This window comes from Anser brachyrhynchus, assembly GCF_964034855.1.
Source record: "Anser brachyrhynchus genome assembly, chromosome: 5".
In the NCBI taxonomy this organism is placed as follows: domain Eukaryota; kingdom Metazoa; phylum Chordata; class Aves; order Anseriformes; family Anatidae; genus Anser; species Anser brachyrhynchus.
Genome location: NC_137699.1, coordinates 48,637,722 through 49,606,015, shown reverse-complemented (window position 1 = coordinate 49,606,015; position 968,294 = coordinate 48,637,722). Strand labels below are relative to the sequence as shown.

The following is a 968,294-nucleotide window of genomic DNA, read 5'->3' as shown; positions in this document are numbered from 1 at the left end:
GGGAGGGAGGAGAGCACAGGGAGCCAGGAAGCAGCACTAAGCAGTATGACAGGCACTGACTGTAGCAGATGAGAGGCCACCTAGACTGGTTACTGGTGGCCCTGGTCCTTGGAAGATGGTCTGTGTGCCAGGATCACTGCATCTACAAGTTGGCCACTGAGACCGCTGTAGCCCTGTGCAGACTCTGTGGGCTTCCCTCTGGAAGCACCTTTCAGGACTGAGTCCTCTGAATGCACAAGAATGCAGAAAATCTCCCCAATCTCCCTATGACCTTTAAATGGCATATTAAGTTTGCTGTGTAGCTGAATGAGGTATTTTCTTGGGGTGGGCTGGTGAAGGCACTAAGGGCATTTATTTTCTGTGACCACACTTTGGTAGATGTTTCAGCCCAATTGCTATCCACAGTACCAGTTTTCCAGAGGTCCCCAAGGCCTCAAGGCATCCCTTCTGTTGTCAGAAAACCTGTCAGCATGCAGGCTCTAGAAAGAGGAACCCAGCAGGATGTTGAATAAACTAATCCTCCCCCTCCATGGGTATCATTTATATTACAGGGGCTGTTAGACGCCGTCAGCTTGGAAGAGCACTACCTTATCCTCCAAACTGCGGGATTACATCTGATCCTTTATGTCAGCTCTCCTATTTCTAAAACTGTCATCAGATCACAAGTTAAAAATACTTGAAGTACCATGGCCTGTCTAATTGTCTGTGCAAGAAGCGAGTTCTCTGTTGGCACCATGCAACAATGAAATCTGCCGTGTCCTTATTTTTAGTGTGCTTCCTGGTTCTCTGTGATACAGACACTAATGAACTGTAACCTGGGAAACCACTGAAAGTCTATTGGCTTAATGCATGTAAGAAGTTTGGCTAGATTAAGGTGTCTTTCAGCAAGAAAATTGAAAAGACCTTCATCCCCCCACAACCTCATGGTCTTCAGACTGTTCCTTTAGACTAGCAAAGTTTCTTGAAATTCATGGAGCTAGTTTTATTTCTTATTTTACCTGAAGTGAGACAGGAGTCTGGAAGTGGAAAAAATCTCTAGTTTCCAAAATAAATTCTGAAAAGTGGGAAGAATATTTTGCACTTTGAGAACAGAGAAATCATGCAGAGATTTCTAAGCGCTGCAGATGTATTAATTAAACCTCATACCATCCAGTTACTGCTGCGTTTACCTTAGCAGGTAGCTGCATGGCAGGGAGGGTAGAGGATTCGCTAGTCACACCAGGAACGGGACTTGGACTAAAACTGAAGGTCCCAAACCTGTCCTTTCGGCCTCTGTCCATACCCATGTTGTCCTCCTTCTGTGGCACTTCAGGAGCACTTCACAAATAGTTCGGCCCGCTCATTCTTCTCCTTGGTCCTGGTCAAAACAACTGCTTTCTGCAGGCAAACTTGCCAGGAAGCAGCTCTGTTTTGGGCACTGTCTGTCTCTGTTCCCTCTGTTCTTCCACTGGCTCTTTCCAGCAGGTGCTGGTGGTGGCAGAAAAGTGCGAGGCCTTTGCTGTGATCACTCCCACAAAACTGCTGCTACTGTGGCTGGCCGAGCTCAGGTGTTGGGGACAGGCCCTCCTCTCTGCCTGCAAAAGGCCTCGCCCGATGCCTGCCCCTGCTAAAACACGCCCAGCAGAACTTGGTGGGGCAGAAAATAGAGGGTGTCTGAGGAAAAAATATAGCAGGACTGGGATGTCTAACTGCCTGGCTCAAAGCACAGCTCAGGACTTACTCTGAGCCAGTCCCCCCCACTGCAACCTGCCAGCTCCTGCTGACCACACTTTTCTTCATAGCTTTGCTTCAGTGATTCCTGATTCTCCCCTTCCCTCCTTAATTATTCCTCCTTCGTATCCTCAGCAGCAGCAGACACCTGAGCCTCCTGCCCAGGTCTTCATCTTCAACTGTCTACTGTCCTTCAACACTTGCTCCCAGGTAATCTCATCAGTTACTAGCCAAACCAATTCACTTGCTGTCTGTGTGTAGATATTTGACAGATCAATTACTCTATCCCACCTGTGCCTGTCTGCGTGCAAATCCATCTCTCTCTCTCTGGTACCTACCAATATATGTGATCACTAACCTGAAATCAACAGGGCTAGTCTTTCCCACATCTCCTTCCTCCCAGTTTGCTTGGGATAACACTGCCATCCTCCTACCCCTGTGACTCTGGGTCTCATCCTCTGTCCCCATGCCCCAGCTACATCTCGGCCTGGCAGGTTGCTTTCACCAGTATCCCTGCTAGCTGCCTGTCTCATTCAAAATCCTCTGAGAAAATCATTTTTCTGTGCTTCTGCCTGAATGCTTCAGTTTCTCCTCCTCTTGCACTGCAAGAATGTCTTTTCTTTCTCATTTCTTTACCCCCGGCTCTTCAGCCTCCCACACTGTCCTAGTTCATCTTGTATTCGTTCTTAGGGGGATCAACACATGCTTCTAACCAGACCTCATGTCAGGAACTACTTATTATTACTACTTAACCCAAATACTCATTCTCTCTCTGCATCTTGTCCCTCACACAAGACAGCAGCTCTATGAAGTTCCACAGACAGGCTTAAATTCTCTTTTGTCACAATATCACCAAAATGCTACCAGCTAGCTAGGTTGTTGGTAGCTGGAGCCTCCCGCCTCTGACACTAAGCGTAACGTTTCCACTGGACACCTTGTACTCCCACTTAGCTGTCTGCATCCTGATGGACCTTATTTTACTACCAGACAGCAAGCTTGGGGTTGGGTTCAGAAATTGCCTTTTGTTCTGTGTTTGCAGAGTGCCCACCACACTAGGATGCTAGTCCATCATTCCTGAGCCTTTGACATCAAGGTAATAAATGAGAATGGAAATTACCGTAACAAAACTGTCACATGGAGAGCCAGTGGCAGCACTGACAAGCAAGCAGAGGCACCCTGCCTTCCCTCCTTGCAGTTCATCCCTTACTATTCATTTCAGTACCTCTGTGATTCTGCACCTGCAAACATGCAACCAGCAGAGAAGCAGGAATTGTCACTGTCTAGAAGTCCCCTTCTAATTATAAGATCATATGGCTTTCTGCCAGCCAAATAGTTGTAAGCTCTTCATATACAAGAAGCTTTCACTTGAACTTAGCAGCCACAATCCAATTTGCTCTATTGCAGTAAGGTATAAATTGTTCTTCCTGCTCTTTTTACACCAACAGCCACAGAACAGTATGTTTAGAAGATGTAGATACCCTGTGTGAGAGAGATTTTCAATGGGATATGTTAAGATATTCATTTTTCCCCTTTAAGAAGTCCTGGCAAGAGAAAATTACAAGCAGTTTTAGACACGTGTTACTCTCATATCTATCTGCAACCAAGCTAGGCTGATTTGCAGCCTTGGACACTACCCATCACTCTACTTTCGGGTTGCTGAGGACTGGATATATAAGCATGCCAAAAGCTAGGTTGCTCCCAAAATAGAATATGCTTTAGGATTTGACATAGTTAAAGCAGAACGTTAAAGTGAAAAAGCAGAGCGGTGATCATATTTACAGTGGAATGCAACAGCACCCAGAAGAGAAAGGCAGAGAAAGTTGCCTAAATGTTGTGTAAGATCTTTTGTTTTTATTGAAGGGGAGGGAGAGACAGAACTGAAATGTAAGCAGTTGTGTAGAAGATAGCAAAAAGAAGTGCATTTTCCACAGCTGGAAAGTTGTGCTATAGGTGTTAAATGACCTCCAGAGCCTAAGCAGGCTTCATGTGTAACGGATATTTTTCTTTGATGTTTCTTCAGAACACCTAGTCTAGGGAGCTGGCCACTGTAAACCTCTTAAATTTCAAGTGCTATTTTTATGGCTTCTTTATATTTGGAGTAACCTCACTTAAAGGATTACAGGGGTTACTTCATGTCTTTGTAGCCAAATGCATTCTGGTAAAGGTCAGGTTGATCTGAAGTCAACCGTTATCTTTAGCTTTTATTGTTAATCATTCCCAAGACCTTTGTTCCTTGATTGTCACTAGGGAATCTTACATGCAGGGTACGTTCATTAGTACCTGGCTTATCAGCAAGATTTGCATTGTCAAATACAAGAAATATATCCCTGATATTGTTAGGAAACGTATCTGAAAGTAAATTTAAAATAATAGTATTCACCTGATGATTTCCACAATGTCATGCTGATTTGCTTTAGTGTTTGTAACCATTTCATAGTAAGGGTATTTAAAAGGGAAGACATACAGGGTGCTCTGTTTTATAAAGGATGAATGCTCTCTAAGTAAAATAATTCACAGCCTAGATTGAGGCATTTAGACAAACTAAAGACAAATGAACAAGTTAAGATATTTATCAGATTATTCAGTGCCAATCTGAAGTAGAAGTGATGCAGACACTTGCAGCTTTCATATTGCATAGCATGTCACAGCTGATAGCAAACATTAGAAAATGCAGTAGTGATTGACTACACTCCTATACCAAAGCTCCATACAGCTTTGCAACGAAAAATATAATTATGGAGAGTGTGCTTTGAAGAGGGCAGTCCAAGTGCCATGTCATGAAGAGCTGTAATATTGTATAGAACTACTCAGTGCTTGTGCACAGCTCTGTCCTCTCTAAGACTGCATCACAGTATCCTGCTGTACCTTGCATCACAGGAGCTCCCCAAGCTCCAGCTGAGATTCACCCTTTGCTGAATTCCTTTAAACATTTTCTTTTTGAAGAAGGAGGATGCAAGATCTCCAGTGCGGTTCTCGTGTTGCCCAAGCCAAGGTGTGCTTCCAGGGGAAGTCGTGGGTGGCAAAGGATGAGCATGATTACATAAGATGTAATCTGGCACACAGAAATGCTTGTGTTCATCAGCCACATCTAATTTTAGGCATTCTTCTTCCTGTGGGTGGCTGCTTCACTCCCAAAGGCCTCAGGTAAACGATTCCTTTAATGCATCCAGTTCAAACTATTTGATCTGGGGAAAAAAATACACCAATAAATTGTTCTCATTGAGTTAGTTACAGCACAGATGCTTATTTTAAATTTGAATCAAGTTATAAACTCATCCTCTAAGGTGATCTCCAGTCATCTTACAGGAAAAGGTCACAGAATCACAGAATGGTTGAGGCTGGAAGGGATCTCTGGAGGTCTTCTTGTCCAACCCCCTTGCTCAGGCAGGGTCACCTAGAGCCATTTTCTCAGGACTGTGTCCAGTTGGCTTTTGAATATCTCCAAATATCTTTGTGGAGACTCCACGACTTCTCTGTGCAACCTGTTCTACTGTTTGACCACCCACACAGCAAAAATATGTTTCCTGATGTTCAGACAGAACCTCCTGTGTTCCAGTCTGTGCCCACTGGATGACAGCATGACCCTCTGGTGCATCAGCCACTCCTTCCAGCTTTGTGTCATCCACAAACTTGCCAAGGATAAACTCTGCCCCATCATCCACATCATTAATGAAGACGCTGAATAGGATTGGACCCACTACTGACCCCTGGGGTACACTTCTAGTTGCTGGCCTCCAACCAGACTGTACCACTCATCACCTCCCCCTGGGCCTGGCTATTCAGTCAGTTTTCAATCTGCCTTACTGTCTACTCATCCAGCCCATCATCAGCTTCTCTTCATCTTTCAGGAGACAGTGTCAAAAGCCTTACTGAAATCAAGGTGGGCAACATCTATTGCTCTCAGTCCTCACCTACCAAGCCAGTCATTTCATCACAGAAGTTTATTGGGTTGCTCAAACATGGCTTCCCCTTGCTGAACCCGTGTGGTCTGCTACCGACTTCCTTGTCAGACCAGCCTACCTATGGGATTAAAAGCTGTAACACCAGTATCAAAATCCCTCAGCAACTTCTCAAATATTCTGCAAGTTGAATTCAATTCAGAAGCATTGGTAAGACACTTTCCTTCATTAAGCATAGCTAGATCAGGCCCCTTAATAAAGATCTTTCTTTTTTCTGCATTCAGGTCTCCGGTTTTCATTTCCTTTTTTTCCTCCTTCAATGCCATTGCTACGTTCTCCATGAGACCCCTGTGAGTTATTCTGGTCTCAATGGCAAATATCCAATGCGAAATGTTTAAGCTGTCTTTTATTTACTTAAGAGACTGTATCTTGTGTCAATATGTACTTTAGGCAGGTTTATCATTCAAGAGACAGAAAGGTTCCAGCCTCACAGTTAAATATGTAATTAGGCAGCTTTTAAAGCATGACTACTCCCAATTCACCTTGGGGGTAATAGATACTTCTTATTTAAGAACTGTTTTGAAGACTGTAGCATGAAAAACCAAGAGGTAGGAATAGGATAATTACTACCTATCCTTTCAATATATTCTGTTGGTTATTTATATACTTTTTTGAAAAGTGATTTCTATGTAATGGAAAAAATCTCCCTTTACAAGGCATTTGCTTCTTGTGTGTATCTGAGACCTGTTTGTGCAATGGAAACATACACAGGTAACAATAAGCTTTTCTGAAATGCCTACTTGTAACACAAAGCAGATGGGACTTCTACCTCTGCATTTACTTTCTGAGAGCTAGCCTTAGTGGCAGCTCACCGCAGAAGTCTGTTAGATCAAATAAGTCCAGGAGAGTGTAAACTCTTACCAATTTATCTCTAGCAAATGGACCTAGTCTGTCCTTGACCCAACTACAGTTATTGCAGCAGTAGCTATTACTACTACTTTGTTTTGTGTTTTAATCTTGCTGCTCATCACTGTAATATTTAAATATCTAACAAAATATGCAAGCACTAACAAAGTCCTGAGTGGATTTAAAACTCCCACTGACAGCATTTAAAACACTTCTTTGGCCTCCTTTGAGGATACAATGTTGGCCGCTCTCTGCTCAAGAACCAAAATAATTTATTGCCTTTGAGTACAAGCTCCATAGATCATTATAATCATTCTCAAGTGTCCTCCTGAGACTGTGTGAGAATATGTAATAAGGACATTTCCTACCACATTTTTGTCAGAGTTCATCATTTAAAAACTGTTAAAATCATGCTTTTGTACCGAAGATATCTGAGGCCTGATAAATATGCTTCTAATTTAAAAGAGGCCAAACTGAAAAGTTCCTTTCCTTTCCTTTATTTTTATTATTTTTTTTAACTGTGGTGGTTTTACCTTGCTGGGCAGCTAAGCTCCACCACAACCACTGAGAAGAAAAGGGGAAGAAGAAAGTATGCTGGAAAGAAAAAAAAAAAAAAAGGCTCACAGGTTGAGATAAGGATAATTTAATTAAAGGGAAGAGGAAGAGGGAAAAAAAAAAAAAAAAAAAAAAAAAAAAACAAGCAAAGGCTGCCTGGATGCACAGAGAGAAAAAAATATATCTATTCTCTACTTCCCAGCAACAAGTAATGTTCGGCCACTTCCTGGGAAGCAGGGTCTCACTACACATAGTGGTTGTTTGGGAGGATAGATGTCTTCATAACGAGAGCCCTCCCCATCTCCTTCTGAGGAGGGGGAGTGAAAGAGTGGTTCTGGTGGAGTTTAGCTGTCCAGAAAGGTAAGAACACCACATTTACTCACTGTTAAAAACAGTGTTGAGGTCCATAGTTAGTCAGATTTGAGTCCTGAATTAATTTTGAGGGCGGTCTTCTGTCAAGGATTCTAAAGCTGTGGAATAAAAGTGCTCATCATTTGAACATATATTTTTACCTGTGTAACCAGGATATATACACTGGTACAACATTTTGCACTGGCTGTGGCAAAGAGCACATCTGCCTGTAGCGCTGTGAATTTGTTCCGCACAACTAGCACAGACCTCTGGAACAAGCAGCTTCAGCCCAGCAAACAGCAGTATCACACAAGAATGGTTATAAGTGTGTTTCCTCTTGGGAGGCTGAGATATTTCATACCTCTTCCACCTTTTGCCTTCCTGCCCTGAACATAAATTGCTGCTAACAACACCTGCACCAAAACTGCAGACCTACATCTCTTTGAACAACCTGAGAGGAAAACCTCATCTATATGGTTCCACTCTGCCTGTGTGCCTGTCCTTCCATGGCACAGGTCTTCTTACCCATGGGGTATCAAAAGAATGCCCACAGTGAGACTTAACTCATCTTCCTATTTTCCTGTATATCCAGCACTGCGAGCTGCTTCAGGGAATGGAAAAGAACAGAGCATAGGCAGGACACACACAGTACATCCCTTCCTCTCCCCTAACAGAAGCTGATGGCAGGTAAAGGAAGAGGAGGAAACCAGACAGCCCCACCAATTCCAACGGAAGTTTCTGTACAGCTAAGCCTTTGTCTTATATATTTATTTTGTTCTTCCCTCTTTTTCTGTCCTGGTCCTCCTTGCAGCCTTATCTCTATCAGAAATAGCCTTTAGAAGTGAATACGCAGAACCAGTCAGCACTGGCTGTGTCCTATCCTGAAGGCAATGCCAACGCAATTGCCAGTCATTGCCTACTTGGCGTTCCAGATCAGCGGCACAATGTGAACGCTTCTTGAATTGTGGTCTACCTTGCTCACAGCAGCCTCCTCCCCAAGAGCAATATCCTGTCCAGTTACTAGTTACTAGTGTGGTTTCCTAGGACTCCGTTTTAGGGCCAGTTCTCTTTAACGTGTTCATAAATTACTTGGATGCAGGACTCAAATGCGTACTGAGTAGGGTTGTGGGTGACACTAAATTGGGAGGAGCTGTTGACTCCCCCAAGGGTAGAGGCCTTGCAGAAAGACCTTGACAAATTAGAGGACTGGGCAATCACCAACCATATGAAGCTCAACAAGAGCAAGTGCCAGACTCTGCACCCGGGACGGGACAGCCCTGGGTATACATACAGACTGGGGGAGAAGAGGCTGGAGAGCAGCCCTGTGGAAAGGGATCTGGGGTGTTTTGGTCAACGGCAAAATAAAGGAGTCAATACTGTGCCCTGGCAGCCAAAAGGGCCAAAAGTACCATGGGGTGCATCAAGCCTGGCATTGCTAGCCGGTCAAGGGAAGGCATTGTCCTGCTCTGCTCTGGTGCAGCCTCACCTCCAGCACTGTGTGCAGTTTTGGGCACTACAGTATAAGAAGGACATAAAACTATGAAAGAGTGTCCAAAGGAGGGCAACTGAGATGGTGAAAGGTCTGGAGGGCAAGACGTATGAGGAGCAGCTGAGGTCCCTTGGTTTGTTCAACCCAGAGCAGAACAGGCCGAGGCGAGGCCTCATGGCGGCCTGCAGCTCCCTCACAAGGGGAGCGGAGGGGCAGGCGCTGAGCTCTGCTCTCTGGGGACAGCGACAGGACCCGAGGGAACGGCATGGAGCTGGGACAGGGGAGGGTCAGGCTGGGTGCTAGGGAAAGGTTCGTCACTGAGAGGGTGGTGAGGCACTGGGACAGGCCCTCCAGGAAAGGAGTCATGGCACCGAGCCTGCTGGAGTTCAAGAAGCATTTGGACAACACTATCAGACATATGGTCTGATTTTTGGGTGGTCCTGTGTAGAGCCAGGAGTTGGATTCGACTACCCTTGTGGATCTCTTCCAACTCAGGATTTTCTATGATTCTATTGTCCTAACTGGTCTGCAAAAGGTAAAGTTTGATGCCTGCTACACAGTTAACATCAGAAGCTTGCAGATAACTGGAGCTTTATAGGAGGAATTCCAGAAGTGTGGCCCTGGTATGTGAAAGCCCCAGGAAGTAAATGGCCCAAGCACAGGCACCAACTTACTGCTTGCTTTTGGAGCAGGCAGTGGTAAGTGAAAAAAGTCATAAACTGAAATGTTCCATGCTGTGTACCAAGAACTAGATAAGTTCTGCTTAGATTAAGAGTGAATAAAACACTGCTTTCCTGGTGTTTACCCTCAGCTCCAGGAAAGTCTCCAAGGTGTAATTATTCAGGCCTTTCTTGTGTGAGCTGAATAGACTAAAGCTGTTGACACTCCCGGAGTGGGAAAAGCAGCAGAGAGTGGCAGCACAGTGAGACAGGCACTGCACTGCCCGGGGATGGAGGAGGGCAGGGAGAGCAAGGGGAGCTGTGACACGCAGCACAGAGCAGAGCCAGCATGCACAGGCTGGTAGCCAGAGATGTGGCTAAAAGCTTCTCATTTAGTCAAAGCACTTCCTTTGCTGTTTATTAAATTGATTACAATTCATTGCTTTTTTAACAGTGTTATTGCTTTGATCTCAGGCTCAATACAAAGGAAATAAGATGGGGAAACTGTTAGTTACTATGCGATAAAATGAAACAATGGAGCACAATGAAAACACAAAGGCTCCTTTTCTCCTGGTATTTGATTACGGGTAACGTTTCAAATGGAAGTTCACACATAAACAGTTCATTGATATTCAATAATATAGTTGCTGTATCTATTTAAATAATGAATTTAAATTACCCTGGCTCTGCACTATCCAGGTCCTCAAGCTGTGTTTACAAGGTAGAGCAACAGAGCAGAGAACAAGGGCTCCTGGTTTCCTCTGTTGCAGGCCATATAAGCACTAGCGATTCCCCCACGCCTCAGGTAAAAACCTATTAGCTCTGCTTGGGTAGACAGTTCCTGCACAGCTATACATCTACATGGCCTTCCACTGCCCCTTATGTACCAAGTCCTCCCCGCTGGCAGCCACACAGGAACTCTTTGCCGCAGTTTCCCCATCTGTACTTTGGGTCAAAAGCATTTCTTTGTTCGGTGAGAATTGTATCACTGACTGCCAGAAATAACATTTAAGAACTAATACTTAAATCAGAACAAGCTTTAATACAAATAATCTTTTAAACATCCAAATACAATTAGGCAGAAGTTTATACATATGTGATCAGCACATGGTTAGAAGGTGACATGCATTGCCAGAAGCTTCATATTTTAGAGGAAATTCCAGTCTCCAGAGGGTTCTTTGCCATATGATACATAATTACTGTTACAGCCTGAGGGCAGTAAACATCCTCCACATGCTTCACGTGGATGTGACAGAGATTTTTTTTTTTTATCATCTGACATATGCAGGACAATAACAGAAGTTCTCAACCAACCAAGATGGAGAAGACAGAAGAGAAATATTACCAGCATAGATGTTGGATCTGTGTTTCTGCAACACAGCTGTAACTCTAACTCTCTGAGTATCAATTAAAAATGCAGTGGGTCCAAGTTACCCTCAAGCAAGGCACAGCCCAGGAAAATAGCATTTCAGTCATGAGGTTTCAGTTCCAGCCTACTTCTGCCTTTCAAAATAATTCAACTTAGAAGTACTCACCAAGTTAACGTCACAGAGATTTTGTATTTCTCCCAAATGCCCAAATTAAAGAGAGCAGAACACAGGTTTGGGCCAAAGGCTCAGAACAGGTGTATTTGTTGATCCTTATGTAGCCTGATCAGAGTCAAGTAAAAGGACAACAGAACACGTACATACACCATCAGGACAGTGTAGGATGTCCTCTTTTATTAGGAAAAAAAAATAATCAGCTGCATTGCTCAGCACTGCACGTTCCCAGAGTACTCAAGCCATACAGAAAACCTGAGAACAAAGATTTCAGTCAGACATGTTATTATTGAGAAAGAATAATAGCAGAGATGGACCAACTGTTTATGCTCATCTGATCAATCACCAGTGGCTGAAAATTAATTTTCTTGTTTGCACTGGTTTTCATCCAATCTCTCTGTTTGTACCTGTACAGAGAACTGTTACTGTTGAAAGAACAGAAAACTCAATAGTTTAAAGTATATTTTATTGGTTTTGCTAGTATCTGAATATTTGATAACTTCTAAAAAGACAACTTCAAAAATTAATCTGATGAGGCTGGAATTCTAGTTATTTCTTCTTGTGCTTGCTTCTTTATTGTCCAACTCCTCATGACTCAGAGGAAACACATAGGAAACAAACCCTTACTACTTCATCTAACGGTCTACAGTCAACAGCTAAACTCGACTTAGGAACTTGGAATGAAGACATGAAGAAGTCAAAAAATCACCCCCCCCAAAAAACAGACAAAGTCTCAGGTTGCACAAGACCACATCCTCACCAGGCTTGGCTTCACAGCTGATCAAATAGACATGAAGCTGATACCATATCAGCCTACACTGCTGAGTTTCCCAGAAAGTCTTCACAGTGATTTATATCCTCATAAGGCTACAGGAAGGTTTGTTTGCCCGGAGAAGAAAACAACTACATCTGTTTTCTCTGCAGGAGGAACTGATTCAGTTTAAATCTTACACACACACAGAGCCTTTTCTTGAACCCAAGTGCACCTCTATGGGTGATTTTGAGTAAATGTTATAATCCATCAAGCTAATTAAGTAGAGGTATTTCCTAGTCTAGCTATGGCAAAAGTAGCTTATTAGTGGACCTTTTCTGCTTTATTTTCCAGGACTGCTGGTCATACAAGAAAAATCTGCCTTTCTCCATGAGGAGACAATTGTTCAGATAGTGACCAGAGTATTGAAATGCATCATGAATAGCAGAGACTTTTTAGGATTAAGAGGAGCACAAGCTTTTGACTTTTGTAAAAGATTGTGTTAAGATTAGCACAGGAAGAAGACCCTGGAGGGAACTCTGAAAATGCAGTTATGTCTCTGCAAAATTTTGTCTCAGATCTGTTAACTCGGAGGCTGCAGTCTCCAACCTACCCCAGTGTAACATGCAAAGTTAAAGGATACAACACATGCACATTTCATCTTTCTAGCCTTCATCTTTTAAGCCTAGGGTCAATCACAAGGAAATCAAATTTGATACTTTGACCCAAGGGCTAAATCCAAAGGGGAACAGATGAGTCAATTAGTCAGCACCAGACAGACCTCACAGTAGTGGGTAGGGTGTTGGGGGCTCCCCAGGTAATGCCACTGAGCAGTAGAAAGTGGAGCTGACTTCACTGGAAATGGGCAAATCAAGCAAAGAGCCGTCTGAACCTAGCCAACAAGGAAGGTTAAGAAGAAGAATACGTAGTTATGTTTGGTCAAAAACGTCAGCAGTGAGCCCATTTCTGAGATTTGCTGTTTAAAGCCAGAAAGAAACAGGTCCCTCTAAGTGGTTAGATAATTTCATATCACCACTTTTGGCTGATTTGGAGTGAGGACTTGAACTTAATGATGCAAGCCCGCATGATCTCTTTCAGGTCTGTAGCTTTGCTACATGCCAAAGACACTTTAGGAAATCCTAGTCCCTAGAAAACAGAATCCTTTTTTTGCCAAAAAATTTCCCTGCCTTATTAGCCCTCGAACCAAAGACTCACTTCAATAGCCCAAGAGAGCAAAAGGAAGTATAACTCTTTGGCTTGCTGAGCAGACTCATTGCACAGGTGGATGAGGGGATGTCCCAGATCCTGATCCCTGCTCCAAGGCAAGGCAGAAAGCCAAAGCAGCACACAGCCAATAGAGCAGAGAGGTAAGAACTTGACTCTGTTTAAGAAGAGGAGGGGACTGGATGTATGCTTTGGGCAAAGACTCCAGCCACAAGAGGATAAATGTTGGCAGAAACCTGTTCTGTAGTTGTATATTGTATGTGCTCCAAGGATGCTGCCTCTGGTGGGTTGGCCTTGGCCAACAGTCAAACTCCCACCCAGCTGCTCACTCAGCTCTCTCCCCATCCCCCAGTGGGAAGGAGGAGGAAACAGAGAGAGAGAAACAGAGACAAAAAAACAAGAACAATAAATCTCATGGGATGAGATAAAGACAGGGGGATCACTTACCAGTTTAACTGCATATGTTGGCAATTAAAATAGATATTTAATTACTGATTCAGGTAGCAAGAAACAAGGAGGTAGACTTTAAGCCAGCACCTTTTCTACTCACTGTCCCATTATCAACTTCTCTGCTGCACTCCAGTCTCTTGTCCCCACCCGGAGCAGTGCCAGGGATCTCTCTGCTGCTCTTTCCTTCTCCTGTTTTTCCCCTGCCAGATCTGGCATGGGTCCTCCGCGGGCAGCTGTGGAGATCTGCTCCAGCACCAGAAGCGCCTCCTTGCAACCTTGGTGTCCCCTCTGCCGGTTCTCATTCTTTTTGTCCTCTACTCCTTTCCGTGGCATTTTCTGCCCTGTCTTAAATAAGTTATCACAGACCTGTGACCAGCTTGGCTGAAGAGCTCACCTGTGTCATACAGTGGGTCCAGTGTGGAGCCAGCTGGAAAAATTTGTGTCCAACATGGCAGAAACCCAGACATCTACTCATGGAGCCACCTCTGCAGCCCCCACAGTACAAAACCCTTGCCACCTACACCCAATACACCACAACAGCAATCCTCTGAGCAATCTGTATGGGCTGCCATGAAGAAAATTAACTCCATCCCAGTACAGCCTGTCACTTAAACACAGCAGTTTTCCTGCTTAGCCCTAGCAAAAATAATTTTTGAAGGCTTCTGCAGAACATCTTAGTAACAGAAACCTCCAAGGTTAAGAAGGAAATTAGCAAGGAGAGGAAAGAGAGATGCACCCCACTCCTACAGGTTGGGGCTGGGCACCAAAATTCTGCCTCGCTCCTCTTGGGGTCTTGGCCCTCTATTGCTCTGTAGATGCAGTGCTTAGTTGTTAGTGGATGTTTGTATAAATACAAACAATATAAAATGCCAGACACTGCTGTTTGCTAGCCCAGCAGGGTAGGGGGTTCTTGAAGGTGAGGCACAAAGTTTGGGCAGTGTCTGCATTATATGGATAACCCTGATGTCCTGTGGAAAGGTCAGCTTGTCACAGTCTTTTCTGCCTTCTTTCTGGGGCTCGAAAAACTTTGTAGTTATTAGCAAATCGAGTTCCCTTAAGAGGAAGGATGTGAATGTGCAAAATCCTAACTAAAAATGAAATTTAATTCTTCTTTGCAAGTGAGATGGAAAGCTATTACTTTCCATGCTCCTGGAGGATACATTTCTGAAGAGGAGATAATTTTCTGAATTGTCTGAAAGGTTTACAAATAAATTACTCAGCTTCAGGTTTCATTATAGTCTTGAGGTTCAGTAGCAAGTTGCTAAAATATTTGAGCAATGCTGATGAAACAGTTGAGTGAACCTAGAAGAATTCAGATTCTGAATGAAAGTCACAAACATTATTCTCATTCAGCTTTCACGAAACAAGCAAAATAATGGCAATGGCTTTTGCTTTGACATTATGGACCACAGTCAGAGGGAATGAACTGCTGCATCAATGAAGAGAGCAAGGCACATCTGACAAGTGATTTGCTGACCTGACCACTGGGCTGAGTGGAAACTCTTTTAGAGTCAGCTGACAGATGATACTCAACACATGAGTACAAGGCTGTCTCTTATGGCCCTTACCCATTTAGTTTCCTTTGGAGGAATCCTACATGCAATGCAAAAGAAAGGACAAACGGGCCATTACAAAACAAGAACAAGAAAAGGGTTGCTCACTGTGTGGGCAAACACACATTCCCCCAGCTGTAAACTGGTTCTTCCCATCATTCAATCTTCTCTGCAAATGTGATCATCCACAGTGCCATTTTTCAGACAAGGAAATAGAGTCACAGAGGTTAAATCAGTTACAGATGGATCTTCAGTGCTGCCCAGCACTGTAGGGGTAAAGCCAGGAATAAAGAATTAGCGTTCAGTGATCTGCTGACAGGGCCCAAATTTGCATTCATTAGTTGATAAAAAATCTCCATTATTTTCAACTATTAGAGCCTAAGGCTAATGGATTACTACAGAAAATGTCAGATTTATGCCTCCCGGTGAGTCACATGAAATGGATGCACTGGGGTGGGTACAGGTTGTGATCTACAGATGTCGTGCCTGGCTTATTTGCAAGACCTGTCAGCTGAGATTTGCTGCTAGCTCCCCACAAGGCAGGCAGGCACACGCACCCAGTTCCTGCTGGTATTGCCAGGGCCCAGCACACGAGCTACTGGCTTCAGGAGCTGGTTTCAAAACATTGCAAATCTGAAGCAGTAGGCTATTTTTTTCCCTTCTACATCTATTGCACCATTTATGTTTAGGTTCCAAAAATAACAACAGAAAACAGTAGCAACTTGTTGCTAGTGAGTAACTGCAGTTGTAAGGAGCACAAACCACTGAATTTACAGAGCAATAAGTACTTTCCATCTTCTGTTTCTGTGAGGAAGAAGACTTGCAGACTCGCATGAAGGAAAATTATCAAAAATAATTATCAGAAATAACTTCTGCTGCATTTAATTTGGCACCAAATACAATTAAAAAAAAAAAAAAGTCAAAACATGCTCAGACTGTCAACGTTCTCCAGAAGCCTTGGCACGAAGAGGAAAGCCATTTATTCAAGTGTAGCTGTCTACCTACTTTGTGTAGCACGTACTTTGCTTCACTAAGATCTAAAGATCTTTTAGACACCTAAAATAGAGCATATGAATCATGCAACTCTTGCTAGACTGCAGACTGGAGACGTGGACCAGCAGCACAGATCTCATCCCAACAGGCAATGGCTGCTCCAGCTTTGCCTTCAGGACATCACCTCTCGGCTGCACTATCTGCTTGGCTAAATCTCAAGACTGCTTTTCTCTTGGCCCAGAGAAGGGCCTTTTGCCAGTGCCTCTGTGCTCCAGGTGGCTCTTCCCCATTTGTCCTAAACACCAGGAGCTCCCTCAGCTCCAGGTCTGACACAAGACCAGTGTGCAGCTCCATCACCTGCCCCTTCCCAGCAGAGGTACCTGGCTCCAAACCCCCCAGCCTCTGCCTACATCCGTAGTGCTCTATAGCAGCAGGACCAAGACTGAGGCCGGGAAACCCAGAGTGGATCACACGCCCACTGCACAGACTTGGCCTTGCATCTCCTCTGGGGCCAAGTCGATGTTTTGTGGTCTTACATTACTGGGACAGGGAATGGTGTTTAATTCAAAATGTCTGAAACCATGGGATTTAAATACACCCTGTCAGCAGAGTGATAATTTTAGAGCAAATGTGTGTGAAATGTGTGCCATGCGGCACGGTGTAAGAGCATACAGGAGAGTTTGAGGAAGCAAGGCTTGCTGGAGCACATCAGAGGGCTGAGGAGGGAGCCAGATGCTGTGCAGCATTTTCCACCCTGCCTGCTATGGATGGTCTCAGGGGAATCATCTTCCCTTAGTCACACAGGCTGCCAGCTGGCATAGCCCAACCATGGCAGGGAGGAATTAAGTGATATGGATAATTACTATCCAGTGCTTAAGCTCACTACTGAATGCTGTTCTATTTAGCTATTTGGACACAGCACCTCATACTCAAACACTTTCCCTGAAACAGACTGTATGTGTATCAGCAAAAGATGGACTAACCCTAAAAGCATAGATAATCTTGTTACCCAAAGAGCCCAAAGCTCATGGGTATTTTTGCCCTTAATTTCTCCCTCCCTTAATTTCCTATCGGCGAAACTGGGGTAATAGGAAATCTTTATCAGTTGGAGATGGGGCAATCAGTTCACCGGAGTCCACAGAGCATGGAGAGGGCAATAAGCACCAGGCAAAAGCTTGCCCGGAAGACATTAGTTCTGCTTTCAGAGGGAACTTGAAGAGATGACAGGAAATAAGGCTGCAAACCCTACTGTGAATAACAAGAGCAGCCTCCAGCTTATGAAGTGGGTCCTGTGCTCTGTGATGCTGTTTTTAACTCCAGTATGGATGCACAAACGGCATGAGGCAGTAACCTGAATTCAACCCATCACACTTCAGACGTAACTGAGTCAAACAAGGTAGAAGCTCTGCCACTCCTGACTTCTACTGTTAAAGAAAGGAATGAGGCCCACCTTTGTAAGATCCACCTAAAACCTCTATTAGGTTAGTTACCTACAGTGGAAAAGGACTTATCTAGAACTAAAGGGTTGATTTTGCATCTAAAATGATCTTTTCAGGTTGTTTTTCTGAGAAGGGCCTTGGCTGAATGATGCAGAGCCAGGAGCATGCCAGACATGAATGTGCTGGCACATATGGTCCTACAAAAGAAACACATTTTGTCCAGGCAAGACGTGAAAAGCAATCAGAGAATAGCAAATGAGTTTCTCACACAGCCCCATTTTCCATAATCTGAAAAGCAATTGCAGGCAAGCAGGGCATTTGCAAAACCCAGCACTTTCTCTGTGATATAAAAAAGAAGTTGCTGAATAGAGTTTGCAGAAAGTTTTGAGCAGGCCTTTACTTAAGGACAGGCCCACCTCAAAGCAGAGCTAAGTAGGTTGCTCTGTTGCAGGTCGTCACAGATTTCTTCACCTGGTGTCGCTTTTAAAAAGGCCAACAGAGGGTACTGCTATTAACAGTGCATAATATATGTGGATGTTCCCTGTCATCTTTTTGATGTTGTTCTTACTGAAAGATTTCTGGAAAACAACAGAAATCTTTTCAGAGGCCCTCTCTGCTGAACTGGGGCACTGAGCAGCTAATGGCTGAGAGAACAATCAGTGAGGTAGAACAGAGTTTTGGGTGCGGTGGATTTTTAGATTTTCCTTTTTTTACTTTTTTTAACGCTCTCAGCAGATGTGATAGATTAATGAAATGATTTACAACAAGATGATGGGGGAAGAGGACTAAAACAGTTGCTTTAATTATCATAAATAATTCATCATTTGCTAGGAAAAATATCAAGCTACTAAATTTGTTCCTGAATATTCAGAAATGTGTTTTAGGGTGCCTGGCGAAGGATCTGCTCACCTATTCAAAGATCGGCTGCAGAAATTGTCCTTGTCTGAAATCAGCGATGCAAGACCTTCATCACCAATGACCTCACAATTCAACAAAGACTGGATTGTTTTTCTAAAGACCATGAGTTAAATGCGGCCTTTCACTTTAAGTCATATATTTGATGAAAACACAAACATTAATATAAATTCCTTACTAAGGAGAGAAGCTGGCCTCATGGCTCTCTTACCAGATCCTCTAGACTGGATCCTGGCTCTCAAAGTAGTACCTTTGCGCAGCTCCAGCAACACAAGGAAGCCATAAACCTCTGCCAAGAAGCAGATACACATCGTCTCTGCGTGGAAAAATCTCCAGGTAATGTTGAGAAGTGAGATAAACTCTTAACGCTGCTAATGCCCAGGTTACAAGCCCTGTAGGGAAAAAATGCTTGCAGAAGAGCCCTTGGGGAAGATCTAACCAGCGTAAACGGGCTTCTGAGAGCAATCATGAGCCAGGTCAAGTCAGAGCAGCACTGAGGCTGCTCTCACACTTGCCAGAACTTCAACACTCTGAGAGTCACAAAAGCTGTGGTAGGCCACATTTATGCATGTTACAGTTCTCTATCAAGTAATACTCAGCCTCAGCTGATGTCTGGGCCTTGGGTTTTCATCCTCCAAGGCAGGCTGCTTCCTTACCTTTATAGATACAGCACTCATGGCGCTAGTGATGTACAGCACAGGAGAGGTGCTTCGGTAACATGTAAAGCTGCCGAACGCCAGAAACTACCAAGACAAAAATACTGTGTGAAAGACCAGCAGCCTTCAGAAGTGTTGGAAGAAGGCTGCTTGCTGCAGTCTGCATCCAGTCCGATATTAGGGCTCAGACCAGCTGCTGTGCTGAGTACAAGGGCTGAAGCTGACCAGAACCTTTCCTTCAAAACTTTTTGAACAGACAGTATGTTTCAGCCAAATACTTCTCTGGGTAAATCTCGGCTCTTTTGAAATATTTTTTTTCCCTTGGAAAGACAAAATCTAGATAAACTTGGCTAAAGTGAAAAAAAAAAAGAGACAGTTTCCAGAAGTTCAGTTGCTGAGAATGAAAAAAAAAAAGTGATTTTTATAAATTTTGTTTTTAATTAGCATTTTTCATGAAGGGAGAGAGATTCTCACCATGCCTAAGTTGGCATACACTTACCCAGCAGCCTTCTGGTCCTGTTCTCCCCACTACAGCCCCTCTTTCTGCGACTAAGATTGTCACATAAACCTGTGGAGAGTAGAGACCAGTAAGAGACTAAGTGGGTGTTTCATCTGAGAAGACATGACAAAAAATAATACTGAAAATAGCAATAATAATGAGAAAATAAAGAAAAGCACTTACTGTGGTCAAAATTTCCTACATGCCTTTGTTATCAAGAGTCACCACGCTAAACTTTCCTAGGCTGTATATCTATTTGCAGCTAAAAACACCGCAGCTCCCCAGGTTCCTGGTGCATATATGCAACTTCCATTTCTGTAATTACCGTTTTCAGGATCTGTGAAGGCATACTGGCACAGCTTTATCTCTCAAAAGTGTAAGTACAAGGAAGATATATATTTTTTTTTAAACCAAGGATTCAAACAGTGAAACCTCCATGAAAGAGAAAGGATTTCAAAATTTGCAGCAGTTTAAAATATGCAGAAAGTTAAAAAGCACCAATGGTGCTAAATATTATTCAGATGACAAAACTTAATCAGAGCAACTTACATGGTTTGGAAAACTATACTGTGAGTATAGAAGAGTGATACGCCCAAATGCAACGTGACCTTTTTACCTACATTTCACGCAGATGAACAAACAGATAGCTTACAAAACATCACACAGATCTCATGATCTTTCAAGTGGTCAGGCTCTCTTTCAGCATCATCTACAATATCACATCCTGACTGAGGTCAGGTCCCCAGGGGCATGCCCTCCCTTGCTCTCTCCTTAGTAAAGCCTCTTCCATCCAATACCAAACTGGGAGAGAAAAAGCGATGGCTTTCTCAGTGGCACCAGTGAAGAGGAAAAATGGTTGCTCATGACCTGGGTCTTGAAAACTTAAGCAAGATCAATCCCACAAGGCATGCCCTGTCCCTCAGGAGCAGAGCTGCTGCTGAAAGACATGCAGGGTAGCAGTTTGTTCCGGTTGCAAACAGTATGAATTAGATTCATGATACTGGAGAGTCCCCCCCAGAGATATTGACGAAAGATAAAGCTCTAAAACAGTAACATTTAGTACTACCCTCCCCACAGAGCTCATTATACAAGGTCCAAGTGTAAAGCTTATCCCAGAATGTATCACTGATCAGTTTTTCCTCAAGATTTTATCACCCTCACTTTCCAAAATCTGCATTTTTGATGGCGAAAGCCACAACAGAACAAAGAGTGGAGAAAAAAACAAAAGCATCCTTTTCTGCCACTTAGAATACAACTGTTTTTGAATGTGTTTTCACTTAATTCTTATACTCTGAGTTCTGAACAACTAGCAGAATTACCTAGCTTAGCATTGGGAAGGCGCTGTATCAGGTTGCAAAGTGTTATCAAATCCAGTCAATAGTGGCAGTGGGATGAAACTCGGCAGTTCCCAACTCACAGCAGCAACGTGTCAACTGGAAATAACCAGCAAAGATCAAAGAGTATTCAGGGTGTTGAGGTTCCAGTTAAAGATGTTGGGGCACAGCTGTGACACGGCCTACAAAGCTCTATACAGCCACTCAGAACACAACTGAAAAAAGGTACCTAGCAAGCAAAGACTTGCAGGGCTTTGGGGCACTAAAACCAATTTCCTTTACTTTATCATGTGAGAATCAAGAGGCCATCCTGTGACTTGCGAGCCGTGACATGCCACCCATCACTGCAAAACAGAAAAAAAAAGAAAAAATCAGAGCAACAAAAATCTGACAATCTGTGTGTTTGAAAGCAATTGCTCACATGTCAGAGGGGACGCACACTCAGGACAAACTTGGCAAAGCAGAAGTATTGCAATTACTGTTGTAGCCCCAAGACTACACACTTCTCAGTTACCGCTATTACTGATAAACATTTTGACAGCTCTTCAGTATGATACATTTCAGAGGCGAGACCACGAGCCCCTGTGATAAATATCAGATCACCCAGAGCTCACAGGAGCAGAGTCAGCAAATTCGTAGACCAGCTTCTGGACTTGGTGACAGTGATGGCAAAGCAGAGAGATTCCAGCAGCTGATTTCCACAAGCACAAGAGAAGTCCCCTGGGAGACCTGTGCTGTGAACACTGCTCTAGCCCTCCTTCCTCTTCTCTCCTTTTCTAGGGGAGGGAACAAGGTGGAAGAGAGTTTAAAATAAAAACAAAAACCAATCAGGCAGATAAAACTGGATCGAGAGTGGAGGCTGTTGATGAGAATCTGCCAACGGCAAAGAGATGCCTTAAAACTCTTTTAAAATACCTATTAAAGAGGAGAGGAGGAGACTAGCACAGAGAAATAAAAGGAAGTTTGAGGTGTGAAAAGGTGCATGTCTGTGTATTTATGTAGATTATATTAGCAGGATCTGAAAAGAAAGAGCAGAAGCTGGAAATTCCTGCACACTTTTCAGAAGATCACACATTCCCAAACATTATGCTGTGCACGAGGTTTTGACACCTTTGGCAACTCCAGCAGCAAAGAAGTTTGCCATAAGTACTGGAAACTGCTGAGGATCCAGTCAAACTGAAAGCAAATGACAGCTGGTTTTCTTATTAAACATTATGTAAAACTTAAACATATAGGTCTGCCATGTTAAATCCTCCTTCAGGTTCTTGGCTACATGTGTAAGCCTAAAGCAGCTTTTGCTGGAAGCAAATGAAGCTAGCAAATCTATCCTTCAACTACATCCAAAAGCTAAGGTACTAATGAGGCTCTAGCAGATGCTGCAATCGGCTTCAGCAATTGTCTGGATGCTTGGTCCCTCTTCTGCTCAGGACTGTTTTTTGGACACAGTGAATTGGGAAAAAGGCATCAGGTAAATCTCAAGGGACTTATTTGCAGCAGTGTAAGCTTTCTGAAGGAAGAGCCCTGGTGCACAGGAGCCACAGCGAGGCAGAGGGGCTTCGGATGGCTCCCATTACCCAGGTCTAGAACAGACAGAGGGGGAAGGAGTAGTGATGCCAGGCAGTTAGAGGGGTGAAAACAGCCATGGGAAACCCACACCAGTGCATGGGAAGAAGGTACAGGGAACGTCCCAGCTCCTTCAGAGTAACAGGAAAATATGGAGAGGTCAAAGCCAGGCCACAAGGGAGGGAATAGTGATGGAGTTTCCACACATTCATACGGAAAGTGAGGTCCCAGTCACCTACTGGAAGCAGCAGGGAGGAGAGCCCAGGCCCTTCTTGGTGAATAACCGTGAAGAGACAGGCCAACCTGTCCCAGACAACCTACGGGAAGCCTGCAGGGCCTCGAGTCATTCCCTCAAGAACAAGGAAGCTCTCACCCCTAACTCCTCCTTTGCTACAACAATGTTTATTCAAGGTCATGAACACAGGTGGCAGAGGAAGAACAGAACCTCGCTCTCCACATTTGAAATCCCCATCTTAAACCATAAGAGTAAGAATATTAATTTGTGTACTTTTCATCCATAGATCTCAAAATACTTTGCAGAAAGAAGATAAGCACTTATTCCCAGTTTACACATACAGGCACAAATTGGCAAGTGACTCTCCTAAGGTCACAGAGCAAGTGAGGAAACAGGAGGAAAGCTCTGTCTCAGGACCACTATGCCTCCTTCCTGCTCAGCCAAGGAGGAGGTGAGAACCAAGGAACAGACATACATACCCCTTCCACTCCTACAGCGTGTTTTCTTGCCCTTCTGCATATCGGAAGTAACCGAATATGGCAACAGCGGAGCCAAATTAAGCATAAATTGGTTTTGATATCAAGGACACACCTTTTACAGAGAACTCATATTACCACTTTGCTGAGCAAATATTTGGATGGAGTGAAACCAATTGGCAATTGTCATGTGTTATTTGCAAGTGAATACACCAGATCTTTCACTGCACTGAGAAAACAAATAATCAGACCCCCAAATTCATGTACTTTCCCTTTAGAAAGAGCCACATTGTGTTGTTACATCAGCAATTGAAATATGACAGGGTGCTTGTGTTTATACTCAGAGAAGTCATATACAGATTCCATCTGTTCAACATTTGGAGCAAATTTGCAGTGATTACTCAGGCTGAAAATTGCTTTGGAGTTTTGTCTGCTGTTGCTTCATTTGAAATAAATCACTGACGTGGTACCTCACTCCTGAGCACGCTGACATGCATGTCAAAGCGAGAAGACAGCAGCTGAACTTTGGCTGTTCTGATTTTCAAGACAGTCAGGTGTTGACACTCACAGGGTGTTTTACTCATAGGCTTTAGAGAAACCCAGGAAGAGCTGAAGCTGCTGCTGAAGTGAGGAATTAATTTCCTGAAGCTTTGTCTCTTCCAACGAAGACTCGTTCTGCGTTGAAAAAAGTCCCTCATGCCACGGGCTCTGGGGCCAGAGTTGCTGATAGTGAACATCTCTCAGCACCACGGAGCTGCAGCTGCACTGCCAAAAGTGGTTGCCCAGTGGTCTGATAAAAGTCTCGTTTAAACTGAGGTGCAGATGATTCCCAGCCACTTGTGCAGATCGGGTCCAGGCTTACGTCCAAGCTTTGATGCAATAACCTCTTTCTGAACCAGACATAGACGGGACTCTGGTTCTCAATAATCTCAAGGAGAATTAAGGAATTTTGGAGCTTGCTCCAGTTTTGCTGATTGGGCTCTAAATCACAGCGACAGCGAGACTGAATTTCCAAGTTGGTCCCTGATACAGCCAAAGAGGAAACCACAAAGGAGAAAAATGAACTTCAGCCATTCAAATGTAGTTGAACATACTCAGCTGCAACTTCAGGGAGAAATCAGAGGAAGAATTTAACTGATTGGATTGTGAGCCAGAAACAACTCCTATTAAAATGCCAGATGTTCAACAGTAGTCACAAATAATAATGGTTGAACTCTACATCATCATTATCCAATCCTTCGAAATCCTTGACTAATGGGAGGTTTTTTAGGTGAAGGTAGGCTGTTCTTCCACCGGCCTGCTTCCCTTGTGGGATCAAGTGGAGTAAGGCAAGATGACGAGCTACCCCAGCTAACAAGTTGGTAAGATGAGAGAGTGAAAGCATGCGTTGCTCTGAGAATCGAGCTAACTCTGTGGGTGGCAAAGAGATGGGAAATGGGTTGGAGGGAGTCGGTATGCATTACCAACCCCTGATCCTCTGCAAAACTTGTTGACAATGGTACTGCAGCCAGGCAGCTTTGGAAGCTGAACAGCTTGGCTGGTAGAAAAACCTGTTCTCTGGCCACCCACGCCATGGAAACCAGCACGCAGTTGGCTTCAGATGGATGAAAGGTTATTTCTATGGATGAAACACGCGCAACAATTAAGGGTAAAGTGGCAAAGTTAGGCATCAGCTGAGCCCTAGCTAACACCCAATGACTGCAGCATGATCTGTGAGACGCTGACACCACGACACCATCTGTGTATGATTTATGCTGAACAGACTGCATATAGAAACAGATGGGAGGTGTCAGCTTTGATCAGAATTGTTATGCCGGTGATTCCGCAGCACATTATATAGCCCAGAGCCTTACTTTCCCACGTACTTTGATGAAGAGCAAGGGATTTCATAGGAGCTTCATGTTACTCAGGGAATTATTCTTGCTAAATCTTTACAGGGCTGAATCCTAAGGTTCTGCAGCTGTGATGGATCTCTGTTATTGTACCTGATCCACTCAAGAAGGTCGGTCACTTTGTCAAGTCCAATGTTCCTAAAAAAAGCTTCCACAATATCTTTTTTGGGGCTAGCTCTCAAGGCGAAATTGGAAACTTACTGAGACTGTGTTCAAGTTAGTTTGAAGCGAACCTCAGACACCACTGTTCTTTAGCACTGCCACACTTGCTATTTTAAGTCTCAACATTAGGGCATCATCCTTTGTCTTTTCATGAATTCATGTAAAAGTTAGCATTAAGTTTTCGTGACTGTGGGAAAAGCTCATAAACGTGATTCAGATTCCAAATAACAAACGCCAGTTGGAAGGGACCTCTGGCCATTTGGGCTAGTCTCTCACTTGAAGGGCCATTTCTAACACTGGCACCGTTTAGCTGTGGCTTTGTCTAGCTGAGGCTTGAAAATCTCCAAATTCAGAGATCGCACAGCCTCCCTGGGCAGCACATTCACAAACTGAAATGCAGATATAAAAGAATTCAAACCAAGTACTTGACAAGCCTGACTTATGATTTTTGACATGAACACCTAATGTGGATACCTTTAAGAAGATTCTTCTAGTATAGATAACAGAACATAAGGCCAATTTTCTATGGACTTGTACTGAAATAACACAGTGGGAATCAGACTTCTACCATGCAAATTAAAGGACACAATGCTACCTTCTATAGCACCATTCAGTCAAATCCTGACCTGTCCAATACATTTTCTTAGGCCACACAGTTGTTAGGAGACAAGCCAATAAATATTAGATCAAAATAGAAAAAAAAGATTGCTACATAGGAAGACAACTGTTAAAATCTAAACTAAACAAAAACTTGAGTATTGTTTTTGTTCGAGTGCAGGCGCTTTCTAATGTTTCCAGTTCACTAAAAACCTGTTTCATTTGGAAAGCCGCTGTTATGAGAGACTGTCAGTCAGTTCTCAGAAGCCTGACAGTTGTTTTGTTCTTACCTGATTATCCAGAAGCATTCTCCAAGCCGGAATGTGTTTAAAACTAATCTCATTTAAACAGCAGTTAACCCTGTCCTGAAACAAATGGGGCACAAAACTACTGTGAGAAACCACAGCAGCGGGTGGTAGAGCACAACGGCCTGTCATTGCTTCCCAAGTTTCTGATCAGGATTTAAATGGGTGAAATTAAGGCACAGGTCTCACTGAGAACCGAAGCCCCTGTGTGCCCACACGCACTTACAAACCTGGGGTAGTTCTACCACAGCCAGTGACACCAAACATGGGTAACATGAGTGCAAGAGTGGGAGAAGCCCTCTTGCCTTGCATCCACTGATCATGACGCGTGGAACCAAACAGTCCTCATGGATAAAGTGTAACCTTCCGGACCTCATTTTCCAAATCTATAAGAATTAAAACCTCTGCACTTGTGTAAACCAGCATTCCCCAGCATCAAGGGACACAAGTCTGCTTCCCTCAGCAGGGCATTGAGGCTGGCTGTATTTTTAAGCATTAACGTATGTGCCAGACCCTCAAAGCAGAGGTGAGAAAAATGACAAAATTATGGACCATGCTGCATGGAACGCTCTCGCCACCCTTCCCATGAAGCAGGGGAGTCCTGTCAGTGCTTCTCCAGGGCATGGGCATCAGGACCACCGGTGAGTAGCTGCAGATCCTCACCTCCACTGGTAAAGCAGATGCACGCATCATTGATTAGCTATGCAGCACCTGCCAGGTTCAAGAATAAAAGGCGGCAGATGGCACAGCAAGAGTCCTTACAGAAACAAAACAACAAACTTATTTTGTCCTGAAACTAACACGGTTTCCTGAAACTATAACAAAATAGAGCCTCGCACAGCTCAGAGCAGATGCATTTTTTCTCAGATGCTGCAGTGGGAATCGCCTGCACTGTTGGGAGCTACAGACATGGGGCCGCACGCCATCCGCTGCTCAGTGCCATGCTTGCAGGGTACCAGCAGACAAAGGTTTGTTCCAGGGGCTGTTTGCATTTACGATATAGACAAGAGTGGACTAAGTAGCCACCAGGTTTAGGCTGAAGAAGCCTTTTCTAATGGGTCTGAGGGAATTTATGAAAGTATTAACAATTTCCAAACTCTGTTGGCTTCCCACAGTCTACGTTGCCTCACCAGACTGGCTTTATCAGAACGGATCCTGAAAATCGCCTGGCAGGTCACTCGCATTGACCCACCAGGACAACATCCAATTTTGCACAGCAAAGACTCGGAGCCCTGGCTGGACCCAAGGTGTGCAGATGCAGCAGGAGCAGGGTTCTTTCGGGGGAACGCTTGGTGGTGCTGGCTGGGAGCTTCTGTCTCCGTAGTCACCATAGAAAATGGTGTCCAGCTGGGGACAGAGCCATGGAAAGCAGCCACTGGCAAGAAGTTTCCCACGTGTTTAGAGGGAGGGAGGCTGTGGCATTTGGACAGTTGCCCTCCCTTTCTGCTGCTTCTGTGCATGGTACCACAGCTGAATTTCTTTTCCTTCTGCACAGGTTGTGCTGATGGGCTTGGAGTAGTCACTGTTCAGTGCTCTGAAGATAGCTGGGTGTGCACACTTGTGGTAGCGCACCCAGCTTGTGATGGGGGAACAAGGCACCCACCATTCCTCCAGCATCACCCAGTTCCCCCAGTTCAGCTTCACTGGTATATTGGAATACATATACACTGGCATACAGAAGTTACACAGTCCCTGGACACCTACACAAAGACAGCCAGCATTAGATGGTGAGAGCTTTTTCCAGCCTCATCTGCACTTGTTGGGCATCTTGCAGCCAGGTCAGCAGAGCAGGAAGCCGACAGGGAACATTCTCACACTTGGCCAAGTTTTGGACTAGAGGGGAAACGCTTTCATTTCTTAACTTTCCCTTAAAATAATGCGAACGATCTGTTCTGGGAACACCCACCCAGTGAAAATCCCTCCGGAGGCTGCCTGCCAAAGCCTGTGAAAATCCCTTCTGGGAGCCTTGTCCGCTATTTCAGACACAGCCTGTTCATAGGAACATAAATCTGCTGTCCTCACTGATGAAGATTATTCGAGCTGGATTTAACGTGCCTAGGCACATCTTTCTTAAGTTGGCTCAACCACCTGCTACTTCACGTGCACGTGTTGCTCGGTACGTGTCTCTCAATAGCACCGTGCCTCCTGTTGATAGCGGCTGCAGGGGCTGTGCTGCTCTTACCTCTTCCCTGCTGCCCAGCACAGCCCACGCGCATCGCTGGTGCTGACGAAGCAGCCGCTGCTCTCCAATCCCCCCTGAGTGCTTTACATTGGGATTCTCTCCAGCTGCAGCATTATTCCAACTTGTCAAAGGCAGGGCAGAGAACACTATCATTTAGGAAATAAAGTTAAAAAACAGAGTATGGCATAACTCCCTAAAAACATAATAGGTATGACACTCATGGAAATAACATCTGTAGAAAGTTGTGAGTTTACAAGATGGTGGGTTCCATTTGCTAAACCTGTCTGGAAGTCCATATCAGCAAGAAAATGTCTCCTGCATTTTAATAGAAGGCCAAAACCATCCAGGAGGAGAATTCTGGATTTTATAGGATGTCCTCTCCATTACTGCAATTGTATTGGGACAGTAGAAAGAAGGGATAAGCAGGAATAAACTCTTACTTCAGCACTTTTCCTGCTGGCACTTATTGAATTGTTTAAAACCAAAAGAAACCCCACATTTTTGGGACACCAAAACGTTGGCACACAGAGACCTTGGTAAGACTTGGCATAAAACAACGCTGTTTTCATCCATACCCATGTAAAAGTGCTGCATACTGCCAGCGACTTAAAGCTCACTGCCACCTAAACACGCTGCTGGCACCAACTCCACCTGCTGGAAACAACCTAACACCCCAACCAATTTCACATTCTGTGACTACAGTTTCTTTATTAGGGAATTTAACTTTGCAAATATCCTTGGTGATTTTGCAGTATGGCCCCAGAATCAACCAGTTCCTGGTGCTTTAATCTTAAGTTGTAAATCTTTCTGAATGAACTTGATCATTGCCCTGGTGCAAGGTGTAACTGTCAGTGCTGTTTATAATTCTTCCCTGTACCCATGTACATCGGAAAAACTAGAAAAAATGGCAAAAATAGAAAGTTTATATAAAAACAAAGAGCATAGGATAATTTTAAAGACAAGATCAATTCATACTGCTTTAATTTATCTAATTTGACAAAGTAGGTGAAATAATCGCAACAAATGATTATTTGTATCTCTCAGGCCAAGGCTCCTGAATTACACTATGAGCATTGAGGATTTGTTCACATTCACATTCCCCTGCTAAGGGGAGATCAGATACCCACACTATCGCTACCTTATGGCAAGCACTAAGCACACAGAATTTCACATGGTCCTTCCAGTTTCAAATCCACCATTTACAAGACAGGAGGTTGAGCTGAAACAGGCTTTCACAAGATATTCAGGTTCATTTGAAATTCTACCCAGTGGGAAAACTGCCCTGTCAACTGCTATCGCACTCAATTGTTAATTACCTTCACTGTTAACGTTTTGCATCTTACCTCCAGTGTAATTTCATTTCCAAGAGATGATGGGCTATTATCATCCCTTCGGCTGCCAAGCCAAGCACACTTTATTAGTAGAAGTGTCACAATGTGGATGTTTATCAGCTGAATAAATTATCACTTAACCTTTCCCTTAAGCTAGCCATATTTTTATCACTCTTGCTTTTCTGTTTTCCAATTGATAAAGAAGAAGAATGGATATGGCTGAAATCTAAACAAGTCAATAGCAGAGTCAAGCACGCCCTGCAGGATTCTTGATACCCAAGACCTCTGTCACTAACATTGCTTTCTTCTAAGTACAATCTGACATTTCTGCTTCTCTCCCAGCGCTATTTAACACCAGCACAACAAGCTGGTATATGTTCAGAAGTCCAAGCACACTAGGGGCTAGATTCTGGATGAATTTACATTTTGGAAAAAACAGTATTTAAAATATTGTTAAATAACTAGGAAACAGATTGCTCTAGACGAACAAGAAGGTATCTTGTGATTTAAAGGATACTAAATGGTCATTATAAGCTTTGCTGCATATTATGGTCAAATCAAAATCAGTTATTTGTAGAAAAAATTCTTTGATTCACTAATCTGAGAATCAAATGCAACATCAGGGTTTTTTGAATTACCCGGAGTGCTGAATGCCCAATTTTCTAGGCCTCCTATCACACATTTCCTGTTACCAAATGCATTCAACCATTGGAAGTATTAGGAAAAGAGCTAATTTTACTTTTTATTCTGAGCTTTTCAAAATAAACTAAATGAACATTCAATGCTCAAAGACAAAAGCAGACACAGGAAAATTCATATAATGATGTGTTAGCTCATGATTTTTTTTTTCCCTAAAATTATTCAGTGATTTGGTTTTGTTAGCATACATTTTTTTTCTTCCCCAGTAGACAGATTAAGCTTGTACTTCCTGAAGACACCAGCAAAACACTTTCATTAGTGTTCTGTATGATTCACCGTCTTTCTCATGGCTATATACCACTGCGGTAGCTATGATGATCTAACAACAGCAGAGGTAAAGCCTGATGGTAAAAGCAGAGTCTTATTTATGTATTTATAAATGTATGTATTTATATATTTACACAAATATTATATTTAAACAAATATTATACATAAGCTATATACATACACACATACTCCTGCCCTGCCAGAAAAGGCCAGCATCTTGATCAGAATGAGTCACACTCTACACATTGAATTTTTATTTTGTTCATACAATACCCACTAAATCTGCCTCAAACAACGTATGAGGGCACAAGAACAAGAACTCAGAAAAGACTGAAGTATGTATTTTTGTACCTGAACATCAGATCAAGTTCCTTCATACCATGAAGAAGTGGTTTGGTAGTCCATTTTCCAAGTTATGTTTATCAACATTTAATACTGGCTAAATAGAAAAGGTCTAAGTAATATTTCAAACAGCTGCTTTTTGCCAGGCAATACTCTCAGTGAGTTTTAAGTTTATTTATGGAACAATCAGAAAGCATATGCTCACTTCTTCAAGAATTCCTGAAAAATCCCTCAAACAAACAATAAAGAACAGAAAGTGGCACATTTGCATTTTCCCACTCCCATTTTCTGAGGTAACCGGCCTGATAATAAGCTGCCATTGCATGTTAATAAAACACAGGTTACATAATTCACGATCCAGCAAGGACTTAGCAGGATAAAACCAGATACTAATGATGGTTTGTCTGGGATTAATGGTAAGCATTGGATTAGTTGAGGGCTTCTTGGTATCTGCATTTCCCATCTCTCAACAAAAACTCCAACTGCAAAGGGCTAGTGCCACCTTTAGATGAAAATTAGTATTAGATCTCTCAACAAAATTATCTTCCATTCCCTAGACAGTTTTTCAATGCCTTTCTGATTAGATATTTTGTCACACTTTCAGAATGATTAGGAAGATTTAATCAGGTAAGCTTTCTTCTTTCTCTGTCACCTTCCTTTCTCTTTTTGCCTCCTATTCAACTTTGATTTTTAAGCAATAAAGATAGGAGTCCTTCCCTCTTCTCAGTGCTCATATCTTACCTCATCTCTTTGGATTTATCCTTAGAAACTTATAAGAAAGTGTCTTATTAATCATCATGACATTTGATTAAGGCCCATTTTGTAAGTTATTCCCACAAAGCTGTTAAGCTAACTTTGACTCTTTCTTTGACTTTTTTTTCCTTTTCCAGTACTTTACTTTTTTTCCAGTCTAGCCTTATTTTACCTTGCTACAGCTAGCCAGAGATATTAATATCTTCATCAGTCATCAGACTTGCAGCACCTAATTCCTCTATCAAGGAAGGACATCGTTTTGAAAGATCGTATCCAAATGTGTTATGCTGGGTCTGGCTGGAACGGAGTTAACTTCCCTCATAGCAAACCATAGGCTGCCACGCTTGGAGTTTTGACTAAGATGTGCGTGTGCTCAGCTGCCGGCCAGCATCAACCCACCTCATGAGGATCTGGGGAACCTCTGTCTCGAAATAGGCGCATGGAAGCATGGAGCGTCTTATTTCTTAAGGCAAAATGGGATAGCGTTACCGACAATCAAGTCTACATTCATGTTTAGCATTAACAAAGAGTGGAGACTGCAAGCTAAATTCCCAGAGAGAAGCAAATGATAGCATTTGCTAATTGGCTTTGGTTTTCCATCTCTGTGTGGGTTTTATAATTACATGTAAGCTTCATTTGATTTCAAGGGCTCTGCATTTATTCCTAACAGTAGCACTTGCCAGTTTTTATTGGATGATTCCCTGGAGACCTTGCACTAGAAAAAAAAATGTGATCAACCAAACACTTCACATTATATGTTCAGGCATATTTCTACAGCAAAATGAAACAGATGCCATTCAATCTACCACACGTACAGCCAAGTGACAACTTGAGAAAGACAGTCTGCAGTGAGTCAAATCAAAAGAAGGGACTTTTATTGATGATTTCCCAATGCAACCAATTAAGTCCACTCTCCGCACACTGTGCGGCCTTGTTTTTCAATTTTTTATGATTTCTTTTTTTTTTTCCTAACAATTTCCCTTACCCAAGGGGTGAACGGACAAGTGTTTGCTTTCAGCTGAGGAAATGCTCTGACATCAATGCCCCTGTATGCCATTGTAGGTTTTAAAGCTTCTGATTTCAGAGCCAAGGAAAGTTTGACTTTTTTTGGTCACTTTTTTTTCCCCTCTCTCCAATCCCCTACCATTTTAAAAGGAAATTGAGGCTCATTAAAAAAAGTTTTTAATCACACATCAACACATAACTGAGGTGCAATCAGATCACTAATACTACACAAGCCATCACATTATAACGTATCAGGAAAAGGGCTCACACTCTCATTGAACTCACCAAACTTAATTTTAATTCCCTACTGTGGCAGTAGGAATCAGGGACAACAGTTATACTCCAACCTTACTGTAACTCACGCATGTTGGTCCCCAGCAAATAATCTACACTTTCACTCTAAGGTTCGAAAACTTGCTCCATCAGAAGGAATACCTGATTTGAAATTGTTGTAGCAAAAAGAAGGCAAGCAAAGAAATTGTGAGAAAAGAATCCATTCAGATACTAACCACAACATGGAATTAAAATACACTTGTATCCCATCCCTATAACCATCAGGCTGATTTTCACAATCTTTCTTCTTCTTGTAATCAGCATAAATAATTATGTTTATGTTGCAACACGAAATGGGTGATTTGTACAGGCCATTTACAATGGCCATGACTAGATGATTTAATACACTCTAAAAATTCATTGTTTCTCCTTATTTTCTCTCCCTGTCTGACTAGTATTCTTCCCCTTTCTTCTTGGGAACACTAGGGCTGATGCATCTACTTGACTAACAGAAAAGATAAAGGAGGAATTTTGTTCAGACCAGGATGCATGTATACCAGCATAGCCAGCACCATCCCACACTTCAGCCTCCCTGCAGGATGAAGTCCCCCCTGCACATTTTCTGGCTTTCCAGCAGCCAGATTAATGCCTTCCACCCCCATAAACACACTCTTCCCTCTATCCCCAACCCCAGGAAAATATTAGGTCTTTGTCCAACAGGTTTAATAATGGCTCATATACCAAACATATGACAATACCAAAGAAAAGCGTCAGTATCATGAAAGATGCAAGAGATGCACAGCTAACATACTTTGACATTTAAGACTAGAGTAAGTAATGCAATTCTAACCAGTCAGCGAGGCACACCATAATACAGAGAACTCCCACCAGCCCAAAGATCTGGTCACACAGAAATGCAGGTAGATCCCTCACATCCAAGGCTCTGAACAAAAGATGAAAAAGAGATTTTTCTTTTGCAACTCCTATCAGAAACCCTGTGTCTACCAACCTTGGATGTTCGCTCCAGGCTTCCAGCCCTTTGTCCTAGTGAGGACCCGGCTGACCTCCGCCAGAACCTCTCCATATGCCTCCCCTCCGGAGCACCCGGTGCCCTGTGGTGCTCAGCTCAACAAGAGCAAGTAGAAGTCACGCCTGACGCAGTAAAGATATTTGTTCCACATATGGTTGCAGCTCACGCTTTGTTAGTATCTGTTCCTAAATGACAAGTTTCTCTGTTGCTCTTGATGTTAGTTGGCTCCTGCCTGCCTAACCATACCGCAAGTAACACAGCTAAATTAAGAGCAGTTTGTTTTCAAGAAATTCCATATTCCACCCCATTTATTTATCTGGGTAAAAATCATATACCACATACACCTCTTGAAGGTTTCATACCAAATATGCTGCTTGATGGGAGCCATAACGTTGCTAAACATAAACTGCAGAAGCCATTTTAGACATGGACATAAGCCTGTAATTCAGCACCTCACCCAGGTCAGCGGGCCTTGAGAGGGTTTCCTCCACAGGGCTGAGGGGACACAGAGGCCTAGCTCAAGGAGCTTGTCTTAATTTGATTTATTGCCAGTTAACACCTTCTGACCACTGACCTGAGTATTGGGAGAAGTCAAATCAAAGAGCATACTCACATAAACAGCTCTTCCTTCCTCTTCTCTGACAGTCAGGGCCATTTGCACTCAGCCCTTCCCAGCTCGCCCTGTGAGGTGCAGGGCAGCGCAGCCGGTCACGGTGGTGTGGCAGCGGCTTCACCCACGACTCTTTCCTTCCTCCCGCTTTTCCATTGCCTCTCTGCGTCTGTGTGTCCTCACCTTTGGTTTCTCAGAGCCGGTGGCTGCCACCAGCACGGGACAGAGGATGGCTGCCACCCACTGGGCACCCCACTCAAAGCCACTGAAACCCCGTGCGCTGCCAGGTCTCTGCCAGAGCCCAGCTGCTGGAGCAGGACAAGCTGCTCTGCATCTCACAGCTGAAAATTGTTACAGCTAAACTCCTACTATTACTGGTAGTACTACTAATAATAATCAATATTAAAAAGGGAATCTCAACCTACCCTTGCTCTTACATCACTGGATAAGTCAAAATACTAAAGTAATGTTGAAGCAGAATAAGCACTTCAGCAGTCTTTGATACAAGAGTGTGGAAAATCCTCTAATTATTCCCGATTTGTTTCTCTTTTCTAGGTTTGGGATATTGTAGGGATATTATATTTTCTCCTGCAAATTTCCATTTGTTTTAGCATACATACCAAAAACGGGTTGCTATTGCTATGAAAATTATTTCAGTCCAATTCTTTTTGTGGATTCTTTTGTTTGTTTTACACAAGCTGCTAAGGAATTCATGCTTTCAAAACATACGTATTGAAAGCAAATCAACATTTTCCACAGGAAGTTTCAAATATCTGTATAAAGGGGAATTAAAAAGGAAAAATTACACCCTTTTAAGTGGGGTATCAGAAGCGAAAGTTTTTAAGCTACTTGAAGACTGTAAAGGAAGACAGTTTGTTCTAACACAGAATGCAATTTCAAACACAAAAATATCATTTCTTCAGATTACGCGCTTTTTAGAAAACAGACTTTATTCTGGTCACAGAGACATATACATCTTGCTTTTCCAAAGAAGCTTCTTTATGAATACATGGAGATACATCACTCATGCCCTGCTTTGTCTTTCAAGGCTCCAGTCTCAGCCCACAGCTGGAACAGCGCACACACCCAAGCCTGCGAGCACAGGCTTTGCATTGCAGTGCTGTACGTACCACAGTGCAGAGGTGGAAAAGAAGCCTGTACCTGGTGAAACAGACACAACAGACAAGACACCACAACCAGATGTTACATACAGACAAATGAGTTGATGACTGGCGTTCAGTAACGCTAGCCATATTACATTTTGTTTCAGGTCAGCTATAGAGTGGGTATTGGAACTGTCCTTTCAGAAGGTAACTAATAGGGCATACAGAAAGATGCCAAAAGAACACATTTGTTCTTCACGTTGCATGAAACCATAGCCAGAATAAAAGTCAAAGAAAACTCAGTATTTTGTTTAGGCATTGCACAGTTTCAGCTGATTGCACCACATTAACTTCACGTTAGGTAACTGGTGATATAAAGGTCTAGTCATTTGAACTGTTACAACCAGCAGCTAACTATTTTGTGCTATTGTAGCACATATTTACTTAATCTCACTTTTAAAAAACTGGTAAGTACTAGAAAGGTTACACAGATCATGCCAACCAAGCTTCAGGAATATTAAATCAACCTGCCTTTAAAGTTGAGCTTCTAAAAATAACCTCACTATACAAATCACTTGTCTCCTTAAAGATCTTTAAATAATACTCATTATGCTGACATGCACATCTGCCTTCAGTAAGCTGAAATTAAGTTCCAGCATATAGTTTTTCATTATATACAGACAGAAATTAAAAAAAAAATGTTAACAGAAAAGGTGTGTGAATGTCTTCAAACAAACACAAAATAATTGCCAATATTTTATTTGAAGCAGTGACTTGAACATGCAGTCATTTGTATTGGAATTTCTTTTTAAATATAGGAAAGGAGAGATGTTTGCACAGAAATTCTCTAATTTCATCTGACTGCAGCAAGAGAAATTACTTTTCATCTCCAACTACAATGTCTTCTACAATATTCTTTAACGATGTGGTTAATAGTAACTAGCAAAGAGAATTCTGAAATAAATTATTTCTACAGCTACTGTATATGACAGAGTACTCAAAAATCTGTAACATCCTTGATGTTTTATCATTCAAGATAGAGAATGAAAATTCCACATTATCGCCAGGAATGCAATGTTCTGAAAAGACTGTTGGTTTTAGCAGTTCTGAATGTCATTTCATCAGAAGCAAGATAGAATACTTTTCTTCCCTCAGTTATGTTTTTCTAGGAGTAAAATTCATGGTTCAAACATGGCACAACACAATCTTTCACGACTTCTATGGAAGAGATTTTCTGACTAGATCATTGGGATGTTTATTTCATGATTTACACTAGTTTTATCAGATAATGTTAAGGAATAAACAGCAACGCAGAGTCATACAACCTCCATTAGCCTAAGAGATCCCACTGGAGTGAAGAATTCAAATCCCGTACAGCCACGTCACATACAGGCATTCACACATCCCTGAAGAACAGCAACTTCTCTCTCATTCAGCCGTCAGCACCCAACAAGTTTAGGGAGATAACCACCAAGCCCTCCAAGCTATCGAGTCTACACATCCTAACTTACACCTGATTTCAGAACTGCCATTTCCACAAGCTGGAAAGCCTAGAAAAGCAGAAACAACAAAGCATCGTTTGTTGAGAAAAAACTTTACAGAAGTCTTTGGTAGCTGCTCAGCTTCCTGCAAATACTCACTGAGGTGCCTGACAAAATCAGAATATATGGACTTGTAAACTGGGATATAAAAAAAAATAAAGCATACTGCTTTAATATACTGTTCTCTCAACTTAGTCCCTCTACTGTACAAAAGCATTTAAGACCACCACCCATCCATTGTATCCCACCAGTGAACAGACACTCCTAAAGGGGGAGAAATGTGCAAAGACCGCAGGAGACCTGGTGCAAGAAACCCGGTGGATACAGGGCAAAGATCTCAGGTTCTCATGTTCTGAAACACATTCTCCAGTTTCCATAGGTAGCACAGGAACACTAGGCTCCTATTCAACTAAATGACATACCTGTGTTAGTAAAAGAATAATTTCTCTTCTCCCAAGCACTGTAGCAGATCAAAGAGTAGAAGACTTGTACAGATGCAACACAGAAAACGCTCTGTGCTGGAGGAGGTAACTACACTGTTATAAACGTAAATCACAAATAGAGTAAATTTGATGATCCAGAAAATAATTCTTTTGCACATTCTACATAAGCATAATTAGACAATCAAACTGGAATCTGCCCATCTTCACCAGTTCCCTCTTTTCCCTCATGTCTTCCTTGAAGCACACCATTCTGCTGGTGCAGACTTGTCCAACCATACCAGACATTAAAGATGCCTTGCTCAGCAGTTCTTACCTGTTCACACAGAGTCATGGGCTAGTCACCACCTTCAGGGCTATGAATGAGCTAGGCAATGACAAAAGAGATCTTGGAATCACAGACAAGCAGCTCACTTGACAGTTTTCCAAATAACATAACCAGCACTGTACTTTAGCAGTTCTCATCAGTGACAGAAAGGAAGTCAAAGCTCTGTGCAGTAAGATGTGTGCTGCAGGGATGATAGGAGAGAGAGATTTTACATTTGCACAAACATAAGTATACAGCAGACTTCCAAAGTGCAATACCCATGCATCTACCCTTTTAGAGCTTCAATACACAGAAAATACAGCAGAACACTTGCAAGAAGAAATTAATGTTTACAGAAGCATACATTAAAGAAATCAGTATTGTTTTTAACAAGTTTAGAAAGCTCAAGGATTTTCAAAAAGGCTGATCATCATCATGAAAAGTCACTCAATACGAGGATTTTTTTTCAGTATTTTTCAGTATTTAGGAACTCAACTATATACGAAATCTGGAATTAAGGGGAATTTTTAATCACACTGCAAGTGATTGAACAACCTAATGAATTACTAAGTGACAGAATGCTATTATCAAGAGTTAATGAAAAAAGCATCTGCAGCAGACACGGGAGTAAATATCTTAGTCCAACAAGTCACACAGTTGCTTAATCAAAAATTTACTGACTAATGCTTTGATCAGTGACAATGAATGGAGCATCACATATATTAAACATTCATGAACGGACAAGAAATTAGTGGCTTGTAACTTCTCATTGTTGGTGCCAACCCAGTATCAGTTGGTAACGCGTACATTGCCAAGAACACCCATGATTTGCCGTCAGTGCTCTTTATCATTTGTATTCGCCAATATCAGGCATCGTTCCAGCTTCTCTGACCATAAGACTGTACAAAAACCAGATTTGCAACCTGGTGCCCCTAATCCTGCCCTTACCCATAATCTAAACTATAAATCAAATTAAGCCAAACCACCCAGCTCAGTACATTTCACAAACCATTTGCAGCCATCAAACCTGGACCTGCAGACCCTGCATTTTTATTCATGAATAAGTCTAACTCTTTCTGACGCTGGTTATAATTCTAACCTAATCTTACCTTGAAGGAAAACATATACACCATTCTTGTCTCCTGACCTGACAGGCTTGCAGGCACTGAAAGATCTGCCAGTAAAAGTCTCCCCTCCCAAATCTTAAACCCATGCCTAATTTGTAGATAAAAGTTGGCAAGACATAACACTCTCAAGCAAAGCAGAACATCACCTCCCTTGAAAAGTCATTAGTTTTGGACATTCTTCCTTACCTTCTACACTGTCTAGGGCTCTTTGTTCACTCCATCTATAACTTACTTCCAAACCAAGAACACCAAGGCAGATATCCTTCCCCAGTCTCAAGGAGATGCTTAGTTTCTTTAAGCTGCTCAACTTTAAGGAAAAACTATTCCCCCAGTAGCTAGGAGGCTTATTTCAAAACAATTTCAAAATTGTTAGAGCACACGTTCTGACAGCCAAAGAAAAATTCCATTCACAGATCAAAGAAATAACTATATAATTTGGAAGCTATTTCTTTCTTAAAAAAAATCGGCTGAATAGTCTTGCAAACGTAGGAGTAAAATTACCAGAAGTGTGAAGCACTCAAGTTGTGTACTGTTAGATATACGATTATTAACTCTTGTATATACAGCTTACACGGTGCTGCCTCTAGCTGTTTCTGATATCGTACACACAAGCATTAAAGAAATAAGTTTGAATTTTGTGTTAAAAACAATTACGTAAATTACTCATTTCTGTATACGAGCTTAAAGGCACTTTTATATATAATTAGCAGCAAGACCACTAGTCAAATATTCAATCTTTCTGATGGTTGCCTCGAACACAAAGCTGACCATTTGCTTCACTATGTAGTCTAATACCTCAATTACCAATGCAGTCAGATTTATTTATTTTTTTAAGCTAGCTTTTTACAGCGATTCCTCATAGACATAGAACTTGCAATTAGTACCACAGATCTTGACGGAGCAAAGGCAATGCACAATATTAAAGGAAATAAGGTCATTAATTTATGTAAAAAGCAATCAAATAATAATTAAGTTGTTAAAACAGTGCAAACGGGCTGCACAGAATGAACAAACAAGTATAGTTTCAGAGCATGAGGCTGCCATTCTGATATTTTACAGTTCTTGGGTTTGGGAGGTATGGACTATACATGATTTCTACTTTTTCCAATATAGCATTTTGTTTTCTTTGCTCTGACCAAGAACCAGAAGAGTTTAACACAAGCTGAAATTTCAGCAGTCCCCTCCTCCCAGGGACGAAGCAGTAGCCTATGGGCACATCGTAACTCAGAGCACATTTCAAAAACATCGAGAACTAATGAAAACAGCACCAGAAGTAATTAAAATGCCATTTCATACAAGAACAAAAGTAGTATTTTGACACTTCTGGAAGAGAAATGAGAATTATGAAAAGTTGCTATGAATTTCTTTGATAAACACGATGTTAACTGCTCAAGTCATCGATTCACAAACACAAAAGCTGAACTGAAGAACTGTTGCCATCAACTCCCCAGGAAGCAGATTAGGATCATGACTTGCAAAACCAGAGTGGTTTTTGACTCTAACAAACTAAATTTAGACCCAGTTACATAAAAAATACTAATAGCCTTAACACTTTTAATCAGCATAAGAGGTTTAGAGATACACAAATGATTTAAAGTCTGTTGACTAGTTTTATACTGCATTTGCAATATTGTGCATTAGTAAAATCAGGGAGATTATGAAAGAAATACTGAGGCAGAACAAAATTACATAAAACATGAAAAGCCAGCTATACAGAGTGACTCCAAACTTTGATACTAACAGAAATTTTACCAGGATACATCAAAACCAGAATTTCTCTATAGATTCCTGCAGCACAGAGGCTAGCCTAAGCAGGTAATGCAATGCAAGTACCTACTAGGTTCACAAAGTAGGCTGGACTCTCTTGAAATGCAATATTAACCCTTGTGATCCTACACAGGGCAAAAAATGAACGCAAAAGCACGAAGCGATCTGGCGGACTTTCAAGTGCCAAGCCTGGCATGGTGACGGGCAATATGCTCTGCCAGCTGTGCTGCTTCTTCAGGAGCAGCAAAATGGCAAAAAAAAAAAAATTCCCCACTGATTTTTATGAAATAGTTCATTATTATGGCTTGCGTAGCACCTGCCAATAATTTATCAAGTATTGACCACATCATGCTCGGGGTTCCCCCTCCCCCAGCAGCTTAACACATTCCTTGGAAACAGGAGAAGGTGCCAATATAGTCCTAATAAAAATAATTACTTGGATAAACTGCAACCGTTGCCCCAGGCATGTGATAAAATTGCAAAATAGGCAGCAATATTGTCATATGTTCTACCTCCCACTTTTTTGAAAGAATCTACATCATAAAAACATTTTCAGGTTCACATCCTGAAGCATCTGTAACAGACCAGTTAGCTAGACTGTTGGTTTTTGTTGTTTTTTTAAACTTGAATAGCTTTTTGTACAATGTCATCAGAAAGTGACCCTTAAAAGCTTGTTTCTACCACTGCATCCTAACTGATAGAGAAATGAAACAGGTGACAGTTACTGAGTGCTAGGGACGACCGAGTTCTACCTACCTTCAATTTCTTTCAAAAATCTTTCAAAATCCTTTGTGCAATTTTTCTAAACCATTTGAGTATTACTAAAGATAACGAGATTACCCACCCTTCTTCCGAATTACTTCTGAGAAACACTGCAAGTAACACTGAGATGAGCATGCTATAGAGCTTATCTGGTTGGTTTAGAAGGGGGAAAGAAAAAGATCAACTTTGAAGCAATTACTGTGAAATATTTTTTAAGGAAAGTATTATTGCTGATAGCTGACTAGGAACTCCTGCAGCTGATTGTTCTTCCTACTAAACCAGAGACATCATGAGAGGAAGCAGCAGTTTCTGCAGATTAGAATAACTGCAATGGCATCCCATAAAACTACAACTTTAAACAAACCCTAATAAAAAAATAGCTTTCAATTTCTCAGCTATTAAACATTTTTTCTTAGCAGGAACTCTTTTTCAGTGACTTAAGGTGGCTCTCACTAGACCATGTTTTTGTTCTGACTTACATAGCTATAAACCAGTCAAGGAAGGCATTGTGCTGGGTGTCACAATTTTGCGGTTTAGAACTGGTGAGACAACTACTCCAGGCTCCTCGCAGAAAGGCCAACTGAGTTAAATGACAGCTCTGCGAAGGTACCGACGAAGACATCATCCATGAGAAACTGAACGCTCCAAGAGCTCTCACTTAATATCTGTGTTTTAAAGTTGTCTTTGTAATTGACACCTAAAATATTTCTATAAAACTGATTAGCCACAAAGGGAATAATTGTGGTCATATCTAAAAAAGAAATCCATTCCATGTTGGAGATGGAATAGTTACTTTGCTGCGAAAGTTACGCCATCGCTATTTGACAATAAATATAAGGCTTTCTTTACTTCATCTTAAGTATCAGCAAGGGCACCATAGCCACATTACCACATGAGAAACCCTCCCCTTTGATTTCCTTCTGTAATTCTCCAAAACCAATTTTAGGGTAATGATGTCAACCTTGGGCTGCGTTGCACAGAAATGTGTTTTTTTTGTTGTTGTTTTGTTTTTGTTTTTTAACTGAAACTACCATCTTTCTGAATTTGTTTAGAACTCCCTCGGAAATACCTTTTGGAGAGGTTTGCAGCACTTCAGAAAACCTGCACTGAAAATGAGTAATATCTGAGAAAACAAGTATACTATTGAAATCAACTATGTGCTCATTATTAAAATTTGTGAATACCAGCCTGCAGTGACAGACTATACTTTTTGGCAGATGCTTAGCTCATTATCATTCAGCTGCTGAAGCACAGATCCAGCTTGCATCACCTAAGAGGATTATGCAACAACAGGCAGGTTATTACTGCTTACAGCTCAAATGCTGAACTAGCTTCTTCATAACGTTTTGAGCTTCTACGGATCCTTCTTTTCAAGGAAAGGAAAACAGATCCATGGTTTATTGGAAGTTCCACTCAGAAATGCTGTAATTTATTTTACTTTGTATCACAGTGGTAATATATAACCTATCAAGGAGAATATAATTTATAGCGCACTGCATGAAACAATATAGTTCTCCCATACCTCCCATGGTTATCAAACTTTCACATTCTATCTACAGGCAAGCAAAAATACTTGTCAATTAACAGATATTTAAAATATTGCTTCTCTATTTTCCTTCTACATTAAGCAAGTATTTCAGAGCTCAAAAGTATTTCATTTTTTTAAGACTAGTACTGCTCACATTGACTTAGCTAACTATCCTGTTCTGTATTTACAGCAAAAAAGGCACGCGACAGCAAGTTGCATTTACCAAGTGAATATTACTGATGCATGTTTTGCTCCTTGAGTCATAACAATCAGAAGGTCTCAGAGGATACGTTCTAAAACTATTTGAAATATTTTTAAAAATAAAGTGTTTTAAAAAATAAATTTCAACGCATATTGAACTACCATCAGTTCCTTACACAGTTTTCAGAGCAAGACCTAAAATTCTGTTTACTGGATAGCCAACCTGTTGATCATCTTCATCACCATCACCTTTTTAAAGCTACAAAAACATGTAACAGCCATGAAACAGAATACTGTGCATTTTTTCAGATCATTACAATAACATTTCTTTTGCTGAAGTCTCTGAAAGTTTTAGTGGTTGCAGTGTTTTCCCCCAGCAACACACTCCACTTTCCCAACTGAAATACTAATACTTGGCATGCCTTATTAAAGCAATCTTGATTCTGCACAATGTGTTTTGGGATAGAACCATCTACAACAGTTACTTGGGTTGTAGGGCATCTCCTTGCTTGTTTATTCCAAAATAAGCAGTGCTTGACTGCAATTAAAAGGTAGTACAGGAACAGGAAGAAGAGAATATAAAAGTTAAGATTTACCTACAAATACTACATAATTTAATGGTGGGGTACAGCAAGTGCCAGGCTTTCCTGTGTGTCAGCACAGCTTTGGAATCTGAATTATTCAAGACCCTTGGAAGGAAGTATTTTTTAAATGGTCATAAGTACCAAAGCTAGGTTTGACTTGAAGTTAATATTCTTGCCCTCGAGCACAACAGAGAGAAACGTGAGGAATAGAACTCCCTATTAAATTGTAGCTGTTATGAAGAAAATGCAGAAGTCAAAAACAAAGCTTACAGCCCATAGCAGCACCAACATTTTTCGGATGTGAGCGTAAATGAATCTCATTTCAGATACAAGCAAGAACCAGACTGGTAACTGAAAATAAGACAGAGAAGTTCAATTCTTGTTTAAAAGAAATCACAGTTAAAAACAATAAAATAATAATAATCTCTCAGAAAGCTGATAGCAGACTAGGTAACATTCACATGAATTTGTTCTGGTTCCACAGTGCTTACAAGTAAGGAATGTGTAGCCAAGGCACACACCTGCCTCACAGCGCAGCTGCAGCCTGGGATGTTACTACAGATCTCCTGTACTCCACTTCCTCCCTCTCACCAGCCCACAAATCCAGCCTTCTCCTGTCCCAGAGCTCAGACAACTACGGTTGCCCTGCGCATCAGCTTCCTAGGTCTCATTTCATGCCAGACTATTTCAAGCAGAATAGACTAATGAAGAAAAATTAGCTGCTTTGCTCATACTTGAGCTTTATTCTTTAGTGATGACACTACTTTGTCCTTTAACAGGACACATGGGGATTTAGTAATTGATAACACTAACATTTGTTAAACTTAACTGAATTTGAAACAATAAGTTACGAAAAAAATGATTGAAAGTTTTGTGATGATGCTGTCTTGTCTTTGCCTCTTTCTTAAGAACAGCATATTTTTGATTTCCTAAAGGTTTTAAAATTTTATTTCGATATTCCATACCGCCCTTATGTGATCTCTGCCCTCCCCAAGCCTCCAAGTTAAAAGTTCTAAGGCCAATACAATCACGTAAAAGGGAATGCACTTTATAAAAGTTCATTAGTATCAACAACAGTAATACAATAGTATTCACCAGCAAGCACCCAGTATCATATAGATTTACACAGCACTGCTCCAAAACAGCTACAAAACCAGAGCATTTCTAAGAAGTTCTGGTTGTCAATGTAATAGAAAATAAACCTTTCTTTATATACTGTTGCCAAAGAAGTGTTGAGCTGTTTAGTCATTACTAGCCAAGATTTTTGCATGTAACAAAACACGTTCTCATTTTGCATTACATTTTCAAGTGTTTTACATTTTCAGTATCTAGTTCTAGCAGCTTAGCTGATTTTTTTTTTATTTCGTTTTGTTAAGGATGGACTTCAATTTCAAGTTCCTATTTTAAACAGTATAAATCATCTGTAGATCAGATAAACTATTAGTCAAAAATGAATTGCAAGGTAAATTCTTACCATTAATAGCCCACGGGGCTATTTTTTTTTTTTTGCCACTTTGTCAAAAGATTTTTTTAAACATATACACAGAGAGCACATATGACTGCTGTTTTATGTAAAAACAAGTAGGCAACCCTCCACTGCCAAAACTGGTGGTTCACAGATGGGAGAAAATGGAATTAAAGAAACTCTCAAGAGGCCATTTGTATGCATAAATTAATTTCTGAGAAATTAAGCCACACAAAACTGTACTCATCTTCACCTAAAAAGTAAGGACAATTTCCAGCATCAACAGCTACAATAAATCCCGTTGTCAAAACGTGCAATAGTATGAAACATGGCACAAAAGCATTAAATACATCCTATGAACTCAGATCTCCAGATAAAGGATCTTCTTGAACTTGGTTCATGGCACTCTGAACAAACAGCGGTGCATAGATAAAGACTTTAGTCTTCACAAGTATTAAAATCAGAACTCAAAAGATTTTATAGTTGGCATAACTCTGCAAAGCGAGAAATTACAAATTCAATAAGTTTGTACAGAAGTTACTCTGAAGCACACAATCACTAGATTTTAAGCTGCCTGACAATTTTCTCCAGTCTTCTTAATGTAGCTGTTCAAAGCAATTTTTTGATCCTGCAGATTAATACTTCATATAGAATATGAAATGCTGTACTGGAACAAACAAGTAAGAGCAGACAGCAACAACATTAAGACACGGCCAGATGAACACTGGGGGAACATTTACGTAGTCAACTTTAAGTGGGCTACTGAAAACGTAACTGAACTCCATTTAAAACAAACAAAAAAAAGGACTCAAGCCTCTTCCAAAAAGGACAAAAACCACTTCCATATTTAATCTTATTTTAGAATAGAAGAATGACTTTGTACTCTTTGGCAGGGAATCTATCAAACCACAACACGTCCTGTCAATGTGAACCTTTCCTGAGAAAGGGTTCATAGCCATAAACTCATTTATAATGTGTTACGTAGGAGATGGCAAGTCATAACAGTTTGAGTCAAGAACATGGAATGTACCAACAAGTTTATGAAGAGTGACAGTAGCAGTTATTTACATGTTCAGGGTAGTTAACTGTTCTTTATGAATTACTTCTCCCTTGTATAAATTAGAAAACTACAAAAAGTCAAGACTGAGAGAATTCCTCATCATCTTTACAAGTTCAAGTAAAAACACCTTGCAGAACCTCCTTTAGACAATAGCATATTGCTTGTATAAAAGGTCTCTTATTCTATAGAAGTCTTGACAGAGACAGCCTTCCAATCCAATGCGCCCTGTTTCGGTCTGAAACAAAAGACATGTTTCAGTTTATTATCTTTACACTAACAAGACATTTAATTTTCATTTAGAATATTATTTACCAAAGAGTTTAAGAGACAGAACACCTACCCTGCGAACAGCCACCAGATTGTTGCAGACAAGCACTCCTCCTACAAATTCAGCTTGTATACCTTCTCGCAAGAGAACTTGCTTGAAGTCAGATAGTCTTGGCTCATTCATAAACACAGACTGGTGTCCAAGAACCTTTAAACAACACATAAAATTTTAATACTCCTGCTACTTGTTGTCTTCCATTTTTCCAAGTATCTCCTCATCATTGCGTTGGCAACAGCATGGCCTATGGACAGGCTGGGGGACTATGAATGAGAAGGTTCTATTTCTGTCTACTTGCAGCAAGATGTTTCCAGGACAGGCAAACATAGAAATTACTTGTCAAGTAAAAAAAAAAGATTTCTTTCTGCATTCACATATTGCAGACAAAACTGCCCTTGAAGATATCTTCCATGACGTGTTACGACCAGGAACAGAGATGCAGTAAGCTGCACTGCTGATCACTACAGATCCATGACAACTGTCACCGAAGTATGAAGAGACTTTAGAGTTGTCTCCACATTTATCTAACTCCTGAAACAGACTACATTTAGGACTGTACAACAGTATCTTAAGATGTAATTCATGGATTAGGAGTTATTTTAGTAATTCACTGAAAAATGAAATAACATCTATTCACACAAGCAACTATTTTCATTTCAGAGTGAAGAACAATGTAAAGAAAAATTAAATTAATGAACTCAGATCACTACTAGAGGCAGAGGTATATGAATTTCCAAGACATATATTTCTACTTAAGCATATGAAGTAATTCCCATAGCATCAACAGAACAGAACAAGACCCAAGAGTGACTAAATAACCGATTTACAAATCCACAAGTACTAACTACAAATACGAAACATTACGATCTCATTCACAAATAGTTGGTAACTGTATGCTAGGCACTATTTGTGAATGCAACAGATCATCCTTGCTGAAAAGCTTAAAATCTGAAGGAACAGTAGCAGGCTTAACTAAGAGAAAACCAAACATGAAACACCAGTTTCAGTTAGACTTTCATTTGAATAAGATCACAGTTATTAACCTCTAAGTACTAGAAAGAAATCAGGGAAGTTCCTATACCTCATGAGGTGGCAGAGGTTCCAAAGTAGGAATGATCTCACTCTCCTCACACATCTCCTTATCATCGTCACCAAAGAGGCTTTTCATGGCCTTTTGTTGTGCAATGACACTAGAGTCCGAAGAAGGCATATCCACTTGCATCTCTAAGTCTTCATCTTCCCTCAGCTCTCCCTCTTCCAAAATAACTCCCGTATCCACTTTTGAAACTCGCATGTCCAGGACACCATCTATCCAAGCCAACTCAGCATCCTTGGCTTTACAGAACTGAAGGGAGCTGACAAGAGAATCTTTTAACCTGACCTGGGTTGCACAAAAATAAAAGTACTGTTGGTTTGATGGAAAACACACGGTTCTTACTTCAAGTTTCCAAAATTAGCAGTTTCCCTTTCACCATCTTTCTGCACAGGTTTGACTCATAGTCTTTTGGAGAGAGAAAGAAATTGGTATCTCTAAGGCAAGACATTCAATACTTAAAAAACAGTTTGAATAAACTTGATATCAGCAGTCAACTTAAAAAAAAAAGAAACCAAGAACAATACCTTTGTTTTTCTTGATTAAAATAAGAAACTTACATGACTGCAAACAAGTTAAATTTATGGCAGGAACAATCATTGACTTTTAAAACATCAGAATTTTTTTGTGGCCAAGGGATTCTTCAGTTGGCCTTAGTAAATCTATGGAAAATTTACACAGCTACATTCAGGTTACTAAACTGGAGCTCCAAACTTCAACCTTCTTTAAAAAAAAATGATAATTAATATTTTATTGCAAGAGGGGATGTTGTAAATATCAGACTAAGTGACCAAAACATTACCCTGATTCCTCTGGCACATTCCAGGACTCGAACTCATTAAAACCCTACTCTGAAAGACTGCTATCCACATGAGATTGTGCAGGATCACAATAGCAGAATCAAGGCTGCAACTGTACAAATGAAATTGCAACTAATTAACTATCTGCAACACAATTCACCCAAAAGGCATTAGGTTTCCAACATCCCGCTCCCATTTATTTTCTAATTCAATGTCTCCGATGTACTTCATCTCTTCAGACAGCTTCCAATTGAAAACAAAAAATTTAAATCTTTGAAGACTGAACTACCCCCTTATAAGATAAAACTGAAACAAAATATGGAGCTATTAAATTTTTATTCAGATAAATATTTTGTGAAAAATCAGAAATCTCATTTCTTTCACACTAGCAATCCTCAGAGCTTTTTTTAAAAAAAAAAAAAAAAACAAAAAAAAAAACAAAAAACAAACAGAAAACACTGCTGTTTTAATAATCTCCAAACATATTAATTTTGAGTAACTGGAGCTTTCTGCTTCCACAGGTAACAGATTTTTCTCTGTAATGTAGCAAAAACACCTTTCAACAATTCTACTGATGTTTTCCTATTAACTTTAAAAGGACAGAAGGCTTAAAAGACTCAATACCTAAACTGCATGTGAGATGCTTTCCTCTGAACAACTTCAAAATTTCCACCAGGACCATATGAAATTTTCATATGCTTCACACAAATTATCCAAGTTTTCTCATTTTGAGTTTAAAGATGAAAACTAAATGTAATGTATTAAAGAAAGTGCAACATTTTACCATTACCTCACTTTTTTTTTTTTTTTGTGAGGAGAAAAGAGGTGGTGGTAAGCAGAGGTACCTTTTAAATAATTTCTTTAACATTAACTTGCTCCTGACTGTACTTGTTTATTCCCAAGTACTATTTGGGTACAAAGGGTCTCATACTTTTTTTTCTTCTTCTTTGCTAAGTCTCCTCTTGAGATTAGAGAAAGAATTCTGAGTTGCAAGCAGTTGTAGCATACAGTGGCACCTTAAATACAGACACAATAAGTCCACTAAGACTAAAGCAAACTGATGTTCTCGTGGACATAAACTTTGCTTTCTGCATTACAGGCAAAAGTGGACTGATCTCACATTCAAGTTTTGTTTTAAGCACTTAGGAGTAAAATTCATTTGAGCATAAGGAGAATGCCTACTCATAAGACAGAAAAAAGCTGCCAGTGTCAAAATCAAGTGTACAGATATGTAGCTTTGTGCATCTTCTCTCCCAAAAAAACAGAGGGCCAAATAAGAAAGCCTGCCAGTACAGCTTTATTACAGTTGACAATATTTACATAAGTAACACAATCCTGTAGCTTACCTGATAAATATGAGTTTCACTGGTTGCATCTACAGTTTCATGTAGTTTTGGCATGTAAACTTTTATGTCTTTTCCACCAAAAGCTCTGCAACATTCTGCAAGGTCCTGGCTGGCTTCAGGTGGTCCATGGACAATGATCAATTGTCTTGGTTTCATTTGGTTAATAATTTTTTTAATTGAGTCCCCATCTGAGCGTCCTTCGTAGTCAATGTATGTAACCCTAGCTCTAGTTTGAATTAAAAAAAAGAAGAAGAACAGATTTTAAGATTAAAGAAAATATTTTGAAACACTCAAAGTTTGATCAAAAATTTTGATTTAAAAAATGAAAAATACTTTTAAAATATTCTACATCAAAAAAGCTGTCAGTACAAGCTGTTTTACGGATCAGTAAAATAAAGAATTGCCAGATATCAGCACATACATATATTTAACACTATAAATTCCCAAAATTCACTTACATAGTTATCAAAACGTGACTTAAGAGTACGTGAATAAGTTCAACCCTTGTTAGCAAAATATACATACACACTTGCTTATCTGTGCTGACAAACTGTTGTATCATTTGCTCTTCCTTTTACACTTCTCCTCACATAGGAACCAAAGTACATATTTCTTAAGAGTAAGAGCTGTAAGATTCTGTACCATGCTCCCAGAAAGACTAGTAAAAAGCTAATTGTGATTATTCTGGAGAAGAAAAGAGAATCCTATCCCACTTTCTTAATTCCAAACTAGCCTTTTACCCAATTTGCACAATACCCGTGCCACTATTCTAATAGCATGGACTAAGGCTCCTAAAGCTGAAGACTCACTGGAATCGTACACAGCTGCATACAATTCAGTACACAACATTTTTCCGTAATGAATTTTGCAGAGCTGCCCACAACACGCTATCTTTCCCTACAAGCAACAATATCAGCACACGCTTAGTAGCTCCAAGGAATCCTCTAGCATCAGAAACTTTGGAGGACAGACTCAGGAGACACATGTAGTACTGGGATTCTCCAATTATCCCTTCATATCAAAACAGGTAACAAGCAGAATTCAAAGCAAAACAGAATGTGAAATTTAGGCACTATTAACAGCTGATACCACGTTGGCATACATTTCCTATTAGCACTTCTACAAAAGACCCTCTTGTTGCATGAGAAATAAATGTAGCCACTGCCTACTGTCACAATGTAAAAAACCCAATCACTTCAAATATTTTTTTTTTCTTCTCAGGAAAAAAAAACGCATGAATTTTAGCTGGAACAAGTAGTTCTGGAAAGAAGGCAAAACAGCTGAATGCTGGTTACAACGCATTGGCCTTCTGAACAGTACCCTCCCTAGCTATGAAGTTACCAAAAATCAGAACAAAGCCACTCACTTAATTTCCATGGATTCTGTTGCTGAAATACATTTGGTGGGAACATCTGATAAATCCTGGTCCATAGGCTCCTCTCCATTTGTCAAACCAGATTCTAATTTGCTTTTTTCTTCTTCTGTTGCCTGAAGTTCTGGAACCAGAAAATCTTCAGGTCTAAAGGATGAAAGGCATTTTGTTTTTAATAGTCTTATAGTGACTGCAAAGCACTACATAGTATAGAAACAAGTAATCCTCATTATAACTACTGACTTCTTTTAGAATCGTTAGTGCTAACAGTTTTATTACACTTGCCTTCAATATTTTCACATGTGAACAGAGCTCATTTGGAAAATATCACCTTCATAACTCAAAAATAAACACGCTTTTGATATCTTCCAGAACATTAGCATGTTGAAGGTTTCTAGCATGTATTCCTCACACAAGTAGTACAAATATTGCTAGATTTTCCTAGGTTGAAAGATGCTCCTTCCTGTCATAGTAAATTTACGAAAATTATGTGTCATTTAAAGTAGAAAAAATGTCAGGTTCAAAAAAATTTAATCTTCTCTCATAAAAATAAAAGCAAAAAAAAAAAAGTCGTGAAAACACAACCTAAAAGATGTAAGCTTATGCCAAGAATCAGTGCTCTGCAGCTTCAATCCTTATCAGAAGCTTCCTGTGAAACTTAGCACAAACTGTTTTACAGAAGCCATTCAAATGTTACCGTGTTTAGGACTGAACATAACAGTGTAGCAAGGGAGAGAACGCTGATTTTTATTTTTATTACTTCTATTTTTGAACTGTTTCATAGCTGTTACATGTTACTAGGCACTATCACTGCTTTCTCTACATACTTGATAATCTCGCCATATTCATCCCATTTAATTCTTTCTTCGGGGGCTGGAAACATTGGATAAGATTTCTTTGCTTGTTTGAAGAAGCTTCCTTTCCGGCTACCTTCACCCTTCATCATCAAATCATGTTTGGTCTTATGTACAGTTGGCTGATCAATATCTTCTTCGGCATCACTCTCATCACTGGAATCGATATCTGCCCTGAAATGGCATTCCAAGAAGAACAGCATTTTCTTTTTAATTCAGGTTTAGAATTACATAAACACACTGACTAAGGTCAAGGACAGTTTATGCATCTGAGAAGTTGTTCACAAACAGCAGATGAAACAGGTCTATCTTAACGACAGATTAAAGACAACCATTTCTGACTCCTCAATGCCCTCAGACAAGCCTACCAAAACCATGATTTTCATTTATCCCTGTAAACAGTTGACGCATCAAGCTGATCACACAAATATCAACTCTAACAATAACAGCAGAATGCAACAGCCCACATACTTACTCTTTAGACTGTTCTAACTTTTTAGCCGCTTCTTTCTTTAGTTTCTCCTTTTCTAGGTACTCTTCAAGTTCTTTTCCTTCCAACTTGACACGTCTTCTCAACTTACAGATAGAATAAAAATTGACATTACTGTGAGTAGCTGACATGATTTTAGTATTTCTCCTACATGCTGCTGGTAAGATAACATTTAATTTAAGTACCAAGGGCAAATGCAACTTGTTTGTCACGTACAGACAAGAATATGTAAATGTGTGGCACCTTAGCATGGCAACACCATAATAATGTTATCAATTAGCAGAGACTACTTTAACAGAAAAACATTTCTAAGGTATGAAAACCAATTAGCTTTATAAAAATTCCTTAGAACATCTTCAGGAAACATCTCTCTTCAATAACTGAATGCAAATACCCTATAATGAGCAGGGTTTTTTTTGACCTTTGTGTAACTAACAAAAAGTGAACCTTGCAAAATGCTATACTAGTAGTCAATGCAACATCAAGTTTTGTTTCTTGTTTTCCACAGAGCAAATTAGAATATAGGTCGCACTGGATAACGCAGAAATCTAGAAATAAGTCTAGTACTGTAATTGAACATTTCCAATCCAATCTAAAACTAAAAGCAGGCTGTATCATCAGGATTGAAGTTATCACTGCGACCACAGGGGACTCCTGTAAATTGCCAGCATTTACCAGAGAGTAGATGTAGGTATACTACTTGAAAATAATTTGAAAACATGATTAATAATTAATTGTATTCTTTTAATTCCTAAATCTCACTTATCTTTTTAATTCTGGTGAGATATACTACACTGATTTGACTCGATTCTCCCCTCATCCCAAACCGAAGTCATTTCCAGCAAGAATAATACATAGCATATTGTGATCTGCATCTAAACCGTCAACAGATTTGTTTTTAATAATAAAAAAGACATAAGAAGCGTTGTTTAACAATAAATATTTAAAAGCAACTTCATGCTCATCTCTGTTAAGTATTAATTCTACCACACCACTGAAAAACAATTCCTAATGTAAGATCTATTTTTATGCAAATTTATCCTTAACATGTTATATATGCAATATACTTATTTCAGATTTCCTTCCACCACTAGAAGCATTTTCAGCAGTCAAAAAAAAACCCACTAAATTCAGTTTTGCTTATACCCCGCCAGATGGCCCACAACAAAAACTTTTAGATAAATGGACAAATTCTTACCTCAATATCTATAACCTTCTCAGAAGGATTATCAATCAGGAATCGGGCTAATGTTCCAGGTGTAGTGCGGTAAGTTAAAATTATAGAGTTTTTGGAATCCTGGCACCACTGAATGAAAAGATCTCTTGAAAACCCACACTCTAAATCAGGTTGACTGGCAAGAACAACTTTTGGACTAGGCACTCGAGCCAGATCAGAAAGACTATGACATAAGGAGAGATGGCGGAATTGGAAAGGATTGTTTCGCTTGTCTTCAAAGCACCTCATCAACTTATCGCTCATCCATTCAACCTAAAATATGTATTAAGAAAAAATTATTAACAGGAAAAAAATGTAAAAACGTACAAACCTGACAGTAAGTACAGGGCTGAAATATGTGTGATTACATCAAGGTTTCTCAGTGTGTATAGAAATAATGCTGAGTGTGAACACCACAGAAATGAGTACTTTTTAATAGCTATACTCTATACTGACAAGTCTTGTGATTAAAAAGAAAGTAGAAACGAGTATCAAGAAGCACAGCAGTAGCCATGACTAGACACTGTGTCACTTGATCAGAACATTTGAGAGAGAAATACCAACTCTAGAATAAGGTAACACCCAGTCTTTGGCTTTCTTTTTAAACACTGTTGGGGAAAAAATAAAAAAAGCTCTTGAATATACATCCTGTTATGCTCTTCACAATTGCATTTTAAAATGAAAACAAACCAAACCTGTGATTTAGAGAACTCCACTACATTGTAGCTGACATTATTCAGAAGTGCTAGAGAGTAGACTCCTAATCCTGCATCTTTTGTTCTCCAGATCTGATCAAGAAGTTGAGCAAGTTCCAGAACTCTGCCTGCTGTATCCACAGCTATTAATACATTTCCATCACCTCGTAACGTCTCCAAAACATTAGCTAAAAAGAATTAAAACAAAACAAAAAAAATGCTTACACTTTAAACCACAAGTAGGGTGTTTGTGGGGTGGTGTTTTGTTTTTTCCCCTCCTGTATCACACTGACGGTCATTAGTTAAAAGCAAACTGAACTCTGAAATACATTGAACTTCAAGACAGAACCAAAACTACGTTTCCAATTAAATTAAAAGGAGTTGGACTTTTCTTGGTAGCTCTGAAGATCCCACTGCCCTGATATTACTTTTTAAAATAAATAAATACAATCTGTAGAATGGAGCTTAAAAAAAAGAAGATTGCATTACTGAAGGTCATTCAAAAATTCCTTAAGAAATCAAATGATACTGGATAAAATACACCTTTTTCAGTTTTATATAGGGTACAATTCTTTGTCTTTAGGAAAATGTTTTACCTACAGGATCAGTACCATCAGGAAAGACTAATTCAAAATTTGTTAAGTTTTAATAAAGTTTCTTAATTTAGATACTGGTGAGCTTCTTACAGGAAAACAATTTACAGTGGTAATAAAACCTGTTACTGCTATCTTGAACCCCAGAACAGAATACATACTCAGTAGCTGCTCATCCCGTTGCTTCCTCCTGGGTTGTACATAAGTAGCATTAAATGAATCTGTAATAAGCAATGAAGGCCTGCTCAACATTTCCAAAGAACATCCATTCAGATGGCTGTGGAAAAAAGGTCAAAACTCACTTTCTGCATTTCCATTTTACAAGAAAAAATAAGACAGCCAGCTTCCAGATTTTTACGTGTACAGAAGTCAAACTCCTCAATAATAGAAAACTATTGTATCACATATAAACAAATCAAAGAGCTTCTTACAGAAAAGACTTTAGACCAAGAATAAGAGGATGTTTAAAAAGATTCAAAGTCCTAACGTACAAGTAATTTTGAGGCGGTTGACACATAGCATAAATTATATTTAATATCTACAATTGATTAGTAAGAACAAAGGCAGTTTCAATTAGTTTCATTTCTCTACCTTCTTCTCTTCTCATTCCCCAAAAGCCTCTTTCATATAACTTTAATTATACCTGGAACAGACCTAAATTAGAGCCTGGAACAGGTTCCCCAGAGATGTGGTCAGAGCACCCAGCCTGCCACGGTTCAAGAAGTATCTGGACAATGCTCTTCAAAATGTGGTTTAATTTTTGGAACGTCCTGTGTGGAGCCAGGAGTTGGACTCAATCATTTTTGTGCGTCCCTTCCAACTTGGGATATTCTATGATTCTATGTTTCAATTATTAAATTTGGCTTGATGCATAATACAAAACGTATTAAGGACTATTAATGCGAAAAAATGTTTCAATGTTTATTTTCTTGTCTTTCTTTCAAATCAATTCATCTGAATGCATGTGAAATTAGTGGTCTTATGTATGGAAAAGCACTGCTACTTCCATACCTATTTATTACACAAAGTGATGCACACCTAACACATCTAAGAAATATAGATAGCTACATTGAACTTACATCTCCCTCTTGTGGTTGAAATCAACTGCATAAACAATTTCTTCCTCTCCATCTTTGACAATCTTCCAAATTGTGCCTCCTATCATGTGACCAGCTGGCAATGGTGTGATTGACAGACCATGTCCTTTGCCTACAAAAAAGAACCATCTTTTAAAAACCTCTCAATATTTTAGGTACATCACATGTACTAAAATCCATTACTCTAAATAAAAAGTAAAAAAATAACTCCAAAACTGTTACCTGGAAAAAAATCAAATGAAGTGTGAAAATCAGTAGCATCTCTCTCCTTGCCATCTAACCAGTAACTTCACGATGTTACACTTCTTGCAATTCATTTCTACTCTGTCTCCAGAAAAAGAAACTAAAGCAAAGAGCACTTCTTCACGCCGCCTCCCACCAGTACTCAGTGGCATTGCCAAGCTGCTGTAACTACAGACCTAAACAGCAGCAAGTTACATAACAAACACATCCCAGGAAAGCAAGTAAGCTGGTGAAAGGCACACCCCCCTCTGCTGCAACACAAAATACTTACTGTATCATTCACTGTCTAAGTGCTTAGGAAAAAAAATGTAAGCTACAAAAAACAGAAATTTGCCAGAACAACAAACATGCAAGTGAAAGAATTCCAAGGAAAGATGTCTACGTGCTACAGTCAGGGATGACTGATCTTTTCAGCACTACATGCCGCTTTTCTTACTTTTTTAAATGCATGGCTGCTTCTTGTCACTCATGCTAGCCTTGATCTTTGTCAGAGTAAAACTAGAGCAACCATGACCGTTATTCATTGTCTTTGATCCATGACACCACCTAGAACTGCACAATTGCAGAACTTTAATAATGATTAGAACGTGCATTACCTTCTTAGATGCATCCATCAAAACTTCAAGTCACTTCCATTAAATATGAAAAAAGTAAGGTGTTTTGATACAGTTTTTCACTAAAACTCTTACCAGATGTAAAAGTTGGTAGCACAGATATATCCTTGCTACAAATACCTTGAAAAAGCGTCAGCAGCCTTTCAAGAATGGAAAAGAAAAATGGACATGGGATGCCAAATTACAGGGCAAGAATTTCAGCAAGCAGCATTGAGGAGCTGGGAGATCTTGGCGACAAGCTGCTGGTGATCAGCTTATGTGTGTCTGTGCAAGGACAGCGTTTCCATTTCATTCTGATCTTTGAATTCAGCAACAGCGAAAAGATGCTGATTATCTGTACGCCACAGTTCCTAGCAATAAGCTACACTGAGTATCATTCAGAGTCTGCAAAGACCTCGTTAAACCATTCACATGCTAAAACTTACTATCTGCACGTTATTTGTTCTCTGGAAAACTTGCTTTTGTGTCACTGGTTACTGAGGAGCTCTGAGGTATGAATAAGTATTTTTTAGAGATGTGAATAAACACCAAGAAAAGTTACAAAAAAAAAAAAGGAGAAACTAGTCCCTAAATATGCTTTGGCATAGCCTCCTCCTCATTAAATGGAAGTTCTACCCACTACCATATACAATTACTAATGCCATGTGTTCAGCTGATATAGACTGGCACAGTGTTACTGAATTCAGACTTGCAAAAATGCTTAACTTTCATAGACATACCCCTTTTAAAAAGTTACCTTAACTGTTAATGAAAGTAACAGTCACTAGAAGCAGTTTATCAAAACTGTTCCTTACAGAACAACTTTACCTTTCAAGTTCACAATCTGAGAAAACTTGAGCTGTTGTATCTTATCAAAGGCTGCATCTACATCATCCAACGTAAAGAGTGTGAAATCTTCAGTATTATGGCGGGACTAAAACAAATAAGAAGCAAAGAATGTTCAAAAACTTGAGCCATCTACCTTACCAACGATGTTGCGTATTAAAGTATGAACTTAAATATACCTGATAGAGGTCATACATAAACATCTGTCCCATTTTATATACAGGAATAGTTGCATAAATGGCACAATTCAACCCCATTTTTCCAACCGCATATGGGAGAGCACCAAGGTGTAGAGGGTCAGGATGAGAAAGGAGAACAGCATCAACCTGGTGTACATGTCTACAAAGGAAGGACAACAGAAGTTGGTGAAAAGAGTTCTGAATGGTATTATACACTTCTGACTATGACTATTTTGAGAACAACTACACAATCTGAATGCCAAACAAGAAAATTCAAATCCTTCCAGGTTTAAAAAACTTCATTAAAAGTTGGAGATATTTCCAAATGTTCTCAAGTAATGTTAGAACTTAAATACGCAAGTGAGTTCTGAAAATGTAACTTCAAGGCCTGGGTCATGTATGAACTTTAAAAAGTTTCACATTAAATTCTTGATTAGAAAGACCTTAACATTTACTCTGACACCAAAAAGTTCATGAACTGAAGAGTCGAAAGTATTTTTGGTGCAGGCAGGTTTATATATCTAAAAACCTAAAGCAGACTACAACTTTTCTTCAGATAAGAAGAGACAAGTAACAGAATCCAAGAGTCAATAATCTTTATATTGATAAGAATCAAATCCAAATGTTTTGTGTTTGTTTTTTTTTTCAAATTGAAACAGTCAAGTTATAATTCAAGAAAAGCGGTATATAAATTTTGATTTTACTTTAAAAAGTCATAACTAAAAACACAGGATGTTTTATGTTTCACAGAATTCTTATGTTTCAGTCTTTTACCAGCAATCAACTCATGCATCAGGAAAGCTCCTCACTGTAAACGTGCGAGAGTTCAGTATTAAAGTCTAGACAAGTTGATTTCTTGACAGGGCTGGGATACTAACAGAAGCCGTTTTCCAGACTGACAGTTCGTTAAACTTGAAATACGAGGCAAGAGTTGAACTACTTTATCTTCAGCCTCTATACAATAAGGCCTCTTTCATTTAAAACTTAGTTAAACATCCTAAACTATTTTAGGGCCAAGGTCAGCCTCCCATAAACTTGATACAGAGCAGAGTGTATGTAAAAACACAAAACAAAACATCCAAACCAAAACAAACTGAATAGTTTGAGAACTACAGTTAATTGAGGTTACTTGTTAGACTAAAAAAAATTTACTAGAGATGTTTAGTAGTATCCTTTAGCAGCACCCTTCACATAAGGCATATTTTGAGCAAGTAAGAACAATTTTGGATGTAACATCACCATATAGATACCAATGACTGGCATTTTGAAAACTTTCAGAAAAAGACAAGACCTATTTAAAGCGTGGAAGCTACTTACTTCCTTAGGGAGTCAATAACGTCCATAGAAAAGTTTTCATCCCAGCCACAGTCCAAAAGAAAACGGAATTCATCTACTTGCAATAGATAGCACAGGGCAGATTCCTCCTGCACCCCTGAAAGCGTGGTCAGCTTGATAATCGATGTCATTTTTCTGTCCAAGTGTTTGATTTCAGAAGGAACTAATCTGAATTGGAGAAGAAAACATTTTATTAAGTAATCCAAAGGAAAAATTTATTTATTTAGATCTCCCTCCCTTTCCTTAGATTTCTCTCTCTTAAGTTCTGAGAACACGCACGACAATGATGGTGAACATTGTTCAATAAAGCTGCTAGATGCCAACCCCTAACTTTCAGATATCAACTTTTGATCCTTACGGGTCTTTTGTTGTTAGAGAAAGCTTCGAAGTTTATTAGAAATATATCTTAAAAAAACAAAATAAGTGATCACTAGAAGCAGCGCAGGGACCAGCACCGCACCTCCGGGGCTGCGGCCCCCCAAGGTGTGAGGGGAGCCCCGCACCGGGGCAGACCCCGCCGCTCAGGGGCCGCGCCTCGCCGCCGGGGCTCACCGGGGAAGAAGAGGAGGAAGAAGAGGAAGAGGAGGAGAAGGAGCTCGGCTCGGAGCGCTGGAGCCCTTGGCCACCCGGCAGCGGGCCGAGCCCGCCGCTCCCGGCGAGGGGACGCCCCGCAGCGGTGCCCCCCGCGCCGCCGCCGCTACCTCGAGGCTCCGGCCGCCCTCAGGCCCCGCGGGGCGCGCCCCCACCGCCGCCTCCCGCCCCGGCGCCGCCGGCCGCCATCTTGTGAGGGGCGGGGAGAAGGGGGAGGGAAGGTGGAAGGGGAACGGGCGGCACCACCGCCGGGCCGATGGGGGGTGAAGGAGGCTCCCCCCGCTCCCCGTGCTGCCGGTGGGCTCTCCCGGCCTGCTCGCGCCGCCCGTTGCCCTTGGTGCGGCCGCTGCGCGGGGCCCGGCGGCGGCGAGGAGCGGTAATGGCGGGTGGGCTGTGAGGGGGGGGGGGGGGTCGTCGTAGTCTTGTCCCCTCTCCCCTCCCCTCCCCAGGGCCGGGAACGGGTCATAAACTTCTTCGTTGTCTCATAAACGGTCCAGCGAGGCTGGGAGGTTGTGGTGTGGGGAGGCCGGCGAAACTCGCGCAATGTGTTTTTACAAACGACCAGTTTTCTTCACCTGTCAGTTCCCATGTGTCCGGTTAATGGTAATAAAGCGCGCATCGGTAGGATTCTGTGTTATAAATGCACTTCTGATGGTCTGCAGAGCAGCAAACTTCTGCATGATTAGATTTTAATGAATAAATTGATGGGTTAAACGCGACTGTTTTACCGGTGATATTTGAGAAGAGATGTTCCTCTCCCATTTTAGGATAAAATCCTATTTCCCAGGGCCAAGAGTTGGTTAGGATTATTTCTAAGAAACTTTTGTATGTATTTGAGAACAAAATGTATCCCATAGGAAGTGTTTTGTGGCCTTCATATCTATTAGTGTCCCACATATCTGTTGTTCTATGGTAGGATCCTAGTAAGTGTAATTAAATATTCCAGGTACGCAACAGCTTCTATTTACAGATTTATTAGCAGCTCTTAACCTGTTACACTTTTCTTTCTAGCAGCCATGGTGAATTTTGCCCAAGTTGTGCGTGATCACTGGGTTCACATCCTCGTTCCCTTAGGATTCGTGATTGGATGCTATTTGGACAGAATGAACGATGAAAAACTGTCAACCTTCCGAAACAAGAGCTTATTATATAGAAGGTCTGCTTTAGTTATGCCTTTTAAACACATACATTCAGTTATTTTGCCAAGTAGACTTAAAGTGCTTCTCTGTTTGTTGTTAGAGTCTTAAGTACGGTATATATAGTACAGTCTAAAGAAACTTAGTAGAAGGATGCACTACATGAGATCAAAATAAAAAGTAAACACACAGATGAATAATAAACTTATGGTGTTAGGAAACAGACATCTTAAAAGAATAAAACTTAACAATTTGCTTCCATTATACTTTGCCATTCACAGTGTAGTTACCGTGGCATGGCATTAACTAAATCTTAGTATAGTATTGTTAGTGGCTAGCACTGTTGTTCTTAAATACCACTAATAAAAAGAAATCTTGAAGGATTGTAGTAAAAATACCACTCCAAACTTAACTGTAAAATGTATTTCCAAGGAAAATATCTAAAAGGGTTTGGGGGGGATTTATAGGCCAGGAGAAATTGTGTGGGAGTGTGTATGTAACATGCATTTAACGTTATTTTGTTAACTGGGGGAAGCAGAGTTATAAAGTGCATAAAGAACTAACTAGCAAGTTAGGGAAGTATTTTCTCTGGGTATGAATTTACCAACTCTCCAAGTCCATGAAGATTCTACAGGTGGAAGAATGAATATCTTGCATCTTAATGTTTGTCAATTTAAAATGGAAAATGATCTTTTTCAGCTCCTAATTAGTTTTTAGTTAACTAATTATTGATCTGAAATCAAGTAATTGGAAAAACAAGGTATATACACTTCAGTAGAAAAATCTTTGCCTGTCCAAAGCTTGTTAATTAGTAACTGCTGGCCAGTTCTTAGTCATGAAATATGGAAACCATTATTTTGTCTCTGAAACCTCAGTGGGAAACAGTCATTGAATTTTAATTTTCAGTGGATAATAGCAAGCTTCTGTCCTAAATTTAAAATTATCACAGCACTTATTAACTCAATGCTTGTGTAAGTTTGTAATTAAAAGTAATCATTTTTTAAATTAGCACAAATGTTTATGTTGGCAATTGCTGTACCTTCACTTAAAGGTATGATTGTATACAGTAATCAGTTTGAGCTTGCTGGCAAATTTCTCAGGGAGAATTTAGATAACTTAAAGCAGTGCATCATCTGTATCAGTTTAATTTTACATTACACCATGGGGTTAAGCAAATAACAGAAATAAAAATCATGCTGCATAGCATGGACTCATAGGAATGTTATCAGTTTGCAGGTGGATTTTTTTTTTTAAAACTCTGGTGTCAGCTAGATTAGTTCTGAGTAACAAAGTAAAATGATATAGTTTGTGCCACTGTTACATGACCACTTTGCAGTTGCTGGTGACATTTAGCTGTTATTTCTGCATATTACAAAAACCTCTAAAAATTTAAGATAACTTTCAAAATCAAGGTATTCTAGAATAATTTATATATATATTAGTAATTATTCTACAAAAATCATCCTAATTGTAGTCTCTTTTCTGTTTTTCTTCCCACACAGAGAGTTGAAGCCTGGTGAAGAAACAACATGGAAATAAAGACTGTTGATGAAATGAGGAATATTTTCACTTGATTAATTATCTTATCTCGAGCATTGAAAGAATACAATTACGGTTTTCATCTTAAGACTATATAAAGCTACAGAAAAGAACACCTGCAATCCATCACTGCTAGTTTAATTTCCAGTCGTACTTTTGGAAGATGATTTAATTATATGACTAATTTGCGTCCAGGAAGTCCATAACTGTTGAGAAACTTTTGTCCCTGTAAGTCATACTCTGGAAAAAGAGGATGTAATAAAGAAAAAAAACTATGCAAAAGTCAGTTACGTTGTTATTAATCTGTACGGTGTGGAAGTTTGTAGCTAATTTACGAGGTGGACTTCAAGGGGATACTTTAAAATGGCCCAAAAGGCAGTTGGTAGGGATTTTTTCTTGTTGTTTTACAGCTGTTTTTGTTGTGTTTTGGTTTTTTTGAACGTGGAGGACCTTCCTTCCCCGTGGCCGCCCAGGCTGGCTGGGCGGAGCGCCGAGGGAGCTGCCCTCGCTGCGCTGTTTCCAGCCTGGGCCCCCACGCGGCACTCAGGCCTGGCTGAACAGGAAGCCGAGGGCGTCCCTCGGTTCGCGTCGTTACCTCGGCCAGGAGCCCGGCGTTAATTAGCCAGGCGTTAATCAGCCAGGCGCTAATCAGCGCACCCCCCCCTCCCGGCCGGCAGGGGGCCCGCGCGGCGCCCGGCGAGGCGAGCTTTGGTTGGCTGCGGGGGGCACGGGAGGCGGCGGCCGCTGGCAGTAAACATGGAGGCGATCTTCCACGAGCGGGTGAGTGAGGGGCTGGGGGGGCTCCAGCGGCGGGGGGCGGCGCGGCCGGGCCGGGGGTGCGCTCCCCGAGGAGCCGAGGTGGGGCGGCGGCCGGGCCTCACCTCCCCGCGCTGCCTCTGGAGCCCCCATAGCCCCGGGGCAGGCTGTGAGGGTGTTCCCCCGGCAGGGACAGCCTTCCTCTGGCAGCGCGGGGCTGCGGCTTCTCCCCCTCCTCCTCTTCTTCCTCCTCCGCGGTGCCCTGTGGGGAAAGGAGCTGCCGCCAGGGCTCGGAGAGGGGCAGGGCTGGGCCTCAGCGCCTCCTCGTCACCGTGCACGTCTCGGGGGCTTTAGGAAGGGGCCTGGGGTGTGCTCAGGTGCACGCCGTTGTGTCTTGAAGAGAGCCTCCCGTGTAGACGAGCAGTGACAAGCAGAACGGTTTTTGGTTTCTTGGTTGCTTCTCGGCTGAACCTGCCTCGGTTTGGGTTGTGTAATGAGCGAGGAAATGGAGTGCTGGTAAGGAAATCCTAACTCGGATACTGGGCTTCTGGGTGCCAGGCAGCTTCCTGTTTTGGAGGATGTGCTTCTGGAAGCTACCGTGATTTAGCAGAGTTCCCAAATAGGAGCTGTTTGTGCCTCAGTGTGAAACTTAGTTGTTTTTCATGTAACTTGCTGATACTTTTATTGTCTTAATGGTAGTACTAGTCTCTGTATGCTGTTCTCATGGATACTTGCTGGTTTACTTAATGAGTAAAGTAAGCCAACTTCTAAAATTTCTTTTCTGGAATCAGTAGAACCTGAGGAGTGTTCTTTCAGGCTGGGTTTGGGTAACAAAATTTGCCAGACACCATCATGTTAAACAGCTGCTGTTCAGGGGATAAGAGTTGGATTTCAGCTGTTACACCCTGTGCTACAGTGACCTTGAGTCCCAGTCGAGGTTTGACAATGAGCTGAAAACAAGCGCACCTTCCTTTTGTCTTGCCTGGCCTGTTGCATGACGAAATGGTAACTGAAACTTCAAGTTCTCACAAGTAAAATTGCTTTGTAGTTTTGGAATTAAAAACTGCTGAAATCAAAGTGATGGAGCATGCTAGATTCCAAGTTATAAACTGATTGTTGTTCACAGCTGCTGCTGGTTTCGGTTGTGGGTTTTCTGGTTGTTTTTGTGTCTCACGTGAATGTGGAACGTAAGTGCTTATTAGACAGTTGGTTATGCAGTTAGCAAAGTGCCTGTGTGCCTGTTTTAAATTAGACTACCAAATACATACATTTGTTGTTGTTATTATAGGGGAACCTTACCCGAACCTTTGTCTTTTTTCTTAGGGGGTATTTTTTTTTTTTCCATCAAGCACACAATTTCGTGTCCTGTCAAAATACTTAAAATGCTGAATGTACACACACACACCCCACTTGAATTTGCACACTAAAGATATTTCAATTTTAAAAAAAGGATGAGAAAATAGGGTGTTTATAAAGGAAATTGATACACTTTCAACTAAACGAAGACCTAAGCAACGTGGCACTTGTAACAGGGGAGTGACATTTGCAAAAAATGTAGGAATGCTCTGGATTTAAGGAGCCCTCAGTGTAAAAGTTGGCCCTGTCTTTGATAGCATTCAAGTGGTTGAAAACACTGGAAGCAGGACAGCAGTTTATATCAGAGTAGGTTTCAACAGGGGGATTTCAGATTATGGAAGGATACAGAATTCTCTGCGTGAAAGTAATGAAAGTAATATCTCTTACAAACTGTAAGATCGATTTTCTCTTCTGCGCTTTTACAGATTGTGCATACAAACATTGTTTTCACTTTGAAGATAAAACTCTTTCTGTACAAGTACAGAAAGGCCCTTTCATTGACATGTTTTAAGCCTGCAATAAAATTCAATTTCAAAGATATCGTATAGATACTGGTTTGTTTCTAATGGTTTCGTACAGCTCTGGTGAAGAAGCCTATGATTCTTGAGCAGGTTCCCCTGCTTTAGTTGTATCACTTGGCCAGCAGCAGGGCTGTGGTCCCAATAGGACCGGAGCTGCTGTGTCTTGGGTTTGTTGTTGTGGGGAGAAGATGAGCTGGAGGAGCTGTGGAGGATGACGCTTCTAAATTCCATTGTGCCCTGGCTGTACAGCTGCTCCAGCTTTAACTCACTGCTCAATTGAGTGATGATTTTGTAATGTGGAATAAAGGGAACTTTCAATGTTCCTGCTGTAAGGGAGACCATGGGAGATTCACGCATGTGACTTGTATGTTGCTTTCATGGCTGTTTGAAGAGTATTCCTCTAAGGCAGGCTCTTGTATTCTTAGTTTGTGTGGGTTTGGCAGGGTGGGGGGCTGGTTTTCATTCTTTGAGGTTTTTTGTTTTAATACATTTGTTTTAATGCATAATCTTATAAATAGAACTGAGCATTGATTAAAACAAAGAGTAAAGATGCATTTCAAAACTGATGTTAATCTTGTCTTTCTCTCAGTTTATTTCTTAGATTGCTTTTGATGGGAAACTATAATTTCTCTCTTTTAACAAGACAGTATTTTATCTGCACGTATGAAATGGTAGAGCCTAACATGCATTCATTCAGATTCGGTTTTACTCTGTGCAACAAAATGATGACTGTTTATAATTTATTCATTTTTAACTTGGGTTGACAGTCTAAAAATTCTGTATTAATTTTTGTGATCTCCAGTATGCTGGATGTTTTGTGTTTAAATAGCTTATCCAAAAATATTTTCAGTGTTGAATATGCTAAATTCATTTTTTTTTTTATCGCTGTCTCATCATTGTGAGCAAGATTTTACAACCCGTAGTTACTAGCTTCTCTTACCTAGTTCCTGTTTGTAAATTGCCTATGGAAAATGAGATTTCCTACTCTTCCAACACCTTATCACTTTCAGAGCAGTAAATGAGTTGGTTACAACCTGAACTGGGTGAGTAACCTGAAAGAAAGGAAACAAATTCTATAGATGTATACTTTTAAATCTCTTTGAAGCCTTAATGGTCTGCATTTCTTTAACCACATGTGGAGAGCAGATTGCTGATAGCTGCACCTGGTGAACATGAGAAGTTTAACAAAGAGCAAGAGTCTCTGTTGCTGAGAGTATTTGTTACTGGGAATTAGGAGGAAAAAAAAAAAGCTTCCTCTTTCATACGGTGGTAGTTTAGAAGAGGGCAGAATCCATTATCCTGCTGGTTGCAAAGTACTTCTGTGACTTGGTCGGGCCATAGGCAATTTTACAGTATTTTCCAAAAACACTTTTACTTGGAATTTATTTTCTTCTAGGAAATACAGTAGTGGGTTTACCCCATCGTATTTGTGTGGGGTGAGGATGGGGGGTGTCTTTTACAGGTTGCACTGTAATACATTTGAAGAAAATATGATGGTGGGGGGAGTGGAGGGAAAGTTTGCGAGATTTAAATCATTGAATGTTTTTTCAGGCCAAAACATTAACATGCTTTTGTCATTGCTTTGGTGTTTCTTTCTTTTCCAATGATAGCAAGAAGGCTCGTTGTGTGCTCAGCACTGCCTGAATAATTTGCTACAAGGAGAGTATTTTAGCCCTGTTGAGTTATCTTCCATTGCACAGCAGTTGGATGAGGAAGAAAGAATGAGAATGGCAGAGGGAGGAGTGTCTAGTGAAGAATATAGAACATTTTTACAGGTAAGATCTTTGTAATTTGAGGTTTGACATTTGCCTGAAATCTAATATTGTGTAGCACAGGCTTGCTATTTTTCGTAGTTATAGAAGGTTCATTTCTTTTGCTGATGTTTCTTAAGTTTATAGATATTTCCATTCAAGTATTTCAGATTTGTCATTTTTAAATATTACTAGTATAGCTTTACAGTAATCCTTAAAAAAAGGGGGTGGGGGGTGGCTACATTATCATCATCTTACAGGTAGGAAGGTCAGGCATGGCAAGGACGAGAATTTTGCCTTATGTTTTTGTAAACTAGTGGCAGAGATGGGAACAATCTTCCATGCCTGTCTGTCCTTTAAGCACTAAGCATTTCTAATTTAAATGTTTGAGGTTTTAATTAATAAGCATGTTTGGGCATTGTAATCAGCCTTACTGAGTAGGAAATAATTAGTTTACATATTTGCAGTTATTTATTCTTGAATTCTTTCTGACCACCACGTTTCTCTTTTCTCCCTCCCAATCTCACGCTGAGCAGCAGCCTTCTGTAAATATGGATGATAGTGGATTCTTCTCAATTCAAGTAAGCATTGTTCTATACTGACAGATTTTTTTCTTTATGCAATATGTGTGATCTCACACACGGCAGTGGTTACAGGGCTATCGCAGTGATCTGCAGAATGGAAGAAGCTGACGTACCTCCATTCCAGTTTTTACAGCACTCTCCAGCCACAGTAGAAACAAAGGTTTTTGTTTTGTTTTAAGGAGTGTAATGGAGAAGTAAGTAATAGGAAATACTTAAACCAGAACACCAAAAAAGGTGTTGAACACTGAACTGGGGCTTGTGTCTGGAATCGAGCTGTTAGCTAAGCCTTGCACCTTTGGCTGTCTCTATAGCTTTGAGAGGTGCTTGTCAGTGTTCCAGAATCCCTTGAGAGCAGAGCCTCTGTCTTCCTTATTGTCTGATGTAGGGCAGCACTGTATTTCTACTCCGTGAAAAATGATTAACGGTTTAGCATTTCTTGTATTCTTGATGGTGTTGCTGCAGTACTGAAGCTGGAAAAAACCCTTCCGTATATTCTACCTTTTTTGTCCTGTCATTGCTTTGCTCACTTGCTACATAACTTGCTGGCAGAAAGGCAGATGAATTGATGATTTAAAATTTCTTACAGCATTATTACAGATAGCATTAAAAAGTTCTTGTAGAAGAGTTCAGATAACTTTTATTTTCAAATCTGCTGATTAGCTGTCAAAATGACTTTGAAATAATCTAAAATATTAACGAAATACCAATTTTGATATCTTAAAATATGGGAAAAGCTTATAAGCTATACCAATGCCTAGGATTTTGTTATATTTCTGTTCCTTTCCCATATAGTAAAAGCAAAGTTTCAAGTCTTTAGATTGATCAGAAAGCTTTGATAGACAGCTCTTTAAAATGAATTGGGATAGTCAACCGAAAAACACTAGCAGTAGCTCTGTGGTAGTGAGCCTGAGTTGGTGCTGTGACCTTCCAGTGGTGTGAATTTCAAGTTATTACTGTGGAGAAAGATGACGTTGCACTGAGTGGAGAGGGAGGGCAGAGCAGTACATTGAGAGCAGAGAGATGACAATATGAGTATTTGTGGGAGGTGAAATTACAGCTTTGACTGGGGAGTAAGTTTATTAACATGTCTTAGTTAAATCATAGCTTTGTTACTCCCTCTCTGGTAGGCGTGTTATATTAGCGTGTAAATTCATGACAGTTGCAATTTGAATAGTGTGATTCCTGGTTTTCCTAGCAATGTTTTGAAATCAAAACTTTGAGAAAAATACACGTGTTGATAGTGGCTAAAATGGTTGCAGTTGCTCAAATTAGATTTGATTGGTATAACTCATTAAAAAGTGTTGTTTTTTGACAGGTCATAAGCAATGCCTTGAAAGTTTGGGGTTTAGAACTAATCCTCTTCAACAGCCCAGAGTATCAGAGGCTTGGGATCGATCCTATGTAAGACTCTTTTATTATTATTTTTAGCTTCCATTTTATGGAAAAATACTGACAATCAGTGATTTAGTTCTGTGTCTTTAAAATTACTGTTTCAAGCTCTGTTGTATCCTGATGTTTATTTTTTTATACTCTCTGCCTTTGATTTTTTTTTTTCTTTTGGTGGTGTGTATGAGCACCTCTCCTGTGTGCCTTTATGACATCTTAGTATCTGTGGCATCACAGGTATGAGATTTCAGTAATATGGATATGATAAAAAGGACAACTTTATAAATATTGTAAGTTACAAAAGCAGTATGAATATTCTGTAATGTCAGCAGTTGTATTACTGAAATTTTATTATGCAAGTTTAAATTAGTGGTAGCAAAAAACTTAAACATTAATATGAACTCCAATATTATTTAATTTTATCTATACCTTTTTGTTTTTCTTTTTACAGAAATGAAAAATCATTTATTTGTAATTATAAGGAACACTGGTTTACAGTTCGAAAGTTAGGAAAACAGGTGACACTGTCTTTTTTCATTTAAAAATTGACTTCAGAGTGGGGGTGGAAAAAACGGTTGCAAGTAGACCATGTGTTGGCCTTTTGCAGGCTTTTGCTGCAATTTGCTTTAATATAATAGTCATAACAAAAGATTTCAGTAAATGTTTGTTATATCACAAAAATGCCAGGCAGCTTTTCGTGAATGTTAGCCTGGGGAAAGATCCTAGGATCTATTCCCCAGTGAACCTGTCCTATAAGAAGCTGCAGCTGAGATAGAGTCTCTGTGACCTCTCAAGTTCTTTTCTTGCTTTTCTGCATGAAGAATAGCAGAAAAATGTTTGTATGGAAGAGGGGGAAGTCTTAGATAAAGATTAGGATTCCTGTAAATGCAAGCTTATTTAATGGACTACATTATCAACATTGTAAAAATGAGTTGCCAATAGCCCTTTGTATGTTTAAATGGACAATAGATAGAAGTAAAAATTTGAAGTTGCACTGTATTAATGAATATTTATAATCCTTAGTATTTAAGGGTATCCAAAGGATAAGGTTGGGGAAAGTAGAATCACAGCTTTTCACTGTTTTTGAAAACTATCTGAAGCAGTTGTATGATAAGCAGGAAATAACTATTAAAAGCAAGGGGTGGCCAAACACCTGCGTGGTACATACATCATAACTCAAGTCACGTGCAGGTCTCCTGTAATGCCAGTGCAGTTGTTTTTCAGTAGCCAAAAATTGTTATGGATCATGCTGCATAAGCTTCTGCACAACATAAATTAGTTGGTTTGGTGTGGTGGGCTTTGTTTTTGTTTTTGTCATAAACTGTTCATGAAGTAAGCTCTTAAATTCTAACATAGTGGGTGGGAGTCACTCTGCCAATTCGGTTTTCCAAGTGCTGGCTACATATGTTGTCATCCAGTTTAAAAGAAATGCAATTATTCCTGTGAGTAAGCAAACTACTGTTCTGGCTTAGTTGTAAAGTATAGCTGATAATTGTTTAAAGGCATTTTTTGTGTATTTGAAATTGAAAAGGCTGAATGGTCCCTCAAAGCTATGGGAATGTTCCCTAGTATAAATACAACCACATCAGCTGGAACTTTTTTGATACCATTCTAGCTTAAAACTTCTTTAGTTGGAGGAGGGATGTATTTTGCTTGCACCTGCAGCTTGTAGCTACACAAAGCAATTCAAGGTTGTGTTATCTAGAGAGTAATGAGAAGGGAGAGACAAAATAGATAGAAAAGAAGGTCGAAGCCCTAAGTCTATTACAGTTAAAGCAGAATTAGTTCACCAGACCTTTCTCCTCCATACTATGTTAAGAGTTTATCAGTAATCTGTCTGTCATGTATGTTTACATAACCTTTTAATTCTTACCCCACTCCTACACTGGTGGTTTTCTTGCCTTATTCCAGTGGGAAGGGGTTTTTTGACTGAGAATTCAAGTGATTCGATGACAGATGGGTAGATAATCACCTGGAACAGAGGTGACTTACAGTATGGGCCTGACTGCAAGTGTATGACTGCATATACAGAAGTTTAGGTAGACAAATGCCTTTTTTTGAGAATGGAGATTGAATTCTTCTGCTGTCTGAAACTGTGCTCTCTAGTTCAGATTGAATAATATTGAATGGGTATGGTATAAAAAAGTTCTTCAAATTGATTGCAATATATATGGGATTTCAAAGATAGAATATTTTACCGTACCTATTTAGTATGTTTGTCCCTAGTGGAAGTGTTATCACCGACTAGTTGTCTTCAGGGAACTGGAAGTATCTTGTGTATATTTCTCGAGTGTCAACTATTGTAATATTGTGTTATATTATTGACGTATTATATTTGAGTTCACTTAATTTTTAAATTTAAAAATTATCCAGATGTAAACCATAGTTTTGAGTATCATCAACTATTAAAGGCATCATGTTTAATTAATATAATGGGAAGAGTTCAACTTGTTTCCTGTATCTACTAATGTGTTAAGATAGAGTATTAATTTATGAAAGATTTCTTCCTTCATCCATCTCTTAGCAGTTTTAAAACTAGGATTAAGGAGTATTTTAGATTTGTGTCTAAAATGATTCTTCTGCTGTTATATCTAGATTTTTGTTTTAATGTGTTTCCTGGTACCAGTGTCGAGTAATGGGAGAGAACATGCAATAATTTCCACGCTTCAGATCTCCTGTTAGCTGAAGAGTATTTGAAGGGAGACTTTTAGCAGTATAGGTATTGTGCTTCAAAAGACTACTAATTTGATGATTTATTTTACTAGACTGAGTTGGATATTCCATCATAGAAAATGACCACATTGTAGAGAAATGGATTACAGAGTAATCTTTATGCTAATTTGTTCTCTCAAACCTTTTTTTCTTAATTACAGTGGTTTAACTTGAACTCTCTCTTGATGGGTCCAGAACTAATATCAGATACATATCTTGCACTTTTCTTGGCTCAATTACAACAGGAAGGTAATAGTAACTTGCAGATGTTAAATTTCATTAACTAAAAGTAGGTAATAATCATTATTTATTAGAACTTAATGAATTCAGTTAATTACCCTCAGTTTTGTTACTGAAATAGTGAAATAACCCAAGTCCTTATAATGAAAGGTAGAGCCTTACATTTTAATAAATTGCACATTGTATTCCATATAAATGTGCATTTTAGAGTATTGATGTGTGCACCTTAATGCTGTAGACTTACAATTTATTTTTCTCAGGTTATTCCATATTTGTAGTAAAAGGTGACCTGCCAGACTGTGAGGCTGATCAGCTATTGCAGATGATTCGGGTACAGCAGGTGCAGAGACCAAAACTAATTGGGGAAGAGACAGCACAGTCAAGAGAACAGAGGTAAGGTAAACAGATTTCATTTTAATAATGTTCAGTGTGATTTTTTTCTATGATAAATGTCTACATGGAGACAACCCTCTTAAGACGTAATTAGAAGTACCTTTAGTTCAATGCTTTTTGCTATTGCACACTATGAAACCAAATTAGTGGAGTAACAAACAGCGCATTTTTAAGCGTGCAAAAAATACTGTAATAATTTGCATTTTTTTTGCCTTTGTTACCCAGTCTAGAAGTCTTCTAGAAGTTAGCAGTGATTGTAATCAACTCCTCCATGTAAGACATGGAACTCCCTTAATTCAGCAGAGTGCATGCAAGTGTGAAGAGTACATGTAGCAAAGTAGAATAATTGCAAAATCATTGCTGAAAGCAGTGCAAGTACTTCACCAATTCTGAAGTGTTTTCAGTACATTCGGACTACAGTCCAGATTGGGCTTGAGTCATGAAGTGAGGAAAATGCAAATATATTGAAAAATAAAAATAGCTTTTCTGAACATCATTGTATTAACTGATGACAGATGATTTAATCGTACAATAGTATATTGAGGCCTCAGCCAGGGTTGGGAATTTAACTGGTAGCCACTCTGAGTAGAAAGTAGTGTGACTGAATTGAATTCGCAGGTTTTGTGGTTTTACTTGACTGGCAGTAGTGTATGTTGTATGATAGTACCTTATGCTGAAACAGTCTGTCATCAAGTGTTAACGCCAACTTTTTAATAGGAAATACTGATAAAACTTACTGGGTTTCTTCTTGTAGCTGTATTCATATAAGTCTTAATGAATAGTCAGTGCTTTACCTAAGTGTGTTTTACACACTGAAGAGTATTTAAGAGTAAGCAAAGAGGCTAAAATCAAAATGTCTCTGCAGGCAGTATGAATAGATAAGAGCAGGTTACCCATAGAAGTTGTATGTGACTGGCCCTGGATGTTCAAAGCCAGGTCAGATGGGGCTTTGAGCGACCTGACCTAATGGAAAATGTCCCTGCCCATGGCAGGGGGTTGGAACTAGATGGTCTTTAAGGTCCCTTTCAGTCCAAAAGTTTTTGTGATGATTGTGATTTTTCCAACTATAGTAGAGTAGGTTAGCCAACCTTACCAAACTATCATTAATGGTAATTGATCTACAAGAGCACATAATGTACTACTTAAAATAATTTTATCCCATTTTTATTGTGAATAAATTGCATACTGATTTCCAAAAAAAAAAAAGCATAAGCTGTTTTCAAAGGAACAAGTTCATTATTATTTCTTCCACTTCATAAAGGTAAACTATGGTGTTGTGAATTGATGGAATAAAAACAGTGAACTACTTGGTAGTGATGTGAAAAGTATGTATAGTCTGCAGAGGATCTTTGACTGTAGTGTAGTCATTAAAGATTCCTAAGGAAGAGACCACATGCACTATTATCTGCTGGTGTAGCTATCTTACTAGCAATGGGTTCAAATAAAAATATTCCTGGCTTTTATAGCACTACTACTTTTGAAGTTTTTCCTGTTAAGCAGATTCTCATCAACATATATACATAGGTTCAGGGTTTCAGTATCTTCATTTTACAGCCGAAGGCTATGATTGTAGTTTTTTCATGTTTGTTTTATACAGAACTGAGAAAGTATTTGTATAACAGATTATCACAATAGATTTTTTTCCAAAGTTTAAGAATAAGTAGTTAAATCAGCGCAAAATACGTACTTTAAGTCTCAAAGTATGATTACTGTCTGAATGCCTTAAATGTATTGACTTCACAGGCTACCCAGAAGTGATGTGGACCAAGCAATAGAAGTTAACCATCCTTTTGATGGAACAAGCATGTTAGATGAAGATGAGGAGAATTTTCAAAGAGCCCTGGCTCTAAGTAGGCAGGAAATTGATATGGAAGATGAAGAAGCTGATCTTCGTAGAGCCATTCAACTCAGCATGCAAGGTGCAGTGCTCATTTAAATTTCACTTAGCATTCATGTTGCTTATGCTTTAGCAGCTACTGAAATCAGCTTCAGTCAGCCACTCTTTCAGTATGCTTCAAGCTCAAGCTCTCTGAATAGACTGGCTTTGAGGCCTGGAAGGATAATCCAGACTTTCTTGTAGCATCTTGCTTCCTGCTTTTTGAAAAGTTGCAACTTTTATGTTAGCATTGATCATTAGGAGGCAAGAACAAATTGGCAAAGGGTGGTAGGAGGAAAGGAAAACAGTCCTAAGGAGAGAGTATGGCAGTGAAGTTAGCTTAGGTGCTTATTTCACTAGCAAGTCACTTTGAGGAGGGTGGGGTGTGTGTTATTTTTTTGGGGGGGGGGAGGAGGGGGGCTTTAAGCTCTGGTTTTTTCAAACTTCATTTTGCTGTGATTAGTAGGATATGTCTTGTTCTGATTTTTAGGTTGTCGTCGAAGTGAGTGCTTGAACTCATTATCAACGAATGTTCCTCAGTCACCACACACCAGTCAGACAGACTCCCTTTCTTCAGAAGAACTGCGAAGGAGAAGACAAGCATATTTTGAAAAGTAAAGTAGCTGATAGAAAACTAAAACTGCATTTGGGAAGTAAATGTCTTATTGTTCAGTGCTTTTGGGCTGTGGGTGGGTTTCTGACTCAGGTCCAGCTTAACTTTTGTCTTTTAACAGGCTTTCATAGCATACCAGAATTTTGCTCTTCCAGGATGGTTCCTATAAAGAAATTAAGCCTGTAAATAGAGCGACTATTAGGAGTGCAATATCAATCTTGAGAAGGGAAGCAAATGAATGCGTTACAGTATTTCCACACGAAATCCTGTAAATAACTTGCATAGTCATTTTTTTGAAGGAAAATGTTCCTGCTCTAAGACTTTGCTTCTGGTAGTGATGTCTCTACTGAGCGTCACATGGAAGTCATCTAGATGATGCTTCACTTTTGTGTTCTTAACACATTCTTGTGGTCTTGTTGTAGCTTTTCCTTGTCTCTATTTTGTAGTGATGAAGGAAATTAAGACCAGGGAGAAATGCTATGGATAAGAAAAGTTAGATTTTGCATGAGAGGATAAAGCACAAATTCTGGGAAAAGTGCAATTTAGAATATAATGTTGGGAGAACAGAAGTCTGAAGGCTAGCAGGGGGAAACAATTTAAGAGATTTCAAGTATGGGTGTGTTATTCTACCGAACAGCAGCTTATACTACTTATACTTCTCATTCTTGGCCTTCCTTACAATGAGATATAGGATTCAGGATTCATACTATCGAGTCTGATATTAACTTTATTTTCTTATAAATTTATAATTATTTCAGGCAGCAACAACAGCTGCCGCAGCAAGATCAGACCCTGAACCTACAAGATAAGCCAGCTATAAGCTCAAGCACTCTGGAAGCCGACCCAGGTATTGTTTTTTAAACGTATTTCCAACTCTGAAATATTTGTAAGGTTTTTTCACCTTTGTGTTATGCACTGCTTCCTAATTTTCCTTGCCTGCCTGCTTTCTCACCCCAGCAGCTGTTCTGACTATGCATCACAGCTGTTGCTCTTTTTTTGGTGGTAAAGGAAAGGATCACTTTCTTTGAAAAGCCTATTCTGCTGTGAATGTCAATATCCTGTTTCAGAGTGAATTATCAGACAATTTGAGTTCTGGCTTTGCTTACTGTTGCTTAGTTTGGCTGGGGCATAATTCAAGAAACTAATCTGTGGTGGGATCTGTATGTAAGCTTTGTCGCTATTAAGTACTGGTGATCCAAAATTTGTGTGCATGACTTGATTCAAACTAACTACTGTGCATGGAAACCTAAGTGTAAAATGTTCAATTATAGTTTTAAATAAGTGTTTTTTTAAAAAAAGAAAAAAAAAATAGTTTCAGGAGGAAGGGGGGAACAGGATAGATAGGAACAGAAGGAACAAAAAAAACATTTAACTGCTGTTGAGAACTGCCTCTGTGCATTTCTTACAATTTATATGCATATAATTTTGTTTTCTTTAGGAGGTGATATGAGTGAAGAAGACATGCTTCAGGCAGCCATGAACATGTCTCTGGAATCTGTTAGAAACCACTTGAATACTGAAGAGAAGAAATGACATCACAATTTTCCCGTCCTCTATTGTCAAAACACTAAGTCTCCATTATAATCTTACTGTGTGGATGTTGCACGAGCAGGGTTCATTTCAGAGTTTTGGAAGCAGGAATGAAAGGGGGCTGGAGCTCAGAATTTAGAGGGAATCTGCAAATGTCAAAAAGTTTGCACTAATTTAGAAAACCGTAGCACTCCTGCTACAGAATATCTGTTCACAAGAGTAGCTTGTTAAAATTACTTAAACTACTCGTGTGGCTGAAGGTAGATATGTAGCAGTTGTAACTTGCATTTAAAAAGCAAATTTAAATTGTTTTGAAGAATTATCTAGAGAATACAAAAGGAGACAAAAAATGTTGTCAGCTGATGTCCTTCAATACTAATACTAAAATAGATAATAAATTATGTTCATAAATTAGTAATTATAAGAAAACACTTGAGATGGGAAAAAGAATTCAATTATGTTTATCTTAGATAACTTGTCATTCAGAATGAGTCATAAACTTGATGTCAACTTTTTGGTCCTGTTGTCCACTTTTGAAATGACCCATTCTGCAGGAGAAACTTGAATCCATAAACTTCATGCTTGGCAATTCAACAGAAAATCTCCAGTGTATTGTAGATTATAATGTTACTTCTGAATGTTCAGTGACTTGTGACCTTCTAATGCTTTGTGGTTTTCCTTTCACTTCCAACTGTAGGTTTCAGATCCATGTTTAAAGTAGGGTTTTTGCTTTGCCATTTTGTCTTTTTGGCAGATATATTGCCATTACTTTTTTTTTAATTTGCTTAGTTAGTTTTTCTTATGCTCCTTCTGTTTACGCCACTGTTTTTACAGTAAAAATATAATGGGTTAAACAGGTTTTCTCTTTTATCCCTCCTGGAGTTTTTCCTCTCTGAGCTTAACCCTTTGTTCTGGCCTTTTAGTATGAAAGAGCTGTTAACTGAGTCTAGGAGAAAGGAGATGGGGAAGATTTGGGTGCCATAAAAACTAGTGCCACATATCCAGCGTGCGTTCCTGCAGTCTGAAGTGACCCCTGTGCAAGTAGCTCTTTTAAGAATGAATATTTATGTCTGTGTGGGTGTTCTTTCCAAAATACTTCTCGAGTGTCTGTCAGAATGTTGCAGCTTTTTCAGGAATGGCCTTTATTCATGCACCTTAAAATTTTTTATCATGCTGTTTCTGATGCTGAGAAACTGGGGAGCAAAGGATGGGGGATAGTTTATTCTATTGGTTGTAACACATCTGCTTTGATACCCAGGATGAGTGTGTAATAGGGTGACCAAACTTGACTTTCAACTTAGTGCAACAATTCAGATAAGTTTCGTTTTCCTAAATGGTGCTTGAAATACAAATTCTGTTTACATATAAATTATATGGAAGTGTTGTAGGTACAGTATGTAAGCTGTATACCACTTAATGCATTAACAGTTAGCACAGGCATTTTAAGAATAATCTTTTGAAGATAAACCCCAAATTCTTTATCAAAATATTCTGATGTTATATCATTACACAATAGTAACAAAGTTAGTATGGACCGAATGGTAGTTAGATGGAAATTTACATTCAGCATCAAGTAGTACTGTACATGAAAGGGCTCTTACCTCTCAGTAAAGTTCTGTTTACAGCGATGGTTTCTTGATAGGTTAGAATATTATATTAAACATAAATGGGTAGAATTCTGTTTTCTGTATGCTAAATTTCCAATAATGTCACCATAACCACTGGTATGTGTAAGATGATGTGGATTTCGACATGAGACAGCAGTACTTCTTTGAAGTTGATTTAAAATTTTGCTTTTTAAGGAATCCTGTCATGCACGTAATCAATCTTTGTAATATATTAAAGTAATACAGCCAAACAATGGCTTTAAAATGTTACATGTATGCAAATGCCATTTTGAAATGCTATATTTTTCAGAATGTAGATTTCTGACTGAAATTTATATGAAACTGAAAACAGAAAAGGAGTCTGTAAAGCACTGAATTATTTCTTTGCTTGTTTGCAAATTATCCACAGCTTTACCTTTCCTTCCTTTGTTGTGCCATAAAGTGATTCTGAAATAAGACTCTCCATTTAATAAGTAGGTGTAGGCTGGCAAAGCTTGTTAAGACTTACTTGATACCAGTTCTTGGAACTCGAGCCTTTTATCTTCTGTAAGAATATCATAAATATTTCTGTAGCTATATGGTATAGCAGTCATGTTAAAAAATAATAATCTAGGCCCCTTGAAATGTATTAACTGTAACCTGTGACAACTACATGTTTTTGTAATCACTAAAGCATGGAGGTTTGGATTTGAACTTCCATGTTACTTTGTAAGTTCCTTCACCCAAGTGTTCTAATATGTGAGGAATATAAAGTAACAGTGCCTGAAAAGCACAAATGTGTGAGTCAGATTACAGGGCTAACCATGTTCCTTTCTGTGGAGAAACGGCATCACTGTACAAACACCAGTCTGACATTCAGAGGAATGTCAAGTTTGGTAAAGTAGGCGTAGCTGCCTAGTCATGCAGTTCAGAGGTAACAATTTAAGCTGTGTGTTAATTGCACCAAAGGAAAAGACTAATGCTAATTCTTGACAGAGCATGTTTTATGACCCAGATCTAAAGTTCAAGTTGTGTGGACCTGCCAAGAAGCTGTCAATAAAAACAAAAATTCTGATCTCACTTTCTTGGTGTTCATTCTTTTAATGATAAACACTTCTCAACATGTCCAAACTATGCTCATAAATACGATATTTACTAATTTAGAACCTACTCCTATTGAAGCTGAAAGATTGTTTTTCCCCATGTTGTAGCTTTAGGCCAAAGTCTTATTGTAAAAAACAAATTGACTTATCAATATATTTTGTAATTGTGATATGATATTTAAGGGAACTTCATACTTCATTCATCCAACAGACGTTTACTGTTTTCCTCACAGTCTATCTGACATAATTTGTGGTTTTCTGCCTGTAGAGATCAAAGGTATAGTGGGAATGAGTGATACTTGCTAGATATCTTCCACAATTCGTTCTGTAAGTATAATTCTGTAAACTGCTTTCATGGTTTTGTAATGAAAGCAAGAGGAAAAAGTGTTGTAATGCAGTCATGCCTGAATGCAATTCTTGTTAGGCATGGTATTATACATATGAACTATATAAATTGTCATTTTTTTTTTCTGGGCTTGGAACTAATCTGATATGCCACTGGCTTACTCTCCTCCTACGTTTGGGCTCTGTGCCACTTGAACATCTTCAACAAAACATAAGCAGCAAGTATAAATGTAATTTTCAGCTAGCATGTGCTTCTGTTATTTTTCATACTTCATTAATTCGTAGGCTTCACACTGCAAGGCGTATATAGATTTCTCAGCTGGAGTACTACCAACACAAAGTTAAGTCTGCAATGTGTTTTAATATTGGACTATTTCATTTATCACAAATTTATAAAATGGTGAGTGGTGGGCATAATAGCTGTGCTTAAAATAACTTCTGCACAAACAAGTAGTATTATTTCCCTATCTCAAACAAATAGTGTTGTTTCCAAGCTGCTTTTTTTTATTACAAAGTCGACAGGGCTCTTTAAAAAAAAAAAAAAAACAGGAAAGTGTTGCAGTTATTTCGAGAAGTCTTGAGATTTTTCTATTATTTAGTAACTGTTTCAAACATGCTGATGAAAATGTACAAACAGGGGTCTTAGTGGGAAATATTATGGGGAGTGGAGTTAGGGAGCACCAGCACTCATATTTGTAAGTATTATTATTGCACAATTATTGTTATCACCACGTGCTTTAAATTTGGCTTTAAAGGATTCCAAAAAAGAAGCCAAGAAAAGACTAAGTAGAAACTTTTTTAGGGACTTGTGAAATGGTTGTTCATGTTACAAGCCAGTACTGTGCTATATTAAATAAGCTTAACTTCTGGGAAATCTTCATAATTACTCATAAAACATTGGGTTTTTTTTGTTTTTTTTAAAATAAACTCCAAGAGATAATGTATTCTCACCACATGCACATGATCAGTTGTTTGAGTTAAAACCATGTTGATGGTCTTCATATTAATACATTTACACTGTATAAACAGTCCAAATATTATTTATATTCAAATGAGTAGTTTTCTTGTATCCAACTTTTTATCTTGAAAGCAAAGGGGTTTGCAATAAACTTTATTTTTTAACCTGCATACACACTTTTTGCCTTATTTGCATTTGGGGAATTGAATGAATGCTTCAGTATTTAATGTACTTTTCCTTGTCCAGTTCTAGTTCTTCAGAATAAGTTAAAGTCCATCTGTCTTTTCACCTGCTTTCACAACATCAAAATGCTTTTACATTATTTACTTTAAGAAAAGTAAATAAGCGTTGCACATTTTTTTCCCCTGGTACAGCCACTGTAAATTCAGAAGGGGAAACTTACAAAAAGGTTTTACAAGAGATGTATTTATTTAGATGTTACTGGGCAAGAAGGGAGGAAAGCTTTGATAGTCTTTATGCAAATATTGATAAAATTCTGTCTTTTGCTAGATGAACCCCCTTATGTACAAAACTGTGTGGAATTAGGATTTCCTAAAGGAATAATTTTGTTCTTCTCTTGCATGTTAGTTGTATATTAGAATTCATTTTCAGTAGTAGATTTTTCATCTTGAGACTCTACTTTCAGTATCAGGATTTTGGCATTAGATCTCTATACAATTTTTTTCTTTTTTTTTTTTGTATATAAAACATATGATGCTAAAAACCTTTTAAAATAGAAAGCTTAAATGCTTCGTCATTGTTTTGAATGGAAAATGGTAGTACTGTTTAACATTTTGAAGATTCTGCTTAAATAGATACAACTATGTAAGGTTGTATTTGACATAACTTTTTAAAAATAAATACAGTTACAGTGTAATGTTTCTCTCTTGATCTCAGCATTTGCATGTGGATGGGGCACAGAAGCATTAAACATTAAAATCTCATCTTTGATATCAGTGGGCTTTGGATCAGGTATTGTATATATGTTAACAGTTGGCTAGTTTTTTCCTGCTAATAACTTGGTAATAGCTCATCACTGATTCTTTTTCACCCGTTGCTTCAAAATTTATGCACAGAACACCTCTATTAGCAAAGAAGTTGGCGTTGGTTATAGTTATGCTGTATTTTTAAAAGTTGAATGCTCTCTAATTTTAAAATAAGTGAATGCTGTTTTTCTACAAGAACATGCTTTATTTTCAGGGCACACCACGTTGTTTCTGCAAGCCAGTCAATCAAAGATACTGGGTGATTTCCACCCAGTACCGCTATCACAAGGAGATGGAGCCAGTCAGCTAAAATATGGGTTGCGCTGCTCAGTAATCAGTTTCCAGTTTTTCGAGAGTAATAATTTTAAGAAGTGGGGGAAAAAACAAACAAACAACTCTGTGCTACTTTGACTTCTTTCCCTCTTTGGCTTTATAAAATGAATGGTGACAGGAGGTGTTTATATCATCTCTAAATATTTTTGTTTGGATGACATCCCTGATCTTATTTAAAATGTGCTAAAAGTTTTCTCTGAAAAGGAATTAACCACAGAAGATTGGAAAAGAAGGGTCGTTTATGTCATACAGACATTTTATTTTAGGATGAGCTATGTTAAAAGATGTTCTGAGCACTGCAAACTGCAGGAAATGCTGGATGGCGTGTTTGGCTCTCTCCTTTTGGCATTTCTCCTAAGAAGGGAAAATTAGTTCTCCATTAAAAGCAGTTTTAAATTAGCAAAACCAATTAAGTTCTGTGTTTACATTTTATACTGTAACACAGCTCCAACACCTTCCCGAATTTCGCGTAGAAGGTGTTCTAATTGGGTACTCTAATTCTGTGTGTGTTTTACTGGAGATAGAAATAGTGGATGACTACTAGATTTTCATTATGGATAACTACGAAGGTGGTAAATACCAATCTGAAAAAGCTGCAATTTATACAGCAGTCAGGGTTGCGGTTACCGCACCCCGCCCGCCGGGCCCCGTCCCTCACAGGGCGGGCAGCCGCCGGGGCCCCGCCAGGCCGCCCGGGGGCGCTGTAGCCGCCTGCGGCCGCCTCGCTGGTGCTGGGGGCGGAGCCGTGATGGCGGCCGTCGAGGTGGCAGCGCCGGCGGCGGCCGGGAGGAGCCGCTGAGGCAAGGGGGGGCGGCGGCAGCGCTCCGCCGAGCCCGCTGAGGGAGCCTCGGCCCCCGGGGGGGGCAGGCGGTCGCCTCCCTTCTCTCCCGACGAGGCGGCTGCCGGGCCGCGGTCCTGCTGAGGGAGGGAGCCCGGAGCGGGCCCGGCCATGGCGTCGTGGCTGGGCGGGCTGGGCTCGGGGCTGGGCCAGTCGCTGGGGCAGGTGGGCGGCAGCCTGTCCTCGCTCACCGGGCAGCTCTCCAGCTTCACCAAGGACATCCTGCTGGAGGGCGCCGAGGAAGTGGGCGGTAAGAGGGGACGGGGCGGGACGGGGGGGGTCACAGCGCTCCTGGGGCCGCCCCTCGGGGAGCCGCCGTGCCCGCAGGGAGCCCCCCGAGCTGCCGGCGCGGTGCCTGGGCTCGCTTTGTTTGCGTTTTGTTCCCCCTTCGGGATCCGCGGGGTAAACAAACGCATTCCCAGGGTATAACACGGGAGGCGAACCTGTCGTAGGTTTATTATTCTGAAGCGTGGATGGCGTGGGGTGCTCAGCCCTAATGACAACACACGGCGGTCATCGTCGTGTTTGTCTGGTTTATCTGAGTCTCCGTTTTTATTAGGTGCTTGCAGAGTGGTTCCACAAAACTTCTGCCACTGGTGTTATCTGAAGTCTGACGTGTCACACAGGCAAAGGTCCAGGGCTTCTGAGGTTTTGTTATTTATATTTCGGTAGGGCAGTCAACATCTACTGTTTCGTACAGCCAAGCAGGGGATCACGGCCCTTGTTGTATAGAGATTAGAGGCTAGAATGACTGGTATTAAAAAATCAAGCAACCAAAACAACAGTCAAAACAAGACAGCTGAGGCATCAGAGGATAATAAAGTCATAATAAATTTGTTCTAGACTATAGTGTTTTCTTTCTGTTTGTAGTAATACTTTTCTAATAGGAGTATTTGAGTAAAACTTCTGATTTTTATAGTAAAGCAAACGTATAAAATGGCGATTAAGTATCAATAGGTTAAAATCACAAGTATCTGCCATCCTAAAACTACAATTTATTGGAAAAAGCAAGTATTCTAAAATAAGTGTTAAGAATACCAACCACAGAGAACTTGTGAATGCTCCCCTTAGAACGTGGATTTAAACAACTGTGCCTTGTCTGCAGCTCCACAGCTGCGAAACATCGTGAAAGTATTGTATAAATCTTGACAGCAGTGTGACACCAGTGGTCTGATATAAATGGGTGTTTTGATATATGTGTAAAATGCTTAGAAGAGAGAGATTTTTTCTAATCGAGAAGTTACCTTTTCCCACTTTTCTGAAGGATATACTGTGAATTATTTTAAATTGCAAAATCCATATTGGTTTAGTTTGGAAACTTAACTTTACACTGATAAACCCTGTAGTCATCTAGTGTCTTTGTTTTCAGGTTTTAAAATCTGAATTGTGATTCCGATACGCAGATCTGTGCTTCGGTTTGTGCAGGAGAGAGCTGGTGTTCAGTAGCTGCTTCCAGACGTGCTGGAAGATACTGCTAGATGCTGCTGTGAACAACTTCCATTTCTTAACAGTTTTAGGGTAGAGTATGTTGTTATGGGGTACGAGGCTTACTGACCTGGGGATGTAAAAATCCAATGGCATCGAAGTGTTCTGCTCCCTAGGCCACATGGTACATGAAAGTCTTTAAAGAACACTTCTCAAGTAGTTCTTTTCCTTCCTTTTTATCCTAATTTTTAATGTTATCTCTTACATTCGCTGCTTTGCCAGCCAAACTAATGAAGGTGTTTGTGGATTGCAGACGCTCACATCTTCAATTAAACAGTTTTTATGGGCGTAACGCAGCCTCTGCAGCACTTAAGCAGCATCAATGTTAAGCATCACATAGGAAATTATAAAATACAGTATTTAGTTGCACAAGTCTATTTATTTCAAGTTTTGAAAAAAATGTCGAGGTTGCATTATGGCCAATAAATTTTTATGTTTCGTTAATAAAAGGAAATGTTCTATTTCTACCCATTAAAATTGGGACATGGGAGAAGTAAACATAGATTATTTGAAGAAAATTGATCATTAGAGGACAAGGATCCAGGGGGAGAATAATGTGCTTATTGTGTTAAATAAATTGGTATGGTCAGATTGTTTTGCCTTTCTAAACAAAAGTGAGTTTTACAGGGATTTTTCCCCTTTATATGGAGGGGGCAGGACTGGTGTTTTGTTGTGTGGGGATTTTTGTTATTTTTTGTTTGTTTTCCTGACTAAATTTAGTTAGTCACTGTTGTATGTACCTTGTGGAGCTAGTTCCTTTTTTGAACCTTCACATGAAATTGTTGAGAAATAGTCACGCACGACCATCGTGTCAGGAGGAAAGTCCTAAATGAAAAACTGATTGTGACACATAACAGACAAGTAAAAACTTTTTCAATTCACTTATTTTAAAGCTTAATTTCATACTTTTGCCATTAGTTTTGTGATCCAACTTGAAGACTAGGTGAGGGAGAACTAAATAAGGTTCAGAAAGGTTCTGGTCTGAAAAATAATGTGTTCAGATAAAAGCAGCTATTGATATTTACATAGGAATGAACATTAAAGCAGTCTAAAGAAAAAATACTTATTAATGGCTGTGCTCTTAAATAATGTCTTCTCAACAGATTAAGAGTTGGTTAATAAAACTGAAAATTTTCCCTTTTCTTTCAGATGCAGCAACAGAGCTCCATGTGTCCAATTCTAGACTCAGAGAAATAGAAAGTATTAATGCAGCACAGAAGTCTGAAGTAAGAAATTTTGAAACATTACCGTAATTAAAACCAGTTAGTATGATTTTTTTCTGGTAACGATGAAATGTTGCATCAAAGTTGCTCAGCTTCAGGAAAATCTGGAAAAAAAGGGTAACATCTCTTTTCTTTGCTGACTAACTGCCACCACAGTCAGGGGGACAAATATATTTATAGGAATATGCATGTGGCGTGAGTTTTCATCTCGTGCTCACTGGTGTATTCTGCAACTGTTCCTGCTCATTGTGGGGCCTTGTACTATAGCAGTAGACTTTGGCTGTGAAAAACTTGCAAATGCAAAATTCTTGTAAGTTTTGGTAAATTTTAGCTGGTAAAGGGTTAATTGGTTTGTAGTATTTCGTATTGTGGTGGCTTTACCCTGCCGGGCAGCTAAACTCCACAACCACTCTCATTCCCACTCCTCAAAAGAAGAGGGGGAGAAGAAAGTATGATGGAAAGAAAAAGGCTCACAGGTTGAGATAAGGATAATTTGATTAAAGGGAAAAGAAAGAGGGGAAAAACAAGTGAAGGCTGTGTGGAAGCAAAGAGCGGGGAGAAAAAAAGCAATTATTCTCTACTTCCCATCAATGAGCAATGTTCGGCCACGTCCCAGGAAGCAGGGCCTCAATACATGTAGCGGTTGTTCGGGAGGACAGATGTCTTGATAACGAGACTGCTCCCCCTTCTCCTTCCTCTTTCCCACCTTTTATTGCTGAGTGTGACACCATATGGCATGGAATATCCCTTTGGTCAGTTTAGGTCAGCTGCCCTGGCGATGTCCCCTCTCCACCTCTTGCCCACCCCCAGCCTGCTGGCTCTGGGGGCTTTGGAGAAAGTCTTGTTCCTGCGCCAGCCCTGCTCAGCAAGAGCCAAAGCGTTGGTGCTGTATCAGGGCTGTTTTAGCTGCAGGTGCAGAGCACAGCACTGTATGGGCCACCACAGGGGAAGCAAACTCCGTCCCAGCCAGACCCAGTACGTATATATATGACCACAGATCTACACGATGCCTGGTCGTGCTTGGCAGCGCGTTGTCTGCTACAGGCATCAAAGATGGGTGTATGTGTTCCCCCTTGCCCTGATGCAGTTCTCTTTCTGTTGCCAGTATAGTCATTTTGACATAGCTGCAGATGCTTGTGCTCTTCCAAGGCCGCTTAAAAATCCCATGTGCCCTTCAAAGGGCTTGTTGGCCTTGTGACTGTTCGTCTGTAAACCAACCACTCCATGTATGACATCTGCTCTCAAGAGCGTTGAAGTGCTAGATAGTATTTTGGGGAAGTAATGGTTTCCTGCTTCTTTTTTTAGGTTCTTGATATGTTTCTTGTCAGAATAACGGTCTGTATGGATCTTAGCCCCCGTTTATGCTCTGTGGCTATTTTTAAGTTCCACGTGTAGTTCAGCCTTGAATTTTTCTTCTTGGCATTTACTTCTGACCACTGCAAACCACCATGTCATACAAAAATGGAAAGCTTGTGTGTGAACTTGATTTTGGGACCACACATGGAAGTTAGAGCTACTGTGTATTTTGAGTCAAATAATGTGAGAAATCTATACTATTTAAATGATTTTTTTTTCACTGTTCAGCAGGCTTCTGCTTTTCTAGTTCTATAAGAACCGTTCAGAATTTACTAACATGCATTTCTCATTTTTGCTAGAATGAGAGACTGAAAAAAATCTGTAGTGATTTAGAAGAAAAGCATGAAGCAGCAGAGCTTCAAGTAAAGCAGTTATCTATAGATTACCGAAATCAGCTGCAACAGAAAGAGGTATGATACAGAGTAAAGTATGTAGGTATGTCCAATATGCATTATGTTAATTTTTTTTTTGCTGTTATAGTGTCTGTGGCCTTTCAGTTGAAGTGTCAGAGTTGTGAATATACTGTTACAGATTGCTTGTTTATTAATATAGACGCTGAGAGACCAAGACATGAATTTCATTGAGTCACGTAAAGTAAGCAGAGCTGTTGGGAGATAAGTGAGGAAAGAGAAAACTGGGAATGTCATGTGTGTGTCAGAATTTTTGTTCCTGTAATCTCTGAGAAATGGTACTTTAACTGCTTTGCATTTCTAGGTCAACGGCCTTTTTTAAGGAAGATGGTGGGAGCAAACTCTCATTTGAAAAAGTTACATTGTCTGTGGATATTGTAATTATTTATCTTAAAGTATACAATTAAAGGAAACAGAGCTACCTTTCATAATTTGAGAAAGTGCACCTTCGGTGTAAACACACCAATTTTATCACCCACTGGGTAACATGAGCTTTTGTAGCCTTTTAAATGAAGACAGTTGCCACTAGGCCTAGAATACTACACAAAATGAGTTTTACTTCTGCTTTATTTGTAAATACATGGGGGAACTAGAGGAAGCAGAACTTTGAGATGTGTAGAATTCTGCTCAGAAAATATAACAGAGTAGTTATGGGAGTATTGCATGCAGCTAATTTTAGCTTAATGTAAGTAAATTTGCAATATATTGAAATGTCGAGCATAAAATAAATCAAATATAATGTAAATAACATATATAATGCTATGTTTAATTTCCATATTTGAACAAACTCTTTAAACATCCTTTTGTTGTTTTTGGACAATCTATTAGCTTGAATCTTGATATAGTACATAGGTATCTAGGCTGCTGAAAAAATCAATAAAAACCTCTATGGAAGTAGGTGTTGAAATACTTAACTAAAAAGTATTAACACTTTTAATATATACATTGTGTGAGATGCTTTGTAACACGTCAGCTAAGACTGCTTTTCTCCATTAGGAGACTGTTCAAGGGTTTTTCTTCTTTTATTTTTTTAGTGGAAGTGACCAGTAATTTATGCTGGGGGGGAGTTGTTTGGTTGGTTAATATTTCGTAAGAGAACAAATAGAGTATATTTTGATACTCTTACTGAAACAATGCATTGCATTCTGTATGTTCAGGTGGAAATCAGCCATCTGAAGGCTAGACAGAATGCACTGCAGGAACAATTGCAGAAAGTACAGACGGCTGCTCAGTCATCACAGTCAGCTGCTGGTTTGCAACCAGCTACTACGTCGGCTTCCTTTGTTCCAGTGGTTAGACATTCCTCAGGTTTTGAAGGAGATGACATGGATTTTGGAGATCTAATCTGGTCTCAACAGGAAATAAACAGATTGTCCAATCAAGTTTCTAGGCTTGAATCTGAGGTGGACCACTGGAAGCAGATTGCACAGGTGAGTGATTTCCCCTCTGTCTTCCCCTCCCCTCCAAATTAGTATTTTCATTGCATTTGGTGTTTTGGAAGTGAGTCTTTATAACTTCATGCTGTAAAATTTATAGAAGCAACATGATTTGATGGAAGAGCTGAAACCTAATGATCTTAGTCATTTTTTTTTTTGCCATTACATGACTAGGGACACATTCAGTAATTGTTTTCCCAATGCCTTTTTGTGATGCTTTTAAGTGTGATTTATCAAGTAAGGAAAAGCTTGTCATAAACGTTCACCTAAAATATTAATACTACTTCAGGGTTTCATTTTTATGGAGCCTTTCAAAAAACACTTTTCTTCTATCTAGCTGTGATATCAACTGCTTATTGACAACATGATACTATCAAAAGTGCTAGATAGTATCACAGTGCTTAATACGTCAGTTGTACTTTATGGTCTGTGGATGCAAGAAAGGCTTTCAAGCTGTTGTTGATGTGAGTCATCATTTCTCAACTATAGCCTGATTTCAGAGATACTACTTCCTCTACATGGAAATACAGGAGTAAAATTAAGCAATCCTGTTGCTATGTGTAACTAGGTGCAGTAGTGTCATGCCCCCACTTTCCCCCCACCTACCATTATGGATGTGCACCTAATAAAAAAATCAATGGAAAATTGATTTTTTTTTAAATACACTTTTTTGAGTGCATTTTCACCATAGATTTGAACTTTGTTTCATGTTAGAAGCTTCGTATTTGCTTCACGTAACCTTTGTTGTTTTCTAACGTTGATTACCAAATGAAGATGTGCTTACTTGAAAAATATGTGTATTAATCACAATTACCACATGGAGGTATGATTCTTCTTTTCTCAGTCTTCCAAAGTGCAAGGGACAAGTGTTGCTGAACAAAGTGAAATATGCAAGCTTCAAAATACCATTAAGGTAAGGTGACACCTTTGACAAACTGTTCCTAGCTTATACTAGGTTATGATGGTTTTGTGTATGGACACATGATGTGAGTAAAGTTAAAAATATTTATAACACTAGCACTTACATCTTCTCTGTTTAAAAATGCATGTGGACATGTATTTTTACTACTGACTGAAATGTTGCTGTGCTAAATTTCAAAACATGGCCAAGTATTCTGAGAAAGTGAGGGTGTTTGTATAATTTGATGTATATAGTATCTAAGCTTACAAGAATGCCATTAGCATTTATGAGGGCAAATCGCTTTTACAAGCTGTTGATGACTTGAGACTGAATTTTAGATATGCCAAGTAGTTTTTCCTCCCTTCCCATAAACACCTGCTCTTTTTTCATTGAAGATGCAAAAAACAAATCTTCAAGTCTTCCATGAAAGTTATTAGAAATGTCCTGCTGTATCCACTTCTTATACTTTAATCTTTATACTATCCTTTTTTAACATTTGCTATTGTGTAGTTGTCTAGAGCATATTGTTTGCATAAATATGTTTTTAAACAAATAACTTTTTAAATGTTTCAAAAAAAAAACTTGGCCTTTTCTGTGAGAAATCCCTTAATAAATCTTTTGATTTTACTAGGGAAAACTTCTGTTTCTTTTGTGTTGTTTCTTTCTTAAGTTTCTGTACTGTATTTTACCATTCTGTTTCTCTAACGATATTTTTAGGAGCTTAAACAGAATTTAAGTCAAGAAATAGATGACCATCAACATGAACTTTCAGTATTGCAGGATGCACACAGACAAAAGCTAATAGAGATAACTCGTCGACATCGAGAAGAGCTGAGTGAATATGAAGAGCGAATTGAAGAACTTGAGAATCAGTTACAGCAAGGTCTTTGTTACCACGTGCTTACTTTTTGAGATTGCTTTCTGATTTAATATGCAGTGAATTTTGGTTAAAGTATCAAATATGTGTATGTAGCAACAGTGTAATAAATATTAAGTAGATTGTATTTAGAAATTTGAATTTCAACTACAGTTCAGTCTTATGCTTAAGGTGGCATGTGTCCTAGTATCTTAAATTCAGTGTGGTTGGGTTGAATGCCAGAATTGTTTTGAGAAGTACTATGTGCCAGTTGGGTTACTAGATTAAAAGCTTGAAGGTTGCCATAAGGACCACACACGTGTCTGTGGCATGATTAGATTGTAGAAGAAGCCCAGTAGTTCTCATGGGGAGCCTTCATTACACCTTGAAGGTACTTCATATTCCCAAAAAAGTTAGGTCAGTTAGGGTCTCTTAAATTAATCATAGAAAACTGACAGATTCCATGTCCTAATAAATTAGTGTCCTTAATCTTACCCACCCTTCCTGGTCAAGTATATGTATATGTTAATTAAATCTTGAATTATGTGTCTTGCAACACCTTTTAAAACCGTTTAGAGCAAGGAGTTTGTAAGTATTTGAAGGGCTGTTTATCAGATCATTCACATGCATGATACTGCTTCAAATGTTAATTCTATTTAAGTTAGTTTTCTCTTGATGATGATCATGTCTTTGTTTGAGACTATAGAAAGAGTGGAATTTACTTAAAAGTTACTAGTTGGTTAGTATTGCAAACCTGATCTCTTTTGCTTTTTAGATGGTGTAAGCACTGATGCTGTGGATGACTCTAAAATTAGTGAACAGAAAAAGGGTGCTCAGAATCTAGAAGGAGGAAAAGCAGAAGACTTGCAAATTATAAAAGACCTAGAGGATGAAATAAGAAGATTAAATCAGAAATTATCTTCTGCCAAAGAAGAAAACAAAATTCTTCTGAAAGATCAAGAATTGTTAAAGGTAGAAAAAATCCAAATAACCCAGGAATATGAAAGTCTAAAATCTGACTTTAGCGTACTTCAAAGTTCTGTCACAGAGCAAGATGCTCTCTTGAAAGAACAGGAGAAGAAGTTCCAGTCCAAGACAATGCTACCAGAAGATGTCATCAGATTGCAACAAGCACTGTTAGGTACAAAGATGATGTGGGTTTATTTTGTTGTTTGTGTTTTTAATATATCTTCACATATTTCCAACTTTAATGCTCAGAATTTGTTTCAAGGATTTGGAATTGAATAAGTGAATATGTACCTTTAAAAGCTGCTGCTTTAAATAAAGGTTGTCCACTGAGATAAGGGCAAGCAGAAAAGAGAATGTAATTAGGATTAGCATGATTTGCGTAGGGGTTTCTGTTTCCAATAGTAATCATGTATGCCAGCTGATAGGATTTTTCTTTCTTTTAAAGTAAGCCTAAATAGAAGTTTTGTTTAAATTGTAAAAGTATACTTTTTCTGCATAAAGTAGTCTGATGTTACTGTATTTAAAGAAACACTGTAGGTTATCTGTTTTAGAATCATGTATTTATGTAGAAAATCTTCTGTACCACAGTATAGCACTTAGGCAATACTGAAAGTTGTCCTGAGTGGATTCAGTTGTGTAAGTAATGCCCTACATTGCATTGTTGATTGATGCTGTAGTTGAAAATTTTACAGCACTGTTTCTTAAAAAAAAAAAAAAATACAATCTTGTCACAAAATGCTGTGAAACTATATTCTTTTGAGCAGCAGAGTTCTGCTGGGGCAAGGTAGGAGGAGGATTTGGGTTGTGTTGTTATTGTTTAGAAAGTAGTAAAACTTTATTATTTTTGTCTTCCTTTATAGAAGCAGAAAAGGAAATAGCAAGACTTTCAAGTTTAAATCAGGTAAAGTAATTTCTAAATTAAGAAACCAAAAAGGTTCATAGCAATAGTAACTGATGGAAAACACATGTTCTTGTCAGTATATGTTTTTGGAGCATTCACACTTATTTATAATCTTGTAGTGGAAGCAGTGGTTTTAAATTAATTTTATAATTGCATGTGGAAATCAGAAGCAATACATTTTGATTTGTGAAACTCCACAGCATACTCTGTTGAAGAAAACTAGTAAAGTTCAACCTATCACGTTGTTACTTAGGCTTCTATATCATACCTTTCAAGTATTAATTTTACATTAACTTCCCTTTGAATTATTAGATGGATAATATTTTAGTGTAAAACTGTGTTCATATCATAGAGGTATTTATTCATCCATGTTCCTCCACTGATAAATATTTATAAGTAAAGACTAATTAGAGGTTGTATTTTTTAAATGTTCTGGATCCTTACCTGGAGTATTCTACTATTTAAATACTCTTTGTATTTTTGTAGGCTGACAGTTTCACTCATACAGGGAAAGATATTCAGGCATTTACACAAGATCTACAGGTTCTTAAAGAAGAAAATGTTAAACTTAAGAAAGAAAAGGTGTGTATGTTAGATTTTCTGGACAGTGTTGTTTAGCTATTTCATGCTGTATAGAAAAAAATATTAAAATATTCAAATACCTTTTTCGCATATAGTACTGTTTTATTTTTCATTTAAATGTTGTTAATATTAGATTGATTGTTGTAGTTGGATGAACACACCAGTCAAGCATAACATCTCAGCATACAACTATCTTAAGTTTCTCCATTTTTAATATTGCATAACTTTTTTATTGCACAGAAGCATGAGTAAACTTTTGAGGAATTATCAAATGCACGTAGTGTAAATACCACTTATCCAGTACCTGGGATATTATTTGTGTACACCTAGAGATCCCGACGTAAAAATGCATGCTTTGTTTTTACTGTTGAGGTAAAAAAAGAAACCATTTTGAATCTAAACAGTTTACAAATTTTGTCAAGACAAAGGCTAATACTTAATACTTTTTGTTTGACTTAAGGAGGGACTTGAGAAGGAACTGCTACATGCACAACATGAAAATAAGAATATTCTTTCTACGTATTCTGAGGATCAGAATTCAGAGCTAAATCAGTTAAGGCAAGATTTGGAAAGGAAAGAACATGAATTAAATGAAAGTATTGCTGAAAGAGAAACATTAGTAGCAGAATTGGAAGAACTAGACAAGCAGAATCAAGAAGCTACTCAGGTAATAAACATGGAAACTACCTACTGAATTTGGAAAATAGATACTTAAATTTGTGTGTTTATTTTTTAAGCTGATCTTCACACACAGATAAATTAACCTCTGACAAAAAAAAAAGTCAGGATCAGTGTTTCACTGTATCTACCATATTGATGTGAAATTCTGAAGTGCAGGAAACCCACTTGTTATGAACAAACAAATATGGCATGTCCAGAATGGGTTTTACTTTCCAGAGGCTGGTTAAATACCACTTAATTTTTCTTTGCATGTGGAGAAAAGGCCACAGATTATATGTAAACAGAATGAAATAATATCTTTTTGTGACTGTCCTGACATATTTGATCTTTAAATATATAGTAGCAAAACGTGTTTTTCCATTATCAGTTTACTTTATAGAACTGAACAGGTGAAATATTTTTCTATGAAATGAATCCCAGCAAGTGTGTTAAAACATAGTCAAGCAAGGAATTGAAAATTGGCTATACAGATATATACTTAGTTGTGGTTTGTTTTTTGTTTTGTTACGTTGTTTATGTTTTTGTTTTTGTTTTTTTCTCATTTAAAACCTATTTGTTTTTAAGTAATGGGTGTTTACTGAATACCAGTTTCAACTTCTTTGAAAAGTTCTGGCTCTTAGTTCTTTTCCATAGATAGTTCTCTTTGAGTTCCTTGGTTTAGGTAGTTAGGGTGCTTTTGGGGGGAGATGGTATTTTTGTTTTCAGCGAAAGGCAATCTGTTTCTTTCATATTTGTTTTTAATTTATTTAGTACTGACTACTTGATACTACTTGCCAACTTAGTTTTTGAAGTAGGAAACGTTGTTTCCAGGCAATTTTTTATTGTTCAGTTGATAAAAACAAAATACATAAGTCTGCTTGTTCTCCTTTCCTAATGAATTCTTGTTTGTGTTCATTTCAGCATGTGATTACACTGAAAGAGCAGCTGTCAAAACAACACACACAAGGTGATAGTATCACTAAACAGCTGCAAATTGACATAGATCTTGAAAGAAAGAAAGTAGCAAAACTGGAAATGGAGAAGATGGAAGCTATTAAGGAGTTAGATAGTCAGAAAGAAAAACTAAGCCAATGTTCATATGCACTTAATGATTTGCATATAAGTAAACAGCAGCTTCAAAATACTATTAAAGATCTTCAGGAACAATTAAAGAAGTCCCAGGACTGTAACTTGCAGAACAAAAAAGAAATTAAAGAATTGCAGCAGAGACTAAAAGAAAAAGAGGAGGATCTTTCTGTATCCTTGAGTAAGTTAACAGAAAAAAGTAATCAGGAAGCTAACTACAGTTGTCAAGATCTGATTCTGAAAGAAAGAGAAGTAGAAATTGCAAAACTACAGAATAACATTTTGGAAAATAAACAAAGAAATGAAGACTTGGAGAAATCTCTGTCTGATCTCAAAATAGAAAATGGAAAGCTAGTAACAGCCTTTGAAGAAATAAAACAGGAATTAAATGATGCCATTTCTGAGAAGAATAAAGTTTACTTAGAAAAAGACACTGTTGTGGAGGCCTTGAAAATGGAAAAAAAACATTTGGAAACTGAATTAAACCAGACTGAAAAACGGCTTTTTGAGCAAGCACAGAAGTATGAGCAAACTATTCAGGAATTATCAAATGCACGTAGTATGGATACCAGTGCATTGCAGCTTGAACATGAACGCCTAGTTAAACAGAATCAAGAGAAAGACTTTAAGATTGCAGAATTCAAAAGGAACATGGAGCAGATGGAAATTGACCATCAAGAAACGAAAGAGTTGTTGACTACTAGCTTAGGAGGGCAAAAGCAGTTGACAGAGCTCATAAAAGAAAAAGAGGAATTTATTGAAAAATTTAAAAATCAAGCCTTACAGGTAAAGCAGGAACTTGAGGAATATAAGAAAGCTTCAAAAAAGCAGGATGTGTTAAAACAAAATTTAGAAGAAAAAGACAAAAGTCTTGCCATCATGAAGGAAGAAAATAATCATTTGAAAGAAGAAATTGAAAGTCTTAAGGATCAACAAAGTAGATCTGCACCTATGGTTGAGCCTAAGACTCTAGATATTATTATTGAACTTGAAAGTGAGGTAACGCAGTTAAAAGTGATAAAGAATAATCTTGAAGAAGAAATAGAAGTTCTCAAAAAAACAATAGAAGATCAGAATCAAAAAACAGTGCAACTTCAGCAGTCTTTGCAAGAGCAAAGAAAGCAAATAGATGAGTCTAAAGTTCAGTGTGAACAAATGAATGTCACACATGAAAGACTTTCTTTAGAGAAGGATGAGGAAATTAAAAATTTACAGAAGACAATTGAGCAAATTAAGACTCAGTTGCACAAAGAGAGACAGGTTATTCAGACTGATTCCTCTGATCTTTTTCAGGTAACCAAAGTTCAGACACTTAACGGAGAAAATGGAAATGAAAAGCATGACTTATCTAAAGCTGAAATTGAAAGACTAGTAAAAGGTATCAAAGAAAGGGAGATGGAGATTAAGCTTCTGAATGAAAAGAATGTTTCTCTGAGTCAACAAATTGATCAGTTGTCTAAAGATGAAGTTGGCAAACTTACTCGGATCATTCAAGAGAAAGACTTAGAAATACAGGCCCTCAATGCTAGAGTTTCCTCAGCTTCCTATCGGCAGGATGTTCTTTGCCTTCAGCAGCAGCTGCAAGCTTATGTCATGGAAAGAGAACAAGTACTAGCAGTTCTAAGTGAAAAGACAAGAGAGAACAGTCAGTTAAAAACAGAGTATCATAAGATCATGGATATGGTGGCTGCTAAAGAAGCAGCTTTGGTAAGGTTGCAAGAAGAGAATCAGAAGTTATCTAATAGATTTGAAAATAGCAGTCAAGACATGTTTAGAGAAACTATTCAGAATTTATCCCGTATCATTCGAGAAAAAGATATTGAAATAGATGCTCTAAGTCAAAAATGCCAAACCTTATTGACTGTCTTGCAGACGTCCAGTACAGGTACTGACAGCGGTTCAGGAGGTGTTAACAGTAACCAGTTTGAGGAACTTCTACAAGAACGTGACAAACTAAAACAGCAAGTAAAGAAGATGGAAGAGTGGAAGCAACAGGTAATAACCACGGTTCAGAACATGCAGCATGAGTCAGCTCACCTTCAAGAAGAGCTACACAAACTTCAAGCACAGATTTCAGTTGAAAGTGATAGTAATTCAAAATTACAGGTAGATTATAATGGCTTGATTCAGAGTTACGAACAGAATGAGAAAAAGCTGAAAAGTTTTAGTCAGGAATTAGCACAAGTTCAGCACACCATAGGACAGCTTCATAATACCAAGGATCTTCTCCTGGGTAAACTTGATTTGGTAACACCATCTGTAGCAATGGCTTCCATCATTTCGCAGCCTCCAGTCATTCAAAGCAGTGCTCCTGAAGTGCTCAGTGATGAAACTAAACTCCTTCAAAAGGAATTGGAACAACTGAAAAAAAAGTTGCAAGAAAAAGATTCAACTATTAGGACTCTTCAGGAAAACAATCAACGATTATCTGATTCTGTGGCTACAGCGTCAGAGGTTGAAAGAAAGGGTCAAGAGGGGACTGATTCAGAGATAAAGCAGATCAAAGAAAAACATGATGTCTTACAGAAATCACTTAGAGAAAAAGACATACTGATTAAATCTAAAAGTGATCAGTTACTTTCTGTGAGTGAAAATCTTAGTAACAAAGAAAACGAAAATGAACTTCTAAAGCAAGCTGTGACTAACCTTAAAGAAAGAAATCTAATTTTAGAAATGGATATTCGAAAACTGAAAGAAGAAAATGAAAAAATAGTTGCAAGTTGTAGGGAAAAAGAAACAGAATTCCGAGCACTTCAGGAGACTAATATGCAATTTTCAATGATGCTGAAGGAGAAAGAGTTTGAGTCCCACTCAATGAAGGAAAAAGCTCTCACTTTTGAGAAGTTGTTGAAAGAAAAAGAACAGGTATGTGTGTTCACGTTTATTGTCTTGAAATTAGTCACTTGGTAGTGCATTTTCATCTATGTGTAGACATCAAGTATTTGCCTGAAATCCATTTGTGACTCCTTACTGCTTTGCATTACAACAAAAATCCCTCCCCGCAAAGTTAAGAAATGAAAAATCAGCAGGTGAGCGGCTTACAATTGTATCTGTTAATTTTGTATTCATAACCCATGTTTTCTGATTTACTGAACAGCTGCTCAATATTTTGGCTTTTGCCTCTTGTTCATTAAGTGATTATGTGTACGACATTGTTTTTACTGTACGTTGCTCAAACTTGCAGAGGTGGCAAAGACTAATTTCTCAATGTGTTTTCTTCAAGTGTCATTCCGATTTGGTTGCTTCACAGCATCGCTATGAGATGAATGGGTTCACACGTCATCTTTTATAGCTGGAGAAGCTTCGGTGGAAAAAAAAAAAGATAAAAACATTGGACAAACTAAATTAATGTTTTCTCTTCCCAATTTGATATATGGAAAAGTAGGTACTTTTTTTGAAGCGCGTTCAGAGAAAAGTTGCAGTGGCTTATGAATTACTGTGTAAGTAATGTAAGAATCTTTGAAAGGAGCCAAAGAATTACGTGGCATTGTTGATACTCAGGTCAACAGCATGTTGTTTGAACTGCTACTGCTGACATTAAGGAAGCAATATGTGAATCACCATTATTTTTGAAACATAGGAGTTAAGTACAATGCAAATTTATCAAAACTACAGGAAAACAACAGAACTCCAGGATATAGATATTTTTGTTTGCTTTGTAGTCTCTGAAACTTAATCTATCCTAGTGGGCAGTCTTCTCTGGTAATTGCTTCCAAATATGTCATCTTTCTTTCCACTGTGCTCACTCTTTTCTCTTCAGGTCCCCATTCTTTTCATCATGGTGGCTCTGGTTTCCATTATTCAGTCTTTTCTCAGAAATGTCCCCCTGCCATGTTTTTCTTCTTGCTGCATTTAACATCCTTTTTTATTTTCCAAAATTCTGAGCATTGCCGGTTATCAGAGAGTGATGTTTATGCAAACCTTTACAATATAACCTGGCATTCGTTTTATCCCCACTATAATTATAATAGAAAATTTCACATCACTTCAAAGCACTTTCAAACTACCAAATAAATCTGCAGTGTAATATACACAGAAGCTTATCATTTGTAAGTCCCAACTTTGATATATGTGAAAAATTGGGATTTTTTTTTTTTTTTTAAGTTAGATGTGTAGGACAAATCTTTAGCTCTGTGTGTTCCTAGTGGTGGTTTCCCTATCCTATTCTGAATAAATACTATGGAATTAAGAATAGAGTCTTTATGGTATCAAAGTACAGTTACATTATTTTTTATTAAAAAAAAAAGCTTTGAATTACCACTGGGACTAATGTTCATCAGTTGTGCCGATACGAAATATACACCTTCTTGCCTTTTTACTATTTTTTTTAAATTATTCTAACTCCAGTAGCTGCTGCTCCTGGAAGCCTGCATTGTCTGGTTAGGTTCTCTGTGTGTTGCGTATCTTTGGCCTGCAGACCTCTTCACTCACTGACAGCTTGGGCTTTCAGTTTCGTAGGCATGGAACAATTGTCTGGACTTCTTTTTCTTCACAAATCAGAGAAGTTCCTTTCGCAGACTTCGTGTTCACCATGGAGAACTATGAAAAATAGTGTTCAAATGTATTTTGTGTGCATGTCAGGTGATAACACAGCATAAATAGCAGATTTGCGTGCAGGTTTGCAGCTCTACTGAAAAAAATACTGTGTTCAGTTTCATTAATAAATAATTGAAGCTTATAAGCACTAATGGTGCAAGCAAAGATTGGTTTACTTTTTACCAACATATTCAATAAAAATATCTGCTCTCAAAATAATACGATACTAATGGTAAAAAGGATGCTGGAAAGCTTCAAGTAACTGCAAATGCAAAAATTTGAAGGCTGATCTCTAGAACTGAAGTGACCTTATGGCTTGTTTTTAAGGATTACTTCACGTGTTTAGTCATCTTAACTTCAGGCAAGTTGACATGCGTAGGCAGATGCTTCATACGTCCATGTCCTAATAAGCAGATACAACAAAGAAAACATTCCACCCATAGCAGAAAACCTGAAACTTTGAAGTATTCAAGCGTCTGTAGTGTCTTTTAGGAATAACTTTTAGTTCGTCTGTGAGGGAAATCACATTCAGGGAAAATAGTATTTTGAAGTTTTTCTGTGCTATAGGGCTGTGGGTGTCTTGCACTTCTCCGTGTTAAATTAGTATTTTCTTTCCATTCTTTTGGACAAAGACTACATCTCCTTCAGTAAGACTGCTGTGTTTGAAATGCTTTATGTCTTTGACAGGGCAAGACAGGGGAATTGAATCAACTGCTAAATGAAGTTAAATCAATGCAAGAAAAGGCTGTTACTTTTCAGCAAGAGAGAGACCAAGTCATGGTAGCACTCAAACAGAAGCAAATGGAGAGCAGTGCCCTGCAGAGTGAGGTATACCACCAAATAACTTACAGTTGTAAGAAATAAAAGAGTAAAAAATTGCGTCTTACAATATTTTCTGCTTTATTTTTGTTAGCAGTAACTTGTGAAAAGCATTTGAAATCAATATGCAGGCAATATGCTTCAAAGGATGTTTTGTTTGCTTACATTATTTATGAAAACTGATAGTACAAGCAACTTAAGGTATGTTCTACACAGATACAGCATTTACGTGAGAAGGAGCAGCGCCTAAATCAGGAACTGGAGAGGTTACGTAATCACCTGCTGGAAATGGAGGACTCCTACACGCGAGAGGCGTTAGCTGCAGAAGACAGAGAGGCCAAGCTAAGAAAAAAAGTTTCAGTTTTGGAAGAAAAACTCGTGTCCTCATCTACTGCAGTGGAGAACGCCAGGTGATCTTTTCATCTATCCAGCAGTGGCACTGTGAATTTTACAGTTTTCTGTAGTGATACTGATAGCTTTTTTTTATCGAATTTGCATTCTAGAGCATGCTAGGCAGTTGAGAAAACAAAAATATATGAATTACTGTTATTCTAAATCAGGAAGGTAATTTGAAATTTCCTTGGCAACTGTTGTGAACTAAGAAGTTATTTGTCATTTTTGAAGCAACTATAGAAATCTTGGATCTTTAACAGTGCTTAGAACTAGAAACAACAAAAATCCCTCAACCCATCAATTGAATATAATTGAATAATTGAATATGTCAGAGCATAAAAGATTAACTTAATTGCCTTCAACATCAAGGCTTCATTCACTTTGAAAGTGCATTTGAAAGTGTTTTATACAGTTGGATGCACAGGTGTGCTTGTGTTACTTTGTGCATTGCTTTTGAGAGGAGTACCCATCTGTACTTTATACATTATAGCATAGAAAGGTGTACACCGCTGTAAACCTTTTTTAACATACATATAAAGCAATATGCATAGATGTTCTCATAGGTAGCACAATTGGAGAGGCGAGCACCAATTATGGTGTTTTTTTATTTACCATAATCACATTTTTCAGCCACAACAATGAAAACCAGAGTATTAAAATTACTCAACACCTGTCTTGACTCTAATATAGGCTTGTTAGTTACTTTGAGCAAAAGATTACTTTTTTATTTTAGTGCTGTTGTCCAAATGAACAAGGATTTTAATCAAATATATCTATGTAGCTTCAGTCTTTCCTACTTCTTAAGTGCCCAAAATGAGCTCTGCTCAACATTGTCAGCAAAGAGATTTCTGAGCTGAGCAGACTGTTGTGGAAAATTGTGGAGAAAGTTGAAGAGCTGGGAGAAGGCTACATAAAAACTGGCAGAATGTTTCTTAATTCTTCACCAACACTTGTCAAATGTCTTCCAAGAAATGTAGCCTATTTCCTACCTAGTATGCACTGTTAAGAAAGACTGAAATGGGAGTACATCAGGTTCATAATATTTCTGCATAATGGGAAGTTAAATGGATGGTCAGTGGTGGTCAGGATGTTTATACTGAGTTCTTGGAGACTGGCCTTAAAAGTAATAGTTGATAGAAAGAGCTGTTGATACATGCAGTAATTGAATCAGGCAAGGTGTGTGTGTGTGTTTTGTTTTTTGGTGGTTTTTTTGTTGTTAAACATACTTCTACAAAAATGGATTAAAAGATTATTTTTGTCATTTTCTAATGCACTTCAAACAGAAGTTTGTTCTTGTTTTTGGATTGCCAAAATTTTATTTCCAGGCATATTTAAAATGGGTCGCTAGGGTTTTAGTTGTTTGTTTGTTTGTTTGTTTCTTTGTTTTTAAGAAGAATTTGGGGAAAAACGACTTCATTTTTATAAATTTAAGTGAAAATTAAAGGTAGATTAAGTTTTGCTGTGGTTTAATTTTCTCTATGATGACTTCCTTCGTTATCTTAGTAAATAATTTGTTTTCATTAAGTCATCAAGCTAGTCTGCAGGTCGAATCTTTGCAAGAGCAATTAAACTTGGTTTCCAAGCAGAGAGATGAAACTGTGCTACAGCTCACCATCTCACAGGACCAAGTGAAACAGTATGCATTGTCACTGGCCAACCTGCAGATGGTGCTAGAGCAATTCCAACAGGGTAAGTTTTGTCAAGAAATACCGAAGATCGCAACATGCATTTTTCAGATGGGATAGTTACCATATTTTGGTGCTTTTAAAGGCATGTAGTTAATTGGTTTTCATTTTGGTAGCTTGAATTTCAGAAGATTTTGTCTTTTGAAAAACTTTAGTAAAATTCTGGCCCTGTGAAAACGGATGGTCATTATCCTGTATATGAAACTAGAATTCCACCTCTACCCTGTGAAAACCAGATGTGATAATGCTAAGGTGTATCCACCTAAAGAGAGAGACTAATTATGAATTGAGATCTTTTTTTTTTTCCTTTTTGTATTTTAACCCATTAGAGGAAAAAGCCATGTATTCAGCAGAGTTAGAAAAACACCAAAAACAGACTGCAGAATGGAAAAAAAAAGCCGAGAACTTAGAAGAGAAAGTTGTATCACTGCAGGTAGGTCGAATAATGAAGTTGAACACAAATTTAATGCGAATTTTGACTGATTTTTTTTTTTTGAGCTGTTGTGTTAAGTGTTACTGTCTGAGAATATATATAGTGTTATATAATTATTTTTTCTTCTCTGGTTGAGGGGTTGGGAACGGGATGAGACTGAAAGAAGGGCCAGCAAGGTAGCGTACCTCTGACTATCCTATTTCTGAGGACGTTTACAATCCAGTTATTCTAGAGTATAAGCGATTGAAGCCTTTGTGTCTGTTGTGTTGTATGTTGTATCGGAATAATCGTGATAGTGAACTCATGCTTCTCTCTCTGTCCTTTTCTTACCCTCTCTTCAGGAAAGTTTAGGAGAGGCAAATGCTGCACTGGATGCAGCATCGAGGCTTACTGAGCAACTTGATGTTAAAGAGGAGCAGATTGAAGAGCTTAAGAAAGAAGGTAACTATTTTTTTTTCCTCTGCTTAAAATATTCCAAGTAGATGGGGAGACAATATAGTGTTCTTAGAAATTTACCAGAATGTCCTTAATGAGGGAAAAGAGTAATTCTGTGCCACCTTTTGAGCATTTATTAAGTTTATAAAACATTTTTTAAAAAGATGTGTGCCTTCTGTTAGTGATCTCTCTCAAGAGAAGGCCTAGCTTTCTTCCCTCTAGGTACCAAAGCCCTTGATTTAGTTCAGTGTCTCTTTAAAAGGTTTGTGAAATATGAAATGCTGTCACATTTTCCAAAATAACTACCATATTTCACGTTATACATATTACATATTTATACATATTATACAATTATGTATACATATTATGTATATACATACATGTATACATATTATGTATATACATAATATACATATTTCACGTTCACAGATAGTTACTGTGAGGTAGAGAGAAAGTGTATGCTGTTGAGATGCGGAGAGAGCAGCTCTTGCACAGGTATGAGACTGACTGAAGAGATTACGTGGAAGGCCTTGGACACATCTTTAGATTGTGTTTTTAGATCTCATTTCAAATAAGCTTCCGAACGGCTCATATTTAGAAAGATGCCTTTCATACTGTTCTAAGATTAAGTACTCCAACATTTGATGAACTTCATTACTTTGGATGTGAAGACAAAGCTTGGCCAGACAGTAAAGAACTTTGCCAGGAGAAACAGTTTTGAAAAGGAAGAATATTTACAGCGAGGGTGGTCAGACGAAGGAATAGGTTGCTCAGAGAGGTGTGTCCAGCCATGAAGATACTCAAAACCCGCTTGCACACAATCCAGGACAACCTGCTCTCTCTGACTCTGCTTAAGCAGAGGGGCTGGACTGGATAACCTATAGAAGTCCCTTCCAACATAAATGTTTCTGTGGCTTTGTGATTCTGTGAATGAAAGGGAAAAAGAAAACGATGACATCACTGAAACATAAAATCTATGATAGATACATAGTCTTCTCTTTTGTTAATACCTCTAGCATTAAAGCAGTGTAGGAAACCATAAAAAGGCAGAATAACCTACTAGTAAAAACTGATACCATTTCAACATATTTCTGTTTTGTGGCCTTAAACTTTATTCTAATCAAAAAAGTTAAGGGTAATTTCTGTACAATGTATTTGAATACCAAACATCAGTAAGATTTATAAGCTCAGACTCGATTGGAGATGATATAATAGGTATACAAATAATATAGATTGCTGTTTTTTCTTACTGCATTAACTTTAGTTTTCATGAGAAAGGGGTTGTAGCATTAGGTAAAGCAGGACTTAGAACTAATAATTTTGCTGGATTTCTGTACATAAGTCTCAGCCCTGTTCTGTAATTCTGTCTGGAATATTTATTTCCTTGAACCAAGAGGGAAAGTTACCTCTGTCTAATTCCATGATAGTTCTGATACGGTTGAACTTACTAACAGTACCAATTGTCGAGGGAGTTTTAAGCTCTTTCTTTGTTGTTTTCCTTCTTATTTCTGTGTTTATTGTATTTTCCTCCTCCATTTTCCTAGCTGAATCCCACTTTCTCTTTTCGTATCTTTCTGTGGGTCACTGCAGTTTGCTGTTACTGCAGCATCCTCTGTTAGGGTCCAGCTGTCATTTGCATGCATTGGATAAATATGAAGCCAGAGGAAAATTTCTGTTTGCTCCCTGTAGCGGGCTCTCAAATGGGAGTTTGAAGGGCAGAGGTTTGCTCACTTGCAGGTCACTTAACAGCTCTTACTTTCATATTTTTCCCCCCATGTCTGTAGGAAATATGGGGGTAAAATCCTTTAATTAAGGCTTGCTGTGGGAAGGTGCCTGTAAAGTCATCTCTGCTGAATACAGTGGTAACTCATTTTGTTTAGACCATATTCAACTAATTATTGATATTCATTTTTTCTTGAAATATATAATATTTTCGTTCAGGAAACTTGTTTGTGGTATTGTAATTAGTGTAAAAAGTAATTTGAAAGCCTTTGCAGTTTCACCAAGAACTCTATAAAAAGTTACCACTTATATACTACACAATTGAAAGGGCGTTTACTTAAATGTCGTTGTGTGTAAGTACAGTTTAGCATCCCAGCGGACATCATAGCAATGATCTGAGTTCACATGTGAATTTTACAACTTGAATTAAATTTCAAGCTGCTGCATGAATTATGTACCAAAACAGTAGACTTATTTTTTTAATTTACCAATCTTTATATCTCTGTCTTGCTAAAGACATCACAGTGAAAGTTTTCAAATACCCTGGATTGAAAATAATGTTGACATAGGCAAATATGGTACCATTAAATGGGTAGCTCTACCCTAGTGGTTAATTTTAAAAGCTAAACTGCATTAAAACAGGGGGTTAACATGTTAATGGGTTTGAACTGCGAGAGAAAATTGGGTCTCAGTATTCTATCAAACCATGCTGTATTGGCAAGCAATTTACTTGTTTAAAAAATGTGAAACAGGATTGTTGTGTAAAGGAAACAGCACTTTAATGTTGTTGTAGAATAAATCATAACTTTTATTGAAAAAGAGACCACTCCGTTTTCTGTATTTACACAAGAAAACATATAGTGTCTTATTGAAAATTGGCCAAATGCATTCCCAGACAGAGTTTTGTTGGCCAAATCTTTTGAAGGATTTCTTTATGGATTTTTTTGGCAGGAGAAGTGATTTTAATGGAAAAGTATAAGATGTACCAGATGCAGTTTTCTAGATTGCCATAAATGGTTAACAAATTATTGGAGACTGCTGTAAATGTCTGGTTTACAGCAGCCCGTGCTGAATTTTGGCTCAAGTCTTTTGTTATTCAGTCTCTTCACACACTGAAAGTACGCGTTTAAGTCCTTTTCAACTGTAAGATGCTGTTTTAAAAGGAAATATTCCATTTAAAAACTGTTTAATTTAAAGTTGTGTAATCTCTGTGGGTGAATGTAGCCACGTAACTGTCCTTAAAAGACAGTCCTCTTTGATTTAAAAAAAAAAAAAAATCTCAGGAAAAAAATAGAAAAGTGTTAGAATTAACATTTCACTTCAAAATTATTAATTGCCTTTTTTAAAAATAATTTTGTAGATAAAAATTGGAAAAACCACTTATCTTGCTCTGTAAAGCAGTAACAACGTCATGAGATTTATTTAAACCTCTTTTTCAGATGCTGTTTCTCTGAGTTTTTTTGGTGCTGGTGCCATGTTGTAAAGTTAATGGTATTAGTAGTTTAACTTATATTCCTTTTAATTCTGTGGAGACCTAAATAACAACTCAAACTCCATGTATGCTCCTGCAACTGTTGTTATTCCATAAACATATGGGAATTTTTTTCATTCAAATTTTGGGGACCTGCTTAACCATGTTACAAAGTAGCCTAATTTTAAGTAACATTCCCAGCACTACGCTAGTTAGTTTGTTCTACTCTTTATAGAATTCGTGTTTGTGAAGTAAAGAGTTTGTTTAAATATCTGGAGTATTTGAACAGGACACATTAGTTTGTATCCATTTCACAGCCTAGTTTTTTGTGCATATATACCAAAACTCCATACAGGTTCTCATGGTGTTACTAGTGTTAATTGGGAACGATGTCGTGTCAGCATAGTTGTGGCATGCATTTATTAAAGGTTGAAAGTCATGTAGAAATTAGAGTGGAATGTTTTTGCATACATCACAGGTGATCTGAAACTTAGAAAAAAATCCCCAAAGTCACCTTTCATCTTCCCTTGTCTCCATATTCTCTCAAGAAAAACATAATTCTTTTAAATAGCTATAAGATATCCACTCATTTCTACAAAGATGTTGAGGCTTTTTAGAAAGAAACTACAAGACAGATGCAATAAAAGTATACTTTTTTATGAAGCATTTACTTTTAATCAACATGAACCCAAGAGCTTTTGAAATAGTAGGAAGATTAAGTCACTTAGCAACCTTTCCATAGGGTTTGAAAACATTTGAGTGATTCAGCATTATGAAGGGAGGGAAGAAAGCTCATGCAGCTGCAGCTTATACAACTGCAGGGTAGAGTTTGTCTTCACATTGAGGGTCCATATTATGTTGTTCGGCTTGTGTTTGTTGTTTAGACTTGCGCTTTTATTAGGAAAAAGTAACTTCAAAGATATCATCTTGCAGAACCAGAGTTTGGTGAAAAAAATCTATTTTTGCTGTTTTGAAATTTATCTTCAAAGAATTCTTTGTACCTTGTAACTATCTGTTTTCTTGTCTGTGGACGTTTTGTTATTAGTGTCCTTAAATCCTGTGTTCAGGGATAGCTTTTCTCCTGTCAGTTTTCACTCTGTGCTTTCTGCGTAAATTTGTGTAGACCTGAACGTCAGATATTTTTATCCAATTTCTAACATAGCCAGATTTTATAAAGACAAAACTTTGGGTCTTGTATCCTCAGAGTCAGGATGTTGTAAAATACTTGTGGCAAGTAAAACCTTTAGGAGAATCTCTTGCTTCATTATGATCTTTTTGAGTTTAATGGGAGGCCAGGGGAAGCCTGAGTTATCGACAGAGAATTTTGGGGGTAATCAGGCGTATCCTGTATTAAAGCTATCAAATAATCTGTGTTAGTGAAATTTTAGGGAAGTTGTAGAGAAATTTGTGCTATGGAATTACTGGACAAGAGTGAATATATTTGAGGTTAAGTACTGAGATCCAAAGACCCAATAACAACATGCAATTTATAATCAGGTTATAAAAAGGATTAAGGATTGCCAGCATAGAATATACACTTTTACCAAGAACATCTTTCCAGTTCTGTGTGATCTAGGTGGAACAGAGCAGTTCATCAGACCTTATACGGTTGATTTATATTCTGGGTGTTTCTGTACTGTAGCTTTGAGTATTGTTCTGGAAATCCTAGCTTATAAATTCAAGTAATAATCACTTACTAAGTTGACACTTTTTTTAAAACATACGTTAGCATATCTTGATAAGTGTGTGTTGTTAATAACATTTTGAAGCAGTCTGCAAATTTATTTGCTTTGACCTAACATTTTGTAGGAGAGATCAGAAAAGAAATGTTAGAAGATGTACAAAATAAACTAATGAATCTCATCAACAGCACAGAAGGAAAAGTGGACAAGTAAGTCTCTCATTATGTTGTTGTACATTTCTGTTATTGCTCACAATGTGCAGATAACGTAACCGTTATAAGAGTGGTGCAGAACTGAGCTTCTGTATGTAAGCTTGTAGTATACTCTCTTTATCTTGACATTTTTCAATTGCTTGGTGATTGTGAATAGTAATCTTGACTATTAAAACCAGTGTGTATAAATTTATATTATTGATGTGTTTAAGTAGCATTACACTTCAATAGCATGAGCTCTGAAAATGGAGAGTTCTTAGTGAACATCTGTTATAAAGCATCCAAGGTGTGAACGGCATCACTGGGATGCTGTGCAATTTGATTTGTTTCTTGGTCTTTATGTTCTCTCTCCCTGTGTTAGACCTGAACCTAGGATAGGCAAATGAGTTCCCCTGCCCCCTTCTTAGGTCTTGTTTTGGGACTGTACATAAGTATCTGTTTAAAGGTTCTGAGTCAAGATTTGAGAATATATATTTTCTTGCATTGTGTCACTTGCATCAAAACTTGGTAATGTACGACTCAGTTTCAAATTACTGCCTTAGTATATTTCTAATGTTGTCCAAATTGCAGCTCTTTGCTCTAAAAAGTGTTTTAACTTGGAGAGTAGAGAAATTTGTGAGGTTTCCTTTTAGTTCTTTGTACTGGCTTGTTTATTTGGGTTATTGTAAATTAGGTAAAAGTATGAGGAATAAATGCATCAGTGTTTCCTTATCAACTGCTACTTCAGAGCAGGCAGTGTAATAAGCTTCCTTTGTTCTGCAGGCTCCTGATGAGAAATCTCTTTGTTGGACATTTTCATACTCCAAAAAATAAACGTCCTGAAGTGTTAAGGTTAATGGGAAGTATCTTGGGAATAAAAAAGGAAGAACTTGATCAGGTAATGCTTACTGAAAACTAGGCTTCCTTGATTTGCAGTATGCTTACCTGAAAATAGAACGACTTGCTACTAAACTAAATGTGACTGTCCTGGTACTTCCTGGTGGGGAGAAGTCTGTTTTTTATGTGGGACATGCTGTTCTTAATGGAATCTCATGATAACTGCATTTAATATGGATTTCATCTTCCTGAGGAACACTAATGCAGAAAGGAAAGGATTTAACTTTGAGGTGTTGCACATAATAACTGTAATATGTTGGTTAAAGAAAAATAAGACATTTTTATATGTACCACTAGGTATTGTGAAGAATATGGCTTTTATATTTTTACACAAAGAGCCAGGATTTTAGACTGCCAATTTTCAGGAGGGAGAGAGTAAGGTTTTGAAGTACTTGAAGTTTTTATTTTTCTGTGGGATTCCCACATGATTTGTAGTGAATGAACAATAAAATGAGCACAGTTTTGCAGTTTTTTATCTGCTGCTTTATTTTTTGTTTCCTAACTTTTTTTTTTTAAACCTTTTAGTTACTATCTGAAGAACAAAGAGGAGTTACAAGATGGGTGACTGGCTGGCTTGGTGGAGGAACTGGGTCAAAGAGTGTCCCTAATACACCTTTAAGGCCAACTCATCAGAATATTTTTAATAGTGTAAGAATCAATCATGTATTCCCTGCGTTTGAGTAAAGAACTGGAGCAGTTACATATTAGTACTTACGTTTGGTTCCTAAGTGTATTGAGCTTAATGTACTGATTCTACTGTATCTTCCATTATTTATTTGCTTTGTGCAGCTGCTTTGGCATGTTGTTCCCCCACTTCCACCACCACCTTAATAAATATGTAGGCCTTGATGAAAATTGCACAGTCCTAAGTGTTGAGCTAATACAAAACTCTGATTACTGTTCCACTGGCTCCTGGGACCAATGACTTCTTCCAGTATGGACTATATACTATCATATCATATTTTGATGACAATGTTCCCATTTGTTCTTTAAATTTCACTTGAAAAGCTTTCTCAGCTGCTGCAGCTAGTGTCTCTTATGTATAGAATATAAAGTTGATGTTTGAGCTTCCAAATACTGTAAAGCAACAGTTCTTATAGTATGGCCCATGTGAACAGTTAATCTATGGAACTTTCCATTTTGCAGACCACTAAGTAGTGCACTTAAGGATTAAGCACTAAGAAAACGGGGCAGTTGGGATTAACTGTGGTTTTTTGGTCCTGGAGCTAGAGAATGATGCTTAGAATTGACTCCTGTAAATTATCTTGAACTGTAGGGATGATTTTTTTGCCCACAAAAATAATGCAGGCATTTAGGCTGCCACAGTATTGTGGTCTTACTAACTATGGATGGAAAAGAGAAAAATTAATATTTTGGTATGTATAGGATAAGCTCTACTTAGCAAAATCTTATCTTGTGATGCAATTACACCTTAACCAGTCCATGCTTCATTTGTTCAAGACATTTTGCCAAACGAAAGCATTGTTGGAGGAGTGATTTGCTTGAGTGTGGGCACAGGAAGTACTTATGATGTGTGTAGCATCACAGGTTTCTTGAAACAATTGACTTAAATCAATAATGGAACCATGGTGGAAGTGTATCAATTTAGAGGATGTATCTTTGGAGTGTATGCCACATAAATGCCATTCACTGAGACAACAAAAACTTTGTATTTTGAAAATAATTTATATTGTCCCTCACTAAGTAGTACTAAAATACCAGTACAGAGTTCTTTGGAGCCTGCTGACAGCTTTTTTTTATGTATTTATTTTTAACTTAAGTTCTGTTGAAAAGCATGTAAAATCTAATAACTTGTAGCATCTTGTAGTCTTTTTCAGAGTTGTTTGTGAAATTCCTTGAAACAGAATCTTGCCCAAGCCTTCCTCCACCCAAGCTCTCTGTTCATGATATGAAACCTTTAGGAGCAGCAGGAACTGGTAAAGCTGGCAGCGTTCCATCCAGCAGTCAGATACAAGGTAAGATCTAAAGAAAGATTGAAACTTTACACAGATATAAATAACTAAAGGTAGAATTTTTGAGAGGACTTAAATGTTTCCGTGATTCCTCATCTGTGAAGTATGATTTTTTTTTTTCCATTGTGCCTTCCCCCACAATGTTCTACTCTCTCTTCTTTCTTTCTATTTCTTTTCCTGTCCTGGCCCCCCTCTCTCTTCACACCATACCCTGTTTCCTAAAAACCTAATACAGAAGACTGGAAGGACCAAATTCCCTTTGATACGGAAAGCTTTAACAGCGCATTTTAAAGCTAAACAGACAACTTCATATGGTGTACTGGTGAACCCAGTCCTGATTTTCAGCATCCCTGTTGATCAGTTTGGGTCTCACTGAGTGAAAAATGCAAGTAATACCAGCCTTGTAGTGCCTCTCTCATATGTAGAACCTGGTCACTCAGAGAGGACTGAAGTAAAATCAGCTAAGTACCTGGCGTGATTTGAAATCTTTCTAAGCTGTGCATGAGTCCTTAACTTTAATTTTTCTGAGGCCGAGAACAATTATGCTTTTATTTTGCATGGTGAAATTTATAGCTTTTGGCTCTCACTCTGATTCTATAAGGAACTGTGTACTTAGTATAAGTAATATAGGATCGAAATAATCAGTTGAAATGGACCAGGTTGTGCTGAATTTTTCACATGCATTCTAGACTTTAATACAGTCCTGCTGATTTGCAGAAGCTTTTTTTGCTTGAACCTTGTAACAGCTGTACTCACGGGGGAGGGGGGGGGTGAATGATGCATGACGTGTATCCCCAAACCTATATGTAATATATATATATTACATATATATATATATATATGCTTTAAAAATACATTTTATTTCACATAAAGTAGTTGGATGTTACAAAGTATAAGCATCTACTGTGAAATACCAATTTATCTCTGAAAGCTGTGTTTACTTTTCTAATAAACCAAAATTTAATTTAATTTTCTTTTTACTCTTCTTCCTTGTAGTTTGAGTAATATTGGTAAAGTACGTTTTTAAGCTATAGAAGTACTTGTATTTTACCTATATGAGCCAAACCTTCTGGCTTGTTGATGTGTTTTAAGTTTTTGGTTCCTGGAAATAAACCATATGGTAGTGGTTTTAAGTATCTACACACAAACACATTTATGAGAGTTATGATGTTTACATGATTGTAGATCTCTTAAAACAAAAAATCTGAATAAAGTCACCCATCCAACTATTCATTATGACAAGGGAATTTCAGTTCAATTTCTGCTGTCTGTCTGATGGAGGAATCTTGAGAACAGGTTACATCTGGAAGACACTTTGTGGAAGACACAAGAGTTTGATGGGGGAAGGTGAGAAGGGGCAAGTTGATGGTTAGATTAAAATCATTTAGGAACAAAGATAATAAAAGTGAAATTTTGACAAATAAGACAACAAAGATATGTCAAGACTCACTTGTGACTTAGCCCTTGTAAAGATAAAGTTCTTGCTTCGACCTGACCCTGGAGCAGCTTCCCCTGTACACATGGAGTGGGGAACCAACCTGCATGCTGCGTTGTAGTGCATGTACAAGGGCCCTTATGTCTTTGCATAGTGCTGGAGCCAATGTGACAGATACTTCGTGTCTGGTTTTGCGTGGGTGAAGGGAACCTCTGTGCACAGGGTGCTTGTGTTCCGTGTCACAGAGCAAGTGTCTTGGTTTTCTTTTGCATAGCATGAGGTGCTGCAAAATTTCAGCTGCCAACAAGCACAGGTCCTGGAAGTGCCTTGGTGTAACTGGTGACCTGAAGCGTAGATATAGGAAATGGTGAGCAACAGAAGCAATGGCAGATGTGATCCAATGTGAGGGAAGATAGAAATAAGTATATGAGAGCATCTGCAGTCCACAGAAAGAAGAAAAGACTTTTGTGTTTGCAAAACTAATATGCAGTTGTAAAATTTGTTTCATGGCAAGTGCTCTGAAATTGGGTAGGCTTATTAAAACTTTCTAATGAAGTGGTGGCTTTTTTGTTTGCTTTACATTTCAGATTCTGCAGTCTCAGGAATCAGCAGAAGACCAGACGCAAATCCATTTCTAGCACCTCGATCTGCAGCAGTGCCTCTCATAACTCCTGCTACTAGTTCTGGACACCTGCTTATGAAACCTATCTCTGATGCCTTGCCTACTTTTACACCACTGCCAGTGTCCCCTGATGCCAGTGCTGGTGCTGTACTAAAAGACCTCCTCAAACAATAAATGATATTGAATCAATATGATGATAGCACTTTAAGGAAAATGAGAACACTATGCTGTATATAATTTACCACAGTGAGGCCTTCTGTAAAAAGTCGTATACTTGTTTGCAATTGTCTTGTTTTTCTTTTTTTTCATTACAAACTAACCAGTGCTTTGGAAATTGAAGGATCGCATGCAGAGGTGCGTTCTTGGTAGCAGGTATTCATTTTGGGTGGGGGTTAGATTTTGTTGCTAGACTGCCACAAGATAAATTGAAGGATTTTTAACCCTTAGTTACACTCTGAGTCATTTCAGTTATCCATATATAGAAAGCATTATTTTTTGGTGTTGAGGTCCATTTTTCCATTAAAATAATCTGCCATTGGCAATGGACCTTCAAGAACCAGAATTAAAAATTAATAAATAAAAACACCTAGCCAAAACTGATCTTATTTGAGGTGCTGAATGAATCATATAAACTCCAAACAGTGAGGCAGTGAATATATGGGAGTGTGGTTATTGAGTAGCTGCAGTTCCCCCCCACACTACACAATTTCTTACATTTGGTTACATTAAGATATTTATCTCTTATTTACAGTATTGATCATGCTTGGGGCCATTTGAGGTATATTAATCTTCTTTGCTCAAAGATTAGAGGTTTTTTCTCCCAGCCTAACAACTGATTTCAGTAGTCAAACTCATCAGCACCAAGGAGTTAACTGGAAGTGAGTGCTTCATTTCTAGTGGTGTCTGTGTGATGAAGAGTGGATAATTTAGCAAAAGATAGATTCATATATATAAAGACACTGTACTTTAATGCTCTAAGATGTATATTTGACAGACTTTTTAACTTGCTGGAATTTGTGGATTCAAATACAGGCTTAAAGCTTGAAGATATGTATAAAATTTAAAGGGAAGAACATGCTTACTTATCCCAAATGTGTAAATAGGTCTTTGTAAGACCAAGGCCAATTATTCTGTAAATTTTGCTGTGATAACTTGTACACATTGTTGGCAGGTAAAGGATGAAGTTGCATACTAAAGGATACAAATCATCTTGCAAAAGTAGTGAATCTGAGGTAAAACATCTTCATTTTAAAATGTGTAATTTCTAAACCTTTTTATATGCCATTCCATGTTTAGTCAGTGTTAAAAGATAACTCTCGTGCAAGTTCTATATTAGAACTGTCAAACTTCTCATCTTCATTGAGATCCTGGATTAAATTGTTGTAAGACTTATATTTAAATAAAACATATCACTGAAACTTGTACAGAATCAACCCAAATAATGCAAGAAATCTGCATTTATTTATATAGAGGTCAAATAGTGAATTTCTTTTGTTGCCTTGAAATCTAGTAAAGTTTGTTTTAATTACTGTATTTACCTTGAGAACTGCTTGAGTTCCTTTTCTCCAGTATGTCCGTGCTTCATGGAAGATTTATGCAAACTTGGAAGAGTAGATTGACCGTATTGAATTTGTATTTAAAAGCTTTTGCTCCCTTACAGACAAAGTAATAAATTTGTCAGTTTGACTTCTGATAGAATAGCAGCCACAAGTAGTGTACCAAAGTATATTCTGCATTATGTAATAAATGTAATGAGAATTTAAAATTGCGTCTGCTGGGAACATTTCAGTTTGGTACTTCAAATGTACATCTTCATTTAAACTATTGGACTGGAATGGGTAATCTCTTTTTCTATAACAAATATAAAGAAAACTGAAATCGGATGGCTTCTATGCAGTCTTGTTCTTGTAGTCATGTTTATTTGAGGATATGCAGCTGCTTCAGAATAAAATTGCCCTTTGGTGAGCCAAAGCACAAAGAAATGTTCACATTTAAAAATCATGTGGATTACATACTATAAACTGCAAATGGACTCGTGCTGATAACTATCCTCTGTATATAACAACTGAGCAGATCTTAATAACTTTAGTGTATTTTTTTAAATTTAATTGCAGAGAACTTAATATGTGCCTGTTTCTCTTCTAGGAAGCTTTATAAGTGCCAGTAAATAGAACATGGTGAGACTGTTTCAGGATGCTGTAAATCAGCTCCATTTATACAGTAAGTTATAACAGTTTGAGGAGGGCAATCTAAAACCAAGCAAAAGTATTGAAGAACTTCAGAGTTCCTTGTTAGGCTACTTTGGAGAGGAGAAAATCCTCTATAGGAGGGATAGAAGAGGCTTAAGTCCTAAGAGAACTGTTGAACTAACGATAAAATCCACCTTGCTTGGAGGTTTCTGCTCTAGGGCTTATTCTACAATTGCATCAGTGGGTTTTGTTGCTATGCTAGAAATCAATTGTACTCTGTGTTCCAGCCAGGGCTTTCATACTGAAAAGTGTAAACTACATACCCTTGATTCTTTTTCTTAAGCTGTCTCACAGAGTATTGTAATAAACCTTCAAGAGTTGTTTTTACTGAAAGATTAGTGGAAATATTTTTTTCCTCTGATTTTTCTTCTGTGTTTACTCTGTGCCTGACAACTGTTTTGTATATATTTGCCAGTTTCCCACGTGTAAGTTTGTGACTCATGTAGTCTATCCTGTTAATTGTGCAGGTCTTTCACACAGAGCAAGGGAAAAAAAAACTTTGTAGAATATATGAGCAGGTGCAGTAGCTGGAAATTTTTCCTTATCAGTTGTTTTCATCTTGTTTTTGCAAGGAAAAAGGGTGTGGTCCTCCTATTATTGGTCTAACGGGCTGTTGGATATCTTTAGTGGAAAGATAACAGAATTCTAGTAAGGAATGGATATAACAAATTTGCTATTAAGGGAAAAATAAGGGTTGGGATTTTCTATTCTACTGTAGATTGTTTCATCGTTTCATCTTCCATCATGAATGCACATCATCCTGCATTCAGGCATTCCACACAAAGAGAAGGAAGTAACTGACCGTTGTAATTATTACTGTAGAATGATGTACCTTTTAATTAAAAATCTCCTAAATTATTCCACTTAGTTACAGACATACAACATATAATGACCAGTGAAGAAAACTTTTTTTTTTTTACCATGTTGGTTCCCGACTTCCATTTTATTATTCCTTCCTATTCATGTTCTTATACATTTCACATTAATAGTAACTATTAATGCAAAGCTACAAGGAAAACGTAGAGCAATGACTGAAAAAAGCTGAAGAGACAGTGGAAGGTACTGCTTTGTAAATATTTCATTATCCCCTACCTCATGAAAGCCTTACAATTTTAAGCCATGATTTCTTGTTACTGCTGGTTTTGATGAGTTTCCACATTACATTGTAGAAGTTCAAGAGTAATTTTCTCAACTGGCTTAATCAGACATACTTGTAAATTCGATGTTGCTTCCTCCCAGAAAATCCTAGTTTAGGAGCAGATTTAACTGGAATAAAATTAAATTCTTACTTTGTCATGTATTGGAGGAAAAAAAGACAAACATTTGTTTTAATATGGGGAGGCATTAGTGTACTGTGGAAATAGCAGGAATAATGGCTTCATGCACCCTTAAACATAAGTCTTTGATTTTTATATATTCAAATCAAGGTAGTCTGCATCAAAACACTTTTGTCCATGTTTAAAAAGATAAATATCTAAAACATATCTTCCTGTGTGTGCCATAGATATGGCAGTGCTAAGAGTAAGGCTTGAGGAATTAAATATTGTATGCATTTGCTTTTTTTTACCTTTTTGTCCCCTTTCAGTAAATTCATAGTTTGTTTCCTTACGTAGTTGTCTTTCAGATGGAAAGCTTCTAATTAACATTCCTAGAAATAAACTATAAGGATGAGCAGCCTACCATTTTTGTTCTTTTGGTTTGTGCTATTATAGACTGCTGAATTTGTTTGCAGCCCTGCAAAACTTAAATATGGAAACCAATCTGCAATTTTAAAAAAAAATAAAGGAACAGATAGCTGCTGGCTTCTTATTTGAAGAGGAAAAATAATTTGTACATAGCATGTCGTTTACAGCAGTAGCAACACTGAACCTTGGTCTGTTGTATTTGTCCTAAGCTTATGGAACAGCATGACATTATAAATTACAGTATCTGAAAGCATCGTGTATCTAACCCTGAAATATATTTTGTAGCAAGTAATGTTTAAAGGGTATTATCAGCGTTAAGTGTGTAAGAATTGTGCCAAGAGTTGTGCCTTTGTTTGCAGGTTGTATTAGATCTATTGCAAGGCTAATTTAGATGAATTTATTCCAAATCAGGAGCTCAGCCATGCCACTAAAACTCTCAAATACTTTGTCAAGCAGAAGAAAAATGTGTCAAGTGATTAAAGGCTTATTTTCCTTGTAGGAAATAATAATTAGAAGATAACAGTTAATTGCTTAATACATTAAAAAGGTCGCTTTTCATTCACTAAGTGCTGATGTTAAGTAATTTGGGGTCCTTCTGTACCTTCTTATTGAGCTTGTGGCATTGCTCGTTAAATCTGATTTCTTTTTTAAGTATTAACAGATGTTATACATCATCCTTGAGCACTGACAGTAAATTAATCTTTTCTCCACCCTTGTGTTACGGTTCCCATTAGACAACTTCTCACAGACCAGATTTTAAAATTAATATCACTTGCACTCGAGTTTCTGGCAGCCTGTGCCAAACTGCCTTTGAAAAGGTTACCCTCTGGGTCTGTAATGGTTGGCTAATAACTGTTACTGTGAATATTCACCATATCACCAAAAATACTTCCCAGGCCTCCTAAACAAATGGACTGAAAACACCCTTTTTCTCTGTTTGTAGCCATTTTGATTTGAGTTCTCTTACACTATATGTATTTTGTTTGTTCTCATTGGGAACCATATCCAAGTGTTTCCTTTGAAGAAACATGATGTAGCTCCCTTGCTACTCATAGCTCTCAGGTATATGGGATGTTACACTCAGATAGGAAGTGCCCCTTTTTAAATTCCTTTTCTGGTAATTCTGTTTCATTCCTATTGCCACAGTAATATTTTCTTTTGATGTGAATTTACATGATTTCTAGTTCCTCCCGTAACTGTAAATTCTTAGAAGTGTCATAGTACCACAGTTGGCATAACTGTTGTGGTCACAGAAACTGAGTGTGTATGCTTCCAGATCACCTAATTAAACAAAAATTAATATCTTTCAAATGTTTGCATGTAGATGTGGAGTTCAGGGATGAAAATGGAGTGACACCTGAAACAGGTAGAAGCTAGAGAGATGCAGACTCGCACCAAGTCAAAAGTTCAAGGTAAAAAATAAGGGGGGAGGACATCACAGACTACTCTGTTGTCGCATTTCTGTTGTCATTTATTAGTTGAACTAGAAAATGTGGCAGTGATCAAGAAAAACATAATGCAGGTAGTAGCATAGTCTCAGAAGACTTGTTTGTGAGTGAAGTGAATCTGGTAAATTAATACTGTTAAATTTGATCATGTTATTTTGGCAAATTCAAAACTGTTCATTATGCCTACACTAAGATGCAAGAACAATCCCTGTTGCTAGAGATCAGAGCTTCCCCCAACTCTTTTTTTTTAAAATGAACTCAACATCTGAAGCTTGACGGAATTTGGCTGAACACCTAAATAAGGAAACTAAGCTTATGCCTTCTAGAGCTGTTTTGTGGTCACCAGTGGTAGTTGGTCTAACTTGGTAGACCAAGGTTCAGTCATGATATTCTGTTTTGGTTCAGAGGGGTGGATTTTGCCCTAAGTTGACAAGCAAAGGAGGAGATGGCTGTAGCTTTTTAGCGTAAATGAAACCTAAATCTTCTGAGAGCTGTCTGGATACAGTTTGAATATCAACCAGTATCATCAAGGTAAGGGAAATCCTGGCAGTACTTCTGGGTGGTTAATCCTAAATTTTTCATTTGTAAAATTTGTCTGTGTTTCACCCCATTGAATGAATGTCAGGATGGTCATGCAGATTGAATTGCAATGTGGCCAGGTTTGGTGCATAGACCAAAGAGGTTTTAAGGCAGCTAGGTAGCATTTCTTTTATGTCATTATGAAAATAGTAAATGCCATCACTGTAGCAAAGCCACTTCATTTCTAATGTTTGTTGATGGAATATTTAATAGTCTACGCAGCCAGGGAAAAGAAGCACATAACACACTCAGAAGTGTGTGTCTCTTATTGTTTGGCAGCTTTCTGTGAAGGCTATTCTACCAAGCAAGCAAAGTCAGATGAATGATTTTGACCTAGTAAAAGCAGATCATTGGTAGCTCATGAATTCCTAGAATCGGAAGAACTGCTAAACATAACCCTGTGAGAACAGGAAGCCAAGAGTTACAAAGCTTCAAATCTAAACTTTTGTAAATTAACATGTATTTAGCTCCATACTCCCTAAAGTATTGAGAATTTGACTTTCATACGCTGCCCAGAGAGACAGTCTAGGGGACCAATGCTGCAGGATTAATACGAGCAAATAAAAGTAACCTGCTTTATACAACTTCTTTATACAACTTCTGGTACCCAGAATCCACATGGTTCCTGAACAATAAACAGTATTATCAATAAAAAATATTTTTAGCTTAAATAACAAAGTGGCAAATATATAAATAGCACAACAGCAATAGGTGATAGTGGTTTTGAGCAGATAAGGCAAGTTGGATAAGAAAGCCATTTCTTAAATGGGAACATCTAGAAGAGATGAGAGTTGTAACATCATTTCTTGAGAGAATTCGTAATGACCATGAGAGTGATCCTGAATACTTTCAGGTGCAGGTGTCTGAGATACTGCATATAGGAAGGGAAATGAAGGATTCAACATTCACTTGGTCATGAGGGGATCCAACCTCACGAAATTCTGAAAAATTGTCCTTTATGTAGAAATATTTGGCTGCAACAGTACTCTTACAAGGTGTTACAAGTACTCTCTCTTGAGTCAAAGTTGGTTGTAAGGAAAGGGTTTTTTTTCAGAATTACAAGCAAATCACCAAGTTGATTTTGATTCACCCATGTGTTTCAGTTTATGTGCCATATCATGGATCCAATGCTAAATTGTACCAGGAGTAAAAATATAATAAAGCAAGTGGCTTGAAGTGGTATATTACAGTACTAAAAAATATTCATCAAAACTGAAGCTTTTTCTGGAAATACAATTGGAAAATATTTAGACTGCACTTTGCTCTGTATGCTCAAGTAGTGGGTGCCAGTAAAAATGTAGGCAAACAGGAGATTGCCTTATTTGTGACAATAGGAGCAGGAACAGATGTGTTTAACAGTTTTTGGTTAACTTAAAGGAGGCTTATTATGAAACTAAAAAAAAAAAAAATGGGGTACAGGATTCTAAATAAAACAAATGAGTCATAACTGGACTTGCCAGTTCTGTCTGGACCCAAATGTAGCCTCTGAATAGTACAGTGTCTGCAGAGTACTCAGGGTCAAGGACCTACAGAGTGCTACCTGCAAGCAGAGATCTTGGAGAGGGTTCCTTTGTCTTTATGGGACTTTGACAGAGCAATGGCTGTGGTGTGCTGCCCAGAGCCTGCTTACCTTGACTGGGGATTCAGGGAGCCCCCAGGACTCTGGCTGTGACGTTCTTCTCCTGAACTCAAGCAGCGGCTCCAGCTTCTTTGTTTGGCCCTTTTTAATAGTCAGATGCTTTGCAGGCATCCTGAAGCCTGCACCACCCTGGCCAAAAGTGCCTAATAAATCTAGCTGCGTGAAAGAAAAGATTTCCATTTGAAAAGGGAAATAAAGGGAAATAAAAATTTCCATTAGAAGGGAAATATCAGAAATCATTACAACTGATCAAAGCCTGAAGGGCCAACCTTACAGTTCTGGAATGATAAACTAAACCCTGATGAGAGGTCAAACCGGTCTGAGTCAAGCCTGTAACTCACAGAAGAAGCTTACACACACACTGTTATAGTGATGCAGTTTTGACTTTGTGCTTGGCACTCAGACCCCCAGTTCTCCATTGTACTGATGCATCTGGCTGCTACTGAAAATAGAGCATGGAGGAGAGAAGATGGATTTGAAGTTCTGTTTCGAAAAGCAGTTGGACTTGCCTTGCCTTGGGTCCTTCCCTTGTTCCCACTCTGTCAGCAGACCTAATTGCATGTCCCAGTGACAAGACCCTGGGAGCCTTAGCCACTTCTAGCAGTGTCAGTGCCCACTCCCTGGTCCTTTTCATGGGGTGGCTACAAAGGCAGTAGATTAAAATCTAGGCTTAGAAAGAAATGGTAACTCTTACACTCAAATTCCCAGGTTTTTGCTGGGAAATTTGCTTCCTATATATAGGTACCAGTTAGGAGATGGTTGGAGCCAGTTTGTTGCACGGAGTAGCAAGGTAAATATAAAGCATGGATCAGAACTTGTTTTAGGAGATACGTAGCTGTTAAGGATGATGTCCAGCCAGAGCCAGGCTTTATCAGCTCACCAGAAACCCTGTTGGGCTGTCCAGGACCAGCCACTCTGGCAAGTGTCTTCATCAGCATGCTTTTGTTAATGAGCAGCAGCTTTGAGATCGGGCCTATTGTGTTGAAATCATTTTGTGCTAATGGAATCAGAGTACCAACAGCTTCAAAGGTGTTGAACATCATCAACTCAGCACATGATGATGTGAGGCCTTCCCTTCTAATTACGCAGCACTGTGGTTTCTTTAGCAGCATCTGACAAGGAATTTTTGAATGTCCTTTGGAAATCTTAGTAAATTATATTACTTCAATTTCTCATCTGCTTACCCACCAGCTCCTTCAGAAAGCTCAGGGAGATCTGTGAGCTGTGGCTTCCTATTATGATTGTCACAATGGCTTCTACTCAGCTCCCAGTGGGCTTGTGTTCAGTGATTCTATTTTTATTTCTAATTCAATACCAGTTTGCCTGATGTGGTGGATTTACTGTGCTGTATTTTATTACGCACTATATGGAAACCTATTAAATACAGTATCGTATCTTGGTACCTTTTGTTCTTGTAGTATTAGGACAATTTTGTAAGATTTTACACTTAGGGTAATTCGGCTGTTATATATGTTCAGATTTAATTCAGAACACTTATTTGTGTCAGGTGAGCTCTGATGAATTGTTACTCTTCATTTTGTTGATTTGTTCTCCAGTCTCTTCTGCTGGCACTTCAGTTTTAGGCAGGTTCCCCCAAGTATCATCATCCTTTTCCTTCTATTTTTTTAAAACCCTTAATAGTTTGTTTTGTATTTTTAATTCCATGATGGGAACATCTTGAGGTTTCTCTAGCAAGTACAGATGAAGAAGAATAACTTAATTTTCTTCTGTGCTTTTATCTTTTCTGAGTGCTATTTTTATACCTCATTCATCTTCTGGCTTTGCAGACTGCTTGGCAGTTTTCCTGCTCTTGGTGTGTCTGAAAAATAATTTATTATTAGCTTTTATGCCTCTTGTGATTTGTTTCTCAAACTTCCTTGGCCTGCTTTTCAGTGCTTTTTACACTTAACCTGTCAGAGTTTTTGTTCCTTTCTATTTTCCTTACCTGGCACAACGTCAGCTTCTTGAATTTTGCTCTGAAACAGTGGACAAAATGGGGACTTGACTGCTTTATCAGGCTCGAGCAGTGGAGTCTGTTAGCCGTGCAAGCACCTCTGTAGGGAGAAGAGTCCATTTCCACCAAGTTTTGGTATGGCTGCTTGGGGTTCTGGGCCCCAGCAGCATCAGTATGGAGTGGGGCTGCCCAGAACAGCCAGGCTGCTTCTGCAGGAGGAAACGCCAGTCCTGCTGAGCTCCTTTTGCTGTGGCAACCAGCACAAGTCAAAGCACAGGACAGCAGATAAAGGAAAGAAACAGCCTGCGCAGTAAGCTGCATCCTTTGCAAGGCATTTGTAAGCACTGCAGCGCATGCTCGGCAGAACTAACAAATGATAGGAACGTCCCTGCTCAGCAGGATTCCTCGCAGCAATGGCACCTATAGCTGTATGAATTGCTTTTGGACAGGAGTCCTCATTGCTGCAGAGTAGCAAATAATGAGCCTGAAAATAATTAAGTGACACTTAGAGGTTTTATCACCCAGTCCCGTAGCCAATTTATTTCCAAATGGTATGATTAACTTATGAAGCCCCATTGTAACAGGTAACTTATGAAATGGTGTAATCCTTGCTATGGGAATAGGTAAATCAAGTGTAGTAAAGTGTAAGGGTTTCAAAACGAAATTGAAAGACAATTTCTAACAATGGGGTACAAAATTGTATGATTTTTTTTTTTAAAAAAAAAAGCTGTTTTACTATACATCTCACCTAGAAGACCACTCACTCCAAAACTAAATCCAAAATTATTAAAGAGAATTTTAAACTGTCTTCTGTGTATAGGAAAACAATTAAGTATAAAATAAGTGAAAATTAGCCTCTCCTCATAAAGAAACTTCCTGCCAGTTCTGTATTTGTCTAAAACAGTAATGGATGAGTATATCTCATGAAACTATTAGATAAGGAAAAGATCCAAAAATGTAGGCATCCTTGCTGATTTTTTTCTTGGAAAAAGAAACCAGAAGTTTTTGCTTATATTCATCCATAAGAATGAAGCATGTTTAAAAGGGGCATGTTTTCCACTACTTGGAAAGAGAGAAGCTCTGGAAGAGAGCTATGATGTCAAATGTTTTTCTACTCTGGCTTCATCAGCAGGGTTCTGGCAGGTGCCCTTACCAAAATAGTGCACATACTTGCGAACGTTCAAACACCTCCTTTGGGAGATGGCATTTCTACAGACTTGTTTGGGTTTGCTCTGAACCTGAAGAGTCTTAATGGAAAATGCAGTGCATGCTTGATGCTACAGAGGGTAACATTTTGCTCTGGATAAAAAAGAATTGCTTAAGCAGACTAAAAGAAAAAATAAAAAAGGAGAAAGGATCCTCAACTAAATCTGAGGGAAACAAAATACGTACATTTCATGTGATGGAAATAATGCAGCTGGGAGAGGAGGGAGCAGAGGTGAACTGATCCTTTACCAGCACACGTGCCCCAGTAGGCGGGGAATGCTTCCAGGGTATGGAAGCAGGTAGCGGAATGCTTCCACTGCTGTCTCAAGTCTGCTGCTCTAACGTGCACCCTGATGCTGTGGTGAACAGACAGACCCAGTATGTACAGCGTGGTGCACAAGTTAGTAAAGAACCTGAGAAACCACAAAAAATGGTGCAGTCTTCAGACACTAAAATATAAAACAAGTTCGTCCTGTATTTCTAAGGGAGGTTTTAGTACATATTTCGAATCGTCTGGTCATAGTTGGAGACCGGTGGCTTGTGTATTGCAGACACTTGAAAAGACTGAAAGTTGGCTTGCTCAGATAGGGAAATAAACTTTAGAATTGGTCCAGAGGTATTAACAGTTTTATGTCCTTGTTTATGGGAGGTCATTCTAGGCTGAAACTGGTCATAAAGGATTAATGCTTCCAAAGGGGGCTGGTGAACATCTTGTCACAAGATTAAAGAGCATTGTGTTCAAGCATGCTGTCTAGAATGTTTGACAAAAATGCAGAGGAGAAAAGATTACAACGTAGATTTTTGGCATGCCAATCTTATAAAATAAATAATAAACTGAAATGTCTGTCTAGTTTCGGGCAAAATGTGAGCTGCAGTTGCCAGAGCTATGCTTAAGCATGAGATTTAAAAGTGAAAAGGTAGCCATGTCCTGATGCCTGGGACGTAGGCCTGGGCATTGTACTCTCAGATACCAACAGCTGAAGGGGAAGCTGTCAGTTCTTAAGGAGATACTTTGTCCTTAGGTACAGGATGATTTTCTATACGCTTTTAACAGAAATACAGTTTTAAAAGCATAAATGAAGGTCAGTCAAATATATATATTAAAAATCAGCAAGAAAAAGAATGAATGTTGTATGCTGTTGCAAATGACAATATTTTGGGACCTGCTGAGGGTTGTCTCATGCACTAAAATTGCTGTGAAAGACCCTGTATTTTTCCTGGGACAGTTACCAAAAGCTTTGATTGCTTTTTTTTTTTTTCTTTCCTAGTGAAAGAGGCTTGCTTAGAAAAAATTACAGCTAAACAGATGATCATGAACGTCAAACTTGATCTCACTAAAGGTAATACACCTGAAATAGTTTTGTCTTGTAGATGATGCAGTTCGTTGGTCATTGTTTTAAGCTGTTTGGGTTTTGGCATGCAGCTGCTAGACCCTACTATTCCTCGTTTCATGGGATGATTAAAATGTTCTTAAAGTAATGAACTTCAGTCAGGTATCAGTCCATGTTTAGCATTGCTGCATTTCAGAATGGAGCCAGAAATGCCTGGGTTTTCCATTGATTACTTTTTATCTTAAAGTAAATGCTCTATTAGCAACCAGTATTGGAGTGACCACAGACCTGTAGTTATATAGAGAAAAACAAAAACCATGACATGGTGCTCAGAGAACATTTGGTGCAAACATTAAAATGGCACTCTGCTTTTTGTCCCTGGGGAGCAGTGACAGAAGCAGCAGCAGTACTACATCATACACTGTTGTCAACCCAAAAGAATGCATGCTTCAGACAGACAGATGATATCCCCATGCAAAAGGGAAGGAAGGGATACCGTATTGGCTCATTTTTCTGTGGATAACTCACACAGGTGGTAGCTTTACCATACTGAGACAACTGAACCCAAAGAGATAGCAGCACAACAGCAGCTTTTATGTTTTCTCCTTCCTAAAGACAGTAGCGTAACCAGCAGATCAGCAATACATGACAAGACATCTTAAAGACTCTACACTGCCAGTAGGTTTTAGTTAGCACCAGTGATGTTTTCAAAGTTATGCATTATGTTAATTTTCATTGTTAATTATTATTGTGTTATGTTTGGCTAGGAAAGGAAAATATGTTGGGAAATGTGCTTTTGAGCTTCTGGCCGGAGCCATCTGGAACAGGTTATTGAGCTGCTTGTGTTATGAGATAGCATTTAGAAGTCAGCCACTGAGTGAAGCCGACCTCAGCTGATAGCGTAAGGTTAGTCTGTCTGTGGCAAAGGAGAGGGAACCCTCCCCAAACACCAAGAGTTTGCAGTTGGCATTCTGTGCTAGGAGCTGGAAGAAACAAGCCCAAATCCTTCAGACAGAACCCAGGTTTGAGACCAAGTTTCACATGTGCTTAGTGCTATTCAGATGGCAGCAGGGTGAGAGTTGTTGCCTGTTGTGTATTATATTGACACATGACAATATCAAAAGCTTGCTTATTTGGCAGTCTCCAGGAGCACTTTGATCAATCTCCAGAGTCAGACTCAGCCCAGCCTGTGAATCTCATTGGTGCTTGGGTGCAGTCAAAATGCAATCAATTCTGCAAATGCCCAGCAGTTGTGCTTTAAGTGTTTTACCAGTTTTTGTGATAGAAAATTTGGTCCCATGAGGTTTGGTAGAGCAAAATGGATGTTTTAAGCATCTAAAGTTTGGACATAGGCCTTTAAAGTGTCAGTTACAGACTTTTTTTTCTTTTTTTGAATTTACTGAATTCAGGTCTGCATGACTGTGTAAAAGATGTCTATGACTTGTCACTTTCAATGACTTTGGGCTTGCACATTTATCACCGTACACATCTGTGTAACTTGACTCTGCTCTCACAGTTTGACAGTGTCCTTGGGAATGTTCAGAGAGGGTGAACTTGAAAAAAATGCAAGATCTAAGGAGGGTGTTTGGCATATATAGTTCTGCAGGAGTAAATATAATACCAGAACTTAAAAAGAAGATGAAGTGTTGTAAAAGTTAGTAGATGACAACTTATATTTGTGAAGCAGACTTTTTGATCAGGAATGCTGTGTGTAATTAACTCTCCCTGAGTCCCCTGGCCTAAATACAGCTTTTGCCCTTGCATTCAGAAGCTGTTAGATTACATTTTCTGTTGCTTAGGGTCACAGTTTACCAAGTGTTCTGCATTATCTACAGGAGCATGGTGCAATTCATACATTTTGTGGAGGGTAGAGTCAAGGTTATGCTACATAGCTTGTGTGTCCTTTATGTTTATATATTACAGTTTTCAAAATCCAAGTCTTAAACATAATTAGAGCTATAGTTTCAACCTTAGCTATGCACAAAGCAAGCTTTCAAGACCATATTCAGTTACTTACCAGAACCCCATTTTGTACTGTGAACACCTCCTCATGAAGACAAAGAAAAAGTCAGGGTAATCTAAATAAATTAGTGGATTTTAGAACATGAGGAAGCAGTTGACCACTGAAGTGAAGGGGCTGCTCCAAATGGTGAAGATGTCAGTAGATGGTGTTGAAAGATATATTGAATAGTCCATCCATTTATGGGGAGATGGAAGAGGTTGTGTACCACAAATGTCTCCCTTTCTGCAACTTTTCATATCAAAGGGAGAAGTGAGAAGGGTGTGGCTACACCTCATTATTTTGTGGCTGATCATAGTTACAGAAAGGTACTGCAAGAATTTCACTTAGCCATAATATTAAATCCTTTTATTTAGGAAAAAATATACAAATAAAACCCACCACACTGTGAACTAGCCCAAGTTGTGGTTTCATATGCTTTTTATACTCTCAGTTTTATCCACTCCAGCTGTCTGATGGAGACAGGAAAAAGCAAAACATTCTTAAGGGAGCCGCTTAGGTGATCAACTCCGGATTCACCTCCTCTTCCAGTTGACTTGAAGAATCAGAAATCTTCAGTCTGAAGCACATCTTTGGGAGCAGGTCTGTGCAGCAGCCATACAGGGATTCTGGCATGCATACTATGATTTTGCCATGTAAGGTGAGAAAAATTCAGTGGATCAGGAAGTGAAGCATCAGTAAGTGTAAGAAAGAAGACCTTCATCCAGAAGTATGGATCCTCAGAACATCTGCTTTGCTGTAGAGCTGTTTCTAATAGTTTCAGTACATCTTCATACACATAAAATACAGAAAGTGTTGCTACTTTTAGGCTTGCTAACTATCCAGATCACCGAGTGTGTTGAGCAACACTAGACCTAAGATGGAACAATGGCATGACTAACAGTTAACCTTTACCACAAGGAAAACTTGCCCAGTCCTTCCTTTCCAACTTCTGTTGGTTTTCTGATCCATGACAAAACTTTACTCTCAATATGCCCAGCTAGATTCTTCAGAAGTATTTTCTGTGGGTTTTTGGTAAGTTTTTGGGAAGTCTATTCAAAATAAATTAATTGGTTCTTGTTTATCTGTAAATGTATTGACGCTCTAGGAGAATGTTTAACTTTCCACGCAACGCAAGTGATGTAAGGAAGTCACCAAGAGACAAGCTGTCAAAAGTGGCACTGAGCTTCTGGTGCTGTAATTTTTGAAAAATCATTTGAACAATTACAACCACTGAGATACAGATACAGTGAGATACAGAGCTCTTGTGCTTTCCATTGGCACAAATGTGACTTGTGGGTGCTCAGCAGCCCTGAAGAAGCTATATTTTTGTATGTAAAGCTGTTTATCCACACTTAAAAGCCAGTTTTATGAATATCTGTTCTAACAACTCTGTTTCTTAGTTTCTCAGTCCATAACAGAGAGACGTGTGATAGATTTTATCTTGTTGGACCTTTCACGTTTCTTGGGAATAAAGGGTTTCCTCAGATTGAAGCCTCTCCAAAACTGTAAGTATTCACTTCATGTCTATGTCTGCATTTAATTTCAGTGTTCATCTGTGGATCTAGCATAATCTTTGCAGCATCTGATTGTTCACATCTCACAAGTGTTCTGCTTGATCTGCTAAATATCTGCCTGTGGCAAAGTTGCAAAACACCTGAAAAAGTACTTTATTTCCTTCCTCTTCAGTCATAACTGGAGATCTGCAGGAATTGTCTTTCCTGAGAAATTTCATTTCACAAGCTCCCTTAAGCACGGGGTCAACTTAAAAAGGGCCAGTGTTTGTAGACAAACCATTTGCTTTTGTTTGAATGTTTAATTTGTTTATTCCTGTTCTCAAGTAATCCCTAAGCAATATAGTTCCTGTAGCTGTGATGGTTATGAATTCAAGTTATTCACCTCCCAGAGGGTCAGAACTTTCATCGCTATGCCATTGGCATGAAGCAGCGAGTGTTGCATATTCATCGTCCGAGACACCGGCTAGAGGGCCTCAAAAAAGCCTGACTTTTTTGTTTTCAGAACAAGGAAAACAATCCCTTCCCTTCTCCGGTCCCTTGATAAGAGTTTCTGTCCAATAACGGTGCTCTCTGCTCTGAGGCACATTTAACTGCGAAGTTTGCAGCGGGAGAGGTTTTCCTTCAAGCTGTTAGTGTTTTATCCTGGCAGGCTCCTCGAGATTGTTGTGAGGAGTCTAGCCAGTTGGTGAGCTTTGTAATCTAAACCAGCTGTCCCAGGCTGAGGCCCCCATTTGCATTGTTTAACATACTTAGAAAATGAAGTGTTCATTTTTAACATTCCTCCTCCAATTGGTTTAATGCTGAATTACAGAAGAGAACTAAGCAAAACCAGGTGCTTTCTCTGTATTCTCTCCAGTGTCTGAGGAGGTACAGACTGCTCCCGATCTTCTCCATTACTTGCTATTTCATTCTTTGGACTATAAATGACTGAGGAACTGAAGTGCTAGCAGAGGGTAATGTTTGGAAACACTTTCTAGTTATTCATCAGCACAGGCTCTGGTTTTTTTCCACCTTTCCCCAACGGTTTTGGACATGCAAGGATTAAAAAGGTAAGTGCTATGCATGAAACTTCTTTACTTACCGAAGGGAAACCTACTTGTGGAAAATATCTGTGGCAAGGATTCAGTATGCCAATCCACTTGCTAAAGCCATTTGCAAAGAGACGGGATCTCGATGGTCAGAGGTGGGGAAAGACAATCTGTCTGTTATTAAAGCTGTGCTGTCTCTGACGATTTTCTTCTTAATCTGCGCTTATATCCTACACTTTAAGAACCCCGACATCGGTGGGAGTGCTGAATTGCAACAGCAAACAAGCCCCCTGGCTGCAGTGATTGATTTGAAGCTAATTAGTTACTATTGCAGAAGTTAATTACTAGTTTAAAATCCTCTGCCTGCTGGACGAGCTACTGTGACCAGCTGAATAAAGCATTGATAGACTGTACTGTATGTCTGCTAATAATCCTTGAGCAGATTTGAGATCTCAAATAACGGGCAAACTGCGATGGTGGCTGCAGACAGAACACGCATGAGGCAATAAGGTCACCCCCACCCCAGGAGGGAAGAATATATCATCTTGTAACAGCGGAAACTAAAGACCGCCTAGAAAAGTACGAGTTCTGTCTGACTGATTTTATGGCAGATTCTGCTAGCGTGTGCTGCTCTGCAACAGCGTGAAGTGCACCCGTGTTGCTACGTATGTTAACATGCAGCTATAACCTGTTGTATTTCCTTCTAGTGCTGCTCTTGCTATGCACAAAGTGAGTGTGCAGACTTTATACCCAGTGCCTGCTTTAAAACGTCTTCAAAAAGATTTAAAGAATCAATAGGTGAAGTGCAAGTCTAAATGGATAACGCTGCACTTTGAATGCTTTGCATCCGACTCTTAAGGAAAAGTCTGTGTAGAATTTGCTTTTCCTTGTCACTCAGAAGCTGCCAACAAGCACAATCTGTCTCCGCAGCACTACAAACAACCATTTTAGGGTTTGTGTTTACTTTTCAGAGTTTGTGCCTGTTTCCATATTTCAAGCAAATGTGTCCAAATGTGTCGGTCTCTGCTTGTGCGTGGTTTTGTCTGATGCATTTGTAGGTCTTGTTCAGCGGCTCAGTTTGCACTGGAAATCAGAGACAGCTCTAAGAGAGAAAGTTGGCAGCTTAGTGGAGTAGCAGAACTGAGACTACCTAAAATATCCTGCGTTTCCTGTGCTGGTTTTGTGGGAAACGTATACAATTGCCATTCAGAAATAGAATCCAAGCTAAGCAAGGTGGGGTTTTAATAGTCTTGAGAAGAGATTTTCTATAAGGCAGAGGCAAAACACTGAAATCCGTAGTACAGAGAAAAAAAGATATTTCTTGCTGTCCTTTCCTGCTTTCCTGTCGGTAGATACTTTGAGGTGGGGGGTTGGTTGACCAGAGAACTTTCATGCTCCAGGTGAAGGGTCCCCTATATAGCCACAGAGCTCTGTTAGCGAGGGACCCTCTTCCTTCAGCTGCAGTGAAGAGACCCAGCAAGTGCCACTAGATGCTAAGATGACTGGGGAAGTCTCCACTGAAGATAGCAGCTTCTAGTAGCTGATGACCTGGCACAGTGTGTCTACTTGCAGAGCAATGTAGTACTGAAGACTGAGGAAAGGGACAGAATCTGGCCCTAAGAAAATGGATTAATCTCAGATATAGCCTCCTGGGGATGAAGTGCGGTTTAGCAGCTAGCGCAACTGGCGTGGATTCAGGACCTCCTGCATGACAAGCCTGCAGTCCTGCCAATGAGTTGCTCTATGAGCTTAGGCAGGGCCCATGTGCTGGTTTACCCATCTGTAAAATGTGCGCAGTGTGCATGAAGAACTTGGATATTGTCGAAAGAAAGGTGTCAGAGAGAGGCAGAAATGCTTTACTGAATATTATGCATTTGTTCATTAAGCAGCTACTGCGTGGGGTGGCATTGAAAGAAAATATTAGTAAATAGTTATGTACAAATCGATTCTGGTCCTGATTTCATAAAACCATAGCAAAATTAATGACTCTCAGATCTGAATCTGGCCCACAATTGTATTGCTCTCTCTCCAGAGGCCAAATTCATGTTGACAAAACTCTGGAATGCACTGAAGTGTCACTAGAGATTAACTTGTCCGTGTGTATTTAATTCTGTATAACGATCAGAAGGTTTTCAGCCTATTTTCTATGCACATTACAGGATACTGACTGCTTTCACACTGGCCGTCTGCCTTTCGAACCCTGGAAGAGCACAGGTGAGAGGTGCACAGAGAGATCTCTGTACTGTTTTATACCGAAGCACTATATGGCATGAGACTTAACTGGCTAGCAGGTGAATAGGAAGCTCTGTGGTCTGGGGTTTACATGAAAAGGAAGCTGTGTGGTCTAAGGGTTTAGAGGGGAGGACTTGGAGCCAACAGGATTCTGGAGTTGAACATGGACTTAGCTTTTTGACTCATCCTTGCCAGCTCAGCAAAATATCCCTGCAGAAACCTGGACCTCACTAAAAACCTGATTCTGCTTCTGAACTGAACATGTCTGAAAAAGGAAATAAGAAAAGTCATCCCACAAGAGCAGGGACAGTTCAGTTCTGTGATGGGGAACACCAATGTTTGGAAAACTTAGTCACGTAAACAGGCATGTTCTGTGCATAGCAGTCTGGCAGAACCTTGTCTTAAGACTTTGTTTTTGGACTGCGAGCCTGAATGACTGCATCCTAGCTAGGGCTTCACTTTAATTTGTGCCCAAAGCCATTTTTGTTCGAGATGCAGGGCTTTTGAGGGTGGATGGAAGTAGAGCGGTCCAGTTCTTGAAATAGCAGAAGCATTAGTTCTTTGTGTTCTTGGGCTCCAAGTGGACTTTAAATTAGGAAAAACAGTTCCCAAAGGCATGTTAAGCTTGGATTCCTAGTTGATAATCCAGATATGCTCAATGTCCAGAGCTGTGTTTCTAAATACCTTTGCCAAAAGACTTTGAAAAGTAGTTGTGTTTTTCTTCTGTTAGGTTGAAAATTTCCTGCATGTGGCGTGCTTACTGATATTTTTGTGAAAATTGAATCTGTATGGGAAATGCTTTTCATGCCCCTCGAGAATTTTTGAGATGTCTTTAAGGGTTTGTTTTTATAATTTAAAAAATATTATTTCCAGTGTTTTTTTAATAGAAACATCTTGTACCATAAATTAATTTTGAAGTCCAAGCAAAAAAAAACAACTTGAAACCAAAATGATAGCAACAAACTCTTTCTGAAAATATTGAAAGTGGTCATTTCAATATTGGAAACTTTTCTAGAATAAAGCTCAAGAAAGTTGTTGAAACCACTTCTACAGTAGTCTCAGTGTTTCTGAATCATGGTTTACTGTGGAAAAAATAATTTTGTTAAAAACTAACCTAACTTTTCCAACTAACCTGGGTGTAGTGCGTGCAGTACAGCACAGAAAAAAATAGGAAAAGGTTGGGTATGTGTGTTCTCTAAAACATGAGGCTGATTATATGTTCACTCATCAGAATATCTTGACTTTCCCCACCATGATACCAAAGTACCTTGTAATGCCAACATAAATAAAGGCAGAATTCCTTCCCACATGTTTGACACTATTAGTAGTGGTTCTGTGTATTTGGGCATGCAAACGGCAGGACCAATAGTGCCATGTATTTTGTTTCATGTCCCCTCCCAGCTCCTGCAATGGCCCACTTCCATTGACTAATCTATCTCACACCTTGTTTCCGACCTACAATTTGCTACTTCTCCAAACACATGCAAAGTACTTTAAGGTTTTCTATTGATTTCTTTCACTAAGTCCAAAATGAGTGTCTTTAGCATTTAACAACAACAAAAAAAGGAGGAATCCTGAATACACTCCAACCCTGTGCCCTCTGGTTCCTTCAGTGCTTTTTGTTTTCTGGATGTCTCTTGCTCACCTGCCTTACCATAACCCACTCACTGGAAGGATCCCCTTGTGTCAACTGCATGGCCCACTGCCACGCGGCTGAAGGCTCTGTCAAAAACTAGGAAGAGCAGCGAATCATTTTAATGGGTTTTGACAAACGTCGCTAGTTAGAAATGCTGAGGAACACGGATTAGGTGCTGAAGACTCCAGGTTACAGCCCTGATAAAGACCAGCAGCATAGGATAGGAAGGAACAAGGTTTCCAGTGACTTTGTATGCATAGAACACATGTTGTGCACAAATTTATCCTCTAAACATCTAAATGTTTTGTGCGAACTAAAAGCCTTACTTTTTTTAAGTTTGTGCTTTAACTATGGCTTCAGGTCAGCTGGCTAGCTTCTTGAGAGGTATGTACTGAATTGTCTACATGTGGAGTTTCAAAGCACGTTAGAGAAGTTAGCTAGTGCCTTTGAACTGATCCCCCCTTGTTCTGGCAAAAACAATATCCCAGAATAGAAGAATGCAGCTTCTGTGTTAACTCCTGGCACAGAGTGTGTGGCACATCAGGTGTTGGCTATCCCAGCAGAGAGTAACAGCCTGTAACCATCACCACCTGTGGGAATTGCCTTCTGAGTTAAGGGGCTGTCAGGTGCTGGAGGTCTCAGGTTCACTCCTTGCTGCCTGTCCTTTGGGGAAGGGACTTTATTTTGGTGTACTGAACGTTTTGGTGTAGTGCTGAACAGTTTTACTAAGCGTAATAACCCAGGTGAGCATTTGACTCGCAACCCTCTCATTTCACAGTCACTGAGTGTCCTTTGTTTTCTCCTTTTAGCAACAATGCACTAATGGGTTTGACCTGGACCGTGCCTCTGGGCAATGCTTAGGTAGGATTTTAATTACATCAATGAATTTAAATAGGGGTTCAGAAACGCTGACTTTGTTAACTTTATGCTGCTGTTGGTATGTTTTAGGTGAAAAGTCCTTGCTGTGTGATGAAAGTGTGTGTGTGAATAAATGCATGTGTATATATATAAATGTGTGTGTGCATTCACATAGCCCAAGGATATATCAGTCTGTGACATTGGGATACTAATTGGCTGTCGGTGCTTCTCAAATGCCTGTGATGCACTGAGATGAGTTTAGGAGCTCAGTCCAGTTGCCAAATAACAAGGACTGCACACCCTCCTCTTTCTCCTCCAAACTCAGTATTCTCCACCTGGAGGCCCCAGATAATGTCTGTTACTGCTCCATGTTGAAACTCCAGGACAATCATTGAGGCAGGTGTAGAGAAACACACGCTTTACCCTATAGCATCTTTTCATAAATGAATGTGAAGAGAGGCCCTCAGTCTCCAGGGCAGCATCTTCTCCGTGAATTAAAGTCTCTCAGACAGTGAGGGGGTAAAACAGCAGCAGGCTGCCTGCTCTGTCATGGGAGCCGAATGCTTCTGTGCTCTGAGAACCAAACAAATGTTCAGTTTGGGTAAACCACTTTTATCTTTCTAAATTTGATTCAACAGCAATCTCAATTGGAACAAGAAAGAGGCCTGAACCACGTCCCCAAATCTGAACATCCCTAACTTTTTCTGTGGGAGGGAGCTCGGGAGTTCCAAATCAGGATCCAAGTTTCACAGCTGGGCAAACCAAACCACCAGTGTTTGAAATCCTGATCTGCATGTTGTGGTTTGGACAGACCCACTAGCAGGAATAGGCGGTAGCATGCTGTAGCCATGTGTAAATCAGTGTTTAAACCGAACATTTATAGAATAACAAAGCAGGCTTTCCCCTCTCCCTTTAATGGTGAACTAAAACAAGTAGAACACAGGATATATGGAATATATGGGATGTTTCCTGATTTAGTGCAATCTAACTTCAAAGCAAGGCTCCGCAAAGAAAGATTAGCCCCGCCGCTCAAAGAGAGTATCAAATTTTTAGCAAAGTCTTGAGAAAAAAATGTTAACTGTTTTTTGGATAGCTCAACGCTAAGAAGCAGTCACTCATTTAACTTTTGCAATTTCCTTCCAGATATTGATGAATGTCGGACTATTCCTGAGGCCTGTAGAGGAGATATGGTGTGTGTCAACCAGAATGGTGGCTATTTATGCGTACCCCGAACAAACCCAGTGTATCGATCACCATATCTGAACCCTTACTCAAATATTTATCCACCGCCCCCAGCACCAGGCCCAGTTCCTAACTACCCTACTGTTACGAGACCTCTGATCTGTCGATTTGGGTACCAGTTGGATGAAAACAACCAGTGTGCTGGTAAGTAGTAGAAATCTTTATTCTGTATTCTATTTCTCTTAAAGCTTGTCTGACATTGAAGAAACAATTGTCCTGCAATTGTCCTTTGGTTATTCTTGTGTCACTGAAGCCCAAGATGCTGAACCTTATTTTAAAGGGTGTGAGCTGTACATTCCATATCGTCATAACTCAGTGCAAGCTAAGACATTTTAGTCTGATTATTTAATCAGGAAACCCACTTCTATGAGAGAAGTGAACTTTTTGTGACATAAAAAGCCATCTGATGGTAGGTGATTTGTTAGTTATCAAAAGGATGCCTTTTACGCTTATGATTCTGTCCTTGAGAGAGAACATAGCCTGCGTTCAAAGTATTAGGCTGGGACTGAGAAAATACTGATTCAGTTCTTGGTTGTATGTGACCCTGGCCAGATTTCTGGACCTAGGTGTTTCAGCTGTATATGGTATAAAAGAGTTGTTTTCTCCCATGCTTTGTGTTCTTCACTTAGACTGTGATGCCTTTGGAGCACGTCTTAACTAGAGGGTATTACACAACTCTTGGTACTACTACTATTGTGACTATAGACTTCTTCAGCTGAGACTGGAAATCTCTTGTTCTAGGCACTGCACAAACACACAGAGAAAGAATTGCTTCTCCACCAGACCTTTGACATTTTCTTAGGACCTTGGTTTTCCCCAGTCTCCAATAATAATAATAATAAAATAAATAACTCTGTGTTCTTGTGTTGGTAGTTTTTCTATTGCAACTTTTGGCTAGATTTTGATTTCACTTACTCCATTTTATACCAGGTTTACCTTGTATCTAAGCTGGTTCTGTGTTATGCAAATTTAAGGGAGGTTTGGAATAAATCCCTTTGGTTTGCTTGCTTTTGATGATGTCATGTTACAAAGGAGTGGAGAGAAAATTTCTGAACTAAATCAAAGGAAATTCCACTGGCCGGGATATTCATTTTAATGCCAAACTTGGCTACAAGAGATCAGAATCAAGCCAATCACTGGTGACTGCTCAGGGTAAACGCTGGAGATGTAGCTCACAGGTCTTCCACAAAGTTTGTCTATAACCACTCCTTCTGTGTCTCAGTTGTCCTAATGATAAAGTTACTTTTCTATTTGTTATTGTGTGTATCTAACTTCTATAAAAGTTTTGGTGGTTGTTGTTTTTGTTGTTTTAAATAGAGTTGGTCTCTGACAAGTAAAGAAGCCCAGAGCACAGGAGATGCACGCTTTCAGTACAGAATTGTCTGTCTGTATACTAAGGAATTGCATTTAACTCAGAACATTTCTATTTGAATGCTGCTGCAGAACAACACGAGCTGAAACTGACTCGTCTTTTGGGCAGATTTTGCCCTCTTGTCTGGAATTTCTGGCAAGACTTGGTTTCCGATGATGTACTTCATTTGCTTCCCTATGTGAGGAGACCATGATGTGTCACAGGAGATGCAGAAGTGTAGATTTAAATTCAGATTCTTTGGGGCACATTTTTCTATATTTGAATTATTGCTCTCATTATGTTCCAAGATACTAGTGCTAGTTAGAAAATGCATTTCTGCTAATATATACTGTAAAACTTAATAAATAAACACCTGTTTAATTTTTTTTATTTTATTTTTTTTACAAGAGTTTTAAAAGCCTGGGATAATTGTTGAGTTTGCTGTAAAAATAACCATGTATGCTATCCAATCCTTTAAAAATTGCAGCTAGCCCTCCTGGTGTTAGCAAATAGATCATCTTAAGTTATGTATTGATTTGTAGGCTTTCGGTAGTGTTTTCATTTTGCTAACTTTGATGTAGATGAATCAGGAAATGGGACAGTTAATAGAAAAGAAGTGCTGAAATCAAAGGGGAAATGAAACCCCTATATTTACTGTCTGGCCTGCTGCACACAAACCATACAAATCAAAACAGGTGGATTTTGGAAACTTTGACAGTGTAACTTCCAGCCTGTAAAGGCTATGTCTGTTTCCATCCATGCTGGCAGAAATGTGAGGACTAATTCTTAAATCAGGGCTGTTCGCTTCTGTCACTTTAACTTTCAGATATGGGAATTTAATTGTGAGGGAAAGTTTGGTGAATAAAGACATTAACAAGAATAGATGGGAAAAGACAGACTGCTATTTGAGTATCACGGTTAGCTGGAAACAGTTTTTGAAAATCTACATCAGGTTTGAATTTGGGCAGATGGTAGGTCATATTTGTATTAGAGGAAGAAAAATGAAACTTAAAGAAAACAAGACCTGTCAGACTGAAAAGGTCTCTGCCAAGCTTAGATTTCATTTTTCATTTAGTGAAATCCCGGGGGATGTTCACTGTCTTGATGCACTATTTATTTTTGTGTCTGTGTGCCTTAGGATGGAAAGTGTAGGCACCAAGAGAATGGTGTGAAGTACCGCATGTCTCGCTGCAGTGGCAGGAGAAAGGAAGGTCTCGTCCCGTTTCCAGGACTTCTGGCACTGTTAGCGGGGTCAATGTGCAGCCTCGTGCATGAAGGCTGTGGAGGTGAGGCACCAGGGGACCTTGAGAGGGTCCCCAGGCAGCACTGGAATTTCACCCAGGTCATTCAAGAAAGGCTGAATCCACATGAGTCACGTCTTACACTAAGCAAATTATAAGCATTGCTCGTGTTAGTGGTATTTTGGTCACTGTGTGCTTCCCTGCTTGTCAGCATTCAGCATGCTCTTAGGATATGAAGCACTTAAAGGGTTAATTTTGTGGTGGAATGGTTGAAAAGAGTAAACTGGAAGCTCTTCTGCCCAGTAGCTGAGCCACTATATAACTTACAGGTTTGTTATGCTGGTGTTCTGGCATCTCCTTCCAGCACCTTCTTTCCAAATAAAAAATTAGTCACAGGTATTTCCATTAAAGATGATGAGACTTTTTTCTGTTGACTTCAGGGGAAGCAGAGCTATTCTCATGCCAATGTTTCTGAGAAATATCCTTTTCTTTTTTTTTTTTGTCTGGTCAGATATGGGGTTACAGGTCTGGGCCACATTTTCTATGGCTAGGCCAACAGAAATCTTTACTTTCTCTTTGAATTCCAGTCAAAACAGTTTATTAAACACAGGAACCTGCCCTGGGAGATTTGCAGCCTCAGCTTTGAAACACTGAGCTTGTTCAAGAGACTTCCAAAGTGAAACAGGATAAAAATTTGATCTGGAAGCAGTATAAGACTTAACAAGCTCTCTTTTTTTTTTTTTTTAACCTCCTCATTGCTAGAGCTGACAGAAACAGGGGAAGGCTGTGAGAGGGTCCCTGGCTCTCAGAAGAATGTGCACCCCAGGTGTTTCAAATAACATTCTCCTCTTGGGGGCTGATATATTGCAACATAGCAAAAAAGAAGTGCAAGCAATTTTTCTCCCTTTCCAGCTTTTTTGGCTTCTACCTTTTTGACCTGGATGGTCACAGACAGGGGTTAGGTGTCCACATTCCTTCCCCATCACGTTCACTGCTCAGCCTTACCAAGAATCTTTTCTGGAGATCTTTTCAAGATCTCCAGGTCTTGTCCCTTGTGAAACAAAACCTTTCCTGTCACAAGTGCCCGACATGGTGAGGTGTCTCAAGGACACCTGTCAGTGACCACTTTGCCCACTCCAGTGTCCTCCACATGGTGCAGAAGCAGCTGTAGCCACTTCTGGCAGCAGGCAGAGAAATACTTCAATGATAATTATGTTTTAATATCTTCTGTGGGCTTGATTCCTGATGGATGGGTGGGTATTTTTACCCCTGGAGTTGCTGAATGCCTTATGGCTTCTATGTATAAATGTACTGTGCTTTCAACTGCATGTGTAAATTCATTCCAAAGCAGGTTGGGAATGATTTACAGCCACAATTAATGCTGGAATAAAAGACCACATTCAGGAAAAAGCAATGAACAACCAGCCGAAGAGCACTGCTTGAACTGTTTGTCTTCTAATGCTACTTCTCTATAAATACTGAATGTTTAGCCATAATAATGACTTTTTGTTCGTGGCACTTGCTCTCGTAACTGCTGGCAAGGTTAAAGCAGAGCAAGGGCCCATGGTCTTGCATTATACATTCGTAAGCCGAGTTCTTTCCAATTTCCCTTCGCTCCACCTTGCTGTTTCCTGATTTACAATGATTTTTAAAACATGCCTCAAGCACAGATCCTTCTGGGCATTGTGGAGCGAACTGTAATGGGTGGACTCTTATTTTTGCTTTTTATTCTGTTAATATAGATGCACAATATGAGGAGATGATGCGGGTGGGGAGGCATCTTAAGAGGGCTGAATGGAGGAAATCGAGCAAGCAATCAGACTGCAGAGACAGAGAACTACGTGTTAGGAAGGGTGTAAGTGTAAGGCAAGATGAGTATGACATAGAGATGAAAAGAAGGGAGGAGTCCAGTGGAGGAGGTAATATTTTTTAAAAAAAAAAAATCTTTATTTTTGAAACAAAGACTAAAAAGAAGAAGCACAAAAACAGGGGGAAATGGAAAGATGCTCTTTCCTAGCGTAAGTCAGAATTGTTCTTCAAGGCCTCCTCTGTGCAGCAGTCATTGCTTTACCTTTCCTCACTTCCCAGCGACTGCCAGGACTCCCGACATTCCACACCTACAGGTCCCCAGCCCTTCATTCATGGAGTGAAACTCCTTCCTTCAAAGCATTACCTTAGCACAGATGGGTTTTAGATCATTATCATTTATATTGCTAGCATACCTAAAACCCACATCCAAGCCTGCAATCGTACTGACCTGACCTCCACTCAACCTCACGAAGAACAGCCTAGATGAGTTTTCAAGCAAAATAAAGGAACCAGATGTGTACATATGGGGAGAGGAGAGGGAAATGAAGATGCAAGAAAGTGAAATGAGGTGCCCAGATCTTGTGGCAGAACCATGGCTGTGCCAGGGATAAAGTCCAGAGCTGTGCCTTAGCCACTAGGCCAGGCTGTCTTTCAATAGTAACCTTTCTGCAGTGAGCTATTAGAAACAGGAGGAAGAAAAGGAGGGAAGTGCAGCACAGCGACTGTGTCCTGGAAGGGACTGTACAAAGGAGAAAACAAATGGAATCTGCTCCTGCCATTGTCTTTTTTAACCCCAGTTGGCTCAGCTCTGTGTCCTGCCCTTTTCTTCTTGATCTGAGACAATCTCTTGCTGTTTCAGAGGGCCAGTTCCCAGAGGTTTTTATGTGGTCCCTGTTAGACAGCACTGCCATCACGTCCAAATTAACCGGGAACAAAGCGATTGCGTGAGAATAGGTTCTGCAGGAAGTTCAGCCTCTTGATAGGACATAGAACTGGTGACATCTGATTAAATTAAGGGTCATGATATGTTGCCTTTATTCCTAAAACAGTTTTCTTGACAGCTTTTGTAAGGGGAAATATAAATTTGGACCTCGTGCTGCCATTGTAACAAGAGAGTTGCCTCTCAAGAAGGAGCTGTAGTTGGTAGCGAGGGCTTGGGCTGGAGGATTTTGGACTTGGTTCCTGACTGCCATAGACAAACATGCTGTGTATTTTGGGACTCTGGCTCATGATGTTTAAACTGAAAAAAAATATTTTTCAGGGTTGTACAAGAATCATTTCAGGAGTGGATGACAGCTGCTGAGGTAGATTTCTGACTGCTATCATTTAAAAAATAATATTCAAGAGAAAAAAAGGCCCAGTTTAATTATCCGGCAACAGTGAAACTCGAAACAAGGTATGGGGAACTTACTTCCCTAGTGCATCAAATTGGTTCGATATCATGGGGCATTTTTGTCTGTTTCTGAATAGACCAGAGGAGAGAAGAAGCGCCAGAACTTCACCAGTATTTCCCGTTCACTTCAAGAATACCTGTGCTACAAAAGCTTTTGGTTATTTGATCCTGTTGTTTTTCAGTCACCATCTACTTATTCTGTGATCATTTCAAGTTCTAGCAAAATTCTTGATGGTTGTCCCTTGATCATCTCAAGTAATGACGAGAAAAGCCAGGTAAAATAAAGATGTGGAGAATACAAACTGTGTGCTCTAAGACAGGACCATATGCCAGGGTACTGATGGATATGATATGTGCTCTGTATGAACATCTATGATATTAACGTTGTAGAGTATAGATGTACTTAACATAGCCCTGTCCCACTGGATAAACCCACATCATTCGGCTCCAGACAAGCACAGTTATAATTCTTTTGGGTCCAGAGCCTCAGTGCTTCTGATCTGATGGCTTGATCTATTCACAAGCCCACCAGTCTGCCTAAAGGTAATTGTGAGTAGGCCATAAAATATTCATGGATGAAAAGGTACATCTGAAACCACTCAGAGCTCCTTCCTTCCTCAGGAAACCATTGCACCAGCACAGAGGAGGGGTTGGGGCTGAGGAAAGGTAAGGCTCAGCCTGTCCCTACAGCAGTGTCCATCAGCAGGGTCATTCCTACGTTCCTTGACCCCTTGACCTCACCACCACCAAGCGTATCCTACCCCAGCAGAATTTGCAAAGGAGAACGAGGGTACAAACACTGCTTTTCACTGAAGGAAGTGTGTTTGTGGTGGAGGGATTGGCTTGATAGAGAAAGTTGCTGTACGTGTTTGTAGCTGGGTAAACTGAGCCTTCTGTGGCTTGGATTATTCCTTCTGTCATTCCTTGCTAAGTGCGGTGTAGGAGGAGCACGGTCTGGTGGTTAAAGCACAGGCAAGTGCTTCGTTTATTTGTGAAACTTCTACTACTCACACAGAAATGGATAAAGCTGAACCAAGAAATATAACATGCAAGCCAAGAAAGCTGGCATGTTATTAAGAAAACTGGCATCTCTATGTGGAGTGAAAAAAGCAGGCTCCTGGGTATGGCAAAATGTAACAGTAAATGCAAGTCTTATCGGTCTGCACGTCAGTGCCTTTCAGGCGTCGCTGGCTGGCTGTATTAGTGTGCAATGATGTGAGAAGGGAAAATAAAATAAGCATGGCTGTGGTATAGTCCCAACTGAACTGCAGTCAGACTGGTTAAATAGCTGCATAGTCAACTGGAGACCAAAACTCCTCTCAGCCCTGTGGTTACGGCCCCCATTGACTTTGCAGATCTTAGGATCTTGGAGCAGAAGTTCTTGCAGCGAATTCATTAGGTTTAGTTTAATCTGTCAGAGCCTAAGGCACTGAACCCCCTCAGAGCAAGCTGAATCGGCTTATGGTCAGGGAGTCTGGTACCATGCTTCCTTCTGCCTGATTCCTGATACCATGATAAGGGTTTCTTAGACATTGCGGGAGAAGAGCAGAGAACTGGTCACCTTAAAAACTGTGGCAGACAGAACCGTTTTCATTTGCTTCCAACTTCAGCTTGAACTCAGCTGTTTCTGTCTGTGGATGTGTCTTCACCTGCTTATTATTAGCGGATGATTGAAAGCTTACTGGTTTTTCTGTAGTGAGACTGGGAGGGAAGCACAGTGATATATGGAGGGGGACAGCAGAACAAGAAAGGGTCACACTGCAAAACGTACCTGGGCACAAGGATAGCGTCCATGGCGTGTCGGATGGCCAGGCAGCAATCCAGGCTCAGGAAGGTTGACATTCCTGTAGACTGTCCTCTCTCTGTCGTGATGTGCTTCAGCTTTCTCTTTTCCTTGGGGCTGGGTGATATCTTCAGTATCCAAGGTGGCAAGAACCCAGGAATCCCATCTCCCTTGTGCTTTGAAGACTGCAGGGGAAAAGAGCGTCCAAGAGAAAGAGGTTTAGCCTATTCGCTGGGTTGTGGTTGGTTTAATGGCCCCAGTAAAGCTTGGTGTCTCTGAATTGGGGGTTATTGGTCACTGGCTCTGAGCCAGACAATACATAGCCTTCAGCTGTCAGCAAGAGCCAGTTGGCAGGCGGCTCTGTGTGACTCATTTCAGAGGAGCAGTACTCGTGCCCAGCCTGCCATATCCCCAGGCATGTGCTGGCCAGGGCAGAGCTCTGACCCCTGCTGTTAATCTCTGAATGATTCTTTAGACTAACTGCTAAAAACGGTTTGATACGTGGGGCTTTGTGGCTGCTTTGCCTTTATTATGTCTTACTTCCAGGGATTTCAGCAGTGCCAGATCAGTTAAAGCCACCATGTACCGATTAGCTCTGTCTGCTCTGGAGCAGATTGAGCGAGAGCTTTCCTTTGTGGATAGCTGTCACGCGAGGCAGACCCGCCAACCAGACAGTTACAGGGCTTAAGGAAAATCAAGTCACTTGATGGTGCTGGAAGACTGACAGACTTCACAAGTACCCTTCCTCAAGCCACTGGCCTTGTGGCTTGCTCCCCTCTCGTTTCCTTGCAGAGTCTGTTTTGGCTGTGGGTGACGGCCCATGCCTAGCGGTCTGCTGGGAGCCTCGGGGATGCTGCTTGCAGGAATGCCTCCTTCTCTCCCTCCCTTCGGCATGGCACGTAGAGCTCGCTGTGTCCTTCCACAACAGTGTCTTTCTTTAACTGGAAGGCTTATTTATTTTCGGTCCTGTTAATGACACCAGCACTCTGCTCAGGCCCATGTTAATCGTTGCACGCGTTAGCAGCATCCACAGTGCCTAGAGATGGCAGCGTTCTCAATGGCTTACAAATCACCATTTTTCTTGGCCTCTCCCTTATATTTCTTGGGTCAGCTTTGTTTCTTTTCACTTGGTTCCAGCCTGAAACTGGCCGTGGTTTTATGTCACAATCAAGACGTAAAGCCAAAATATATAGCAAATATGTATTGGCTCCCTCACCTGTAGAAATCAGCCAGATGGGTGGTATGCTTTGCCAGACTCTATAGACGGAGGTAACGTGCTGGCATTGCTCTTTTGTCTTGTCCCCAGGACACTGGATGAATGGCAGAGCTGCCACGCAGAAATGTGAGAGCTGCCTGATGTTGTGTGCAGTTTAACGTGTTCTGACCCCTCCGTCTGCCAGTTGACTGGCTTCCCGTTTTAGTACTTCAGTGACATGAGAGAATTTCTCAAAGGGGAGAGCTACCGGGAGGTGAATGGGAGTTACACCTCGCCAGCCTGGCTCAGGGGAGAAGTTTCGGAGTTCTGCCTCGTGCCTGGGGTGTGCTGGCCTCTGGGGACGATGAGAAGGGTTGAGTTCCTCTTCAGTTTTGATACCAGCAAAACCCCCTCTGTTTTTAGTTCATCTCGGACATAATTTACTGTTGCAGGTGCCCTGTGGTAGAAGGCTGTGCTGCAGTGTAAGGAGAAAGATGGTCCAGTTGATGGGTGGAGGTACAGATCACGGGACAGCTGAAATGAAGAGCTGGGTTCTCAAGGCTTGGGTAGGCCCCTTGATCTCACTGACCTCCATCCTTGATGGAAGTTTGATATGTAAATGCCCTTTATTCTAGCCTACAGTCCTTTGCCGCAGGCTGCTGGTACAACCTCCGACCTTGTTGCTCACTATTTTTTTCAACATTGACCATTTATCTGACGTGGGTCCAGATTTTCAGGCAGGAGCATTCAGCACTTTCTGAAACGTAGGGTGTGTATGGAGTCTTCATCTGGGCACCTGGCAGTGTACGTATACAAAAGCATGATTCCTTCTGGAAATTTTCCTTAGCTGTGCTATTGCCCATCTCTATATTGATAACATGCCACTACAGGGAGAATAAATCCACTCGTGTTCACGAGGCATTCAGGTACTGAAAATGCAAGAAGTACTTCAGCTAAACAGAGAGCCTAGGAGGAGGGGGAGAGGAGCTCGTCATAAACTTGCCAGGTCCAAGTGAATGTAAGTGAATCCATGCTCTGCTGTCTGAGCTGACACTGTTTTTTTGTTCTTTTTTTTCCCCACAAAAAATAATCATAAGGCTATTTTTCCCTAATATTTTGAGCTCTCATTTTTTAATGTTTCGTTTTGTGAAGTTCTTGTTTTCAAGCCAGCCTGAGCAAGTGAATCATTAGCTGGTGAGCCAGTAAATGGCTTGTTGGATCAAAGGCTGTTTTTGTGGCACAACCCCAACACACCCGTAGGTGACACAGAATGGGGAGACTGAACACCCAGTAATACACAGAAGTCCACAAAAGCTACGGTTGTGCTCAGGAAATTAAGGGACTGGAAACCCAGCAGTAGGTGAAAAAATAATCAGACGCTGGGCTGTCTGGTGGGAGGCAGTAATATTGAGAGCGGTGTAGCACTGGGCAGTTTCCCAGTGTTATAAGGCTTCTCATCTCAAAACACAGAGGGAATAGTCCTTTGATATGGTTCTAAGAATGGATCCAAACTATTGACATAAAGCGTAAATACTACCAGATAAATATAGATAAGTTTATGGAAATATCAGTACAGAGCAGCAGTAAATTGGGGAGCATTACTGAGACTGACTGTGATTAAAGCAGTTAAGTAATAGTGTAAAGCTGAGGGTAGGATGGCAGCAATAGGAACTGCAAGTGTCAGAGAAGCAAAAGTTGTTTGTGGTGGGTAGTACAAAAGAATGCTTATCCCTGAGCATGGCGTAATTTGCTGAAATTAGGGGAAATTGCTTTTAGACTGAACATAGTAAAATCCCTTAGGATGCAGAGATGGGTCAGTTTATACAGGAACACACGAGGCATGTTACGGGGTGGGATGGTACTAAATGTATCAGCAGGAACATTTAAATACTGCCTGAAAAAATTGTTAAAGAGAAAGTTCTCTTGCACCAGTGAGGGTGGGACACATGTTAACGGGTATCTTTAAGTTGCTGTATTTTTTAGTCCTTTGATGCATTTCCAGCTTTCAGTGTGCATGGAGGTACAGAAGAAAGCTGCCTGCTTTATCAAGCCCTGTGAGGTTTGTTAGCATGGGTAAGGACCTCCACCCGTTACATGAGTTACTATCACCATGGTGGAGGAATGCAAAGCTGAGATAGCTCGGAGGAGCAGCCTGAGGTCTCCTTTCAGAAGGAGGAATCTTGGAGCAGCGCAAAGTGGGATTGCCAGACTGCCACTCCTTACTCCTGGAGCAGGAACGGGGCCGGGGAGGGGAGGTGTGGTCCCAGAGCTGTGGGGCGCTGCTGGTTTCCTGCTATTGCAGCCCCTTTGGGGAATCCCAAACCAGGCATAGGCCGGGGCGGCCTTGGATCTCTCGTTAGTTTCAGAGGCAGAATTCAGCAATATATACACCACTGGTTGCCAGTGAATCACTAAGCATTGCATCTGAGCTTTAATCCAGAAGCAGACTGGAATTATTTTAATCAAAAGCAGGGCCGACTCTGTGATGGAGCAGCCCATATTGACAGCTATCGGTGGGTTTCATGCAGCCTTCCCAACAGACGGCAGTGTGCCAGCTTTAGGAAGGAGGTGTTCTCCCCTGTTAAAGCAGTCCTATTTGAAGGTGTGGTTTTGCAAATCTGTTCTATGTTATTTAGCTAGTAAATGGCATTTTGGGGCAAAATTCTTAGTGAAATAAGCGTGGGTTTGCTTTTCTTGTTTTGTTTTGCCCGCAACGTTACAGTTTGGCTCTTGAGCGTTTTCAAGAGGTTTAACTAGTTGTAGATGAGAAGTGGAGTAAGAGAACAATAATAGGCTTGTACAGGGTTACGCTTTGTGCTTGTATACACTGGCGAGGTCACCCCAGAAGCCTTCTCCGGGCTGAACAGTCCCAGCTCTCTCAGCCTTTCCTTATAGGAGAGATGCTCCAGTCCCTTCACCACCTTTGTGGCCCTTCGCTGGACTCTCTCCAGTATGTCCATGTCCTGGGGAGCCCAGAATTGGTCGCAGCACTCCAGCTGTGGCTTCACCAGCGCTGAACTGAGGGGAAGGCTCACCTCCCTCCACTCGCTGCCAATTCTTTGCCTAATGCAGCCCCGAGTGCTGTTAGTCTTTGCAGCAAGGGCACTTTGCTGGCTCCTATTTGAGCTGGTGCCTGCCAGAACCCCGAGGTCCTTTTCTGCCAACCTGAAATTTTAACTGGAAAAGTGAAAATTTTATCACCATATTCCCTGGGCAATTTTCAAAACCTGTGTGTAGATTTGAGCCCAAAGAGCTATGGCACCGAAGTGTCATACACCACCAGTGAATGTAATTAGCAGCTGACAATGGGCTTTGCATCCATTAATGATCCAGCCAGTCATGTGCATTCTGAAGCTGATGAGGGAATTATATCATCACAAGATACAAAATACCACCACGCACTGCTCCACTGAAGTCTCAAGCTCCCTGCTAGAAGCTTGAGATGTTAAAACCACTGCAGAAATGCACGATCCATCGGTAGTTCGTTCCCTCTGACCTGAGAGGGCCCTGGAATGCTGAATTAACCCTGTCTGCGGTATTTGGTTGGAGATAAGAAAACCACAAATGGTAAAACTCAAGTCATGCTAAGGATTTGCTAAGCGTGGTCTGTGCTGGAGATTGTGCCTTTTAAAATGTCTGCTCTCCTGTATGACTAGGTATGACCAGAGGTCTTGTGCTACTAAGGGGCTAATGAAGGCAGGTAGTACAGTAAGGGTGAAAAAACAGGATTTAGCTTTTCACTAGAGCAGGTCCTCATGACGGAAAACTCACTGGGATGTGCCTTCTGAAGAGTAAGAGGAGGAGTTTGCTCCAGGAATAGCCACAGACATGTTCCATCTGGTTGGGAACATCACCTTTTTTGTTTATTTACTTTTTTTTTTAATTATATGAACAGAACATGTGTTTTTTTTTTTTCAGGCCAGGTCACTTGGAATTGAACCATTTTGGCTTGAGAAAGCTCAGTGTGAGCAAACATCTTTCTGAGCTCTTGTAGGGCCTGTGAGAGCTGTGGGGACTTCCCGTGATGTTGGCAATACGACCAGCCGCTTGGTAATACAGCCAGCCACAGTGGCCAGCCCTCAGTGCTCACTGGAAATTTCTGAATTCTGGTGCAAAGAGACTTACCTTGAGGCTTTGGGGGGATAAATCACTCAGATCTGTATGTGTGAGTAGGGCAGTACCTATTCTAGCTGTAGCTGTACAGCACCCATTGAAATGGGTTTTCCACCTTAACAGTTTCTGTAATTTAAGCAGAGATGCACAAAATATTGCCAAAGTGAACCATGCTGATAACAAGGTTTACAACTGAGCTGTGTACAAGCTTTCTAACGTCAAAGTTAATGTTTACGTTAAGACACATGTTTATGTTAGGACAGATTAAATCAGAAGTTGTTCTCTTGAATTTACTGGAAACAAAGGCCTGCAGAAAATGAACTTTGATCTCAGTCTGCAGTAGAATTTTTGGATTTTTACAGAGATTTTATTGTGGTAAAAGAATGTGGTGCTGTCCTCAGTTAAACGAAGATGCTTGTCTGAAGCCGTGAGATAGCTCAGGGTACTGAGGAGTCATGTCTGTTTGCTTAGTATTTTCTCTTAGCTGGCGAGAGGATCTTACTGCTTGTTGCCTTCAACCATCTCATGTGAGTCTGGGGAGAAGATGAAGACTGATCCATGGCAGGGGTGCACATGGACAGGAACAGGCAAAAGCTGTAACACAGGAAATCCTTTTTAGACATAAGGGGAAACATTTTCACTGTGAAGGTGGTCAAACGCTGGAACAGAGGCTCATAAAGCTTGTGGCTAAAGGTTGTACCCTTGGAGAAATTGAAAACTCAGTTGGAGAAGGCCCCAAGCAACCTGACTGAGTTGCTCCTGCTTTAAGAGGAGCCTGGGACCGGACAACTTCCTTAGGTCACCTCTGACATGCCTTGTGCAATGGTTCTGTGAATGCAGTGCCTGAAGTGCAGGCCACTGTGTCTGGTATTGGAGTTAGCCTTTAATTTACCTGTGCCTTAGACTCTGATAGACTTTGAGCTGTAGCATTGATTTAGCACAGGCTTTGAGCTTTATCATTGATTTTAAAGTCCTGAGAGATCTTTGGGTGGAAGCTGGCATAGTGAAATACAAGTAGTGATAAGCAAAGGAATATCAGCTTCTCAGTGGAGTGAATCCTTGGTTTCACTGAGTGCAAATCCAGTCAAGGCCATCCAGATCAACACAAACTGGTTTGTGGCAGAATCAGTAGAGGAAGAGTCATACAGAATCAAAGAATGGTTTGAGTTGAAAGGGGTCTCTTAAAGCCCACCCGGTTCCACCCCGTCATGGGCAGGGACACCTCCCACCAGACCAGGCTGTCCAAAGCCCCATCCAGCCTGGCCTTGAGCACCTCCAGGGATGGGGCATCCACAGCTTCTCTGGGCAAGATCTGCCCTTATCTTGATTTATTTAGTGATTGACAGGTCAGGGCCAGGATTCCTGCAAGTGTAAAGTAACTTTTATTAGATGTTTCATTTGCTGCAGTTTCAGCCTTACATCTTGGCCTGTCTGGGAGTTTCACAACCACCCAGAACCTGTCATGTTCCTGCTCACAATTTGAAGTTCTTGGGATTAAACAAAACACAACTTTCTCTGCCTCTAAAAGCTGAGCAGATCTGCTTTGAGCTCTTATCTCAGGATTTTACAAATGTTGAAAGCTTGTCTTTATTTATGTTTTAAAGGTAACTGAATGGGTTTTAAAACAGAGAGAGAAAGAGGAAGGGAAAAAGCCCTTTGAGATGAAACACCTCTTTTTCCAGTGAGCCATGAACTGAGTGTAAGGAGGGCAGGAGAACTGCCAGTAGACATCCACATCACACACTGGTTGGAACGAACCAAACCTCCCATATCCACACAGTTTTCCCTTATCCAGGAAGGTCTGCAACCCAGTTGGCCGGCAGCAATTTTTGGAACATTGCAAGGAAGAATTCCAAGCAAATGTGGCTCAATCATTATAAAACAGTCGATGCCAAATCTGAGTTAAAACCAGTTATTTGAGCAGGGATTATAGGCATTTTCCAATGATCATCGCCGCAGAAATAAATAAATAGATGGCTTGCTATGTATACACTCAAAGGGGAATATTGCCCAACATGCATAGCTCTTTGCTATTAACAGTAATGAGAACACAGCTGTCTGAGCCTGGAAGCCAGTACTTGCAAAGGATAATTCTCAAGGATTTTTCTTCTCCGCTGGCTTTTGTCCACTACCCATTCTTTGTGTACGAAAGAGCCCCAAAGACCCTAACATTTATACAAGAATTACCTTGGCTTTGCGGCACTTTTGAGATTGTTATAAAGCGTGCTGACACATGGACAGATTTGAAACTCAGATGAAATATGAAAAACAGTCTTCTCCTCTGATAAGCTCCTCCGCTCCCTCAGTGCCAAGCATAACACTCCCTTTGCAGTCAATCGCCCCGGCTCTGAGAGCAGCTGGCAAGGGCCGCTGCTATGGGCCGGGATGGGAAGCTCTCCCTCCCAAGGAGAACACAGCTTCTAACCCCGCCTGCAGAGCTCGGGGCTGAGTTTGGGCAGACAAGTGATGTGATTTGAGTCAGGTGTAGCTGGTCAGCTCTACAGAGCCTCTAAAGTAAAGACAAAACTGCTCCAGAGGCACGTGCTGTAAGCACCAGGTGTGTGGCTGGGTAATTTTTCCTGGTTTTATCAGCTAGGTTCAGGAAACGGGGGACGAGGTCTTTGATTGCTGGGGGAAGACAAAACACTGCAGTCTTCATTGTGTGTGCTTTTGACTCACATAGTTTAAGTGGAATGACACCATGCCACCTCCAGCAGGAACCTCCTTGTATCCCCAAGCCAAAGAGCTTTGAATCCGGTCCGTTCCTGAAGGAGATGCTGGTGATGATTGCTGAAGTTTAGAGATGCATCAGCAAGTGATGAATCTCATACCTCTATTCCTGTTCCCCATAAAGGAGATCCCTTGCATTTTCAGGTCTACAATAGTTCCACAGTTGTCTGCACAATGTGTTTGAGCAGTAGTTAAAGCTTTTGACATGTGATTTGTCAGAAGAGGCTGCATTTTAATGGAAGAAACAACCTTTCCAATAAAAGTTGTCATTATACCTTGCAGGTGGATATTTGCATCCCTCTATTTTCATTGTGGCTTTAATTTCTGAATCCATTTGGATCAATTTCTTTTGCTGTATTAAAAATAAGGCTGTTCTCCTCTTTACTGGTTATTGTGGTCTACTCGCAGTCTCAGACCTATTCAGTCTGCCAAAACACTTGGAAAAGGAGCTCTTAATGACTCAGTTAAAATGTACGGTCAAGAAGTTCACTTATTAGAGGAAATGTAAACTGACCACCAATTGGCTAAACCAGCTGGCTGGACTGTTTGTGCTAGTGATTTCTCAAAGCTCCCTGGGGAGCGAAAGCAGGAATAGCAGTTCTCTTCTTTTAGTTCTCTCATGTTTTGTTCCCTTACAGGAAAGTCTTTGAAATAATTCATTGGAGGAGAAGCCAATAGGATTTCAGAGATGTTTAAAGGCTTTATAAATACTGTTTGAAACTCCTATAGTTTTAGTATAATCCTTCTTACAGGATCTTAAAAATTATCTCATAGAATTGCAGAGAAAAGATACAATTCGGCCATAGAAAAATTCCCCTTTTCAGTGTTAATGGTTCAACTGCCGTGAAATTTTGTTAGCCTTCTCTAGAGGTTTCTGTATGAGACTATTTGAAACAACGCAGCACAAGGAGTACTGTAAGGACTTTTTGCCAGAAGTATGTTTTAAAGTCCCAGTTGCCTGTGCATTTGCTTGCTCTGACTGCACGCCTTTTTCTTTTCCATTGCAAAAGAAAGTGTCGCTTACATAACCTCCCAGCAGCTGGGAGTGTTCTCAGTGCATGCTCATTGGCTCCTCTCACCACTATACCAGCACATCTCAGCATAGCGTATGATCGTATGAAACAGGTCACTTTGAGAAATGGATAATACACCAGTAACGTTCCATTTATTCAGCTGAAAAATATTTGCTCCCAGTGAAGACGAAACCAGTGATGTGAGTAGCAGCTGCTTGGTACCTCCTAATGCAGCGGGTTCGGTGTAAGCATTGGAATGCTGGCAATTCTTTACCCTGCTCCTCAGGATACTCAGGTGCTCTTGTTCTGCTGCACCGCAGCTACTTGGAATAGCTTTAGTGCAGAGGGAAATAACTGGGATTCCCACATAACATGTTCTGTGCAACTAATGGTCAATACGGTTGGACTTGGTGATCTTAGGGGTCTTTTCCAACCTAAACGATTCTATGATTCAATCAAAAAATTGTAAATACAGAGAATAAATGCACGGACTTCCCACGTTTAAGCAAAGCTTTTAATTGCAAGTACTAGTTTGTCTCATTTCTGATGCCAAAATTAACACGCAGACCGTGTATTTGTGTGGAGGCACTCAGGGAACACTGGGAACAGTCCATGCAACCAGACATGATCTTATACCAACAGGGAGTCCTGGGAATTGCTGGAGGTGAGGAGCTGGGATTGTGCAAGCTGATGCTGAGCCGATGAACCATGCACAGCACTGTTGTGAGCAGAAGAGGAAGAGGCTGCCACTCTTCTGTCCCCTTGCTGTACACTTATACACATTGCTGTCCCATAAATCTCAATCACAAAAGCAGAACTAGAACTGTGCTCAGAGAGCAAAGTGCTTTCACAGTTAAGCTGCTGTTTATCATCTTTGAGTAATGCTGAAAGTGTGTTAGCTACGGAAATGCTCTGATAGCTGGCAGGAGATCTAGAACCTGTGACACATGTTGAGCAATTTTCAGACCAGGCAGAATGAGCAGCAGTACAGATTCATGGCTCACATTAGTATCCCCTTCCAGGCTGACCATCTATTTGAAAAGAATAATAATAATAATTTAATCCTTGTTTACCAGTCGACCAATAACATAATGCATGTGGGATACACGTAGAAAATTAATTCAGCAATCAATGGCCAGTCCTCAGACACTGAACTATCCAATTAAACAGGTGTTTGGGGAGTTGATTTGGGATTGTGTCCAAGCTCCACAGGGTCAGTCGTCCTTGGAAAAAAACACTGACCCCACGCAGCAGCAGTTTGAGTTTGGCTTCAGAATGCACTTTAGGAATGTGGCATTGTTATTTCTCCCCTTTTCTTATCAAATATAATTATCTCAATAAAAAAAAAAGAAAAGAAACTTGAAAAAACATGTGATTTCACTGAGTAAAAATCTACTACTGAGGAAATTATTTCTCAGTGTCCAAATAAGGAGTGGGGGAGAATTTTTGGGAATGTGCTCTGTTCCAGGGACTTTTGGAACTGATACCTATGTTACCAAGCTCAGATGTTTAGTCCTGGCCTGTAATTACTCCTACAAAAATTAGACATCCAATCTTTGTATTATTTTAAAATGGAGCCCTGAGGGGTTATAAACGACTGAATGAGCTCAGGTGTTTGAGCAGACAGAGATTCTGGAATGAGCTCAGGGCCTTGAGCCTCTCTGCAAGAAATGTGTATCTCTAGGGTGGTGTGAGCTCCTGGGGTTGTGCTGGTACAACAGCAGGACAGAAATACAGACTGAATAAATAAAGAAGCATGGCCCCCAGAACAGCCCTTCCTAGTAGAAGGGGGAAGAAAAGCTCCATCACAAACTCCTTTTGCTCTGCAAGACCAGTGCTATCACAATTGTTGGATTAATCTTCAGCCTTACTGCAGTGAAACCTGTGGTGCTAGCGGCTCTCAAATAATCGTGATGGCAAAAACATGTCCATTTTTGTCAACGGTTGGTCACCAGAATGCAACACAGCCACAGCTACTACTGTGACCCACAGAAATCTGTGGCATGATTATCAGAATTCATTACTTAAGAAAGGAAGTCATGCATGCTAAATATGTTCCAAATAGAACAAAATGTAACAGTCCATCTGTGAAGCAGTGCACATTGCCAAGAGCATATCGTCTTGGAAATCTTCTGTCCACATTGGCTTGCCTCTTGAATACAGTGTCCAAGCAAAGTTTCTGTTCTAATCACCAAAGTCTCCAAGAATGTGGTTCTAGCTCAGAGATGGGAAGTCCACGTCCGCCTCTGAGAGCTCCCTGCGCGGGGCATTAGCACCTTGCCAGGCAGCAGGGAAAGGAACTGTCACAAAGGGAGTGGAACAGTCTCAGCACCCTGAGCATGGACCTCACTTGCGGAGAGGTAAAGTGTAGTCACCAATACCGCCTTTCAACACAGGTGGATGGACAAGGCAACGGTCTCCCTTGTCGCTGTAGTGGCAGGTGCAAATCGTCTTGGGGTAGAGCTTCTGCAGTAAGCTGCAAGCTTTCCACATGCGTGTTCTCTGTCAGGTAGTAGGTAACCACTTGCTCATAAAGGCCAAAATGAAATTCATCAACATATTTAACTTTTTTTTTCTTTTAAAAGTAGCTTTTTGTTAAGAAAGTCTTTTCCTGAAGAGCTCTGATATGGCGACTGAACTGATTAGCTAATTTTTAGGGCAGTATTTCAGTTAGCAATAAATCTTTAGGACTTTATTTTTTGCTGTATTCTTTAATGTGTAAAGTCCTGTTTTTCTGAGCACAAGAAAGGCAAACGGTGCCTTTGCTTGCAGTTTTGAACCTCATCTTCCAGAGAGCCGTATGTCCTAAGCACCTTCTCTTTCCTGCTGTATTTCCACTTCTTGAACCCACTCATCTTGCCAAAAAAGCTCCTAGTTCCTGAATGTCCACTTCCTCTAAAATGCAATTGAGTCCTCTTTGATTCAACTACCCTTGGTAATCGCTTGCATTCTTTCTCTTTGTCGTGTTTCATGCTTCATAACAATGTAATCATTCTACGTGTCCTGAAAGAAACGTGGTCGACATGCCCAACATCTGTAGTCTGACAACTTCCAGCATAAGAATGCTATCAATATTTTTTTCTGCAGTTGCTACAAACATCAGATGTATAATATCTCTCACGCAAAATTCAATGTATTAGTAAAATTACAAATAATTTTTTAATGAAAAGTTGTATATGGGTACATTTAAATCTTTGCAAAGGAGAAAAAATTTGGAAGAACTTCACAAATTCCTATCCTTGTTTTTAGTAATTGTGGCCATGCAACCTTCCCCAGCAATTGGTGTTTCAAGTGCATGATTATTGCTACAGCACATTTCAGAGAAGAAACATCATTCAGGTATAAAGCCCTGAAGTAATAGAACATCTACCATGTGCTCTGCTATGTTTTCCAAATCAGTAGTAATGCTAAAGTTTGTACCTTGTTTTTATTTTGAAATTTTCTACTAAACATCCAAACTTTTCACTCCATTGTCTTTTGCTAGATTTAGTGACTGTCTCCAGCTACAAATTTTGTTTCCATGCAGATGTTTAGAGATCACTGTCAAAATACCACGAACCTTTTCTTAAATAGATTAATAAATGGAGTGTTATCTTGCTATGAGACAAACTTTCGTGACTTGGAAGTACTCTTTGGAGATTTCCCGATCTTTTTGCAATATTGCTATTTGAAGTGCTGACACCAGAAATGTATTTCTGTAATTATTTTACTAATGCAATATACAGTGGTAAGAACAATTTCCTGTGTCTACTCAGTGTTCTCATGTTTATGTTTGCCCTTTTAGCAATGCTGTGTCAGGAAAAGTTCATTTTCAAATGATTATCATTCATGACCCTAGAGTTAATTTCATGACGAACAATTTTTACTGTTGATATGTGACCTTGCATTTGTCTGCCTTGAAATGAACTTTCAAATATGCCCACCATACCCAGCAAATTATCTTTTGTATGAGTTCTGTTCCCTTTTTAGTTCTTAACTCCACCAATTTGTGATCCTCTGCATTTTATTCCAAATGTGGAAAGCAGCGGACCAAAACCAGATCCTCGGTATCTTGTAGCCACTCATGTTATGATTCCACATACTTGATTCTCTCTTGAAATTTCTGGTCTGGTTTTAGCCTCTTTCATATGACCACCATTGAATATGTCTGGTTTTAATTCAATGGGTTGGTGTTTTATTTCTTACGCTGTGATTTCTTGTTTTAGTACTGATATAAATGAGAGTGGACTCAGTCCTGCATTCTTTGTGGCCATGAGGTGGTATAAAACAGCACTGCGTGTTAGCCTCCATGGTGAGATGTGGTAGTGTCCTGCAGTTTGATATCTAGGCTTTCTTTCTGACTATGCAATGCCTAGATTTTGTGTATGCGTGGTTTTTAAATTATTTATTTACAGACAGTGAATTAAATATTTCATTCATTGTTCTATGATGCCACTAAATTCTAAAGAATCTGTGAAGATTACTGCTAGCTTTTACAGATGATAAACTGCAAAACTAGAAATTTGCATGCTAAACACAATTAGTTCATTTATTTATTTTGACATTGCAAATGATATCTATCCAGTCACTAGGCATCTTGCCATCCATTAAAAATATAATCTGTACCAATAAAAACAAAGCATCAGCACATCACATCCCACAAAAGACAGCCAGTCAGCCAGAAATGTAAGAAACCACTCTCTCCACCCTTCCAATCCCCAAAGGAAACCCCAGTGCCCCAGCCACCTCACCTCTGTCAAAATGTCAAATAAACAGAACATCACACCCCAGGGTTGCTAGACCAAACCACCGCAGGCATAAATTATTCAGACAGACACCCTGAGCTAAGAGAGAGGGATGTGGTTAATTAGGGACTGTTTGGGCTCAGGATCTCGCAGCAAGGGCTTTCTGACAAATGTATGCGGAGATCCCTCCTACTTATTCTCCCATTCAATCAGTAAACCAAAGGTCTTTAGATCTCGTGACTCTGAGCCACAGTGCTCGGTGTTCATTCTAGGTGGTATCCTTTAGGAGCAGAGAGCAGTGGTGTGGAGGGGCCTTGGGTCTGTTCTCAGTAGTCAATTGGGAGGTAACAACGTGTATTGTTCCCACTTCAGGTCAAATTTTATTTTCCGTCTGGACTTTTGCCCTTGTAACTAGCTGTGGGAACAGTAATATCAACAACTAGAAGGTCATATGAGAGAATAAGAGATTATGGATGACTGCTAATTTGATAGCACACAGCAGCACAATCAACTAGAGCTGGCCAAGCATTCCTAGGCAAGGGAAGTTTTGCACAGGGATCCACCCTGCCCTGCCTTGGTTCCCTAATGTGGCTTCAAGCACTGAACAGCTGCTCTCTCAAAGTTGGGGACCTTTAAGAAGACACCCAGGGTCACTGTTCACTTGGGCAAATTTGGATTTATTCAAACCGATTTGGTATTGTGACTACCCTTAGCGCCCTGTTTTCATAAGTAATTTCCAGCAACAGTCCCAGTCTTGTCTGTAAGGGTAAAAAAAAAAAGGTGTAGTAGCTAGATAACTTGTTCAATTTGCTACTTGGAAGCTACTGAATTGTTAATCAATGCCTTGTTAGGGCAGGGCAGTAAGGCTGGGAGAAACACGGGAGAAATAAGTTTAGCTGAAAGGGCCTGTAGTGCCCCTGCGGTCTCCTGGTAGAACATAACGCTTCCAGAATGATAATTAATCTTCTACTTTGGCTCTCACCAGCCAATGTAGAGGCTGCATGAAATTTCTGAGAAATTCTTACAATAAGGGCGGGTTGTACTGGGCTACACAAAGGCCTAGAAGTGAGATACACCTGCGGCCTGTTCTGGTTTCTGTCTTGTTGAGCAGTCACAGGCTAGGCCCTTAATTTCTTAGCCTTGAATTTCCCAGTTAGAATCCAGGGGCACTGATAAGTATTATTAAGTGGGACATTGCAGGGTTTTGTAGTACAGTTTAATTTGTTCTAGGATCGAAAGGCTTCCAATAAAAAAGGACTAACTGTGAACTGGCTCTTAGGATGCAGGTAATGTTTTCTAAGGATCTTGGAGATGAAAGGCACTAAAAGCAGGTTCAGTATTATGAAAACCATCCTTCTATACCTGTGATGGCTGGCACCAACTGATGCTTTCACAGTACTGATGCTGAAATCATCGAATATCACCATCTCTGAACATTTTGAATGGGGGACAGTGAGGTTTCTAGGGTTTCTCGCTTGCTTACTTCACTTTAGTAACTCTTCTTCTCTCCAGAGGATTATACCTAACTCTGGGGCTCAGAAAAGTCATTGTGGGATTTCTTTCTGTGTTGAAGTCTGCAACACAAATTATGCTGGGTGAGAGGCATTATTCCAGGCTCCAGAGAACTGTATTTCAGGGACTTCTTGACCACAGGTGCCCATATACAACTGAATGCAATAGCCAATTGTATTACGTAGTCCTTATAATTTTTTATTCTATGAATTTGTCTTATCTGCTTTGAACCTACTGACAGCTTAGTGTCATGAGCATTTAGAATCACAGTTTTACTCTACTTTTATATATATATCAGAGTATATATATATACATATATGTGTGTATATATATATCAGAGTATATATATGAGAGTATATATATCAGAGTATATATATGTATATATATATACACTCTACTGTTATATATATCACCCATGACGAGGGCAGAGATGGTCGGAATGGGCTTTGAAGTGATATTTCCAGAGCATGAACACATCTAGGATCTGTGTTTGAATGGGACAGAAATAATAAGCTGTGCAACCAAAGTAAGGAATGATTTGCACATTATTAACTAGCTGTCAGGTTGTTTCCATTTGCAACTTTCCACTCTACAAAAAATGCCCTGGGAATGTTTTGATATAGTTTCTACGCTGGCACTTAAGTCTAGTGAATCAAATGTAGGCAGTCTCTCTTAAGTTTTATGGCTGGTTTTCTACCCACTTGATATAACTTATTTTTCCTCCCATCAAATGTCTAATTTTGACTTTATTAACCACAGCAGTTGCCACTGTATGTCACACTGTGTAAATGGGCACCCTCTGTCTCCTGGCTCTGATATTCTTCAAGAGGATACCTAATGGTTAGCAAATCATTGCACCAACATTTTTCTCCGTGTGCAGACATTGGTTTTCACTTAATGAGCCCATGTAATGTAAATAACTCCTGGCAGACAGGCTGGGATTATACTCTGTGTTTGAACTGAGAGGGCTGCTTGCCAAAAATTATTGACCTGATTGCATTGCCTGGGCCTGTCAGAGTTTAATTGTGCATCACGGTAAAGAGCAATCTTAGAGAAAGATGGAGACATAATATAGAATTAGGCATATGCACTCAGGCCCAGGTAAAAACATATCTGATGCTACCAGCAATGCTGTTTATACCTGTTGCATAAAACTTCATTAATTACAACAGTGAGGTATTATTCAGTGTAAAATGAGGGGAGTCAAGGTGTTCTGCGTAGAGGAGGTCAAGCTGATTAGGTTTTCTTGGGGAGCAGAAAATCCACAAGTTTGTGTTCAAATGGAAATGTCTTCTCTACCACTGTGAAAGGTGAAGACTGGGAGTAAGCAAAGAATCAAATCACAGAGTCACGGGATGGTTGAGGCTGGAAGAGACCTCAGGAGGTCACCTGGTCTGACCCCCTTGCTCAAGCATAGCCACCTATAGCCACTTGCCCAGGAACGTGTCCAGATGGCTTTTGAATATTTCCAAGGAGGGAGAAAATGCCTTGGTAGATAGTAAAGAAAAGAGGAGTGATTCCTTACTTTTACTGAATGAGTGTTGCTCATGCAACTGCTACAAAGATGTCTTAGGAACAAAATTGATCCCACAGCCACCCCTTGCTTTCTCTGCACCGCAGCCAAGTGGAGGACTTGTGGTCTTCAAACAGCATTGCTGCCATACCTGGTGGTAAGACTGTGACCCTCATTTTGTCTCCATTGGGCTTCACCTATTAATAATATGGGAAGCAGTGGGCATGAAAAATGAAAATCTTTTTTTTTTTTAAGTTCAGGGTACTCAAGAAACAGAAGAGTTGGCTAGATCCCAAGGTTTTGCTCTTCAAACAATAAGCAAACATGACAAATTGGAAATTTTTTTCATTTAGAAAACATTAACGTCATTCTTATGAAATTTATGGTTAGATAATGTGTTCAAATAGTACCAATTATGTGTGATATGCTGTACGAAGGGGGGGTCCAGAATTTTTAGCCCAATCTCAGAAGCAATAGATGACCTGAACAATGTGTCAATGTATCTTTATAGTCTAGACTTCTTATCTTACCACTTTCCTACTTCCCCCAACCTATTTCTGACAGAGTTAATTACCTCTAATTGTGCCACTCTTGTTTTCTTACCAGGTTTGACTTGCCATAAATTACTGATACAGATGTTGGCAAGATAAGAACTCTAGACTCTCCCCATATATATAATATGTATGTATTTATTTATGTATCAGAACATGTTAGATATGCTGCTCTGCTAGACTGGATCTGTTAATTCATGACTGCTAGGATTTTCCAGCTCACTGAGACATAATTCCTGCCCCCTGCCACCAGCTCCAGCCCAGTGCATTTGTGAGATACTTTTAATCATGACCCTACAAAGTCTGGGTTAATAAGAGTCAGGGAGGGATCAAGGGAGTAGAATTACTCAGATGACATAGTACTTCAGCAAAGGCCAGTGCACAGTATGCTGAAATAAAAAATAGTTTAGGTATCAATAAATAAAACATAGAAATCTGAGTTGGCTGAAAAAAACGACACAATTTATCTTCTGATATTTCCATTTCTGACATCTAGAGGCAAGCCCAATGCCAGAAACATCAGGGAAGAGACTGAGCAAGGAGGGATTCAAATTGAACTTATGACTCTGGAAGGCATTTTTAATCAGTTAGGTTCCAGTGTCCTGGCTTATATAAATGTAGGAATGTTATTCACCTCCTTTGCAAAAAAAAAAAAAAAAAAGAAAGAAAGAAAGAAAGCCCACAACAAAAGCACCCTAAGGGGTTGTAATAAAAAAACAAAGACATTAAAAACAATAAGGTTGGTTAAAAAAAAAATAAAAAGAGTTTTATTTTCAGGAAATTGATTCCAGGGAAGTATACCTTTTTTTTTTTTTTTCTTTGGCAGGTAAAGGTTGATATTGACTTAACCTTATGTCAGAAAAATTGCAGTGAGATAGTCTGTGTTGGTGGGGGTAGGAAGTAATATTTTGTGTATGTCTGAATCTCATGACAGTGTTTGTGCATCTCTTGAGCCCCCTGCTCGTCTCTTACTCTGCAGCTGGATTGCATAGTCCTTTCAGCAGCCATTCCATAGGGCTGAACACTGTCCTGTAGCATGGAAATCCCAGGTCAGTGACAAAGAAAATGTGGAAGTAATGAAAAGCATCCCTTTCCCGAGGCACTCTGTGACACACTGGGTCATCTGCAGAAGGGAGAGATTTGATGAGCACACTCAGTTCCCACAGCTCCCAGACATTTATTTTCATGAATTTTACTTCAGGTTATAGTAATTGTCTCTGCTCTGCCACACTTTGGCTCCTCACATAGACCCAGTGTACCCGTTACGACTGTGAGTCCCTGTACAGTTTGAACAGCCTCTTGTTCTAATTTCTAACACGTTATCGCTTTATTTCTCTGTTGCAGATATTGATGAGTGTGCTTCAGATTCTCACCAATGTAACCCCACCCAGATCTGCATAAACACTGAAGGAGGATATACCTGTTCCTGCACTGAAGGCTACTGGCTGCTAGAAGGCCAGTGTTTAGGTAAAAACCTGATTTATAAGATTTGCGTATCTGCATCTGTTTGTGTGCCTTTGAATAGCTGAAATAATTTCACTGAGCATCTTTGTCAAGCACAGAGTTAAAGCTTTGGCTACACAGAAACTAATGTCTTTCATCTTCACAACTGCCAACAGCACGCTGGCAGAGAGACTCCCTCATGGAACAAAAATGTAGATGTGAATGCCATATGACAGCATCCATGTTACACAGGGGATTTTCATATTCCCAGTCTGAAGGATTCCCTTTCATATAAGATCAATTGTTAGGACACATACAAAAAGATTTATTCCCAAACAGACATGTCCTTTCCACACAGTTACAGTCCAGACCAGCAGAGATAACTATTTCATACCAAGAAACAGGCCCATAAATCCCTAGATTCAACCAACCCTTTTGCCTGAGGCAATAAAAAATGTAGCTCTGAAATGGGTGCCATTTCTGCAGCTTCCAAGCAGTTTTATTTTGACTTCTTATTTTCCTTTCAGCAATGTCCTGTTCATCCTTTTAGCTCAGCCTCTCTGAAAAAACATCCCTCAACAAACAGCATGGGAAAATCTTCCAGCTCCTCTGTCCCCTAGCCCATTCCCCTCACTTGATGTGCCCATGAGATGATGAAGTGGATGTTGATGTTAGGTACAGCTCTCTGAGTGAGAGACAGGACACAACAGCTCTTTTTGTATTTGCTCTTTATTTTTTCCCCCCAGGCATGGGCTGTTTGCCTGCCAGCTCTCTGGAGCGGGACTGTCTTGTCACAACACCTCAGCTGGAAGGAGAACGGGGTTTCCCTGCCCATTTAGCCCTGGAGCTTCTCCAGCTGTTTTCCAAATTTCTCCTCCCAAATACCAATTCCAGTGCAGGACTGCCTTGTGGCTGCTTTTCTAACTACTGCAAGCAGCTGCTGTGCAACTCACCTGGCAGGCGCGGGGTGGCTGGTGAGGACAGAGCTGATCCACATCCGAATGGGGGTCTGCGTAGCTGTACCCGCTTTGGGGAGTCAGCGTCTTGTAGTTCCCCTGGGATATGAAGTCTCCCAAGTCCCCTGCACCTTAATCTCTGGTAATTCCTCTTCTCCTGGAAGCCTCTGTACTCCCTCACAGCAATCAGTGATCACATGGTAAAGGGGAACTGGAGGTGGAGAACAGCTCATGGGTGCGGATGCACTGAGCTAAGCCCAGGCTGGGGTTGCACGGGCGTATGTGGTAGGGAGGCGATGAGGGAGGGGGATTCTGCTCTACATTGACTGTTGTGTTACCCATTTACTTCTCCCAGTTACAGCCCAAACTTAATGACTGTGTGCAGCATTCAGGGCTTGGACACAGATCTAAAGCACTTTGCTGCTTGATGGATATACCAGAGAACTGAAGTGGCTGCTTTGCTGAACTGATTTGAGTATCTGCATATGCTATTTAGAATAAGCAATAACACCCCAGTGTTGTCCACTTTATGTAGGCGTGGGGTGGATTATTACAAGGCAATGCAAAGAGCTAGAAGCAAATTTTGTTTAAAATCTCTATATTTTAGTGTGTCAAAAGAATCTCAGTTTTCCATACTTTCCACTGGCCTTGGAGAAGAGATTTGTGCTGGCATAAGGCAATAAAAGGCCATTTAATGTAATCAGAGGTCTGGACTGAGTTTTTAGAGCCATTTTCTCTGTGTGTGTGTTTGTACTCTTAGTATACCATAGTTACAAAAAGCTAAACTTCTATCTAATGTAATTATCCCAGTAATGCTTACACAGGAGGAGCCAGTACAGCAGTGTCCACAGGAAACACCCACAAGAAGAAGCCTTGAAAAAGTCCTTATTCTCAAAATGTAGTGTTCTTGAGATAACAGTCCTGCAAAACCCAAAGCATGTATTTAAAGTAATACACTAGCAAAATGAGATATTAATTTACTTAAAACCACTGTCACTTTTTGCAGGATTTGGACCAAGCCTAGTGCTGGTGTACATACCACAGCTGACCCTGGCTTTTTGGTTATCTTGCAATTAAGAATGCACTGAGACGTAAAAGCTAGTAACAGTGAAACCTAGTGCCATTGTCCTTGTTATTTTACACATAGAGAGTATTTCCAAAACTTTTGACATTTTCAGAAAGCCTTCGTGAAACTTGCTATGGTAAAACTGCCCTATTGAGGCCAACAAAATAAACTTGAATTACAGGATGTAGCTACTTATAAAACAGATTCACAACATTGTTGTTTTTATGGTATTACCACATCATGTAAATATTCCAGTCATTCAAGAATTCATTTTCCCAAAACGTTCTTAATATTTAACACCAAAACAGGAAGCAGTTACCTAACAAATAATGAACTGCTGGCATTCATGCAGATATATATGTATACATGTGAACCATAGGGAGAACACTGTCATTTTGATCTTCTTATGCATTGGAATCTCTCATAGGGGTCACTTCACCAAAAGCTGTGCCTTCACACTTTAATCACAAAACCTTATTTACAGCAAACTGGCTGCAGACTTATACACTTGGTTTCCTACTGCAGAAACTTTATTTCACACCTGTAGAACTGCTTCAAGCTAAACTCACGCAAAACTGGTTTAATGGAAAGTAGAATTAGACTCAGCAGATCTGCTGAAAGGAGTATGAAAGCTGCAGAAGATCTAATTCAGATACTACAGCTCTCTGAAATTGCTCAAAGCTGTATGAGCTGGCTTTCAGTCTGGACTGCAAGCAATTTCTAGTTAACAGAAGTTGCAGCATCAATGAAAACGAGTGCGGGCATCCTTCTCTTGAAGCAGGACTCTGAGGAAGCACATATTTGAATGATGTCATCTTCCTAGCTTAGCATTTCATTGATTGAATGCCCTTATTTCGTACCCTCCTGAGAGCCTTAGGAATGGACATTCAAAACTGTCCCTTCTTGCATGAGTCTTTCGGCAGACAGGATTGTTATTTTTCCAACTCATCCCCAGACTTTTACATAATTATAGTTTTTCCATACACTCTTCTGTTTTCAAATTGGCAAAAAATAATGCACTGCTTTGATAAAACATTCCATCACGGCTGTATTTACAGAAAGCATTTATATAAAGACTGTCTTCCAGTACCTGCTTTGTCATCTGCTGTCATTACAATGACTCTAGAGATCAGCAGGGATGGTTATGGAATGAGGAGTAAGACGTGCTCTGTGATCTTATTTGAATTACCCATAAGAAAAACCTAAGCAGGAACTCAATGTTTAGAACATTATTGGAAGGCTGCAAAGTTTTCAGAGTAGCCATAAAAAAAAATCTCCATAAATCAAAAGCCAGTTTATACCGAAGGAAATGTAAAGCCTTGGACAAGACAACTACTCCAGTTCCTAGGCCAGGAACAAAATTCTTCTAGCACTTCCACCACACATAACTTACAGCATTTGTTTGTGCTTATAACAGTCAACTCCATGTATTTCTAATGCTGCATTTCAGCCCAAACTGCTATTTCATTTTGGCAGCAAATTTATTGTTTACATTTTAGTATGTCAGTTAAAGATTCGTATAAAATGTGACTGTTGGAAAAAAGGGTCTTTAGAGAACTCCCTGTCTGGGGGAAAACAAACAAACAAACAAACTGCATTTAGTAATAAATACTTCTTGCTTTTTTAGTGAGTAGCTTTGGTGTATGTGGAGATAAAAGATATTTCCCTCTTGATTCTGACAAAACTTTTCAAAGAGGTTGGCTGTACTTGTGTTGATGGGCTGTACTGGCTATCAGGTAGGCTTTGAGGTAACGCTTACAGGGACTGACTGGGCCTTCCGATGATGTAGCGTTGAGCTGAAGATTACATCAATGAGAATCAGTTTATAGGGCCGACTGACAGACATCAGATGTGGAAAAAATGCATTACTGCATTCTTTTGAGCAGAGACATGATTAACTCTAATTGGGTCTGAACACCTACATGTTTGGCTGTTAGGTCTGTAACCACTGTGCTGGGTCACTTCTCTGTTACTGGTACTATTGATTCGGTGTGCTTGATGCTTTGTGTCTGCACATGAAAATGCAGATCACTCTATTTTTTCTCTTTCTCATTTGTAGACATAGATGAATGTCGCTATGGCTACTGCCAGCAGCTCTGTGCCAATGTGCCCGGTTCCTACTCCTGCACGTGCAACCCAGGCTTTACCCTCAATGATGACGGAAGATCATGCCAAGGTACCGTGTATGCTGTACCGTATCTGAAATCTTTGGTCCCAACCCAGCAACACTCTTAAAACTTGCTTACTTTTTAGCATACAGGTAACCTTCCCAACATTGCTTTTGAAATGTTGACAGGTTAGTCTGTCTGAGGTATTTCTGTAGCTCCCATGTGACCATATGTTTGTCACCACAGTACCTAGGAGGGGTAGAGGTGCGACGTGAGCAATGCATCCATAGAGATATACACAAGGCCAAACCCCCCTAAAGACACTCACGGAAATTACTGAGATTTAGGCACTGAAGTATTTTTAAAATCTGAGGCTGTGTGACGCACCTGAGACAGGAAATCTCTGTCAGATGAAAAAATTAGATCCGAGGCTCCCAAGCTCCACATGAGGGTCCTGAGCACCTGACCACCTTTTGCTGTGATGTGCTACCTGAATCCAAGTTGACACAACCTCTCCATGAAGCCTCTCCTTAGCTAAGCAGCAACGCAGAGCATCTTCCCACATTCTCCAGGAAATGGTCTGTGTTAATGATGTGAGGACCTACCAGAAGCTGCTAATGTCCTAAAAGGGGAAAAAAAAAAAAGGCTTTGTCATAGCCCTAGGTTTCCATAAGGACCATTCCTCATTGCATTTAATTCCTCAGGTATATGCTCCTGCATTTCGTCTCAGGTCTGTTATGACAAAATCGGTCCAACAATTTTAAAATTACAGGATAAAGAGAGAAGTCTTTGTAATAAAATTTTCATCCCATCTTCCATGTTACTCTTTTGAATGAAGATATTCCCCAAATCCTTCACTTCCATGCATGTTGTGTTTCCAACATGCTCTTTCCAAACATCATCTTGAATCAAAATAAACATTACTGACTTGGTTATGTTTTTCAGAACAAACCATTTTTACTGTACAGATAATCTCTTTCAAATGCTTTACAGTAATGAATTGAAAATAGAGTTTGGGGAGAAGTCATTGATGCAATGAGCATTGGTTTCCCGCAGATGTGAACGAATGCACAGGCGAAAACCCTTGCACTCAGTCCTGCGTCAATACCTATGGCTCTTTTCTCTGCCGTTGTGAACCTGGCTATGAACTGGAAGCTGACGGAGTTAACTGCAGTGGTAACTGTCTTCAGTTATTTATTGGGTCTGGTTTCTTTATCTATTCCTTTCCCGAAGTATTGTTTTGTACATGCTTTTTTACAAGTCTTCTGCTTTGGTCTATGGTTAGCAGCAGGATAGCTGCTAATCTGATTCTTCCAGTTAAACGGCACAGCAAATGCCTGGAAAAGCACAATGGAGGATGGCTGCAAATAGTTTTAAAGAAAAAAGCTAAATATTAAAAATCTCCAAGATAACAGCAAAACATACAAAACGCTTTCTAGTGATAAATGGGAGCCTTATTAAAGCAAGTAAACTAGGGACGGTCCTAGAACATTCTTCTGTGATTAAAGAAATAGTCATGCATAAAGCACTTTTCCATTTGCCAGTAGAAGGCATGTATTCCTCTTGCTCTTACAACTGCACACTTCTGTCTGAAACATTCCCTCTTTTCCCCTGGATGGTTCTGGCTGCACTTCAGAAGTAATATATGGTTTCTTAGCAGAGCCGATATGTTCAGTTCATAGCAGATGAAACTGTGCTTATGTCACTCTACTTTTCCCTCTCTTGTTTTTGTTTTTATTTTATTGCTTTATTTTAATTGAAGGCAAAACTTATTTCTGTGCTTAATGTTCCCACAGCCTGATAAAATTAGAGAATCCAGCCAATATTTCTTGGAAGGAAAAACACACTGGAAAATACTTGTTTTTTAATTTACAGTAAACAGATGTAACATGCTGTTTCTGAAAGAGAAGACATGTGATACGCAGTCTGTATACAGATTAGTGTTTCTGAAGTTGTTCCTCCATGCAAATCTCCTTATTACAAGGGAGAGTACAAAGACCTAAATCTCTAAAGGGTCTTAACATGTAGAGCTGCAGCACCTAGCTTAAGATTTCTGCTTTCCAGTAGAATTTCTGCTTCTAAATTATACTTCTCTGCCTGTTTACATGCTCCTGAGCTAGCCGGGGGCCTGAATCACCTAAGTTGAGTGCAATACCACACAAACATTGCCAGTACAAAATGGTGCCAGGAGAGGTTATGCTTAAACCTCATTTGTGGCTGAGAGTTAAGCCTGCAAAAGGGATTTTCCACCACTCAGATTTAGGGCAGAAAACCATCTCTTGACCCTTCTGCACAAGCAAACACTTGTTGGAAGTGGGTGAGATTCCTCTGAATGAGCTTCTTTCACTTCACAAGTAATCACTGGACAGCACTGAGGCTTGCAAAGGGAATGGCCCCTGCAGATGCAGCAGCCAGAAGCACTGCAGAAGGGTTTGGATGTGTCTGCCCCGTGTGGTTCGGCAGCAGCAATGTGGGGCCTTGGGGCTTTATGTACCTTCAGCACTTGACAGCAGCTACTCACAGGTTACTTGAATCTGATGGTGCTGGAGGGCTGGGCTGGGAGACCTAGAGGGGGTGGGCCATATCCCAGTCCCCTTATGGAGTGCTTTTCTCAGTGAACTCGCTGGAGCAAGCCACACACTAACAGGACTGTGTAGGTGTAGAGTTCCCTTCATCTCATCTCTCTTTTGATTATGTGGTTGCAGACATAAAGCCACTTAAGCATATTTGGACTTCAAATACTTTCTCAAGTGCATCTGTACAAAACAACAGAAGTGTATAAATGGTCTAAGCCCAATTTAAAGAAAGGGAAATTCAGTCTGAGGAGTAAAAGTGATTTGCCTGGGAGAGTCAACATGTCAGAGCTGGGAATACGAACTTGGGAGTTCCTGGCTGGGACTCTGGCTTTTGTTTCTTACTTCCCCTGAACAGAGAAATAAGGAAATGATTAACAGCAGCCTCCCTCAGTCTAGCGCCTTTGCATGTGTTTTCTCCTCAGTCAGCCATGCCTCCATGTGCAGCTCAGAAGTTCATCTTTCTCGCTTGAGCACAGTTCTGCAGAATATGATGACTGATCAATTCATGAGTAAAAGGGGAAAAGAGATCGTTTTCTGCTTTTAATCAGAGGTTGGACAGCCTGTTTAGCTTCCTGGGTATCTGGGAGATCTCTGGGCCTTCCAGTAGGTCTGACCCAAGCTGGGATGAAGTCTGAAGTCTTGCTTGGAACGCCTTGCAAGTAACTGGCTAGAGGCTAAGAAACATAAAACAGCCAGGGCTGGCTGCAGGATTTCTGCTGGGACCCATGTGGCCCTGGGAAAGGGAAGTTTGCTCTCCAGAAAAAGAAAAAAAAAAAAGAAAGAAAAAGAAAAAAAGAGGAAAGAAAAGCACCACCAAGTCTCTGCTTACAAATTACAGTTGCAGATTTGTTGTTGGAGTATCACTATCTCTGACGTAAAACAGAACCGAAAACACAGCCAACTGGTGACAGGTATTCAAAAAGAAAAATAAATATATAAGAGCCATGCATTGTGTTGAGCAGCGGCCTTGGTTTCCCTAGGAAAAAAAAAAAAAAGAGGTTTAGCCAAGAACCTGTTTAACAGTATTTTGCCAGGCTGCCTCAGAGCTCTAAGGAGTTGGAAGGTGCCAAACTCCAGCTGGGGTGATAGGCACGTAGTCTGGATGGCCCCTGCTTGTGGGACTGCTCTTTTGACTGTGAAGCCAAAGACTCTAAACTGTGTTTTACCATTGCAGACATGGACGAATGCAGCTTCTCAGAGTTCCTCTGCCAGCACGAATGTGTAAATGGGCCTGGTTCTTACTACTGTATCTGTCCTTCGGGCTATAACCTGCTTGATGATAGCAGAAGCTGCCAAGGTAAGAACATTCCAGCACTCAGAGGGACTAGAAAATAGGTCCTGTGTCTGGAAAGAGGTTTTCAAGGACTGAGATGCTTGGTCTTGGCATTGCATAAGTGACGTACTCGTAGGGGCCAATTATGTGATTCTGGTGAGAACATCATCACACAAGCAGTCCCACTGAGGTCAATTGGTGTAAGGAAGGCTTTACTGCCTAAGAAACAGCTACACAGTAAAGCTCTCAGATGCTTTCCTCTCTGCTGCACATCTCTCTTCAGTTTTCACATTCTGTAAGGTCAGAAAGCTTGAGCAGCCAGTTTCTTTCTTATTTTTGCAGCACTTAGCATATGGAATCACTCCAGTAACGAGAAATGAATGGAGTAAAAACTGGTCTTAAAAGAGGGGCTGGTTATCAAAAAGCCACTTCTCATGGTGCAAGAGCATTATGAATTTGGGGGCAATTCCTTACGATGGACATCGTAGTAGAAGAGCTGTGTCTTGCATATACTTCCCTGCTTGTCTTTCTCTTGTTTCTTGTGTTTTAGATATCAATGAATGTGAAACTAGAAACTTCACCTGCACTCCACAGCAAACGTGTTTCAATATCCCAGGAGAATATAAATGTTTAGATCCAGTAAGATGCGAGGATCCTTATATCCAGATTAACGAGAAGTGAGTAACATATCCACAGCCACAAAAGCAAATTCTGTCTGTGTGAAGCATATCTAATGAACCAAATAAGCTGCATTTTTGCAACACGACCATGAAGTGTACCTAAAGAGCTATAGATACATGCTGTTGCTGCATTTACCATTAGTAAGCTTTATACAAATAATAAATTGCAATTCCTTACCAGGTCACCAGGTGGGATATGATATGATACTCAGATGTGTGGGAAGTTAGACTGGAAAAACACTTATCAGTGAGTAGAAAAACCAGCAAGGTTTGTAATGTAATGAGACATTTACTTACATTACTAATTGACTTCATATATGCTCAAATGTAGCCCGTTTGTTAATATGAGTATTTCCTGTAAATATTAACTAGCTCATGTTCAGGAAGTACTTTAAAAACATTAGATGCTAGTTATCGCAGGGTCCAAGTAGTTTCCTGCTGCTTAAAGGCTAAATGTGCTGAAAAGTCCACAGACTGATTTGCATTGTCTGGAAATTGGGTATATCTGAATGCGGCCATTAGCACTGTTCCTGTTTAAATACAGAACTATTTGGGCAAACAAATCAGGGGGGAGGCAGCACGTTTCTAAAAGTTGCCTGATTCTTTCACATTTTTGTATGTATCTGCCTGGGGCTCAAAACGTTTCAGCTCCAGCTATATCTCTAAGCATTGCAGGCCATAGAATTTCATCCATAGTGTTTGCACTAAACCCAATTACTTAGGATTACTTGGTAGCCTAATGTATTTTATAGATAAGCAAGAGATGAAGAATCCACTGCTTCCCATGACAATGCATTAATGTCTTTACATTGCTTTCTGAACTAGGGCAGCTGAGGAATGGACAAGTTCTGTTCTGCCAGTTCTGGCTCTACCTATCTTCAGAGGTGGTAGAATCTTAAACTAGAAGATGAAATGTTTAAAGTCTATGTATCTAAATTCCTCAGAGCCCAACTGCGGAGTACTTACAAATCATCTTCCACCAAAACTCTTGATCTCTGAGCTTTGTATTTGGTGGCTTTGGCTCATATCTAGATGTGACTGCATTTAATTTGTGGCATATGTCTAGAAGTGGTCAGTATAAAAGACAAGCAAATTCTTTGCATCTGTGTTCTCTGTGGAAGGGATTGGATGTTTGTAATGCCAGGAACTTTTGTATGGAGGATTTGCCAGAGGAATTGTCTGAAGTTGGTGTCAATAGTGGAGGTTATAGAAGAAATACGGGGGGGGGGGGGAAAGCAACTATTTTCCACCCAGTAAATTCCCTAACATGGATTTTATAAAGGGACATCCTGCCTCACAACTTTATTGGAGTTCTCTGAAGAATTCAGCAGCTTATGGCTAAGGGGCATAGGCTGATACGGTCTGCTTGGGTTTCCAAAGGCTTCTGAAAAGAACCCTAATTTAGGCTTCTATGGAAATTAAGTAGCCATAAGTAAGTGAGCAACCCCTGGCACAGATGAATAAGAGGTTGAAAGATAAGAAGAGAATTGTGGAAAAAACCTCAATGACTGCAACAAAAATGGCAGATGAAATTCAATGCAGAATAATGTAAAGTAAAAAGACTGCCAACTTCACAAGGTAAATGAAGAGCACTGATCTAATCATAGTCCAAGTGAGGTTTGAGGACTGTTATAGGTAGTTGCATAGTCTGCCATACTCAGTAGAGGTCAGAAAAGCAATCTGAAATTGAGGTATGGAATATCCTTAGAACACGTGCCATTGTGTACCCGTATCTTCAAGACCATGCAGTTCCATCCCCTCTTTCAAGAGCAATGTAATGTAACTGGACAAAGGTTCATAAAGAGCCACAAAGATGGACAAAATCATGGAATAGATTCCTTGTGAGAAGCAACTAAGTTAGGACTCTTCAGCCATGACAGGATCAAATACAAAAACCTGAGTTGCATGTGGAGTATAAGCAGGGATTGACAGTCTGCTCCCAAGAGCTGAGGGTATCAAAGTCAGCAAGGGGCCATGCAAGGAGAGGGGTCAGCAAGGGGCCGTGCACTGCTTGCCAGGGGCTGTGGAGCCACACGGTACCATGGATGCCAAGTGTTCCTGAGGGTGCAAAGGGAAGATGGACAAGTTGATGGATAAGAAATGCATTGTGGGCTAACAATATAGAATCATAGAATTGTAGAGTCATTAATGTTGGAAGAGACCTTCAAGATCACCCGGTCCAACCATCACCCTACTACTAATGTCACCCTCTAACCTATGTCCCTAAGCACCACGTCCAACCTTTCCTTGAACACCCCCAGGAACAGTGACGCCACCACTTCCCTGGGCAACCCGTTCTGAGTTTTCTGAGTCACAAATGATTGGAGGCTGTTGGGGTGGAAGCATCATATGCTTGATTTGCTATTCTTCCTTAGGGCTCTGGATTTGATGGTTTTGGTTTGACCCAGGATGTCTCCTTGTATGTTTTTGTGTACGATATAAAAGATTCTTAAACAGCTAATATAATATTTATGTAGCACTTTCAGTGGAATGATCCAATAATTAATTCTGGGGACAGTTCAGTTTAAATTACTATCAGGACAAACATGTAAAAGGTATTCTACACCTGCAGAGCTGCCTTAAAGACAGTACTGATTTTCAAGTGAGCTAAGGAGACGTGGGATGCCAAGATATTTTGGCAAAGCCTAGAAGACAAGAAAAAGAAGGCAGGGATATAAGCAGACTGGAGTAGCACAGAGAATACTAAAAATACGCAAATTCATTACATTTTCATTGATTCTTTTAGCTGTTTGACAACTTGATTGATTGATTGATTGTTCTTTGCAGCTGTATCAGCACGTAAAGAATGAAGTAATACAGGAATTTGTAACCACTGATGACAATCCTCTCTCCCTTTTAGCCGCTGCATGTGTCCAGCTGAAAACCCTGGCTGCCGAGATCAGCCATTCACCATCTTGTACAGAGTCATGGATATTGTGTCTGGGCGGTCAGTGCCTTCTGACATCTTTCAGATGCAAGCAACAACTCGCTACCCTGGAGCCTATTACATCTTCCAAATCAAATCAGGGAACGAGGGCAGGGAATTCTACATGCGGGTAAGTCTGGTGCTGGCTGGGAGAAAACCTGGAGTATCTTCTTGTTAGCTGAATTTCTTTCTGACAGCAGAACTCTTTTACTGAATACCATTCAAACCTTCAGTATGAGACATTTTTACATGCAGACATGCAGGTCATTGTGCTGGTCTGGCTTTGATATTCACCTTAAGTGATGTTTGGTGGCTACTGATGGCTCCCATGCTTCACAGAAAATGGTTGCATGACAGATTTCAATAGATCTCAAAACATGTTCCTCATGCGAGCCTCAGTATAAACTTTTCAATATTAAAAATATATATATATAAATAAAAAGTTTTGAAATTCCCAAAATGACAGGTGATCCAGGAATGATCATGCACATCTCACAAGTTCTTTCCTGTTGTAAAGCCATTACTGATCCCACTGACCTCCCCTTGTCTGGGCTGACCTGGCACTTCCTAAGGCTCCACTGATGAGCTTCACCGCTCAAGTCTGCTATTTATTTTTATTTTTTTTTTTGTATTTCTTTATCACATACCCATTCATTTGTCACCAAGACTACTTTGCTTGCACAAGCCGTCCTTTTGCTTCACCGGCAACACGTTCGTGTGTCAGGTTTGTAGCCAGCAGGTGGTGCCTATTCCTTGTTTTGAGAACAGCAGGAGCAGGCAGAGAGGGAAGGGGCACTGGGAAGCACAGGGCCGCCCGGCTGCTGCATGGTGGGCTGCGGTACCGGGGCCACAGCCTGGCCCTGGACAGCCCGGCCAGTTCCTCCTCACCATTTTCTTGGGCTTCTATTATCAAATACAACATAAATGCTCCTTTTCATGGTAAAACAGGTCCCACTTTATGTACATAAGCTTCTGTTGGAAACCAAATTACGTTTGGTTTTAACCTCAGAAACTCTAATTTTTAAATTCTCATAATCCACTGTTCTGGCCAGATATTTCAAAGCTCTGCTTCCACTTACTAAAGGACAGATTTTCTGACGTGCCTTCACATATTTAAAGCTCTCTTCAGAGGGTGAGGTTTTGCAACATTAACATACGCAGTTGTACAACCAACCCTGATTCCACTCATAGAGAAACATCTGTTCTCAAAGCTCTGGTAACATAACCCCTTCTTGGGGTTTGCTGCTTCAAAGTAATAATAGATTTTGCATCAAATTAAATAATATCTGACCAAAAAAATGTGATATTATTTGTACATACTCCAAAACCATGTTTTCATCTTTTCCCACTCAGACAATAGCAAATTTCTATGCACAATAGCTTCTTTTATGTGCAGGGCTCCCAAAGGCTTTAAAAACTGTAGAAGGTGATAGTTCATACAAAACACAGAGGTGGAGCCAAACGCTGAAATGAAGCTCTCCTGTGAATTGCAGTAGCTTCTAACAATGCAACAGAAAACAGTGTTATTTTGGCTGCTCGAGGCCTGTGGACATAACGTGGTCTCACCTGAGATGATAGCTTTCATGAACTGTTTTTGGAAATCTCACCTGCTTCCTCTTGTTTTGTGTACAGCAAACGGGACCGATCAGTGCTACCCTGGTGATGACCCGTCCCGTGAAAGGGCCCCGTACTATTCAGTTGGACTTGGAAATGATCACTGTTAACACCGTCATCAACTTCAGGGGAAGCTCTGTCATCCGGCTGAGGATATACGTATCACAGTACTCGTTCTAACCCTTGAGTTGGTGCCCTGTAAACATTAAAACAAAAGACACGGTTCCTCCTCTGCAGAACTCTCTCCTCAGAAGCCAGTACGTATAGCAGCTCAAAACCAAGTCAGTATTTCCACAGACCCAGCGACCTATGCCTGTCTGAGGAGGGAGCCTCTTCATGCACAGCCCCTGCCAGGATGCAGTCCTCTGGAGGTGTATCAGCAGCAGATCCCATACGATTCTCTATGCGGTCATGTATTTTAAGGACTCATTTTTCCATTGTAAACACTTCTAGGGTATGAGTCTACGTTTCAAAGACTGTGAACCTTCGTAGCTCCAAGGCTGCTTAGCAAAAAGCACCAAAGAAACTGAGGAAAAAGCTGGCTTTTGCAATCTCGCCTGTTTTGTTGTTTGGTTTTTTTTTTTTTTCATTATAAATGGAAAGCAGACAACCAAGTAGAACCTTCCCTTCACCCCCCCAAAAAAGTCACCTATTGAAACAAAGGATCTTAGAAGTGCTAATTTACATTCCCAGTTATCTTTGAAATTATCAGTCCGGCACTTTGTCTTAACTCACCCTGCATTTGTCTTATTTTCACCTGTTTTTCTTTGATTCTATTTTATACTTAAAATTCACTGTAAATTCAATCCAAAATACATGTTGTACTATGTAATCTTCTACTTTCTAACAAAGTGTCACATCTTTGGGTTCCTTTCTGTATTAAATCTTTCTATATAACAGAGTTCATAGAAATCTATCACTGGATGGCATGTTTTACAATGTTTAGGGTGTTACGCTTTGTTACAGCCAGATTCTTTGGCCCAGGCCTCCACTGCCAGAATAGTGTCCAGGGGCTTCAGAGCAGGTGAGAATTAGAACTTTCACCTGGTTTTCAGCGGAATAATTGCAAACAGTTTGTAATGGTTATAAGGTAACAGTACTGACTTTGTAGTTAAGGGTGCAGCCGACCTCCTGTTCAAAGACCCCTTGGCTCAGACACGTCTAAATTCCTTCAGAGAAAAAAAAAATGTTCTGTTCACACAGAGTCTTTCTCCTACATTCCTAACATTGTGGAAAATAAGCTGGAAAAGACTTGGAATGGTTGTATCGTTCATGCCTCTGCCTCAAAGCAGGCCCAGCTATACCAGTACCCAGACCTCGAGTGATGGGATCCCACAGTTTTCCATAGGTAATGGCTTCTCAGGTATAACTGCTGTAACCAACAGAAAGTTTTTCCTAAAGTCTAATCTGAATCTCCCCTGTTGTAATTTAAATCTATTCTTTTCAGCCTACTTCCAGTAGAAACAGAGAACAGTTTATCTTCCCCATGCAACAGTCTTTAACATGTCTGAAGACTGTTGTCATGTCTCCCCTCAGACTGTTCCTCTCTAGTCTAAACAAACCCAATTCTTTTGGTCTTTCCTCATACATCACATTTTCTGGACCTTTGATCATTCTTGTTGCTCTCATCTGGATTCTCTCCAGTTGGTTCACATCTTTCTCAAAGTGCAGTGCCCAAAACTGTGAAAAGTATTCCAGCTGAGGCCTCACAGTGCTAAGCTAAATATATATATATATATATATATTCAGGAGTTTGAAAATAAAAATAAAAATAATTGTATAGTTTGGAGGTATAATCCTCACCTTGTTGAAGCCATTGGCAGGTCAGTGTTTTATTTTGTAAGAACAAGGGTTCCTATACTTTGTTATTAAATTTCTCTGAAGCAACAGCTTTTGCTTTTTTCCCCTACTTTTTCCTTATTGGCTTATTTGCTCTCCAGCATTGCTAGGACAAGAAAGATAACCTTTGCTTGGTCTTTTTGGGGACTGAAAGTTCTTAATGCTACTTGGGAAAGGGAGTTAAGTAGATTATAATGCGAATAGGCTGGAGCAGAGTAGAAGCATTATGTGAGGTCTTCATTAAAGTGGGAGTATTAAATGGGACTCAGAAAGTTATCACAACGCAGGCTGCATGGCACGATCAGAAAAATGACTCTCTTGTTCCCAAAAAGCTTAAAAGTTAGCCTGGGGTTGTTTTTCCTCTAGCTGTAGAAGTGGCTGCTCTTTTTACTGTACTTAGCTTGAAGGAAGCCCTGACGCAATGGCCCACAACAACAAAATGCTAAATCGAGTGTGCTTTAGCAGCTTCCATTCCTTAATAAAGTTTCCTCCTTGCTGATGCAACATCCTGGGGTCCTGTGGCTCAGAGCTCTGTACACAGGCTGTCCTTTATTATAAAAACAAAACAGCTTGAGACTGACTTCAGTGGGCCAAGCAAGGAGCAGGAAACCAACAACTTTTGTGAGAAGCCAACCTGGAGGAGATAAATGTAGAGGAAATGTGCAGAGGAACATCAGAAAGAGCAATGTGCTTCCTGAGTGTGTCCAGGCTCATCATACACCACCGTCTTGGAGGAGAAAATAGAGATAATCAAGAAGGAGGAATGGCAGTTTATAACCACGGGCTAAAGCTGTGCATGGGTCCCCAGTGAAGGAACGGAGACATGGGGAACAAGCGGGCTCTGGTGGCCCATAAAGCAGACGTGGGGCAGGATCTTAAACTAGGGGCATTAAACTCTCAATGTGCTGAGGGTTTTCCCAGTGCTTAAAAGCCTTCCTTCTCCTGCTTTGTGCCCGTGTTATCGCTTCTTTGTGCCTAGTGGAGGAGTCCTCTCTCCTGCCATCACATCGCCTCCTGGAGACGAAGTGCACTCCATTAGATATCAGACAGTTCCTCACTTCTGGGCTGTTCTCCCATGGCCCCCACATACCAACCTGGTTTAACCCTAATTTAGAAACATTAAAAAAAAAACACAGAGGAATTCTATAACAAAACACTTTGTTAAAAGAGTAAAGCTTGAATGCCTGGTTTTAGCAGGGTCCAGCAAATACTCATAAAACAATATTACACTTTCTATATAAACATTCTGCGCTTTTAAAAAAAAAGTGAAAAGTCTGGAAACAAAGGAATTCAGCCACTTCTCAACCGCCATAACATCTTTCATCACTCACTATCACTCCAGCCAACTTTAACTTCGCCAAAATATATGCCAATCTCAGAATAATAAATTACTAGCAGTTTATAACCTCTAAACTCTCCATTTCCTATTCAAGGGTCTGTTTTCAATAGACCATCGCAGGCTCATATATTACAGCAATTCTCACCAAATAAAAAAAAAAAAAAGGAATATGCATGTAAGGTTTTTACAGGATTAAAGTTAAGAATGCAAGCTTGCAACTGCTGTGTGCATACATGTTCTCCTCGGAGGTTGGGCCACCCTACAAATAGATAGAATCCCAGCTTCAGGTCCCATCAGAAAGTGATTGTTTATTCCCATTAGAGGATTTTCTAGCATGAGGCATGTTACCACATGGTTCACAGACAGTGTTCTGGCCAACACCAGATGAGGGCACTGACCTGGGCCTGGGTACGTGCAGCTCAGGGTGACGGGGACATGGCAGAGCAGGGGAGGGATGGATTTCTTCCTCGCCTGCCTCTTGGCCATCACATCTGTGTAAACACAGGTCCTCAGCAAAGGGATTGCCTCTCAGTACGTGTTTGTACAGCACCTATTGCCAATGCAATAATTGGAATAAAAGTAAATGAGAGCAGAAATGACAGAAATCCTTGATACAGATCACAGCGACTGGGAGGGAAACCATATTCCAAGAAAGGAGCCAAGTGATTCATGCTATTTGGGCTAGGTGCCAGGGGGAGAAGAATGGCAAGAGACAAATGACCCAGTGCTGTAGAGTTGGATGGGTCCTACCTAGCGTATTTGTCTTTGAAATATTTCTAGGGGACTGGCTAGTTTTTAATGCAGACAACAGAATATTATTTCAGAGTTTATTATTTTAAGAGTTTACTGGATCCCACAGAATCACTTTTCAACCTGTGCTTCTCTGATAGCAATAATTTTGGTGTGAATAGCTAAGTTTCTTGGAGTGCCTGGTCACCCAGCGTCACCGAGGTAGCATTCATTGCCATTCCTGTAGGGCTCTCTCTTCTTCAGCTGGGGAGCCTGTAGCCGTATTTGCCTTCTGTTGGCCCAACCTTTACAAGAGTCAGCTTTCATTGGATCAGAAATGTGGTATTTGCATCAGCACAACTTATGTATTCATTTCTCTCTACCTAGAACAAGCAGAGCAATAGGATCAATAGAGTCTGTGGTCATTCAAGTTTTCCAATCTGGCTTATTCACAAAATTTGCTACTGAATCTTTTCTGTAGCATGTAGCTGTATTATAACCTCATGAAAATTCCATAGTACAAAGTTGTTTCAAGAATAAAAAAGAAATAAAAATATGCCCTAATGTTATTTAAGCCTGAAAGGTACCATTGTTGAAATAAATCTGGATGGAAAAACCCTCAGCTGGTGTTAATTTGCATGACTGCTGCTTTTCAATGGAAGGATAAAAAGTATACTGAGGCTCTGCCCTGTGTGCGTGTAAAGCACTGTGGATGTTTCTGTATACACGAAGAATTGACGTAAGCTAAAACTAGTGGTAACGTGGCTCTGCATTTAGAAGTTAAAGAGTTTTAAGGTAGTATGATGCAAGAAAATTGTGCGTTTTCATCTGACACGAGCACTTATAAGTGATTTAAACCGGTCACATTCTGTTGTTTTAGATCTTCGAACCAATTCTGACTAGCTCAACCCAAAAGCAGATGCCATGCATGAAAATTGAAGCTGATGGTTATCGTTAGACCTTCTGCAGAAAGCCTGCCCAGAAGGGCGACCTGTGCTGAAGAGGCAGTACAGTAGGGAGTGTAATGGTCCAGAGTACTTGTGCGGGGCTGTCTCTGACCCTGCAGTTCTTTTCCTCACCTGTTTCAGTGCAGAGTGCATCTGATGTTTAGAAGTGTGCACATCAGGGGTGGACATCTCACCCACTGCAGATTTTATTAGCTCAAGCTTCTGAGATCCCTGTAGTGGTTTCCACTGGCCAAACTGATCCCTGTGTACTCAAGGAGCATCAGTGAAGTCACATCAGGGAGCGTTTGGCTAAGTGAATAACGATGCAATAACCTTGATGTAAGAACTGAGGAATGTAGCTGGGTAGAAAAGGGATCTTTAGAAAACACTTCAGCCACCAAAAACTTCCCAAATATTCAATCTCCTTCAACTCCCTACAGGGTCCCAGTATCACTCACTCTCCCTTTTGAGTTTGTCCTGGACAAGTGATCTCATTATGGTCATGCACTGCAAGCACATGCTGAGTGCACCCCACCTCTTCTCTAGCACTACCTAACATTTTTCACTTTGCTTTCTGGAGACCATTTGTAGGTTACGTGTCTCTCTTGGTCTCTGACTGACTTCTGTTGCTTTTCTCACAGCCAAGGCAGACCCTTTATTTCCCTGCAAGGTTCCTCTGCACCCACCATCTGTAAAAGTTCTTCAAGTGTTTTGCTGGGAAGGCAGGCACCGTGGTGGCCCACCTGCTGCTTCTGTACCCCTCTCTCTGCAATGTCACCAGGCACCCTTACAGCAAAGCACTAGGTCTGATGGTTGAAAGGATTGCCCAGCCTGCTGCCAGAGCCTGGTTTCATGAAGAGGATTTAAAAATAAACAATGCTCCCCTCCCACTCTGAAGGTACCAGCTGCTCTCTTAGGTCCTGATGAATCACTTTTCTCCTGAAATCGGGTCTGCATCATTCTGTCTTGACAGTCACACGGCTTTCTAAGAAGCCTGATAAGGCTATGTTTATGCAATACATCCTTAGGATCTTCACACTCCGGATGGGGTTTTCCCTGTTTCCAAGGAGTAATTGGCCCAGACAGAGTGCAATGTGGTCACGACTGTGCTGAAGTCAGTGATTGCTAAGCACCCACATCAGGTCTGCATCTAGCCCAGTTTTATTTTAAGTCTTGAATCTCAGTGTCAGTGGTATAAATGTAAACAGATATGTATTATTTTGACAGTAGAGTTGAAAGATTGTTTCTAGTAAATAAATAGTAGTATGACTGCACTATCTCTCTGTGGGAACTATCTTTGGGTACTTCAAGATTTTCTGAGACAACCTTTGGCACTTGAAGATTCTCTCTGGTATTTCAGGCCACACACTGATGTGTTTCCATGAATGATTCCTCACCCCTAGTCTTCAAAGGCCAACCCAGACACTTGACTACACATTTTCAAACTATCAATCTACATGCAAGCCTTTGCAGAGTCATGGCTCGTACCTCGTTCATAGAAATTGTTCCTTGAGTTATCTCTGTAATTTGTAAGGGATCACGTTGACTTCATCAAGACTGTTCGTGGTGCGTGCACATGTGTTTTGCAAGACAGGAACCTCAGTCTGGAGACTGTTCATCCACAACTTGCTGCAAATGTTCTGTATTCAACAAGTGAATCATAGCTACAAAGGTTAGTTTTGACAAAATCCTCAGAACATATGGTGGTGGGAGTTTTTCCTGTCTGCCTCTGCGTAATACAAACACAATTCAAAAGTCCACCACCAGAGTTCTCCAGTATGCATAATAAATCATTGTTCTTAAGAAATATTTCACCCAATAAACTCATTCTGTAGATTATCTGAAATACAAACAAAGAGGTAGAAGGCATGCCAAGATTACACAGATTTGTTATTCAAATCAGTATCCCCAAACCTGCATCTAGTTAATCATTTTAAAAGATTCCTTTGGACTTTGACATCTGATGTCATCCAGGTAGTGAAGGGGGGACAGAAAAACCAGCTGCTTCCTAAAGGAGCTGCTCCACAGAGATCCTGGGACTCCTACAGCAAGCGGAAAGAGCTGCCAGCCCTAGCCAGTACCCCAGGTCAGTAAATGAGGCAAAAAACTGGTAGAGATCAGTCCTTAGCTGGAGGAGAGAGATCTTCATTGACTTCTTAATGATGCCAAATGGAGATTTACCTAATAACGTGTATAAAATTTCTCATTGTGTTTATATGTATACAGAAAATTTTAAGTGACATTCCCAAGCTGTGGCCAACCACATGCATACTACCTGCAGCGAGCTCTAGCGTAACCCTCTGCCATTCAGTGTGAGTTACCACAGCGTAAGTGACAGCAGTCATTCCCATAGATTAAAAAATTAGAATTAGTGAGGGATAAAATTGCAACTGAACCAGAAAGTCAACAAAAAAAGAGCTTTGTCTTTAGTTAACTTTCAGTGCTTTGGTTATGATATCATTGCTGTGGACAAAAATAATGAATCAGAAACCCAAAATACCAAAAAGGAGATTATGTCTTTAGAAAGATAAGCATCCAAGTAGCCTATAAACAGCTCTGGAATGAAGATATCCTACGTGAAGTCTGGAAAAGGAAGAATTAACTCCTAGAAATCCAGCATCCTTGTCTCCTACCAGCAGGATTAAGCAGAGATGAGCCTTACCAATGTACAGATGAAATGGCTGGCTGACATATGGACTACAGAAGAGGCAGGCTTGACCAGAGACAAGGAAAGTATAAACCAAGATCATGTAGAAGTACTAAAGAATGGTCTCAGTATGCAGGGTCTCTGAGACAAGTCTTCTCTCTCCTGCTGTACTTGAAGCATTTTAACTTTGTTCAGACCTTTGAAAGACAGAAAACTGCTCACAGTCATTTCAATTAAAAAAAAAAAAAAGGAAGGTAGCTTTCATCTGTTCAAATGGAGCATCAGTTTTCGAAAAAGCCATGCTGCCTGGCCAACCTGTCACCCAATGAGGTGCACTGGACACTGCAAGCCTGTAAGTGTAATTTAAGGTATAGCACATACAGCACCACCTTATACCACCAGGTCCTCCTGCAAACAGTACATGTGCAGAGAGAAGGATTCACTGCCCAGCTTGACAAATGCTCCACAGAATTTCTGCTTCTGCTTAAACACTCATTTCCCTAATCCCTACTTGCAGGCTGTCCAAGTTAATAAGCATGTTATATTTTGCAGTCATAATTATTTTCAAAAGAGAAATATTGTAATTTAAAATGAATGGTTTCTATGACCCTCATCCTGCCACTTTAACCTACAGCCATTTTTTTCTTTGCAGCAGAAAATGAGCTTTCAACTCTTGTATTGTTTTACGACTTGTGAACAATTTATATTGAATATGCCAGCAAGGACTATCTTAAAGCTTTTTTTTTTTAATTAAAAATCATTGATAAAAAAAGTATAATTGAATTATGGTTTGTTTTGATCATTCCCTGGTTTAATGGTGATCACAGAGCATCATTGTAAGTGTTCTTGTCAGGATCAGCCTGGTCCAGTGTAGACAGGGATTTGTGCAGTGAGCATGAGCCTATGAGCAGAATTTGGCTTAGCTCTGCAGAATAAGTTAGTCTCCTTAACAAGTAGCATTAATATAATTTGGGCTGAACTGGTTTCCTTATACATAAATCATTAACTAGTAGCTAGTTCTCACTCCCACCTGCACTACATGGCTTGTGATTTTAGTACAAGAAAGGTTTTTCCACCCACACACTATTCAATGACCCATGCCTAATGGAGTTTTGGTGCTCGTTGGTTGGGTTTATACTTCACAGGTGGAATGTTCTTATTTCAGCAAATTGCCAGGGCAGAGGAGGCTGGATCTGGTTTGTTTTGTGGGAAGTGAATAAACTTATGTCACACAGCTGCTCTCTCTCATTCTCATCACACAATTCATTGCAGAGATGAGGTAGGTAATACGACATTTGCTGGGTGTTTGATGTTTTACAAGGCACTCAGCTGATAAAGATCTCTATAGCTGTTTTGAACTCAAATGAACTGCTGCTGCTCACCTGCAGTTTCACAAGGACACTTCAGTTGCCTTCACTGCCCTGCTAACGCATTAATTCTGCATCACGTGCTCAAGAAATACTACGCTGAAAGGAAGCCGGCTAACACGCAAAGCAAATGATGAGAGGCTAAGTGCAGGAACTCTGGGCTGAAACAATTCAACCAAGAAGCAACTGAGTCTCTAGAGCTGCTCAAAGAAATAAGAAAACAGGTCTGTGACCCATGACTAAAGCTTTCTGGGTGTTCAATCCCCAGCAGGGTGCCTTGGTAGAAGTGGGCTGACCAGGCAAGCTCCTGAGCTGCTAGGCCTTCCGCTCACCTTGAGAGAAAATGGCCACTAGGAAACAAAGCTACCTAGATTTCACCATTAGTATATGGCTCTAGTGACCTAATTTGAGGTTTTCAGACTTAATTCACTGTATCCTTCTCTTTCTAGATGCTTCCAGTCTGCTTTACAGGTTGCTTTCATTACATGTGCTGTTGTGTTTGTCTTAGATGTGGTTGCATGTGGGATTGAATAGCGTCACTCCTTCTTCTATTTTTGCTCTTTTCACAACACAAGAATGATCTGCTCCTACACTGCCCCTGAAGACAAGGATACCTCCATTCAGCAAAAGCTCCCACAGGGGTGCAAATCAGAGCTCTGTGATAATGGTACCTCTGGAGGTGACTTGCAAGTGTGGACGGGAAAAGCAGTTTGCACTTTCTTTTCTGTCAGTGCCATCCAGCCAGCTGGTAAAGGACACTGTGCTGCTGGAGAAACAGGGCTTGGCTGGGCTGTAAAACTAATATCCTGCAAGGATTTAAACTCCTGCTGCACTTCCTTAAGGGTAAGATATGAGCCGTGTTTCCTTGAGAAGTCCCAGAGGCTGTATTCTGTGCACCAGAGCTCCTGCCTTCTTCTCCCCTCTCTGTTTTTGGTGGCACTGGTTACTCCCTGGGCCCACAGGTGTTGCTGAATGCTGTTAAACTGTCCTCCATGTCAGCCAGCATGTAGCCATCACCACACTGGTGACAGAAAAAATGCGTCCTGTATGGTTATTCTAGGGAGACAGATGGCAGCTCCACATCCCATACAGGTGAGCATTTCCATACAAGCACTTTCTTGCACTAGTAACTCATTAGGACAGCATGCACGATCTGTGTCTCGTTCATTCCACTGCAAGGGTTCATAGACTGTACCACTCTTCATAAGGACTCTCCCAAATACAAGCTGATATGCTGATCTTTAACAGCATTTTTTGTGCTTTAACAGCATTTTCATGCTGTTAAATGTCATTTTTTTTCTCTCTAGGAAGTGTTATTTTTTTTCTGGACTTTTGCACAGTTTAGTCAACATATCATTACAGAATGATCACCAAGGCCCCTTAAAAACAGTTGTGAAACACATCCTCCTTCTGTCTGCTAATAAAACTCTTTGTCAGGTATGGGATCGCTGTATCAGGTTAGCGGAGGACAAGCAGTTTGTGGCAACCAGTGCACTAGCTGAGAAATGTTTGATTAGGTTTTCTAAGATCTTGAAGAACAAGTTCAATAAATCCTTGCTAGCTTGAATGAGTGCACCTTTCATGTCCCACCACATTTTTCATTATGTCACTTGGATACAAATGCACGTGTTTTTAATGTGAAGTTAATCCCTGAGCTGCAGTGAAATGATTAACCCTTCACCCTTGAATTCCTTGCTACCATATGATCTAGTTCTTATGGAGCTAAAAGTTAAAGCAATAGTGACAGCTGCAAATGCTTGAGTCGAGTGGATAGTTGTTCATTATGGAAGGCTTTAGCCGTACATATATATGTTTTTGTCCTGGGGAGCACACGTAAGGAACATGGCACAGCTACTGTGTCCTGCAAATAAATATTTGTACCTACAGCTATTACTGCTGACTCAGGATTCTTGAAAGTAATCTTTCTAGAAAATACTTTGAAGAACAGACATCCTGCAGTTTGCAGCTATTAAACTTTCTGTTAAAACACAGGAAACACAGGTTCATGACACCTGTGGCATTCAGCTCGCATGTAAGATCAAGATGTACCGAGAAGGTACAACCCACTTAAGTCTGTTCATTACAGCAGATACTGAAGGAGCTGCATGTTCTAATCTCACTGAACGTTTATGCATAAAACCAAACAAATTAAATACGCAGAATCCTCTGCCTTGGGGAGAGGGGTCACACAAGGCTATCCTTATTCATGCACTAAAATCAGTAGTGATATGGGTGAAGGTTTTGACTGTGGCATGTTTGCTTTCCCATGCCTTGGAGCTTGCTGGGTGAGGTGCAGCCAATGCTGCAAGAGGGCCTGCAAAGTGATGGCCAGGAAGGTAGGCAGCAGGTTGGCTTTGCCTTATTTCATGTAACTTAAGGGTGCTGTGCATTGGTGTGCTTGTCTGGGAACATGGCTGAACTCTCTGCAGCTGGGTTAAAGCTTTAAAAGTAGGGTAAAGTCTGATGGTAACCTCTGGTTCTGCTTGTGTTATTGCTTATGTGTTTTAAGCCAGACTGTCCTGTTTTTATCTCCTTGCCTCCCTCTGAATGATGTGGCCAAAGCTCTAGCTAGAAGGTCAGTGTGTGCTCTCACACTGAACTGAGTAATTTTAGATGCAGAAGCAGCCTTCCAGTTTCTGTGGGTGACCTGTTACCGGCCTGCATTGATGTCCCCTCAGACTTCCTTATTTCCATGGTGCTGGCAGGCTTTAAAGTGGTGTGATTTCTGGGGTGGCTTTTTGCCCTCAGCCCTTTTATGTGAGGTAAATGAAGTTTGTTTTCACCTGAAAACAGAGGGGGGAAAAAAAAAAAAAGTTTTACAACTTGTTTGTTGACTTGGTGCCTTTCAGGAAGGACCTTGTGTGTGCTACCTGTGCTCCAGTGCGCGGGTGACACCTGGCTGGCCCCAGTGTCCCAGGGAGAAGAACATCTGCTTGTCCTCAGGCAGGCCCGTGTCTTTTTTTTTGGGGAGAGAGGCCAGCTCTGAGGCACTGATCAGGCCCTAGTGAGATGATGGCGGAAAAACGCCGGCAGGGCAGTGGCACCTGGCCTCCAGGTCCCAGAAGAGGGAGGGGAGGCATGGAGCTGGCAGGCGTTTGGACATTTCCTGCCCCTGGGTCGGCTGCCTGCTCCGCCATTTGCTTGGGCTGGCCAGTACCCTGGCCTGGCGGAGACCTGGAGGACCCAGAGGGCTGCATCTCGTCCCCCTTTCCACACTGAAAGAGGTGCTTTGGGACAGTGTGATAAGCCAATAGGCCTGGAACAGTGTTTGAGGAGTCACCCCAAAGCACCCCAGCAGGTCACACTATCCCAGCCTGGGGCAAGAGGGCCTCGCAAATAGCCCTGCGTCAGTATCGGTATTGGGAAATGGCTGCTCCTGCAAGGTTTCCACTGGCCTGGGCCAGAGAGCAGTGAGAAGGACAGACTGTAGGAGTGACTGTTTCCAGCTCCCCACAGCCCCAGTGCCTGTCCCATCCCTGTCCCCACAAAGGTGCCTGATGCATGGGGCTGCCCGACTCCTCGCATGGAGCTGTGTGGGAATGGCCTGGCTCCCCCTCGGCCCCTGGCTGCCTGGCGGCCATGCTCCCTGCCAGCTCCCTCCTCCTCCCCTTGCAAGCGGGGGCGTAGCGAAAATACAAATACGTACGTGCAATTAAGCACTTGCCTGCGTTTGGACCTTTCTGTCCAACCTATTTCCAAGTGCAGTGCTGAAAAACCACAGGTTTCCACTTGTAGCTGGTCACAGCTATCACTCTTTGACATGCTTTTGAATCGGAGGAACAAAAATAGTTCTGTGAGATCTATTATGTCTCTGGCTTGTAAAATACAATACTTTCTTACTAGGTTACACTAATATTTCGTAATTCATTCTTAATATTATTCTTCAATAAAGCTCTGCACAAACAGTCTATCCCACAGGAGGAACCTCTGCCAGATCCCAGATGTCAAACACATTTGCTTCAAATACATGAGTTCGTGACCTTTTATGTTTGTTAATGTGACGCCATGGAAATTATTTATAATAAATAAGCTTATTTCAGAGTCAGGTGCTCTGCAGAGCCTTTTTCAGTGATACAACAGTCCTTCCTGAAACAGGTCTTTCCTGTTTTGTTTTTGTCCCTTAACAATGAAGTTTTGGGAACAATTTGAAAACCTGTTATTGAATTGAGTTCAACTGCTGCGTTGAGAGGTAGACAGGAAGTTACAGATCGCTCAGATTTCAAACCTTTCCTGAAATCGGCTGCAGATAATGTTCTTCCTTTCTCTTTTATCCTGTACCCTAAAAATTCAGTTTTCAAACAACAGACTGTATGGATCCAAACAAATGCTAAATATATCGGCTTAAAGCACCAAATTTACTATGAAACTATTGGGATTGTTTGGATTCAAATGGCAGATTGAATAGATTTTTGCATGTAAGATGTTTATTTTAAAGCTGAGGGAGTACCATCCACCCACAGCCTTCAGGTGCAAGAGCTCTAGAAAATCTCTGAAGGTGTCAGTGTGTTGATAATGTAATTCTATCATCTTTTTTTCAGCAGACGTGACAACGTCCTCACAAACCTGTGTGGGACCATTTCCTGTATGAAGAACAGCTGGCTCTCAATGAAGCCAGACAAGAAAAAGACGCAATTGGAAAACACTCACAGGAACATGCCTTGGCTCTGCTTTGTTCTATTGTCAGCTGTACATTAAGGTTTATAAAGTCTCCTGAGTTTATTGGATTCATCATCTTGGATTCCTAGACAGTAGCAACAGCAAGAAATGTCTCCTGAGAAGGAAACCGAACCGTTTGCTCCTGCATAAACATGCAGTCCTGTTTGTCACTGCAGGCTGAAGCTGATGGCACGAAAACTCCAGTTCAGATCTAGCGCAGACCCCCTCCATCAGCAGCTAGCCAGCCAGGAACCTCACCTTGCTTTGTGCTAGTTTTGGGCTGACGGCTATTTATGACATGAAGACTGCCAAGTAGCTGAGAAGCAATTGTTGCAGCGTGCACAGATGCCACAGCCAAACATCTGAGGGACTGTCTGTGGGGAGACAGGACCAAAGTGTTCTGGTGCATGAAGGATGAGCCCACCTCGGACTTATTTACCAAATGTATTAATGACGTGTTTGTGCACAAGGAAAATCTGCCTTATAGCATGAGACAAGATAAACCAGGCCAGCAAATCTCTTTTCAAATCTACAGTACATCAAATCTAAATGAGAGAAAGAGGGCTTAATTTGGACGACGAAATATCTTCATGTAATTTTTCCTCTAGGCATCCTAGCAACACTTTCAAAAGATGCTGGACATGCTGCAGTAAAACTGCTCTTCTACAGCACTGTGGGAGGAAGCAACTGGCTGCAATCTCAGATGGTGGACAGAATTACAACGGGTTATGTCAGGAAAGCATGACATTAAAGGTACATTTGAAAAAAGGAGAAAACAAAAAACAATAGTCACCAACTGAATTATAACAGCTTTCTGTAACGAAGTGTGTGGACCCCACCCAGCATCTGTGGTAGAGGAGGGAAGGTGTCAGTTAAACTCAAAGGTTGTAATGGGAATGGAAAAAGCCAGTCTCCAGCCGAGAGTAGGACAGGGAGGATGAGAAATACAGTTTCATGTTTCTCCCAGCAAAACCTCAGGGGATAAAGATTACTGCTGCAAAAACTTCCATGGTAGTAAAAGTCTCTGGCTGCAGAAGTTGTTTATAACAAAGGTGTATTAACCACTTATAGACTTCAGCTGAAAAGGACTCACATTTCACTGAAATCTGAGTTGCAGAATCCTTTTTTTTTCTCTCTCACAAATCCTCTGCATATGAAAACTTCATTTAGTGGCTACACAGGGAGTTTGGCTGTGAGACACTGTATGCTGTGTGCTGGACTTGTCTTGATAACGCCCTACTTTAATGTCCGGACAGCTGAGCTCATCACTTGGGTATTACTGTATACACTACATTTTAAATCCAATCATAAGTACATCATACATCACTTCATGTTAATTTCTGAAAATACTTTGGACACAGTAGAGTTAGATGCTTACTTGCTCTAAAGGACTCTCAACTGCATAATTGAATTTGATATGTTTCAAACTAGGCAAGAACTACTAAGCAATAATGTTTTCCACAGATATGCACTTTTCTGCTTGAAAGCTTTCAGTGTGCTCTGGGCAAACATGATGTGCAAACTTGGAACTGCTTGAGATTTAAAATCAAAGCTGGCATGATTCAGTAAGTGTGCACAAGTGGTGGGATCTGGTTTCTGATGCAGAGGATCACTAGGGAGAGTTTATCAGGCTTGACTGATGCAAATCAGCAGCCTTTGTGAGCATTCCTGATTACAAACTTGTTCACTGGCATACTTGTGCAAAGTGAAGAAAAAGGGTTATAGTCTGTTTAGAAGCTTTTGCATAGAGAATTACTCAAGAACACTTGTGTCAGTATTTACACATGGGGTTTTTATTGTTTCAGGTCTACTTCTGAAAGGTATGAGGGCCAAGGAGGAAAGAAGGATAAAATGCTCTCCTGCCTGTAGCTCCTTTCTCTGGTCTTCTCTCCTGGCTTCTCCTCTTTCACCAAGAAAACAAACAAACAAACAAACAAAAAACACTGCAAAGTTGTAATTCAATAGCATTAAACAGACTCAGCAACAAGTGAAAAGTGTGCTGTGCAGAGGTTCAAAACAGATGGGAAGGGCCTTGCTGGAGAATATGAGAGGAGAAGTGTAGCCCAGACTAATAAATTCTCCCTGCTGGCTCTGCCGGGGCTGCTCAAGTAATCTCAGCCCTGCACTTCTGGAGCTCAGAGCACTGTGGTTTGGCTCAGCCAGCCCAAACCAGCCCTATTTATTTGTTCATTCTTAGCACCAGGGAGCCCTGGCTGGAGGCAGCATGAGAGGGCAAGAGCAGCTGCAGAGCCCCCTGAAACTAGGAAGGATGAGCGGTTGCAGTGATGGTCCTGGGATGGGCATGGAGAAGGGCTGAGAGCAGGTATCAGTAAAGCATGAGAACATCGCCAGGTTTCTCAAGTGAACTTTAGTTACAGAAAAATTCACAATGACTCGAGCAGAACATGGGGCGCTCTATATGCTGGCAGGAGGCAGGCAAGGAAAAAGGAATGTATCTGCAGTTGGCTGAGAGGTCTAGGCAGCAAAGAACAGAGGTAAATTGGTTTCATTGCTGATCTTCATGCTTAATTTGATTGGGACAAAAATCGTCCAAGGGAGATGGGAGTTATAGTTCCCATCCCAGCTAAAAAAAATAGTAATAATAAAAAAATAGCACAATAATGTTCTGTCCCTCCATGCAAAATAGGTCAGCCACATCCCTCACCATGTGCAGCTGAACTTTGTGTTTATTGAAACAAACCATCCAATTTTCAAGCAGCGGAAAGGAGAATGGAAGGTGTGTCCTGAACCATCAAAAATAAAAAAACACAAACAGGAATGTGAGAAGAAGCCCCCTCAAATTGTGGAGGACGACCCTTCCCGTGCTTTGAGAAAGAGGGAAGGTAGACTTGCAAATTTTTTTTCCCCTATAACTTCCTTGTCAGAAATACCCTTTATTATGTCCCTTCCTTCATCAGAGACGTGATCTGCATTCCTGAAAGCTGGCTGCTCCCACGCTGCCAACTCCAGCAGCTGGAGAGCCACTCAGGCAGGACTGGAAATCACTGGAGAGCCTGAAAAACCCTTGAGCTTGAAAATGTTCACGTAATCTGATAGTGGCGAGCTGCATACAGGGACTGTATCAGTAGTTAAACAACATGCTTTTATGAACAGTGGAAGAAAGTTCTTCACGTAATTTATTCACGTAAGCGAATTCAATGAGATGCCTTGAAATGTGTGCTTAATGTGTGCCTCAAAAGAACTCAGATAATTTTGGAAGTTTACCAGGTTACTTGAATTGCTTTATAGGAGTGACCACACATAATCTCATCAGCTCCCTTAACAGCAATCAGAACCACGCTGCTATGTGATATCCCAGTGCGGTACTGCTGGCTCTGTACAGAGACTAACAGAGACTCGTTGTTAGTTCAAATATTCTGAGCCTGTGCTTTTGGCGAAGGCTCTCTCCTCACAGTGACTCTGGGGTTTCAAGTAGTTGTGTTATGCTGCATGATGACAGGCACGAAACTCTTAGTTAGCATCAGGTCCATTGAAAATAAAAACATGTCATTGTAGAAAAACTGCACTCTTGGGGGATGGGGAATCCCCAAAAGGCTGGAGTTCAAGAGCAGTTAGGATGACCATCCCAACACCTCACTAACTGACTTGTAATTTTAAAGCACCTTGAAGCATACAAAATTGACTGGAGGAAAAAGACCTTTTTTTTCCCCTACAAATGCAGCCCTGCTTCCTGATCACACCTGCCTCGAGAGGAGAGGCCAGGCAAAACCACCTGGAGACTCTCTAAACCTTTGCTTCCTGCAGGGAGACTTCTGCACCAGAAATTCCTGGGGCAATTTCTGAGCCAACCCACCCCGTGTGTCCAGTAAGTTGCCCCGCAGGCTGTGCAGGCTGTGGCAGGGGCTTTCCCTCGTATGCTTGTGTAAAGCCTAACTTGACAGGGATCGACATCCCAGCTGGCAATGCCATTTGCTAGAAGAATATACATTTTAAAAATGACTTTTCTCGCTGAAGCATAGGCCCGGTGGTGCTTTAGCGAAGCGAGGGACAGCGTTGGCGCTGCCTTTGCCGGCGTAACGGCCCAGCGAGCGACAAGCACGGGCACCTGGCGGCCGCCCGGAGAGAAACCCGTCCCGCTGAGGCGGGGAGCGGCCGGCGGGGGAACTCCCGCTCCGCGACACGGGAGCGCCCTGGGCCCTCACCGGGACGGCCGCGAGGGCCGGGCCGGGGCGGGGAGCGGGGAACGGGGAGCGAGGAGCGGGGGCCGCCCCCTGCAGGCTGGGCCGCAGCCACCGCCCGGGCTCCGAGAAGGCGGCGCGGCGGCAGGTGCGGGCTGGGCGCGGGGAGCCCGGCGGGAGGTGAGCGGCGGGGAGGGGAGAGGAGAGGAGAGGAGAGGGACCCGGCAGGGGGCACGGCGAGGAGGCAGGGGGAAGGCAGGGGGTCCCGGCGGGCGGAGGGTTATTTTTCTCGCTCCTCCAGAGCGTCCCGTTGGGCTCTAGCTCCAGGAGAACCGCTGCAGCGCGGGCATCCCGGTGCCGATCGAGGCCGCCTCGGGGTGTGCGTGGGGATAAATGGGAGCAGAACCGGGCGGGGAGCCCGGCTTTGGTCAGGGTGTCCTGCCGGGGTGACCCCACCGTGTCACCGTGTGGCTGCATGCAGCATACCTGCCTTGTGTATCGATGCTTGGGATGTTTAAATGTGAATATGCAAGGGATGGTTTTGCAATCTGTAAATTACTGTTTTCTCACTATGTAGGTAAGTACGTCCTGGGAAACAAAAACAACATAATGATAGGTTTTGTAAACCTGATGTATTTCACCTGCATACTGATAGTTTTGTTGAATGGGACAGCATGTTTTTAAAGTCAGAATTCTTCAAGGATCTGAGCGTATTGATCTATGTGCTTTTTCCAAGTAGGCTAAAAGTTACCAGAGTAATTCAACTTGCAGAACGCTAATGCTTAAAGGCAATATTACTGGGCAATTCACGTTACAGGTGGTGCTGCACGTCTGTAATGCCTTGCCGGCTCACTATTGTATCAGTGGGGTTTTTGGCATGCAGACCTTTCAGCCTCTGCGTTTGGCTTGTTTATGAGTGTGAACTTGACAGTGTGCTTCCAAGATTTGGCTTGGGACTATATTTTCTAAAAAGCAGCAGACCTTGAGAAATGGAGGCAGGTAGAAAAATAGTAACCATAGTCAGCTGTTACAGAATTAAATCTTCATATAAATTAGGCCCAAGATTAAATTGTACTTAAAACAGCCTCAAGCTGGTATTACTATAAGAAAATACCCTTGTACAATCAAAATATTCTGTGCGAATTAACATCTAAGCTGTTATACCAGGCAAGAAATAAACTAACTAAATCACCTTCTGCAGGAGTGCTCCAGGTAACTGGAGATACAGTTTAGCCAAAGCTCAAATGGAGATCATATTAAGTAAGCTGGTCTTGTAACTTTCCTTCAGTGTGGAAGCTGGCCAAGTGTTACATGTGATGCATTTCTCTAGATAAGAATGGAAAGGTAGATACCATGGCCATTCCTTCAGTTTACGCTTCCAGTCGGTGCAGTTGTGATTGTGCGGAAAGGGAATGAGATTTCAACAGCAGTTTGCTGGGGCAGAACTGTGAAACACTTTGGCATCTAAATGATCCTGTGGGCACCTGCTCCTCAAGGCTAGACCCTTGCTGTCCTACTCCTCACTTGCTGATCTGCGCAGCTCAGGTTTTTCTGGTAAGATTTGCTGAATACGTTGAGGTCTGCTTCTTGATGTGGCGTAAGTTTTGACAGTGTTAGTTAGGTGCCTAAGCTGCCCTGGTATCCACAAGTGAGTGAGGTATTTCTTGACAAGTTGCTCTTGGAGAGTTCAATTATCCTTGAATTATACCTAGATGATCAGGACCCACTTAAAATACATGCAGGGAGCATGGGAGTGTGCTGCTATGCCTATCCATTCTTGCTTCTTATTCGATAGGTTTTGTCTAGAACTGTTACCTAGCCATGAAGAGCAAAGTTCTGAATTTCTGCCTTTCATTTCTCAAGTTAGTGCTAGAGCTGTAAACTTGTGTGTTGTTCGGGTCTGGTGGTCTCTGACTCCTTACTTATAAAACTGTTTTGCCTTGCTTTCAGTGCAGAAATATTCATTAGGTGAACTGTGATCCTGTAACTCACTGGAGAGGCTATGAATTCAGGAGTGGGGAAGTTTGATTTCTAGTCCTTTTTCCATCTGTATGTTGAATATTAAAAAATTACTTGTGGAATACATGTGGCTAAGGAATATTGAATTTCAAGATAATATATATTTTTATTAAAGTGTTCCTTGATTCTTGTAAGTACGTGTAAAAGTTACACCTACTAAGAATGCTGCACCTAAAGGCACGTTGGACTCCACAGAAGTCCCGTTAGTTCCACTGTCCTCTCCTACACTTAATTTAAGTGATGGATCCCCAAGTGATTAAATCTTCTTTCTTGCTATGCAATGGAAAGAGTGAACATAGGTGGAATTGTTCAGTCAGTCGTGTGTATAAGCTATTCATTTATTATGGTGGAGGACAAGCTCAGACTCTGATCTCATTTTCTTTCTCCTAATCATGAGGCTCAATCACCTCACTTGTTTGTTCTGTCACTTCTGTTTCCTACCAGCTGATTTTGATTTTCACTCAGCCTTTGTTCTTCTTAGTCACAGGTGTTTCATTTTCAAATTTACATTACCCCAGAGTAGTGGGTTGGCTCTGGAGGGGACTGTCCCACTCTGGCTCCCTGTTTTCCCAACAGGGCACTCTCACCCCACCCTTGAACAGTCAACTGTGGGAAAACTGGTTTTTTTTGTAAGCATATTTATATATTTTGGTAGTTTATTTTTCCATCTAATCAGTGAACTGGGCCAACTCATCATGCAGCTGCATGTTTACTAGATCCAACATGAATGGTTGTTGGCACAGGAGAGCAGCACTGTCCCTCTTGGTAGCAGCCGGCAGCCCCTTGCTCTCACCATGCCTGGTAGGCAGAGCCAGAGGGCCTGAATTAGAAGGGCAGCTTCCAGCCAGGCTTTGGCTGACTTAGGCCTTCTAGATCTTCATGTGAATCCTGCCTGCTTTGCCTTATACTAGAAGTACCTCTTGACTTTGGTGGAAATATTTATTAAATTTATTTGCTTGGTAAAAATGTTGTTGACCCCATTCAGTGAATTTTGCATGATATTTATCCAAACCTACTGCTTCTCTGTTCAGACTCTTAATTTTGTAAGAGAACTACTTTGTTTGCTTTGAATTGGTACTTCCGAGTTAAGTCTGGTAAATATTCCCTCATCAGTCTAAGTAGGACAACACACAGTCTCCGTCAGCAGAGAGCTTAAGAGCTCATCTCTTTACAGTGAAAGGCAAAGTGAAAAGCAGAGTGGACTTTGACTTAAGGTAGGAGAGGCAGAGTTTGGGCAAACCTGTGTTGTCATTCTGGTGAGTAATACTGTTTGGTCTTCTGAAGAATTTCTTGCACAGACAAAAAGTTCTACAGATCACTTCTTGCAGATGAGATGAATTTTCAGACCTAAACTGAAGAGCCTCATACAGGAAGAGGTTCAAATCCTGGATTTGATTTCAACTCATCTGTGTTACATCACATCCATTAATCATGTTAATACATCAAGCCACGAAGAATTAGCGAGGACACTTCTCTTAAGCTTAGTATGAATGAATGTTTGTTTGCCTGTCATCACAGCTGAAGTTTACATTAATGCAGTGCCAAAAAAAAAAGTCAGAAATTTGATGCTTATCCTTCCTGCAAATTGTACCTCTGATCTTGTTTTGAAGCTCTGGATCTCAGTGACCTAGTAGCCACACTTAAACTGGAAGGAACAGATAATCAGATAATGAGGCCTCAAACTAACCCCTTTGGTGTCTGGGGAATTCTCGTGGTCATTGCATTGAGGTTTGGATCTAGCCCTAAAAGCAAGATCTGGAAAGGTGGCATTGCCAATTAGAACGGCTTTGAAGTCCAAGAAAGCAATCCAGAAGGACTATGCCCCAGTGGCCTCAAAACCTGCTAGGCACTTCAATTAATTTGGCACCTCACCCAGGAGTCTGAAACCTGGACGTGGGCTTGTACGGTGTGCTCCAGCCTGGGGAAGCGGGTGCCTTGCGCCCTGCCTGGCTCTGCAAGGCGGAGGGAGGCATGGCTGACCCTGATGGCCGCATAGGCCCGTTCTGCTCAGGGTACATCAGTGCACACATACAGCTCCACAGCTTCATCTGAAGCATGGAGAGAAAGCAGGCTGCTTCCAGCCTTGGGACAGCCTGGTCACCAGAGCACTGTGGGGGCTTCTTCCCAGGTGCAGAAGTTCAACCTCTTGCTCCCACAGAGCCCCTGTATCTCCAGGCCAAGGGGGTGGAGGTGGCCCTCTCCACCCTGTTTGTGGAAGCCGGGCCAGCGAGCACAGCGTGGGGTGGTTCATGCGGCCAGAAGATGGCCAAACCCTCGACCAGGGCTTGGCAGGGGCTGGCGGGGAGGACAGAAGGGGACTGAGGTGGGCTCCCTTCGCAGAATTCACACAGGAAGGCTATTTTGTGGACACCTTTTGGTGAAGGAAGTGCCTGCTCTACAGCAGAGAGGAGGGTTAGCCAGAAGGAGGTTTTACAAGTAGCTCTGCCTAGCAGTGCTGCTGTGGATAGTGATGAACTGGAAAAAAAACAAACACTGTGTCCCATTTTGGAGAGATTTGTAAATTTCAGAAGGGCACTCAAGAAGATTCTCAAGGTCAGTTTCAGTTCCTAGTAGAGGAAAATTCAAATGTGTTTGTTTGTTTTTTAATATTTTTTTTTAAATGAGTTTGAGGCCTTTAGATAGAGGCCTCTTAATCTTCACTTCAGATTCTCTGTCTTTTTGGCAGTGATTGGAAGGAAACTAAAAATCTTCTTTCACTAAACCTTGACCAAACCCGGAACATCTCCAGAATCATCCTGGCTTTTATTCAGCTTAGTGGTATGTTTACTTCCAGATCTAGTTTCACCAATGTGTGAAATCATAGGTCAAAATCTCTTGTGAAGGGTGTTGTTTTAAACTCAACAGGATAATAATAAAAAAGTACATTCCCGGTGTAGCCATTGTTCACTTTGTTTTAAGCGATTCTGTCTGGAGGGGGAGAAGGGGAATGGTAAGTTCACGGCGCCAGCTTCTGCACATAGCACCAAGTGGAGACCCACTGCCTTGCCCCATAGCTGTAGCAGCATCTGGCCAATAATCAGTATGTTAGGTGCTCCCATAAATTGAGATGGTTACGATTTCTGCTGGTTTCTCCCAATGTCTGTGTAAAATTCTTTTTAAATACCTCCTTTATGCAGTGTCTGGTTACCACTCATCTACTTGGGCAGCTGCCAGCTAACTCCATCCTGTTCGCATCTCTGAAAGGAGCTGCTGGGGTTGTTAAAAGTGATTCTGGGCCCCTGGTCTGGGTGGGTTTAAAGCAAAAAATAATAAACAGTTAGACCTTATAAAGACAGGATCCTCCTGGACTTCTATTTTTAAGTGTGTTTAGGCAGTGTCCTGAGCTCAGTGCACATGTGCTGCAGAGCCATACTCCCAGTCTGGTTTGGATTTGAATTAATTAAGATCAGCTCCAGTTTCCTGTTCTTGAGTCATTTATTTAATCTGTTTTCATGTATGATATGTACTGGAGTCACCTCTTTCCTTTCTTAATCCCAGCCTTAGTCTTTTAACCTTGATTTATAGAATTACATATTTCCTTTCTCTCACTGGTGTGGTAACTGGTTATAGAATGTTACAAGAAGCTGAATAAAGTATCTTCATCATATGGAATCTCTATAATTTGCAGTTTTTGTTTTCATCATTAAACAGAATAATAATTATATGTAAAATAACTAACGAGAAACTGCTTTACCTAAAACAAAGCCCTAGATGTGTGTGTGCAAGTATATATATAAAGAAATGCACCATCTTGACTCTTGTAGGTCACCGGAGTTCCTTTAAAATAGTATTAGTGGTAATGAAACAGTATTTTTCCATGCAAGACTGTTTGGGTTTTTATGTGTTCTTTTTTTTTTTTCCATGTATACAGGAAGAGCTATTTTTCATGAGCTGTCTGGATATTATATGCGTGTCCATGTGTTTTCTGTGTGGCTCCATGGTCATGGCAGTTGGCTGAGGATTTCTGGATGCCATTCAGTGTTGCATTGAGCTCAAAGCTAGACACATTTGGTCTTGCTAGGGAACCCCAGTGCACAGACAGACGCTTTTGTCTAAATACCACCTTCTTGGCTGCCCTGTTGAAAAATGCATCCAGATGTTTCCAGTTCTTTGGTATCAGGGCTATAGAGGGACTGCTGTTGGTTCTATTTTTGTTGCTTGCTGGCTTTACTGCAGAAGGAGAAAATACTGGATTAAAAGCTGACACAGAATACATAAAGAAAGTCTTAAGTTAGATTATAAAGTAACCGTCAGTGATAGTCATGATTTTTTCCTAATCTGCTTAGAGCAAAGGACTTATCTTATGTTGAATTCCTTCCATGTTCTCATCAGAGGCCAAGTTCTTTTTACAGAGATTTCAGTCTCTAAGTTTTCTTCTCTGGTGTCCTGACTTCAACTCTTGCTTTGCTGTTTTCCATCTGAGTCCAAAATGATCTGCAGTCCAACATAATGGATTTATTCCTTTGTGTTTACTGCCCCAATACATACCATATTGTACATCCTTGTCCAAGTCAGTGAATTTATCTACAGTTCACAGGAACAGTGTTGTCAGTACAGTAATTGGATGAATTGGTTCCTTGCCTAATGCAGCATTAGGAAGAAATACTATCTCTATCAACTTTTACAGCCCAGTGCATAGGGGATTCAGCATATTAAAATCCCAAGTTTTAAGCTTTGTCATGGGATAGATTTATAATGTTCTCTTCTTAATTCAAACATAAATCGCACATGAGAAAAATTGGCTCAGATTTATGAAAACCGTACTTTTGGCCCTTGTAAATGATATTATTAATCTTCTGCATACTGGGGCAAGCTTGGATTAAGTCTGCATTTAAGAGCTGCAGGTGCAAGGCTATAATGCTAAGAGTAGGGTGTCCCTGGGGGGCATGTCAGAAGAACGACTTCTGATCGTGTGCTTGTGCCAGAGCTTGTTTCCCTTCTCCAAGGGGTGCCTGAAGAGCAGAGGCAGTTGTTCCTGTAGCACAATAGCTCAGACGCACACCTGCTCAGCTTTATTTTTCTTCAGGGAAGTAGGCAATAGCAATTATTTCTACTTCATGACTTACTCTCGGTTTGGTGGTCTGTGTCTGGGCTGTGGATGTGATGAAGGCTTTTTGGCCTCCTCCGGTCTGGAGCCCTGGGAAGAAGCAGCTGCTGAGCTCAAGGAGACCACAGCTAGATTGCACAAGTGCTCTTTCCACAGGGTTCAGCTCAGGGCCTGCAGGAAGGGAGGCATGCATTAGATCATCTTCATCAGGTCAGAGAAGTTGGAGGGAGAAGGGGACTTGTATAGTCTTTCACAACCGTACATAGGAAGACGTGGCTGTTCCAGGCGAAGCTTCTGCCCCAGTTCCCTTACAGCTAGATCTTCTCAGCATGAGGACATATAAAACAGCTAGTGAGATGGATGCCAGTAAGCTCTGCTTTTACCATTACGACAAAGGCTCAGCTAAGAATTGACTTCTAAGGTGGTGTTCTTGCCTCAGGAGAAGCCTGTTAAAGATGTATAGGTAATATTTTTGTATAGCTGTCATGTCCTGACTGCTGGTGGTGAAGTTTTGAGGACTCCTGCTGATTGCAAGGGTTTTAAACCTTACATGCAAGTGTTATCTCCAGGAGAGTCCAGCAGACAACTTTCTACCTGGATGCTGTGGCAGGCATCAGGGGATGCTCCCTGCAGTGCCCCATCCTCCTCCTTTCTCCGCTTGCTCAGAATCCCGGCAGAGGATGCAGAGTCATGGGGGGACTGGTCACAGTTTGGGATCTCAGCACAATGCTCAGGGAATGAGAGCAATTTTCTCCTTGCAAGTGTTACTTAAAGACGCCGTTCTCACCTTAGATTGTCTTGTGATGTTGAATCTGAGGTGTATAGTTCAACTGTAGTATCAGCATGGAAAAAGGTCAGAGAAGTGGGATAATATATTGAGAAGAACTGTACAAATCAGATTTGGATGGTGTAAAACATACAGCCTTAAATTTGTCCACATGGTTTTGTCCATTTAGCTTACTGAGGAGAAGTGGAAGAGGTTAGATCTCAATCTTTTAAAGCCTAAAGGAAAAGAAGACATCTTTCCAAACATAAAAACTGCAACAACTAAAAAAGTCACTGGAAAAAATTACGTTGGCTAAAATATTAACTGAGAAGGTGACCAGCTACTAGAGTGTTCTGCGAAATAAAACCCAAGCATCTTCCTGCACAAGTTGCTCAATATAGTGCTGGGGAAAGTGGCTGAAATCCAGCGGTGTCAGTAATTCAGGAGGTGGGAACAGAGGAGTGTAACTGTCCTTCTGCTCTCAAACAGTAAGATTCTGTTTGAGCAAACCATAAGTAAATGAAAGGAATTTGCAGCAAAAGATGTGCTCATTTGGCCTGCTGGCCCATTTAGTTCTGGTTTTCATTTCTAGGATCTAATGGAAAATGTAAAGCCGCCAAAGAAGATGTAAATACACCCCCCGCCCCCCAAAAAAGCTCCCCAAAGGGCTGTTGTGCCCTCATTTGCCCAAGTGGGAAGGTGCTTCCTGTGCCTAGGCAGTTGGTGGTTTGTTTGCATCATGGAGCACAGCACTTTTCCCAGCAACTTTTTACTGTCTTCTTTCTGTTACCACATTTAATTGTGTAACCGTGTAAAATGCTCCTAGGCTCTTTGCCCCAGGAAAGCTGTGCAACAGTCCATCGTAAAATCCACATTGTCAAGACTGGACGAATGATGCATAGTCTATTTTTCTTTCAGTTTTATATGTGTAGTTACTTTTTCTTTCTTTATTTGCAGCGTTAGAAATGTTTTCCATCTCTTTATTGTGTTTCTGTCAAGTTGTTTGCAAGTTGTCTCCCACGAACAAGTTTTTCTGGTTGTCTTTCAAAACCCTTTTCATAACTTCTCTTTTTCTGTGGTGTTATTTCAGCATCTCCCTTGTGATCCACCACTTTCGTAGTGAAATCCTTTTCTGTTTCCAGGCACAAAAGAAAAGGAAGTCTGTCACATTTTCTTTTATTTTCTTGGAAAGCAGAAGAATAGAATAATCCGTCTGCAAATTCCGAGAGTTTTCATGCTTTTCTTTAAGTTACAGGTACCAATGGAGAAGGATGTATGTACACACACCTTAGTTACTGCAGATACCACTGTTGTGGGGTTCTCCCAAACCAGGCATAGATAGGAGCCTCTTATCATGCACCCTGTGGGTGTGTGTTGACATGATGTTTTTTTCTTTTTTCTCCTCTCCTTCCAGACAACCTACTGCTGCCAAGGCTTCTGATGAATAGGAACAAAAGCTTGTCTCTGCTCACACGTTCAGACCTATTTGAACTGCCTCTGTGTCCTATGTGGGCATTACAGATCAGACCTGCCTACAATCGCAAAACAAATATAGGACTTTTTTTTAACTGTAAACTTTGGCAAGTGTATGCCCGTGCCATGCGTCTGCGTAGGGGTGTGTGTGTGTTTGTGCCATCCTCGCTCATAGAGTAGCAAAATACCTGGGGGCAAATTTCTGAGAATCACTTAAGCTGTTTTACTAGTGTTCACTTTTTTCAAGATGCAGTGATCACAAGCTACCCCTCTTCAAATGAAGAGCCCTGCTCAGTGTACAGCTCCCAGACGCTCTCCTCCAGCAACAAAACTGCTGAACAGCTGGCTCTGGATGTTAAACCATGTGCAGTGTCTGTGCCATCAAAGAGAGTCCGTCTGACCTGCAGCAGAAGCAGCTTGTGCTGTGCTGCGTTTTTGTTAATCGTCTGGAGACCTGTGGTGGTGCTGTTATGCTCTGTGAAGGATTTTCATGATTGGAATTGACTGCATCTCCTGGGTCTGAAACGCAGACAGGCAAAGAGGTAAACGTGGTATTTGGCAGAGGTGTGAAACAGCAAGCTTGGGCTCGCTTTTTCCACAGGGAAGATCCTCAGCTGTTGTTCCTCTGGGGCTACTGGAGTTGTAGACACTTACATCATTCAAGGATCTGTCCCAAATGCTTGATAACAACTGATCATCCCTGTTTCCGGGTATTTTCTTTTACACCTCTTGCTTTGTGAGAACTTAGTGCTACTAGGAATATTGCTGTGACGTGTTTCTGGAACACAGATCTGAGAATGTGTTATATATGTTTATGGCTTGCAGTAAATCTCGTAACGATTGAAACCTCTGGCTTAGCCAGCTTTCCCAGTTCAGGATCAGATACTTCACCTTTGTTTCTATTGCAAAATTTTAAGTGTGTTGTTACCTGACCAACTTCTATGGAGCAGTACTATGACTAAATGCAGTAAAATATATCAACAGCCTACAGACTTTCTGCAAAACATACTCCTTCGTCATAAGGCAGCTAAGACCTGACATTTCGAGACTGCTTTCAGCTTTTAATATTTAATTTTGTGATCATCCGTTTTCTATCATGTTCTTTTTATTTAATGAGTTGTTGAAAATATTTACGTTCTTCTCCAAATATCTCTGTCTTGTAATCATTCTGGCGGCATCTGGAACTGAAGTCTTCGATACTCTGTTTATCTGATTTAGCTCATTCAAAATTTCTATCAGAGAAATCTGGAAATCATTAGGATAATTTATGTTCCCCATCTAAACCCATTAAAATAGTAGTGATTGTAATTCTCTGGACTCTGTATGTGTGTGGTTCGCCTTTAAACTTTGCTGGTTCCAGGATGTTCTAATAACCTTGGCTTTCCTTCTACATTAGTGGGGAAGGACTGTTGCTGAATTATATTTGATCATCTTACTTTGGCTTGATATTGGGAAAAGAGAATTGAGAAAGATTACTGAAATCGCTGAAGAACACCAAGAAAGAGAATTTGAGACAGTAATGAGATCTGGCTGCACTTCCTTCTTCTGCTGCAAGTGATTTGATTTCTCTACTTTTTTATTGTCTGAAAATCAGGGATAATTTTTCTTTTCCTCCTGTCCTCTTCTCATTCTAGTATCTCCAAAGTGGTGGATGTCTTTAAAGTAATCATGTTGCCTAACAAAAACTGACCCCAAGATTTAGAGAGAGGATCAAGGAGTCACAGCTCCTTGTTAACGTGTGTTGTAGGGGTGTCAGTACTGCTCTGGAATTCAGTAGCATACCGAACAAAGGTCTCTCTGCGGTTCTGGTTTATTTGGTAAATCTGTTCCCAGACAGATGTATGTTAGTACAGCCTTTTAACAACTCTTAAGTGATGTATTGAAGATTCTGGGGGAGCTGACACCAGCAACAGGTTCTAGCATATGGGGGAAGTTTAACCTTTGATAGAAGTACCAGCTTATGTCAAGGTCAGTTGGTACTGATTTGTTTAGTCTTCTAACCTTCTTCTACAAGGTTTTTTGTTCATTTTCAGTTAATAAAATATGAAATAAAACCTGTTAAATTTCTGTCTCACATGGTTAAGACAAAACTTTTACATGCAGTGGAAATGCTTGCCTAATCATAGGCAACATGAAAAATATGATAAAATAAGTGAACTGAAGAAAAATACAAATATGTTTATCTCTGTAGATAAATTACGTGGATAAAATTTTTTAAAGTAATTTAGAACATCCATGCCATGACTTTATGAACAAAGCAAAGTGCTCTAAGCAGCATGAGGGAAACCTTTGCTCAAATGATCTGTTCCTCAGCAAATGCTGGCCACGCTATAAGTGTAGGAACACAAGTGCAAATTTTGCGACTGGCTTTCAAACCATTACATTTTTAAGGGCAAAAAAGGTCTAAACAGCATTCCAGTTTTTTACTGCTGGAACTTTCTTTTCAAAATACTGTATTTAAGCTCAAACTAAAATGGAAACTCTAAACTCTGTGTCTATGTACTTTGCTGTTGGCTACTGATAATGCCCTGCCTACAAAACAACAGTCTGGAAATAGCAATATTGGAGTGTACTCCTCTGTAGAAGAGGCAGTGACGAATTGCTTTTATATTTGTCTGCAGATAGAAAGAAATGTATGAATGTTTCCTTATCTATAAAATGGGGGGTGGGGAGTGGATTATGGTCTAAGAATATCACGGGCTGCTTAGTCTTACTTTAAAAAGGCCACATATTTCACAGTTAGGAGTGCAAAAGATAGAGAATTGCATTGTTACTGTTAGATTGTCAACACCGATATATAGCCTTTCTTTCAAACGAAGGGACTCAACCCAGTGATGGGAAGGCAACTGCTTGTAAATGGTGATTTGTATTTATTTACTGACTCACGTTTATGGCTCCAGCTAAGAAATTCAGGGGAAAGGAATTAGTACCATAAACTGAATTTTCTCTGATGCAGAAAAACTAATTTTTCCACTTCATGTAGCTGGAAAGCTGGGTGGTTACTAACTTTTTGGTTCCTTCACTACCAGTAGTGAATAAATTTGGTCTGGACACTTTGAGATAAAAGATTGTTTTGCCTGAGCAAACTGCCACTGACACTTAGATACCATTGTTGCAAAGCTGAGAGCAAACGAAGCAGCTGTTTCAGCCCAGTTTAAACATGGTGAACAAGAGGAAAGCATATTAACTCCAGCTGTGCACTGATAACAGCTGGGAAGGAAAATCACTGCATGGGAACCTTAAAGTAAGCTTTGAATTGTAGCACGCTTAGCTATCGTGAGTACACTTCAGAGGGTGGAGGAGAGGTGAAAAATTTATCCTTAGAAGTGTGGAGAATTTCATGAGAGATCCTTGTGCCTCTTTTTGTGTAAAGGTGCAGCAGGTTCTGTGCTTCGGTGGTATCATCTCCCCAAATTTGCAATATGAATCTCATCCTTTACTTAAACTCATGGGCAGTTTTGAGATCAGTGCAAGTTTTGAGTGGGGGATTCTGCACAGAGTAATGGTGTCCCTTTCTAACCAGACAGCAGTGCAATACCCTACTTTAAGAAGTATTTTGGGGTGTTTTTAAGCTCTGTAAGCTCCTCAGTAGTGTTCTGTTTTCCAGAATAATATGTACCGGTCTTCTTCAGGCTTCTTCTGAGGTCTTTCTGTTCAGGCTGCTTGCATCTTGTTCATTTTGGTCTATTGGGCATAAAGAGCAGAATAAAATTAGAGGAAGTAATTAATGTCAGTGGTAAAAATAGCAACAATTCTCAGAGAATTTGCGTTAAACCAAAAACTCGCTTAGGTCCTTGCTGCAGTAGAATAATGATTTACTTAAGTTTGAGTCTAATGGGAATTTAAAGAACTTCCTTCTAATCAGTATTCTGTGAAAGCTTATGATTAAGAATAATTGTGGAACAGTTATATAGTCGTAATAACAAACCTTCATTATATTTCACACTCGTATTTTAAAGATGAGGAGTTAATTCAAGCCTTCTGCACAAAGCCATATGCTCTCGTGACCTTGCAAAGCCCACAACTTAAAATATAAGTAGCAATTCTGAGAAGAGTGCAAAAGATTGGGTCAGTAAGGATGTGTTGTATTAGGTCATTATTTGCACATTGACACGTCTGTTGGTAACATTCAGTTGCACCTACGCATGGAAATAAGTAACGTTAAGAGAAGAAAGCACGTTTTCTAAGTTAGATAAGGTGCCTGATATTTCCATTTGGCATCCAAATTAATTTGTGGGAGTGGGGGAGTAGTGAAAGAAAAGGTTTTGGTTGATAGTTGAGATATTGGTGTTATTTCTCCTATCAGTATTTGTGTGGTTCCCTGGCTGTCTTTGAATACCCATACAAACAAAAGGACTGTGCTGTTCAAACTGCAGATAGGAATAGCTTCTGGCTGGGGCATGGAAACTTCCAGCAGTTTCCTGTGACTGAGATAACCAGGCAAACCTGTCCATTTCTGTGCAACTGTCACCTTCTCTCTGTGCTATGCCCCTTTCTCCTACTTGTCGTCTTTCCCATCCCTCCCACTCCTGTTCATTCTCTCTTCGGTGTCTTCTGCTAACCTCTGAGGAGATGGCGTCATGTCTTGGGTATTCTGTGCAAAGAACCGTGTGTACTTGAGGTACATGTAAAAGGGCTAGACTTAGGCAGCTAAAGTTTTGGACAGGAGGCAACACAGCTGTCTGTGTCCCTCTGAAAAGAGAACATAAGCGTATAAATAAAGACACTTAAATGAGGCCAGTTAGTATTGTCATAAAGTTATTTTAATGTTAACCAGCTGTTATAGACTTGATCTCCCTCTTCAGTAGATTGCATGCCTCTTGGTTTGCTGGAAGCCAGTGCTCTCTATTTCTGTGCGCATAGCAGACAATTATATAATAAAACAGGTCTTCGGTTTCATGTGCATACAATTATGAGAAAGCAGTAGTTCCTCAAAGAAGGCAATTTTGGCATCATTCATAAAGACTGTTTTCAAATGTAAAATATGGAGTATGTAGAGTCAAAAATGTAAATGGCTAAGTATGTTAACGTTCTACATTAGGAAAAGAGAACAGAAGAAACATGACCAAGGGAAACATCTTACAAATGACTTGCCAAAGCATATCAAAACAGATGTAGAGCTGAGTAAATTGCAAAGCCCAGTGACACAAATATGAGGAGAATTTTAGTGTTCCTGAAAGAAGGGTACCTGTTTGAGTGGGTCACTGAAAGTACTGGCATACTGCATGTTGAGGTGAGCTTCTATTTCCCTGTGCCTTTATGTAAACTAATAATTGTCTCAGTAAGAGAAATCTGATGGCTCTGATCTATTTGTGGCTGACATAACTGTCATTGACCCAGGGACTGAATCAAATTAGCAATCACATATTCAATAACATATTATTGCATTTTAATTTCAAGTATTGTCATCTAATACAGTTGCTTTTATAGTGTTTTTCAGGTTTGATAGCTATGGTGGATCTTTGATTGTGGTTTCTTCTACATTGCGACACTGAAAACAATGGCGAAAGAATATATGAAGAACTGCTGTAAATGGTGCTTCTATGCGGAAAAAGAAAAAAATGATCGTGAGTTCCGACATAATCACATTGACTAAGGGTTTTGTTATTCTGGGTGATGAGATTTCCCATTAATAAAATTATTTTGTCACTCCTGATAAACTTGAATTCTTTTACAACATCCAAAAGTCATTCCATACCTCCACTTGGAGATTGGACACATGCTTGTTAGTGTTATGAACTGGAACTGAAGAATAACACTTATCTAAAGTCTGCTCCTTGCAGCCTGAAATGCTGTCCAAAAAGGCAGCTTTTTTACCTAAGGTCATGTGAAGGTCTTGTGTCTCTCAAGCTCTCTAAAAGTGAACACTTTTTTTCTTTTTAACTGCCTGCAGATTTGCTGTCAGGATTTTCTTTGGTGGCTTAGTTGTTCGCAAAACTGTTCTGTACAAGTGTATAGAATGCCTCCTCTAAAAATTTACTAAGAGATAGGCAGCTATAAATATACAAGCTTGGGCAGTGAAGTTTATATTAGTACAGGTATCATGAAGATGAGTATCTTTTCCAAGTGCTAGTCCTGAATGCTAGTAAAACAGAATGCTAGCAGCAGTTAAGAAATGTATCGAGCACAGATTCAATTAAATAAAAGAGATCTGTTCACAGTATTTTCAAATTTTAACGCATATGTGGACTGTCTGTTTTTCTTGCTCTTTATTTTTAGCAGTTTCCATGGTACAGGAATCTGAAGCAATAGCTGCAAGAAAGCCAACTATTGTACAGCAACCTCCATTGTCTTCTGTGTCAGTGAAGCGGCAAGTTGGCTGTTCAGAGGATTATCTGCTTTCTAAACTGCCCTTGGATGGTCAGGAAGTACCATTTGTGGTCCCTCCATTCAAACTGGCTTATGTACAGCCCAAAAACCTTCCTAGTACCTCACATGCTGGAGGGATTCAAGGTAAAATATAAAAAGTATTGCTGAAACAGTATGTGTTTCTGTGGAGAAAACCTGAATAAAAAATACTGTACTTCATTAGGTATGTTAGCCAGTGTCACTTTCTAGCCAAAAACTGAGAAACTTTATTTTTGTGAGAGAAATTTCTTATTTTGTGCATTGTAACACAATGGTATCTCCTTCACTGTTTCTGTGTTAGCTATATTTACTGTTCAGCTTATAGAAATTTAGAGGAGGAGTATGTCTTTCTTGTTTTATTTAGTCTGTCATAGGACTCCAAAATAGACGTTTAGTATCTGCTACACCTTGAAAGTTATCAAGTATTTCTACTGAAAACATACGTTTGCAAAACTTTTCTAGAAGCCTGGTCTTGTGGCTCTTCTCTCTGGACATCCAGAGAGCTTTTGGGAAGGATGTTACCCAGTATGAATCTTCGTGATCTTGCATGAGTGAAATGGAAAGGGGGGATTGCACACTAGTGTTCATACTCAAAGTATTAGAAAACATTGAAGAAAGGCAAAGGTCTGTGAAAGAATTTATGGAGGCAAGAATTAAACCTAACACATCACCATTATTCAGATCACTTAAGGAAGGAAGGAGAGTAGTCTTTTGCGTTTAATGTACTGATAAGTTTTAGCATACTAACACATCTTCCTTTTCAAATTTCATCAACAGGAAGCATATGCTACTACTTGGAGGAAAGTGTTTTTTGTTTTTGCTTTTCATTTTTGTATGTTGTTTTTTTCTACTTCCTGTTCTTTCTGTTACTCTTTGGGTGGCCAGGGGTAAGGTCTCAGCAGTATATGGGTTGCATATGATGATATACTTTGCCTCACAACAGTCTTATACTTCAACCTCTGTCAGTCCCATGCTTGCGCAGCAGAAATGACATGCATGCAGTTTAGGCACAGTGGCGTTTTAAAGGAATGAGAGCATGGCCCAGTAACACGAGTTAGAGGGCACGTACTATCACTGGAGATGATGAGGACTTGAGGTCTTCTCCAGAGATGTGTAGATTTAGATAAGGGAAAATTTTGGTACGAGGGCATAACTGAGCAGTTGCTTTCTCTAGAGCTGCTTTGCCTCAAGGACATGATGAGCTGATAATATGTTTTTAGTCTCATGTGACTGGATTTCTTTTCTGAGGGTGGGAACTTCAGTAACTGAAAAAAATCAGCCACGTTGCGTAATGACTAATGCAGTGCTACCTTTTTCTGTTTGTGTGGTTTTACTCCCATCATTCTCCCTTCTCCCTAGGTCTTTGCTGTTGCTTCTTGTCCCTTGCTTCTCTCCTGCTACCAGACTTTCTCCGTTTCCTCACCCACCCCTGCTAATAAATAACACCAGCACAGGGGCCAAGCTAATCAGTATCGCAGAGCTGATTGGTATAGATCAGCCGTTCTGTACCTGATCTCTCAGTGGGTTTTATTTATGATGCCCACCTCACCAGGCACAAACAGGCAGCACCCTGATGGTTGGAGCTGGAAAATACGAGGCCCTCCTTGTCTCTGAGCCTGACCTGCTTCAGGTTTTCCCACAGATGGCCAGCAGAAAGCAATCCTGATGTGTGCGGCTGCTCTCTGCCACCCGCCTGGCAGAGCTGCTGTCCCAAGGGATTGCTTGTTGTATATGCTCTTCAGTAGCTAGTTCTTGTAAAGAGTACTTGGACAAGGTATGGGAATGCAGGACATGCTCCTGGTAAATTGTCTTTCTTACAGGATCTGGGTTCATACTTTGTCTTGCTTGATCTTACTTCATCCTCAAGATATTGTACAGATAAGAGTCCCATAAGGGACTCTGAGGCACCAGGGTTCTCCAGGGAGAAGGGAGAAGGAAGATGTGTTTAACAACCTTTAGATAAATGTTTTCTTTATTCTTGCTGTTCTACAAAATCTTATCAGTCAATGACTTATAAAACAGTGACTTGGCTTCATTGGGAATTATGCTTCATCATCATTTCTGAAGGACCTAGTGAACAGAGTGGCCCTTTAGGCTATAAAGCCAAAGATCTTCTGGCAGGATGACCTGACTGTTCATAATTGTCTCTCTTGAGCAAATATTTTAAATTCTTGAATAAATATTTGAAAAGTGGATCTTATGTCAAGTAGGCAGCTTCCATTTCTTTTTAAAAAGTAAGTATTTATATTTGGAAAGTACAGCTTTTAAGCCTCATTAAAGCTGTGTTTAAAATGCAAAGTTTACTTTTAGGAAGATTTACTAAATATAGAGAAGTGTGCTGTCATTCCTTCTTTACATTAACCAAAGCACCAACATATTCAAAACAAAAACCCCTAAAAATAAAACCACTAGAGTATTTGTTTCTTAGACTGTTGTTAAATATCTGTAGAAGTCCAAGTTCTTCCCTTATTCCACTCCATTTTCTGTGCATGTCTGACCATTTTCCTTTATTGAAACAGGACATGCTCAGTGTTAGCTCTTGGCATTCCTCCTTAAAGAAGTTAAGTTCTGGCAGCCCTTCTCAGTATTCACTGCAGCATGTCTCATGCTCTCGCAGAAGTAAGCTAGCAGAAGGGAGTGTGCTCCTGGGCTGGAACATTGAATTTTCCGTCACCTGTTGTGCAGCAAAACTTCACAGCCTCACTTCTAGCATTCACCCTCATATGGGTTCTGCTGGAGTCCATATTAATTGAATTCTTGCCTTACCATCTCTCATGTCCCACCTCACTGTTCGAGTTACTCTATTTTACTTACTCTGCTACCACCTGGAGGAAAGAATTTTATAGCAATAATGTTTGCCCCTTATGGTGTAGCACGTGCAGAATTGAAGGCACTTGGTAATGGAGTAATGAGCTATTTCACAGGTAGGCTGAAATCCAGAGAGGTGATGTGAAGGAAGCAGATGTCAGAGCTTGGCAGATTCCAGGTCACCCTATCCCCCTTCTCTACTCGACTGTTATTGCAAGGCTTCTTTTCGCTCCAGACAGACAAAATGAAGTACTACAGTGGTGTTCTTTGCTGTTCTGCTGACCAAGGAGTGCATGTCTTGTCTGAAATAATTATAAATAAAGGAAAGAAAAGCAGGGCAGCTGTGCCGTAATGGTCTGAGTAAACGGCTGGGATTCAAGCATTCTCAAATCTGTCTTCTTGTGTCTTAGCCAACAACTCAAGTCATTTTGGACCAGTAATTTTACCACTGACACACTTCCTATGGAAATTAGATGACAAGGAGATTGCAGTTGCAAGTTGCATTATCTTTCCACGGAAGACCCTCCTAAAGGACTGTGGGCCCATTAGCCAATTAGGAATACCCTGGGGGATCGTATCCAAATAAGTCAGAGGTTTTCTGTATGCATGGCCCTACTTTTCTGGTGAATTTCCGTCTTGGTCTTTGTCTTTAGAGCCTTCTGTATTTTAACTGGTTAGGCATCTATCGTGGAACACTTCAGGACAGGGTATGCATAGATTTTTATGGCCAATTTCATTCCAATATTTCCTAGCATGCTGTTGAAATCTGACATAATATATGTCTGTTTTCTTTTCTTTTTTTTTTCCTTTCGTTGAAGTAGATAATAATGAAATATTTTGTCCTTTGCCCTGAAGGCACTCAGCCTGCCTTATGAAAACAAGCAGCATGTGTTATGTCTGGAACTCTTGCATCTGATGTTTACTTGTGCTCCACAGAATCTGCCAGAGCTTCATTTGGTGATCGGAAAGCAGAACTGCGCAGCATGTACCAATGGCCCCAGTATGATGTGTACAACCCATTCTATTTGGAGCAGCATGTTTCACCAGATCTGATTAGGCGTTTCCAACCAAAATCAGATAATAGGAAATTATATGGATCAGGTGAGAAGAACTGCACTCTTACTTTTCTGTCTTCCTCCAGTTCACACTGTGCATAGGTAAGAGAAGAATTCATTAGACTTCAGAAGACATGTTTGATTATAGCAATTCTCAAACTAGTCTGTATACTACAGACATTTCCCGGTTAGTGAGTTGATCTATGGAGCGGGCTCTGCTTGATTTCCAGCTGTGCTGTTACTTTCTGTCAGTTGGGGGCTTAATAAGCTTGTATGCATCACACAACAGTAGGCATATTGGCAAAGCGAGCTAGTGTAGCTGCCTTTGATCCAAAACACGATGTAGTACCAAGAGTCTAGCTACCAGTAAGAGGAGTATTTGAGGGAGAAGGAACAAGGAAATCAAGTAGTATGTTGAGTGGAAGAGTACCTGAGGAACATATATATGGAGAGGGAAACAGGCGCTAAATAAACAGTCAGGAGCAGATTATGAGAATAGGAACAAAATGGGAAGTGATGCTGTATGCCAGCTTTTATGTACTTTGCTTTTGAAGGTGTAGAAATGTCTCCAGTTCTTACTGTGTATGTATGTTTAATAACAGGGGAGGGCTGTGAGATACGATCAGTAAAAGTTTAGATACAAAGTGTTTGGCTACCTAGGTAAAACCTCTGTACTGTTCATTGGTTTATGTATCTTGTATAATTCATGCTGTAAACAGTAAAGTAGATGACTAAGTGTTGTGTGCTGTAAGTGATTGCTAAGGTAAACCCATTCAGAAAATTCATGCTCGAAGAAATGTACACACATCTCCATCAGATAGGAAGCTGGCAACAGCATGCATTTTTAAAGACGTGTTTGTTAGAAAGGTACAGCATGCTTCTTTTACAGCTGGGAAAAATGTCTCAGTCAGTGTCCTGTTTTAAAATTAATTTTGAATCACCATAGAAACTAAATGAAAAGACTACTCCATATATATATATTTTTAAGAGGAGAACAAAACACATGTATAATTTAAGCACACATATGGTTTTGCTAGGCTTTGCAAGCACCTGTGGGAGCCAAATGGTTTCATAAAATTGTCTTGAACATCTTCCCTTCAGTTCATCATCTCTTTCTCCGTTTTTCTTCAAGCCAAGTAAACACTTCACTAGTTTTTGTCTTGGTAAGCTCAAACACAAGCAAGGTCACTTAAGTATGTCTAGAGTACAGTTATAATATGCCTTCTTCCTCCAGAGTTTTTTAACAGCTGTTTCAAAAGCTAGATTATTTTCTTCGTGTGTATCTGTAGACTCTAGGCAAAACTCTAAGCCTATTTTGTTGCACTAAGTGTTGTGATACTTTTCATTTGAGTTGACTTAAAAGTACAGAATGTGTTTATTTGGAAAGTATGAAGTGAAGTCTGTGAATTTTCATGTGAAGTCCCCCCTCTCCATCTTAACAAATAACTGAAGAATAAATTGATTAATATTCTTCCAAAATTGCAGTAATTTTTGTAAGCAAAATATCTTTATGATTAATTTTTTTCTGCTGCTTTATATTTTACAGACAGCTTTCTCAGTGTGAAAGCTATTATTTTTTTTCCATTCAAAACTTAAGTTTTTCAAAAAGGCATCATCTCTCCTCCTTGTCCCTGTGTTCTCCCTAAGGTTCTTCAAAAACTTTAACCAGCTTTACTAAGAACACATAGCAAATTGTGCTGTCTTTAAAGCATTTCAGTGATTTACAACCTTGTTGTGGTTTAACCCGACAGGCAGCTAAGTACCACATAGCTGTTCGCCCACGTGGAATGGGGGAGAGAATTGTAAAACGTAAAAGAGGGAGAACTTGTAGGTTGAGATAAGGACAGTTTAATAATAAATAAATAGGAAAAGAAGAAAAAAAAAAAAGTGATGCACAATGCAATAATGCAGTTGCTCACCACCAGCCAACCAATGCCTAGCCCGTCCCTGAGAAACAGTGGTCCCCTCCCAGACAACTCAGAATCATAGAATGGCTCAGGATGGAAGGGACCTTAAAGATCACCAAGTTCCAGCCCCCCTGCCATGGGCAGGGGCACCACCCACTAGATCAGGTTGCTCAGGGCCTCATCCAACCTCGCCTTGAAAAGTTGTTCTCTATCTCTTTTAGAAGCCCCCTTTACGTACTGAAAAGCTGCAGTAAGGCCACCCCCAAACCTTCTCTTCTTCAGGCTGAACAGCCCCAGCTCTCTCAGTCTTTCTTCATTAGAGAGGTTTTCCAGCCCTCTGATCAACTTTGTGGCCCTCTTTTGTGACCCTCAACCTCCTCACTGACAGGGCAGTGTGAGATGCAGAGAAGTCAAGCAACGCTTGCACAAACAATAACTAAAACATCATTGTTTTATCAACATGATTTTCATCTTAAATCCAAAACACAGCACCATACCAGGTACTATGAGGAGGATTAGCACTATCCCAGCCAAAACGAGGACAAATTTGTAGGCTTGAGTGAAGGAATAAAGAACTGTGTATCTGTTTTTCAGTGGTTTGTGAAATTCACAAGTTTTAAATATGGAATATTATTTTTTCTAGCAATGACATGGTATGTACTGTTATTTTTGTCTCTTTAGTTAATGATTTAAGAACTAGTGCTTTGCCTGGATCGCTTGATTTAAGTCATTCAATGTTTGATCTCAGAAGCCCACCTCATCGATTCATGAAGGTGAGTACTTCTTGTACCTTACATGTAACTTCAGTTCTACTGAAATCTCAGCACATTTGATGTATCTGTTTTTGTTGCATGGTGTTTTCAGAGGAAACACTGAAGGGCACTGTACTGTGCACTGGAAGGGCTAAAGGGAGAAGTTCAATACCTTGACTGACTTTAAGCGTTTATTTTCCTGATGCCTCCTCTAGCTACTGCTGTTGTAGTCCAACAAAGCTGCTGAGAAACTTGAGTAGGCTTTTAGTCAGGACAGGAGAAGAGTCTGTGGTTCCTGATTTTGTTATTTCTCCCATCACTTGAAAAGCGGAACACTAAAAGTTTCTTTTTATGCAAAAAAACAGTGCTCTGTTTGTTTGTTTGTTTTTTCCCAAATAATCATCTGTTACATAACACAACGTTGTGTATCAGTAAGTAAAATATCTGAGTTGTCCTAATGTGTCCTGTATCAGCTCTTTGCGTCAAGGCAGTAATATCATGGTAGATCAAGAGATTAGCAGGGAAACAAAGATTTGAAATTGCTTGTTATTTTGTTTTCATCATGTCTTATCTGATAGCAGAATCTCTGTGGCTTTCTGCATCTATTGCTCTTACTGAAGTGGTGGGTTTTTGTTGTGTTTTTTTTTCTTTTCCCCTCCCCAGAGATACGATTCATTCTCCAGTGTACCTAGCAGTACCTCCTCCAGGAAGGAATCGCAAGGCAGTAACAGGAGTCTCGGTATGGTTTGTTTGTTTAACTTGTAATGAAATACTTGCAATGTTAAGCTGTCTTAATGTTGTTTGTTTGTTTTGAGATGAGTAACAAGTCACTTTGGAAATTACTTCACAATTTGAAATTAAGAGTTTACAACTTGCATGTTCCTGTTATCAGGATGTTGAGTAAATCGGGCCTTCAAAGGAGTGCAAGTCTTCGTGCTTTTGAGAAATTGATCCCTGGATTTACTACCCCAGTGAACTAAGAAATTACAGGTTTTCTGTTAGGATAGGATGTGGTACCTTGGTCACAGCTCTAGTCCTTTTTCATGTATCTGTATTTTTCTGTAGAAAGTATTTGGAACATAGTACTCGTATTACATTGAGAATTATTCAAGAATACTGCATGAAAAAAATAGTATCCTTAGTAATAAAGGAATGCTGAAAAAGTAGAGATGATGCAAAATAAATCCTCAAAAATGATTCAAGTGCCCACAAAAGTCTCCTTTATGAAAGTCAGAATTTCACACAGTGTCCTCAATAAAATAGAGAAACACTGGGTATTAAGTGGCTCTTAGAGAAAAGTGTAACAGTAAAATGCTTATTAGCCTGGTTGAGAAAGATAAATAGCAGGCCAATCTATAAACTTAACAGTGAAAGTGATTAAGGGAAGTGATAGATTCTAAATGTGTTTTGGGTGTGTCAGGAACGTGCTCTTCTACTTTCTAAAAGGTGTTTGCGTATAGCATAAGTTATTAACTTAACAGGTGTTAAGGTATGTCAAACTTAAGTTGAGAGAAGTTTTCAAAGATAGGCAGTCCACCTAGTAATGAATTCCCCTACTCTTGGAAAATTTTTTTAAGATACTGTATTGCTTCTAAAAACACTAATTGGCTTTTTTTCCACAGATACTATTACATTATCAGGTGATGAACGAGACTTTGGAAGACTGAATGTAAAGCTGTGTTACGTTTCTTCTGCGGAACAGATCTGGATCACAGTTTTACATGTAAGTAATTATAAATAAGCAAACATAAATAACCTGATTACTGTTTACTCAAATGACTATTTTACTATATTTAGTGTTAGGGTAACAGAGAGTCTGTTTAGCAAGAGTAATGAGAATTAAGGAATACTTTGAGGAGAAAAAGGAAAAAGAAAATTATCCCTAAGGATTAATATAAGCACAGTTCAGTCAAATGGTCTTATTTTGGAGTGAGAAACTGTTTGGCATGGGTAGGGAACCTGAGAAGGTTATATGCTGGTCCCGCTATAGAAATTTTCCTGTGGAAATATGGAGGCAGCAAATCGGAGCAAAATTTGGAGGCACCGTTTGTCTGACTAAATCTAGTAGTTCCTTCAGGGTAGAACTGTAATAGCACTTCAAGGTTGTATAGCTCTTGCAGTTTTTTTGTTAACTAATGTGATGCTGTTATGGTGACTCGTTTATACACTTCCAGGAACTGATTAATTTCTAGGTAATGGAACTTAGAGTACTCAGAAACCTTGTGACTATACCAAATGATACGTTTGCAAGATTACATACGGGATTTCACGATTTATATGCTGTCAAATTCCCACATAATGATTCAGCAGATTTTAGTGATTTCACTTTTTACTCTCCGCTGTGAAAGTAAATTATTAAGTGTTCTGAAGTGACATAATCATTACACCAGCTCTAATTTGCGTTCAGTATTACAGGAATTACAGCAGTGTAGAAGACCTTGTGTTTTTAAGTTGTATGAAAGCTGGAGGCTTACATTGTCTCTGCTGATTCTGTTTCCAATGTTGTAGTGCAAAGACCTGAGCTGGCCTTCTAGTTGTGGAGAAAATCCTCTTATCTATGTCAAGGGAATTCTCACACTGCCTAAGCCAGTGCAGTTCAAATCCTCTGCCAAGGAAGGGTGCAATGTAAGTAGAAGCAAGAAAAACACCAAGAAGTCCTCATCCCCATATCCTTTCTCCAAATCCCTTTAAATGGCTTGTTCCACTTCCTCCCCTCTTATCCTCTCTTGCATACCTCCTTTCCTAAGTCTGCAGGACAGGTATGGGATACACTCATAGGGGACTGAACCATGCTGGTCCTCGCAGCTGAATGGTGGGGGATTGGAGGAAACCTGGACACACTGTTAGATGCATATTCCTCCTGGGGAAGGTAGATGATGATGTACTGCTTCCAGCCCCTCGCTAGGGCAGGAGACAAAGTTCATGCTTTGTCTCTACAGAAAGTAGTAAAAATGGGTCATGTGGCACAGGAGTCCTGATGGTGCCAGTATAGGAAGATGAAAGGGCTTGGGGTGAGGGGGAGCGAGGTGAAGCAATGTAAACATCCCATAACGTGAATCAAATGTGGAAGAATATAAAATGAGCAGAGAGATTGAAGCAAAAGGCCTCTGGAGAATTTTCTGTCATAATGTGTGTAAGCTGTTGTAAAGCTCCAGAAGGGAGAGCCTCAGCTCATTCTGGTAGTGAACAAGAATCCAGAGTATTGCCTGCCAGGCTGTGACAATGAGATGGCAAGTTCTGTGTGAACTTAGCCACTGTAAAAGCACACCTTTCCATGACAACTCGAAATGGTATCCAAGAGCAGTTGCTATAAGACCAGGAAGCCTTTATTTCTAGGTTTTGAGTTCAGTGTGACTCTCTTATAAAGATGATATTACCTCTGTGTCTTTCTTTTTAGGACATTGAATTTATGGAAACTTTTGTATTTGCTATTAAACTGCAAAGCCTGCAGGCTGTCAGATTGGTATTTAAAATCCAGACACAGGCTTCTAGGAGAAGAACAATTGGAGAGTGCTCCTTGGCATTGCGGGAGCTCAGCTCAGAGGAGTCAAGTCATTGGCTGGATATATCTCCTCCTTCCAAATCATCTGTAAGTGCTAATACCACAAAAGTGTATTGTCATATCACGTAGAAAGAGTTGTTGGAAACAGAAGTAGAATAATTCAGTAATAATTCATTGTTAACAGCAAACACAGTTGGTTTTTTTCTGCTTTATTGGATGGGGGGCATTTGATGGAAAAAAAATGCAGGCTTTTGAACTAGGCGCATCACTATTATGGTCATAAACTGCAGCTGTTTCTGGGAAAAGAGCTAGAACTAGCTCTCCCACAACATGGCCCACAGCTGGAGGGAGGGACATTCTGGGAAGACTTTCAGCAAAGGGCACCGAGTAATTGCCTTTTCCTACCAAAAAAGCATCAGAAGATCTGTAGGACTAGCAGCAAGAGCTCACAGCAAATGGAATTTGATTTTGTTATGGAAGAAAAGTGCTAAGATCTTCAGTGGCTTGAAACTGCATATATATATATATATGTGTGTGTATATATATATTTTAATATTCAGATTACATGCTGTGAAGTAATAATTCAAGCAGTTCATTTCCATTACAGTAATAAAAAACAGGTGGTTGTCAAATGTCATTTTCACAGTGGGATTTCCTTTCCCCCTGCTCCCACTTTGTTTGTTTCTTTTACAGATTGTGTCTAGACATTTGTATTTTCAACAAATTAAACTTGAATTAGTGATTCAAAAGCAAATTTTATCTAAATGTGTAAGTAATATGAGTGACACTCTTGATTTCTAACATAAGTTATACTTGACATTTGTAGTTCTAAAAAGTTGTGCTTCAAAAGCAGTCACTTGCTACAGATTAAGTGAAAGAGGAAGCTGTTTGAGAAGCTACTTCATCCCATCTTATTGTGTCCGTGCCTGTGTTGGCTTTCCTCACCATTATATCCAAGAGCTCTCCAGACACTGCATCCATGTGCTTACTCTCATGTTTACACAGAAATTTTGTGGCTGAGCTGCAAAGAGAATTTGGTTCTCATAAGTGAACTGGAACCTGTTTTTTTTTTTTTTGTCTGACATGTTGCACTCTTTCTTGGTGCATTTTTCCATCTCTGAAGTCCATGAGAACTTGAAGGGAACCAGGACTAACATAGGGCTTTTAACTGGAGGCTTTCTGAAAAGCTGGGTCTCACTCCACTGGCTCACTCCTGATGTTCTTACTGTGTCCAGAGTACATTAGCCTCTGGCAGAAGAGTAATGAGGACCTCAAGGCAACTTTGTCACTAGCAAAAATCCTTTATTTAAAAAAAAATCGGACTGGAGCTTTCAGTACACTCAGAATGTGTGTCTGTGTTTGTGTGTCTAAGCATGTGAAACACATGTACTTCTACAAGACAGGAAAATCCACAGCATGCTGTCATCCTAAGCATTCCTGACATTAAATGACAGGGCCTTGTATCTACGTAAAGTGTTGCTTGTATCTTCATATTACAAAATTCAAAAGGGTGGAAGGGGAAGTCCAAAGGTTTTCTGTTAGTGGAGCATGCCTGTTCTCTCTCTTTCACATCCACGTTTAGTAGAGCTACTGCTGCGTGTCGGGTTTTTCCTCTGTGTGTCCACTCTTACCATTGAGGAATCTCCCAGGTGAAATTTGAGGTTTATTTGTCCAGTACCTCTCGCTGCAGCCCATTAGGGCCATATATGCACTATACATAAGCAGTGCATCAGTGGAGCACGTGTACTGCAGCTGTGACAAGTGCAAGATGCATTTACTTACTGTGCATCTGCAGGTTGTATATACAACACATACTTATATTTCTGTCCAGGAAATCCCAGATAGAAATGTGGGAGCCCAACATATAACAGAATTCCTGCATTTCCTGAGTTTATAAGCAACTTAATCCAGATGTTATGGCAACATTCTTCTGCTTTTAGGTGTGCCGCGCAGAGCTTCAAGTAGGAACTTGTTTTCAAGCAATAAACAGGAGGATTCAGTTACAGATTCTTGAAGCACAAAACCTTCCAATTTCATCTACACCACTGTCTTTATGTAAGTTACATCGATTGTCTCATGCCTCCTGTCTAAAACCATTTGTAACAGGTAAAATGCTGCTCAAATGGGTTGGCAATCCATAACATTCCTTACAAACCTCAAACTAACATATTGTGCAGTAGATTTCTATTGCCAAGGCTTGTTTCCACAGATGTCTTACTTGATTACATTTTGTTTGGTTTGAAGCTACGCATTTATGTATTTTGGAAGATTTTTATCCCAGTATTAATCCAGACATACAAGAGCATTAGTTTGCACTTGCTGTTTGGATACGTGTTAATCAGTTCAATACTAGTGAACACACTCTGTTTGTGTGACCAGTCAGGAAAGCTATTGTACAATTCTTTTGGCCAGACTTTTGGGAAACTGTTGCAATTTGAACAATACGTGTGGATCTTGTCAGTTCCTCTTTGGGTATGTTTGTGAGTAACCCTTTGTGTGTTATGCCCTTTTTCCCCCTCCCTCTTTTTTACTTTGTGCTAGATTTCTTTGTTAAAGTTGGAATGTTTAGTACAGAAGGGCTGATGTATAAGAAGAAGACACGTCTTCTGAAATCTACTAACGGCCAAGTGAGGTGGGAAGAAATGATGATTTTTCCAGTTAGCCAAGCTGAACAAGGAATTAGTTTTCTCATCAAACTCTACAGCAGAAGCTCAGTGAGAAGAAAACACTTCCTAGGACAGGTTGGTTTCTGCTATCTAACATGAAATGCTTTGCTTAAAATCCAGTTCCACAAGATTTTTTTTCTATGAATTTTAAAATACTTTAAATAAGGCGGCATATAGGAAAATAGTGAATTCTAATAAAATCTTCTGGCTTTAATCCAAGAAGGAATAGTACTGGCTCTTAAACATGCACGAACATCAGAATGCATGTTGGCATTTGATCTTTCTTTTAAAAAGAACTCTTTTATGTCATTTTTGTGTGGAGTGTTATGTAAAAGATTACTTCTTACAGGCAGATGTATGATGTCCTCCTTGCCTCTAGGCTTTCTAAAGAAAACAAACATAGCATTCACACCAGCTCCACAACCTACAATGTCCTCTACAGAAAGAAGGTGTGTTGGCTTACAGTACTAGCACACTCACAAACAGGTGTGTGTAGAAGGGAAATGTCAACAGCTACAAGAGCAGACTGCCTTTCTGGGTACAACAGTGCTGAAGTCAGCATAATGTTCTGAATGTGTATAATCAAGTGATAATGTGAACAAATAAAAATATTAGTTGAATGCTTCCCCCCCCCCCAACCCACCTTTTTTTTTTTTTCCAACTGGAACTTCTGTCGTATCTCTGTGAAAGCATTTATGTGAACATATGTATTTAACCACCATAAAATTTGAAAGTCTGGTCTCCTTTTATTCTCTCTGCACTCTTTCCCTAGTTGTTCTAATTGACCATTACTCTGTCCCTTTTTTCTCTCCTTTTTTTTTCCATAGTATAATGAGACACATTTGTTCTTAATGCTCAGTGCTTTCCCTGACTTTCCCTGACCCAGGCAGATGTACTAGTAGAATTTTAATATATACATAAATGAATAACGGGGAGTTGATTTTGAGACTCCAACTGTAAAGTCCCTTACCAGCTGAAGGACTGCACTATCCTTAGGTGCAGAAAATGGTAGCTTCCCATCCTGGCAGTGGATCTTGTGCATGGTGCACACGTTCACTTGCAGGAGATGCTGATCTGCTATAGAAATGATGTGCCAGCAGGAGTTACATGACCTTCCTCTATTTTATCAAGTATCATGTCACACGTGTTCCATCTTTCTGTGATTCTGTTGGTAGAATTGGATTTGGAACAGAAAATGAAAAAAGTGTGCTAGCTAGCTGTGCTACTTTGGGGCAAAACTAACTGGGTATGATTTTGCAGTCACTAAGCAATACGTGAGGTCATCTCAGTCTGATGAGTTTCATTTAATCATGGGTCTTATTTTTACGGGGAGGAAATGAGCTACTTCTGCTCTTCAGAGATTATTTGGAAAAGGTTGTTTCGGCTCATGCAGGCAGACATTGCCACATAACACATGAAGACATAAAATATGGCTCAGGGAAAAATGTACTTTAAGCAATTGGCTGGGTAGCTGGAAAAAGATGAATATAGCTGGATCTATTAAAGTGGTTCTTCAGAGAATGATGTTTAATTGGATGCTGTTCTAAAACAGACAACACTTCGATTAGGCTGCATTTATGGGCATGTCTTTAATCATGAGCAAGATGTATGTTGAATCTCTGTGGATGAAACATCAGCTGTCTGTGGTATTCTGGAAGGCATTATTCTCACTTCTTGAGGAACCATGCCTCAGCAGTGTGGGCTAAATGTACTTCATGGTGCAGGTTTCTGAGAAGTATTAAAAAGGACTCATTCTTGGAAGAGTGGAGGAAATAGAGTCCCGTAAATAACGATACCTACTTACATAAGCAGAATTCTTTTGGCAATGGAAGCTGGTGATATTGTTTAGGGGAAAAACTTCCTACTTGTACTTCATTTCCTTGTTTAAGGGCCGCTATCCATTAATTGAATACCAAGAAGAAATGGACTCTTACTGCGTGACTATGTGTGATACGGGCAAGTTAGTAACCTCTGTGGAATGCAGGTTTGGCCCTGTCTGTTGGAGTGTGCGATTTTAAATGCTCATGAAAATGCTGGACAGCTGACTCTGGGCGCCAGGTGGCTTGCTGCCAACTGGAGTTTGAGTGCATGGTCTGGAGAGACATCACTGCCCTGATAGGTCCTTGACCCCAGCACATCAATTTGAATGGAGCAAGGAATGCTTGACTTAAAATATGTTATTAAGTAGGGAAACATTAGTGTGTAGTGAGTTCTCTAATTCATATTTGTTTAGAGACTAAATGTAAACACAGACTGCCTGTGTTCCCAGCCGAAAGCCAAATTATGTTAGTCTTAACAGAACTGTATTTGTTGCTAATACTTTGGTCACAATCTACATGTTGCATCTCATTCCACACTTTCTTGGTATTTATTTGGATCTAACAAAGTCTGGGCCACTGTTACAGCAGGTAAACTCAATTTTATTTCTCTTTTTATTTCTTACTGCAGATCTGGATAAGTTCTGATAGCAGTAACAGTGAAGCAGTAGAGCAGTGGGAAGATACCATCGCTAACCCTGAAAAAGTTGTTGTTAAATGGTACAGCCTTGGTCCCTCTTGAAGACTGGAGATGAAACTCAGGACTGATTTTTCTACAAAGATATGCTTTTTAAAATAGTATAAATTTAAAGAAAAATATTGTCTACACAAGTTGTTCAGAAGGACGCCACTGAATCAACACCTCCACATTAACTGGAAAAATTAAGTTTCACAAAGAGAAATACTGGCTAAATATTATTAAGAGGAAGACTTAGAAAATGGGAAGAGCACTCACTTGATATTTAAAAATGCACCTGGAAAAATAAATATTTGCTCCTTTTAGGCTCTGCAAGAGTATAGAAACCCAGTCTTCACTAGTCACAGACTTCATCCTCATCTGTAATCTTGTCTTTGGCAAAGACAAGATTTTTTTCCATGGGAATCAGTCCAATCAGTGGCTTGATCCTAGGTACCTCTAAGCCTCTGTGGCTGCACCTGTGTTGACACCATTTGACCAGAGTAATGTGTGCCTCAGTAAGTGGGAAAGCTGTGGCTGTAGCAGGAGGCATAAAGGGGGCAATGCAATAATGCAGCACCCAGCAGCTTTTCTAATCTTTGCCTCTGGTGAAGGGTTGCACAGTGTGCCAGTACCTTGGGTTTTCCCCCATCCTTCTCACTAGTTTAAACAGAGGGATTGAAAAACAAGTTTCTCTGACTAACTGTGATCTTTTCAAGTGGGGCCCTCCAGATTTGCTTTGTTTGGTGACTGCTAGTTGGAATGAGTGGAATAATGCAAAGAGGTATCAACTCTGCCTAGGATCAGGGCCAGGTTTTTTAGATAAATTATTTTTATTATATATAATTCTAATAAGTAAATGACTTCCTATCTAATCAACAATCTTCTACCATTTGCTTAGTTTACTAAAAGTCAGACCAACATACTAAGGAGTAAGCAAATATTTACTGATATAAGTGCTTTTTATGCTAATTAAAAAGCAGAACAGTAAAGGAATTGGGTTTTGTTTAAAAGATGGGCTACTGCTGCATAAATATTTGTTACATGTACAGGATGCTGAAAATATTGTGTGTGGAAGTATATATTTGTTACTTGTTTTCAGCAAGAAGAAATTACCATATTTTTATTGCAAATGATATTTTTCCTATAAAATCCTAAGATTATTTTTCTACTAGTCCCCATATTTTCAGTGGTCTATTCATAGTTATTTTTAAGGGGGGAAAATGCCATGTATATAGTATGTAATATATACTTCTAAAACCAAAGACCTCTTTGCACTGCATTAACTACTGGATTTAACAAAAATATATTCCATTAAATCCAGTGCTTACACATTTAGTGTTGGCCGTCTGAGCTGCTGAAGTATGTGTTTGTATAGACACTGAATAACAGTATCTTTTTTATAACTTGGAACCCATTCAAACATCTGACACAAGGACTAGAGTGGTGGTGAGAGCACTCACTGCTTGAAGGCAAAGGAACAGTGGGGGGCAGAGAAAACACTGTAACAGGAAAGCATGTTGTTTTTAAGCAGAGAGCTCAAAGCTCCTTTATTTTAGCCGTTTTGACTTCAAATAAAGGCAAAAGGGGAAAAAAAAGGAATCTTAGTCTTTTCAGCAGTTGTTAATTGAAGCTTAAACCATCTAGATTTTTGTCGGTGAAATTTAAGGCTTTCAAAATTAGAAAACAAAAGGGCTGTTCTAGGCTCTTACAAGCTCAGCTTTTTGACCAGTTTTTATAAATGAACTGAAACAGTTTTTGCATGTTACTTGGAGAACAGACATTGGTTCTTGCTCTTACAGATGCTCCTTGCAGAGCTCCCACTAAGCCCACTGGGTCTGGACTTGCAATGCCAGCTTCCATCCAGCTATGGTACTTGGGATAAGCCTGGCCTGTCGGGTAAAATGAAAAAGGGAATTGGACTGAGCTGATGTTCTTGGAGTGTCTTCACTTGAATACGTGGATCTTTTTTATTCATTGTGGCTGAACTGCGGTAAACAAAAGTGTAAACTGTTTCCTTATGCAGAATGCTGTTCCCTTTGAAAGAGAGGACAGGGAATATTCCAGTGTTTTGGAGGATACAGTCACCACAAAAGTGGCTCTACAGCAATTGCCAGCTCAGTGGATATTGTGTAAAATGGACTTTGTTGGCTATTTTTAGGACACTTAGCCTTATAAAGGCTTAACTAGTAACGTCTCGTTTTTCCTATGTTAATATTTAATCTGCATGTTTATAATAAAAGTTAAGAACACAAAATAATCCATCTCTTTTTTCAATTGCGTTTGCTGTCATCGCAAACTGAAGTTCAAATCCTACCTTTTTGTCTGAGAAAATGCTGACAAATGAAACTATTTTTCTTGTAGTGTTGCATGTGGGGGCACTGGTGGCCAACACGTTGTGGATGTATATGAGGCTTCTTCTGTGAGATGCAGCCAGGTACTAGAGCACTCTGAAGAACGTACTCTGAGGCTCTGCTTCATCATGTGCTCATTCCCAGCTTTCTGTGTTAGTGTGTGCATTCATGTAAGGATGCAATGAATTCTCAAGGGGCGGGGGGGGGGGGGGGAAGTTTGCTCCGCTGTTTATCAGCTCTGAAGTTATTCAACTAGTCTGAAATTCTGGTCTCTTCTTCAGAAAAAAAGTTACATCTTTATTCTTCTCTTAAGTTGCCTTTAAGTTGCTTGTTGCGTGGATGTGTTCCCCAATATGCCCAGAGCACTACAGTGTTCTTCAGCAAACTGATTTAGAAAGCAATCATTTATTTGTCCCACTGTGCAGAACTTGGCTCTACTCGTTCCTAGTCTCAGCTGATTCAGTGCACATTCCCTCACGGAAAGCCTGGCAGCTGGGCATTGGGATGCCTGTCTCCTGAGTGCACTCCAGCCCTGTAGGATGTGGTGGGGTAGAGATGAGGAGGAAAAGTAACTTCTGTTGGGCTGTTCTTTTTTTTAACTTGTGTCTTACTTGTCTCCTAATTACTGGCTCCCAAGATCCTGGGAAGAAACCAGGAAATCTCTTTCCGTGCACAACCAAGGAAAATCATCTAGGAATGAAGAGGGACCTGCCCAGCTGAAAAAAACAGAAATGCCCATTCATTGCATCGGCATTTACCTTGTAAACAGACCAAAGCTGTGCTCCAAACCAACCCATCACTGTCTGGAACAACACTCCAGTCCTCCTGATAATGTCTGTTTTGGTGCTTTGGAGGACATCTGACGGGTAAAGGGGATGTCCAGAGGATTGTTTGCAATGCATTGGACTGTTCTGGAGGCTGGGGACTGCCAGTAGGTTATTTACATGAGGCAGAGCATGTGAATGGAGATGGTAATCTACAAAGACCTTTCCTTCTAGCCTCCTTCATGTGCCCCATGCATGGTGACAGGATTCTGGGGTGTGCCCACATTGGCTGATTGTTGAACAGGATCGTGACAGAAAATAATTTGTGGTATGGTAGAATCAACCAGTTAGAAGACCTTATTAGCTGCCTTATTAGCTGATTGGCTTATTTGAGACTAAGGCAGCCTACTAGAAGAAAATTATGAAGACCAATCTATGACATAAGTTAGCAAGGAAGTTTATGTACTCAAGGATACATTCAGTAGAAGGAAAAAAGGTGTCTTGGAGCACTCTTCTAAAGGTGACAGCTGCATGTTGTCCCTTTAATGGATGGTCAGCCACTATTTTATAATTTTTTTATAAGTTACACCCAAGTTTACTGTCACTGAAAAATACTATTGTGAAGGTTGTACATGTGGTTTATAGGTGGATTTTGGTGTTGCTTCTAGATAGTAACTCACTCAGCTTCTTATAGCAATCTTTATGAAAGCAACAGAGGTTCAGAAGCTGCATCAGTTTTATTTAAATCAGCACAAAAATGGATGTAGGTCAACTGGAACAACAGTTACGATCTTACGTTAAATGTTATTCATAGGGAGATCTGTGCCTGCTTAGTTAGAAACCAACTGTAGACAAACCAGATTTTTCAAACTGTGTGTACACAATTGCATTGGTTAATTAAACAGTTCTGTTTTAAGTTTGTTTAATTGTGATTAAGAGCATTCTGTATGTGAATGAGGCCAAAAAGTTTATTTTTCAAGTCTTTACATCCCAAAAGCATGGCATGGCATGCCTTTTAAGGAAAAAAATGTAAGATTCTACCTCAAAAGATGAGTGGGTGTAACAGCTCTTAAACCACAATGCTGTAAAACATTAGTTGGAAAATAATTGTATTTGAGTATATCTTCTGTGATCACAATGTGAACAGTGCCATCCTGCTAAATCCATTAGGCAGTCCCTAGTTTGCTCTTTTGTTGGGAGGACGTTTTTATAAAACAAAAGGTAATTTGGTAAGCATTCGATTAAGCACATATGCTGTTTGACTTAAGGACTGTCTGCCCGACAGAGGTTGCATTTGAGTTACGAGTTGATTTTGCAGCCAAAGCATAAGGTTGTCTAGAAACTGGGGGCAGGGTTGTCCCACTTCTTACTTTCTTCTCGCCAAAGTATGTATGACATTGGAGGGAGGCTGCATAGTTGTGGAAAGCTTGGCATAAATCAGGCTGGACATGATACACCCTCCTTGTTTTTCCAGCTTCTGCTGTAAAATTACATCACCATGTAAATACAGCCCTGTACATGATCTCATGCTCGGTGTATGGAAAAAGCCATCACTAAAATCAGCACCATGTTCCACAAATATTGCTCCAGCAGATTTACATTCTTCTCTCCAGCTTACGCTGAGGGACAGTCCACGGTCTCTCACAACCCATGGCAAAACTCCCATTGCATTCAGCAGCAGCAGCTAGTCTTCAAAGCTCTTCTGGTTAGTTCAGCGTTGTGATGGTATTACTTATCTCACAAAAGGTTACAGACAGCTTAATTTTTTTAATGTTTTTCAAAAATCTAAAAATCTGTCCACAGTGCTGTTTCTGTAGAAACTTAATTTCACTGAAAATGGATCTGCATCTCTTATACATAATGCAGTACTTTACATGGATATCAGCGGCTTTCAAACAAATCCTGCATCCTGATTTTTTTTTCTCATGTGTCTAACTGTGCAGCTTCTTCCTTCCTTTTATTTCCCTGCAGAGTGCTCTTCTTGCTCTTGAAGTATAAATACATCTTTTAAATGATGTCTGCTTGTGCAACTAACTTTCTGATTATCTAGTAACATTTCCCCTTTTCTTTATCTGGTGTTGGGACCAGCAATACTCCTGCCCTTCTTTCAGAGTTTAAAGAACTAGCTGAAAAAGCAGAAAGCTTTCAGTCCTAGCACTCGGATCACGTCTGGTGCTCTGCATTCCTGAGCTATATTTGCTTGCAACGTGTACGGCACGGAGCTTTTGGAGCTCCCTGGATTTCCATGTTGTCTACTGGCATCGAATACAATGCTGGGATAAATCGGTTGCAAACTCTCGTGTATCTGGGTATTTTTGCCTGCATTTTTCCTCCTCCAAAAATACCTTAGGAAATCATTTTGAATGGCAAGAAGAGAAGGAGCAAGCTGTTTGTGCTTCTGACCTTAGAGGACAGTCTGCTTGCTTGACTGCCGTTATCTGTGCTGTTACACCAAGGGTTAACAGCTTGAGGAAGTTGTGATGAGATCCGCACCTCCAAGCGGAGAGAGGCTCCTACCTCCCATGTATATGACCTGGGAAACACTTGTTAGCCTGGGGACTGGAAACCCTTGCCAGATGCCCAAAGGGAGGGGTAGTCATGTTGTACTTTCTGTTCTTACCTTCAGAAACTCTCTGGAGCTATGGAGCAACTAGATAGGGAAATTTTCCATAGCAGGAATTCTGTGGCTGACAGGTTTCTATGGAGCAGAGCACTGACAAATAGCTTGGGAGCCTTTAAAAAATAGGAGTCATAGGAATGTTAGTTTTAATTATAGCCAAGGCTTGTCACGTGTCATAGAGAAGAAAGAACCCTCAGTTTGAGATACAGAGCACAAGAAGAAAATGGCATGGGCAGAAAGCAGGGCTGGGTCTCCCCTGTGTTAGCATTCATTAGTCCTTCAAACACCAGTCCTGCTTATCTGCCCCTTTTCCTGCCGTAAGGACAGGTTGGGTGGGGGACTGTTAAAGGGCGGTAGCGAAGGAGGTGAAATAAAAGCAGAGTTTTGTTTTGAAAAACAGTGTAACGTGCCTGTAACTATTGACAGAGCTTTTATTTGACGTGACTTTAGATAGATGATTACGCACTTCGATATTTGCTTACGTTCTTTCAGTACTTCCCTGGTATGAGGCTGAATTCATCCTCTTTGTAATTAAATAATGCTTCGTTCTGTTGTGTTCATTGACCTTTGAGCTCTCAACCTAATTATGCCTGATTGCCTATGGATTAGTTCCTCATGGCTGATCGACTGCGGTGCTCAAATAGGGGTAGACCTTCCAGAATCTTTTTCCTGCACTTCAGGTAGTTACGGTTCCTCTTCCGGACAGATTCTCTGGTTTCTAATAAAAAGTGAGCTTGTGTCAGCTCTTCCATCGGCTGGGAAACCAAGAGCTGACTCTCCCTCCTCTGCCCGAATGGTGTTTTTTCCTTAAAAGCTTTGGGAACAGAATTATCAGTGACATCTCTGCCATCAGTTAAATTTGACTGAGATGACTAATGGGCTCAAAAGTTATTGTGGGCCTTGGAGAGAATGAGAGAAAACAGGCTATGCTGCTTCAGGACCTGGGGCTCAGCTGTGCTTGCCTCTGTTCTCTCCCAATTGAGAGAAGCTTTTCAGGTCATTGCTGATCACAATTCCAGCGGTACTAGTTCTCAAGGCAGCTTAAGCTGTTTCTCTGAAGTTGCATTTGTTAAAGCATAGGTATTTTGGAGCAGTATGCTATGAAGCTGGCCACTTGCGGGGTTTCACAGTAAAGCTGGTCTAAAGATCTCCTTGGGTGAAGAGAATATTGATTTACCTTGAAATCACCATTTCTTAAAAGCAGAGGCAGATATTCAGTTAAGTTTAGTATAAAGAAATGTTTTTAAAACTTCATTTCTTGCTAATAAAATCACCAGTAGAGGCAGACATCAGATACTCTTCTGATTTTCGGCATGCACATCTAATTAGAAATCCATTAAAGCTCACAGGCTATGATAACGCCTTTTTAAACACCTAGCCTTGCTATATTTAACGCAGCACTGTCACTGAAAATCTCCTATTTCCACCAGCAGAGCACTGCCTCCTACAGCGACAAACTTTCCTGAACCAAAGCAGCAGGGTCTGAGATTTTCAAACAGGTAGGCTGACTTGCTAGTGGATCTAGAGTTACTGTGCAAACCGGATGATTAGATGATGTGAGTTCCCCATGAACCTCAAATTACTTGAAAATCAGAAGTTTTGGATATTATATATATACATACATACATATATATATATATATTTTAAAGAGCAATACAGATAAGTCCTGGAATTCTGGATGGAACTGTGATGATCAAATCTGAGTTTGTGATTAATATGACTTGCTTTCAAGACCAAGCTGATAAGCCTGTGTTGAAAGGAGTGGGTTGGAATGCCCATGAAAGAGAAGTAAGGAAAATAGGATAAATATATGGGCAGTTACAAAGGGCTGCAAAAGCAGGCTTAATGCACTTCTCTAATTTCAAAAGCAAGGAAGTTGAGCCTTGGTGGTGGTAGGGCTCTTTAACCATGCTCCTGTGCTAAGGTAAAGCAGGTATTTGCTATGATTTGTTAGACTTGGTTGTCTCCCCACACTAAAACATTTTGTAGACCAAACGCAACCCCGCTGGCTATGATTCTTTAGTGTGGACAAGTTGTATATGTGTATAAATTATAGCTCTAAGAGTGATGGATTCAAAGATATACCACAGTAGGATTTCTGGTATTAACTCTGCTTGTAATGCCAAAATTCACAGAGGAGAAAATGTGGCATCAGTGTGGAGTCTGTATTCTCTGTCTAGCAATATTGTTCCTTCTTCTTGGGAGTGAAATATATATATAAATACACTTTTTGAAAAATACAGCAGATGTTGATATTCTAGTCCAGCTGAGCGGTATTTATGGCATTCACTTGTTCTCTGCTACTTTATTTCATCAGCATTTCATTCCCTTTCCCTGCCTGCACCTCTTTTAGTTGCCTAAGAGACAAAGCATAGTCAAACACATCCAGCTGTTTTACTCGCTTTAATCAGCCACTGGAAGATCATTGGAATGACAACTTTCTCCTGTGCTTTAGAAACATATGTCAAATCTGTTTGCAAATGTCCCTCTGAACGTAGAGATCAAAGCACTGGCCTGGTCAACAAAAGCAACATGAGTAGCAGTCATGCCAACTGCATCAAGACTGCAGCTGGATTTTTGGCAGAGTGGGCCAGACGCTCAGCTGGTGCAACGTAAACTGGGCTGTGCGTTGGTAGAACTGCGCCAGCTCACCTTAGCTGGGAACCTGGGCATGCAAGCCACAGAAGCTAGTCTCCTACTAGCAAGTAAGATCACGACCGTTGCTGTTCACCCCTTGGGAAATGTCAGTAGGCTGCATCAGAGTCTCAGAAGCAAGTGGCTGTATTTCAGGGCTGGAAATACACCTTCAGCAACTCGTGTGAAAATGGGAATGGAGAACGCTCACCTATAGCCAGGACTGCGGCAGGGTTACCCAGCATGGCCTTTCATACCCCTGGAGATCCATGAGTTGCTTTCTCCGTTTAAATGCTTCCTGATGAAAATATGGCTTTCATGATCAGCTAATAAGCCGTATCCATTTGCATCTGCCTTGCTAAATAGGATTTCATGATGCAACAGTGAAGTAGGAGGTAGATGTGAAGGATATTCATCTTTGTCAGCACTCAAACTGCTTTAATATTTCCCTGAACTTGTTGTCTGTAAGCTGCAAGTAGGAAGTGCCTTCTACCTTAACAGAAAAGGTTAAGACGCTGAATTGTTTGTGTCCTCACCTGTGTTACTAAATTCCTCAGGGACTTAAAACAGCAATGATTTTTTTCAGACATTTGTTTTTTCTTCCTTTGAGCTCCTGCATTTCTTACTTTGGGCAATGCAAATAGATTGGCCATATTTATTTTGACTGAGATTGGATTTCCTTCATGCAATATTCATTTGATAACTGCTTTTTTGCAGAGGATATTTACTAACTTCTTTTGTTAACCTAATTCGATGTAAAATCTGAATTTTGGTTTCATTTTAATATTGTAGTTCCTGCTTATTCTTGTACGGTATGGCTAATGAAAATTGTATTGGTTGTCAGAATCAAAAGTGAAAAAACATTTACAGGAAGGGCATACAGAACTGATTGCTGAGTTGTAGTTCTAACAAGATCATATATAACCCTAGTTGTTTATCCCTGAAAGTAGTGTTTGAGTTTGTTCAACAATCTTTGCAAAACAATGCAATACTTTCTGTCCAAGGGTGTCTTCTTCTCTCATCTGTTGAAAGAAATAATGGGATAAGCAAGAATTAAATTGGCCGTAGAACTGGGATAACTCCTCAGCTGTGAGCCTTTTGGGTCAGGCTTGAGACACAGCAGTGAATGGCTCCTACCCCTGCTGCATGAATTTTGTGCCAAATCAAAGGACTTTGCTCTCCAGGTCTGTTGCCAGTTACAGGATTTGAATCTTAATACATAATATCTATTAGTATGCTTGCGAAAGATCTGACAGTATGATCTGATAGAATGCCTTTGTGTAGTAAAGTGATTTCTAGTTTCTGTGATCCTCGGTATTTTACGGACAAGCTAACAATGCATGCTTGGAGGAGCATTCGTTACACTACTAGCCCAGCAACCCCCTGGGATTTAAGGAGTTCTGAGGTGCCCGGCCTTACAGGTACCATCAGTACATTGCCAAGTACAGCTGTGCAGCAAACATTATTTCCAAGGCTGGAATTCTGAAAATTTCAAGCATTAAAAAACAGTTCTCTACCTGAGCTCTGACAGGTTCTGCATCTGCAGCATCTACAGGCTGCAGTCATTTCACTGCATGCCCGGGGAAGGAGTCTGGAAATCCTGGAAGCCTGGCACTGAGGTGCCACAGCCTCCCGAGAGCACGCCTGGTAGTGCTTTCGCCGCCTCTTAATGGACAATAAATTGTACGGCCTCACAGGAGTTTCCTAATGCCAGTACCCCGAGCACAGATGATGGCTGTGTCATTGCTACCACAGAGACATTCTTCATGGGAAAGGATCGGGGGCCATGATGTGATGGATGAAGTATGTGACTCTCATGACTCATCCTGGCTACTGACCACTATTAAACTGAGTCACCAAGTGAAAGAGCAGAAACTAACTGGTGTTTGCATTGGGAACTGGCATCCAATAGTCTGGGTGTCAGAACCAGATATGGCAAAGAAGAAAACCTCTGGTCCTTTGATATTCTCTGACCGTAACTTATTTGTCATCACATGCATGTATGTACCTATAAAAACATACACTGGGAGATAAATGGTCTTGGCATCATAAGAAATGGTCCTGTTGCTGAGTGAGCTTGTTACTGTGAGTAGAAGTAAGCCAGTCAAAAAAGAAGGTGATGCTTCCTCCAAATCCCATGCAGCTAACTAGTAAATGCTGCCCAGGGAGCCAAATTTCATACAATTTCCCTCAGCAAAGCTTGTATCTTCATAAACACCAAGCTGGCAGTCATTCATTTCCAGGCATGTAGTCACTGTGGGCTCATGGGGACTTCTTCCACGGAAAGCTTCTTCAGCAGCAGATCTTTGTGATATTGACTGTAAATGTAGAAAAAAGGTGCAAAATAATGTGAACTGCCCAGGGGGCATGGATCAGTACCACATTTGTAAGGTCAGGTATTGCCGCACTACAGACCCAGCCAGTTACCAGACAGAAGAAAAGCATGTCTTGGTACCACCATCCCAGCTGCTGGGGAATGACGTGGTGGTTTGATGGGTTTTTGTGTTCCTCTGGGTTTTAAGTGCAGTCACGTCAGGGATGGTATTCTAGGATGGATGCTGAGGTAAATTGCTTAATTGCTGTTTATTTAAGCTGATTGCAGGCCTCCCAAATGATATTTACTTTTAAAACATTTAAACATATCCTTACGCCTGTAATAAGTTATTCTGCTGCTAGAATGTATGGGAAGGAGGTAGTAAAGGCAAAACCATAGCAAAGTAATTTCTGGAGGTTCATGCTGAAAGCAGAAATGGGCACAGTGCACATTTTCAGACCATGAAACTGGTATTTTGTGCTTGGGAACAAAGATATTTGAACAGATAGTGGCAATATAGAACTGTCACAAAACAGGAAGCGCCACGCTGAGGCTATAGGTAAGAGTTTTGTGCAGAAGACCCAGATGGGTTGCTGCACTTGGTGCTGGGAAAGCCTCAGATGGAGGACGATGTCCAGATGTAATCATCTTTCCAGATAGATACAGACAAAACAGAGAAAGTTTAGAGGAAGCAATGAGGTTATGAACAACAAAATCTGACCTGTGAGTAAGAAATAAATGTCCTGGGTTGTTTAATCTGGCAAAGAGAAGACATGGAGATAAAATTCTAGTATGCAAAAGTTTGCTGAAATACAGGACAGAGAACAATTGTTCTTTGTGTCTGCTAGGGATGAACTGCATACTCACCTGATCACAGCTGACAAGGAAACTTCAGCTGGGAAATAGCTGGTTCTAGTTTTCAGACTGCCCAGCAACACATTAACATCTCTATGCAATGCTGAAGCAAGAACGTACTCAGATGTAACCTGTGTACGTTAAAAGTTTGATAGTTGTTGAAGATGAGTGCAAAGGTGCTTTTCTTTACTTATTTAGTTTGCTGGACTACAGAAAATTCTTTAAAAAACAGTTCTTACCAGCAGTCCAAAACTGACATATGAACGTTTTTCAGTGAAGTTAAAAAACAATTTCTTTTCATTTGGCTTTTTTATTTTTTTCATGGAAGTTTGGCTGTTCTCAGAATTAAACCTGACAAAAAGTTCATTTTGCAAAGTGAATGCGAAGGATTTGCCTCACTGATAATGAGGAACTAACCTTATATGATTCACCCATTAGGTAGGTATATATTTCTGATATAGTAATGGTCCATGTGGTTAATATAATGTTGGTATTACCATACTTTTCAGCAATCATAGCATCTCTATCTTGTATTCAGTGCATTAATTCCTTATTGTCTGTTCTATCCCATAGGTCATGTTTTGTAAAAGCTTTCCATTACCTAAGGCACAAGCAAAAAGCTAAAACAAAGGTTTATTGACTTCCTCAGTCATGGGCCTCAGTCATGGAACGCACAAGGCCATCATGCATTCCTCGAGCGCCTTTTATTTCAAGGGGTCTGTTAAGCATGCACAGGGATCCTGTTCAGGCCACCAGCCAGAAATACGGGCTTACAAAGTACCATAAAGGTAGTAAATGAAAAGGTTTAGTAAGTGCTGTTTTGATCTCATTTCGGAAGCTCCCTTAGTGATTTCCATTGTCCAAACCCATCTTCATCTGTTTAGTTGTTAACAGTGGTATTTAATGAAATGCGAATAAATATGCTTGCAATAAAATCATGGTGATGTACAACCAGAGTGGATTTTGTTCCAGTTGTCTCTCCTGGAAACAAGCAGCACTGTACTGACATCAGTGAAAATGCTTTTAATTCTTTTCTTTTCCTTTTAAGCCCCATCCCATGGTAGCATCACTTTCTCTTTGACTTACTAACTGGAATCTGCTATTTCTGTCTATAGGGACCACAAGGATTTAGTCACAGTGAAGAGCTATGCTAATAGCGGAGAACAAAACACTGGCAACTACACAAGGTATTCTGTTCTTGGTCTAAAACTGTATTTGCCTTAATTTGGTGTACTGATGGCTGTTTGAACCTGAATGTTTTTTAACTTATTAAAATGTAAAAGGTAATCTTTAAAATATATATATATATATATTCTGTATTATTGAGATGCATGAGCTAAAGTTTAAGAAGGCAGCTTTTGCTAGCTCTTCTCTAAAGTTACTGTAACAGACAGTTGGAAACTCTAGCTCCACCACCTGAGACCTTCAAAATTAATCTGTTTATATTTCAATCCCAACCAATTAACATTTGCGGTATAGTCCGGATCTCCACATGAAACTGATTAAGCATGTTTTGAATTTAAAAGCCCATGTGTGCTCACTCCTATTTGTCAGAGTTTGACACACAGGCACCTCTGCTGATTCCCGAACAAGACCAGGTATAACAGGACCAGGCCTACCATGTTTCATGTTGATTTTCTGCCAATGGTATTTTATTACACTTAATTTACACAATTATTTTTTTTTTCATTTTACTGAGCTTCCCGTTAGTAACGTGACATTTTGTCGATGGCATATAATCTCGAGTTCTTTTGCAATATCGTGTGGTCCAATGCCAACTTTTTGTTTAAAAAGGGTGTGGAAGGATTTGGCCTATAAGAAAATGATGCTAAACATTAACTGTGATGTCATTTGAGCACCTGCCACATGAATAACCCCGGATACTCTCACAGATGCAGAGTAGAATGGAAACTTTTCCTTAATCACTTTCAGCAAGAATTCTGCCATAAAACCTCATGTGTCCTTTCTGTCTTTTGTTGGTAACTTCAGTAAGAGTTTTGTTCCTGTTTTATGGACCAAGGAAGAAAAATAATTTTTGGCCGATACTGAATACCTAATTACTAGAAACTGTATGCTCTGGACAAAGGCCAACTATGATAATTACATTTTGCCTTAGTCAGCTTCTAATTCATTTCATAAACTGTTTAATGTGGCTATCGTTTTCCCATCTCCACTTGTGCTGTGTTGCTAGGTTCTCTTACAGCACCGTGATTCACCTCTGCGCAGCTGATCTTGCAGGTTTTCCTCTGAGCGTATAAAGCTTTAAAATGTTGTTGTTACAAAATGTAAATTTTGCTTTAAAATATTGTGTTACAAAAATGAAAAATCAAGACAGAAACCATGAAAGGAGATGTTTAATAGATGACTATGAATGTGCAGTAGATCTTGTTTAAAAGTTTATTTTTAATTACTCAGACATTCCGCCTTGGAATGACTATTTATTTATATTAAAAAGTCAATGGCCATGAGTGTTTTGAGGTTTTGCCTGTGAATCACTGCATGATAAAATGAACAGAATTGTGACTTAATGGAGTACTTACTGTTAAGTTCTCTTACAATCTTGCTTGTGGAATAGACAAAACAAAGTGTTGTTATTCAGCTCCACTGCTATTTTTTTTTTTTTGTAAAAAGGCTAGGCCTCAAGGCAAGGCCTCAGTGTGAAAATCTGTCTTTCCATCCAGTCATTATCACACACATTTACTGTAAGTGTTCCTTTGTGTACATCTGAGGGGAAGAACAAAATTTGCACCCAAACCTGCAAGTTTGGGGTTTCAATATGTTGCATCCCATCCAAATAACAGGAAAACTGGTTTTTAAAGATGGAACTGATGAACTGAAAACATACTATGGAGAGCAGGGTAGAAATTTCTAACTACATCTCACCACATTCAGTCACTGGAGACAGGGCCGGGGAGTTCAAATGTCAAGAGACAGATCAGAAACAATTGTAATTCAATGTTTATTTTTTCTACATTTCACAGAAAATCAAAACTCCTGTAGTACAACCGCCCTCTTTGAAAGTAGCTTCCAACCTTAGGTATTCTGGACAGAGTTGTTGTTGAAATCAGTGTCAGCCAAGTGAGTGCACTAAGAGGAGTCTGTCTTACTCTGTCAATGACACAAAGGGAGGTGGCCCTCATTCAAGATGGAGCCTGATTCACTTTAAATGCTGAGAAGTAGGAGCCATCTTAAGAGAGAACCTTTTCTTGTGGGGATAATGGCCCCTTGAAACCAATGCAGTTACTTCTGAAAAGTAACTTTTAATGCTATGCTATTCCTAAGGAAAATGCAGTACTATGAAATTATAGAACCATCATTAATTTCATCATTAATGTATTTTCTCAATAAACTATTCATTACTCTCATTATATTCCACAAAAAAAGGAATAAGGAAAAAAAAAGCCTCAAGAAATAGTCATGCTCAGGTGAATATGGGGAAGTAGAAAACTGATCTGTGCTTCTATATCTGAGTGAGAGTTTACACATTTGGTTTATGTGTGCAGACATATAGGTACATGTAGAAGGGACTGTAGAAGAAACTGGTAGAGCTGCAAGACAGTTGTGTACAGATTAAGACACAGGGAAGAACAGAGAAGCACAAAAGGAAGCTGACAAATGGGCAGCAGAACTGAGCTTGGCTAGACACTTGTGCTACTCTGGCAATACCAAGTATTTCTGAAAAGTATTTGCTTATTCAATATGTGCTGGCTGCTTGAAGATGCTCTGGAGTAAATCAAACTAAATATAACGTTTTTTCATAACTCTAAAGTTACAGCATGAGATGGCAGAGACTAAAGTCATTTTCATGCTCACACACTGTATTTTCCATATCTTTAATGTGCTAGATTTTCATTAACGTTAATTCTGAGTTTCCTAGGTTTATCATGTTTAGCTTAGGAATAATAACATCACTAAAGTCATCTGGAAAAAATCGTCTGGATTTTACTCTCCATTATAAAATTCATTTTCAAGTAGTTTTGTCAGGGAATATAATTCCCAGTATTGGTTGAAACACTTTTGGCGGAAAATTAGATTTTTATTAAATGCACATTTTTAAATAAAAAGCCTGCTTTCTGGGGAAAACCTTGTTTTCTTTTAAATTAACCAATTAAATACTCAGAACTAGTCTTTTAGCCAAAAGCTGAAAAGCTTCACTTTAGAAATGCTTCCCTTTCCCATGGGAGTTGTAGCTCAAACGCTTTATTGTCCTCTATTAGGACTTGCTCTCTCTCAAATGAGACAGCAACTCCAGGGATGCACTGCAGGCAATCAGCAAGACAGGCGACTGACAGACATAGTCACAAGCCAAAACTGCAGCATGACTTACAGCTCACAGGACCCATCAGGATGACATTTTCTAGACTTAAACTTTTGGAACTCTTAGGGAATAGCTGCAAATGTGACTTCCTCATGTGTTCCAAGATTCAACACATTCTGTAATACAAAATTTCCAAGAGCAGTGAAGAAAAAAAAAAGTCAGCTTCTGTCCCTCCTTGCTCTTAGAAACTACTATTATTCAGCTATCTGAATATGGAAACTATAAAAGGTTTTGTTGTGGTGCGTGTTTGGCACCTGGCACTATTGGTCCCACTACCATCCAGAACGCCCAGCTGACGCTTAAATCATTTTCTACCTGGTGTCTGTAAGTTTGTTTGCATGAAACTAGAATGTATATAGCCCTTAACAATATTGTAAAAGAAAGTTCATCCACTAAATGCCCATCAGCATGCTTGGTAAGCAGCCTTATCTCCATTTACAATAATCTTACACTCTCTCCCATTCAACATATGGTTTCATTTTGAAAGAGCAGACTTACAGTAAACTGTATCATCAGTAGACTGATAAATGTTATAATTCATAACAGCACATCTGTCTGATGAAGATTTCCCATACTTAGTGAATGTTTAATGGTTTTCTAAAATACTAACTTTATTTATACATTTTGACATTGAGTAATATATACAGCAAGAGAAATGATGATTCTTGCCCGTTCCCCCCGGAATTTTAGGTTTTCATTTATTTTACAAATACATGCTGGTGTTTGGATATCTAACAGAGACGCTAAGCTCAAGATCCTTTGTACTTAAGAGGCAAATAGGATCTTAATTCTACCTCCTGTAGGCATATGCCAAAGAAATGCTGTGTTTGGGGCTGTTCCAGACTCTTGGGAAACAAACAATTGCCTGTGTATCTGCCATTGTTGCTGGTTTTGGCCATGTGTCCATAAGGGCACTGAAGGGTTTTTGTCTTTTATGTCCATGAATAAAAAGATTAACCACTAATAGTGGAGTCATCTGGATATCCAGATATGATAGATAACAGTTTCTCCCTCAAGTGACAAGTGAATGCTATATCCCTTTCTGATGTCATACTTCAAGATGATGAAGTGCTGGAATGACTAGGGAAAGCAAGGTACCTGGAAACACCTCATTTTCCCAAGTGACATTGGCATTTTCCTTTTCTGACTGACTGATATGAAAGCTGCTTTAATAACACACTTTGACTTTCCTTACTTCAATTCAGTCTAGACAGAGCTGCAGCTGTTTCTCAAGAGAAAACTGCTCATTCTTACATGTATGAGCCCTTATATTGCCTCCTGCTTAGTGTGTCATCCATGACCAAGATTCAGAATTTCACCTGCAGTAGCTGATGACTGCTCTACAATTCACAACAAAGTATATAGAATCATAGACTATCCTGAGTTGGAAGAGACCCACAAGGATCACTGAGTCCAAGTCCTGGCTCCACACAGGACCACCCAAAAATCAGACCATATGTCTGACAGTGTTGTCCAAATGCTTCTTGAACTCTGTCTGGCTCGGTGGCATGACTACTTTCCTGGGGAGCCTGTCCCAGTGCCTCACCACCCTCTCAGTGAAGAACCTTTTCCGAGTACCCAGCCTGATCCTCCCCTGTCCCAGCTCCACGCCGTTCCCTCGGGTCCTGTCGCTGTCCCCAGAGAGCAGAGCTCAGCGCCTGCCCCTCCGCTCCCCTCGTGAGGGAGCTGCAGGCCGCCATGAGGCCTTCCCCCAGACTCCTCTTCTCTGGGCTGAACAAACCAAGGGACCCTCAGCTGCTTCTCATTTGTCTTGCCCACCAGACCCTCACCATCTTCATAGTTCTCCTTTGGATGCTCTCTAAAAGTTTTATGCACTTCTTATATTGTAGTGCCCCAAACTACTCACAGTACTCAAGGTGAGGCTGCACCAGTGCAGGGTATAGTGGGACAATCACTTCCCTTGACCAACTAGCAAGGCCATGCTTGATGCACCCCAGGATATGATTAGCTCTTTTAGTTGCCAGGGCACACTTGACTCATGTTCAACTTCTCATCAACCAGATAAAATTAATTATCAACACAGTTAAATATAGCTCTAATCAGCCAGAAGCTCAGTGTCTCAAATATTACGTAGGAAACGGGCAGATATTGCTGCTGACAAGGCAGCAACATACACGACCTGTATTATACTGAAGTGAGAAGATATTCCTCTAAGAAGACTGTGTGGGAAGGCCTAGTCTGGAAATGGGCTGAAACATGTCTACGGTGTAACACGTTTATATAAGTCAGCAGGAAAAAACTGTTCAGTACGCAGAGCTGATCCTGCAGCCCCTACTCAATGTGCTAACTCAAAGCAACAGTTCAAATCCAAGTCTGGTGCTACTGAAAAGATATGATCCAGGAAACAACCTAATCATCAACAAACTAAAATCTGTAGGCAATTAGGCTTTGACTGCCTTTTGAAGGGCAACATGAGTAGCAAATTCCTCATCAGAGGAAGCAGGTTGGCCTGGGATACAAACTCCTGGAATACACATCTCTTAGAATGACCAACAGTGGAAATCAGCAATGCGTACTGACTTTGAAACCTGCAGGGAAAAAGGTAAACAACCCACTGAGATGCAGAGGTCAAGTGCACCCTCCTAGTGTTATTATTTTCGGCTGGCTAAAGATTTAGGAAGCTGACACAATTGGTTTGTATTTCCATGATTTGCTTTGCAATCATGTGATAGTACTTCTCTTCTCCTTTCTTTTTCTTTCTGATTTTTTTTTCCAGTAGACATCGCAGTAGTTCATAGATTCTGTGTCAAATTGGGCATCAAAACTGGTATACAGCTGAATAAATGAGCAGAAGCCTGGTACAGAGCAGTGACTTTATTAAGTTCCTCTCAGTTTTTCACTTTGCAATGCACAATGAAAACCAGTCTCAAAAGGACTAGCAATTTAATAGGACCTTGTAAAAAGAACACATGAATGAATAGGTCTTTGTGAACTGAGTAAATTTGAATAACTTCGTTTTTTTCTTACACTAGGATCTTTCACTTATTCCACTTGGCAGTTCATGACTCCTTTGGCCACTGACAGCTGGATCCTGGTTCCTCATTAGATGTATACCCGAACTTCTCTCTTGAAGTTTAGCCAGAGGATCAGACATCCAAGGAAGTAGGATCAGTCTCGTCATAGTCATTTCTTGCAGCAATAGTGTCTCTAGTTGACCAACATTTAAGCTTTCTCATAGTTGTTCTTTCTTGTTCAGTTGCCACCTGTTTAACCTGTAACCACTGCAAGTGTTTTGCTTGTAAAAGTGAGGGGCTTATAGCCTTTGTGCCAGTAGTCATCCTAACAGTCTAGCCCCATCAAATCTTTTTAGCAAGTTAAGTAGCCCTTTTGAGACTAATGCCCATATTCATATGCTGGAAATACATTCTACGTGTTTATAAAAGCCAAGTTATATGCATGTTGCCTTTGAGGACTAATAGCACAGTTCTGTAAGACCATGCCATGAGAAACAAAAGAGAAACATTTTGGCCACTGAAATATAGCACAAGTTGGTAAGATAGGGATCTTTTGAACAGCGTATGAGGTACAGATCCATTACGGAATTCCTAAACATCCCCAGAGTGAGCAAATATGAAGTGAATAGTTAAATTTGCCTTCCTTTTTTTTATTTTATTTTTTTTTATTTTCATGGGTTTCCATCAAAAACATTTGCTTAAAATTTGGAACGTTTCTTAAAAGTTTTGCAGATCCATATGTGTGTTTTGTGCTTTTGCTGTCTTCATAGTCTTGGATTTCAACATCAATTGTTCCCATAGTTATCTTCAACACTGTTCTCTAAATACAGTCTGATGTCGCCTGAAGTGTGTTTTGACACACTGGCTTTAGTTGAGAGGTAGATATGTATTGTTTTGTTTTGTCTTTGTCTTTTAGTTTGTCAGCACTGAAGTAAATGTACTGAGACTGTAGCTTATTAACCACATTACATCATAGACAATCATAACTGTTTTTTACTTTATATTACCCAACCCTCTTTATTTCTGTTGTTTACAAGCACACTAAGCAGGCACCATCTTTTCTCTACATAGATGTGATTATGTCGAGAAAGTCCTGATTCACTTCTGAAATATTAGTATCTAATGCAAAACTAACATTAAAACAAACAAACAAACAAACAAACCTGCATTTATTATTTAAACTCCTGGTCAGGAATTCCATTTGAGCATTGATCTTAAATACTGAAGTGGAACTAATTAAAACCCTGCTTGTCCTTAAGATGTCTTTTTTGCCATTAAGTGTGGATAATGACATGCTAGTTGTTCAGTTCAGTGGCCAAACTAAACAAACGGAAAACAATTTTGGTTTGGGTAGAAATGAAAACATTTTATTCAACCCAGAACAAAAGGGTTTATTTTGATTTCTTGTTATGCATCAACTGGAAAATCAAATTTAAAACGAAAACGTAATTTTTTAAACTAAACCCTTGCCCAGACATTGCAACTAAATGTTACAGCAACAACATACATTGACCCTTCCATATTATTTTCATGTTGAGAAAATTTTATTATTGAATTGAATCCGACTTTGCCAGTAATTTTTGAATTCTGAAAGCATGTTTTTGAGAAAATCTAGCATCTGGTTAAAATATGAGGCTCCCTCGTCTGCTGTGAATATGGATCAACACATTTTCTTTTTCTCTTGAGGAACATTGGATTTTAAGAGAGGAAAAGCCATTCAATTTTCCTCGTTGTGCTAACAGGAACTCCCTGGAGTTCTATTTATTGTCTTCTGTTGAGGGGATTATTTTTAACTTCAGTTTTGACTGTGGTGCCCAGCCGGTCTGCACATTCACGTCCACGCAGCTCCTTCTGTTCCAAGGCAGCTCTGCCAGGTCCAACAGCCATGTCCTGGCCGCCACCTCACCCGCTCCGCCACACCGGCCTGGGAGGCAGATGAGGTTCAGGGCAGGCTGTCCTCGGCGTTAAAACGCAAGGCAACTATTGGCTCTGCCAATTTAACGGAGTGAACTGCCCTGACCTGGATTCTTTCGCACCCTTAAAAGCAATGAACTGTCAGCTAATGACACATCTGTCCGGGTAGTGGTTGTTATTTCTGCTGTGGTGCATAGGCCCCCGCCACACCGCCCACCCGCACAATATGGCGCCTGTCCCACGCAGGCGTGTGAAAGCTGCACGCTTCCCTCGCTGTCCTCCGCAGAAAATCATAGTCTTGATCTCTTCTGCCACACAGTGGCTACAGTGGAGAACAGTCAGAAAACCATATGGCAGTCCCGTGCTAAATAGGGCGATCGGAAGGGAGAGTTCCATCCCCACCCCCCACCCCCACCCCCCATCACAATTTTAGTCAGTTTGAAGCGCGCCGAACAGCCCCATTCCTCAGCTCTGGCTCCGTCCCTGTGCCTGGGTCCATGCTCGCACACCAACACACCCCCAAGCCCTCTCTCAGGCTCTTCACAAGCTCTACAGCTGTTCCTTCCTTTTTAGGGGGGAAAAAATCAGTAATGGAGTAACGGGTTTTTATCTGGTAAATGGATCATTTGAAAACTGGGCAAGAGCCATGCTGCAGTCTGCGGTGCTCTGTGCAGCCAGTACAGCTGTGGCGATGTCCCCATGCTAACATGGTTATGAGGTGAGAGGACCAGGTATCACCACCAAAAAGCACAGCACATCAGGACTGCTTGACCCACCATCATGCTGATGATTTGTGTTGTGAGTTTCCCTGGGGCCTGTGGAGAGGCCCCTGGTGGAGCAGGCTGTCCCCCTGCAGCCCATGGGTCCCACACGGAGCAGATCTCCACGCTGCAGCCCGTGGAGGAGCCCCTGGTGGAGCAGGTGGCTGTGGCCTGGAGGAGGCTGCGGCCCATGGAGAGCCCCCGCAGGAGCAGGCCCCGGGCCGGAGCTGCAGCCCGTGGAGAGGAGCCCACGCAGGAGCAGGGGTCTGGGGGGAGCTGCTGCCCGTGGGGGACCCGTGCGGGAGCAGTTTGCTCCTGGGGGATGGACCCCGTGGTACGGAGCCATGTTGGGGCAGTTCTTGAAGAGCTGCTGCCTGTGAGAAGCCCATGCAGGCTGAGTTCGGAAAGGACGGCATCCTGTGGGAGGGACCTCACATGGAGCAGGGGCAGAGAGTGACAATGAAGGAGCAGCGGAGTTGAAGTGTTAGGGACTGACCACAGCCCCCATTCCCTGTTCCCCTGCGCTACTCAGGAGGAGGACATAGAATAGGGTGAATGCAGGGAAGGTGTTTGTAGTTTGCTTTTAGTTTCTCACTGCTCTAGCTTGTTAATAATAGGTAATAAATTACATTAATCTTCCTATGCTGAGTCTGTTTTGCCCATGATGATAATTGTTGAGTGATCTCCCTGTCCTTTTCTAAACCACTGAGCCCTTTGCATTGTATTTTCTCCACCTTTCCCTTGAGGAGGGCGAGTGAGAGAGTGGTTGTGGTGGAGCTCAGCTGCCCAGCTGAGTAAAACCACCACACTAGACATCTTTGCAAAGGAGCATACTGAAGTAAGAAGCCACCTGATGCATTTGTCTGGTGATCTGGAAATACAGAGGTTTTACCACAGCTCCAACCCATGTCAAAATGGACAGAGATTGGCAAGTATTTCTCTTTACCAGCCATACTTACCTCCTAAAAGGGACACACAGAGAGACTGCATTAGGCTAGATCAGATTTACCACTAATGGTCAAGAAAGTTGTGAAAACAATGTTTTGCCTTCCACCCCATTGCTGATAATACTTGGCAGAAATTCTGATCTTCCCTGAAAAAGAGCTCTCTCCTTTTAAGGTTACAAAATGTACAGTCAGGATAGTATTACTTTTTATTTGTACTGTCCAAGAACAGTTCAGTTTAAAAATAGGACTTGGTTGTGCCATTTTCCTTGCTGAAAAAATTGAGATTCTGTGTCATTTGAAAAGGAGAAATAGCAGCCCTGTGCAGCTTCCGACAATTCACACACACATGAGCAGGTGGGCTGGTTTGTGGGTTGACTGGTTGACCTTTCTCTCCATCCTTCTAGGATCCAAATTGACAAGAGAAACACTTCTAATCATTTTTATCCTTTCAATCAACATGCAGAACCTAAGAGACCCTCTCTTCAATTATTACTCCCTGCGTATTATCATTTATATATATATTACTGAGACATCTGATTCATTTCCCTTTGAATCCAATGGCAAATTCTCCTCTGACTGACCCAGCAGTCACAGATGAGGGGCAGTCAGGGATAGGCCTCTGTTCTGCCAACTTTCAGCCAAAGACACACAGAAAAGGCAGTACCTCTCCCAAAGACCTTCCAATCTAAGATAAAAGATAATAACAGTCCATTATTTCCTGCTGTTCCTAACAAACAATTTAAGGGTTCATAAATTTCAAAGACTTCACTGCAAAAAAATCCTGCCGTTTTAACATAACTGTCCCAATGTAGTTCGTCTGGGACATCCTGAAAGTTTTCCCTCTCCCATCTAACGACTGACATTCCAGCATTTGTTGAGAGGCATATTAGCACTAGAATGAACTTTGGAAAAAAAAAATCATTTTAAGTCTACGCACTCAGCCAAGCACTTTCTGTGTTGCCTCCGCTAATTCTGGAGCTAAGTGTACTTGAACAGAAATGTATCTCCTTAACCTTTGTTTGGCTGAGTCTACAGTGATCCTGTGTTCTATGTTTGCAAAATGAGATTTGCTGCTACAGATTTACTGCAGGGTCAAGTATGATGAAAAACTATGTTGAGAGAAAGCCAAAGCCTTCTTTAAACACAGATGTCTTAAATATTACAGATGTCTTCCATGTTTAGCAAAAAGGGTAGGGGGCTGGACTGTTGATGGGTTTGATGATGAGTGATCAGTCTTTCACTGTTAGACCATTAGTCCCAAACAAACACAGAATGGTGAGACTTACCAATTACATGTTTGTATCTGATTATATAAATATAATTGCTGACTGTTGTCCATTTCACAGAGAAAAAATGTGCATTTCTTAAAAACCTACCACAACATGAGAGCTTATTGCTTTACCACAGATGCCAACCAGTGTGAAGCCTTTTTTCTTCCTTCAGCAGTAGGTCCTTTAGATTAGCATGGGGGAGGAAGCATATGTTGTTCTTATGCTGCGCCTCTTTGCTGCTGAAGAGCTCCGGCCTCCAGAATGTAAAGAAAGCACCTACCAGTAGCAAAACATTTGGAAAATAAAAAGCAAAACTTCGTTTTGGAAACTTATGGAGATTAGACTGAGGACACCACTGACCTTTAGATATTCTGTGATGGGAAGCAAGCGTACTATTTACAGTAAGTATTTGGAAAGCTCTCACAACATCCTTGAGACTAAGAGAAACAGACTTGGCAGTATGGACTGCACTATGACCTTTTCTAACCTTCCCAGTGATTTTTTTTTTCATAATTGACTATCTGATGAGAACTGAACTTAACAGAACAATTATACCAAGTGATTTCTTTCATTTGAATTTAAATTCTCTAACATAAAACCTTCTTTTATTTCTTTTTTTTCCTCTTTAATTATTCTTTTCCGTTATTTTCCTTAATCATCCTTAGTAATTACAACTTTCCATTGCTTATTTTAATTACCTTGTTTCACTGACCTATCTTTCCTTCTGCCCTGCAATGTGTGGCAACTATTGCTGTCCTACACTGCTAGCTTGCTGGTATCATGCTGACAACGGTGTCTTATTTCTAAGAGACTGACCCAAAAGCTTCTGTAATACATAGAAATCTTTATATATATTAGGATGCTCTTTGGGTCAATGTTGGATATCAGAAATTTAAATTCTGAAATCAGAAGTCCTTTCTTGGCCATGTCAGTGACATATTTAGGTGAGTTAGGGACAATAGCTTTCACCACCATATCTTATTTTCACCATCTGCTGTGTGACTGTGCCTGTTTGCATCTCAGGCATGTTGGAACTCATCTTGCTGGCATTTGTAAACAACTTTAATATATTTGCAAGTGCAAAAAAAAATATATTAATACTTCTGTGAGCTGAGAGCATTGTTGCTCTAATTAATATATTGTGACAAGTTTGACTGTACAAGACTTGTTGCTGTTGTCACTTTCACTGTTATATTGACTTAAGGGGCTGTTCTGATGTTTTATAAATATATATATTTGTATGTGGGTATACATTAATATGCACAGAGCTTATACAGGCTATGTAGGGCAGTAGAGTTGCTAGAAAAAAAAAAAAAGCTGTACAGTTTTTATTCAGTCAGTCAGCTTCTGCTTCCACCTGATGAACATCTTCATTCTGCAGCTTGTTCCACTGGACATTTACCAGGAATGACCAATCACCTCCTGGGTTAACTGCCCTTTATTTGAAGCGTCCTCCTGTGACGTTTGGTGTGGTAGAGGAAGAATTTAGATATGCTGATACCATCACTTATGAATAAGCCTTTACTATGTTTTTGCCTTTGGCCAGCTCATAAAACTATTTACAGTCATGTCCACAGTATATTGCTGCACAGCTATTTCTGGCACAGTAACTTGCATCCACGTTTGTCTCTGTGTGCTCTGCAAGAGAGGGGAGAAAATGAGAAGCAGAGCTGCATGATCAGCTCATAAACTGATCTCCCAGACTGATGCTGCGGTCTTTACTCACTGTCTATAGAAGGATAAATACCAATACTTATGAAACAAGTGACATCTTAAAAAAAACACAAGCGTTAGCTATCATAACTTTTTTTTTTTTTTGCCACGCCCAGTCTGGAATATAAGAAATCTGTCTTACACAGGTCAGATGAAATAATGTAGCTCGTGCCAATTAACTGTGTGATCAGATGATTGCAAACAGATGTGTAAGGGCTGTTTCAGCTGCTCCTAACCCCTTCATTCATGCACAGTAACTGGCTGCGTGCGCTCTTTTGATTGTTTGCAGGGTGACGTGAAAGGTGCTAATCCCCCTGCAGACAGAGGTCGTCTCAGGCAGCTCTGGCCGTCAAGCTTTTTAAACTGCTGAGGGGAAGACACTGACTGCTGCTGCTGGGCTACACGGGGTCAGAAGTGCAGTGCAGGTGAGTGAGTTCAAGCTCCCTAGCAGCTGAAGCTGTTGAGACAAGATTGCTGTCTGGGTGGGGTAACAGGAGGCAGAGCATACAGCTCGGGAGGCTTGGGGAGGGCTGGGAAGGGTTCAAGGGCTTTTGGGTCAGTGAATGGTTGGCTGGCATTTGTTCCCCCAGCCATGGAGGTTTGCTGCTGGCCCAGGGGACTGTGGAGAAGGTGGTGGAGAGGGCTGACCAGTTATGGTGTGGAGAAAGAAACCGGCCTTCCTCTCTGCCTGGGTTGCGACTGCACTGGAAAGGAGGGGTAGTGCCTTAAATGCAGAGAGTAACAAAGTTGAAGTGACAGGGTGAGAAATGTAGACAAATGTGTACATGAGGACTCACCACAGGAGACTGGGCATCAGCGTTCATGTTTGTTCTGCACGCTCTTCCCTAGACCTCCAAGAGCTTGATAAACAAAAGCTTTATTGATGCTTCCTGAGATGGATGTGGAGTATGTTACGAACAGCAAATAATTTGTCTGAAGTCACGCACAGTCTGTCAAACACTGACTGAATCCCCGTTCCCACCTCCTGTCAGTTACTGCTTCTCAATCTCGCATCTCACTGTGAGTATGTAGCAACACAAGGCAGTGTTGTGTGGGGAATGGTGGTGGTAAAACAGCTGATTGACTTGATGATGGTCAATAAGGTGTCTAAGTGAAATTCAAAAGACCTCAATTCCAATAAATAGGTGTTGTGAAATACCCTTGTGTATCAGGCTTTTCCAGCAAGGTTTGATAGCAAGGGTGGCCTCTGTGAGAAAAGTGCAGTAGCCGTCCCATGTTAGATAAGAGCCGGTTCCAAAAGGGACCCACCGCTGCCCGAAGATGCACCAATGAGAGATGCTGGTTGTGCCTCTGTGAGAGCACGTTTAAGCTGGGAGAGAGGGGTGAGAAAATGAGAGAAGCAGCCCTGCAGACCCTGAGGTCAATGCAGCAGGAGGTGCCCCAGGCAAGCAGCAGCAGTTCCCCTGCGGCCTCTGGAGAGGCCCCTGGTGGAGCAGGCTGTCCCCCTGCAGCCCATGGGTCCCACATGGAGCAGATCTCCACGCTGCAGCCCGTGGAGGAGCCCCCGGGGGAGCAGGTGGATGTGGCCTGGAGGAGGCTGCAGCCTGTGGAGAGGAAGAGAGATGAAGGAGCAGCAGAGACAAAGTGTTAAAGACTGACTTCAACCCCCATTCCTTGTTCCTCTGTACCACTCAGGGGACAGATGTAGAAGAGCGGGGATGGGGGCAAGGTGTCTTTAGTTTGCTTTTAGTTTCTCACTGATCTAGTCTGTTAGTGGTACACAATAAATTATATTAATCTCCTATGCTGAATCTGTTTTGCCCATGATGATACTTGGTGGGTGATCTCCCTGTCCTTGTCTCAACCTTTGAACTCTTTTTCATTATATTTTCTCCCCTCTTCCTTTGAGGGGGAGTGAGAGAGCAGTTGTGGCAGAGTTTAGCTGCCCATCAGGGTGAAACCATCATACTTCATTTTTTGTAGAGTTGATAGAAAGAAAAAATCTGTTCTTATGGACTATTAACTCTGCAAAATTTATCTTTGTTATAATAGATGGAATAACTGATTTTTCAATATCACAACAATTTTAAACATGTTTTTATTGTCCTCGGGAGTTGCATATATTAAAAAAGATAAGATTACCTTATTGAGTTTTCAGTTCAGTTTAATTTGTTGATTAAGTATGACAAATGATAGTTACAGAATCACTTCTGAGACATACTAGTTCAATTTAGCCTTCCTCTTCCAGCATTTAATTTTATAAAACATTTTGGAACACTCTAGAGGTTAGTTATAACCTTCTTTGTAATAAAATGGTGGGTAATGTAACTTTTATATAAACAGTTCATTCTCTTGCTTGCCCCAGTTTAATTCATCTCCTAATGGTCTCTAACTCCTCACTTTTTTGTGAGGCTGAAGTCTGTTCCTTATTACACACATCCTTTTCAGTGGTGCCCAGTGACAGGACAAGAAGCCACAGGCATAAACAGAAACACAGGAGATTGTCTGAATATCAGGAAACACTTCTTTACTGTGTGGGTGATGGAGCACTCGTAGAGGGTGCCCAGAGAGGTTGTGGACTCCCCCTCTTTGGAGATATTCAGAAGTCATTTGGACATGGTCCTAGGTGGCCTGGCTTGAGCAGGGCTAGTTGGACAATGTGACCTCCAGAGGTCCTGTCCAACCTTAACCAATCTCTGGTTCTGTAATAGACAGTTTGGGATGTCTCTTCCAGAACTGGTGTGTTTGTTTGCTTATTTGTTTACATTGTGTGGTGTTGTTTTTTTTTGTTTTTTTGTTTTTGTCGCTGTTTTTTTCTGGAGTCCTTACTAATCTTGAGCCACCAAATTAATTCCCAACTAATTGGAACCTGTGACTTCAAATTTGATCCTAAATGTTCTCCGCTCATAAGTTTGTCTTAATGCATAAAAGATGTCATGTTGACATTAAAGTTAACATATGCAAATTATGGTGCGCTTCAAGTTGTTTTCATGAGGATTATGACCTCTATGATCCTGGACGTGGCACAGCATATATGCTTTCAAGAACAGATAGGGTGTATAAATAAATTGAACCAGTTATTCATCTACAACGTGTTAAGTGTTTGACTAGTTTAATAATTGCAATGAAAGGATAGTAGAAGATTTCTCAAGTTATAACATGTATTTTTCCTTCCTTTTCAAAGCAAATCAGCTGTTATATAAACAACATAAATGCAGAGGATAAGTGGGAAATGAGAAAAGAAGTTTCCACTGATGCATAATTCTGCAGGGCTTGCTCTCACCTTAGATCATGAACAGTACATGTTTTTACAACTTCCACCTCAAAACAAAACCATTTGATTAACAGGAGTTATAAATTAATGGCAATGCTAACACAATTGTTCTACTAATTCTCTGTGTTGTCACAGAACCTGTGAGACCCCATTCGTAATTAGAACCTATTATTACTACTTGATACCTTACTTGTCACTTACTCTTTTTATTTCATACCAAGCAGCTGGATTAGCTTTGCAATTATCTCAAAATTATAAGATAGTACAAGAGAAACAGCTTCGATTACCATTTAATCCATTTTCTTTCCTATATTCCTGATAGAGTATTTAGAAGTTCAGAGCTAAAGTAAGGAACTCAATGATAGCTAATGAAAGGTATGCTGAATAAGAGCAGATGGTGGCTATTATATTAGAAAAGTGTGTTGCAGAATATGAAGTAGGGAGTGGGAAGTTGGAAGCAGACACTTCTGGGTGGAAATACTGAATCTCCCTTTGCCCAGAACAGAAGGAATGCTAAAAGCACTAAAGATTTCATGATCTTCTGTGTACAACATTTCAGTTGATTGGAGAAATTAAATACAGAGCAAGCAAGAAATTCAAGTTTGGGTTGTCCAAGTAGCTCCCTAGGATTTCTGTGAACTTTGAACGGATCTGAAAACTGAGAACTTCAATCCAGAGTAAGATGTCTAAATATCATGAAATTTCTTCCATTTTGTCACAAAAATATATAAAAATCTCTGAAATTTAATCTTAGCTCTGATACCTCTTCAAGATATTTCTTTAACTGAAGCTTGGCCACTTCACTGCTATGCTTATGCTTGTATCATTACTGCAATGCAGACACGCTCAGATGATGAATTTATTCTCCAAAGGGATGCTATACTGATGCAGTATAGCTGTTCTCATACAGAGAGATTATATTGGCATGGATCACCATTTGATTGACACAAATGCATCCACACCAGTCTTTTACTGGTCTAATTATTTTTCCAACAGGTGTAGTTACCTGGCTAAATGTTATATTTAGACCAAAGTGTCTGTGTGTTTGTTCAAGGACTGGAGAAGGTACCGTAGTGTCAGTTTTATCAGCACAAACTGTTCAAAGAAAAGGGGATGGAGGGAGGAAGAAATTGAATGCAAATGCTCAAGAGCACATATCCAGAGGAAGATGAATTTTATCAGCTGAAGAAAGGTTCAATACGCAGTCAGGGCTTAATGGTATGGATACAAAAATAGAAATGACCCCAAGGGTTCCATGATCAAGCTGAGTCCTGCTGTATCCTTGCTAGCTTTGGCCAGAGGTAATCTAATGGAATTTGGGCTGAAAAAAATTGCCTCTAGCAGCTTTTACCTTTAGCCTTACACACAATAATTGTGCAGTGAGACAAGGGGAAATAGACCCATAATGGGAAAAGGGTGTTTTTAATATAACCTTTGCAGGAAAAAATTGAAGTCTCATTTAAATGCTGGCTTTCATTTCTAAAGCAAGGTGAAGATGATGCAAGTACTTGGGACATTGATATCCCCAGGCAAAATATTACATGTAATAGCAGTAAGAATTTTAAAGTCATACTTCATATTCTTTGGATCTAATTGATATTTTTCTTCAGATTCAGTTGACTTTCTGTAGCTGTAATACTCTCCAAAAATTAATGAACTTTCTTACCTGTTCTAAATACTGTTTTGTTATCACTAGCATATGCACATCTTTATCCACTTACTGTGTTATCATATCCATTGTACAGGTGATTGGTTTTGCTCAACTTTCCTTAAAAATTAAACTTTCATTGTTTTTCCTTGGCTTTTCTTTATTTTCCAGAGGCTTTGCTGGTAGGAATGCAGTTACCAAATGATGAACAAAAGCATTCATTGCTTACTATAGCAGAAATGACTGGACTTCAGTCTTTAGAAATTCATGTCTACATTCACACTGGCATATATGATTTCAGACTCCTGGGTTTTGTCCTGTAACACCAGGCGTCTTTCAGCATCACTGCTGGTCCTGTTTCTCTCTTATAAAATATCTATTTTTCATGTTATATTTCTTTTTGTGGATTGGCTTTAACTTTCCTAGAATAAATCATTTATTTATTTACTTATTCTAAGACATTTTGATGATTTCTCGGTGTTCACTTATGCTGGCCAACTGTCCTCATTTAGTGCCCAGCACTAATGTTTCCTGGCACTGTAGCAGAATTTCAAAGAAATCTGCCTGGCACTACTCACTGTGATGTTACATTAAATGCCCTCACAATCTAAGCTGTTGACGATTTACTTCAGAGAAGTGGTTTTCTCAGTGTGTCTTCGTTGCTGTACCAATGTGGGTATACTGCTGTTGGCGTTAGGAGGCAAGGGACTAGAAGCATAGTTAAGTTTCTAAAATCTTTACTGCTATATAAAAGTGCAGTTGGTTTGGACTCCTTGATAGTAGTCTTCTGCCTGAACCTAGTGCTCAATAGAGCGACAGAAGCCATTTTGGGTAAAACTCACTATTTTGTATGTGTATCTAAACCGCTGGAATTCCAAACATTGTGGTTTGTCACCTTACCTACTTTGTACTTTCACTAGCTTTCACTTGATGCAGCCAAGACGCTTCCAGTAAATGTTTAGGATAAGGCACTAACATTTACTTGTAAAATATCTAGGGGTATGATTTCGTGTATTCCTCCTATTCAGCTAACTTCTAAGGTGAATTGATTATGTCTGCATTTTTGTCTAGCCAGGTACTGTTGTCCTTGCCCAGTAATTAGTTATTACTGAGAAGAAGTCTGATTAGCTTAGTGAAAAACGGCCCCTCTGTGAGTAATCATTCTTCTGTGGTAGTCTGTAAGTTGGAAATATTTCATTAATATTCATTTCGTGTTCAAGCAGACATTGCCAATAGAGGAATGGCTCATAAAACTCAGTATGCCCTGTGGATTATGTGTATTTGCTACTGAAGGAATGTCACTGGATACTCTCAGAGGTAAGGAATAAGATGAGGCCTATTCCTGTGATGTGTTGAAAGCAGAAACTGAATTCAGCATACTATCCCCAGTGTCTCTCCATTTAAATCCATTCCCAACCACAGCAGATACAGGGTTTTAGATTTGGCAGCTCTTAAGGTTAACTTTGCAATCTTCCTAGTAATTTTTTTTTATGCAAATGTGTGTAAAACATAATTTAAAGAACAAAACAGCTCTCTTAAGTTTTAAACAGAAGCTGTTTGCCACAGTGTGTACTAATAATGCAACACAGACCTGTTCAATAAATTTAAGTTACCATGTTACAAGCATGGTCTTATTTCCGTGATGTTTCTTTTCTTAATAGCTCTGCTAATGAGTGTATTTTTCCTTTCATGCTAGAGATAAAGCTATTTAATCCATTTTGTTTCTTACATGCTCACTAGATCTGCAGTGCTAATGAAAGTGACTGCTCCCATCTAATGGCAAATGTAAGAACAACAGAAGAATAAATGTACTTCTGCTTAGCATCAATAACTGTAGGTATGTTAAAAGGCATCCAGATTGTTAAAAGTTCCCAGGTCCAGAGGGATTAAAATAGGACTTAAATATGGGAGCAAGTGGAAGAATAAGATGAAGGTAAAATTAACAAATTATTTTAAAATATTTCTAACTTTCTATTTAACACTGTAAGAGTATGGTTAAAAAAAAAAACTATCCTTTGATCCAGTTTTTATTCCAATTTGCCTTTGGATGGAGCTTTGATCATGTAGTGACATTGCGTGTTTCTATGCAAATGGTAGTGTATACCAGATGAAAGCTTTAGGAGGAGGAATAAGGGTATGTGGAAGCATTCCTGAACAAAATGTGTTCAGGAGAGAAATATAGAAGGGAAGACTGAGGGGAGATCTTATCAATGCGTATAAATATCTGAAGGGAGGGTGTCAAGAAGATGGTCCCAGACTCTTTTCAGTGGTGCCCGGTGGCAGGACAAGAGGCAGCATGTACAAACTGGAACACGGGAAGTTTCAGCTCAGTATGAGGAAACATTTACTGTGAGGGTGACAGCACTGGAGCAAGTTGCACAGATAGGCTGTGGAGTCTCGTTCTCTTGGGATGTTCAAAACCTGCCTTGATGCCATCCTGTGCAAAGCTAGGATGTTACCAGAGGATATTCTTTTAAGAATGCAAAGAGACGTTTCTTTAAGAGTTGGACCGAACCAAGCTTTGATTTTCTATATAAGCAGAATAAGTACATCTCCAGTGGGTGTTATTGCTGTTGTTGTTTCCATTGTACATTTCACATCCCTTGGTGGGAAAATAGTCCATGTGTTATTTCCTTAGGGATCTTCCAGAGTACTGACCAATTTCCTTCTTTCTTAGCTTGAGGTCAGTGAAGATTTAGGTGACCCAGCTATATCCAAATACAATGAATCATTCATTTTGCCAGTATATTATTGATGATAAAATACTGTTATTTATAATTTTATGTTTATATTAAATGTGATCACCTTATTGATTTCTTTCTTTTAATTTCTTTTACGATGATTATTTCAGTACAAGTATATGGTATCATCACCAGTGTCTAGCTAACAGAAGAAGATATGAAGGTAAAACACGACATTTTAAATTTAGAACGGGAAGAGAAAATCATAAAGCACGTTCAGAAGTGAATTTTACTCAGCTTCTCATCTCAAAATTGTGAAGGAATTTATATCGCAGTAAACTTGCCTAGAATTTGGGGACCAAGCTCCACTGTTCATATGAACATCTCAAGTCCATTCAATTAATTTTAGAGCTATTTAATCTCTTAAATTTTACTATTTTTTTGTAATATTCTTGCACTTCTCCTTGTATCTGGAGAAAGGAACAGAAATGTATGATTTTGACATCTCAGTAAAGGCTATGGAAATGCTAGGAGGAATGAATCCTGTGCTTCCTAATTAATATTGCTCTGTAAAGCAGTAAGGCATCTTGCTCTCATGCACTTACCTACTACGCAGACTGTTGATAAGAGCACCACCTTGTGCGCAAAAAGCAAAAAACACTTAGTGTTACGATCGATAACGTTAAGTGACTGCTGAGGAACTTTGCATTACTGAGATGCACTTTCTTGGCTAGTTCATGTAACATTCATTAGAAACAAAGTTACTCTGGGTTTGGGGAAAAAAATAGCTTGTGTACAATTCAATATAGCTGTAAAGTATTTTAAAAGATAAATTTGTCACCCACCCTTTACACATGTTCTGCACACTCATGGTAAGACATTCAAATACCAGCGCATGTTATCTGATTCTTAATATTACTATGCATAGTTTTTTGAATTCATATAGGCTTTTGCATGTATAGAGCTGTATATACATTTTAAATGTATAAGAAACAGTTCTGCATTTAGAATATTCAGAGATAGCTGTGAATCCTGTAGTACCGGTCCCCATTCTACCACAAAGAGAGTAAACTGACCTCTCTGTTCAGAGTCCCTCTACAGCTCACTGCAAAGATAGAATGCTTGAACAGGTCTTTTTCTCCAGTTTGTGTGGCCAGGCTACACTTGGCTGATGCAGAAAGCTTTGAAATTCACCCTTAGAGGACAGCTAGATCCCCAGTGTTGCTGTATAGGCAGCCATTAATATATATGAAAAATTAGGATTGCCTTCTTGACTAATCTTCAGTGAGCATGGTAGATTAGTAGCAGCAGTACCTGAGAAATCTCTTAGATTATTAGAAATTGGTGTAACCTATTGTGCTTACTGACAAAATCAGTTTGACAGTCATTATAAAAGATGTCAGTCAATCCTGAAAAATTCATATCCTTATCTACCCTTTTCTAGGAAATCAATCAGCTCAAACTGTTCCCAGAAGCTGCATAACAGCACAATTTCCCATTCACAGACACTCTATAGATTCCACCTGTCTGCATATCTACTACCCTTATCCTTGTTTACTGAATATCTCTTTCTTTCTACAAGAGTGCAGTATATTTACAAACATGGTCTCTTCCTTATTTTGAGGTCTTAGTGATTCTTAAAGTGTGCCCACTGTTAAACTAATTTATTTTGTCTTTCTCTCTAGATGTGTCAGTTGCTATCTGTATTCCAAATTTTTATATTTAAGTTTAAATAATATAGTTGGTGGGGAGAATAGGGGGAGGGTCACATTCATTCCCATACTGAATTTAATGTAATTTATTGATCTGTGAAACATCTTTAATGTCTTTCAACACCATTTCTTCACTATATTCTGTGTTCTATAAGTTTCATATGTACATCACAACCTAACCTCCTTTTTGAAATTCTAAAGGTTTGGCTATTCTCTAATAGATTGTGTCATTTTAAATTAGCAAATTTCCATATGTATTACCTTTCCCAAACCACAGATTTCTGAAGAAATGGTTACACTGTGCATTTCAGATATAATCATACAGAAACTTATGTTCTTTATTGCCTTTAATAACCTATCTAAGGGTCAGGCAATTTTAGCTCGAGTGTCTGCTCCAAGATAGCTTATTCAGAGCCCACAGGGCAGATCACTGTGCATTTAGCAGAGAAAATTTTATGCTACTTCTTATGAGTATTCCCATAATACAGAGAAATTATGCAAACTGTGCTCTGTGTGTATGCATATATGTATCAGATATAACGTGTATATATTTTTATAGAGACTATATGTAACTTTAGCATGATGTCTCATTTTGAATTTGGTAGAACTTTTTCAAGCACTGAACAGCTCAGCACCTTCTGCCAATAGCTGTGTCAATTGTTGCAGAATACATATGAAAAAGGCTAAATGAATTCTCTTTACTCAACAAACAGCAAGTAATTGTTCTTTGTCTCTATCAGCAGACAGGCAAAAAAAATTCAAAGAATCCAAACCTATCACAACAGTTGGTAACATAATGAGGACCAACTTTAAATTATCTTTTCACCTGACTTCCACATATGAAATTTGTTAGCTTACTTTGACTTTGGAGTGAAGTTGTTGTTGTTGTTTTGTTGTTGTTGTTGTTTTTTCAGAATTTGTAAAAAATAGTGTGAAATATGTACGTTCTTTACCTAGGGAAATACTCAACAGAAGACTAAACTGCACTTGTCATTGTAGGTCAATTGGAGCAGCTCTGATAGTCAGTGGTTTCCCACTGGTACATCTCTGTATTATTCATCCTCCATAACTGTAAATGTTCTTGGGAAGTTTCTCACTGAATCTAAGCAAAGCATTCCCGGCATAAAACACGCATTAACTGTTGTGAAGTCTTTAAAGGACAGTAGTGTTATGCTCCACCTTTGTAATCCTGGTAAACTGCAAATGCAGTTGGTCATCAGTCATTGATTTGTTACAGTAAAGGTAATCTTCATATTACATTCCCTCTTATTTCAAGCCTGAATGCAGTCATGCATTGCAATACAACTGTTTCCTATTCTAAATAGGCACACCACTTTTTAGGGGGGAGAAATCTGCACTTGAGATGCAAGTGTCAGAAAACACACTAGTTAAAAAGACATTGCCTTTGGTAGATGCAAAGTGTATTATGTCTCTGACAATTAGCAGAAGCTCCCAGATCTTAGCTTCTCAGTTCCAAACTCATCAGGAATCAAAAGACCCTACACCTGATGATGTGCTGGTGCAGCTGTTCTGTCTAAAACCAAGGTTACCCTGCAGTCTCCCTGGTGTTGAGTTCAGCTTTCCTTATGATACATTCTTTTCCAGGTTCACTTTTTTTTGCCTTTCCCACTTAGCTCTCTTCCACTGCAGGTGTGTACTGGTTTCCTTACGCAGTTGAAATGCCAAAGCCCATGCTGAGTACAGAAGCTGCAGGATGTTGCTTGCTAAACTATGCATGGCCTTGCTTTTCTTGAGCAGTGGTAATAGCTGACTTACAGAAGATCTTGCTGAATCCCGACACCACAAAGTCCAACACATTAAAATCAGCCTGGTCTTGCTGTGAATAGCGAGGGATGCCAGAAGGTCTTGCTCTGTGAGTAGCTGTTGCTCTCCTTTCTCCTGAGCTCATAACCTAGGCTTTTAAGCTCATAACTATTTAGAATTTAAATTCATAATCATTTTTCCACTTATTTCAAGCACTGCATATAGATGTGGTTAAAGCTGTCTACGTATAAATATGCTGTTAAACACTGTTCTCTTTTCAATTGTGATAGGCTTTGAACATAGTCATTTAACCATTTAAGTAGTTGTTACATTACAATTTTATCATTTATCAGCTGTCAGCTGACTACTAGCACTCAAAAATTGTATGATGCCCTCATAAGTCACTGTGAGACTTCACAAAAGGAAAACCCACTACAGTTCCAGGTCAGCTCTTTGTATTTCAATGACCTTTAGCAGTGTAGTAGTTACCTATGTTAGTGTGGTAAGACAGGGAAGTGGAAGAATCCATCCATCTGCTTCATCTCTCCCTGAGCTGGCTGCAGTACAGACCACTCAATGGGCTGCAAATCAGTTGAGGATGAAAATGTATTGACTTTAGATAAAAACAATCCAAAGGTCAAAACTGTATTGTCTCTTTCTGAAGTATGCTAAATTTAGGAGGCATATTGGTTCAGCTAAGCATATAAATTAGTAACTGAGCCAGGTATTTGATTACAGTGAGCATACAAATGTATGTTCCTTGGACACAAGAGGTATTAAGCACTAAGTGGTTTGTTTTTTCTACCTATCTGAAAGACTTTGAGCCAGTGCTCAGGCCAAGAAGCTTTGTCTCTTTCTTTTTACTTAGTATTCATTCTGCTATTTCTTGGCTTTCTGCACTTTTCTTTCTGTCACTTCTGTTTTTCACTGCTCCTTCCACTCTGTCTTCACTGAGGCAACACTCCCTTTCAACCACTCTCTATTGTTTGGGCATAGTTGGTACTCCAGTTTTCCCCATGATTTTATTCTAGGCAGAGATGCTTCAGATTTCATCTCTTTCATGAAGAAGTTCAGATTCTTTCTTCCTACCTCTTGATCAAAGTTGTTTTTCTACCCACTGTTACCACAAATCTAGTAATACTAGAAAGACAGCTAGATGCACTTTCACATATTAGGAGTCCATAATGAAATTAGATGCAGGTAATTTGTTACCTTTGCTTATGCACGCCCAGCATATGTCCTTTGGAAGTTATGCAGGTTTTGGGTGGAGACTGCAATTGCTTCAGTTCTCTAAAATTAAAAAGACTTCAGTTACTACTTGAATCATTTCTTTAATAATTTATGAAGGGCAGCTGTTGAATCCACCAGTTTCAAGAGGACTTAACCCTACCCAATCAATATTGTTAATAACTTCTAAAATAATTTTCACTTCCTTACTATTGTAAATTATTACCAAAAATATTAGCATTTAATGTTATGTTCCAGTAGTGTCCAGAAAATGCATAACGAAAGTAGGAAAAGACATGTAAAGATAGGAAATTAGAAAGCTTTATGCTCCTAAATCCACAAGGAAAATTCCAGTTCTCACCTGTGGAGAGGAGAGTGAGTCCCATCCTGTACATCTGATATGACCTGAGCTACACCTACCTATGAAGGGAGGCAGGAAGGAATTCAAAGGATGGGCGCTGTTGCATTCCTTTATCCTAGGCTGCACAAGCACTCAGCTGGTATCAGAGAGTAATTCCAGGATTTATGGCTGACCAGCCTGGGAACAGGTGTCCTACATAGTTCCATAAGGAAATGGATCTCAAATATCAATATAGTAGCACAAGTGAAGACATAGAGAAGGTGAGCAGTGGTGATTAAAAACAAAGTAATAGGTACAATACAAGGGAAACTGAATAGGACATGCCTTCTTGGAAAAGAGATGATTAAAGGTGGATATGGCATAAAATCAGCAGTATGAAGACAGTCATCCATTGTTTATTAGAAGTGCAAAAGCTATATAGTAATTTAAAACAAACCAAGCTGTATTGCTGAACTCATTGCTGGAGGATGTTTTAGAAACCAAAAGTATAGATAGGTTTAAAAAGAGATTAAACAAGTATATGGGGGATATGTCCATTGTTTGCTGCTGAATCCAGTGGTCCAAAATGCTTTAACTGATTGTCAGCAATAAGGACCACTTTGTATTACACTGTTTCTTACCCTCTTTTTCTGAACAATCACTCCTGGTCACTGTACAGAATGCTCCAACAGACGGACCTTTGGTCTGACCAGGGTGGCAGTTCCTACGGCCTCGTGACAGACACTTTTTCTTTGAGTGTGTTCAGTGACGTGCCGAGGTAACGTCAGTTGAGTAATATGAGAAGTTCAGTGTAAAAATAACACCCTTTTCAAAGTATTCTTTCCATTTTTATCTACCACCCCCTCCACTGTGGTAGGCATTGCCAGTAGCTAAAAATACGTGGGTCCATAAATAACATCCCAACCAATTATGTGTGGTGAGGATCTGCTTGTACTATAGTTGTCCACATCACTTCTGTTGATTAGTTTTACCAATTCATAATTCCCAACTGCTCCCTCCAAGTACTCTAGTAAAATATGGCATTGCCATGTGTTCTGAAAACTAGCTAAATCAGGCTTTGTTAGATTAAAAGTGGGACTGTGAATTCTTCAGTCAAAGACAGCTCGCTAAGCACATACTTTTATGAGTCCATGCTTAATGAAAAGAGGGATCAATTAAACAGTCTCATGCTCATTAGTATAGGAGCATTGCAAAGAGGGAAAGCCAGTTTTGAAATGAGAATTTCCAAGATATACAAGTTAAAACCAGCCCCTTTGCCTTCATGCACTAGGCTAGTAGTCTGGAGGAATAAACTTTGCAATGCAGATACATCTGCCAAAGCAAATATACTTATTACATTGATTTAAATTGATATCTTTGTTTTGAGAAAACTAACTTATTTTCACAATGTAACTACCTTTAAGGTAAATCTGATAGCTGTGATTATCTCAGAAATATTTGTGACACAGCAGTATTTATTATAACACTGGAGAGTGGAAGTGTATCAATTCACTACAATTCTCCAGTTACGATGACTGAAGAACGCTGGCTATCAAAAGACACAAATGATTTTCCTCTCCTAATAAAACTACCAGTAAGAAAGCTAAGCAGCCATAAGGTGGTGCATAGGAATTGGTATAGAAAGGGAAAGCCTTCCTACCTTGTATGTTTATTTTTGCAAAATAACCAAGAGCATGGGTAAACTTATTTGCATGTTTATCTGAAGAAGCTGTCAGCAACAGTCTACCAGTTTTTGTAGTGAGAATGCACTGTGCAGAAATAAATCAACACACAAAATCAGAAACTAGATTTTAAAAGCTCATAAAAGGAGTATATTTTAATGTATGTTAAAATAGTGTTGTTATTTAGGTTGAATAAATTAAGCTACTACTTTCAATGTAACCCCATGACCTTCCAGGACTTTTATTTTTCAGTATAGTGTTTTGGGAGAGGAAAAAAAAAAAAAGATATTTTCCTTAGGATCCCTAAGTTATTCTGCTATAAAAGATCTGGTCTGAGATAGCTGGAGGCAAGAAACAGCACGGTTCCCAGTTATGATGCCATTTACTGCACTACTGTTACAGAAGTACCATTTTATTGTCATACTAAAAACGTCTCCTGTTTAAATGACTGAAGTTTTCATTTGCGAACAAATCTTTTTTTTTTCATTATGTGAAATGTGTGGTCTTGGGCTTAAACCGTTATAAAACGGCATAATGTCCTGTGTTTAAAATGCAAACGATTAACAGAACTTGTATCTCATATTAAACTCATATTTCCAATTTTTTTCTAGGTAAGACATATACTCTGTTTGTCTCAAACTTAAGACAAGCCAGTAAAAGTAACACACATGCTAAAGATCTCTAGGTTTCCATTACAGTGGACTGAAAGCAGGTGATGTCTTCTGATCATGGTTTCTGAGCAATGTCACATTGGGATGACAGATCACCTGAAAATCCTGAGTCTAAAGGACCCTGTCAAGCAATTATGGCCACATATTAAATCACATAATCCATATGAGTAGTCAACACCTGTTGCCTCAGTCTTCACTGCTGAGGTGATGGCTAAGAATGGGAAAAAAAAAAATCATTGATCATTCATTTTTCTCCGAAGGACTCCCTGAGAACTGAAATAGTTAATATAGATGAATGAATTACTTTGTTTTGTATGCTTTGTGGTTTTTTGGTTTTGTTTTGTTTTTTGTTTTAATACCATACAATTTCTTCTGCTGTATTATCCTGACACTAAGAATAATTTTTTATCATCCTTTCCTCACAACTAATGTACATTTAATCTACATTCTTCTGTCTTGCGGTGAATTTATATGCAGGCAAATTACAGACCTCCATCTGAAGGAAGAGCTATTTTATGTAGTGAAAATGTTTATAATGCAGATCCCAGCAAATTAAGAATGAGAAATTATCATAAGGATTTAAATGTCTTTCCTAATCATTTCATGGTTACTGAACATATTTTAAAATTCATTATATGACCATCATTTATTTCATACACAGTTGTCTTTTTCTACAACTTACTTTAATAATCAGTATTTTGAACTGTACGGACAGGACAGTTCAGGGGTGTGCTTACTGTATCCTATTTTCTTGCAATTTAGATCTTCTGGTTACACTCAATTGGAGAATACATATTCTTATATTAGGCTCTGAAGGGTGGGCTGATATAAAACTCCAAATGCTACATTAATGGAGAGGATGGACAGTGGGACAGAACAGGAATTGAAATATAAAATCAGGTAACTTCAGTGTAAACATTTAAATCATGGTCGTTAATGAGGAAAACACCTGTGTCAGAGTTTCCACTTCAAATCTATTCTTATCACTACCGCCAGAAGTACTGATAAGATGTCATGAGTTAAAATAGAAAGGCAGGAGAGGATATCTTTACATCTAGCTCTTTGCCTCTCAAAACACTGTTGAAACAATTGGTATAGTACGCCAACCATGATCATTCTGAAATTGTAAGACATATGGGGGGGAAAAAAATCAAAACAGCATTTTATATCAAGATTTTCAATTTGAGAGTTTTAAACAGATCACTTTCTGTGTTAATAAACGTAAAAAGTTAACACGGAGTTGACACTAAATCGAGAGGTAGCAGAAGTATTGCATTTCCTCTGTGAAGATGTCATGTGGAACATGCTCACATGGGTTTTTCTGAACTCGTATTCGTGTCTTTGTTTCTGGCTTTTGCCTACACTACAAAATGGTTTTATACTCTAAAGATCTCCTCTTTATAGACATTTCCTAACACCTAAAGGTTCACTTTCTTCCTGTCCCAGAAAAGGGAAAGGCCCATTAGATGGCTGTTCACCATATTTTGAGTCTAAAGAATTAGGAACTTCTGCTATGAAATAAACTGAGACTGATTAAAGGAAATCTCAAGCTGGCAGCTCAGTCTTTCAGGCAGGGCTGGCTTTAGGCATAAGTGCAAAGAGAAGTTGCTTAGGCCAGAAACTCAGGGGGGCAGCAGAGGAGCTTCCCCAAGATCCATCCTCCCCAAAGAGCTCCTTTAGTAACAGCTGGCTCTGGACTCACTGCTTATGCACTTGGCCCTAGTATGCCCCTGACTTTTTACTTTCAACAGCATGGAAGGAAGAAAAGGCCCATACAAGTGAAGTTATTCTTTCCAGAAATGACATGTAGGAAGTTGGTGACAGAGGTTTTTACTTCCCCTTGCCTTCGCTGCTTCTCCCAGGATTATGATGGTGTGGCAGTGGAGTTGGATCCCTCCGGTGATGGCCTTTTTGGATCCAAAGAGTCTTTTAGGAATTTCAAGCACATGCAATTTTTCTTCTCTAGTGGAACAATTTTCCACTGGAAAATGCCTTCTTGTCAAAGCAAAGAATGTTTTTGCAGAAAATTACTGAAATTTTAAAAGGTTAGAACTTTGTATGTAAAAATATTGGTGGAAACAAAGTGCAGATTATGTTTTTTAAATCTTAAAAAAAAAAAAAGCATTTTGTTAGCCTGAAAATCTTTTTTTTTTTTTTCAAATTTCACAGTATTTGAAAAATCTTAAGATTTCAATATTTTTCCTGATTAGAAGTGAAATAAAATTCTAGAATCTTGAAATTTCCCGTGGGACTGAAAAGCTCAGTTGTGACCTGGTATCTGACCTGTAGCAAACATCATTATTTTGAAATACCCTATAAAATGTAGGAAAAGTTTCACTGGTTTACTCATAGCTTCTTCTGTGAAGTCTTGTATCCAGAATTCAGTGAAGAAACTGAGCTAGAATCAGTTTTTATGGCCCTTCCACAGATTTCTGGACTTTATAGAAAGTGTGCTAACAAGTCACCTTAAGCTGAATGCAGCTGTACCCTGGCTGAGAAAATGTCTTCATTTGCAGTTTTCTCTGTTTTTTTTTTAATTCTTTCTTGTGAAACTTCACTGTATATACTTGTACAATCTCTCACAGTCGGCAGCTTGCTCTGCTCATCCTCTAGCATTGTATTAGAGACAGGATTCCAAACAATCCCGAATACCTCTGCCAGTGGTAAATGTAATCTGTCACCTAACGGGAGATGGAGCTCAGTGCCTTCCAGGAAGCAGCTAGGGGAAGTGTTTTTTAAAAAATAATAATAAAAACCCTATTTCCTTATCTGTCTGTGAATCTCAAAAGCTATATTATGTTCATCTAATACATCTGGAGAAAAGAAAAAAAAAAGTATTTTAAGTGATTTCTTTTTCCTAATTTTACAGGCATCAATGAAACATCAGGCACTTTAAATACAAGACTCTACTTAGCTAAAATGCTCCAGCCTACTGTATATAATCCAGAATTTATGCATCTATGCATGTAACTTTTATCATTTCAAATCAGAATAACTATTATGAACAGAAATAGGTATAAACCACACTTCTAGAACAAAATACCATTGACCTTTGAGGCTGTTTCATTTCAAAGTATCAGCTATTCCTGAACTTTCCCATTGTCAACTATCTGATGAATTTCACGTATCAAAAATAGACTATGTCTTTCATAGTGTCATTGTGTTATTATAATTGAGTTTTATTTAAAAATAATAATCATAGCATTTCAAATGAAAAACAAATGGCTTACATCAAAAGCCTTACTTGTCCAAGTCCAGCTTGAACTCTTCTGTTGAACAGTATCCTGATTGCATATTTGGCCATTTGCAGAATCAGTTTTCCTTGAATAATGCATTGTAACTTTCTAAACATGGGAAGCTGACGCCATTTGGTTCAAATTCAAACCATCTAGATTGCACCTGCCAGTTAGACAAAGGTCTGGAAGGAACTCCTGCAGCTCTGCTCTCATCCATAGGGCCTGTCGTTGTTCTTGATGTGGTTTTACATATGCCCGGTGTGCATCTCTAATGGGAGACCATCTGCACAGGCATTGCACGGTAACTTCCACTCAGTCTCCGGCCCTCTGACTACCTGTAGAGAAGTGTCCACTAAAAGGTGCTGCTGGACTGTGACCCTTGTAATCCCACAGAGATTTCCATGCAGGAAGCCTTTATCAACATAGATTATTTGTTAAGATGTTGTTCATTGATAGAACACAGCCACAAAGTGCTTTATAAAGGTCATTATCAATATCTTTGTTTTTTAGTTGGAAAATTATAATATGCAAAGATCCAAACTGGAGGGTTTGTGACTTCATGATCTGATTTTTTTATTTTTTTTGGGGGGGTGTTCTTTGAGGACCCAGGAGTTGGACTCGATGATCCTTATGGGTCAGATGTTCTATGATTCTATGATGATTCTATGTTTTATCTAAATATAATAATAATAATAATAATAAAAAAAGATGTAGGTAGAGCCCTTAGCCCAAAATATTTGTAGTCAGGGAAAACACAAAAAGGTAGATTAAGGAACTCAAAACATGTATAATTCTAGCTCAGCTTTATATTACAAAACAACATGTTGCCATAACACAATTGATACCTACTATGTAAAAATATTTTGATGTTTCATCACAGAAATTGTTTACCTGTGATGACCATCCAGACTGCAACCTCGCTATTTTGTTCTGAAATATTGAAGCAGGTCAAAATTTCTGCTCAGCTCCCAGATTTTTTTTTCCAAAACAAAAGACCATGTTCCTCTACCTCTGTGAGAACAATTTAAATTTGTATTAGAAATAAATTCAAAGCTTTGAAACTTTGATATAGAATTTTAGTAGTAACTGAATAACAGATATTTCAAATGTTTTCTGTTTCAGATTTATGTTGATAGTGCTCTGGTCCTTTGGGGGCAATATTTTATTAGTGTACCAGAAGTTGTATCAACAGGGATCATTAACTTTGCAGCATTCCTGAGACAATTTTACAGTGAAAACATATATAACAAAGAAATACAAATTCAGTAGCAACAACAAATTATCATCCTTACAAACTTCAAATACTGCAACCTAGTTGGAGAAGCTGTGCTTTCAAATTAAGTACAAGAAGATACCCAAAAGAGAAATTATTTCTTTCCCTGCGTGTATATTGAACCTCTTACAGATGCTTTATGATATTTTAAAACCAGTTCCTGATTTGTTAATGATATATTACTAATCTTCTGAGGGTTTTATGTACGTAACTTTTCCATTACTACTGAGTTATTATTTTCAAGTTGTTTTTGAAATCTCCAGTAGGCATGTGCTTAGAAGATTTTTTATGTAGAAGATTTCAAAAAATGTAAAGAATTCTCTTCTCACCTTAACTGTTTCTAGTCAGTACTAAACACAAGGTAGTAAATAGCTGGGACTGACATATAGTCTTACAGATTTTCTTATGATTATTATCTCAGCTTCAGTCACCAACTTAAACTATAAAATCTCGTAAGTAAATCCTGCCTGAATATTGTAGTTTCTAAAATAGTGGTAAGCTGTAGTGATGATTAATGAAATGGTGTGCACTTCTAATTACACTGGTTACATCCACGCTGTCTTTAGTAGCAATGTCCAAGCACACAACTGAATTCCTAGTCCTATTGGCACGTATCAGGCAGCCACCCTACAGAGGCCTAGGGCCCTGCAGCCTGTATAACTGCATTCACACTACACTTCAACAGTCACACACTGGGGTACAAAAGCTGCCATAGCCCCTTTGCGTCTCGCTGCTACAGACCTCACTAGCATGCACACCATTCCCAACCTCCTTCCTGCTGCCCAGCGGCTGGTAATCCCCACATGCCAGTAATGCCTTTGCCCCTTAGTCACAGAAAGTCTCGGACTAAGAGTTCTGCTTTGAGGCTCCCCGTACCTTCTGCAAAGAGCCTGACAGTAGGTGGGTACGTTGGGCTCATATGTTTGATTTCAGCATCCACGTCACCTTGCAGCAGAGCATTCCGTCACTTCCTCCAGTGAGGTATGAAGACCTCCTTTTGCTTGCTTTGAACATGCTTGTTTTGCTTGCTTTAACATTCCTCTTTTGACCAGCTAGACTTCTTGCTCTTCAGGTCTTGTATTGGAGAAGACATTAAACACCTGACCCTTGCCTTTCTTCATGCCTTTCAAGAAGTTACAGAAGTCTACCACTTCCTAACTCTGGCATGACGAGAAAGGAACCAACGTGTACAGAAAATCAGGGGACTATGCTGGGAATGTGCAGTCAGGAGAACTCCAGTGTGACTACTGAGGCATGCCAAAACAATTTGGGTTGTTATTTCTAGGTTACAATATAAGCAAAAGTTCAATTTTTGCATTTTGTCTAATTAACTCCACTTTTAGCTAGAGCAGAGGTGCAATGCGAAGGCAGTGTGCATTTCCTGCCCTAAATGCCAGTCTCTGTTACCGCAGAGCTCATCCACAGACAACAGAGCCTGGGTGTCAGGTTCTCACCCCAGCTTGGTAGCTTCATATGCAAAATGGAAGATGCTAGAGCAGACTTAGATGATGGGTAAAGCAACCTTCCTGGTAACTGAATGTGCTCCCAGTCTGCCTGCTGTTCACATTACCCTGTTGCAACTTCTACAAGAATCGTTCTTGCTCTGTGCAAGTCTTGAATTATTTGCATTTGAAGGCCATCATTGTCACGAACACTGATGTGACTCATAACTTTTTTTTAAAAAAAAAAAAAGCTCACATTTGAGTTGCCGTCAATATAATGGTTGATTCTAAAACGCCCCATTCAAAAAGCTCAACTCAATTTCCTCCTTTTTTTTCTGAACATTTTTTTTCACGTTTCTGACATTTTATTACTTTTATGTGCAGAAGTATGGTTAGCTCCACCAGATTTTGTCCAAGAAACTGAGCATGAATTTACACTGGTCAAGTCCAGTCATCTCAGATGACTATAGTAATTAAAGCATCAGCCTACTGAGACTCTATGTGTGTGTCTGGATGAGTATTGATCTGTACACATCCATGTGCCTTGGTCTCTCTCTGGCTCTGACCATATCCCTTCTCCGCTCCTTTCTCCCTTTTTGCTCCAAATCCACCTATGAATTTCTTAGGTACATAAACTAGAAAAAACTTTTACTGTTTCTGCTCCCATTCCAGGATGAGCCTAAGGTAATGAGGAAGTAATTTTAATAAGAGAGTATTGCATTAGTAATTTTTTTCAGGTAATTACGTAAATACATAATAGGAAAATGGGTCTAGATTTTTCTCTGCTGGATTTCTGTTGGACTTTCAAAGCTTCTTGGAAACAAATTTGTGACGTGGATCTCATATTTCTGCTTCTCTATACATCGTTTTCTCAAAAGACCACAACTGTTGAGCCTAAGAGAAGCCTATTGTAGACTGAGTTACAGATAAAGCACTGGAAATCTTGTACAAAAAAAAAAAAAAAAAAAAAAAAAAGAAGGACGGGGTGTGAGGGGGAGACACAGAATACGTGGGAGCCAAAGTTAGGATTAGGAAGTCTGCCATATGAAAAAGAAAAAAAATGAAAAGTGTGCCATAACAGCTTACTAATGAGATTTAGAAAAACAGCCAACAGGCACAAAAATAAACATAAAAATAGAACAATGCACTGCATAGGAACAGCTATCATAATTCAGATGTCTCAGAGTTCCCCTCTCTGAAAAAGGGGAATTTTCTCTATCAGATGAATAAATGACCCAGACATGCCCTCCGCATCCAACAGCTTCAGCAGTGCTTTGAAATTCTTCAGTCTTTGATGATGAGGCCTACATATTTAGATAAAGTGTAGCATTTCCAGAGAGGCATGCAGGAATTCAAAACAAATACAGCCTTCGCATGACTATGCAGTTGCAAAGAATTCTTAAAAGGAAGCTCTGCTTGCAAGAACCAGGGCCTTTCCAGCACTGTGAAAACTGAGATGTCAGTAGGGGTTGAAAGAGACGAGACAACATTTCTGTTGAGGGGATTCATATGCACATGATGTAGGAGGAAGAGTCACTTATTTAGTTGCTGACATACACAGGTTCGGGTTTGTGGTTCAGGCACAAAAACAGGGCTACTGCTTCTAGGGGATCTGCGACAGGATGTGAAAACTGAGCAGCGGCATCCGAGACATGATTCATACAGCGTGCTGCAAAACAGTGCGTACTGCAGGAATCAGAGATGTTGAAGTGAGCTAGTCCTGGATCTGCGAAGAAATAGTTATTGAGAGTGGTCCTTTCTATTCCTTCCCAGTTTCTTTCAAATCTTTTAACAGTGAGGACACTAGAATTACAGAACACGGCATTAAAGCTAGTGTTAGTCTTGATGTTATGTTCTTGCACAGCTTGCTAGCTTACAATATACTAGAAAAGTACTAGATCTTAGAGACATGGAGTGGTGTAAGTTCTTGTTGGGTTGCTTGTTCACTGTGCAGCCTAGCATCTTTCAGAGATGCCTTTATATTTGTAGCTGAAGGTGTGATCTTGTATTTGTACCTGAATAGTGCCATTTAGAAAGTGAAAATCAGAGCACAAACAAGATATGCCTAACTGACCATGGCTCGTCCATTAGCAAATCAATCAATACTGTTTCCAGCTCAGAGTTTTAAGGTAAAGTGTCACTGTTTTCCTTAAAAATGCAGTGATGATGGGGAGGTGCTTCATGAGCTCACAGATGTTTGTAAAGCTAGACAGGAGCAGCTGCCTGTAATGTTCCCAGCTGTCCCAAACTAAGCTATTCTTCATCAACTTCTCAGCTTCTCAGAGCCTTCAGTAGATGAGCTTGTTTCTGACCACACTGTCCTCTACAGTATTTACAACTCTTCCAGGCTCTGTGTCACAGTTTTTGTTCAAAGAGATTTTACGTTGACTTTCTAATCGTTGCTATAAACCCTAAATAACATCAGTTCTACTCTTGGTTTCTGCACAGCCATTTACAATAATCTCCACTGACCGGTAAGTCTTTTTGAGCCATGCCTGTCACCACACATCTGACCCATGCAGTGTGAGTTTTCTTGATTGAATAGTGTCAGCTTCCCAGAAAAATATCTGAGAACTATCCAAGTATATTATACCTGCACCATTACCCTCAAGAGCAACTTTGTAATTTAACAAGAAATAAAACAAATTTGACAAGTCCTTTTTCAATAAAGCCACATCAGCTGCTACTGTTATATTCCCGTCTCGTAATTACTTGTTACATCCTGTATCAGCATTTAGTGTCTGATTCATGTCAGATAAATCGATCCATTACTCGCTTGTCAGAGTTGAATACTTATAGTCAGTTTTCATGTCTTGCAGAATTTCTGCACTAATTAGAGCTTTATTAAAAATTAATATGGATTCATACTTCCTGAGATCCTATATGCAAACCCTTTTAGGACTCTCAAATTCAAGTTCTTTAGGACTCACATACTTTAAAATGTTTCTAAGAAAAGTTGTTCAGTGCCCTTCTTAGTAATGACAAGACAATGATCTTTGTATGATATAAATAATCACACATTTTTTCAAATATAGAATAAATTTATTATCTGAATCTATCTAGATATATTGGCCTACAATACTGTTAAGATTTAGAAAACTTGAGCTGCTCCTAAAACTGTCAACCAGGCTTGATGTTGTCATCCATTTTTCTACACTTTATAACTTGTAATGATTGCTGTCTTTTTTCTACTTGTTGTACATCTTTATTTCAAACTGCTGTGTTCAGTTCCCCACAAAGCTAGAAATGCATTTTGCTGAATCTCCCTTCTTTCTTGATGACAATATCCTGACTTAAATGACTCAACTTCTTCTTTACTCCCCCTGCTTTTATACAGTTTTTCTATGTAATTTGTCTTCTTGCTCAGTCATTCATTTTCTGCAGATTTTTGGGGAACAAGCCACAATGTATGCCTTGGGAACAAGACATAGTCAGTGTCTGTGTGTGTTTATCTAAATAGTCAGGCAAGCCTAACTTTCACACTAGTAATTGTTTTATCTTTACCAAAAGAAAGTCTGTTGTTACTTTCTCTAATAGGATTTTTTTCTGTGGGGTGGTGGTGTGAGAAAATCATTAGCTATGATTTTTAGGAACTCTAATAATGCTTTATTGCATAGCTTCAAGTTATATGTCTGACCTGAAGTTCCTCATAATAACAATGCAATTTTCATTGCCAAAATTACAAGCAGGTGTCGAAAGTCATCTTATTCTTCTTCAAGCCCTTGCTACTAAACCCCTCTTAGGCTTATTCCTTCGTATATTTATCCATATGCATTTACTTTTCTATAGATAGGAGAAGTTTAAAACTGTATTAAATCTTCCATTTCCTCATGTATTATTCAACTCCTGGTGAGCCAAGGCCCCTGCCAGGACAAGGTCTTGGAGCCTGGGAAGCCTGACCTTTCTGCTCAGTTACTGGCCTCTCACCATCCCCAAAGATATTTCCTTCTGGACACAATTCTTCAAACCTCTGGAACTGGAGAAGAGAAGGAATTGAGGTGTAACCTGACACACTTTTGCCTTATAAATCATGACCTTAAGAAAAACAATCCACAAGTCTTCTTCTTTTGCATCTGCTTTCCAGAATGGGAAGATGCCCTCAAAGCCTGGCCTTTCTTCTGGAATCACTGGGGTGGAAACATTTGGAGAAAATGTAACCCCTTGGCAAAAATAATGAGAGTTTGGTTAAAATCTGACAAGTGGGCACTACAGTTGAGCTATTATTCAGACTGGCATGAAAACAATACAAGGACAATTAAAAGAAGCTAAGCCCAAATTCTTCATAAAGCAAACTATGCAAACTGAAGTCTGATGAAACTTGTTTGTAATTTGCTGGAGAAAAACAACCAAACAAAAACAAAAGAGGAGAATCACAACCGCAGCAAACAGCAGTCTATGCTTAATCTGGTGGCCACCAGAGGGTACAATTTGTAAATTGTGTGTGAGTCCCACGGAGGTTTCTCAAAGCAAGGCCAGTGGTTTTGGATGTCCCAAGAACGGCCCCGAGGGTGCGCCTGGGGGGCTCTGGCACAGCCCCTGCCCAGGGGCACACACCTGGGGGGCGAGTGCCTTGCTGACAGCTTCCCTTCGCCAGGGCCCCCGACCCCAGCTCCCACACAGCAGGACCTTTCCAAAACAGTAACTGTGTCAGCCAACGGCACCATCCCCAGAACACCTGGACACAACCTGCCTCCAGCCACGCTGTGGGCCTCTGACCAATGTTCCTGAAGGTGTTTATATTCCCAACCAGCCCTTATCCTTAACCTAAAACCTAAAACCTTTTATGCCTAAAAGCAAACCCAAATGGCACAATGTCTGTGCACGTCAGGAAACGGGATGAATTCTTTGATGGAGCCAGGGGAATGGCAGGTGGAGGAAGGACGGCGGTGCTGACGGCAGGTTTCCTCACGGCACACAATTAGTTCTGGGGTGAGAGTTTGTAACCTGCTCTCGGCTCAAACCAGCCCCCCTACAACTCACTCTGGTAAGCAAACATCAACCAGTTTGGAAAATAAATCTGCCTCGTTAGTGGGTAAACTGCCGCGAGCTCCCATCCATCCAGCGCACCCAGACCACGCTCTGCAACGGGCTCTCTAATGCAGTGCTGTGTCTGTGGGGTCCGAAACGCGCTGGTGTTTGTGCATACTTCGGGTTGTGACGCATCCTTCCCGGGGAAATCTGTCAGACATATGCTCGAGTGCTGGCAGCAGCGGCAGGAGCAGAGGCTCGACAGCTTCTGTTTGTTATTGCAATTGTTAGAGCCTATCTCTGCCGGTGGAGGTCCAACAGCCGCCGAGTTAACTCCTGGCTCGCTCGGATGTGGGGGAGCCAGCGATGTCAGATAGGAAAAAAAAAAAAAAAGGAAAAAAAAGGAAAAAAAATTTTTAAAAAGGAAAAAATTGAAAAAATCGAAAAAATCGGGAATTAATAAAAGCTTTTTCAGGAGGCTGGCTCCGGGGGCGTTCAGCAGCACAAAGATGCCCCGACGTGAGGTCGTGACGGGACCAAGGCGGCAGGTAAGGGGACGACACCGAGGCGTCCCCTGCGGCGGGACCCGGGGCCGCGGGTTTTTCCACGCGTGCACACACACACACACACACACACACACACACAGGCGGCACCCACGGCTGGGCCAGGCCCACGCGTGTCGGGGCGCGATCCCGGCGGGGCGGTGCCGGGCGCGGTGCGGTGGGGCTGAGGGACACGCGTGGGGCTGTGGGGCTGTGAGACACGCGTGGGCCCCCCCCCGGCCGGGCGCGGAGCCGTTGGTGCCGCGGCCCCTTTAAGAGGCGGCGGGCGGCCCGTGCCGCCGCTGGCTGGGAGACCCCGCGCCTGCCGTGAGAGGTGAAAGCAAGATGGCGGCCGCGCCGTGACTGAGGCGGGGACGGAGGCGCTGGGAGCCGGGCTGGACGGGCCGCGCCGCGCCGCCACCGCTGCTCGTCCCCTCGGCGGGGCAGCGCCGAGCACCTCGCTGCCGGCCGGGCCGCCGGGAGCAGCCACGCCGCGGGGAGAGCGGAGGAGCCGGGACCGAGCCGCCGCCGCTGCAGCTGCACCGGGAGGAGGAGGAGGAGGAGGAAGAGGAGGAGGAGGAGGAGGAAGAAGAAGGAGAACATGGCGGCGGAGTCGGGCCGGGAGTGAAGCCGCCGCCCGCGCCGGGAGCCCATGGGGGAGCCGGGGCTGTGAGCGCGCCCGCCCGCTTCACCCCGCCGCCGGCCCGGCAGCGCCCGCAGGCCGCGGGCAGAGCCGCGCCGGGCAGGAGGGCGGCTCCGCGGCGCCCCGCGCTGACGGCCGGACCCACGGAGTGACCGGCAGGCGGGCGGCCAGCGAGGGGCTGCGGGCCTGGGCGGCCGCCGCACAATAGAGCCGAGCTCCGCGCCCAGCCGCCCCGCAACGCCCGGGCCTCCGGGCCTCCTCCGGGGCCCCCCCCTCGGCCGCCGCCTCCTGCCCGCCTTTTGTGCGGCCGTGCCCGGGCAGCTCCTCACTGCGCCTCGCCCCCCGCCAGCCCTGCGCCCGCCGGCCCCGCCGAGGATGAGGATCCCGTCGGAGCGCTGAAGGGGAGCGAGAGGAGCTCGCGTAGCGTGCCCGTGCCCGTGAGGGGCTCCTGCCGCCGCCGCCTTCCTGCCCGATCCCCTCGGCCCAGGGGGGCCCGGCCCCCCGGCAGCCTCCTGCGCCTCCAGCCCGTGCGAGCCTGAGGGGTGGCTGCGGTGCGGGCGGCAGGATGACTGACACCCGGCGGAGGGTGAAGGTGTACACGCTGAACGAGGACCGCCAGTGGGATGACCGAGGCACGGGGCATGTGTCCTCTTGCTACGTGGAGAGGCTGAAGGGCATGTCCCTGCTAGTCAGGGCGGAGAGTGATGGTAAGTGTGGGTCTGAAGGTAGGCTCTTCGCTCGTCCTACCCAGAAAGGGGATTGGGATTAGCTTTGTGCGTTTCTTGCCTTAATGTTTTGCTGTGTAATTCAGATGTAGTTCCTAAAGGTGAGTAGGCACCGGACATAGTTCATTCTCATTAGGCCGAGTGGAAGAAATGGAAGCTTGCTATCGAGTGCAGATGTAGTAGGCACTTGGTTCATAGTGAATGTGCAGTGTTTCATCCAGAATACAACCAGGTCTCGTATGGCATTGCACACCCAATGATCCAGCTCTAGATGCCCAGTGTACGCCTGTCTCAGAACTGGTTGTTGTGATGTATCTGTCTTTAGATGTTTCTGGAAATGAGCCCCTCATTAGAAAAGGTGCTCAAAACTTAGATCATAGTTTTTACAGTAAATTTGTAAAAGGTCAATGGATGGTTAATATCCATTCTTTTTCACTCACTTTTGCTCTCTGTCTCTCCTTTCCCCCCAGAAATAGGCAGGCCATGCTAACAGCTATCAACAGTTATCAAAGTGCAGTTGTAGTAGAAAAGACAATGGACCGAATGGCATTTTCAGATATTTTTTTTAAATGAAATACTATTTCTGAGTTCTTCAACAGTTCTAGGTCTCCTGTAAGTAAAATTAAAATGATGCATTATCAATTACCTTCACATTTTCTGACAAAATTTACTACAGGTTAAGTAGTAGTATCTACTCCTGTAGTTACATGTTTGGACTAGTCTTGTTTATTGGTTGAGTGAGTTTATGACTGCTGTGATCAGAGTAGATTTTAAATTGTATTTCTTGCAATATCTAACATACTATTTTGCTAGTAATGTTGTCAGTGTATGCCGTGGTGCTTCATTAAATGTGTAGGTACTGTATCTTATGAATTGTCCATCAAGTTATGGCTTGTGACTGTCAACAGACATCTTATTTTTCTTTCTTTGTCTTTTTTGTTGTAGAAACTAGGATGAAAAGCAACTTGAGAATCATTAATTCTCACTGTTTGAAAAAGTTCTGACAAACTACCGTAATCTCTACAGCAAACAGATCGTAAGCTGACACAGGGGAACCAAGCTTGCATCTAAGCAGGATTTTGATATTTGAGCTTCTGATTAAGCATGAATCTCAGGGTTTTTTAGTTTCTTAATTATACTTGAAAAACTTTAAATTGATACTTGATCTTATTTATTTCTTTCACGCTGAGGAAGCTGCCTTCTTAGTTTGGCCAGCTTTCCAGTGTAACAGAAAACATTCAAACTGGAAATGGATTTTGTTTAATTTGAACATGAATGAGCAAGGTAAAAAGAAAATTGCTACTTAACTTCTGGCTCATCTTACGTTACTGTGTATTTTGTTGTAGATACAGTCCTTGCTGTCCAGGCTGCTGCTATGCTGAGGAGCCTCTGTTAGCAAATGTTTAAAAACTGTCACGTGTTACACACTAATCATTTTCCAGATTTTTTTTTTTGTTCTTGGAAAAGAAAGCAAAAGAAATGCAGTTCACAGCCTTCTTGTGAAGAAATGGTCCATTCAAACTCAAATCCCTTTATTGGCTTTCAGTGGGATATGCGTGCCTAAGACCGAGTTGAACCTGGTTAGGGTGGCTGTTGCCAGCTTATTTGTTTTAAGTGAACATCTGTAAGATGAAAAATACAAGTTGGCATAAACGATCCCAAAGCAAGCATGAAGTCATTACTTTGTGTGGCACAGCTAAGGTACTCTCACCAGAGCAGAGTGTGCACACACTTCCTAATTGCACCTAGCGCACAGAAATACATCTAACAGGACGAACACTTCAGGCTTCTCTCAAATAACATACATACTCTTCAAGAGTAGTAAATAATGTACAGAGTTTAAGTTCTTAATTCAGTAGGCAGTATCAGTCCTGCCTGGGTAAATGCACACACTATTTTAATAGGCTAGGTTTTTTTTCTTAACTTGCTTGTTGTTTAAATGCCTCATAAAATGTGATTTATGTTTGTTTACTGTATCAGTTCTATCTGGATTAATTTTGAAAGCAAAGGCAGTCAGTGAGCAAACAGTTTGGGAGAAGGTGTTGCCAGAACCTAAAACACGTGGCTTTAGGTACTGTGCAATTTCTGTATTCCCTCACATGTTTTTTTTTTTTTTTCTAACTAAATGAAGTCGTGACTCTGGGTTTTGAGTTATCAAGAACATGCAAGTGCTAGGAACCTGACCCATATACCAGTTGCCTCCATGGTTCCATTTCGTTCTTGTATTGTCTCTGTCAGCTCCTCCTCTTTCCACAATGAAACTTCTTCCTTCCTCCTTTTATAAACCAGCTTTTCCTAGCGTTTGAACCGAGATTCATCCTGTGCACGTTGGCTCCTTCTCACTGACTTACTCCAGGAAGCTGGCTGAAAACCTTGGGATCCGACTGAAGTCGAGAGCTGCGTTTCCTGAGTGGGGGCTGTTAGCAGCAGTTCCCTCCCTGCCTTGGAAATGCCCTCTCCTGTTCAAGGGCCGGGTCAGTTCCTCCCAGAGCAGCGGCGCTGAGTGCCTTGGCCTTCCTGTGCAGGCCAGCACAGAGCGTGGCCTTTCTGTGGTGCAGCTGTGAGTTGCTGCAGCTCCATGGCTGCCTTACAAACCGTTGAGATTTTATGGCAGGGTCAGGGTGTTTAGATAAGAGAGCTGGAATCATTATGGCAAGTCCAAGGTAAGCTATCACACTGAACTGGAGCAATAAACAGACTGCACTCTTACTCAGTTCTTATCTACAGGGGTGTTTGCTGTTGTTGTTTTTAACACAGGCTTAAAAGAGAAGAATTTTGAGCAGATGAGTGACTTGTATTGCTGAGATGTCTTTAGTGCTCCCAGGCACTAAACATTGGGAGTCATCGCAGGCAATTTGGAGTGATCTGGTATCGTAGAGAAGCATTTTTAGCTGTTTTCAGATCAGATGGATTATGCTTTGAAAAGGAGGGACTTGCCTTTTTTTCCCCACTTAATATTTTTTTCTTTAGACCTTGAAAAGTTTCTATTAACGTGATGCCTAGCTGCAGTGTGTTCTACTTGTTGAAGTGCAGTACTACAATAGTGATTTAATCTTTTATTTACAAATGGTTAACTTCCATGTGAATTTCTGTGTAATCAGAAGCCCTGGATTTCCTATCAGTTTCTCACATGGTATTTTAGACTGCTGTGGCCTGTCTAGGTCTTAAAATGTCTTTGTGCTTCTAGATACTGCCTGGTTTCAGATCGCTTTTTGTTTTTGTTCTGAGCCCAGATGACTGAAGTGACCCTTAAAATGAATGTTTCTGTTCAGCTAACTTAGGATACTTCAAAGGCTTAAACTTCTAAGAGATACTTACCAGTGCTGTCACCAAGCTCTTTGACAAGGCAGAATGACCTCCCCTTCTGGAGGCCATGTTGCCCAGCCATCTTTTAGGTACTGTCTAGTTACTTTCCTTTTTCATAGACTCAAGGGCTTAAATTTTATTTATTATTACTAAGGAAAGCATCACAGAAGTTGCTAATATTTGGCTAGGAATGTCTTACACCTTTCCTGGCTGTTTCTTTTTTTTTCTTATCCTTTTTCTTATTAAATTTTTAAAAAGTGAAGGTAGTTCATATTAAGAAATAAACTTTGGTTCCTCCCTACCCACACCTGCAAGTGACATCTAGTAGAGAAGATACATAGTAGTGTTCATTCCTAGAAGGGTGATTTGAACAGTTACGAAATTAAATTGTAAAAGATCTCTTTTGAGATTCTTCAAGCTTTTAGGGAAGCATGTACTTTAGCTTAATGCACTCCAGTTGCCTTGTTTACGAATGAGATCTTGCTTCCATTTTAGATGAAACTGTTAATATCAGAAATCTTGTTTCTCTTCCTTCTTTCCCCCACCTCCAGTGTTTGGGTTTTGCCCTTCAGAAATGTGCTAGACTGAGTTGTCTGTTGAGAGTGCAGAGCCTGTTCTCGGACCTCTGTTTGACCTGTTTCCAAGGTTTCTGTGGACTGCTGTGTTGTGATTCAGCAGCAATAGAACTGATTACAGAAACCTGTGCTTCTTAAAAAAAAAAAAAAAACATTGAAAATTTCATTTAAACATAAGGAATTCTTATTTTTGGGGAAAATGAGTGACACTACCTCTTCTCCTTTTGAAGCTGGAGCCACATAAGTTTTGTGGGAGAAGAGCTGTATTTTTTTTTATTTTATTTTTTTTACCAGCAGGTCTCCTCCATATGCATATATGTAAACAATCCTGCAGATTTCTTGTTTAAGAGTACTGGACTGGGACATCTGATGTTCTCTAAATATCTTCTAAAATAGCGGTGTATATCTGTATGTAATCGCTGTTGAGCAAGCCTTTCCCTATGCACACATTCCTTTCGCATCACAGGGTGAGGGTGTTATACTAACAACAACAAAAAACAGCTCTGCTATATTGCATTATTGTGGCAAATAACAGAATTCTGCAAATCAATGTTTTCTCCTTTATGGGTGGTTTCACTTGTTACATTCTGGCACTAATATTTTGCAGTTACCTTTACAAATTTGTTCAAGGCTGCAATCTAGAAAATAGGTAGATCTGCATTTTTTTTAATATTACTTATATTTAAGTGAATTTTCAGGTAATAACTTAGTCATTGGGAAATGGAAATGAAGTTTTGTTGGTGTATTTTTATGAAGCAGACTGGGTAGTCTTAATATATTCTAGGGTAGTAGCAAGAGAAAAATACCTATATAGAAAGCAATTGTTTGTGACAAGTGAAAGAGTAAGCATCTTGATTGGTATTTAGAAATCAATACAGATATTGACTTTGAGAGGAGAGGAACTTTATTTGCGGTATATTAAATTTCTGTAACCTTTTTCTGAAGAACACGTTTGTGTTACAGGCATCTGTTCCTGTTGCCTGGTTCCCCAAAGCAAGTAAGGGAGACCTAGGACAGCTTACTACAGGGGAAGGGCACGATCCTGTAAAACCTTCTGTTTGAATGTAAACAGCTCAACTAACTACTAGAATAGTCACTGGTGGTTTGTGGTTGTTTGTTTGTTTTAGTTGAACCCTTTCTGGGGGGCTAAATTGTACAAAGGGAGCATCAGAGTGCCCAGAAAGATGGATTTGGGGCTGTTACGGTTTGGAGAGCACAGTTTGTACTTCAGCACACTTCTGTTTCTGAATTCATATTTTTCTTGTTATTGTCCTGAGTGGTGAGGAATAAGTTGAATGGTGTGGGAATGAGAAGCCAGTCAAGCCTTATAAGGCTTGATTTGTCTTTCCTACAAGTGTCAGGTTTAGTAGGGAAGAAATGCTCTTTTGTGGTAAGTGTAGTGAAAAGTTCATTCTCTTGTGCCTGCTTCTAGCTTGGAGGATGAACTGTCTGTTTTGAGATGTCTTCAAGATTTTTTTTTTAATAGCATTTTGTCAAACATCAAATTCAATGTACTTTCTGCTAATTTCTGGATTTCCCCATCTGTAGATTTGTGTTCAGAAGTTAAAATACAATGTGAAAATTACCAATTGCTTTTAATTCTTACAAGGTTCCCATTCATATTTGCTGCTATTAGTTATTTTTAGACAGTACATACTTTCTAGAAGATAGCCAACCAACTCAATAGGACCAGATAGCATTCTAAAACTTCATATAGTTGAAGATGTGATTTTGAAACTGAAAGTAAGACTGAAGTGAAACGCTGCTTATACGTGATCATTGTAACAGAAAAGGGGGTGCGGTTTCTGCTATTCACTGGGCAAGCCTGAAATTCAAAACTTGAAACTGTGGCCTATGTACCACAGTGTATTGTATTCATTGCTAAAGTTCACCTTTGAAGTTTTTCTTCTCAGTCCTCTATAGTTTGTGATTTTTCACTAATTATGCTGTCACGTTTCAGCTCTGTCACCAAAGCAGTTTACTTGCTTAAGTGGTCTAGGTTTAAAAAAGGAAAAGCTCTGAAAAAGAGAGGTGGTATATCTGCATCGTTTGTTTGTTTGTTTTCCTGTGAGGGCCATTTAACTCAGTTTTGTTGTTGGGTTGTATCTGAGTTTGTAAGCAGCTCTTATTGTAAGAGCAGTGTGAGGCAGGATGATAGCTTCTGGAGTCAACTTCATTACTGAAAGCTGCTGCTTGTAGAAAAAAGCCTTAGAAATTAGGAGGAAGCAGCCATCGCAGGTAAGTTAGTAAATAAATGTGAGCATTACAGCTCTACACGGCAAGCTAATGAATATCAGAATCCTTGTGGAGGCTTCCAAATTAATGAAACAACAACCTTTCTTATTCTACAGGCAGAACTGTTCAGATACTTGTTATTCTGTAATGGTACGCTACCCTTGCAGAGAGTGGAGTTCTGTGGTCTCATTCTTCAGTCTCTCTTCCCTCACCTCCCCCAGCCTAACATCTTCTGTTAGCAGCTTTTCTTGAAGAAAAGTGTGTGGTTTTATTGTAAATATAACTTGACTGAGTATAGTGACACTTGGTAGGCAAGCATCAGTTTAGAGTATTCTTGATGTGGATTTTATGAATTGAAACATTCTGCAGATAGTGAAAACTAGTTAGTCATAGTTTGTTCTTGTTGTAAGCAGGCTGATTCTACCGTGACATTTGGAAATACCATCTTCAACTCCAAGTATGTTTGTCAGATCCAAGTAATTTGTTTGCTTGTCGTGCCTTCAAATTCTCAGGCTTCTGTATTTGAGGTGGTTGAAGCATTCTGTTTAGGTTTTGTGAGACTACTTAAGACTGCCTTGAAATTTGGCAAATGTTCTGGTAACATAAAACTGCCTTAGAACTATAGTTAGGAAACTAGGAAGTTGAAAGTTTGGACTTCTCTTACAGAATAAATTTAAACAGGTAAGCAAAGGGAAAAGCCCATGTTAAAGGGGTGCTTGCAGCATTATGCTTTAATTACAGACAGTGCAAAGTTAATCCGTCAGTACATTTTCATGTATGTTGAGTGAAGCTCTGCAGATGCCTGACTTGAAGCCATGGTTGTCAGAGCCCCTCGTGCTGGCACTTGTGCAGCTAAGCAGTAAGGTGGATGAGGGATATGGCCTGCCCACAAATAAAAGCAGTTCTAATGATTGTTTTCAACTAGATCAGCCCTCCGAGCTGTCTAAATGTGATGTGTGTTAACACTAATGCTTATGCAGAAGGAGGGGCAAGACAACACAGGATGGCAATAGAAGTGCTGGACTATGTCTTAAATCAGTATAAGCTGCTGCAAAACCATTGTTCCCAAGTTTACCCTGTGTAAAGCTCTTTGGTACAAGCAGTCATGGTTGCTGCAGTACTAGTTTTTGAATGTGCATTCTGGCAAACTTACCTAAAACTGGTGTTTTAACAAAACTTTAAGAACAAATACCACATGGTTAGCAGAATTTGTGTGAAATTGTAGGTGCTCCACAGAATACAATTATGGCAGTAATGATTTTTTTTTTTTTGGAGAGAGAAATTCTCTCAAAAAAAAAAATTCAGTTGAAATGTCATCTCAGAATAAGGTTGAAAACCCAGTCCCCAAAATGCTCTTGCATGTTCTGTGTTATGTGAACCATCTCTCTGAGGGAGAAGCGTTACAAAGCTGTAGAATGTGGGTTAAATCTACACATTGTTGGGATGGAAGGTATAAGTACCTACTTGAGGAAAGAACGATCAGAAAACTCAAGATAGACATTTTAGTATGCACATAAATAAATGGAACTTTTTTTTCTTCTAGGCTCTCTTCTTTTGGAGTCCAAAATTAACCCGAATACAGCGTACCAGAAGCAACAGGTAAACATGCTGTTTTTCTTCACTTTTAAAGGCAGCTTTTTTAACTTCAGAAATTGTCATTTTTTCATCTACTGCAAATTATATTGTATGTTCTTGTACCAGAAATAGGAGGCAAAGTAGTTCTCAGCATTTTTTTTGTTTCATAAGACACGTGTGATTTCTTTGCATTTCTTGTAAGGTTAGTTACCCTGCTTGTGCACTCGCACACACATATACAAATGCTGCAGGTGAGACAGGCAAAACATAGTTGGGAAAGTCACCAATTAGCTGAGGTTCCTAAGGATTATAGTATCTGAAGCCTAATACCATCTGGCTTTTTTCTTCTTTGTATTTCAGATACTACAACTTCTAATGTCTCCTCTCTTAAGAGAAGACTAGAAGACTTTAAAACTATTTATATGTATACCTTTATTTGGCTGTTACTTGGATGATGTATATGGGTTACTACTGCTTCAAAGCATTCCACATACAAAAAAGCCACTTCTCAGCTCTAGTCTGTACCTCGCTTCAATTACTTAAGCCATACGTTGTCAGGCCCGCAAAGAATGGTATTGCGATGGGTGAGGAGAAGCGGATTGTGGCTCTTGCACTTTGCTTACTCTTCTTGATGAATGCTGAGAAGTACTCCTAGAGGCTAAGGAAAAAAAAAAGCTGAATCAGATTGTATGTTATTGCTTGTCCAGTCATCTCGGACTTGCTAAAATCCTGTCAGGTGCACTTGATGTAGTAAAGTATTAGAGCTGTGAGGAATGTTTTACTACAAGCATAGATGTACTTCAGTTTTACTCATGGGCAGTTGCAGTGGTTCTGTGGCTGCAGCTGTTTGCAGGACTGCATGTTGAATGGAATGCACAGAACTGGGCTAGTTTAAAAACATCCTTTCTTGGAAATATTTGAGTTTCGTCTGTATCTGCCCCTTGATATAATTCAGCATGCACTGTATAAACAGTCAGTACTGAACAGCTGATAAGGGCAGTGTGGTGTGGAGAATCAACTGCAGGGAGTAAGAACGGACAAGACCAGCAAAAATGCTAAGCAAACTAGCTCTTAGTTGTAATCCTCACTAGCTTGTGGTCCTGTTTCCATGATACAGTAACTCCAGCTTTAGGACTCCTAAAATAATGAGTATTTCACATCTCTGGCATAAAGTGCTGATCTAGTGTAAACTTGCTTTGCTGGTTCAAATCTGTTTAAAGAGCGTTGAGGGGCTAGCTCTGTGTCAACAGCCTTTCTGCCAGATCAAGCATGAAGCATCCTTAAAGTAAGCATAAAATTGTCCAGTCAGTGCAAACTAGCCCACGTGCCTACGGGTATAACACCAATACATACTTGGGCTCACTGCTGCTCGGGGTCAAGTGTGTATTGTAATGCAGCACTGCACAAATCTGATACTGGTGATTGTGAAGACATGGTTAGAGAAATAAAAGTATTAAACATGAGTCTGTCCTATTAGACCAGCACTATATGTTTTCCTTGCTGGAAAAGGAAAAGTGCCATTCTTAAAGCTTTCAAGTGCTGCATAGACAAATTTATATTTGCAGGTGAATTGTTCATGTTCTCTAAGTAATGCAGTCTCTACTTTAGACTGAAAGTAGGGCTCTACTCTGAGCCTTAGAAATACCAGATCTTTCTTCGTACATGTAATAATCCTGCTTTGCAGCACGTTATCTTCTAAGTGAGACCTACTTACCCTTTCCCTCAGTAAGAGCCAAGTTCAGAATTTAAACCGGATTTCATATGAGCGAAGGTTGGAGCTTCACTGCTGAAGAGCTGCTTCCTTCCAGCTGTGCTTATCAGAAGTGTGAACTGCCTAAGCTCACTAAAACAAAAGAAAATCAGCTCTGGTACTGCAGACCCCTCTTCAAAACCAGGTGTCTCTCTACATCAGCAAAAGTTTCAAGCCAGCTCACCCAAGATCCGTTTGTGGAACTGGGCTATAGAAGAATTCAGAGTTTGTGGTTGTCAGTTGCTCTCTGGAAATTTCAAGAAAATATCGTAGAAATACTTGAAACTTCCAGGTAACTTTTCAGTGTGCTGTTCTTACCAGACTTCTACCTCAAAAGTTTTATTGTGAGGTGAAACCTCCATTCCCTTTCAAAGGGGAATATAGCACTGCTGAAACTCTTCTTACTGTGCCGTAGTGAGTATATTGCTTGCATGTGGCACTTCAATATTTAATGGAAAAAGTGAATGAGTTCTAACTTTCATCTAGGCTGACATGAAGTTTGTAAGAAGAAAATTTTTACTGAACTAACTAATCAGATTTGTGGTTGGAAGGAATGAGAAATGTCTAATAGCAACTTCCCCCAACAGCTTATCTATGGCAATTGTTCTGGGTTTTTCAGCAAGCATATAAATACCTTTCTGATGAACAGGGAAGTCCTTCTCCTTCTGCTGGTGAAAGTACCATCTATTTCTTCTGCAATACTATTGCCAGTGTGAAACAGTGTCTCATTAATTAAAAATATTACAAGCTATGCACTATCAGGGTGTATGCATGTATGTTTTAGTCGTGACTGTCCTAGCTCAGATCCTTATTTGTAAGTACAAGCTTGCATTGCTCCCTCTAGTCTCTTGTCATGTAAAATGTCCACAGAGACTAAAAATGAAGAAAAACACCCTGTGAATCTGAACTTCCAGGCAAACTTTGTCAAATTGTCTGCTTCAGATTTCCTGATTTTTTTTTTTAAGGGTTGAAAGCAATGCTTGCTTTATGTTTTGGGTTATTCAGGTATCTGTGTAAATGTTGTTAGATGACTGTCCCCTCCTTTCCTTTGGAGAAGAAGAATACTTGGCAGATCTTGAGACCTGATCCAGGACTCATTTTTCACAAATCAACATTGTCAGCCTAGTCCCCAGTCTTCCCAGGCTTACATCAAGAGGCTTAATCTAATCCTTCAAAGTGTTAACCACATGGGCAGTCCTTTAACTACCTTTTCACCAGTCACATAAATTAATAAAGCCTTTCTGTCACCATGATGAGTCACTTTCTATTCAAGAAGATAGGTCCATGTATCTGCTGTAATGCAGAATTGATATCCGTGGAAGCTGCTGCATGCTCTCAACTGCGTACTCCCTGGCAAACTCATCCGTACTTCTATTAGAAGAAAGGAGTCTCTATGAGGAAAATAAAGCTAGTAAGAAAACTTGAGAAACTAGTATCCTGTGGCTAAGAAAAGGGACAAATATTCCTTATGTTAAGGTAATATCTGTAGGCAGAACACTTTTTTGGGGGGGAAAGTAGGCAAAATGCTCATCAGTACAGCCACTTGGCCTTCTGACTTGTGTTCTTATTTAGAGCTATAAGTTAAGTTTTATTGGTATTCTTATTTTAAAAAGTTATAATAATGGTAGTATAACGTAGGTATGGAATATACTGGATTTAATTACAGGTAAGTAGTATACATCTTAAAAGCAAATTCTTTTTAGTAAGTGGAATTTAATTACACTACGTGGTGCCTGGACCACGTGTAGAATATTTAGTTTTCTTCTTCCGTTGTTTTACATTTACTAGTGTGTGTGTGTCTATGTGGAAGATAACTTAATTGTAATGTCCTGGTAAAGTCTATTTACACACTTCAATCCATGCTCTGATTTTTTTTCTGTTTATGCTGTTTTTTCATTTTTTAAAGGCATTAAAGTGACGTAATTCAGGGATGCTACTGATGGAGGTGCTGTTCTTACACGAGTGATCCTTACTCAAAAAAATGGACAGTTGCAGTTGTATTTTAGGACACTACACATCTTCCTATGCAACCTTAAAGGAGAAATAAATGCTCGAGTTTATCTAGGGAGAAAGCTGATGTGGGTGTGAACTCAGGAACACACTTTTCAGTATACATTGACAGTGCTTCAGCAGTATATCAATGAAGTATATCAATGAAGACTTAGATCCTCAGCTCATCGCTCTTAGTGATGAAGTACGTGTTACATCCCTTCTTTGCTTCAGGCACAAAAAGACTTGAGTTGCTCACAGTTTACATCTATGAAGTCTTGCACTACAAACTTCAGTGTCTTGTGTCCTTTGCTTTAGCCATCCCTCTTTCAGTTCTTCACAAGAACACAAAACTTAAATTCACTCAGAGTACTGTGCTCTAGCTAAGTAACTTGAAAGTGTCTGTCCTTCAATGAAGGAGATCAAACCTGTTATTAACAAAGCTAAATTTCAGAAAGATCCCAAAAGGCATTGGCAGAATTCTTAGAGAATATGAACTTCCTACACTTGCTGTCAGGAACAAGTGAACCAATGGTGAAACTATTTCAATAAAATTTATGCCTACTGCAGCTCAGGTAGTGAGGAAGTGTATGTTTTTGTGGGGTGGGAAGGAAACAAAGAGGAGTGTGACTACTGTCAATTTTGGAATGGGTTGGTTAATGTAAGTAGATGATCAAACATTCCTTTACCTTGACGTGTTTTCCTGTGAAATATATTCTTCTGCTGTTTCTGCATATGGCCACTAGGCCAGTGAGACAAGGTTCTGTTATGGAACTAATAAACTGATTTTATTCCACGTGATGCATGGAGATGCAGCTCTCAGATGGCTAACTGAGAAAGTCAAGTGTGGCAGTTAGGGCGTCACAGAAGCTAACAGGAAATGTTCTGCCAGAAGACTGAACATGTCCTTGATGTGCTGTTCCAGTTTAGGGGATAACAAATTATCACATCCAGATATCCAGGACCTATGTATACAAATGCACAAAGCCAGTTTCAGAATTAGCTTCACATTACGTTAACGGGATAGGGTTTTTTTAACCTGAAGCTTCTGCTGCACCCTACCTCAATAATGATATATGTTTACCTTGGCAAAGTTGGGTAGTGCCAGCAGTTTATTTCCTAAGCAGAAAGCTGGGGGCTGTGCCTTTGACTTTATGTAGCTTGCTAACAGGACTCTAAAAGACAGTTTGAGATGCCCAGGGAACAGGCTGTAAATATAAACAGTGTCAGTGCTTATCAGAGAAGCAGGCTGGCACTCCGGCAGGCCCAGAGCAGCAGAAACACCCTTACTCAGCTGAACTTTCAGTGGGGCCCAGGAAAGTGCCACAGGCCTAACTCACCTGAGGGCTGGTAGGAAGGGATTCAGTCACTCTTAAAGAAAACAAGAAAGAATTTATATGATAGACTGTCCAATTTGGGGGTTCACTGATGCTTCTTGAGAGTAGCCCAAATATCACAGGGATGAGTGGTAGATGCATAAGAATTCACTTTTGTTTTAGAAATATTTTCAGTGTTGACAATAAATAACTGCAGAGAAGGCTAGTATTCACCATGGATGTGACCACTCCAGTGAGAGAGCACTGCCAAACAATAATAGTTGTCTTGACTTATGTCACATTAGAAAAGAAATCTTATATCAGTCTTAGAGCAGAAGCAAATCCTGAGTTACTAGTTACTCATTAATTCTGCTTTATGAAATCCCAGGGCTTGCTTTGGAGAATGTATGAATGCCGTACAATGTGCCTGCTAACTGTTAAATAAAACTGGTGTAATAAAAGAATCACTTCTGATGAGTGTTACGGGGAGAACTTGATATCTAAGGACCTTTCTATGAAGAAAAATAAGCCTTTTGGAAATTATTTCAAAAAGCAATCATTTGGCAGATATTAAGCTCTGCCCATCTAAGTAAATTGTCACTGCTTTCTGCATTAATCCATTGCAGAAATAGATTTGATGTTGGCTTTTTAGAAACAGAGTCTCAGATAAAGCTGTAGCACCCAGGAGTGGTTCCTTGAAAACCAGCAGCCTGTTCTTCAGAGCAACCATGGCTTTCTCTGTGTGGACTTGATCCAGCCAAAAATCAACCGAGCAGCGGAGAAATGCCAAACTGTGGTTTCAAAGTTTTGACTTGGGCCGTATGTTTATAAGGATAAGAGTACAAAAAATTGACCTCCCTTGGTAAAAAAGAAGTACCTCTTTATGGGGATGTTGAATGCAAGTTGTCTAAAAAGAGGCCATGCTCAGAATATTTGCTTAAAATTTAGAATTCCAGATTCCTTTTGATCTATCATAATGAACAATAATATGAAAGAGAAGACAAATTTCTATAAGCTGTTCTAGGGCAACAGCAAATTTTCTATGGGCTAAGGTAATGATGACACATCCAGCTGGCACTATTGTCAAAATATTTTTGCAAAGCAGCAAATGGTTTTCATACTCGGAATAACACACTGAACTCTACATAAGTAGTTTCCCAGTTATTATCGTATTTAAAAGAAGATCTTGCCAAGAACTCTAGTGTATCTTGAAAAACATGAGAAGTTAGAATGCTAGGGTTCTCCTAGAGCAATTAAAAAAAAAAAAAGCCTACCATGATAAAACGTTGGTCCTTATTTATGACTCAGTTCACACAGTGTAGCTAGGATTTTATACTGCAGGTTCACGTGTAAATTTCATTTAATGACAAGCTAGATAAAAACAAAATTCTAGATACTCACTTCAGTCAGTCCCATTCACTTCCTGGTCTCAAGGATAACATTTCTGTGTAGTGCAGAGAAATGGATATGTGTTTGACCCATTCAAGCCAGAACTGCTTTATGAATGATCTACGATTGACAATTTTATGTTTATAGGGGAGTAAGGTTCAAGACTCACCTCCTTACATCCTTAACCAATAGCTAATATTAATAAGCGTATTTATGCACACTCTGGTTTCCTCTTGGAACGGAGGAGGCAATCTTACAAAATGTCAAATGCTTTTTGGAGTAGCAAGAAACAAAACTTGGTGTTTTGGAAGCAAGAGGTAGTCCTATTCCACAGCTGAGAGATCCGGAGTAGTTAGTGGATTTAGATTACACTGTTAGGAGACCACAGATCAAACACAGAAAGATTCCTTTAAATAAAGCAAGCAGAAAGTACATTATTCTTGATTTTTAAGTACATCTGGAATTTCCCTCAGTGACTTCCCTTAAAGGACACGTCTAAGTTTTGTACTGCTCTTTTTCCTGATGATTACGTACTTCATAGGATTAAGAAAGTGACATTTAAACTTTGAATAGTATATTATGCAATAGTGCAGGGCTTTTCTCACTTTCTCATGCTCTTTTTAAAAGCCCTTTGGGGCAAGAAAGGCTGTAGAAACAAATAGGCTCTTAGTAAAGATCCAGAGAATAGCAATTGATACAATTCTGTTGAGACACTAATTGATAATATGAAATCCTTATGTGCTAATAAGACAAATAACTAATACTTCGAAAGTTTTAATGTTGGCAACTGGAAGATACTTTTCCAATATTAATAAAGTGACTTTGAAGATTATTGTTCTGCTACTGAACTTCTTCCAGCAGTTTTTAGTTTCACTATCCAAAGAAGAAATGAAAAAAATCAGAATTTGTAAAGGTGAAAAAATACTTTCTGAACTTCCGTGTATCATAATAGATGATCTTGCATAAGAAAAACCTATTGCTATGCTGGGGCCAAATATGCTTTTCTCCATCTGCAGCTACAGTTTTCAGAAGCAGCTTTACCTGTGTGTCTTCTCTTTCACACATCCAGTGCCTGCCTTCCTTTCTCCATCCCTCCTCTTCCCACAGTAGACAGATCTGTGTTGGTCCAATGCTGGATTTTATTCAGAAACTTAGGGGCTCTGTTTAGTCAGCTTACAGCAGTTAATATAAATATCACTGTCCTTATTTGCATTCTTTTAGTAATTTCCTTACTTGTTGGTCATGTTCTTTGTAGGGAAGAAAAAACGTTTTGATCTTTTGAAAATGGCTTGCTTAGAAATCTAAGAAGTAATCTTTCACTTGAATGAAAATGTAATTAGATAGGAGTGTTGCAACTTCTGCTTCTATGTAAGATCTAGTGCGCTTTGTTTTAAATAAAACACAGCGTTACTCAGTGGGAAGCTGATGAGAGATTGGTCTTGAAAAGTACCGTACTGTAGATACTAATGGCAGATGCATGTATTAGATTTTGATCCTGATGCATATGGCAGTGAGGTACATACTGTTTTTAAAAGATGGTGAAATAAATGTACCTAAAGAAATGTCAGTGTTTAGTGACTGACGCAACTTCGGTTTTGTTCCTAGCCCTTTAATGGTCTTTTTTTTTTTTTGCACCATGACCTGTCATGTAGAGAGTAAACTACTAATTGTGCCTTTCTTCTTCCTTTTGTATTTTGGAGGTGGTCTTCCTAAATCCCTTTCTTTTTTTACACCACCTCTTCCTCAACCCTGTGGGAAAGGAAAAGGTAAACTATTTGCCATTTGCAAGGTAAATGCATTAGTGCATCTGAAGCAGTACGGCTGCCCTGGTAATGGCAAATTGATTAAATCGTATTGCTTGACTGAAGTCCTGCTGGAGCTAGGTGATCGTGCTATTTAGTTTGTAGTTTAGTTTGAGGAGTTTTCTGGTAAGTGCATATTGAAATTAAATGTATGTTTTCTCTTTATCTTCAGTGTTCGTTCGATATTTGAAATAAATTAAGCCTAAACAATAAACAGTCTTTATAAACGCCTGGCAACCTAGAGTGCTTTTGCAAGTATTTAAAATTAGTTCCTTTAGGAATAATCACTATAAGCAAAATCTGTACTTAACGAAGGAGAGTCTGTTTTGTGGTTCTCATTGACATATAAGTAGAAAAATGCTCATGTCTCTTGCATTAATGCGTATGTTCGCATTAATTGAAATAATGTGATTTCATGAGGCTGTGTATGTTTAATGTGGCTGTATTTCAGCTAGCTCTTAGAGAGGACAGGAGACTTCTGAAATAAAACTTGATTCAGTGTATAAACAGTGCAGATTGTATTCTCATTTGTGTTTTTGTTGTTTTGTTTTTGTAGTTCTAACAATTATTTAGTAAACTAAAACAGCACATCAACTACCTTGTCAGTGTGTGACATTGCTGTTTGCAGCTTGGCTTCCACTTCTACGTACTGGTTTTGCATGCAGTATGAGGGCTCCGTAAAAACCTTGGCCTATTCCATTAAGTAGATGAGAGCATAAGTTTTGGGGTAGTAAATACAGCTAAGCACTCTTTCCACTAACTTCTGCAGATCTAGAGCAAAACTTCCTTTCAGAACTGTAGTTTGGAAGGAGTAGAAATGGTGTGTGTGGTTCAGTGTAATCGGTGTGCGTACTCTAGGCCGTTAACTGTGAGTGTATTCAAGGATCTGTTCTTGCTTAAAGTTTGTAGGCATCTTGGGGCTTCTTTATAGGCAGCTGGTCTGTGCATTAGCACAACGTTTCCTAGGGCCTATTAAAAAATCAAGAATGTGATTGTAAGTGGGATCCTACAAAAGTTTGCAGTATTATGTGGTCTAATTGAAACACATTAAAAGAAAAAAAAAACAAAGCAATTGCTTTTGTTACCATGTTTTATCAGAGGATGCACTGAGGTGAAAGTACATATTATAGATCAGCCTTGTAAGATTAACAATTTTATGGTCATGTGAATTAGGAACTAAAACTTTTATATCATTCTGGAACTTGCTTATTCTGATTTATGCAGAAGTGTTATTAATCCTAAAAATCCCAGAACATATCAAAATCTTATGAAGTGTGATGGTTACATTTGTATTGTAAAACTGTCCTGTCATAATTAAGTATCAAGCTGTCCTTATTTTAAAATTTTACTCTTTAAACACTGTTTATGTTTGTAAAATCTTAAATACATTGCCTGAAACGGTTCTTCCTGTCTTTAAAGGATACCTTGATTGTGTGGTCTGAGGCTGAAAATTATGATTTGGCACTTAGCTTTCAAGAAAAAGCAGGCTGTGATGAAATATGGGAAAAAATATGTCAGGTAAGTAAGTTTGATAAATATAAGCACGAGACATCAAAATCATCTTAATGTTTGTGTTTGAAGTTTTTAGGCCATTCTAGGAGGCGAATCTCTACACAGCAGATAGAAAGGGGAAACAAAACTACCTTCTTTTCCACCTTCCCCAAATTTTGCATGTTTCATTTGAAAACTTTCTCCTTCCCCCCAAACTTTGATATGAGCATAAGCTATGATTTTTTTGGAGCTTTTCCAGGTCTTTTTCCTCAAAATAATTTTATATCTGTTACCTCCCAAGGAAGGTTTTCTCCAAAATGAGTGCTTAAAATATTTCCTAACAATTAATTTCATAATTAACTTCTTTCTGGTTGGCCAGAAGAGAAAAACTTCTTCTAAAGTTTTATTGTAGAAAGAAGAATGTATGAGCTCTTAGTTGATTTTAGAATATATTTCCTATGGATTTGACTATATCATATTCATATTTCTCCATTTTTCATTCTTTTCTTTCTCTTATCTCATACTTCTGTTTCAGGTGAAGGGAATGATGAGTTTCTCCAGAGAACTCTTTTCCATGTAAATATGACACCGTGCTGTTGATTGTCAGGGTGTGAAAGAATAATTTGATAGTTGGAGACAGCTCTTTATCTCTCAGAGCTATAATTCTTACAGTTTAAAGAAATCAAGCAGTTTATATATAGTTTTACTGCTAGGACTGGATGACTATATAGTTACTGAATCAGCACTGTTAACATATTGTCAATTATTAACTATTGAGCAATAGCCAGAAGAGTTTAGTCAGTGTATTCACGAATATTAGTTCAATTTTTCAGGTGTTGGTTTTGTTTTTGTTTTGTTTTGTTTTTTAATTCCAAACCTTGTAACTTTTCTTATTTTTTTTTGCTACGTTAGGTGGGATTTCTCTAATTTTTTCTAAGAATTCTTTCCCTGTGTGCTCTTTCTTTGTGCTGTTAACAAACATATCATTCTCTCCACTCTGTCTTCTGTAGCTTGTTCTCATTGATTTCAGAAATAAAGCAAAAGAAATCTGGCTTCATAATTGCATGTGTTTAGATCCTGTTTGTTTTTTTTTTTTTAACTCATGAGTCTTTTCAACACTTCTCTACTAACGTAAATAAGTACAGAAACATTTCCAAGAACCTTAGTAGTCAAAGGACCAAAAGTTGGGGACAGAAACAAAAAATGGGGGAAAGGGGAAATTCTGTGCTTAGGAAACACCCAGATAAGAAACCCAGCTTCCTCAGCCTCTAAATAAAGAGCTAGTATTTTTGTAAGAACCCAGTTTCTTTACATCCTGTTTTGAGGCCATGCTATTGTATTTTTGTCTAGTGTACTTTAAAGATCTTAAGCTTCCTCAGTCATTACAGCTTTTTCTAAAAGGAAAACTTTGACAGCACTTACACTGGAAGTGGTTGCTGATGTGGAAGCAGAACAGTAAGTGGGTCTTAACAGCATTCTGGATTTTAATCTATATATAGACTTGCTGTTATCCATGGAGAATTATTTCTCCCAGACTTTTTTGCTGATTTTCAAGTTTAAAAAGTGCCTTCCACTCTTCCAGGCAGCACTGCCTTTCTGCATTTGACACACCAGACTCCAAGCAGATACTACAGTTAAGATGTAATTAAAGCTGAAACACTCTGGTGCCCAAGCATCTGTCTCAGTTTTTTTCACTAATTTGTACTTTGCACAGTTTCCTCGTTGTAGCTCTAGAGATCCCTCTGCGGGTCCTGTGCCTTCTTTTTCTGACAGCTCCAGATTTTCACTACCCTTTTGTATATGTTGATTTGGGGTTTTCTGTTCTTAAGAGCTTTGCAGGTTTTGCTTTGGATTCTGTGCCTCTTTTGAGTATTTCAAAAGTGCATGATAACAGATTTTGACTTGTGGCTCTCAGTACTGAAAGCAGAGAATTTTTGACAAGACTGGCCTCTTCACTCCAAGCTTGCTGAAGCTTTGAGAAGCATCAAGACCAGTTAGACAACCTGAGATTAACATTAACAACTATCTTTATTCTTCCCTTTATTTATAGAAAATAAATAGAGTTGAACAGCTAATGTAGAAATAATTTTTGTAAAGCATTCTGTTTGAGGAAATCTTTTCATTATCTCCTATGTTCCAAACCAGTTACACGTGATGTGAAACGTACATTTGCACTTCTGTTTTGACCATACAAATAAAAAGCATGTGACATTTGAAAAGGTATTTTTTAAAAAACATTGTAATAGTAATAAACATTAAATGCTATTTCTTGAAAACATCTTGTTTTATAGGTTCAAGGCAAAGATCCTTCTGTCGATATTACTCAGGACCTCGTCGATGAATCTGAGGAAGAACGTTTTGATGATATGTCATCACCAGGTCTTGAATTACCTTCTTGTGAATTAAGTCGACTAGAAGAAATTGCAGAACTTGTGGCATCTTCACTGCCTTCACCGTTACGTCGTGAAAAACTCGCACTAGCACTGGAAAATGAGGGCTATATTAAGAAGCTCTTAGAAATTTTTCATGTGTGCGAAGACTTGGAGAACATTGAAGGACTACACCACTTATATGAAATTATCAAGGGAATCTTCCTTTTGAACAGAACTGCACTTTTTGAAGTCATGTTTTCCGAGGAATGTATAATGGACGTAATTGGATGCCTAGAATATGATCCATCGTTATCACAGTCACGGAAACACAGGGAATTTCTGACTAAAACAGCAAAATTTAAAGAGGTGATTCCTATATCTGATCCAGAGCTGAAGCAAAAAATACATCAGACATACAGAGTACAGTATATTCAAGATATGGTCCTACCCACTCCCTCAGTTTTTGAGGAAAATATGCTATCAACACTTCATTCTTTCATCTTTTTTAATAAAGTGGAAATAGTTGGTATGTTACAGGTAAGTTTGAGAATTTCCCTGTCTCTTTATTTGAGCTTGGACAGAGAAAGATGATTAATATTTCTTGGGAAATTGAGGTGCTTCAGTGGATCCTTTGCTTCTGTGATTCTGAAAGTCTTTTTGAAGTATTATGTAAGGAAAAGGCATGGAATTTGAGTGCTGAGCTTTTAAATATATGTTCTTAAACTCCAGATTTTGGATTAGATTCTCTATAACTGATGATTTATGTGGAGCAAAAATATGCAGAATCCTCAGTAGGGTTGGTTAAAATGAATAGTACTGTTTGCATTTTGAAGGGTGGTTTTTGTTATTTTTTTTCTTGTATTTGGGGACTTTTCAGGCACTACAGTTAAGGATGACTAAAAAAAAAAGGTCAAATTATTTCACCTAAGTTTCATAAATATAATCTCATGCCAGGATATAACTGATTCTGATTTTGAAATTAAGGAAGTTGTTCGGAAAGTGCAGGTTCAGAATATAACACTGCCATAGGTGCTTGAATGTTTCCTTAGTTTTTCTTCTAAGTCCCTAAACAAGACTGTGTCAAATTACTAGTTTTCCATGATGTACGTCGTACTGCAAGCGTAAAGAGATTATATGTAACTGATGCTTTAGATTTCTTACTTACATGTGTTAAGTATTCCAAACCAACCCATGAGCTTCCTGAAGTGTGCAGAAGTAGGTAGCGGATCTTTGTACTGGCAGCTTCTTAACATTTTCAACAAATTCAGCAAGTTGTTGCAGCATATGTATTTTAGTATGTACAAGTTGATTATCGTTCTTGAAATTCTCCTAACTTTTAAGGAGCAAATAATCTTTGTAGGAGTTGTCTGATCTGGAGTAATGGGCAAAATGGTAGATGCTGCTGATGAAGTTAATTATTTGAATCTTCAGTCGAGTCTCAGTGTGCACACTGTTTAATTTCATGGAAAATACAACAAAGAAGAGTGAAAATGACTTTTGAAAGCTCGTGTGGCAAACAAGTGTCAAAAGTAGGCCTCGTGACTTTTCATCCACCACGCTCGGTTGATCAGGATGCTGAAATTACTGAACCCAGTCCCTTGGGCTCGAATGTGTCGTGTCCCCGCGTGGAGCAGTTGATAAGCAGCCAGGTACACGAGGCAGCCACCCGGGCCTGGAGGCTGAGGCACGTGCCTCGTGGAAAGACCATTGCCTGCTGGAGCAGCCGCCGGAGGCCACCTAGAACACCTAGGGCATCTTGAATGTTACCAGCCCTCTTCCCATCCGTAGGTGTGTCCTTGATGAACAAAGTCACAACAGGTGCCTGCCTGAAACAGTCAGAAAGCCTTAATCGTCGACTGGACGGTTTGAGGAAACGCACAGGCCTGACTTGGAGAGTGCTGAAAAGATTTAGTTAAGGTGTTTCCACTCGAGTATCTGGTATGACTAGTGTCTCTAAAATATCTTGACCTCTTTGCACAGGCTGCTAAAAGCAAAGTCCCAAGGATGATACATGTTGGCTTGAGGAGAATAATTATTCCCGGAGTCCTGGTGTCAGTGGCTGATACCGAGGCGGGTCTGGATTGTTGAAACTGGGCAACTAGAAAGGGCACCTGGTGCTGCGAAATCACTAAGGGCATGCTTGCTAGAAATCCTGGGGTACTTTGATAAAGGACTAGTGGCTGATTAGTTTCCTTTTTTCCCTTCTCTCTTAAAGCCAGTGTTAGGTTGACACAGGTAGGGTAAATTTGGGTTAGAATATCAGGGTTCTGTGTGGTTGCCAAACGTGTTGGTTGCAGTTCACAGATGAAATAGCAGCTCCGATCTGATTTTCATTTCTTGTGTGACTGCAAGTTTCTGAACCGTATCTTACTTTTGTTGCTGTTTGTGATTGAGAATAAAGAATACTCCATGTGTGGTGGAGCCAGAAGAACTAGCATTGCACAACTTTCAAAGTAAGATAAATATTCCAGATTGTTCAAGCGCTTTCTGTAGATTGGAGGAGCCCAGAGTGGTACTACACAGGGAATAAAATGTGTCCTCTGGTACTTCGTGTTTGCTAGTCCTTTCATAGTACAGCTCTTAGAGCACTGAGGGGGGGCTGTGTAGTTTATAAATAGGAGTCTGTTTGGAACTGTGACAGAAACTTTGGTGATTAATTCTTGTTTTTGAGGGAATTAAAAGAGGATATCACAAATTACAAGGGTATTACATTTCTAAGAGATTAAAAGGCTTGGTTAATTTTTCAGGTTCTCATAGTGTAGTTGTAAGCCAAGGTTTAAGCCTACTTACCTGTCATTTATGTGTTCATTTATTTATAGAGCAGTGTGTCAGGTTATACTTTTCTCTAATCTCTGTCCCCTGAAGTCTCATTCTCCCTTTTCCTTTCTCCTTTCTCTGCTCTCACAGTCCCTATACAAAATGTATGACACTGGTCCTCATTCCGTTACGCAGAATAAGTAATATTCTGATATCAAAATTAAAAGACTGCTTTTGTTGATTTCACTTCTATAATTAATTCTTAGAGTATTTCTTCTTTTGGTGTGTGGTTTGGTATGTATTTCTGTAGCTGGCTGTATTACAGCACTCTGGGGAGGGGTTGGGGGAGCTTATTTCACGACAGACTCAAAGTTGGGGTTCCTGGCATTTGTTACTGTAGGTCTTAGGAGATCCTGGTGCTCACTAACCTTCTGTGTGTATTTAAGAAGCTGTTTCTTTTGTAAGTTATTATTAATTGGAGAGTTTCTGGGATGCATTGTGGTATTTCATGGGGAGGCACGGATGAGTCTCAAGTTCTTAAGTTAGTTGGTGTGTCATACAGGTGGTTGTGCTTCTGCTGCTGACTTCAGATTGTCTGTCTGGGACTGAGGGTGTGACAGAAGAGCTATGTCTACCATAAGTTTTACATCTTGCATTAAAAGTAAAGACTTCTCCATGAGCAGCTGGTATCCTGTGCCATGCAACTATTGTCCATACAACTGGGCTGCTCAGTATTCTGTTGTTTTCTCTCTTTAAAGGAGAGGAGAAGAAAAAATGTTACCTCCACCATGAAAAGATAAGTTCTTAAAGAGCCCTCTTTGTGTCAGGCTGCATGTTAACTCAAGTGGCACTTTGCGATACCCTCATCTCAGATTAACTCAACCATAACTTACCTACAGAAAAGTTACTAAAAATTTGTACAAGACTGCAGATCGTGCCCTATGCTTTTTGACAGGCCAGTCTTGACTTTACTCAGAATTACTTCTCTGTTCTACTTAAGGCATTTGGACTCCATTTAAGGTCAGCTTTTCAGTTATAATTAGTTATTTCTGTAAGTTTCACAAACTGCTGTGTGGAGGTTTGCGTAAAAATGCGCTTATTCTGGCTGCATATTCTCTGGCTGAGAGATGTTGGACCTCTTTGAAAAAAAGAGAGATGTATTCTCTAGTCATGGAAGATAACTTCTTCCTTTTGGTTTCTTAGGTAGGTGAGTAGCTTGCATGTTCTGTGGTAACACCAAGAATAGAGAATTGGTCACCTCTGGTACTTAGGCTTATGAACATATTCCTCCCTCCTTCTTCATTAAGGTTAGCTTTCCCATAACCTTTATAAATATGCTTGCGCTGGTGGGCTTTTCTGAGAAATGGAGGTTAGTTTATTTGTGATGTAGTTGTCTTAAGATCTGTTATTTTAAGTAACTTCATCAAGATCTCACTATGCTAGATAACGTTGGTCATGGTGGATAACAAACCCGTGACACCAGCATTTCCAGCCTGCGGAATTGGCTGCTGTAGAAACCTACCCAGTGACAGGTTGTACGATTCACTGTACAGAACATGTGAAAGAGGTGTATAACATTTCTTTCCAATTTCAGCCCCTCCTAATATGCTCTCAGTGCTTGGGGTCCAGCCTGTTCTAGTCTTGAGATGTCATAGCCACCACGGAGCCTTGCTGAAACGTGGAGCTCGCCCAGTTCTGAGAGTGGGGGTGGGACAGGTAAGTGGTGTTTCTTACTTTATATGACGCTCTTTTGCAATTTTAAAAAATACATACTAATGTTTGCACTGGAGGCCGCCAGTTCTTTCCCTCTGTATTATTAAATAGTTCTTAAAAAACAAAAACTTGCAAAACTGCGCCATAGAGTGAGCAAACACCGTTTCCTTCCATCTTCTACCCCCTCCACGTTGGCGTGTTCTTTTTGCCAGCAAGATCCCGTGGTGCTTTTATCTTCCAGGATACAGGGTGGTGTTAGGGTTACTTTGAGTTTGTCTGTCTGGAGGCTAGAGTCTTTTGTTTTCAGAAAGCTGGAGACTGGAAAGGGAAAATTGGGTATACATTAAAACAATGTGTGTGCCTAGTACAGCAGTGATCACGTGGCATTGCTGGTCAGCTTCCTTAAACACAGAAATCATATTGCTGATAGCCCCCCCCTCCTTTTTGTCTGCTAAAGGATGGTACATCTCTGTGTTTTACTAGATTTATATAACAATAGGCTGTTCTTCGTTTTAAAAGTGGTTTTACAGAGAGTTGACTTCCTCTTAGCAGAAGCCCAGGGATGTACATGAATTATCTGTAGGTGGTTTTGAGGAAGACTTGTGGCAGTGCATGTAGGCAGTTTTGCCCACGTATGTGAGGACTGGAACGTCTCCCACAGGTCGGCTGTTTTGCAGGAGTTAGCTCAGGAGTAACTCTGGAGATCTCCTTTGCAGTAAAATTTACCTTGCGGTAAAGCGTGAGAGTGCCACTTGCTGTGGGAAATGTCTTAGTGAAAGAAGTTTGCAAGTGGTGCGTGCTACTGATTTCTGAGGGTAACGTCTTCAGTGAAGAAAATGGGTTTTGATGTGTGCAGAAGCTCCAGAGGTGATCGGGTGGATCCCGCTGCTATTTCAGAGTGTTGCCTCAAGTGGAAATAGCTCAGTGATAGCAAATGAAAGCATGTGTAGGAAGACAGGATGGGATAAAAGAGACAAAACAATTTAAACTGTGAAATATTCTGGTGTGGTAGCAGGAAGGAGTGCACGTTGGAAACTGTAAGTTTCTGTTTGCTGGTAACATTTAATGAAACTTTTTTATTTCTGGGCTGAAATATTATTTCTGACTAAAATGAATACAGAGATGGGAAATAGGATGGAAAGTATACTCTTTTTTCAGCTTAGGCTTTGCTGATTTTCTTGGGTTTTTTTTGTTTTTTGTTTTTTTTTGTTTTTCGAAAGGGATAGTTTTTGTCATTTATGTCTAATCACAGACATGAGGTGTCTGTAATTAATTATACTTAATAGAAGCCTATTTTAGACTAATGTTTTTAAGTGCCTTTTGGGAAGAGAACGAGTGCTTTGAAAATTGATTCACAAATATAAATACTGCATTTTTTGGTGATCTGTAGGTTTTCTTGTTTCTAAATTCATAAATGAGTTCATGAAGATAAATTAAGCCTGGCTTAATTTATCATCATGAACATGAAAATGTATGAAATCCTAGCAGTATGTACTTAGGTCCTGCAGAAGCATAGATGAAAATACCTAGTGTTTGGCATATGCATAGTTAAACTATTGCATAGGTAATAATTTTTGCGCGTGGGGATAATACATAGCTAGATTGTATAATTACTCTGCAAGCTATCTTTATTCTTTCTAGGAAGACATGGATGATTTTGCCAGCTTCTCATATATATACAAATACTTGTCTGCATTAAGAGGCCAAAACTGCAAGGAATTATGCATTTGTGCTGCGTTTACTTCACAGACAGATTTTTGAGGGATTTTTCCAAGTTGGAATAAAAAAGCAGGAGACATTATAAAAAAAGCAGGAGACATTGAAGCTCGTGTGTTTGTAGCATTCGGTGTTGGTGCTTTGTGACTTGTAAGACATGAACTTTGCTCTCGTCCTGTGCGTTTCCATAGATCGCGGTGTTGTTGTTCAAGTGTGTAACTTTAGACACAGTGCTCTACTCAGTAATCTTACCGCTTGAGAGTCTTGTATTTTGAATATTCATTGCATTCACAAGTTTTCTATAAACGTGAAAGATTTTTTTCCATCAGTAACAACCTATCTGCCTTTCGTTAAGTATCTGCAATGAGGCTGCACCTACCTGCAGTTCAGGGCTGAGGCATAATGGCAGAGTTAATAACAGCTTGTTCTTATTTTCTTGGGATAACCACCACTTACTGCATGTTATCCCTGTAAGGAGTTTGTCGGGCGGGATGTCTCCACTCACTCACTGCCATCTTAATCCCACTGATTTTAACTGAGATTAGAGCTCTGCTGAGGCCTGGAGGTTTCAGGTAGTGCTGTTGACTTAAAATACAGTGCATTCAGTGGAATTTGGGAGAGGAGATGACATTGCTGTGGGAAAAGTGTTCTTTGTTTTGTTTTTTTTTTCCCCTTAATGATCATTCAGAAGTATTTTTGTGGCATTAACTTGAACTTACTTCCAGTAAGTTTTATGAGGGAGGTGAAAGCTTCCTTTCACAGTTCAGGATGGAAATGGGGTTACGCTGCGCGGCTGGGGATAAGCATGCATCTTGCCGATACTTCTGATAGATGAAATTGGTTTTACAGCGAGATCAAAATAGCAGTATTCTTAAACGTACTGCTAATCAAGGAGAATAACTTGCACATTATTTGAAAGAAATGTTTATATGTTCTTTTTGAGTAAATAAATGTGTGTCTACTGTAGGTTAGTTATGTTAGCTCTCATGTCTAAGGAGTTAAATAATAGATCAGAAAATGTATCAGCCATGTAAGAGCTGGATAGCAAGCAGACATCCTTGCATTCTTTCCTCACAGCTGAAGTTGTTTCTTGAAATCAGTCCTTACTAGTTAATTGTTTTAAGCATGTATGACTATTGAAACCTGGAAGTCAAATCTTAGATTTCCAGGGTTTGACCTTCTAGAGTGGTCTTCTCAATAAACTTCAGATGAGGCCTTTTCTATCTCTTTTTCATTTGCTTTTGAAGTAGTCACAGTGCTAGCACCTGAAATTATGTCCAGGAATCATTCTTTGCTCATTGTCACCAGACTGTTCTCCCATTAGAAGAAAAGCACAGCATCAAAACAAGAGGAAACACGTGGCATACCCTAAATATAGGTTTTTCCACAGAGTGTGGTGAAATGCCTTGTAGGGTAGCGGCTCGTGCCAGCCTATTCTGGGTTTATCTGTGCTGTGCAGTGCCATGCAGGGATCCTGGGCTGGGTTTGAAGGCGTTAGAGCTGCATTAGCATGGTGTGCCATCGGAACTGAGGTGCTCGTTTTCTCTGCAAGGCTGCCTGGATGAGGTACCTAGAAAATTTGCAATATAAGAAAGTTTATTGGATGTACTTAAGTACTTCCACGATTCTGCATTATGCTATGTAAAAGTAAGCAAGGCAACTTGAGTTTGTAGCACTGTGGTTTTGGGATGGACAAAACAGCGTGCGGCATTACTGACTTCATAAGAAACAGCTCAACATTCTGGTGGCTTTTAAAATAAATCCATTTGGATCTCATGTGAAGGTATCTTTTTCAAGCAAGTGCTCTCTATTACATTACAATATTGGGGAAAGGATAGGGGAAGGTTCATTTCTGTTTTATTAATCTTCTAGCTAAGACTGTAGAGATGATGAAAAGCTAAGCTTTGCTGTTCTGTTCTGAAGATACACATCTGTAATGCGCTGGATGCTGTTTGTGGTTTTGCTAAACTACAGCAGCATGAAAATTAACTGAACTGAATGGATTTTGATAGTTGCCAGCCAGAATGCCCAGTGAATGCAGTATACATTAGGAACAGTTACTTTGTTTAGGTTTTCAGAATTTACCCTTTTCACAACTCTGGGGAAAGTCTCACCTTGTTCCTGCTATTAGACAGCTTCATCATGTCCTCATGTCCTTGGTGTAGTTCTGCTGCAAAGATCTCTGATGTTCCAAAGTTGAACAAATGTGTGTAGGGCTGAGTATCGTGCGTATCAAAATCCATCAACATTTGAAGCAATGGATTGTAGTGTGGTTTAGCGGGAGAGATGTGTTACAACGGGGGAGGGAATTAGAGAAGCATAGGCAAAATGATGAGGATGGCAGTAGAAGACAGAAAAGCCAAAAGGCTACCCGAGGTACATCATAACTCGGAATGAAATTGGCAGAGAAAAGAGAAACAAGACTGATACTAATTTGTTTGAAAAATAAGTTAGAAAGTTCATGCTGGTGTGATTAAATACAGTATGCAACTGTGTGTTCTCTTTTAACTGCAGGAGGCATGGTTTAGAAGAACTTTGTTTTACACTTGGATGCCTTTTGATATTGTCAAATAAACAAATGGTATTGTTTTGCCTTTGTAGGAAGATGAAAAATTTCTGACAGACTTGTTTGCACAACTAACAGATGAAGCCACAGATGAGGAGAAAAGACAGGAATTGGTAAGAAATCTGTAAAATATACACGAGAGGGACAGTTACTACAAAGTGACACCTATATCTTTATTTTAATTACTAACTAGTGTGGTGTTTCTCTATTTCAGGTAAATTTTCTGAAAGAGTTTTGTGCATTCTCTCAAACACTGCAACCTCAAAACAGAGATGCGTTTTTCAAAACCTTGTCAAATATGGGCATACTGCCAGCACTAGAAGTCATATTGGTAAGTCAGCTCAACTTTCTTTGTGATAACAATTTTATTTCTCTCCAGAGAGGTTTTTTAAAAAGTAGGTATGCGAAACATCAGTCACAAGGGTTTCTTAAGTGTTTGCTTCATTTGACTTGTCTTATCTTGAGCTTCAGGACATTCAAAAATTATTTTTTTTAAACTTGAAAGGCAATTACAGTATGACATTGGTAAGTGCCCTGGCATTGTTATATTTTTGTTTTTTAATTCACGCTCCCATCTTTATGTCCTCCTTGGTGTACAACTAAGTAAGAAGGTAGGGAAATAAACCAACAGACAGAAGAGCCATAAAATATATTCTCCCCAGTAGCTTTGTACAGGAAAGAGATTAAGAGTCAAACCAGTTTTGGAATACAGTTTAAGCAATAGTTAGGTATGACTTCTTGTAAATAGGAATTAAAAGCTGTGTGATTTCTGATTTTCATTCCTTTGAAACCTGTATTTTAAGGAAAAAAAAATCTGTATTTGACTTTGCAGGGTATGGATGATGCGCAAGTACGAAGTGCAGCCACTGATATATTCTCATATTTGGTTGAATACAACCCATCCATGGTACGAGAGTTTGTCATGCAGGAAGCGCAGCAGAATGACGATGTAAGTAACGGGTCCCCAGAAACATGTGTATTGCTGTTTTCTGAAATTGCTGCTCTTATATACAGCTCTCTTAATGAGGTGAACCCTTGTTCTGAAGAAATATGGAATCTAGTCATATGATTACAGACCAGTGAACTACCACATTTTTAGAAGTCCTGTTAGTCAAGTGATATGAGTGTTTGCCTCTTTATATATTTTCGTTCCCTTGTGTGTAAAGTAAAACAGGTTATTGTAAACCACTGTTTTGGTTATCATTAGCAGCCATACAAGGAAAACAAAATATTTTTGATTGATGTCCTCCTTAAAATGCAAAATGTAAAATTAAGTCTTGATCTTAGCCTGGACATGTGTTTTAATTTACATATAAGAAACCTGCTGTGTTCAGTTTACTGTCACACACATTGGAAGTAGAGATATGATCCTAAGTGTTTCTGGACACTTTTTTCTTCTTTTTTTAACAGAGGTTTGCATTTCCTGGAGATCCTCAGTAACTCATTAATACAGAACTCTAGCACACAAGTATTAGTAAGAAAGGTAGTTCAAAGTAGCAATCAAGGGAGAAAAAATGTTGTGCTGCCTTTTCTATAGAGGACATAGTTAATGTCTTCTTTTATCTGCCAAAAACATGGCTGAGGACAGGAAACTAGTCGTACTGCTACTTCTGTGCTGGAAGACGAAGAAGGGAGCAGCTGGGACCTTACATGCTGCAAGTGCAGCTGACATAGAGGGAATAGGGCTGTTGGTTCCAGCCACTTGCATTGGATGACTGTCCTCTTTTATGAGGGACAGCGGTAACCCAGCAACTTTAGTGTAGGGATTCCTAAATGTAAATATTATTTTCTATTTTTACATGTTATTCTTGTTTTCTGCAAGCACATGTTGGGGTTATTTTTAGGTGAAAATAATCTCATCAAGTTCAATAGCAGAGCAAAATTCACTGTTGTATGTTCATGGAAATAAAACACTGGTATGTATTCTAAGGGGGGGAGATATATATCTAAACTTGCATACTCTGAAAACACTTCAAGAAATCAGTTGAAGTTTGAGACTGTTGAGTATCTGGCTCTCTACTTTTTCTTTCTGGAGTTTTCCTTCCAACTAAATTCTAAAGATTCTTAATTTCAGAACCATTTTAGTTGCTTAGAAAGATTCCTCTTCACTGCTTGCCTTCTTACTGTTGAACAACTGCCCAGAATGTGTTGCTGGAATGTAAAGTTAACTTGCTTCTCTTAGGCTTTTTCTTCTTTTGTGGGGAGTGGCATTGAAATTTATCTTTTTTTCCCCCCGTTAGGATATACTACTCATTAACCTCATTATAGAACACATGATTTGTGACACGGATCCAGAACTTGGAGGGGCAGTGCTACTCATGGGTTTGCTTCGTACCTTAGTTGATCCAGAAAATATGCTTGCCACTGCCAATGTAAGTAAATACCTTCAAATACAATTACAGTTGGGTTTTTACAGCATTTGGTGATATGTTACATGCGTAATACGTGTTTTTTTTAATTCTCCAGAAAACAGAAAAGACAGAGTTCTTGGGTTTCTTCTACAAACACTGTATGCATGTTCTGACAGCCCCTTTATTGGCCAATACTACAGAGGACAAGCCTAGCAAAGGTAACACCGCTCTGGATGTTGGACATAGCAAGGGCTGTTGAATTTAGACAGGCTGTTGGTGTTTAGAACAGAGTAACTGTCAGAGGATATTTTTTTTTTGTCTTCTAAGAGAACCTGAGATTATGATATATAATTCAGAGTAAAATACTGAATTATGAATTAGTTGTTTGAATAATTTATAAGTATAAAATTCAGCAAAGAGATCCAATTTAAGAAGTGAACAGGACTTGCTGCAGCTTTAACTTCAGCAAAATATTTAAACATTTGTATCATCTTGAGTAACTCATGGGGCTGTTCTGTGACAGAGACTTGAAAACATGTACTTGATTTTAAAGTCAGGATTTACTAGAGAGGATCCAGAAGCGCCCCTGAGAAAGGTGTGGGTCAAAATGCTTTGCTGAATTTAAGGGTATTGTTTCTAGATCAGAGTAGGATAGCAAAGCTCAGTAACGAAGTAACTGTACTTTCTTGCTACTAGCAGCAATACTGTGTATTGACATTAAAGCACATCCAAAATGGATGTAAAAGGTGGTACATACGTTAAAAAGACGTGCCGTAAACTTCTTAATTAACTGTATAGATTTCCAAAGACTTAGTTAAATTAATTTAGATTTCCAAAGACTTAATTAAATTGATCTGATGTATCTCAACTTGCTTCAACATGGTTTTGAGGTGAGATTTAAAATAATAAATCTCTATTTAAAAATAATTGTGTTCTTTAGTGGTCAACAATCTGGCAGTATCCTTAAAAAGGTAGTACTGCCTTTTAAAAAAGATTAAATCTAATGTGTTCGATTTATTGTTTCTGTCTACTTAAAAGCAGAATTTGAGCTACTTTTTTCTATATACTGATATGACTTTGTCCTAGAAGTATTAAAAGAGGCTGAGATATTTCCCTTCAATGCTACTTTTGTTAAAAGGTATAATGGATAACTTTTTTTAGTGTAAACTTAGTCAAGGGACTGTGTATAGGGCAATGTTTTATTGTATGTCTGTAGACATGTGAACATAATGAGATTTGGTCACATAAAGCTGACCTAACCTTGTGTTAGTGTAAAGTTCTGTACTCTCTGAATCTTTAGACACTGATTTAAGACAGACAAAATGTAATTGTTTCTGCAGTTAAGAGGGTTTCCTGCCGTAGGTGTACAAATATAAAATATCCAATCTGTAACAGGCTTGTTCAATTTCTATTTTAAAGACTAAACATACTCTCATATTCCCTAAACTATCGGTGGGGAAAACACAAGAACTTGTAAATGTTTACCAGACTGCAGTTGGATATTTGAAGTTAGCTTCTGAAGGCAATATCCTGGTTATGTTTAATTGTTTTTGTTTTGGTTTTATTATAGATGATTTTCAGACAGCCCAGCTCTTGGCATTAATACTGGAATTGCTAACTTTCTGCGTAGAACACCATACTTACCACATAAAGAACTACATTATTAACAAAGACATCTTGCGAAGGGTGCTTGTTCTCATGGCCTCAAAGCACGCTTTCTTGGCATTGTGTAAGTTCGAACACTAAAGAATAAAGTAGTATTTTGTGAATGTGAATTGTTGCATATCTTCATTCTGCTGGAAGAAAACTTCACAGATGAGATGTTTTGTGACTGAATACAGAAATTCTACTGTTATCCTCTGTGTTTCTCATACAGATTTGTAGATGTCAGTTAGAATTAGTAAATAAGTTTGCATTTATGAATGTCTTTTCTAAAAAGCACAAGGAGTTTTCTTAACTTTAATATGGAGATGAACTGAAAATATTATTGAATATCCTAAGAGAACCGTTGTAAGTTTTGATGTTTTTTGAGTAGAAATCATAAGAGGTATTTAATTAAAGATACAGTTAGATGACTGCTTTAAATAGTATGTTTGTTCAGCATGTTGCTTTTGAAACGCTCATAGTTTCCTGTGTTCAGCACAGTAAAAGCAAAGGAGTGTGGCTTAATTCTGGAGGTCAGAAAGATTTTTCCAAGATTCAGTTGTGCACGTGCAAAACAAAGCCTTAAGTTGACTGAGAGTACTATATAGTAAGAAGTACTTTTTCATTTTGTAACTGAATCACCTGAGCATTGGTTTTGGAATCTTCTCGTAATCGTGTTTCACATGCACCTGATTGCTAACCAGAACGCACTGCCTTCCAGCAAGATTATACTCTTAATAGTATTTATGTAAGGATATTCACATACTCATTCGTGTGTGCTTTAGGATTTCAGAAAGAGCATTAAACGGGATGTAAATTAAATCTTCGGTTTACTGTGTGTATGAAGATCTTGTTTACAGATTTTAAAATGAGATATTTTATATCCTAATCAAACAGAACTTACTTAAATGCAGTCAAATTTATATTTGAGTAATAGCAATGATAAGCAAATTTACCAAGTACACTTGAGAAAATATTTCACCTTTGCATTAAGTCATTTCAAAAATCAAAACTACACCTTTATGTTAGTGGCAATATAGTTTAACAGTGGTATATTACTTCAACAATGAACAGAGGGGGTTTGACTTGAAGAATCACAGTGGAGGATTTCTGTATAATAAAATGGACAAGTAATGTTCAGCAGTATGGTTAAGACTGTTGTAAAGCAGAGAATATCTGAATGTAAAACCTGGTCCTAATAATGTAGTGCTACAAAAGTACTGAGATTGCAAATTTCCCTGATACCAAGTAAAATTTTTTTTTTCATTAAATTTATTAATGTTAAAAGCATAGCTTTTAATAACATCTCTGTTTCAGGTGCCCTTCGTTTCAAGAGAAAGATAATTGGACTAAAGGATGAATTCTACAACCGTTACATAATGAAAAGTTTTTTGTTTGAACCTGTGGTCAAAGCATTTCTAAATAATGGTTCCCGTTATAATTTGATGAACTCTGCCATAATAGAGATGTTTGAGTTTATCAGAGTGGTAAGTACTGTTATGCTGAAGATAATTAATGTAGTAATTCATCTTGTAGTTCAAGTAGACTTTGTTTGTGCCCTGAATTATGCTCTCATAATGATATGACCATCTGACAACTGTATTTAAATGAACTTTCTTTTGTATTTTCAGTGTTACGTATTTGTTCTTTCTTATGTTCAAGCCGTATCATGACTTTAGAATTAAATTCACTTAATACTCAGTGTATTCTCAGTACACAGATGTGTAAAAGCAGCCCTGCTCAGGTTTCAGCATGCAGATTGGATGGGCATGTTAAGATAGGAATGTCATTTGAAGCTACTACTATGAAAACATCAAATACAGTTATGCTCTGTAATGTCAATTCTAAAGAATTTGGAAACATCAGAAAGAGATATGCCTTTTTTGATTTTTATTAATGGAGTGCTACAAAGTCCTTTCCATAGGGAGTCTCTTAAAATATTCAGGCCAGTTTGGCTGTCTGCACAGTACTCTTTCTTTACTGTTGTCTTCATCCAGATTCTGACAAGATACTGTACAAACTGCAAATGTGATAAGTGGGGGCAAGCAAGCGCAGACAGTCACGGTGGAGTAAGTGGGTGGGGGAAAAATGAGGCTTTGTCACCTCTTGACACCTTCAGTGCTGATGTCCTCTTTCCTCTTTGCATTTAAAAACCATTTAAAATGTTTTTGAAGCTATGAAAAAGGTTGGTCTGTTTACCTGGTCCTGAATTTGGTGCTGTGGTCTTTCAGTACTCTTCGGGATTGCGTACTAATTCTGTAGTTCATTCTGTGGGAAAATAAGTCATCTTTTATTTTCTTGTCCTCCTTATCACATAGATACTCAGGTTGCATTTCCAGAGTACTCCTAGCTATCTGTAAATCACTGTCAATTTTATTTCCTCTAGGTTTATTTTTAAGGAGAGCAAATAAATTTTTTTTTAAAAAGTGCTTTTATTATTACTGATAGATTACCATTCAAAAGAGTTGACCTTTGAGCATGCAATCAAAAAAGAAAATAATCAGTGTATTTAAGATTTACGTTGGTTTGCTTGTTCTTAGTAAATGGTAATTCAGGTGTTTATTCTGCAGTATTTTCCAGTGGCTGTGCAGCACTACAAGCGCCATACCACATACAAGAGCAATTTTCCTGCACCAGTATGCAGACCTGTGCTAGGTTTAACCCTTAGGAGTGGCTCTGGGCAGCTGTAACAATCAATTGAAATAATTCATATATGAATATATAATATATATATATATATATATATATATATATATATATATATGAAATAATAACAAACAATTGAAAAAAGCAAGTTGGCAGGTTTCTATAAAGGACCTTGACAGGCATTGTGTGCCCACAAAGAAAAAACTTGCTGTTAGTTTCTGATGAAAAATATTTTCCTTGTTCTCATCCTAAACAAATGCATTGAATAATTATTTTTGCCTAAGTAATTCATTTGCAGCAAAGAATGCTAAGTCTGTATCTTGTGAACATATATTTTTTTACTTTATTGGTTACAACAGGTAACAGTTACTCTCTCAATATACAAACATTTATGAGTTGCAGTGGAATATAGTTTGCAGAATTGGTTTTGATATCATTTTCTATCAGGGTTTTAGATTCTATTCATATATTTTGAAGCATGTATTGCTAGAAAATTACTACTGTTATATCTGCTTCTCTAATCATATTTGAAGCTCTAGGTTTTTAACTACGCCTGTAGTGTAGTTTTTTGCATATGCTTATTTTTGCGTAAGCTAATTATTATGATGTTTTCTGTGAAATGTTTTAAAAATAATGTCTCAGTTACTTATTATATTGTATGAAGACGTAAATTCACTTGAACAAAAGTAAGTCACTTTATGGTTTTTTCATTCCTACAGGAAGATATAAAATCATTAACAGCTCATGTAATTGAAAATTACTGGAAAGCACTGGAAGATGTAGATTATGTGCAGACATTCAAAGGACTGAAACTACGATTTGAGCAACAAAGGGAAAGACAAGATAATCCAAAACTTGACAGGTAACAGGCACTCAATTCCCTTATTATTTTTGGGGGGGAATACTGGTGGATTTTTGTGTGATAGCAGGAAATGTAAATGATTTATACTCTTGGTTACATCTCAACTATTGTTGAATTTAATTGATTAATAGTGTTATTTCCTGATGTATTGCTTCAAACTTGTGATCAACTTTCAGCTAACATATTCACTTAAGTGTTATTGTTCCCCCGTTCCCTTCTTGGACCCCAGTAATAGTGATGAGTTTTTGTATCCTAAACTTACGCGTACTGTTGTAATGAGGGTGGAAGCCTTACCGGTATCTGAAGTTCATTTGCCTAAATAACAGGTTCCCTTTATTTGATTTGGAACATTGTTCTGTCAAGAATCATTGTGTAGATTTTTCCTTCAAAAATTCATGTTAGATTTCTTATTTTAGTTAGTTATGGGAATAGGTACTTTTATAAGTGCTACCACAATGACTGAGAAATAAAATACACAAAGAAATATTCAGAGGATAATTTTTTTCACTGTTAGAGTTGCTGATGAGATAAAAACCAATGTGATGTCACACTTGAATCATTCCTTCTGTTTGCCAGAGCAAAACTTTCCTTCCTTAGTACATAGTCACCCAAGGTTAAAAGAGTAGGGTTTGTAAAAATACAAAGTTTAGGACTTTATACTCAATTTATGTTTTGCAAACGGTATTACTTATGTGTACAGTTCCATTCAAACAAAACGGACCGCATGTGAGCAGATGAGTTACTTTTCAGAATTGTTAGCAAGATCTGTTCTTATTTTGTTGTCATGAATTAGTTTGAAGACGTTAAAATTATACCTGATAAGTCATTACTAGGACATCTTGAAATTTCAGACTTTTAACTTGTTTGAATTCCTACCATCATATTTCTTCAAATTAAAATGCGAGTATAATCGTAGATTAGTTTTTAAATGTTGAAGCTCTTTCAAGGGTACGTGCAGGATCTGCAGGTTTGAATACTATTTTTTTTTACAGGTGACATCATTATTATGACTTGTGTCAGCTAAGCTTATCATTTAAGCAGCTGTGAAATGCAAACCCCAGGATTCTTACTTTAATGCATGTGTTGGAAAGAACCCCCAGTCACTTCTTTCAGTAATTTCAATCTACTATAAGAAGTAAAACATTAGAGTGTTTACTTGGTTCAAATTGAACTAAGTGATCGTGTGTCGTTGTGCCATATTAGCGTGTCCAGCAGAAAACTACAGCTTTAAGAAGGTTACACCTCAACCAGGCCCAGTTTTTCTCTTCTTCCTACATCTTATAAAGTGGCTGTGCAAGCCCTGTCACAGTTCATGTCCTAAGTGAAATAAACAGAAGTAATAAAAATGCGAAAATAACAATAATCTGCTTACACATTTTAACAATTGAATAGTTCAGTCAGGGAGGCCAAAATTTGCGTTGACGTGGGCCACAGAAGTATTCGGAAAACTGCCACTTAAGTAACAGTTTTCCACTAGGAACAAAACTTTCATTTAAATGCAGTTTTAAATGATGCACTGTTTATATAGATCCAGATGATAGTGTTGGCAAAGGAATTATTCAGAATTAGATTTATTTTTAAAAATACATTTAGCATTCTGCTGCTACTGTAAGAGAAAAGGAAGGTTGGGGTGAAGGTAGACCAAAGCTAATAATAAATCAATTAAATGAAGAGGGAAAGATAACGCTTTGTATCTAGGTCCCTTAAGAATGAAAAATACTGATATTGACCAAAAATTGTGGATGTGGGAGGAAGAGATGACTATCCTTTTAACATACCTATTTTTTAAACACATTGGACCCCAAATGCTGATGGGCTATGCAGTATTATTAGAAAATAGTCTGTAGCTTCTAAACTTCTCTTTACAACTTTTTATTTATGAGTGTAAGCTATTATACCAAGCCTGAATACAACACTTAAGTGACATTTATTAAAGTAACATTTAACAGTGCTGCTAGTAATCTGCAGAATTTTGTACAGATAAAGTTTGAATGTGCTATTAGCACATTCTATACGTTATTTGATGCTTCAGAAAGAAAAGTTTTTAATGTTATTTGCACTGAAAGTACAAAGAAAGAGGCACATTTAAGAATAGTTTGCTCTATTAAAGATGCTGGTATTTTTATTGCTCTACACTATCTATAGCTGTAAGCTGTCAGTGTAAATGTCAAGTAGAAGTTTTGTTAATCGTATGAGTTGTTTTTTTAATCAAAAGTTTTAAACTTACTGTTCTGCAGCATGCGCTCCATTTTGAGAAACCACAGATACAGAAGGGATGCAAGAACCCTGGAAGACGAGGAGGAAATGTGGTTTAATACTGATGAGGACGATATGGAAGATGGAGAGGCAGTGGTGCCCCCTTCTGACAAAACTAAGAATGATGAAGATATTATGGACCCTATAAGTAAATTCATGGAGAGGAAAAAATGTAAGTGATGAGAAAAATAATGCCGTATGGCTTACACAGAAGCCTAACTGCTATTCTTTAGTCCTACTGCAACAAAGGATTTTTATGTTTATCCTCAAGTTCATAGATTTTGAAATTCTGACTCTGAGCTAGTGAACAAGTTCTGTTGTTTGTAAAAGCACAATGATGCAAAAGTGCGTATTTCTTAAAGAATTTAAATGATGATCTTAGCTGATTATCAGGTTTTCTTTTGTCTTATTTCAGGTTTATGATTTAACATTTTCTATATATATGTTCAGGTGATGTCACCGGTAGGATAAGAGTGTTCAGTCCTGGCCGGTGACAACAACTGCTAGGTGTGGTATAGAAGTATGAAAAAAAAATGTATTATCACTCTCTTTTTCAAGTTGTGCATAAAGTATTAAGCATTTTCCCACACAGCAAGATGGTTTGTCGTTAAATGTTTCGTTCAGTAATGTTGCATTGGTTTTGGTTTTTATTTTTTGTCTGCAGTAAAAGAGAGTGAAGAGAAGGAAGTTCTTCTGAAAACTAACCTTTCGGGTCGTCAGAGCCCAAGTTTCAAGCTTTCCTTTTCCAGTGGGACGAAATCCAACCTTACCAGTCAGTCATCTGCAAGTAATCTGCCTGGATCCCCAGGTTCTCCTGGATCTCCAGGGTCGCCTGGGTCTCCAGGATCAGTTTCTAAAAGCACATCTCAGATGGCAGCTATTACAACTAAGGTAATTTTGAACAGACGTAGGTTGACTTCATTGTTACAGACTAGGTATTTACTTTAGCGCGCCTCTGAAGTTTGTGTGAATTCTGACATACTAAGCAGTAATTGACTGTACAGTTTGTGCTTACTTTTTCTCTGATGTTTAGCATTTTCTGGTCCAACATGTATATAAAAAGAAAAAACATAAGCTCTTTTGACGCCCAAACTCTCACCAGAGAGTTTTTATACCATCTCGCTCAGTCAGTGTAATTCCTTGAATCTGAAATGGGGTCTTTACATATGGAGCATATTGCATACAGTATTAGCTTCAAATTTTCAACTGGTGGTGGTACAAAAAATGTTACGTTGAATATGCAGCGGACTGTAAAACCATTAATGGATTCAGGCATAAGTTCCTTTCTTCAGTGTAACATACACATTGTTTATAAAAGTGCTGCATTCAGAAACTAGAATCTATGTCGGAATTGTTTTTTTTCAATAATTATTTTATGCTTAATTTATGTGTAATATATTCAGTGTTATGCTATGTGTGATGGTACAAAATGTGTGTAATTTTTTTATAGCATTTCATTTTGGTATACAGTTGACTGCAGTTTTCTATTTTAGATGCCTGTCATTAGATAACTGCATAAGTAATGTGATCCTTGAGTAAAGTACTGGCAGCTGCCATTGTAGTCAAATCCTGGTTAAGCTTCAGAAAATCACAGCATACTGTAGTTAGAGAAAGTTTTTGAAGATCATGACACTTCTTCATGGGTCTAGAGCTGCCTAATCCTAAAATTTGTGTTTATTTGCAATGCAAGGGTATTTTAAATATTACAGGATTATTGTCTCATTTTCAGTTGCCAAGCTGTGTAAATTATGTAACCTGTATACCTTATTTATTTAATTATATACAATAAATTACCTAAATTACTTAACATTTAGCTAGCTTTTTTGAAGACAGACTGTGCTGTAGAAGTCTCCTAATTGAAAATTCAAATTGAGGGATGTTCTGTATTTGTTTCTGAAGTGCTTCCAGATTGCATGTTGCTGCAGTCAGCTATGCTTGGTGAAAAGAAATTTGCATCTTTACAGACTGAGCTGCAGCGTATACTTAGCAAAACTAAGTAAATTTGTGGATTTTCTTTCTATTTGGAAATATCTCTATCCCGTTGGATAGGTAAAACCCCAGTTTGGATTTGTTCATTTAAATGTTTTTCAGACAATGTCATTTTCATTCATACTGAAGGGTTTCTTTTTGTTCTGTTTGATTTTATCCAAAACTTCATGAATCAATATCCATAATGGCAATATGCTGCGTAAACATCATTTTCCAATAGAACGGTAAAGTATCAACATGCAAGATGTTTTCTTAAAGTAATTATGTCCATCTTTGTAGGGAGGCCTTGTTGGGCTTGTAGATTATCCTGATGATGATGAAGAGGATGATGAAGATGAAGATAAGGAGGAAACTTTACCTTTGTCAAAGAAAGCAAAGCTCGAGTCATCATAATGGCAACTGCTGAAGAACATTACCATTTGAGGGACGGATATTTTTTCCAAAAAACAAAACAAAACCCACAACAAAGCAGCAATCTTTTGTGAATTACTGTGTGTGACACAGATCAACCTATACAAATGGATTTCTGCCAATCAAGTGCCAATTCAAAGGAGCAGAAGAAGAGGAAATACTTCGTTTAGGGGAAAGACTAATGCCTTTGAGCTCTCCAGCTTGGACCACATGTTGCCCTTTTCTCAGGGAAGGAAATGGAAAACAAAAATGAAAAAAAAAAAAGCCAACAGGGCAGGAGTTTTGTTAGTGGAACTCTGGATTGGCTGGTCAGTTGCTACAATCAGAATATGCTTTCTTGGACCATGTATGAGACTTCTGAAGAAAAGGCGGTTTTTGCCATAATTCTTCACTAGTTAAGAATGCCAGCAGTTTCTTTGTATAAAAGAGACCTGCCTTTGAAATCGTACATTCTGAACATTTTAGTCAAGCTACAACAGGTTTTAAAAACCTCTACGGGGGAGGGCTGAATATAAAGTTTCCTCTTTTTTTTTTTTTTAATCTGTTCCCTTTGCCCTTTAAACTGCAGAATTTTTTTTTGGAGGTGGGGGATTTGTTTGTCCCTTCTTGATTAAAGATTGAGTGGAATTCTAGATGTGGTCACTTTTGTGTCATAATTTTTTTTTGCCCCCCTGAGTGTATGCTTAGTTGTTGAGTATATATTTGGGACCATTAAAATTTTTTGATGTAATATAATCTCACTGTTGTGCTGGTACCTGTTTCACCCTGTGTAATTTTGTTCTGCATCACAATTCTTAATATGTTTAGGATTTTATGGAAGATGGTATAGTTTTTATTGGAAAAAATCTTAATCTTACCACAATGTGCATAAAAGCAATACTATTTTGTGACTAAATATTTTATATTAAATTTTACATCAGCAACTGTCTTGAGAAAAAATTCAGGGAAATAGGATGGAGTCAAAAATACAAACCTATAACTATGAAATTAGTATTCCAAAGAGACTGAAATTTCATAACTATAATGGTAGACTAACTTATCGAAATGCAAGATGGATGATTTAGGAATACCAGTATATTGACTCATTTGACTTACAAAAATAAAAAAGGAGTAATTGAAGATGAAGGAAAATGGCATTAGTGGTATTTTTTAAAAACTTCTGATTCCCTTTGGAATACCAGTTTTAGTGAATCAAAGATGGTTGCAGAATAAATGCTTTACAAGAATACCATCTTTTGAAAGTTATTCTAATACTTGATTGAAAAACAGCAATTAAACTTTGGGTCTAACTTGATGACTACATTCTTTCCCCTTTTTCCAAACCTAAATAATATTAGTTATTAATTGAAACTAAGTGTTTGTGCTTCCTTACTGCTTTTACAGATGGCTTTGATTGGATGGCAGCGCTTCTTATAAACAGGAGTTTATTCAGTTCCCTTCCTTGCAAATGAGAGAACCCTTCTTACATATATTTGCAGGAGTTGATTTCTTTTTCAGCAATCGAAGCACCAGTGCTGCAACTGTCAGGATGTTACAGATGTTAATGTATCATGTACAAATAGAAATAAGAGAAATTAAAATCCAAGGCTGTATAATAGGTGGCCACACACACATGAAGGTTAGCAATCAGTTTTTAAAAATTGAGTGTTGCATGGCAGATTCAATGCTAACTACAAATGTCAAAGCTTTTGTGCTTGAACTTTATTGATACATGTTAGTAATTTCAAATTTGAGTGGAAGTACACAGTAGGGAAAAAATAATTAGCCATCTTTTCCTCAAAAGGTTAATTTGAAATCACTTTCCAAGGTCAAGTTTTTGCAGTGTGTTGCAGGAACATCTGTGACAGGGCAGTGCTCAGCAAAGTTACAGAGTGCAAGAGTTGAGCAGTTGGTCACTAAAAGACTAGGCACAGTCTTCTGTGGCAGTGTAAGGGTGCCCTGCTGTCTCAAAGGCATGTCTAAAAGATGATTTCTACAGCTTTGGTATCATAGAAGACAATTTAGCAAGGAAATCTGGAATTCTGCAGGTTTTCTTGATTAGCCTGCATTTAAATCCTTCCCAATCTGTCAGGCTTTACTTATCATAAAGCCCTAACGTGTTTTTTTTTCCATATTAGTCACCTTTATGTTCTCCAGGTTATGCCCCAGAAAGTTATTCTTCTGAGTAGTAGATGATAGAAGGAACTTCTTTGTTGATTGTGCGTGTGTGTGTTCCTTCAGCTATTCAGTGCTTCATTTTATGTTGTTTGATGCTGCAGTCTTTCAAACTTTCAGGTACTTTCATAGTATTTATAGGGATCTTGGATTTTGGATTTCAGTCATTACATTTAACAGAAGAAACACTATCCTTAAATTACTAGTTATAGTCAAAAGAATAATGAATATTTTTGAACTTCATTTATTTTCATGAAGTTTTAAAATACTGACAAAATATTTAGCTGCACATCTGTGAATACTAACTTGTAGTTGGACAGTTAGTTGTCTTTCCAGTTATCGAGTTAGTGTTTGTGGCCTGACAGTACATGCCTATAGTAACACATATTCATGGAAGTTGGAAGTAATCAGGAAGGAGGTGAGTTGGGGACAGTAGTGGGTATCTCTTGCCCAGTGACTTTCACTTTTCCATTCAGGAAAGTCTTGAAATGTATTTCAGAAAATAGAAACAGTGGGATTGTGAGAAGTAATGAGTATCAAAAGAGTGGGTATGAGTTAGGTGATCAAAAATGATGTTAAGAAACTATGTTTTATTCTAGATATCTTTCTGGATTGATGGTTTTTACTCTTAGTTTTAATACTATTTGTCTGCATCTCAAGAGAGCTGTGTGTATATTGTACTAAACACAGCTTACTAGTCTTAATTGCATTTTAACTGTATACTTAGTATGGTGTACAGGGTAAACCCTAAGTATTGTACAGACTATTTGACATGTATTTTGCAGGGTAAGCAATTAGGTTGTTTTGGTGAACACAAATGAGATGGAGAGGGAGGAATAATAGTATATTCAACAGCTACTCAAGAGTTGTCTGAAATAGCTAAGAACTGATGCCTTTTGTAAGGTAGCTAGGAACTTTACATGTACTTAATATTTTGGAGAAAGTGTATGTGTGACCCTGAATGGTAAAGGGTGCAATATAACTTGTCTTCAAGTACATACACATTTACGTTTATATTGTATGTGACATAGTCCTTTAGCCTGGAGACTTCCTCTGATCTGTTTGTGGAGAAGGTTTGCACCTCACCTTCCTCATACCTGTACGTGGCAGCAGGCCCCCTGTGCTCCTACAAACCTTCCTGAGGTGTCCTAGACTGGAGATGGAGTGATGTCCCTTCAGTGGTCAGAAGACTTGCTACTCGTTACTGTCATGTACACTTCCCAGCTTGGAGCCTCGGTTCACACTGGGATAACAGTCAAAAGAAGTTTTCAGCTTCTCAGTCATGTCCCTTCTCTGATATAAAATTAATAACTATTTTCTGACCACACGGCTTTTCAGCTCCTTCAGTTCCATAGCAGAAACGTCTGTGGATGAAACTGTTCACCAGGCACAGTTGAATCACTTCTGCAGAGTTCAGTGCCTTTGGATGTGGCTTACGCATTCCTGGGGTAGGTGCCACCTAGGTATCGTTATTCTGTTTTCTCCTAATGATAATGATCAGTGCTCAGCTATGGAGGTATTCTGTTTCAGCTTTTTCCTTTGTTCAGGCTTCTGTTAAATACTACTGCAGAGGTTGCAGAAGTTTCTCTCACGAACTTCAAAAATACGGTACCTGGTCCTCCAAAGAAGCATGTCTTTACACGACTGTAAGTAATTCCAAGATTTCCAGATTTTCTTCCACTGTACACAGAGGGTGGCTGTTTTCAGGTAACAGTGCCCATCACCAAAAAACATATCCCCTGTGTCATAAGGGTGGAAGGATCTGAAAGCTGGGACATCTAGCAATACGTTGCCTCTAAAATGTAATATACCTACCTGGTAACCAGCGTAAGTCTGTCCATCTCTTGTAGCACACCCAGAGGAGAAGTCATTTTCTCCCGGAATTTAGTGTTAGGTAGGGCCAATCCTTTTAACATAACAAGATTGAAACTGTTAAGATATCTTTGGCTTTGTTTTCACAACTCCACAAATTTCAGAAACTTTATTGGAGAACTGACTCGTAAGAATGTTTTCATACTGCTGCTACAGCTCCATTAGGGATTTAGATTCCTTTCAACCCAGCAGGTTACGCTGGTTGCCTTGCTAAATTATGTTTCCTAACATCTGTAGAGTGGCCACAGACATTCAGCCTTACTTTTATCAACCATTTTACAGCTGCAGAAGCATCCTGGTTCGAGATAGGATATCCACGTAGGATATTGAGACTCATTCCAGGTAAATTGTGAAAGCAGGAGGCCAGATGGGTTACCACTTGGACTCATCCACAGCATAAATGTAAAACTGGGCAAGCATTCAAAACGGGCAAGGAAGTGACCGGCAACTTAAGTTTTTCAAGATAAGTCGTCCACGTGCACCTGCTCTTCCTGTCTTCTCTTTCTGGAATCCAGAAGAAATCAAGGGTCATAGCTCAGTCCAGACAGGACAGAAGGCACATGGATGTGCTGCAGGTACAGCAAAATTTTGAAGATTTGTAAAGCCTTCACTCAACCACAGTCAGAATGTAAGGCCTGCTATCGTACGAAGAAAATGTAACTTGCTAGGTTTTAGGAGGTGGCTGGCTATCTGGCAACTTCGTATCTTGATTTTCATATTGCTCTATTTGCAGTCATATTAACTGGAGCATATATGTGTGTTTTTAAAAAATATAAATTTTAATATGTGTGGTTTTTTTAAATATAAATTGAAATCAATAAAACTTCGGAGCTGAAATGAAGCCCCATGAACTGCTGAGAAAAAGGCAATTTTTAAAAAAAGGAGGGAGGACATGCAGTCTCCTGTATGCCAAGAGTGTGAACGATGTAAAAACAATATAACCCAGCGGGTAGTCTGAAAAGCATGCATGTCGAATGATACTGGCAAAGGACTGAAATACCTCCTGACGTCCAGTGATTTCAGAGCTATGCCAGTAGTCTCATTGCTCTGTCACATCCCCCAGAGGTGTAAGGTACCGGTCTGCCACAGGATTTTTCTGAAGTGGCTCAGTGCAAGCAACTCTGTGTGATTTGGCTTCAGAAGTTATTTGGCATTAGGGTGAAATTTTGCTCACAAACTCTGAATCTCTCTGTGTACAGACTTGGGGTGATTTGGGCTGAATAACATCGAATTTGATACTCTGCTTGTAAGCAACTTTAAATGACTTGTATAAAGATACTGGATTTGGAGCTGTCCATCTAAAAGGGTTCAGAGGCATTCAGAGGTCAAGTTTATCTCTGCTGGTGTTGCTTCTGGAAGTCTGTGCATAGGGGAGCCCTAGTGTTATGCTTATGGATTTTGAGACGAGTCTAGTCCTTTCTCTGACATTTCAGATGGACATTTTATTGGCTGAAATCTTGGAACTTTGAGTTTAATCTACACTTACCTCACTAAAGCTTGTTTTAAACCTGCTGATGTTGAGTGGCCCTTTGACAGCGGTGTTGTTCAGGCGGGAGGCTGATGCTGCTACATTAGAGGGTTCACTGCAGCCTTCCACCTCCTGGTGAGGCCAGGGACAGAACTATGGCATGTCCACTCTGTCACTGTATTGATGCCGAGTAATTAAGGATCCCTGAAGGATGGTACGAGCAGTTCTTTAGTCTCTCCATTCAGCAGGATCTGATCAATGTTGTGGCTGAGGACACGGAGGTAATTGGAAGCAACTCCTGAGGAACTACCCCATGAAAGTCTGTGCTGACAACAGTGAACATCTGGGAGAAACTAAAAAACATTTCCAATCTGCTTCTACACATCTGAAAGCTGTGTTTTGTCAGATCACCTTATCTTGAAACAAGCTTGTTTCCTTCCTGTGGCTCCCTACAGTCCCCAGAATTCCCCCCACATGAAAGGAGCTTCCTTTGCTGCTGCTGTCATCAGGGTTTTGCAGATTAGCCCAAACAGCTGGAAGCTGCGATTCTTATTAAAGAAATAACTGCTGGGTAAAACCAGCAACAGAGCGTAGCTCTGAATGTATCTGAATATATAAGTATGTATGTATGTGTTTAACCTCAAAATGGAAATAAATCTTCTACCCCTTTAAGGTGTAGACTACCTGCACTCAGAAACAAGGAAAGGTAAATGAGCAGGAGAACTAAGTATGGCAGCTGACAGTAGAGCAACACAAGTGTCTGTCTTTCTTTAGAAGTTGCTATATGTACATGGTCTTTTTGTAAAGAACTTTTCAAGTTTTCTTAGTGTGTATGTAGCCTGCTATAATCTTCATCTGAAGATACAGGCACTAGTTCACACTAAGAGCATGCGTTCCTTTGGAACCACGCGTAGATAAGTGTGTGTTTTGTAAGACGTGTTGTGGGATTTATTTTTGTCATCCATCAGGTCCATACAGATGTTCTGTGCTGCAAAGCGAGAATGACCACAGCCCTCGCTGCTCCACTGTTCTGACTTTCTGGTCAGTTTGGTGAATAAAATGGCCTCTCTCTATTTGGGCATTCAAAAATCAGACCTCCTTCCTGGGAGTGAGGTGCTTGACTCTAGTGACCTAAGCTAGACTCAAGGCGCTAGGATCTGAACTCCACTCCTTTAATATGTTCACTTTTCCTGATTAAACAGTGTTTAATTCATGTTAACTTTGTAGTAAGGAAGAGCTCCGGTTGCATGGCATCTTTGCATGCAAATCATTCTGACAGTGCTTTAGCTGAGGGAGGTGTGACTTTGGCTACATTGTACGTAACGTGGTATCTGAAGGAAATGGCTGGGGTAGTGGCGGTGGTTGTGTGGAGCTGTGAGCAGTTCTCTGCAGCCTATTGCCAATATAAGGATGCTTGATTGCAACCCCAAGGAAAAACGCATTCCTGCCTCATAACCTGGCAACACGTGGTTCCTGATGGCTTTACAGGGAACTCGCTTCAGCCCCTTGTCCCTGCGCACAGCCTGGGTCAAGTTCTACCCAAGTCACTGCCCAGGTATCCTTTCTTTTGACACCTAATCACTGTATCGCTCTTCTGCTTTTTAAGACAGACTCAAAGAGGTCAAGGTGGGGGGAGACCACTTGCATGGCAGAAGGGAGAAGCAAGGCTCCGTTCCTTGGCTATCCAGCTGCAAGAGGTGAGTCAGTTCGATGTCTGCAGCCATACCTGCTTTTTATATCCAAGAATTGGATGGACCTTTTCCTGACATTGCTGTGAGAATTAAGAATAGCAGAGCTTCATGTTTGCATGCTAGACCTGAGGACAGCAGGCTAACAACAGAATCTGTCAAAAGACAAGTGACCTTTGTATCGCCAGGCAATTATGGTAGCCCCGATGCCATGTGCTGACAGTTTTGTGATTGACTGCAAGATCTCTTGGTTCTTTTCATAAACATCACAACAATGGCAGAAGTTCTACAAAAATGTACTTTATTGATCATATCATCCCTAATGAAATTAGGATGTCAGAGTCATCAGTAGATTCTAACAAAACTCCTTCATCTTTCAAAACTCCTTCATCTTTCAATTTATCTTCACAGTGAAGCAATACTACTCAAACACAGCCTCACTATAGATTACATCATCCTAGAGAAAAATAAATGAAATACATGCCTAAATATATGGATGCTCTTCAAGGGATCCATTACTTCAGGAATGAGGACTGTCTACTTAGAACACTGTGAGTGTAGTGACAAATTTCCAAGAATCGTGGAAAACTAACTCCTTTATGAAAAAGATTGGCAAGCTACTAGCGATGAATAAAAACTAGCCAAAGAAAGCCAGATGGTTGCCACAGCGCCTTTGGAAACTTCTTGTAGAGTCCTGAAAACACAGCTACAGATGGCTGTGATGGCAGGAAGAAAATCTGGCTTTTGAAATCCAGAATAGATCATGCATCTAGGCTTCCACTACTGCAGCAATAATAGTGGCTGTTTCAGGGTGCTGCTGATATCATGTGTCTGGCAGCTTGTAGTATCCTACAATGCTTTGTAAAATGTTAGCAAAGAATGGGTAGATCAGATGTTGAACCTGTTGAAGTCACCTTCTGTGTTTCACAGAATGGTTGAGGTTGCAGGGGCACCCTGGAGGTCTTCTGTTCCAACCTCCTGCTCAAGCAGGGCCTCCTAGAGCAGGTTTCAGCATGTTAAGTCAGTGCACTTGATACATAAAGCATTGATCACCTATTTGTAAATTTTTACATATTCTTGTAAAATGGCTATCTATAGCCTGTTCTTTAAGGTTATTATTGGAAAACCACATTTTCATGCCTTCTCTCACAATACCTCAAAATGGGAGGTTTTTATTTCATTAGTTCCTGCAGTTCTTAAAATTCTTCCCATGTCTGACTCTCACACAAAGTGAATTCAGGGTGCTGTCCGAGCCAGCAGCACAGCCACAAATTTCCTCATTCCTGATATTGTTCCCTGTCTGCACAGACACAAATTTCCTCATTCCTGATATTGTTCCCTGTCCTAAGAAACAACTCTCCTCTTGGTAGGTATCTGAGATGGTGCTCCCAGCCTACTGTCAGCTACCTCACCACCTAGGCTTTGTTAGCTTCTCCTCCTTATTCCTTGCACATGAATTTACTTCTCTTCAGCTCTAGCCAGCCTAAGTACTTTGCAAAGCTGCTTATAAAATATTTGGTTGTGCTTACCTGTTATTTTTACCTGGACAAAAATGACCTCAGTGTAGATATTGACACACTCTTTAATAATTTAAACTCCAAAACAGCAGGCTGAGGAATGAACAATTCCCTTAGGGCACTGGACCTTCAAAATCACATTTATATTTATAAGGACATTGGCTAGCAGTGATTGAAAGGAATTGATGGTGATGATTTGAAAATATTTTCTAATGTGAGTGGAAATACATTTTCAAATCATCAGTGTTAAATCTACCCTTTAACATCCTGAAACACTGTTCCACTTGACATATTTTAGTTGTTTCTTTACTTCCCCATTTCCCTTTGGAGTGGCCAGTAACAGTCCCTAGTTTGGTCCTATTGGTTCTTCTGCCTATCTTGTGATTCCCAGTTAATGCTGCTGGGGTCACTCCTCTTTCAGCTCCTGCAAAGAGAGAGAAACTGAGGAACGTAAATGGCAATCACCTGCCTCAGTTATGTTCTGTGCTTTGATGAGAACCCAAGTTTTGGATAACGCCTCCAAGCCTTTAAGCAGTTATTTTGGTCCTTGCCTTTTCAGTAATCACTGTTTCAACAGATCAGGCCCCATTATGACTTTAAAACCTACAAAATATCTTTCCCTCTCCGCTACTACTTCAAATTACGTCCTTGCTGATTCACCAGATGTGTAGCTTGCACGTTCCAGCACACAAGCCCACCACTGTGGACCACCACTGCCAGCCTTTGTGTCTCACGTCACTTCAGCTCCTAACTTCAGTGAATTTGTTCCATCCCCTTTCAGGTTCGTGAGCACATTGGGGCTGCTGCTGCTGCTGTGGCATTCATCACCTCCCTAAAGAAGTCACATCAAGGAGGTTATGCCAACATTCCTGCATTTGCCGTGAGTGTGAGTACTCCTCTGTTGCTTTCAAGTTCTTCCAGAGAGAGAGAGACCACTGCTGTTCCTTCATCCTCTCCCTGTATCTTTTGCTCAGTGTTATCTTTATTATTTGCCTCATGCATTTAACTCTGTATTTTTCTACAGACCCAGACATCTATGAGATACTCTGCCCAAAGTCTCTCCTCTTGTATTTTGAATTCTATGTTATGTTAATCCTGTCAGGAGACTATGCAGCTGGCCTAAATTTCAGCACTGAATGAACGTCGCACCCTGTACCAAAGGTTAATGCTAGGTTTTCTGGGAGTTTCTCTCTGAATGTTTCCTTTCAGACCCCAGCCACAGAGACTCAGTAAATCACCACCACCCCCCTGCATTCAGATTGATATAAGGCATGTAAGCAAATATTTCTGGGGTTTTGTTTATGTTTTGGAACAGTTTTTTTTCTTTTCAATTTTCATTCAGATTTCTCTAAGACAGCTTTTTTACTAGCTCTGACCAAATAAAATGAACAAAATGGAAAACCGTATTTCAGAATCAGATGCTGCAAGGGCCAAAGCTATCTTCTGGCCACCTTCCTTTTTCCCTGGCACCCGTTGTTTGCAGCTCCAGAGCCTATTTAAAGTAAACCTGCCCCACAGCTGAGAAGTTGGTTGACGAACAGTAGAGTCATATTTACAAGAAAGCTGCTTAACGACAGTCCCGAGCAAAGGAAGAGAAAGAAGCCCTTTCCTGATTACCATGAGTTTAACTCCCGTATTGTAACCTTGTAAATTCTGTTATTCCCATCCCTCAGCAACTCGGGCTTCAGAGGGCGGTGAATGGCGGAGCTTTGTTGGTGGCTGTAGTGGTTGCCAGGGGACTGCCTGCGGACGCTGAATCACGCCATTTACAGTCAGCCTCGAGGAACATTTGGAAATGCTCGGGCTTCGAAATTTCCTTCTGTGGTCTGCGCTGCGGAGAGTCGAGTGCTTTGTGGCTGTGAAGAGTGCTTTAGAAATACACACCGTGATAACAGGCATTAAAAATGCCGGTGTCTCTAGCTGCTTGTACACTGATAGTGCTTTAAAATGTTGTGCTGGTGCTTCTTGCTTCTCCGATGCTTGTGTTTTGAGTTAGGAGCTGTCTGTGTGCAGGTGGTGTGAAAACAAGTTGTTGCAAGTCGCATTACATGCTACAAGTGTGCAGAGTGTTTTCCACACTCGTTTGCCCTAAGAGGCATGGTTCCCAAATACAGTTGCATGTATGTATTTGAATCTGAGCTTTCCTGGATATATTCACTGTTGTGTATTTTATTTTGCTTGCTCTGTGAAGGCAGCAGCTTCAGGTGCCCCAGAAATGAGAACTCGGCATGCAGTGGGAAAAGGGAGCTTTCACAAGCGGTCTTTGATGAAAGACGAGTACCTAGAAGAGAGCTGCCACCAGAAATGCCAGGTCACAGTTTGGAGAAAGCACGGTAGGAAGCACCACAGGCCGGGCTGGGGCTGACAGGTAGGGGACACAATTCCTGAGGGCAGAAAAAAAGTATTGGGCCTGGGGGCTAAGAGCGAGGGCGTGTTCTCTGGGACTGGGCCTCCCGCTGCTCCAGGGCACGCCGGGTCCGGGGCTCAGGCCCCACAGCCGGGCGGGCCCCGCTCCCTGCAGCGCCCCGGCTCCGGCCTGCAGCACCCGCGGCGGCCGGCGGGGGGGGCCGGTGCTGCGCCCAGGGAACGGGCCCGGGCCGCAGAACGGCACGGAGCGGGGCCGGGCGCGGGGGCCAGGCCGGGGCCGGGCCCGGTGCTATGTCCCCGGGCCGTGCCGGCAGGAGCAGGCAGCGTGTGGCTGCCGGCTGAGTCCTGCGCCGGGTGAGAAACGGGGGCTTTTGTAACTGTGCCCCGAGATGCAGGACACAGGCGCATCCCTTGATTACCTCACGGTTTGTGACCCCTAAATCTGACAAAGCAACTATTCTTTGATTTTTAGGAGTTTCTGGAGGCATACTCCTATAAACCGGTCTGATTCAAGCTGTGAAAAGGAGGAAAATAGTTTTGCATTTGTATTCTGGCTTCTCTGAAGGGGTTGTGTGTTTTTCAAATATTATTCAGTCCTTTTTCTTTTGACTATTCATTAACACAATCATCCTCTGCTGTAAGCGCAGCAACAGCTTTAAATTTTGTTTAATGAAATATATTCACAAGGCAGGAGATCACAAGGCTTCAAGAAGTTAAATTATAGCAGTCTGTCTCTCTGAAGTGTTGAGAAATAATTAATCATTCCCTTTCTATCCATACCTGAGCAGGAGTTGTTACACTCAAAAGCATGCTGTTTGTCCTTCCAACTACAGCAAACAGCATCCCTGCAACCTCCTTCTTTTCAGCAGCAGAAAAGCTGAGACAACATGATTCCCACAACACAAGGTAAGTGTAATTTAACTGTTTGTTACCCCCTCGTACATCCTCTCGAGGACCTTGGAGAGAAGTGGCTGCACCAGGTTGTAAGCAAGGGGCAGCTCACAGAGGTCTGGTCCCCGGTATCATGTGTTGGTCCACAAGGTTTAAGGATGTTTTGATCATGCCTGATCATTAGCATGCTTAAATAGCATGTTCACTAGCTAACTGAGGGCCGTTCCTGTATAATAAATGGGATCCATCCAAGTGCAGACCTGGAGTTTTGGGCTACTCCTGGTGTCTTTAATAAGAGCAGGGAGGTTTTCCTCCATGAATGCTTCCCCCTGCGGGGCTGGGCTAATGAAGCAGGCAGCGAGCAGGGGTAGTGCAGGCAGGAAGGTGCCATCTTCCCTCAGGCTGACCTCGCCTCAAAATGGCTGATGAGGGGTGACCAACTCAGGACAACCCCTCCTCTCCAACATGGGGGAAGTTTCCCTTTTTCTTCCATAGACGTCTCAGATGCCAACATCCCTCCCACTAATGTATCTGTGATTTACTGCCAGATTTCCTGATTATCACTGACTCTACCTACACGGCTGCCTAAAATAAAGATCCTCATGAAACAAATAATTAAAACTGATCTTATGTGGGACAAGCAGGCCGCTGCAAAGAACAACATTGTCTGTCACTTCGTAATGGATTGCTTACAAACCGCTCAGTTCCTACAGGCAAAACAACATCTGTCCCTCCCCGACAGAACGAAGCTACACACGTGTACCCACATCCCTTCTCAAAAATAGGGGTGGGAGATTGAGTGGTCAGTAAGAAAAAGAATTGCAGATACAATTTGCCTGACTTGGTAAGATCCAAAATATATTTTGTGAGTTTACTGTGATTAAATGAGACAGACAAAATGCATTCTGAAGTGGCTGATGCACAGAGAAAGACTATTGTATGAAAAATAGAACACACTCATTCTGGGGAAAAATAAAGTGGTGTAGTCATCCAGATACAACTAAGAAACAGAAAAAGTCCATTAGAATTATGGGAGAACGTCAGATTATCTGGAATTATTATTTTTTAACTAAAATAAATTAAGTTCTGCCCCCCTTCCCCCCCCCCCCCCGGGAAATAATTCACTTGCTGAGCGATTGCTGTGGGTGCTGGGGCAGCAGCGGGCCCAGGGGCTGCTAGCCATGGCCCACGGGCTGCTAGCCACGAGCTGCTAGCCAGGGCCCCGCCGTGCTCGGCCCCGCAGAGGAGCGCTGTCCCCTTGGCAGCGGTATCCCTAACAAACCACCTGATGCTGCTTGAGGACAGCAGCGAGGACCGAGTGCTGCTTGCCCCTCGCTTCGTTTTACTGGAAGCGGGCGTGAGATCGTGTACACCCCCCTTTTTTCCAGAGATTTTCCCTTTCTGCCCGCTGGCGCTGAGCGGGGATTCAGCTGCCCCCTGCACCCCCCACGCAGCCACCTCAGGGCCGGGCGGGGGCACCCTCCGCCTCGCCTCCTCCCGCCCCCGCCTGCCTCCTATTGGCTAGCGCCGGCCGCTCGGCGGCTCCCATTGGCGGCGGGCGCCGCCCGTCACGGCGGCCGGGCTGTAATGGCCGGGGCGAGGCCGCGCCCCGCCGCAGGTAGCAGCGGGGCCGGGACGGGGCCGCGCCGCGCGGGCTCCGGGAGCGGCCCCGCAGGAGCCTCCCGCCTCCGCGCCCACCCCCCGCGGGCGGCCGTTGCCCCCCGCCGCCATTTCCCTTCCCCTTTCCCCTTCGCCGCGCTCCGCCGGGCCGGGGGGCGATGAGCCGCGGCTCGCCGCCGCTGTAGGCGGGCGCTGCCCGGCGGCGGGGCCATGGGCTCGGCGCCTTTGTCTGCCGAGTGAGCCGGCCCCGCTGCCGCGCCCTCCCGGCGACATGGACGTGACCGTCTCCGAGCTCCTGGAGCTCTTCCTGCAGAGCCCGCTGGTGACCTGGGTGAGTCCGGGGGGCAGGCGGCCGGCGGGCAGCTCCCGAGGCACCTGCTTCGGCCGCAGCACGCCCCCGTCCCTCTTTTCCGTCCTTCATCCTTCCTTCATCCTCCCTTCCCTGGCAGGTGAAAACCTTCGGGGCCCTGGCGAGCGGCAGCGAGGACAAGCTGGGCATGTACATGGAGCTGGCGGACGGCGTGCTGCTCAACAGGATCATGCTGCAGATGTGAGCGGGGGCACGGGGGGGGGAACGGCACCGGTCGGGCGTCTGCCTCCCTTCCGACGCCTTTAGGAAAGTAACAAAAAGAAAGGGGGGGAATGCAACCCTCCGTCCCGTCCGGGTTTGCTTTGCTGCTTCAGCTCCTTCTGGTTTTGCACGCTTTTAAACGGCTGCCTCGTTTTTAGCGTGCTCGCGCCCTTCAGGGGAGGCTGCGTTGCAGGGTAAATAAGGAAACGAAAGCGCTTCATCAGATGAAGCTTTACTGGGGGGGTTGCATCTGAAGCATGTCTACGTGGTCGTGTAAGATTTGGCGTTAAAAACAGATTGGTAAAGAGAAAACTTTACTTTGGTAGCTAGTGTGTTTTTCAGGCAGTGCTGTAGAGATATGTCTCGAGGAAACTTACAAGTAGGTTAAAAGCCCAGACTGAAAATAACTCTTTTCTTTTAACCCTAAAGTAAATTGTTGCTAAAGCATCCATTTTTAACCACATCCTTTCCTGTCACTGCTCTGCTATGCGCAGATCCTGGCTGTTTCTGTTTCGTCTTTGTAATTGCTTTTAAATACTCAGAAATGCATCTGATAAAGAGCTGGCAGGGAAAGGTATTTGACTTGCAGGGGAGGAAGCTTCCAATATCACCCAGTTCTGGCACTGCCCTTTTCTCACAGAACGAAACCAAGTAAAGCTCAACCAGTGACGTGAAGTTAGGCCAACTTCAAGCACATAAATGAAGAGTGTATATTAGGATCTTTAAACGTAATTCTTTTTTTTTTGAAAAGTAACTTAAAAAAAAGTGTGAGAATCTGTGTCCCACCCTCTCAAGTTGGCAAGTTCTGTTATCTTCTGGTACCTGGCTGCTCCAGCTGTAAAGGCAATCGAGCTTTCTTCATGGTGGAAATTCTGTACTGGAACTTGGACAATGAAGATCTGAAGGTGATTCATGATTCAGAGAAGGACCCAGATCAGTCACCCCGCTTGGGGTTGATGCAGTAGTGGTGTAAAATGGAGCAAAGTGTTAGTTGTAAAAAGAAGATGCAAATTCTAGCATTTCTGAGGAATAATTATGCTTCCAAAAGAGAAGTTTCTGCAAATTGGAGCCTTGAGCATGAGCATTCAAATGCAGATTTGTACCTTTTCCAAAATGTGGGAAATGGGATTTTGCACCAAACGCAATGGTCATAAATCAACCAACCAAACAAACCAACCAAAAAAAAGCACTAAAGATAACCAACCGAAGTGTCAAGGACCTGTAGCAATTGTGAGTCTGCTGTAGATTTAACTAACTGGACTGTCACCGTTCTCTAATATGTGAAAGAATTAACTATTTCAAAACAAGGAAAATGAACTTAGTACTTAGTCACTCCCAATTTTGGTTACTAAATAGGCAGAAGTTTTGTGGTTTTGAATGACTGTAAAATTCTGAAGCGAGTGATAGATTTGAGAAGTGCTTTATCATTATAAATAAAAAACATATACAATAAAAATATACATATACAATATATACATATACAATAAAACTTAAGTATTTTGTAATTGGCCAGTTGAAATATCTAAGGTGACATAAAATTGTTCGGGTCTGTGGAGCAACTTAATGGTGCTCTGGGGACAGGGAGCGAACAATAAAAGCTTCTTGAAATGAGGAATTGAAGTGTATGGACTAACAGTGCAGGAACACTATTTGGCATTTTGTTGGTTATCACGTTGGTTTTGTCGATTATCATGTTGGTGAGAAATGCCCTGGCATGTTTACTTGCCTCAGGCAGTCAGGAAAGTAAGTTTGTTTCTTCCAAAAGATAATCTCTGCCAGCAGTGTGGCAGTGTTCTTGAGGGAAGCCCAGGCAGGATTGAGTAGGAAACTGACCCATTATTCACAATTGGAGCTTTTTTCCCCCCTTTTAGGCAGCTTTGGCAGTGTTTCTAATGGTGGCTGGGGAGCTTGAAATTAAGACGTTTCTGCTGAGAGCCTGAAGCTGTTTAACTAAGGAAAGATCCTGGCTGTATTTATGTATCCTGACTGAGCAGGGTGCTGTCTGTGACCTTCATTTGTTCTGACCTAACCTTTAGAACTTGCAATGCAATTACTGCTTACCTGTAAATTGGGAAGGCTTTTCAAGGAGTGTTTCTGCCCCACAAAGCTTTCAGAATAGAAAAATAAATGTGTTTTTAAAATGCTTGCTCACTGGTTCGGCAAGCCTTGGTCCCTGAAGATGACTCTTAGTGCTTGGCTTGAGATTTGTTCCTGCTGAAATTGTATTAATGAGGGCCTTTAACGAATGTGATAAAATTTGGTATGCCATGATACCCTTCGTTGCCTGAAAGCATGTGTGCATGCATACATGTGCGTGCTTGCAGAGAGTCAATAGCTGCCCTCATGTTGTGGATAGCTGTATTCTTGCCCGTGTGTTATTTCAGTTTTAGTTATTCAGGTTACTCTGTTTGCCTACTTACTGGAGCACAACTAACACAGGCATATGACCTTACATCTAGACACCGGGTGTGATGCAGTGCTTTGCTGCAGACCAACAGGTTTCTTTTGATGAAGGTTTCAGAAGTCAAATTCTTTTGAATTTCCTTATTAAAACTAAAATGCTTTTTGTCCTCCAGCTAAGCAGAGTTGAAGTTTCATATGTGGCTAGAAAGTCTGGTGGCTCTGTGAAGAAATCCAGATATACCTGTTGAGAGTGAGTGAAAGTAAGGCTGTTTGAGGTGCAGAGAGGGTTGTGCTAGTTCAGTCACTCTCCAGTTCCTGTTGTAATAGGTTGGATTTTTCCCAAATGCTGTCTGGCAACTTGGAATGGGTGGAGAAGATCCCAGTGCTGTGATGTTGTGGCGTCGATGTTTTTAGATAGTGGGTTCATATCAGCAAGGCGACCATGTCGCCAGGGAGGTGGTAGGTGATGTTTGTCCCTCTTCCTGCCTGTCGGGTCCCTGCTGTGTGGAAGGAGTGAAAACAGGGATGTGTCTTTGCACTGTTCTCTTTTAGAGATGAGGCAGGTTCTGCCACGGCCTGGTCAGTAGACAGCCAGCTGTTGGGCTCTGCTGCATGGCTTTTTTTAGATGACCCCTGATGGCGTGAGACGCTTCTAAAAAGGTAGCTAGAGATTGCATCGCTTTGAGTTGTGGTGCTTAAGCAGGTAAATCCAGTAGGAAGAGGCATACAGCAGCATTTGGATTCCCACTTGTATCTTAAAGACTTAATTTTTTTCAAGTCATTTTGCTGTAAATGGGTGGTTTCCTCTTCCTGTGTTCAGTCCACGTGTGTACCCCAACGCATCTGCATGGAGGCTGCGTTGACTTTGCACATTTTCAGTAGCAGGTTAACGCACTGTATGTGGTAATGCTTACGTTAATCTTCATAGTGGATCTGCTGTGTTTCTGGCAGATGTGTGTGTGTCAGGTAAACGAGCTTCTCTGTGGACAAATTTTAAAGAACTTTTTTAGATGGTTGCGTGTTACTTCCTGGTATGAAAGTAGCACGTGGTGACACTGAATAGACTGCCTTCAGTGTTAAGGTTGCAGCTGTGTCATAATACCCCTGAGTGTAAGCAAATATTTACCCTGTTTAACTTCTTATTGGAAGCTCTATTTGGGAAATTATGTGAGGGATTTATATGTGCAGGCACCTCAGTGCTCTAATATTGACTTGTTCTAATCCCTCTGACTGTAGATTCTGCGTTCCTGTTAAAACGTTCAGGAAGCAGAAGTGTGTGTCAGGAATACATCTGATTAAACCATTTGTATTAAAACCACATAAAAGTTCACAATAATGGTTTTCTTGATTTCATTTGCAGCTGCCTCAGTGTGAGGTAGTCATTCTGCCTTCTTTAATTTAGACCTCGTGACAGGAACAACCAAGTTGCTGGTGCCTGCTTCTTGTGGTTTGCAGCAAGCAGCATGAGGAATGGGCGGCTGAAGATACACATCCGTTTAACTTAAAATCACGTTTGAACTTCCATATTTCAGGCAATTTAGAATCCCCTCCAGCCTTCAGTGTCCTCATTCCTCTTTATGGTAGAGGAGGAAAGAGAATTATATGAGAATTGGGCTAACCCAGGCCTGGTGCGTTTGGAGTCAGTGAGCTCGGTGCGGAAGGAGGTGCAGGCGCTGTCTGGGGACACGGATGCTGGACACACCTGGCATTCTGATCTGTTCTGATGTTCAGTGACCCTTGGGCACAGTTTGAGGGCTTCCCCATTAATTACCTGAATTATTTGTCAGAAATTGCTCAAATAGGATTGTCATTTTGAATTCTGGAAACAATATATATTTTTGCCCTGTTTTGTTGCTTTTAGTTTATTATCTGGTGGCTTAAGGGGGTGAGCATTCAGGCACTGGTGCTGACAGCCCCACATCCTCTGAGCTCACGGTTCAGCTCCCATCTCCCTGCCCTTCCTTTCCTCTTCACCCCTATAAAAAGCCTGAAGAAGGCATACAGATCAGAGGACTTATTTGAAATGCTTGTGTATACAGTGAGGCCTGAGACTTTCCTTCTGGTGGTTTGGCTTGTTTTTTTTACTTGTTTGGTGAGGGCTGCCCATGGTCACGCCTGTCACACTGCCTCCATCCTGTTTAGTGAAGGTCTTTGATGGTGAGGGGTAGGTGGTTTTTAAAAAACATGAGGGCTGCAATTTTTATTTTTGCATAAGGGAAAGATGAAACATCAGAACTGGAAAAAAAAATAATCTCATTGAGGTTGGTTTCACCGATTTTCTTCAGATACATTCAGACACTGATTCTTTTGGTTTATCTGGTTACTGCTGCCAAATAACCCTCTTCAGTTTTCAGGGTGACTGTTGGGAAGAGTTTCTGTCAATAAAGCTCATTTATGGAGCGTCACTAACAGAACAAGGCTATAATATGTACAGTGCGGTACCAACAGCGCTGTGTATTCAAAGATAGAAACTCATTTAAGCACGGAACTTGCCTCTTGTTGTATGATTTTAGTCAGGCACTTTTACCCAGTTAGGACTTTGTTTCATTTTCCCACTTTCCCCGGCTGTAGATCAGGTTGTACAGTCTGTTGTGTTTTGAATATGTTGCTGTCTCTGGCTTTTTAGCTTCTGTATCTCTTACACTGAAGTCATCTTCGCTTCTCTTGAGATTGTGTTTGTGGGATGTTTTTGGCATCTCATTCCTTCCCAGGCTCTCTATTGCCATAAGCAGGTTACCTCAGACCACACGTCTTGGCGTGTTGCCCCTTCTGATCCAGGATTTAAAACAATAATTGGAAAAAAAAGGATGATTAGGAAGCAGTGGGGTATTGATTGATGAGAAGGAATTGTTGGTTTTCCCTGTGGAGACAATAAGCCATGTGGTGGTTTGAAGTATGCACAGTGCTGGCCTTCCATAGCTTGTGTCAAAGGGTCCTTTCTGAAGTCATCTGCTGGATGAATTTAGCTATACAGCATATTCAGCAATCCCAACAGTCATTTTGACTCCTGTGTCTGTGAGGAGAAGGCAGGGTAACACCGCGGACTGCGCTTGGCTCTGGGTTAAGAGAACCCTGAGGTCAGGGCATTAAAGGCTCTCGGGGCAACTGATTACCTTTAATGAAGATGATGGGATAAAAGTCCTATAATTGCTTCTGAGGGCCCTTGCTTGTGTTAGTGAAGAGATGACTAGCTTCAGTGCCAAAAGGCGAGCAGGTCTCGTGTTGAAAGGAGGACTTTTCTGTCTTACCTACTTCTGAAAGCCAAGTCTGTAACTGCTGAAGAAATAACCTCTCCTTTGCTGTGTCTGGTGGGTGTGTTTTGTGGCTTTTTGCCATGTTTTGTGCGTGTTTGGGGAGCGTTGTGTTTTTAAACAAGCTTTTTCTGGCTCATCATCCAGACCTGCTGGTACACCTTGGGGCTGGAGTTGTGGTTGGGGTGGCCCAGCAGGAGCTGTTGGGTGCACCATCTGGCTTTGCATGGCATCTGAAAGGCAAGGGGGGCTTGGAGGCTGAGGCAGCGTTTTAGAAGAAATGAATTTCAGGGCTGGGGAAACTTCTGGGGAAGAGAAAGCAAAAACCATAAGTCCTTGAGTCACCGGAACTGCTGCAGAGAGGGGACTCAGCGTTAACCACGTAATACTACCTCCGATATGTGTACGAAGTGTATTGTTGTGAAATTGTAGGATTTTATTGTTTAACAAAGTGCTTTTTAACAGATAATGTGTAAAAACAGCAGCATTTTCTTTCCCCATTGTTCAGTACGGCAGCTGCTGCCAAACAGTTGAGGCTTTCTCTTCCTGGCTGTAGACCTGGGTCTGCTGCCAGACTGTGGAACGGGGGAATTTCAGCTTGCCCTTCTCCTTGGCCAGCTTCTCTCTGCTGAAAGTTTCTTCCCTTTTAGCTTCCTAGTTTGTTGTCATGACCTTGCCTAGAAAGGCTAAGCTTCCAGCTTCCTTCAGGATCAAATTCTGTCAACATGTGCTCAGAGAGCACTTGGAGACACGGTAATCTCCAAGCCATTTACGCTTTCCTTGCTGCGTCGCCGAAGACCAGTATGGTCAAGCAATGGATGCGTATGGCTTCCACGCTTGTATCTGAGCATCAGTGAAATGGAATTGTTCACACTTCTGGTGTGTGAAAAGCAGAAACTGTCTGGAAATCCTTAATGCGGATTTTACTCCAAAAGCTTGCGAGGGTTGCCTCTTTGTTCTCTTTTTCATACTTGGTTGCAATGCCAGTCAGTACCCCAAATGCTTTCCTGGCGTAAGGGCTGTGGAGAGCCCTGCCAGTTTACATCAGTGAACTGTTTGAACCCTGGTACGTCAACTCTGTCTCTGATTTTATCTGCTGCAAAGACAGTCTTCTTTCTGTCTCTGGAATCTCCCTCTCTATATTTATACATAAAGCACTGCTTTCACTAGAGGAGTGCTTTGGGGTGATTGTGCGTTTGAAAAAAATGTAAAAGCTCTTTGACATGCTTATGCAGACTTTGAAAGATAAATTTTTAAAATAAATATTGGATCAATTCCTCTCTTATTTCCTTGTCAGTGCTAGAGTTCAGTATTTGGCCCTGGAAGAGCTGTGAATGGCTTAATTAACAGCCAAAGCAGGGCTCTGGGAGGCAGGTGTTTGGATTGCGTAGGAGTTTGCTGATAAGAGCCTTTATTATGGGTAAACGCTTGGCTTTGATCTGTGGTATTGGCAGATAAAGACTTTCAGGTTTTCTTGCCAACGTGTTAGGGTGTGCACAGAGAATCTGACATACGTATATTAATCATTTGCAGCTTTTTGCCTTTTTTAACGTCAGAAGTAAAATTGCTTTGGGTACAATTTTGAGTTACTTTGATTAAAATCTGACAAAAGCTTTAGATTTCTTTCCCTAATCTTCCCACAACGTTTTTCCCCTTGTCCTAGAATTACGTGCCTATTTGAGTCAATATTTATTTGAAATATAGAGACTTGAAGCCTAGAAAAAGACGACTTGAAGACTAGAATTGGAACTGTTATTTATCGCACACTGGATATATGAGAGAGAATCTAACAAGATGATGTGGATATAGTAAAAGTGCAGTGCTCCTTTTTCCCTTCAGTTCCTTAGCGTGTATGATATACCTGGGTTTTGCAGTTTGCACTGTGATCATTGATCAGGGTTAACACCCTCATCTAGTCTTAAAACCCTAAAGACAAGGTTTAATAGTCTTCTCTAGGCTTCCCTTTATTTGAATAAGATAAAATCTTTGTTCACAAAGGCTGTTTTAGTCTAGTTTGCACAAACTAAATATGCTCCATGCTTCATGGAAATGTAAGGAAGGAAGGAAGCTGCCCTGAATTTCAGTGTGGGTTAACTTAAAGTAGGTGCCATGCAGGAAGACTTCCCAGTTACACATAGGTCCAAAGGTAATGAGCTTACTGTATCATGAATTAATGTATACATATCACGCATAGTTATGTCAGTTCATTTAATGAACAAGTATTTTAAGGGTCTTCCTAATGGTGCATTAAGGAGATGTTAAGTTTTAGAACCAAGGAAATGAATAATAATTGATTTTCTTTTTCTTCTGTTCCTAGAGATCCTCGGCCAACCAACCAACGTGTTAACAAGCACGTGAATAATGATATCTATCTTCGGGTTCAAAACCTGACCATTTTAGTCAGAAACATTAAGACTTACTATCAGGTAAGATTTCTGCTCTTTGCTCCTTGATCTGTGGTGATTGTTTTATTGTTTCAGCTAATGCAGGAGCTGGTGGCTTGAAAAGAAACTTGCCACAGGAAACAGAGGAAATCGTGTTAGTGTAAAAGTACTTTCAGCCATGCTTTCCTTATCAAATAACACTGAGCCTACCTTCTGTATCCCCAAGGCCAGAGGCTGTGCTTCTGCCCCCACTCTCTTCTTTCTTTTTCTTTTCAATAGAAGGTGTGCTTAAAGGCTGTGATACCTCTTGGTGATACATGTAGTAGAAAGACTCTTGGGGAGGTGGGGGAGAGCTTTACTGAAATTGGAATAGTGCTTTTGGGCATAAAATGTGTATAAAACAAGTATCTTTCTCTTAACAGGGTTGCTACCAAAATTCATTATGCAGAAATATCTTCAATGCTACATTTATGTACAAACGTAAATTTATATATTATTAACTAGGAAAACTGAATTTGATCTTATCTTCAAGACAGACTTCATGCACTGTTTTTTTTTCCCTTTTCCTCCTTTTTAAGTGTTAAGCTAGTTGTAAGTTCTGGCCACCTTCTGCTTGGTCAGAACTAAATGTAGTAACGACTGTAAAGTCTCACAAATAGTGCAGTTCTTAGGTGATATCCTTGACCTGACCGTCAGTGTTCCTCTACTGTAACAGTGTTCCCCTAAAGCCAGGGTGGTAACAGCTGAGCAGTTTTGTGGACTGAGATACGTGTTGGGTTCTGCTGGAAAGCCATAGGAGTGCATTCAGTTGCTCTAAATAGCAATTCAGCATGCACACTGTTGTGTATATTTTGGCTCCTTGCTGAGAGAAGTAACTGTTCTGCTGTTGCCTTTTATACAAGTTTTGCCAAATTTGAATGTTGCATGGTATAAACCAGACTGAAAAAAACAAGGATTGTTGAAATATTCCTGTAAATGTCTCAGTGGACGTTTTGTCCTATAATGGACAAAACTAAACTGAGTGTGCTAATCCTGGACACCTCACTTTTCTGTACATACAGAGGAGAGATTGTGTACTGTCTGTCTTCAAAATACAGAAAAGATGTAATGCTTAACCGCAGTAGTGTCTTTTGATGCCACTGTCTTCCAGAGCCCCACCTACTGCTTTCCCATGTTATTGCCACTTTGCTTCTGGATTTGTTGCAGGAAGCCTAATGGAGAGAGAGGGACTTGTGAAAAAGTCACATGGATGACTCTTCCACGCAAGTTCTAGGTGCATGAGGAAAATGGAGGGTGTAGCTTAGGTTTGAGATGTGGGAGGACACTGTGTATTTTTGAAGACATCTGACCTTTGTCTCGGTTGTTGAGAACGGGAGAAGCTGATACAATGTGATGTCATTCCTAAGGCTTGTGATTTCTAATGGGAAATTCCATTTGGTCATAATTAGAAGCTGAAGCTAATTTTTTCAGTTTCTCGGTTACCTACCAAACAGTGTCGGTGTATACAGAGTCTACAATGAAAAAGGACTAAATGTAAGGACAGTGGACGTGACTAGGTTCTCTCCTTCCTTCCCCATCCACTCAATTTACTTTCTGAGAGTTTGGTTCTTCGGGTCTTGAAACTGTAAAGCTTTTTATTCATGTAAGTTCTTTGTTTTGATAATCTGACCTCTTTTAATAGTATATGAAGAGAGAACAGATTCAGGAAAAAAGAAAAGTGGTTCACAATTGTGTGATATTTTCTTTGGTGTCTCATTGACCTAGCTGTTGGGCTGTGTAATCATAATCCTATAAAGCTAGGAACGGCTGAAATAGGTTAAGATGTAGAGTTTTCGATTGAAAACAGTAGTTGAGGCTTTGAGGAGGCAAGGAGCGGTATACCTGTTGTAGCCCAGAAATCAAGTACTATCAATCTTGCTGCCTGAAGACTACGTATACTGTATGTGAACAGAGCAGTCATGAGAACTGATCATTTGCATTTGCTCCTGAGAATGTGTGATTACAGCAGAGCTTCAAATAAAGCTAGTCTTTTGGTGATGATAACACTATATAAGAAACTTATTTGTCCTTGTCACAGTCACATGTTCAGGGTAAATCCAAGATTTCAATGCCAATCTGAGGTTCCCTTTCTTCTGATGCTGTGCAGCCTTCAACTCTCGGTAGTTTGGGAGGAGTTAGGGCTGTCTATGCTGTAACTGAGCTCTCTGTGATTGATGTAGAGTATAACATCACGTATGTACTAGTGTTAGATATTTAGAGGGCTTCTATTGTTTTAGGATTTGAGATAAGTAGTTTCGATTAGTGTTTTTTCAATATGCAACTTTTTTTTAATATAGATGGCTTGGAATATCTAAGTATTGTTAGGCCTTTTCCAAGTGTTAGATTTTTTTTTTTTAAACGGGTTGAAGTGTGCATTGTTTGCAGTAATATTGACATGTTAGACAAGGTTAAAGTAAAATTCACACGTTGTGAATTTTTGTTGCAGACTAGAAGTGGGAGGGAGAAGTTCCTGACAAACAATAGGAACATGAATTTGCTGCTTCCTCAAGGGAAACGAGCTCTAAAAATACAGTGTTGGCCTTGACACTTTACATTCCCTTTCGCTTAACGGACCCGAGTCAAGTTTATGGCTTAGTTACTGAATTTGGTAGGCTGGGTCACCTAGAACGAGAAAATGTCTCTTCATGCTGTATAGAGGGACACTGGTAGGTACAAAATATTGGTCTCTGTATGCTAGGCAGGAACAATCAGAGATGGCATTAATTCATGGTACTGGAATCCATATATCTGAGGAAGGTAACGTCAGTGGCTACTAAAGTAAATCTGATATTCAGAAGCTAAGTGACACTCCAGATCATAACTGCGATGAAGAAGCCTTTTTCCAGTTCAAATAACCTCTCGTTTTCAGAAGCTCGGTAGCTGAATTCGTTCATCAACGACTTCTTAGAATTATCTTGTCAGTTTTCACATACACAAAACCTGATTGTTAATGGCTGTGAAGATAAATGTTAAGACTCTTAAAATGGGGGGACAGAATTGGTTGCTACAGTTTATTTAAAATATATATATATATGTATGTATATAAATAAATAAAATATATATATTTATAGCCAGGTATGTAAGAATGGTTACTCTTGGTAACAGGCAATAACATCTCTGTGTTTCTTGCTGTTTGAGTGCTTGCACTTTGCAGGTTTGTTACTGGCCTGAGAGCCTTCTCTTTGGAAACGAGGCAAATTACTCATTTTGCTGTGGGATTTCTTGAGCGTTCAAAGGAATCTGTCATTAACTGTGTTTAATAACTGCTAAAACACTGGGCTGCTGGAGAAATGGCAGGCCATAAAACTTCTGGAGTCAGTGCCATACCTTAGCAAAGGGCTGAGCAAGGCAGAATGTGTCTGCTGCTCACAGTATGAGGTTTATGTGTCTCATCTTGTTCAGACTGAATTGAGGCCCTCTAAGCCAAAATTCAGAACGGTTTTGTGTGGAATGGCGTTGTAGAGTGAGAAACATCCCGCCTGTGACTGCAGTGAAGCTGTTGGTTTAAAGGGTCACCAGAGAGCTGAGTGTACTGGAGAAGGGACATTTGCCCGCTTTTCACTGGGATGGATGTTGTGTGTCTTCAACAAAGGGTGAAACCTACCCTGTAATACTGCAGCTAACCCGTGTAGATGGAGCTGACTGCCCTGCTGCCTTGTGCTGGTAATGCATTTGGGAACAGTAGTCTCGTATGCTGACACTGGCATGCCCGGTGTGACGGAGGTGAAGTTACCTTGCTATTCCTGAGCACTGTCTTCACCTTGAAATGTTTCTGTCCTGAGCTTCCCTAAGGAGCCACTGCTCCAATTAAATTGGCTTGAAAACAGTTCAGGTGCAAGTATCACAAAACCTACCAATGTTTGGCCTCGCTGAAATAAACGTGCTTGACCCAGGTTCACAGTGAGTTGTGTCCTTAATTGCCCCGATACCTTCTGTTTCTTTTCTGAAGGCTGATTAATCCTAGCTGTGGCAACTGACTTCATCATGGTGTGCAACTGTCTGCTGCTTCTGGCAGTTTGTTAGCAATGCTTAAAACCAAAATAAATAAAACCCATAAACTGCAACGACCTGTGCAAGAGTTATTGTTGCTGGTTCTGTCCCTTCCAACAAGGAAAGGAGAAAGCTAGAAAATTTGGAGTGTTAGCCCATCTCTGTGCCATGCTGCAGAGATGCTGGTACTCAAACTGTCTGTATGCGAGGAGCTGCCTCCATCTCCACAGTGCTTGGAGAACATGCTCACACTCGGTTCTGGAAAAAGCTTAAGGCAGGCTGGCAGGGGAAGCTTGAAGTGGCTTTGTGCTTCCTCTGCTCGTGTGTCAGTGCTTGGATTCAAGAGTTTTATTTCAAGCAACTAAAAATCACTTTGATACCAGTTTGCTTAAAAAAGAAAAGAAAGCTAAATTAACAGAAGGATTGATGTCAGATAGTTTCTTAGCCTTCAAAAATGCCAGTAATCACTCCAACTGTATATACTGTACTCTCAAGCAAAAATTCCTGCAATTTACACAAAAACTTGAAGCTAGTGGAGAGGAGGGAGAAAAAAGAATGTTATCATCCTTTGGCTCAGTCCATTCATAGGTATTATGACCGCAGACAGAGCATGTGGAGAAGAAATGCTGTAGGAAGAAATGCTGCAGTGTGGTCATGGCAGTGTGTGTTGCCTGTAGTTCCTGTAGTTATGGCCACTGAATACTTAGCAGATTGATTCATGTTTCTAAATAGGTTGGAAATATCTCTTTATTAAAAAAAAAAAGCCTATTTATAAGAGTTCTGAAATGAGGTATGACTGAGGCCTGTGCCTTGATGGGAGCTTCAGTAAGAAACTCCTATCCCTCAGCTTTTTTTTTTTTAAAGTGAGGATAAGGGGGAGTAAAGATGGAGACATTCACTGAATTTTTAGACTTGCTGTCACCTCAAATCCTACCCTCCCCACCTAAACTCACTTTGCTGGGTGCAGAGAGAATGGTGAGCAAGGATGCCTTACTTTCTAAGGCATGTCTCTCAGGCCTGAGTTCTGCTTTTACTTGTCTGCTCCATATTGCTATAAAACAAGTACAAGCAGCAGGGTTTTTATCAGGTAAGTAACATCATGCAGGTGAATTAAAAGGAGTTAGCTGCCTGGAAGTTTGGCTGTCGCTGTGGGCTCTTTGGTACTGGGACCATAGTAGTGCTGTGATGGTAACCTCCATCGCAGGGGGAGTTTTGTCTTCAGGCTGGGTCAAAAGCTGTTCTCCCTGTGGGTCAGCTGAGGTCTTGCAATGCCAGTAGCTTCCAGATCAATAAACAACTGCTGCTTCTGTAGCTGAAGCACTGAGTCAGGTTGAGAGCTCTTGGTTAGGCTGCAGAGAGGAGTTCAAGCTTTGAGCTCCAGATTTGGGCACAAGTTTTGAACTGGCAACTGTATTCAAGCTATAAATAAAGTTCTGGAAGTAGCAATGTCCTTTTCTGTGAGCTGAAATCTTTCCCTACTAGGCAGGCTAATTCTAGTGGCCTAGGAATCCAGTCTTTAGCAAAGCAAACACCAAAACGCTAGAAATACACATAAATGCACATTTTCTGAAATAGAAAAACATCCCTCTCTCTGAGGGGGAGGATTCATGCCCACAGTGGCCTACTGAATTAGATGACAAAACTGAACTTGTATTTTTGCTAATCTTACCCATTTGGCGTGTTAAATACAATATGCCTGGGTGACTGCTTTTCTTTGATTTCTGTTCCCTAGAAATCTTAATTTAGCAACTTGGCAGTGTGTGTGGGGGGGAGCCTTTCATCATCTTGAGCTTGAAATTCCAAGATTATTAACCCAGAATGTCAAGAGCGAGACATGAAAAGCTTCAACAGATAAGCTCTTTCTAATTCAAATACTTTGCTGATCTCATGCACTCTTAAGTGTATGTTCTCTCCCTTTTCTGTCTAGCCGTGTGGGCTGTATGCATGTAGTCTGAATCGTGTCTGTGTTGGGAGCTGCGTTGGTGCACCTACCAAAGGTAGCATACAGGTTTCTGTGGCCTTATGTTGGCAGCTGCACGTAGAAACAATGATGAGGAGCCACGGAGGTGTGTTTTTTTATAAGTGTACAGTAAATAAGTTAGGATAACAAATAAGTCAGTACTAAGACACTGTGTCAGAGATGCTCGGTGTTTCACTAAGGGTGTAGGCTGAGACTTGGGAGACGCTGCCCCTGTCACTGACGTGACCTGGAGTGTGGTGTTATCAGCACCATGTTTGTTTCTGCTCCTATTTTTCATTAAATTTTGCTAGTCAGTTTGAACGTGCCACAGGCGCAGACTCTTTGTGTGTGTATTTAAGCAGTGCTTAGCTCAAAGAGGCCTTCTTGGTTCTGCAGTAACAAATACTTTTGGCTGGGTTTTCTGTTCTGCAGTAGCGTGATCGTAAAACATGAAGGTTGTATACAAGACTGGTGCTGTGAAGACAGGCAGTTATTACAGTGGTGGGTGCCGGGCACGTGAATTACTACTAGCCGTGGGGTGGGTGTTCTGGGAGATGCCGAACTGGTGATGTGGCCTCTATGCTTTGGGCCTTTGCCTGAAAGCAGCAGCACTGCTCTTCTGCAGGTGGAACTCAGGACCAATAACCAGACTGTAACCTTTTTACGTAGGTCCTGTTGTCAAACACTTCAGAGAGAAGGAGAAGAACTGGGGAAGAGAACCATTTCTTCCCCGGAGTTGAAACAAGTTTCTGCACAAGTCAGTTTGAAAGGTTCCCAGCGTGGAGAGAGCTGCCATCTCAGGTGGTTAGTGGTAGGCTGCTGGGCGCCTTGTTGGGATGACTGGCTGTGATTCTGGGATGCATTTCAGCTGATATATTAAATTATGTTGGAAAGTTTAATGGAGGACTGAGCTTAAAAAGGCACATTTTTTCCCCCTGAGGCTCTGTGTACATTTTAATACTGAATGAAACAGTGACCTCAAACAGATGGAAGAGAATAGGTTGGCTTTTAAACTACTTTATTGCCTGTAATTTCCTGGAGCTACGATATGGGAAAGGGCAGAATGGGCTGGCACGTGACTGTGCAGTCCTGTCATTGTTTTGCTTGATAAGCTAGAAGGGTGGGAGCTCGTAGTGCAGACAAATGAAGAAACCGAGTCAAGAGGAGAGAAGAGCAGTGTCCTGAAGTAGAAATACCTTTATTTGTGTGGTGGTCGGAACGGCAGGGCAGCGTTCACAGATAGGGTTCAGAGCATTGCCAAAGGCTGGTTGTCAAAGATGTGACTTGAAAGCATCATCTGTTAGCGCAGGCTGGCTGGGGAAGGGAAGGTGTCAACTACTGGCACTACCTGCCTCTTGGCCTGGTCCCCAGTTTTTTTAATGCATTTTGCTGGCTTACAAGAACAGTTAAGGTGACCCTATCATATGCAGGACTGACCGCTGTAGAAGTATAAGTACAATGGCAGAATCAAATGGAGGCAATCTGTAGAAGTTTCACAGTATGGGATAGCTCCATACAGCAGTATTTACTTTACGTCTGCCCAAACTTAAAGCCAGTGTCCCATTTTGTGTCAGCTGAAATTTTGCTGATGAGAGAACTGAGTTTTTTTATAAAGGCTGACAATTTCAGGTATGTTGGAAACTGGGCTGCATGCCATTTGATAATAGGTTTGAGATTTATTTTTGCTAAAAGATTGTAATAAAAATTAAATAGTGCATTATTGGTTTTGTTTCTGTAATGGATTCGGTGTCATTTAGACCTTTAAAAAAAAATATTGAAAGGGACAAGAAGATAAATTCCACAAAAATGTAAAGTATGATTGCAAAACAAATCCCCCACAGTTGCATGGCAGTTCCTTAAACAAGGGATTTCTGCTTTTTAATGGCAGGTAGCAAATGAAGGTGATTTATTTTCTTATATTATTTGCACATTCTGTCTGTTAAAACATTCTTTAATCCAGGGTGGCTTTCACTGAGATTGTCACATGCCGTGCTGTGGCACACTGGCTTGAGTCCTCAGTCTTGCTCTTACACAGCTCTGCGTCTGGGATAAGGTTTGGTGTCAAGGCTTGTTCCTGTCAGCTCCAGAGACATCTCTGACCCTGTTGAGCAAAGGTGTCATTGCTCTGCATCTTGCTCAGCAGGCCTGGGCTTTCTGTTCTAATTGCATGTAAATAGCTTTTGTTAGAAAGGTTTGTAACAAATTCACCTTTCCACACACTGCTTTTTTTAACGTTCTTTTCATAGCTGTAAACAACACTTTTCTACACTTTGATCTGAGGCGGTTGCTTGTGCTGTCTTTAAAATCAGCAGGGATCATCATTTTGAAGGAGCAATCATCAGTTTCAGAAATTAATGGGAGATCTCAGCATTTTGTTCAAGTGCAGAGCTGTATTTCCTTCTGAAAACCAAGCCTGGGTTGCTTGGTAAAGGTCTGCTAGAGCTTTGTGTTGACCCTCAGGACTTCCAGCAAATGTGAGTGCTGTAGGGCAGAGAAAACACGTGGAGGCTGCAGAGTTGGCTGCCTTGGCCAGGAATGGCTGCATCTGGCCTGCAGAGCTCGTTCTTGGGTCTGAGGCAGGAGCAGAACTGGCTGCGGGAGGAGGTTTTAGCCTGCTTGTCACCGTGCTGAAGACAAACCACAGGAAAGGGTGTATTTCTTACTTTACACAGGGTACAGGCTTTACAACAGCATAAAATAGGGATGACATCTGCTTGTGAACACACTGAAATTGCAGTGCTGTCACTCACTGTTGCGTGCATCTTCCACTTGCAAATTGTTTGTTTTCTTATAAGGAGGGATTTAAAAAACCAAACAGCTCCTCTATAAAGAGTAGATAAAGCAGATTTTTGTGATTGTGCTCTGTACTCATTTTCACAGCTATTTGGGTGAGCAATTTGAACATAAACCACGTGAGAGTTGCTGCCTCTCCTGTTTCACGTTATGATTGAGAGAGAGCTGAAGGGGAGTTAAGCTCTTAAATTCTTCTGGGTCCTCATATGGCCACTAAAAGTGCCTAAATAAAAACCTGCTCAGCAGACTGAAATGGTCCCTGTGGAGCTGTCACTGTCTGTTCTCTTTCATAATTAGCTTTATTAAAAGTCTCTAGATGTTTATTTAATTTGTTTTGTTTTTTTAGACTCCGAATGACATCGCTAGAGCCTGTTAGGTGATCAAGATAAGTGACAGGCATCTGCTCCTTTGGGGGGCAGTGGGAAAGACATGCAGTCTTTGTACAAAGGAAAATCTGGTATGAATCCCATTTAAGTATCTTGGGGCATTTAGTATTTTAAAAACTTTTAAACAACATCAGGTTATGGTTTTCCTCTAGAAAAACATCACCTTTAATTACTGACATTAAAGAACTAACTTCAAGAAGGTCTAATTTATTTGCTGTAAAGCTTAGAAGCAAAAGAAGAAAAGTAAGTTCTCTGTGGCACCTTAAATAGTTTTGTTTTTTAATGGTGAAGCGATATGTACTATATCCACTGGAAATGTATCTGTTAGGGTGTCCGACATCAATTTCGTATGCAGAAAGCCCGGTTTGTTTGGTGTGCAGTGTGTTAGAAGAAAAGGGGAGGGTCGTACTGAGGTTAATGCCTGGTTTATTTTGGAGCAGCTGTGTTACAGTAAAACTAAGTGGCTGGAGTCCCAGGGGAGGCATAAGCATTTACCACTAGAAACTGGAAGGAGGTGAATTTCTCTTCAAATTTTTATATTAAATGCAGAGTTAAAGAATCATTTCTCAGGTTACAGATTGCAAAGAAACAGGATCAGTCCTGAGAAGTTATCTTAAAAGTAAAGTACACTTTACTTGTTTTTTAATAAGACTTCTAATTTGACTAGTGACCTTGAGTGTCTCTATACCGTAGCCACAATTCAAAGCAGAACTACAATTTAACTGCAAGGAGTTGCCTTTTAATGTAATATGTTTCTTTTTTACTTCTTGGATTTTGATCCTTCAAAAAGGGGGAAAAACAATCACCCTTTATATTGTTTTTTAATATGAAAAAGCTGCGTCAGTATCTCTTTTTGTCTTTGTTTCCAAGATTTGTGGCAAATACTTATCTGAACAGCACATGGATGTGTCTTTATAGTTGTACAAGCAGAAGGTACCAGTTGGTAGTGGAGGACTACAAAAGCTGCCATTATTAGAAGCCTTGCTTACACTTCAGTGCTCTGACGCTTAATCTGGTTCCCAGATTCCAGTCATGCAGAAGAAACAAAACCAGAGTGCTCCATTTTAATCTCAAGCTTGGGTGAGCTGCCCTGTGTTTCCTCCAGTATGCATTTCCTTTGTAGCCTGAGCCAAGATCTTGATTTGGAAAGGTGATTTTGATCTCCCTTTTTCACTTAGTCCCTTCTCTTTATAAATTACTGGGTCTGCATGCTTGCAATTGAAGGATTCAAATTTCAGATATTTTGTTACTGCTTGAAGTCTCCTCTCAATAAGATTCAACATCAGTTTGGCCTCTCCTTTTTTAAACCTTCTCAGTTAACTTGCAACTGCACTTGCTTTTTATGGCGTAGGACCCGATTATAAGCAGTACTGACTTGATGCAATTAGAGATGCCGAGCACCTCGTAGATCTTCAGGCGGTTTTGCTTTGATGCCCTTGGACGTTGTGAAACCAAAGCTGGCTGCCAGATCGTGGTTTGTTTTGGCTCTTCTCCTTGACAGCATGCTGCAGCCTCTACCAACGTCAAGGTGCCTAGTGCAATTTACCAGTACTTGGAGACTGCGGTGTTTACAGCAACCATCGGACACCCACAGAAGGTCCCATCCTGACATCCTCTCCCAGCCTTGAGCTGCCAAGAGAGGTGCGTCCAGCTCAGAGCTGGGCTGGGCTGGCTCAGTAAAAGGCAGCAGGTTTTGTAGCAGTCCCAGCAGTACTCTGCTGCCCATGTATAAAGGACAAATTGCTTGAAGTTGGTTTGATTTGCTTATAAACAAGTAGAAATGCATTTGTAACCAATGACTTCATCTCTTTTGATGCTCAAATCTGTAACCCTTAGCATCCAATTCATTAAAATAAAACCAAGTTGATCTTATTGATACTCACAGAAGTCTCTGCAATCAGGCTGCTTTAATCTTAATTCCTCAAAGGCCTCTGTAATCCAAGAAAGTTAATAGGGAAGAATAATTTAGTTGACTAAATGCTATGGGACGATGCTTAAAATACAAACAGGTTCCTGATTCCTTCTGCTTTTTGTAACAGATGAGCATACAAGTCCCAGTTTACAATTTGAGTATAAGCTGGGATTTTGGCTGCTCCACCAACTGTATTTAATATACGGAGCTCTGAAGGAGGGGACAAGCAGCTCCATTAAATGCAGCACAGTCACTTAAATAAGCTTTTTATAAAGCAGTTTGTAATGTACCGCTGCAGTACCATGAAAACATAGGCCATAGCTTGCCAGTTGGGTACGTTGTACTTTCATGTAGGTGAATGTGCCGTTCTAGAGCAGTTGTCTGACTGGTGTGCTGATGGACGTCATCAGGTTAGCCCTAGATTTAAGCCATTACAGCCACTTTTTGGAGTCGCACTTCTGGCAGTTTGTGGTTTTGTGTGGTGTAGCTGGTGGAGAGGTGCAAGTAATGTGTGTAAGCCAAGAAAAGGCAGGGAAACACTCAGTCCTTGTCATTTTCATCCCAATATTAAGTCATATTTAAAAACTAGAACAAAAGAAAAAGCAAACTGTTATTGAAGATTTGCACTGAATTCTGCTTTTTCGAGCTGTCTCATTGTACTCTTTTCTATAAGTAATAGTAAATGCACCGTGTGGGTATATGCTATGGCCTCACGGTTGCTCCCCTGCCATTCTTCTCTGTCGGCTGGTGCCAGTGATGGGGAGCGGTTGACAGCCTCAATATTATTTCTCTGGGCTGTGCACAACCATTGTTTTTCTTCACTGGGATGTTAAGGAATGGTTCCTAGCCTATACAGTACCAACAGATTGTATACAACCAACTGTACAGGCGTGGACACTCTCACCACGGATGACTGTTGTACTGTCCAGTTATCCTGAGAGCTATTGGGAAGTGCACCTGGGTCTAAAGGGAAGTGCTAAAACTGCAGGAAAAAAATCCTGTGAATATTTCATACCTATCAGCTCAGTTGTGAGGAGATGTTTGAAGTGTTCAGTGCAAGAGTTGTCTAATGTTTGAAATAGAAGTTTATGATTCTACAACAACAAAAAACTGCTACGAATAAGTAGCATGGATTTTTTTAAACCCCTTTTCAAGTGCTGTTCTGTTGTCTTATTCCACTTTTAACTAGGACAGTGATTATTTTTCTTATTTTTACCTTGTTCCCCACCCCCATCCTCCTTTCCCACCCTCCAAGTAAGATGTTTAATTTGGTCTGAAAAGTTTTGTTTGCTGCACTTCTAAGAAAAGCAAAAGAAGTAAGTTCCTGGTTTTACAAAGCAAGAAAGTGACATCAAAGTACCTTACTGTGTCTTATGTGAAATATGCTCAAAATAGCAAATAATGAAGTGGAACCACTGTCAGAAGAGGCTGGGAGCACCCTGCCCCCAGAATACTCACACTCTGTATATTGATGCATTTACGTGGGAGAAGTGGAGAATCTATGGCAGGATCTCTTCTTTGCTGGGTGCATGACCAACATCGGTCTAACAACTTTGAAATTCCTGCTTTATTGGCAGTGACTTTGTCCAACTTGCCTAAAGCACGTCCCAGTGAACTGAAGTGTGCAGCTTGCTTCCCAAATTTCAGAAATTTGCAGCATAAGCCTTCAGTCTGATGATGCCTGTAAGAACTGGTTCTCTCCATCTGTCGAGTATGCTGCTACTCTGGTGGGTATCTGGTGTTTCCAATCAGGGTATGTGACATAAGGCAACAGAAAATTGGACTTCAGGAACAGTGACCCCCTCATCAGAGGCAGTGTACTTGGTCTGAACATGTTCCTGCAGGAAGGTTTCCACCCTCGCTGCCTAAAGAGACCAGTGTTTGCTTGCTTTGCTGGTGTCCTGCTGCTTTGCAATATAAAAGGAATCTCCCATTGAATTGTCTTCCTCTTCCACTTAATGGCTTGAATTTCTGCAGTGAATTGGGCTGTCCAGACAGATGTTCTGGTACCCCCCCCCCCCCACCCCACCCCCCCCCCCAAAAAAAAAAAAGTTTGGCTATTTGGAAGTGCAGGGTGCAGTCATAGTCAGCTGCTTCAACAAGACAGCTCCTCCCCACATACACAAGTATAGTAAGCTTCATAGTTTATTTTAGTAGGTACTATGGGTATCTAGCTGGCTAGCATAAGACCTGCCATTTGATTATTCTGTGTATATGCAAAGTAGGCAAAAGCCATGCTGAAATTACAGTGATGCTCTTTTTGCTCGGTGCTCTGAAAAGTACTAAAAGGGTATTCTGTTCCTCCTGCTTCTCTTAAAGGATGTTGAAGATTTTTGTACTTTGCAAATATTAAGGCCTCAGGGAACTTGCATGTTAATAAAAAGGTAGAATTTAGCTCTTAAATGTTAACTGAGATCCACTCGCTAAACTTAAACAATTGTGAGGATGGAGAGAAGGGGAAGTTTTTGTGGTGGTTTGAGCACTCCCAGTTTGTTTAACCATCATCCACTCTGTGTGATACCGACCCTTTTGGAGTTCCTCCTCTTTGGCATCCACTGCTGCTGTATCAAAGAAAAATTATGAATTGAGCAAACTGGTTTCCTGGCACTTAGGAAGCCTAAGACGTTTGTGGTTAGCAGAACAACTAGGCTGACTAATGGCATACACACGCAGCAGCATAAAATCGTCTCTGTTTGCAGAGATGAGCCTCTTTTTTTGTTTTTAATGTATCATCTAAATAATGATTAAACAGAGAAAAATACCATTTCTGGAAAAATCCCTGCCCTTCTAAGGGATGAAACAGGAGAGGGAAGAGTTTAACTAGTGCCTCTCACCTTTTAATGAGAAGTCATTAATTTTCCTTTGAGATTCAGAGCAAGTCTGTTCCAGTTCTCATCCCAAGACATATGCTGTATGCCCTCAAGGGTGAAAGCAGTTAAGAGTTACAAGGAGTATTATGCAGAGTAGAAATAAGCAACCTGCCGAAGTAATAACCTCCTAAGTCTTTGCATGAATCAGGGCTTTAAAGTGGTGACTGAAATACGAGGAATATGTCATCTTTGAGATTAACAAGACGGCTGCACTTGGGAGAGGAGGAATACGTTTATTTTCATGTTCTGCAACACTGACCTTCACGCAAGAAGATTCAGACATGAGTAACCACTTAAACTGCTGTCTCAGTTTGTGGGATAATACGGCTCTTCTGCTGAGGCAGACCAAGGCACAGGTTTAGCTGAGCAGACTTTATTATGCTGCAGCTATGATGATGTGAAGTCTGATTTCCTGACTGCATTAACTGCCTGAGATTTTTCTGAGACCTCTTCCGTTGCAGTACAGTCCATTAACCAGTCCTGCTGTTAACCTTGCTTTCGAAAAATCTGAGATGACTGTTCTCTATACCCTTTTCTCTAGCTTCATCTCAGTTGGACAAGTAACCCTGGTGAAATGGTTTGTAGGATGTTTTAACGTCCTGTGGTACAGGAGCACCTCCTGCTATGGAGCAGTGGCTAGTCCTTGGCTACTGGATTTCCTGTGGGCTGAATCAGGAGGAGCTTGGGAACACTGTGATTCACTTTGAAGAACTGCCGTGATTCCATGTTTCATGCCTATCTGGACTTGAGAATTCAAAGTCTACTTCATTAGCCACCTGACTGCCTTCTTCCTCCGTTAATTGTATATATGTGAAGAGAAGCACATTTGGTGGAGCAGATGCATTACAAACACATCAAAATATACATTTTAACATGTAATTACAAATTTATTGAATGAAAAGGTTACCCTTCACTAAAGATTCTGTATTAGAGTTCAGAATTTAAAGCTCATGTTTGGCTACTAAATGTATTTCTTTAAAATAAAAAATATAAAAAATCCAAGAGATGTCCAAAGGGAAACTAAAGAGCTTACACACCTAGTTCTGTGTAACTGAGACATCTCTAATCTATAGTAAGGAGTGGTGAGTTTCAAAGCAGTGGAAACCACTTTGCATTATGTGCATTCATAAAGAGGTGCTCATTAAAAATGCATTTTCAGTCACCACCTGTTATTTGTTTAATATGCTGTGTGCTTTGCTGCACTGTTGTATTTTTGTTGCTGCTCTCTTCCAAAGTGCATTATTCATCGCTTTGAACCATAGGGGTAGAAATACAGTGTGAACATCTGATTTGTGTAGTGGCCATTCCCCAAGGAAGGGCTCTAATGTCCATGTTTGTGACTAACTAGCAAAGCCTTTCATGTCATGTTTCTGTGAAGTTTTCATACCTTCTGCATACTGAAGATGCAATTAGGAGACTTACATCTGTGATGCTACAAGGAGACAGCAAGGGGGGGCTGCGCTTGAGTACATAGCAAAGGCCTCTTTACCCAAAGTGATTAATAAAGACTTCTTCGGGGGACAGTGGAGAGCTTTCTGCAGGTCCTTTGTGCCCCACAAGCCCTGCTTTCTCTCACAACTCCCAGCTGAGAATAAACACGTGTTGGGCTTAGTTTGGAGCAAGGTATATGCTGACCTGGCTCCTGTCTACTACAGTGAGCCTTGCTTTTCCTTTGCTGGGAAGAAAATTCAGAATTTCACCAAAACTTGTAAACAGTTTAGCTTTCCTGGCCCTTTACCAATAGGTTTACAGCTGTGTGCATTGGGAGGAGTTGATTCATGGGGAGCTGATTTAGAAGAACAGGTTTAAAATAAAACATGAAACCAACTCCCTCAGCTTCCCTACAATGTGGAGCCTTTGTTTGAGTTGTGTCCCTAAGGGAACAGCCGATATCTCTGGTACTGGTTTGTGGTCATGGAGCGTCAGCTACTACGTGTTTGTGCTCTCCTCCTAAAACCAGGGTATTTTATCAGAGCAGAAACTGTTTTCTGAGTTGCTGTCATCTGCTTTCCCTAACTGCTCCCAATCTTCTCCCATATGGAGGTAAAATGGGGAATAAAAAGCCTGATGAAACATGTTGTACACACTGAGCAACTATGCGTAGTGTTTTGCAAGATACTCCCTCTCTGATGGGGAGGAGTGGGGCATGGCAAAGGAATAAGTGGGTGGCCAAGTTTCTTTTTCTTACAGTTCGATGTGAAATTCTACATAACGTGTCCAGTGGGCAGGTTTTCCAGTGGGCAGGTTTCCTTCCTGTTCTTCTGTCCTCTGCATGTATCAAAAACCCTGCCACTGAACCTGGAGTTGTGCAGCTCTGAGCTGAATTTTGTTGGCAGCACCATTTGAAGAAGCTTGCTTAGTTCCTGCCCACGTTGTGCAGAGCTGATTTCAAAAGGGCTGCTGCCTGTACCTCAGGAGAATGGCTTGCAGTCAGAATTCACAAGGAATCGTGTATCTGCTCATCTGAAACGCAGCAAATGGTCTTTTTAGTTTCAGTTGTGCCTCTTTCTGTGTCACAGCTTAGAAATTGACATCGGTGACTGCATGTCAAGTCAGGGATTTTTTTTTTTTTTTAATGTTGTGCATGAAATTTCAATACTAAATTTTGGAGACCCAGCAGATCTCTCACGTACTTACACTAGCAGTAGAAATTGCATAGCTTGAAGGTCGTAAGTTCAAACTTCAATGCCTGATCTCAGGACCTTGTATTTATCAAACATGTTACCGTTGTGGAGATGCTGAACATCTACAGCTTATGCCAAGATTTATGGGAATGGTGAATTCACCGAGTGCTGCCGAGGTGCCGGAGCATCTAGGCTTGCATTCAGGTACCATATTATAACTCTGGGTGTGTTTTTGATTGTTTTCGAGGCAGTAAATGTCTGCTCCTCCCTTTAAAATCAGGGGGAGCCTCATGTTTTCCGAGCGCTCAGAAGTCAGACTCTTAGTTCAGATGCCCAGCTCCGAAGCATTAACTCTTACTGTGGGTTTGAAGAGCACAAATTGTTTTACTGCGGCACGTCTGGTGGTGAGTGGCTGCGCTAATTCCCATAGAGCTCCGGTTTCTGAGCAGCCATTCATCACTCAGCCAATTCATGATGCTCTCAGCAAAGAACAGGTTTGTCCAAGTAACTCAATGCCTCTGCCAGAGTATGTTTAAACAATGATGCAGAGCAATTTTAAGAAGTTACGTGGAAAGCTGTTAGTAAAACAGAACAAAAGAATCCTTACCGTACCACTTAACATCAACATTTTGGAGTTTGTAATGGGCCTGGCATTGCTCATTTCACTGGTGTATGGCTCGATCTCTTTGCCAAAGTTTTGTGCTTTGCTGAGGTGAAGCGTGTAAACCCTCTCTCTGCAGATAACATGCTGCTTGTGCAACCATTCTCTGATTTTTGTGCCCCTTAAAACTTCATCTGAAGCTGCCTCTAGGAGTCAGACTTTCTCTGGGCCATCAAGAAACCTCAGCACCCTGTGAATACTTGCTAGGCTTAGGTTTGCTGCTCAGGAGTTACAGCAATAGAAACGTCAGCATAATCTGTAGCTTTTAAAATTCTAATAATTCTTCTTACAGCCTGACACAACCCGCATGGGCTGGAAGACAGGAGGTGCTCCTGCTCTCTGCAGCCTGACGCTTGAATCCCTCTTGCCAGAAGCAGTCTGTCAGCAGGGTTTTACCCTCCCCTGCTTTTCTTTCAGCTAGCTGAGAGGTCAGCCCGGCGGAGTGGCACTCCTGTTGTTTGTGATCGGGTGGATGGCGAGCACAAGTCACTCGATACATCAGATTGTGTTTCTGTTGATTATGTTGCTAAAAAAGTAAACCTGAGCTCTGGCGATGTAGGTAAGGGATCCACATGCGAGGGAGCTTGGAAATTGCCTGGAAACATGTGGGTCTGCCACCTTTACATGCCGTTAAAGGACTCTGAAGATTGAGAAGTGTAATTGAAGAATGACACTATAATGTAAAAGGCTTTTACTTGTATGCGTAAAATTTGTGTCTAGCTCCATTCTGCTTTTTCTGCTTTTTAGCCTCAGTAGCTGCTTGTGTTTGGTGCTGTGTTTAGTGGTTCTTTTTGAAGCATTTAGATTGTTTTTAAACTTTTCCTCAGTAAACGTGAAGTCTTGAAAGTCACGTTTGCTTTCAGTTATAGGTGAGGCTTTTGTTATGAGCATGTGATCTATGAGCTTGTCTTTCAGGAAAACACCGAACATCACAGCTTGAGAGGAAATTGTATTTTGTTGACACAGAAAATCCCATGGTCAGAAGCCTTACAACTGGTGCAGCAGGAGCATTAGAGGTTAATCTTCCCTGGATATTAATAATAACATAGCTGCACAACGTACTGCTGTTTCTGTGACAGATGGCAGAAAGAAAGGACCTTCTAGGATGCGACTGCACATTTCGTGTTTTTTTTTTTTTTTTTTTTAAGATATCACAGGAATTCCTAGAGTGTTGTATGCCTTCAGTGTGCCATGACCACCAGCAAGTATTGATGAAGAGAAGTCAAAAGTGGGGAGAGAAAGTAATCTTTTAAAAAGCACAGAAAACACTTCATGCTGCTCTCTGTCAGAGGCACGTGGTTGCTGCTTAACTCGTCCGGAGCTGCCTGCTAGTGCTGCCCTGAGGGAGAGCCCTTGAGGGGAAGTCTGCGGTGTGAGGCAGGAGGGGGAGCAAAAAGGGCAAAGCTCTGCTGAATTCATCAATGGTACCAGCTATGAGTTAGCTGCACGACTCGCAGTAGATTACACAGATTGTATGAGGTGGTACTAATCAGTTGTTTCGGATACCTAAAGGAGCACTGTTAAGGACTGACAGGACTGGAAGCTCTCCCTGAAGAGTGTTTGCTTGAGGACAAGTGAGCACAGAAAATCCAGAAGGGAGGGGAGCGAGGATGATGTCAGAGCTCCTCTTGGAGCAGGGACCCTCTGTCTTCTTCCTGCCCTTTTCCATTTTTTTCGCTATTAATTTTTACTGCAGCTAGTTTCTGTGGTCTCTTTCTATTTTTGTTTGTTTACTTGTTTCTGACAGCATTGCAACCACAGCACAGTCCTAATGGTAAAACTGGCAGGTGACCCTGGTTGTGAGGAGTATTTTCTTCCAAGCAGTGCTCAGGTTACATTGTGCAAACCACACATGAAATTTGTTGCGCTTCTCTGCCTTTACAATGCAAGAGGCATCGCAAGCCTCTGAAATCCTCAGTGCGTTACCTGCCAGCGGTAAGGTGACTGCTGGCTGTGAAGAGAAACGCCCCGTAGGCTTGTGCATGGTAGAGCTGCCTGGTCTTTGAGCTGGAGCTTCTCCCTCCACTGTCCCTAGGGAAAAAACTTGGGGTCATTGCTTGCAGCAGCAGATCTCCTAGCTAAGGGCTGACTGGCGTTTGCTGAACTCACCAATATCAGATAAATTAGATAGTACTGGTAATGCGGCGATACGTTGTGGTAACGATAGTGGGTGTAAATTCTTCTACTTTAAAATAACTGTAAAGCTCATAGCATCACCTGCAGTAACACCCCTTAAGTTTTTCTAGCAGTATTTGACAAGGACATGCCTGAACCCAGAAGCCTCTCTCTCTCTACGTGACTGGTATTTGAGTTTTTAGTGCTCCTGGTAACTGCTGGGTAACAGGAGTTCGCCTGCAAGAGAACTCCCCGTGAGCAGATGTCACACCGTTGCCGGAGATGAGTAAGAAGCAAGCTCACGTAAACAGATGAGGAGTGTGCACGACCAACTTTGTTTTAACCTGCAGACATGATCAGTAGCACCACCTTTCTTTCCCTCCCTGCACTTCTCCCAGCCACCTCGTTTGTCCCAGGGCATCTTAGTGTCCGGTCGGGTGTCCTTGCAGGTGGGGACCGCTTGTCCCAACAGCTTCTCTGTTGTCCCCCAAGGCCAGCCAAAAGCTTGCCTCCACTGTAAATCCAGCATGTGCTTCTGTTCTGCTGTCTGCAGGGGCCACCACTGACTTCTTGCCCATGCTGCTTTTCTGTGTTGGAGCTGGACAGTAAGCTGCTTGGCACGGTGGTGGTGTTTGTGTGCTTTCTGAAACAGTTCCTCCTATAAGGCAAAGTCGCCAACGTAAACTGCACAGGCACAAGAACGTTTAAGCTTTTTGGAAAGTCATGCTTGAAAATATTTTTTTAAATCTTTGTGTGTTACAAGTAGTTTAAATTAAACTTGATTTTTTTTCTTTACACTTTATGTACGTGTTTTGGTGGTGGAGAGGAGAAGTGCTCGCGGGCCAGTTGCTCAGTTTTCTCTCTGGAATTTCTTAAGTGCTGTCACAACTCTTTTCTTTACTGGGGAAAAAAATTGTCTTGGGAAAAATTATCTTGGGTTTTACCTGAATTAGCCTGAAAGATTTCATGCCTTTCAAAGTGGACAATGTTAGCCAATTGTTAATTTGTTAACCAGTAACTCGTGTTTTATCACATAAAATCCCTGTAGGTCACCAGTGAATGGTGTCCATATATTTACTGATCCTCGGTGTTGTGTTTAATTTTCTTAACTTCTCCAGCACCATCCATTCAAGTTTCTGAAAATTGTTTACCAACGTAATGAGAATTAAAATCTTGTTTATTCAGGGAGTATTATCCGAAAAGGCTGAGCACGTCTATGCTTGTTTCTAAACATTTAACCGCTTTACATTCAGGCAAGCATGAGGATGTTTGGATGTAGTAAAGGCCAGGCAAGGCATTTTTTACTAACAGTAAGAAATGCTTTTCTGTGATGGCAATAAAGAGGGGTACTGAGACACTAGGCTATTACGCAGCATTAATAAGAGTGGCAGAGTAAAGCATCTTGTTTTGGAGGGAGCTAATGGACAGACTGCAAATTGCTAGTGAGCTCCTGCTTCAAACAGGACAGTCGCAGATTCATACCAGCCAACCTGCATGCTTGTTTGGCTTTTATTACCCTAGTCACTGATAAAATTTGAGTTGTGTATTTGTACTAAATTTGATTGTGTCTGCTAGGCCTTCTGTTTGCTACTAAAACGTTGTTCATAAGAAGCAGTTAGAAATCTTGAAATTATTTCATTCTTGTATACCTCTTCCTTCCCCCCATTCATTTTTGTAGCTTCACAGGTTTGTTTTCTTATTTAAACTGGCTTTGATTTGACTTTTCAGTATTTGTGCTAGAGAACCTCAAAATGCTTCTTGTCACAGATGCTTCTGGGATTAGCAGCGTTTTACAGAGCTTTTCCCAAGCTGCATCGTTCTTTTTCAGGCAGCATTTAGACTAGTAAATGACCTGATGATGCTAGGACAAGCGCACAATGTGTGCGTACTTACGCTATGTAGCTTCTGCTCATTATTCCCCTTTAGGAAGGTAGTATTGCTCTGATGGGTAACCGCTATTCCCACGTGTGCCCTTCTCTGACTCCTTTCTTTCACTGTACTTCTGGCTGCTGCTTTCCCTGGGCACAGTCCGTGTCTCTGTGATGGTCACATCAGCGGTTGTGTTGGAGCTCGTGGTGCTTTTTCTCATATTGTGGTTGGAATACAGATCTCTGGATCTGAACATCTAAGTAATCCCCAAACTCACTATATGCTTGCTCAAGTTAATATTTTTTCTTTTCTTCATGACAGCATAGAAATTTTATTAACAGATTCGATGCATTTTATCTGAGCAAGTATCATGTACCCAGTTAGGTGTTTACTGTGTCTCTTCCCTATGAACATAATGGGAAAATAAAAACAAAAAAACAGGATTTAGAAATATTTGCAGTAAGAGAAGTGGTAGAAAACATATCGTATACGTAACCTGTATAGAAACCCATCGGGTTGGTGTTCGTTTCTCAACTGGAAGTTCTATTTTAATATTGTAACTTCTGTTTTCATTCCAGTGAACAAAGGACAGTGGAGCAGAGCTTATCCCCAGGAGCTCTGCATGGCTAACATAATTTGGTATCAGGCTTCAGTGTTAAAAGCTGAGAAACACTTGATCAGTTTTAGAATTTAATGTGAAAACTTTTGGCTTTATTATTCGAGCAAAATATCCTTAAACTGTGTTTGGGAAAATTGACTTGTTTTTTATGTAAGTGACTGTGCTTGGTGCTGAGTTTCGGAGAGTTCGGAAGTGCTTCAAGTCTGCTCTGATGGGCAGTGGTGTTTCTTTTTCTTGTGTGTTAGGCTGAATTATTATGGTCCTTAGAGACCACCGCAGATTAGCTGGAAGCGTGTAGAACAGATGGATTGCATTTTAGCTGGTTATATTAGTAATGCCAAGTGACAGGCCTTTAACACACCACATTCCTCATTCCCTGTTACTGCATAAACCACCCCAGGACAGCTCTAAGGTGGAATAAAATACAAGTCAAGAGTAATTTGTCTGGACACTGTCATAAATATCTGAAGTCACTTGCACATGATTTGAAGAGAAAAGTTGAGGATAAATCAATAAGCTTTTCATTTTCAGCAGGTAGGTAAATCAAAGTGCTGCTGGCAATAGGAGCTGAGGGACCCAGTGCTCTGCAATTGGATTTTCTCTTCTCTGGGTCAAATCAATATTGCCTCTAGGCACAGCTACAGGGCTCTGCATTGTATTAAAATGAGTGATTCATCTTGGAGTCAGCCACACTAGGCTAGAAAATCTGCCACCATGTAGCCACTGAAGATTTTGCTTCATATTTTAGAAGCAAATGTACATATTTACATTTAGTTTAAAAAAAAATCTGCTTCCTCTGCAGCTGGGGCTGTGGGGGTGGCAGCTTCCGTGTTATTTATTCCACTGGGCTTGAAGTAAAACCAATTGTGTCCTAAAATGCTTTTTATATAAAGTACCTTTATTTAAATGCATACAAAACTCTTGTTGTGGGATGCAAACATGTGCACTGCAAATGATTTGAATCTATCTTAAAGCAAATGTTTTCATCAGGGCTTGCCTTGCTCTCTGAGGCGTGGAGTGATTTTGTTGTATGCTGCTCCTGAGTAGGTGATTTAACCAGTTCGTAAAGCAGTGAGAGAGTGCACAGTGGATCACGTCATAACCATGGGATCTTATTTTCATCGTCTTCCTCCATTGCTTGTTACTGTTTTGTCATTGGCCTATTGCATGTAAGTGACAAGGTCTCTGGATTGTACAGCTTGCAGCGAATGAGGTTTTACTCTGGTCTGGGACCTCTGATAAAAAGCAAAACCTGAGCCGTGACAGTCCTTGATGTAAGAATTGGGTGGATGATTGTGTCTGGGTCTGTTTGCTTTTTTGTTTGTTTTTAATTGTGCACTGTCCAAATTGCGGGTGTTTATTGTTTTGATCTGAATAAAACATGGTCTTACTCCTCTGTTCAGTGTATTGTCGTCACTTGGTTAGTTACCCACACCCTGCACATGCTGAGAATGGTTAAGACTAGGCATGATTCCTTCACATCCCCTCCCACTGAGATGCCAGCCTATGATTGTCAGAACTGATCGTTTTCAGATGAGGCAACAGTTATTTTAGTTGCTTTTGGATTTCCACATGAAGGATCTTTGAAGCGTGCTTTGTAGTTTGCTGTTTTTCAGAAAAAAAAAAAGCCCTTTTAAGACAGCTAATCCCCTAGTCCATCACCCAACGAATACAATTGTTGCAGAGATGAGCGAGGTTCTTAATCAAATTTTGTCACGTATATAACGTGTTGGCAGGGGAACAGCAGGTACTGAGTCACACACGTGGTGTCGTCAGGTGTGCTCGCATGGTAAGATGCACACAGAAAACGTCTCAACAAAAGATGGGTTTGTGTTTCACTTCCTTGTCATTACCCTGCTACAACTTGTTTCATCTTGTCTAATCTTTCGTGGGACCCTGTCATACAGTTTACAGTCTTGTTGTAAATCGTTTTCCTGACACCACTAATAACTCCTCAGATGATTACAAGAAAATAATAATAAAAAATATCTGAAGTTTGTATACAGTGGTAGATGAATTTCCTTCTTTTAAAGCATAACTTCCTTGTTGTAGGCTGCAAAGTATCTTGCTTTGTTGCATAAAAACAGAACTGGAAAATTTTAAAACTATTTGAGGGGAAAAAAAACCAAAACATATCTGAATTCATTCTTTAAAATATGTTTTAATGTTAAAATGTACTTATTGCCTGACTGTTCACTATTCAAGTTCTGTTTCCAGAAAAGCTTGAAATCGACCCTGAGCACACCTGGTGTAGGAAGCACCGACCCGTCCCATGTTTGTGGTAGTGTCCTATGCTGCCATCCCTGCCTGGCAGGCCCTGAACTGTGGACACTCACAGGGAGTTTATCAAAGTGCGTAGGGCCCCGCTCCCGGTGCCGTTTGGAGATCAGATCCATGCTGAGGTTATTGGAGAAAGGTGTCGACAGCGCTGCATAGGTAGGGCTCTGCTGAACTTTCCCATTCCGTGGGTCTGAGTTGCAGTTGAAATGTAAGCCTGTTTCTCTGGCCAGGGAATGTTTGCTTTTAGTGGTATAAATAAAGCTGCTGATGGTTTTTCCTCATGGGCATTTCAAGTAGGGAAGCACCATTTGGCTCCCAGTCAGCTGGGCAATTAGCATTTTATAGCCAAGCAATATACTTAAATGGAATGGCTTGGCTTGAGCATTGAATTACAATGGCCAGTAGACTGCTGTTCTTCTTACATAATTTATTTGGGACTCGCTTCTTGTTTAGCTTTCAGGCAGAGGTTAATTTAATTCCGCATGGGAAGCTCGTAGTTACTTTACATTGACGCTGTGCTGTACTGTGGCACAGGGAAGAGTTTCTGTGTAAAGCTTATATTTGCCTGGTCTCTGAGCCATGGGAAGGACAGTTTTACTTACTCCTCTCCTAGCAGTGCATTCTTTGCTGGAACCATTGGCATGCTTTCACTGGCATTTAAAAACACAGCCAAGAATGATACCTTAAGACCATTTTCTTCCATGCTGTTGCGCATGTGTTTTGAAGGAGTAAATGTGTATTATGGGCCCAGGAGATTTTGTTCCTACAAAATTACAAGGGGGCCATTTACCCTGTAACGGGTAAATAAAGTGTTAATACACGACTGTGGGGACTTGAGAGTGAGAGTTGCCGCTGCATATCTTCTAATGACCCAAGGCAGACAGCACATACCCTGCGTGTGTGATCTTGGAAAGATAAAAACAGCAAGTAAAACATGCCTCAGCACTCCAGAGACAAATTGGAAGCTCTCTGACTGAGGGGATGAGGTTGCTGCAGTGTGTTTGTTCATGTTCTTAATAAGCCTAAGGGCTTCACTCAGCGCTTACAGTTTTATCAGGGATCTTGTATGTGTCTTGATTTTCTCCTAAAGCCCTCGACTTGTAGAGTCTGTGTGGGGGAATTTTGGCTTTTTTTTTTTTTTTAAGCTCCCTTCTTAGGAAAGTGACTGCAAATGTGAAGCAAGTGTATGCCAAGGGCTCAGAGGTCAGAAGGCTACTGCCGAGAACACAGCATTTATTTACGTTTTAAACTCGTGATTCCTGGGTAACTTAAGAGTATTTTTGGATCCTCAGGGTGCCGGTGTGGAGTTCCAAGCTACTTTCAGCAAAACTCAGGCTTTGGCAGCCAGACTTGCTCCCCGTTGCTCCTGTCTGCTGGTTGTTTCAGCCTGCCTCACTCACTGCTGCAGGCAGGCCCGGCAGAGAGCAAGGGCTGAAGAGGCGGTTTGACCTGCGCATGGGAAGCTGTCCCGCTGGATACAGGGTCACGTAACTCCCCGTGCAGAAACCTTGGTGGGCTTTTCCTATTGGGTTTGGGGAGTCTGGCTCAAGTGGCTGCCAGTATTTCTATTTTGTGATGGTAAGCGATGACCTGCTAACTAAAAGCATCAATTCCTGCCGCCATCGCTGCTGACAGAAGAGCTTAGATTTTGGACAAATCCCTTCAAGTTTAAAATATCCTCTTTGGAAGAGGATTTCAGGCACCAACAGGAGCTGTGCTAATGCCTAATCATGATCTGTTTTGAATTGTATTCCTTAAATAAGACTGCTGATAGCAACACTGTTTTGTCATGGAAATCTCATTAGCAGCAGTTAAAAAAAAAAAAAAGGCAAACAGTAGTGTGGGAAAGATGATTCCTAACGTGCAGTTGCTGGCCTCCAAGCTGGTTAATGGCCTCAGTGTAAAGCTGACAACTCAAACCCTAATTGTTTTAATAATTAGGGAAATTGTTACCATATGTTGTTGCTGTAACCTTTACCGTTTTAATCAAGCTTTCCTTGTGCTGTAAAAATGATTAAAAGGTCTCTCACAGGAGAAATTAGAATTTTTGCTTGTATAGTTGTTCTCTGGAGTATTGTGGGGTTTTGTGGGCAATTTAAAGTGCTTGCAAACCTTGCTTTGCTCTGCAGCAGCTCCTGCCTGCCCCTGGCCATGCCGTGCATCTGAGGGAGAACAAATCCACGAATACACGGCATCCCTGCCTTCGCTCTTGTGACTCAGAGCTGTGTTGGATTCCACGCGTAACAGCATCCTTTACATAATACAGTCGCTTGCTGCCCTTGGGGGGAAATGTCACATTTTATCTGCTGTTTATTTCGCTGATGGGGCTCCAGCTGCGCGTCCGGGTTAGCCCAGTGGCTGGTGTAGGAGCTGGTTGGCTCTGTGGAGCGCCTTGATCCGTGGTGAGGGGTCACAGCTTGGTGGGGTTAAATGTGAGGGTTTAAGCAATGCGTCTGAGGCACCATCACATTATCCCAGCTATTGAATCACTCCATGTCAGCTGAGCCTTAGTAAATTTTTGTGGTTTTAGCCTGTATAAAATCAGGGGTATAATTCATCAGCATCGATGTAAGAGTTTTCAACTAACACACTTCAGCTCACCCTTGTAGCCGAGTGGTGTGTTGATATATCTCACTTAACAGAGGGTAGTTCACTAAACTGAAGTAACTTTATTTCTGTGATTCTTCCCCCATCTTGAAAAATGAGGGCAATGGCATTGACCCTCCTTTATAAAGCACCGAGATCTACCAATGAGCTACACAACGTAAAGGCGTTATCGCAAATAATAATCTTAAGTGGAGGCGTTTAAATGATGAAGATAGTTATCTGTGTATTTTAAAAATAAACAGATCAGCGTCTCACCTCTTGCAACAATTGGGATCTTTCAGTCTGAATTAAGAAATCACTCCTCACAGCTTCAGGGCCGTTTCTGCTTGCGTTCAGCTCCTGCCAGATGCGAGGTTCAGGCAGCCCCGGGGGCGTGCAGGCATGGTTATGTTGGATGGTATACTCGCAATAATTTTACGGGAGCAGTGCATGGGAATGTTAACAGCAGAAAGGTTAGCCGTAATGTCCTTTGTGTCTGCGGGTTAAGTAGCTGGCGATCTGATGATTACACAAAGACAAACTGAATTCTTTATGCATTCCTGCCTCAGTGCCACTCCATGCGCTGGGTGACTGGAAACAAAATTCTCCTTTTTTTTTTTTTTGCCATGGAAATCGCTGGTTAGAGCCCAATACTTTGGCATATGCAAATTTTGAATTTGTTTAAAGCCTTGGTGCCCCCCTGTATTGCCATAACAGATATTGCTCTGTGTTCTTACGAGCGACGTGGTTTGCAGCTGCTTGGATAACAGGTGCAAACAGACTTCTGTTTAACGTGCACAAAGTGTAAAATGCATTTGGCTAATGGCTCAACAAATGCCTGGCCCACATTAGCCAAACTGCACATTACATGAAGATCTGTAGAGCCTGCCTTCTTAGCAGCACCAAAACCCCTGTCAGCTGTGCTGCTGAGATATTTCTACTTTATCCGGAAAGTTACTGCTGAGGAGTGTATTCTGAGCATGGATTGGAGGGGGAAAAATGATGTGTGTTACGTCCAAAACTTTTTTAAAAAAAGCATCCACTCTGATTACTTATCAGATGCTGCAGGCTCACTGGAATATTTCCTCTTTCAATCAGGTTTAATTTTTCTTCCTACGGTAACTTTGAAAGCAGAGAAATAACAACCCAGTAACTTGGAGAGGAAGTGTTCAGTGAATGGGTGATTGTTTTAGGAAATGTGTGCCTGTGCTTTGTGCCTGGCTGCAGTGTTTTTTCCTCTGGCGCTGAGGATTTCACAAGTTTTAAAGCGTGAGCCCTCCCCATGGCTGTGGGGGAGTCTGGGATGTGGAGACAAGCGAGGAAAGGGCACCTGCCAAACATTTGGTAGAGTCATATGGGGAACCTTTGTTTCCTGAATCCCAGCACGGTGCTTTCAGCACACAGCCATTTTCCTCCCAGTCTTTTTATGCGAAATAAATACTTGCCAGCACAGTGTTTTATTCCAGTCATCGCGAACGGGTGCTAGTAACTGCAGGTTGAAGCTAGGAACCGTACTGCTGTGCTCAGTATGTTACAGAAAATTACTTGAGTGCGTGGCTGAATACAGCACTGTACAGAGTTCCCTTTGCAGTGTATTTTTTTGTCCACCTTTGGGCATTTTGCCTGCCCCAGGGCTTGTAGCCTTTCCTCTCTAAGCCTGCTCAGTCATTTCAGAGTAGCTTCAGGCAGCTGACATTTAAGTGATTCTGACCGAACAATGCACCTCCCTTCCTTATCTCCCCCCAAGATAAAAGGACATTTAAATGAGGTTCACAACATTATTAAACAAATGTGTTTTTTCTCCCCATTAAAAACAAAGGAAGCAAATCTAGGACTTTAAATCTGTTTTCTCTGAGCAGTGCAAGAAGTCTGTTCAATAGCTTTCCCCCCACACCCACTTCCCAAGCCCATCATTAGAATCTCAGACCCATGAAATGATTTGACCAATTATTTGAATTACTCAAACTTCACAGACAGGCTTAGGTGCCTTTGATGAGCCCGCTGCATTTGTACGCCTTGGAACATGACAACAGCTGTATGTTGAACATCAAATGAATACAGGTCATGCCTGGGGTAAAGGCATGACTGATGGGTGTGCCTGGCATGGCTGTGCATTTATTTTGATTAGTACCATGGGACCCTCCAAGTTCTCTCTCCTCCATTGGTAAAAGAGGCGTTTAGTGTATGTTAGCTGTGCAACCTGATGCCATCTTCAAATAGGGATTTCTCTCTCAAGTGGGGCTTCCTCTTGTGACCTCTGAACTGCCAGTATATTAAAGGCTTTGTAATCGATGGAGCTCTGTATTCTTTGTGGCATGATTGATTGGGATTCCTTCACACTGAACTTTGTTGTTCTCTTTTGTTTAGGAAGTCCTCCAGCAGCTGATCGTAATGAATTTACCAAATGTTCTAATGATTGGCAAAGATCCTCTTTCTGGTGAGTAGTTTGTTGGGTTCTTCACCTCTCCCCCGTGCTAAATGAAGTCTGTATTTGTTTTATTCTACTTACCTGTGTATACAAGTACAATATCTGATACGTTTGCATATGTCTTGCAAATATACACTTATATACACATGATAGCGAGTTCTTGCCAAAGCCAGGGCAACAACTGTTTGCTTGAAAGTCATGTCTCTTCGCTTGTTGCTGCAAGTGATCAAGAGCACAGTCTGCCATAGAAGAACCATTTGTCCTCCTAGTTTTCATCTCTGATGTAGCACAATACCAATGCCAAGGACAGTGAATCTATTTTTACCAAAGAAGGAAAAATGAATGAACCCTGTCAGCAGTGACGGGGCATGACATGGTAACCAGCATCTCCAGAACAAACAAATGGCAGAAACCTTGGCAGAAAATTTCATTGTGCTGCTCTTGGCAGCTGTAGTGTATGTACATACACAAAGGGATTATATCAGAAAAGAATATTAACTTACAGATACTGGGTCACTGAAACTCAGTCCTGACACTTTTGCAGTAAAATCAAGCTGAGAGTAAGGTACCCACTTCTTCAACAAGCACAGTAAACTCTGAAATGCCAGTCTTAATTTTTCTGTACGGGCTACTGTTACAGCTAAAGAAAATATAAATGTAAGAGCTGTTGCTTTTCTCAGTCATATGGACAGTCAACAAAAGCTGGGGTGCTAGCTAGCATCGAGAATGCTTCTGAATAGAGATGTCTGGGCCAAAAAGGCAAACTCTGCTGGCTGTGTCAATGGGAAAGGCTGTCTGGCTTCTTGCAGTGGCTGGTCCTGAGTGACAGCTGGCAGGAGGCTCACAGCGCAGTAACCACAGCGTTGGTTCCTGGGGAAGCTGCACACTTGAAAGCTGTCGTGTACTAATGTATAATTTCCCACCGTTGACTTGGTGCTTGTCAGCACCTTAAATCAATCTTTCTTTGAAGAAAGCACCTGATGTGTCTCTTGTAGGAAAGATATTGGCCAGCTCCTCTAATTACAACCAGACGTTTGCCTTACGTTCTGACATCTTTTGAAATGTGGTCTTCTCGTTGTTTTTTTTTTTATTTATCTGTCCCTGACTTACTGTTAACGTTATTTAGGAGAACATGAGAAAGAGGATAAAGAATGTGAGAATATAACAGTTAGATGGCAGAAAATGACGGGATGTGTGTGTATTAAAAACATGAAGTTCTTGTTTAGCCATATTACATACTGCTTTTGAGAACCAGTTACAGCTTAGGCACTGCACAGGTAGCTGTTGTGCAAAGGAAGGCTTGAGATGTGCTTGCTCCAAAGAACATATGCAAATAGACTTTTGGGGAGAGGATTTCAAAAGAAGCTTGTCTTAATCTTACCCTTAGAGGTAAGGGAGAATGTGCTGAAGGAATGGTTAGGGAAATAAAGAACTAGGGGAGTTTTCAGAAAGAGACCTGGCTCAGGGCTGATGGGAAGCCTGGAAAGTAGCAACAGGGAGGAGAGGTCTGCAGAGGCGTTACTAAAACCAATAGAAAGCAGCTCACAAGAAAGCCTAATGCAGGAGTAGGCTGTGTTGCGGGTGAGTGGTAACTGTTGGACTTACGTCTTTGTTGCTGAGTGTTTTGCAGGGAAGAGTGAGAGGAAGGCAGTGACACATGGGAGGAAAAGAAAGTGAAATGAGATATTCTTTCTGTCAGTGAGAGAGCTAAAGGAGGGCTGCAGATTGAATAGAAATGTGAGGACAAAGCAGTCGTCAGCATGGGAAATGGTGCTTTTGGCATGAATACAGAGAAACCCCAGGGAAAGCTGACAGAGGAGTGAGGAGGCTGGGCATGACAGCAGTATGGGGAGAAGAGATGAGGCAGATATGAATTATCGGAGGCTAATGCTTATAAGTGATAAGAATAGTAGAGGAGAAACCTCTTTCTGTCAGTGGTCCAATTCAGGACAGAGTTGGGGAAGCAGGGGAAGGAAGGTCCTGGAGGGAGCATCTGCAGAGGCAGTGCTGGGCGAGGGGCTGTGGGGAGCAGCTGAGGCTGGAGGCTGAAGTCAGGCAGGCAGACTGGAAGGGGTGGATCTCAGAGGCATTGATCAAATCCCAGTTTTTGCTTTCCCTATGTCATAGGTAAGGTAATCATAGAATGGCTTGGGTTGGAAGGGACCTTAAAGATCATCTAACTCCAACCCCATATCTGAATGAAAGATACCTCTTACCTAGAGGAAGAAAAAATTATCATATAATCACATTCTTGGAAAACATAATACGTTGTTGTGTACTGTTTGAACTGGGATGGCTCCTAATGACTGTATTAATTCCATAGATCCTGGACCAGAGAGCTGCTAAATTGTTCCATGTGATTCGCTCTGTAATAATTTTAGTGATTTCTTCCTTGTAATGAGCCCACATGATGTTTTACTAAGCATGTTTTTCAGAGCTGTCTGTTCACCAGTGCAATCTGCAAATTTCACTTTGTCCTAAAACAGCCAAAAGTGGTGTTACATGTTTTAAATTAGAAACTGCACAGCTCTAAAGCTGAGAATGCTGTTCTTGCTATGTAGCTCCCATTTGGCACTCAACACTTGGGACTACGGAGGGCTTCTGCAGCTGTATTTGGAACATGAGACTATTGAAAAGACAGAGCCACTGCTACTAAAAATGCGGTTGTAGTTGGGCTTTTGCATAGGAGATGGTGCATGTCTACTAGGTTTAGGAGCTTTACGAGCTTCCACGTACTCTAAATCATTTTGTTCCAGGCTGTGGCAGGTTTGCCTACTGCAGTTCATTTGTCCCATAAGCATTACAATTACAAAAAGTAGTTAGTGAGAAGATGAAGTCTTTGACTGTTTTGTAGAAAGTAGGGAGCTGAACAGAAACCTGGAAGTTTAGTTAAAGAATTTAGAAAACTTTTCCGGGAATATGACTTGCAAAATCATGCATCTGACATTACAGGACTTACTCCTCTCACTATGCTGTGCAGTAGACAACTACTACCATTAAACTTCCTCTCTGTTTTTGTCTTCCTCTAAGGTTTTTATTGAACAGTCTTTTCAATTTGCTACTGCACCACCAATTCCTTGTGTTCAATATGAAAATCATCAGCATATTTTTCATCAGACATGGTTCTTTGGGGGCAGGGGGCATTTAACTTCTTTCAGAACAAGAATGGAAATGAGGTCTTGTTTGCCTGATGTAGGCTCATTTCTGTCACTTCAAAACAGAAAACTTTGCTATTTAGATCCCCTTTTCATTTTACATGCGAAGTTTGTGAATGAGCAAGCTGCAGATCCCTGCTAGTAAATATCTATAGAAACTGTTTTTCATTAAAATCCTAAAAGATGTGTGCTCCCACTGGGGTATTTTTTCATGTCTGGTTTCCTTCCTCATTTTGTTTCATAATCCTCCAGACACACAAAGGTTCATAAAGTATGAAGTTAATAACAAAACACTGCCTAAGTAGTGTAAATTTAGAATTCAAGCTTTTCTTATCCAGGATGTTGCTACAGCTGGGAAAAACAGCAGTTGTGTGCTTCACCCCTTCCCAGCTTCTTCACAGATCCACTGGCTGCTGCATGTAGCACTACACAAAATATCATTCTCTCTTGCCTGCTGGAGGAAAATTATAGTAGGAAAGTACATAAAGAAGCTTCACAGGCTCAAAATTTCTTGTTTTTGGGCTCTTTCGCTTTTTTTTTCCCATTTTCTCTTACATCTTTCCTTCTCCTCCAACCCCCCTCTAATTTTTTCAATCTTCTGTATCATCTCTGTACCTTCATCCTCATTTTTTGTTGTCTCCTAATCTCTTTGCCCGCCTTCTCCCTGAATCATGCCATCTGTTTCTCGCCCTCTGTCTCCTGCGAGAGCAGAGGGGCCTCCTGGCCCGGCGGCACAGGGCGGCTCCTGGGGCACACAGGTGGTGTTGGCTTTTTCCCCCTTCCAGACAACCCGCTGCTGGCAGCAGATGGGCTTTCTGCACGTCCCCAGGTTGCTGGCTCCATCGCAGGCCCAGATATGTAGCCTGCAAGCAGCCGCCCTGGAGTTCTCAAAAAGGTGTTAAAAAGGAAGGAAAAAAAAAAAAAAAGACAAGCACCACCTTTTGTTAGCACCTCTCTGTTTAGGTGCTAATTGAATCCAAACCGTTGGCTTCAGCTTGTGGATATCTGTCTGTCGAGAGCTGCCCCAGACCTAAGCGCTTGCTTCCTAGGTTGTAGGAGCACGCTTCTGGTAAGGTCAGCTAATAAGGCTGCCAAATGTTAGCGTTTAAACAGTAGCAAACTAATAAACTCGTGATTGCCTTCAGTCTTTTACTTTCTCACTGCTTTCCATAAGCTGCAGTGTAGCTTTCCCTGCCAAAGGGACTTGTGTCTCCCCGGGGTTCTTTTTCTGATGGGAGAGCTCAAGTGGGGACGAGGTCTCTAAGTGGTGTTTCCAGGCAAGGTCAGTCCCTGATGGGAGAGCAGGCTGACCTCGTTAAGTTACCCTGCTAACGGTATTTCACCTCACAGGGTCATGCAGCATCAGCAGTGCACATCTGTTAGCTCAAGGAGAGGAAAACAAAGCCTATTGCCTTTGGTGCAGACAGTGTGGTTTGAATGGCTTAAGAAACTTGCCTGACTTTGGGATATATAGATGCACTCGTTGGAAAATAATTTTCTAAACCGAATAATTCCAAGCCACCAGGCCCACCTGGAGGACAGCTGTGATGCTGTGGTGCGTGGATTGGGTTTGGGGACCCATAGGATTAGAGCACCTGTCTGGCATGATCTGGAGTCAGCAGCCGGGTGTCTTCTCCCAGTACCTTCGGTCTCCTGGAGCAGATGTTTCAGTATGTCTGGGAGAAACAGAGGGCCACCGCAGTCACTCGCTCTCCTTCACCTAGCAACTTGCTCTTGTGTCCCATGGGTGTGCTCTGCATTTAATACCTAGTCTGGATCTGCTCTGAAACTGATGCAGAATGAAACCAAGTGCTGAAACTCTAACAAAAACTCCACTTTGGGGGGGCGGGGAATTCTTCTGATCACACTTAGTATCTCCTTGGGCTAGTGGTGTTGCTGCAGGAACTGTTCATGAAGTAGCAGATCTCTTGTTTTTTTTTGTGTGTGTGAGATACTGAAATGTTATTTGTATATTAGATTGTAAATTTTCAGAAGGGAATAAGTCAGATACGTTGCTGGATGTGGGGAGAGGGATCAAGGCAGACTATATGTTTTTCAAAACCAATTTTCAAATATTCTACAGGGAAGCGAACAATGAAGTTGTTGAAAAGTTGTTAAACAAGTGAGGTACACCTAAGGCCTGCGCAGAGCACTTCTCTTTTAAAAGGACATGAGAAAACAAATTATTTCCGAAGCTGTCCACGTGCTGCTCTGTGAGGTTCTCGGGCTGCAAGGAGGCCCCGTGGTGGCCGCGGTCAGTATGGGGCCATGGGGCCGCGGGTCGGTGCAAGGCCGGCCGCCCAGCCTTGGTCCCACACGTGGCGCTGACAGGCTGCCGGCCCAGCCTAGGGGCACAGCGTTGGTGTGGGGACACGGTGGCACTCGGAAGTCGCCATCTTGTCTGCTCAGCGCAGGGTACGAAGTGGAAACGTTTATCCCACAGTTATGTACCCTGTGTCAGGAAACAGTCATATAGGGATGAGAGAGAACTGTACATGGCCCATTTGTTTCTATCCTGTTCCCCTGTGTGGATGAAGACTGGCTTTTCCTGAACATCTCATTTTGAACCTCGGTTCTTTTATAACTACATAATGAATTTTGATCCTCTGTGAAGCTCCTTGGCATCCACCTCCCTGCATTGCAGGGCACCTTTGATGCACCTTTGATATACATAATTTTCTTTACCGCCCAACAGTCCACACACAAATTTTGTTGAAAGAAGATCTGGAGCTGGCTCAGAGCCACACCAGTTTCCCGTGTGTGGCTTCTTTTCTCCTAACCTTAGGAGGTGGCGCGGGGCTGTCGGCTGCAGCAGGGTCCCCTGCGGTGACAAACCTGCGTGTCCCTCCTCCCCCCCGTGGTTCCAGAGCATATGGCTAGCTGCCTCTCCTCCCTTCTGCAACGCTCGTTTTTCATCCCTCTTAGCACATGGGGCTTGCGCTTCAAAGTGAGAACACGCTTTGATGCAGAACCAGAGGCAGCATTAGTTGCTGAGTATCTCTCTAAAGAGAGGATTTATGTGCACAGAATGGCCTTCGTTTTTTGGGAACACTGAGCAGTAACTACAGACGCAGAATTTAGGATGAGTTTGTCTTTTCAGAGTAACTGTCCTTCGCCTTCTGCCCAGGGTGTCTTTTGGCTTGTTTTTGTTTTTCACCCTTGTTAATCACAAACCAAGGGACAAGTATTGGGCATGTGCATAAACCGTATAAAGGAAAAAAAAAAATTTTTACTGCATGAGCCAAAAAAGAACTCAGAAAATGTGAGGGTAGCACATGGGGGGAAGTCTTGTTGGATTTGGGATTTTAAATAATCCATAAGAGTTGTACTGTCATATGGGAAGTATGGTAACAGTATAATGGGCACATATCTCAACAGGCATTTGTCCAAAGAAGGTATTTCTCTTAAGGAGGATATTTTGGAGATGATGATTTGCAAGTACTTAATTTATGTTGCACATATATACTGATTCCCTTTTTTCCTTTCTAGGTAAAAGTATGGATGAAATTAAGAAGCTGCTGTTGTTGGTTCTGGGATGTGCTGTGCAGGTGAACATTTAAAGGCTTTAAAAATACTGGCTTTTGAATCTTTGGAGTCTTTTGTTATTTCTGGGCTGAGAAAAGCCACCCAAAGATCACTGCTGTATGAAAAAATCCCCAGCTCAAGATAAATTGTGAACTAAAATTGTGAAAAAACACAATAGGTGAATGAAGTGAATGCAGGGAAAAAGCACAGGGAAAGGAAGCACAGTTTGTGGCAGAGTAACCTCAATGTTACCAACATTTAAATCAGATGCAGGATAAGTACTCTTGCAACTAATTAGCCAACTTTGATAACAGAGTGTGAAAAGATAAGCTTTGAACAGTGTTCTTGATATCAAGATTGGTGGTTTATTTTCTTACTATTTGGAAATGCGTGTGTAGTAGTACAAAACAAATAGATAAGCTAACAGTCTAAACATTTGTTTAATGGAGCCTGATTTTGTTTGCATAATCGTTTGATTGGATGTAGATATGTAGAAAATCTGAGATGAATAACTACTTTGTATATTCATGTGGGGATTTTTATGTGGCATTTGTTAAAATAAATGGATGGGCAATGTATATGGGAAAATCCCCAGAAATAGGCGACAGTTACCAGATAAAGAAATCAGTGTTCTGCCCACCAAACCTCCCTGGTAGTAAACAATAGACGCATCGTGGACTAGCCTTTGCTTATAATTGACCTTGTTTGTAGGTCTGTCTAGTGTTTTTGTCATGCCTTAGGACACTTACCCTGCTCAGCTATGTCAAGTCAATTATGTCAGAGTAACACTGTCTTCATATGGCTGCTCTGAACTTCATCTCAGTGCTACATTGCAACACAAAGAACAGAGGTCTGATTTGACAAGCTGTTGTGCATCCTCAGTCCCCATTTACAGTTCTGAGGTTCTTCCCAGTAACATGAGTGGTGAGACTCAGAAGCAGACCCCAAAGGGACACTGCAGAAAAAGCAGTTAAAAAACTTTAATGTTTAACTTTTCTATTGCCATCCTGTAACCACTGTGCATTGTAATGTAATTAGTGTACAGTTCCTGATATATTGATAGCAGATGTCTGACTTTAAAAACTTTTAGTGAAAGATTTACTAAACTGTTTGTCTGAAATGTCACTCGTTTTTATCCAGAAGGTTTCCCAAGCCTGCTTTTTATCTAAAGCACATGTTGATTTTGTCCAACAAGCAAAGCAAAGCATTGATGTGAATAGTATCTAAAGAGATGCATCTTTTTTCATTGCCAAAGCCATGCGAAATGCAAACAGGAAAGCAGACAGGTTAAATGATGCAATGTAAATGTAGGTCTTGTACTCACCTGGTTTATGTTTGTGCAGCTCCATTAATGAAGCTGTGATAATTTCCTCCAGCTGTTGCCCCACCTCTTGGTCTCTTTGCATTTTAAACTTGTTTATAAAGAGCAAAACCAGCCTTTTAACTTAGCCTTACTTGTACTGACTGTAAAAGACTTGAAATAATTTACAGCATGATTCAGTTCATGCTCCATACAGAGCAACAAAGTGTTATACCTTCTAACATGACAAAGTATAGGTCTTGAATATTTTGTCATTAGCAATGTAGTGATTTTTTTTGAGGGGGTGGAAAATGTTGTAGTAAGTTTTAGGATGTAGCACTGTTTCAGGGAGTGTTTTCTTTTAACAGTGTGAAAGAAAAGAAGAGTTCATTGAAAGAATAAAACAGCTGGATATTGAAACTCAAGCTGCCATTGTGTCACACATTCAGGAGGTGGGACTCGCAGTATTTTCAGTTTTCATTTTTCATCCTCTCCTTTCCTTGACTTGATTTATCAATGTTTTTGCTATGTCGATGCTTGAAATTTCATGGTGGATTCATAAACTTCAGAGAAAAAAATGATTCTTCTGTGGATATACTATTGTAATCAAATTATAAGGTGAAAATGGTAGGTGTTTTTTAAAATGTCACTGTAGGTGCAGTGGTAAATGTGCTTGCTGCTTATAGGCTATGTAGAAGATATTGTTGTAAGGATATGTGTGCATTATTTTCAAAAAGCATGTCTGGCTTAGGAGCTGAAGTCCCATTTACAGTAATGGTGTAGGCACGTGGTCCCTTAGTCCTGTGGCCGGTAAGACACAGGTTCCCCCAAGGTGTGCTTGGGCCAGTGGGGCTCCAAGTCTGGTGGTCTTGAAAATCATGCTCTGCAGCTGAAATTAGACACATGCTTTGTTTTTTAAAGAGAAACCTGATTCAATGACAGGTGTATTCTTAGACTTCTAAGATTTCCGTAAAAGGAAGGACTGTGTGTGGCTGTTAGGAACCAGCTTGCTTTGGAGATCCAAAGAGAAGCCCTGAGGAAATGCCCTCTGCTTGGGTGTGCCTCACCGGGAAATGGGCACTGGGTGAGGTCTGGTGTCCTGAGGTGCAGGTGTAAAAAGCCTAATGCACTGAGATTTAAGGAACAAGGAGTGGAAGTCTAATTCAGGAACTTTTTCATTAACATTTAAAAAAAATAGATCTGCTTAAAAAAAAAAAAAGATAAGCACATAAGCAGGAACATTCTTTAACTGACTGAGGTTGAGAGCCTTTCCACTTGCATGGCATTTCTGCTAAATGATTCATATGGAACCAGTGTGAGTAAGGTATCAGAGAAAAGAAACACTGCTAGCAACAACCGGAGATGTCCAGTCCTCTCAGCTCTATCAGCTGCAAATTGCAAAGTCATTGAAAACAGCTTCTCTGTCTTAGCAGTTCCTTCTAACTTCTGTAGTGACCACCGCAGTACTTGAAGTAAGACAGTTTCTAACACATATGTCAATAGGATTTGTGCTTGCTTATACCTGACCACTTCTAAAAATCATCTGTCTTCATAATTTAAAAAAATATATAAATACTGGAAATTGCTGGGTAGTGTTAGAGTTAACCTAGTCAATGTCTGTTATTTCAAACCTGTTTTTGGTGAAATGTGGTATGCCTCTTAACAGATCAGTAGGAGAACCTGGGAGATGCGCCACATACAGCAAAAAAAAAAAAAAAATCAACCAGTGGAAACACTTTTTTTTTCTTCTTTTTTTTTTCCCCCCTTGTGACTAGGTGACTCACAACCAGGAGAATGTCTTTGACTTGCAGTGGCTGGAGCTTCCAGACATGGCCCCAGAAGAACTGGAGTCTCTCTCCAGGAATATGGTTTTCCACCTCAAGAGGCTTATTGATGAGAGAGACGAGTGCACAGAGGTACCTCGACTTCTCACTCTCTTATATAGTGCTGATGTGGAGCAGCACATGCAGGCTCTCTTCCCTCTGTTGTCTTGTTATTTTTTTTTGTTAACTGGGTTTCTATTTGTTCTAAACCTTTGAACTACACCTCTGAAAATCTGTAGAAAGATTGTCTTTTTCATTCACATATAAACCCTGAAGTGTGATGAAATGATTGGTAAGAAGAGTGCATGCAGTAAAGAGACCAAAGCATTTGAAGTTGACTTTGTCTTGAGATTTTTATCTCTGCATGTCTGCTCAACTGTTCATTTTCGTGACTGCTTGCCTATCTCTCCAGTGATATCTACCATCATGGGTTCCAGTGTCTTCGCTTGCCTTTTTTTTTTTTTTTTCCTGTGTGAAACAAGGTCTATCTGTTGCTGACTCATAAGTTCATCTTACTTCAGATCTCTGCAGGAGGCTTCTCCCCTTCTTTTTAGCCTGTTAATCTTCTGTCATGCATTTGACTTTGTGAATGTGTTGGTTAAAATTGTTAGTTGTTACAATTTACATGAGTTCTCCAAGCAAAATAGGCTGCTTATTTTGAGCATTGGAAAGGAAATGTTTTAGTGGTCTGAGCATGGTGGAGATTGCTTATCTCTTCTGTGTAACCTTCCCACCTATCAGTTGAATTCTGTATAATGACAGGCTAATAATTTTCTACATTTATACATCATTTTTAGATGCTTGAAAAACAATGTTTAATTATTGCTATATTTATCCCACTACCCTTCTGTATTTCCAGGTAATTGTAGATCTCACACAAGAGAGGGACTATCTGCAATCTCAGCAACCCACAAGTCCTCTGAAAGCACCAACTCCAGATTCTTCACCAAACACACCTAGCCCTCTTTCTAATGAAGACAAGCAACACATTGCAGTTGAGCTGGCAGACACAAAGGCTAAACTGAGAAGAATTCGACAGGAACTGTGAGTCACCAGTGACTTTTGCTTCTAGAGAGACTTGTGTATTAAGTCTTGGGCATCCTGAAAGTGCAGTTGCCTATCAGCTTCGGTATATTGACTTCCATGAGAGCTCTCAGTATCGTGTATTTCACAATTTTATTCGTATTAGTAGGCAGCCTGTATGGATGTTCCATCTTTCTTCTTTATTAACTGTTCTTTAAATATAGAGTGATGGCTACTTTTTCTTTTTGTCTCTCATCTCTGTCTTCCCCGTTTTAAAATGTTAGTGGTTACTCGCACTTTTTAATTATTACTGAGAAGTCCAGAGGACAGTAAAGCTAGCTATGATGTCAGTAGCACCATTAAGCACCAGACTTCGAACAGTTGTACTTAATATCAAAAAACAAACAAAAAAAAGTTGCATTTTCACATCTGTGATGTATGCGGTATCACAAGAAAACGTACCTTACTTTTATGAAGTTGTCATGTCCTCAAGGAGGCTCCGTGTTCAGTATATGCTAGGAGGTTTCTATCCTTCTTTCCAGTTTCCCAGCAGGATCCATGCATTCAATATTGTTTCAGAACAACAACGAAAATATTTCTTACTAAGTTTTTTCTAATCCCTTTCAGGGAAGAGAAGTCTGAGCAGCTTGTCGATTCTAAACATGAAGTTGAGCAGCTCACCCTAGAGCTGCAAAAAATAAAACAAGAGGTAAGGTGGGCTTAATTCACTGTGGCAGACTTCCCTATTTAAAAATACCTCTTTCACTGTGAAACTAAAAATGCTGTTCTGTGTATTTTTAATTAGAAGAACTCGAGTTACTCCAGCAAGCTGTTTGACAATTATGACTATGGCATAGTGATGATACACTTTCTACTTAATTGGTGAGAGCAGTCTCATCTGTTTAGCTTGTAAGTAGCCCAGTAATGCCTGAAGCTTTTGCAGCACCAGGCATTGGAAATGTTAAGAGTCCTGGCAGGCTGAAGTACATCTCAGTCTTATAGAGACTGTACTAGCTAGTAAGAGAATTCTCCTACTCCACCAGGGGAATGTTATTTGCCTACTCTTAAAAACAAACAAACAAACAAAAACCCATAAGTTTAAAGAACATGTTTTCAGCTTGGATTTTTCTCCCTGCTTATCCCTCATGTCTCTCAGAATATCCATCTGGCCTCAGATGCTCGCTCTGCCCGAGCATATAGAGATGAACTGGACTCCCTGAGAGAGAAGGCAAACCGTGTGGAGAGACTTGAGATGGAACTTGTTCGGTGCAAAGAGAAACTTCATGATGTGGATTTTTACAAAGCTCGTATGGAGGCAAGTGAAAATCAGGACAAAGATTTGCTGAGTAATCCTTAATGTTTGGCTTTCCTTGTGTTACCAGTTAATGTGTCATTTGTCAGAGAGCTGACTGTAGCAAAACATGAGAGCAAGTGGAAATTTCATAACATATGTTATAGTTATTGACTTAGCAACATCAAAACTTCTTTCAGTGGTAGGAAAGACTTGGTGCACACAAAGAATAAATACCCATTAGTTTTAATAAAGCCTGCTTAGTGCAGCGTTACGTGGCTAAACAGGACAGACCTTTTCTGGATGCTTCTACAAGATCCAAACCTTCAGTCTAGCCTTGAAAATTTACTCTTAGGTAAAATGTCTGTGTTCCAGACTTGATCCTTTGACCAACATCTTAAATGTCATATGTAAATGAGCTAAATGAACGTCTGGGTATTTTTCCTTAAGGCTCTGTAGCAGCTGCAGCTGTTTCTTAAAGCGGATGGGCATTTTGAAGCATGACCTCAGATGACAAACTCTAGCCACCCCTTTTTCGCAGCTGTTGCTTGTAGTAGGAAGGGAAAACTTGGATCTTCCCTAGGGTCCTGAGCAGGGTATATCAGTGAGAAGTGTATACCTGTGTTCCAATAGTAATGACAGTTATTCATCTTAGTTACCTGCAGCTATGCCCATCCTGCAATTACTAGATAATTTAGGTTGGAAAGGACCTTGGAGATCATCTAGACAAACACATTGCTCACAGCATGGCTGACCTTAAATTTAGGTCAGATTGCTCTTATTTTTTTCCTTTCGCTCCTTTGAGCCCTTCTCACCTCAACTGTCAATAATCCACATGTGTAACGCTTCAGCCAGATTCAAATAAATATCCAGACTTGCTAAACACATTGAGGTTCTGTAATTGACCTCCCCCCTCCCCCCAACTATCATTAGATAAAATCCCAGGTCTGAGATAGAAGAGCAATATTGAGACTCACGTTTGTCAGGCTGGGAACACAAATTATTTCTGCTCTATAAACCCTACTTTGTAGGTATTTCTTTTTGCTCTCTAACCTAAGGGGCCAGCTAGCTCTTGGTTCTTATGAATAGGTTCACAAAGATGGCTGGTTATTAGATGAAGTAATAGCCTGCAAAAGCCTGCCTCCGTGCTCAGGAATTCCCAGTTTACATCAGAGGGTATGAAGCTCTGCCTCTCTCTGTCTTCCTCCCTCAAGCTGGCAAATCAGTCATGCGTTAACCTGGCACACTAGCTCTCAGTGTAGCATCCTGGTCATGCTCTTTTGACTGTGCACTGAAGTTGCTTAGCTTCTAATGTAATGTAGCTTAGTGTAGTGCGAGGACAAGGGGAAATGGCTTTAAACTGAAAGAGGTGAGGTTTACATTAGATATAAGGAGGCAATTCTTCACTCAGAGGGTGGTGAGGCACTTGCACAGGCTGCCCAGAGAAGCTGTGGATGCCCCATCCCTGGAGATGTTCAAGGCCAGGCTGGATGGGGCTTTGGGCAACCTGGTCTGGTGGGAGGTGTCCCTGCCCATGGCAGGGGCATTGGAACTAGGGAATCTTTAAGGTCCCTTCCAACCCAAACCATTCTGTGATTTTATGATTATTCCTCCTGCTCAGAGATTTTAGCTGGAGTTGGGAGAAGTTAGTTTTTAGCCTTGTCTTCATCTAAGGGCAAGGGCATAGTTATTTCTTTTCTGGAGTTCTCAGCCTCCTCGCTTGTCCTGGAGCCAGCAGTCTTCTGTTCTACTGTCTGCATGCTAATCTTGCTGTCATTCAGTAAAGAGACCTCTGCTTCAGTTCGTATTTTGTTCAATTTTTTTCACTTCCTCTTTCCACCCTGGCAGTTTTTGGTGAAAGCATTGAGTACTGGAGATGAGTGTTGTCTTTCCAAGGATACCTCCCTGAGATACAGTAGCAGATGGGACAAAGAATATTTCCCATCAATATTGCACTTTTCTAATTCTGGGGAACAACGTGGCCTATAGTGAAAGTTGTTGCTGCCAGAGACACTGACCTCTTGTAATATGTGGCATGATCGCACAGCTGTTTGCAGGCTGTTCTTTGGTCTAGGATAGCCAGAGTGTTTCACATTCTCACCACTCCCTCTCCTGATCAAGCCTTGGCGCAGCCATCAGCTGGCAGGTTTGTGCAGTGGCAGCATGAGGCAAACTTCACTGGTTTCATGCTGGTTCATTCAGGGGTTTCCATGGGGCACTAGCCTGTCTTTGTTATGGTCACGAAGTAACACAAAGGCTGTGTGTAGTAGCCAGTATCCAACTCTCCATGGTCCCTCAGTTTTCTGTCAGTCTCTCTCAAGTCTTGCACCTATCTAAAAAGAGGACTAAAGGCTAGGGTTCAGTTCAGTGTCTGCTCAGATTCCTTTCATTCCTTCAAAAACTGTTAGATTTACCATTCCAAGTTGTGTAGGATCTATGCAGGGGTGCATGGTGGTGGAGATTTTTACCACTAGACTGTACAGTGCCAATTCATCTTGTGGCATTTACTGGTGTGGTTGGCCTCCTGAGCTCCACGTCCTAAGAACTGAACTAATTTCACAGAGGCTCAGCAATGAGTAGGTGTGTAAGGTACGGTGTAAGGCACTTTTCTATGCTAGTAGGATACCTTAAGGCTCATAGGGTCTTGACAAGGTTGTTAATAAGTAGTGCCAAATCAATAAGTGAGAAGAAAAAGTGTTTTTAACTTTGTGCATCAGTGCAGAAAGCTATTAAATGGACACTTGAAAATCTCTTCCTTCCTGCTGTTCACATACACATTTGGTAGTTTGGGCAAATAATATGGAAGGTGCTCTGTGTATGATACCGTGACGAGCTTTAGAAATTGTGAGCAAGCTTTTAAGTAGTTTCTGAAAGCACGTAATGCAAATCATTTCTGGCAGCAGGAAGAAGAGATTTAAGGAGCTATTGCAGAAGGTAGTGCAAAAGGAGCAAGTCTTTCTCTATGTGAACCTAATACATGTAAGCACGTGCATTGTTTTCCTTCTCTATTTCTTGACAAAGTTTTTCTGAAAATACATTCTAGTTTGACCGTTGTCCAAGGAACATGGAGATGAATATGCTCTATGCATCTTCCTGCTGGGGTGGGTTATAATGAGTTCATAACTGTGAATGTGGGGGAGCAGGCTTAATGCAGGGCTTCCTCCATAGAGGTGCTTCTTCTCTGCAGCATAAAGCTTCCCTCTGGCATTCCTCTCCATTTGTGGTGCTCCAGAAGATCAGATTATTTTCAGAGGCCAGAGAGTCTGCCTTGCCCATTGTTCCTCCTTCTCACTGCAGCCACATTGTCACACAGGATGATGGGAGGAATTTCTGTGAACAATTTAAAAAAGCAAAAACATCTCGTGTATTTTCGTATAGCTGTCCGAGGCAATGTTTGATTGTCACAAGATGTTAACTGTAGCATGGCTTGGTAGGGGCAACCTCTGAACTGCCAGAAGGGAGTGGTTTGAACTGTGTTTAATAGCTAGGTCTGGATATGTGTGCAAATTCTCTAGTTTCAGATTTAAACGATCTGATTGCTACTTTAGTTTCTGAAAATGTCTTTCAGTAGCAACACGCCCTGATTGTGCAACCACTTACCCCCAGAGTTAATTGTAACCATATGAGCATGTGATGCTATTCTTAAAGCTATTTCAAGGCACAGTGATACAGGATAGGAACACAATATATAATTTATTTCAGCGACATAATTACAAAAGCAGGATTATGTTTGTTGCATATTAAACTATCACAATTTAAGCAATATAAAGCAAAGTAGTTTTGAATCTCTTGCCTATTTAATTGAGTGTATTTTCAAAACAATTATTGCTGTTGACTTAAAAAAAAAAAGCAACTCAGTTTAAAAAACAAATTTATAGCTGCAAAAAAACACAACAACACACAATTCTGGTGGAAGCATCACCACACCATGACCACCCGCTGAATTTTTGACTAACAAGCAATTTGTAGATGGACACATTCTTAGGTTGACTGTCCTATGCAGTGAGCTCTGTGAGACGTTAGTGCTGACATGTTGTAGTTAGAAGAGTTCTGCCTTCCAGGCTTTGAGATGGAAGTCTATGAAGATCCCATGGAGTAATTATTTAAATTACATGAACTTTTCAATGTTAAGACAACCTCAGATTGTGGTTACACCAGTGAGCAATGTTGACCTCGCCATAGCAGGCATTTCCACCAGGTTATTAATTTAAGATTTCATCAGAACTGCTTTGAACTGACGTGTCCACCCCTCCTGGGCACTCAATGGAAAGTGCTTGTCTTCCATATATTGCAGCTCCCAGTGCTGTGTGGTTTGTACCGGAGCCTGGATATGTGTGTGTACTTGGAAGATAGCTTGACTCTTCATGAGACTCTGAAATAACTAGTTCCTGCTTGGTAAGCTGTTTTGGGCATAGTTCTGAGGCTGTGTTTTTGAGGTCAGACTCAACCTTCCTGCTTAGGGCTGTGGTCCAGATTGAGTGTGACAGTCTAGCAAAGCGAACTGGTCGTGTTGCCGTTTCATTACGGGCATTCTGGCAGCTTAAATGACATTCAGCACATTTTGTGTTGTGTACTTCCTCTGGTCTGTCATCTGTGTCAGCCTTTTTAGTTTGCCCACCCTGAAGTGGCATGGTTAGATCAGACTTGGCCCTGAATGTTGTTTCTATAAAATTAGTGTTTCATTATTATTATTATTTTAGTTACATGCAGACTCAGACATTTTAATTGTGGTAGATGAACCACTTCACAAGCACTATCAGACTTGTCCTTTTTAACGCTGCTGTAGTGAGGAAATTGTTCTACTTGTATTTTGCAAGTTTGTAGCTGACCCAGGGAGAGATCAAGGGCAGTGTGGTATGCATAAGGTAGACTTCCATACTATGCCATCTACAGTGAAGATGTAGCAAACAACTAAGGTTGCTATATAAGGCTCTTAAATCATGTCCCCCCTCTAGTATCAGAACGCAAGACGAGTAACTGTCACTAGACAGTCTTAACTTGTGCTTTGCAGCTTTTTTTTTTGCATTTTTTTTTAAGATAGCTGAGCCACATGAGGCTGTTAAAGTATGATTATACCCCCCAAAAACGCAAAGGTTGTTGCTGGTTAAGCAGTGAAAGCAATTTGCTCATGCCTGGTGATCTTTCAGGCATCTACTTGGTTTGGATGTTTGTGGTCTGAGAGAACAGACATGAACACTGATGTCAGCAGAGACTTTACATTTTCAAGACTGTTGTCCAGGAATAAACTTGTCAAGCCATAAGCATTTCATCCTGCCTGCACAAACATTTTGTCGTCTTGCATGTTTAATTGAAGCAGAGGAAGGGAGTGGAGGAAGGGAACAAAGGGCGAAAGAAAATGTCTTTAGAAATTGAATGGTCTGCCTCATACCCTATTGTAAAGCGTCTGGGCAAAAATCCTTCCTGTACCCATTTAATCTTATAAATGCTGATGTGTTCCTGCCACAGAAAATGGTATCTATGGTTCAAGACTTATGGAATCATCATAAAGAGTAAAAGCAGTGAGGTGTATTACAACCTGAAATAACATATAATATAATGAGTGTGTTTAAAACATGAACAAGGACACATGGCCAGATTTTATGCTTTGGACATTTCTTATTTCTGGAGATAAGATATTTGAATGCCGAGAGTTTCATATGTTGCTTTGCTAAGAGTTCTCTGTAATTGTTTCTAGTGTTGTGGCTGCAGCAGAGTTAAACTTTTACTCAGTACAAAGAGATCCAACAGCTTTAGTGGGTAAATGACATGGCTTGTGCAGTTAATGCTCATGTGTTTATTTGGGAGGGCAGGGTGGGGGATGTTAAGTGATAAGTGTAAAACAACTTCTTTTGTTTAACTGATTTAAAATTCTGTTCGTGAGAGAGAAACTTTGTTGAACAGACATTTTTACATGTGAGTGTACAGAAACAGAGATATGGACATAGTGATATTGGTGGATAATGCTTCCCAACATGCTTTGAACGCACTATAACATTTCTTTAAAATAAATATAATGTAATTTGTAACTGGGAAAACCTGAGTCGGGGACTGCAGTGAGTTGGCTAGGGAAGTGGCATTATGACAATGTAACTGGATCTGAACAGTTCTTCTGTCTTCAGTCTTTTTGGTGCACCTCTTGATCTAGCCCTGTAAAAAGAAAAAGGAACTCCATTAGGTATCTAAAATTCAGGAAAGCACAGTAAGGAAAACATTACTTTCATTAGTGACTCACGGATAATTAAACATGGAATCGTCTCCCATTAAAATATCAGGTTAAGTCATTTTTATAAAACAAAGAAACAATTCAAATTTTTTCCTGTATTTTACAATGTTAATTTATGAAAGTCACTTGGTCTTTGAAAAGTCACTTGATGCAAAGGGGTTAACAATGTTACTTTTTCTCTCTAGGAGCTAAGAGAGGACAACATCATATTAATTGAAACAAAGGCCATGCTAGAAGAACAGCTAACAATGGCAAGAGCTCGTGGTGATAAATTGCATGAATTAGAGAAGGAGAATTTGCAGTTGAAATCCAAACTTCATGATGTAGAGCTGGTATGCCCTCTCTTTTTCATTTTGCTATTTTTTCAAAGTTCTGTTTCTGTGCTATGTCCCATAAGTTGTTGCCTGAGAAATCAGTGGAGACAGGCAGATAAATCAACAGTGCTGTTAAAGATGTCTGTAGTTTGAACTTTGTGTACATGCATTCTTAAAATATTATAACATTAACAGTTTAAATATTGCCAGTGCTACTGTGTGAGACAGTTTGACAAATCTGTTTTCATGCAAGGAGGTATATCACAATTTTAAAATAGAGATTGCTTTCATATATACCGATAAAGTAGATGTTGGTATCTATCAGTTAAGTAGAAATCTGTTAGATATAGGAAATTAAATCTATTGCAACAAATGATCTTTTCTTTTTTGCTGGAAACAAAACCCACAGCAATCACAGCGATTTTAAGAATCCATTGCTGCTGAGATGAGAAACTAAATTTTGGAATTTTTTTCTATTACATAAATCAGAGACATGGTCTTTTGCTTCATAGACAAGGAGATCTACGGAGTGGCAGATTGTCTACAAACAGAAATGTTAGATTTTATAATCCCACTAATAATAAAAATACTTTTTCATCTCTCTCTTGTATTTTACTTAACAGTTTGCCTTTTGCCACTATATTTTGAATTATTGCAGGTTTAACTGTATAAAAACAGGTTATATTGGAAACAAAGACGTTGAAGGTGCTGTGTTTATTGACTTCCAAATAAAGGGTAACATGACACTTCAGCATTTCCAAAGTGGCTGGTGATTTTGCATGCTCCTTCTCTGGGTGACTTGATGAAATTTTGGGTAATATTTTCTCAAAATTTGAGACCCTTGAAGTACGGCTTCAGGTCTCACAAATGTAAATGACCAAAGTAATTATTGGAAGCAATGGTAGCCTCATTTTCTGGATTTGTTTTCTGGATAATTGAAATCCCCCTAATTATGAGGCCAGATATCTACTTATTGATCTGTATGACTGGATCCACATTTGACATGAGTCGAAGAAGCTCAGTAGAATTCAAGGTTATATTTTCAGTGTCTCCAGAGTGCCGATGCATTTTGAAGAGCTTAGCTCAGGATACACCTTGAAGCCAGCCAATCTTACCGGTCCTGTTTTCTTACCAGTTTTCATTCATGTGTGTCTTGCACAGGATCGGGACACAGACAAGAAGAGAATTGAAGAACTTCTAGAAGAGAACATGGTCTTGGAGATCGCCCAGAAACAGAGCATGAACGAATCTGCACACCTAGGCTGGGAATTAGAACAGCTGTCTAAAAGCACAGATCTTGCAGATAGTGAGTACCAGCTGGTGTAGCTGCTGTTGTGCTTCTGTTTGTGGTCTCCGAAAGAGTAGAGAGGTTACTTGACTGCAAAGGGAACAAGAGACACCAAGCTGGCTGGTTCATTTTGACAAGTTCCCTTGCTGAGCCACCTGACTTTGAACATAGTTTGGGGGAACTTATGAAATGCATTTCTCCTAGCTTCTTTTGCTTCCTTACGAAAACATTAAAATGTCTTCCTTTTATTTTGTTTGTCACTGAAAGAGTGACTTTAAGTTAAATGATAAAAAAAATAAATAAATTAAAAAGCAAGGTTTGTAAATGACACAGCAGAAATGCCATACTGAACATGGGATATTTCTAACTGAATGGCTGTGAGGGAGTCTGTGATCTTCAGTATTCTTTAGTACAATTAGTACAGACGATTAGCACAGACAATTAGCTGGTCTTTAAGTTCCAGGAAGTAGCGTATGCTGAAGTCATTTATTTTTACTAGATACTGAAAAATGTGTATGGGTAGAATAACTGGCTGATTATTTTTTTTGAATGGTTGATTTGATTTCCGTAACTACCACAAATGTAACTAATGCTCACTTCACTAGTCAGGCCTTATCATTGGTTTCCGTGTCTAACATTCATTCTGTTTATAATACTAGCCTAAACAACAGTGCTAAAGGGAAATTGGGAAATGCAAAATATTTCATGCAGTTCAGTGTGCAGATTTTATTGATTAGTCACCTGATTCTGCTAAGAGTTGCGTATTTGTCTTTGTGTACCAGAACAGTATAAACAAAGACAAAGGAATAAATTTGAGTAATCAGATGTTCAGTTTTACCTAAGTTTTCACTAGCTTTTGGAACTGCATCGTCCTTGGTGTTTTCACAAATACTTCTTAGTGTTTTACTTTCTGCCTTGCTTTATTTCCTCTTATGGAAGTATGAAAGGGTATCAAAGTCTATTTTACTATTAAAATAAAATATGCAGCTAACATGTTTAAAGTGGCTTCAGGAGAGTTAAGAAACTAAGTAGCTTTTAAGATGGTTATCTGTTCAGGTACTTCCCTATTTATTAAAGGTTTTAATTATCATCTGTAGAAAGGGGTTCTATTTTAAATAGTGTTTACTTAACAGTCAAGCTGAAACGATAAGGATCTAACTGCAATTATCTTCAATAAAAGTGAATCTTAAGGACCTAGAAAAGAACATATTTGTGAATTGATTAGTGCCACCTTCTGATTCTCATGTTTCAACAGCTAGAAAGTCCTTTGTGTTTGAATTGAATGAATGTGCTTCGAGTCGCATACTGAAGCTAGAGAAGGATAATCAGAGCTTGCAGAACACAATCCAAGAGCTGAGAGATGCCTCCTTGACCTCCAGAGAGAGCAGTCTAAAGTTTGTGGAACTGGAAAAGGAAAATCAACAGCTTAGCAAAAAGGTAATCCTTGTTCACAGGAACAAACAGAGCTCTTGGGTTTTTGAACACAGAGTGTGCAGAGCTTTACAGCATTCCTGAATGATGAGGGATTGGAAGGAATTCACCAATGTTCTTCAGTAAGACAGGATGTTTTTGGGCCTTCTAGTTAATCTTATTCTAACAGTGGTATATTCTATCACCTTCTACTTCACTACTTCGCTACTTAAGTACATCATTGTAAGCAAAAGTGATTCTTCCTGTTTCATAAAAGCAGTACTCATTTTCCAGTCAGACTGTACTGTCAATTTTGTCCCTTTTTGTTGTCTTATGGCAGTCAGTAGTGCTTGCTCTACCAGTTAAGAAAGCCCTGGCCACATTGAAATTTTTTTGTTCGTTTGAAAGTTTTAATATTTCTATGCGAGTCAAATAAAACACACAGGTGAAATCAACTTAGTATATTTTTAAAGAAGTCTTTTCTGCCAATAGTCCTGCATCAGCTCTTTCTCCTTGTCTCGTCCTTTTGGCTCTTAGATATTCTCACTCTCTGCAAAGATCTGGCTTCTTTTAATCACTAGGAACAAACATGCAGGTTGTAACTTTTTAAATGTATTTTTATATAAATGTATGTGTTATACTCCGTTGTTAACTTACTACAGTTAGTTCAAATGCCCTTGTCTTTGTGAAACACAGTGCTGGGTTCACCTCCAACTACTAGCTCCATTTTTGTCTGGCTGTTGACTTGCATTCTGAACTCCGATGAATTGAGCCAAATGCCAGCAGGGAAATGACGCTTGCTATTCTGAATAATTTCCTTGACAACTTTTTCCACATTCCTACCTTTGTTTTGCTAAGTCACCCAGAATATAAACCCCATTTCTCTCTTCCCCATTGCTGCTGTATCTTGTGTGTATGACATTAATACAAGGATTCCAGTCCCCTCTGGCCTGCTTATGGGGCAAGTGAACGCTTTACAGGACAAGGGGAGAAAGAATCTTGATATGAAATGCTGGTCATGGATTACTAGATCAAAACTAGAAGAGTGTCAGATTCTTTGCCAAGGAGAACAGGGATCCGTCACTGAATCAATCCATCTTCTGGAGAGATTCTTTTGCCACCAAGTTGAGGGACCAGTTCTGCTTCTTGCCTTTCTTCTGTGCACAAAGAAAAATGCAAAAATTCAGTTGAGTGTACTCCTCCTTCCACACTCCCATTTATGACCTGTTGTATATGAGTAATTCACTCCAGCTCTAATTTACATGCTTAAAATTTGAGATCAAGAAATATAAAACAGTCAGCAGATACCTGTGGCGTACAGCAATTTAAGTAATTTAAAGAGCTGTGGTCAACCTTTGGCTTTGCCTCAGGCACATTCCTGTGGGCACCTCCAGTTATGGCACTGTTTTGGTGCCAGCAGTTGTGATTCTAGCATTAGTCTGATGTTTTCACCGATGATGAATGTGTTGACATGGTAGGGTCATCTACAGGGCTGGTAGTTAAATAAGACAACACCCAGTAGTGGGGAATGCCTGTGAGGCGTGAAGGGGCCACTGTACACATCAGACCAATGAGAGAAAATGGCAGTTAAAAATACCGCTATCGAGAGCAGCTGAAATGTGTGGAAGGGTATAAATCAAGCTCTACTAGAGAGACAGAGAATATGACGGGATCTGACTTAAGTCTGTAAGTTCTGACTCAATACCACAGGCCGCTCAAGTTGCTGACTAGCTTCACATTTCCTATTCAGGAAGATTTGGGGAAAAAAACCCACAGTATTATTCTGTACTCTGGGAGACATACAGTTATGTCTCAGTGTGCAGAAACCTCATACACGATAAGTAAAAATAATCCTGATTTGAAGTGTTTGTTTGCATTTGCATTTTTTAATCTTCGCTTCCTCCACCATTCTTCTGTATTTCTCTGACATGTGTATCGTCTTAATTAGAGGGTATGGCTGCCCACGGGGGAAGTCTCTATAACTAATGACAGAGTGGTTACTCTGCAGAGGAGAGGGCAACAGTTCTCAAGGACTGTTAAAGACACTTTGTGTGAGCTCTGATTTCATTCTGGAGTTTACACAGAGCTAGAGAGAGAGTGTTTTTCTCAATTTTGTGTGCCTTTATGTGTATGTGTACTTTTTAAAAATAAACTTTCCTGCGATACATATAGTAAAGTCATTTAACTGGAGTCAGATTTCATCCGCTGTCTGAGAGTTTCAAGAAATGTTACCAGAGTATGCTTTGCTATCTACTGCTTGGAAGGATCATGTAGCCAAACTGGATTATTTAAATAGTACAAGGGGAGATGATATGAAGGAAAAGTCCTCTGCATCTGTTTGTTTATTTCTCTCAATGTTTTGAGAGAAACTATTAAAAGAAAATCCTTTACTCGGGCGCAGTCTAGTAACAGCAGCGCAAGTATCTGTTTTCCCTGCACTCCTAACTCCTTGAACCAAAACAAGTTGTAAACGGTAGTTTCTTACTTATCACCAATATTCTAGGAGGTGCTAATGAAGACCAGCTATTGCTGAATTACTGAGTTTATGTTCCAGCCTTCTCTGAACGGCTCCTTTGAGACCAATGAACCTTAACGTGGTCACATTTCTAAATGTTAAGCCATTCTTATCTTCAATCTGAGCAGCCCTGCTTGTTTAAACACTTCCTGTAATGAGGCACATGTTGACATAGGCAGAGCCTAGCCTCTAGCTATTTCCCACTTGTGAGAATTATTGTTAATACCTTTTTCATTGACATTTTCACTGTTGGCAAAGTTTGTGATACCAACACAAAAAAAATAGCCAATATTTATGCACAGCTGAAGGTTTTCACAGCACTTTACAAGGATAAGGAGGAGTATTTCCTGAAATGGGCAGCCTACCTCTCTGAATCTCATGCTTCTAAATACTAAAGTAGTGCTGCTTTACTGTTCTCAGTTCATTATTTGCACAGCTTTCAAAGTGAGGTACTAGGAAGACATCGTTCATTGTAGGGCTCTTATTCACAGATCATTGAAATACAGCATTGTCACCTGCTGGGAAAACAGGGGACTGACAGACCACAGGGAGAGGGACGGTAAACTTGGAAACTTCAGTGCTGCTCCTCTGTTCCTGACTGTTTAAATCCTGTTGCTCACTGAATTGCTGTAATAACCTTCTCAGTGTCCACTGTTTGAGTAAGGCCACCAGTCATGGAGAAGACAAGTCACTCAGAAAGGCGAGCACCAGAAACTGTAGCCACTGACAGGAGCAAAACAGCGCACTCAGGCAGGTGAACTGTTTTTCACTGCTGTACCTTGCTGTGAGAAAATTCAACAGTCCCTTTCACCCTCTTAAGACTGGCAAGCAGCAGAAGAGAAAGATTTGTATCCATCAGCCGTAGTCCTCATCTCATTCCTCTCAGTTCTTCAGAATACTTTAAAGTGTGAACTGTGTGAGCTTGTATCAAGCTGTGACTGATAGGTTTTTGTGTGTTCTCTCCACACAGATTGAGAAGTTGCAAAATCAAATTGAAAAAGAGAAGCAAAGTAATCAAGATCTGGAAACCTTGAGTGAAGAATTGATAAAAGAGAAAGAACAGCTACAAGTTGTCATGGAGACACTAAAAGCCGACAAAGACAGACAGGTGCAAACTTTACGAATGTAATCTGAAAGCACATGCTCAGTAGTGGTAATTTGCTGATGCCATTTAGAGCCTCTTGTTCTCTCAGGGATATAGGGCAATTTGAGAGCTGTTGCATGTAGGCTCAACTTGTTCAAAAGTAGGTAAAATATTTCTTTGTGCAAAAAAGCCCAATATGTTTTGGTAGCTACTACTTCTCCTGTTGCCATAAGGGCATCTTCAGGCTGTTGTAAGAGCAGATCTTTCCTCTTTGGGAAAAAAAGCCCTGGATCTTACTAAACGGGCACTGACTGATTTTAAAATGTGCAAATAAAATCCCATTTTATTGCAGAGGAATCTGCCAGTTGGATGTCCCGAATGCTTTTTCTTTCTTTAAAAGATGATGAGAAAACATTTACATCTTCTGGATTGATATTTTAAATGTCCTTCAGCTTTTAATGTTGTCTTGCAGTTCATGTGCAATGCCTTGAAACTATTATAGGTTCATGCAAAGTATCATCTGCATTAAGTAGACCAATGAAGAAAATACATACACAGATCATTGGTGGCTGGAATGTGTATTTTCAGCATGTATTGGAATTTACTCCAAGATTTGTGGGATGGAGGTTAATTACAAAATGTCTTATGTAGTGCTTTTCATCCTGAAGCATTCTTACACAGGCTTCTACCTGGGAAATTGCACTTTACCACCAAAGTCATACATTTCAGAGCACATGTGGACTCTTTGACGTTGCAATTGATGAATGATTCACAGGTAGTGCAAGAAGCAAAAACAGAAGTCAGTCACCGGAAAAGGGTAGATTCTGATTTTTCAGGCTCAACTCCTGCTTCATTTTTGGGGATATTGTCTAGGTAAGAATCAGATGCAAATTGCAGTCTAAATTGCAATTTCTTCAGATTGATTTTGGCCAGGAGGTCAATGTACTGCTTTTACAGAAAGTGTATCCTTAATGAGATCTATAACTGCTACAAAAAAAACTTCTGGGCTTCTGAAGTCTTATCAGGGAAAATTTGTGTCTTCAAATCCGAGAGACAGGAATGTAAACCTAAACAGAAAGGTAACATTTATTAGGAATGATTCATAATGAGACATCCTCTCCGAGGTGTTCTCTGAAAGTCTATTGTCCACTTTTTATCTCTGCTTAGATTTTATCTGGTAGGAAGAATACAAAACCAATTTTTAGTTCATTAGAGTACCAAGATACCAGAGGTAACAATTTTTCATTAGTTTGGATTGTTGGTAATCGGGGAAAACTGCTGTGAAATTTTTCTTGTGTTAAACAGTTGTTTTTGTTAACCGTCAGCTGGCTGCTTTAAGACTAAATCATAGCGTATGTTGTAAGGTGGATGAGTAGCATTTGCATTTTTTTTTGTTGTTTGTGTAGATAAAAGACCTTAAACAAGAAAATGATCACCTTAATCAAGTGGTGTCATCTCTGAGACAAAGATCTCAAGTGAGCAGTGAGGCAAGAGTGAAAGATATTGAAAAAGAGAACAAGATCCTCCATGAAACGGTTACAGAAACTAGTACCAAACTGAACAAGTTGGAATTTGAGAAGAAACAATTGCAAAAGGATTTGGACCAGGTTAAAGAAAAAGTGGAAAGAGTGGAAGAAATGGAAAAAGAGCTCCATCGTCTGGAGAGGGAGAATGAGCAGCTCACAAAGAAGGCAGCAGCGATGAAAATAGTGACAGAAAAAGTCGAAGTTCTTGAGCAGGAAAATGGGAATCTGGAAGTGGAAAACAGGAAACTAAGAAAATCACTGGACACATTGCAGAATATTTCTATCCGTCTTGGGGACCTGGAAAGGGACAACAAGCAATTGGATGAAGAAAATCTGGAGCTTAGGAGGGTGGTGGAGACAATGAGATTTACCAGCACAAAAATGGCACAAATAGAGGCAGAAAATAAAGATTTGCAGAGGGAGAAAGAGGACTTAAGGAAGAATGTAGAAATGTTAAAAGCATTGAGCAAGAAGTCAGAGAGGCTGGAGCTGAGCTATCAGAGTATCAACTCTGAAAATCAGAGACTTCAGCAAATGCTGGAGAACAGCAACAAAAAGATCCAGGAGCTAGAAAAAGAAGTACAGGGAATGGAAAACGAAAATCAGGTCCTTCAGAGAAACCTTGAGGAGCTAAAGATTTCTGCCAAACGGCTAGAGAGGTTAGAAAAGGAGAACAAAACCCTAGAACAAGAAATATCTCAGCTTGAGAAGGACAAAAAAATGCTGGAGAAAGAAACAAAACGGCTTTGGCAACAAGTGGAGTTGAAAGATGCCATTTTGGATGACAGTACAGTAAAGCTGGCAGTTGCTGAGAAAGAAAACAAGACTCTAGAAAAGGAAATTGCTCGATTTAGAGATTCATCCAATAAGCTGAAAGAATTCGAAAAGGACAATAAAGATCTCATAAAGCAAGCTACAATTGATAAAAGAACACTAGCTACATTGAGAGAGGTAAGCAAAGTAATACTACTGGTTTCAGTACACTTCTATTCTTTTTCAGCCCTGTGAAGTAGCAAAGAAAGTCATCTGTCCTGTGACTATTTCTTCACAGCCTTACTGGGCATCACTGGATAGTGTTGCTTTGGAATGTGGAACCTTCCAAAAACTACAACGTACCACTTTGTGTCCACAAACATAGTGTCTCCAAATGACATCATCTTCATGCAGAACAGGGTGTTAACACAGCTCCCACCTTGTAGCTGTAACCAATGACTTTGCTTCCTCAAATTCTGACTTCAAAATTGTTTGCTTACTTGAGAGCTTCCAGTAAGGGAGATGGACTCCTAACCTTAGAAATGAGAGCACTTGTTGAGGACATATTAACATCCCAGTTCTAAAACAGACATAGCTGGGACAAGACCTGTCCCAGGTGACCAACTTGACCTTTTCAGTAACGGCTGCACTGAGCTTTGCTTTACATCTTCCTACAGAGTGAAAGCATCCTAAGCAGCTCTGTTGTTAAGCAGCAGCGATCTCTTCCAGCAGCCCTCTCCACTTCAGCATACTTTTCCTAGTAGTCATCTTTTAAAAAATACACAGTACGCATTAGGACCTTGACAAACTAACAATTTTTGTGCCAGCTCCTGCCACTTTTGTGAATGGCCTATGAGCTAATTCAGGTTATTGCAGCTTTCTGTTATGACCTGCTGCCCCTGCTGTTGTCCTAGCAGAAACAGGATTCCCTGCGAAAGAACATTCAAATGAAAATTGTCAATGCTGTAGTAGCTCAGTGAAATGACTAAGTTAAGTAATTGCATTAGCCTTACTAACTTGTAGATTTCCTTTGCTTTTAGTTTTCGAAGCAGTAGTGTAATTTTCAGGATGAAAAAAAGTTTATCAGAAATATTTTGAACAGTCCCAAGTTGCTTCTATCCAGCTTTCCTTAAAAATACAGAGAATAATAGCTTTTCTGAGAAGACATCTTTTTAATATTTCCCTTCTCAGACATCTGCAGACTGTGATGCAGCACATGCATAAAGCATATCTTCTCCTTTTCTCACTTATCTTCTACAGATTCTGTAGAAGGAGCTCATGGATATTGAAGAAGGGACCTGTTTCTAGACTATAAACTAACATTGACCTTAGCATTTTTCCTTGCCACTTAAACACGTTGGCTAAGTTTGTGATAGCACAGAACTGTTGACTACTTACAGTTTGTTTACTTTTTTGTATTACTAGTATTACTTGTTTGTTTGTTCTACTCTTGCTTCTGTTTGATATTCAGGATTATCTTTTCTTACTTGAAATGCTTCCTTAATTTTGTTGTCCTTTCCCCATGCCTCATTTAAGAAAATTTTGGAACAGAAATATAAGCAGTGTAGATCCTCATGATACCTTTGCATTTCAGAAAATTTTGAACATCTGTGACATTGGAACTTGGCAATGCACCAAAAATGATCTGCCCTTTTTAAACATGTGGGCTGATACTATGTCTTTTAAGGTTATTTCCACACAAAGCACTTTACTGGCATAAAAGCAAAGCATTGCCCATACCATCTCGTAGGGCTCTGTCAAATGCCCTTCTCATATGACTTCTCTTTCTAGTTCTGCTTAAGTTTCTTTAAGAAACCTAAATGTAACCAGAATGCATCCATAGATATGAGAGTAAGTAACCAAGTGGAGAACTGCAGTCTCCAGAGCTGTCCTGTCACATATGCAGCAATATAATTATGGTTTTATAATTTTGCCAGTGATTTTCCATATGTCAAAAAGTCAGAGTCAGTAGTGGAAATGTGTAAGTAAGTCCCTTGGTGACAAATCTTAACCATGTTATCTCAGGAAATTTCCATACTGAAGTCCTGTCACTTCTCTGTGTGTGTGCCAGCCTAGGCTGGACTTTTTGGCAGGGCTTTTCATCCTTGTTTTGGGTTGGACTCGGGGAGGTGGGAACTCCCTCTGCTGGTGCCATGTTCACTGTCTTGCACACATCCCATCTGCCGGCAGGTGGGCAGGATGTCTCCTGTCCTGTACGTCCCTTACGTCCCTTTTTTTTTTGGCAGATGGGCAGGATGCCCGTGTTGGCAGAAGTAATTCAGTACAGTGAGTGAGACAAAGGTCAAAGATAGCGTTCTTCAGATTTATTCTGAGTAAGCTATAAATAAAAGCAATGAGTTTAATCCAGCCTTCAGCTGGCACTGACGAAGAATATTAACTGACCTTCTTGGGACTAGGATTTTATACAATGACTTTTTTAGTATCCTTTAAAAAAATCTATTGTGCTGGATAATTATCACTATCCTTTGCAGAGCAACTAATCGTTTAGTCCTGTTACAGGATTTGGTTCTGGAGAAGCTGAAGAGTCAACAGTTGTCTAGTGAGCTGGACAAACTGAGCCAGGAACTGGAGAAGATAGGATTGAGCAAAGAGCTGCTGCTACAAGATGACAATGGCAATGATGACACGTGAGGAAACTGAGCTCTTCTTGTCATTCTTTTGACTCTGCAGGCTTTTCCTCAGCCAAACTCTTAAGCCCTTTGCCTTTTGATTCAATTCTCATCTGTCTCACTTCAGTTATCCTTACTAATTTTGGACATTAAGCATATTTTTCTGTAGCAAGCTTGGCAGTATACTGCAAGCTTTGCCAACCCTTTTCTTGGTAGGAAGGAAGAAATGTCATTCTCTCTCCATGCTAGCCAGTATTATCACAGTACCCTTGCAGAGCAGCTGGGTAGCTATTCTAGCAATCCATTGTGTAGATTCCTCCTGTTATTCTTTTTACAAGTAAGAATAGTGTCTAAGAGTAGTCAGGCATTGGAACAGGTTGCCCAGGGAAGTGGTGGAGTCACCATTCCTGGGGTTGTTTAAGGAAAGTTTGGACCTGGTGCTTAGGGACGTGGTTTAGTGGGTGACATTGGTAGTAGGATGATGGTTGGACCAGATGATCTTGGAGGTCTTTTCCACCCCTAACAATTCTATGATTCTAACTGTCCATTAGTTGGTGTGCGTCGTGACTTCGAGTAATTGGTGATCCAACCACCTGTTAATATAAACACAGATGTTGCCTAAGAAATTATTGATCGCAAATCCTAGAGCCATGAACAAAGAAACTCCAATGACACGTGTGTACAGGTCTCTTGGGTAAGAGCTAGTTAGAGAAACATACCTATTCTGCAGGAGTCTTTAGGGCCTATTGCTGATTTTTCTCCTTGTCCAAAATGTACAAAAGAGACATGAGAAGAAATTTCTGCAGTGTAATTAAGGGAAAAACAGAAAAAAATATATTCCTAAGTTATGTAGCTCTTAGATATTTCTATAGGTCCATGTTGGTTGTAACCCCTATTCAAATTGATTGGGTTTTCCTAAAGCAGCTTCCCTAGCTGTAATATATCAGCAGAGATCTGCGGCAGTAGGGGAAATCATGTTCCTGAAGCAAATACTTGCAATGTAACATATGATGGTATTTGGAATGGATGAAGGCAAAATCTCCTATATAGATGGTGGTGGCTCATTTCACAGTGGTAGATATTGGAAAGCTGTTCTCATGTCTTTCAGAAAATACAAGATTCTGGAGAGCAAAACTGAATCAGCACTAAAAACAACACTAGCTGTGAAAGAGGAAAAGATTGCAATGCTGGAAGCTCAAGTGAAAGACTCTCTGAACTTGAACCAGCAGTTACAGAATGATCTAAATATGGTAAGAGTGGTTCTGCATATTCACATGTGTTTCATAACTGAGCAAGAACAAGTTGTCTGTACATTTTTCCCCCACCACATATGCACACTCCCTAAAAAACCTTTTTGGCCTGCCTGCTTTCTCTTGTCCCATTCAGTATAATGGCACCAGTTTCAGCAAAACTACTGGGCTGGGGTCTATGACAGAATTTTTCAAGGTAAGGACCACCTGCAGATCTGTTTCTCCATGTTTTTTCTTTGTTGCCATTGTGTTGTTTTTCTGCCTTATGTTCCTCAGCCTATGCTTTCATTAAACTGTGCTTTAAACTTCCCACCTAAAACCAGCCTGTTTGTTAGGTGACAGTGAGCTTGAGTCCAAAGGCACCTGACTGGAAGCCAACAGACATGGATTTCTCCTCCTGTCTGTGTCTCAGCTTCCCTGTTTGTGAAGTGAGGGGAACAGTTCTTGAATCCCTTTAAGTGCCTACAGTGAAAAAGAACTGCACATCCTATATTTATTAATGTAAAATCCCACTGTTGAATCAGTAGTGAAGGTTGTTCCTCGTTGGCTTATGCAGGTAAAGAAGGACTTTGATGCACTTAAGCAGACTCAACAGGATGGGCAGCATACTCAGAATTCACTAAGGTATTCTACAGAGAAACTCATTCCCAACCACCAGATGAATGAGAAATTGGAAACAGGACACCGAGAAGCTACCATGGAGCTGCTGAAACTGAAAGACAGGGCAATTGAACTGGAAAGGAATGTAAGTAAGCCTTCTATTTCCTGTTATCCCTCAGACTTCCCTTGTGACCATAAGTGGGTTGTCGGGACCTGGCCTTTTGAGTTTACAGGAATCTGGTGCGGTTTTCTGGAGCACCTAAGTCTACCAAATTGCTCTGGTATCTCTCAGGGCTACATGGGACTTTAATGTCTTGTATAATATCTCCACTTGGACAAATCCTGGGTGTATCATCTGTCCTGTCTTCATTTAATGCTAGGAAGAGTTTGCTTTTTTATATTTATTGCAGAATGATCGTCACTAATTCTCGTCTTTGATAGGACAATGAATGATCAGGACAGCCATTTCAATTTTTCCTGTTATCCCCTTCAAATCACAATCTCTCTTTCAGAACGCAGCTCTGCATACTGAAAAGCAGTTGCTTAAAGAACAGCTGAAGCATTTAGAAACACAGAATGTCTCCTTCAACAATCAGATCCTGACACTACAGAAGCAAAATATCTTCCTTCAGGAACACAATACTGCCTTGCAGACGCAGACAGCCAAACTCCAGGTCAGGACAACCTTGTACTTCTCTTCCAGGAGACTGGATTGCATTCTAGTAGCGTGGAGAATATAATAGCTGACAAGAAAATGTTTATATTGGTAGGCTAATGTAGTAATGTAAAGATGAGGTCCATAAGGTAGAGCTTAAATTGAGATCTAAATTTCTCCAAGCTAGGAGGGAAACTGAGTCTATAGCTACTGTGTGGACTTATATTTATTAAAAATGTTGTTATTTTGAGAGCAATTCTTAAAATTGATTAATGATGCAGCAAAATCCAGATGTTATTTCAGAAGCTGCACTAAAATAAGATATATGCTGTTTATTCTGTTAATGCCATATCTATAAAGAGCTTGGAAGAAATGGAAAGAGAACACAAGTCAGATCCAAAGAGGCATTGTAGGAATGGGTGCTGATCACAAGTTTCAGACTTTCAGACAAAATATGAAAGTTGCCAGTTGAAAGCAGATATTCTTAAATATTACTTCTAATTTTGGAATTAAAAAAAAATGTAATTTGAGAAAGAGAACAGTTTTAAAGGACTGCTTTGGATTAGCCCTCATGTTTTTATTATGTGGATTTCCCTTTTTTCTTTAGGCTTTCAACTTTCATGTTCTGAGTGCTTGGTCTTTACTTAGTTCTCACTTGCAACTGAAGCGTACAAGCAACATATAAAATCAGTGCACCCACCTATCTACTGAAATCAGCCCTGTTAGAAGTGCTGCCCCCGTACACAATGGTGCAGTTGATTTTGTTGAGTTTGGGTGAAATTACATTTCATTACTGGTACATAAATGTGGAATAACTTAAGCTTTTGTACCTTATTGTTAGAGATACAGTTAAGATGCAAGTATTCCAGTTCATCTGGGTCTTCAGTCTCAAGTTCTTCTGCTAGTATAACATTGTTGTTCCAGTTAGAAAGTTACCTTGTTATATGTCAGACTGCTGCTAACATGTTGCATACTATGTATATATATATATATATATATATACATTTATACACACAGACACATACACTATGGTGTATACTACCAGCAATATTGAAATAATGCCCAAGCATCCATAAATGTCTTAACTCTAGAAAACAACGGATGTATTCTTGATTAACTGTATGCAGGTATAATGTGTTACTATACATGTCTGTTGCATGTACCAGTAGGTGTAAGTAACGCTTGCTTTTTATTTGAGAAACTTTAGGTAGAAAATTCAACCCTCAGCTCCCAGAGTGCTTCGCTGATGGCCCAGAATACTTTACTCCAAAATCAGCAGACAGCCAAGGAGAATGAGAATGAAAATCTGCTGAAACAGAAGGAGCAGCTCAAAGCTGAATATGAATCATTGCTTCAAGACCATGAACACCTTGCTTCATTGCATGAACGGCAGTCCACAGAATATGAAATGCTGATAAACCAGCACAGCTGTCTGAAAACATTGCACAAAAACCTGGATCTGGAACACAAAGGTCTGGGGGAGAGGTATGTTCACTGTTCAGCACAGTTGTGTAGCTGGAATGTGCATGTGTTACGATCTTAGTCTTAAGTGTTGGTCTCTAATTATAAACAGAAACTACTGTTTTATTAGAGTAAGTTGTTCCTTTGAAAAAGTGTTGTCTTATTCTTGCCATCATTAGGAGATTAGATGAAAATACTTGACAAGCTGTAGATTTGAAGGCAGCAGGCCACAGATGACTGATGATACTTAGTGAATGTGGTTGAGTCTTGGGGATACTTAGTCAGAAGTAACTTAAATCCCTTTACTACATTTAAGGATCTATGTTATAATAACATACAGCCTTTAAAAAGAGTTTTCCTGTTCTACCAGAAGATATCTTTTGTAGTCATACAGTGAGGTCTGTAAGTCAGCTGGGTAATTACCTAAGTACAAGTTTCTTGGCAAACAGTATAAATCATTGAGGATAGTGTGTGCGTTCAACCTCATGGCAAAGGAGGCTCTCTGATGGAAGCTGTATTGGGCTAGTTCTGAGAGAGTGGTGTATTATTTTTTTTCTTACTTGTTTTTACAGTCTAAAGCTTTTCCTTCAGGCCCTTCAGTTGAATTGTGAAATCAGACAATTCTGTTTATTATTTTAGTCACTAGTTACTGTGATTTTCTGACAGTTGCTCATGGATTGAACAATATAAATACTGTACCACAACATGAATGCCATTCTACCTTAAAACTTCTGAAAAAATAATAATAAAAAAATCAGTGGTCTTCCTCAAAATATCTGTATTGAGATTCAGTTTCTGTGCAAGACCAAAAGTTGGGTTCATAGCAAGTCAATGGTGATCCTTGAGGGTGGACTAAAACCTGGTGCTAAGCTTTTCTTTCGCAAACACAAAGGAGCAGGCACTATAATGTGCAATAGATTTTTGACAAAGTATAGAAGTGAACCTATTGTGGTTAAAGTGTCCACCAGGGCTATGTGACAGGACAGCTGCTTGGCTGTCAACTAAATGAGCTGTAAGTGATTACACAGACCCTGTTGCTGCTTACCAAGTCTCTCAGGCTGATTAATGGATCTCTGATGCAGGCGTTGTTTAAGATTATCACGTTGTGGTGTGTAGAGGCAGTTTGCCTGATTCTTCCTTTTATTGATGGGTACCAACTATAAAACAGCTCCGACCTAAGGAAAAAGCAGTTTTCTAAAAACAGGTTATCTCTAGTGATAAGTGGTCAGATCACCATTCTAAACATTAACAGTTTGGACTTTGTTACTGAGATGTGACTGTCAGTGAGAGATGTCCCAGGGGAGCAGATGGTGACCTTTTGTGTACTCAAAGCAGGTTGATTTTGACAGTTTTAAGAGTGCAGTGTCCTCCTCAGCAGGTCAGTCTCAAAAGACACTTGTCAAGGTGATTTGTCCAAGGACAGCCTGTGTCTACATGTCTCCATTTGGCTGTCAGGAAGAAGAGACAAGCCACTTCTTTTTTTCTTCTTCTTCCTTTTTTTTTTTTTTTTTTTAATAGTGTGCTATATGCAGTTCAGCTGGCTGAAAGGGACAGAGGAGAGGAAGTTAGAAAAACAGCTGTGAAGCTGTGAGAAAACTGCTTTTGTCTGCCACACTGGAGCATTTAATTGCTAAGATGAAACCTCTCACATTTAACCTTCAGCTAGAATGCACCAACTGTTAAATTTTCCTAGTGCAGTGCAGCTAAGAAGTTTGTTTTTGCAGTGTCTGAGACTGAAGTCCTCTGAGGTTTTGCTTGTCCCATCCCCAAGATACTAGTTTTCCTCAGCTGGTGACAGCTTGTAATCATAGTTCTGTTACTTAAGGCAGAATTGCACTCCTGCACAGACCTGGGACTGCAGCTCATGTCGAAAAAAAGCAATGGCAGTTAGCTTTTGGACGCCCAACTCTGTGTAGGCTAATGTCTGTGAGGTTAGTGTAGGTTGTGCTGATGCATTCTAACCACAGTCAGAATATTTTCTGCACCTGAGCAAACTTCATTAAAACTCCCTCGGCTGTATCTGCATAATGCTAGCCCTGCAGTGTGGATTTAGTAATGGGTTGTGTGAAATGGCCTGTCCTAGCCCAGCAAACCACAGATATTTGGGTTTGACTTAGAAAGGAAAAGAGAGTTAGTATGTTAGGACCGTTTACCATTAATAGCAGTTTCTTGACTGCAGTGTTTGGCCGACTGTCTCAGCGAGCATAGAAAGGCTGGACTCTTTTGCCTGCATTTTTTCAAATTGCGTTACACATTGCACATTACTAAGGGAAGGTAATAACTTACTAACTACAATTGATTGGCAGATGCTTGAACATTTCTTTGTGGCTTACTCTGGAGAGCTTTGTAATCCTACAGAGATACTGGAAAAATTCATCTCACTGGAAAAACAGAATTCCTGCTGTTCAAGGTTATGTATTGCAGGGTTATGTTACCAATGCTGGCTGGTAATTATATTTATAGGTTCCCCTTGCTACTTGTTTTTTTATCATAGCTGAGCTTTTTTTTCTAAAGTTTCCTCAGTCTCAAACACCCACTAACAGCTTCTTTTGCTAACAAAGCAGCTGAAAGAGTGAAAACCAAAAGGAACAAAGAGGAATATGATTTCTCAAGTCCAGGAATGGACTGTGTCAGAGCCAAAGTGCACATATAAGAAAACGTTTTAACAAACCTTCTTCCCATCTGCCTGGGACTGATGCTGAAAGAAAGTGTGAGTGTTGAATAGCCTACAGGCTGGTGTACCTTTCCTGGTGGTAAAGCTTGTCCGATGGCACAAATCCTGCTCAAACACTCCATACTGAATCCGGAATGCAGATACATTTTATTTGGGGAGTTCATTAGGGCTCCAGAGATGCAGAATCACTTGCATTTTTGCAGACAGGCTCATGTTTCTTACCTCTCCCTAGTATTTAGGGAAGCAGTTGTAGTGTACCTCAGGAGCTCTCATGCTCAAAGGCAACATGTAGATGTGGGCCAAGCTGGTAAAACTGGACCAGCATACTGCTTCCCTCTAAGTAGCCCTCATTAAAAACAGACTGCTTGGATAAAAATGAACAGAGTAGCCCTATCAGAGGGAAATGGCAAAAGAATTCACAACACAGTTTCTACAGAGGCAACCACAGTAATCTCTGCCAAGAGATAGTGGATTTTGTCTTCTCAGACTCTGGATTGGCACACAGTTTCTTAAATCCTTCTTGGAGCTGGATGTGAAACCTTTTGCTTTCAGGTTCTTCCATTTGTTGTACAGACATTGAATTTGAAATATCCTGGAGCTGAATGAAGGAAGAACAAATAAATAAGGTTAATTAAACTCCGCTGCTGCCACTGGGAATGAATAGTAAAAAGCAGCTTTTGTTTGGGAGACAGGTACTTTTCTGTGTGGCCCTTCAATGGGCTGGAATTTGGGACAGGCTGTAATCTGACCCTGGGATGAAGGGAATGGTAGCCTGAAAGAAAAACAAGTTGGCAGGAGTCAGTGTATTTGGTGCTGTCTGCTGCTTTTGTTTTTGGTTTTAAGTTCTAGTGGCTGCAGAGCCGCCATGCTCTGCGTTCATCTCTGCTGAGATGTCAGCAGTGGCTGACTGGACAAGTGCAGATGCTGCTTGTTTACTCTAGCTTGTTCAGGCATTACTGTGTCTTCCACCCAGATGCTGTTTTAAAATTGCCCAAAACGATGCTTCTCTGTGACCAGTGCGGGTGTTTCTGTCAGGACTATTTCAGGGCAATATCCCCTTATTCTCACAGAATAATGTGAATAATGTGCTGGTGAGTTTAACTCCACTGCACCAGTGTCTCCAGTGGTTTTTGCTTGTGTGTGCACGTGGGCACAGAACCTACAGAGGCCACCACAGGAAAAAATCTGGGAAGAGATTGCTCTTTTATAAAGTGGTCTCAATCCACCTCGTTCTGTGCAGTGTTTTCTGAATGCAGGCAGCATAGCAGCTCCAGGGAGGCTGAGCGCACCTGATCTGTGCTGTGCCACGTCAGGGGAGCTGTTCCACAGTTCAGTTGGTTTAGTAGTCCAGAGATGGAAGTTCAAGACATAGTTGAAGGCATCTGCCCTCTCCATGCACACCTTCCTGTTCTCGAGGATTTTTATATAAATTGTATGAACCTGGATAACAGTGGAGGCCCTGTGCAGTGGTGGCCTGGACATGATCAGCAGTCTTGCTCTTGGATTTCTCAAAAGTGAACACGTAGAGCCACTCAAGCAGGTAGCTTAACCCCTGCCTGAAGGTGTCCCGCTGTCACCTCTTGCTGATACGTCCTCACCATGTCTGGAGTATGCAGGAGATGATTACCTATGCAGTATGCTAGTACCTATTCATATAACCCAATATGCATTAAGTTATTCATTTCCCTGCTTTCTTGCTTTTTGGCTGATGCTTTCTGCTTTTCAGTCATGGTTTTGAAACCTGTCACCGACAATTATTTGTGAATGGGATTCCAGTTTAATGGTGAAGTTTCTGGAAACTCAAATGCTTTTTACCAAATGGTCAGGATCTGGAAATTAATAAGGTTCTGACAATTGCATTTTGATTTGTTTAATTTTTTTTTTCCAAGAGCCTCCTCATAGACATGTAGACTAAGCTGAGTTTCCATGCATACCATGGAATTCTTCAGTCTTGGTAAATCTTTAACCACACAAATTTGTACAAAACTACGCAGACAGGAAAAAATGTTTTCTGATGTTTGTGGTATCACCTATAAAGAAATCTTAAACTAGAGCAAGAAAAATGTGTAAAAGAGAGCAGAGATTATGCTACTTCTCTTTTGTAGATACAACAGTTTAATGAAACACAAGGCAGAATTGGAAGAGTTGGAAATAGTCCTAAAAAACGAGAGAGAGGTTCTGCAACAAGAGAGGAGATCAAATGCAATAACCACTGGGGAAAATCAGAAGCTGAGGGAGGAGTTGGACAGGTATGGCTCCTTCACTAAATCCTTATATATAGTTGAAAAGTCAGTTATGCAAAATACACCATTGTTTTTCTGTGTTAACTGTAGCTCCAGAATACCTTCATTAATGTGTCTGTTAAAGTTTCCTCATTTCTATATTGTTAATTTTTGTTTAACTTGTTTTAGATTATCAACTTAATGGACAATGTCAACAAGTACTGTTAACTGATGCTTCATGTATGGACTAATCCTGGGCCTTTTGCTTATTTAAAATACACTTCCACTTGTGGTCCCATTCACAGGTGTTTCTGTAACGAAGTATTTCCAACACCTGTCTTTAAGTAGAACTACAAATACACAAAACTCTCAGTAATATCTAGAGTTGTATGAAATGGTCCCTACCCATTTTTTTCCTCGCAAGACAAACTGTATCATGTCTTTTACACAATATGCTTTGGTTCTAGGAGTTAATGTAGCTGTTTATACTCTGCTGCCAAGAGAAAGCTGCTATTTGTTAATATTTGAAAGAGATTTAATTTTTGTTATTAAAAATGGGCTTAGTGATTCATATGATTGCTGGGTAACTGTTAACTCGTGCCAAAACCTGTTATTGAGGTAGCACCCAAATTTATAAAATGCAACAGTAAAATGTACCCTCACACACACATTCCTACTTGGCTCCAGCTGTTAACAACTGGTTCAGAGACATTTTTGATACTACAAAGGCATTTTGAGAAAAAGTTTGGTACACATAAGGGGTCAAGGTCGTATCAAGTTCAAACTGTGCCAGATTGAATCACATGTAAAAAACACATGTTCAGTTCAGTCACAAAGGTTTAATATGCTGTCCCAGTTACACTGTACCTTAGAATGCTGCTGAGCTCTGCAAACATGTTTTCCTTGAGCTTCCTGTTTTCAACCCAGTTTCTCTAGAAACAAGGAAAGATGTTGCAAAATGTTATTTGCAAAGCTGGAAGGCTTAGCTGGTCTGCCAGCAGATACAGAACTTAACCATTTTAATTTATCAATATTTATAATTTTATGCCTTCATGATTAGTAGACATTTTTAGATTTACCAAAAGGTGTAAAGGAATGCCATAGTCTCATTTACAACATTACAGTGTCATATTTATGCTCATATAAAACATTAATGCTCATATTTCATGTACCAAGAAAAGAAATCTGTTACTATTCTTTATTTGTGCCTAATAGAGCTGCCTTTGTATCAAAATGCTTTTAAATGCACCATGCCTCAGAAATGCATGGTGTGTTTCTTACACATCAAGGAAATAACAGATTTATTTTTCATCTATTTTAATCTATCTTCTCTTAATTCTATTGCAGTTTAAAAATATTTTAAAATGCTATTACAACTTTTTAATAAAATCTCATTACATGCTCAGAGTAAAAATGTTTTTAGGAGTCTTTGGAACTCAGTGTCTCAGTGACAGCTGCACACTTACAGTGTAGTCTTTGAAAGTGAGGTACTTTGTGTGAAGTGTTCTTCATAAGTCTGCTGGCTTTTTCCGTGTTTAGGGTGAATTTCTTGCACAGCCAACTAAAGGCGGAGTATGAAGGGCTGCATTCACACACTAAAGAGCTGAAAACTTCCTTGAACAACTCTCAGCTAGAGCTGAATCGTTGGCAGGCTCGCTATGACGAGCTGAAAGAACAGCACCAGTCCATGGATATCTCTCTGACCAAGCTGGATAACCACTGTGAGGTGAGTAGCTATAGGTACTCCAGCTGCTGGATTTCTGTTAGAGTGCTACCATCCAGTATGTGAAGTTCTTGGTAAACGATACATAGGAAATCAAGCAATGTGTTTATAATGGCACCCTCATATACTTTAAAGTTTATGAATTTATATCCTAGGTTGCTATGTTATTTGTGTTAGCTTAATTGTGGTGCACCTTCAGGGAAGCCAACTGCAGAGAAGAGATTCATCTGTTTGTCTTAATAGCTGCTGTCACGTCTAAAGGGAAATCTGGAAGAAGAGAACCATCATCTTCTGAGTCAGATTCAGATGCTGAGCCAGCAGAATCAGATGTTACTGGAGCAGAACATGGAGAACAAGGAGCAATATCATGAAGAACAGAAACAGTACATGTAAGAAAACAGAATTGTGAAGCCTGAAGAAGTCTTTTAGACAAATAGAATACTAATCATCTATCAGCAGAAGAAGGACAAGCAGGGGGATGATTGGTCTACTTGATATATATCTAGAAAAGGGGATGTTTAGGACGAGATAGATGTGATGGGGAGGGACTACAAAATTTCTTTGCATTGCCTTACCACAAAAGGATGTTTAGGAGACACCTGTACAAGCACAGCTCTTTTCAAATAATATAGATGAACCCATGTGGAAAACAGCTGTTGAAGGTAGAATGCTAGACCCATTGGTGTTTCTCAAATGGTTCTGAAGAACTTGGAAAATAGCTGAATTGCAGCAGAAATGTAGTCATGTTAGAATATCATAAATCTACTGTTATTTTTTCAACTGTTGTGCTTATTGCACAAAAGTCACTGACTCAGCAGCAAATATGATAGGCTTTTTCATTTACCCTCTCTAAATAGTGAAATGAGATCAATAGCTTTCTGAAGCTTATGTGACAGGACGGTATTTCAGTCTTATTGGTCTTCTGCTGCTCTTGGTCTTCAGATTTTTGTTTGTGCTGAATTTCATCCAGATAATTCAGAAAGTGTTTTTTTTTCCTCACAGTGATAAATTAAATGCCTTAAAGAGACACAAGGAAAAACTTGAAGAGAAAATAATGGATCAGTACAAGTTTTATGATCCTGCTCCAAAAAAGTAAGTCCCATTTGGTTTCAGTTCTGCTATTGATTTTGTGAGGATGAGAAAGGGCTCTCCATAGTGGGAGATAATTGAAATTTCATCTTAATTAAGGACAGTGTCAGCTCCACTTCTCTCTTTACTCTCATTCCACAAACCATTCCCAGAAGCTGCAGCCATGCTTTAAGTTGTTTTAATAGAGAGCACAGTGCGCTACCCATGGTCCTGCATTTTAATACTGGAATCTGAAATGGTATTAGTTGGAAAAGAGTCACTTTGCCCTGCTGTACATCATATTGTCGCTAGTAGGCTGACCACAGTGATTTGAACTGGCACATGTCCTAAGAGATTAAGACTCATCCTTTCACTTTTCAGGAAGGTGAAATTTCTTCTTTGGGATGGTTTTGTTTTAAATCTGCATTGCAGCACAGTAGTTAACCTAAGTAGATCCAAAGCTCAGTGATGGACTTGATTTAAGCCCGTAACTAAAAGAAGCAAAGGCTTGTGCATATCAGAAGCTATGAGTTTCTGTGCTCTCAGTTCAGAAAATGATTCCAACAGAAAAATCATTATGAGAGTCCATCTTTCCAGGAACTATGGCATATGAAACTGTTAGGTGAAATACTGTGCACAGATGTACAGATGGTGTGTATCGCTCGTGGGTTTGTAGTAGAAGGGACTACAGGAGAGACTAAGAAGCTTCAGTGTTGATAGGTCATTCATTCCCAGTGCTAAAATGATTCTTGAGCTGGCGGTCAAGTAGGAATTGGAAGTTCTTGCTAAAGCTTTAGAATATCATAGGTTGCTGCCACCAGCTCTGAATTCATGGAGGGTATAAGATACGAGATCTTCATAAGCAATAATCTGTCATGCTTCTTAAAATTCCCACTAGGGGACAGTCTTGCTGTCTGTTACAAAACAGTCTCTTACAGGTGTTTTGAAACTGCTTTATCACCAAGGCTGGATTAACATCCCAGAAAAATGCAGGGACCCTATATAGTGACTAAGCAGCAGTAGGACCTTTAAGAGCTGCTGTTTCACAGAGTATAAGCAGTCCATCAGAGAGAAAACACACACACATATATTAACAACGACAAAACAAAAAAGAGCCATAATTCCACCATAAATGGATTTGATACCCTTAGCAAGAGCAAGAATTTGTCCTTAAAGCAGTTTTTATTACTTCACGTCTCAGTCTGTTCTTGTAGTAGACCTTTTCACACAGTTGAAATGTCTTGTATGGGTCCATATGTGTAATTTAGGTTTCTAGCAGATGGAATAGTTGTTTTTTCTCAAAAAATTTCATGCTCAAGAAATACTTCTATAAAATTATTTTGACTTTGAGAGAGAACCAGATCAGAAGCTTCTGTGGAATTCATGTTGCGGCTTTCCAACCAGTTAAAAGTAAGAATATAGCATGATGGCTTTAGCACAGCTGTACACTTCTTCTTAGTGTATTTCATGTAGTGTTTTTGAATCTCACTCACAAAACCTGCTTCATTAGGAAAAACCACTGGATTGGAGCCAGAGCCTTAGTCAAACTAATCAAGCCAAAGAAGGAGACTGGAAGGGAGCGGCTGAAACCAGCAGCGGAGAGTCCTCCATGGCATTGTGAATCCCCAGAGGCAGTAAACTCTCCAACTGCCTCCCAAAGACTGAAACATCAACAGGAGTCTCAGGATAACACCTCTCAAGGGTCAAACTCTATGGAAGAGAGAGAGAACCCTGGGGGTTCTTCAAATAAAGGTAAACAATGCCCAGCCCAAATTCATGAGCTGAACGGTATGTTTCGATTTAAGGTACAGGATATGTTGATATCTCTATGATACATCATATAATTCTATTTAGTTTTTTTTAAGTAAATAGCATGATTTGTTTGTTTTACTTACGTCTTTCCCTTTTAGCTTTTGTACATAGTTTCATAGTTTGCCTGAATGTATTACAATTTACTGAGGAAGCTGATGGAAATACTTGATTTACAGGGGCTTTGCAGAAACGCAGTTTAAAGTTGGTCCATGCAATTTTATAGCTTCTTGCAATTTGTTCTTCCAGCAGATAAAAGCTGGTCCTACAGCTACTGCCAGGAGATGGCGCACATGCAAAAGAAATAACTTAGACAATGCTGATTTATTGTAATCTCGTATTGTTTTGGAAGATGGTACAGTGTTTTGACTTGGAATAAAAGGGTTCCAAGGGTACTTTTCAAGAATCAGTTTCGAACTTCATCCTTAAGTAGTAATTTCTCTATTCCCACTGGGAAGTGGGGGAGACAGAAGGGGAGCAGCTGAGGAGCACAGAGTTGCTGTTACAAACTACTCCAAGTGTCTGTTTGATTGAGGTTTTTGCTTTGTTTGGGTTTTTTGTTTCCTTTTCTTCATACTAATTCTTCAAGATCTTTGATTCACTTCAATTAATGCATGTCCCAAATCATCCATGAGGTTCCAGGAGATGTTAGAAGTGTTTATTGTGCATCTAAAGTTCCACCTGGGAATTTGGACTTGGGTTTTACCCAAAACAAGTCCCTCACCAAGTGCCAGAGATAACAAAGTCTCTGCGTTTTCATTCATCTTGATTTTATGTGAAACATGCTTATGTTGAGATGACGACCATCAGCACTAAAGCTTAGAAAACGACCAGGAAATTTGAATGTATGTAATCACCAAGTAGCACATAGACCTATTTGATTTTCTCTTTTAATTAAAACATTTTGTGTGCTCTAACAGTTATTTCTTAGTGGAGTTGCTTATATTTTATGCATATTTGTTAATCTATGCATTAAGGTGAGTCAGATTAACTATGACTAATTACATGTTAATCTGAGTCCTGTAAATGTGTTAGTCTGCGTAGCCTATTTCATTTGTTATTTGCTGTGTAGTATTTAATCTGTTTTAAGACACTTAAGCTTTATTCACAAGTTTTTTTTCACTTTTTTTTTCTTCTTCTTCTTTTTGGGATACCTGGGTGATAACAATTTAGCTGCACAGCGCAAAAAGATTGCCTTTTTCAGAAGCAAAAGCAAGGATAAAGAAAAGTCTCCTAAATCTCCACCGAATCATCAGTCTCTCTCTGATCGGCTCCGGTTCTGGTCTTCTTCCGACATCCCATCTTCTCCTAATGAACCTCTTTCTTTCTCGGAATTGGGAGATTTCTAACACCTTTTCTTTAGTATTTATTTTCATCTACTTCTGACAAATATTTTAAACGAAAAAAAATCCTCCGTGCCTTAAAAGAACACACACCTTAATAGAAACACTCAGCATGCCTTTACAGTACTCTAAATACAAGCACAGATTAGTGAACATGGACTTAAATTATCCTGTAGAAGATGAATCACTATTGTACACTGTGGATCATTTCTTCAATGCAGCACAATTTTAGGGGACCTCATGGCATACAGTTTGCGTATGTATATTGGCTGTGGTGCATGTTATAAGTAAGTGAAATTGCTCTGCGCTTCCATATTTCCTTGCAATCACATACTTGCAGCATGTCCAGTTAAAGTGTTGAACTGATCTGCTGTTGCTATGCTTTCTACAGTGTTACAGTCCTACTAAAATGCAAACCTAACATATAAGCAGTTTCAAATCCTGGAGATTTTTCCGATATTCTGTGCAACTAAATGCTAAAAATGGCAATTTTTAAAACATCATTGTCTTCTAAATAACATATCTTTAAACGTAGAGTAAAAGCTATTGGGAAAATTATTCCCTGTGACATCTCTTGTTGTTTGCATCCTAACCTGCTATTTAGAGAGTTTTTATAAGTCCGGCTGTGAAATTCATCTTGGATTGAGCATAAAGTTAAGGTTCCTGCTGCTTCAGGCTTGAAAGATTTTTTGGAAGAGACAAGTAGGTTTGTTCTCTTGAGATTGGGAATAACTTTCATCATGGATCTGTTGCCTAGAATTCTTACTGCCTGGTAGTCACTACCTGGTGGCTTCTGAAGTGAACTTGTGGCTTCAGTCCCTGCTCTGTGTTAGAAGTGTGTGCATCCCAGGCAACGTGCTCATGGGAGAGCTCAGCACAGAAGCTGAAGGATCTGTCTCATCTCCATTCTCACTCCAAGAAGTGGCACAACCAAGGGCACTGGCAGAGAAGCCTGTTGCTGCCCGTTTTGGGGTTTGTAAGAGTGTGTTTGTCTCCAGGGCGATTAATAATTCTGGCATTTATGGAAGGTGTTAAGTGCATCTTCAAAGTCAATTAGAAATGCAGATTTTCGCTGCCAAACTTTACCCAGTAATTGCCCCATAGAAGTGCCATCAACTCCAATTCTGAGAGAAAGTGCAGGCCCTGTGCTAGGGAGCCCACACAGACTGTGGGGTACAACATCGTTTCAGAAGTAAGCTTCCAGGAATCATCTAATATGACAGTAACTTGGTCTGTTTTTCTCTAATACAGCTTTGCTGCTACTCTGTGCTTTGAACTAATTGTCTGCTGTCTCTGCAAGTTGTTGTTTTTGACCACTGCGCTCTGCTGTGTTTTCAGCGTTCAATTAGTATTAGTTAAGTATGTACTCATTAGAAATATATCGGAAACTAGAATCTTGCATAAGTAAATTCCTTAAATTTTGTTCTATCATATGGGTGCCTTAAAGTGTTACAATTATCGAAGTAACCCACCTCATCACTAGGAATGATGTCTTCAGCTTTCTGAATTAAATGATATACTAGTGGTTAGTTTTTTGTTGCTTTCATGTTACGATCCTATGAATTCCACCTAACAGGCACTGTAGCAGAGCATCGTAAGAGCAGCAGAGTTTTAACCTTGAAGAGACTGAGCTCTTGCCACAGCAAAAACTAAACCTGAAAGCAATTATCTTAGCGTGTGAATCATGATAGTTAATTTCCAAATCAACATTTTTTCTCTTTGAACAAGAGTGTGCCTTCTGTCACTCTTTCCTCATTTTATTTTATTACTGAAGTAAGTGCTTATAAAATGTACCTGCGAGGAATAATATGATGGGAATTTCACACCTCAGTTATTTTTTCTGCATTCATGTCTTTGCTCCTTTTCTTCCTCGTTTCACAGTAACTGTTGCATGTATAATATCAACCCTCCCACTGGCACTAAGCAGCCCTTGTCACTCCCACACTTTACAGAGAGCACACACGATCGAAAAACTGGTGGCAGAAATTTCCTGTTCAATACTGAAGTGTTTATGGAAAAGCTTGCAAAGCTAGCGCCTATGTTGTGCGTTTTTTGTGCCTGCTTGTCATGTTTATATGGGCAGATAAATACAAATCTCCTAGTGCTAGTCTTCATAGTCTCGTATTTATTTACCTCTCTCCCCCTCAGTGTTGGTGGACCTAAAGCAAAAGAGGAATTCCCATCATGGAGGCAGCAATGATAATGTTGAAATCTCAGCAGACTCTGTGACAAAACACGGCTGTGTGGAGCTGGGTCCCAGGACTTACTCGACCTCTGCTATTCACCTGCACACTTCCACTCCCATCTCCAGGCTCCAGAGCAGACCGAAAGGTGTGTAGTGCATTTGATCTACCAGCTCTTTGTGTAAGTCAGGCTACTTCTTAGTCCCTACCTGGGTGAAACATGGCTTCTATGGCATTCAAGTACAAAAACAGAGCCCACGTATTTTCATTCCTGCTTTATCTGCGTAACAGCAATCAGATACAGGGTTTTCTTGCTCTTTTAATGCCATCAACTTGACATTTGGATGTTAGTCAGTTGTCCCACGGTTCCCTGCCCAGTGACTCATAGCAGTGGTTGGAGGGTGGCTGCTCTTCCAGTGCTGGCTCTATAAAACCCCCTTGATCACTTCAGTCTTTCAGTCTTTTACACTGCTGAATCCATTGGAAACTGACCTGAAGGAATGACCTTCTTGTGTTCAATATTGCCTTCTAAATTTTATGTTCTTTTTAGGCTATAATTCAGAAGATAATCTATGTGAACAGTCCCCTGAGGTAGAGTTTGCAAGCACCAGACAGCATGGTAAGCTTGTAGCATACACAAATGCTCTAAACCTCTACATTAAGACATGTTTTATTGCATCCATGTGAGTTGTCCTGGAATGTTTTAGTTAAATAAACCTTATAGGATGAGGTGTAGTAATGTAAAACCGTTTGGGGAATGTGGGTCTAAATACTTTTATTTTTCTCTTGAGAAGCTTGTAATGGATGTTTTCCCAGAATAAGTTTTCAAAAATAATGCTGACATTGAGACAAATTGAGTAGCCCCAGCAACAGACTCTAATGCATGTCATACAGTTTTGCTGCCGATTTTTCTGAACAATGTTTGATTCCTTTCTTAAGCAAGTGAATCAAAAAAAAATATTACTGGGGAAAAGGGGAGCGCATGGTGAGAACAGAGGTGCAGCAGCAGCACTGTCTGCTTAAAGATTTGCATTTGCAGCCTGGTTACCAGCTCCTTCCAAAGAAACAAACTGAGAAGGAGACAGGCAACTTACTACATTAACTGACTTGTTATCTATGTTACTTTGACCACATGAACTTATTTATTATCTATGTTACTTTGTTTACAGTTGCTGTAAAAGCATATTTCTTTGTGCAAAAGATAGAAGTGAGAAAAAAATAGGTGATCCTGAACAACTTGACTTGACAAAGGAGAAGGATTTCTACTGTGTCCAGACTGTCATCCTCTGTATATTATGTTGTTAATGTTTTCCAAATGACTTAGTTGCACGGGTCCTATTTTCAGAAGGCAGACTGCAGCCAACTTTTTTAGAAAATCAACAGAACTTCAGATCTGTTTGTTATATGCTGGTTTCGTGTTTTTCAGTATCCAGGCCAAACAGTCTAGAGAGCAGTCGAAATGCGTCCAGCAGTAGTTCACCACTCAATTTGAAAGGTAAAGCTTTTACAGCTGAGTTCTAACAAACAGGAAGTGAAATTACATGAAATTGTATGCAAAATACTGTTTTCCTTCCAATTGAATTTGAAGACTGTTGTTTTGAAATTGTAATGATTGAATCTGGACATGAATCTGAATCTGGACATGGCTGTCTTGGGAATCAAAACAATTCTGGCAACAAGTATTTTTCTAAGACTGATTCTGGCAAGGGATGGTTGTTTAAGGCAGGCAGTCTAGTTTTGCTTTAGTCTGACTGGCATCATATTGTGGGAAGTAACAGGCGACTCTTTAAATTCTTTTTACAATAACAGGTCTCTGCTCTTCTTACTCTGAACACAGCTTATGTAAGTAATCGGTGCACTCAGACTTGCTAAAATTCTGAGTCCTTGAAGGATAAATGAGATCCAACGTTTTGGAAAAATCATTTTGCTATCCCACTGCCAGGTTCAAGTAGTTGTACTTGTTTAACATAGGGGCTCAAAGAATATACTGTAAGACATTTACTAGTGCTGATTTGTCAGAGTTTTGACTGCCTTGAGTTCCATGGGAGAAGACACATGCTGGCTGTTGGGAAGTGTCCCTAGATCACAAAGTTCCTACTTCAGTAACTCTACTGAAATGAGGGGAAAATGGTGACTTCAATGATATTTATGATTTTTCTCAGGTTCCTTAGATCATATCCATGGTAGAACTGAGAGCCTCAGCAGTGAAGATATGGTGCCAAGCAGAGAGGCACCAGCCTTGCTCCGAGACAACTATCCCTATCACTCCGCTTCTGCTGTCTTAGGCCCTAGCAACAGGCATGAGTCCTCCTTCCACAGGAATGGTTTGCTCTCTCATGATGTACCTCAGAAGAGTGCTCCATCTCAGTCTTACGCAGGCAGGCAACGGTCTGCCTCACCTGGCAGTGAGATGGTAACCTTGGAAGAGTTCCTGGAAGAGAGCAGCAGGCTATCCCCACCAAGTGTAAGTAGTCCTGAGGTGCTGCAAAACTGCTCAAAACTGATGCATGCAGGGGCATGAGGGTTTAGGAACACCAGGAAATACAAGAAGATCTTTGTATGTGTGGAACTTGCAGAGAGGTATCGAATCTTGCAAGCTGACAATTTGAAGAATGAACCTTTTAAAACAACTAAGCCAAGATTAACTTTTGCAGTGTTTGCTGATTTATTTTGATGCAATGGCTATGGCAGGCCATGCAAATAACTCACTGCAAGTAGTATATTTTGGACTGCTGGGACTTTTTAAAAACAAACTTTTAAGCTTTCATATTATAGCACCGATTCTGAACTCCAGCTATTCTTATTTGTAAAAGGTTGAGTTTTGTGTGATTTTCAGCTGCTAAATCCATAATTACATATGAAACCTAAAAGTAGTTTTCACCAGAAATGCAAAATATGCAGTTATTAAAACCATTTCCTAAGCTGAAAATACCATCGTTGCATTTGAGAGTGTTTTCTTTCTGAAGGAAGTTTCCAGTGCTTTCACCGTGCTTTGTGTGCTGACTGGCACTGTTCTATTGGTTCTGTGACTGCAAGAAAATGCCACGCTCTGAATGCTTGGTCAGAAATGAAATACTTGGTTTCTAGATGGCATTTGTCTGGTGCTGCTTAGACATGCTGTACAGTACTGAAGTGCTGCGGTATCGAGCATGTTAACATCTCAAGAACAATTCCCTGATAGTGTAAGTGAACAGGTATTTCTGTTCAATGAATACCTTGGTAACAGCAATGAAATCAGCAGAGCTGTACTGTTTTATGACATCAGTAAATTATAGTCCTTGAAGTTTCAGAGCATTACTTAAATGTGCTTCCTATTCACTAGTTATCCAAATAAATTTCATAGCTTTTAGGCGTGTTTAAAATTTGATTTGATTTTTTTTGTCTAACTACCTGACCATGTCTCCATTTTCATTCTTTCTGTCATCCTTGTTCCTTTTCAGCGTCGGCGCAGTTTAGATGAGAGTGAAATGATTTCATTGCACCAATTTCTGTTAGAAGCTGATGCACTGTATCCCTCTTGCTACTCCCTATGTCCTCCCCTCCATCAGGAACCTTCGCAGTCACTCGAATCGGTCCTCAGTCATTCATGTCCCGACAGCATGAGGCACAGAACAGGCAGGGGAAATAGGAGATCCACTTCACTGTATATCCCCAGGGTATCCGTTGTTCTTGCTACGAAGGCAACAGCTTCCAACTTACCCCACAGCTTTTGCTAGCATATTAATACCTATAGAAGCGTATTGTAACTCTCAGCTGTTACTTAAAAGACTAAGTTTGTGAGATCACTTGCATTACTTGCTCATAAAGTATTTCCAGTGCTTGTACATAAACACGCTTGTTTTTGAAGAACAAGTAATTCTGTGATGTTAATTTAATGTGCATAACAGCAGTTTAAAGTGAGGTAAAAATAACCTTAACATTGTAACATTTAGTTGAGCATAGAAATTTTCCAGCTGCATTTGAACTACTATCACTATTGATAGTGTTCACTTCTAGCAAATACGTTCTGTAACTGGAAGAAATGGTTGGCATTTTAATGAAGTGAATATATTAAGCTTTAACATGCTCCCTAGAGAAAAGAAATATGTTTCATGAGCTTGTTTCAGTGCATTTTTCATGAAGAGCATGTCCTTTAACTGTTCTGAGCATGCCTCCTACTAATAGTCCAGTGGCAGCTGATCAAACATCACCATTTTGATTTGCATGGACTATCCCAATGAAATATTCAATATACATTTTCTTTTACTGCCAGGTTAATTGTCTGACTTGAAATTTGCAAGCTAATTGTGGGCAAGCAATCATTTCTCAATTACTATAATGATTTTTTGGTACATTTCATTATGTTGTACATGCAGCTTTTAACATATATAATATATTGACTGGGAGAGGTGACGGAAATCAATGGAGAAGCTATGAAACTTTCTTGTAATGCTAGCATATCTCCCCAAGGTATTTTTTTTTTCTTTTTATATCCCTGATATTACAGTAGTGTGTTATCCAGAGTAACTGTATGCTGGAAAATGACAGACCATCTTTGATATCTGCTGGTACCAACGGCTGCTGTCATTCCTGTGACAGTGATGTTACAGTGATAGTGGCTGGTGTCAAAAGAGCTGCTGCCCAGGTTACTAGTGGGGTGAAATTTTCTAAGTTTATGACAATTAATCTGGCAAACAGGGCTGTCACAATTAATTATGATGAGCATGTTACTCCTTGATTTGAATTTATATCCATTGTATGCATTTGTATCTTCCGTTCCACACTTTAATATAAAATCCATGGTTTTATTTGTGTCTCTTGAAATAAGTGGGAAGGAAGATTGTCTGAAAGAAAAGCTGTGCATGATTCTTTGCTCAAGATGTGTTGTCATTAATGTAGCATGTGCATGTTTTTTCACACCAGGATACCTCCAGTAACAGAGATGATTTGCTGAGTGATTATTTTAAGAAAGCAAATGAGCCTTCAGCTACTGGGAACCTGCTGGTTCAACCGTCCAGAAAGGAGGCTGCTAAGATGCCCACTAGTCATACTTCTCCAACTGTAAAGATGGCCATTGCCAGTGAAGAAGGAAGAACGACTAAGCCTGGAAATTACATGAAGCCAAACCTCAGACAAGTCGAACCCGAGCCTCAGGCAAGCTCCCAGGGGTCCCTTAAGCTTCCTCACACACCACAGCACCAACCCGCGAGTGGCATGCGGCAAATGGCACAGCCGCAGCAGCCTGGAGCTGTGAGCAGGAGGAGTACGTCACTGAGCAGGGCGTTCAGCTTAGCCTCTGCAGACCTCCTCAGAGCCACCGGCCCAGAGACATACAGGCAGGAGAGCCCTCAGAAATCAGCAGCAGACCTGCGTGGGGGCAAGGATGCTGTCAGTCAGACTTGTAGAGCTTCTGTGCCAACAAGCTCCCAGGTGACCTTAAGAGAGAGGCCCCAGTCTGCAAAGGTGGCAGGTTCCTTGCAAAGTGTTGATTCTCGTTGTCGGCAGCTTGATGCAAGGCGCCTTTCCCTGGCCCCACCAAAAGATGAGAGGCCACTCTCCTTCCATCAGTTTTCTGCCTCACCCACTGCTTCCACCAGCAATCTGAACATGCAGCAACAGGAGCGAGTGAGCCCTGGGCAACACTACTCACCCACTCCGCACACTCCCTCTAAAGTCAAACCTAAGCCAGCCCCTCGTACTGGGGAGGTGGCCACAGTGGCCTCTGTCAGAGCTGTTTCCAGCAGCACTGAGGGAAATACTTCCCTAGGGCAAGGCCAGGGTGATGCCCTATTTACCAAGTGCCAGGGTAAGCTACCAGAAGGCAGCTGTGGGGCTATGGAGGAGCCCATGAGAGGAAGCAGCTCCAACAGCACTCCTGGGTCTCCAGACCCCCAGGGGGATCAGCAGACGGTTTGGTATGAGTATGGCTGTGTGTAACCCATGGATGCAGCTAATAGTGTTTGGCATTGCTGATACTGGGTAGCATTTGTCTTGACACTGTGCCAGGTCTTAAAAGGCGCTACCTGCATGCTGTTCTGAATGTTCTCTGGGTACTGTTTTCTAGTTGGACAAAATATGATTAAGACAAACAAGGAGCAAAACCCTAGCCCTTCTTTTGACACTGTTGTGCCTGAAACAAAGTGGAAGCCTGACCTAATCCCACAGCAAGCTTGGAGCCTGATTCTCACAGGTCCTGAGCATTCCCCACTCCAGGAGAAGCTTAGCAGGGTCCTCTGTCATTGTTGCATCATGCAACCCTTCTACCTGCATTAAAGAAGAGTTTCACAGGTCATGTATATGTGCTGAAACCAGCTCTGCTATTGATAAATAACTTAAACCATAGTGAAAAGGTCATATAAAAGCCAAACTTCTCCCCAGAAGACATAACTAGACACTTGGCTTAAAAGTAGCTTAATAGGAAAGCTGAAGATCAAAAGTGTGTGGCTTTAGCCATGGATCTGTTAAAGTCAGTTCTTCTTGCCACAGCCACATTGGTGATGCATAGAATTCAAGGGTCATATCTTAACCTTCCCCACTGGGACTGTCAAAAGACAGAGAGAAGGGTCAATGTTACCACCCCACTGCCTTCCCTATATAGCTGCAGCTCAGTGAATTTTTGACTCTGAAAGCCAAGTGGTGCTGCCTTTTGAAACTTGTTTTATCTTTTATACACACACTGGAACTAATGCAGCCTTTTCAGGGGAGATGTCATTTCAATTGTAAAGGTGGCATCTCATGTACAAAAGTGACTTGTAAGTATGTATATAAGGAGCTCAAGTATTGTATAGGAATGCTGTGTAAATTGTATTATTACATCTGTGTGCATGACAGCCCATACCCTAAGTGATAGTGGGATTCAGTCTCTTAGAAATCCCTGCTGTGTCTCCAAGAACTTTGCTCAGTATAGAAAGCAAAATAATTTTGTATACATGTGAAAGAAATATACTTTAAAAAATCTATTTATGTGCAGAGAACTTCCTTGTACGTTTCTGTCCAGGGTGTCATCAGTTGCTTATGTATATATGATCAGATGCATATCTTTATAATTTCATGTTTGTAAAGCTGTTTTTCTTGGAATAGACTAAATCCTCCCTCCTCCTCTCCCCAATAATATTTGTTTTGCTGGTTCTGATTTAATCTAGTAAAAGCTAAAACTGATTCAGCTAAGGATGTTTTTGTTATCTAGTTTGTAGTAATCCCATTCTGGAAACTACAAAATTGTTTATAATAAAGATTAAAATAAAACAGATTGTTGTACGTTTTTTTTTCTTGGAAAATATATGAGATTCATGATGTTGGATGGAGAACTGTTTGCAATAGGTTTGTGTAAGCCTCAGCATTGATTCATATCTCTGTGCAGCAGGGTTGCATTTGTTTTTACAATGCTGCCACAAAAGGCATATCAGAAATCTTTGGTTGAAGCCTTCTTATTGAAGACTTTAGTCAGACTAATCATGCAAATTAAGTGGCTGTAGAATCAGACTATTAGATTTTTAAGCTTCTCTGACCACTTCAGACAGCGCTAAGCATGCTTCCCTTTTGACCAAGTTTGTATTTGTGCAAACTGCCTCATGCTTAACTCTCAGAAAGCCTTACGAAAGTGAGAAATTACTCATCTTTGAACATGAAAGAGAATGGCAAAAGGAACTTTCTGCCTTTTCTGCTATTTAAATGCAGACCACAGTTTAGCAACAACGTTAAAATGATGTGTTATGCAGCAATTTTTTAAACTACTGAGTGTTCTTGGTCAACTGAAATTCCTTTTCCAGAAATTCGCTCTCAACTTTGATACTCAGCCAGATCACTGAAGACTGGTGTTTCTTCCTGGTTTCGGTTCCATTTTGGAGGCATGCACTTGATTGCCTGACAGGCTGGACTGCTGAAGAATTGATCTGTGAGTTGTCAGTTATTAGTAGAAGCAATTTGCTATAAATACTTATGTAACTGCATAAACCTTAATTGTGACTTTCTGAATTATTTACAGTTATTTACTTCCTCAGTTCCAGTGAGTTCAAATAAAAATATATATTTTTTAATAGAAATAAAAATACTTCTATAGTACATTTCACATATGGGATGTGTTTAAGTACAGATGTTAGAACAGAACAACTGATCTTCAGCATTAAAGCCACCTTTGGCTACTTGTTGAAGCACATAGTGCTGCGGCACTCAGGCCTTCCTGAATGCATGAATGGAAGTTATATTACAGGAGACTGTCCTGCTGTGGCATGTGCATTCGTTTTGCATTCCACTCAAGTAATTCACTGTTTTCAACTATTCTTTGATAGACTCAGTGGCTCCCAGGCCAGAGTGCCGCCATCGTGCACCATCAGGTAAGAAAATCCAGCAGGAGGGAGGGAGAGCAAGGCCTGCCTGTGTTTGAGGTGCTGGTGCTCTTTGCTTTCTTGGTGGGATAAATGGGTGTTTCTATGTCAAAGCTAATGTGGGAGAGAAGTTGGTTGTGTTAGAGTGTGATCAGGAGATCATCCTGGAGGAGCAGGCTGTGTGGTGTGAGGTGGCGGGAGCTGCCAGGAGAGGTTTCTGTGGGAGGGAGAAGTGGAAGGGGTAGAGCTGCCAGAGCCACCTCAGGCTTCTTCCTTCAAGAAGAAAAGGGGGAACAATCATGAAATAGTGACTATGGGGTGTGCTGAGCCTCAGGGAATTGGAACACCAGAGCCCCATACTGAGCACACCAGGTGTCCCAGCCCCACAGGGCCGAGTGCTGGAGGAGGCTGACACTTCCTGACCGGCTGGGCCGGGCCTGCTTGCTGCAGTTTGCTGCTAAATAATGCTGTGAATGGTTCTGGGTGTAACAATTCAATAATGTTGTCCAGTAGTGGAGTATCTCAGTTCATATATGTGGCTTGTGGATCTTGGAGATCTTGTTTTCTATTAACGGACAGATTTTTGGAGGGGATCCCACCCAGATAGGCAGCCAACAGCAGATAGGTTTCTGAGAAGGCCAGGGCCTGTGCTGTTGGCAATAGCCCCTTCTCTGCAGTGTGTTCAAACTGAAATCAGCAAATTTGTTTAATGTGAGGAAACAAATAGCACACTGCACATGACAACAGTATTTGCTTGAAGTACAAGAAACAGCTGCCGTGCAAAGTACTTGTGGGGAATCACATATTCTGCAGTGACGGAGTATCTCCTTATCAAGAAATCTGAAGTTGGATCTTTTACAGTGAAACCTTGTCATGGAAACCTTCTTCCTATCAGATGTTCTTCAGCTGTTCCACAAACTTAGGATCTAATGGTGAAGGGAACAGCTTCTCTGATTTCAGTTAATTGGGAAGGCGTCCCCGCCCATGGCAGGGGGGTTGGAATTAGATGGTCCCTTCCACCCCAAACCGTTCTGTGATTCTATGAGCATGAAATTGCCAGAAGAGAAGTAATGGAATCTACTGTGAAAATGGCTAAAGAGTACTTTATTTAGAAAAATGACATACCACTGTAAGCCATGAGGTTAGAAATCATTTCTGATCATCCAGATGTTTGGGGGCATATTAAAAGTTCAGCCAAAGGTGAATGACTTGACAGGGCACGGAAGAAATGTTGCAGAAATTGTTGGTTCCTGTGAAATAACCTATAACCTGGATGCTAATCTCTTGTCCCCTTCACAACCATTTAACAAAACCTTGTAGTGTAAAAGCCTGAACGCAGCTGCAATGAAAGCATTTGAATTGTGGTTTTGAATTTTTAGATGAAAAATTTTTTAAAAATGTAAGTTTCATGAAAAAAATTGCCTCTCTTCCCATCAGAGTTGTGGGATATCAGGTCCTGCCTGGCAGCACTGGAGATGCTCAAGGCGGAAAACTTGGGAACATTACATTACTACAAATCACCAATGCCAGGCAGAATTAACCTAGCCTAACAATGCAGTGTGAAATAGTTCCGTTTCTAAAAATAACAGATTAATTTCTCATTATGAAGGGTTGCTACACTGGAGGAATAGACTGTGCTATGAAGATCCATCTTTAACGCTGGTATTAGGGGCTGTCATGAGAACTAAGAGAGAATGGCATCAGCTGAAAAATGGTGAGAAAAATTACTATGATTTAAGAAAGTGTTGGCAGACAGGAGTTTAAGGTGACCAGGAGAAGTTCTGGAAAAGTAAATGACCTTTTTCCAGTCAAAACGATTTTTCCAAATGTAAAGGGAACAGTAGACAGCAGAGAGCTGCTATTTAAAAGGTTATTGAAGGGGAGAGCCTTTAGAAGGCTAATGTGGGCCCTAAAGACAGTGAACTATGAGCTGATGAAGTGTGACACAAAGCTGAGGTTAGTGCAGATTTAGAAGATAGTGAAGAATGCTGTTAAGGAATAATATGGCTAAGTGGGGAATGGTGGCAGGGTATCTGTGCTTACCCCTGCTCAGTCAGTGGAAGAAAGAGTTTATTGACGTCTCATCTTCTCATCTCATCTTTGTTCTTTCCTTTTCTCTCTTTTTCTCTCTTTTTTTTTCTTTTTTTTTTTGGTTGGGGGAGGGAATAGATTTCTGCTGAGAACGGGAGAATGAGAACGTGGTTATTCCACAGAAGCTAGGAACTTAAAACATGTCCAAAACAAAATACCAAATGCTATGGAAACTAATGTCAGCTCACTGTATTATTCCCAGATGCGGTTCTGATGATCAGCTCTAGTTAAAATACTTGCATATTTTTATTGAAAGATTAGAAGTGAGGATTATGTGGCTCTGATGCTGAGGTTATGCCAAAGTATGTAGTGTGTGTGTTCTTACATACCAGAATGAGAAAGAGTAAGCGTTGGCATTAGCCTGTGAAAAGCGTGTATTGCACAAAGGGATATCCTGTGGTAATCTGAAAGAAAAAGGAAAGTAAAGCTATTAGTGGAACTCATTGCTGCAGGCTATTGTGGAATCAAACAGATCAGTCTAATATCATGATGCTTTAATGCTTTTGATTTATGGTATGAAATAGTTTATGGGAGAACTAAACATCCTCTGCTTTAAAAAAAATAAAAAAAATAAATTTAAGAATAAAAATAACAACAAAAAACATTAGGTGACTTCTAAGAGGCTCCCCTTATTCTGCAACATCAGACACTGGCTATTTTCAGAGCCAGGATGGAGCTGGGCTACCTCACTGGGAACAGTGGGCACCTCTCCCTGTGAAAAGCCCAGAAATTTGCAAATCAAGGATCACCTTACCCACTTTGTTCAGTAGTTGGTATGCTCTAGAAGTGTAAGACAGATTAGTGGCAAGAAGAGCATAGTGTGTGTTTGGGAACACACTGCTAAGGAAGAGCATGAGAGTTGAAGAAGGATATTCCAGATGGGGAAGCACAGCTCCCTGAAGGACTGCTGAGGAGTCTCGAGAGACTTGCATTGGAGGGATGAGGGAGTTTTCCACAAGAAATAGGAAAGTTTGTCTGGGAAGACCGAAGTGAGCATTTTGTAGTGCTTCTAGCCTGATTGTTTTACCATTCTGCAGAGAGTTTTAAAGGTTATGGGATGTGAAAGGCTATGTTTCCTTGCTGCTTTAAATATCTCCAGCCAAAATTATCCCCTTCTTCTTAAACCCATGAAAAATGCTTCCTTGCAAATTTGAAAGAGGCTTTTTTTTTTTTTTTTTTTAATTCTAGTTATCCAAAGCCTGAAATTTGCTTGTGTGTGTGCTGAGAGCCCATAAAATACCTAATCCATAGATGCATGTGTTTCAGAGCCACTGGTTGCCCAGGGACATTCAGCTGCAGCACCTCAACCTTCTACAGAGACAGAAAACTTCCCATCAGTTTGAGAGTGTTCCTGTAGGACCCTTCTGGCTGTCTGTGAGTGAAAGTAGAAGAAACACTGAGAATCAGGGAAATGACTGTGACGAGAAAATCTTGAGAACTTTCTTTTTAGAACTGAAATTTTATCTGAAGAAGGATTGCTTGCTCAAAGCAGTGCAAAAGGCAAGTGGAGAAATAGGCAGGCACAAGCCACGTGGGATAGCCCATGTGTTGGCTTAGTTGGTATTTAACTAAAATTAAGATAAGGTTGGTAACCTTCAATTTCCTCGGTTGCTTGAATCCATTCATAGCCTTTTTGTCCATAAGTAAATGAGGCAAGAGGGCAGAATGCTTTAGAGAGCTGTATTATCAGCATTGTGTACGGGAAGAACTGTACAGCTTAGGTGCTCCATTTCCATTAGGCTTTCCAGCTCTCTACTGAAGTTGTTGTTCCACTGTGCAGACTAGTTTTAGATAATTCTGGGCAAAACAGCATTAAATCAGTATCCGATGAAGGCACTGGTATGTACGCCGCAGAGTGCAGCCTCGGTACCTTCATTGACAAGGATTTCTGCAGTTCCTACTTTTTCTTGCTTATGTTTCCTCATAGTATTTACTTGCACCTGGATAGCAGGGGCTTAAAGGAAGTGGGAAATGTCTGTCTGATGGGGAACATTATTTTTTTAATGGTTTTGCGTGCCCTTAAAACTACTTCTGCCAACAACAACCACATGAGTGCTAGCAGGAAACTCTTTGCATGAAATGTGCAAACAAAGGAGCCCTCTTGCTAGATTCTGTCCTGCAGCTCAGACAGCGCAACCAGCTACTGCAAGCTGGCCAAGCCCGTCTTATCTACAACAACTTTACTTCCTTCATGGCTTTTCTTCTCCAACACTAGAGACCTTTCTGTTCTTCAACCAGCATTATCTTTAACTATTTCCTACCCCTTAATTCACTTTTTGTAACCTGTCTTCTTACAGGTCTAGCTTCAGCTTTTCTCTTCGTTGCTAAAGGTGTTAGTCATCTGTCAGCCAGCTTTCACCTTTTTGCCACCTTTTCTTGCTGTTGTCTTTCTGTATTTCTCCACCCTCGCCAGACTTTCTTAGGCAGTCACATTCTCAAGACCTGAAGGCGATATTTATTCCTGATCCTACCTCAGTTCCTGTTCTCAGTGCTTTCTGATGCCTTCTTAGCTATTTCTCTGTCAACTGCTGTCTCGAACATTGCCCACTCTGTACTGCTTCATTCTTTTTTTGCCCAAATACTCCAGTGACATCAATTCAAGGGGCCTTTCTTCCTTCACATCCCGCTCTAGCATGCACTGCACTCACAGCCTTCTCGTCATATCTGTTCCCAACATCCTCCTGTAGCTCACTTTTATTGCTCTTTTTTGTCCTGTGTTTGTGACAATAGCCAAGTCTCGAGGCAGGAAATACACTATGTGCTGTAAACCACGGTGGGTATTTGTAGTTCAGAAGATGCATGTTTGCATGAAGTCTGGGGCCAAGTTCTTTTTGCAACTTGTTTACAAATTTCAAAATTTGCTTATTTTTAGTTATTGAGATGTCTTTCAAAAGTTTCTTTGTCAAGATGACTATAGAATTCTACTTATCTGTAGCAGGATTTCAATGTAAAATCTTAGGTTTTGAGCTAGTCTGGTAGACATTTTAGGGTCAGCAGTTGTCTTTGATGTTTAAAATTCTATGAGAATTTGTTAGCTCTTAAAAAAAAAAAACTAATGGGATGATAAATGCATTTAAGAAGGTCCATATCACTTTTTGCCTATTGAGACAATATTGTTTCTATTTAGTCTTAAGTATTTTTAACGATATGATTTTCCACATAATTTTCATTGTTTTAGAATTTCCTTCCTTGCTTATTTTGGCTTCTTTAATTGAAAAAAAGCTTTGAATTCCTGAAGCTCAGTCCTATTATCCACACGCAGCTCCCATGAACAAGGAGTCTTTTCCTTGTTTATTTAACCAGCCATATCAATGGGAACAGAGCCCCATTTGGAAGATCCTGAATTCCCTTCAGTCTCCCACCCTGTCCTATACAAGGAGCCCCTGTGAACACGTGCTTGTTCTCTTGTTATATAATCTGGCAAGTAAATCATAGTGGATACTAACAGGACTTTATTTGGATCAAATTTCACCCACTTAGTTTTGTAACCAAAATCAAGAGAAATGTTACTCACTGTGTTTAGAAGATTTAACCTGTTAGAGGCTGGAAGAAGACAGAATACTCTCAAGCAAATCTAAAACTGAATATGAGATGAAAAGCAAAAAATAAGCTAATTAGTGACCCCGGTCTGTTGTTTTTAGTGTTATCTCTTTGTAGCAATGTTTTTTCAGAGAGGGAAAAGCCAGTATCTGGAGTACTGTGTGCATTCATACTTTGACTGCCTACTGTAGTTACTGAAGACCAAGGACTTTTTCTGCCCTTGAAGTATTGGTTCAAGAACATTCAGGCCCTGTATTCCCCACGGCATTGAGGCATGGGCAGATGGGCCACCTTATGACCACAGTTCTCCTCAAGCTAAAAATCCCAGATCTGTGCTAATAGGAGGAAGAGCAGCAGCACAGTTCAAGTCCATGCGGCTCTCCATCTTGAACAACTCCTCTTACTTGCTACCAACTTTCTTTTCCATATCTGAATGAAAGTTCACACGTGCGTTTGAGGTGGGATGAGCTGGTTACTCCAGTATATCCACAATCATCCACTGGGTCCCTAACAAAGTCAGTAATTGCAAGGTCACACATCGAAGCCAGTGTGTCTTTAATAGCTTAAGAGCTGGAGAAAGGATGAATTCAGCCTCTCTACAGATAGGAAGAATAAATGCTCCAGCTTGGACTCTGGAGCAGCTGTGATGTCTATAAATGATTTCACTACCTGTCTCCTAGATTTTGATAAAACTTTTTATTTGTTCTGATAGTCTTTACATAGAAACTCCTGCGTTCTTAGTTTTCTTTGTGTTTATGCCTTTCTGGTGTTCACTGCTGTGAAAAGGAACAGGCAGAACTCTCTGGATGCCAATGTTGAGTTTCATGTCACCTCATTCTTACAGTCGTAGAATCATTTAAGTTAGAGAAGACCTGTAAGATCATCAAGTCCAACCATTAACCTAGTACTGCCAAGTCTACCAAGCCCCACATCTACACATTTTTTAAATACCTCCAGGGATGGTGACTCAACCACTTCCCTGGGCAGCCCGTTCCAATGCCTCACAACGCTTTCAATGTAGAATTTTTTCCTAATATCCAACCTAAACCTCCCCGGTACAACTTGAGACCATTTCCTCTTGTCCTATCACTTGTTGCTTGGGAAAAGAAACTGACCTCCGCCCTGCTAAAATCTCCTTTGAGGCAGTTGTAGAGAGTGATAAGGTCGCCCCTGAGCCTCCTTTTCTCTAGGCTAAACAACCCCAGCTCCCTCAGCCACTCATCATAAGACTTGTTCTCTAGACCCTTCACCAGCTTCGTTGCCCTTCTCTGGACTTGCTCGAGCACCTCGATGTCCTTCTTGTAGTGAGGGGCCCAAAACTGCACACAGTACTCAAGGTGCGGCCTCACCAGAGCTGCGTACAGGGGGACAATCGCCTCCCTGGTCCTGCTGGCCATGATATTTCTGACACAAGCAGGATGCTGTTGGCCTTCTTGGCCACCTGAGCACACTGCTGGCTCATTCAGCCAGCTATCAACCAATACCCCCACGTCCCTTTCTGCTGGGCAGCTTTCCAGCCACACTTCCCGCAGCCTGTAGCGTTGCATGAGGTTGTTGTGCCCCAAGTGCAGGACCCGGCCCTTGGCCTTGCAGAACCTCATACAGTGTGTCTCAACCCATCAGTCCAGCCTATCCAGATCCCTCTGCAGAGCCTCCTACCCTTGAGCAGACCAACACTGCTGCCCAACTTGGTGTCATCTGTGGACTTACTGAGGGTGCACTTAATCCCTTGTCCAGATCACTGATAGAGAGATATTAAAGAGAACTGGGCTCAGTACTGAGCCCTGGGATACACCACTTGTGACCGGCCTCCAACTGGATTTAACTCCTTTCACAACAACCCTTTGGGCCTCACCACCCAGCCATTTTTTCACTCAGCAAATCATACGCCCATCCAAGCCATGAGCAGCCAGCTTCTTCAGGAGAACACTGGGAAACAGTGTCAAAAACTTTACTAAAGTCTAGGTAGAGCACATCCACAGCCTTTCATCCACTAGGCAGGTCAACTTGTCATAGAAAGAGATAAGGTTCATCAAGCAGGACCTACCATTTGTAAATCCACGCTGGGATCCACGCTGGGCCTGATCACCTAGTTGCCTATTACGTGCTGCGTGATGGTACTCAGGATGATCTGCTTCATAACCTTTCCCTGTCACTGAAGTCAGACTGACAGGCCTGTAGTTTTCCAAGTCCTCCGCCTGGCCCTGTTTGTAGATGGGCATCACATTTGCTAGCCACCAGTCAGCTGGGACCTTGCTGGATAGGCAGGACTGCTGATAAATAACAAAGTGGCTTGGCGAGCACTTCTGCCAGCTCCCTCAGTACCCTTGTGTGGATCCCATCTGGCCCCATAGATTTGTGTACGTCTAAGTGGTGTAGCAGGTCACCAACCATTTCCTCTTGGATTATGAGGGCTTCATTCTGCTCCCTGTCCCTATCTACCGGGGGACTGGGTACCCAACGAACAACTGGTCTTGCAGCTAAAGACTGAGGCAAAGAAGGCAGAAAGTACCTCAGCCTTTTCCTCTTTCTTCATCACCTTGTCTCCCCTCATATCCAATAAAGGATAGAGATTCTCCTCAATCCTCTTTTTGTTGTTAATGTATTTATAGAAGCATTTTTTATTTTTTTTAATGGCAGTAGCCAGATAAAGCTCTATCTGGGCTTTGGCCCTTCTAATTTTCCCTCTTCATAGCCTCATGACATCTTCATACTCCTCTTGAGTGGCCTGCTCCTTCTTCCAAAGGTCATAAACCCTCTTATTCCTGAGTTTCTTCCGAGTTCTCTGTTCAGCCAGGCTGTTTCCTTCCCCACTGGCTTATCTTTTGGCACGTGGGGCAGCCTGCTCCTGCGGCTTCAAGATTTCCTTCTAGAAGAGTGCCCAGCCTTCCTGGACTCCCTTGTTCTTCAGGACTGCCTCCCAAGGGACTCCACCAACCCATCTCCTACACAGGACCAAGTCTGCCCTCCAGAAGTCCAAGGTGGCAGTTCTGTTAACCCCACTCCTTACTTTTACAAGAATCAAAACCTATTATTTCATGATCACTGTGCCCGAGGTGGCCTCCAGCCTCCACATCACCCACAAGTCCTTCTCTGTTCTCAAGCAAAAGGTCCGGCAGGGCACCGTCCGTTGTTGGCTCACCCACCAGCTGTGTCAGGAAGTTACCTTCTACACACTCCAGAAACCTCAGACTGTTTCCTCTCTGCTGTGTTGTATTTCCAGCAGGCATCTGGTAAGTTGAAGTCCCCTACAAGAACGAGGGCTAGCAATTGTGAGACTTGTCCCAGCTGCTTACTGAATATTTCATCTGCCCACAGACTTCCAAAAGGAAGCTAGGGGATCCCTTGAAGCCAGATGTTGAGAGGGAGGAGAGCAGGTCCTACCTGACGGACAGCTGCTGGCACAGTGGCAAGGGGAGAGATCTGAGGCCCCTTTAGGAACTAGAAGAAGGGCCTAAATGATGGAGCTTATTTGGTGTTTGTGAGATGTGTGCTGGGCTATGGCATTTTCCACCGGGAACTCTTGGAGCTGAGATCACCACGTGGGGCACATTCTGGGGATAGATGGTTGCATCCTCCCCAAGCAGCTGGAGTGCACACCACGGGGCTGTGCATCTGCCCTGCAGGAATTTTCAAAGTGAAAACTGAGACCTGTAGGAAAAGTTAAAAATAACGTGTGATGCAGTAAAGAATGGGGCAAGAAGAGAAACAAAAGAAAATAGAAGGAGGACAGATAAAGTGAAACGTGTGGGCTGCAGCTAAATATGCAGTGTTGTTCCCACTTGCGCAGGCGGCTGACGCGCAGCTCTGCCTTGTGTAGCACCCCTCAGCAGCTCAGAGCTGGGCCTGCAAAGGCTCCAGGGACAGTTCCAGGACAGAAAGAAGAGCAGTAGCAAGTCCTTGTTTCTCAGCTACGCAAAATGGATTGGCACTGTGATAGAGGGATGGATTTAGCAAAATGGTACCTGTGGATTAGCACCCTGAGAGGGGGAGAGGCCTCCTCTATTTTCCCTCCTATTGTCATAGAAATGGGTGCTTGAGAGGATTTAAATCAAACTTTCAGTGGAATGTTGACCCTTGAAGGCAAAGCACAGGTGAGGTAACTGGGATAAAACGGAGCCGGCTCTGTCAGAAGGGGCCTCCACCGGCACACGCTCAGAGAAGGATGCTGGTGGCTGGAAACAAGACCAGGGTAAGTGAGAAGAGGTCTGGAAAACCTGGCCTGTGAAGAATGGGGTTGTTTAGTCTATGAAAGAAAAGTCTAAGAGCATGATTAATCCTTAGACATCTAAATAAGTAACATAGAGAAAGGTAGTAATAGCTTGTTTTTCGTGTCCATTCACAGAAGAACACAAATAAATGCATGAGAAACATGGAAGATTAAGATTTTGATATCAGTGCAAGCCTTTTAAGAATAAGCCCAGACAGGCAAATAAGACATTTCCAGAGGAGAGGCAGAGTGTTCCTCAGTGGTAATTTACGAGAACAAGCTAAAGCTAAAGAGAAGCTAAAATAGAACAGTTCTGTTGGAAGGGACCTACAGAGATCATCTGGTCCATCTGCCTGACCGCTTCAGGGCTAACCAAGAGCTAAAGCAGACGAGGGCATTTTCCAAATGCCTCTGGCATGGGGCACCAACCACCTCTCTAGGAAGCCTCTTCCAGCGTTTGGCCACCCTCACAGTAAGGAAATCCCACTGCCCCGGCCCAGGTGTGGCACCCGGCATTTTGCTTGGCGGAGCTTCATGCTGCTGGTGGTTGCCCAGCACTCCAACATCTCCAGACCCCTCTGCAAGGCCTCTAGTGACAGTCCACTTTTTCCTCTGTTCATGCCTCAGAGATAGAAGTGGTCTCACTGACCTTCTCGATGCGTTTTTTGTGATATCTCTGACATTTATTGTACGTTGTAGCTCCATTATTTTTGAAGCCTGCTGCCTCTGGTTGTAACACATACGCAAGCCAAGAGTTATTCAATTCAGTGGACTTATTTAATCATCAGAAACATTAAAATTATTTGATCAAAGCAAGCAAAAAGCAAAAATTGCCACTTGCACCAAATACTAGCGATTTGTCAGCTTTAATAGCTGCTGTATAATTTATAGAGATAAAAGGCTACAGGAACAGTCATTTCTTTTCATTTTTAGAGTTTTAAATAGATCCCAAAGTGCAGTTGCTGTGTGTGTGTGCTGGAGCCTGTGTTCTGCCTCCCAGGAAGTAACAGAGAAGGAGATGACCAGAGACTCCAAACCCCTTAACTTCAGCAATCTGTTTTACACCATCTACATGCTGAGAGAAGCAAAACATAATGGCTGGATGAAAGAAAAGCAAACCAAGATTTTTCTGGAGTTTATTTTGCTCTAATTTTAGGAAAAGGAGGTTTGCTGCCCCACTTGCAAGGCCTGATTACCAGGTGAGCTGATCAAGTGTTGCCTTTTAAGCTCACTGTAACGGACATGTATTGTGTCTGGTGGCCAAGGCTCTGCTGTCTGGATGTTCTGTGCACCTGTATGTATCAAACATCCGTCTAACATATCTTTGAAAACGTTTGCACTTCTGTGTGACTGAGAACGGCAGCCCAGGGGGGAACTAGAAAAGAGATGCCGCCGACAGTGACGCCAATGGTGTCTCTGCTTTCCAAGGCACCCAAAGGGGGTAATCCCTGTCTAGGGGTCTTTTCAAGACTTGTTTTTCCAGACTTGCAGCCTGGAGCCTGCAGGAGGTGGAAGTGATTTACCTACAGCCACCATCAAGACCTGGATGCTCAACAAGCGATCTCTGCTCCAGCAGGCTCTGAGGAGAGGCAAGTAGTCCGGTATAACACCCTCTTGCTTCTTTGCTGAAGAGTAGCACGCCCATTGCTAAGGAAGTAACTGCACTTCATTTTCTTAATATCATCCATTATAAGTCCTTTAAGACTAATAAAAGAGCTGCAATATCTAAGGGTATGTAAGTGTGCATTAGAAGGCACTAAAACAAAAGTTTTACTTTGCTTCCTGAAAGGTCCCAATCTGTATGATTTTCTTAAGTCTAAATGCAGGTGGGGGAGAGCTCTGAAAGTGCCGATGAATTTGATACTAAGTCTTTGTGTTCTTTAACACTGCACAGGTGATCAGTCTCTGGCCGTGTTCCCAGGGGCCCGTGCGTGGCCCGTTCAGCCCGGTATGCTGTCTGCATCTCTGCCATCCTCCAAGCTGCAGAGCGAGCCTGCAAAGGACTGTTCGGTGCTTTTTGCAGCCTTTTCAGGTCATGTTCAAGAACTTTGTAATTTTTCTGCTGTATCCCTCCTCAAAAACTCTCGGAGGCCCCTTAACCCTGCAGATAATTTTAGCTCTCTGCTCTGGCAGAGGCCCTGGCAGAGGAAGGTTTCTGCCATCTGGTAGCCTGTCATACCTGAAGGGCCCTTTGCCTGTGTTTGGAACAAGGAGTTATTTTTGATGCTGGCTCTGACGTTAGCCATGGGTACTCTTGGAATATTTCCAAGTCTTGTAATTGCCATTGTATCCTTGTTTTTTCCTCTTTTTTTTTAAAAGTTTCCCTGCTTACGTTCTTCTGTGCTTTCCACCAGGATAGAAATAGAGAACCCATTTTCTTGTTTTGGACTACCCAACACGAGACTCCTGTTTCCTGCCTTCTGGTCCCTGGCCACCCCTGGGGCACTGTCGCCCCCACGCAGCGAGCAGTCAGAACTCATCAGGTGCTGTCCTGAGCACACGGAGTCACCAGTGTCCTTACAGCAGCACAGGAGAGCGCTGCATCAGGTGAGTTACGCATCAGTTCATGGCCTGATCTGGGAAAAAGCTTTTTGTTTCCAGCCTCAGTGATGTAATTCCCTATCTGTTTTTATAGTAATGCCTTTCAGTGTGAGTGATGGACAGGTTAATACACAGTCTGAGGGGCAGCTTTCTCTGCTGCAGGAATAAGAGCAGCAGTGCAAGTCAGCAGCACGCCAGCTTCTGCATCTGCTGCAGTCTTCCTCATTGACCTTGGACAAACCATTTAGTTTGTTTATGCCCCAGTCTCTTGCTGTGCAACAGGAAGGAAAAGCACCCTCCCAGACCTTGCTCTTGCACATTCAGAGCAGCAGCTCCCTTGTGCAGAGTTCAGCTTGGGCTGTGTTTGGACGTAAGGAAGGTCTGATCTCAGTGAGAACTAGGAACAACTTACTGTAAATAAAACTAATAACAGCGCTGATGCTCTGTATACTTTGTAACGCTCTGTGTACTCTGTGAGAGTACACAGCCTGCACAAGGCAGCATCTGTGTGTGTTCAGATAAGTTGCACGCAGCAGCCGTTTTGCACCAGCTGCCGTGGTTGCAGCGCGGTGTGTCTGCCGGTTGTGCCGGCGGTGGTAGGTAGGGGCGTGAGCAGCTCCGTGTGCGTTCCCATCTCTGTGTTCAGTGTCTGCTTCTGGCACTGTCATCTCTTTCATTTATGAATGAGTGGGTGCGGGAGGAGAGGGCTGGGCTGGCTGACTCGACTCCTTTGCAGTTGTACTATAAAGAGCACAGGAGCTGGAACATAATCTCCTCCTCCTTCCCTGCACTGTTTCACCGACAGCCTCGCTCACAGCTGGAGGAAGACAGCCTCGCCAGCAGCCTGAGCAGAAGCTGGGAGAAGGGAAGTCTTGTGCTCTTTGCTCTGCAGGAAAACCATCTTTGTATAAACTGCTCAGAGGTGAGTTTCATTTTTTACCTATTCATTCTTAAAAGCAAACAAATTTTCCATCATTGCTTATATAATGTTACGACTCCTGGAAAGGTGGCAGAACAGTTTTTTGGCTAGGTTGTTAAAAGTGAAGCAAAGCAAAACAAAGGAGGGATTCCAAGGACTCAACCAAAGCAACGTGTCCAAAAATTCACAACTTCAAAATGAATTTCCTTGGCAGGTTCCCACTAGTGGAAAACTTTGAATAGAAGCTCTTCCAAAAAAACTTTCTGGAGTTCCAATTAGGTGCAAGGAGAGCCAAATGTTGAAGTTGTATTGATGAGAGGGAATTGTTAAGATAAACTAAGAATCTGTGTCGTGTTTGCAGCAGGGAACAAGAGCAATAGCCAGTACATAAATTTCAGTAGTCATTTTCAGAGCAGTTAGTAGGAGCATATATGTTGACTAGATACAAACTTTTTAAAATAATTAGTAAGGTATTTAAATACTTCACTTCCTCTGAAGACATAGCCCAAAAGTTAGGAATAACTGCAGAAAACTGCTAAACCTTGGTGTGTAGGTACTCTGTGTACAGCCATATAGATTTGTCTTTGTCTCTCAAAAGTTTGCCATTAATATATTTTCCAAACAGTAAGACACTTATCTTGCTGCTGTTCAGAACCTGACTAGAGAAACTTTAAACGTGAAGGTTTGTGTAGTGAAACGAAATCCATTCTATCAGAAATTAATCTGCCTTTTTTTTTTAATAGGATTAAAAACATTCATTAGGTAGGTTGCCTGTGTTACTTATGTGTTTTTCTGGTTCTTGGCAGTCTTTGAAAAGCAAGTAAGAAAGTAAATCACTGAGAGATCCACTTCCAAGTGGGTTGGGGATGGGGAGTTGAGAAATGGAAAATTTAGAAGAATTTTCAGCCTTGTACTGCGCTTTTCTGTTCAGAACATGTGCAGATATCTAGTAAAAATTTAAGGAAATTTAAGTGAGACAAGGAAAAATGGCTACACACAAGCTCATAAGATGTGACACCGTCACTGTGAGCGTTTCAGGACATTCTGAGCAGTCTGTTAATCAGCTCCTGCTGTGACTTTTTCCACAGTAACACCCTGTGTTCACATTGCCTCCAGAAGAGTATGACATTTGACCACTTCTTCTTTCAAGTTTGCTTTAATCAAGAAGTTGCTAAGAAGTAAGTCAATCCCCCGTGCATGTAATGCCCTCTCCTCTGTTCCTTTTCTGAGCAAACCAAAAATTTACTGTCCTCAGCGCTATCCTTCCTGCCTCCCCATCTTATTGCTCGTATTTTGTTGTTCCCCATATCTCGCTGCTTCTATGCATGCAATTGTAAGCTCCCAGTTACATGAGCGAAGAGGCAGAAGGTAGCTCTTTCAGCTGAGCTTATGTTTGATGCTGTAAAGCTGCATGTAATTCCAATGATAAAATAGGAGAGAAATCCCCAAAGTTTTAGGAATCTTTTTAGGGTCTGGGGAGTGCACCATGAGAAGGTGTTGGTTTTACAGAATCAGACCAATATTGTTGTTCTGTGATAGTGGGGCACAGCTGCGAGGTGATAATGTCTACATCACAGCATTGTGATTTGAATATCACAGTTTTAAATTAAGAAAGAAGTGATGGTTCCAATATTTCATAAAAAAAAACACACTCATCTCACTTGGCATCTGTTGTGGAATTTATTTAACTCACTTTGTGGCTGGCAGAGAAAAAATGACTCCCTTACTTCTGGGACCTGAGGACTATAAAGAACCTGAGACAGCAGGAAAAGAGGGAAGAGAGATGGCGGGGAAAGGGGAGAGAAGTGAGAAGGATGCATCCCAGCTGAGCTAGATGTCATCACACTAGATGCCAGCTAACATTGTGAGCCCAGAGCATGGCTCAGCTGATGGACAGATGGATGGTCAGATGGACTGGAAACTTCTTATCTAGGGATGAGCGCAGTTAGAGGGGACAAGTGTTCAGAGGTATACATATTAACCTACATCTGCCTCTCCTAAGCAGCCCTGTGGTTGCTGTCGCTCAGATGAACCAGGAGATATGTAACTGCGAGTTTTGCTGGCATCCTGTTTGAACAGCTCACGGAGATGAAAAGTTTTTCCTTGCTAGATATTTTAGATCTGACCTGAGGGCACACTCACATTTTGCTGGGGCTTTATTGCTGCTGCATGTTCTTGTGTCAGGGCAGTGATAACTGAACAAAAAGTTATTTCGGGCTCACGAGGGCATTTACACAACTTTTCTAATTATTTTTAAATGAAGAACTGTGGAAATAGAACATGGCGGCCTTGTGATGCTGATTACCTTACAATTAGCTGGATGTTTCCTCTGAGAGATTTGCTTTTCCTATAAAGCTTATTTTGAGTGGCTTTTAACAGTTGTTATGAATTATTCTGCCAGCTGAAGCATTTGCAGAGCTGCTGTCCCTGACAGCTGATGGTACTTGATTTTGAAAAGACGCAGAACAGCTTTAATGTTTAGGAGAAACTGGCCAATAATTTTAAGTGAAGGTATTAGTAATAATCAGCAGCCAGGAACAACATTGCACGTTATGCTCTGAGGGATGGTTGCATCCTCTGTAATTCCTTTGTCTCCACTAAAAACCGTGCTCTGAACTCTGTTAATCTACTGGGTAGCAAAAGCAGAACTTTTTTGCCACTTCATCTGGAAGCCTCAGCTAGTATGCCTGAGAAAGAAAAAAGACTGAATATTACGCTTGAAATGCTCTGTTAGAGAGAGGTTGAGTGATGGGCTCACCTGAGGGATACAGAACTCTGTTCCTCCCTGTAGAGCGCTCCCGCCAGAAATTGTTTCTGTGGCAACAAATCCATCTGCAGCCGGGTTGTCTTGGGGTTTGATCTGGGGATGCTTATGCACAGATCTGTCACTGTGCCAGAAGCAAATAGAAATTCTGGTCTATAGGTAACGGAGAGGGCACTCTGCTGCTGCTACTGGCGCTCCACAGGAGACGTCCTCCTGACAGTCTCCACTTAAAAATTGCTACAGACAGCTTTTGCTGCAGGATGAGCTTAACCTCTCATTCCTGAACATCGTTGCTTCGTCCTGCAAGCTTTCAAACTTCCTTTCTCTCAAATTGTTTGCTCTTGGCTGACAGTAAAGACACACGAGCTTTGAGGAGTAAGAGATCAAGAATGAACGTATTACAACAGCAAATGCAATCAGACTATCAAACTTCAGTCACTTTAATGACACCTGAATAAAATGCCAAATAATTTTATTTTCCTTCTGTGAAAGGAAGAAGAAATTTTACTCTGATGGCTGATGATTTACTGTCTATGCACATATCTAATTAGAGTGTGTATCTATTTTATGCTCTACATTTAAGAAGCAATTAGACACAGCTTTCAATGTAGGAATTATTTGTTAAACTAGTTAGAGGCTTAAACTAAGGTGCCTTAACTTATTGTGACATAACATTATTACTTGGAATTTGAATTTGTGTCCAAATTTCAGAGAGAATCTTACACCTCCACACCAGAGCAAAACTTGCATTTCTGACTAGCGTTAGAATCCCACCTCTCCTGCACCAGCTTGTCCATCTTCTACCCAACAACTCATCAGAATTCCCCTATGAAAATAACTGATTCTTTCTCTTCTCTAGTTAAGTGAATGTTGGGACATGTGAATGGTTTACAGTAAGCTTGTTACCTTTGCCATAGGTTGCTTCTCTGACACTATAAAATAAACTTTATACCTTTCTAGAAAATAAGCTTTTTCCATTTCTGTGAGGTCATGGTTCCTCGACTACTTTCTCAATTCTTGTGTTGAATCTCTTTTACCCAGATTTATACCATTATCGTGGGCAGGTTGTTTCATTAAAAGAAGATTAGAGAAGGGTAGTCACTTTTCAAGCGTATGGATGGTTGAGTTTGTGACTCCAGAGGGGATGCTGTGACTTGCCTCCCAAGGAGAGAGGTGGCAAAAATGACAGGGGCTCTGGCAAGGGGAGGCAGGTAGTCGTGGCTCATGCGGATGATGGTGTCATCCGAAGGTGTGATGGATAGCGGCTGGAAACATTTAGGCTCTTCAGCAGAATGATGAAGTACAAGAACTCAACAGCAGGGTGCTGAGAAAGGCTTCTTACACCCTCTGTGAGGGCAGGCAGGGGTACAGAGGTATGGCTGGGAAAATGGAGGAGAGAATAAGGGCTCATGTACATCAGGAAAGGAGGACGCTCAGAAGTGAAGGAATAGAATAGAAAGCCAGGTTTTGTTTAAGTTGTAATGACAGTTAAGGTACTAGCACTTAAAATCATTTGAGTAACAAAATATTTTTTTTACATGAAAAATAAGAGAATTGAGGAAATGAAAATTCAGGAAATGAAAATAAAAGGAAGCCTGCAGATACAGATGCTGGCAGATGCTGTTTAGAATGATATTTCCACTGGGGACTGGGTCGCTGGAGTCCTGTATCTTCCAGTTAAAAAGAAAAGAAAAAAGTGAAAAGAACTGAAATTTTCAGTGGTCATCTAGGGAGTGAGAGCAAAGAGGGAAAGAGTACAGAGGAAAACCTTGTCCAAGGCACAAAATCATGAGAAGTCTGAGAAATAACGTTGCAGAACAAGCTTTAGATGTGGATATTGACTTAGATCTTCTGGAAACTTGGCTAATTTCCAAGACGGAAACTGCACAAAAAGGGGAAGCTTAATTAAAGGCAGCAAAAAGGGATAGCTAGAAGAGTTAAATTTCTGCAGGCTAGATGGGGACTATCTGAAGACACACACACATGCATGCCCCCTCCCCAGAAACATACAGAACGGGCTGAACTGAGGGGACTCAGCTGAGGCTGAAAGGACACAAGCTTGGCTAAACAGCACTGCATGGAAGGGTGGATGGTGTGCTAGGCTCGAAGAACAGGATTTAGAACAGAAAGGTTTGAAACACACACAATGGGATCAGCGTAAGCCAAAAACACAAACCCTGTACATGGTGACAGTGCACGCGATGCTAGGTGCTGGCACTGAATGGGTTTATTTCCTGTCGTGAATTTTGTCTCTGTGTTCAAAGTGAAGCCAAACAGAGGAATACAAATGAAGTTAAAGAAAAATGAGGGGAGGAAGTGTAAAATCTCTAAATACTATAAACAGCTTTTTACTTTTCCATGTCTTAAAACTTTTGCTGTACAAAATGAATCATATATGAAGATAATAGCATTTAAAAGAGAGATGACGGCTTTATTGAATGTATCAGTATTTGCTGGGGTGTGCAACAGTGAAAACATTGACCGGAGGTCTGTTCAATCTCTTTAGACACAGCAGAGCTTCAACCACATTTCGGTTACACCTGGCACGTCAAATTTTTCTCCCAGACAGACTTTGCTGTTTGTCAGATGTGATCAGTCAAACGTTGATTATTGCTTGTCCAAGTCGCTGCTCGTCAGCAACGCTGCTCAGTCGGCTCTACCCAGTGAGCTATCAGTGAGGGAGGGGAAGCAGTTGTACAGAATGTTTAGTTGCTCTAAGTGGGATTAGCTTTCCTAATTACTTTCTGTTAATGAGATGGTTCTGTTCGGAGGGCATGTTGTTCTGATATTTAGGTTTAATTACACTGTCTGGAGGCAGTGGTATTATAAAAGATGTAAGCAGAAGGAGAATTTGGTCCCTCCTTCGGTCTCTAACTTGTTAGCTTCTGAACAAGATTTCCCTCATAGCCAGTGGGTGATGCTGGGGAGGCTCAACAGCAGGGGCTGCCTTGGGTGTGCCCTTGCTTCAAGTGCCTGTGGGTACGGAGAGCAAGCTGCTGTCAGTGCACACGTCAGCTACATCTGTGCTGTGCCTTAAGTGTCTGGGCCAAGGCGGGGGCTAACACCTGACGTGCTCTGCCCAGCCGTGTGTGAGCACCGACCGGCACAGGGGGCTGCCAGGGGGCTGCGGCCCACGCTCAGCCCGCTCAGAAATCTGTGGGGCCCTGTGTGTGGGGCCACAGCTCCCTTGGCAGCGTTGCTCTGAGGGGCACGGGCCCTGTGGCGGTGCCGAAGGGCAGGGGGCGCGCTGGCAGCCCGAGGAAGGTAGCTTTGTTTGAAATGCGGTACGGATATGACCTAAATCTTCAGTCGCTAAGTTCTTGGCAAGATGTCTGGCATTGGCCGGGGGAGTGCGGTGCTGGTATCGGAGCAGGCTGCAGCTTCAGTAAAGAGTCAGACAGAGTCTGGGAAAATGAATCAGAAGAGTGAGGCGATTTGCTCCGAGACTGTAGATGGTGAAATGAATCAGAGCCCATTTACTTCAGGAGGGAGAAGTTCCTACTTCTCAGTCTCAAGCCTACCACACAGTTGTTCCAGTCCTTGTTCCTTACTGGTATTTTTGCTTGTTGATCATGGCTTGTGTGGCTTCTAATCCATAAAACCTACTTAGGCTTGGCTCTTCTTCCCAGCTCGCTTTAAATGAGGATTGGCACACAGATTCGGGATTATGAGCGGTTCTATTGTCTGCGGTTGTTCACTACCTGTTTGCCCACTTGTGAGGCAGAGACAGGGCGGCGTTTTGTCGTCTGTATTGAGGAGGTTTGTGGGAGGGAGAGGCTGAGGTGGCTGAGGTTTTAGCTGGGGGAAAGGAAGATTTGGAGTTGTTCTCTGAGGAACAGAGAGATTTAAGATTTACGCAGAAAGTGGCGTAATGTGGAGTTTTCTTCCACCCACTGTCCTGCACATCCAGGCAGCCTCAGGAAGATGTATCCTGAGAGCAGGAGCTAGCGCAGTGGTGAAATCCTGGAGGGTCACGTCATCCACCTGGCTGATCTTTAACAGCAGGAAGGAGGGGGCAGATGAGGGTCATTTTCAAAAGCTATGAGCCAACTGCTTGAGACAACTGTGGCATGACTAATTCCTGTTATGTGATTCATCTCCCTGCTATTAGTTGGATTGCTTGCCTGAAAATACACATAGTGTGAACTTATTATTACCATAAATAGGGATTTTCCAAAGTGAAGTTTCTTTTCAGCACTTTCCTGTGCTCAGTCAGTTGTTTGGACCTTGCATTTGGTAAAACAGCCCCAAACCTAGGTAAAGAACATAAAGCACTTTGAGATGTGGGACAATGTGTGTATATTGTCCCCTCTGCCTTCCTTACCCCCTAACGTCAAGTTGTCCTTCATATGGGCAGGCCTCATCTAAGAAGTCCTAAGGTGTCAAAATGTGCAATGAAATGCTACAGCGGCAGAACGGGGATTTTTTAAAATTATTTTTTGTACATGTAAAGTCATGTAGATTTCACTTCCATATAGCTTTAATTTCTAAGGGAAAAATTCCCAAATCCAAAACATTAAAAAAAAAAAGAAAAGAAAAGAAAATAACTTATTTCAAAACATTTTTTTCTGGTGGAAATGGTTTTACTCCATGTCAGATTTATACAGTTTGTATTCATGCTATTGCGTGTCGCCAGAAGGGTCTGTTGTGCCACGTCACCTGGCAAACAGTAATAGAGAAGAGCATAGGGGAGGGTATTGAAAGCTCTCCAAACATTTCTTTGCCTTCAAGGGGCATCAGCTGGACCATCCTCGAGATGTTTGCTAAACTTTAAGACAGCTCTACATCCCACACACCATCTACCCCGGTGCTCCACTTACCTTTGCTAGTGGAAACTTTTTTTGTGGTGTTTAACCCTATCTCTTGTTCAGGCTTACACAGAGAGCACGCTTCCTTTTTTGCAACAGTCTTTATCATGTCTGAAGGTTTTTGCTGTGTTTGCCCTCATCATGGTCTTCTTTAGACTAAACAAGCCTGCAGATCATGAAGCTCTGTAAGAAATAGCTGAATCAGCGTGGACCACAAACCTAAATGTTCTACATTCAACCCACTTTATAAGTCAAACTTCCAGTTAAGCAGGAAACCACCTAGAAAGGCAGCAGCTGAGCACTTTTGGGTGGCTCTAAGAGAGCTAAGGTACCATGGACCAGTAACTCAGTATTACACAGTACCCCGGAGTCTATACTGGGAGAGGTCATGGGGGGGAACTTGTTGAAACACAAAATTTACCTTCCCGGAAAATGTCAGTATTTCAGAAAAAAAAAATCCTGAATATCCCAGCAGGTTATCATCCTAGGCTAACCTTTGTCCTTTTAATTAGAACACCAAGTCGTCTTCTTAACTGATGTGCAAACTGCGGTATATGAGATATGTATTGCATCTGATATAAGAAGTCCTTAATAAGGCATATTGTATTTTACAGCAGAACACTGGCAAGGATGAGGGGGTTACAATGATCACATACTGAACTGGAGTCAACAATATGCTTCTGGGTAAAACCAACACAAAGGAAACATATCGCATTGGGAAGTCTCAGCAGGCTGTGAGTACTACCTCTCCATCCTGTGCACCACTGTAAGGCACTTGTAAGATTAAACTACATTACCATGATGGGAAATGAGCATTGGAACTAAATTTAGAGGTCGTGAAAGTATATTAATTAATTCATTTCTAATATACATTGACTATCTTCATTGGCTTCTAGCTGCCTTGCATCAGTCAGCCCACACTGCTTACATTTAGCTGCATAGATCAATATTTTCAGCTGTTGGTGGCCAGGGAAAAATTCTGTAGAACAGTTAATGACATACCTGATACTCTGTAAGCCACCAAACGAAGCCATTAAAATGTTCTCTACTGGAAGACTGTGAAGCTTGAGATAGAGGAGGATGGGGCTAACTGCTGGAGAAGCAAGGAGTGAACATTTGCATTTGCTAATGTGCTGCAATATTTTAGCATGCCCACTTGGAACTATAGTGTTTAGACCATTGTATTGGAATATTATTTAAAAAAAAAATCATACACAACACATCTAATGTCCAATCTAGTGTTTTCAACAAGCATTAGCTTACTAGGAGAAAAAGAAAGATTCTTTTCTTGAGTAGCAACGTGAAACTGCTACTCAAATTAGCATTATCAATTCCTAGTGACATGTATGGGCACGAAACCCTGAACTACACCACCACTGTGGTTCAGATGGCATCCGAAGTTTTAGTGATGAAATATTTAATGTAAGTAGCTTACTTCAGACTTTGGAGAAATTTGATGATAAACAGAAATTAAGAAGTTGAGGCAAATTCCCAAGATACCAAAGTTTGAGCAAATGGATTTACCCAATGCTGTGAATAATTGCATGTCTGTGCTAGGGAAAATTGGGCAGTGGTGACTAATTAGTCTTTTGTTTATGTGGGTTCTGAAAAAATGTTGCTGGCTTCCTTCTTTGACAATAGGCTTATAAATGGAGTCATACAGTAATGACAAAAGTAAAGTGATTTGTAATTATTGGAATACTTCTATGGTTTCCTCCCACTGAAACAAACACACAGAGGAATAATTGTTGTATGCAGAGATTCATGTTAGACGGCTCCCCTCACAAGTTAACAAATATGGAATGGGTTGTGTGGAGACCTAAAATAAGTTTAGGAGGGAATTCAGTTTGAGAAATTGAGGTTGGGTTGGGGTTTTTTTCGTGCCATTTTTTTTCCCTCCCCAATTTACGTAAGATGATTTCAGAGGGTTAAAAAGATACATCCTTTTTTACTGTATGCCCCTGGTAAGACTCTCTTGCAAATAGGACATACAGAGTTTGTGCGTCTATTGAAAAAAGCAGACTGAAACAAATCAGGAATGAAAGTACAGCAGAGAATCTCTGAGGTAGCCTGTCTGCTTTACAGATGACAAAGCCAGCAGAAAACAGAAGTAAAACTCTTTGCAACCAGCTGCTCTTCACATAGAAGTTTGACAAAAACAGTATTTCTGTGCGCTTTCTGTGATAGTGACTTATACTTCACACTCCTAGGGACCATGAACTCTGGTATCTATTTTCAAGCGTTATGTTTGATTCCAGATTCAGTGAGAAAAGTTTAGAAACTGACCCAATTAAAATATATGTATATGGTCAGCAGAGAAATTAACTGTATTCCCTGAAAAGACACATTGATGCTGCATGTAAAACTAGCTGCGCTGAAAGAAAGTGAGCAGCACAACTGAGTGCACTGGGGTCAGCAATTAGAAATCTCCAGTCTCTAGACTAATCTCTAGGTCTCTGATGCAACCTAGTTTTTATCCCACTTGCACATTTAAATCAGGCTATGATCTTTAATGAAAAAATCGTAATTTCTACTGGACTTCTGTCTTAATACAAGCCATACCAACTCTATCTGACCTCAACAAAACCAGTGCCCTGCTGAGGTGCTTGGGCCAAACCTGAGCACCTTTCTTGTAGAAACTGAATGCAGTCGACCTGCATTGCCTTGGTTTTCTTCCAGGCCTGCCAGCACCCTCTTTCTTTGATCTGCCCAGACCACGGGTCACAGCACTGCAGCTTTGCTGTTTCGGGTCCCTGAGCTAACAGTGCTAACGTGCACACATCCCCATGGCTTTCCAGTGTGCCCTTATGAGTAGCTGTGTAATAACTTGCCTTATCCCAGGTGTTCAGCAAGGATAAAATACCTTATTCACTAGAATTGTTTCCACCTTTAATAAATGTCCTGTAGCCCACTGGTTTATCTCTTGGAGTCATTGGTATGACATTTGGGTGCTTCACAAACACTAACCAGTTACCTGCAGGAAATGCCTGTCTGTAAGGCAATATAACTTTGAATTTGTGGAGATAGAGATGGGGATTATATAGTTTGGTAGCCCAAAATACTTGGACTTTTTCTAATTTGTCTATGTATTTCTTAGAGTGCAAAAGGTTCCACAGACTTTATCAGTGGTGAGTGGAGAGGGCACCTGGCTTCATGCCCTGTAAGTACTGCATCCCACTGTAATTCTTTTCTTCTGAGCAGTAACAGAGTGACTGTAAGTGCATTGTTAGCCATCCTGCTGCATAACCAGATATTCCCCATTGAATACTGACAGTCAGATTTTTTCTTTCCAAGCGTGGTAATTTTGCATTTGTCCTCAGTGGATTTAATTTTGTTTTCAGACCAAGATCATTTTAAATCTTGACTGTTACGTACTCCTTCCCAACTCAGTATCATGTTCTGATTTAATAAGTGTGTTTTCTATCCCACTATTAACAGGATAGAAATTATGAAATTATGAATTGATGTCATATGAATAGATAAAAATAGTAATTAGCATCCTGAAAAGGGCAAATTGTTGCTCCCAACTCAATCCACCATTCCAGATCCATAGTGACTACAGGTGACTGCTTTTTGACTGTGGTTGCACACATCAGGCAGTACATATAATGCCTTTGCAGTTTCCCAGGTGTTACTGAAAATGCACATTGGGATGTGTCAAAAGTCTTTATGAAATCAAGATGCTCTACATATGTTGCTTCCTCTCCAGCTATGCAGACACATACTTCATCAAAGAAGGAAATTAGATTGGTCCCACACTACTGTTTCTTGTTGAATCCATGCGTCTGTTTCTTATTGCAGCAGCATCTCTAAAGCAGCGCTGCTGTCCTTGCTGCCCGTCTCTTCCCCCTCATCCTCCCTGGCTTTCTCCAGCCCTGAAATACAGCTGCTAACTCTTCTCTCTGACGTCCTGCTTTTCCTCCATACATCTCTAGCCCTGGTGTATGGGACTCTGTGTGAGAAAGGAATTATGATATCATGAGAGCTACAGCTGTTGAGAAGGGGGCTGTCAGGGCTGAAACCAGGCTGAAGAGGCTATGAGGACAGGGGTGGCACTGAGCTGAGGAAGGTCGTTTCTGGGAGCTGGGGTACTGACACGTCTGGGATGACATTTGGGTATGAGGCTGCGTGAGGCAAGGCTGATAGTTGCAGGGAATGGGAAGCAATACGTTCATGGATTAATCAGTGGAGATGAGACCAGCTTCCACTACTGTCCTTCATCCGTTCCAACTCTGATTTCCACTCCCTGGAGCAGCAACATGAGCTGCAGCCTGATAAGGCTGCATGACGCAGAGAAAAGAGCACCCATCCATGCCTGAGCCGGCCCTCTGACAGCAGGCAGGTAGGGCTGAGGTCAGAGCTTCTCCCATCTCCCCAAGGAAGGGTGTGAGGTGCGTGCAGCTGCCAACCCCAGCCCACACTCCGCTCCTGAAGTACGGCAGGACTCGCTTGGGGTGAGTCTGAGCAGCTGTGAGTCACTGCTGTAAATACCCATGTATGTGTACCGATTGTCTGACAGCTTGTTCTGGTTGAAGCTGAGCTGGCTGGTGTACGATTCTCCAAACACTCTTTTCACAAGACAGGCAATATGTCTGTTTTACCCCAATCTGCCGTAAGTTCTGAAACATCATCAGTAGTAATTCACAAATTGCTCTAGCTGATTCTCTCAGACTGCACAGAGACTTTAAAATATCTGTTGGCCTTTGCTTATCTACTTTGTCTGTGCCTCTCTCCTGTTGTTAAAAAAAATAATTGTGAGATACTGGGTCGCAATTTTGCTTCTGAAGATTGGAATAAAAAATAACAGCAAATATTGCAGCCACGTTTAAATCTATAATTTCTGCTTCTGCCTCATGTACTTGTCTTTCCTTTCCCTTCCTTTTCTTGGGGAAGTAAGAAACGGGATATTCCAATAAGAATTGGATACTCTAGCCAATAAAGAAAAGAAACATCCTTATTGCCTTTTTTGGCTCTTTCCACTTGTGACCTTTTTACTTCATCATTCCTCTGGTTTAATCCAGGCATTGTTGTGCCATTTCCTCATAGTCAGCCTTAGTCATGCACCCCAATTTCCACTTTATTCTACATTTTTTCAGGGGGATTTTGTCTAACAGTATTAGCTTTCTCAAGTAGCTAGGAACCTGAGTCTTCAGAAAGAAAGGTGGTAACAAAGGAACGGTTGTTCCTTCTTTCCTCTCTCTTAGCCAGAGCATCGCCCCAGCGAGATGATTGAGCGTGCGGAGGAGGCAAGAAGGGGCAGAAACCATCTCTTAAAATAGTAATAAAAGCACGGTTATCTTCTGTGGAAGGAATGCTCAGCAACCAGGTGCCATTTTCCCTTTCTCAGATCCTGCCTTTCCTATTGCAGCTCTCTCAGCCGCCCCACCTCGCGCCGCTAACCCTCTCTCAGGTTTGGGCCTGCCAGTCTCTGCCCAATTTACATTGCTCCACCGCTCCCTGGTCTCTGCTGCTACTCATTGCTTCCAAGCCCCTTCCTCTGACCTTGTTCTTCCAGGCTTTGTGAACCAGTGTTGCACCAAGCTGACAAACCCTCGAGCCTTGGGAGAAGTTTAGTGTGGGGGTTTAAAGGCTAGTGTTTATGTAGGTAATGATCTGAACCAAATCCAAAACTGAAACAATCTCAGATTTTTGGTTCCAAGATGTGCAGCGTGGTCCAAGTCCTGCTATGAACGCCAAGTGACTCAGGTCTGTTTGTGATGTATGACAGGTGGAGGGACAGATTAAACAGCAAGAGATCAACTGCCATGTAAAAGCACACAGCCACATTATCCTCCCTGCTCACGGAAACAAGTGCTTTGTGGATGAGACAAGCTGTGAGCACAACTTTTGCAAATGTGTACCAGGAAGTCCTTTGGCTAAAAATGTGTAGATCTAATCACAGACAGATTTCTTATGAGGAATCTTGTAGCAATCATTGAAACTGGAAAGAAAAAAAAAAAAAAAGGAAAAGAAAAAAACCAACAGCCAGGCTCCATCCTATTACTCAGAGCTGAAGAGGCTATTGTCAATGGTTCTGGGTTAGTTCCTTTGTCATCACCAGCAGACAGCACTGAAGATGTGAGCTGCTCTGCAGTTCACAGTGCAGGGTGGGAATCGTGCTTTTGTCAGCAGCTAGGGTACGAAGAGGGTTGGAAAAAAAAAGAACCTGCTGTTGAATTGTCAGTGAGTGATGAAAGTTGGCTTATTTAAACAAGAAAAAGTCAGGCTCTCCAAAGCCCAGAGATCCTTGGCTTTATTTTTCATCCAAGAACAAGAGGAGTGTTTGGAGCTCATCTACGTGTTTTCTTGCCAAGACTGGGGCTTAGGTAGGTAACACTGAAAAGACATGGGCATATGAGAGAGAGAGAGAGAAATCTTGCCTGGAAATGTCTGCGGACTCGTGATGCTGGAGGTGTTACATAAACTAAGCTCTAAAAAACCCACACAGCTGCACTATTTCCATATTAAAGCTGTCTAAATGGAATGCCTGTGTGTTCCCATCCATAGCTGCTTTCAGCTTTATGATTATCTGCACCCCAGATGTTTTTCTTACAGCAACTTTTTCATTTTTCTCCTCCTACTATCTAGGCTGGCTTAGTAAGTAATGAGGGAGCTATTTGTCTTTTCTTTCCTGTCCCCTGCCTCACCTTTCCTTCAGTTTCCGATTTGCCAGGGAGCTTGTAAGTTACTGTGCATTATATTCCTAATGACAGAGTGGTCTTTAAAGGCTGTTCTTCTGCAACATCTGTTGGACACCCTCATTGCAATGTTTTGATACCAGTCTTGATGAAAAAGCGTGCGGTTTCATTCCTGGCCGGTGCAGAGCTATGTTAATGTACTTGGTTTGTGGGGAAAGAAGGAGAAAGCTAAACTACCTTTATATTTCTCATTTGGCTACTGAAACTGTCACTGGTGAGGCACGAGGTGTCAGAGGGCCCTGAGGTGTCTCAGAGCCCCCACACTGAGGATGTTGAAACAAAGGAGGAGTTTTCCAAGCTCGCTTCATCCACAGACCAGAAGAGCAGCATAAAGCAGCTATTGTGCCAAAGAGAATCTGGACCTTTGCAACAGCCAGCCCTCTCTTCCTGGCCCCAAAACAGCGCACGCCAGCACTTCCTCCAGGAGCAGGAAACATTACTGTAATCAGAAGTGTGTATTATATTAGAACAATATCGTATCAATAAGACTTTCTCTGTGTCTTTCACATTCTGCATTCTGGCCAGACTTTTAAGCTAAGCAGATATGAATTTTACAATCATGTTCTTCATGACATAATTTAATAAAAACAGTTTGAGTTCTTAGAGGAAAAGAAGCATTTTCAAAAAAACAGTGCAACTGTGGAGGACATCTGTTTTTTCTCAGATCTTCTCATACTGTGACCCATATTGGCCTACTGGGTAACACTGAAAAAACAGAGAGCTCTTGAACTATGAACATATAAAGACAGTTCTGACTCTTGAAAGGTATCGACAACCTTCAAAATACTTTCTACGGTCTTTTAAATTATTAATTTGGTCTTACCAGCAGCAGCTGGGCACTGACTGGATGCTTTTATTTGTTAGGTTAGATGCTGGATCCCAGATTTTTAGGCATTTTAGGCTGTAACTGGTTATGCCAATCATTCTGTGCAGACAAACTCTTACCTGTAAAAGTCACCAAATTATTTTAAAGAAATTATACCAAATAAAAACTCAAATACAATTGTGCTTGGAATGGAGAAGGTGAGGTGGATAGTTAGGCTGTCAAACCTGTCTCAGTGCAGATTCTGTGCGCGCAGGCTTGAAGCCAGACCTCCTGTAGACAGTAAAGATGCGTGGCAGTTGTGCAGCCCCTGAGAAAAGCACAGTGTGCTGGATGGTGCTAGAGGAGTGAAAATGCCCCCTATGTAACAGTCAGTCCTTTGGGAAATCTGCGTGTAACTTCACGGATAAATTTCTGTACGCACCTGTGATGCTAACATTGTCATCGTTGTTCCACAGGGAAGGTTATGGCAATCTCTTGGAGCAAACTTCGAACTAAACCAGACGTGTCAGTGACTGGGTCCCTCCCGCAGCATTTCTGCTGCCGTGCTCACTATGTCTGTGGTCACTGTTGTGCCAGCGCTGGTGGAGGGGCAGTCTGAAAGAGCTGCAGGAGAACAGGAGCAGCAGAACAGAGCTTGCGCTGGGCTAGACTCGACCAGTCTTTTGCACAAGCAGTTTTGGACATTTTAGTAGTTTTGGAGACACTTAAAAAGAAAAATGCAAATTAGGGTAGTAAATGGGAAAGAACAACAAGGCTTTATCTTTGTCCCTGACAATGCTGTCTCCTTTTGAAGCCAAATTAACCGAAGCTTTACGAAGATCATGCAAATTGCTAACCTTCCCAAAGTATATGCTACAACTGCGCATTTTCTGGTAGTGGTTCAAAGAACTAATCTCACTGTCTTGCATCGTCACATAACACGTACGTCCCCCTAAGACTGGGGCACAGTTTGCCCTGCTGTTTTCCAGTCCTGAGCACTTGTGCCAAAGTGACTGAACATATCACATTAGGTGATAAAAGGGTGAACATGATACTTCGTTTAGTCTAGGGTTTAATTACTGTGGGCTGGCTGAAGGCTTAACTCTTGTCCTGGTTGAACTGGGTGCTAACCCGTTGTCAGCAGTGATTTTTATAACAGTCTGAAACAGTAATAGTTTAGTATGGAAAATGTTTGCCCAGGCACATGTTTGGATTGTAGAAGATTCTTTGGGTGAAAACAATTGTATTCATCTTCAGTGCAGATGAAATGGGAAGATCCCGTGTACAGATAATAATGGGTGGTTTTTGAGAGTCCATGGCAAATAAGGAGTTTGTAAAAGCTTATCTTATAGGACTAAGACCATGGAGACATTATGCCAGATTTTTAAAGCGTCTTTCTGACAGACAGCTTGCTTTTGGGACTGTGTTTATGCTTAACTGTAAAAGAGACTGCTAAAATTTCCAGTTTATTCATCTTGATGGGTTGAAATGCATATTCTATGGTATTTTTTATCTAAAGGGAAATTTAAGTAATGGAAATTAAAAATCAACTATTCTGTGCACCTTGCATCCTCTAAGGAAGTCTGAGTGAACTACTGCTTTGCCAGAGAAATATTTCCATTTTGAACAGATTGGATTACTGCTTTTGTGCTTCATCTGTAAAAGAGAGATGATATTTCTTCACCTTTTAGATACTCATAAAGCTAAAGTGACAAATGTTTGTAAATTGCTTGGAAATTCTTTGACAGAAAATTTTGTTTATGTGCACAGTACACGGAGTTACTCATATGAATCATGATTTCCCAGACAGGCTTTATCTTCTGTCAACGACTGTAAGAAAATTTAGTACTAGGAAAACACATCTTCCTGAAAACTGATGATTTGATAATGATATTCTTCCTTAAGATTTTCATGTGTTTTACCACCAGGTTATTAACATCCTGCAGCGAGTCATCACTTCAGCCTAAACTTTTTGTGGATGAAATAAGTGGTATATGAAACTGGATGAAATTAAGTTCTACATCTATTCATTCGGGACCCTGATGAATGATACATGTTGAGAGGTAGAAGATGATGAATTCCACAGACAATGCAACTGAACAGTGTATTATTGACCATAATATCCACCAGACATTATCCCCCGTGGTATACATATTTGTATTTATAATAGGCTTGCCAGCTAACTGCCTGTCACTGTACTACGGGTACTTACAGATCAAGGCTAAAAATGAATTGGGTATCTACCTTTGCAATTTGACTGTAGCAGACCTCTTTTACATATTTTCTTTGCCTTTCTGGATCCAGTATGTTTTACAGCATGACAACTGGACCTATGATGAACTGCTGTGCAAAATCTGTGGCATCCTCTTGTATGAGAATATCTATATCAGCGTGGGCTTCCTCTGCTGCATCTCCATCGACCGCTACCTAGCAGTAGTGCACCCTTTTCAGTTTCATCAGTTTCGGACAATGAAGGCTGCTATGATTGTGAGCGCTGTTATCTGGACCAAGGAAATAATGACCTGCTGGTTTGTCTTTACACACGGGGAGATCAGTATGGATGCAGAGAGCCATGTGGTATGCTTTGAGCATTACCCCATCAAAGACTGGGAGCACAACATCAATTACTATCGCTTCTCTGCTGGCTTCCTTTTCCCCTTCTTTCTGCTGGCCTTCTCTTACTGTGGGATTTTAAGAGTTGTCCATAAGAGTCACGGCACTCAGAAGAAGAAGAAAATCCAAATTAAACGTCTGGTTTCAAGCACTGTCTTCATTTTTTTAGTGTGCTTTGCACCATACCATATACTACTTGTAATTCGCAGCGTATTTGAGAACAACTGCTCATTTGCTGACAAAATATTTAACATTTACCATGCTTCTCTCCTGTTGACTACTTTTAACTGTGTTGCTGACCCAGTATTGTACTGTTTTTCCAGTGAAAGCACTTACCATAACTTTGCCAAGATGCGAGACTCTTGTTTAACATGTTTAGGATGTCTAAAGACTGAGATGAAAGAATCCTATCAGCTGAGTGCTCCGGAAACTCCCAACAGGCCACAACATGAGCAACAGCCAGGGTTATTACAAAAATCACATGATGCTACTGAAATAATGGAAGACTCTTCAATTAACATGGGCTATTTATAGCATTCATCAAAAAGGACACTTGTGTAAAATCTCCATGTATGACTGTATGTATCCATCTGATTTATCTGTGTATTAAACTGTTTTACCTCCCAAAGGCTTATTAGCAGTGCAATACAGTGAGGTGCCCTTAGCTACAATCATGTATATTGTCATTACGGTACCACTCAAAACCAGTCAACTGGCATTGACTGAAATAAGCTAGTACTCATGGTGTGGTTCTTTAACTGCTGTCTCTTTGCAGCATCTGGAGAAAAAAAAAATCTCAACAATCTGTTGAAAAGGTTGGAGACAGAACAAATTAAATGTGCCCATAACTACTTTTGAAAGGAAAAAATTGATGCATTTCTGCAACGTATTATGTACTTCTCTGAAATAACTCCTTCTCCAGCTAGTTTAAAGGTGTGCAGAGACCTTGCAAGAGCCAACTTGCTAAAACTACTGATCAAATAATGTGAGATGTTCTGGGACAACAGGCACAAGAAATTCAGCATCTGCTGAGACCTTCAATGTGTGGATTGACTGTTGAAACTCGTCATAAGGCTTCTGTTGACTTCCAAAGGTATGAGATCTCTTGGCTCTGATTGGGATAAATAATTCAATTTGTTGACTTGGAAAGGAACGGGAGGTTTGTAGTATGTGCGGTGCATTTAACCCATGCATTTCTCTGAATCATTGTCTTCAAACGTGAATTTAGTTGCAACTAAATTCTACTGAACCTTGTTAGAATTTGGACTGTGTCCTTCCAAATCTGTGTGTCTTGAGCAGCACAGACCATGCAGGCAATTAACAGTGAATTTGTCAGTGAAACTCCTAAATGGATTCTGCTCAAACTCTGTTTTCACTAATAGATATTAGAGCTTAGGCTTTCGTCATTGTTCAGTAAATACAGTATCAGAAACAAAATACAGGAATACCTGGAGACAATGGTAGTTAAAGATGAGGTCGTTGTGCTCTATAATATTGTTTCTACAACCAAGTCCTCTCTATTTTTTTGTTGGTGGTGTGTTTTTTATATATATATATATATTTTTTTTTTCTTTCTACTAATGAATCCTGTTTCTCCTTTGTTATCGTAATTTCTCGTATCTGTAACTGTTACACCATGAATATTACCTCATCCTTTCACTTATTCTATAGTTTCAAGCATTTCTTGAAACACCTCTCTGTATTTGCAACCCGGAGTTGATAACATGCAGCAGTACTTTTTTTTGTTTCTTTTTAATGTCAAAAAATTGTCTAGACAGACCTTCTATACCTGGTATCTCAAATATGTTACTGTACACAGCCTCCCTTGTCTGTGTTTTTTAAAAGGCAGCATGTTCTAAGAGTTTTCTGGAAACCACCCTTGTGAGTGCAATATTAGAATTAATTAGGCAATGTGTTTAATAAATAATGGTTTTTATTATTTTCTTTTTTATTTGTTCATTTTGTGTTTGGAATAACTATCTTATGGCTTTGGCTCACAGGAGTTTATTTGTCATACTACATACTACAGATCCTCTCCTCTGCTTTTGCAGAAAGGATTCATGTCCCCACTCTAAGGAGGGGATTAGGTTTGCTTAGGTTAACATTTGCTTTGTTTAATTCTTTTAACATTTCTTTATACTTAGACCACTCACCATGCTGGATTAATTACCTTATTACATGCATTTTTCTTCTGACTATCAGTGCTGTTTAGCTTTACTTTGTTAGTCTTTCCTCCAGTCTGCCTGTATCAGCTGAGTTGGAAGGCAGGGACTCCGGACTGTTTATGCTTTGCCCTGTTTATGCTTTACTTCTTTATAGTCACCCATGTTGTTTAAATTAGCTGGGATGCAGAGCATGCCACATTACATGCGATTGCCATCTGACAGATTACGACTTACTTATGTTGGTACTTTGTTGTGGTCAACTTTTGGTCAGCTGCTGCAGTTTAAATCAGATGGAAACTTGTGTAACGGTCCGACATCCTGCTGCAGTTATCATCTAACCTGCTAACCAGGCGGGGAGGGAAAGGTTGCCCCTCCCTCCCACCCCAGCACAAAGTCAGCGTTTCATCAACTCTTTCTACATTGTAATGGGTGGGCTTAGGCTGCAGAACTGCGACCACCATGGGGGGAATGTAAACCTCAGAGCTTTTCTATTTCATCCTGAACATAATCAAGGGTTGCTAGAGATATGTTACATATTGGCATTGGATTAAATACAGGGCTTGGGACTGCAGAGAAGAAAGGATTTTTAAAATGCGCATTAGAGAAAAAGACTAATAATTTATTACATTTTATACTTCTTAACAAAATCTGACTGTTAAAACTTGTATTTTGGTAAGAAAAGTACAAAAGTTTATCAAATCAAGTTCCTTTGATAAAAGTCAGTGTTTGAAAGGAATAATATACATTACATCTGCTCGTCTAACAGGTCACTAAGCATGTAGCCCACAGAGAAAGAAATCACCTGACTCTTTATCTGAACAGGTATCTTTAAATTATATCAACTTAATTTTGTGGGTTCTGTGCAGCAGTGAACGTATGCCATCCTATGGGGTTACTGGCTTTGGCAAAAAAAACAACAACAACAACAACAAAAACAGCAAAACAAACAAAAAAACACTCAAGTATTCTTACTGAATATTTTACTTAATGGTTTTAGGTAGATAATTTTGGAGACTGCTAAAGGAGCCATTTTCTAATTGTGAGATAGTTTAACCACAGTGTCCTTTGAAAAGGTTTTAAGTAAAATTAATCCAAAAAAAAAGAGAGAAAGAAAAAAGGCTGAGCCATAAATTATCCATTGGAACCTTTGGCAAATCTGACTATCAGCATTCTGGCATTAAGATTTTCTCTCATACATGTTCAACTGTTGTAGATCTTTACAGGCTGTGTATCCTCATGGAAATCAGAAGATTAATGTCCTAAGTGTGCTGGTGTTTGTGGTACAAACTGATTTTTCTTATTCTCAAAGCATTACGCGTTTGTCTTAGATAAGAAGGAAAAAAACAAACAAACCTCACCTGCCAGAAAGAATAATAGATTTAAGACATTGTTAGCTGTTGAAATACAGTCCTTTGGAAAAAGCAATGGGCAAACAGAACTGCCATTTGGATGCTGTTGAAGCACAATAGCTTGATGCTCTCCTTTTGTACCATTATAATCATTTTATGACAGGTAAAGCATCAGTGTCCGAGAGGTGCAGTGCAAAACAGAGGCTGTCCTTCCTGCTGTGAGGACTGACAACTAGCACATCTTCAGCCCAGACACTCATCTTGAGTTGACGTAGCAGCACAGCTTTCAATGACGTAAGTCAGGCACAGTTCACACCTGTTTGTCGTGTACTGGTTCACTGTTAGTAGGCCTTTGAGATTTAATTTTTCTTCACTCGGTCTCATCAAGAGCTGTATTTCTATCACTGGAATTCATTTGCAGAATTTTACTGAATGCAAATGTTCTTTAATTTCTGATTGTGCTTTGATTTCTAAGCATTATTTTTTAATCACTATGTACTGAACTCATTTAGGGTATCCTATTGTTAGGAATTAAAAATCTACCGTATTTCTGTATTACCCAGAAATGGACAAAATGCTTAACCATGTATAAATGGTAAACTACTGATATGAAGGAGGCAAACAGTGCAGCCTACCCTTTACATGGCAAGTCTTCAAGGCTGCCCTTATTTTCATTGCAGCCCTCCCCTTGTCTCCTTGCACTTCCACAAATGACTCACTGCTGCAAAAAAACAGTGTTAGAGGAAGAAGTGTGCAAGGGAGCTGTATTTAACAACTTTTACTGCTGTAACACTGTTTTTTGTTTTGTTTTGAATACTCCACTGCAGATGTCTTCCCCACCACAAAGTATTTTTAAATCCAAGTTGCTACAAGAGTTACTTCCTGTCACAGTTACGAGGTTAGTAAAACAGGAACAGCAATGCAATTATATTTCATTTTAATGAGAAGTTTTCTTCGTAAAAGCCAGATCACCTCCTAGTATATAATATCATTTAATATCCATTATGAAATTACAGAAAAGAGAGGTAGACCAAATCATCGTGATATCTCCTTCCTGCTTCACCAAAATATTATAAGGGCAATAATAACAGGTTGTGCATGGGCGAGACACCAGAGATGAAAAGTCCAGTACTTAAGAGACAGAGACTCATCTCTTACAAGGTAAAAAAGATCAGAAAAAGCCTAGGAAATAAGAAAGTAGGAGCAACTCCTGATTTGGAAATCTTACGGGGCAGTTACTGCTGCACCTCTTGCAGCAGCTTCTCAATCATAAGCGAGTGGGTGTCGTAGAAGGGCAGCCCGTCCACTTCCATTTCTAGACTGGCAGTTTTTCCACTGCGGACCCCGTGCTGCACAAGTGCTTTCAGAAGCTTTTCTTCCTTAAAAGATAAAGAAATATGACATAATTAATATCCTGAATCAGACAAAAACATTCATCAAGATCTTTGTTTTAAACCTAGGGAGACTCTGACCTCATCCTCATTTATTTTGGATAGCAGTTCGTGAACACTGTTTTTCTTCTCTACACTCCCTCAAACAGCACGTTGGTGTCAATGCTGAGTGCCTGATCTCAAGTTCCTATATTGCGCAAATGTGAATCAGAGGAACCTCCACCTGAAGTATCTCAAAAAACTACCTGTTGTTTCCCTAGCAGAGCAACAAGCTGCAGGATGCATTTTCAAAGGAAAAGTACAGAGGAGGAAGAGGGTATGTCAGGGGAAAAGGTTAACAAGAGAACCTAACTGGGCTGCGCAATCACTTTCCTGCATATTCTGTGATGACTACGTGCCTTTTGCTCTCTATCCTCTTTTGCTATTGATTTTATGAGAATTTTGATCCCATAAGAAAGGAATCAGGGAAAAAAAAAAAACAAACCTGAAGTTGCTCTTTCCCGGAATGCTTTGAAGTAATGTCTAATTTCCTTTGTTTAGAACTGCAAACTCAATTTTGTGTTTATAACTGTTATTTCCTTGCTTAACAGTGGTGTAAGCAGATATAAAGCATGTTCCAAATTGAGCTGTTATAGTACACAGAGGGATCAAAATCCTCGATTGTGACCTACGGGCCAGTTAGCATTGTGAGACGAAAAGATGGGATAAAATCAGCTCTGAAAAAACACTACTTCTATCAACAGTGAAATTGGAACAGTCTGGTTTCAAATGGACTTACATGTAGCTGTTTTGTCCCCTCCCAAAAGTTTTCTCTGAAAAGCCACAGCCTCAGTAGCACCATTAAAGAAGAGACAGACCCCTCTCTCTTCTCTTCGGTAATCGTTTCTGTGAAATTTCCCAGAATCTCAGAATTTAGAAACCTCTTCCCTTTTGTGAAATTTTGAACCTCCTGTTGAATTTCAGTGAAGCTTACACATTCCGTTTACCGTGGTAGTTATAATAAAAGGTCCTTCAGTGCATAAATTGTCTGTTCTTTCAGGAGTCGTTGAGAATTCTGGAGACATTCAGAATGTCATTATTCTATATACTCTGCTCTTCATTTGACATGAAATGTACACATTAAAACTCTTCATATAAGGTCTTAGCATTTTCTGTAAAGATAATTTAATCCTCGAATTTTGTTAATAAAAATCTAAGAAGAACAAAAAGCCTAGTCACGTCTTTGCTTTCCTCCACCCCTCCCCTCACGTAACTTACATAATACCTTGATGTAGTCATATACATATCTTTTTTTCTTCCTTTCTCAAGAACGTCTTTTCTTTCTATGAATGCCTTCTTTCTAAGAATGCCTCTTCTGGTCTTTTGGTCTGTTTTACTTTACAGTTGTGTGAGACCCTGCTTTGATGGAAATCGCTACTACCATAAGAAGCCCTACCAGTGTCCTTGACAGACAGCTCTATAGGTTCAAATACTTCTTATTTGATATTCCCTACAAAAACATTAGCAAAGTTCTTTATATCCTGGACACAGATGAATGAACAAAACATTGCAATGTTAAAATGTCTAATGTTTTCTTATTAAATAATTTGTTTTGTTTTATTTATTTTATTTCTAGGAAGACTTCTAAACCACCTAGAATATAGTAGCTTTAGATCTGAATTTACACATAATATGGTTGTATTTTACGTACTATCATATATGGCCGAAATATAAACATTTCTGACAGAATCAAAGCATACCTTACATGGCTGTTTAGCAGAGAATTCAGTATAACTTGGTAACCTGCTTTTTGAATGCACTCCATATAAACATTTATCTTATATTTCCTGGTAATGCATCCTACATCTTAGCTGTAACAAAGTGAAATGAGCCACTCTTTTTCTATTAAAGAAAAAATAGCTATAGTTATATGGTGTCAGTCTTGACATCATGTAACAATACAGCAATGATACAGCTATTTAAGGAAATTACCTGAAGACACTCTTAGCATAAAAAGCACTACATTGTCATTTATCAGCAGCTTATATCATGCATGATGATACATATGAATATATGAATGCAAATAGAAACATCTGATCTTTCTGCAAAGAGAGATTTTGTCTTGGCACTGAGTATCTATATGCAAAGTGGCAAATTATATCTCCCGTGTCACAAAAGAGACACCTGAATTGGATAAGCAAAATTTCATTTCTTATTTTGAATTGTTTTTCCTATATATTTACAGGCTAGAGCTCTTTGGTCTGCTTACATAGGGAAAACGGGCTTAATATTATATAACTATGCCTAATAAACTGTATTCTCTCATCAAACGTTACTGCTTGCACTTGTGAGAAACATACACGATTTACACTATGCTCAAAATCAAACCAGCTTCGGATTAACTGACACAATCTTGATTCAACTCCACACCTAAAAGGTAGGTAAAGACCGTTTAGGTCAAATTATTTCTTATTGATCAAGATGTCAGCAATGACCAAATGCTTCTCAGTATCTCTTATTAAAATATACATAAAGAATAAGTCATGCATTGAGGAAAATCTTAGTACTTTGTTGAGCAGGAATGGAGAGTGCCACAGTTCTGGGTTTTGTTACATTGCAACCCTGATATTGCTTTAATGTGAGGCTGGAGAAAACCTTTGTACTTCAGGGGAAGTCTTCTTAATTTAGTAATTATGATCTATGGGTTACATGGAAAGAATGCCATTTCTGGAATAAAAATAAAATGTGATAAGAAAGCTGTTTGGTACTTAGGCACTTACTCAAATATCTTCTTTCCAATTACAAATACACAAATATTAACACGGAGGTGGGTATGGTGGTGCTTTTTATCTTACTAGGGTAATTATTACAGCATTAAAAGAAGCTGTACTAGGCGGAAAGTAGCCATGTAAACCATAAATGGTCTGTTTTTTTTTTTTTATTCTAATGGAGTATGTGAACACTAATGTATTCAAGCTCAGGAAATCTTCTGCGCTGTTTACTGTTCTATGATTTATAATTAAAGATATAATCTCCTCTTGTCAGAAGATTTGTCATTTTCTTTCTTCCCACAAAACCATTTCCATTAATTTTATCTCAATAGATTTTAGTGTTGAACTTTCAACAGCTCATTATTGGATCATTATCAATATTGCCAGCTGTATAACTTGGTAAAATAAAAGCAAGAAGGATTTCCTGTATACAGTATCACATTTAATTGCAGTATCTCGTTACCAGGAATTTTGATCATAGTAGTTTTTTGGATATGTAAACTCCAAGGGAAAACAAGTAGATGGAAGTCGAAAAAATAAGAAGTGAAAAATAATTAATGTTGGAGCTGTCTTACATGTCAAACAGAAGTCAAAGGGTAAGTATATATGACTAAACTAGAGGTTGGGATCAGTTTCAGTTTTATATTCTTTGTATGAAAAATCAAACCAGCAACAATTACAAAGTATGACCTACTCTAAAATACTTTGTTTGAATTTCAGTCCAAACACACTGTCATCTCAGTAGAAATATTTCAGTGTTGCAGACAATATCTATGCTGGATGGATTACCTTTTGCTTAGCATTCTTAGAGGTCACAAGCAATACTGTGTTTTTTCCAAGTCTCTATAGAAGTACTCTGCCAATAAAACTGATTTGAATTTCCTCAGTTTTTATAAATATGGTGGAACAATCCTTACTTGATCACTGCATATATTTTTTAACACAGACAAGTTAAAAATAGATCCACGTGATTAGCAGGATGCTCACAGATCACAGTTATTTCTCATCCCTCTTAGTTATTTTACTTTTTCTCGGTCTGGAACCTCTGCATACCCAGCATATCACACTGTTCAGAGTTCCATTAGTCAAAATGCATTTAAAAATATTCCTCTTCAAGTCTTTCTCCATCTTTAGTTCAGAAATATTCAAACTTAATTATAGAAAGGTTCTAACATAACTAAGAAATGTAGAACGATCAGAAGTGTGGAATGGCTTGAGTAATTAGGATTGTGACTTTTAGTTTTGGAAGAGAGATGTCTAAAGAAGAATACAACAGAGATTTATAAGAATCATGAGCGCTGTTAAGGAGATGAACAAGGAATTTTAATCACTGTCTCACAGTACACGGCAATAGAATGGGTTTAAAGCAAGAGCACTTTCTTCAAAATCTCAAAGACAAAATGGAGGCCAGGATATCAAATGCTTCACAAACAACTGAGACTACTATGAAGATTTAATCTTTTACTGGCTGTTAATCGGAGTGGTCTGCTACAAGCCTCTAGCTTGTAACTCCCTGATGCTGGGAATTGTAATTCCGTAACTATCTTATTCTTCACTCCATCCTAAGCATCTGCTACTGGCCACTGTCAGAGACAGGAGACTGAGCCAAATGGACCTCTGGACTGAATTACTATGGAAGCTTTTAGACCTTTACTTAAAACAAACAAAAAACTGGTGAAACTCTAACAAGATTTAAGGACAAAAAATAGTTGGTTTTTTTATATAGAAAATTTTATAGTAATTTTAATGCAAAATTTTTGCAGATCTCCAAATTTAACTTAATTATCAAACATCACAATGAAAACCTCTATTTTTAGTAACATACTCATATTTAGGAGGAAGCTAAGACTGTATTTTAAGATAGACCACAGTGGCAGTGCATTTTGGAAAAAGTTAGTAGTAGAACATAAGAATTTTTTCCTCTGAAGCCTCTAGTTATGTAAACTGATTTTGTCCCAGGCATTCATAGATCTCAAACAGCTGGTGATTGGAGAAGTAACAGCCCCACATATTTTAAAGTAGGTGTAGTGCTGGTGAAAGGAGTCTGACAGCCACTAAAACTGACCATTTTCTTATAAAAAAACAGTTATTAGTAAACAGGATTTCTTGCACTGCCCAGAAAATTGTAGCATGATTTTGCACTTGAAGTCACAACACAGGAATAAATTTATCCTTGAAGCTTTTTACATGCATACTGTTCTGAATCCTTTACCAGATAGTCTAAATACAGTGCGGATGCTCGTTAACCAGGAATTCCCCAGAGTCACCAAAAGACCATGTGAAAGCAGTGACTGGGCACGATTTAGTGGCTGATTCCATCTACCCATGAGCAACTCACAACTCCCTGGCCCTCTGGAAATTACCTTTGTAACTGATGGAAGTGCAGATAGCCAGACCATCTTCAGTAATTGTGGAAACCCCACAGCTTTCCTCAGGTAGCGATCATGTATTTCACAGGTGCTGAGAATATACAAAGCACATGCAATGGCGTAGCCTCCCCAGTTAGAGACACCTGCAAAAGAAAGTCACCGTGAAACCAAAGTGTTAAAAAAAACTAAACGACTGTTATTGCAAACATACCTAACCTTCATAAGTCATTGGGCACTTACAGATGAGTCACACAGTGATTCTGAAATGGAACTGGGATATGAATTAACTATTGACATCAATTTGGAACTTTTAGAAATATACAATTGCTTAAGATATTAAAATGTTTTTATTAGTATTTCAGATTGAATTTCTGCAGGTTTCCCTTAATATGAAATCCATGAGCTTTTGAAGAGCTATGTAATAGCTTGGCATCTTTTGCTGTTAATGATACAGAGGTAGGAGATTTTTGATGACGTATCCTAAACCAGGTAAATTTTCACTTAAGTCAGATTTTATAGTGGAATGCTGTACCGTTCTAGAGAGTCCCTTTTTGGTCACAGATGATGATGGATTAAAGGGTTCAGTTATTTTATCAGATACGAAGTTCTGGTGAAATTAATTGTGTCTCAGTGATGTGTCCTTTGTTTAAGTATTGTATACAGAAAAACGTTCTAATGTAGTTAATATCCGTGAATTGTCTGCATGCTGTGACTAAATCACTCCACACACTCTCGTTTGACCGCTTCTTTGTCAAGGCCATATTGGAGAATGTTAGATTTGAAACTTGCTGTGGGAAGTTTTCTCTGCTGCCTGGCACCTTTACCAGAGATGTAGAACAGACAGATTTTCAAAAGTGTGGAGGTTGTTTCAGTGCATGTAATTTTCCACACAAACGTCTAAATATTCCCCTCACTTGCCTGTGCAGGGTCTGGGTGTGACAGTTGCTTTTAAGGTAAAAATCACCAGAATTTCCAAAACAGTGACTGTAAGTAACATGTAGATTAAGTCATAAGAATTAGATATAATTATCACCACAATCCCATTTCTCCCCTCAAAATTGCTGTTCTAGTATCAGCAGTGTTAGAAACACAGGTGCTCTAACTTAGGTTAGAAACCTGAGCTCGAGTACAATATGGCCCATTCACTTCATAAATTGGTCCTTGCTGGACTCATCTCGCATTTAATTTTATTTAATGCTGGTTAAGATGTTACGGTAGAAGAGAATTTTGAGCTGTAACATCCAACTTATGTTGTATATTAAGAACATACATATGTCTTGGAGTGGCTGCTGAAAGAATTTATCATCTCATGTAAGTGCAATATGGCTGATTTAGGCCTGACAGGGTCACACCCACAGAATTTTATCAGTTATACTAAAAATCCATATGTGCATAGACTATTAAAAAAAATTCCCAGATAGATCACTTCTGCAGTCTTCCCTGTTTTATTTACTGTGTGATTTTTTTTCAAGATTATTCAGGATTTGCCCAACTGTTTCCGATGAAATGCTCTTTCTTGACTGAGCATCCTCAACTTTCAGTCATTCCTGCCAGAACAGTAGTTTCTTAATTATTCAGATAATGGACATAATACAGAGACAGGTTTGTTTGTTAGTGATGACTTGATCTTACAATGTAAGAGCCAATATAAATTAGTTGGAAAGACAGGTGTTTCCTTTTCAGTTCTCTTTGCAATATCAACTGTCCCACACCCAAAAGTTCCCTTACCAGCTACAACAGTAAAATCAGCTTCAACATCACAGGCTATAATATCTCCATTTTTTATGTGCTTCTTTACAGCTTCTTTTACTTTGCCCATTCCTAATTCATTTCCTCCATCTCCAACACCTTTATTAAAAGAGAAGAAGAGATCAAATGAGTATGAAGCCAGCACATAGCTAACAATCCATTTATAAAGCAGTCAGTGTCTTTCACAAAAATCTCTGTGACAGCTCGTAGGTCCATACGAGATGATTTGTAGCTTTTCATCGAAAGTGTCTATAAACATAAGATCATGAAAGAAATGCTGAAAGCATCACATTACCACATGCTAACCTGTAAGTGTATATACAGTGCATGCTGTACTAGTGCAGGTAAAAGAAAACAAAATTATCAGGCATTCAGGAACTGCAGACAGAACTAAAGATAGTAAACTTAAACAAGTGTTCTACATAATGCATTATCATAAGTAAATTAGTACAGATAAAGAAAGAAGATAGGAAATTAATCCAAAATAAACCTGAAAAAATAGCCTACAATTCTACAACAAATCAAACAGAGAAAAGTTAGTCTTGCTATGAGCTTTAAGAGGAAAAAAAAAAAGAGAGATGAAAAGTAATAACTATTGCAGAAAGTTATGCAAGAGAATATATAATTATTTTCAGAAAGAATGACTTACTGCACTGGCAATGTATACAAAGAGCTCAACCCTGTGGAACATTACCTTTTTTTAAAAGAAATATGAAAAAAATAGCATTTTTTTTAGTGTTTGTATATTCAGAGGGTGAAGTCTCCATTTTTGTTGGTCAAGTGGAAATGCTGCATATTTGTCTTCCAGAAATCAAGAATATCAATGATTTCAGTAAAATCAATGGGACCTATGTAATTTCAGAAACATTCTGGGCAACATTATGTTTGGAACATAAAATCGTAAGGTGCCACTCAGAGACCTGGAGACGAGGATAACACAAACTATCGACTTAAAAACTTCCTTTAGTCTCTTACCAGTATATTAAAAAAAATGCCAAAAAACCAAATTATTTAAATGGAAATAAATGTCTCTTTTACGTTAGTTTAAATTGCTTCTTCTCAAGTTTATCCTAGTTAATGTTTGTGAAAAAGAACATCAATTTCTAGCACAGTGAAGAGCTCCAAATCCTTGCTGTAATGTATGGCATTTGAATTTGAAATAAGGCTGTTCTGCATAGTATGTGTTACAAAAATTACAGAGAGAAATTACAGTATTTATAATTTACACTTTAAGTGCTGAAAATTGATAAATTTAACATGTTTACTAACTGCATAAATGTCTCACATAACTCTATAATAAACTTCTTATGTAAGTGAAATTCAAAGTTATTTCTCAGCAGCAGTTTTGTATTTAGATCCCAACGTCTGTACAGTCAAGGTGAGCGTAACAGTGGCACACAACCAAATGACTGAAAAGGATTTTCATGGCTAAACCTCAAGCAACTTTTATTTAAATTTATTTTACAAAACAGGCATGATCTGTTGATGAACATGTAAAGCTTGACACATACTTTTCATCAGTGCTTATTGTTTTGCCATGAAACAGATAACCTTTTTTTGCTTAGAATTGTCTGCTTTAATAAACTGCTCACATTTATTTCAGTGTTGGGATGTAATGGTGCGTTCTAAAATCTGTTTGGTTGATAGTAACTTTCATGTAGCTAATGACATAACCATGGTACATCATTCATCATGTATAAATATGGTAGTTATTACTGTTTTGTAAGAATCCACGTTTTGATATTTTGGTATATTCAAAAATTCTGCTCTTAATCTTTAAAGAGGTTAAAATGAACTCTGTCTTTAAGGACAATCAACAGTTTCTTTAGTAGTGAAAGATAACATTGGTTAACAGTTGGTAGATATTCTGCTTTGGATGGAACCATTTGCATTTCACTGCGAAGAAAAAAAATCACATCTTTCTGCATCGAAACATTTCCTGCACCATCTGTTTTCTTTTTCCTCTACACTTTTACAGAGGACTACACTTTGCTATAGGTTTTCCAGAGTGAGATTCACCTGACAAAACAGTCATGTGCATATGAGCTAGTCAGTTAGACTTCTTTGAAAGTCAGCAGAGAGACATGGACCCTTCAAACATTCAATTCACCTCATCCCAATGCAGAAATCTCAAATACAGATGTCTGAAAATAGAAAAGGAGAATTCTCTTCTCCTAAAGGCCTGAGTGCTTTACAGACAGAGGAAATACAGTTTTGTCAGATCTTCTGCATAAGCTTTCACTGACTACATTAGTTTCTGAAACTAAATTCCTGAAAAATGCAGAAAATGCCAGTCCTCTGTACTGAAAATCATTTGTGTGAAAGGGGAAATGAATGTGATCACTTTTTTTTTTTTTTTTAAATGCAGGTCTTCAAAAAGCATAAAGTTATGTCAATTGCATGACAGCTGAGAAAATTATCATGTGGTTTTGGTAACATCTCAATCTTTCATTTCAACTTTTTGTGGAAATGATTCCTTCCACCTTCACTGTTTCATGTCTTTTTATTTTGTATATTCCTGAAAGTTTCTGCTTTGTATATTCCTGAAGGTTGCGCTTAAAATCACATTTATTTTATGATAATACTCCATAAAATTGTAGGCATTGTTCATGATTTGTCTGTGGTCAGACTCCTACATCAGATATTTTTTTCAAACCTTCTCATTTTCAGTGTAAAATCTGACAACAATTAATCAACATGTAACAAATGTTCTACTCTTTCCCCCCGCCTCCACCTACTGACACAGGGCAAAGACTTCTGTAATGCTGAAAACTTTATCTATCTTTTTAGTATCCATGTCTAGTCTACAAAGTTATCCAAGTTAACTTAAAATCAGGGATGAGGTAATTAACTGCAGCAAATAAAGTTCTCAGGCATTTTGCTCAACATCTTTATAAAAGACATTATTCTATCCTTATTCAGTGAAATCTTTGGCTTCTCTGCTGAGATTGCCAACAGAGTGCCATCTAGAGTGCTTCTTTTTGAACGTTGAATGTTACTCCTTAGGAACAGGCAAATATTTGCATTAAATCTGAATAAAATGTATTGCAAATTTTAAGATGGTACAAAAAATACCTGTGAACTCTGCTGCTACACAGCTTCTAAATAAGATTTCAATACACTGAGACCAGACTATGCATTATTTCTGCAGGAGCGCTCTACACTCTCTGGAAACATATGAAAAACATCACTATTTAGAAGTCAGAGTTTCAGTGCCTTCTCAATACTTAGGAGTGAGTCCACAGCACTGCAAAAAGAAAAAAAGCCAGACCAGTAGCCGTGTTCTAATGTGACTGAAATCAGCCTGGCATGGACACTTTATGTCTAATTTTGTTTCAAATGTTTATATAGATCATGTATCTCCTAACTCCATTTTGGGCCACACAATGCAGCAGGAAGCATTTGTTTATACAAGAACTTTATACAACACTTTATATATATACACCCAGGAATCCTTGATCTTTGGCATATTCTTACAAAGCCAGATACAACTAAGGTTTTGGGGAAAAAAAAAAAAAAAAAAAAGACTATTGGCAAAAGAGAGGAGCACTGTATTGACAAAAGCACTCTTTAGATTTACTAGTTGATGTGAATGTAGGTTTGGTAGGAAGGACAATGTGCTCCTTTAAAGATCATTATTTTATACTCACATTTTCTTAGAGAAGGGCCCATTGTACTAGATGCAGCTATGCAATCCCTGCTCAAGAGAATTTACCATCAATTGCAATATAACTGAATGTTCTATCCAGACTTGCTCTTTTAATGCAGGTATAACAACCATAAAAATGACTGCAATATTTCTATGCTGCCTTTCACATACAAAATACAGAATGTACAGATGTCACTGTCAAAACCTACACCTAGGAGAGCCTATGTTTGCACACTCACATATAGATAATATACACGTCTGAGCTTACGTATTTGTCCTTAAATAACTTTGAATTCAACTCCTCCATATTTTTTTTGGATGTGATCACCCTTTCATAAAAACCTGTAATTTTTCTCTAGCGTCTCTCCCTTTAAATTCAACCAAGAGAAACAGCTGTAGCCCTCAAGCAGTTATTCAGCACCTGCCTCCTGATCTGCAGTACTTCCAGTAAGTAAGAGTTCTTGTTTTGTGCTTCTCTTGCTTCTGAGACTATAATGCAGTCATACCTGTTGTTGTGACTCCCGGAATGGTTTGTGCAGCTAAAAATAGGTCATCTATGGGATCCACTAGATGTTTAATATTAACTTTCCTGGCATTGTAGTAATTGCCATCAGCAGCCATTCCAGCACGCTCTATTGCTATCAGGTGATCAAATCTGGTTAGAGACAGAGTGAAAGAACAGAAGAATGGAGTCAAATGTTTGATTCTCACCTAAAATAGTCTTCTGTTGGGTACTTCTCCTGTTGTACTTGGTTCCACTCTTTGAGTATTTATGATGTAAGGTAAAACTTGGATCCTGAATTGTTGTTTCTACTTGCAGTTCTCTATAGTTCTTTTTCAAAGGTTAGTCTAGTTTCTTTATAGCTTTAGTGCAACTTCATCAAACCATGTTTGCCACCAATAAATAAGGAAGTTCCTGAAATCTTCCTAAGCAGTAATCCTTTGGATCAGCCACCTGGGCTTGCTCTTTTTCATGTTAAAATACATAATATCTCATAATATACTTGTCTCCGTGTTTTCAAGCAGAACAAAGAAGTGTCTACCTAATGATGATGTAAGTCCTCGCTGGTGTAAATGTAGTCTCTGCTTAAATAACGTTGTTTGGAAAATGTTCACTTGTAGCTAGTTAGGGAGCTTTTTGGTTTGGGTCTTCAGATCTTGGAGCTGTGGGTTTGAGGGATTTTTTATTTTTAAAGTCCATGCCTGTTTTGCTAGCTACAAAAGTACACAGATGTATTGCAGATGTCCAATGCTTTAAGCAGAATTTTAGTACTCAGCTCTGCCACTGTATGTTAGAATTAAGTTATTTTTCTTTCATTTCTCCAATTTTGTTGTCAAGAGGTTACTAATTCTGTTGAATTACTTCATGTTGTTGTGTGTGGGTATCTACAGTGACTCAGGAGACCTCAAACAGTTTAGTTGTCTACTTTAAAGAAACACTTACTTTAGTTTATTGGAATTGTGGGATCAATTGAAATAGAAACTGGCTGTAATTGAATGATGCATAGCTATAAAAAATGCTTTTAAAACAGTACATAAAAACTAAAGACGGTATCATGCTGAACTTACAGCATACGCCAACCAATAAATTGATGAAGCAAATACCAGGGTGAAAGATTTTTTTATTAGGAAGAACAAATGGAAGGCAACACCATTAAAATGCTGTACAGGGAAAGATCAATAAAAATGAACAATATATGCCTATTTAAAGGAAATATAAGTTGCTTACTAAGTAATGAAATGTGTTCTTCAGTGCTTTAACCTTAATCATGTACTTGTACAAACGTGAATTTCTGCACAACATTTTATACTGGACACCATGTATGCAAACTGTTTAAATCAATATTCAGAAGTGCATGCATGCTTCTATAACTTTGGTTTTGTCTGCCTAAAGACAATAGGATAATCACTTTTGCAGTTATTAAAAACAGTTGAGATTTACTAAATCAGATCCAATTTCCCAGTTGTCAAACTTGAGCCAAAGCTGTAGAAAGCAAACAAATTCTCTTCCCAGCTCCTTCACTGACTCTGCCTCTCTGCATCCTAATTTTTATGCTGATTTAAAAACTGGGAAAATTTATATATAGTATGCAATATATATGCATATTGCCATGGAATAACAGCTGAAAAGCTTTTAGATTTTTTTTGAAGGAAAAGAGCTATTGATATGTGAAGTATTAATTCTTTTTGTACCCCAGAAATGCATACACTCAGAATAACGTGGAATTCTTTACGTGTGCTCTAATACCAATATTCTGCTTCAAAGTTTGTTGCATTAATTCCAGTTCTTAAGGATTTACTTGCAAGCATTACACCTTCTTAAGTCATAGTTATTTATAACACTACACAGTAGAAGTGTGACCCATTCTCAAAAATTGAATAAATGTACCTAGGTCTTCCGGGATTCCCATTCTCACACAAAAACATCAAAGCTGAATCAGCATTTTCCCTTCGATAACTCAGTAGAGGGACAGGTCTCTTCAGGATTCCTAGAGGAAAATAAAATACAATTCAGATTCACATACCATTTTTTTTTGGTGTGTGTTTCAGTGATCTTTTTTTTTTCCCTAGGTAGAACAGTTAGAATATTCAGGCCTCAATGGGTTTACACAGTTCCTGATAAGCTCCCTGCATCCTTGCTTTAAATTAAATTAATTTACTTGTTAGTACTGGTAAATGGGACCTTGGGATAGAAAACAGGTCTACTAGAATAAGAACAGACATCCAGAATTCATCACAAATGGCTAACCCAGATGCACAAACATTAACTTGGTGCCAGCTTCATTTAACAGAACATAACAATGCTAATCAGAGGTTCAGGATGAATGCGTGTTCATTCTCTGAAAAAAAAAAATCTGTAGTAAGTTTCAGTGAGATTAACTGAAGTGAACCTTGGGTCAAATTAGGAAGACAAAACTGGAAAAATGTATGTCTTACCTAGTTGAACAGCATCGTCAATAATCTTTTTATTCAGATCCATGGCTCTCTGATCTGTTACTATGGCAACATCTTTCTCCAAGGCCTGCAGCATGGCTGCGATAGCGAGGGCTCCTGGGGGCCCATCATTCTCTTCTGGTGGCTCGTAAGAGAAGTGGGTAGGAAATCCAGTTGTTATCAACACCGACCGAGCATGGGAGATGGCCAGGCAAGCCTTCAGCAGTTCATCCGGGCGGTGTAAATGAATTATACCCCGCTCTCCTACGAAAGTATTTTTAAAGATGTATATATTTTTTAAGAGAACAGTACACTTCAGTACGTTGTTCTCCTTTTGAAGTTTCTGTTTAGGTGAATCTGTGTACTTTAATGACATAATACGGGTAAAAATAATACAATAAAAAGAAAAACCTCTGGTCAAGGCAGGAATTGGGCTAATTTCCTCAGGAAGCCTAGGAAGGTGTAGGATATGAGTAATGAAAATAACGAGCTGTGTTTCCAGGTTAAGAATCCCGGTTAACTGGGTTTTGAAAATTACTATGCTAGCGTTTCTAGGTATTGGTGTAAGTTGTGTTTTTATTTTTTTCTTCCTAAGAACTCATTGAATATCATCTTCCTTCCTTCCACCCCTTGCTTTCCTCTGATCTGTGGTTACAGTTGTGCCAGACTATGTCTAACTACTAAAGCTAGCTTGCTACTCAAGTTTCCCCCATTTTACAGAAGATTCAATGCAGACCTTGGATGAGTAAGCTGGTTCTTTGTCTCTGCTTCTTTGACTCTGCTTAACTCTGTCCCTTTAAGGAAAGAGCTAATTTCCAAATAAATTCAACATACTTCTGTGGTTAATAATTTCATTGAGGGTCCAGGTACACTGTAATTTATGGGGACTTGATAAACTCAATTACTACAGAGGTATCTAGGCAATTACTAAAAGATCTTGCTGTTACATGTTATTTGACCTTGAGAAATAGGTGAATATTAGTAGATCTCTTGGGTCAGTCCCTAAAGAGGCAACTCTGCCTATCTAAGTCTTTTATTATTGCAATATCTCCTATTCCCTCTCCTTTTCCTGACACTCAGAAACACAAGTGTGCGGTGCAGTCCTTTAGATTTGCTCGCATTCCTGAAAACCATGGATACCAGCATGATGTGCTGATATTCATGGGCTGAAAGTGAGAGGGAAGTCCTCACTATTGTTTTCTAGTCTCCTCATATCTTAATCCTTCTCACCTTTTTTCCCTCCTTTCCTGGTGGTGTACCAAGTTTCCTCTTTGTCATTTTCTCACCATTCCTCCTACATAACATACAGGCAATATATAATTTATAGATAGTGGACAAAGAAAAAAGTTCTCAACAAAACTCAAGTAACAGAAGCAGGGTATATTAGTCTTTGAAAAGTGGAGTGTATCAACTGAGATGAAGTACTACAGTAATGTAGCTACTCTCTTTTAGCAATAAAATGAGCTAACTCTGAAGCTAGGTCCGGTATTTCTGCAGAGCATGGCATTGTGCCATGCTGAACTCCAGAGAGTGGATAAAAGGAAAGGCCTTGTGAGTAAAAATAAACAGACCCAAAAATATGCACACAGCCCAAACCCTGAGTTTGGAAGAGCCGGGCATTAGCTGTTTTCCACTGCTGCCTGTAAAAGATTTCAAAAAATTTATAGGAAACTGAGATCAAAACTTACAGCAGACAGAGGGGACAAATTCAATGTGCATTTTGGAAATAGTTGTGTTATTCTGTCTGCCTTTTGATCCTGTATCCCTTTATTTCCCTCTCTTCTCTCTTGCGCACATACACAACCCTACCTCTCAGCCTTCTGTTGTGATCAGGTCAATTTGGTCCATCACACAACACCTCAGCAACAAATATGTCAGCAGAGCTTGATGTAATTCCACCCATCAGAGAGGGATGTTTGAAAAACACATGCTACTACCCAGTAAGAGAACAGTAGTCATGAATATATGTAAAGAAACATACTATTTACTCAACAGTGAATAGCTACGTAACTCTTACAGTATGCTGAGGTGCCCTGCACATATCAATTTCAGATTTATTCAGCAACAGTTCTTATTCCCTGTGGACGCTCCAGTCTGCTGTAAACAGTGAGGCTTCTGTGTACTTTGAAAGAATGCAGTAATCACATTTAAATATGTTCCATTACCCATAACGTTGAATGATTTTGGTCAAACTCTGATATTACATATAGTAATGAAAACAAAACAAAACTAGTTATATTAACTCACAGTAATGCACAAATATTTTTTTAAAATCTTAAAATTGCCTTTAGATTTTTACTGCATTCCTGAATTTTGTGGGCATCTACACAAGCACAATAGATATCATAGCAAATCCACTAAAGTAAGACGTTTTTTGTTTGTTTGTTTTTACCTGGGTCTATTCCAATTAGGTTCTCCAGATTCTTTATCTTTTGCGCTGCTTCTGCTGATACCATACTATAATGCAAAGGATCTTGTGAAATGCAGTAGACTTGTGGGACTTCTCTTGAGGACCCGACTGTAACACTGTCATTCTTTACGTCAGTGATGAACATGCAGCCAGGAGAATGAGTAAAAGCTAATGGAGATCCTAAAACAGGTGAAAAAGCTTCAATTAAACACTTTGTTATTGTGATACATTGAAATACCAGAATGATAAAATCTTGAGAAGCTATTTAACAACACAGAATCCTTCCTGATGACACTTATAAAACAGGTGATATTTTAAGATACACTGCAGTGATAAATACACTTTGAGGAAATAAATGTATGCACATACATCTGAAAATGTTTACACTTCTAAAAAGCTCATGTGGGTAGTTGAAAGCAGGTTTTTTTACACTATCCTCTTTGGTATAAGCTTCAGGCAATTTAGGAACTGAACGGTGGTACCCTTCAAGGAAGTCAGTCAGGAATTGGCAAGTCTGAGAACTGGGTTTGATATGCATGAAAAAACTAGTGCATAGGGCTAAGAACAAGTTAACACTTAAGTTTGTACAGCGTGTTGGTGATACTGTTTCTGTAAAAATAAGTTGTCTAGATTCTAAACTGCTGCAGGAAGCTACAGTGTCTCTCTGTATGTTTGAATACAAATTTAATAGTGATATGGAAAAGCTGTGACAACTGCCTGCTGACAAGTAGTTATCCTTTATCAGATTAAGAAAATGGGGAGGTTTAATATGCCTCACCAAACCACGTGTACAGACAATAATTTTGAGAAGCTAGCAGATTGATCTAAAGTACAGGTACTGGTGCTGTGGCAGGATTTTGACTACCTAGCTGAGAGGGGAGCACAGCAAGATACAAACTGTATAAAGAGCTTTTGGAATCCATTAATGACAACTGTTTTTAATACAAGAAATGAAAAAACAAACAAAAGTAAAAATCAGTTCCAGGCCAAGGCGTGATAGATAGCTGCTTTAGGCAACAGATTGTAGAGAGGCTAGTAACTTTTTCCTCCTTTCTACTTTCATGCATCCTGTGTCACAGTGAAAACTGTTGGGGAACACAGGAGAGAGTAGGCTTTTCACCTTGGATTTTGGAGTGGAGAAAAAGGGTTGTATGTAAGAACAACAACAAAAAAAAAGTCTCTGTTCCTAGTGCTGAACGTATTTACAGCACTTGCTGAGACCAGTCAGATAACCAACTGTAGGGTATCACAAGGGTTTTGCAGATCCTGCAAGGAAAGCAGGATGAAACAGATGACTTCCCAGGGCTCTCCCAGTTATACTGTCTATCACTATTAAGCTTTTTTTTCTAACTAAAAATTTGAGGTTTCCTTCCACACATTAGAGCAATATATAATACTATCACTATGGTTTAGTTGCATTTTCTTGCCCTTTGAACACATGCCTCTTATAAGTGAGTGGATAAAGTGCAGGATCACAACTCTTTACAGAGGACAAGGATTCCATTATATATAGTGTGTCACGTTTACTTCATTTTGGAACAAAAACTAAAAGTTAAAAATTCTTCACAAGACAATTACAAACTCTTTTCCAGGTCAATCAATTTGCTAGGTCTTGACAAGATAGAAAGATTTCTGGCTGCTTGTTTTGGCTTTCCCCTTTACTATTGTTTTACTGCACTGTGGTACAAAATATTTCGAAAGAAAGTTTAAAAAAGAAAGGTTTTAAGTTCCTAGTTTTTAATGATGCTCAAAAATGATGTTTTGATGCTGTCAGAGCTTTAAGTATCTGACATTAGAATACTCAAACAAAAGTGAAAATTTCAGTAAGAATTACCTTTAAGGTAGAACTGTATTTCACAATGGAAAATAGTCTTGTTAAAGGTTTGTTGTTTTTTTTTTTTTAAATTGCTCAGTTGGGGCTTTTTTAGCTGACCCTAGGGCACTGCAATGCAAATCAAACCTATCGGCCAACTCATTCAGTCCACTTATTAAAAAAATAAATAAAAAAGAGAGAAAGAAAAAGAGATTGATTTTAAGAGTTTCCAAATACTGTACATACTGCAGTTGATGACTGCTTCTACTCCTGTTACATCACAGGCCCAAAACACCGGAATATCACCAGGGTGAAGGTGAACTGGATCTCCATAGTCTGGTTTGGAAAGATCTTGTATTCCCAACAGACCTGTCATTGACCAACAATAAACCCGTCATAGATTTCTGTCAGGCAGCAATATTACAAAAGATGGGAGGGGACCAAACATCATCACGCGACACAGCTAGAATTACAGCAGTGGCAAGTCCCACTACTGAAGTGGCGTATTTAGTTTGCTTTCAGTGCACGTTCCCAGATCCTGAGCTGTCTTGTTTTCCCTTTATCTGTGTGACATCAGTAAAAATGTATTCACTTTATTTCTGCAGCGAAGCACAAACTAGATGTGTATGCTGAGTTCCCAGGATGATATAAATCTTATCTATCAACAAAATAATTATATTCACAACACTGGCAAACAAGAATAAATAACTGCAATGCAAAATGGGTTGTTTCTAGAACACATTTTCTGCTACTTTAGCTTCCTATCTTCTTTAGCTAAAGAAATGAGGAATCTTTTACCTCTCTGGGTTAAATAATTACATTTCACTCTTAGCCAGCTTTCATTAAATTGTCTTTTGCTTTAACAAAGTAAACACCTACTTCTTTTCTGGGTCATTCTAAGCACTTGCTCTCTTCCCTTTGCTTTTAAATTCTTCAGATGCTTAAGTTTACCGCTGTCTTTTCTGGAATTAGTTTATACGTTCTGTATATATATTCATTTACTCTTTTCTGTTAAAAATAAACACATAATGGATTCCTTCACTTTCCCAATCTCTACCCAAAGTAATGATTTATTACTCGATCCTCAGATTTAACCACTCAGACCAAATACATTACTGGGATGTACTGTTACCAATGACATCTCTTTCCATGCTCCACAATGTGATCAGGCTGTGTACACAGCCCTTGAGATAACTGATTGACAAATTTCTGACAGCAGACGGGATTTTTTTTTTATAGTGATTTATCTCCATCCCATAGGTGGTCTATATCTTCCTTTTTCCTTCCTTCCTTCCTTTTTTCCTTCCTTCCTTCTTTTTCCCCAAACAGCCTCCTGTTTATCTTTTTTGTTCTCAATCTTTCCTTGCAAAGAATAGGCCTAGACTTGTTTGAGCTGTTTTAAAAAAGAAAAAAAAATTGTCATATTTCTATTTACTCTCTGTCTTAAGTGTTGTGCTCAATGTATCCTATTTCAGTATTTTTAAATGTAATATGGTATTTACTTTCACAGTCATCCATGAAGATACAAAATGCCTCCACACATACTTCTCCCCATGCTGTCAGTCACTGCTACCCTGTCGCTGGGATCTCTGACAACAAGAAAGTATTCACACATAAATGAAACTGCATACATTTTAGGAAAATGTGATTACGCTTTTTACCAAAACTGTTTTTGCCATATAACTGCCGTAATCCGTGAATTCTGTTTTCTGCTCATTTGAAACCTACCCCAATTCCAATTCAGGTTTGTGACCATTAGAAAGGGTTAAAAGATAAAAATGCTAGTGCAGGTATTTTAGTCCTACCACTTCTCATGGTTCCCCCTTCAGCCATTTTTATTGACAATAAAGCATATGTAGAGTGAAACACGGAAAACACTGACCAGGGTCACCTATGTGAATTGGTGCTCCATGAGCTTCTTTTAGTTCAGATGTTGCTAGTACAGCTGCTTCTAATTTGCCTTCAGGAATAGGTCTCATTGTGACTACTAAGTTGCAGCAAAAAGTAGAAATACTGTAGCATGGCACAGCTGTCTGTCAGTTTAAAAGAATCAAAAGTATTAGAAGAAATAAGCCACAATACTGACATTCATTTTAAATGTTTTTCCCAAAAAACCACACATTTTTCTTAACATTTTTTTTTAATTTTTGCTTCAGTACATGCAGCATACAGCATGGTGAGCTCGGTATATTCTGAATATTGTCAGAAAACAACCCTCTGCTCCCTCCGTGGAAAGTGAAAAGCTAACAAAAAGTATCGTGGTGACAAATCAGTTTGGTCTGAATCTATTATCCCTACTGGAATTCGGAGAAACCATGATGCTCTGTAATGTGCAGGAGTCAGGAACTGCTGCTGCTGCCAGTACCCTCTTCTACAGAAGCAGCATGCCAGTTGTACACACACAACATCTTTTGTGCCTCTAGAAAGGATCTATGGAATTCATCAACTTTTCCAACTGGGATGCTGAAATCCTTTTTCTATTCAGAAATAAAGCAGTCTGGCTTTTTAGAACAAAAATTCTGATATGTAAATTGCATTTGAACATAAATGAGATGTAGACAGCAAGAGCTGCATAGGAAATGTTTATACTTTTTTTGTTATAATTATACCTGTCACCGAAGAAATGCACTGTACATGTCTGATACGATGAAATTCTCCTAATTCTAAAATGTTACAATCAGCTATATAATTGTAACTTTTTTCTTTAAGCTTCATAGGTCTCACATAAAACACATTTTGCTCCTTCAGTTTTACCAGCAGTAGAGCAAAAAATTGTTAAATGATAGCATTAAATAGAATAGTAACCTTTGTTTACTAGACCAGCATACTAATTATGTGAAAAAGGCATGCAGATGTATTTAAATGTTCTTAATATTAAAGGGTCTTCCTACCAGAGTCAGGTACATACTGGGACTTCTGCCAACATTAAAATCTGTAATGTAATCTAGCGCAAGCTAGAACTGGTGTGGAGAGTGGGACACGTATAAAGGTGATGATCAGAATAGCACATGCTTTGTCAGCTGAAACAGAGAAGGAAACAAGCACCAAATCCAAATGAAATGGCTGCCTTAGCACACAGAAAAACTGTCACTGTAACTGAACAAAAAAACCCCAACAATTTAGCCTTGCAGGAAATTGAGAAAAGCACAGACCTGATACTGGACATATTTTACCCTATATTTTCATGCACTGAGCACTACTACCTGCCTAAAACTACTCTGCAGGTGGGGAAAAAAAAGTTCTGATTTTGCACAATAGGTATATGGACATAAGGTGAATATGGACAAATATGGAAAGTTACAGCAAAGACTATATGTGTATCTACTTACCTTATACATGCTTACATTACATTCTTGTTCAACATTTCGTATAGGAATGCCAGCATTTTGGATTGCTTTTTCAAAAGAAAAGCTGCAGCCTAAATAGAAAGTCACCATGTCCTTAAGTTGTTCAGAATATTCCTTTAGACTTTTTACAGATCCAGTGAAGGCTCCATGCTCGTACACTCTGTACTGTGGGCAGTCAGTTCTAGTGAAATAAGAAGTTATCACAGCTTTATCATGTTTTTTAAAACAAGGCACATGACAAGAATGATCTAAATTGACTTTAACCTACTATCAAACCACAAGATCCAGCCTACTTTGTCCATTTTGTTTCATTCTGAGTAACAGTGACAAAACACAGACAAAACCACTTTATTCTACACATGAACAGCATTCTACACAGCAAACAGAACACATTAGAGTATCTTTGTATTTTTCATTGTATTTTTCAGGTTTTACAGGTAAATGTCCATTACATGTATCTTGCCTTAAGGATTCCAAAATTAGGGAGCTGTTTTAAGTTTTCTTTTTAGTATTTGCTAGAGAAGTACATCTTTTAAATTTCAGAGACCCTTAAAAATATAATGTGGTTACCATGCCTGTGCTACTACTAAACATAAGTAAATTAATTCTGCTCAGACTGCAGAACTTCTAGAAATTACACAAAATTTCACTTTAACATTAGAGAAATACTGCAAAATTGATAATTATGATAATAAGTTTATCAAGAACAAGATGATCAGGCTGATTCTACTCAGTTATACTCATGCACAGTTTTCATTAGAAGGTATAACTCCAAGAAAATAAACTTGTTCAAAATGTACAACAGTGAAAGCAGGTTATTCCCTGAAACATTGATTTCTCCCAATCACCATCAGCACCCACTGCAGAATTTTGAGAAGCAGTCAGCCCGTAGTTACCTGATATCAGAATCACTACTCAGAGAAGGACATTTCCAGTCACCTGGTTTGCTTCTGTACAGCAATGGCAGAGGTCCATTGTTTGCGTGACAGAACTTCTCAAAGTCATCAGCCAGGGACTTGTGCAAAATCACAACGTTAGCTTGTTTATAGCCTGAAATTGTGGAAGGTAGGAATGACTGCTTATTAATTCAGCTCCTTGTTTAAGAAACAAACTTTTCTGTGTAGCTTTCTGTAAACAGTCTATAAAATCACCTGAAGGCAAATTTTATTTCAAAACTCTGTAATTAAATTACAGAAGTTTTAAAACTATTTTTAAAATTGTAGCCAGATGTACTCTGTATGTCAAGTAGTTCACAGCTAAAGTAGTAGGTCGACATGGAAAGTACTAGATTATGAAGAATGAATAATTGCTTTCCTAAACACTTCTATGAACTTACATATAAACAGAATTTATTCTATAACCTGAGAAATTAGTATTCTATAGGAAAATGTTTTACTTGTGTAAATGTCAGCACAGAGCCAAAAAAAAAAGGGGGGGGGGGGAGAGGGGGACTGTTACATACCACACTTTAACCATTTTTAATGTTTAATGCTAAGTTATAAATCATGGCCAGTATAACAGAAAAATGCTGATATTTTGTCCTCATGTAGCCCATTCCTTAGAGTTTGTTGACTATAGAATTTTACCTTGGGCTGCAATTTAATAGATAAAATTGCAGCTCAGGAATAATCTCTTGCTTACCACACTGAATCTCAGACATTTCTACTATTTCTAATTTAAAAGAGCAAAATGAACAGAACTGCTACACTTTCTTCACTCAGAATCATCTTTAATTTAAAACCCTATTGACTGCTACCACAAAACAGGTTCTAAAGACATTAATATTTGTGCAGTGTGTATCAATTTGTCTTGAAATCTTATTAAATACTGTGCCAGATATCAAGACAGGCAAATAAGAGGCTGTGTAGAAGCTCCCACTTTCCTAAAGACTGTGGTAGTCTGAACTTGTGACTCTGTGGTAGTCATCCAAGAAGCAATCATTCAGTTGAAATCAATGATCTTCTTTAAAAGGCTGTAGAAATCAGCCAAATTTTACTTTTGACCAAAGCTAACCAAGAAACCAAAAGATAAAGCTATTCCTGATGGAAAAAATGTAAAGCAAAGGCTTAAACTGAGGTAAGCATGCATTTGCATACTGAATGTGCCCACAAACTGCTCTTCTGGGACCAGTCAGCACAAAAATGCAGTTTATTACTAACAAAAGTTACTAAATACAGAAATAGCTTCTTGCTAAATACAGAAATTCATTTTTGTTAAATAAACATACTAAATTTACCACTGAATAAAATACTACATTGAGTTACCCTTTAGCCTCATTCCCTGCTGCCCATGTGAAATCCACAGGCACTTTCTGCTTTGCTGCTGATATTCAGATTCTTAACCTTATGGTTTTAGTCAGTGCATTCAACTTTGACAACACTGAATTTAAAATACAAGTCACAGCTGACAGACTGAATCTGTAGGTGACTTCCAGGCATACTGTAAACTCAGGAAGCTTTATTAGTAACTCTTAGACAACTTTATTGCTACTCCTGATAACTATCCTTACTTTCTTTACAGATTATAAAGTGTTTTTTTTTCACCTTCCCATATAAGCTTAAGTGTATATTTGCATGATGTATCCAACATTAGGACCATATTCTTGAGCAGTGTTAATGAAGCTGGAAATGCTGATCAACTATGGCAGTTCAACACACTGATATCCCAATTCAGAGCAGTTTTGAAAGAGTTTTTAATGTACTTGCTGAATGACAATGAAGGCAATAAGAAATAGTTATTTTAGTAATACATCTGAACTTGTTTTGGAAGGAAACAATATTTTTTTCAAATGTAAAAACTAAGACATTTAAAATCACTGCAGTAACACAAACATAAAAATACAGTTGGGGCAAACTGCAAATTATTAACACTGTAACATGTTTTCCATTAATATTTTTCAGCTTACATACTGATAGAAAAGAAAACCATTATTTCAAGACTCGCTATGATTCTAAAATATGAGTCTTAATATTTATTTTATGTTAATAGTTTTTATATTAATGTTAGTACACACAGCTTCGCTCATCAGCTACTTGCCACAGTATTTTTCATTACATTAAGTTACATTTTAAAGTTGATCAGAACAATGACACAGGATTCTCTACTTCTGTAAAAGTCGAGCTATGAGTGAAGACAGATAAATTCTCCAGAATGCATTTAGTTATCTTAGTATAAACCTATTCTTTCCCTCTCCACATAATTCACAATCTTCCTGAGTAATTTCCAACTTCTGCAACAAATGAAGCAGGAAACTACTTTTGTGACTGTACTTCTCTAATTCTTTCCCAACACGTATCCTATGCACTAAGTAGAGCAAGGTCTCTGTGAAGAACACAGTATGTGATCCTATAAATGTGATGATAGTGTGTGTAAGGAAAGCCAGATTTAGGTAAAGATTTTACAAATATTTTCTGCAATCATAATTTATCACTGACATAACTGGGAGCTGAAGGATACACTGCCATTTTGAGAACAAAGTCCATGTAATTTACACAGGTAAGATGATTTCTCTGATATAGCTTTATGATTTAAGAACCCCGTGTCAGGTGCTTACAATGCGATTTCAAAAACACTGAAGTGAGTTAAGAATTTAAGTCAACTTGACATTTTCTTCTGCTTTACTTCAGCTCTTTTGATAGTCCTAAACTCCTTTATAAACAAAGAAAGAAAAAAGTAAGAACATAGTTATGAAACTAAAATGGAGTCATTTTCCACTTAGAGCTGTTAGGTTTCCTTACCTTCTGCCATTCCAGAAGTATTACTGATACTGAGTCTGTTGCAACGAATTATTCTTCTTAGTACGTGGGGAAGGAGAGATTTCAAGCCTCCTGTCAAAAGCATCCTTTCAGCCTTAACAGAAAGATGTTATAATTATAAATTTAAACACAAATACATTTTTCTTCTTTTTTCTTTTTTCTTTCTTTTCTTTCTTTTTCTTTTTCTTTTTTCTTTTTTTTTTTTTCTTTTTTTCTTTCTTTTAAATTGCTGGAGAACTTAGTTTAAATTTCTTCCTCACGCCCCACCAAAGTTATTATCACTGGGAAATCCTTAATTATAACCCAAAAGGCAAACCAAAGTCAAAGGGTTACTTCGTTGACATTTTCTGATTAAACACAAACTGAATCTTTTGATAAATCAACCAGGGATGTGCATGTGAACATTCTGGATAAAATGCAATGTTTTGCTGGCCTGTAGTATAAGAAAGAGACTTCTTTCTTCCCTATTAAATATTCATTTCCTAGAGTACTCACCTTCCAAAAATTTGCTATAACTTTAAAATTACAAAAACATAAATGGATTAATCTACGAAGCTACAATCTGTAATATCACATGTCTGTTGAAAATGCTTTCAGACAATTAGCAATACAACCTCGCGGTAAAAGGAGAACTACATTCAGAAAATGTCATTTTGATACATTTCATATGTATTATACTTTTCATGTATTCATTATGTAGAAATGAATACTCCTGTGGCTATTCTTCCACTGGGAAAACAGACATATAGAAGTTTAAGTCACTATTCATACAATCTGGAGTAGAAATAGAGATAAGTACCCTAATTACAGTCAGTATCTGGCTCTTTTTACATCTCTTGAAGATTGAACACATCTTTTTTCTACAGTCTAATCAAAGTCAACAGAAAGTTTTTCACTGAACCTAAACTATCTAGAAGTAAAAAGGGTTTATTATACAACTGCTAGGACTAGGTAAAATATAGTTCAGGGTAAAATAATAATTTGGCTCCTTGTGATTTTAACCTTGGTCACTTTTCATGGTCTAATCCAGAGATAACGTTTATCTATTCATATGTTCATTCTAAGTAAATAAACTGAACCATATTCCAAGCAATCGAATTACCAACCTCCAAGGTTTTCTTTAATTCAGAAGAAGCCATTCTTGATGTCAATTGCAAGAAGTAATAAACATGATAAAAACTGTGCTGCTTGTTTAAAAGACGCCAATCAATTAATGTACAATGAGATGTTACAACCTTCTGGCAAAAGTTAACCTTTCTGTTAAAAATCAAAGTTTTCTGTTAAAGTTTTCTGTTAACCTCAAAGTAAGAGCAGTAATATGTTTTGACAGAAATTATACTCTTATCACAGGTTGTCTGTCCACAACGTTTCCAAAGATTGCAGAATTCTGAGCGGTTAAGTTTGGTGCACAAAAATTTAGAGTAAGTTCTTTATCTGGACTTTGAAGCCTTTAATCCTTAATTCTAAAATGTTTACATAACATTGTCAGCCAAAAGAAATCAGCTTGCACTTTTTTTTCTGAACTCTAGCTTACTACTTTCCAACTCAACCCATCTTTTCTGCTTTTATATATCAGTGTATATGTGGCACAAAAAATAGTCTTCATTACAAATTTTGAACAATTTCAAGCACATGCTTTAAAGATAACAAGAATTTGGATTGAGAAATGTGGCTGAGCTCTAATCCAGGCCTGTATGTGACAATTTAAGAAACATTATTTTTACTGCAAAGAGAATTTCTAGCACCACTCTGGAACGAATCATTCAACCAGATGTGTTCATGTGATTCTTTCAAATTGTTTTTCTTTGGTTCTGAAGGGCCTTAAGAAGTACTAGCTTACTTGTATTTGAGAGACAGTCTGAAGTTCAGGAATCTAGTCTGGGACAAAAGCTATCTTCAGCCAGGTACTTTGTCACAAATGCCCAAGTATGACGTTGGGCAAGCCTGATTCTCAATGCATAGTGTGTATGCCCAGCAGAGGAAATGGAATCACTTATGGAACTTTATCAGCAACATTTAGGCCTTTAAAAGTTTTAGGTTTATATGAGAGTAAATGTCTAGCAAGCTCTAGGACTGCAAATATCAGTAGTGCCAAAATGCTGTCTCTTAAGTACCCTATGGAAACATTTGGGACTGTAGTTTCAATTTGCAAACGCTGCCCCTAGCTGCAAAGCAAGATATATTGTTGATGAACTTGTTAGGAAGTGAATAATTTAAACATTACCTTTGTATAAAAGTAGGATGACTCATCTCTTTCAGATGAGAGACAAAACACACCTTATAACCATTTGTTATCACTAAAGTTCCAGTGGAGATTTTATAATACTATCGGGAACGTTCTATAGGATAAAATTCTGAGTTACAACTTTAGATCACTGTATTTGCTATACAATGTCAGTAATAGATTATGTTGCTGTTTTTCTAGTCACTGAATTTAGATAGACAATAAAAACTCTCAGACGCTTACAGCAAAAAAGTAGCTTTTGATATTTGACTTCCTCAGGAATGGCTTATTTCTACACAGTATGTTGTTTCCCTATGCTAGGGGGCACCCTTAAGTTTAGATTCCCCAACCATCTCCAGGACATCCTGGAAAATAGTTGGAGCCATCATGAGCATGGCTTGTTCAGGATGACAGGGGAAAAGTACCAGGATAACTCAGGTCTTACAGCATCTTCTCCACTTTGACCCATCAGAATGCCTAATGAAGTGTATGGACTGGCTTCATGAGGCATGAGAGTAGCCCTCTATCTAAATGGTCTAGTACAGCTGTTAATCAGTAGTCAAGATCCATCCCCTGGCCTGGCTTTTTCAACTCCTTTTGTTTTAAGATAGCTGATACTGTTGTCTGAAACTATCTCATAGGAATATGCTGGATCATGATATGGGTAAGACAGGGTGTTGGATAAGTGATAAAAAACCCTTAAGAGAGGATGCTGACAGGGACTATGAAATAGCCGTACATTTTGCAGATATTTAAATGAGATTATATTCATAATTATTCATTACCTGGGAAAATGGGAAGATGTCATTTAAGTGTCAGAAAGATTCCACTTTTAGATGCAGTGGGTGTGTCCATACTGCTGTGCTAAACTGCGTCAGATAAAAATGAAAAAATCGATAATAGCACGAAAGGATTAATATATCCTTCAGAAGTGTCAGTGTGACTGTTTTGCTGTTACAAGTGTCAAGCAAATTCACGAAATAAAATTAAAAACACATAGTATTTCTGCAATTTAAAAAATGGATCACCTGCGAATAAACAGCCTGTAAAATGTGCTGCTGCTAAGAGCAACAAACAAGTCAACTTGAAGACTGGAAAGCAGTTAATACCAGTCTCTGACGTTATAGGTCTGGTTTTCCATTGGTGTTGGTACACATAAGAATATGGTTTAATGCAGTGATTTTTTAAAGTGTAATCTAGAGACTTGCTTGCATGTAGCCCAAAGTCTTTTTCTTTTTTTCTTGTAATATAATCTTGCATTTTTATGTAACTTTTATCTTATTTTCAATTTAAAGTTTGATAATAAGAATGGTTGGTGGCATGCACAGGTTCACTGGCCAAAAAAAGTGCAGAAGTCACTAGTTAACACTGTTGGGCAGGTTTTTTTCCAGATATTGTCATGCAGGTAACTTACCCAAAGCTACTGCTGCACTAACAGGAACAGCAGGGTAACTTGAAACATGAGCCAGCCCACGTGCTGCCTTTACTGATACATAATGGAAAGTAATCTAAACTAATTATAACCTATGAAAACCCTTTGTGTACTATGTTTTGCCCTAGTATGAATATGGTTACGGAGGTTTGTTAATGTAAACAGAGCTTAAAAAGACCTGCTGCTTAATTATCAAGCTGATTTGAAATTCTGCCAAATGACTTCTGTGAAAAGTACTAACTTCTTTGAAAATTCACTCCACCTCATTTTCCAAACAGGTCTCACAGTTATACTTGTGATGCTTTATTTGAAGAGTCCATTAATGATCCTTTTTGTCCCCATCTGCTTTGAATCATTTGAAAGCACAGAAGTGCTTTGTGTACCACTCCAAAGAGGAAGTGCTTTATATGTTTTCAGATAGTGGTTCATCTAGCAAATTAAGGTTGAACCCTACATTTGAAATACGGGGTATTTGGCTTTGAAATTTAGAAAACTTTTCTTAAGGGTCATAAATAGATATTTAAGTTAGTTTCCATTAGTGTTCTCTCTGCTGCCTAAAGCACTTTGTTTATACTTGTGATCCTGCAGATTGCGTCAGGATAAAAAACTGGTAAGAGAACCAATGCATCTTTGATGCAATCTTGTTTACTTGAGGGGAAAAAAAAAAAAAAGACATGCAATGTTTAGTTTTTCCCAGTATAATATGAACAAGAAACAGAAAGCAATGACCAGCTGCAAAGCAGCCATTTCAGACAGCACTCCATGTTAGTGTGACACGTCTTGTACAGCACCCATCCCCTGAACTTCCACCACTACGTTTATATTATTTTACGCCCAGCTTCTGCTCAGGGACAAAAGTGTTTCTGAAGTGGAGAAATCTGGGCAGAGATTAGTTCTTTAGAGACTAGAGAATAGTTCAAGCCCTGCCCTTGCATGGATACAATCTATCCAAGATTTGGGTTGTTTAGCCTTTTATATCCTCCTCAAAGGTGGGAGGCCTCATGGCCTCATATATCCTCCCAATCCCTTGGATCATATCCTAGTTCCTGCATACTTCCCCCATCATCTTACATAAACATATGACCAACAGGCTTTGGAACAGCCACCTCATTTATACACACCTTTAGCAAGATAAAATACACACGTAAGAAAAGACAAGGGACTTTATCAAGATTAAAAATACTGCTGTCATACCTTTGACTTTGCTGACAGGAATACTTAACCAGCTGCAGGAGGAAGAGACAGAGACTGATCTACCAGAGGTTATTTTAGTTTAAGATGACACGAACTGCTTATTCAATTTGAAGAAATTGAAGGAAGAAAAAAAAAAAAACACACAAAAAAAACCATAACCATCAGGCTGGCATGTAAATATAGTCTCACAACCTACCCTGAGGTACCAAAAAGGCTTAAAATTGCTCTACAGTTCTCTGGGCTAAGTCCAGTCACCATTCTTTTTTACCTGGGCCTCTTCAAGCACTGAGGCATCTTGAGGATGCAGGAGGGCCTTGCTTGCTGGCCATCAGTGCCAGACTTTTCCCACTGCTTTTCTCCTAACCAGTGGAATGCTGCATGTTGGAACCAAGGTGATGAGCATTGGCTGGATAAAAATTCTTGTAGCGAGGAAAATTTTTCTTCCCAACCTTTCTCATGTGGAAGGAAAGTGGAAGTCCATAGGACAAAGTACAGTGACTTGTACTGCTTTGTTTGCAAAGCAGCAGTCATAGGTGCTTATCTTGATAGCCAAGTATGTCACCACCCAGGTTACACCCAGCCATGTCATGCATGATCACAGCACTGACGGGGTGCCTGTTCCTCCAAAGGAATTCCATCCAGATGTAAGCAGATGAGTGATGTTCTGATCCCTACACACCCTAAAAATAGTACCATGCTCCCAAAGAACAGTGCTATGCTCCTGCTGTACAGGTTATTCATGTTACCCCCAGGACTATGTCATTTCACGGATGTCTACCAGCAGCTCTGAAGTCATTGTATTCACAGCTCTTCACCAAGCAGAGACATTTACATTCTACCTGCAAGAGCTCAGAGCCTGCCTGGCAAACACAATACATACTTATTCGGTATACTGCATCAGAAAGCCCAGAAATCATCAGTATTCATCATCCTTCAATTTGTGAACAAGAACTTGCAGGATTAGTGAATTATAATCCTGAATAACACAATCAAAACCCCTCGTGGTGGGACCCAAACGAAGATCTGTACCTCATCCATAGCTTTTTTTCCCCTAACTATACAGAGACAATATGAGATTCGATGTCAAGTGAACCTTTGAGGACCTCTGCCTTGCAGTAACACGGGGGATAGAAAACCTGAAGGACGTGGCAACTCAGGTAAGCAAATGAGAGTGTTACTACCCTGACCTGATTGCCCAGTCATCTGTAGAAGTCAGGAAATAACTCGTTTTATAGTTAAATGGCAACCACAGTGATCACGGGAAGAGATATTCTGCAAGTGGTGAGTTGGTGCTGCAGAGCAGGCATAAGAAACTCCATCAGTGCCTCCAGTTGTCCTCTCCATTTCTGAACTCAGAGCAATCATTCAAGACCTGCATATGATGTAATCCTCCCACTGGGCAACTGTCCTCATCCACCAGAATCACCTTTGATCGAGTAGAGACTGAGTTCCCCTATGGTTGCAATGGTCGCTACTGTTTAGGAGAAAGGTGGTTTTGAACTGAAGCACTGTGCCCTGAAAAGGAAATCTCCAAGTATGTAATACTTTTAATGTGAGGGGAAGGATACAGGCCCTTATCAAACCATCCTGGTCAGCTTCACCCCACAGTATGCGGGTGGTCCTGATGCAGTCAGTCTATCACGAGGATTCAGAGGGTCATCGTTGGTGGCAACAGCACCCTGGTTATGCAGTAAGTGCACAGGAAAAGGTAAGGAGCTCTGTTAGGCTTGGGTCCTAATGCAGGCCATGCTAGCATAGCTATGCACAGAACAGAGGAGTCAGAGCATGTTCTGAATCTAAACTGGTCTTACTCTTTAGTCATGAAATGGTAACATGGCACTTCGCGTCACGCAAGTAGGGAATAAATTGAAGAAAAATATGGGACTTGCAAGAGTAATGTTTTATGCTGCCATTTTGGTTTGTGCTGGTTCTGCTGGCAGAAATGTACAGTCGTTCCTATTGTATCAATGAACATTCATTTAAGCTGGAGAAACTGGAAGGTTCAGAGTAATGGTAGAGAGAGAACTTCTCATGTAAGTTTCCAGTTACAGCCTAGATCAGGTATCTGATGACTAACTGCTGTCACTCTTAGATGTTCAGTGTTTTATACAATAAACTACAGTATTCAATGCAGTTACAGTAAATGGAGTGAGCATCTCAAAATGCTAGCTTCATGTGCATTTTCAGTAAAAGCTCAAGAATTTTGAAAAAATACAGGCTTCAACTTTTTAGCCCATACAATTAACCCTCAATTTCTACTGCTTTCCCTATGAGGAAATGGCAAGTTGAATAAGACCTGCAGGCCTGTCACCCTCACACCTTTTGTCACCACAGGATCGTATTTTTAAAATGCAGCATCGGTGTTAAAGAGATGATTCATAATGCTGCAGCATCGGTTAGCTGGTTTTAAAGAGATGTTAATGTCATCATTTTGATTTTCATTACTACACAATAAGAAGCTCAGGGCTGTAAATGCCTTATGCGTCAATAGCCTGATTTTATATCTTTAAAAGACCTGAACTACAGAGGATTTATTTCAGTATGCTCTAGTTCCAAAATTCAATTTTTTAATGGAGACTTCAGCCAATATTTTGTATACAGGCAGCACAGAACAAAATTTAAGCTATTATTATTTTTTGATTATTTATTTATTTTGGGCTTTGTTCCTAGATATGGCTAAGGTTATATGCACAAACCCTTGTCTCTGATCTTGCAATGTAAGGATTCAAACCTGTACTACTTCTGTGAATATAAGTAAAAGAGAAAAGCAGTCCTGTCCAGTTCAAGGACAGATGAAGTGCTTAGACGTTTGCTGTATTGTACTTCCTCTGTGTGTTTGCAAACAAGCCATGTACTATACACAGATCTGAATAAAGAACGATGTGACAGGAGAGAAAAATTAATTTAAGGTAAAGACAGAAGAAGATACAAGCAATATACATACTTTTTATAACTACATGTGTATGAGTCAAGATAGCATCCTTGATAAAAAGCAAGTTACAATTACTATTGCTGAACCATACAGCTACTATATACACACACACATATTTGACATAGAAAAGATAGTTTATCAAAAGAATATAAAACCAGATATAAAAATTAAGAAATCTGTGGCCTTCTAATCAAACAATAAACATGCTTTTTCTTCTCATTTACTGGAAATTTTAAAAACTAAGCATTCTGAGTAGGTCCAGCTTCAGTTTGGAAAATATTACACAATATTTTCCACTCCTATTGAAGAAGGAAACTATTACAATCTGTACTTGGTTTCCAACTCTGGACAAAAAAAAAGGGTCTATGCATATATATATATATCTACGCATATATATGTGCATTCACTCCATGGCTGATCACATAGAGAAAACTGTTCTCAATTAAAGAGAGTTACTTCAATGGTTATCTTAAAGCTCAAGATGTGTATGTGACTTTTCTATGGTTACTAAGTATACAAAAGAAAGTATGCAAAACAAAGTGCATTAAGCAAGCATTGTTTAGGATACAATCTATGCATATTAAAAATAGCTAAAAGTATTAACAGAAATGCATCTAAATTCAGTCACCTTGGGCTCATGAGTTGTGCAGAAGTCACACATCTCAAATGTATTTCCTAAAAATAAACTCTGAAGTAGAGGATGCTGTGCTTATAGATGGACAATTTTGTTCCTAATAGACATACATTTTTGATGGAGAATCAATATCTGACCTTATACAGTAATTACCAGCTTCAGTGAAAAAGTCAGTTTTTCCAGTTTTCAGTTGTGGTCTAAGGGTTTTCATCATATTACATGAATGGGAAATTTTGGGAAACATCTTTTATTTTTTTTCTGGGTCTGTATATATATCTGGTCTGTATATAGCCAGGGCTCTTCAGCATCACTGCAGCGTGATACAATCGCTTACCTGCACCGAACACCTGTCCTGTGACTACAACTACAACCATAAGCTTATGTTTTTAATTCTAGATTGAAATTTCTGCTGAAAATAACCTCTGACGTAATAGCACACATAAAATAAGATTGTGAATTAATTCTTTAGATCTTTTTATAATAAATCAGAGTAAATTGCTGGCTTCTTTGTAGCAGCTTATGAATACTATGGGTAACCTGAATGCTAGGATATTTATTGCATGAATATGTGGACTTCATATCCAGATGCATGACAAACAAATAACCAGGAAAGACAAGAGATAAGCTGCTCTCAAGTAAATAGCTAAAGATTTGCAATTAACATTCTGTGAACAGGTAATAGTAAGATAGTAAGACTTAAAATGTTTTGGTTTTATTGCTATTCTAGACAGGGCTATGTTTTAATAAGGCTGTATGATTTCTCGATTTGTCCCTTCTAAGAATCTCAACAGGAATGAAGTTTACAAAACTACAGAACAACCAAATAAACAGGACCGAAATAGATTGTTGTAGCCCAAAGCTCCATCTATAAGAGGATGCACTGTGAAGCTTCAACCCAGAGAGGTAAAAGCATTAATAGGAAGCAACCAGTGATAATGTGCATAATCACCTGCAACCATGACAATACCATCCTTGAATATGTAATTGAAGACAAACGTTGCTGCTACTGTAGCAGAGGCAGGGAGTGGGGGGAGCAGGCTGCTCTCTTGGGGTTGTGTGGGTGGGGCAAGAATTCATTTGCTCCTGCAGAGAAAGAGAGGCACTGTTGCCTTTGAGAAGGTATGATTGTTTTTTCTTGGGATATCTGAAGCCAGAGAGGGTACATAAAGGGCTACAGAAGGCATGATACCGGTCTGTCTTGAAACACAAGGTTAAATAAGGGATTAACTGTCAAAAGGGAGGGACTCCTAATTTTTGCAGAGATTGCCTTCATCCCCTCCTACAATCCAAGAACAGTGCTCCAGGACTGCCACGAACATTGTGGGTGCGTGGCCAATCCCATGCGACTTGTAATTGTTGCTCTAGTACTTGCTAAAGCAATCCAAAAGCTTTTTTTTTTTTTTTTTGTCTGCTTGTGTGTGTGTCTAATGCATGAAGCAAACAAATACTTCACACTTGTCCACTGTCTTTCATCACATAGTTTTCTAAAGAGAAATACTGTCACATAGGGGAACAGTTTTACTGATTTTTAATCTAAAGAGTTAGGAAAATAATGCAAAGCTTCTAACAACATCTCACTACCACCCAAAACCAAATGCTTTGGTGGGAAGACATCTTAAGGCCACATTGCAAATGTATGCTACTCAGAGAACATGTGGTTAAGTTAAAGCGATATCCTAACTTCACGGTTTATTGCAAAGAATGCTGAGACTCTGTGGGGCTCACCTCATTTGACTTCACATTTTGAAGATGCAAACATCCACTGCATCTCACTAAAATTGTAGAAAGGCAACATTGAGTCCAATGAGAAGCAAATCACTTACTACTGAGTTTCTGTAATTATACGGTTGGTTTTCATGTAATAAAATCTGGCTGAATAGGAATGCGTTCCTTTGAAATTGGAGAGAGATTTGGTATTAGTGTAAATCTTCATTAAATACCAGAAAATGCTGGGGGGGTGGGGGGGTGGTGGTGTAGAGGGCTGACATAACTCAGAGATATCGGAGTTATTTACAATGTCAACAATCTATATTGCTGTAATGTTTCCTATCAATACATTAACAGGCAGTCACAACACAAAAGTAGCTTTGAATGTGACATGTTGTAAAGAAGAGGATGCCAAACCTTACTCTTAGACAGACTTTGTAAATGACAGCCAAAGGAAAATTGTTTAAAGAGACATTTCTGTGCACAAAAGGCTAACATTCCGGAGAAAATGCAAATCTTGAGAATTTTAGAAAAGGAGTGTAAAATGCCTTCTGACCAACAGGAATTCTGATATCTTCTCAGAAGACTGTCACAGTCAAACAGCTTACATCAGAAAAGAGGTGTATTGAAACTGCCAGTTCTAGCATCTAAATAACCTAAGTTTCCCTGGAAGCCCTTTACCTGAGAAAAATGCAAGAAGTACAGCTGTGCACGGGTTATTGAAATCTCAGAGAACTGTTGGTGCCTGATACATATCCCATGCTTACTGCAAATATTGTACTGGGCAATGTGAGGCAGGGAGACTTGTGCTTCACACTCTAGGTTTGAATATCAAAGAGTGGCAGATCCAACAGAAAAGACTGCATAGCCTGGAGGAGATAAAAGGTAACAATTCTTCAGTCTCTCCCTTTTTTTAAACTAAATAATTTTGGGTCATCAGACTGAACTAGTAAGCAGCAAACTCAAAGCAAACACATGGAGGTCTTTCTTCATACACTGCATACTTAAGCTGTAGAAGTTTCTTGCTATGGTGTTGTGACACCACATAGCTGCTACTGGACAGCACTGGAGACACTATGCTGAGCTTGGTCTGCATCCTATGTCTCAATAAATCAGTAGAGCATGAAAAGTTTATGAACAACAGTAATGAAGTTAGAAGATTGCTGAGTTTCAGTTATTGGTTAGTTCTAGTCCCAAGTCATGCAATTTACAGTGCTCCTGTCAATTATTCAACTTCAGTTAAAATCTCCAAATGTTTTAAAACTATGGAAAATTTCTGATTTATTATTATAGGTATCTGGTTTATCACCTCATTTTTAACAGTGATATTTTATATCTGATGTGTATTCATAGAATCATATTTATCTCCTGTTTTTATAATTCATTTTAATATTTCATGATTGTTTAAAATGTTCTCTTCTGCTATTTCAAGTAATGGCAGTACCTCATCTTTATGACTTTAAAAGAGTAATTTCAAAATCAATAACCATTTAACTTTTGTCAAGGCAAAGGAAAAAGGGCATACAGGAGTTTCTGCAATATTGTTCACTTTATTAATCTCCTTTTTTCATTTAACAGATGCAATATCTTTAAATATGACAGCAGAGAAAAGTTGTGGAAATGAACTTAATGGTTTTCATTTATGCTTTTCAAAAACTGCCTATCCACCTTCATTACGTGTCATTTTTTTCACTATCTCCTTTTTTTGTCTTTAAGAACTACAATGCATACCTTTAAGCTCTGCCTGTTAATCACTTTTTTTTTTTCTCATGTTTTTGCTTCCTTCTTTGGGGGTAGAGAGCAGATGCATGGCTTCTGCAACTATCAGGATGTACTCACGGTCTCCATGCTGAGTTAAAAGTTTTAATTTCCTCATCTCTAGCTTTCAGATCACGTTGATTAGCTTCTCCTTTTTGAAGTCTCGTTCTCCAAAATTTAGAGACAATTTTCAAAATAATGAGAATTTACATATCAGTCTTCTGAAAAGGATTTTCAGCTTAATTACACTGCAGTCAGTATTACTCAGAGGTTTAACGATACCGTTATGTAGAACATCCCTCTGTGTTTTTTACAACAAATTTGAAAATAATTTCAAATTGTTGAGAGTGAGTGAGGATTAGGATCGGAAAACCAATTATTCGTATTAACTAGAAATTCCATCTCTGTCTAGCTTAGGCATTTAAGCAGATCAGAAATTGAAATAAACCCCCTACTTCTGTTTTACTAGATAGTACTGCTTCCTTTCCTCTCTGAATGGTGTTCATTCATTTTCCTTTTCCTCATTAGAAAGCAAGTAATATAACATATTTTAAATTGTTTCACTTCTAGAGCCATGGAGGTTTTTAACAATTAAACTTTTGAAAGTGCTGCTTTCAAAAGGAACAGTAGTTGTACTGTAATCAAAGAAAAAATAAACTTTAAGTGGAGAAATGAATACTAACTGAAAAAGGACTTAAGTTTAATCACAGAAATACATTTTCATGTAAAGATGTAACTCTAGAATCAGTGACACATCTTCATCACTTACATTCACTCTTTCAAGAAACGATCCACTTCCTGACAGAGCTGTACCACTTCCGTTAAAAGAATTATTAGGCATGGATGCTTAGCATAACTTCTCCTTTCATGGTATGACATTAAGCAGTTTTACAGACATAAAACTGTTCGCTGGAGCAGTTTCATACAAAAATGCTTAAAACAGCATATTTATCTACCCTATTTACTTTTTGACAGTTACTGAGCACAAAGGGTTCAAATGCAGATTTTTTTTTTAAATGGTTAAATACAGATAATATATGTAAACTAGAAATTAGTACCTTTACAGCATTAAAATTTCACCCAAAGGCTGTTTCATGTTTTGAATATTTTTCCTGAGGAGTCCTTGCTTAAATTCATTTCTTGCTTTCCAAAATTGGATCCTCTTTTTCCCTTGCTGTGCAAATGTTCTCTGTGATTACGGGGAATACTTTGTATCATCCAGCTTTCCAACATTTGTACTTTGAAAATAGCACCTATTTTTGTAACAATTCAATGACCATAAGAAAATGCTAGCTATCTTCAACCTTAGCACCATATCAACTACCTTTTTCACATGCAGCTCCCCTTCAGAAAGAAAGTAAATCAAGTATGTCAATAGTGTAAAGCAGTGACACCCTGGAAGTATGCAGCTACAGCACTCATTTTCTTCTTTCTTTCTCTCTCATTTCCTCTCAGAATTCTGTATATTGAGCATTTCAATTTCAATTTTACCTCAGCTCTCAAACCACCTTGGCACACCAGCTCTTTTCGAACCAAAAAGGAAATGTTGTGACACTTTTTCTTAAATGTTCAGCGATATCTTTCCATGTGGGTATTTCCTACAACATTTTTTCCTGTCTCTCTTTGCAATTAGGAATGGCAAGTAAATCTACATATTTCTGAACAGTTGTGTTGTGGGGTAGGTAAGGGACATCTATCTTTAGAACTCTGTTACTCCATGTTCCCAAACTTGCAGCACATGCTTAGCTCAAACATTGAACTGTTGGCTGATTGACCTGTCAGGCTGCTCTTATTGTACACACGAGTATCAGCATGACTCGAAAATACCATGTACAAAATAGACATCTGCATTATAGAGGGAAAGTGGCTCCACACTACCCAATAGTCTTTAATTGTTTATATTTCTTTTTGTTTTAACATTAGAGAGGTAATTTATTGAATGCTCAACCATGCCAAATAGTGTTTTTTTGTTCAGTGTCATTGCACACACCTAAAGTATCATCTAAAATGAAAATAACATTTTCAGTCAGTTATACTGCACTCAGAGCTGCTCTTCCAAAAGCACAGTTTACATAGCAAGGGTGGTTTTACTTCTCCAAACTATAAAGCAACCAGTTACAGACCGTTCTGGGCTCCCTGTGGGTCTATAGCCCATAATCGTTTCTGTACTTTCACATGCCTGCTTTGACTGCAGGCTCAAGCCAATTACCTCCCTCATCTGACTCTGTGAGTCTCTCTGTTAGTTATTTAAATGGGACAAATGCAGAATCTGAGTGCTTGCACACAACTATCCACGCTTCTGACCGCTGGTGTGCTTTTGGGTACAGTCGGGCCCCTGACTAGTACCCTCTCAGACAATGTCCTTGTAGAAACTGGGGGCCAGCACGGCTCAGTAACTGTTTACAATCTGTGTAAATCCAGGAGGCAGGATGGAAAAGGCCACCCAGTTTTGAAGAGTAAAGAATTTAGTTGTATACCTGCAAATTATGCCATGCTATGTCATGTCACCTGCCCTGACACCTAGAGAACAAATCCCGCTCTGCTTTATTTACTGGTACAGATGTAGCCTGTATATTTCCAACTACCTGTAAATCCTATCTACCTTAACAGTGACAAAACTCTGCCCTTTTACAAATGACCACAAGGCCATGTGATAATGATTGAAAGACAAAAGTGATGAAGTTAATGAAACCAGCCCGCTATGCCTGGACCACTCCACTGAAAGCAGGTCCACACTTAAATCAAGCACAGGACCGTTTTATTCCTCATTGCTCCTAAAAGTTTAGTTGAAATGAAATCTTGAACATGGTCTTGTACTGACGGAATAAACAGGATGTTTAGGATTTCAGTCCCTTTGTCATAATGTATGTCAAAAGGTGGGATTATTTTCAAGCATTCAGTATGGCTGTTTTGCTTTTTCTGGGTGTGACAAGAGAACCTTCCTGCTAAAATATTTTAATGCTGAAGATAATGTTACATAAAAATCTTAATTTTTAAAATGAAATAACCATATTGTTCCTTTACTTTGCCAAAGTGCAAGCAAATCAGAGGGTCTCTCAGTGACAACAATGAACTTTCAGCTCATGCAATATGACTTTCCAAGCCCAGTCACAACTGAGCTTAAATATAGAGTAATCACTGTGTCTTGCTATATGCATAGTCTGCAGATACCATAATGTATCACTAACCTTGGTTAGATTTTTTTGCGTTCTCACCTCATTCTTTAAAGTTGTTAAATCCTTTAACCTGAAATTTAAAAGGAGAAAAGAGATTTCAGCCCGAGACAAATAAGCAGATAAAGTCTGTCAAGCTATGACCATCTGAAACCAAGACTATTTGCAACTGCTGGATTCATTGCCAGCTCCACTCACACTAAGTGCTAGTAAAGAACAGAACAGAGTCAAGTTTCAGTTTCTCTCTTCTGAGGCTGCCAGGGACAGTTAGTCCAAAGCGCTGGCTAGCAGAGCCCCTGGATGACATTGTACTAGTCTCTTTAAGATCTAACATCTGGGACAAAGGATAACCAGAAGTGGCTGCTACTCCTCCTAGAGAAGTAAAGCTGATGCTCCCACTAGGTGTGCAAAGGAGCCATGAGTTATAAAGATGCAAAAATTTAACAATTAACTTTATCTGTTTCTTTTGTATTTTCATTATTTTCCCTTCTGTAAGGGAACCGCTAATGTAACATTTACTATCTCTACAATTGCGATACTGCAATATCACTTCTAACACCGAGTAACAGAAGTTAGTCAATTAGTGCTTTTTCAGTTTGAAAACACCCTCTGTAATCAGACTTTCTATATTTTTAGTCTTGATAAAATACTGTCAGGAAGGCAGTAACTGAATGGACAATTCCAACTAAGTTAGGTGTGTGTACCACATGCTACAGGCAGATACTGCAGCAGTACTCCTGCAGTGTTTTGTGGAGAACATCCTCAAAAAGTTCTACCAGGAATACCATAAAGGAAAACCCTTGGGTATTTTAACTTCTGAAAACAAACAAAACTAAACTAAACTTAAAACAAGACGTGGTATGTAAGTAATACTATAGTAGAAAGCTCTTATGAACTTTAAATAGTTCAATCTCTCCTCAGGAAATGGTACAAACGTGGATATGTATGTACAAATACTCAAGTACTCTATATATGTATGCACACACACACAAAGAGATATACAGTACTGGAATGTGAATGAAGGCTGAGCAGAAGACATTTTATTTCATTGGTGTCTGGCGTACCACAATCAGGCTCTACGTGTGCACACTGCTGCTATGACATGACATTCAAAAGAAGCAAGTTGGGAATTACAGTGATAAGAACTGGAAATAAAAGTAATTTGCGTAATGTGACAGAGGATCGGGGAAGCTGCGGACTGCTTTGGGTGAACCCACCTGCTTCCCCATCACAGCAGACCGAGAGGCTCAAGTGAGATCAAGAGGCCTGATATCACCCCAAACACATCCCCCTCTAAAATCACAGAATCATTAAGGTTCGAAAAGCCCTCCAAGACCATCTGGTCCAACCATCCCCCAACGCCACCCACTAACCCATGTCCCTAAGCGCCACGTCCAACCTGTCCTTGAACACCCCCTGGGACGGTGACTCCACCACCTCCCTGTGCAACCCGTCCCAACGCCTGACTGCTCTTTCTGAGAAGAAATGTCGCCTCATTTCCCACCTGAACCTCCCCTGCCGCAACTCGAGGTCATCCCCTCTGGCCCTATCACTAGAGAAGAGGCCGACCCCAGGTCCCCACAACTTCCCGGTCCCGTGAAGGAGCCCCCACCCGGCACAGCCCGGGGCCGTTTTTACCTTCCAGCACCTCCCACCTCCTGCGCACCCCGCAGCCCTCCCCAGCCCGCCCCCGACCCCGGGGGAAGGTCCCGGCGGCGCCTGGCAGCCGCCCGCCCCCATCTTGTGGGGCCGCCGAGCCGAGCCGAGCCCCCCCCTCCGAGCCCCGCCACCCGCCTCCATGGCAGCGGTGCCGCCCGGCTCCCCCCCCCGCCGCCCCTGCGAGTGGGGAGTCCCACGGCTGCTCCCCCCCCCCGCCCACCAGCCCGATGGAACAGGCCCGAGGAAGGGGCGCTACCCCCCCCCCCCGCTCCCTGGAATGATTGACAGCCCCAGTGGTCAATCGGCTCCTCCTCTTGTCCCCTAGGCAACGCAGCGCCCGCCCTCGGGGGAGGGCGGGGGGAGCGGGAGAGGCGGGCGGGAATGTTTACAAACAAGATCAGGGAGTAGAGGGATGGGGAGGGGGAGCGGGGGGGCGGAGCCAACGATTGGCGCAGCCGCCGAGCCAATGAGAGAAGGCGCCGCTGGGCGGAAGGGCGGGGGGCGGTGCGCGGAGCGCTCTCTACCCAATAGCCGCTGGGGGCCGCGGGCGCGCGGACCAATCAGCGCTCGGCGGGCAGGGAGGGGGCGCTGCGAGGAGCGGCTGCTGCTCGGCCGCTCGCTCCCCCCCCCCCTCCCCTCCCCTTTCCCTTCGGCTCGGCTCGGCTCGGCTCGGCTCGGCTCGGCGCCGTGCCGCGGGGCGGGGAGGGCGGCCGGAGCGAGGGGGAGGGGAGCCGCAAGGACATGGGCCGGCCCTGAGGGCCGGGGGAGGGCAGCCTACGTGTGTGTGTGTGAGTGTGTGTGTGTGTGTGAGTGAGCGCCTCCCCGGCCCCCGCTCCCCGCTCGTTGCCGGGTGTATTTCACCCAGCTCCTATGGCCCCGGCTCCCCGCCAAGTGAAAAAATAAAATAAGAATAAAGCCAAAAAAAACACCCGCCCGGGGCCGGACCATGGAGGGACCCTCGGGCCCGGCGGAGGACGGCGCCCGGCCGCTGCTCACCGTCAGGCACGAGCTGCGCAACGGTGAGTGGGGGGGGGGGGGGGTGAGGGGGGCGTGAAATGGCGGCCGGGGGCGCTGAGGGGAGCGGCCGGGCCCGGGGGGGCGCTGGGGAGGAAGGGGCCGGGAGAGTTGTGTGGGACCGGGGAGGGAAGCTCCGGGGGGACAGAGGAAGGAGAGGGGGGGAAGGAGCGCTGAGGGGGGGCCGCTTCGCCCTCTGGGCGTGTGTCGGGTGGGTGCGAGCCCCTGTCCCGCTGCCCCGTGGTGCGGGTGCTGCTGGAGGAGGTGAGGGGCCGCAGATGAGGCTCCTGGGGATGTTCTAATAGTCCGTCAGACTTTTATGGCTCTGTCAGTGTGGGTGGGGGGCTGGTTATCGCGGTCCTAAATTCCGCAGCTCTCTGTGGCAGCTTTCTGTGACAGCTTTTCTCTGACCTGGGCGAAATGCCGGAATTGTAGGGCGAGGAGCGTGCCAGCCTGCAGCCGCCCAGTTACCGGGCTGCTCAGCCCGTGGAGCCTGGCTTACCTCCGTCCTTCCTCCAAGACCCTCTGGAGCCGCAGTCCGGCGTGTTTCCACACGTTGGACCTCTCAGAAATGCTGTGCTGTGGGCTGTTGTGTTATGGAAAATCTTGATATATTTTTAATAGGGACTCTGTGCTTCTCTGAAGTTTCCAGGCAACTTGACTGCTGCAGTAGATCCAGAACTTACTGTTAATTCAGAAGTGCATGTAACATGTAGTCAGGTTATAGATTCTTTCTGTTTATTAACATGGAGGTGCTATTAACCGTGACCTTCATTCCTTTTCTCTCCCCTTCTTTTCCCCTTGTCTCCATTATTAAGTAAAAGTAACTGTAGGGTGATGTTCATCTTGAAAGTTTGAGACAAGCACCCCTGGGTTAACGTGGCTGACTTTCTTTACTGGACCACTTGGGAATGCAGATGCTGTTGCTGAGGTTTTTTTGATAACGCTCAGCTTTCGGTCACTCAGGTCTAGGGGCTCTGTAGATGTACCCCAGTGGAGCATAGCTATCACTGCAGCTTGGGAGGGGAAAAAAAGGCTCTCTTCCTGATAGCTACGCAGAAGCCAAAGAGGCAGTAGTTTCCTTCTTTCAAGAAGAATAAAAAAAAAAAAGAAGTGGTGGAATGCATATTTGTCTTGTTAGGTATTGCTAGATTTCAGTGTGCGGGAAACATGTAGGGGAAAGGACACGGCACACATTTACTCCATAGAAATCTAGACATAGCTAGATAACTATTTTCTAGAAGTTGAGGCAGCACATATCCCTGTAGGATAGCTGTGTAAAGATAGTTTGAAAATAAACACATTCACTGACACTAGACAAAGAGCTGTCTAACAGTATAATACACATATGTTTTGATCCTGATCTTTAAGCTTTATAGATTCAGGAAGTACTGATACTTGATCTTAATTTTTTAAAAAAAATAATAATCTTGGGCTTGTTGGTCTCTTTTTAAGCTTCTGAAATTCCTTTAGTGGGATTCAGTCGCTTCTTCCCTCCTCATTTTCTTCTCCTTATTAAGTATTTAGAAAACTGCTTCTGAAAAATGCTTTCTAGCAATGGCTTGTCTATTTCTGGAACATCAGGGTGGAGGAGGGAGCTGCTCTGTCATGTACTCCTGGGAGACTCCTACTCCTGAAGGTGTCAATAGTGTCATCACTATGCAAGGCATATCAAGATATTGTCTCAGAACTTGTCTCTACACAAAGCACGGAGATAGGATAATTGGAAGAGAAAAGTTGCCATCAGCTTTCTTTTGTGTAGAAATAGGCAATTAGTAATCTCTAGGATACTTTGGATGCTTTTCTTATTTTTTTTTTTTTTTGTACTGGGTCTGGCTGTGTGGGTGCTTAGCTGCTGGCTGGGGTCAACCCACCCCAGTTTTAAAACATGCAGCACGATTATTTTCACTTCATTTTGGGACAGAGGGTGACGGTACGCCTAACAGGAATTGTAGCCGTAGGATCCTTGTTGCTTTAAAATACTGAGGTTGTATGCCATGAATATTCTTTTAATGTGTGATTTGTTTAGATTCCAGAGTTCCCCTCCTCTGTGTGTTTTCTTTGATGTTGCTAGCTCTGTGACTAATTGAATGATTTACGGAGTTGCATATCGAAACTAGCTGTCAGTTGGCAGATGAAAAAGAGGTCAGTCCTCGCAGCGCTTTGGAAGAATGTACTATTGTGGTAGAAATAGTGGCTTCTTTGAGAAGGGAGTGTCTCATTTTCATGTTGTGGAAGTTGTTGCTTGAACCTCTTGATAACAGAAAGTCATTCAAAGTATGAAGAATTAGGTATTCAAATCAGCTAAGCGCAGGTGAACCTGTAGTTACGCTTTGTAATTACTCGAGTCTTGAAATTGCTCTAAAACTGTGAAGCCGGTTAGAGACAGGCATCGACTGCAGTCAAGTGAGTAAGTGAACATACTATAAAACTCGGATTTCAGATGAAAAGAGTATCTTCAAGAATAAAACAGATGATTGCTGTTACCTTCAAGCCAGTATTGCAGCATATGAAAATGCACAGCTACAGCGTATGTAGTGTTATTTCTATGCTGTAGAGATTCTACACAGCACTCAGCTGCTTGTTAACCCTATCATACCATGGTCTGACTTCTTTTAAACTTCGGCTTTGAATTTATAATCCTGTCTTTGATAGGATCTGTCTTAATTTTAGCTCTATATCCCACGTTCTTATGGCACTGAAAGTCATTCTCTATTGCTTGACCAAAAGCAAGTGCTGAAAAAACATCAGTTCACAGGCGTGTAGATTGGTTCTGTGATAGGGAAGGAGCTGTGGTGCACAGTGCTTGAGTGCCTCTGTGAGATGCCATGTACTTTGCCAGATTACAATGATTAGGTACTGCTCTGTGTATGTATTTTTTATTTTAATGATGCAAAGAATCAGATTTTCCTTGTACTGGTGGGCAAGCTGTATACATGCATTTGCTTCAGTGATTTTTCCTTTGGTTGGTTGTTTTATAGATTAGACACAGCAGTGACTTTTAGAACACATTTCAGTTAATAGTGATGTTTTTTCCCTAATGTATTTAGCAACTGATTTATTTTATTTGTTTTTTTTTTTTTTTTTTTAATTTTCATAAGAGATTGTCATACAAACCCTTTTTTCCTCAGTAGAAACTCACAACTCGGCCACTTCAGAATAGCCACCAGCTCCTTTTGCTTACACTGGGAAGGAAGTGAGCTTGTGGGGAAAGTGGAATCCCCGTCTCTTGTCAGGAAGTCAAAGAAAAAACATAACAAAGATCAAATGATAGGAACTGGTGACTGTCTTTGACTGTTACTGAAGCTTTCCAGTGAAAATAATAAGAAAATGAAAATTTCAGGATGATCTGTTTCTTGTATCTCATAAGGGAAAAGGTTGTGTTCTTGAAGGCTAACCTTAGAGTTGTTACAGCTTCACATCTGTTTTGGAGACCTAAGGAGCTAGGTATTATTTACAGTGGGAAAAAATACTGTAATTGCCTCTTTACATTTTCTGTTCCCTGGTTGTGCCAAGGAACCGCACAATGACAAACATAAAGCCTATTAGAGAACAATTTATGTGTGATGGGGAAGGATATGGGCAGAGGAAAGAGCTGTGATGTGGATAAGTAAGAAGAAAATAAACTGCTAACAGTGAGGTGTTTTTTTTTTTTCCACTTCTGTTTGCTTCTTTCATAGTTCTTGATTTTGGCAGGGAGGTGGGGGGGGGGGGGGGGGGAGGAAGGATTAAAGGATCCTGAGCTTCAGTGTGTGTGACTAGCTGGGAGGCTGCCGATCTTGCAGTGAGTGCCTTCACTTCCAGCATTGCCCAGTGAGGGGCAAGGATGAGAAAACTGGGATTTTGAAGCAAACGTGAGACAGATCATGAATGTACGGGCGATAGGCAGTGTATATGTTTAGGATTTTGGACTGGAGAACTTGTGTTAGTTTGCAGTTTGTTTGTCTGACCATACTATATGGCATGGGAAAAGTCATGTGAAGCCCAGAAGTCAACCCAGCGATGGGCTGCGGCACTGCAGACAGTTTGGAGCAGCAGGATAATTTGGAACTTCCACGTGAGCCAAACAGCCTCGTTTATAATTGCACATGGAACTATGAAAGGCTTAAGATAACTCATGGGATCTTTGAAGGGTTTAATATTACAAATTCTGAGTTACCCCTTACTGAGTGAGAGCTTAAACTGGAATAGATTTATTTGTAAACTATAAAATAGCTCGTTGTTTGTTCATATTGCATCGTAAGGCCTTGTGGAGATTCCTGTGCCTAAAAAAGATGATGAAATCATGCGTTAAATAGAGAATTCAGCCTCTGCGATGGAGCTACACCTGGCACCTCTACTGTATTCTTTCTATTTTTACTTTTAGAAGGAAACATGTTTATGAAAGTTTAAAGATTCTTACACAAAGTATCGTTTAAAAAGTAACAGATTTTTTTATCTGACTGTACTAATTCTGTGTATTGTTTAGATATTGGGAGATATTAATAGTTGAATATTTCATAGCTCAGATTGTTCAACTTTTCTCTTTTAATCACTGAGATAAATGTGCTCTGGTATTGCTTTCAAGTGAGTTTATGAATATTGCTTAATACTACTTAAATCTCTGGATTTTATGCTTTCAAAATTGTTGCTTTTTGTAGTCCAGGAATCTCCTGTTATTTATCTTCTAGTAACTCAGTCAGCTTTGATTATGAATGAGCAGAGCGACTATCGCTTTGTTTGTTTTTTTTCAGGCTTTGGATTCTAATAAGCCCGGCTGAACTGATCTATAAAAAGGTCTGGTACCTTCAGGCTCTTGTTGCTTAGAATAGCTATATTCTATGAAGTGTCTCGTGTAGATGAGGACTACCAGTCAGTCTGCTGTTCAAACTTGTTCCAAAGTATTTTAAATATGTTGGTTTAAAAGCTCATGCTGGATTCCACAAAAGATTTGGGAACCTTATATGCCACTTCGGTGCATTTTAGGCTCTTATTTAAGACACAATTCAGAAAACACTTGCCGGAGTTGCTTAAACTTATGTGAGAGCCTGGGTGTCTGAGGGTGTGATTTGTAGCTCTGTTTTTGACATAAATATTTCTGTTGGATCTCCTTCGTTGCTTGGCATCATTTGTCAATATCTTCTGGTAAATGTTCTTTTTTTGCACCATTGTACAATCCTAATGATGAAGTGCAAGCTCTGCTAAGATCTCTTTGCTTCTGACATGTTCTGTAGAAAGGCAGATGGCCTGGTTAATGAAGGACTTGCGTTGCAGTCATTTTATTTGTTGTTTGTGTTTTGTTTTGGTATCTATTGTGACTGTTGACACTTATAAATATTTTATGCTGGCTTGAACAGTTAGTCATAAAAGCTTTACCTGAGAGAGCATCATTTTGAAGATAGTTCTTAAGCTTTCCTAGTTATTGCCTGCATAAGCTAACACATTACTTCTATAACTGTAAAGAGAGCCCGTGACTATTTCTTTTCCTTTCTTTCTTTCTTGCTTTGAAGTGGTATACTAATCTCCGTTGATAGAGAAGGCCAAATTTGATTCATACCTTGTTCTTGGATATCGTTTCTGGTTTGAAAAGGTATGCATAGTCTTCAGACAGCTGTTATTTTGAGTTAGCTGTTTCAACTCATTCTTTGGTATTCAATTATAGCAGCTTGATACATTAGCATGTTACCTAACTACTTTTTTTTTTTTTTTTTTTTTGCTGTTACATGATGTATACAGTTACTGTGCTTTGAGCTTCTAGTTAATGATGGAGATGCTTCGGGGTTGAATCTTGGTGACCTCATAGTGATTCATCGTACAGTAATGACAGACCTCATGGCTCAATCACTTCTGTAATAGCAAAAGGGTACTGCTGATGAATGCAAATGGATTTTAACATGAAGCATTTTCCGATTCAGACTATTGTCAGTCTGCATTGTTAATCTCAGATACCCACGCTTGTATTTTCATTGCAGCTTCTGATGTACAAACGATAACTTTGGTGGGATAGTCTTCTGCAGCTTCAGTCCGTGTTAATCATGGCTATGATGTTTTCCTGTTGTCTTTCCCACAGCATTTCACACTTCTGAGTTTCCACTTACTGTGTTACACTTAGCTAGTACTTCAGAAGGTTTTTGTTACCTTTGGCTGTGTAAAGCTTTGGTTTCCAGGCCTTCCAGAATAGGATCAATGGCTTTGAGGTCTTGAATATTTTTCAGCTCAAATGGCCTTGTCCTTAAGTATCTGGTAATATAAATGATGAACAATTGTCATCAACGTTACCCTATTTGTGATTCTAGAGCGCAGGGTAGCATGAGTTGTATTTTCCCTTCTTTGATGTGAGTTCAGAACTGTGGGCATGTTTTATTTTTACTCTTTTTCTTTTAACCTAAGAAAAATGTAGGTAGTCCTTGAGGTGGTGTCCTTTGAAACAAAAGGTTGTGTGATGGCTCCTTGGCCTGATTAAATGATACTCTTGTTCAGTGACCTGACGATTATTAGTTGGTGGTAGTTTTTCAGATTTAAAGGACCATGGAATATTTTTCAATTCCCTTCACAAATAAATCTCAGTTGTTATAACAAGATACAATCAAAGTGTAATTTTATATACATAGCAGAAAAACAGTACAACATGCTAGATGCATTTTCATCAGTGTCTAATGAGCAACAGTTGTGTGGTTTTGGTTATGTGTTTATGTGTTTGGGATTGTTTTGCCTTTTTTTTTTTTTTGGTGTTGTTGTGTCCCTCCATTCTCCCCTCCTTGCCCAAGAATATTCGAGTTTTGGTCAATTTCAAGGAAAAACACCCACTGTTGACTCTGACTGAGGGATGATCTTGATTTTTATGTTCTTACAACTTTGAAAACCAGCATTTGTTCTTTGTTGCTGTGACTTAAAAGGTTAGATCAGTTCCGTGGGTAGAGGTGGGCCATTCCCTGAAGCAATGGGTTACAATCAAGTTGATCATGGCACCAGGCTTCAGACACCTGGTAATCTGATATACAACAGATATTTTCCTGTCCCATTTTCCTTCTTGCTTTCTCTGCTTAAAGCGTGTGAGGTTCATGGCTCTGTTCAGTAAACCAGCAGAGCTGGTCTCACGTTGCTGAGAATAGCAGAGGAGTTGCAGCTTTCAGGCAGAGCTTGTCTTTGAAGGCTCCTTGATCTAGTTCAGTGGAGGAGACTCCAGTTTCATCTTTCTGCTTCAAAACCTGTAAGACATGGAGTGTAGAAACAGAGGAGATACCACACTTTAATGTAAAAACAACTGTTGTTGAATTATTATTTATTTATTAAGATGATAAAAATACAGTTTAAAGCAAGTAGAGTCACTACACAGTACCACCTTGCACAGTTCTCTATTCATGCTGGGCCATCTCAAAGTTCAAGTATTGCTCAGGTGACAGTGCCAAGTCCTATGTCATCTGCAGGTACTCCACCAAGTAGAAATATGTTGTCCTGATTCCCAGAGTCACAGACCGCTCTGCTTCCCTGGAGGTGAGAACAGCAGTATTGATCTTCCTGCTTTGGTGTCCCTGCATGTGGAGGTTTGTCTTCACAGTGGGAATCTTTCTAGACGTTTGCTTTCTTCAGAGGTGATGACCAGGACTGATACCATTATTTCCTTTTTGTTTTCATGGTTGGCCATTATATCTGGCCTTTCGTTTCAGTCTGTTTCTCTCTTTCTGGCTTGATCACTTGTATCTTGCTGTAACCATCACCTGTGTACCATAGAAAATCTGTAAATAGAAACTTCCTAATTGTGCACCTATGCAGTTAGCTTGTCTCCTAGAATGTGTTGTGATCCTGCTGCTTGTGCTGTTTTCTTCCTGATGTACCACTGTCTATAAACTGCTGTGCGATGCGTAGCTTCAGATTGCTTGTGGAGAAACTCTTGTCCTATTGACTTGGGTAGTACCTTCTTCATGCCCAAGTTCAGTTCCCTTCCTTTGTACTTCTCAGATAATCTGTCAATACACTTGAAGAAAAAGGGCATGGAGAACAAAAGTCTTCCGTTTCCAAACTCCTGGGAACTGTTACCTTGTAATTGTGAAAGCAGTCTTTGTGAAAAGTCTTCAGTGGCTGTTTGGGTTCTTACTGAGTGGCTGGTGAACATAAAATTGATCTTTGGGATTTGCACTCCTCAAAGCAAGTTCAAGGAAGTATCAGTATAGCGACCTTAGTTCTGGAGAAGCTGTGCCACATCTCGATGTCACAAAGTGCATCTGCTTTCAGCAGATGATGGCAAAGAACTGCTCCAGGAGCGTCTCTGGAAAGAACGCGGTGTCGGCACCACAAGCTCTTCAGCCTGCGTTTCTTGGCTGGTGATTTTAGAGAGGGACTGAGTGCAGACACTGTTGGATCAAGCCATTGCCTGGCACGGCAGTGCTGGGAGAAGCACTGTCTGGGGGAATTGTTAATCTTTTCCTGTAGCTTTGAAGACCTATTATTAATGTCTTTATTTTATTCAAGATAGGGGATAATTCTGCTTTTCTTCATGGACAGTAATTCTGAGAGACAGTTTGTGTGTCCCAAGTGCTCTATCATACTTCCATGTGTTATGCAGCTCTTTTTAGTCTTTTGGTCTTGTGGGATGGCCCTTTTCTTCAGTATCATGTAAAAATAATGAGGTGGGACTTTTTTTTTATAGTGAAAGTATGCTTATTCGTGATACTGTTTTCCATTTCTGTTATGAAAATAATGTTACAATAACTTGCAAGGCATTTCTTTCTATTCTTTTTTAAGGCAATTAAACATTCTAAATTGAAGTAAAATGGGATTAAGTGGATAGTGCAAAATTATGGTTCCCATTGGAACAAGTACATAATAGTTCAAACTAATCATCATTCAACTATTTACTGTCACAACTATTTAATCTCACAAAAGTGGGAAAAGTTTTGCTAGTGTTATTGAATGTGGAATACAAGTTCAATTGAGTTTATAGTTAGTTCAAATTAATGGGCAGAGTTCAGGACTTGTTCTCTTTTTTTAGGATTATAGCCTCTACAGTGCTGCAAATCTTTGGCGTGTTATTAGTGTTTCTCTGTTCTGTTCTCTCGGTCTTCTTGTTCAGTTCCAAGAACACAGCAGCACTAAATGACTGTTTCTCCTTCTAGAAGAGCATTTAATTATAAAGCCTTCTGCTGACAGCTCTTAAAGGATATGAGATGGTAAAAACCTTTTTGGAGTACTCCATAATGGAAGATCGCTGCATAATGGAAGTGAAATGTTTCTTACTAGTCTGAGTCCAGCATTCATTTAGCTAGTGTCGAGAGAAGTTCTGTCTTGAATCTCTTCGGTGACACCCACTGCTTCATTAAAACTGTGGCCACTGACACCGGTCTCCTTTGGATCATTTCATGACTCCTGCTGTCCCTGGTAGGAAATGCAGTTTTGAAACTGACCGTTGAGTTCTGTTGTCAGTGCTTGTTAAGAAGAGTAGTATGCAATATTCAGCTGCTCCAAGACAGGTTGCTTTCTGAGTGTGACGTGACTTGCTGAAGTTATTACAGATATTCACTCAGTCTAGCTTTGCCTTACCTGCTGTTATTCTCTTGGTAGATGGGTACATCGTACTGCTGACTTCTGACTGTGATGTAGCACTACCAACAGTATTTGTTCTGTTTGCAGTGAAAATTGTCCAGCAAGCTTCAGTTCAACTCATGTGATGCATAATAATTGATTTGTTGAGGATTCTGGTACTAAGTCTTGCCTACTACATGTTATTAAAACAGAAAAGTGCTATTTTTGTGATCAGTTCCAATAATAATTTTTGGTCTGTTTTTTTATTGCATATAACATTAGAATAACTTGTAGACTCTGTCAGAGTTGCAAAAGTCATTGTTATGTATGCTTCTATTTGTACAAGCAAAAAAAATCCAAAAGCTCTTTTAGGCTTTCTAATCTAATAATTTCAAGTGTTCTGTCTTCACTTACTCCAAGTTTGATTAATCCTTTGTAAAAATGAATGATAGGAATTGAAAGTAATACTTCAGATGAGATTTCATCAGTGCCTGGCATGAGAGCACTAATGTTACCCTATCCCCACTAGATGCATTTTGTGTATGTGTACAGATTCCTAGGATTGTTGGAACAAGTTATGAATTTGCTTTTTCACTTGTTTAATGGGTTATTTTTTTATACTTGTTCTTTGCAGAGATGTCTTTCTGAAGCTTAGTTTTCTGTTTGTTTTGAGCTGTTGAGTTACTACAGTTTGGTGAATGGTGAACTTAAATTGTGACAATGAATTCAGAAAGCTCAGTGTCTTGATGAATTTTCTCGGAGATAACAAATTCTGATGTGCTTTGATGAATGGGATAAGTTAATTTCATCATCTCCTGTCAAAGTTTTCCTTTTATGGTTAAGAGATCTTCATACTTGAAATCTGTGTTGCTGCTACTGAAAGCTTCTTGCATATCTTTTTTTTTTTTAAACTAGCCTTTAGCCATACAGTTTGGCATGAAGCTACTTTGCGAGGCATTCTTTTAGCAGCCATGACAGCCTGTGCAGCTTCTGCTGCTTGGTGCTGCATCCTTAATTGTGCTAGTAAAACTGTTTATGCAGCTGCTCATTTAAGTGGATCAGGAACTGAACTTGGCTTAGAATAATCAAACTTCTTTACTTTTTTGGCTTACTGCTTTTAATCTGGATCGTTTCACTGAGCAGTTTTGCTGCATGTGCTGCAGTCACGTTGTTACAAATGGCTGCTGAATGTTATGGTAGGAATGAAAGATGGAAAAGATTGGAGCTGCTTAAGGCTTTCTTTCAGCAGCTTATAAAGGCAAAAAAACCAGAAACCCTTTCTTTTAAATAGGGCTCTTCATTTCCATGCTTAGAAAATCGTGTTAGACAAAAAATACTCAGTTGCGTAGAATGTGGAGCCCCCTCCTTCCAAACTCTCCAGCAAAGGAAACAACTTTGTTTCAGCCTTGTTTTTTCCACAGGTGTGGGTCTAGTAGACGCAAGGTCTTTCCCTCTCAGTAGTAGCAGAAATTCTTTTTAGGTTTAATAATTCTATATTAGATGTGTGAATAGTGATGGGAGCTCTGTTTACGTCATCCCAAGCACCATATAATCCGGGGACATGACGGTATTCAGGGTGCTAAGGAAGACCTGATTGCTGTCTGCAACTGTGTGACTGGAAATTACAGAGAAGGTAGTCCTAGACTTTTCTCAGTGGTGTACAGTGATAGGATAAAAGATAACGGATACAATCTGGAACATGGGAAATGCCAGTTTAATATTAGGGACAGAAAACATTACTGTGGTGGGGGTGGTTAAATATCTGAAACAGTTTGCCCAGGGGAGGCTGTGGATCTTAGTCCTTGGGGTTGTTAATGGCTCTGCTGGTTGTGCCCCTGATCAATGTCATCACATTACCTGTTTGGAGCAGAAGTTTGGACTAGGTGGGCTTGAATTTGGGTTCTGTGAAGATCAATAGGAGTAAGAAAATGTTGCTCTCCCGTGCTTTTCAATTTCTAGTACAGTATGCTAGTGGAATGTCCGCTTAGTGTTGCTTATTTCATTCAGCTGCTAACTTGTTTTTACTGAACCTACAGTAGTATGTCAAAATGATGTTTCAGTGTTATTACATATCTCACATGTTCTTTTTTTTTCCCCTTCAGCGAATTTGACAGGCCACGCAGAGAAAGTTGGCATTGAAAACTTTGAACTCTTGAAAGTTCTTGGAACAGGGGGTAAGATGCACTGTTTTTCTAAGTTGAATGTTGGAAACATTACTCTTAAGTATGGTTTTGTTTTCTAGCTGAGTCCTTAGTAATTGGAACATTCTTTAGGAAGATGCATTGCTTTTGTATTGTATACCATGGTATTCTTCACTTCTTTTACAACCAACAGCAAAATTATAGGTCAGATATTGTTGCTTAAAGCACTGGCTGAAGATGCTCACTTAAAAAATGGAAAATAAATGGCTTGATTTGTGAAGATATAATACAGTTTGTGAAGGATCTGATCTAAATGAATACATGAACTTTATAATTTTATTACATTTCCAGACTATATTTTGACAAATTTCTCAAAAAAACTCCAATGGCAGTATATTATTGAATAGAATGCTTTAGGCTAGCTGTATGTTTTGGCATTGACTCTAGTAGTCTCTTTCTGTCATAGTCAAGCGACTGTAATGTTTAAGACAGGAGGATGTTTACTGTTTTATTGTGGGTTTCAGCATGATGATGGAGATCTGTAGGACGTTGTAGGATTGCTATCTGTAACTAGCAGCATGTCCTGTGTTGACAATCCTAAAGGTTTTGTTTCCCCTTTGTTTAAAAGCAAATTCATAGACACACACATAGACCAAACGTAATAGTTTTTATTATTCTTAGCATGTCCTGTGTTGTCAATCCTAAAGGTTTTGTTTCCCCTTTGTTTAAAGGTAAATTCAGACATGCACACAGACGAAAAGTAATGGCTTTTATTATTCTTAGCATGTTTATACACTTTTGTCAGTATTCATGTTGGATGCACTGTTGAGTATATTGGGATAATTGTGAGGGTGGACTATCATCAAGGTCTGTAAATACTGTAAGTTAGTTTTGATATTAAATTTGGGGTGTTATCAACCATTAACAGCTAGCAGTGAGGCTATAATTGCATAAGCTGCTGCACCACTGAAAAGAGCAGCAAAGGTTTTTTATTTCCACATTTAGGGGTTGTAGAGATTCTTTCATAAATTTATTAAGCCATTAGATCACCTGAGATTGTATTTTTCTGTTTCTGAAGTAATGTTTTTAAAAAAGCTAAATTCAAAAGGCTTGACAATTCAACTCCTGCTGTTCAATTTCAGTAGTTGGTGACAGGGGCAAGGAAGCTTTAATATTCAGATACATATGTTGCATATTCCTAGGAATATGCAGCAATGCTGTTTTGAAGAGGTTCATTATTGGTTTGAGTGTGGTTGGCAAAAATGAAATACTCATAATTATGCATTTATGTGAGCGTTTCTGTCTCCTGCTGATGGAAACATTGGCCGGATATTTAATGGGGTGTGTGTATATGTGTATGTACAAAGACCAGTTCCATTCCTGATTTTTTTCCCCTTTTTCCTTCCTACCACAGTAAGTCTGAGGTCATCTTAATACTGCAACAATTGCATTTGAAATGCAAAGTGAATTTAGTGGTTTCTCTTCAAGCTGAGACTAGTAGTAGCCTGACCTCCTTCTACTGTCTTTAGACAGTACCTCTGAAATAATTCTCGTGGTACTGTTGGCATTCATTGCTACCTTCCATGCCCTTTCTTCTTTATAAACAGATTAGCAAACTTCTCTTGGTGTGGGATAGTCTTAATCATAGCAGGTAGTCCTTAGGCTTGTCACCCATAGCCATCTTCACTCAGATTAACAGGGTAATTTTTATGAATAACAACTCTCAGAAAAGACTGCTTTAACAGGTTGATAATGGGATTAACAGTGTGTGTATGTGAAGAAGAACAGCTGAGGAAGCACATCTGTCTGTCTTCGTCAAGCTCTAATAGTCAGTTTGCTCCAGAAACATCTTCGGTCTCAGTGGGCTTCAAACGATTTCAAGAATGGACTCAAAGATTCCTGCAAAGTTCAGGAAACCAAGGACACATTAGGTATCCTGAAAGGGCATTTTGTAGCAAGACTAGTATCTTCTTTTATTGGTAAAGAAATGCTTGTTGCCTTGTTTAAAATGTAATGTTAAAAATAATGTGAGGTACGTTCCTAAGAACTCAAGATGATGAGGGCACTAAATTTTGCTCAGTGTTAAGCGTATCGTAGCTGAGACTAGGGTTCTAGGTGTGTCAAAGGCTGCTGTTTGCCAACTACTGGGCAGCCTTAAATGCACGTGGCCTGATCAGAATGGAGCTAGTTCTGTTTGCTTTTCGGGAAGGGACCATCTGAGATTTCAGGGTTTACGGTGACACAGAATCCCTGAAAACAGGACTGGAATGGACTAGAAGAGGTTCTTTGAGTGTTGGGATAAGTGACTAGTCATAGCTGCATCGCTCCAAACAGAGATCAGCAAAAGCCTCCAGTAGCAGAGACATTCTGCAACTTTTATAGATGTTCTTGCTGAGGATGTTTCATCTCCTAGCTTGAGAAGCATTCTGGGGATTGCAGTAAGCAAAAATCCTCTATTTCTTGCAAGAGGTTTCTGAAAGAACCACACATTACTTTACAATAGGGTATACCTGTGTTAGGCTTTTCTTTTGTAAATACTGTCAACAAAATTTTGATGAGGCTCTGAACATCATCTTAATTTTCAACATATTGTTGTGCCTGGAAGAGTTTGTGTTCTTTTTGTTGAATAAACAGCAGAAAAGAATTTTTTTTTTTTGCAAGTATCTTGGCTACCGTTAAAGAATTACGGAGAACTTGTACTGCTTGGCTATGCTGCTGTTTAATAACATAGAAACCCCTTTGTAAATATCATTTTTTAGGAAATTCTAGAACTTTTTTGTCAATAACAAAACAGTTGTGCAAGCACTGCATCTTAAGTGTCAAAAATCAACTCGACCAAAGGCAGTAGACCTTGCAGTAGCTGCTGCAAGTGAAACGTCTGGGGATATGCATTCACTTAGTATATTTAGCTATTTTTGTGACTATATTTTAATACTGTGCAGTTTACCCTGCTTCCCCCCCCCCCCCTTTCTTCCATAGCAGAGTGACTATTTTTCAAAATTTGTTAAGAATCTAGCCACCTATTAACATGTGAACTTCGCTATAAGATCTTAACTGTGTCGTGTCAGGAGTCGTGGGTCCCTGTTTCAGCCTGTCATTTCTTTCACTCGTGCTTGAGTTGAGATTGGAGCAATGCATATGACTGCTCTGACTTCTCAGTTCTTTGTTCTAGAATATATGTTTAGTGGAAGGAATGAGAGCATGAATAAAACTGTCTATAATCACAACAACATGTCAGGAATATTTGGAATGGCAGGCTTTGGCTGGAGAATTGTATTAAAAGGTACTGCAGAAGAGTAAGGCCTCATGGAAAACTTGACCTCTGTTGTCCAGAACTACGCGTCTGCATTTCAACTGTCATCCTTAGGATTGCTCTCACAAAAAATGAAGAAATGATCTGAGACTATTTGCATGCCTTCTGCATTGATAAGTTTGAATTATCTTGTTCTGTAGTTTTAATCCTATCAGAATAAGAATGGAGGCTGTTTTCCTCAATGTATATTTAATTTTGGGTTAAACTCTGTATAGGTGGCAACCTAATTCTGGTGAATCTAAAAATGCCATCCCTCTAACAAGTAGCTGTCTATTGGTGAGGGTGCAAGTTACAGATGTTCATTAGATGCCTTTCACCTTTCAGGGAATGAATGACAAGTTTCATTATTAGAAATCTGAAATACTTCAAGTATTTTCCAAGTGGTATGGGGTGCGTGTGTGGTGGCAGGCACCTATCCAAGCAGCCTGTGTCTTTCCATTAGTGACTTATCCTAAAAATATGGACAAGATAAGAGAACTGTTTGGTCTGTAGTTGTTTGTTTTTTGGGGAGGTCAGTTTTGGGAACTGCTCTGTTCTTTTACTATTAAGTTCTGTGAAGTTGAAGATGTGGGTGGGGGTTGACGTTGCCTTAGACAAACTGATTCATGCAGATGAAAGGGCTTGTTCGGGAACAATTTAAAGAAAAGTGGAAAAGAGGGCATCTTGTGGCTTCTGTTTACACATTGCTCTATTTTTAGGCAAGAGCTATCTTTATTCTGGCAGTTGAAAGCCTTACCTGCTGTGAGCTTTTAGGTATTGCTGATATACTGCGATACAGCTAATGCTAAATAAAAGCTGTGATACTGTTTTAAAGTTCTTCTCTGTGGAGCTCAGCAGAGTGCAAAATGTTTCCCAGATATCTGATGGTTAAATGATCTACAGTAATGTGAAACGGAATGAATTGAAGCCTCCTAGGCATGTTAAGTGATGGCTGTAGGTGATATTTTAACTGATTACAATATTTTACATATAGCCTATTATGAGGCAACGGAGTAACTAAAGAAAATATTCAAAATGCACTTAAGCACAGTATCATTTAACTTTGTGTATGTGATTGTGGTAGCTCTGTATAGACACTTAGTATGGTGCTGTTTTTTTTTTTTTCAGCTAGTAGCTGAGGCCTTGTTTGTATCATTTTTAAGGTTCATTTTTTAAAAAGACAATAAGATGATTAGAAATTGTGTCCATATGTGCTGATGTTTCTCCTGTGGAAGTTATTTTTGAATAGCTTTTTCTTCATGCTCTGGCTTTGTATGATTTCATATTTATTTTTTTCTTTTAATTCACATTTTTCTTCTTGTGTTTCTGTATGCCTAGTCTGGTTTTGAACACATTATCACCATTGGAAGCACGCTAGTTTATTTTTTTGGTACTAAAATATTATACTTGCTTATCTTCTAACCTGTCTCTCAGAGGAAAATACAAGGAAATATGAGTTAGTCGCCTTTTAATCAGAGTTGGAGCCCTTTACATTGCATTAAGTAGCTATCATTGCAATAAACTTCCCTTTTGGAGTAATCAGTAACACTTGACATCAACAGAACAAAATCTCTGAAAGTATGCCACTGTTAATAAAATAATTAATAACGTGCTTGTTTGCTCTGGGAGCAAATTATTATTTACTTGACTTCTCTGCCTTGTCCTTGTTCTATTCAGTATATGCTTTTTGAAATTCCAGTTTCTTTGTTTTCACTTAAATCCTTTTCTTTTGCAGTTGCTTTATAGCCTTGCTAATGTGGAATTTTCAGACTTCCTGCCAATTGAATTCATGTCCCTAGCTGTTTATCCTATCTAGTTAAAGCTTTTTTTTTTTTCCCCTGTGACTTGGAAAACTTCTATTTTATGGAACTTTACAGCAAAGTAATCTAATTGCTTCCAAAAAAACACGAAGGAGAGAACAGGAAGGTGGCTGTGTTGGCTTATGCATGTCCACTTGGCTTATTTACTTCAGTCTAAACTTTTTCTTCAAAAAAAAGTCATAAGCTTTTCTGAGTCTTACATTTCTCTACACAAAGATTATTCCTGCTTTTTTCATCTCAACTATTTCTGCTTCTGATTTTAATAAATGCCACTTTAAGCACAGTTGGCAGACTGAATGAAAAAGAGGCAGTGCATGTGGCTCCTGAGCACGTGCCCCAGTAATCTGGTGTACCACTACAGGCCACTAATAAACACAGAGGAATAACTAGAAACAAGAATATAATAGTCATATAGATTTCTAAAATATTATGCATAAATTATTTTAAGTACTTATATAGAAAATGCTAATATATGAGAATTTAGGCATATTCATTTTATGTGGCTAAAACAGATAAAAATTAATCATTCATACCTATCTTAATCCTAATTTATTTCAAGAACTTAATGGAATTAACTTTACAGCAACATGACTAGTTTATGAAAAATGTGTTGAAAATGCTAAGTTTTTAGTTTTGTTTTTTTGTAAGTCACAATTAATAGTATAAAGCTGTTAAAGAAATTAATAAAGAAGTATATACAGAAAATTTCTCCAGGAACAAGCTTAAAAGAGCTAGAGTGAGAATTCCATAGGATTGAACAGCTTAAAGACTTATGTGTGGAGGATGTTTAGAATCTGATAGATAAATTCGAATGAAGGAAGGAAAATTGGTAGGACGAATGCCAGATTTAGATAATTAGTTCAAAATCTTGTTATATGAGAGAGAATAATCTTAGTTTCATCTAAAGGTCAGAAAGTATTCTGATAAAGCCGAGATTGTGAAATTTTAGTTAGATCTTTCAAAGAATATTGAATAAAATGTGAAATGTTGTTCTCTCCATTCTGGTAAGATTGAAAGGAGAAGAAAGAAGTGGGGTTACTGTGCACAGAAGACTGGGAAGTGTCTACAAATGACTCCAAACTCAAATTAATATTTTACTTCAGTTTCTGCAAAGGACGCCTATAAGGAATATTAAATGGAAAGTGGGATGTCTGATTGGAGACAGGGTTTGGAAAAAGAAAATTTATTTTTCTGTATTGAAAGAGCAGACTGAAAAGAGGCGACTGTTCAGTCGAAGAACCTGGAACTTGTACAGTTTCATCCCTTTCTTCCCCCCAGAGAATTCTGAAAGAATTGGGACGTGAAATTGGAGGTCAGTAGCAAAGATTCTTACTGGAACTAATGAGTCAGAGGTGATACAGGAAACTGGAGAGAATAGTAAGTGCAATCCTGTATTTAAGAAGGAACTATGAAGATGAACCAGGCAGCTAACGGTTGATCAATTGAGGAGACTTCAGGAGCATGCAGTACTTGCAAAGAAATTTTGAAGAAGAAAATTTACCTTAATTTTGGTAACAATTAAAAATGAGACACGTGCTTACCCACTGGTAGATTGTCTGACTAATGAGAGCCCTCATTTAACAACTTAGTTCCGTGAAGGGGAAAAAAAATTAGTCATGGATCTGCTGCCATACCGATTTACTTGAATAGTTTTTATTTTTTAAGAAAGCCAAGGGTTTAAAAAAAAAAAGTCAAAAAGAAAAACTCAAAAACAAACCAAACAAAACATACCACAAAAGCAAAATGCTGCTAGAAAGTACATTTTAAGATGCAGCTTTCCCTCTCCTGCCTTTCATATTTATAATCTCTTATTTGCCTGTTTAATGGGACAAAGAACTTGTTCTTAGCTAAATAATAACATTGAAAAAAGCCCCCTGTAGATTCTTGCTTGTCTGACATCCAAAGAAATCTGACAGAGAATGCATCATCTTTGGTAATTTAGTGGTGGACAATAAAAATTGAAGATGCTTCTTCAGAATGCTGTTTGATCGTAAAGGGTTTTGTTTGGCTTTTTCCCCACATTTTTAGCTGTTAGAGCTGTATGCCTTTCTCACTTTGCCACATTCTGAATTTTAGTTTATATGGACAGGTATCTACACAGCGAGAGTTCTGCCTCAGGATTTTTTGGGTACATTAAATATATGGCCTATTTTAACAAGGAAAAGTTCAGAGGAAATAAGTCATAAGGCATATTATCATACAAGAGCAAAGTGAAACGTATTCAAATCATTATATATCTTGTGCCTCTGAGCCTTTTGCTATTGTTGTCTCATGATTATTCTTACAATGACAGTAAAAAAAAAGTAGCTTAAGAAGTGTACCTTATGTTAGCGCTTAAAAACACTGCTTTAAAGTTTTCTGTATGTAAGTGTCAAGTTTTGATGCGTTTAAAAGTCCACAGAAACCATTCCATCTGCTATAAACAATAAGAATTGCTTGTTTTTTTCTCTGTTAGAGTTGGCTGGCATGATGCAATGGCTTAATGTGTTTTGCATTTACACAGAAAAAAGAAGCGAAGATTACTTTGTTTTTAATTCATTGGCTTTCAATAAGTGTGTACTTTCGGCATATTTGAATGACTTGCTGAATTGTTATGTACAATGGCGTGTATTACTAAATTATTATTCATGAAAAAGGCATTAGTGAAAGGAAAGTCTTAACCCCCAGTTGTATTTTTCTGCTTCACAAATTAAGTGAAAATGTGATATAAATTGCTGGCATGAAATGTCTTGCTCATCTCAAGCCTGATATCCATATCAATCTGTCATTAGTGCGTCCTTTTTTCATTAACCTTATATGTTTATTTTGTTCCTTGTAGTAGATCGTAAGGATCAATTTTATGTGTTTTATATAAGCATACATTATATTTTCTTTTAGTTTTTCCATAATTTAAAACCTATTGCATTTGGGGGTAAATCTTTGGTGGCTGTGCATGTGCGTTTCCTCTGTGGGGAATGCACTGCTGACTAAATATTTCTGCCTTGAAAATAGTAGAGATGTGTATCAGTTGTTATGAGAAAGAACACTGAAATGTGGCTCTGAGAAGCATAAAAAGCTTTTCTGAAATAAGATCATCTGGTACGGGTATTCTTGCAATAAAGTTGTGTGCCTTTTCCTTGCTGTCACTTGAATGACTTGCTGTTGCAGTGTTGTCTTTTAAGTAGATTTCTCGTGGTAATATCGGAGAATCTGCTGTTGAACATGTCATGAGTCATTTGATTAAAATAGTGCTACTTAAGATTTATTCGCATCAAAACTGCTGAGAGTCCTCATCATGCTGTCAGTCCTTTTCAGATTGCTGCGGAAACAATTTGTACCGTGGTAAAGCTCCGTTTTGCAAATTGTTCTAAGGTAACATTAGTATAGTTTCTAGAGATTTCCATATAGCTCACACGTTTACCAGGTAATTTTCTCATACACAGTATTTAAAACCATAGTAGATACTCTTAATATACCGCTAGCATGCTGCTGCTTGAGGTGCGTTACTGTATGCTTTTTTTATAAAGTATAAGCAAAGATGCAAATAGCCAAGTGTTAAAATCCAGAGGGCTTTGTTAATTTTAGTTTGGTGTAGCCTAATGTTCTCCAATGTTTTTGATAAAACTGCTGTGTCCTGGGAACCTAAGGAAGCTTCTGTGTAATGCCCTATTCTGGATGTTTTAGAGAGGCACAAGAAAGTTAAATAGCAAGCTTCAGCTGAAAATTGGTGAAAACTGGGGCCATTCCCTTATGCAGTTGAGAAATGCAAGCTCAGGCCATTCTCCACAGTGGTTTCTGTTGTGTGTTAGTGGATCGCAAAAGCATCTACATTTCTTGAGTAGTAACTCTTTAAAAAGATGGAAGTACTGCTTTTGGAAGCTCTGTTGTGGTGTGCTTTTTTTTTCTGTTTGTTTGTTTGTTTGTTTTAAACCAGTGCTTTCAATAGTAGGGTCTGTTTTTCAGATGCTAAAATAATTTAAGTCAGTACTGGAAAACAATTGAATAACATGAAAATTGTACACAAGCATAATAGTGTCATTGAGGTCACAATATTATGGCCTGTACAACTTTGATTAAGTTCATTTGTGCCTATACATCGTGACAGGATTTATGGCCCATGCCTGTTTTACTATGATAATATTTTACACCTGTGGTTATCCAATTCTTGATGATCAGCTTGAGACTACTCAGGGCAATTTACATTGATACACTTGAGATCTCATGGCTGCAACTGATGTTGGGGAGTGCTATATAATACTGAGCATTGTGGAGGGGGAAGAAATGTCCTGGTATCTCCCATTCGTCACTTAAAATAGATAGAGGTTTAACCTATTCTGGCCCTTTTTGCCTTTCTTGACAGGTATATTGTGGAAACTTGTTTATTATCTGTGACAACCCATACTGGGAATAGTAGGCACTGCGAAGAATGCAAGCATGACCCTGTAGAGTAGAAGTCAGCTAAAAAAACAAGCTTTTTGAAAAAATTATTTTTGAAAGAATGAGTAATATCACTTCTGTATACGGAATGAAGCAGAACTTAGCTATAGAAGAAAATAATGCATCATTGGATAACTCAAAACTCTTTATTCCCTGTCAGGGATGGGGAACGATGGGAAAAAGTTGGAGTTGCATGTAGTTGCTTACTGGGAGTAACACTGTAGTGTGTTTGAAGATGAGCATAATTAATTTGAGTGTCTCCCATCAGGACAGCATACTCTTGTTTAGTGCATTTACGGTTTTGAGATACTTGAGTGTTCCTTTTGGGAATGCTATGTGAAGATAATGGCCATGTAGGGGTTAAACAAAGCACTCAGCTGGTTCACTTCTCTGTCTCTGAGACCTGTAAAGAGACCCTAGAAGAACACAAAGATGCAGACGATGATGGTTTGCTTAATGCACTTGTAGCAGTCTGTGGTTTGGGGTCTACCTGAGCCAGAGGTTCTGTGTTTAGAAATGGTTTCTATACATTCTTCTCCATCAAGGATTTATATCATCTTTTCGAACTCATCTACATTTTTGACATCTGAAGTGTAATGTAGCAGTAGTTCCATAGCTTAATTGAATATTTGTGTGTTCTGTAGTTCTTAGTTTTGATACCTGATCATTTTATTTCTTATCTTATTTTTAATTCTTATTTTTCTTTTATCTTATTTTTAGGAATAATGAAAAATTGTTCTTTATTTACCTTTGTATAGATCTTTGATTTTAATTCTCTGGCATCTTTTTCAGTACTCTACTTTTGTCAGGCTGAATAAAAAGCTTATGCATTCCCTTCCCTTCATAATCAGAACAATCCTTGTTATTCTTTTCTGGATCTTTTACAGTTCTCCAGCACTGTTTTTTTTTTTTTCTGATAGGGGAGCTGGGGACAGAAGAGAGGAGCACTGAAATGGCATGCATTACTCAAGATAGGAGCACACAAAGCTTTCATACCACAGCATAAGGGATTTTTGATTTTGTTTTGAAGGTCTGAGGGACTGAGCGTGTGTCATATTTCCACTTTAATACTGTCCTTGAAGTTCTCACTTTCTATTTGCTTTTTGGATTACCTCTAGCCACTGGGGGTGTTTTCTTATAGAACTGTCTACAATAATTCCAGATATTTTTTTCTCAGTTATAACAGTATAAAAATTAATGATTATCTTACATCATATGGCTTACTCATTTACTTACTTGGAATTTTATCTGTCATGTTATTATTCAGCTACTTACTATTTTGATATGGTTTTTCAGTTTTCAGCAGTCAGCTTTGATTTCTGTTGTAGTAGATAACTTACTACCGCACTGTAGTTCATATATGACTGAATCATGCAGGACAAACTCTTGTGGTGTCCTCCTTTCATCTTAAAAGCTGAATGTTTATTTTTAACATTTGATTTTTGTCTGCTAATCTACTCTTTGAACCAATGATTTTTTTTTAGTGTTTTCAAGACACTTTTGTAAGGGAACTTGTTACGTACTTTGGAAATCTAGATAAGTAAAGCATATCATTGTTCCTTCCTCATGATTCCTGTAAGCAGTTATTAATAGAAGTAATTATAACCATCTACAAAAGTAGCACTGAGACTTTCTCATGTTACCTTGTTCAAATACGTGCTAAATCTAATTGTTACTCTTCCAACAGCTTTGTCTAGTAGAGATGTCATTTATTGGCCTATAGGAGCCTTTTCATTTAAAAAAAAAAAAAAGTCCATGTGTCTTATTTTTCTACTGGGGAGCATATTTTAAACAAAATACGTAAATAGAACACTTAGATTCATTACTTAAAAAGTTTGGAAGGCCTACCTTTTTGTCCTGGTGACTTTTTTTTCCTGTTTGTGTTTAGAAAACTTCTTTTTTGGAGAGTTCCTTCTAGCTTATTCTCTTTAAGCCCAGTATGGGAGCCTTGGAAAGCCCCTGTGTTCTAAATACTGGTGGGAAGAATTCATTGGATTTTCAATGAGTTTTTGGAATTGCTGTAAAGCCAGTAATCAAAGCTTCTAATCTGTGCAAAAGCGGGCATATTTTGAGGGGGACAAAAAATAGCATTGCCCTTACCCTTGTACTCTTGCCAAATTCTAAGTATGAGATTTTTAGGTTATTGCAAAGGAAGAAGTCATTTTAACTTTTAATTTCTTTTAATTATCTTTTTAATCTTTATGTTAAATACTGAAGTTCTGTTTTTCCTACTCTTCCTGCATTCACTTGCTGAGCTGGTTTGGTTGAAATTTATTTTGAAAAGGTCACTCTGAAATAAAATCCTGAAAGATTTTAACCTGAATAATTACTATTTGGCGTAACAAAGAATAATTGAGTATAAGGGCCAAATGAGAATTTGTGTAATGTTAATAATCAGCAGTAGTATCATGGTCAGCTAGACCTGTAGTATGAGTAAATAACTCTTTTTCTCCCCACTCTTTCTTTTTTAAGCCTATGGAAAAGTGTTCCTAGTAAGGAAAGTAAGTGGCCACGATGCTGGAAAACTGTATGCCATGAAAGTACTGAAGAAAGCAACAATAGTTCAAAAAGCCAAAACAACTGAGCACACAAGGACAGAACGACAAGTATTGGAGCACATTAGGCAATCACCATTTTTGGTCACGTTACATTATGCCTTCCAAACAGATACAAAGCTTCATCTCATTTTAGGTGAGTAGTCTTCAGGCTTCAACTCTTACATTAATGCAAAATAAAATCTAAAAATTAAATATATAATCCATCCTTTTATCTCCTTCATGTTTTCTAGTTTTTTTCATGTGGTCTTAAGTACTGTGTGTTTGGAGGTTGTATGGGAGAATATAGGAAGTAAAATACAGTTCATCTTTAACAGTGCCTTTGTGGTTTTCCTGTTTGAACCTCAGTGTGCTACTCTGACTTGGGGAAAAAAATATTATACTTTTTTTTTTGCGTGCAAGTTACTGATATGGTCATAACTGCCTAAAGCAGAGGTGGAAAATTACTAAAGATAAATTTTCTTGAACTTACCTAGAAGATGAAATCTTCATTTGCAGCTTTCTTTAACTGTTATTATACACTGCATTAGCTTTCTGCAGAATTTGACTAATTGCTACTATAATTGAAACAATTTTCATAGGCATTAAAATGATTCCCTTACTTTTCTGTATGCTGTCTTTGCTTGTGTGGCACAAAGGTTGTTCGTAAGGTGGGGTGACCAAAAGTAATTTTATTTCTGGGATCAGTTGGCAGAAAAGAAGAAAAAAAAATACACTGTCAGGCACATAGCTTAATTTTTTGTGTGATCCTGCTTGGAGCCAGTTTTACTTGATGGTCCTTGTGGATCCCTTCCAACTTGGGATATTCTATGACAGTGAAGAAATAACTGAACAGACATATAGGACATTTCACTCTGAAGATGGCTTATACCAGTCACATTAAAAATAAAATGTATTTTGAAATGTTGCCATCTGTTTGAGAGGACAGGGCTGCCTGCCACTACGCTGACCAGTTGGTAGGTTCTAGTAGCACTGAACCACTGCAAACTGGAAGTGTCTCTCAGTCGGGCCTTTGTCTGAACAGATGCCCCCATAGAAGGGTGGACAAGGCCTGTTAAAGGTGATTGTGCTTTCATTTTTATGTCTTGGCAAATTCCTTACAACACTGGAACGTGTAGGTTGTTGGTCGGATTTCCTGCTCTAAAATGCTGGTGAAAGTACATATATTGTGGTGTCTTTGTTAATAAGTTCTTGCTGTTCTTCAGCTCTAACCTGTTACTTGCTTTTGTGCATTACTTTATTTTTGTAAATTCTTCTTGTAATTCTTCTTGTAACATCCATAAATATCCATTTACACAAGATGCCTGATAATGAACTATTGTATAGCAAGGCTTATTAGAACTTTCTTCATTCTACTTCTGTCCTTGCCATTTTGCTTTCCATACTTATGTGAAAAAACAGATCTATTTCTACAGCATTTGCAAGCTTGGCATGAGACTGATAAGGAACTTTCTCTGAGTTTTCAACTAGGAGAGAACACCTTCCACCCATTGCACCCCCCTTTCAACCCAGCACTGTTTTTGGGAAAGAGGCTGACATGAAGAAGTTATTTCTTCTGTTTTATTCCCCAGTTTTCACTGCCTTTTAGAGGCCTGGCTTTCTTGGGAGGATAAAGGATTTTTCCTCATAATGAGGAGTATGTACTTAAAAGAGCTGGAAAAGAGTAATAAATGCAGCTTTAAACCTCGCTGCTTCAGGAAGCTTTTGCTGCTAAAACTTTGTTAAACCATTTCTCTCTTGAGTATTGAGACTTCCATGTTTCAATTTTTTTAAGGCTTATTTGGAGAAGTAAATGGTCCTTTAATTTTCTGATTACTGTTAACTCATAACTTCCACTTGTTGAACCTTAATTAATAGGCTGATTTAAATGTAGAATTAATAATTTTTATTAATGTTATATGAATCCTACCCCGCTGGCTGTCAATTCCTAGGAAGGTGTTCTACATACGTGCTTTAGTTTCATATATTACCATGGGATAAAACAGGTGCCTGAGAAGCTCAAGGTTAAATGAAGTATTCACTAGATTCCTTTTGAAAATGTGACTTTAAAAGTGTAAGGGTTTTCACAAATTCATTTGAAAAGGATACTAAAGAATATATAAAATGCTATCAAAGACTGGAAGATGCTGAAGAGGTGAAGTAGAAATTAGAAATACATTTATAGCTTTGTGATTCCTTGACGTTAACCTTTTAATAATGAGGGTTTCATCTTTGATTGTTGTGGTATTTAATTTATAGATGAATAATTTTGAAAAAAAAATAGATGAAGTATGAGACAAATGAGAATGTATTGTAAACATCATAGTACTAATCCAGAAGTTTTTGGTTAGAATGCAGTTTAGAGAATCACAGAAAGGTTTGGGTTGGAAGGGGCCTTGAAGTCTGTCTAATTCCAACCCCCCTGCCATGGGCAGGGACACTTCCCACCAGAGCAGGTTGCCCAAAGCCCCATCCAGCCTGGCCTTGAACACTTGCAGGGATGGGGCATCCACAGCTTCTCTGGGAAACCTGTGCCAGGGCCTCACCACCCTCTGAGTAAAGAATTTCTTCCTTATTACTATTCTGAATCTAACCTTTTTTAGTTTAAAGTCATTACCCCATGTCATGTCACTATACTTCCTGACAGAGTCCCTCCCCAGCTTTCCTGTAGCCTCCTTTAGGTACTGTAAAGCTGCTATAAGGTCTCGCCTGAGCCTTCTGTTCTCCAGGCTGAACAACCCTGTAGTGGGTTTACGTGGCAAGGTTTTGGTAGCAGGGAGCCATAGGGTTGGCTTCTGTGAGAAGGATCTAGAAGCTGCCCCATGTTTGGTAAGGGCCCCACTGCTGACTAGAGCTGAGCCAGTAAATGATGTTGTTTTGCGCCTCTGTGAGAGCATATTTAAGACGGGGGAAAAAAAATGCTGCACCACACAGCAGCTGGGAGAGTGAGAGGAGTGAGGAACAGCCTTGCAGGCGCCAAGGTCAGTGAAGAAGGAGGGGGAGAGGTGCTCCAGGCACCGGAGCAGAAGTCCCCTGCGGCCTGTGGTGTGGACCATGGTAAAGCAGGCTGTCCCCCTGCAGCCCATGGAGTACCACAGTGGAGCAGGGTTCCACGCTGCAGCCCGTGGAGGAGACCACGGTGGAGCAGGTGGACCTGCACTGATGGCGGCTGGGGCCTGTGGAAGACCCCTGCCGGAGCAGATTCCGGGCTGGACCTGTAGCCCGTGGAAAGGAGACCACGCAGGAGCAGGTGACCTGGCAGGAGCTGCTGCCCATAGGGGATCCAGGTTGGAGCAGTTTGCTGCTGAGGGATGGACCCCGTGGTACGGACACATATCTGGAGCAGTTCTTGAAGAGCTGCTGCCTGTGGGCAGCACACGCCAGATCAATCAGTTCGGCAAGGACTGCGTCCCGTGGGAGGGACCCGACAGCACAGGGGACGAGAGTGACCGAGAAGGAGCGGCAGAGAAGAAGCGCTATAGACTGACCATAACCCCCATTCCCCTGTGCCGCTTGGGGTGAGGAGGTGGAAGAAGGTGGATGGGGGGGAAGGTGCTTTTGGTTTCTTCCCTTTGTTTCTCACTTCTCTAGCTTGTTAGTAATAGGTAATAAATCTTACTATCTCCCTACACTGAGTCTGTTTTGCCCGTCACGATAATTACTGTGCGATCTCCTCGTCCTCATCTCAACCCTTGAGCCCTTTTCATCGTATTTTCTCCCCATTCCTCTTTGAGGAGGGGGAGTGAGAGAGCGGTTGTGGTGGAGCTCGGCTGCCCACCCAAGTAAAACCAGCATAAACCCCAACTCCCTCAGCCTGTCTTCATAGGAGAGGTGCTCCAGCCCTGCAGTCATCCTCACATCCCTTCTCTGGACTTGCCCCAACAGGTCCATGTCCTTCTTGTGCTGGGGGCCCCAGACCTGAACGCAGGGCTCCAGGTGGGGTCTCACAAGAGCAGAGCAGAGGGGGGGAATCACCTCCCTCACCCTGCTGGCTATACTTTTGATGCAGCCCAGGATATGGCTGGCTTTCTGGGCTGCGAGCACACATTGCTGACTCACACCGAGATTCTCATCCATCAGCATCCCCAGGTCTTTCTCCTCACAGCTGCTCTCAATCCAATCTCAATCATTCAGATTCCATTAGAAAAATTATATATGTATGTATTTCACACACATACATATATATATGTGAAATTGATAAATTTCTGTGTATTCATTTTTAGATAACTGTAGGTGACAAGAATAATTACAAGACCAGAAGAACCTTTTTTATGAAGGGAAAATTAAAAGGTTGAGATTATATTTTCATTAGAGTCAAAGAGGAGGGAGCCCAGTAGTTGTGAAGAATGTTACATAATAGATAGTACAGACTGGGCATTTACTTCCCACGTTAATACAACATCAAGGTGAAGTTTAAAGTGAAAAAAATTCAAAGCTGATGTATAACTAAGATTTTTTGTTATTTGTGTTTGCTTTTCCACAAAAGTTTACATGATACCATTCTCAGAGTAACAAGTGTTCCAGAAATGTCCTTTTCTTTCCTTTTTTAGCAGAAAATGGGAATAGAGTTATGTAGTGCGTAGTTTTGTTTATCTGCTCTTTTTAATCACTCTTTTCAACAGAGAAACAAACAAAAAACAACTGTCATGGCCTAAGGCTACTTTATAATTCATTTAGGCTTTGTGCCCTCCCTGACAAACAGCAACAACAACAACAAAACGGTTTGCTGCACGTTTTTTTGTCTGAGCATGTAAATCCTTGGAAATCACTTCTTTGCTTCTTTGATGTAGTGTTGGAATTCTGTGTTTCAGAATTGCTTCTGAATTTTCAGGGAAACCAGCATCTGCCTCGATTCTACCCAGCTGAGCTTGGTGAATGAGTAATGTGTCATTTCAGGTTCAAGAGGTTTTAGAGTTGGAGCTTTGGTGCAATACTTAATACAAGTCCTTGTGCTGCCAGAGTACATAGCAGCAGTAATTTAATCCAAATCAAGTGCAGACATGCACTTGCATTTCTGTTTTCCAGAATACAGAATTTGGAGCCAATTCTAGTTTTTAGATTGACTTTAAGCTAGGTTTGAAAGAATGAGGTGTTTTATTCATCCGAATACCAATTCTAAACAGAACTTATCGCATGGGGTTAAGTTATTACTACTTTTATTGTAAAATGTGGGTTATTTATACTTTAGGATCAATGTTTTCATTTACTTACTGACCTAGATGAATCTTCTGCCTCACTTTCTTGTTTGGTTCCACTATTACTGCTTTCTGAATGGAGAACTGTGAAAAGAGTAGAGAGATAAGAATATGTGTAACTTGTATATACGCTTTCTGCTTCAAAGAATTTTTGGTATAATACCTGAATCTATACGATCTGTATTCAAGAAAATGTTGAATAAGACGTTGTGGAGTACGTTCCCTGCTCTGTGTATGTAAACCTCAAATATAAATGAACTACTTTACTGTATGTTGCCAGTGTAAGCAATTCTGTATCTAAAACGTTTGTGTTGCAGTGGAACTCTTGTATTAACTAGTTTTTTCCCCCTTCCTGACTGGGAAAACCACCCAGTTGTGTCCTGCAAAGAATCAAAGTGTGGTTTTCACGTAGGAATGTGTGTGGAAATAACCTCGTTCAGGAAGTTTTGCCATACAAGTTCCACTTCCAAAGGGTAAAACTTGTAATTGCCCAAAGGTGATTATTTCACTTAGTATCTGTTTTTTGACTCTTTTTTTTAATGTCAGTCTGACTTGTTGTTCTTAATTATTTCACAAGGGTGTACAAATACTCGCTTCGTAGATACCATTTGTGTGCTGTTCTTTTTCTGATTAACTAAAAGACCAATTTTGCAAAAATATTCATCTTCCATAATTTATGGATATTTGAGGCTCACTTTATGGTTTTGCTGCTTATTTAAGTCGGTAATGCTCTTCCATCACTACACTAATAAAGAAACTGAGTATTGTACAATGGGATGAAATATTACAGAGTTGCAATAAAGTAAAAGCATCTGATCCCAGAACATCTTATTAAATAACTTACTGCAATATTAATAGTTACTTTGTAAGAAAATTAAGTTGTCAGAAAGTGAAATTACAAGGTTCTTTGTTCTACTTTTTAGACTATATAAATGGAGGAGAACTGTTTACTCACCTTTCACAAAGAGAGAGATTCTCAGAAAATGAAGTGCAAATTTATATTGGGGAAATTGTTTTGGCACTTGAACATCTACACAAGGTAAAGTAATTTTATCCTTTCAGTGGATGCTACAAGCTGATTTTGTGGAACTACAACTGTATTCTTTTCACATTGTATAAAGTTAGTAATATTTTTTAGGTAGTCTTAAATTCACAGTAACTTTACCTACTACTGGGACATATTAGTTGTATAATTAGAAATGCTTTCCAATGAAATGTCTATTTATGTGTACCAAAATAAGGCTACGTGTTTTTTTCTGCAGTGCGAAAAGTATTATTGACAAATGATGGTTATTTTTTGGTAATCTCTATCAAAGAGTTGAGTATGACAGTAAACCTAATTTGTAGTCAACATGAAGAATGCTTGGGTTGCACTGTTGTTCAGTTCTCCTTGTTTTGTTACAGTGAAACAGCAGCGTTTTGAAATTTTGGCACAACTGTAGGCAAGCAAATTGCTATCAGAGGCAAATTCAGTTTTCAAGCAAATTCAAATTTCAGTTACTTTTAGATGTAAACGATACATTATGTCCTTCAAACTTTACGACATTACCTGGTATATTAATTTCTGAGAATTCACAAGCGTCTCAAAGGTATTTCTTCAGACACTTTAAACCCCTCGTTTTTGAAGGCAGTCTCTGAGGTATCAGTTTAAGTAATGGGAATTTTGTTAGCTTCACATTTAAATGCATTCAGTGTCTCCTTGATATGGTACAGTGATTTGGCAATGCTTTTCTTATATTCTGTCTGCAGTTGGGGATTATATATCGGGATATAAAACTTGAGAATATTCTCCTCGATTCTGATGGCCATGTGGTGCTGACGGACTTTGGTCTGAGTAAGGAGTTTCTTACTGATGAGGTGAGTATTTGAATCTCCACTAATTGTGGACAGAATCCAGCAAGAACAAAAAATCAGATTCTGTCTCACTGAAATACAAAAGCATTTGAGAGAGCAGAAAAAATGCCTTCTTGACTTTTGCTTTACGGAACAAAATCTAGTAGTCTCCGTTTACAGGGTTTTGAGTTCTCAGTTCATTGGTCTTTGGCCTGCCAGTGTTGCTAGACATTTTTGTCTGTTATAGTTTTCCCTGAAATGCCTTCACACTCCCTTGTGCTGCCCTTTATGTGCAAAAGAGGAGATACACAGAAGTCAGAAAAGCCACTTAAATTATCATTTTCAGATGCCTTTTTAAAACTCTCTGCTAATACTTTGCAGTGACTAGGCAAATGGTATGCTATGACTCTTATTTATGCTAATAACAATTTTTGTATTATTATCTTGTCTTTTTCTCATGTATTTGTGTCACTTCTGATAAGCTTAATTGCAAGCTTTTAGGATAAAAGTTTCTCTCATTAAATATGTGAATAGTACCTAACATAGCAATCACTGACTGGTAACGTTAGTTGTCAGTTATTTCTAAGGTAAGGTTTTATCTCCAGAAATGCTTTTAGATTTCAGAGAGTCAAAGAAAGTTGTACAGGATTTTGGTTTTGGAAAATTTAAAAAGTAGGTATTTTTTTTGCTTTCACTTTAGGTATCAGAGGTATTTGAAATATGGGACTGCAGGTTTGAGTCTGTTAGAAGCAACAGAGGTTTTCTAAAAATAGGTAACTGGTAGTTTCCTCTGGAATATTTGCATTTCAAATGGAACCTGGTAGGATTCGGGGGGTTCTTCACCATTTTAGGAAACTTGAAATGTTACTTTTTTTAATGTGTAAATAGTTAAAATATATACGTAGTGTCAATATATTCGTCTTGAACTATAGAGCAAAAGGAAGAGGGAGATAAGTAGCGTGCCAAAGGATTTGCTACAGTATGTCAGACCAGTGCACTTCCAACAAGGAAATAAGAAGAGAAGTGGTTTTCAGCAGAAAAGGAGGACAATAAAAGGTGTGGCTAGGGAGAAGGGTAGGGCCTGCTCAGAGTTGTGAGAAAAGCTATAGAAGACATAGGAGAAAAAATACACTGGGTTGTATTACTGTACCTGTGGGAGGGAATAGGAGCTGTCCTCCAGGCCTTGAGCAAAAGTTGAATGAGGCAGAAATCTTCCCTAGGATAATAGTGTCATAATAAATCAGGACCTTCTTTAAGTCTCAAAACAAATGGCTTTAGGAAATATGTTTGTTTCTCATCTGTGCACATCTTCAGGATGTTCTTTATAAGCAGGGCAAGAAAAATCAAGGACTTGGATAAGCATCAGAGATACCTATCTGCTTTTCCTCACACTTGGAATCTGATTCTTTTTTCTCCAGTCATTTTTAAAATAATGCAGTCTTGCTGCTTGGTCATCTAATGTTGCTTCCTCTGACATATACCACAAAATCTGTTCATTTACCCGTGTTTTTTTTCCTCATTCACCTTAACATTTTATTTTCATCTTCCCTGTCAAAAAAGCTAAACATTTTGAGGCTCTTTTAAGGAGAAACTTACCTGCAATTTCGTTGTTTTCTTTCAAAAACCTAAGAAATTGTCTGCACTTGACTAGTTTTCACATTACCATTTTAAGTTAGATACTGAACTTGAACATGATTAGACTGTTCTATTTACACATAGAAACTGATATTTCATGTTGTACTCTGTATACAATTCAGCTACTACTAGAACACTTAAAATTCGCATTACAAAAGGTACATGTTAATTTACACTTCTGAACTGATGTGCTTACAAGCGGTAATTTTTGCCTACATAATTGCATGGCTTTATATCTGTTTTCATGCTATTTGGGTAGTGCTTTTACATGAAATTAAACAACTATACAAGTTGGATAAGAAAAGAGTATGTTCTTGCAACTGTGTTGCACGTGCTAGTGTGCTTTACTTTCTCCCCTTCTTCATGCTTCCCCAATCCACCCTGCTTCTTGCAAGTTCTCTACCATTAAATAGGTGTGCTTATGTAAGTGTTTTCAAGAGCTCTAAAACATGTATGTTCTTAAACTTTGCTTATGCATTTGGCAGTTTTTCTTAAAAAAAAAAAATTCTTATAGAAGGTTAATAGCAGTCTGTTTTTTGCCTTTGCTTTATTTTTAAGACAGTCCATACACTTTTATCTGTGTACAAGAGGAAGAAATAATCTGACCTGAATAAAGTAGTTGAATAAAAATGAATTTTCACATAGGATAACTCAGTATCAGAGGGTATTTAGGTATGAAATGTTTTCTGATACTCAAACTGTACTTAATATTTCACGAAGACCAACAATTTGACTTGCCTAACCACAAAATGGGATTAGGTAAGGGCTCGAGAAATTGAAATGAGTAGTCCCTTTTAAGTATGAAGTAGCATTTGCACTCTTAGCCTCACGATGAATTAAGGTTGATTTTTAACTCTCACCTGAATTTCAGTGAAAACTGGGGAAAAGAGACTCTTTAGCCTTACACTTTCATGCATCTCAGTTGAGTCCATATCTACTTGGGATGTAGAATTTATTTGCAGATGGTGTTAGAATAATTAATTTATCTTGGGGAAAAAAATTGATAGGACTAACAGATTTTGTATTGAAACTTCTACAATACTTTTTCATTGCACAGGTGTGATCATGTTGGTGTTCCTATTTTTTTGGAACTGTTAAAAAAGCTTTTTAAAAAAGCAAAACCCCAAGATTTCTATTTTTTGCCATCTTATTTCTTGTGTAGTATCTTTACCTTCTGCATTTGTGGCTTAGTCTTCTTTGTTTTTAATCTCATAGTTCTGCTTGTATGCTGGTATTATTTTTGATTTGGTTAATACCAGTATAGCCTAGTCATCAGGTTTGGTTTTCATTTTAATATTTATTGATGAAGTGTGAATTCATTTTCTAATAGTTTTTTTCTGACAGCTTTAGTTCTGTAACTATACGAAATACAACAGTTTAGAATGGTATATATGGAGATCTTTGTCTTAGAAAAAATAATCTGAATACTTTAATTGAATTATTTTAGTAACCATCTTTTGGATCATGCATAACAACTAGCATTTTTCTTGTTAAATCCCTTAAGTACAATTTCTCCTGGAATAAGTGGAATGCTCAAATCTGCTGTCTTGGTACACATCTGCTTTAGTTTAGGCTTGTTTTGAAAATTTTGTGTTTGCTTAAAACAGATAAAAATAAATTGTGTAGCAAATACAAATGTTGTCGGACTTTGATATTTCTGAGTGGATACAGAACACAAATGCCTCAGTAATAACTGATGAAAGAGTAGATATTCTATATAAGGGATGATTGAGTTCTCTGGCTTTTGCAATTCCATGTCAGCTGGGTATCTGTGCACTTCTTTTTATGATATGTACTGTGAATAGTTCAGATACATTATTGCTTTTGCATCTGAAAATCTCCTGATCAGAGCTGCAAATTTAGTTGCAACTGTTAAATGCTTTTCACAGTTGAATTGCTGTTTTAGTTTATCAGCTGGCTGAGTGGGCACTTTGTTCTGGAAGGAAAATTAGTATGTAAACCTAAAAGATTTCATTAAAGGAAAACTGATGAAAGGTTGTTAACTCACTATGGATTTTGGTCAATGAAGTGGGAAGGTTTATATACAGAGCACTACAGAGGTGGTCAGAGCAGAGGGAAATGGAACAGTGAGGAAACTGACAAGGGTTTGATTTATTGCTGTATGAACTGTCATCTCACTTGAGTGATTGAGTGACCTACTAGGTTATCTGTGCATTTAATTATAAAAGTCTTGATAATTGTCCAATTAAAGTGAAGATGTCTGATAGTTGAAATTGGATAGTGTGTGCTCTGAACGCTGAGCATTCTCTTTTGAAGATGCGTCAGAATAATCTGTACTGCTGGTGACTTTCTGTGTTTGTGTTTTGGTTAAAGAGTTGTTCGCCAATGTAAACGTAGCACTGCTTTAAACTGTAGATTACACTTCTGGAAAGAGGAAAAACTATGAAAAAGTAAGCTGAACAGTGAAGTCAATCCACAGTAGTTAACATACATTATAGATCCTATCTGGGCAATTACTGATTATTACCCCTGTTTTAGAAAAAGATATGAAACAATGTTAGGAAAATTTTTTGACTTTAATTGGTGTACTTCTGTTGGTGTTTCAAGTATCCTGAAACTGAATATTAAGAATCATAAAATCACCGAACATTCTGAAATCACGTAACTGCAGGGCAGGTCTCATTTCATTGCAGAATGAGGTCATCAATGATCAGGTGACAGTTTGTGCCTTAGCCCAAGCTGTATTCCTTTTACAACGCTTATAATTGTGGTCTTCCAGCATGGAACACTAAAGCGGAAGACTGGACCATAGAACATATTCTGCTCAGACTTTGATGCCAAGATCTCAGTGCCATGAAGAGTTTTTGTAAAACAGATCATGATTTCTTAAAGTTACCACTCTAATATGCCATTTAGTTATTGTAATATGCCACTCAGGAACAATGTTTTGGGGAGAAATACTGACCTGTGTGTTAAAATAGTCTGGCATTTTCTATCAGATCTTAGAATAACATGTTTGTAGTCAATTTGGAAAAAAATGTTTCTCTTTTCCAGGACAAAAAAATTGCATTTGGAATGCAAAACCCAGCAACCTCACTAACTTTTTTTTTCCTCATAAATTTTTAATCTCTTGAATGATTGCAAACACTTAACCTTGATGAAACTTGGGCAACCATGTATGATAAACTTGCATGATCAGAGTTTCATGGCTATGTGAAAATGATTTTAGAGCCAGGTGTACTGCATTTGAGCATAATTGTCTGTTCCTCGTTTTACATTTGATGCTCTCTGATTTCATAAGTATGTATTGGGCATTTTCTATGCATTTTTTGTTCCCTTTTTTAATACATTTTTGAAGGCTTTACTGTGGTAGCTAGAAGAATTCCTTGCAGAATGAATACTGTCATACCTTTTAATTTTGCCTCTATTTGAAGCAAGAGGGTGTGGGGTTTTTTTTCAGGTTTTGCTTTTTGTTCTGTTCTTCTCTCTTTTGGTACTCTTACTCTCTCTTCTCAAAAGATGATGTTTTAGAAAACAAGTCTTCCAACAACTGGAATTTTGAGAACCCAATACAAAATGTCCATGAGGGATGAAAGTAGTACGTACTTGCATTCCTCCCACGCAATAATATACTGTTTCTGAACTACTTTTGCTTAAGAAGAGAGATTCTTGTTTTCTTTTCTCTCGGTTATTTGCTTTACAAATCCATCATTAGTAACTGGTTTAAAGAATTCCTTGCAGAATTACAAGTGCATGGCACTGCAGAAGCAGACATAGCCATTTCTTAAACCTGTGTAAAAGTTTCCTTGAGTCTCCATTTTACATTAGATGAGGGCTTAATTTTACACTGTGTTACATGTTGGGGCCACAACTATAGAGGTCATGTGTTTCGTAGCTGGCATGCAGTACCTTCACGGATAGGGTTAGCTGGTCTTGCTTTCTCTCTTATTAGTGCCTGTTCTGATGGCAGCTGCTGGCAGGCAAATTTCACTATTGCTTGAAGCATTCATTAGTCTGATTCTGCCTGTTTTGGAAGCAGTCATTAGTTTGTCTAGCTCTGTGGCATTAGATATAATATCCAACATGGTACTTTTGACTTAGCTGGCTCCTTCAAGTAGGAACAGTCCCTGGGATGGGATTTTTTGTTTATTCATTTTCAGATGATCTTATTTAGTTCTTCTTGGGATGACGTTTCAAACTAGTGGACCTTTGATCTGTAGTATTGCAACTGTTCTTGGTCTAGTCTATGCCTTTATTACTATAATCTTCATTATGAATTTGTCAAATGCAGTAAGTAGGGTAGTCTAGCATACCACTAAACATTTTTCCCATCTTTGTTCTTCCTCTGTCTCCTACGGAGATCATACTTTTGTTCCTGAATAGAAGGTACAACTACAGAAGCAACAGTCTATACCTGAGAGAGCTATTGGGTGAAGCTGTACTTTCTGATATGGACAGCTTAATTCCCTAGTGTTGTGTCTGGATATTATGACCAAAAAGGCTCTCAAAAGAATTTTTAAAAACAAACAAACAAGACACAGTCAGCCTGGCACTTATTTTCTTGGAACAAGATTTTCAAACAAGATTTTCAACTTTCATTTTAAATCTACATCATGTCTTAAGCCATCAGAAAGCTTTTTTGTCAATTTTCATATGCCTTCCTAAATTGATACTGTAATTGTTTGTTCTTCTGGACAATTAAAATGTTGGCAGAGAATAATGCTACAGAACTGATTTCTATGGAAACATTTTCTTTTCTTGGTGCATTTCTTATTTTTGAGGTAAATATCAGTAAAATCACTTTCAGATAGGATGGCCTCTAAGACTCCCTGAAGGTGCAAACCCTGTTTCTGCATGGAATTTTATGTGGACTCTATGGCAGTGCAAATAAATCTCTATTTAAGGCACTATTCTTTTATTTATCTTACGTTTTTTCTCATTAAACTTAATAAGGGAACTCTAATGGCTCACCTAACTAGTAGCTTATAGCTGATAGAACAGTTTGCTGATAGCTGATCTATGGGATGCTCTGTATGATACTGCTCAAGACTCAAGGTTTTCAGTCTTACAGTCTGTTTCTTGAGGACCTGTGGTTCTTGCCTAGCTTGTCAGCGAGCAGCAGGATGGGCGGCTGCTCCCTGCAGTAGTGTGAGCTGGGGATGCGGTACGCTAACTGACCAAGGGCACAATCCCACAGTTCCCAAACAAGATCAGAGCAGGTCTATTGGCAGTAACCAGGCTCAGGTAACAGTGCAGCAGTTCTCAGACAACCTTATAGTGAGGAGGAAGGCCTGAGGTCAAGCCAGGATTTGAAGGCAGATCAGGATCAGTGAGGTACACAGCCAAGTACAGGCATACTGGCTCACTCTGGGATCAAGACCGAGGGTGTGAGTTTCAGCTCCCAGCTGAAGGTGGAGGTGGTCCCCGAGCAGGTTCCACACACAGTCAGTGGCACTGAGTCAGAGTTGGTCTTGAGCACAGGTGGCTTAACCCCAAGGGGTGCAAAAAGAGCAAGGTTGATATGCTAAGGGTCCTGAACACAGTTATCCTAGGAAAGCTTTCATTGTTCATGTTTCTTGGAACCAAAACTTAAGTTACTGTCTTTCAGAACTCAGTTATATAAAATACATATAATAATGATGCTTTCCCTTGTATTCTACATTTTTTTTTAATTTCTAATTGATATTATTTGCTATACTACTGATAGAACCCAGAGGGCAACCCAGAAGTTCTGTCTTCCTTTGTTAAAGGAACTTTAACAGAGTTAACTTTGACTTTGGACTTAATATATATTTAGAGGTATAAGCAATGAGAGTACACAGTTTTATTCCAGCACAATTCCCGAGGTAAGGGTTCTAGATAAATGAAAAACTACAGTGGGGTTTCCGTAGCACAGTACAAACACCAGCATCTGTTCATGCCTAGAAGTGCTCTACCACTTCAGGCATTTCATAATATTCTAATAAATTCTCTATAAGTTGCTCTTGAAGGGACAGGAACGTGGTTTCAGTTGATAGCGTGTGAAACTTGTTTTGGGCTCTTGCCCGTAGAGAAGTTTGAGTCTCTTACTCCTGAATACAGTGGTGTAATATGGTGTAATATGTCTCTTCTAGCCTTTTCTGTCTGAATTTGCATATTTCCCAACTAATTATTTTTTCTTTAGTGGCTCTATAAAAATAGTAGAATGAATGATGCTTCTGTTAATTTCCAAATATGCATTGAATAAATTGAAATTAGAAAAGACTTTACATTGTTTAAAATGGTTTTCCTAGTTAGCTAAGAAATTGGTAAAACTATAAAATAAAAAGAAGGATCATTGGCCCTACTATTGTGGCTGAAGCTATTCCTATTGTATTTATAGTAAGTATGCACACTAGGAGATTGTAGGAACCTCACAGAAACACATTACCGTTATTTTTCAAGAGGTCTTAATTGAGTATGTTTCCAGTGCTATTAGTTCTTGTTGCCGTTTCTAGTTTGGAATTGGAGTCTGCTTTTCTGCCTTACCATCTTCAGTGAGACATTCTGCAGAAGTGCAGCGTGCAAGTTTCATTTGGCTTTACTTGTCCATCACCAGGTGAAGTGCTGATTCTGTCCCAGTCCTAGTCAGGTGTCAGTTGCTGGTTATTTGCCCAAAGAATGCTGGGACTTCTGCAGGCTCAACTTAAATTTGAGTGCCAAGAGCTGTTAAATACTCTAATATAAAGTTAGATGTTTAATATCTTGTGGGGCAGGGTTCCTCTTGCAAGCAAAATTTTTCACTAAAGCTTTAATGAAAACATCAGTCAGATGTTAGTTGCACCAATCTACCTTCAAAACAGAATGATACAATGCATTGTAGGCATTTTGGTTGAGCTGACTGCCTTTACTTCACATGGATTCTCTTGTCAATAAATAGAAAAATCCATTTATTGATAATCATACCACAAAAGGAAATAATTGTTTGAGGAACTGTAAAAGCAGTTCTGGATTTGTCCAATATAACCTTATAGTCTGTGACAATATCCAGTATGATTCACAGCAGCCTTTCTGCAAACATCAGAAGTGCCAAGAAAAGCCTATTCTTTGTGAAGAATCTGCTGTATTAAGTCCCCTTTCTTATATGTTCAAGACGTATGAAGCCTTCTGTGTACCTAAAGATTTTTGTACAGTTCTGTACATCCAGGAAATATTCGCTGGGACAGAAATCAATACATGCCATGCTCCAGTCTCACTGCAGGAGGGATCAGCTGGCCTTGGCTTCCTTTATTAGAGATGGTTGGATGTACCTAAGAAACATCTCTGCTGAATTTCTTGAGAGTCACAAGTACATCATCACTGCAGGTGGTTTTTTTTTTTTTTTTTTTAAATCTTGATCATCAGTTTAAAACATACCATTTTGGGGGGGGGGGTTAAGCAAGAATTAAAGTACTGTGGTGTCAAAGAATTTTTAATGTCTGACATTAATTTCTATTCCGTATGGACCCTTCCCCACATGTGCACCTTATTCCTGTGCAGAGACATTTCTTTGTTGTTATCATCTCCAAAAAATGACCACGTGCCATGCTCCTGGTAATATAAAAGAAGTTACCCACCATCAGAGAACACTTGGGTTGTAAATATTTATTCATAACAAGTTTACAAGTTTGCATTTGCTAGAATGTTTATTCACTAAATACAAGTCAGAGCAAGGTCTTTGTTTTGGTCAAAACTCGACTAGTTCCAAAAAGTTGGATTGCAGCTTTAAGTCTTTTGTATATTACATGCAGACTGCTTCCAATTTATTGTAGGCAAGAGACATTTTCATGAAACATTGGTTGATTTTACTTATCTACAGCCCTGAGTATTCTATGGAAGTTTGAAACATAGTTGCTCATATGATTTATGGTGTGTGCACATTCATGTGAGTTATAATCTGTTAGGTGATTGCTTAAAGAGAAGACCGAAGATACAAAGAGTTTTAGCTAAACTATGATTTTAATCTATTTGATTTTTTTCATCTATATTCCTGATCTAGAAGTTGGTATGAGAAATATTACTGCCCATGCAATAGAGGGATTGACCTTTACTTTTAAGTAGATGGACTGTATCTATACTAGATTTAAAAACCTTGTTAAAACTTGCCATGCAATTTCAGAGTAGCTCAAAGAGCAATAAGAATTCCTCTTGTCTTGCTGGGTCATAACATTTTGAAACCTTTCTAATGGTGGAGTCAGATGAAAAGAACAAAGCATTTTAGTTTGCCAGCTAACAAGTTTAGACAAGCCTAGGAATCCCATTAGAATGTTGCTGAAATCTGTGGAAAAAAACGCCAAAACACGCATAATAATTCTGTTACTTCTCCATTACAAAAATATGATGAACCAACGAATAGTTCTTGTCTGGATTGGAGAATTTTTCAACTGAACGTGTGAAGAGTCAATCCTGAGAGCAGCTTGGCATGCCTTAGGCTAGCTTTGGTCTGGCTTACCTGGTTCTTCCCTTCTGTTCCATTGTATCTTCCTGTTCTGTGTAACTACATGTTACTCCACTGCAGATATCACTTACAGAAATGGTACAAAACCTACAGCATTGCATACCAAATACTTGCCTTTCTTTAAAAACAGATGGCTTTTTTGTGAAAATCTTATGCTTTTTCAGTCAGTTCTAAAAATTGCCTTTCCCTTTCTTGTCAATTATTTTTAATAAAGAGTTTTTTCTCTAAATTCAATGATTTTATATATAATATGGCAATTTACACGAAATTTATCAAGGGTTTGGCTTTAACTTATTATCCAATATCACCTAAAGGGTAGCTTATTTTGCCAGATCTTGAGGAAACTGCCATCACTTCCCCAATCAAGATGTAAAGCTTCCTTTATGCTTTACTTGCAAGTCTGTTGGTGAGGGCCAAGTGCACAAAACCCTTTTGGTTTGAGACCAATTATATGTTTATGTATATAAAATGAAAAAAACAGACAAAAAACCCCCCACCCTCATTATTTAAGGAAGATGCAGTTTCAGATTTTAGCCTACAACTACAAAGGGTGTTTGCTGACAGATAGAATATATGTCATTAAAGGCTGCATTTTGACTCTGGAGGTTGTCTTTTTCTCTGGACCAACAGCACTTACTGTTTCTAAGTTTTGTTTCTGTCTTTTAGTGTACTCTCTATTAAACAACAACAACAACAAAAAAACAGGAATTCTTAAGCTATTGAGTTGCATTCCTGGAATATTTTATTATAAATTCAGAATCGAAGGAAATTAAAATCCAAACAATTTAGTAATGGAGAAGTGCCCTTTACCTTTACAAACAGCTTACACTAGATATTAGATACTCTAGGATTTAACAAAGCCTTTTGACTCTATGCTAGCGTAGGTTTTATGAGCAAGGAGTTCCTGTTAGAAAATGCATACAGTAACATTTGGAGAAGACTAGCATTGTTTAAAAACAAACAAAAAACCAACAAAACAACAACAAAAACTTGGAAAATGCATTTAAGGAGTCAAATTTCACAGCTCAAAGGAGGGTGATAGCAGTGTGGCTTCAAAATGTGTCACCTCTGATGTTCAGGGTAGTAGTCCAGCTTGGTTAAGAACAAAGTATTTGCGCATTAAATGGTCGGAGAACAGAAGCAATCTGTTCTTTTTCAAAGGTGACCTTTCATGCAGCTGGAGAAGTGGATCTTAATTGTGAATGCTGAAAAGAATGGCTTCACTGAATACTTGGCTAATCCTTTGGCTAAAATATGTTTGCACAAAGGCTGTTGTGAATAAAGTAAGCCGTAGGACTGTAGGACCCGAGTGTCTGCTGTGGAGCAGTGGTGCATGTTGTTTGAATGTAATTTGTCAAGTTGAAGAAGTACTTGAAAGGCAATATATTTGAATGTTAAATAATGTCTTCAAATGACAGAATGAATGTGTTAAGACACTTGAGGGCTTTCCATACCCGTGTTCATGCTTTGGAGACAAAATCACAAGCACTCACGCTCTGAAGCATTTTTTACAAAGCAGTATTTGGATAGCAGATACTCTTCTTAGGTTGAGTGCACATGTGTAGAACAGCACTCTTGGAACATGCCTCAATATTTTGAGCTAGATACTTTAGATCCAGTACTTGATCATTCTTTGTAGATGTGTGTTTTTTTTTTTTGTTTTTGCCTCCATAGGTGTTTTGTTAGCAAGCTTTATTCAGCTTCCCTATTCCAGCATTCACACCTCTTCATATTTCTTTCATGTTTTTGTTTGGGTGCTTTGCTTTGGTGTGTTTGTTTTTTCTCAAAGCCTCTGAAACAAAATCTCAGGTGCGTTTAAGACTTTGATCTTTCCCTTTGTTTTTCTTTTTGTTCCTGTTTTTCCAACAGGCATATGGCTTGCTCCAGTTTGCTCAGTCTGTCCCTTGTACATACAGCAAATTTGGCAACTGCTCATGTGGCTGAACTTCATATAGATTGTGTGTTTCTATTGATGTGTCATCTGGCTACCTGGAGAAGTCTAAATTGAAATCTAGTTTTCTTTAGTGCTCAACACCAACATGTTGATGACGCCATTGACTCAGGAGGTACTCAGCACATCAGCCCTTGGGCCTTCAGCCTTTCGATGTGGGTTATCTACTTTTGCTTTAGAGCCTCTTCGAGTTCCAAAAGCTGTTCTCTCTGTTTTTATTCAGGCTGACTTGAATGCCCTGTCTGCCATGCTGTAAGCATGACAGTCACAAGATGCACTTTGCAGTTGTGCAGATCTCAGTTTCCAAAGGGTATGGTTAACTTAATTTTTCTTAGTCCCTGAACTAGTGAGATTCTCTGCTTATTGGAGGAGTTACAGTGCTGTGTATGAGCCCCTTGGGAACTTGTCCTCGGCTCCAAGATGACGTTTTTTCTTTACCAATACTGTTTTGGCCCTGACACTCAGCCAGTCAACATGTGCCTTTCTATCTGTAGCTCTCTTCAGCCAAGTATTGCAGCAGCTTGTTTCTCAGATGCAGATCTTCAGGTGCATGTGGTGAAATAACGCAGGCTTTCACCCCCCTGGGTGTTTGGAAATACCTGTCCTAGCTGTTTTCTCTGCCTTTTCTTTGCCCATTTCCCATGCCCTTTTGGATGTGTTAGGGCATCAAATCAGACGTTTTCAGGACATCTGGGCTCTGAGGCTTTTTTATGTCACTGGAAACTAACACCCAACTAGACATAATGGAGTAGCTCTTTAACTAAAACGTTAGCTGTCAAATGGCAATTTGGACCAGCAGAGGTGAGTCTTTTACAAGCATGTTGTGTATTCCTGATTCCTTGGCTCACCTGAAATCTCATTTAATTCCTGTGGTTTGCTTTGAAGCTTATTAGAGATCTCTGGATGCTTAAGTTCTCTTTCTGAGAGTAGAAAGGTTTATACATGTTCTTTCTGGAGCTTTAGATAGCTTTGAATGCCTGCCTAGCATTCCTTGGTTATAAAGCAGGGCCAAGTGATGATACCACAAGATCATCAAGAGCATGATGGTGCAAAGTTTCCATTCTTCTCTCAGCACTTCCAATTGAATTCTGGAGCTAGATTTTTTGATCTCTGGAAATGGTATAATTTGTGGTCTACCTACCATGCATACTCTTAGCAAGGAAGATGCTGCTCTGAGGTTTTTTTCTTTGTCAAAATGATTGTTTTCCAGGGCAAATAATAATCTGCATTGCATCTCTCCGTTGTGGACAGTCACAGTCTAATTGTTCTAAAGCTGTTCAGTGGCTGGGTGCTATCAACGTTTCTGGGTTTGAAGTTAAATATGCTCATTTTATTTGATGAAAGAAAAGGAAAATGGGATATAGGAACAAGTATTCCAGAGGAAAGGCTGCAGAGATCATACAGGTGTGGTATTAAATGTACCTTGACTAGTTAAAGCAGTTGTGTTTCACTAGGACACTTGGATCAGGCAGAATAATTGCTAGGAACTCAGACGGAGGGCTGTGCCCTACCTTTTTCATATTGCTGTATGTGGAGTGGGAAAAGTTAGAGATCTACTCTCTCCACATATGGAGTAGGAAAAGTCAGAGATCTACCCCATGTGTCTATCCCATTTATTAGAAATGTTTGGAAGGTACGTGTAGGCACGTGAACAAAGTCTGTGTTTAGCTCATCTCAAAGAATAAGTGGGGGATGTAACCTGTCTTTGTTAAACCATACATCTGCTAAATTAAAAAGTGAACTGCCTGCTTATCCAGGTGACCCTATCTATGTTAAGTGACAAACAACTCCAGCAAAATTCACTTTGTGTCAGTGGCTTCACAAAAAGTTAGTGTGCTCTTAGGCAGCTAAACTATTTGAAGTAGCCACTTCATATACCTTCACTAAAAACTAATGCTATTGCACAAGAATTCAGAATGATGTTGAACTTGGTGAAGAAAAAGAACAAAACCAAATAAAAAACAGACAGTGTGTACCAGAAGACTGAAGGCCATCTCCAAATCATCTGTGAGCTTGGAAGCACTGCTGATTGGGAGCAAACATAATGACATGCTTTCAGTGACAAGGTCAATATTGTCATACTGAGTTATTAGAGGTGGTTTAGCCACACTTCTCTTTACTTCCTTTAGTGTCTAATTGCTTGATGTTCTGCAGCTCAGATGAGGGAACCACAGTGCTTAAGGCATGCGTACTGTGTGAGGAAAAAGCGTTCTGCCTTGTGCAAAAAATCCTGAAGCTCAAGTATTTGCAAGATACTCCTGTTCAGTGAGAATTCATATGCAGAATCCAAATTCAGTTATTCAATAATTTTCTTTCTTGTCTTACTAACAGTTCCATGTTGTGAGATGAAAGGCAGATACTGGAGTTTCAATTCATGTTATAAATTTGCATGAACTGTAAATTTGTGGGGGAGAGAAATACAAAATAGGGTTTGGTTGTGCTTTAAAAAAATAAAAATAAATGAGACTGCATATTTGATTTGTAAGTAAAATGTGATTTCACAAATGACTGGTGAAATACATTATACAGTGACTTTTTGTCACAGAATGACGATGGTTGAGGTTGGAGGGGACCTCTGCAGGTCATCTTGGTCAGGCCCCTGCTCAGGCAGGGCTGCCTAGAGCCGCCTGCCTGGGACCATGTCCAGGTTTTGGATATCTACAAAGAGGGAGACTCCACTGCCTCTCTGGGCAACCTGTTCTAGTGTTCAGTCACCCACACAGTGAAAGAGTTTTTCCTTGTGTTCAGGCAGAACTTCTTGTTCTGTTTGTGCCTGTTGCCTCACGTCCTTTCCCTGGGGACCCCCGAACAGAGCCTGCCTCCATCTTTGCAGCCTCCCATCAGGTGTTCATGCACAGTGAGGAGTTTCCCCTGCACGGCCTCTTCCCCAGGCCTAGCAGTCCCAGCTCCCTCAGCCTCTCCTCATAGGAGAGGTGCTCCAGTCACCATTTTAGGGCCATTTTAGTGCCCGTTCACTGGACTCTCGCCAGTATGTTCATCTCTCACTTGAACTGGGGAGCCCGGAACTGGGAAATAAAAATAAAAATAAAAAAATAAAAAAAGGAAACTGTGTGGTTGGAGGTAACATTCTTTTAAAATGCCTTTTAAACCCACATGTAATGCATACCACTAAAGACTACTAGTGACTCCCTACGTTTAACAATGACAAATATACATAAGTAATTCTGGTGAAACTTAATACTGTAAAAATAGTGTTCTGTATGTAACACTAGAGGTAGTTGGTATGGCTTGTGATTTAACAAAACACACCATACCCAGAAGAGTATCTAACAAAGAAACGTCCACGCTTTGTGACTTCAACTGTCTGAATACAGTAATTTCTACCATGTGTCAGGAAGACAAATCAGTGTCAATTTTCATTGGAGTCAGAATATTTTGCCTTCAGTGTCAGCTTTATTTATTTATTTATTGTTTTGGGGAGTGCTGAAGTGTAGTTAACTAAGAAACTAAATAATTGATAGCAGTTTGTTTTGTCTCCCTGTAACAGTCAGAAGCTGGTTCCATCAGGGTGTCTGGAATATGAACGTTGATGTATTTAATGGCAAATCAGTGTTGATCTTGAAGAAAACGTTCAGTGGGTCCATTTTGTTTTCCTACCTAATATTAAACTACAATCTACTACACAATTTCTTGCTAAGAACCCTGCTTGTGATAATCATCTGCTTTCCTCTTCTTGGCTTTATTCAGCCTTGAATTTCAGCAGTAGATTGCTTTTAAACTGAAAAGGAAGCAAGAGCTAAAGGATACAAATACTTACCTATTTGGAATAAAAGTTGGTATTTTTATAAAGCTTACTACAAATATATCCTGGAGCATTCAATTTATAAAGAACTGTTTGTCATTTACAGTATGACTTCTTTTGGTATTGAAATTTAATTACACAAAAATATTTTACAAAATACAGTGTCAATTTTTTAAGCCTTCAAAATTATCTTGGGAGTTTTAAAGATTGAATTTTGCAAGGGACAAAAAATATCTCAGGCATGAATTTAAGAAAGAAAGAATAACTAATTTTCAAATACCATTTTCAAAATTCAGTCTCATTAAAAGATAAAGTCTGTTGAATGGTAGAAGGTGAATTATTGTTTTTATTTTTGATGTTCTAGAGAAAAGCTAAATATAATTGAAAATCAGAATAACCTTTATATATATATATATATATATACATATACACAATTTTTTGATAGTTCCTCAAAAAAATCTACTGGTCATAATTTTGTATCTTTTGAAATGTTTTCAGTGGGCCTTCCCACCAGCACAGGTATATTCCCATGCTGGATACTTGAGATCATAAGGGGTCTGCTGTACCGTGGTATACGTTTGTATCTAGATCCCCAGCCTCTTTCTCGTCATTGTAGTACCTTGAAGCCTAGTTTTACTACACTCCATAGAGACAAAGAAACATAATTTTGAAGATAACTCACTGAATTTGCAGCTAGCTAAATGATACAGTTTTCATCGCTTTCTTTTGATGTATCAACATTATCAATTGTTTTCGTGAATCTCAGCTTGGCTGCATTGTCTTTTGCAAGGGTACTTTGGGCAGACAGCAGGTGAAGGAAGGTTTCAGTTTGTGTTTTTCACTCCCTTTCCTTTTCCTTCCACCCCTTCTTACCTCCTTCCCTGCTGCCCCAGCCGAAGGAAGAGCGAACGGAGGGATACATTAATACCTTCAGGTTGGCTAATGCCAGGATGGAGGGCTAGGAATTTCTGACTTACTTTTTTGTTTGGTTTTTGCTTTTTATCACACTATTTTTCTTCTAGATAACAGGTACTTGAAAAGACAATAAAAGAGAAATGATAGTTGTGTCAAAAGAAAGTGGTATCATGAAAAGTTTATCATTTTATGGCTTTGTCTCAGAAGTTGATATTTCAAGTTAATATTTGAACCAAATGAGGCCAAGAACTATTTTAAACCCAGAATTTTACAAAAACAAAAAGCCCAAACCCACAAAAACAGTCACAGTGTCTGTATTTTAATAAGTACAGTTTATGAATATGCTGTTGGACTGTTTATTTTTTCTGCCTCATGGTAGCACTGAGCACTATTTCTAATTTTTGGAGCTTCCTCTCATTAGTGCAGTACAATCTTTTATGTAGCACCTGTTTTAAACTCCAAATCTGCATCTACGAATGTAAAACCTGACTTTTGAAATATTTGCTTTTTTGAACACTCTTCTTTAAAGGACCTGTCAGGATCTCTCCCCCAAATGCTAGAAGCTTGAAGGATAAGGGAGGAACAATGTTGCATGGCCCAAACACATGTGCTTTCGTCATTAGCAAGGTCCAGCATGACCTCATGTTGACCTCAAAGGTAAATCGCTCTCAGGGAACAATTATACATGCCTGTGAAAGCAGCTTAGTTTTGAACATAATCAAAACAATAACTTCAGTGTATAGAATAAACTTAAATTTACAACTCTGTCTGTCTGTTTCTCTTTCTCTTTCTCTCTCTTGTCTCTCTCCAAGTCTCTTCTTGAGAGAACGTTGGGTTTTTATGTGCATTTTGTGAAAGGGAATTACTTTTCTAGAGGTCATAATAAATTCCTAAATACGGAGAACCCAAAGGATCTTTTATCTAATTTAGTCAAGTCATACATCTTACGATGAATCGCTCTTTTTAACTTAAACATTTCATTTGTTTAGAGTATTGATATTGCAGCCTTCAGAATGTGTCTATGTTGCCTTGAGGAATGATGTATAGATCATTTAGACTAATAGGAATGTATTTAAATATCAATACATTAATTTTTGTGTGCTTATGTTAGACTACCACACAAACTTATGACATCTTATTTTTTTTGTAGAAGACTGTAAATATTTTGTAGCATTGTGTGATACATCTCTATATATGATGGAATATGATTTAGCTAGCAGTTCTGAGCTATTTGGAGAAGAATTGCTGCCAGCATCTTGGAACTGTTAGCCAGATATGTCCCATATGATTTGGACAATATAATCATTTGATATGAATTTTATTTTCTTTGCTAGAATGAGAGAGCGTATTCCTTCTGTGGAACGATAGAATACATGGCTCCAGATATTGTAAGGGGAGGAGATACAGGACATGATAAGGTATGTTCTATCTAAGTTTATTACTGAAAAAAAGTTAATTCTTTGGGCAACATTATTGTTCAGTTTGAGTTTTTCTGTAGAATGTGATAGTGTCTTACTTAAACGTGCCTTACTTCAGGTTGTCCTAAAATAGATTATTGCCTATATTTAAAAACATTGGCAGAATTTATTTTCAGTTTGAAGTTAGTTTTAAACCAAAGTACAAGGCATAATTCTAAAGCTGTTGAGGCTCGCTTGTGTTCTCTTTGAATCTTGTTCTAAATGTGCAGTGGGACAAAAAAATTTAGCTCATACTTGCTTACTTTTATTTAAAAACTGTTTAGTTTGGAGTGGAAAAACAACTGTTTTGTGACTAATTCTGATATATTTTTACAGTTGTACATCAGGTAAGTCTATTACCTTTCTGGAAGTCTTGAGTGGATTATTAATGTAAGTTTGGGAAATATTCTCAGATTGTCGAAAATTAATTCCATTTAGCTTGAGGCTAATTTTTTTATATGAATTAATGTCAGTAACTGATGGCAACAATTAAGATGACCATTATTCACAGATGGAACTCAAAACAAACAAACAAAAATGTCACAACTCTATTCCACTGAAAGAATTCTACAGTATTCCTAGATAAATTATTTTGATTGGTTACTATACTGAGAAGTTTTTGAGAATATATTATCTCCATTTTATTTTTTATTTTTTTCTATAGATTGTTTTGTTTTTCTGTTGGGGGTCCTGGAATATAGTTGATTACAATTCATCTTAGAATTGCCTTTTTAAGCACTGGAAAATATTATGTCACCCTCTATCTCCTTTTCCTAGATTGCTGAACTCAGTCTGACTTTGCCTTAGAAGGTTCTTTCTCTGTTCATTCTGCTTCTGTTTTGGTCTGAACTTGCCTGCAATATTTTTTTTAAGTAGGAAACGCTGTAGTGGGCACAGTATTTCAGCTAAGTGTTGGCAGTTTGAAGTACAGCAGAATGACTACCTCCCTGATTCTTCTATTAGACATAAAATGGAAAATTTGATTTGTCTTTTCGCTTAGTCATTGTCTCACACCTCCTTTTGTTTCACTATAATCTTTACATTTTTTTCAGAGTACTGCTTACTTCATCATTATTAAAATGGAATTTTACAAATTTATGAATCTAAGCTCCATTTCCTGCACTCTGTATTTCTCCTTAGTTTAATCTTGCCAATTTCAGAGGATCTCTCCAATGCGTCAGTCACTTTAAATTGTGTTTTTTTTTCTCGAGTGCTTGCAAATTATGTACTATTGCTGCTATTGCTGATCTTAAGAGCAATCTCTATACTGTTATCTTTTATCAGTTCTACTTGATGTTTTCATGAGGTATAGAGCAGAGCCGTATAGTACACTTAAAGAAATAGCCTAACAATTTGATGGCAAGTGATTGACAGCTGTTAAATAAAGGTGTTTTTTCAGTTACATATGTGCTGGTAATTGTTTACCGTACAAATTCTTGGCTAACTATTGACGATGCTATTTGGCATGGTGTTTGAAGGTTTTTAGTGTATTTTGTATTTACTGCTTATCTAGCTACCCAAGGTCCTATTTAAAAAAGAGGAAATGAGATTGCCTTAGTATGCTATGCTCTTGATAAATCAGTGTGTTTGCTTGTAATCTCTTCTAGATAGCTATCTTGTTTGTATTAAAAACTTGCTCCAGATTTTTTTTTAGAGTTTGATTCTGATTCTGCAGATCCTCCTACTCTTTTGGAAAAACACACACTTCTCCTGGGATCTTCTCTGATCATTGTGTATTTGCAAGGAGAATTACTGACAGTACAGAGACTTCTTCATCTAGTTCCTTTAGACATTCTTGGATGAATAGATCAAACATCAGATTTTGTGTATCTTGAAAAAAAAACAAAACAAAACAAAAAAAACACAATCTAAAGTAGGAAGTCAACTTTTTCGTCATTTATTGGTTGTGTTCCTGTAATGTATTAATTTTGTCAGCACAAGTAAAGCAGAATTTCAGTTTCATGGATATGCAAATTTCATGGAAATAAAATTGAGAAATTCAAGCACCTGTAGTAAAATTAATTTTGTTTAAATGACTAAACTGCTTCCTTTATTTTTCATAGTAGTGTCTTTCATTACAAAAGAGAGAAAAAATTCTTTATGGATATGGAGCAATTTTTTTTATAATGAAGAAAGTTTCAGAAGCGACGTTGGGTATGAGAGTATGGAGTTAATATGAGCATTTTGTCTCAAAAAATACTTTCCTCTTAGAAAACCTCTGTTTTCTATCCCCAGATAACTTCCTATCCTTGAAACCATATAGCCTGCTCCAAGTGTTGGGATAGTCAGACAAAATCAGAGAGACTGTAGCCATAGATAGGATTATCTGAAGACTTTTTTTAATGTATTGGTACTTTAAATAAATAAAAATAATAAACAATAAATAAAATGTTATGAGATGTCAGAGAGATTTGTAATATGACAAGGGGGAATGCTTTTAAACTAAGACAGGAGGTTTAGGTTAGATATTAGGAGAAAGTTTTTCACTCAGAGGGTGGTAAGGCACTGGAACAGGTTGCCCAGAGAGGTTGTGGATGCCACATCCCTAGAGGCATTCAAGGCCAGGCTGGATGCAGCTCTGGGCAGCCTGACCTAGTGGTTGGCAACCCAGCACAGAGCAGGGGGGTTGAAACTAGGTGATCTTTAAGGTCCTTTTCAAGCCAGGCCATTCTATGATTCTGTGATTCTATGATTAATACATGGGAAGCCAAAGATAACATGTGTTGCCATGCAATATAAGATGAAATTCCGTAGCATTTCAGGTGTCCTGATTAACTGTGAGCTGTAGACCTAAAGTGTGCTTTTCAAAAGTTCCTTAGTTTCATTCTCAAGCTCCTAAAAGCTCAGGTTCCACTACTTCATAGCAAGCTTTAGTTATTTCAAGTATGTATAAGCTCCATTACTTCAAGTATGTTTTAGAATTCTTATTGTTTCCCAATGTTAAAAATCAAAATTAGTTCTGGGGAAAAAGTCAAGTGAAACTTTAGTAGCCAGTGGAAAGACTTCAGCTTGAGAAATTAATTGAAGAAGCTGAGTGAAGAGCTTTCAAAGTAATTGATATAATATAGAAAATACATCTAATCATTACTGCAATCCTTCAAGCTTTATGTCCAGGTTTGCCTCAGTTGTGAATAGGTGGGCTGTTCCTTTTGCTAGCTGTTTACTGGCTGCAGTGTTTTGTTCCTCCTTTTATTAACAATTTTACTTAGCTCTATCATAATTTACATAATTACTGTTTTTCTATAGGCTGTTGATTGGTGGAGTGTTGGTGTTCTTATGTATGAACTATTAACTGGAGCGTCACCATTTACAGTTGATGGAGAGAAGAATTCTCAAGCAGAGATTTCTAGGTAAGGTTCAAAACAGTACGTTAGATGTGCTTGCTCACAAATTGATGCTTGTGCTATAATATATATTTTGTGAGAATTTTGATACAGAATTTAGGAAGAAAGAGCTACCAGAGTAATACTTCATGTGTTTTGGTTCTGTGTAACAGAATGACATCTGAAAGCAGACAGGTTACTTCAGTGATCTGCAGAGGTTAATAAAGTAGAACTGACCTTCATGAAAGACCTGTTTTGTTTAAGCTACAGTAGAACCACAGCTTTGCTGCTGTCCAACCCTATTGCATGTTTACTGTTGAAAGGGAAGTCAAATGAAACACGAAGCTATATGCGAACAGAATTATCACATTCAACATCTTGATACTGAATACTAAACTAAATACTGAAACGTACTTAGCTGGAGAGATTTTTGTCTTTCTTGCTAGACCCCTCCATCGTATAAGTTTAAATTACCAGGATTTACCCTACTCCCACTTTTTTTTTTTAATGGGAATGTTTATTTTGTTTGTATATGACATGAAACAAAGAACGGGATCCTTTCTAGACATACTTGCATATTGATAAGAAATGAGTATGAAATTAAATAACCTATACCATTCTTGTATTTTACATATAAACTTTTTAGATGCACGTTCTTCAGGATTTGATTGTCTTTTAGTAGGTTCTTTTCTACTCTTGAATATCTTATTTTTTTCTCATAATTTATGGTTGAATTCAAAGATGAGAAACTGCAAGGCTGCCAGCATCCACCCTCTGATGGCTATTACTCTAATTTCTGACTGAAATTTTGTTGTGACAAGTTGACTGCCTTTTCTTCCAGGTATTAATGTTGTCCTTTGGTATGCTTTTATTCTGGTTGGTGTTCATACTACGCGTTTATATTTACTATACATTTGTATATACTGCACAACTTCTCTCCATGACTATCTTGGATCTATCTATTTTCATTTCCTCTCTAAAATGATAAAAAAAAAAAAAAAAAAAAAAAAAAAAAACCTGAATTGCAGATAATGTCATCAGATATCTGTAGTTGCCAATGGTGATGAAATCACTAGCACTGGCAAATTGGTACAAGCTTCTTTCTTGATAGCAGAGTTACTCTAAACACAAATTGTATTCCCTAACAGCAGGCTTAGAGAATTCAGCTTTCTCTTAGACACCAGCCCTGAAAGCATAAATTCCATGGTCTTTCGTTTTTGTAGGTTTAAGGAAACAATCTTGTTCTGGATGAATCCAGGTCCTTATCCTATTTTTACCTAGGTGGGAAATAATCTCAGATATTTTTGTATAGAAAGTTTATTTCTGTGTACGTCACAAAGGCTGTTAGGTTTGAAACCAGAGTTTTGATATGAAATATGTCCCCTATGAACAGTTTAGTTGTTCTGTCAGAAATAGTTGGTGTATGGCTTATACCTTTTTTTACGCTATCTGATGAGAGATTGTGTTCACTTCTTTTATCATACCTTTTGGACAGCACTGTGGACTTCTCTTTCATGGTGAGTGCTACTTAATTGCATACTTTGTTTTCCCTTATGTTAAAAGCCTCTGTCTCTGAAGGCTCTTTTTGTTCACATTCTTGGTGTTATGGGTTACTAATCTTGTTAGATTTTTTTTTTCCACAGAACTATTCAAGTGTATGTCCATTTCGACTATCCCTTCTCCCCTTACTTCTCCCTTCTCCCCAAATCTTTCTTTCATTTTGGAGAATTCTGGACTTGCATTGCCACAAAGCTGTGAAAGGGCCCCATCCTTCAAAAACATAGGCAGGTGCTGTGTTTGTTTTCACTTTGACTGTGATTTGTAATTCTGGCTTGAAAGACAGATCCATTTTTGAGTTCTGATTTTTGAGGATCTTGTCATATGTACAGGTACTTAAAATGACTATGAAGTTTTTGGAGCATTATTTTGCTTCTGTGCAACAGCTTAGAAAATCTTATCAGCTTTGGGGTTATGAATAGATATATATCTGTCTTTTTCCACTTGTGTACATCTATAAAATCTGTAGAAGCATGTGGTGCTGTTTTAGCATAATAATGCTAATTGTGGCCTATGCTCTTTATCTGACATAGTTTGTTAGAATCTATTTATGCTTCATAGAGAACGGCTGAAATTTGACTATATGTTAGTTGCTATAAGGATATTTTGTCTGCAGTTCTGCAAGAAACCTTTTCTTCCTTAAACCGTCTGGAAAATGCATTGCAGGTATGGACTAGGATGCCATTCCTTATTCTCCACCTGTAAAGACTCTAGTGATTACTAGATCTTTTCAAGGACAGAGCAGTTATTAAATTGAACTTGTGATCTGCGTGGTATCTTCTGGAATTTTGTCCTTTTAAGTGCTTAAAAACAAGCAGAGCTTATAGCTACCTGCAGTTCACAGTGTGTCTACCCTTAGTTGAGAGTCCAGAATCCAAGCAACGATAGGAGATAATGCAATGATACTTTTCTAACAGGTAGCAAGCAGTGTGTAAGGAGATCTTTTCCACAAGAAGGAAACCATTTGATGCTAAATGTGAATCACATCCCATCAGTGACTCTGCCTACAGATCAATTCAGCCTGTTGGTAAAGCAGATAGTTTCAAGAAAGTTGTAACTATTCCATCAAAGTTTCTGACTTGCCTAACGCTTGCAAGAACTGGGGTGCACTGTTCCATCTGCTCAAAGGTGGTACAAAAGAATCAGACATTGGTAGTTCTGAGATGACAGGGCATTCAGTAGAGTTGTTTTCAAACCTGAAGGTGAAAATTCTGCTTTGGAAGCTTGTCCCTCTACCCTTAAATAGGTTTACAGCTTGAGGTTGCTTTCTCTTATTCCCTGAGTATTAGGATGGTTATGTATCTTTTTGGTGATGCTTATGATACACAGTTACGAGGGCACTGATGATAAACTATGGTAACAGTTCTAGCCTAAACCTAGTGGGTCTCATGGTTAACTAGGTTGATCCTTTCAGTTTTCCATGATCTAGTTGTGTCTTTCACCTGTTGGAAATAAAACCATAAGCTTCAGGTTTTGTGCTTTTGATATTTTATTATCATCACTTCCACAGTCAGTTTGAGGCATCTGTTTTCAGGCTAATCACAGACGAAGGTGAAAGGGAGCTTCTGTCTCATAATGACATATTTTATGTTGAGCAAAATATTTTTTTCCTTCGTCTATAAAATCTTAGATTGACGTATAATGGCTACCAGTTCCTAAACTTTTTCTTCTTCCTTCTTTGTAAGTAGTTTTTTTTCTCACTGTTAAGATTTTAAACAAGTTACATAGTTACGATTTCAAATAATGAATTGACATTCGTTTGTTCAAGCATCTCATCTTAAGTGAGTTGTCAATAGCTTACGCTTTACTTTTCAAAATATCACTCAGTAGATATATTGAATAGTTGTTTTTACAACATAGTTTATGGATTGGTCAATGTAATGCTAGAAGATAAGTAGATAAAGTAGGACCAATTTGGAAATTTGACCTATTGGCCAATTGCCAATAGAAGTTTTCATACTCTCTGACATAAACTTGATTTTCTCAGCTATGCAATGCATCAGAATTGTGATTAGTTAAGCTGTTCACAAAGTTAACTAAAATGAAAAATCAAGAAAGTATCTTTCTGCTTCTGGCTAATGGCATATTTTCCCTCTCCCCTCCACCAGTAGAAGTAATCTGCTCTCCTTGTTGGAAAAAACCCTATGACACAGTCTTCATGAGGCCTTTATTGAGCATTGCAAGGGCATTCCTGCTTAAGTCCTTAAGACTATAACCCTAGAACAAATGAGGTCAGAATCCTCTTCAAATTCTCTTGACACTGATATCTTAGCATAAGTCTTTACCACATGCCTTTTGCATTTATGGTTGGTTTTAAATACCCAGCCTCCTGTGGAAGGAAGTTTTCGTCAGCCAACAAACATGTATCCCATCTCTGTTGCTTTAGTGAAGAGCAGGTAAGAAACCTGTGCTCAGTCTATGTAGTTTTTAATCTGGGAGATAGGAGAGACCAGTAGTGGCAACTGAATTTTTTCATAGCAAAATCAGGCAGTTCCTCAGATGATTTGTCAGGCTCAGCAGCTTTTACTAACAGGTAAGGCTATGAACGATACTGAAGGAATGGCTCTGAAGATACTGATAACCTGTAAGTGCTTCTTGTCTTTAAGGTGTCCTTCCCCTACTGTATCTTCCACTCACTGAAGACAAAACATCTCCTCCTTATCATTCGTTAGCATCTCCTTCTCATTATCATGTATGTTCTTGGCCTACAGTACTGATGGGAGAGACTAATCAATATTCCTGGAAAACAATACCAGTGGGGTTAGCTCTTAGTTCTGCAGTCTGCCACAGAGAAGGATAAGATGACCAAGTAGTAATCATCTTCGGGCACCTGGAAGTGATCCAGGACTTTAAAGTGATTAGCTCCTTGCCCTATGCAAGTGCTTTCAGAACAGCCAGAGTGCTCCCATCAGCAGGGCTAATCTCACCTCATCCCAATTCAGGGGGAACATACTGGTCTAGGAGGAGCACAAGGTACAGCATAGTAGTCCTCCAGCAGCTTTGACCACAGTAGCCACTTGGAATATTTAATTGCTCCTGCTTCCTTTGCCTACTGTTAGTGGACTGCTTAAGTATGAAGTGAAAAAGAGGATGGAAGTGATTCAGAAAAGAAAATGAAGGTTGATGCAAAAGGCCATATCTCCCTTTCAGAAGCGCAGACATCCTAGCAAGGACCTTGATATACTGGGCTTCCTTGTCAGAACACTTTATGGGCTACGGCTACACCCCCCAATGACTTGCCTTTCAGCACAGCACTTCACTAAAGCCAGACTAATTGGTCTCCCTTTACTTAATCAAGCTACATGATTAGTCTTCACCAATGTCTGCTTTCTTACATGTTGATCCCATATGGTCTTTCTTTTCTGGCAGCTTGCTTTCTGTACTAATTAATGTGTATACAGCTTCACATATGTAAATTCTGTAACTGTAAGTAGTTCCTGGAACTTCTAAAGAAATTGGTATTGTTCTTCGCTACTTTTGTAGTGTAATCCTATGAACTGGTTCAGAGCATCATTGTTATTTTATAGTACCAGTCAGCTTCAAAAATGTTTCTGAAGGAATGTCACTAGCATGTATTTGGGCACTGGGACAGGATCCCCAGGGAAGTGGTCACAGCACCAAGCCTGCCGGAGCTCCAGAAGTGTTTGGATAGCACTGTCAGACACACTGCTTAATTTTTAGGTAGTCCTGTGTGGAGCCAGCAGTTGGACTCCATAATTCTTGGAGGTCCCTTCGAACTTCGAATATTCTGTGATTCTGTGAAAAGCAGCGTACTTGCAACCTTGCAACAGCATGGTGAATTGCTGCCTACTGTGTCCTAGTCTCCATTGTAGTTCTTCATATGAAACACATTCTGTATCTCTTTATTAATTTTGTTACTCGTCTCTAAAACCTTTCCAGTCATAGTGCATCCTTTCAAGAGGAGGCTGCAGGTACTGCACACAGTATACAAAGTGTGGACAAACCTTACATGCCATAAGTGTGTTTTCTGTTTGTTCTCTTGATTTTCTAATAATTTGTAACATTGGAATTGTGGTTTTGACTGCTGTCAAGCATCAAGTTGATGTTTTTATGGAGCTGTCTATTGTAGCTATATGTTTTCTTTTGGCTAGTAACAATAATGTATGTAGGAAGCTAGGATTGTTTTTGTCTCATGGAGTAAGTCTCTTACGTAAACCGAAAATTAGCTGTCATTTTGATTGCCTTGCTTCATGGAAACCTCCTGTAGTTCTTCATCACCTGTCCTTGCTCTTCAGGAATTTAGGAGACAATTTCTGCTTATGCTACTCATTGCTCACCTTCCTTCCCAGGTCAGCTAGGAGCCTGTTCAACGGCACAGGTCCCGGTACAACACCCCTAAAATAACATCTACTTGTAATTCTTTCTGTCGCAAGAACTGACCATTTACTCTGATCCTCTGTTCTATGCCTTTGAACCAATTATTATCTATGCTAGGGCTGTTCTTACCACATAGCCCCTTAATTTCCTTAAAAAACTGAGTTACTTTACTAAAAGCCTTTTGTAAATCCAAATGGTGATTGATATCAAATCACTCTTGCCTACTCCTTGTTTAACCCCTCATAAGAACTCCTAAAGAGTCTGTGTGGAAGAACTTTCCTTTACAGAAACCAAGCTGACTTCTTTCTGTTGGTGCTTGGCCATGTGTCAGTGAATTTGACCTTCTGTAGCGCCTGATTTATCTATCTAATTTACATGTCTGTTTTTCCTCAGATATTCCTTAAATAAATAAAAAGATAGTTGGTTCACATTTGCCATCCTTCTATCTCCAGGTACCATAGACAATGGAAGGTTAAGTACTGTCATTAGTATGGTAACTCTTAGATTTAACGTTTAACACATTAAGTAATTACCAAATAAATGTTATTTTGTTTGTTTTATAGGAGAATATTAAAAAGTGAGCCACCTTATCCACAAGAAATGAGTGCACTGTCTAAGGATATAATTCAGCGTCTTTTGATGAAAGACCCCAAGAAGAGATTAGGTTGTGGTCCAACTGATGCTGATGAAATCAAACAGCATCCCTTTTTCCAGGTAAAGAAAAAAGAAGTTTCCCCAAATAGCACTTACTCTATGTTAATTTCTTTGAAATCCAAGTCTAAAGAAATTCCATTGTTTTGGTAACAGAGTAGCTTACAGGTGTATTAGTTGCTTGAAGAATTCAATTGAAGTTAATAAGAATATCCATGTACTTGTGTGTATGGTTTTTGTGCATGCTACAGCAAGGGCTTAGTAGCTTTTTAATTTCTTCTGTGTTTGTTTCTAACACCTATTTGAAGCAGCCAAAAGCTGTGCTAGTTGAACCAGAAGGTTTAATGGAAAAACTCTTAATTTATATGTTGTGTATTGTTTTTTTAAAAGAAAGATTGCATTAATATTACTACTGAATTTGACCATTGATTAATTTCACCGTTAGTGATAAAGCCCTCTTCTGTGTTTTCGTTTGCTTAATTTAATCTTTAGTCTTGTTTAGTTGCTTTTAATTCCGTGCAGATTTCAGTGTGTTAACATTTGGATTTAAACAATGATGAAAAATGTATTTGCATCCAACAGCTGTATTGTTCTATACATTGCTGTTAAAATTGTGCTTTTTTTGAAAAAACTTAAGTGTTTGTGTTGTTTCTGAAGTTAATTATATTTCTAAGTACTGTCAATTTTGGAGTATTTAAAATTGGTATTATAAATTAGACCTTTCAAATAAATATATTCAATGTAATTATCATAACATTTAGCATGCGCGGTATCTTGGCTTTTTAACATCTGAATTTCTTCTCAGGTCTTCTGTATTTCCTTCCTTTTATAGAGGGTCTGACAAATATCCATAGAGTTAGCTTCCTTTATTCAGTGTTTGTTTTGGAAGATACATATTTTCCTCGTATAGCACTTCCTATTCTTGACTTCATTTCAGTTCCATTCATTTATAGCAATAGGGCCATCTTCTAATGACCACCATATCTGTGCTCCCTCTTTAGCAATGTGTTTAAGTAAGAATCAAATCCAGAGGATCTCAGGGCTCCAGAAGCTGAGATTAGTAAATAAGGATAGGTATCAGAAATGAGAAGTTGAAGATATGGTATACATGCAGTATGGCTTACAAGAATATAAGTGGTGTTTCCTCAGAAATAATGGAAGAACTGTAAGGATAGTCACAGCAGTTATTTGGCTCATCTCCATTGTTAAATTTCTTTGTATTCTTTTTATGAGATTTAAATATAAATTTGATCATGCCTTTTCTTACCAACCTTTTGGCAAGAAAAAATTGCCCAAATATGTTGGTAAATGTTGAAACTTAGTCTCTGACATCTTAGGTAAGACTCATTTGTGATATACACTATAGTGTTAGTATCACAAGTACTTTGTTCTTGACAGAGGAAAAAATAGATTCATAGGGAAAGGTAGAATCTTCTACCTTCAATGGAATTAGACTGGGGGGGGGGGGGAAGATGAGCTTTTAGGCATAGAGACTCTTACATTTGAAATGTGTTTTGTATTATTTCTGTCTTTTTTTATGGGAGAGATTTTTCAGGGTTGAGTTTTTTTTTTTTTTTTTTTCCTGATCTGTAATGTTCTTGTCTTACCAATCCCTACTTTCAGCTGGGATGGTTTGAGTATTTATATCCCTCTGGTGTATGTCAATTATGTTCTTTGGCTGAATTGGTTTCTTTATGAGAATTACAGTATTGGAATCTCCACCTCAGGGGGGTTGGATTTCCACAGCAAAGATTTCTGGCAAAATAGCTTGCTTTGTTACCATAGTTTTTAATTCCTTCCACCAATCAATATCTTCCATCAGGAAGAAAAACAGTTTTAAAACAAACAAACAAACAAAACCCTCCTCTCATGCTCTAGATTTTCTTGAATCATTGCTGTAAAAATGTTTCCTTGAGCTTTCTTGCCAAGTTTATAGTGAAGCATAGTCTGAGATCACCACCATTATATTAAAATAATAATATTCATGTTCATTTTTGTATTGATATCTCTTAGGATATCTATAGACTGCTTTATTAAAATACAAAAAGAATGATCCTCTGAAGTACTTAATTAGTCTTGCTGAAAGGTATTCACATTCATGAGACTCATAAAGAGTTGTATTTACCCTTGTATTTTGCAGAAATAATTGCAAATAAGGTGGTTAATTTTGGAGAAATTTAATCTCTTTGAACGTATCTATTTGATTCAAACTTATTTTCTTATTTTTGGTCTAGAATATAAACTGGGATGATTTAGCTGCCAAAAAAGTATCAGCTCCATTTAAACCAGTAATCAGAGATGAATTAGATGTCAGTAACTTTGCAGAAGAGTTTACAGAAATGGATCCAACATATTCTCCTGCAGCAACCCCTCAGACTTCGGAAAGAATATTTCAGGTATTTTAAGAATTCATACTAATTAAAAAAAAAGCAAAACAGGTATTAAACAATTCCAAGTATATAGCTGAATGTTTTTCCCACCTTCTAAATTATTGGGAATTATCTGTGTAATTTCCAGTCTCAGTTCTCAAGTCTGTTTGTTCAGTGACTGCAAAATTAGAAAGCTGGAAACAGTTGTAGTGCAAACATAAAATTTCATGTCTCTCCATTCCCAGCTGAATGTCCTGCCAGCTGGACTAAAGTCAGTCTGTCCTTTATTGATTCTCCTTACCTTAAGAGTCTTGTCATCTTGCCTCCATCAACCTGGGCTACCAGCCTCAGCAACAGCATGCAGTTTGCCTATGTCCATATTATCCTCTAGTTGAGGTACTCTGGGAACTGTGATCTAACTGCAGAATTGAAAGTAGGTCTTTCACTTCCTTTGTAAGTGCTTTAATTACTAGACTACTAAATGCAGATCAGAAACAAAACTTTCCTCACCACCTCCTTCATGCTGCTAAAGAACGATCCTTACTTGCTCTGCAGAGTATGGATGTCAAATCAGATGTCAAACCATTCAAGTGCAGCCTTAAACTTGGAACCAAAACTGCAGAAGTGAACAGCAGTTCAGAGTGTTTTCTCTCCTCCCCTACCTTGTGCTTCATTGTTTTTTATTGGCTTTTTTTAGCAACTTAATGCTCGGTGTACAGGAATACAGCATCATATTTTGGAAGTTTTAAGATTTGTACTGACTATAGGAAGCCTTTATGCATGTCATAATACTATCTGACTCATCCTGCAGGGGAAGTCACAGCTGTTCTTGTTGTGCCTAAACTGGGCAAATCGCTAACGTGAAACTTATTTTGTTTTACTGTTTAAGATGGTTTGTTGCTTATATCACAGCATAAAAACTGTTTCACATCTTAACTTGTAGGTGTTCTGGGAAGCCAGCTGGTATGAATTATGAGCCTTTATCGCTACTGCAAAAGAACTGAAACCGAGCCAGATCTTTAGCATTATTTCCTTGAAATTTTGTATTGTTACTATTTTGTCTACAACTGTGGAGAATCATACAACCACTTCCAGAAAGACATCTGTTCACATTGAACACAGTAATAGCTACCCATCAATTAGCCAATTACATTTTCTGTATTACGTTACGACCATTATGATTTCTTTTAAAAATCTTTAGAAGCCTGTAGTGTTTTATACGCAATATTATCATTTGTGTGCAACAATTTCAAACTCTGTCCTTTTCTGATGTCTCTGATTTAATAGGGATATTCTTTCGTTGCACCTTCTATTTTGTTTAAACGCAATGCAGCTACAGTAGATCCTGTTCAGTTTTATGTTGGGGATGAAAGACCTGGAACCACAACTATTGCCAGAAGTGCTATGATGAAGGTAATAATAATATCAAGAGCTAAATTAATTTGGTTAACTTGGAACTGCATATAACTTTCAAAGCAGCAATCACAAGCTATGCTACAGATTACAAAATAGTCATTATGCATTTATCTGTTCTCTGTAATGGCTCCTCAGATGATCCAAGCATATAATTTGCATGTGGTACTATTAAGAAATGGTTGAAGTTTAGTCTGAAAGATGAGATGGTTGTCTAGTTTTCCTGAAGACTGAAATATAATAATAGTAGTAATTTGACTCCTGATAGTTCTTTTTCATCTAACCATTGTAGATATTTTTGAAAATACTTTAATTGTGTCAGAATTCCTTCTATGATGTATTTGCCCAAAAGTACTATAGTTGTGTGAATCCTTATAAGAACAGACACTATTGTGATGTCTTCAAACGAGCACATAGTTTTGTGAATAAATGTATGTACGACCATCTTTGATCCTGTTTGTCTGAATATTTTGTACCTTAAGCTATTGTAGTAGTAATACTTTGTTTAGTGACTGTTTTTTAATTTAAAGATATAGTCTTTGATTGTTAAAATAAAGTTTATGCATTTTATTAAATAGAAATTAAGATTATATTTTATCAAAAAGAGAGCTCTTTTACAATTTTAAATGTAGATGAAAAATTCTCACAAAACTTTACTCTTTGTCTTTGACTGTGTATACTAAAAGTATTCTGCAGAACTAAATACAGACAGTTTCCTAACAGGACTCTCCATTTTTTCAACATTATGAACTGGATCTGAAAGAGAAACCACTGGGAGAAGGAAGTTTTTCCATTTGTCGAAAGTGCTTACACAAGAAAACTAGCCAAGAGTATGCAGTAAAAATAATTAGCAAAAGGTATAAATATTCTATAAGACCATAAAAATATTTTCTTTGCTTACTGTCACCCATGGATTAGAATAATGCTCGCTACATTTTTGAAGGTGGAAAAATAATCTTAAAATATCCATTCTGAAGAATCTAGAGAAACATATAGTAGTAACCTTTAAAAATTTTGAGAGCCTTTTAAAATAAAATGTTTTTTGTTGGGGAGGACATGAGAAGAAGAGGGCTTTTCTGTGGTTCGTAATTGTATTCTACCTGTGTTTTCCCCAGTTTTGCTCCAAACCAGAGTAAGGTGTAAGTTCCTCTTGTCTTTAGACCTAAGTAAACTGAATGTAGGTTTATGCTAATTCCCTTTTCTAGGTAGTCCAACTGATTGTCTAGCCCATGGCTTTTAAGAAGTATCTGTAGTTTGGTTTCCCTTGGGTCTAATTAGTGTGTGTGTGTGTATGGGTGCACATGCGCACGTGTGTGTGTGTGTGTGTAAAATGTAATTAGACCATTGAGTTTTACATTACATCTGTTTCCTGGATGTTCTGAAGAGAACACCACAATGGAGAGGCAGCTGTCTCACTTTGCTCAGGGGGACCATCTGGTACTCTTCCAGAATAGATTCTTCTGGCAGTTTCTGTCCAGAGAAAAATAATGACAAAGGGCTCTTTGAGGATTGGATGGATTTTTAGCTTCATTTTGCTCGGTATTCATTATTAAATATGTCCCTAGCATGTTGTACAGTGCTGGCAGAAAAGGGAAGGGAAAAACGTAAATGTTCTACCATCAGAATGATAGTTCACAGGGATCTCTTCCTCCAAGACATTTGGCTGTACCTCTGTTTTTCCAGAGCCTAGAAGTAACTGTCCACCAGTCTTAAGTGTTTGTTCAGATGCTTTTTGAATGGGATAAGTGTGTAAAGCCAGCTTTCTAAGGTCTTCTGTGATTTATGGTGACATAGTCAAAAGTATTAGTGGAACCTACAGAGAGACTCAAATGACCAGGCACTAGCAGTGGGATTCAGTTACTTAAACACAGGCATCAATTTAGTGCCATTTTAGCATCCATTGGTGTCCTACGAGTCCTCCAATTTGCATCAGTCTGGTGACTGCTACTATACCTTTATGTAGATGGCTTCATGGCTGGTGTCTTCCAGGCTCTCCTATGCTTAGGTAACTGAATCCCATTCTAGGTACATATTTTATTCACCCTGTCAACTTCATTAATCAGAATTTCACTCGTTACATTGGGACCTTAGACAATCAGTATGCAGTAGACACCTACATTAGGTATTTTAATCGGAATCTCTGCCTTGTGTCTACATTCAGATTTTTTCTTTCTGTGGTGCACGCGGAGCTGCTGATCAGTATTCCCACCTCATCTTAAGGAGAAATCCACCTTAAATAATGGATTTATTGTTTCTAGATAACAGCAAACTAGTATTGACTTCTCCCAAGACCTGAGCTTTTAGGAATGACATCCCTGAGTGATATTACTCACAGGCTCTTTTGCTCTTTCTCCTTCATCTTGGTGGACCAGGCTAAATGAAGGTAGGAAGTGGTCTGCATACAAAGACTTTTTCAGGACTGAAGGCTGTGAGTGACTCAGAGCTTGTTTATGTAGTATTTAGAGGTAGCAATAAACCTACACACCGAATAAGTTGGCACAAACCAGCACGGAATAAGAAGCTGTTAAACAGTAAATAATATTGCTCTGAGGACCACATTAATAATTCTTTCTAATATGAAAAGCATGCTAGGTTTTTACTAACTTCTTGGCCTCAGTCAGACAGTCTTTTAATCCTACCCATTAAAGATACCAAAAAATTGAATCCCACACATAGGCAAACCTTTTCATGGTACTTGGGATGAAAGCTAAGATCAAGAGTTCCTCTGTGTTTTTGCTATGTTAGTACTGCTGGATCTGCCTCCATCCAACAATTTGATTTTTTTTTTTCTGTTTTTCTGAAGCCCCATGAAACAATGGATTCCTGTACACTTGCTTGAGTTACTGTTTCAGAGCTCCTGTTGATTTTTCATAATATTGTCTGTCTACAAATCTGAGGTGATAACTATTTATAGAGAAGAGATACTCAGAAAAGTCTAGGCACAAATTTCAAAGGTTTATGTTCATGATATTAAGCCTTTTTTTATCTGTTTCCTAGTCCACCCTCTCATAGTATTTTCTCTAGGAGGGAAAGATTATCTGAGACAGTTTTTGATTTTCTTAAGGACCTGAAATCACTTTAAGTTTAAACAACAAAATCAACAGAGGAACAGCTTAGTTCACTCCTGGATTATATGAAGTCTGCAAAAAAACAGATTTTTCTTGTACAAAATTCTCACCACAGTTCTGGTCTGAATTAGAAAAACAATTTTTATGAAACCAGAAATGCAGAACATGTGGTGAGAGAGATTCTGTCTGTGCTATCCATAAGGCCATTCTCCTAATCAGTACAAGATTAGCCTTTCTTACTTAGTAGGAAAGAGTTTTGGCAAAAATTTTCATGCATTCTTGGTCCAAACTAAATCAACGTATTTGATTTGTTTTCCTCTAATATTCTCCTCAGTCACCATTCGTGTAGTTTTTATAAAGTTCACCACATTATTTTTTTTGGGGGGGGGGGGGGGGGGGGGGGGGAGGCTATAGATAGGGAGGCTATAGATATTTAAGTACCTAAAAAAGAGTTGTGAATTGATTTTTGCTTTGGAGCAAGTCTCTTATCTGTTCCATTTTAGATTTTTCAATCCGCCTATTCAGGGTTTCATATGTATAACACAGTTCCTATATAGATGATGATACTGCTTTTTTTCCTAGTAGGAACTCATAGTTTCTATAGAACTGTGGCAGTATTAGTCTTCTGTAAGAATGGAAAGTGTTGGGCCAATAATTTGAATCTTCAGGATATAGCTGAGCTAACACATTTGTAGGAACAGAGGTGAAGTCAAATTGCCCTGGACTAAGGGAAAGGTTTGTTTTAGATAGAAACTATTTTGTAATACCATTTCAGCTTTTGCTGTAGTAAGTTACAGTTGCATCAAAAACATTGTCTGATTTGGGTGTGGTTTTTCTTGTGCCCTAACTTGCAGGGTTATGCGGAGAATTTTGCTCTGCTTACGTTGAATATGGTTTTAATTGCGTTCAAGCAGTTGTAATGTTCAAAAATCTGGATTGCAAACAATTAAATAGGTGTAACACTTTGAACGTGCAATTTGCTTAGTAAAATTGGTACAAAATGTTTGCTCAATTTTTACAGAATGGAAGCCAACACCCAGAGAGAAATAACAGCTCTGAAACTCTGCGAAGGACACCCCAATGTAGTGAAGTTACATGAAATTTATCATGACCAGGTATTGTGAAGAAACTATAATCACTATTTGCCAAACACATTGCCTTGTGATTTCCCAAGTACTTCTAGGAGTTAAGCATACTGTTATTGTGTAGGTATCTTTTTTCCTAGTGCTTTTGTCTAATTCCAAAGATGAAGCAACAGTTCCGCATTCAAGGGAACCGTCATTTACTTTTGCCCATCAAAAATGTATTTGAAAGATTTAGTCATGGATTCTATCTCTGGTTCTGTCATTGGTCAACATAGTTAATCATCCTACAATATATTCTTGGCGCTGTTTCCATATCTATAAAACTGAGATACCTACTCACTTTCCCTCAAGGTTGTCATGAATCTTAAAATATTTGTGAAGTAATTTGGAAATCTGCAGTATAATCTTTAATGATAAGGAAGCCTTTCTTTTTGGTATTTACTTAGTAGTATAGCACAAGTACACGTGTGTAGGATAAGGAACTTTTTTCACGTCTGTTTGGGTAAAACAGCTATACTTCATAACACATTAAAAAAAAAAATTGTTCAGGTTGTTCTGAAACTAAATAGGCTAATCTCAACCAGCAAACCATTGTATTTTTATTTGCTCATGGTAGTTTCCAGATGTTATCATCCTGATTACTCAGGTGCACAATATTCTGAAGTCCAGAACTGATCAGAATTTTTTAGTTTTGACATTTCTGCAGTTTATGTCTGAGAAAGTTACATTTTTTTTCTTGCTCTAGTATCAGTCTGATCAAATTATGTATTAGTAGTCTTGCTGCTTTCTGTATACAGAGCTATCTTTCTATTCTTTAATACGTAAATACTGTGCACCTTCTGTTCGTGAAGGTTTTTTTTTTGAAATAATTTCTTGACCTCTTCCCAGAGCTTTTTTTCCTTGGCTTGCAAATATTACATTTGTTACTGTCATTCAGGGGAAGGAAATGCTAGTGATGATCGCGTGCCTTTTGAGAATGCTAACTCCACTTTCCATTCCTCATAAAGTCTTCTGAGAAGTCTGCTATTTGTTTAATAGCAAGACGTTTGAATTGCAGTTGATGTGTGCTAATGTGTGAATTTCTAACATCCCAAGTTTTTCTTTATTGTTCTAGCTTCACACTTTTCTAGTAATGGAATTGCTGAAGGGAGGAGAATTGCTTGAACGTATTCAGAAGAAGCAGCATTTCAGTGAGACAGAAGCCAGTCATATTATGCGCAGACTTGTTTCAGCAGTGAGCCATATGCACGATGTAGGAGTAGTCCACAGAGATCTGAAACCAGAGGTATAGTGACTTTCTTACACATTTTGGCCTAAAGTTATTACACTTTTCTACTTTTATTTTTTAAATAAAACGTTATTGATTTTACTTAGCAAATTCTGTAGGTATTCTTCTATTCATAATAAAGGTAACTGTTACAAAGCATTTTAAATTTTGTAAACAGTTAACACTGGAACGTGTTCGAAAACATTCTTTGTCTATTTGTGGACAGTTTTTACTAGTAGTAAGTATATACTTACAGTATAAAGCAGTTCACAAGATGAGCTAGGGTGGTTGATTGCTTTGTCTGCACATTTCTACCTTCTGTTTGATCTTAATTCCCTTGTTGGGGCTTCTTTTGGATGCACCTACAAGACCCTTGTCCCATCATATCATGCCACTGAAGTACAACATGAACCCAAATGTAACACAGCCAACTAATGGAGATGTGTGATTTGAGTTCAGTGAATTAAGCAGTTTCTCAAAAGAAACAATTATTTAATATGTATTTTTCAGTAATTAATTGTTATGAGCTTTCATAGTATTTTTATTGTGCTGCAGCATCTTGCCTTCCAGACAATTCAGTTTACTATAGTACGATTGACCACTGGCTTTGTTCTGCTTCCTGGAGCCAGCATTTGCTCCTTCTACTGTTTTTCTTTGCCACCAATGGTCTTAGATAGGTGTTAAGTTTCTTTAGTCCCGGAACGGTGTAGATTCGTGTTAGTTCGTTCAGTAAGGATGTTATATTGTATTGATATTGTAATACCTCAGGAAATAACTACTTCTTTTGTATCTGCCTTTTAAAACGATCCACCATTACTACTGACGTTTCATCCTTTTGTAACATACCTTCTGGTATATTACAAACTTGCCTCTCTTATAGTAATTCAAAATCAACATGTAAAGAAGGCTTCTAGATGTTGGTATTAGAATGTTTTTTGAAAATCAGTCCAAAACCTGTGTGTTTGAAGGTATCTCTCTAGCGGAGTCTGTGTAATATGTAAGCAATGAAATAAAAAGGGCTACTATGAAATTCTGTTGTGTCAGTTGAAAACACGACTCTTAGAAAGAATTTCTTTGCTCACACCATAAAGAAAACTAAACAGCTTTTGAAACAAGTCATTGTTGAATGGACAAAAAATAAAAATGCTTTTTCTCATCTTCTAATTTTACTGGTATTGCCAGCTTGAAAGGCCAGGTTCTGGAAAGCAGGGTTTCAGCTGCATCATAAATTAGGCAGTCTTCAATTCTACATCATGTTAAAGAACAGAAGCCTGGGAAGTCAAAGTAATGAAGGGTTATTTAGCAAACAACTTGCAGGATGCATTGCCTCCACAGAGCTGGACTCAACCAGCCTGTCTACTTCCTGCTTGTTGTTTTGAAAGTTACTATTTTAGGTTCAGACATGAACTTAGTATGGGATATGCAGGCATCCCAATATAGATGCGGTTAGTGCATCTTTCTCTTAGAAGATATATGGAAAATTATGTTGCTCTTGTTGTACTGGATAGGAAAAAAAAAATCAGGGAATTCACAGAAAAAAAGAATTCATACAGCATATGTGTCCGTTTGGAGGGATGGTCAGTAGAGGAATTTGGGGATTGCTTCTGTGAAGTTATCACTGATCTGTGAGTTGGGCTCCAAAGATATTAGAAAAAATACATCAAGACAGATCTAATGTTTACATATCCTTAAACGATATATGGACTATAGCTTTAAGTGTGGGTGTTTGAGAAACATGCTATATTTACTTAATCAACAAACAGTCAACCCAAATTAGGACATTTGGACTGTAACTTTCTGTACATAACCAATTTCATTTTCAGCTCAAGAACGGAGGTCTTTTTAAAACATTGTTATTGAAATTCTTCATTTGCTTATTGGCTATATACCATCACCATTTGAAAAAAAGATGATTGTATTAATTACCTATCCTCATTGTCTTGATATTTTTGCTGTCTACCTTCAGATACATTTTTGCACAACATTTTAGTATGGAACCTTGACTTTTCCGATTGTGAATTAACCTATAACAACAGTACAGAATGAAAAAATACTGTTTTATAGCAACTGTTACCTCTTATACATAATGAATAATCTCAGGTTTTCCTTATTGATCTGCTTGCAGTCTAGCAATCATTTTTTTCCCTTCATAGAGAGTTTGAAATTAATTATTTTGTGTTCAGTCATTCACTTTTTGTATTACAGAATTACATAGGGCTGTAGGATTTCTCATACTGAGACTTTCCCTAGCATTGCGTAGATCAAACAGTGAAGGTAACAGCAAATTTTTGCTCTTCTCTCCTCTCTCAGCAATGGAGGTAGAAATCAGTAACTTCATCTTGGCCTCAGACGGTTTCCCTAAGACTTAGCTTCACTCTTGTATCTTCCTTGAGAAATATACACAGAATATACACAGAATAAATTGCCTTAATTGCCTTAAATACTCTTTTGAACTGACAGTTTGTCTTTCTTCAAGTCTGAGATGCCATATTCCAGTTGTTAGGCTGAAATTCTCAGGACCAGCTGTACCAAAGCTTCATTACCTTGGTGTGAGGAGTAGGCTTGGTTTGAGGTTGCTCTGCTCTGTGACCTTCTGTGCTTAAATGCCATTGATCCCAAGTCTCACAGAAAACATATCTCTGTTGCCTTTGAGATCCATGCCAGATAGCTGTTGATACACAACTGAACAATTGGTGCACTTTCTAGTCCTCCATCCTTTGTTTTCAAATTATTATTTTGGATTTATGAGCTCTTGTGGCAATATGACTTAAGCACGTTACCACTTGAGGACCAAAGACCATTCAGTCCCAAGACAAGGCATGTAACAAGAATTCCACTTACAAGAAAGCTGTCATTCACAATATGCCAGAAGGAAGTGGAAGCTTAAGAAAATTTCTTTTTGTCTGTGGAAGAGACGATTGTTCATTTCAAGCTTTTGTCTTTGATACTTCATGACTGTTTAGTGTGTTGTCGTTGCTTTTTTTTCTTGTCAATGTTCCACAAATTATTTTTCCCATTGGTCTCTACTAAATACTCATTTTCATTAATACTCCCAGGCAGAACTATTCTAACTTGCAGATACACAGCAGGCAAATCTACACATTACATTTTCTTATATCCCAGAGTACCATTATTTGTACTTTTCCATTTTTTCTAGTGTTTCCTAGTGCCTATTTACATAATGAGAATTTTTTTTTAGTAATAGATGTAGAATAGAAGTAACTGTTGTGTTCTAAACAATTTTCTAACCAGTGCTAGTATTGATTTTGTATTTGCTTTTCAGAATTTATTGTTTACAGATGAAAGCGATAATTCAGAAATAAAAATAATTGATTTTGGTTTTGCTCGTTTAAAACCGCCTGATAATCAGCCTCTGAAGACTCCATGTTTTACTCTACATTATGCTGCCCCAGAGCTCTTGAATCACAATGGTTATGATGAATCCTGTGACCTCTGGAGTTTGGGGGTCATTCTGGTAAGTGATTGGGTTTTTAAAATTATAATGTTATTGTATGTATTTACTTTTTATTGAAGTGCAAAGGACTTGATGCAGTTTCAGAATTGAATTGGATAGATGATGCATTTGAGTGAGATGAAGATACTGCTGCACAAATAATAGGTTCCAACGACAGATATTTTCAAGGGGTGGAGTTGTTTTTTTTTTTTTTTTTTTTCCTAAACAGTAGATTAAATTCAACATTTCTGTGTATGGAAAAACAGTCTGGTTCTTAGAAATATTCTTGTTAGGAGATTTTGCAGGCATCCGTATAACCTTCTGAGATTTTCAGTTCAGAGAAGGAGTCAGTCTGCATTCTGATTTACAGGAAAATTATTTTCTATAAAAGTAACCTGGGTAGAAATACCATCATGTTTTGATTGTAGTTTCCTGAAACTTATGATTGCTTTTTTTCTAACAAGGGCTCCAGAGAAAGTCTTGCTTGTTTTAAATTTTTTATAGCCTTGAAGATGTGATAGTCAAAGTTTTATTGTACAGAGCTGGTGATGCTGTACAGACAACAGCAACTGCATATTTAGGGTTGTCAATAAACATATCGTGTTAATATTATTTTGTTCTCATGACAGTATACAATGCTATCAGGACAGGTACCATTTCAGTCTCAAGACAAAAGTTTGACATGTACTAGTGCATTGGAAATTATGAAGAAAATAAAAAAGGGAGAATTTTCCTTTGAAGGAGAAGCTTGGAAAAATGTTTCTGAAGAGGCCAAGGAATTAATTCAAGGTATGTATTTACAAATTCTTCATGCATCTTCTATTTCTAGCTGCAAATATAAGATTTAGAGAGCTGTACAGTATCTGGATGCTCTGCCTCACCTGGCAGAATAGTACTCACAGCTTGAGCTATGTACTTACCCCTGTGCTGATAGGTTAGCATTTGCATTTCTTGGGGTTGGAAGTAACTGAAGAGCTTTAAAGAGAGTGAAGTCACTTTAAAACATGTTTAAAAGCAGAAATTTTCTTTTTCTTTTTTTTTCTTTTATTTTTGGTTTTGTAAACCACAATGTTTTAAAATGTTTTAAAAGCTGAGCTTTTTCAGAAAATGAATGCATTGCTATTGTCTTTTCTTTGGACTGTGTTTTTATATGAGTGTACTAAGGCTTCTCTATTGCTGAGCTGCTTTGCTTGCAATTGATGCGCTTTATGATCCCCTTCAGCATTTTGGGCATCTAATTAGGTTTTAGACATGAGGTAGACACCATTCTTAATTGTACTAAGGTGAAGTTCTGAATTTGTATAGAAGCAGGCTTGGGAGGATTTTTTCTGCAGATTTTTTTCTCCAGATTCAGACCTAAGTGGATCATGCAGAGATTCTGATGTCTTGAATTTCATCCTAGGCAGGTTCTAAGTGAACAAATCCCTTCTTAGTTCTGAGTTCACTTGGTTATCAATCCAGGAGCGATTTCTTGCATTTAATGATTCTTCTGGAATGGATGATAGTTTAACATTCTGTGAACGTTATCTAGGATAAATATTGGCATATCTAGGATAGGTGTTGTCGTGACTTCATTATCAAAGTCACACATTATCTGTTAAAAGGGGATAAATAGTTCACAAATGAAGAGAATGTAATGTATTTCTATTAGGACTTCTAACAGTGGATCCAAACAAAAGAATTAAGATGTCCAGCCTGAGATACAACGAATGGCTTCAGGATGGTAGCCAGCTGTCATCCAATCCTCTAATGACTCCTGATAACTTAGGCTCTTCAGGGGCTGCTGTGCATACATACGTCAAAGCCACTTTTCATGTAAGTTCTAGGAAATCTTACTTCGTGTCCTTAAATTTAGTAATGTGTTGTTTGGTAAGTTTTTTTTTCCTTAATTAAAGATATGTATTTGTCTTTATAATTCAGTGATTGCTTATAACTGCATTTTTTTTGTCTTCTCCAAACATTTATGAGTGAGTACAGTGAAAACATGAATGATGAGGCAAGAATAAATTTCTTGGAGACATTTATACTAATGAGGTTTTGGGAATTGAATCACAGAATCACAGAATCGTCTAGGTTTGAAGAGACCTCTAAGATCATCTAGTCCAACCTCAGCCCTAACACTAAGAAGTCCTACACTAAACCATATCACTAAGGGCTACATCTAAACGTCTTTTAAAGACCTCCAGGGATGGCGACTCAACCACCTCCCTAGGCAGTCCATTCCAATGCCTAACAACCCTTTCAGTAAAGAAGTTCTTCCTAACATCCAACCTAAACCTCCCCTGGCGCAACTTTAGCCCATTCCCCCTCGTCCTGTCACCAGGCACGTGGGAGAATAGACCAACCCCCACCTCCCTACAGCCTCCTTTAAGGTACATATAGAGAGTGATGAGGACTCCCCTGAGCCTCCTCTTCTCCAGGCTGAACAACCCCAGCTCCCTCAGCCGCTCCTCATGAGACTTGTTCTCCAGACCCCTCACCAGCTTTGTTGCCCTTCTCTGGACTCTCTCGAGCACCTCCATGTCCTTCTTGTAGCGAGGGGCCCAAAACTGAACACAGTACTCGAGGTGCGGCCTCACCAGAGCCGAGTACAGGGGCACAATCACCTCCCTAGCCCTGCTGGCCACACTGCTCCTTATGCAAGCCAGGATGCTGTTGGCCTTCTTGGCCACCTGAGCACACTGCTGGCTCATATTCAGCTGACTATCTCAGCTGGGACCAGTACTCCCAGGTCCTTCTCTGCCAGGCAGCTTTCCAACCACTCATCTCCCAGCCTGTAGCGCTGCTCGGGGTTGTTACGCCCCAGATGCAGGACCCGGCACTTGGCCTTGTTGAACTTCATGCAGTTGACCTCAGCCCATCGGTCCAGCCTATCCAGATCCTCCTGCAGAGCCTTCCTGCCCTCGAGCAGATCGACACACGCACCTAACTTGGTGTCATCTGCAAACTTACTGAGGCTGCACTCGATCCCCTCATCCAGGTCATCGGTAAAGATATTGAAGAGGACCGGCCCCAGCACTGAGCCCTGGGGGACTCCACTAGTAACCGGCCTCCAACTGGATTTGGCTCCATTCACCACAACTCTCTGGGCCCGGCCATCCAGCCAGTTTTTAACCCAACAAAGTGTACGCCAGTCCAAGCCACGAGCAGCCAGTTTCTTGAGGAGAATGTTGTGGGAAACGGTGTCAAAAGCCTTACTGAAGTCAAGGTAGACCACATCCACAGCCTTCCCCTCATCCACCAAGCGCGTCACTTGGTCATAGAAGGAGATCAGGTTCGTCAAGCAGGACCTACCTTTCATAAACCCATGCTGACTGGGCCTGATCGCCTGGTTGCCCTGCAAGTGCCACGTGATGACACTCAAGATAATCTGCTCCATGAGCTTCCCTGGCACTGAGGTCAAGCTAACAGGCCTATAGTTCCCCGGGTCTACCCTCCGACCCTTCTTGTAGATGGGCGTCACGTTTGCTAGCCGCCAGTCGACTGGGACCTCCCCTGATAGCCAGGACTGCCGATAAATAATGGAAAGCGGCTTGGCCAGCTCCTCCGCCAGTTCGCTCAGTACCCTCGGGTGGATCCCATCCGGCCCCATCAACTTGCGTACGTCCAAGTGTCGTAGCAGGTCGCCAACCATTTCCTCATGGATAGCGAGGGCCACATCCTGCTCCCCATCGCCTTCCACCAGCTCAGGGTACCAGGTATCCAGAGAACAACCGGTCTTGCCGCTAAAGACTGAGGCAAAGAAAGCATTGAGCACCTCAGCCTTTTCCTCATCTTTTGTAACTAAGTTTCCCCCCACATCCAGTAAAGGATGGAGATTCTCCTTAGTCCTCCTTTTTGTGTTGATGTATTTGTAAAAACGTTTTTTGTTATCTTTAACGGCAGTAGCCAGATTGAGCTCCAGATGAGCTTTGGCCTTTCTAATTTTGTCCCTGCACAGCCTCACAACATCCTTATAGTCCTCTTGAGTAGCCCGCCCTCTTTTCCAAAGATTATAAACCCTCCTTTTTCTCCTAAGCTCGAGCCACAACTCTCTGCTCAGCCAGGCCGGTGTAGTTCCGCGTCGACTTGTCTTTGGGCACGTGGGGACAGACCACTCCTGAGCCATTAAGATTTCCTTCTTAAGGAGTGCCCAGCCTTCCTGGACTCCTTTGCCCTTCAGAACCTCCTCCCAAGGGACTCTGCCAACCGGTGTCCTGAACAGCTCAAAGTCAGCCCTCCGGAAGTCCAAGACAGCGGTTTTACTGGTCCCCTTCCTGACTTCACCAAGAATAGAGAACTGAACCATTTCGTGGTCACTCTGCCCAAGACAGCTCTCGACCACCACATCTCCCACCAGTCCGTCACTGTTTGTGAACAGAAGGTCTAGCGTGGCACCTCCCCTGGTAGGCTCTCTAACCAGCTGCGTAAGGAAGCTATCTTCCACGCTCTCCAGAAACCTCCTAGACTGCTTTCTCTGGGCTGTGTTGTGCTTCCAGGATATGTCTGGGAAGTTGAAGTCCCCCATGAGAACAAGCGCTGATGATTTCGTGGCTTCTGCCAGCTGCCTGTAGAACTCCTCATCAGTTTCCTCATCCTGGTTCGGTGGTCTATAACAGACCCCCACCAGGATGCTTGCCTTGTTGGCCTTCCCTCTGATCCTAACCCATAAGGGTTGAGGGACAGCTGTTCATGAAATATCTATATAAATACTCTATTTCTTACTCTATTTCTTAGAGAAATATATTAAAAGGTCTTCCAGCTTTTGTAGAAAAGAGAAGAAACTCTCTATTTAACGTAAGTCACTCTTGGAAGTTTTGTCTTTGTGGTTACAAAGTCAACGTCATATTTCTTGAATATATCTATTTCATATTTTTAATATCATGGATATCTTTTTAGTAGCCTTGCTTACCTATCAATATATATTTTAAAAAGTTTTAATTGCAACTGTGTTAAACAAACATAGTATTGATTCTCATAATTCCTTCTACAGAAAATAAACTGAAACTGAGCATATTTGTGCTGAAATACTTGTATACGCATATTACCAAGAAGAGAAAAGGAAAATAATATTTTTTGAGAGGTCCCGACACAGCAAAATTATTTAGGCTAAAGGAAAAAAGCGTTATTAAAATAAGTGTAGTTTCTGAAAAATGTGGTCTTAATGCAGTTTAAGTGGTAAAAATACTTCTAAATGTAAAAGAACAAGGACGGGAAGAAGTTAACAATGTTATGCATTATTCTAATACAGATAATGATGAATTGGCTCTTAAATACATAAAAAGGCCAGTAAAATTATTGTTATAGCTGAAATAATAGTAGGAATCTGTCAAGAAATTACAGTGTATCTCATAACTTACCATAGTGCATTCATGATAACCTATGAGCCATTAAATGTCTTAAACCTCTTAAAAAGCTTAGAATTACCTTTTATTTTTAAACAGGCCTTTAACAAGTACAAAAGGGAAGGATTTTGTCTCCAGAATGTTGACAAGGCACCTCTTGCAAAGAGAAGGAAAATGAAAAAAACAAGTACAAGCACAGAGACACGTAGCAGCTCCAGTGAAAGTTCACATTCTTCTTCCTCTCATTCTCATGGTAAAACTACACCTACAAAGACACTGCAGCCGACAAACCCTACAGACAGCAATAACCCAGAAACCATCTTCCAGTTCTCTGACTGAAAAGCAGAGAATATCTTGTCCTGAAGATTTACACAGTTATAAACTTGGTAGTACCTTTATTGTCTTCTCCCACCCTTCCTCCCTGTGGCTTACAGGCTACAGAAATGTCTGTCGCTTTAAAAATGTATTTCAATCATACCTTTTTAGCTTTGTATTTCAATACATTTTTTTAGCATTAAGTTTGGTATCACTGGATATGGTCTAATGCTATTATACAATCAACATTGTATTCTCTTAGGGATAAATTACTAGTGTGCAGTCAAGCTCATGTTAAAGAGCTATGCTGCTCTTGGTACAGCTTGGAGGAAAACTGTTTCTCGGTGTCAGAATCTTTGTCCCAGTTTCTTCCCCACTGTTGAAAGAAAGGAAAACGCTGTAAAACATACAGAACTCTTGAATCTTCAACTTTTGCCCAGCTGTGTGAAGAATGTCACAGCATTTGATTCTTCCTGCACGTAAGGAATCATTGGTACAATGCACCAAAGCAGTATAGTACTTTAAAGCCTCTTAAATTTGTGATCACATTCTATCCCATTTATTGAATTTTAATAACAAAATGAAGTGTTATGCAACTCTTATGTTGTTTTAAAAAGTTACTCCATATATCTTGTTTTAAACGACTGAGAATATAGGTCTTAGATTTTTTTTTATTTATTTAATTTTAAAAAAACATCTAGGGTAAAAGATGTCTGATAAGGTGAGGTGTCTAGTACTGTGATACAGTAATTTTTATTTCTACTTTTTGAAGTTATTAACTTTTAAAATGTTTTACAGATTCTAAAACGTAATGATAGAAAGTGAAATTTCATATTGAATGTTTGGAAAATGGTCACGTGTTAAAATATCTATTTCAAGAATTAACTATAATTTATATTTTCTTTTTATATTTACACGATAACTTTAAAATACTGAGATTTTTTTAAAGATACAAAAACTCCAGTTTCAACATTTGTTATTATAGGGTCCATACAAATATATACCAAGTTATTTGAATTTTGCATTGTGCAAATACAGCAGTTTAATAGTGACTGTAAAATACTAGAATATGTTTTCTTTTTTGCACTTTATAACATCAAAATGAGATGTTTTATAATAAAGTGCACTCAGATTTCTCTTCCTACAAGGTGCTGAGCACTGTTTTACGTGGTTGAATGACCTGAAATCTACCTTATTTGGTGGTTGTGGTCATTGTGAAGGAGAATTCTGTACTTTGCAGGAGTGAATCCCTGTATATTATCCGCTGTTTTCATTCCTTACTTAAAACTGCAAAGCTCTTTCTATCTTGCTTTTACATTGTATATAACAAATACTAGACCTGGGCACCTTGTGTAGTGTAGATGTTAACAACTTATGCACTGGGAATACTAAAGGGAAATTATATTGAACACTGTGCTTCACAACTTGTTCACTGTGGTGTTCTACAGTGAAGTATTTCCTACTGTGATAGTATAGTATGTACATAACTGTTTGGAATCATAAATGTGACTTACAGAAACATCAGCATAAACTTTTAAATCAGCATATTTTATAAATTTATGGAGAGCTCTTTTATTGCTCTTATTCTCAATGACTAGAGATAACTTAAGTGCTAAAGAAGACTCCAGTTTTGCAAATGCTTACACTTGTAAGTTTCCACTGAAGTCAAAGAGAGTCCTTGTGTAAAGTTAATCAGATGCCTAAATTTGTGTGATGGAAGACTAATTGACGTGGGGATTTTGTTAACAGCTTGTTCTACATTGAAGGAAACTAATCCAAACCCTATGCAAAAAGGTTATAGGAATTGTTTATATCAGTGGTTTTATTTATAGAATTACATCAGATATCAGTATTGACAAATACAATACATCCATGTTTACAGGGATTGTGTGTATCAAAACAAGGCTTTAAAGCCCAACATGTTTGTTCTGTGTTTCTTTAATATTAATAATGGCATTCTGAGGTTTTGGAATTGCTCATGTGAAATAGTTTACTACTTTCTTGATGTGAATGTCAACAGTAATTGCAGCATTAATTTCAGGTTGATGTGAATATTGAGATTTGCACTGTTTATGTAGAAGTAGTATATTTAAAGATCAATATATGTGCTAATAACACAACCAATTTTAAGTGGCCGATGTTAAAATATTGGAAAATAATTGTCAATGTAATATATTCAGGTTTGCTTTCTGAATGCTCTCTTTGGAAGTGATCTCAATAGTGAACATGGCTCATTTGTAAAAGAATACTTTCCCTCTCCCCAATAAACTTGCTGTAAATACAAAAAACAATCCACAATACTTGTTATGCAGACAGTACAAGTAAATTGGGGTGGGAAGAGAAGGTTGTTTTTAAAGTTTGCACTTGGAGGAGTTCTTGGAATTTATCATCCTCATAGCGAGGACAACAAAAAAGCGATTTTGGGATTTGATTTCATTCAAGTGTAAGAAACCTTTGGCTACCAAATAGTTTTGGAATATTGTGACCCATCTGAAATGACTTTTTAAATGTAATACATAATCATTTGTTTCCCTCTTGGGAAGTTTAAGCTGATGCCTGACAAACTGATGAAATGAGAAAAAGGAATGTTCACACAAGATAAATGCTGGAGATGATGGCTGTATTGTCAGGTGTTTTTTTCTCACACAGGTTTTGAGAGACAGTTTTGAAGCTAAAATTATTTGTATACACCACTTGCATCGAGGACAACTCTTTCTCAAGAATATTTCTGTTTCCTCTTTGTGGTCTAACGGTAGTTACTAAATAAAAATTTTAAAACAGGATAATTCTTTTTGGCCTGGGTGAAAAACAGGATAATTCTTTTTGGCCTGGGTAAGTACATTTAGGTGTTGTCTTGCATTTGCTTTGAACCAGCTGCATGGGATAGCTGAAACATTATCACCTCTGACTTTATACTGCCTCCAGCTATCAGACCTCTTGAGGAGGTATGCTGGACACTAAGCTGCTTGAATTTATAGATAGGCATCTTTACCTAAACAACTTCTGATTGCCGTTTACCTTGATAAAGCTGGATTTCCAATCTAGGCAGCTCAAGAGTGGGTTCACTTTTTGTTCAGATGCAGGAGGTTAGTTGCTCTTGGCAGAAAGTTGTTCTGTCTCAGCTTAATCTGTTGCCCAGCCTGGCACTCAAGGTATGTAAAAACCAAGGACCAAAGTTTTCATACTCATACCAGTATTTCAAATCTGAAATGTACAAGCTAATTTTCATTAGGACTATTACTACTTTATATTGCCCTGGTGAAAAGGCATTAAACTGTAATTCGTTTATACTCAAATTAGATTTCATTCATGGTGCTGCTATGAGACTAACAACTTTAATGTCTAGTAATGATATCTCTGATATACTGATATAATGATATACTGTCGTATGTAATGCAGTCAGCAATATTGTAGGTAGATTTCTTTGAAAGATGAAATTTCTTACCAGTAAAGATTTAAGTAATTAGTATGATTATTTATATTAATCCAATCTTAGACGTACTAGGTATTACGTTGGCAAAGCTATTTCTTTGTAATGCTTTTTGAAATACACATTTTGTAACTGCAGGTCTGTGAGTATATGTATGTGTATCTAAACACGTGTGTCTATATATGATATTTTGGTCTTAAGGTGAATTTTTTTCTTATCAGGTATCGTTCCAAGTATTTTTTCCAAAATAGTTGTCTTTATTCTTTTTCCACATATACAGCAGTCTTTCTCATCACTGTTTTCTTACATTGCAGTACATTGAATTCTCTTCCTTCAGCTGGGATATTTGACCAAATATTCTGGATTGACAGGACAGCATGTAGTACGGCTGCTTTTGCTGTAGAGAGATGTAAGTGCCTTGAGTCTACCTGTGGGAAACACTTCTGAGTTTGCTACTTTGACCCACAAGGCACTGGGTTCTATAAAAAAAGAACAAATACGGAGCTGTTTGGTAGCTCTTCCCTGCCATCTCTCATTTTTATATATCACTTGTCCAGTAGATACTGGGAGTTCAGAACACCTGTGTAGAAGAGGAGGTTTAGGAATCAGGATGATTCCAGTAGTGTGTACTAGGAAAAGAAGCAATGCTCTTAATTACATAGAGCATCTGGAGCAGCCTTGTTTGTTGTGCCTGGAAGCAACAAGAGCAGAGAAATGTAAGACACCCTGAATAACGTAAATTTGAATAAAACCCACATTTTCTGATGGCCTTCATGTTCTTTGTGGTGGAAAAGGAAGTTTCTAGCTGTCTGGGAACCTATGGTAAGTGAGATGTGATGGTACGGGCTTGTCTGACAGTTTCCTGTCACTTGCAGAGCCATTTCTGGTCCTTTCTTCTGGCACCTGCTCCACTTTTTTCGTGGTTCTGATGTTGATATCACCACTCAGCCAGTGGAGGTAGGGAGAAATAAAAGTGCTGTCAACTTAGTTGAGGCATTGTGTTTAGCACTGAGAATAAAAGGGATTAATTGATTTCAGAGTAGAAGTAGCAATGAAACACTGCAAAACCTAGTATACTATAATCCTATGATTTTTAAAAACTAATATTTTATTCAGAGGTAGGAAGGAATCCATACTGTTCACACACAAAATCACTTCTTAAAATTGGCAACTGATCTGGCTGTATTAAAAAAGAGTCATGCAGAGGTCTGCTTCTCTTGAAATGTCAGCAGTGAAGCAGAAAAAAATAGAGCTTTTTAATTGCTAAGGAGCTGTTTAAAAACCTATCACAGATGAAACTACAAACTGATTGCAAACTTGCTGCATTTTTCTTAATACAAATACAGTTTTACTCTTGTCAACAAATCAAGCTTCAGAAAATCTTAATGTTGGCATCTCATTTATGTTCATCTGAATTTCTTTTTTTTTTTTTTTCATTTAAAATGCATAATTCTCTTAGTATGGTTGTGAATGAAGGCTTATTTTCATAAGAAAGAGAACACCTAAGGATTTAGGATAGGGCCTTGTGAACGACCAAAAGTAGTCTGCTGGGAAAGGTAATCACTATCTTCAGCTAGTTTATTTTTACACACACACACACACACATATATATATGTGTTGTGTATATATGTGTGTATATATATATTATACTTACAGTCCATAACTACATCTACCCTAGTACATTTTATATCAGTTATGGGTGTGATTTTGTATGTGACACATTCAGCCATGATAAAATAGCTTTCAAGTGTAAACTAGTTTTTGGAATTACAGCAAAGTAAGGAGGAAAGGAGTTAAAAAACAGTTATATTTAAAAACTGATATGAAGAAAGGAAATGCTGAAGGTTTGCTGCAAGTTATGTTGACAGGTGACTAGGAGATTGGAGTACCATTGTATTGTGTGAAGGAACATACTCATTAATAGCAGTAGTTATGTTTTTTTTCCTTTAAAATCAATATAGAGTGGGGAAGAGAAACTAAATTAATTCACAGAAGCAGTGACTTCAAAGCTTTTCTCAGATGTCTCCTTAATGATTTCTTATCCTTTAAATATATAGCTCAGCTGCGCATAATAGTTACTTCTCTAGAAGCTATGCATACATGAGGGAACAGGATTCCACTGTCTGCTGCTAAGTTCATTGTACAGTCACTGTGTAAATCAAAACTCAAGGTGCTATAGCCCTGCTGCTTTAAAGTTCAAATGTTAATACTGTGCTATTCAATATAAATTGCCAGGTCAGTCTATCAGTATGCAGCCATGGCAGTTCACGTGGTTTGATGTTAAAGACTGTCAGACTGAGAGGAAAACTTCAGATCTGTTGCAAGCTAACACCAAAGTGAGAAGAAACAGGACTTCAGTCTTACCTTACATCTGTATTACAAAAACAAATAAAAGCCCAGCATTGGCTTTCAACCTTGGCAATCTTATCATTGAGGTGCTACTGCAGCAAATTTTTATTGCTTCCAAATATCTTTATTGTATTTATCTCTTTAACCTGTAGAGAATAAAAGCTTCAAGTTTCTTTTATATCCCATCAGGAAAAAAAAAAAAAAGCTGTCTTTTGCTAGAGTCCCAATAGAAGAGATCCTTCATAATTTCTGCCTTTATCTCTGAAGCTGTAATGGCAAGAAATACGTCGGTGAGGAATTCTGGCAGCTGGTTATAAAGGAGCAGGCTGTGTAATTTGCAGTAAGTGGAATAGGGCGTGCTATTTCATGTTTCAGTGTGGGCAGGGAGGGGGAAGAGGAAGAGAAATGGAAGAATGGAATACTGAGAGCTCTTTGCCTCACCATAATATACAGGACGTTCTGGTTGCAAAGCATTGCTTTTGAGGAAGGTACCTAGGACTCTACAAACTTAACTTGAAGTCCTCAACTACTTAACTGCCAACTTTTTTCTTGGAGGGAAATGGTGCCATTTTTAAATTGTGAAGGTAGCAGTATGTACATGTCCAATGCTGATTTCCTTAACTCGTTATATGTTAATTATCAAATTTTGATAATTTTTGATTATTGTGAAGATTTATTTCTTGCAAGTGTGCTCATCTCTAAAAATTTTTATTCACATCAGTGAAGTGGAAAACCTTGCGGCAGAAGTTCATCAAAAGGAAAGCTGAATATTTGTAATTATTTATTTTACCGAATATCGAATATGTAGTGTTCTGATTTTGGATGTAGAAAAGACCTAGAAGAGAAGATCATTCTGTGAATGCAGTGAGGAAAACAATACAAGCAAGCTATTTTCTGGAAGACTGCTCAGAACTCATCAGAGATTTCCAGATCCAGATGCCAGCTGAATGTTCTCATCTCTACAGCTGTTAAAGCCTAACCATGCTGATCCGGAGGATGGTAAGCCCATCCTGTTGTTGGCCAGTCCTGTCAGAGCAAAAATCTTTTGGTGGAATTTCCGTCTTGGAAGTACTTCCCTTTTGTAAGTCTTGCTAAAGACCAGGGAATGAACAGCAGCTTTTGGTAGATCAGGTTCTAAAGCTGGGTTGGAATGATGACTGTAATAAAGGTTTCGATAATCAGCCAATTTTCTTCTTCAGGTCATGGTGCTCAGAAACGGGAGGGCATTTTGTTTTTGTCCTAAATTGTGTGGTTAACCACTGTGATGGCTTCAAAGTTTGTGCAAAGTATTGCAGAGAAGTTTATCATGTCATTATGAACAGTTCAACCTTAGTTTCCCTTAGGAGAGATTCTTGCCAGAATTGTGCGCGGCGTAGATAGCAGCGTGGATATTCCCTTTGGATGGCTGGTGATCTGCATGCCCCATGTTCCCCTGACTATTGAAGTCATGCTGGGAACTCTGACAGAGAAGAGTTAAAAATTAAGCAGAGTATCTGAATGTTACACAGGTAGTACTTGGATGAAGGCAGTTTTGTAGGTAATAACCCAGGCCGTTTATTGGTAGTTACATTGTGCATAACTTTATGGCAGGAGGGAGAAGTATCTGAACAAGTTTCTAAGACAATTGGAACAAGTTTCTAAGACAGACTGATAGTTTTTGGATCAGTGTGAACTATTACCAGTCTCCAGCACTGTCAGGAGCTTGGTGTTTGTGGGTTTTTTTTTGTTTTTTTTTTGAGAGAAGAATGCATGAATGTGCCTATGGTGTCATGCTATCAGTATACTTAAAAAATAAACAAGCAAACAACAACAAAAAACACACAACAAAACAATCCAGGTTCTTCCAGGGTACATTTGGGTTAAGTATGTTATGCAGTTTTTTTTTTAATTAAAAAAAAAAAGGTTTTTACTCCCTGTATTGTATACTCAGTTCTACTCCTTTCATGAACTTTCTCTTTATGTTAAACCTTTTATCTGTTCAGTTGCTCTAGTCTTTCTAGCTTAAAATATGCCAGTCAGTGAATATTATTATTCAGACAACTGTTATATGTGCTAAATGGAATTAATAAATTTATAAGTATAAAAAGAACAATTACAAAAGTACAAAAATAATCTTATATCTCAGAGTGAGTACAAACCAAGAAGTACAAATAGCACCTAAAGACTCAAGTAGCACCTTCAGGCTTGGATCTAAACATGTGCTGGACAGCAGGCATCAGATCTGACTGGGTGATTCGACTTCTACACTTTGAAGCAGGAGTAGGTCAGAAGCATGCAGGAGAGATCTGCTTTGTCCTACAGATGTGAAACTTCAAGTATTTTAAGAGCCTGTACTTGGACCCAGCAGGAGCACTGAAAGGTTAAAAGCTGGCAGTTACTCCCTAGAAACTTTACTCATTGATCATCCTTCTGATCTGAGGATAGAAAGTTAAAGCCCACAGAATGCATAGTTCCTATCTCTCTCCTTAACCAACGGTAGTCACAGTAACATTATTGCTTTCTATTTTGTTTTTATCAATCAGCCTAAAAAGGCACATATGTTCTTTTCCTATCTGTTCTTCGCTGATAGGTAAAATGATGTCCAGGGCAGTGAAGCAGACCGGAAATTACCCATTTGGTGGTTTCAGACAAATGCTAGACGACCTTTTAGAGACTTCTTTGATCATGTTACTATCTATGACTGTATGTTAAATATACTATGCATCAGTCCTAATCTTTCTTCCCTGGAAAGAGTTAGTTTAACTTCTCACAGAAAGGAGCTATGACATAGTAGAGTACATGAAGAGGGAGATTTTTGATTTCTGGAGAATCTCAGGAAATGCAAGCAAAAGGTGGCTCTCTGCTAACAATAACAAGTGTTAAGCAATAGAAATGTGAAAGGCTGAGATAAAGTAAATTGCAGTGTGTAAAGCCACCTGAATATAGCAGGAATGTAGGAGATGCCCTACTGAGTCAAACCAGTGAGACCAGGTGTAGGTGTACCATGGTTTGCAGAGTGGCAGAATGATGCCCAATGCTTTGTTGTCTGTAGCCTTTCTGGTGATGAGTGACATTTTGTAGGCTGCCAGTGCACAATGCACCAATGACTTCAGCGAACTGTGATCTCAGCCAACTGTGATTTTGCAGGGTATCACATTTAAATCATCTTTTGTTGAGCAAATGACTTGCATTTGACCAATTCATGTTACTTGAAAAGCATACAGTCTTGTTTTGGAGACATGAAGTTGAAGAATCCACTGTCTCTTTGGTATTTAACCAAATAGTTAATTATCCTGATAACTTAAAAAAAAAAAATATTTAATTTCTTACATAAATTTGTTTGTCACAGGTCTCTGACTTTGGGTTCTTATTTTCTCTATTAATCTATTTGTGAATGCTGTTTCATTTACATGAGGTTTTATTTCCAAAACCTAAGACGAGTATTGTGGTGGTTCTGCCAATTGTTATGGTATAGACTGCTTAGGCCAGGTCTCACCACCTAACTGCAATGCAGAAATAGCAGCTCACACTTCTGTTACTGGGTCCACATTTGCCAGATCTTAGTGTTTCTACCCATTTGAAGTACAGGTCTCCTGGAATTTGCCCTAGCTGATTCTAGGAAGTTTCCTCCCCTCTCTGCAAAGGACCTTCCTTTTGGAAGACCGTGATGTGTGTGTGTGTGTAGTTTTCCAGGTTTTTGCCTAGGGTCATGTCAGTCTAGGCAGTCTTTATCCTGCCACTGTTCTCCGTCTTCCTTTAGCACAGGCACAACTCCAGCCTTCTCACAGGATGTCACTGGCATTCCCTGAGTTAGTCAGAGGGACATAATGAGACTGAAGATGGCAACCCATCTATTCTATCCATAGAATCTGGTTCTACAATTCTGTGATTACGAATCCTTTTGTTTTAGGACTGTTGAATACAAACTCTGGATTTACTGTTTTTGAGAATTCTCTTCAGTTATTAGCATTATTGAAAAAAAAGATTAAATACTTGATTTTTATTCTTTCCAAACAGAAGAAAAATATTTGCTGAGCACTCCTTTACCTATATCATAAACATTTTTCCTACCTCAAACTAGTGAGGTAGCTGGAATTTTGTCATAAGATTTCATCCTCAGCACTTGCTAATCTCTGTGGATTCCTGTGATTTTTTTTTGTTTGTTTTCATGCACATTTGTTTTACTCACAACATAACATTTTCCATTGATGTTTTAACTGTAGTCCTACTGGTTTAGAAACTTTCAGAAATTATATGTAGTTTTTGACTCCCTCTGGTGGTCTAACACTTAGTTGGCAAGTTGTTTAACTGCTGATACAGTAACAAGGACAAAGTTTGAATGCCATATGATACTAGATGCTTAAAATGTAACTATCATTGTTGTTCTACATGCATTTAAATAGTGATGGAGAAAGTACTGCTGTTTATGAATAATCTATACTGTTTATTAGCAATGAATAGCTAGGACACATTGCAAAACAAAAATAATGAAAATTCAACATTTTCTTCTGTGTAACAATTCCATTTACTTGAAATGATTAAATTTAGGAACTGGAGAAGAGCTGTAACACAGCTGCTGCACTCTGCTAGGTACACCAGTAATGTCAATGTCAGAAGCAGTTGATCTTTGTCTCTCCTTAAGTGGTTGCAGAAGTGCGGTTTGAAACACCAGTTATATGAAGCCAGCAACTCCTGTGTAGATGGAAATTCATCTTGGAACAAAACCTAAGTTTTATTTGGGCCAATAATGTAATGAAATCAAGCAATCGTACTGCAGAAAGAAGAGCTACTTCTTTATTCAGACTTAGGAAGGGTTTCATATTTACCAAAATCTAGCTTCCTAATTTCCTAATGTTTAATGGGAATCTTATTTTTACCTTTAATAAATAGTTTAAAATGGTACAGGGCTTATTTTCTGTGCTGGATAGAACAAAATGAACCAAGGAGCAGTGCGCTAACTGAAGTGTAAAAAGGTTAGCTTCCATCTTTCTAAAAATACATAAAACTTTCTCCTTTCCCCTTTCTTTTCCTTTTTTTTTTTTTTAATTTATTTATTTATTTATTTTAATTCAGAATACTTTTATTCTGGCCACTTTTTTGCATACGTGAGTCAAAAAAATAGGAAAATGTCTTTGCCACCAAAGTTCGATCTAAGAATATTGTTTTTCAGTTCAAATGAGAGATTAAGATACAATTGGATCTTAGAAGTTAGCGGGACTGTGTGTGCCAGTTTTGTTACTGTGCAAGGACAACAAAAGACCCTCTTTTCTTGCAGCATCACCAGGTGGGACAACAGTTTGACATGCAGTAGGAAAGTATATTGCATACTGTAAGTGTACTGCAATGGAAGGCCTATGTTTAGACCTTATCTGTCTCTTCTCTGGACTTTGAAGTAGCTAAAGTATTTCTTTTAAATGCTTAGAGCTTCGAGCAGGACTGAAAAGCTGTATACTGGCACAATAAGTGTGAGAAAAAGTGAACTATGGTATCTTTGTTCCCATTTTGCTTCATGTTAGTCACTACAGTTAATTTGAGATAGCAACTTTACTGGCAGTATAATGTTATAACTCTGTAAAAATACTGTTGTGGAACAAGTAGTAATTAAACTTCGGATATAAATATGTCTGTTAAGCCTATCAACATCAGTGAAGTGTTTATTTTTAAATCTGGGAGGTGACATTGTTTCTCATGTTTCTTTGTATGTGTAAATATATGCGTTTGTGATGCAGAGGATATTTCCAGAAACTTTATAAAAGGTTTAAAATGCAGTATGAAACACTGGGTCTAAACAATGTGATTGTTGAATATATTGCTTATTAAATGGCACTCTCTGTCGCCCTTTCATTGTCATCGCTGGTTCCTGTTTAGTGTGAATGGCCTTGGAAAGAATCTGTTTTGGGGTCTGACTTTTTATCTTTTGCTGCACGATTAGTGACTGATCTTCAGATTCCAACTATCAATAGCAATGACTATTAGCACTGTCATTTACTGAAGACTAAAAAATAAAGGGACTTCATGTAATGGTGAAAAAATAAATATTTGATTGTAAAGGCATGCTTTCCTCTTCAAATATCAATTATACTTCCCATTATTTGACAAATGCACTATGAATTGAATCAGTCTGAAAGCAATGAGCTACAAAAGCAGAAGTCCACCGTGGAGGGGGGGAAAAAAAAAAAAAGTACGTTCTAGGTTTTCCAGAACTGTTTTGTGTATGAATTTCAAACAACGGTAAGGGCTTTATGGTTTACAAATTAATGTGTACATTCTCAGATGTAACTATTTTATCTTAAAGAAAATAAAAGTCATATAATTAAAAAACCTTGAAATGTTGAAATACTTTGATATAGCATATTTCACATTGTATATGTAACTATTCCTTGCTGTGAGTTGGGTCAGAGGGCGGGCTGCATCTAGTAGTCAAATTGTTTATTTTGTGGATGCTGTTAATTCTCACTTCAGTTACCTTTAAATTGCTTTTTGCTACTCCCAAAAAGGAACCACGTGTCACTATGAAGTTATTTTCTCTGACAATTTTCATATGGACTGTACTAAAGAGATCATAGAGATCACTGTGACTTCAGTAGGCACAGAGAACTCTGCAGTTAGCATAATACTGGTAGTGAAACTAGGTAACTGGAGGGGAAAAAAAAAAAAAGAATTCCAGTAAGATTTTTTGCTTGTATAATGCTTTCTTCACTGTAGAGAAATTACTTCTCACATTAACACATTTTGGCCTGAAAATTCTTGCATTTCACATTTGAGAAAATGGCAGATAAATAGTAGTTGAATATGTTTTCTTTAAAATACAAGTAATATTTGAAGTGCATCTCTGATAACCTGCAGGAGGATATATTTACTGTCTTAACAGAGATTAAAGTGTTAATCTAGAGTGAAAGATAAGATATTGGTGAAATAAAGATTTGTGTTGAGGAAAAGCTTTTTAATATTAACTTTTGAATTCCATTTATGCTTTGTGGAGATGAAATAGGGACTTACGGTGCTGTCTTTTGTTACATTAGATTTCCCTGAAAATCTTCTTTCTGTGACATATGCTATAGGAACTCCGAAGAATTTTTTTTTTAATAGTCAACACTTCGATTAGCAGCTTCAAACACACACTTTAGAAGAAAAAACACTGGTCGATTGTGAAGGGCTAAAACTAGAGTAATAGGTAAGCTTGCATATTAAACACTTCTGTTAATAGTGAAGGAACTTTATACACATATCCTTTGACACATATTGGATTTTAAGCTTGAACTAGCCTCTTCTCTCAAGGGCATACATACCAGTGAGCTGACTTCAGCACAGCTGTCATGAAAATCACGTTTTTACTTATTATTATTATTATTATTTTAGAATAAAGGAAAGCTAGAACAAAGATGAAGCTTGGTTCCTCTCCTGCCATTTCAGCATTGAATAGTATTTGTGTAAGAAGCCAGAAACTCAACCTAGAATAAACCCAGTGATCTTCTAAATTTGCTTGCCTTTTTTTTTTCTTATGAGTTACTAGCCTTCTATTGAATATGTGACCTTTAAAAGTACGAGTAGTATTTGAATTGATTTTTCTGATCCCTTGTTATAGATTGTTTAATATCTTAGTAGAGAATGAAATGTTTTATTTAAGTCAGTATTCTCTAAAATTACCAAGTTTTTAATGGTTTAAACACCTGTCATTTTTGTTTCCCATAATACTGTATGGAGTAGTAGTGCAGAAAACTTTGTTAAGTCTATTTTCAGGTTGCTTGAAGTACCAGAGTAAATATCAAGGTGTTCTGTGGACTGAAAGTTACCGTTTCTTCATACCTAGCTCATGAAGTTGCACTGAACAATCAAGTATCAGTTCTCTTATTGCCCTGTATTTGAGGAGGTGGGGTGTCGAGTGGGAAGGGTGGCGTAAGGCAGAGTGCTTGACCAACACAACCTAGCTTCTTTCCCTGCATTTTGATTTTACATACTTTTCAGAAACCAGATGCATTTCATTTTTTTATACAGTTACGGGTCATCTACAGTAGAATCTTGGGGCAGCCTTAGGTATACGGAAGTTTCACTAATGTTAAAGCAGACTTCCTAATTGTGCCAATGTGTTTCAAAATATACTAATTCCTTTTGCATAGATGTCTCACTTCATAAATAGTAACTACTGAGATAATAAGTCTGATGAGCTGTTATGTAAATATTTTAATACTATTCTTTTGCTGGTAGCTTTTACTGAAATGATGTGATTAGTGCTAACAAAATGTGTTAAAATTGCTATGAATAAATATGAATAATCTTCATAAGCAAACTAACTATTTGGGAAAATTCAAATGTTAATTTCTTCCTCTTATGCCTAAAAGAACTGGTAGTTATGATGTCAACGATTTTCAGCTATCATTCATTTGCTGCTTCATTTTTCATTTCATTCTTTTATCTGACCAGTAAAACACCCTTCTGTAATCAATGTAATGTCGTCTGGATCTTCTGAGACCTCACTTAAACAAAAAATGTTTTAGCACATCCTTCTCCTTTTACTTTTGTTGCAGTATTAAATATTCTTTCCATTCCTGTAGCACACTCCACTGTATTCCTTAAACACCATTATGTCCTGCTATTGTTAGGTTCTGTTTCACTTTTTAAAATTTGAAGTATACGTTGCTTGAATTTGAACTGCAGCCTGAAAGCACTCTAACAGCAGCTTGAGGGAAAGCCAGGTTACAATATCCAAGCCTTGCACTATTATGATTTGGATAGTACTGGGAATGAAAAATAAATTAGTTGGAACCCTGAGAAGGACATTTGTTACTTGGCATAAAGTTGTGGTATCTATGACAGCCTGAGGGTACAAGCAAAGCAAGGTTTGTAGGAAGAAGGTATTTTATGAGATTGAGCAATGCAGCTGGGGAGCACATGGACAAGCTTTTAGTCTCACAAGCCTGGGTCTGCACCTGGCCAATTAATCGTTTGATGGCAATGTTGGTTTCCTGTCTTTAAAAAGATTCATCCTTTTTCTGGCCTTTCCATTGGTGATCAGAACCAAATAAAACTTCAGAAACTGCCTGTCACTAATATTTGTGGTACACACACCAATCAGGAAACATTACAGAAATTCTGTGATGTGGATAACAGCTCTACCAGTGTCCATAGGCGTGTCGTATTTACATGTAGCTGAAACATTTATATAACAGCATGCAAAGGTGACTGGTGATAGTATTATTCCCTGAGTTTGAAGATCATAGTTCCTAGGGTTTGAGGAATACCTACTAGCAGTTATGACACAATGGTTGACTTGTTCTCACGCTAGTAATGCTGTTCGCTCCAATTTGAATTTTGAGTTTGTGATCCTGACATTTCTGAAGACTGAAATACACTAGATCCAGAGTGGTGCAATGTGTGCTACAGCAATGCCAGCATCCAGCCTGTGTTTTGTATCTTCACACCAGCAGACCGATCGTAGTCCTTCTAAGTCAAGCACATGCAGATTGGCGTCACTGACTTCTCTTTTCTGTGGATGAGAGTAAGTTCTACAAGTCTGCACTTGGATGCGGAGGAAGATGTTTAGATCATTTAAATTCACCTTGTGTCTAGTGCATTAGGTTACACTGTATCTCTGCGCAACCAGTTCTGTCCCTGGGGCTCTATACTTACATTGGGAAAAGTAGCAATTGGCGAGGTTTACCTTTCAGTGTAGTTTTGGTGCTTTTGCTACATGTTTCACTACATAGCAGTTGTAACAGTTTTCTTCTGAGGTCTCCCTAAGTTTGTGGAACTGGTTTGTCATGTTGCACTGGACAAAGATACATGATATTTATTCAGATTGGTTTCAGCTACTATTTTGTTCCACCCAAAGCTTGGAAATGTATTTGTTCTCTCAAAATGTAGGGAACGGTATAATACAGGCATGGCCATACCCTCCGCTCTTCATGAAAGGAACAGGTCGGTACCCAGCTAGAAAGGCCAAGCTGAAGTCCCCCTTTCTGTGTGACTAGATGTGAAGGAGCATGTCAGGGCCAAAGCGCAGTGTGAGATGTGTGGAGAGAAAAGACAAAAACAACACCATCTTCAAATGGATTAAAAAACCCTGAAGTAGAACAGGTGGGAGATTTCGAGGCGGCAGGAGACCACTGCAGGCAAGAACTGGTTTTGTGTTATGTTTTGTGGAACAGCTCGCGCACCCGCTCGCTAGCAGGTAGCCGAGCGGGACAGGTGCGGTTCCTGCCTATTCTCCCACGAGCCGCTGGGCCTCCCCTCGGTCCCGGGGGCTGTCAGGGCGGCTACACGGCCCCGGCCCGGCCCGGCCCGGCCCGGCGGCCGCCTCAGCCCGGTGGCGGTGGCGAGGCCTGTGGTGGGCGCGCTCCCGCCGCTTCCCGCCAGGGGGCGCCGCTCCCGGCCGCGGGCCGCAGCCTCCAGTTCCGCCGCTGCCGGCGCACAGGCGCCCGGTGCCGCCGTCCTGTCCCCGCCTCCTCCTCCTCCTCCTCCGTCCCCTCCTTCCCGCCCGCTCCCGCAGCCCCGGCCCCTTCCCCCGGCGGGGCCCATCGGCCCGGCCATGGCCACCAAGAAGGCGGGCTCGCGGCTGGAGACGGAGATCGAGCGGTGTCGCTCCGAGTGCCAGTGGGAGCGGATCCCCGAGCTCGTCAAGCAGCTCTCGGCCAAGCTCATCGCTAACGGTGCGCTGCGGGGCCGGGCGGGCCGAGGCCGAGGGGCGGCCGCCCGGGGCTCCCCGCCGCCCGGCCGGGCAGGTGCCGCCGAGCCCCCGGGGCAGCGTGTGGGGGAGCCCGGCCCCGGGGGCGGGGGGTGCCGGGGGAGTGCCGGGGGGTGCCGGGGCCGCGGTGGGCGCACGGAGCCGTGCGGGGGCTCGGCGGGGCCGTGTGGAGCCCCCGGCGCCCTCCTGCCTCCGCGTCCTGCGGAGCTGTGTGTGCTGCAGGATCCGCGCGTAGCCTGCCTTGCGGAGGCTCCCTCCCCTTCGGTTAAGAGCGCTCCTCTGCAGCGTAATGTAACGCTGCTTCGTTTCGTTACTCGTTACTAACGATGAGCGGTTTACTCGGACCTCTGGTTCTCGTATCCCTAACTTTTAAGCGCTTAGCTGAAGGAGGTGGAAAGCAGCGCTGCCTTCGGAGGGATGGAAGCGCAGACTGGGCTGGGGGCACGCCGGGCAGGTCTCCCTGGCAGCCTCGCTTCGCTCTGCGCGTGAGAAACGCCGTGGGGATGGTGTCTGAGCTCGCTCCTCTGCGGGAGCTGGACCCGCAGGTGCTTTTAGAGAGAAATAGGTCTGGGGAGACAGGGCTTGGGGTGACCTCAGGGGTGATAAGTTAACAGAGAGACAGGATGAGGCGTGAGGCTGGTGGCACCTGGAGCGTGCTGCTCAGGCTTTGCATGCTTAGGCAGACGAGACAAGTGCGTGGTTCAGGCCTGCAGAAATACAAATAGAAGAGCAAAAGCCTGAATCAAAGTAAGGAGGAGAGGGAGAATTTAAGGACAGATGGATCAGGAGTAGATAGACTTATGCGTGTTGGCCTTAAAAACAACTGGGTAGGGATCCTGAAACACACTGGTGTTATAGTAGTTAAAAATAGACACAAGTGAAAAGGTGAAAGGTGTTAGTTTGTTTTAAGGACATGCTTTATTGAGTGGTAGACTATGGACTAGAGATCAGTTCAAGCAGAGACAAATGGCTTTTGGCTGTCCGATTGAGAAGAAGGACCTTCTCTGAATTAATATGTGTTAAGGTATTTCAGATAGGTGGGGAGTGCTAGGCAGAAGATATTATTGATAGTTTGACTTCGGTTTCTCTGACCAGGGTACTCTTTACCTAGCTGAAGCACATCAGAGAAGTTGATGCTGTCTGTATAACTTTACACATCAGTGACTTTACCATTGTGGTGCCTTCTAGATTCTGTACCAGTCAGAGTACATATTATTAGAGCGTTTTCTGATCTTTAAAATATCAAAAAGTATTGAATGTGGATTTCATCTCTTTCTGGTAGCATAGGAAGGATTACATCAATATCCCAGGCTTCCAAACTCTAGCTAAACGAGAAGGACATCAACAGTAAGTGAAGTGGTAGTGACTCTCCGTTTGTAGCAGAGGAAGGCAGAGAGAAATGTATCTAATGAAATACATGCCTGTGCTGTTGAGAGTATCTAAAACCACAAGTTTGTGGTCTAGATCCCGGTGTGACCAATAGGTTGAAGGCTAAGGTTATCAGCTAGCCAGACAACGAAGAGGCAGGGCCTCTATTCTGCCCATGAAGACACACAAACTGAAAGATATTTTGCTGCATAGCCCTGTTGTTAGTTGATCTGAAGCGGTTGATTTAAGAAAAGGTACTTGGAACCTCACTGCCTCCTTCTGCAGCAATGTTTGCTTTTACAAATTGGCTAGGGAATGATAACAGAAGATTTGCTTTTTGGCTAAGCATAGAACAATTTAGAGGAATGATTTAAAAGTGTAAGAAAAGAAAAGAAAAAAGAGGGGAGAGGATGTTCATTCTGTCCATATATTGTTGTGTGGGATTGGCTCTGGCTCTTGAACGCTGGAACATTTTGAGTAGGCTTGATTATTGTATTGTTCGTTCTGTTTTGTACTACTGATGGCTCCTGTTTACTCCCTCCTAAAATTAGGGGTTTGTTTAAAGCCTGACAGTGGTTCAAATGTAAATGACAGTTTACGTAGGATTTTGGATGTACAAAAATGGCACTTTCTAGAACTAATTTCTGTATCTGGATTGTGTTTGAAAGGCTTACAAACTTACTGAGCTTTCAGATAAACAGGGAGGAGAAATATTAATGGATCGGTCACTGCCTTTGATATTCCGTAAGTAATGGTCACAATTTGGACCATGGAAAGTATGTGCTCTGTGACTTGCATTGTCTTTACACAAAGGATAAATAGATGAAAGAAAGGTCTTTAACCTAGCTCAGAGTCGTTAGACGTTTATCCAGTTTGTATTATGTTTCTCTCCTTCAGAACCAGGACTCAGCAGCAGTAGTAAGGTTTACGCCATGTTACACAAATCTCTGTTTGAGCTCTTGCTTCATCAGCGCTCTTGTAAAAGGTCGGCTCAGAGCTGTCATGTGCGGGTGTGGTGAGTTAGCCCTGGCCAGCAGCAGATGCCCACCCTGCCTCTCCACCTCTCCCCTTCCCTAGTGGGGCAGGGGCAGGAAATAGGGTAAATGGATAAAGATGGGGAGATCGCTTACTGACTTCTGTTACAGGCAAAACAGACCTGATTTGGGGAAAGTTAATTGATTGCCAGTTAAAATAGAATGAGGTAGCGAGAAACAAAACGACATCAAAACAACACTTTTCCTCCCCACTTTCGCAGGCTCAACTTCACTCCTTCACCTGAGCCCCTCCTTGCACGGTGTGGGTGCAGAGAGGCTGCCGTCAGTTTCTCTCTGCTATTCCTTCTCACGCTTTTCCTCCACTTTGGCACAGGCTCCCCACAGGCTGAAGTCTTTCAGGCAAAAAATGTGCTCTGGCCTGACCTCCACATGGCCTGCAGGTCCTTCAGGGCATGTCCACCTGCTCCGGTGTGGGACCTCCCTGGGCAGCACGGAGATCTGCTCTGGCACCTGGAGCACCGCCTCCTGGTGTTCCCTCTGCTGGTTCGCACTCTTCCTGTTCCATAGTCTCTCTTTTCTTATTTTGCCTTTCCTTAAGTATGTTTTCCCAGAGGTGCTGCCGGCTTGGCTGATGGGCTCAGCCTTGTCCTGCGGTGGCTCTGTGGGATCTGGCCGTGTCTGGCTTATTCCCACAGCAGCCACCCCTACAGTCCCTCTGGTGCCAGCACCTTGCCACCAATACCCGGTGCAGCAGGATTTACAGAAATTGGAGCATGGAAATCATCGTGCTACTCTGAGGTTCACAGAGATGTGGTATTTGGCTAGTTTGTACTCTGCTTGGTTGTAAGACAGGTGCCTGTCCTCTGAGTCCACATCCTGACTGTAACTTATTAAACAGAACCGAGACAAACCCCAAGTTACTAGAAATAAAATCTGAAAGCAATTTTCACTAGTGAAACTCCGTGTGTTCCCCAGTACTTTAGGTAACTGAAAAAAGGTCTTTTTAAGAAAGTGATCCAAAGAAACTTTGGTTCAGTTTGTTGAATTTTACCTAATGTTGCAAATAAGCAGCGTGGTGGTGGAGCACTGTCTTGAAAGTTAGCAAAAGGCCCAAGTCCAAACTTAATTGTTCACAGGTTACTGGAGGAGGTAAAATAGTAAATGTTAGATATCTAAAATCAATCAGAATGTATTTAAAAATGTGCCCCAAATTGGGAAGTATCAGTTATAGGATTGTTTTCTATTTTAGGCCAGCCAGAATGGACCTGAATTTAATAAAGGCCTTAATATATAGGAGAAAAATGTACAGCTTTGTCTTGGTAAATTTGGTCTGCATCAAAAACTCAGTTGTATGCAGGAAATGCAGAGTGCTTTAAGAGATTAAAAAATACAACAACAACAACAAAAATTTTTCATATTTTTAATAGATCTGTAAAGTTGCTATTCTCAAATATTGAAAAATAAGACTTATGAAATACCTGTGATTGTTTTTCAGTAAGTTCACCATAACATGTTGACCTTACAGGTGACTTGTGTATTTTATTGTATATATGTTCATGTGGTTTTTTTTGTGGTGGGGGGGGGGGGGGGGGGGTTGAAACCTCTGTTGTATTTTCAGTAAGAATGTCACAGCCCTCATGGTTTGGGGAATTGGGGTTCTCAGGGTGCCTGGAACTTTGTGGTGTTGAAGCAGTAATTGTAGAAGTTATCAATTGCATTTCAAAGCTGCTTTTAAGTCAGCTGTAAATTTATGATGAAACAGCAGCATCTCGAAGGAGGTGACTGCAATGGACTTCTGCCCGAAGGCTGTAACTGCTCAGGGTGTCCTCTGAACATCAGTGCTCAAATATTTCCTTCCTTTGGAGTCACAGTGAGGAAACCGTAGGTCAGTTCAGCAGCGAGGTGAACGGATCAAATAAAGAATCTGTGAATTTCCGTGGGTATTTCCGGCCATTCATTGCTGCTATGCTCCGAACGTGACCTTGCTCAAGTTCAGTGAGATCTACGGCTCTGTCTGAAAAGGCACTGAGGAGGCAGATTTTTATCGTTCTACCTGACGAGCTATGTAGTTCTGCAGAAACCTTAGCTGATGTGAAATACTGCATTACTGGGGGGAAGAGGATGCATACCCCACAAGTTCGCTGATGTGTGCGCTGCCGAGTGTTGTGACATTGCCATAAAACACAACATTACCTGCAGGGAGCAGGTTTGCTGTTGGGAGTACACCAGCCTTCTGACACTAGTCTTGCTTGCTTGCTTTTTTATCCATTGAATTTCTTACTGGCATTACTACCACGTTTCCTTTGGTTTTGTATTTTGTTATCTTTTCTCTGACTGCCTTCCCCTCTCAACAGCTTGTTTCTGTAGTTTCTGATTATACCTTTGTATCTTGCAGCCTTGCAGAATAAGGGAGCAGAGAGAAGTTAGGAGCAGGATTACTAAAACCAAAGGATCAGGAAGCATTTTGCTTATTTTTTTGTCACTTTCTGTGGTGCTTCTTTGTCTGGATATAAGTAGGAAGTAAAAATAGAAACATCTTACTGGTTTTCATGTGTTTTGCTCTCTTGTGAAATACAAGACCTCAGATGTATGTTTAAAGCTTATCCTCACGGTAAACCAGGGATTTCTAAACCTCTTAGGACTCATGCCCTACTTAGGTGGTTATCAAATTTGTTTGTTTGATATATATGCAGTTTGTAAAGCAGTTTTTATAGGCAAAGCTTGATGAAGAGGTCTGTATCTCTACCAGCAAAGTTTGCAGATGGAGGTGTGACATGCCTTCTGCATTCCCACAAAACGCAGTGCTCTCTCCTCCTTTGCATTCTTTCTTGCCTTCCTTCTTGCATTCACTGTTGTTTTTACAGAACAAACGTACTAAGGACATCCTTTTTTCTGAATGAAGAGCAAAGATGGTGGCACTACTTAAATGCCTTGCTTTATTTTTGACTGGCACTTTGTTTCTTCAGATAGCCAGGGGTGTTACAACAGCGCGCTGATGATGTCGGTCTGCTGCTTGTATTCCGACCGGCTTGTCATGCAGAGAGAAAATGCTGGCGTAGTCAGTTGGATTTCACAAGTAGCCCAGCTGGTCTAACACCTTGCCGCTGTTGCGTGGAGGAGTTCGTTCTTTCTTCCTACTTCTGTCAAGCTGCTCCTTCTGCATGCCGTTTCCCCACTCACGTGTTTGTGGCCTCTCCCTTGAGCTGAAGCACACCAGAGGCGGCACTGTTTGTGCTGGGCCAGCAGAAAACCTGCTGCTCCTCCATCTAGCTCAGTTTCTGCTGGCTTTCTGTGCCCCGTCGCCTCTCAGAGGGGTCTGTGGAGAGCTGTAGTGGATGGAAAGTGAACAGTGGCAGCAGGCAGAGAAGGAAAAGGGGGCAGGGGCCTCTTCCTTCTTGGTGGCTGTGCCACCAGTGGCCTCCCGTTGTGTGGAAACGCGAGTGGAGTCTGCTAAGCTCTGCTGGGGACTTGGAGCCTGGAGCTGCTTGGATGAATTTATGAGGAATCTTCCATACATTGCACGTCAGACATCTGATTTCCAAAATAGTTACAACTCTTAATGATGGGTTGGACCCTTTCTGTTGCTTTGTTTAAGTCACGAGAAGAAATTGTAGCCTGACCTATTCATGTATATATGTGCTGCTACTTGTCAGTTGTATAGCTGCTATAGGTTCTGTTAAGTTAACTTTGAGCGTTGAAGTTTGGCATTAACTTTTCTATAGGAAAATTAATAGCGTGAACTTACGGTCATCAATACCACTTCTGTTTGAATTTTATTTGGACTGTGGTAGAGAAGGGGTCAGAAGGTCCTTAACCACGCCAAGTCTGGGCCATTCCCCCATGCCTCCATCTGACTTGTAAATAACCAGATTTTCAAATTTGATGGTTATGTTCTCCGCAGTTTTGTCCCCACTGAGTGTGATGTAATTGGTGGTCTGATCAGGAGTGACTGGAGACAACAACTTTGTAAAAGGCAAAGCGGCAGGGTGTCTGTAAGTTAGAGGGAGGGAGGGTGTCTGGGGAGTGGTGCAACATCTGTTTGGCACCAAGACGTGTAGTCATGAGAGAACATTTGGGCTCTGCTCTGGAGGAAGAGCTGGATCTCGGTGTTTGTGTCAGCACACCTGTGATAGAAGGCACGGTGGCTCTTATTAGTAAGCTACTCTGATCAGAGGTGCTATCAGGTACTTTGTTGCTTCAGGAGACACCGCATCAGTTTCTGCAGGTTGTCACCCCACTGATGATGCCACAGGTTCTATTCAAATGTGTATGTGTAAACAGAAATCCTTCCCTGTGATCCTGATCTATACTTCAAGAGAAGGAAATGCATGAATTTTTTTAAAATTATTATTTCAATGTAGTTAAAATATTTTAAATCTTCTTTTTATCGATTTCGCTGCATCTCTATAGTGTATGCTGTTTGTTTTTTCCTACAGGATCTTGGTTCATTCAGTTCACAGAATAGACCGGCCTCTGGAGACAGAGCAATAAATCTAAAGGCCAGAAAGGTGCCATCAAATAATCCATTCTGTTTGTGTAACTGTCTTGACCACTGCCTGAAATCTGTAAAATCTGTAACATTGTAGTAGGAAGAAAGCTGCGTACCGTAAGCACTTGGTTTTTACTAAATTTATCGCCTGTATTAGTATTCTGTAGAGAAGGCAAATTAATAACAATTAAACAAAAGCCCCTGGTTTTGATACAGCTGCCTTACAGCTCATGTTTCTGCTGTGTAATATGTGAAAGGTGGTAAAGCAGAGAAAGGCCTTTGAACGTATGCTTGCATTGTCTGCAAAGCAGGAGAGGATCAGGACTTGACCCTAACAGATACGTACGGGTTGTCTTTGATACTGAAAGTAGGTCTTGAATATTTCATCCGCACTGAAAGAAAGCAGGAAATAAAAGAGGACTTGGGTGGGACAGTATTGTCAAAATGCTGCTGTTCCACTATCAAATTCCCTGCTTAAGCTGCTAAAAAGTTGTATTTATGATCTGTATGTACCTATGGTCTGTACAGGTATCGTTGTGCTGGCTTTATAACTTCTTCAGCTACATGAATTAGAGCTTCCACTTTATTAGGGCACTGGAGCTGTGTTTTCTGCCCTAAGTTTGTCTGGTGGGGGAGCCCTGGTGCAGGCAGCTCCTGGGGAGCTGGCACCCATTTTGCAGTTCTGTGGAGGGAGTTGCTAGGTTCCACAGAAGATTTAACCTTCCTCCTCCCAAAAGAGGTCCGAACTGCTCTTTTTTCACAAAAAGTAGGCGAGAAACACCTCTTGGTTCTAGACAAATCCCAATCGCAGTTCACCTTGAGCCCAGTGACTTGTTTTAGCTCCATAAAATTTACAGAAAGGCAACCAAGATATGAAAACATCAACAGCTTCCAGGCCCTCCCCTAATTTTGTTTTTGCAGTTGAGAAGCAACTTGTTCATATAATTATCTTTCAAGTGCAACTTATTTCAAATTCGCATTTGTCAGGGCTCACCTCCCAGCCACATTTCTGTTTTGCTTTCTTTTTTACCATTTAATTACAGTTTCTTTACCTTAGTGGGGAGAAAATGTTGTGCATTAATCAAGGGGATTGCTCTAGAGCTAGAGCAGCAGAAGCTGCTTTCTGTCTTAAAAGTTTTGGTGGTGTGTCTGAGACAGCTCCGAGAGTGACAAATCTAGGTTATAAACTTTCAAGAATTGAAGCTTCCCTGGTGGAGCTTGTGGGGTGGAAAGAGGAGAAGGCAAGATTGATTTTGTGACTGACTGGCTTTTGTAGGTGGTGAAGAACTCCCAGATCCCCTTTTGTGGCCAGCAGAGGCTCACCTGTGTGCTTTCACCTGAGCTTTGGGCCTTGGGCCATCATCCCTTGGAAGAAAAACGCCTCCAGGGAGTAGAGGTGAGAACCAAAACCTCTGGATGGTGAGGTTTGGGTGTAAGGAAGTGTGCCTGATGTATGAGAAGCTGGGCAGAGTCAGGATCTCTTCAATCTCCTAATTCTTCTCTTTTATTAGTCTGCTTTTTTTCTTGACTGGCGAGAGCATTGGATTCTGTTGTTATCTTCTATCAAATCTGCGCTGTGCTGCAGTGTAGCTGTTTGGTAGAGTGAGGACAAAAGCCACTGTCCCTGTGACATGGTTTCCTTTTGCCTTCCATTTAAATATTCTCTAGGGTCTTTTCTTGGTAGCAACAGAACTGGCTTGCAATGGAACTTGCTTGGTAGCAACAGAACAGAACAGAGACAAGCAAGAAGCAAGATTAAAGAGAATTCCTATCTACCATGGCATGTGCTTTTCCTGTTCTCTAAGCTACTCTTTGATTTTCTTTGTAACATAAACAAAAAGAAAATGGAAAAAAAATATTTTTTTCTCATTCTCCGTCAGTATGGTTACTAGAACTGTCAGCTTTTAGAAGAAAATTTGCAGTCAAATATGGACACACGCTTGCCATTCCCAGTTAAATGGTCAGAGGCGATGGTGATCATCCTGTTTGCCACACTTCTTGCTTCCCAGACTCAGATACGACCTAAATTCTTATTTCTTGGCTTTCTATTGCAGTTGAGTGAACCAGCCTATTGTAATTTCAGTATTTGACATTTATCAATAATCTAGATGATATGTTGTGACTGTCCTGATCTGATTATTTACTGTTGTGATGATCTTAATATTTCACAAAAATCTGGGAGTTGGAATTTAAAAGAACAAACAAACATACAAATAATCTAGTTTGAAATGATTGTTGGAGTTTTCTGTTCTTAATATGTGCCCTCATAAAGCAATTTTTTGTAGTAGTGTTACCGTGGGAGTAAATTTGAGCATATGCATAGTCTAGGATTCTATAATATTTTCCTTCAGGCTTTGGAAGTCAGACAGGAAAATTGCCTAGATACTACAGAGCTGCACAGGAAAATGGTGCCACGCTCTCCGTACTTAAGAGGCAGAGGAGTGAAAGACTGCGTATAATTAAAGGTGCTAATCAGTAGCATTGAGTTTCTTTGGACAGCTGACAGTGTACGTTCTGCTTCTGGTTTTACCTGTGAGTGGTCTGAATCAGCCCGCAGCCTTTGTGTGGGTAGTATCGGTTGGTCTGTGCTCTGCATCTGGCCCCGCTCCTGCTGTCCCCAGCAAGCTGACCGGACGGGATCCCAGGTGACCTGCTCGAGCTGGTCCTGCTCGGAGCCAGGCAGTGGCACGAGGAGATCTCCAGAGGCCCCTCAGCCACCTGGGATTCGGTGATCCAGGATATCCAGATCCTCCTCCTTGGAAGAAAGCTCCATTTCAAAGCGGTCGTCTCAATAAATGTACTCTTGGATGACATGAGAGATTTTTGTTGTCTTCTTCAGCTGTTTTTTCAGAAACTTTGCTCTGAAATTTTTTGATGAGTAACATACAGAGCAGTTGACCTTTTTGGGATCCTTCTTGCTGCATCCCTCTTCCGGGTATAAATTCCTCAGTTTTTTAGATTTAGGCATAACGACAGCCCAGCGTGTTCTTGGAAGTCTGAGGAAAAACCCTCACCAAAGAATGCAACATGCAGTTCTTCAGGTACTCTGAGCCTTTAGTAGTACCTTTAGAGAGAAGAAGAGGAGTTTCCCTTCTTCCTCCCCAAGCTAGTTTCCCTCTGGGGAAGACTTGAAGCACCACAGCAGAGATTACATGCTGGGCCTTGAAATCTCATACGTCTCATTTTCCACCCCCTTTTTTTTTCTTTGTCATTTCTGAGTAGCCCTGAGTTCAGACATGAGGATTTTCTTTCTTTCTTTCTTTCTTTCTTTCTTTCTTTCTGCTCACCTCAGATTCTGTAGCTAGTTAGCTCTGTGTTTCCTTTTCCTAAACACTTCCTATTCAAATTCACATCCGTGGGGCTTGAGTCTGAGGTTGAGCCTCTTTGCTTAAATCTTTGTGGGAGGAGATTTTATCCTAATTCTGCACATTTTTCTTGCAGCTGTGTAATTCAGAAGAGAGGAAAAAAACAGCACTAAAAATACTTCTTTTAAAATGTGACCATTTGGCATATAAGAAAGGAAACTGTATTTTTTTTTTTTCCCCCACATACTCTTTCTGGCTTTAGATGTTGAGCTGTAAAGGCTGAGTAAGATGCAACTATTTTTGTTAGCACAGGATCACAGACGCTCTTGCTGGTGTACCACAGCAGTACAACACTGATGTTTAATTGCAGAGGAACATCTTGTGCATGGAGCCTTGATACCAGGAGCTGGGTTTCTGATGGCTGTTGCCAGAGACGTGTTAACAACTGTAAGAGGCACTCTTGCATTGTACCTTCCCCGTATTTCATTGTGCTATTAAAAGCAACTGAAGCAAATAATTATTGTACCCTTTTAAAATATTTTACATTTTCTGCATGAATATTAAGAACATTTTAGAAAATGCATAAACAGTAGCTGTAGCCTAGATAATGTGGTTTTTTTTTTTTTTGCTTTGATTTTTATCCAAGTCTCGAACCACCACAGGAGAAGTAATACTTTAATAAAGCAGCTATCAGCTACTCAGCAGAACAACAGGTAACAGATTCATTAGTTTTATTCTGAACACTTAATTATTCACTATGGCTTTATCGTGGTGTGCTCTGGGATTAAACAGAATTTTAAAATCACCTCTTGGAGGATTCTGCAGGCAAGAGAAACAGCCGCTGTTCTGTATTCCTTTAAGGTTAAATGTTTGTATTTTTGAGCTGTGTGCAGTGTAGTCATTCTTTACTTTTTCTCCATTTTTTCTTAAGCCGACTTTTAGAAAGGAAATTAATTAGAAATAGATATTTCTCCTAAACAGACTGCTAACAACTCCTGTGTTCTTCAGCAAATGCCTTGAGGTTATGGTAACATTCATCAGAAAATATTTTATATTTTAGCATATAATTCAATGGATAATTCAACATAGGCCATAGCAAGTCTTAAACTAATAGTAATAAGTATTCATCATTCATGATCCAGGATAAATGAAGATTAATCCTTTTTTTTTTTTTTTGTAATTCTGTTTTTCTGTAACTGCTTTGGATCCCAACAGTATGGTAACAATTTTGCTTCAAAAAGTAGATGTTAAAAATCAAGTTGCAAAGCAGCTGTCATGATGATATTTTTAGACACTGTTCTACAAAGACATGTTATTGTGTGTTTTTGTTACTTCTTGTTTGTTTTCTCCTGTCTTTAGGCAAGCCTTCATTCTTGTTTTGAAGATGGTCAGGGTTGATATGTATTGCATTGAGGGACAGCCATACCTGCACAAGGTTCTTCTCAAGACACTTTGTATGAGCTTTCCCTAAGCTGAAAGAAAACAGCAGGCCTGTGTAGAAGCATCTCTTTATTTTGTTTTTGCTTCCTGTGCTAACAGAAATGGATATTTTACCTAAAGCATCTATGAGTTTGACTTGTATTTCCAAGGTGCTCAGCCTTGCCTCTGATTATAAACTTGTCTTTGGATAGGCTCCCCAGGGCAGTGGTCAGAGCACCCAGCCTGCCGGAGTTCAAGAAGCATTTGGACAATGCTGTCAGACACATAGCCTGATTTTTGGGTGGTCCTGTGTGGAGCCAAGAGCTGGACCTGATGATCCTTGTGGGTCCATTCCAACTTGGGATATTCTGTGATTCTATAACTACAGGTAGAGAATTTCATATTAGTCAAGTGGATGATATCAGTGATGCTGTGATGTTTTAGAAACAGATGGGCAAGCTAGACTGCCCTTCCCCAGCTAGGAAATGGTTCTGCTATGCAATTGTGATATAGAGCTAGCTCTACTGTGTAATTATTGTTGATGGATTCTTCAGCAGAAGAATGGATGAATATCCTTTCATCAATCATTTTACAGTGATTCATAAATATCTCAGTTTTCTGAAAGTGGCAAAGTGATTTTCATGGTATTGAAATTGTTTACCAACAGGTTTTCTTTTTGAAACATTTACTTAGATGGACTGAAAGAAAGCTAGGCTTCAAGGTATGTAAAGTATGGTATTTACATAGTTTAATTCTTAATAACGTGTGTTATAGAAGAATATAATCCAGATCACTTGTGCTGAAAGAAAGAAAAACATTTTTTTCTCAAACATTACGTACATTATTACAGGATGTCTTAAGGAATAGATAAAACTGTTCAAAATCTCTCTGCCAGACCTATGCTTTCATAAATGTTTTTTTAGAAATGTCTGTGTAATTGGAACTCTCAACCTCTGTGGTGCATGTAACAGGCTTACTTGCACAGAATGGCTGGCAAGACTCGAGCCAACGCTTCGTTAATAAAGCACTCCTTCAGTCACAATTTGATTTAAAACCTTATTGCCAATTTCTGGCCCTGACTCACTGACTTCACAGATGAGTAATGCGATAAAAAAGAAAATCCTTCTCTACAGTAACTTTTATGGTTTGTGTTCTGCGACCAGTGGTCTTCCAGCGTTAGTCATCAGCGGCTGCACAAGTGGAGCACTGCTGTGATGAAAGCCGGTCTGACAGTTACTGCTTCTCTTGCGGTACTATCTCATGGTATATAGCAGTGCTGCAGGGAAAGGGCACGTCGTGCCACACGCAGATGACCTGGAATAACAGCTTCTGTTTTGATGCTTAATCAGATCTATGTATAAGTTGCAGCTGTTGTTTTCTCCTCTCCCACCTTTCCTCTGAAGGAAAGTATGTGTAATACGTGTTGCTGCGCTGTGACTATTGCTAGGTAGTGCATGGGTTAGTAGTTTCTTTTAACTTGTGCCACTGATGGGAACAAAATATCTGGGTGCTATAGACTACTTTGATTCTCATCTTCAAGTGTCAGGATAGTTTCTGAGTATGCACCAGCATGAATGTAAGGCTTTAATCTTGCTTGTGTCCTTCCTTTAGAGACAACAGTATATTTTTTCTAGTCATTGTCAGAAAGGAGAAACTTAGAGTGGAAGAGGAGGATGGGAGAGGGAAGAGGAGAGAGAGAGAGAGAGAGAGAGAGAGAGAGAGAGTTGCTAAGTTAAATTTTTCAGATTCAACTTAGAACCATAGAATGGTTTGGGTTGGAAGGGACCTTAAAGCTCATCCACTTCCAGCCCCCCTGCCATGCGCAGGGACACCTCCCACCAGAGCAGGCTGCCCAAAGCCCCATCCAGCCTGGCCTTGAACATCTCCAGGGATGGGGCATCCACAGCTTCTCTGGGCAAACTTTAGGTCCACTTGGTACTGGAGGGCTGCAGTAAGGTCTCCTTGGAGCCTTCTCTTCTCAAGACTGAACAATCCCAACTCTCTCAGCCTGTCTTCACAGGAGAGGTGTTCCAGGCCCTTGATCATCCTTGTGGCCCTCCTCTGGACTCACTCCAACAGGTCCATGTCCTTTGTGTGCTGGGGGCCCCAGAGCTGAGCGCAGGGCTCCAGGTGGGGTCTCACAAGAGCAGAGCAGAGGGGGACTATCACCATCCTCACCCTGCTGGCCACACTTCTTTCGATGCAGCCCAAGATATGGCTGGCTTTCTGCATAGTGAGCATACATTGCCAGCTCATGTTGAGCTTCTCATGCACCGATACCAATTCACATCCTCCTCTGCAGGGCTGCTCTCAATCCACTCATCACTCAGCCTGTGCTCATGTTTGCACCCAGGTGTAACACCTTGCACTTGGCCTTGTTGAACTTCACGAGTTTTGCATAGGCCTATCTGTCCTCTTCTCGTTCCCTTCCTTTTACGTTTCTCAGTGTGAGAAATTCTGCTGTGTGTGAAAGAGGAATAACCTTAAAAACTTTCTGTGGGGTGCTAGGTCTGTGTCTTTGTCTGCTTTGTTCTACTGTGGCCCGGCAGTGGGTGAGACCTGGAGTTTCTAGAGATGATCCTCCTCTGTCTGCAGCACTTCTTGCTGCCAGCTGTTGAGCAACCAGATTTTGGAGGGGATTATGGCTACACTCCACTACTGCATGTGCTGGTGCTGTTCTTTGGTTACAGGCAAGGTGATAGCTTTCTCCTTTAGTAATAGGGATGTTTTCAGCACTTTGTTTTAAGAATCCTCACGCCTCAGGGAATGCATTTTCACATGTAACAGTACAAGGTTTGTTTTCTTTTTCCTTAGTGTCTAACTCATTCTTCAGGATGTCTACTAATCCACTGCAACCTCTCAGACTAGTTGTTTCACATGCTTCCATGCCAATTTTGCAGTTTGTATAAACAAAACATCTCTTGCAGCTGGTGCGTATTCTTTGTGTGTGTGGTTTTTTTGTTTGTTTGTCTGTTTGTTTAACCTGTCTCTCCACAGAAAAAACCTTCTGTATTTAATTTAAAGAAATGCATGTTCCAGGAGTGTGGGCCAGGACTTTTGAGACCTACTAAAAGGAATGCACATGAGAGGGAAGGCATGTGTGATACTTCCTACTTTGGCATGTTTGAAATTCTATTGTTTGAAGAGCTGAAGAATGTCAGTGGTAGACCTTGCTCTTTTCATTGAAAGCATCCTTGAAGGTATTTCAGATCCCGAACCAAAGCACTGTTTTCAAAGTGTCATTTGGATGCCTTACTATGTTTGGCATTTGTGTTTCCTCAACATTCTCTGGAAGGAAAATTTGCTCAGTGAAGTGCTGAACTGAATAAAAGCAAAAGAGGAATCTTGCTTGTTAAATTAAATACTTTGATGGATACAGATCAGGGAGGAAGTCTCTGCTTAAATATCATCCTTTAATGCTTAAACAGTTTGACATATTATTATCCACTTTTAAGCCACCACTTAGCTTTGAAATATAATTAGCAAAATTCATCTTTGTTGTTCTTCTCCCAAGTAGGTCATTATTGTGCTGACCTCAAGAATTATTTTCAAGGGCTGCTCTCATTTTTTTCCTTGCCTTTTTAAAGTGTCAAGAGGCTCATAAACAGAAATTGTACACTCGGAACACACCAGAGTGTTCTGAATATTATTAATAAAATGCCTGTGCCGAAAGGGTTCCTCAGCGACCAATTTTTTGCAAGGCAAATAATTGTATCGTGTTCTTCAGAACAGTTTTGTAGGTTTGGAGCATGCCTCTGATCTCTGAGATCCTTTCATTAGATTAGCACGTTAGATTCCTTACACCGAAGTCTAACCTGAATTGCATTGCAATGTAAAAACAGCTGTCTTTTCTGCGCATACAGTTAACATGCTTTGATTTCCAGAGCGGTGGAACAGCTGGAGAAAGTGCAGTCCTGTGGAGTGGTATGCAAAAGCTGTCTTTGAGCAGTGTAATGTTGATCATAATATCTGACTTTATTTTTTGTTTATAATAATGCAAGGGCTATGCTAAGGTAATGTGGAATTCAGAATAAGACTGTAGCAAAGGGGTTTTCTTAGGAAATGTCACGTTGAGATTTGTTCTGTTTAGTACCTTGTTTAGTTTGCAGCTTGAAAGTGGAGCTATGCGAGCAAGCTGTTGGTGTTTTTCAATTGGACTAAGATTTCTCTTTGAAGGAAAAGCAGGAACATGCAGAAAATAAACCTTAACAATTTATTTTAGTATCTTGCTTCCCTTGGAAAATGTGCTTTATTGCAGTGATACCTGTCTGTATGATTTATGCATTTCAGTATATTGTATCACTGCTTGCAGAAGATCTGTTGATATTGATGGAAAACTATACCATGCTGGTGGCACCCTTAAGGTGTTAGTCATTATTACTTTGTAGGTAGTGGAGGAATTAGAAACCCGTGTGCAGTTGCAAAGCAGTGATCTTACTGCAATTGGAGATATGGTACATCGTGTGATTTGCTGGACTGGCAGAAGTGTAGAGACATTGCTTGGACATGAATGGGTTTGAAAGAGAAAAGCAAAGCTCAGCTGAGGCTGAAACTGGCAAGAGACACGAAGGGCAACTTATGGGTATAGTGGCAGCAAAAGGAAGAATGAGATGTTGCTGCTGTGTGGGGTTTGGAGACTAAGAGACAAAGGACAAAGATGATATCCTCAGTACCTCTTTGCTGCTGAATATACTATTGGGGCTCATACTCAGACCTCTTATGTTCCGCAGCAGTGTCAGGGTCTCGTGAAGCATTACGAAGTAACAGTGGAAGACTGCGTTAGGCGAAGTGGGCTTCCACAAAGCCATGGTGCCAGGACAGGTTGTGTCAGAGTGCTGAAGGAGCCGCCCAATGTCATTGCAAGAACAGTCTGTCATTTTTGAGATCCTAGTGATCAAGGGAGATTTCCAGTGACTACAAAAGGGCAAATATGGCTGTTTGTAAGAAGGTCAAGAAGGAGGATCCAGGGACTGTGGGTTGGTCAGTCTAACCCCAAGCCCTGGGAAGTTTAGGAAGTATATCCAGGAAACTGGTTGGAAGGATAGGAAAGTGACTAGGATAGACTGACATGGGTTTGTCGGGGGATATCTAACCTTTTGAGTAGAGGTGACTGACTATGGATAAAGGGAAGACCAGTGAGTATTGTTGGCTTTAACTTTAGCAAGACTTTAGCTGTGGTTCCCCATAGTGTTCTTGCAGCTACATTGAAAAGACAGGTGGACTAGGAGGTAAGTGGAAAACTGGCTGTGCTCAGAGGCTTGTGGTCAGAGGTGGGGTTTTTGTTTTTATAAATAAAGATAATACTACTAATAAAAGAAATCTGTGGACCATTAAAAGTGGGGTCTTGCAGGGGTGAATACTGCAGTCAATAATGTTTAGTATCGTTCTTGGCAACCTAGACATTGAGAACGCACCCTCAGTGATTTTGCGGGTGATAGAAAACTGGGGAGTGTAGGGCTACCATTTTGAGGGATATCAGCAGGCTAGAGTAACCATTTCATGATTCTGTAAAAACTCCTGTAGTTCAGCAAAGGCAAATACCATGGTCCTGTACTTGAGAAAGAATGACTGTTTGTTACAGGATAGCCTAGGGTCAGCTGTCTAAAAAGCAGCTTTGCAGAAAAGGATCTGGATGTCATGGTGGACAACTAAGGGAGTACGATTTGGCAGCAAACCCTTGTGGCAATGAAGGCCAACTGCACTCTGTACTGTATTAGCAAGAGTGTAGTTAGCAGTTTGAGGGAAATTAGTGTTCCCTATTGTTAGTCACTTGTGAGATAGCATCTAGAATACTGCATCTAGTTTGGGTTCCCCAGAATGAGAAAGATGTTGGTATAGTGGAGGGAGCCCTGTGGAGGGCCACCAAGATAAAGGGAACAGATCACATATCTTTGGAGAACCAGCTAGGAGCTGTATTTGCTAAAGCTTAAGAAGAGAAGGGTAAGAGGGGATCCTACTGCTGTCATCTCTCATCCCACCGTGACTGTGGAGGTGGCCTACACTCAGAAATGTACAGCACCAGAAGCAATGGCCAAAAAACTGCAACAAGGGAAATGTGGAATGGATAGCAAGGTAAAATTTTCCACAGTGAGTACAGTCAAATGTTGGAGCAGGTTGTCTGGAGGGGTTGTGTAATCCCAGTCCATGGAAATACTCAAAGCTAACTGGCTGTGGCGCTGAGTTGCCTGCGCTGCTGTGGAAGTGTGTTCCCCATCTCTCTTTCTTTCCCCACTTAGTACATTGAAATATCTTTTATTTTTCATTCTTGCTGATAAGACTTCAATGAAAGAATAAAAAAATTATTGTAAGTTGCATTAAATGTTCCTGGAAATATGCTGATAACATTGTGAATTTATGGGAACAAACCGTGTCCTTCTCTACTCTCATTTCCTCAGGGGATTTCAAAAAGAAACCTCCAGTGTTAGGGGTTTTGGTTGCCTGTGAAATTAAACATAGCAATTGTGCAAATTACAGATGAGAGTAGTGTGGTGCAGGACTATGATCTGGATGTGGTAAAGGGGATGTTTCTTGCTGTCCCTCTTGCTCTTCCCCAGAGAGCAGAGCGCATTAGTTGTTGAGGCAGGCCTGGGAGCACGGTTTGCCGCGACTCAGAGCTGGTGGGGGGGGGGGCATGGACATGGGGTTTCAAGGCCTGGGCCTGGTCCCTCCAGGTGCTTGTGCTAAGAGCAGTGAGCATTTCCTTCCCTGCTTTCTAATGTACTCTGACGGTAATGTTTGAATAAAACTCATTCTGTGGTAAAGGTTTTTTTTTTTTTCTTCCTTTTTTCTAAACACAGGAAAGACTTTACAAGCCATATTAGATCATAAATGTGCTTGGTCCTGACAGACCAAAAACTGAAGTCGTCTTTAATTTGCTTGTTCCCTGCTAACACAGCTAACAGTGGGTTTCTTGTGCTTTACCAAAACAATTATTATTTACTGTAGAACTTTTCTCATTCTAATTCTGTTCAGATACGTTAAATTTCCAGTGTGCAAGGAGATTAGTTAACCTTAAATGCTGTGTAATCTAAGCTGTATGTAAAATACTGTAGTGTACAAACTTAGTCTTCACATTCGTCAGAACGTAAATTTGACTTTTTTGTGTTGTTAAACTGTACACTTATGTACATCAGATGTTGGAAATGAAAACTTTTTCAGTCAGGCTTTGTAAATGGATCAAATTCTTGCTTAACGAACGTGGAAATTTTATGCTGGACTTGCTGATGCATGTCAAACTCCCATTTGCTTATATGTACAGCTAAATAGCTGTACATTTTGCTATATTAACATTGAATAGGTAAATAGAAGCTTTTGGTTGGCAGTTAGTGGGTAATAAAGTTTTATTGTTATACTGTAGGTATATTATTGAGCAGTAGTAATATTTTGGTTTGGACTGGGAATTGTATGCCTTTAATACATATTTGAAAGATGTTGAGTGTCACTGCTTTTTAGAATGTCTCCAAAGTAATGGTGCACTAGGGAAATACTTTATTTTTACTACTTTTATCTTTCAAGGGACCAACATTTTTGGCTAGCATACATCAAGGCTGTATCCAGACTGCATTGTTGTCACAAAGATAAATTAAACAGAGGATGCACAGTTTAAGCAAAACAAAACACACGAAGAGGCATAAAGGTGCTCCTAAAAGAGTAAAGTACAGGTAGAAGTGTGGCACCTGAAATTACTTGGTATCATCAGATCTAAAGATGAGGTGATCAGCAAAAGTATCTTTGGTGGGTAGAGGAATTAAATTTTTACTGCAAACTTGAGTGAGGAATCTGACAACCATGTTCTGAAATCCTGAAAACTAAGCTGGCTGGTAACCAGGCTGCATCTGTGACTTGTCTTCATCTGAAAACTGAGTTCTTTTCCTTCTGCAGTATTCTTTAAACAGTTAAACATGTGTGGATGCATTTGAGAACACAAGTGTGTTTTTATGCATTCAGAATGCTGCAGAGTCCATGAGGCTTTTGAATCAAACATTTCTTTTTAAGGCAGAAGGGAAGAAGATTGGTTTTAGGTTACTGCTCTAATTCATTACAGCCTAGAACATAACAGACTGAATTCTACAATGGTATGCATGTAAAAGATAAATTGAGAAGTAAAATGAAGTACCCGTATGACATGTTAAATCTGAGTAATTGGCTGTGTGTTTGTTTAGGTTATTTTGTTTTTAAAATTTAGATCTGAAAATTTTCAGTGGAGGCAGTGGTGCCTACACCAAAGTATTAGTGAAATAAAATGATTTTTAATATTTCATGTGTTTGTTTTTATTTACAGATGACATGGCAGAACTTCTCCTCGGAGAGTCCAAACTAGAACAATTTTTGAAGGAAAACGCTCTTAAACAGAACAGTAGTCCACGGGGCCCCAGGCCAAAGCTGACTGAGGTCAGGAAACATCTCACGGCAGCACTTGATAGAGGAAACCTAAAGGTAAGTCAGTCAGTCTGAAAAAGACTTAGAAAAGGTGAAATTGACAGGAGTGTGCTGCTAATTATGGAGAAAAAAGTAGAAAGTTCTTGTGTGTTGATTTATTATTATTCCCAGAACATCATCAGTGCTATGCTATTTCATATCTTTTTGTTTCTTCATGGACTTTTGTTTAGATAAATTTCTCAAATCTTCTTTCATCAGAAGAACAAGAAAATCGTCACCAACTTATGGAATGATTAAGTGAAGTCCTTGCAACCTCTTTTGTGAAAGTTTTACTTGCTGTATATAACTAAATCATTCTTTGGAGTGCATTAGATAGAAATGTTATAAAACCACAAAATATTTGACAAAGTTCTGTCATAGTCTCATGAGTATGCAGGAAAGACTTCTGAAGTTATGCATGGGGGCGAAAAGTAAGGTTTATCCTTGAGAGGAGTGTTTATGTCACAAACTTCTAATATTCTTCACCATTTTTTTCCTTCTTTGCTTAACTATTGTTGTAGCTACTAAATCACTTATTTTTCTATATTCATGGGTATCTCTTGTAAGATGAGAACCTTGCTTTACAGTCATCTCTAACTTCCATTTTTGTGTTTCCCGTGATTCATGAGAGGATTTCCTTCTCTTCCTTTTTTCCTTCATTCTTCCTTGAATCCTTTTTTTCAGGATGTTCCCTCTACCCTGTTGCTTTGAAATTGTGCAAATTAAATATATACGCTGTAGAATACATTCTTAAGATTTGACACGTTATTTTGAACTGTACTTGTGGTGTTAAGAAAAAAATCATTGGAGGGGTTGTAATGATAGGCTGTCTTTAAATAGTTTTGTTACCTGGCAAAGCTGTCTGCTGCTTGAGAGGTATTACTGGTGCATGTGTAAATAAACATACGAACATGAAAAATGACTGATGATGCTGTTCAGTAGCTTGCTGGAGAATGATTATGTGGCTTCACCCCCTACCCCCAAGCTTCGCAAATATAACATAAAGATAGAATTTTGATGATTAGTTGCTCTCTCACAAGAAATCTACTGTGGGCTTCCACAGGTCGTATATGCAGAAAACATGCCAAACAATTGTCAGGTTTGATAGATTTTTTTTTTTTTTTTCCCTGAGGAACGAAACCTTTCTTATTCCTCTTCCTTCTAGCCAGAATTCTTACAAGAAGCTAACCTGATTATGGCCAAGCTAAACTATGTGGAAGGTGATTACAAAGAAGCTCTGAATACATATGCCAGAGTAGGAGTTGATGACTTGCAGCTAGCTGCAGTGCCGCCATATAGGTTACGGATGATTGCTGAAGCATATTCTACTAAAGGTAAGGTTGCTCTTTCCAGTATAATAATGTTAGAAATAGTTTTGAAAAGTGAATCAACATTTTGTCCAAAGTGAAAGAAATTGTTGACAAACATATAATCAACACAGTGATAGAGTGCCACATTTGCAGATGAGTAAGAGGATGGATTATTTCCTTTAAAATAATTGACAAGGTTGGTTGACGAGGCTCTTACCTCTATTAAAATTTCCATTTTAACCCCGCTGTTACCCAGTCAAATTTTTATGTGTTTTTAAAAGTCCTTCAATATCTGAATGTCCTATAACTTTGGCAAGATACTAGAAGTATTGGCACTGCTCCTGAAAGTTGTGTTACAAAAGTAGTGCAGTTCTTCAGTTGCTGCGGACAAAACTGAAGAACCTTGATTCACAATGCTTTGTACTAAATGTTACAATGCATAGCCTAGGTTATGTTAAACTAGAGTAAACCTAAATTGCTACTTAATCGAGTAAAGTAATCATAATACATTAAAAGGACTTAAAGCTTTTTTTTTTTCTTTTGCAGTTTAATTTTTAGAAATCTTCTTCATTGAATATGTATCTTTTTTAAATTTCTGAAAGTGTTTTTCGAGTAATCCAGGATAGTGAAAATTGTAATGCTAGCCTGGTGTCTTAAGGTGGCAGTACCACCTCAGCTTAGAAAACTTGTTCATGGGCTGTGATCTGGGTTAATGTTTTGAGGAAAGTGGCAGTTTGTATGCCATAGGTTTATGAGAATTTCCTGTGTCTAACTATGTTTGCTTTGGTCCGCTGTGTTTAAATTTGGGTTTGACATACATATATACTGTTTGTTACCACAAGAGAAGAGTTAAAGTCAGCAAACACAATTTAGGAGAGACTTCAATAGCATTCACTGTTCAAAGATTGGTCCTAGTCTTTGAAGAGGGTAACTGTTTCCATTGAAAATGGAAAGGGAAGGGCATGGAGAGTTTTTATATGTGTCGTAAACTTGCCCAGGTCTCTCATACACCATCTGTGTGTGGGTTGTGAGTTTTTTTTGTTGTTGCCAGGGTTTTTTGTCAATAACCTTCCATTCAGCTTTCCCTTTCACCCATCTGTGAAGATGACTGTTGAATTGGTCACTTTCTTCCTATGAAAATGCAGTCTTGGACTTGATCAACTGTAAGTGCATAAATTTGCTTATCTCCAAGGAATCCCAATAAGTTAATTGAGTATTTTCCCAGAGCTCAACTATTCTGGCTCTATTTTATTTGGTCTCATAAGAATATAGAACAGTTGAAACATAAAGACACCAATTATGCAGAAAGGATCGGTATTATTCAGTTTACTTGATATCAAATTAATTGATTAGAAAATAGTAAATATGTGTCTTGCCTTAATTTCTTCTCTACCCTGGAATATTTTGTAGATTCAACTTTTAAAAAAAGAAAGGGAAAAAAGGCATGTCTGCAACCTAGATATGCTTTTAATTTGTTGCTTCTGATTTCAGGTTTTCTACTTAAACACTGAAATCTGTTGTAACACACCTTGATCAGACTTCACTGCTTTGGTCGATTCTACTGGGTGCTTACCTGGGTTAAGCAGGTGCTTACCTGCTTACCAGCTTACCTGGGCAAACTAGCTGACTACTGCTTTTTTCCTTCTGCTCTGCCTATGTCCAGAATTGCTTTATTTTGCCTTTTTTTTTTTTTTTTTGCTACCATGTTTTAAGTTTGAATGGGTGATTAATGAAAGTTAATATCCCTTCTTCCCAGGGTTGTAAGTTTGTCGTCTCCTGCCAGTTCTGGAATAAGGCTGAAGTCTCAGAGCAATCTTAAATTCAATATTCAAAGTTTAGAAACATTTAGAGTAACTGACAGCTAAATAGTGAACATTAATATGCAGTAGTACAGTTAACTCTCCCCTTCTTCCCCCTTCTCCTTCCCTTCCCTTTCCTCCTCTCCCTGGAATTTCTATTTTCCACTTTTAAGAGTGGACTATAAAACTTTCCAGTGTGAAGGGCTTCTTCAGAGGTGATTGGAGACTTGTAGTTACTACCAACTAAGTACAAGTTATTCTTAAATGGATTTTGTGCTTTGCTGTGACTTGTATTTCTGCTTGTGGTTTCAAGGATAACCTGAATATCTAAAGTTTTCTAAGTATTTAGCTTTTATTTCTTTGGCAGTCATGAACAGATCACCATGTTCCCAAGAAATGCCTGTGTGCATGCATCAGCCTGGCTGCACTGCTCAGCACGGCAACATGCAGAGAGGCTGTAAAAATACCCGTTTAAGTTTCCTAATTTCAATCCACTTTTGGGCAAACCCAGTTCCACTGGATTTGTAGTCAGCAGGATATTGGTATCCTGTTTTGTAGTGGTCAGGCACTAATGTGCTTGCCTGACAAAGCTGTAATGCAGAAAACTAATGGCAGTTTTTAATTGCTATATTTTTTTATTGTTACTTTTATTTTTTTTAATTGCTACAATTTTTTTCTCACTTAAGGTAGGACTGCCACAAATGCTTCCCTTTTTACTCCGAGCTTTTCATTCTATAATAGAGGTGAGGCATTGAGTAGGATGCTTGAATTGAAATGTTTATTCTTCTGCAATTGTTTCAAGGTACTTAAATGAGCATGTTATGCTGTAACCCTAGACAATTAAGTCTACTGTAAGCCCTCAGAAATGGCCTGCTTTGTGCTCTTACCCTTGCACAATATGGAAAGTATTTCTTTCTGTCCTTCACAGCAAAGGGAGATTCAGCATGTGTGTATGAATGAAATGAGGTGCAAAATGAGCCCAAGGTCAGGTTCAAGCTAAGTTTTGTTGGAGCTTTATCTACTAATGGCTAGTAAGAAGGAGAAGAGGAAAAGCAGTAGTGGCAATTGTGGGGAGAGGAAACTGAATTGGAACATTGGAGAGGAAGTGAGATCCTTAAACACTTGCTGAACTCTGGAGTGTGTGCATGTATCTGTGTGTGTGTTTATATATGTATGCATACAAATATATGGGGGCATACATAAACATAACATGTTTACATAAACATATGCATGTATATATATTTTTATTGCTAAAAAATAAGATGTGGCAGAGAAAAAAAAATCAGAGGAGGAAAATTCTTACTGACACTTTAATTTCTCCAGAATAAGCGTGTCTGAATGCATTATCCACCAAGTTGTTTGTTGTTTTTTGTTTGTTAGTTTTGTAAACCTCTATCTGAGAACTTTGAGATACAGAACTGCTGTGTCTCATAAAGACCAAAAAGCTAATGGACTGGTGTTGTTATGGTGAGGGAAAAAAGAAAGGGGGCTTTTTTTCCTGGCTTCTGGCAACAAATGCAACTGTCTGCTGTGATGTCTTACGCGTTGTCTTGGGTAGAAGATGATGGAAGAGTGGCCTGATGAAAAGTTACCTGCTGCTGTGTCCATTAAAACAGCATATAGTAGACTAGCTGAGTGAATACACGTGAGGCAAAACTTCAGGAACTTGATTATCATAGGTCAGGATTCAGCACTGCTCAGATACCTCTCACCCAGAGCTGGAGAGGAGGTAGCTACCACAAAGTTGTACTCCTGAATGGAGTACAGCTCTGGTATTTTTCTGCCTTTCTTCACCATTTCATCAAATTCACAAGTTAAAAATGAAAAAGTAGTGAAAGACATTCTTCTTCTGTGTGGTTAACTTTGTTGATAGGCATACTTTTCTGATCTTACACCCTTAAACTATCGTGACTTTTTTTTTAAGCTATTTTTGATGCTGTGCTTCTGAGCGATTCTGTTTCATTCTGTGTATATAGAAGGTGTTGTGTTGGAATAGCTGCAGTATTAAATTTCAGAAACACAATTTTGAACAAGACAGTAAGGGGGTAATTTTCAAATGGCTTGTAAATTGAAAAGAATTCCAAACCTCTGTTATAAGAGGTTAATTTTGTCTCTTCAGTATCATCTGTTTAAGTTCTTCACTAGATCAATTTAATTGCCAATGCTCAATTTTGAGACTGAGGAAAATCTTAACTTAGGAAGAATTGAAATAAGACAAGTTATGAATCCATAAAGAAGTAACTAAAGATTGTGTATGTCTGAGTCTTTCCTTTTTCAAGTTAGGCTTGTGTACCTAGCTCCAACTTTCCCTACCCCCTTCTCATCAAAGACAAACCTGAAAAAATTGTGTGGCACTGCTATCACATGGTAGTGTATATTTAGAATCCATTTTAATAATGACTGAAGCTAATATTCTCCTAAGGATATGCTCTCTGGGAACAGGACAATTAAGTTTGTGCTAGTTTTCAGCAGTATATGAATGAGGTAATATACTGGAAAGCACACACAGGCATTATTCAAATACCATGCGTGGCAGTATCTTCTGTGTTTCTAAGCAATTTTTGTTTGCTTATGGAAGCAGAGATGAGATACGCAGTGGGATATTGAGGTGTTAATTTGGGGAGGTGCAACTTCTCAGTGACACTCAAATTACAAGTATATATTTAACTGGGAAATAAGGTTATCAAAATCTAAGTTAACACAATTGTGATGCTGCGTAAGTCAAGATATGATTGAAAAATGGATGTGTAATACTTGGCATTACAAATCAGTGAATCTTTCCACATATGCTCAGAGATGAACATTGCAATTTATAAGTCCTTACAGTCTGCAATGCTGTAAACTTTTGATTTTAGTTAAGAAATTGTGTTCATATTTACTGTCTTGTCATAGATTAGTAGACTACCGCAGGTATCTGACAAGATAGCTGTGTTGCATTACAGTTACGTTCTTGTTAAGTACGTGAGAGATGTCATATGTAAGTTAGACTGCGACATTACAGGATTGTAACCCTATTGCTGCAGGCCATTCTGTGTCTCATATTGCCTGTTCAAATAACTCTGTTTATATTTAGATGATGTATGTTGAGAAAGGTGAGACGGCCTTTACTGCTGCTGACCCATATTCAAATTTAATGTCGCATTTACCAAGTTAAATGATTGGCTATTAATTAGTTCTATTTACAGAAACATGGAAATATTCATTAGGTTCAGTGAAAGTGTCAGCTGCATGTGAATTGCTACTTTGCAGTTAGCAAAAGATCCTGCACTTAACTTTAATCATACCCGATTGTAATGAGATCTTGTGCGTTGCTAGCCCGTGTCAGCAGACACCGAGCAGCTCTTCATGGAAGAATGCTAAATGAAAGCTGTTTTAAACATTATGCCAGAGATCTCTGGCCTCATTAGGTACTGGGTCAAGAACTCAACTTCCTTAAGTTCCCTCCTCCCATATTGCTGTGCAGGAGTTGCAGCCTGCCAGCAAACATTTTGCAGACCGTGGCTGGGAAGCCTGTGCCATAGCTACTTAAAACTTTTTTCAGATAAAGCTTGGTTTTCCCAAGTCTTTATCTCTCCTGCTTGAATAGGGGTTGAGGTGGAAAAGCCAAGGGTTTGTCCTGCTTCCTTCAGTGGAGCTTTTAGCTCTGGTGCTTGAGATCCAAACATTGAATGAAAATAATTTGGTTCTTCTATTCTGTGTCATTAAGAAAATACAAATATTTGAAAACTGTTACATTTAGAGGAGAAGTGTGGCCAGTCATTTCACAGCAGATGTTGTTACAGCTATGATATATTGTTTCAGATGACATTATAATAAATCCCCAAATATTGTTTTGGTTTTATTAACTGCTAAGTATTCACTTCAGAAAAGGTATGAGTGTTCCTGCCATTAGAAACTAGGGTAGATATATATGTGTATTTTTATTTTTAACTTTGAAGAACTTAGAGATGCTTTGAAGAACTAGCGTAACTGATATTAGAAAAAATAATAAGGAGGTACTATTGCAGTATGAGCATAGATGATGAAATATATTTCAGCTCTGGAAAGTGGTGCTTGTAATGCTCTGAGTTTTGACTAGAATGGATTTAATTCTCTGTAAGTACCCTGTATGTAGAAAAATGAGCTAGCCAGAGCAGCTCCCTTTAAATTCAAGTTTGCTGAGAAGAGGATATTGACCTTTCTGATGCCTGTTCTGAGGAGCTACTTGTGTATGAAAGTAGCCATAGGGGAGATTCTGCATCCTAACAGTTGTTGGAGATTTTTTTTTCCTGTGTCTTGGCATGAGAGGAATGGGAAATACAGCACACTTGAAAAAACACGGAGATGAAATATTTTTGTTTCCTTATATTGTCTAAAGAAATAGGCAATTCCTATTAAGACACTGTATCTGCAGTAAGAGGTACTTTAATATAAATATATTTTCCTACTGCCTATTCTTAGTCTTCCTCCTCTTATTAATTAATACTTTACAATTACCAGTAGGAAATTGGCAGGGAAAAAAGTTTATACATTGCTTTCTAAAAAAAAATAATTCTCTACACGCAAAGCACAATCTTGGACTGAGGACTTCTAGAAATAAGTCCTTTACCTGAGTGAAATTAGCAGTGCTCGTTCTAAGTTCAGCAATAAACCGTGGGAGTTCCTTGATGGCTGTAACTAGAGTTGTTTCAATTTTTTGTCAAAAGTTACTAGTAAGTGTGTGCTATAATCTATATAATTGCTTGTTCTAAATATGTAAGCTAAGTACGAAGCTTCTTTAAAAGCAGAGATGAAAGGTTGGTGCCTTTTGTTCATTTGTGTACAGCCTATGGAACACTTACCAGTATTGCTTTGCATATCCTACAGGGAAGAATAAAGGATGTATACTCAGACTTGGATTTTACATGTCGAAGGAAAACAGAAAGCAAACCCAGGAACCCTTTCTATTCATGCAACTTTTTCCCTCCTGCAAAAACATGTTTATTTACTTAAGTATAAAATAGTCTTTCACTTTTTGTTTGTTTGTTTTTGTCTGTCCTTTGACTTGACTACTGAAGACAGGAGATAAACCAGTTATTACTTGTGGTCTCTAAAACTGACAAGCACTTATACAGACAAGGTACTGATTGACATCTTCTAAGATCCTCAGTTATACAAAATGCCGTAAATGTGACAGATGCGACAGGCTTTTCTCAGGCTTGCGGTGTGTGTATGTATGTTTTTAATGGTTTCAGTAGTGATCTGGGTGGTAGGAGTACTTGCTAAAGATCTGAAATCTGATGTGGATTCCTTTTTGACCTCTGAGTAATTTTTGTTTTACTTTGTAAAATGGAATGGGGGTGTTAGTTGGTTTTCCAACAGAAAGTCTACTTTTTTAATGAATGAAAATGAAAAGTCAATGTAATCAAAATAAAAAAAACTGCTAAGAATAAGCAAATCTTATCCATGTGAACATCTTAAAAATTGTTAGTTTATTGCTCATTCTTATGAGGAACCCTCTTTTTTGGGTAGTAGTAATGTGCATATGTCATACTGCAGATAGTTTGCTCTTGTAATGTACTTGTTTAAAAAAAAAGGCTTGGCATAACTTTGATCACTGATTTGAGAGCATACAGACATGAAGATCACTTGGAATAAGTGATAAAACTATCTACTGTTTGCTTTCTGAATCTTATAAAAATTATAAATTAACCATGTTTTAAAGATTTAAAGAAAACCTTCGCAAGCTATCATGTAATTGAAATACCAGGCATACCTTGTTCAAATACTGTTTGTTGCTGTTCTACTCTTTTGACAAACAATTTTAGAGTTACTTTGCAAAACACATAAGCTTAACTAGAATGGACTCGTATTCATTTCACTGCTTCTCACTTTCTTTTCCCTCAGGAGTCATCTTGCTTGATATCTGGACTAGATATGTATGAGATAAGTGTCTTCCCAAAATAAAACTGACCCAGTTTGTTAGAAGCTTTTACTTGAAGGTGGTTTTGACTGGAAGGGCTTAAACTTAAAAGCCATAATATCGAAGTGAATTTGTGATACCAACTGGCGTGATATTCTTGAATACAAGCTAAAACAATATAAAGAATAAAGGCTAAATAAACCAATAGCTATGACTTGTACAACAAATGCAGTAATATTTCGTAGCAGTAACTCTGCTGAATTTCTCAAAAAATAGAGTTGAACATGCAACTCTTTCCTGAATATCTCAAAAAATTACAAATAATTAAAGAAGTTCATAACTTTTTGAGGCAGAAAAACAGATTTTTGCCTGGGAAGTGTGGAAATAAGCACATAGGGGAGATCTGACTCGTCCGAATGCATGTGAACATTGTCAGCAGATGATTTAGGGTGATATGTGTGTCTTTGAATTCATGTGTTTCTAAATTCTCTAAGTTACCACTTGCCTTTTTTTTTTTCCCAAGAGCCTAATATAACAATGCCTTATTTTAATTCATTTCTAATCATTCACAATATTCTTCCGAAGAAGTAGTATATTTCGTGGTTGTTATTGCTATATTGCTGTTTGTATCTATTTCAAATTAAAAATACTTTTACGTGTGTTAATAATTATTTCTACACTCCATCATCTGTTTTTAAGAAAAAGTTAAATGAGTAGCTCGGAATCTGAACGGACTTCTTATTTTAACATGTTACAGAAATCTTAATTTATTCAATGTTTTTCTTCTAGTCAATATGTTTTCATTTTTAATGTAGTATTGAATTGTAATTATTCCTTGTGTCAGCAAACCAAATAAAGCCTCTGAACCATCCTGGTAAGTGGTTGTTTCAGGATAGTTCTCCAAATTAACTTCTGGCTGTAAAGCATTACATGCTTAAAATAAATATACTTTGACAGGTTGTAATAAGCATACCAGGAAAAATACACTAAGCACAGTTGTATAATAAAGTTACTTTAAGAAATAGTATTATGTGCTTTGTCAAAGGACCCTGTCACAATTTTGTACTTTTTTTCTCCGTTACTTTAAAGTTTCTGATGGAGCACTGAGATTCTTTCATATCTTAAGGAAAATTCCCAGATAAAATGAGAGAAGGTCTTTATACTGAGTTTTTCAGATAAAAAAAAATAATACATAGTTGTGGCCATAATTATAAAAATATAAATAATAAATCCAAGTCAATTCCACAAATAACCGGCTGAGTAATATGTGTCATAAATGGAGGATTACTGTGGAGTGCTTGTTGTTTGTGTCATGGCAGAGAGAGGGTGGGGAGGAATGATCCACTTGCCAACTATCTGATGCTTTCAGTCATTTGGCATTTTTTTTATTACTGCTCGTTTATTGTGTTTTATGGTCACCTCTGAGTTTGAAGATGTTCATGTAGGACACTGCAAGCTTTTTATCCAACATCAACCATACATTTAGCTCTTATCAGAGGGTCAGTTCAAGCACCAGGAGATCTGAACTTTTTGTATAGTTAAATCTTTTGGATATATGACATAAAATTAGTAAAAACAAACAAACAAAAAAAACCAACCAAACAAACAAAAAACAACAAACCACCTCTTGGAATATTTGTTATATGATTGAAAAATTGAAAGAAAGCAGACCAGCATAGGTTGCTCTAGACTATTTCTACTTTTTAGAGAGATGTTAAGATGAAAACAGATTTAAGATTTAGACATGTCAGAGAAGTCCAGTGTCTGTTGTACTCAGGTTTGGCAGGTTTTCAAGAGAGTCTACTTGAATGTTAGCTAGGCTTTCGGAACATGTAGGTTTTTGAAAAGTATACTGATTTTTATGTTTGTTTTGCAGAATATTATGTGGAGATCTGTTGCATGTCAAAAGTAGAAGGGAATCTTTTACTAATACGCACAAGAAGGCACAAAAGTTTTAGTGATTTGTATTTAAAAAAAGATAAAAAAGTATCCTATATCAAATGCAGGATGTTTTTTGTTTTTTTCTGCTCGGTGCTGTTGAGCTCCAAGTAGAGCTTTGTATCCAGTTTTTCGCACGAGCCAAGATAGATAGAACCCATTGGAGAGCCTCCAGAGGAGATGAAAATGATCAAATGTCAAGGAAGCATAAAAAGAATGAAAATTGATATTCATTGTAGGAAACGTGTCTCTTTTTCTAGATTGAAATTAGAAAAGAGGTTTTGTAAAGAAAGGAATAATCTGTGAAGAAGACTAGGAATACTTAATCTAGGGAGGGAGATTTAGATGTTAGGAAAAAATATTAATCGTAGGAATAGTTGTGCTCTATAATAAATTGCATAAGAAGGCCAAGGATTTAAGAACATGTTGGAAGAGCATCTGTTGGTGTTGGTTGATTCCTTATTCAGATAGACAGATGAGTGTTCTCGAGGTCCTTTCCAGCTGTTTTCTTTAATTATTTTGAAAACAACTTTAATAGAAGTGGCTTGTATAGGAGATACCATTGATTAATGAATGTTGTTTTGATTTTAGACAAGCAAAAACTTTATATTTTTTGGCTTCAAAGCACCAGATAATGTTTTTGTTGGATAGGTCTAATAAAGGCATGAAAGACTTCTGTGCTTGATGAGAGAGAGGTACCTGTTACTAAAGCTGGTTGTATTGAGTTGTTTTGTGGGCATTCACATAAATGTGGGTATCTATCACAATTTTTCCTAGACAATCTATGGCTTAAACTGTTAACTGCCTGCATGGTATCTTATGCTGCATTTATTTTCAATGCAAGACCTAATGAGGGTGCGTATGGAGGGCAATTTAATAGTGATTTTTCAGCTCCTATGCTGATTATTAGCACAGTAGGCCAGCACAGATTTAGGATCATGTCTGGATTCTTGAAGTTGTTTTGATTGTCTTGACAACAGGTACAAAAAGCATATTGAAATCATTATTTGTCATTAGGAATTTAGTGTTTTCTTCCTGCGGAGGATATACTAATCCTTTTTTTCCCCAACATGTTGTTAATTGTGTTTAGTGTGTTCTGTAATTCCATAGCAAGGTAAGTAGAATCGGACAGCTAACAGGTCACTGATCAGAGAATGAGTGTTTGACAAATAACATAGGTGACAGGTGATGTAAAGCATGTCGCAAGCCTGTTGCACTGAGGGAGTAGTGAGATTTTTGAAAATCGAAGAGATGGAAATTTGATGAACAAAAGCTTAAATCCAAAAATTCCACTTCCTGATCCTTTATTTCTTAAAAATGTATTTGCTTTTATTGGTGCTTCTGCTTTGCTCTGTTGCTAAGTTTGGTATTTGAGTGCTTTCCTCACCTTGCCTTGGTTTCTGTGATCACTTGGAATAAGTGAAGATGTCTCCAGTAATTTAAAACTGGTATAAAAGGACACTGGACACCTCTGTGGTATAATGTCATAATTTTCATTTAAATCATAATTGCTAAAATTGCTTCTCATAGTTTTACAATCATTAAGAAGGATTCAGTGTTATTTATTTCTGTCTGTATCAGAGGACCATACCTTCAAAATTTTTCAGTAATTTCTTTGTTTGCTTCTTCCCATGATCAAAAGGGTTTAACCTGGACTATACTCCAGATGCAGTATTTTATGACATTTGTTTTTAATGCTTCCTTTGAAAATGTTTTATTTTCAGGTCTCTGTCTTGAGAAGTTGCCAATTTCTTCTTCAGCTAGCAACCTCCATGTGGACCGTGAACAAGAAATTGTTACGTGCTATGAGAAGGCTGGGGATATTGCTCTTCTGTACCTTCAGGAGATAGAAAGGGTAAGAATTATGTGCATCATCTGTTATTGGTATGATGATACCAACATTTTGGTAATTCATCAGAAAGAAAATGTCTGATAGTTGTTTTCTTAGAACTTCAGGGCATGCTTACTCTTGGACAATAAAGCTAGTGTGACTTTCTGTCCTCCTAGAAAATTGTGCTAGTAGTCTGAAAAGGGACAGAACTCTCTTAATTATTATGTATGTTCAGGATGCTGATCTGTAGCCTCCTGGGAATTCATTTACGGACGTGGTATATTATGGTATATTTCAAACACATGTAGGAATTATGTATATTGCGTGTATACGCTTCCTGGCATTTCAGATAAATCTTAAAAATAATTAATGTTGTAATCTTCATTAGATACTAGGTTGGGGTCAGAAAAGAAAAAAATAAAATGAAGAGGGAGAGAAGTAATTGATACTGCTTTTTAAATAAACACACGTTCTTATTTTCTGAGCTTTTTTGCTTTGGAGTGCTTTTGTTGTCTCTTAGTGGTTGGTAGAATATGTAGTGAATATGAAGGCAAATGAAAGCTGATCATTTTCCATTTTTAATACAACTAATACAAATTAAATCATTTCTAAATTGTTTCTTTTAAAGTCTCTCTGGATATCACTTTTAATCTTCAGTGCTGCTTTCTGCAGCACTCTTTCCTAACCTACCAGGGTTTTAGATTTTAAATACCATCACCTCAGCTACTGAGTGAGGTTGCAAATATGCTTTGTCATGCACTTCTTTTTTTATACTCTTCTTCACGTTAAGTTCTGAAAATGTATTATAAAACTTTTCTTACAGGCCATTCTGCTTGGTGAAGAAATTACCGTTAAAGGGATAGCCAACAGCAAAAAAAGATTTATATTTAGGTATGAATGGAATTAAGGACAGAACTATTCAGCTATCAGCTACCTAAAAATGAAAGACTTCTCCAATGTAAAGTATTAGCTTCTTTATGAAAGTCTACAGAACTTGATAATTTTTGTTGTATTTTTTTTCTTGTGTTCTCCTAGGTGATTAATACGAATATACAAAACAGAAGCCCTAAACCAGGACCCACTACACATGAACAAGAACTTGGTTTTTTCTTGGAAACAGGATTACAAAGAGCACATGTTTTATATTTCAAGAATGGGTAAGATTTGATTCACCATTTTTGTTTGTTTTGATTTAGGTTTTTTATTTTCATTCTAACAGATTGTGATAATTTTTAACAATTGTGGGTCATGCGATCATGAGGCCTCTTTAATAAGGCACTAAAGTTTTGAATGAAATAGTGAGGCTGCCCATATTGTATTTATTTACATGTTGTTAAATCCTTTGATTAAAGTATATTAAACAGAAAACATTTTGTATTTTACTTACTATTTGTGAGAACTTAAAATACCTTAAACTTGAACTATTCTTTTATAGTTCTTTTATTTTACTATTAGAAAGTAAATATTAGAAAGATGTTATTATAGAGTAATTGACAACATATTGAAATTCCTGATTTTTATAATTTTGATTTCATAATTTTTTTCTGAATCTCTTCAGTTATCACTTATTTTAACATTATGCTGCAGGATAAATGTGCATGAAGACCAACAGTATGTATACAAATATACAATCTCTATTGTACCTGCTCTATAGATCCTTTTATATCCTGCATGGGAGCTCCTTTATAATTTTAAAGAAGACTTCTATTAGAAGTCTAAAAATAAATTCAGCCATCACGGAAGATGAAAAAAGAAATACCACTCTTCATTTTTTTAGAGCTTTAAAACTTTGCACAAATGGTTCTTAAGTACATTTCTGACATTTGTTGTTGAAAGCATATAGTTTAAAAACTGATCTGCAGGGCTTTTGTTTTGTGTTATTTTATTGAAATTTTGGAACTCTAGACAGGACTAGCATTTTGTACCAAAAATGTTTCTTATTCTTTCAAGTACATAAACAGGAGATGAAGGTAAATCATGCAGTGTCTGTAAAGAGTTCGAGATTTTCATGTACTGATGGTTGGTTGATAAAAGGATATCCCAATTTTGAACCTGTTCAGGGCAGTCAGCAGGAAAATGGTCACTAAGCTTCTTAAAGTAAGGAAGTAATGCTGCCATATTGCGTGATCTGAGAATTATGTTTGAGTTCTGTTTTCATCATTTAATTGCAAGAGGAATGGAATGTTTTGAAAGTTGGTTTTTTTTTTTTTTTCATTTAGCAGGGCTAAAAATAAAATTACTGTTTTCATGTCTGCACAAAAGATAAGTAAAATACATGTATTAAAAGAATCGCAGTGGCAATCATGGTAAAGAATAAGCTAAATTCCACATTTCAAAGAATTTTCAAAAAGTAATCAGCAGTAGACAGAGAAGATTAAGAGTAACCACAAAAAGTTGTGTAGTGGTTTATTAAGGAACATCTAGCCTATAGAGGAATGCTTTTTGTTAATTTGTTTTTTCCTAGACCATATCAGCTGGTCCGGCATAAACTTTCAAAAAGCTGATTGTATTCTGTGCACATTATAATCCTTCACAGTGAAGCTGCTGGTGTTCTTGTCAACTCCTGCATAAACATACTATTTTTTTTTCCTCCACTCCTTAGTACAATGGTCACTTGTAGTTTACAAGCTGATTATGCATTATACGTTTCATTTTAAATGTCGTCTTCCAATTTAGTTGTCTAGTGCTAGAAGTAGTAGAAGAGGAAACGAGCTGTCAGGGAAAAATGAATCAGTGCCAACCATTATTTTGCATACTTCTACCATTATATCCTTCAGTTTCCTTTCTTAATTTAGAGCCAATCCCAATTCTTTCAAGATTGCCTAATATGGACATTGTTCCAGGCCCTCAGTTACATTGCTGCTTTTATTGGTCCCTTCTTTTTTTGCTTGTTTGTTTTTCACTTGAATTTACCAGAACTGAACACAGAGGACTGCTACTTTAAATATATATATTTTTAACAGTGACAAATTTGTAGCATGCTTTTCAAAACATTGGTATCAAAGATGCTTCACTTGATTTTTAAATTTGGCATGTATTCTGATATTAGGTTTATATAAATTGAGTTCAAGATCTTCGATCTTTGTCTTATGCTTTACAATCTACTTCAAGTTTTAATTTAATCTAAAATTATAATGATTATATGAAAATTTTCAAGCAGGGGAAATGTAGATATTTTTAATACAGGCAGTTTAGAAACTGAAACACTGATTTAAATAAACTTTTTTCAGTTGAAGCTGTAGATACGAAAAGGGCGTGAATCCTGTAGAAGATGCAGGAAATTACCCATTTAACTGCTTGTGAGTGATGAGGGAGAAGAAGAAGAGGAAAAATATGCCTGTTTTTACAGGCAGACCAGCTCTGGTATTCATATTGCAATGCAGTGGAGTCTGTTACTTGTATGTTCATGATGTGAGATTGTAACACTAAGATAAGTTAAATCCAAAATGAAAGTTCCTTCCACTAAACTATAATCTGGCATTGTATTGAGTGAATTCAAATTTTATCTTGTTACCAGCATTGTGGATTCATCAATTTATAGACTAGAGCATGCTTAAAGATTTGCCAAGATGCTTATGGGTAAATGGTACGGATTTTTAATTTTTTTTTTTTTAGATTTCAGTTCCACTCCAGTAAGTACTAAAAAAAAACAAAAACAAACACACCTCTTTTAACATCTGATGGAGAACTGAATTTGTCTAAAGTCCTTTTGTGAGGAAATGTGTTGTTGTATACCTTTGTTCACTCATTTATTCACTGCTTTTGGACTCTTTGTCCTCTAGAACTGGAAATCTCATTTTTGGATGTATTGATTACAAACTGGAAAAGAAATTGAGAACTTTTATACTAACTAAAAGAACACCGTTTCAGCAGTAACGTAGGGAGTGTTGCTGCCTACCCAGCATGCTGGTTGATCAACTTTAAACTTTTGCTTTGCTCGCTAACTGTGTAGAGATTTTCATTTAAGTGAAGAAAGCAAGTTTTTGTAGAAGATTAAGTGAATATCTTTCAGGCATGCATTAGTGTTTGAAACCTCTGAAGCCTAACTGCTAAGTGCCAGCATTTTGAAAATACATGGAATAGCAATTATCTAAAAATAAAAAAAATATAAAAAAAAGCCTAAAGTGGCAATAGCCTGAATGGAAGAGCACTATTTTAATGATCTATTAAGGCACGAATCAGAAACTAATGTTTTCTTCCAAAATGTACAGAATTTAAGTAAAGTGTCAAACTACTTTACCATTTTTCACTTGGGAGCTGAGGAACATTTCAGCTTCGCAATGTGTAGCAAGTTGAGGAAGCTGTTCTGAAACTAAAAGGAGGGTTTAAAATATATATAACTTTAAATGTCTTGCTGGCTGATTATGCAACTTCCATTTAGTCTAGTAGCTGCTTTGTAATTTCAAATTGGAGGAGTTCAAAGACCTGGTATTGTTCCAAGAAAAGCAATGAACATAGAAACTTTGACATGAGTACTTCAATATAGTTTTTTTGTTTGGTTGTATTTTTTTGGTTTTCAAGTAAAATGCCGCTGAGAAAGGACAACAGTTTATGTACTGCGTAATTCTTCTGTCCTTGAATTTACTTTGTATTCATGTTTTAAGATAAACCAGACAAAATTGTAAATGATTTTTATTTTTGAATTAGCAAAGCTCAGGACTGCATTCGCTCTGTACACTCTTAAAGCAAAAGAGCTTTTTGCTTGGAATCTAAAATCAGGTGGCCATCATCTGAAAACCAGCCTTAGCTAGCTTCAAGAGCTCTCGTCATTCGTCCTATATGTCACACCCTCACAAGGACATCGTTCTATCATGGGAAAAGTCCAGGATCCAGACTGCAATTTGGTCTAATTTCCATCCCTGATCACTTGCTGAATCAAAGCCTGGTGGAACTGGACCAGGTCTGTATTCCTCATGGTGCTATTATCTGTGCTGACATAGCTGCTCTGAAGCAAGACCTTCCCAGTCCTCTCCATGATGATGTTGTTCAGAGGCCAGCCCTTTCTCAGTAGACAATTAACCCAACAAAAAATAAAGTTTTTCTGTGAATAAATGATTTTTATTGGCTTACAAGATGTCTGACAAACACACAAAACAACAGTCCTTGGAGTTACTCATGTAAAGGACTTGTCTGTGTAGGAGTTGGTTTTTTAGTTTTTGTTTTGTTTTTCCACTATGGCACTTGCAGGAATATTGTTCTCGTGTTAGTAGGCAAGGGAGAGTGAACAGAAGCCAATCCATAAGTGCTATTGTTGCGTGCGTGTGTGTGGGTGTGGATGTGTGCTACCTTGACTGATTGTTCTGCACTTCTCCAAAGATTAAGATTCAAATTCTGATGAAGTCTAGGACTTAGATATCTTGTGAACATTAATTAGTAAATAAGGTACATCACTGAATGTGAGCCACAGTTGCCAGTTTTAACTTAAATGTTAACTGACCCTGTTGACTTGAAGAGGCGGAGATAAGTAGGCGGGAGGATTTATTGGTGCTAGATTTCCTCATGGTAGTGGCAGAACTGATCTGCTAAGCATTTGGGCAAGTTTGCCAAGGAAGGAGTGTATGTATTTTGGTCATAGTTGTCATAAAAACAGAACCGGCTCTTGGAAGAACCAGTTGACTACTTATCTACAGAGATGTAAACGACTAGTACTAAAGGATTCATCTTCATTTTAAATAGTAATAACTGTTCCGAAACTACTTTTTGCAAAGAGTTAACAAATTGCATTATTTGACTCTTCAGTGCTATCCTCTGAAGTTGTAGGCAGTGCTGTAGAGGTCAAACTGGTTTCTGACGGTACGAACGTGGTATTGTAGTGGACAGAAGGCTGGTACAGTGGTAAGAAAAAGCAAATACTGTGCAGGTGTTGGAGACTGTTTGCGTCTGATGTCATTTGTTATTGAAATTAATGGCATTTGAAATTCATCAGTTCTTTCAAAGTGTCCATTGCTCAGGTTAGTTCCTCGTCATTGTCCAAACAATTAAAAATATATGTTTCTAAGTTAAAAGTAGTATTGATTTGACTGTGGTAAGAATCAAAGCTTAACTGCAGCGAAAACCTTGGAAACAGTATGTGTTACAGAAATGCTAGTCACCTGTTGAAAGGCAGGCAAACTTTACCCGTGTTTTCAGTTGAATACTGGAAAAATCTTCCTTTGCACCTCCCGATCTCCACATCCTTTCCTTTCAAAATATATAACCACCAGGATAATCTATTCAAAGCCAGTTTACTGGAGAGGGCTTATAATTTTTGTTGACATGCAGGCATTTTGGTGTTTGTACTGAAAATGTTTTCTTGTGTTCTGGCAATTTGTATTTGGTAGGCATGTCAGATCTGACCTTTTCTGTCTCCCAGATTCTCTGTCCCTTGCTGGCCTACCCTTCCCAAATGATTTTCTTCTCAGCTCCTGTTTGATGCACTGTATTTTTCAATATGAGAAAGTGAAAGTAGCATTTCTTTTTATGAGTGTGTGGTAGTGCCCTTGTGCATTTGATTTCTCTCCCATGCATAAACATAGTGCATGTGTATGAATAATTTTGATCGTGTTTTAATGTCTTCTTGTTTTACTGCCACCAAATCCTCATATTACTGCAGTGTGGGTACTTAAAAACAGAATTTCTTTGGAAATAAGTGGTTCCTCAGAGATTGCATTCAGATACAAGTATGGTAAGCAACTCAGCAGTGAAGTAATCTCCCTCATTTATTTTGCATTGACATTTTTATAGGACTATCAACAAGATGTTTTTAGAGATGTTCCTTTTTTTTTTTTTCCTGAAAGAAGTGTTGCTTGTAAGCCTTATGCTTAGGAATACTGCATGAATTCTTCCTAGTAATGAAATAAGCGGAGGAACAGTATAAAGAATAGCAATTACTAGTACAGATTCTGCTTGTTTGCTTTGGAGCATTTGCACGGGTTCTTCTTTCCAGGAGGTGTTGTACCTGTTTGTGGGTAAAATTCATGTTTTGAGTGTGCTGTATGTAGTATGAATTTGTTTTCTCCAAGTTAATGTATGCATTTACATGGCAGTGTTCGCAATGAATTTGGAGAGTATAAAAACAAAAGAAAGCTTAGTAAGCACTTTCAGAACTGTTATTGGGATGCAATAGAGAAAAGGAAATCCTGTCCTCTGTTATACTTCGTTTTGGTGTAACAGTCTGATAGCAAACACAAAAGTTGATAATAAAGGGGCAAAACTTGCAATAAATATACCGATGAATAAATGGCACCTAAGCAACTTAAAGTAGTGGAAAACGATGAGTTTTCTTCAGCTATTAACATCTCTAGCTAACCAGAAGCAGCAACTTCAAAATTAAACATCTCCTATGTGAATGAGAGTGAGAAAATCAAAGGAGGTTTGATAACCTCTTGCTTGATTTCCCCCTTCCCTCCCCTGGTTAATGCGCTCTATCATTTTTTTCAGTAAACGTGTTGCTGTTTTCACACTGCTGTCCATAATACTCTCTGGTTTTCAGTTTGAACACTTCTAGTTACTGACTTTAAGCTGGGCACAAGCCCACGACTGACCAAGATTTATGTTAGGTCTTACACTGGTGTATTAGTACTTACAGCTCTCTCACAAGACTGTCTCAGAGCCGAGCTCCTCAAGTGGCTACAAATCAGTTATACTCTAATCTTTTTTTTTAACGTATTGAACTGCTGTAATATATATCAGTGTTCCAGTGCTAGTGTTTATCGTTTCTTCTTTTCCTGCAACATCGTACTTTGTGCTCAATTAACTTCTTAGTGTTTCTTTTCCCCAATGTTAACCAACGTAAAAACATTTTTTTTTCTGCCCTGCTGCTTTTTCAGTCCCATCTCCGTACTTATTCTCATTTGCAATTTTTTGAATTCAGACCACCAAGATTGTCTGAAGCTCTTAGGTATCTAGTGGAGAAGTATTACCATTAAAAGTAGTTTTATCTGTGTGAATTTTTCCCCTTTGCTGTACATCAGGTTTGCTTTTTAGCCATCCTGTGTTATACTGCAGCACCAACACCTGTTTTCTTCTCTTGTTTGCCAGTGGTAAGTTCTCAGCTTAGAACAGAAATGCTTCGTAGTGCTGAAATGTCACCCTGGGAGTCCTGCTCTCCCTCCATCCCATTTCTTTTCCCCAGCTCTTGGTTTTTCAGAAATGCGTTACGAGTTCGCAAGCTTAAAAACCACTCTGGGAAAGAACTGAGCAACGTGTGTTTTGCCTGGAAAATGGCCGTGTGGTGCAAAGAGTCCACTCCGTACCACAGCAGAGCGCAGTGGGAGGTTGTAGCTGCTGCTGGGGTTTGCATGAAGCCCCTCCTGCTATAAGGGCTTGTAGGCTTCCTTTGCCCCTGCATTAGGTTCCCTCTCTGAGAGCGGGGCATGGCCAGTGGCAGGCGTGCTTCTTCACAGGTGTCACCCCTGGTTTGTGCTCACTGAAAGGATGCCTTTCTGTTCCTCCCACCCCCTTCTCTTCTGTGTCACCAGTGAGAGGGCTGAACCACACACAATGCTTAGAATTTGGCCTTGTTTGTGTTTTTGCTAAGCAATGCCCGTGACTCAATATTTGATCTCTTGCTTCAGATTAGCTCTTTGGGTTCTGCCAGGTTCTGCTCCAGGGATGCATCCCAGCTGCTTCGTTGCTGTATAGAATCTTGCATTTTATCACAGCATACTTCCTTCATGGTTTCTGCTGTTCTTTTCTGACCTTTGTATCTCTAAGACAGGTTGTAAAACCACCGCCACATCGCTCACTGCTGAAGTTCCCCGTGCTTTTATCAGGCTCGATATTAAAATGAGTGACACCCTATACCTTCAAGTTGGTATTCTAAACAAAATTATTGCATTTACTGCATGTCTTCTTTCTACTTTTGTGGGAGATTTTATATTTTCATCTAAATATAGATAACTCTATAAAGTTTATGACCATACAGATTGACTGATGTGTAATGCAATATTAAATATTTACCAGAGTAAATTCGATTTGCCTCGTTCCATCTGTTAACTTATTTCCGTAGTAAAACTTTCTGGAATGTTTAGTGCTTTTTTTGTCGTGAATTCAAGAACTTTACCTTTGTAATCTACCCCTGCTCCTTCCTCTGACTAGATCTCTGCTCAAAAAGAAAAGAAAATATAAGAGCTAGGGCAGGACTTCTAATCCACTCTTTCTCCAGTAACCGGTGAAGTCATTTTTGTGAATCTGTTTGTTGTGTTTTAGTAGTTGAATCTAGTGCTTTGTGTGTATGTATGTGTGTGTATATATGTATACATATATATATACACACACACACATATGCATATCTATATACTTATATGAAAGAATATTCTAAAAATCTGAGAAGGAGCTGAGGTGCTGGTGTCAAGAGATGTGGCATTACCAGCTCTCATTTTCCCTGTACCTACACTCCTGGCACATATTGTTTATTTTTTGTTTCTGGTACATGTTTGGGACTCCTGTGGACTCACTTCATTTTCCAAAACAGTGGAAAACACGGCAAAGAAATTACATCTTTCTTTCATTTTAGTGAGATGAAATGATTCACCAGGTGTGGTAATGGCTGGTGTTGCTGTGAGAAAAGAGATGGCACCGTACAACTGAGAGCAGGAAGGTGTGAAGAAGGACGAGTGGTGGAGAAAGGGAACAAATACCGAGAGGAGAATGGGGAGAATGAGGCCTTCCCCTTTTGGTAGCGAACCATTAAATGGATTTAGCTACCAGTGGAATTGCAGTCTAGGCAATGAGTTTTCATTCCAAATGCATCTGATTATGGCCTTCAGGAGAACAGTAGATGAGGATAAAGTAAGGCTGTTTAGACGTTTTGTTACTGTGTGTTCCAAAAGAATTGCTGCTTGATTGGGCTGTTTCGAATACTTGGGCTTATGCAGCAGTAATGGCACACTGAGGATGTTTCATTTATAAGCTAAAAATTCAATAAGGAACTTTCAAGCATCAAGCAAACATAATCTGCTGTAGTGAATATCAAATACCAAGGATTTTTCTTTCTGTATGAGTTAACAATAGATAAAATAAATGTATGATGCACGGTGATATTGTTGCTGTTTCATGGTTGTGGTGCTTTTTTGTTTGTTCTTGTTTTTTGCTTTTTATATGTTTAAAAATAACAGCTTAGATTGTGGAAAGACATAAAGGATTTTCTACTTGTAATTCAGAAAGTAATACCCAGTGGTAATTAATGTTTTGTGGAAATTACACAGTAGTGTGAGAATGTTAAAGGGAAAGTATGAAAGGAAGAGAGAAACTAGAGCAAAAACAGGGAAAACAGAATTGGATTGCATTAGGTCCATCGTTTTTATAGTTGTGGGTAAAATTATTCATTTTTCTTTTTCTCCTTAACCTTGAGAGAAAACAGACAAGCCTTAGTCACAACTATCTGAAGCACTGCCAGTTGGGCAAAAGATTTGACATCATCTCTTTGGTCAAATCTGTAATAAAGTTCAGAAAGCTGTAGAGATTTTGGTCTTTTTTTTTTTAAAAGTAATCTTTGAAAGGTTACATAGAACAATTGCTCTAGTATGGTAAATAACATACCTCAGAGGATTAAGCTGCTGTTCTGTTAGTGCTAAAGAGTTAATCTGAGATTTCTGTGTGTATGTGTGTCAAGAATTTTGCCTGCCCCTACTCCTTCCCTCAATAGAGTGGTTGTACAAATTTAAAACAAATACTTTTATTCTTTGCTGTTTGAGTTCTTAAACAACAATCTTTAAAACTTAAAATGTACTATTGAGGTTACAAACATTACATTTCTTTTTCTGTATGGAGAGGGAGAGTACATTTGGAAAACGGGCTCCATTCCAAAAGCAATTTACGTTTCATCACTTTCATCAAGCGATTTAGATTTCATTAGATTTCATTGTTCATGTTTTTTTCCCCTCTTTTTAAAACATGAGTAGTTCTTGTTTTTTCCCCTCCTTTTAAAACATGAGTATTTCTTAAATGAGATATAGTAAGCCTCAATAATGAGGTAATAAACTACCATGAGAAACATTGCTTGTTCATTGGCATGGCTCTGGATATACTTTTCTCTGTTAAGTGGGATAAACACCCGCGATTTAACCAATAAATTACAAAGTGGGTGAGGCTTGGTCTAAGTTCACTAAGCAAAAATTTATTCTAATTCCATGTTTAATCTATAAAAGGCAATGTTAGACTAAGTAATTATTATTATTTTTTTAATTGATTACCATAAGAGAGATACATGACAAAGCAATTCTCACATTAATGGAGAAGATACCATAATATACTGCAAATAAAAAAATAATTAATCTTACCAACCTTTTTGAGGTTAAATTTGAAGTATTTTTTTCCTAGGCTGTATTGAATACGTTGTGACTGGATCTCACTTCTGTGTTATCATTTGTTCTTTTATCCTAACTTTCAAATATGGACCACTTCTCCTTGAACAGTTTCTTTCATTCTTTTCATCTTAAAATGCGTGTTTAAAATGTGTGTTTAAAGATGGAAAGATAAGATATTTGTCTGGGGTGTGACGATTATCAGGACCATTAATGACAAAGCACCTTGGTGTCTGATGGCAAACATGCTTTTTGAAGCAGAAGCTTCAAAGGGGTAGTGGTGGCCAATACGCCTGTGCCAAAAGTACGCTACTGCTAATCTACATGCTTAGGTCTTACATGCTGATTCTATACTAAAAGTCTGTCTGTATTGCCCCTTAACTTTCTTGCTGCACTTTCTTTTATATCATATCTACTCTTATGGATCTGCCACTGTTTAGGAGGGAGCAACTTTGCATAGATGCAGTTAAAATATTTTCATAATGCTAAACAGAAATGCTGTCAGAAGTTTTCAAAGGGGCATAGAAGTTGGTCTTGCATTATAACAGTTAATCAGATTCTAACAGAAGCCTTTGGGAGTTTGAGTGCCAATAGGTAGACACAAGGAAGCAGATGGCCCCAAGGGCATTTATCCGTATAGAATTCCAATAGAAGATCAGTACCTTTAAATCCTGATTCCTAGTCTGTAACTTGTGTAGCGCTACTTAGTCAACATAGTTTCTTTTCTTGAAGATTGAAAGCAGCAAACGTTTTGATTAGTCTTTAAAAACATTAGCAAGATGCATTTCAAAGGGCTTGACTCTAGCATGTTCTGATGGGGGGCAGTCATACAAACACTAACTAGCAACTTCTGTCCATGGGCTCTTTGTCAAGCCTGAAATGACAAGGTGTGTCAGCTTGAGCGCATGTGAATGTACCTTAAAATCCTTGCCTCAAGAATGGAAAGGATCTCAAAGTCCTTTACAGACACTGCGGATCATTGCTGTCCAGGTTAACCTGCCCTTTTGCTCCTGGAGTTGTGTCAGTACGGGTGGAACTGCTAACACGAAGGCACAACAAAGTGAAAAGCAGGTAAAAGGTATGTGCTGGCTAGGCAGGAAAGGCATGTGCTGGAATAGCTGCCACCCTATTCTCCCAAATATTACAAAGTGTTAACAAATACAGGAAATGTACTTTGCTGAAAGTAGTGCAGTGTGGAGACCTACCATACCGTTCATGGTATATTTTGCTTCATTACTTTCTCAAAGCATTTAACTTAATTCTTGGCTGATTTAGATTGTAGCTTTGAAGTGTATCTTCTTTAGTATACCTTGTAGAGAAGACGCTTGACAAATTTGTATTGTGTTTGTGTTCTCTTGTGCAGTGGATCACCGTTAAATGCTTTATGAAGCAAAAAATAATTCTGTATTTTAATTTTTTTCCCTTACAATCTCGCTGCTTTTTCTATGATGCAGTAGAACTTCAGTCACAAGTTTCAGTCCGTCCTAGATTCTTACCAAAATGCAATACACAACTAATAACAACATGCCATAAGGTTCTTAAGGAGTTTTAAAAGTTGCATATTTCTTCATAGAGATTTTGTTTTGGTTGTTCTTGTAACACTTCAAAAGACAAACTTCATATGAAATTTTAGGAAGTAGCATTTTTTTCCCCATAAAAACTTTTCGTGATTTGAAGTTCTACTATGTACTACATGTTTCATCTGTACTAGGAAATTAGTATTTCGAGTTGACAAGTTTTTTTTTTTGTTTTTTTTTTTTTTATGCTCATGTTCTTTTTTGATAATTTTGCAGGCAACACTTGAGGGTTTGGCCACTATGGGTTTTTTGTTTATTTTTGAATCTCGTTGTGAGGACACATTTGTGAATTTGCAGTGCAGTCCTTGAGAGGAAGCTCCATTCGTGAGAAATATGCCCTAGCACTTAGAGGACTTAAAACTGGGATTCCAGTGGTCTCGTTTTGGCTCTCTTGAATATGTATCTTGTGGTCTTGATGAATGGTAGGTATTTTGGCTTTCCAAAGGTGCTGAATGTATCCAGCTTCCATTACGTTCAGAGGAGTATTCAAAATTTGGCCCACTGACTTTCTGTACTTCCTTCATTATTCTTTGAAGTTGGTATATTATTTTTTAGCTATTATGTGACATATATATATATGTATATATATATATAAATGATTTACAAAGTTGTTCACGTTAGATGTACATGCAAGATTTATTTTTTTTCTTAGAAAAGTGCTAACTGGTCACTTATAAAATAGTTTCCTTTCTGTGGTCAAGTTCTGCTCTAACACGTGGACTTCTACGATAGTTATTTCTTGTGTGACTAGTGAATATTTCTTCTTAACCATCTGTTGGCTTAGAATCATAGAATCACAGAATGTTTGGGGTTGGAAGGAACCTCATAGACCACCTAGTTCCAAAACCCTGCCCTGGGCAGGGACACCTCCCACCAGAGCAGGCTGCCCAAAGCCCCATCCAGCCTGGCCTTGAACACCTCCAGGGATGGGGCATCCACAGCTTCTCTGGGCAACCTGTGCCAGTGCTTCACCACCCGCTTACTTCAACATAGTGTTCAACCTGTTCATAGATATTTTGTTACTTGGAAATGTTAGAACTTTTAAAATACTTGTATAAAAAGTCATTTAAAAAGTTGAACTTGTGCTAGTGAAACACATCTGTCTTTGCTGGAGACTGAAGTTTCTGAAACATGTTGATAATCCTTTGTTATGCATAACACAGAAAAGAAGTGACCTCTGTCAAGTAATCTGAAAAGTAAAATAAATTAATGAGTCTCTAGGTAAACTGATCAGAGTTTTACAGTTCTGCAGCAAGATGTCTTCAAACATTCTGGTTTGAGGTATTCAGCCACTAAATTTAAAGAAAACATCTGTGTAAAAATGTTGGATTATTTTCTTTTTTTGAATTTGTATAAAATTGCAATTCAGAAGATGTTTTAAATTTACAAATCAGACATCAGGGAGGATTTAGCTGTACAATGGAGTGCAATGTTGCTTTTTCTTATGAAAAACTTACATAATACATAATATTTCTCCTTGCTTTTGAGCACATGTTAAGAAAATGTTATGCAACTTGCACATAAAATCACATCTTAAGATAATACAGACGTATGACATAACAACACTTATTTAACACAAAACACACCTTCAATCAAATCATCTTGTTTTGAAACTAAACTTCAGATCGTGACATGACCATCCTGTGTTATGTGTTGAGGTTGCAGAATTGAGTTCTGCTCAGCAAAAAGCCAACATTTTTGGTTGAAAGAAAGCCAATCTTTCACCAGTACAAAGACATGCACTAGTAACGTAAAAGAAAATATTGTCAACTCTTTTTAAGTGCAATAAAAAATAAGATAGCTGAGATGGCACAATGATAAGAAAAAGATAAAGCTGTAAGACTTCAAAATAATTGATTATTTCTGTGGTTTAAGAATAAAATTCAGATCTGCTAAAGCTATTGGTACGAATGAGGCCTCCTCTCTTGAGGGTCTTGTATATCTTTGTAAAAGTTGTTGAGGCAGCAGAAGCAAAGGCAAAGAAACTTGAGTTGTAGAAGCCACACCAAAAAACAGCGGGAGTCAAGAACAGAACACTGATTTCCCAGTCTTCTATTCTGGCCATGTGATGGGCCTCACTGTGTCCATACTCATTCTTGTGTGAAAAGAAGATAAAAAAAATATTACTTTCACTGAGTATTAAGAGATTTACTCTAATTTCCTATTTTCCTTTGTTAAGGTATCAACAGGCAGCTAAAAATTGAATCCTTCCCCAAAGCTTGTACTTTCAAGGTTGATGTGATTTAAAATTAAAACTACTATAGTAGCCCAACCAACTTCACATTGTTTTGTTTTGTTTTTTTTTTTCCCTTTTTGGGTTGGTCACTTCTTACACTTTCCTTGCTTTCTCTTGAGTTATCTAATGATCTGATTTTTTTTTTCCTCCAATAATCTGGCAGTGTATGTTGTTACAATAATCAGTGGTGGGGTCCCCAGATTTATGTTTCACAGAAAGATGGTGATGATATGCAGGAAAAAAATGTATAATGTGGAGTTTAACAACTTTATCATGTAATATGTATCACAGTGTTACTATATTCAATTTGGAATACTGTCAAATTTTATGTTTATATACAGGAACTTGACAAGAGGAGTTGGTAGATTTAGAGAGTTACTAAGAGCTGTTGAAACAAGAACTACGCAAAATCTGCGAATGGTAAGTTATATTAAACCACATTCCTATTGCAGCATCAGAGTTCTAGTAGGCAGGTAAAGCATAAATACAGTGGATGAGATAGAGGCAAATAAACAAACTACAGCATACTGATCAGGATCTGTTCTCCACCACTTTGTAGAGCTACGTTTCCTGGTTAAAGTGAAAGTTTTAAAATAAAAAGGAATGCTAGATGCCCAGTCGTTCCCTTAGTTCTCTTTCCTATTTGTGGTTATGGTAAAACCTGATTGGTCTCTGACTGACCATGCTTACAAGCTTAATTATAGTTGCCCAATTTGTGATTTGCCCTTATTTCAGAAGGGTGTTATTTCTTCTTTCTGTAATGTAATGCGAGTGAGGACAGAGTGCAGTGTCTTCATATGTGTTCTTTAAATTGGAAGCTACTGAGTTATTGTTTATTTATTTTCATAATAAAACTTCCTAAAGAGAAGGAAATAAAAAGGGAAAATCTTGAAGCTTTGTTATTTATATCATTGTAAAATAAACCTCTATCAAATAAGTGATTCATCTTTTTTTTTGCATTTTTTTATATAATAAAGGGCCAAGACTTACATCTTTTGCTCTAAGGTAACAATTTTCAAAATGTCTTAGATTAGTATCCTAATACTGCAGCTTTAAAATTTCCATCATGGTAATAAGGAAGATAATTGGTTTATTAATTTATTTCTTAATTCATTTAATAACTGATTCCTAATAATAATATTTAAATTATTAAATAGAAGACTTTCAGTGGAGAGGGATAATATTGAAAATGGTAGGAGAATAAATGGTATAGGAATTAAGGTAGAAGATGCAGAAGACCGTGTGGTGCTGCCCATGCCTTGGACAGTACACAGCTGTTGCTGGGAAGTACTGCCAATTCTGATGTAAATGTGAAGCTTGCCTTTTTTCTGCTGCTGAGTTCTCATCATTGTCATATGTAGTCACATAAGCTTGTATACATATATATTAAGCATTAAAGAGGAAATTATACTGGTAGCTATGGATTATAAGATGACTTCTCAAAGCTTTAAATGTATATTATTATATAATATTTATGTAGGTATTTTTGCACTTTAATATTTGGTACCAAGATTAATTTCTCAAAATCACATTTTTCATGTCTGTCTGCAACCTAGTTTCACCCTTGCTAAACCGCAAGAGCAGCAAACACCAGCACCTTCAAGTCCAAGCTGTCAGAAGCCCAGACTGGTTTGGGTTTGGATTTGGGTTTGGCATTGGCTGGCTGCCAGACACTCACCCAGCTACTCTCTCACTCCCCCTCCTCAGCAGGACAGGGACAAAAGGATAGAAAAGCTCATGGGTCAAGATAGAGAGGTCACTTAACAATTACCGTCACAGGCAAAACAGACTTGACTTGGGGAAAATTAAAGTAATTTATTGTCAGTGAAAATAGAATTGAATGGAGAGAAGTAAAGACAAAATCAAAAACACTACTCCCCTCTTCCCCCACCTTCCCAGGCTCAACTTCACTCCATCGTTCCTGACTCTTCTACCTCTTCCTCTTAGCTCCAAGCAGCACAGGGGTGATGGGGAAGGGGGGTTGTGGTGAGTCCCTAAAAGTTGCTCTGTACCGCTCCTTCATCCTTGCACTTTTCCCATGCTCCCATAGTGGATCCTTCCCATGCCTTGCGGTTCCTTCAGGGAATATCCATATGCTCCATCGTGGTTCTCTCAGGAGGCTGCAGTGTGGAAATCTGCTTCACTGTCATCTTTTCCATGGGCTGTAGGGAAATACCTTCTGGTTCCTTGAAAGGCAATAGAGGTTATCAAGCATAAAATACCTGAAAATATACCTGAATGCGCTCCACTGTTAGGAGCAACCATTGGCGTGGTTGATACTTCAAAAGTATCCAGACTTTCATAGGTAAAATTGAAAAGTTGATTACTGCTGTATTTTTTTTTGGTGCGTGTTTAGAGAATTGAACTGTGTACTTAAACCTTTCAAACAGCAGAATGCCTGATATTTTAGATGATTTATAGTCATAGAAAATACATTCCGCATTTCTAACAAAAATATTTATCTTTCAATTCTATAGACGATAGCAAGACAACTGGCTGAAATTTTGTTACGAGGCATGTGTGAACAGAGTTATTGGAATCCACTGGAAGATCCCCCTCACCAATCACCGCTAGATGATCCACTTCGGAAAGGTTCAAACACAAAAAATTACGCACTCAGTAGAAGACCGCGGGTATACACTGGAGAAAAGTATGTCTGAGTTTGTACCTATTTTGTTTCTCTAATTGCAATTGTTACCCTGTGCACTGGGTAACTTAGCTTATATTATTGAAAATGCAGAAGGTATTGGACAATGAGAATGCTGATGTTTCCTGTGCTGTGTGTATGTATATTCCATGTAGAGATCTAAGGAAGCAATGTGCTTCTCCAAGCAGAAGTTTGCAGTGTATGCACAAGACTCTTCGCTCTCAACTCTCAAAATATCTTTTATGGTAGAGTCAATATCTCTCATTATCCTTGCGATACAAAAGAAAGCAAAATATGCATGACTGTCTTCTGTCACTTTGAGATATTCAGCTGTTTGCTCTTCTACCTCTTCTACTATACACATCGCAGGTGGCTCCCTCCAAAATAGAAAGTTTGTCTAAATACTTTGAATCAACAAAATTGCAGCTAATGTGTTTGTGTGTGTTTGTTTTTGTTTTTTTCCCCAAAACAATTGCTGTTAGTATTAGTATTAAATGTGGATTGCCATTTCCTAGAATTTGGACTTCCTTAAAATTTAATAGCTTGTTCATTGATTTCTAGGGTAAAGTTGCTTTCTTAAGACCCACTCTGACAGTTCCAAAAATTATATTGATGGAATTTTGTACTTTATTATTGCCTTTGGTTGTAGCTTACTGCCTGGAAGTAATATGTTTGTGTCAAATCATAGAGACGAAATCTTAACCATTTCGCAGTCTTTTTTTTTTCTTTGCCATTAAGTTTGATCTGATGAAACACTGTTGCATGCTTGTAATATTCAGTAAAACTTTTGCACTGCTCTGCTTGTATTTTATGCACAAGTACTCGAGGGATAAGGTCATTTAATGTAGGAAACAAACACTACTTGCTTGCTTGGATACATGCTGGAAAGCATTGCAAGCCAGAGAACTGAGAAACTGATTGTAGCAGTGGAGATAATGATCTAGCCAAAGTTATGATTTGTTGTAGTAGGATAGTGAGTGCTTTACTTATTAATGCAGATGGGAAGATTGGAATTCCATTTGAACTTAAGAAAAACCTTCTTTTCAGAACTTGAAGAGGTTGTAGAGTCTCCCCGTCATTGGAGGTACTCAAAATCCAACTGGACGCTGTCCTGAGCAGCCTGCCAGTTGAACTTGCTTTGTGCAGAAGGCCTGGACTAAACAATCTCCAGATAGACCTTCCAACCTCAGCCAGTCTGTGAAATTGGTGTGATTCGAGAATCTCTTTTGAGGATGCTGTTATCTGATTTGTATGAAATTTTTGACCTTTTTTCTCCAATAAATTGCCTTTTTTTTAAAGAATGTTGTCCAGCTGTTCCCAGGAGTTGTGAGCTCTTGAGTTTGTCTTGTCTGATTATGTCTTGGATGTTAAGTCATTAAAAGGCAATGTTTTGAGCTTTTAGAAAAGATGCAGGCATAGAGTTGAACATTTAATTTTTCAAAACAATTACTGTGTTTCTCTGCAAGGACATAATTGACAAACTGTACATGCAGCCAGCCTTTATGGTAAATGAAATACCTGGTTTGTGAATACACCTTGATCATTAAAATTAAAAGTGTGCATATGTTGCACACACACTTTCTTTGTTCGTAACTGATATACCATAAACATAAGGTCAATAATGTAATTACTTCAGTGTTTGTAATTAAATGCGCAGATAAGCAATCCCCACTAGGTAAGGTTTTCTGGCTTTTTTTTTGGTGTTTTGTTTCGTTTTTAATTTATAAGGGTGAAAGATAGAAAGGCTTCTCATAGAGAACTCTGTGTAATTGATGCATCTTAAATACATTCTTAAACTTGAGAAATTAATGATTCAAAATAAATTTTGGCTGTAGTACGAGATAGGGAAATAATTCTTTAATCATCCGTCTTTCACCATAGGGTGAATGAAGGCCAATAAATTTCATATGTATTTCATACCTAGCTTTTACTTTCAGTGCCAAAGAAATTTTTCAGCCATCCTTTGATTTAAAAAGAAAAAAACAAAAAACAAACCTACAATTAAAATTAAAATCTTCACAGTGTTAGACTATACTGTCCTAGTTTTACTGATTTCTTATATGCTGAATGAAACTTGCTTACAGAACTTGGAGGGTAACTCCAAAAGGTTTATGGAAGAAGGGATAAAGATTACTTTCTGTTCTATAATTATTTCTGCATAATATTGTTGAAATTTGTTTCCTAATATTCTGAAGTAATTTATAGGGAAATCATTTATGCCGAGTCGCACATTTTCCCAAACATTCAAAGAACTACTTGACTTACCACAGTAGATACTAAAGAACAGTCAGTTCCTCTGTTACAGCATATAGTTAGTGTGAAACTTTTTTTTCCTGGGATGCGGCCTTGTTATTATTAGCTGCATTTATTGCAGATTTCCATTAGTGAGTACTTGATACAGCAGTAACCCCACATAATTGTGGTGCATACCACATTATCACATTGTAATACAAAGCAGAACAGCCTTTACCTTCAAAGATTTCTAGCAATTCTGCTTCCTTGGTCAAAAATACTTACAGCAGGCTTCTAAGGCTCGGTCTTTCAAACTTATTTATGTTCTTCATTATCAACTTAGCCTTCTGCAGAAACATGCCTCCTTTCAAAAGCATGGCTTTGTCCAGTGTAATTTTCTCGTTCTTGGGAAATGTAAGCAAGGAGTTACATAGTTTCAACAAAACACTTAATTAAGTGCTTTTCTTTGGTCACATTAAAGTGATTAATACCAGATCAGACAACATGGTTAGCCTAGTATCTCATCTCCAACAGTGATCAAAAGCAAGTACCTAAGACGATGACTACAAAGACAGACCTATAGGAGACTTCTTCCTAGGTATTACTCTGACCTCCAACCATTTGAGTCTGAAATCTACTATTTTGTTTTAAATATGCTGCCCTATATATTAATTAAGTGAATTCACTTCTTTTGAGGATGGTACGTGGTGTATGACTAATAACATTTATTATTTTATAGGCCTCTGTTACTGCCTCTTCAGTTTTCTTTATCCTCGGTTAAAGATGTGTTAAACTGCTTGGTTTGCCTTTGCTTGGTAGTCATTTTGTGATACCAATTGCCTTTTTTGCTCTGCCCTGTTACTGTGGAGCTAATTCATTCATATGCCTGCATCTGTCAGGGAAGACAGAAAAATGTCTGAATTCGGTCATCTATATTGAGCTTTTTGTATACATGAGCCAAAGGATTTTCCACACAGTATCTGCATGAAGAGGATTTTCGCTGTTTGAGACAAGCATTAACTTATTTACAAATATTTATTGACATTCAAAGTTTTTCAAAATATTTATAGGTATTCAAATAGGAGAAAATAATGTTTGCTTTCCTTTTGATAAGCTTTGGGGTAACTTCCCTATGTTCTCTGAGGAAGTAATTTCCCCAGTAAATATTTCCAATTGCTATACTGCTTGCTGGAAATCATTGCCAGTGAGTTATATTAGATCTACTTCCAAGTTGCTAGACTCTGCATCGAAGACTGGATAGGTAAATGGGGAGCTTTCTGCTTCCTCTTCATTCCTCATTCCCTGTCCTGGGTGATTCTTAATCCTGTGTAACTGCGCTTTGGAATTTCTTTAATTAAAAAATAAGAACGCCTTCTAAGATTTAGAATACTCTTAAAAATCTTATAAGCAGCTTCTACTGATTTTACAAATAATAATAATAACAAAAATCCAATGACAAAACAACTCATAATCCCTTGTGCCTTATCTGCTTTATATTACCACAGTGCTTTCACAACCTTGCTTTCAAACTCCCTGGACTCCAGATGCATTTTACTTTCCATTTCCTTTCAGTTATTTAATTACTAAAGTTTCTAGTGCATTTAAAAAATTTAGAGAGTTTAGAGAAGGAAAGCTGGAGAGTTAAACACAAAACACTTGAGAGAGAAAAAATTCCTACTGGTCATCTAGTCAATGCAGATTACTATTGTCTATCCACTGGTGTAGAAAAGTATTCAGAGAGCATCCAGTGTTCGGAGAAAGTAGTAAAGTTTGCAGCCTAGTCCTATGCAAACGTTCAGTATTAACTCACAAGGAATTATATTTCATTGAAAATAAATGCTTTATTGGCTTGCAAGTAAGAGGGATGATGGCAAACAGGCAGAGATTACCATGGCTCTATTTAAATGTATTCACATCTATTGAATACATCAGGAGAACAATTCTCAAACAATAGCCAATGAAAGGTTAATAGAAATACTTATCCACATACTGCCTGAAATACAAAAATTACCTTGCTCTTGTGAGAGATTCTTGTTGACCTTTGAATCAGTGATATAGAATCAGCTCAGATATTAGGTGCCAGCAGCTAGTGAAATAATGGGTATATATTTTTACACTTTTCAGATTATGTGCAATTTTGGGATATTTGGAAGTGTTTTTCGACTCTGACAGCTGTAGCGGTTTTGTTTTCTTATTGTGTTTGGCCAACTTTTCTGAAATGCAAATTTATAGTATTGCAGAGAAATGAATTTTAAGCAATTGTTTTTTCTGTGTAAGTTAGTATTTATTCTCTTTTCTGGAAATCTTTCCATTTTTGCAGTACTCTTGCTGTATTTGTGTGAGATACTCTGAAGAGTAATGTTTTCTGCTTAAATAATGAAATTCTTGTTTTGAACAGCATCTTTTGTCCTCAAGAAAATACAGAAGAAGCCTTACTGTTGCTGCTTATTAGTGAATCTATGGTAGGTAAAACAGAGTGAATATGCATGTGCTGCATGTGTGTGTGTACTCCTTTTTCTTTTTTAAATGAAAACAGAACATTTTTTTCGTGCCTCGCTTTTTGACCTGTGTTTCATTTTCTGTTAGGAAAGCAGGCAGTTACTTCTGAAACTCAAGCTTCTGTTCTTCTGAGGCAGCAGGATGAGTTCAGCAATGTTATGAATAGGAGTTCTTCTGCTTTTGGAGTGGCTGAACCTAGCCTCATCCAAACGATAGGCAGGTGAACACAAAGCCAGGTCCTTTGATTTGGCATCTCTTATCGGTATGAACCACTGTTACACCAACGGGTGCTATTCAGACAGACAGACAGACTCAAAATGTAAGTTCTTTCTGTTGTGAAAAACAAAATGAAAGACTACTAGGTAAGCATAATAAACATAGCCAAAAATATTTTCCATTGTGCATTAGAACTCAGATGTCACTCAAATTTGTAAATTATTTTTAATGATACTGACATTCAACATTTGCTACTGGATTATTTAATTTTTTTCAAGTCTCCTAATTTCCTCAGCAGTTGATTCCTTTCAGTGGCCTACTTGTGCCTTTTATCAGTTTTTCATTTTTTCCTCTAGCATGATTTTACTAGTCATCCATCAGCTGTCATGTACTGACATTCTCATACCAGGTCAGTTGCATATTTTCAAATGACAGAAATGAGAAGCTTGATCTCAAATCTTTGCTGAGTCTCTTACTGGAGGGGTGTAACCTCTAGGATCTCAGGCACCATATATTAGTATGTCTCGCTACATGCCACCAAGACTTAGTCTTTTAAGTTCTGTAGGTGATTTGAATGCTTTTACACTCTGGCATAATTTCTGTTTTGGTAGTTAAATAAGATCAGAACAGTTTAGTGAATGTCCTGTTTGAACTATTTTAGAATTGCACACTTACATAGTAGTGCAAACCACTATCCTTATTCCTAGTGACCTACCTTGCAATGTGTTCATGGCAGGATCCATCACCAGAAAATTAGACTGAGCAAACATTTCCATATACTGCGTGTTGCTTTTGCTGCACAATGCCCTTACCAAAAGGGTGGTAAGTTTTAAACCATAAAACTACTCATCAGTACACACTTGTCTTTGTGAGTTATCTTCCTGAGAGTTGAGAGGTCTTACTTCAGCTTCAGTGCATGCTAACTCTTGCTAGCTGTAGTAGTTAGAAGTAATACATGACTTATAATTTTGAAACCAATATTTGGCTAAGAAATGAGAATGATTACAGAAGATTGAATAAACAGTATTGTTTAGAGATGGAGTTGTATTATCAATGTAGTATGATCTCTTGCTTGTTTGGGAATTAGTAAAAACATAAACAATGCTTCAAGACTTTTGTCCTTCGTGAATTTTTTTTAAGTAAATATTGGAAAACAAAATGGAAATCTGACATATAAGTGGCATTTTGTGTAAATAAAAATAATCAAATTGTTATGTGTATATAAGCCCCAGATCATACTGCTAATTTCAGGGAAGCGGTGCACTCTAACATCGTAACTTCTTATTTGGATTATATCTAGTGCAACATATATTCAGAAAATTGAATTGTGACAGTAGATTATAAACGACACTTATGTGTCACATTGAGTTCCCTTAATTTCTGAATTTGAAATGGACGCTTTGATAGGTAAGATTTAAATTGCAATATTTATGAAAGAAATGCTCTGAGAAAGATAGTTCTGTGCTTTTTAAGTATTCTAATTCTCTTATAGGTACGTTTCAGAGTACAAAATAGTCATTTAGCCACATGACTGCTGCTACAGTGTACTGTCATACATAATGAGGAAAGTCAGCTGCAACTCTGCCATCACTTACTTTAAGACGTCCTTGTATTCTAGCTGTTACACTTGCAAAGTTAGACGAGCCTTTCCTTACCTAAGCAGGAATGAATAGAAAGGTAGGATCTGAAGGACTGAGATCTTCAAGTCGCAGTGGGTGTATATGTAGCTGCATGTCAGCTGAGCTATAAGTAACAGAATCACCGAAGGGTTCAGGTTGGAAGGTGAATGAAGGCAGAAAATGACTGTTCAGATACATATTTAATACTTAACAAGGCATCCTCTCCCATAAACTACTTTGGCATTGTCAGCCGTTGTTTCACAAGAAGTGCTGTTTCATAGCTTGTTTTGTACTTGCAAGGAATTAAATCAACAGTGATTAAACATGGAGTTAAAAAGGAAGAAGTTCCTGAAGCTGACTAAATATTTATGCAGTGTAGAAAGGAAAAGCCAAAGGCTTCTTGATCAAAAGAAAGTGCAATGTCTGTTTTGGGGTGTATGTGGGGGTGTGTGTTTACAAACCAAGCTGTGGATTGTTCAGTTGATAAATCTTGAAATGTCTATGAATTTTATGCTCCATGCATCTCTGAAAAAATATTTTGGTATTCAGTTATTCTGATTTTAATGATTCTTCGAGTATGATCGGAGCTCAAAATGTTATCCTATTAAAGCAGAGAAGCAATTTATTGGTGCTTAATGTATGTTATTCCTCCCCTCTAAAAAGGAGGGAAAACAAGCTGTCCATTTTAATTCAGCCTATTTAAATTTAATTCAGTCTATTTAAATAAATGTATTTTTAAATAATTTTTAAATATATTTAAATAGTTTTTAAATAAATTTTGGGTAGATCTGTGTGGTGGCAGGAGTTGGACTCGATGATCTTTATGGGTCCCTTCCAACTTGGGATATTTTATGATTCTAGGAAAGGAAAGGAAAGGAAAATGTATTAAGGGGGCCACATCCTGCCCAAATGAAAAGGGGAGGAGAGGGCAAAGAGAGAGAGGGATCTTTAACTTCTGTGTTAAAACTACCAGGTATGTTCCCATTGGCACAAATACTACTATGTAAATATCACCAAATCTACAAATAAAGAAGATACTCTGAGTAGTTGAGTATAGGTAATCTTAGCTACTGGGAGGCTTGAATTTTATTCTTTGCTCTTTAACAGGATTTCTCTGTGAACACAGTCAATTCATTTAACCAGGTCTAGTTCAGTTTACACTTTCTCAAAAGGAAATGTTTAAGGACTTAGACTTGCAATGTGCATTTCACAGAACAGGGTTGAAAGTGTGAAGCTTTATTGCAAACATGAGCTGATTCTGGACCTGTGCTTGGAACCAGGGACAGTTTTCATTCTCACTAATAATTCCTGAAGGTGATTGTGTGGTTATCTTGGGCAGGTAACTGCATGAAAGTAAGAAGGTAGTCGCATAACGTTATGAAGACAAAAAAAATTTGATTTGCTTGCCGTATTTTACAAGAAGACAGAATAGGAGATTTGAAGATCATTATCATACGTTTTACTTGCCTTCAAAAAAAAATTAAAAGATGAATATGAATATTTAAAACCATGCTTTATTGCGTTTCTGAGAACTTTCATAATTGTATATGTTATGTAGTTTATGTAATTAGAATCAAGCAGTTAAAAATAGATCCATATAGAAACATATAGTGGCAGTCTGATTAGAACAGTAGTTACCTGAGCAAAAAAAAAAAAAGAAAAAAAAAAAACAGATTTAATTACAGTGGCTGACTTGGTTTCTTTTTGGTGTATGTTTCAGGCTAACCGTGATGCCGTATTGAGCAGAATACCAGAACACAAAAATGATCGTATCATCAGTTTGCAAAGTGCATCTGTAGTATATGATTTACTTACTATAGCCTTGGGAAGAAGAGGCCAATATGAAATGCTCTCAGAGGTTTGTCCGTAGCAGTGAATATTCAATTGCATCTTTGTTGTTTGTTTCTGTTAATCATGTTAGTTGTCTTAGTACTTTAGGGCTAGACAAGTACAGGATACTGTCATTCTGACTACTATAGATACTTTCCATCCAAAAACATTTGCTGTCTGAATTTTTACAGGTGACTCAAGGCAGTCAAGCACAGAAATGGTGAAAGGTGTGAGAAATGTTTAGAGGCACAGGAGTTCACATGCTTTTTAGCTGGGGAGACATTGGTCTGCTTAAAAAGATGCACATTAAACAGAGACAGCAGGAAAGAAAAGCAAAACATAAAAGCTGTTGAGGAATGAATGGAAGAGTTTGAGACAGCCAGAGACGTGAACTTCAATAGCTAAACTAGCAGGGCTGAAGTACTACAAGAAAAACAAGAAGATTTTGAATGTTCATAGACCTTTTTCTTTTGATTCTTCTGTTTCTTTTGGTCTAGAGAATTTACTTGCTTCTGCTTCTGATTTCCCTTTCAAAGCTTAGAAGATACAAACTCAATTTTTCTAACTGTGCTCATTTAAATATATTGCCATGAGTCTACTAATGTGTGTTTGTAATAAGAGATAAATATTAATGGTCGGAGATTTTTTCCCACCTAAAATATTTTCTAATGAATAGATCACCAATATTAATATCTAGAAAAAGGATTTTTGAGGTTTTATTTTGAAACAAGACCATTTTGTGCATCTCATATTTGGAGTGTTCCAAATTTGTAGTAGTTTGTAAAATGATTTTGGAGTTGAAAAAAGGGGGAATGTATTACCTTTTTTTTGCAGTCTGTAGGAAAGTGTGTTCTCTGTCTCAGATGTCTTGCGTTTCCACATCTTGGGTGTATTTTCTTAGACTGTGGCAACTTAGTACTTCAGGAAATTTTCAAGTATTGTTAAAAATGTCTTTTGTTTGTCCGTTTGTTTTAAATCTGAGAAACAACCTGCTCAGCCACTCTTTGGACAGAGCGGATCTTTCTGCTGCTCAAAACAGTGCTCACCCAGCAGCAGGATACTGTCGATGACCATGATTAATTAGTGATATCTGGAAGGAATACTTTAGCATGTGTGGTAAGAAGGCATATTCAGGGATTGATTTGTTAAGAAATCACATTCCTTTACCATAATAAAGGACTATTTTAATTAGGTAAAAGTAAAACCCTAATTCTTCACTGATACATGTTGATAGTGATTCTTAAATCCATACCTTCTGTGATATTAAGCTCTGAATTAGAGTATTCTCCCCTTGAAAATATTTCACAGATGCAAGTTGTGCATACAAGTCAATTTTAATCAGTATACTAGAAAATGAAACTAAGGAACATGAAAGTTTATACAAAACTCTGATTCTACAATATAACTTGGGAAAATTTCTACTTACTTGCTGGTACAGACACCGTCACCTTCATGGAGCTTTAGGCAGTTGCATCAAAGAAAGCTGTGGGAGGCAAATCTCCATATATTTTACATCCAGAACTGTTTAAAGGGTAGATATTAACAATTATTTAGAGGAAAGAAAAAACACACTTGAAAATGTCTCTGATTTCTTTCTTCTTTAAGCAGCTGACAGTGTTGGTGAAACCTTTCCTTTTTACGTATTAACCTACCAAGTGGGCAGGGGGTGTGTAGCCCTGGGTTACAATTACAGAATCACAGAATGGTTGAGGTTGGAAGGGACCTCTGGAGGTCTTCTAGTCCGAACCCCTTGCTAAGCAGGGTCAGCTAGAGCACAGTGCACAAGATGGCATCCAGGCGGGTTTTGAATATCTCCAGAGAAGGAGACTCCACAGCCTCTCTGGGCAAAACAGTTAAGGAAAAAAATAGATCTTGTTTCCTTAAATGGTCAGGCTCAGAATTAGTATTCACAGTTCATGGTGCTTTCCAGTCATTTCTTTCAAAGTAGTAGTTCTTATCTGGTATCTTTACATTGTGGCCGGAATAATGGATTTGGTTTTGGTTTCAATTGTAACGGATATTACATTATTACTGTTATTCGCATCAAGTTTTATTAATTTTTTTAAGTGTTGGCAAGCTTATTTCAAGATGAGCACAACTTAAACATTTGGTGAGACCAATTATGTAATTTCTATTCACTGGAAAGACCTTCAAAGCTCTAAGATCAGTCAGGAAGCACCATAAATCAGAGAAATGGGAAGAATTCTATATGGCTCTTTCTTACTTCCTCCTTGTCATTGTCATCCTCATTTCGCTCAAGTTCCCTGAAGAAAACCAAACCAGTTGAAAATAGAGGGTTAAATGTGTTTCTAAGACAAACTCTGAAAAGAACAGATACAGGCCATGGATGTCAAGGTGTTATATGTGATGAAATATCTTCTCGTTTTTAGCCTCCCAGTATCATCCAGAAGGACTGTTTCTAAATAAGGGTATATGCAGAACTTCCAGAGTGGATGTTAAACACAGTAAAAGACAGACAGTCACTTGAAGTATTTATTTTTGTAACTGCCACACTGTGAGCATAGTCAGAGAGAGGTACTTCGCAGAATTGCCAAATGTGCAGGGAATCACAGGGTGTTAGCAATAAGGTTTTCTCCATCAGGTCAATATCTGCTCTCACTTTTTCAGGGCCATGTCTCACTTCTGAGAGAATGTTTCAGAACAGCAGTCATCAGCATATAGATCATTGGTTTAGAGTCTGAACAGCATATAGATTATTAATTAGTCCATTGAAACTTCTAGAATGCTCTACAATTGAAGACCCTTGTGTTCTGTGTTCTTATACTTTATTTTTTTTTTTGTTTTGTTATTATCAACTTCTCCAACTTCTGTATTTTCTGTTAGTTAGAATGGACAAGTAATTTTTAATTAAGTGAGGCCTAGAAAATTCTTTTTCTAATTGTGAATCAGTGACTCTATATAATTAATGCTCATATATGCATACATATGTGAATATATATATAAATGGGAAAAACATCATTAGGTGGTCTAAAAAGTTATAAACATATTTTGACTGTATTAATTTTCCATGTGCCACTTACTTGTGTGAGTCTCTGGGACTATATGGCTGTTATAGGTCAGTGTTCTTTACTTAATTCTTATATAAAACACTGATATCAAAACAGGTAGAGTGAGTCGTATTTGAAAAATGATGTATTTGAAAATGGAAGCTTGAATTCATCCTCCATTTAAAGGCACTCAGGTTAGGACCAGAGTTGCACTAATCATTGGAGAGAGAGATGGATTTAGCAGCTCTTGTCTTCTGCCAGCTCTGTCGGTGAAGATGGAGGAGCGTGCCTTATGTAGGCATCTCTGTGAAGTATCCACAGTAATAGGAAATGTATTCTCATATAATTTATTTGTTTTCTGCTGTGATCTTTTTGCTTCAAACAATTAAAAAAGTTTAATGGGGAATTAAGTCCTGTGTTGTCTTAATAGACATTTAATCAGCTTGCTACACATACAGTCTGATGATGAACTTTTTGCAACAGTATTAGAAAGGGTTTGTTTTTAGAAACTTAAGTCCTTGTATAAGCATTTCATAAAAATTCTGTTTAGTAATAGCCTTGATACTGGGTTCTGTGTAGTAGGAAAAATTGTAGTAGACGTTAGTTAGACATTGCAAATAATGCACTTCTCATACTTGTTTTTTTCATCTTCAGTGCTATTCTTTGCTTCAGCTCCTGTTATTATTTGGGAACACACTACATACCTGGCTGTGCTTTCTGAGTTTGAATGTAAAAAAAAATTCATGGTATTGCAATTTAACCTATACATTATAGCTATCAAAGCAGAAAAGCTGCTTCATTAATTTCACATTGCAGATGAGAATGTTAATTGCTGAAACAGTTTAATCCAGAGAAGTATTCCACCTTTCAAGTATTCCAACTCCTTAGAGCTAGCCTGATAAGTAAAAAAGAGCATAGCAAAATGAAATAATTCTTACTGACAACAGCAGATACGAAACCTTCAAAATTAGCACAAAACACCAGTGTTATATATTTAATTTCAGTTAGTGAATTTCCTTTTGGAATTCAATTATTAAATTAGAAAATCTCAGCAGAGTATTTAGTGTGCTAAGTTAAAATTCTTAGAAATAATATTCTCAGATCAACCTTTCTCCTCCTCCACTTTTAAGTGGTATTGATAAGTGCTTATAGTGCCATTGCTAGACAAGTGTTCATAAGTTAAAGAATGTGTGTGTACAATCTTTCTTTTCATTTAAGACTTCTCTTGCCTTTTGGAGCTTTTGCTCTAGATACCTTCATTTAAGAGTAAGCTGACTGATATTTATCATTGCTTCTCTCAGACTGAATAGGACAGTAGGAGTATGTAAGTATAGTATATGGGAAATCAATTTTCTGTTCAATTCTTTTTTCCCCTCCATATACAATCTGGCAGCTGTTTTCACTTATTTGAATAATTCATATTTTTGATTACATGTGGTTTGGATGTTAGTCTGTAAGAGTTTTATACTAGTATATCTTAACAATTGAAGAATGTTCCCTTAATGAATTTTTTTCCCCAAAAAAATAGTGTTTAGAAAGAGCCATGAAGTTTGCGTTTGAAGAATTCCATCTCTGGTATCAATTTGCATTATCCTTGATGGCAGCAGGAAAAGTAAGTCTTAATTTTTTGATGTAATTCTTGTTTTGTTGGCTTTTGATAACAATATTTGGCACTTCCATAATTTTTCATCTGTAGTGTTTTTGAAACAAGAACTATCTTACCAACAAGTTCAAGCTAAGCTAAATGAATACAAATTACACTAGATCATGTTTTCCAGTAAAATCTTTGTTCAAATGCTGTTTTGATGAACAAATGCTATTTTTAGGTACAAATTAATGCCAATTCGTGCTTCTCTTTTTCTTTTTTTCTTTGAGAATTTGACTGTCTTTATTATTGTCTTTATTATCATATTATTATTGTCTTTGAGACTGTGTGTACTGTGCTATTAAAATGATAAAAAAATATTTTAATTTTTTGTAACCTAACAGCTTTTATTATTAGATACAATCTTCTATTTACAGTTCCTTTTGCTTTTCCATCTCACATTATGAAAAATAAATTATATTCATTATATAATGTAAATGCTTTTTTTTTTTAAAAAAAGATCATTCACAGTAGAGATAACTTGCTTATCTTCAGTGTGGGGGGAAAGGAATGATTTATTTTCTTCCAAAGTTATTTTTTGAAGTATAGTGATTCTTAAAGTGCTTGATTCTTGTCGTTCTCTGTTCATTTAGAATACTCTCTTAAACTGCAGTTGGATATAGGAAAATGAACTTAAAAAGAGGAGCAATGACAGTCTGTTATAATGTCTTGCATCATATCTACTGTTCTTATGTGCTGCTGTAACTCCCAAGGAGCACTAAAACATAGCTTGTTCTGATTACCATCTCCTGTTTCTGCTCTTTCATTTTCCTTGATGTAATGGAAGCCCACAGGCCTACCAAAGTTTTTAAATGCGTCTCAAAACTGTTTTCTGAATTATGAACCATTGGGATTACATTCTGAGCAAATATTTCGCCTGGGACTCTTAATCATAGTTCATAGGGGGAGAATAACTACGGCAGTGGCTAAACTCTTCTGTTTTATGGGAAGAGTTCTTGTGACAAATTTTCGACAAAATGTTCAGTAATGGCTCCTTCACGTAGGGGAAAAATAAAGCAGAAAATGGAAATACTAATCTTGTGTCTGTGAAACGTATTTATGTTTTTAGTAATTTCAATGGAAAATGTTTTTAACAGTCTGCTCGAGCTGTTAAAGTCTTGAAGGAATGTATACGTTTGAAACCAGATGATGCAACTATTCCACTCCTTGCTGCAAAGCTCTGTATGGGATCTCTCCACTGGGTAAGCTTTGCCACTGTTTGTCTTCTCAGCAAGATCTGAGACTAAAGTGCAACAAAATCTTGGTATAGAGATGTAGCAAATAATTTTGGTCAGTGACTACATGCATAAGATCATCACAGAAAACACAGTACAGATAAGTGTATGCACATGTACATCCCAGCTGCATGGCTTTAAAGTACTTGACAGCAACGGTTAAGCTTATCCACATGGCATATCTTTGTACTGATCTAAGACAGAATGTATTAGAAATTGAAATGTTGTTGGCATACAGAGATTAAAAACTTAACTGATGTCTGTAGAAAATAACTAGCTTGGGAAGTGAATGGGACAAATCCCTCATTCTTTTTGAGAAACTCTTCCACTGATACCATGTTTGGAGACAGCTGGTGTTCATGAATTCCTAGTAGGGGCAGTGTCTTTTGCAAAAGTGTTACCTGAATTGCATTATTCATATCCTTGAAATTGGTGTATCTATACAAAAAACATTAAGGTGGTTGAAGATCATAATATGAATTTTCAGGAAATAAGTAATTTTCAAAAGAATGTTTCAAAAAGAATGAGAAGAGTCACAATCAGAAACTGAGAAAATAGTGCAGTAGTAGAAATATGACTTGTTGAGGCTGACAAAAGTAGTTTTAGTAATTAATATAGATCCTAGTTCTGTAAATTGCTCCCTATGGACTGACTCTATATGGAGTAGCTAGCTATACTTAGCATTTACATTTACTGGAATGGATTCAAACATTTATTTAATTTTCTTTCTAGATTGCTGAATAGCATGCTAGCGTGGGTATGCAGTTAAACCCTGATCTTTTACAAGTTTCTTTCTTCATGAATTTGCATACATTCAGCAATATTGTATGTGATGCAGGGATTTGCATAGCTATACTCTTTGCAGGCTTGGAACCATGTTTTTTTAATTGATTTTTCTTAAAGAAATACTTCATGGGGCAAGAACTCTTATTAACTATGAAATGCAAAAATGGTAGATGGCATATATAGGACAGAAATGCCTTCTTAATTTAAAGAAAAAGGTAAAAACACAGTAATTGTGCATTTCGTACCAGTATTTATTTCAACCATAACAGTGGGTGCTTCAGCATTCTTAAATCTGCATTCCATACTGTGAACTTAGCAAGAAAACTAAGTCTAATGGAAAGAGAAGCAGTCCTAAAAGTGATTATGACTGAGATTTCAACAGATTCAGTGAGCATAATACACATGTTGTGCATTCTTCTCATTAAGCTTTAGCTAGTTTTAGACTTATATGGATGTTTTATAATGTTTTCAGTTGGAAGAAGCAGAAAGATTTGCCAAAACAGTTGTTGATCTTGGAGACAAAACATCTGAGTTCAAAGCAAAAGGCTACTTGGCACTGGGATTGACTTACAGTCTGCAGGCTACTGATGGTAAGATAAGAATAAACACTCAAATCTGGAAATTCTCATGTTGCCTAAAAAAGGATACCTATCAGAATACTAGACTTAATATTAAAACTTCTGTGTGCAGCCATTTTCCCTAGTCAATATATTAACACTAGTTCAGTGAGCATGTGGAATGAAATCTCTTGATCTTGCATATCACTGATTAAATATATCCTTTTTAGCATCTTTGCGAGGGATGCAAGAGGTCTTACAGAGAAAGGCTCTTCTTGCATTTCAGAGGTGAGTGGGTGTTAATCTTTTCATTTAATTCTGCCTGTGTAGTGAAAAGCTTTATTATGTGTTAGAAAGGGACTTGTAGAAGACATGTAATGAGGATTTCACCTCTGGGAGTTTGCCTTCATGAGTACATAATGTATTTCTTCAACATTCGCTTCATCTTTTTCTGCCAGAAGTATCTAAATTGATTCATAAGGATTTCCTTTTATTTCATTTTAAAGACATTTATGTTACTGTCTAGTATAAAATATTTGCTTAGAGGACGATTCTGTTCTGATCTAGAACGAAATAGTAGTATGATGCAAGGTTTTAAGTAATGGTTCAATGTGATAGCATTTCTAGAAGAGGTAGTTGCTGATCAGATTATATAGCAGGGTATCATTATTTATGCCAGTAGAGGCAGAATGATAATCAAAGCCCTGCTGCTGTGGTTGAGGGGTGAAGTTCAGGTTGTAAGCCCAGAGAAGAAAATTATTTTTATCTGGAGCTTTAATGGTGTAGGCAGTGACATTGCAAATGCCTCATCTTCCACATGCCTTACACAGCACAGTAGTAGTGCTGTTGGAGGTAACAATAGTTCATTCGCAAGAGTTTGACTCTACAAATGATAAACAGGTGAAAGAGAACATCTTTACCCTAATTACAGAAGAAACAAATATTGGTGGCATAACCATCAGAAGAGCTGCAACATTTAACTACGCCTCTTTTTATGTTTCATTCTCTGCAACTGAACAATAAACCTCTTGATGTCTTCTTAACTGCTCGGTTTCAAAGACTTCCGAGCAGTGATAGGTGCCAGCTGACATCTAAAAACATATCTAGCAACTCTTCAACAAATCATTGCATATGTTCTCTAGCTATTTAGATGGAGTGGAACTTCACTTTTGTAGCGATGTGGATTTTTGAAATATTTGTGCTAACTAGCAAAATATAAATTTATACACAGAAAGTTTGGAGGACATGGGGATTAATTACATCTGCTTTCTTTGCATCATCTTTGTGATTCATTGTGTATGTGGGTTATATTTTTTCTTTTTTTTTTTCTTTTTAGTTCATACAACCTCCTAAGGAACACTGTTCAGTATTTTTTAAGTGCACATTCAAGGGTATTGGTGTTCGGTTATATACTCATCCTTTCTGCTGTCTTTTCTTAGAATTAACTTGTACATAGACTTAATTAAAGTGTCTTTTGAAGGTGTTAGTAATACATAGGGTGTATGTTTTGAAAACTCTAGTGAATGGTTGATATGGTTGATATTGCTGCTAGCGATATTACTGATGAGTAGCTTACATTCCACATATGATCTTGAATAGAATGGTTTGGCCCTTGAAGAGAACGTAGTTTCTGCATCTTAAAATCCTACAGTTATCTCCTTTGAGAAAGGAGAAAGTATGTTTTGTGAGGTGATAGTTTTGCATATTAACATGTTTCCCCATTTGTGTTCACAGAGACTCACAAAAGGAGTCTGATAAATCTGCTAGACTGGGAATATGCTGCAGTGTAGTTCATAGTGTTGCTAGTTGCTTGTGTTGATGATTTAGGTATAGGATGTTACCTAAAATTTGTTCCCACACAGAGTGGGAACAAAGCTAAGCTTACCAGAATCATGCCCATTTTCCTCTCACGCTTCTTTAAAAAAAATAAATGTTTTTCAGGAGATGGAAGTTGAAATTCTCCATTCATCTCCTACGCAGTTTATAGAACAAGCAATTGTACTGGGATCAGTATTCTGATCTGTCAAGTTTTATTATTTTTGTTTCGATTTTGTGGGTTTTTTTCCTTTTTTTTTTTTTTCTTTTTAAATCATTTACTTAGAGGACCAATTCCTGAAGAAACAGAAGTCTGAAGAAGTACAGTTTTGTGCGGGGACCCTTTTCTATGCCAAATTTCAAGGCCATCACTTTGTGACATTGGCCATTTGAGAAGGCACTTGTTGCCATCTTTGCACACTGCTGAGGGGGTGTTTGTTTCGCTAACTTCTTTTGGAAGACTTTCAGTGTTTTTCATGTGGTCGGTGTGAATTGGAGAGTTTCACAGAACTTGCCAAATTTTTGATAGATAGTAACAGCTTTATTCTTTCACTGGCTGAAGCTTGGTGACTGAACCAGTACTCTCCAAGATAAAAGATGAAAAAAGAAAAAACAGAAAACAAACAAATGAAAATTCCTACACCCTGCTAGGGTTTCATATTTGACTCTAATTTTGAATTTAGAGTTACGTTCAATAAAATATGAAAAAGTCCCCTAGTAACTTAAGCTACATTGATATGTGTTGGAGTAGTTGCTAAACTAATGGAGCTGTCTCTTTGGACTTGGGAAGACAGAATTGCACCAGTCAGAAGAAGAAGGTTCCTTTTGTGATTGTAATGAATTAAAGGTTAATTTTGTTTGCTCCATATGAAGAAGACTGATTAGATGTTCTGAAGATGATTATTGTACACTATTTCTACCTGAGCCTGCATTAAAAGAATGCATCAAGTATAGATTAAATGTAGTGGCACTCTTACTGTCCAGTGTTTACTACACATCATTTTGGGGTATAATGATAAATTTTTTTTGTCTATGCTGAAGCTCTCCACCTCCCACCAAAACAACAACAACAACAAAAAAAAAACAACCAACAAACAAACAAAACCTTATCTTGCACGGGAAAGGCTGTATTACAGTGTATTGCAAGAACTTTTTCTGTGGGATTTGTGTCAATATGAACAAGACAAATTATGTGCATTTGACCTGAACATCCAAATGAAACAAACAAAATTTAATAAAAATGTGGGAAAATGTTATTTTTGTTTTGGTAACTGGGGTTATTTGCAACAGCAGGAATTAACAACATTTTGGGAGTAAGTGTAAAACACTGCTGTTATTGGGAAGCTCAACATTTTTGTGGACGAGTTATGTTTATAAAAAATAATCAGCATAAAGTTCTTTATCTGACCTTCAAGCATAGCTACATGATGAACCAGATCTTATGCTGCCTTTTGCTGTACTGCTGTGATAAAGCCATCGAGCACAGGTTTCTTTTACATTGCCACATATCAAGATACTCTGCTAACTTAAGTCTCGAAGAAACTCAAAGCCAGAAAGTAGCTGGCTTCCTAGGAGGCTCAGTATGCTGAGAATGTGCCTAAAGTTTAGGACTCTAAAGAATAAATAAAATTCAGATCTACTTTGCAGCTACTTTTCCTCTTCAAATTCTGTGCTTCAGAACCATCCTGGTCAGGGACAGTGTGATTGCTTGGGTACTTCTTGTGCAGATGACAACATTCTTTTCTTTGAAGGCACATTGATGTGTTTTTTTTCTGTGTGTATATGTAAGAAATCTCTGCTTAATGAAAGTTTATTAAAACTTAGTTACATATAGTTTTGTTTAGGAGTATATTTTAATTAAAGAATCATTTTGTATTGCTCATTTTAAAAACTTATACTAAAATTACATAATTCGTTTCTCCAAAAAAATGATACTTTGGGTCATTTATATGACCCCAAATGCTTCCCTTTAAATCAAAGATGATTGAGAAGTACAGGAGAAGTCACTGTAATGAATACCAGGTATATAAAAATATCAGTATACATGTAGTGAAGAGATCTAAATATGTATACATGAATATATATATGTTTGTAGGGGTGTATAACCTGTATTAACAGGAGAAAAAAATACTGTTGTTTTTGTTTTGTTTCTTTGTTTTTGTTTTTCTCCAGGGCTCACAGTTTGTCTCCAACAGATCATCTGGCAGCTTTTTACTTGGCACTGCAGCTTGCCATATCCAGACAGGTTAGTTCTGTTTTAGAAGTGCAACCTCACATTGCCATATGAACATTAAAGCATGTATCTGTTGGTGGATGCAGATGATCATTTCTTCAATAAAATTGTGGTTTTCCTTGTGCATATATGCATATATATGAAAAAGATATGGATATATTCTCTCTGAACACCTTTGGTTTTATATACTTCTCCAGACTTCTGCCACAGTATTTGCAGTCCAAGGATCAGAAATAAGACATAAGACATTCAATTTATGTTTTTCATCATTAATGGTGCTTGGCAGAGAGTAACAAAGTCAATTTTTTACCCTGTTTTTACCTATTATACGTGATCTCTGTTTATGGATTTTCAAGAGAGTGGGACTCTTGAATCTAGTCTTTAACAATCTAGACAGTGCTTAAGTCTTCAGTATCTGATAAGATACATGCCTTTTCTGAATACTTTTAGAAGATTTGGTTATTGCGAACAAAATTACAAAATAAGACTATAATTGGAAAATCTTTTAAAGCTATGAAAAAGAACAGAGCGCAATCTAACTTGTACAGTTATTATAGAACTGTAGAATCATTTAGTTTGGAAAAGATCTCCAAAATCATCAAGTCCAACCATTACCCTAGCATATATGTAATATATAATATAATATGCTGTGTATTATATAGTTATATGTATTGAAGGTACAAATTCTACCATATATCAGATGAATTAGTATAATGCAGAGTTGCTTTGTATATGTCATGATAAGCCTTTTTCTGTGTCAAGTTTATTTCAGGAAGTAGTTTTGAGCCACGGTAGTTTACGTAATCTAAGTGACTACTTTTCATTGCTATTGAATAGCACAGATGGTGGATGAGGTCAGTTAGAGTGGAATGGATTGTCCCTTTAGCATCACTTAATATTTTTCAGTAGCAGACTATGACTGTATTTCTGAATTCCAAACTTCTATTACTCAATTAAATTTCCTGGTTTTAACACTTAGCATACTTATTTTGATCAGACATACATGTAATGCGGGAGATCATGAAATTCCATGTGAAGAAAAGTTACTGTGGCAGTCTAGCTGCATGTTTCAGTTAATGTATTACAATTAAAATATTTTCAAAATCATAGAGAAATACAACCAGTATTTGGAAAAAAAAATCTGTAAGTTAATATTTTAAAAGACTGAAGGGAACTGTTTTTTAAAACTTCCATCTTATTTTTCAGGGTTAATATATTATTTAATTTTTGCAGATCATTGTAGAACATCAAGTCTATTTTTACACTGATGAATAGTCTTCTACAGGAGTCTATCTTGGTGAACAGTGTGAAAACATCAAGTACGTGTAATCAAGTAATAAGAAAGACTTCTAATAGTGGTGCTCTCTTTTCCTCCTTTTTGTTTTTTTTAATCAGATACCAGAAGCTTTGGGTTATGTTCGTCAGGCTCTACAGCTACAAGGAGATGATGCCAACTCTCTTCATCTCCTTGCGCTCTTGCTATCAGCCCAGAAACACTATCATGATGCTTTGAATATCATTGATATGGCCTTGAGTGAATATCCAGAAAATTTTATGTGAGTGAATGTCATGTTTGCTTTCTGTGCTTTCTCTCATATTTTTCTTAGATTCTTATATCATTCATTTTGAGAAACGATTGATTTGAAATTGGTCTATTTTTAAACTTTTTTTCAGTGTTGTTTCCTCCTGACATTTAATTCAAGTCTGATTTTTATTAAAGGCTTTTTAAATAGTGATTAAGTATTTGGTTTTGGAAGGGAGACTAGAGCTGGATAGCTGATCTTATTTTGTCTTTTTCCACATACTGCTTGTTTAGATGGTTTCTCCCTGTTATATGCTTTAAGAGTATTTTTCTGTCTTCTGTTTTTATGCAATGTTCTAAGAAAGATAAACAGGACATTACTATTAGCTAGGGAAGATTGATCCCATCTTACAGATAACTCTGTGCATGTTGTATGGAATCTGAGTTCTTTTTAGGTGTTTCCACACATGCTTCATGATTTGAGAACAATCTAGCAGTTCTCCTAAACCTGTCTGTGCTTTCTTCAGATCTCTGATGGATCTCTGTCAGTAAATCCTGGTTTGAAAGGCAATAGAAGTATCAGCCATCTAATTTTTTTGGTTCATCTTCTGCCACTTAGTGGGAACATACATGGCAAAGAACATGCTGCTATATCTCTCAGAATAATTAATGATCTAGAAAAAGTATATCTGAAACTTCTCTCTGTTTTAATAGAAAAACAAAGGATCATTCGGTAAAATGTTTAAAATGACTTATGAGCATTAGAAAGATAGATAATTATGGGTTTTTCAAGTATGGTTCGTGTCCTTTCCATACTTGTTTTTATCTACATTTTGTGGTTAAATGTATTGCCTGAGTTGTTTTGATCTTTCTGAAGTTCTGGTACTTCTAGTAAAGCATGTATATTAATGACATGAGTCATAATGGTGGTTCTGCATTGTTAGTCCTGTTGCATAACACAAACACTGTGGTGATGCAGTGTGCTACGTTAAACCTGCTTGTGCAGATCAGGGAACCGGAGAGAAATATCTTGGCAGTAGGAACCTCCATCAGATGTACAACTGCTGAGTTCAAGGCACATCTCTAGGCAGTCTTTTAGAGTCTTCTCTTTGGTGCTGTCAAATTGATGCTGGTTCCAGGGAAGTCGAGGATATGACTGAGATTTCTTATGTGTGCTCTGCAATTGATGCTGACAGCCAGCCAAACACATCTGGTCAATAAGATAAATTTGGATTGACTCCTTCATGTAGCTGGATTATTTTTGCAAAGATTTATCAGCAAAACCTCAAGTTTACAATCTGTTCTTGCGCACTATATCTGGTGTTCTTGAAATAGTTGTCAGCATGTGTGTATGAGCATATAAAATGTGAAACACAAATGCTTACTGTATTGTTGATTCTATTTTTTATACCGCAGCTTCTTTAAAGAGTAGGATTTCATGGTACTTCCTAGCAGGCTGGGAAGAGATCCTTGTGTGTTCCTCTAAGGCTTACTAATTTTGGGATATACTGAAACATTTGATTATTTGTCTTTGGTATTTTATTGGCTTTTGTAAACATTTCAAATATCATAATGTTTTGTCTTTTATCTTTCAGTTATGTCTTGGTATTCTCTTTATTTGTCAGAATCAATTACCTCACTTTTTTTTTTTTTTTTTTTTTTTTTTTTACAAAACTCGGTAGCTTTACAGTGTAATAGATCTCTGTACTTGGCAAATACTAAAGTAAAACATAGGGCATATGATTTAGTTTTCTTCCTATTTCTTTTATTGTTATTATCCACATACCTCTGCATGCTGTAAATGCATTGTTACAGTGAGTGCTGTCCTGGCCTATTCACAACTGTATGTTCTTTCTGTTTTGCTTTTCTTGGTGAAAAGAATCTAAGTTTTCAGAACTTTATTAACACTATATCTTTGTAAAATGCCAGAGGTTGCAAGGAAGTCATAGAACACACTGTGAGTCATACTGAGAAATCGATGCTCTAAAGCATTCCTCTGTTGTAGTTAATTAGTAAATACCTGTCAGTTTTTAATCTTTTAAAAGTTGATACATTCCTAGAGTTGTTTCATGTTCAGTGTTTGAAGTGCACTGTAAGCATACCATCATACACTGAATTATAGTTAACTTTTCTGTGCTATAGAGTTAGAAAGTTGCTAAACAAATGGAGTTGATTAGATAATGATTTTGCTCCATGTATCCCTAGTTCACTAAGTAGAAAGATTTCTCAGAGCAAAAGACCTCTGTCCCATCATAATGTAAAGTAGTGGAAAAAATCAACAAAAGTCACACTGTGCTGTTAATGGCATGATATAGCTTTATTTTTCAATGGAGAGTTGATTGTTCTTCCTTTGCCCATTATATTGTAAGCATAAACATGCAATCTGCTCTGAGAACTTAAAAAATATGGGGACAAACTCTTGGAAAAAAAAAATGTAATATACCTGTAAAAATGAAAAAGGTATGTATTAGTGTTTTCCAGAAATAATCAAAACGCACGATTTTGATCTCATTCCAGTCAAATGGCATTTGAACTCATCAAAAGTTACACCGTTTTTCCCCTATTTCATTAGACAACTTGTCCCTGTAGTATAAATGTGCAGTTCAGTTCCTCTTAATCTTGACAGATTTTAAACCCACAGATGACGAAGCACGGAATCCTAACCATCAAACTATATGGTAGACTGTGTTCTCACTATATGGAGAGATGTTCCTCTTAAAGAACCAAGGACACGCTGCCTTGAAAGCAAGGAGAGTAGGCAGGAAGGAGCCACAATATATCCTAAAGTGCTAGAGTAGTTAACTGTAAGGGTGTAGATGTGCAGGTGAGTTCTTTGCTGCTTGGGTTTGCCTTGAATTTTATTTATTTTAATCTAATGATTGCCTGCTCTGAGCGTATAAGCAGTCCCAGAGGTGTGCATTACTGTCTGAAGGTGTATTCAAGATGATGCAAGCTTGTGCTTGTTTTGTTGCATTGATACCTGGGGGTACTTTTCTTCTGCTAGTTTATTTCCACCAACACCAGCTACAGAGCTCTACTTGTGGTAAGTGCATCTTTGCAGTGAAACCAATAGCATATACAATTCTCAGAGATCACTTCATTATCAAGACCCAAGATAACTGCTATGCTCAGTTATTTCAAGGCAGTGCCTAGATATGCAGGATTCCAGTCATAAATTGGCTATAGTCATGTTTTATGGCTAACGTGTTGAGTTAAACTGTCTCGTACAGTGTTGACAGCTGACAGAGAAAAGCCAAAATGCTTAGGACACTTGGTGATAAGCACTTGTCAAATAGACAAGTGGAGAACAGTTTTTGGGGAGAGAGCATTTTGAAAGTAAATCAAATCCTTCAGCTGTTAAGAGCTTTCTGCCTTTTTATAGGGTTTTGAAAACTTTTCTTGGGAATCTTTGTATTGTCTTGTTTTTGAACAAATGTCAGTGAACAGATCCGCTTTTGTTTAATGCTTTTAGGGTTGGGGAGAAGACTGAGAAATAAGTAAGCATTGATTCATGTTGAGCTTGTATATCTTGTGCAATATATATAATATAGTTACATGTGCTGTGTTAAGGAGCCTTATTTACGAACTCCTTTCCATGACCCTTCCCTGTCCTTTTACCTACTTGTGATGAGGAGCCTATATCTTAGTGGTTTTTTGAATAGTATAAAATCTTGAAATAACACTTTTGTCTGCCCTACTTCATAGTTAGCCAAAAGAGACAGAGTTATGTTTCTTAATGAAATATTTTTGATACTGTTTTCTTCATCATAGCTTTTCAAGAGTTCTCTGTCATTATTTCAAGTGTTGGGGCAGTTAAAGACAAGTATAGTGCCTGAAATTAGCATAACTAGGCAAAATATATAATGAATATTAATAGCTAATTGTATGCTGAAACTTGAGAACTGCAATGGATAGCAGCTGACAAGCTTTTGAAGTAGGAGAAGCAGGGAACAGCAGATGGGTTATTTGAGGAGTGTAAGCATGTTATTTTAATGTTAAGTACACTCAAAAAGGAAAGACATATGGTAGCAGGTTCGAAGACAACTGAAGACTGAGTTCACAGTTTAAACATTTACATTTGTTGAAGTGTGATGGATTTTGTTTTCTTCCAAGAATCTTTCACAGAAGCATCAGGCCGATGTATCACTCTACTGAAAATTATTAAAATCTTTTCCTTCATGTCCTTCAAGGATTTCTTCTGAGCTACGGTAGGTTTCCCAGAATCACATAGCCTATTAACCTTCCCCTCAGATTGTTGATTAACAAACTCATTTCTTGTTGTCCAGGTAGGCATAACAGAAGAGCTGTTGGTACATGCAGTGTATGATGGTACGTGCATTGCTGTTCTGTGGGACAGGCGTGTATTTATCAACTAGAGGGAAGAGATTACACCATTCTGTTTTCCCCAAGTTGGGGAATAGCTGCACTGTTATGTGTGGCGTTGGATGAGTTTGCACTTCTTTTTTCTTGATAAAGAGAACACTGGGAATTCTTTGAGAAAAGGGCAGTAATATATGATTAGACAAGAAGTAGTAGTCTACGGGCCTTGCCAAAGTCATGTCTGTGAAAAGGTCAGTGTATACACCCTTGTCAACTTCTGACAATATGCTTTTTCAAATTCGTTTCATTTTTTATCTTGTCTGTCTTGGGAGTAAATGGGTTCGTTCTCAGAAATATTTGTGTAAGTCCTGAATTTACTCATCAACGGAATAGAACAGTTCAGTTGAAAGAGACCTTCAAAGATCACCTGATCCAACTGCCTGACCACTTCAGGGCCAACCAAAAGCTCAAGCACATTTCTGAGGGCACTGTCCAGATGCCTCTTGAGCAATGACAGGCACGGGACACCAACCACCTCTCTAGGAATCCTGTTCCAGTGTCTGACCACCCTCACGGTAAAGGCATTTTCCCTAATGCCCAGTCTGACCCTCCCCTGCCGCAGCTCCGTGCCATTCCCTGCCGTCCTGCCATCGGGTGCTGGGAGCAGAGAGCGGTGCCTCCTTCTGCGCTTCCCCTCCTCAGGGAGCAGCAGGGAGCAACGAGGACGCCTCTGAGCCTCCTCTTCTCCAGATTGGACAGCCCAAGTGTTCTCGGCCTCTCCTCACAGGACACATCTTATGAGGTTTTTTGCCTTCCTCTGGATGCTTTCAAGAACCTTAACATCCTTTTCGTATTGCCAAGCCCAGAAATGCACACAGTATTTCAGGTGAGGCTGCACCAATGCTAATTATAGTGGGAGTGTCACCTCTCTTACTGAAAGACAGTGTCAGTTGCTTATGATTTTTCTTTTTCTGCTAGGCCCATCTTTTTTTTTTTCTTTTACGTTAGTTGTTATGATGTGCTTTTACAGAATGGTCCGTTAAACAGGACATTGTTGATAGGTAGATATTACTTTATGTAACAAATTGGTCACTGGCCTCAGGGTATTATCCCTGACTGTTATATTTGCTAGGCATTGCTAGGCTGCAGATACTTCTCTGGAACTTGATTGAAGGAGTCCTAGTTTGGGCCATGAGCTGGCTGCCACAGTTATCAATTATAACTAATTTGTTCTGGCTTCAGTCAGAAACTGTCTTCATTATAGTTTACAGATTTACATTTTCTTAGGGACATTGAGTTAATAAGATGGCATACACCATGTATAAATACACCTCCACCAAAAGTAATGGGACTGACTACTTTTTTTGTCTGCAAAGAAACAATGCTACCACTCTGTGAATAAATATATAGGAAATCCTATTTTAAAGGTTGCAGTGGAGGCCATCCAATACACAGTGAAGATACCTGTTCATGGTTTCCAGAACATTCTGTTATTTTGGGATTTGAGGGCTGTTTTTGTTGTATCTTTTGCCTGTTTGAGAGTCGGGCTTCTAATAGCCGTCTGAATTGTCTGTTTTTATTTCATCTGTGTTCCTATGTATATGGGCCTCTCAGTACTGGGGATTTGTCCAACCAAAGTTGGAAGAGATTACCTTTCTGCTTCTGCTTTATTTAGGCACTAGAGAAACCTGTCACTTTTTCTGAATCTTTTGGATCAGGTTTCACACCTTCTAGTATTATTGGTGATTGATTTGAGAAATGCTTTAGGAGATTTTTTTATTATTGTTAAATTGGATGCATTTCAAGTGTTTTAACAAAGATTAGATTTGGTTTCTTGATCTCCTTTGCCAGTGTTGGTGATCTAGTGATGCAGTTCATTAGATTTCCTAAAGGAACTGGACTGATAGAAGCAGCTGAAAAAACAATTGAAGTAATACATCGCGGATAGTTGTACTTGGTAACCTCCTCTTATTATTTGTTTTGTTAGCTTGCAAATGTGACTTGGGTAATGGAGACTAATTCTCAATTGTTGACAATTAAAACAAAAATTAGGAACAGATATGATTAATTGGGGAAGAGGAAACTGGCTTCAGGATAAGGAGAGAAAATTTTATTGGGTAGCAATATCACAGAAATTCAAAAGAAATGACCAGGAAATAAGATTAATTTGTTCAGTTTATATTTACATCTTTCCTGATAATAAAACTTTCCTGAAAACTCAAAGTAGTCTGACTGTGCAAGGATACACTTTGCAGTTGCAGCAGACACCTCTCTGAAATTCTTTACTTACTTAAATTATCATGATGATTGAAGTGAGGCATGTAAAATCATTTAATGTAAATCCTTTATTAAAATATGCTTGTCATCTTTTGTTTTAATGATCATATAGTTACTTCAGAATTGACTATTATGAAGTTGTCAGTTTTACACAGCAAGCATTAAAAGGGCATCTGTCAAAACCAAATACTCAAATTATTAGAATTTAAAAGCACAAGGATCAATTTTTAAATGACCTGGCCTCCTATATATCAAGCTGCTAAATTTGCTTTGGTTTTCTCTAATAATAGAGGTTTAGCTCAGCCATACCTTCCAGAGGACATCTGATTTTGATACGGACACATCAGAAGCTGGAGATACCACTGCAGCATGTGGTAGTTTGTTTCTATTTGGCACTCTTTATTAAAACTGGATTTTTGTTCTTAATTTGAGCTGTTCCTTTATTTGCTTCCAGATATTAGTTTTTGCATATTCTTTACTAAGAAATGTGTAGTACTAGTGCCTTCGTACTCTGTTGGTAGCTACTATAATCAAGTCACCTCTAAACGTCCTTTCTGTTGAGAATGTCACTGTGTTTCCTGATAGCAGGGCACATTCTGTAACCTTTTAGTTATGTGTTGCACTTCAGTACTGCAGCCAGCATTTTCATCATACGTAAACAGGAGCTGCACAAAATACTTCCATATTGCTCCCCTCTCTGGAGATGCTCAAGGCCCGTCTGGACGCCTACCTCAGCAGCCTGCTCTAAGCAACCTGCTTTGGCAGGGGGGTTGGACCCGATGATCTCTGGAGGTCCCTTCCAACCCCTACAATTCTGTGATTCTGTGATTATCATTGCTTTCTACAAAGAACTTTCTGCATCTTGTCAGTTGGAAAGGATTGTGTTAGTTATTTTGAGCATAATTGCTTCATTGGGAGTTTATGTCCAATTACCTGTTTGCTAGCATAATTTGCTTCTCAGTCACTTATTTCTATGATGCGTTTCCACTTTAGAGTGCAAAGGCTGTATTTATTCTTGCAACTATATGCTCTTTTTAAAAGAAATCCAGCTTGAGAGCTGTTAAGCTGTGCTACTGAAGAAATTGACTGGAAAGTTTTCTACTGCGCTGTTACAAGGATCTTTGCATTAGGAGAGTATATTACACGTAAATTAAAGTCCCATTGGATAGAAGTGAAATTCCTGAATGAAGGGTCTTACGACAGTCGACCTTACCTTCTCCTTTTAAAAGAAGCTACAAAATCGCAGACTGTAATCTGTTGTCAAATTCTGGATTGTGAATGAAGTTAACACTGTGAACTTCAGGATTTTCTTTTAATTTTAACCTTTTTATTCTAAACCACTTATTCATGAGTAATTACAAGGCTGTCAGAAGAACGCTGGCTGATAGCAGTTTCAATTTCTCTTAGTATATGCTAAGGTTTGGCTTCTTTAATGATACCTGTAATTTACATCAGAAGTCTTTCCCATCTATCTAATTGTTGAGTGCAAGAAGTGACTTGCTAAAACTTTAGGAAAGGTGAATAGATTTCTACTCTCCCAAATCATAAATATTAAATAATATGTGTTCAAAATAAATTTTATACGCACTTTGTACTGATTTCCCACCTTAATTACTGTGGCGTCTGTCAGTTAGTCTGATTTAATTTATACAATCTGTTGACACTGATGGCTTTGTTACAGAAATGAGCTGTTATTATATGAAATGTGTGTGTAAACATAAGCTTACATCAACATAATTATCTTTTTGCTCAAGTTCAGATCATTTAGAAAAAGTGTATCAAAAAAATTGTTCACTTTCAGACTTTGATATCATTCTGTAGTGATCTCCATTGCCCTTTCTGTGATTTTGTTCTTATTTATTTTATATAGGATCACAGTCTAACATTTAAGAAGTCATACATTTAGACTTGGTAAGGTTTGTGTATGTGTGTGTGTTTTTAATGTAGTGTCTAGGTTTAAAAACAGAACACCTTCTCTTGAATTTTCCTAGCATTCTAGGATTTGAAGTTGTGGGGTATGTCAAATGGGCACTTAAATGTGAGACCAAAATGAAATATTGTGTGTCTCTATGCAGAACTGGTATGTGTTGTCTTTCTTTTGTGCACTAATAAGTAACAGGCTATCAGTGTTAATTATATAAAGTTTATTATATTTAAGCTACTGTAGAAATTAATATGGTTGTCAGCGAGATGACTGTTTTTTGAGGCTTTCTATGTGAATTTGTTGGTTGCTATTATTTTTATGGGGCTGCCAGTATTTTAATTACTTTCCTACCACCTCTTAATTGTTGGTTATGATGTAAAAATACTGTTAGCTGAAGTTAGAAATGCAACTATTGTACTACTTTAAAAGGTTCTCTTACAGCATATAAAGTGTACTCAATTTATGCAGAACGTAACACAAAGGTAGTTGCATTTTTAATCCTGCATTTGTAAACACGTGGATTGGATCCATCCTTTCAAATTTTAGCTTCTTCAAGTGGGTTAGCTGTTCGCTCTTGTGTATGTTGTGCTGAGTATGCTTGGCCTGACCTCACTGCATACAGAAGAGTCCTTAAAGGGTTCTCAGCAAGGCTTCTGGTGTGTTACACTCTAAGGCTAATATTTTTCAAAGCACATACCTTCAGTGATGGGCACAGCTCTTCCTTATGTTCTTCAAGCCCTGAAATGCATAGATAATCTATATAAGAAGAGAATAATAATGAAGTTACTCCCAGTCCTAATGGAAAATAGAGCAGTCTGTTCATTTTTGGTCAGGATATGGGGATATGGACCCTTAAGAAGAAGAAATCTAGTGGAATTAAAAGTGTGCAGCAGAAAGTTTCTTAGTCTGAGGAACTTTAGGGAGATCCATGATTACTGCTGTGATTGAGTGATACTGCTCTAATAGGCAGATCAGGTGGAAGAACACATGTTGTGTTGCCAAGATTTAAAGAAAGAAATGCAGAATGAAAGGTACGTCTCTTCTTAATGGTAGTGTGTGAACTATAGATTTCCAGCTTTGGTCCATCCAAACTGGTATGCTAGTATGGTGCACAGCAACATGCAAAAATGGCTTGCTTGATTCCAAAAGCAAAGCAGCTGGCTTGGAAATGATAGCCGAGGTAAATAATACCTGTTCACTGAAAGAACTAAGGCTTCTCTGTGCTAATAGTGTTACTTGTCACAGAGCAGAGAGCAGTCTTCACTATAAATTTTTAATTCATTCTAGAGGGTAGAAATACCCGTAATGACTTATGCCAGTATTTGACATACTGACTTGTCTTAATTGCCCGACATTATTGTAGCATCTGGATGTTTTATTTCAAAAGTGATACAGAGTGGCTGAGAAGGAAGAGTCATAATTATGACAGCAGTTTTGTTTTGCAGATTCACATGTTCTTGACTACGCTTCAAATGACACTGGTTGGTTGGCAGGGAAAGCTTCAGATTGTTTTAGAAGGTTAGCTTATATTGATTGGGAAATAGAGCATTAGTGAGAACCTCGGAAGTCACAAGTATTCCTTGTTACAGCTATCCTGTTCTATAAAGCTTTTCTTGAAGTCATCAGGTATATTTTAAGAACAGTTAGGTTATTTGCTCCACCTCTTCTGCAGTCTATCCAAAACAAATCAAGGAAGCAGTCTGTTGTACAATTTCATTGATAACTTTGAGAGACCCGATTTCCATCCTGGATGTTTTAGTAGTCTGTGTGGCCTTTATGTGTACTAGGCATTGTGAAAACATTGTCCTCTGGTTAAATTGTTATTTTCCCTTCATCTGTATTTGTAGATAGAGATTGTGTCTCTTTTTGGCTTCTGTTTTGGTAGGCTGACTAAATTAAGTCCTTTTCATAATCTGTAGTCTCCAGTCAGCTGATCGCCCTCACAACCTTGCTTTGCAGCTGCTCCAATTTAAAATTTTTCATCTGTGTGCGCACAACTCTTATAATGAGGATTATGTATAGCATTCCAGATGTGTTCTCATGAGGCTATTCTACAATGGCAGTTTCCTTCTCTTTCTGCTTCAGGTAGTGCTTTCCAGAATGACATCTGCCCTCTTGACAGCTGCCTCACTTTGATGAACCTGGCCGTTGGGCCGCTCTGGTTTGGAATAACTGTTACCCAGATTGCTTGGTACAATCTCTCTTTGTTATAAAATCACTGTGACACATTTTCCTGTAACAATGTTATCTAATTCATCTTCCTTTTATTTTGGATGCTATTTTTGTATATTTTTTTTGTATGTTTTTAAAACTGTTGATGGTCTGTGTCTTCTCTCTTGAAAGGCCACTGGCAGTATAGTTGTGTTCTCCAGTCATTACAGATGTGATATTTTCTTTAATATTTTCACTGCCAGCAATCTTCTGTGTGAGTCTTTCCACAGTTCTGAGAAAGGGACTATTTTTGACTGCATTAACTGTATTCGCTATTAAAGTGTCCTGTCCTCCATGTTTCTTTGTTTTCATATCTGAGACAACATAGATAAGGATTAGGGTAGTGGGGGGGGGGGGGGGGGGGGGGGGGGGGGGGGGGTGGGGGTTCATTCGTGATTTTTTTCCTCCTAATTAAGGAGAAAAAGATTTATTTAATATCCTTTTCAGGATCTAGTTTAGCTTTACTTTTTAATACGTACCAAAGATGCAGCTTTCTGTACTGATCTTTCTTTCTCTTCTTTTGTCCTGTCTCCCACTGTTCTTGGTAGGATCTCTGCACATTTCTGGTATCTTACTTGCACAATGTTATTGTTGAGTGGCTTGTCAAACATCGAGTTTTACCTCCTTCAACTTTAGATACAGTTCCTGAAAAATTTTATCTTTCTGTTAAAGGGCAGACTTCTTTGTATGTCAAAAGTCAAGTTTATCACACTATTTCTGTTGAAATTCAAAGGCCTAGTTATAAACCCATTTGTGATTTTTCACTCTCTATTTAAAAAAAATCCAGCCGATTATGGATTAGGTTATAAGCAGCTGTTTTATAATGTCCTTGTTAGTTAGTGAGAACAGTCTTAAACTTAATGGAGTCATTTGCTGCCTCAGTAACTATTTCATAAATGTATCAGCTATTAGCTCCAAGAATAACTGAATAACTAAGACCTTCCACTTAAGAGTTTGATTTGTTCTCCATTTTGTCTGGTTAATTAGTCTCCTAAAAAGATGCAATTCCCCCCGCCCCCCCCCCCCCCCTTTTTCTCTCCAGTGTCAAAGATCTGTATCCTTATGAAATACTGATGGTCCAACAAATGCCTTGCTAGTCTAGTTTCTTTAACAGAACCTGTTTTACCTACTTTCCTTCCCCAAAGGATTTGACCCAAACAGATTGCTGTTCTTTTCTGTTATATTTATTCCAGTTTCACACATCGCTGACAGGTATTGTTGCACATTTCATTTCTATTTTGCCTATTCCTCACTACTTGCACTCTTAGTCATGGGTGCTGTTCCACCATGCTGTGGTTACTTTGTCATGTTTTGTGCTGCACTGTGTGCCAGTAATGTAAACATCAGATACTTAAAAACAGAACTAGATGACTTCATACTCTTATAAAACGTACAGTTTTATTTTCATTATCCTATCTCTGTTTTAACAACATATTAAAAATGAATATGAAAATTATTAGGACTGTCTTTTTTTAAGCTTATAGCTCTGTGCCAGTAATGCAGGCAATGTTCCAGAAGAGTGATTTCCACAAATGCTTTAAGTTGTCCTTACAAAAAAAATCCTTTTTCAGATGATGTACCCCTCACGGCTTTGTAAACCTTCCTGATACTCCTTGTCCCTGAGCTGCTTGTTTATCTTGTTACTGACTCATGCCTCCAGTAACGTTTCAGAGGAACTTGGGAGAATTAAGTTAGAGAGACCTGTTTATCACATGGTGTGCCTTATGCTTTTCCAAACCGAATGACTCTATGATTCTTTCTTCCCTTCCTTCCCCCGTTTGTTAAGTAAATGTTCAGTTGGCAGTTTTTCACTTTTCTATTAACATCCCATTTGACTTTTCTGAAATGTCTTAGTTATTCTGTGATTTATAGTCAAAATATTTCTTAGACTAACAGAAACTGCTCTCTGTGGCTTTACAGATGCAACCTTTTCTATTCAAAAGATGATTTTTGCTTTAGTCTGTGGATGATACCACACCAGTGTACTTTTTGTATACTTTTTTTTTTGGCATTAGATACAATTTTCTAGCCTTTATTAGAATTATGCGTATCTTCCCATCGTACTTTCAGTTTACTGTTTCTGTTTTGGGAAACCTGCAGTCATCCAGGCCCCCCCTACTGCTATAATGCATAAGAAACAGAGGTGATGTTGTTGCATGTGTTCCAGTTGCATAAAAAACATAGAATTCTGATGTGCTGCTTTAGTTCTTGCATATATATTTCTCTTCTGCTATCTTTCCCTTGAATTCTGCACTCAAGTCCTTAAACTTTTTTTGCACAGACTCTTGCTATTTCTTACATGTGTATTTAAGTAATTTCTTAATAATCAAATCCTTTCCCATTATATCTCCCACTAAATTTTTCTTTTAGCTCCTGCATGCTGAACCTTAGTGGTTTGCTGATACCCTGCCTTCTCTCTACTACAGTATTCCTGGAAGTCTTAAATGCTTGAAGGCTGTTAGTGTTATGTTATACAGTTTACAGATAGAGTGAACCAAGGCATGTATTACAATTCACTTGTTTCTAAAATGACTTGTAAATTTGGTGCTAATGAACTTAAATGCCATGCCTTTTGTAAAATGCTTTAAAATCACTAGATAAAACAAACAGTCAGAAAACCCTTCTATAGGTTCTTCAATCTGTAAAAAGGGCTCCCTTGTTTCTACATAAACAGAACCAGGAAATGGATTGTATGAAGTAGATTTCTCTTATTTTGGGGTTTAGGTTTCGATTCCTAGGTCTTGCTATTATTTGGTTGGATTAATGGGAGAGGGGATGTTAAAGGTAGAATAGATGTGGTAGTGTGAGTGGGGGAGGATATTACTTGTCTTTTTTTCTTCTCTATTGAGTAAAATGGTAGACAGATGTGGAAATTTTTTTTTCCAGTGACACAGTTACGGTTAAACTACTGTCTACAGAGGAGCACACTCAAATGGAATATGACTTTAAATAACCTGTATAGTTCCCTATATACTTAAATCCAGTTTACTAATAAGAACAAACCTATACTAATATGACTGATTACTCTGTTCTACTTTCCTAGAAAATATCTGGTGATGCTCCATATGGCATTATTTACCTTGCTAATCCACGGGTGCTCGTTCTCTTAAACTAATTTAGTGACCTGCATTTTATTTCTTTTTCAATCCCGCCAACACACACGTTGTAGAATTAAGGTAGCATGATTCTTTTTCAGATTTATATGCTGTGTAGTTTCTGCAAAAGATGTTCAGTGCAACACTATAGCTTTAGCAACTGTAGCTTGCTGAGGCACTTGCTGTCACTTTTTATTCTTGAGAAAACCCTCTGGCAGTTTGCAGTTACTATTAGCAGCCTCAAAGTTTGTATTTGGGATAAGAAAGTTCTGAGCTTTCACACATGCCCACCCTCTACACCCTTCTCAGTCTTCCCACACAAACCATATGACCAATCGTATAAATTTTTCACTTAGGATAATTAAGGTTGTACTGGAATAAAATGCCAAAGTACACCTGGGTTTAAAAATGGAAAGTAGGCTAACAGTTTTATTTGTATCCTCTCCTCCTGCTTTGTGCTCTTTAATCTTGCAACTTACTAAAAATTACTTTTAAATTAGTGTTTTTCTAGTGTATTATCTGTTTACAGATGTTCTGACTTCTTTAAATATGCATACCAATGTTGCTCCTTTGTTGTTCTGTTGCATTTATATTCTTTAATTGTCCAGGAAGGTGTGTGTCTAAGTTAATCTCCATGGAGAGCTTTCTACTGATACATTAGTATATGGCATGTAAAAGGAATACAGTCATCACCTTTTGAGGTTATGTACTTTGTGTTGCTGCCATTAGAAATATCAGCTTTGAAATCAGAATTAATTTATAGTGGCTTCCAGAAAACGTGTTTGCTCCCATGAGGAAGACTGTTCTGTACATGATGAATGATGTGCTTTCTCCAGGTTATCACTTTGAAATGTTCAAAATGTTCAAAATTCAAGTCAAATGTAAATTTCAGTGCCTGTTGATAGCACCATAAAGTAGCACGGAGTTACATTTTCTTCTTAACCTTACTAATGCTGATGACCTCCCATATATCTATCTGATCTAGTGGTAGCTTTTTCAATATAGTCTCTTCCATTTCCTGTAATAGAATTTGATGGTAAAGAAGTTTATATTATAGGCAAGTAGCATGTATCAATACTGACTTGTTTTCTTTCTAAGTTAAGATTAGATAACTATCATATGAGCCAATTTACGGAAAACACTTTCCTTTCTCATAAAAGTGGCAAAGAGTTTCCTTAATGAAGATATCATACAAACAACATGCAAAATACTGTTTGTAACGGTTCTGCTAATTTCACTGAACTATTTTGTCTCGTTTAACTGTAATAAATAAATAAATTCCTGTAAACCATTGTTTCTATCCAGTTGAAAAGGCCACTTTGTGAAAAGTGCTATTGTTTTGATGACAACACTAGGTATTTGACTTTATTGTAATTACTTCATGAAACAAATATTTAAATTAACACTATCTTTGAAGTTGTGTTATTTCTCCAGTTTGGCCTGATATTGGGTATCTTTAAAAAAAAAAAAAAAGTCTCAATTGAATCAGAATCTCTTTTCTTTTTCTTAATTTCCCTTTTCACCAGATTACTGTTTACAAAAGTCAAATTGGAATCCTTGTGCAGAGGCCCAGATGAAGCACTCCTTACTTGTAAACACATGCTACAGATCTGGAAGTCCTGCTATAATCTCACTAACCCAAGGTAAGATGCTGTAGAATTCTGGAGTGTGAAATTCACGAATACCTTGCTCAGTAGCATTCGAGGTCAATATTAGTCCTGGTTTTACTTGGTCTGGTATTTTAAATGAACAAACTAATCCTCCGGAAATCTGAGGAACTGGAACTGCAAAGATACCACTTGATGGATAAGGAGGAACCACTTCGAGTTCTGTGAAGTAAGGTGCATCAAAGCTAATAAACTGGTGAGAACTGATGGCAGATATTGTGTAACTCTGCCATTGTCCTTGATGTGGCTCAATGTACTGGTATTGTTTTGGTTTTCCTCCTGATCCGGGTTATAGAATCTTTTGTATCTTTTTGTTTAGTGGAAACATTGCTGTAGTAGTAATTTAGTTCGCGGACTTCTGCTGAATAGAATGAAAGAGGGCTAGACATTAATTAAGACTACAGAAATAGTGGAGGTCACATGGATAAAGATGACATGCTTGGAGAATCAACATGCCTTTTTTTAAAGGAAGGTCTGAAACTATTTAAGTTATGAAGCTAGTTAGGTTCTTCAAAGGACTTAGCAGGTATTTGGATAAGTTGAGTCCTCTTTGGGTTTCCAAAAGACACATATATTTTCCTTTGTCACATGTGTTTGGATCACCTGTGAAATAAACAGGAAAGCTGCTAATTTAGCTTTTCATATATCCATGCTGGTACCTGTACAACATGTTTATCAAGTACCTGTAGAATTACTGAGTACAAGCAGAATTTCCTGCTATCTTGTTGTTTGAAGGGTTGGTAGTTTCTGGAAAGGAGGTGGTGCAGAAGAGATCTGTACCAGATGGTATCGGATATAGGAGTGTGATGAACATTATCTGTCCAGTTTTTGGTCTCGTTTTGTTTGATCTCAGTTATGTAATAACATGCATCTCTAAGAAGATTGGGAGAGTTGGAAACTTAGGGCCAGAAAGGGAAAATTAATTATCTCATTGGGTAGCTAGTAAGCAGTTTAGAGCAGAAAAGTTTGGAGGAAGAGCCTGGGAGGTCCCTATCTGAGTCAATCATAGCTCTGTCATAGTGGCTCTAGTGCTGCAGTATGGCAGGACTTGGACATGACAGGGAGCAAGTAAAGTACATGAGCAACTGGAAAGCTTTGAGCTGACTTTTTTTTTCTTTTTTTTTTTTTTCTTTCAATTCCAAGTCACAGAAGCTAGCAGCAAGGACCTGGGAAAGAATTTATCTTCTAACTTACTGGGTGGGATTTTTTTATTTTTATTTTTTTCTGCAGTTGGTTGGGTTTGGGGGAAAGGAGCTAGGGAGGGATGTGGAGTGGGGTTAATAACTCTTTATCAGAAGGCTCTGCTGTGCAGAATAGTTAAAATTTCTATGTAAGCTTAATTTCAGTGTGGCTTTGTGTGTACTACACACAACTTTTCACCTTCCATCTTACACATAACAGGGCTCATCATGGCTTGTCATTACTTTGTTGTTGTGCTAAGAGCTACTGTGACACGTTAAGGACACATTAGGCAATGCTTCCTTCAGACATCAGTAGTGAATGCAGAAGCTGACACAGCCAAAGAGTAAGATTTTCACAGCAGCATTTGCTAATGATCATGTCTCCATTTTTCTTTGAGAACATCTAAGTGAAAAAATTAACAAGGACTACTTTGCATCTGATATGATTTTTACTGCTTTTTTTTGTCTTGACTCTTAAAACTTTTCTTGAAGTTCTGGTTTATGATGACAGAAATTAAAATAAAATTGGGGATGGAATGGAAAGAACCATGAATAAGCGCCATGATGGAAGGAGATAGGTTTCATGAATCACATGTTGAGAGATACCAAACTGTAGCCTTTCTTTGGATGGTCCATGTGAAATGTAAGGGCTGAATATTTTCACTTTGTATCATCGTAATCAAAATCTGTCTGACTGGCATAACAATTATCACTCTAACCTGAAATGTGACTGGGAAGTTCTGTTCATACAATTGCACTCAAGATGTAATGAAGAATAATAATGAAGGATTGTTGTGAATACTCAGATTTTCCAAACTCTATAATTCAGCACACACTTTTTGTTGAAAAGCACTGTTTGACAATAAGTTTTGCACTGGAAACAATTGAGGAATTTTCTCATCATTCTTTAGGGCAATAAAAAAAAAAGGTTTTTAATCATTTGAAACTTTTTTAGAACGTTGATTTTCAAATATGTGAATACCCTTCATGCTTATTTGAAACATGTTTTTCTATTCTGATTTAGACTCAAAACTAATTTTGATGCATCATTTTCCCAATGAGATAAGAATTCACTTTTCTGATAAGCTGTTTGATAAATATTTTTTCTTCAAGTTAATCAGGTTTTGTGGAGTAAACTTAGTTTGTGTTCTCAATAATCTTTTACTAATGAAATTAAATTATGAATAGCTAGATACACCACGAAACGTGTTAAATGCAACACTTTGTCTTACCTTTGTTCAGCTGATTAAAAAAAAAATTTTGTCTTTAGTCAGCTTTTTCTCTTTAATTGTTTAATTTTAAAACAAAAAAAATATTCTGAGATGCAAGGCTTTGGAAGGTCTATGGAGTGATTACATCAACCATGTTTCTATTCAGCTTGCTTCTTGAAGTATGTTAGAAAATAGTTCAATTCTTTTCCAGTTCTTAGTTTGCATTAGCAAAACAGAGCAAACCAAGATACCAGTGATGTGCTTAAAAGATACTTATGTTAAGCCTGGCTCTCCTTGTCAGCAACATTTGGCATGTCATTGCTTGTGGATTGAGGAAGTAATTAATAGAGAAAATATGCACCAACTGGTATAACAAGTATAGCTGATAGTGTGTGTCTCAGAAAGTCCCCTTCTGTTTCCTGTGGATTTCTATAGTGGCATCGTTTTGTAAGGAAATTGGTCTTGCAATAATTTTATGGTAATGCAAAGTTTTATTTATATCATTTTAGTAACAGCTGTACAAACAGAGGAAGTCATTTCACTGGTTTTTGAAGTGCAACTATTAAGAGTTGCTGAAAGGCTTCTTGCCGTTCTCTGGGTTCAAATTTGGAAGGAGGTGATTTGAAAATTAGGGCAACTCTAAAGATGTATTAAATTCCAGTCTTGCAGGTTAGATTAAAGTCTCTCAGACTTTATTTTAAGCTAGGAATTTTGTATATTTTTTTTTCTCTGTGGTGGAATATGAGAATCAAACTAAGGTTTTCACTTTGCTAAGTTGGGCTAACAACCTAATTGGTTTAAACTTGAAACGGTGAATTACTTTTATGTATTTTTTTAAGTATTTATTGATAGTGAATAGTACCAGTTTTATAGTCCTAAAGATGAAGTTACTGTATTAACCATTAATTTTTCAGTCCCTTTTCTTCTGCTGAATCTTTAACCATAGCTCTGGGACCAATTAGTTTTCCAGCAAGTATATCAGCAAGAAGCCCTGTGAAAGGCAGAAAGTGGGTTACAACTACAGTGGGAATTAAGTGCATTTTTCCCCATGAGAGATCAGGGAAAACCCCTGCAAAGTGCTTAGGCACCTGATCTATTCTAAGTGTTCAAAATGTTCCTACTGCATTATTAGGATCAAATTTGGCATTAGACTGTTAATGTGATTATTAAAAAACAACAACAACAACAACAACCAAACAAACAAAAAAACACACCACCCAAAACTCTAGAGATAAAATCACTGTCTTTTTATGTGGAATGTTTTTATAATATCTTTACCTAAAATTAGATGTCTTGAGTTCAGTATTGCTCTTTAGTATTGGAAAAATGTGGCTTTTCAAACTCACATCTGCCATCTCAGGTAACTGCAAGAGTAGTAACTCATCTTATGTAAAAATTTAAGGTACAATTAAGCCTTTTTGTAATGTTGTTAGTTATAAATCAAATTAAAAGTTTGTATACCTGTCTTGGTTATATTAATTATGAAAACAGAGTTGCTGAAGTAAATATGGATTTAGGTTTGCTCAGCTTAATTTTGTTTTAGTGCAGCTGGCTTAATGCACTGTGAGTGGTTAGCAATGCTTGGTACTAAATTTGTTCATAGCAAGAACCTTTATAGCAAGAACCTTTGTGGGAGGAGGGCAGCATGCAACTTGTATCTCAGTATATAATTTTATATCTTAATAGCTTACAATTTCTATACTTCATTACAGTGATTCTGGACGTGGGAGCAGCCTGTTAGACAGAGCTATTGCTGATAGACGACAGCTTAATACAATTACATTACCAGATTTCAGTGATCCTGAAACAGGTAAGAACAGAATTTGAACAATAAAATTGGTAAAATGGAGTTCCAATAGCTAGATTTTTTTATTAGTTAATTGTTTTATTTTGCAAAATTAAATCATATATCCTGAGAATGTTTTCTTTGTCATATGGAGTGGAAATAGCAATTTTGATATATAAGGTTCTTTTATTTATTTATTTATTTATGAAGTACTTGCAGACTATATTCTGTAAATTAAAATGTCTGTGGTCTGAATCTTGCTGAGCTTGGCAGTATAGCTTGGTTCTTATGTAAAGGCTAAAAATTACTATGCTTTACTAGTCTATTTTCCAAAGTGCTATGCTTTTCTGTCCTTTAAGTATTTGCACGTATTTTGTTTTTAAAAAGTATCAGAAAAAATTAAGAAAACTATAATCTCAAAAATGCTCAAGAAATCATTACTAAATAAATTCGTCAAGATTTCTAAAACATATATTAAAATAGAACTGAATACGTGGGCCGGATTACTATAGACATAGCTTTGAGATTATAAGGAAAATCTATTTATTTCAAATCATATATACTGCAAAAATTGTGCTGCACAGGTGTGCTACATAAAAGGTAAGGCATCAATAAATATTGACAATATGTGATTTGTACATGTTAGTATATTCTATTATCACAATAGAAATTGATATGCCTTAAAGTCATATAGAAAAAAGCAGGTGAGCCATGGATTCTCTGAAAAACACAGAAAGAATTATTGTGATGACAGTAGTTCCGAAAATCTTTTGGAGTGTGTTATCTGCATTCTATATACTGACTTTTTTTTTCTTTCCGGGGTTTTATCTCAAAACTGTAGCATGCTTTTCCTGACACCCTTCAGATGTCAATTTCTGTTTAATCACATTTGGATAGGAAAAGCTTATGGGGAAGCTTGTCAGCCTATGAGTTAGACTACACTGACCTATAAACTAAGATACGTGGAAAAGTATAATATATCTTTGTTTACATCAGAATTGTACAGTACAGAAAAATCCATTTTAGTTACTTAATTTCTGAAAGTCGAAAGCGAAGCTAGTGTTCATTAGATTTTGAAATCATATAAGAAGAAAGAGTTCTGTGCTTGGTATCGTGGCAAACAGTTCTGATTACAAAGTTCAGGTCACCTGATTTAAAAGAATTGCAATATGATGTGGGCTGAAATAAGGCATAGTTCAGCCTGCTTTGCCCCTATAGTAGAATTTTGAGTTCTCGTGCTCTTGTATTTACAATATGTAAGATAACACAAAATATTGTAGTAGTCCTTTGTTCTAGTCTAGCTCACTGTTTCATTTGAAGGAGATGTCTATATGAAACCTTCAAAATCTAGTTAAATTATTTTTATGCCTTCTAAAAGAGGCAGTGGGGGGGGGGGAGTGTTATGGGGCGTGTTGTTTTTTTGTTTGTATGTTTTCCATGGGGACAAAGTTCTTGATCTACTTCTTCAGTGTCCTATTTTATATATGCCATGCTTCAAAGCATAATGAATTGGTGCTTTTTAAAGACTGCGTATTTCTCAAAGCTTTTAAGTAAAGATGAAACTTCATCCAAAACAGTGAGCTCTTCAAGAACTCACCCCAGATTCAAGTCCTGTAGCCAGTATCTCACTTGGAAAACAGGATCTTTACAAACAGTCTTTTTTTTTTTTTTTTGTAGAAGATCCTGTTTGTTTTTGTTTCCTGAATCTTACCTGTGTTGTTAGAGCTCATTTCTACTGTCACAGAGGATGAGATGGGAAATTAAAAGTATGGGGTCCTTTTTCATTTATTTTTCTTATAAAAGGTAATTATGTAGGGTAGGTTGGAGAGGGTCTCTTTTGTTGTTTTGTTCTTGTTTGTTTGTTTTTGTGGTTTTAATTTTTAATTTTAGCAGAAGAAACCTTCTTGCAGTACAAATACTTGAATTCTGGTAAGGACTGGGGATTTGTTACCTACTGTATCTGTACAGTAGTGTAAATGTAAAAACCCTATATCAAAGTTATGTCCAAAATTCTTCTTCAGTATAAAAATACTGCAGAAATTAAAAGGTTATGTTACTGCAAGAACAGAAATCAAGCTAGGCATAGTGTTTGAGTGAGAAAACTCTAGGTAGACTGTCAAAAAAAAAAGTGTGCAAAAATGATAGAACTAATAGATGGTCAAGTTGTTAGACCTTTATTGGCTGAGAAAGCTCATTCTGAGGTTCTGTTTATCCTCAGTCTTAAGAAATCCAAAACAAATTTGGCATTTACAGTATTTTAATGAGGATGTAAGAAAAAAGTATTGGGGAAAATCCTCTTAGGACAGAAATGTTTGCTACCCTTTAGACAGTATAATGCTACCATATGTATGCACTTACGTATGTGTATACACATGCACACGTGAAAACGTTCCACTACCTGAATTGCTTACCACCTGTGGAAGTGATGAACACCTTTTTGCTGTTTACTCTCTGTTTGATCAATCTGAGTAACAAGAAATGAGAGCTAAAATTAAATCTGAAGTCTTCCGTACTTGCAAAAAAAAATTAAAGGATTTTAAAATTCAAATAACAGTGATGGGTGTAAAATATATATATTACAAAAATATATTTATTTAGGTATATCAATTTAGCAAAGGTTGAAATTAAAATAAAAAGATCTTAAAAAAAAAAAAAAGCCACAGTGTTTATATATAGCTTTTACCAATCCAATAAAACTAATCAGAAATGATTAAATGATGCAAGTTTGAATTTTTGTAATCTTTGGAGTATAAAAAGCATGTATTCTGGAATTACCAGTCTAGCCTTGTAAGAAATCCAATGTCCCAGTCAAGAACTGTGGCAAATCTACTCTGAGCTTGCCTTCTGTTTCAGCTGGTTTGCCATGAGTGGCACGTACCCATATTTATATGTATTGCTGAATATGGAGGGGAAAAAAAAAAAAGCTTTTATGAAACATTCACTGAAGTAAAATCTCACAGGGAGACAGACTCATTTCCTTTTCAAAGTTAGATAAGCATATGCAAATCACTTGAGGCTTCAGTTAACTATTTTGGTTAAGGTAAGTTGCACTCAATCTTTTTAAAGTCAGATTATTCAATCTGTTGTGTAGTGGTTTCAGTCCACTTAGTTTGTCCTAGGAAGTAATATTGGTGGCTGAGTTTTAAAATTTGGTCTTTATTTCCTCCTAAATATATTTCACAAACTCATACATTAGAACGCAGGGAAAAGTTAATCTTTAATTTGTTTTTGAAACTAGTTTATTACAGAAGAGGAGTACATATGAATGCAGCATATTTTCTTACACTGCTTTCAGAAGAAGTGCTATTTATTTTATGTGGAAGCCATTTCCATCTTACTGAATGGGGAAATAAACACTTTGCATTTTTTGGCATCCGTGACTCCATTAAACCCTGTTCTTGGATCTTTTCCTTTCCCACCCCCCCACACCCTTATCATTCTCTTTCTTTCGCTTTTTAGCCTCTGATACTTCCTCATCTTCTCTCTCAAGAACAGAGTCTCCTCTCCAAGTGTTTGTATCTTCTCATCTTCCTCATCCTCATCCTAAATCAGATACCTTTGTCTGGCCCCATGCAGCCTCTCCATACTGTGACCAAGTTCCTGAGCCCTGTTCACCTTCTCGCTGTAAATTGGTTTTCTCTTCCTGATGGGCGTGTTTGTACTGTATTTTTCTGATAATCTTCATAACTGATAAACCGTGTTTAAAACAATTTAAGCTTCAATGGAGTGTCCATGAAATCTGGCCTTTCAAATTTATTTCATTAAATTCTGAATGGGTTTTAAGAGTTTGTTCAGGGTAGACTGTTTTATTGATCCCCAAAGATGTAAAGTTACAGGCAGATTTAATATTCTGTACTCATGACTGTTACAGAAAACGATAGGTGTTTTTTAAAAGAGGCTATTGTCCTCTACTGCACTGTAGCATTTATGGCTGTAATTATTTCCATTGCTGGCATGTTTTGCCTAACAAGACTGTCCTTTCCACAGGATTTCCTTCTTACCTAGTTTTTAATGATGTAATTTTAGTGTCTAGATCCTTGATTTGAAATCCTTTTTAGCTAATTGCATACAAAACATTCCCTGAAACTTCATATGAGGGAAAAATCACATTAAATATCAATGTATTCTTTAATATGGCAGGTAGGATGTATTGAAATGATTCAGAGGCGGTAGAGTAGTGAAAATCAGCATTTTGCTATTCCAGATCAGGAGTCATTCTGTTCATTGAAATGATGCCAGTTAAAACATGCTGTAAAATCACTTTCCATGTTTGAATGCAAACTACATAGTAATGCTGCCAGAATAGTTCAGGTGGCAGGGTAAAACCAAGTTAGTTTTCCAGATACTTCTTTTAAACTCTTTTTTATTTGTTAAATAGTCCTTCATTCATAGACTTGTGCGTAGCTCTGTATTTATTACTGCATTTACTATAATCCAGTCTTAGGAAATTCACTGATGACACTAGGCTTTAACTGGCATTGTGTCAAAGATACTAATTCCTAACAAAATCTAGAGAATAAATCTTTGAGTATTAGCAAAATTCACTCATTAAAGTAGCTTAGATAAGATGGGAGTTTTGAAAACACTAGCTCATATATAAGCCTACAACTGGAAATTCTGGAGAGCACTTCCTTTAGACTTCAGGAAATGTGTCCTACAGAAGTTTAACTAGCTGAAACCTGACTTTTTCTTCTTGAAGCATTTGAATAGCTAATTAATTGCTATTACCCCTTTGAGTGTTGAGTTGATCTTGCTCAGGCCTACTCTAGAAAGTGTACACACCAGCTAGCATTAAATTGCTTGTTCTTTGCAGGGCTACAAGAGAATAAGACCTCGTTCAAGAATGAAGGCACATGGAAAGAATGTGGAAGTCCAAGCACAGATTCCATTATGTAAAGCCCAGGTCTTCCATTTCAGATAAAAGTTACTGTATCCTCAGGGAAAGCAGCTTCCAACATACACATGAGCAGTAGTGGAACCATGGAAAAAAAAAACAAAACACCCACACAGATACTGAAGTCCTTTGTACAGTGTAAATAATTTATGAAAGTCAAAGCTCTCTATCTTTGAGTAAGTAGAAGTTTGTCTAGATGCTTATAGCTTTCTGGTATAGTTAACAGGGCTGAAAATCTCATGTTTCCTATCTTAGTTCTTTCTTTTTTTCTGGTGAAAGAACAAAAGACTTTTTGACTTTATTTTACTTGACTTACAATTTCTGTTGAACAGGAGCATGATCTTAGAGGTGTAGCAAAGGCTCTATGAAAATATCTATTGTAAACAGTGATCTCCTTATTTAAAATTTTTATCATTTGGAACCCTCTAAACCTGATTTATGGTTTGAAGATTATCAGAAATCCTCTGGCTTTCTTGGAGTTGTTTATTTATTTATCTATTTTTCTCTTTCTTAGTTTGGATTTTAATTTGTGGTTTGATTTGTTCAAAGGCAATCCATCAGATGCTTACTTTCATGGTTTTTACTCCCCCTTTTCAGTTTGTAAGTAGTATTCACTGTGCAGTTCCATTAATTTCCTAAGGACTTAAATCACCTTTTCCTTTACCACAAAATGTACATGTTTTGTCCATCAGTAGTAGAAGTTTGATAGTGTGTAAAGCAAGGCTGATGCTCTTTGCCCATTCACCCTAAGGTCTGTAATCTTACAAGATCTGAATGCACTCAGCTAACACTTGCATTTAATAATTAAAGAGGCAGTATTCATTTCTAGAGGACTGCAAATAAAGATATATTAGGAAGGTCTTGTATAACATAATGGCCAGCTGCTGGTATGTTGTATTATAGGAGATTTTATGCCACTGCTGTTCCTAAGGAGTATATTGGTCTAGAAGGTAACATTGCAACTTCTGTCATGAGTCACAATAAACTACTACTTTCTCTTGTGGTGCAAATTTTACATGTAGAATAAATCTCTTAAGAGTACACTTTAAAATAATGAAATGATGCCAACAAGCTGAATAAAAGAAAATGAAAAATATAGATCAATAAAACTAATTTTGCTTTAACCAGGATTCAAAACAACATTCTTTCTCTCTAACCAGTTACATTATGAACTTGTGCATTTGGCCTTGAATAGCAAATTTTGAATTTGTTTCTCATTGAAAAGTAAGAAGAGATATAAAACAGCGTGTTTGATGGTGACTAAGCACAGAAAATGTTTTTCAGAAAGCGTAGAGAATACTGTAAATGATGTTAGCTATACATGACTACTAAAATCTCCATGCATAACAGTACCAAAAGATAAGGTATCTTTCTAATTTTTGGTTATGAAAGGTGTCTCAAACACCTAATAAATTTGATACAAAATAATGTTAATTTTGACGAAATCTGCCAATCTATCATATCAAATATATCATTTCAGTGATGCATTAGTCCTGCAGAAGGTACTGCCTCTTTCTATCACGTTTGCCTTTTTTTTTTTTTTGTAGCACAGTTCTCTGTATGTTGCACCACTAATGTTCCTACTGGCAGCTTTGTGTGAACGTAATGTTGGAAGTCATGGGTTGGTTTTTTTCCTCTTCACTCCTGCATGAGCATTGCTTTTAAGGCATTTTTTATTTACATAAATTATGAAACTGTTTTATAATACACTCTTTTTATGGTATAAAAAGAAATCCTTTTATAGTGTTTTTTGTCAGTTGATATGAACCTGTTTCATGAAGGATGTCAGTCCATTTTTTTTTTAACCCATTTTCAGAAGGAAAATTTGATGCAAATTGATTTTTATTTTTCTCCAAGTGCTGATAAGAGTCCATGTCGCAGTTAGTCCCTGCCCCTAAGGCAACATTGTTAAGAATTTATTGGGGAATGACCATGGAAAGGACTGAAAAAGTTGTAACATGCCCTCTATTTACATGGGGTGACTTATGGATGTTATTTAAAAGATTGATTTCATGCAGACTTTCCTGTAATATTTATCTTAAGAAAAACCTGAAATTGAACACTTTGTTGTTCACAGAAGTTGAACTGTAGGTATGACTTAGAAAGTAAAGGTTTCTATGTGAGACTACTTCACCTCCTGGTTAAATTGTATTTATATAAGCCTGTTGGTAGTTCTTCTGTTTAGATTATTGAATTGAAGCATTGACATAATCATAGGTTGTTGCAGATACTATGTTACTATGATGAGTAAAAAGTCTGTAAATTCTGGACAGATGTTGTTGTAGGAAACTTTTTTGTTTAGAAGCATTTTGTTAGGAAAAAATAAGGCATTCTGTCACACTTTGCAGTGTGCAATGCAATTGTGATTCCAAATCTTAGTCAACAGATAATTCAAATAAATGTATGCACGATTTTTCAAAGACAGTCCCTATTTCACAGTCATCCCGCTTGGTATAAACAAGCCTTAAGATAAAACTGAATAAATGAAACTGAGTAGCCAGGATCGATTTTGGTGATTTATCTACTTTTTCCAGACCTCATCCTTTTCCATCCCAAAAGAAACACTCTTTTTTGCCTTGGTACTCTGAAGGAATTTTTTCTTGATTCTTAAGTGTCACACTATAATAGCAGGTCTAGAAATTCTCCAGGAAGAGCAAGAATATTTATATAGCATCCGAGGTAAGGTAAAGTTGCAAACAAGGAATTCCTATTGCTCTATTGAGCATTTAAAGAAAACTACATCCAAATGAATTGTAGCAATTGTAGTGAAGATGTGTTTGTGGTTGTCTCAGGGCTACTGAACGCAGACTAAAATAAGACACATACAGGTAAGACTGGAAAGAGAGAGCAGGTCTTATGACAAAACCAACAGGGAGCCAGCATATAAATAGTTGGCTGTATAAGGGCTGTGAGGCCTCAAGCAAACTTTAAGATTCACTCTACCCTTACAAACCACTATGTTTTTTAGCTACTTATCGTTGAAATTAGTATAAATTACACAATTACAATGTGATTATAAAGATCTCAATCTGAGGACCCTGGACTTAGAACGGGTTAAGTAGAATGTGGAGAGAGGTCAGAAGAAGCTTTTAGCACGCAAGAGACTTCTTTAAATGATCTACTTGTGTACAAAAATAAAGCTTACTCACTGTGTTTTAACACAAAGTGCCAGAAATAGTCAGGTGGCGGCTAATTGTGTCAAAGCTAAAGAAGCATTCAGGAGTTTATGGGTTAGAGCTATCAGTATGAGTGCAGCATACCTGAAAGATTCCCAAATGAATTCAGTACTGTAAAGAAGACTGCTGCTATTTTATTAATAAATAAATAATAGTAAAGATGCAAAACTGTGATAAAAGATGCAGTGGTAGTGCTGATCAGACATGCAAGGCTCTACTGGAGGTCATCCATTCTCCTTTTGGAAACCATGTAGTCGTGTGTCTGATCGCTCGTAACAGCCACTGCAAGAAGGGTTTTTAAAGAAACAAAAGAAAACCCCCACAAATACTGGTGCTCTTGTGCTGTTCAACATCCTTAAGTTTTACATGCTTTTGAATAAGACTGAAGTGTGAAGGATCTCAGTGGCTGGAATTTCCAAACACCTCTGGGAAATATTACACCAAGTTTCTTTGTATTATGCTTAAAATTTGGTCTTCAAACTTAAACCCAAAGAAACCACTTACTTGGGATGTTGTTTAGAAGCAGACTAAATTTAGGTGATATATTGAATAATCTGCAGTCAGAGTTTCAAAAACAGTTAAGTTACTTGGCTTGTGTTGAATTTTAGATTAAGGTTCATGATGAATTTACGGTACACTTTTATATCAGCTATATTAATGTAATGAAAGATGAGGTAAGTATTTTTTAGTAGTTTGGTTGAAATAGAGACACTTGAAGACTAGTACTTTGTTGTATATACATGTATTTTTCCTTTGGAGAACTAATTGCTGAAATACCTTAAGGAATACTTTTTTCCTAAGGGAAATATAAGAAATTTTAATCATAGAATGGTTTGGGTTGGAAGGGACCTTAAAGACCCCCTGGGTCCAACCCCCCTGCCATGGGCAGCGACACCTCCACCAGAGCAGGCTGCCCAAAGCCCCATCCAGCCTGGCCTTGAGCACCTCCAGGGATGGGGCATCCACGGCTTCTCTGGGCAACCTGTGCCAGGGCCTCACCACCCTCACAGAAAAGAATTTTCCTCCTTATCTAAACCTACCCTCTTTTAGTTTAAAGCCATAACCCCTTGTCCTAATAAACCAGTTTAATAATAGTATTTTGTGAAATACATCTTCTAGAAATATATATAGTTTAATTAAAAAACTATTTTTTATTCTGTCAGAAAGTCCCGGACAGGAGTTGGTTACAATAGTAACTCAGTATCCACACTGTTTTAACTTGAGTGTAGGTGGTAATACTTTCATGGCACTGCTGCTCATAGAAATTTTATCACACTAGTTCTTTATATATAGAAATTGATGTACAACAAGTTCTAATGATATATTACCACGTACATTTTATGGTTAAGTACTGGAGACTTAAAATCTAGCAGCGCACTTTCTGTATGAAATAACTTGCGGCCTAGTTAGCAGCCAGAGTCTGGTCTACGCTGGTCTGTGTAGTAGGAATTCCTTCTACGTTTCTAGTCTGCTGATTTATCTTGTCACACTTAAGAACACGTTTCATGTGGGAAACCCTTTCTCATTAAAAATCTTAGAAAACCTGTGGTATTGAGAGTGAAGGTTTTGTTTATTGTTTAACTGTTAATGATGAGCTTGTGGGATATGGTTCAACCTGTATAGGATTCAATACTTTCTTCTAAGATACCTGTCACTGTTGATCATTACAGTATGGAGCTGGGCTTAGGAGACATCTGATCCAATATGGAATATTTTACTTCCAGTATTTATTAATTGGATATGGTCAGAATGAGATTTTGTAATTTGTAATTATAAAACAAGGGGTACATTGAAGCTTAGATGACAAAGAGTGTCTATTAGAATATGCATGGTCTTGATTTAAAAAAATAAATAAATCAAGACTAAAGACACTTTGAGTAACCTGAACATGCAAAGTACAGTTGTCATTAGGTATTCTCTTGTCATAGAAGCTTTTTCACATCTGGTGGTTTGAAAAAGGTAGTATTTGCTAGTGATATTCTAATCTCACTCATAAATGCTTTATATGAAGAGAATTATTCAAGGCAACTTTGGGATTCTTCTTCATGCAATAGATTTTTTGCCACAAGGCATTTTAATTCAGCCTTCTTGATTAGCTAAGGTTTACATTCAGTGCAGTTTAACTGTGTATTTGTGATGGGATCGTGTTGTATATTTTAGCTCTCTTTTTTTAAAATGCTATTATTAGTCTTAAAATAGTCATCTAATTGCGCTCTATGGAAAGACATAGCAATTACTAACATCAAAGTGCATGCAGCAAACTGAAGATTACAGTGTACAACACCATCACAAACCTTTTTTTGGATCGTACGTTTGCCATAAGAGATGTCGAGTTTAATAGAGAGTATTCATAGCAGCAACCCAAAAAATGTGTCATGTAGTTACCAGTGTTCAGTGTAGTTTTAGTATAGAGTCTTTCAGACCAGTATAAAAGTTTCTGTGACAGGAAAAATTAATCTGACATTTTAAAAAAAATCTCCAAAATGGTATGTTTAAATTAAATCTAGAGGAGTTTTAGGTAAAACTTGTTAAGAAAAAGGCTTATGATTAATTGTTTTATGCAATAAGTATGTCCTTTATTCTTTTTCTGATTAGTATTTTTTTTAATTACTTGTACAGGTTCAGTCCATGCGACATCAATAGCAGCTTCTAGAGTAGAGCAAGCACTGTCTGAAGTTGCATCATCTCTGCAAAGCAGTGCCCCTAAACAAGGTCCCCTACATCCTTGGATGACTCTGGCTCAAATATGGCTTCATGCAGGTACTGTGAAAGTAAAATATTTCTTGTTCTCTGCCATCCCTTTTATTGCTAGCTTACAGACTTGCAGAAATCTGGTTTAGATTTCAGAAGCTGTTATCACTTATCTGAAGATAAACTCAAAATTTGACATTTTGCTTCATTTTTTAAAAAATATAATCTTGTCTTGTCTAGGAAATGACGATGTGAATTGTCTGCTATTTCATTCTCTCTAACAGGATTGCATTTTCTTGTCAGAAGATCAAACTTAAATATTATGAAAGCCATTATTCATATTAAGAACATATTGCATACATTCTTAAGAAATATTTACTTTTTTTTACTTCTCTTTAAAATGTTGACAACAAATCTTAATCACCAAATGAATGTAAGCTCTTAATAATGATGTAGAATGTATGATAGCTTGCTTAACAAAGAGTAGTGGTGAATTTCTCCCATAACTTTGAAATACGGGTATGTGTTTATAATGCACTCTTTTTATGTAAGAATGGGAACACATGTTTCTGTGGTGGTCTTCCTGTATTTCTATTACATATAAAATTTGTGTTGTGGAAAAACAATAGCTAAAGCTACTCCTGTTGTTTGGTAATACCCATTTGACTGGTAAAGGTACATGTTCGAAACAGTACTGTACACACAGTATGCATGATTCCTTCCTTCTTATTGAAAACTGATTTTTTGTGAGTGCCCCTTGTAAAAAGGCTGTTTGAAAACCAAAGCAAATTTGTGGTAAAGAAAGAAACATAGTGGGCCCAAAGTCTTGTCTCATCAATTTAGTCTCTGAAGTACCTTGAATTTCTTAGTATTTGGAAATTTAGTACCTTGATTCCATTGGGTGGAAGATGATGTTTGTAAGGATTTTCAATAGTGTTGCTGGAACTAGAAAAGCTTTATCATTGAAAATAATTAACTCTGCATGTGACAGGACAAAATAAAAAAGGTGGTGATGAGCTGTTTAGCTCTCTTCCTCCTAGCTTCACTGTTGAGAAAGACCCAGGATCGTTTTTCTAAATGTGGAGTGATCTTGAGTGGTTTTAGTAATTGTTATGCTGCTTCCTGCCTCAAGCTAAATGCTACGCCAGTATCACAAGTGGCGGTCCTACAAAATCTTAATCAGAAAATGATGATCCAGTGTATTTTTACAGTTGCAAATGTATCCTGTGAAATAATACTTGCATCGGAAAGGTGTTATTTAGAAATCAATCAGCAATTGTTCTGCTTTGGTCTGCTCTCAGGCTTGAGCGATTTTCAGTGACATAACTATTTTTTCATTATACTCAGCCAGTATTGTATAGACACGATCAATTTGCGTTTATTCTATGTGGTAACCTTGTGTAAAGTTTTTCCAAGATACATTTCATGTAGTGTATATGTTACAGAGCTGTCATTTGGAAAGAGTTGTATCTTATTTTTGCAAAATGTTGCAGTTCAAATTAACAAGGAATTACTGTTACTAGGAAATCTTGGTGTTTATAATCCACATTCAGAGCTGTATTTCTTAGCATTTTAATTTACCTGTTTTGCATTTATGCGTAGGCCATTATGGAGCAATGGCTCTCAGATATCAATTAATGTTTCAGAGGGGGGGAAAAACAACAGGATATGGGAAAGAACAATGATAGTGATTGATAACTGATCTCATTTGGGGGTGGGAAAGTTCTTCCACAACAACAGAGACAGAAGGAAGCAAGGCTCACCAAGGCATGGTGCAGTCACCTGCCTTGGAACATGGTATCATTGGCTGTAAATATTTATAAACCATCATGGATGGCCATCTACAGTAACTCCTAGCATCTGCAATGCTGTAAGTTCTCATCTTTCTGTGAAAGCTTATTTTGTCCATGCAAGTGGCTGCTACTGTTTCCTCCACAAAGGAGTGGTCTGGACACTCTTCACTGAGCCCTTTGTAGACCACAACTTGCATCCACCTTGGTCTTCCGCTGCTGCAGTCTGCTGCACACTCCACTTTGCCCTCATAACAATTTCTGTGTGAGCATGGTCTGCAGGCCATATTCTTGTCCCACCTGGAGGAAGCACGGGTGGGAATTGGGAGAGGAGTGGGGTGGAGAGCAAACTATAAGATGTTAAAGATTCAGGGGAAGAACATGATGTATAAAGAGTGCCCTGACACTTTGTGTAATGGGGAGCAATGAAAGAAGTACAACAAGAGATGAAAGACAGCTGCTGTCAATCTTCAGAGAAAGTACAGCAATGTGAAGCTTACTTCCTCTCTTTTTTTGTATGTTTCTGTTCTTGATGCTTTGGGCAGGTAACTTGTGCTGCATTTAAGTGTTCAGGTATCCTGCTCTAACTGTTCAGCTACCTGTCCTGCTACAGGAAATGCCCTGAGCCTTGAAAAAGGTTTTTGTGTTTGTTTTTTTTTCATTTTTTTTTTTCCTGTAGGAATATTCAGAATTAACATTTACTCTAAGAAACATGATACAAAACAGATATAAAGGTATCTTCATCAATACATATGAGATACTCACATAGAAAACAGTCATGAAATTACTTAACACGTAACTTGCAGCACATGTTCTTTAAATAAAAATGAAGACTTACCATTGGGAAATTGCTTCCTTTTTGAGACTCATGCCACATTAACTGTTTGACTCCCTGTATGGTTGTGCAGTGTTTTACTACTTAGCGGGGGAAAAAAATGCATATCTTTAATGTGCTTTAAACATTAAAATACAAAAATTGAGAATGTTAGATTATAGAGACATGGAAAAGTTATGAGAATAAACTCTAATACATGCTAAATTTAGTGGAATTTATTTACCCAAATTAATACATATCATGTGAGAAGGATAGAAAATATTTTTTCTTTATTAATATACACTGTCATTGCAGGTATCATTAGAGTAAAGGAGTGTGGCATTCAGTCTAAAGAATTTGATTTTTCAGAACGTAATTTTAATTTTTCATCTTGTTTATTAATGAACTCTTCCAGCCTTTTATTTCTGGGCATAAAATGTAAAGATGGGAAGTCAGGTTTGTTTTAAATATAGAAAATCAACAACAAAAACTCTTTTGTAATTAGTACATCCCCCAGTGCTGCTGTTAAAAAACAAATCCATCCCTAAATGATCAGTGGCTGTGACGGTCACTTGACACATACCTCAAAACTGGACTCAGTATTGCTGTGTAGCTTGACTGAAAAGTGGATTGATTTGAGTGGATTGATTTGACAATAAAATACAAGCACAAGCATGGAAGGGTTTGAGCTGGGGCATTTTCTGAGTGGAGACACTGAGAAGTGCACACCAGCCTTGGCACTTGGTTTCTCATCAAAGTAATGCCCCCCACTGAAATTTTCCAGCAGTCATCTGGCATTTGTCAGTGTTCTACAACTACTTTCCTTGAATTTACCTTGTTGGAATTGAACTTTCTTTTTTTCCTGAGTTTGAAGTAATTTATATTTTAATCAAATTTACTTTGCTCTAAAGCAATACTTTTTTTAAGGCATGTCATTTGCCTTGTATATATCAGATGAAATTATCTCAGAATGAACAGCTCTTCTCCAATATCAGAAATTTCTTGAATTAACTCTTATGCTTACCATCCAGCCAGAAGTTCCACTTTCTATTAAATCTTTCATAGTTTTCCAAACTTCTCTAGAATTAAGATATTGTCTAGAAAAAGTGCACTGTATGTAGCATAATTTCAAGTACCTTTATACAGAAAAGGATTAATTATTTAATTACCTTTTAGGAAGGACCATTAATAACTGTCAAGTTACTCTGCTACAGTTAATAAGCAAAATTTAATATTTATTACAGTGCAAAGCAAGTGTACCTTTATAAATAGCGTTGTAACCTCTACTGGCTACTGTTAAAAACCCAAATTGCTACCATACTTGCTTACAGAAATTACAGAATTTCAACTGCGGTCTGTTAAGTTAGTCGAACTGTGCATATTTTTCAGTCTAGAATTACTGTGGTAGCAGATAAAAATTACTTGAGTAAGTGATTAATTTCTGCATATTATTTGCTGATTTTTATAGCTTTTAGTTAATACCCTTCACAGACTGGTTTAGTAGGTAGGTCTTTGTGTATGCATCATGATATGCTTCTGCTTCCTTATACCTAGCTTACAGTTGAAAGCATGAACCACACATCTCATAAATGTACTGACCTCTCAGGATGGTGTTGAATAGGTGGTTGGTTTTTTTGCTGTTTTTTTTTCCTGTCTTCAATCAGTGACAAGCTGGATAAATGATACTTTTCCTGACTGTGTTTTAAACAACTTTGGAATGTCTATTTTAAAATATTTCAAGTCTGATGATGCTGGAGAAGAAACAATAAAAGGAGAGCTCAAATGGTTAGCACTAAAATAATATAGTGTATTTTATTCTCTCCAAAATCTTGTTTCTCTCATAGTAATACTGACCATGTAGGTTTCAGAAAAGCACTCAAAAACGAAGTACCTAAGCTTTCCCAAACTATTTTAGGGGTTAGAGCAAACAAAAACAAAAAAAAAAAACAAAAAAACCACCAAACTCTCAGTACAACTCACATTTTCTTCTACATGCCTGGCTCTAAAGCTCTGGCTAAAACTTCCTTTTTTGAGTCTACCAACAGTAGAAAAGTAGAATTATAGAAATACTTAATTTCTTCCAAATTTAGGTTTTGATTTCAAAATTTTATACCTTTACTATCTTCCAGGCTTGCTATTCTTCAGTTATATAGTGCCATCTCTGACTAGGTGAGGTTATTCTGTTGCTGGATCTGCAATTTTGTGTGTTAGTTCTTCAGAATGGGTGAGATTTTTCTTTCAAAAAGCATTTTATTAGCTTGCTTGCAAAAATATACTGCATTAATCTATATGTCCTCATGACCATACTATTTATGCTAGGTAGACTGTGTTCTGTGAAGTCACTGAGTCATTTAAGCAGCAAAAAAAGAACGCTCTTCTGGTAAAAATGTCTCTTCTCCCATCAGTAGGATCAGGTCTCAAAAGAAAAAAAAAAGAAAGGGGTTATGGGTTATGATTATGAATATTAAATAATACCAAGGTGTATGTAATATATATATATATACACCAATAATAGCAAGAAATGTAATATAAATCTATCAACTGTAGGTTAAAATTTATGTACTCTGCTGTACTGAAGTTGACTGGTTATGGATGCTAACTATCAAGTCCGCTTGATATGATTATCTCATAAGGAGACTATTTTAAAGGCACTCAAACATTGATCCCAGTCAGAGTTTAGGTACAATTCAAAATCCACTGCTCTAGTGTGAGATCCTGATCTCAGAGCCTTTAAAGCGAGGTGGGTGCCCTGTACTCAATAATGAGAGAAGCATGACCTGAAGACGGGTAGGTTGCTTTGCTCTTCTGATGAAGCATTTTGATTTAAACCTTAATGTTTAAGACTTCTTTTTGTGCAGTGTGATCCAATAGGATGCAATTAGAAAAATTGAGGCTCAATTTTTCTGGGATCAACACTAAGGTAAAAGAAATGTACACCGCAACCCAGAAACAACAGTATCCTTTTTCTTGCATTTGATCTCTTTACTCCTCTCCTCCCCCTCCTTTAGCAAGAGATTATCTTAATTCAGCAGGGTAGTGAAATATGCAGTGTTGAAGAGTGCTGTAAGAGCTGCTTGAAGGCAAATACTTTTTCTATTGTTAGTTGTTAATTACTTACTGAATTAACTTTTTTTTTTTCCTTTCCTGTAGTCAATGTGATTTAGACAATTTTCAGGCTACCTAATGCTTTCATGAGAACTGATTATACCTTTTTTTAAAGCTACAAAATTAAATGTTCTTAGATAGCTTCTGTAGGATGTCTTAGGAAAAAAAAAAAAAAAACAAAAAAAAAAAACTTGGAGATATGAACCAAGTTCTGTCAAATCAGAGTGTTGAATAAGCATTTCACATGTTTTGCTAACTTAACTAGGAAACGTTTCTCATCAACTGCATTGTATTTCTTTAAAAAGGATTCTGCTTTGAAATAGGAAACTTTGAACCAGACTTGACATGTAATGATTGGTAATTGGAGGAATTGCTACTTCTTGCTGACTGATGTATAGAAGCAGAAAAGCCTGTAATTAGTTCCATGCTCTTACCTACTGTAAGGATCTCTGCTGCTTTGTGTTGGGCTTGCTGTTCTTAAATAGCACTGGAATACTTGTGTTTAAAAATAAGATAAAAAATCCAAGACTCTGGTTAAAAATAACCAGAGAGTTTAAAAGAAACTATAAGGAGTTTTCTGGTGTTTAAAGTAGCCATTTAAAACAATTTATGCAATAGTTTCTCCTAAGCTGCAAAATTTCTTGAGGAAAATGACCTTTGCCTGGAATGAAACAATATGCACACATAGAGAGCTTGTTAAAATATCTGGTTGTGGTATGATGTTGCAGGAATCATTCATTGGTCTTCACTCTTTCCTTCCACAGCCGAAGTGTACATAGGGATTGGGAAGCCTGCTGAGGCCACAGCATGTACCCAGGAAGCAGCTAATCTCTTTCCGATGTCACACTATGTTCTCTACATGAGAGGTCAGGTGGCTGAACTTCGTGGAAATATTGATGAAGCCAAACGCTGGTATGAAGAGGCCTTATCTATTAGTCCTACACATGTGAAAAGCATGCAGAGGCTGGTAAGTCAAAAGTTCATGTTAATAAATTATTTTGTTGCAATTTGTGGTACTGGATTCTGCAATCTTAAAGAACTTGTATGGCTGCTCCATAGCTTATGAGTTTTCGATCTCTTTTGGATCCATTTTCTTATTAGCGAGGTAGATTTGAAAGCAATCTTTTGTGGCTTTTTATTCTCTTCTTTGCCTGTTGGGCATGAAAAGGATCTGGAGGCAATAAGTATTTCAGTCCTAACAGAGACTTCAGGAAAAGAAGTTATTCGCATCTGCCTAATACTCAGAGCCATTGGGAAATGAAGGTGGATCGTGGCAGGAGAAGAGTTAGATACCATAGTCTAGATGAAAGACCAGTCATTCTAATAACTAATTCCTGACTAAAAGTGGAATTCTACACGTTGATTAACTACATGTTAATACCTATTAATTAGTGCTATGTGATTTCTTCGATTTTTGGAAGATAGATAATCAGTTTTGCCCTCAAAGAAATGTGTAGCTCTAATAACAAAGGTGCCTTTCCCAGTAAACAAATGTATACATATATTTTATATATATTGTCCTTACTACACTTGGAAAATCTATCTCTTTCTCAATCTACTATCCTTTTCTTTAGGATAGAGCAAAGTAGAACAGCAGCAATCAGCTTCTTCTGCCCAACCTTTTTGTTTAGTAGGATAAGCTGGTTTCTGCCTAGGTGCTTATGAATTATTCAGAGAAATTTCTTGTGCATCCCTGAGGGGAACATATGAGACAAAAGATCAGACAGGAAGACAGCACGAGAAAAGTTTTTTGTTTCACCTTTTCAGCATTTCAAGATATTTGAGCCTACTGACAAATGCTGAAAGGTTAATTTTTCTGAAGAAAGCTGGCAGTCAACCAGTGCAGTTCAGTGAAAATGAAGGCTTATGTTTTTCTGGATTTCTTTTGCTCCTCCTCCCTTTAATAAATAGTCTGTAAAACACCCAGTGCTCTTCAGATTAACTGAGAAATTAGTTAATATGAGAGTCCTGAGAGATGAAAAATACTATGTTTCCAGTCTGGATTCTGTGTTTATGACCTTTTCAGTTTGAGATGGCTGCATGGAAAATCTATTGGAAGAAATGGCTGGAGGATGGAGGAAATCTATTAATTTCGTTGGATTGGCCAGTCCTTTTTAAGCATTCTCATAATTTAAAACTTTGCTCTTAAGAATCTTTCTCAGTTTCTCTAGAATTTTTTCCGTGTTAAGATATTATTTTAAATATATGCTGAGAGATTTATGCTGCTTAAATACAAACATTGGAGATAAACACTATTAAAAATACTAGTCAGTGTAATTTGATAAAGGGAAAAGTACAGGAATTTGTATTCATCTCATCTTTTGACAATTGCAAAAATATTTTGAGGAGGACATTTACAGCACTTATTTTGCTTGCAAGTATAGATGAGTACCTGTACATCTCAACACTTTGTTTTTGGCTGTATACTTATTTATAATAAAAAGATGTAATCTTAGTGGCAGGCAAGCTATAGCAGCAGTGCTATGGAGCTACCAGACTCTAAAATAACAGCTGAAACTTTAACTTAGAATTCTGAATACAGTTATTATAAGATGACCATCAGTTTAGGAATCATAGTTCTGTGAAAAAAAATGTGCATTTATATGATTAATTAGGTATTTTAAAATTATTTGATAATGGCTTTCTAGTAATGCTTAAAAAGCAAAACAAAATGCTACTGTTTCAGCATGCTGCTTACTTTAGAGTTTAGGTTAATTTAATAAGCTTTCTTGAATTTATTTTGTTGTTTTTTGTTGTTTGTTCTGTCTCTTTTTTTGGCAAATATCAAACATAAGTCACAATAACTTTATTTATAAAATTCAACAAGAAGGAAGTAAGATGTAAGGATGACACAGAAGTTCTACCTTGTAGTATACATATCCTTCCCTATGTCTTCAAGTCAAATACTGGAAATAGCGAAACTTGAAATGAGTTTTTAAGTTTTTTTTCTTTTAATTTCAATTTTAGAATGAGTAACATTTGACACTCAGTTAAAATTTCTTGGTGTTAATGTGGATCTTTGATTTGAGATACTATGTGTAGTTGCACAGAGAAGAACAATAGTAGCTTATTGCTAATAGGTATGACTTCTCCTTTTGTAACTTCATTTTAAAGATGGTACATCACTCTGCTAAGAAGACTGATGATTTAACATCCAAAGATTATTTTAAATTTTGAATCTTTACTATCTTTCAGTACAACTTTTTTTGACTGAAACTCTGTTCAGTACTTATTCCTGAGGATAGTCTACTGAAAAAGCTCCACCATAAAGTGCTAGAAGGATGTTTTAATTGATATAATCTCATTTGTGGAATATAGCAATTTCCCTACAGCATAGTATTCTAATTCTGGCTAGATTAATTCAGACATTGATCCTTCTGCAGGGTGAGAGTTAAGTGCTGGTTTCTCCATCCCTCCCAACATGCCCAAAGAGAACTGAGCAATCTCAGTTGTCACCTGAAAATGTGAATACGCATAGGTTCTCAGAATTGGTCAAAATTTGTCACATAAATAAAGCTGTTTACTAGTTGTTAAGGATAGATTTTTTGTTTAGTTTTATGATTAGCTTGGCTTATTGGCTACTGTCTTTTATGTCCCTTTCAAAAATCGTTATCAGTGCTTTGCGATTTCAGAAGTTTGACTTAATTCAGGGAATTTCAGGAGTTATTAATTTATAGCCTACATAAAATATCTTGAATTGGTAAAAACAGTAAGATTACCTTATAAGAGATACCATTGCCTGTAAAAAATAAAATACTGTCAGTCAATTAGAAACAAGCCTCCAGAAAAAGAGGGAAATTTTACCTGGAGTAGAAATAAGAATTACTGGAATAAGGAAAAACTGGAGAACTGAGCAATGGTGTGAAAATTGGAGCAGTTAAGAGTGGTGTAAAGTGTCTGCTCACCAAGGAAACAGTCATGTTAAATGAGAGGGTTTGGAAGGAGATGTTAACTCCTGCTAATATTTGCTGTGTTAGTGAAATGCCTAAGACAACATGACATGAAATGGTGGGAACATGATTCATGAATAAAGGACAATTTCTTTATCTGTATTCTGTCCCTGTTCACTCAGACTTCTTGGGAAATTGGACTGACTGCGGTTACATTACATAAGGTGTGAGAGATTCTAACAGAAACATGACTGCAGGGGGCAGTGTGTTTGTGTTCATGCTCCTATTTCAGTCCCTTCTAAAGTGTGTTTCTAGTTCAATCAATTGAATAACAGCAACAAGTTCTTTCGAAGTGTTAAAATTCTCTTGAGTTGCTTCTGCATCTGAATTATTCCCCATACAGTTAAAGTTTATATCCATACATTCATTCACTGTATTCTGTTAAGCAGTTTTCATTCTAAGATTTACCTTGTTCTCAGGTCCAATTTCTTTACCATTTGTCATTAATTGCAATTTTCTCCAAGCCTGGGTTTTTACCATCTTGCTGTTGAACTAGATCCAGCTCTTGCAAGATGTCAACACTGAAGCAGTAGCATGTCGATATCAATTAGTGTACTTCACAGAGTGTAGCAGCAATGCATTTGAACAAATGCAGCCTCCTTTCTTGTTTTTAAAGCTTGTATAATGTGCTCTGGGAATACAATGCAAAGTTGTATTCCAAAGGTTTGAAATACTTAGGTTTGTGTTCTGGGTTTCAAATCACTTTTTATCAAACCTGCTGAAATTTAAAATGTTATGCTTCATGATAAAATTGAAAAATGATGTTTCGTACTTCAAATGAATGTCACATGTACTTGGTTGTCACCTGCCCGATTTTGGCCAGAATGGATTTCTTTGAACAACTTTCTCTATTCTCCCTGCTCTTTATCATCACCTCCAGATTTCTGCATTACTGCTGCCTTCCTGCTTTTGTCATTGTTTTCCTCCCTTGTGAAAAAAGAATAAACAGTCTTTTATCTCCTACAGTCAGAGTGCTGTTGTGGAAAGTAGCCCTTACTGATGACGTCTGAAAAGTCCTGAAACAGGCCATCATTCAGTAATGCCTGAAAAGGCAATGAATATTTCAACTCATTGTCCAGGAAACAAATCTACATATTCGCTCTCAGGCTGAAAAATCCTTAGCTAAATGCAGCTTTTACACGAAATAGTTTTTCTGGCATCTGAATATCATTATAATCCTGGAAGATTACAGTATTTTTTTTAATATTAAGTAATTCATTATAATACTTGTCGGTTAATCCTATTAGTAGCTTAGCTATTCTAAGAGCATAAAACTGAAACAGAAAGGGTGAAATTACTTGTCCAAAATTACTCAAGCAGAAATAAGTTTTCAAAAATCATTATCTTAAAGAATTACATTCTCCACTCCACGCTGTTAGATATCTGTTAAAGTTTTCTGTAATGCTACGTAAGTCACATCTCTCAAGGCTTCTTTAGACTAACTACACGTGCTTTACCTCTCAATTACAAATATATTGTTATTAATTTCTACCTACATTTTTTTCCAATCCAAAAAATACTTTGCCAGAAAGAAGCCAATCGGGCGGTATGGATAGTATATGCTTATGAGTCTGTCAAAAACACTGTGTCGACTGAAAGAAAGGAAAAGCTGAGAAGATGGTAGAGACGTGAGTTCAGACCCTACTTGAAGGGATCAGGGGAGCTCAAGAACAGAAAAACTGAACGCTATCACCCAAAGTAACTTTTTTTTCTTTTCCTTCAGTGAGGCAGTATTCTCTAGTATTTATTCTTCGTTTCCTAACAAGGACCTCATTTGGGAAATGTTCACTCAGTCATTTGATTTTCAATGTAAGGCCATTATATTATAAAAATTGTTGGTTTAGGCCACATAGACTTGTCCCAAGGACATTATACTGATCCCTGTGGGTGTTTTGTGTTGTTAACTGATTACTGTAGAGCTAAATGCTAGTGCTAAATCTTAGTGTTCATTTGACTTGCTTTTTAATGGCATCTTTATGCACATAGTGTTTGGAGAATGAAGAAATAATGGCAATCAGTTGTTAGATTTGTTAGTAAAATACTTTGGGTTTGCCCTCCAAAATGTCTGTGCTCATCCTGGGAACTGTTGTCCTGAAAGTGGTGTTTCAAGGCTGATAAAACATAGGTCCTAATTCATAAAAGACAACGGAGCTTTCTTTTCACGTTAGCCAGTGCTAACTCCAGATGGTTTACAGCAGCTGTAGCAGGAGGGGATGTTCCAACAAGAAAATACCTCCACACTTTGATGCTTTTCGCCATCTGAGAGTGAGCTCTGTAAGGGCTCTTCAGCAGGTTTCCACATGAGAAATGTCTGTGCTGTCCTCAGCTGACAGCCATTTAAAGAGGAATACTGCTGGCTTGAATTAGTTGTTTGGTTTAGACGATCTGTGAATACCTGAAGATGCAAAGGTAATGTAATTTTGTACAGCATGCACTGTTGTACTGAAAGAAACTGGAGTAAGATGGGCCATATAGTATTTATGGAAATCTAGTAGGAATTGGTAAGAGTTAATTAACATGTTGTAACTCTTTAAGTGTTTTTTAGACCTATTTCTTAGTTAACTTTCCCGAGATTTTTATTTCAAAGGTGTTTTCTTCCTGAATTGAAAAGTGGTTATCTTTCTCTTTTTAATTTATCTCCCTCTCTCTCCCCCCGTCTTTCCTTATTTTTTCTTACAGTAGAGATTTTTGCCTGGTACACTCAGACGTAGCTTTCTGTTTTTGTCTGTTTTCATGTTATCTCTGTGGTAGATTTTTCCATGTTTTATCAATTCAGGCACCGCTTACCAGAAGCCGTTTTATCATTTCTATTTGTTCCCATTTTTAACAAACGGAAAAATAATTAGTGGTACACCCTGGCAGGAGTAAGGGATGCTTTGGCTAGAGTAGCTCCTCTTTAGTTGGCAGGTCACGAATCATTCCGGTGTTTTTGTTGCATTGTGTGAAACTGATAAAATTCCACCCATCAGATAACTCATCACAATTTGCTGTTGCAGGAGGTCCGTCTACAGTGTGCAGTATCACTCCAGAGTTGCTTCTCTCCACTCTGTAGATTCTGAGCTTTGTTTTCAATTTTCAAAACACAAGCAGGAGGACGTTGTTGATGTCCAGTGTAAGCTACTCTTTCTTCCATGCCTTTTTCTGCATTACTGACGACATAAAAGAGGATGGAGGTGGGGGAAAAGCAATACAGATTTTTACATGTGTAAAAATACTACCAAGCAAGACTAGTGTAATAGGATGAAAATATCAGTAGTCTCTGGTAATTCAGGAGGCCTTATGTCGGTGAGGTGCTAAGAGTTGCTCTTGATATTTAAGTTTTTCCTGGTTAAACAAAGAATAAAAATGGAAACAAGTGAATGTCTGGAAGAATTTTGAAAATGTAGGCTTTACCCTACTATTCTCTACAGTCTGTTACATCCCTTTTCATGGGTACTTGATAGTGCCTTTTTGCATAGACCTCAGAAACACAGTTTTCATATTTTTGTGTATGTAATTACCTTTTGATATGAGAATTGCTTTGCAAAACACTTTCTAAATTAGGTCATTCTACTGAAGAATGTGCCGGGCTAATTACGGTTATTTTGCTTCCCTGGGCATTTTTGTGCTTATTGAGTTTATTAAAATATTACTTTATAGCTGGACCTGAGAACTTGCCCAGCAAGAAGCTGTGTGGCACCTGGTATGCATTGCAGTCTTCCCTGTAGTCTCTAAGGGCTTTTGCTTCTAGGCAACATCTGGCACCTAATAATCAAATTTCATATAATTAATAAATACGTCATATTGCCCCCAAAATAAAGCCTTTAAAGGATATGAGACAGACTGGAGACAGCAGCTCTCCTCAACATTAAAAAGAGAATGAAAAAGATATTTTTTTCCTTTTTCCTGAGAAAGGTGGTTGTGGAATTGTGTAGGTAAGAACTCATCAACTACAGGCAAACATTTGAGACATGAAGTCATTTACCCGTGTTCTTTTCTTTTTTTAATGTGCCATGTAACTTTGCATACTAGTGAAGTATAATTAAATGCTACCTCCAACAGCAACCAGAATGAGACAAAACACTTGATGTATATTTTCAAATACCTGGCACAGTTGGTAATTGCGCATGAGGAACTTGCCGTACTGGGGCCAAGTACCTGGGACCTAGCTCTTTTAGCCAAGTCACTTAAGGGAAAGTATTACTGTGAAGTTGCACAGGAGTTACCCGTGCGTGCATTTGGCTATAAATCTTCTGCAGTTCTCAGGTGCATTTCTAGTGGGCTGATGAAATTACCTTTTGCTTTTTGCTTTACATCTGTCTCAGAGTCTTGAGTTGTTTTGGCATAAGCCATAGTCAAGACAGACTTCTTAAGACCAGAAGTTACCTAATCGATTATAATGAATCCTTTTGTTCTGACTGGGAGCTAAAACTACCTGTTTGTAAAAATGGTGCTTTATCTTATCCTCATCAAGCAGAAACTGGCCTACCTTAGTAAAAAATAAATAAAAAAATACAGATCTGGAAGCAACTGTCCCTCAGCATTTTATTTTATTTTATTTTTTTGCCAGGGTTATGTCAAGCAGCTGCAATGCACAGATAAGTTATCTACTCTGGTAGAGTTTTCTCTGCAAATCCTGTCTGGAACAGTCTTTTTATCTCTTTATCTCTCCAAGTCATCTCATTTTAAATTTTATTTGAAGACCTTTTCCATTTACTGAAGCTCTACTTTCCTGCTAGTCAGTGCCGTATTTAGCAATTCTTCTCCTGCTCATGCGCATACAGTTTAAAGATGAGGTGAACCTTGGACATTTGGAGGGATTCAACCAACTTAGGTATGAAAATCATAATATAACTTCTCCTAGATTAGTTTTCATTAAACATAGACTGCATTTCCTATTAGCTGACTGTTTTAGGTTGAGTTAAATAGTTGGCCTTTAAGTGTAGTGCCAAGCTATTTTTTGTCAGGATTTTTTTTTACTAAAGGTGATCAAACTAATAGGAGAAAACAATTATTTCACTGAGTTTTAACTGCATGGGAAAATATGAAGCATGTTTTGTCTGACTCTGAAAACTCTATTCCTTTCTAAGGTTTGATTGTTATTTTTCCATTATTCTTCATATTAGAGTATATATTTTGGACAAGGAGTAGCAAACAGTATGAAGAAAATTAGGAGCAGCTACTGCTCATCAGAAAGCTGCCATTTCCTGATTTCTCAGTAGGGCATAGGAGACATACTAGTCACCTTGGGTACTGCAGCAGTCTCTTTTCTCACTAAAATAAGGCCAGTGTTTTCTCTGAATAAAAGTGACTGCTGTCTTCTCTTACTAAAGTTAGGAAATAGATGACCGGTCTTTTAAGAAACCAGTGTGCCCAGAGTGGTGGACTGCAGGAGCTCCTCTGCTGAAAGCCTCTGGGCGACCTGCTTCTTTGCTCTATCTTTGTTGCAACCAAATTTCATCAGCACTCTTGATATGTATGTGCTAAGACCATAAATTAAACTAAGATAGGGCTTGAGCCCAAACCTTGAAGCCTACTCATCCATCTCCAGTGGAAAGCTGGTTCTTAACTCATTCTTATATTCTTACGCTGCTCCGTGCCACTTCTAGTTTGGCTCCTTTTCCAGTACCCCACTATATTGAAACTGTCATGGAATCATAGAATATCCTGAGTTGGAAGGATATTGAAAGGTTCCACAAGGATCATTGAGTCCAACTCCTGGCTCCACCCAGAACCACCCAAAAAATCAGACCACGTGTCTGAGAGCATTGTCCAAACATTTCTTGAACTCCAGCAGGCTCGGTGCTGTGACCATTGCCCTGGGGAGCCTCTCCCAGTGTCTGACCACCCCCTCCACAAAGATCCTTTTCCTGACATCCAGCCTGAACTTCCCGTGAATTTACTGAAATCAGACAATTAGTTCTACAACATTTTATTTTATTTTTTTGCCTGCAATTCCTCTAGGTAATCAAATACTCTATCAGCCTAGCTTGGTGTCTCACCAGTAATAAACACATGCTGTGCTTTATTCCACTTCTCCCTATTACTGTACTGACGACCTTTCCTTCTTCAACATTTGTTCTAAGGCCTTGCATATAATTTAAGAAAACTTAAACAATCATTTTCTTTCTGACATACAAATAACATATTACTTTTTGTTAGTAAAAATGGCTCCACTATTAATCTGCTAGCCATTTTTAAAATGTATTTCCTGTATCATTTCTGTACTTTACTAGAATAATCTAGTTCTCACAATTTGGTTATCTGGACTTCTCCCAGTTTTTTTGGTTCTATGCTGGCTTTAAAAAGAGAATTCCTTTCCTTCTATTGCAAAAGTCCGGATGCTTTTTTTAATCTGGTTTTCTACTGAGCATAAAGGATCTTTTCATGCTGTTGCTATGACGTGATGCAACGTTAACATCAACGCTAAAGATGCAAGCTGGTAGCTTGGTAAACTGGCATTGGTGCCGTACGTTTGGTATTGTGAAACAGCGGTCTGAGTTTCAGTTTGTCTTGGCTTAATTGGTTAGCGACTGAAAAGTCAGGTCAACATTGTAGGCATCCATCTGAAGGCGTGTTAATCTGACCATGTTGAACCTGGATGCTGGGTAAACATGTACGAGAGGCTCTGTTGTGCATTTCGTTTGCCTGAGCTAGTTATCTATGTGCAATAGCACAAGGATCAATGCTATCTAAAACCTAGACCCTTTCCAGTTCTCTGCCATCTGCACATAAACATATGCACTGTGCTTTTGATCCAAGTTCACCACACAAAACATAGTGAGAGCAGATTTAGAGCTTTTAATGCCTTTAACATCACTTATGTCATGGTAAGCTGCATGGCTAAACTGATGTGAGTGGGAAAATATATCATGAGTGGGACTTAGTGATGCTAAACTTGAAAAAAAAAAAAGTTGTTTGGAGCTTTCATCACTGCTTTTTCAATCAGCAGTGAAATGTTGATCTGCACCTTTTTTTTTTTTTTTCTGATAGTATAGAATCATGGAATGGTTTGGGTTGGAAGGGACCTTAAAGGCCACCCAGTTCCAACCTCGTTGCCTTGGACAGGGACACCTCCCACCAGAGCAGGCTGCCCAAAGCCCCATCCAGCCTGGCCTTGAACACCTCCAGGGATGGGGCATCCACGGCTTCTCTGGGCAGCCTGTGCCAGTGCCTCACCACCCTCAGAATAAAGAATTTCCTCCTAACATCTAATCTAAACCTGCCCTCTTCTATTTTAAAGCCGTTACTCCTTGTCCTATTACTGAACTCCCTGACAAGGAGCCCTTCTGCAGATTTCCTGTAGGCTCCGTATGGTACTAGAAGGTCACTATATTAATGTGCATGGATGTTATAGAGGGCAAAAAGATAGGAGCTTTTTAGTTAATCAAATATGTACAAAACTAGTCTATAAGTTCCAAGTGCCCCCTTTGCACTTTCCATCAGCTAAACTCTTGTCTCCTACACACTATAAACGTCTACATTGTTGTGTCAATAGCTGATTTAAATCTTCAATGGAATATTTGATATTTGGTCTCATAGTTACATTTTTAGTTTCAGCTCTCTATATTTTTAAGCATGCATATTTAAGCATCTGAGCAAGTTTAGAGAAGTAAAAATGTACCTGGCCACATGGAGCAGCTGCAGATAGTATGGCATCTAAGACACGTGGCGTGGCAGATTGACTATTACTGTAACAGAAGACTAATACTGAAATCACTTTAGATTTAAAAAATTAGTAAAAGTCTAGATATTTTTAAATAGTTACAGTATTTGTTTTCATAACAGCTTTGAGTAGTTAATACCTGGTTTCTGACTATTTTGCTCTGAAGTATGTATAATTTATTCTCAAAAAACAAAGCTCTACTGTTAATCAGTGAAAATTATCTTTTTGGTAGTTATTGCGTTTGCATGTAGTTTAAGTGAAGGGATGTGTGGCAGCTCCTTGATAGCCATTTTAGCTCACGCCAATTCAAATGAGACCTTGTCTCAAATTCACTGCAGAACTTTTAATAGTCTTAAATACTGAATCAGTCAATTTACCTACATCTCCCTTTCCCCCGGCTATCCTCTTTTCTGGAAGATTTTGTCAATGTTATCTTAGATTTGCTCAGTGAATATATTATTTTCCAAATCATTGCAGCTGAGATAGTTGGTGAAGGAAATGGCTGTCTGGATAGCAATCTGTTTCAGAATTATCTGTGGCATCAGTATTTTGATAAATATTTGATCTGGTTTTGAGAGCTCAGTTAAACTTAGCACAGTGTTATAGTGTAGGCAATAAACACAAACTACTTCCGTAGATCTTTGTTTTTTATCTTATATTATTTTTTGGTGGAAAGTTGAAGAAAAGCTAATTTAAAACCAGCAGTAAACGCGAAGTCTGTGGTTCTAGGGATCTGAAGGAAAAAGAAGTGCTGCTTTCATTACAATGGGTTGTTAGTTTTTCCCAGGTGTTCTGCTCAGGTCTGTGCTTTGATGCACTCTCCTGCCTTACAAATTGGACTCCTTCCTGGGTTTGAGCAAAGAAGACCTAAGTCTCTTTTGATGACCTTTGGGGAAACCTGGAGGATATTGTAGCCCCTAACATGAACTGGTGTGCACATCTGTAACTCTTGCTTAGTTGCTCATAAGTGGGATTTGAAGAACTAATATTATAAATCTCCTTTTGGGGCTATGTTATTAGTGTGTTCATGTATTTACCATTATATGCAATATATATAATTTTGAGTAAAACTTCTCGGGACAGCTTTTTCCTACATAGTGGTAATACCCTACCTTAGTTTCGTAAGACATAGCAAACCGTAACTCTGTCCTTCCCCTCTGTGATTAGTGGGAGGTAAACTAGAGAGGGCAGTTTAATACCTTGACAATTCCTAAGCATGTCAAAATGGTTGTAAATATTTATTATTTTCCAGCTGTTGAGGTTGAATGTAGTCTTATACTTGTGTTGTTTTAAAATGCACTTATTGGTGTCTCAGGAAACTCAAAAAGCTCTGTACAAAACAGTATATTACAACTGCGCTCTGCTAACCTGAAATGTAAGTGTGTAGCTTACATGTATCTGACATGTATCTAAGATATAGACACTTGATTCTTTCAATTATTTTTCTAAATACCTTGAATTATTACTGTATAATATAAAGAAAAATCTCAACGGTTTTAAATGCTTCTCTGTTACCCCAGGAACTAAACTTCATAAAAGGCCATTAATGTTTTTTGTGGATATATCTGAAGGTAATGTTTCAGTTCAGGTCTTCTCCAGGTAGTATTTCACTGATCACCTCCTAATCACCGGTGCTGGTGAAAGATCTATTGCAGCTCAGTGCAGCCTCAGCCACTGATACGCTGTTTAAATTGCACACGTTGAACTTGCTATTTAAGACTGATATGCTAAGGAAGTCAGGGTTACCAAATCATTGTTTGTATGTGTGTTTGTCAGCTTTTCCTTCATAACTTCTAAGTTCTTCTGCCAATTTCATCTGGAGAGAAGACTGAATCATCTTTAATAATAATAACAACATTTGGGATACTGCAAGTTTTATGAAAATAGAGGCAAAATGAAAGACTACCAGGACTGCTACATGTTTTCAAGTATTGTATTAGCTATCAGGAAGTATGCATGAGACGTAGCATTTCTAAATTCTCTGCTGTAGGAACATACGACAGTCAGAAAATCAAACAAGGCTTCGTTATAGTCAGTGATCGTGGATCTAGCTGCTAAAAGTTAACTTTTTAAAATGATTCAAGAGAATAACATAATGTATTCTCTTACATTAGGTTGGTTAGCTGTATGACTGCAGCATAACATATTTAGACAAAATAGTGCACTGTGAGTGTTACAAAGTAGTATAATGCAGGACCTTATCAGGAAAGGACTATGGGAAGTGAAAAAAAAAAAAAACGGCAGACTCAGTGTGTGATCTGTAGAATACACAATGTGGAAATAGATTCAGAGCTCTAAATCTACAGAGACAAAAATTGTGTTAGATAGTGCTTTGGGAAAAATATTTGCCTACTGACCAGGGAAATCTGACCTACTAAAAGAGCAGACCACTTTTGCCTTGGTTTCTGAATTAAAATTTCTCTGCTAGAAGGTAGGTTTTGGTACCTTAAAATAAGTTACTGGAAACAAAGATGTGGTTTTAAAAGTATATTTTCTTGCTTGAAAACAAAGCCCTTTGTTTTCTAAATGGGAGTGGACAAGTAATACCTTAAAGCAAGTGTTGTCAAGTGGTTACAAATGTTCAAAAGAAGAGCAAGCAAACCCCTATCAAGACCCATTTCAATTTCCATTTTTTTTCGTGGTCTGTGTTACAGTTCATCCTGACAGCTGACAATAGCTTCTTTGGGATTCTGTCTGGATTTTAATTTATGACCGTTTGAAAAGTCATAGCCACAATGGCATAGGAACAGATGGCATTGTGAGGGTCACAGACCCAAAGATTTACCGGAGGGCTATTAAATGCTATGACACTACTGCAGTCTGTGATGATGCTTTGTCATGTTAATTGAACGCCTAGCCAGAAGTTGGGAGGTTACAGTTGCCAGAAATAACTGATCTTGATGTAGAGTCTAAAACAGTCTGAAATGCTGTCAGATCTATTAAAGTAATTGATGCATCAACCGTAATTTCCTTTAAAATTGTGATATGATAGCGTGAACAGCTGGTGATCCCTGTTGAAAATAAATGATGTAGCTTTAGCCTGGGCATCCAAAGTCATCTCGCTGGCTTCAGAATCAAACCCTAAGCTTCAGAAAATCATAGGAAGTTTTGTTAGTAGGTGCAGTCTTTCTGCAGCGTGCGTTGCATTTGATTTAATACACTTGTATCTGAATATTTTTGCCTAAGGTAGGATCCATGAATGTTTAACCAGTAGCTGGTAGGAAATGTTTGTATCTCCCCACACTCAGCGCTTGCCTTAAGCTCCCGCATTCCCACCTGCTCACCAAACCCACGCTGCTGCTGTAGCTCTTAGCCCCAAAGTGGAAGCTGCCACTCTGAATTTCGGCTCAGCGCTCGGTGAGCATTAACTTCCCAGTTTGCCTGTTCTCATCGAATCATAGCCCTGTGTGGGAGTGCCTTTCTGTCATTCTCGTGTTCTCCCTGCCAACTGTGCTCCAGTGAACTAGAAAAGTGGCTCAAATGGACAAGATTCTGACACTCTTGGAAGCAGGATTCAAATCTATTTCAGCTCCTTGTCAGCTGGCAATAGTAAACCAAAGGAAAGGACTGAGGGAGAAACAGCATTTAGTTTTACACCAGTTTCTCTGCAGATTTCAACCTTGTGCACTGACTATACAGTCCAGAAAATGGATTTCGAGCTGTGAGCTAACTGCAGCATGTGATTTGAAGTGCTGTGTCCATCCGTGCAGCAATGGAAAACCATTTATAAAAAGTCCAGAGCCACGTTAAACTCATTTTCCCTTTAACAGGAATGTGATATTTGTCAAAGGTAAAATTAGTAGTGGAAATGTGTGGACAGTATGTATGGGAAAGGTTGGAAGCACTTGCTTGTGGGGGAGAATTTTGGAAGAACCTGTAGAGGCAGTGACATCGCTAGTCCAGTAAGAGCTAATGAAGCCTAAACTAACAAAAGATGGTAGGATAGTCGATGTACTTACTACCTGTACTTGGGAAGAGCAGTTACAGGGCCTCAGTTTGATCACAGGTGAGACTTGGAGACCTTCAGGCCTTAAATCACAGAAACATCGCTCACAAATACAGACACAACAGCAAGACCGAGCGTGGGAGTGCCTGTGGAGCTGGGGGTACTAGCTGATCTGAGTACATCTCCACCACTCAGGAGCTGACCACAGGACATCGCATTGTCAAGAGTCTGCTCTCCCCACGAGGTCTGTAAGCCTACCCTTCCATTATGGATGGTGGTGTTCATAGAACAGAACACGTTCATGCTCCACTGGTTCCCTCATGTCCCTGAAACATGCAGTAAATATGAAAAATGCCCAGTAAAATCTGAGACTGACCAACAGGGCAAGTGTACCATCGGTGTGAGCTAAAGCATGAGATTTTCACTTGGGTTTCCTCCCCAGCTGGCCATGGGCTTGTTTTGTAATCCCAAGTATAACGTGGCTGGATGACAAAATGGGTCTGTTGCTTTGCATCAGGCTTGTTTCTAGACACAGTGAGCGTGTAGGTGACTGAACTGCAGCAGTGGAAAGTCTCTGAAGCATTTCCTGAGAGGAGCAGGAAACAACATGCGCCATGTAAACATGAGAAGAATAGGCATCATCCAAATAAGGCTAGGTGACATTGGCACAAACAAGAACAAACTGGCTAGGGAGAAGTTTGGAAAGAGGATTTGAAGAAGATTCCTAGCAATTAGTCTAACCGCTGGAACTTGCTAGGTTTTCAGAAGAAACTCCGTGCTGAGGTTATCTGTGGCAACAGCAGGGCAAAATGAATGACCTAGAAAGGCCCTTCAGATCTGGTATTAAATTGAAAATATTTTGTTAGCAAGTTCTAAGTAAAAAAATGAACAATGATCCTCAAAAAGATAATTGTGAGAAAACCCGATAGGTTTATATGGACTTGAAAGATTAAAGGTAGGTCATATTAAGCTCTTTATCTCTTTGCTTTCAGATCAGTATTAGAAAAATCTGATTTGTTGAAATATGTTAACATTATTTTTAACTCTTTTTTGGTTTGTTTACTTTTACTGTTTTTTCCCCCAAATAGTGCTCTGTGGATGTTTTTTTAGAGGGAAACCCCAAAGGCTCTTTCCTAGTTTTCAGAATATGTTGTCTTTCAGTATACTCAACTTTTTGAGGTTTTGTGAAAGGCCAGTATACAAAGAAGTGTTTTATTTTGTTTTTCTTAGTGTCAAAGGCCTTTTGTTAGCCTGTGATTACAGTTTGGCTCTTCTGATCCCTGCTCGATGGTGCACAGATGGGAGGGTGTATGGCTTCGTCCATACTGAAAAAATCCTTCCCTTAAAGACATATTTGCTGGTAGTTGTCCTGCCAGGCTGACGGTGTTGTGGTGTACCTGCAACTTCTGTGTTTTGTTTAAGATCTGGGCCTGAGAAAGGAGGTGCGTGCCCTCTCGTGCCAGGAGCTTTTTGTGAAGCACCATGTGGATGCCCCTTCCCGTGGCAGTGCCCTGGACCTGAGGAGCAGATGGCAGCTCACGTCTGCTTTGGGGAGGGGGAAATGGTGTGTTCCCTGGGGGTAATGCTGTAGCCCTCACAATCTCTCCTACAAGACCAAAGTAGAAAATGGTTCCCAGTGACTGTCAGCTTTGTGAAGAGCTCTGCTTTATTATAATTAACCTCTTGTTCCTAGCGATGACTGTAATGTCACTCTAGTATGTGCTGCTGTGGTGTCGTAGTACTTTTGAAACAGTGACGTTAGCCATAGACTTCGTTATAACATTTGCATACAGCATTCTGTACGTGCATAACACTCTTTGGCTAAGGGCAAAAGGAAAAAATAAATAATGTGTTTTAATCTTTGCATTTCTATTTTATTTTACTAATAAAAGGGCTGGTCATCTTTTACACCGCAGTTCTGACTCTGAATATTTAATACAGTATTTGTCAGAATATTTGAGAGAAATACACATGCATAAATGCTAAAAATAAAAAAATAGATACTTCAGAAGAGTATCATTACTTCTGATGCCCTTTCCATAGTCTCAAAAGTTCAGACAAGTGCTGGTGTCTGTAGTGTTGAGTGCGTACAACAAGAATGGGCTACAAGTACTAGCCTTGAAAACAGTGACAATTTAGCTAATCATCTCCAAAGTACTTGATAGTATTCGGACAGTTGTATTGGTTATAATTTTTAACCACAGAACCTAGTACTGGATTTGCAACTGTTTGACTTTTTGATACACAAGGTATTCCCCTGAATTTAGATTTCTTTTTTTTTTAATTAGAACATTTGTACAATTTTTCTAATTACTGTTTCCAGAAGCCACATACCACCTGTATGTTTACTGTGGTTTTATAGAGAACCTTTCATTAATGAAGAACAGCAATACAGCTTCTAAAATGTCATTGCTTGATATTTCTTATTTCTTCTTTAATGAGATCAATGGTTGACCGATGGGAAGAAATTCATGTCCTTCTGTCCATTACTGATAATTTTACATGGAGCACAAGCTTTCAAACCCAGGAACGTCAGAAGTAGAAAAATAAAGTCTAGTCTTCAGGCAGTGGAATAAGGACACTGAAGTCACAGTATCCTCAGTTCTTGCTAAATATCAAGCTTTTGCTCAAACCCTTGACTATTGACTCAGTGAGCTGACTCGGAGGCTCCTAATTTCAAGCACCTTTGTCTAAAGTTTTCTTCTAGCCTGTTCTGCACGTGTCATTTTTAGAAGATTTGTTTGTTTGTTTTTTCTCTTTTGGCAATTGAAAACATTTCTGTTAGTCCTGTGGCTTGAGTAACAGAACTTTCAGCATTTCTCACCCTTTGACTCAAAACTTGGAAAACAAAGTTATCAGTAACAAGTAGCACCTAGGACTCTTTGTAGGTAGCACGGTGATGCCGTAAGTAAACCTAGCCTTGCTTTTGAAACCAGGCAATGTCAAGGTAGAACCACAGAGCCTACTGATAAAATGTTAGGATTTCAGTAGGGAACGTACTGTAATGAGGCCATGCAGTTGTATCTATACAATGTCTAAAGAGGGGAAAAAGGGCGAGCATATAAATGACATCCAAGAACATATAGAGCTAGAGAAATCACCGTGGATGGGTCTGTTTCATAAACAGCCCGTCTGTAGTTGTGGTTTATGTGGGTCGGGCTGTCAGCAGCGGATTGCTCCTCCTGGCCAGCCCGGTGCAAATGCTCTCTGCCGTGCTGCTTCCTGGCACTGGCACAGGTTGCCCAGGGAGGCTGTGGATGCCCCATCCTTGGATGCTTTCAAGCCAGGCTGGATACAGCTCTGGGCAGCCTGCTCTAGTGGTTGGCAACCCTGCCCAGAGCAGGGGTATTGAAACTAGATGATCTTTAAGGTCCTTTTCAACCCAGGCCATTCTATGATTCATTCTGTGATTCCACTCGCTGTCGGTGACATCCTGAGGGTCCTATGCAGGTTACTGTTACCCTTAACATGGGTGGGGTTCAGAGCTGTAGAGGCTGTTTTCATCGCAGGTGTGTATACCCGAAGGGTACCATGTACCTGGGAAATCCTCTTTTCTCAGGTGTGAGGAAGGTGAGGAGACGCTGGGTGGCTTTGGGTGCTGGGAGGAAGAAGTGGGGATGTGCAGCACCTCCAGGCCTCGGGATGGAGGGAGCTGGGGAGACGACAACATGCGTGAGCTTAATGCTGCCTCCTGATATCACAGCTGGCAGGAAACATAAACCACTGGCACCAGAAGGCAAGTACTGCAGATTCAGAACAGGCCATAGTCTGCGGACCAAGGCTGGACTCAGCTATCCCCTGGTGAGCAGTGGTGGTACAGTACTGGCCTGAGCCACAGTGACCTGGCGGCTGAAGGGAGAGCCGTTGCATTTTCGCTGTGTGTGTAGATGCAGCATATGAGGTAAGGAATTTTCAGATGGAGATAGAATCATAGAGTCATTCATGTTGGAAAAGGCCTCTAAGATCATCTGGACCAACCTTTGACCTAGTACTGAATCCACCACTAAACCACGCTACCAAGTTCTCCACCCACACATTTCTTGAAGACCTCCAGGGACGGTGACTCAACCACTGCCCTGGGCAGCCTGTTCCAGTGCCGCACCACCCTCTCAGTAAAGAAACTTCTCCTAATATCCAACCTAAAATAAACCAAGGTAAAGCATTAGCAAAGTTCTGAAGCTACTAGCTTTTTCAGTCTCTCAGTTGTGTGTCTTACTTGCTTCCAGTGCACTTGCCATTGTCAAATTAGTGCTTACGATACACTGTGGTAGGGATGCTGTATCTTAATAAGCTGATAAGATGTTCAAATAAGTCGTAAATCAAAACTACAGTAGACCATTGCAAGATTATGTTGTTTTAACAGGAAAAAATGTCCCCTGAGAGCTTCCATCTAAGTATAAGACTGTGATCACCAAGTTAAAACCCCAAAAAAAACCCTTTCCATTTTGGAACTCCGTGTTACCGGCTGTGAACAGTAACGAACGAAAAGGCAAACATGCTCCTGCTAGAAGGGGTCAGGCGTTTTCAGGGGGGTTATAAATACACATATGCACCACCAACCACGCATGTTCATTATTTCACGCTGGCAATGTAAAGTTCAATGAGTAACAAAGCCAAAGTTGTTGTTTTAAAAATCTGTTGCCAAGCAGTTGGTTTTCTCCTAGCAACAAGTGTTCTGCGGCAGGGGAAGCAACTGGATACCGCCGGGGGTACGCTGGGGCTGGGCGAAGGGGAGAGAGCAGCAGCCTGGGGCTGGGAGCTTCCTTCAGCAGTGCCACGAAACGCCCAGCTGCGTTTCTCCCAGCGCTGGTGACTGAGCAAGGCAAGTGAGGGCGGCAGGAAGGGACATGTAAGCAACTTGTTCCTCGGTTGCTTTGGTTTAGCGAGGGAGCAGCTGTATTACTATTAGCTGCCTGTCCTCATAGGAAAAATTAATAAATACATACAGGGTTGCAAGAAAGTTCTATTTTGTGTATATTTGAAAAAAAAAAAAAAAAAAGCTTAATTCTTCAAAATAATTTTATTTCTTATCTCATTTCAGTGAGTTTTGTATTTTGCATTTTGGAAACAAAGACTTGTACATTGCATTTTCTTTTTCAATCCAAAAGAATTATGTATTTAATTTAGAGAAAATGATCTTTACTTGTAAGCATTAGTGGTCAACCATGTCATTTTTAAGGCTTATAATATGGACACCCTTCAAAATCCCTGCATGAGAACACATCCATATCTGTCACAGCAGACACAGAGCTAGATTTATTTCCGATGGAACGGCTCATTTCAAACTGAGGCACAGTGTCAGAGTTTTTTCTGTGCTTGCAGAAAACAGCTGCTCACGACGACCAAACAGGTAACACGTATACTCCTTCCAAAGAAGGAATTGATATTTGATTTCTTGTGTGAAGTCATATTTCCATTAGATGGACGTGTTTCAGTACGAATTCATCAGCTAAGAGGGAATAGGAGAGTGTAGTGTACAGATAATGTGCTATTTCACTCTACATGAGTGTAAAGCACATGGAATCAAAAAGATGCATGGAATCAAAAATGCAGCATTTATATTGATCGTAGAATACATTTACATGCGTATTTTTATCACAGAAGAAGGGAAATATCACCTACAGAATTTTACTTATTTGTGCACATATGAAAAACTCTTGGTTTTCTCTCTCCAACACTTCTGTTTCATTATTATAGCATAACACTGTCAAGTCTCTGGTAAGCTTTAAATTTGATAGATTTGTTTGAAAATAGCAGCCACCTTAACACATGCAAAATAGGCTGAAAAAGCAGCGTGTAACAAGGGGCAGTTCTGTGATGCTAAAATTACAGTGCATATGGATTTGGTGTGCATGCATTGCATATTAAGCTTTCCAACTGATTATAGTCATAATTCTTCATTTTCAAGTTTTTAAATAAGATTGCGTGTTTTTATCATGCCTTTTTGCATACCACTGTTGAAAGTTGATTCTCTCTTAGACTGGGACTTGTTATGAAAAACAGTGAACAGGGAAACTTACTAGGGATATGGTAAATTCTCTGTCTTTTGTAGATTATTTTTTTTTAATTATCATTTCCAACATCTGTATAGCTCTGTATCTGATGATACATTTGCAGCTTTTAGCTTGTTGGACTTCTACAGGTCATCAGTGAATTGGGCAAGTGGCGTATCACTGTTCTGCTGCTCACTCAGCCCTTCTTACTAAAAGTGAAATCAGTCCACTTTGGTTTTCATATTCTTATAAGGTTTTGTTATAACTGTTGTTTTTGACAAGGGAAACTTTTAGCTCTGAGAGGTATTTTTAGCTAAACAAGGTCCAAATGTAGAAGCTCTTCAGAGAAGTCTTGTAATAGATGTACCTAGAAAAAAATACAGTATGAAAATCTTATCTGGTAGAACTCAAATCTCTGTATCTGAAGTCTTTTGCAGCCCAACAGGCTGCAGATCTTAAACATGGTGATTGTTTCTGATGCTTTTTTGCATGTTAGGCTGGCTACATTTCTTCTCCTGGTACTCTATTTCTTCCACTTATCAGTTATTTCTCTGCAGTTATGAGAGAGTTCAGTGCTGAGAGTTCAGCATCCTCTCTCAAGAAGGCAAATGGGCATATGGTCAAAGTTCCTGTTGTAATTTTTCTGCTTTGAAATACATTTCACGACTTCCGAGAACATCTCCCACCTATAGTCTATGTTTTTCTCAAAGAAAATGAAGTTGTTCCTCTTGATCTCAAATGAGATCTCAAACAAAGAAACCTCAAGTGGTGCTTCTGTTGGGATTGCCAACTGTTTATTCTCCAGGGGTACTGGAGAAGTAGTAAGACGATTAAACCTTAAGAAAACCTCCAGTTCTCTTGAGCAGATTTTTTAGTCACATAGAGGAAACCACAGTGATCTTTATATTGTTACCTTTTTTTTCTTTAACTTCTTTTGTGTGTCGTTATTTCAGATTGTATGTTTGGCACTTTATGATAAACCTCTGGCTTGCTGAGGCATACGATGGGTGACAATTATAGCTTTTATTTTTATAAAGTTAGTTCCATGGGAAAAAAATGAATATCACAGATTTTCATTTGCCTAAAAGCAAATTAAAAAGAAGTGACTTTATTAGACTCATCTAACTGGCTAGTTCTAATCATGTTTTCAAAATCAGAAATTAGTTATTTTAGTGGTTTTTCCATTTCTGCTCTGTTTATTTTTCTAGATGCGTGTTTTCCGTCGACTGTTTGGTTAATCATTATGACAGGTTCATTTGCAAAGAGAGAAAGCCCATTTGCAGCAAGGAAGGTTCCCTTGCAGTGACTACACTACATGTTTATTTAAGCTTATTATTGGTTTGTACAATTGTATCGTATCATGTTGTTCAGATTCTGAGTGGTATTTTATTAATTAATAATGGCGCACTTGCTAACTGGAGATTTTACTTGGAGACTGTGTCAAGCTGCATTTGGAAATTAGAATTCATTTGAATGTTTTTCTTTTTAAAAACATTTAGTTGATGAAAATAACTTTACTACTTAGAAAATGCAAGGGGAAAAAGAACTATATAAAAATATAATATTTGCATGTCTGGTTTATTAAAGCATGTATTTAATTTAGTTACTGGTTTTATTCTGCTATCAGCATAGCCCAAATTTTAAAGGTATCTTGCTTATCTAGGATCCAGACTGATACATACTGGCATACTGAAAGTTAACTAGATGGACTAAAGCTTTAGGTTCTGTTGAGGTGAATGCTAATTAAATAACTTGTCCTACGTGCATTTAAAAATTCCATTGTGCATCTTTCTGCGTCCAAAAGGCAGTGAATGATTAAAAAAAAAAAAAAAAAAAAAAGCAGGACTTATGGATTTGACAACTAGAATCCATTAATTTTGTCATCTTAGTTTTCTTTCAGAAATAAGCTGGATGTTTGCCATAATTTTGCTTTTAATCTTTGTTTTCATTAATTGGACATTTCTCTGCACCTGCTTCTTCAGTGTAACCCAAGGAATTAAGAGGAAGTTCTTCCTATGACAGAAGCATCAAGTAATAACGTTACACAAGCGTGACAATATTATCACTCACTTTCTGCTAATGATTATAAGGAACTTGGGTATGCAGTTGATGGAGAACCTGGTACTGGAACGGGAGTCGTGGAGGCTCCCTGGCTTATCTGCATAGCCATCAGAGCGTGCAAGCCCTTCCTGTAGGACCCAGTCTGTGCCCTGCTGCTGCGAACAGAAGGCTGTTCCAAAAACTCCCTGCCCCAATTGCCAGGAATGCTTTTACCTTTTTTTGGTAAACTTACTCACAGCCAATTTATATACACTTATTCTTGTGCCAACATTATTCTCTAACTAAAATAGTTTTTCTCTACTGTTCTCTATACTGTTTTTACAGCAAGTAACTTCATCTCCTCTCAGTTTTTGATTTGCTAGGTTAAACAAACCAACTCTGTTAGCCTTTTCTTGTAAATTAAGATTTTGATCGATCATCCTGGTAGGCATTTTCTGTGCCTGTTGCAGTTTGAATGATCTTTGTTGAACAGGGACCCCAAAAAGTGCCAGAGGAGGTCTTGCTGTCACTGTACAGCCTTCTGCCTAATGGAAACCTCTCCTGATGTCACTTGTGTTTTCCTGTTTTGCACTGGCAACTTTTCACACTGTCATCCTGGGGCTGCCTGATATATCCAAGTCCTTTTCCCAAGCTACTTGCAGCTGACAGGCTTCTACCATGCTGCAGACCTGCTTTGTTGTTGCTGCTGTGTTATTTTCCACTTGCCGTTACTGACTTCTGCTGTGCTTCTGTTACTCTGGTTCTCGCGATCAGCCTGTTGTTTCCATATTGTATCCTCTTAACTTTGTTTTCTAATTGTGTCATCGCTCTTGTAATTCTTGTGATGTCATTTGTTAAAACATTAAACAAGGTTAGTGCCAAGACAGTATCCAAAGCACAGAAGATACAATCCCTGTTCCATAACATATGCGAGACAAGTATAAATGAAGATTATTCAACCCAGTGCTTTGGATGGAATGTGAAGATATTTCTGTGTATTCAGACTCAATAGCTGTTTTTATTGACTGTATTCGTGCAGGTGCCTAGGAGATATTGGATAACAACAAATGACTTATGTTTTGACAACAGTGCTAAGGGCCCTCAGTCAGGGGTTGGGCCCGATTTGGCTGAGCATTATGAAAATAATCCTTGGACAGATGTTTTTGAGAAATGAATGAAGAATAGCAGGTTTTTATGTGGGGCAATGTGCAGTGAGGTATAAGGGTGCTGATAGAGGGAGCAAGCACGTTTGAAATTGTTGAATAAATAGAAGGAGACTTTGAGACTCCCAACTGAAGGAAGAAGAAATGTGCAAGACCTGGAAAATAACCTGTGGCAGAGAAGAGAATTGGAACCACTTTTTTTCCCTTTTTATTAATTCCTGGAGGGTTTTGTTCTGTTTTGATGTGAAGCTTGTGCAAAACCTTGTTTTCTAGTGACTAAAGTACCTCCTGTCACGGGCAGCACACAATAATATATTCTTTTTTTAGAAAGACAGCCCCTGTGTACTCTTGCAAATTGGTCTGTCACTGTTACTCCTGGCTCTGAATTCTAACAAAGGCCTGGGCACTGTAAGGGGCTGTTGACCCTTCCTAATGCAGGCAGGATCTGAAATCCACAAATTTATGAGGACAGTTGATTGTTCATAGTGACCAGAGTAAATATCAACACATTACAGGAACAGCCATGAAAACACTCTTACTTCTTGTAATGATGGCACTCATGCACAAAGGAATCTTCAAAGTTTGCCTTTGCCTTGTCTGTGCAGCATCTGATCAGAGTTTTCCCTCTGAGTTTTCTGAGTTACAAAATCAACCTCTGCATGTAGAACAGGCCAAAAGAGAAATAAGATTTGGTTAGGGAATTTATAACATGAGGACATTCTGAACAGACAGAAGCTGGAAGCCTAAACACACGTAGGGGAGGTTGCCAAAAATCAATCACCAAGAACTGCTAGGAGAAAAACAAACAAAATAATCAAACCAAACATAGGGAAAAGTTACAACTAAAATTCGCACAAAGCTGCAAAATGAGGAAGCCCGCATGTGTTAGGGGCTTTTATTACAGTGTGCTAAAAGCAAATGTCATGAATTTATAACTTTCATCCTAAAATTTAAATGTATCACCTAGTGAAAAGGCTGCAGCAGGCTGCTCTGTCTTAGCAGGATGCCATCAGTTGCATTAACATCTCTGTCAAGTACTGTAGCATTGTAAAATGTACAGGGAACAAACAGGTTGGGGGGTATATTTGTGTAATTCTCAAGGAAGTTACTGTTTTCATTATGTTTTGTGGAACGGGTGTTTTTTCTACTAATATTTCTTGTTATTTACTAGAGTAAATAATGTAGCAGTTTTTCTAGTTGATTTGGATTCCAGAAACCCTCTAGTATCTCCTTAATGAAAAGTGTGTGTGCCTCTTTATAAAGACATTATCGGGCGGAGGCTTTCTGTTTGGGTTTTAAACTAACGTGCCAGGTGTGAAGGTGTGAGCAGTATGTCACTCAGGTACCCCTCCGAGTTCCTGCAGAGCTGATGTATTGCTCGAGCCTGTCTCCAGTCATAGAGCAAGAGACCTAACATTATTCTCTAGATAAATGCTGCCTGCACATCTACAGCCAGATAGGTAAAGGCCAGAACTGGTTAGCTTTGGGCTTGTTTTTCCAGTTAGGAAAGAAAGGAAAACGATGAGTTAAGGACTACAATAATTTGTATTGATTTCTGAGAAACCTTAGAGGAGTTTTTGTTTTTGTTTTTGTTTTCTGAAGAGTTGGGTACAGAGGGCAAGCATATGCTGACAGCTGGTACACTGGAGGTCAGTTTTCTTGGATGGGTGATGGTGAGAGGTCACTGAGGGGTGATGCTGCATGGTAGGCATGCCTTCTCCTTCTCCCCGGGGTCTGTCACTGAGTGCTTAACAGGGCAAAGTCAGGCAAGGACTGCAGACAATTTAATCTGTGCCTCAGAATTTTAATGAAGCCATTTGGGAAGGTGATCTACAAGCTGGACACTGGCAATATATAACATCTGACCATCATTCTGAGGGAGTTAATAAGTCAGGGGATATTATGCCTTCTTTCTCCTGCGCTACTTGTTTAAGCTCAGCCCACAGCTATAGTGACCGAATGTTACTGTCCTTTTGATGCTCTACACGAAATGAGTCTAATTTCCTCTCCACTGGTTCTTTGGAAGCAAAGCTCCAAGAGAGGAAGGAGTCCTCCTCTCATCTCAGCCAGCAGCATTGCCAGTGAGCGGCTGGGTTTCAGGAGACTCTCCACCTAAAAGGCTGTGGCCTCAAATTTATGAGAGACCAGGATGCAACCTGATTGTCCATGCAAGAGCAGTTCCCTCCCAAGTGCTAAACAGCTTATATTCTTATTAAAGTAGAACGGCAGCCAGACAAGTGGTATTTGCTCTAGTTCTATCACCCAGGCAAACTCAGCTACGCTTTTTTCCATATAGAATAGAGCAGATTTAACATAACTTGTTTCTGTTCCCATCAACAGGCAAATCTGCAAGATTTGGTTGTTTTCTTTTGTCTTTTAAAAGAACAGCCTTTGTGGTTAGCAAGTGGGGAAAGTAGTCTGGCATATTTGGAACAAAAAATTACCAATATTCAAATAACTTGCATGTTTAATTAGTATGAAATACACACCGAAATCCTCACAGAGAAAAATAATTGAAAATGAATTAGAGATTCAGGTCTTAAAAATCAGTAACACTTTGATGTTTCTAAGGTTAGTTGGTTATACTAAACTGACTGCATGCAAACTACCTCTCTCTCTCTATATATATATATTTACATGCAGTCAATACTATATATATTCCACCTCCTTGCTTTATTTTTCATAGTTTCACATCTGATGCCTACCAGTCACCGTAATCGCTTTCAGGGATGGTGCTTTTCCTGCAGAAAAGTTATCTGATCTTTTTTTTTATTTTATTGGAAATACTATTCACCCACTCTGGAAATGCTGACTCATTTCACAGCTTAAAAAATCCGCAACCAGAAAAGCCCTCTAGTACCTTTATGACAGGATATCTGTTAGGCAAATTAGCCTTTGTTGCATTTATTAATTTACTTGCCAAAACTTCATGTTTCTTTGTGTGGTTGTTCTTTGGAGCATGGTCTGTTCTGTTACTCTCACAATGTAGCCAGCAGGCTGGCCATGCTGAAAGTCAGCCTGCTGAGCAGAATTCCAGAACCTCACGGGGGATAATTCAGGGTTTGCACAGAATTTCAGTACTTTCTAATCGTTGGTGCTTAGGTTGCATTGGAGGGATAGATGTACAGAGAGCAAGGAGTAGGAGCTGAGAAGTTGCAGGGAATCTGTAAGCTTGTGGTCAGGACACCTCTGTGGGTAAGAAAAATTTTTGGTCCATGTGCACTTTGCAATACAGCATCACAAAATGCATACGACTGTTAGGACTATTATAATCTCAGAGTAATGTTCTCTTACTGGTCGCTCCAAAACTTTTCCTGCACGGTAACATAGATGATTATGATGGATGAAGATTTCCACTGGTTCATTCAGGCCATATCCCAGTGGGTTTGGACATCTTCTTGGATAGCGTGGTGTTGAGTCGGATCCAAGCCCTTAGAGAGAGAGACAAAATCTGCATCCAGAAAGTTCCTGAGAGTTTTCTGCCTGCTGGATTCTCTACGATACTGGTACAGTGTTAGTACCAGCACGCTTCCCATTCCACAGGCTGAATCAAATGCCGTGGCTGTTGCCCATGAAGCTGAACTTGGTTGTTACTGCCGTAGCTGAGAGCTAATGATGCCAAGTTATGATCTCAGATGTTGCAAGACTTGCTGTGGGTGCTGAGGTATGCCTGCAGGATATGAGCACTTCAGGACACACACCTTTGAAGAACTTAGGCAACGGAGCTTGCCACAAAAGCTCGGGTACTTACTGATTCTTGGTGGCTGGCTAGAGTTTTTGTTGTTCAGCTTGGTTTTCACATTCCAGTATCTTTGTTTCTGGTCCAAAGCCACTTGACTTCTTGTTGGTGTTGAATAGCCTGCTTCAGCCCTACTCCAGGTCATTTATTTTCTTTTAAAAATAAAATAAAATAAAATAAAAAGGCGTATTATCTAGTCTGTTGCACTCTGAACCCATCAGCTACCTACACGTACTTCACTGCTGCAATATATTATTTGAGCTTCCAGGAAGTCCCACTGTGGCCAATCTCAACCACTTTTTCTGCTGTTTTATTGCAGGCTCTGATTCTTCACCAGCTCGGGCGCTACAGCTTGGCCGAGAAGATTCTCAGAGATGCCGTGCAAGTGAACTCCACAGCCCACGAGGTCTGGAACGGCCTGGGGGAGGTGCTGCAGGCCCAAGGCAATGATGATGCCGCAACCGAATGCTTCCTGACGGCACTGGAGCTTGAAGCTAGCAGTCCCGTTGTCCCTTTTACCATCATTCCCAGGGTTCTTTGAGAGGGTATCTTGACCAGCTTATCTTGGTCTGACTTGTGGGTGAGGAAACCCAGTGTTTCAGGCTGCCTGGTAACTGGTTAGTTTGAAAAACTTTAGCGCTCCAGTCTTTTGCAGGGAAGTGGCCAAAACAGAGACATTGCATTATCTTGGTAGACTGAGAGGACAAAACGGCTAACCAGAGCCAAATCACTCATATCGCCTATGTTTTTGCCCTGGTAGTTTTGAAACTTCGTTATATTGTTCATGGATGATGTGCCATATTTTGTTAGTGATAATTGAGTGTTACATAAAATTATAATGGAATCAACACCAAACGTAGAATAATATATTCAAGTTAAAATTCAGTGGCAGAGCAGACTATTTTTAACAAGGCTGTTATGAAAACTGTCCTCTTCCTGCCTCTCAACCTCTTTTGGCCCAAAGTCAAAATGTGAATTTTCTGTTTCCATCTCTATTTTAGTCCAGGCCAGAAAATCAGTTGAGTTCTTGTTTTTAGTTGTTAATAACTGTGATGTGTGGCTAACTGTTATCTCTATTTAGAGCAAAGGCTGAGTACAAGAATATTTATATTTTACCAATGTATGCCTGTTACAGAAAATATATTAGTTATTTAAGTTTAACTTTTTTATGTGAATTCAGAGTTTATTTATCAATGGAAATATGTAAAAAGAAGCCTCAAATGGAGTATTTACCAACATTCCTTATACATGACCCACACTTGGCTAAATGGGAAGATTATGTTAATAATAAAATGATTTTTAAATGGAATTTTTTCTGTGTCCTGGTTAAGAACCTGGAGGAACAGATATTTCGTGAACACATTTTAATGATGTGGGGCCTGTGGCTGGCTGCCTTTGATGGTGAGCAACACCGAAGTTTTAAATGCCTTGAGGACCATAAAGAAAATAGAAGCTGCTATGCTCTTTGCCAATCGTACAGTTATTTGAGATTTCAGGTTTCCTTAAATCCTCACTACTTTTTTTTTTTACTCCTTCCACCCCAGCTCTCATTGAAGCCAGATTATTCTGTTTCTCCATAATACATGGACTTTTACGTATACCTTGTTAGTGCTTGGTAAGGAAGAGCACGTTAAATATTTATGCACTATTCTCAACATCTCCCACACTTCACTTCCCTTGAAGGGAAAGTTGCCTGGTAACATATTACTGCCATATCAGTATAATAGGGCCAAACATTTAGTAGACACATACCTGCCAGAGTTTTCCTGGGATGCATGGGTAAGCGTCATTCATTGCGATGAATATTCAGGGTGTGACAGCTAGGGCAGTCCAGTGTCTGCTCGCTTAAATATTGGGCTTACACGGGAGCTGGGAAGAATTCCAGACTCCCAGTTAGACTGAGTGCTCATTGGTATTTGCCTGACTGGTCACAAGAAGCAGTTTTAAAGTGCTTAGTGCAAGATAGCAGATGATTCAGAAAAATAATGGCACACATTTTTCTTCATAGCTCACCAGAAAGCTTGCTTACCTCAAGAGCATAGAGGACCCTCACTGCGACACAGACTCTCTGCACTCCAGTAAGAATCTTTCAGCGGCAAGATACATAAACTGGGGGGAACTCTTCACTTTTATCACTTTTTCTTTGGCATCTCTTGTGCCTTCTAGTCTAAGGCTAATTTCAAATTATATCTGCTTAATGGTGAGACCATATGTTCTCTGTAAAATGGTTAAAAAACCCTTATAGGTAGTATTTTCAAATCTATTTAAAAACCAGACCAGCAATTGTGTCATCTTGCTCACTGCAGAAATATCAGTTTCCCTTCCCCTTTTAAAGTGCCTGTTTTGCATGATTTCTTCTTCCTGTCCTTGGCATTTTTATTCTCTTTTCTATTTGCCAGCCATTTTCCCTTTTCTAGTCCCAGCTCATAATATACGCCCTGACCCTGACGTCTTTTAGCACTTACTATGTGGTACCTGGTTTTCCAAAGGTATCGCAAAACCTTTATTTGTTTAATTCAGTTCCCGTTGAGCCTTTATGCTCTAAGTTCAGTTACTTGGATTTATCATACCTTTCACAGATCTGCTCCTTCACAATGTTTATTCACCTTTTATTATAATACCAAAGCTTTTCTAACGAGGCACTTTGCACATCGATCTGAGACCGATGCTCTTCCTCACGGGATCTTTGAACAAAAGTACAGTGTAGGAGAATTCTGTGATAGCAGAATTTACCTTTCATTTTCCTCATTAAATTTACAGCCCTGGCCTCTTTTGATAAACTCCCAACGTGGAAAGGTTAGCGGTCTAATTGTGTCACATCTTCCATTTGTGGAGAAGTTGTTGCTGCTGTTGTTTGTATCAGTTGAACCTGAATATCATCTGTTTTATTTTTCTTACACTGGCATCGGTTTCACTGTAAATCCACAAGCCTTCTACCTCTTGGGAACAGCCTTGTCAAAACTCAGCTATCTATTTTTAAAAATGGATTATCACAGTAAGACCTTACATTCAGGAGTACTCAGGCAGAAGTGGAAGTCCTTGCAGCATATGAATTAAACAGCAACACTTGCTTAAACATAGTTTTCAACTTAAAAAAAAAAAGTTTCTAGGTGTTATGTGTGTGATTTTTTTTTCTTCATTGAGTACATTGAGTGAGAAGGCCAAGAATATTTTTATATCTAATACTCTGTTGATATACAGAAAGGTCTTTCACAGTCTGTTGTCAGACTGCTCTGGTATCTCAATCCCAGAAGCGAAGCACACAATGCCAGTGTGAACAACCAGTCCCAGGGAAGTATTCCCCTTCAGACCAGCAGGTCAGCACCCTCTGCATCAGGGTTTGCTCCTGGATTTTGTGGCTGGCAAAATCTTCTACATTGATACACAGATCTATCTATGTGTGCTCTTGCTCCCCCAGCCTGTTTCAGAAATAATAGCTGTTCAGGGAAATTATAAAATAAATCAGGGGCTGAGCCAGCTGAAAACTAAGCCAGCCCTTTCCTCCTCTGTCCCTCACGGTTTTGTTAGGCTTCCTGTAGAAGCCCAGTAAAGGCTTCAGGTAGCTCTTTGATCTGACCTACTGCATAAGTAGTAACGCTCACAAGACAGGACAGGACTTCCCCCTCAGGAAGCAGCCTTTACTTGCTCCAGCTTAAAATTATTAGTAAACTGCCTTGTCAAACACTCTGCATATGACTATATATAACTGTATACAACTATAATGACAAGCTGCACGAGCTTGAGATCTCCAGTCTTTCAGCAGGAATCGGCACATTCATTCAGCAGACCGCAATAGCAGGTTGCACAGAGACTGCCGGTATTCTGCAGCGTGCTCGTGCTGCTCAAACTGATTCACACTGGGGGTACTAAGCACGTGCTGGGGTGTTATAACAAACTGATGCACATGATAAAATGCTTGAATCTGCATTGCTTAAAATAAAAATTATTCAAGTAATTGGTTAAAGTTCATTTCTAATTTTGGTGCAGATAACCATTTTACTCCGGGAATTATTTAATTTCATGATTGACCGAGAGCCACGGGAACAAGAGAACCAATCTAAGCAGAACTAATCCAACTGTATCTTTGGAAAAATTGTCATTAATTAAATGCATGTTAAACATCAAAGGCTATTTTTAAAAATGCTAAATTTTTCCTTGAAAGTCTGTTTTTTTCCTGACTGTTCCACTGTGGCATGACAGTGTAAGCCTGGGTATACTGGAGTTCCAGATTTATCTCTCTAATTCTTTGTTTGTTCAGTTGTCAATTAAAATATGTCATTTTTCTTAGCCATCAAGCTGGCAATCATCCTGTCCCTCCAGCGTCGAGTAAAAAACCACGTATGCTAAAATACGCTTTCAGCAAGTATACTTCTTCCGCATTTCATCTGTTTAACCTCATCGTCTCCGAGTTACATTCTCTGATCCCACCGGCAGGCTACGCTGGAATGTGTTGCACTTCTGCATATATCTATAGTATCCTAAAAATCTACATGATAACAATCCTACTTGTGGACAATAGAGAAGATAATGAATATTCCTTTTCTGGCCTGCATCATTGTCATTGCTGATTATGTGGATCTTGATGGGAGTCCCTTAGGCTTGCAAAGCCAGCAAGTGGGCTTGAAGTGGTGTGACAGTGAAGATAAACCTGAAGTGAATCCAAAAGAAATGGAACCCCAAACTTTTGGGAGGACAAGTGTGTGTATGGGTGGGCTGAGGGATGGAGGGTGCTGGTGAGGCTTAGTTTTTCCACATTTCAGGGGTGCATGCTTCTGATATGCTGGTTGTCACCAGCTTGGCCACCTGGTCGTTCTAGTTCAATTTAAAGCACCTATTCCAAATCGTCTAAGCTCCCTAATTACTTTTTCAAAGAGATAAAACTGTACCTTTAATTTCTAAATCCTTTGAAAAAACATAACCACGTCTGTCCAGCTCCTATTACCTACCCAATCATGGAACAGCCTAGCACTAGGCACCACTATACCGTTACTTATGCCTGAATGTTTTCAAAGCACAACAGCTGACGTGATCTTTTGCATGCAGCCCATAAGGTATGGCAGGAACACAAACCAAAGCTGAAAGTAGGAGAGAGAAGGCTTTTGGCTTTATAAATCTGGAGGAACTGAGTGTAAAAAACTAATTTGGACATTAAAGGGTTGATGAAATGTGTCATGCTGAATTATTTCCCATTGTGTCTTTAAATGCAGCAGGAATCTCTTTAGGAGAAATTACCCTTTCCTGCTCCATCCAGGTATGAAGCTCTGCAGCCTGCTCCCTCAGTCCTCACTGGACTAGCGTGACTAGCTCACTGCTCTCCTGGCTCCCTCTCTGCCTTTAAAATCATCTCTCCAAGAAAGTGATACTCTTAGTACAGAATTACCATTCCAAAGGTGCCTCGTCTATCACCTCAAAAAGTAATCAGTAAGCGATGGGTAATGACAACAGTTGTCGGTTATTACCACAGCGATGCAGCTTCAAAAATGTATGAAGTCCGCGCACTTCAGATCCTTGCTGTCGCTGAGTCCCCTCCTCTGAGAGGAGGAGGGTTAAGGCTGGGCTCCCGCCCATCGCAGCACTACAGAAAGCAGGGTTACAGGTGCATTTAACACTTACAGCAGAAAGTTTTGAGAGGACTCAAGGTTCAGCTCTTAAAAAGCTGTCTCCTCTATAAACAGGCTGACGGAAAGTTGGAGATACCAAAAAAGGAAATTCTGACCCCAATTTTCACTTCCAATGTGTATCAGCTGCATATCAAATAATGAGCCCGAGACGTCCTTATTAGTGCAGGCTTTCCCAGGATCATCATTTTCCAAACAGCACCGACTACTAATGTAGGACTGGAGGGGGCAACAGAGGCCATAAAACATGACTACCAAGTTTGCTTCCCTTTCATCATTCTTGCAAAAATAGTCTTTTCCTGTAGTAAAACAGCAAACTTCTGACTGAACAATTTATTTCTTATGGGTCCCTTCCAGATAGCTTCTTTCCTTTTTTTTTTTCTATTTTTTTCCTTTTTTTTTTTTCTTTCCTTTAATTTTGCAAGCAAGTGTTTAGGGGAACAGATAAACTCCTGGGTGCTGGAAAATAGGAACCTTAACTGTTACTGCAACTGCAGAGCAGGTCCTGCAACCGGAGCAGCCCGCTGCTGCATTCAGTGACTGACACAGGACACAGGACCCACTCGCTCTCGAGCTACAATCACTTCTTTCCACACCTGTGCTTCCGGAAGAAGTGCTGTTTGCCTGTTGGTTCACCACACTTGTGGCCAGACCGCAGGAAGCCATGTTTCTAGAGCAACCTTACAACAGGGCTGGCATGCAGACACAGGTGCTCATGCCCCTGCCTACCTGGGGAGAAGCTGCGCAGCTCAGCCGCCTGTGGCAGACGCCGCGTGAAGCAGTAAATCACAACACACCTGCGTGTGAACAATCGCTTCATGATGTGCTCTGAGTCAGCCAGAAGTGGCATCTGAAGGAGTAAAAATAAAAAAGGGAGTAGGCACTAGCTGCCTCTGGCCTATCAAAAGCCCTGGAGAGAGCCCACCAGCAGATGCAAACAAACCCTTGCACATTTTTCATCTTCTGCTGTCAGAGAACTGTAACATGTTCTTAATTAGCTGGTTTTGGTTAAAGACATCACCAAAGGATTATCTACTGCAAGGATGAACATCAGTAACACAAAGGGTTAACCAGGACATGGCTTGTATGCCAGGTTATGGTGCGATTTCATCTTGCACCTGACCCAAAATCATGGCAGCTGCTGCTGAAAAGGAGATCTTGTCCCCACATTTGCTTTGCTCCTGTAGTGTTATGTCTGGTGAGTGTGAGGCTACCGATGAGTCAGACCAGCTCACTGTGCTCATGGCCTTTCCTTTTTTTATTTTTTTTAATGCAGAGGAGGCAGTGGAAGTGGGGAGGAGGTGTGAGCCCCTTTCAGAAATAGCCTGCAATTAGGTAGGTTGGATTATGCACATTGTGAATCTTCCCTATTGTTTCCCTTACCGTTTTCATTAAAACAGAGGCTGAAGTAGGGTGGTTGAGCACAAGTTAGTTGGTCTTGCAGTTCCCAGCTGGGTCTCACCCATATGTACTTGCAAAGTAGTTTTCCTGTCCTGGCTCCAGAGTACCACACTTGCCCTAAGAAACACAATAGCGTAGAGCATGGTGGGATTCTGTTCCAGCTGAGATGCCTTTGCTGTGAATAGTATCCTGAGGTATTATGCTAGTGATGTCTCCTGTTACATTATAGTTCGAAAAATAGAGACTCGGTGATAACGGAGATGCTCAAGAGAGTTAAAATGCATTCACTGCAACTGTGATGTTGATAATCCATAAGATAAAAATATACTACATGATTATGTCAATGTTCTTGGTCAGAAATAATGTGAAATTTGTTCACTGTAACTTACAAATGCATCATGAGAATTCATAAGTTGGTGTCTAACAGGAATCTAAACCCATAGCCACCTTCATTACAAGTGCTGGAGGAAAGGGGCAGAGATCATGTAGGTCACAACTGGGAGACTCAAAACAACTCTTATGGCCAGCATACCTCAGTGTGTATCAGCCTCACCCCACAATTCTTATCTCAGACCTTGATTCCCAGTCTGTAGAGAGCTTGAATAGGAGGTGATGCTATTGCACAACTATTTCCTTTCCTGGCCCCAAAATGGACTTAATTTGTGATTCTTGGCCATTATCACCACCAAACATTGTGCTGCATATCATCGGTTCCAGTTTTTTAAGCATTCTCTTGTAGGACTTTGTAGGTCCAAATTAGGCCAATAGTAACATAGGGCTCTGGCACACGATGGACTGACTGTACTGGCAGTCTAGCCGTGCCTGTGAGATAGCCATGTCAGCATTTAGCCTTCACAGACATTTCTAATAGGATTTCCACCGGGTGTGACAAACGGCAGTATTTGGGATGCAGTCTTAGCTACATTTAGAGAGCAAGGCCACCTGCGGACCTTATTCTTGCTTGAAAGAAACGGAGAGCTGTACCAGTACAGAAAGAAGTCTCGCCTACACCAGAGGTGTTCTCCGGGGGATAATTTGGGTACACAACGAGTCCTGGTCTGGGTATATGAAGGCACAGCAAACAAGAGATTTGCCCAAAAGACCTCGCTCTATCTAGATAAAGGATATAAACAGGGAAATGGGGCATAAAAGGTACTCACCCACCCAGAGACTAAATGCCTAAAAGGATCTAGATAAAGGTGAGAAAATAACAAATTTTCAGAAGTATTCAGTATCAGCTCAAGTCTGTTTTGACTAAGTGAGGAAGACAGGTGAGTGCTCCTGAGGGCTGGTACATGCCACAGAAAAGCTGGACTTTCCAGCACCTTGGAGGTAATGTACATTAGCCTTTTTTTTAAGCAGTTTAAAAGCAGATGCAGATTTTTGCCTCCTTTTTATTCTACTCCCCACTATGCATTTACCATTGCTCTTTTCATGATGTTATGTGTCAAAGTCCTTTCGGTGCAAAGGATAGCACGGATCAGTAACAAATGCAGCCTCTGTCTTGCTCTCTGTCTTCAAATTTCCATTTCACTAGAACAATATGCAGCAACATCTTTTGTGTCCTGATTCCTAGAAGAAAGCATCCTCCAGAGAGCAGCCTACCAGGCCTGAGACGCTCAGGCGCAGCAGCAGCTGCAGCCTACATGGAGTGGGGGTGGTATAAATAGCTTGCTAGAATAGAGGCAGGATAATTACATGGTGTGGTCCCATGGCCAGAGCTGCTGTGTTCAAGTTCAGCTTAGTTCTGTAATAAGCACTGGTTTAGCCAACGACAGAGTACTATTGAATGGTCCCAAAATTGCCAGTTTTACTCATTTGGTACAATTCAGGTTTTCTGAATCTTTTGCAGAAATTCTAATGTTGTATCAGTGACTATGAGTTTTAGTTTTATCATAGTCAGTCACTGACCTTTACAAAAAAAAAAAAAAAAGTATATTTATTCCACAAATCAGTGACCTTGCCCTCTCCAAGCTTCACTCGCAGAGTGCTGGTGAGGTCCTTACTCTGTATGCCATACAGCCTTTATGAAACCTGTCTCCCTTGCAGGACAGCTAGCTTCAAAAGGGGAGCGCTTTCTTCTGAATTACCCTCCTTACCCTGTCAACTGACTGCCTTCCTCTGTGCAGTGGGACCTGTGGGTCCAAATGCTCTCCATCTGGGTTAGACAACACCTGGACTATCGTATCTGGGGGGCACAGGCTCTAACCTTTGGGCTGCTGTAGGCCGGTGAGGGTGCGGCAGCCATGTTGACATGGTGTTAGTGCTGTGCTGGTGCCCCGTGCTGGGCACGGGCTGAGCACATGGGCACACCGAGCCCAAGGGGACTGCAGCAAAGCAGCGCTGAATTGTTATGGGTAGGAAGTTGGTGTCTAACGAGCCTAACCTGTGCACCTCTGGCTGTATGCTGAGCTGGATTTATATGACACATGAAATTCCCAGCTGAGCAGGAGGTGCTCACGGATTTTCACTGCTTCAAGTCCGCTGACCCCGGGAAGCACAGATTGCTCTCTTGAAGGGTCAACCTAAACTTCATCAGTGTTCCTGATCCATTCAGCTGGGTTGTGCCTCTGGTGCCTGTGTTAACTCCACATTAACCTCTGGGGGTGGGGGGATGAGGCTTTGTAAACCTTGTGACAAGCTTGGGTGAGAAGTGGAAATGGCCTGAAGGGGCACAGTCAGCCTGTAGGTTTACAATCTGCCTGGGGCAGACAGACTTGAGAGGTTTCACAAGTGAATGCAGGGTAGGGCCAACAATAGCCCCCAACCATCAACCCAGTGTGGAAACGGCAGCAAATACTTGGCAGAGGCCTCACTTGTGCCCCCAAAACGAGGTGCCTGCAAAGCCAGCCACTTCTGGCAGCACCAATTCCCTGCTCCAGAGCCAGAGGTGGACAAGCTGCTGGAGCGTTACAACCTGCTGCTAGCCACAGCTGGAGGTGACTTGTGACTGTCACTGCTCTGTACAGATCACTGTCAGATAGACATACAGCATTCATCATAAAAACTCATTCTGAATCCATCCCTTAGCAACAAAACTCTTACAGTCCTTTTGCTGGTGCAACGGCTGAAGATTGGACACCTTCTCTACCATGAGAGCTGCAAAGTGGTGCACAGCAAAGCTACGCCACACAGCGAGCCTGCAGTGAGGCACTGTACCAGACATACTGACTAATGTGAGCTCACCCTGCTGTCATGGAAGATGGAAGATGTTTCTGGAAGATGGAAGATGTTTCTGGGTGTCATTGTGTATATATGTTTATCCTTAAATGTTGTTCTACAAAATATACTTATGGCCTTCTGGTTGGCAAGGCTTGGCTGCTGGCTAACCCCTGCCTTGGAAAAGCAAGCCTGGTCATGTTGAAAACAGTACTTAGCTGGTATCCTAAAGAAACCAATGTGACACAGTGAAACCCTTCAACATCCTAGACCTGAGGAAGAAAATAACCACAAATTAGTATAACCTGAGGCCGGAACAAACAGCTCCTAGGATCATAGACCTCCCCAAGCTAGAAGGGACCAACAAGGATCTTTGAGTCAAACTCCTGGCTCCACACAGGACCACCCCAAAATCAGAACCTATATATGGGAGCGTTAACAAAACACTTCTTGAACTCTGTCAGGCTTCAGGCCGTGACCATTGCCCTGGGGAGCCTGTCCCAGTGCCCGACCACCCTCTGGGTGCAGAATCTTTCCCTAGCACCCAGCCTGACCCTCCCCTATCCCAGCTCCATGCCATTCCCTCGGGTCCTGTCGCTGTCCCCAGAGAGCAGAGCTCAGCGCCTGCCCCTCCGCTCCCCTCGTGAGGGAGCTGCAGGCCGCCATGAGGCCTCCCCTCAGCCTGCTCTGCTCTGGGCTGAACAAACCAAGGGACCTCAGCTGCTTCTCATAAGTCTTGCCCTCCAGACCTTTCACCATCTCAGTTGCCCTCCTTTGGACACTCTCTAATAGTTTTATGTCCTTCTTATGGGTGGCATCCAAAACTGTACACAGTGCTCAAGGTGAGGCCGCACCAATGCAGAGCAGAGCGAGTCAATCCCTTCCCTCAACTGAGTAGCAATGACAGGCTTGATGCACCCCAGGACTTGGTAAAGATGAAATTACAAGACAGGAAGCCTAAGTAAATAAAAACCAATTACAAATATACTTAAGTTATATCAACTCTTTTTTGCACATATGCAAACTGCTATTTCACCAGTATTAGCAGGGCACTCGGTCCCTTACATACAATATATTCACTGTTATCTCAGCTCCAACTAGAAGCTTTATCAGATAAGATGGAAGATGCTAACAACCTCCTTTGAAAGTAAGTCAGACCGTTACCTAAAATTTTGCATTTCCATAGATAACTACCTGAGGGAGCCAAGGCACAGTAACCAGACTAAATTCACCATGTCCTCACCGCGGTGTGCTGGCCATGGGAACAGGCTTACTGGCAATCACTGAGCAAGGAATAGAAGTGCATTAAGACACTTTCAAAAGAAAGGCTTACATTTCATTATCCCTGTAGGGTACAAGTGTGCTGTACCTAGTGGACTTTAAATTCACTGTCTAGCTTGCTAGTTAATAGTCTCCCAGAACAGAAATCTGAGTAATCGCCCCTTCTAATAAATGGAGTGAGATTCAAGAGGCCTACGAGGGAGATCTCCACTTGCACAGCATCGCACTGATAGCCCCACAGCATTTCAAGCTGTTACTGCTGAGTGGCAGGCACTTTCTGCTATGGCTGACATTAAAGGAGACCCTGAATATGCATGTTGCCCTCTCTGCTGACAGCTGAATCTCTGATGTAGTGAAATGCATAACATCTGCCAAAGGAGCAAGCCCTCCTGAATAAATTAGCATCCACCCAGGATATGAGCTTGGACCCCTCAGCCGGCTGAAACCAGTTAAGAGACCAGCAAGGGGACGTGGAGACATCCATTCCTCACTTCCCAAGTCCACAGGAGGCTGGTAAAAGTCAAAAACTGTACTCCACACAGGAAGACAGCAGGGGAGCCCCATGGGCCTTGCCAATATTCAGGTCCTTTGTGGCAGCACAGGGCTTGTTCACAGCAATTCCCAGCTGATCACAGGAAGTTAAAGAACCCCCCAAGCTACTGAAAGAAGAAAAAGGAAAGGAAAGAAAAAAATAGCTATATAGTGGTTTTCATCAAACTAGACTGGAAAAAATATAATTCCTTCTGCACATCATTAAAAGTCCCCAGGCTCCACTGACAGCACTTCTGGGGACACAACCCAGCTTCTCTGTGTGCCATCACTTGCTGATGCCACAATCTTTTGTGTCACTGCAAGGCAGGAATAACAGTGAGAGAAACAAACATCCCCATATTCAAGGTCTGCATCCGTCAGCTGAGCAATTCCTCCTTGACTCTGCAGGTGATCAACAGGAGCCCTGAAGCGCAGATTTAAGTGGGTGCAGACAAGATCAGCAAAGACATATCTGCCTCTTTTGAGCCTATCCTCCCCTGAAGCTGGATATCTGATGCTGAAAGATACCTCAGGATACCGCATCCCTTTCGTCCATTGTGGGGCAGCACTGCCTTTTCCTTGTTCAAGAGATGCAGTGAGGTCCTCCAAGCAACAGGCTCCTCAGATCTTCTAAGGAAACAGGCAATTCCCAGAGGTTTGTCCTTCTTCCTTCGCAGAATTTATTGTTCAGGCTACAGCTTGGGTCACAGCCCTGGCCAGCGCAGCTGCCTTCATTGACTCAGTGGGAATGCTTACTACCAGGGAGAGGAGGAAACTCACTGAATTTTAATCACATTTTGGCTGCCAGTTCCAAGGCCAGGAAAATACTTGTTTACATGATTAGAAACATGATGTGTTACATGCACATAGTCTCGTCAGCAATTAGTGTCTGAGCATAGGCAGACAATAACCTCCTGGCTAAATGCAGTGCAAATCCCTCGGCTATGATATTTTGGCACAACTTTACCTCCAGGACCCTGATGTTGCTGTACCTGCCTCTCACTGACACTCAGCAAAACTACTGCAAGTGCAAGGGAATGGCACCTGGGCCAATTTCCTGTTTTGAACAGGAAAAAATAAAATATTCTGGGGAGCTAACAAGCCCTTAGAATTAAATACAGTTAGAAGAAAGAGGGAGCCTGTATACATCAGATGTAGATGCAGTTTAGTTAAGAACAGCTTTAGCTATCCAACAGGAGCAACTGAGTAGAAGTCAGTAAGACAAAGTGTTTCAGAGAAAATCAAAATTGAGTTCTTTGTGCACAATAAGGCACAAAGGAGAGACTGAAGACAGCCACAGGCTGTATAGAGGCAAACCCCTGGAGACAGCAATCCTGCTGGCAAGGCCCTGCCAGATCTACAGTGATCCTTGCAAATGATAGAGTGCAGCCATGCAGTTTCTTATGGGAGGGATTGGAAATGCAAACCACATAAACAGCTGCAGCCCAATTCCTTAATTTCTGAGCCTTTTTACAGCCCATGACCCCTCGCCACAGAACCAAGCGTGCTCTCCGTCCTTCACTCCATGCGTCTCTCTTTAACAATAGCGAAACAGTTACTTCAGCTTTTACTTGAGAAATCTTTAATGCAACTGTCTAAAAGCAATCTCCCTTAATGATGCTGCCTCTATAGGTATCTTTTGCAGCTCATTATCTGTCACAAAAAATGCAGCATAAATATATATAATGTGTGTATATATATATATGCTGCAATAGCTGGTAACACCCTCTGCTTCCTAAATCTTCCAAAAATAAGTTGCATGCATCTCCAGATAACTCACAGAAAAGATAAAAATAGGACAAATTAACCACCAAATTTAATTTTTGGCTTTTCTTTCTTTTTTTTTCTTGGATGTGCTCACTATGTTGAACAGTTGCACTTCCCATGAGGTCATGCACTAGACAATAGTTTTCCAAGACCCTGGAAACAAGAGAAATCCATAAAACAATTCCACATCCAGCAGCACAGAGCTGCAGGCACTCACTGAAAGGTTTGCCCGGGAAGCGGCCTGGGTTGTCTCTCTCCTGTCTGTCTTCTTTATACCAATATTTCTTTTCCAAATATCTTCCCAAGCTGTCTGCTTTTATCTCCTCCTGCTACTTACTGAGCCTCCCCAGTTTTCTCAGGCTGTGCATTCCTCAGTGTCTTGCTCCCACTCACTTCTGAGATTAATGCTGTGTAATATTCCAGAGCTATCACATTCTGTTACTTGGAGCTCATCTCGTTCCTTCCCAAAATCAAATATAAATTAAAAAAAAAAAAAAAAGCCTGTATATCATGTATATCTAAGTGGATAAACACATATAGGATCAAGTAGTGCTGAGGGATAATAAAGGGGTGTCTACATCAAACAAATTAGATAGTCATTCTGATGTGAAAAAGGTTCTCCAATTTATTTAGGTGTAGGCTTGTGATCTGTATAATCCAACACCCCCTAGAATATAGTGAAAGGCCTGCCTAATTTGGAGTACCCATACTTTGGATTGCCCTCAGCAGGTCTCTGACTAGGCCAGAAACAAGGCAGGGACTGCACCTGCTCGAAGCCTGAGGGCTGCTAGGAGGTGGAGCGAAGAGGCCATCCCGCTTCATGGACTTGATTTTGGCGATGAGTGATCAGCTCTGGGCAAGTCTCTCTGCAAGAAGGTGGTGCTGTGATTCACCCCTTTGGGCTGGGAGCAAGGTAATCATATTCTCACACTTCTCAGGACACAGGTAAGAGGCAGGTAGAAACTGGGCAAATTTTGCTCGTGAATAACTGCAGAGTGTCTTGGCACATCAGTCTCCATCAGCTACAAGGCCATGCTAGAAGATGGGCACCCACACTTGCACTTCCCTACAAAACAGATGTTTCTCCTCTGCCTTTCGATGGAAGAAATGCCATGAAGTACTACAATGGTAGTTAAAAATGTACTTGCATACTACGTCATGGGAGAGTGGGCTAATAAATTAATGATGACTAACTCCAGTGCTTCAAACTGGGGGAAGAAAGTTCCCTGGAAGAGCAAATTAGGCGACGTGTTATTACTAACAGTTCCTACAGCAGTCCAGTGGGTACAAGGCACTTTGCAGACAGGTCTCTTGACCTGCAGAACTGAAAGAAGAATTATATGGTACAGAATGATGTTTTTCCTCCTAGGAAGGGTAGTTTCTGTGAGCTAGAGCTGATGAAATCTGCTCTGCTTCGTACCTTTTCTGGTCAATGCTTGGCTGGACGATGCCTCTTTTTTGTGCCTTTCTGGAGAAAGAATAAACCACCTTATTCCTGCATCTGTTGAACTTAGCTGCCAGCCATTTTCAGTTTGTTGCAATAAATGGAAAGCTCCTAAACTCTGGCTGGCATAAGAGTCCAACAGCAATGAGGTCAAAAAGGAGAGAAGCATTCTGCACTTTGCAGAGAGCTGGGATATTTGCCAAGATCAAGCACAGTTTTTTCTCCAGCCAGTCAAGGGACACAGAAGCTTTTCCAGACGTTGTTGTCCAATTCAGAGCAGTTTGGCCAAAAGCAATATTCTGGAGGAATCCACTCTGGGCTGACTTTGGATTTTATTTTTAGTCAAACTGTCTGTCCTTCATTGCAAGGAAGAAAATACCATACAATCTATGCTCAGGCATCCACAGAAATATTGCTTTGAAACATTCTGCAGGAAGAGCAATCCCCGCCACTCCTGCTCCTTCACACTGGAGTACTGTCACAGTGTCCATCATCTGTTCGTGTGGTTTCCAAGCCATTCTAGCGTACAGAAATCTCAGCGTCCTGTCAGTGGGGCTCAACCTGCAGCACCCATTGCCCAAGACTGGCTCCTGCAGGCCACATTTCTGCCACCAGGGCTTCAGGTCAGGGGGAGACAGCATCAAGCAGCAGGCCTTCCCCTCTGCTGTTGTGTCCTTCCTGATCTTGTCCTTGGCACCAGGCTTCTCTGCAGAAACACTTCTTTCTTGTTGCAGCAAGCAGTTTTACAGCACGGACCCACCATTTATTACTCACTGCAGTCATTTCTGCTGCATGCCAGTGATTAACTAACTTCTTCATAGTGGTGAAAGCAAAGAATGGGCTCGCAGAAGCAATAGGAGGAAAAGAGAAACACCTCTCAGTTTTCTATGTGAAGTCCCTTGGGTCATGTCACATGATCCCAATAAAGTCTATAAACCCAGGGCTTCTTGATAGCCAGAGCTTTACCCCAATGCAACATCACATCTTGTCGCTAATCCCGTTCAGTTTACAGCTGCATCCACAAATGCCATCCTTTTCCTTCCTCTCTCCTGCCCTAGGTCCCCGTTCGAGGGTTGCTAGACCCTGGGCTCATTCCTCTGTAAAGAGTGTTAGGAAAATCATCTGCCTGCCTGGCTGCCCCGGGCTGCCCTGGAATACCAGTGCATTCGGCCAGCTCAGTGTCATTCAGAAATGTAATGAGGTCTCCTTAGAAATACAGTTTCAGAATAGATTTCCTGGACTCACAGAGGTGCAGCTCTGGTCACAAACTAATCCTGCTTAGGGAAAATCCGGACACAACAACAGCAGGGAGAGATATTTCTACTTAAAACTACAATAAAATCCAGTCTGAGATTTCTAACACCTTTTTCAGGTTGCCTGTTGCTTTCTGCTTATAAAGGGGTCTGTCATATGCACACAGCACAGGGAATCCAAACTTCTCAAAATCTTCTTGCATGGGCATCTGACAGATGCAGAGTAGCAATTTCTTACAACCACTGATGCTTAGTGGCAGCTCTCTGTGCCCATTGCTCTCAGAGATGCTATGTCCTATTTAACAGATCAGACCACATATAAATGAATGAAAGACAGTTTCAGTAGAAGGACTACGAGCATCCCCTGGACTTTTTGCTCAGAACCTGGGCTACATCCAATCTTTCAGCATACAAAATAGAGTGGATATAGTTTATCATAATTTTACCTTTGCTTACAAACCAGAATTTGGAGCTTCCTCTTTCATTCCCCAATAATAAATTAATTGCATGTATAGTCGTTTGCAGACCATAGCAGCCTTTCTACTTTTTTAATGCACTGTAATAGAATATTATAAAGGTTTAGCTAGGATGAGAGCTTAACTTCTCTGTGTAAAAGCTTTCACGGTGAACTAAAAATGAACCCAGCAAACAGAGCAGCTAACAAGCTCACACTGGCTCGGTTACAGACAGGTGAGTCGCTGCTCTATGATGGCACTTGGGCACTGGTGCCTGTGTGCAGGCAAGCACCCAGGAGCTGCCGTGATGAGCCCAGAGGACATGCCGCTGCTGGGTGCACACAGCAGCAGCAAGGAGCTGCCAGCATTTGCCAGAGCCACTCTTTTCCACAGCTGCTTGTTGCCCACTCAGTGCCCAAGCGGCTTAAGCACGACACCCATCAGCCTGTGAGGTGTCAGGCTCAGCGAGACAGGAGACACAAGGAGAGGCTAGCTTCAAAGAGGTAAAAATGAGTATATCTGTGGTCAGATTAGGTGTTACTAGAGCCCTCTGCTAGCCTTAGATAAATGGATCCTGCAAACACAGCAAGCAAGAATCTAGTTATGTTCCCACCTCGCATCAATTTAGAGACCCGGCAGTATTATAGTGTATATAAAAATTGTCGTCATTTTAAATGATTTTTAAAATTATATAATATGTATAATCAGATGAAACTCACTCCTTATTACTACCTACGTACTTCTGGAAGGCACCGGTTTAGTTGAGGACTGCACATAGCTTTGGCAACTCTGGATGAAGGGTAACATATACAGGGAGTTGGATCTGGCAGACAAAAGCCTTCAGTGAGGGCACTGACAGAGGTGCACTGACGTGTCCAAGGTGATGGAGATGTACGTTTCTGAAGTTGAGATCTCTCAGATGTGCAGGTGACCTCTAAATCAGCCAGAAAGCTTCCTCTCCCATCTTTCCACCTGTCTTCAGCAGGGCAGCGCAGACATGAGCAGCGTTGTCATTCCCAGGGCAGCCAAGCCCTGTCTCCTTGTTCTGGGCTCTCCTACGCCAGGCGCAGCACCCAGGCTGCAGAGCCACCGCTCCCTGCGTGCTCAGCGGAGGTTGCTGCTGGAAACTCCCCTTGCACAGCTGCTGGCGCAGCCCCAGTGACAAACGCAGAGTCACATCCTCCCTCCCTGCTGGTGAGCCAGCATTACCTTGCACCTTACGTTATCACCACAAAGCTTCCTTCCTCAGAGGGCCGAGGGCAGGAAGCGCTGCCTCGGGCACTGCTTACAGAGCACGCACGCATCCAGCTATACCGAGATGAAAGTATCCTCAGCCATTTCCTCCTCGACAGCCCAAGAACTAGCCTGCTTCTTCACTCGGCTCTTTGCCACAGCCCTCCGTGACATCACTTACAAGGAACAAGCCTAAACTTTCCCAACTTGCAAAATGGAATTAAATCATATTTGCCCGGTATTGTGCATGAGTTTACTAAACAGTAAGCATTCGACTTATAGCAGATACGATAATAATTAAAGCTGACAAAGCGTTTTGGTCGAGTGGGCATCGTTCAGGCACAGTGATCTAATAGGAGAAGGTGCTAACGGCAGGGCAGAGCTGTGCCGAGCTTTGCATCAATCTTCAGGCCCTCAGCCCAGCTTCACAGCTGGAGGCATTTTATTTCTCACTTCTCCAGCAGCCATATGATATACAGTAGGGGATGGGAATGAAGCTGGGGGTAGCCAAGGGTTCACAAAAAATCTTTCTGATACCCCAGAAATATAACCTGCAGCTTCACTAGATGAGGCGGTGAATAGGGTTTGGGGGAGACCATTCTGGAGCCATGCAAAGGCTCCTCATGGAGCCAGGGCAGGTTTCACTCCCCAGGCAGCTCGGTGACAGAAGCACGGGAGGGAAACGACTACCAGAGATCTTCTGGAAAGAGGCAGGAAGGAAGTGGGAGTGCAACTTCCTACTCAGGACAGTGAGATCTGACCCCTGCTCAATTTCCCTATGACTCAAGTGGTATTTCTTAAAGCAGCCCTTCTTTCAATGACTAAAAAATAGCAACTGCCAAAGCAGAGGAGACTGCTGACTAATGCTGCACTAGAAGATACATCCTTCTCCTGAGGATAAGTTGGTACAAGCACCAATTTCTGGATGAGGTAGATAGACCAGACTGCCAGTGGTACTCCATTACAGCTGACGTACAGCTCCCATGCAAATTGTTTTCTAAAATGTAGAGAAGATGACTAAACAGGGCAACTTCAATAAGACTGTTCTATAGCTCTATTATGATCTACATGAATGACATTTCTAAGGGACCTACATTTTCACCGGCAAAAGTTTTTGGAGTGCTCAGATGAAAAGGGCATGACAACTATTAGCAGAGACGACAGGCCTTCCCTCAGTTAACTCCCCTCAAACATGAACACATCATTCAGAAAAATATCTCATCCCTACGTTGTGTCCAGTGATCACAGCCTTCAGCAAGCAGTGGCAATGGGAGGTTCCTCTGACCATAAAAAATCCGTGCTTTTTTTCCAGGCTGTATTTGTTGTGATGGACCCTCTCTCCATCTGCTGTTACTGTGCTTTTGCCTGCCAGACTGAAGACACCTACAACGGTGTGCTCCTGATGGGGGACACTTGTAGAAGGTGAGTTTGATTTAACTAGAGGACAAGAGGAAAGAGCAGCACTGCAATTGCCTGCAGGACCCCATTGGAAACCAATCTTCCAAACAATGATTCCCCAGGAATTGTGTTGAGTGCTGGTATGATACCACTGTTAGAACTAATTTTGTCCTAATATATGTTTAACAAAATCTCCTCGCAGAAAAGTGTTATTTTTCTTTACTTGGCTTATTGTTCAGGCTGGTTTAATCTTTTGAATTTACCTATTCTGCTGCAACAGAATGTATGTATTCACCACCAGATTTCAGTTGTTGCAGGTGACTGCAGGTGCCATCTATGCGCTGGGGAGATGTCCCTTCCCCAAGGAGTGCTCATCCAGCACCTCGGAGAAGGACAGTGGTCAACAGACACGTGAGATGCCCACCCCACTGTGACGCCAGGGAAGGGAGAAGCCCAGGATACAAAAGCATCATGCAGACTCAGTATCTCTCCATGGCAAACATTCTTCTTTTAACACATGGTTAAAAGAAGCAAATATCCCAGGGGAGAGCAAATTAGTAACCAGTATCTGACACTGTTTGTCTTTCTCCTGATGGATGAGCCATTTCTTCCTCTCTTTCAGACTAATACTTAGCTGTACTTTCCTTTTAATGAGCTTTTGGATCACAGCCCAAAATGGATCAAAGACGTTGAGGGTAGGAGGGAGGGGAGGACACATGACCCAAACGTTTGCCTTTTTTCTCTTTTTCTTTACAAACATAAATTGCACTTTCATTATTGAGGTTAATGTCAACAGAGGAGCTCAGTGCCTTGCTTCAGGAATGGAGGGTGACCTGTCTGCCATTTTACCAGTGACGGATGTCAAGCAGCAGGCAGGTGCAGGAGAGCCCTCTGGAGAGGGGCAGAGAAAGGGTGACTGCTGCCGATGGGCAGCACCCACCTTCCTGAGCAAATGCAACCTTGCCTGAACAAATACAGCAACCCCTGGGGGGGAAAGAAGGAAGAAGATTAATGGGTGATTTTCTAATTCTTGCGTGACACGAGAACCTGAGTCTCAACGTGGCAAGAAATTGCAGCTGTCAGGAGAGGCAGGAGCAATGCAGGGCAGGCAGGAGATTGTGTCACATCTCCATCCTTCCTTCCCTGTGTCCCTGAACTGTGATTAGTAAAAGTCCACCGCTCTCAGCAGACAGCTTTGAGATCAATGGGTGGGAAGCACGCCTGCTGCCTCGAGCTGTTGTTGCGCTACCAGCCTAGTCCAGAGTATGGGCCTGAAAAGGGGAAACAAATAATCCTGCAAGGTTATGGCCATCAGGACTTGGCTGTTTATTTTTGACCCATTTTTTCCCTTCTCCAGTAGAAAGCTTTGCCAGGAGTTTGGAAACTTGCACTTGACTACACGTGCCTACCATGAAAAGCAGCTAAGTGAGAACAATTAGGAGGCTGATGAAGCTGGCAAAGGACAGGAGGAGAAAAACTGAAAAAAATACAAAACAAAACAAAGCAAAGATTATTCAGCAGAAGGTGAAACAACAATAGCTGTAAAGAGACTGCAGAGCCCCCCTCAAAAGACTTGTAGCTGCTTAGGAATGGGGGATGGCTGTGCACCTGGTGGTGGAGGGCCAGGAGGGAGGCACAGCCCCCCAGTTCAGCAGAGATTGCACGGATGCACAGGAACTCCCTCTGTCACAGCAGCTGGATAGCTGCCTGCTGCCGAGGACAGGTGGTCCTATGCACAAGCCCATGTGTGCTCAGGAGCAATGACCACCACAGGCAGCTGCTGGGCAGGTAACAGGACGACAGCCAGCCCCCGGCTGCCACAAGGCCTTCGCCTGGCATTCAGACTGGAGAAAGGCCATTTCTAGCACAGCAGGAGCCAAGCATCCTCTCATCAGGCTTTAGCAGTTTTTGTTTGCTGTCGATATTCCTCCTGCTTGCCGAAAGTTCCCCCGATGTGGGGTTCCTGTGGCGCTCTGAGCAGTGTGCTGAAGGCTATCCCGCTCCTGAATTGTAGGGGGGAAATACCGCTGATAGGATGCAGGCTTTTATTTCCAGGAGGCCTCCTCACAAGAGGCAGTTGCCCTTCACCAAGTACATTTTGTGTATTAGTCTCCAAGTGTGAATGAGCAAGAACAGCCCATGGTTCCTGGCAGGCCCTCAGTACGCTGCCCTGCTTGTTGTACGCTTGCAACACCTCTGTTACACAGACCTGCTCGTGGCATACTCCAGATGGCAACTCAGGACGATGGGATTAGCTGTACGGAGCACACTCCTACAGAAAGCGAAGACACTGCCAGGCTTATTTGTTGGTGATTGTGTGCAGAGCTCCGGAACATGCACGCTTTGTTCTCTGCATTTCCTACCTTTAAAATGTCTCTTCCCAGTAGTAGACAACTGCCATGCTTTGTTCGGTTTCAGTGCTCCTGTCGGAGGGGGCGGGGAGCCACATACACTCGTATATATAATTCTCTTCCTCTTTATTTAGTTTTCTTTTTCTTAGGGTAAAATAGGGCCATTTGAGCCGGAAGCATAGAGCTGCTTCTGATTTGCAAACCCCCTCGCTCTACCCTGAAATAGGGTGATTTAAGAGATTAAAACAAAATGTTAATAACCTTATATCTGCTCTCTTCAAATATTAGCTATGCCAAGCATCTAAACACAGAAGAAACTTAATGAGGTTCCATAAGATGTAGAGTGTGAAACACACCCAGGAGTAACCCAGCACACACTAATGGGCATTCCCCAGAGTTTGTGACTCATGGATGCGTTTGGTACTATTTCTGTAGGGCAAACAGCAAGAAAAGTAAGGCAGCCACTAGCAGAGGTGTCTGCAAGCTGACTGCAGAAGTTGGTAATGCCAGAAGACTAGAGAGTGGCTAATGAAGCATCTCATTTCAGAAACGACAAGGGGAGACTCCAGGGAAGTGCAGTAGTGACCTACATAGAGCAGAAGGATACAACAGAAAGGCCTGGAGAGGTGAGGACAGCCAGGAGGAGAGAGAGAAATCGTCAGGGCAACACAAGACTATATCTGCATGAAATAGGATGCAATTAAGCAAAGGAAAGCATCCTTTTCACTGTGAGATAAATAGGCAAAATGCACTCTGAGATGTGATAATAGCTGATGTTTTGTTTATTTTCATATTTTAAAAAATGGATCTATGCTGGGAATTCAGGTCAATCAGAATGAAAAAAACACAGGCGTTTTTTGCAAACCAAAACATGGGGAATTTTTGTATAAATTCAAAGAAACATAAAAATGCCCCAGAATGTTTTGTCTGAGCCTTCAAAACAGCATAGAAATTTTCTCAAAAAAAGTGGAAAATAAAAAGGATAAAAAAGATATTTGAGAGCATCTCAACAAAATACTGTTACATTTTAAAAGACCTTTACAGGGTTCCTTCCCACTGAAGAAATTCAGTAAAATTGAGATTAGTTTACAAAATGTGCTGGTTTACCTCACTTTACATATTCTAGGGAAAAAAAAAAAAAAAAAAAGCTACAGCCAGCAGCTGTTTCTAGAGTTGACATCGTCTATTGCAGCACTCAGAGCAAAACTAAATTATCTTGTCTCCATTGAGCTAATTGTTGTGAAAAAAAAAATCACCTTTTTCTCAGCAGAGACCACATCCGAAGGTGTGATACAGTTTCCTAAGGAACACAGAATGTTCCCTTCCACAGAAGTGGAGGGGAATCTTGTTGTGGCAGACGAAGAGCTCACACCATGGCAGAGGTGGTAGAAGGGGCCCTGTGTCACTATGACCACTGTCCTGGCTTGCAGAGCAAACCAAGGGGAACGTGAAGCAAGTTAAGTTAAGGTGGGAGCAAGTACTGCTTTCTCCTCTTCTGCTATGAAAGAGCACCTTCTAAAAAAGGGGGAGCCACAGATGGTAAAGTCTTAAATTACCATGGCGAGCTTTGCTGGAGAGTGTCTCTAGTCCCCTTAGATGGAGCCCGTCTGCAGCTGATTCACGGAAGGTCACGTCTGCCAGTCCTGCCCGACTCCTGAGCCTACTCATCTAGTCAGGGCGGCTGACGGGGATGAAAGAGTGTAGCTGGTTGAACACATTTGATATGGCTCTAGACAGGCAGACTGATTTGCCAACTCAAAGCACAGGAGAGGCTGAGAACTCTAGCAATGGATTATAAATTAGGTCGGAAACACAGGCGCAAGGTGTGGGGAAGGAACGTGGCTGGAGCTGGGTGGGTAAGCAGCCTGAACAGCTTTCTAAACCTCTCTGCCCCTGCAAGTGTCTGTTCCATTAATAATTTGCTCTGTCAATTGATACCGTTTTGCAAACCTGAATAACTCTGCACACTCAGCAACGAGGTATTCCTGCAGCTCCTGGGGTATGTACACACACATACCTTTGCAGTGGGACCGTACACCAAGTTTGATTTCGAATGTGAGCGTAGTGCCACGCTGGGACGTGGCCGCTCCGTCGGGAATGTCTGCAGGAGCTCGGTGCCAGCCGCTGCTCCCAGGGCTCTCTGCAAGCCCTGTGACTTGCTCGGATTTGTCTCTCACTCTGGCGGTGTCTTGCCAATCAGCTGACTGCAGGTATCTCATGCCGCTGACAGACGGCGGTCCCTGGATCACAGGTTACCACGTGCAGCTCACTGACAGCAGAGCGGGGTTACAGCAAGTCCAGCTGAGTGCTCAGTGGGATCTTTCGTGCTCCTGGGCAAGAGGGCAGGATCTGGCCTCCCTCATCTGACTGCTGGCTCACAGACTGGTGACTGTCTCGCCAGCCACAAGCCCAGCTGGCCACGGCTTCTAAAGTCATCACCTTCTTGGGTCTGGGCTCGAAGGCCCTGGGAGTAAGAAAAGCCTCCCCCTGAAGGGCAGCTTGGCCCTTGCCAAGCTCAGGATCTGGCCAGTGCTGGGAGCCAGGTCTTGGAGGCAGCTGCTCCCTTCAGGCCTGCAGCTCCTGCTGAGCTCTGCAAACCTGCCCTTCCACAAGCACACATTGCACAGGAGTGTGCTCATGATGTAGAAATCTGGAGTACAGATATAGACCCTAAAAAGGACCCTGAGCTGTGAGCTACCAGCCTAGTTCAGCCTTGTATTAATCATGTTCACCTTCCTGCTGCTGCAGGCCCTGTGGCTTCCTGCTTGCTTCTCCCCCTGCAAAGGGGCACAGAATTTATCTCAGGCAGGAGCCCAGGAAAGCTCCATGTACCCTTTGCCTACCTCTTTTTGCCTGTCTCCTCATTAGTCATACCTCTCCCTTTCGCAGGCAGTTCTCTCCTTCCTGAAAACAACATTTATTTTGCATAAACGGAAGTAGGGAAGGCAAGGGACTGGCAAGGGACTGCTGAATCAGAGTCCCCAGCTATTAAAAAAACTACAAAGGGAAGTGTGATTTTAGGAATATGGAAACTGGTAAAATCTCTGCTGGTGGGTAGGTCAGCAGTGACAGGGAACCCAGAAAACTATTGTTTCACTGTTTAGAAATCCCTGCAGTATGATTACAAAACACTTGGGTGTAGAGAAGAATCTCACTGAAATGGGAACCACGCAGTACAGCTGTGCCACTGTGCAGAAATCACAGCAAGACCTTTGTTACGATAGAAAAGTGCAAATCACCAGCATGTGTCACTGAAGACTTTGTGCTGGTGTTGCTGCGAATTTTTGTCCAAGCTATCAGGACGTTAACATCTATAGACCCATTTAAGATGGTGGTAAGCTGGATAGGTAACTATAGATAGGGTCTGACTAGAAGTTGTCATCTAGCCCTTATGGTCTCCAGCAGCTGTCAGGAGAGGATGTTCAGGAAAAAACAAAGCAGGGTGTGGACAGAGCAATCCCTCTGCAGCAACATCCTCCCTGCTTCAGCGATGAGCAATTTAGGAACTTTCTGAGCTGGAGGCTGCTGCCAGGCTTTGATATCTGATAGGCACTGACAGACCTACCCTTCTTGAATTTGTCTAATCACTTTCTGAACCAATGTGAACTTTTGAACTCTACTACAGTTCATAGCAATAAGCCTCAACAGTTTTAATAGAGGGAATATTGTGTGGAGATACAGTGTGAGTTGGGAAAACTGACTTCAATTTGTTTGTTTTGTATCTATCAATAGAAAATCGTATTAGCTAACTTGTATTGCAAGGTAAATAAGCATTTCCCACTCACTTTCTCCACAACATCTGTGATATCAAATCTATCAACTCCACCCCAGTCATCTCTCTTTTAAAAAAAACAAAGAAACAGAGGCTGTTTGATTCTCCATGCAGAGAGCTGTTCCCTATGTATTATCACCCCAGGTCCCCTTGTTAGCACATTCCTGAGTCCAGCGATTCCCTTTGTGGGGTAGCACGACCACTACTGCAAGACACTCCTACATGACTACTACTCCAGCCACTAGCTACCTGTAGATCTCTACAGTGGTGAATCTGTTTTGTTCTTGGGTCTTGCTCTATACACATCAATGTACATTTTTGACAGCTATTGAGCTGGCTGCAGTTTTCAGAGAAATATCCACTATGACCCAAAGATCTCTTTCCTGAGTTGCACCAGTTAATTTAAAGGTTATTGCTGTCCACGTATGGCTAAAATTATTGTTAAAGGATACAATCCTCTTAAAGTATCTGATGTTAATCTCCTTTACCATGTTCCTATTGATAAGCTGGTGTGTGAAATTGATTCCTAAAAGCAATAGTTAGAAAATTTCGTATGAAATCTCTCTTTGTTATGAGAATGGCATTCTTAAGCAGAACGTGGCAAAACTTGGAAGCAAACTCTTTCTTTAGCACTCACTTTTATTTTATGGGAATTTCTAATATATCCAGGTTCTTTCTCCTCTGTCAGCTCCGTATCACAATGCAGCTTAGGCTGAAGGCTGAAAGTCATCACTGATGGTTGTGAAATGAGTTGCTATTTTTAGTTCATTTAAAAATTCCCATTAGTTCATCTCAAACACGTGATGAAATCCTCAAAGAGAGAAGAATTGAGTCGGCAGGGAGAAGAAATTTTTCCTGCTACCCTACGGTTAAATCTCTGAATGAAAGAATACTGAGGATAGGAGACTGTGTACCTGCTACATCTGCTGTCTTTGTCTCTGTGGATAAAGGAAGAATACCATCTAGTTGTTACCCCTTACCATAACCAAAAAACACGAAGGGTAGAGCCAAGGTCTCTGAGTGCCTTACAGACGATCCTATGAACCCAGTAAGCCATCTTTCATCAAAGCCACGGGCTGCTTTAGAAATTATGTTTTTTCTTTGAAAAATCAAGCCATCATCTTCCTAGGTATTAATACTAAGCTCATATTTTCGTCTCAGCTTCTGTCCCAGCAGGACTAACATAATCTTCATTGGTTTGCAAATTGCAGACAGCTCCCCTACACCTACTCTACTTTCTCAGCTATGTTTTTCCTCCTGAAATTGTTCTAGAGAAGGGGTTGGGGGGGAGAGATGTTCCCCAGTAGAAAAATAAAACTGTTTGCATGATAAAACTGATGCCTGTTACATGCTAGTTTAAACAAAAGAACCCTACTGTGGACATTTTCTTCTGTAGTGCAGAGCAGCTTGGAAAGCTGTATAATGCATCTTGACAGCGGTACAAATCACTAAAGGTCAAGGGCTTGGGGATTAACCACATCCCCATACAATAGGCTGGTATAGAAAGGGAAGGACCATGAGGGTTCAGCTTTAGAATGAAAGATTTTGAATAGAGCTGATGAAAACGGATTTGTGGAAAGGAGGGACTAGCAACTTGAATCCTTCTAGTACTCAGGCAGGATAATAAGATCTCAGTGCAGAGGCAAATATGGTGCTCTCCCCATTCTTTTTTAAAGCAATCAACATCTGGTTATGAGGACCCTACTCCTGGCATATCTTTTCCTTTTCTCCCCAAATTTACTTTAGCTGCAGGTGCTCCATTCAGCTACAGATTTCCAGAGATCTTTGCTATTTCTAAAGCCTAGATCAGGTTAAAGGACTGGAGGTTTCACTTGAAAACCACTGTTCATCCACAGTGACAGGCAAGCTACTTGATTGTTCTCTGTCTCAGTCTCCCTGTATAAAATGGAAATAAATAATCATCTTTCTCAGAAATACTGCTAGGTTTAATTCTTGCAGAATTTCTTGCAGTTATAGTGTTATATAGTACAAAGCATTATAAAACAAACACTTTAGGTTGACAAATCAGGCCTGCTTCTAGCATAGTATTGAGAATTACTGCTGACAGGATAATCTTGCCTATGGAAATCCCCACGGTTTGACTAGACTGAGGTAGATGATTTGGCAAGTGAAATGCTATCAACTTAAATCCTATCACTGATGGACATTTTCAAGTCAATCCCATTAAGTTAGTTCTTTAAGTAAAATGATGGACCACAGTTTTGGAAGGTCATGATTAAAAATAATATTTATCTCAGAAGCACAGAATGATCAAAGTTGCAAGGTACCTCTTTAGATCATCTAGTCCAACCTGCCCAGGGTCAGCTACATCAGGTTGCCCAGGACCATGTCCAGCTGGGTTTTGATTATCTTCACAGACGGAAGATCTGCAATCCACAACTTCTCTGAGCAACCTGTGCTAGTGTTTGACCACCCTCACAGTAAAAACCTGTTTTCTTGTGTTCAGATGGAATCTTGTGTGTTTCCATTTGTACACATTTCCTCCCTTCCTGTCACTGAGCACTACTGAGAAGAGTCTGGCTCCCTTGTCATTATTCCCACTCATTAGGTACTTATACACACTAACAAGATTCCCCAGGCTAAACAGTCTCAGCTTTCTCAGCCTCTCCTCGTATGCAAGCTGGTCCAGTTCCTTAATCACCTTTGTGGCCTGTAAGAGACTCACTCCAGTATGTCCATATCTTCCTCCCTTCCTCACTACTAACGCAGTGTAGGATACTGTTAGCCTTTTTTTCTCTTTTTTTTTTTTTTCCTAAAGGTCCTTTTTGGAAAAGCTGGTTTCCAGCTGATCAGCCACCCATGTGTACAAGTGCATTGGGTTAATCCTCCCCATGTGCAGAACTTTGCACTTCCCCTTACTGAACTTCATGAGAATCCTCTCTGCTCAGATCTCCAGCCTGTCCAGGTCCCTCTGAAAAGCAGTGCAACTATCTAGTGTAACAACCATTCCTCCCAGTTTTGTACCTCAGAATCATAGAATGGTTTGTGTTGGAAGGGACCTTAAAGACCATCTAATTCCAAGCCCCCATCTGCAAACTTGCTGAGGGAGCACTCTACTCCATCACCCAGGTCATTAATGAAGATGTTGAACAGTATTGGACCTAGTGTTAAGCCCTGAGGTACACCTTCAGTGTCAGCCAGCTCTCCCAGGCCCTTCTCTCTCTGGCCGTATCTCATGGGATTCTTCCAAACAGATCTCTGAAGAAATTGAAGTCTGCTCTCCCAAAATCCAAGACTGTTGTCTTGCTTTTTGCCCTGCTGCCTCCTCCTGGAAGCCTGAGCTGTACCATCTGGTGGTCATTGCAGCCAGGGCTCTGTCCAGCTTTCATGTCCCTGACCAGTTCTTCCTTGTTTGTAAGTAACAGGCCCAGCAGAGCACCTTTCACTGTTGGTGCTTCAGTTGACTGTGACAAGAAGTTGTCATCAATGCACTCAAGAAATCTCCTAGATTGCTTGAGCCTTGTTGCATTATCATTTCAGCAGGTATCAGGGAAGTTAAATCCTACTATGAGGACCAGGGCCTGTGAATCTGAGGCTTCTTTCTGTTGTTTGAAGAAGGTCTCATCTACTTCTCATATATAGAAGTTTGAAGTGAATAATTGACCAGGTTAAATCAAGGAAATAAATTATGGGACTAGAAGAAACCATAAGCAGATATGCAAACAGATTCATGAGGTCTATTACCAGATCAGGAGGTCTACAGAAGATACCCACTACAACAGCACCCAGGCCAGTGGGTACCACTAGTGGGTAACCTTAGCCCATAAGCTCTTGCCTGGCTCCTGACAGGTCCCAAAGCAGAGTTCAACACATTTCAGCTGTTCTCTCACAAAAAGGGCAACTCCATCTCCCCATCTTCCCAATCTATCCTTCCTAAAAAGCCTGTATCCCTCTACTGCAGCACTTCAGACATGTAAGCCATACCACCACATCTCCATGACCCTAATGAGGTCACACCCCTGTAACTGCACACAGCATTCTAATTCCTCCTCTAATCGTGACTACTGGGGCCTACGACATCCAAGATCCCAAATGTGCTGCTGTACATATGCTACACTGTGTGTGTGCTACAAGCAAATGCTCCATGCTTGCTTTGGTAGAACCCCTGGATTTTAGAAACAAAGATGGAAGTTACTCATGTTTTCCAAAAGCTGGCATACATTTTCTTAAACTGCTGTACTAACCTAGGTGCGTATCTGCTTATAGTTTCCTCATTTCACTCATTTGTGCCTGGGTGAGTTAGTCACTTCAAAGATCTATCCACAAAATGCAGCTGCTTTACTGTACATCTGGTTAACAACTATATTACTCCCTTTGGTTTTGTGAATTTGAATATTTGTACAGCTCTTTCCACTCAATATTCAGGTACAGACTCCTGTAGGAAAAGTGTTTATAAGTTTAATATCTTGTTGTAAAGAAAGTAGAATGAGAGAACTGCTCCAGAGAACAATCCTTACAAAGAAACTATGTATCAAAGATGACAAATAATGAATGTGAGATCACAAGGGAATAATGTGATAAAAAGTCTAAGGCAATCCTTGGATGCACAATCAGGAACACACTGCAGAAGCTACCTTTGGATATATTTTTTACAAGACTGTTGCAAGACTAATTGCATATAGATCTTATGTCCTCATTTTAAGGAGAACTCTTCAGGATAGTACAGTAAAGAGCCACAGAGATTATTGTAGGTCCACAGAAAATTATTTTGAGTAGACCCAAAGAGCTCTGTCTATGTATCAAAAAAAAAAAAAAAGAGGTTTGATTTGATTCTAGGATAAAAATACCTAAGGAAACCAGGTACCAAAGGGCTCTTCACATTACTAAATACAGTACAGTCAGAATCAACTATTAGAATCTCAGTCCAATGAATTAAAATGAAGAACAAAGAAAAAGTTTTAAGCAAGGAGTAAGGAGAGAACTACTATGGAAAGTGGTAGATTTTCCAACATCTAACATTTTCCTAAGAATTTTGAACGTCTAGAAGAGATGTTTCGATCGAGTTGAAATTATACTTGATTGTTGCAAGAATAACTTAGAAATTCAATGCTCATGACATCCATATGGGATATCAATGTTACGACCAAATGGTCCCTTAACAGAGTAAAAGAACTTTGTAATTTCAGAGCCCATAGTCAGTCGAGTCTACTTATTCTGTAAGAATTTGGACCATGAGTTTAATGAAGTCTTTGCATTTCCAAATCTGATTTAAAAGCATTAAGTCACTCCTCAAAGATGATAAGCTCTGGAAAACACACAGCTTCAGATATTTGATCCCCTGAGAAGACAGATATACAAAGAATTGCTTACATAGTCATATCAACATTTCAAACAGGAGTTTTTCAAAAGACAGGTTGTTTGGTTCTTATACTTCAACTCTGTGATTCTGGCGTGTGTCAACTGCATTGTCTGAGCTTTCTGTGACGTGCATGCACAGTAGATACAAAACACCTCAGCTCAAGCCTTTCCTCCTGTACATGAGGAGAAAACTGTACATCAGAAATTGTTTCCTGTATTAGAGATCAACTGAGAGGACTCTGTACCAGAAAAGCCTATTGAAATTATTTTTCCATTCCCATCAGTGGAAGTATTTTTCCCTGAAATCAGTAGCAATGACATTATTGAGTATCAGCGAAGCGTGGCAAGGACAATGAAGCTTTCAGAGAACACTCTTCTTTTAGCTGCACTCACTGGGTAATGAATGTTAGTGTTCTTTGCCAAAGGGCATGGCATTTTTTGCAGCTCTCATTTCAGTAATTTTGCTATGATACTTGTGCTCATTTTTTTTTTCAAAAAAAAAAAGCAAGACAAGTCAAAATACTATAGGCTATATGAACGGTGCATCCCACATAACACGATTGACTGAAAAGATGTCACTGAATGCCACTGTTTATTAGTAGCATGGCTCCATGAAAGAATTATTATGTAGGATTTTTGTTCACTAATTATGTGCTAAATTACATTAAATTATCACAGTAGTGCCTCGTAATTACAGTTATTATGACAAACACCAAACAAATGAGTAAAGGAGTGACCTCTTTCATTTGAAAATAGGCAACATAAGTCTCTCACCAATGCCAGCTTTCTGAATATGCAGCATTAGTGTCAATTTTCATTTGTGATTTACAATTGGAAGGGCTTCTTCAATTAGCTTTTTTAAAGCCCACTGCTCAGTGAAGGTCTCCCCTGTTTAGCTTACACATGAATGGATAACACTGCTCCCACTGGCTGTCAGTCATTTCTTCATCCACCTTCCCAGTGGCCTCCCCTTGCCTACACAGTCTATGGCACAGCATTCTAAAAGCCTCCCGAAGCCACCTCTCAGAATCTGTTTTTTAAAACCACATTAAAGTTATCCAATGTTAAATTACTTATCTCCAAAATTTAACTAGGGTGAGGACTCTTGTGGATTTTTGATTAAAGTCATGTTTTACCTTTTATGCCAATATCTAACTAATAAAAATCCAGGTAAGGTTTAAACTCATATTTGCCTACAGTGCAATTCTCACATCTTCACCTTTATCCAAAATACCTAATACAAGAGTTTGTCACAAATAGGATGCTAACTTAGACAGCCTGTGGATATAATCTACTGTGGTAATTTTTATGTTCCTCTGTCCCTTCAGAACCCGCCAACAAGGTTCCCCCATTCCATATCTAATCCACAGAAGAGTTAACAAGTCACACTTATAAGAAATCAAGGAGGAACTAGTCACCATTCCTACACAGCTTCTAACATTGGCTTGCCAGACATACACAAAGCACGTTACCTTTCCATTCTATTCAATGACTATTAGTAACATGATGAATAGTTTACCGGCATATTTGTTTCAGGGAATTGTGAAATTCCAATGAATGTGTATTGTTCCTACTGCTGAGATAAGGTTAGGTCATGTGGTAGTTACTAGCACAAATAAAAAGAATGACTATATGTGCCACACAGCAGCTCCTGAATGAATATTCCTTTAGTGTAGGCACAGCAATGTTGTTACTTGACTGACCAGTCACCATTAACAACCACCCTAGTTTGAACTGCAGCTATACAGACAGTAATTACTGGTTGAATATAAAACTAACCTGGAAGAAACTGACTCAGCACAAGCAAAAAAAGATACTCATCAGATGACATTTCTTATTAAAGATTTTGCAGAGAGGATTAACTAGATGAAGATCTAGCCAGGCTGAATGATATGCTCAGAAATAATACATACTACACATGGCAGGGATATTTTGAATATTAGATTGCTTTTCTGAGAACCAAAGACTGGATGTCATGCTACAACTACTTTGAAATTTTGAAATCTATTAACCAAGTGCTTTCAACAAATACCCAATCCTCACCTAATTCCAGAGACTGTGAGTACTTGTATGCTTTAACAAAATTTTAATGCAATAGTAAATTCCAGTTACAGGGCAGGTTTTATTTCAAAGTGCTTTATAATCTATATGCACATAGGCATGTTTTTGTCCACTCTTTAAACACAGTTTCCTTTTAGCCTCTATTGGCTATTCAGACAGCACTGCATCATGGTTTTAGAGCAGGAAATGTTGAGGCTGTGAAACAAGTCTGGCATTTAACAGTATAAATCAGAATTTGGTGAAGATTCCAAGGCACAGTATAGAGAACTTAAATAGAAAGCCAGCTGCCTGTACTCTCAGAGAGGAAAGACTTTGCTTTCATTTTATTTTTCATCTACTTTGTTATTTGTCTAAATGACAGCAACTCTTGAATGGCGGTACCCCTTAAAAACATGTTGAACTGAATCAAAGGAAAGAGGATCCAATACTATTTCCTTCAGTGCCTGATTTACCCATTCAAGATTCATTTAGCTACAGACCTGACTAATTTTGCTTAATTCATCAAGATCAGAGCCCCAGTTCAATGGCTCCAATCTATTTTGATCTATTATTTACAGAAAGAAGAAACCTCCTTCTTCCCTGTTCCCCTCCCTTGTACTATACTAAAAATTTATTGTGGTCACATTCTTCAAGTTGTAAGTATCTGTGATATTCTATTTGTTTACAGGAAGGTCTATCTGAAGCAGAATAAATACAGAGTTGGCCAGAGGTGAACAAAAGACTAGCTAGGGAATAGCTGGGGTTAAGTGGTACGGTTCCTATGAGAATCCCGTGTGGTATGTTTAGTATCTATTGATCATCAGTTTCTCTGAGGTGCGTACCTTTTATCATCCTCATGGAATCCCAGTTGGTACACATTGAAAATGCAGCCCTGTGTCACTAAGTCTTTTATAGGACTGAAAGGGAATTAGACTTGTGAGTAACAGCTAAATCCAACAGCATGCTTCGCTGGTATGCTGTAAGGTAATATACTCCTTATGTACATGCATACAGTTTTTCAGCTTGCTTATCTTACGGGTAGTGCCCTACTGCGCTGAACTTGGCACACCAAGTCATTTCTCCTTCCAGAGACAGTCAATGTAATTTCCCACTCTGCGGAAGTAATGCATTTAAAGATATGTTATTATTCTTGTAATAGAAGACGTTACTGAAAACATACCTGGTATTTCATTATCATGATCAAGATGAGATGACCCAGTCATAACCTCCGTAAACACCATCTGACTCACCACTTTGTTAATTGGTTTCATCTACTCTGGTGCTATCATCAACAAGTTTTTATGAAGCGGGGGTCAGAGTTACCATGTCACTCAGCACTGTATTGCTGCATTATCCTCATCTAAACATGAATAGGTTTCATCCTTCATAGCCTCATTGGTCCATTTGTTTATTTGCAGACTATAATCAGATTAATCTAATATATTGTACTGCATACCTTCTTCCAGCCTGGACTCCCAGGTAACTATTCAGCTGTCATTTTGAATAGCTATATATAGAGTCTGTTCTCAAGCATTTATAATTTGCACTTTCTGGTTAGTGGAATATTATGAGTTATAGAACTCCACCCAAACCTATATTTGTATAGTTTGCTCTGCTGTCTACATCAATCATGATCTGATTTTTTTTTTTTTGGGGGGGGGTGGTCTTTGGAGCTCCAAAAACTTTTACAGAAGATATTTTTCTAATTCCATGTTTTATTTACTGATAATCAATCTTAGTCAATTCTGCTTACTATCAGATTTTTTCTAAATACTTCCTTTCAGTATCCATACTTGGGTCACAGGTAAGGAAGGACAGCACGCACTGCCCTTGTCCACGTTGTCAAATAACTGTTTGCAAAGAACAGTGCTTCACTGACCTCATAAAGTCGTTTATTACTTGAAACATTGCCAGGAACGTATTTTTGATACTTAATACTGCAACACCCCCAAAAGAAACTACAGCAGCCAAGAGGCAGGTCTGTTAGCACTCAGCTGCAAAGACTAATAAAGGGAAACAAGTTCATTATTGTGCACCTGTAGCAACCCTGTTAATTTATGACCCTCACCTGAGTACTATTCACCTTGCAGTGTGGTGTCAGAGTTTGTGTGATGGTGAAACAACAGCCTCCAAAGGACTAACCTAGCAGCACGGTGTGGTAGGTTTGTTAACAATGTTGGGGTCCAACTGTGCCGTGATACTTGAGTTACTGCTTAAGACTGGAGGTGGCAGGGCAGAGCCAAAGCATGCCACAGAAAGGAAAATGGAAAACTCACAGATATCTTTCCTATTAGGTCCTATGCGGCTGATAAAGGCCCCAGTCCCCTCTCTATCATTTGCTACCTTTCAGAAAAGTTAAATGTTACTGTTTCCCAGCCATTAGCCCAATCAGTAGATATTTCAGGATAACAGAACTTATTTCAACTAACTGGAGAAATACATACTTCTATGCATTAGGCAACTTCAAAGAATATGATGTCAAATAGGGACAGTCTATTTCCAGTGATTTTGAAAACTTCATAAATAGTAGGGCTATGCAGTCAAATCCAACTGAAAGCTCGGGAAGCAAAACATAAGGACACTGTCTGAAAGTAGTGCACTGACAACTCATCAGCTGAAGCATGCTAATGTGTCTCTGTTTGTCAAATGACTGATGTTTTCATAGCAGAAATGACTGACGGTGACATTGTCCATAGCTTAAGGCCTCACTGCTACAGGATCAGTTTCAATAGCTTTAACCGTTGTTGAAAGCACTTTCTCTGTTCCATTGAGAAAGACACTGATATGAATTTATTTAGCAGTTTTTAGGCCACTGTTATATTGTATTCAGGATGGCTTTTTGTTATTGTTGTTATTGTTGTTTTCTATCAGTAGTTCAGAAGTTGTGGGCTTAGAAATTTCCTTGTCTTTCTCATACACAATATCAACACAAGAACTAAGAAAACATAATCATCAACAACAAAAAAGAAAGCAGAAAAAACCTTGAGAACTAAACTCTTTGGCAGATTTTACTTTCCAGTTTAATGGTAAAGCTCAAACAGGTTGAAGGGAACTCCCCTATCCACTGACAAATGATAGATGAATTGCACAGTAATGGATATATATAAGATTTGAAATCTACCTTTTCTGGAACATCCCTATCTACAGTGATATGCACTGAGGATTACTATCACACTTTAGGGTAAGAAATCCAAGAAGAGAAAGAAAAGAAGCTTTCTTCCAGTTAAAATTGGTAAGGAGGGTAGTCAGATAAACAAAATAAAACCAGATAACCACTCTTCAAATTGACCAGGACACCAAGCCTATTGATTTTGCAGCTGTGAACATGCAAAGCCAGAAAGTCAGAGAGAGAGAGAGATTTTAAATACCACATCCCAAAGACAGCAGGCTCCAACAGTGCCAGGCCCTACAAACACTATACGGGACAGTCATTCAGGACAAACTCAAGTGCATGACTGCTAGGAACTTACACCCTGAACTTCTTTCTTCCAGTACTGTTCTCATACCCCCACCTTTTCCCTTAGTGAGATTTATATTCCTTCGCTGCTTAAGTGGCAACAAGGGATGCAGAATGAAGAACTGACAATTCAGACAGCCATGAACAGGACAGCTGATGAATTAGAAGTAGGCTGGCTCTCTGAGGTGTGAGGGATTGGGGAGGGAGAGGTTTGTTTCAACAGGAGGAGAATTAGACTAATCTTGCAAAACCCCAGTTTAATTTCTTACACAGATTCACTTTGATCTTGCATGAAATGCAGGGGAAGCTTTGGGGATGCCAGGGCAGTCACTGAACAGTGTCAGAGAACCAAGAGGGATAACTAACTCTTGCAAATACTGACTAGCTTTGACAACAGGGAGAAGTGACTACTCTACTTCTACAGATATTTAGGATTACTCACCAGATCTTTTCTCTTCATTCTTTAGGTCTTTTTCCTTCTGTGCTCTTGTAGCTTACTCTCCCTCTGTTGGACTGATTCCCAAGGAGTGGCCTTTCTGCAGGTGTAGTGTTGTAACAGCTCTGAAATGTTAGTCACCATTTTATCAGTGTTAAAATGTTCTCAAGACTATCCCTCTAAGAGAACTGTCACTCAACACACTATCTAGTAATTCTCTATGATGCAGCAAGTCAAAAGATTAAATAAAACATTCCATTCATGTTGTTCATCTCACCTGTTCTGTACCCAAGACTGAAGATCAGTCTGAGGAAATGTGTACCAGCTGTAAGGTGTTTGTGTTTACATTGCAACAGGTCAGTACATCTGTTCAACTTTCAGTAAGAAATGCCTTTGTTTGTGGTTCTCTTACAATACTCTGAACAATGGTCAAAGAACTCTACAGAGATATTTTTAAAGATTCGGTTCCGATTCAACTGATGCCATTGTAAATCAGGAATAACTCCACTAAGCTGATTTTATGTAAGATTTAGTTCACATTTGCATGCAGTAAAGATGTGAGCCTTCTGAGTATTTAGGTAGAGGACGTAAGACACACTTATGACAAATCCCGAGTATGATAATGTACTTACTGGAGATACTGATGCCCATGTTATCTCAACTACATTTAGTCCAGACTAGACTCTAAACCCACTGAAATCTCTACAAATATTGCCATCAATATAACTGCCTCAGGATTTCACAGAATACATATTTATTAGGGACTGCTGCTAAGAGAATTCTCATGTGTTTTAAATCACTCTGCAGTGGTGAATAATTAATACTCAGAAAAGGTTCAATATTTCTTTCTGCAAGGAGGCCAAGTCAGCAGCCTACTGGATGCTGCTCAAACATGAATAATCTCCTGTTTCAACAGCATTGCCTGTGCTTTCAGCAGAGAATTCCACACTCTCTCTTCCTTCCTTGCATCTGTAGTTTCTTCTAAGTTTACACTTAATAATGACACTAAAAATGGGAGTTACAGTTACCATATGTGTCTGCACACCAGAGGCAGCTGCTGTCAGTGTGGAAGCGGGAAGGAGGTTGAGAGATCCTGCACTGCCCTGGAAAATGCGAGTGTCAAGAGACAATTTTTATCCAGGAGAGTTTTTCAAAGAGAAGAGCATGGGAAATGTGAAGGGCAATGAAGAGGAACACTTGGGAGAGACAAGGCAAATATTCCCAAAAATTACAGCCAAATCTCCAGTAAATACTTTGCATCTCTAACTGCTGCTTATGACTACCCACTTACTTTGCCATAGAGATACTCTGTGAGTGGGAGTAAAGCTAACCTCCATGACTGTGAGCAGAGGCAAGCATTAATATTCTCAGTTCAGATGAATTTTTTCTTCTGAAACTGATTAGGGAACCCTTGCTTTGATGAGGATTCTTTTATAATTAGCTCTTCTCATTTAGGCCACTGACAGCTAGCTCACTTCCTTCAGGTTCAGAACTAATGCCTAAAGTTTTGTGTTCTGTGAAGTTAAGCACACTCTGAAAACACAGTAAAAACTCCAGTCAAAGTAAAAAACATTGACTGACTTTTTATAGGATTGGAGAGCACAACTGTGGAGAATCCATGTGTAATCCAAGGAGACCACCATGCTGCCTTATAATTGAAAGGTCATTTAATAGGGTTTTATCTTGTTACGTGGTAGCTTTTAAATGACACTTGCGTCCTGTTCAAGGCCCTGTCTCTCTGATATGCTGTATTACACACAGCAATGTGATGGTCTCTTTGGAACAGTTAACTGTTTTGAAATATATGCTTTCAAGATAACTGCCCTTTTTGCTTCTACTTGTGGCTCAAACAACATACCAATTTGAATATTAAAAAAAAAAACACAACAACAACAAATATTATATGTTGTGTTTAAGGGGATGGGAGACTAATTACTTGTGAGAAAACAGAAATGACAACCTGTCATAGAAATCTCATTGCCATTATTAAAAAGCATCACAAAATATTAGTCAGCTTTCAGTGACGGTTCAAATGGTGATGAATATGCCAGAATTGGCTCACCCTGACAAACTAGACTGTTCAGGTACTGAATCAGAGAAGTGACTGAGGTGTGCACATGTGGGAGGGAGGTGTTCCAGTTGCAGAGAGAAGATAAAACAATTTGAACATCAACAAGAAAAATAGTGAGTGAGGCTCCCATTTAGTTTAATAGGATATTGTGAATATAAAATTACCAAAATATTTTTGCCCCTCAATACACAAGGTATCAGGCTATTAAAATGGAATACACTTTTTTTTTTTCCTTCTCCACACAGGGGTATTGTATAACTTATTGTCCCTTAAATAGCCCAGATCAAGATCACCAGATTTAAACACACAATTCACTTTGAATGCTTTTAGATCATAGATTCCACAGGGCACAGTTTTGGGTATGTTTTATAATTACCTTAACAAGTGTGGCTGTATATACTGGTTCCTTGCTTACTTTATGGTGTTTTTCTGTTATGTCTAAAAAACAAAACTAGACTGCTCAGTTCCACTTCCTTGTTAACATACAGTCACTGTTCAAGTTGACAAAACATCAAACATTACAAAGTCACTAAACGAGATTTGATTACTGTGCATCTAGAGGGAAGCTGGAGGCATCCTGAGGTATTTGATACAGCCCATGCCCCTCCTGCCTTGTATGCCATGGTCCTTTCCCATCCCTCTACCTTTGCAGGTCCAAGCCCAGGTCTGTTTGCCTAGACAAAAAGGCTCTTTGGGACATAGTGAGCTGCACTTACAGTGCTACAGTCTGGGTGGTAACAAACAGAATTCCAAGCAACTAAATGTGCATTTGGTTTTCAACTTAAAGACTCTTAATAAAAATCTGAATGATTAAAATGTTTCCACCCTCCCCATGGTAAATATTTTACAATTAAAAAAAAAATAAAAAAAATGTATCAAAGCAAAACTGGAAACCCAGAAGAAGCAAAGTGAGTCTATGAAGGAGTTTAGTTTATATGTTCCACAGCATTAAACTAAAATTAAAACTCTGCAGGGAACAGTAACCGACATTACTGTATTTTTTAATTATTAGATACATCAACATATTGACTATATGAGCCTCAAGTGTATTCAGCTTGGCCTGGCTGTTTGGAGTTCACTGCTACTTAACTTACAGATTCAATGAGAAAAAGGAGGTGTTTCTTTCTGAAGCAGGTGATAAAGCTCCAGTAAATTTAGATTATTCTGTAGATAAGGTGAGAGCAAACTCCAGAGAAAAAGAGAGAAAAGTATAAAGCTAAACTTGGCCCTGAGATCTGCAATGGGAGCTCAGCACAATGATAGAGAATCGTATTTTGCCCCAGGTAAATAACAGTCAGTATCTAAAAAATTTAAAAGCCATTATTCAGAGGCAAGTAATTATTGCCTCCAAATTCACTGGAGTTATGCTTGTTTTATGTGGCTGTACTTTGGGCTGGATCTGTCTTCTGAATTCTTTGTCCAGACCCCTCATGCCCTTACCTATCTGGCAGTCCGGCGATTTAGCAGGTATCAGCTTCCAGCTTGGCAGATCCCTCAGGTCCCCATTCAGTCCTGCCCAGACTCTTGCTCAGTGCTTATCTCTACTTCTACTGTAGAGAGCCCTGAGGTCTTCCTCACTGTGTCATCCAGGCAAGTAAGGGCTCACTCAACACACACATCTGTGGTGTCCATTGCTACCATGGTAAACCTGGAATCACAGAAATACCTGTCAAAGAACGCATGCATTCTGGGTGATCTATGCTAAACAGGCAGCACTATGTTTCAGGCTTGAAAGTAACAGTGTGAGGACATAAGGGGAGAAGATGAAAAAGGACACACTGTCCTTTACCTTGGCAATTCTGCTATAAAAGGCAAATCCTCACCTGATCCTACATAGGAAACAGATCAGCCAGTGAAGCGACAAATACTGCTCAGATAGGTGGAAGAAATAACCAATGACTAGTGCAAATGATCACAAGGGCATACAAAATGAATTTTAGTAGTAGTCTAAATATGAACTGACATATCTGCATGTTATTTCACACACTCCCACAGAAATGACTCTGACTTTAATTATAACACTAAGAATGCATCCATGCTACAGTGAGACCAAGGATGTTCAAATTTAAGGCGAGAACAGTAGGGTCCCACTGCCCCAAATTCACTTTGCTATAAAGGGAATTCCATGAACAGAATGGAAACTCCTCCTGCAGTTTGGAGACGTCAGCAACATCTGAGAAGCATAATACATTGAGTTAGTCCAAAAAATTTCATTTTCCTTAAAATTCCTTTTTGTTTTAGTTTGCTAATTTTCTCTCTTATTCTGCCACCTGATTTAGCCACAATTCCAGCCAAATTCCAGTTTGAACAATTCCATTTTGTCTATCTTCTTTCTTCCTCTAGAATCTAGAACAGCTGCAGAGTTTTACCTAATAGAAGCCTACATCTCTGAGAAGGTATTTCACAGGTAGGCTGTAAGAAAATTGCATTTATAAAGAAGACAAGCATCAGAAAAAGGATAGCTTTCATTTTGCAATATATACCATCGCTATTTTTCTAAGCTTAAATTAATCAAGTTTACGTGGTATTGATTACTGTTACCATAGGAGCTGACAACCTTCTTTCCTATTTTATGGCTTTATTTTAGTGGCTCTCAAATCTACAAGTAGTTCCTAATCCTATGTCACGTGACTTGCAAGTGGTCTACTGAGACACATTAAACAATGAAAACATGAAAACTTCAGTCAAATGTCTCAGATGAGGTGAATGTTATCCAACAGAAACTGCAAGTGTTGGTACTGATTTGGGGGCCAAAAAGTCTGGAGAGTTTTATATCAGTAAAAATCTGACAGCTTCAACAGGATGCTCTTGATTTATGCTGGAATAAATGAAAAATTAATCACCTTTCCAATTTATCACCTGAAGAAAGGCAAAATAATCCATCTTGTAATGTGTGGCTCACTATATTCTCAATCAGAAAAGTCCTTGGAGTAATCCCGTGTAAAGCAATGCCAAACCTCAGCACAGCATTAGGAAAGAGAAAATGTCTCTGCATTGCAGATCAGATGTTATTCCAGTTGCCTCCCCATTGAAGCACAACTTGCTTTGTTATTGCAAGGTCACTCGTGTATGTGACAGGTTTACATACACTTGTATGTAGCCAAGGTATTGGAGCAGATCACTCTTGCTGCTTTTTCCTCAGTGTGGTGAGATGCATCTCCTTTTGAAAACTGTAAGCTCCCTAGGCATGTGAATGTTGCAAGGCAAGCTGCAGGGATCGAGGGATCACTGGCACACCAGCATGTCCTCCATTTTGCCTCAACCCTTCCCCCCGCCTCAGAAGGCACTTTCCTGCACACAGCTAAGAAGCTTCCGGGAGTACTGGGAGCTCCATGGGACCCCTTCAGCTACGGGGCTGCCTCCACACCAGCACTGCTCTGCTGGCACCTGGCTTCTGTGCTCCTTGCACAGTCAGCGGCCCAGGAAGGAGCCACACACTGCATTGGATGTAACAGTGAACATCAGACTTTTTTTTTTTTTTTAAACCTGGATTTCCCCTACCTCAGTTGCCTTCCTGTGCCTTTGGTTCATGTCAATTGTTTAGGTTTTTTCCTCAATCAGGTTCTGTAAGGGCCTTCTAGCAAAACGAGTAATTATATACATGTACGTACAGGATTATAGTGTGAGTGTGTGGAGCAAGGCTGATTTATGCACCCACGCACTGGCCACTCCCTTCAGACACTGCTGCCAAGAAAAGAGCCCAAAACGGGGCCTGTTTCTTCATTGCCATGGCAACACCGGGTGGGAAGCAGCATTTCCTACGAGGCAGCAGTGCTGAGCCTCTGCAAGAGGCTGCCAGGCTGCAGCTGTGCCGTGGCCAGGAGCAGGCCCTGCCGTGTGGCACCCGGGGCAGCCATCACCCCTCAGCCTCGTGCCAGCCACCGCCATGACCTCCCCTGTAGGTCTGCAAGCCCTGGTGCGCATGGCTGCCCCACGCGTTCTCTGGTGTAGGCCAGAGGAAAGCACAGCAGCTGCCCAGGAAGGTGACAGGCCTGCAGGGACACCCTGCAGGGATGGAGGAGGCCCCAGGAGGCTGGCCTGCTGCCTCCTACCTGCGCTGCCTTCACCCCCTCACCCACCTGGAGTTACTTTATGAAATGGGGAGTGGGTGTACCTGAAAGAAAAACAACCAAACCAAATGCAACCAAAAAAAAAAAAAAAAAAAAGCGTTGCCAAGCTTTTGAGTCTGCTGTGCCCGGAGGCTTAGCAAGACTGGACTTTCTCTGAAATAATTGGTTTCCTCGCTGCAACTCTGGCAGCTAAGACTAACGCATTTTAAACAGTATGTAGGTTCACTTGAGTTATTTTTTGCTTCCTCCTCTTACTTCTAAGTAGAATCTGACCACAGTAACGGAAACTTAAAACCTCATATTTGCTGTGAGGCATGTGCACAAATCTAAAACCTGGGTAAATAATGAATAAAAGCTTATCCACTCTCTATTATATCAACCCATTTCTGTGTCCTTGGGAGGCTGATGATCACTGTAACAGCGTAAGACTGAAACTGACTGTGACCAAGTATAAACACCTTTTTTTTTAATTCAAATTTTTCTTCCTTGTGTGAACATGTCTGGGTGTGGATGGTCTGGTACTAGTGTGCAAAATGGGTGGTGAATTAAGAAAAAGCATTCTCACAGCTACCTTAGACACCACTGCAGAGAAAGCCTTCATAATGAGAGGTGTGTCTACAGAAAATGTCCAAGCTATCCAGTGACCAAATATAAATTACCTGATGAAAGCAAATCAGCTGCCTGTGCCTGTCAATCACTTCTTAGAAATTGTTAACACCCACTGGGGCACACTGAAGCTGAAGCTAAAGCTCAGCGCTTGTTCCCTCCAGAGGGAACCCACCCAGGAAAGACAACGGTAAGAGGTTTCACTGGACAACCTGGTACCAGGGAATTCAGATGTACAACATAGATCTAAAGGAAACCAGACTTCATTCTCTCTCTCTCTTTTCAGTGTTGGTTTTTCTTTTCTTTATTTTTTTCTTTATTTTTTTCTTGTTTGTTTGTTTGTTTCTCTTCCTAAGCATCTGTATTTATTCCTTATTTCATTAAGGTCATTAACTCATTTTCTTGCCTCTCTTTCTCCACACTTTACCATCCCTCCTTGGCAAGGTCCTTCAGCATGGTCCTGACCCCCTACAGCCTGGGCTCTCACCTCCCATGGGGCTTTTGCCCACGTTCTGCTCCAGTTATGCTAGCAGCTACTTTCTCCTCAAATACAACTGTGCAAACATCAGCTGGAACAACTCCTTTGTTAGAGAACGAAAACACAACTGTAATCTGTGTTTTACTGCTCAAAACTAATAGACTAGTTCTATAACACAGAAACTAAAGAAAGCACAAATTCCTAGGGATTTGTTCCTTGTAGTTGGTGTATCTCATGTCTAATAGGCACAAGCTCTGAGCAAAGTTGGCTCTAATTGCAGGAAATTCATGTTTGCTTTTTCCTGTGTGAATTCTCTGCTGTATAAAATTGGGGGCTTCACAGTGCAATCCTTCTCAGTGGAGACTTTTAACAGTGTCTCTCCCCTCCATATACGTGAAAAATCACATTGGGAATTCATATTTAAATTCCATGTCAACCATGGCACACAGGCTGCATGGATTGGACATGGATTAAAAAGCCAGATAAGGTGAGTCAAAAGACAGACACCTACCCACCTCAACTTTATTTTCCTTAGGAAATCCAGCTGATATCCAAGGCTGTTGGCTTGCCTAATGTGTCCTATAATAACAAAAGCAAAACTTGCCAGAGTTTGATGAAGGGACTGGAGTAATGGCACTCTTGTGCTGAACTTCACTGGTGGATTGTAACCCTCCCCTCAGAACGTAAGCTATATTGTTCCCAACTATTATGTATATTCTTCAGAAAAGGATACCAAAGTGTGGTTTGTAATAGCACAAAGGGCATCAAAATCACTACAATTGTCTTCTGGTTAAAATGGACAGCACTCAGTTCATAGCATTATATTTTATCCTGAACTTGAAAGGGGGAGAGAGAATCATGAAAGGTACCAACAATGAATTCCCATCAAATTTATGCATGGCTTTGCCTAGTACATTTGAAAAAGTCATCCTCTTAGATGTCTAAATATAGCAGAAGGGTCAGGAATTACAAAGTGATTTTCTGATTAAAGATGCTTTAGATGTTTCTGAAAATAGATTTCTTATAAACACTATCCTTTGGCAAACAAATTAATGTACAACTTCTTTCTCAAACAGGGCATACAACTAAGAACTGATTATTTAGTCTTTTTCAGAAACCTAAGTTTTAAAATTTTCATCTTTGGCTTTCCATCAGAAAAGGTTTAGTCTCACAAATCAGTTGATTCTGGCTTCACTGAATCCTAATCATGCCCTGGCTCTGATACTTCACAGCTGTATTTCTGCTGCAGTGCTCCTGTTCGGGAGGACTGTTTTTCTTCATATGTTTAAGTTCACTCCACATCCTTGCCAAATATTGGAGTTCAAGAAACACAGAGTCAGAGGAATTCTTTCATTGCAAGGAGTTTACACACCTTTTGATTTGATACAAAAGATCAAGGGCTGCTGACAACTGTTTCATCAAGGTATCCTGTGGCATAAATGTCAAATCTATATAGATAGATAGATTTTTCTGTAATATAAGGATTTCTTGCATGTATTTTTAAAACTGGTAGAACACTGAAATGCTTGACCCCAATTCCTTGGCATTAGACAAAAGTTTATTTAATATAGTTAATTTTCAACCATTTCTTAATGGCAGCCAAACCACAGTTTCTTCAATGAATAGTGACTATTTCCTGATTTCTTCCATCGTCTTTCAATTATTTTTGTGAGAGAACAAAAGAATCAAATTATTTAAAGGCAGTGTACTGTCTGGTAATAGCTGCTGGCTGCTCCTCAGACTGATGAACAACTCTGGAGTGCAGTTAGGCACACAGTTGCCTGTCATGACTTACAAAAGGCTTATCATAGAACCATACTTACCAGGAATCACAGAATTTGTAGAGACCAGTGGCATTATTAGAGCTGTTTAATGGTATCTTTTAACTAAGACAGCTGATGTAATTCCATCCAGTTACCCTTGCATTCAGGTTAGTATCCTGTGGTTGCATGAGGTTAAAAACACATCCAGTTTATCATGGGGTATCTCTTGATCAAGCATATTTACCATGCCTAGTGCTTCATAGTTCTTCCCCAAATCACAGATCCCAGACAATGTTCTTGTTTGGTGCCATACTAAGAAGAAATTGCCCTGCTATTCAGACTCCTCTCTTTGTATAGCAGGGTTAGGATTTTGCTTTATCATCTTTATAGGAAACTACATTTAGGCTATCAGTGATGATTCCCAAGGGCCTTTTAATAATCAGAGCTCAGGTTTCAGTCCTTCATTTTCTAATCATGGCCTTGCACTCAATATCAAAGGCAAAAGATACTAGAGTAGGTGTGGATCATATTGCTTCTGCTCACACCTTCTTTGGATGCTTAGAAATTATGATTAATCCCTTGCACCCCAATGTAAGTCCACATTTGGCTAAGCTACAGAAATAATCAGTTAAACACATTAAACATCTTTTTTATAAAAAGGCTTCCTATTCTGCTCAATGCGTTTTATTGAGAAGCACTCATAACAATACTGTGTTTAGAATTATATACACTCATTTCAATGTAGAAGAGACTAGTGGAAGTCTATGAAATTCTGTTGCTTGAGTGCAGGAGAATAGACCCTTAAGTAGGTTTCACAGTATGGCACCAAGCCGTCACCCCAGTTTCAGGCAAGTGTTCATTATATCCTTTCAGACGGATACACAATGGAACAAGTATTTACTACATTTGAGGTGGGAATTGTAACAGAGATTTGCTGCAAAAGGAATCATGCAAGCAGGTTAGTCCAGCAGGTCTCACAAAGGGAACACACTTATTTCTGTATCAAATAAGCCCACCTTGTAGAGGTGACTAAAGATGACTTAAAGATGTCACCAGTAAAAGGAGAGCTACCACTATGGCATTACACTGCTCCAACATCCATGGTTCATGTGGCAACCCCTGGTAACAGCTGGACTGGTGCAGTGAGTAGCTTTCCAGTCTTTTTTGGTTACTGGGCACAGGCAAGCAAAGCTAATAATATTAGTTTTGCTCCCCTCCTCTCCTCCTTCCTTTCTTCTACTACAGAGTCCAGATAACCAGGACTCGGGCCAAGGGAAAGACATCTGCATTTAGCAGCAATATTGACAAACCTTTTCTCCTTTTGCTGACAAAGAGTGTGACCAAGAACAGCAGCAAGTTTAAGAAAAATCCCCATGAAAATTGCCTAGATGCAAGCAAAAAAATGAAGAGCATTTTCTATCTAGCATGCATTCAGCTCCTCAAGGAGCATAACACCACACTGATGTGTTGTCAAATGTGGCAACTCCTCTGCAGAGATACTTGGGTAAGCTGAGTCAGTAAGTTTTATTTAACTGTCAACCCTTCCTGCTGCACTGTATCAAAGTCAAGAAACAAAGCTTTAACCTCATCTGACTCTCAACAGACACTGGCTTATGGGGCACTTCCGGCAGGGAGAACTTGAGAGGGTTTAGAGAGGAACACTAACGAAGTTAGTAGCATATTAACAATGCCTGGTTTTCAGAATAAGCTGAGCCCATCCTAAGAAAGCGAAGTCCCTTCATGGAGCTGGGCAGGAACAATCAATGACGTTTGGTTTTGGAGTTTTTCTCTCTGCAGGTCTGTGTGCTTGCAGCTGAATTCTGAATATCTGAATTTGGTCTTTGAGGCCAAAATATAAGCTCACTTTGGTTTACTTTGTTTACATTTGCTTTCCAAGCAACCTCTTGAAACTCTCTGCCTCAAACAAAATAGATGATAGTGACAGTCACATAGCCAGGTTTTCCTGCTGAGAGGCAGAAAAACAGACTGTCCCACCAGTATTTGAATCCATTTCTAGTGATGTGTTTATCGGTAAAAAGGCAGACAAAGTGTCACCACTCAAAAATACCAATTGGCTATAAAAGTTTCCAGCTTTCCATCCAGGAATTTTCCCCCTTCTTCCAACTACACTGCAGTTAGCATTATCTTGTACTGTCTTTCTCTACATGTACCCGTTGCAAGGGATGTTGCTAACAACTAAGAAATCAAACAGTATGACAGACTGTTCTCCACCCCTTTCCTCTATTAGGAGAGGAATGCTGGTTATAGATGGGTTAATTATTACATTCAACATTATCCTTTGGGGAAGCAATGACAGGGCACTCTCAAGTCTGTTACTGCAGATAGACCCTTACAGCTCTTCCACTTACCCTACAGCTAGAAGTCCTTGAGTGGCTCCCTCCTGAGCAGCCTTTCTGAAGAATTTTTCAAGTGCAACTTTCTTCATTTTGATGAAATCCTTTTCTTTCTGGCCAGGCAAGTTCTGAATTTCATTTAGTTTGTTTCTGTGTTCAGCTGTCTGAGGCTTCTAAACTGATAGCCTGCTACTGCAGGTGCCATTTTGGAGACTAGATTCACATGCAGAAGACAAACTGTTTTCTCCTGAAAATTGTTCTTGCTCACTTGTTATTTCTCTTCAGGCAAAAAATAAAGTAATTCATACCACAAATCTGCAATTTTTTATATACATGAAAGACACGACATTAATCTTACCATGTTTCAACATCTAGATAAGGATAACTTGCCTGCTTGAAAGGATTTTTGAGGCGTAGTGTAATGAAATGCATTACCAACATTAAAACACATTTTAGCTTAAGCTGTCTCCAGCCCCTCTGAGTAGGATTGTATCATAACTAAACCATTCAGACACAGTCATTTCTTGCTTCAGAAATGATCTCTGGGTGATGGTTTAAGAGAAAGGAGAAAAACTAACACTCTAAAGCAATTTTATGTGGCTATCCGTTGATCTAGTACAAGCTCAGTGGCGTTTTCCTTAAGATTGATCCAAACCTACCTAACTATGGATATAATAAATGATTATTAATAATAAAATGTTTTGCATACCTTCACTTTAAAAAGGTATTGGGCACACATGCCTGCTTTGTTTTATGTTACAATGTGGAGGACAGCAGAAAAAGAGGTTCTCCTCCTTAAATTACTGGATTGCCATTAATATTGAATGCATGGGGGTTACAAATCGTGCGCACCCTGCCCACCAGCTGTTGTCTGTGCCCCCGCAGCCCTGTGGCTATGGATGTCTCCGTGCTGGTCCCCTGGCAGAGACCCAACTCTACCTGGGTCTCGCACTGCCGAGGCCGTGCCGGTGTGTCAGCCATGCCAGGCTCAGCAGCTCCTGCTCAGCCACACAAACACTTGGTATTTCTGCTGGTAAAGCACGTAGTGCAACCAGCCTCATTGTAGCAAAACACAGGCATGAGCCACCAGTGTGCCCATCTCCTCCACATGTTTCAGCAACTCAGGAGCAGGCTGAGCCCTATGTAATACTAAAGTGACCCTGTTGCAAACCTTGCATCAATTCACAACTGGAAATCGCCATTTCTCCCAGTGAAAGAAGTCTTTCTTCACATCCATGTCCCTCACACCCTCTGCAGGGAGAGCTGCGGTGTGTCTGTGGTGGGCTCCCTTGGCGGTAGTTGGGGCGGGGGGGGGAGGCGGTGAAGAGGGGCGATGTGCAGCCCCCTGCCCCTCACTGGATCCCAGCAGCTCCCTGGAGGTGCCTGTTAGGAAGGCAGAGGGAGGCAGGAGGGAGGGTGGCTATGTGGGGAGGCCAAGCCGGGGTGTGTTAGTGGGGGACAGAGGCCGTGGTGCGTTCCCTGTGCTGCCACTGCCGCTGCCTGCGCTGAGTCACTGCGCTCCCACCCCTGCACAGACACGTTTCTGAAATAGATGACTAGGACTATGTGATTTCCATACCGATGAAGCTCCCTAACAGCACTCCCCAGCTCCTCTTTCCCCTCATGTTAGCAGGAATCTAACATGAAATGGATTATTAAAACCTGTGTAAAAAAGCACATCAGGAAGGGCCGCCACCTCTGCCTTAAGCAGACATGGAGGGCAGTGAGGCACGGATGTGGCTTCCAGCTCTGTGGCCTCCTCACACAGGTCCCCTGCCTCTGCAGTGCAGCAGGGCTGGCGGAAGCATGGCACTACTTCCTGGCTGGCAGTTTTTTTAAGGTAGGTCGGAAATGCTTTTTCGCCTTCCTCCATTTGCTTTTCCAGCTCAGCTCCTCCAAGGTTACCTCAGCCCGTGGGGCCAACAGCCCCACAGAGCCCTACAAGGAAACCCTACTGCCAACGGCCACTGGCCTCCCACCCCAGCCCCTCTGACTCTTCTGCCTTGGTTTAACCCCCTTTCTTCTTCTTCTTCTTCTTCTTCTTCTTCTTCTTCTTCTTCTTCTTCTAGTTCGTCCTTCCTTCCTTCCTTCCTTCCTTCCTTCCTTCCTTCCTTCCTTCCTTCCTTCCTTCCTTCCTTCCTTCCTTCCTTCCTTCCTTCCTTCCTTCCTTCCTTCCTTCCTTCCTTCCTTCCTTCCTTCCTTCCTTCCTTCCTTCCTTCCTTCCTTCCTTCCTTCCTTCCTTCCTTCCTTCCTTCCTTCCTTCCTTCCTTCCTTTCTTTTTCTTTCTTTCTTTTTCTTTCTTTCTTTCTTTTCTTTCTTTCTTTCTTTCTTTCTTTCCTTTCTTTCTTTCTTTCTTTCTTTCTTTCTTTCTTTCTTTCTTTCTTTCTTTCTTTCTTTCTTTCTTTCTTTCTTTCTTTCTTTCTTTCTTTCTTTCTTTCCTTCCTTCCTTCCTTCCTTCCTTCCTTCCTTCCTTCCTTCTTTCTTTCTTTCTTTCTTTCTTTCTTTCTTTCTTTCTTTCTTTCTTTCTTTGCGGTGGGGATGACACCAACTAAATATTAGCTTTTTAACACCTATTTTTGATTATTTTTGACAGCAAAAGAATTATTGTACCTTCTGTGAAACGTTTTACAGATCCTTGTTTGGTTACAAAGGACATCCACAAAAAAACACAATCGCAGTAAGATTTCATAAAAAGGCAGTTTTCTCAGTTTTCTTGCACAAAAGAAGCTTCTACATGCTTCTGGCTTCCTGCCATAGGTAACCATTAATTTGAGTTTTTCCACTGCTTACAGTACAAGTTCTTGCTCACAGAAATCAGATCCTTGGTTATGTTTTCCTTTTGGCCACTGGTTTGTGCAATTGCTTCATTTCCTTAAATCATCTTACTCAAAAAAGGGGCCTTGATGCTAAATGTCAAACAAATAATGAGACAGAGGACAGTATTTTAAAAATTCTCAGGTGCTTGTGAATATGAAGTAGCATCAAGGAGAATTTTTAAAGAGAAAATGCTTAGAGAGAAGCCTTGCTCCTGGCATGTAGAAAGCTCAAATGTTTTGGTGGGACACAGAGGTCAGGTGGAAGGTCTCCATGTTCTGCTAGAGCAGGCAAAATTATTAAAGAAAGATTTCTGGTGTAGTTTTGACAGTTATGAATAGGAAATGCACTTCTGTGAATATTCTGTATCACTTAATTAAAACGAGCTATTTTTGTGAACGCTTTTGACCATGAACCTTTTCCTTGAATATTCATTGACGATGTGAGGGAAGGCATGAGCAGAATTTATGGAAATTCATTTAAAATCTGAATGACTATGCTTGAGATTTTTTTATTATATTCATTAAATATTTGTTACGTATTTTTTATTTTTAATGTTAGTTTGATTATCTAAAGATAGAAACAGATGCATAGACACTCACATCACATAATTGTTCAGTTATGACTATAACTAATTATTCACACTGTATAAGAGATCCCTCTAGATATTTTCTTAAGTGAGTTTGCATCAGTCACAATTTGAATACCATTGGCAATCCATTTGAATGGTAACAGTTTCTGCCCTAGGTCTGGTCCCAGTGTACATTTCTAAAGGCACAGAAGGACCAGGGGTGAGTCACTAAGAGACAAAGAACAATCCCTGCTACATACTCCGAGACTCATGCTTTATGATGCCCAGCAAAAATGGAAGGAATTAAAGGAAAAGCACTACAAGGAGAAAAAAAAAAAACAGTAGCATATGTTGCTCTGGAGACTGTGGGCTGATTTGGGCTGTGGAAACTACTCTAATGCATGCCTCTTCTGGTCCTTGATACAGCCTGAAATCCTCAGGCACAGTGATGCCTTAAACTTTCTCCAGATCCCTCGGCAATGAAATGATTACCCCAAAGCTTCTTTGCCTCTGGAGATGAAGCATGGCCCCAGCCCAAGAGTCTTCTCTTAGAGCACTGGAATAATGCTTAGAAGAACTAAGCAGAAATCCCAGGACATTTGAACAGATCCTGGAGGACTCAGACATCGAGTTAGGACAAAGACAAAGCTTTCTGATCTTCTTACTCTATTAAACTGCACTCTTTCAGAGCCTGAAATAGCAGAGCAATGCCTGAGGATACAATGGTGAGGCCTCTACTGGGATTACAATGCATCAGTTATTTCATTATTTCTAAAAATATTTAAAAGAAGACCAATCTCAGCACAGCTTGGTATAAAAAAGAAAAAAGAATGAAAAGGGAAAGGCTTATATTTGTGCTTTTATCTTATATTCCTGTATTAAATGTGTTGGTATACATACATATTGTCTATTTTTCTCTCAATTCATTATTCAGAGATTATTAATCTCTTTAGGTGTCAATATAGTACTTGGGACTTCACAGGATTATTTAGGCCCACGTGCATCAGGTCTGGGCTTGTAGGAAGCATAGCCCAAAGATGCTTCTGTGAGCAGGGCCATAGGGTGCTAGCATTGCATTTGGAAGTAGACAAAGGGAGGACATTTTAGACATTGCTCATTTACCTAATTTCCAGAAAATATTTTTAATGCAGAACATGAATTAAATACAAAACTAAAGGAACATAGTAATATCTGTTCCTCTCTGTGCCTGCTGAGGTGGCCAAAGCCATTAGTGACAGTAAAGGGTGTCCAAGGGAGGTGCCATGGGAGAGCAAAATGTGACGTAGACCATTCTAGTCCCAATAACTTGCCAGCACCTAGGTCAGGAATGGGACTGAAGTCTGTGCCTGTGATGTTAGCACTGCTTCAGTTCCCTTTTAGATTTTGGACCACACCTGGTCCCATTCCCATATGACGAGTAGGAGTCCTTTCCTGCAAAAAGCAGTCCTGGAGGCAGACTTTGTGCTTTGGTTTCTCTTCATGGAAAGATAAGAATATGGCATAGGAGGAATCATAGAATCATAGAATATCCTGAGTTGGAAGGGACACACAAGGACTATTGAGTCCAACTCCTGGCTTCACACAGGACCACCCAAAAATCAGACTATATGTCTGACAGTGTTGTTCAAATGCTTCTTGAACTCCATCAGGCTCAGTGCCATGACCACTTCCCTGGGGAGCCTGTCCCAGTGACTGACCACCATCTGGGTGAAGAACCTAGCACCCTAGCACCCAGCCTGACCCTCCCCTGTCCCAGCTCCATGCCATTCCCTTGGGTCCTGTCACTGTCCCCAGAGAGCAGAGCTCAGCGCCTGCCCCTCTACTCCCCTCATGAGTAAGCTGCAGGCCGCCATGAGGCCTCCCCTCGGCCTGCTCTGCTCGGGGCTGAGCAGCCTGAAGAATGAGATGCTGAACTCTGTGCATTGCCTCATGTTTCCTGGAGGGCAGGTACATGGCATTAACTGTCATGCAGGAGGTGGACTCTTCGTCCTGAAAGGCAGAGAAGACAAATTACATTCTGACATGAATGACAAAAATATCCATAATTGTATTAGACAGAATTAAAAATATATAAAAGGGTAATTAATTCCCATGTTTTAAATACTAAGAGTAGAAGAATCCTCTCTTATTGGCAGATTATTCTATAGCGAATCAATGCATTGTCCTGTGACTTCCTCTGAGGAAACTGATCTTTGGATGGGGATATTCTCAGAAGCAGGGTACTGGCTAGTATAAACTCTGCTGAAGGGTGCAAATCCTTATTCCTAAAACGGAAGGGGGTGTCACTATTTATCTATGATTTCTGTCTATATTCTACTGTTCAAAAGTCAAACCACAGCCTTTATCAGGCTGATGAGCATGTGTTCAGACAGGCATGCTGGTTAGTACTTAAAGCCTTTCAATACCCAGGGATGAGCTGAACATATTTACCAAGGTTAAACAGGTCTGACTGCAATCATTCTGTCTGTCTCTAACAAGTTATAGCATTGCAAAAGACCACAGAATGTGAATTCTTATGTATTCTAGCACCCCAGCTATATATATATATATTCTGAGGCTCAGTAAAGCTTCTCACAGATGGAATCAGACAGGGAGAAACACACAGAAATGTAGAGCAGCTTCAGTTCCTGCCTTACACATCTGCAGCTCTAGGTGGTGAAGAGACCTGAACTCTGAGCCCATTGTCCAGCTCTCCTGCACCTGCTGCCTGCCAGAGGAGCTTTTGGCACTGCGCCAGCACCTCAGAGCTTTCTCGAAATCGAGGCATGCAAAATATGAAGTCACTTTGGAAAATCTTGGCACTGGAGGAACCAGAAATATACCAACATACAAATGTGGAAAAGGAATAGACCTGGCTGTGCTGTACAGAAAGCTTCTGCTTTGAACTAGAAGGTCCTTTTCTATCAAGGTCGTCTCCAAAACAAGTATAGTTAGGATGACTTGTTACATCCCTAATATGGTTATACAAAACATTTTTAATCAGCTCCCTGATAAAATCAGTGTTTGTCTGATTAAGGATACCAAATAACTTCATCTAAGATCCATGCTTTATCATTACAAAAATATCTATCATCTGAATTGTGTGTTGTCCACCACATCAAATAAGTACTTTACTATTTTTTAAATTCTTATTCTCACAAAAACCTTTTAAGGGAAAGCTGTATTTTACTAACGTGTAGAAGTTAAGTATGATATCCAAGGTTGCCCAATTCTGTAGCTGGCTGGGAGCATTTTGATGATCTAAGTTAGCGCTCTAATCAGTGAACAGCTTTTCCAGTAAAACATATAGCCTCCTAAGCTGTGCAGAAAAATAGGTGTTAAAATGTAGTAATCTACAAATAGCTCCAGTTGTTGTTCTCCTTCACCAGTAATCAAAGCAGGTAAAACAAAGGTAAGTTCCCTACAGCCAGCTTTCAATGAAATCTGTTTTAGGAAAAAGAAGAGCTGTCAAAGGAAAATGAGACCTATGCAACTTCTAGGAGCTTCTGGAAGCTGTGGTTGTATGCTTGCATTGTGTGTTGCTATAGTAATGCCCCTTTCCCATTCAAAATATGCCCTGTGCTAAGATCCCCAGCACAATAATGGGCTTTGTGAATGCTAACCCTTTGTCTTACCATTGTACAAATAATCAGGTAGCCCAATGCCAAATGTGCTGTACCTAGCATCCTACTAAGAACATACAGAAGACAGAGAAGTTATTTCCTTCACAAACATGGTATTTGAAAACTAGGGATTTTTAGGAAGAGAGGGCAATAACCAAAGATCAGCAGCCACTTAGTGGCTCACTTACTCAGCCAGTCCTTTGGGACAGTTTCCATTTCCAGACAATGCAAACTGCATCCTGTGACAGGTGATGATGGACACTCCAGATTGCTATAGCTACCTGGCACTGCCAGCATGTTCTTAATCATCGTTGCTTGTTTGCATAATGCGTTGCCGTAGCACTGGCAGTGAGCACTGCAATAAATGGCAGAAAGAAGACTTCACTGAGCTGCTCTGTGCCAACAGGGAAGGTGTCTCCCCAGACCAGCATGGAATCATCTATAGCCAGACCCTCTGGCCACAGAACCTCCACTATGACTTTGGTCCTGTTGCACATACTTACTATAATCTGGTTTTTGCTATTGGGCCCTTGTGATATTTAGGCCCTCCCTGGGGATTGTTGTTGTCTCTAATGCCTTCTGACTGGTGGGGATCCCTGCTGAGGGGTATTGTGGGGGCACTGTGTGCTTTCCCTCATGGCATGCACTTCCGAATGTGTTGTGAACTAGGGCCGGGCTTGGTGCTAGTGTATGTGCTGTCCTTGCATAGCAGAGTTGAGGCATATGAGGACTTTACCAACTTCTGTGCTGTTCTGGTGAGGATGGACCACGATTCCCAAAGTAAGCTGTCCCTGGTGGGCAAATATACAGGATAAAGTACAGAGATTTGCTCACAACAGAAAATGATACTTCAGAGAAGTACTGGATAATCAGTAACTTGGAGCTTGTAGACCTCATATAATTCCCAGCAAAAAACACCTAACCTTTTGGGTTCATTCTGTCTATGGATAGGTTTAGCCTGAATCTCTTGTGAACAGCTTGTACCAAGCGGGAGCCTGGCATGGAGTGCTAAGAGAAGTATCTGTATCACTTAGTGGCACTGTGTGTATGCTGTCCATGCGCTTTGAAGTTGCCATGTTAGCTACAGGATGTATCATGTCTCTTCTATTGCTTCTAAAAGGCTCTGGCCGATGCTTGAGTTTGTTCCTGTGGAGGTAGGGATTACATTACCAACATTATTCTTAGGTTGTCCCCAGTGCGATACCCGCTGTTCCCACTAATCCCATCATTGGCAAAAGCTGTAGATAAAAACTAATTCTCTCATGGAGGTGCCAGGAAGAAATGTCCATGGAGGCCGTGGACAAACTTGGCAGTCCTTGGTGCTGAATTTCAGATGTTCCAGTCCATGAGGGTTCACAGGTGGGGCCTAGCCCCAGCAGGCTGAGGCCTACCACCAAGAGTGAAAGAACTGGTTGCTATGGTCAGTCGAAGAAGAACTTGCATTTACATGTTTCTCTTCACCACAAGAATTTCCTTGTCACCTGGACTGCAGCACAACATTGGTGTCACTGTCCTTCTCTGCTGAAGAGACTGTCACTTCTCCGCTGAAGAGCAGGAGCTTTTTATTAGTGGAAAGCATGCCATGCTGTGCCTTGGGACAGGCTGCAATACTGGTGGTGGGTAAAACTGCCACAGTCAGATTGTTACCATTTTAAATGTGACCTGTCCACTAAAACCAGCTGTTAGAAAACCACATGTAATATTCGTGAGTGGTCAAGACCACGGCTGTGCATTTCATAGGCTGTAATGCTTTACTGCTGCCCAAATATTCCATACAACTTTAGGTATTTGACAATAATCGTACACTCAGACTCTGCTAATTACCTACACCTCATTCTTTCAAAGGGCTGTTCACTGTGAATGCCATGCAACAAAGCACATCTTCAAGGAGGTGAATAAAAAGTAAAAGATCTAGTATTATATTGTTTTCCTTAAAGTCAATGGAATTGTGCATGTACTGCATGTAAGAACCTGTGTCTCTGCTCTATCTTGTTTCTGTTATTAGTTTTGCGTCTCTTTATTGTAGCTTTTTTGCTACAAACTGTCTGCCTTGTACTTCTGCCTGTTGTTGAGAAGAAAGTCCTGATAATGCAGCCTAATATTTCAGGATCTTTCTAGGTTTATAAATCCCAGTTTATGACAAGGGCACTTTACTAAATAATATAAAAAAGAAAAAATGCTGTCAAATGCCCTTAATAATTGGGTATGTCCCTTTCAACATATTTCTTTCTACTTGTCAGCTGGAAAGGATAAAATATGGCAGATTTTTTTTTTATTTGACACACAATAGGCTCTGAGTGACTTGTTATGTAAATTACATTTCGTTTAAGTTCAGCTTTAGAATAAAGAAAGACTAAGTATTTAAATGAAGAAGGAAATATAAAGGCTTTTGGGAAATACTATTCAATGTACAAGACCCCCTAGCAAAGAGAGTATAGTATTAAAAATCTGACCAGAAAGCCTATCTGGGTCATGTGTTTTTAATTGAAAAATAAAAATTTGGAATGTAACAGAGAAAAACGTCTCCTCTCAAAAAAAAAAAAATCCTCACATCACCCAATCCAACCACAATAAATTAAGCTAACAGCTTTAGAAATATCCCTGAGTCTGTCATGAGGCTGTGTTAGTAATAGGTTGTTGAGACAGGCTTTTTCTGAAAAATCTTTCGTGAATCTGCTGCACAAGCCCTTTTCAAAATAAGAAAGTCTGCTTCCCCGAGGACATAGGCATTAGACAGCACTGCAAAACTGCACATTGAGCTCAGCATTATCCACAGCCCACTGGCCCCCCCACCCCCCTGCTTGCTTCTTTGTGCCTGCTTAATGCTCTCCCCAGGATGTCTGTGCTGATGATGGGGGACGAGGGGAGGCAGGAGGGGCACGGTGCAGGTTTTGCCCCAAATTTTCTATTGTTTCTGCCAGTGGTTCATCTGATGTTTACTGCAAAGGTAGCAATGTGTATGTGAGTCTGTACCGTGTAGGATAGACAAGGCTCCTGGTACAAGCAATTGGCAGAGTTTTAGCTTCATTAATCATAACCCATTCATGTCAGTAGTAAAACTCTTCCTGACCTCAGTGGAGCCAAGATTTCAATCCAGACAGCCTAAGCCTGATCAAAGCAAGTCTACATGAGACAATGCTTAAATCATCAGCAGAAACTAGCTGACCATGAATCCTTCTTGACCAGATGAAAGAAGTAGTGACAAATTTTGAGTCAATGCCTGTAAAGGCAAGGGTTCAGTCTTGTGCTCTTGTCGTACTGGGAATTCATGAATTTCCACTCAATCCTGCAAAATGAATCATTGTGTGGCATTAGGCAGATCATCCAACTGCCATCTAATACAAGTTTTCTACCCATAAAGTGGGAACAGTTAAATCTGAGCATGTCATTTATTGCTCTGAGAATCAACAACATGGCTTGAGCCTTGTCTGGTGTAGATGACAGGCTATGCAAGATCTCTTCAAGCTGAGCCTTTGGTCAGTACCCTGCTGTTGAGGTTCAAGTTCTGCAGAAGATACAGCTAAATAATACCTGTGGATTTCAATTTGTAGAGAAGGCAGCTGTGCACATATGCAATATCGGAACAGAATTCAGGCCACATTATGTTAATATCCTTAGCTAATCTGGTCTTCACTTAGCAGTTAATAAGAAATCATTCTGGAAAGGTACATGTTCACTGCTATTGGCATTCAGATTCTTTTCTTTCTGGTTCATTTTGCCAGCATAGCCTAAACGTTTGAGACTGTGCATGCAGGAAGGAACTGCAGTTGAGAAAAATATTAAAAATACCTTGGCAAGCCCTGACTCATTATTCTTTTTTTTTTTTTTTTTTTTTTTTACAGAATTGTCAAAAGTGAAAGAAGACTATGAGGTTAAATTGTGGATTTTAACCTCAATTTCTGTCTTTATTAACACACCAGTTACAGATTTTTGCACTCCAGTAGTCCATGGTCCACTGAAGTGAAAGCTCTAATGGTGTTCAGCTGAAGCTCAACATTACATATTTTCTACCCTTTAAAATGAAAACACAACACTTGCAGGCAACATTCTTGTCTTCCCATATGTATCTGTTTATGAATAACATCCTCCCCTTTGATAGCTTAAGAATGAGTGTGAAATCCCCAGTCATTTTCCTTGTTTTTGTTTGTTTGTTTGTTTTGATTTTTTTTTTGTCTGAATGAAGTATTTAATCTGGCATTAAATATACAGACTCAGTTGCTCTCAGTTACCTGCTAGTATAAATTCTTCATATCTCACTGGATCCCAGGGACTGTTTTTCCTGCATCACAACGGTGTGATTTCACTGATGTCAGTGCTGCAGCAGCAGGGCCATCAGGAGCTCTGCTGGCTCAGGTACCACATGTGAACAAGGGTTTCTCTCTGATCTAAATCAAACACAGACCACAATTAACACCACTGACAGCAGCTAGATTATACATGCACAACACCACCTCAGTCAGTCACTCCAATCTACACTGTGCACATAACAAAACAGCTCCATCAGTTGTGTTTCAGTAATGTATTATTAAAATACATTCTATAGTATATAAAGCAAACATGAAAACAGAGCAGGAAGTGCAGGGAAAGATTTACAACAGCTGAATATTGTCATTGATAATCCTGGTCCTAGAAAATGATGGAAAGATCTCTTTCCTTTACAGAGCTTTAAGCCCTCCGTCTTACTCCTCCTTTGTCAACAGCACTAAAAAAGTGAGTGAATACCCAGAAGTAGGTCATGATTGCTAATATCCAAGGATACCAGGTTTCTGTGGTTACCTTAGCGCTCCCTCCCTTCCTCCCTCTCTATCCCTCCCTCCAAGCAAAGTGCAGCCCCCATACTGCTGCTCCACACCAATGCTGCATCACCGACTGCAGAACCACTGCTCCTGATTTACACCCGCACCTCAAAGAGTCTGCACCCGTGGTGCCTGTGCAAAGAGAGCCGGGTGCTGTGGAGCACTGGGGCCAGGTGCCACGCTGTGTCTGTCAGGCTGTCTGTCCCCTGCCGTGCTGCATCAGCACCTCGCCTCAGTGACGGACAGGACGTGATGGCAGTGACCAGCACCCCAGGACCTACAGCACCTGGTGGGGTGGCAGGTGGGAATAGGTGGTGTGATGAGTAAGAGGGCACCCCTCGTCCCAGAACATCACCGAGAGTCAAACTGAGAAATGAGGTGCCGTGCTACAGCATCGCTGCAGCCCCGATGCCCTCATGTGTGGCTGAAGGGGATGTTTCTCTAGCATGTCTTCCAGCTAGGATGACACAGAATAGGCTCAGGCTGCGGACACGGAAACAGAGAGGCAAAGCTCGAGGCATAAACACAAAGCAAATCACACCGTGGCAGCTGTGTACAAAACGGGCCGGCTGTGCATTTGAAAGCGTGAGAAAGGAGCAGGCTGTGCACAGAAAGGCAGGCTTCTGAGATGTGACAATTTTAGCACTGATTCATCATGGGGTAAATTTGCCACAAGTGGGGCTGGGCCACAGTATTTAAAGGGCTCTGCACTGGCTTGCATTTGGGCAGGCTTTGTACCAGGCTTTTGCTCAAATAGGATATTCTTTCCTTTTTTTTTTTTTTTTTTGACAGGTCTCTGGGGTGCTAGAAATTGCTAAGACAGACAGCCTGGCAGCTGCAGTTCATTTTCAGAAGTCTTATAAAGCACGGTGACTATTAAACAGTCTGATTCTAAATTTGGGACTTATTTGCCCTTATTTTTTGTTGACATCAAGGTTCATGCCCACCAGTTCCCTTGTTAAAGTACTCAGGGAGTTCCCACAGCAATGGAAGACGTACTGGTCAAAACAAATGTGTTTGCAACGTTAGGAGCAGAGCTTCTGCTAGTACATACCACTGCAGCCCGGGGGTGGATATTTTAGGAGCATAACACTAGAAGCAACTGAATTACTGAATTCAGTCATGATTGCAGACTTCGTGTAATACTTGTTTAATCCAGAAGAGTCCAGGCATCATCTACTCTACACCAAGCAGTTCCCATCACCCTACCAGCCACCCTCTGACTGTACTTGCAAAGAACTCTCTCAATTTTAACCATTTTACATACCCGCTGAGTGCCACATTTAAGCGACTTTCCACTTTGTCAAATTAACACTTCTCTTCTGTCCAATTCACATGAAACTCATATAACCTTCATAGCTGCCTGTTGCTGTAAGCCCCCAAATTACCCTTGGAAGTCAGTCTCGGTTGAAACTGAAGCTGTGTTTTAACTTTTAATTACAGTCATTCAACATATGCATTGGCGGACCTCCAGGATTTGGGCCCTGTGTGCTAACTGCTCTGCAAAAGTGAAGCTGGTAAAGAAGGAACTCATCAGATAAACTGGCTATAGTAAAAACATTGAACTCTTGTGGATATATAGAATATTCATTGAATTCTAGACAAAAATAATAATAAAAAAGACCACAAGATTATATCACAAATGGTATAATCTGCACACAAACATATACATATATATATAATATATATAGTATAAATATATATATAATCTATATAGTATAATCTGTATCACAAACAATATAATCTGCACTGAATCACCAACAAAAAAAAAAAAGTGTTTAACTGAGCCTTTTGGAAAGGAGTTTAGCCGTGATCTGACACATCCATTGATGGAGAATTTGGCATGAAAATTAAAGTTTGTTCCAGTCATAAATCATTCCTACTATTAAAATACAAATTATGCCTGATTTTTCATTTAAATTTGTCTGGTCAGCTTCAGTTTGCAACTATTGTTTCTTATTATGCCTTTCTCCAATAAATTAAAGAGTTCTTTAATACCTGGTATTTTCTCACCATGGAGGTACTCACAGTGTAATCAAGCCACTTCTCAATCTTCTTTTTGATAATCTTAACAGGTTAAGCACTCTGAGTCTCTTACTATAAAGTATTATCTCAAACTGTAATTCTAATTTTCTCAAAGCATTTTTGGAAGTCTTTTCTGCAACCTCATCAGTTCTTCAATATTCTGCTGAAAATGTGGACATTAGAGCATTGTCCAGTAGCCCACTAGAGGTGTCACCAAAGCCATTTGCAAAAATCACTTTACTGCTAATTGTTATTCCTCTCTCTACTCATCCAAGAATCACATTTAGCCCTCTTTTTTAAATTAACATGTCAGCCAATGAGTCTCCAATCCAATTCTTTATGGAGTTTTATTTGTAAATTGTCTAGGTATACTGATTTAAAATGTTAGCTAAGTCATACACACAGCTTGACATCTCCAGCTTCTGGAAGTCAAGTAGCCACTTCAGGGACACATTTTTCCATCCATATGCCTATAACATACAAGAATGCAATTGTTCGTGCCTGTCCGTCTGCCCCTTCTCAGCTCATATCTTCCACCTTCCCGCAATGCCTCAGAGCATCCCAGATCTGCACTTCCAAACCTCAACTTGCAGTCGTCAATGCAGCTTTTCAGTTTGCATGGTTCTGGCATTGCACTGAGTCTCTGTGCCTCAACCAAGACTTCCAGAGAGGAGGCCATGGGCTCCCCTTTCGCAGAGCATGGAAAGATGTGGTAAGTGTGGTGGGAGCCGCCTTCCAGACAGACACGGTGAGGAGCTGGACAGAGGGCCACAATGCACAGCAGCCACAGCAAATGATGAAACAGAGGCAGCAACCATGCAGGCAGGGAGGAGCTGCTGAGCTGGCTGCTTTTTTGAGCAAACCCTCCTTTTTTCACCAGCATCAGCCTCTGTTTTGTAGCTTGTCACTTACTGCTGTACCTTTTCCTCCACTGTACTTTCACCTACAAAGTCCTTTCTCCTACTGCTTTTTATTCCCAGTCAACTCATTCCCACTTACGATCACTCTCCCCTGCCAAAGCTCTTCAGGCTCTTCCTGGAACAACATTTCTCCTGCTGCTTTCCCACCTTGGCTCCTGTGTGTCACCCCCTTGCCCTGTGACCTCCTCCTCCAGGACACTTGAACATCTCTGGAGCAGGTACCGCTTGGAGCTGTGTTCACCCACCGTTGTGCAACGCGGCTCTGGTGCTTGGTAATTTTTTTTAGCCAATATCCTAATAGAGGTGACTAATTGTGGCAGCACTGTGATGTCTAGTAGGAGAGACTGATGAAATAATTGTGTAGCGGGGATGAAACAGCCGGGCTGATGGTGAAGCAGAGCAGGCATTAGCTGTGCCAGGCTTACATAACATTGCAGGCTGAGTGAGAAGCACCCAGAAGGAATTCACTCCTTATCTCACCCCTTCCTCCCCCTTTATTATAAAAAAAAATTAAAAAATGTAAGATTTCCTTTACTGCTGGTGCATGGCTGGGTGCAGGTCCCTGGGCTCTCGGTGGGGCAGGAGGGACAGCCCAGCCGCTGCTCCGCACTGGCGCAGGACTCGCTCCAGCTCTGATCCCACACGGTTTGCTGGGCACGGAATCAGGTGTCACTGCTAAAAAATGGTTCTCTGCCTTCTGATTCATGACGGCTTTTTTTCATGTCTTGCAGTGGATGAGAAATATAATTTGAGTTTCAATATATGGCTGGGGGTGCCTTTCTTCTCTCGTTAATTAGTTATAACCCTCGCCTGGTACTGACGCTTATGTCGCTTTAGATGGCTGATATCTGCTAACCACCTCTCTGAAAGATTACAAAAGAGCCATGAAAATGAGAACGGGGGGATGGATAGATGGATGGACGGATGAGGGATGCCTCTATTACAAGGAGCAAGCACAGAAAGCTTGGATTAGGGTGAACAGCTGGTGCGTATTCAATAATCAACTGCTCTGAAAGAAAAGCCTATTTTTTCTCATCCCATGGCATTAGAGAACAGGATACCAGCGCTGCCAACCTTACAATTGAAATCTGCCCACACAGAATAGCAAATTCCCCTTGGCTTGCATTTAAATGCTCCTGGCTCATTATAACTCCATACAGCCTTTAATACATACATGTGGTCGGCATATTATCCTGCAAACAGAGCGCTGCACTGCTTCTCTCAGCGTGTCTCTGCCTTCATTTCAACACCAAAGGGAGGGATGGGGCGGGGGGAGAGAAAGGAGGACAGGCAGCTTATCGAGTTTACAGCTGCTGCCGAGAATATTGGTTTGATCCTCGCTGCTGGTTAGGATTCGTTTCCGCAACAGGCATCAGGTTGGGGCACTGAGCATCGTTTGAACGGGCTCAGGAGGTCGTTCTTCGGGATGGCCGCTTGGGAATAACAAAGCCTGCAAAGGAGCTGGTGGGCAGGGAGCCATGCTGGCCAGCACCTTTGGGTGTCAGCAGCCAGAGGGGAGGAGCAGAGTTGGTACTCTAAGCCTCTGTCCGGAAAGCAGGGAGGGTTGTTTGCTGTTTGTCCCCAGGTACTTTGGTGATGCTAAACACGGCAGGGTGAGCAAGGCTTCCTCCAACCCTATCTACGGTGGCAACAGCAGCAGCAGCAGCTATAATTCACTCTTCTTCTGCTTCCTGACTGCATGCCTCCATCTGAGCCCAGGGAACAAGTCCTGGGGGCAGCGGTAAACCCCGTCACGGTGTCTGCGTGGTGTCTGAGCCCCTTCTCCGGCTGCAGACCTGCCCAGGTTCCTGGGGACGGGCCGTGGTCCAGAGAGCAGAAGTCCACCTGCATGTGACAGTGACAAATGGGACACCAGACAGCTGTCAAGCAGGAACATTTTTCACTTCACGCTACCAGATGTGAACGAGAGGTGAGAGGCTCTATACATCACGCTTGCTCCCACGAGCCAGCCAGTCTCTTGGCTTCTTGGTAAAAGTAGAAGAAATGTTCTAAATGCCCTCGTTATTTTGGATCATCAGGATAACAACAATGACCAGAAATATTGTTACCCAGCAATTTTGATCCATAACAGGGTACTGAATATTCAGAGAGAGAGCCCAAAAGCTTGGACCACAGTTTCCCATTCGAACACCCTGTTAATAATCATGTCATATTCCTGTTCATTCAGTGGCCTGGTTTTTGAGGGAAAACACTGCTCGTCCCTGCTGCCCGAAATGCAAGGAGAATGGAAGGGGCTGCATTAAAATGTGTCAGCCTGAGTCCCTCCTGTGCTTCTTGCAGAAAGGAAAGGAAGATATTAATGCAGATGATTTTGTTACATAAATACATGTTGTATCAGGGCCATTTTTAGCATTTGTGGGGGTGTGAAGAACTTCTCCAAGCTGCATATCTATTTCATAGGATTCAGCTGAACTGAGGAAAAGGACAGAGAGTTTTAAGGTAAACTATCGAGATACATTTTATTTAAACCCACGCAATTCTGTACAGGGCTTCACATGACAGAAAAAAGATTTCTCTAGCGCCTTTCTGGCCTTAGTAGTGCTTTTTAATGCTTTGTAACAGAAAGACCTCTTAATATAATTGGATGAAATTAAGGACAAATTTGTCATCAAATTTCAAATAATAAGTCTGCCATTTGGCTTCAAAGATTTTCAGTTTCTTTAAATTCCACATGGCTACAACATTCAATTAAAATGGAATTTTAAAATCCAGAAACCTAATTTGCACTTTAATCTCAAAGTAATTTAGACTTCAAATGGATATATTTCTAGTCAGGAAGGAGCCCATTTTTGTATGAAGAATAAAATCTGGGGGCATTTTTAGCAAACTGGGTTCACAAAATACAAAACTTCTCCTTATTTATGAGCAGTTTTCTGTCATCCTTTCCACCTCAGCCTTGTGCTCCTCCCGTCCCTGGGCTGAGTGTGGCTCACGCTGTCCCTGGTGTGCCCATCAGTGCAGCAGGCAGACAGCTACCCGCAGCCCCCAGTATGGCCGTGCCAGCTGGGGACGTGTTATACCCACCCCAAAATGGGCCCAAGTTCTGCTGTGGGCATAAGCTGAGGGTGGTTGGGACTGGCATGTGCAAAAGTGGATTTTGCAGTCCTTCCACATTGGAAGTGTCCAGCAACTGGAGCAGCAAGGAGATCCTCAGAGGTTTTTTGCCTGTTCTGAAAAAAATATAAATCATTTTATCTCCATGGTTATTTGAGAACATATTCCTTCTGGACAGGGAAGCAGCTTTTGGGAACTGTTTTACTTAGAGGAAGACATTGTCAAAGAGAAGTTTTCATGGGATTAACTAGTGCCACAGTTTTTGTTTCTCAGGCTCCAAAAGGATCAGGTTGTTTTGAAAGGAAAAGTAAAGCAAAGGACACAAAAAGCTAGCTTTATAAATCATCTGAGCTTGGCAATTTGGCTAATTTCTAAATTAGAGCCTACACTCTGTGTTTCTTAGATTTCACCATGCAATCCACCTGGTAGATCCCTGCTGGGTCACCGATAGCTACAAGGTGCTCAAAACTAGAGGGATGAGAAGGGGTTACCTAAAAATAAATCTAATTTAGCACTTGGCATATTCACAGCAGCCTTGACCCAGGGTATTTTACAAACATGGTAAAGAATGTTAGTCTCATTTCATAAAATCAGACAAAGATAAAAGTCCATTTTGGACACTTCACATTTTGGACACTTCACACTTTAGAAACTCAAGTTTTCTGCAGCAAAGGTCAAGTTTTTCAAACTACTCTAAATTCACCCTGAATCTGCTGCCCCTTTTAAATTACTCCTCTAAGAGATTCATTCAAAGCCACCCTCTGAATTGGTGGTTTAAGTGGAAAAGAAGTCAAGAATTACTTTTGCTAGTTAAAATAGTACTTTTTGGTGGCATAATGACAAGGAAGACTCAGACCCCCCCATATGCCCCTTCATTCTCCACCCACTCATTCTGTTGATCAGTTTACCTTGGATTTACTTTGGAGGGACTCAACTCCAGCTCCTATCCTGCTGCTAAGGGGAGAAAGATCTACAATTATTGCTCAGCATTCATAAAAGAAGGAGACAAGATAAATGCAATATATCATAGTGGTGAGGATTCTTGGGTGACCCTGTAGACTCTAGGGCCCAACTTCGGTGGCGGTATTAACAGCAGGAGGTGATTCAGGAATTTGCAGAGATTTCAGAGAGGTCATAATCTGTGGGGAGCAATAAAACTGCTAAAACCGTCCTTTGCAGAGACTGACTGCCCCAGATCATGTTTTCTCTTTTTGGAGAACAAAATAAATGAAGATCTTTGGGATATGCATCTTGAGACAAAGAGTAACATCCATTTACAGTAATAATGCGGTCAGCGTGAGAGAAAATCAAAGTAAAATAAGGAAGGTGTCGTCGTCAGGAACACTTGAACCTGGTACAAAATAAGATATACTTTGGAAAGACACTTCCTTTACCAACTTTACCAAGTGTGAGGGCAGCTGAATGGATGGGATAATACACTGAGGCAGGTGTTTTCTACCTTTTGTTTCCATTAGAAACATAGTATGTCTATAAGACATCGGTTTTCTCTAAGTGCTTGCCATCTATCTTTTGCATTTTTCCAGTATCAACACAACATCACAAAAGCTCTTTTCAGCTGAGACTAAAGAGGAGTTTGCAAAATCCAGACCTCACCAAGCAAGTCACAGTGGCAAGCAGGTTAAAAATTAACTGGAGCTGCAAACAATAAAGCCATTCTCTCCAAGTGCTGCTCTGCATTACAAAAGAGAAAGTAAGCAAAATACAGAAAGGAGGGAGAATGCAGTTCAGTGCCTTCAGCATGTCGCTGGGAAGCAGGAAAAGATCAACAGTGGCCTTGGTGAAGGTTTCACTGAATTCAGTATCTGTAGCTACAGTCCCAATCAGATCCAATAATCCCGGACCAGCCAGGAGCCAGCACTGTGGACATGACAGTACCCCCAGCACCAGGCACCTCACCAGTGTCCTTCTGTAGTCATGGCAGTAACGGAGGCATCTCTGATGGGTGAATCAACATGGCTAAAATTTGTATTTAACTGTGGAAATACCTATTTCCTTCCCACCTGAGGAGTTTAAGTTAGGGCTTAAGGCTTTGAAGCTCTCCGGTCCCTCTCTAAGTAGGAGAAAGAAATTGGGTACTTCAGGAGGTGCTTTTGGCTTTGTTCCTACAGTCATTTTTCTTAGCAGCAACAACAACATAAGCAGAAATCTCTGCCTCCTCTTTCCCCAGTCCTGTACCCTTGCAGGGGGAGCAATGGGGTGAACTGGATTGGTGCCCCTGTCTGGGTTAAAAGAAGCCCTGCCAAAAATAAACAAACAAAAACCACAGATATTGGATAAACCTAATCAGCTTAGTGGAGGGAACAAGAAATGCCCTGACAGTGGGATCATTTTTTCTCCAGAGATATAAATCATCCTCATGGGTTTACATTAAGAATGCAGAGGTGAACTGAAACCATTCTGGAGAGCCTTGAAAGATTTCTCAGGGGCCAAGAAAGTAAGAAGAGCAGCATGAACAGACACCAAAGGGAAAAAGAAACAGCAGGTAAGTCATAAATTCATAGTAAAACTATAAGAAGTGGAATGACCTCCACTCTTCTTCCCTCACCTGTCATCCTTAGGAGAGGGTAAAAAAAAGTTTATTGTGTTATCTTAGTTCTTTTTCAACAGACACAATGGACTGTATTTTGTTGCTGTAAACCTACTGCCACCAATGGTCCTATTTGTTCTAATGCATTGCTTTGCTCACAGCACTGTACAAAAACCATATGATAAAGACAAAGGCACAGACATAGTATTTACTTAATCATTTTAATACATTGCTTACCTACTGAGCGATGTTTCAGTGTACCCACACAAGAGTTTAGAACTGAAACTTCCCTTAGATAAATGTCCTCCTCTTTATTCTCATATATATATACTAGACTCTTAACCTAGACATTGATATATACATATAAACATACATCATGTTGTTTTGCTAGAGCCGTACATGGCTGTATGCACTCATCTTTGCCTGCTCAAACAGGATCTGCAGCTTAGCTGTATTTGATAAATATTGCCTAATTCTGTTTGATAAATGCTCCCTCTAAGATCTTTCCTCTATAACATGAAAAGTCAATGCCCTAATTTTAAGTTACCCTTTGAAAGCGAGCCAATATTCAGATGGATATTGACTCTGGGCCTGCTGGTTGTTCTGCAGCAGTGTTTGGAAGGCTGCTGTTTTAATGAATGTGCTAACATTTGATACACACACTAACAAAATCAATAGCACTATTTTTAAAAAGCGTGTGGCTTTACTAAGTACACTGTCACTACCCCGTTGTGCAGAAGTTTACTAGAAACCTCCCTATATGACTAAATTGATGCATCTGTCTCATTTCTCTACTTGCTCGCCAGGATGTATAACACCAGACTTCAAGGACATTCAAAGTCAGCCTCTGCAGCAGAAAAAAAAAAAAAAAAAATCTGTGCTTACTTAAGTTTGAAGTAGATGTGGTAACCAGTACCTGAAACTCGCATGCAAGTGTCAAATTTTCCTCATTTCTTCCCTGCTGTTGTCACAGAAGAGACCTAGGGAACCTAACACAGGTTTTCACATCAGAAACTCCTGGTTTTATGGTTTCTGAAAGAACTAGGTGACTATGGGCAAAGAATAAAGTGTATATATAGCTACTGTTGAACAAAGTCATCCCTGCTCTTTTGTCTTTAGTAGGCAAACAGGCTGAGGTCCTTGAATCTAAACCTTGAATCTGCTGTAGCCCATCTACAGTCACCTTCTTTTCCCAGCAGCTACTGAAAATACCCAATATATGGGAGTGAACAGGCTAGAAACCTCTGAGAGAGAGTGTGTGAGAAGCAAACCCAGATGAAAGCCAGATGCTGTGTATAGTCAAGCATTTCGAGTCACATTGACTTAACTCCAACTCTGAAAATGTGTCTTCTCTTTAAGGAACTGATTGAATGCCATAGTATGTGAGCATATATTTGAACTGGAGACTAAATATAGCACTAAAAAAGTCAGCAGTTAGGGCAAGATAGAAGATCAAACAGATTAGACTAATAATACGTCCAAAATGTCTTCCTTCTCTGAAAAGTTTCATACAGTAGGATTATAGAACTATGTGAATCAATCAAAATTAGTTATTTCCATCGTCTGAATCTGCAGTGCTACTTAGTTGCCAAAACATGGCATCACCCTCGTCAAAAGGAATAGCAATTGCTTCGTATGCATTTGTATGTGCTTGTACCAGGCACAGGTTGTCTGGAGAAGAAGCAAAGAAGCTACACTAGAGGAAAAAATGAAATTTTAAGTGAAAAAGGTTTCCTTTTTCTTCTATTTTGAGCAAGCATTCACCATGAGAAGGAAAATATGACTTTTTTATATATAAATTTTACCATAGCACATTTCAACAGTGAGGCTCCAGAAGAAAACATAACATTGGGAAATTCCTACAGCACACAGGTAAAACTGGTAAAAGAACTGTAGAAAAGATAAAGCAATCTAATCAGAGATTCAGGGGATATTCATTAAATTAAAAGTTTGGTAATTCAAAGCTTTCCAAATTAAAATAAAGACAGCAAAACTCATTGCTACAGCCCATTATCCAAGTGAAGAGCTGAATCAAAGTGTAGATTCAAAGGCAGACTGGGTGTTTTAATGCATTAAAAGTACAGAACAAGCACAAAACGAAAGAGTTTTGGGGGGAATATAAATCATGATCCATGTAACATCTCACCACAGGGCATCAGGAATGTGCTTTTCTTGGTGGCAGATTACCACCATTTACCTTCTGTGTTGCTGCTTCTGGCCTTGTCCTCCTAAATGCCTGGTGGGGGGGCTGGCCAGGAGAAATACTGGGTGACAGTCACCAGTTCATCGCAGCACCTCCTACCTCCTGAAAACACTCCTCTCTCCTCGGAGAAGGGGATAACTCAGATTACACAGGCAGTTTTAACAAGGGGTTTCACGCCCCTCTGGCGAGGAACACCAGGGAGTTCGGGGCCGAGTTGCTCTCCAGGCTGCCCACACCCCACAGAAACAGTGGGGGCACGCCAGTGAGCCCCTGCCACAGCCGCACCGCTGCTGTGTGCGTGCAGTCTGCCAGCAGCTGGCACAGCTAGCAGGGCAAACCACGAGCTTCTTGAGCTCTCATGAGCTGCTTGGGCCACACTTGGGTGAAAGCCTGGGCTGAAATCTTCTGCCTTGCTAGGGAGCTGAAAGACATGATGGTGATGCCATTGCTGCAGCAGTCAGCCCAGACCTGCTGTGATCCTACATATCTAAATGTCATTACCCCCATTTTAAGGAGTCACTTGAGATAAACAGAAATAAAATGAATTATCCCATGTGTCTGTATTGAGGGAGGAAATGATGCCAGCATTTTTGAGCCCCAGTGAACTGCTGTTACCCTACCTTCCCTCCTTCAGAGGCATTGCAAAATTAGAGCAAAGTGGTCTTTCTGCATCTATAAGTATCTGATACTGGGAATGCAGAAGAAAAAACTATTCTCCCCTGCACACACAAGCAATATCATGTAAACAGGGAAGAGTGGAAAGGCAGTCTCCACCGCAGGCCTTTCTAATAAAACTGTGCTTGTGAAACTACAACCCAACAAGTCAGGAGACTACAGAAAACCATCTATAGATCCACAGCTCATTTGGACCCCACTTGATTCAAACTGAAACAGAAGCCCCGTACAAAAAGCCCCCAGGCTGGTGGCTGGAAAGGCACTATGCCATGATGCTGTGTGAACAGCAGAGCAGCGGGATGGTCAGGTTTCAAGGCAGCATTGACCACATCTGGGGAAAAGAACCCAGCAGGTGAGGGGAAGCTTGCGGAGGCAGAGTGTCTGTCAGTGTGGTGGCAGGATGCAGCAGCAGCAAGGACTGCAGACAAACACACCTATAGCTGCACCTGGATCAGCTCACTGAGTTGCAAACATTTGCTGAATTCTTCCCCACACTCTTCTGTCTCATATTATTTAATCTGCCTCAGTAAATGCAGCCTTTAACAAAAAAGTCCAACTATTACAGACTGTTCTGTGGCCTGGGCGTCACGTCAGGGTGTCCAGCACACACGTATTAGGTTAGCTTCTGGGCAGGGATTCATCAAATCTAACCTGACTGAGTAGCAGCTAATTTTTTTCTTAAGCTGACATGCCTTTCCACATGTAGGCAATATAAATGTGCGCATTTCTGCGCAGATCAGTAGACAATATCACCCAGAACAGGGGCCCTGCTGACTTTTCGAGCTCCTTCCACTCCTCAGGCGGTTTGTTCAACCATGATTCATTTTAAGCAGATGATTTCCACCATGCTGGACATTTTCTTCCTCTTTTATTACATGATCTTTCCAACTATTGAGCATGTTTTAGCAACATGCGAAATTTTTTTGTGTGTATGGATGCATCCTGCAGGTTGTAATGATACCACTGGGTTATTATAATCAAAGAGGTTCCAGAAAGGAAAGAACTTCAGTATTTATAGGCTCAGGTTTTTATGAGAAGTACATCACAGCTGATAAGCGTTTCTCTAAGATCTGATACTTTACCATTGCTACAAGAGAACTAATAATACCAGAAGGCATTAATGCATCTTACCCAAAATCATAGATCTGATTAAAGCACTGAGAACATTTCCTTCAGGATCAGTTAAGACACTTTGTAGAGTGAAACACCTGATAACAGCAGTAACAGCCATCCAATGCAACAAGCCAAGCCTCCAGGCCTGATGATGGGAAGAGCTGAGGCATTCTCTGGCCCAAACTAATGCAGATTCAACATGTACGTGTGTGTGTGTGTGTATGTCTGAGTGAGAGGGGGAAAACAGCAAAGTCTGCCCAAACAGCAATGAGCAATGCTGCAGGAGCAACCCCAAGAAGAAGTCAGCAGGAAGCTTTACGGGCACAGAATACAAGCAGATCTGGAGTGTGTGGAAATGGCCTGGGTGTTGTGTATTTCTATAATTATCAGACAAACAAGATTCTCTGTGCATTTGCTGCAAATAAAATGTTTTTGCTTAAGAATAAACCTTGTCCAAAACTTTTTTTTTTTTTTTGAGGGTGTGTTGGGAGGAAATGTCCTGTAAGGGCTCTGAATACTCACTAGCCATTCAGAGCAGAGGGACCACGGTGCCCAAACGATCAAAGGATGTCTGGTCACATCCTCCTGCCTTTGCTGCACTTCCAGCTGGCAGCCATTTCACCTGATACTTGATGGTGAGAGGGTACCCAAACTGTTGTTAGGTTCTGTGGGACAGCTGGAGCATGCACTGCCTTGCAGTGGGCAGGACAGCAGCGTGCACCCCATGCAGCAGTGCTGATAGTTGAATCTAAAATCTACAGGAAAGAAAGAAAGGCACTGGGCTTCTGCTAGACAAGGCATTTTAATTTGCACAAACACAAGTGACAGATGCTTTGGAAGTTTCCACTTTGTATTCTGCTTTTATCTTAAAGTCTTAATAACTTATTTTTCCAAAAAGAGAAAACCCAGAGAATACTGATCAAGAAGGGGAAACATAAGTGTTTCTAATATCCCCTTCACAGAGCTGTTTATACTGTTTTTACACGGGCATGTCAGTAGGTACATGTCATGTCTAATGGACAGGTTTCACCAAAAGAAGCTAAAATTCATCACTGTGGCAATTAAGGAAAGCTCCAGCAGGATCATCCCAAATCTGAAGTAAGCCACAGGACTCCTTAAATCTGTTCCACACAACCTGTGAGCAGTGCATGGATGCTGTTGCCCCTCAGCAGCCTGAACCCATCTAATGGTTGGTTCCTTGGACATAGCTGCTCTTTGGCTCGCTTTGGACATGCTCCTCTTTGGCCTGGCCAAAACCCAAAACAAATAAACAACCAGAACAAAACAACAGTGAATAGTTTTGTACCAGTTCAGCATGCTGAGAAGGCTGGCCACCACAGCTGGTTAGCACTGGAGTGATCTGAGGAAGGAGGCAGGGCGCCATGGCAAGGGTGGGAGGGAGAGCATGACCGTGGCAACTGGCTGAGATAATGGCAGAGGTTGTTGTGGAATCCCAGGCTGAACTGTGAAAAGCAATACTTTTCTTTCTGTGAAACGAAGGCACTAATGCCAACTAATAGAGCTGTGGCAACTTTTCAGGTGTTTGCCAGTGACCTAAACATCTGCTGCTATACTGCAATAGAATTAAAAAATGATTCGGTCTGTCTAGCATCTAAATCACTTGTTTTCTTGTTAGCTGACCAACTTCTTGCAAGATATGCTTTCTTTTCACAGAACAGCATATTGTGAAACCCTAGCAGTTCTTCTGCAAGCTGTCAAATACAGTCACTGCAAGTGGGCACCAGTGCAAATGAAGCAGCCAGTGCCAGGAAGCATAATACCCCCTGCCAAATAGCCCCTCTTTGTATTACCTATGCATTCAAGCCTGTTCTCTGCAAGCTGCATGTCTGGTACACATTCAAATCAGACACTGACAGTGCTTGTGGTACTGCAGGGGAAACCTGCCACTGTGCTGCACTGCCTCAGAGCAGCCCTGCTGAGCACCAGAGGACTGGACTCCAAAAGCGATGGGTACTCCCAGCTGGCACCAACACCAGGGCATTACGCAGGCATTTGGACATCCCATGGCACCGCAGGACATCCCATGGCACCTCCTTATCTCAGTGGATTTAACCTCACAACACCCTTCTCTATTGCATCATAGGCTACCCTGAACAGAAGCCAGGTGCATTGCCAGCAAGCAGCCTGCTAAGGCACGAGTGTGTCAGTGGCACAGCAGCAAGGGGAAAAGCTGTGTCCTCTTGCAGCCCCTGCTCCTCTGCCCTGAGGGGTCAGCCCCGCTGCTGCTGCCTGCACACTTCAATAGCCCCATTCAGATGTACCAGAGCAGGATTTGCCCTTGCCCTGTTCTGCCAAATGGTTGTAACAGCAACAGAGAAAATGCACAGAGAGGATTTTCCAGCCTGTCATCAGAGCAGAAAAAAGAAACAGGAAAAAAAAAAAAAAAAAAGAGAGAGAAAGGGAAAGAAGTGTAAAAGAGAAAGCCAAAATGAAAGCAAACAGGGGAGGTTGAATGGAAATACATCTCCTAGGTCTTCAGCTCAGGTTCCTCCCTATTGCAGCAACTGTCTCTTGTAAATCTCCTTAAGCTCAATCTCACACTTATTTGACTTCTTTTGAACCCCCCTACTCCCATTGGAAAGCTATTTTGGAAACCCACTCCTCTCGTGGCTAGAAGCCTTTTAATTTCCAGCCTAATTTTATTCATAGCCATATGTCCATCTGTTCTTGTGCCAGCCTTGTACCGTAGCTTAAATAGTTCTTCTCCCTCGATGATGTTAACCTCTCAGTTCTGGTTTCCTGCTTAGCTTAAGTAGATCCTATGTGCGAGCTGCTGCCAAGCAGGCATTCCCTCACCTGCCTCCATCCGGTGGCGTGGGCCCATCCTGCATCTCTGCCCGTGACACCATGGTCACACTGCCTCCTCTGCACTGGCAACAGTGCTGCTGCTGACCAGTGCTACCGCTAGTGCTTGTTCTGTTGCTGACTGGATGGTCAGCCAGTGTGGAAAGCTCACCTCGCTGAAAATTAACTCAGAAAAGATCCTTCCCTGATCCCACAGTTATCCAAGCATTGGCCCAAGGAAAAATATGGAGCATAGGAAGAGAAAGGTCAAAAAAAAAATAAAAAATGGTGCTAACAGCTTGGATATTGATTGGTTTAAACTGGTTGTGAATCCATACCTAAAGACAGCAAGAGTTCCTTCTTACCCTTTCACACTGCCAGGTAGGAAGTCATGCTTCTAATCTCTTCTTGTCACGTAGTTTGTCCGACCCCCCAGAAGGGCTCTGCATTTGTTCCTTTTGTAGTCAATCCCTCTGTAGCACGGGATGAACAGACCTCACGCTCTTCTGGAGAAGACATCAATGGTGCCCTCTTCATTGGCATTCATACTCGCCTTTCTGGGTTAGAGAAAACTAAGTTCATTTGTCCTCAGATTGCAAGTTGGTTGTTGTGGTGGTGGTGGTGGTGGGGTCTTTGGTGGATCTTTGTCAGTCCTGGGGCTTCACGGTGCTGAGCCCTGCCCAGACATGCTCTCCAGACCTTTACCGTCCCCAGAGAAGTCCCTATGTAATCAAAAACCTTGCCTTGGGCTGTAGTGTGACCATCCCAGTGCCAGGGAGAGAAGAGGAGGTGATGCTGACAAACTGGGCAGTCTCAGTGCCTTGGCTAGTGGCACCCTCACACCAGACAGATGCTTCTGTCCTTAAGCACAAGAACCGTCTGACCTTTTACATTTGCAGTCAGGCGTATGTTTATGCATGTTGTTGACATGGAGCCTCCAAGTCCTTTCAGATGGTATTTTGTAAAATGCAAGAGGTAAACAAATGAAACAGATCTCTGAAGAGTAATAGGAGGAAATAGAGAGAGAAAACTTTCTCTCTAGAGAAACAAGAGAAAAGGAGACCAAGCATTCTTTAAACAATTTTCCATTTGACCTGTGACAGGCTCTCTGGCCCTTGCTGCCTGATCCGCCATCACCCTCTCCCACTCCTGCAGTGGTGCGGCACGAGCGACATTTCTCCCTGGGCCCTTTGTTTTCAAGAAGGATGTAGAGTTCCCAGAGTACCTCTGAGAATTCAACACTGAATCACTTCACACCTGATGGCAAAAATATGCACAGACAGGATGTTCCTCAGCCAGACGGGCGTCCCTCTGCCTAGCAGCTGAACTGTGTAAACCCCATAGCTGCTTTGACGCAGCAACCTGGTCCCAGGAGCTATAAAACCAGGCCTGCCTGAGGCCGCAGACTGGCAGCACAATGAATCTGCAGCCTCCATGTACAGAAGCTTCCTCTGGATCACGTCAATCACACGCGAAAAACACAACCACTTCCTTCCTTCCCCCTCACAACACGGCCTGGCCCAGGGCCATGAGCCCAGCGCTCTCTGTCAGAAAGGGGCATACGAGTGTTGGGCAGGACTCCTGCAAAAAGACACAAACTTCCTGGTGGTGCCATGATATCTGGGCTGGGTAGATGTATACAGAAAATTTACTGCACGTCCACAGACCACCTGGGCCTCATGCACGTGTCTCACATGAGGGGCACCTCAGCTATCTGCATGTGCTCAGTGAAGCTGCTCTGTGTCTGTCTGCAAACAGTGGTTAGACATCTGGGATTTCTGGACATCTTATTCCAGGTGGAAAAAGAGGACATGTCAAGGGAAACCTGGATGCAGGGTGGCACTGGACAGCCAAATGTCTGCATTGTCTTGTTCGACTGAGGTTTTGTCCTTTGGAATATGAGAGATCTTCCCCTTAGATTACCTTTGCCTGATTACAGAAATAAGTATTATTTCATAAATAAAAATAAATAAATCAGGAAATCAGATAGGAAATAAATAGAAGTTACCTCTAATTCTGTTTTAGAAAACCCTACAAATATGAAAATGACCTAATCCATAGATTAAAGCCATATTAGCGGAGCAGGGGGATAAATAGTTGCTCTGCTGTCTGGATTATCTGATGGAGTAACACTTAGAAGTGCTGCTTGCCAACCACACACATAAACCTGGTTTATCGTATCCTCAACAAAGTAGATTATGTTTTTGTGGTGCCCTTATCCACATGTTCAGTCACCAGGACTGTATTACCTTCCCCGGTGACCTTCAAATTGCTCTTCCAAATTAAACAACCAGGCGTTAATCCCCAGCTTCAGCTAAGGTAATTGGCTGCGGTGCGAGAGGTGCGACCCGGGGCAGAGCTTTGTGGTGGCAACAAGGTCACTTATCTCAGAAAGGCCCCAGCAGAGAAGACCTTCACCTTGAACCTGCCATGGGTTGCCACGAAGGTTCAGTGGCTCTGAGACCTTTGTGACAAACTGAAGTCCTTCCTAGAGCACTGTCAGGCACCTGAGGGAAAGGGAAACCAAACAGCAGAGTTTCCCCACTGCTGCTCTAATTAAGCAGTTCATTAGGTGTGAGCGGAGATGGGTGGGTTGCTGCAGACTGTTCGTTCGAGGTCCTGGTCTGAGCCAGAACAAGGGCAGTGGTACAGAGTTAGGCTCAGTTTGAATGAAGCTGGAAACTTATGATTTGATCTAGTAGGGTTTTCTCCAGTGCTGAAGGACTTTACCAGTTTTACAGGTGGTATGCACTCTTGTTACAGCAGCCAGTCACTTTGCTCTCATTTGGCATTTCAGATTGTCAAATCTGAGGGACTTGTGTATTCTGTGTTTTGATCCACCTTCCTTTGGCAACCTGTGCTCCCAAGGCAAACTTCGAATCCAAGAGAGACCCTATCAGAGACCTTTCCTGCTCAGCTGAGTCCTGAAAAAATGACAACTAAAAACGCTCACTATTTTACATTTTATGATGCATTCTTTAATATTTAATAAAGAAGAGGCATGTATTTAACTAAAGTAAAAAATGTTTAATATTAATGTTCACAATAATTGATAACTATCTTATAATAAAAATTCCTAGGTATTTTAAAGCTCTAGCCATATTGTCCCAGCTGTGTTATCTGTAGAGAATGTGTTACAGCTATGTAAAGCTTCTGTGATGGCTAAGTGTATTCAATTATCTCTGCTAGTTTTGTACCCCCTGCCCATACTCTCCATTCGTCTCAGCATTTGCTAAATATTTTAAGCTCGTTAAGTTAGTTCATGCATGCATTACAAATAAGCACTTAGGGGAAAAATATGGCTATTTTATCTACCTTGATGTACAGGCATAAACATACCACTAATCTGCGTACAGCTGTGAGACATCATCCATTTTCCTCTTACTCCCCCCCTTCAGAAAACATACTTTGGAAAAACGGGTCATGCAAATGCAGGGATTTCTACAGGGAGCCCGCAGAACAATGCACACATTTGCCAGCACGTAGTGGGCTCCCATTGTCTTGTCCTCAAACACATAATAGGAGCTACGCCAGTGGGAAGGCTAAATGGGGAACAAGCGGATGGACAGTAGAGATGACGTTGGTAGAAAGTGCAAGAACCTCCTTCTGCTTCTGTTTCTTTCAGAGGCTTGTGCATAGTAATTCCTTTCCATTGTAATTCGTTTAGCGTATATATTCATGATATGCTTGCTAAAAAACCCCTGGCTGTTGTCAGCAGAGAGGCTGTGTGAGTGCCTTTATTCCAAGAGCCCCTTGGAGTTCAGACAGTATGGCATCCATGAGTGAGGAGCATGAACTCTTATGGTAATGAAGATTACAGTGAAGAATGGATGGGATGAAAGCCCAGTGGCTCACCCACGGACAACAATTCAGAGGATTTTCCCTTACAACACCAGAGTACTCAGCTATAGCTAGGTTTCCCCAGACCTTTCTCTACAAGCCACCTTAGAGATTTCACAACCAGGCTGGAAAAATTTACATATAGATAAAACCTTCGTTTCAGGCCTCCAAGCAAATGTAAAAATGGGCCCTTGTTTTTCTGTGAAAGACCCGGAGGTAAGACAAGTGAAGCCCTGCAAATACACATACAAAAAGCTACACAGTTAGAGTCTGAGTTGGTACACATTCAAAGAGCTGCACACAAGTCAAGTAAATTAAATTAGTTTACCCCAGCTGATAAGTAGGCTTGTGAAAGTTAACACATCTTTTTTTCTTCCTTCACTTTTTAGCCAGTTTATAACAATCTGCAGCAAAATAATTATTTTCTGTTAAGTTCTGTGGGATGACTCTAGAAGATGATGGAGAAGTGATCAGTTTCCATTCACTTCCAGAGGACTTCTTCCCCAAGAATTCAAAGTGGCAATCAGCAACAGCAGTAGTTCTTCCATCCCTTCCCCTTTCAGTCTCCTCCACAAGCTCTCCACAAGCTGTGAGATTTTGAACACTCATCTTGCTACAAGTGAAGAAATAAAAGACATTGCTGAAGTGCCACTTTTCAGACTGTTCATCAGTCTTCAGTATATTTTTGGCCTGGGAAAAAGAATATATATTCTTTTTTCTCCTGATCTTTTGTTTTCCTAATGCTTGATAACAAGATCCATTCCGCGTTCTTGTAACAAGAATTCCTTGAAAACTGTAAGAGGCATCTTCCTATTTATAAAGTTGTTTGGAGAGTGTGGATATTAGTAGCATTAGTAGTGTTTTTAACCTGCTTGTCCTCACCAGCTCCTCCCTGAGCTCATAGTGATGGAGCATCATTACCACCCTGCTCCCAGCCTTTGCCTCCAAAGGCAAGGATCTGAAAGCTGGTTTCACCATGGGGAAACCAAAGATCACAGAAGAGCTACGATGCCTTTCTTCCTGCAAGCTGGCCCCTCCAAGGAAGAGGGGAGATCATGGGGAAGCTAACAGCACTGCCAACATGCTACCTACCGTGAGCATTAAGCCTGTCTTAAACAGAGAAAATTAATACCAAGCACCTCATTTAAATGGCATCTCATCTGGGACAAAAGCCAGGAAATATAAATGTTGGTTTGGTCTGCTCATCTCTCACATGACTGTGCCTTTTTTTTAATTTTTTTTCTGTGATGAGCGGTAAGGATAGAAAATCAGCCCCAGCTCTGCATTTCCTGGCTTTTGTCGGTTTATGTCACACCCATAACATTATTCAAACGGGGGGGTTTGTGTGTAACAGATATATGTCGACAAAGCCCCGTCTAATGCCTTTTAGGTTGCTAGGAAACCCGGCTCTGTAGCCACCACAGAGATATCTCCGGCTAGGGGCTTAGATAAGCTCTGACTTGTTTTGATTAGGTGAGCTTTATTACAGAAAAGGCAGCAGCATGCTTGACATCGTGAAAATATGACCTGCTACAAAAACGATGGTGCAGAGATCATATATTGCTCACAGTGGCGTCCCGGGGAGGACACTAAGAATACATTTCTAGCCCCACCAAGTCACTTCCACCCAGAAAAATCCACACCTCCTAATCAAGGTTTCCCACGGTCCCCTAGGACCTGGGGCAGCCACTGCTAACACCTCCATGTCAAAAAGTGCTGTGGTGAGAAGTCATTATTAGTCTGGCTTTAACTTCATGTTTCAGGAGAACGGTGGTATTTGTGGTCAGGTGGGTAGAGCAGATAACTAAGAATTAAATTACCTACGTTCTTCCCTCAGCTCTGCAATGTAATGATTGTGCTTAAAGAATGAATCTGAGTGAGTTATACCCATGTAAGATATTTATGCAGCCCCATTAATGGAGGGGGCAAAGGGATGTGAGCCTCTCCATGTTGCTTGTGGTGACCTGGGGTCTGCTCTGTGGCACTGAGGCTCTTCTCTCTTCGGACTGAGCATATTTCTGTCTGCTCGTTCTGTGCTGATGCCCTGCCCCTGCCTACAACATGTCCAACAGGCATTTGGCCATGTGGTGGAAACGCTGTGCCGTCCTGATAACTGTTTTTCATCCTTCACCTCCTTACTGATAGAAAGTTTTCCCCTTGATCTACCCTACAGCAATTCCAGCACCTTACTACTTGTCCTGCCCATTGTGCACAGGTAAATAATAGGTTATTCCTTCCTCTCTGCAGCAACCTTTTATATGTTTGGAAACAGTTATGCTTTCTCCCTCAGCAGACTTTAAGCAAAACATCCTAAACTTTCTCAGTCTTTCCTCATAGACCATGTTTTCCTGAGCCTCTTTAACTCCATGCTGTGTACCCTCTGAAAGCAGGGCAGGTATTCGACAAGCTACAGATAAAAACAACGATATCTAGGTGAAAGCACCAGCCTGAGCGCAGGCTTAGTCATGCTGCACCTGTGAGCTATGCAATTTCTGTCCATGTTGCTGGCAATAGCTTGGGATCACATAAGCTACCCTTTAATTAGGAAGGGATCAAGCAGACATATCTGATGATATACAGGCTTGCCATTGGGTGGTTGTGCTGAGCTCATGAGCAGCTGAAACCGTATGACAGGGACCTTGGGTCCATGCTGGGCTGTAAGCACTCTCAGGGCTTTCAGCGGTCTAAGTTTACATATACATATTTACGTTTAATAAGGTACACATCTCCATCAAGTACCCTCATGTGACAGATGCAAGTTGTAGCAGTCAGCAGAGGCAATCTAGCTGAATTGCTCATGGGGTCTATAAAGGCTCTCCCTAAATTTATGCCCAATTACATGAAAAGTTTCATTCACTCAGGAAGTATAATCAGCCCATAATTGTGGCATTGTTAAAGAAATCTCTACGCATCAATCTGTCTCAGATAAAGCTATTACAGGAGTTAAAAAGTGATCCAAAGGGTGAAAACAATCAGGCTCTTTCCAGCTAATTGGGAAAGCAAGTTTCAGAATAATAAGTTCCGTGCCAAGAACTGTGCAGCTGAAGTGTTTCAGCTGGGAGAGCTCAGTACAAACAGGTACTTTCCAAACCATTCAGTATATAGGTTAATATTAACATTAGGCATTGCACATTTAACTCAACGGCCTAGGAAGTAATGATCTGGTATGCTTCCCCGCTCCCGTGGCTAAGCCTTGGATCTGCATACAGTACTTGAACATACCCTTATGCACTGCAGTCCTGTTAGAGAGGATACAGAAAGCCTGTTGACACTGTCTTTGCAGCTCGCACCTGGAGCAAACCCTGGTGTCCTGGCTGACTTGGACAATATGGCCTGTGTCCCTCGGGAGCGTGTGAGCTGTGACCACACCGCAGCAGAGCAAACCTGGCATCCTAACAGTCTCCACTGCTGCCTGTAACTGGGGCTGAGCACGTGCCCCACCAGCACTGGGGTCAGCATAGACTTGCCCCATGCACAGCAGAGAACCACACTGGCCTCTTCCTCAGAAGGTGACCAAGCCCAGTAAATGTGTGCAGAGGCTGTTCAGCAGTTGTTCCAAAAACACGTTGCCTGCTTCTGCTACAACCGCTTCTGCTGCCATCAATTCCTCAGCACACAGCGTCAGAGCTCCACCACAGAAAACCTCACCCTCTGGGCTGCAGACAAGGCCGGCTCAAACTAGGGCTATGGATGGCTACACACAGATGCCTGTTAGAGCCAATTTTGGCCAGATGGTGTTTGTGCACCACTGTTGCCCCAATTATGTGCCTGGCTCTTAGCTGCCAGCCAAGCTGTGACATAACACGTTGCTACATGGAAGTGCTCTTAGGGCCTGGGTGTTGCTGTTGGCAAACAAGGATGGGAGGCTGCTGGTGGAAAAGGCTGCTCGTGTGTCTGTCTGTCTGTGTGTCTGTGTGTGTGTGTGTGCGTGCGTAAGAGATGAGTCTCTTTTGTCCCTGCCCCTGAGCTGCCCATCTTTGCTGAAGAATTCCCAAATCACACAGCATATCTTTCCTAAACATTGTTGTACCTAAACATGACTTTTTCCTCTCAGCTCTTCAGTAAACATGACTTAGGCAGGACACCTACCAGAGCCAGGAGCAATACCAATCTTGCTCTTGGGGGCCCTCCACTTGTCCTGAGCATGGCAATGAAGCTGTAAAGGGTGAATGTGTGGCTCAAGAGAGTCTCTCAAGGCTTGTTAAGGTCCTGGACCTCTCAGACTCAGCATGATGCTTCAGACCCAGGTGACAGTGCAGCACAAAACACACTTACGGCACTGAAGTCCCAAACTGGCATAGTTTGTGATAGAGGCATGCATGTCAAGCTGCATGGCATGGTAGTTGACATGTGCAGCCTTTGTTTTGGTGAATCTGAAGTCAAACGACTCAGTGCTGCAGGCCAAGCCCAGCACACCCAGCTGGCCTCCTACCTCCTCCTCTCTGCCTCCTGCAACTCTCCCTGCTGCACAGGCCTGGGCCTCAGCCAGTTCAAGGCATGTGGGCGCCCTGGGAGTCCTGAATTCCTTTTTGCTCCTGACGAACTTTTAGGACAGGATGGCTTTAGAGTTCTTGAGACTCGCACTTTCCGTACCAGCTAGGAGACTTGTGAACACAGCCAAGTGACGTTTGTGCCCATGTAGCAGTGTGCATGAGTATAAGCCCATGGGCGCTGGAGAACGCTCTTGGGGAACTGTGTGGGTAGTGTCTGTGGAGTGCAGGCCTTGAGAGAGCAGCTCTCCCAAATACACCCAGGTTTCTTCAGGGAAATTATTCAGCTTGCTTCAGATAGGAGCTGGGCTGACATGGCTTCAGTGTTGGTGACCAGGAGATCAGGGCCAAGGTGCAGATCTGACTACATATGGACTGTTTGGATGCACTCAGAGCCCTGGATGATGTTCACAAGGTCTAAGAGGAACAAGGACAATTTTTCCAACTGTGCTCTGTATGTAAGCAGTTTTCTCAACTGCTCCTACAACTCTACAAATAGGTACTCAGAGACACCCCACATTCTCTTGGCTACTTCATGAAATGAGGGAGGAGCCAATCGGGCATGTCACAGCCAAGGCTGCTGCTTTGATTGACTAATGACACGTTGTCCAGATTTAAGCCTCCCTGGTTTGCATATCTTGTTACTGGAAAACTGGGACTCTGTACTGACTGAAAGCAATGGAAATGAGTTATTGATCTGTGTATTATCTGTATACAGATGGCATTTCAGCCTCATATGCTCTGGTTCCACAAACATGTGAGCTATCCGAGCCATGCATTGCTTACAAGCGGTGGTCTCGCAGCCCAGCTACCTCCTCACATCTCTTTCTTTATTGCATTCCCATTCCTCACCACTCACTTCCCCCTCTTTCCTGTGCAAGTTTGGACATTCATTCATTGGTCCCATCCGAGCTCATGCAGCTCCTTAAGCCAGGAGAAAACCATCAATTTTATTTTTGCTGCATTAGGTTTCCCTTGGCTTAGCAAATGGATGTAGATCACAGGTGGATCTGACAAGTGCCAGAGTGGACACACAGTAAATGGCAGACGTGCACAGCTGGAAAGGCAAGAAGGCAGGGGAGAGTGGTACCTCCCCTCCAGTGGCAGTTAGCCATTAAATCAGCTCATCCCATCCTGCAGGATTGCATCTCTCTGTGATTTGGCCACACACTGAACAGATGTACTGATGAGAAATAGTCCGAGGGACACTGAGCAATTTCCCTGCCAAAAATTTAGCACAAAAGACCCCTCAAAACTCATCCTTTTTATACCAAAATCTCTCTTCAAGACAACAAAACCCTAAACTCAGTAATAAGACAGGCTCTGCCACAGTTAAAATACAAACATGAACAACTGACTTTCTTTGCTGTTTGTCCTCCAAAACAATACACTCTTCTGTATTCCTTGGGACTCGCAGGAACACAGAAAACCAGGGTTGGCTGCGTACTCCCAGCTGTGTTTCCCAGCCTCTTTACCCATCACCTCACCTAAAGAGCTCAGACAGCAGAGAGGTCTGTTGTCAAAAAGACCACAACGTTAGGAGGTGATTTATCATGCCCATTGATTCAGCTCTTCCTTCCCTAACATGAGTATTATAAGCATGGCTCAATAATAGGACAGATACCTTCTGGATAGTTTTCCTGGGCCTAAAAGACAGTATCTGATGCAGAGTAAATGACTGAAATTCAGCTAGAGTCAGCGGAGAATTTGCCCAATTGAGAAATGGAGTTCTCCTTAGGGATGCCAGCCAGACCTGTTAAAATTTGTGAAAGCATATCTGATTTACACACTTTCAGTGTGCTATTACTTCTGCCATGAGGTTGAACTTTTTAATGAGATTAATGATCCATGGGTCACAGTGATTGGAGATTGATGAGGTTCTCACCGAAATCAATTTACTGTTTCTTCCTGCCAGGGGTTGCTGCCACTCTGCTGCATCCCAAACTGGGTCACAATTAAGACGATGTAGTTCGATCTGGCTTTCCCTGACCAGATGCTTCAATTCAGTGCCTACAGTTTGTTACATATAGTTTTCTGATAACCTCAAGGGAGCCTAATGGTAGCAGTGCATTAACCCACTGATGCTAATCTGCAGGATTGGGTATCAGGATATGCAAATGAATTAAACTAGATCTTCTTTTCAAAAGGTATCATAAGATGTCCCTTGAGCTTTATGTACTTTTGGACATGATTGGATGCATTAATATTTAATTTCTGCCAGGTGGGGTTCACCTTCCTCTGAGGTAAAGAGTTTACAGAGTGACACAGATCTTGTGCCTGCCTTCTTGTTCTTCTAACAAGAAACACAAGATCCAGTTTCTCTCTCCTCATCCTTCCCCCACTGCTTTCCTCCCACTATGTTTTAAAAACCTGACAGTAATGTGAAAAAAGTTGTTGTGCTCCCATTAGGGCTCTGTTCTCACTCTGTGACTCCCCAATCACATTTGCTACCTTGATGTGTTAGCATGGCTGGGATCTAAACAGCAAACCTTTTTTCTTCTTCTTTTTTGTTTTTAATAACTTCTTTTCTTCATCCTGGTAGTGTCCTGAAACAGCTACTTTAGCTTCTTGACCTGAACGTAAGAACAACTAAGTGGAGATTTGCACCAGAGTCCCAATCCAAGGCTCGTGCAGATCCTGTTGACTGCTGGGGCAGGATTTGGGGTTGTTGGTCCATACAGCGTGAATATTTGCCCTGTGCAGGCCCTCAGGACAGTCTGTAGCTCTGCAGCACTCCACGCTGTTTGATTTATGGAGTTCCAAGTGACCAGGGACATAACCATTGCCAGTAGTTAAGATCATAAATTTTAAAAGTCAGTAGGGACCACTAGCCTTCATTATACCGGAAGCCAGATAATTTAATCCAGTAAATCCTGCCTCAAATCCATATCTTGTGGTTGAGCTGGAACATATATTTTCAGAAGCTGTTCCAAACTCAATTTAGAGATCTCATTTTAATGAGGTATCCCACTGAGCTCTCTGCATCCCTGTACCTCTCCCTGTGTGCAGCACTGTGTATGATGTGCTAACTTCTCTCTTCTTACAGTAGTTTTGCTTAAAACATTGCTTATTTTGGTTAGAGCAGAATTATTTACTGAGTGCTACCAACGTGTTCTGCCTTGCTTAAGTAATGGTTTTATAATGTAAATTAGACAGATAATGCTATTCATAAACCATACTGCATGATCAGATGGCAGACTAAGCTTAGCGAGATAGAGATTTCCTTTTTAATTAAAACTGCGACACTTCTGTGTAGTGGATTAACACTGAAAGGGTCACTGGAGGAAGTGAATTAAAGTAGGATTTGAATGATGAGAAAGTGGCCATTTTTGAGCAATTTAACAGCATAACAACTGTGTCACTTCCCAACGTCTTCCTTGAGGGACTCCTAAGACTATATTACCTTGAATTAACCCTTAAAGCTCCTTAAAGATAGTAAAATATTTTATTATGAAAATTGGGACATGGAAGGTTAAAGTGAAAATGAAATCATCTTTGGCTTCTCTTTTGCAACCTTCATCTTTTGAAGATGAGAATGAGAATTTGTTTTCGCAAGTACCTGGTACCCAGGGCTCCCACCAACGTCTGTTGGATTTGGGAGATCTTCAACAGCTTCAGAAATTGAGCCCCAATTGCTCGTTTTAGGTAAATTGTGTTTTTCCCTCAGACAATGTGTGCACTCGACAATTAAGCTGCAATACGAACACTGAGCTTTAATTCCCACAATACCCAACCCTGCTGGCTGGCTTGTCCCAGGAGGCTGTCAGTAACCAGTGCATCCGCAGATGTCACGCTTGCACTGAAACATCCTGGCTTTTTGATGAAAGGAAGCCTGGAATATTTTATTTTGCTTAAACACTCTCAAACTGAAGATCTTGAATCATCCTGATGTGAGCCCACCTTCATACAGTCCTCAACATGAATTTCTCCCAGTTAGAATTAGCTGCTGTTCAGCTGACATCTGTTAACAAAGCTGAGTATAATAGGTGGTTAACTTCAAATCTAAAACTTGCACATGAATCCTTTTGCTAAATACTCTGCAATTAGACATAAGCTGAGTAAGGCAGAGGCTGTAGCATTGTATCAGTAGGAAACAACTAGGGAGAAGAAATCTGAGTCGTCCTTGTTCCATTAAAAAAAAAATAGCTGAAATATTTCGCCCTATCTTCCTCAAGTATGTAAGAAATTCTGAATCAGCTGCTCACAAAGAATAAAATTGTTATCATTAAATTTCCACATGCCTATTTACAGCAGTTGATTAGAAGTGTCTAAAAATTCTTAAGCAAATATCAGCTTTCTTCCAGAAAAACTGTCTGTTGATCTGTCGAAAACAACAAATCCAGTGTGGTTACAGACATTATAAAACAGACCAGCTATTTGGTATTAAACCTCAGTAAATGATTTGTATAATCAAATATTTCTGTGTTGGCACACACACACACACCAAAAAAAAAAAAAAAACGCATGACCCTACAAACAGGATTACTGGGAGGATAAAAAAAAAAAAGAAAAATGAATTCAATTCATCATCACCTTACATTTGCTACAAGAAAGTGACTTCTATAGTGACAAACTATAGGAAAACCAGAAAACCCCTAATACTCAGACTGCAGGCTCCTTGGAAGGGGACTGAATTTACTTTGAATACTGCCACAGCACAACAGCATCCTCCTCCTTATAGAGGATCTCTTGATAGAAGTGAAGTACATTTATAACAATAATAAATAAAATTATGCTTACCCCATTGAGAATCGTAAAGGAAATTAATTTTTAGTTTTAGAGAATAACTGAATAAAAAAAAACACACTGAGCAGCAGCACAGACCCTTCTCAATACTAGTGACAAACGGTGCTGGATATCCAGACAGAGAGGAGCTGGAAAGAGAGCCCGAAATGGGCATGTTTTGTCCCCAGCCCTCTTCAAATCCCGTGTTACAAAAATCACCAAGCTTGCAGCTACAGGCAGGCAGCAGGACCCACGCCTCTACCTGTGATCACCTACCCCCATCGCTTTGTGCCAGCAAACCCTGCAATGCAGCAGCGAGTACTCTGCACTCGGGTAAGTGTTTGCTTGTCTCCCGATGTCTGTGCCAGTGAACGTGTGCAGGCAGCGGGGAGCTTTAATAAAGCAAACTCTGCAGTAGACTGCAGAGCAGGCTGATGAACAGTTTCAATGGTGCTGGGGTGTGCCGAAGCTCTCTGCCTCCCCTCCTCCATGCAGCCCTTAAGCCTGATAGATTAAAGCCCTGGCCAGCATCAGGTGGTTAAAACACAGTTCATTAGCTCACGTTGCTTGCTGCCTGCCTGCCGTGGAAAGGCTGCAGGAGCCGCTCATGATGATCACACACTGAATGTGTTTACTGGAGTTCAAAACAGCTTGTCTCCCTCATGCCAAGACTGCCCTTTAAAATGATATTAATTAAGCAAGCAGCTTTAATACAACAGGCAAATGGCATGTAATCAGTGATTATAGCAGCAGGGAAGGGCATGGTTTCACAGAGATCAGCAAGAAGGGGATGGAGGCAAGACCGGGTCTGCTTCACTAGGGGCTCGCAAAGCCCTGCTCCTTCTCCCTTTTCTCCCAGGTCCTGCCAGCGGCCTCATGTCTCATGCCAAGGTCTCAAGAGGGACGTCTAAGCTGGAGAGAAAAGCAGTTTCCCTTCTGTACCAAACTGCTGGGCAGGGAGATGTGTTTCCTGAACCCCTTTTTGGGACTGAGGGAAGGCAGGGGCGATGCAGCTGCAGCAGGACATGGAGGCATGGTCACCCCAGACACCTGGGGGGGATAGCAAGGTGGATAGTAGGGGCCAGGGCAGCCCTCATTAGACAGGGACTGATCACACAGAGAGCTTACCCAGCTGTAAGTTGTTTACCAGAACAAGATGGAAACCAAATTAATAAATTGTCCCAACTCGTGTCCCCACACTCCCACTCAGTGTATTTGCTTCTTTCCCTTCTGTCTTTGCTCCTGCCCTCCCACATGAAAAAAGCAGTTATTTGTTTATCTTCCTTGCAGTCCTTTATAATGCCTTATAAAACCATTACCCAGGCTTTTGGGCCAAAACCCCGTTTTACAGCTGTAGAAAATGCAGCTCAGAGAGGCAGGGTGACTCAGTCCAGATTTTATAGCCAGCCCACATCAGAACCAGTTTTCAGGGCACATTTTCTTTGGCTCTCAAAATGAACCTTGTTCCATCAGCACCAGAACTTTCCGTGGAGCCCCAGCTACCCATTGCTCTGAACTTTCTATCTTTATCCCCTCCGACAACTATTTATTCTTTGTTCTTCGGAGTCCTGGATGTTGCGGGATGTAAAGCAGAGCGTATAGCATTGTTCGCTTCAGCTTTGTGCTGGTGAAAGAACAAGCACAAAGGAAGGAGAGGAGAAAAGGGGGCACCTTCTTGTATAAAAGGCCCTGAAATCCCATATGGAAAAGCGCTATAGAAGTGAATAAATGTGATTCTAAAAGCCTTTTGAATTTGAGAGAGAATGATCTCCTTCCCACATGGTTTTCAAACATCATATAGACTGGTGTAGCATTCGAGCACCTAGAGAAAAGAGATCAGTCTCTTTTCAATTCTATGGATTTATCTATATAAGACTATTGCTTTCATTTCCACTAAGTACCTTATGGAAAAGGCCTAGGGAAAAGGACGAAAAGATAACTAGGACAACAATTTTGGTTGGTTTGTTTTGGATTTTGAAGCAGTTGCAGAATAGCAAGCAGCACTATTGCTTTCTTCTCCCAATTCTCCATGGTATTACGTTTATTTTGTTTATAGGCTTTTCTGTGGCAATTGCCACTACAGTGTCAGGCAGGGAGTTTTTAAAATAATGTGAATGCTTGCCTAGATGTTTTTTGAGATGACTGGCTTGCCTGAATATTTATCTTCACTCTACATGGAGGAGACTGTGCTCAGAGGAAGGCAAAGTGAGTCTTCATGATCATTTATCCTGCTGGATGAAAAAGCAGTAACAAGTGAAACTGTGGTAAGTATTGTAACATCCAAAGCCTCTCAGGGGAGGAGAGGGCTGCAGAATGCAGCAGTGCCAGCAGAAAGGCTTTTTTTCACAAAACTGCTGCAGCAGGCACACGCAGTCAGTCTGCCAGGGAGGGCCACAGCTGTGCCAGATGAGCAACAACACGACTGCGCAGAAATTCAACACAGCATTCAGGTATGCTGATTTCCCACACAGAATTCAGCAAAACTGTTCCCAAACCCTCATGCACATATGTGCATGTGCGTAGGTATGTTACGTAAAGGCCGTGCTTACCCTGGAAGCCCAGAGGGAACATTAAATGACTGCGCGCACTGTTGACGACGAACACTGGAGTGCCCAAAGGCAGCTTTTCTATGGCAAATTTATGTCATATTTTATCTGCTACAACATCTGGGCCAAAAATTGGAGCTAATGATCTAATAAGACAGCTCAGCTATAAACAGTCACTCCAATGTCTTGACCCTGATCATCTCCCATTTTTTTTCAGGCAATAACAAGCTTGGCCTACTCACTTAAGGACTGTTCGTTTCAGTTATCCCCAAGCCTTGTGGTCTCTCTGGGCACCAGTCCTCATCCAGAAACAGTTCTGAACAAGAACTACCAGCCAGGGGCAGGGTGGAAGTGCATGCAGGAGTGCTTGGAAATACTGCTTAAAATAGGTTGTCCTTTGTTGCACCATCTTCCCAGCTATATGTGCTGTTTTCTCTGTCCCGGTGAGTGTTCCCTTTGCTGCTGGTGGTAGGAGGCATGGTTCTGTCCCTCCAGGGAGACAGGCAGGCCTCCCAGAGATGCCAGGCTCATTCCTGGGAGAACACCTGGGCCAGCAGAGGCCACGCAGGTGAGCAGCAGTGAGAGGAAAGGGGAGGTTTCCCTGCCTCTGCCTCTCCCCTGGCCCACTCATACAAGGCTGGGAACAGTCAGCCTTTCATCTCCACAGGCCTTTGCTTATCCAGCCATAAAATGGGGAAAGCCATCACTCTTACCTCACAGAAGGGTCAGGAGGCTTTACTCATTTGTACTCATAATGAATGAAAGGCATGGTAAAATGGCAATGTCTTCATTAATTACTATTAGTCCACCCACTGTGTGGAGGGTAAGGATGGTTGCAGGGAACATGGCCAAACCTCAGTGGGTTACAAGACCTTTGTCCACCACAAAGCTGCTCCCACGCATGTCATGGCACAGCAGCCTGGACTTGACGCAAAACTGTAATCAAAATAAAACAGCATACTGCATCATTTGCAGCTTCTCACCCTTCAGATGACATTTTTTCATATGCTTCTACATGGTTTCCAATGGGTTCTGGGTTTTGTCAGAGGTTTCCCCAGCAGACATAGCCATGACACAGAGGAGGGATGGTAATAACACCGTAAGACTGAGTTAGAGCGTGCTCCCTGTGTGGGGCTGTTGCCCCATACTTCACAGGGTTTCCTTGCCCCCTCATCCAGGTGAGGGAGGCGAGCACAGCACGCGCGGACTTCCCCTCCCCAGGTCCTTTCGGTGCTGCCTGCAGTGCCCAGGCTGGCAGCTGGCTCAGGTAGCTGAGATCAGGGCTCTTCATCCAACCGAGTGCCCGATGTACCTGGGCTTCAGTGAGTTGGTGCTGTTTTGTAATTAACGATGCATTTTCAGGGCTATTAATTAACCCTCTTAACTTAATCACTCTGGTTATTAAAGAGAAAATTTGAGCGAAAGTTTCTGGAGTCTCTCCTGGGCCAGGTTTCCCGTTGGCAGCAGCAAGCAGCTGCACTGTCCTCTGGGGGCAGGCGGATGGCTTTGCGTGCTGGCTCCAGCCCAGGCTGGCACCGTGGTGTCGGTCACGTTGCTGCTCCATTCCTCTTACCTGGATGGGTTTTGTGGAAGGCACCGACAGAGCATTTGCCAGCTCCTTCCATGTGCTCTGGCAGAGCCACTGCCCGTCACAGCATGAGCTTCTCTCTCCACCTCTTTGCCCCTCTGGTGCTTTGCTATCTGCTTGCAAAGGCAGGGCTTTTATTATAAGCATGCGTATTATTGTCTCACCCTTGGCACCTTCCAAAGGATGTCTGTATATCTCATCATACAACCTGACACAATATCCTTCCCAGATGGTCCAGATACTGCTCTGTTTCATTAACATGTTTCTCGCTGCTGCCAAAGCCCAATAGAGCTGTAGAAATGGTGGCTAGAGAGTGCAAGAGGCAGTAATGAGATTTTTTTATGTGTGTCTTTATGGTATCGAAGAGCTTTTTGTATCATCTCTCTGAGCATCACTCTCGCTCAGGCTGCTGCTGGTGAACATGGTCTGTCTGGCTCCCACATCAGGCACAGCACATCTTGATTTCCGCTTAAATCAGTCTCCTACCATTTTAACCCCAGCAGCCTTTGAAATCAGGAGGCCACTGGAACAATACGCAGAATTTATATGGCAGTTTTCATCTTCACAGCAATTTTCAAACAAGAATGAATCAATCTTTAATGCTCTCCTATGCAGGACATGACAAAAGCCTGCAAGGCTGATTTTACAGACTGGGAACCTGATGCTCAGAAAACCTGAGGGACCTGCTGAAAGCCATGAGAAAAAAAAACAGTCTGAACTGCACAAAGAACAGATGAGCTTGCGATGCCCTGTACCACTGAATTCTTACATCCATGTCGTGTTCCCAGATGACATATTTAACCTACAGGGCAGCTTATTCTCCATGTCCTCCACTTCACCACGAACACCAGAACCAGGACGTTCGCTGCCACCTGACTGTGTCAGTGATGCTCACTGACGTGGCGTGCTCTTGCAGTGGAAAAGGAAGTTAATTATTGGCAGTTACAGGGTGTGTGCTAAACCAGTGCCTGTTGATGCTGAGTGCTGTGGCTGAGTTCAGGACATGCTCAAGGCTGTACACAGGGAAGGGTCTTTGTGTTGGAAGTGATTCCTCAGGCACTGGGAGCACTCCCCCGTTGTTATAAAATGCTACCCAGTGGTTTCCCCAGGCTGCCAAACCTGCTGCTTCATGCTCCTGGCCCTTGGTCTCTCTCCTTCTGTTCATGTAGCCGAACAATTTGCAGCTTCATCACTGAACCATGGCACATCCTGACTCAGCCTAATATTAGCAGGTAGCTTTCTCATTTTACAGACCAGGGTACATCTGCACCTTAGAGATTACTCTAGGGTTTAGATTATCCTTATCAACAGGATGCCTTTTTCCAGCAAAACCATACAGTTTGTTCTTCAGGATTAAAGACAGATTGGGAATAAGTGATTTATATGATAAATTACTGACGTGAATCTGCTCTGCTATGATAGTGGGTCTGAAAGTTTGGCTGAGCTAGTAATGTGGTAACACAAGAAATCACACTAATAAAGCATGGCTACCAAATATGAAGGATGGCTGGCAATTCTGGAGGGTAAATAGGGTTTAAAAGATGGCAGGACCCTGTTGACTATAATCTCAGCTCTGACACTACTCGGAACTTGAATAAAAGTTGTTATGCTTCGCTGTAATAGCTGCTGAAAAATTAGTTAATTTTTCTACAGTTCAGAGGTAGGCTATGAGATGAAAAAATGAGTGTTTTAAAAGTATTCTCACCATGTGAAATTAAGAGCAGACAACAGAAAAAAAAAAAAAAAGCTTTCAGGTCAGTCATTTCAAATCCCTATAAAAACAAGGACATAAACCCAAAGGAACCTCATCAGGCACACAACTTCTGCTTTTACCTAACAGGAAGTAAAAAGAACCCATTTTAACAAATGCTACAGCCTTTCCCTAACCCCCCATATATTTCCTCCGTATTCCCAAAAGGTGGGGGTCAGGAAGAGCTGACAATGTTAAGAAACTGCAGGTGCATCTTACATTCAGGCACAAGTGGAAATTGTCTGTGAAGGGCTCTGTCAACAAGGTTTTTCCTCAACAGATGTGACCCCATATTTTGATTTGGGCAAACTGAATCATTCTAGAAAAGAAAGGGAATTTAACAAATGCTCCAGGACAAAAACATATAATTTGCTAGAAACTAATGAATCACATACAGTCATGCTTCCCTTTCATTCTTTTTATTAGTGCCTACACTAGTGGTCCACCTCACTTCGGTTTATTAAAGATCAGAGGCCCTGTTTTAACTTCAAAGTCAGTGATATTGAAAAGACCAAAAGCCGTCAGCAAATCCTGAAAGAATGGTATTGCTTCTCTCCATTTAAATTTTCACTTGCTTTTATTATTTTTCCTGTTTCCCATCAAAGCCGTAGGAGGCAGTTATGCCTTTGGACTATTGCCCTATATCTTTTCATTCTGCCTTTTTCGTTCCTTTCTGGCCCATTCTGGAACAGGAAAACAATGTGGGTGGCAGAAGGGCAGCTTCCACCACTTCATTAATTCAGCTTTTTTTTTTTTTAATTGAAATGTCTTGCAGAGACTCTCATTATACCTATTAATATACAATTTCACACCATTCTTAGCGGCATTCAGATATTTTATATTCAAATCCATGCACTTCTGATTTAATGCATTAAACCTAAGTCCCCATATATATATATTGTTGCTAGCCAGTCAGTAGCTGAGTAATATATATCTACATCAATGATGTTTTAATGATGCATTGTTCTAATACATCACCAAAAATATAGTGCTCTCATGATAGATTGGTGCCATACATCAATGTAGCAAGGCTTTTTTTTGATGTATTGCCCAAACAATGTCATTGTAAAGGAAGAAAAGGCACATAAGAATTGGTAAGTTTTAATTTACTACATTTAAAAAAACACTTCTAATATTCTTAACAAAATAATAGCTGACTTAGTCTGAAGTGGAAGACACATATTAAAAGAGAGGTCTGAAGCAGCTATCTCAAGTGCAATCCAGTGGGTCAGAAGGCATCATGCAGACTCTTAAGACATATCCTGTATCTATTTGTATCAGCAGACAGAAAGGAAAGAAAATTGAATGAAGAGGGAACCTAATTTTTTGTTTTCAAAATGTACACAAGTCTGATTAGAGAGGTGGGGCCTCTTCAGCTGCAGGCAGGATGCCTTTGCGCTACAACTCCAGCTGATCCCAGCTGCGTGGACCCATGAAACCCTTGCTGGCAGTGGAAGAAGGTATTATTTTTTGATGGGGGATTTTTTTGCCCTTTTTTTTTTTTTCTCTCCAGTCAAGTAAAGCTGATCCACCAGAAAACAACTAACCAACAACAACAACAAAATTAACAGAATTATGGCTATGTTGATGACGCATAATTTCAGGATAAACATTGGCAGATTGGAGAGATTAGCACTTGGGGGTAAGGTTCTTGCCAAAAGCCAGCTGTTTTGATCCAACTCTTCTGCTGTTTGGCTTGGTGTGACTGTCAGTGCCCTCATACACTTTTGTAGAGAGGGAGAGGTACGGAGCTTCCAGCTATTCACGCTCCTTAACTCACCAACAGCGGTGAGGCAAGAGTCAAAGCTACAGCTTTGCAGTCATGGACTGTTGGTTCAATCTCTGCTGGAGCAGAGGGACATTTGATTGCAGAATCAATTATATTATGAGCTGTGTACAATTAATGCATACAGCTCCTTGGTGAGACCAGCAAGCAGCCGCCTGCAAGAGTAAGGTCACAGCGCACAGCGGCAGCCTCTGCAAATTCTGTGTCTCAAGAGATTTGCTGAGGGCTCTGATAACTCGTCATGCAGAAGAGCAGTGCACATTGAGGCAGCAAGAAAACCAAGGGGGAAAGAAAAGAAATGCAAGTGAGCTGAGAATAGGGCCAGGGAGCACAGCGAGCTGTCCCTGCCTTCCCCACCCAGCGCTGCAGGAGCTGCCCGTGCTGGTGCAGCCACACGCCTGTCCGTGCAGATGCAGTCACAAAAGTGAAACCTGAAGAGGAAATTTCTCCTCCACTCCTGTTCCCAGCTGAAGCTTGTCCTGGCCAAGCAGAACTTCCAAAAACTGCCTTCTCCAAACCATTTATCCCATGGTTGCTTCTACCCTAGTGCTCCAAATGAAGATGCCGCAAGACAGGAAATCACATAAGCCACCCAAATGCTAAAACTAGCGTGCAAAAAGCATTTGTTTCTTCAAGAAAAAATGCTGCCACACAAGAAATGTGAAGTACATTGAGCTGCCTGATAGTGTTTTTCCTATATATGTCCTTCCACTGACATCAGCTGGAATAGTGAGTGAATAATAAAGAACGGAGTTATCGGTATTAAAGAACAAAATCTCTGTTCACTGTTAATATCCAGTTCTGTAGTTAACATGTATCTAATGCAGGGAAAAAAAAAGCACTGAGTCGATATTGTATTCCAGGCAGAAAATGTTAGACTTTAATTAAATGAAGTAAACATCTCATTAAATGTCTATTTTTACAGACACTAATGAATCTTATTGCTGAAGGGGCAAAGGAAACATGGCAATGAATAAGATGAAATGTGTTTCTTAAGAATTTTGAGTAGTAAATATTTCCTATGATCTAACAAGGTATAATAAGAAATCCTACTATATTAAAATACCTTTAAGGATGTAAGAAAACTGATCTCTGATCAAGTCATCTATAAATTAGACCACACATTTCCGCTTGGCTTTTAAAAACCTCCTACTCTGATTATAATACACCACTGCAGAAGATAGTGTTATTTATTTTAGGATATTTCACACTAGGAGAGCAGAAGCTCTCAGCTGCAAGGCAACCTTGAAAGAGGTATAGAGAAATTTCAGCAATAAAGACTCGGTTTTAGAAGTTTTCTTTAGCTTTTGCTTACACCTTTTGGACAGAGCAGCTTACCTTTTATCCTACCTCTTCCCACTGGTTACATAGTGAGATTTGTACTCATCGTGTTCCCCTTTACCTTCAAAATTCAGGGCACACAGCAATTTTGCCCAAAGCCTGCCTGCCACTGTGCTGGACCTTGTGGGATGCTGCATTTTCCCCATCCATAGGGGGCTGACCTGCTGGTACCTGGTGCCTCCAACCCGTCTCTGAGATGGGCTATCCTCACCCCCCAGCCCCGCCCAGTCTCTAACCTGTCTCTTCCTCCTTTCCCAGTTTACTTTTCCCACCCTTCCAGACAAATTCATGCACCCCTTGGCATCTCTGCCCAACCTTTTCCCCTCCCCCTGCCCTCTCTGCTGCCCCTTGCCCCGAGGTTGAAGCCGCTCTCCATGCCCGGGGTGGTGCCACCACCACCTGCTGCCTCGTGCACCAGGCTTTGGCATGGCTTTTGCTCTCTGCATGTTTTTCCTGCAACACACACAGCCCTTCCCTCTGCTCTGCCTACAGTGTTAGAGCTTGCAAGGCATCAGTGTGCTGTCTGCAAGCACAGAGAGAAGCAGGAGCTGTACGTATCTCCATCCCCTGCTCTCCTCTCCCCGACCAGCTCCTGATCGCTGTTTTGATCAGCCATAATACTTGTGTGCAGAAGGAGGTGCAGCTTTGTGCATGCATCTCACGTTACTCATTCATCAGAGCTCGCCTGTGTGGTTGTTGGTTATTTACAGGAGACCCTGTCTTTCTGTCATGCCCAATGTTGTTTTTCTCTGAAGCATCATCAGGCATTGCTGGAGGCACGATGCCCGGTGTGGGTGATCAAACCCTCTTCTCGTCTGCCCTGGAAATCAAGATCAGTCATGGCTTACGGTCCTGTGAGCCAGATGGTTAGCAGGGCTGCTGAATTCATTTCTCGGTCTTTCTGTGCATAAATCCAACAAAATGCTTTTGCCTTCCTACAGCTGGCACATGTGCCTAACGATTTGATCTTTTGCATTTTAAATATTTATTCAGTATTTAATTTAAACCCCTGAGACTAATCCTGGTGCTTTAACTTAGCCCTCAACTAGTTTCTGTGAATCATCTCTGTCACTATTTGGTGATCTTCGACAAATTGGCTTCATATACTAGTGGGGCACAGTCCTTAGTCCTTTCTCTATTTGTATTTTGGGAGTATTTTGGAAAGAGCTACTGGTGATTTTTAAAGTATTACAAGGCATTAAACTGTTGTTTCTGTCTTTTAAATTATAGATGGTCTCCATAGAGACACTGAAGTTCTACATTGCTCTCTTGAATTGCCTGAAGAAGTGACACTTAGAATTACATTCGGAACAATGCTAATTAGCAAATGCTGAATTTTAAACAAGCTTCACGGCAAGGTTTTTGTCTGATAGGAGCAGCAACCAGCAATTGACTGACCAAACCAACAAAGCTGAATTACAGACAACATGCTATTTAATTATTCATTAGACATTTTACAGGGTTAACTACAATAGGCACCATTCCCTTTCTGAGGAATCACCGAGCCAAGCATAAGTGCCTTAGAAATCCGGTATAATAAACAGTCGGACAGAGTCAGCAAAATGAAATCTGCTTCCCAAATTACAGTTTTTGTGAGGAGGGGAGAGGCAGAAACAAACCTTTGCAGCCAGTGGATGAGAATGTCCTGGTACATGTACGGAATAGAAATAACCTGTCACGAGCCCAGTCGTGAGCATGCAGACGCAGCTACTGTATGAGGATTTTGATGAAGGAAACTATTGCTGAACTGGGAGGAGGGCAAAACACTTGTCACCCAACCTAGAATCAGACCTGGAGGATGCAACTGGGCTATGCCCAGCAATTGTTAAGGGAGGCAAGACCCAGCAGAACCTGCCTGCCATCGTCTCCCACATCAGATGGATACCACCAGTCATGGTGCCGTGGTGTCATGGTGCCATGGTGCCGTGGTGCCATGGTGCCATTGTGTTATGGTGTCATGGTGCCATGGTGCCGTGGTGCCATGGTGCCATTGTGTTATGGTGTCATGGTGCCATGGTGTGATGGTGCCATGGTGTCATGGTGCCATTATGTTATTGTGCCATGGTGCCATGCTGTCATTGTGTCATGGTGTCACAGTGCCACGGTGTCATGGTGTCGTGGTGCCATGGTGTCGTGGTGGGGCTCTTTGGGGCTGGCCAGGAGGTGAGGTGGAGCATGTGTGGTGGCCACGGCAGAAATGAGAAACTGCCAACAGCTGGACACATAAGGCAGATGTGGGTGCTGGAAGTCATTATTAGCCTGGCAAACGGTGAGTACGGAGAAAAAGAATCTTTGGGGAAGGCTTTTGTATTAGCCAAGACCTTTTCACTTCCAGAATAAGCCATGATCAAAGGAAATGATTGCAAGAAAGGGTAAGATTTGTGGATCTGTGTAGAAGCCACAAAGTGGCTTGAAAGACCTTGAACAGACACTGACCTAAGCTCAGATAACTCTTAGGAAACATAGGCTGGGAAATACATCTGTTTATGCCACTATTTTGTTTTGATCTATGTACTTTTTGTGCTAACTGAAGCAAAGGCCAATCCTACTCCAATGAAGTCAAGGAATAAGGACAAAGTTCTGCCTCTCCCAAGCCAAAGGAAGCTGAAGAAGAGACACCTAGACACAAGAGCTGCACACAGGGCCCTGAGAACAGTGCTGCCAGGAGCACTGCAGGTGGTATCCAGGTCACTGTAGTTATTTGTGATTGGACCATAAGACTAGATGTTAACCATTGGATTTAATTTCATGGTGCATCGCAAGTCAGGTTAATTATTCAGGGCCACACTTTGTGCCAAGATTTATAGTTGGATGAAGGCAGGCAGCCTGTTTGTATGCTCTGTCCTTTCTCTGTAAGGTAGGGGCAACAAAGATTGCTGGTATAGCAGGCAGGGAGCTCAGTCAATGCGGTTATAAGTGTGTGCTGGTGTAACTGATGTTTGTGGAGAGCACTGATCCATAGAAGGAAAAGTGTTTTAAAAGAGTAGCAAAGTGATAGTTCGGTTTCATTAGTAATGCAGTGTGATCTCTTACTGCTCTACATCAGAATTGTTGGGAATTTGTTACTTATATGGATGACAATGAGTGGTCCTGGGATGATCTCTGCAAGCCTTGATCTGTGGAGCTAAACCTTCTTTCCTTAATGCATTTAATGTTTTTTTAACTGCCTCAGATGCTTCCCATACATTAAACAAGGCACCACTGTTGATGATGAGTCCAGACATGAAGAAATGAGCAGTAGACCAGACTCTGGCAGCCCTCTGGGATGGATGTGACACCTTGGGTTGTTGCTCAGTGGTGTAACGGGCATGTCCCTGCCATCTGCTCTGTCTCAGGAAAAACAGAAGTGCAAAATGGGACAACTTTAAAACACTGTTCTCTCTCTCAGCCAGGGTGATGCATTGCATGTCAGGTGTCGGCGTAAGGGGATTGTTTTTTGAGATGAGACAAATGAGTGAGTAGGATGAAACCTATCTAATCAAAGGGAATCAAATGTAACTGGTAATGCCATCCACAGCTATGGTAGTACTTCACCGTCCTTATTCTGCTATAACTACCTACATACAGGTTAAAACTTATTTTAGGATAATAAACTCTATCTGTCTAAAGTGGTTCACAATCTGGAGTCATTTATATTTCTGCTATTGCTTTTTCATAGCAGCATCCACCGTACTTACCACAAGCATTTGAATGGTCTGTTGCGTGAGATTTGCCCTTACAACAGTCTCTGTACATTGCAGTTCTGGTAAATAATATTTGTGCTGAACCTGAATAGAACCTGAATACAAGAATGTTCTCATCTCATGTATTATTTTCTGCAGAGTGTCCACCATTATTATGACTGCATGTCCCAAAATGCAAAGAAGGGCTCCCATAAGGATACAATTATTTCCCTTTTCCTTTCAGCCTGCATATATCATCCTTGCTAGTTTTCTCAGTGGCATGAAAAAGATGGATATTGAAGCCTGCAGACTTCTGGTTCTACCCTGAAACTGAATCCCACACACATCTCAGAAAGCAAAAAGTCTCCTTGCATGTGTCCACTGAGCATGGCAATGTAGGAGTATACATAAGGGAGAGCCTAGAATAGGACCTTTTGGTTTGACAAATGGGAAGCACAAAGATGCTGGGTTGCTGATGTTGTTGGTTAAGACAGCTAATCTCAGCAACATCCAGGAGAATCTGCTGGTATCAGCACACCTGTACATGTTTGAGTGAGAGTACAGTGTTGTTTGGTCACCAAAGGGTTCCTAAATGATCACACAAAGACACACACACAAAAAAAAGGGAGCCTGGTGTTTACCAGTAACCTTCTCTCTCCATTTGCCCATTTGCATGGTGTCAGCCATACGAGTATCTACTTCTCCCGTACGTGATTACTTTCTAATCTAGGTAGGATCCTGCCTCAGGGATGGCATCCACAAGTGGATTTGCCTTGCTTGCATGAAAAGATAGCCAGACACTTTGTCATTGCCCCAAGTCCTAGACTCCCAATGCTATTTCATGGTCTGAGATGATGGTGGAGGCTCTCTTTAAAGCAGCTTTGTTTGGGGGTGTGTAACCTTAGGAAAGACATCAGCAAAGCAGGCTTGCTCCATACACAGCTGGGAACAGGCAGTGGGTTTGAAGGAGAGGGTCACAGGAGGCTGAAGGAGCAAGCACTGGGGGGGTGCCCCACAGCCGGGGTCAATGGATCTCTCCAGCTCTGAGGATTTTAAGGGTGCAAGACCCCAGTGAGCATCAGATCCCTCCTTCAGTACTTCTCGGGCTAGGAAAGGAGGGATCTGGACTGGAACACTTGGCTGAATGAGATGAACAGAAATTAGAAGGAAATGTTTGTTTAATAGTTTTATTCACTTTAATGTGTTTTCCTGTTACCTAGGAACAAATTAGCAATTACTTCAAATCTGATATCCAAAGAATGCACCTCTGGAGCTGACCTGACTGCATGAGTTTTGGCTGCACCTCAGTCCACATGTGGTTTTGAGCAGTTTGGTCTGAGTCCAAAAGTAATTTAAATTCAAACAGTGCTTGTTGTTTTATGAGAGTGGCTCTGGCTGCTGAATTAAACAAAAATGTGAAAAATAAAATGAAAGCGAGCAAAGGAATTACTAACTGCTATAAAGCCCATTTGAATTTTCCATGTTTATTATTATAGTGACCCATCACTTGAACCAGTCATTTCAATCTACATTGCTTGAAGAACTATGAAGCAACTGCACTTTCTACCAAAAGCTGTATTAAAATACATTATCCAGAGAGCTCACTCTCTCAGAGCTGAAGATGTCTCCTTAGACTAATGTTCAGCTTCTGTATTTTCTGGCATTTGGTTGATTTATCCATGCAGCCATAATATCACAATGCTGCAGGCTTTTATGTTTCATTTCCTAGCTTTCTAAAGGAAGCAAGAAAAATAAAAAGGTAATTTAATGCACTCCACAATTACTATTTAAGCATTACATCATCAGAAAGGCTGTCACTAACTAGAAAGTGGTCCCAATGACAAGACAGCATTACCTAGCAACTGCAGATAAGCCATTAACTCTTTTTTGAGTATCATATCCACCACTGAGGCTGGAAAATACATTGTAGAGAAAAAATGAATATGCCCAAGTGCCTGAAAAAAAAAAAAAAACCAGCTTCTTCCATCTTGTGATTATGGTGTGAACATTTTGCTCTGTAATTCTGAAAAGATGCCCAATTCAGTTCTCTGAAAGAACATATGAAGACCAAACGGCTGTGAAGGCAGCTTCTGAGAACGAAGGGAAGCATGATGAATCACACCAGTGCTATGTGTGCAGTCGCAGGGTGAGACAGGATTTTTCTTTAGCCTGAAGAAGGACTACTGGTTAAAATATTACCAAGTCTCAGGAGGTTTACAGTTATTATTTACACATCTCATGGGTCTTTGTAACCCTTCAGAAATGCATCTGGCATTTTAGGGAGCGTGCTATGTTCACCCCATATTCTGTATGGCAGACAAAGATAGAGCTAGGTCTAAGTTTCAAATTTAAGTAAGCTTTATGTGAAGAAAATGAAATTACATCTGAACTCTGCTATGACTTTCACGGGACCAAGCAGGTCCTAAAGGGTGAAAACCTTTGGACACCTCCTAGGCCCAGCCCCTCTCCTGACAGATGCTAGCAGCCGCTGAGTCTGTGCACTCCCCAGGAAACTTCTGGGACTGCTCTTGCCACAGCTTTGGACATCTGCAATCCACACTGAGAAACCGAGCAAGGACCTCCACTGCAGCTGCAACTCACAGAGCAATGTGCCAGGAAAGCAGCAGCAGAAGCTACAAGAAGGAGGAATTTGGAAGAGGCACCGAGAACCGGGTCTGTGTGCACAGTACTGGACTTGCTGCCAGCAGGGCAGCATCTCCATAGACTCTCAACTTCTTAAAGAATTGTCTTGAGTTTCAGCAACATGCAGACTTCTTCTGTCATCTAGCACACAAGGAACATATCCAGAAGAAGACTATCAGATACAGACAAAGCTCAGACCCTGATGTTTTCCATGTGACTAAAGAATGGACGAAAAATGTATGCGTCCTCCTATTCCCACCCTCAGCCTAGACAGGTTTCCAGGCCTTCACAAAGTCCTCCATCGGGTCTTATCAAGAGTCAGCAGGCTCCATCTATCCCCAGACACTGCCTTTCATTTTGTTTGAGTATAGGTGTGTAGTAAAATATACAGCAGTCCAATCTGTAGGTCTTTCCTTAAATCGCATGGCTTGTGGTAGCCATGAAATGAAGCCAGCAGATCAGGAAAATGTGAGGAGAGGAAGAAAGGTCCAGAAACGAGCAGCAAGGAAAACACTCTATTTTCTTCTCAAGTCCAAAAAAAAAAGGTGTTCTGGACAAACATCACTCTAATGGGAGCAATTCCTCTATAGTTCATTCCAAATAAATAAACTGTCCAACAGTTATATATGACATGGCATATTTCAGCCTTTAAATGGGTGCAGGGACTGCACCACTTACTATGTTTTCATTCCAGATGACTAAAGGTTTTTAAAATCCTTCCCCCCCCCCCGCCCCATCCAAAAAATAAGATGTCATACTAAATCACTACTCTGATATGATTATAAAAACACTCTCTTTGATTAATGTGTTACTTTGTTACAAGCAATAATAAAGAACAACAACAACTAGCCAGCACAAAAGAGCAGGCGTTTTCAGGAGAAGTGCAGATAAGTCCTAATTTGTGCTCTGCAATGGCTCAAGCCAGCCAGAAGCTGACACTCTGCCTCTCGCTGACTCCAGTAGAAATCTCTCAGCATCTCATAGGCTCACTGAGCATCTCGTAATATCAACTCCATCAATGCAGTTACAAGTACTCAGTGTCCACATCACCTGTTAACATAACTTATGGTTAAGGGAATACAGCATCTGTAAGAGTTAGTCCAAACACTGGTGAAAACCCTTACTATTTCACCAGCGAAAGAAAGCTGCACACTCTCAAGGCATCAATATAACTATCACCATCAGTGCCATGGTGATCAAAACATGTACACTGATTTCGCAGTATTTTCATATTGTAAAATACATAGAGCCATTAAAAGCCCCCAGTCTCGTTGTCTATGAATGCTGCTGGCAACTTGGAATTTGTTAAACTATACACACTGCTCTGTGAAATATAGGACCTGAGCCAAATCCCTGAGCCTGATCCTTCTATGATGTTATGACTCCACTTACTGCGCCCATTTCTAATTGTTTTACTTACTTTAATTAATTAGTTTCTCAACAGGAACAATATGCTCTATGCATTTCAATGTGAGGAGATTACTACACCTGTAAGTTTGCTCAATTCATTTGGTCTGTGACCTTGCATCCTCTAACTCCAGGTGAGCACTGGATTTACAGAATAACACTGCATCTCCTGCAGCACCCAGACACCTAAGCCCTTGACCTCACACAGAGAAACTCATTAGAAAACCGTCTAGAAGGGGCAGAAATAAAATTAAAACAAAACATGGAAACTGTTGTTGCAAAGTAAAAAATGGCCCAGAAGAGGGTAATTCCATTAGTACATTTGCTAACGTAAGGCAAAATGGCAACTCTAATGGAGACTTTCAGCAGAAATCATAAATGAGCAATGAAGATACTGGTCTTTTCAAGTGCCACATGGTTCAGTAGAGAACTCACAACCATTTAATGAACAATTTGTTAAGGGAAAGAGAAGAAGCAAATTTTGCCCTCAATTACAGTCAATGGGATTGCTTGCGTATGTCAATTGTAACTCAAAGTGACATTCTTGTTATATTAAATATTCACTGAAATTCACAGTAATACATGTATTGTTTTAATGGATCATTTTATTCTCTGAGTGCACAATTCTCACCTTTTTTTTTTCTCAGCATAGCACTGCATATTACCTAATCATAATGAGAAAACGTACACAACTTCAAAATGCTGCAATGTAGGAAATTTTTAAAGCTCAAGATGCAGCAAGACCACCACAGCAACTTTATTCTGAGGGGCAAGCTGTTGGAAGAGTGATACTTCCTCTATTCACTGAGGTAAGCCTCGGCTATCTAAGAAAGAGGCCAGATTATTCAAAAATACCTGTCACTCTGCAGTTCCTTTCCTCTTTTCAACTGAGTTATTGTTGACTTTGAAAACCTCACCTCCTGGATAGTCTGCAAGGTATGAGTTAAATTGCAGATATTATTTTATTTAACTTCATATTAAACCTAACAGAAAGAAATACAAAATGCAGTGTCAGACAATAAGGCCATTAGAAACTTCCCTTTTGCATATCCTGGCATTTGTTGACTTGACCAGTTTGCATTTAATTTCTTTGTTTGTTTTCTTTCTAAAGGGAAAAAAAAAAAAAAAAAACACCACTTCTGGGTGAAGGCAAAAAATGACAGTCTTTTCCTAAATATAAAAATTCCCCCAAATATTATCCTTGGGGAGCAACCAAATCAAATATATTTGCTTCAAAGTTGTTGTTTCTATTTTTATTTTATTTTCTAAGTTAGGAACGCGTGAGAAAAAGAGATTATAATGGAGACTGTTTTTCATTCTTGACCATAGCAGGTACTGGCAAGATCTTGCTATGATTTATGTGCATACATCTTATATTTCATTCCCTTATCTTTTTAAACGAGTTGTGAATAATTCACAGAGAATGGCTGGGTGGATAACAGAGTTTTTGCACCCCTGAAGATTGAAATCTTCTAATTACCCAGCCACAAATATAGCTTGGAAGTAGTAACACCAGGTTTCCTTACCCCACATATCCGTGGCCCAGAGCTCATCCTTATGTATGAGCCCTTCAGTATCCAGCTTCCAATTAGTTCTCAGCTTTTCCTTCAAGATATCCAACAAGGCTGACAGTGAAGACAATGTTCATAAGAGGCCACTTGCCTTCTGGGAAGTCAACTGTCACTATCAAATTTGTTGCAGTAAAAAATTAAATGTTTGGCATATGGTAATGACTTACCTGTCACTATTGCCTCAGACCAGGCTTGAGCCTCACCAAAAAGAGGCTAATAAATCCCTATTAAGCCCTTCTTCTTACTTCCCAATACGTCCTCCTCCTTGACCATTAGCTCTTGAGCCCACTGACCTGAGTACACACTTAAGAAACTTTGGTAGTTATCTGAAAAAAGGTAAAAAGAAGACAGAAGCTGAGATGATAATTCAGACATATGGAAATAATGTGGTAATGTTGCTCTTATGTAGGCAGGCAGTCTACTAATAACATCATTGCAAAGCACTTGGAGGTTTTTAACAGGAAAAAACCAATGGAGCTGCACAAGATATCCAGAATTCAGCGGCTTTGTTTAAAAGCTCCTCTTCTGATTAGTTTGCTGTGAGCACAATGAGCGGGACCTGTTATTGCTAAGGAATAGTAAAAAACTACAGCACAATGGAAACCAAAAAAAATGAGGGAGACTTTCCCTCAGGAAAGGAGCTGTACAGGTCAGGGAGATTAACTGAACAGTGGGAAGCCACCAATTTTTGCCCTAAGACTCCTGAAAAACACTGTAATATACAGTCCTGGCTATGTAACTCCACTGTAAGCACCATTATGAAGACAACAGATAGGCTTGGGGTCAACTGTTGTGATATTTAGGCAATACCACCATCTATTCTTCTCCTTAAGACTTGAGCAAAAATTAGCCAACGCTTCTTCCGTGGCTACTTACAGAAAGGTGGTTCCATACCTACACTTGTCCAATGCCAGGAAATCTTTAATTTCTAATGTAAGTTTATCCTGGGCCTATTCCTACCTGTTGGTTCTTCTGCTGGCATTGACCTTTGGCTTAACTTCTTTCCTAGTATTTTTTCCTAATGATACTTATAGAAGAGAATCATAAAAGCATTAAAGATGTTCATATTGATCCAGAAAGGAAAAAAAAAAAAAAATGGACAGCATACATGTCATGCTGTAATGAGTTGGAGGGCAGGAGATCTAAAGGTATGAAATTTCTATCTGCATCTGAATTTCAAAAGTGCTGTGTTGGGATGTGAGGAGGGGAACAGAGGTGTTTCATTTAAAAGAAAAACAACTTACAACTTACAAAGTTTAAATTTGAATTTGCCTAAAGCTTTGGTGTCTTGGGATACAAATGCTTAATGTTGATTGCTGTGGATGGCCCACATCCATCTCTAAGACATTTCAACCCACATGTTTGCATGCAGGGCAGCAACGACAGGAGCTGCCAAGCTGGGACCAGCTCTCTCCAGCCCTTCCAGCCTGCCAACATCAGCGTTACACTTCCCTAGGCCATAAAAATAAGCCATAAGTGCTGGTCTGGGGTTGGCTCCAGGCTGGTTGACACGACCTGGCCTGACAGCTGGTCCACTCTGGTAGGCATGGGAAGGTTTGGCTGGGCTGCCAGCCCCAGCCCCGCAGCTGCAGTCCTCATGGAGGGCAATAAAAGCAACAAACGGGGAGCTCAAGCTTACACTGGCCTGCTCTCTTCTATAGTAATACCAACAATACCACAAATCCCTTTTCACTGCTGTGCCGAGAAGCTGGGGAAGGCTTGAAGGATGCAGTCCCCAGCGTCTGAAGCATTGTGTGGGCCTCTCCAAGCCGGTTTAGGCCTGGTCCGTCAGGCACTGGTGCTGGCTGAAGCAGCAAAATGCATGGCACAGGCTGCCAGGGAAGGCAGAGAGCGCCCAGGTGCCCAACCCAGGGCCTCACAGCCAGGTGGGGACATGGGCACCATGGTGTCCCCACAAAGGACCTCTGGGGACAGGAGGGAGGATATGTGTCACTACTGCAACATGGAGACATGCTGGGCCTCAGCCTCCATGTACAGGCTGTTCTCAGAGGAAGGGGTTCAAGCTTCAGTGCCCTCAGCCTACTGCAAGTGAGGACATCTACTGAGCAGCTGGAGGACCAGGTCAGGAGGCTGAGTAGTGACGCCGTGACAGAAGGGTCTGTGAATGGAAATGAGCAGCCACAAGTACTTATGTGGGATGAAGGTATAAACAAGGCTCCTCTGCAGGCTGCCAAATGGGCATTTCCCGGCACTAATTTTTTGTTAACTTCTTGCAGGTTGCATCAGAATCAACGAGCTCATGTTGAATGGCTCTGTACCATGCTCTATTTTCTAGACCATTTGCTAAACTACTTAAAATGAGGAAAGTGTTCGCATTTGATTTCGCTACTTAGTATTAATTTGGGGCCTGTTATACCCTCTCCGTAGTCTTTTACTGGTTTCAAAACGGGTGTGATGAAATAAAGAATTACGGCTACAGGCTGAAGAGAGGAGCTAGAAAATATTCTGCTGTATTTTGAACCTTCACTGTTGTTCCAGGTAAGTATTAAAGCCCTAAACCCCTCTTCAGCTGCTACCTGGAGAGTATGGGCATCTCTGTTTTTTACAGTGAAGGTTTCTGAGTTCTTGGATGTGCCTGTAATCTCCTTGGTGTCAACATTTACAACCAGCGTAGCCCCTGCCCCCCAGGATCTCAGCAGTATGGTCCCAAGTGTTGATTCAGCAGACATCCTTGGACTGAGCCTACCAGGCTCAGTCGAAAAAGTCCTCATTTCTCCATACATAAATTTGCAGGAAATAAGAGAATGGACTCTACCATCTCCTCCTGACCAGGAATACACCCACAGCATAAGGCTATGAGCCACCATGAAACTGCTACACTCGGCACTGAACGAAACAGGAACAAAAATTCTAACAGGGGCAAAGCCACCGATGGGAGTATGTGGGCAGTCAGTTGCCTAATGGCAGGGTGTGTGGGCCAGTGCACCATCCTTAGGTCCACTGTCAACTTCACTACTGTGAACCCAGCGTCACTGGCACAAAGATTTGGGATATGGATTTCCCCTCTCCAGGGAGAGTACATGCCCATGTCTGTTTCTCTGCATCAGGTACTGTTTACTCTGCACAAGGTGGGTAGCTGTGTGGGGATGGAGAGAAGCTGTCACCTGTCCCTGTATCACAAAGGACTGCTTGGCCACCATGGCCCTGCCTGCAGGGCAGGCTCAGAGCACTGACTTCCCTTGCCATGCAGGTGTCTTTCAGCACCCCAGAGTGAAGTAGTTGCATCCTGGAGACTGGCAGGATGTAAGGCACGATCACTGAACACAGCAGCAGTCTGGTGACAGTGACCGCATGGACCTCAACTGCTCACCTCACAGGCAAGCAGGAACAGACATGGCACTGGGCAATACTTGCACAGGGAAAAAGCTTTCCTAGCAGCGGTGCTGTCAGCTCTTCATAGCCTTTTCCCGATGTCCACATTGTACAGGTCCCTGCTGAGCACTCCTTGAAGCTGCTTCTCTGCATCAGTTCTTTCCCCTCTAACCCAAGCAAAGAGTCTGGGAGATTAACACAGACTTGTCTTGGCAGTTTTGTTTCTGTGGCAGGGCCACTGTAATATGCAGTGGGTTGCATTCACAAGGCCATTTGCATGTTTCACCTTTTTTTTTTAAAATCTATTTTAGATCTTCCTTCAAACACTTCTGCTTTGCCGCTCTTCTCTGCAGGGCTTCTCCCAGAGCTGGCACCACAGAAATCGCTCATCATCCCTTAAAGAGCTCTTCTGTGTGAGTGCTTTGCCAAACAAACTCATCTTTTATGCCTCCCTGAGTCCATCAGTCCAGCTTTCCTGCCTTTACTTATACCAGTAACACTTTTTTCCTTTTAAACAATTTTACTTTTTTTTTTTTTTTTTTTTTTTTTTATTAGAGGGTATAATAAAAAATTAAATGAAACCACAAACCTCATTTTGTAAAATTTGGTCTGACCTACATCTCCAGAATCAAAGAAATTCTGAGCTAATGATGAATCTGCCTTGTACAGCTAATCCTGTTTAATTGCCACGGTTCATGGGCACCAAGCTGGTAGTGCAGGAACAGAAGAAGTTTGTAGGGTGAGGCCTTTGCTGATTTTCACTGAAAAGAGTGATGGATATTTTCATATTTGGAAATATAAAACTGGGATAAAATTTTCTGTAAGGTGATAAACTGCAAAGTGGGTCAAGTCCCAGACTGAAATATTTAACAGCAAACCATTCACTCAAAACAAAGTGTACTCAATTCATTAGAAAATCTGTATTTTTGTCTTGGAAAGCTTACAAACATGTCCAAGAACTTAGAAAACTTCATTGCAAAAAACAGAGGTGCCGATGGTCTTTAGGGTGAGCAGAGGCCTTTATCAGGTGTTCAGGGGACTGTGACTTGGGAGTAGTGGGACATCAAATCCTTTTGTGTTCCTAGTTCTGGCAAAAAAAACTTACCAATCCAATAGAGTTAGAATGTTTTTACTGCAAAACTAGCAGTCAACATTATGCACTCAGTCAATAGCCCTGTAAAAGTGGTTCCATTTTCTCAGCAATTCAGCCAATATGACCAATTAATGCCTGCTCCAGTTATTGTTGTCTTAACTGATCAAATTAATTTAATTTGGAATTTGGTCTAGACTATCTTAAAAGTCTGTAAATCACTAAAAAATACCTTCAATGCCACACAAGTAGATTCTATAACCTTTGGGTAATATCCTAGGAACTAAAGCTACATGAGAAATTAGGACACGTGAGATAGATAATAAAAAATCTGCAAACAGATTAGTTCGGTACTTCATCCTTAAAGTAATAGCATCATTTGACTGGCAGTTTGAAGTCATTTACATATGAAGGATATTAATCATGAATAAGAATCTGAATTCTTCTCTATCCTGTTAAAAGTAGAAGCACTGAAGTATGTTCCATTATTTCATAGTAAGCAATGTAATCTACCTAGCTATATATATTATTAGATTTCACTTTTTCATTTATACGTATTCACTAATGGCAATAGCTTTTATATGAAGAAGTTTTTTGCCACATCGATGAAGGAAGGTTATTTTTCCCCATATAGTGACTACCTACTGTATTGAAGCAGGTCTAATGTGTCTAAGTAGAGAGTACTAAAATGGCATTATTAGAACTATTGCTTCATAAAACTTCAAACTACCATAATAATTTAATAGTGCAATCAGACATTATGTGACTTTTTCTGCAGGCATACGTCTGCAGCTGAGAGCTTCCTACTTCTAGTTTTTGCATGGGTGTACTGCTGCACCAGTTTAGTAAATAGTAACTGATCTCCTACTCTAGAGCTATCTGTTGGCAGAATTAAGTTCAGTTAGGTGCTCTTTACAGAACAGGCAACTTGTGGCTCTAAGGCGTAGAGATGGAGACGTTCAACAGCCTAGATACCCCCAGACCAGGTACCCCCTGCCTGAAGCTTGGGGGAAATTGCTCTGTGTCTTGTTTTGCAGCCACAGCTCTCGGCTGCTGCAAGCTAAGCAGGGCTCAGGTCAATGTCTACAACCCGGGCTGAGCTGATCATGGGGGGACTTTCTTCTACACTCTGTCATGAGTCCTTGCCCCATTTCAGGCAGCACAGAGATGAAAGTTACTTGGTGAGAAACCAGCAGGTTAGGATGAAAATTTTGGTGGCTGCTTGTGGGAACAGAGATCTGGAAGAAGATGTGTCATTGGCGGCCCTGGTTGAGAAATAGCTTGGCTGATAGGGTGAAAAAGGGGCAAGGACCATGGGACAAGGAAATGAACAAAAGAGGCACAAGCTGGCCCTGATGAGGGTAGAGAATAAATCTGAGACGAGGGAGGTGGCAGGAGAGGCACAGGAGAGCTGGTATGGGGTCAGGGTGTCAGTGGATGAGCGGAGGAGCCTACGGCCACCAACACCCAGTCTCCTGCTGCCCCGAGTAGCTCTGACAGCCCCCGAAGCCACCCTTGCTCTGCAGTCAGCGAGTGCCCACAGAAGCCATGGGCTGGGCCACCTCAGGCCTGTGCTGAACCTACGGGATGAGGCTCGGGGTGACACAGGGGGTGTCATCGGGATGCTGCACGGCGGAGTTTCCTGTGCTGTGAGCGAGTAGTACATTACAGGATTGAAACAGCAGGGAAAGGGCAAAGCTAAGCCTCAGAGTTAGGGAGTGCCAGAACTGAGTTTCTGTACCACTTTTCTTTGCCTACTTCCCTTCCAACCCCCTTACAATGTGGTTTCAGCGTGAAATCCTGTAATTTATTTCAGCTCCTTCCTCTTTCCTGGCACAAGGGGAGCTGCTCTGAGCATGAATCGGGGTGGTGCCGTGAAAAAAACTCTGTGCAGCTGATCTGTTTTCTTGTGAACTTAGCTCTGTATGGGTGGGTGCTTCCTCTATGTTCATCATTCGACAACTGCCTGACCCAGAGGCTTAGACAGATTTTCAGGCATGAAGGAAGCTCACTGGTATCGATGGAATTGTGCCATGCACAGCTTGAGATAGTAGCTCTGAAAAATTTAAGTGTCTCTAACTGGGCTCCCTGATAATGAATGCTACCTTGGACTTCAGTGACCGTACCTCGGTTCTTGCTGTTAAAGGAGGGTGTCCTTACTTCACCATTTGCCATGAAAAGCCATGAAAAAAGAAAGCAGTATGTGTCATAAAAATGAAAGCGGTATTTGTGAAGCACTCGGCTACTTCAGTGCCATCGGAAAAAATGAAGAAACTACTAATTCTGTCCTCAGAACAAGAGCTGTGCAGTGGGAAGTGACTTGAGTATGGAATAATGCATTCAGAAAGAAAGTTGAAAAGAAGTATTTAATAAACTGCATGCAAAAATCCTGTGGGAAGCATAGTATGAGAGTCTATAAGCCAAGACAGTGTCTTAATTTTTTGCAATCACATCTGCAACAGCCCAAGCTGGCATTTCACAGATAACCTTAATTGGGTATTTTCTAAATTTTGAGTGCTTAGTTCTGCAGCCTTAAGAGCATTCTTTTGTCATAGTATTTTCAGTGTACAAATGTGTAATATACAAAAGAATAATAACTTAAGCTAGTGAACAAGTTGTATACCTTCCTTTCCAGAAGTTAATTTGATAGAAAATACATTGGAAAGGCAGTTTTCACATTTTAGCTATGCTTACGTTAGCTGTGCTGTAGAACATGGCATCCTCATTGGTGGTGAAAAGATGTTTTACTTGTTGACTGGATGTACTGATGGAATTAACTCGTCTGTAATTCAGCTGCGTAGGGTAGACAGCATCATGCTCACTGTGACTCTGATTGTCAGGGCACCTGGTGGTCACATAAAGGAATTTTTGGTCTATTAACGGCTAACGAAACAAATAGGCTATTTGAAAATATTGCTAACATTTTATGCCAAAATCCCTGACAATTTTGATGTCTCACATAGATACCTGTGGAGCTAAATATTCTTTCTTATAGTGTTTTACTTAATAAAAGAGATTCAGTAAAAAGCCATCTGAAGTCCTGGCTATGTTTTGTCTCCTACCAGGATGTCTGGAGGAAATTGTTCCTTTCAATGTGTTTGTAAAGAAAGCTCAGAATAAGCAGGGCACATTTTGCAAGTTCTGAACTGCAAAAGGCTTACAGCCGGCTTTTCCAGGCCGTGTTTTCAGGTATAACATAGTACACAGGCCTAGCATGTGGTGGCGGAGTTTTCGTCTGTTGTTTGTTTGTTTGTTTGTTTTTTGGGGGTGGACACTACAAAAAGTGGACAAACCGAGTGGCACTGCCACTGCTAGAAAAACGTAATGCTCAGAGAGCTCACAGTCGAGTATTTATAGATTTGTGGGCAACAAATACTCCATGAGATGAGACTACAAAGCAGGCCCATGCTCAGGTATGCTCCTTTTTTTCTCTTGGCCTATCCATTTTTTTCACCATACTGATTTATCGGAATAACTACGGCACTGGTGTGCTGTCAGCATCGCTACTGCCAATCCCACTGCAGCCTAGCAAAAAGGGGAATGATATCCCATGTCTTTTTATGGCTTGCTCAGTTGATTGAATTGGTTCCTATTGGAATATTGTGTTCATTCTAAATGCTGCAACTGGTAGGGCAAATAGGACATTTGTTCAAGAATCTTTTTTTCAAACTTCATATTTAGAGATGTAGGAATAAAATAAACTATTCAGAACATATTTTGATTCATTTTTAGGTGACTAGCTCAGTTTTCATATTGTACTTGAACCATTAATTATCTTAAGAGACACATTATTGCCAGGAAAAGGCTGTTCTGAGAGTAATTCTTTCAGTATTTCTCCACATGTTGACATCTGAGGCAACTGAGATGAAAGTGACTTTTCTGAGATTTGTACAAGATTTCACAGTCAATGACGTTTCTGTGAAAGACCAGAGCAAGAAATTCCTGTGTACGAGGCTGCAGTCCTCATTGCCAGCTACAGCCAGCTTTGCCCAACACCTCTAGTGATGCTGGACAGAGTAACTTGCAACCTCCTTATTAGTCTCTGGGGGAGATAGTGGGGGACTTTTTTTTTTTTCTTTTTAACATCACTATACATTGCTGGTGTCACTCAGCTTCTGTCCCCACAGGGATCTGGGTGAAATTTAACCTCCTGCTGCAGTATGCAGCAAGTCTCCCGGTGGGCTTGAACAGTTTTATGCCAGGAAGGGACACGCTGCTTTCTGAAGTGTGTTCTTGCCTCTGCAGAGCAAAGCAGCGCTCGGGGAAGCGAGAAGAGGCTCCTGGTCGGCGCTGCAGGGATGGGAGCAGGGCAGGCTGGCCGGCTCTGCGCTGGTCCTGCCTGTTAGCAGCAGGAAGGAGAGCAACGCGGGCACTTGTTTAGTACTAGGTACCGGCTGTGCTTAATCATCCTGGGGCTTTAAGAAATTAATTAATTAAATTAATTCTGTTAGCCTCTACCTAATCAGCAGTTCTGTCATATATAGGGGATATTTGGCCACTTCATCCAGAGCTGGATTTATTAATATCAAACTTTAAATCAATTATCAACTACTACAGATAACCTCTGAATGCTTTCTTGATAGGGGAAACTTGCTGATAGGGGTTCTTAGAAGCATACAACATCAACCCTTTAAGTGCTTGGGCTTTCATACAAATTTTTTATAGCGAATAACATCAGGACTCTTTGGAGCTCCAAATCCATGCACAATTCATTATCTACTTAATTAGTTCAAAGTCTGGTGTTTGGATTTTTAAAATATATAAATATATATTGGAATTGCAATCCTGTTGTGTAAAAATCCACAAATAACACACACATTTGTCTTACTGATTTTAAGGGTGCACCTGTTCTGTTTAAATGTTTATCGTTTGCTCTCCTAAATGTCAGTCAGGAGATACATGGCACCAGCCTTTATCACCTATCTTCACTTGACTACTAGATGTTTATGGTTAGAAGACACACCGTGGTCTTGCCACAGTACTTCATCGAATTTCAGTTAGTCACTGAACCTTAAAAAACAAAACCAAACCCCCCACCCTAATTGGATTGCAGTAAGGCAGGTGGTCTAGTTAGTTTCAGGGTATGGAAAAAGCAAGCTGTACAACTGTTAGTTCTAAACCCCAAGACTGTTTTTAGTTTAATTTGGTGCCACCTGGGAACAGGGTCCTGCATCCACTTCACATGCTTACTGCCATACAGGGACCAAGGTACAGCCTCTCCCCCTCCCACCGAGCCATGCAGGGCACGGGGACTGTCAGCAGTGGCACTGTGCAGTACCCACAGGTCAGACCTGCACCCACACATTTAATGCATTGATAAGGTGTAGGCTAACTTCTTCATCAGTTCTTGACAGCATCAGTGTTTCTGAAGCTGCAGAAGTGGGACAAATGTGTGGGGGGAATGAGTCTTCCATCACATCAGTAACCCCCCTCCTCCCCTTCATCCCACCCCAGCAAACAAAACAAATGCCCCATACCTGGAGACGCTTCAGGATGTGTGTGCCTGAGTTATTAATAAAATAAGCATGATAATGAATAATCTATGTTAAGCATTTTCTTACCCTTTATTTTTTCATTATGATCAGAAGAGGAATATGATTAACAGCAGTTTAAACTTTAGCAGTACAATTTCAGTATTAAATATAAAACTACACTGCAAGTTGATGTATTTTAAAAATGGTTATGTATAATCTAGCCTTAAATTTATGTATCAAATACAACTCAATTGTTTCTTGCCTTGACAATTAACATATCTAACAAGTTTCAACAAGCCAGACATCCATCTTTTCCATTAAAAAAAATAAGCAAGCACACCAACTCTTATTCATAACAAGGGGGTGTAAATATTCAACACTTTCCTGAGTGTTGTGCAAATAAAAACATGGTTGAGAAAGTCAGTTAAATAAGTGTAATGATAAACCTGAAGCTAAGCTGGAGGACCTTTTGATTAACTTCATATTTCATATATTACTTGCATCAGTTGAGAGCAACATGAGTTACAGAACTTCCATGAAAACAAGCCACTTACAAGCAGGTGGTTAAGCTTGATCAGTTTATTAAAAGGATTATATGACACGGTTGCCTGCAATAGCAGGGGACTGGATCTGATGACCCAGGAAGTTCTTTCCAGTCCCATGTTTCTAAGCCATGCACCAAGTGTATCCAGCCCACACTTTCACATTTGGAAAAAGCCAAAGCCACACGCACACACCCACAAAACAAAAAGAAAAAGAAAAAAAAGTCCTTGATGACACTGTTTCATTTCTCTAGATACTCACTACGCGGAAAGGAACAGAGCTAAAGTCCTGTACAGAGGATACATTTACTCGAGGTTGATGTGGTACTGAAGTCAGTTAATAATTAGATACCTCCAGGCAGATTCAGTTACAGGGCATACCAACACTGCACACTGCCAGACAATTTCTAATCAAGCCAAGAACCTCTTGCAGGAATGAGGTCTCTTTGCTAGCAAGCACAGAGCACACTGAATAAGCTAAAAGCAGCTGTTCTTAAATGAACTACCCTACCAACCGTGAGTGAATGACAGATAGATGGTAAGAAGCATTTACCTACTGGACAAGATCTCTGCACACTCAGGCAGAAGTAATTAGTTCAGAGCAGCAACCCTTGCTCCTACCTTGCCTGTCTCAAGTACATTCTCGTTCAAAGCTGGTCTACAGACTCAGGGCAGCCACTCTCGGGCACTGCCAAAGAAGCAGTCTGCAGCTGCCATGCAAGGCTCTACTTTCAAGTGGCAGTCAGGCATTCTCATCGCAGCAGCCGGTTTGTTATGACAGCATACGCAGCCATAGCAAAAGCCTTTACAACTAGAGATCTAAACAACTGCCTAGATTCAGCCCATCTAACTTCCAGGCACTTGGTTAAGGTGTCCGGGTACCTAGTCACCCAGAGCTCCCCCCAGCAACAACCAAGAATAAAAAATAAAAAATAAATCACTGAAGGCAGATAGTCTCGATTGCCTTCTGGAGGCATCTCTTTAGCCCCACCGAGTGAGGCTGCGTTTCAAGCAACCAAGTTCTTAACACAGGCACCTCAGTTAGACAGGATGAATGGAGACCTGCATCTCTCTCAAGAGATAGTATCAATACTCTCCAAAACCAAAGGCAATTAAGCAATTAAGGTTTGCAGCTCCAGTTATATTTGGAAACAGACTTACAGTCAAGTAACAAAGCTGTAGTCCCTCCCTCCCAAGCATAAAAGCCTTCCACATGGAGGCTCTGCTATTAAAAAAAACATTCTTCCAAAACAAAGAAGAGTGAACACAGCTGCTTTGCTACTCATTCATGGGGAAGCTGAAGGATCAGAGAACACTTACTCAAAGACCTGGAATGACTAAGCATTGCTAGTGCATGCAAAGCAGAAGTAACAAGACTTTTTAAATTAACCCTAGTCCTCTTCTCCACCCCATAAAATTCATGCAAGTGTTTGAGAAGATAGTCAAGACATAATAGCCCCAGTTTCCAAAAAGGCTTTTGTTATTTTAAACATTGTAAGAGAAATGTCCATTTCTTTCTGTGGGTAGAGAAATGCATTTTTGGCATGTTTGAGAATCATAGATATCTATGAAGTCCATGCTGTTTAAGTGCTCCAACTGGTTTCTATAACCTGTCAAAAAAAACATAGCAATCTATCCATGTTCCCCCAGTATCGACATGCATGCTGAGAGCTCTCCACTTTAGTGAAATGAGGTGTTACTTCTCTGCTGATAGTTGACGAGTCAGCATTACACGACTTTGAGACCAACTAAATTAACATTGTCGTAATATGAAAGGCAAGCACAAGTTCATTTATTTATAGCAAAGGTCTTGGGTTACAGGAGGTCAGTTCTTGCCATCTCGAAAAGATAGGGGATAACTTATTGCATACATGTGCATTATAATTTAGCAGCAAGTCATTCATAGAAACGCTTCCCTCCTACTGCTTTTTTGGTTTATTATCTCAATTATATATATATTTTAGCTTTACAAAGCATTTAACACCACCTTTAAGTTAATGGTCTTTTATTGGAAAAAAGACTAGCATTTACAACTTGGAATGGACATAAATTGTAATGTCTTGAACAGCAATGTTGATAGTTGTGCTGAAGTCCACAGGCTACTCCGCCAGCTCCAAGTCATGGTACAGAAGGTTTTAAAAATATGAGAGTCCAAAGATGCTCCCTTGGTGAAGGTTTCTTTTAAAAATTTTGTGAACGGTAACAGCCCGACACCCGTTTCACTATAGTGCAATGCAGACAATGTTAAACCAATATTTTAACACAGACATGCCATCCATAGTTAAGATCATCGTATTTTTTGGAGCACACTGCTACGTACAGGAGAACCATTCAACCTTTAGGGCATTTTCTCTAAGTTTTGCATCCTTCAACCATTTTTGCTGCATACCATCCTGAGGTATAAACCAATTTTAAAGTAAACCAGCTATGACAATTTATACTACAAATTGATCTAGAATCCACCATTGAACAAAAGAGTGGATCTTTTAGGTTGTTTTTTTCCTTTTTATACAAATGTCTGACTGTGCTCAATTGTCAAGCTGCATGCATGAAAAACTGGCCAGCCCAAACAGTGTAATAGTCATTAGCAAATGGAACTTTTGAGTTCACTAAGTGCTTCCTTTTTTTTTTTATTTTCAAGGTAGTACAATTATTTATATTGTAAAACTGATGTTTAACTTGATCTTTTGGGGACAGGACCACCAACCATTACATGCAGTTTGTGGACAGAAGGTATTTTGACATTCAGTTTTGCTATACAGAAACAGAATGAATAAATGAACATTTTTTTGCAAGAGGTAAGTAAAAGATTCAATTTGATTCTTCTAGAGGAAAAAAGGTGTAAAGGAGGTCTCTTCACTTTGCAGTCATCATCTGTACGAATTCTGAAAAGACAAAAGGTCACTGATTTATTGTCTCCAGAGTATTTTCAACTATCATAAATCTTAAACATACTTGGCATAAAAAAATTAGATGCAGTGGAAGTTAGTTTTTCCTCCACAGAAGTGGACAACTGAATAAACCGTTCATCTCCAAATACTAGAAAATAATGGCCTATTCAGTACACCTTCACTAAATCTGAGTAATGAGTCAAGATAAGCTTTTTTACCTTCATAGTTGACTTGCCCATCCCCATCAATGTCTGCTTCTCTGATCATTTCGTCTACTTCTTCATCTGTTAGCTTTTCTCCTAAGTTTGTCATAACATGACGTAGCTCTGCCGCACTGATATAACCATTGCCATCCTGTGGGGAAAATTTCACAAGATTATGATCAACAATCCTGACACTGATCTACTCTGAAACTATATCTAGGTTTCTACAGACTGTTCTTAAACTAGCCTTATAGCACATAGGACAGACATACAGATCCTGCGTACTGCTACAGTGTGGATCAGTCCCATCACCTTATGAAGCATGCTTCCCAACAAAGCCTTCTCTAATTATTGTACTGTAAGAACAACTGCATGCTGGATTTGCAGCTGTTTTAAGGTGCTTTAATGCTTATTTTTGAAAGATTGTTAGAAAAAGTGCTTTAGTTTCTCTGCTGCCTAAGCAACCAGAAGGCTAGTTTCCCCACCAGCAAGCATAGTCAGCTTTCTATTCCATGAAAACACTGCTTCTATAATCAGACTGTGGGCAGCTAAGTTAGGCTTCTTATATAAGATCTAGAACAAATCACACCTTCAAAGAAAACATTTTAATGCAACTCATAAGCAGTTGTGACAAGAACAGTGGCAAAAAGAATGACAATTCTAAGTCAGCATTCCATTAGTTATACCAAAACTTAGAGCATGTATCCAGCCATTTCAGGAATTGTCTTCTGTCTACATGAAAAACACACTGAGAGCAGGAGCTTAGGTGGTGTCACATCTGCCACCACTCACCAACCTAGTCTGCAGAAATAAACCTGGGGGAAGTACTAAGTAAACAATCAAACATCTGCTCTAGAACACCTTCCAGCAAAGGAACAGAGACTGGCTCTTTTTCCACAAAAACGGGAAAGAGACCTTCCACGCACACATATGCATTAGCTTATCAGCTGTATCAGCCACTGCACAGCACAATTCTCTTGTAGTAACTGTCATACCCAAACAATCCAAAGAGGGGAACCCCTGTTCTAAAAACAGCTTGTCAGAACTTTTATCATGTACGCTCAGGTTATCTTTAACGAAGGTGGGAGTTGAGCTTAAGTTTTCCTGAAAGTAACTGCAAAGCCTGCATCTTTAAGACAACATGCCGCCTTGTCTATTACAGGCACTCCTTGTGCCTGTAAATACTGGTGACATCTTAGCTTCAAAAGCTTTAAGATCTTGCACACCCATGTTAACGTTTCTGCAATTCCCCAAAATCAAAAGGTAGAGAAGATTACAAAAATACAAGACCCCTTCACCCCCCCAAGCATCAAGCTCTGCTCAACTTTGCTCTTAAAAGGCCAGAAAGTTTTCTTCCTGGAAAAGCCTCAAGTTTAGCACTGCTGTGTAAGTAGATACAACCAGCCTGCTCTGCTACAAATTCTCCTGCCTCTACTACGAGGTTTTTCCTTTCAGACAAGATGAGAGAACACTGAGAAAGAGCAAAGCATCATTACTTCTTCTAAAGAATATTTGAAGATCTAGGAATACCTTGTCAAAGACTCGGAATGCCTCACGGATTTCTTCCTCGCTGTCTGTGTCCTTCATTTTTCTGGCCATCATGGTTAAGAATTCAGGAAAGTCGATAGTGCCGTTGCCTTAATGAAAACAAACTTCCAAAAATTAAACTCCCGTGCTTGCTTTTAATGCAAAAAAAATCTGGCATTTAATTTAGCCAGTGACAAGAATCAGACTGACAGGTACTCTGAACTATTCCTATAGAAGAGCCTGCTGTTTTCCTTAAATTGTTACCTTTGTTTTTTTGCTTTTAGTGTGCAACAGCCACTTCCACCCCAGTGTTTCAGCACAAAGTCAACTGCTGCTTTCTTTCCAAAGAAAGCCATACCATTGCCCACCCAACTTGCACATAACCTTGGAATATCAGACTGATATTTTAACAGATACGGTTCGATAAGGTTCACTTTTACTTAAAAAGTATCTCCAAAATTAATCATTTAGCTTGTTTACAATCTCCCAAATAATGTGGGAGATTCCAGAAGCAAGTATATTAAAGCTAGCACTACTACTCCATGACATCTAAAATTTAAGAAAGTTCTTCACTGTTCATAAATACTTGTTTCCTTGTTCAAAATCAACTTTATCAGCCTATGTTGTATACCACAGAAGTAATACACAATTTTAAGGTCCAACAAGTATCTGCAAACAACTGACATTAGAAAAACTTATTTCTGATAACTATAGCAAGTATTTTGCACTGCAAAACTGAAAATCCCCACCAGTGTTCAGGCCTCATCCCTAAGATTAAGTTCCAGTTCAAAGTAAAGACTCAAACTTGAGGCTGCTCAAGGCTGATAAATAATAAGGAACAGATGAGTATGGTAAAGAAACAAAGTTCTTTCAAGCTACACCAAGTAGGTTAGCATAGTCATGATCCATCCCTACATGCCAAAGCAAAGCATTAAGCAGTTCACCACGTAACTAAGATCTACCTGTTGCCCAAGGGAAACATGCAAAAACTCATTGGATAAATTTAAACTGCATTCATTTAACTACTTTGTTATGAAAACCTTTGCAGTTTAGGGATTCCAGATTAAGACATACGGAGCTATTTATCACGGCCAGCTTCATCTACCAGCTAAGTCAGAACACAGGTCTTATACACAACTTCAGAAAATTCTCAATGAGCATGCAGAATATTAGCAAAGCACTCTGCTGTGAAGCAACTTTAAACATATGGGCAAGGCGTACGCATCTGAAGTCCTCACTCTACTTTCAATTTTAAAGCCATGTTGCACTGGTAGATTAAACTGAATGAAAGCAGATTTGTATTAGATATAAAGGAATAAATTCTTCACTCTGAGGGTGGTGAGGCACTGGAAGAGGTTGCCCAGAGAAGAGGATGCTCCATCCCTGGAGGTGTTCAAGGCCAGGTTGGATGGGGCTTCGAGCAACCTGGTCTGGTGGGAGGTGTCCCTGCCCATGGCAGGGGGGTTGGAACCAGATGATCTTTAAGGTCCCTTCCAACCCAAACCATTCTATGATTCTATGAACACTGCAGAACAGCCTGGAGAAGCCACTATACACCACCTCTACATAGCACTGCAAACCCTGAGTATCAAGAAGGTTCAGTACCTGCATCCAAAAGAGTTGGCAATTAAGTTTAACTTACACTTTCAGGAAAGTAATTTTGGTTAACAAACTGATAATCCACAGCCTTGCCAATATACTTTTCATTCTTCAGAATATCACAGAAAAGTCACTATCCACCAACATAAGAGATCAAAACCTTGACACCACCAAACACAGTAAGCTTTTCCTTTCTGTAACTGCTAGCCTGAGCAGAGTCCCAGAGAAAAACTGCATACATCCTTTCTGGCATCCACATGAACCATTCTGGTCAACTTTGATACAAGAAGGCTTTCCTGCTTTTCCAGGTGACAGCCTCCAACTGCTCCCCCTATCTACCAGTAATCTAACACCCTACATTAGACTATCCACACTCTCCATGTTGCGCTTCCAACTCTTGAGTTTAGCATTATTCCATTGTAATCACGTCTTCAACCTTAAACAGAACCAAACATTAATACAGCTATTAAGAACAGCAAGGGCTGACAAAACATGCATGGAAAAGCTAGGTAGAAACAGGTTAAATGCAGGTCAGGATAAACTGAATAGCAATAGGAAGCCTGGAATCCATAAAATATTAAAGGCAAACAGCATAACTTTGTCTCTGCCCATCTTTTTACTTTAAGATTCTCACTTAGACAGCTAGCGTCTTTGCTGTGCAGAGAACAAGCAAAATAACAGATGCCCCCAAGTATAATTTCTATCCAATATTTCTAAAAACTTTGCTTTGAGCACAGTCATAACATCTTTATATAGACCAGGCCCAGGTGTGGATGACATACACAGAAAGATAGTTCTTCATGTTGTAAATCATTCTAACACTCACCATCAGCATCTACCTCGTTGATCATATCCTGCAATTCTGCTTCTGTTGGATTTTGACCCAACGACCTCATGACAGTTCCCAGTTCTTTTGTTGTAATAGTACCATCACCATCCTTGTCAAATAGGGAAAAGGCTTCCTTGAACTCTAGAGGCAGAAACAGTGCCATTGTTTAGTGACATCACCAGCTAAGAAAACTGCATACAAAAACGCATTCCAGTGAAAAACGTCTGGTAAGATTTGGGGAAACATTTAACTTGCCCATGTATTGGCAGAATTTGTGTTTTCAAATATTAATAAAAAATTGCAGTACCAACAAAATCTGCACAGCCACATGACCTAAGTTCCAATGTGCTAACATCATATTACAATGCGAATGCATTTCAACATCTTGTTGCTTGAATTACTGTTGCAGCACAAATTGCAGCTCTTTGGGATAAGCCAGGGGAACCCAACAGTTCACCCATTCACCATCAACAAACTTACAGGAATAAAAATAAGTGGTAAATGGCAACACAAGGCAACAGACAATAAGAATTAGCGTCACCCTCAAGTGGGTGTGACTGGTCTCCACAAGGTCAAATACTACTCTCTCAACCAGTTTGAGTTAGACACTGTTAGAAGTTATTTAAAAACGCTTGTGTTAACTGGTAATAAATCAGTAGTAGGTTTATTTTTTGCTATTTCATTTCAAGTTTATCTTCACCTGAAAAAAAGAATATTCTGCCTTGAATAGTTCTGCCTTGGCTCCAAGAAGTTCACTGAAAATTCTCGCAATTACTTGTTTGCAAGAAATGTAGAAACACTTGGCTCAAATAATCTGCAGTCCACATTGAAACAGAACATACCAATAATCTTCCAGAACTTTTTAAAAGGGAGTGCTTTTTTTTTTGTTAAGGGAATTGTTAGTACAGATTTGAAATTGTAGAAAAAAAGATGATCCCATTATGTTTGAGATATTTTCTTTCAGTCACAAGGAATTAGCCAAAAAGTATGTATCATTAAGACACTTACCAGCAATCTGTTCTTCAGTCAGCTGATCAGCCTACACGAAGAATAGAATATTTTAGAATAATGTTTACCTCTAGCTGTGTCAAGCCACGAGGCCCTTCCCTCAAACTTCAGTGAAGATTTATTATTACCATTACAGAGGCACTTGCAACCCCTGGAATTCTCCCTCTGCAAGAAGGGATTCCACTCACCTACACAATGCAGCCATTCCCAAAAGCGTAAGAACTAGCATGTTCCAGAACTGCCCACTCAGAACTATGTGCCATCCTTTGCCTTGAAGAACCCGATTTCGTCGGGCAAAGGACACAAGGCAGGCTCCTTGTAATTGATCAGAAGAGCATGAAATCCTTAATGACATGCTTAGAGTCTTGCATCACATCAGATGTCACTTCCAGAAGTACAGTGACCCTACTCAAGCGTGGGGCTATTTGCACATCAGTGGGCTAACGGCAAGTGTGCCACCTAGTGATCTAACACTACGCCAGCCCAAGCAGCAGCCTACAGTAAGCTTAACAGACAGAACCGTGCTGTAATAGGAGGAAATGCTGCTCAGTATCAGAGATTTTCACCATCCGACAAGACAAAAACACCAGTTTGTCACGTTATCCCTCCATTCAGCCAAGCACCCTAAGATGCCTCCCACTGAGGCACAAACCACAGTGCACATCCTTCTAACACCAAGATTTAAAGCGCTCGCCTGTGACCTTCTGCACATCAGGAGGCCAGTGCTGCACCCAGAGGTGCACTGCGCAGCGGGCAACTGAACGCGCTCCTCCAGAGCTCAGCTGTGCTGACTGCATCCTTCCAGAAGTCTCCCCTTTCTGTACAGATAGGGCATCGCAAAAACCTCCACTGATCAGACTAAGATAGCTGGTTCTTCACAGAAATCATTCATTTCTCTCATCATTAAAATAAAAACAAGCCTAAAACTGAATTTTAGTTACCTAGACATGAATATTTGAAAACAAAGTACTAGCTCCTGTAAGGCTTCTTTTATTGAAAAGCTTTTACCAATACAAAAAAAAAATAATGCTGCTGGTCAAAGAAAGCAGGCATCTTGCAACCCTTTTGTCCTAAAATACCATTAATCTCGAGCATAAAAGCCAGGTAACTACAGCAAAGGGCAACAAATGCAATGGAGAATTAACAGGCTGCATGATCTGTCAAGCCCCGCACAGGTGAACAACAGGGTTGGAAGCTTGCCGGATGTGTTAAGTGACACACAGACATCATCAGTATTTAGGTGCCGACTTTAGTGTTTTATGTCTGTAAGTAGTGATTAAACAGCTCCCCACATGTATGGCAGGGTAAGAAAATAGCGGAAATATGCTTGCAGTTAAAAACCAAATTCACATTTCTTACGTCACGCTAAACGACTGTAGAAAACGTCTTCAAAAATCCAGCTTGACCTCCCACTCTTTTCGCGATTTTCCACCAAAGATAAGGCTTCCCTTAAAAATCATCTCAGCAATTTACATAACAGACCAAATGCCCTGCAGAACAGGAAACGGTGCCACGCCTCGGCAAAAACCCCAACCAGCAGCACCAGCTTTCTGCCCCGTGTCTCGGGGCTCCGGATGCCTCCGAAAAGCGGCGTCACGCCAAGACACGGCAGCGCCGGGGCTGTCCTCGGGGCTCGGCTCGCTGCAGGCGGCCGCCAGCGCTGTGCTGGGGGACAAAGGTGCCTGGGGCTGGGGCTGCCACCCCGGCCCGCCACCAAACCGTGTCCCGGTGGTGTCAGCCTGCCCCGGCGGGGAGGGGAGACCGACAGGCAGCACGGAGCGACACCCAGATGGCCAGAAAGCGATTGGAGGGCAGCCTGCTCCCCCCCCCCCAAAAAAAAAAAAATAATTAAAAAGAAAGAAATCCCAACCCTTCCCTCCTCGGCGGGGGGCTGCCCCCGAAGCCCCCCAGCCCCAGGCTGCCATCCCCGGGGCTGTGGGGGCAGGCGGGCAGCGGCGGGCGCAACAGGCGCCCTGCCCGGCGGTCAGTGCTGCACTGCGGCCCCGCTTCCTTCCCCTCCCCTTCCCCTCCCCTCCCTCCCCCGGGCGGGGAAGGCAGCGGCTCCCCCTGCCCCAACCCCCATCCCATCCCCTTCCCCTATCCCCCCCACCCCCCATCCCCTACCCCCGGGGGCTGGAGGGGGGTGGGGGGAGAGAGGCTCGGCTGCCCCCCCAACCCCCGCGGCCGGGGGCCAGGCGGCGGGAGGCAGGGAGGAAGAGGAGGAGACATGATGTAATGCGGGCAGCCCGGCTGCGTTTTTGGGGACGGTACCGGGGAGGAATGGGGGGGAGGGGGGGGGGCTGAGGGCGCAGCAGCCGCAGCGCGGTCTCCCCCCCCCCCCCCCCCGTCTCGGTGCGCACTGCGGCCGGGGCGCAGCGGGGCAGAGCCGCGGCCCCGGGGAGCGGCTCCCGGCCCTTTCCGGAGGGCGAGGCGGGGCGGGCGGCGCCGCGGGGGAGAAGGAAGCGGCGGCAGGGAGAAGGGAAAGGGGGAGGGGGAGAGAAGGGAAGGGAAGGAAGGGGTGCCCGGCACGGCCGTTAGCTCTGCGGCCTCCCGCCGCCCCCGCGCCGCAGCCCTCCCCGGGGACAGCCCGGCTCGGCCGCCCCTCTCCTCAGCCAGCCCCCGGTGCTGCGGGCGGCCGCGCTACCTACCATGGCGCGGCGGCGGCGGCACGAACTGCGCGACCACGAGCGGCGGCGGCTGCTGCCTCCTGCTGCTGCTCCTCCCGCTACTGCTCCTCCTCCAGCTGCTGCTGCTGCTGCCCGGCGCGGCGGCGAGGAGTGCTGGGGGAGCGAGGCTGCGCCGTGCCGCTATATATGGAGCGCTGTATCCCTCCGCCGGAGCGGGGCCTTTTTCTCCCCTCCCCGGCGCGCTCTGTGTGAGGGTGACTGCGGCGAGCGGCCCTGCCCCCTCCGCCGCCCGCCCCTCCCCGCCCCGCCCGCCCGCTGCGGGAGACGGGGCACGGAGGGGGCGCCCCCAGACACCCCCCTCCCCCCCCGCCCCGTCCCCGCACCCCTCACGCCCCTGAGGTAAGAGCGGAGGGAGCGGCCCCGCTGCGGGGGCCCTGCCCGCGCTGCCCCGGGGCCATTTTGCGGGCAGCCCGCGGACCCCGAGCCCCCTTCCCTGCCCGTCGCCCCCCGGGGGTCCCGGCGGCTCGGGGCCGTTTTTCCCCGTTTTTCCCCTTTTTCCCCATCCCCGGGGGCAGCAGCTGGGTGCCGGGGGTGCGTTGCCCAAGCGTGTTTTTCGGGGAAACCTGGGCGAGCAGGGGGGCACGGCAGAGGCCGGAGAGGTGGTGTGGGGCTCTGAAGCGACCACCCTTGCCTTTAATCTTTAATCTTTAGGGCTTTTATCAAGCGCCAAAATGTCGCTCACGGTAAAATTCAGTCCAGAATCAGGAGGTCTACGACTGACGTGTCACTTCGGCCCCTTCTCAGCACAGCCGCTGTAGTCCCCAAGTGAGGGGCAGCAAGCACACGGCCTGATGTTCCTCCTTCGTTCCTCCTTCGTTCCTCCTCTGCCTCCCAGGCTTTGGGGATTTGGGCCACCAACCGATGATAACCCAGGTAAATACCGTAGCGTCCACGTTGTACCTTTTTTAACAGGTACAGAAGCATACAAACATGGACCTACGCTAGGACCAAGAATTTTGCTTCCGTTTGTGACAGGAACCCTTAGATGCTGAGCTTCCTTGCAGCTCATGGTATTTTTAGTTAAGGTTGTAATTTGGGCCTCTCCGGATTGGAAGGTTAGCGGTATTTCCGTTGTGGTCGTAATTCTGATGATCTTACTGCAGTGTAGCACTAAATCTTCTAAAATGCATTTTTCTATTCTTCCATTTTTGAAAAATTTTGCATACTTTCAGCCTTTGAAATAAAAGCCAAATGGGTTAGGTTCTGTTTATTTAACCATTTCAGTAGCTGTACCAGTGAAGTTAAAATTCATTTGCTTGCCGTGGTGGAACACAAAGATAGGTTGGCAAACACAACTATCATCTATTTCCAATCTAGAAATACTTCTCATAGCGAGCTATAGCTTATTCCACATGTCATAGTTGGGTCCCAAAACTGTTTTAACATTTGTGTAAGAAGTAGTGTCTGAAATGGTGTCAGAAGACCGATTTGCAGCTGGCTGGTCTGCAAATGATAGGTTTAGGGACAGCTTCCATTTTAGCTGCAGAATGCCTCGCCTCCTATATTAAACGTATATATATTTAAATACAAAGCAGTGAGGTTGAATTTCTTTTTTTTTTTTGCATAGAAGAACATGCAAATCGATCTTTTGTTTTCAAACCAGACCAACAATTTTAAGCTCTTATTTTCCCAGCTTAATTTCTTTCCAGAAAACATGACACAATGCTTGATTGATGTGGGCTACAAGAGCTTTTGCTTGGATAAGTGAATCTTGGAACTCCCTGAGTCTCACGGGGATGTCTGAAGAATGTTCATGTGCAAATCATTCACTTCATTGCGCTGGCCTCACACAAGTGAAGATCTCATTATTGAAATGAGAGCTCTATACAAATATTGGGCTAACAAATTTATACAGTTATCTCACAAAGATAAATAGCTAATGCAATCTCATGGTCTTTGGCCAAAATGTTTCTAATGTGGAATGCTGAAGGTATTACCAGGAGAATAATCTCACCAACACTTCAATGCGACAATTTAGAATGTGGGTGCTTATTTTCCAGTACATGTAATACATTCTTCCGTTGATACAAAGCCTTCGCTTGTTAAAAAGTGAAGGGATTAGATTATATCTGTTGAGGAGAGACTATGAGACACGTAACTAAACTTCATGGAGATTCTTTTACAAAATACCAACATTACAATGTTTGTACATATGTGAAGAAACTTGGAAATGTGAGTTAAAAAGCCTCATGGTCGCGCTCAGCGAAGGCTGCCAAAGATTAACGGGACCTTTGAGTAGAAGGTTTGCTATAGGCTTTTTCCTATTTCTTTCTTTTAATTGTTGTTTTGGTGGGTGGGTGTGACTACTATTGCTAATTCTGACTGGTTTACACTAATAAATCATTTTTCTATATAAATGGAATTTTAAAATAAAATTGCCTTTTGAGTATCTTGCAATATAGTCTCACTTTATTTCAGAAAAATTTCAAGATGACCAAATGAGATACCACAGATAGGTTTTGCAGTAGTTTCTGTTAAATTGCGTCATTCTGGATTTGAAAGTATTTCACAGCTACTACTCCAAAATAACATTCTGACTAAGGGGATTTTTTTTCCTGATTTGACATATGGTAATGATAATTGTAAACAAAATGGAACACTGAAGTTTTTTCTGCTTATTTAATGTGGAAAACCTCATCTAAACTGGCATCTGCCTGCTCTTTGTAAGCTTGCTTTCACTCAGTTGTACAGCTCGAGTTTTATCTGTATTCTTTGTTCACTTAAAATTTACATTGAGTTGTGAGCAGTCAAGAAATGCCCCTGTCATTCCAATGACATACAGTGTCAAATGGTTTGCCAGGTACTTATACAATGTCTCATTCAAAATCTCCTGGATCTCAGTGGGAGCTGGACTCGGCCATGGAATTACTCGGTAGTTGTGCCTAAAACCGTACGAGTTGGCCATCCCGTTGCTACCGAGTTTTTCTGTGAGCAGAGGGCTAGGCAGTAGCTATTAAGATGAATTTCTAACCGAGTGTTTCTGACTGGTTAAGGTTTACTGTTCTAAACAAATTTACTCTGTATCACTAAGCATGTTTTTGTCAACTTGTGTTTAAGCTGTAACATTAACAAAAGATTAGTTTACAAATTTATTAGGCCCAGTCAAAGACTCGCAACCATTCTACCAAGTATTACACCTCAGAAATTTGTCTTAACATGACCTTAAGGTCTCCGTTGGTCTCTGTTTCTGTAGAGATGTATATGTCCGTTCTTTGGGAGTAGCCTAAGATAGGAGAAGGAACTCTATTAGGAACTCATAAATATAATAAACCTTACCACTTACATGTAAGGAGTGTTTTTCAGCCTTGGTTAGTTAACATAAGTACTGAAGAAAGTGGGTTCACACATATAATTTGTTTTCTCATAGATAGTTGAACAAAAATCAAAATAAAAACAATTCACAGGCATCTGCCCTTGGAAAAAGGATGTGAGAACAGACCCAAGTTTGAGATTGGATGTAATGCTCAGCTGGGAGGCTGTTATTATGGCGATAAGGATAGATAACCAGGATATAATAATTTTGAAGTATAAGAACTCAAAATCAAGTATGTAAGAGTCTGTGCATATACCTGTGCATCCAGAACAAATTCAAAATCAGTTTTTACTGATATAACATTGCCAGTTTTATGTTTAAACTACCTAAACTGGCGTTGAATTTGTTGTATTCCTTTTCAAATCCATTGGAATTCTGTTGGTGTATCAGAGGAGAGTTTTTGTACCCTCTCTAAAATTCTGCTTGTATAGTCGACGTTTCTTTGGGAGACCATTTTCCACAAAATTAATGTTTCTAAATGCCATTGGCAGCTGTGAAACACTGAGCCAGTATCCTTATAAAAATACTCCATGAGCTTCACTAAGATTGCAAATAAGTGGGTGGAACTCCATTGAAATAAAAAGCTAGAACAGAGTTGAATTTGACCACATTTATGCAAGATGTAAAAATAAAAATTGCTTTAATCTTAACATTTAAGTTTCCAGGCCTGGTAGCTCTTTTCAATGGGAACATACATGTTCCTGTAGGTTACTGTTTCTTTTCTGAAAGGGGGTGGAACTCCTCAATATTTTATACGTTCATAATTTCTTTATATTTGCCTCATTCCCACTGACGTATATTAAAATCACACATAATACGGATCTCCTCTGAGCATTAAGAGTCGAAAGACCATCTGTATAATTGAATAATAGTAGTTGTTCCTTATGCTGAGAGTCCATTGTCTTGTAAAGTTTTAGGTGGTGATATAAAACTGATTTAGCCGTTGGTTAGAACTAAATTATTTACACATTGTAATTAAATTAGTGAGCACTTTTCTACGTAGCTATGTAAATTGGCACCCTCGGGGCCCAATAATTTAAGAAGTTTCATGTTCTAAACTTAGGGAAGTTTGAGTGGGGAACCATAAAGATCCTATCTTAAAAAGATTTGCACAGATGGGAGTTACAGAGCTGCTCCCATACATAAACTCAGCCATGTATTTTGCAGGTTAAACATTATAAAGTAATTATTTTAAACCAAAGTACTTTTCCCTACTTCTTACATTTGAAATGTACAAGGAATTTAAAAAAAAAAAAAACAACAACTTTTTCACACAGTCTTAAAAAACAACATTTCTTCATAGCACTATGAAGAGTTTGCTAGAAACAGAGTATCTGAAAACAGGATTTTCCTTCTCAGGTTTTGTAATTGCCAGTTTCATAGAAAGGTAAACATTTGGATGATTCATGATATAAACAGAAGTTACTCGTTCCATTTGTTCTATTGTTTATGTTTTGTTATTATTTGCGTTTTTATGGATAAAAGCCAAATTGTATTTGCTATTTTTCAAGAATCAAATGCGGGAGAGGACAGAATATTTATAAATGCATGTTTGATAAGAATTTAGTATTTTTACGTAACGTTGTCAAACATAACATATTTCCTAGGTAATGTTTCTTCACTGTTGGCTACATTTATATGTACTAGAGTCCCTGACAACGATTGTAGTTGATATATCTGCCAAAGAAAAGTGTTTTTTTTTTAAACTGCAAATGTATTTTGAAATATCCTGTATGGAAAGATATGTATGGGAACAGTCATTCTAATGACAGGAAAAATTCTGTTTCTAATTTCAGTAGACACTGATTACTCAAAATTTTAAATGAAAATATAACAAACATTAAAACAATTCTTAGTCAAACTCACCTTACTAGGAATGGCCTGAGCTTGCATTTAGTTTTTGAAGAACATGCTGAAAAACTGAGCGAGCCAAAACCTGATTTACGTTATAAGTTCAGATTTCTGTGAAAACTAACAGATAAAAGCCAAGCAGTTGTTGCCGTTAGCTACAGAATTTTAACCAACATATAGGTTAACATGGCTTGATAAACAGTGATAAACAAGTACATTTCAAAACTTAAGGCCTGAAGAAAGGTTGGAAATCAGTTTGTTCAACTCCAGTACCTAGCTTTCTTATTTCAGTTTGTTCTACTTAACACATGACAACAAAACAAACAAAAACCTTCAAAGTTACTTGAGATTGCTTTTTTACATAACAGAAGTGATCGGATTCTCTGTTTATATGATTTTTACACCTCTCTTTTGTTCATGAGTAATTTATTTTCATCTGAATATTCCCATGGGGCAAGCTGGGACATTAATTTTGCAATAAAAATCCCAACTAAATTTAGCAAACAATTTTGCTTAAATATAAGAGCATTTCAGAAAACTTTCAGAAAACATTTAGCATAGATATAGAACTAAACAATTGCAGAATCAGGCCCTGGTATTGTAAAGCAGGAAGCAAAAGTGTTGTTTTGAATTTTGCTTGTTTCTGATCTTTGCTGATAAACAAGTACAAAGATATATGGCACAGGCAGGCAAGTATGTAAAATCCACAGATACTTCTGATGGCCACGTCTCCCTTACTTAACCCCAAATCGTACTTCTGCAGTAGCTCCGTGTCAATACATTTTCTTTGGGTCAGATAGGACACACCTATCTGGCATACAGGTGGTTACACACCTTCATGGCCACAGCTAGAGTAAAAAAATCAATAACTGCAAATACAGAGTTCAAGGGCGATCAGAATCGTAGTTTCCAGTACAGATTTTCAGCAACTACAAACACGCCCTGAGGTTAATAAATCTGTGTTAATTCACATCGGTTAGGGATTTATTCCTCCTTTCCTTTCTCTCATGCATCTGAAACACAGTTTGTCAGACTCCTTGCGTTAAGCATCTATGAGATCAAACCCACCTGCCTTAAGGATGTCAGCTACTGCCATCCAGGAGATATCCAGTGTTGTCATCCACCACAGCATGGAGCTGGCCTAAGGTGAGAAGTATTATACGTACCTCCTCAAAGGCAGATGCTGGAAGCCAGCATCCTTGACAAGCGTGCTCTTCATTTGTTTAAGTACATGGAGAAAGCTGTGGAATCCCTACACTTCTTTGGATAACTATTTTATGTTGTTTGTGCCTGCATCGCTAATAAACCCACCTGATAATGAAATGACTTCTCCAACTGATCAGTCATTATTTTTAGGGGGGAGAAAGAACAAAGTTTTTCAAGGACCTTGAAGAGAAAATGTATTTCTACTATCAGTTCTGAGAAACTGTAAAAATAAAGTCTAATCTCTGCAACCTATTGCTGGAGAGCCAACAGACTGCCTCTCCCCTGGGAACCTGGCATGGCCTAGGAAATCCTCTGCTGCAGGCTCATTTTCTTTAAAGTCTTTTAATGAAGAGATTTTTTAAAATGGCAGGAATATAGGATGCCTCCAGAATGCAGGCTCTTTCTTCCATGTTAAGGTTTTTCTTTGATACTTCTCCTTAATTCAGTTCTTTTTCTAGAACTTGGGGTTCTACATTTGGGGGCATTAGCACATGTGAAGTCCAGCCTTCTAAAATGTCTGATCCTCAAAGTATGCATGAGCCTCTATCCTAAAGGGCCCCAGCTCGTCGCTGAAATTCCAGATAATGGTACCAAAAGAGAAAGCCTGTTTTTCTTTGTAAGCCAGCAAAATTGAGCTGTGTCATGGGGCCTGCTGTTCTTCCCAACGTTTTTGTGAGGGCACAGTTCACATCAGCTGCCTAATTAAATCTCTGTTCTGCCTGCCTTATTCTGAGGCCGTCAGCTTCTGTGAAATAAGAATATGCCAAAAACTCTGGTCTGTCCCAGGTCTGCACTGTGTGCACACCTTTCCTGGCAAGCGGCATTGGCCTTCCCCCAGTATGGCTATTTGTTATTATTTTTGTGGTAGCAGAAGTATGCTAGATGCTAATGAAGTACTTATATTTAGTACGTGCACTGTTATGTGCTGGCTGTGAAGCTGTCAGCAGCGTTGTTACAGAGCACAAGCCTAACACAAAGGTGCATTGCACCGAGAATGGGATTTTTATGCTATATAGAAGGGAAGTACATTTAATGAGTTTATTTTGGTTAGCCTTCAGTTTAGTTTTGGGTCTGCCAATACTGACATCATTTTTCCAAGCAGGGAGCACCATCTAAGACTTCTCTGCATCACTATCCTTGGGGTGGGCCTGTGTGTGGGCTGATGCAGTGCTCAGCACTCCAGATCATTTCACTTTGGCATCCACTCTGCTTCTGCTGTCTCTATCTCCATATTCTATTTTAGGTGCTTACAGAGCACCAATCTCCTTAACTAATATGCAACTGAAACAAGATATTCAGCATCAAATAAGCAAAAAAGCAAAAGACTCAAAATAGACTATTTTGTTATTATTATTATGGGGTTAAATCACTTAAACACGTATCTTCCTACTCCTCCTCCCACTTCTTTCTTTAGTTTGTCTCATCTTGTTCTCAGGGACGTACTGCTGGCCCACAGGCTTATGAAAAAAAAAAAAATTAACTCTGTTCTGCGATGGGTCCATGGGTGCCAAGTATTCATCTAGCTTAATTCTCGCAAAAACGTTATCGTTAGAATTTCGGCTGTCCCGAGATCCTCGCATTGCTCCCTCAGCCTCCAGCATGGCCAGGAGGGTCCTGCAGGGAGAGAGCCCCTTTAGCCACCCTCGCTGGGCCCTTGTGCGGGTTATTAGATATATTGTGCAGGTTATGAGGGGTCTGGCACCGCCATCCCAGGCCACAACCGCAGCATTGCGCTGGCACGGAGGCTCAGCTGCATCTGAACGTGTGCATCAAAATACAGCCTTTTTATTATTTGAGCTGCGGGTACGGTGGGGGGGCTGGATTTTTAACCAGACACCCCAAAGGAAGGCTACAGAGGAGAAATGGTGGATGTACGGGGGACTTCCACACGCTGCAGGTGACCAAAGCTAGATATGGGAGGTCCCTCAGCACCTGCCCGGTGTGAGGGGACCACGGCAGGCCCTGCCCAGAGGTGCTGGGCCCGGTGTGCGGAGTAAACTGCGCGGCTCCCAGCTGCCTCCCCACAGCATGCCCTTTGCCGGCTGGGCACCGGCAGCCCTGCAGCGCCTCTGAAGCCACTTTAACATTTGTCTGAAGCGAGGCTGTGGCTCGCCGCGGTGCTGGGGGCTCCCCAGGCTCCTCGTCTCCACACGGGGACTGCCGCTGGCCGTCAGCAATTCAGCCCGCAGCAGGGGCCCGGGCAGCACAGCGCAGCACCCTTTGCTTTTTCCAAAACGCCCTGCAACCTCCCGAGGGGAACTGTGAGGAAATTTTTTTTTTTTTTTTTTTTTACTTTTTTTTTTCTTTCCTCCCTGCAGACAGCGGGAAGGGCTCTGTGCCGGGGCACAGGGCGTTAGCTGCCCGGGGGAAAAGAGGTCAGCCGGCCCGGCGGCAGCACCCCACGCCCTGCCGGCTCCCACAGCGCCAGGCAGGGAGAGGCAGCGGCCACGGCACCGGGATCGCCGCCAGGGCCGCCGCGGCTGGCTCCAGGGGCAGCGGGCAGCCGACCACTGCCAGCCGCTCCCCGCGGCGGCAGGGCCTATATCCCTCCGCGGAAGGTTACCATGCTCCGGCACGGCGCCTCCCGACGGAAGCGGTGCTGAGGCTCCTGAGGCAGCAGTTTGTCAGGGGATGCCCGATTGGCTAGCGGGGCTCTGCAATGGTTAGCTGGGAAGAGCCGAGCCCTCCGATTGGCCGCGCTGTACCTGCAATGCGTCAAGTGAAGATGCTGGAGTGCGTGGACTGGCGGGCTTCTGGGGGAGCGGCGGCGGGAATGGCGGCGGCCGCCCGCAGCCGGTCCTGTCAGTGCTCCAGTCAGTGCCCCAGCCCCTGTCACTGCCCCAGCCCCTGTCCCAGAGCCTTGCGAGGCCCGTGGCGCTCTCCACCCTCCCTGGCAGTATCAGCAGCCCTAGCGATATGTCTCCCGCCCGTTCCTGCTGCTGCTGCTCGCAGCAATAGCCCTTGCTTGGCTCAGCTGAGCCAGAACTGGCAGGAAGGCGCTTTTCCTCCGTCGGTTATCTCTTCAGGGCCGGGTTTCTGTATCAAAAGGCAGCAGAAAGACAAAGCCTCGTTTCTCGTTGCTTCTCTGGCACACGGGGTGCCGGAGGTACAAAACGTGGCAGAACAAATCTGCTTATTCTGCCCTTCCACTATCAGTACGAGAAGTGTTTCTTGGACTGCTGCTCAAAGCGACAGTTTGAGTGACAGTTGGAGGAGGATATGCACGATAAAGTGATGAGTGATCTCTTAAATATCTTGCTGAAACGCTGCAAAATCTTTCAGCACAAGGAGATGCTTCTGTAAAATTAGACCCGAAGTGAAGAGCTGTGCAGGGGCATGTGGTGTTGCCCTGCCCTGCCTGAGACTTCTGGATGCTGCTGGGTGCTTTGGGCTCCTCGGCCTTGGCCAGGAGCCCCTCAGCCTTGGCCAGAAGCCCCTCAGTCCTGGCCTGGAGCCCCTCAGTCCTGGCCTGGAGCCCCTCAGCCCTGGCCAGTAGCCCCTCAGCCTGCTTGCCTCACAAGCTGCAGTCTGGGGCGGACACACTGTCACCACTCGGTGGGATTTCTGTTCGTGTCTAATTGAAATAAGCATCAATACACCAAACCCAAGCGAATGAACAGCAAAGCCTTCTCTGCATGAATAGGAAGCTTACAAGACCGCTTTAAAAATGATGGGTGTTTCAAACCAGTAAAAGATTCCTGGCACATCTGCAGGGCTAGATACAATAACCATCTAAACATGGAAGTAGGTTACAGACGCTCATAATACTATCTAAATTCTTCAGTTTTTGTTACTGGAGTGTTTCGTTGCTCTCTTTCAAAATCCCATTCTTGAAGAGTGAGTCAGCAAGAAGTCTGTGAATGTGTCGGGGAACAGTATTTTAAATAAGGTTTCATTGCTAAGCAATTATTAAAGAACATGTTTACATATGAAAATTTGCAGATTTGAATATGAACATAATGGCCCAATTTCTTGACTCTAGTGAAAGTTTTCTTCCTAACTACAGTTTTCAGGATAACATTCTTGATGTGCTATTGGAAGAATTTTGAGTTGAAGTCCATGTTAATTTGTTTCCTTTATTCCATTTGCTCACTAGGAAGTAGAACACTTTTTATTTTAAAATTATCATGATTTCCTTTTCACAGCCTTGCTGAGTACAAACTGCCTTCCTGCTGGCATGAACACTTCTTACTGTCTTTTTCCAAAAGAATTCTTTCAAAATATTAAAAACAATCTAGGCACTTTCACTTGTAGTCCCAGCCAAGTGGAACAAATGGAATGAAACCTTTATGGGAAAATTATATGCCTATGTAATTATAATTATAACATTTATGAGTGAGGGTTTGCTAAAGTGAAACATAAAAGCGAGATTGCAAGCTCATTCCATTCCTTACCTGGTCATTTAAAGTATGCTAGCATTTTTGAAAAAGTCATTTTTGAAAATCTTAGGTTTAAAACAGTTTGAGGTCTTAACAAATGGAAAGGAAATGGGTATAAAGCACTGGTAAAGTGTGATGACACACTATGCTCCAGAACAACCTTAAACATTGTATATTAGTCATAAAACAAATTTGTAGTATTAATTTATTATAATGACTGTGCAAATTATAGAACTACATTAATGTCAGAGGACCTGAAAAAAGTTTTTTAAAGTGACACGATCATTTAATGGGGAATAAATATACCAATTTCAGGGTTGACATGTAAATCATTGTTGCCCCAGTCTCTTGTGAAAGTAACTATTCAGAAGATAAACTCAAGCTTTAGTGTGTTCAGGATGGTAATTATATTCCAAGAATTAGTTTACTTTGAGCACAGGTTGCTAGAATGAATCATTGGAATAAATATCAATTACATGTTTATTAGGAAGGGTTACAGTGAGCAAGTTCAGGTAATTTCAAATAAACCAACTCTGGGTGATGGTGGTACCTTTCTTTTGCCTTTGTGGGTCATGTCCAAAGCCATCAATAATTATGGGAAAGGTAATACAGCATAATAACCAACGCTCAATTGTAATTCTAAATATATCACAGTCAAAACAGTCTGAATAAAAGCATGCACCATCCATTTAGAGCAACCATTTTAAACCAATGTATTTACAGCAGTGTCATTACACTAACATCTGTTAAATATATGCAGGTCTGCCATCTTATGGAGCCTGAATGGTACTGCCAAATAACAGAATATGGAACTACATGTTCATATTAGGAAAATAGTTTGAATTTTTTCCTTTTCAAGTAATGTGTTATTTCTTCTAAAACTTGCACCATTTTGACTTATTGTTTCTTTTTGATATGTATATTTACTGCATTTATGTATGTATGAAAGTGTACACGTATAAACACGCACAGTGATATAAAGGCATTGCAGTTGCAAGTGCAAGCATGGAAAAGCTGAGAAGCACTAAAGTTGAAGCTGGTTGTTTACATTATATGACAGCTTTGAACAACATCATCATATGCTATTTTTTCCCTCAGACCTTTGTCTGATTCAGTGTTCAGGTTAGAAGATGCTGTCTGGTAAATAGCTATTCAGAATTTTGCTTTAGCCTCATTGTTCAGAGTGTGACTCTGCTGTATGTGCTGCAATCTAGTCAAGCCCTATTCTGAAGTCAAAATTATTAATTGCTATATGGACTTTTCTGTATCTGTTATTATTAGAGTATTATTATGAACAATTTTGATTGAACTTTATACAGGCCAAGGCAGACAATCATCATGGAAATTTTCAGCCCGAGTGATTAAAGTTTGGCAAAGCTATTAAAGCTGCTAAAATGATCTGTTTTTATTTTCTGTTTCTATAAAAGCTGATGTCATAAACTTGATAAGTGACTTTTGGGACAGCCAAGAACAAATGCTTCTTGTGTTATAATTAGTACATCAAGTATGTATTATTATACATTATTTTCTCTTTAACTGGTGCAAATTTATTTTTAGTTTGAAAAGGATTCCTCAGGAAGACCTTATTACTTTGCTTTTGAAAAGTTTGAGGTGAGTTTGGAAAGTGGTTTTTCTATGTTACGGTAATACCGGCGGATATTGTAGTTGAGCACTTAAGGTAATCAAACTATCCAGCACTCAATAAAGTTTCACAGAGTTTTTCTGGTTGTTAGAAAAACTGGTAGAACCTGGAAACTAAGGAAGATGTCTGACTGTACTTCCATGTACCTGTGCTAAGAAGAACTCTCTTTATTATTTTTTCTGCATTCAGTCTCGTTTGCAAACATTCACATCGATCCTGATACTTTTACTAGGAACGGACACTGAGCACAAACTGCTATTTAGATTACTGTCAACTGAATGTGATGATGTGAAATACTACCTACCATCACAATAAAAATCTTAGCATAATCTATTTTGTGTAAGAACAAACTGAGCCTTCACCTTTTCAGTTATGTCCTACTTATAAAAAAAGTCCTGTCCTGTCCTGTCCTGTCCTGTCCTGTCCTGTCCTGTCCTGTCCTGTCCTGTCCTCTCCTCTCCTCTCCTCTCCTCTCCTCTCCTCTCCTCTCCTCTCCTCTCCTCTCCTCTCCTCTCCTCTGTATAGTACTAAATTCACTTATATGATATACTTGGTGTTACATGGGATTTTGATTTAGAAGAGTGGTATAGCAATCTACTGAAATCACAACACAAGGATAAAGTTGTAGTTGCAATATACAGATGGATCCCAATAAAAACACGACTCCTGTTTTCAGTCTGCATGTTCACCATCACAACTCTGGGCATCCCCAGTCAGCGGGAAGGAATACGTGGTTTGAAGCCAGCTCCAGCCCATTGTTTTCTCCAAAGTTCATTATGTTGGTTGAGTGTTTATATTCTATGTTTGGCTGAGCCATGTATGCACTTCCCCTGTGCCATGTTCGCTTGGCTAGCTCAGGAAGACATTACTCTCTTCCCTGAGTTATCTCAGGGAAGGCTGTTTATACAACCTGATGACCCACTGGTACAGTTGTATCTCTAAAACAAAGCTTACCCTCCGGTCCCCTTTGTCTTGAGATAAGTTTGGCTTTCTTTATGATAATTGCTGGTCATACTTTATGTTCTGCCCCGAGGTAATTATTTTTTTTCCTCATCTCCTCTGAGCCTTGTTCCATTGTGGGGGTGTGTTGGTCGGTCACATTCCTCCCTTTGGCTCTGACCAGCATTCAACAATTGCTGGTGTTACGAGTGAGCATAATACATACATTATATGAACGGTTAGCCCTCTGCCTGTTCAAGGTGAGGGTGAGAGCATATACGTATATGGGAAAACCATTATTTATAAGCTTAGTATGTGATTTGAGTTCATGTTTCATTCATGTGTGCTATTCAATTTTTAGGGTAACAGGTCAATATCAAGGTTACAACAAGTAACAGTACAGTGGTGCTTAAGAATACAAGCATAAGATGTTCTTTATGTAATTTGCTCTATGCTCTCTGATAGACTCATAGACTCACAGAATCATTTGGCCCATCTCGTGTCACCCAGTGACGTATATACACAATCCATTACTGCACAGCAGTTTCCTGTGCTACCACTAAGGATAGTTAAAATTGGTTTTAAGATAGGAATGGGTGCAAGTAACTTGATTTCCTTTTCTTGAGTTAAGAGCTTGGCAGTTAGCAGCCTTTCATATTCAGCTGACAGCGCTTTCTCAGATTCAATGTAGTTAGGAGCCTTGACACAATTTAGAGCCAAAAGTAATAGGAATCTTTTTTACCTTGCACATCTTGTTGCCATAACCCCCATTGATACCCCTCATTCCTCATCACTTGTGCCTTTATGAAATGTAAAGGAGCATGTGGGGTGAATGGGTCCCATTGGCTGGTAAGTAAAATTTCATTATTTAAAGCATTTAGTGTTTCATGGTGATTTTGTTCCCAATCCCCCCCTGTGTTTTTCTTCAGCAAATTGTACACAGGTTTCTCTAAAATATGGAATCCAGGAGTGTGTGACTTCCAAGCCCCCAAAGTTCCTAATAAAGGTCGTAACTCCTTTTTATCAGGAGGTGCTTGAATGCTTTGCATCTCAATTAATACAGATTCTGGAACAGTCTTCTGTCCTCCTATCCACTGTGTACCTGAAAACGTAGCTTCTTGACTCGGTCCTTGCTGTTTAAAGTCAGGAACGCTAATATTCAATTCTAGCAGATGCTGGATGATAGCATGCATACTTTGGTGAACCATTTTCTCCTCTGTTCCTCCAACTCGAGTAACATCTATATATTGTAAACTTGTTACTTCGGATGGGAGAATGATTGATTTTAACTCTTTAGCTAGCATGTCATGGGCAATAGTGGGGCCATGTTTAAAACCTTGGTGTAAGCGATTAAGGGCGTATTGTCTTCCACTCCAAGTAAATGCAAGCTGTTTTTTCTTGCTCTTGTATCAGGACCATAAAGAACATGCCTTTCATAAGTAACACTCCCATCCATGGAAAATCATGTCCCTATCTACCATGCTGGGAACAAGGGCTGCTAAAAGGCCAGTTGCTTTATTTAATGCCCTATGGTCAGTAGTCCTGCGCCAGGTCCTGCCTGGTTTCAAGAAGACCAGGCTGCTATGTGGTGGGTGGCTTTTTTTTCTGTTACACCCCATTGCTCTAATGGCTTGACTAATTCTGTCACAAGTTTGACGGCAGGAGCTGATGGCTCTAAGCCTTCTTCCATTGTGGGGGTGTGTTGGTTGGCCACAACAAATGACTAACTTCCTGGGTGTAAATTACAACTTGTTTGTTATCAGTCCTGGCACAGATTCCATGACAACAACAGAGACAGAGACGCAGAGCAGGCTTAACCCATTGGACAGGGGCAAGCCTTTGGTGCAACGAGTAGCATCAAATTGCTGTCCCCAGGCCGGTCTACGTGGATGTGCAGGAAGATACATGCTTCCCTACCAGCCGCTTATGCCGTTTCTGGACCTATGTCCATCACATATTGAAGCCCCATCCCTGAACTTTAACTTGCTTCTCTTATCTCCGTAATAAGAGGCCAGTTCCATTCCCTCACCCATCTCCACTCTACCCACGTCACGTTTCCTACCTTATCTTTCTCCCAGAGTCTAGGAAAAGGTGGCCCTCACTAGGTTCCTGCAGCAGGGGCGGTGACGCTGGAGAGGCAAGAGCTGCTGGCCTGGACAGCAGCAAGTCACTGCCCATCTTGGCCAGCGTTAGCTGCTAACGTTACGCTGCTCCGGGTGTAGAGTAGCTTACCCCTGGGTTACACTTGTTGGTTCAGAATAACTACGCTATGCCAGACCATCCCGGAGACCCAGGGAGGCTTTGCAGTAGGAGTGGTTAGAGACTGCTTGGAGCTGCTTTTGTGGTGGGGATTGCTCCACAGCTCCAGTATGTCTCTGCCACTTGTGTCATTCCTCGCAAGTTAAAGAGTGTTAAAAAAGCAAAAATAATGGTTAAGTATGTTTAATGCTAGTCAACAGCATTATTGATCATGTCTGAATCTGAGAACGCTCACTGCTTAAATACTCATTGTGTTCCCCTGCCTAAATTGATCAGAAGCTGGTCCCAAATAGGAGTGAGAGCAGTGTGTGGATCAAGTTTGTGTACAAAGTGGTGTTTAAAAAACTCTTCTGATTGCAGAGATTTAAACAGTAAGTGATTTTGTTAAACTTGAAGCATGAAATGTAATAACGCTTCCAGAATTATTGTTAACAACTGCAGCTCGGAGTAGTTTGTTATTCATGTACATTTTTAGAATTTATTTTGTTCTTGACCTCAGTGTGTTTCTGCAGCAGTATGTTTCACCATGTAATTACTCACTGATTTGGCAAACAGTAATCAAGTACATTACTTCTACAAAAATGTACAAGATTTTATGCAGCATTACAAAGGGACAATGTTTCAGCTTTTTAATGTTTTGTCTAAAAAACCAACACACAATAAAATGCCTTCAGCTGACTGCATCTTTTAGCTTAAGAAATCATTGGGATTCCGATGTTAATTTGCAGTGTCAATGTGTCTTAAGCTGCGTGCTTGGTGTTTTACTCAAGCGTATTGTTTTGTGGATTTTCTAATAATTCAAAACAGCTTTTTCTTGTTATTTTCATCTTTTCTAATTCTGTGTATTATTTTTTTTTACCTAAACGCATGTATAAATGAGTATCATTTAGTCCAGAATTTGTTTTACTCCTGTTTAACAATAGAAGCCTGCACAGATGGCTGCAAAACAGAACCTTCAAACACAGCCAGATTTGTACATTTGTGCTGATTTCTTGCTTAAGGGAACTCAGTTCAAAATGCTATACTGCCAAATCCATCCCTGCAGTAATTCTCTTGGCTTCAGTGGATGGCCACATGGGATTGCCTGTGATATCTGGCTAAGCCAAGAGATTCTGTGCAATTCTAAGGGGATTTGTTTGACAATACAAAAAAATGAAGTCTGAAGAACATACCACTGTGTTGGGCGTTGGACACTTCAACCATTTTGTTCCATCCAGAATACACAAGGAAAAAATAAAATTTACTTCAATTTAGATAGAGGCAAAATAAAGTGTTGTACTAACACTGGGTCACATGTAGGTGCAGACAATAGGAGGGTCAGACAGTTGAAGTGGTTTTCTGAGGATTTAGAAATAATTTCAGAACTGGGGCAGTGATCTGAAAGCAGCTATAAGTCTGTCTGTGTGGCATCAGAAATGCTGGACGGAAGATTTTTTGAATACAGCTGCCTACAGAGAGTCTGGGAACTACAGGTAGATAAATTGCTCCTACTCCTCTGAATTCCTTTGTGCTCCATAAAACAGAATGCTGTGCCCATTCTTCAGGAGTAAAGGTGATTGTACCGAATTTTTCTAGTGGAAACAACCTTAAAGATGAGGAAAGCTGGGCAACTCTGGGCCAAAAAGAATTGGCATTATTAGACAATATAATATGACACAAGATTGCAACATAGGACCAGACCAAAAGCCTGTTTGGCTTCATTGGTATTGCTTACATGAGGCAGAAAAAATACACACAAAAGTGAAAGTCCCAAAGCTAACTGTTTAATTAGAATTGCGCACCTTTTCTGAGTATTTGTGAAGAATTAAAATCATTAGTTTTGAATTTCTGATGAGCTATTAAGGGCAATGTGATAGCTATTACATTAGATTAAAAATACCTCTGCCCACCTGGAAGTTGGCTAGCTTTTCTACGGCAATTTATACTCTTTTAAAATGATCCCAAAAGGTAAGCACATTTATGGTGCAATATAAATAATACAGAATAATCAGCTGCAGAGCTACTATTTGGCGCAAAAATGTACTTCCACACCAAGGATTGATTGTTTCATCGTAGTTTGCAGAAAGCTGCTGTACCTGTAGGCTTTGTGCAAGCACCAGAACAGACAACAAAAAAATAGCTTCAGCCGGACCCTCTGTGTCATTGAGCTCGGTAGGGTTGGAGCTGAGCCACAGAGGGAATGCTTCTGAACATCCTACTCGTAATTGCCATGTTTCCTGTTTTCTTTTGCAAGTAATACTTTGCAGTGTAAATGCCGCACTAATGGTGTCACCTATGACATATTGGCCTTTTCATTCTGCTCCCATACTTTCTTCCAGAAACTGGCCGGGCTTCTCGTTGCTGATGTTTCAGTGCTATCTCCTTCCTTCCCTGTAGGAGAGTTCGCAGGGTCAGATTTCCAAACTGGATCCGTGCGCGTGTATCATGTTCACCTGACCTCCAAGGCCTCCCACAGCCCCGCGTGCTGGGGCTCATTTCAGCTGTCTCCCTGTGAAGTCGGCTGCAGCTGGCCTGAAGCCCGGCTGGATTGGAGCTGTTTGTGAGGGGAAGCAGCGAGGTGTGCCTGCAGCACGCTGTCTGTCACTCCTCAGTCTGGGGACGTGCTGGGGAGAAGCCTCAGCTGTTTCTTCATGGAGGCAACTTTGGTTCAGCTGGATTTATCCTCCCTGCCTTTGTCCCGCACGGAGGTGCCTGTGTTGTTCCCACACCAGGGACAAATGCGAGCAGCGTTTGTATCGTGCTGGGCCTCAGCTAATAACTGTGCTGGATGCGAGGTGCTTTCACATCTGTGGCACGGATAATCTGCAACGCAGATAATGTAATCATAGAGAATTGAGTATTGGCTCCGTGGGTATTACAAGCCTGCTCTTGCTTTTGATCTCACTTGGCCTGTGATTTTACTGCTCTTCAAGCAGCGGTGTCAGCTTGAGGTATTCCTGCTTCCTTTTTTTTTTGCTCCCTCTTCAGTCCGTGGCATGCCACCCATTCAGTTGTGCTAGCATACCTTGTCAAAAGCAATAATTTTTTTAAAATACAGTTAGTTCCCTGGCTTAGTGCTGACAACTTTTTAATGAGCCTTATTTAAGAAGCCCAAAAAACATTATGTTGCCACAGCTGAAGAGCAGAGGGAGTGTTAGGAGGCTTTAAGCTACTATTGCAATTTTTTATTGTGAAACAGCAGCCACAGGGCAGCTATACTCCTCTAATTCCACTAATAGCTATACCATTGTAAATTAGGAGTAATCTCAAGTAAAAGCAATGCCTCCAAGAGCACCAAACGTCTTTGCTATGAGAAGGTGAAATGTTAAAAAACGAAAAACGGTGGTAGGTTAAGTGGAGATTTGAGGGAAGGCTTTTTCTCCCCTGCAAATAAAATATTTTAGGAATAGCATTAACAAATAGAAAGATTTCATTTTAGCACATGAAAACTATAATCTTTTTGTTTTAGTACTTAATCACCACTTAGAATACTTCAGGGTTGCAAAATTACAAACCACACAGCACTCTGTGAAAACGAAGTGGCTTCACCAAGCCACATGAGGCCGTACACTTCATGGCTCGTTTGGAATGGGAAACAATAGAGCCTTGGGGGTCCCAGGGACCTTTGTCAGTGCCTGCAATGAGGAAAAGCCTACAAACAAAGTGGCCTCAGGGGCCTCTCTGTCCCACAGCCACAGTGTCAGGAGGCTAGAAATTGCAGAGAAATCTCTGCTTTGTCCTTGCTGGTGCCTCCTCTTGATCTAGTACCCTTGTGGGGGGAAAAAATGGTATTTGGGGGTGGGAGGGAGAAGGGTCATTTCCAAAGTCAGTTCTAGGAGTGGCATATGATAGCTTTATCTGTGATTTTGCTTTAGAGGGTGAGAATGCTTGTGAGCAGAAAACTTCATTGAAAAAAAAGGAAAGAAATCCAAACACAGGGAGTAAATAGAGAGCAGGCACTTTGCCAAGGAGCAAAGAAAATCCCTTGACAAGTAGAGGAACTGATGGCTGTCGAGCTGTTTCCTAGACAGGAAAAAAAGATGTCAGAAAGATATCTCTGCCGCTGGAGACATCTCCCAGCCAATCTGGCTATCAAAACGCGGCTGGCAACCCCAGGGAAAGAGATCCCTGAGCAACAGAGATCACCTGAAAAGATCATATTTCTCCTGACCTGAGAAGAACAAATTCTATTACCAGGAAACTCACTGCTGGGCTACAGCTATTAATTTACAAATGGCATTCAGCAGCTCTCATTTTCTAACTCTAGCCCTTCCTATTTCTTTCCTCCCTCCTGTTCCTTCTTTTTAGTTTCTCCCTGCCCCCCCCAACTTGCCTGTGCTCCCGACAACCCACTGAGCATATTATGCTGATTATCTGCATGTGCTTATCTTCAGGCTTGTCTGCAACTGCTAATCCTATTAATTTACCTTTCTCAAGTAGTTATTTACCGAGTAGAAATAAAAATCAGTTACTTCTAGCAGCTGAAGAAAACCCCCGATCTTAGCATTTTAAAATAGAGTGTTTTCTGGTCTAGGTCTTAAACTCTTCAGGGTTCATATCTGAGTGGTGTTACTCTAGTACAGTGTGGCCTCTGTTAATGATTACAGCTGTTGAAGCACGTCTGTAATGAAAACATTGGAGTTTTTTCCTCTCCAGTATATTGCTACTGATTTGTTTGCTAAGAAATTTGGGATACCAACTCAAAACCCCAAGGTGTAGTTTTTCTATAAACTAACCAGGATGAATGTCACAGAGCCTGCTTTGCAGCTCTTCCCAAATGCGGGCTGCTTTGACAATGTTTAGAGATTCCTCGGTTCATACGAGACTACACAGCTCGCCGTGCATCTGCCAAGGGCCCTAACATAGTTTGGGGTGGAGTGCAGCTTCCCTGTTTCACTGTGCAGGTGCCAGAAAGCTTTTGATTTAAGCATGCACTATGGTTTCTTCGTTAGAATGGCATTGCGCTTAGCTCAAAAGGAGTACTTCATCCTGAAACTCACTGTCACCCTTGTGATAGCAAAGGTGGTGCAATATTGTTACAGTGTTATTTGGATATCAGGACTTTGAGCAGTCCTAAATATTAGGAATCAAAGGGTATGAGTGGGAGATACATTGATTCAAGTGCAAAGTTTGTCTGCCATGGCTGGCTGTGCTTTAAAGGTTAATTAAGTTGTTCTGGATATGCTGATAAACAGTAATAATAATTTCTTAGTCATTAATAAATTGCTTAAATATGGTCAGCTAAGTATTTCAGTGTTAGTTGAATTTCTACTTAGTTTTGTATGGATTTTCTGGTTTTCTTTAATATATGACTTCTATTTTGGAATAACCACCTAATGTAATTGCTAGGCTAAATTATACAGAGAACAGCTCATACTTAGTACAGATCATAATGAAAAGAGCAGATAGAAATTAATGGACTATGTCTGTTTATCAAAGTAAAATAAGAAGAATAATAAACTGTCATAGAAACATTTTAGAGGTTTTCTGTATTTAAATGGTATTCTTCCAATGGTACAAGATACTTTGGACAAATAATACTAAATTATACAGTATAAATAATGCAGTTGATTTTTACATTTTTCTGACTCTTACTCTTTTCTGTGCTGTAATTATTTTTCACAGTCTCACTTTCTCACAATTTCTATATGCCCCTCACAACTCAATTCTTTCTCTGGTGACTTATGATCAAGAGGAATAATATACTTGGGGTACTGGGTAATTTTCCCTATACTTCTTCCTCAGAAAAGCAAAGCTTTTCATTTGTTTAAAAAAAAGAAAATAGACCCAATACTAAAAGGACCTTTTAATTATTTTTCTGGTCTAGTAGTCTAAAATACGAAAAACTTCAGTCCTATAATAATCTGGGATCAAGCCACATAGGTTTTCGGAGGTTTTTAACCTTTAGTAGAGTAAATTTTACTGTTTCCTTCCTTTTGTATTTTAACCTATCCCCACTATAACATTTCAAATAGCAAAGTGACCTATTTATCTTCAGATCTTTAGTCAGGAGCAAAATAACCTATGAAAACAACGTCAACGATGAAAATCAACAGTGGAGGACAACAAAATGGACTGTGTGCCTAAGCTTTGCTATCTAAGTATTGTTCTCCAATGGCAACTAATATTCTAGGGGTAACACTTGTTCTGGTCTCTATCAGCCTGGACCTTAGTCAAGGCACTAGTTTTTTAAGGCCTTGAACAATGTCAGTCTTGCAGGGAGTGTGCTGCCTGCAAGCTACATGTTTAGAAAAAGCTACACCAAATCACACTATACATCGGATTGTATATTACAGAAGAATGGTGTTTTGTTTGTTTGTTTGTTTAGTTTTTGTTTTGTTTTTAATATTTAGTTTGTTAATATGATCTGTAAATCATACAGTCAAAGAATGGTTTGGGTTAGCAGGGACCTTTACAGACCATCTAGAAGAGAATTGGGGCTTTCTGCTTATGTTCTTTTCCACTTAAGTGAATAATAAATGCTGTAGGTTGGCTCTACCACTTTGTATACTAAATTTGTTAACAAACGAGACCAGCACAAAAAAAGAGGAAAGATTGATAGTGTTTTAATCTATACTGTGAAAAGAAATGCTGGAACCACTCCAGTCACCTCAAAACACAACGGAGACTGTTATTAGAGATGGGTCAGCAGTATGCTTCATGTATTTAAGACACATTGACTTAGCAGAATTTGAGTAACAATGATCCACATTATTTGAAGTATAACTTCAAGCCATTTTTAAGCAAACAACACTAGTATAGGCATCAATCATCTGGCTTCTTCATTCATGGAGTCACTCATTACAAGCTCTGCTGCACTTCTTTGTTGGCTATGGGCTTTAAGTTTCCAATGCTTGACCGCTCAGGAATGATTAGATATTTAGAGAGGTCTTATCTCTCAAGGCCAATTCGAACGTCTCCCACCTTGCTCCTTTTGCAGAGAGGCACACAGTATTTGGGAAGCAGAGTAAACACAGCCAGACCGATAGACAGATAAAAATGAAGAAGAAGATACCCTTTCACATTCCATGTATTTATCACATTCCCTCACCCACCTGATGTACACGTAATGCTTCTTTTGCAAGGTCTAGCCTGTACTGCTCAAGTGGTGGTTTCCTTTGTCTTAGTAATCCCTAGTTCCATCCCAGTGATAAGTCCAACCTTGTATTTCTGGGGGTGGATTTCATATGCTGCCAAAAGTGAAGTCATAAAAATAGGTGAGAAGTCCTCTGACCAAAAAGGACTTACTTATGGCCAGAAGGGTAAAGAGTATTTCAGATAATGGGTGCACTTGTGAATATAGGCTCAGGCTTCACGGAAGCCCAGCAGCTTTGAACAAAATAGATGAGCTGAGAGAAAGTGGTGATGAATCCAAGGGGAGGAAAAAAAGAAAGTAACATTTATTGAGGGGGAGGAGAATATGTGGGATGGAAAGTGAGGTAAATGAGCATCGTACAATGCTGAGTGAGTGGAAAAAGAAAGAGAACCCCTGTGACTGGGCATCTGTAAGCAACTGGTCATGTGTGGTGATGGTCATCCTGAGTTTGTGTACCAAAAAGGACATATGTATATATGGGAGACAGATTTATACTGCAAGCTATTTGACAAAGGATTATCTTCCATTTTTGTGCATGTTTGGATATGAAATAGTGTGTGAGAGAGAAAATTCTGGAGGGAGAGAGAATACATACCGGGTTGTAGCACAAGTCAGATTGGAAGCAGCTTCAGAAGCTGCTCCAGTCTCCTGCTCATGTAGGGAAGAAGACTGTGGCAAACATTACGATGAAGTTGTGTACATACATGTTTGCGGTACAGACTGAGTAGCAGATTTGAGACATCATTAATTTTCTTGGAAATCTGCAAAATTCAAGCTGCTGTACTCATGTATGTGTGTATAAAATAAGCTATCAAATACAAAATTGTATAGACATACATTTCCACTCATACCCTGATGAAGATACATGCATATTCATATTATTCTGTCCTAGGTTATTTTATTGCCCTAAGAACTAGGCTTGAATTACCATCACCATTATTTCTCCTCTTAGTACATTTGATGCATGTACAGCTGTTTGTTTTTGTGCATGTGTTTTGTTTTGTTTTTTCCTAGCCTTCTAAGCCAAAAGAGCTGCTTTTATGTAATTTAATTGGTGTAGAAAAACACTGAAGGACAGGTAAGGTGAAAAAGAATTGTATGGAAGAAGCATGGTTGTACCTTTGAAGGAGGACCATAAAAATAAAATTAATGTCCTTTCTTCTCTACATGAAAATTAAATATCCTAATGCTGTTATAGTGCTTACTGGGTGTACTTGCCTATGCATTCTCTTCTCAAGGTTGTGCAGCACATTGCAGTTTTTCAGGTCAAAAGTAACAACACTTCAGTAGAATAATTGCAGTTTGTATAAAAAGACTTTCACTGCTTATAAAATAGAGTTTTTCATTTTAATAAATATATAGTTGATTAGTCCCAGTTAATATATTATTGTGACTTAGCGATGATATCCATAATGTAGGTATGTTAAACTGCTGTTTTTGTAGGCATAATAATTCTCAGTGTGCTGAAAGAGCACGGTAATAGTTCAGGACAGCAGGATTTCAGTTCATTACATTGTAGATTGTTTTTACTGTGTGTATATCAACCAGTTTCAATTCTGGTCATATTGATTTTCTAGTGACAGCAGTCAGCATTCTGTCAGACAGATGGCATTGCATACAACTCAAGCATTATACATATTGTCTGGTGATAAAACTTCTCTATACCAATAATGGACACCTATGTGAAATTATTTAGAAATTGAAGTTTTCTAGATAAGTCTGGAGAAAAGTTTGCAGTCTTGCTGGCAGGTAAATTAATTGGATTTTGCAGCACAAATGGAAACTGGGGAATGGAAAATCTCCTGCAAATATCACAGTTCAGTGGCTGGTGAAACATGGGGATGAGGGATATTTCTGATGAGGTTGAAAAGAGATACAAAAATGAAGATGTACAATAGAAAACATGCACTACTAATACCAGTACAGACCAGATGTTTAAGTGGCAACCAATCATTTTTTTTACTGTGCACAAACTGGTGCTATTTCAGACTAATTTTAGGTAGGTAGTAATGGTGCAGAGAGAGCTGGTTGCATTTGAAGTAAAAACAGAGCAGTCTCCTCTCCATCCCCGCCTGCATGAAAAGTCCAAATAGAATGGAAGAATAAACAAAGCTGTTTCAATGATTAAAGTTTTTGAGGGCTTTTTTAATACCAGAACAACAATTTTTGGTAATTTGTAGAGGTATTTGTATGGACTGAATAAATCAGTGGCTTAAATATGACAGAGATCTGGAATTTATCTAACTCAGAGATGCAAAAACCGTCTGGAATTTACATTCCATGTATGGAGGCTGGAGGAGCAACCACCTCAGCAGTGAGGGTAAAAACAAGGGAAGGGTCTATTTTGGGGTGGAGAGGGGAAATGAATGAATGTAAAAAACCTATGACTGGGAGGCTTGGAGGTACAGGAATAAAGGATTCGCCAAACCTAACCCAAGGCTAGATCTTTCCAAAGAGTAAAGCAAAAACCAAAGGACTATTTAGCAATGCAGATAGCACATGATAACTAGCACAAGAAGGGAGATCCGCAAAGCACTGAGGTTACGTATAGTCTAGCTACATTCCCCAACCTAAAGAGTATGTTTTGCAGTTTTCAGGAGGTACAAAAATGTAGAAAGTAAGGTCAAAGATAAGTTTGCTTTTAGATAAGCATAGACACAAATGAAAAGAACCATGAGATAGAAACTAAGCTACAAGAGTTGAATTTGCTCAGCTGGGGAAGTATCACTGACTAATGAAAGAACCTGTGCTTGAAATTTTATGGCTTGTGGCAGAAATTTCAATCCATCTGTTGCAATGTGGTGGTGCTATATAGCAGGCTTCACTTGCCTTGATACATTTGATGTATTTGCAGTTATTTTGTTAGTCTACAATAACGCACGAGGCCTTAAAATAAAATTTGAAAAAGTGAACAACATGGATATAAAGGGAAGACAGGATAAGATGTAGTCCAAGTTTACTAAAGGTAGATCAGGAGTGTACTTTAATAACAGCAGAATTTTTATGGACAGAAACCTCATAGATCCAATTGATTTCCTTCTCAGTAAAGCCCTTGAAAATGCAGTACTTGTTAAGTTCTTAGCTGAAATAGGAAATAGCACAAGAAATGTAGCTTAGGTAAAGAACTGCTAAAAGAGGGATGACAATAGCTCTGTGCTGAAAAGGGCACTGTGAAACCAGAGAGAAATTTCAAGTGGGGATCTTTATACCAGCATTTAGCTCAATCTTATTTAATAAAGGCAGTGGCACAAAAATAAGAATGTGCTAATTAAACTTGCTGATGACAAAAACTGAGAGGCCTTGCTCAAAAAGAGCTGTATCAAGAATGCCATTCCTAGAAAACAGGTGACCTAGCAGGCTGGAATAATAGGAGTAAAATTAAGTTTAATATAAAATACAAGGCCATGTCCTTAAGGATTAATAACAAGATTTTCTGGTATAATAGGGGATTCATCCAGAGGAAGTGATAGGTTTGAAATGCCCAAGTGTAGTAATTGGTCATGGTGTGCAAAAAGTGGACTGAACAACCAATCTTATGAAGATAGATTTAAAAAATGCTTAAAGGAAGAAAGGCTGAGAGGCATATGATTACTGTCTGTGCATAAATTACACCCAGGTTAGCACCCTGGTGAAGGAAGAGTTATTTTAAGTCATAGCACAATACTGGCCCAGAAGCAGATGGATATAAACAGAGCATGAATGAGACTAAGGAGGAAATCAGGATGTGTCTAAGCATCAGAAAGTCAAGGTTCTGGAATGGTCTTGCAACAGGAGTTGTGGGTAGAAAAAGCCCAAATTTCAAGGTGGAATCCAAGAACAGACTTAAATGGTAGGGATTTCTGCAGGGGTTGAACTCAGTGATTTAGATGATGCCTTCCACACATATATTCACAAAAGGTTAGAGACCAGGGGTAAATGGCCAGATCAATTTTGTTTGGGGGACAGGCTAATGACAAATTAGCAAGGGATTTACCTGAGAAATCATGAAACCCATGAGTAATCTAAGAGAATTGCAAACTGCTTCTGCAGGAATGGGTAAGAGAACATGGAAATCCCTTTATGTAGACAGTGTAGCTTCTTTATTTTTAAAATATTGATTATTTAAGCATGTTAATTGTTTTGTAGGCTGCATTTTGAATAGTCCATCAGGGATATTACCACTCCCTCAAATTAAAAAATATGATGCTAAGATTCCAAGACACCAAAAAGAAATAAACAACGACAAAAAAAAAAAAAACAACTAACCAACCAAACAAACAAACCATTTCAATAACTGGAAGCTTCATCTGTGAAAGCCACAAAGCCACCTTAAAATGCTGCAATAAGTTGGATGTTTCCTGTCTGCATGGCATGTGACACTTACTTGTTTTGATTTGAGAGTAAAAGAAGTATGTGAAATGCATTTTTCTTACAGGAAGATCTATAACTCTGTTGTCTTAGAAAGAAGGATAGTGGGCCTCCAGGGTACAATGCAGAAAAATACCCAACCACCCCCAACGGATTTTTTTTTCAGGAATCAAACTCCTTGCCTCTGTTTCTCTACAAAAAGAAAATGGATAAAACTGCATGTCTGACTCTATAGGAAGAACTGAACCTAGTTTTCCAGTCTTTGCCCTGAGAAAGCTTGTATAAAATGCTCATGAGCAGAATTTTCTGCTTATGTTTGCAAAATGCCTCCTCCTTCTTCTGGGCATAGTTTTGTTCACAACAAAATTCTCAGTAAATGTAGAGGGAATGATATCAAGATCCTAATGTTTTGTGATCTATTTAGAAATATAGATTTATATTCACATATGCATATGTGCACTTACAACTTGACAAGTCTGACATTTATGCCTAAAAACCTAATTGGCCTTTTTAGAGTATGGCTTTGAAAGAAAAGTTTTTCAGCATAATTTGGTTGCTATTTCTGTTTTGTATGATGTAACACTGTGTTTCATATATGCATACAGGGTCAGTCTGACCATGGCATTAGTTCAGAGCTCAATGCCAGCACAGCTTTGCAATTTGAATAATCAAGTGCAAAAGCCTCATTTAGGGTTTTTAAGAGTAGAATCAGAATGTATTGCTGCACTGAACCAATTATCACAAACGTACATTTTAAAGCTGATCTACCCAAGCAAGTATCTGATAACAATGCTTATAATAACTGAAGATTTTACAGATAGAAAAATCTGGAACAGTAGAATAGAAACATAGAAAAATCTGGAACAGTAAATATATAAATCACCAGATTTGTTAAAATAAAGCATTAGAAAGATGGCCTGACAGCTTTTGTATAAATATTAGCAATAACGTGTGTACGAATAAGATCAACTTATATATGCCTATTTTCTATTTAATTTTCTCTGTTGAAGGAAAAATGTTTGCACCACTTCCATGTAGTTTTATATCCCTGCTTTATTAATAATGTAAACTGCTAAGATTTTATTCATGTATTATTGAATTCATTGTAAGAGGAAAAGGAGGTAGAATTGTATATTTTTAATGAGCAGTAGCATGATTTTTAAAATCTGTGTATAAAAGACTCTAAAAAGCATATACATACTGACCTGCAAAACAGGTATTTTGTGGTTAAAATATGATACATCAAATTTAATAACAGTATTATAAAGTATTCTCACCTAGGATACTAACTGCACATATAACACACTATATAATTAAAATCTGAAGAGAAAGTTAGTAATTGGAATCTGTTGCTAAACATGAGTCAGCTCTTTTCCTTTTAAAAATACAGTAAAAGTGTTTTTGAAAGATGTAAAATTATTATGCCTTTGCATCAAACTACATTGAGTTTTGATGTGTCAGTTTTGGGGACTGGAAGAATAATATCAAAACATTTAAGAAGAATTACTTCCTAGAAGATGTATTCTGGAGCTGTCATCATTAAAAACCAGTGTGAGATGTGAGAGCTGCAGGATGCTCACGGCAGGAGTTGGGTTACCCGGGAAAGAAATGGGTGGGGAGAGAGCTGGATGCTGCCAGGCTGCATCCAAGCTCATGGAAGTCCACTCCTCTCCCCCTTCACGTGAGCAGCCAGAAGAGGCAGCAAGAAGGTGGGGAGTATGACAGCAGCTCTGAAGAGGAATGGGGTGGGGTGAAGGTGTCAGGGGCCTGAGGGCACCACCAGGCCACACTACCCCTGCTTATCCCCAGTGGGGCTCTCCCACCGGCCCCTGGCCCAGGACCCCACATCACTCCAGGGCTGGCAGCCCCTGCCCCAGCAAGGCCCCAGCAGGGCCAAGTTCCATCTCCCCACAGCCCAGCCCTGCCTGGCCATGGACACGGCTGAGCCAGGCCCACCCGCGGGCCCACATCCCAGCCTGGCCTCAGCCCATCCTGTCCCCAGGGAGATGTCTCGTTCCCAGGGCTGGGGCTGTCCCAGAGCCCCCAGCTGCCCTGCTCCTGACTGGGGCAGTGGGACAGGCCCTGGCTGCCAGACCCTGCCCTGCACCCCAGGGGGCCCCCATAGCTCTCCCAGCCCACACAGCACCCAGAGAGAAGGGCAGACAGAATGCTCTTCCTGAAGAAATAAAATAGCTGTGGGGACCTTATCAGGACATCACTCAAGTCCCAAACACGTGATGCTCCTGCAGGAGGTGATCTCTTCCATCTTGTTCTCCTGGCAAGACCCGCCACGGGATGGTGCTGGGGTCATAGCCTGGCGGCCGTGCACTGCACCTGGCGGAGCTGAAATGGGAGCTGCCGCATTCCTGCGTGCTGGGTGGGTCTCAATAAAAAATCAGCCCTTGGTAAAAATACGCAGTGGATCTCAATGCATCTAAGTAGTGTTGGCATAGACAAAAGGATTTCTCGGTGAAAGAAACCTGAGAAGAGATTGGGAAAATGTAGAGGAAGGCTGGAAACTTGGCACACCATCAGAAAAGGAACTTGTGTTATTAGAAACCTCACTGTGTTCCATAGGTCTCACTGCAGGGAGATACAATTAAAACACCCTTGTTTTACATTCGCCCTGTTTTGCTCACTGTTGGAAAATTGTAAAAGTGTCATTAAAAACAGGCATTTTCTTACTGGAGTAAACTGCATGAGCATCCTTACAATGATAGAAGAGCATGATCAAACGATGCTAGCAGAACTCAGTGCTGTGTAAATGAGGTTTGGGAAGGCTGCTGGAGCACAGAGCTGGAAGCTGCCAGTCTATCAATGCAGGAGTCATTCAGGGAAGGTGAAGAGAGTGCATGTAAATAAACCCAATTATCCCTCTCACTCTGGTCAGAATTCATTTTGTGTCCTCCCTGATTTGACCTCTGCTTTTACAGTCTTAGCAAATTTTACAGTATTTTAGGGATGTTTATTTCTTTAAATAAGTGCAGTGTGGCCTTTATTCCAAATGGTTGGCTTTATTTCTAATGCCTTTATTCAAGACACCCACTGGGTGTGGTTTAAATTACACTGTTTATAGTGCTGTACTCTAAGGCTTGTTCTGTAAGTTTTTACATATGGGAACAAACCCACCTCTGTAAAGAAAACAGTCTCTGTGTGTTGTCTAGAGAGAGTAACCTAATCCTTACAGGGATTCCTCAGTCATCAGGGTGAAAGGAAGACCTAACCACAGGGTTTACTATAGAGGAAGCAGAAAGTGTAGAGAAAGCCAGAGAAAATATGAAAGATGTAAGAGAAATGATGTCACGGACTATAAAGTTAGAGTGTGGAGAGTGCGACGGAGCAAACTGTGAATATGTGAAGCCAAGAACCAAACTGGCCTGCTGTGGCCTTCCAGGCCCTGAGTTACTGCTTCACATGGCACCCATTTCCCAGAAGTCGGATTCACAAATATCTATTACAATCTTATTGGAATAATGAAAATATTATGGAGATGATGAGAGGTCTTTCCCTTAAATGTTATGATTTTTGTCAAAATATACAAAAGAACTCAAAATCCAAATCTACTGAAAACTGTTACATCTCTTCGGCATCTCAGTACATTATCCACCCTAAGGCTTTTCAAATAATTATAATAAAAATCCTTAAAAAGTATTATTAATAAAAGCATTAACTATACCACACTTCAATATGTTAAATAGGTGGGCACAATGTAAAAAGCAGACTGAAAATACAAAGAGGAACTTACTAATTCCTCTAGTTAGTTAGTTATTATTAACAAGGAACTCCTGCTGAGGACAGATGTTGTGTTTTTGTCCATGTTGTAAAAAGTTTGCTGATCTGCTGTTACTGGGATAGAACTGAAATAACAATCCTGAGTGGCTCAAGTAACTTTTTATTTTAGGTGTTCAATATCAAGAGGTGTTTTGGTCGGTTTCTCCACCAAATTCTAAGAAAAGACTTGGCTCAACTTAGTTGAGGAAAACAACATTTTCATTAATGTATTTATAGTTATAAATGCATTTTTGCAGGGTTTTTAAGACAAAAGCTGCAAAAACTTGTTAAATGCAGGGCTAAATATGCTGAAAAAGACTGCATTTTATCAAGATTGCCATTGCTTACTCAGTAGGTCAAGGAAATGTCAAGATAAAAGATTTTACTACAAAATCAATTGTTACCAATAGTAAATAGGAACTACATATATAAATAAATAGGATAATCTAAAAGCAAAGTTCACACAAGTTTAATTTCCACTTGTGATAATGGGAAATGTTGCCCACATTGATGTGGTAGTGTTAAATATGTTTGTAGTAGTGTTAAATGAGTCTTTGATTTGTGATGTCATAGAAATACATGTATAATAACAACACCCTTAGTTAATTTATCCCTCTCTTTATCCATAATTATGGCTGATTTCTAGGGAATCCGTTCATAAATTTGTATTTCGGATTTTTATTCTCTGGGCATTTAATTTACTCACAGAAAAAAAAAATAAATCTCTTTCTGTATTTGCTTTGCCGAGAAGTTATAAATTACAATCATTATGAACATCTGAGAGACAATATGAATAACAACATTTTGGCAAATAAACTGAATGCTTTTATTATGAAATCAGTTTAGTTTATTTGGCATCTAGAACATCAGTATCTTGAATGGGCTTTGAGTCTGGTCCTTAAGAAAACAGGTAAGTAATCAATTTTCTATAAAAAAGTGGTAGTTTTCCTAGTACTGAAGTTTACAGAATGAATTTTTACATATTTCATTACCTACCCAAATAAGATTATAACAAATATTTCCATGACCAGGAGAGTTCTGACTGAACTTTCCCAGTAGTTTAGACTCGCATTAAGAGCTCTGTGCACATTGGAGTTTTCCTACCATTGAAAACCCTGCTCTAGATTGCCACCTGTTGTCATGCAATTTGCAGAAACGTAATAATCTGTAACATCCTGTTAAATTTGGTTGAAATTGGTCATGAGTTCTAAAACTACCTGGAGAAATTGTGCCAGGCAGACAGAGGACAAATGCTTGTTCAAGTAGCATAATTACATAGACTTTCTGTTCTCAGGAAAAAGGCTAGAAATTGCGCGTGACAAGATAATTCTTTTTGAAATTGTCTCTTCAGAGTTTAGTCACAAATTGGTAATGTGATTATTTTAGATTTTTCCTTCTATCTTCTGTATCGGTTTTAGGCAGATATATGTTTCTATATATTACTCACTGCATTTGCACATTCTAATATTTTACTTCAAAACGTGACAGATGTTAATACACTTGAACAAAAGCATTGCTAAACATCATTATGTGAACATAAATTTTAAAGTCAGTTCTTTCCAAGTTGGCAGTCAGGCCCTGCTCTTCTTAACCACACACGTTTGATGACTTCCAGACTATCAGTGATGATGACTACTATTTTGTTCTGAATCCTCTTCTCCCTCTGTCTCACATTCTTCTCTTCTGTTGTTAGCAAATGAATAATACTTTATAGATTAAAAATAAATTAAAGGTAGGAAACAATGATTAAGAAAGAGTTTTCTAGTTTTCCAAAGGAAGAAGTCACTCAGAGAATTCTGTGGGATCTGACAGTTCAACATTGCAAAAAGGCTGCAAAAGGCAGTGAATGTAGAGTTGACAAAGTCTGCAGTTGGCACAAAGTATTCAGGATAATCAGCTGGAAAGCTGACTGAGGAAGGTTGCTTAAGTATTGCACAAATAAATTATAAAATGACAGGAAAAGAAGTAACTTAGTTAATGCAAAGTGCTTGTGTCTAGTGTTTGTAGGAAACTAATCCTAATAGCGATACATATGGTAAGGGAGAATCTTTTGCCACTCAGGAATAGGCTCCTAAAAGACATTGTAGCTCAGAAGAGTCAAAAGGAGAAACAGAATTGGTACAAGGCATTGGGAAAGGAGCCAAAACCAAACCAGTCATTATAATTTCAAGTAATACAATACTTGCATTGTTTGTACACTACAGTGTGTACAAACTACGATGTACAAGTGTACATTGTTTGTGCACTTGATTACTACATGAAATTCTGGTCATGCAGTGGTACTATAGTATCAGTTAGAAAACCCAGAAAAATTCAACAAGGGCATTGTGGAACGGTTTTGGTATGCAAAGAAAAAAAGCAAGCTTGTCTCCTCAGATGACTGAAGTATGAAAACTAAAGTGAGTTATCATAACGGTGTATAAGACCATGCAGACTTTGTTTGTTTGTTTGTTTGTCTTACAATTCAAGAATTAAGCCTGAGGGAAGAAAAAAAAAAAAAAGGAATTACTATTTTATACAATATGTAACTCAAGTGTAACATCCTGCCCAAGTAGTCAAAACCATAAGACTGTTCATTATTTTCCCAGTTCCTTTACGGAGGGCATATTCAATGATTCTATTAAATGTGAATGGTGTCCCCACTGGTCAGGGGACTTAAAAACTGCTGATTGCAGGAGTTTATTTCTTCCTTAAGCCTGCACTACCACCATTTGAGGCAGGCTCTCTGGCCAGACAGACCTTCAGTTGGGGCTTCACTCCCAGCGTGGTGCATGACGGAAAACGGGGTAGCAAGGAAGAAAAGGCTGCTTTTGGCTATGGAAACCCCATCTCCATCTTTTCCCCGCGGGCTGAACAGTAATCCCCTCCTTCAGTCCCGTCAGCGGAGGCCCGGAGAATATACGACGCCCCCAGCGCAGACACCTTCCTCGCTCAACGCCCACCGCGGGCCGCCCGCCATTTTGGGAGGCGGGGCAGGCGAACTACATCTCCCAGCAGGCCCGGCGCCGCGGCGCCATCTTGCCCCTTCGCTCCGCGGGGCAGCTCTGGCAGGCAGCGCGGGCGGTGAGCGGGGCTATGGCGCTGTTCCCGGCCTTTGCCGGTGCCGCCGAGCCCGGGGAGACCCCAGCCGGCAGCAGCGAGGGCTCCAGGAAAGGTAAAACCCTCGGGGAACCCTTCCTCCCGGCAGCGCTCCGCGGGGAAGCCCTTCCGCTTCCAGTGGCCGCCGCACGGAGCTTCCTGCGCCGGCCGTGAGCGGCACCGCGGCGGGACCGGGCTGCGTGTGGGGTCCCCGGGGAGCCGGGAGCTCGGCAGAGCAGGTCCCCGCCTGCCAGGCCCGCCTCTGGGCGCTCTGCTGCACGGGGCGGGGTGCCCTCGCCGCCGGCTCCTCCCTCCGCTGCGTGGGGCTGCGCGGTCCGAGGGGAGACTGCGAGAAAACTTAGCACGCGGTGCCGCTTTGAATAAAGTTATCGTACTGGTGAACAAAGTTCCCTTTTGCGGTGTAAATTTGGAGAGAGCCTGAAGTAGGGACACCTGAGGTGTGGGCGGGGTGCGCGCAGGTTTGTTTCCAGTTGTCTGCTGGAGGCGTGGCTGGGGAAACGCTCACCTGGGGAAGGGCGCGCACGGCCGCGGGGGTGGTGGGGAAGGTGGGGTTTATTTCATGCAGCAAATGAGCTTGTTTGTTGTTACCCCCCCCCCCCCCCCGCTAGCCTTAGAGAATTTAAAAAAGAATACTGTTTCCTCAGTTTCCTTATTAAGTTTCAGTTGTAATGGATCGTTTTGGGAACTTTATGACTGAAAATATGATTCAGCTTGATCTTTTGACTGCCATGGTTGCTGTCTAATGAGTTTTATTAAATGAGCAAAGAACGCTACGTGGTGTATTGTGAAACTCTATGAAGTATGCATTCAGTCACAACGTGCGTTAGTTCTACTGGGAGGTGTTTTGAACTATGCTTTTTGTTTGCTATCTTCCACTGCCCTTGCCTGTCCTCTAGACACCACAGCAAGAGAAAACTCTAAGATAATTCCTGGCATAAATTTCTTGTATGTTTGGTCCAGTCATTATGGTGAGTTTTAGGAGCTTTTAGGAATAAATGCTGGGGTATATTCTTCCCACCTCCTAGCAAGTTCTGCATTTTGCCCTGATGGCATTGCACCTGTTGATACTCAGCCTGCCAGTACAGAGATGCTTCAGCCATGTTGGCGAGCCTTTCTGGTAACGGCACTTGGTGCAGGGAACAGGGGGCATAATATCCCAAATTATAGCTTCTAGGAAGAGAGGAGCTGCTGTGCCAAGCAGATGTACAGTAATATTGCGCTAGCAGGGAGGCCTTTGCTTACATTTTAAAACCCTGGGAACAGAGCCTTCAGGTTTGTTATGCAGTCTGTGTCACTGCAGACCACCTGTCTGGAAGATCAAGTCACACAGAAAAAGATGTTAAGACGTACTTTCAGATCTACATTTCGGTTTTAGCATTGTTTAGGAGATATGTTATAGTCTACTAGAAGCTTTTTGTATCAGAATTATTGACAAAACTTTAAGGACCATCTTTTGTTCACTCTGTTTTACGCAATTTTGTACTTCAACTATCGCATTTCAGTATGAGTTATAAAAATTAAGTATTAACTCAGAACCACATTAATGGTGGCATATATCAAATTTCACACGTTCAGCTTGTGAGAACTTGAGAACTTGACAGGCAACTTTGGTATCTGTCTGTTAGATGATTCTCTTTCCTCAGAGCTGAGATGAAGCCAAAGTCCATCATGATACCGAGATCACCGAATATGTGTTTTTTAACATGATATGCAAAACTGGGGTGTCTTTAGCGGTCATTTAGGACAGCTTTATAGTTTCATCATAAGAAATTAGGTGGTAATGTAAACACTGTCATCATATTTCATTCTTCTGACCTCTGTCTGATATTCTTACAAACTTTCATAAATCATTTATAAATATATGTGCTGCCTGAAACAGAAGTATTGCTGTACACTCATCCTATCCTGCTAGAATGCTGAGCTGCAAAAGTAATTTTGTATATGGTTTCTTACAATTATATTATCAGGTTTAATTACTTTTTGGTAAAAGGTAGACCACAAATTTATCAGTAGCCATACTGAACAGAGCAGTGGTAATAATTAACCCCCTGACAGTAGTAAGCATTATGCACTGCGTTGTTTACAATCTAAAGTATTCTGTAGTTACTATGATACAGTGATTTTTGCCGAAAGCACATTTTCAGCATTTGGAAAGGCAACTGAAGGTCTTCATAAAACTCTTAAAAATGCCCCTTAGACATGCACTATATATATATATATATATATACACACACTATATATAGTTTATATATATGCACACACTACATATATATTATGCATGTAAATATATATATGTAACTTGGGAAGGTTTAAAAAAGTGCCATTGGTTTACTTCTACTCTTGTGCTCAAGAATATAGATGGTGGAATGGAAGAATAGTAAGTGCATGCATATTATCACCAAAAAATTGTCTTTTATTTTATTTTCTGTAAGAGCATAGATCTGGTCTGTGAAAATACTGAACTTTTTAGATGTCTGACAAAAAAGGAATGAAGCGGTAGAGTTTTAAAGTTTGAAATATTTGTATCCACCTAACTGATTAACTGGAGATTTACAAGGAGGTTTGGACTTGCATGTTGCGTAATGGAAAAATTTGTTCAGTTCTTTCCAGAGTATCAGGTCAGTTTGATTGAATTGTTCAGAAAACACTGTAGTTGGAGAATTCTAAACATTGTACTGGTGTGTCCACAGAGGCATATTGACTGTGCTAGGGGGAGTTTGTTCTTGCAGTGTGATTCTTCAGTATTTTAAAAACACAATTTGATCTCATCTGTTCAGGTAGAACCAAGCTTAGCCTGTCAGGGGATTAATGTTTATGACTCCAGTTCTCAAGGTGAGATTTCCTGTGAGGCACTAAAACAATAATTTGACCTATGAAAAATAAATGTTACTCTGCTTGTGCTTACTGCCATAAGCATGCTGTACCAGGTTTAGTGAGGGACTTCACATCTGTAGGGGAATAACAGATACTTGCAGGTAAAGTTAAGTCAAAATAACATCTTAGAAGTTTGTTAATAAAAGTTAATGGTGATAGTAAATGTTATTTTGCTATATTTAATGCAAATTTCCTATGGAAATCATTCTCATACATGCTTGCTCTGCACCTATCTGCCAGCCTGCTTCCTCAATATCTCTCTTCCCCCTCAGGAGTTTTAACCCTTTCAATAAAATTCATTGTGAACGGGAGAGAAAAGTCACAAAAATAGGGATCTGTGAAAATCTGCACTTGCTTAGAAAACATAAATCTAGGCAAGTGGCACTGTTGAGAGAGAGGCTGTAACATGAATTGAACTACTTGGCACTGAGCATATGCACATTAGCCAACTAATAAACATCTTCAGAGATTAGTGATACAGCACAGGCTGCCTCTTGCCCAGCTGATAGTGAGGGGATGTGGGAAAGCAGGAGGGTCTGGAGAGCTCCGATAGTTCCTGGAGCTGCAGCAGTGGGGGAGAGTGTAAGGGATTTAGGGGACAGCTCAGAAACCCAGGCTTCATTCTTTTGTAAGCTGCAAAATTAATTTATTGACTTCAAGGGAGGAAAGTGAAAATTTTGCCAACTCCCTCTTTATTTAAAAATGTGGTTCCTCTCTTAGAACAGCCTTTTAAGCAGAGAAATATAAAGATAACTGTTTTCCACTCTTCTGCCAAATCAGGTATAAGCTCTGTTTAAACTGACTTGTAGACTCCAAGCGTGTTTTGTGCCTCAAGGAAATTTGTATGTTTGATCAGCTCCTGCTTCTATTGTGTCTTCTAAAGCAGCGGAAGCTTTACTACTTTCTTTGTTTAATTTCTTCTCTGTTCATTTTGTCAATGTAATCAATAATGCCAATAATGCCATTTTAAGAAGTAATGTATCAGAGGGTTTTTATTTTTCAGTTTTTAAGACCGAAGCTCCTAGTCCTGCTAAAGATCCATATCTCCATTTGGAAATTGCTTGGAACGTAGTGCCTTAATGCTCGAGGTTATAAAATTTAGCATACTTGTTGTATGCAGACATTTTTTTCCTATTTTGGGCTGCTCTGTATCTAAAGTGTTTACATGGTCAAGTAATATTGTAAAATGCATTATCTGCGTTAATCTTTGGAGGACCAGATACTATGCTCTCAAAATTGACGAAAAGCTTATTTTGAGATGTACAGCATGTTAGAAGATGTTAGGTCAAGATCTTAAACATGTCTTAGACTTAGACTAATGGTCTGGATCTCATAAGTCTTGAAATCTGAATTTCATCACCAACAACTCTGTATGCTTAAAACAATTTATTTAACCATTCTGTCTTAGCTTAATTCTTTTTTCTAAAAGCTTAAGCCAGTGTGTTATTAAGAAATGTCACGAGTATTGGTATTAATATATTTCAAGTGGTTTTGAAGCATAGTTCTTCATTCAAATCAATACAGAACTACCTTACAATAAATTAATTTATGCCAAAATAAATAACGCTAGTAAATGACTTATTACACATTGCAAAGTGAAACAGTAATTTATCAAGAAGAAGCTTAAAGGCTTCTGGGTGATACTATGCAAATCAAAACAAAGATGGTTTTTTTTTTAAGGGCGTTGAATTTCTCCTTTATTTCTGTAAATGAATAAAAAACCTTATGCACAAATTGGTTGTGTTTACCTAAAAGAGGAGTGCTCGGGACTGATTAATCTCTGAATTTGTCTGTGTATAAGGAAGACAGAGCGTGACCAGTGGAAAGATGTGGTAGGGTTACCGTTTGTTCCTGCATTCCTTTACATCGCTTCTTCAAAACCAAAATGAGCAGAAATAATTGAATATATGGAAGATACCCATTTTTAAATCGGCATCATATTTAATAAATATACTTCAGGAATCTCAGGCATAAGGCAGCACCCTAGCATGTGACATTTATTGAATTAACTCAATTTGGGTATGCAGTTATCAGGTGTAGGAAGTTACAGAAGCCTTGTGTGTTTCGCATATGGTATGGTTACAGAATTATCCCTGAGAGACATTCTGGGATTTCATGAAAAATGCTGAATAAAATTATTCTAAGAAGTAATTCTGATTCTTGGTTGTTTCTTAATACATCTCTTGCAGGATTGAAATGCGAACTTATTATTGCAGAACGCTTTATTCCCCAGCAGGGGGAATAATTATTTTGATAGGCAAGTCACATGTTGCTTGGATATTAGCCAGCATAAGTCTTTCCCCTTTAAGCTCACCAAAAGTTTTGGTTGAATGCTTTGTGGTAGATTTATAGGTTTAGAATCAGACACGCATATTTAAGATGTGGCTTCTGCCACAGTGGATTAATTTAAATTCAATTGAATTAAGTAATAGGTTTTTAGCATGTTTTAAATAAGTAATAATGGTTTTAAGGTCTTGATTGTTATTGTAACTTTGTGTTAATGTATTTTAAGTATTTCCCTGGAGGAGGAAAAAAAAAAAAAAGGATTTTGGTGCATATTTGCAACGAAGTGTGGTAGCATTTGCCATAGGTGTGGCAGTTCCATTGCCAGGCACACGGATACAATCGTATGCATACAGATTAGACAGCTGAATTTTTATCTTTCACTCTGTCTTGTGCTTTGGTGATGGAAAGCATGATGCTCGGCAGTGCTCTGCAGTGTGCTGCCTGGGGCTCTTCTCTGCGTGGAGATGGATGGAGGCTTGGCATGGCCCAGGGAGGGCAGCCCTCCCCAGGGGTGCTTGTTCTTCGCTGGCTAGGGCCAACTCTTGGGAAGTGACAACTGGAGCTTTGCTTGATTATATATGTACGTGATGAGTTTATCTTAGGTTAGCAAACTGTTCTGCAGCCTGCTCCATTTTAAATCCTTTTGTGGACAACAGAGACACGAGACAGAAGAAAGAATTTTGGTATGAAGAGATATTTCTGAAAGAAATACTTTTGAAGGAGGAGAGATGTATGGCTTGGCAGACAATGAGTTCATGCTATTTAAGGATTAGAGGTCAGCATGGTCAAAAGCACAAAGACAAGAATGTGACAGGAAGAACGCTGAGGCAAAAATGGTTGTGAAGAGCATAGAGAACAGGCAGGGAGACAAAATTTGTTCCTTTCGTTATCTCCCATGGAATGGCACCAGAAAGGCTGCTGATAAATTCTGTGCTTATGCTAAGTAACAATTTCTGTTTAATGTTAGAAAAGTTCACACACTTAACAGTTTTCATAGAGATTTCATTTCTAGAATTCTTTCATAGAAGTTTTAATATCAGTAAAATTAGGTCAGAAAGTCCACTTTCTACAGCCTGTCAACATCTGACCTGATCTGATAGCTGAAATGGTTGCGGTCTCAATGCTAAATGCTGATTAATGCATCAACATGAGCACCAATTAGCCTTTTCTCACGCTGTATCCAAGGGTAATGGTATCTCAGTGGTTAGAGAACTGAGAATCCAGTGCCGTGTTTTGACCTTGTATAAAGCACTTGAGTATTCTTATCAGTAATGGGTATCCCTATCAATAAAATTGTGTTTAAAATATTTTCCATACAGCAAGTAAAGTACATTCTGTAATTTTCTAAATCTGCGTAAGTTGCATTTCATTTATTAACTACGTTTCTTAAGTAATTTATCCTGTCTTTTTTTCCAATTTTACTAAGTTAGAATCCTTAAATGTTAAAAATTAATATTGGGAAGATAATTTTTTTAAAGTATATAGCAGGATATGAAACATACTACCTGCTTTCAGAAAGAACTTCTACGTATTGCTACACAGTGTCTCTTTAAAAGCTTCGATTGATGTCACAAGAAAATCCCAACTCTTAAATATTTTACCCAGTTGAAACCTATTGTTCTGCTAAATGGAAATTTCATGGACTGCTCTCTAGTGTGCTCAACTATTACGCATGACTTAGTGACATTTGCTGCAAATTTAACTGTCTGCTGGCTAGATTAATCCCTAACTTTAAAAAAACACAGCAAGCTTATTTGTACTGATCTCAGACTTCTCTTCACCTGCAGACCTGGACTGGCTGAGTAACCCAAGCTTCTCTACAGAAGATGCACTGTTAGTGCATCAACGCACTACAGAAGCTGCAAATTCTACCCCTGAAAAATCACCACTAATAAGGTAGAATATACTTCAGTATCTCTTTAGCCTCTTTTTTATGTCCTGCTTATCTTTTGTTATGTGAGACGAAAATCAGGAGCTTTTAGTGCTGCTTTTCATTCCACTGTTCACTATTTATAAAGGCCTGAGCTGAGTCATATATAAAAGTATGAATAATGCTTCCATGTCCTTTAACTTAAAATAATGAGAAATTATATAATTACATTCCAATTTTCTTTTTCTCACAGCTACGTTTAAATCATTGTTATTTTGGCAGGGAAATGGAGCTGAGTGATGATGATTCTTCATTAGCTTTTGAATGTCCTTAGTGACCCTTGAAATAACGTAAAGATTAAGCATCATCTTTGTGATTTCTCTGTGAAAACCATTTAAATCAGCCATTTCACAGTCAAGTACAGGATTTTTTTTTTTTTTTTTTACTTTTTAAAAACCAGTTGAAGATGTCAATTAATGAGATAATACCTGTATCAAGTTTTGCAGCAGTGTAGAACGTGCTGATCACTGAAGAGGCTGATTATATTCTTTTTACAAATATGTGTTCTGAGCACCACATTTGCTGAAGAACTGGTTGATTTTAATGCCTTCACTAGAACAGTTGCTGTAGTTGACATATCTAGACTATAACTAAAACTGAATAATTAATAGAATCCAGTTGCAGTTGCCAAGTTTGAAAACTTAGTCATGTTTAATTTGAAACAAGCTCCAGTGTTTATGTTGATTGTTGGTGGCAGCGAGACAGAATGTCTTTGTAATAAAAATCATAGTTGAATACATCCTTTCATATACTTATGTTTACATTTACATATATTGTTTAAATGAAATGCCATCACTGTTCTATTTATTAGTCATATATTCTACTTTCATTTTATTGTCACTAATTGTTACAAATTACCCTTCAGATAGAATGATCTAATAAACCCACTGCATTTAATTAACTTTTGAAAAAGAATGTCAAAAAATTCTTTCTTACCTATTACTGGGGTACACTCTCGTTTCAATAAAAACTAATTAACATAGTTAAGATAGTTGATTGTGTTTTTTTCATTTTTGTTTGTTTTTAAGACATTTTGATGGGTTCTCCCATGGATTCTTTTTTCTTTATACTTTTATATAAAGGCACTGGTTCTTTTTGGAGGTGCCTTGCTTCTGAAACAATGCATTTCCTTTTATTGACTCATTAAGAACACCGAGCTTTGTTGCTCCTCTCTTAGTGTGATCTCTAAGTAAGTCAGTTATCTGCCACATGTAGTATTTGTTATTACATTTTATTATATAATATTTATATGATGTTATTACATTTTATTATATGATAGCATTAATTCAGTAGTCACCAAAAATTGTTCCTTAAGAAGTAAGATTTGAATTTCTAATCTGGAAGTGATTTTGACAATACTGTTTTGATTTTTTTATGTAAATCATAATGAAACAAGGAAAAGGTACAGATTTTTTTTTTCTTTGCAGGTCACCATGAAAGGTGACCATCTTTTTACCTTGACCTAAGTTTTCTCCGCAAAGTTGTTATAAAATTTTATCAGCTCACTTATTTTCTTTAATTTGGTGGTGATAACAGATGGATACTTGTATAGATCCCACATCAGAATGTCTCTGACAATTAAAAATTTAATACTGTTTTTCAGCAATTCCAGAAGCTGAGAAAAATATAGTTGTTATTTACTGCAATTCTACTATATATTTCATTTTATGGGTTGCCGTTAACTCTGTTGTCCAGAAAGACAGGCAGGGTAAAGGGTAAAATGTGTATGAGCTTTCTTACAGTGATATCCTTTTACAGTTCTACTACTCAGATATCTAAGTATATATAGATATATATACTTGTTTCCAAGCAGGACTACTTCAAGATCAGAGCTGTCAGGGGAAAGTGATTCAGATGAGAATCTGAAAAAGTCAAGTAAGAAAAGGAGAAAGAAGAAGAAAAAGCATCACCACTATAAGACAAAAAAGAAAGCCAAAGGGGACTCCGGTAGCAGCGAATCAGACTTGGACACTAAGCACATCAAGGACAGAGCTACAGCAAGTGGCAGAAATCGTGAAAAGGAAGCAGCAGCGAAGTATGTACTTATTAATACTATGCAAAATGTAAATTTGTTGTTTTTTTTTTTATTATTTGTCTCTTCAACTTTATGAATGAGATTCTTGCCCCTGGTGTGTTGGTTTTTTTCTAAGCTTTAGATGATCAAACCTGTGCTCAAAACAATGAAAAAGGTTAGAATTACAAACACCTGTTTAATCACTTCTGAAAAACTGTGACTAAAATACTCTGCAAAATACTGTTCTTCAGAACAAAACATGGTATGGGTGTAATGAAATATTTTAAAAGGTGTTTAAAGGCTCATTTTGTGTATTTGTAAGCATCTTGTTTCCTGTCATGGGTCTTAGCTTTACTTGTAGAGCTTGGAGAGTGATTGCATTAAACATTATTCTTAATTAGTGCAATAATACAGCTGTATTTGTCTTGTAATATAACTTCTTCCTCAGAGTTCACATTTTCCTTTTTTCTTCATATTAAGACAAAGCTTAATTTAGTATTTCTTTAATGTCCATCCATTTATTGCTATATGCCATGTGCTTCATACTTCTTACTCATAGTGTATCTGGGTGAGTATTTGAACAATTGAAATTGTTTTACCAGATCTTTTTTGTTAATTCTAGGAGCTCTAAAGTACTGTGTAATTAGTGGAGGTGTCATTTTTGCATGAAACAGTAGGTGTCTAGTAACTAGCATGATCCTTGAGCAGTAAAAGTTTCTACGAACACATTGAGTATTCTGCTTTGGCAAACCACATACATAGTCATGCGTTTTTCTCAGTCTCTTGGTTTTTGATCTTTTTGATCTAAGTGGCTCAGTCTAACTGGCTGTGTAAGTCACGTCTCCCTGTTTCTCATCATGTTTGTCAGCTTGAGCAGCCATTTTGCCTCTCTGGTTCTGCAGCTGCTCCTGGGGAAGGAGTGAGGATGTGGTGACACTGAGGAATTACTGTTACAGCGGGGTGTACTCCAGGCCATCTTTGACTTTTCCTGTATTTTCTACTTTTCCGAGTCAGATTTTGCAAGAGCAGAGAGCACAGGTTCATAAGCACCTGTATATGCTGTATATATACATCGTATGTATATATACATCGTGTGTGTGTGTGTATATATATATATATATATACACACACACACAATGTTCCCTGGTTTTGTAAATGCTGAATATGTGCACAAATAATTAGAATATACTTCTTGTTTTCTTCAGTCTAGGTGATACAACATCAAATCTTACCAACAACCGCTTTGTTTGGCTTGATGATATCCAGGCTTTCACAGCAGAAACCTTCAGGATAGACAAGAAATCAGATCCTGCAAACTGGGCCTACAAATCCCTGTATCGAGGGGACATTGCAAGGTACAATATGTTGGTTTGTATTGGTTTGCAAGGTATCATGGAATCACTAACTCAAGATTCATTAAATTGAGGCTGATTGTGAAATGGTTGACATTTCAAATTTTTATGAAGAAGGTGAGAAAATACTTGAATAGCATATTTAAAAATTTAACTTTGTACTGGATGGAAATATCACTGAAGACAAAAGATGCCATGAAATAATGGGAATAAAATACTTTTATAAAACATTCTTTATGCAGTAGACCGCAGGCACGTGAACTTGTAGAACTGCCATCTGAGGGTGACATCATGCAAAAGGGGCAGATGCAAAAGCATGGATTCAAGTTCAGAAATCCCAGGTTCTGTTCTAGATGATCTCTGTGTCATTGGACATTTTGATCTCTTTATTGCTCTTTTTCTGTGTCTAAAAGGGAAATGAAGGTACTATGTTTCTCATATTAGAAATGTCAAGAAATTTACTTACTTGAGTAGTTTGAGGTCTTTGCAAAAAGTGCAAATACTTTCTTAGCAAATGGATTCTGTGTTAGATCGCACAGACATTATACCAAAGGGTATCTGTTTGATGCATTGCTACTTTTCAAATGGCTGTAGGTGAAATTGCATATTCAACATCCTTAGTGGGTTACTGGTATTATGCTAACCCTTCAGAGCTTTTCCCTGCATTAACAGAGAAGTCCATTCAAGGGAGCTCACGCTGGGCTTATGTATTATGCATGTATACTTTTTTCTTCATGTTTTCAAGGAAAAGTGCTTACTGTGTATGATGTAACTATTTGTGGAGGAAGAGGGATTTATGGGTTTTATTTTTGTAGTATGTATACCTGTGCAGTAAAATTGCCTGGTTACAATCCACTCCACTTTTCTGCCAACTTTGGGTTGTCAGCTATTGTTTGAGATGAAAAATGTTATTTCAGCATTGCACATCACTGCATCTGCCACTGAAATGACAGTCTTAGTAATATTTTAAAATGGCATTTTTTTTTTGTTAGTCCGTAGGATTATTGTGGCCTTTATGAACCTGTTTTTTTCCCCCCTCTTGTTGGCATATAAGATGGAGAAAGGCTTAGGGATGCAAAAGAAAAATTGCCAGATGAACTGCTGTTGTCTAATTATTCACTTTAAAATAATCTAATCTAAATACCGTTAAATAATGTTGTCTGATCTTTGTCCAGGTATGTCTACATGGTTTAAAGTGATAGGAGGAAAAAATAATTTTTCTTCTGGAAGTAGGACGGCCATTGTTGAACTTAGAGAAAGCTTAAAATGATAGAAGTTCTGATGGCACTGCAAAAATAAATAAATTAAAGACTTAAATAAAGAGAGAGTTCCCAAGTTCTTAAACTTTTGAAGCTCTCTGCATATGCTATTTGGGTCAATTTGAATTAAAGTACTTGTTTCATAGTTTCATACTTTCTTTCAAAAAGGAGTTATCCTTTCTTACATGTGTTTTAGAACATGTTTAATTGTATTTTTCCTTTTAAGATATAAAAGGAAAGGAGAGTCCTGTCTTGGCATAGATGCAAAGAAACAATGTATAACTTGGGACAGTCCTGCATCCCAAAAGAAGCAATTGCAGAGGCGACCTGAGCGCTACTTCTCAAAGAACAATGTGAAGACATTGAACACAGATGGGATTCCTGTTTGCAATAAAAGTTCTCCATCTGACTCAGCTGCTTTTATACCAGTTTTCCAAACGGAAAGCAGTGATCCTTCTGACACAACAGAGGTAAACCCTCTTGGGATTTATGATCCATCAACTACAGTGTGGCTGCAAGGAAAAGGATACAAAGGTGCAGAACATGAGCCTGTAAATACACAGCAGCCATTTCAGGAGTCTGGGATAAATGTTAACCCCATTCTAATGACAAAAGTGGAAGAATATAACAAGAAAGTAAGAGAAAACCCAAGAGATATTAATGCTTGGATGGAATTTGTTTCTTTTCAGGTATGTTTTTTGACAGACTTGATTGCTCGTTATTAAGTAATAAATAAACATTATATTTCAGTTTTCTTTGTTTAGGACTATATATCTTTTACTGGAAAGAATGAGCTGTTAATTCCTTTTCACAAATGTCAGCGTTCTTCTCATGATGATTGTTCCTAATGTTGTTATGATCTTTGTTTTGTTTAAAGGATGAATTAATGAGAGGACCTAGCCCCTATGCAAGTATGGGAGAGCAGGAAGTAAGAAGAAAATCACTGAAGTTAATCTTAGAAAAGAAACTAGCTATTTTAGAGAGGGCAATTGAAAGCAATCCAAGCAATGTTGACCTGAAACTCGCCAGGTTGAAGGTTTGCGCAGAGTTCTGGGAACCACCAGCTTTGATCAAAGAATGGCAGAAGCTAATCTTCATACATCCCAATAACCCAGAACTGTGGAAGAAATATCTTCTGTTCTGTCAAAGTCAGTTCAGTACCTTTTCTGTTTCAAAAATCAATGGGCTCTATGGAAAATGTTTGACTACTCTGGCAGCCGTACAGGATGGCAGCATGGTGTCACATCCTCCACTGCCAGGCACAGAAGAAGCTATGCTAGGTAAGAAAGATTCTTTCTCTCTTTTGTGGTATGGTCAGAAAGGTCTTCGTAGGAGTCGACTGCATTCTCTGTAAGAACAGACTTTCCTATCTATTATAGGAAAATTTTATTCTCTTCAGAATGCTGGCATCTTGTTTTCTTAGCTGAGAATTGAAGCAGACATTCCAACCAAATATGGATACGGCAGATGCTTCCCTTCCTCAGATGAGTTTGTGATACAACATCCAAGTGTAATGTCCTGAGTGGTTTACAGTACAAATGGCAAGGCTTAAGAATTACAGCCAGCAGCCAAGAGAGGTGCTTTTATCTTTGAACAGTGTTTAAAAAAATCAAAAAAAAAAAAAGTTTGGTTGTGAAAAAAATTATCTCTTGTTCAGAAGTTTTATTTTTAATTACTTTTATCCAGAAAAGAAAAGGGTAATGTGAAATTTTCCTGAGAGTCCCGATTAATGGATTCAGAATTCTAAACTGTAAAACTATACAATCATGCCATTTGCAATTATTGTATGCATTTATCTGCAAGTTAAAATTTATTATATAATTATGCCTGGAAGGAAAGTTAGTCAGATGGTTAGGATGCTGGACAGGATCCAGGCAAGAAACAGGTTTGTGCTCAGTTCTGGCACAGGCTTTAAATTTATTTGGAGCCAAATGAAAGCCATATCCCGTTTCAATTATGCTTCTCTACCTCAAAGGGTCATTGTGATCATTAATCTATGGATATGCTGAGGAGGAAAATATTAGTGTCAGTATGAATCTGGATTATTTTTCTTTTAAAATACATTTTAAAGCTAGAAGAGACTATTACGCTTTAGCTCATGCTTCATCTGTGGCATAGTCCAAGAAATTTCTATTTTTGTCCAAATCTTGAAAGTGCAGTTGGAGCAATAATGCTATCTGTTAAGCAGCGTGCAGTCTCGACTTTAAGATTATGATGCCAATACTACGTTACAAAATAATTTAAATTGTTCAGATCTTTTATGGTGGTCTTCTGATTCATTTTGGATCAAGCACTGGAAAATGTTCCGTAAAGGAAAAGTCCCCTGCTGGCAGGTGGCTGTTGTACTGCCTGGTATCTTCTAATCTTCTAATTACTGTCTTTGACTTCTAATGCTTCAGTCACTTTGTACATCAACCACAATGGATGTTTTTCAGGACAAATGTTTTATTTGGCCTCTGTATTTTTTTTTTCCAAACAGGAAGGTTTCTTTTCTTTTCTTTTTTTTTTGGTGCACAGAACATACTTAATTTTGTGAAAAATTGTTTTTCAGTAGGGTCCCTTTAACTAGTTTAATACGTTACGTAGGTAGACATTTTTCAGAAAACATGCTTGTTGGCAAGTCTACCCATATATATAGGCTGAAAAAACAACTCAACTTTTCTTGTGTTTCTGTTCACTCTTAATTTCTTCTTGTCCTGTATTAGCACTATAATGAATTGTTTACAAGCACTGTCAAGAACTTTTTTTTTTTTTTCCTATCATATGTTCCCCCACACACACCCCACCCCACCCATACACATACTTTGGAATTCAAATAATAGGAGTGGAGAAACTTCCAGGGGGGTCTTCTTGTCCTGAAAGTTTTTTTTTTTTTTTTTGTTCAACTATATTTGTAATTCTTGAGGTAAGTTTGAACTAAGAAAAATTACAATTTTTTTTGTTAACATAAATTAACATTAATATACTGAGAGTTTCACAAGTTAGGGGTAGCACTGTAGATGTTTGTGGGCTTCTATCATCAACCTTTGATAATGATAAAGTGTAAGAGCTAAGTTTAAGTAGTGGAGGACTGTGCCATCTAGTGTTCAGTTATGTGCATGATACTATCTGCTTCAAAATAGTATCAATATATGTTTTAAATATGAAGTTTAAGAAAGGTAAAAATGTATTTAAAACTATAGATCAGTCTTCAAATATTTTTATTTTGTAATATTTTAAATTTACTAGGATCTGTTAATGTAAAGCAAGTGAAAATAAGCATCCTCAAGTCCTGCTGTGGAAGGGCAGTCCTGTTTTTCAAATTATACATACCGGTTGGGGAGAAATGTCCATACCTTCTAGGTTCAGCTCCAGAAGTGTCCTAGCATCAGGGACCAAATAAAATATGTATGCATGTTGTTTTCAGCTTTTATCACAAAGAAAACACTGATCTTTGCATTTCTTCAAATAGTTTTCTTTTTTGTCATGCAGAAAGTCTTATGCTATTAATTATTTTTGGCTCCAGTTTGACAGCAAGTCCTGATGAGATATTCTCTTTATTCAGAACATTTTAATCAATGTTCATTAGTTGGAATCTGATGACCTGGGAAGCAACAATTTTTTTCAGTGGCAATTGGATACCAAAATTGATGGAATAAGTGCCTAAACTGATTAAAATACTTTGGAAGATTCTGTTAGACACTTAGCACACTTCTTGTTGTTTAATGAGATTTCTGAAGGTATTTAAGTCTTTGTTGTCAGAAAGAATGACCTTGCAGGAAGATTAATGAAACGCTTAGTTTGTATATTTTAGCTGAATTCAAATTTTTGTGTGCATATATCTGATGTAAATCTGAATATGAGGAGTAAAGTGTTTGCCACTCAATATTAAGAGATAAAATCGTCATGATCAATTTATATAAACCTATGTAGTTGCACGTGTATATCTAGACACATGCATACTTTGTTTAAAAACCTTCAAAACCAAAACAAAGCAGCATTTGAGTAACTGTTTTCAAAACTATCAATGAGTTATCTAAGTCTTATTTGTTGCAAAAATTAAGATTATAATTTAAAGCAGCTGCTGTTCTGTTAAGACTTTAATGTAATTTGGAGTAACAGAATAGCTCTGAAATGTCCTTGAATTGTCTAGTAGTGGAATGTTTTTTTAACAATGTTATTTCTCTAGCTCTTTTCTTTTGTCCTAAAATTGTCATTGCAAACATATGAATAGAAAATCTGCGGTTATTCTTTCCTGTGTAAGCTGGGATTTGAGGCTCAGTGTGTAGTAGGGGTATGACGATGATTACAGAAATAATTTGTTGAAGAGCAAGGGACAGGATGATTCTCTAATCTCAGGCAGTAATGCTTTGGCCAAAAGACCAGACTTCACTTTCATAAAGAAAAATAAAATGGCATCTGTTAGGCACATTTAAAGTGGGAGGACTTGAAGTTAACTGCAGACTACAACAGTTATGACGTGCTGTTATGTCAGTTACTCCTATGTTTTGGATTTTGACACTGCTCCAGAACAATTATGCTCCACAGCACTTCATGTATGTCTTTTGTGTATTTGTGGGCTTTATTAAAATACTTAACAACAAAATTTCTTTGAAATAATAAAATGTTCTTTCCTTTCCTTTACAGCTATATTTATTCAGCAATGCCACTTCCTGAGACAGGCTGGCCATTCTGAGAAAGCGGTGTCTTTATTTCAGGCTCTGATTGACTTCACCTTCTTTAAACCTGACAGTGTAAAAGATCTGCCAACAAAGGGACAGGTAGCAATTTCTATTTAAATGGGTTTATGTCCTTGTGCATTACAGAGAATGCTGCAGCAGAAAAATACTGATGAATTTTAAGGACAAAAGGAAAATATTTTGAATTGCAACTGACTTTGTGGCTCTTCAAGGTGGTGCCTGTGTTGGAAAAATAGCTGTGGGTCCTTTGGAACTACATGCCAAATTGCTGCTGCTTCTGTATATAATGGAAGTGCAGTGACCAGTCATTTCTTGTCTTCTTTCTTACTAAAATGGCAGAGAAAATTCAGCTGGCTGACCAAAGTCTGCGTAGTTAGTGCTTTCCTGCTTCTTTTCCCCAAAGTTATAAGTTTTCCCCAATGTTAAAAATCCTTTTATTATCCCCACCTTCTCCAGCATCCACTACTAAGACATTATTTTTTGCCCTCTAGATGCTGTTGCCCACCAATGGAGCAATCTTATAGTATAAATAATACCAGTGTCCTCTTAAAATGCCAAAAGTTTAGACTTTAATTATCATGCAGGATGGAAGACTGTGCATAGTTGCACAAAAAACCCAACCAAACAAAAAAACCTATGTTACAGTCTTCGCAAATGATTAGAAGTGTAAGATTACCTGTAGTGTTTAAATCTATTAAGAAGACAGGATGGAAAGGAACCTAAATTAAAAGGACAAAGTCTAGTTGGAAAGTGCAGTTCTTGAAAATAGTAAAATGCCAGATTTACAGCTGGTGGAACATCTTTAATTCTGCCCTCTTACAGAATCATGACTCAGTCTTGAATTAGTTGTTTCCATACTGTTTTCACAGTTTACTTTCTCACTTTGTGCAAAGAATAAATCCATAAGGAGTAAAATTAGATTTTGCAGTTGCTGTAAACCCTGCATTTTCTCATACAGTGATGCTGATTTTTCTTAGAGTAAATTTTATTGTTAATATTTGTATGAGAGTCACATCTCGATGTCCAAGTCAAGGTTTGGTACACAGCAGAAGCATAAAGTAGGAGAGAGATGGTTATTTGAGTTAAGTATACACAATACAGGGGAGGAATTGATGAGTCTAAAGATGATAGATTGCATACAAGCAGTGACAAACTCAGAACTACAACCCTGAACTTCTGATTCACTGGAAGGTGCCCTGAGATTGTTGATCACCTGAAATCTGAGAAATAAAAGGCCTTACTGATCTTTTCCTCTTGTCCTCAGTCCACTCATGTTTATGTCCAAGTGTAGCATTTTGATTTGATCATGGGAGTATGATTGTCTGAATCATCGTTCCATTAACCACATTCTTCATGGTCCCAAAAAAGGTGGTGAGGAAGGGAGATTTGGGTTCTGAAAGCCACATCTTGGGGACTTCAGATCCTTACCCTTGAAGAAGCTGTATAGGATATTTGGCACAGGAGTCTTCCGCATTCTGTAAAAGCTTAATACAATTTTAATTTTTGTTTGTTTTAAAAACAATCCTTATGTTAAGTAGAAGAGCTGATGACTGTTGTGCTATGCCACAGGCATAACAAGGTACTCAGGTGCTGCTGCAGCTTCTTAAGTAGCATCTAACAAAATCTTTAGATACAGAAGCTGCTCCCCAATAAGCGATTGTAGGGGTCTGGAAAACCAGTATTGATCCAATCAGTGTCTGTACAACAGCAAAAATTATTGTAAATATGTTTTGTTTTGGTTTCCCCTGCCCAAAAACAACAGGTGGAGTTCTTTGAACCCTTTTGGGATAGTGGAGAACCACGAATTGGAGAAAAAGGAGCAAGAGGCTGGAGGGCATGGATGCACCAACAAGAAAAGGGTGGCTGGATTGCTGTTGACAAGCCTGGTATGCCCATGTCAATATGTGTAGTTCTGTGTCCATGTATTCTTTCTTCTAACCAGTTTGTTTCGAATGATAGAAGCTGTTTCTTCTCATGTTTTTTGCATACAAGTTTTCCAAAATATTTACCAAGATCAAGGTAAACTATATCACACTTGACAGGGAAAAGCATGTGTTTGAGTGTTCTATGTACCGTGTTGTTTATGGAATATTGTCGTCTTTCCTAGGGATTAGAATTGAGGGAGAGGATGGCACATCCTCCACTCTGCTCTGGAAAGGCTACAAGTGCAAGTACTTGGTTGAGACCCATGCCCATTTATTCAAGTGGAAGGAAACTACCTTCCTTAAGACCCGTTCTGTATGTTGATACAGCAGGTGGGATTGTAGTATTTTAGATGATAGTTGCCTAAAAGTTTCCAAACTTAATAATTCTGTTTCTAGGAGCATATATCTGAAAGAGTTCAGTTTCTTATAGCAAATAATATAGTAGCAGTAAGAGGAAAACTTTCCCCTTCTCTCATTTTTGACACAGAATGAAGGAATTGCTTCTTCATCTGGCTGGAGTGCTTCTTGGATAGAGAACATGCAAACCTGAAGGCAGTTGTCTCAGCAAGGGATGCAGAAAACACCTCTTTGCTGCTTAGTGCCACCCTGTCCTCTCTTCTACAATGCTTCTCCTAATGTCAAGAACTATTTATCAAACAGATGCGTCTTGAAGGGAAGCAGGGGGTTGAAACAAGGTCTGACCAAAGATGAGCTGGCCCTGTTTTGCTGCTCCTGCTGAAGCAGCAACTCTAATGAAGCAAGTTTGGCTCTGCTTTTAATAAAGGAAGTGAGAAATGACCCTGTGCTTCCCGTGTCCCTGGGTTGAGATGGAATTTACCTGCCCCCAAACTGAGGTCAGCATTTCCGCTACGAACGACTGTGGCCATTTTGCTCACAAACTGACAAGACTCATTATAGAGGAGAGTTGTTGGTCTTGGGCAGGTCCAGCATGTATGATATTAAAAGATATTTAGATGTAGAGCTTAGTGCTATAGTTTAGTGGAGGACTTGTTAGTGTTAGGTGATAGGTTGGACTAGGTGATTCTGGAGGTCTCTTCCAACCTAAATGATTCTGTGATTCTGTGATATCAGTGCTTTTCTCCCTTGGTATCTAGCTCAGAAGTTTGAAAAAAAAACTGACAGTCTCACAGACCTAATTAAAGATTACAGCTGAATCATTGGTTAGATTGTGGAAATGCTGTCATTTTTCATAGAGGAGTTGGCTAAAGGAGTGGCCATAAATCCCCAGCAAAAAAAAAAAAAAAATAATGCACAGTGAGTAAAAACGTTGCTGTCAGCAGTTTATTTTACCTGAAATTTATGTGTTGTGAATTGGGAATGTTTCACATAGTTAATGGCAAAAATCAGGAACAAGAATTTGGAGATGGTGTAAAAATAGCATGATTAATTACCAAAAAAATAGTGCAGGTAACCATAAATTTTGAGGATTTCTTTTTTTTTTTTTTTCTGAGCCACAAGGAAGTCTCTACAAGCTTTCCCTTAATGTTAACTTAGAAGCGTTTATCAGTTACAGCAAGGAATTAATATATAGCTGTCACAGGAAGAATATGCTAATAACATCTAAGTATCAAAAAGGATTATCAGAAAAGTAGGATGAGATTAAACACTTCTTTCTGCATGGGTTTAACTACGTTGGTTGTTTCTGTTGCGTGTTGCTTAAAATTTTGAAAAATACCAGGTGTTCTAAAGCAACATTGGCAATCTTAGTTTGCAATGTTTAAGCATCATGATAATACTTTTTGAGAAAAACATTGTAAGTAAAATGTTTTATGCACATGAATGTTCATAGAGTACATTTGAGATAGCATGCCCAGATATGAAAGTGAAGAAACTAAACTGCATAAAAAGGTAGCTACTGGCCCTTGGCTGTGGCTTGTAAACTGTTCTTGTTAAGTGCCCCACAGCCTGCTGAGGTTTTATTTTTTCCTCTGTGATAAAGTTCGGGTGCTGACACTGATTCACTGGTTCAAACAGTTTGGAAGCCTGCACGTACAGAGATGGTGGCAAAACCCAAAACTGTGATGTGGAAATTTTCAGCTTTGTCTTGGAAACAGATGCAATGTTAATAAAAACAGACATTTTAAAAATAGTTAAATTATATGTCAAGTCTGGTCTTTGGATGTGGTAGATTAATTTTTCTTTAATAATTGTGTGGGTGTTTTGATCTGTTTTAGATGATGATGATGAAGAAGAGATAGATGAAGATGAAGAAATAAAGGATAAAACTCTCCCCAAGTGGCACATTTGGCTGGATATTGAATATTCTCGTGAAGCAAGACATTGGTTACCCTGGAGGCCAGACAAAACCAAAAAGCAAACTGAAGAAGACTGTGAAGATCCAGAAAGACAGGTCACTCTAATATAATAAAACAAGGGGAGATGATAAAATTAGCTTTATGTTTGGATTCATTGCCAACAGATATTTTCAGAGGAGTAATTCTTTTTTTCATTTGTTTGGAATCCAAAATTCACCTGAGGTTTTGTGCTGAGACTGCTGAAATCCATAGGAACCTCATGGTAAACTTTGGAAAGGGCTGTAGGTGAATAGCCTATCCTTGCTGTTCTGTGGTTTCTCTCATCTGTATATGGAAGTATCACAGAGTGTGTTTATGATGATACCTGCATTAAATAAACAAAGGTTTTGTTGCCTGAATTTAGCTTCAAGTCAGATATTTGGACTTTGTTTTTTCTTGGGAGATAGGTCAAGTCAGGCATTGATCGGGCCTTCTAACACATTTTTATTTGAAAAATCAATAATACTTTTTTAGACTTCCATTGTGTAAGTTTTCTGTACAGGTCTCTGATAATCTAGAGCAAAGAAATCCCTTGAGAGCAAATTTACCATCTGACTGGAAAAATGCATTGCTTGTTTAACTTGTCTGGTTTTAGTTTGAATCAAATTCCCTTACCATTTAACAGTAATTATAAATCTTTATTGGTTTCAAAAGTTTCTTTACTTACATAAGTTACAGGTTTGTTGATTTTACTTGATCGCATAAATTGAGTTTTGATTTGTTTTTTTGTTTTAAAGGTATTATTTGATGATCTTGGACCATCTATGATCCAGCTTTCTAATCCAGACCTTCAACATCAACTGTTGTACTCATTTTTGCAATTCCTGGGAGTGCCATGTATAAATAAACTCTTTCCTCCCAACCTCTATATTGCCATGGATGAAAATAACATCTTTGACAATGTACTTTCCGATGAAAAGCCGCTGACTTCTGTTGATGTGCCACTGTCTGGATTCAACAGTATTGGTCATATGGACACGATGCTAAGAGGCAGACAGCATATAGGCCACTATAAAGATGGAGAGGAGTTCATACAGAACGTTTTTCATGCTCTATATCTGCTATTTTCAGGAAAGGAAAAATCTCACCTGTCCATTTGTTGGTTACAGTATGAAATATCTAAGGTAACGAGAAATCTGCATATAACTGCTTTTGTGATGTGTGACTTTCTTGTGTGTTTATGTATAACTAGAATAACTTCTCAGGAAAATTATGTCTTACAGGACTGAGTATTCTAAGCAATAAGTGTCAATTAAGATTGCTTTTTACCCTTTTTTCTTTTGCCCCCAGGGCAAACCCTGTTCTTCAGTACATTTTATGCAGAAGCATATTTTCATGTAGTAAAGTATTTCTTGCAGTCTTAGTTAAAATGTTAACATGTTGTCTACTGCTATATGATACTTCGTATGCTAGACAGGAATGGATACAAGTCATTTTTTTACAAGGCAAAGTGAATGTGCCAAGAACTTTCATCAATATATTCTACAAAGCGCATAATCCCCCATACCATGATAGGAGCACCTTATCAAGAAACCCCCTACTTCCTTTACAAGTTACTTTTGCAGTGTTATTGAAGGAAATAACACCTTATCACTTGAATATGGATTTAAGTGAAACTGTTCTAATAGATGCCCACAAGACTGAAGTTTGTCTTAGCACTTCAGAAAGTTTAGTGTTGTGTTTCCTTATGGAAAAGTTCCCTGCCTTTTGCCCAAGCACCACCTAACCAGAAGGTCTCCCGTGAAATCTCCAGATTTTTCTCCCCAGCAGATTGCTGCTGTGAAAGCTACTTGGAGGTTTAATTGTGCTGGTCATAAGCTGCATCTAGCCAGATAGGAATTTTTATTTAGTTCTTCTCAACCATTACAGGTTAGCAACTCCTTTTTTGGATCAGTTGGCCTTTTGAACAAGTGGAATTTGATACTATTTAATGGCAGTGCCAGGCATGAGGATGATAAGCCTGTGCAATTTTGGGTATGTTGGAGGAGGCTGACAACGGGCAGCTCTGACAACTTACAGTACTCAGTAGCAACAGCCCTGGCCAGTGGTGAAATATGGAACAATATGAAAACAAAGGCTGTGAGGTTTGGCTTTTTTTCTTTTTTTCTTTCTTTTCTTTTTTCTCACCTCTCTCAAAATGTGTTCTGTTTATTCTTCCTTGCAGGTAGTTCAGTGTCTCCAAACAAAAAACAAGAAGAAGCTGAAAGCACAAGGGAGGAAAAGTAAAAAATTGGCCAAGAATCTCCTTAAAGCACCTGACAACCGAAATGACCTTTCTCTCTGGAAACTGTATGCCTACCTAGAGTGGCTGCTTGGTAACATCGATGATGCTAGGAAGGTATTTGATACAGCTCTTAGCACAGCAGAGACGGGAGGATTGAAGAGTCCCAAGCTGTGCAGCCTCAGTCTGCTTTATGCTCAGCTGGAAGTGGAACTACTGAAAAGCCTGGAAGGAGCTGTCACGTCACGTGCTGTTCATATATTGACTAAATTGACTGAAAGTGGACCATATGTGCCCTATAATGGACAAGTGTTATCTGTTAATGTCTTGAAAGCTCGTAAGACGTATGAGCATGCAGTGCAAGATTATTTAAGTAAAGCACCAGTTTCTGATCGGGATCAGGTCGGTGAGTCTAACCAGCTGGTGAACTTGGTTGGTTGTTACGCAGTGTTCCAGTACTTGACTGTTGGGATCGATGCTGCGGTATTGATATATGCACAGGCTTTGGAAAAGCTTCAAGTTCCTGCTCCAGAGGAATGTGAAAATACCGGAGCGAATTCTGGCGTTCAAAATCTTCCCAGTGCTCTTGAAGCTGTCACACTGCTGCACACAAATTTACTCAGGTTCCACATGAAAATTAGTGTTTATCCTTTGAATCCTTTGCGAGAGGCCCTAACGGAGGCGCTGAGGCGATATCCTAGCAACCAGTCCCTCTGGAGGTCGTACATCCAGGTCCAAGGGAAGTCTCACACTGCTAGCAAAGCACGAAGGTTTTTTGATGGTGTCACAAGGTCTACCAACTCTTTAGAGCCGTGGCTGTTTGCAATCCAAGCAGAGCAGTTGAGAAAAAAACTTACTGAGCACGTCCAGAGGTAATATCTTGCAGCTCCTTATGATGACCCTTTTTTTTCTGTCTGATCACTTAACAGAGGAGAGAAAATGCTATCATTGTTCTTATTTTGCAGATGAAGATGCTATGACTAGGGAGAGTTGTCTGTTTGAGACCAGACAGTGAGATGGTGACAGAATCCTGAACAAAATTAAAGGCCTAGGTTGTAGTCTCATGTCCTTTCTGCTGGCTCAGGTTGTGCATTGCTTGTGTTTGATTGCTCAGCTCTTTCATCAGGATGGTACATATTTCTGTACATGATTTTTAAATGACTAAGAGCCTGCCTAGATGGCTAGAGTAGACATGATGAGCCTAGAAACTGCTGCATTTTAATACATACAGCAAAAAGGAGTGTAAAACAGAGCTACATCAGTTTCTGGCTGAGCTCACTGCCCTACTTTACGCTTGTGTCGCAGAATACAGTGGTGGCCGATCTGTTTCCATAGTGAGTACTTGAGGGTTTGGTTTTTATACGTGGCTGTTGCTAGGTAGAAGAGGCTGGAAATTTCCTGAATTTGTGGTATGGTCCGGGCTCAGATATTATGCTCCCAGGAAAGGAAAAAAGGGTAGGAGATGTGAGGAATTAGAGGTATATGATTATTCGTAAAGCTTAGTCTTTTTAACTTGTCTACCCATTGCTAGGAGCTACCTATGCCATGCTACCTATGTATCTACAATACTGGCAGCTTGGTTCTTTGTGTCTGCATGTACCGACAGAGGTTTCTAGGAAAACGTTATCTGGAAGCTTTACATAGCTGTAAGCATATGATATTAGCACTTGATGAAATTATCAGTATACTTTAAAATGATGATGTGCCCACTGCTTTGATTGCCACAGTCTGGCAACAGGCATGCACTCATGGCAGTGACATTCCTGAGCTGTCAGGGTTTGTGATCCTAAATTGTAATAAAAATTCTACTGCCATCAAATGTAAAGGAGGATTGTGATTTGATTTACTGTTAATTACAGACTGACAATATGATGGGTTTTCATTCTTGTTACTGGAAACCCATGTTAAAATTCCAGAGTGGTGATTTTCTCTGTGACATTTAGTCCCTTTCCAGATTTTCTGCTAGCATAGCTGTTTCTGTAAATTACATTTGTATAGGGACAAGCTGGATGTTGCAAGAGTGCAGCTGAACTACTGCAAAAGAGATAAATGGCCTGTGAGTCATGAATTAAAAATAATATTTTATGATGTTGTGATAAACTAAGCAAAGGTCTGTAGTATGCGTGACTGTTTCCTATTCCGCTTCTTATTTCTGCGTGTTTAAATGCATGGAATTCATTAATGAAATGAACATCAAGGGTGAAACAGTAGCATACGTATATCAAGGTGAGATACAATGCTCCAGATGTCTGACTCCATGCAGAGTACATTACATCATATTCTGCCATGGCTAAGGTTACGATGAGAGGAAACATGACCTTAAAGACCCTTGAAGAAAGAGGCAAATGAGGAGCACTAAGCTTGAGTGGAGCAAGCTGGCAGGATAGGAAAATGCAGAGAGAGAGGTGATGCTGCCATGAGTGCTCCAGGCTCTTTCTTCCAACACAAGCATCAAAAAACACGCACCTTGTTTTGTGTTCTGCCTGGAACTTGTGAGGTTCAAAACTCTGGGTCAAAAATAAAATGGTTTTCTATTTCAGTCACAGTTGACATCCAGAGCTGTAACCTAGGGCTTGATACAAGACCTACAAATGGTGTTACAAAGGTACCAGGGGTAAACTTGAGCAGACTTGCCTGGGTGCCAAAAGAAGGCTTCCTGACCTAGACTCAGATTTGGTTTGGGCTGCTCTGCCAAGTTTTGAACGATACGTCATCTTGAATGAACACAAAGGGTTTTAAGATCATATGATAGCAGATTATTGTTCTCAGAAAAATCATCTCCTCCAGTTGAACAGGGTTAATTTTTCAACATGCTGTAATTTCCGCAAAATATCTCATTTATCTACTTTAAATGGAATTTCCTGTTTAGAAAATTGTGCATTAGATTAGGAAGTGCTAAAAATCAGTTTTATAACATTCAGAGTTCGCAGCATGAAGTGCAGAATTGCCCATATACAGTGCTGTGTGAACAGAAGGCAGTATGTTGATCTCTACCCTCTTGCATCTGAATGTGGTCCTTTAGCTTGTGTTTAAGTGATTGTGTTTTTCTTTTTTCCCCTCTCTGTTTCAGGGCAGATGTTGGTGAAATATATTCCACTATTCCTGAAACTGGGTTAACGAATAGGATTATAGCTCTATTTGAACATGCAATTCAGAGTGAGAATGGTACCCATTGTCCGCTGCTGTGGAGAATGTATTTGAACTTTCTGGTAAGAAGAGCATATCAATTTTACTACATCTACCATATCTGGAACTTTCTATGAGCACAGCTGCAATGCTGCATTAAAAAAAAAAAACACTAAATGGTGCCATAGCTATATGATTTTCAAGGTGATACGTTTGTGAATTGTAATGGTGGTTTTTTTTTTGGCATATCAGGGAAAATTTAATTCATGCAGATCAGGAGGAGTGATAGCTTCTGACAGTGTGCTTTTAATACAGGTGCACGTAAGTTATTGTGGCTGCCGTCTCACACAGATAAAAGTTATGTCATGAGATACCAATAGATGGATCCCCCCTGGTCTGTCTCACAATATAAAGGCAAGTGGGCAGGGGAGCAAAATTTAAGAAAAAAAGGAAGCAAATCTAAGGAAGGGATGTAGGATTTTATGATTTTTATGTAAATAAGCGGTGATGACTTGAATTCCTGTTTTAGACCTCCTTTAGTGTTCTGTATGGAGATTGTAAGGACTTTGATATTTCAGTCAAAGCAGGATCCTGATTTTGTACAACTTCACGGGATCACAGAATGGCTGAGGCTGGAAGGCACCTCTGGAGGCCATCTGGTCCAGCCCCCCTGCTCCAGCAGGACTTGCCAGAGCAGGCTGCCCAGGACCGTGTCCAGATGGCTTCTGAAGATCTCCTGGGAGGGAGACTCTGCAGCCTTTTTGGGCAACCTGTGCTAGTGCTCAGTCACCCACACAGTAAAGTGCTTCCTGATGTTCAGATGAAACCTCCTGCGTTCCAGATTGTGCCCCTCGCCTCTTGTCCTGGCACTGGGCGCTGCTCCCAGCTGCACAGTCCCAGCTCTCTCAGCCTCTCCTCATAGGAGCGATGCTCCCACCTCTTAACCATCTTTGTGCTCCTTCGTTGCACTTCCTTCACTGTGTCCATGCCTCTCCTGGGCAGGGGAGCCCAGACCTGGACGTAGTACTCCAGGCGTGGCCTCACCAGCGCTGAGCCAGATTTCAGCACAGCTGTGGTAGGGGGGTTTCCAGTAAGTGAGATGTATCACTATTCAGCAAAGGGAGATCAGGACACCCAAACAGTTTCTACAACCAATGTCACAATAATACGAAAAAAAATTTCTGGATTTTAAGAATTGACAAGGGAACCTGCTGATTTTTAACAATAGTCAGAACAAGAGAAAATGTGATTTTTGTGGCTGAAGATCTCTTCTCTGCACATCTCGACACATTTAATATATTTTTGGTATCTTGGAATTACTGCTTTTTTGGAATGACTGTGAAATCCTGTGTTTGTAAAGTGTTTTTTAAAGCAACCTGATTCAAAAGATTTCTTCACCAGAAATGGTAGTTACTTTTATCTGTAACCAGGACGACTGAAGCTAAGCAGACTGTTCAGCACTCTGACCTCTGATACCCCTCCTTTTTTTTTTTTTTTAACTTTGATAGCTGTGTGCTCTGTACTTGTATCAAATGGTTGAATGAGTACTTTGAGGGAGAATCACAGAACTGTAGGGGTTGGAAGGGACGGATGCTAATGTAACATGTCCATTTTTGTATATAAGGGGTTCCAACCTTAACAAGCTTATCCTGAGTGAGAAAGCATATGTGTATAGTCTCTTCAGTGCATAAAAATGATATATTCACAGTACCAGAGATGCTCTTGTGTGGTGTGTAACTTTTGGGTAGTGATTCACACTCTTGCCCATTGTGGTATTACTGTCAAGTACAGGCAAAAGCGCTGACTTCAGCTGAAATATTCAGTAGAAGCTCCTTCTGGTGCTCTTTATTCTCCTATTTGTCTTGGGAGTAAGGTCCCTGAAACCCCCTAAGGACATCTCTGATTATGCAGGGAATCATCAGTGTAACCTATCAAACTGTATAGCCATCACAGGGTATCATTGGAAGGACTCCTCAACAGAGAAACACTGAGCTTTGCATTGGGAATTTTGTTGTTTCACATACAATTGTTTTATTATTTCAGCTATTACTGTGTTGAATTGTGAACGTTTTTTTTCTCACACAGGTTTCAGTAGGAAAAAAAGAAAAAAGTAAAGGATTGTTTTATAAAGCCATTCAGAACTGTCCTTGGACAAAGGTAAGCACTGAAAAAAACAAGCCTGTCATCAGTACTCTATTTTTTGAAGTTCTGTATTTTAAAAAAAAGTTTCAATTTAGTAGTTATCATAATGAGTTACATGAAATGAAAGTAGAGCTTTCCGAAAAGCAGATGTAAGATTTTCTGCAGAAAAAGAGAGATCTGAAATGGAGACAAACATACTGGTCGGTGCTGTTTGCATTTGAGAACAGAAAGGTGTTATGTTGCATGAAAAAATGAGATACCAAATTCATAGATCTAGGATTAGTTGTGTCTTGCAGACCGTGTTTCATCATCACTGTGTTGGTAGCAGAAATACACAGGCAAGTTGGATGTGTTTAACTAATTGTAAGAGAAGTTATTCAGGAGCACCCACAACTCCCCCAAATGATGTCCGAGTATGCTGCAAATGCTCCAGCACCTCTTGATCTATGTTTTATCTTTTTGAATACAACTATTTAGTAACAGTTGGAAAAGGCTTTGGTTAAACATCTACATTGCTGTGAAGGTAGAAATTCTAGTTCTGTTTGTATTATTCTTAAGAAGTGTATGATATTTCCTGTGTTCTTGCTGCAGGGTTGTTTGCATGTCTACATAACCTTTCTATTGTGTCTTGCTATGATAGAAAAGTGGCAGATAAAAAAAATTAATGTTGCCTTTCCAGGTACTGTATATGGATGCAATAGAGTACTTCCCTGATCAGCTGCAAGAGACACTTGATCTAATGACTGAAAAAGAATTAAGAGTGCGGGTACCAGTGGAAGAGCTGGATCTACTGTTAGAAGTCTAAGAGAAGATTGTGTAAGAGTGAAAAAAGTATACAAGCTAGTTCCAAAACTAACACTTAGAACTGTCTCTCTACAAGCTGGAGCTCTGTTGGGACTTGGGTACTATGTACTTTTTTTTTTTTTAAAGCTTTTATACAAATTGCTATCAAAATGGAGTTCTACTAGCTGTGAGTATTCTGGGATCAAGTACTGCATTTTGCCCACAGAAATGCATCCATTTCTCTGAGGTATTGCTGACTCCCACAGAAGGATACCCTCTCGCAAATATCCTCCTGTTGAATGTTGCCCACATTTCTTATTCTATTGTTTGAAATTACATTCCCTGGAGTTCAATAGAGATTCAGTACATGCCAATTATGGTTTGGTGAACAGCACAGGAAATAAACATCTGCCAAGTGGATGCTCCACTGTCCTCCAGCTGGCAGACTTCAGTAATTTCCTTCAGCTTGGTATGCGTGTGTATATATAACTACCAAGTCAAACAACAGTTACATCTGTTCATAAACAGCGAAGGCCAAATCTTTGCTTGTGCAGGCACCTATTTTGGACTTGTATTTGTATGTTTTGACAGATGACCATTTTAATATGAATATTTATGAAAAATATACCTTAATTTTTAAAATTCAAATGGAACTTGAATTATTTTCTTTCTTAATTTAATAAGATTGTTAATGTATCAACAATGAAATTTTATCCATAGTGCATCTCTAAGCAGCCCAATTTAAAAAAAGTTTTTGTAATTGATTACTCTATTTTGACCCAAATATAGGCAATCATCATGAGAGAAGTAGAGGTCTGTTCTGTATTTAATCCTCACCAAAGAAGGCAGAATAGTCAAAGCATGACTCTCTCATTAGTAGCTTCAATTCCAAGAATCTCTAGGCCAGCTTCTAGAGAAATAACATGAAATATGGTAACAATTTAGCAATATAATTGTTGTATATTTATTTTGTAAGACAGAAGATACTGAAATATGTAAAAGACTGTATTTAGTGTTCCTACTTGAGACACTGAAGAACTCAAAAACTAGATCCTCATCTGAAATAGAGCTACTGAGTACCTGAATCTGTTTCAGAGGTTTTTGTTCTGTTTTGGTTTTAGAAGAAAACAAGCAACTGTCACTAACAGCACTAAAACAGTTGTGGGTCATCCAGCTGGTGAGATGTGATTACATAGAAGACTGTGGCTGGAGAAAGTCACACAACCTCTAGCTCATTTTTGCCTAATAGCAGCATAGCACAAGATAGACATGTTAGTTTAGGCTGCACTTCATTTATTCATCTTTGTTAAAGTATTGTAAATGTTACAGGGAATATGCAAAATTTTAAAATGGTAATAGAGCATATTCTAAGAGCCTTATAATATCCTGCTGATTGTAGGTGATGCTGTTTTTTCTATAAAATAACTTTTTTTTTTTTTTCCAAAGATGAATTATCTTTAAAATCCATGCTTCTTTCCAATATGAGAGACCTTCTGAATTGGAGGTAGGAGTTACTTTGTGTATTGAATGGCGACATCAAAAAGTGATTTTTTTTTAATTTGCTTTTGCTCTCCTGTCAAAGCAGAATGCCACTTCCTCTAAAGACCTGGAAGGGACATGGAGGTAGGGATGAGGGGCAGCATGTTTCTGCTCCTGTGTGTGTGTCTCTTCTTTGATCACCTTTGTATTCCATGTGATCCCTCCTCTGGGGCCCTTCCTCTCTTGCACAGCTTTTCCTGGTGCATCACTGCAGCTGCTTCCTTCACTTGGGGTGGTCAGGGGCTGCTCACCTAGTGGTGCTCCTGGAGCAAGTCTTGCCTTTTAATTCAGACCCCGTGAGATTTTTTTGTCTCTGTGGTGAATATGCTGGCTCTGTTGCTTTTGTCTTCATTTTTTTTGATTTGATTTTAGAAATGTTGGAGAAAGTGGCAGAAGTTAAATTCTGCTGTAAAAGCTAAACATTTGTCAAATATGTTTCTTCTTCAGTTAATGTGGTAGTCAATATACTAGAACACAGTTCTTGATCCTGTTTAATACCTTGCAGCTTTCCTTGTCAGTTCCACCAGCCTCTGTGGTTGTTGCTTCTTGCCTGCCTTACCAGCTGTGTCCCAGATAAAAAAAGAAAGCCTTGTTTACTGCATGTTCTAAAGCTCTTGAGCCCATCAAGTAGAGATGAGGCCCACTGTCATGATTAGAAAGTGCTTGCCTATAAAAGTGCTGGCTTGGTGACTTTTCCAGGGAGACAGATCTCATAAGATTTACAGGAATGGGTAATAAACGTTGCTGTTTTTTTCCCTTTCTCCAGATGAAAACCAGCTCTATTTCAGGGTTCCTGTCATCCAGATAAACATTCCCTTCATATGTAGGATTTGTTTTTAACAATGAACCACAATTTTAACATGGAAAAACAACATCTCTTGGCCTTGCTGCTGCCATTGTTGTTAACAGCACTGGCAGTTATCAAAGGGATTGCTTTATGTGTGACTTCCAAATTTCTGTTACTGTCCAGATTTTCTTCCCACAGAAAGTTTCCACAGCAAAGACTGCACTACTTAATTGCATTCTGTATACCAAACTAACAGCTTTTATTTATATGTATTATGTATATATATATATAAATAACTTTTAAAATCAAGCATATAGTGTTTAGAAATGAATGAGTTAGAACTGCCCTTTGTTAATGTTACAAGTGCTTTTAACCAAACATATTTAGGTCTTTACACTAATATCACTGAGTAATCTGTCTTGCTTCTTGGAAGCACAAATGCTAGATAGAGGGTACTTGTCCGTAACATACAATACACTTCAAGGGTTTAATATTTTCATTATTTTTTACGTATATATTACTTAGGAAAGTGAGGTACTTGGAGGTGACTTTTGTACTAGTTAGGCAGGCATGACCTGCCCCCCACTGCCCCAGGGGAAAAAAAGGTACTCTAGCTCTAAGAATAGAGGCAAGATGCAGTACTTGTGTAAGATGACCCTGCCTAACAAGGACCGAGCAGTGGGGAACCTACTGATGTGCTCTTCACTATGCATGGGGTGTGCCAGCACTTCTTGTTGGAAACAAGTCTGACTAAAGCAACAACAGTGTAAGTAACTCTTAATTATCACCAAAGCAGTTCAGTTCAAGTAAATGTTTTATTGGGAAACAAAGTGTTACACTGACTGAAAACCATGATCCACCAGAACTTAACCTCTTCAGGAACGAGAATTAGCTAGACTCTCTGGTTTTACACACAACAGTCATCTCAACCAGGAAAGAGTTCCCAAAAGTTCCTGAACATGCAGAGATGACTTAAAGATACAGTCCCTCTGGGGTTCCCTCTTGCTTCTTATAGAGAACGTTCTCTTTTGATTTTTTGAAGTCTTCATTTGTTACTTTCATTCGCCGTTCCCTCAATGCCATCAACCCAGCTTCTGTACAAATTGCCTACAGCAGAGAAAGCAAAATAAGTTACTGATTCTGCAGCTACTTCAAACAACACCTCAGAAGATAGCTAGAGCTATACAAAAATTCTGCTCAGGCTGTAGTGGTGAAGATTGTTAGCAAAATTAAAATTCAGTTTTCGCTACTGTTTAGTAGCACTGAAGCATGTAACACCATCTGGATAAAGCCAGATGTCTTTCCATAAAGTAGTGGTTGCATGACAAAAGAAATGCAGCTTCACAATAATTCCCATTTCCCTCCTCCCCACAGAACAAAGGCATCCAGCTCGTAACTGTAGACTGTTACACTTCTGCAGTGGGGTGACAAAGGAAAGTTAATGCCATGTGGTAACTCTAGCAAGACCTTTGTTTACTTCAGCCATAGTATGCTTCTTATCCTGGACTGTTTTGCATGATTAACAATATCTTGGATGCTTCTGCATGATTCCATATTCCTTTTCTAATTTATGACGTTTTGGATACAGTTAAACTTGGGACTTAGGTTTTGAACTATGAACAGTGGTGGTGTACACACCTTAATATCTGCACCACTGAGATCATCTTTTGCCATAATCAGCTCATCCAATGTCACATCGTCTGCCAGCGTCATCCTGCTTGTGTGAATCTGAAAGATTCGTTTCTTGGTCTTCTCATCAGGTAGAGGGAACTCTATTTTCCTGTCAATACGTCCTGCACAAAAGAAAAGTTCATGCTTAGTTGTTTGATTGTTTTTTTGTGTGCATCTACTGGAAAAAGAGCAGGAAGAACATTTCAAATTTATAGTGATGGTAACTATCTTCATGCCAGACTCAATCATGTCTTAGAGCAGAAAGTGAGATCAGACGGTTCTGTTTGTAATGAACACAAAGGTGGAGTTGAAAAGAGACGCACTGCTGCTTTGTAAAAGCCTGTGTAACTGCAAGTAAAAGGCATCTTACCTGGGAGGCATCAAAAACCCTAGCTTCCTCGAGTCATGTAAATATAAGAGTAATTCATCATACCACAGAGAAGTGTTAATCCAGTACCTATACTCTAGTAACACACTTCATTTTACTCTGAGATTACATTTAACTCTGACGCTAAATGTAATTTAGCTTCATTTAACTCTGCCACGTACACACAAAAAGAAGTTACTGTGGCAACACGAACCCTTCCTATATAATTAACTTCTCAAAAAAAAATGTTAGAAGTGTTATGTAGTACTGTAAAACCTATATAAGAAAGAAGGCTTTGCATAAGTTCTGCTGGAAGTTCCTACCAGATATTTCCTGAAGTCCCTACTGCCAGAAAGCTGTTCCAGCTCCTATGGTTCCAACTTACTTAATAAGCATTCCTTTTAAAGATATTTTCCATCTCCAGATCACGCTCATTATTCTCTAGTTTTACAGTATTTACTTCAAGGGGTTGATGGTACCACATACAGTATTCCAGAGTAAAACACACACTGGTAACAGTTTACCAAGCTCCTGCCACAGTTGCTCAAGCACTGGTAATTTAAATACATGATAGGCATAGGAGGTTTCTTTCCATTTAATTTCAGAGCACCCTAACTTGGCTTTTAACATCAGCACAGTATTTTCTGCTCAGTTCTCAAACAACACCTGCTTTTGAGTTGGAGGGGTAAGCCTAAGATGGAGACAAAACCATCTTATTGAAAAATCACACCTCAGCAACTTCATATGGTGGAAGTTCTCTCTAAACTCCTTGGTTCCATACAGTCTATTGACCACTCAGATGCATTCATCTAGAATTATTTTGCTCTCTATTTTACCTGCGTTACTTAAGAAAAATATCTTTACAATTCCTTCAATACTTAAGATTTACTCGAGGACTCTACCAGGAAGCTTATTCCCTTGATCACTCTTGCTTTCAAACTTCTCGTTTAAAAGATGCCACATGTATTTATGCAGGTTTTGGTACAGTTTTGCTGGCCATTTAAAAATAGTATTTGTGTCTGTTCAAGCTCTTGGCTCAACATGTAACACACATATAAAAATAAGATACCATTTCTCCCTCACTCATCCCCGAAATGACAGGTCACTAAAGAAGCAGACAGGTATCACTGCATCAAAATCCACCCACTGTTCAACTTAAGGTCTCGCCTATTGAATTCAAATGGGAACGCCCTACTTTCCCCAGCTGCTGAAGGTGTCAACAAAATGCTGCTGCTCCACTAGGTACCCACGTTAACAATCACTTCCCAAAATACAAAGGAAGAATGTTTTAATTATTTATACGTATAAGAGGAGTTAGCACATTTCTTCTCCTGCCCAGGTTTTTCTTCCATTTAGAAACTCGTGAATGGGTTCTGATTTTTAACAGACACACCAGCATAGATGAGATGGTGAATAGAGACAAACCACTGACATGCATTCTTCTGACCAGTCCATGTGTTTAATAAGCTGTGTCACAAGTCCTTCCACAGGGGGAAGTGCCTTAAGCATACACGCTGGGAAGTCTCTTACCTGGCCTAATTAGAGCTGGATCCAGCGTTTCTATTCTGTTTGTGGCCATGATAACTTTAACGTCCCCTCGAGAGTCAAACCCATCCAGCTGGTTCAGCAGCTCCAGCATTGTGCGCTGGATCTCTCTCTCACCGCCTGAATTTGAGTCATACCTTTAAGACAAGAAAATAGTCAGAAAAAGCACTATGCAAATTTAAGAACATACTTCACGTTAACTGCCACAAATACACAAAACAGTCTTTTTAAAATGCCCGTGTTACAACAGAATTTTAAACATTCGCCTATAGAAAGCAAAAAGCAGGTTTTCACAATCTCATTGTGACATCTAGGTAAGTACAGAGGCACTGAACTATTGTAGCTGTGCATAATAACAGCAATTACATGAAGGAAGTCTGTTCTTTTCCAATGTCTGTAATATAGTTGGAAATCTCATCTCTCCTTAACACATGAACAAAAATGTAAAAAAAAACCAAAAAACACAAAACTAGTTCTTAAAAGGACACGCATCCAACTTGGAAGAAAATAAAGCCGGACAGTTGTTTTTTCCCTTATGCACACAGGCACAACTGTATGCTTTTCAGCCTTACTAATGTGGCTTCTGGTTTTACTCTGCCCTTCCTAAAACACAGGTACCAGGGGATAGAGTTCTGTGCTTTAGTCACTTCACTTTGCAAATACCAGACTAGGTACTCTTCATACAAAAAGCCTCATCCATGTTTAGGAACAGTCTGAAGCAACGTAGCGGTTATGAAGACTTGTGAGTGTTACACGCTTCCCCATCAGCCCCATCTGTTCTACATAATGCTGAAATACAGGGGGCAGAAGCTCCTTTATACTAGAGATTCAGGCTGGCAGCTGCGTAGTAAGATATATGAGCATCATTTTGTTTTATTTAAAGGAGAACATATAACTGCTTTAAAGCCTATCTGAATTGGACAGCTCCAAGCAGCCTACAAAGTTTTCAAATACAGCTTGGCTACAGGCTGAACAACAGCTTAGCTTGACATAAGCAATGCTGATCAAATTCCACATCCGTGACATTACACTCTGTAGCTTCCCACAGAACGTTCTAAAAACTTAGTTGTAACTGTTCAGCTACCTATTTAGAAAGGCACACAACACACAGATGTACTCAGTGTTAAATACACTGCTTTACTCCTGAATCACTAAAGCCAGTTCCTGTGTTTGCACTTGCACTGAAAGCATGCCATAGACACTTGCACGGTGCCTCTTCCAGTGCAAGACGCTGTGTCATGGAACCAGGTAGCAAGAGAAAAGAGGTTAAATCTCTAGTCACACCTATTTAACACAAAAACGTTGTGGTGTTTATGTTAGTCTGAATAATTGACTTCTTACTTGCAGAAAATTGCTTAAATCAAAGATATTACAGAAATGGTAGCAGAGCTAAGAAACAGGGTATCAGTACGGTTGCAAAAGATGACTTTCCGGTAAGCCTTTTATTGTCCTTGGCAATACCTCTGTGCGAAGTGGAAGCTACAACACCGTACCTCTTTGTACCAATGGCATCGATTTCATCAATGAAGACAATGGACGGAGCATGCTCTTCAGCCACACGGAACAGTTCTCGCACGAGCTTTGGACCATCACCCAAGTACTTCTGTATAAGTTCTGAACCAACAACTCGCAGGAAGGTCGCTGAAGTTTGGTTTGCTACTGCTTTGGCCAGTAAAGTTTTACCTAATTGCAAAGAAATACTGTAATTAGTCTGCAGGCAAAATAAAAGAGTCATATCAAATTTGTGACAGATGTGGCAGTGGTTTAACGCTACCCAAGTAAAATTTATTTTTCTTGTGCTAGCTTGGTACAGAACTCTAAGATACCTGTGCCAGGCGGGCCATACAGAATGACTCCTTTGGGCGGCTTTATCCCCATCTCTTCGTAATACTCAGGATGGGTGAGGGGAAGCTCCACAGACTCCTGCATCATGACAAAAACAAACGTGTTTTTATAAACAGTGAGCACTCTCCACAGAAGATCTGTGGGGTTCTTCAGGACTGCATTAATAAAAGGCAAAAAGAACGCAAGTAATTGCAAGGCAGACCTTGAAAAAACATGCATCTCGGTTGCCTGCAATTCTAAGGCAGGCAACTATTCTACCCAAACAGGTCTTCCTATTGCTTCTCTTCCACATGTCAAGCTGAAACAGTGAGAGTCCCCCCCTCCTTCAATCTAAACACAACAGGCTGAATTTAGAACTCAGACCCTGGCTCCCAAACACTCATACAGTACTTCGGGGGGAGGCTTTCCTTTAAGAATGCTTTCCAGTATGAGCTACCAGACGCTACGGATGAATGTTTTAAGTGCATTTATGATTTTGGATGTGTATCCAAAGCAAAAGAGTTGAGTTGGCTGTTTGACTGAGGGTGTTGGTTGATGAGAAGCTCAACACAAGCCAGCAATGTGCACTTGCAGCCCAGAAAGCCAACCGTACCCTGCTGCATCAAAGCAGTGTGGTCAGCAGGTCGAGGGAGGTGATTCTGCCCCTCTACTTGCTCTTGTGAGACCCCACCAGGAGCCCTGCGCTCAGCTCTGGGGCCCCCAGCACACAAAGGGCACGGACCTGTTGGAGTGAGCCCAGGGGAGGGACACAAGGATGCCAGAGGGCTGGAGCACCCCTCCTGTGAAGAGAGGCTGAGAGTTGGGGTTGTTCAGCCTGGAGAAGAGAAGGCTCTGGGAAGACCTTAGAGCAACCTTCCAGCCCCTGAAGGGACCATACAGGAAAGCTGGGGAGGGGCTTTTTTTTCAAGGAGTTCAGTGACAGGACAAGGGGTAACAGCTTTAAACTAAAAGAGGGCAGGCTTAGATTAGATGTAAGGAGGAAATTCTTTACTCAGAGGGTGGTGAGGCACTGGCACAGGTTGCCCAGAGAAGCTGTGGCTGCCCCATCCCTGGAGGTGCTCAAGGCCAGGCTGGATGGGGCTTTGGGCAGCCTGCTCTGGTGGGAGGTGTCCCTGCCCACGGCAGGGGGGTTGGAACCAGATGGTCCTTAAGGACCCTTCCAATCCAAACCGTTCTATGATTCTATGAGTTTTCACAGGGTTCGCTCTAAGCTCTGACGGTAGGAAAACAAAAAAACAATACACCAAACCCCACAAACGAACAAACAAAAAACCCCACCCTTCAAATCCTTCAATTACATGTCATCTGCACTTTTCAGAAGGCACCCCCTTATCTTTCAATAATCAATAACTTTACAACTTACGCACTGCAAACCAATAAATTATCGCACAGATTATGAGCTCAGTGCTTTATACATTCCACATCAACTGTGGAATGTTTCTGTGCATACGGTCTGTGAATGGGTATACTACAAACTTAAAAGGTTTGTTTAGGTCCACGTGTTGCCTGTAGTGAAACTGAACCAAGAAATGCACTTGCAAGATACAAACCACCACCACACAAACAGCAGTTGCTTCTGCTGTTACTCCTTCAGGCTCCTGGCCTAACAGCTATGTTTATAGTTTACTTAACAGCACAAATTAGCCCATCAGAATACCTTGATTTCCTGAATCTGGTTGTCAAGGCCACCAATGTCAGCATACGTTTCTTGAGGAGCTTTCTCAACTTTCATCACAGTAACTAGGGGATCTGTGTCATCCATCAGGACTCCTATCACAGCATGAACCTAATGCAAGCATTAAGAGTTGTTAAAGAAAGCAAGCAGCATTGATACAAGATCAAACCGAAACCCAACACCCATACATTTAGGTGTGTGAATAAATGGCACTAGCCTCAGACCCTGCGACCCTGAGATTCTCAGAACAGAGGCCAGTTAGAACAGCAGAAGAGCGTGTGCTTCTTTTAGCAGCTCGCATAACTCACCTTATGATTTAGCAAAACAGAGCAGCCGGGCTCCAGCAAATCCTTGTCCACAAACGACAGAATGCTGACGTAGTGTTCTGATCCCACTGAGGTGGACACAATAGCGTGGTTATCATCAATGATCTCCTCCAAGGTACCCACAGACATCGGTGTTCCCCTCAGATCATCCACCTTTGATCTTTCCTCCTGTTGTCAAGGAGAATTCAAGAAACAACTTAAGAACACAGACAAAAACATTACTATTAATGGGTTGGGCCAGAATTTTGAGTGTTACCTTCATCTTAACTACAGCACAGCTAAAAGCTGACAGCACATTTGGGAGATTCATTGTATTTCTCAGTTCACTTTACAAGCCAAATGACAAACATTTTTTGCTGTTGTTTCACTGCCCCAAAAGGCATAAAAGCACAGGCCAGTAACATAACTCACTATTATTTTAGTTCTACGGACACTAGCATATGGATATGCCTAGCTAAAATATTCTTTCTCATATGGGACCCGCACTTTCACAGACCACTAAGAAGCAAAAAAAAAAAAACAAAAAACGAACAAAACCAAAACCAACTACTGACTCATCTGTAATAACCTATGCTTGGACTAAACGCATTAAACCACTAGAAAAATACCCTACTTTCCAAACAGTAATTGAGATATAATGAAAAATTTTAATACATGTAACATTTAGAATGACTTACACATTCACGACACTTTCTTTCCATTGCTTCTATATTAAGTAGCTTACATTAGAGCACTCATTTTAACATTAACAGTTCACTCAAAACTCACCTCTTGTTTCTCTTCCAAAGGTTTCATTTGTTCTTGATTTCTGATAAATTCTTCCTCCATTAACAGGTAATCTTTAATCCTCTCTAATTTCAATAGTTTGAGTCTGCACTGTGTGTGAGGAGTCACTGTAATCACAAGTACAATCACAATATTTTAGGTCAAGACTGACATGGTACCAACTGTTAATTCATTACCAGAATTTCTGCTTTATTTTCTGACAATACTTTCTATACAAGCAGCAATCACTAAGTAACATCACTGTGTAAATCTTGCCCCACTAAGTTTTGGTCAAAAAATCTTTTAAATGCTATTTCCCCTACTTTTCTCCTAATTTCAATGTCTGTCTCTTAAATGGGAATCCATGGGATGCATCTTGCATAACAACAATCTTATTTTGTATTTTTAAGTTTATACGAAATGGAACTGCATTTGGCCTTGTGGTTTAATCATTTATGTCTCGGGCTGTACATCCGGCCACATCTCGGGGACAGGACTGCTGGGGCAGGCAGAATGCTCACCTAGAGGGAGTTTGCTGGCAGCATCTGGTCCCTTTGTTTTCTTCTTCTTTTTCCCCACTCTGGTTGGAACTGGAGGTTCATATTTCTTCTTCTTGTCCTTATCCATAAAAGGAATTTCATGGGAAAAAAAAATATCAGAATAAAAGCAATGAAAAAACACACACAGAGGTTAGGTACACAGACTGAGAGCTCAACTTCACCTGAACGCCTACGTAACAAAATTGTTTCCTTTACGATATAGAGAGACAAGCCCAAAAGAAGTATTAACCTTATTTTCAAGAAGATTTTAAAATTTCTTCTCCCGCTTATTTTAGATTTCTTCCATTTTCAGTGAATATAGAACACAGAAGGCTGAAACCTGAACTAAACCACAAACCACTCGTACACGAGAGGATGAAGAAAACACTGAAGCTGAACACTTCTGTTGTTTTTAATCTACACATAACATGACTTCAGTTTGCCAGCTTATATATAGCTCGCAATATACAGTATTATGCTTCCATTTCCTAAGGAAACTGACCTCTAAGGTTCCACAACGTTATGTAAAGACCTCACGCAAATACCCGTACAGTGCCATTTTCAAATCAAAACCAGTTACTTAACTGCCACCTTAAAGGCTTTCCTAACCCAGGCAGATTTACAGGGCTTTTATTTTTATTTTTTACTTTTATAAGTAAATTTCTACTGCCAAATATTTTCAGTTTTCCTTTGCACCAAAGTCCCCTTCTGTATTTTTGAATGGCAACCTATTCTCTCCTGCGCGCATCCAGAGGAAATAACGTAGCTCTGGGAGCAGAGAAGAAAAAAAGTGACTTACAACCCGCTGCAGCCAGCCTCTGCAGTAGCACAGCTGTAAGAAAAGGCGCTTGTTTGGGTTTAGTTACCTTGTCATCCTTCTTGCCACCACCAGGACCGTGTCCACCACTTTGACTTTGACCCTGAATAAAGTAAGATAAAACAGAAAATCACGAGGGCCATATAAACGTGGAAACGCAGCGATCCTGAAGCCTAAGCGCAGCTCCGCGTAAGCAGAAGGCCGGCTCAGACCCCCCTACCCGAACAAACCCCCAGCCGCCTGCCAGAGGCGGACGGAGGGCTCCAGGCGGCGCGGCACGCCGCCGCTACGGGCGGCCCTGACCCTCACAGCACCGCGCCGGGCCGGCCCCTCGGCGCAGCCCCGCTCACAGCGCCGTGACTCGGCAAAACGCGCCCAGGGGCTCCTGAGGGCTCCGGGGTCCCGCCAGGGCGCTGAGGGGCGCCGAGGGCCGGGCCCGGCCCGGCCCGGCCCGCCCCCGCCCCAGCCCCAGCCCCGCCGCGGCCGCCCGTTCCCGCTCCCGCTCCCGTCCCCGTCCCCCCCTCACCATCTTCCCTCCGCGCCGCACCGGAAGCGCCGCGCCCGACGGCAGCCGGCAGGGGACAGGGCGGCGTTGGCGCTACGGTGCGCGGAGAGGGCCAGAACCCGCCGGCGGCGCGGGGCGGGGGGGCGGGGCCGCCATTTGCCCGCCCGCCGCCGGCGGGAGCGCGCCGTGTGGTGCCCGCCGCGGGGGCGCTGGGCTGCTCCCGGCCGCCCTTTTAGGCGCTGCTGCCGAGTTACGCTTTCTGGTTTTCCTAACAGAAGAAACATCCCGTAACGGACAAACGTGACATTCTGAGCAGGCTGGGGGCGGCAGCTTTTGATTAAATCGTGTGAAACGGTGTGCTCTGCCCCTCAGTGCCAGAAATCAGACGAGCTTTCAACTCTCTTCCCCCATGAGATATTTTTCAGAAATTCCTACAATTTAATTCACATCAGAACAAGAAGCTCACGATACTTAATTGCATCTCATCATCAACCAGCTGCCACAATGTTAATATCCATAAAAATGACACTAAATCTTATAAAATTATATTAAATCTTCTGAATGTGTTGGAAAAGCATGTCTTAGTCGTGTTAGTTGTTACCTCCTCTAACCACTACCAGAGGGGTCTTTCTTGGAAGTTCAAAGCACTCTGGTAGTGTTGTGCCACAAGTGGAAAGCTTTGTGTTTGCAGCTCCTCCCTGCAGTCCACACCTGCCCGGGTCAGTGTCACGGGAGGTGCTTTAAAATACACCATCATGACGAAGTCATCGGTCACATCTTAGCCTTTGCAGATATACTGCGAAGTCTGCTCTCAATGTGTGGCCCGGTACTGTGAAAACAGATATGTGAACACTAGAGAGTAGCCTGAAATATGGAAAGAATCATGGAACATCCAAGTTGGAAGGGACCCGCAAGGATCATCAAGTCCAAATCCTGGGTCCCCAAAGCTTTTCCCCATAAATAAATATTTTTTTCCCCAGTTCCCCCATAAATGAATAAATAAATAGAAGGAAAAAAAAAAAAAGGAACAAAACCAGAGGTAAAGTTTTGCAATATTGATGGAAGGATCTTCTACTGAAACCGTGTCTGGACTAGCACACTGAGTACTGCCTGCAGCAAATGTTTCCAGAGTGCTACTGGTACTGGTTGTTCTCTACCTGTAGTGTGAGCTACCATGTGTTTTGATTGTTCCAACAATATAAATGGGAATTAACTTTGTGTATAAAAACCTAGCAGCTCTTCTTCCAAAAGTTTGTTTTCCTGTAAGATTTTTTCCATCTGTGTTTTCAAAATAAATGAAGGCATCCGACCTTGTTTTACAGTTATTTGCAGAGAGAGTAACTAGAAAACCTCAGTAATGAAAGAATGGAAATACAAATCAAAGAAAGTGAGTTGTTTTTTAAATGTACGTCTAGGAATGAAATCTAAATTTCAGGAGTTTTAATTGCCAATAAAGAGACATTGTGGTGAGTTTTCTGGTAGGACTCCTTGCTGTGAGCAGATCTGTGTGGGAATGCATCAGCAGAGGAGAAAGAGTGGTAAATATTCTTTGAATTTGTATTCAAAGTTACTTTTTTTTTTTTCCCCTAGACCTGGTGCTTCCTTTCATCTCTTCCATCAGCTACTCAGTATAAAAGCAGAGTTTTTTTCTTGTAATAATTGCTTTTCCTACAAGCAGCCCTGAAAGAACACTAGTAAAGTTTTCCAGAAATCCCCCAAGTAGATGTACTACCTGTCTGCAACATTCCTGGGGAACAGCTGTAGAAACTTCCAGTGTTTCCACTGACATTCTCAACAGTAAAGCACAGACTGAACACAAACGTGTGCCCAGCCCAGAACCAAACGCCTGTTTGGGGTTGGGCCTGTTTCCCACTGCTTGCACGCACAGAGCTGGGCACAGGAGCCCTGTCCCTGTTTCGGGCCCGCCAAATTTGCTCCCCACCTGTCCCCTGCAGCACCCAAGTGCCTGCCTTCTTTGCTGGAGCAGTCACTGTGCTTTTGTAACACATACTTTATGGAATTTACTGTCTTACAGGATCATATATGTTTATTTATTTATTTAACCTTACACTGTATAGCTAAAAGACTATCCTCTCACTAAAATATATACACTTGTCCTCTCTTCAATCTCTCTTTTGATTCAGGTATACCCATATTTATTTACAATTATACCTGCAATTGGTAGGACTGGTTTCACAGAATCATAGAATCACTGAGGTTGGAAAAGACCTCCAAGATCATCTGGTCCAACCATCACCCTACCACCAATGCCACCCACTAAACCATGTCCCTAAGCACCACGTCCAGCTTTTCCTTGAACACCCCCAAGGGACGGTGACTCCACCACCTCCCTGGGCAACCTGTCCCAATGCCTCACTGCTCTTTCTGAGAAGAAATGTCTCCTAATTTCCAACCTAAACCTCCCCTGGCACAACTTGAGGCCATTTTCTCTAGTCCTATCACTAGTTATCTGTGAGAAGAGGCCGACCCCCAGCTCCCCACACCTTCCTTTCAGGTAGCTGTAGAGAGCAATAAGGTCTCCCCTGAGCCTCCTCTTCTCCAGACTAAACAACCTCAGGTCCCTCAGCCACTCCTCACAGGACTTGTGTGCCAGGCCCTTCAGCAGCTCCGTAGCCCTTCTCTGGACATGCTCCAGGGCCTCCATGTCCTTCCTGTACTGAGGGGCCCAAAACTGAACTCGAAAAATTACCGTGCACCGCCCGGGAATCGAACCCGGGTCGCAAGAATGGGAATCTTGCATGATACCACTACACCAGCGGTGCAGCTTTGATCCAGGTTTCTTGTCACTACTTCTTATAAAACATTTTAGTGGCTTGTAGCTTAGCAGTCCTTTGAAGTGGGATAATTATTTCATAAGCTCACCAGAATGGTAGGAGTGTGGGGTGAACCTAAAGGCTCAGCTTTGCGTTTCTGAACTCACAAGACACATCTATGACAGCAATCTGTTTTTGTAGCTTTTATAAATATTAGGAAATTATATATGAGAGCTACATTAAAAGGATGTTGTCAAGATTGTCATTAACTTAAACACACACTATGAAACAGTTGTGGCAGAAAACAAGAATCAGAAGGGAAATACCGTGTTTTTTAAACCAATTTCCTGATTTGGGGTGATCTGGTTAATGGTTTTGAATTCTTGGGGTTGTCAGTGCTGATTAACTGTGAGTGCTACAGAAATTCACTTATGTAACCTGGCTGCATGTCTTAGCTATCAACATCCAGATTTTTGGTTTAGATGCAGAGCATGGATAATAACAAATTAGGAAATGTGAAGAATAAATACGTTTAATGATCAAAGTGCCTCTGATTTTTGTGTTGCCCTCACTAGAAAGAAAAAAAAGTGAACAAGCAGGGGTAACCAAAAAAACATAAAGTCCTTTGTTTGCTAAAAATGAACATAGCCTTAGGAGCATCAAAAAGCTGCCCCTTCATATCAAAAAATGTTGAGCATTGTTCAGAGAGGGTGTTTTATTTTATTTTATTTTATTTTATTTTATTTTATTTTATTTTATTTTATTTTTGCAATGTGTTTTTCTTAGTGTTTTTTATTCCCTCTTCTTTATTCTGCAATAAGCTTACTGCTGATTTTCTAGGCATATTTTAAAGCCCACATCTTTATTCCCAAGCATTTGGGGAAGAAGAAGGCAGTTGAGGTCTGGGGGAATATTAGGGCAGGGATTAGTAGCTAGCAGGGAGGTTTATTTTCCCTTTGTACATTGAGGAAATCACTAGGATTGGTTGTACTGTTGAGGTTAATCTGGATTTCTTAATACATGTCAAGGCACCTAAAGCTTTTTTAAATGTTTCCATAGATGTAAACAAACCTCCAGATAAGAAAAAGATCACTCTTGTTATTGCAGCTACATGTAGTGGGTTTGGAAGTTATTCCCACCACCTGCTGATTGGCACGTGACTACATGAACGGTAGTTATAGGCAGGGTGCTGACTCCCTGTAGGCTCCCCTCGGAATCAGCCAAGAAGTTTCTCCACCAGTTCAGAACCATCACCTTCAGGGAGAGTCTTTTAGAGTCTTTTACTTGACATTGCCCATCCAGCGAACTAGGGAGATGGCTTTTTTTAACCAAGCTGCTCACGTAAGTGCCTTACATTAGGCAGTGTGATTACCTTGTCCTCCCATCACCAAGGCTAATATTATAATTTTAAAAATGGGAATGTCACCTTCACGTCCATTCTTTTCCTGACATCCACATTACACATGTGCAATGTACAATTCATTGGACGTTGTTCATTTTAAAAAGGAGTGGAAGCCTGTTAGTTTTGTCCCTACCCCCATCCTGGCTCTTAGCTAAAGCCCGTTTGGTATGAATTATCGGGTATGGATTATTGGGTATGTACAAATGAAGATAGCATTCCCTTAGAACAGATTCACTCAATCTTCCATGACTTGTCTCGTTAGTCAGAACGTCTGTGCTCTTCCTTGCCACGGCACTGTGTTTCCAAACTGCTAACGGTGGTCCTTGTGCCTTCCCCATCCCCGGGATATTCTGCAGCTGCCTTGCTCTCAGTGTGGGTGAGAGCAGCTCTCAGCCTGCTCTGGTCTGCAGGGACTGCTGCATCCCCAAGGTGTCAGGAGCTCTTGCCCTGCCTTTCTTTCCCTGCACATAGTCACCATGCTATTGCTCAGGAGGAAAGACTAAACAGCAGCTAACAGCCACCTGCAGATTGCTCGTTTGAGTGGAGAGCCCCGAGGTGGCTCCCCGGCTTTAGCGCAGCTTTATGTTGCGTGAATTAGCATCAAGCAGCTGCCAGAGAATGGAGGGTTAGGGCTGCAGCTACAGGCTTAGCCCCCTGAAACATCAACGCATGTTCCCACCAGTGCTCCCAAAGACTCCTGTGAGAATGTTTACCTGCTCCAACTGAAGTAGCCGAAGTGGATAGACTCTGCTACATGACGGAAAGGAGATGATAAAACAGAAGAGAAATCCTCAGCAGCATGACTTCCAGAAGAATGGGAAAGCCACATTTTCTCTGCATGGTTAGGAATAATCTGGGTGAACTTCATGTCCTTGAACATGAAGTCCTCCATTCACACAACCTCAGTTGACGTTTATTGTATTCATAAACAACCTTATGCTTAGATTACTGTTGTGAAATTTTATTTCTTGGCTGCAACTACATTAAAGGAATGTTTAGGTGTACTAAAAAGTAAATGTTTTGACACCACTACATATAGTCTTGATTTGAATTTTTGATCACTGATGTTCTCTTTAAAAGACGGACACATGAGAAATGTTACAGGGAGCATTCTTTAAAAGGCGTAAGTAAGGTTTTATGCACTTGATTTTTGCAACTTAGATTTATATAAGCTGGGAGTATTCCATAAAATTTTATGTGAAGACAGAACTAAGTTTTTTTTTTTTTTAATCCTTGAGGAAAGAAGCAAATGAATCTTAACCCATCTTAATGTACTGGGCACATGAATCTTAACTCTCCACTGGGAGGGAGCGTCATGAAGGGCTACAGGGCTACCTAACAGATGGTTAAACTTCACCAACCGTCTAAACAGATTGTGTGAAAACACCTTGGACCAGGTCTCCAGAAGTCTGTGGGGCTGCAGAGGGGCAAGTGGGCGCAGGCAGGGCAGGGTCCTTCTGCCAGGGGCAGGCTGAGGTGCTCTCAGCAGCCAGATTAACTCACACACCACAGCGAACGAACCTGCGGCAGCTGCCAGCACGTTCCCTGATACCTGCTGGCTTTCCCCTAGGAGCCTGGGGACACCTCTTGCACCTGCAGCTGGTTTTCTGGTCCTGACATGCTGCTGCTTACAGCAGGGTCTCTTATAATAATTACCAGACTGACCTTTCCTCCCTCCTAACTTGAGCAGGCAAGGCAGACACACATACCCAGTAACTCTCTGGGGAAGGCTTCCTAACCCGTGAAAATTATTTCCACTATCACCATCAAACTTCATATGTTAGTCTTTGCGTTTGTTATTCAGAAAATTTCTTTGTGCTAACAAAATTGCCTGATAGCATGCTTTAATGTGTCTCATTCTTTTAGATTAAGAGGTTACCAGCTAATCAAAAATTCCTCTTCATTAGGAAGTTTTAAGTCTTTTTTTTAAACACTTAATAGTCAAAGAAGATCTATTTCATGTTGTTATGAAGTCTAAAGACCTAGTTAAAATTTACATTTCCAGGGTACTTATGCTTTTGAAATATGAGAGGTTTCAGATTATTTCCTGTTTCTAACAAAACCAATGATAGAGAATAAATTAAAAAAACTTGAATGGAAATTTAGAAAAATTCTGAAGCATTTATTTCATTTTAACTTTTTTTTTTTTTAACTTCTTAAAGTATAAGTTAAGTAAAATTTAGAAATACAAAGACTATAACAAAACCCTTCTTATTTTAAAAAGCCAAGTGGAATGGGTTGACAATGTTGAAACTTTTCCCCAAAACTTTTCTTGAGTAAAGTAATTAATTGTCATAAACCCTTTCTGATGTCTTACTTTTGGAAAAAAAACAAACACTTTCCAAAGAAAAATATCTAACCAGATATTCCTAGCGAGACTCAGGAATAATTTACTAGTTTCTTGTTTTTCCAGATCAACAATACCTTTAAATAAAGCTGAGCAATGCTGGGTTTTGATCCAGTAGCCCCCCCCAAAAATAAATTTAATACATCAAAGATTTATTTGAAGGGCAGCATCTACTTGAAGCCAAGTTGAATCAAGTAGAGGAAAGAATTTCTAATCTGCAGAGGACACAGTTCATTCCAACGCATCGCAGTTGGAAGGTGTTCTACTTACGTGTGTACATTTGGGAGAGGGAGATCAGGAAATGAGGAAAAATTATCAACAGCTGAATAGCAGGATTTCAAATATAAATATGTGTTTCCTTTTTAGCTTAATAGGAGATATCTGAGCAGTACAGCAAATGTTCACCCTCAGGAGCCTGATTAATTACACCACACTTAATAGCAGTGTAAACAGGATGCCATAATTTTGATTGCCCCTTTTTGTTCTAGGACTTGAGGCGTGATGGCATGTTGTAAAATATCTGTCCCATCCCATTTCCCTGCTGGCTGTGCTGATCAGTGACACAACTGTTGTGTTTAAACTTATTTTTCTGCAGTATCTATTCATGCGGATAGCTCACTTGAGCTTCCAGCCACAGACTCATCTGCATCACTTTAACTTCAGGTACTCATTCCTCTGCACAACAGCTCCCACTGATCTGTGTTGTGTTGTTTCGGAGTGCCACCGAAAGCCAAACTTCTTGGGGCAGGAATTATTTGGGGCTGGAGAAGCAGAAATCAAAGCATCTGAAGTCTATGGGTACTTTTGAAAATTTTGATAATAAAAGCTTTAGGATTTTTTCAGTGCTTCAGGAAAGTTACTTGCTTGAAGAATTGCTTATACATGGTTTTGGAATACAGCAGAACAAGCCATTATGTTAAAAAATAATGTTTGTAATATACTGTGTCTTCATATGGTCTCATTTGGAAGTCTCAGAAAAACACACCATTGTCCTCAGCTAAATCTCAGAGCCTAGTAGGCAGGCAGGTAGGTGGAGGAGACTGCCTCAGGCGTATCATCCAACAGCTGAGGGAACTCACTTCTCCCTTAGTGTAAGCAGCATCAGATTCACCTCATTGGCTCTGGTGGCAAATACATTCCCCAGAGCGATAGCTGAGTCCGGCCCAGGGGGCTCCAGTGAGTGACAGCTGTGTAAAAGCAAAGTGGCATCCTAAACCCAGCTGAAAGTGAGTGGAAGAAGCAAATGTCTTTTCTCCCTGTTTTTGAAACAGTGGTTGGCAAAATACGAGGCACTGCATTTCTGTAAGAAAAGATCCTTTAGTAACTCAGCAGCAAGCAAAGAATGAAGTTGTTATGGTGACTTTTTGTTGTGTGGCCGGCAAATGTAATAATTAGTTCATTTGTTCGTAAGGGCTAGCATACTAGCCAGTCTGTATTTTGTAGGGCTTCTGGTAGCTTTGTGAAAGTGAATACAGCAGACTGCCTGATGAGGAAATTACTAAATTTGGGGGAACGACGAAAAGGGAAGGTGATGAAATACGGAGATGTCATCTGAATGGGATACAGGGATCTTCACCTGGCCTACCAATAGTTCCTGATGTTGGAAAGATACAATCACCCAACACTCTTTGGATTCAATCTATTGATATACTAATAGTCTAGGATGGTTTTAACAAACTGAATACTTTATCATCAATTCCATCAATGTTCACATAAACTAAGTTTGTTCCAGAGCCGCTCTGCAGGACTCAGTCAACTGATGAAGAAACACTGGAATAATTTTCAAGGAAAGAGGAAAACATGAAACGGGCTTTTCCTCTCATTTCTCAGACAGACAGTAATATTTCTAGTGACACATAGAAATACTTTCTAAAAATTGAGTTCACTACCTAGGGTGTCAGTATGACATTCTTAGATGGCATCAGATGTTTGCCAAGCCTGCGTGCTCCATCCAATTAGTAACTGCTGGTGATTTGTGTGTTTTTCCCCATGAAAGGGCCGAGTTGTTATAATTACTTTTATTTAAAGCTGTGAGTGTTCATGCTTTGCAAAACCCAACAGAAGCTCTGTGCCTGCTCTGCAGGGCTTCTCTCCTCACAGCCCATGAGACGCAGGAGGGAGGCCAGAGGACAAAGCCCATCCGCGCGGGTGTGCCAGTGAAGGATTCATTAAAGGCAGGAGTTTGGAGGAGAGGCTTGAAGCTGGAAAGCAGTTAGGGACAGTCCTGGAGACCACTGAAGTGGATGGAAAGAAAGGCTGAATCTAACAATGAAAGCCTAAGTGGACTGAATGCACCAGGCCATTAAAGGGAAGCAGAAGGAGGAGAGAGCAGAGAGAGCTATTGTCGGTGTATGAGAACAGGAAGTCGCCGAGACACAAGAAAAACAAGCGGAAAAGTCCTAATGTCCCTAATAACCCAGGAGTCACTAGCTTCACCACCTTGCCACTGTAATTAAGATGAAGATATGTTGGTTTTAATTGCTTCTCACTGAAGTACTGGTTCTGCATTAATCTGTTGGCTCTAATGTAATCACTCCTCTCTGTCATTTCCTGCAGCCCTGTAATCTAATGCTGCACAAGCGTCTCACCATGTTCACATCCTCTATTGAATAATTGTGGCTTCAGTTCCGTGATGCATAGTCTGCTCAATCAGCCTGTAATTGCAGCACTATCTGGAGGTATGGTTGATATACCTATGTAATTATGTTTACTGTTAATAATGCAAATTGAATCTGTTGAGTTATACAAATCAGTCATCCTCACTTGCAAGAAAAAGTTTCTACAGATGATTTCTTCAGCTGCTGAGAGACTGCTTTTTCTAGTTCTCCTCTGCTCGCTCACACAAAGGATACTCTTCCTGAAAGATAGCTGAAAATAAGAGCCAAAGCCCTGTTGTGGAAGTGTCAGCACTTCCACATATAGGCTGTGCAGAACTCTTGTCTATCCAAAAAGAATAAATAAATTAGTTAATTAAAAACAATAAATAAATAAAATGGAGAAGGCCCTGAATACAGTGGAGTGAGTGTGGTTGTGGCATGTGGACTGAGAAATGAGAAGTGCAAGAATTCCTGTTTGGATATTGTTTTATATGGGCCTTTCTGAAAAAATGGGCAGGGTGATGAATCCATGACTATCTGGAGGTGCTAGTCTCCTCTGTAAAAGCTTAAGAGAAACAGAAGTAGGTATAGTGGTGCTGTTGCTCTGAAACTGTATTTTATCTTCTGTGGAAGCCTGTTGAAAATCCTTTGTCCCTCTGATACAAATTCTCCCCTATACCAATCTCATATATAGTCAGCCTTGGCAAAGATTTTCAGATCTGGGTTTACAGGTAGTGTAACTGTCCATACTCTCTGCTGTAAAAAATAGCTCTCCTCTTCAGTTTCCTTCTTTTTACTCACTGCAGTTTCCCTCACACTGTAATGTTACATCTATCAGGATAATATATTCCATAATTTCATGTGAAGTATTTAGAGACACATAGGGCTGATTTTTAGGATTATACTGTTTTCCATTAACATCAAACTGCTCTGGGGTCATACTCTGACATTTTGGATGTCACCTTCTTTCATAATCTTTTGTTTTAGAAGGTATGCAATTTACTTTTATCTGCTCTTGAAACATACAATCATCTGTGTTAATAATTTCTTGAATGTTAACATGAAGAGGTTGTAATCCCTTGGAAACAGGCTGATGCGAAGAGCTCTTCATGTCAGAAGTATTACACTGCATCAGTGCACAGACTGCAACTGTGCTGTGAGCATTTGGTAGGACTTGTCTATGTCTCTGCCAACACAAGAGAAGGGCTTAAGCCAAAGATTTGTAAAATTATACAAGTTAGAGGTAGAAGAGACTTCATTTTTTGCGGAATAAGTTTCTCAATCTGCAGAAGCTGGTGTAACCTATGAGAGGTCTGACATGACCTGTCTCTGGAGTTTACGCACCTACAGTACTACACTGTAGCTACAGGCTACATTTCTCCAGTCAGAGCTTGTTGCAGTAGGCTGTTGTTCTTATCTTGACAGTGGGAAATGTATATCTTAACTGATATCCAAGCCAGCATCCATTTGTGAAGTGTTTCATCCACTACTGACACAGGCTATATGTGGATCAACAGCAAGGTACAGTTTTCTGGTTCATTATCCTCCTGCCTTCATCACACTTTGAACACCTAGATATAACTCTCTGCAGTGGCAGTATGTTGCTGCCAGGTCTAATATCCAAATAATGATCCAGCCCACATGCATTTATACATGACATGTGATGGGATCATGGCATGGTCATGGCTGCAGGCACCTCATGGAAGTGGAAGTTGAGGAAGTGTTGCAGTTAATCAGATATGAAACAGGGATATGAAACAGCAATGTCAACATATTCTGCTGTCAGCTCTCAAAAGCATGTCAGCTTATGGCAAACCAAACCTTCCCAGCCTGAGGATGAAAAAAGTAGATGTCCATTCAGAGGAACAATGGTCCTTTTGTGAAACTAAAAGAATTCCAGCTAAAAGGGTGTGCTAAACATGTGTTGCACCACTGGCAATATTATGCAGAACTGTAGCTGTCATTGGAGTCATCAAGAGTGTAATTTAATTTGAGAAATTAATGTCTTCCCATCACCAATTGTATCAATATCTATCATATCTATTTATTCACTAGATATAACCAATATCTATCTGTATCTATTTATTATCAATATCTGTTTTTGTGAGTGCATGTGCTATATCCACCTGTGCTTCCCTGAGGTCAGTTTTAGAGATAGCATGTTTACCATATATTGCCAACCTGGTGATGAAGAATTCAGAGTAGAAAAACAATTGCAATTTCAAAAATTGCAGGGTTAAGTTGTTTCTCATGATTTCCTGGAGGTCTGGCTTCAAACTCAACTCAGAGCTAAAAGTAAAATAAGTAGCATATTTCTCTACTTCTCTCTCAAACGCAGTCTGTCATGAAAACCTTTGCTGACCCAGAATATATTTTCTGTTTATGCTGTAGAAAACAAACAAACAAACAAAAAAACCCACACCAATATCTGGAACTATCAAGGACAGGGCAAGCCTTTAAGATTAATTTTGTACCTTCACCAGGTAGAGCTGAAAGACAACAACATTGTTTAACATATATTTAGCATGCTAAAGTCAGTTATGATGACAGAGACAAACCTCTTTATTTGAAAAAAGATTAACAACTCAGTTCACCTAAGTGTGCTGTGTGCACTTATGTGCAAAGGATAAGGTAACTGTGCAACTGTGAGTCCAGGGATGAGATTTGAGGGGGGCTTATGGCAGGAAAGGCTGGGGGAAAGGCTACCAATAACCAGTCTATGGATTGCAAGGAAAGTAGTGGAAAACAGCCACCTGGGTTTTCAGACTAGATTAGTAGTATATTTGGTGGGAAATACAAATTAAAAACAAATCATGCATTGTGAGAAAGAGTGCCAGAACAACATGACAATATTCCTCCACAGACACACAAGTGAGGTCTTACATTTAGAAATAAAATTCATTAAACAGTTTAATATTTTTAGATGCTTTTTCGCATTTCAGTGATTCTCAAATAGAGCTTGCCAGCAGAGGTCTGTGTGTGCTTTTCTCATCATGAAGAGATGCACTGTGCTCTGGGTTTTTATGGTTTTCCCCAGTATTACTCATTTATTGTTTGCCGTTGCTCTTATTGATGGTACATATATATGCAGTGGTCATACAATCTAAGTCAACTGTCTCCCTAAACAGAAAGGTCACAGCTGCAGAGAAAAATAAGTGAGACACTTATAAAATATAGGCCAATTTAGCTTCATCCTAGCTAAATGATAAAGTGAGAGAGCAAAACAATGACAGAATGGGATGTGTTAATGCAAATCACCAACAGGGAAATATTTTACCATTGCAAAACCAATAATAAATAGAAAAGAAAAAATAGCTAAGCAAATCCAAACACATATCAGGACATATATACAGCAGGGCTTGGGAAGAATGGTAAAACAGTTTGTAAACACTTGAAGAATGTAGCCACTGGGAAGGGACAAGTAGTATGTAATTAGGAATACTAGAATGACAGAGAGAAGCAGAACACAATTTTACTGCCCAGAAAAAAAGAAAAATAAATAAATAAATAAATAAATAAAGGTAGAGGTGAGTTTGTGAAGTATCCTTCTAGACAGAGTATTGGAAATTTAAATCCAAAAGACATCTGGAAAGACAATGAGCCAAATATTTGGGCACACACTGTTGGCACTGTCTCACCCTGGCACTGAGTGTTTCTGTACATGAGGCAGGGACTTTCTGCTTCCCAGCAGTGTGTGGCAGCTTGCTTCCTTCTGCTGAAGCCTGCTTTGTTGGGACTCCCATGTCAAGAAGAATTACTTTGTGGTCGTTTTAGCTCAGGATGCTCCTTCTGTAAATGAAGAACTGGTCATAAAGTACGAATAAAGTTTGAAAGGGGATGTCTTGAGCACATTTAATTGAGACTGAATGCAGCACCGTTGCAGTGAAATAAATTCAGTTCAGCTGTGAATAGGCGAGAACACTGGAGGTTTAGGTCTCATAGTTTCAGAGTTTCCCCTCCCCCTTTTCTGCATTTAGATGGTTAGAGGAAACTGTTGATACTATATTAAAGTTATTCTGGACAACTGTATTGCCAATGGCTCCGTAAACTCCCTGAAAACAATTATGAATGGCTCTGGGCACAGCTATTTACATAATGGCTGTGGAGTTTTCTCTGGAAGCACCTTCTGAGCATGCAGATCCCTCCTCCTGTTGCCTGTAGGCTCCCCCTGCTCTGACTGACTCCAGATATAAGAATCAGAGAATCATCTAGGTTGGAGAAGATCTTCAAGATCACCAAGTCTAACCATCAACCTGACCTTCTGAGTCCTCTCACTGAACCATGTCCCTTAGTGCCACGTCCACACGTCTCTTGAATACCTCCAGGAATGGGGACTCCACTACCACTCTGTGCAGCCCGTTCCAATGCTTGACCAGACTCTCCATGAAGAAATTCTTCCTGATATCTGATCTAAGCCTCCCCTAGCACAACCTGAGGCCAATTCCTTGTGTCCTACCAGTTATCACCTGAGAAAAGAGACCAACACCCACCACTCTACAACCTCTCCTAGTTTTAGAGAGCGATAAGGTCTCCCCTCAGCTTCCTCTTCTCCAGACTAAACAGACGCGCTTTCAGGTTCACGTGGGATGCAGAATACATGCATGAAGACCTGCCCGACATGGAGCCGTCAAGGGCTGGTGTTATTTTGTTTACACAGAACTCGGAGTCCCCCTCAAGACACTGTTCCTCCGCCCTCCTGTCCTGCAGCCAGCCACCAAGGCCTGGCAGCAAGGCCTATGTGTGTAGGGCCATGGCCAGGCCCAAGAGTCCCTGCCCATCTGCTCAGCGTTGTCCCTGGGCGTGCAGCAGCTCTGCTGGGGGCAGAGTCTTGCTGGCTTCTTGGGGCAGGGTGACAGAAAACAGTCCAGGCGAACCTACTGAATTTTTTGTTTGTTCCTTAGCAGCTCTGGCAGCCTGTTTCATACTTTGTTCTGTTCAACTTAAGCTTTGAAGCTTCAGGACTTCAGGGCATTTTCAGTAGTAAATCCAGGCTTTTGGCTAGTCATACCAGAGCACAGTTACTACTTTGTAAATTAGTCAGGTTTGTGTTATAGCAGTTAAATGGGAAGTATCAGAGTTTCCTCACAAGCTAGACAAGAGCTCTCTCTCATTGGTTTTGTCTTCCATTGTTACTCCACCTCCACTCTGCTCTGAAAGTAGGACTTGGCATGGAGATGGACTGGTTTTCTTCTTTACAACATAGGTGACAAATTGCATTCATCTATCTCTTCATTACATCTGTAATTTTTTTTTCTTTTTCCCTGATATAAGTGTTGTTCCTCTGGAGCAACTCCTGAGCCCTTAGAAGCGATCATCTCAGCAAAGACAAAATTTCTGGTCTGGAGCTCAGATAAATGCAAACCTTAGTATCTACATGCAAACTGATTTCACATTAGAGGTGGCTAAGAATGTCTGAAACCTAGGCACCAACAGCGTGTTTCCAGAACGCCAGATATCCTCAATAATCAGCTCTTATCAAAGAGAGTGAAAGCTTCTCCAGTTTTTTATCTGGTCTGTTCTTTAATGATGCCACACTTCTTGGCTAACAGATAAGACACAGTGTGTCTCAAACACAGCAGAACACCTGTGGAGCTTTTTCCAAGCTCCTGACTTTCTCCGTGCGTTTCCCAAGGGAGCCCATGCACCCACTTTAGGGTCACGATTTCTGACAGATGACAAGAGGAACAATACACAGCCATGCGATTCCTGAAGATTTCGGTGGGTGTTTGAAGCCCTGCTGAGCATTTGCCCATTTGTGGATCTAAATTCATGGCCTTCACCCCTACGGTAACTAAAAACTGCCCTGTACCAATACGAACCATACCCAGGTAGAGGGAGAACTAGACATGTTATAGTAAATAATTATGATAATCAGCTAAAACTCATAATACAGAATATCTGTTTTTTAGCCAGAATAGTCTGTAGCCAGTACAGCTGGTGTCTTTTTCACTTATACTAGACCCTAAACTATTAATATACTGCCTTTAAAATACAACAAAATCCTAAAAGAACTTAATATGACTCATTGCCTGTAAGGAGACTGTCTCTCTTTTTATTGACTAACTGCAAACTGTGTCTCCCCAGGGTAATTGGAGTGGCTGATCTGCCTTTCAATTCATGACTGGGTTATTGGTTATATCACAGCAGGATAAATAGCATCAGAATAAATGGTAGGCAAATGACAAATTTGTACAGTGAATGGCAGCACTGCCAATTATGGCTTGTGTGGACTTCATTGAAAGTCTGCAGGTAGTTCAACATCATCTGCAAGACAAACTAGAAGCAGGAATCTCTAAAGCAGGTGGATTTACTACTCCAACCAGATGTATTTTCCAGCGATCCTACTGCCAGTTAAAAAGTGATTGGCTATGTAATTACGGATATGATTACGAATATTAGATCAACAGGCTGACAATAATCATGGTAGCCAGATTTTAGTCTCTGGCACAAATGAGATTAACAATTGAGAAGTCCACTCATGGAGACTAACCAGATTTCCTGTACGACATAAGCATTCTTTATTAAGCTTGTCAAACAAAAAGGCCACAAGGCATCCTGAAATAGCAGTTCCAAGAAAAGTATCATTTCATCTGTTTTTCTTTCTCTGAATAGGTCAATGTGTGATGTTCCCCTGGCAGTTTGTTCTGTAGACTCGGGCAATGCGGAATGACAGCCAGGTTCAATGAGCAATCCAGACCTGGCAGGTAGAGAGGCAGAGCTGGATCGCTGCTAGGTGAGGCACCTCAACTGACTCTGGAGCAAGGCAACTCGCTCGGGTACTGGGCAAGCAGCGGGGGGCTGGTGCGAGTGCAGTTCTGGGCAGCGGCCAGATCTGAATTGCAGTATCTAGAAGTCACCAACATCCCAGGCCAAGCAGGCAAAGATTCTGGACAAAGGCAGTGCAGCTGCTGAGAAGGGCAGCCAGCACCTTTTACTTGAGACTCTGTGTGTTCACCACGCTGGGTACCTTCCATTCCTGCTGGTGCAGAGTCCAAACATTCTCCCCCTTAGGGATGCTAAATCCCTTTAAAGAGGTTCTTCTCAAAGCTTTCTGCTACCTTCTCCTAATGATTTTTGTATGGATGCCGTTGATAATCCAACCCCTTGCTAACTACTGCTGGCTGCAGTGCCTCTGTGCAACATTCACAGAAATGCCAACCCCAAATCTCCAGCCACGCTGTAAGCACCAAAACAAGAATCATGAATTTCTGTATAAATTTTAAAAAATAATATTTTAATGGTCCCTCTGCCCTCAGCCTTACTGCCTTACAGAGTGCACCTGAACCTTATGTTCGGGCTTTCCTTTGTGACCATGAGAGCATACTGTCTTTTATAAAAGGAAGCTGAGGTGCTCCTGGACCACAGTAATGCAGGGACTGGGACTTCCAAGGAAAGTTTTCAATATCCTCAATACTCCAATAAAACTAACAGTGCTGACAGCGACAATGAGTACTGCTAATCACTCCAGGAGCAAAGTGGAAACCTTGCAAGGCAATGATAAAACAGTAAGAACATTTTGGCTGGACGGATGGTGGCAATAGCTGAAGTGATGAAGGGAGAGGAGGGAGAGCAGAGCTTCACAGTGGCCTGCTGCCTGACATATGAATGGATTTCAGCTGATTCCTGTCACTTAACGCCAGAGAAGGGATTTCCAGAAGGGGACAGGGAGAGTCTGGAGGTGTGTAACAGTGAATAGAAAAAGATGGGACTGTCATTTTTTTCTCATCATCTCATCATTTCTTTCTCATCAGCTGTGTTAAGAACATTGGCAAGTCACAGTTTACATACACTCCAAACTAAAAAAAGGAGTGTTGGGTCTGACATGTCCTCAATTAAAACTGAAACCAGCAGGAATATGATGTCTCAGGCTGTGCTGCCAGACTCCTTGGAGGAGGATAAAATTTCAGGGCAAACCCTTAACCTTAACTCACATTATAGTGTCTTGGGTTTGTAAACTGTTCTATTCCTCCCATGGTAAAAGAGATGTAAGGGAGGAAAACGAAGCCCAGAGTTTCATTTCTATGGTGAGATATCCTGATAATGCCACACGTCTTTTGGACCCAGCCCAGCCAGGCTCCCCAGAGACTCAGACCTGCTGGAGAGCTCACTGCTGGCCCCTGAAGGACAGCATTACACAGCAACCTGGGAGGCCAAGTGGTCAGGAGGCCCAGGAAGGCTTCTTTCTTCCTTCTCCTTTCCATTCCCCATGCATCATGGCTGGAGATACTCGCTGACAACCTGGTGACTGAAAATTTCTATACATGCCAAGGGCAGCCTAGATTTCATCCTTACCTGTCCACCTTAGGGGAGGGATACACTTTCAAACATGCAGAAGAGCTCAGTTTTCTTGACCGCGTCTCTCTTTAAACTCTCCCCTCAGTGCATGTGGTGGCCAGGCACCCTACCTGCAAAGTACCCTGAGGCAGGAGCATCAGCCCCAGAGGAGCTGGCCACAGGCACAACTCGCTGGTTTTGGTCACCTCTGTGTTATCCCTGGTACAGTGGAGAAGCTCTCAAGTCCTTTGTCTGCACAGGTTAATTGGAAAGAAACTACCACTGCCTGAGCATGAATGCAATGCTTAGGACCAGAACTGGTTTTAGTCATTAGGTTGATTAAGTTTGGTGAAAGTAAGTCTACACCAGGGCTGACTGTAAGAGCCCTGCCTGCAGTAAGCTGTGGCCAGCTCCAATGAAAGTCCAGAAGCAGCACTAACACAAATATTTCAAGTTTCCTCAATTAAAAAAGTGGAAGACTGTTAATGGCTATAAATTCTTTTTGTTAGGCTTAGGCCCATGGGACCAGAAGCATTTCATGTTCCTTGAGGATTATGTTATTGAACAGCTATTGTTATAACTAGCCATAATAGATAAAATCCTCTTTGAACATATTTCAGTTCATTGTCTGAACTCTGCCTTTAGCTCAGTTATTCATTTCCTATCTAATTACCAAGTCATATTTCCTCTCTGCTACAAATCCCCTACTATCTTACCCCTGATAAAGAGTCTGAAATTTTACTTCCCTGCTGCTATATACCTAACGTGTAAATTGCTTCAGGAATTCAGCTGGGGCAGTTTGTTAAGGACAGGTCATTAATTTACTTGCCTGGATTGCCTGCCCAGTTCTCTGCAGCTGGGAGTGCAGGTGCAAGCAAACAGTGGTGACCCCATCTTGCAAGGTGCTAGATGTTACTTTCCGGCACACAGCCCTGCTTTCACTGCAGCCAGCCTGGTGCTGCTTGGCAAACACTAGTGCAGCGAGTACCTTCATTAGCAGCCTCCCCAGAGAATGAAAACACCACATTAGCTTTGAGACTGGATTCACTTAGCAGCAATGCAAGTGTTTCTCCTAACTGCAAGATGACAATGTTCGGGAAGTATAGGAGGATTTGCAAGACTGAGGTTGATGTGCGAGCCAGCAGATAGCATTTGACACTTGCCTTTCCACTGCTCACTGCCCCTCTAAGTTACGCTGTCGGACTCCACTTCTTTGCTACTTTTCCTGATTACAGGGACACAGGGTGCCTCTTTGTGGTTTCTCTTCCCTCACAGTTGGTGTGGGGAATCCTTAAGCAGAAAAATCACTAGAGGCTGAAAGGCTGCACGGAAATACTGTTGCATGAAGTCCCCTGGACTTCTGCTATTGGCTGCTGCGGGAAGCAGAATCAGGTCTTTGACTCGATCTGATCTGGTACGGCTTCATTAAGGCTTTTTCCATGAATGCTTTTTAATTACCTTCTAGCATATTCCAATATAGAGGACAGTTTGTATACAGAAAAACATTGAAATTAGCAGGTAGTACAGCCACAAGATGCTCGCATCTATTCCTTTGTGCTCCTTGAGAGATGAAAGCTCATTTCTAGCCACAAGAAGCATAGCACTATGTAATGAAGAAGCCTTTTTTGTTCGATTGGCAGCTTTGTTTTGGCAGGCTAAATCAGACAGCAGAGATCCCTCTCTGAGCATTACCTGTTTAGTGAAACTCTGAACAATCAAATTCTGCCTCGAGAGGCCTTTGGTTTGCAGGAGACAAGCGCATTTGTGGAAATGTGCGTGATGGCTTGGTTTCCTACAGAAAGTCTGTACTAATGCAGGAGGAAAGAGGGAAAACACCACCCGCCTGTGCCATGCAGGCTCATGAGGGGGAGGAGAAGGGGCTGCAGCGATGCAATCCTTCCCTGCTAGCACTGGTGAGTGAGGCACACGCTCCCCAAAGTTGCAAGAGCCTGTGCCAAGCAGAGCCGCCCGTGCTCGCAGCTCCTGGCTCCTGGTGGGCAACTGCAGCACCCGTCAGCCCTGGCCAGGCACAGCTGGGGCTCAGCTGCCTCTGTCCTCATGAAATTTTAGCTCTGGAGCCAAGCAAAACTTTGCCTTCTGTATGAAAATCAAAGAGCTCCCACACAACCATGTATTTCAAAAAGTCTGAAAAGCTGGCAGGGGTTGTTCAGGTCATGGAACACAGTCCCTATGATCCCGAGCAGCCACACAACAGGCATTTAACACACTGCATCCTCCAGAGCATCCCCTCCATGCCAGAGCTCTGTGATGGGAATATTTCCCCACAGCCTGTGACGGGTGTAACCTCTGTTGTACACGACACCAAAAATACACAAGATGAACGTGCCAAGCAAAAAGGCACAGGAGATGCAAAGAGTCACCGCAGCCACCGGAGCAGCAGTGGGGCTTTGGTGGGGAGACATGCTCATCTGATCTAGAAGCTGGCAGCAGCTCAGCTACCCTGCAGTTTGTGTTTCAGTCTGCAGAGCCTTCCTTTTGCCCCTTGGGAACAAGGAATTTCAGTGGTTGTTTTCTCTCTGCAAACTGCCTGGGTGGTTTTGTTACTGCAGCGTGCCTGGTGCCCTCTTTTTGCCTCTGGTTGTGTCTAACAGCTTCTTACTCAAGCACTTCGGATTGCAAATTCCAGATAGTTTACTTACATTTAATTTTGGTTTCTCACATGAAGCCACAGCCAGAAACCACATCCCCAGATGAGAGAACAGGGTTGTGCTGCTAATTAATGCCCTGCCAATTTATCATACCAAGCCTAAGCTCCCAGCACAAGTGGCCACATGTTGCACTCTGCTCTAAATTTGCCCAGGAGAACAAATGGAAACTACACTGGTTCTTTTTTAGAAAAGGGAAAATTAAAATTAAAGCAAATGTCAAAGATACTCTGAGGTCCTTTGTTGCACTTAACAGTCCATTATTCCTATTGATTCATCTCGAGTGCATGCAGCACGTCTAAGCCACGGCACAGAGCGAGTCTGAAGTCTGTCGGGAGGGAACTGACCTGTGGCGAGGCCAAGCGATGGGCAGATGAGCATCAGCCCCGGCTCCTCCAGCACGGCAAGCAAACCCCAGGGGCACCCATCGCACAGGCAGCTGATGCTGGTTTTTGGCAGGGGTTCAGCCAGAAGGCACGTGCAGGGAGGGCAGAGAGCCCGTGACGAGCAGTGTCTGTATGGCTGAGCACCCAAAGGAAGCCGTAAGACAGTGATGCGGCGTGACAAGGGCAGCACCAGTGCTCCCAACCTCCCAGTTGCCTTTCTGCTCTGTACACTGCCCCGCAGAGATCAGCCTGAGCTCGCCAGGCAGCGCTGTCTTTCCTAAGCTGGGGACAGGCAGGTGGCGTCCCCCTGCAGCAGCTGGGTGTCTTCGGGTTAGGAAGAAAAGCACAGCTGTGCTAACACCAGGACTTGTGTGTTTTGCTGTCCCCTGACTTTGCAGCAGCTGCTGCTGCTGTCCTAGCACGGAGGTATGAACTTGAGACAAAAGCTGGAGGAACAACTCCTTCCCCTAGCAAAAACCTCCCGGCCTCCAGTATGGAGAGAGGCACGAAGGAAGGAGCACGATGCAGCGCAGCTGCTTCCAGGATTTTGTAGCACAAGACGTCCGTACGTGGGAGATGTGAGAGCACTTTGGGCTTAACCGCAGTGAAACACCTTATGTCTTTTTCACACCTCCACAGAAGTCAGCACAAGTACATCCCAGCAGGCGTGCGCACTGCCACCACTTGTGATGCCAGCTGGGGAGAGCAGTTGGATGTGAAGCATCTCGGAAGGACGGCGCTGAGTCACCGAACTGGGACAGCCGTGCTGCGAACATCTTGCACCCGAGGCCCCCAGCCGCTCTGCAACATCTGTTAATTCTCACAACACGCTGTGGTGTCGATTTTTATTGCTCTATTTTTGCAGAGATAAAGAGCTCGAAGAATAGGTGACTGAAGCTGGAAAGGTAGCTGTGTCTTCCATAACATTACCACGCTTGTAGGTCTCCTTCTTAAAAGTTGGAGGAAGTCTTACATGCTGGTACAGAGCTTTGGAGCTGGGTGGGGACAGCAATGCCAAAAAGGGATCAGGAGGGCACAGCTGCCCCCCCAGACTGTAGCTACATGGCAATCTGCAGCTAATGGTGCCATCCATTGGCACGGTGTGGAGAAGGCAGGCTTTTAGAGAGAGGATTTCCCTGCTTAAAGGCATTAGCACTTACTTAGATAACTAAAAAGAGCATTCATGTCAATCTGATGCCATTATGTTTAATGGAGCTGAATGCGTGACTTCTGCTGAAATAAAATAGTCTTACAGCAGTGGGAGGAGAGAGAGACACGCATTGTACATCGCAGCAGCCTCATGGGATGGAGAGGAAAGCTACAGATGATGCCAGGCTAATCACAGAGCTGTGGTTATTCTGTGCATTGCAAAAGTGACCATGGGATGGATATTTACATGAATTCCCTGGGGAAGGTGAGCAGGGCAGAGTGGCTGGCATCCTGCTAGCACTTCTCTAGCTGCCTCTTCTCTCCCCTGGGATTTCCCTTTCCTTCCAGTGTCACGCCATTACACATGGCATAATATCAGAGCCTTTGTTGTGAGGGTTTGGTAGAACTAACCTTCCTGGCAAAACAGCTTCTCTCCCCAAAATTCAGAGTTTTAAAATTGAATAGGTTAATAAACTGTTGTTTGCATTCTCTGAAAATGAAGGAGAGAAAAATGGCCCTCCTTCCCCTTAACACCTGGTCAGGGTCTCACTCTGCCCCCCCCCCATGGAAACTCACAACAGAGTGAGGTCTGACCCTTACTTTTGCCCACTGAAGGTTATCTTGCTCACACAGGCCCTCTGGTCCCAACTTTCCTCTTTGGCTTCCTCCACAGGGCAAGACTTGCCGGCACCAGCAAGCATGAACAGTTAGATCCACAAAGGATTCACATGCCCAGGGTCACGCAGATAGCCATGGCACGTCCATACAGAGAGTTGATAAAGTCTGAGACACCGAGCTTTAAACACAGTTGCTGCTCAGCCCTGAAGGTGCCTGGAGTCATTCCCATGATGGCCTCCTCAAAGTGGGTCAGCAGCAGCTGATTTGGGGCTGAGCAGCTTGGTTGATGCCATGGGGCACCCGGATGCTGCTGTTTGGCCTGCAGGTGTATTGGGAGCACACCTGGTTGGACTCTGGACAGAGCAGACCTGGGAACAGCCAGCTACCCTTCCTCCCGTGGTGCTGAGGCTGCAGCACCCAGCAGACATGCTGTTAACTCAGGTTTCCCTAGGATGGCAAACAGACCTGTTCTTTTTCTGCCCAAAAGCAAATCTGTACTCCCAGAGGAGATGGTAGGGTAAGAACAGCTAAAAACGGTCCCTCACCGAAGCTACCCAGAATCCTGGTGTTCATGGTCTGCAGATGATGGATATGTTGCTACTCCCCTAGATCAAAGTCCCATTCATAGCCCAGTTAGCAACTGTGGCCTTGCTTTTAGTGCCACGTACGTGTATGGATCAGTAGTGATGTTGGTACGGTGCAGGAAACATCCCAAAGTAAATACAAAATAGACATTAGCCTCTGGTCATCTGCCAGAGCTGAGCAGCTGGAATCAAATCTCGTGATTTGGGACTGTTTTTGGAGGAAATAACACAGCTACTGCCTGGGTTTGTACTGCGGCTCACTGCAGTCACTCTTTTCTTGGTGTATTTTCTCACCACACTGTTCAAGTAAATTTTGGAACAACAGATGGTAACGTGACCGCCAGTCAGCTTTTCCCCCCTCTTCTGTTATGATTGTGGGTCTCTGCTCAGTTCCTTACCACTCAAAGAATCTTCGGTTGTACGTGCCTCTTTAATTAATCCAGTTATTTTCTGAATTACAAATCACATTTTCAATTTCTCCATTTATCAGGCTTGCAAACCGTTCGATTCATTTCACAGCCCACAATTCCCGTAACGCCTGGTTGTTACAGAGCGGCTCCGCATCGCTGCCGTGCATCTATCACTCGGGGCTCATTCACTTCGATACCCATCAGGAAGAAAAAACATTTTGTATTTCAATGGCATCATTTTGGTCCCGGCTCAACAGAGCATTTAAGCCCATGCTAAGGGCCTAGGGGGTCACCGGGCCCCAGCATGTGTTTCAGCAGGCGAATGGTGCGCTGCTGTCCCAGGGCACGACCCGGAGGAGCTCGGCTGGATGAAGGCAGCATCGCTGCACCTTTCCGCAGGAGAGCCACGCCGCGCCTCCAGCAAGGCTGCTTATCGTACAAGCATTACACAGCTGCTCGCCGCAGGAGTTGGGGATGCTGGAAGAGTCAGTGGCAGCTTCATCTGGGTCATGTTCCTGAAGGGCAGAGAGAGCACCTGCAGAAGTCCCGCTGCAGGTAAGAGATGACCCGGAGCTGAAGGCGCACGCCAGCTGCCGCTGCCGCCTCCCACCGCAGCCCCCCGGGGCCGTGCGGCTGCTCCCCTCCACGCTGCAGCAGGAGCCCTGTGGTGCCGTAGCAGCTCACGCCTACCTTACGGCAGGCAATCTTAACACATTTTTTCAGAAAAAAACATTTGCCTCGCTGGCTTTCTGTTTCGAAGGAGGAAGGGAGAGCCACTCAGAGCCGCTTTTGGCACTGCCCAAGCGAGGTGTAGCCCTGCAAGTCAGGGTGCAGGGGATCAGCTGGGGACTGGCAAGGTGTGCAAAACCTCCTCCATGCCAAAAGGTAGCAAATGCCACCCAAACCCTACATCTGGCTGCGGCAAGCTGTAAGACATTCAGTTATGCCAGCCAAATTAACTCACTGTTTTATTAACAGTTATAATCCTCAATACTTACTCGATACCTTTCAGTCGGTAGACTTCAGGAGACTAAAATGCTATCATCAAATTAAAATCCCCAAATTCCATTTCTACATTGCGGATGAGTTACTGAAAAGCAAGGTGCCGTGCGAGTTTGCAACATGGAAGCTGGGGCGGAGAGCCAAGCGGTGGCACACTGGCACCCCAGCGCTCCCTGGCAATCTGCGTCTTCTGCACGGCTGAGCTGGGAAGAAACAGGAGTGGTGCTTGTGTCCTGGGAGCAAGCTGGGAACTACCAGGTCTCACACCTGATCTCCCGGCAATTCTTCCCTTCAGGTCAGGGAGGAGAGAAAGTGATCTTCTGAGAGAAGGAGCAGAATGGTTTGTTCGTTCGTTCTTTATCTTTCTTTCTTTTCTTTCTTTTCTTTCTTTCTTTCTTTCTTTCTTTCTTTCTTTCTTTCTTTTCTTTCTTTCTTTCTTTCTTTCTTTCTTTCTTTCTTTCTTTCTTTCTTTCTTCCTTTCTTCCTTTCTTCCTTTCTTCCTTTCTTCCTTTCTTCCTTTCTTCCTTTCTTCCTTTCTTCCTTTCTTCCTTTCTTCCTTTCTTCCTTTCTTTCTTTTGCTTTCTTCCTTCCTTCCTTCCTTCCTTCCTTCCTTTCTTTCTTTCTTTCTTTCTTTCTTTCTTTCTCCCTCCCTCCCTCCCTCCCCCCCTTCCTTCCTTCCTTTCTTCCTTTCTTTCATCACTCCTCTCTCATACTCCTCTCTCAAACTTGCCAGCAGGTACTGTAGTAGCAGAGCATTACAGAATCAGCTTATATTTGGTTAGATATCCCTAATGATATCTAATGACCATGGGCAAATATTCCATCAAGAAAAGGAAACTACTTTTTTTCCATTCACGAAGTTACTAGTATGGCTATAAAAGCAGACCAAACACTGGTCCATGATTTCATCCCTATGGGTCTCAGCTTGACCTCTCCTGTAAAATTCTCTCGGCTCCAAGGATCACGGTGTGCTTTGTGAGCTTGTTGCCCCCATACAAGTGTTCTTGTGCCTACAAGATTACAGCCAGACGCACAAGATGCTCCTTTAACACACTGTGTCCTGAGCCAGATCCCGCAAGGACACCAAGTGCTCCTACAGCTTGCGGAGATTCTCGATTCATAAAACTCTCAAAGGAATCATGCCAGAGGCAAATTTAGGGAAAAAAGTCTTATCACTTGGACTCCACTGTGAGCCTTTCACAGGTCTTGGCTTCATTGGTCTGACTTAATTCCCCTCATTTGATGAATCAGAGCACTTGGTAAAGAGAAGAGCCCTGACACAGTGCCACCAAGGCAGCGAGATTCATTTGGGAGCAACTGTTTGGGAGCAAATTGCTCTGACTTCTGTTTGGTTATAATCAGTGTGTCAGCGTGCTGCTCCTGAAGATCAGAACAACCCTTTCTGGAGGGTTTTTGGTTTTGTTCAGGGCCTTTCAAAAGTAACATTAAAATAACAGCTACAATGAGAAGAGTTTGTGTCTCCAGTGCTTCTAGAGCTCAGCACATTCATTCCGAAGTGAAATGCACTCTGCTATTGAGTCATGTTGGGCTGTATTACCAGAGTTTTCCCTGAAAAAAAATAAATCAAAAAAAATCTATGGTCTACTCTCTTCATCTTTTGTATTTATTAGTTTTAAGAGACTCAAAGTCTTCAAGTCATCAGGCAAAGGTGCAAGAACACACGGGAAGGGAGTAGAAGTTACTATACTGTCTCAACAGTTATACTCATTTAGGAAGATAAATTCCCTGTCCCAGAATTTGTAATTACTTTCAGGTCCATAAAGATAAATCAAAAGCACTTAATGCTTAGTGCATAAATGCTGTTTATTACCAGGGCTTTTATTCTGTAGGTCTCAGTGAATCCTACAAAATAAGTTATTGCAAACCATTCTACAGATGGAGAAATTGAATTATAGAGAGCTTAGGTAACTTTCTCAAACCACTGCTCTGAAGTAACATCACCTAGATAAAGTCCAGGCTTCAAAATTCTGTATCTGATACACCGTAGTGCATGACGCACTAATCACATATAGAAAAGGAGTGGAGCTGTGCTCCAAGTCACAAAGTTCACATCTCCATTTGGAGCCCACCCTCCCAAGCCTTACATGTCTTGGTCAGTCCAGGGCTGAAGTATGGTTGTGAGGTATATGGATCTGGTGTTAATGTTCACAGACAGTGATGGTGGGTTTGATCGCAAGAATACTGCCTCCAGCCTCTTCCAGTTGCTCAGTAAAGGATATTTAACAGCTAAGCTGTTCAACTAGGAGAGCTATTATGAACTCAGATAACCACAAAAAATGTAACATACTGTTTCACTCTCATTGAGGACAGAACTCAATTAACTCATAAAAGAGAACCATGGAAAAGCCACATAGTCAAAACGTACACTGATTTATTCATTGTATGGTGGGAAGATAAATACTCATCTACTTCTATATCTCGAGCACAACAAGCCTCATTAGAAGTCTATTCACAGCTCATAGCAAGCTATAGACTCAAAAGAGTCAGTGTACTTCAAGGGAGGTGTAAAAGCCATTGTCAGTCAGCAAAGCTATAATTAATCGTGATCATATTCTCTGATGACTAATTGGGGATTACATTATATTATTCTTGCTTTTCAAACAAACCATGGTAGCCTTAAATTGCTGAAGGGAAATATTAGCTGTGATCTTTAGTTGCTGAAATACTCTGATATATTCTGGTATTTAGCGTTATCATTTCTGTACTTGTCTGAAATTGTTTACTGCATATGGCTCGCTCTTGAACAGATGGCAGGGAGTTTTGTTTCTGAATATTGCTCTGATGGTGAGGGGTCAAGAATCCCACAATTACTGTGAACCTTTGCAAAGTACAACAGCGAGCGGAAAGCAAATAGGGTTGCTTTCTTCTTCTGCACAGGCAACAAACCAGCCAAGCAACTAATTTCTGCACAAGCTGGAGCGTGTGCTGATGGTGGGACAGCCACCCATCGCTGCTGGCCACACACGTCGCTTTTTCCCCGGTGGTAAATGTGGAAGATGGAGGTACCGAGAGAGTTGACAAGGTGGAGATACAGAGAGAGCTGACCAGATACATATGTTTTGGCTACGTAAGTAAGATGTCAATTCCAAGGATATTGGCTTGATTAGAGACATCTTGTTGGGCAACACTTGTTTTTACAATTGGAGATTAGTTCTGTCAGTCCCAATAAAATCTCGACTCAGTCATGGATATGCCCAAATATAGACGCCGAGAAGAGGATTCTGAGGCTCATAAAATGGGACCCAACGGGTGACTCATTTGTCTATTTGTTAGGAAAAAATTGAACCTTTCTGTTTAAAGAACATCCAGTATTATTGGTATTGTAGGAAATAATTGCCCAGACAGGCCCAGTGGTTTGGATCAATGCAACAGCCATTATATCACTGGGTACGTTCTGTAATTATTCTATATTTAAACAGTGGCTAGAGCCTCATCTCCCCACACCGGCACCCTGATTAAAGCTAGCAGCACAGAATGAGCTCTCTCAAAACCTCCCTTCTCCTATGGTACCTGCTGCCAGCAAGCCTCATTGTCCCACTTCTCAGAAGCCCAAGTATGCTTGCTTTTTGCATCAACTAAGTTTTTTGCACAAGATGAACACATCTGCAGCACCTTGGCCTCTCACCTGGCCCGCATGAGGAGGCTGCTGCCCTTGAACCCTTCGCCAGCACGATGCGATCTGACCTGTGCAATCTGGCACCTGCTCCTGCTGCCTCCCTTCCTGCGCATCTCTGCTATACAAGATCTCCCCCGGCGTCCCAGATTGCCTTCACTCTCCACCTCACTCAACCCAGCAGTTTGTGTACTTTTGGGGCCATCAGCTTTGGTTTTGCATTTATTGTACGTTTTAGGAGAGATCTTCCACAGCTAAGAGCCAAAAAAAGACTCCAGCAAGCAGAGGTGTGTATATGGCAGGGAACGGGACCTGGCCAGAGCACCCCTCTGAAGGGAAGTGGGCATTGCTGCGACCAGTACAGGGCACTCTGATGTATTTGTCTGAGGACAAGTCTTCCCCTTTTCCAAATATTCATAGAGCAGCCTGCACAAAACAAGAGGTATTGGAGGCTTTTCTCGGGAGGGGAAGACTTGCTTCTTGCCAGCCTCACATAGCTTTCACCAGCGTCGCCTCATTAGCTGCCTACAGTCCAGTCTGTGTAGTTTCAGGACCTGATGCATCCCATATCCGACAAAGTCATTCCTGTTTCTGTGTCATGCTTCAATTGCTCCAGTTTGCAGGAAGTATTTTGATGTTAAATTGGATTTAAGCCATTATGTTTCATTTTTATTGAGAATCTTTGACTCACCATTTATTTAGCTGCTTCAGTTGCTTGTATGGCAGGTTGCCCGCTGCCAAGTCATCTGAGCACCTCATCATCAGCTTAAAAATCGGCAGACAGACGAGCCCCAAATCCCGAGAGACTGGGCCACGTTTTACAAGGAGTGATTCATATTTCAGCTTACAACTTCCAGCTGCTGATATCGGGAGTTTTAGTCCTCTGTATTGACAGCACAAACGTCTCAGCCGGTCTTAGCCATCTCTTGTGATAGGAAGAGATAATGTCTAAACTAGCTGATCCCTGATGAGAGAGGGTCTGCCTGTGTTTACTGGCAGTATCACGAAGGCTATGTACCTTCCCTAGTGCCACTGATAGCCCTTGACGTCAGTGAGAAGGGAGCAGAGAGCAGAGGCAGAGGTGTCTGTGCATGTCATTTTCTTCATCCACACTATCAAGATTACGAATCAGGACTGAGCGTGAGGCATCTTGTAATGAAGCAACATGTCTGGAAGCCATAAGGAGAAGCAGGTGTGGTGTGTTCCCTACAGCCTCAGGGACCCTAAATCAGTGAGTACGTTGTGGGAGACTCTGGGGTTCCTCCAGCAAGCTTCTTAGCATTAAAACGTCAAAACAGCATGCATTTGGGGAAAAGTAGTGCCATCCTTTTTGTGCAGTGCTTTGAGCAGTCTCCATAAAGATTTCCTACATCCTGTACGAGTGTACTTAACACAAGCTGTAAAGCATATGGAAACATCAACACCAAAACTGCCAAGCACTCCCGAGGCATTGGCTGGTGTATCTGAGGGGGTAAGCCCTGGTAATTCCTGCTCTCCTCACCAGCTGCTGTGGTGGCTGCACTGAAATGTCAGCCCTGCATGATCCAAACCTGGGGCTGCTCCTGGGCAGCTCCTGACGTAACCGAATCTAACTTCTAAGACAAGGCTGACAAAAAAACATTAGGGCTGTGGGTGCCGAGGGGGATTTGCGAGCTCCTATTTGCATCTGTGCCTGCCCAAATACATCCAGCAATCCAGGCGTGAAGCTGTCTGCTGCTCACAGGGCAACACCATGTCAGCCTCAGGAACTGGTGACGCACAGGACAAAAAGCCAATAGGATGTCTGAGCAGCAGGATCCGGCTCCTAAGAGTCACATACATTTTGTAGCACAAGTGATTACTGAGGTATACAGCTGCTGAGTTGTATAAACCCCTGCATAACTGATTTACAGGACTGGGCCCCCAATTGCTTGCTTAGTGCTGAAAGACTTGCTTGTCCCTAATCCTGAGCATGCACAAACTCTGGCTTCTTTCCTGCACATTTAAAAAAAAAATCATCATTGTATTTAAAATACATAGGAAGAAGATGCTTTAAAACTGTTTACATCATGATTTGAAGCATAATTAATATTAAATTTATGCAGGATGATGGAGCAGAGCAGAAAGTAACTTTGATTTTGGATTAATTCATTTCCTAACACCTCTATTAGAGAGGGAGGGGGGCTGAAACCAGTATTATCTTTTCTACAACTTTATGTGGTGTTTTATTCAAAATCCAATTCAACTGCATCTGAATCCCCTGTGGAAGCCTGGCTATAGCTAGCAAAAAGTGAAAATCCATTCTCTGGCCCCCTCCCAGGAAGGGCTGGTATAATTGGGCTGCAGAGGAAAGGTGTGCTCTTTCTTAAATCTGGCTCTTTCACCAGTTAACCCTAGGGAAGCAATATATATATGTATATATATATTTTTAATCTAGCTTTAGGATAATAAAGCTACAGCAGGGACAAATAATTTTATTGGATAAGTATCCAACAAACAACTAAAGCGGTTTTCTGTCTCTGGACCTGCCCACTTGCCTTCCTTACATTAACAGCTTCTCGACTCAAATCAAAATACTTCCTGGTGTAAAAACCACTTGTCCTGTTTATTCACACCTCACAGGGTGAATAGTTCACTTTGTAGACTCAGAAAGAAATCGTTGTAAGCATCATCTGCAGCTGGACAAAGGTTGCCCCAGGGCTCTCTGAAAGTCTTTCCCATCTCCATCTTTCAGTCACAACGTGCCTGAGACAGCAGGGCGGTTTCTGGCATGGCAGCAGAGCAGAGAGGGCAGTGGTCCAGGAGCCAGGAGAGCCAGGTGATGCCCGCTGCGACTCACCTGCGGCACAGCCCTGGTCAATTCCTTCTTGCCACAGCTCCTCCATGGGTTGTCAGCCGCTGGGACAGGGTGTCTGTGCAGCAGGGCTGTCTCTGGTTGCCTCTGCACTGGGTGCAGCCGAATGAGGAAGGACCCTTCGTGGGACCGTGGAGCAGAGCAACCGGCTTGCCTCACCAGCCAGAGCTGGAGGGGGCTCTGGAGGTGTTTGCTCACCAATTTAGTCCGGGGACAGCGCTAGATGTCCCCTCAGGGCAATGCAATTGAATGCGATTTCCTTGTAATGAAATTTAAAAATGCCTAACTGAATACCTACTGTGCTTGACCCAAGTCAAGCTAAGGAGAAGACGTAGCTTCTAGCTAAGGGAGAAGATGTAGAGATCTTACATCTTCTCCTCCTAAAGCTCTGATGACATGTTTACACAATATTTTCACAGGCAATCCAGGGCGATACGGCATAAATGAAACTGGTTAAAGGTGAATCAGAACTGACTGAAAACTGCGTCAGAAACTAATTATAGTTCATTGTCAAAAAAATGACAACAGGCCCCCAAAAAAAAATAATAAAGGCTTGGTATTATTCTGTATTTTCACCAGTGAACAGGTCAGAATTAGTCTGTTTTCTGGGATGAGTCCCACGGATGTCACGGGATGTTTCTGAATAGTGCATGGCAGAAGGCAGGAGCTGAGGGTAGAGGCACAAAGAGGGGTGCAACTGTTAAGCTCTCTGGAAAGGACACCATGAGGCTTTCCATCTTACTGAGAGCAAAGGGAGCTGCTGCCCAAACAGGACAGACCTGCATTGCAGAAGTAATTGCAAGACCATTAGTTTATACTTTTCTTTGAATATAAGAAAATGTGTGCATCAGATGTCAGGAGTGGTTATGTTAATTACATGAATGATTAGGTCAGATCAATGATTGCAAAGGGATTCAGAGCAGCTCACTCATCTAGCTGCATTACTGATTAAACGGAATGAATTTTCAACCTAATTTTCCTCCATCCGGCTTCAGAAACATATCTGATATTTTATGTAACTAAATTCCTTAAGCTTAGGGGGTTGGAACCTATCCAAAGATCTTAAAATTAGGTGAGATCATCTAGCATGGACCGTTTTGGAGTGCCAAGTTTATGATGTACAGCGAGCTGTGCATGTAACATTATAAAGTGCACAGAACACTTCACAGTGGTACACGGCTGGCCCCACACCACAGAGCTTCTGTTCATGGTGGTGTACAGCAAATACAGTTTGGGAACCCCTGGTGTAAAATTAAGGAGTAGAAGTCCAGAGTAACAGTCTGTAACACTAATGATGCTCATTAACACTTCTCACTCTATAATTTTGCCTACAGTAAACTACAACATATGGCAAACATGGGACTAAATTTTAATGAAGAAGTGCCAAAACCTCCCCCTTCCCTCATGTTAAAAACAGAAAGCTGAAGCAATAAGCACTGACTATATCACTGCTGGGGCTTGGGGGGAATATATAACACTACGTCTTTTCCCCCTGAGCTTAAATTCTCCCTGTTCAGCTTCCATTAGTCATCTGTCGATTTCATCACCCGCGAGCAAAATTTTGGACTGTGCGTGCAGTTCGGGCAGTAATATAAGGAGTGTTTATAGCACAGAACCAATAATGCAGTATTGATCTACAAGTATTTTTGTTAAGAACTTTTCAGAACAAGATCCAAAGCTGAGAAAACTTGCCTGAAACCAAGTACTGACATCAGACTGACTGGAGCACACCAGCACAGCGAGAACCCCTGTTGGAGGCAGACACAATTTCCAAAGCGATCCCGTGGTGCCTTGGAGTGTCTCATCTCACAGTGTCAGCCTTTCAGACCTCAAATCACCCATACAATGTGTTGCAGGAGAACTGACACGTTTCGTACCTGTTAATATTGCTCAGAAGCTACTTAGTTGTTTTTATTTTTTATTTTATTTATTTTTTACTATTTCAGAGTAATATTGGGAAAGCTTGGCTTTTGATCTTTGTCAGGTTACACGTAAGCCCCTCCAGGAGCAGCAGACACCTCCTCATCCCTCCGAATGGGCCACCTGCACCCTTGCTGTATGCAGGTAGCTATGTCCTGCTGTTACTCAATGTATGGATTTGCCATACAGCTTTGTAATGCAAAGAACAGTTTTTGAGCTGAATATCTTTTCACATTCAAGTCTTGCTAGCCTCAGACTGCTACGACCTGGCTCACCAGTGCACTGACGGCCTTGTTCACAGCGGTGGAGGAGGACGCTTCTTTACCCTCTCAAACACTGTGGTGGCAATTGCCATCAAGCAACCAAACCATAAAACAAGGCATGGAGAAAGTGTATGCACATCAAAATCAAGTCCTAGCTTTCCCTAGCCACTT

General features: G+C 40.1%; 15 protein-coding genes and 6 long non-coding RNA genes across 78 annotated transcripts; 14 read left to right on the top strand and 7 right to left on the bottom strand.

The window, feature by feature from the left end:
* Positions 1-46,288: 46,288 nt before the first annotated feature.
* On the bottom strand, positions 46,289-60,454 carry CPSF2 (cleavage and polyadenylation specific factor 2). Of its 2 annotated transcripts, none has more exons than XM_080596266.1 (15): positions 60,161-60,454; positions 59,591-59,776; positions 58,274-58,433; positions 58,077-58,182; positions 56,395-56,524; positions 55,477-55,592; positions 54,723-54,910; positions 54,010-54,300; positions 52,797-52,897; positions 52,295-52,495; positions 51,462-51,614; positions 50,096-50,321; positions 47,938-48,237; positions 46,872-47,006; positions 46,289-46,766 (listed from the first exon to the last, which is right to left on the bottom strand). In XM_080596266.1, exons 2-15 carry the CDS (start codon positions 59,737-59,739, stop codon positions 46,674-46,676), a joined length of 2,349 nt encoding a protein of 782 aa, XP_080452392.1. In that variant the 5' UTR covers positions 59,740-59,776; positions 60,161-60,454; the 3' UTR covers positions 46,289-46,673. The 2 variants fall into 2 exon arrangements, with proteins under 2 accessions (XP_080452392.1, XP_080452393.1); XM_080596267.1 differs by having other exon boundaries at positions 60,310-60,454.
* Positions 60,437-63,156, top strand: NDUFB1 (NADH:ubiquinone oxidoreductase subunit B1). 3 transcript variants are annotated; one of them, XM_080596317.1, is made up of 3 exons: positions 60,437-60,575; positions 61,211-61,355; positions 62,838-63,156. In XM_080596317.1, the coding sequence occupies exons 2-3, from the start codon at positions 61,216-61,218 to the stop codon at positions 62,872-62,874; spliced, it is 177 nt and encodes a 58-aa protein (XP_080452443.1). In that variant the 5' UTR covers positions 60,437-60,575; positions 61,211-61,215; the 3' UTR covers positions 62,875-63,156. The 3 variants fall into 3 exon arrangements, with proteins under 3 accessions (XP_080452443.1, XP_080452444.1, XP_080452442.1); XM_080596318.1 differs by having other exon boundaries at positions 60,438-60,575; positions 61,214-61,355; XM_080596316.1 differs by lacking the exon at positions 60,437-60,575 and adding an exon at positions 60,663-60,802.
* A 148-nt stretch (positions 63,157-63,304) lies between these two features.
* Positions 63,305-79,258, top strand: ATXN3 (ataxin 3). Of its 3 annotated transcripts, none has more exons than XM_080596313.1 (11): positions 63,305-63,654; positions 67,118-67,282; positions 67,795-67,839; positions 69,158-69,243; positions 69,680-69,746; positions 72,102-72,189; positions 72,459-72,573; positions 74,317-74,492; positions 74,940-75,063; positions 75,821-75,909; positions 76,501-79,258. In XM_080596313.1, the coding sequence occupies exons 1-11, from the start codon at positions 63,631-63,633 to the stop codon at positions 76,593-76,595; spliced, it is 1,074 nt and encodes a 357-aa protein (XP_080452439.1). In that variant the 5' UTR covers positions 63,305-63,630; the 3' UTR covers positions 76,596-79,258. The 3 variants fall into 3 exon arrangements, with proteins under 3 accessions (XP_080452439.1, XP_080452438.1, XP_080452440.1); XM_080596312.1 differs by having other exon boundaries at positions 72,441-72,573; XM_080596314.1 differs by lacking the exon at positions 63,305-63,654 and adding an exon at positions 63,671-64,146 and having other exon boundaries at positions 72,441-72,573.
* A 3,370-nt stretch (positions 79,259-82,628) lies between these two features.
* On the top strand, positions 82,629-114,783 carry TRIP11 (thyroid hormone receptor interactor 11). 5 transcript variants are annotated; one of them, XM_080596255.1, is made up of 21 exons: positions 82,630-82,991; positions 85,376-85,452; positions 87,105-87,215; positions 88,373-88,645; positions 89,496-89,564; positions 90,270-90,435; positions 91,184-91,549; positions 92,238-92,278; positions 92,765-92,860; positions 93,321-93,527; positions 94,442-97,471; positions 99,830-99,970; positions 100,178-100,371; positions 101,880-102,043; positions 102,369-102,472; positions 102,814-102,913; positions 107,910-107,991; positions 108,757-108,871; positions 109,396-109,518; positions 110,699-110,846; positions 112,866-114,783. In XM_080596255.1, the coding sequence occupies exons 1-21, from the start codon at positions 82,853-82,855 to the stop codon at positions 113,072-113,074; spliced, it is 5,955 nt and encodes a 1,984-aa protein (XP_080452381.1). In that variant the 5' UTR covers positions 82,630-82,852; the 3' UTR covers positions 113,075-114,783. The 5 variants fall into 5 exon arrangements, 4 of the variants coding, with proteins under 4 accessions (XP_080452383.1, XP_080452384.1, XP_080452381.1 ...); XM_080596256.1 differs by lacking the exon at positions 82,630-82,991 and adding an exon at positions 84,138-84,259; XR_013952380.1 differs by lacking the exon at positions 101,880-102,043 and having other exon boundaries at positions 82,629-82,991.
* Positions 114,784-129,018: 14,235 nt separating this feature from the next.
* On the top strand, positions 129,019-175,975 carry FBLN5 (fibulin 5). 2 transcript variants are annotated; one of them, XM_080596310.1, is made up of 11 exons: positions 129,019-129,556; positions 131,695-131,749; positions 134,213-134,264; positions 135,405-135,647; positions 161,776-161,898; positions 165,956-166,072; positions 167,061-167,180; positions 169,755-169,877; positions 170,404-170,530; positions 173,394-173,589; positions 175,092-175,975. In XM_080596310.1, the coding sequence occupies exons 1-11, from the start codon at positions 129,540-129,542 to the stop codon at positions 175,251-175,253; spliced, it is 1,335 nt and encodes a 444-aa protein (XP_080452436.1). In that variant the 5' UTR covers positions 129,019-129,539; the 3' UTR covers positions 175,254-175,975. The 2 variants fall into 2 exon arrangements, with proteins under 2 accessions (XP_080452436.1, XP_080452437.1); XM_080596311.1 differs by lacking the exons at positions 129,019-129,556; positions 131,695-131,749; positions 134,213-134,264 and adding an exon at positions 134,045-134,146.
* Positions 175,976-176,121: 146 nt separating this feature from the next.
* Positions 176,122-225,829, top strand: TC2N (tandem C2 domains, nuclear). 23 transcript variants are annotated; one of them, XM_080596287.1, is made up of 15 exons: positions 176,122-182,926; positions 184,517-184,784; positions 188,483-192,423; positions 201,983-202,583; positions 207,472-207,608; positions 208,261-208,494; positions 212,134-212,298; positions 214,841-214,932; positions 215,575-215,650; positions 216,534-216,634; positions 217,420-217,536; positions 218,309-218,500; positions 220,354-220,468; positions 220,955-221,154; positions 223,528-225,829. In XM_080596287.1, the coding sequence occupies exons 5-15, from the start codon at positions 207,542-207,544 to the stop codon at positions 223,636-223,638; spliced, it is 1,470 nt and encodes a 489-aa protein (XP_080452413.1). In that variant the 5' UTR covers positions 176,122-182,926; positions 184,517-184,784; positions 188,483-192,423; positions 201,983-202,583; positions 207,472-207,541; the 3' UTR covers positions 223,639-225,829. The 23 variants fall into 23 exon arrangements, with proteins under 23 accessions (XP_080452413.1, XP_080452429.1, XP_080452426.1 ...); XM_080596309.1 differs by lacking the exons at positions 176,122-182,926; positions 184,517-184,784 and adding an exon at positions 183,926-184,165 and having other exon boundaries at positions 188,483-189,350; positions 190,403-192,423; XM_080596308.1 differs by lacking the exons at positions 176,122-182,926; positions 184,517-184,784 and adding an exon at positions 183,926-184,165 and having other exon boundaries at positions 188,483-190,162; positions 190,403-192,423.
* A 22,262-nt stretch (positions 225,830-248,091) lies between these two features.
* On the bottom strand, positions 248,092-249,290 carry LOC308196768. The gene is made up of 2 exons (XR_013952384.1): positions 249,155-249,290; positions 248,092-248,937 (listed from the first exon to the last, which is right to left on the bottom strand). It is a non-coding gene; the product is annotated as an uncharacterized lncRNA (long non-coding RNA).
* Positions 249,291-249,328: 38 nt separating this feature from the next.
* On the top strand, positions 249,329-266,135 carry LOC308196767. Its single transcript, XR_013952383.1, has 4 exons — positions 249,329-249,437; positions 255,119-255,212; positions 255,636-255,732; positions 256,747-266,135. It is a non-coding gene; the product is annotated as an uncharacterized lncRNA (long non-coding RNA).
* A 9,581-nt stretch (positions 266,136-275,716) lies between these two features.
* Positions 275,717-318,247, top strand: PPP4R3A (protein phosphatase 4 regulatory subunit 3A). The gene is made up of 15 exons (XM_080596263.1): positions 275,717-276,783; positions 284,461-284,516; positions 294,158-294,256; positions 296,521-297,138; positions 305,389-305,466; positions 305,568-305,684; positions 306,186-306,302; positions 307,594-307,725; positions 307,820-307,922; positions 309,275-309,433; positions 310,666-310,835; positions 312,714-312,856; positions 315,094-315,284; positions 315,777-316,003; positions 317,381-318,247. The coding sequence occupies exons 1-15, from the start codon at positions 276,642-276,644 to the stop codon at positions 317,492-317,494; spliced, it is 2,466 nt and encodes an 821-aa protein (XP_080452389.1). The 5' UTR covers positions 275,717-276,641; the 3' UTR covers positions 317,495-318,247.
* A 12,841-nt stretch (positions 318,248-331,088) lies between these two features.
* Positions 331,089-422,904, top strand: CCDC88C (coiled-coil domain containing 88C). Of its 5 annotated transcripts, none has more exons than XM_080596250.1 (31): positions 331,089-331,420; positions 331,539-331,639; positions 339,632-339,740; positions 368,770-368,839; positions 375,475-375,533; positions 377,179-377,262; positions 378,586-378,726; positions 379,493-379,677; positions 380,284-380,365; positions 380,813-380,971; positions 387,356-387,502; positions 388,646-388,790; positions 390,028-390,209; positions 393,668-393,805; positions 395,188-396,258; positions 398,581-398,708; positions 399,799-399,940; positions 400,497-400,685; positions 401,053-401,214; positions 402,403-402,680; positions 407,436-407,579; positions 409,092-409,278; positions 409,519-409,664; positions 410,278-410,367; positions 411,854-412,095; positions 415,644-415,826; positions 416,229-416,297; positions 417,105-417,173; positions 417,841-418,142; positions 419,119-419,334; positions 420,581-422,904. In XM_080596250.1, the coding sequence occupies exons 1-31, from the start codon at positions 331,361-331,363 to the stop codon at positions 421,592-421,594; spliced, it is 6,294 nt and encodes a 2,097-aa protein (XP_080452376.1). In that variant the 5' UTR covers positions 331,089-331,360; the 3' UTR covers positions 421,595-422,904. The 5 variants fall into 5 exon arrangements, with proteins under 5 accessions (XP_080452376.1, XP_080452379.1, XP_080452377.1 ...); XM_080596253.1 differs by having other exon boundaries at positions 419,119-419,293; positions 420,581-420,733; XM_080596251.1 differs by lacking the exon at positions 417,105-417,173.
* Positions 422,905-423,058: 154 nt separating this feature from the next.
* GPR68 (G protein-coupled receptor 68) lies at positions 423,059-458,757 on the top strand. Its single transcript, XM_080596315.1, has 10 exons — positions 423,059-423,551; positions 423,946-423,990; positions 425,591-425,695; positions 427,339-427,572; positions 434,756-435,411; positions 435,717-436,369; positions 437,169-437,285; positions 438,371-438,460; positions 445,469-445,588; positions 454,286-458,757. The coding sequence occupies exon 10, from the start codon at positions 454,428-454,430 to the stop codon at positions 455,502-455,504; it is 1,077 nt and encodes a 358-aa protein (XP_080452441.1). The 5' UTR covers positions 423,059-423,551; positions 423,946-423,990; positions 425,591-425,695; positions 427,339-427,572; positions 434,756-435,411; positions 435,717-436,369; positions 437,169-437,285; positions 438,371-438,460; positions 445,469-445,588; positions 454,286-454,427; the 3' UTR covers positions 455,505-458,757.
* A 647-nt stretch (positions 458,758-459,404) lies between these two features.
* On the bottom strand, positions 459,405-501,646 carry DGLUCY (D-glutamate cyclase). 14 transcript variants are annotated; one of them, XM_080596278.1, is made up of 16 exons: positions 501,585-501,646; positions 500,923-500,998; positions 499,721-499,778; positions 487,661-487,744; positions 484,634-484,745; positions 481,793-481,946; positions 480,879-481,077; positions 479,432-479,582; positions 477,796-477,918; positions 475,719-475,916; positions 473,330-473,590; positions 472,782-472,881; positions 470,899-471,047; positions 466,723-466,842; positions 464,989-465,137; positions 459,405-459,863 (listed from the first exon to the last, which is right to left on the bottom strand). In XM_080596278.1, exons 5-16 carry the CDS (start codon positions 484,734-484,736, stop codon positions 459,720-459,722), a joined length of 1,851 nt encoding a protein of 616 aa, XP_080452404.1. In that variant the 5' UTR covers positions 484,737-484,745; positions 487,661-487,744; positions 499,721-499,778; positions 500,923-500,998; positions 501,585-501,646; the 3' UTR covers positions 459,405-459,719. The 14 variants fall into 14 exon arrangements, with proteins under 14 accessions (XP_080452404.1, XP_080452398.1, XP_080452399.1 ...); XM_080596272.1 differs by lacking the exons at positions 487,661-487,744; positions 500,923-500,998; positions 501,585-501,646 and adding exons at positions 494,793-494,957; positions 495,456-495,643; positions 501,344-501,374; XM_080596273.1 differs by lacking the exons at positions 500,923-500,998; positions 501,585-501,646 and adding an exon at positions 501,344-501,381.
* Positions 466,856-495,474, top strand: LOC308196766. The gene is made up of 5 exons (XR_013952382.1): positions 466,856-470,839; positions 490,565-490,658; positions 491,097-491,209; positions 493,848-493,970; positions 495,132-495,474. It is a non-coding gene; the product is annotated as an uncharacterized lncRNA (long non-coding RNA).
* Positions 501,647-501,933: 287 nt separating the features above from the next.
* Positions 501,934-581,706, top strand: RPS6KA5 (ribosomal protein S6 kinase A5). 2 transcript variants are annotated; one of them, XM_080596264.1, is made up of 17 exons: positions 501,934-502,383; positions 513,979-514,050; positions 526,018-526,236; positions 532,198-532,313; positions 533,024-533,131; positions 551,122-551,205; positions 554,491-554,594; positions 561,026-561,176; positions 563,348-563,509; positions 564,770-564,895; positions 565,619-565,752; positions 568,985-569,078; positions 570,163-570,333; positions 573,599-573,790; positions 574,399-574,558; positions 575,421-575,584; positions 579,193-581,706. In XM_080596264.1, the coding sequence occupies exons 1-17, from the start codon at positions 502,311-502,313 to the stop codon at positions 579,430-579,432; spliced, it is 2,370 nt and encodes a 789-aa protein (XP_080452390.1). In that variant the 5' UTR covers positions 501,934-502,310; the 3' UTR covers positions 579,433-581,706. The 2 variants fall into 2 exon arrangements, with proteins under 2 accessions (XP_080452390.1, XP_080452391.1); XM_080596265.1 differs by lacking the exons at positions 501,934-502,383; positions 513,979-514,050; positions 526,018-526,236; positions 532,198-532,313 and adding an exon at positions 550,317-550,444 and having other exon boundaries at positions 533,026-533,131.
* Positions 581,707-595,587: 13,881 nt separating this feature from the next.
* On the top strand, positions 595,588-733,469 carry TTC7B (tetratricopeptide repeat domain 7B). 5 transcript variants are annotated; one of them, XM_080596262.1, is made up of 22 exons: positions 595,588-595,812; positions 615,705-615,859; positions 617,007-617,175; positions 628,494-628,624; positions 629,636-629,757; positions 644,040-644,118; positions 646,176-646,348; positions 650,976-651,039; positions 654,632-654,769; positions 659,278-659,361; positions 660,492-660,596; positions 661,888-662,005; positions 662,203-662,260; positions 665,960-666,032; positions 667,416-667,576; positions 682,896-683,012; positions 687,141-687,238; positions 690,674-690,838; positions 692,658-692,708; positions 697,904-698,044; positions 704,449-704,651; positions 732,480-733,469. In XM_080596262.1, the coding sequence occupies exons 1-22, from the start codon at positions 595,692-595,694 to the stop codon at positions 732,699-732,701; spliced, it is 2,748 nt and encodes a 915-aa protein (XP_080452388.1). In that variant the 5' UTR covers positions 595,588-595,691; the 3' UTR covers positions 732,702-733,469. The 5 variants fall into 5 exon arrangements, 4 of the variants coding, with proteins under 4 accessions (XP_080452388.1, XP_080452385.1, XP_080452386.1 ...); XM_080596260.1 differs by lacking the exons at positions 690,674-690,838; positions 692,658-692,708 and adding exons at positions 602,647-602,718; positions 603,976-604,095 and having other exon boundaries at positions 595,686-595,812; XM_080596259.1 differs by lacking the exons at positions 690,674-690,838; positions 692,658-692,708 and having other exon boundaries at positions 595,595-595,812.
* LOC308196769 lies at positions 698,056-777,826 on the bottom strand. 2 transcript variants are annotated; one of them, XR_013952385.1, is made up of 4 exons: positions 772,587-777,826; positions 771,523-771,584; positions 769,082-769,200; positions 698,056-702,995 (listed from the first exon to the last, which is right to left on the bottom strand). It is a non-coding gene; the product is annotated as an uncharacterized lncRNA (long non-coding RNA). The 2 variants fall into 2 exon arrangements; XR_013952386.1 differs by lacking the exon at positions 698,056-702,995 and adding an exon at positions 738,172-739,296.
* A 4,912-nt stretch (positions 777,827-782,738) lies between these two features.
* LOC308196751 lies at positions 782,739-814,616 on the bottom strand. 2 transcript variants are annotated; one of them, XR_013952378.1, is made up of 6 exons: positions 802,915-814,616; positions 799,129-799,174; positions 798,191-798,336; positions 791,634-791,789; positions 787,593-787,759; positions 782,739-785,791 (listed from the first exon to the last, which is right to left on the bottom strand). It is a non-coding gene; the product is annotated as an uncharacterized lncRNA (long non-coding RNA). The 2 variants fall into 2 exon arrangements; XR_013952377.1 differs by having other exon boundaries at positions 787,593-791,789.
* Positions 814,617-814,630: 14 nt separating this feature from the next.
* LOC308196752 lies at positions 814,631-851,310 on the top strand. The gene is made up of 2 exons (XR_013952379.1): positions 814,631-823,733; positions 830,861-851,310. It is a non-coding gene; the product is annotated as an uncharacterized lncRNA (long non-coding RNA).
* Positions 848,878-860,336, bottom strand: CALM1 (calmodulin 1). The gene is made up of 6 exons (XM_080596249.1): positions 860,058-860,336; positions 857,410-857,440; positions 856,399-856,542; positions 853,977-854,083; positions 852,462-852,597; positions 848,878-852,237 (listed from the first exon to the last, which is right to left on the bottom strand). The coding sequence occupies exons 1-6, from the start codon at positions 860,058-860,060 to the stop codon at positions 852,209-852,211; spliced, it is 450 nt and encodes a 149-aa protein (XP_080452375.1). The 5' UTR covers positions 860,061-860,336; the 3' UTR covers positions 848,878-852,208.
* A 31,265-nt stretch (positions 860,337-891,601) lies between these two features.
* NRDE2 (NRDE-2, necessary for RNA interference, domain containing) lies at positions 891,602-923,688 on the top strand. 2 transcript variants are annotated; one of them, XM_080593782.1, is made up of 14 exons: positions 891,605-894,032; positions 900,925-901,033; positions 902,881-903,102; positions 904,287-904,436; positions 905,919-906,381; positions 906,570-906,972; positions 910,319-910,452; positions 912,134-912,257; positions 914,492-914,667; positions 915,349-915,735; positions 916,776-917,704; positions 919,903-920,041; positions 922,044-922,115; positions 922,780-923,688. In XM_080593782.1, exons 1-14 carry the CDS (start codon positions 893,954-893,956, stop codon positions 922,903-922,905), a joined length of 3,513 nt encoding a protein of 1,170 aa, XP_080449908.1. In that variant the 5' UTR covers positions 891,605-893,953; the 3' UTR covers positions 922,906-923,688. The 2 variants fall into 2 exon arrangements, 1 of the variants encoding a protein (XP_080449908.1); XR_013951859.1 differs by lacking the exon at positions 922,780-923,688 and having other exon boundaries at positions 891,602-894,032; positions 919,908-920,041; positions 922,044-922,057.
* A 2,317-nt stretch (positions 923,689-926,005) lies between these two features.
* Positions 926,006-935,386, bottom strand: PSMC1 (proteasome 26S subunit, ATPase 1). Its single transcript, XM_080593783.1, has 11 exons — positions 935,286-935,386; positions 934,809-934,862; positions 933,925-934,021; positions 933,407-933,531; positions 932,621-932,806; positions 932,295-932,423; positions 930,619-930,715; positions 930,286-930,475; positions 928,778-928,929; positions 926,848-927,002; positions 926,006-926,316 (listed from the first exon to the last, which is right to left on the bottom strand). The coding sequence occupies exons 1-11, from the start codon at positions 935,286-935,288 to the stop codon at positions 926,182-926,184; spliced, it is 1,323 nt and encodes a 440-aa protein (XP_080449909.1). The 5' UTR covers positions 935,289-935,386; the 3' UTR covers positions 926,006-926,181.
* Positions 935,387-968,294: the final 32,908 nt, after the last annotated feature.

Bases quoted from the DNA above. Each gene is read 5' to 3' on its own strand.
- CPSF2 (XM_080596266.1), bottom strand. From the start codon at position 59,739: ATGACATCGATTATCAAGCTGACCACGCTTTCAGGGGTGCAGGAGGAA. The intron at 48,238-50,095 runs GTAAGCTACAGG...TGTGCAACCCAG, and splicing joins GTGAAACTCATATTTATCAG to GTCAGGTTAAAAGATTCTCT. The intron at 46,767-46,871 runs GTAGGTGTTCTG...CTTTTGTTTCAG, and splicing joins ATCTGGTGGCTGTTCGCAGG to ACCGAAACAGGGCGCATTGG.
- NDUFB1 (XM_080596316.1), top strand. The intron at 61,356-62,837 runs GTCTGCTTTAGT...CTTCCCACACAG, and splicing joins AAGAGCTTATTATATAGAAG to AGAGTTGAAGCCTGGTGAAG.
- ATXN3 (XM_080596312.1), top strand. From the start codon at position 63,631: ATGGAGGCGATCTTCCACGAGCGG. The intron at 67,840-69,157 runs GTAAGCATTGTT...GTTTTTTGACAG, and splicing joins GTGGATTCTTCTCAATTCAA to GTCATAAGCAATGCCTTGAA. The intron at 72,574-74,316 runs GTAAGGTAAACA...TTGACTTCACAG, and splicing joins GCACAGTCAAGAGAACAGAG to GCTACCCAGAAGTGATGTGG.
- TRIP11 (XM_080596255.1), top strand. From the start codon at position 82,853: ATGGCGTCGTGGCTGGGCGGGCTGGGCTCGGGGCTGGGCCAGTCGCTG. The intron at 85,453-87,104 runs GTAAGAAATTTT...CATTTTTGCTAG, and splicing joins ATGCAGCACAGAAGTCTGAA to AATGAGAGACTGAAAAAAAT. The intron at 88,646-89,495 runs GTGAGTGATTTC...TTCTTTTCTCAG, and splicing joins ACTGGAAGCAGATTGCACAG to TCTTCCAAAGTGCAAGGGAC.
- FBLN5 (XM_080596310.1), top strand. The intron at 167,181-169,754 runs GTAACTGTCTTC...TTACCATTGCAG, and splicing joins TGACGGAGTTAACTGCAGTG to ACATGGACGAATGCAGCTTC. The intron at 173,590-175,091 runs GTAAGTCTGGTG...TTTTGTGTACAG, and splicing joins GCAGGGAATTCTACATGCGG to CAAACGGGACCGATCAGTGC.
- TC2N (XM_080596303.1), top strand. From the start codon at position 207,542: ATGGCGAAAGAATATATGAAGAACTGCTGTAAATGGTGCTTCTATGCG. The intron at 216,635-217,419 runs GTAAGTAATTAT...CCAATGTTGTAG, and splicing joins TCTGGATCACAGTTTTACAT to TGCAAAGACCTGAGCTGGCC. The intron at 220,469-220,954 runs GTAAGTTACATC...ACTTTGTGCTAG, and splicing joins ATCTACACCACTGTCTTTAT to ATTTCTTTGTTAAAGTTGGA.
- PPP4R3A (XM_080596263.1), top strand. From the start codon at position 276,642: ATGACTGACACCCGGCGGAGGGTGAAGGTGTACACGCTGAACGAGGAC. The intron at 284,517-294,157 runs GTAAACATGCTG...CTGTCTTTAAAG, and splicing joins CAGCGTACCAGAAGCAACAG to GATACCTTGATTGTGTGGTC. The intron at 309,434-310,665 runs GTAAGTTCGAAC...TCTCTGTTTCAG, and splicing joins GCACGCTTTCTTGGCATTGT to GTGCCCTTCGTTTCAAGAGA.
- CCDC88C (XM_080596250.1), top strand. From the start codon at position 331,361: ATGGACGTGACCGTCTCCGAGCTCCTGGAGCTCTTCCTGCAGAGCCCG. The intron at 380,972-387,355 runs GCAAGTGAAAAT...TTTTCTCTCTAG, and splicing joins TTTACAAAGCTCGTATGGAG to GAGCTAAGAGAGGACAACAT. The intron at 399,941-400,496 runs GTAAGAGTGGTT...TGGCTTATGCAG, and splicing joins TACAGAATGATCTAAATATG to GTAAAGAAGGACTTTGATGC.
- GPR68 (XM_080596315.1), top strand. From the start codon at position 454,428: ATGATGAATTCCACAGACAATGCAACTGAACAGTGTATTATTGACCAT.
- DGLUCY (XM_080596268.1), bottom strand. From the start codon at position 501,202: ATGAGGCGACATTTCTTCTCAGAAAGAGCAGTCAGGCGTTGGGACGGG. The intron at 481,947-484,633 runs GTAAGGAAACCT...CCACAATTTCAG, and splicing joins TACTTCTGGAATGGCAGAAG to GCTATAAACAAGCTAACGTT. The intron at 459,864-464,988 runs GTAATTTCCAGA...TTATCTTTTAAG, and splicing joins CACTTCCATCAGTTACAAAG to GAAGAAAAGCTTCTGAAAGC.
- RPS6KA5 (XM_080596264.1), top strand. From the start codon at position 502,311: ATGGAGGGACCCTCGGGCCCGGCGGAGGACGGCGCCCGGCCGCTGCTC. The intron at 502,384-513,978 runs GTGAGTGGGGGG...TTTCCCCTTCAG, and splicing joins CAGGCACGAGCTGCGCAACG to CGAATTTGACAGGCCACGCA. The intron at 554,595-561,025 runs GTAAGGTTCAAA...TTTGTTTTATAG, and splicing joins TCTCAAGCAGAGATTTCTAG to GAGAATATTAAAAAGTGAGC.
- TTC7B (XM_080596262.1), top strand. From the start codon at position 595,692: ATGGCCACCAAGAAGGCGGGCTCGCGGCTGGAGACGGAGATCGAGCGG. The intron at 651,040-654,631 runs GTAGGTAAAACA...TGTATGTTTCAG, and splicing joins TGCTTATTAGTGAATCTATG to GCTAACCGTGATGCCGTATT. The intron at 704,652-732,479 runs GTAAGTCAAAAG...GTTTTATTGCAG, and splicing joins TGAAAAGCATGCAGAGGCTG to GCTCTGATTCTTCACCAGCT.
- CALM1 (XM_080596249.1), bottom strand. The intron at 854,084-856,398 runs GTGAGTGTTAGA...GTTTTCATTAAG, and splicing joins CAACGAGGTAGATGCTGATG to GCAACGGCACTATCGACTTT. The intron at 852,238-852,461 runs GTAAAAAAGCTT...TTGTCTTTTCAG, and splicing joins TGGGCAAGTCAACTATGAAG to AATTCGTACAGATGATGACT.
- NRDE2 (XM_080593782.1), top strand. From the start codon at position 893,954: ATGGCGCTGTTCCCGGCCTTTGCCGGTGCCGCCGAGCCCGGGGAGACC. The intron at 901,034-902,880 runs GTAGAATATACT...GTTTCCAAGCAG, and splicing joins GAAAAATCACCACTAATAAG to GACTACTTCAAGATCAGAGC. The intron at 922,116-922,779 runs GTAAGCACTGAA...TTGCCTTTCCAG, and splicing joins AGAACTGTCCTTGGACAAAG to GTACTGTATATGGATGCAAT.
- PSMC1 (XM_080593783.1), bottom strand. The intron at 934,022-934,808 runs GTAACTAAACCC...TTTATGGATAAG, and splicing joins GTGGCAAGAAGGATGACAAG to GACAAGAAGAAGAAATATGA. The intron at 927,003-928,777 runs GTAAGAGACTTC...TCTTTTGTGCAG, and splicing joins TCCAGCTCTAATTAGGCCAG to GACGTATTGACAGGAAAATA.